At 38.0% G+C, this 1,153,433-nt stretch overlaps 5 protein-coding genes, 4 long non-coding RNA genes and 3 pseudogenes across 13 annotated transcripts in view; 5 read left to right on the top strand and 7 right to left on the bottom strand.

Annotated features, from left to right (window-relative positions):
• LOC141407058 (uncharacterized) overlaps positions 1-113,572 on the bottom strand; it is a 178,341-nt gene extending 64,769 nt beyond the window's left edge. For both annotated transcript variants that reach the window (XR_012414047.1, XR_012414048.1), the window contains exons 1-2: positions 113,362-113,572; positions 23,569-23,717 (exon numbers count right to left, since the gene is read on the bottom strand). This is a non-coding gene — a long non-coding RNA (uncharacterized lncRNA). The remainder of the gene's footprint in view (positions 1-23,568; positions 23,718-113,361) is intronic.
• FBN2 (fibrillin 2) lies at positions 113,293-382,936 on the top strand. The gene is made up of 65 exons (XM_005557677.4): positions 113,293-114,187; positions 115,069-115,151; positions 120,838-120,936; positions 123,821-123,916; positions 132,610-132,705; positions 189,288-189,485; positions 205,987-206,112; positions 238,821-238,946; positions 252,692-252,844; positions 253,504-253,737; positions 254,724-254,861; positions 268,044-268,163; positions 269,076-269,201; positions 270,091-270,213; positions 272,201-272,323; positions 277,562-277,714; positions 280,393-280,446; positions 282,079-282,204; positions 284,959-285,084; positions 289,847-289,966; positions 296,235-296,372; positions 297,243-297,293; positions 297,762-297,887; positions 301,701-301,928; positions 302,796-302,921; positions 308,258-308,386; positions 309,194-309,319; positions 311,197-311,322; positions 311,742-311,864; positions 312,025-312,150; positions 312,476-312,601; positions 314,253-314,375; positions 316,620-316,742; positions 318,479-318,604; positions 328,275-328,397; positions 328,986-329,108; positions 334,505-334,666; positions 335,354-335,422; positions 335,886-336,011; positions 337,172-337,297; positions 337,886-338,038; positions 340,103-340,171; positions 341,346-341,471; positions 341,658-341,783; positions 342,212-342,337; positions 344,165-344,281; positions 345,816-345,944; positions 346,417-346,536; positions 349,667-349,792; positions 350,429-350,581; positions 351,359-351,424; positions 352,060-352,185; positions 352,757-352,876; positions 353,886-354,008; positions 354,467-354,598; positions 360,700-360,825; positions 362,152-362,358; positions 363,349-363,474; positions 366,188-366,310; positions 367,630-367,746; positions 368,346-368,474; positions 370,194-370,313; positions 377,172-377,403; positions 378,927-379,098; positions 381,016-382,936. The coding sequence occupies exons 1-65, from the start codon at positions 113,934-113,936 to the stop codon at positions 381,388-381,390; spliced, it is 8,739 nt and encodes a 2,912-aa protein (XP_005557734.3). The 5' UTR covers positions 113,293-113,933; the 3' UTR covers positions 381,391-382,936.
• Positions 382,937-458,543: 75,607 nt separating this feature from the next.
• Positions 458,544-561,873, bottom strand: SLC12A2 (solute carrier family 12 member 2). 2 transcript variants are annotated; one of them, XM_005557674.4, is made up of 27 exons: positions 560,936-561,873; positions 532,885-533,004; positions 531,550-531,625; positions 531,155-531,250; positions 516,665-516,804; positions 513,744-513,854; positions 512,225-512,333; positions 509,305-509,432; positions 509,121-509,205; positions 506,065-506,216; positions 500,360-500,467; positions 499,223-499,346; positions 498,007-498,108; positions 496,664-496,819; positions 495,303-495,402; positions 490,094-490,205; positions 486,353-486,493; positions 479,956-480,062; positions 475,925-476,004; positions 473,050-473,175; positions 470,616-470,663; positions 469,057-469,179; positions 467,129-467,240; positions 465,194-465,280; positions 463,649-463,784; positions 463,305-463,372; positions 458,544-461,697 (listed from the first exon to the last, which is right to left on the bottom strand). In XM_005557674.4, the coding sequence occupies exons 1-27, from the start codon at positions 561,683-561,685 to the stop codon at positions 461,562-461,564; spliced, it is 3,633 nt and encodes a 1,210-aa protein (XP_005557731.1). In that variant the 5' UTR covers positions 561,686-561,873; the 3' UTR covers positions 458,544-461,561. The 2 variants fall into 2 exon arrangements, with proteins under 2 accessions (XP_005557731.1, XP_005557732.1); XM_005557675.4 differs by lacking the exon at positions 470,616-470,663.
• Positions 534,347-536,070, bottom strand: LOC141407057 (protein O-glucosyltransferase 2 pseudogene; annotated as a pseudogene).
• A 693-nt stretch (positions 561,874-562,566) lies between the features above and the next one.
• LOC107130062 (uncharacterized) lies at positions 562,567-711,580 on the top strand. Of its 3 annotated transcripts, XR_010587592.2 has the most exons (4): positions 562,567-562,678; positions 569,747-569,868; positions 646,935-647,053; positions 709,074-711,580. It is a non-coding gene; the product is annotated as an uncharacterized lncRNA (long non-coding RNA). The 3 variants fall into 3 exon arrangements; XR_012414045.1 differs by lacking the exon at positions 569,747-569,868; XR_012414046.1 differs by lacking the exon at positions 569,747-569,868 and having other exon boundaries at positions 562,567-562,913.
• On the bottom strand, positions 635,869-640,553 carry LOC135971417 (uncharacterized). The gene is made up of 2 exons (XR_010587597.2): positions 640,439-640,553; positions 635,869-636,067 (listed from the first exon to the last, which is right to left on the bottom strand). It is a non-coding gene; the product is annotated as an uncharacterized lncRNA (long non-coding RNA).
• Positions 708,658-1,018,124, bottom strand: CCDC192 (coiled-coil domain containing 192). Its single transcript, XM_065546710.1, has 7 exons — positions 1,017,818-1,018,124; positions 1,013,780-1,013,886; positions 920,082-920,189; positions 863,787-863,918; positions 862,879-862,935; positions 778,810-778,942; positions 708,658-709,112 (listed from the first exon to the last, which is right to left on the bottom strand). The coding sequence occupies exons 3-7, from the start codon at positions 920,163-920,165 to the stop codon at positions 708,826-708,828; spliced, it is 693 nt and encodes a 230-aa protein (XP_065402782.1). The 5' UTR covers positions 920,166-920,189; positions 1,013,780-1,013,886; positions 1,017,818-1,018,124; the 3' UTR covers positions 708,658-708,825.
• On the top strand, positions 881,819-884,147 carry LOC135971200 (cullin-1-like; annotated as a pseudogene).
• LOC123574035 (uncharacterized) lies at positions 976,633-986,749 on the top strand. The gene is made up of 3 exons (XR_010587591.2): positions 976,633-976,740; positions 983,241-983,344; positions 984,067-986,749. It is a non-coding gene; the product is annotated as an uncharacterized lncRNA (long non-coding RNA).
• On the bottom strand, positions 1,008,587-1,018,124 carry CTXN3 (cortexin 3). The gene is made up of 3 exons (XM_005557673.5): positions 1,017,818-1,018,124; positions 1,013,780-1,013,886; positions 1,008,587-1,009,801 (listed from the first exon to the last, which is right to left on the bottom strand). Exon 3 carries the CDS (start codon positions 1,009,700-1,009,702, stop codon positions 1,009,457-1,009,459), a length of 246 nt encoding a protein of 81 aa, XP_005557730.1. The 5' UTR covers positions 1,009,703-1,009,801; positions 1,013,780-1,013,886; positions 1,017,818-1,018,124; the 3' UTR covers positions 1,008,587-1,009,456.
• Positions 1,018,125-1,112,565: 94,441 nt separating this feature from the next.
• Positions 1,112,566-1,145,691, bottom strand: PRRC1 (proline rich coiled-coil 1). The gene is made up of 9 exons (XM_045394186.2): positions 1,145,555-1,145,691; positions 1,139,772-1,139,894; positions 1,138,428-1,138,817; positions 1,136,567-1,136,727; positions 1,132,931-1,133,033; positions 1,129,427-1,129,590; positions 1,123,680-1,123,783; positions 1,120,070-1,120,172; positions 1,112,566-1,115,916 (listed from the first exon to the last, which is right to left on the bottom strand). Exons 2-9 carry the CDS (start codon positions 1,139,872-1,139,874, stop codon positions 1,115,707-1,115,709), a joined length of 1,338 nt encoding a protein of 445 aa, XP_045250121.2. The 5' UTR covers positions 1,139,875-1,139,894; positions 1,145,555-1,145,691; the 3' UTR covers positions 1,112,566-1,115,706.
• A 3,924-nt stretch (positions 1,145,692-1,149,615) lies between these two features.
• On the top strand, positions 1,149,616-1,153,130 carry LOC102145692 (heterogeneous nuclear ribonucleoprotein K pseudogene; annotated as a pseudogene).
• The last annotated feature ends 303 nt before the right edge of the window (positions 1,153,131-1,153,433 follow it).

The raw sequence follows: 1,153,433 nt of genomic DNA, 5'->3' as shown, positions 1-1,153,433 counted from the left end.
ATAAGATTTGAATTAAGAATCTCACAGAAAGGGAATCTCAAAATCCAGCTTTCTGATTGCTGAATCTGATAGAAGTATTGCTGTGCTGTATACACACCGCTCAGGTAGTGCCCATCTTTGGTGGAGGTGATCTTCTAGGGGTCATTCGGTCAACAAGTGACAGGATGCCCTGGATCAGTAGGCACAACTAACTCTCTTTAGTATTTGAAATATCCCATAGAGTGACATGTTTTACAAGGTTGTTCTCAATATTAGTCAGTTAAACAATAGTTAGACTGAAAAGGTGCTTAACTTTGGCAGAAAAAAATGCATGTATTCCACAAACAAGAAAGATAATTGTGATAATTTTACCAAATGCCCTGAGTCACCCCATATGTTTCAATTATCAAAAGTAGTGTTCTTGGTATATAAAAATATATAATAAAATTCCAGATTTTAAAATGTGTTATAAGATTTCAAGGATCATACTAGTTGTGATGGCAGTTCATTTGGCTAAGATTGACATTTTTGGCTTCTTAAAACAGTGCTCTCAGTCCTGTAGCTTCAGACACAGCTTCACTAACGAGGGTGAAACTTTAATTTGAATTTCCTCGTCTGTTCTCCTATTTCAGCCAAAGAACAGTATCCTAAGGCTGTGTGCTGACCTCGGAGCACGAGTCTAGACAGAACACTAGAAAATGCCTTTAAAATGTGCCATGAACAATATCCAAAATATCATCCCTTGAATGGGCCAGATAATTTATTGTGCCAAAATCCTTCTATGTGTGGTTGCACCCAAAGCAGGTGCTTCTATGGAAAATATACCCAAGACAATTTCTGTCTCATTTTACTTTGAGCAAAGCCAATTTTTAATTTAAAAAGTACATGCTTAGATGTCTCTGAGATGTTTTCCTGACATAGTAATCCAAGTAACTTCTGACCGAGACGAAGGGAAGGTATCTCTCTCTGAAGAGTCTTATCATAGAGTGAGAGCTTTTGAAGAGTTTTGGGAAAGCTCTGCCCTTCTGAAATTGAATTTTGTTCAGGATATTGAAATTTTAAGGGCATTTTGCCTCCTTGCCAATTTCATTATACCATTATTTTTTATTTAAATTACAGATCCTTTTTTGTCTCTTTCTCTGTGAGAGGCTGGCACTAGATCACCTCCTGAGTAGAGCAGACATTCCAAAGGATGTCCTGCCAACAATAATGGAAAGCTGGATACAACTGAATATATAAAATGGTACCTGAGATGCTTAGAAAACTGTAAAGTTTAATGCCGCACATCCAGTGCAAATGTCAAGTACTACAGCTGCTGCTTCTACATGCTACACGAAAAGCGTGTGTGTGTGTGTGTGTGTGTGTGTTTAAATTCATGGCTTCTTTTTTTCTTTGCTTATGAATCTCTGCACATCTGTCTTTTAAAATGTCTTATTTATAGGGTCAACATTTCTTGTCTAATGAGATGGGCCAAAAAGACCTTCAATCACTCACATGCTCACAAGGAAAATGACATGTCCCAAATAAAAGATTGAGCTGGATTTATTTCTAAAATACCTTAAATGTTCTCCAATAACATTTGCCAAATATAATTTTCAATACTGACTGAACTTTTCTTCCCCTAGGAGTTCTACACTCATTTAAAATAAATAGTATATCGTTGATGGTTTTTGAAGTCTCAAAATGTTAAGTTGTCTTTTAAAAATTCTGAGTTACATAGAAAACATTAAGAATCTATCTTCTTAATTTAAACAAATGGCATGGTACCTTCACCAAACACTCAACCACCATAAATAACTCTGGGAATACTGAGAATGCATGATTCGGGAGATGCAGAAAAATTGTACTTTCCCAGAAAACCCGTGTTTCACAGGGAAAGCCACATAATCTTTCTGGAAGCCTTGGTTATTGCACCATCAAAGGTGATTCTTTTATTCGGCCTTAACCTAAATCACAGGACTATGATGAAGAATAAGTTTAAAAATAAAAAAATTATTGCTGAAAGTATTAAAAATGTAAATTACTTTAGATTTGAAAATGTAATTTCATAAGAAGGTGGGCTTCATATGGATATACGGTACACAAAATGTCTTCATAAAGAAACAATGACTTGAATTGATCCTACACTTTAGGGAAGCTATTCTTCTTAAATTAGACTTTGAACTGGGGACAAAGACCTTGACACTGGAATACACACTATAGTGTAGCTGATTTAAAGCACCAGGGGTTTAAAGGGTCACAATATATTATTTTCGCTAAGTACACTTCTGGAATGTTTCAGTTTGGATTAAGCATCCTGAAACATGGATTTAATTAAAGGAGTCCTTCAGATAATTATGGGACTGATTTTCAAAGGCATGCTAGATGATTCAGATTCCTAGCAACATTCTGAGCTGCATCATTTAAAGCCTGGTCTGGAGGGGCTATCCTCTGGGAATTTATCACTTTCCAAGAACTGAAGAAATTTCTTGGCTGAACATCTAGAAGTCAAAAACTGAGATCTGGAGCATCTTTATCTTAAATACTATCAACTTTGAGTGACAGTTAGGAGCCTCTTAGAAAAGCCTCAAAAGAGCAGGCTCAGATTTATCAGAATAAGAAAACATATTGTCTAAAACCGAGCTAGGAACTCTGGGATCATCCCCAAATTCTGACCAGGGAAGAGAATCCTATATGCACTCACCGCACTACCACAGCTCCGCTCAAGGATGGATAAAAACAATGATCTCCAAAATGGAAGTTTAGAAAACCACAAGAATTGGAAAAACAAACCATTTTGGTCTGGAAAGACAATATTATAAATTATATCTATATCTACTTTTTAATTATTTCCTTAAAAACCTTTTATGTATACATCTAAAATGTACCTAATAGAATGTAATATGTTATGTAATATATAAATAGGTATACTTCTGTGCAGACGCGTGATCAGCAATAGATACCACAAATTCTAAGACGGTTTCACTTTGTGGGACTTCTCGTCTTTCTCAGAATGGGGTGTAGGGTCAATGGGTCTGCTGCCTGGCAGTACCTGATAGCAAGCTGTGGGGATCAGCTGTTCCATATTATTCAAGATAAAGCTGGTGTGCTGTGGATTCATTCACTCATTCAACAAATATTTACCAAACTATGAGGATGAAACAGTGAACCAAGGAGACACAGTTAGATCTATGTTCATGGAGCTTACATTCTCACAGGAGAAAAGATAAACAGCAAGAAAATTAGTAAAATGTAAAGCTAGGCAACATCACTTATCCCTAATGTGAGAAGAAGACATTACTCATGTGATATTCCTGCCAAAACTGATTAACTGTAATCTAATCATGAGGGATTAACTAATACAATGAAATTTAAAAAGACATTCTCTAAAGTTGTTAATAAGATGAAAGACCAAAAAAAAAAAAAAAAAAAAAAAAAAAAGCCGGCACTATTCCAGATTAAAGGTGACTAAAAATATATAATACAATACAATGTGTGATCTTTGTTAGAATCCTGAATTGGAAAAAAAGAGCTATAAATAACATTATTGGAACAATTAAATAATTTAAATATTGACTGAATATTAAATAGTATAATTGAATCCATATAATTTTTCCTGATGCGATCATTGTATTATGATTATTTAAAAGAATGACCTTGTTCATGAGAAATACTCATGGAAGTAGATAAATCCAGGTGAATGGAATAAGGTGTTCATTAAATATTCTTTCTGCTTCTCTCTAAGCTTGAACATGTTGCAAGTAAATGTTGTGTGTGTGTGTAACAATATAAGAGAACAAAAAGCAATGAGGGTGGAGATGGAGATAATTGTTTTATGTTGGTGATGAGGGAGATCCTTTTAAAAAATATATTGACATTTGAACAGAGATGTAGTAGCAGAAAGAAGTGAGAGAACAGACTATGCAGCTATCTGGGAGACAAGAGTTTCAAGCAGCATATCTGCCCTATTTGAAGACAGAAAAGATACCAATGAGACCAAAAGCAGAGTGAACAAGAGAGAAGACAGAAGGAGATGAGGTCAGATAAGTAGCTCAGAGTAAGGACATTGTTGAACCTTAGAGAGAATGATGAGATCATTGGAATTTTACTCTGAGTAGGAGAAAAATCACTGGAGATTTTTGAACCAAAATATCATATGATCTATTTTGATGCTACTATAAATGGAATTATTTTCTTAATTTTATTTTACACTTGTTCATTGCTAGCACGTAGAAAAACAATTGATTTTGTGTACTGATGTTGTATCCTGCAAACTTATTTAACTTTAGCACTGCAAAATGTTTCATTTTGTCCATTCACAGTTTGTCCATTCACCTACTGAAGGGCATCTCGGTTGCTTTCAAGTTTTGGCAATCATGAGTAAAGCTGCTATAAACATCCATGTGCAGGTTTTTGGTATGAACATAGTTTTCAACCCATTTGGGTAAACACCAAATAGCATGATTTCAAGATCATATGTTAAGAGTCTATTTAATTTTGTAAGAAACTGTGCAAGACTGTTTTTCTAAAGTAGCTGTACCATTTTGCATTTTATCAGCAATGAATGAGAGTTCCTGTTGCTCCACACTCTCATCAGCATTTGGTTTTGTCACTGTTTTTAATTTTAGCCATTGTAAGAGATATGTAGTAGAAATTACCTTTTCACCCTCTATAACCAACCCCTCCGCACACACACACATACACACACACACACACACACACACACACACACACACAAGAATTTAAAGTCAAAGCTGAAGTATCAAATCATCACTTTTTGGACTGAACACGAAATTTTTTCAGTAAAGGAATTTGTACTATGCTTGAATCACACCACACTACACAAGGTGAGAGCATTGGATGCTCTATTTTCATGCCTACAAGTGATAGATTATGCCAGAGTTGCAGGTTTGAACAACATTCATATCTGATATGAGCAATAAGATGCAAATATACATGGTCTGAATAAATGCCATTGTTCATGCAGTCTTTAAATAGATTCCTTCTAGTCTAAGGGTTCTAACAGAACATCTTATAAATGCAAGGCACTTTCAATAGAAATCTTATATGCTTTTCCTAAAAGACTTCAAAAAGCATCTTTTTCTTGAATTTTAAATGCAGAAAGACCTTAAAGTTTATTTAGACCAAGTCTCTCTTTTCTACCAGTGGCAGAGGAGGCCCAGAAAGGTAAAGTAATTTCCCCAGCTCATGTGTTGTATTATTTGTGATAGATCAGCCACAGGAACTCTACTCCATACCCTTTCCGTTGTATGATACAATAGTGCCCCTTGAAATTGGCTGTGAATTATGTCTTTCCAGTTACAAATTCTGCTTGCCTGCCTACCTAAGCAATTATAACTCACCTATAGTCTCCTATTCTGCTTCATAAAAGCTCTATGTCGTTTTGAAACGATAAATCTTCTACCTATAACATTAAAATTCATGACAGTGGTAATTCCAAAATTGACTATTCACAAGTCTAGATTTTCCTTAAATAAATTTCAAAGCCAATAATCTGTTTATCTGAATTGTTTAAAATTTTCCCATCCCTCTTTTTCTGTCATCTTCTTTCTTAAAACCCTCCCCACCTAGAGTGAGCCATGGTTTCCTTTCAATGCTGTCTCTGCACTTTGCTGTCTCTGCACTTTGGCATCTCTTCCTTCCCTAGAGGAATCTATTTTAGGTTCATGAAATCTCCTATTTTAATGATCTCTTGGGCAACTATCTTTTATGTTCTTTTTATTTTGGGGATTTGTATACTTCACCTTCTCTGTTGAAATCCTATGATCCCAATTTATTAAGAGATATGATGCATCATGCATTAGTTCCCTAGTAATAGAAATGTTCTTCCATGTCAGTTACAAAATAATAGGAAATTACATAAGCAAAAACAGCAGCAGTAATTTGTTCCCTGCTTTCATAAATTAAGAAAAGTACCATCTGAAGAAACATCAGAATCATGTTATGATTAAAAACTCTATTAATCAAAGATATAATTAATGTGCTCAAATATGAGATGGCTGAAGTATTGGGACTTATGACTAGAAGAATATAAAGAAACTTCCATGAATATCCTCTGGAAAATTAAAAATGATAAATAAATACAAAGCCAGGAAGTAACTGTGAGTGAGGAGACGCAGATGTTTCAGAGAAATAAAACATCATCTTAATGTTGCTATGGCTGTATTTAAATAAAATAAGTGTACACAATGACAGATTATCCCAAGACAAGAGGTAATCTGTAGGGTCTAGCCCCACAGGGTCGGTAGGTTTTACTCCCTGTGTGCGGAGACGAGAGATTGTAAGAATAAAGACACAAGACAAAGAAATAAAAGAAAAGACAGCTGGGCCCAGGGGACTACTACCACCAAGACGCAGAGACCAGTAGTGGCCCCAAATGCCAGGCTGCGCTGATATTTATTGGATACAAGACAAAGGGGCAGGGTAAGGAATGAGAGCCATCTCCAATGACAGGTAAAGTCACCTCGGTCACGTGTCCACTGGACAGTGGGCCCTTCCCTGTTTGGCAGCCGAGGCGGAGAGACAGAGAGAGAGAGAGGACACAGCCCACGCCATTATTTCTGCATATCAGAGAATTCTAGTACTTTCACTAATTTGCTACTGTTCTGTAAAAGACAGAGTCAGGTGTACAGAACGGAACATGAAGGCGGACTAGGAGCATGACCACTGAAGCACAGCATCCCAGAGAGATGGTTAGGCCTCCAGATAACTTCAGGCCCTCCACAAGAGGTGGAGGAGTAGAGTCTTCTCTGAACTTCTACGGGGAAAGGGAGACTCCCTTCCCGGTCTGCTAAGTAGCAGGTGCTTTTCCTTGGCACTGACGCTACCACTAGACCCTGGTCCGCTTGGTAACGGGCATCTTTCCAGATGCTGGTGTTACCGCTAGACCAAGGAGCCCTCTGGTGGCCCTGTCCGGGCTTAACAGAAGGCTCACACTCTTGGCTTCTGGTCACTTCTCACTATGTCCCCTCAGCTCCTATCTCTGTATGGCCTGGTTTTTCCTAGGTTATAATTGTAGAGCAAAGATTATTATAATATTAGAATAAAGAGTAATTGCTACAGACTAATGATTAATGTTATTCATACATAATCATATCGATTATCTATATCTAGTATTACTATTCTTATTTTATATATTTTATTATACTGGAACAGCTCGTGCCCTTGATCTTTTGCCTCGGCACCTGGGTGGCTTGCAGCCCACAGTAATCATTATGAGATACTTATAATAGCTAGGTTCTACTTCAATGTCTAATTGAAATATCAGACATCATGCATGTTCAGCAGATATAATTACACCATAATCATCCTAAAGATAGGACACAAACCTAAGTATGATGCTAATGGAGATGAAGAGGATGGGTTTTTGAAGATATGAAAGAAAGTTGGATTAGAAATAGAAAATATACCAGTTCTCTCAGACATCAGTGGTTTATATATTTCATTCACATGATCCTTTTATTTTATTAATTTATTAATTTAGTCTGGACTAGTTACATTATTATTATAATTATTATTATTATTTTGAGACAGTCTCGCTCTGTCAACCAGGCTGGAGTGCAGTGGCATGATCTCGGATCTTGACTCACTGCAAGCTCCCCGTCCCGGGTTCACTCCCTTCTCCCACCTCAGCCTCCCAAGTAGCTGGGACCACAGGTGCCTGCCACCACACCTGGCTAATTTTTGGTGTTTTTAGTAGAGATGGGGTTTCACCGTGTTAGCCAGGATGGTCTTGATCTCCTGACCTCGTGATCCACCTGCTTTGGCCTCCCAAAGTGCTGGGATTACAGGCATGTTATTTTTTTCTATAACATGTAGTATGTTCAATATTCAAACTTTTGAGAAAGTACCATGACAGTTAAATATTGAAACTATAAATAGATACTGTAAGCCTGTTCCTAGGAAATACTTCAGAATATATATCTCTTATCTAAACATTTCAGTGTATTTGATTATTCAGTACTACCATTTAATGTTATAGTGTACAGAATAGTACTGGACAAACAGAGCTCATTCTTGGGATGTAATCTTAAAACAAAAATTTTTCCCCCCACTGCCTGTTAATTTTATTAGGAGAGGCTAGACTTTCCTTATCCTTGGAAATAACAGTTTCAATACAGATAATAAAATATCTAGAATTATGTAATACTTAAAACTCTGAATTTATTTAAAATTAGGGTATCTCTCACAGTATAGCTCATGTACTCCTTCCTCAGCTCATAGAAATATGATAATGCCCTCACTTCCCTTGGTCAAGGTCCCTTCATCCTTTAGTCTAGCCTGCCCTCTTAGACAGGACCTTCCCCATGTTAACTTTCATCTCCAGAACCTAATTCACAGGTTACTTGTATACATACCCTAATACCAATAAAACCAGAAAGTGCGGGACACCCAGTGGGGCCACTCTCCTCTTGCTAATTGCTAACATGCAGTTTGCTATTTCTCATCCTAGATATTTCACATATGACAGCAAGATCCCACTCTTGGAGTGGTCTCATTAAAGCCTCCTTTCTACATGTGAGACTAAGAAGTAATGCAACTCTATCCCTTTGAGGGGAGACATGGTTATTTACAGCACTCAGTGCCCTCTCTTAAGAAATTATCCTTGCATTGTCTCCTTGCATTGTCTCATTCTCCTTGCATTGACCCCCAGGAAAAGGGTCTTTAAGCAAGGAGATCTTTGCATCAGACCTCTAACAGATCTTTCTAAAGAAATTGTTCCCGGATCCTCTCTGAACCCAACACATACTGATCCTTTTATTTTGCAGATGTGAGTGAAAAGTTGAAGAGCATTGTGTCTAGTTTTCTGCTCTCCCCTTTAAGTATTAACATTTATACTGCCACTTCACTTTGGAAAGTCATATTAATTGGTCTCAGCACCTCACGTTAAACTACCCAACTCTTTTTTGGTAGTACCAACTACCAATAATTCCACACACCAGGATTAAATTGTAAAACCTAAGTAATGATAGTGAAAATAGTTCAAGAAATGTATACAGCTTTTAAAAATCTAATTAGTCATCACCTGAGTCACTTAATGTTTATAAATAGAAAGGCTTGATTTTCATGTGTCCCTGGATAGTTGCAGAGCCATTCTGGCATCAAAAGTAGGTCCAATAGAACTTTGGGGAAACATGCCCCAGTGCTTAATAAATACTTGCAAGTAGAAGATGCAAAAGGGTCCACTGAACAATCTCCATCTAGGCCCTTTGCATGTGGCCAAGATGAAGTAAGCGGGGGTGCCTCAGTTTTATATCTAAATGCCCAGTATGTTCAGGTCATCAGTCTGTCCATGACAATCTGGGATTACAGTACAAATTAGCAAGACCAGCAACTCAAACTAGGTCCATTGGTGGTCAAGCCATTATGACATCTATGCTGGTTCATGTGCCTGGCCCAGGCAGCATGAGTGTGATAGACAGTGTGCCTAAAGTATTAATAGTAAGTATATCCAGATCACCAGTCTCTTCAGAATGGGCACTGTTAAAGAGCTGGTTCAGATGTTGGCCATATGTTTTATCTTTCATATATATCCTTAATTATGGTCTATGCTCTAGCTGGGAATGCCTAAAGGTGGCTGTGGTTGAGTAGGAGGAGTGGGATGGGGTTTCCACCAGCTTTTACCAAGATTTGGGTCCTTTCTGCCTTCTGGCCTGGACACTAGGCCCCTTAGATGAGTTAACTCAACCTCACTGGATGGAGACTCTGTCACCTACCATTCTCCACTTCTACCTCACTGACTCCAGGCTCTACCACTGTCCCCTCCCAAGCCCCCCAAGAAAAATACTTCAGAAATAGGGCACTGGACTAGCCATAGGAGATACTTGGTCTCCTCGACACTGTCTATGTGGCCTTAAGACAGGTCACTTTCATTCTCTGGGCTTCACTTTCCTCCTCTTTAAAATTAGAACAATAATAATATTTGCCTCATAGGGCTCTTGTGAGGGTTTAATGAGCTCATTCATGCAACAACTCTAAGTCACTAATCAATACGTTTGGTGGATACTAGAGATTTTATTGATTAGAGAGATCACATGAAAACTTCTTGCAACCAAACACGGCACACTTAAAATATATCATATATGCACATAATGTGCTATATACATATAGATATAAATTTTACACACTGACAAGTATTTGATTTCCTTCACTACATGCTTTGAAATGTTTTGCTACAATTATAGAATTAAGTTTCAAAAATACATGTAATGGTGAAAATATTTAACTCATAATTCTAAAGTAATTATCCCTGAAATATTTATTTTTATATATTAAAATTTGATATTAAGTACTCATTTCTATTAAGAAACAGAGATGGATAAGTTTCAGTGTCGGACCCAGGAGCAAATCTTTGCCAAGACCTGTTAAGTAAGTCTCCAACTCACAAAAATGCCTATTCCACATTTTTCAGACGAAAGCAAGTGGAGAAGAAGGGATTTCTTTATATCTTTTGTAGACCGCCAAGGATTAGGTCAGTGAAATGAGGTCCTAGTCCTAATCTGACACTGGTTGTGTCCAGCAATTGAAAGATTTACTATTTGTGGACCTCAATTTTCACATGCGTCAGTGAAGAGGTTGGTGCTTGATTGCTTTGCGCTGTAATGAGCAGAAAGCCCTGTCTCAACTATTTTAAACAATCATGAGACATCATATCTCAAGAGTAAGACTTCCATAAGTTGAACAGGCTCCATGCACAGTAGCCCAGGATCATTGCACTGCTCCTCTCTGATGCTCTTGGCCCCATGCTTGTCCATGTGCAGGCTTCAGCCCAGCTGGCTTCACTCATGATCACAAGATAGGGGTTACTGAGCCGCATATCACTTACAACATGATAAGATATAACTGAAGAAGGGGTGGTTTCTATGAACAAGAAAACCTTTCCCTGGCTCACTGCAGCAGTCTTCCTTTAAGTCTCATTGGCTAGGATGAAATCACATGTCCCTTTCCAAAAGCAGTCATAAGGTTTCCACAACTGGGTAAAATAAGATTTACTTGAGTCATGTTGGGAAGTTTGTTCATTGCTTTAAGAACTAGGCTTCTATTGAAAAGACTTTGGAGCAGGCAACCAACTGTGCTTGCTATCCTCACTTAGGTATCTTTTAGTTGTAAAAGAATGAGTCTGAGGTATTTTTGTCATCACCTGATTAATAAATGTCATGCTAAGTCATCATTTAATGCAACACTGAAATAGCTGGCTTCAAGAAGACAAATAAAGATTGTATGTAAGTCATAGGGGAAGCAAACCAGATTTATATTCTAAAGAGGTTCAAATATTCTGAAAATGATATACATAGTTTTGGAATGGCCCAATGATAGGGCAAAAGGGGTGATGATCAATTTTACTTTATTTATTTACATTTCCATGAGATAATAAAATACAGACTTTCCTAACATACCAAATGAAGTCTGGGAAAAGCAAATTGCATCCTGGCTACCAAGTCAGAAGTCAGCTTAAACCAAGAAGTAGATCAGTGATGCTTAAATAATCAGAAATGCAACTGAAATAATCAGAATAACAATCTTGTGAAAGCTCAATTCTTAAAATAAATTCACATTTTTTTCAACTACAGTTATTTTCTATCTTGTGGATAGTAGAGCATAGTTAGGATTTCCATTAGAAAAATGGTGTTTTTTTTCTTTCATTTGCTTTCCTTCTTTCTTTGGCTTTTTAAACCCTTCTTTCCTTTTCTTTTCTTTTCTTTTCCTTGTCTTTTCTTTTCTTTTCCTTCCTTTCTTTCTTCCCCCCAAACATTCCCCTCCCTCTTTCTCTTTCTATCTTATTCTCCTAAGACCAGTAACATTGTTTCTCCATTTGGGAGAAAATATTCAGTGGTATTCTGAAGATGGCTCATACTGGCTCACTACAGCTAACTGTGCACATCTTTCCCAACTCTGAGTTCAGTAAAAATTTTTAATAGCTTGAAATTGATCACAATGGGATAATTTACACAACATAATTTGGCAAGCACTACAAATCACAGCTTACTCTTTTTGTTTTTTTGTTGTTTTTCCAGAAAGCCAGATCACCAGCATACCACTAGAGGCAGCATATCAGAATGACTAAGAGCAAGGATTCTGGTCTTATACTATTTTAGTTCAAGTACAGTCATCCTTTGGTATCCTTGGGGAATTGGTTCCAGAACCCCCCCTGGATACCCAAATCCATGGATGCTCAAGCCCCCTATATAAAATTTATATAACCTATGCAGTTCCCCCCACATACTTTAAATCATCTCTAGATTACTTATAATACCTACTAGATTATAAATGTTATGTAAATAGTTGTTAAACTGTATTGTTTAGGAAATAATGACAAGAAAAAAGTCTACACATGTTCAGTACAGATACAACCATTCATTTTCAATCGGCGATTGGTTAAAGTCACGGATGCAAAATCCATGGACACAAGGGCCAGCTGTAATGTCTTTCCCATTTAATTTCTCTGACCAACAGTAAAATAGGAATAATAATACATATCCCATAGGCTAAGAATAGAATGGGACAATGTTTTTTACAAGTGTTATTACTTGTGGTAAAGATCGTCACAAATTCTTTGTTTAAAAGGCACGATTTGTATCTCCTTCCCTAGAATGAGTGTGGCTTTGTGACTGTTTGTATAATAGACTCTGATGACAGGAATGATGTTCCAGTTTCCAGGCCCAGGCCTCCAAGAAACTGGCAGTTTTCACTTCCCATCTCTTGAACTGTTCTTTCTGGTATATATTAGGGGTCTTCAGGGAAGTATAACCAATAGGATAGATAGGTATATATATAGGGCTCCTTTTTTTTTTTTTAAGTAATTGGCTCACATGCTTGTGGGGACTGGCAAGTGTAAAATCTTCAGAGCAGACTCGCATGTTGGAGACCCAGAGAAGGGTTGATGCTGCAGTTTCAAGTCAAAGGCAATTTAGAGGCAGAATTCCTTCTTCCCTGGGCCTCAGACTGTTCCTCTTCAGGCATTCAACTTATTGGATGAAGCCCACTCACATTATGAGGATACTCTGTTTTACCCAAAGTCTACTGATTTAAATATTAATCACTTCTAAAACATGTCTTGTCAGCAACATCTAGACAGTCGTTTAAGCAAACACCTGGGCACTGTAGCCTAGCCAAAATGACACATATAATTAATTATCACATAGGGTAGCCAACTCCAGGTAGGAAGTCCAATTATATGGTACAGAGATCAAATATAGGCGCCCTGAGACTATGTGGAGTTGGACAGGGGACAGGCTGAGACCAGCCTTTCAGATTTGCCTACCAAAACGTAAAGCATGTGATCTCCAGTTCATCCCAGTTGTAATGGTTAATGTTAGGTGTCAACTTGATTGGATCGAAAGATACCTAAATGACTGGTAAAGTATTGTTTCTGGGTGTGTCTATGGGGGTGTGGCCAGAGGAGATTGATATTTGAGTTGGTAGACTGGGAGAGGAAGACCCACCCTCAGTATGGGTGGGTACCATTCAATCAGCTGCCAGTGTGGCTAGAACAAAGCAGGCAGAAGAAAGTGGGATAACCTTGTTTCCTTGGTCTTCTGGCTTTCCTCTTTCTCCTGTGCTGGATGCCTCCTCTTGCTCCTCCTGCCCTTGGGCATCAGACTCCAGGTTCTTTGGCCTTTGGACTCTTGGACTTGTACCAGTGACTTGCTGGGAGCTCTCAGACCTTCGGCCACAGACTGAAGGCTGCATTGTCAGCTTCCCTGGTTTTGAGGCTTTCAGACTCAGATTGAGCCATTACCAGGTTTCCTCTTACCCAGCTTCCAGAGGGCTTATTGTGGGAGTTCGCCTTGTGATCATGTAAGCCAGTTCTCCCTAACAAACTTTCTTTCATATATACATATATCCTATTAGTCCTGTCCCTCTGGAGAGCCCTGATTAATACAGATTTTGGTACCGGGGTGGTTTTAGAGCAATGAATTTTAAGGATGGATTTCTTTAGTCAGTTTTGTGGTTCCTGGCTCTTTAATCTGGTTAGACCTAAAAATGCTAATGACTCTACTTCTAATAGTATGGAGAGTACTGATAGTCTTTGGCATGAATTGTTTAGAGAGTTGTACGAAATTAATGCATTTGATATTCCTGATTCACCACTCTTGAGAAGCAAGGAGTTTGGTGACTCTATACACGATACCTTTGAACATTTGTAGAGAACCAAGGAATATAATGAAGTGGGTTAATTGCTCCTAAGTTTGATGGAGAAAGCGATGAAAGAAAAGAATGAGCTCAGGTATGCCATCTCCCATCTTCTGGCTCCAGAAGCACATACTTAGCCGCAAATCTTGTAAGATTGCCCTGGGTGAAAGTCTTATCTCTTATAGATGAAGTCTGAAATTGCTAAAAATCAGACACAAGCTTTTATCATGTGAGTGGCTGGCCTGCAACAAAAGATACAGGCTCAGTCTCACCAAATGTCTACTGTTAAAATGAGGGCATTCATTGGGAAAGAATGGGACACTGTAACTTGAGATGGGGATGTGTTGGAGGACCTTGATGAAGTTGGAGACACTGAGCTCCTAAATTCTGATGAGACTTTTTTGTCAGAGGAAATGGCCTCCCCAACCCTGTGACATCGCCTCCCCACCCAGGCTGCCACCAGCCTTTCCCCCTTTGTCTGAGGAGATTGCATGGCCTGAGGCAATAGTGATGGTCTCCCCTGATGCAGCTGCCAGGCAAGGCAATGCTGATTGTCCCCACCACCCCTCTTTTCTTCTACACCTGTAACTAAACTCAAGTGTCAGTAGTCCCCTAGAGGTGAGATTCAGAGTATGACCCACAAGGAGGTGCACCACACTCCAAAAGAACTACTTGAGATTTCTAATTTATATAAGCAGAGATCCACAGAACAGGTATGGGAATGGATATTAAGGGTGTGGGATAACGGTAGAAGGAACATAAAGTTGTATCAGGCAGTTATTCATATGGGCCCACTAAGCAGAGATTTTGCATTTAATGTTGCAGCAGGGGGGATTATAAAAGGTTCTAATGGTTTATTTGCTTGGTTAGCTGAATCATGGATCAAAAGATGGCCCACTATGAGCGAGCTGGAAATGCCTGATCTCCTTGGTTTAATGTAGAGGAAGGAATCCAAAGGCTTAGGGAGATTGGAATGCTAGAGTGGATTATTCACTTTAGACTTACTCATCCAAACTGAGAAGGTTCAGAAGACACATCCTTCACCAATACCTTGTGAAATAGATTTGTGAGGGGAGCATCTGCGTCCTTGAAGAGCTCTGTGATTGCTCTTCTCAGTATGCCAGAACTTACAGTGGAAATTAATTTTTCCTCAATGGGAAAACTTAAATATAATAGGAATAATTTGATCCCAAGGTGGCATGGGCCAAGTGGCAGCACTCAACCATCAAAGGCAAGTTGGGGGTAGTTACTGTAATGGACAACAGAGTCAAAGCAGCAATCAGAATAGTCTGACTTGCATAGAGCTCTGGCATTGCCTAATTAATCTCAGTGTCCTAGAAGTAAAATTGATAGGAAACTTACTGCATTCTTACTTAATTTGTATAAGCAGAAAACTTCCAGGTCAAATAGAAAAAGACTAATTTGAATTATAAAAACAGAGCATCATGGCTTTTCAATCAATTTTCAGATTTGAGCCAGTTTATACACCTAGAACCCCTTGAATGGAGGGGAGGCCTGTTCCCTTAAGGAAGGACCCCACTACACTACCAACAATGTGTACTGTTAATCCTTCTCCCATGCCTCCCCAAGGAGACTTCTGGCCTTTTACCAAGGCAACTGTGCATTAGGGAAAGGGGAATGATGAGATCTTCCAGGGACTACTGGACACTGGCTCTAAGCTGACATTGATTCCCAAAATGTCAAAATGTCATTGTGATCCTCCAGTTAGAGTAGGGACTTATGGAGGTCAGGTAATTAATAGGGTGTTAGTTTAGGTCCAACGTGCAGTGAGTACAGTGGGTCCCCGGACTCATCCTGTAGTCGTTTCCCAATGTCAGAATGCATAATTAGCATAGACATATGTAGCAGCTGGCAGAATCCCCACATTGTTTCTCTGACCGGTGGGGTGAGGGCTAGTATGGTGGAAAAGGCCAAATGGAGGCGATTAGAGCTGCCTCTACCTAGAAAAAACAGTATTTCATCCCTGGAGGGATTTCAGAGATTAGTGCCACCAACAAGAAATTGAAAGACGCAGGGGTGGTGATTCCCACCATATCTCTGTTCAACTCTCCTACTTGTTCTGTGCAGAAGACAGATGGATTTTGGAAAATGACAGTAGATTAGCACAAGCTTAACCAAGTGGTGACTCCAACTGCAGCTGCTGTACCAGATATAGTCTCATTGCTTGAGCAAATTAAGAAATCTCCTGGTACCTAGTATGCAACTATTAATTTGGCAAATGCCTTTTTCTCCTGTCCATAAGGTCCTACCTTAGGGGTATATCAACTCTCCCGCTCTGTGTCATAATCTTGTCCACGGAGATCTTGATCATTTTTCCTTTCCACAAGATATCACACTGGCCCATTACATTGATGAATTTATGCTGACTGGACCCAGTGAGTGATAAGTAGCAGCCACACTAGACTTGTTTGTGAGAATTTGTGTGCCAGGATACAGGCAATAAATCTGACTAAAATTCAGAACTGTCTACCTCAGTGAAATTTCTAGGAGTCCAGGCTGCAGGGCCTATCAATCAAAAGGTGGAAGTGGAAGTGGCATCACTCACCATCACCCCTAATGACTCACCAGCAAAATGTTTGCTTCCTGTTCCCATGGCATTATGTTCTGCCGGCCTAAGAGGCCTTAGTTCCTGAAGAAGAAAAGCTGCCACCAGGAGACACAACAATAATTCCATTAAACTGGAATTTAAGATTGCCACTTGGCCACTTTGGGCTCCTCCTTCCTCTAAGTCAATAGGCTAAGAAGGGAGTTACAGTGTTGGTGGAGGTAATTGACCAGACAATCAAGATGAAATCAGACTACTCTACAATGGAAGTAAGGAAGAGTATGTCAGGAATGCAGGAGATTCCTTAGGGTGTCTCTCATTATTACGATGCCCATGATTAAGGTCAATGGGAAACGACAGTTACCCAATCCAGACAGGATGACAAATGGTCCAGACCCTTCAGGAATGAAGGTTTGGGTTCCTTCACCAGGCAAAAACCAATGACAGGCCAACGTGCTTGCTGAAGGCAAAAAGAATACAGAAGGGGTAGAAGAAGCTAGTCATCAATTCCAGCTATGACCATGTGGCCAGTTGCAGAAACAAGGAATGTAATTATCATGAATATTTCCTCATAACGTTGTTAAGAACATGTTTGTGCATGTATGCACCTGTACTAAGAAAATATCTTCATTCTATTTCCTTTCTTTTTACTTTATCATGTAACATAAGTTTCATTGATATCCTATCAGCATTTAAGTGTTGTTAACTTCATGTAATGCCATTTAGGTTAAGGATTAGTGCACTTCCAGTTGTATGAAACATAGTTGTATTACATTAGGTGTAATTATGACCTTATTATTGTCTTTATTTAGAGATTAAGTATGATTTCAGGAGACGTATATGGGTGCCAAGTTGACAAGGGGTGGACTTGTGATGGTTAAGATTAGGTGTCAACTTGATTGATTGGATTAAAAGATAGCTAGGCTGGGCGAGGTAGCTCACTCCTGTAATCCCAGCAGCTTGGGAGGCCTAGGCAGGTGGATCACGAGGTCAGGAGTTCAAAACCAGCTTGGCCAAGATGGTGAACCCCCGTCTCTACTAAAACTATAAAAATTAGCCTGGCATGGTGGTAGGTGACTGTAATCCCAGCTACTTGGGAGGCTGAGGCAGGAAAACCGCTTGAACCTGGGTGGCAGAGGTTGCAGTGAGCTGAGATCATGCCACTGCACTCTAGCCTGGGCAACAGAGTAAGACTCCATCTCAAAAACAAAACAAAACAAAAAAAGATACCTAGATGGCTGGTTAATTATTTGTCTATGAGGGTATTGCCAGAGGAGATTTATGTTTTGAGTTGGTGGACTGGGAGAGGAAGACCCACCCTCAATGTGTGTGGGCACCATCCAATCAGCTGCCAGTCTGGCTAGAACAAAAGCAGGCAGAAGAAGATAAAATAACTTTTCTTCCCGATTCTTCTAGCTTCCTGCTTTTCCCTGGGCTGGATGCTTCCTCCTGCTCCTCCTGCCCTTGGACATCAGACTTCAGGTTCTTCAGCTTTTGGACTCTTGGACTTGCACCAGTGGTTTGCCAGGAGTTCCTGGGCCTTTGACCATAGACTGAAGGCTACACTGTTGGCTTCTCTGGTTTTGAGGCTTTCAGACCCAGATTGAGCCACTACCAGCTTCTCTCTTCTCAGCCTGCCTACCATAGGACTTCGCTTTGTGATCAAGGAGTCAATTCTCCCTAATAAACTCCCCTTCATATATACATATATCCTATCTGTTCTGACCCTATAGAGAACCCTGAGTAATATACACCAGTCACTAGCTGAATAGCACCAACTTCTACCCAGTCAATAACTATGTGGAGCAAAGGGATCACCCAGCTGAGTCCTGCTTGAAATTCTGACATACAAAATCATAATATATTTAAAATATTTATGCACTAAGTCACTAAGTTTTGGGGTAGTTCTTTACACAAGAAGAGTTAACTGAACACTATCTATCTTTATTTAGACCAGGCTTTGTTTAGGAGATAGTTATGCTATAATTAAACTTATTTTTAGGTTATTTTAGGTTTCCAAGTCCCATAATGAGCTTAAGGTGTATTCCTTTCTGATAGCAGGCAGGTCTGAATTTGTCCAAGTGCATTTGTATGAAAAACTGAGAAGATTACTGGAAAGTGAAAGATTCTAAAGAAAAACTAGCTTTGCAGATAATCCTGACACACTTTACTCATGAGGATGCACAGGCTTTTGTAAAAGTGCTTGCTCTCTGCCTTTCTACTCAACCTCACATAAATTAATGCTCTATGTAGAAATGAGTTCACCATGTGCTGGGAGTGAGCTGTGGGGAGGAAGAACACTATAATTAAAGCCTAAAGGAGGTATCTCAGTCAAATTTTCATAAGCTATCAATCACAAGCATCTTGTAAGTACCCCTTTTTGACAAAACATAGCTTTGATACTCCCAAACCTTAGCACATTAGAGGAATAGTGCCCAACAGTTCATGGCAATCTTTAAAGAGTGAGTATGACATGATTTGGCTCTGTGTCCCCACCCAAATCTCATCTCGAATTGTAATCCCCACTTATCAAGGGAGGGACCTGGTGGAAGTTGATTGGATCACGGGGACAGTTGCTGTTGTTGTGATAGTCAGTCAGTTCTCACAAGATCTAATGGTTTTAAAAGTTAGATCTTTTAAAAAGTTAGGAACTACAATGGTTTGGTAGTTCCCTCCCTGTGCTCTCTTTTTCACCTTCTGCCATGTAAGACGTGCCTTGCTTCCCCTTCCCCTTCTGCCATGATTGTAAGTTTCCTACATGTAAACCATGTGAAACTGTGAGTCAATTAAATCCCTTTCATTTATAAATTACCCAGTCTTAGGTAGTATAATTATAGCAATGTGAAAACGGACAAATACAGAGTGGTTATACCAGTCAGGAGTGGCAGAACTTAACAGAAGCCAAGTCAATGCCCATTGACTCAACTGTGACTGGCTTGCTAGAATCAGGGAGAAAGGGCCAGGAAAAGATAAATCAAACAGGAGATCCATGTATTCATCACAGGAGAGCATGGGTAACAATCTCCCAGGCACATTTGGGTATTAGAAAAATTTCAGGAAGCTGAGATTCTGCAGACGGAGTGAGAACCGTCAAAATGTGAGTCTGTACTCTTTTAACCCAGCACCATTTATCCAACTCTCTAGATTCACCAACTTCCAACTTTCCCTCTGTAAAACAATTTGAATAATGCCTGTGGCATGATGCACATGCATCAGTAGGAAGCCAATCTCTGCCATGGCCACACAATTTGGCTACTAGCACATGGGTGATTATCAAGAATCAGTCATTCTCCTACAAAATATATCATATCTATTACTGCAAAAACAAATTTGTGTTAAATATCATGTAAACCAATAATAATGTATGTGAAAATTGTTTCTCTGAAAAATGTCTGAGTAAGCTTTCAATAAAGACTATAAAGTCACTACAAAAGACATTGTCAATTTGGGCAGATGTGATAAAATTGTCAAAGATTAAAACAAAAATGTAGAAAAATTCTACATTCACAACTCTAAGTTCTTGTCACTTCTTAAATAAATAAAATCTGGAACTTATATTCTAAGGGGAAAATGTCTTGATATCTTTAGGGGATACTCAAGATAACCTTCATCTTTCTTGCTTTGCTCTGATAGCCTCTGAGAATCAAATGGCATTCTATAAAGTGCTGGTCCTTCTCCTTCTGTAAACTTCATGTAGACGGTAGATTTAGGCTAATATTCATTTGCACACACCCTCCTATAAAATAGGATTACTTTTTATTGACTACTATTGATTTAACTTACTTTACTGAGTTTCTCCTTTTCTGAATAATTCCTGATATTTAGATTTAGTATACGCTTTCTGTATTTTTAAATTTTCATTGACTATTAACAAATAATTTTTGTGTTTGTCTAAGATTGTCAGCTTGCACAATCTCATTTGGAAAGTGGGAGACCGAATTGTCCATCCTTGTATAAAAACCTAGTTTCTTATCTTTGATGAAATTTACTAAAAAAACCCCTCAAGATTTCGAAAGTATGCATCAATTCTAACCCTTTGTTGTCAGTTAGGGTAAGTAAACTAGCTTCCATACAAATAAGCCCTCAAGTCTCAGTGATGCACTGAGTCCATCTCTCATACAAAATTTGGTTCTGAGTTTCTGGTCAGCATCATTTTGGAACCATGACTTTTCCCATCATGTGGTTCCAGTATTCCTTAAAGCCTGGGAATCCTCTGCTGGATTATCTACATAAACCCAGCAAACTAACGTAGAGAACAAGAATTGGAAATGGTGCAGACATTTTCAGTGGACCAGGCCTGAAAGAGGAACACATCAATTTTGTGCATATTGCATTAAACAGTATTCAGTAACGTGGCAACATCAAACTGCAAAGAAACTGCAGAGTCAAATAAATGCAGAGTTAAATAAATGGAACATGTAGTCTAACTGTGTTTTCTGGAGGAAGAGTTTGAATGAGCACATAGCAGCCTCTTTCTCATAAGTCCTCCACTACATATAATATTTCCAATACATAATGATAAACTTATTCTGTGTCCTAAAATGATATTTAGAGGTAAAAATGAGGAATGAAGAGGAAAACTTTCTTTTCAAATTGTATTGCCCTCCCTAACATAAAGAATCAAGAATTAAGCTAAACTTTTCATGTAATCAGCTATAATATATTATTATATTATAATAATTAATATATATTATATATATCACATATCATAATATATGAAATGATATATAATATATTATTATATTATAATAATTAATATATTATTAATTACTGCCACCAGTGAATAAGCTGCTTCATCATTATAATGTGCACTGTTAATTGCTTTCTGTAGTGTTACACAGGTAGTTTTGGAATGTAGATATAAGTTCTATAGAAATAAAAGGAAACACTCAGAAAATATGACCTATTAGGGAAATAAGCCCTGAGTAGAGATGATTTTTAAAACAAATTTGATTGTTATTGCCTATTTTCAATTGAAGCAATGTAGTTGATTGATTGACTTGTTTGAGTTTTTCAAACTGGTGGTAAAAATGTTTTAATTACACAAAGATAATTACAGATTCCAGAAACTTGATTAGTGTTCACTTTAGACTCTAGAAGTCTGTATAAAAACCAAATGTGATATGAGAATAATAGAATAATAATTTAATATGTGGAGAATATATTTCATGAAAGCTTATTCTAAAGAAAACCAAGCTAGAATTACATAAATTAGAGCTCTAAAAACATTCTTGTTAATTTAAAATTTGGAAATGAAATAACCAAATATAACTTAGAAGAAATATTCAAAATGATTAATATGTTTCACCCAAAAATTATTTAGATGTTGCATATCATTCTTAAACTATAATCCAGATAAACTTCCAACTATGACAGAAAATATCTCAGTTCTGTATACCTAATATTTTAAATTAATATCCAGAATAAATACATTGTATATTATATAGCATTAATGGACTCTCTCTTTATAAAATGCCACTTCTGGCCGGGCGCGGTGGCTCACGCCTGTAATCCCAGCACTTTGGGAGGCCGAGGCGGGCGGATCACAAGGTCAGGAGATCGAGACCATGGTGAAACCCCGTCTCTACAAAAAATACAAAAAAATTAGCCGGGCGCGGTGGCGGGTGCCTGTAGTCCCAGCTACTTGGGAGGCTGAGGCAGGAGAATGGCAGGAACCCGGGAGGCGGAGCTTGCAGTGAGCCGAGATCGCGCCACTGCACTCCAGCTGGGGGACAGAGCGAGACTCTGTCTCAAAAAAAAAAAAAAAAATAAATAAATAAATAAATAAAATAAAATGCCACTTCTGCAGTCCCTTTAGGAGAAAGATAATCTGCTTGTCTTTCTGTCTTCTTTGAATGACCTCCTGAAAAAAAGAAAATGATGCCTCCTTGGCCATATTTTAAAAATCATTTTCTTGTCAGCAACGTTTAATTCTCCCCATCCATTTATTCATCCAAGCACAAGCCAAGAATATTCTGGCATATTTCAGAGCTAGAGGATTGAATGGGTGGTGTCTGATAGTTTGCTTTTTGGAACAGTTATCATCACTGGTGGAATAATGATTTATTTGACCAGAGCGTCTGAGGAACAAATTGGAGAAGCCTGGGAAGCCGAACTGAGTGCAAGCAAAATAGTGTAGCAGGCAAGATTTATGTTCAGCATTCTTGATCACTTCACTTTCATTAATTCTCCCTCCTTAAGTTCCTCACTGTGGAGCTCAGCTGGTATGTAACTTCAGGCAGTGCACTGCAATCTGAACCTTTATGTCTCTTCTTTCTTTCATCTTGGATTCCATTTCCTCTAGCCCTCCTCATTAACCTAGATGACATGCATTGAATAATCAATTAATCTGTAGTAATATGTAAGTACACATCAGTGCCTTGATATGTTACTCCTACATTAGTATTTTCACACAGAACTATGCGACATGGAAAGTTTTAATTTCTCTCTTGGCAACTGATAAAGAAAGCCAGGGAGTGCTTGGCTTTCAAATCTGAACCATATCTGTAATATGGCTTTCAAATCTGAACCATATCTGTAATAGATATGTAGCCTTCTCCTTCAATAGTGGGCCATTAGTTTTATTTCCTCCTTATATGTTATGAGATGATGGGTTTGTATGAAGATAATAATCTTCTATTAGAGATTTATGTAATTCACATTATAAGAAGACTCTGATTATTGTGTTATTTTAGACTACATTAATTCTTTAAGGTGTTGGTCTCAATCTCAAATGCCTACAGGAATTAGATAGGTAAAATAACTGCGTGAATCTGGCAGTACATACACCCACCTAAAAGTATTTAAATTTAACTGTTTTAAACTTTATGCTGGCTACATTAAATGTGTTTGCATCCTCTGCTTTAAAGCGTGTGATAACAAAACCATACCTCTGTGGTAAAAGACAGGAGGCTTCATAGGACAAAGTGATGTCTTGGGCTCTTCACTTCGGGATGCAAGAATTGAGATCTCAAGAAAGGTCAGGGTTACTCTGCCTTTCCGGGTCTTGTTGATGGAGGAAAAAGTCAAGCTATTTAATCTGCAATTTAGAGAGTAGACATGATCACCAAACAGTAATATTCAATGTTTCTAAAAACATGTTCATGTGTAAAGTAAATGAATGGTGAGATTATGGGATTTTAACTTTTTTCCTCATAATTTAATCTTTCTTTCTTTCTTTTTTTAGAAATGGTCTCATTCTGTCACCAGGTTGAAGTGCAATGTTGCAATCACAGCTCACTACAGCCTCAACCTTCACAGCTCAAGTCATCCTCCCACTCCAGCCTCTTCATTAGCTGGGAGTACAGGTGCAAGCCACCATGCCAGGCTAATTTTTGATATTTTGTAGAGATGGGGTTTTGCTATGTTGCCCAGGTTGATCTCAAACTCCTGAGCTCAAGCAATCCACCCGCCTCAACCTCCCAAAATGCTGAGATTACTGGCATGAGTCACCGTGCCTGGCCCAATCTATTTTAAGTGTAACACAATAAGCAAACCCCGCTTTTATAATAAGATAACAATGAAGTTTCTTTTCATTAAGATCAATATGCTTACAAGGCAATGTTTACACCAATATGTTTTTAAGACTATGTCCAAGAGGTAGGCGTTAGGATAGTGGCAACCACAGGGAGCTAGGCCAGGATGTGAGGAGGTCTCCTAAGAACTATGAGTGCCTGCATCTCCAGAAAGGATGCAAAGTGGAGCCTTCTATACTAGTGGACTCAGAATCATGTACTTTGCAAGTCAAACTGTCTATATTGCTTATATATTCTGCATGTTTGTCATTTTTTCACTGGTTGTTTTGAAGCGCCAGCCTGCCTAAGCTGAGTTAATGGAAATAAGAGAAAAACTTCTGTCCATATTTGAGCAGAAGGGTAGAGAGGAACAAACTCCTGGGTATCCACTGGGTGGGTAGAGTGTACATCTGAAAGTCAGCTGAGCTTGATTATCCTTCCAAAGTCATGCTGGGAATTCAGGATTTACACCTGGGAGGGGAGGACAGTCCTCATAATAGGTACGGAATAAGTCAGCTCATAAGTACAGAAATTGAGGGTGAAGTTTAGAAACTTTTATGATGATTTGACATTACTATGACATCAAAGCACATAATTGTTTTCCTAAAAATTTATTTCCATTATAAAGTATTATTCTGTAACAGATTAGAGATTTTTTAAAAGACTGGTCTTTTACCCCAAATAATTTAAAACACTATTATAGAAGGCATTGAAAATGTTTAATGATTACAATTTTATTTTTCCACATATTAGGTCAGATTCACTCACTCAAACAAGGTCTTCCTTTGAAAAGTGCAGCATTTATTCTAAAAAGTTAGAATTTGGGAATAATTTTTTATATTTTCAGAGTTAATGTTGATTGTGACCATAAAGCACACAAATTTTAACCCTTCTATTCCAGACAAGACTTGGCCTAGGTGAAAGGTTGGCTCTGCAGATAAGCAATTAAGAAGGCATGGTGTTATAAAGGTATTGATGAAAGCTTCTGCAGATAGAAGGGACAGCACACATTTGTTTATTCATGAGTAAGGAATCGCCCAGTTATATCCTCATTTTAGTCTGCATCAAATCAAGTTTCCAGGGGGTCCCAGGAGAAGTTCTCTATTTTAGTTTTTAACATGGCTATAATTATGAGGACATTAAATGTCTCATTATCTTCAGGGTAATATTAATAGTTTAATTTTCTGTTCAGTGTGAGTCCACAAATGTACATCCATGGCCTTCACTTAATAGGTACTTTTCATTATTGGGGACTTCACTATGGAAATGCTTCCCTGGATTGAAATGCATGCATAGAATGTAGACACATCAATTCATTTATTTACTAAATTTGCACAGACTATTTATAAATGTGTTTTTCAAAATGTTCTGTTTTGTGTAAGTATTCTCTTAGCAGATTTATTCCATCTGGTCTTATGTATGACAAAGATTCTTTATAAGTTTACAGAATGATGGACTGAGCCATAGCTTCCAGAAAATATTTTTTAGGATAGTGGCAACCACAGGGAGCTAGGCCAGGATGTAAGGAGGTCTCCTAAGACCTTCAGATTATTTGACATAAATGTATGTATTAGATTTATTTCTAATTTCCACAGCTGGCATATGTAATGTTTCAATAGTTGTTACTTAAAACAGAGATAGTACTTTAAATATAGTAATACACAAACAAATTAAAGGCTCCTTTTAGTGCAGGAAGCCTTCATGTGCAGGAAGCCTTCAGGTCCCCATTGAACAGAAGATAATGTGGATAGTTCAACCATATATAAGATCTTCTCCTCCCACCCACCCCAACAGTTACACACACACACACACACACACACACACACACACACACACACACAATATTTCTATAGAGAGAGACAGAGACAGAGAGACAGACAGAGAGAACATGAACTCCAAAGTAAGGTAGAAAGAAATTTATTTCACCAGCTTTAAAAGGTCCCTTCTTTCATTAACATGCCCTTCCATCTTCATATACTGCCCTCTAATTGTCTTGTAAGTGTAATACTGGAAGGATATAATCTCTGCCTGCAGAGTGCAATGGACTTGTATAAAGTGATATGGCTAGTCAGTCTCAGAGCACAGCCTTCAACTCTCAATTCCAGAGCCTCCCATTAAACCACAGAGCAAGTTATTTAATAATTGCAAGACTTATTCTCTAACATTTAGTCCCTTGTTACTGGTTGAATTAGTATGTTCTCAATGATAAGAAAGATTTAATTCTTTTCTTCAAGGGACCAATGGCTTGAACCTGCCTGTAGGGTTCTCCCAATTTGCACTGTGTGTGCCTCTATCTATTGCACTCTTCCAATACTTACCACAGTGTAGTGATCTTATCTCTGTCCATTGTCATCTCTAATGCTAAACTCCTACAAGACAGGAACTGTGTTTTTGTCATTCATTCATTTATTTGGCACATGTTATTGAATTCATCCTTGTTTTAGTCTGTTCAGGCTAAAAAAATAACATACACTGGGTAGCTTACAAATAATAGAAATTTATTTCTCACAGTTCTGGAGTCTGGAAGTCTAAGACCAAGACACTAGAAGATTCCGTGACTGGGGAGGCCTGTTTTACAATTCACTGATGGTGCTTTTGCTGTGTCCTGATGTGGCGGAAGTTGGGAGGGCAGATCTCTGGTTCCTCTTTTCTAAGGGTACTAACCTCATTCATGAGAGGTCTGCCCTCATAAACTAATCAGCTCCCAAAGGATCCACCTCCAAATACCTTCACATTGGCTATTAGGTTTCAACATATGAATTTGAGTGGGGGGACATAAACATTCAGAACACAGCACTCCTAGTACTTGGCCTTGTGCCATGAAGCTAGAGATAACCACACTGAACAAAATAGACCTCATGGAACATGCAGTCTGACAAAAAAGACAGACATCAGAAAAACAATCACAGAAGCAAATGTATAATTACAAAGCACCACAAGGAATCTGAAGGAAATGTGAAGGGTGTAATTAGAGAGAATACCAAGGGACCTTATTCAGGTAGGAGGGCAAATAATGGCTTCCTTAAAGACATGACATTTAATGTGAAACCTGAAAGAAGGAGAGGAGCTTTTCAGGAATAGACATAGACAAGAGTGATCCAGGCAGTGGGAGCATAAGTAGGGGAGATGATGTGAACTGAGGCCAGAAAGGTAGAAAAGACCTTGTAGGGGGCGTGTCAAACATGCTGGATTTTAGCTAAGTGCCATTACAAGTATTGGCAGTTTTAAGTACAGAAACAGTGGGGATAGAATGAATTTTTAGAAAGAACACCTGGTTGGTAGTGTGGAGATGGACTGGAAAGATCATCAAGAAACCAGGGAGAGTGACTAGGAAGCACCACAGTCCCCCAAGGGGCTCATAAACTTCGAGCTTGCCATGACACGTAGACCTTTCTATCAAATATTAACTGGACTTTTTGGCTTCCATTGGGTGGAGAGACTCCTACCTCAAATATTTACTTTACTTTGGTTAGAAAAACCTTAAAAATGCTATCCCATCAAATTTTTCTGGGAGCTTAAAATACATTTCTTTCACCAGAGATTAGTAATGTTAATGTAAATCGATTAACTTCCATGCATAAAATACCTATCACATCAACTGGCCTATTATAAATGATCAAAAAAATTAACTCCTAGCTGGGCGCAGTGGCTCACGCCTATAATCCCAGCACTCTGGGAGGCCAAGGTGGGCAGATCATGAGACCAAGAGATCGAGACCATCCTGGTGAAACCTCATCTTTACTAAAAATACAAAACTTAGCTGGGCATGGTGGTGTGTGCCTGTAGTCCTAGCTACTGGGGAGGCTGAGGCAGGAGAATCGCTTGAACCTGGGAGGCAGAGGTTGCAGTCAGCTGAGATCGTGCCACTGCACTCCAGACTGGCAACAGAACAAGACTCTGTCTCAAAAAATAAACAAATAAATAAATAATAGCTCCTCCCTTGTGTTGCTCTTTTTGTGCTCTTCTATACAACACAACATCATATTGGTGACACTGACTTTACCACTTCCTTGTAAGAAACCCAACACAGTCTATTCTAAGTTTTGAGAATTTCACTACCGAATGAACGTTCCAAAGGACATCAAAGTTACACATCATTCATCTATACAACTAAGTGTACTACAGACATCAATAAAAATCATTAGACAATCATTTTCCATGTGATTTTTGAAAAGGACAAAACCCTAGCAAACATTCTTCTGAACTGGCAGATACTCCACTGAACAGGGCTCAGAATCAGTAAGACAGAAGTGATAAATGAGTGAACATGACCCAATATCAATAAATACTCTGTCCACATGGATTTTATCCAAGGCAGTTCGAAAATTTTGAAGAGGAAAAACTAGACCAATGGCAGAGATCCTGGAAAACTAAAATATTTTGGAAAAGTTTTGGAAGACCTATAATCAGAGTAACTTCCAAAGAGAATAAAGTAGGTGAAATTAGGGAGACTGACCTAAAAATTGTGAAGAAAATCAGTATGATTGACACACTGAATAAACTCCTGTTAAAATAGGAGGGTAGAAATTTTATAGATGAGTACACATGTGAAGTATTAGAGATTTCAGTTGACTTACAAATTGATGCAGTTATTGACTTATCTTGGATTATATGTCAATTCTTCTGAAATGCCAGAAATCCCTCACTTAATCACTCCAAATCCACTCTCCACCCTTCCATCTTGTTCACTAACTAGGAAAGCTGACTTGACTGGGTTACATCAATAGACTTGCATGGCCTCTTGCTTCCAGTTGGTTTGGCCAGCAGAAAGCTGAGGGGAAGGAAATTGAGCACATTTGGGCAGTCTGTATTCCTTGACAGCAGGTTATTTTTCACTCTAGATGGTTGCTCTATAAGACATTCTCTCCTTCTGGGGTCTGATAATGTCTTCTTCCCACTCTCCACTCAGTTCTAAGGTTGATACAAGCTTGTTTCTGCTAGTTTCAGGTTTTTCCACTATTCCTTGTGTTTCACCACCACCAAACCCCACACCTCTTTGTAATTAGTCCCTTGTATAAATAAACTCTCCTTAGTTATTCTAATTTGAGTGTGATATCTGTTCCCTTTAAAACTCTCCCTGGTATCTGTAATTCCTGATGGACTGTATTTCTAATAGACCTGTTTTTACTAGAACAAAACTTCACTTATTTATATGTGAACCCTATAGCCAGAGAAGTCTGAGCAATTGATCTTGGTTTTCATGCCATAGCACTGAGTTCAGAAATGGCCTTGAACCAGATTTGGCCAGACTGGGATGGGAAAAGGTAATAAATTACAGCTGTGTTCTGTACCAAAATGGGCTCTGTGTATTTTGTATAATACAGAGACGGATGAAGTGCACCTGGCCAGGATGAGGGGTCTCCAGCATGCAGCCAAACTAGCCTACCTACAAATGGCTCGAGACTTACGTATTGAAATTGAAACTGGAGGGAATAGCTCAGCTTCCAGAAGCTCTAATGTGAACTTCAGTGACTCATGTTATCACCTGAAATTGCATGACCCCAGTGAAGATTTTGAGGTCTAGAAGTGTGTATATCTGCCCGTCCTGAAAAACGTGCTGATCTTGCTATTGTGAATTGTAGCTGCTCTGGCTTCATTCTCCAACCTTTGATTTTGTAAACTATGTTTAACATACATACCCCTGAGTTTCTGAGTCTGCTCTCACCATCAAGCCAAACCTACTCTTGATATTTGTCAATAGAGTGTCATGCAGCTTCCTAGCTTCATGATTTATGCTTTACCTCCATACCATTTTTAAAATCAATTTTAGGCCAGGCACAGTGGTTCACACCTATAATTGTAGCACTTTGGGAGGCTAAGGAGGGTGGATCATCTGAGGTCAGGAGTTCAAGACCAGCCTAGCCAACATGGTGAAACCCCGTCTCTACTAAAAATACAAAACGTAGTCGGACATGGTGATGTGTGCCCATAATCCCAGCTACTCAGGAGGCTGAGGTAAAGGAATGCTTTAACCTGGGAGGCAGAGGTTGCAGTGAGCTGAGATTGTGCCACTGCACTCCAGTCTGGGCAACAGAGCAAGACTCTGTCTCAAAAAAAAAAAGGAAAAATAATCCATTTTAAATCCACTTCTTATTTTAATATTATACTATGTAAAATATCAGTAAGTTACAGACACAAGCCTAAAAGTTCATTCAAAAGAGGGCAATCTCAGAGGAGTGGGGCTCCTCTGCTTATGAAACTTGGACTGTCACATCATGAGCTGTTTCAGGGGAAGCTGAAACATTCTTTCCTCAAACATCAACTCTTCACCACTTAGACACTGAGAAAAGGAGAAAAAATCATTGTTGAAAATTAGAAACTACCCCACTTCATCCTGAACCTATACTACCTAGGCAGACCAAAATAACCCAATTTGTACATGTAATTCAGAGTGATTATGAGAGTATAATGCTCCCACATACTTAGCTGAAGCAAACACAATCCAGTCTAGTGATTCCTACTGCAATCATTTTAGGCCTCAGAGAATTTCTAGAAATAAGCTGACAAGAAAAATAAGCATATCACAGGTGTAAATAATTACACATACAAAGAAATAAAGACCCCTGAGGAAGAATAAGCAAAAACAACAAACAGAAGAGAAAGAAACACAGGAATTCCAGGCACTAAAAATGTTAGGACACTGATTATGGAAACGTTATACTCACTGTGTTTAAAAAAATAAAAAACATAAGTGAAAATACACGCAGATAGCAAGAAACTATGGGAAATGGCCAAGCAGATTTTAAGAATAAAATCAACTTCTAGAAATAAAAATTGTAATGATTGAAATTATAAAAGGGTGGATTTAATAGCAGTTTAGACATTTTATGAAACGATAACATGTTACTTGGAAGACAGATCTGAGTTCTCCAGAATACATCACAAAGAGGCAAAGAGAAACTACGAAAGAAAATAAGAGACATTTGGAAGCGAGAAGTCGAACATATCAAGATATAGTTCCACATGGAAAAGAGAGAATAAGTCAGAGATAATTATTTAATGATAATAATATATGAGATTTTTCCAGAACTGATAAAAGACATAAATAAACCTTCTGACAAAATACCTAACAAATCTCAAGAAACTTATATCTAGTCTTTATCATAATGAAACTTCAAACACCGAAGAAAAACTCTTAAGAACAGCCAGAGTTAAAAAGAATAAAAAACAAAAAACATATTATGTCCAAGTGAACAATTGTTATATTAATAACTCATATACAGAGAGTATATGAGTTAATATAGCTATTAATGTTATATTAATATAACATTAATAATGTCAATCTGGGATCATAAAACTAACTAAATATCTTTTTAAAATGAAAGGGTACTAAAGATACTTTCAGAAAAATCAGCACTGTGAGAGTTTGTCACCTAAAATCTCTTAGTAAAAGAAAATTCTGAAGTATGGTTACTAGAGAGAAAAAATTAATAAAATAGTTTGATTGCACTGTGGTCTGAGAGACAGTTTGTTACAATTTCTGTTCTTGTACATTTGCTGAGGAGTGCTTTACTTCCAATTATGTGGTCAATTTTGGAATAAGTGCTATGTGGTGCTGAGAAGAATGTATATTCTGTTGATTTGGGGTGAAGAGTTCTATAGATGTCTATTAGGTCTGTTTGCTGCAGAGATGAGTTCAATTCCTGGATATCCTTGTTAACTTTCTGTCTCATTGATCTGTCTAATGTTGACAGTGGGGTGTTGAAGTCTCCCATTATTATTGTATGGGAGTCTAAGTCTCTTTGTAAGTCTCTAAGGACTTGCTTTATGAATCTGGGTGCTCCTGTATTGGGTGCATATATATTTAGGATAGTTAGCTCTTCCTGTTGAATTGATCCTTTTACCATTATGTAATGGCCTTCTTTGTCTCTTTTGATCTTTAATGGTTTAAAATCTGTTTTATCAGAGACTAGTATTGCAACCCCCGCTTTTTTTTGTTCTCCATTTGCTTGGTAAATCTTCCTCCATCCCTTTATTTTGAGCCTATGTATGTCTCTGCGTGTGAGATGGGTCTCCTGAATACAGCAGACTGATGGGTCTTGACTCTTTATCTAGTTTGCCAGTCTGTGTCTTTTAAGTGGAGCATTTAGTCCATTTACATTTAAGGTTAATATTGTTATGTATGAATTTGATCCTGTCATTATGATATTAACTGGTTATTTTGGTCGTTAGTTGATGCAGTTTCTTCCTAGCCTAAATGGTCTTTACATTTTGGCATGTTTTTGCAATGGCTGGTACCGGTTGTTCCTTTCCATGTTTAGTGCTTCCTTCAGGGTCTCTTGTAAGGCAGGCCTAGTGGTGACAAAATCTCTAAGCATTTGCTTATGTGTAAAGGATTTTATTTCTCCTTCACTTATGAAACTTAATTTGGCTGGATATGAAATTCTGGGTTTAAAATTCTTTTCTTTAAGAATGTTGAATATTGGCCCCCACTCTCTTCTGGCTTGTAGAGTTTCTGCCGAGAGATCTGCTGTTAGTCTGATGGGCTTCCCTTTGTGGGTAACCCGACCTTTCTCTCTGGCTGCCCTTAAGATTTTTTCCTTCATTTCAACTTTGGTGAATCTGGCAATTATGTGTCTTGGAGTTGCTCTTCTCGAGGAGTATCTTTGTGGCGTTCTCTGTATTTACTGGATTTGAATGTTGGCCTGCCCTCCTAGGTTGGGGAAGTTCTCCTGGATGATGAACATCGATGCAAAAATCCTCAATAAAATACTGGCAAACCAGATTCAGCAGCACATCAAAAAGCTTATCCACCATGATCAAGTGGGCTTCATCCCTGAGATGCAAGGCTGGTTCAACATTCGCAAATCAATAAACATAATCCAGCATATAAACAGAACCAAAGACAAGAACCACATGATTATCTCAATAGATGCAGAAAAGGCTTTTGACAAAATTCAACAGCCCTTCATGCTAAAAACGCTCAATAAATTCGGTATTGATGGAACGTACCACAAAATAATAAGAGCTATTTATGACAAACCCACAGCCAATATCATACTGAATGGGCAAAAACTGGAAAAATTCCCTTTGAAAACTGGCCCAAGACAGGGATGCCCTCTCTCACCACCCCTATTCAACATAGTGTTGGAAGTTCTGGCTAGGGCAATCAGGCAAGAAAAAGAAATCAAGGGTATTCAGTTAGGAAAAGAAGAAGTCAAATTGTCCCTCTTTGCAGATGACATGATTGTATATTTAGAAAATCCCATTGTCTCAGCCCAAAATCTCCTTAAGCTGATAAGAAACTTCAGCAAAGTCTCAGGATACAAAATTAATGTGCAAAAATCACAAGCATTCGTATACACCAATAACAGACAAACAGAGAGCCAAATCATGAATGAACTTCCATTCACAATTGCTTCAAAGAGAATAAAATACCTAGGAATCCAACTTACAAGGGATGTAAAGGACCTCTTCAAGGAGAACTACAAACCACTGCTCAGTGAAATAAAGGAGGACACAAACAAATGGAAGAACATACCATGCTCATGGATAGGAAGAATCAATATCGTGAAAATGGCCATACTGCCCAAGGTTATTTATAGATTCAATGCCATCCCCATCAAGCTACCAATGAGTTTCTTCACAGAATTGGAAAAAATTGCTTTAAAGTTCATATGGAACCAAAAAAGAGCCCGCATCTCCAAGACAATCCTAAGTCAAAAGAACAAAGCTGGAGGCATCATGCTACCTGACTTCAAACTATACTACAAGGCTACAGTAACCAAAACAGCATGGTACTGGTACCAAAACAGAGATATAGACCAATGGAACAAAACAGAGTTCTCAGAAATAATACCACACATCTACAGCCATCTGATCTTTGACAAACCTGACAAAAACAAGAAATGGGGAAAGGATTCCCTATTTAATAAATGGTGCTGGGAAAATTGGCTAGCCATAAGTAGAAAGCTGAAACTGGATCCTTTCCTTACTCCTTATACAAAAATTAATTCAAGATGGATTAGAGACTTAAATGTTAGACCTAATACCATAAAAACCCTAGAGGAAAACCTAGGTAGTACCATTCAGGACATAGGCATGGGCAAAGACTTCATGTCTAAAACACCAAAAGCAACAGCAGCAAAAGCCAAAATTGACAAATGGGATCTAATTAAACTAAAGAGCTTCTGCACAGCAAAAGAAACTACCATCAGAGTGAACAGGCAAGCTACAGAATGGGAGAAAATTTTTGCAATCTACTCATCTGACAAAGGGCTAATATCCAGAACCTACAAAGAACTCAAACAAATTTACAAGAAAAAAACAAACAACCCCATCAAAAAGTGGGCAAAGGATATGAACAGACATTTCTCAAAAGAAGACATTCATACAGCCAACAGACACATGAAAAAATGCTCATCATCACTAGCCATCAGAGAAATGCAAATCAAAACCACAATGAGATACCATCTCACACCAGTTAGAATGGCGATCATTAAAAAGTCAGGAAACAACAGGTGCTGGAGAGGATGTGGAGAAACAGGAACACTTTTATACTGTTGGTGGGATTGTAAACTAGTTCAACCATTATGGAAAACAGTATGGCGATTCCTCAAGGATCTAGAACTAGATGTACCATATGACCCAGCCATCCCATTACTGGGTATATACCCAAAGGATTATAAATCATGCTGCTATAAAGACACATGCACACGTGTGTTTATTGCGGCACTATTCACAATAGCAAAGACTTGGAATCAACCCAAATGTCCATCAGTGACAGACTGGATTAAGAAAATGTGGCACATATACACCATGGAATACTATGCAGCCATCAAAAAGGATGAGTCTGTGTCCTTTGTAGGGACATGGATGCAGCTGGAAACCATCATTCTCAGCAAACTATCACAAGAACAGAAAACCAAACACCGCATGTTCTCACTCATAGGTGGGAACTGAACAATGAGATCACTTGAACTCGGGAAGGGGGACATCACACACCGGGGCCTATCATGGGGAGGGGGGAGAGTGAGGGATTGCATTGGGAGTTATACCTGATGTAAATGATGAGTTGATGGGTGCTGACGAGTTGATGGGTGCAGCACAGCAACATGGCACAAGTATACATATGTAACAAACCTGCACGTTATGCACATGTACCCTAGAACTTAGAGTATAATAATAATAAAAAATAAATTAAAAAAAAGAAAAAAAATTAGGAATTGAATGTAAAAAAAAATAATAAAATAAAATAATAGAGAACAATCAATCTAAAAGCAGTTCTTTAGTAATAACTTATAAAGTAAGTAAATCTCTGACAAGCGGGATCTGTGAAATAGAGAGAAAGCAAAACAATACATAGGGAAGGATCAATGCAGAGAAAAGAGACATTAGCAAGTAAGAGGACACCACGAATCATTGAAGCAAAAATTTTAAAACTTGAATGAAATGATCTGTTTTCCCCAAAAATTATAACATAAGAAAATTGAAGTAACTATTTGAAAAAACCTGAAAAGAGATGGAACTGGGGGTTTAAAATCTTTCAAACATAAATGAAGGAATCCCTACCAGGACAGATAGACAGGCACATTCAAGCTTATATTCAAGAAAAATGTAATCCTTCCACACTTACAGCTTCAGAGAATTAAAACACAGAAGGCCCGGCACCATGGCTCATACCTGTGATCCTAGCACTTTGGGAGGCCAATTCAGTGGATTGCTTGAGCCCAGGAGTTTCAGACCAGCCTGGGCAACGTGGAAAAACCCCATCTCTACTAAAAATACAAAAAAAATTAGTCAGGCATGGTGGTGCGTGCCTATAGTCCCAGCTACTTGCGGGACTGAGGTGAGAGGATCACTTGAGCCCAGGAAGTCAAGGTTGCAGTGAGCCGAGATAGCACCACTGCACTCCAGCCTGAGCCACCAAGTGAGACCCTGTCTCAAAAAACAAACAAACAACAAACAAAAAACAGGAAAGTCCCCCCAAATCTTTGTATGAGATGAAGATAACATCTCATATCAAACCAGACAAGGACAGTACAAGAACTGAAAAGTATAGACCAATCTTAATTAGGAATAAGACATAAAAAGCCCTAATAAAAATTAGCAAATTGATTCAGAGTACACCATGCAATATACCCTGACTAAATAATATCTGTTACTGTTATGCAAGCCTGATTTAAGTATAATTCACTAATATAATAAAGGAGAAAAATTTTATGATCATCTCAGTAAATATAGAAATAGCATTTGATAAAATACAGCACCTATTCAAAAATAAAACCTTTGACCTACCTAAAATAAAAGAGGAATTCCTTAACCTGAATTAAGGAATATATATCAAAAATTATATACAAAAATTTTAAAGTGCCAGATATTGTTCTAATTGTTCTGATCCGTTTATTCCTCATAAAACCCTGTAACATGAGCCCTGTTACTGATCTTGTCTTATAAATAATGCAGTAACAGAAAAACTAAGTCACTTGTCCAAAGTCACAATAGATTGCAATTGGCAGAGAGGTGTGACTTGAACCTGTGCGGTAATTTAGAGTTTTCTCTCTGAACTACCATGCTAAGTTTCAAAAATACCACACTTTCTTTAAATAAATTTAAATTGCTCTCTGAGTCTTCAGATGGAAGGAAATTCCATTTCAGTCATTACTGGGGCACCAAATCAAATATTTGCAGTTAAACAGGTTGTGAACCAACTTGGCTGCACTCCTAGGTGGGTGCTTATGTGCAGTGGCTCTGAATTTTACTCTAAAATATCACATTAGTATGAACCTCTAAAAAATAGTATTTCCCCAAGGGCCTCCTACTAGAAGGTTGGAAAATTGTATTTTGATCGTGTCTGTAGGCCCATCTTCTCCAGGTTTATGCAAGTATCTCAGAGGAACTATGTAGACCAGGACATTTGGGAAAGGCCCCTTTGTTCTCTAGTTCCCCTTGGTCTCTAGTCCAAAAGGGTCACAGGAGATATGTTCATTATTAATCTTGCCTAGACCCTGAAGGTTGGAGGCTCTGGTGTTTCAATGTCAACCTTGAGCCCAGGGGTTCATGTCAGGATGGTAATTGGCGTTCAGACTCAGAGGGCCATAACTCATCCAGTCTCCCAGAAGTCCTGACAGTCCCTGGGGTCCCGGGAGACAGCAGGGTGCAGAAACTCTCATATCAGCCAAATCCCCATATCTGGCCCAGGGAAAAGCTCTCAAAACCTTCCTCCTCCCCAGCTTCACAAGTTCCAGGATGTCCTTCTCTGCTTAGATAATCTGTTTCTATTGCTGCATGATTCTACCTTTAACAAAAACTCTCCATGGGTATGGTTCTTTCTTTGTCTGGCAACTTCTACTCCTGGCCCTGCCACAGAAAAGTCGTTATTAATTTCCTTCAGTAAGGAAAAAAGACTTGGCCACTAATCTTGGAATGTAGAAGGGAAAATTACCTACAGCAAGAGAACAAAACACAATATTTCAATAAATTATCCTAGTATGTATGTATGTATGTATTTATTTATTTACTCAAAAATAGTCCTATGGTATATGCCAAAATATTAATCTTGTGTATTAAGGACAAGACTTTCAAATTACTTTTTTCTTGCTTTTATCTACATTTTTTGAGTTTTCTACAATGAATATAGATTTGTGAATTTTTTAAAGTTGATCTTTCATTTAAAAGGGTTCATTTGGGGTGTTTTATAAACTACTCCCAAGATTAATTTTTTCTCTCCTTTAAGAATTCAACGAACACTTCACAGTTTCAAGTCAGTATACGTCCCTATGGTGTGTATAGGACGTGATTTCAATGAATGGTGATTGCAGACACTAGGCTCCATTTTAACTTAAATAAAATCTTTAAGAAAAAAAGCTAAAAATACTGTTCAGTTCCTGGAAAAAAAGAGGAGGAAATGACCACCCACTCACTGAGAACTGGGAAAATGAAAGTCACATCCGTCAGGTCCCCATTCAAATGGACTCAAACCCATTTCAGTGTGTCCTGTCTCACCTCAATCACTGTTTTAGAGAAAAACATTTATTTTCACCATTCAAAAAATTAGTGGAATTCAGAAACAATGAACATTTGTACTGTGGTGGACATAGTACACTTTATATCACTTCCAGTGACATCAATGATAAGCCACAGTTTGACTAGTGAGATTAAAATTTATTTCACAGCTATTCAACTCCAGCACATTTTGGGTTTTATAACCAGTTTTCCAAAGTTGATTATCCCTTCTGACACCAAAGGTTAGACAGTTTGAGTGTGTGTGTATGCGTGTGTATTTTGCAGAAAAGAAAAATAGACCACCCCAGAAGTTAGGATATTCCTAATATATTTTGGGGACCCAAATAGTTTTTCCAGAAGTCAGAGAGTAAAAATCATAATAGTAAGTGCTGGAATTTTCCATATTCTAATTTTTTTTTCTGGAAGAATAGAAAAGCAAGGCTCTTTTATGTTACATTCCTAAGAAAAATGTTGAATCAGCTGACTTCTGTACATAGCTTAGCAGTGAGGCACTAATCAGAATTCTCATACATTTTTAAGAAGGATGACTTGTTAGCAGTGCATCCTTGATATTGACTTGAGTTGGTCAGAGAGACCAATTGCTTCTAACCTGGGTTTTTAATTGTAATTTACTGTTAATTTAACTTCAATACTATCTACTTAGTTTGTTAAGTACTGTAATGATCCATGTTTGAATCAAAGGTGTTTTTTTGGTGGGGAGTAAGGTGTTAGGACTATCCAATAAGTTATATTTTTAAAATATGTATAGTGTGTATTTCAACTATGAATCATTCACATTCAATTGCTAAAGTAGATGTATTACTATTCACTATCTTCATTACCGTAGAATATAATGTGCTTAAATAATGATACTCACTATTATTAAAGTCCTTCCCAACTGTATAGCATGAATGAGTGGCTTATTATTAGTGTAAAAAGCTTTCAGGGAAAGTTTGATTCCTACTACCCTCAAAATGGACTGAATATTTGCTTCTCCCAAAGTTTGTATGTTAACATTCTAATTTCCATTATGATAGTATTAGGTGGTGGGGTCTTCGGGAGGTAACTGGGTCATGAGGGTGGAACCCTCATGAAGGGGATCAGAGGGTTCTCTATCTAGCTTTGTTTCCCTTAAGTGAGGACACGATGAGAAGTGAGTCACCTGCAACCTGGAGAAGTGCCCTCACCAGAACCCAATCATGCTGGCATCCTTATCTCAGTTCTCCGACCTCCAGGACTGTGAGAAATAAATTTTTGTTCTTTATAAGCCACTCAATATATGGTACTTTGTTATGGCAGCCAAAACTGTCTAAGATGACCCTATAATTTTAAATTTAGGAGAAATTAATTTAAATAAAGAGAGGGAGAAATCAACTACCACCCTCAAATAAATGATACTTTCCAAGCATCTCGGTTGTTTTGAAAGTGTAAAAATTAAAGCATTTTTTAAAAACCAACATACTGTGTTTTCTCAAAAATATATTTAATTTTTAAACTTGAGATAATCAGTCAAATGGGAAAAAATAAGAACTTTCCCTTCTCTCTTATGTTCACATCATTTTTGTGCTTTTAAATTTATATTTGCTTAAAAATATTTGAATTTTGTCACTCTTTTGTAATCTTTCTTCAAAACATTAGATGGGAACCAAAAAATAAAAAAGGAAACTTTTAGAAGACTGTGAAATTAGCATTGTAGAAAGAATCACAGTTATTGAGAAAGAAACAGCTACTTCAGGAGAAAACGAGAGCAGGGAATATTTAAGGCAAATTGTGATAGACTTCTATGGCCCTCAATAAAACACACCTCCAAGTATTCATTGCACTGTATGATACTGGGGCTGACTGTGTGACTAGCTTTGGTCAAATGTACACAGCACCCATAAAGTAAGCTGCTGCATGAGAAGTGCTCGCAGATTGCAACTTGCCCTTTTGGAATGTTCCCTCTTGGAACTCAATTCTAGGGATGCCCAAGGAGCCACACAGTGAGGCTCGGCTAGAGGAAAACAGACCACTGGCCAACAACCCTAGCTAAGGTCCCATCTGGGAGCCAGGGCCAGAAGCAATTGCCAGTCATGTGAATGAGACTATTTTGGACCTTCTAATTTTCCCCATGCTCCAGCTGATCCTATAAAAAGAAGAACCTCCCAGTCATACCACAGAAATATGAGAAGTAATACATTGTTATTGTGTTAAGCCACTAAGTTTTAGGATGGTTTGTTTCACAGCAATAGATACCTTTAACAAAAGAAATGAGGCTCAGAGAATTTATGTAATTTCCCCAGAGTCACAAGGTAGGTAAATTATATGTAAATCAGGATTTAAAACAGGACCTCTGTAACTTGAAACTCATGGTCTTGCCTCAAGTTGCCACTGTTCATATTTAAATAAAGGAAAAATAGAGAGTCACATATTTTTTCTCAATAGGAAAGACCATCTAGCTTCATTTTATAGGAAGCAGGAGGATATACAAATGTCTTTATCTTATCCCTGGGGTCAGAGACCCCTCCTGGATCCTATCTCAGAGCTCTGTAGAAAAGTCACTCCAGATAGGCTCTGCCATCCTCTCTAAATAAGCAGTATGCTCTGGGTGGCAACCACTTAATTCATACCCGCTATATTAAACAGATGGGAACCGAGACCCAAACAGGTGTTTGACACATTTCTCAACTACCAAAAAAAAAAAAAAAAAAGTCAGCTATTTTTGATTAATTAAAGATTAAAATTACATGGTCTTTTAGAGAAAGATTTAGTGCTCACATCATTAACAATTTGAGTTTAATAGACCCAAACTTCTTTATTCACACTTAACTTTGAAGGAGAATTAGGGGAATGCATGTTCAGACTGTATGGCCCGTGGGCAAATCCTATTCAGAGCAATATAAATTGAATGGTCTTCCACAGAAAAGAAAGCATATTTGTGACCAAAAAATGTTCATTAAGTATCTGCGAGATGCAAATTAAAATGACAATGAGCTACAACAAGACGTCCACTAAGACAGCTAAAGTTAAAAACACTAAATGTTGATCAATATATGATGCAACTGGAATTCACACATTATTTGTGGGAGTGAAAAATCATACAACCACTTTGGGAAAAGATCTGGAAATTTCTTATAGAAACTCACCTAAACCTATGATCCAACAATTCCACACTTGGGTATTTACAGTAGAGAAATAAAAATGTATGTTTACAAAAGAAATTGTACAAGAATACTGATAGAAACTTTATCCAAAAAATGTTTGATTTTTTCATTCTTTTAAAAACATTACTTGAAACATTAGATCAAGACCAAAAAAATAAAAAAGAAAACTTTCAGAAGACTATATAAAATTCATAATAGCCAGAAACTGGAAACAGCGTAAGTTTCTGTCACTAGGAGAATGAATAAACACAGGGTGTAATAATATTCATAAGGTGGAACAGTGTTGTGGAGGTCATGAATAGGCTCCACTCAGACTTCCTGCTGAGGGTAGCAAAGCCCACCAGAGCCCCAGCTATTGCCCTTTAGCTTCTTATACATATTATGGTTCCTCCTTAGGGATGACTAAGTTGGCAATGTAATAATGAAGACTTTGGGACTCCTTTAACAGGCAACTCTGGGTTGAGGACTCTGCATTGGCCTGCCCAGAACTTTCTCTGAGCTGCTCTGGAGTCCGTGGCTCTTCCTACACAGTCCTCCGCTATCCCCCTCTCTTTCACAGGTGTCAGGCCAACACAGCAGTCTGAAGGCTCTCCCTACCTACTCCAACTCCCTTCCCTTTATTCTTCATGGGCATTTCCCTTAACAATTTTTTACACATCTAATCCTGTCCTTTTATCTTCTTCTCAAGTTACCCAGGTTAAGAAAATTATTCAGTGATAAAAAGAAATGAGGAACATGATGAATGAATTAAAAAAATCATTATGCAGATTGAAAAAATAAAGACTCAAAGAAATAAATGTGATATCGTTACAGTAGGTAGTTAGGCAGACATGAACAGGGCAGGAGAGGGCCCCCCAACCCCACCAAACCAGGAACGTCAGGCAACCATCAGGTGATGGTCAGGCAGTTGTTAAACTGTCTCGCTAAAATAATAATTGGTTGCAGCTGGTGCCAGGGAAAGGCTGTCTCCCAATAGATAGAAAACAGCTGAAACTGGTGATCAGCAGTTTCCTAAAAAGATCTCAGGAGTTGGGTGAGTGGGCTCAAGCATGCACATTAAGAGGCAAAATGAGCCGGGTGCGGTGGCTCAAGCCTGTAATCCCAGCACTTTGGGAGGCCGAGGCGGGCGGATCACAAGGTCAGGAGATCGAGACCACCCTGGTTAACACACTGAAACCCCGTCTCTACTAAAAATACAAAAAATTAGCCGGGCGTGGTGGCGGGCACCTGTAGTCCCAGCTACTCAGGAGACTGAGACAGGAGAATGGTGTGAACCCAGGAGGCGGAGGTTGCAGTGAGCCGAGATCATGCCACTGCACTCCAGCCTGGGCGACAGAGCCAGACTTTGTCTCAAAAAAAAAAAAAAGAGGCAAAATGGTGTTTAACTGGCCTATGACCTTCCTCCAAAACACTCGACTGGTAAGGGAAGAACACCTCAAGTGACCATGTATACAACTTCAGTAAACACACCGTGCATGCATCCCCTCCCAAGTGCTAGCAGGCCCCTGTGCATGTGGACAGCCCACCCCAAGGGAAGAATCAGAGGAGAAAGGATACAACACCCTGAAACCATGCTAACATATAAAATCCCGAAGTTTAAACCACACACTTGAATTTCTCAAGTTGCCCACTTGGTCTTCTTCCAAATTTACTTTACTTCCTTTCATTCCTGCTCTAAAACATTTTTAAAAACTTTCTCTCCTGCTCTAAAACTTGCCTCAGTCTTTCACTCTGCCATATGCCCCCTTGGTCAAATTCTTTCTTCCGAGGCAGCAAGAATTAAGGTTGTTGCAGACCCATGCAGATTTGCTACAGCTAACTATATGATTCCATATGTGTGAAATTCTAGAGCAGGTCAAACTAACCTATGTTGAGAAAAAAATCTTAAGAATTGTCTGAAAAGGTTAGGAATAAGCATTGACTGGGAAGAAACATGATAGAACATTCTATGTTTATGATAACATTTTGTATCTTGATATAGGTTTCGATTGCACAAAATTCATCTAATGGTAGGCTTAAGATTTGCATATTTTGTCACGTGAAAATTTTACCCTAAAGCAAGAACTGTAAATTAATACTGAACTCTAGTTATATACATGCTGAAATGTCTGGAGAAAAGTATACCAATTTCTGAACCTTACTTTTAGATTCATCAAAAATGCAACGATAACTAGATGGACAGATCTGTCATAATAAAAGTGTAGTAAAATGTTCAGGTAGACTCTAAGGGGAGAGTATATGGGTGTTTACTGTAACATTATTTGAAATTTTCTGTGTGGTTAAAAAGTTTCATAACAAATCCCAGAACATTGCACATAAGAAAATGAAATGTATCTCAAGAAGTCAGGTGCAAAAAAAGACAAAGAAATTTAATGGTGAAGAGGTGGAGCAGGATGGCTGAATAGAACCCTCCAGCTACTGTCACCTCTGCAGGAAAAGCAAATTGAACAACTATCCCCCAAAGAAAGGACTTTCATAAGAACCAAATATCAGATGAGCAACCACAATACCTGATTTTAATATCATAGCAAGGAAAGTGGCACTGAAGAGGTTAGGAAAGACAGTCTTAAAAGGCCAACAGCATGCTACCTCTGTCCCCTGCAGCAGCTGCATGGCACAGAGAGAGAATCTGTGTGCTTGAAGGAATGAACAGCACAGTGATTATGGGACACTGTATTGGAACTCAGTGCTACCTGTCTCACTGGAAAGCAACACAAGGCAGAATTTGCCCGGCACCCACAGAGGACGCACTAAGACCAGCCCTAGTCAAGGGGAATCATCCATCCTAGAAGTCAGAAACTGAATTCTGGTTAGTACCACTAAAGGCTAAAGTACTCTAGGGTCCCAAATAAACTTGAAAGGTGCTCTAGGCCATAAGCATTGCAATTCCTGGGCACGCCCTGATGCTGTGCTGAGCTTGGAACCACTGGACTTGAGCTGCATGCAACCTAGTGATATAATAGCTGGGAGAGCCAAGGAAGTACTTGTGTCACCCTTCCCCCAACCCCAGGCAGCATAGCTCACAGCTCTGGGAGACATGCCTTCCCTCTGCCTGAGAAGATGATAGGGACGAATAAAGTGGGCTTTGTCTTACAACTTGGATACCAGCTCGGTCACAGCAGAATAGGACACCAGGAAGATTTGTAAGGCCCCCATTCCAGCCCTAGCTCCTGCATGATACTTCTAGGCACCCTCTGGGCCAGAAGAGAACCCACTACCTTGAAGAGAAGAAGCTAGTTCTGGCAGGATTCATTATCTACTGAATAAAGAGCCCTTGGACCCTGAATAAACATCAACAGAAGCCAGGCAGTATTCGTCACAGGCTATGAGTGAGGCCTAGTGCTATACTGCCTTCAAATGTGACACCGCACGTTCCTAGCTGTAGTGCCCATGCAGAGACTTCTTCTGCTTGAGAAAAGGAGAGAAAAGAGTAAAGAGGATTTGTCTTGCAGCTTGATTATCAGCTTGGTCACAGTGAGGCAGAGCACCAAGTGAGCTCCTGGGGTCCCTGATTACAGGCCTTGGCTCCTGGACAGCATCTGTGAACCTATCCTTGGCTAGAGAGGTGGCCACTGTCTTGAAGGGTGGGTGCCAGGCCTGGAAGCATTTTCCACAAGCTGACTGAAGAGTGCTCAGGCCTTGAGTGAACATCAGCACTAGTCAGGTAGTATCCACCCTGGACCTGGGTTGGTGGTAACTTTGGGGAGAGATTCCTGCTTGAGGAAGTGAGAGAGAAGAGTGGGAAGGACTTTATCTTGGGACTTGGGTACCAGCTCAGCTGTGGTAGTATAGAGCACCAAGTAGATTATTATGGTTCCTAACTCCAAGCTCCGGCTCCCAGATGACATTTCTGGACCTGCCATAGGCTGGCAGGGAGCTTGCTGAGATAAAGGGAAGAACACAAGCCTGGTTGGATTCACCACAAGCTGACTGAAGAACTCTTGGGCTTTGGGTGAAAATCGGCAGTAGCCAGGTAGTGGTTGCTGTTGGCCTTGGGAGAGACCCAGTGCTGTGCTGGCTTCAGGGCTGACCCAGCACAGTCTTAGTGGTAGTGGCCACAAGCGTGCTTATATCATCCCCTCCTCCAGCTCCAGACAACTCAGCATGGAGAGAGACTCTCTGTTTGTTTGGGTGAAATTAGGGGAAGAGAACAAGAATCTCTGTATGGTTATCCAGAGATTTCTCTCCGATCTCATTGAAGACCATCCAGGTGGTACCTCTATAAGTCTGCAGTAGTCATAGCATTACTGGGCTTGAGGTGATCCTTAATGCAGATACAGCTACACCGACCAAAAACTTAGATCACAACAGTCAATACCCTTTGAATACTTGGAAAGCCTTTCCAAGAAGGATGGATACAAACAAGCCCAGACTGCAAAGACTACAACAAATACTTAACTTTTCAATGTGCAGACATTGACAAACATCCATAAGCATCAAGAACATCCAGGAAAACATGACTTCACAAACAAACTAAATAAGGCACCAGAAACCAATCCAAGAGTGACAGAGATATGTGACCTTTCAGACAGAGAATTCAAAACAGCTGATTTGAGGAAGCTCAGTGAAATCCAAGATAACACAGAGAAGGAATTCAGAATATCATCAGATAAATTTAACAAAGAGATTTAAATAATTAAAAAGAATTAAGCAGATATTCTGGAATTTAACAATACAATGGACATACTGAAGAATGCATCAGTCTCTAACCAGCAGAATTTATCAAGTGAAAGAAAGAAGTAGTGATCTTGAAGACAGGCTATTTGAAAATACACTCATAGGAGACAAAAAAAAAATAATTAAAAAAATATACCTACAGGATCCAGAAAATAGCCTCAAAAGGGCAAATCTAAGAATTATTGGCCTTAAGGAGAAGGTAGAGAGTGAGATAGGGGTAGAAAGTTATTCAAAGGGGTAATAACAGAGAACTCCCTGTACCTAAAGAAAGATATCAGTATTTAAGTACAAGAAAGTTATAAAACACCAAGCATATTTAACTCAAATAGGAGTACTTCAAGTACTTAATAAGCAAGCTCCCAAAGGTCAAGGATAAAGAAATGATCCAAAAAGTATCAAGAGTAAAGAAACAAATAACATACAATGGAGCTCCAATATCTGGCAGCAGAGGTTTCGGGGAAACTTATGTGCCAGAAGAGAGTGGACATGACATATTTAGAGTGCTGAAGGGAAAAACTTTTACCCTAGAATAGTATATCTGACAAAAATATCCTTCATACAGGAAGGAGAAATAAAGACGGTCCCAGAAAAACAAAGGCTGAGGGATTTCATAAATACCAGACCTGTCCTACAGCAAGTGTAAATAGACTTCTTCAATCTAAAAGAAAAGGATATTAATGAGCAACAAGAAATCATCTGAAGGTACAAAACTCACTGGTAAAGTAAATAAACAGAAAAAAATCATAACACTGTAATTGCGGTGTCTAAACTACTCATATGTTCAGTAGAAAAACTAAAAGATGAACTGATCAAAAATTATAACTACAATAACTTTTTGTAGACATAGCACAATAAGACAAATAAAAACAAATAAAATTGGAAGGAAAAAATGTAGTTTTTATTAGTTTTCTCTTTGCTTATTAGTTAACTAGTTTGTTTATGAAATAAGTGTTATCATCAGCTTAAATAATGGCTTATAAGGTATTATTTGCAAGCTTTATGGTAATCTCAAATTTTAAAAATATACAATAAACTCACAAAAAATAAAAAAAACATACCACCTTGGAAAAATCACCTTCCTAAAAGAAGGACAGGGAGGAAGGAAAGAAGTATGAGCAGACTGCAAAACAACTAGAAAATAAATGACAAAATGGCAGCAGTAAACCCTTACTTATCAATAATAACATTGAACGTAAATAGACTAAACTCTCCAATCAAAAGACATAGAGTGGCTGAATGGATTTAAAAAAAATAAGACTGAATGATCTGTTGCCTACAAGAAACACACTTCACCTTTAAAGACACATATAGACTGAAAAGAAAGGGATGGAAAAATATATTCATGCCAATAGAAACCAAAAAAGAGAAGGAGTAGCTATACTTACATCAGACAAAATAGATTTCAAGATGAAAACTATAAGAAGAGACAGAGAAGGTCACTATATAATTACAAAGGGGTCAATTCAGCAACAGGATAACAATTGTAAATATATATGCACCCAACACTGGAGCACCCAGATACATAAAGCAAATATTATTAGAGCTAAAGAGAGGGATAGGCCCCAATGTGACAGCTAGAGACTTCAACATCCTGCTTTCAGCATTGGACAGATTTTCTGGACAGAAAATTAAAAAAGAAACGGAGGACTTAATCTGCACTATAGACCAAAAGGAACTAATACTTATAGAACATTTCATACAACACCTTTTCCTCACCGCATGGATTACTTTCAAGGATAAACCATATATTAGGCCACAAACAACTCTTAAAAATTCAAAAAAGTGAAATTATATCAAGTATCTTCTCTGATCATAACAGAATAAACCTAGAAATCAATGAGGAATTTTAGAAACTATACAAACACATGGAAATTAAACAATATGCTCCTGAATGGCCAATGGACCAATAAAGAAATTTAGAAGGAAATTTAAAAATTCCTTGAAACAAATGAAAATGGAAATACAGCATACCAAAACCTATGGGATACGAGGAAAGCAGTACCAAGAGGAAAGTGTATAGCAATAAGTGCCATCATCAAAAAAGTAGAAAAACTTTAAATAGACAATCTAATGATACATTTTAAAGAACTAGAAAAGCAGGAGTAAACCAAGCCTTAAATTGGAAGACAACAATTGTAAAGAGCAGAAGAAGTAAATGAAACTGAAATGAAAAAAAATACAAAGATAAATAAAACAAAAAGTTTGTTTTTTGAAAAGACAAACAAAACTGACAAACACGAAAAAGAAGATCCAAATAAATAAAATCAGAGATGAAAAAGGAGCCATTACAACTGATACCACAGAAATTCCAGAGCTCATTAGAAACTACTGTGAGCAACTATATACCAATAAATTGAAAAATCTAGAAGAAATGAACAAATTCCTAGATAGGTACAACCTACCAAGATTGAACCAGCAAGAAATCTAAAACCTGAACAGGCTAATGACAAGTGACAAGATTGAAGCCATAATAAAAAGTCTTCCAGTAAAGAAAAAGCCAGACCTGATGGCTTCACTGCTGAATTTTACCAAACATTTAAAGAAGACTTAATACCAATTATACTCAAACTAGCCTAAAAAGTAGAGGAGGGAATACTTCCAAACTCATTCTACAAGGCTAGTATTACCCTGATACCAAAACCAGACAAAGACACATCAAAAAAAGGAAAACTACATGCCAATATCACTGATTAAAACTGGTGCAAAAATCCTCAACAAAATACTAGCAAACTGAATTTAACAATACATTATAAAGGTCATACATCATGACCAATTGAGATTTATATTAGGATGCAAGAAGGATTTGACATATGCAAATTAGCGAGTGTGATACATCATATCAATGGATTCTAGTACAAAAACCATGTGATCATTTCTTTAGTAATACCACAAAAGCAAAAGCAACCAATGCAAAAATGGACAAATGGGATCACATCAAGTTATAAAGCTTGCACACAGCAAAGAAAACAATCAACAAAGTGAAGACACAACCCACAGAATGGGAGAAAATATTTGAAAATTATCCATCTGACAAGGGATTAATAACCAGAATATATAAGGAGCCCAAATAATGCAATGGAAATCTAATAATTCAGTTTAAAAATGGGCAAAAGATCTGAATAGACATTTCTCAAAAGAAGACATACAAATGGCAAAGAAGCATATGAAAAGATGCTCAACATCACTGATATTAGAGAACTACAAATCAAAATTAAATGAGATATCATTTCAGCCCAGTTAAAATAGCTTGTATCCAAAAGATGGGCAATGACAGATGCTGGAGAGGATGTAGAGGAAAGGGAACCCTCTTACACTGTTGGTGGGAATATCAATTAGTACAGCCACTATGGGGAACAATATGATTCTTCAAAAAACTAAAAATAGAGCTACCATATGATCCAGCAATCCCACTGCTAGGTATATATCCAAAAGAAAGAAAATCAATATATTGAAGAGATAGCTGCACTCCTATGTTTATTGCAGCACTATTCACAATAGCCAAGATTTGGAAGCCACCTAAGTGTCATCAATAGACAAATGAATAAAGAAAATGTGGTACACATACAAAATGGAGTACTATTCAACCACAAAAAAGAATGAGGTCCTGTCATCTGCACCAGCATGGATAGAACTGGAAGACATTTTATTAAGTGAAATATCCAGGCACAGAAAGAAAAATTTTGTATGTTCTCACTCATTTGTGGGAGATGAAAATTAAAACAATTGAACTTATGGAGTTAGAGAGTAGAATTGTGGGTTACCAGTGGCTGGAAATCATAGTGAGTGGGGCTGGGGGGAAGTGGGGTGGTTAATGGGTACAAAAAATAAGGCTTACTATTTGGTAGCACAACAGGGGGATTACAGTCAACAATAATTTATTGTATATTTTTAAATAACTAGAAGAATGTAACCAGAATGTTCATAACACAAAGAATTGATAAATATTTGTGTTGATGGATACATTATTTACCCTGATGTGATTATGACACATTGTCTGCCTGTATCAAAATATCTCATGCACTCCATAAATATGTACACCTACTCTACATTCATAAAAAACAAAAATTTTTTTCAAAAAAGTTAATGGCATCAGATTAGAAGCTAAAGCTTGATGTAAAAATAAAGTAAAGGCATTTTCAGACATTAAGGGTCTTGCCTATTATAGGTAATCTTTTCTCAGTAGGATATGCTCCACAAAAACAAAAAAAAATCTAAACTAAGAAATAGAAGGCTATGGCATCCAGAAAAAAGAGATTCAATATAGGAACAAGGCAAGGAAAATTCCCAGTTTCAATGTGACCAGAAACCTTAGGATGATAGTTATGTAGTAGGTTGTGTAAACAAATATTGCAGGAGGACTTGGAGCTTAGAAAAAGATGAGGGAAAAAAAGAGACTGATAGATTATTATCTGCTGTGCTTGATTTATGACTTTATTTTAAAGAGTTTCATAGATCAGTAGAAGAATTTGGTGATTATTAGCAACAAGTACTTCTATTTATAAGATAAGCAAACATGTAAAAGGAATTCATTATAAACTCCAAAAAAACCAAAAAGTTTCATAAGATGTAGACGGTCACTATATTGCAAACTCTGCTGTTGACAATATTAACGTACTCAAAAGAATGTGGACACTCAATATTAATTTAACCAAAAATTGTGCGATAACTATACTGAAAGTGATGAGAGATGGAAACTGTACGCACTGGTGGCAATTGTTGCTGAAAGAAAACTAAATACTTATCTTTAGTAACTGGAAGTCAACAGATAATGTCTAAAATTTTAAAACCAAGAAAGCAAAAAAAGCAAGTTTTTAGAAATACAGCATAAGGAAGAGTTAAGAATTGAAAGTCATCATCTCTGACAGCAAAAATTAAGAGTACATATGTATGAAGGGGGTTGCTGTTTGTTGTCATATGGCTTGTTGTCTTACTTTGCTTCTAAAAGTGTATACATGCATTCACTCTGATTAAAATTATAATTTAATTTAATTTTTTCTATCTGGTGCAACTATAGGTATACTCAGGATTTATTTTTCCATACCCCATTCATTGAAATGTCGGACATTCCTTGGTGTGTCAAAAAGGAAGGAATGCAAAGACTAGAAAATGGAAGACTACAGTGGATTTACCATATGCACTGTCTAACCCACTCTCTGCATTCCCTAGGGTGGAGCCCAGAATTCACTTCCTTCACCAAAGTGTGTGATATACATTAGTTAGAATAACACCAGCATCTTAGAAAGGTATTATCATGATTCTTCTATTAGGAATGCTAATGGTGGGAACTCCCCAATGGGTCATGGGGATGATTCAATCAGATGTCCATGATATGGCATTTAATCCACAGAGGGAGAGGAGGCATAGTTATCATAGTGATCAGAATGTTCTAACCTAGATATTTTTGACAATGTTTAATCAACCATGCAGTCTAAAATGTTGAAATAAATGTCTTGTATAATTGAAAAACTTTGGATCTGGTAAATACCACCAAAGTAGATATAAAATTCTTGACCTCTTACCCAATTCCTAAAACAAAGTCATTTAAAAAAAATTTTATGACATGTAACAATTGTCTATATGTATGGGGGGGTACATGTGACATTTTGATACATGCATATAACGTATAATGATCAAATCAGGGTATCTAGAATATCAATCACCTCAAACATTTACCTTTTCTTTGTATTGATAACACTTGAAATCTTCTCTTCTAGCTATTATGAAATAGTCCACAAATTATAGTTAACTATTGTCACCCTACTGTTCTATCAAACGATAGTACTTAGCCCTTCTGTGTTTGTACCCGTTAACCAGCCTCTTTTCATTCTCTTCCACTCCCGACCTTTCCTAGCTTCTAGTAATTATCATTCTAGTCTCTATCTCAAAAGAGGACACACAAATGGTTAATGGGTATATTTCAAAAGGCTCAACATAACCAATCAGGGAAATGTAAATCAAGAACTGCAATGAGATTGTTTCACTCAGTTAAATGGCTATTAACAAAAGACAAGAAAACATAACAAATGCTGGCTATGATACAGAGAAAAGGGAACACTTATTCACTGTTGGTGGGAATGTAAATTAATACAGCCATTATGGAGAACAGTGTGGAGGTTTCTCATAAAAGTGAAAATAGAACTACTATATGATCCAGCAATCCCACTGCTAAGTGGATACCCAAAAGAAAGGAAATTGGCATATCAAAGATATATCTGCACTCCCGTGTTTATTGCAATACTATTGACAATAGCCAAGGTATAAAATCAACCGAAGTGTCCATTGGTGGACAAATAGATGAAGAAAATATGGTATATATACACAGTGAAATACTATTCAAACATAAAAACAATGAGATCCTGTCATCTGCAGCAACATGGATAGAACTGGAGGTCATTATGTTAAGTGAAATAAGCTAAGCACAGAAAAACAAATATTGCATGTCTCACTCGTATGTAGCAGCTAAACATGTTGCACAAGGTCGTTTTAAAGATCCAAGAGGCTCCTTCAATGAAGAAAAGCCTAATGACCACGAAGGACAATAAAATCACTGGCATAGAGAAGAGATGCATTGCATAGAGACAAGAGCTTTTATTTTGCAGTCAGAATACTGGGTTCAAAGTCTGGCTGTAACATTTACTAGCTGTGTGACTTTTGGCATTTACTAAGTTAATTGTGTTATAAAGAAAGAAAAATATCAAATATTTAGAGAAAGATAAGACACAATCTGAGAGGCAACACTAATTCCTAAAAATGCAGGATTTGAGTGCCATCCACCATTATCCCCAGAATGAACTGTAGTGGGCATTCTTTCCACTTCAAGGGAAACTAAGTATTGGTACTCTACACAACATTTCTCCCATCCAAAGCATTTACTTTACATTAGAAATAGCCAGTCTTATACAAGACCCTCATCTAGAGTCAATCATCTTATAAAAGGGTAAAATGGGCTGGGCGTGGTAGCTCACGCCTATAATCCCAGCACTTTGGGAGGCCGAGGCTGGCAGATCACGAGGTCAGGAGATCGAGGCCATCCTGGCTAACATGGTGAAACCCCATCTCTACTAAAAATACAAAAAAAATTAGCCAGGCATGGCGGCACGCACCTGTAGTCCCAGCTACTCAGGAGGCTGAGGCAGGAGAATCACTTGAACCTGGGAGGCAGTGGTGGCAGTGAGCTGAGATCATGCCACTGCACTCCAGCCTAGGTGACAGAGTGAGACACAATCTCAAAAAAGAAAGAAAGAAAGAAAAATGGATAAAATGCACTACTGAAGATGGATTTAAGTCATAATGTAGAATAGACACTTTGAAAATTCAGGGCCTGTTTCTGTAGATGTAGTAATTGTTCTTTAACCAGAAAACAGTAAACAATTCTGTTTTTCCCAAAACCAAATTGTATTAGTTGAGGAACAAAGGACTAGAAATATGGTGCTATTCACTTAATTATCTGTGGTGCTATATTAAATATGGGGCTATTACCTAATTACTCATTACATCTTGCAAAATTTTGTATTCCATCCCATCAGCTCCAGGCTCTGCTGGCATGGGGATCATAGAAAAGAGGAATGCTTTCAGCATTTGATTGAGCTGAGATTTCCATTGGGCTATTTTATACTCTTCATGTTGAAGACGGGGAAAAACAGTGTTTTAGCATAGTTTGATTGATTCTAATTCTCAAGGAAAATCTGGATTGCTGTTATACAGTGGGGGCAGGGAGGAGAATAAACAGAACACCTTCTCATATTACCATGTCCAGTGTTAAAAGTTAATCAAAGACTCTGGCAATCTATTCAGGCAGAACCACCAAAAGCTTAGATCCCTCCGGAAGAAGGTTTGAGTGATCCCACTGGGTAAAGAATCCCAGCCAGCTGAGGTGCTAGCAGAGGGCAAAGCAAACAGAAATGCTTGGTGGAGGAAGAAAGTCATAAATACCAGCGACAGCCTCGTGGTCACTTGCAGAAACAAAGACTAAAGCTTCTACCCAATTTTTCTTTCTTGTTGAGTCATGGTTATATTTGTGCATTTTAATTAAATTCCCTTTTCTTGAGGAGGTAGGTGGTAGTAATCAACCATATAATGCATGCTTTCAGTAGCCAAATTCTTAAGTGGGATTGTGCAGAACCAAAGAATTGGACATCCCCCAGAGATGTTGGGTTTGGAGTCTGGCTCGCTTTAGATTTTCTCACTTGGGGGAGGGGAGGAGTGTATTGTAAGTTGTATGAAGGATCATTATATTATGTTAGATAAGGGCATTTTTTAATGTAAATATGTGTAGAAGGACAAATGTAGTCAGCCAAAAGGGTAAACTGTAGTGAATATTCCTTATTTGTTGGCTGCACAAACCTCTTCCTATTGGGGAGAAATCCCCCATTGTGTGAGCCCTGGAGAGAGGCACAGCCCACCTTTGCACACAAAGGCCAAAGGAAGACAAGTGTATCCTCTCCATATCCCATGAACAGGTGCCTTGCCTCAGCCATCTGGCTCTTTTTCTCAGCTTTTGCGCCTTCATCAAGTGATGCAAGGAGAAAGGGACAGTTTATGCTACTGTGCTCAGCAGCAGGGGTGGGTAGAGATAGTGGCCAGTTGTGGCTTTACCATCCTGGCACTGTCACCTGAGGAGGTAGGGCCAGCAACAGTGAACCAAAGCATTTGAGGCAGGATTTTGCCTGTGTTCCCACTTCCTTCCTCTTGTTTCTTCTTCTTCCACTTCCTGACTTCCTCTTGTTTCTTATCATTTCAATACATTCCTTCTCTTTAAATTAGGCAAAATTGTTTTCCCTTGCTTACAGCAGAGCCAAGTGAGACAAATCTATTTTCACTACTTTAGAAGAAAGACAACCACTTCGTTGGGGCTAGCCCATCTGAAAGTAGGAAAAGAAGAAAATGTGGCTTTGTTAAAAAGCCTGTTTTGGTCAGCAGCCAGTAATGAAATATGTCAGACTCTGCCCAAGCTACCATAAGTGAACTAAAGGGAGGGGGAAAAAAACATTGCAGGATTTACAACTGAGACCAGGAAAAGCCTGACCCCAACCCTGCCAAGCACCATCTCTAATGCATACTCTGTTTGATAATAGCGTCAACTACCTAAGCACAAGCTTTGTAAACAAAATAAGATCATGGGTCGCAAATGATCTTTTCTGCCATCAATGCCCTAAAAAGATTCATTAGTAGATGGTGCGGGGAGGTGGCCACCAATGGAATCCCCAAATTAAGTATGACTGATTAAACTGTTGATTAATTTTTAAAAATAGCACATAACTGAGCATTACATTTAGCAAGACAATGGAGAAAAAATCATCAGTGTACATTGTTGTGAGTCAAGACTCAAACTCAAAACTTTACAAACTTACACATAAATATCTTTTCTTTAACTCACTAACTATTCCTAAAAGGGGGTTTTGATACACAGTGTACTAACTCCTCTTTATTTAGTCACTTTAAAAATATTCCCTTTCCTTTTACAATACCCAAATGAAGCTTTTGTCTTTTCCTCTTCCAACTTTCCATGTTCCAAATGGACTAGTGCCAAGCATGAAAGGAGAATTTCTCCTCTGGAGTCAAAGGCTTCTATATAGGTTGACAATTCAAGTTTCCTGTTAATCTAAACTCAGCACCAGAAATAAAGCTTTGCTCATGGCCAGCTATCCCCTCTGAGCCAGGTTCAAATGAATTCATTTGAAAGTGCAGTGCTTAAAGCACAGCAGCACGGACCCAAACATAATGTCTGTCTCAGAGGTTCCTCCTGAGCCCTGCCTTCTCCTATATGCTATCTCTCAGTAAAAGGAAGTATGATCAGCCAGTTTCTCCAAGCCAGATATACAGAATTGACCTGGATTCCTACCTTGCTGCTCCTTGCCAGTCCTCTCAAAAGTTGTGCATTACTCTCCATTCCCTTGGGCAAATCACCATCAGAACGATTGGAGCAGTAGCCTCTCAAACCCTCTTGAAGCTTGAGCCCCTCTCCCCTCTTAGACCTGAGAGATTCTGCACAGTACACCAAAACGACTTTTTAAAAACAAATCATTCTTCTGCTTAAAATTATTCAATTTCTACCCGCTGCCTTAGGAAGAAGTCCATATACCTTAACACACCTGCAAGGCCATGCAGAATTCCATCCTATCCTGCTAAAACAGTCTAATTTTTGGAGATTCTTGCCTGGAGGGTCCACTCATATTTCCCCAAATGTTCATGTTTTCTTGTGCCTGAGGCTTTGTCATGGGGAAAGGAGAGAATTTGTTTAAAGGTCTTTCTGTCCATCTGCTTATTATCCAAATTAAATCCACACCTCCTTCCAACCTTAGCTCAGATATTGCTTCCACCAGAACCTCTCTGACTGCCCAACTTTAGCACTGTGTATGCAGCTCCATAAAAGCTCTATGTTGTGTTTTCCTTTTTGTAGGTGTCCTCAATGCAGTCGACTGTGTGCTCTTCAATGTCAGCTTACTTAGTGCTTGGTAAGCCATAAATAGCTTCTGAATGAATGAATGATTTATAAGACTGGATGCTTTTTTATTATGATTTTTCCCTCTCAATAAGTAGACATAGTCTGTAGGCAATAAGATGTTTTTTGGTTTGTTTTTCAATGAGTCTCATTCCTGGCCTCTTGGCTTTCAAGTTTCATGTATATACTAAAGCAATGTCTTAAATTTGTTTTTATATAGGCCAGAATTACCCAAGCAAAGTGAAGAAGAAAATTATTGCTGAATATAGAAAATAGGACTATTACATTTTGAAATTGCACTTTATCATCTGATACAAAGAAACAATAATCTGGCCGGGCGCAGTGGCTCACACCTGTAATCCCAGCACTTAGGGAGGCCGAGGCAGGTGGATCACCTGAGGTCAGGAGTTCGAGACCAACCTGGTCAACATGGTGAAACCCCATCTCTACAAAAAAATTAGGCCAGGCACGGTGGCCTATGCCTGTAATCCCAGTACTTTGGGAGGCCAAGGTGGGAGGATCACCTGAGCTGGGAGTTCGGGACGAGCCTGACCAATACAGAAACTCCATCTGTACTAAAAATACAAAATTAGCTGGTGCATGCTTGTAATCCTAGCTACTCAGGGGACTGAGGCAGGAGAATTGCTTGAACCTGGGAGGCGGAGGTTGCGGTGAGCCAAGATCGCACCACTGCACTCCAGTCTGAGCAACAAGAATGAATCTCTGTCTCAAAAAAAAAAAAAAAAAAGATTAGCTGGACTTGGTAGTGGGCACCTGCAATCCCAGCTACTCAGGAGGCTGAGGCAGAAGAATCGCTTGAATCCGGGAGGTGGAGGTTGCAGTGAGCCAAGACGGTCTTATTGCACTTCCAGCCTGGGGTACAAGAGCAAAACTCTGTCTAAAAGAAAAAAAAGAAGAAGAAAGAAGAAGAAGAAGAAAGAAGAAGAAGAAGAAGAAGGAGGAGGAGGAGGAGGAGGAGGAGGAGGAGGAGGGAAGAAGAAGAAGAAGAAGAAGAAGAAGAAGAAGAAGAAGAAGAAGAAGAAGAAGAAGAAGAAGAAGAAGAAGAGGAAGAGGAAGAGGAAGAGGAAGAGGAAGAGGAAGAGGAAGAGGAAGAGGAAGAAGAAGAAGAAGAAGAAGAAGAAGAAGAAGGAGAAACAATAATCTACCACTTTTGAAAAGAATGAATCTTGCTCAGATCGTGACAGTTATGACATCCTGCCAAGCCCAGAAGTTACATAGTAAGCTTTATACACAAACATTTAACTTTTCTGCAGGAAAATACCTTATTTTCTCTTGCTTTTATAGAAACCATAAAAGTCACATTTTTAATCCCCTAACCAACTGGACACTTCAACCTTGCATTTTAATCCTATATATATATATATATATATAATATATTAATCCTGTGTATATATATATATATATACACACACTTTTTTTTTTTTCCCAAAGGAGGGCTACAGTCATATACTACCTCTAAGAGACACGCACATTTGAACTAAAAATACAAAGACCTCCAAACCTATATTCTCTGATAATTCTTCTGCATCTTAGGTAGAAATAAAAAATTGTGGTGACTGTTATGTGTTTTCGCTGAGATCTGGTTAGGAAAATTATTGTGCAGCTGAAGGACATCAAACATTTGTGAATGCATCAACAAATTCCATTTTATAAGATGGTTACTTTTACTGACACTCTCACAACATTTCTTATAATCAAGTATATTAATCTATATATCAAATGGGAGAATATATTTTAGAAGTCTCAATTATTCTGTATGCTTTAGCTTGAATGACGTGGAAGGGAAAGAATAATATTCATGTTAAATAAATTTATACTTAACATATATGTGATGGAAGTTAAAAGACACAATAAGACTTGGAATTCTGGATTCATTTATTAAGAAGATGACATAAGAAGTGTTTGGAGTTCTCTCTCGGAATTGTTATAGAAACACTATAGCAACAGGAATTCTACTAATGTATATATTTGCATAACAACATAGTTTTCTCTTTTCCACATTTTGGAAACTATAAGGAAGGAAGTGAAAACTTCAAGTGTCTGGAAGATTGTATATCCATATGCCTCTACTAAGTCTTATATTTTAATTTTATAAAATTGTAAATAAGATGTATTCTTAGGAAAATCATACAATGTTATTTTTTGCATTTTAACAAAAAATATTGATGAAAGTTAGGAAATTATAAATAAAAACATTTCAATCACAATATTGTGAAGGCCTTTTTTTTATGGTCAAATCTTACAGTTAGAACTTCACATTTTGCAAAAAAGGTGTTTTAAAGTTCCATTCGTCTTTCGAAGTCCAGTAGTTGCAAAACTTTCCCTGAGTGTTAAGATGAGTTAAGAGCAGATCCTGAAAAGAAGTTTCCTAAAGTATTTTTATTATTTATATTTCATTTGAGATTAAAAGGAAAGTAATATTCCCCATGAGCCAGTGAGCAATGGTCAAAGTGTACAATGGTAAATGGGAAATCCATTAGTTGTTAACATTGGGGTTCCTAAATTCTAACTTTTGCCTTATCTCTCTGTTAAGATCTTATTATTCAATCCTGGTAAGGGCTTTTGATTGAAAAAGACTTTTATGAAATCGTCAAGAAGTAGTAAGCAGGAAGTGAGGATATGCTATGATTTCCTTTGTGCCCTACATTGTAATTTCTTTATTATAATACTAGATTGGTATCGAATGTGAGAGTGCAGTTGCATCTGATGTTTATGCATTTTGATACCATCAGTGCATTAAAAGACACTGTGGTTTGCTCCATCTGGGGGAAGTTAAAAATTCACACAGAAGTTTCACATTACACATCGTAGGTTGATCACTCTTAGGAGACTCAGTGAGTGCTGAAGTTTTTATAAAAGATCTGAGATGCCTGGAGTTGAGTATAAAACTAGTTTTCAAAGAATACTGCCACATTTGACCTATTGAACAAAACATTGTTAAAGACAATGATAATCATTCAGATTTAATTGTTCTGGCTATCTTTTTTTGTTTTTTTCTTTTTTGAGATGGAGTCTCGCTCTGTCGCCCAGGCTGGAGTGCAGTGGCCGGATCTCAGCTCACTGCAAGCTCCGCCTACTGGGTTTACATCATTCTCCTGCCTCAGCCTCCCGAGCAGCTGGGAGTACAGGCGCCCGCCACCACGCCCGACTAGTTTTTTTTTTTTTTTTTTTTTTTTAGTAGAGATGGGGTTTCACCGTGTTGTTCTGGCTATCTTACCTGGGAAACAAATAATAGTTGATTTTCAGTTTCGGGTATTGTCTCAACAAATAAGTGATAATTGTTAATCTTGTGCGAAGTACTCTGAAATAATATTGTATGACAGTTTCCAATGCCCACACGAAGTGACAAAATTATCATGGTAAAGATAAGACACAATGTCTTTTTTTTTTTTTTTTGAGACGGAGTCTCGCTGTGTCTCCCAGGCTGGAGTGCAGTGGCGTGATCTCGGCTCACTGCAAGCTCCGCCTCCCGGGTTCACGCCATTCTCCCGCCTCAGCCTCCCAAGTAGCTGAGACTACAGGCGCCCGCCACCACGCCCGGCTAGTTTTTTTGTGTGTGTGTATTTTTAGTAGAGACGGGGTTTCACCATGTTAGCCAGGATAGTCTCGATCTCCTGACCTCGTGATCCACCCGCCTCGGCCTCCCAAAGTGCTGGGATTACAGGCTTGAGCCACCGCGCCCGGCCAGACACAAAGTCTTTATAGTGTTTGTTTTACAACAGTGTAAAACTGCTGTTTTATAGGTTGATGCGAAAGTAATTGCAGTTTGCGCACTAAAGGTAACGGCCAAACCGCAATTACTTTTGCACCAACCTAATAAATATGTAGTAGAATATTTTCACTATCAGGAAAATGAATCCTTTAACCTTGTCTTTGACTATCTGATACGTTGATGGCATTTCTCCTACTCTTATGTAGCATTAGAAAAAAACATACAGAAACTGTGATTTTTGCATGTTGCATTGGTAAATGCTATTTACTCTAAGATCTATGTAAGGCATTTACATTTTACTGTCAGTACTGCAACCACTCCCTCCCTCCACCTCACTATTTTCGCTGCTTACTCCAGGAAAAAGTGTATATTCAAATTCCATCATTACAGATCCATCTTAATACCTAGAGAAAACATCATTTTACCTACTAAATAGCTTTGGAGAGATGTAAAGACATGCAAAATGTACTTATGGCAGGCAGTATGGTACAGCACATGGAGCACAGATAGACCTTAGGAGATATGACTTCAATTCCAGTCAAGTTCATAATTTCTTATTTGTGTGGGAAAGAAGGGTTATTGCTAATTTGCAGTCATTTAACACATCTAATCCATTTCCAATTCCCAGAGCAACTGTTTCGACCATTTACCACTGTTTTCAAATTCAACATTCTTCCTCAACCCTTTGACTTTTGACATATGCAATGTCCTTACTTAACTTACAAAAATAGAAGCACTAGGAATGACCTCAAATCCTTTTTATCCAACCTCTAAGTGGGTCTATAACTTTCCCCATGCATTCCATAATAGAGTATACATGTACATGGAGGTAAGTGGCAGAGTGTTGGGTTCACAGCGTCTTGGAATATTCATTTTTACTCAAATATTTAGAGAAGATCAGACTTAAATTGTCAAACTTTTAAAAGTCACAAACCTATGCAAGTAATATCAGCAAAGTGAGGCTTTTCCATGGCAGTCAATCTTATATTTCCTTCTGGAAGCCTGGAGCATAGAAAGCTTTTGTTAATAGTATTTAATTGAATAATCTGATTTAAAATACATAATAAATTTTGTTATTATAGTAGATATAAATTTCTCAGAATTCAAAGCCTTGTTAGTAATATTCTAATTTTATTTTTCCATAATAAATATCTTCTGCAATAAACATATAATCCCATCACATCCACAGTCTTTATAATTGGGCTTTCTAACATCAGTACACTTAGTAGGATCTCTGGGCTGGCCAAATCCAGATGGTGGCAAAGGTACAATGTGTATCATTTTCATGAGGGCATAAATTCAAAATAATAAATGATCAGTAAGGCACAGGCAACAACAAATGAAAATGGATACTGGCCACTACAAAGTACCAATGTGTACTGGCAGAATGTCATCCATGGTTTTCATATCAAATGGAGGAGTCGTCATAGACACCTAAACTGAGCCATCTGTAACACAGTCATGGCCTCTAAGCCAGTTCTCTATACCTAGCGGCCTTGGATGAAGACAAAGTCACATATCTTGATGACAAATCGATTGTAATGCTACACACATGTTCTCTAGTCTTTCCTCTCAACCTTTCCCCCAAAGGAGCATTAGGTACTTTACATTGTGAAAAATAAGGAAAATAATTACCAAAACATTTTAGGTTGTATTTGACACTGAGCCCCAGCTAACCTTAATTCCAGAAACCCATAAAGTAACTATAATCTGACAGTCAGTGTGAAGCTTATGGGATTATGTGGGAAAATAGAGAACTTGCCCAAGGCCAATGGGACAACAAACCCATCCAATTGTTATTTTCACAGCTTATTGGTATATTCTTGGATGGATATCTTTGGCTACTGGTAGAATCTTTCCACTGGCTCACTGACCCATGATGTCAAAGCCATCAGAGTAGAAAGGGCCACATGCAAGACATTAGTGTTCCTCAATCCAAGGCCTAATGTCAACTGCATATTACACACATCCCAGGGTCTCAGGTATTTAATCCAATAGAAGTGAATTTTTATGTATGGAGTCCAACAGAGGTGTTTCTGCATGATGGCATTCATCCACACCATGGGTTAGAGACGCAGGATCTTTCCCCCTTGAATCTCTGCCATTCCTTAGGGCATTAGAATTTTGTACATCCACATAGTGCTAGTGGGAAAAAGAGACTCCAAAAGAAGCAGAAATGCTTCTGAAATGTCCTGGCCTTAAAATGGCAACCATCATTTTTATTTCCATTCCATTTGCCAGAACATAGTCATATGATCACATCTAACTACAAAAGAAGCTGATAGTATGGCCTAGACATAATTTCAGAAAAAATAAAAGAATAACGATTTTGGCTAATAGCTGATAACCTGACACATGGGAGAACTTGAGAGATTTATGTTATATTAAACACTTGAAAAATGCACTTCTTTTTAATCCCATGTTAATAGATAATTGAGGATGAAAAACTGGTTTGGTTTTCAGATGGTCTTCTCCGGCAGCTATTCATACACTGCTATTGAATTACAGTCCTACTCAGGTATGGCCCTGGAAGATAGTGGAAAAAGATAATACTCACAATGGGAAGATATTCGAATTACCTGCTATCTTATTAAAGTAAAATAACCTGAGCAGAGTTTCTAAACTGATGCTCATGCACTAGCTAATGGTTTGTTCAAATGGCACTCTCAGAATAGGTAAAGGCTAGTAATATTTACATTCCATGTGAATGTTTACCTGAAGACCACCACTGCTTAAGAGGTGTTTAGAAAAACAACAATGACATGAACAATATCATATATAAAGAGTTGTGAAGGGAAGGCATAAATAGCTGGTAAGATTTTATGACCAGCTGCAGAAACAAGGAAAATACATCATCTAGAGATTCCAGACTTGAAACTGAATGCATTAAATTGGCATCAAGTTAATGTACATTATGGTGCTGAGATCATTTTTCTGTTTGTGATAGATGTGTTATGTCAACTGAGGGTATTTTTTAAATTTTTATGTATGGAGGAATATGGAAAATGCATGTGCGGTGTGTGCGCATGCGTTTGTCCTGGTAGGCCATTGATAGAATCTGGTAGGCATCTGTTGTTTTTTCCTATATGGAACATCTTCCTTATCTTTACAGTTAATAAAAATCCCACTTTTCCTTTGAAAACTGTTTCCCATTCAAAGTCATCACTGAAGTATAGGAAGAACCCAGTACATGCCTATGTGATATTTCTTATTGGAATTTGAATCTGATGCAGAGGGAGACAAGAGTGAGGCAAACAAGAATGTCAGTACAAATAACAAGGTGGTCCTGGGTCTCTGGCTGCTGAGATTCTCAGTGGCCCTCATTCTTATCCTTGCAGACTGATTGCTTAGCACTTCCTTTGATAAAATACCCAATACTGTATTTTCTTCCAATAAAATATAGAATTTTGCTTAATCAATCAAAAATGAATTATTTTCTTGGACTCAGAAAACAATGGGCATACTTATGTCAATCTGTAAAACGGATTGCATTTTTTTTTGTTAGTGGTGCTCTTACAAATGAGGTTTCATATTGGATCCAAATGCATCTACTCCTTCTGTAATGACCTTAACTTATCCCTGAAAACAATGTAACTAAGTGAAAAGTTATTCAATAAAACATATAGAATGTGTCCTTATAAGATAAAAGATATGGAATGTGTCATACTAATCTAAGATATGCAACAGTTTTCTATACATATATCAACAGAATAACAAAAACCTTCTTATAAAAATTAATCAAGGTACAGGTTTGCACATATAAAGCAATGTAATGAAATTTTATTATATTTCCAAAGAAAGAAGAGAAAGCTTGATAACAGATGGTGTCTGGAGGAGGAGGGGTGTGAGATCATTCTTTGGAAGGTGGTGGGAAGTCAGGTGTTTTAATATTGGACAGGCATTTAGTATCAGAATCGTATGAGTGTTACAATTCTCTTTCCCTTGAGACTTTAGCTTTAAAATAACTACCTGATACAGAAGACGTTGACATAAAGATAAAAGATTAGTAGATTCTTTGGGTAGAAAAATATGTGCGCTTCAAAACATGAATAAATAGTATACATATATAAGAATGAAAAATAAAGGAGGATATTTCTTTATCCTTCTTGGTTGGCATTCATAGGCAAAGCAAAACATTCGGGTCCATGCAAATATAGCATGCACTTCAAATTTGTTCCACATAATAATATTCTTTGACTAGAAACAATTGCATGTAAACTTGTGAGTGCACCTTTTCTTGAAACAGTAATGTTGAAATATAACTTTGGATAGTATGCTTATTTAGTGGATGTGAAGACAAAAAAAAGTGATTATACTGGGAAAAAAAATCATTGTCTTATAAGTGATGTAAGTTTGCCAGGACTATTGTGATAAAAAGTCACTAAGAGAAAAAGTGATATGTAAGGTGAGACTACACACAAAACTAATAAAAACCACTGGGGAGGTGGCAGTGAGCTATGCCTCCTTTGCTTCCCCTCCTCCCAGTCGCCACTTCAAAGTTTTGGCTAACTCATCTTCTGAGTTTTACATCCTCTTTTTCCTTCTAATTCCTATTATCCACTGTACCACATATAAACTGTCCTACTTGCTAATTCTTGAATATGCTGTGAACTTTCAAGCTTTCAAGCAATTATTTATGTTTCTCCCTTTCACCAAATATGTTCACATTCTCCTCAAAGTTTAAGAAAATTCTACTCAGTTTTCAATTCCTAGCATATATGTCACCATTCCTAAGCTCCACCTAAAATAAAAATAAATAAGTTGTCATGTGTATTCTTGTAGCATATGATTATACTTCTATGCCAGTACTTATCACATTTCATTCCAGTTAGCTGTTTATGTGGCCAATTTCCTCGTAAATCCCTCAGAGACAGGAATTCCGCCTTATTTGTTGTTTTATGCCCTGTTTCTTTTACAGTGTCTTGGGATGAGAAAGACATGTTGAATTCTGGATAAACAGAACAAGAGAAAAGAGTTTTAAGAAATATTTGGTGGTCAATAGTGGAAGATGACTAAAATTGAAGGTCTGGGTGGTGTTAAAATTCATGTTTTGAGAATGTTCTTTACTCAAATATGTAATATTTAAGATTAAATATAAAAGAAAAAATTTTTTAAAACAGTCATGTTCAAAAAAGATAATAGAGCAAAAATAACAAAGCAAAACCTGATATGGTAAGTAGACTGAAGGCACAGGCCTCCTATGCTTCAGGCTGTCAGCAAGCATAGATAACCAGTTTATATCATGCATGATATTAGTGATTATAAGCTTTCTGCACGGAGAGGGAGACTGGAGCCAAAGACATTCATTTAGTGCCAGTGAGAATATAAGTCGGTGTGATGACTCTAGGGAGCCACCTGAAAATAGTAAAATCCTCCCACTTTATAATGCAGCAAGAAAATCTTGCACATGTGCACAGAGATTTTCCCAAGGCCGTTAAGTTCATGTACTCTAAATCGAGACTTCTGGGCTCAAGTTTTGGCTCTGCTGCTTTTAGCTATACAAATTGAGACAATTGCTTAACCTCTCTATGCCTCTGTTTCCTTATCTCAAAAACTGAAATAACAATATCCACCTCTTGGGAGTTGTTATGAGGATAGAAATGTGTTGATCACTTGTATAATTCAGACTAATGTCTAGCAAATAGTTAGGACTCAAATTTGAGCCATAATAATTATTGCAGTAGCAATGGTTCTAAAAGGAAAATACTCCAGCCAATGAAAAATTCCACCACCAAGAGAATTGGTAAATAACCATACAATGGAATTCAATACCAATTAAAGTGTACTTGCTTCATTTGCTTGTATCCATATGGATGAATCTTAGAAAAATAATGTTCAAAAATAAAGCAAATACTTGAATAATATTTACAGCATGATATTATTTATGTAAAGTTCAAAAACAAAACAGTTGTATCATACATAGGCATTCATATATGCATATATAGTAAAAGTTTAAAAATCAAATGGAAAGACCACAGATCAACTTATAATAAAAAGTTACCTATGAAGGAACAAGCAAGATAATAATATTATGATGTAGAACAGAGGAGTTTCAGTGTTTCAGTATTTTTTTATGTTTTTAAGAATATTTGGCTGGGTGCGGTGGCTCACACTTGTAATCCCAGCACTTTGGGAGGCCAAGAGGGGGCCAGATCACCTGAGGTCAGGAGTTCGAGACCAACCTGGCCAACATGGCGAAAACCCATCTCTACAAAAATACAAAAATTAGCCAGGCATGGTGGCTCACACCTGTAATCCCAGCCACTTGGGAGGCTGAGACAGGAAAATCGCCTGAACCCAGGAGGCTGAGGTTGCAGTGAGCTGAGACTGTGCTATAGCACTCCAGCCTGGGCAACAGAAAGAGACTCTGTCTCAAAAAAAAAAAAAAAAGAAAAAAGAAAAAAAAGAAGTATATTCAACACAATAAAAACACAAAGAAAGAAAGGAATTACACATAGGGTCAATCATTACTTCATTCCGCTTCCCTTGTATCTGTAGAAAGTATATCTTCATATAGTGACATTCTCTAAGAATATGGCTTCTATTATTTACTTTATATTCTAATAAATAAAATATTTTAACTGAAGTTATATTACATATTAAATTTATTTCTAACAATTTCTAAATTTTAAATTTACTTTTAATAACTTAGAAGTGTATTATTCCTTCAAAAGGCAAAAATAACAAAAGTGAAGAAAATTAAAAATGGCCTCAAATGATGTAATACTAGAATTTACTGACATGGATATTTCAAAGGTGAACTATATTGATGAAGAACCTCAAAAACCTATATTGCAATGGGAGAAAGAAAATTTCCCAAAAAGGTTATCAGGCTGTTGCTGTGACTAGAACTTGCAGTGATTACTGAAGTATTCTGATTTCTTAAGAAAAGCCAGCATTGCAGGTTTCTATGTAAAATATCCTAGTTTTTAAATATGGTGTATCAGAGGTCCCAAGACCACCATTAAACTTGATGATTCTTAGATAGGATCACAGGACTGAAGAAAAAGCTGTTATATTCATGGCTATGATTTGTTACAGTGAAATGATCAGACTAAAATCTGTGAAGGGAAAAGGCACATACGGCAGATTCCAGGAGAAACCAGGGGGAAAAAAGCTTCCAGTTTTCCTCTTTCTGTAGAATCACATGGAGATGACATAATTCTCCCAGCAACAATGTGTGGCAACACATGCAAAGTGTTTTCAACCAGAGAGTCACTCTTGAACCCTAGCGTCAGGGTTTTAATTTGAGGAGCCATCATGCAAGCATACAGCATTTGCATGACTGACTTTTGCCACTTAGTCTCCAGCCCTCCAAAGGCCAAATTGATACAACTTGGCCACAAACCTCAAGTACACACAAAAAACCATTCACCATAAATCACATTGCATCCTTTCTTCCTTCTTGTATTAATAGGATCCTCTTTTTCCCTTTGGAAAATTTCCCTTGTCTGTCTCAGTCTAGTGATTCAAGTGGAGCTATCTAGAGGTGGGACACATCACCTGTGCTTGGTTAAGGAAACACTGGATCAAATTCAGCAACTGGCATATAGATGAACAAGTGATCCAAACTGAACAAATAAAAGCTCTCCTTGGGAACTATTAGGAAAGAAGTTCCCTTTCATTCCAGCTTGACAGTCTAGATTCTGCGTCAACTTTGGCCTTGACCATCTTAGCCATTACACGGTGGTACCCTGCCTGGAAATTAAACCAGGAGAGAAGATAGCAGAGATAAGAGTCTAACAATTTCTGATGATAATGGTGAAAATTCCTAGGTTCAGGCAAGGCTGAAGCCACCAGCCTTCAATGTCCCAGAAAAGTTAGCTAGTTTTGTCATAGCTAGATTAAGTGCATTTCTGTAACTTGCCACCAAGGGAGTCCTCACAAATGCAAGGCTTTAGCCAGCTGGAAGATGTAATAAGGAGGGAGGGAATGTTGTGACCTAAAAGCATTATCAATGAGCACTGAAACTTACTCTTAAGCTTAACATGTGCTTAATATACATTAGTCGATTTTTGATGACATTGTGAAATGTTTATTTATGATAGATAAAAATGCAGAATTTGAAGCTACATTGTATACAATGGGGATTCTGGGTACTTGTTTTATTAATAGACTTTAAAGAAAATTTTCAGCCTGGTGCAGTGGCTCACGCCTGTAATCCAAACACTTTGGGAAGCTGAGGTGGGTGGATCATGAGGTCAAGAGTTCAACACAATCCTGGCCAATATGGTGAAACCCCATCTCTACTAAAAATACAAAAATTAGCTGAGTGTGGTGGCATGTGCCTGTAGTCCCAGCTATTTGGAAGGCTGAGGCAGGATAATCACTTGAACCCGGGAGACGGAGATTGCAGTGACCTGAGATCGCGCCACTGCACTCCAGCCTAGCGACAGAGTGAGACTCCATCTCAAAAAAAAAAAAAAAAAAAAAAAAAAAGAAAAAAAGAAAAAAGAAAAGAAAAAAAGAAAATTTTCAGATTTAATAAAAATCAATCAGACAGTAAAGAGAGTTTTCATATGTCCCCTACTCCTACCCAGTTCCTCCAATCGTTAACATCTGACATTAATTTGGGACTATTGTTCCAATAGATTAATAAATATTGATGCATTATTTTAACTAAATTCCATAGTTTATTAAGGATTTTCTTAATTCTTACCTAATGTCCTTTTTTGGTTCCAAGACCCCATCCAGGGTACCAAATTACATCTAGTTGTCATTATCTCCTTAGGCACCTCCTGGCTGTGACAATTTCTCTGACCCTCCTCATTTTTTATGATCTTGACAGTTTTGAGGAACATCAGTCAGGCATGTGGTAGGATGCCCTTCTAGTGGAATTTGATGTTTTTCTCATTAAGCTGGGGTTGGTTATGAGTTTGGGGAAGCAGGATGGCAAAGGTAATGCCACATCATTATGGCATTTGGGTTTGGGGAAGCAGGATGGCAAAGGTAAAGCCACATCATGTGACACATTTGTCACATCATATCAAGATTGCATAGTAGCAACATGATTTATGATTTATGAATACTGACTTTGATCATATGGCTGAAATAGTGTCTTTCAGGTTTCTCCACTGTAAAGTTATGATTTTTCTCCCACTTTTTATTCTGCAATCTTTGCAGTTACTATGCATAGCCTACACTTAAAGAGTAGGGAATTATTCTCTTCCTTCTTTAGGTTGGAGTAACTACATAATTTTTTGAAATTTTTCTGCATGAAATAATTGTGTCTTCTCCCTAATATATTAACTTAGTCAATGTATTGATCCATTCTCACGCCGTGATAAAGAACTGCCTGAGACTGGGTAATTTATAAAGGAAAAAGGTTTAATTGACTCACAGTTCCCCAGGGCTGAGGAGGCCTCAGGAAATTTACAATCATGGTGGAAAGGGAAGCAAACATGTCCTTCTTCACATGGTGGCAGGAGAGAGAAATGAGTGCCTAGCAAAGGGGGAAGCCCCTTATAAAACCATCAGATCTCGTGACCACTAACTCACTATCACAAGAACTGGATGGGGAAAACTGTTCCCAAGATTCAATTATCTCCACCTGGTCCCTCCAATGACATGTGGGGATTAAGGGAACTACAATTCAAGATGAGATTTGGGTGGGGATGCAGCCAAACCATATCAGTCAATAATTTATTTATATTAGTATGGATTCTATGGATGGTTGCTTTATATTTTGGCTTACAATTCAACACCATTTATTTATTTTGTTACTCAAATTTTCCTGCTTCAACCATTGGAAGCTCTTTCTGTTGGAGCCTATGCTTTTCACCATATTCCAAAATGTGTGTGTGTGTGTGCGCGCGCGTGTGTGTGTGTGTCTGGGTTAAAAAAAAAAAAAAAAAAAAAACTTGTTAATTTGTTTTTCCTGAGCACTTTATTACTTTTTGGCACTACAAGATGTTTCAGGCCCATCTTGTATATTTCCTGCCCCAGTACTAGAAACAGCCACTTCTCTAAGGAGTACGGGTTCCTTTTTAATAGACAATGACACTAGAAAACAAGATCTGGGCACTAGGAACTAGGTGTGATTGTTGTCACTATGGTGTTGTTTCTTTTAGGCCCTTCCAGGTGGCAGAGCAGAGAAACATATGTATGTATCTAATTCATGTATATATACACATCGATCAATGTTTCTGTATATAACCATCTTCATCTATATCATGTTAAACATGAATTATTACTGATGTCTCCATTGCTGAATTATTACCATGGGAAGTATTCTGGCTTCCTCCCCTTGCTTATCTAAATTCCCACTCCAACAGTGAGAAAACTAGCTATCACCATCTGCCATGCATCTATTATTCTAGAACACATGCACAGAAGTATCAGAATTGCTAACATATATCTCTGATAAAATGGGAAACCACTTTATCAACTAGGGTACAGTCCTTTTCAGCAGTTCTGTCTGTCTTTAGTCTAACAGACTCTATTTATGTCCATAGTTACTTAGGTCAGCACCTTTTACCTGACCCATTTCAATGAGATTGTTTTCGATATTTGTTATACAGTGTAATTATCTTATTATTATCTGTATTCATTCCTGGGATCCCTGAATTCCTAAGCTATTTAAAAGATTTACACATACTAAGGTTCACCCTGGGTCATAAATTTCTAAGGGTTTTGACAAATGATTAATATCATATATCCACCATTACAATATTATACAGAATAGCTTCATCATCCTAAGAATCCCGTGTGCTACATCTATTCTTCTCCACTCATCACAATCTTACCCTGAATCCTGGCAATCACTGATATTTCTACTGCCTTTACGTTTTTGCCTTTTTCAAACTGTTACAAAATTGGAATTATACCGTATGTAGCCTTTTCAAACTGGTTTCTTTTGCAATATGCATTTAAATTCCCGCCGGGCACGGTGGCTCAAGCCTGTAATCCCAGCACTTTGGGAGGCCGAGACGGGCGGATCACGAGGTCAGGAGATCGAGACCATCCTGGCTAACATGGTGAAACCCCGTCTCTACTAAGAAATACAAAAAACTAGCCGGGCGAGGTGGCGGGCGCCTGTAGTCCCAGCTACTTGGGAGGCTGAGGCCGGAGAATGGCGTGAACCCGGGAGGCGGAGCTTGCAGTGAGCTGAGATCAGGCCACTGCACTCCAGCCTGGGCGACAGAGTGAGACTCCGTCTCAAAAATAAATAAATAAATAAATAAATAAATAAATTCCCTCCATATTTTTTTGTGGCCTGAAAGCCCTTTTTAAAAAAATCACTGAGTATTATTCCTTTGCACGGATATACCACCATTTGTTTATTCATTTAACTATTGAAAAACATTTTGACGGTTTCAGTTTTGGGTGATTATTAGCAAAGTTTCCATAAATATTCATGTGCAGTTTTTTCGCATAGATAAAAGTCTTCAACCAATTGGGTAAGTAGGTAGGAGCATGATTGCTGAACCTTATGGTAAGATTGTGTTTAGCTTTGTAAGAAACTGCCAAACTGTCTTTAAAAATGCTGTACCGTGCATTCCCACCAACAATTAATGAGAATGTCTGCTGCTCAATATCCTCACCAACATTTGGTATTGTCAGTATTTTTTTAATTGCAGGCATCTAAGAGGTGTGCAGTTGTATCTTGTTGTTTTACCTTGCGATTCTTCAATGACAAATCATGCTGAACATTTTTATGTCCTTATTTGCCAACTTTATATCTTCTTTGGTGGGGTATCTACTTAGATCTTTTCTGATTTTTCATTGAATTATTATTGAGTTTAAGAATTCATTGTATATTTTGGATATAAGTTGTTCATCAAATATGTCTTTTGCATATATGTTTTCCCAGGCTTTAGTTTTTCTTTTCATTCTGTTAATGGTGATTCTTTTAGTCTTTCCCAGAGTAATTTTTTCCTTTTAATTAAGTTCAATATATCCATTTCTCCTTCCCTGGATTGTGTTTTTCGTGCTGTTTCTAAAAACTACTTACCAAACACAAGGTCACCTAGATTTTCTCCCATGTTATCTTCCAGTTTTGCAGTTTACATTTAAATATATGATCCATTCTGAGTTCGTGTTTGTGAAATGTATAAAGTATGATTACTTCTTTGCATATAGATTTCCAAGTGCTTTAGCACCACCTGTTAAAAGACTATCTTTCTCCATTAAATCATCTTTACGCTGATCATCTTTGCTTTGATCCATTGAATATATTTGTATGGGTCTATCTCTGGGCTCTCTATTCTATTCCATTGATATATGTGTCAATTGTTTTTCCAATAATATACTGTCTTGATTATTATAGTTTTATAGCAAGTTTTAAAGTTGGATTTTGTGTGCCCTCCAACTGTACTATTTCTCAAGACTATTGGTTTTCTGAGTGTTTTGCTTTTCTATATAAACATTAGAATTAGTTTGTCAATATCCACAAAATAGCTTTTAGGCATTTTGACTGACATTGCATTGAATCTACAGATCCAGTTGGGGAAAATAGACATATTAACAATATAGAGTCTTCCAATCCATAATCACATATTTCTCCATATATTTAGAGCTTCTTTGACTTCTTGCATAAGAATTTTATAGATTTCTGTATCTAGGTCCCATGTATATTTTGTTACATTTATACCTGTTTCTCCTTTTTTTTTTTTTTTGGTACTAATGTAAATGATATCATAGATTTCATTTCAGATTCCAATTGTTCATTGCTGGTATATAGGAAAGCAACTGACTTTTCTATATTGACCTTGTACCCTGCTACCTTGCTATAATTTCTTATTCATTCCAGGAGAGTTTTTTTGCTGATTCTTTGGAATCTTCTAGATAGACAACTATGTTATCTATAAACAAAGACAATTTAATTTCTTTCTTCTCAATTCCTTTTCTTGTGTAATTCTAGTGCAATGTTGAATAGGAATGGTGAGAGGAGACATCTGCTTTTTTCCTACTCCTAGGGGAAAAGCACCATTTCTCACCATTAATCATAATGTTAGATGTAGGTTTTTTGTAATGTCTTTTATCAGCTTGAGAAAGTTCCCCAGCACTCTTGTTTGCTGAGAGTTTTTATCATGAATGGGTGTTGGGTTTTATCAAATGCATTTTTTGATATAATATGATTTTTCTTCTTCAGCCTGCTGATATGATGGATTACATTAATTAATTTTTTATGTTGAACTAGCCTTATACACCTGTAATAAATCCCACTTGGGATTTATTGTATAATTGTGTTGGTTGTGTTGTATAATTATATTTATATACAGTCAGATTCAATTTGGAATATTTTGTTGGACATTTTTGCATTTATGTTCATGAGTGATATTGGTCCGCAATTTTCCTTTCTTGTGACTTTGTGTGGTTTTATAATTGGGTAATGCTAGCTCCATAAAATTAGTTATGAAGTGTTACCTGTTTCTATTTTCTGGATGGGATTGTAGTGATTGGTATCATTTATTCTATAAATGTTTGTTAAAATTTACCAGTGAACCCTCTTGATCTGGTGCTTTCGTTTTTGAAGGTTAATTATTGACTATTAGTTTTAACAGACATAGGTCTGGTTGTATTATCTATCTATCCTAGTGTGAGTTTTGGTAGTTGGCATCTTTCAAAGCATGAGTCCATTTCACTTAAGTTACCAAATTTTTGCTTAGAGTAGTTTATAACGTGATTTTATATACTTTTAACGTCCATGGGATCAGAAAAAAAAAAAACCCTGTTTCATATCTGATATTAGTAATGTTTGTCTTCTCTTTTTTTTTTCTTGGTTAGCCAGGGGAGATATTTATCACTTTTATTATTCTTTTCAAGGATTCAGATTTTGCTTTCATTGATTTTCTGTTTTCAATTTTATTAATTTTTACTCCAATTTTTATTATCTTTTCTTCTGCTTGCTTTATAGTTAAGTACTCTTCTTTTGCTCGAAAATTACTTAAGTGGAAACATAAATTATCAATTTTACATCTTTTTTCTTTCCTAATGTATGCATTTTTTTCTTCTTCTTGACTAACTGCCCTTCCTGAGGTCTAGTAAAGTCCTTTCCCATGGACAGTAGGCCTTTACTATAAATAACACTGAACATGTTTCAAAACAGCCAATTTTATTCTCCTCCCTCCAAAAACACAGGAGGATTTTTCTTGAATCTTCATCATGAGAGCCTGGTAGAGTTTCTATAGGTTGAAACCATGGAAGCACAGGAATACACTAAGACTGGACCCCCCTTAGTTTATCACTCTCAAACTAGTCCACACTCAGCCTCCATCATCTGAAAGGCAATGGAGTATCGTGATTTTAAGAGCTGGGCTCTGAAGCCAGATTGAGTGGTTTTATCTGGTGAGTTGTCAGAATAATTAGTTAAACTAATTATTTGGAAACTTTTAAAAATGATTACCATTTAAGTGTTCCTATCAGTTTATGGCTTCAGCAGCTTTTACTCCACATAAGCTGATCTTGACTGCAATTTTCTGTATTCACTTGTCTCTCTAGATTTCACAGCGACAATTTGCCCTGTGACCCCAATTATCTGATGAGTCTAAGGAAAATCACTGGTGTTCAGGTCGTGCAGCACTATTCTTTTGCGGATGGGAGTGACAGCTTCCAAGCTTTTTATATGTCATAGTTGCAATGCCAATGCTGTGACTCTGTGTGCTTTTAAAGTCAAGTCAACTAGTTGGAGGCTAATTCACTTGTGATTCCATCAGATCAGGAGGATTGTTTTACTTTTTCTGTGGATAGAGTGATGATATACAAATGTTGGGGGAAACTTGAGGCTCTGAATCCGTCAGTCAGGGGGCACTGGTGTAGTTGTTGCTTTTTAGGCTGTGTAGCTAGGAAAAATTTGTAAAGATGAAAATATAGGTTAATGTTTTGGAGATGCGAGCCCCATCGGTAGATCTAAGCATGTATGTCACAGAAGTAGACACAAGTGAAACAGCATAATAAAGTTGAAAAATATTTACACAAATAAAAATTTGACTTGTCAGTTGCTCTGACATTAATAACCCTTTTAAAAGATTTCTGAAACTAAGTTACATCACTGCACATGAAAGACCACAACATGATTCTGGAGATACGCTTATTGAACCCCAACAGTTAATAAGGCAGCAACTATAAAGAATGAGTAGGCTCACAAAAATGTAATTAGTAGCATCATCTAGTAAGTCAATACCAGGAACAATGTCCTCTGAACATACTTGAAAAATTAGTCATTAGGCAGAGATATATGAAACTTTTATAGTTTGTGGAAAAATGAGTAAAGATGTTTGCAGATTACATAATCTATTTCCTGGGGTTGATTTATTGCTTCATAAAATATTTGATGTGAAAACTAAAGGAGAGTAGATTCATAATTGTTTAGAACAGTTGTTAACACACCATCAGATAAATTGGCAAAAATATAGAGACATCTGTATCGATGATGAGAAAGCAATGGCAGAAGAAATACAGGAATAGCGGAAAAGCTGTTGTCAAAGTACATCGAAAGACTCACTGTGTTTCACAGACCAGCACTGGCAGTTAAGAAAACTTAACATTAGACATAGTTCTAAATAAAGAGATACTGTCACTTTATTCAGATGCAGCCTCTATGCTGCAGAATTATCAGAGTGAAGCATAATGACATAGGCAAGAAAATCGGACTCCATAACAAAGTCTTCATGAAGACTTGTCCTTTGCTATCCACTCCTGTGTACAAGGAAAGACCTTTCTCTTGTAAACACAGACAGTGAGTTTGCAGGGGTGCTATTATTCTACAGGGGAATGGATGGGGTAGCTGGTGGGTTCTTTGTGTGTCTGGGAAAAGGAAGCCAGGCGGCCTTCCTCGTAGAGAGAAATGTTTCCTCAGACTTCGGCAGGTCTGCAAGTCTGGAAACGGGAAACTCTCCTGTCCGCTTCTGGCTGGAGCCAAAATGGCTAGGCACCATTGGCCTCCATGCTTGTTCAATTCCCCTATCTCCAGGAGGTGGAACAGGAAACACAAGGAGGGGAAACAAAAGAAAGAAAGCGTTCTGCCCCTGAAGAGGGGCATGTTACTCCCCTGCCTTATCTTGTCAGAAGCAAGCACTAGCTTGGATCAAGAACATTTCAATCCATTTATTCATTCACACATTTGCTTATTTCAGTCCAACAAAGTGAGTACCTACTCTGTGAAATGCACCATCTTAGGTGCGCGGCCCAACTGTGAAAGTACTCCAGTTGTGAATCCAAGATTCTCTATAGCCCGTAAGCACAGAGTAATGCTTCGTCTTAATTTTACCAACCACAGGAAGAGAGTTCTAGGATTTTTTTTATTACATTGAGTTTCTTTAATAATACGTCAAAAGTAACTCAATAATGGTAGCCATGGTGTGTGCACTTATCATCCCAGCTACTCAGGAGGCTGAGACAGGAGGATCACTTGATGCCAGGAATTTGAGGTTGCAGCGTACCATGATTACACCTGTGAATGGCCTGTGAACTCCAGCCTGGGTAATACAGAAAGACCTTGTGTATGAAAGAATAATAATAACCTTATTTTATTTTATTTTACTTTTTTTTTTTTTTTTTTGAAACGCAGTCTTGCTCTGTCGCCCAGGCTGGAGCGCAATGGCACGATCTTGGCTCACTCCAACCTCCGTCTCCCAGGTTCAAGCAATTCTTATGCCTCAGCCTCCTGAGTAGCTAAGATTACGAGTGTGTGCCACCACACTGCCTGGCTAATTTTTGTAGTTTTGTAGAGATGAGTTTTTGCCATGTTGGCCAGGTTGGTCTCAAACTCCCGGCCTCAACCGATCTGCCTACCTCAGCCTCTCAAGGTGCTGGGATTACAGGCGTGGGCCACTGTACCCAGTCAATAATCTGATCTTTTTAAATGGGCAAAAGATCTAAACAGACATTTCTTAAAAGAAGACATACATATGGCCAACAGGTATGTGAACAAATGCTCAACATCACTAACCGTTGAAGAAATGCAAATCAAAACTGCAATTATTTATCACCTCAATCCAGTGAAAATGGCTTTTATCAGAAAGACAGGAAATAATAGATGCTGGAGAGGATGTGGAGAAAGGGGAACACTTCTACACTGTTGGTGGGAATGTAATTTAGTACAGTCACTATGGAGAACAGTACAGAGTTTCCTCAAAAAACTAAAATTAGAACTACCATATAATCCAGCAATCCTACTACTGGTATATATCCAAAAAAAGGAAATTAGTATATTGAGGAGGTATCTACACTCCCATGTTTATTGTAGCACTATTCATGAGAGCCAAAATAGAAAGTCAATCTAAGTGTCCATCAATACACGAATGGATAAAGACACCGTGATCCATATACACAATGGAATATTATACAACCACTAAAAAGAATGAAATCCTGTCATTTGCAACAACATGAATGGAACTAGAGGACATTATGTTAAATGGAATAAGCCAGGTACAGAAAGGCAAATGTCGCACGTTCACACTCATATGTGGAGGTTAAAAAATAATTGAACCCATGGAGATACAAAGTAGAATGACGGTTACCAAAGGCAAGGATGTGTATGGGGGAGGTGGGGTAAGAGGAATTGGTTAATGGGCACAAATATACAGTTACATAGAAGGAATAAGATTTAGCATTTGGTAGCAAAATAAGGTGATTATAGTTAACAATAACTTATTCATATTTCAAAAAACCTAAAAGAGTAAAATTGGAATATTCCCAACACAAAGAAATGATAAATGCTTGAGTTGATAGATATCCTATTACCCTGACTTGATCACTACATATTTTATACTTCTATCAAAATATCACACGTGGCTGGGCGTGGTGGCTCATGCCTGTAATTCCAGCACTTTGGGAGGCTGAGGCGGGCGGATCACCTGAAGTCAGGAGTTCAAGACCAGCCTGGCCAACATGACAAAACCCCATCTCTACTAAAACTACAAAAATTAGCTGGCCATGGTGGCAGGCACCTGTAATCCCAGGTACTCAGGAGGCTGAGGCAGGAGAATCGCTTGAACCTGGGAGGTGGAGGTCGCAGTGAGCTGAGACTATGTCATTTCACTCCAGCCTGGGTGACAGAGAGAGACTGTCTCAAAAGAAAAAAAAAGTCACAGATACCCCATAAATATATACAACTATTATGTAATCCAAGAAAAACCTAAAAATTAAAAAAGAGTAAGTTAAAAGGGAAAATAATTCCTTCTTGTTTCTTAAAAAGGAACACTATTAACTAAATATCTCTCAAATATAGGTAACCAATTCAACCAAGATTTGTTGGCTAAACCTCACATGAAACCTGCCTTAAAGTTAACCTCATAAAACCCTTCATCAAGCATCCATACACACACTCACACACATTTACTTCCAAGAAGCACTGATGAATAAGGCTGATTTTTACTGACATTTTCATGGAGTGATGGAATAATAGTGGTTTCCATCCTACATGATACAGCAAAATCTTCTAAACATCCTCTTCAAAATTTGGTGCTGAATATCTTCCATATCCCCTTCAGATCCTATCTCTCTCCACCCTTCTCCACTCTATCTGTGCCTTAGGAGGTTGACCTGCACTGACTACATCACTGGGCTTCCTGTCTGTGGTCAATGGCAAATTATAGCAGGAGCAAGAGCCAGGTGAGAGGTTGAGATACCCTGGCCTGTACCCTGCAGGGTTGTCCTGGGTCATCTTCATCCCACCACAGAGGTTTCATCCCTTGTAGGCAGCCTTCTCATCACAGGCCTTGCTGACTCTAGCTTTTGAACAAGTCCTGCCCTTCAGATCTAGGAATGACAATGATGTCTTTTTCTTATTAGTGCAGAGATTCCACAGTATCTCTTATAGTTTTCCCACGTGCTGCGCCTTCACAGTCCTTTTATTAAACTCTCTTCAAATTACCCTAATTTGGATGTGCCATCTCTTCTTTGCCAGAACTATTGACTGATACAATATCACTATTTCCCCCAAAGCTTGACTGTCTAAAGGACTTGTCACATCTCTGTATCTCTCAGCCTCTCCCATCTCATCCCCATAGAGTTTTTCTCAGAGTGTGTGCCATATACTGACCTCAATCTGCAAGTCCACCTAGAAAATTCAACAAAAATAAAATCTGATTATTAGCTTAAAGTACAACCATAGCCTCTTCCTCAAATATTGTTCTGGGAAGACTCAGTGTATTTGACTGTAGTTTCTTCTGGTTAAGGAGACTGTAATATTTTCTTGCGGCACCTAGGGTCTCCCCGACTCATAATCTGCTCACCCTCCAAATCTCCCACTCTCTTACAGGGTAGAGTGTGTGACTATTTCTGAATGTCTGTTTATTCTACTGTCTAGCCCTGTCTGGCTAGCTTCGGCAAAACCTTCAGAAGTGTCAACTGGGGAAGGTATACCTGCCATGCCGGTACGGTGGACAGCGCCTGACAGCGCCTGGATTCAAGAGGGAGGAGGGGAGCAGAGTTTGGAGCCAGGCTCCCTGTCATGCTTTTTTCATCTGACACTTTAGTGTCTCCCCTGTGTTCCCAACACCTATGTGCAGCATTGAAGGGAACACCTTTCCTCCAGATTTCTAACTCCTGTAAATGTAGAAAGATGGTAATGTAAAGAGACCAGGGCACGCTGTCATAAAATGCATTGCATCCTCACCCTAACCTCTTGCCATAACCAAGACAAATGATAGGATATTTCAAACTCCCGAAGTCCAAAGGAGGCTTAATTTGATTGTGAAGTTGTTCCATCTGTACTCGCTCTTCTAGATATATGTTTTTGATGATTACCAAGGGCTCAGTAACTTCACGTCAAGGATGTGATCTCTGGCAAAGGTCTTGGACTGGCGGTGAAGAGCAAGCCAATTCCAAGTCTCCTCCAGCATCCTGCTCCACAAGAGGTTCAGATGCAAGACGCTGAGCCATATACCCAGGGCCTTTCCTGAGTCAGCCAGGTGGCTACTGATAACTGAGAATTCTGTTGGTCGGTGACATCTGCTAAGGTTTGGAAGCATTGTTGAGCCACACATCACCCCTATACTAACCTGCTTTAGCTGATCTCAACTTTTGAAACTGTGTTGCCCAGCACCTTCTTGCAAGTCTTGCTGCTAATGTTTCTCCAATCTAAACATATGTGCAGAGCAAATCACTGTTTCCTGTTGACAAGCTTCTCAAACAAACTGGAATTGGAACAAGCGCCTCTCTCAGCTTCTGCTGCATTATCTCTAAACATTGTGCTGTAAACACAGTCCCTTTTGCAAGTCCTTAAAACAGAACCTGTAAACTCCGCTTCATTTCTCTGCTTCTAAGACTTGCCATCTACATGTCTCTGAATGTTTTAACCATGACTCAGAGCCATCTGCCCTGCCTACCACCACACCTCTTGAAAACCACAGGAGTTTAGTTTCTGATACCAGGTTCCAGATTCATGGTTCTATTCATGAGTCCAAAGCTACCTTGATGGTTTACCCCACAGCTGAGCATTTCAGCAGAGGATTCCAGGTCTCAGTTGCCTTTGGATATTAGTTGACACATTAATGATTATTAGAGAAATCCCATGTCTCACCACAGGAGCACTGTTGATGTGTAAGTCTTCAGGACTAAATTCAGAGACTCAGATCCCATTCATGCCACTTAATAGCCAAGTGGTCAGTCTGTTTCTGACCAGTCTTTTAGCTTATCTGAGCCTCAGTTCACTCATAAAAAAATGAAAGAGCAGCCAGGCGCAGTGATGGCTCAGGACTGTAATCCCAGCACTCTGGGAGGCCAAGGCAGGCAGATAGCTTGAGCTCAGTAATTTGAGGCAGCCTGGGCCATGGTGAAACCTTGTCTCTACCAAAAATACAATAAAAAGTAATCAGGCTTGGTGGCCTGCTTATAGTCCCAGCTACTCAGGAGGCTGAAGTGAGAGGAACGCTTGAGCCTGGGAGGCGGAGGTTGCAGTGAGCTGTGATCACACCACTGCACTGCACTCCAGCCTGGTTGACAGAGTGAGACCCTGTCTCAAAAAAAAAAATAAAAATTAAAAATTAAAAATAAAATTAGAGAGCTGAACTAAATCAGGGAAGATAAACAATCTTCATCACATGTGGCATTTCTATTTGAGTAGTAATGGTTATCCACAATAATATATTGAGAAAGATTTGAGAGTCAAGTTTAGGCTTGGTGGAGAAGACTATTGGATGGGGAAGGGTCAGCAGCCATACTATGTATTTGCTTCTCTTGGACTAGATGATTTCTAAATCCCCCTTCAAAACAAAAATATGAGGGTACCAAAGATTTCTTCAATAACTGACCCAGAGCCATGAGCCTACTGGTCCATCTACAGATGGGCCTATTAGCTAATAAGCCATTTTGCATTTATTGGCCTGGAGAATTCAGAAATACCAGCCAAGAGATCAGGCAGTGCTATCCTAGTCACTGTGTAATTCCTTCCAGGGATGTTTTTGCCCTTGTCAGTATCTATGAAGAGCAATCTTATCTATCTTCTTGCGGTTACAGTAAACATAACCACAAGACAACTATATCATTTGACATGTTAGAAATGGATACAAACTATACTTTTATATTTGAAATATAGGGATTGATGTCTGCAAAGAGAATGTGTGCTTTCATTTAAAACCGTGATTTTAAATACACTTGTTTTTTAATATTAATGGTAAAATACTAAACCCAAAATAACTACTTCTTAATTTTTGTCCTTTTTTTCCTGCTAGTAAAACATATGTACAATATGTGAAATATTTTACCCTGGGCTGTAAATGGGGAAGGGTGTAACTAACATTTCCTTTTCAGTCTGAAAATTTACAGGAATGCACTAGGACATCTGTATGGAATTAGCAGAGCTGATTCTATAGATTCATGTGACTCACCAGTTCTAGTTTCTGTGCTTCTGAGACCAGCTTTTTTTCTTTTTTATTTAATAAAAATAAGACTTGTCTACATTATGGGTAACATAATTAAACCAGGATAACATAAATTTGTTTAAATATAAACTCCAAACCATCAAGTTGTTTCATATGTTTGTATTCACTTATAAAATATGATCTCCTGAGATATCTTTCATTGGGCTAAACACCAAAACAAGCAAACAGATTCTGAAAATAAAAAGACAGCATTCTGGGATTTCAAAGTTGACAAATGAAGCATTCCTATGTAATAAAATGATTTCATCTTGGAATTATCTTTTGCTATTTAGTTTATGAACTCTACGTGATCCAAGCTTACATTTCATAAAAGTGTAAATATATTTAACATAGATCACTTTTGCTTCATTACTCATGCTATTAGATTTTAAACCTTGAACCATAAGTCCTTGTGTGACTCCACTGGGAAATCCCTCATGGTGTTAACATTTTTTTACACTCAAGTGCTTGTTTACTTCATTTTCTCACTTTTTAACAAATTAAAGTTCCAATGTATTACAGCAGCTTTTACATTTGTCTAGATAAGCCACAGAAAAGACTAACATAATTTAGGAAAGAGGCACAGAAGATAGTGCATGGTATCAGAATTCATGAGAAAGGGAGTACTGGATTGTTTTCTAATTTTCATCCAAAGTGACAGATGATCTCTCTTCCATCATTAAAAAATACAATTAATACACAAGTAAGAAGTCATCTATAAGCAAGTGCAAACTAATTACAGTCTTAAGAAAGGGTTTTTTTTTTTTCTCTTCCTCCAACTCTTTTACTTTTTTGAGCTTAAAAACAACAACAACAAAAAACACAACCAAAAGAACTGACAAGAGGAAGACAAAAACCCAGTATCACCCAGAGACCGAGCGGCATGGGATGAGGCACAAGTGGGGCCTCGCTGGATCTGTGGAGCAAGGTGGTGGAAAGTCCCAAGGCCTTTGGGCATCTGGGGTCTGCAGAAGGCGAGGAAGTCACTTAAAAAAATACATATACAATACACATCTATACAAAGCGTCCCATGTTGGGGGAGTGAAGCGAGGTCATGGGAGCTGGCCCACTTTCTCCTCGGACCAGCCTCCTTACGGGCTCACTAGCTTGGCCAGCACAGCGACCCCTGCAGCTAGCAGTCTTCTTCTGTGGAGTGAGCGGAATGGAACAATTTAGTTCCAGTTCCAACCTATAGTGGGCAGAGGTCGGCGGAAAGGCTTGTTTTTTTTTTTTTTCTAAGTATTTATGATAGTGGGAAAATAGTAAAGAAATTAGCCTATATAGATAATATAGAGTAGATATACTTTTAGATGCATTTTTCTAGAGAAAGAAGAAAAGTTATATTCTAGGTAATGCGACACATACAGAAGTTTGGAGATGGGACAGTAATAGCGTGACTGTAGAGATTCATGTTAGTGATTAATGATGATGATAACGGCTATAATTGAACAGTAATATTCAGGACTATAAAAAATCTGATTTGTTTGACAGAGCAGAAAATCTAAGCCAAAGGAATTCCCAAATACTAGATATGGTAGTCAGTATCTTTAGTATAATCCAAAAAAGTTAGGGCTTTATTTTAGAAGCTGTAAAGCTCATCTCTGAGCTGGGAGTGAAGAATATAACTTGTCTAATCTGGTTCTCTATAAAAATGTATCTATATAAACGTGGGACTTACTATGAAATGAGGTTGCTGAGGAGGCTAGGTAGAGTATCCAGTTTGGGGGAAAGTGAATTTGAAATAAGGCCAAAAAAAAGGAGAGTTAAGAAACTGAAAATTCTGCAAAGCAATGTTTAGGCAAGAGAGAGAAAAACAGAAGCATGATGGTTGTCACTCTAGGGAAATCAATGATAGTCTGTTTTTATATCCGTTCCAAGGTAATTATAAAAAATCATTGCATGAAAGAAGGTCACAATGTTTCAAGATCATTTTTTCAATGACAAAATAAACAAATCTAGTGAACACTAAAGGTTGCAGCCACGTCTATGTTGTTCTTTTGAAACACTAAAAGAATTAAATTTTTAAAATTATTCAATAAAACTTAAAAAAATCAACTTAACCATAATAAAATCACGAAAAAGGTAAAGGTGCAAGTATAAGAAAAATTTACAGAAAAGGATTTTACCTGCTTTATATATTCAGGAAAGACAGACATTCAAGAAACAAGTTCCTTTAGAATGAACACGCTTTAAAAGAATTGCTTACATTTCTCTTCGTAGTGAAAAATGAGTCATTCTACATTTGAAAGGGAAAACCTTCTTATTTATAAAAGGCTTCCTCATCCAAGAATCTTAAATGTACTATGGCAATTGGCTTCAAAATATCTACCCCATAAATTGCTTAATACAGTTTAAAGATGGGAAATTTGAAACTGTAGGATTTTACTTTCCTGAGATTTTCACTATTTCGGAAGGATGAAGGAAAGGAAGACAGAAATAAAATGAAAATGAGAGCTGTGAAAAAGAAATTCAAACAAACCCATAATAAAAAAAATTGTGGAAAAATTAAAGATATAAGTCTTTTACCACTCACATGTATTTTAGTTTTTTCTAAGGAAATACAATTTATTAAATCAACTGAGAAATTCCTTTGGGAGAAGGGGAAAAAAGCAAAAGTCGCTTATTATTCATTTGTCCTTTTTCAGTATATAATGAGGGTTTTTATTATATTTACATGGTTCAGAAAAAAATAAATAAATTTCCTGCATATTGCGCTAGTTTAATAATGAAACACTGGTTTGGAAAAGGCATGCAAAGATAAAAGAATATAAAAGTATAGTATTTTAAAGTTTTCTCATATGACAAAAGGTTTGGCTTCTTTAAATAAATTAGATGACTTAGAAAGTGGAAAATATGCATTTTCTTGATGAATGTTTTAGTAATACCAAAGTTAATGTTATAATATATGCCTATATTGAAGAAGACTAATATATCCTTAAAAAGCTTACCCTTGCTTCTACCAGTTACAGGAAGAGGCTAAAATAGAAATTTCATGTGTTTCCTTTAAAAGCAACATTCAGCAGTTCAATATTTAGAGAGTGATAACAATGACTATATTCATATTTAATGTAATTATTTAAATTCTGGATGGAAGAATTTTTCCACATTAGGAAGTCTTTTCAGACAGTACTTATCAAATATACAAAATTTAAAAGATTATGTCTTTTCATTCAGTGATAACTGCTTATTTTTAAAGTACTCATTTGAAAAAGTGGAAATGCATCCTTAACTACAGTTACAAAATCAGTCAACTTACATTTTTTATTTTGTACTGAAATAACATAAGTAAACTTATTAAATTTTAAATTTTCCATTGGTATAATCAAATAAATAGCAAAACTATCATACCTGCTATATATTGCTCTAGTATTTAGTGGCATTTTAATAACATATGAATGAAAACTTACAAATTGTCTTTTAGAGATAAAAAACAGGGATGGGCACCATGGCTCACACCTGTAATCCCAGCACTTTGGGAGGCCAAGGTGCGCAGATCACCTGAGGTCAGGAGTTTAAGACCAGTCTGGCCAAATGATGAAATTCCATCTCTACTAAAAATACAAATATTAGCTGGGTGTGGTGGCAGGCACCTGTAATCTCAGCTACTTTGGAGGCTGAGATAGAAGAATCGTTTGAATCTGGGAGGCGGAAATTGCAGTGAGCTGAGACCACACCATTGCACTCCAGCCTGGGCAACAAAAACGAAAATCTGTCTCAAAAAAAAAAAAAAGAAATGAAAAACAATGAATTATTGGCAATATCTAAAAATTAAATGTAAAATGTATTTTTCAATGGCAAGATCTTTGATAAACAAGATTTACAAAATTATTTATAATTAAATAAGATTTTTTATTTAAAAAATATAAATTGAAAATATTCAGACATATCAAAAAGGAAATATTCTTAAAAAAGTATAACAATACTAAAACTATTTGATAAAAAATCTTGCTCAAAAATATATTTGAAAGATACCATAAAACTTTCATGAACAATAACAAATAATAACTTAAGTGAAGATATACTTCTCATTCTGGAATGAGAAGAATAAATTTTATAAAGATGCTAATTCTTCCAAAATTATTTGCTGGAATAATGCAATTTCTGTAGAAGTCAATGCAATTCTCGAGTTCATCCAGAATGATAAACAGATAGAATTAGGGCAGTGGATATTTACTCTTTGGGTTCACCCAGCATTCATTTCCTCCCTGTTGTTAGTGTTTTCGCTCCTTCCACACATAACTTATGTACTCCAAGGGAAGCTCACTTCACCCAGGCCAACAGTAGTCCACAGCTCGCTTAAACCAATCAGCTACCCCCACTTGCTTTCCCGAGTGATTGCTTCAGGAAGAGTTCTGTGCTCTAGTTCAGAAGAATGCACATTTTACTAGGTGCTTCAGAGGAAAAAAAAAAAAGAAAAAGTCCTTATCCTTCTTTAGATGTTAGTTAGCTGGGACATTCTCGCTCGACTCTCTGTTTGGCAGAGGTCATCTGCTAGAACAGTGCCTGACACCGAGTAGACTTTCACAAAGGTGTTGTCTCAACCAATTAGAACACTGTTGCCCTTCCAGTGAAGCTATCCAAAAGGAAATATGAGCACACATCAAGAGAAATCATAGAGAAATGAAAAGTCTGTGCAAACAATGCCTTCTAACCAACTCCTCTATAGTGGATGTTTGTCGTTTCTGCCTGCCCAGCATATTTTGAACTCCTTCTTTACATTTTAATAGTCCCCTATGTTACAAATCTTGCCTTGGCAATATAGAAACAAAACTACCTTTCCTAAGTTCCTTTGCCCCAAGCATAAAGAAACATGACTTCATTTCTGCAATCATACACAGCCATAAGATGACTGAGTTGGAACAGAACTACATAAGGAAACAGGAAAGGGTGGGTATCTCTTCAGAGGGTAGCAATAGAGTTAAGTAGAGTAGTTAAACAGAGGTAGCCTGATCTGAAGGTGGCAGTGGTGAAGAAAATCAGTAGCTTTAGAGAATGACTCTGGGAGATTTTTCCTGAGCCTCAGCCTTTGTTCCTCCAGTCCTTCCAATGATTATGTACGCTTTCTCCTATCCTTCCATAAACATCTTATTTGCTTTCTCCTATCCTTCCATAAACATCTTATTATTGAAACAAGTACAGTGAATTATGTTGCCACTGCTTAGAACCATTACCAATACACAACCCTACTTCTGTGTTCTTGTTATTTTTTAACCCACTATTGACTGCAAGTTCTGTTACTTACAGCTTAATTGATTCCAAGATAGCAAAGACAACTTGGAAAAAAAAGATGAAGGAAAGCTAGAACTAGTGCCAGCAGGTATTAAACATATTATAAGTATCTGAAAATATCACCTAGAGAGGGAATACCATCAGAGGAAATCAGTTGCCAGGTCCATTCAAGAGCAAGCAAGAGACCGAGATTGGTAAATAAGGAGATGGGAAGAAAGTAAGAATGCAGTGTTATAAGAACACAGCCAGAAGCATTTTACAAGAAGGAGGGAGTAATTAACTATTTCAAAGGTTGGGACTGAGTTAAATGAAATGATTAAATGGCTATGAGTAAAATGAATGCAGAATCACCTCCACTGGATTTGGCAACTTAGCATTCACTTTTTGACTCAGAAATGAGTACTTTTTGCCTACTGGTCAGGAGAAACTTTGGTTGGCATAGGCTTAAGAAGAAATAGGGGGACTCCGACTTGGTTGCAGCTTCAGCAGAGCTCTGGACCCACAGGATCCTGTGGGTTCACTGCCACTAGTTCTCCCTGAGGAACAAGTCAGTGAGGAAGTGACACTGCAGCCATGGCTTTTGAAGACAGAAGAGACACTTGTGAACTATGGGTGGCAACTCACCAAACTAGAATTATCTAACCAGTGGCATGGCGAAATCCCTGGAGAAGGTTTGTGTTGACTTGATTGGAGGTACACAGGAAAAACTGAAAGTGAAGGGTCAGATCAAAGAATCAAAGAATCGCTACAAGAAAAATTTCTTTCGGTGAATGCTCTAACCATTGGGATGGCTTCAGATGAGAATCCCCAAGCACTCATTAACTTTAACAGTTCCTTGGAAACTAAGCAGATTACTTCATCAGTATTGAACCAGGAGTAGAGGTTGAGGTCGTCATTGCAGGTACTTAAGTCAACTAGCTTAATCAGCTGATATCAGTACCTAAATAAATAAATAGAGGATGAGACAGTAACAGCAGCAAAAGGTCCCAAAGAATTATCACAAAAACTGGAATGAGACACAAAGGCTAAAGAGAATTGTTTATTTAAGATAATAGATAACTTAAGAATGCTGGTGTACTGATAAGGAAAAGAGGGAAGCGTTTGAAGAGTGAATTCATTCGTTAAGCTGGAGGTGATGTGATCCAAAGGATAAAGTGGAGGATTTGGCCTCTGGGTAGAAAGTGGACATTTCTTCCCATTAGCAAGAGGTGAAGTAAAGAAGTTCAAGTGGAGACAGATTACTAGATTGGGTAGTGATTTTGAAAATGAAGGTGCTCTTGTCTTATTTCTTTTATCATTTCAATGAAGTATAAGTGAGATCATCAGCTGATACAAGAAGAAATGTGAAGAGAACAGAGAAAACATTAAATATTTGTGGTGTCAGTGAACTTACACAGCTATAGAACATTTTCATCACTGCAGGAAGTCCCGTTGGGCTGCACTATTCCAGAGCAATGTGTGGCCACGACGTGAGCAGCTGAGGTAGGATGGATGTAATTATGATTGGAAATGAGGAAGGCCAGGAAGCTGGAGGCCAGGGTGTCGAATATATTATTAACATGGATGTTGTTCCAGGAGAATTATGGCAGCAGTAGAACTGGAGAGGAAGAGATTGATTTAGGAGTTCTCAAGACTTCAATAAATGACAGGGGGTGACGAGGAATTAGAAAATCACACTAAGAAGGAACATTGAAAGATACAGTCAAATGGTGTATGAGCATCAAAGGAGCCGTGGGCTTTGAAGACTGAGGTGGAGATGTTTTGATAGTAGCAAGGAGGCACAAGGAGGGCATTTACACACATATTGCCCCGAAGGTTCATGAGGTATGGAAAAAACAAACAAGCGGCCTCTACTGAAGAGGACTGCCAAGAAACTTGTGTCAGAGAAAGTCCCCAGTGATTTTTTTTTAAATCTAAAAAAAAAAAAAAAAAGCCACAGTGTGTAATTGTTATAAAAGTAGACAGAGTAGGCTGGGGTGAGATGGCTCATGCCTGTAATCCCAGCACTTTGGGAGGCTGAGGCAGGTGGATCACCTGAGGTCAGGAGTTCGAGTCCTGTCTGGCCAACATGGCAAAACCCCATCTCTACTAAAAATACAAAAAATTAGCCAGACACTGTGGCATGCGCCTGTAATCCCAGCTACTTGGGAGGCTAAGGCAGAAGAATTGCTTAAACCCAGGAGGTGGAGGTTGTGGTAAACCAACATCATGCCACTGCACTCCAGTCTGGGTGACAGAGTGAGACTCCGTCTCAAAAAAAAAAAAAAGTAGAGTAGTGTACTCCATGTATATAATTCTAAAACAACACACAAATCATTAAGAAAGGGTAGTATATCTAATAATTAGTGCTGGGCACTCAAGTTACTAAGTATCAGAATGATTATTAATTACAAGATGTCAAAATATAGAAGAAAAAACAATTTCTAGTTAGGAAAATGCTTTCTATGTTATGAAAAAATCTGACAGAAAAATTAGCAAAAAACTGACAGATTAAAAAAAAATTTAAGTAAGAAAGAAAACAACTTAAAAATAAAAGATGAATCAAACAAGGAAAAAATTTTCAAACAGAAAAAAAACACCCAGAAAGGAATAAACTCACAACAGTGAAAAGAACAAGAAGAAAGGGTTGATCCAATAAAGTGAAGGGTCAGCAAATTTAAACAAGGAACTCTAGAAGGCACAATATTTGATTACTAGGAGTTTCAGAGATGTGGAAATGAAAAGATAAAGGAAAATGAAATAATCAAAGAACTGAAGAACAACACTGTTCTCGAAAAGAAAGGAGTCCATGAAATGCTTGGTATAATGAATGAAAAAAGACCCTTCCTTAGGAAATATCAGAACCCCAAGGAATAAATAAAGATCATCTCATTTTTAAGAAAGAAAGGAAAAACAAAGAGCCAGCTCACTGGCAAAGGCATGAGAATCAGACTGGTGTTAACCTCATCAGTGCACTAATAGCAAACAAAAAAGCAATTAAAAGGTCGAGGCTAGGGGGGCAGCAAACAAACTAGACATCTTGCCTAGAAAAGTTACCAAACAATTGCAGATCAGAATATATACATTTTCAGAATTTCAGAGCATAGCAGAAAGTTGTTGGCTCATTTAAATTTGTTAGTGTTTTGTTTTGGCTGTTCATCATCCAGCCTTCTTCCGTTTTTACGGAATATTCCTCGTGTATGCAGTATTGGTTGGACTTGATTCAACACCTTCAAATATGGAAGATAAAAGAATAAATCCTCCCCTAGAGGCAATATGGGCTGGGATCTAAATTCTGCCACTGAACGCTGTTATCCAGGATTTTGAATCCAAAGTCAATGTTATAAGAATGAAGGGGCAGAAATAACTTACTAATGGTAGCTACAATAATATCTAGTGGTGACAAAAGGCCTATTCCTGCTAAAAGATAGTGTTCACATTTCCTGCTTGAGTCTGCTTGCTTCTTGAACATTGCTCTATAATTTTTATCACATTTGTGAGCTATCCAAGTTCCTTTCAATAGATTCCTTTCCTGTTTAGGATAGATACTCAGTTTCTTCTGTTTGCAACTAAGCATCTTAGCTTATTCTATAAATAAATCAGATTCCAGGAAACAAACTTTCAGGAATCAGTAAGAAAATCTGGCCTAGCTGGAGATGAAGGTAAACAGCTAATAGTATTGTTTACCTGTAATCCACTGCCCTCAGAGGGCAAGACTTTAAACAGTATGAAGGGTGTGGGGAATTCAAGAACTGCCAGCTGGTGTGGCTACTTCTGAAAGTCTCAGGTATGTTAAAAGAAAGGAATACCTTAATCAGATCCCTAAGTTCTCAGTGAAAGGTAAAAATGCAACTTAAGGAATGCCTATCACTTTGCTAAAATAATCTCTCATCTCTTAAAGCCACAGAGCTATAAAAGCCAATGAACAAATTTGAGATTTAACCATGAAAATAGCTGATATACAATGTCGATTAAAGTCACCACTTAGTCATGTCTTAATAAAGGTTCACGTATCACAGAAATGGAATTTCGTCTTCAGTTTGGAGAGAATATATGTGATTCTAATCGCTTGCTATGCTTATAAACAAACCACAATGGTGGTCCTTGCTAAATAAAGTTCAGATGCCAGAAATCCCTTGGTACATAGCTTAAAGAATGGAAAAAGATATACGACATAAAAATTAATTTTAAGTAATCTAGAGTGGTTTTATTAATCAGGCCAATTAGATTTCAAGACAAGAATTACTACCAGACATAAAAGTGGACACTTAATTTGATTATAGCAAAAGAGAAAAGTTTTAAAAGTCATAAGATTGGAAAGGAAGAAATGAAATTGTCTTTTACCACAGATGATATGGTTAGATAGGTAAAAGGTCATATATTTACCAAAACCTGGCAGAACTATTAAATAAGAGGGTGAAGGATCAACATTAAAAAATCACTTTTATTTTTATATCTTAAGGATCTCAGAGTTAGGGTTGTCCCAGAGAAACAGAACCAGTAGGATATACATAAAGACATTTACTGCAAGAAATTGGCTTACATGATTGTTGAGGTTGGCTAGGTAAATTGGAAATTCACAGGACAGGATCAGTAAGGCAGGCTGAAACACTGTGGCAGGAACTGAAGCTTTGGTCCACAAGAGGCATTTCTTTTTCCTCAAGGAAATCTCAGTCCTACTCTTAAAGCCTTTCAACAGATTGGATCAGGCCTACCCAGATTAGCAAGCATAATCTCCTTTCACTGAAAGTAAACTGATTATAGATGTTAATCAAGTCTACAAAATACCTTTATAGTAACACACGGATTAGTGATTGACTAAGAGCCAAATTGACACACAAAATTGCCCATCACATTAAACAACAAATAATTGGAAAATAAAATGAACAATATCATTTTCAATAGCATCAAAAAATCATAAAATACCTAGGTTAAATTTAACAAAATATATTCAAGACCCCTACACTGAAAATGACATTTACTCAGAAAAGTTAATGAAGAGATAAAGAAATAAATCTCTCATGTCCATGTGTTGTCAGATTCAAAGACTCAATACTGATAAAATGTCTACTCTTCTAAACTTGATCAACAAATTCAGTGCAAGCCCAATCAAAATCCCATCAGATCTTTCTCTAGAATTTGATAAACTGGTTCTAAAATTTACATGAAATGTAACAGATCTAAAATAGCCAAAAGTTTTGAAAGAGAACAAAGCGAACTCTAATTGCTTTCAAACTTACTATAACGCTTCAGTAATCAAGACACTGTGGTACTGATCTTTGACAAAGCTGTCAAAGCCATTCAACAGGGAAAGGAAAGTCCTTTGAACAAACAGTGCTGAAACTGATATATATGGTCAGATATATCTTTAGATGTCTACAGCGATCTATATATATACACATATATATAGCCATTTATAGATATATATATGGACACATATATATGTGTACATATATTTGTATACACACACACATATACATATAAAAATATGAACCTAGACCCATTCCTTACATTCTACACAAAATTAACTTGAAATATATCATAGACCAAATTATAAAAGCAAAAATATTCAGGAAGAAAACATGGGTTAAGTAAAAATTTCTTAACTAGGAATCATTATCCATAAAATAGAAAAGGTAGACTATGAAATATTCATGAAAATATAAGTCTCTTTTATATTCATGAAATATATTTTATATTCATGAAAATATAACCCTCTGCTCATCCAAAGACACCATTAAGAAAACATATGGAAACTGCAGGCTGGGAGAAAATATTTGTAATATCTATATCTGATAAAGACTTGTATCCAGGATATATCAACAATTTCTACAACTAAATAATAGAAAGAAAAACAACCCAATAAAAAAATCAGTCAAAAAACTTGAACAGACATTTTATGTAAAAAGGCACAGAAATGTTTAATAAGCACATGAGAAAGTGATTAACATCAGTCATTAGGGAAATACAAATTAGAATAACAATGGCATATATCACACAGTCGTTAAAATGGCAAAGGTGAAAAAGCCTGACAACACTAAATACTGTTGAGGATGTGAAACAATCAAAACTCTCATACATTGCTGCAGGTACTGTAGAATGGTACAGACAGTGCCGAAATTGTTCTAATAGTTTCTCATAAAGTTAAAAGTACATCTACTTGGCCGGGCGCGGTGGCTCACGCCTGTAATCCCAGCACTTTGGGGGCCGAGGTGGGCAGATCACCTGAGGTCCGGAGTTTGAGACCAGCCTGCCCAACATGGTGAAACCCCGTCTCTACTAAAAATATAAAAATTAGCCGGGCATGTAGTGCGTGCTTGTAATTCCAGCTACTCCTGAAGCTGAGGATGAGAATTGCTTGAATCCAGGAGGTGGAAGTCGCAGTGAGCCAAGCTTGTGCCACTGCACTCCAGCCTGGGCAACAGAGTGAGACTGTGTCCCACCGCCCTCCTCTCCACTAAAAAAATATATCTACTCCATGACTAAAAATTCTACTTTCAGGTATTTACCAAGAAAAATGAAAACGTAAGTACATAGAAAATGTAAAGAAGAATGTTCATAGTAGTTTCATTTTATTCATAATGGCTCAAAAATGAAAAAAATGAAAAATGGCTGAAAAATGAAAACAACTGAAAAAAAAAAAAAACATGAGGAGAATGGATAAAAACAATTGTGATATAAACAGACAATGGAATACTCTTCAGCAACAAAAGGGAACAAACCACTGATACATTCTACAACATGAAAGAACTGCCAGACTTTCATGCTTGGTGAAAGGAGCTAGATACAAGAGTATATACGGTATGATTAAATTGATATGAAGTTCCACAATAGACAAACTAATCTCAGGTGAAAGAAAACCATAGTGATTGCCTGTGGGATGAGGATGAGGTGCGATGGAATTAACTGAGTTATTACATAAGGGATCTTTCTGTGGTGATAAAAATGTTCTATATTTTAATAGACAGGGTTCTAGGGATATTTGCAATTGTCACAACTCATCAAACTTTACATTTAAGATGTGTGGATTTCACAGTATGTAAATTTCTCCTCCATTTACAAAGAAAAAGAAAAAAATGCCTCCAGGGAGTAAGGTTTGGGTTAAGCCACAGTGGAGCTGAGCTCAGTTGCTTCTTATCACAATATTTTTGCAGGATTTGATTTGTAATCATTTGCTTATATTACTTTGATTAAAATTTATTTAAAGTACTTGTACAGACTTCCAACTTAAAATGGTAGAATAAAAACATCTGAGACTTTCCTTTTCTCCAACCGTAATGATAGAATAACAAATAGGACCAAACCAGTCAAAATACCTAGGACTCAATCAAAAGAAAAGGAAGAGATTCATGTGATGCAATTCAAAATGTGCAATCCAAGAGGGAGAGAGAGAAGTTTCCTCGAATATACTTGTCTTGATCCCTTGCAGTAAACGTAATCCATAGTCTGAACTCCCCAACACACACATACACACACACACACACACACACAATGTAATAGATGTGAGAAAAGTTTTTTAAGTTATTCTAAGACTTTCAAACAAAGAAAGGTGAAGCAACACACAAAAGTTGCATCTGCACTAGGAAAAAATGTGGAATATGGGAAAGTTTAATTTAGATGTCCCTATGCCGGCAGGAAACTAAAAGAAAGCCATTAGTCACTGCTAGCTATAAGAATCTGAGAAATGTTGCCCTGAAGCTGGGTACATTACTGTACTGAATAAAATGAGTGTTAAGGAAATAAATAAATAGGGAAGAATGGACACTGGGTAGGCTACTACTAATGTATGTCACAAATGGCAAATTTTATCTAGAGGAAAGATAGCTAAAGAGAAAGAAATATCCATAGGAAGTTTTCATATTGTGGAAGAACATAATGAAAACATGAACCTAATAAAAGCAGAGAACCTGATAAATGAGATGATAAAACTGCAGTGTGAAATGAAAAGGAAAATCGCAGAACTAAGAAATAAGTTGAAGGGAGGGCACGGTGCTCAGGACTGTATTCCTAGCACTTTGGGAGGCGGAGACAGGCTGATTGCTTGAGCCCAGGAGTTAGCGACCAACCTTTTCTCCACAACCTTGGCAGCATTTGTTATTTTTTGACTTTTTAATAGTAGCCATACTGACTGATGTGAGATAGTATCTCATTGTGGTTCTGATTTGGATTTCTCCAATGATTGATTTTGAGTTCAATGTCAGTCCTCTGTATATGGTTAGCCAGTTATCTCAGCATCATTTATTGCATAGGGAATACTTTTCTTATTGCTTGTTTTTCAGGTTTATTGAAGATCAGATAGTTGTAGGTGTGCTGCCTTATTTCTGGGTTCTTTATTCTGTTCCATTGGTTTATGCATCTGTTCTTGTACCAGTATCATGCTGTTTTGGTTACTGTAGTTCTGCAGCATAGTTTGAAGTTGGGTATAATCATGCCTCCAGCTTTGTTCTTTTTGCTTAGGAGAACCTTGACTATTTAGGCTTTTTTTTTTTTTTTTTTTTTTTTGGTTCCATATAATTTTAAAGTAGTTTTTCTAGTTCTTTGAAGGATGTCAATGGTAGTTTAATGGGAATAGCATTTAATCTATAAATCTACAAATTACTTTGGACAGTAGGGTGATTTTAGCAATATTGATTCTTCCTATCCAAGAATATGGGATGTTTTTCCATATGTTTGTATCATCCCTGATTTCTTTGAACAGTGATTTATAGTTCTCCTTGTAAAGAACTTTCACCTCCCTAGTTAGCTGTATTCCTAGGTATTTTATTCTTTTATGGGAGTCGTGAATGGGAGTTTGTTCATGATTTGAATCTTGGCTTGATTGTTGGTGTATAGGAATGCTAGCACTTTTTACACATTAATTTTTTATCATGAGACTTTACTGAAAGTGCTTATCAGCTTAAGAAGCTTTTGGGCTAAGATGATGGGGTGTTCTAGATATAGTTTCATGTCATCTGCAAATAGGGATAGCTTGACTTCCTCTCTTCCTATTTGAATGCCCTTTATTTCTTTCTCTTGCCTGACTGCTCTGACCAGAACTTTGAATACTATATTGAATAGGAGTGATGAGAGAGGGCATCCTTGTCTTGTGCCATTTTTCAAGGGTAATGCTTTCAGTTTTTGCCCATTCAGTATGATGTTGGCTGTGTTTGTCATAGATGGCTCTTATTATTTTGAGGTATGTTCCTTCAATACTGTATTTACTAAAAGTTTTTAACACCAAGAGATGTTGAATTTTATTGAAAGCCTTTTCTGTATCTATAAAGATAACCATGTAGTTTCTGTCTTTAGTTCTGCTTATGTGATGAATCACATTTGTTGATTTGCATATGTTGAACCAGCCTTGCATCCCAGGGATGAAGCTTACTTGATCGTGGTGGATAAGTTTTTTCATGTGCTGCTGGATTCAGTTTGCCAGTATTTTACTGAGGATTTTTGCATTGGTGTTCATCAAGAATATTGGCCTGAAGTTTTTTGTTGTTGTTGTATTTCTGCCAGGTTTTGATATCAGGATGATGCTGGCCCCATAGAATGAGTTAGGGAGGAATCCCTCCTTTTCAATTTTTTGGGAATGTTTTCAGTAAGAATCATAATAGCTCTTTGTACACCTGATAAAAATCAGCTGTGAATCCATCTGGTCCTGGGCTTTTTTGGTTGGTAGGCTATTTATTACTGTCCCAATTTCAGAACTCATTATTGGTCTGTTCAGAGATTCAGTTTCTTTCTGGTTCAATCTTGGGAGGGTGTATGTGTCCAGGAATTTATCCATTTCTTCTAGATTTTCTAGTTTACTTGCATAGAGGTGTGAATAATATTCTCTGATGGTTGTTTGTATTTCTGTGTGGTCAGTGGTAATAGCCCCCTTATCATTTCTGATTGTGCTTATGTAAATCTTCTCTCTTTTCCTCTTTATTAGTCTAGCTAGTGGTCTATTTTATCAGTTTTTTTAAAAAATCAGCTCCTGGATTCACTGATCTTCTGAGTGGTTTTTTGTGTCTCTATATCTTTCAATTCAGCTCTGATTTAGGTTATTTCTTATCTTCTGCTAGCTTTGGGGTTTGTTTGCTATTAGTTCTCTAGTTCTTTTAGTTTTGATGTTAGGTTGTTAGCTTGAGACCTTTCTAATCTTTTGATGTGGGCATTTAGTGCTATGAATTTGCTTCTTATCACTGTCTTAGCTGTGTCCCAAAGATTCTGGTACATTGTATCTTTGTTCTCAATATAACTTCTTGATTTCTACCTTAATTTCATAACTTACCCAAAAGTCATTCAGGAGCAGGTTATTTGATTTCCATTTAATTCTATGGTTTTGAGTGAATTTCTTAATCTGGAATTCTAATTTGATAGTTCTATGGTCTGAGAGACTGTTTGTTAACATTTCAGTTCTTTTGCATTTGCTGAGGAGTGTTTTACTTCCAATTATGAGACTGACTTCAGAGTAAGTGCCATGTGGTGATGAGAAGAATGTATATTCCAGTTCTGTAGATATCTATCAGGTCCATTTGGTTCAGTGCTGAGTTCAGGTCCTAAATACCTTTGTTAATTTTCTGCCTCAGTGATCTAATACTGCCAGTGAGGTGTTGAAGTTTCCCACTATTATTGCGTAGAAGTCTAAGTCTCTTTGAAGGTTTCTAAAAACTTGCTTTATGAATCTGAGTGCTCCTGTGTTGGGTGCATATATATTTTAGATGGTTAGATAATTAGGTCTTCTTATTGAATTGAACCTTTTACCATTATGTAATGCCCTTCTTTGTCTTCTTTGATCTTTGTTGGTTTAAAGACTGCTTGTTTGAAATTAGGATTGCCATCCCTGCTTTGTTCTGCTTTATTTGCTTGGTCAATTTTTCTCCATCCCTTTATTTTGAGTTTATGTGTGTCACTGCATGTGAGATGGGTCTCCTGAAAACAGCATACCAATGGGTCTTGGTTCTTTATCCAGCTTGCCACTCTGAGTCTTTTAATGGAGGCATTTAGCCCATTTACATTTGAGGTTAGTAGTGATATGTGTGGATTTGATCATGTAATCATGATGTTAGCTGCTTATTTTGCAGACTTTTTTAAGTGGTTGCTTTATAACGTCAATGGTCAGTGTACTTCAGTGATTTTTTCTTTTTTCTTGGTTCAAGTGATTCTCCTGCCTCAGCCTCCCAAGTAGCTGGGATTACAGGCGTGGGCCACCACATCTGGCTAATTTTTTTTATTTTTAGTAGAGACGGGGTTTCACCATGTTGGTCAGGCTGGCCTAGGACTCCTAACCTCAAATGATCTACCCACCTTGGCCTTCCAAAATGCTGGGATTATAGGCATGAGCCACCACACCTGGCCTTTAGCAGGTTTTTGTAGTGGCTGTTAACAGTCTTTCCTTTCCATATTTAGTGCTTCCTTCAGGAGCTCTTGTAAGGCAGATCTGGTGGTAATGAATTCCCTCAGCATTAACTTCTCTGAAAAGGATCTTATTTCTCTTTTGCTTGTGAAGTTTAGTTTGACCAGATATGAAATCCTGGGTTGGAATCTTTTAAGAATGTTTAATATTGGTTCGCAATCTTTTCTGACTTTTAGGGTTTCTGCTGAGAGGTTCGCTGTTAGTCTGATGAACTTCCCTTTGTAGGTAACCTGGCCTTTCTCTCTGGCTGCCTTTAACATATTTTCTTTCGTTTTGACCTTGAAGAATCTGATGATTTTGTGTCTTGGGAATGATCTTCTCATGGAGTATCTCACTGGGGTTCTCTACATTTTCTGAATTTGAATGTTGGTCTTTCTATCTAGGTTGGAGAAGTTCTCATGGATGATATCCTGAAATATGTTTTCCAAATTGATTCCATTCTCCCCATCTCTTTAAGTTACACCAATTAGTCATAGATCTGGTCTCTTTACACAATCCCATATTTCTCAGAGGTTTTACTCATTCCTTTTCACTATTTTTTCTCTATTCTTGTCTGCCTGTCTTATTTCAGAAAGACCGTCTTCAAGCTCTGCAATTCTTTCATCCACTTGGTCTATTAGGCTATTAATACTTGAGATTGCTTTATGAAATCCTTGCATAGTGTTCTTCAGCTCTATCAAGCTGGTTACATTCTTTTCTGTACTGGCTATATTGTCTGTCAGCTCCTGCAATGTTAAATCATGACTTTTAGCTTCCTCACACTGAGTTACAACATGCTTCTTTAGCTCAGTGAAGGTTATTTTTATCTGAATCTACTTCTGTCATTTCAGCCCTCTCAGCCTCAGCCCAGTTCTGAACCCTTGCTGGAGAGACAGATGCGGTCATTTGGAGGAAAAAAAGGCACTCTGGCTTCTTGAGTTTTCTGCTATCTGTGCTGATTCTTCTCATCTTTGTGGGCTTATCTACCTTCAACCTTTAAGGCTGTGGACCTTTGCATGGCTTTATTTTATTTTTTTCTTTTAACAGTCTGGCCACTTTTCAGTGAGGCTGGTACAGTTTGCTGAGGGTCTGCTCCAGTACCTAGTCAGCTCAGATTTTCCAGTACCTGGAGGTATCACCAGTGAAGGCTGCAAAACAGCAAAGATGGCAGCCTGCTGCTTCCTCTGAGAGCTCTATCCCAGGGAGGTACAGATGTGTTGCTGGCCTGAACACACCAGTAGGAAGTGGATGGAGATGATGGTTGGGAGGTCTCACCCCAGTTAAGAGTAATGGGATAGTGGATATGCTTAAAGAAGCAGTCTGGCCACACTTTTTAAGAGAAGCTGTGCTGTGCCGGGGTACCACTTCTGCTCAGTTGGCTTGGGTTCTCCAAATACTGGGGGCTAGAATGACTGAGTTGCCCAAACAGCAAAGATGGTGGCCTATCCCTCCCCACTGGGAACTCCATCCCATAGATAATTCAAATCTCTGCTGGCCAGAAAACACCAGTTGGAGGTGGTTGGAGGCTTTAGCTGGGAGGTTCCACCTAGTGAGGAGGAACAGGATCAGGGACCCACTTAAAGAAGCAGTCTAGCCACACTTTAGTGGAGCAGCTATGCTGTGCTGGTGTACCACTTTGGCTCAGATGGTTTGGACTCTCCCAAGACCACAGGCTGGAATGTTTAAGTCACTCAAACAGCAAAGATGGCAGCCCGGCCTACCCCCAGAAACTCCATCCCAGGTAGGCACAACACTGTTGTTGGTGGCTGGCAGGAATTCCAAGCCAGTGAGTCCTATCCTGTCAGGTGTTGTGGAAGTGGGGCCAACAGACCATTGCTGCTTGGCCCCCTGGAATCAGCTGCTTTCCTAGGGGTATGTACAGAATTGTAACTTCCCACTTTGCTGGAGTTGCGGTTACTTTTGCTGGGAAGCCTGGAGCCAGAGTATGTAAAGCAGCTGCTCTGCCAAAACTCCATGTAGCTCTGTGTGTCAGAATGAAGGACCTGGTGGAGTTGGTTCACAAGGGGATCTTCTGACCCAAGGGTTGCAAAGATCTGCAGGAGATGCATAGTTTCCTGGGGTTGCACTACACTCACTGCTTCCCTGGGCAGAGGAGGCTCCGTTGACTTGGCTCTGTGTTGCTTTTAGGTGGACTGCTGTTTTGCCTTGCTTTTCTCCATTGTCCATGGGTCAAGTTGTTTCCTTGATTAGTCCCAGTGTGAGTACCTGGATGTTGCCGTTGAAGATGCTGTATTTACTTGCACCTTTTGTTCCTCTCTGTGAGAGCCACACGCCACAGCTGCTTCCAGTCAGCCATCTTGGCCATGCAGCCCCGTTTTCTTACCTTTCTTAATGAAAAATCAATAACCATTTCAAGATGAATAAATCAACAAATAGTAGTCTAACTTGTATATTGTATGTAGTCATAAGGGAAATCACCAGAACTAAAAATAACACTGCAGCTAACAAATTCAGAAGGTGAGAAGGATAAAAGAGGTAGAAGAAAGTGTAGTGAGCTAATTGTCTAATCTTTTGTAGGAGACATAAACAAAAGCTAAAGCGGCTATAGCAAGAAGTGGTGATTAGATAAAATATATCAACTGACAGATGTTTCCACAGCAACATATAAAAAGAGAATATAAGCCTTACAAATTATAAGAAGGAAAGTGCACACTGCATACACTGAACCAAAGTAATGGTAAGAAATTTCATGAATAAAATACAAAAATAAAAAACAAAGGAAGTATTTAAAACAAAAAACCATAACATTGGATGAAAAAATTAAAACCAATTATATTTTTGACACCTAATGTATATAGGATATATCCACAGAAAGATGACCAGATTGGGTGAAAAATAAATAATATTTCATAGATGAAAAATATGTTGTATATACAAGAAGCATAAAGAGCTAAAAGACTCAGATTGTATAGAAGAAAAAAAGACATAACAAGGAAATAGTAACAAAAAGAAACCTCAGATAGAAATACCAATATCACAAAGACTAAACCAAAGCAAATAATCACAAGATAGTCCATTGTGTAAATATAAGATGTACAATTTACTATGAGAATGTAGTTGCCATAAATATGTACATAAATAGTAAAACATAGAACACATAGGCTACAAACAAAACAAGAGGAAATAGACCGAAATACGATATTAGCAGTGGAATTTAACTTGCCTCTAGGTTCATGACAGATCAGTTACACAGCAAAACAAACACACAGAAGATGTAAATGATATAATTATTATACTTCAGCTAACAGATATGTCTCAAACTCTTTAACATGAAAGAGTATATAACCTCTTTTCAAGCCCCCATATATAATGCCATATAAATAAACAGATAATTTCCAATACATACACAAATGCATGAAGAACAGATCATGATCTCTCAATATATTTCAATATATGTAAAAATTCATACTCATAAAAAGAAAAATATATAATCATAGGCAAATTCTACATCTTTTTTTTTAAATACTTTGAATTCAAAATGAAAATTAAAAAAAATTAAAATAAAGATAATAAACACATCACTTATCAAAAAATTAAGGGCTTATCTAAAGTTGTGCTCAAAGAACAATTCATAGTTTTATACTCTTAAGGAATTAGAAAGGAAGTTAAACAAGTAAATTAAGTGGTAGACTCAAAAAGTTAGAAGTGCTAGAAAATTAAACCATATGTTTTCAAAGAAAACAGAAGGAATAAGAAATTACTGATTTGGGAAGCAGAGAATCAGTGAAATTGATAATCCTTGAGTGTGCATAAAGCTTGTGGTAATTAGGAGAATGGAGAAAACATGGAGAAAAACACAGTTGAAGAAGAGTCTCAAAAACTTTTCATTAAGAAAAAACTCTTTTAAAAAACACAAAAAATGTTATTCATTATGAAAGCCTTCAAATACACACAAAATTAGAAGGAGCAACATGATAAACACCCATGTATCTGATATCACATTGTCTTGAATACTGTACATTTTCTACTAAGTCTTGAAATTGAGTAGTGTCAGTCCTCTGTCTCTACTTTTCTTCAGTGTTGTTGGCTATTCTGTGTCATTTCCCACTTCACAGAAACCTTAGAATCAGTATGTCAATATCTACAAAATAACTTGCTAAGATTTTAACTGTCATGGGGTGAATCTACAGCTAAGTTGAAAGTAACTGACATCTTAACCATATTTAGTGTTCCTATGAATGGGCAGGAAATATTTCTCCACTTATTTGAATCTTCTTTTATCTTTCTCTTCAAAGTTTTGTAGTTTTCTTCATATAGATGTTGTACATGTTTTGTTAGGTTTGCATCTAAGTTTTTTTTTTTTTTTTGCTAATTAATTTTTCGTTGGTGATAGATAGGAAGGCAGTTGACTTTTCCACATTGACATTTTATATTATATCCTGCAAACTTACTATAATTGCTTATTAGTTCCAGGAGTTTTTTGCTGATCTTTCGGATTTTCTACATAGACAAGTCATGTCATTTGCAAACATAGATAGTTCTATTTCTTCCTTATCAATCTGTATAATTATATTTCTTATTCTTGTCTTATTTTAGTAAAATGTGGAATAGGAGTGGTGAGAGGGTATATCCTTGTCTTACTCCCAAATAAATGGTGAGAAAGCATTCAGTTTCTCACCATCAAGTATGACGTTAGCTCTAGGTTTTTTTGTAGATATTCTTTATCATGTTGAGGAAGTTCTTCTCTATTCCTAGTTTGCTCATAGTTTTTATCATGAATGGGTATTGGATGTTGTCAAATGCTTTCTATTATGAATATTAGATTGATATAATCATAATTTTTTTCTGCCTATTGATATGATGGATTACATTTATCTATTTTTAAATACTTAACTAATCTTTCATATGGGGAATAAATGTTCATAGGTCACAGAGTATGTTTCTTTTCATACATTGTTTAATTTGCTACTGTTTTTGAGGGTTTTTGCATCTATGTTCATGACAGATATTGGCCCATAATTTACTCTCCTTGTAATATCTCTGGTTTTGATATGCGGGGAATGCTGGCCTCATAGAATGAATTAGGAAGTGTTTACTCTGCTTAGATATTCTGAAAGATATTGCAGAAATTGGTATCATTGGCTTCATAAATGTTTTGTAAAGCTCCAGTGAATTAGTAGAAAATACCACTGAAACTATGTGAGCCTGGTATTTTCTCTTTTGGAAATTATTAACTCTATTTTTAATGGACATAGGCCTGTTCAAATTATTCATCTTAGTGTGAGTTCTGATAGTCGGTGTCTTTCAAGTCATTAGTCCATTTCATCTTAGTTATCACATTTGTAGCATAGAGTTGTTCATACTATTCCTTTATTATACATTTAATGCCCACAAGATAAGTATGATGGTTCTGTTTTATTTGTAATATTAGTACTTTGTGTCTTCTCTTTTTTTCTTTGGTTAGCTTGGCTAGAGGTTTATCAATTTTATTAATATTTTCAACTAAACAGGCTGCTCTATCTATGGAGTAGCCATTCCTTTCTCTCTTTAATTCTCTATCGAACTTGTTTCACTTTACTCTATGGACTCCCCATGAATTTTTTCTTCTGTCAGATCCAAGAATGCTCTCTTGGGGTCTAGATCTGGACCTCTTTCTGGCAACATCTTCCATGGCAAACCATGAAGGGACCATGCTGAAGAGACCCCTGACTCAAAGGAAATAGACTGCAGCACCAATTGGTTGAATTTGTAGTCAAGAAAACTTTTCTTTTGAGTTATTTACAGCTTTTAGCAATTGAGTAAAATATACTCCTGTAAACAAAATCTGGAGCATATTTCTTTCTACCTGATTTCTCCACAATTTAGAAACGACTTATATCTTTTTTGGGAGGTTGCGGGGACAGCGTCTGGCTCTGTAACCCAAGCTGGAGTGCAGTGGTGCAATAACAGCTCACTGCAACCTCTGCCTCCTGGGCCCAAAGGATCCTTCCACACTACCATGCACAGCTAATTTTTGTATTTTCTATACAGACAGAGTTGTGCTTTGTTGCCCAGACTGGTCTTGAACACCTGAGTTCAAGCAATCTGCCCACCTCAGCCTCCCAAAGTGCTGGAATTACAAGTGTGAGCCACTGCACCTGGCCTTATATCACCTTTTGTTGGGATTCTGAGTTATAAATGGCCCTCACCATACTGATGCTTTCTCACTGAATGCTTCTCTATCCCAAATACAAGAGACCCTAATACTTAGGCAAGAATATCATCACCCATTCAGCCTGAAGAGAATCTTTTAGGATTAAGGGTCCCCTTTTAGAAGGGAGGGGGAAATATGTCAGAGGTGTTTGAATCAGAGCAACTCCATTCTGAATAGATTGGATAAAATGAGGCTAAGACTTGCTGGGTTGTATCCCCAGGAGGTTAGGCATTCTTTGTCATAGGATGAGATAAGAGGTTGGTGGAACTGGTTTCACAAGATACAAGTCACAAAGACCCAGCTGGTAAAACAGGATGCAGTAAAGAAGCCAGCCAAAACTCATCAAAACCAAGAGGAGGAGAAAAGCGACCTCCGATTGTCCTCACTACTCAGTATATGCCAATTATAATGCATTTGCATGCTAAAGGACACGCCCACCAGCACCATGATGGTTTACAAATGCCATGGCAACGTCCTGAAGTTCCCTACATGGTCTGAAAAGTGGAAGAACCCTCAGTTCTGGGAATTCCCTATCCCTTTCTTGAATAACACCTGAACAATCCACCCCTTGTTTAGCAAATAATCAAGAAAGAACCATAAGCATACTAGTTAAGCAGCCCATCCTGAGCTGCTCTTTCATGGAGCAGCCATTCTTTTGTTTCTTTATTTCTCTAATAAATTTGCTTTCACTTAAAAACAAAACCAAATAACCAATATTTTGTCTGTTGATTTTCTCTATTGCTTTCCTGTTTTCAATTTCTTAATGTCTGCTGTAATTTTTATTTCTTTTCTTCAATTTATCTTGTATTAATGTGCTCTTCTTTTTCTTGTTTCCTAATGTGGAAGCTTAGATCATCGATGTTAGATATTCCTTCTTTGCTAATATATGCATTAAATGTTATAAATGTCACTCAAAGCACTGCTTTCTCTGCATCCTGAAAATTTTATTTTATTTTATTTTATTTTTTGAGATGAGTGTCGCTCTGTCACCAGGCTGGAGTGCAGTGGCATGATCTCGGCTCACTGCAACCTCTGCCTCCTAGGTTCAAGTGATTCTCCTGCCTCAGCCTCCTGAATAGCTGGGACTACAGGTGCGTGCCACCATGCCCAGCTAATTTTTGTATTTTTTAGTAGAGATGGGATTTCACCATCTTGGCCAGGATGGGTCTCTATCTCTTGAGCAGATGTCTTGATCTGCCCGCCTCAGCCTCCCAAAGTGTTGGGATTACAGGTGTGAGCCACTGCACCTGGCCCTGAAAATTTTAATAAGCTCTATTTTCATTTTTATTTAGTTTAAAATATTCCTTAATTTCTCTTGGGACTTCTTTTTTGGCATGTTTGTTATTTAGAAGTTTATTGTTTAATCTCCAGATAGTTAGGGATTTTTCCAGCTCTATTCTGTCTTTTTTTCCTAGTTTAATTCTATTGTGATCTGAGAGCACTTTGTATGATTTCTATTCTCTTAGATGTTGTTAAGGTATGTTTTATGGGCAAAGTTGTGGTCTATCTGGGTGAATATTCCATGCAAGCTTGAGAGTGTATTCTGTAGCTATTAAATGAAATATGCTATGGATGTCAACTAGATTCAGCTGATCAGTGGTGGTACTCAGTTCAACTATGCTGAGCTATGCCCTCATTGGTTTTGTCTGCTGGATCTTTCAATTACTGATAGAGTTGTATATACAGTTTTAATAATTATCAACATTTTGCCATTTCATTTCATCTATTAACTGCCTTTTTTAAACTGCATGGGATGAAATATCTCTACATTGACAGAAGATGGGTAAGAATCTCTCAAATTTCTTTAAAATGGTTTTATCATTAACATTTTAAACGTTTTAAAAAGCATAGATTCACAGAGAGTTGCATAGATAGCACAGAGAGATCCTGTTTACCCTTTAACTAGTTTCTCCCAATGGTTATTTCTTATGTACAATATAAAAACCATGAAATTGACACTGGCACAATGTGTATGTATAGTTCTATTCCATTTTTCACATGTGCAGATTTGGGTAAGCACCACCGAGCAGTTAGAGAACTACTTCCTCATCACGAAGGTCTCCCTGTGCTACCCCTTTAATTTATCACAGTATACTAGTATTAGTACTTTACCAGTATAGAAACCTTACCAACTTTTATGTGTCTTTACCTTCCTCTGTTTATAATTTTCTTAAATATTTCTTATATATACCTGAAACAGTGTTATAATTTTATGTGAAACATCAAGCACAAATTAGAAAAATCAAGAGAGATAAAATTTATCAAAACTACTCATACTTTTCCATATATTCCCTTTTTTGTTGTTCTTTCTTCCTTCTTGTTTCAAGAATCCTTTGGTTAACATTTTATTTCTGTTTAAATAATTTCCTTTAGCCATTATTTTAGGGTAGGTCTGATGGAGACAAATTCTTGTTTTCCTTCATCTAAAAGAGTCTTCATGTGTCCTTTATTTCTGAAGGATATTTCCACTGGGTATAGAATTCTGGGTTGACAGTTCTTTACTTTCAGCACTGAAGAAATGGGTGTCACTCCCTTCTGGCTTCCACGGTTTTTGATGTGAAATCTGCTATCACTTTAATTGTTTTTTCCAGAAAGGACAAGTAAAGTGTCCTTTCTTTTGCTGCTTTCATGATTTTTTTCTTTGCCTTTAATTTTCAAAACTTTGACTATGATGAGTCTTGATGTGAATGCCTTTGCATCTATTCTCTTTGGGACTTATTAGGCTTGTTAAATCTGTATATTTATGCATAGTACCAAATTTGAAAATGTTTCACCATTATTTATTCTCCAAGTAATTTTTCAGCAGCTTTATCCTATTTCTCTTCTTTTTAAACTCTGATAATCAAATGTTAGATATTTTGTTATAGTCTCACAGCTCCCTAAGGCTGTTTGATTTTTTAGTGTATATACTCTTCATTGTTCAGTTTGAGTGATTTCTATTTTTCTATCTTCAAGTTCACTGATTCTTTCCTCTGCCCTCTCAATTTTGCTGTGACACCCATCTACTAAGTTTTAACATTTTGATTATTTTATTTTTAAATTCTAAAATTTCCATTTGTTTCTTCTTCATGTCTTCTATTTCTGTGCTGATGCTTTCTACTTTCTTTCTTTTATCACTTGTTTCAAGAGTTTTACAATGGCCAAGTGATGCATTTTTATCATAGTTGCTTTAAGAATATTGTCAGACAATTCTAACATCTGTGTCATCTTAATGTTGATGTGTATTGATTTTCCTTTTCGCATTTAAGTTAAGATCTTCCTGGTTCTTTCAGTGATAAGCGATTTTCAGTTGAATCTTGGAATTAAAAAAAATTGTTGGTAAATAGTAGGTGTATATGAATCTTGGACATTTTTGACTTTATTTTATGAGACTTTGAAGTATATTTACATCCTTTGTTTTAGCAGCCTACTCTGATACTGAAATGGTGGGCAGACAGGGCAACGGATGCCTCGTTACTGCTAGATGATGGTGGAAGTCCAAGATCTACATGCAGCCTCTGTTGACACTCTTGAGGGGAGGAGTAACTTGCTATTATTGGGCAGGGGTGACAGTACAGGGTCACCACTCAAGCTCTTCTGTACCACCCTGGCTAGGAAAGCGGTGTTTCATTACTGCTCCCAATGTAGTTTCCCAAGATATTCCATGACACCTTGGTGGAGGTGGGATGGCCTCATTACGGCTGGGCAGTGAGAAGATTCCTGACTGTCCGCTAGGTCTCTTCTGACACCATCCCAGCAGACAGGGGCATCTCATTACTGTTAGATGGAGGTGGAAGTCCAGCTTCTCCATTGACACCATTGGGAGAAGGTGGCTCATGACTGTGCAGAGAGATGAAAGTCTGAGCTTTCCACTTGGCTTTCTCTGACACTATCCAGGAGAAGGGGAGGGATACCTCATTACACCCTGGTAAGGATGAAAGTCTAGGCTCCTTACTTAGCCATTGTTGGTAAAGGGGACTACAGTTTTTCTCTGTGGTTTGGTTAGGGCAGTTATTGTCTAAAAGTGTTCTGTCTTTCTAGGCTATTCCTTTCTTGTCTTTTGGCTAGAGAAGGGAGGCTTTCTTTGGAGGCTTTCTCTGATCTGCTGTCAATGGCATTTTCAAATTGCCAGCTTTCCTAGCACCCATTCTAGAATACATAAAGCAAAAGGCAACTCAGGAATACCACTATTATGTCATTCCTCAGGTCCCAAGGTCACTAGCAGGGTAACTAGTCTGCCTTCTCCTCCCTACCATTTACAGTCTTCTTATGCATGCATGCTCTCTCCCTCCACATATACTTATTTATGTTTAGTTAAGTATACTTGCCAAGAGGAATAAAGTACATCTAATCCACTCTGCCTTTGTTCTTCTTGCGGTATTTTGAATCAAATCCAGGCATCCTATCATTTCATCTATAAAGACTTTAGTAAGTATAATATTAGCCAGTATATTAAAAATATAACCATGATACCATTGTCACATCTCCCAAAATTAAAAATAAATCTTTTATATCTAGTAACCAGTGTTCAGTTCAGTATTCTATCACTACGTAACAAATTACCCCTAAAGTTATAGGTTTAAAAAATTATTTTGCCTTAGCCTTTTATGGGTCAGGAACTCAGAAGAGTTTGCCTGGGCAGTTCTTACTTGGAGTGTCTCATGCAGTTGCAGTTATATATTGACTATAGCTGCAACCATATAAATAAGACTTACTAGACTGGATGATAGCATCAAAAATGTTATTTTACACTAACATTCATATCAAAATCCCAGAGAAGGGGCAAGCATTGCTTTTGGTGGTTGGGCCATAACAGTTCCCCTCTCTCCTCTACTGATGTCATTTATTTGAAGAACTTGGTCTTGTGGTATATCCCATTCTAGATCTGGTTACCTATATTCTTAAGGCATCATTTAATATATTTCATGGTCCTCTATTGTTCTTAAAAACTGGGAGTTAAATGTGAAGATATGGTTACATTCAGGCTTAGTTTTTTTGACAAAGGTATTTCATAGGTGATCTGTGTTCCTCCTATTGCACCACATAAATAAAAACATAATGTCTGGTTGTCTTACTTTTCAGAAGTTAATAATCAGTAGGTTCTTGTGGTAACAGCTTGACACATTCATTAAAAAGTTCCCAATTGACTTTTCAATGCACGGCTTCTCAAGTACATTTATATTTTGGACCAGATAATGCTTTGTTATGGGAGACTGTCCTGTACATTGTAAAATGTTTACCAGCATCTCTGATACTCTCATCACCACTCCCACACACTGTCTTGTTGTGACAATAAAAAATGTCCCCAATTATTGCCAAATACGCCCCGAGGAGAAAATGGCCACCAGTTGAACATTTCTTAACTAATGGTTTTAGCGGTTGTTGAAAACCGTTGCCTAAGTCCATTATTTTATTAGAGTTTACAAAGTAGTGATTTTTCTAATTCCATCATTCCTGCATTTACAACTGTGATTTTTTTTTTCCAGAAGAAATACTTTCTCTGAGTCTTTCTAGCAAAGGAAGAATAACTGGTTAATAATTTTATTTAGCAATGTGTCTAGAATAGTGAACTGTGCCCTAACAAACTCCAAAAGTGGCCAACTAATTTTTGTTTGGAGTATCATTTGGAAATCTTCAATATTTACACACTTTATTTTTATCTTTTGCTGTCATTTTTTTTTTTTCATGCTCAAGTTTCCCCATCCTTAACCAGTGAGATCTCTTTCAACATAGCTCAGGTTTCCTTTTGACATGACCTTAATAGTCAGATAATTTCTTGCTTTCAGGTATGACAAGACAGATTAGTCCACACTCACTTTATGCATTTCCTTTCCCAGACTTGGAATCCACCACTTACCCAAGGAACCCTGATTCCTTTTACTTTGGAAATGGTATTTAGGACCCGCAGTCTGGTCACAATGACCTTATGCTTTTGGTTTGTCACTATTTCTAGGTCTTTGGAACATAGTTCCAAAGCTAGAACTACAAAACTAAGCATATTTAGAAAGGTTTAGCTTCCATCATTGTTTCTTCCCCCATGGTCTCCCCTTTGCCTACAGATAACCATTTTTTATTAGATTTAGTTTATACTTCTCTTTTGTTCTGTTAAATCTATAACACACACATATTCCTAAAAAGTAGCATACAATATTATACAGCTTTCTTTTAAAAAAATCTTGTAAAAAATAGACATAACATAAAATTTGCCCTTTTAATCATTTTAAAGCATGCAATTCAGTAGCATTAAGTACCTGCACAATGTTGGACAACCATCACCATTTTCCATTTCTAACTTTTTCATCATCCTAAACAGACCACTTTGTACTCATTAAACAATAACTTATCCTTCCCATTTTCCTGGACCTCCTGGTAACCTTTATTCTACTTTCTGTCTCAATGAACTGCCTAGTCTATCTGTACCTCGCTTTTTTTTCTTATTTTAGTAAACTGTATATGCTAGAGATCACTCTCTAAGAGCATACAGAGTTTTTCTTCATTCATATTTGACAGCTGCATAATATTCCACTGAATAGATGAAGTCTTACACAGCAGTTGCTTATTCATGGGAAGTTTGTGTTTCTAGTCTTCCACTATTATAAACAGTGCTGCAATGAACAGTCAAATAAATGAATTCACCATTTCATTTTTTTTTTTTTTGGTCTATGTATCTTTTATATAGATTCCTAAAAGTGGAATTGCTGGATCAAAGGGTGAAGGCATAGGCAATTTTAGAGCATTTAGATTTAATGTGATGGACAGAAATGAACCATGATGCCATGTAAGTGTTAAAAAACGACAACAACAACAGATACAGGATGTTTTAAATGGTATGACTAAAACACTGCTTTAAACCAGGAGATAGTTACGTTGGCTCTTTTAGTTAAAATAATTTTACTTATCTGAAGCAAAGTACACGAAAATAACTCTATTGCTCTTTCTTTGGATTTTAACAAATAGATGTCTCACATGAAATTACGTAACTCTCATCTTTTCTTCTGCTTTATAAGAATATTGTAACAAGGGGTACTACATTAAGACCCTTTGACTACATGGAGAAATAAAGGAGGGAGTTATGCCAATTACTGGAGAATTTTGGCTGTCAAACAGAAGATCTGGGCAATTTGGGCCAGAAATATATATTTAATATAAATGTATATATATGTATGTGTGTATACACATACACACACACCCCTCTATATATATGTACAACATTTTCCCCTTTAAACTAAGGTTTTCTAGGCTTGAATAAACCAGACACTGCTCTCTTGTACTGTTTCGCAAACTGTGCTTGGATGCTCTCTCCTTGTCTTCAGGAGTGTTTTATTTTTAAATTATGATATTCCACTGAATGAGAAATGACCAGCGCTTCACAGAGATTTCATGAAAGGAGGGCCACGAAGGAAGACCCCAGGGCAGGCCGGTGCAGAGGCACTCTAAGAGGTACAGAGGGTTGCACCAATTGCTAGGATTTAATCATTAATCGGAAGGGGTCCAAGCCAGGAACCAAGGGTATGCCCCAAGCCTCATTGACCCGCCTTGTCATCACCCTGTTCGCTAGTACATTTCAGGGTCTCTAACCCTTCCCTGCATGCAAGCCCAGGCAGAGTCCTGCCAGGTCTCACACCAGAGCACACCCCAGTACGAACTCCCCAGGACCGCGGCGCCGGCTGGCTGCCTGGGTCCCCCGCAGCCGCGTGAGCTCCCTCTTGGTGGCGGAGGGCGCATTTCAATCTGGAAACGCCCAGCCCCTAATTTGGTCTCTCAGACTGACGCCGCTCCCGGTGGGGCGGTGTGGGTGGGAGGGCGATGGGGAGGGTCCCTCCTTCTTGGATTGAGGCTGCAACCAACAGCCCAGTGAGCCTCTATTCCTGGCTGACTGCGAATCCCCCCATCCCGGGTCAGGGTCCGGGACCCTACAGAAAGACCCGTTCTCATCCTCAACCTGGCGGCCTCTGTCCGGTGGGGAAGTTCAGCTGCGGGTCAGCTCAGCTGCGGGCCAGTCAAGCCTGGTGCGCTTAGGGACCCTAGTCCCTGGTCCGCGGCCCGGCGAGGCGGAGGGGAAGGGGGAGGGGGAGGGGAAGGGGCTGCCTCCTTTCCCAAATCCGGTCCCTAATCGCCCCATCCCCCGCCGTCTGCTCGCTTTGTACAGGCAGTCAAAACAGAGCTAGCGGCCAATTGACGGGGACGGGAAGCAAAGCCGCCTAGCGCCTCGCCCCCTCCAGCCGGCCCCCCGGGCCCCTCCTCTCGGCGCCCGGACCTTGGCCCTCCCTCCCCTTTCCCACTTCTCTCTTTGCCCTAACCTCGCCCCCATCCCCCGCTCATTTCCTCTCGCACCCGGGCTCGCCAATCCCTCTTTCCAAGTCCCTCTTCCAACCTGGCCTTCCTCTCGGGCTCGCCCCCCTTCTCCCCAATCTCCGTCTTCTCCCCTCCCTTCGCCCTCCCCCCCTTCCTTCCTCTTCCCCTCACCCAACCCTCGCTCCCCTCGTTCCTCGGCCCCTGATCTCTCCCTTATTCTGTCCCCGCCCACTCTGCGCCGGCCTCTCAGTCCGGGTTGAGCCCCACGTGTGGACGGCCGCGCCCCCACTGACAGCCACCGCCCGCCGGCCCGCCCAGCGCCCCGCCGGGCCTCTAAAACCCCCGCGCCGCGCCCTCCACCGCCGCATCTTCTCCAGCGTCCAGCGTCCCGCCCTCTCTCTTGCTGGCCCCACGCCCCGGCCCCGCGCACCTCCGCCCGGCTCCGCAGCCGCTGCCCGCGCTTCGTTGCCCTGTGGGACTCCGAACGAGCCCAGAGGGAACCCTTCTCTTTTTTGGGGACGACTTTTGTTTGCTTGCCTGTTTCTTTCTGGTGACTTTTGCAGCTTTCCAAGATCCGTGCCCGGAGCGCACGGGAATCCGCCGAGCTCTGCGTGCAGGCCCTTTTTTCTTTTGAGGTTCACATTTTTTTAAATTTTACGCCAGGGCTTTTGTAATTTCCTCCCCCGCCCGCTGGCGGTCCTGGAGTCGCTCGGGGCTTTAGGCCGGTTATGCAACGTGTACCGCTCAGGGCTGCGGGCTGCACCTCCGCCGCGCCTCGCCGCCCACTGCGCTAGACCCGGCGCCCCGCGTCTGGCTTCGCGGGCAGCCAGGGGGCCGGTGCTCTGTCGGGGTCTCCAGCTACAGCAGGCAGCCCGAGCCCGAGGGAGTCCCGGGAGCCGACGAAGGGCTTATAAGACCGTGACTTTTTTCTGAGCATCGCAGATTTTGTCTTTGATCACTCCCTCTTCGCGGGTCTACGGCCGCGCGCTTTCAGCGCCGGCGATGGGGAGAAGACGGCGGCTGTGTCTCCAGCCCTACTTCCTGTGGCTGGGCTGTGTGGCGCTCTGGGCGCAGGGCACGGCCGGCCAGCCTCAGCCTCCTCCGCCCAAGCCGCCCCGGCCCCAGCCGCCGCCGCAACAGGTCCGGTCCGCTACAACAGGCTCTGAAGGCGGGTTTCTGGCGCCCGAGTATCGCGAGGAGGGTGCCGCAGTGGCCAGTCGCGTCCGCCGGCGCGGACAGCAGGACGTGCTCAGAGGGTAAGTGGGCAAGCGGCCCCGCACCTAAGGTTCCGGCTTGGGGGAGGGGGGAATCCTCAGTTTGGGGGCTTTCTGGCCCACTCGGTCCCTGACCCTTTTGCTGGAGCCTAGAGCTGCAGCCCCCTTCGCCAGGACATCCAGGAGCCAAAGACCCCCAGGAGCGCATCCCCCTTTTCCTTCCCAAACCCGTAGCTCAGCGGGCGGAAAGCCCTCTCTCCGGGAGTCGGGCGGCGGATGGTTACGGGGCCCGGGGATGCGGTTCGCAGAGCGTGCGTAGAGCCCGCGCAGAGCCCGCGGTGCGGGAACAGGTTCTGAATGTCGGGCGGAAGGCGGGCCTGGGTCCGCCTGCTGCAGGGGCCAGAGGAGCCTGCTTGCTCTCCACCGTCGGGGGCGCAGCTCGTGAGCCTTTTGTTTGAGGACGTGTGCAGGGTTCACAGCTCACCTAATCGTCAACCCGAGCGCTCCACCTTGCGACGCGCTTTCCTTGACACGTCGGGGCCAAAGTAACAGTTGATCAACGAGGAATGGATTCGGAAAGGAGGGCAAGGATTCTTTGGAACGGAATGGTCCCTTTGTTCTCTGCATCTGGAAGCTAGAATAGTAGCAAATTATATGTTTCCATGTCTCTTTTCGCCCTTTAAAAAGGCAGGCAAGGGACGACAGATGAAAGGCAGTGTTTAGACGTTTCTGCCCCTCCTGCATTCCAGCATCTCGCTCTTTTGCTTCCACGTCTGCCTCCCAATCCCCAAGAATTTGAAGTGTAATTTTGATTTGTTTTTTTGTCCTGAAATCTACTCACTCGGGGCATTGCTTACGAAGACCGTTTATATGTTACTGCACCCCTCTCCCTATCTGTGTGTGACCGCGCTTGTCCATCACAGGCCTAACGTATGCGGCTCCAGATTCCACTCCTACTGCTGCCCTGGATGGAAGACGCTCCCTGGAGGAAACCAGTGCATTGTCCGTGAGTGCTTGGCAGGGATCGCAGCTTGGGGCAGCGAGGTCGGCCCTATCTCCAGCCGACCTCTTGCACACAGCCATTTGGACGCACAGTTGCCTTTAAAATCAAGTGATCACATTGCACCGATAATCGGGACGCGGTCCCATTTGAATATTGGGAAGACTCAACCGGTTTGAGTCAGTTGAGACTTCACTTCTAGACTCTGTTGAAGGGCAATAATGATAAAGGTTTCAAAGATAATTAAAATTAATACAAATTGGAAGAGGAGTGGAGCAATTATCGAGATAACTCAAAACCACTTTTTCCGTAAAAAAATCCAGATAAGACCACATGTTATTATGCAAATTATCAAGCTTTTAACTCCGCTTGAGGTTTAGGCCTTATGAAGATCAAGGTTTCTTAGGCATTTATATAAAACCGCTTTCTTATTTCTGGTTTTATCTCAACAACTACAACTATCTCAATAACCTAGATAGGAAAGGAGCATTCTCACGGATTTAGTGTTGACCTAAGTTAACAAACTTTTAACTCCTACAGAGGGGCTTGACTGTTTTTTTTTTTTTTTTTTTTTTTTTTTTACTTTTTGGAAGACATTTGAATTTAGAGTTTCTAGACCCCAAACCTCAATAGTGTGCAGTAGATTTCCAACGTATGAATCTTAGACTTTGAAAAATTCTGTATCTCTGACCTTAAAAGTTTTGATTATTTTATTCTGTTTCCAAAGTGTATAACCAATTCTCCACGTTCTAATTGGAGAGCTCATTAGTTATCAGCCTCATAGCTGTAAATTTGTGACTTTCAGTGTGACTGGCCTTCTCCTGTGTGTTTATGTAGCACAACCACATTTGTCTTGTTGGGAGGAGAGCCAGGTATCATAGACAGCACGTTCATTTAGATCCAGTCTTGACTTCAGTTTGACCTCCATGTTCTCCAGGGAGAAAATAATTATGCAACTGTGAACAGAGAAAAAGGGCAAGCCGCACTAACCAAGGGATAATAAGGATGTAGTGGCATTTCTGACTCTATATTTATTGGTTTTGTGGGTTTGAGATAGATACGTAATGTAATTTCTGGGCAGTTTTTTAAAAAGGGATGAAATCTCAAGTGTCATAAAGACTAATTTCTTCTTATTTTTTCTACCTTAAAATCCCACTATCTCCAATGGCAAAAATAGGAAACAACTGTGTCACTTAAAGTGACTTATAAATATTTTAAACAAATCTTCTGATTATAATAAGCCTTTGCTTTATTTTTTAAAAGAAAAAGTTCTGCATTCTTTTCTTTCCAACACAGAAGTCATATGTGAGGCATTAATGGAGGGTGCATTTACTCTTTCAGGCCAGTAGGGCATTACCATGGCTGCTTTAAACTTACATGGTTTTTTAGAATCCTGAAACAGCTAACGTCACTCATTGCACACCTGCCATACTAGCTGGGAGTGACTTAGGCACTGCGGAAAGTCTGACTCACTAAATGTAATGAATGTGACTGCCATTATTGAGTTGGAGAGCAGCCGAGGAGGAGGGATTGGTTCATGGTACGTGTTGAAAATCTGTAAAGTCAGATTTTATTGGATCAGTGTGGAATGGGAATTCCAGAGAGCACAGCCTTCCAGAGTATTTGCAGTAGAAATATATGTATGGCCCAGTGATCACTGGTAGAAGATCAGCTTTGAAAATATTAGGGTAACAGTGACTATTGTAATCTGCATTTTCCTATACTTGAAATATTTGGATGCTTGTGAGATACATTGGAATTTGCATGTATCAGAAATCTATAAAAAGAGTAAACTTTGAAATGATCTTTATATCTACAAGAAACATTTATAACACTTGTATCAAGAAGTGTCTATGAAAATACTTCTTATAAGCACATCTAAAAATTCTAGTACCTAAGATTATTAAACAGTGCATGAAACAGGAAGAATGTAATACCTTTATATTCTATTGCATGAGTCTCATTTAACGCTAACAGCCTGCATTCAATTCAGTAGTTCATTTAGTCTGACATTTAAAATGATCATATGTAGAGGTAATAAATGAAATGAAACCATTATAAACTCAAAATCAAGAATTTTAATTCCAGGCCTTCCTGATGATAATGAATTAAGTAAATTACTATATTTATTGAACTTATCTGTATCACACCATTTAGCAAAATAATCTGAGACAATTTACAAAAAAGAAAATAAGTAAAATACAAACAGAAAATCAAAACCAAATATTAATTTTCTCATACATTTGTACCTCAGCATTCTTTTAATATAGAAAAATAAAAAATGGTCAACTTTTTTGACTATTTTTTGACCATTAAAAAATGGTCAACAGAATTTTAATGTTTGACTTTGACAGGCTTTATAAGGAGAAGATATTGAAAAGAAACTATAATTCTCCAAGTTCTGGAAACCTAATGCATTTTGATTTGAGTCTCTATGTTTTGCTGGTATTGTTCTTAGTTGTAGCCTAGAAAAATTGCTGAAGTACTTCCAAACTTGCAAATATTCATTTCCAAAAGCACGGAATTGACTTTCTCACCTTTTTAAAAAAAATCTTCTTAGAATGTGAAGCAATGAAAAAATTTGCTTATTAATTTATTTATTGTGAAATTATGCAATGAATAGTATTTTGATCAATATAATAACAGTGGGATGAGGTTGGCTGGATTAATAACATTTGAGACCTGAGGAAATGTCAGAGCATTCCAATATAACTCCCTTACGTTATGCTACCAAATGAAAAAACTGAACTCAGAAAGGCTGTGGATTTTTCTGGAGCTCACAGTGGATCAATGGCAGAGTGACAACTCAACTTCAGACCTTTTGGGTGCTATGTATTCTTTACCTGGCCATGTGACTTCTCACAGCATCACTGAAGTCTCAGCCCCTAGGTCCTGTCTCCCTCTCCCTCTGGCATTTCTAGGTCTCATAGTTCTAGTAATTGTGGGAGGGAGAGATACTCAGTAAGTGTACCATAGTCTGAGGCCTGTGTGGGGCTAAAGGGCCTCAGCATTCTTGCTTCTTATTGGCTCACAGGTACAAAGTATATACCTGTATCCATGACGGATAATTGCCTGAGAACGCTCAGTCTGCAGCCTGTCAAACCTTCATTTGGTTTGGAACCCGGGTGGGGGTACTTTGAGTCTCCTCTCTTAAGCCTAGACTAAATATTGGCCTTCTGGGGGAGGAGGGAAATTTGAAATAAAATAATGTTTTAATGCACATTTGTCATTGGAGAGTTACTGGTGATCAGAAACTGTAGTATATTTTAAGAAGTAAGAGTCGACTCCATGGCAGGAAACATATTCTTACTTAAACGATTTTTATCTTAAATCACAGTATTTGACACTATTCACTTTTTCTTTTTATTAATTTGAGACAGGATCTCGCTGTCACTCAGGCTGGAATGCAGTGGCATGATCACAGCTCACTGCAGCCTTAACCTCTCGGACTCAAGCCACCTTCCGACCTCAGCCTCCTGAGTAGCTGGGACTATGGACACATGCCAATGTGCAAGGCTAATTTTTTAAAAAGAATTTCGTAGCGATGGGGTCTGCCTATGTTTCCCGGGCTGGTCTCCAGCTTCCGGGCTCAAGTGATCCATTTACCTAGGGCTCCCAAGGTGCTGGGATTACAGACATGAGCCACCGTACCCAGCCCACTATTTTCATTGATAAGAAGTACTAACGCTGGTAGTAGTGTATGGATGTCAGAAGGCATCTTGGGGAAGATAAACAGTTAGTTTACTTCTGCAGGAAATGCTCTTTACATTGTTGAGGGTCCCAGACCTCTTTGAAAGTTGTGGGACCTTTTCCCTAGCTACAGCCAGTTTCAGGGCATTTCCAGATTTTCTTCTTGTCTTTATATATCCAGTCATGGCATGAGCATTAAAGTACACAGCCCTTGTGCTGAAAGAGAGAATTCAATTATGGTTATAGAGATAAATCTCTCAGCTCCTAAATGAACTGTCTCTAAATATGGGAGAGACTTCCCATTCGAAGGTACTTGCCTACAAGTTTGGAGTATCTGTGATATGTACTGTGTCAGTGGGCCTAACATTCTTTGCTGTGATGACCCTCATACCTTTCTGTTCATTGGAGGTCACAGATGCAGGAGGCTTTGACTCTCCCCACCATAAAAATGCTACAGAAGCTTTTCTGAGCAGCAGGAGTAAGCTAGGTTGTGGAGAAAATATGGAAGGAGAAAGGCTGTAGGAAGGAGAAAGGGAATTATTGAGGGGACCAAAGATTGATCACAGGGTAGGTCAGATACCAGCCCAGAAGGAATGTGCGTGGAACCCTTGAGGCTTGGCCAAGTCACCAGAGCCTCTGGTTCAGACAATTTCATGTTCTCTGTCTCCTGTGAAGGCTTTTGCATAGTGGGCTGTGGTTTCTCTGTTCCTGCAACTCTCCCAACTACCTAGAATCAAGACTGTTTTCTCTGGGTGAATTCTACATTTTAAACTCCCAGTCTTTAATGAAAGAGACAACCTGTATTGATAAGACAATTAAAGATTTAGGATTATGCAAATTTTTTCCTTATTGCAAAGCTTTAAATGTTTATTGTAAAAATAATAATCCATGCATAAGCCCATCATGCAGTGAGATCCATTGCACTGTTTGGTGAAAGTTCTTTTAGACCTTTTAAGGTCAGTAAATACATACACACACACACACACACACACACACACACACACACACACACGTATGTATTTTAAACTTAAAAGCCTGTACTTTATTTTATTCTATCATGTTTTCATTCTGTAATGTTTACTTACATATGACTTTATTTTTATTTCTATTTTTCCATAAGTTATTGGGGTACAGGTGGTATTTAGTTGCACGAGTAAGTCCTTTAATAGTGATTTGTGAGATTTTGGTGCATCGATCACCTGAGCAGTGTACACTGCACCATATTTGTAGTCATTTATCCCTCACCCCCTCCCACTCTTTCCCCCAAGTCCCCAAAGTCCATTGTATCATTCTTATGCCTTCGTGTCCTCATAGCTTAGCTCCCACATATCAGTGAGAACATACAATGTTTGCTTTTCCATTCCTGAATTACATCACTTAGAATACTAAGTCTCCAGTCACATCCAGGTATCTACAAATGCTGTTAATTCATTCCTTTTTATGGCTGCGTAGTATTCCATTATATATATTATGTATTTCACAGTTACATATATATGTGTGTGTGTGTGTGTGTGTGTGTGTGTATATATATATATATATATATATATGTAACAGTTTCTTTATCCACTTGCTGATTGATGGGCATTTGGGTTGGTTCCACGATTTTTCAATTTTGAACTGTGCTGCTATAAACGTGCATGTGCAAGTATCTTTTCTGAATAATGACTTCTTTTCCTCTGGGTAGATACCCAGTAGTGGGATTGCTGGATCAAATGGTAGTTCTACTTTTTCAGCCACTATGGAAAACAGTGTGGAGATTCCTTAAAGGATTTATGCAATTTGAACCAGCTTCATTTGTTTACATGTTATCATAAGGATACCTATGAGACTTATTCCCAAGTCTACAATGGGTAATTTTATTGCATATCTGAAGTTAGACATTTACATCATATATTTTATCTTAGTTTTTCAGACTTTTTACTTTTAAATACAGCTTTCTTGTTTTGTAAACTATGGTTTATTATATAGTTATTCATTCATTTTCCTATTGTGCTTTCTACAGCGATTTGTAGAAATAGTTGTGGAGATGGATTTTGTTCCCGTCCTAACATGTGTACGTGTTCCAGTGGGCAAATATCACCAACCTGTGGATCAAAATCAAGTATGTTTCTTACTTGTGACCTTTTCATTGCATTTTTCTTGAGCTTTGGAGTAAATGCTAAAGGTCCTTCTCAAAAAGGATATAAATCCATGATTATTTTCCTCACATACTAGGTGTGTATTAATCTTTAGAGTAAAAATCTTCAGTGACTTAATTGTCGCCTTAAGTGGGTGATGGTTTTCAATAAGAAAAAATGCTTTAATTCTGGTGCAGGAGCTGTATGTCTATGCAGAAACAGATTAAGAATTCAGTGAAGAAGTAACTCTTGGTGAATAATAGCTATGACCTAACTAGGTTTTTACTCTGTGCCGGGGAGTTTGAAGTGTTATTATTTTAGTTAATCCTTACATCAACATTATGAGATACTGTTAATACCCCATTTTACAGAATAGCAGAGTAAAGCACACATAATTTAATTAACTGGCCCAAGGAAACACAGACTTGAATCCAAGTATTCTGATGCCTAAATGTGTAGTCTCAAACACTAGGCTATATTTGTTGCCTTTGCTTAACAGATGTTTTGTGGGTTATCTAAGGGGAAAGGAGAAGAGAACTCAAAGGCAGCATACGTTTCTTGAGTACTTACCAGATACGTTACACATATGGACCTATTTTGCTTCACATGTATTAACTGCCAACACCTACGTAAGGTAATTATAACTGTGGACTATGATTGTGTGATTCATGATCCAATTAAAAATTGTTGGGTCCTTAAGGTTGAAGATTAATCTTTTAGCCTAGTATTTAAGATAACATTATAACAAGGCAGAAGCAAGATTGTTTATTTAATTGCTCAATAATTAAATAAATGCTTTTTTAAAGTCTTGCCTCAAACTAGCGTGAAGTCATTATATTTTTAATATGTATTTCTTCAAATTTTCCCTAAAAGAAGGTAATATAGAGTATGTCTGACTCAGGAATAAGATTCAAGATTCATACAACAAATGCCATTGTCGTCTGATGAAACTCCTGATGAAAACTCTCTTAATTTCACTTTCTTTGAATCTGCCATTTCCCCAGCTTTTTAAAATCTACCAAATTCATCATGATTTCTTGACCACTTTAACCAGAACATTTCATCCCCAACTTAACCTGAACCTCTCTCTCGCCTGATTGCCTACAAGATACTGTTGCCCATATATTCATTATCCTATGCTTAGTTTTCTCATATTTGCCTTTGGCAAGAAACCCAATCCTAGAGGAATTTTAAGATTCAGTTTCTTAATTCCTCTACCTGGGAGCTGGGACATTCTCTGGGCCACTCTTTGTTTGTGGTATATAATTTAGCATGGAATCTGTGCATTCATTTGGCCTTGGGCAATGAGTTCCTTCCATTTCATCAGGAACTTTTCTAACCCCGCCCCCGTCATCATCCTGTGGGACCTTGCTAAAGCTTTTGGCACTATTAATCACTATCTTCTTGAAATGCTGTTTTTCATTTTTCTTTGAAACACCTTTGACTTTTATAATTCCAGTGGCCCTCAGTGCTCCTTTTCTTGATCATTACCTTTTATTCTCTTTTCTGTATCTTCATCAGTCTTTCATTCGAGGTTTAGTATTACTGAGTACTGCCCTCCCTGGGTGAACTAATTAACATATATGTTTTCAATGACTACCAGTATGTTGATAACTCATAATACTTATCTACACTGGAGATCCCACCACTGACCTCCACACTCATATGTTCCCTTTCTTTGACATCTCCCCTCAAGAAATAGCAAGCAATTGAAACTTAGTAGCATGTCTAAAAGGAAACTGAATTTATTGCTGACCACAGGCTACTTGAACCACAGTTCCTCCTGCCTCGGCAAATGGCTCTGCCATCCAGCCAGTGCTTAAGTAACTGCTGCTTCTCTTTCTCTATGTCAGCTCTTTGAACAAGTCCTGTAGGCTTTACTGGAAAATAATTATCTCAGATTTATCTTTTCCTTTCCGTCTCCACTGCTACAATGTGGTGCAAGCTGTCCTCATCCTTCTCCCAGACTCTCGCCCTCTTCAAATCCATTCTCTGCAGAGCAGCTAGAGTAATCTTTTAAAAATATAGATTACATCACTTCACTCTCTCATTTAAATCCTTTCAATGATTCCCTGTTGCATTTGGGATATAATGAAAACCCTTCAGTGGCCAAGGATGCCGTGTGTTAGCTGACTGGCCTCTGCCTGGGTCTCCAAGATCTCTTCCCTGTCTGCCTCTTTTTAACCACAGGAATCTCTCTGTTCTTCAGAAGAAAGCTTTTACCATCCTAAGGTCTTTTGATTTGCTGGTTCTTCTCTCTCTGAAGTTCCTCCTTGGTACTTTTAATATCTAGCTCATTCTCATCCTTCATATCTCAGTATAAATGTCTCCTTTGAGTGGTCTTGTCTGGTGCTGGTATCTATGCTCCTTCTTGGCTCCAGGCTAGTCTCCTTCACAACGGTTTACTTCAAACGGTTTATCACAGTCTATAATTACTTCATGGTATTTGTTTACCTGCATTTTCCGTAGCTCCCTATCGGCATTTCAAGCTCTGTGAGGATAGCCTTCAAGTCCATTATGACAGTACTGCACTGAGCTGGAATGATGGGCACTCAGCTCCTGCGTTCTGAATGGAGACAAAAGTACCTTCTGCTTGCCAGAAACTATGCTGCTAGTCACCTTCTGTTTATTTTTTTTTAACATTGAAAGTGTTTTAAATGCATCCTGAATAACATGTTATCACAGATATGCCCATGTGTGCACTTATAAAGAAATAATGAATAAAAATATGTTTGGGTCATAATATTTCCTTCTGTAAGATATAATTGTCATTGAATTGGATAATTGAGTTTATAGTTTTATAACCTCTCACATATACTATAATTTTGGTGACTGATTTTTTACATTTTTTGTTATTGCTCTTTGCAGTTCAGCAGTGCAGCGTGAGATGCATGAATGGTGGGACTTGTGCAGACGACCACTGCCAGTGCCAGAAAGGATATATTGGAGCTTATTGTGGACAACGTAAGGGACATTAGAATCAACTTTATTTATTAGAAATCATTTGATTTGCTGGATATTTCATATTAAGTTATAATTTAAGGTCTCATAAATCCTGTGATCTTTTGAGAAAACAATTTTCTGTAGTAAACCTTACCTTGAAACTGAATTTCTAATTTTTATCCTGTAAGAATTTTTCTAATTCTTTTAGAATTTTGTGCTTTAGAGCAGTGATGTTCTTGAATAGTAACCAGTCAACAACTGGTAACTAGTGCTTTAGCAAATGTGACAATCTCACAGATTTTCTGTGATTTATTTGTTTTCCTTTATCTGGCTCCATAAGACATGTATACTTTCCTGAAAAAAAAATGAGCAAGTTTTCTCTGATGTATCTCTTTTTTACTACTTCTTTCCCTCCCCAGTTCCCTCTTTATACCTATGATTTTTTAGAACTTCTCAAAATTAACTACAGGAGAGCCAATCTGATGAATTATCCTTTGTTCAAATATATTTAATACTAAGATACAGGGTGATGAAATGATTTTTAAAATTCAGATGTTATTGCGAAACAGGGAGCTATAACCCAGCAAAGCTGGTCCCTTCACTGGAGAATGCCCTGTGTGAATCAAGAAATAACCTTTTAGCAAGAGTGTAAGGATTGTAGTTTCTGGATTGTGACACATCACTGGGGAACATTTTGGGTAGTATTCTCTAAACTGTGGGACATTTTTGGGAATTCACATATTTTGAAGTAATGTCACTTTATATGACATTAAAGAAGTGTGATTTATGAAACTGAATCACAAATAGTAAGTCCCTCTTTACTTTATTTGCATTTTTACCTGATTTAGACTGTAGGTTCCGTGCTCATCTTCAAGGCTTCTTTTAAGGATTGCTGGTCTCTTTTTTAAACATAGAAAAACCAAGTCTTAGGTGTAAAAGAATATCTAGCTTGTTTTCAGTTAACATTATTTTATTTTTGTTGCAATAAAAATTTTTTTTAGATTGTAGTAAAATATACCTAACAACATTTACCATTTTAACCACTTTTAAGTGTATAGTTCAGTGGCATTAAGTCCATTCACAGTGTTGTGTAACCATAATCACCATCCATCTCCAGAATTCTTTTCATCTTGGAAAACTGAAACTCTGTACCCATTAAACAATAACCCCCATTTCTCTCTCCCCTGCCCCTGGCAACCATCATTTACTTTTTGTCTCTATGAATTTGACTACTTCAGGTATTTCATAGAAGCGTAAGCATGAAGCATTTGTCCTTTGGTGACTGGTTTATTATACTTAGCATAGTGCCCTCAAGGTTCATCTGTGTTTTAGCATGGGTCATTTTAAAGGCAAAATATTATTTCATTATATGAATATACGACATTTTGTTTATCCAGTCATCTTTTGATGGACATTTGAGTTGCTTTCACCTTTTGGCTATTGTGAATAATGCTGAAGTATCTGTTTGGGCCCTTGCTTTCAGTTCTTTTGGGTGTATACCCAGAAGCGGAATTGCTGGATTACATGATAATTGTATTTTTAATTTTTTGAAATGCTGCCATACTGTTTTCCGCAGAAGCTGCACTGTCTTCCATTCCCACTAGCAGTGCACAAGGGCTCCACTGTACATGCTTGCCAACCCTTGTTATTTTCTTTTTTTTCTTTAAAAAATAATAATCATGCTAATGAATGTGAAGTTGTATCTCATGGTTGTTGCAGTAATTTCCAAGGTTTTCTTCTAGTTAAGGTGATTATGGTGATTATAGCTTTCTATTTGTAAGTGCTATAAAGTTTTCTTTAGAATAATTTTATGTAAAATAGGAGTATCCATTTAAAGAAAAAGCTTCTGTTAAGGTCAGGGGTAGGCCAACTTGTTTTGTAAAGGTCAGAGAGTATATATTTGATACCTTGCTTTCTCCATTGTAAATACTCAACTCTGCCATTGTAGTGCACAAGTGACCATAGATAATATGTAAATGAAAGAGCTAGGGTGTGTTTCAGCAAAATTGTATACTTTATAGATGCTGGAATTTGAATTTCATACAATTTTCACTTGTGACCGAGTATTATTTCTTTGATTTTTCAACTACTTAAAAGTGTCAGAATTCCTCTTAGCTCATGGGAAGTACAAAAGTAAGCAGTGGCCCAGATCCAGCCTTTGGGCCATAGCTTTTAGATTCCTTGTGTGGGTGGTTCTCAAGTATGACAAGAGGAGATTGACTGAAGTTTGAGAAATGGAGGGTGAATAGGAGGCAAGAATAGGAGGGGACCAATGCATTAACTTCTGTCGGCTAGGGTTGGCCAGGGGAGACCAAGAAAGAACTGGACAACAGTGGAACAGATAAATGCAGCAGAGTTTCTTGTTCCATGAATGATACTTCTTCCATATTTTCTTTGTACATTCAGGTGTTTCCTACGTTTTCTACGACAGTCTTCTGTTTATAACCAGAAAAGAAAGACAGAAGTCTATCACAAACACAGTATTCATAAAAGGATAGATTGATATATATATTTAGGCCTTAGAAAAGTGTTAGGAGATCTGATTGTAACTCTGTTTTGCAAAGTTCCATAACCAATGAAGAGACACATCTATCCTTGTTGAAACACATCCTTTTGCTCTGTAGAGGGAAAAATGAAAATTAGAATCACAGCAGAAAGAGCCTTGCCTTACCTCAACTGATCTTTCAGAGTATTTGCTCAAATCTATTCTGAAATTAGCTGTCTTCAGTCTGAATTTAGCTGCTCTCCGTGCCTTGGGCATACCTGTGTACGTATGTATGAGGGTTGTACAGAACACGCTCTAGTGGGTGTGTCTCTTGTTCTTCACACAGGAATGGGAAGGCAGGGGATAGAAAGGACTTTACTCTTCTAAAATGCTTTGATGTTCTTTCACCTCTGTGTCAGATCATATTTATGTTACCACATTTTCCAGTCAGAGGAAAGGCAACGTAGAAAATCAGCATATACTGAACATTTATTCTCTAGATTTCTCTTGGGGTGACATCTTCCTTGTCTGATGTTTATCTCAGGGGTAATAGAACATATGGGGGAAGCAAAATGTGTAACAAGCATAATTTATTTGTCAGCAATTAAGAAGGTAAAGGTCGGTGAAACCCCATCTCTACTAAAAATAACAACAACAAAAAAAATGAGCTGGGCATGGTGGCGGGCGCCTGTAGTCCCAGCTACTTGGGAGGCTGAGGCAGGAGAATGGCGTGAACCCGGGAGGCAGAGCTTGCAGTGAGCCCAGATGGCGCCACTGCACTCCAGCCTGGGCGACAGAGCGATACTCCATCTCAAAAAAAAAGAAAAGAAAAAGAAAAGGAGGTAAAGATATGATAACTAATAGATTATCAGCTCAAGGAATGGTGTAAGGAAGATGTTTTCCAAGTCGTCTTATATGGAAAGAGTGTTACAGTACTGAAAGCAAAGAAGCAGATGGAACATTTTTCAATTTATGAATCCAGAAGAGTCTTGGAAATAGGATACTTGCTAAAATGAACATTATGACACATTTAGACTGCTTAGCTGCTTTCCTGGAAACAGACAGCACTTCTTAGAAAGCATTCTTCCATTTCATCCATTTCATTCAGCAGTGTTGATTGAGTAACTACTGTGAACAGGTAAGATGATACCCTGGCTGCATATTCTGGTAGAAATGACAGTTAATACTAAAAAGGTAAATACATAATCCACATTTAGGTAGTGAGAAGTTTTAGGAGAAGAACAAAGCAGGGTAAGGGGGAAGAGAGTCTGGGTCAGGATTAGCAGTTGTCTGCTATTTTACGTCAGGGATCTCTGAGAAGGTGACATTGAAACACAGACCCGAGTCTGTGCTTTTAAATCCATGGGAAAATTGTTCTGGACAAGGGAAAAGTAAATTTAAAGGACCTGTAGTGGGAACAGACTCCATGTGTTTTGGAAACAGTAAGATCCATGTCCTTGGAGTAAAGTGGGGAAAGGGAAAATGGTAAGAATTGAGTTTGGAGAGGGAGGTGTAGGGCCTTGTAGGCCAAGGAACAAAATTTGGACTATAGCCTAAATATTATGGGAAGACACTGGACCATTTTGAGCAGTGGTGTTCTGTGATCTGGTTGACATTAAAAAAAAAAAAAAAATCACCCTGTCTGCTGTGTTGAGCCTGGATTATAACAGAGAAAAGCAAAGGGCCATGTAGGAGGCTCCCACAGCGGTGCTAGTGAACGATGCTGCAGTTGTAGTTATTGAAGATGTGGTAAGTGGTTGGATTGAGCTTGTATTTTGGAGGTATACTCTGATGGACCAAATGTGGTGGATTAAAAAACATAGAACATAGAAAAAGTAAAGATCAAAAGTGACAAGGAGAGGGTTTTGGTGGAACTCCTGGATTAATAGCGATGTCATTTCCAGATATGGGAAAGATTGTATAGGGAGTGGGTTGGGTAAGGAGTGGTGGGGCTGAGGGCAAGAGTTTTGTTCTGGATTCATTAGATTGAGAAATCTGTCAGACTTATAAGTGCAAAGATCTATGAACTCTGATCTTCGGAGAGAGGCTGGACATAGAGATACAAATTTGGGAGTGTATAGACTGAATTATTATATAGATAATATTTTAATCATAGGCCTAGATAAAGATCGTTAGGAAGTTGTTGTAGCTAAAGAAGAGAGTTGAAAACAGAGACCCGATTCAGTCCAACATTGTGAGATGGAGAAGAGGAAAAGAAGCCAGCAAAGAAGAGTGAGAAAGAATGGACATGAGGATGGAATGAAAACTGAGAGAGTGTGGTATCCCAGAAAACAAAGGAAGAAGGCAGCACCGATAGTAAAGATTTATACCTTCCTATGTCAAACAATAGGCTTTTGTTTCTTTCCTCTTGTTAACGTTTTAACTTGGTTTAGAATGCTATTTTTCTAACACATTTGTGCAGAAATTACAATCATAATTTCAGACTTGACTTATGCCCAAGTGTCTGCATCTCTGCTGAGTTGTAAAGTAGTCTAATAAAAACATGTGTCTGACATGTTACCTAGCACAAAGTAAGTGCTCAGTAAATATCTGTTGAATAAAAATGTTCTCTAAATATCTGAGCTTCTACACTATGCAATCAACCCACACGGGGAAAATAGTGTGTTTTCCCATTCTAAGATTTTGGAGGGCAGCTGAGAAACCAGCTCATATTTCTATCTGCAGTACGTCTTTTGCTCTCTTGCCTTTCACGCCACTGTCATGCTAGGTGTAAGCATAGTTTTCTTCCTGAGTGGTCAGCGTTCCTTCTGTGGTGGAAATTTAGGCATTTTCAAATTTTTTTTCTGACTCCAGTTGAAATGTAAGTTGCTGTTTCCATTCTTTTTTGTTACAAAAAATGTTATTTTGTAAAATACTTTTCATCATAATTTATTTGAAAAAAGGAAATTCACCATTTTTAGTTTTTTCTTCTACTTTTATCTGTATTTCCTGCTTCTCTTTTGCTGTTGCTCTTTAATGTAAACTTCGGCTGCTGCAGACATCTTGTCTTACAGAACATTTTTGTACAAATGTTCTGTAGTTAAAAGAGAAGGGAATTAAGAATGTAGAATACCTTCAGCGTGCAGCCACTGTGCACTTTGTCTCATATGCTATTTTATTTAGTCCTCAAATGTCTGTAGGGGAGGAACTGTTAAGTCTCTTTTTGCAGACCAGGAAGCTAACAATCAGAGAGATGGTGTGGTGAGTGGGTGCTGGGGACAGCAGAGCTCATTATCTGTTCACTGCACCATTCTGCCTCACGAAGTACTTGAAAAAATGCTGTGAAATGTTGACGTGTGAGAGTTTGCTGAGTTTGTGCCGTCTATCAGATACCACAGTAGGTGACGGGGATTCAAAGGCAAACAGATCTGGTCCTTGTCCTGGGGGAGCCCACTCTCACATGAGAGAAATACAAGCAAATGGTTATATCAGTGGCCCTTGATCTTTTTGTTCATAGGATCTCTTTACATTTTTAAAAATTGTTGAGGTCCTCAAATGTCTTTTGTTTATATGAGTTCCATCAATATTTATAACGTTAGAAATTAAAATTGAGAAATTTAAAATATTTATTGATTCATTAAAAGTAACAAGAAACCCATATTACAAGTTAAGATAAATATTTTTTATAAACAATAATTTGCAAACCTCCAAAAATCTTTAGTGAAAAGGGAGGCATTGATAATCTAACCTAGACAGATTAGATTAGGTTTAATTGGTAATGGGCCAGCTCTTTCCAGGAGAAGCTCAAGGTTCATCCAGCCTTGTTCTGCCTGGGAATTGGAAACTCTATTTTGGAAAACCCTTGGAGAAGCCCTTCCTCCATTTACCGGAGGTTGTGTTCTGAGTGTTACAGTTAGTGTGTATGGCTCTTCCCCAAAAGCTGGCATTGTGATGAGTGATGAGAGAACACATGTGGGAAAGTGACTGTAATTTAAATTTCCTACAGCTCAATAGCATTTAAAGAAAATTCCACACATTTTAATTGATCATATTACTTTGGACTTAGTATTTTGCAGTGAATGTTTTTAACAATTGATTTTTTAAATCTTTCTTTTTAAAAAATTTAATTGTGTTTTAATTTCTGGGATACATGTGCAGGACATGCAGGTTTGTTGCATAGGTAAACGTGTGCCATGGTAGTTTGTTGCACCTGTCAGCCCATCACCTAAGTATTAAGCCCTGCATGCATTAGCTATTTATCCTGAAGCTCTCCCTCCCCCTGCACTCCCTAGACAGGCCCCAGTGTGTGTTGTTCCTCTCCCAGTGTCCATGTGTTCTCATCGTTCAGCTCCCGCTTATAAATGAGAACATGCGATGTTTGGTTTTCTGTTCCTGTGTTAGTTTGCTGAGGATAATGGCTTCCACCTCCATCCATGTCCCTGCAAAGGACATTACCTTGTTCCTTTTTTTGGCTGCATAGTATTCCATGGTGTATATGTGCCACATTTTCTTTATCCAGTGTATCATTGATGGGCGTTTGGGTTGATTCCATGTCTTTGCTATTGTGAATAGTGCTGCAATGAACATACACGTGCATGTAGAAATCTTCAAATCCTGACAATTGTTTCTATGGAATTACTGCACAGAATGCTCTGATGGGTTTTGTTTTTTCCCACCTTCCCATCCATCTTTATTTTTTTCATGCTCCTTGTGGCCTTTTTTCCTTTTCCTTTCTGCTTCGTATTTACTTATATTTCAAGTCTGCCCATATTTCAAGGCAGTGATGGGTGGGAAGTGCTGTATAGGACTCAGCTGGAGACAGGTGAAGAAGCAGAAAGGTGTGGTTCCTAGGGAGCTGTACTCGTGCAGTGACACACAGAATCATGCCTTTAATTGAAGTGTAACTATCAACAAATGCCTCTGAGGCCATTGGCACAGTGACTCTTTAAGGTCAAGATCATCTTTCATTTCCAAGTGCGTTTTGGTCTTCTGACCATTATTAGCAGAACAGAAATCACTCCATGCATTCTGGAGATGATAGGCAGTCTATCTGGTTCAACATACCTGATAAGGAAATAGCAGCATTACTGTGCTACTAGATATCAGTATACTTATTGAGTTTCCCATTTTTGATACGTACCTCATGTGAAGTCCTTTCCCCTCCACTTCCCTTTAATTTGAATAATTAGTGTCCTTCATCTCCATTTATGGACACAGGTCATAGAATATAATCCTCTAACTCATTTGTGAGGACAAATGTTTCAATAGGGTGGGTAGATTGGGAGACACACTCTCAGTATCAGTATTTTGTCCTGGAGGAGACGTGATTCTTGAATTCAGTTCTCTTCATTATGGATCACGGGAATACTAAGGTTCCAAGGATTCTAGAGAGTGTGATCTTTTAGACTGAGCCGAGCTGCAGTGCAGGGCAGTGCAGTGCGGAGAGGGGAGTGGTTCAAGTTTACTGGCTCCCTCTGGGCTTATGGAACCCTAACTTCTGATCTCCCAGGTCACAAGGCTAAAGGAGCAAAAGAGAGTGTGTGTTGCGTGTTTGTCAGCATGACTTTGGAAACATTTGGATTGTGAGTTAATTTTATATGAAAGAACATATTATGCTTACACAGTTTTTTTTTTCCCCTTTCTTTTCTTCTATGACCTGCACATAGTCTACACATTGGTTACTTCTTTTGGCATTTTATAGCTAACATTGATGGCATTTTCCCCCCTTTTCTTGGTTTTGCCCTTCCAGCTTTACCTTTTTTCCCCGCTTTGCTTCCTTTTCTTCTCTGAATTTTGCTTTTTCCCTTTATTGCCATATCATTTTTATTTTTTCTTATTACATTTTCCCCTCCTGCTCCTTTCCTGTGCTACCTCAATCAGCCTCTTTCTTCTTTCATTTCTTCATATTTTATTCATTTATTACCAGTGAAAATATAGATTATAGGGTTAGTAGATGGAAATTGAGGGTTGAGTAGTTATATTCTCACTAAATGAGCATGAGAGCCAGTGAATATGATTCTGATTAAAAAAAAAAAAAACCTTTTACCAAACACTTGCTTAACAGTGTGATTTACATGACGTGTGTAAGCTTTTGTCTGAATATACTTAAATATATTTACTTAAATTTAAGATGTGAACTTTAACCTGTGTAATTTACACAAATTGCAGTTTAATTTAATGTAATTTACTGTAATTTAACATAAGATCCTTTATGGGCAGCATCACTGTACTACTATATTGTGCTTGGAGACTGGCTGTATAATGAGCTTCTTGCTGTTTTTGTATGCAGCTGTCTGTGAAAATGGGTGTCAGAATGGTGGACGCTGTATCGGACCCAACCGCTGTGCTTGTGTTTATGGATTCACTGGTCCACAGTGTGAAAGAGGTAAGAAGAGAAATGAGAACCCCACTTTCTGAAGAAGTCTATTTTACTGTAAAAATGTGCAATTTTTTGTTATTCAATGAAGATTCTGCTAACGAAATCGTATTTTTACTCTTCTTTGATTATGTCTCTAAGTTGAATAGTAAGATTTTGAGACATAACTAATAGTGGCAGAAGCATCTCAACTTTTTCCACCAGTGAACTCAGTTTGGGCAACCAACTCTGGGGCTATGGCTCTGGGGTAATTTTGAGTGAGTGGCTGATGGCAAATTCTAATAATGTGCTTAATTCAAATTAGGAGGCATTGTTGAAAGAACTGCTTCTGTTAAAAATGAAATAGTGTCAGGATATCCTTGACTGCAAACCCCACAAAATCTGACATAAATTGTCCTAAGCAATAAGGAAATGTATAACATTTCACAACAAAAAGTCCCAAGCTAGTGGGCCTCAGGTAGGATGTGATAAAGGCTTTTACCCTGTTACTCTGTTTCTCTTGACCCCGCCCTCCTTTATGTTTCACTTTTTATCCTACCATGAAATTCTTTGTGCTTGTAAGATGGCTGTCAGCAGTCACTCAGGAAACATGTTTCCTTTTCACCTCTTGAGACAGAAAACATCACCTCCAACTGTGGACCAGCAATAGCCTCCAGAGATACTTTGTATGCTGCATGGCTTAAGCTTGAGTTTTAAAACGGTTCATGGCAAAGTGGGTGGCGGTGGTGGTAATATGTTTGACGTAGACTTATCAGGACCTGTCCTTGCAGCAGGAGATGATTTAAGCTTCCCCAGATTCACATGGAAGGGATGATTGGGTATCTGAAGCCAATAGAGCTTCCTTTGGGTAAGAGAAAAGGAGTGGAGGGATGGATGCTGGGTAGGCATCCCACATTGTCCAACTTATTCATGTAAATGGTCGGTCAAGCCAATGTGAAACCAATTTACTTTGGTTTGAATAGCAGTTAAACTCATGACTTATAGACTGCTGAAAATCTCTGGCATTGATCCCTCATTATGGATCATGGGAATATTTATGTTTCAAGGGTTCTAGAGAGTGTGATCTCTTAGGTTGAGCTGAGTTGCAGTGCAGGGCAGTGCAGTGGCATGAGGGGAGTGGCTGGAGTTTGCTGGCTCCCTCTAGGCCTGCGGAAGCCTGACTCCTGGTCTCCCAGGTCACAAGTACCAAGGAGCAAAAGAGTGTGTGTGCTGTGTGTAAGCTACCTAAAATAATGTCCTGATGGCAAACAGCTTCATGACATATCAAAGAAGTTAAACTTTATAAAATGTGAGAAGTAACTAGCGCTGATCCATAACAGTACAAACAAGCTTGAGCTTTAAAGTGATATTACATAATCATTCATTGTTATTTACATACTCAGTGCATTTTTCCAGAGCTTGTTGTGGCATCAAGTTGTACAGAACTTTCTTTATTGTGAAACTAGAATATATGAAATTATGTCAATGAAATATTACAGATAAGTAGGGATCAAGGTTTATATATGTATAGAGGCTTTGAGTGGTGAAATAAGCCTTATATTTTAAAAATTATACTCATTACCCTGACAAAACTTCATCTTGCTTTTCAAGTTTAATCTTGAGAAGAAACTGAGAAATTACAATTATATGGTGAAGTTTGAAAAGTAAAATATTTTTTCACATACATTTGGATGTATATATACATCAAAGTATTTTTGTTATTTTTAATGTAATTGAGATTTCTTGGAACTGAAGTACATTCCACAAATGATAGAGTTTAATGTTACACTTAGGATGAATTTAAATGTCTTTACCAGATGCTTTTATTTGGGAAAGAAAAATTAATTATGAAATGTTAGCATAAAAAGATAAATTATTCAGAATGGAATAACACATATTTCTTAGATAACGCTAAGTTTATTTGAACATCATATAATGTAGAATAAATTTAAAATTTCAAACATTAATTGGTAGAGATGATCTTCATTTTTCTGGGAGTCTTGTAAACTTTGTAGCTCTTTCATCCTGAAGCGGATTTCAAAATCAAGTTGTAATTGGCAAAGAAATTGGGTGAGTAGTTTCAACTCAGAGGCTTCCAGGAATTGCGTCATTATTCTTCAACAGTTATTCATTCATTAGATTTGTTAGTCCTCATTAATTTCTGAGAATTCAATAAAGACTTCCATATATTTTACATGTACAGTAGCATGTTTTCAGAAAAAAATATAAGATTAATTAGCTAATGGATTACCCTTAGGGATATTTTTTAAATGTTGGTTTGTTTCTTAAAAGTCTTATTACTTGCTACCCTTCAGATGGAAGTTCTAAAGCTTCGTTTCTTCTAAAGGAGTTAGCAAGTTCCACTCTTAGATAGCAACCATGAACTTTAGTATTTTAAAAAGATGTTTTACATTGAATTTATACATGTATAATAACCCGTTCTACTGAAAATGAAGTTCATAATTTTTTTCAAGAAACATTGTGTCTGTGTAGACGCAAAAAGAGTAACTCACTTATGTTGAAGTTAGTGAGTAAGCTCATGTTTCCTGTTAACGTTTGAAGTTTACATATATATTTTAAAATTACTGAATTTCAAAATATATATTCTTTGTTCTCTTAAAAAAAGACCCTTGTAAAATCAGAGATATTTGTTCCTCCTTAATGTAGAACACACAATTTCCCTTTAAATTGGCCTCCTGGGATCAGTCATATGATAAAACGTGGCTGCTTTTCCAGCTATCTGGGCTTTTGGCAGACTGGTATCTAGACCCAGAGACTGACTAATAACCAATGGCTGGCGTGATTATGGTATTTAACTTGAGTCTGGGTGCTGGGTAACCTGAACTTCTTTGGAGTTCTCTTTTCACACTTGCTAATATGTACAATGACCTTTTATACTTAGCATAAAAAAAAAAAAAAAACAGTTCTTGTGACAACGGGCTAATTGTAAAATGCAGGCAGCTTATTTGTGGCCATGGCATATGAAAGTACTGAATTCTTTATGTATCTCTTTCCAAACAAATGTAATTTGAAAAAAAGATAAATATCTCACTTAATATACGCTTGAGATTAAACAGAAACGGAGTCAGCATTCGATGTTGAGACTCGATAGGTTTTTTCCCCTAATACTTAAAATGTACTTTATGTTTTATCAGTAGAAACTTGGAGGGGTTGGGTAGACAAGAAATACATTTACCTAAGGATTTTCTGAACCAAATAGATGATTACTTGATCACAAATGTGGCCTGTCTAGAGTCCTCCTTTCAACTTTTTTGACTTAAAGGATTGTTGAAATCTTCTTTTGTAATGGAATTTTCCTTAAGGTTTATATAAGGCCCATCTGTTAGAAGTATATCCTAGACCCTTTTAAGTTATATATAAATTACTACTACAAATGGTTTTTATCATGTAAACATGACTTCCTTAAAATAGTATGCAAATTGTGTAAAATTTCAAATAATCTGGTGCTTAGTAACATTTCCTTTAAAGTGTACATTTTTTAGTACAACTTAAAGGAAACAAGGACTAGAAAATTACTTTTTAATTATTGACACTTTAAAGAAAAATGACTTTTGTTAATCTGCATCTTCCATAAAAAAAAAAAGGTGAGATCAAGTTGCAAATGTTAGAGTTCAAAAAATCTAAACTTTCAAGCCTTTATGTAAAATGAACATAGATTGATTTCCATTTAGGTTACCTTTTATGAAATCATCCAGTTATAGAAACTAATGCGTGAACCCAGGTCTAAAAGCGTGCTGAGAAGGAGTCACTCCATCTCTGCCTGAATATCTCTGGTCAGGGGCTCTCACTCACTCACCCCATCACAAAACAGTCCTGCTCATCAGAGTCCTGCTTGCTGGAACTCTGCATTATTCTGCTGCTGTCCAACGAGGACATTTAGCAGATGTGTAAGATCCCATATAGTCTAATTTAGTGGGAAGATGATGATGACAACTTCTCTAAAAGGAGTCAACCACAACCTGCCACTCAGGTGTCCATGCTGGCAACTTGGAGTCTAATTATAAACTCTTCAATTATTGTATACATTTTTATTTACTCACCCACACTTCAGGAAGTAAAGTAACTGTAATAGCCACTAAATCTACTTAGACCTTACCCAAATCCTCCAAGAGTAGTTGTAAACACGGACAAATTTCGGTTTTCCTTAATTCTGGGAATACTGTAGACCCAGACTCAAGTTCGTTTAGAAATAACTGATATACTTGTTAACCCAAAGGACTTGGAATGTATTATAAAGCATGCAGGGTGATTGTACAGCTTATGAACATTCAAGTAACATAGCAAATTAGTAGTATGACCAGGAATATAGGGAATATGGTGAAGAGAACAAGCTGGTATTACATAGAATTCTGTACACAGTGAATTTGATACTTTCAAGAAATGGATAAAGAATGTTTTTAAGAAAATACGTTCCATTGTAGTTTTCTGTTTTAAAATGTAATGCATGTTTATTATAAAATAATTTAGAAATAAAACAAGATGAAAGATGAGAATCAAATTATTCATAACGCCTACATTTAAGATTAATTACCATTAACATCTTGGAGACTGTAACTTGAGTCATTTTTCTACTGCACATGCATGTAGTGTTTACAAAAAATGGGATCTTTCCTTTCTTACTAGAATTTGCTCTTCTGTAACGTGAAATATCCTTATATCTTGCTTCTCCTTTTGTGTTACTAAATATGCTACAGATTGTTATAGTTGTACTGCATGTTGTAATAACACAAAAGGAAAAGCAAGATATAAGAGTAAGATATAAGTGCTTTGGAGTGTTTACTTCCATTTACCTTTTTAACCACAGATTAGAATATTCCAGAGTGTAACTAAACTAATTTTTAAAATAAATATTTAATACTTATTCATCCAATATTTGTTGAGTACTCTTAAAGTATTAGGCTAAGTACTTGGAACTTGAATTATAAGAAAAACCAATATATACTTCTTATTAATGAGAAACAAATTATTGAAAAACTAGTCATCTACTTTACACATGAGGATGCAATAAGACACAGTAAATACCACAATAGGAGTAGGAACAAAAAGTAGGAGAGCTCGAAAATGCTCCCTAATGCAGGACAAGTTACAGAAGTCTTTCTTTCAGTCAAATGAATGTAGAATGGAAAAACATAGCTTACTACAGTGGGAAAAGCAGTATCAGACTAATTCCCGTGATATATCATGATTAAATCTTATACTAACATTGTTTAAACTCCATAATTCATGACCAATTACCTTAATTACTAAGCTGATATTTATTTTGCAGAAATAAAATGTCTCTCTTTTTCTTACACTCTGAAAATTTAGTAGAATGAAAATTACAATAAGCAGAGAGAGAATGTTACCAACTACAGATGTCAGACTCACATGCACCCTCAGGCGCACACACACACACACACATATTTCTGCACTTGTGAGGCCGTTAAGAAGAGCACTTTATAACCTTGCACTCTCTAAGCTAAACTTAGCCTTAAATGGGCATCAGAGAAATAGCAAAAGATCTGTGGGAACTTAACTTTTTGGCACTGGCTCAGATGGTACCCTTATCTTGAATGCCATTAAGAACAGAAGGGAAAGAAAATTAGAGAAGAAAAAGCAGACAGTGGGAAGTGGAAGAAAAAGAGGGGAAGAAGAAAATGAAGATAAGAAAAGAGAGATGTAATGCTAGACGAGAAGTGGAGATGCTTGGTGTTGTATGAAGGAAGGACTTAAATCTGGGAGAAAAATCAATTCACTGATTGATCTATCTGGGAGAGGCCAGGCTTTCACTTCTTAATCCTCGATTTAAGCCTTTGCTGTTTAGATCTGTAAAATAAGATTGAACTTTTGGCAGCCCAGTAGATCCTGATACTTTATTCTCTTTTGAACAAAAGCAATGTGTATTTCATTTATTCCAGCTCTTTCTTTGATTTTGGTTTACCTAGAGGCAGGGAAACCTGCAGTATAAAATACAAAGGCTAGAATATTTTATTTTTATCTCCATAAATATTTTTTCTGTTTTCCTGTTTCAACATCAGATTAAAAGACATTAGAGGTTAATTGGTGTAGAAACAAGGCGAAACTACCAGACACACACAAATTAAATGTAATCAGATGTGATTATATAGAATTTACTCAAAGGTAATTAAATCAGATGTGCATGTATATGGGGGAAGTGATGTAACAAATACCGTATATTTCAGAAGTTACAAATTCTTAAATAACACCTGTCTCCAGCGGTTTCAGATAAACAGTTGTGGACCCATAATCACCTCATAGATTCATTGGAAAGATTAAAAGCAATAATGTGTTAAACACCTGACACACAATAGGCAGTGTGCCTGACACATGGTAAGCTTCCACTAAGTGTTACTTGTATTTTTAGAACGCAGGCTGTAGTCGAAATCAAAGCTTAATATTAAAACCTGTGTAACTTTAGAAATGTGATTGCCCTCTCTGATGCCTGTTTGTACATATATAATGCACATCTATTATGTTAACTTTGAATCATTTTTGTGAAGATTGAATGATATAATGCCTGGCATCCAATGAATAAAATAAATAATGGTCATCAATGCTAATATCTTTTTAAGACGATTCCCCCGTTATCAAAATGATAGATGTGGTGGCTGGTTATTAGAAATAGAATATTCGAAAATGGACTCTCCAGGGGGAGAAAAAAGAATGTTGTGACCTACTTAAGTCGTACAAATAAGGCTTAATGATGTTTTTATTGACAGTGGAAAGACTTGGAATACAGTGGATACTTTAAGAGAAGTTCACAATCCTGAGATGAGATTTAAATGAGAAATGAAGTGCCGTGGCCTGTGTCCAGCACCAAGTTAACTGCTCAATAAATGATCAGCTATGATTTAAAAAGTAAAGCCGAGATCTGATATGCTTTTTTTTTTTTTTTATGGAGTCCCGCTTTGTTGCCCAGGCTGGAGTGCAGTGGCGTGATCTTGGCTTATTGCAACTTCCGCCTCCTGGGTTCAAGCAATTCTCCTGTCTCAGCCTCCTGAGTAGCTGGGATTACAGGCTTGCACCACCACACCTCGCTAATTTTTTTGTTATTTTAGAAGAGATGGGGTTTTGCCATGTTGGCCAGGCCGGTTCCAAACTCCTGACCTCAGGTGATCCACCCGCCTTGGCCTCCAAAAGTGCTGGGATTACAGACGTGAGCCACCGCGCCTGGCCTGATATGCTCTCTTAGATAACATAGTCCTGTTGGGAGAGAGAGAGACTATTTCAGGATCTCTGGGACATCAGTTGTGAACAGCATAAGTTTCACTATATTACCTTTTGTGGGATTTTTGGTAACATTATAGATTGACTGGAAAATATTGTATATCATTATCGCGACCTTGCTTTTTATGCAGTTGAATTAGACCCTACTTGTTTTGACATGTTTTTATTATAAATATCAGTGTTCTTATTAGCAGTTACTCATTACTTAACTGGTCTTTTGAAAATGTCTTAGTTTGCCCTTTTCCTCTACACAAGTTATTATTCTAAGCATTTTACAATGTAACTTACATATATGTAGAGTTTACTTAAGCCAAGTACTTGTAATCTATAGATTTGCATATTGCTGAATCTGAACGAAGAAGTAGGTCAGAGTTTTTCAAACAGTACAGAGATCAGTTCATCTGTGATGCTTTCCTTGACCACCCTACCTTCCTACCCCCATCTTATTTAGCTGGCAAAAATAAGGCAGTCTGTCCTTTTACCTGCCGTATATCCATTCCTCTAGAATAGCCCTCTTCATTGCATTGTGGCTGTGTATTTGCTTGGCTGCAGGCCTCTTAAGAGCAGAGATACTTATCTAAAATTGCCTTTGTGTTTCTTATACTCCACACAGTGCAGCATAATGGAAGACACATCATACATGTGACTGCATAAGCATGGGGGATTCCAAGTAGAAGAAATAGGATAAAAATAAGTATAGAGATAATAAAGGTCCTTGAATGTTCACAGAGACTTAAGGAAAAATAGACACGGACCTTAATTTACAAAGTCTGAAATGCTGGAGTCTAGAGGCTGCCTTCTGTACCCTCAAGTAGACCCTGAGTAGAGGAGCTATGAATGACTTGTATACTTGAAAGCAGTTCTCCACAAACGTCATTCTGGAGTGGCAAACAGAAAAGAATGAAGGGTGGAATCTCTTAGGGGAACTCACTGCATGTCTGCTAGATTAAATTTATATAATATTTCACTGAGATTATGCTTTATGTGTACAAAAATTAGATTTTTAATATAAATTGGAAATTGTATAATTTGGAGGGAAGATAACATTTATTGGACTTTTACTATGATAACTACTTTAGAGGAATTAATATTTTTAACGACCCAAAATATTTTTTAGTATAACACTATGAATAAAAAAATGGAGGCCTAAAGAAGTGAAGCAATTTTCTCATGTTCACTCAGCTAATAAGGGAAGAAAGTAGGATTGGCACACTGGTGGTATAACCTCAGAACCCATATACTTATCCTCAACTTTGATTCTAGTGAAACAGGACATTGCAAAAGTAATGTATTTCCACTCTTTAGAACTATATTGTGTCAGTTCAGTATGAGTACTGGTAACAAGGTACATGATGCCATTGAATTAAAGGGATGGCTTGCCGTTTAGGGATTATTTTCTTATCTAGTCTAGGCAATACACACACATATATGTATATTTCAGACTATGACTCTGAATTCATAGGCTCAGAACTTCTTTATGTATATAACCTAAAATGTTCAAAACTCATAAAGCTTAACACAAAATTCAGACTTCTGTGTTTAGCCAAGATAGACTAACAGGAATAAATTAGCCTTACTGCCTGAAAAGAACAAAATACGGAACAGAACATATGAAAATGTGGTTTTCATGATACTGGACACTAAGCAACAAAAAACAGTGACGTGTGAGAGAAGGGAAACAACAATGTGAACCGTTTTGACTTCCCCAGCTTGCTGCCTGAAAGGGTTTTTCCAGGCTGTGCTATGACCTGGAAGTTTGCCCCACCTGTGGCACACGGCTCATGCAGCCCAGGAGAGCTTTGAATGCAGCCCAACACAAATTCGTAAACTTTCTTAAGCCATTATGAGTTTGTTTTTTGGGTTTTTTTTTCTCTTTTTGGTCATCAGCTATCGTTAGTGTATTTTATGTGTGGCCCAAGGCAATTCTTCTTCCAGTGTGGCCCAGGGAAACCAACTTCTGTGCTATGGAGTGAGAAAATCCAGGCACAGCCTAGCTGACTTCCTAAGTTCTGGGGAGATCAAGATGGCTAGAGTTCTCAGGGCAGAATCCTGGAGAGGAAACAGGTATATAGAGAGAACTTTGGACATCTACAGAGGCTGTCTCTCAAGTTTTCAGCAGAGTACTGACAATCACATTCATGTGAGGAATCTATCTGAGACTGGAGAAGGAACTGCTTGAAAGGAGTGAAAGGAACAATACTCAGAGTGCACGTAAGCCTGGAAATACTGCCTTCCTCTCTAACCAGATTAGAGGGTCGCATAATTGGTGGGGCATTGGTTAGAGTACTCAGAAAGGTGTTGCTTCAATAGTGGAGAACAATTAACTGTAGACTAAATGCTCCTCTGGCTGTGGAGAATACATTTTAAAAGCAACAACTAAAAGGATTAAACATCTATCTAGAAAGTTTAAGAATATTTATAAGAATACAAAAATATTAAGCACTAAAGTAAAAAAAAAAAAAAAATCCCAGTATATGGTATCTAATCAGCTATCTCCAATCAAAAATTTTGCATAAAGAAGCAGGAGAGTGTAATCAAAATAGAAAAATAAAATCAACTAAAATTCACCCCAAACAAAGATGTTAGAATTAACAGATTGGAAGACGAAAGTAGTTATTGTAAGGTATTCCTTATGTCTCTAAAGTTGGAGGAAAGATTAAAAATGTTAAGTAGAGATGCGGAATCCAAATTGAACTTCTACAGATGAAAACTACAATGTCTGAGGTAAAAAATTTTCTCTATGGGATTAATGGGAGATTAGACATTATAGACAAAAAACTAGTGAGCCTGAAAACATAGCAACACAAATTATTCGAAATAAAGCACAAAGAAAAAAAGGCTTAAGAATATAGGAGAGCATAAATGAGCTCTGTGACAACTTTCAGCAAAATGAATACATATAATTAGAGCTAGCAAAATAGTAGATGGCAGAAAAAATATATTTGAAGAAATAATAGTCAAAATTTTTCCAAATTTGATCAATGCTATAAACTGACAGGCCCAAGATCAATGAATCCCCAAACAAAAGAAACTTGAAGAAAATTATATTAAGATACATCATAATCAATCTCTCAATACCAGGGATACAGGGAAAATCTTAAAGTAGCCAGAGAAAAGAGAGACATTTTGTATAGAGGAAAAAAGATAACAATGACAACAAATTATTTGTACAAAACAGTGCAAGTGAAAGAGAGTGGAACAGCATATTTAGAGCACTAAAATTGAAAAAGACAATTCTCTGCCTAGACTTCTATATTTAAGAAAACGTCTTTCAAAAACAAGAGTAAAATAAAGTTTTTTTCCAGTGTGTAAAAGGGCAGAATTCATTTTCCAGTCTCCTGCACAGTAAGAAATATTAAGGCAGTTCTTTAGGCTGAAGAAAAATATTGCCAAATAGTTTTGAATATTCTTTGAAAAATATTGAAAGGAATGAAAAGTATCAAAAAACATAACTATGTGGGTAAATATATAAGACTTTTCCTTAGTATTTTAATTCTCTTTGGGAAACAATTGACTGTTTGAACAAAAATTGATTATAATGTCCTGTGGGGTGTATAGTAGATGTGGTGGTAAAATATATAAAACAATAGCACAGAGGCTGGGATGTGCCTATACTATATGTCCAGAATTATGTTACTTGAAGATAGACATTGATAAGTTAAAGATGTGTAGTGTAAACCTTAGAGTAAGCACTAAAAATACAGAGTAATGATTAAAAAGCCAACAAGAGGTGATAAAATGGAATAATAAAGAAGAAAGCAACAAAAGAAGATAAGGAGAACAAATGATAAATGGGTAGCTAGAAAACAAACAGAAAGTGGTAGATTGAAACCTAGCCATATCAATCATCACAATAAATGTAAACGGTCTCAACACTCCAATTAAAAGATAAAGATTGTTATGTAGGATTTTAAAAATCCAATTATATGCTGCCTATAAGAAATCTATTTTAGATAAAAGACACTAAAAAGTTAAGACCTAAAAGATATAAAAATAAATAATTGGCTAGTAATCAAATTAAAGCTGGAATAACTAAATTAATATCAGACAAAGAAGATTTCAGAGCAAGTAATAGTATCAGGTATAAAGAAGGCCATTTCATAATAATAGAGAGGTCAGTTAATCAAGAAGATGTAATAATTCTAAGTGTTCTCTCAATAGCATAGTTTCAAAATACATGAAATAAAAACAGAACTGCAAGGAGGTGTAGACGGGTCCATAATTAATGGAGATTTCAGTAGCCCCTCTCAATAATTGATAGTAAATAAGAAGTCAATACGGGCACAGAAAACTTTAGCACTGCTGTCAATCTACTTGACTTATTTAATATTTATAGAATACTTTGCCACACAGTAGCAGATAATATACATTCCTTTTTATTTCACATGGAACATGTAGCAAGAAAGATCATATTAATATGAAGTAGATAATGAACAACTCTAAAGCAACAATAAGGTGAATAATATCTTGAAAGACATATATTGCCAAAGCTCAATGAAGAATATAGTTGGCCTTTTGAATTCATGAATTCCGTACATGTGGATTCAGTCATGGATCAAAAATATTTGAAAATAACAATAAAAATAACAATACAACAAAAAAAATATGAACTAAAAAAGTTTAGCAGTAAGATAACCATTTATATAGCATTTGCCTTGTATTATGTACTATAGGTAATCTAGAGATTAAAGTATATGCATGGATGTGTGTATGTTTTATGCAAATACTACATAATTTTTTATCAGCAACTTGAGCCTCTATGAATTTTGGTATTTCTGGGCATCCTGGAACCAATCCCCTGCAGATACTAAGGGACTGCTGTAAATAGCATGAATATCCCTGTATCGGTTACATAAATTGAATGCGTAACTTAAAGCCTTGTCGTGAAAGAAAACTACTGGCCCAAAAAGCTTTACTGGTGAATTCTACCAGACATTTAAGAAAGCAAAAATACCAATTCTATGTAGATTTCTCTAGAAAGTTGAACAGGAGTTAAAACTTCCCAGCTGCTTCTGTGAGGCCAAATTACCTTGATACCAAAACCAGAAAAAGACATATCAAGAAGAAAACAACATATAAATATAGATCATGATATAAAATTTCTCAACAAAATTTTAGCAAATGTATTAATAATATGGTAAAAGCATAATCATAGCCAATTGAGATTTATCCTATGATATTAAAAAACAGCATATTTCACTATATGAACAAATTTTTAAAAATCAGAGTATTCATCTAAATATAGCAGACAAAGCATTTGACAAATTCTGATTCCAAAATCCATTCCCAAAGCTGTCAACATGATAAAGAATTGAATAGAATTTCCTCAACATGAGAAAAGGGCATTTCCAAAAAAACTGTAATACAGTGACAAAGCAAGGATAGTCACTGTCATCACTTCTACTGAACTTTGCACTGTTTGGTCCTAGCAAAGGCCATAGGCAATACAAAGAAATAAAAGTCATATATATTGGAAAGGAGGAAGTAAAATTGGTTTACTTGCAGATGACGTTATTGGTCTATGTAGAAAATCTGATGGACTTTACAAAAATCTACGGGAGCTCATAAGTTCAACAAGGCTGCAGGATACAAACTAGTGTCAGTGGCATTTCTGTACCTAACAATGATCAGTTGAAAGTCTAAGTTGAAAATGATATCATTTACAGCATCATATTTATTATGTAATACTCATGGATAATTCTGCAAAAGATGCACAAGCCCATGTGCTGAAAATTGCAAAACATTGCTGAACAAAATTAAAGAAGACCTAATAATTGAAGAAATACACTGTGTTCAGTAGTTGGAAGACTCAATATTGTGGGGTGTCTCTTCTCCCAAAATTGTTGCATGAACTCAGCATAACACTGATCAAAATCACAGCAGAAGTCTTACCGGCAATGTATGAAGTCCAGTAGAGCAATATCTCATTGTGATTTTCAACATCATTCATCATTAGGGAAATGCAAACTAAAATCACAATGAGATATCACTCAACTGCATGCATTGCTTGTAAGAATGTACATGGTACAACCATTTTTGAAAACTGTGTCAAGTTTCTTAAAAAGTTAAGTATATGCATATTATATTATTAGGCTATTTCACGCTTTATTTGCCCCAGCTAAATGAAAGCTTATATTCATACAAAAACTTGTACTCAAAGGCTTGTAGCAGTCTTATTTGTAATAGTGCCAAACTGCAAACAGCCCAAATGTCCATCAGTGTATATATCAAGAAACAGGTTGTATATTCATACAATGGAATACTTTTGTTCATTGAAAAAGTAATGAATTTTTTATATGTACATTATGGATGAACCTTAAAGTATTTAGGCTGAGCAAAAGAAGACAGTTGAAAAAGAGTAAATACATTATGGTTTCATTTTTATATAATTCTAGATAATTAAAACTATTATGATAACTTGCAGAGTAGTGGTTGCCTAGTGATGCAAAGGTATGGATAGGCAGGATATAACAATGACAAAGGAACTGGTGGAAACTTGAAATAGTGAAGGATATGTTGTTATATAGGTTGTAATGATGATGGGTTTATACATGTGTAAAACCATACATGTACACTTTAAATATATGATGCTGATTGTATGTTAATTATACCTCAGGAAAGCTGTTAAAAAAAATGAATAATGAAAGTAATTGTTTCTCCTTTTGTGTAAGTTGGTTTAGGTTTTGGGATTAATGCCTCTGGCCACATACACTTTTTATGTACTTATGGTTAGGGAAACACAGTGAGGGATGCTTCCAGAATTGTTGTGCACATCTTTTTGGGACTTGTATTTGGGGATATTGAGAAAGCAATGTTACTAATTATTGTCTGCATAATTAGTATGAATTTCTCAAGAAGCAGATGGCCATTGTATTTATCTGTTCTGCCATTGCTAATAAAGACATACTCGAGAATAGGTAACTTATAAAGGAAAGAGGTTTAATTGACACACAGTCCCACATGGCTGGGAGTCCTCACAATCATGGCAGAAGGCAAATGAGGAACAGAATCAGATCTTAAATGGCCTGCGGCTTTTTTAGGCACAAAGTACAAGTTGTTGTTGGTGAATCTACCATTCTGGGGTCTAGAGGATGGTGGCCCTTTTCTCACAGCTCCATTAGACAGTGTCCCAGTGGAGACTGTGTGGGGGCTCCAACCCCACATTTCCCTTCCACACTGCCCTAGCAGAGGTTCTCCATTAGGGTTCTATACCTGCAGAACACCTCTGCCTGAACATCCAGACATTTCCATACATCCTCTAGAATCTAGGTGGAGTTCCCAAACCTCAATTCTTGACTTCTGTGCACCCACAGGCCCAGTACCATGTGGAAGCCGCCAAGGCTTAGGACTTACAGCCTCTGAAGCAATAGCCTGAGCTGTACTTTGGCCCCTTTTAGCCACAGCTGGAGCTGGCACAGCTGAGATACAGGGCACCATGTCCCAAGGCTGCATAGAGCAGGGTTTGAGTGTGGCGGGCCTGGGCACCAGGCCCAGGAAACCATTTTTTCCTCCCAGGCCTCCAGGCCCATGATGGAAGGGGCTGCCATGAAGGTCTCTGACATGCCCTGAAGACATTTTTCCCATTGTCTTGGGGATTCACATTTGGCTGCTCGTTACTTGGGCAAATTTCTGCAACTGGCTGGAATTTCTCCCCAGAAAATGGTGTTTTTATTTTCTATCACATTGCCAGGCTGCAATTTTTTCAAACTTTTATGATCTGCTTCCTCTGGAATGCTTTGCTGCCTAGAAATTTCTTCCACCAGATACCCTATTTCATAGCTCTCAAGTTCAAAGTTCCACAGACCTCTAGGGCAGGGGCAAAATGCTGCCAGTATCTTTGCATATCAAGAGTGGCCTTTACTCCAGTTCCCAAAAAGTTCCTCGTCTCCCTCTGAGACCACCTCAGCCTGGACTTTTTGATCAAATCCATTCAACAAGTCTCCAGGAAGTTCCAAACTTTCCCACATTTTCCTGTCTTCTGAGCCCTCCAAGTCTCTAGGAAGTTCCAAGCTTTCTCACATTTCCCTGTCATCTTCTGAGCCCTCCAAACTATTCCAGCCTCTGCCTGTTACCCAGTTCCATAGTCTCTTCCACATTTTCAGGTGTCTTTACAGCACCACCCCCTATCTGATAACAATTTACTATATTGGTAGTCTGTTCTTATGCCACTAATAAAGACATACTCGAGACTGGGTGATTTATAACGGAAAGAGGTTTAATTGACTCACAGTCCCATGTGGCTGGGAGGCCTCATAATCATGGCAGAAGGTGAATGAGGATCAAAGTCATGTCTTACAGACAGCAGGCAAGAGGGCTTGTGCAGGGGAACTCCCCTTTATAAAACCATCAGATCTACTGAGATTTATTCACTACCATGAGAACAGTATGGGGGAAACTGTCCCTATGATTCAATTATCTCCACCAGGCCCCACCCTTGAAACATGGAGATTATTACAATTCAAGGTGAGATTTGGGTGGGGAACAGCCAAACCACATCAACCAGGAAGTCAGGAAATGTAACTAGAAAAATAGTCGGGGTATAGTTTTTATAATTTCTTGTCCTATCACTTCTTCTCAAAGAGTTAAAAGCTAAATTTATGTTGAACAAAGAAAGTGTCATAGCGTATAAAGGAGAGGAATTTTCTGCCTGCTTATTTTTGTTCATTAAAAGCTTTTGTTCTTACAAAAATTAGTGCTAATTTTTTTAAAAAATTGTTATTTAGTCTTACTTTCAATATTACATAAACCGCTTTCTAATCTTATTTATTTTGTAAAATTTTAAAATCTGATTAAAATACTTAGGCCACCATTTCTTGATTTACCAACATCATACAATCTCTGTTATCTCTCCACCATAAGGGGAGTAAGTATGGTATCTTTAATTGTTGCTTTTTTTCACCTCACCTATAGGTTGATTCAATTTTTGTCAATTGATTTTTCTAGGCTCTGCTTGAGTGTTTTCTTATTGTGTATAATGTTGACTTGTTGCTTTATACTTAAATTCCAACTTGGATAGGTTTAACTTGGGTGTTTACACCTTTTTCCCTTTATATTTCTATATATATGATCCAATTATTTTCTGGCATTGAATGTGCTATGAAGAAGTCTGACTCTAGCCTGATTTTTCTTCTCCTAAGTCACTTGCTGTTTTTTCCTGGATGCTCAAAGAGTTTTTACTTTATAATTATGTATATTTTTTGTTCTGTACAAGTTTTAGTGAAAAGCATGTGATCATTTGATTGGAATGATAGTCTTCTTCCTTAATTTTGGAGAAACGTTCTATTGTTTCTTTGAGCTGTTTGTACCTTTTTCCCTCCATATTTCTATAAATATGATCCAGTTGTTTTCTGGCATTGTATGTGCTATGAAGAAGTCTGAGTCTAGCCTGATTTTTCTTCTCCTAAGTCAATTGCTGTTTTTTCCTGGATACCCAAAGAGTTTTTATAAGCATGTATATATTTTTTTCTGTACAAGTTTTAATGAAAAGCATGTGATCATTTGATTTGGAATGACAGTCTTCTTCCTTAATTTTGGAGAAATGTTCTATTTTGTCTTTGAGTCATTTTTCTCCATTTTTAGGTTCTCTACTTCAAGTATATTGATTTCTTTTTTTAGACTTTTGATCTTTTATTCACTCTTTACTTCTTTTGATCTTTATCAGTAATTCTTTTTAGCTGTGTCTGTTCTGTTGTTTTGGCCAATTAATGGAATGATTTTATAATCATATAAGATATCTTACTTTGTTTTTAGTTTATTTAGAAGTTTCTTTTTTATTTCACTCTTTGGTTTGATCATTTAGACTTCATTTAGCTCTTTTGTTACTGAATTCATTTCCTTATGTATTTATTAACAAATAGTTTTGTAATACAAAGAAATCATGCAGGAAATTATTTTCCTACAGTGGAGTGTTATTTTCTTAATCTGCTTTGTGTATTAGGAAAAAATTATAGTATGTTACATAGTTCCTGACCCATTTATTTTTGTCTTTTGCTTGCTCGAAATGGGCATTTGCATTAATTTGGTAAAGATGAATTTTTCATTTCTTCCTTTCAAAATTACCTAGGGATTGTTTTCCTTCCTTAGCTCCTGTTTGAGAGCCAGGTACTTCAGGTACATTATGTTCTGAGCCCCTATGAGGAAAGGAAGAGCTCAGCTGGGATTTGGGCAGCAGTGATGAAAGGATCTGAGCTCTGTACTTTCTCAGGTTCTTATTCACATGTCTTGGGTCAGGATCACTCCCTCTTGTCATGGAAGTATTTTTTTTCAAAGAGGATTCAGTACCTGATGCACCATTGCTATCAGAAAATCATGCTTGATGTTAGTTTTCTGTATTTGTCTCATCATTCCTCAGCATTAGTGTCGCTCTTCCTTATTGTGATTTTAAGGGGCTTCCCCCCAGCCTGCTGCTCCCTGAGAATCCTTTGTTCTTACGTTCTTTGTGCTTAATGCTGAGGATAACTAACCCTGTGTGATGATGATCTTTCTGTCTTCACTGTCCAGGTTTCTCCCATCTGGTAGAGATCACAATGATTGGGCCTTTCTGTTTTGTTTGTTTGTTTGTTTTTTCTAATGTGATGTTATGTGGGTAGGTGGGGATTTTAGTCCTATAAATTTTTCCTAATTTATCCATAAGCTAAAGATGAACTCAGCTCTCCAGAAAGACTTGTGAGATTTCTCATGATTTTGACTGATCGTCCTCATTCCCCATATCATTTGAGGGAAGAGGGGTTATGACATTCTCTTCTGTTTCATTCCTTGTCTGTTGTTTTTCAAACGTGTCAGGAATTTGGGCCTATTTCTTCTTTAGGTGCTGACAGTAAAAGTGTTGTTACTTTCATTTGACCTTTGTTGTTGTTGATATTAGCTGTGGGAAAGGGAGATTCTGTGATATGGTTTTACTCTACTGTATTTTCCAGGAATTTTTTTTTTTTTAATCACATTTAAACAGTTTTTGACCTGAAATCTATGTAAAGTCACACAGAAAGCCAGAAGGAGGGGCTTCCAATTGTAGATGATATATTTTGTGATGCTGCAGCTGACATTTAAGACTAATATTGTTGCAGTTTAGTAAGTGCATGTTAGTCAATCAAGAAACATTAATTCTCTGGGTGCCTCATCTTCTGCGAATTAAAGACTGTATTTCCCATGACCATACTTAATGTCGTGGTTTAATGCATGCAGACTTCTTCCATATGGGCAAAACTTTATGTTTGTGAATGTCTTCATCTGATTTAGAAATAGCATACAAAGCACATTCCAAATCTTGGACAAGATCATTTTCATCTTAAAAAAAATAAAAAAAAATTACTGAATGTCACAGTAGAGAGTTTAGTTAGAATTTAACAGATTACTGTGTTCTTGAGCATGTCAATTTATAAGTAATTTCACATTTGAAAAATGCAGACATTGGGCTATATCAGTGTTTACTCATCTTTCTTGGTCATAAGAATCACCTGAGTATTTTCATCAACAATATTGATTCCCACATCTGTTTCTTGAGGATTCAAATTCAGTATTCAGATCACTGAATACAGTGATTTGCAACCATTATTGCTTATTATCATCACCAGGGAGTTTTAAAAAATCTTGGCACTTTAGGCTTCATCCCCTAACAATTACATAAGAATCTCTGGAGCAGTAGGACCCATGGCAAAACATTAGCATTTTTTAAAGCCCGCAAAGTAATTCTACTGTAAGGTGAAGTTTGTGAAACGCTGGTATAGCATGAGGCCCTTACAAAGTACCCCAGGGTATTTTTTTATAATTAGCTAGGCTTAAGAAATCATTTATTAAAATATCTCTAATATTTTATTCAATAATTCAATTTTCACATTGAATAGTGCCTAAAATGAAGCCACTCTGGATATAATTTACTACTAGATTATTTTGAAAGATTTATAATGTCTTAAAATTCTACTACCAGAATAGATTTTGCCTCTCTCTGATGAGGCAACATTGGATTTGGAATAGACAACTTTATGTTAAGGTTTTCTCCATATCTCATGCTTTTAAATCCCAATGATCTCAGTAAGAAGTGCATACTCCCTGCAGGGGGCAAAATTGAGCCAACAATGTTTATAATAGCTTCCATTCTTGGCTTGGTTACTATGTGGTAAACTAAGAAATAACCCAAATAAACTTTAAAAATAATATGTAGACTGACTTGTAGATGAATGGGAAGCTTTATCTAGTTTTTTTAAAAAGGAAAATCCTACTCGTTTGAAGGAAATTAATGACAAATCTTGCTAAAACTAAATCTATATCTTAATCAGTTATTACATTATAGATTTGTAGATTATAGTAAGATTGTAGAGATCATAGTGAAATATGTAAAGGAATGTAACCCTGCACACTTTTTTCATACTACTTATATAATGCTTCTCTTTTTTAGAATAATTACTGACATTCATTAAGTATTCATTTCTTACTTCACAGTTATGTATTTTCTATTGTTTATGACTCTACAAAACTATAAATAAGTATAGTTTATTTCCCTGCATTTGAGTGAAGCCAGAGGAACTTGATCTCTCTCTCGTAATTATGTCAGGAATGATTTGTGAAGGAGGTGGTGTCTGAAGAGTTGTTTGATAAAAAGACAGTTTGAGGGCTTGGTTAGTGCTGGGGAATACCAAGGGCCATTTTTTCAGGCACAGAGCACTTGACGATAAAAACCTAGAGCTGAACTAGACAAGATCAAAGAACAACTGAGCAGATAATGGAGAAGAAGTTGGAGGAGTGAGGAAGGTACTTTGGGGAATCCCAGTGGAAAGCGCTGTATTCATTAATTATCCCATGACTGGTGAGATGTTGGGGATTTTTACTTCCATTGGCTGTTATGTATGAACAAAAAAATATGTGAGATTTTGCAAAAGCCCTAGCCAGACTCTTCAGTAACTTCCAGGTCCCTGTGGGGACACGCAGGAATCACTTTGATGGTGTCAACCTCCAGAATGGTTTGGGTTTGAATGGTCATTTCTTTCTGGAGTTCCCAAAGGAAGCAAATGTACCCTGCCTTCTGCATTCCCAGTAATGTGTCTTACACACTACTCCAGCTCTGAATTCTGTCATGCCTCTCTCCTCTCTCCATCTGATGTCTCACAGTCTTCCTCAGGACAGAGGGGTCGGGCTTCCTTTTGCTTTTGCTTTTCCTTTTCCTAGTGTCAGATGGGTGTCAGAGAGGGATAAATTGGTTGAGGCATGAGGGGTTCTAAATTGGGAGTTATTTCACCAAGTATATTCTGGCATATGTATTTGGTACATTGCATGATACAAAGGGCTAATAAACTTTTTTTCTGTTACTTAATAACTAGAATTATGAAACAAACTCACCTAATCATTCAGTTAAAAGTGTTTGGAGATTTTGTGTTAATTATTTTAACTATCACATTACCAGGGATATTGAAATACGTCTCCACCCCTTCCACTAGCTCAGAGACATCACTGTAAAGTAGAAAAAACACCCCCTTTTTAAAACCCTTTACTGCCAGAAATTTGTCATAATAAACATAGTTTTTAAAACCCTTTACTGCCAGAAATTTTTCATAATAAACATAGAAATCTAGATCGACTGTGCTTTGAATCACCTCTACCTGGAGATTGCAGTATGCCTTTCCTTTTACACGCTGGTTCCGGATGGTTCAGGCCATCTTCTTGAGTGTTACGATGGCAATAAAGCAAATCCTTAAAATTACTTAACCACTTTGTACCAGTTTGAAGTGGACTGGTTGACCCCACTGCACATCCATTTGGGATTAGATTTGTGATTATTATTAAACCAGATATTAGAAATTCAGCTCATAGTTCAAAGTGGCCCAAGAAAATGTAATCCACAAATCTCTGAGGATCTAGGACTTTTGGTGTGTACTCATCCATGGCACATCCACATGTGTCGTTGTTAAGTTTTCCTAAGTCTGGTGTTTGGTATTCCAGGTGTTGACATGTTACCAGGCTGCCCTAGAACTCCTGACCATCATGATAACTCAAAACAAGGAACCTATTTCTATACCTCACTCCCAGCTGTTGAAGACACTTAGGAAAGGATATCCCTCAGTCTTAAATCGTTGTTTAATTTGTTCTTTTTCTATTTCTTTCTTTCATGGAATGTCTTTTTATTTATATTTTTAAACATTTATTTCAACAATGTCTTATACATTTCAGAGTATAGTTTTGTACTTCTTTTGTCAAATTTATTTCTATTTTCTTTTTAGTGCTATTGTAATATAATTGTTACAGTTTTATTTTTGAAACATTTATTGCTAGTGTATAGTAATACAGTTGAGTTTTGTGTATTGATGTATCTTGCAGCCTTGCAGAACTTGTTAATTCTAATAGTTTTCAATGGATAATTTAGGATTTTATATGTATTATATATTAAATATTTTTTTCATAATATATTTTTTATAATATATATGAAATGTGTGTGTGTGTGTGTGTATATATATATGGCATGCCATCTACAAATGAAGATAGTTTTACTTCTCTCATTCCAACATGGATGCTTTTTCTTTTCTTTTCTTTCCTGATTTCCACTGGCTGGAACCTCTAGTACAAATGTTGAATAGAAGTGGCATGATCAGATTTCCTTGTCCTATTCTGATCTTAGGGGGAAAGTAACAAGTATTTCACCATTAAATATGATATTATCTATGAGTTTTTTTGTAGAGGCCCTTTATCATACTGAGGAAGTTCCCTTCTACTCCTAGTTTTTGAGTGTTTTTATTGTGAAACTTGTTCTTTTCTGTGTGTGTTGAGATGCTCCTTGTCGTTTATTCTGTTGATATGGTGTTTTACAATGATTGATTTACATATCCTCAAATTCCTTGGATTAATTCCACTTGGTCTTGGTATATAATGTTTTTAATATATTGTTGGAGTTGGTTTGCTAGTATTTTGTTGAAGATTTTTGCTTTTGTATTTACATATAATATTGTCTGTAGTTTTCTTTTCTTTTGATATCTTTGTATGACTTTGGTATCAGTGTAATTGTGACCTCATAGAGTGACTGAAGAAGTGTTCTTCCCTCTTATTGTTTTGGAAAAGTTTGTGAAAAATTGGTATTAATTGTTATTTAAATGTTTGGTAGAATTCACCAGTAAAGCCATCTGGACCTGGGCCTTTCTTTTTGGATAGTTCCTGTATCCCTAAGTGAATCCCTTTACCTACTATAAATTAGTAATTAGAAAATAATTACTAATTAATTGGAAAATCCAATTTTCTAATTACTATAGAGTCACTTTTGATAATTTCTATCTTTCTAGAAATTTGTTCATTTCATATGTCTGATTTGTTGGCAAACTTGTTCACTTCATGTTCAGAGTATTACTTTATTATCATCTTTATTTCTGTAAAGTCAGTAGTAATGTTGCCTCTTTCATTCTTGATGTTAGTATAAATAATTTGAGTCTTCTCTTTTTTGTAGGAGTTGGGTCAGTCTAGCTAAAGGTTTGGCAACTTTATTTGCCAGAGAACCACCTTTTGATTTTGTTGATTTTTCTCTTATTTTCTATTTTCTATTTTATTAGTATCTTCTCTGATCATTATTATTTGCTTCTTTCTGATTGCATTAGGTCAAGTTAGCACTTTTTCCAGAGTCTTAAGGCTTTTTATCCTCAATTGTTCTAATAAAAAGTCAGCTGTTGACAGTTGTCTTTTTGTCTTTAATGTTTTTACTGTGATATGTCTACATTTGGATATCTTTGCATTTTTACTACTTAAACTTTGTTAAACTTCTTGGAGGTATAAATTAATAATGTGTTTCATCAAGTTTGGAAGCTTTCTGCTGTTTCTCTGAGTATCTTTTCCTGTTCTTTTCCTCCTCTTCCTCTGATACTTCCATTATTGTATATTTTTGGTGTACTTAATGGTGTCCCACGTTTCTCTGAAGCGTTGTTAACATTTCTTACTTATTTTTTATTTTTTTCCTCTGCTTTTCAAATTGTATACTCTGTATAGATCTATCACCAGAAAGTTCACTGATCTTTTCTTTTGCGAGTTCCAATCTACTCTTGATTATCTCCAGGGAATTTTTTATTTCAACTATTGTGCTTTCTAACTCCAGAATTTCTACTTGATTCTTTTTACAGTTTGTCTTACCATTGATAATATTCTCACTTTGACGAGACATTGTCAGTAAACCTTGTTTTTTCAGCATGGCTTCCTTTAAGTTTTGGGACATATTAATAATGACTGCTTTGAGGTATTTGTCTGTTAAGGCTGGTCTTATGAGTTCTTTCTAAGGGCATTTCTATTGCCTGCTTTTTTTCCTGTGTACTGTGGACACACTTTTCTGTTTCTTCACATATCATAGTTTTTTGTTGAAAACTCTACATTAAAATAAGATACTGCAGCACTTTTTGATACTGCCCCCACCCCAGGGTCTTGATACTGTTGTTTAATTATTTTGTTTAGTGCCTTGGCTGGACGGTCTTAGTGAAGTCTGTTTCTTCTGCAGTGGAAAGCCTCTCATGCTGCCCCCCAGAGGCACAGTCTTGAACATGTGCCCAGTTACACTGGGATGACAGTGGTTTTAATAGTGCTCTTTTTTAACTGTTCCTGTCCCTGATCTGTCTGTCAAGCTGTTGGCTTCTGTTGGTATCACACCTATCTGTTAGGCCTCACTAATTTCTGACTAATTTCTTAATTTTTTAAATAATGCCCTGGGGCATAAATTGCTCCATAGTCTGATCCAGTTAAATCCAGGACCCTTTGCAGGATAAATTTTTGGGGCCAGTCTTTGAGCCTCTGACTCCAGAAAGACTTCTTAGCTGTCTCTTTGTCTGAACTAACTGGCCATGGCTTAGCTGAATGCCCTCATAAAGCTACCAGCCTCCTTTTAATTGCCTACCATCAAAATCTCCATTTCCAAAGCACTTTCAGATTTGAACTTCCCTACTTTATCTATTTTAAATAAAGTCAGTTCCTTTGGAAAGAGTTTCAAAGGTCTTTCTTCTTATGGCCTGTCTTTCTCTTTGGGCAAAATCTCTGAACCACTCCTCTGGACTGAAGGTGGAGACAATGGTCTGTCTTGGAGTGACACTACTGCTTTATAAATAGGATGCAGGGTAGGGCTGATCACCTCTAGTCTTCTTGGCTTACCTCTTTTCTGAAATATCTGTGTCTCCAGCTTAAACTCTGAGTCACAGACCCATATTTGCTATTGCTTACCTAAACAAAGCTGTCTGTCCCACAGAAACCTTGCATATGACATGTCTTACATTGAACCTGCTGTCATCCCCAGGTTTTCTCTCTGTATTCCTCATGTCAGATAGGGTCATTAGCATTCACCCAGTCATCCAAGCTAAAAATCTCACAGTAATTCCTGACACTTCTCACTCCACCACCATAACAGATCTGTCACCAAATCTTGTTATTCTACCTCTGAAATGTCACACTAATGCATACCCTCCTCTTCAGTACGATGCTAATTTAGCCCTAGTTCAGGTCTTTTTTTCTTTCTTAGACCATGTAGCAGTCATCCTTCCAGTATCACACAGCCTTCAGAGTTTATTTTTTCCTACATCCTTCTCAGTTAAATAATTTTTGAAAGTGCTAACATAAAATGTTTTCATGGATCTCCTGTTAGTATGTAATAAAGTCCACATTTCTTAACTTGATAGAGAAGGCCCCTTATGAAGGATTATACCCCATTAATATTTCTGAACCCTAGATTGTAAGTGAGGATAATATGCATTAGGGAAGTTGTGAGGTTTCGATGGCATGATATATATCAAGTACTTACCCAATGTCTGAAACACTGAGTGCTCAGTAACTGTTAGCTGTTATCATTATTATTATTCTTTCTCTCTCATAACTGAAAATTCCTTCAGCCTCCCCATCCCTAACACATATACCACTCCAGCCACAGTAAACTGATTTTTTGTTTTTTCCCAAATACACCTCTGATTTTCACCCCTTAGCTTTGTACTTGGTGCCATCTCTGCCTGGATTGCCCACTGGAGTGCATCATGGTTGTAACTGAGGATTGAGAGTGAGTCCCTGTCTCAGAATCCCTCATTACACTTACTGTGTACATCTGGCATTCAGTGTTTCTGTATTTGTCACTGTTCTTGCCTTAACAGACTGTGAGTTCATTAACGCCAGTGGTCATGTTTTATTTGCCTTTGTATCCCTAGGTCTTTACTAATTAAGATGGATAAAGCCTTGTAGCACTTGCCTAGGAAATTTTGGTTTAATGTACATTTATTTTTATTGCTAGTCTTTGTATTCTTTTTCATTACATGGTTTTGCACTGAACATTGATTTTGATTTTTTATGCTTTACACTTTAATTTTAATCAAAATAAAGTTTTATCTAATCTGCCAGTTTCCCCCATATACCAATAGGTAAATCAATCTTCCTTCCCTCTTTCTCTTTCTTTCTCTTTCTTTCTCTTTCCTTCCTTCCTTCCTTCCTTCCTTCCTTTCTTTCTTTTTCTCTCTCTCTCTCTTTCCTTTTCTTTCTTTATTTTCTTTTCTTTGTTTCTTTTCTTTTCTTTCTTTCTTGATGGAGTTTTGCTCTTGTTGCCCGGGCTGGAGTGCAATGGCACGATCTCGGCTCACCACAACCTCCGCCTCCCAGGTTCAAGCAATTCTCCTGCCTCAGCTTCCCAAGTAGCTGGGGTTACAGGCATCTGCCAGCACACTCAGCTAATTTTTGTATTTTTAGTAGAGACAGGGTCTCTCCATGTTGGCCAGGCTCATCTTGAACTCCTGACCTCGGGTGATCCACCCACCTCGGCCTCTCAAAGTGCTGGAATTACAGGCGTGAGCCATCATGCCTGGCCAGTATTTCTATATTTTAACAAAACTTTGACCCTGTTTATTAAATGTTGTAAAAGATCTCTGACATCATGGAAATATTCCCATGATAGTTATGTGGCTGCCTCTTTGTATAGAATAGGTGTGCTCTAATTCAGAGGTCTCTTTAATCATATTTATTACCTACATGGCTCATTTCCTTCTGACTTTTAGAAATAGTAGGCTATTGGACAGTGAAAAAGAAAATGATTCTTGGGTCTGGGTGTTTACCCTCTTTTAATGAGGATTATCTTGGGTTACAGTGAGGAATAAAACTATATTCAAGGAAGAACAAGAAGAGTTCTGGGAGAAGAAAATAGATTGAACATATATTAATACTATTTTCATGAAATAATTGCAGAATAATCTGTAAATTATGAAGACACATAAGCACCCTCAGAAAGGCACCGGAATGCCTTTCTAACTTTGACAAAGTGAGAGGGAGGGAAAACTTAACCCTCATTTAGGTATGAATCTCAATATTTGTAACTGATTTTACAAGAGGAGAAACTTTGTTCAAATTATAGTATAACTGAAGAGAATTTATAGATCATAGATCAAAATCATAAAATGGTCATGCTATTTATTAGAAGGAGTACGAAAAAGAGAGAATAGCTCAAAAAAGTATTTTTTAAAAAGGTCTTTCATTAATTGCCCCAAGCGGATATAAATATTTGAATAATTGTGGTTCTGGTTGAAGAAAAATGCCCTTGATTCAAAGATCAGTCATTAAATTTTAATATGGTGGTAGATTTCCTTTATTTATCAAGATAGGCTTTTTGTTGACTTGTTTTTGTCATTGCATTTTTCTTCCTCTTTATGCTTATTAACATGAAAAAATTACCCTCTTCAGATTTTGGAGCAGCTATGGAAGAAATAACGTTAATTCTGTTAAAGAGTAAGGAAGCTTTTCTATCAACTAAATGTCAGCATTGTGTCAAAGCCATAAGCTTACACTGGGTTGTGGTAGTGTGAATGACAAGGCAGCCCTAGCAGTCTTCTGTTGCTCCACTTCCTGTGTGGACAAAATGTGATTACTCCCTAAGCTCAGATACCATCTGACCCTGCAAGGAAGGATACCAGCACTGTTTTTGTCTGTAACCTGCTTTTGTTCTCCGCCAGTCACAGAATCTCTAGGTCTATCACTGCCTAGAGAAAAGTTTACAATGTTCTAAGAAGCTTTTATTGCATTACAGAAAAATTGTCTGATGAGAAAATCCCAATTATACTTTTGAAAGTAAATGGCTTGCTGTCCTTTTCAAAAGTTTTTCATGCTTTTAAAAGCCAGTTTTAAAGCTAGTACAGACTGTGTGTGTTCTCTATTAATTGTAACTCAAAAAAGAAGTTCTTTCCCTTTTTAGAAAATTAATTTTCTAATCTCCCTACCTGAAAATCTGTAACATTAAGTTTTCTCTGTTCACCTCATATTATTTTTCTCTGAACCTAAGATGCTATCCTCACAAGTTAAACATTTGGAAAAATTACATATAATGAAGGCTTTTCTGAGCATTGGATCAAATAACAATTATGGAAATAGATCAGAGCAACTCAGGAGCACTCTGTTCTTGGAAGGAAAAAATGCATTCCAAAAATTCTGCATTACTAGTGGTTAAGAAATTGATGAGTAACCTCTTTGTTTCTCATACAAGCCACTGATCAGTAAAGTAGAAATTTTACTATTTATTATTCATGTATTTGTTACTGCTAATATTAGGAACAAAAAAGAGATGAATTTATTTTTTAGATTTCAACATTTATTAAGAATTTATTGAACATGTACTATGTGCCAGACACTCTGCTAGATGCTCAGTATTTTCCTTGTTCTAAAATTAAATTTTAAAAAATTGTATTACCTGGATGTAAATAGATAGAATTCGAAATAAAATATGTCTCCCCTGGGGACATAAACCTGTACAATCACATATGCATTACTGTATATACTTGATATTACAATGTGAGCATTAGAGTTGATGTTTTCACTTCCTAGTACATAAAACGTTTTCGATTATAGAGGTGTAAACTCTTGTTTTACACTTTTCATTTAAGAGAATAAGTTGTGGAATTTTGAGGAACAGGTTGGCTATTTTTATGATTCAATTATCTTGGTTCGCTTTGCACTTGCTGTGGATTCCTTGATTTATGCCAACAGTCTTGGTTTTGTCTTCAGCAGAAACGCCAGGGGAAGTTCTCATGACCTCTCTCACCATCAGTATGGCTAACATCTGTTAAAACAGAGTTGATATGAAGTTGGATAGTTTTTCTTTTTAATACTTGATCTGAGTATGGCTCTGATCTCAGATTGTTAAAACGATAAAACTACTTTTTATATGATTTATGTTTTTTCTGATTATAAGAATAATACATGTTTGTTGTATACCTTGTGGAAAGTGCTGATCATTAGTGGGAAATGGTTGAATTCTTATCTAAGTACTATGATACCTTTCCTTTAATGAGCACCTTCTATGTTAAGGCTCTTTCCATGAATGATTTCACTGAATTAGTGTCAAGCAGCTAGTAAATGATTGCACTGAGATTTAAACCCAGGTCTGCCTCACTCCTCCATATGTGGTCTTTGTACTGTAGTCTATAGTACATCTGTAGATGTATGCTCCTACATCTGTAGTCTTCATCTGTAGTCTATACAATATTGGCTTCCTGGTTATAAATTATAATGAGTGAATAATCACAAACACACATCCTTTTTCTTTATGTTGCTGTATTGCTTTGGATATAGCATCTAACCTCTGAGGTCTTCTATTTCCTTAGGGGTTGATTGAGTATAATAATTACACTTACTTCCCTGTACGGAGTTAATGAATCATTTTTCACAGAGTGGTTAGAACAGGGTCTGATACATATAAGTATCTTATAATTGTTTCCTAATATTTTTATTATTACAAAGAATCATAATTCCTTTCATTTAAAAAATCATTTTATCATTTCTCACTCATGAATTCAGGATATACTTACAAACACATTTACCAGAAAGCCTGAATACATTACAGATTCTTAAGTAGACTAGAAGGAAAAATGTTTAAGTGACAAAATAGAAAAATAAGACCCTAAGAGCATGTAAAAGAGAAAAACAAATTCGAATAAGAAGAAATAGCTAAATAATTTCTATAAAGACAAAAATTCCAAGTAAAATCTGACCAAAAGTGTTTTGTGGACTGTCATATACTTCTTGATGGGTAGGAATCTAAACTAAATTTGTAACAAGTGTGATTGCCATTATTGACTTCGATCTAGCATGACTGCATAGAAATATTCATTTCTAACAAACTTGTCTTAACTTGCTTCCTAGAACTGGCATTTTGCCTTGTCTAAAGGTAGAACTTGAAATTTTATTAAGCTGAGACCTCCAGTCATGCTAAACTCTACCATAAGATGTATGATAGTTTGAAACTTACTGACAATTCATGGTTGATATATAGTCACTGGCAAAAGGGTGGCAGCTGACCAAGACTGTTAGCACAGCAAACCTTAGTACCTTACACCCTGGCAGTTGGACCAGAAGATTTAGTGTTTCAGTGAATGCCAGCTTAAAATTCATTTTTGTAATAGATTCTTGAGTCTGGGTTTATTGAAGCATGAACTCCCAAGGTTTTATCCTGGCAACAAAAGATACCTGGAAAATGAAATAGTCATAAATATGACTGAAACATTTATTAAATTGCCAGTAGGAAAGTAAGGACCCTAGCTTAGTATATGTGTTCTTTACGACTTCAATAAAATATCATTTTTATAACTCCTATGCCTTTTTATATGTTAGCTAAATTTAAGTCTAAATTCTGTTTACATGAACTGTATATCTGAGTTTATCTGAAATGGATTTTTGTTATAAATCAAGAAATCTCCTTTAATGATCTCTAAATTTAGGGACATATACAGTTATGACTGTACTGTAAAATATATAGTTTATATGTCATATGGATGCTCAAATTTGGAAATTTTACATTTGTTATAAGAAGTTATTGTGCTGGCTAACTTTTTATAATCGTTGGATTTTCTTTGCGTAGGCATGTTGTCTATGTATCAAAATTTATAAAGTACTTAAAGTATTATTTTAAATTAAATAAAGTGAAACATTCATTGATTCTTCAAATTTACTAAGAAGCTATCATCTGCTAGTCACTGTGCTAGGTAATAGAGAAACCACAATAACCACATTTAAAATCCTTTCTATATGTACTTATAGTCTTTTGGGGAAAATTTAAAACAAATATATTTTAAAAATGTATATTGTGATAAGTGCCCAAATAAAAGAGAGAGGTTTTTTGGCCGGGCGCGGTGGCTCAAGCCTGTAATCCCAGCACTTTGGGAGGCCGAGACGGGCGGATCATGAGGTCAGGAGATCGAGACCATCCTGGCTAACACGGTGAAACCCCGTCTCTACTAAAAAAAATACAAGAAAATTAGCCAGGCGAGGTGGCGGGCGCCTGTAGTCCCAGCTACTCGGGAGGCTGAGGCAGGAGAATGGCGTGAACCCGGGGGAGCGGAGCTTGCAGTGAGCCGAGATCGCGCCACTGCACTCCAGCCTGGGGCACAGAGCAAGACTCCGCGTCAAAAAAAAAAAAAAAAAAAAAAGAGAGAGAGAGGTTTTTGAGATACTGATTTAAAGGTATTTCCAGTGATTGTGTAAGAAATTTCACTCTAAAGAGAGACCATTTAATCTGAGACCTTGTATTAGTCAGTATGGCCTAGGTTATGCTATCATAACAACCAACCATAAAAATCTCTGTGGCTTGTTTTACTTAGTAAACAAAGATTAATTTCAGTTCATCTTACATAACCAAGTGTCCAGTGTAAGTTGGCAGGGGAACTTTGATCGTCATAGTTACTAAGGGACTTGGAATGAAGGAGGTTCTATCTCAACACATGCCTACATGGCTACCAAAGCAAAGAGCCAGATGATGACTTGCACATTGGTCCTTAAAGACTTTGGCCTGGAAGTGATACTTCTGTTTTCATATCATTGGCCATAAAAAGTCACATGATGTGGCCATACCTAATTTTAAATGGGGCAGAAATGTACATTTTTCTATGTGCATGAAAAGAGAGGAAAATTGGATTTTGGGAAGAGCACTAATGACTTGTACAGGCCTGAGGAAAGAGAAGGAACTAGCCATTTTAAGAGTTGCATGAGTTCATGTCCTTTGTGGGGAACATGGATGAAGCTGGAAACCATCATTCTGAGCAAACTATCATCAGGACAGAAAACCAAACACCGCGTGTTCTCACTCATTGGTGGGAATTGAACAATGAGAGCACCTGGACCCAGGGTGGGGAACATCGCACACCGGGGCCTGTCTTGGGCTGGGGGATGGGGGAGGGATAGCATTAGTAGAAATACCTAATGTAAATGATGAGTTAATGGGTGCAGCAAACCAACATGGCACATTTTACATATGTAACAAACCTGCACGTTGTGCACATGTACCCTAGAACTTAAAGTATATATATAAAAAAAAAGAGTTTCAGGAATAGAGTTCTTGTAAGAACTCTACTTGGTAAGGGGCCCTGCATAGTCAAAGGTTCTGAGGTAGGAAAGAGGTGTGTTTTGAAGACATACAAGAACAACAGTGAATCTAGACTGTTGTGAACGATAATTTCGTATACAGTTAAATCTTGATTAGGAGAGACATTATTTTGAATATTTTTCTGTCTATCTTCCATTAAAATATTAATATGCTGGAAATATTTTTATAATTATCATTTACTTTAATTTTATGATTAGTTGTCAATGAGGTTATCTTTATAGATTGTGGAAGTTTCTCATATTGTATTCCATTTATGATGGAGGTGCAGTGGTGTGGAATGTCATTATATACTTAGTTTCTAAAGGGCTCTCATTTAATGTTAAGGCTTGTGCATTTATAAGAATTACGTTTTGTTTCTTCTAAGATTTGACTGGTTTATGATAGCCCTGAGAAGAAAAAGAGGTCTAAGGAGTAAAATTTGCAGGGTAAAAAACTATAGGGCAGATAACATAACATTCTAAACATACTTTTATATATGGGCATTAGTGAGATATGTCTGATTTTTTTGCAGTTAAACTCTGAGAAATACCTCCAAATAAATCCTGTACTTAAATGATAAGTTTGATTTAGTCCTGAAAAATAGGACAGAATTCCCCGTAATCACTCAGTTGTTTGGAAGTTCTCTGTTCTTAATTAAGAAAGGGATCTTTTAAAGTATAATACTTTGGATAACTTTAAAAGTCTGGAATATAATAAAGGCCATTTCAAGAAGTCTTTTATGTGCATACCACTCAAATTCAATAAAAACTTTAAAAAATATTGCTTCAGATCACTTCTTGCCCTTCCTCCCTTTCTCTTTTAAAAAGAGTAAAACTTTAGAGATAAAACAGAAATCCCTATGTTCTTTTCAATTCCTCCTTTTCCAGAGGTGTAACCGCTATCATGAACTCATAATGTATTTAGTACATGCTTATACATTTACTGTATCCAGTATTTCCATAAATATTGTATATCATTGTTTTATATTTTTAAGGAACATAAATGCTATCAGTCTCCATGTATTATCCAACTTGCTGTTTTCATTCAACATTGAGTTTGAGATCTTTTCTTGTTCAAACATATTAGAACTAATTTATTCATTTTTAACTACTGTCAAAATTCTATTGCATAAATGATTCTATTGCATAAATGTACAGCAATTTGCATATTCATTCTTTCACTAATAGACATTTAGATTATTTTTCACTTTTCACCATAAGAAAAAATACTACTATGAATATCTTTTTAAGTGTTTCCTTGTGCAGGCCAGTCATGGTGGCTCATACCTGTAACACTTTAGTAGGCCAAGATGGGGGGATTGCTTGATCCCAGGAGTTGGAGACCAACCTGGGCAACATGGCGAGACCCTGTCTCTACAAAAAATAAAAAATTAGCTGTGCATGCTGTTGTGCACCTGTAGTCCCAGATACTTGGGAGGCTGAGGTAGGCGGATCATTTGAGCCCAGGAAGTTGAAGCTGCAGTGATCCCTGTTCATTTCATTGCACTCAGGCCTGGGCAACAGAGCCAGACCCTGTCTCAAAAAAAAAAAAAAAAAGTTTCCATTTGCATTTATGCAAGAGTTTCTTTTAACTAAACATCTAGAATGGAATGTGCCAGGTTATATGCATATGTATCTTCAACTTACTAGGTATTGTCTGTTTGCTCTCCCAGTCACATGCCCATGGGTGTGATCATATTATCACTGAAACTCGGTGTTGTTGGGTTGAGAAAGTGGGCTACAGAGTGCACAAGAGCCTGGACTCTGAGTCTCAGCCCTGTTGCCATCGAATAGTGCATTGACCTTGGACTTTACCATATCTTTCTGTGTCTCAATTTCCTCCACTGTAAACAGTATAAAAATAGTCATGCCTTATAAGGTGTTCTTGAGAACTACATAACATAAAATATATAAAGAGCTTAGACTAGTACTTGCCACATTTTTTGACATGACGGACAGGTGTCTAATGAAATCTCATTGTTGTTTTAATTTTGTTTCTCTGAAGATAAATTTGCACATCTTTTCATATACTTACCAACCATTTGTATTCTCTTCTGTGAATGTCTGTAAATATATTTTTCTTTTTTTCTAAAGGTGTTTGTCTTTCTTGTTGATTTACATGCTTCCTTATGTATTCTTGGCATTAATTTTTTATGGAAAATATTTATATTTGTTTCTATGATTCAGCTATCTGCTCTTAGACTGTTGCTGGCCTTTGAAGTTTTAGTTAAGGTAATTTTCTTATACAAAACATTTTAGCTTTAACTAATTCCCTTTTTACTAATTTCTTCCATTATGACTTTTGCTTAGAAGCAAGTATCTAATTTCTAGGTATGTGAAAATAATTAATATCCTTCATCTAAGGCTTAAGTAATAACTTAGAAGGACTTGATTATCGATATTACTGAGAGAGATACATGAATGAGAATGAATGTATTCAAGTATGGATGATTTGTGAAAAATAGCTGTAATTCTATGAAAATCTATATAAAAATGAAATGGAATTCTGCATTAAATAATTGGTTTTTCTCTCATTCCTGCCTCTTGCCCATTCCATATGTAATTCGCTTTCTGGAAGTCTAATAGACAGCCCAATCCATCATAGACTTCCATCACATATGTGGTGGAAAATGTTACAACACAGCACTCAAGTCAGACACCAGAGTGGGCTTGATATGCTGTTAAGTAGCCTCTACTGGCAACCAGATTTGTCTACTCTATAAAGAGGATTATGCTTTTGAAGAGACTTGCTATATACTTTAAAATTTTTTCCAGCTATTATCACTTAAAATAAAATATTTTAAGAACCATTGATTCATGTGAAATATGAAAATTCCTTGACATTCCACCCCCCACCCCCGACTACCAACCAGACAACTCATTTTCAATGCTTGAAATACTTTTATGGGTTCAGAGTCATTACATTTTATGTGTCCAATGGACTTACGTGTCCTGAATATTTCATTAAGATTTTAACATAGAATTAGTGAAAATTCAGAGCTTGAAAATGGGCAGACTTTAAGCTTTCCTGAGTCTGCTGCCCCCAATCTAACAGTTTGCTTTGGGACTGTCAGCCTCTTCCAAGATTTAAAAAAAAAAAAAAAAAAAACTCAGCCAACCTTTGAGAGTTTTCCAAAAGGCTGTCTGTGATTTTCAGCTGGTATCGTTTCTCTCCGTAACTTGTTGGATGTCACCTTTCATAAACTGCTTTTTGTTCATATCAACCCTAAATCAGTGTGGCCCATCTAATTCCTTGTTCATATCTTTTGTTGCGTTATTATTTATTTTTATAATTTCAGCTTTTATTTTAGATTCAGGGGCTACATGTGCAGGTTTGTTACCAGGGTGTATTGCAAGATGCTGGGGTTTGGGATGCAATTGATCCTGTCACCCAGGTACTGAGCATGGTACCCAATAGTTACTTTTTCAACCCTTCTTCCCTTCCTCCCTCATCTGTTAGTCCCCGGTGTCTATTGTTCCCATCTTTATATCCATGTGTATACAATGTTTAGCTCCCACTTGTAAATGAGAACATGTGGTATTTGGCTTTCTGTTCATTAATTCCCTTAGGATAATGGCCTCTAGCTGCCTTTTTATGGCTGTGTACTATTTCATGATGTGTATGTACCGTATTTTCTTTATCCAGTTGAACATTGATGGCCACCTAGGTTGATTCCATGTCTGTTATTGTGAATAGTACTGTCATAACCTTGTTCATATGTTTTAGAAACCTTGTGGCTGGTCTCACATCTTGGTAAGTTGGTATGAATGAGACCAGAGCAGTTTTTCACATTATAATGATTATAAAAATATCTTTACTAAAATAAGTAGTCATACCTTTGTAAGGGTTAAGCCTCATTTAAACATATTAATTATTAATATTTGCAGGTGACATGGAAAAGATAAAAGATGGGACTCTAGTGGAAAATATTAACATATCAACTCTAAATTGATGTTAATATATCAATTTTAAAATTCTAATCTAAATGCAGACACACATGCAAAAAATGATAGCTCCTCATGAACTCCACCTCCTACCGACAAGTGAACAGACTGAAATAATTAAATTCCTATTGCAAATAATGTGTCACCTGTATCAGTTAAGGGTCTTGCTTGCAAAAAAGACAAAACCCAAATCTGGCTCATTGAATTGAGCCAGAATAATAAAAGAATGCATTGGGTAGATCATCGAATCTTCAGGCAGTCTGGAGAAACAAGCTTAGAGAATAGGTGAGAGTGAGGGGAAGCTGCCAGCAGAAAACACGGGAAGCTAGTCCCTGCTTGGTCCTTTACTGCCTTCATCGTCCTCTTGCTGGTGGGGGGTGGGGGGGGCGGAAATTTCCAAATGTATGTCTTTGCATCAGTTTCTCCTACCAAGACTCAGACAATGGAAACATCCTCCCAATAGGAGGAAGACTTGAATGCAGAACAGAACTGGTAATATCCACATTTCATCTCCATAGCTCATCATATATTTTGACTATGGTTTTTATGAGTTCTATACATCCATTTTTGTTGAGAGTTCAGCTTTAGAAAAGGAAGCAATATTGAGAACAATGTTAGAACAATCCTATGGATCTCAGCTATTCAGACTTCGCAGAAATTGAAGTAGAGCCTTTCTAGTAAGTAACAGTTTGGTTTGCCCCCAAAATGTATAATTACATACGGAAACCCACCATATGAGATTTGCTATTTTCTGTCTCTATATGAAGGCATGCATTCTGTAATTACCTAGGAATGGGATGAATCTGCTTATGGAATAGAAACACGGTAGGTACAACTGTTCTATACCAAAAATGATAAATGTGAAATGTGTGAGATTTATAGAAACTCAAGTAAGGTGTTTTTTTTTTTTTTTTTCCAGTAAACATTTTCTAGTATTTTTTTTTTTGTAACTCATTAGGGACAGAAGATATAAATAGATAATACAAATAATAAGAATCATATTTCTCTAATTTTTGGAGACAAACAGAGACACATACTCAACCTAGCAAACATCTGGTTGGAAATTTAAAAATTTAGTTGAGTATCAGGATGTTTTTCTATATTTGGAATATTAGCGAAGTTTGCAAGCATATGGACGCTCAACTGGGGTTTCTTTTGATGTTTATCAATAGGCAATCAGAGCCTCTCCCATAAGCTCACATACTGACAAACTTGCACTCTGTGCCATAATCCCTTCCTACCTGGGCCTGCTCTCAGTGGCATGAGGCATAGTCTCCTGGCAAAAAGTTAGAGGCTGCAGGTAGATAATCTGAAAAACAGATAATGTCACAGCTGATCAGAAATTGATGACAGCACTCTTGCTGCCAGGTCAGAGCAGTACTGCTGGAATAAAGGCTAACAGTCATGAATCAAAAGGGATCTTTTACAGACCACAGAACTGGATAAACGCTGTGCTTTTGTATTTGTCCATTGTACTTCCTGGCGAGGTAAAAGGGGAATTTTTTTTTTCCCTGAGTAAAAATTATGTGGATCTGGTATTTCTCTTTGCTAAATAATTTATTTCTGGCTGCACAGTATTAATTTTCAGGCTGTGAAACCTGGCTTTGATTCCAAACAGATCTTTGCGAAGTAGGGAGCTTGAATAATAGAGAAAATAACTCCGTGAGGAAGTATATTATTTCTTGGAAGGATCCTGCTATCCATTTAAGTGGTTTCTTCCAGCTTTCACGTCCAAGAAAGTTGTATCCGTATGTAATTATGAGGATCAAAGGCACAGTGAGGTTTATGTAGACTTTTCTGCCTCTCTCATCTTTAGTCTTGCAGTGTCACTATCATGACATAATGAAATAACGCATAAGGAAGTGTTTTGGAAAACCAGAGAGTGCTCCAAAATGTTAGTTTATTAATGGCCACAATAATCACAACTAACAGGTGCTGAGGATTTATTTATTTATTTATTTATTTGGGAAGGAGTCTCTCTGTCGCCCAGGCTGGAGTGCAGTGGTACAATCTTGGCTCACTGTAACCTTCGCCTCCCGGATTCTCCCACCTCAGCCTCCCGAGTAGCTGGGATTACAGGCACCCGCCATCATGCCCGACTAATTTTTGTGTTTTTGTAAAAGCCAGGCATTGTGCTCATTACCTGAGAGTTTTATCTCATGATACGCACACGTCTACATCATACACTATAAGTAAAGCTCTCCTGTTATATCCATATTACAAATGAGGAAACCTACTTAGCCTATTCAAGACTATAGGCATGTAGCTGGTGAAGCTAGAATTCTGGCTGTGAATCCAGAGCTCTCTGACTACAGCCCTGTGCTCTTAGTTACTGTGTTAAGTGCATATGTCTATAATGGCAGAGACACAAAATATGACACCTTAACTGTTGAGATTCCTAGATAGAAGATAAACTGCTTGAAAGGTTTAATACCATGTGGAGTAAACATAGATGCTTCACTTCATTGTGAGATATATATACACACACACATATATATACACATACATATACACATATATACACATACACACAGATACATATATATATGCATATATACATACATATATACATTATATATATATTTATATATATATATATAGAGAGAGAGAGAGAGACAAGGTCTTGTTCTGTTGCCCAGGCTAGAATGCAGTGGCATGAATATAGCTCACTGCAGCCTTGAACATTTTGGCTCATGCAATCCTCCTGCTTCAGCCTCCTAAGTGGTTGGGATGACAGGCACATTCTACCATGCCAGTTAATTTTTTAATGTTTTATAGAGATGGAGTCTTGCTGTGTTGCCCAGGTTGACTTTAAACTCCTTGCCTGAGGCTATCCTCCTGTCGCAACATCCCAAAGCACTGAGATTACAGACATAAGCCTCCAGGTCTAGACCATTAGTAGCTTTTAAGAAGAAACTTATGTGAATCTTTATCATGTATTTTCACCTGGTTCAGCCATTTATTAGATTTATAGTCTTAGGCAAGTTACCTTATCTCACTGTGCCTGAGTTTCCTCGTCTCTAAAGTGGGCATAAGGATAGTACTTATTTCATAGTGTCGTGATGATTAGAAAAGTAAAAATACAAAAGTGTTCCTATTTCTCCACATCCTCTCCAGCACCTGTTGTTTCCTGACTTTTTAATGATTGCCATTCTAACTGGTGTGAGATAGTATCTCATTGTGGTTTTGATTTGCATTTCTCTGATGGCCAGTGATGATGAGCATTTTTTTGTGTGTCTGTTGGCTGTATGCCTGTCTTCTTTTGAGAAATGTCTGTTCATATCCTTTGCCCACTTTTTGATGGGGTTGTTTGTTTTTCTGTTGTAAATTTGTTTGAGTTCTTTGTAGGTTCTGGATATTAGCCCTTTGTCAGATGAGTAGATTGCAAAAATTGTCTCCCATTCTGTAGGTTGCCTGTTCACTCTGATGGTAGTTTCTTTTGCTGTGCAGAAGCTCTTTAGTTTAATTAGATCCTATTTGTCAATTTTGGCTTTTGTTGCCGTTGCTTTTGATGTTTCAGACATGAAGTCCTTGCCCATGCCTATGTCCTGAATGGTATTACCTAGGTTTTCTTCTAGGGTTTTTATGGTATTAGGTCTAACATTTAAGTCTCTAATCCATCTTGAATTAATTTTCGTATAAGGAGTAAGGAAAGGATCCAGTTTCAGCTTTCTACTTATGGCTAGCCAATTTTCCCAGCACCATTTATTAAATAGGGAATCCTTTTCCCATTTCCTGTTTTTCTCAGGTTTGTCAAAGATCAGATTGCTGTAGATGTGTGTTATTATTTCTGAGGACTCTGTTCTGTTGGTGGGATTGTAAACTAATTCAACCATTATGGAAAACAGTATGGCGATTCCTCAAGGATCTAGAAGTAGAAGTCCCACATGACCCAGCCATCCCATTACTGGGTATATACCCAAAGGATTATAAATCATGCTGCTATAAAGACACATGCACACGTATGTTCATTGCGGCACTATTCACAAGAGCAAAGACTTGGAATCAACCCGAATGTCCATCAGTGACAGACTGGATTAAGAAAATGTGGCACATATACACCATGGAATACTATGCAGCCATAAAAAAGGATGAATTTGTGTCCTTTGTAGGGACATGGATGCAGCTAGAAACCATCATTCTCAGCAAACTATCTCAAGAACAGAAAACCAAACACCGCATGTTCTCACTCATAGGTGGGAACTGAACAATGAGATCACTTGGACTTGAGAAGGGGAACATCACACACTGGGGCCTATTGTGGGCAGGGGGAGGGATTGCATTGGGAGTTATACTTGATGTAAATGACAAGTTGATGGGTGCTGACGAGTTGATGGGTGCAGCACACTAACATGGCAAAAGTATACATGTGTAACAAACCTGCACGTTATGCACATGTACCCCAGAACTTAAAGTATAATAATAATAATAATAATAAAAAGAAAAACCAGAAGGGGGTGGAAAGAGCCTTTTGGTTTATAAGCCATTTGGAAAATTCTATTCATGAATACTAATTAAGGTAATAGCAAATTACATATATAATAAAAATTAAATATGAATAACAGAATAAAACTGCATATATATTATAGTTACAAATTTATTAATATGCACAAAATATACAAAAAATAATATGCCAAAATATTAGCAGTAGTTAGCCCTAGGTGATGTGATTAAGAGTAATTTACTTTTCCATTCTTTATATTTCTTACTATTTCCAACTTTTGTGCCATGCTTCTGTAATCAGGAAAAATTACTTCATAAAATAGCAAAACCAAAGTCATGTTAAAATAAACCTGATCATTGCTCACTTGTGTAAAAAAAAAAAAAAAAAAAAGAAACCAAAAGAATTTAGCCTCCATATACCCTTAGTTTTCCTCATTGATAAAATGAAATCCCATAGGAAAACACAAAGGAATTGGGCATAGAATTGCTGAGAAATACACATACATTAAATACACATACATACATAGATGGGTAAAAATCATAAAGTTTATAGTGAATAGTCATATGAAGTCTTCCTGGTGTAATAGAAAGAACCCTTAGAAATCAGAAGAATTTTGAGCTTTTAGGCAAGCAATTTAGCCTCTATTAACCCTTCGTTTTTCTCATTTTTAAAATGCAACCCCATAGGAAAACACAAAGGAAATGGGCATAGAATTGCTGAGAGATACACATACGTTAAATTTACATTCATATAAAAGTAGTTTTTCAAACACCTTTTATTTTGAGGATCAGATACAAATATTTTTATTTTTTCTTGCCAGTTAAAGTGTCTTGGTCTCTTTCGAACGCTTCATATTTGTGGTTTTGATTCAGTAATTTAAAAGAGATGGGAACTTCCATACCAAAGACACATTGAAGTTGCCATGATGAAAACTGATACTTACTCGCTTAATAACTTTGATAAGTAATCTAGCACTATTGTCCTTTTCTACTTGGGTGGAAAATAGACATCACCTAAAAAAGAAGATTCTTCTCTCCCTTCTTTGAAGTCCCATCAGTTCTCATGATAAGTCATTTAATTATTTGGGGGAACACTGATTTGAAATGATCCATACTCTTAATATAAACACAGGACCTCTAGGAGGTAGGTTTGGTTGGTTATCACATTTCTATATTATTGCAGTGTTGCATGCTATTTTAAGCATGCTTAAATGAGGCAGACTTTTAATTTAAGAAAAATATGATATAAAAATAATAGAGCCCTTGACTTTGGGAAACCTATCTTTATGTTTTCATTGTCCCTACATTATTATGAAAATACCAAGCATCAAGTAATAATATGCACTGGTCCAATGTTATGGAAAATTGAAAGTACCAAAATACAAAACAATATAAGAAGACTTGATATATTTAATTACCTTATATGGAATTTAGATTAGAAATTTTCAAGCAACATAGCAGCACTGAACCTCACTCTATATACGGATATTCATATTTTGTGTCAGATACTTGAGGAAAAATCCAAAATTTAAAATTTAATATATGATCACTCTAAGAAATACTTTTCTTTTTAAATAAAAAAATTGTAGAACAAAAAAAAGTAAAAATATGTAATGTATTTAGAGTAGTGATATAATATTACTATATACATAGATATATGTGTGTATATACATATGTATATGCATACACAAGTGTCACTATTTCCTCTACCCTGCATTGCTGACAAAGGCCTACACAGGAATATAAGACCATGTGCTTTTTATCATCAGTTATAAGACATCAGATTTTGGGTTCTTTGTGACCTTTGGTATAAAGAAGAACAATGCAAAGAAAAAAAGCAAAGTACCTTTGGGACTGTAATCATGTACAAATAGTTTCAATACTATTATCCATTTAAGCAATTGTTTGGCAACTGCTCGGAAAGTTTGAGTGCTACGGTCATGTCACAAGATTCCAAAGTTATCCAAGGTATTTATGGTAGTAGTGATGTCATCTGGAGGAAAGCCAGTTACACAAAAGATACTGTTTTATGAAATCTATTTCAGGCAGCCGTGTTTGAGGATAACAGCAAGGGACCTGATAAAGTTAGATAAGTGTTTGCCAAAGTGTGTTGCATCCCACACTTGTCTTCAGGAATGTTACTAAATAAAACTATTTTATGAGCAAATAAATTTTGAAGGCTGCCTACTATAACCTCCTCTTGGCAGTTAAGAATGCACAAGAGTACATTAAGGGCCCCTGAAAGTCATGTAGTTTCACCCAATTCGGTCTTTTTTCAACTTCTAGTATATCTGACCACAGAATCCTGTTTTGGCATAGTTCTCCTAGTATTCTGTAGAACTGATAGTCCATTGACCACATTTTAGGAAATACTGAGTTAGACTATATTTCTGGATCTAAACTCAGCAGGTGCATTTTGTCCTGAAAAGACCTTGACAATCTGAGTTAGACCATATTTCTGGATCGAAACTCAGCAGGTGCATTTTGTCCTGAAAAGACCTTGACATATCAGATTCATCAGTTGTAGGCATTTAATTACCATTTTATGTTGTGTGCTACAGGAGAATTAGTCAAGAACCCTAAGCAGTTATGTCAACTCGTTTTGACTTGGGGCCAGTTGCTGAAACTTTCTGGATTTTATTTCCTTATCTGTTAAATCACATAATCAGATCAAACAATTTCTAAGGTGGTCCACGTCTAAAGGTTACTAACAGAAAAGCTTACATAATACTTTACATTTCTGAAAATGCTTGTATACATGCCTCATCTAGGATGAGCTGGATGACTTTTTAAAAGCTGATAACAAAGCCCAATGCCTACCCAGCACTGCAGATTATATTGGAACTTTGCTGAACAATTAGAGTTTACCTTCCATAGGTAGTGTGTGTCTAGCTTCTTAGACACTTGTCCAGTATTGTCTTAAGTCCAACAGCACCACTGCAACCTCCTTCAGCATTGCAGGAACACTTATTCATAGTTCATCCACTCAGAGAAGAGAAGCTAAATGCTGATAAGATTTGAAGTGGCTTGGGCTGTAATGCCATGAGTACCTACTGAAGAGAATTTCCATAGCTGAGAAGTACTTGCACACAAGAAGTGAAAGGTCTGAATCCAGGAAAACATTCAGCAATCTGAGATGTTGTGGTTCTATTTAGAGGTTATATCAAAGTGGCCAGCAAAGCATTGAATAGACCAGGCTAATTTATGAACTGAATAAAAGGGTTGCAGTCTTAAAACAAGAGAAGGGATAAATGAGTACAGAAAAGAACATTTAATTCAGTGCAAGAACTATTGATCAAACACGGATAAACTCCCCCAAGCCCCCTCACACCATGATGATCCATGCCGCTGGGAGATGGCAGAGCGAGATGGTTAAGAGCATGGATTTTGGTGTCAGATACACTTGTACTTCAGACTCTGGGTCTGTTATGCATCATCTGTGTGACTTTGAACAATTTTATTTAACCTGTCTAAGCCTACTGTCATCATTGTGGAGGAAAGCTATTCATGCTGACCAAATACAGTTATTGTACAGATTAAGTAAAATGATGGATATAAAGTACTACACAAACTTCATGGTTGGTATATATGTGTATATAACAAATAATAATAAAAGAAGTTATTATAGCAGATTAATTGTCTCTAAAACTTTTATCTTTAAGTGTTTTATGGTGCTAGCCAACTTGTAATTCCAGAATGCCTTTTAATTGTATTGCAGTTTCTGTCCAAATCTACCCAGTTTCAAACATAACTCCTTAAAGAATCATTGCCTCTACACCAAATGCTGTGATATTCTCCATTTCTCTGTGGCATTGGGAGACAACTGCTCCAATATGCATTGAAAGAACTTTCTGGGATGATGGAAGTGCTCTTTGTGCCGTCCAGAACAGTAGCCACTAACCACATGTGGCTCTTGACCACTTAACATGTGGCTAGTGTGACTGGGAAACTGAATGTTTACTTTATGGAATTTAAATTTTAAGTTTAAATTTAGAAAACCACATGTGACTAGTGGCTACTGTTTTGGATCACACAGCTACTATATATGATAAAAAAAAAAAACCCACATTAGTGTGAGATTTTATAACTGCTACAATTGTCAATGTCATGCCACATATTCTGCAGTTGAAAAGCTGTTTTTGATGCTTTTTAAAAAGAGAGCACAGGGTGTTCTTTTCTGGTGATAAGTCATCAACCACATTAGTTAAAACCTTTCTATGCATAGACTGGAAAGTTTCCCATTTTCACACTGAAAGACAAAATATTCTGTAGACACCTCAGGGATCTATTGAATCTCATTGTAATGATGGTGTGCTGTGACTAAGGACTTGATCCCCTGTGAAGCTAAAGGTTCCATGAAAACAGAAGTAGAATATACATTCTCTGTTTATATGGTACAAAGTTGTAAACCTGTCTATTAAGACACGCTTTTTAATTGTGTTCTTTTTTTTTTTTTTTTGTCTACTTGCTCTGTCAAATTTGACTTGTATTTCTAAAAGTTTTTGCTCTTTTTATTTCACTCTGTTTTTTAGTTAGATAAATCTTACATCCTCTTAATGGATTTTAATTTTAATCCCTATAATACTCTTTCTTGACTCAGTTTAATACTTTTGGAATTACCTTTGGAATTCCATTCTGATGTTGATTATTGCTACTTCCACTTTCTTTTGTATTTTCTTTGGTTTTTCTTCGCCCTTCTGTTTATTTTCCACTCATTTTATTCTGATGGTTTTAATATAGACAGGATAGGGCTGAGTTTTGTTATTTTAGTCAGATCTATTGATGACTTCATTGTTTGATTAAAAGCTAACCTTATTCATATTTATTGTGATTTCAGTACATTTTATTTTATTCCCCTCATTGTAAGTATATAAATCACAAAGTTACAACTTTTGTATAATGTCTAAATTGTACAAAATGCCACCCCAAGACATTTTACTTATTCACTTATCCTGGTTCCAAATTGAGATTGTAGGAATAATTTACTAACGAGTCTTCATATGGCAGATACTTTTCCTATCTCTCAGTTCCTGTCGTTATCATTTCAGGCTATTATTAAGTTTTATCTTATCACATGGCTCTTTTGTTTCAAGAATCTGTTCTCAGAAGTTAAAAATGTATAGCCTGTGAATGTTACTTCACCGTATTTTAACTCTCAGGATACACAGGAGAAAACGAATGCTAGCCTATTTAATCTTTGTACGTAGATTGTTCTTTCTGGAAATGGAAGGATTTTTCTTTTTTACTTTTTTACTTTTATTTTCAGAGTTGAGAAATTCAGAGATCTCATAAAGCTTTTTCCTTCAGTATATCTTTTTTATTATCATCATTTCTGTCTAGGATGCCATGAGCCATTCTAACCTGAAAGTGTGAAGTTAATTTTCATTTAAACTTAGGATATTTTTTCCAATTACATCTTTATTACTTCTCTACTTGTTTTTTAAATCTTAGTTTGGAATTCATATTATTTATATTCCAGTTTCTAGGCTCTATGTCGTGACCTATTTATTCCTACTGACTGCCAGACAACTAATTTAGCTTAAAGCAGTGACCATCCCTTTTTCTGCACTTCTGTTGAGTCTAAATATTGAGAGGATTCACTCTCCTGAACTTAAGGGAGACTTTCGTCTTTTAATTTTTGTCTGTGACATGAATTTTCTCACTAGCAATACTAGTAGGTTATATGGGTTTCCTTGACAATAACACATTTTCAGCTGTATAAAGTAAGGTCATTTTTATTTTGCAAAGCAGGTAACACAGTACTAGGACCTTTCTGTTGAGATGAGACCGGGGGATGTCCTTGCTCTTGTGCCTCTCCTGGTGCTAATGAATAAGAGACAGGTATGGCATAAGGTTCTAATTCCAGGAGCCAGGAATGCTTCACTTCCTTACAGACCACTGCCACCACTACCACTGGGCCATCAGTGCCAGCAGGGCCACTTGATCATTACTGTTCCTCATGCAGCAAATAACTGGGAAAGGGCATAAATGGATTTATGGATAGATGCTACCTGTGTCCTCTTAGAATGTCCTAAGGTCTAATGGTCTTCTAACTTGTTCTTCAGCATTTCCCTAGACTCTCAAGTAACAACAACTCCAGTAATGAATCACATGGCATTTGCTGGCTTACCAGGAGAATCTCAGCACATTTGCTTAGATGTTGTACTGGAAATTACATGTCAGGACAGAATCATAGAGAGAGATTTTTGTTTTCCCATTACACATTAGTTTCCTCGGAAGGGTGTCATTTACTAGGTTTGATTGACTCAGTAGCATGTACTTGGCTGCTTACATCATTCAGGAGGCATTGATTTGGGCAGACATTTCAGTAAGAAAATAGTACATGGAATCCATGGGCTTTGTCAGCAAAGTGTGTGTAACATTTTCATGGCAGCCACCATAATCCAGTCTTGTGACCTCATTATTTTTGGACCAAAGATATATAAGATCTGTTCAAGCACCTTGTTTCTATTGGTTCTATTTCTGACTTTATTGATAATGGGTAAATGTTTTCTGAGTTCGTGTCACTTTTCCCTGAAATACATTTGGGCCTACCTAATGATAGTACAGATTTTTCTTAGATACCATAAAAGATGGTACTTTTAAATTTGACTTGCTTATGATCCATCTTTTTGTGTTAATCATTTATATCTCTGGCCCCCTTATTACATGTCAAAATATTTTCATCTCTTTAACTTTCTTCTTCAAAAGTGACAATATCCTTCTGCTTAACTAATCTTACTAGTTTTTAATCTTCAGCAATTTTTGTTGTCCTGAAAGTAAGTTAATTGGTTTTGCTCTTGGGAGAGTGCACTTTTAGGTTTATAGGCCGTGAATTTGAGGACCACATCTTTGATGGCCTTCACCCTTATGAAATGTGACATCAAAGATAGCAATTTTGTTTGCATCATTGGCCAGCACCTAATTATCATTACGATCTCTTCATTCTTAAAGTGCCCTTTGATGTCAGCAGTAGCCTTGTGCTTTGAAAGACTGCAGAGAAAGGTGAAAGCAGTCCTTCTTTGCCAAACCCATATTCCACTGAAATATTACATGATGGTATTAAGTTAGAAATAAAATGCAAAACAACTGTGGTAATTAAAGTAATTACTCATTTATTTGCAGAAACGAAAGTCTTTGATGTTTCTCTCAATGCACAGAGATAATTTCTCCCTGATGTAACATGGCTAGATGGAGACTCATCTTTGGGAGAAACCAGAGGAAAAGCAAACCTGGGCACGCTAATTGGGAGTTAGGAAATTATCCATGGGAGGCAGGAGGAGGCATCTGTGGGGTTGTGACAATACTCATTAGCATGGTGAAGGCAAAGTTATCAAAACCTAAGAATGCAGATAACCCATGTGTTGGGGTGAAGGAACACAGTGTAGGGGTAAAAGCACACAAGCACTTAGAGTGAAATGGATCTCAAAGTTGAATCTCACTTTCACTTTTCTTTAGCTTTGGGATTCTCCGTATATTACTTAATCTGTGACTTTTAATTTATTTGTAAAAATGACAGAAGTACTTTTAGCATGTAGGATAAAAGGATATAGTATATTAAAAGGGCCACTACAAAGTAATATGTACCACATTGTTAATTTTTCTAGTTTTCAATAAATGGGGACAATGAGTTGCTGTCACAATTTAACAACAAGATAGTGTTTTTACCCATTAAATGAATAAAAATTAAACTCTTTGCCTCTACTCTGCATTGGAGAGGGCATGAGGGTACAGATGTCCTTGGGCACTACTGATGACAGTGTAAATTGGTGCCATCTAATTAGAGAGCACTTCTGCAGTAGTTTTCAAGCTGGACAGTTGACCCAGCAGTTCCAGTGTCAGGAATTAGATTACAGAAAAACTTGCCAAAGTCTAGTCAATAAGTATGTTCAAGAGTGCCTATGTAGCACTGTGTGCACTTGAAATCAATTGAAAACAATATAAATATCCATCACAAGGGGCGTGGTCAGTGTCACACGTGACTGTTTCCACGCCCTCCATGATGACTCTGCATCCACAAAATACTCAAAGTTTATTTTTGTGTTAAATATTCAGGCTTGCTTTATTTAAATATAGTTTCAAAAGTCTCCTTACTCACAGAGCTTTTTAAATATTTATTTTTAAAATGCGGTAAAACACACATTGCATAAAATTTGCTGTCTTAATCATTTTTTTTCTTTTTCTTTTGAGATGGAGTTTTGCTCTTGTTGCCCAGGCTGGAGTACAATGGTGCGATCTCTGCTCACTCCAACCTTCGCCTCCTGGGTTCAAGCAATTCTCCTGCCTCAGCCTCCTGAGTAGCTGGGATTACAGGCATGTGCCACTATGCCTGGATAATTTTGTATTTTTAGTAGAGATGGGATTTCTCCGTGTTGGTCAGGCTGGTCTCAAACTCCCAACCTCAGGTGATCTGCCCGCCTCGGCCTCCCAAAATGCTGGAATTACAGGCGTGAGCCACCGCGCCTGGCCTGTCTTAATCATTTTTAAGTTCAGGGCATGAAGTACATTCACATTTTTGCGCACCCATTGCCCTCATCCATCCACAGAAGTGTTTTTATCTTGTAAAACAGAAATCTCCTTACCTCTTAAACAAACAGCAAGCACTTCCTCCCACCCCAAACCCCTGCCAACCACCATTCTACTTTCTGTCTTTATGAATTTGACTACTCTGGATACCTCGTGTAAGTGAAATCATACAGTATTTCCCCTTTTGTGACTGGCTTATTTCGCTCAGCACAATATGCACAAAGTTCATACATGTTGCAACATGTGTCAGAATTTTCTTCCTTTCCAAGGCTGAATAATAGTTTTTGGTATGTATATACCATATTTTGTTATCTATTCATCTGTCAGTGGACGCTTGAGTTGATTCTATCTTTGGTTATTGCAAATAGTGCGCTGTGAACCTGAGTAGATAAATATCTCTTCAAGTGCCTATAGTCTTAAACAGATTTTAGTAATCACTTTAAGAGATTTTAAATAATATTTGGTTCTATTTTCATACCTAGTTTATGAAACACTTCCATGCCCTTTGAACTGTTTTATTTATTAAATACATCGGATATCTTTCTTAAATACTTTCTTAGGTACTTCAGTTGTGCACCTTAAAATGTACTCAACTCCTAAAAGCTAATAAATTAAAAACTACATGTATAAATACTCGAACTTATAATTTTGTAAGACCTGAAGCTTACTTAAATGATCCAATTATATATATAAGCATAGTGACAATCATCATAACTCTAGATAAGTTACTCAATAATTTATTTAAAATTGTGGTTAAAATTTAAAATTGTGGTTAAAAGGCAGTCTCTCGTGCATTAAAAAGAGTTTTGTTTTGTTTTGTTTTTTTTAAAAGACAGTTTCATGGAATAAGCCAAATGTTTTCAAGCATTACAGGTACATAATATTTGCACAGATTTCTTAAAATAAAAATATTAATTTAGTGGCTTTGATTCTCTTAAACATTTTTGTACTTAATTCTAAAATTTCTGAGGTTAAAACATTCTTAACCTCAAGGAAGGCAATTATATCAGTCATTTGAGTTTATTTAATCTAAAGATTTAGACCCTGCATGAAGTCTGGAGCTGTAGACACCCAGGGCAAATCTTACTGAAATGAAGGAAATGTTTTTATTACCCCGTATAATTTTGGGTACTGCCTTCTTTGCTTGCTCTGTTTATATCTGTGATTAGAGATTTTAGATTCTCATTATAACCTTATCATTGAAATATATGGAACCTCATTTATAACAAGAACAGAACTGCTGTGTCAAAAACTCCACTACTCGAAGAAATTAGTCTCCTAGCCAGGATCCTCAGATTAAGTTACACATATTGCACAATTCTTTATTTTACATATTTACGTCTCTTAACTCCCATACAAGATGATCACTTTATTGCATGTTGCATTTCTTGAGTTACCAAGAACATAAATACCTTCTTGCCTAAGTTGAAAAACCATGCAAATTGATAGGAAATCCTACATTTTTAAATGTACTTTCCAAGATCAGATAATTCCTTTCTGTACCAAAGTGATAATGGTACCTTATGGCGTTATCTGACTTGCAGTTACAGCATAGAAGGTCTCTAATATTGTCATTCCATTGCACAACTCCAGGGAATTACGTTTACATTAAAGTATGTGGGAAGCTTCTAAGTTACGCAGGGCACAATCTATGCAGTGGTACACTGTAACTGCATTCCACTGACAGTCACATAAATGATATTGTAGCCACATGGGCAGCTGATGTATTGTTGTCCCGCTGGCTGTTTTCCCATCTCAAATAGGGCCTCATGGGGACATCTAGTCCATTGATCTCACTGCTTTCTTTCATTTCTTTATCTGGCAGTCCTTTTCTTACTTTCCGCCTTGTCCAGCATAGATTTCATGGTCTATAATTTCAAAATATGCTAACATTCTACCCTGAGCTTCTTTGCCATTCTGTTTTTTCCCCCCACATCTGACAGATAAAAGCAAAACCTTGGATGAACCCTAATCTCTGAATGAGCTCAGCTGCCTAGAGTTGCTGGAAAAAGTCACAATAAAAATCTTCTTTCTTAACCCCAAACCCCTTACCAGACTCTGTCTGTCTTTACCTTGAGGAAACTTCTCCAAAGGTTGTCTGGTTGTACTCACTGTCTTATTTCTTCATCTCTGGTCACTTCCTTAACTCTCTCCAACGTGACTGCAACTTCCATCACTTCACCAGAAGATCTCTTGCTAAGATCACCAATGACTTGCAGATACATGGAACCAGCCTCCTGCTATTTGGTTGCTCAGCAGCATTCAGTACTGTTGAGCCTCCTTTCTACAGCATATGCTTACTTTGTCCTGTTGGAGTATAATCTCCTGTTGCTCTCCCATCTCTCTGGCTATCCATTTCCTGTTTCCTCAGTGGCCTCATCCTCTTCCAACCCACCAGCATATGCTGAAATTCCTCAAGGCTCTATCCTAGACTCGTTTCTGTTTTAACTATATTCTCTCACTCCAAGGGATTTTATCCACACCCATTACTTTGAAAACTACCCAACTCACATGACTCATTAGTGTGCATCTTCAATCCATATATTCTAAGTTGTATAACTGCACTGGATGTCTCCTATTGGGTAGCTAAAAGCACCTCAGGGTAACATGTTGAAAAATGAACCTAAAATCCTGATTGTCTTCTATTATCAGTATATCAGGAAATGACACCATCAGCCATCCTCATAAGTGAACTAAAATCCTGATCCTACTTTTGGTATCTCTTTCTTCCTCGTCTTCCACATTAACACATTCACCCATTTATTTTTTGAATTCAGGAATTTTTATTCCAAGCTCTGTTCACCTGTACAATTTCTGGTTCCACTGTATCTTGTGTCTTGATCATGGATTTCTAAAAGATTTCCTAGCATCCTTAACACTTTCTGTCTGTTCTTTACACATAAGCCAGATTGATCTTTTTCAGAATACAAATATAAGCATGTCATTCCATGCCAGAAAGAACTGTCTCTCCATTGATTTTTTTTTTTTTTTTTTTGAGACAGAGTCTTTCTCTGTCACCCAGGCTCGAGTGCAGTGGCGCGATCTTGGCTCACTGCAAGCTCTGCTTCCTGGGTTCACACCATTCTCCTGCCTCAGCCTCCCAAGTTACTGGGACTACAGGCGCCCACCACCATGCCCAGCTAATTTTTTTTGTATTTTTAGTAGAGACTGGGCTTCACCGTGTTAGCCAGGATGGTCTTGATCTTCTCTCCAGCCTCATCCTTCACCGAGCTCCTCTCTTATATGAGCCACACACTACCCTGGGTGCACCTTGCTTCCACCCTTTCATAGGGCCTTTGTACTTTATGCCCTGTTGGCCTTTTCCGTTTCCCCCAACAAACTGTAAATTAACTCTAAAAGGTCAAAGATGTTGGTGCTCCCTTCCCTCACTTTCTTCTGTATGTCTCCTTTCCCCTTTCTTTCTCATTCACCGTTTTCCCCTCACTGTTACAGCCCCAGAGCCCAGAACAATATCTAGTATATACTAGTCACTCAATAAATTCAGTTGTAGACTTAATTTCCAAGCTATACAATTAAGAGAACACTCAAGCTTCAGAACACTGTATATAAATAATTCAAAAAGGTAAATGTAAGAGATGGTTAATTGTGGTTTTATTTAGAAAAAAGTATCACAAATCTCAGCATGTTATGAAAAGGGCATTTTATTTTTTCTGTATGGTTTGGATTTTAGCAAGTGTATTATATTTTAAGAATGTCTAATTTTCTAAACTTACATTTTCTATAAACAATAATGCTCAACTTTGGTTTTCTAGCATGATTTATCATCTCTATATAAAAAGGACTTGTGAAATTACAGCAAAATTCCCAAGCAAATGTGTTTATTTAATGTAAAATGTGAACATAGATTATAATAAAAAAGAAAACAGCAAATATTAACAAAGATGTGGAAGAACTAGAACCCTCATACATTGCTGAGGATAATACAAAATGGTGCCGCTATTCTGGAAAATAATTTGGCAGTTTCATAGACAGTTAAATGTATATTTGTCAAATAACAGTTTCTTAGAAAGTTAAATGTATATTTGTCAAATAAGTAGCTTCACTCTTAAGTAACTACCAAGAGAAATAAAAACATGTATCCACACCAAGACTTTCATGCAAATGTTCATTGCAGCATTATTTATAATATCCCAAAAGTAAAAACAACCCAGATGGCCACAGACTAGTTAACAGATGTGGTATAGCCATACAATGGAAATTTACTCAGCAATTAGAAGAAATGAAGTACTGATCCATGCCTACTGTATGGTCCTGATGAACTATGCTAGGTGAAAGACGCAAGACAAAAAAAGACCACGCGTTGTATGATTTCACTTACATTAATTGTCCAGAGAAATAAAATTTATAGTTACAGAAACTAGATTAGTGGCTCACGGAGGCTGGAATGGGGAATGGACACAAGTTCTTTTTGGGTGATGAAAATGTTCTAAAACTGGATTGTGGTGATGGTTGCTTAATTCAATAAATTTACTAAAAACCACTGAATTTCACACTTAAAACAGATGAATTATGTAAGTAAATTACACTTTCCTATAGTTATTTGAAAAAGCAAAACAGCCGGGCGCGGTGGCTCAAGCCTGTAATCCCAGCACTTTGGGAGGCCGAGACGGGCGGATCACAAGGTCAGGAGATCGAGACCATCCTGGCTAACATGGTGAAACCCCGTCTCTACTAAAAAATACAAAAAACTAGCCGGGCGAGGTGGCGGGTGCCTGTAGTCCCAGCTACTAGGGAGGCTGAGGCAGGAGAATGGTGTGAACCTGGCAGGCGGAGCTTGCAGTGAGCTGAGATCCGGCCACTGCACTCCAGCTTGGGCGACAGAGCGAGACTCCGTCTCAAAAAAAAAAAAAAAAAAAAGAAAAAGAAAAACAATGGCAGCCAAAGTTTTTGATGAGTTTGCTAACTGCACTAATTGTTTAATGTGGATGAAAAGGGAAATTGCATAAGCAAATTAACATGCCTTGTTGCACTTAGATATTAGAAAGTCAAACTAGCAACATTTGTGTTTCACAGCTTAATTTTTAACAGAATTTTCTTGGTCACATCATAATGTGGAACATAACTGTTTATAGGTCACTAGTTCCAACATACTAAGTGATAAGCAATTTTTCCCTTTTACACTTGGTTAACACGCTGCAAATATGCATGTGACTATGAATGGTTAGCATGATATACATCAGTATTTTTCCCACAGTGCAACTTTTATGAAGAGAATGCATGGCCAATCAAAATTAATTAAGGTCTTTTAAGGACTCTTTTGTCCATAATTAAACTGCAGGTAGAGTTTGGGACAGGATGTTTTAACCCTATCAGGAAATTTAAATGCTACTACAGTATCTAGTATTTGTTCTTATTTTACATGATAGTAATTCTTGAATTAGTAGATAAGATTGTAAGTTTAAATTTTAAAGTATTTAGTTACTAACCAGAAAGCAAATTGTCATCATACACAAACATAAGTTCACCATCCTGACTAACACGGTGAAACCCCGGCTCCACTAAAAATACAAAAAATTAGCCGGGCGAGGTGGTGGAAGCCTGTAGTCCCAGCTACTCAGGAGGCTAAGGCAGGAGAATGGCATGAACCTGGGAGGTGGAGCTTGTAGTGAGCCAAGATCGCGCCACTGCACTCCAGCCTGGGCGACAGAGCAAGACTCCCTCTCAAAAACAACAACAACAACAACAACAAACAAGCACAGGTTCAACATATTTTGTAAGGAGTAAAATGTAAGCAAAACAAATAAGAAATGGTCAACTCTATTCCTGCCAAGGGGAAGGCTGCCTTAATTAGTGACTTCAACAAGAAAGGTCACTTGCAGAGGACAAACAGCTGTCCTTGTCCAGATATTCCCCTTCTCCACAGAGACCGTACTGAGAGGACATAATTTTAAGGTGTAGTTAAGGGAATGAATCTACTGACAAGTTGGTTTATTTATGGATTTGGTTATGAGGGAGATTCTGCAGACTTTGTTCTGGGAATCCTAAAAGTGCATAGAATGTGAACATGGGTATTCGCACATCAATCTAAAAACAATATGTGTTTTTATATTTTTTTTGCAAAAAAAATAAACTTTTCTCCACGTGTTCAGGACTTGATATAACTTATAATTAGGAATTTAATATTTGTTTAAAATGGTAAAATATTTATGTCTGAAGGACAACAGGATAGATTTTAAAAGTTTGCAACCTGACAATTTGCAGTATAGGAAGTGTGCGTATTTATAAGGTTGACGTATCTTCACATATACTCCAAAGATCTTTTTCAAAAATGAGACTTGCAGCCAGCACATCTGTTGTTCTTATGCAAGGGATTAAAATGAGCTATTTTTGTTGAAGTTCAGCTGCAGAGTAACAATGTTAAAATGGCTTGCCAAAAAATTACCTATTCTCGATTTTGTTTCTTTGTATTGAACTTTTAAACTGTTCTTTGCTTCTATCGGAGACAGCCTCATTCTTCTTGAAAGAAAATGGAAGTTTTTCGTGGTTATAAGGGTTTGGTTGTTGTACTGCAGCATTTATATGGTATCTAAGGCTTCCTAGCTTAGCATTTTGAATGTTAAATTATATCCAAGTTTGATTTTCCTAGAAACAGCTTTTCATGAAAATTATACCAACATTATTGACTCTTCCTTCTTTAAATGTCAGATAGTTTTGTTCTCATAAATCTCTGAATTAAATCTGTGTAGCTTTCCCCTTGGAGTCGAATAATATCATTTGTGTTAGACCTTATCAAGAAGCCTGAATGGTATTTTGTATTCCCAAGGATTAATAAACTGCATTGATATAATCCCTGTGTGTAAGGAAAAACACACAACTTTTTCACGTATTTCTGTTGTATTTTATAGCAAATGAGAATAATTGCATTGGTCAATCCTCAGAAAACACCTTTCTCTGATTTCTTGTATCTCTCAAAACAGCAACAACAAAAAAGCTGAAATTTAAAATTATTTAGTTCATGATTCCTTTCTGTTTTATCCAAAATTCACTGAAGTAAGTCCTAGAAGAAAGCAGGATAGAGTAGAAATACCCAGTACTAACTTTCAAACTGCCTACAGTCTAAATCAGCCCCTCTGAAACTCCCAGGTGCATATTAATGCCCTGTCTTGTTGAAAATGCAGAACCCGGGTTAGTGAGTCAGGGGTAGGGCTTGAGTCTGCATTTTTACCCAGTCCCAAAGCGATACTGATGCTGCTGGTCCATAGAAACCTTGAGAGGCAGGGATCTAAATTGACTTAATATTCGTAGAAGAATTTGCCTATGTATCACACATGCCATACATTTGCTAAGGCTTTTGTTATCACCGTAACAGAGTTGGACAATGTACAATCACCTGCTAGAGAGGAGCGATCATATAATATTAACTTACCCATAAAGAATGCATGACTATGTGCCTATTCATGAGGTCTGCCTAACTTGGCCACTCGTAGAACTAAACTGACTGACACGGAAACAGAAATCAGATTGTTAGAACTGAATATTTATAGGCAGTTTAGACTGCCCAAATATACGTGATATGGAAGAAGCATATCTTCATTGATTCATTTTAATTTGCTAAACTCTTGTTCACCTCATCAGAAAAGAAAATCTCTGCTAAGTGAAGAGGAGTCATTAATGCTGATGCCTTCAGGGCCCAGAAAGGGAACATCAGTGAATGTACTGAGCTGGGACTTAGTGGGTGACTGGGGCTGTGGTGTCCTGGAGAAAACACACTTCATCCCACCAGTGCCGTGTGGCATGGCAGGTCTAGCATGATCAGAACTTCCAATTTTTCAAGAAAAGCCAGAAATACAAATTTCATGTGGAATTTCCCAAGTTTACAATGTTGACTACTAATTTAAATTCTGTAAAAGCATTATTCAGGCCAAGAAGACACAGCTGTATCCCAGACACAGCCCTGAGCCACCCATTTACAGTGTCTAGTGTGGAACACATTGAAATCTCTTAAGGTACTTTTCATGATTGGAAAATTATGAATTTTTAACATGAAACTCTCTAGCCTTTTGTCTTTGGACACTTTGGTCAGAAGAAATAGTCTCTGTTTTATGCATTTGGAGGCACTAGTATAAGATTAGTATATGAACGTAAAACCTGTCTTTCTTTCTTCTCTCACATTCCAGATTACAGGACAGGCCCGTGTTTCACTCAGGTCAACAACCAGATGTGCCAAGGGCAGCTGACAGGCATTGTCTGCACGAAGACTCTGTGCTGCGCCACCATTGGACGGGCGTGGGGCCATCCCTGTGAGATGTGTCCAGCCCAGCCTCAGCCCTGCCGGCGGGGTTTCATCCCCAACATCCGTACTGGAGCTTGCCAAGGTGAGTCAGCTGTCTGCCTGTGAACACCATCGCAGACATGCCACTTCTCTTTTTACTGGAGTTGGAGAATCTGGCACTGTGGATGGTAGCTTTTAACAGAGTACCGATTTCCAAGAGTGGCCTCGTTAACAAGCCTGACCAGAGAAGGTTTGTCTTTTAGCCACCTAATAAATAATTGTTTCAACTCTTGATATTCATGGAGAAGAGAAAGAGATGAAGAATTGGGGGAAATGTAATAATACAGTGTAAAATATTTAATACAATCAGAGGATGAACCACTCTATTTTCATCTAGATGGCATGACTCCTCCCTGAACTATACACATGCTATACCCAGGAAAAACCTATTTTTTCTCTCTTTGTCTCATTCAAGTTATGAGAACCTGAACCCAAGTAACCAGGAGAAGAAAACCACCTAATATTTGCCCTCTGTCATTATGAATAGTGTCTTCAAAGACAAAATGTGAACTCTGTCCATGATTGCAGTTATTACAGAGTTTGTAACCTGGATTGATCGTAATCTCTGGGTTTTGACACTCCCTAACTACATTCATGACACTGATTTCTATATTAGGGCCAGATTGAGGCCCTGAGGATGCTACCTTAGTAGACTACGATCCAAGTAGCCAAACATTGTTACCTATTTGCTGGTTAATTATTTTAATTTTCAGCTGCCGCAATTCTTACCTTTTTCTAGCAACTTCTCTGATATCGTATGTCTTAAATCCATTTTTAGAGCTCGGAAATGTTCTCTCTAATGACTTCTCAAATGGTGGTTGCCTTCATATTGCATAGCAGTAAGATCACAGGAAAATATAAATGATTTTTGTATCATTCACAGAAATAATATTCATATTTGATACTTGGAGAGTTAGAGTTATTTTCTATAATTAAAACATGTACAAACTTAGATCCAAAGTCTTTCAATTTGATGTTAGTAAGCTGTGTCACAAGTGAAGATGTTATCTATTGGGCCTGTGCAAATCTTATATTGTAGAAAGTCTGTCCAGTGTCCTAAATCTCAAACGAGAATTATAGCTTGGGGAGCGCATACGTAACTTTAGTTCGTTGAATAATAAAATGTGAGTGTTCTGCAAAATTTTGTACATGTGTCCCTGACAGCAGCATCCACAGAGTTTTGCTAGTGTTGTAGTTTTATAAAAGGTGTATTTTTAAAATGGTCTATTTCTAAAATTGTTTTGAATCAGAACTACGGAGATACCCAGGGGATGACTATATAACTCAAAAATTTACCAACTTTATATTTAATCACATATGAAAACTCACTTATGTAGGCTGTGGACTTAGAATAGTTCTTTTTAGTGATGAACACAGTTCAGGCCTTAATGATGAAGATTGAGTCAAATGCCATTTTTAATCTGTTGTTTACTATGGATAGTAAAATTCTATATGTTTTGGTATGAATATTAGACTGATTATATAGAGTTCCTGATAGTGCAGCAATTTCTTCTATCGGAAGATATTCTATATTATATTCTATCTGTCTTTACTGTGCTCCATATAGTCTTTACTAAATCTTAGCATGTAGATTACCATGTAATTTACATAGTGGATATAGATTATTACTAAAAATAAAATACTATATTGATTTGCTAGTTTAATAATGACTGGATTTACTGTAGTACTAATTTTTGTTTATTACCTTCTAACATACTAACTGATTTTCTTTGTTGTTTTTAATTCTCTTTTGGCTAGAATGTAAGCAGTATGAGTGCAGAAATCTTTTTCACTTATTCACTGATGTCTCAGACATCTAGAACAGTGTGTAATATATAGTAGAAGCTCAGCAAATACCTTTTGAATTAATAAATGACATTAAGATTGAAATACTTCTAAAACCCACTATTTCAGAGAAAGAAACAGTTCAGGGTAAGAAAAGCCTTTAACTTCAACCAAAACATTCCAAATTATTGACTTTCCTCATGTTCTGTATTTATACTTATGCTTTTTTACTTTCATACTTTGTCAGAGGCCTAGTTTTTTCCTAAACACAATTATAAAAAATGTGTCATCTGATCTCAAACTTTCTGAATGTCCTTTAGGCTGTAGTAATGTCTGAAGGATTACTTATTTGATTTTGTTTATGCAGCAAAGATAAGTTTCAGGCTCCATTTGCCTAAAAATCTAAGGAATTAACAAAGTAACAGGAACAAAATGAAATTTGCCACATGATTAAAATGTCTGGAAAAGCACGTTGAAAAGTTCTGCTTTATTTCAAAATCGTGGCATAGTCAGAAAGTTCTCAATTAAATACTAATCCATAGTTCAGGCTATTTTAAGACATCTTACTGTGATTTCATTTTTTCCCTTTAAATTCCTAGACTGTTTCCTGAATACTTATGCCAAATTAATTTGGAAGAGATGGGGCATGAAAAAATAACACATTAAAACATGGTATATATATGTCATTAAAAATAATAGTGGTCTTTTATATAGGATAATTGCAAAGTTTTATAGAGTTAAAAATAAATTTCAAGTATGTGGATAACTGTAAATAGCTTAACACTAGCTCTAAATCATGGTTCCTTTGAAATTCTGAGGATAATGATATCCTGTAACTGATGCAATTAGTTGTGAATGAAACATGCTCTTGTAATAAACAGGGTAGCTGTGGAAAATGAGGGACAACAGGAAATTAAGATAATACTTAAAGAATTAAGCTGTGAGAAAATCAGTAATTTTATTTTATTTTTTTGTTTTTTCTTTATTTCTTATTAAAAAAAAGAAAAGAATAGATGTGCAGAATGTGCAGGTTTGTTACAGGAGTATATGTGTGCCATGGTGGTTGCCACACCGATTGACCCATCCACTAAGTTCCCTCCCCACACCCCACAATAGGCCCTAGTGTGTGTTATTCCCCTCTCTGTGTCCACATGTGTTCAATGTTCAACTTCCACTTTTGAGTGAGAACATGTGGTGTTTGGTTTTCTGTTCCTGTGTTAGATTGCAGAGGATGATGGCTTCCAGCTTCATCCATGTCCCAGCAAAGGACATGAAATCATCCTTTTTTATGACTGCATCATATTCCATGGTGTATATGTACCACATTTACTTTATCCAGTCTGTCATTGGTGGGCATTTGGGTTGGTTCCATGTCTTTTCTATTGTAAATAGTGCTGCAGTAAACATATGTGGGCATGTGTCTTTATAGTAGAATGATTTATAATTCACTAGGTATACACCCACTAATGGGATTGCTGGGTCAAATGGTATTGCTGGTTCAAGACCCTTGAGGAATCGCCATACTGTCTTCCACAATGGTTGAACTAATTTATATTTCCACCAACAGTGTAAAAGCATTCCTATTTCTCTACAGCCTTGCCAGCGTCTTCTGTTTCCTGACTTTTTAATAATCATCATTCTGAACAGTGTGAGATGGAGTCTCATTGTGGTTTTGATTTGCATTTATCTGATGATCAGTGATGATGAACTTTTTTCATATGTTTGTTGGCCACATAAATGCCTTCTTTTGAGAAGTGTCTGTTGATATCCTTTGCCCACTTTTTGAGGAGGTTGTTTGTCTTTTTCTTGTAAATATGTTTAAGTTCCTTATAAATTCCAGTATTAGACCTTTGTCAGATAGGTAGATTGCAAAAATTTTCTCCCATTCTGTAGATTACCTGTTCACTCTCATCATAGTTACTTTTGCTGTGCCAAAGCTCTTTAGTCTAATTCAATCACGTTTGTCAATTTTGGCTTTTGTTGCAATTGGCATTTTTGTCATGAAGTCTCTCCCCATGCCTATGTCCTGAATGGTATTACTTAGGTTTTCTTCTAGGGTTATTATGGTTTTGGATTGTACATTTAAGTCTTTAATCCATCTTGATTTTTGTATAAGGTGTAAGGAAGGAGTCCAGTTTCAGTTTTCTGCATATGGCTAGCCAGTTTTCTCAGCACCTTTTACTGATTAGGAGATCCTTTCCCCATTGCTTGTTTTTGTCAGGTTTGTTGAAGATCAGATGGTTCTAGGCGTGTAGTGTTATTTCTGAGGTTTCTATTCTGCTCCATTGGTCTATATGTCTATTTTGGTTCCGGTACTATGCTGTTTTGGTTACTGTAGCCTTGTAGTATAGTTTGAAGTCAGGTAGCGTGATGCATCCAGCTTTGTTCTTTTTGCTTAGGATTGTCTTGGCTATACTGGGTCTTCTTTGATTCCATGTGAAATTTAAAGTAGTTTTTTTCTAATTCTGTGAAGAATGTCAATGGTAGTTCAATGGGAATAGTACTGAATCTATAAATTACTTTGGATAGTATGGCCATTTTCACAATATTGATTCTTCCTATCCATGAGGACTGAATGTTTTTCCATTGTTTGTGTCCTCTGTTATTTCCTTGAGCAGTGGTTTGTAATTTTCCTTTAAGAGGCCTTTCACATCCCTCGTAAGTTGTATTCCTAGGTATTTTATTCTCTTTGTAGCAATTGTGAATGGGATTTCACTCATGATTTGACTCTCTGTTTGTCTATTATTGGTGTATAGGAATGCTTATGATTTTTGCACACCGATTTTGTATCCTGAGACAGCTTAAGGAGATTTGAGGCTGAGACAGTGCAGTTTTCTAAATATACAATCATGTCATTTGCAAACAGATACAATTTGACTTCCTCTCTTCCTATTTGAATCCCCTTTATTTCTTTCTCTTGCCTGATTGCCCTGGCCAGAACTTCCAATACTATGTTGAATAGGAGTGGTGAGAGAGGGGATCCTTGTCTTGTGCCGGTTTTCAAAGGGAGTGCTTCCAGCTTTTGCCCATTCACTATGATATTGGCTGTGGGTTTGCCATAACTAGCTCTTACTATTTTGAGATATGTTCCATCAATACCTGGTTTACTGAGAGTTTTTAACATGAAGGGATGTTGAATTTTATCGAAAATCTTTTCTGCATCTATTAAGATAATCATGTGGTTTTTGTCTTTGATTCTGTTTATGTGATGGATTACATTTATTGATTTGTGTATGTTGAACCATTGAACCAGCTTTGCATCATGAAGCTGACTTGATGGTGGTGGATAACTTTTTTGATGTGCTGCTGGATTCAGTTTGCCAATATTTTATTGAATATTTTCACAATTTGTTGTTGTTGTTGTTTTAGCAAGTTTGTTGTTATTGTTGTTGTGTCTCTGCTAGGTTGTGGTATCAGGATGATTCTGGCTTCATAAAATGAGTTAGGGAGGAGTCCCTTATTTTCAATTGTTTGGAACAGTTTCAGAAGGAATGGTACTAGCTCTTTGTATTTCTTGTAGAATTCAGCTTGAATCCGTCTGGTCCTGAGCTTTTTTTGGTTGGGAAGCTATTAGTTACTGCCTCCATTTCAGAGTTTGTTAGTGGTGTATTCAGGGTTTCAACTTCTTCCTGGTTTAGTCTTGGTAGGGTGTATGCATCCAGGAATTTATCCATTTCTACTAGATTTTCTAGTTTATTTATGTAGAGATGTTTATAGTATTCTCTGATGGTAGTTTGTATTTCTTTGGGGTCAGTGGTGATATCCCCTGTATCATTTTTTATTGTGTCTATTTGATTCTTCTCTCTCTTTTTCTTTATTAGTCTAGTTAGCAGTCTGTCAATTTCATTAATTTTTTCAAAACACCAGCTCCTTTTTTTGGAGAGTTTTTCTTGTCTCTAACTCCTTCAATTCTTCTCTAATCTTAGTTATTTCTTGTCTTCTGCTAGCTTTTGAATTAGTTTGCTCTTGCCTTTCTAGCTCTTTTAATTGTGATGTTAGGGTGTCAATTTGAGATCTTTCTAGCTTTCTGATGTGGGCATTCAGTAATATAAATTTTGTTCTTAACACTGCTTTAGCTGTGTCCCAGAGATTCTGATACGTTGTCTCTTTGTTCTCATTAGTTTCAAAGAACTTCTTGATTTCTGCCTTACTTTCAATATTTGCCCAGGAGTCATTCAGGAGCAGGTTGTTCAATTTCCATGACCTTGTGTGGTTTTGACTGAGTTTCTTAATCCTGAGTTCTAATTTGATTGCACTGTGGTCTGAGAGACTGTTTGTTATTATTTCTGTTCTTTTGCATTTGCTGAGGAGTGTTTTACTTCCAATTACGTGGTCAATTTTAGAATAAGTGGCACTGAGAAGAATGTATATTCTGTTGATTTGGGGCAGAGAGTTCTGTAGGTATCTAGTAGGTCCACTTGATCCAGAGCTGAGTCCAAGTACTGAATATTTTTGTTAATTTCTTGTCTCATTTATCTGTCTAATACTGACAGTGGGGTGTTAAAAGTCTCCCACTATTATTGTGTGGAAGTCTAAGTCTCTTTGTAGGCCTCTAATAACTTGTTTTATGAATCTGGGTGCTCTTGTATTGGGTGCGTATATATTCAGAAGAGTTAGTTCTTTTTGTTGAATTGTTCCCTTTATCTTTACATAATGCCCTTTTTTGTCTTTTTTGATCTTTGCTGCTTTAAAATCTGTTTTGTCAGAGACCAGGATTGCAACCCCTGCATTTTTTTTGTTTTCCATTTGCTTGGTAAATATTCCTCCATCCCTTTATTTTGAGCCTGTGTGTGCCTTTGCATGTAAGATGGATTTCCTCAATACAGCACACCCACACCGATGGGTCTTGACAGCTTATCCAATTTGCCAATGTATGTCTTTTAATTGGGGCATTTAGCCCGTTTACATTTAAGGTTAGTATTGTCATGTGTGAATTTGATCCTGTTATCAAAATGCTATTTGGTTATTTTGCACACTAGTTCATGCAGTTTCTTCACAGTGTCATTGGTCTTTATATTTTGGTGTGTTTTTGCAGCGTCTGGTCCTGGTTTTTCCTTTCCATATTTAGTGATTCTTTCATGAACTCTTGTGGAGCAGGCCTGGTGGTAACAAAATCCCTCAGCATTTGCTTTTCTGGAAAATATTTTATTTCTCCTTTGCTAATGAAGCTTAGCTTGGCTGGATATGAAATTCTGGGTTGAAAATTCTTTTCTTGAGAATGTTGAGTATTGGCCCCCAATCTTTTCTGGCTTGTAGAGTTTCTGCTGAGAGGTCCACTGTTAGTCTGATGGGCTTCCCTTTGTGGGTGACCTGGCCTTTCTCTCTGACTGCCCTTAACAGTTTTTCGTTCATTTCAACCTTGAAGAATCTGATATTATGTGTCTTGGGGTTGATCTTCTTATGGAGTATCTTAATGGTGTTCTCTGTATTTTCTGAATTTGCATGTTGGCCTGTCTTACTAGGTTGGGGAAGTTCTTCTGGATAATATCCAGAAGTATGTTTTCCAGCTTGTTTCCATTCTCCCTATCTCCTCCTGGTACTCCAATCAGTCATAGGTTCGGTCGTTTCATGAAGTCCCATGTTTCTTGGAGGCTTTGTTCATTCCTTTTCATTCTTTTTTCTCTATTCTTGTCTGCATATCTTATTTCTGTAAGGTGGTCTGAAGGCTCTGATGTCCTTTCTTCTACTTGGTCGATTCGGCTGTTGATACTTGTGTATGCTTCATGAAAGTTCTCATGCTGTGTTTTTCAGCTCCCTTAGGTCGTTTATGTTCCTCTCTAAACTGGTTATTCTAGTTAGCAATTCCTCTCACCTTTTATCAAAGTTCTTAGCTTCTTTGCATTGGCTTAGAACATACTCCTTTGACTCATCGTAGTTTTTTATTTCCCATCTTGTGAAGCCTACTTCTGTCAGTTCGTCCATCTGATCCTTCGTTTAGCTCTGCACCCTTGATGGAGAGATGTTGCAGTCATTTGAAGGAGAAGAGGCACTCTGGCCTTTTGTGTTTTCAGCATTTTTTCATTGATTCTTTCTCGTCTTCGTGAGTTTGTCTAGTTTCCATCTCTGTAGCTGCTGACCCTTAGATGGGGTTTTTATGAGGGCCTTTTTATTGTTGATGATGCTGTTGTTGTCATTTTCTGCTTGTTTGTCTTTTTATCAGTAGTCAAGTCCCTTTTCTGTAGGGCTGCTGCAGTTTGTTGGGGGTTCACTTCAGGCCTTACTCATCTGATTTGCCCCCATGCCTGGAGATGTCACTCAAGGAGGCTGGAGAGCCACAAAGATGGGTGCCTGCTCCCTCTGGGACCTCTGACCTCTACGGGCACCTACCTGATGCCAGTAGGATCTCTTCTCTGTAGAGTATCTGACAACCCCTTTTGGAGGATCTCACCCAGTTGGGTGGCACTGGGAGCAGGATCCGTTTAATGAAGCAGTTTGTCCTTTGGTGGAGTGTATTTCACTGGGAAGAAACCCACTCGCCCAGGCTGCCCAGATTCCTCAGAACTTCCAGGAGGCGAGGCTAAATCTGCTGATCCCCAGAGACTGCAGCCACCCCTCCTGCTAGGGTCTCAGGCCCAGGGAGATCCAAATTCTGTTGCTGAGCCTCTGGCTGGAGTTATTGGAGATCCTGCAAGGGAGGCTTCACCCGCTGAGGAAGGATGGGTCAGGGTTAGACCTGAAGAGGCACTCTGGTCTCAGACTGCCGCAGCCAGTGTGGTGGGCTGTGAGGACGAGTCTTGGGACCAAGCCATCCAGCCTCCCTGGCTCCAGCAAGGGAAGAGCACAAGTGGGAGCTATAGAAATGGGTGCAGCCCTTCCCCCTACCCAGGGAGCTTAGTGTGTTCAGCAGTTGCTTTTTTTTTTTTTTGCTGCCCCTCCCCCAAGGAGCTCAAAAGGCTTAGCCAGCAGACAGCCGCAGCTGGTGCTGGTTGCCACAACCCTCTGGGGAGCTCCACAGGCTTAAGCAGATTCCTGCTGAGAGGCCGTAATAAGCTGTACGTTCCCGGGTTGAGACGGTAGGCCCCTGTGGCGTGAGTTTGCGAAGTGGTATCCTCCGATTCGTGGGTTGCACAGTTCCGTGGCAAAAACAGTTTCCCAGGCTGGGTAGCACACTCACTCATGGCTTCCCTTGGCTGCAGGGAGGGGTTCCCCATCCCCGTGTGACTCTCAGGTGGGCCACCACACCACACTACTCATCCTTCTCTCTGGATCACGCCAGCCTTCTAGTCATCTTTGATGAAAGAACCTGGATACCTTGGTTGCCGCTGAAGGATTCACACGCTTAGTATGTTTTTTCTGATGGGAGCCTCTGAGCGGCGCTACTTCTAGTCAGCCATCTTGGCCCCACATTTTATTTTAAACTGTTGTCATGCTAACGTTCTGGACTTAAGCAGTGTCAGAAAAGTGTGCCCTCCTAGGATACTGTGAAGTCATATCAATTCTTGATGGCTTTAATATTGAGAGCCATTTGAGTTTTAGCCCTTGTGTGTAATCCGCATTTAATCTCCTACTTTCTTCCATTTTATACACTGAAGGACCAAAGTTAACTCATATAGGACTTAAAATTTAAGCTATCATAAAACGAGTGAATTAAAAATGTTAAAAGTATCATTAAGCCCTTTTCCAATAATATTTATGAACTTTAAATATATCACAAATTGCCATGTGCATATGATGTATAATTTTCTTACAAAGTTTCTTCTTTTTTTTGTCTTTAGTCTCATGAACCTACCCTAATTAGGAGTGACATTTTGCTTAAGATTAGTACTTGGCTTTGGATCTTTTAGGTTTTCAAATGAACAGGGTGCTCCTGAAATTTTAAAAAATATATTAAAATTAAACTGGCATAATTATTAATTTGTGCCATGTGATATTTAGGGATTAGGCTTTTAAACTACTTTAAATGCTTCAAAACTGAAGATATGGCAGAAGAAAATCGCTTGTCATCTCTTGCTTTATCATTGATGGTAGTAACATTGATGCCAAGCCCCTGCTCCATTCCAGGTAACGTGAAATGCACAGGAATTCACATATTTGACACGGGCCCTAGCTAGGACACAGGATAAGGTCATGAATAAATAAATAACAAGACAGACCCTAAATCAATTTCTGCAAAACAAATGCTGGTGTGTGTTCTTTTCGTACAGCGTTAGTGTACCAGAAACATAATTTCTTTAGTCTGACTGCATGTAAGAAGAGTAGAGGAGTTTAGTTTAATCTCGGCTGAAATCAGGCATATGTTGCTAGCTCCTCAAATGTCGAATGAGCAGAAGACGCCCTGAGTAGAAAGTTATTTCCAAGCCTTCTACATAGCCAAAGTAAAAAGGAAATTGGCTATTATCTGATTTATTTGTTTAGAATAAATTATTAAAGATAGTTACAGCCAAAACAAATTCATCTTGGCTGCCTACATTAACCAAGTTAACGAGATCATTATAAAGTCTAACTTTAACTCATGCTGTATTAACACAAGCTATTCCTATACAATTAAAAAACTTTACTTAAAGCAAATTCAATTATAGAAACTCCTATTTAAAGATAGCAGAATATTCATCTTCTAACCTCACAAAAAACTAACATGAAAATGAATAATAAAGAACAACACATCATTCTGAAATAAAATCCTGGAACAAAAACAATGATGAGCATATGCAGCTGTTGGGAAGTCACTGGGACAGGGAGGGTTTTCTAAGCATTTACTCTGAGTATCATAATCCTGAAAGGTGTTTGAACCTACTACGAGCAGAGAGCTAGGGTTGTGGATGTTCTATTGGAGAGGAGGAGATGTTCCCATAATAGACAGATCTACTTCAGACCCTCACAGTAACAGAGGGTAATGGAAGGAGAAAGTGTGGGGGCAAGCCATTTCTGAATATTCTCCACCCAGTCTTCCAGACACTGCTTGAGTGAAGTACAGGAGGGTGGAAGGACAAAGAGGAAGTATGGACCACTAGCATGCAATCTGTAAATATAAGTGTCACACCACAAACTGACAGTTGAAAATTGATGCTCAAGGGAAGAAAAAAGTTGGGGGAGGAGTTTGGTGACAAACTGAGGACTATGCCTTGCAGAAGTTTCAAACCAATGCATTTCCTTTGAGCCTTCCCCACTCTGCATTTCAGCAGGAAATGGCTGCATTGAGAGATGAATAATAAAGAGAAAGGCCTGCATATAAAAACTGAAAAAAAAAAAAAAAACAACCATAAGCAAAAGGCAGGTATGAACATGCTTCAGAGAATTACTACCCAAATAAATGCAAAGTTTATATACTTCTCTCTGATCTCAAGGAAATTAAAAACAATGATGCTCTGTGGAACATCAATAGGGAGGCCAGAGTGGATGCCAAGAAGCCAGTTACAAAGTTCCTGCAGTAGTCCAGGTGCTATTTGATGGAGGCTGAGACTGGGTAGTAGCAAAGGAAAGATTTGAGATATTCTTGGAAAGTAAGCAGTTGTTGCTGATAGGGTGATATGACATAAGTGAGAGGAACATGCCAAGTTTCTCTCTTAGGCTTCTGATTTTAACAGCTGGAACATGATGGTAGCATTTGTTGAGATAAGATCGAGATAGAACCATGGTCTATTCTTATTACAATTTCAGGGTCCAGCAGATATCAAGTTACCAATATATACTTGTTTTGATGATCATTTTAACGTTTGAATTTTGTGTATCATACATGAGTAGATATTCAGCCAGAATCAAGCCATATTAAATGATTGCCAGGACACCCCATATGTCTCAGATTCCAAATAGAAATAGACCTATTCTTTAGTTGTGCTGTCCTTAAAGTTAGAGATTTGTTTTCATAGAAATAAAATATTATGTGTTAATATCTACAGAGTATATAAATAAGAATTTCTGTTTACTAATGGAAATAATAGGCATTGGGGACTCCAAATGTAGGGAGGCTGAGAGGAGGGATGAGGTCTGAAAAATTACTTACTGAGTACCTATTGAGTTTTCACTATTTGGATAATGGGTTAAGTAGAAGCCCAAACCTTACCATTATGCAATATATTCACTTAACAAACCCGCACTTGTATCCCTGAAACTATAAAAATTAAAAAGAAAAAACAAATTCAATGTAAAAAAATTAAAATTAGAAATGGATCTAATTTGGTAACAAGAAAAGTTAAAAAACACACTATGAAATACAGTAGTAATTTCTATGTCTCCTGGTTCCTACACATATAAATTAAATGAACCATTTTTATATGCCTATAGTACTGCATGCACATAGTTTCCATATTTGGACATGAACTAAAAATAATATATCATCTAATAATTTATGTAATAAAATAAGTTTAATTTTTTAGAACAAATTTGCTTGGAGAATTTGGAGAATAAATGAAGTTATAAACTAGAATTATTTCTGCTTTGTTACATTGTTTTTAACCTTAATAGACATGGACTGACGTTATTGCATAAAGTATAAGTTTCAAAATATATAATTGTGTTCTCTAAAATTGTTACATGTGATTTGGAATAATTCAAAATTTAAAGAAATAGTAAGTTTTTGCCTGAATCAAAGGAATAAACCAAGATACATCTGTACAGTCTGGTCACTGGAGAATTAATCAATCATTAGTAGTTGCTTGTGATAGGACTTTGCAGATGTAGAAATTCTTGCATAGTTTGAAGGCTAGAGGCTTGCTTTTTTATAAAGAGCATATCTAGTTCCAAATTGGTTATTTCTTGGTTATTTCTATATGATTTCTTTTAAATTTTCTTTTTTATTTTAACTGCTAACTTGATCTAACTAAAAGAAGTTAATTCTACGTAACTGCAGAGTCTAGGAGACTTCAAAAATAAGGGTTTCGTTCTCCTTCTAAAAAAAATACTTTTCAGGCAGTTACAAAATAAATCCTATGATGTTGGATTGTTTTTCTTTTTGAAAAATCACTGAATCTACTACAGTCTGTATGCAGCATACAATTTTATGAATAATATTAAGGTTTTATAGACTTGGTCTCATTTTTCAGCTTTTCCCATGATATTTTTTCTCTGATTTATCTGCCAGGAGAACAAGTTTCTAGAGCTCTTTTATACCACACTGTAATGAGAGTGGGAGTGTAGTACATTTAAAAATGAGGTTTAAGGCTGTGCGCAGTGGCTCACTCCTGTAATCCCAGCACTTTGGGAGGCCAAGGCGGGTGGATCACCTGAGGTCAGGAGTTCGAGGCCAACCTGACCAACATTGTGAAACCCTATCTCTACTATAAGTACAACATTAGCTGGGTGAGGTGTCTCATACCTGTAATCCCAGCTACAGGCAGGAGAATCACTTGAACTGAGGAGGTGGAGGTTGCAGTGAGCCAAGATCGTGCCACTGCACTCCAACCTGGGCAACAAGAGCAAATATAATAATAATGTCTCAAAAAATAATACTAATAACAATAATAATGAGGTTTAAAATGTGCTGAATTAGAATGTTCAGTATATAGATTTCTTGCCATATATTGTATTCATAGTTGATTTTTTGTTTACATCATGTATCCTTTAATAAGATACTGAAATCTACTTTAATTCAGTAAAAAATACTTTGGACTATTGTAATTGGCTCAATAGATATAGCTAATAGGAGGAAGAAATAGTTTGTAGGCTTGAATTCACTAATTTACACACTGAGATACACAGAACTTTTGAGCTTACCAAAAATTAATAGGGCAAATTGATATGTACGGACACAGAGATGTGCTCACGAAATATTTTATAATGAAGAAAAACAAGATGCAGAAAAACACATAGAATGTGGTTTCATTCTTGTTAAATAAACAGACCACCATTCTGAATATGTGTGTGAATAAAAGTGAAAAGACAGAAGCAAATTTATATCAATGGTTATTTAATTTTCTATTTTCTGTATCTTTAACATTTGTTGCAATGAGATATGTTATTTCATAATTAAGTATATAGCATTAATAAATCTATTATGTAAGCTTGTAAGTTTGAATAGATTGTAACAAATTTGTGTAAATTTACATATTTATTTTCATATATGGTGTTTATTATAAAAATCGACTGGTTTTTTACTTGTATTTCCAAAAGCCAAGTTTTATAGTAATTGATTATCTCTATTGTTTGTTTTGTATTTTTTCATCATTATTTTATTGATTCCATTTACTTTGGGTTTAATTTGCTCTTCTTTTTAAAATATCTTAATATGGAAACTTAAATCACTGATTTAAGAAGTTTCTCTTTTTATACTATAAGCATTTTAATGCTATACATTTACCTCTAAGCACCATTTTAGCTGCGTCCTACAAATTTTGATATGGTGTATCTTCATTTTAAGTTAATTCAAAATATGTTCTAGTTTTCCATGTGATTTCTTCTTTGACCCGTGCATTATTTCAAAGTATGTTGCTTAAATTTCAGGTATTTGAGGTTGTTCCAGATTTTTTTCCTTTATTACCTTCCAGTTTAACTCTGTTGTGTTTGGGGAACATGTTTTGGATTATTTTAACTTTCTTTTACATTTAATGAACCTTTTGCATGGCCTCAGAATATAGTCTTTCTTGATAAATATTCCATGTGCACTTGATAAGAATGTGTGTTCTGCCTAAGTGAGGTGGAATATTTTATAAATATCAACTAGGACAAGTTGGTTGAAAGTATGGTTCAAGTCTAATGTATCCCTGATGATTTTCAGTCTACTTATTCTTTAGTTAAGAGAAGAATGTGGAAATTCCACATACTTGCAGGTTATTTATTTCTGTTTTCAATTTTATCTGCTGAAATTACCCTTGCTCCAGGTGTTTAATGCTTTATAATCATGCATAGACAGCATTATCATATCTTCTTGATGAAATGACCCCTTTGTCATTATGCAATGTGCATTTTTATCCACACACAATATTATTTGTTGTGATGAGTACTACTTGTAGTATTAACATAGCTATTCCAGATTTTTTTTTGATTGAGTTCTTAACATATCTTTTTCATCCCTTTACTTTTTAAGATATCAAAGCAGTTTTCTTGTAGGCAACCTAAAATGGGTCTTGCTTTTTAAAAATCTGACAGTCAGACTTTTTAATGGGATTTTTCCTACCACTGACATCTCATACAGTTAGCAATTTCATTGTGTTTAAATCTGTCATTTATTATCTCATGTCTGTCTCACCTATTCTTTGTTACTCTTTTTCTGTTTGCCTGACTCTTAGATTAATAGTGTATATTCTTGTATTGCAATTTATCACCACAATTGGATTATTAACTATACTTCTGCTTATTTTTTTAGTGTTTATACGTATTTAACTTACTACATTCAAATAATATAATGCCACTTCACTTATAATGTAATAACTTTACAATAGTACCATTTATCTCTTCAATTTTTCGTGTTATTGTTATGTTTTTTACTTCCATGTGTTATGACATCCAAAATTCATTATTGTTGTTGTTGCTTGGAAAAATCAATTCTGTTAAGGTTAATTAAAAAATTAGAAAATATACTTTATCAACACATTACCATTTCTACTGCTTTTCATTTTTTGTGTGTAAGTTAGAATTTTAATCTCACTTTTATTTTGCCTGAAGAACTTCCTTTTACATTTAAAGTCTGAAAATTCTTTATTAACGCTTCATGAATTTTATTATGTCAATACTAAGGATTTTTGTTCCTACGTGGATGAAATTAATAGGCAGTTTAAAGGATAGGATGATAATTTCAATGTCTAAAACTGAAATTTTAAATTTAGAGTAAGAGGACAACAATTCCAATATAAGAGTGTTCAAGGAATATAAATAGACAACTTTCACACGAGGAAATGAAACAGCTAATAAGCATAGGAGCTAGTAATTAGAGAAATGAAAAGTAAAGTAATAATATTCCTGTACAATATTAGGCCAAAGAAAATTAGGATATTGGAGACCGGGCATGGTGGCTCACGCCTGTAATCCCAGCATTTTGGGAGGCCAAGGTGGGCAGATCATCTGAGGTCGGGAGTTCGAGACCAGCCTGATCAACATGGAGAAACCCCGTCTCTACTAAAAACACAAAATTAGCCAGGCATGATGGTGCATGCCTGTATTCCCAGCGACTCAGGAAGGCTGCGGAGGTGGAGGTAGCAGTGAGTCGAGATCGTGCCACTGCACTCCAGTCTGGGCAATAAGAGCAAAACTCAGTCTAAAAAAAAAAAAAGAAAATATCATGTATTGGCAGGAAAGAAGAAATACAGGTGTCTTCACGAACAGTAGAGTTGTATAGACTGCTAGTGGTGTGAAGACTCCTGCAGGCATTCTGAAGGACCACTGAACACTATTCGTATTAGTTACATGTATACCCTATGATCTAGTAATTCTGCTCTGGCTCTGCAGCAAAATGGTAAAGAGTCTCCTTGAGTCCTCAAGGTCCATAGTCATTCAGCTCCACAAAAAAATGTAGTGGAGACATTCACTGTACCATTCACTGAGGTTTTGAGAAGTTAAACTAAGTGCCCATGATCAGGAGAGGAAACATATTAAGAAGTGTTCTGCAGTCACCTGAAGGAACAGATTGTCCATATAACAGTATGGATGGATCTTAAAAACAAAATTCTAAAAGGAAAATTAAGAAACAAACTAAGATATATAACTTGATACCATTTACATGAATTAAAACATATGCATACAAAGGTATTTTACTTCTCTAACCCCACTCTCTTGAGAAAAACTGAGTTTCTTAGAAGGAAGTTTATATAAGTTTTTATAGTAAAAAAAAAAAAAGTATAGATATTCTCAAAACCAGTGTCATCTGTGTTTAAATTGTTTTCTTCTTGCAGATGTTGATGAATGCCAGGCTATCCCAGGGATATGCCAAGGAGGAAACTGTATCAATACAGTGGGCTCTTTTGAATGCAGATGCCCTGCTGGTCACAAGCAGAGTGAAACTACTCAGAAATGTGAAGGTGAGTCTCTCTACTTTGGGAAACATGCCTAATTGTTGACTTTAATGCAAGAAAAACATGACTTCATTTGAAATTTTGAAGACTATTGGTCACAGTTAAAATTCTTGATCTACTATGAAAGCATAGGTTTAACCCTAGAGTAGTTTTGTATTTGTGTATTACAGCCTTAGTGGGTTTGATTTGAAAAGAGTCGATGAGCATTTGCATCTCCTTTGTTATCTCAGTTGTGTTGCAGTGAGAATGGGAGTAATCCAACCATTTATGTTTCTCCTTAATGAAGTAGTTTTCCATTTCACTTATGAAGTTATTTCAAAAACGAAAATTGAGATAGAGATAAGAAGTCCAAGTGAAATACAGTATCATGTGTAAATGATGTGTTAGTAGTTGGCACCATGTCATATATTATAAAATGAAATATTCTAATTGGTATACTGAATATTGTTTGGCCACCAAATTTTTTAAAATGGATTATTGATTCAGGAATGGTTTGGGAATTACCACCACAAATATCTTAATAAAGAATAACTTGCTCAAATAAAGATATCAAAAAACCTAATACTTTTCTGCAATATTAAATATGGATTATAATATTGAAATGTAAGTTACATTATCAGTCCTTAAATAGAATAAATTTACTTGTTATCTATATCTGTGATCAAAACCTGTATCATTTTTATCAAATTCAGTAAGTTTCTAAGTGCATGTAGCTTCAATGATCATGGATATTTAGAATAGTTTTGATGATTCTAGTAGTTTTGATATAATGTTTATCTTTTCAGTTACGTTACTTAAATAAATTTATTTCATCTAAGGTGGTTTTCTAAAGGCAATAGTGTGTAACTGTTCTCATTTTTTTGTGAAAAGCATTATCGTCAACTCAAATTAAGTCTTTTGCTCTTCCTCTTTCTAAAAGTAGTTTGAGTTACTGTTTGTTGATTGGTTGTAACCAGCTGCATTCATCTTTGTAAAAAAGAAAATGGGAAGAGGCAAAATCTAAAGTTTAATTGTGGAAGATAAACAGTAATATGAACTATATTATTTCATAGGAGGTAGAATGTGGGTACATATGCCATTGTTTCAACGCCAGAAACCGTAATCTTATAAATCCTTGGGACGTGTATTATCCTATGCTTTTTTTTTTTTCATTTGCCCTGGTTCATGTATACTAAGCTCCAAATTAATTGTTATAGTTATATACATTTTACATAATTACAGATTAATTTCATGCTCCCTCTAAGAAGAAAGTTTTAAAAAAGTAGTTGATTATTTTAAGGACCAAATAAATTCTCTGTGAAATTGTTTACAGGAATGCCCAAGTATCTTATACCACTTAAATACACTGTTGATAGTCAAAGTCAGCCTGTAGTGGGAAAGGTGAAAGTAACATTTGGAAGACGTGAAAAAATATCTGAATTACCTGAAGAAGCACAAACATTAGACCAAAAACTCAGGAATCTGCAGAAATTCTGGGTTATGCCACTTTTTCCTGGCCACTTTTGTATTTTTTTCTCCTGGCTTTTTATGACTTGATTGTGTTGCTTAAAATTTTCTCACTCCCTTTCACTTTTTACTTCTAGACTAATATCTAAACTAGATGTACTTGGAAACAAAGTTTGATTATAGATGAGAAGGCACAGCCACTGACTGATTATAGTAGTTGTGACATTTCTAGTGCACATCAAACCATGTATTTCTTCTTAGTTAAAAATGGAATGAGGCTTTTCTATGTTACATTTCATCAAAGCAACATACAGAGCCAAGCCAGACATGGGAGAAAGACAGTGCAAGTCTTTATTCACCACTTGCCTATGTTCTTTAGGAAAGAGAGACATTGATAGCATGTAGGCACCACCCAAAGCCCTGAATCCAGTCGTGCCTTTTTACTTCCTGCCCAGGCAGCCAAATCCATTTAACCATTGCCCAGAAATAATTATGTGATTTAATATTTGGGATTGGTGGGGAATAGCAGAATTGGAAGAAGTAGTGATTAGAATTTGAAATATAAAGGTTTTATGAAGGCCTGACTTGTGTATAAGTCATATTTATTTAAATATCTCTTAAAAATGGCTATTTTCAATTTTCTTTGGGTAATACTGTTTCTTTATATAAAACAAGTGGTATTTGCTTATATAAAACTATTTAATGTAATCAGTAGTATAATACATCAGGAAAAACTGTAAACAGTTGCCACACTTAGTGGCGGGTTTTGAATTGTAGTCAGTTTTATGGATAATGTAGTATCTGTAAAAATCTTGCCATAAATGTAATGTTTGCTTTAAATAAAAATGTAACTATTACAATTACTTTTGATCAGCTATCAAAGGTAAAATATTTTAATTTATTATGTGAATTACAGTACGAATATAAAACATAGTACTATTGGCAGATTTAAGATGATGTTCTTCCTGTTTTTACTGTAGCATGTTTCATACTTCTGTTCACACAGCAATGAAATTATCTTAAAAAACCTTTTTTGGTCTTTAAGTTACTAGGTCTGTTCAGAAATACGAAAAGTAAGTTCAGTATTTTGGATCTGAGTGATTAGGAAAATGGTGATATCCTTAACAAGAAACTGCAATTAGCTTATTAATCATTAAACATTATGTTATTGATATTGTGTGTGTGTGTTTGTTAACTATCTCACTCCAACCCTTGAATAAGATCCTTGAGGGCAGAGCCTCTGTCTTTAGTGCTGTATCCCAGAGCCTAGAACAGTTTAGTTGGCTCCAAATATATGTTTTAATTGGGAGTAGGATATATAATAAGTTAATTTATTTGACTTGGGCTGAAAGTCCAAATGCGAGGTAAAATTTGGGCCCAGAGTTAAAACTGAATTTGGAAAGAAGCTACTGGTCTTCCCCAAAGGAATTTTTGCTTCATCTTACCATTTTTCATTTTGTTAGTAATTTACTTTTGCTTTGGTTGCCATTGAAAGACCAAGAGCACATAAACATTTAAATGCAGTTTGAAATGTTTAGATCTTCTGTGTCATGGTTCCTCTTTGGTCACCTGCAGGTAATGCTTCTGAGGTCGGGGACCTTTGCTTTTTAGCTGAAAGAAAGAAATGTTTTCTGCTCATTCACTGGGATGTCTTCTTAACAGAAATCTTATTCTGAAAGGCTTGTTCTGCCAAAAAAGTTAAGTTTGAGTATATATAGTTTTTATTAAAAATGTCATAATACTGGGGGCAGCATTCATCTCCTGACTTAATGTTTGAAACATATCTGTCATTATCTATCATGGAGGCTTATGTTGTTTCATTCTCCTGCGACTCTTTTTTTCCCCCCATATTCAGATATAGACAACTAGGTAAGCTGTAAATCTGAACTCAAAGCAGAAGGAAATACACACTTCTCCCTTTTCCTCTCTCTCTGTGTGTGTATGTGTGTATGTGGTGTGTTTGTGTGTGTGTGTGTGTGTGTGTGTGCTTTAAGGAGAACCAGTTATTTTCCCCCTTTGCTCAATTAGGGTCCCGAATCTCAAAAACACCTCTCATGATGCTCCCTGCAGCCATGTTTCTTTCTGCTGTGCCAGTTTGGTTCCCAAATCTAATTTCCTAATTCTGTATTACAGCGGGTAAAATGATTCTTTGGTGGAATAAACCATTTCTTCACATGCAAAGAGAAGGTTGTTTCAGTTAACTTCCTCTGTTCAAATATCCATTAATTTAAATATCCATTTAATTTAGATGAAGGGAAGGAGAACACATCAGTATAATATGAAATGGTACATTAGAAGACGGCTCAGCGTTTTCCTTTTGTACAATAAATTATTTTCGTTTGAATTTCAGTCCATGTGGATAAAGCACAAGCAGGAGCCAGATGTCCTTGCGTGATCCCCCCTTCCAGACTATACCTTCGTTAACATTCCTTGAGCTAGTTATTCTTTCCTGGCTTACATGGGAGGCAGAAAAAGAGCATCATTGTATTGGAAAGTTTCCCTTCAATGGCTCTTTATGTGGCAGAGGGTTGTTTGCAATTTATTTTGAAGAGTTTTCAGCTTTGTTCCATTAACACAGCATTTTGTTGTTTGAGATTTGTGACAACATATATATTTATTTATGCTCATGAAACTCATAAAAGTTGTTGGCACAGTCTCCTCTGCTGCTCTTCCAACTCTGCTTAGATAAACCATGGAAAATAAACTTTCTGTACTAAACTGAAAAGTACTTGCTCTTATTCATATTACGTAAAGTATATTAATTTTAAAATAAATAAAAAATAAATCCATTAACATTCTCAAGGGGAAAACTACACATTAAAATGGAGAGTGAAGCAAGGGGATTGCTAACACTGGAAACAGATAAGACTTTTTGGGTCATACATTTATATACCATGAAAATCATCTTAGCTTAATTTATAACACTGTAGTTAAAACATACGTATTCCCTGTCTCTTGAATAAGAAAGTTAGGGTGGCTACACTCAGACCTGCTTTCTGCCCCCATCACAAATAATTTATTCCTCACTTATATAATATCTGAACAATTTTTTTTTTGCCTGACTCTGCCAGCAGGATATATGTACCAAAATAAAATTAATAAAAGCTGTATTAATTGAACATTTACTACAGTCTAGACAATATTTAAACTACTTTACATGGGTTATCTTATTAAATCTTCACCACAGAGCTGTGAGGTTAGTTACTATTATTAACTCACCTTAGAGATGAAAAAACTGAGGCACAAAAAGGCCAAGTAACTTTCTTAGGATTATATGGATGTGAAACAGCAGGGCCAGGATTCCAGTGTGCTAGGTTGACTCCAGAGCTTTTGCTCCTAGCCAGTGCTATTCAGCAAATAAAGGTGTTGGATGACCAGAACAAAGATACTGCTAACGTTTCCATAGTTGTTTTTTTTGTTGTTGTTGTTGTTTTGTTTTTTAACTGGAGCTACTGGGTTTAAGAATCAAAGCCTTTTTTGACTTTTTCTTACTTGTGCTAAGCAGAAATGACACCACTCAGGGTTACCGTTTTCCTCTCTTCATGTAAATAGACAATTACTTGTAATCCGATGAAAGTTCTTTGCACTAAGGAATCGCTTTTTATGATACATTTATGTTGGGAGGCAGAGCATAGAGTAGTTTGGAAATTTAGTGCAGAGTCATTTGGAGAATATATATTAAGAGTTAAAATATGAAATGGAAATTTGAAGTATTTATGCTTTTATAAACTATTTGGAAAGGGCATACTAGCAGTGATATTTTTAGTCTGACTTTTAGAAGCCCATGCTGTGTTTCACAAATGGAAACGTCGCATCCAAGAAAGTGAGACCAGCAGGGAAGAGTGATAGGAACTCCAGAGGGGCAGCCAAACAGCAGCTCAGAGCTGACATACGAGGCAAAATGAGCACTTAGCAGCTCCTAACATATTTATCAGAAGTTGCCAATCTAAACTATTTCAGTTTCTTCCCACAAATGGCGTGCACTAGTAAAACACATGTGTTAAGCAACTTGGACAGCACCTTAAAGTATTAGTTAACTAACAGCAATATTTCATGGGGAATTACTGAAGTGACATCACTCCTTTAATTTCAACCTAAACAAAGTGGTTTACATGGAAAGTGGCACGCATAGGTTTCTGTAAAAGTCTAGACCAGAAAGAGATCTTTATTTGAGGCACAGTGGGTAACATCATTGTCATGAACAAGAAATCTGTGAAAAAATACATATTCCTAAAGAAAATTATTCAGCAAAAGGTAATCTTTGGCATGTGAAGACTGGCTTTGATTTGGATTGTGAATCTGGAGCAAAGTTTGAAATATTCAGATGACATTTTAACTTTTTAAAAATCAATTGTATTTTCAAACATGTTTATCCCAGTAACAAGAGGAAAATTATAGAGAAAAATTGCAATTTAAGTTTTCAGTAAAATTCAGGAAATAAATTTGGGGAGGGAAGAGAACATAGTGGCCAGCAATCTGAGATTTGGGACCCAAATGTCCATCTGTGCTCCTGCTGCACCCCATAAGAATTGTGTCATCTCAAGGAAATTAATGCCTGCATCTTTACAATAGGGATAATAACGGTCTTTTCTCCTTAAGGTTTTTATGCATAACGTATAAAGCATTTGACACTTTGGGTCTTTGTTAAAGACAAGGATAGCAAACATTAATTGTGGAAGAGTTCTGATGTGTCATTTCAATGACGACTTTTAGTACAGTTTCTAATGTGGAACTAGGGTATCCATTAATTCCTGACTGGTCTCAACCTGTCTTTATTCCCCTGCTCCAGTTCCACCTAAATTATAGCAATGGGCTTGATTTATTTAACATAAGACAGTGGTCAGGAAATTGCACTTTGATGGATTCAGGAAAAAAATCCCAAATGTTGAGAACCAATGTTGTTTCCCCATTGCCATTGTATGTTTAAATTCTTTTTTAAAAATTATGAAAAAGAAAAGCATGGTAAAGTAATTCACATGATTCTTGCAATTCAGTGTCTGCTAAAGATGACTGGAAAAATTGAGAGCCTCCAAAACATCTTTCTCAGAGACATAAAATTAGATGTGTGTTAATGATAGGAAAACCTATTCTACCCTGAATGAAAGGATCAGATGAACATTTTGCTGAACTTTGCCATTAGAGGAAAAAGGTATCTGCAGTGTTACCTCCCTTTCACTTACTAAATAATTTCTCAATACATTTTTGTTTTGCTTAACATATAACAGCCATTTCACAGTGGAAATGAAAAAACAATAATTCAGGCCAAAATAAAATGCAAGTTCTATAATATTCATATGTATCTTTATATTCTGTTGACAAAATGAGGAAGAAAGAAGGAGAGGGACAGGGAAGAAGGGTAGGAGGAAGAGAGAGAAGGAGAGAGAGAGAGAGAGAACCTTTCTCCGTCTCACAAACTACCTTGGCTCAATGCCTGAAAGAAATTAGTCTACTCTAAAGAAATTCTGCTATAGTCAAATAAAACTGTAACAAAACTTGAAATGTAATACCTAGATCCAAGACTGCAATTCTTGCCAGTGCTGTCACTTACTGCCCATATATATATATATATGTATATATATGTGTGTGTGTATATATATATACACACACACATACACACACACTTTATTCACTGCCAGGCATTGAAAAATGTATGAAGGTCTGTAGAAAAATGTTATGGGCTGTCATTTCTTTTAGATTCATCCTTGGGAGTATATTATGACAGGATGTAAATAAACAAAGCTGTGATAATCCTTGAATTGCCTTTCTTTCTTAGTCCCAGACTAAATCTCCTTATCTTAATGCAAACTTTTCTTATTTTAATATAGTGTTTCTCATCCATACTTTGCCTTTACTTGATTTTAGTACAAATAATTATATTTTAAGAATAATATGAAGGATTCTGAGAATTTTAGTTCTAGTCACCTGCTGTATTGGTCACAAGGTTAGGTAAATGGTTTCTCCATGTGCCAGTAGTTGTTTTACCTGCTTCCACAAGACAGCTATTTAAAAGAGCCCTTATTTCAGAAGACATAAAATCAATATAAATAAACAAACTTAGTTATAGTATGAGACAGTTTCTTTTAATGTCATTTGGTTATTGAGTTTCTATGCTTTTATGTAAGCTTTAGTTTTCCTAGAGGGCTGTGGTTTCATAGTTTACATATTACTGTGTATTTTCCAGTTTAATGATAAAACTATCTGCGGTATATTTTTGTCCCAGTCTAGCAGCAGCTAACATAGGACAAATGAAGGGTTGGGTTGCAGGTTTGTGCCTTTTGGTGAATGGCAGAGGAGAATTTGGGCATTATTAACCAACAGCTGTATGCTATCAAATTAAATTTGCATGACTTGATTTAACTAGCCATATAGCTGGTGCTAATCTGAAGCATAAACATATTCTTCAGCTATAGGTTTCATCTTCCAAATTCTCAGAAATGCTACTGGGACTATGTGACTATAAACCAAAGCTTCGCTTTTCCCATTAGTAATAGAGTGTTATAATAATCTATTATGTCTTATTACATGGAAGAAAATTGCTTTTTGTGTTGTTCTTAACTGTTTTAAGGATTATGGTAAAATCCTCTTATGTTGCAAAATCAATATTAAGTATTTGAACGTTATAACAAGTTTGTAAAAGAGAGGGTCGTAAAAATGATTTATCTTTTAGTACTGCAGTCTAACTTCAAACTTGCATGCTGACCATTATTTTCCAATCCTCTGATAGAGGAAGTAGGCCTTCTTTTAGAAAGTGGTTTCCCAGATAAGATCCTGACCTACGTTTGTTGTGTAAACCTCACCCAAATGCTCTGATTTCCAGTGTCATTTCTTTAAATTGGAGCAAACCCCTAACGTCTTTTTTTTGAGGCACCTGATATGGTTTGACTGTGTGTCCACCCAAATCTCATCATGAATTTTAATCCCCATAATCTCCACATGTTGAAGGAGGGACTTGGTGGAAGGTGATTGGATCTTGGGGGTGGTTTCCTCCATGCTGTTCTCATGATAGTGAATGAGTTCTCACAAGACCTGGTGACTTTATAAGGCAGTTTTCCGTGCTCTTGCTCAGTCTCAGGCTTACTCGCCTGCTGCCATATAAAATGTGCCTCTTCTCCTTCCACCATGGTTGTAAGTTTCCTGAGGTCTTCCCAGCAGTGCAGAACTAGGAGTCAATTAAACCTCTTTATAAATTACCTAGTCTCAGGCAGCTCTTTATAGCAGTGTGAAAACAGACTAATATAGCACCCTAAATGCAGGTCAAAATAAAATACTAGTTTTATTAAAACTTTTTTTTTTACTTATTACTATTAAAATAAAATTTATTTGTCCACAGACCACCTAAAATCATCTAGCCAGTCACTAAATGCAGTCTTTCTAGATCCAAACACTAAATGCAGTCCTTCTAGATCAGGGCTCGCAAACTTTTCTCTGAAGAGCCAGATAGTAAATATTGTAGACTTTTCAGGTCATACTGTCTTTGTCACAAATAGACAACTCTGCCAGTGTAGTGCAAAATCAACCATAGACAATACAATGAATGAGTGACACTGTGTTCCAGTAAAACTTTACTGACAAAAACAGGCAGTGGGCTGTAGTTTTTCAATTCCTGTTCTTGATTTCGCTATTCTTACTCTGTATTTCAAATGGTCTCCATTTTACTTAATTTTACCACTATTTTCTCAATGACTGGCTAGTTGATTTTAAGTGGCCCATGGACCAATAGGTTTCATTTTAATAGTAATAAGCTATAAGAAAAAATTTTAAGAAAAAATATAACCAGTGTATCAAAACTATGTGTTTTTGAATGTTATTCCTGAAAATATTCTTGATTAGCCCAAAGTTCATGTTAAATTTTTTAAATGAGTATATGTGTAGAAATATATTAAGAGGGATGTAATTTAAGTGATTCAGGGTATCACAATAGGTATGGAGGTGAAGTTTTTAAATGATTGGAGTTTGGGACATATCATTGTAAGATTTATGATTATCATTATTATTACAGTAGTCCCCCTCATCTGCAGTTTCACTTTCTACAGTTTCAGATACCTGCTGTCAACCACAGTCCAAAAACCTTAACGGCGAATTCCAGAAATAATCCATATGTTTTAATGCATGCCATTCTCAGTAAGGTAATAACATCTTGTGCTGGAAACATATATCTTCCATTTGTCCAGCATGTCCATGCTGCAGACACTCCTTGCCTAGGAGTCACTCAGTAGCTACCTCAGTTATCAGATTCACTGACACAGTATCTTAGTGCTTGTATTCAAGTGACCCTTATTTTACTTAATAATGCCCCAAAGTGCTAGAGTAGTGATGGTAATGATTCAGATATACCAAAGAGAGAGTGTAAAGTGCCCCCTTTTAAATGAAAAGATGAAAGCTCTTGACTTAATGAGGCAAAAAAATCATATGCTAAAGTTACTAAGCTCTACAGTAAGAACAGATTTTTTTATCTGTGTAATTGCAAAGAGGGAAGAAGAAATTTGTGCTGGTTTTGATGTTGTACCTCTAACTGCAAAAGTTATGGCCACAGTACATGTTAAGCACTTATTTAAAAATGGAAAAAGCACTAAATTTGGGGTAGAAGACATGAACAGAAATGTGTTCCTGATTGACAGCAGTCAGGTTCAGTACCATGCATGGCTTCAGCCATCCATTGAGGGTCATGGAACATATCTCCTAGAGAAGGAGAGACTGCTGTATTAGAAAGCAATTGTAATTCTCAAAGTAAGTGTTGTCAAGCAGGAACTCAGGATCTTGTTATTTTTTCCAGAAAGTTCCAAAGGGAAAGGAATGACCCGCTAAGATAACAATAAATTTGGCTCTACTGTTTTACTTTGTATATCTACCTTACTTATTCCCAATTATCACCTCCTATTTTTTCTACTCTTCATTATATTACTTCTCTTTCTAATCTTCTCTACTATTGTCTATACTGCTGTTAAAACCTGGGCATTCCTAAAATCAGAAGACATGAAATTCTCTCAACATTATCAAAATCATTTCAGATTGTTCTATATTTATGAGTTTGTCTACCTGTATACTTCATAGGATATGAGTCAGTGTGGCACTTGAAGAGAAGTTCGTGCTATTGCAATCAGTATTTTGTTTTATTTATTTATTTATTTATTTTTGAGACAGGGTTTCACTCTGTCGCCTAGACCTGGAGTGCAGTGGCGGGATCTCAGCTCACTGCAACCTCCACCTCCCAGACTCAAGCGATTTTCCTGCCTCAGCCTCCCGAGTAGCTGGGAATATAGACCTGTGCCTCTACACCCAGCTAGTTCTTGTGATTTTAGTAGAGACGGGGTTTCACCATGTTGGCCATGCTGGCCTTGAACTCCTGACCTCAAATGATCCACTCACCTTGGCCTCCCAAAGTGCTGGGATTACAAGTGTGAGCCACCGCGCTGGCCTGTATTTTATTTTTTCAATATGATTTTGCAAGAGAAAACATTTAAGCAACTACTGCTATAGGCTTAGACATAAATAGGTTCTGTTTTAGACATGAACGTGAACAAGAAAGGAAGTGCTTTAAACATAGTGCTATGTTTGTGATGTGAATGTAAAACATAATAATGAAGTAAGCCAAATATAACTAAAAAGTAAAGACTTAAATTTTAAAAAGATAGAATAATAAATGTACAATAATACAGCATAAGGGAATTCTTTTATGTTCAAAATCCAGAAATTATAAAAGAAAATAACTGATATATTCAACTATATAAAAGTTTAAAAAAAATGAAAAATGAAAAAACTTCTACTGGCAAAGACATCAGAAAGAATATCTAAAGAAAAATGCCAAAGAGAAAATATTTGCAAGTAACATTGAAGGCAAAGGGCTAAATTAAAGGCAAACACCTAGGAATAGGTAAGAAAATGGCTAACACCTAATAGAAAAATGACCGAAATATTAGAAGGTAACACACAGGAAAGGAAATATAATAATTTTAAAAAGTGCTTTAAATGATATGTGAAAAAAGTCTCAGAGGTTGCTTTCTTGTTTTGTTGAATTCTAAGTACAACAGATTTGTAGTCCTTGAAGATGTTTTGTATAGAAAACTTGAAATTTGCAAAAGAAAAAAAGTTCTCATTTATGCTTTAGTGAAACAATACTGTAAAATTTAATTGTAGGCTTAGAAATTAATTCAGCTTAATAAACTCATAGCATATCACCTTTCACAAATTATCATAATTTTTCTCCCACATGGAATGCTTTTCTTAATTTACTATGATAGAAAAAACATTTCTCATAATTAACAAGTAAAGCAAAACAGGAAGTGTAGTATCCTGGCATTAATGTGATATTAGATTATACATTTTAAAATATTTCTTCAATATCTTTATTTTCCTTGCAGTTTCAAGATGGAAGATTGTTATTTTGATGTTTTGTTCCATAAAGTATAATGTTGCATTGTGTATAGATCCTTTATGCTAGTATATGTGAACACTATTAGTAGTGGCTAGTTATTAATATTTCTATCTGGAATTAAAAAATGGTGTGGATTTCATGAATACAATATATTCTCAAATCTGTTCCTCTTTAAGAAGATAATTAAAATTTCATTTGCATTTTTTTTTTTAGGAATACTACTATACTGTAAACCATTGTCTTTAGTATTTGTATAGCCAGTGGGCAGTAGGAGTGGGAGGAGGGAGAACGGAAATGATGAAAGGAATGGGAAGACTATTTTGCCTTTAGTAGCCCATCGCTCACCTCCAAGCTGTGTAAAAAGAGAATCCTTAAGGAGATTGAAGAGAATGGTATTGGGGATCTTTTTTGAAAAGTGTCATCCATGAACTAGAGTGTGGGAGAGGGAGAAAGTAGGGAGTACAGCCTGACTCACACCTGGAAAGGCTGTTCTGTGTTTCCAGAGTTTGAAAGGCAGCAGGCATGTGACTTTCCCATCTGCCAGGTGAGGGCCTCACAGAAAAGAGATGAGTTGAATTGTCCCGAGAGGAGCTCTGTCCATGACACTACCTGGAGGGTGGCTGATCCCAGCATGAGGATGAGCTGTCAGGAACCTGGGGTCGATGAGAGTGGCCAGGTAGAGGAGTTGTTATCCCTAGAATCATCTGTGAGAGGTGAGAGACCTGAGGATTGGGAGGATTCTCAAAATATTAATAAAGTGGCAGGGAAGCTTTGGACCTGCCACACCCAGACAGCACTGATACCAGAATCATTCATACAAAAATATATTTATGGAGTTCTGGCACTCTTCTAGACCCTGGGAACAGAGTAATGAACAAAATAAATCAAAGTCTTTGCTCTTAAAAGGCTACATTATAGAGACAAGAGACAGTCAGTAAACAACTAAAGTCTGTACTATGTCAGAAAGAAAATAAAACAGGATGAGAGCCTATAAAATGCTAATGTGGTGTGGAATTTTAAACAGGCAACCAGGGAAAGTCACTGACATAGCCTTATTTCAGCAAAGATCTGAAGGAAGTAAAGTGATAAGCCAGGGCTGAATTCCTAATGGGGGCCAGCAAGCACAGTGCCCCTGAGGTAGAGGTACCCGTGAAGTGTCTAGGGCACGCCATTAGGAGCTCCGCCAGTGTGACTGGAGCTGAGCACTAAGGAGGAGACTATTTAGTAAGAGATGGTTTTAGAGATGTAGTCCAGGGCCACATGGGGAGGGGCTTTGCCAGCCATGGTGCATACTTTGGACTTCAGTTTGAATTCTCAAGGATGGGAGCCATTAGAGGTTTTCAGTTAAGAAGTAGAATATTCTGACCTTCATTTTGGAAGGTTTACTCCAGCTGCTGGATGGTAACAAGATAATAAGGGAACAAGTGGGGAAGCATGGAACCACTTGGGAGGCTCCTGCAATAATCTAAGTGAGAGTTGATGGTAGCTTGGACCAGGGGTTTTTGTGGTAAAAGTGATGAGAAGTGGTTGAATTCCAGATGTATTTTGAAGGCTGAGCCAGCAGAATTTGTTGACAGATCAGTTGTGGGGTAGGAGAGGAAAAGAATTGAGTAATTTCAAAGCTTGTAGAACTGAAGGTTGAAATTACCATTAACTGAGATGGAGAACATCTGTGGGGAGAACATAGCGAAGGGGAAAGTTATCAGGAATGTTTACCAAACCAAACTTGAGTTCACCTGCCCAGTGCAGCTAAGCCAAACACTGGCATCAAGATTGCAGCAAAAGAAAATGAGGCATTTATTGCAGGGTGCCCAGCAGGGAGAATCAGGCAGCTCGTGCTTCAGACCTGAACTCTCCAACGGCTTTTAGGTAAGGATTTCTAAAGGCAGGGAAGCAGAAGTTACAGGCAAAGTCATAAATCAATACATGGAGCATATACATTGGTTTGACTGAAAGAGGCTGGGTATCTTGAAACAGGGGCTACAAAACCATAGGTAGAGTCAAATATTTTCCAATTTGCGATTGGTTAATAAAGAGCAGCTTTATTTAAAATTTTGAAATCAGCAGAAAACAATGTTAGCTCTGGCATGCGGGTATGGCTTTCTCCAGGTCCCTCAAGAAGAACTTTAGAACAAACAATGGCGGTCAGAGTTCAGTCCTCAGTTCCCTTTGATCTGAGGTCTGTGTGCCAGCAGATCCTTTTGGTGGGGGTCTGGGTTTCTGAAAAACAACACAGGGATATAATGCTAAGGTACTATATTTAGTTTCTATAGAGAACAAAAATCTCATTTTTCTAACTTCTTTTGTTATTGTTTTAAGCTACGATAACGTTCTTTCTTATTAAGTGGCTCATTTACTTCTCAGGACTAGCTATGTGCATGGACTTTCTCTAGAAGGAACTAAAGATTGTCTTTTATTTCCGTGCTTGGTGGGGCAGTGGTGGGGGGCAGGGGTGGCAGAAGCTCAGGCCCCTACAAGGGGTCCCTGCTCCGTCTCAGGAGCTCAGTTTTACAGGGTTAATTTGAGACATCTGTTAGACATTTAGATAGATATTTGTAATTGCATGTATGAGTCAAATTCAAGGGCAAGGGCAAGGTTGGCAATATAAATTTGGAAGTCTTCAACTTAGAGTTGGTCTTTAAAGCCATGAGACTAGATAAAGTCAGTCAGGGGAGGCATTTTGATAGACAAGTCCAAGTGCTGAGCCCTAGAACATTTCAACATTTAGAGGTGCAAGAGATGAGAAAGCACCAGCAATGGAAACTGGGAAGGAAAAGTCCAGGAGATTATAGCTCCATAATCAAGAAAGATCTTTGTTCCTGGTACCTGTCCTCTCACTTCCTTACTGCAACCTCGAAAGTGCTCATAGTAGTTACCAGCTAGAAAGAAAGGACTGGAAAGATGGAAGAAAGAAGAAGCCATGCCCCTTCATTACTGAGGGCTTCTGAGCCTGGGGGATGCTCACCCTAGGAAGAAGGGAAGCTTTAACTGAATGAAAGATTAGGCTGTTAGATTTCAGTGGACATTTTGTTTATCTGAAGGGGATGGGAAAACCTGTGTGAATTGCATGAGATTTCCTAGGGTCAAGAGAGAATATGCAAAATGACTGTGGGAGAGATAGTTGCTTTCTGCTTGCACTCTAGCAGATTCAGATACCCATTACCATATATTCTCTCAGTTGACATGAAACTATTCAAAACACTTTCAGCTTCATGACTTACCATCCTAAGTCTACAGGCAGAAGTTTAACTTTTGCATAAATCATCAAACAGCAGGTGCTCTTAGTAACTTAAGGAAAAGGGAATTTCAAATATGAAGGTTTTTGAAGTCTCAGTGAAGACCTCTGAAGTGTTTGGGTGTACTTGAGAATCGTCCAGATGTGTAATGTGAATGTGTCTGTGCTGTTAGAGCACAGTTAGAGTGTGGTCCTAATGAGGGTCAGCCACAGAATTGGTAGTCTCCCCGTTCAGCTATTTTGATCATTTTTGCACAGAGAATGCTAGCGAATGACTTGTTGGATTTATGCAATTCCATCACCCCACTGAGAAGATCAAAGTATGTGGTTTACACACAAAGCATTAGGAGTGACTTCTCTCTGCTCATGCCTTCGCACGTACACAACCTACTTTGTGCATATATACAGATAGGTCTGTGTAGTTCAGTATGTGCAGCTACTTTTTAAATTTAGATAGGGTACATATGAATGTAACCTGTCAAGAGAATAAGGAAATCAATCAATAGTAAGAAAATTTAACTCTATGAATTTGAAGATTAACATTCTTTATAAAAATTGCACATGTATGTGTTTCAGTGAATGAGGGTACCATTTTCATTGAGTTTATTTCTTTTTATGGTAATAAGCATGAAAAACACAGAGGCTCATGCTCATTTATATGCTAATTCTATGGTGGAATGTAGGACGGATTTCTTTTTCATTTGGTGCCATTTATTTAGAAGATACAAAATAAATGATTTTTAGATGCATCGTTAGAGTAATGATAACAGACCAAGACTTCTTAAATTAATGTTCTTACTGCATTATGCCAAAATTCATTTTAAAATCCTCAGGATTTTATGATTATACCTTCATGTACTGATACTTAATGGGAAAATATTAAATTTTACCTATTAAATACTACATTCCAAGTTCTAAATTCTTGCAGCTTTGCCAAGTTCAAATAAGTATAGTAAATTTAACTTTGGAATTTCCTGACTTTTGCGTTGCTGAATTTTTAGATTTTGCCCAACATTAAGGGAGTCTTTCAATTTAACTTCCCTTTATTTAAAATGTTTAGGGCAATTGTGAAAAGTGAGGAAGATTGGAGGAAAGAAATACTCTGGAGGACGTGATTTTCACAGCTTGCCGCAATATATTGTTAAAATATATTCCCCTGCAGAAGCTTAGTGTCATTATGTTAAGTCTTCAGTATTTTAAAACATAAATAACTTGATCTCACTTGTCTTAAAGGTCTGTGTTTTATGTTTGAAGTTTGTCCTAATGTGTCTTAAATTTGGACTAACAAAGGGTGACAAAATACTTCTACTTGAGCAAATTACCTCCCCGCAAAAAAGAGAGAGGGACAGAGAGAGAAAAAAAGAAAAAGAAAAAGAGAGAAAGAAAAACTACTGCTGGCAAATGGCTATGCTTTCCAAGAAATATTTGCTTTGGAATGCATACCAAATACTTAAACTCATATTGTTTGATTATGTTACTAGTAACTTTTATGTATTTTGAAATAGAGATAGCTTTCAGACTGTTAAATGTTAAAAATCACTGTGATGGAGCTGCCTCTTGCCACCATTATTACTTCATGCCTGAGTTACTGCAAATTAGTGTTTAGAAAGATGCAGTATTGATTTCAGGCCAAAAGGGAACCATTCATTACTTTGCTGCAGTAGTAGCCTTTCAAAAATGCAATTATTCAGCCTAAGTGAACAAAAAACTCTTAATTAAAAAGTTCCCTTAGTTCCCATTAATGTTAACAAAGACTATTTTCAATGTATTTCCTTAGACTAATAACAATAGAAAAGAGGGACAAGAAAGAATATGTATTGTACTATAGTAAAATCCTGAAATAATGCAAAAATAATGATATAATGTGACAGACCACAGGCTTTTATCCTCTGCACAACCCTTGGTGTTTTCCATCATTCTAAAAAATACCCTTCCCTTTCTATCTTCTCCTTGGGTAACTGCCCTCGCTCTTCCTTCTTGTTCACATCAAACTTTGGAATTATCCCTAATCATTCTCTGTGTTCTTTCTTCTGATTTACTCCCGAACCCATTCTAATCTAGGGATCATTCTCACCAGTCAAGTGAAACTAATTTCATCAATGTCACTGGATGGACCTTTTGCATTTTTTATCTTACTACAACATCCCTGCGGAACAATCATGTATAAGCAGTTGGCTCCCAAAACTATAATGCAGCTCTCTCTTCTGAGTTACCTACGTTTGTATGCCAGACACATATACTTTAAACATCCCATAATTATCTCAAACTCAACATACACAGACCGAGTCTTCAGCCCCACTACACCCACCCCACATGTATCTTATCATTATTTCTCATCTTCATCATGACAGTAATTGGCACAATTATTCATTCCCTTTCCCAAGTTACAAACCTGGGTAAAAATCACCCATTTTATCACCAAGACATTTAAATGGAGTCTAAATATATTTCCTAAATATATTTTGAATTCATCCACTTCCCTGCCTTTGTCACTATTGTCTCTCTTCTAGATTTCTGAAACAGTTTTTCTTCAGGACTCCTATCTCCTACATGTTCCACTGCAATCCTTTCTCTACACTGCAGCGCAACTACCTTTCTAGATCACAAGTTTAGTCATGTCACTTTCCTACATGGATCTCCTGTTTAAAGTTCCTGCCTGATCATTCTGTTCACCTCTCTAGCCTAACTTTTTTCCACTCATTCTGATTCAGACACAGGTAGATTTATTTAGTTCCTTCAATAAATTATGCTCTCTCTTGCCTTGTGATATGGTTTGGCTGTGTCCCCACCCAAATCTCATGTTGAGTTGCAATAATCCCCGTGTGTCATGGGAGGGACCTGGTGGGAGGTAATTGAATCATGGTGGTGGGTTTTCTCAAGCTGTTCTTCTGAGAGTCAATAAGTCTTATGAGATCTGGTGGTTTAATAAAGGGGAATTCCCTTACACATGCTCTCTTGGCTGCTACCATGTAAGATGAGACTTTGCTCCTCCTTTGTCTTCTGCCATAATTGTGAGGCCTCCCCAGCCATGTGGAACTGTGAGTTCACTAAGCTTCTTTTCTTTATAAATTACCCAGTCTCGGGTATGTCTTTGTTAGCAGTGTGAGAATGGACTAATACATCTTGCCTTTGTGAGTGCTCTTCCCTCTGCCTGGAGAAGAATATTCGATTTGATTTTCATGGCCTGTTTATCTGTTTCAATTTAACTGTCACTTTCCCAGGGAAGTCTTTCCTGGCCCCTTTCTCTTCTGCATTCTCTCACTATCTTGTACTATTTTGGCTGTAGAATTTATCTCACCATGTTGTCATCAGGAATAATCCCAGTCTCTTGACCACCACTGATGGCTTCTGGAGAAGGAGTCCAAGTAGTTTCAGCTTAGCTCACTGTTTTTCAATAGTATTTGTGGGCCAAAGAAATATTTATATTTTATTTTGAAACCAGCTGCATCTTTTTTTTGTTTTCTCTTGTTATATGTCATCTGTCAGTGCTGTGTGTTTGGGTAAAAAGGATAGTACTAAAGCTTTTTGACGGGAAGTCAAAATCTACATGTTTAATAAGCTTTCCATGTGATTTTTACACACAGTAAAGTTTGGTAACATCTGTACTCTATTTTACTCTCTTGAGAAGAGTAAAAGATATCTGACATGAACTTACTCAACCTCAGTTCTATTACTACATACTCATTTTCCATTTCCCCTGTCTTTGATGAAGTGTCTTCACATTTTTCCAGAGCAGAATGTTCCAGCTCTGCACATTAATTCCATCACCTTTCTGTACTCCTTTTAACTCTTGCCATTAGTTAGTTCATTTTCTAGTAGGGATCTCTTCTCTTTCCTGACTCTTCCTCTTTACCTACAAAGCCATCCTAAAACACATTAACCACAAAACCACTCTTTCATCTCTTTAGTCACTTTTCACTATACTATTTCTCGCTGCCTTTCTTCACTGCAAATTTTCCCAAATGCTTAGTGTATACCAGTTAGCTCAAGTTTCTACTTATTTCTTATCCTTTTGTAAAATTGCTTGTATTCCCTAGAATCCCTCATTGCATTTGGTGTTCTTGCTTATTCTGTTTCTTCTTAAATATTTTTTCTTAACATACTAGTTTCCTTTTGCTGCTGTAACACATTGCCACAAACTTTGTGGCTTAAAACAACCGGTTTATTGTCTTACAATTCTAGAGATCAGAAGTCAGAATGGCCTAATCAAGCCCAAATCAAGGTGTTGGCAGGATTCATTCCTTTTGAAGTGTCTAGGGCACAATCCGTTTTTGTTTTTTTTTTTTTTTTGCCTTTTCAAGTTTCTAGAGGCTGCCCTCATTCTTTGGCTTGTGACCTCTACTATCTTTAAAGCCAGTAGTGTAGCATCTTCAAATCTGTCTCTGAATCTGACACTCTATTTCCTTGTTCTACTGATAAGGATTCTTGTAATTAAATTGGACAGAGGACCAGATAATCTAGGATTATCTCTGCATCTCAAGATCAGCTGATTAACAACCATAATTCTCTTTGTCATGTAAGCTCACATACTGATAGGTTCTAAATATGGTATCATTGGGTGCCTATTATGCTGCCTACTGCTATTGACTTCCTTAAAATGTAATAGCTTTTCAGTAATACTGGTGATGCTGTTTTAACTTTTCTTTATCTTCACTTGCTTCTCTTCTTTCATATGAATATGTCCCCTTAGGACTTATCTTTAACATTTTTCTTCTCGTGTGATCTCTTCATTTTATATTATTCATCTCAACTGATTTTATCCACGTTGATGGTTTCAACTGTCTATATATACCCATAGATTCCAATCACCTTGCAAAGACCTCCTCTAGACAGTCAACAGTTTTTAGATATTAGTAACTCAAATTGTTGATCATGAAGCTGTTAATTTTCCCAGAATATATTTTTTAATTTATTGATTTTACTAATATTAGCTCAATAATGAAAGTTACTGCTGTTTTCCCCTATTCTTGCTTTTACTTTCAGGATATTTTTTCATGTATTCTTTTCTTTCCCAGTCCCACCTTCATTAGCTGGAATTGAGACCATGCCATCATCCCTACTGTCCCTGACTTATCAGTCCTGATCATCTTTATTGACCCTAGTAGATATCTTTGCCTAAAGTGAAGTTCTGATCACTCTCCTTGCCTGCTTAATGATTCGGTCACTCCTCTTTGCCTATAATGCAAGGACAGATTAAGGAAAATGGCATTCTAGGCCTGTCACTTAACTTTCTGGTTTTATTGTTTTCTAAGTAAATGCCCTCAGGTCTTGGGAAACTGCCCATTTCTCATCCATGCCTGTAATTGGCTACCTCTGCACTTTAGCTATAGTATTTCCACTGTCTGGAAGAACTCCACCCTCCTGTCTTTCCTGCATGCCAAAGTTCCACCCCATTCTTTAGGGGCCTTTATCAATCAGTTACTATGTCTGCCAGGAACTTTTGCTGATTCTCGTGATTGAATTGAGATAGCATGTTGTTAGTCTTCTTTGATGGAATAAATCATATTGTGCCTTGTTTTACATTTAGGTATTTGGTATGTGGCAAATCAAAGGCCTTATTAATGAGCAATTACTTAATGAGTTCATGAATGAATACTATATACCCAATCAATATCTGTTTATTTGATTTCTTTAAAGAAGAGAAGTTGAGAGTTTTAAACAATGAATAACATCATTTCCATTAACTATTGTTTCTTTTTATTTCAAACAAAATATTTATTTGAGAGATATACCCTTTTATGGCCATTTAATTAACATCAGTAAGTTAAATTTTCAGTGTGTTTAAATTTCAGTCTGATTCAACCCTTTTTTATAAAAATATCTTTGATCAGTGATTGTACTATAGGTAAAACTAACATTTGCTTATCGAAGCTGAAGGTAAAACAACGATAATTCAAAAATTTCATAACTATCCTTGCCACCTTGATGTATACTCTTAGGCTGTATGGGAAAAAAATCAAAAGAAGATCCTGGGGATTACGTTTGCCCCCTTTCCCACAAACAAATTCTGTATTAGAGGAAAAAGTTTTTATGTTAAGTGGCTGGTCTGGAAAAGTTAGTATGTCAGCTTTCTTGGTTATAATAAGAATGTAATAAGTAAGATCTCTCCCAATGGCTAGTGGTTCATATTAAATTAGAAAACCTGAATTCAGTTAAAAAGAACATGGAATGGGAGGACAAGGCTTCCAGAATGGTGATATACGCATCTTGGTAGACTCTCTCCCAAGTAAAATGAGAATTTAACTCATGAAATACATTTTTTAAAAAATACCAACAATATAAAGTCTCTGAACAATCAAGAAAAAAATCCAGCCCCATATAGAAAAGACTATACATCATTGTCAATTATCAAATTTAGTCCCATATAAAAAGAATTGTACCTTGGCTGGGCGTGGTGGCTCATGCCTGTAATCCCAGCACTTTGGGAGGCCAAGGTGGGCGGATCACCTGAGGCTGAGAGTTCGAGACCAACCTGACCAACATGAAGAAACCTCGTCTCTACTAAAAACACAAAATTAGCCAGGCGTGGTGGTGCATGGCTGTAATCTAAGCTACCTGGGAGGCTGAGGCAGGAGAATTGCTTGAACCCAGGAAGCGGAGGTTGTGGTGAGCCAAGATCATGCCATTGCACTCCAGCCTGCGCAACAAGAGCAAAACTCCATCTCAAAAGAAAAAAAAAATTATTATACATAATTATCAATTGAGAATTATCTCAGGAATGCCAGATTGGTTCATCATCTGAAAATTAAGTCATGTAATATATTATTTAAGTAAAAGACAAAAGCCATGGTCACCTCAATATATGCAAAAAACCAAAAACATTTGGAAAAAAACCCAATACCTTTGTATTATAACAATGAACAGAAAATTAAGAATAGAAAGGAAAAAAGTAAGAATAGAAAGGAACTTTCTCCACTTGATAGAGGGCATCTATGAAAAACTACAACTAACAACATAGTTAATGGCGAAAGAATTAATGCTTTCCCTAAGATTGGGCACAAGATGGATGTCTACTCTCACCATTTCTTTTCAACACTGTACTACACGTTCTAGCCAAGGCAATTATGCAATTAGGTAAATAACAGGTAACCAGACTGGAAAAAAAGAAGTAAAACTATCTCTATTTGTAGATAACACATGTTTAGTGGACAAGGTAACAACTGAAGTGAATAAGGTATCCACTAAAGTGGCTATGGTGTTCTCTAAAAACTGTTAGAACCAATGAATGATTTAAACAAAGTTGCAATTGTACAAGATCAATATACAAAAATGAATGCTATTTTCATACTGGCAGTGAATATTCTGAAAATGAAATTAAGAAAAGGATTTTATTAATAATAGGATTAAAAAAATAAATGGATTAGGAATAAATTTAGCAGAGAAAGTGATAGATTTGTACACTGAAAACTGTAAAGCCTTGTTAAATTAAGAATGATCTAAATAAATAGAAATATACACCATGCTTAAGATTGAAAGACTTAATACTCTTAAGATGGCAGTACTCTCCAAATCAATCTATAAATGCAACACAATCTCTGTCAAAATTGAAGCTTGCTTTTTTGCAGAAATTGAAGAACTAATCCTAAAGTTCATATGGATCCAAAATACACATTTTTCATACCAGCACATGGAATATTCTCCAGGATAGAGACCATATGTTAGGCCACAAAACAAGTCTCAATGAATGTTTTAAAAGTCAAAATCATACCACATATCTTCTCAGATCACAATAGAATAAAACAAGAAATCAATAAGAAGAAAAACATTGAAAAATTTACAAATACATGGAAATTCAACAACACGCTCGTAAATGACCATTGAAGAATGAAATCAATGGGTCAATGAAGAAATGAATAAGGAAATTTTAAAAATTTCTTGAAACAAATGAAAATGGAAACACAACATACCAAAACCTATGTTACACAACAAAAGTAATGCTAAGAGGGAAGTTTGTAGCAATAAGTACCTGGGTCAGAAAAAGTACAAAGATTTTAAATAAAACAATTAATGATGCACCTCAAGGAACTAGAAAAGCAAGAACAATCCAAACCCCAAATTAGTGGAAGGAAAGAAATAAAGATCAGAGCAAAACTAAGCAAAACAGAGACTGAAAAAACAATACAAAGGATCAACAAAATGAGAAGTTGGTTTTCCTGAAAAGATAAACATTATCAATAAACTGCTAGTTAGACTAATCAATAAAAAGGAGAGATGACTAACAAAATTAGTTAAGATGACTAAACAAAATTAGAAATGAAAAAGGAGACGTAACAACTGATACCACAGAAATGCAAAAGATTATTAAAGACTATTATGATCAATTATATACTAACAAACTGGAAAGTCTAGAAGAAATAGATAAATCTGTGGACACATACAACCACCAAGATTGAATCAGGAAGAAATTGAAAACGGGAACAAGCCAATATAAGCAACGAGACTGAATCAGTACTAAAACATCTTCCAACAAAGAAAAGCCCAGGATTGGATGGATTCACTGCCAAATTCTACCAAACTTATAAAGAAGAACTGACTCCAATTCTCCTCAAACTATTTCCAAAAAATTTTAAGAAGGGAGTATTGTCCTTAATGTATTCTACAAAACCAGACAAAGACACAACAGTGACCAAAAAAAACTACAGGCCAATATTCCTGATGAACATGATGTAAAAATCCTCAACAAAATAGTAGCAAAATGAATCCAACAGCACACAAAAAAGATAACACAACACAATCAAATGAGATTTATACCAGAGATGCAGGGATAGTTCAACATATGCAGATCCATAAACATTATACATGACATCAACAGAATGAAGGACAAAAACCGTATTATCATCTCAATAGATGCAGAAAAAGCATTTGATAAAATCCATCATCCCTTCATGAAAAATCCCTCCACAAACTGCATAGAGGGAACATAACCTCAACGTTATAAAGGCCATGTATGACACACTCACAGATAGCACCATACTGAATGGGGAAAAGCTGAAAGCCTTTCCTCCAAGAATTGGAATAAGACAATGATGACTACGTTCACCACTTATATTAAACAGATTACAGAAGTCCTAGTCAGAGCAATCAGATAAGAGAAAGAAAAAGCATACAAATTAGAAAAGAGGAAGTCAGATAGTCTCTCTTTGCAGATGACATGATCTTATATTTAGAAATCCTAAAAATTGCACCAAAAACTCTTAGATCTGATAAATTCAGTAAATTTTCAGAATAAAAAAATCAACATACAAAATCAGTAGCATTTCTATACACCAATAATGAAATAGCTTAAAAAAAGAACTCAAGAAGGTAATTCTGTTTACCATAGCTGCAAAAACAATGACAAAATACCTAAGAATAAATTTAACTGAGGAGGTGAATTCTTCCATAAGGAAAACTGCAAAACACTTATGAAATAAATTGAAGAGGACACAAACGAATGGAAAGACATCCCATGCTTATAGATCAGAAGAATTAATATTATTAAAATGATCATGTTACCCAAAACAATCTTCAGATTCAGTGCAATTGCTATCAAAATATGAATGTCATTTTTCACAGAATTAGAACAAGCAATCCTAAAATTCCTATAGAATCAATGGAGGCATCACACTCACCTGACTTCAAAAATATATTACAAGGCTGTAGTAACCAAAACAGCATAGTACTTGCATAAAAACAGATACTAGACCAGTGAAACAGAATAGAGAACCCAGAAATAAATCCACCTATTTTCAGTCAACTGATTTTTACCAAAGGTACCAAAAACACATTGAGGAATGGACATCCTTTTCAATAAACGGTGCTGGGAAAACTGGATATCCGAATGCAGTAGAATGGAACTAGACCCCTATCTCTCACCATATACAAAAATTAACTCAAGATGGATTAAAACCTAAACATAAGACCTGAAACGGTAAAACTACTAGAAGAAGGCATATGGGAAAAACTCCAGGACGTTGTCTTGGCAAGGATTTTATGACTACGACTCAAAAGCACAGGCAACAAAAACAAAAATTGACAAATGGGACTCTGTTAAACTGAAAAGCTTCTGCACAGCAAAGAAATAATCCACAGAGTGAAGAGTCAGTCCTGTTAAATTGAATAAAATATTTGCAAACTATGGGGCTGGGCTCAGTGGCTCACGCCTGTAATCCCAACACTTTGGGAGGCTGAGGCAGGCAGATCACCTGAGTTCGGGAATTTGAGACCAGCCTGATCAACATGGAGAAACCCCATCTCTACTAAAAATACAAAATTAGCTGGATGTGGTGGCACATGCCTATAATCCCAGTTACTTGGGAGACTGAGGCAGGAGAATTGCTTGAGCTGGGAGATGGAGGTTGTGCTGAGCCGAGATCATCCCATTGCACTCCAGCCTGGGCAACAAGAGCAAAACTCCGTCTAAAAAAAAAAAGTGCAAACTATGAACATTTTCAGAAGAAGTCATACAAATGAAAAAATGCTCAGTATTACTAATCACGAGAGACATGCAAATCAAAATTACAATGAGATATCATCTTATTCCAGTTAAAATCACTATTATTAAAAAGACAGAAAATAACAGATGCTGGTGAGGATGTGGAGAAAAGGGAGCTCTTATACCCTGTTGGTGGTAATGTAAATTGGTACAACGAATATGGAAAACAGTATGGATATTTCTCAGAAAATTACAAATAAAACTCCCATGTGATTCAGCAATTCCACTACAGAGCATTTATTCAAAGGAAATTATTATATCAAAGGGACACCTGCACCATCATGTTTATAGCAGCACTTTTCACCAGAGCAAAGATACGGAATCAACCTAAGCATTCATCACTGGATGAATGGATTTAAAAATGTGATTATATATACACAATGAAATACTACTTGGTTATTAAAAAAGAATAAAATACTGTCAACTGCAGCAACATGGGTAGAACTGGAGGGTATTTTTGTTAAGTGACATGAGTTAGCTATGTAAAGAAAGTATTTCATGATCTCACTCAGATGTTGATAAAAATTGATCTCATGGAGTGAGAGAGTAGAATAAGAGTTGCCAAAGGCTGGGAAGGATGTTTGACCATAGTGGAGGATGAAGAGAAGTTACTTAATGGGTACAAACATACAGTTAGATAGAAGGAATAAGTTCCAATGTTTGATAACAGAGTAGAGTGACTATAGTTAACAACAAGGTATTTTATATTTCAAAATAACTAGAAGAAAGGACTTGAAATATTTTTAACACATAAAAATGATAGTCAAGATGTGAGGGATACCGTAAATGCCCTGACTTGATCATTATGCATTCTGTGCATGTAACTAAATGTCACATGTCCCATAAAACTGTGCAAATATTATATATTAATGAAAACTTTTTTTAAAAGTTCACATGAAAATTCAGAGGCAAATCATATAACGTGGGACATATGTGAAGAATTTTTGTAACTCATTAGTTAAAAACATAAGTAACTTAATTAAAAACTGGGCAAAGGAATTGAACAGATATTTCTCCAAAGTCAATATGCAAAAGGCAAATAAGCACATGAAAATGTGCTCATCATTATTAACCATTAGGAAAATGCAAACTAAGTTATAATGTGATACCACTTCAGACCTACAAGCAAAAAGAAAGCAGATAATAATGAATGAAGGTAAGGATGTGGTGTGTATGAGGAAAACCCTCATACATTGCTAGTGGGGATGTAAATTATTACAGCTGCTTTGAAAAACAATTTGTCAGTTCCTCAGCAAGTTAAACAGAATTACTATAGGACTCAGCAATTCCACTTCTAGGTATATATCTAAGAGAAATGAAAACATATGTCTACACAAAATGAATACCTGAATGTTCATGGCAACTTTATTTATAATAGCCAAAAATTAAAAAATGGAAATAACCCAGGTATTCATTGACTGATGAATGGATAAACTGTGGTATATCCATACAACAGAATATTATTTAGCAATTAAAAGGAATGAAGTGCTGATACATGCCCCAACATGAATGAACCTTGAAAACATAAACTAAGTGAAAGAACCCAGACACAAAGGACCACATATTTTATGATTCTATTTATATGAAATGTCCAGAATAAACAAATGTGTAGAAACAGAAATGAGATCGGTGGTTGCCTAGGGCTTCGAGAGGAATAGGAAGAATGATTGCTAATAGGCTGGAATTTCCTTCGGGGGGATGAAAATATTCTGAAATCAGATTGTAGTTATGGCTGCACAGCCTTGTGACTATACTAAAATCATTTGAGTTTTACACTTTAAATGTGTGAATTGTGTGGCATTTGAATCATATCTCAGTAAAGCTGTTTATAAATATACAATGAAATTCTGAATACAGTTGATACACACCATGCTTTTGAAATCTGAAAAGAGGAAAGCAGACATCAATTTTCCATTGCAATTTATAATATTGATATTGCCTGTTGTCTTTAGAAAAGCTGGAAATAGGTAGCAAATTACTGCACTTAACACTTCAACCATGAATTTTCCTAATGTCAAACAGTATACGAATAAGTAGAAGTTTAGTGTATGCAAAAATATGCTTCCTTTTTTTCTGTATCAAAAATATATTTTACAGAATATTCCAAATATGTATAGTTCTTGGTATCAATGGAAACAAAATGTTCTAAGAACACGTTTTTAAAACAAAATTTCTTGTTTTATTTATACTAAGTTTCTGTAACGTAATTGTTACATGGACAGCTTTTTTCTGTGACATGTACCTATAAGAATGGACATTCTCTCTAGGGAGTTCTTAGAATTCAGTGATATCTGAGATCACGTTATCACTACTTATCAAATTATTCATTATATTCTGTTTAGTGTAAGATTTACAGGAAATATCGGTTGGCAAATATGAGGTTATGTGGTTTGGCAGTCAGAAATCTGTCAGATGGTTTTGTTTAGATTGGATTTCGTTTTTTAAAAAAAAACCTGTGTTCGGAGTCTTCACATTACCAAAGACTTCCCAGTCTTTCTTTTTTTTTGCCTTTGAAGTCACACTTGACAATCCCCCTGTTTCCACAGTGATCTTCCTCCGCCTCCATTCTTCACATTCTTCCTCCTTCCTCCATGATCCTTCCTTCCCAGACTCCTGTTCTGCTTTTCTTCCTCTGACTTTTTCTTAGATGTTGATGAGTATCATGGTTCCCTCCTTCAATTCCGGTCTTTTCATTTGTCTTCTTTGGAAATCTCATATGTTGCCATAACTTCAAAGGCAATCTTTATACTTGGTGATAAACCACAAATGTCCATCTTTATAACTTACCTCTTTGCTAAGTTTCATACCCAAATTTTTAGCTCTGTAGATTAGAATTTTTACTGGTTTCTTTCAAATATCTCAGGATCAAAATGTCCAAAGCTCAACTTAACTGTAAAATGTGTTCTTCCATTTGTGTTCCATTCTTTGTTAATAGCACTATGTCATCATCCTTGTCAATCAAAATAGTAGCATGAGATTTCTTTCTGGTGGCAAAGTCCTTCCTGTCGATTTTTCCTTCAAATTATCTCCGAATATATGTTCCCTTCCTCATCATAAAGCCTTACTTCAAGCTCTCAACATTTATCCCTGGACTATTATATCATCTGTCCACATTAACCACAAGGACTGTCTTTCTAAAATACTGATTTGCTTATGTAATTCTTTTGTTTAAACTCCTTCATAGACACTATTCATCACCTTCAGAATAAAAGCCACAGTCCTTGGCTTGGCTCTTTAGGATTTAGTATAAGCCTAACTAGCTAAGCTTATTGTCCATCCATTTCCCAGCTATTCTGGTACACTCTGCATTCTTCAACTGTGGTGTATTTTCAGACCCAGTTGCCCATGCTGTTTGTTGTTGTTGTTGTTGTTTATTAGTTGGAAGCTAACTTCACTCCACTGGCCACACAAATTGGTTCAGGACTCCAGGCCTGTACCAATCAGAACATTTTCCTGTCCAGAGGAATCATTCAAAAATTAGCATGTGACCCAATTCAAGACATTAGGACAAAAGGGATGATTTTCTGGGGGCTTCAGGAAAAAGTTTTCTTCCTCTCAGGACAGAGCACTAGAAAAGACACTGTCTTCCACTAGATGTCCCAGTCAAAGGAATAGCCTAAACCTGCTGTATCCATTTTGCTCCCATCAGGGAAGGCAGCTCAAGTCAAAATACAGAGGAAGGCCTAGCTGAACATATCTCACAGAAACTGAGGCAGACACATTGGTTGAAACCACTTCCGGACTTCAGATATGACAGCTATTAAATTTCTGACTTATATCAGTTTAAATCAGTTTTTCTGATATTTGCAGACCAAAGCTGCAAACTGATATAGTTTCAAAAAAAGGTCAAGGAGAGATGGGTGGCAGTATATTCAGTGTACAGAACATGGATGAAACCAATTCCCATTGTTAAGACTCTGCTTTTTCCCATGAGCAGACTTGTCATCTTTAGGCACACTTGTTTATACATAGGTAACATACGCTTTATATTTTTGGAGATGCTACTTCCAAATCTGATTATGACATACAGTATTGAAGAAGTAATATTCAAAAGAGCTAAATGCATGTATCCTTCTGAACATAAATGTTAATGCTAAACTTAAATTGATGGATAAACACTGTGATACAGACAGGAGGCAGGGAAATCCTGAGTCAAAGACAGGGGTGGGAGTCCCTGGCAAGGGCTCCACCCTCAAGCCTGGACCTGTGACCCTAAATGAGAACATGAATTCCTGTTTTCCTGCCCGAATGTTGCCTTTTCCAAAACCACCCTGGTCTGCCACACCCCCTACCCTGTATCCATAAAAACCCCAAGCTCCACTGGCAAAGGAGCAGAGCACTATGGCAAGGTAGGAGAGAAGAAGCGTCTGAATGTTAAGAGGAGAAGAGGCAGCTGGACATCAGAGACTGCGGTTGGAGAGGAGTTCAGGTGTGGATGGCCAAACGCCAGGGGAAGGTGATCTTCCCACTCTATCCCCTTTCCAGCTCCCCATCCCACTGAAAGCCACTTCCATTGCTCAATAAAATCCTCTGCATACACCATCCTTCAGTTCCTTCACTTGACCTGATTCTCCCTGGATGGCAGACAAGAATTTGGGACACACTAGGCACTGAGCTTTTTAACATTTAAGCCATCTGTGAATGGCAAAGCTAAAAGAGCATTGTTTGTAACAGACACCTTCTGGGGCTCCAGAGGTCGCCAGCAACACCTAGACACTGCCTTGGGCTGGTACAGGATATGTTCTGCCAGCATCCAGAAACACTCACCCTGGCTCTTGTACCTGCTCACTTATGTGCTCCCCTCCCGCAAAGGGTTTGAGGATGGCAGCCAAGTAAACAAGCCACCCCTGTCTCAAGTCCCGCGAGGGGCTCAAGGGAACTCTCCCGCCTTAACAGGGCATCACTGTATTAAAATGCAGGGGTTTTGGTCAGTATTTTGGGATTTTGTTGTTGTTGTTGTTGTTTTAAAAAAGCACCTTATTTTTTAATTTTTAAAATATGGTAGATGTCTAGCCCAAAAATAAAAGAATTTCTATTTTTTATACAAAAATGGAGAGCCTTTTATATATAATTATTTTGAAGCTAACCTTTTAGGCTTCCTACTCAATTATAAGGAGAATTGTGAAACACAAAGGTTTTTTTTTTTTTTTTTTTTTTTGCACAATAAAACTTTTAACACAAAACCCACAAATTTAATGTCATTCCACATGTTCTTCTGTGTCCCAGATTTTTTTCTCCAAAAAAAGAAAATGCCAAACATCTTTTAATTTTCTATTCTTTTTATTGTCAGGAAGAGTTTTAAGACTAGGGTTTAGGGAAGTTCTTTATTATGAAAGGAAATGCCTAGAATAAAAGCCAATGTTTAAATGAAGAAGTTGAGTCTCTTAATGTTTAATATTTTGCATAAATCCTGGGCTCCATAAGCACCTCGATAATTCATATAATTTTAGATGTTAAGAGAGTGAGAAGGCAAGTTTTAGTTCTTCACTTTTTTAATGCTTGCTTTACCTTGTATCCATCTTTTCTTTCTTTTTTTTTTTCTCTTATCCAGAGGTGATGATAAGTTTATGTTGTAATTAAAGTACAGCTGTTTAGTTTCATCTCTCTTCTGAATCCATGCTCAGTTGTATTAAGATGCACTGCACTAAGATAGCAACACAGGATGCAACAGGTCCTAATTTTGCACACATGGTTTTATTTTGTTGGATTAAGTCTGATGGCAGTTCTTTGACCACATTTTGTATTTACTCTCATGTAGTCAATTCATGTTAGAATTCTGATCTCTCTTGGGAAATTGGTAGATTTTTGATTTGTACCTCTGTGCTTTCAGTGGCTAAGTGTTAAGCCTCAAATGAAGATACTATTTCAGAGAATGTCTGAATCTGGTAACTTTTTTTTATAAGAACATACCAAGAAAACACAGATGTTTTTTATTTCATGATAAAGTTATTTATCATGATAGAAGCTTCTATCATGATAGAGTTATTTCATGATAAAGCTTGTAGGCAAGAGTGACTTGTCAGAATAAATGGAAAAAAATAATGAATAGACCAATAAAAGAATGTAAGAAAGGCATTGGCAACCTTTTTCTTTTTAAGTGTGGGGTTAAAAATATTTTGTGTGTTTATAATAAGAATATAATTATTTTTCCTTTTTTATTGGACATTTTAAAAGAACAAATGCAACTGAAAAAAGAGAAACTAAAGTCAGCTTACTTTGACTTTTCAGTAATTATCTATATGTATGGCTTTTATTGTTGTTTGTTCTAGTTACTGGCTTTTGCTACCTCTGTTCCTTAAAAAAGACAGCCACCTCCCAGGATTTTGGCTGAATTTTTCTCACAATGACTCATTTCCTTTTTAAATGTATTAGCAATTAGCTCCCAGTTATCCCTAATTGCAGCTTTGTTAGACTTTCCACCTCTCTCTGCTTACTGAACTAGAAGAGAAGTACATTAAAAGTTTATATAAATGACTGGGTTTTCTGCTTTAGGGATAATTTTAAAGAAAGCAGAGTTTTCATTAATGGGAAAGGAAATAGACTATTTCCAGCATTGAGTATGCTGAATGGATAAATGTAGGGAGGTACAATAGGAAAACTGGACACTTCCCAAAGCCTCCCAAGTTTTTGCCCTTTACCATGTTTCTGTATTATTTTAGATTAAAGTTATTCCCAGAATGTCAAATACACCCATATTCAAATGTAAGTACAAAAACATATCCTGAAGCCAAGTTTAAAAAAAAAATATTTGCCACTCTTCATTGCTTCAAATAGTGTGAAAATTAGTTATACATTTTCAAATACAGTTATTCTATATTTTAAAATGTAATCCATTTATGTGTGTTTTTAAGCCTCTAGTAGGATAATTCCCTAGTTGATGTAGAATGGAAACTAAAACATTGACATCTTTACTTATTTCCAATTTAAATTGCATTTTTAAAAAAGGATATAGAGTTCTGCTTTAGTTGGCCTTGTTTTAACTGCCATGGGAGTTTACTTTCATCTCAGTTCCCATAGATATGTGTGAGAAATTCTTTGGGGCCTAAAACAAGAGTATCTTCAGGGTTATATGATCTGACCTAATCAACCATGAATGCTCTCAGACTCTTAAAAAAAAAAAAAATCTCTTTTAAAAGCTTTTTAATGAAGGCCTTTCTCAATCATCTTCTCCTTCTTCCCTTGATTAGACATTGATGAGTGCAGCATCATTCCTGGGATATGTGAAACTGGCGAATGTTCCAACACCGTGGGAAGCTATTTTTGTGTTTGTCCACGTGGATATGTAACCTCAACAGATGGCTCTCGGTGCATCGGTAAGCCTCGCATTTTGAAGGCTCAATACACTGGGTCTTTATAATGACAAAACAGCCCAAACAGGCATTAAGATGGCAATGATTATAAAATATTGAGGAAATGGCTGAATGAGTTGTTTAATGTAAACCGTACCAGCATTGGGGGATTGATAGACCAAGTACTCTTTGCAAAGACTTCAGTTTCAGAAGCCGAGTTTGTTTTATGTTGTCCAAGTCATTTTGGGAATAAAAAAAGACACAAAGGCATGAGAAAAATTTTTTAAAGTCTGCATTGGGAGACAGAATGCAGTAATTAAAGGTTCTTTTGTTGCTATGAATCATGAATGTAGTCAACATCTTATTTACTTAGAACTTGTTTATTCTATTGAAAATAGTTACTATGCAAAAAAGACACCTTTAATTTTGTGTTTAAATATATTCAAATTAAAACCATTGTATACTCTCCCTTGTTTATTTAGAAAGATGAAATAGTGCTTCACAGTCATGGCGAAGGTAATCTGTTATTGAGCAAGGCTTAGACATTTGTCTTATTGTAAGCATAGAGATTATGAAGTGTGTTTTGATACATAATCACAGCACAGTGAGCTACCCTCACATTTCTCTTCCTGAGCATTTAACCTAGTCTGTTACAATTTTAAGCTGACAATAGGTAGAAAGAGAGGAAAAAAGATGCACTGTTACCTTTACTGGCACTAAAGATTCATGTAGTGCAGGAATTAGGGCAATTAATCTGATACTTAAAGAATGGTTTTGTTTGGTCTACTAGAGGGTGGCAGTTTGGGCAGTGTCTCTCTCTCTCCCAAAACCAGGCAATTAGTATGTCAGCAAGCTAACTGCCAGAATCTCTGTAGGTCTTGATGATTCCCTAATGATTCTTATGCGCCCAAGAGAAATGGGTTGATGAGATGGAAATACAGAGTCAAGGATGTAAGCTAGAAGTCCTAGGCCACCAATAAAAGGACTATGGCCTGAATTCATTTGATTAAATGTACTGATATATCAGGTCATCCAACAGTGAACATAAGAGATACAAATCCTGCCTTCAGAATGCCATATTGTCATCATAAATAACAGTAGAAGCCTAGTAATAGAAGAAACAGTGCTAGTAGTAAAAATAACAGCTATCATTTAAGATACTACACACACCATGTGTAAGGCACTGGGCTTCTCCACTACCTCATTATCTCATAGCTGTGAAGAGTCAGGCAAGCTACCATCTTCTCTACGCTTCAGTTTCTTCTAATAAGTGTCCAGTAAAATATTCTTCATTGTTATTCTTATTAAGAGGAGCAGGAGGATATGCCTGCTCTGGACCTATATAATATGTCATATGGTCCTTATCATAGCCCTGTGAGATAAGTATGGTTACTCCAAATTTACAGATAAAAGAAATATGGTTTAGAGAGGTTAAGTGACTTACCCAGTGTTTTTCAGCCAATGAATGGCACCAGGATTCAAATCCTGACCTGTCTGACTCCAACCTCTGTGCTAGTGTGACACTAAACTGCCACTTACCCACTTTAAGGCTGTGGAGATGCTGTGGCTAGATGTCAGGGCCTCCAGCATGAGTGGTTTCTTCACTGTCATGCTAACAGCCTGCTTTGAGAAGTAACATGTCTATTGGAAGCCTCATGTCATGTCTTTGAATGAGAATTATTTGTATTTTACAGATGAATCAGAGTTCCTATCTTGCATTAGGTAAATCATTTTTTGTGAAATATTAAGTCTGTACAATTGAGCAAATAAACTATTTTAGGGTCACTGTTGCCAGCTGGCTCACTGCATAGTAAGTTTGATTCATTTAATACCCTAGTTCCCCCTTATCCACGGTTTGACTTTCCATGGTTTTGTTTTCTACAATTCCCACTGTTATTCAAAAATATTAGATGGAACATTCCAGAAATAAACAATTCATAAATTTTAAATTGTGCACTGTTCTGATTAGCACGGTGGACTTTCACATCAGCCCATCCAGAATGTGACTCCTCCTTTGTCCAGCATGTCCATGCTGTATAGGCTCCACACCCACTAGTCACTTAGTAGCCATCTCAGATTTCACACCGGCTAACAGTATCGCAGTGCTTGTGTGCAGGTGACTTTATTATACTTCATCATGGCCCCTGAACTCAAGAGTATTCATGCTAGCAATTCGGATATATATAAAATGAGAAGCCATAAAGTACTTCTTTTAAGTGAAAAGGTGGAAGTTCTCTACTTAGCAAGGAAAGAAATCGTATGCTGAGGTTGCTAAGATCCATGGTAAGAACAAATCTACCCATGAAATTGCGAAGGAAGAGAAAGAATTTCATGTTAGTTTTGCTGTTGTACCTCACACTGCAAAAGTTACAGCCACAATGTGTGATAAGTGTAGTTAAGAAGGAAAAGGAATTAAATTTGTGGGTGGAAGATATGAACAGAAGCGTGTTCAAATTGAAAGCAGTTGGATTCAGCACCACTCAAGGTTTCAGGCATCCACTGGAGATCTTAAAACGTACTCCCCGCAGATAAGGGAGGACTACTGTATAATTTGGCTGTCAGCTTTCTATTAAGGTTGAAAATTACTGCCACTACCTACACTTGACTTGATTTTCTTGAACTCTATAGGAAAATAATATATTTATGCACACATGCATATGCGAACACAAAATTATCAGCTTGGAATAGGTATAGATTCAACTCTGTAGGAGAAATGTCACCGTGGGAGTCGTCATTGAACACTATTGTCTGGGTGCTGTAGAACCTGGCTTCAGGAAACTTGTCTCCTAGAATATCACTAGAAGAAATATGACTGGAGAAGGAAGTGAGGTTATTATTGTGAAGTTCGGGAAATACCAAATACGGCACATCTATTTTATTTCGTAGTCAATGTGGAGTAATTGAAGGCCTTTGAGAACAAATTGGAATGCGGGGTTGGGGGCTTGAGAATGGAGAGAAATGAAACTAGTTATGAGGCAGAATTTGCCAAAACAAGTTTCAGTGTTTTACTTCCCATTTCTAAATTGCTTCTTTTTATTTATTCACTTACATTTCAAAATCTTTCTCTAGTCAAACAAAACTTGCATTCATATTTTTGTTTTGCATTGGAAAAGAAGCATGAATCCTCATTTTATTCAGATAAGACCAGTGTACCTAATGATTTACTAAGGTCGTTTTTCTTCAATGCAAGTTTTGATTTACCATGAAATTAAGATAAACTCTTTTTATCTCTTGCCTCCTTATGTTATAAAGTCCTAAGTCTCTACCCAGACATCCAGAGCCCTTTACAACCTGACCTAACTTGTATTCCGGACTCATCTCTAACCACTTGCCTCCTCATACGCATATTTCCCTCATTGCTGTACACGACCACACTGCCATACCTTTGCTGACAGTACCCCCTCTGCCTGAAGCATCTTGATTTTCCCCTTCTATGCTCATTAAAATCCGGCTCATCCTTTAAGTCCCAAATTAGGTATCACTTTTCTTTCTTTTTTTTTTTTTTTTTGAGATGGAGTCTAGCTGTGTCATCCAGTGGCGCCATCTCAGCTCACTGCAACCTCTGCCTCCTGGGTTCAAGTGATTGTCCCACCTGAGCCTCCTGAGTAACTGGTTTTACAGGCATCCACCACTACGCCGGCTAATTTTTGTGTTTTTAGTAGAGACAGGGTTTTCCCATGTGAGCCAGGCTGGTCTCGAACTCCTAACCTCAGGTAATCCACCTGCCTCAGCCTCCCAGAGTGCTGGAATTTTTAAAGGCATGAGCCATGACCTCTGGCCAGTATCGCTTTTCCTTTTAGCCATTTCACCTAACCTGCATTTTCTTCTTGGGCAAAATTAATCAGCCCCACCCATAATATGTTTCCATTTGCTTCATTTTAGGGTTTACTGCATTGTCACAGGTACTTGTGCGTTATTCACTGGCTAGACTGTGGGCTATGTTAGGCCCTGTCTTATGAAGCTTCATGGACCCTGGACTTTATGTAATAAGCATCTTGCATAAAAGTTTGTGCTCTGTAAATATTTTGTGAACAAACAGAAAAAAACAATGAATGAATGAGATGATATTGATGTAAGAACTTCGTTGATTATGGCGGCCTTGCAGCCTTTGGCATCTCTTTGGACATGATGTTGTGCCACTGAATTACGGTCCTGGATGCTCATAAGGCATGAGCTAACTTGGGGTTCGGAAAGCTAAGTCTTGCGCTAACCAGAAGTCCCATTCATTTCACTATCAACATCCTGAACACTAGGAACAAAGGGGATTCTCTAGGGAAGGGAGAATGGCTCTCCAGAATTACAAAACCAGGTTATAATTAAGTAAGCAGCTTAGAAATGTTTTGAATAACTGTACTATATTTGGAATATGTATGTGTTTTCCATACATGAGAAAAAATTAATCTAACATTTTAATGTGAATGAGATCTTTGATTTTTAAAATTCTGAGTCTGTATTTTCTCAGATTGAATTTATTTGGTTGAATTATATATGGTGGAGATATTCCCACGCTCTTTATTTTCTAACCACATGTATGCTAATGATAAAGAGTTGGATGACTTAGAGCTTTTTTTATACTAAATTGTGTGTAATCTGCAGCTTTATTCTGAGAGCTCACATGTGCTGAAAGTAACATTTGCTGAACGTTGCCTTAATTCCTTATTCTAGTTAACATGGACATTCTGAGTGTATACCACATGATAAAGCATCAATAAACTTGATCCTGTTTCTTTTGTGTGCCAGAAAACAGTTTCACTTGGCAGGAGAGTTTAACTGGGCAATTTAATTATAAGACATGATAATTTTCTGCTTTCATTGTATACTAAATATAAAAGTCAAATTTCTGATTTGTTTATCTATCTAGTGTGTTTCATCATCTTTTTAAGTGTCCAGGAAAGAACTTTTTTTTTAGCATAGAGCACTAACATATGCCAGTTCCAAAAAAAAAAAAAAGGAGTTAAAACGTACCTAATAATATTTCTCTAAAAAGCGTTTTAAATAGCACTACTTAATGAGCCTTAAGTAATTTTGGAAGTAACTGTCATGGTCATGTCCAAGGAATGATTAATACCTAATTTCCACATTGTTATATAGGCACAGAAGAATGGCTGGCAGCCAGCAATAAATAACGCATTGGCAAAGAGCAGTGAGCAACTTCTGTGTGCAGGATGTGTCTGCTGCTATTGTGTACAGAGAGTGAGAAAGGACCTTAAGCACAGGACCCAAAAGTGCCAGTTAAGTTCAGAAAATGGATTTAAGCATTTAGAAATTCTTCCAGTAATATGATGGTGCCGCAGCATGCTAAGGCATTTCCTCAAGCCTTCCAAAAGTGTTAGTGCACAATACTGCTGTGGAGTATTCTTGAAAAAACAAAACCTGGCCAGGCACGGTGGCTCATGTCTGTAATCTCAGCACTTTGGGAGGCCGAGGCGGGCGGATCATGAGGTCAGGAGATCGAGACCATCCTGGCTAACACGGTGAAACCCCATCTCTACTAAAAATACAAAGAAATCAGTCGCACGTGGTGGCGGGCGCCTATGGTCCCAGCTAGGCGGGAGGCTGAGGCGGGAGAATGGCGTGAACCCGGGAGGCGGAGCTTGCAGTGAGTGGAGGTGGCACCACTGCACTCCAGCCTGGGCGACAGAGTGAGACTCCGTCTCCAAAAAAAAAAAAAAAAAAAAAACCTGAAAACATAATGTGAAAAAATATAATACTAATATAAGAGGAAGTTTGAGGCAGAAGTGATGACTAGTGTATGTTTTGTTTTGTTTTGTTTTTTTCATTTTTCAAGAAAAGAGCAAGGTACACAATTATTTATGTATTACACAGCACTTTATGTAATGCTGGGTGTTGATTCCACATGCATGTGTGCATTTGAAACAAAACACCTGGAGAACCCAAAATTCCTAAAATTATTTAACTAAAGGGGGAACCAGAAATGAAAGAGTATACTAAATAGTGCTTTAGTTTTAGCTTCAGAATTATATAAAAGCTATTGGTGGGAACGAGGATATTAGTTTTAATTAAGAAAGGAATAAGTGTCTTAGAAGGAGAAGTTTTCCTTACAGTTAGGAAGAAGCATGTCATTCACTATTTTAAAGGAAGAAATAAACCTGGGATACACAGTGGTTCCTTTTCATTGCTCCGAGTTCTGTAGTTACTCTTGAACAATGTAAACATGAAAGTATTTTCGGAATAGTAAGAATCCACAGAATCAGTCAAGGGGAACCCAGGCGGGAACCAGACCATCAAAGGGCTGAGTGCAGGCATCCAGTCTCAGGAGACAAAGCATGAGACAGTGGCTGCTATTTACCGAACACCTACTGTCTATCACTATTTTTCTGACCTGGGCTTACCTCATTGGTGTTTTCTGGCTGAACCCTTCATTTTTTAATGAGCAAACCTCATTCCACAGGAGACATTTATTTCAAGGTACAATCCCCAATTTTTGCCAAGTTTTCATCACATTGTATAATTAACCATTAGTTCTCTTAAATCAAGTTTACACTAAATGTCAAGCCATGAAACAAACTCTGATAAGTGTACCTTTATTACATTTCAAGATAGATTTATATTTTAATCAGAGGTGATGAATTACTTCCTTTTTCTCAGTGTGACTGTAAATATGACTGCTTATAAGCCTTGTTCAGGAAATGTAGTAAGGACGATAGAAAATGATTAGAGGAATAGACTTGTTTTCGTTACTTAGGACACGTCAGTTCTACAGTTAAACATATAGCAAGCATTAGATGTTAAACATATAGCAAGTTAAACATATAGCAAGCATTAGAAGAATTTTGTTTTTACAGCTTTTCATCTGCCTTTGCCCCTAATGATTCCCTGTTTCGAGGGATAGTGTACCTGGACAGCTCTTATTTCTGTCAGGTGACTTTTTTATTTCTAATATTCTTCCACATGATACAGTTTTTAATACAGTGCTTTCTAAGGGCCATGAAATCTCATACAAAGGAAATAGGGGTAATTCTTAGGCTCTGATTTGCTTTGTAATATGCCTTTTTGGAGACCTTAACTATGAGACGCTACACCAGTGTGTGTCTCATCCTGGTAGGTTTTGGCTGAAGGAATGAGAAGTAGGTTGCTTGCCTCCTTGTTGTTACTAGAAAAGGCTAATTGTGGAATTTATGAAAAAAAGTTACAATTTACTTTGCAATCCTCTGTTGCTGCCTCTCCATTCTCTCACCTATGGCTTAGTTTCCTTCAGTATATATATTATAGGACTGACCAGAGGTTTCCAAACTGTGTAGAACAATGGTTATTATTATTATTATTATTATTATTATTATTTGAGATGGATACTTGCTCTGTCGCCAGGCTGGAGTGCAGTGGTGTGATCTCAGCTCACTGCAACCTCCACCTCCTGGGTTCAAGTGATTACCCTGCCTCAGCCTCCCATGTAGCTGGGACTACAGCAACGTGCCACCACGGTGGGCTGATTTTTTGTATTTCAATAGTGACAGAGTTTCACCATGTTAGCCAGGATGGTCTCTATCTCCTGACCTCGTGATCCGCCTGCCTCGGTCTCCCAAAGTGCTGGGATTACAGGTGTGAGCCACTGTGCCCAGCCAATTATGAATTTTTTTTATTTAAAGACCTCTCTTTAACATAAAAAATGTACTTCAGATCCCCACATTATGATAATTTAATATTTGTGAGAGCATACATAATGAAAATGTTCTTCGGTATTTAGTAATAATTGTAAATGAATTTGGATTTTATTAGCCACAGTGGCATATTCATAAATGTGAATCATGGTAGTGCCAATAAACTGCAAAGTATTACTCAACGTTGCAGTGTTCAATGTAAATATGCATTTGTGAACCCCTCTCAAGATCATTGCATACTCACAAAGTCTTGGGACTGGTATAGAATGGATTCCTGATAAGTACTTGCAACACTGTGCTTGACATTTGTATTAGTCTGTTATCTTGCTGCTGAGAAAGCCATACCAGAGACTGGGAAGAAAAAGAGGTTTAATTGGACTTACAGTTCCACATGGCTGGGAAGGCCTCAGAATCAGGGCAGGAGGCAAAAGGCACTTCTTACATGGCAGCAGCAAGAGAAAATGAGGAAGAAGCAAAAGCAGAAACCCCTGATAAACCCACCAGATCTTGTGAGACTTAGTCACTATCATGAGAATAGCATGAGAAAGACCAGCCCCCATTATTCAGTTACCTCCCTCTGGGTCCCTCCCACAACATGTGGGAATTCTGGGAGATACAATTCAAGTTGAGATTTGGGTGGGGACACAACCAAACCGTATCAACATTTTTATACATATTACCTTATTTTCAATGTGATACTGTATTTGGTCCATGAGTTGTTTAGAACTATAGGATGTTTTCTTGTTTATTTTGTTATTGATTTCCAACTTCATTTCATACATTGTGGTCCAAGAATATTATCAGTTGATACCAATTCTTAGAAATATTCTGGTACAGTATTTGCTTCATGGTTTAGCAAATGATTTATTTTTATAAATCTTCCCTATGGACTCAAAAAAGATGGGTATTCTCCAACTGATGGATGCTAGATTGTAGATATATCCATTAGATCAAACTTAATTGTACTATTCAATTTTTCTTTGTACCTACAGAATTTTGTCTACTATATCTATTACCGAAAAAGTCATGTAAATTTTCCACTATGGAGGTAGATTTCTCAGTTTCTCCATGTAGTCTTGTAAATTTTTATTTTACATAGCTTGATGCTATGCTATAGGTGATAAATGTTTAAAAGTATCTCTCATATTTTCCTGGTGAATTGAACCATTTTAAAATTATGTATTGACTCTAATTTTTTCTTTATTCTTGGTCTATTTCTAACTATTTTCTTTGGGTTTATTTTGTATCACATTTTGTGAGTGGTATCAAAAGCGGTAAGTATATACCTACTATGTATTTTTCCTCTCAATCTTTCCTCTTCCTTATGTTTTTAATGCATTTCTTTTAAACAGTCTGTATCTATTTGTTGTTTTATTTTTACAGTCTGTAAATCTTTGTCTTTTCAACTGAGATTTAAATCCATGTGTATTTATTATAGTACTGATATATTTGTTTTTATTTTTACCATAGTCATTGTGCTTCCTATTTATCTTGCTTTTTTTGTATATTTTCTCCTTTCTTGGTTTCTTTTAGATTTATTCAGGATCCCCCGACCTGCTGCCGTGAACTCGATTCTCTTTCTCCTATTTGTTAAGAAGTTATATACTTTATTTCTGTGGCTTCAGTGGCTATCCTAGCTGTTTTAAGATGCATATTTAAAGTCTAAAATTAACCTATATGTTTACCTATATATAAACAATAAAAGAATATTTAAGTGATTAAACTTTGATCTTCCCCTCGCAACTTTTAAAAATCTAGTATATTGCCATTCCCTATATGTGACAACTTAATCATTATTGTTTAATATGTTAGTACTTACTTATATTTACCCATACAAAATATTAAAAATTTTAATATTTTTTGCTCATCATTTCTTCCTATATCTCAAACCTTCCATTGGGATCTTTTTTCTTTTGCCTGAAGTACCTCTTTCAACATTTTCTTTATCAAAAAACTCTTGGTAGAAAACTCTGGTTTTGTTTTCTTGAAAATGACCGTAATTTGCCCCCTGAAAACATGATTTATCACAGTACAGAATTTTCAGTTGACAGTTATTTTATCAGAGTATACTAAGATATTATTTCATTGTGTTCTGGCATCCATTGGTGCTGTTAAGAAGTCAGCCATTTCTTAGCAGGTGATCTGTCTTGTTTTTCCACCTATTTTTAAGATCTTTACTTTTTTAGTTCTGCAGTTTCACAGTGGTATGTCTAATTGTGGATCTCTATTTATCCTACTTTGAATGTATTGGACTTCTTAAATCTGAGGTTTTACCACATTGCTAGAAAGTTCTAAGTATCCATTAAATACTGCTTCTTTCCCATTCTGCTTATTACTCTTCCTAGTACTCTTATTAGATGTTGTATTAGTCTGTTTTCATGCTGCTGATAAAGACATACCTGAGACTGGGCAATTTACAGAAGAAAGAGGTTTATTGGACTTACAGTCCCACTTGGCTGGGGAGGCCTCACAATCATGATGCAGGGTGAAAGGCATGACTCACGTGGTGGCGGACAAGAGAAGAGCTTGTGCAGGGAAACTCCCGTTTTTAAAACCATCAGATCTCTTGAGACTTATTCACTATCACAAGAACAGCACAGGAAAGACCTGCCCCCATCATTCAATTACCTCCCACCAGGTCCCTCTCACAACATGTGGGAATTCAAGATGAGATTTGGGTGGGGATACAGACAAAGCATATGAGATGTACACAGGTGTACATCTAATTAGCTTTTCATTCTCACCTTCATATTTCTTGACCTCTTTTTAATATTTCAAATTCTTTGTCTCTATATGCTAATTGAAAATAATATATTCGTTTGTATCTGCCAACTTAGTAATTCTCTCTTTATCCATGTGCAATACACTTGTGTAATATATTCATCAGATACTTCATTTCATTTATAGAAGTTTGAGCTCTTCTAAGTCTGTTCCTATTCATTGTTTATGGACCTTTTCCTCTTGTTCATATCTTTGGACTTGAATTGCTTTAAACCTATTAAATATAATTGTTATTAATTATTTAATTATTAATAATTTAAAATAATAATTGACAGAATTGGTCTGACCATTTCAATATCAAAACTATGCTGGTTACTTAACTAGTTTTTGTTTCTTAGTGTGTTATAGTGTATTTTCCTGTTAGCAGCTCTTTTTTTCTTGGAACTTTATGAGAATTTTTTGAGACTTTTCATTAATATTAAGTCCTCTAATTGTGTTGGCTTTTGTGAGTTGCTTGGAGTATCTCTACCTGAGAACCTCTTTACGTTATATTCTTCCTTTGAAGTTCTTCAGACCAAAAAACCTACTATGAATTGAGCCATCAAAGCTATTGATGTGAGGAAGACCTTGTGGTTACTGATTCTTAGGAGAGATCTTTCTTTTTCCTCCACACAGCATCAAAGTAGAGACAAGCAAGTTTCTTAGTTGCCTCCATTACCTTATCCATATACTATATCCTGAAACTAAGGATATGGCTCTTTGGAACCCTACCTTACGAGGGAGTTTTCTGTTATGTATTGGGGAGATTGGAATCTGGGCTTTTTATATCTTATGCCCTGGGCCCTGTGAAACTATCAGAGTTGAAATTCACCGTCTCCAGAGTTTAAAAGTAGCCTAAAGGTGCAATTAGTTGTTCAGATACTTCCTAAGATTCTCATTTCACCTCATTTGGGGACTCTGTTTTATCCTTCATTCCATGCGAGCTGGATGATGTATTTTTCAGTATTTTTTCACATTTTATCCAGGATATTTTAATTGAGAGGAACATTCAGAGTAGCTAATTCACCATGAAAGCCGCAAGAAACAGAGCATATGTTGTTTTATTTCATTCTCCCACCAACCATGTTCTGTACAGAAGAAGAGTTAAATATGGTTGAAAATCAAACAATTAATAATATTTGAATGTAAAACTAGGACTCTTGACTCAAGGCTAGGGTTTTGTTTTGTTTTGTTTTCAAATTCTATATTACAACCTCCTTCTTGTAGAAGCCTTGAAGAGATAAATATATTCATCCTAACTTGTAGGACTGATTGTGTTTTATAATGTTAGTGGTTGTTGTTAAGAGTTTGGAACTTTCTTATCTTAATTTACATCCTGGTCTTGAGGGGGTAGTGTATGATACTTTGGGTTCATAAAATGAATATTCCAAAAACTGTTTCCTTTGATTATTCTTAGGAATAGAAACTTAGCTGTGAAATTATTCCTAATGACAGCCTGTCCAAATCCAACTCAAGTTTTTGAAATTTCTGCAGTGCCTTTAAGTATGTGTGCATACATCACATTTAATGCTCGGCTTTGGGTCATACTGGGACTTTGGGGGAGAAATAGAAGGAACTGTTCCATTCTTATACAGAGTATATTAAAGGTAATTCAATTATTTTATGATAGTTTAAAAGCGACCTGAGGCATGCTATATATGGGCCATTAGAGGACATAATGTGCTTACTTTAAACTCTGTATCCAGTGCTAAAAATTTTAACTTTACCTGTTAATGGAATTATAAGCAATTAACAGTTTCATCTTCATTATTGATATGCAGATCCTGATTGCTGTGGTACATCTTTCTTCTTGTGACCATAGACAAAACAACTTTGAAAGCATCTTGATAGGGTTGAATAATATGTTGTTAATTAAGCTCACATGTTTTTCCATTGGTTACTGTAAAGGCAGTTTCAGTTAAAACCTGTAGAGTTTACAGATGATATTGATAATTTATCCCTATGCAACTTTGCATTTTATGCAGTCTTTTGCAATCATCAAACCTGTCTTCTAGGCTTTATCTGATCATTTTGATCCATTGTGTATCCTGCTGTCAGAGTGACATTATTATAGTCGTATTTGATCATGTCACTTCCTTACATCAAATCCTACTGGATAATGCACAGACTCTTTACCATAGTAGCCCTGCCAAACTGTGCGTACCTCTGAATGGTCACCTTATTTTGCCTCTCAATACCTAGTTTGGCACAATCAGTTTTCCCTAGTTCTTGAAACTGTCTCATCCAGCTCTGGCTTAGAATGACATATATACACTGACAATTCACAGATATGTATGTTCAGCGTGACTATGCTTCTTCATTCCAGGCTCATTTATTTAACATTCCAAATGTAACATGTTTTAAAGAGGAGCCTTGTCTTGTGTTCTCTAATCCTGTTTCTTCCCTCGCCATCCCCATTTCAGCTGTATAAGTCAAAAACTTAGGAAATGACTAAGACTCTCTTTCTTCTGTACCCCACACCCAAGCAAGTTCCTATTGGCTGTACCTTCAAAACATGTCTGCCCTCTGCTCAGCCTCATCATCTCCACTGCTGCCACCCTCATCAAAGCCACCATCGTCTCTCACCTGAATGTCTTTAGTGTCCTCCTTACTGTTCTCTGTGCTCTCACTACAGTCAGTTCTCATAGCAGCCAAAGAGATCTTCTTGAAAATGTAAACCATTGTCTTCTCTCATTGTAACCATCCAGGAAATCTCCAAACCCTCCACTCAAAATCCAAATGAAATCCCAAGGTCCTTTCCTAATGGCCTATAGGACTATCCGTGCTAGCCTCTGCTGTCTCTCTGAGCTCATGCTCTTGCACTTTCCTTTCCGCATGCTGTTCCCTAGTCTTAGTGGCCCATCGTTCTTCACACACATGAAGCACATTCTCTTCTTCCTCAGAAGCTGCTCTTTCCTCAGATACTTCTATGGCTCATGCCCTCATTTTAGTCAGCTGCCTTCTCAAATGTCACTGTTTCATGTTGCTTCTGATCAACTTGTATAAAATCATCAGTCAGATATTGCTGCATTACAGACAACCACAATATCACAGTGACATAAGACAGTGCGCATCTCCAGGCTGAGGATTAGGACTGGGTGGTTGCTTTCCTTCAAGCTTCAGAATTGCCCGACTTTAGCTCTTACTGTGGTCTGTCCTCCCATCTGCTCCACCTCTTTCCTTGTTCTGTCCCTGGCTCAATCAATGTTTGCTGGCCAAATGAGCAAAGGAAGGAATAAATGGACAGAAATTAAGAGAGTGAAGAAAGGAATAGATAATAGAGATTAAGTAGTATGAGTCACTTCACCTACATTCATCTCATGTGCAGTGATTGTTGTAAGAACCTGAGGTAATTCTGCCATGTCTTCTGTTTTATTTTTACATGCACAGATCAGAGAACAGGCATGTGTTTCTCGGGCCTGGTGAATGGTCGCTGTGCACAAGAGCTCCCAGGGAGAATGACGAAAATGCAGTGCTGCTGTGAGCCTGGCCGCTGCTGGGGCATTGGAACCATTCCTGAAGCCTGTCCTGTCAGAGGTTCTGGTATGTGGCTGGCTGTCAGTCTCCTCGGCACAGACACTGTTAGGAAAATTAGTAACAGTAATGTATTTTGCGCTCTGGGAGGCCAAGGCAGGTGGATCGCTTGAGTCCAGAAGTTCAAGACCAGCCTGGGCAACATGGCAAAATCTCATCTCTACAAAACATACAAAAATTAGCCGGGCATGGTGGTGCATGCCTGTAATCCCAGATACTTGCAGGGCTTAGGTGGGAGAATCACATGAGCTTGGGCAGTTGAGGCTATAGCCATCCATGGTCATGTCACTGCACTCCAGCCTATGTGACAGAGTGAGACCCTGTCTCAAAAATATATATGTATATATTTTGCTCTTTTCCTTGAAGTCAAGTCATATTTGTCTTCCTTTGTGTGTTTTCAATATGACTTGAGTGTTTTTGTGGGGAATGAGATAGCATTGTTATTTACGATCAGTTTTGATAATACCTAATGTAGTAACATCAGACAGATACCTGGAAGCTGTTTGACTTATTTTTGTCCAAGTGTTGTTTTTTAAATTATTTTGAATGTTAGTATTTCAATTCAGTTTTTAAACCTCCTGATCTTTCACCCAGAGCTCAAATATCTTTGCTTTTGTTATGCAGAAAGACATTCACCTGTGCTTAACGTCAAGTTTCTTTTCTTCTAGAGGAATATCGCAGACTTTGCATGGATGGCCTTCCAATGGGAGGGATTCCAGGGAGTGCTGGTTCCAGACCTGGAGGCACTGGGGGAAATGGCTTTGCCCCAAGTGGCAATGGCAATGGCTATGGCCCAGGAGGGACAGGCTTCATCCCCATCCCTGGAGGCAATGGCTTTTCTCCTGGCGTTGGGGGAGCCGGCGTGGGGGCCGGGGGACAGGGACCTATCATCACTGGACTAAGTAAGTGGTCAGTTTTCCTGTGGACTCTTTAGTTTGCTGCCTCAAGTGATATTATAATATCTAACATAATTTTAATCTTTCAGAAGGGTTGTGTGGACATACTTGCACGTGTGTGTATGTGTTTGTGTGTGTGAGAGAGAGAGAGAGAGACAGAGGGAAACCTATTTCAGGGTCTGATACGTAGTAACACTAAATTTGGGAAAATGTAATAGGAAAATGTTACTTTTCTGTTGTGTAAACTTTCTGTTAAATTAGAGAAAAGAATGTGTGACCCATGTCTTTGAAAATACATATGAGAGCCCAGTAATACTCCAGTCCAGTTGACACCACCAAAAAGCATGTTTTTGGTTCCAGTGAATTTCATTTGGCTATTTAAAGCTGCCCTGTTCATTCACTCCTTGACTTATTTTCCAGAACCATTTCTCAACTGAGATAAACTGAATGTCTTGCTCTGTGCCGATCCAAATATTGTAATGTACATATCTTTCCTTTCCTCACCCTTTTTTGTGAAATTGCTTAAGAAATTGAAAACCGTGGGCTTCAGACCAGAGTTGGCATTTGTGTACTTGACATTTAACTTCATTCTTTTTAAAAGCACCCTCTTGCTAATAATATTTAAGGATGTCCTACAGTGTTATGTTTATTCTTTTTGGCATATTGCCAATTTGCTATGTCTGAATATTCAGCAGAGTTACAAAGGAGAAATGGAAAGCACTCAAGTGTATGGTAGAACATACCTGTAATTTTAAAAAGACATCCTTATGGGCAGTATTTTCAGATCTGTCACTTAACAAATACAAGTTGCAAGCATGTGTCTCAGTAATATTTTTTAGATTCTTCACATTAAAGTTTTAATAAAATATAAAATAACATGAGCTTATGATATACACATAATTAATTTACTATTAAATGTCCTTTAAAAATCAATTCAGGAAAGTAATGCATGTTGTAATGATTAAATATAATTGTGCTTTAATTTTCCATAGCAATTCTGAACCAGACAATAGATATCTGTAAGCATCATGCTAACCTTTGTTTAAATGGACGCTGTATACCTACTGTCTCAAGCTACCGATGTGAATGCAACATGGGTTATAAGCAGGATGCAAATGGAGATTGTATAGGTAAGTTTGTGATTCTTTAATAATCCTTCTTAGTTTTTTTAGTAGCTATTAGATTACAGGATCAAATTGGAGTGAATATGATTTTTTTAAGTGTCTTGAAATAAAGCTAATTTCCAAACTGTCTCTTCTGTGTGTATGCTATTCAGTGTGCCCCCTTAACCTACGCTGAGCTAGATCAGTTCAAGAATTTCCTACCCTTTTTAAGTCCTAAATATTGTGATTTCTGTCTCTGACTCTCCCTTTCCTTCTGCTTTAGAATTGCTTACTCTTAATATAAACTAAAAATAAAAAGAAATCTATATAACAATGAATATATTTTGAAAACAATTCATCGAGCATGAATCCATTTTTAAAAGATGACAAGACACCAATGGACTAAAATCTGATACGTCAGGGCAGTAGTTTTCAAATACGTTGATCTCAGACCCATTTAAACTCTTAAAATCATTGATTATCTCTACTTTGATAATAACCTAATTAGAAATTAAAGATGAAAATATTAAGACATTTATTGACTTATTCAAAAATAACAACAATGAATCCATTGCATGTTAATATAAGTAACACTTTTGTGAAAAACTACAGTTTTGAAAACAAAATGTGCGGAAACAAGTGTCGTTGTTTTACATTTTTGCAAACCTTTTTGATGTCTGCCTTAATAGAAGCCAGTTGGATTCTCATAGCTGCTTCTGTATTTAAGTTGTGGTGATGTTTTGTTTTGTTTTGTTGAGGAATGAAAATCTATCCTCAAACAGATACATAGATGGAAAAGAAGAGGAATATCACATAGACTTTTCAGATAATTGTGATTATTCTTTGATATTGCACTAAAACTTATAAGGAGTAATTCTTAAAGTTTAGTTAACCATGTAGAATCTGAAACCATATTAGTACACTTTTTGTACTCTGTTACATAAAGTCCATTGGTTTGTCTAAAGCTTTGAATGGATTTTGTAACATGCATTAGTCATTTGAAATATGTTGATGTACCGTATTATGCACATCTTTCCAAAGTTGACATATTTTACTATGTATGATCAAAAAATCATATTTGAAAATATCACCATCAGACTCATACAAATGCCTTCAAATTGCTGGGAAACTATCAAGCATACAGTGTTGAATAATCTTTCTGAATTATGTTATTTTTAAGCTTGGATTTTTAACATTAGCATCAAATATACAGTCTGTGGCTTTTCTTAAAGTGACAGGCTCACTGCATTATTTTCAAAAAAATGTCTGCCAGATTAATAACCCTGAATAGCTATAATTTGTCAGTCATTCTTCAAGTAAAAATAGTATTCTGAGTAAAAGCTGCTAATGGAGTGCACAACTCACACAACTACACAGAAACTTTTCCTTGAGACGTGCACTCATGGTGCTTCAGTCAGCAACAATGTATAATGCACATTTTGTCACAGAAATATTTTAAAAATGTATATTCAAGGGCCAAGATTATTATTAATTTTATGGCTTCACCAATTATATTCTTCAGTGAAAATGGCTTTTTCAAATACCCTGTGAGTTCATGGCGTTGACTGCTAGGACAGTTTGGTGCCATTGCCTTAATCTGCGCTAAGCAACCATCATTACTCTTGTGCCATCGGAGCAAGTGTTAACATGATTTAAAAAAAAAAAAAAAAAGTAAATAGCATCTTAATACGATTGTGAAAATAGTTTTGAATCAAACTCACTCTGAAAGGATCTCAATGGTCTCCCAGAGGCCACACCTTGAGAACAGCTGCTATAAAGAGTCCCCAACTTTCTTGTAGGTCATATACAAAAAGTTTAGCAGTGAGAGAGTTGGTAATGGTGGGCTTGGAAGTTCTGATTCCTTAAATGCCATTTAAATTGATTTGTGCTCAGTAACCATGATCTGTATGCTAGCAATGTGGTGAAAAAAGAGACCATCAGGAGCATCCAATCTAGCAGCAGGATCTGCAGTAGTTAGGGATTACCTTAGTGTCTGTGAAGGATAAGGAATTTCCCCATGGAGTTAAAAAAAAAAAAAAAAAACTCAATAGAGAAGGGCCAAGATGGCTGAGTAGACATAGCCAGGAAGAGCATTTCCTACTGACAGATCAGACCATTAAGAAGACTGGCATACTCTGAGAGGATCTTCAGAAGGAAGGCATTAAGAGTGTATGGAAGGAGTACACAGACTGGGACTGAAGTAGGAGGAAACTAGGAAGCCTTCACGGGGATGCCAAGCACCGGGACTCTTCCTGACCCCGAGCAGATCCTGGGGAAGGAGTGAGTTAAATAGGTGAGGAGTGGCCCACTCTTAGCAGGGGTCTCTGGAATCTTACATGCAGGAGATCCCACAACCTCCATGGATATTTGAGCTGATAGGGAGAGCTGATTGGATAGGTGGCAGGGACAGGATTCCAGCCTGTGCAGAGCCCAGAGGATTGGCACCAGAGTGGCTATGATGCCCATACCCCAAGGCTTGCCATCCTCCTTTATGGGGCTTTGGCCTTGGTTGGCTATTGGACCTGGACAGAGCAGAGCAGTCTTGCCCATGGGACAGGGCCAGTCTGATCTGAGTGTCCCCCATCTGCCAGTCTCCCAGTGTCCCTGCATGGCTTTGTCCACTTGGAGCACAGCCTTAGATGCCCATCTGGGGCTCTTCCCAGGGGTCACCTCCATAGCTCCTTTGCCAGCAAACCCTGCCTAACCACTGGAGAACTTCAGCAGATGGGCCTCTGCCAACATTCTACCACCTGCAGCCTCTCCCCACAACTTTGTTGGCATGCACTTGTCCACAGCCTTCCCCCACTGCTTTGCTGACACACGTGCACATAGTCCTCATCACCCCATGACCACTGGCATGTTCTTAAGAAAGAAGCAGACTCATCTGATAGAGCTGAAAAACTCACTACAAGAATTTCATAATACAATCAGAAATATTAACAGCAAAATAGACCAGGCTGAGGAAAGAATCTCAGAGCTCAAAGACTGTTCTTTAATCAACTCAGTCAGATGAAAATAAAGAAAAAATAATTAGAAAGATTGAACAAAACCCCGGAGAAATATGAGATTATGTAAAGAAACCAAACTTACAACTCATTGGCATCCCTGAAACAGGAGAAAGAGCAAGCAACTTGGAAAACATATTTGAGGATACTGCCCACGAAAAATTCTCCAACCTTGCTAGAGAAGTCAACATTCAAATTCAGGAAGCCTGGAGTACCCCTGTGAAATACTATACAAGATGACAAACTTCAAGTCATACAATCATCAGATTCTCCAAGGTCAACAAGAAATAAAAAATTTTTAAAGGCAACTAAAGAAAAGAAGCAGGTCACCTACAAAGGCAACCCCATCGGGATAACAGTGGACCTTTCAACAGGAACCCTACAAGCCAGAAGAGTTTGGTGCCTATATTCAGCATTCTTAAAGAAAAGAAATCCCAACCAAGAATTTTATATTCAGCCAAACAAGCTTCATACGTGAAGGGAAAATAAAATATTGTTCAGACAAGCAAATGTTGAAGGAATTTGCCACCAGACCTGCCTTATCAAGAGGTCCTTGAGGAAGTGTTAAACATAGAAATGAAAGACTGTTATCAGCCACCAGAAAAACAGACTTAAGTACATAGACCATTGACACTGTAAAGCAACTACACGATCAAATCTGCATAACAACCTGCAAAACGCAATGACAGGATCAAATCAGCATATACCAATATTATCATTGGAAATGAGCAGGCTAAATGCCCCACTGAAAAGGCACAGAGCAGCAAGAGAGATAAAGAAACAAGATTCAACTATACGCTGTCTTCAAGAGACCCATCTCACATGCAGTGACATCCATAGACTCAAAGTAAATGGATGGAGAAAAAGCTACCAAGCAAATGGAAAACAAAAACAGTGGGAGTTTTGCTATTCTAATTTAAGACAAAACAGACTTGAAACCAACAATGATCAAAAAAAGACAAAGAGGGCCATTACATAATAATAAAGGTTCAATGCAACAAAAGATTTCCCTATCCTAAACATACATGCAGCCAACACTGGAGCATCCAGATTCATAAAACAAGTTTTTAGAGACCTACAAAGAGATGTAGATAACAACACAATAAGAGCGGGAGGCTTTAACACCCCACTGACAGTATTAGACAGATCATTAAGGCAGGAAACTAACAAAGATATTCAAGACTTAAACTCAACACTTGGCCGAATGGACTTAACAGATATCTGCAGAACAGTCCACCCAACAACAACAAAATATACATTCTTCTCATCTGTAATACAGCACATACTCTAGATTAACCACACACTCAATACATTAAAGAAAAGTGAAATTATACCAACCAAACTCTCAGACCACAGCATAATAAGATATTTAATAACTAATAAAAGCAAAGATACAACATAACAGACTCTCTAGGACACAGCTAAAGCAGTGTTAAGAGTAAAGTTTATAGCACTAAAATCCTACATCAAAAAGTTAGAAAGATCTTAAATTAACAACTTAACCTCACACCTGGAGGAACTAGAAAAATTAGAGCAAACCAACCCCAGAGCTAACAAAAGAAAAGAAATAAACAAATTCAGAGCTGAACCGAATGAAGTTCAGATGTGAAAAAACATTCAAAGCATCAATAAAACCTAAAGTTGGGTCTTTGAGAGAATAAATAAGATTGATAGACTGCTATCTAGACTAATAAAGAATAAAAGAGAAAAGATGGAGATAAACACAATCTGAAATGACAAAGGGGACATTACAAGCAACCCCAAAGAAATACCAAAATCCTCAGAGACACCTCTATGCACACAAACTAGAAAATCTTAAAAATACCTCTGTACACACAAACTAGAAAACTTAAAGAAATTATAAATTCCTGGAAGCATAACATCTCCCAAGATTGAGTCAGGAAGAAATTGAATCTCTGAACAGACAAATAATGAGTTTCGAAATTGAATCTGTAATGAAAAGCCTACCAACCAGAAAAAGCACGGGACCAGAAGGATTCACAGACAAATTCCACCAGATGAATAAAGAAGAACTGGTATCATTCCTATTGAAACTATTCCAAAAACTTGAAGAGGAGGGACTCTTTCCTAACTCATTCTATGAAGGCTGAATTATTCTTATACCAAAACCTGGCAGAGATACAACAAAAAAGGAGAAAACTTTAGGCCAATATCCTTGATGAACATAGATGCAAAAGTCCTCAACAAAATGCTAGAAAACAGAATCCAGCAGCACATCAAAAAACTAATTCGTCACAATCAAGTAAGCTTTATCCCTAGGATGCAAGGTGAGTTCAGCATATGCAAATCAGTAAGTGTATTTTATTAGAGATTTTATCTCGGATTTCTTTCAGAGACAAAGAAATCAGAGACAACACAAACAAATGGAAAAACATTCCATGCTCATGGATAGGAAGAATCGATATTGTTAAAATGACCATAGTGCTCAAAGCAATTTACAGATTCTAGCTATTCCTATCAAACTATCAACATTTTTCACAGAATTGGGAAAAACCTATTTTAAAATTCATATGGAACAAAACAAAACAAAACAAAAAAAAACCAGCCTGAATAGCCAAATCAATCCTAAGCAAAAAGAATAAAGCTAGAGGCATCACACTACCTGACTTTAAACTATACTACAAGGCAACAGCTACCAAAACAGTATGCTACTACTGGTACAAAAACAGACATATAGATCAATAGAACAGGTTAGAGAACCTAGAAATAAGGCCACATACCTACAACCATTTAATCTTTGACAAAGTCAACAAAAACAAGCAACCAAGAAAGGACTCCCTATTCAATAAATGGTGCTGCAATAGCTGGCTAGGCATATGCAGAAGATTCAAACTGAATCCCTTCTTTTCATCGTATACAAAAATTAACTTAAGATCAGTTAAAGACTTAAATGTAAAACCTAAAATGATAAAAATTCTAGATGAAAACCTAGGAAATGCCATTTTGGACATAGGCTCTGGCAAAGATTTTATGACAATGACTCCAAAAGCAATTGCAGCAAAAACAAAAATTGACAAATGAGACCCAATTAAAGAGCTTCTGCACATCAAAAGAAACTATCAGAGTAAACAAACTACAGAGTAGGAGAAAATATTTGCAAACTACGCCTCTAACAGTGTTCTAATACCCAGAATCTATAAGTAACTTAACAAGCAAAAAAAACCTCATTAAATAATGGGTAAAGGACATGAGCAGACACTTGTCAAAAGAAGACGTATGTGCAGACAAAAAGCATATGAAATGCTCAGCACCACCTCTCATTAGAGAAATATAAATGAAAACCACAATAAGATACCATATTATACCAGTCAAAATGGCTGTTACTAAAAAGTAGATGCTGGTAAGGTTGTGAAGAAAGGAATGCTTATCTACTGCTGGTGGGAATGTAAATTAGCTCAGCCACTATGGAAAGCAGTTTGGAGATTTCTCAAAGAATTTAAAACAGAGCTACCATTCGACCCAGCAATACTGGGTATATACCCAAGGAATATAAAATGTTCTACCATAAAGACACATGCACACATACGTTCATCACAGCACTATTCACGATATAAAGACATGGAAGCAGCCTAAATGCCCGTCAATGGTGGACTGAATAAAGAAAATGTGGTACACAGACACCATGGAATACTATGTAGCCATAAAAAAAGAATGAGACCATGTCCTTTGCAGCAACATGGATGGAGTTGGAGGCCATTGTTCTAAATGAATTAACACAGAAACAGAAAACCAAATACCGTATGTTCTCATTTGTAAGTGGGAGCTGAACATTCAGTACATGTGAACACAAGGGAACAAGAGACACTGGGGCCTACTTGAGAGTGGAAAGTGGGAGGAGGGTGAGGATCAAAAAACTTATCAGGCACTAGGCTTATTACATGAGTGATGAAATAATCTTCACAACAAACCCGTTGACATGCAATTTTCCCATGTAATAAACCTGCACTTGTACTCCCTGAATGTAAAATAAAAGTTGGAAAGAAAAAATATGTATGTGTGTATATATAAAACATATCTTTCTCCCTGGCTGAGTTCTGAGCCAATTGAGGGATAGCTAAAGAACCCATTTCATATGGAGTTCTAAAATTTTTGAAAATTAAAGCTGTGTGTACTGGCTAGACTTGCTTAGTTCAAAGTCTTAAAGAAGTTGGTCCTGATCCTAAGATGTACTCCATGTTTGCACACGCTAGTCAGAGCTGGGATTAATACTCTCAACTTTGGATCCATGTCAAAAAATCCAACTATAATTTCATCTAGAGCCTTGGTTTTTCCAAGTAGATTTTTGGTCCCCAGGTGCCACTTGAATATTTTCTCAAGTTTTTCCAGCCCATGTACCCTGTGTTGAAGAATAGAAGGATTCTAAGCACTTATTTCTAAAAGACAAGGAGGACAATAAAGCTCTTAAAGATATGCTGTAAAACGGCCACAGAGTTCCTCAAACAATACCTTATATCATAGGTTTTCGTGACTCCTAAAAGTCTGTAAGCCCAAGAAGACAAGGCTATATCTTTTTCTTGGTTAATCATGATGGATGTGTTGTGCAGATTTTTAAACTAGCTTTATTGTGGTTTAATTGACATATATACATATGTAAAGATTTTTCATGTAAAGATTATTTCATCACCCATGTAATAATACATGCTCCATATGTATACATTTGAAGCATATAGCTTGATAAGTTTTGATGTGTGTATACCAATAAAATGACCACGATCAGATAATGAACATATCCATCAGCCTCATAAAGCTTACTTTTGCCCATTATAATCTCTCCATCTTGCTCCTCCTTTCGTCCATTCCCAGCCCCCATCCTGTCCCCAGGCAATCTCTGATCAGTCACTGTACATTAGTTTGCATTGTGTAGAATTTTATATAAATGAAATCATACTGTTACATATATGCCTTTTGTCTGATTTCTTTTACTCAGCATAATTATTCTGTGATTCATCTGTGTTATGATGGGAATAAGTCATTTATTCCTTTTTTTGTGGAATAATATTGTATGGACATAGCACAGTTTATTTATATATTCCCATGTTGATGGGCACTTACTTTGTTTCCAGTTTCTAGCTATTACAGATAAAGCTCTTATGAACATTCATGTACAAGTGTTTGTATAAGCATTTTAGTTTTGGTGTATATCTAGGCGTGGAGTGGCTGGATTATGTGAGAGGAATATATTTAATTACTTACAAAACTGCCAAAATGTACTATTTTACATTTCTAGCAGCAGTGTATGAGAGTATCAGTTACTCCATAACCAAGCCAGCTCTTCGTATAGTCAGATTTTTCCATTTTAGCCATTGTAATAGGTATGCAGGGGTTTCTCACTGTGGTTTTAATTTACATTCTCTAATGATTCACATAAAAAAATGTTGACCATCTTTTCATGTCTTTATTTGATCTGACACTTTTTTGGTAAAGGGTCAGTTCAAATCTTGGTCCATTTGAAAATTATTTTCTTATTGAGTTTGGAGGGTTCTTTGTTTATTCTGGATATAAGTCCTCATCAAATATATGATTTACGCATGTTTTCTCCTAGCCTGTGGCTTGCCTTTTCTTCTTGTAACATATCTTTTGAAGTGCTGAAATTTGTAACTCTGACAAAGCTTTATTTATTAAATTTGTTGTTTTATGGATCATGCTTTTGATGTTGTGTCTAGGAAATCTTTGCCAAATCTAAGGTCACAAGGGTTTTCTTCAGTGTTTGCTTCTAGAAGTTATCTAGCTTTAGGCCTATGACCCATTTTGAATTAGTTTTTTAATATTGTATGAAGTTTATTTTTTGTAGTATATTAATAACCATCACCCTTTGTTGAAAAGACTGCATTCTGTCTATTGAATTGCCTTTGCATGTTGTTGAAAATCAGTTGCTCCTATATATTGGGTCTGTTTCTGGACTCTCAGCTCTGACTCACCCACTTAGGGGCTTGCTGCATCCTGCTGGGGTTCCCCCTGTCTGCACCATGGTCTGAAAACCCTCCTAAAAGCCATAAGCTGAAATAGTCATGATATTCACTGTGTTTGTTTTCCATCTCTTAGGAATCTATATTTTTTGTTGCCTGACGTCAAGTTTCTTGAAAATCATGATTTCTTATACTTTGTCCATTTGTTTGTGTATTTGAGGAAGGAGAATAAATCTGTCTTGGCTGGGAACAGAAGTGTCCCCTATTTTCTTAGTGCAAAGATTGTGGAATGAAAAAATGGGAACAATAACGCCAGCTGGTAAATTTTTATATAAGTCTAGGCAAGAAATTATGACAATAATGATGTAGGACTATAGAAGAAAGGATTCAACAAGTGCTTGGGAGGTTAATCAGTGGAATCTGATGACAGATTAGTTGTGGGGAGTCAAAGAGTAGAAAACTACAGTGATACACAAGTTTCTGGCTGAGCAAAACTGGACATAGAGTGGTGGTGTTAACATGTATAGGAAGGTGCAGATTGGGAGAAAATAGTTATTGAGTCTTTCTTGGACATGCTGAGTTTTAGGTGTCTTGGGTATTTAATTATAGAGCTCTAATGCTAAGAGGAATGTCCAGGGTAGAGTTAGAGATTTAGGAGTCAACAACACACAGGTGGCCCTTAGAGCCATGAGGATGAATACTGTGTCCCAGGCTGAACAACAGGACGAGTGAAAAGATAACAGGAATACTACAGCTGGAATCCTATGGAACAGCCACATTGAAGGCCCTTAGTCTAGCTCAGCTCAGATGCACCTTGTTCTAGCTCACAGTGTTAGAGAGATAGCAAAAGAGAGAATTATATTCCTGAAGTTAGGGAAGGGCACACTTTCAAGAGAAAAGTAGTGTCAGGTGTTAAATGCAGTAGAAAAATCAAAGGCAGTGAGGAAAAAAAATCTGTTTGATTTGGTAATTAAGGGGGTTTTATTAACTTTGAAGAGTGGTTTTAGGATGGTAATTGAGTCATTTTGAGGTTATTTTATTTATTCATAATATTAACATACATATGTTTCATTAACTAGCTTAACCCTAGATATCAGATTTGAGTTCAGGTCTTCCATTAAACAATATAGATGAGAGGCCAGGTATAGAGAGAGTTAGTATCATAATTTTGCCAAAAAGTCTAAGTACACTATGATTATAAAAGAAAATATGGGCCAAATACGATGTTTTGGAAAAAACAATCATTTTCAACTAGGTACAGGGCTACAAGGTCAGAGTTATTAAATTAGGCTTAGCTCAAATTTTGACTGCACACACCTAGAGGGTATCATTCAAAGAATCGATATGAATGGTATGCCCTATGGTTGTACACTATATAACCATATGCAGCCTACCTAGCTTAGCTGATACCACCTGATGTTTCTTTAAGTGATAGACATATCTCATCATTTAGCCCTGCAAAGTTAAAGCCCCAGCAGCAGACTTGTCTTTCTGACTACTGTAATTCATAGAAACATAACTTAGTAATGGAGCACATTTTCAGAAAATGAGTTTTAATATTTTTAATCCTATAATGTCAATTTTTGATCACTTTGAATTTATAAACAAATTGAATTTGTAAACAACACATCAGAAAAAGTGAAGAGGATATTAATTAACTAACGCTTTAAATTATAAGAGCCCAAAATAACACTAGTAGCTATGTCAACTGCACTAACGTTTTGAGGAATAACAAACTGCCATTGCTATTTGGGAACTTTTATGAGATACCTAATGAAGCAGTATAACTTGAAAGGCAGTAGATTTATTAAGGGATCAGTGACAAAGAAAATAGAATTGGATCTATGTTGCTGTTATGAGAATTGCTCCTGATGCCTGAAAACAGTTATATGTCCCCATTATGTTTTTCTCTCTTTTTCTTGAGAATTCTACTTCAAAATTAAAATTTGTAACTCTCCTAGTGTCTGTATAAGTCAAACTGCTATTAGCAATGGTTTTAATTCAGTTCACTCTATTTTGTAGTAGTAAAAATTAATTTAAATTTCTTTTGGACTACAGGTAATCTTCGAGCCCTTGCAAATATATATATATATTTTAAAAAACCTTTTCTAAGTTGGCATATAAAGTATTTTTCAAGGGAAAATGTTTCTTAACCATATAGCAGTATTTGAGAAATTAACAATTTTGATAATCAACATTCTCCATAATTTTAAAATTTATTTTAGGAGGTTAAATCCCATGAATTTTGCTTAAAAATACACATCCCCGCAGTGAAAACATAGTAAGAAGTCAAAATGTACAGACCGTAGTATTTAAGTACTTTCTGTTCCTGTAAACAAGACAAAACGAACATGATCAGTTGGAGGTCCAGGACTGTGAGACTCAGAATAAAGAGGAGACATGAAATGTTCATTTCAGAAGTTGGCAGTGGTCATTTGTGATTAGTCTAAAACTGAAAATCCCAGAAAACAAACAAAAAACAACAAATGGGTTTTAAAGTTATATGGAATTGTAAAGTCACTAATTGTTTTTTTGGTGATTGTTTTCACCAAAATTAAGTGAATGATTACATCTTCTCTGTGCACTAGACTCTTGATGAGTCCCTAAGGAGCTTAGGAGACAGAAGTGAATTATGGCTGTAATGGCAGAATAGCTGGCAGAGCTGCCATAGTAACAAGGAGCCTTAGGAGCAGACTCTCCAGGGGAGAAAACAGTCCTGCAAAGTGACGTGACTTTCCTGAAACTACCTAAAGAGAGGGGAGTGGATGTGTGGTGTCTCATGTTCTTCAAACAGAGCTTTATGTTGAGGCTTCTGTAAAGATACCAACTACAGGACGTTTTTAATGGTTGCATTTCAATTGTGTAACACAAAATTGAAGTGATCTTCAACACTGCTAACTGAAGGTGGTATTTCGTATTGGAAAGTCTATTTATTATACTTGATATGCTTGCTAATGCTCTCTCTCTTTTCTCATTTTGCTTCGTTCCTTTGGCTCAGTAGAATTGATGGTATCAACCAAAACTTTAAATGTAAGTGAGTCTTTTTGGACTGAAGGGGTCCTCGGATGGATGGAAAAGGATTTAGTCCTGTTATTCTTTGTTGTTTTTATTTTATTTGCTATGAAGTTTATTTCCATTACCAGAAAGGGCTTAATTGCGTTCAGTCTGAGTGTTTACATAAATGAAGTTGGTGGGTTTGATACAGTACAGTTCCTCTTTTAAGAACATCTGTGAAAGTAGGAATCTGCTTATTAAAATGGTAAACCTGTGAACTGATTTTATTGTTATGTTCTCCAATTTAGCTGAAATTGTATATGTTAATGGCTTCTACACGTATATGAAATGACAAATCATTATGCCCTCACCAACTAGCCAGGCTTTTAATTTGCAGGGATTGAAAATAATATTTAGTGGGCATTGCTGATGAATTAAACTTCTTATACTGGCACACGTGATTTCTCTGAGATTTAACTAGTCCAGACTGTTCAGTCTGTCATTTGGTTTTTCAGCCCCTGAATTCTGCAATGGGTTTGCATTTAATTAGGCTTTAGGAGACCTTGAAAGGAAAGCATGACTTTCTCACTTTTTGGTCACAACTAGTAGTTGCATAAAACTTCATTTTATGCAACAAATTGCTGTGCCAATTTTAGGATCCTGAAGAAAACTGAAACTGCTGAAAAAAAATAGGCTTTGTTTTAATGTTTTCATTTTCTACTCTCTCATGTTTTTTTACTTCAAAATATTATCCACGCTTTAGTGTATATGTAGTTTTATACATAGATGAGTTCACCAAAAAAAAGTTATACCAAAGACATTCCATAATCCATCAATCTCTTTCTTTAAAACTAATAGCAATGACAACATGTAACATAAATATGTATCTTCAGAATCCTTTCATTGTTCTTCTGACACTTTACTAAGCCTTAGAGAGGTTATTAACTTGCCCACAGTGGTGTAAGCAATAAGCATTATAGCCTATTTCTCTTTTCAGGGCCCATCCTTTTAATCATTGGCCATTACTCCAACTGAAAAATCTTTAATTTTTGATTAAAGCAAATTCCCATGGTACTCTCTAAAAGGTGATATTTTTGTAAATCTTCAGAGTGGCCTCTGAGTGTATTTGAAGAAAGGAATTTTCATTCATTTATAAATACTTTGCTATTTAGACTATTACCACTGACTGGCCTTCTCTCAAATTTTAGAGGGCTAAATGTACTTTAAACAAACCTTTCTACAAATGGAGTGAAGTCTATAATGGTTTCTTTTGCTGCTCACAGATGTTGATGAATGCACATCAAATCCCTGCACTAATGGAGATTGTGTTAACACACCTGGTTCCTATTATTGTAAATGTCATGCTGGATTCCAGAGGACTCCTACCAAGCAAGCATGCATTGGTAAGGCAGTTTGCTTTCACATATGAAAATGTTCCATGAAATATAGTGACCAAGGCTGTTGAGGTTAAAAGCAAATTTATTAAAACATGGAATAAAATAAATGTTGTTACCTTATTACAGATTTATTTATAGTACCCTCAGAGATTCTCCTTTTAAACATAAACACTGTTTGCATATGTAACCCAGGCAACATGGTATCTGGCTTCACAAAAATTCAGTTTATCTTCCTTCCTTAGATCAGAGCTTCCTTTCTCCAAATAACATCAGTAACCTTCTCTGATTAACTGAGTTTAAGATTTATAGTCATTTTCAACTACTGTTTTCTTTGAATCCCACACATAGTCCAACACCAAGTCATGCCTGGTCTTTATTCATAGCTTCAGTGCTACACCCACCACCCTGGTCCAAACGCGCTACCTCATTGCTGATTCAGCTCAGAATTCTTTTACCAGATGACTGCCTGTCTTCTTTTTCATTTCCTATTCATCCACAGGTAGTTGCTTGAATCAACTTCCCAGCAGTTTTCATTGTATTACTCTTAATCTAGAAATTCTGTAGTTACTTTACACTTATCCAACATCGTGTTCTGACTTTTAAGGCCTTCATCCACTATGTCAAAAACAGCCGTAACCAGTAATTCCAGCTGTCTTGCCCACCCTTTCTTAGGCTTACTGGAGACCCTCTTTTTTTTTTTTTTTTTCCTTTCTCTCTTCAGCTACTATAAGAGCTGTAAAATTGCTTGCACCTACCTATCCAAAAAAATTTAAAAAAAAAACAAAAACTGCTGAGAGACAGAAATTTTGCTAAAGAAACAACATGATTTTGAATATTTAAAATTCCATTTCTTATCTTACTGTGTTTATCTGTAGGTATTGTAAAAGAATAATGTTTGGCCATTCTCAATCTTCCTAGATATTGATGAGTGCATCCAGAATGGGGTTCTTTGTAAAAACGGTCGATGCGTGAACACAGATGGAAGTTTCCAGTGCATTTGCAATGCCGGCTTTGAATTAACTACAGATGGAAAAAACTGTGTTGGTATGGAAATTGCCTGCTCCCTTGCAAAAGATTTTAAAAGGATATACATTTTTATTTAGAACCATATACTATTTCCATGAAAGCTCACACACCACGTATGTGAGATCTTCAGGTAACTTAGGTAAAATGTAAATGCATTTAATATAAGACTGTTAAAGCAAAAGGACAGGTTTTTTTTGTTGTTGTTGGGGGGACACGGTCGGGAGAGAAATGTTGTAACAATGAATAATTTACTGCTTCTGAAATTTTCCTGTGTGTTACATGTTAAATTGTAAGTAACAGTTGTTCTTCATAAGTTTAGATGATTACTAGTCCCTACTCTATTTCAGGTATTTGGGTTACAACACTGACAAAATAGAAAAGGTTTTCCCATCCTCCACTAACTAGAGGAATATAAAAATGCTTGACATATGCAGTACACAAATCTCTAAAATTGTGGCCTGTGATGTCTAGCAATGCAATGGATACCAATACACTACAGAAATATTGTTTACAAAGCAACACATCATATTCATCTACTAATGAAAGTCCAAATCATTCCATTTGCAGTGAGGTCTGCCATTGCCTTATTTTCTTATAAAATAAACACTAAATTATATTATCTTTTTGGTATACAAAGTAACACACTACTCATGGTTTTTGTGGTTTTAACAGGAACTAAGCACAAAATTTATTTAATTCTTTTTCTTTATATCCGTATACTAAAGGTCCTTTCCACTCTCCACACTATTTTCTCTCATTCAGTTGGCGTTCTTTTTTTACAAAAACTAAAAACCATGAGCACATGGCTCATTTATGTAGTGGAATTTGACTGGGGGTTGTTTGTGGAAGAAGAAGGAATTAGTTCCCTCAAGGCCAGTGTTCAAAGTCACTCTCTCCTCTTCCGCAGATCATGATGAATGTACAACTACCAACATGTGTTTGAATGGAATGTGCATCAATGAAGATGGCAGCTTCAAGTGCATCTGCAAACCAGGATTTGTCTTGGCTCCAAATGGACGTTACTGTACTGGTATGTGTGGCTTTCAGATAGGAAAGTGACCATGATTGAAACCACCTTTTTTATTTGAATGAACCATGGAAGAATTACTTCAGCTTCCTCGTGTGGCTTTCATATTATTCACATTTCTTGCTAATTCAATAAGGCAGGTGTCTAAAGCTTTCTAGAAAAACATACATTGTGGTCTAGGGAACAGTAATATCTTAACAAAAATAATAATGGTATAGGAAAAATTAAGGGACTGACAGATTGGTTTTAGCAAGTCATGTGGAAAACAATGTAGAAATAATTTCTCTCAACTGCTTGGCTGAATAAAAAAGAAGAAGAAAAAATCTTGAAAGGTTTTTGTTTTGTATGCATTCTCAGAAGTAGATTTTCCACTGTCATTCATTATGGGTTTAGTATTACATCTTTTCCATAAAGCTAATATACAGATCATTTGTAACTGTATCATTATCTAAAAATCTTACATTGATTTAGTGAAGACATCTTAATATTGCAATTAATTATTTTGTTTATGAAGCCATTTTGAAGACCAACCTCTAGTGATAACCTTAATAAGCTAAAGATGTGCCTCTTGGAAATAAATGAGACCTTATTATGTTTGTACTCACAATTGGAATTTAATAAAATGGAATACATTTTGCAGCTTCTACTTAGAAGCAAATTTTTCTTTCTCTTTTTTAAATTTATTTATTTTTGAGACAGGCTTTTGCTCTGTCACCTAGGCTGGAGTGTAGTGGCACAATCTCAGCTCACTGCACCTTTGACTCCTGGGCTCAAGCATCCTCCCACGTCAGCCTTCCAGGTAGCTGAGACTACAGGCACGTGTTCCCATGCCTAGCTAATTTTGTTTTATTTTTTGTAGAAATGAGGTCTCACTATGTTGCTCAGGCTGGTCTCAAACTCATGGGCTCAAGCAGTCCTCCTGCCTCAGCCTCCCAAAGTTCTGGGATTACAGGCATGAGCCACCGCACCTGGCCAAATTTTTGTTTTTCTTTGTTTCCTTCTTTAAAACAAAATTAACTCCATAAATGATGTTTTGCCTTCAATTGCACAAACTTAATCTAAGTACCAGATAAGGATCATGCTCAATTCCTATAATTTCAATGAATTACAATGAAATTCTAGGGACAGTAGAAATTAAAAAATTGAGACTGAATTCTTATGTTTCTGAATAACAGATAGATTTTTGACTGTCCAAGGAGGAAGAGTACTGTAGTTCTGATGGTTGAACTCATGACTGGGATGTCATCTCAGGGTTAGCTGATTTGGATTTAACACAAGATAGAAAATTGCCATTATGCTGCAGTGTGTAGAATTATGTTACAGTATGTGACTTTATTTCAGCCTTTTTAAAGAAACTTCAGTATACATCTAAAGATGAGTTTGACCTCACCAGTTTCTGCGTTCTGGAAATTAGTTCTTATTAATTATTTAATTACAAATGTTGTGAAGATTTTCAGTATTCCTGAGTTGGCAGCTCTGTGTTTGAAGTCTCCTTCATCTTTTGGGGAAGTCATTTAATGCTGGGTTACATTTGATAAATTCAAGTGGATTGAAAATTAAAAGAGATACCTCAAGTTATTTTGTTATTGTGAAATGATCAAATAAATATCAGCATAGGATCTACTTATAGTTAAAGTGTCTGTGTGTGAAAAAAATTACAGAAATTTACCTTAATTTTTAAAGAATTTGTTTTACTTAACTAATTTGAATTATTTAACATTAAATGGGATCACCAAATAAATAATGAAAAAGAAGATTGTGAGGCTTTTTTTTCCTCAATGGGTAAAGTAAAGCAACTTTTACTGTCTTTCTGAAATGTGTTGAAAGGATTGCATTTGCATATAATATCTGTTACCACACTTATTTGTTCTTCACAAATTATAAAGTTATAAACAAAAGGTTGGTAGTATTGAGCAGTGGCAGCAAGTAAACCCTGTAGTAAAGTTATATTTACCCAGTAACTACTTGACTTCTGTCACCCACTGCGCAGATGTTGATGAATGCCAGACTCCAGGAATCTGCATGAATGGGCACTGCATCAACAATGAAGGGTCCTTCCGCTGTGACTGTCCCCCAGGCCTGGCTGTGGGCATGGATGGACGTGTGTGTGTTGGTAAGTGAAACATTTTACAATGGCCCCACTGTGCAAAATCATCTTTGAAAAGCCGACAGAGATATTTCTATACAATGGAATAATATTCACTATAAAAAGAGTACATACTAAAACATGGATAAACCTTGGAAAGATTACACTAAGTGAAAGAAGCCAGTCACAAAACACCATACTGTATATGATTCCATCCATGTGAAATCTCCAGAATCGGCAAGTCTGTTGAGACAAAGTAGATTCGTGTTAGGACAGAGAGGATGGGGGTGGTGGGAGAATGGGGTGGGAGCTAAAAGATATTTTTGAGGTGATAAAAATGTTCTAAAATCACCTGTAGTGATGGATAAACACATCAGTAAATATGCAAAAACTATTAAATCATACACTTTAAAGTGATGTATTCTATGATATGTAAATTATATATTAACAAAACTATTTTTTTAATGGGCAGGAACCCCCAGATAGCCCCCTTCAGAACCTTCAGAAGTCTCTGATGACATGCAAGTCAAAAATGCTGGAGAAGAAAAAAATATATTTTTAAACCAGCATACTTGATAGTATTAGATAACTGAATCCTAAACACAGTGCATTTCAGTTTTATAATTAATAACAAATAAGATATGTAATGGGAATTATAGTTATAGATAAGTAAACTCTTGGTTTTGCCCTAACAAAACTTAAAATATAAATATTGGACTTACATCAAAAACTCGAAATGTTTTTAGTTACTCCTCATCACCATGCAACTAGCTGCAGAAGCAAGAGAATAAAAAGTATGAGCAAGAATATATATTTTATTCTAAGCCTTTCAGATTTCTCCAGGATACTTTTGTCAAATTGATCCCATGAAAATCAGTCAGAAGTACCAGGCCCAGCTTTGAAGAGGCAGGCAAAACAGAAGTGTCACTGGTGTTTGGGAACCCCAACAGTATATCCCAAAGATAAGGATAGCAGAATGAGTGGTAAAAATACATTTAATGCAGTTTTCTCTCCAAAAATGCTTTCATGAGGTGTCTAGGGTGAATTAGCCATTGTATACCCTCTGTTTTTCATGTTGTACAGTAAAACATAGAAATAGGATTTCAAAGTATATTTGAGAGATACAACATTCTTAGACATAGTTAATACTTTACTCCTACTGATGAGAATCAAAACATTTGGATCCCAAAGGTGGAGGAGAAACAGTAGAGAATTCGCAGATGGAAATAATCTGTTCACTCAAATTTATCCAGTCTATCCAGTCAAAGATTTATTTCACCCTACAAAGTGTCAGCACTTTGTTCAGGGATATTTCAAATATAGCAACTGGAAGAATATAGCTTCTTCCTGTGTACAGAGCTAAAATATTTTCAGTTGCTTTAATATATTTACTTGCTTTTTTCCTTAACCTAAATGATTCTGTTGAGATCTACCGTGAGTACAAAGCCAGTTTTGGAGGGAGAAATTATTTTTCTCTTAAGTAACCAACATGTGATTTGTTGCTAGGAATTCAGTAAAACATAAAATTTCATTCTTTTGTTCACATCCAGGAAACACATTGGAAATTGTCGTAAAGCCTCCTCCAGTTTTTCGTCATTGTGGTCATTTAAACTTTTTAAAATAAAAACATTATTTGTCATGTGTATAAAATTATATATTGTTTCTATAATGTGCTAGATGTTTTCTTCACATCTTTTGACTTGATGTCACTTTTTAGACCCATTGATTCTTTAAGTTTGAGATGAGGCCTGGCGCAGTGGCTCATGCCTGTAATCTCAACATTTTGGGATTCCATGGTGGGCAGATCACTGGAGCCCAGGAGTTCAAGACCAGTCTGGGCATCATGGTAAAACCATATCTCTGCAAAAAGTACAAAAATTCACCAGGTGTGGTGCCTATAATCCCAGCACTTTGGGATTCTGAGGTGGGCAGATTGCTTGAGCTCAGGAGTTCAAAACCAGTCTGGGCTTCATGGTGAAATCTTATGTCTGCAAAAAAATACAAAAATTAGCCTGGCATGGTTGCACATGCGTGTAATTCCAGCTACTTGGGAGGCTGAGGCAGGAGGATTGCCTGAGCCCTGGAGGTGGAGGTTACAGTGAGCTATGATTGTGCCACTGCACTCCAGCCTAGATGACAGAGTGAGACCCTGTCTCAAAAAAAAAAAAAAAGAAAAAGAAAAAATAAATGAATCACTGTTATGAAAAACTATTAGGATAAGCATTTTAATTTTAAATCTCTTTTTTGTTTGTTCATTTTTCTTCTGTAGATATTAAAGATGTGTTTGGGTTTTGTTTTGTTTTTTTCAGTTTCAGGTAATTAGGCTACGATTTTAACTAGTATGTTAAAATACAACTCACCAGCAAGTTTATAAACAAAAGACAACCATATCTTTATCTTTCCCATTCATTCAAAATTTATTTTTAAGTTTATTCAATGATGCAGTTTAGTAAATAAGGAAGAAAACTCAGTCCACATGATAACTACTGAATATTCTTAAGTGACAAAAAAATTCTAAGATGACAGCAAGATACAGGACCTCTCTGTTCCTCCTTTCCTCTTTTGTTGTTTTGAGAATTAAATAAAGCTTTGAATGGTGTGTAGCACATAATGAATGCCCACTAAGTTAACTACTATTGATATTATTGTTATTAAATTAGAATAGTGGCACCATGTCTAGGTCATAGTCTTAAGAGTTGCTGCTTTAAGTTATAAATAAAAGTTGATATTAAAGAAAGAAGAATAAAATAAAGTTAGCATTTTGCATCCATACATATTTTACTCATGGTATGTAGAATCTGCTAATTACCTGAGGAAATTTTAAATCTTTCCATTTTTTAAGAAAGAAAAGGCGCTGGGTATGGTGGCTCACACCTGTAATCCCAACACTTTGGGAGGCCGAAGCAGGCGGATCACCTGAGGTCAGGAATTTGAGACCAGCATGGTCAACATGGCTAAACCCCGTCTGTACTAAAAATACAAAATTAGCCGGTCGTGGGGTGTGCACCTGTAATCCCAGCTACTCGGGAGGCTGAGGCAGGAGAATCACTTGAACCCAGGAGGTGGAGGTTGTAGTGAGTCAAGATCATGCTAGTCAAGATCACTCCAGCCTGAGTGACAGAGCAAGACTGTCAAAAAAAAAAAAAAAAGGAAGAAAGAAAAGGAAGGGAGGGAGGGAGGGAGGGAGAAAGGAAGGGCATGCAGAAATCTGCTAACATATGGAAAAGGTGCATTTAGGTCCAGTCTGTCGCCAGAGCATTCTTGTGAGCATATTCTGATGGTGCTACTGGTATTGTTCCTCTTATCCTATCCTGTGTACAGTGGTTCAGTTACATTTGAATAGTATACTATGAGCTAGGTTGCCAGTTTGGGGTCTTTGAACGGGAAAAGGTCAGTAGGGAGATAATGAGTTATCTCAATTGATTGTTCACAGTATCAGTTACGGATAGAACTCCTTGTTCTGCTTTTCCTGCCTTCTCACTGCTGCAATCTACTAGTCTTAGAAAAAAAATAGAAGAGGGAAATAAAGTGGTCACCACTTTTTTTTAAGTACTTCAGGGGTGTCCTAGGCACTGTGCTTAGTGCGCAACAAATATACTTTCATTTACTATGCAAACTGTATCCTTATTTAATGAATAAGGAAGATGTTAAGTAATTTATGTAAGATCATCTTGTGGGGATCTGAACCTTGGGAAGTTTATGTCCCTAACACCCACGCATAAGTTATGCTACTTTCTTTGTCATGAAACTTCTGGTGTTGGGCACTCTAAAGAGATTAGTTCACCTGTAATGCAAACTACCATATATAACATGTCTCACCCTTCCAGTGAGCTCAATGGGCCTTTTATCTGCTTGCTTCTAAAAATTCTGCATGGCATATGCTCTAAACCCAAAAGCAGAAATAACTTTGCCTGTTCATGAATGCCTTCCAAGATCATCAGTAATGCCCAAAGAACTCACAGAAATCATAATGGAAATCATGAACCATGTTGTATTTGTGCAAATTTGCCTTCAAGTGAAATCTGTGCTTGTGTGTATCTCAGAGGATACACTGCCAAACTCAGCCACAGCACAGGCAGCACAGGGTTCTCTTGAGTTGACTCCTTAGGGATGGGGTTGGTGAATCCCATGGCCTCCTTCCATTTAAGCACACACGTATCTCATTTTTAATGCAGCCATAAATCACTGTTTTAATCAAAAATGCCCCCAGGTCATAAGAAATTACTGGATGACCATTTTGCATAACAAGCAGATAAAATTTTTTTCCAACAAGTTGTGAATAGTTACAGGTATTTATAATAGAGGTGATCTCTGGTAAAATTGCCAGGTCAGTATACTGCTTAAAAATTGTACTGGTTCTTTGCCCTTTATGATCTGAGTTTTTTATAGTTCACCGTTTACTGTCTCATAAAGTTGTAGGATATTTTATGAGAATTAAGAGAGAACTAAGCAGAATATGCTTCTTTGGGGTATAGCATTACTTTCTACAAAGAGGAAGAGTTTTGGAAGTCACATAAACCTTGTCTGAACCCCAGCTCAGGCACTGGATATTCAAGGACTTCAAACTACATAGGTAGCTGTGAACCTCGTCTTCCTCATCTATAAAGTGTATGTAATGACCACTCCTATAGAGCTATTGACCTGACTGTTCAATGAGATAATGTCTGTGAAGCAATGAGCACAATGCCAAGAGCACATATGGTAGTTAACTATTTTTATAACTGGATTTACTGAGTTTCTGAGGTTAAAACAGTCACAAGCAGTATCCTGGGGATTGAAAAGAAAGGCCTCCTAACTCGGAAAGTGGGAGTAAGAAATCTCATGCCCAAGCAGTATCACCTTAAGGTAGATTAACTTCATTGCACTTCATTGTTCATGAGAACTTCCAAAATTGAAATAAGAAGTGTCATTTTGAATATAGCATAGGCAGTGATTAGAGCTCCAAGTATTCTTTATAATTGTGGAAATATCCTAGGTTCCATGAAAGGTTTGTAAGGATACGTTGGACAATGGATACTGTGTAGCTCATAAAACTTACTAAAGAAAACAAACTAGAGTCGGTGATATGCATCCGTTCTTTTCCTCACTCAGAAAACATTTGTTGATTTCCTAACACTATTAGATGCCAAAGATGCACAATAAAAGTCTCAGATGCCCTTGAAAAGCTTCCAATCTAGTGGCCACTTAGGTTAAAAGAAGCCTTCTGTTTCGAAATCTCTTTGTCTCTATCACTGCCTCAAGTCATTGTTTTTGTATATTCTTTAGATACTCACATGCGCAGTACCTGCTATGGAGGAATCAAGAAAGGAGTATGTGTGCGTCCTTTCCCCGGTGCAGTGACCAAGTCCGAATGCTGCTGTGCCAATCCGGACTATGGTTTTGGAGAACCCTGCCAGCCATGCCCTGCAAAAAATTCAGGTAGTCATATGTGCCATTTTCAGAGTTGATAAAGAATCAAGAAATGCAACCTTAGATGTTTGGCCAAAGAGAACATCAGCTCTTAAGTGTTTCATCATTAATTTTAACTGAAGAAAAGAAAACCAATCCTGTATTGATATGTGAGGCATATAATAAGGAGATTTGGCTTGTGTTTATGTATGATTTCTAGGCCGACAGAACACAGTGAATAAAAAAATCTATTTGCTGGCTGAGTGTGGAGGCTCACACCTGTAATCCCAGCACTTTGGGAGGCTGAGGCAGGGAGATCACTTGAAGCCAGGATGAGACCCTGTCTTGGCAGAAAAAACAAAAAATTCTTAATTAGCTAGGTGTGGTGGCACACAACCTGTAGTCCCACCTACTAGGGAGGCTGAGGTGCGGGGCATCACTTGAGCCCAAGGGTTTGAGGCTGCACTGAGCCATCATTGTGCCACTCCACTCCAGCCTGGGTAACAGAGTGAGATGCTGACTCTTTAAAAAAACAAACAAAAATCTATTTACTTACATATTTGTGATTATTATAAGAGGTTTTTTTTACTTGAACATGATAGCCTCAGTTTCCTTGATCTGTGCTGTCACAGTGAAGACAAATAGCATAAAATTTACTTACCACTTTCAAGGTTATAAACACAACAAGAACTCAATTTGATTTTATATATATATGTGTGTGTGTATATATATATAAAGATCTCTCTCTATATATATATATCTTGACACCAAGTGGTCTCAAGTCACAGTCTCAGACAGTAATTCCAAACTCTTAGGTCAATAAGATTGACTCTTGTCTAGTCATACTTTAACTAAACCCGTATTGAATGTATATTGAATATATGTGAGTACAGTAGGGATTCTAACATAAACACAGTCTGTGTTTTTCCTTAAAGTTTTGAGTAGTTGAGAATATAGGCAGGCAAATGTATAAATTACAATTTAGTGTAATTAGCACCTTAAAAGTTTCATAAACAAGTTTGGAGAGAGCACAGAGGAAGGAGCAATTAGTAGCCCAGGGAAACTGGGAAAGACCTCACAGAAGGGGCACGTTTAGTTTGGTCTTGAAAAAAATGAGTAAGAACTTTCCATGTGGAGGGTACAGGAAAGCATTCCTGCAACGGAAATGTCTTGTAATTCTCCTAAACATCCCAAATGGAGTCTTCATACATGGAAATAATGATTTGATGCATCTAGAAGAATTACTGAGTGTGACCTTTTTTTTTTAAAAGAAAGATAGTGAGGAGAACCTAGCTCTAAAATGTACCACACTGAATTATGCATATTATCAAAGAAGTTCAAAAATTGGTATAAGACTAGACAAAAAGCTAAGTGAACTAATGAAATGAATCTAGAAACCTGAGTATGAATATGAATTAGGATATAGCAAAGCATTTTGGAGCAGCAAGGAAAAAGATTAAATAATAACTATCGTTGATAACTTTTGGAAAAAAATAAGAAGTTAGGTCCCTACATAAAACATTAAAACATAATTTTCTTATAGAATATAAATTCTTTTTTATTTTGTAATGGTAGAAGACTTTGAAAGCAGGCCTAAATAGTAAAATACACAAGTAAACTGGAAAAATATTTTTACGTATCATTTCTTAATCTTTATAGAATTTACATTAATAAGGAAAGTTGAAATCCTCTATAGAAAAAAGAGCAGTGTACACAAGCAGGATTTCAGAAAGTAGAAATTCAAAAGGAAGAATACCATGTAAAAAGATGCCCACTCTCCATAAAATTAAAATTAAATACAGTGCCATTTTTGTTTAGCAGATTGGTATACTTGATTGATTCTTCCCAGTGATAATGAGGGTATTAAAAAAATGAATACTGTCTTATACTGCTGATAGAAGGGTAATTTGGGGGCATTTTAGGAGGGGAAGAACTATCTAAAACCTTAAAAGGGGCATAAACTTTGAGAGTTTTACTTATAAGAGATTATCCTAGTGATATAATTAAACTTCATATTATTTATGATAGTTGCTAGAAGTTGGACAAACCTAATTTCACCAGTAAGAGATTGATCGAATAAATGTGGTACCTCTACGTAACTGAGAAAACAATATTAAATGGCCTATTCAGTGGGACATTGACATGATATGTCTGTGATAGAGTACCCAGCAACCAAGTCTGCTTCTCCACTTACAACTTCTGTGACCTTGGTCAAGTTACTGCACTTTTCTGTGTTCCTCTTTTTCTCACTTGTAAAAAAGAAAATACAGTAGTATTGAGTTTGTGGTATTGGGAAGATTAACTAAATTGTTGGGTGTAAAAGGTAGAACAATACCAGGCACTTGGTAAGTACTATGACCTACATTTTGGCTGCTATTATTTTATTATTGAGGAAAAAGTTAAATATCAAGCTCTGTAAGACCATTTATATTTTTCTTAAAGTTTCTTTATGTAGAAAATATTAGTAACATTTATATATATTAATAATATTCAGGATGATTATTACAAGTGATTTTTACTCTTTTATGCTTTTTTATGAGTTCAGAATTTTATAATAATCGCGTGCTAGAAAATGGTAATTTTTTTCACTTTAAAAACTAATGCACAAATAATTCTTCCTAATGGGTAGTTTTGGGGTTATGAAATGATTTGTATATGGAATAGGTATAGTTAAGTTTTTAATTCTTCTATTTCTTTTTGTCATACAGCTGAATTCCATGGCCTTTGTAGTAGTGGAGTAGGTATCACTGTGGATGGAAGAGGTAACTCTAGTTAATCTCAATTTTATAATAATCATATGACATAATTGTATAGATTTATAATTATAATATTAATATGATTATATTTAATATGAAAATGTAATATTATAAAATAATAAGATTATCTCCTAGAGCAGTGGTTATAAGCTAGATGATATTAAGTGATACGTAGATGCACATTTTCATCTTGGATAAATATTTATCTGTTAAATATACATTGTTAAAAATGTCACTAACAAACTACCCTCCTGATTTCATGCAATCATTGCTTAAGAATAGATGTGACATTTAAGTTAAAAAAAAAAAAGAGTGAGTCAATTTTATGAGAAAATATTAAGTACTGGTGCAGATAGGGTTAGAAAAATAAATAGTATTCAAGAGATATTGGATATGGATCAAGTTTGAGATATACTGGCTGAAATAATTTGTTAAGACTATGTATACCTAAGAATAATAAAATATTTCTCTCCAAGTAAAGAAGTAAGATTCACTAAAATTTTTCTTGCTTTCAATTTTGTATTATGGTTAACAAAACTCCAGTATGGAATCTTGAACACTTAAGTACATATGTGTTTATAATTTTCAAATTCTTTTATATTTTAGTATACATATAGATTCATTTATACATTAATAAAATGGGTGTTATTAATCTTCTATATCTATGAATATGTATATATAAGAAGAATATATATATAACCATATATATATATGTATTCTTCTACCCTTGTGTTTGAGAAGGCTTTAGTCAAGTTATAGATGGTAGGCAGTAATGTTGAATCTTTATAATAAACATCTAAACCAGAGTAAAAAGTAAACTTTTACAAGGATGTTTTTCCCAAGTATAAAATGAAAGACATTTCCAAAGTATTTAAGGTCTTCCAAATTATTGAAAACAATAGCATCAAAATTTGAGCTTGGTGACCAAAATTTGATTTTGGGCTTACTCTTTCATTATATTCCCTGACAATATAGCCTCTCCAGCAGAGCCAGTCACTATTGGAAACTACTTGATCATTCATACAAGCACATCAGTGCACAAGTTCCACTTCCCCTCGGTGATACAGTAGTAGTAGTCATGTTCGTGGCTCGTTATAAAATATCATGTTCTGAAGCATCCACATTTAAAGTGTCCTCTCCGTTAATTTCACATATCAGCAATGAAAAACACTAAATATTACTTGACCACAGAAAAAGTAATAAAATAGAAATATCCTGTACCTTTGGGGACCATAAAATTATGTGGGCCACCCTAATAAATCCCTGTCCTTTAATTAGATAGGTACAATATCTATCAAATTAAGTTTTCCTTTGGATTTTGAGCCAACTGCCTTTAAATTGTCTTTATTAATTTTAATTTTATTAATTTTATCATAAATGCTGGCATATTTCATGATTTAACTCTTTGAATTTCTGCCAGCTTCTTTCATTTTTCTTTTGATTTACCAGTGAAGTGTCCTATGTCTCTCAGTTTTATTTTCTTACTCCTTGTTTTCAGTTCCTTTTCCTTTCTGAAAGGCAGGCAAATTGTGAGTTTGCAGAGTTAAACACTTCATATGTTGAATGGTCTTTATTAGACCTGCATTTATCAATAAACAATAACGTGTAGGAGCATTAAACTTTCAATATTTAATGCAGATATCAATGAGTGTGCTTTGGATCCTGATATATGTGCCAATGGGATTTGTGAAAACTTACGTGGTAGTTACCGTTGTAATTGCAACAGTGGCTATGAACCAGATGCCTCTGGAAGAAACTGTATTGGTAAGTTATTTGTTATATTTATGCAAGAACCTTTCATATAGTTTAATCCCATGGATTATACTAGCAGTAAAAACACAAATAAATGTTAAAACTAAAAACCAGACAGTTTTTCTTGTTTTCTTCGTATTATACATTGATAGGAAAATATCAGAATCAAACAAATTTTGTTACATAGTAACAAACTTCTTGGTGGTACCTATTTGTTTTTAAAATATTCTTTTCCCAAATTAACATACTCAGTTATTAGCCTGTTGTTTTCCTGAATGTACCTTAATCCTGTAATTTTTTACTAAGAATTTGACTTCAAAAATTAACAGGTCAGTATGGATAAAAGTAAGTCAAGAAAATAAAGTGTTACAGGTTGAGAGAATTTTGACTTCATAAAGAAACAACCAGTTGCCACAATATGCCTAAACATGACAACTAAGACAAAGGTATTTCCTTTTCTAATTATAAGAGAATGATTGACGAAACTCAAGTATGTAATTTATGTTTAACAAAAGGAAGAGGAGGAGGATGAAAAGGTTTGACAGTCTTTTATTGTTTTCTGTTAGTGCAAGATTTTCCCACAAAGCATTTAGGTGGACTTTTATAAAATAAATGTTACTCAATCCGTCATTGTGCATGATAGTTTTACAACTATTCACTGATGGCTTTTACAACCAAGTGTTAATGATTATAATTAGGAAAGGAACAGATTTTTCTGTGTTTCTGGTAGTGGCTTTTATTATTGAACATATTTGTTTGATTTGGAGTTGAAGACATACATACTGATGGATGTAAAAGCTCTATTTATATTATGTGCTATAATAGTACCAAGCAAAGATTATTGACCACTTCTAACAATATGTAAACTATGCCAGCTTTTACTCTCCAGAAGTGAAGTCCAAACTTCCCCTTTTTACATGGATACCAGTCATGTGGTTAGGTGAATCACAACCTACCCTAACAACCTCTTTATAACTTGATTATTTCTATAAAAATCCTATTTTCAAATAAAGTCACATTCTGAGATACCGGGTTTTAGGATTTCACCATATCTTTTTTAAAGGACACAGTTCAATCCATAGCTTAGAAAAATGGGTTAAAAAATTGTGATGCAGGCTAAGTGCAGTGGCTCACTCCTGTAATCCTAGTACTTTGGGAGGCTGAGGTGGGCAGATCACCTGAGGTTAGGGGTAGACCAGCCTGGCCAACATAGTGAAACCCCCCTCTAGTAAAAATACAAAAATTAACCGGGCATGGTGGCACGTGCCTGTAATCTCAGCACCCAGAGGCTGAAGCAGGAGAATCACTGTAACCCGGGATGTGGAGGCTGCAGTGAGTGGAGATCATGCCACTGCACTCCAGCCGGGGTGACAGATCGAGATTCCATCTCAAAAAAAAAAGAAATAAGAAAAGAGAAAAGAAAAGGAAGGGAAGGGAAGAGAGAGTAGAGAAAGAAAGCAAGCCAGCAAGAAAGAAAATTGTGATACAGTCACAATTTGTACACGTATTAGACTATTATGGGAAAAGCTATGGTAGTCCAGTGCCTAAAATATAATGTTAATTTTTAAAGTATCAAGATTCACAGTTGGAGCAAAAACAAGATCAAGAAGGCAAAAGATCAGATAATACACAAAAGAATATTATCAGTGATGATGGAATTACAGATGTTTTTCTGATCTGTTTTCAAAATCTCCACAGTATCAGTATATTATTTAATAAGGGAAAATTATTATTTGCAAGACTAGAAATGTAACTTTAAGTAAAAGAGCTCTTCACTCTAAACTACAGTGTTTATTGCTTTTTGTCACTACACTTGCAAAAATGGAAGGATAGGAAGGTTAAAATGTGAGGCCAGGTGCGGTAGCTTATGCCTGTAATCCCTGCACTTTGGGAGGACAAGCTGGGAGAATCGCCTGAGGCCAGAAGTTCCAGAACAACCTGGGCAACATAGTGAGATACCATCTCTAAAAAAAATTATTTTAAGTTGGCCAGGCATGGTGGCACATGCCTGTAGTCTCAGCTACTTTTGGAAGGCTGTGACAGGAGGATTGCTTAAGCCAAAAAGTTCAAAGCTTCAGCGAGCTGTGATTGCACCACTGCACTACAACCAGGGCAACAGAGTGAGATCCTGTCTCAAAAACAAACAAAAAACTCATTGTGAGCTGCTTAAACTGGAGGTTTAGATGATATTCTCTAGGCTGTTCTGGACTGCTAAAAGAGTATGCAAAATACATCATTTTCATTAATAACTAGCTTTCTGAGATAAAAACATAATGGAAAAAGATTAATGAATATCTTTTTTTTAACTACTGTTTAATGCATTTTTTAACCATCTGGGACATGAAGACATAAGGCATTCTTTTGAAAAATTTTAATCATAAAAAATGCCTTCTGTTACTTTTATTATACATAAGCAAGTATACAGGCAAATGAATTTAACCTTTTGATATATTTTATGAATGCTTTAAAAATGTATCTAATATATCATTACAGGACTAAAAGCAAGTGAAGTAGAGATGTGCCTTTCCAAGCTAGCACATACTTTCCAGGGATTTAAAAGCATCTTAAAATTAGCCACTAGCATAAGAATATCCCATTTGAATAAGACTAAATATATTTTGCTTAGGATGAAGAGTGTGCTGTGATACAGACTATGTCACAGAGAAGAAAGAGGGAAATAAAACAAATAACAAAATTAAACATTGCTGCCCACTATAATACATGCTTAAATATGCGTATCTCCTGTCTTCCAATGGTTGCTTTCAGACATCGATGAATGTTTAGTAAACAGACTACTTTGTGATAACGGATTGTGCCGAAACACGCCAGGAAGTTACAGCTGTACGTGCCCACCAGGGTATGTGTTCAGGACTGAGACAGAGACCTGTGAAGGTAAGAGCTGTCTTCCTTGCCTTATTCGTGAATAGTGAGTACCTGGAGTTGTATAAACATCAATTACAGTGATGAAGCAATGTAGTGAAAGGAATATTGTTTGAATATTTTATTTTATAATCTCGTTTAGCTAATCTGTCAGTTTTTGAAATAGTAAGGACCTAACACAGTTTACAAACACCATCAGTTTTGTTCCACTCAGACAAAATATCAACACACATTTGGAACAAACATTTTAAAGTGGATAAAAAAGAAACCAACTGAAAGAAGCCAGATTGTTTTACTTGCTGAAATAGAATGTCAGATAGTTGTTTACTGTGTTTTCCCCTTTTCAGAACCACTCTGATCCATTAATGTAGGAACCTGAATTATAATGGAAAAGTTAACTCTTAGATGAAATGATTGATATACCCAAGAGGTTGGCCCACAAAATATTTGAGGTCTAAGTAAAAATGATAACTTTAATGTGTTTTTAGTCTAAGAGAATTGTCCTTTCCATTTGATAATTTAAAAGTTGTCATTTGGGTTTGTAGACCATAAACTAGTGTTTAAAAGCTTCTTTGTTTTCTTCTAATCACATATTTTTGCAGTGAAAGTTACTTAAATGAGTTAAATGGTTAGAGAAGTCTTCATTTTCAGTGAGATACTGGCTAAGCAGTGAGTACACTGAATTATGGTTTTGTATCTTGATCAAAGTACTGTATATTTCAGAAAAATCTGTGGTATGAATACTAGTCATTGTTCCTGTTTAAATCTCACTGTGTGGGCCTACAGAAGGGTCGCATAACAGTCTCAAATCCAAAAGTTACTACTTTGGAATAGTAACTTTTAAGAAAAGATTTCATCTTTGATGATTGTGGAATAGCCCCCTCCCTTTTTTTTTTTAATCTGTTAAAGTATTTGTTTTTTTCATGGTGCCACAGCCAAGAAAACTGCCATAGTAATATTATTGAAAAAGATGTTAACATTCTCTCTTCATCTTACTGTTTAACTTCAAAGCATTCTTGTGAACAGAAACCAGTTAGGACTATAGAACAAGATGTCAAAACACAAATGACTCTGCTGAAGTCAATGAAATGCAATTACAAAGTGTAGTGCTAACTTTGAATTGAATCGGAGGGGCCACTAGAAAACAATAATTAGCCTAAAGAAAAAAAAAAAAAAGAAAACTTCAGCATAAAATCCCCTTTTTCTAAACTTACTTCTGGTGACAGTTTCCCCTGTTGTCCAACATCTTTGCAGGAACTCCTCAAAGAGGAGTGCTCATTCCATTCCCACTGAAAATACTTGAAGGTTCGTCTTCTCCGTAGATGAGAAGGGGACACACTTAAGAGTTTGGAATATCTTTCAATAGGTTATGAGAGCCCTCTTTTTAAACCAGCTCAGGCTTCTCAAATGTATTCAACTACGGAGTCTCTATTTTCTAGATCCCACTCCCATCTCTAACACCAGTTCTTCAAAATGCTCTGAGAAACGTACTTTATGAAAAAGTATCCTAGCCATATTTCCTCTATGATTTCTTTGGAAAGATAGAAGAAGGGATTTTAAAGGTTTTTGTTTTTCTTGATTTTCTACACTTCCTTCCTACAGTCTTTTTTCAGTTTTGTCTGTTGTCTGTTGTCTGTTGGAGGATAAGCTTCCGTTAAATCTCAGGAAACTTAGAAAGCAAGAACAGGGTGGGACGTCATCTTGATTTAACTAGGAAACTGATGATTTTTAGAACTGGTTTCCCTGTCTAGGAAAATACTTTCTGGTGCTATCGTGTCTCTCACATGATTTAGTTCCTAATGCGGAACTAAATGGATAGTGTCTTGTTCTATTTGCTATGTACACTGAATTATCAATGATTATTTATGGACCAGTAAGATAGAGTACAAAGGTTCTGAGAGTTGAAATACCAAAGAAGTTAAAATCAGAGACTCTCCTGCTTACAGGAACAGTTAAGAAGAGTAGGAGCTGGTGGTGTTTAATAGTGTAACATAAGGTGATTATGTAAATATTAAGGCACTTTCATACCAAATTAGGCAACAGTGAGTGTTAGAAAGAGTAATCTTCACTTATTACAAGCATACTTATTCTTAAGCTGAGAGATTTATTTAATGAAAAAACAATTTTATGTCTGTCATTCATAGGAAAGAAGTTCATGTTATGTAAATAGAGAAGAAATGATAGACAACTCTTTTGGCTCCAGCCTTATGACATTGAAGGAAATAAAAATGATTTATCATGGGAAAACTAACCAAATAACTGTTATTTCTACACTTTCTTCCCACTGTTACTTGCATTTCATTAAGAGTTTTGCAAAGAATAGACTTGAAGGCTACTAATCTCTTTTTCCGTTGAGTTGCTTTCTTATTTCTACCGTTGCATTCAAACAGTAAATGTTTCTGTCTGAAGCAGTTCTCTTCATTCTCTTCTTTCTGAATTAATTTCCAAAGACTAGACAGGGAATTATTAGCAGATTCATTGCAAATCTTAGCTTTTTCTTGTGTATTTGTCTTGTGCACTGATTTTGTCATTCATGTTTTCAACAGACTATTTTAAATATATAACAAATAGCACTAATAATAGAGTAAAGTTCTTCTATATTTCAGAATGAAGTTACAGAAACTTTGTTTCTTTTTTTGTTTGAGCTCTGAGAGTCTGTGAAAGTTAAAATTTTTACAGCAAGCACTGTGGTTTAGATTGTGTTTCCAGTGACATAACTAGTTAAATGTAAACCAGATGTGCTTTGAAGTTTATTTCCAGGAATGTACAGTGAACTGTTTCAATTCCTGGTTCCATGACATTTATAACATAACAACATATTATTTAAAGGAAAACTAAATAGTTGATATTTGTAGTTGTCAGTGCATATGTTTATAGTTTCTGAATTCATAATTGCTTAATTTAAAATAGAGATTTTAAAAACACACAGTATTGAAATTCTTCTTTTTTCAGGCTTCTTACAAATGAAATTAATAGCTTTATATGTGGTATATCCTTAGATTAGTTATCTGCTTCTTTTATGGTTAACTGGTTTCTTTTTTACATTGTGTTTTTATGAAAGAGTTTTTATACTCTGGGATTGATGTTTTCATTAGAAATCTGTACTATATTTACAAAATCTCTTCTTTTATTTTTAAGAGGTTTTCTCACTATTAACAACCTGAAAGCAAAATACATTCATATTTCTTCAAACAATTTATATATCAAGAATTAAATTAGCACCTGGATATTCCTTCAGTAGTGTTGAAGTAACAAAGTGTTTTTCACATTGATTTTTAAATTTGCATGTGAAGTCCACTGACAAAAAAAATCAACTGTGAGTCTCGCTCTTTCAGGATTAAAGTCTTCTAGCTATTTGTTTACATGCTTTCCTCAGTAAACTGCTTTATAATAAATTCAAAGAAATATTTAGAGAAAGAAAAAGTATTCTTGTGAACTTAAAAACCCCAGTGTTTGATATAAAATGCCTTGAGAACTATTGACCTGTTTCAGATAATTAACTTAGTAAAGAAAACTGTGTGCCACTTCTTAAAAGTGTACCACTTTAGAAGTGGTTGAATTTACACTGAAAATGTCTTCGATTTTGTTCATAGTACTTTACCTGAAGCTTGTGTTTCTTTCTCATTGACTCATGTGTTAAACTATTTCACATTACAGGCTTGACATTTTCTCTAATCACCACTTGAGAACATAGGCATAGGGCAGTTCTGCTTACTTCTGACCATCAACAGGAATTGTTTATATTATATGATTTCACGTATATTGAATTACATTTGATTTGAATATTTCATTCAGATCAAATTAATGATTGTAGAGGCCTATTTAAAGCAATTATTTCTACTTGATCAAGTTTTCTAATTTTTATTTTACCACCATTAGTTGTATTAAAAAATAACTAAGCAGGCCGGGCGCGGTGGCTCAAGCCTGTAATCCCAGCACTTTGGGAGGCCGAGACGGGCGGATCACAAGGTCAGGAGTTCGAGACCGTCCTGGCTAACACGGTGAAACCCCGTCTCTACTAAAAAATACAAAAAACTAGCCGGGCGAGGTGGTGGGCGCCTGTAGTCCCGGCTACTCGGGAGGCTGAGGCAGGAGAATGGCGTAAAAACCCGGGAGGCGGAGCTTGCAGTGAGCTGAGATCCGGCCACTGCACTCCACCCTGGGCGACATAGCGAGACTCTGTCTCAAAAAAAAAAAAAAAAAAAAAAAAAACTAAGCAAACTAAACATGTAAATGTGAAGAACTAAAGACAGAGAAGGTGGATAGGGACTAGAGGAGAGTTATGTACCCACCATGAATGTTTCAGTCCTTATTTTCTGATTCGTACCCAAGAGCTTGGAATTAAAGCAGCATTGTGATATTTTGCTTCCAAGATGGACTTTTTAAGTTTTTCAGAGCCCCATTAAACCATAAATGATCAAAGCAATCCACCTTTGTTTGTGCACAGGATGTTGCTCCTGGAATTACATCTTATTATGTGGGGGAAAAAATCCAATTTATGTAAAGTTGTGATGACGTATTGAAAAAGCATGTAACTGAACTCTTTCCCAATAGGCTGATCGCTGTGGTCCTACTGAGTTCCCAGTCCTATAGATGTGTATCCACAATGTAAAATGCATGCCTCCATTCCCCATTCACTTTATGCTTCATAGATCCATATTAAAATTACCAGAGCCAAGTTTACCAGACATTCTGGCATTGCATGGCTTGTTGGAATAATATTTTCCAGAAACACATGGCAGTTCTAACAGAATCTTTTCCTTCTGGATTGTAGATATAAATGAATGTGAAAGCAACCCGTGTGTCAATGGGGCCTGCAGAAACAACCTTGGATCTTTCAATTGTGAATGTTCGCCCGGCAGCAAACTCAGCTCCACAGGATTGATCTGTATTGGTAAGATTCATACACAATACTGATGCTTCAATTTCACTGCTAAGATCAGCACAGATCTCAGGCCTTACTACAGATAAAAACAGAATATGATTCCAAAAAGAAAAGAATTACGCATTACATTAGTTGTTTTTACTCAGTATCAACATAGAGGTAAAACATAATAGCATTAATTAGGCAGCCTATTCAATGTTTGTTAGATTCTAGAAATCTTCCTTTCATATAAGTAGATATATTATGCTATAACTTATAATCATTTCCATACCACACACATATGCATATCCATTACCCTAAAAATGCCTTAGGCAGCAATATAATCAAATCTCCACTGCATACATTTTTTATAAACAAACTTCGATGGCAAACAAAAAATGTGATGAAATTTGGATTCAGTTAACAGGACAAGAATTTGAAGCTTTTAAACACATAGAGGGAATTTATTATTTTTTCTTTTTTTCCATCAATCATAAACTTTTGGGCTTCAAGGAAGAGAAGATAACTGTTTTCTTGCTTTTGGAATTCTCTAGGGGAAATTATTCTAAAACATCTAAACTAGCATCTTTCAATATGTCTCAAAACATTTAAAGTCAGTTCTTGATAATGACATAGGATGTATATTAAAGAAGATTGATCTGTTACTGCAAGGAATAATCCAGCATGCAAAAGGGAACAAAACTGTCCCAGTAATTTTTCCGTACTTCCAGCATCTGTGGTTCCATTCACTAGGCCTACACAGTTCACATCATTAGCTAGTATACACCTTTAAGGGGAACTAAATATATATTCCAAATAGGAAGATATTTCAGTTTTACATAGTGCCAAATTAACTGGCAGTTTTTATTATCTAGCCAAAATGAATCTTTAGTTTCATATTTGTCAAAGACAATAGTTTTTTCAGTAGTATGTCTGATGTTAACCATATTTAGCTGGATGCTAGAGTATCTGTTTGTTACGTAAAGACAAATGACCAAGTCCAAAATTATCAATGAAAACCTTCTCTTTGGAAACACCAGCTCCTCGTTTCCCAATGAGGTACAGCTGGTGAAATTTGAGCCTTGTTCAGCTCTCCATATTAGGAAATAGACTGCCATCTGCCTGGGGCATTACTTTTTTTCTTATAGAATTCCGGGCTGGGTTGGTGGGGGGGCCAGCGGGGTGTGTGGGTTGGATGCAGTAAAGCAGAAATATTTTTGCTAAGCCACAATTTCCAATTGAGATGGAGTCATTTTATTATGCAAAGGAAATGAATTCAGCATTAATCAATTAATGTCTCAGAAAACTAAATCTGCATGCCACTTGAGCATCAAAGATACTTCGTTTTTGCCTCATCATGTAGACTTCCATTATTTTGGCCTTTTGCCCTTAAATTTATTAACCAAAGAAGAACAAAGACTTTTTACCCCCAAGTCTTTATGTCATTCTTCCAATTGCCAACAACTAACCACCACCATATTTTTCTCAGTCAATGTATTGTGTGCTTTCATTTATTATGATTAAATTTGAATAGCCCAGTGTAGAGCTGCTCAAAAGGCAATTTCCCTAATATTTTTAAATTTTAGACATTATTTTATGTACTTTTTTATTAAAAAGAGAATTCTAGTTGCAAAAGAAAATAACAAATAGTAAAATATACACAGGAAAAGTCAGGAATGTATAATAGGACTGTCAGTGGCTCTCATCAGTGGTTAGTCTGCAACTTTCTCTTCCACAGGGTCCGGGTCATTACATTTTGAAATTTCATGATATGATTACTGATTTAAAATTACATTAGATTATATATGAATTAGTTGAATACTATGAATATTTAAGGATTTAGAATCTATTTTTCAAGCTTTCTAAATATAAATTAATCTTAAACTGTTCTGCAAACTGCTTAAGAAGACTATGGTATTCTGGTTGAATATGGTTAAATGTAATAGAACCATGCATTTGATTAATCTTTCATGCATTATACTGCTGTGGTTTGATGGTTCTATGTAATCCAGACCAGTTTCCCTCATCTTTGGCTTGGGTCTGCACTCTGTCTTCAACTTGCGTGGAAATATGGCTGTGACCACTCTGCTGTCAAATCCAATGGTCTATTCTCATTCCTCACCTTAGATTATTAGCAGTATTTGTCACAGTTCATTACTCACTCTTTCTAGAGAAATTTTGCATTTTTGGCTTCCCAGGCACAACTCTCTTCTCCTTTGACTTTTATGGCTCATTTTCTCTTTCCTTTACTGAGTCCTCCCTATCCTCCTAACCTTTAACCTGAAGTGTTCTGCCAGTCTGTCTTTGGACCTCTGTTTGTCTTTCTACACTCATCCTCAAGAGCCTCTGTGTTGAGTCTCACATGTGTCACTCTAGTTGATAATGGAATTCTAGGCCTCAACCTTGCCACCGATTCCAGATTTGTGTTTCCAACTGTCTGTACAGTGTCTCCACTTGGATGGCTCATCAGTATCTCAAATTCCCATGTCTGAAACCAAATTCCTGTGTACTGGCTTGAACCCGAGTCTCCCAGGAACATTTCCATCTTGGCAGATGGCAAATCCGTTCTTCTAGCTGCCGCCCCTCAAAAGCTTGGCAGCATCCTTGATGTCTTTTTCTCAAGCTGCACGTGGAAGTCATCAGCAAACCTATTGATTGCACTGAAGTTTATCCACATTTCATCCCCTTCTCACCATCACCACACCAACCCCCAATCCAAGTCACCATCATTTCTCTTCGTAATTACTGCTGTAGCCTCTACCTTAGCTTCTTTTCCCCATACTCTAGTCAGTTCTCCACATAGTCACCAGGCAACCCTTTTAAAACATAAATCAGAGCATATCATTCTTTGTCCAGGAATCCTGTCTAGGAAAACCTTGGCTTCTCATTTCATTCAGTAAAAGCTCAAGTCCTAGCCGAAGCCTGTACTCTCCTCATGATCTTGCCCCTGCTCTGCCTCCCGCCCCCTCAGCCTGAACCAGACTGGCCTACTTCCAGCTCCTGCATCAGACACATGCCCACCTGAAGTCCACTGATCTATCTGGCAGGAATGTTTTTCACTCAGATTTGCAGGGTTCTCCTTATGTCTGTATTCAGATGCCACATTGTAAGTCATGATTCCTCTGACCATCCTAGATAAAATAACAGTTTTTCTCCTGTTTCTACCCTCAAGCTAATTACCCTGCTTTATTTTTTGAGAGTTCTTAACTAACTCCTGACTATCTACATCTGTATCTCAGTTGTGTATGAGTATGGGGGCAGGGGTGGGTATACACACACAACAGTGGGTCAGTGGGGAGAGAGGGAGGGAGGATGGAGGAAAGGAATTGGGGAGAGAGAGAAGAGAAGGATGAGCCTGGAGGGGAGTGCAGGGGGCTATCAGTGGATTTGTAGCTTTTCAAGTGTTGATGCAGCACCAGCCTAAAGAATCACAGTGCTACAGAGTGAGGGCTCTGCAGTCAGACTGCATGGGCTTGAATCTTGATGCTGACACTCTACTAGTTGGGTGACCTTGGGTAAATTGGTTGACCTCTGTGTGCCTAAATTTTCTCATGTGCAAATTGTACATAATTCACAGGGTTGTTTTAATGAGTAAATAAATACATAACAAAGCCTTCCAGTTCCTGTCACTGTCTTGATAAATCTTAGCAATAACTGTTGTTTATCTTACTTAAAATGATGACAACCAAGGTGATAAATCAGATTAGTCCGGATCAGTAAAAGATCATTTAAATACACAGTAGCCTTACACAAGCATCTCTGTTTCCTCTGTTCTATGGAATTTACAGGTGTAAATCTATAACAAGCCTGTAGTTTGAGACCTGACACAAATGGTTCTCTGCAGTTTTATCCAAACCGAACATTTCAGCCAGAGTGAAAAAACAAAGTGACTGTCTAACTCTTTTTCACACCTTTGCCCCATAACTTTTTATTCAGTACAGGAGAGAATTGTTTTGTTTCAACCTCTGTCTTGGTGTTTAGGTTGTTGGTAACTTCCTGTGTTTCCTAGGGAATGAGAAATTACTATTTCTCCCGTCATAGGCCCATTACAGTTTAATTGTAATTCCCTTTCTGTGTTTATGGGGGATTTTTTTGTTGTTTTTGTTGTTGAATTTAGAAGTAAAAACTTTTTTTTTTTTTTTTGGAAGACAGGGTCTCACTCTGTTGCCCAGGCTGGAATACGGTGACACGATCTCATTGCAGCCTCTGCCTACCGGGCTCAGGCAATCCTCCCACCTCAGCTTCCTGAGTAGCTGGGACTACAGGCATGTGCCATCACTCCCAGCTAATTTTTGTATTTTTTGTAGAGACAAAGTTTCACCATGTTGCCCAGGCTGGTCTTGAACTCCTGGACTCAAGCGATCCACCTGCCTCGGCCTCCCAAAGTGCTGGGATTATAGTCATGAGCCACTGTGTCCAGCCAGAAGTAAATTTTATCTGTACATATTATTATTAAAATGAATTTTCAAATAAATACTGTAGGAATACACTTATTCTTTGTTTTCTTCCAACTCTTAGTGCCACAATATGCTATTGAGGTTTTAGTAGAGTGTTTTCCACATCACCCACATCAGAATCACCTGAGGAGTTTGTCAAAATTCAGATTCCTGGGCTGCACACCTGGAAACTTATGAATTGGCATTTTAACAAGCGCCTTGGTAATATTATGCACACTTAACTGAGAGCCACTGCTCTACAAGGAAAACATGACATATGATTTGTTTTAGCCAGTTAGTATTTGCCATATCAGCTTTGTCTGGATTCCTTATCACTGCTTCAAAATCAGTTAACAGTCATTTATTATTTGTTCATTTGAAAAACTTTTCATTGTGCCACCAAAAATATACTAACCATTCATTATTCCCTTTAATCCACATACAATAAACATTTTAAAGTGCATAACATTTCACTGGGTACTCTACCATTCAAAAGGAAGAACTTAAATTTGATGTGGAGTCAGTCTAAAATGTTAGGAATGGTTATCTCTAGAGGATTTCAGGTGATTTTTACATCTCCCCCATACTTCTCTATTTCTTCAAATTGTTTACCATAAGTATGATTTACTTTTTGAACTAGAGATAAATCTACACACAGACACACATTTTTTAAATGCCTGAAATAAAATACATCAGATATTAGCCCTAGGAATGCATTAGTGGGGGTTTTGTAAGTGTTTATTCCTTCTTTGTTTTATAGGGGTTTTTTTCTTTTAAATTATTCATCAAATAATTATCAGTTGGAGAAATACTGGCCTCTGTATAACAGAACATACATTGTGTGTGATTATTTAGTAGGGACTTAAGGGAGAAGGAGATTGAAGGATTTTATATGATAAAATCTTAAATATCAAAGCATTTGTCATTAAGGATAAATCTTATGAATACTTTTCACACAAGTAATGGTCTTATCATGTTGTTATAGTATGTTAAAAAAGAAGAAGGGTGGGGCGCAGTGGCTCATGCCTGTAATCCTAACACTTTGGGCGGCCGAAATGGAAGGATTGCTAGAGGCCTGGAGTTCAAGACCAGACCAACATGGGCAAAATGGCAATGCTCTGTGTTTCTGAGTACCAGCATAAAATCTTGGACAGCTCCCCTTAGAATATCAATAGATATAATTATATTAATTACTATATTGTGAGAGATATATAGTACATATTACATATACGTAATAAACCATATTTGAATGCAGGTACATGAAAGTGTTTTCAAAGGATATGCTATTAAAAGTGTTTTTTCGGGTTTTTTTTTTTTGACAAAGTTTCACTCTTGTTGCCTGGGTTGGAGCGCAATGGCACTATCTCGGGTCACTGCAACCTCCACTTCCCAGGTTCAAGCGATTCTCCTGCCTCAGCCTCCTGAGTAGCTGGAATTACAGACGCCTGCTACCACGCCCGGCTAATTTTTATGTATTTAGTAGAAACGGGGTTTCACCATGTTGACCAGGCTGGTTTTGAACTTCTGACCTCAGGTGATTCACCCGTCTCGGCCTCCCAAAGTGTTGGGATTACAGGTGTGAGCCACTGCACCCAGCCCCGCTATTAAAAACTTTTAAAGTATCTTTTTTTTTTTTTTTCTGGTGGAGATGGGGTTTCGCTATTTTCCCAGGCTGGTCTTGAACTCCTGGGCTCAAGTGATCCTTCTGCCTCAGCCTCCCAAAGTGCTGGGATTACAGGCGTGAGCCACTTTGCCTGGCCCTTCTTTTTTAGAATACTTTAACAAATGTCTTTTCATATACACAGCTGAATTCTATTTTCATCAGAGGTAAGAGCTCCCCAACCTTTCCTGTTCTTTTTCAGACAGCCTGAAGGGGACCTGTTGGCTCAATATCCAGGACAGCCGCTGTGAGGTGAATATTAATGGAGCCACTCTGAAATCTGAATGCTGTGCCACCCTCGGAGCCGCCTGGGGGAGCCCCTGTGAGCGGTGTGAACTAGGTAGGAGCCTGACTGGGGGGCTTCTCGGCTTCTCCTTGGAAAGCTTCTCCTGCCGCTAGGACACATCTTTCACTATGAAGTTCCTTAGTGAAGAAGACCTGAGATCATTTACCTTTGCTAAAATGTTATCTTTGCTGGCTAATGTTTTTTACCTCTTAAAATGTGTATTTGGTTTATCCTGGCTCATAAGCAGCCCTTCTAAATATTTTATTCATGGAAGGGAATCAGCTAGAATCTGCTAGATGACTGTATCCTCCAGTATCCTTGTTTGTGTGTTGGCTGTTTTCCTCGAATCTTTTGTTTACTTTTTTTTTTTTGAGACGGACTCTCGCTCTGTCACCAGGCTGGAGTGCGGTGGCGTGACCTCGGCTCACTGCAACTTCTACCTCCCGGGTTCAAGCGATTCTCCTACCTCAGCCTCCCGAGTAGCTGGGACTAAAGATGCCCGCCACCACGCCCGGCTAATTTTTGTATTTTTAGTAGAGATGGGGTTTCACCATGTTGGCCAGACTGATCTCCAACTCCTGACCTCAAGTAATCCACCCATCTCGGCCTCCCAAAGTGCTGGGATTACAGACGTGAGCCACCGCGCCTGACCTGTCTACTTTTAACTCAGTTGTCAATGTGACAACAAAAAGAAATTGTAGGAAAAATTATGAGAATCTCAATACAGGTCAGTACTGATGGAGGTACCACAGAAAGTCATGTGCCCTACTGAATGAAGTGGGGACAGTGATGTCCTTGGACCCTAAGACCCCGCCTTGCAGTTTGTATTTAGTTCCATTTTGATTCCGTTATATTTCTTCTTGAGCATAACATGGTTGTGTTTTATTCTATAATGAAGTAAAATTTGTCCTGTTGTTCTTACAGATACAGCTTGCCCAAGAGGGCTTGCCAGGATTAAAGGTGTTACATGTGAAGGTGAGTGTATCCTTCCTTGGAAGATACTATACGTCTTTAGAGCAGTACATAAAATTAACATTCACTCTCAAACTTTGGAGATGTTTATCATTTTCAGAAACCTTGACATTTCAATAAAAATACTCAATGTAATCAACAAATGCTTTAGCATAATTCTCTTAGGAAACAGCTTAGAGTTTCCCATTTCTCCTCTTTATGTAAATGAATACATCACTAGACTTTAAGCCCAGAACAGCTGGCAAAGGCACATGTTTGGGCTGTGTTTCATGGACAGGCAAGGCTGTGGTAATTTTCATAGCTGGTGCCTAGGAAAGCGGGTGACTGGGTTGTGGAATATTTCTGTTTAACTCAAGTAGTAATCCCCGTTGTGTTGAATGTGGATTGAAAATGCTATACATGAAGTAGGACCACACCTGCTTTTTCTGTTTGTAACATCTTTATTCCTCTGCTGGCTCCATTTCCCTGCAGATGTTAATGAGTGTGAGGTGTTCCCTGGCGTTTGTCCAAATGGACGCTGTGTCAACAGTAAGGGATCTTTTCATTGCGAGTGCCCTGAAGGCCTTACGTTGGATGGGACCGGCCGTGTGTGTTTGGGTAAGATTCACGCCCTCATGTATTCCATGTATAAAACAAGCCATGAATTTCCTTCTTTAAGCAGTGGCTAGTCCAACACCACAGAGTTTGTACTTGAGAAAACTTACTTTAAATGAGATATTTAGGGGGAAATCACTAGAGGCTGTTTTAAAAGTGAATGTATTTAAGTGAAATTGTTTCTGTTTCATGCCAAAAGTTGGTACTGCTCAAAAATCTATCTCAAAATCTTCCATTTCTTTAACCAGATAATTTAGGCAGGTTCAGTCTTTCACACTGAGTTAATAAGAGTAAGAATAGGTTGAACGCAGAAGGAAAGTTGGAGACGAGGATTTTAAAAGTTTACATTTGTCAGCTCATTGCAGCTACACCCTGAATACAATGGGGAAAGTCATCTGCAAAGATATGTTGCTTCTGCTTAAAAACATTCACTAATCTTGGTCCTTCCTTTACTGCTATTAGAGTTTACGTTTTCTTAATACTTTATTTTTTAAAGATCTGTAGTGATGATTCTCTTTCTTTCAATATAGTATTATAGGAATGGTGATTTGACCTTTTTCTTTATTAGTGTCATGGTTGACTGAACTTGAATTTCATGATTGAAAAATACATTTCTATTAATTTTCATTGTATGTAACAATAATTTTTCATTTACCTAGAGATTTTTTTTCCCCAATAAGCTATGGAACAGTAAATTTTTAGTTTATAAAAGAACTTTACATAGATTTGTATTTGAAATTTAGGCATGTAGACAAAACATAAATAATAGTGATGTTATATGCAATGATCTTTAAAGTATTTAAATATCTCAGTGATGTTTAAAATTTACTGGTAAGAAAAAAGTTTGCAATACCATACAGTTTAGTTATTATAATTAAAACAGATTTCATTTTTAACTGAATTTTGATAGCACATTTAAATCTGGGTTGAAAGCATCACTGTAAAATCATACAAAATTATTTAGAAAACATAATATCCAAAGTACAAAAATAAAGAAAAATTCTTTCAGATTTTTAAGTATTTTAAAAATTATCTTTAAGTGATCTACGATGTTTAGAAATAAGTATCATTTGAAAATGACAAAATATTCCCCCAAAACTATCAAAATTTTTAAAAAAGAAAATGACAAAGTAATAATATCAATACAATCAGATGACTAATGAAATCAAGTTATCTTCTATAACAAAATGCTGTAATATATGAAGATATATCGCTGATTATAAATTATTATTAGGCAAAATAAATTTTCAATAACATTGTTCAAAATTATGACTGGGAGTGTACTTTGGGAGGCTGAGACAGGTTGATCACCTGAGATCAGGCTTTCGAGATCAGCCTGGCCAACATGGGGAAACCCCGTCTCTACTAAAAATATAAAAATTAGCTGGGCATGCTGGTTCATGCCTGTAATCCCAGCTACCCGAGGGACTGAAGCAGGAGAATCGCTTGAACCTGGGAGGCGGAGGTTGCAGTGAGCCGAGGTCGCGCCACTGCACTCCAGCCTGGGCGACGGAGTAAGGCTCCGTCTCAGAGAAAAAAGAAAAAAAAAAATTAAAGCATTTTTAAATATTCTAAGATAATATATTGGATTCTTCCTCCTTGTACTTTGCTTAAATGCTTTTGTCACTGCTTAAATTATGCTATATTAATTAATTCTGTCTGAGGATGTGAGAAAGTTTCAGGAAGCAACTGGCACATGAAAATGTAAAGTATTCTGAGAACTAAAGTTGTGGTAAATGCTTTGATAGAACCTCGTGTGAATCAGGCATCCCAAACTCAGATGCTTACAGGAGCCAAGCATGTAATATATCAGTGAGTGAAGCGACAACAGGGAGCAGTGGGGACTGCAGCAAACTGCAGAGAACATGGACCATCCAGAGGTTTCCAAATTGATATTTTAATTTCCATGCAAGGACAATCGCAGCATTGATAGGCCTTATTGTGGCCGATGTGCTGACTTTTAATTCCTGATATAAATATTCATAGAGTTCTCAGTAGTGTGCTGACTTTTAATTCCTGATATTAACATTTATAGAGGTCTCAGTATTAAAGAAAGGATTACTCTTCCTGGCTTTTGTAAGTTTTTACATGTATAGTTTAAATGCCTTTCCCCTCTCACCCCAGTTTATTCCAATAAGCTTTGAAATGGTACATTTTTAGTTTGTCTTGGGCTTCTTGAGCAGGTTCCTTCAGTAACCTCACAGTGTGACTCAGGCCAGGGTTCTTCGGCCAACTGTACTTATATAAGACTTTCACATCTTGGAAAGATTCTTTCTTACCTGCTGACATTATGGGACGGAGCCAGCTATAAGGAGACTAGCCCCTCAGAGCCCTGTGATAATGAGACTCTGGATTACTATCACACCTCACACTGGCAAAGCATGTGGCTTTTTGGTTTGTGTTAATGTAGATATATAAGACAGAATCGCCATCTGTGGATATCTACATTCAGTCTGCTGAATCAAAATAAAAATTTACCACAGTTATTTTTTCTTTAAAAATAGGACTTTTTCTCAAGTACCTAGGATTACAGGCGCCCGGCACCATGCCCAGCCAATTTTTGTATTTTTAGTAGAGACGGGGTTTTGCCGTGTTGGCCAGGCTCGTCTAGAACTCCTGACCTCAGGTGATCCAGCTGCCTCAGTCTCCCAAAGTGCTGAAATTATAGGCATGAGCCACCATGCCACGCCCAGTCTGGGTAATGGAACGAGACTCCATCTCAAAAAAAAAAAAAAATAGGACTTTTTATTTCCAGTATTCAGAAATGTAACTCTGTGAAACTTTAGGCTAAAGACAGTTGCTAAAGTTGATGTTACCTTTGGTTTAGAAGTTGAAAGAATCAGTATTGACAGTAACTAAAGTAGTAAACATTAATTTTTATGTGTACATTTCCATCAGGGATCTCCTTCCTCTGTTAAACAGTTTTCAGCCTCTGGAAAGGATTTAATGTCTTAAAATGTTCTTATCAAAGAAATGTTATTTGATTAAGGAAATTTTTCCAAACTCATTATCCATATTTGTAATTAAACAGCCAAGTGCTTTAGTATGATTTGAAAATAAATCTATTTGCTAACAGATGAACATGTTATTTATAGACCATGCTGGTCTACTTTACTTTTAGATGTAGGAACTGTTTATAGATATTCTAAGGTCCTGGCTAGCACAGGCTAAGCACTGAAATGCTGGTCTGTTTTGAAGTTGGAGGGAAAATGTGACATTTAAATAAATAATTGACCCCTTAAAAAGGAAAATTCACATAATCCAGGGAAAAACCATGATGCAAAAGGTAAATTTGGCAGGAGAAAAAAAAAAAAAACCTTAAATGCAATAATATTATAACACTTCTTTCTTTTGTAGTGATTTTAATAGTTGTAACAAATTGGCAAATAGATTATAGCCGATCATTTACTGTTTATGAACAGGATCTGACAGGGCTGCTTAAAAGGCACTTGAAGCAATTCTCTGAACGGGAAGAATTATCATTAAAATTATCTTACTTTTTCTAAAGTGAACAATACAAAAAAGGAATCATAGACATGAAGTAGTCATGTCACGAGAGGACCTTTTCTTCCTGAGGACCTTTTCTTTTCTTAATTCTCTTGTGAGAATTAAGAAAGACTGAAGAGGATCTCACCTTTGTTCTCCTTAAACTACTGTCATTGTGGAGTCCATTCCAGGAGGTCAGGGACTGTGTCTTACCCACCAGTACACCACAAGGGCCTTGCGTGATGCCTGCTGCTGAGCAGACGCTTGACATGTGACTGTTCAATGGGTGTTTCAACTCATTCTCACCCTGTGATTTCACTCTCGGTGTAGATATTCGCATGGAGCAGTGTTACTTGAAGTGGGATGAAGATGAGTGCATTCACCCCGTTCCTGGAAAGTTCCGCATGGATGCCTGCTGCTGTGCTGTCGGGGCGGCTTGGGGCGCCGAGTGTGAAGAGTGCCCCAAACCTGGCACCAAGGAATATGAGACGCTGTGCCCCCGCGGGGCTGGCTTTGCTAACCGAGGGGATGTTCTTACTGGGCGGCCATTTTACAAAGGTAACTGCCTGCGGCCAGCGCCTTGGTCCTTCTTCACCAACAGGAAGCCTTCCACATTCTCTGAGAATTGGTTTTGCTTTAAATGTTTGACTTCCCGCTTTATTTTCTCGGTTAAACTTATGTTTTGTGACCTATGTTCTGTCCCAAGAGTATAAATGCCCTCTATAAGATGGCATTGAAGTAAAGAGATAAAACAGATTGCTTATCTTGCTCTTCTACTCTTTGTTCCTCTACAACCTGAGATGTCGCCCTGATAGCTACATCTGTAGCAAAAAGTTATCTATCCCCACTTATCTTTATAAAACAAGTAGTGAGAAATAAAGGGATCAGAACTCTTTCTTAAGCATATAGGATCTTTGGCTGGGTGTGGTGGCTCACGCCTATAATCCCAGCACTTTGGGAGGCCAAGGTGGGTGGATCACCTGAGGTCAGGAGTTCAAGACCAGCCTGACCAACATGGTGAAACCCATTCTCTGCTAAAAATACAAAAATTAGCCGGGCGTGGTGGCACGCACCTGTAATCTCAGCTACTCGGGAGGCTGAGGCAGGATAATCGCTTGAGCCTGGGAGGTGGAGGTTTCAGTGAGCCGAGATCGTGCCATTGTGCTCCAGCCTAGGCAACAAGAGTGAAACTCTGTCTCAAAAAAAAATAATAATGTGTATGTGTATATATATATGTATATGATCTTTTTCACTGTATTGAAGCTTCCTGTGTGTGATAGCAGTGTGATCACTGAAACATTGAGTAGCCCTGTTTTTCACTTGGGTGCATTACTGTTGTCCATCATGACAGATTTTTAACTTAAAGTGATGGACCCAATCGTTTATATCAACCAACTCTACATTCTGGCTTTATTCTGCTTTTAGACATCAATGAATGCAAAGCATTTCCTGGGATGTGCACCTATGGGAAGTGCAGAAATACAATCGGAAGCTTCAAGTGCCGTTGCAATAGTGGCTTTGCTCTAGACATGGAGGAAAGGAACTGCACAGGTAAGATGGTTCTGCTGTTTTATTTGATAAACTCTGTCTGTCTTTCCTTTACTCTGTTTGAAAGTACCAGCCTAAAAAGCTCATCTTCTCATTGAGAACATGAAAACTTTTATTTATTTATTAATTTTTTTTAGAGAAAAGGTCTCACTTAGTCGCCCAGGCTGGAGTGCAGAGACGTGATCGTGGCTCACTGCAACCTCAAACTCCGGTGCTCAAGCAGTCCTCCCAAGTAACTGGGAGCACAGGTGTGCACCATCATGCACAGCTAATTAAAAAGTTTTGTTGCTGTTGTTGTTGTTGTTGTTGTTTTTAAGACATGGGGACTCACTTTGCTTCCCAGGCTGGTCTCAAACTCCTGGCTTCAAGTGATCCTCCTGCCTTGGCCTCCGCAAGTGTTGCAATTACAGGCTTGAGCCACTGCATCCAGCTCTGTAAATTTTGATTTTTGTTTCTTTTCCCTACACTTAAACCAGTTCTCCAAATAAACTCGTGAGAGAACTGCAAAATAGCATGAAAATGCTCTTTGTTTTATATTTAGGAACAGCATACAAATATGATTTTCAAAATATATGATGACTAAAGAAATACAGTCATTAAAGAATTACATAAAATTGAGTAGTGTTCTCTTAAAGATTTTAAGGTTTGTGACATACAAGTTATGACTTCTTTTCCTCATCTGTGAACAGATATCTTAATATTAGACTTCAGTCACCATCCATACCCATAACATTCTCTTTGAAAAAGATGAGAAGTTCTAACTTTTTCTATTAGTATACCATGTTGTTCCAGATGCTTGAGCTGTGTCTTCAGGATCTCGTTTTTAGCACTGTCTTTGTTCATATTCTTTGTGGAATTTCCCCTTATCGCCCTCGCTCCTGCCTGCTCCTTCTTCCTGACCTCACAGCAGTGTCTTTCTTGGCTCCTTCCTATGCCTGCTCAGCTGAGGCTATCTCTGAGCCTTTCACAGCTGTCCATCTGGCCTTCTGAAGTCCTGCTGCCTTGAAGTCTGCTCAAGCCCTGTCTCCAGAGCTTCATCCCCTTACCTCTGTTTTCTCCTCTCTGGCTGCTGTGCTTTGCTGGGAGAGTCTGAGGAGCGCTGCCTGAGATTCCTGCATTCACCTCCAAGTCCTCGAAGCTGCTTGGCAACACTCGTGTTCATCTCCATTCATCACTTTCTGAATTTCTCTCAGCGCTGCTTCTAAACCTCTTCCCTGGCTTACATGCCCTCTCATATACAACCCGCCCCCATCCATTCCTGTTCTTCTTCGTTGAGAATAAATCTGATTGCCTGCATCCTTCTCACACAGCCTCCTCTCTAGTGATAAAATCTCCTTTATCCCACTGGGCACGGTGGCTCACACCTGTAATCCCAGTACTTTGGGAGGCCGAGGCAGGTGGATCACCTGAGGTCGGGAGTTCGAGACAAGCCTTACCAACATGGAGAATCCCCATCTCTACTAAAAATACAAAATTAGCTGGGTGTGGTGGTGGGTGCCTATAATCCCAGCTACTCGGGAGACTGAGGCAGCAGGATCGCTTAAACCCAGGAGACAGAGGTTGTGGTGAGCCGAGATCGCGCCATTGCACTCCAGCCTGGGCAACAAGAGCAAAATTCAATCTCAAAAAATAAAAAAAGAAAAAAAGTCTCCTTTATCCCCCACTCCCTCTCCTCCAGTGAAAGAGAATGAGATGTAATGCTCTACCTGGATTTGGGGTTACCTCCTCTTTTCCCTCCTTCCCAGCCCCTGCTCTGGGTTGTCTCAGCAGGTTCGCTCCTCTCTCCTCGTGCTAGCATCTTCTCCTCTTCTCTGCTCCCTATTCCTGAACTTATACACAGGTTCAAAATATCTCCTCAGCCCTTCTTTTCTCTCAAGCTACCATTCCGTTTTCCTGCTGTTAGGTCTCACCCCTCTCTTTTAACCAGCCATTTGTTTTGTAATTTTGACTTTTGCCCTCTGTCACCCAGACACATACACATGTAGTCATCTACTCTTGCAAAACATCTTTGTGGTGGTAAAACATCTCTCCTCCTAGACCTCTCTGCTTGCCAGATCTCTCCCTGAGATTTTCTTTTCTTTTCTTAGTTTCTGCGGTATTTTCCGGTTTTGATCATCCTTCTATCTTGATGATGTTTCTTCTCTAACCTTTACAGATTATTCTTGCCTTTCCCATCCTTGGGTGTTGCCAGAGTCCTCTACTCAGCATTCTTCTGCCTCTCAGAGTTTCATCTACCATCATGACTTCAGGGATGGCCTCTGCGGAGCTGAATCCCAGATCCTGTCTCTAACTCTCTCTGTTCTTCCTGAGTTTCACTCCCACATTTATAACTTCCTGTCTGGAAAGTTTGTCTTCGTTTTGATCTTTCTTTGTTCCTCCCCCTACCCTGTACTTTCTCCTACTAGGGACTTCCCTGTAGGCATTAGGAGTATAATTTTGAACAGGATTGAAGACCCCAATTGAATTTTGACATCTCTCTCTCCCAAAGTAGAAAAGTTATGCAAATTCTTTCATCAAACCAGCTATTTCAAGTGCCTGTGATATTTCTTCTAGACTGAGGCAGGTTAAGCTCCTCAGGAGACAGACTCCAAGGCAGAGATGAGCATTCAGGAAGTTTATTGGGGCTTGCTCTTGGGATGAACAATGAGGAAGGGAAGAGAGGAAAGCAGAAGTCGGCAGAGAAAGAAACTGGGCTGTGATGCAGTCCCACTGAAGTCCTTAGCCCATGCCACTGGGAGTTCTGGAACTGGCACGGTCCATCAGAGTTGCCTTGAGTAGGGCATGAAAGCCATGCACTTAGGTACCTGCAAGACCAATCTTGGGATACAGCTACCCGGGGAAGCGGGAAAGAGGTCCTCTTAGGATAGTGGACATCTGAGGGCTTTCTGCCAGCAACACTCCCAATAGCTGACAGGGAGGGGGAGTGAGTCCTTCTTTCCTGAAGAGGGACCTGGGTGACATGTCACAGTATCTACTATATCACAGACTCCTCCAGGATCTCCCAACCTGTTAAGTCCCCACAGTCAAATCCTTCACTGCCACAACCACCAGGTTAACCATCCAAGCAGGGCTAGATTGTGTAACTTCCCACTGAACAACTTCCACTGGTATAGGCAGTCCTGGTCCTGGATAAAGAAGCTCAGGGTTCTTCCAGTTCTGACCCCACCTCTTCCTCTGTTGTGAAGTTAGCCAAGTTGCTTAATGTCTGTAACACGTTGACAGGGCTGCATTGATCAGGATATAATGTGAAGTTCCGTGGAAAATTGTTGGCTGTCAACTTCACAGCAGGAGAGTCCGGTGTCTTCCCGTGCTGGGGGCTTTTAGTGATCCTATGGGTCCCTCTTGTACCCACACTCATTGTCAGCCTCTCCAGTCCAGCCAGTCTGTGGCTTAATGCTCCCTGAAATGCTTCCTTTCTCTTCACTGGTGCGCTTCATCTCTTGCCTATTTATTCTGTATCTTTAAAGCTAGCATTTCTGTACAACCTTCAAGAACCAATTCAAAAGCCCACACCCTCCAAATTACCAAGTCTTGGCAGAGCAGAGAAGTTTATATAAAAAGAGAGAGAGAGACAGACAGAGAGAGAGAGAGAGAGCGCGCGCGCGCACGCACTTTCTATGAGACAGACACTGTTCTCAGCACTTAACAAATATTCGTTTAATTCTATGAAGTGGATTCTATGACAAATAAGGAAATTGAGGCACAGAGAGACTAAAAGATTTTCCCAAGGCTCTATTCTCAGTAGATGACAGACTGGGATTTGTAGCCAGGTATCTGGTTCTAGAATCCATACTGTTTATACTATGAAACTCCCACCACATCACATTAGCCAAAGATTGTCCCAGCTCCACCCTAGAACACATTCCTCATATGGCTCTTAACACCAGTTCCTAGATACTGGTAGATAGAAAGAAAATTAATATACATAATGTTAGCTACTTAATTGAATCAATAAATTCTGTTAAGATGTTTGTTTTAAAGGAAGTATTTACATTTTTTTCGCATGGCCAGTAATGAGGAAAATAAATAAAGACTCTTGTAATTGGAGAAATAAATACAGAAAAACTAAGTAAAAGCTGGCAGAAAGCATAGACTGAGATCCCCCTCTCAAGAGAACATGCACAAATTATGCACTAAATCCTGTGATTTTAAAACTTCAAAATTAAATTCATCAAAATAAAGAGATCGCGGTGGAGCATTTTTCCCTATTGACAGATTTTTAGATTAGAAACTTATGATTTTTGAACTAAAATGTTTGTAAACAGGCCATGTTTTCTTAAACATATTTTATATAGACATGACTTCTCTATTAAAAATCGTAGTTATAAGCATAGATTTCTCAGAGAACCCTGTGTTTGAGAGTATAGATGCTGAAGATTATTTACTGTAATATATAAAAAGAGAAGACAAACTCACCCACATAGTCCTCACACGATAGTGACAGCTCATGTCACCAAAGGGCTTACTAAATCGATAAGCGCTTTACATCTGAATATGACACAAAAACGCAAATTGGGGCACACACCATGGCCCTGCCCTATTTGTGCTCTCTGACTCAGGGTTGGTCCGTCGTGGCTGCCTATCTCTCTGGGGTCTGCCGGTCCCTCCTGCACAGAGACAGGGGCCCTGCCTTCACACGCTCCAACCTGGGGTGGCATGGGCTAGTGTAGTAGACCAGCACTGTCTTCCAATCACACATGAGGTCGTGGGGCCTGGCTGCCTCATTTACCACCTGCCTCATTCAGCCCATAGAACAGTTGCAGGGTTCATCCTTCTGTTAACATTTCTTTCTTTTTCTTTTTCTTTTTCTTTTTGAGACAGGTTGTGTCTCTGTCACCCAGGCTGGAGTGCAGTGGCACATCATACATCATAGCTCACTGTAGCCTTGACCTCTTGGGCTCAAGCAATCCTCCCACCTCAGCCTCCCCAATAATTTTTTTGTTTTTTTTAGAGATGGGATCTCCCTGCATTGCCCAGGCTGGTCTCAAACTCCTGGCCTCAAGCATTCCTCCTGCCTGGGCTTCCCCAAGTGCTGAGATTATAGGCATGAGCCGCCATGCCCCCTCTTCTGTTACTATTTCTAAGCCACAAAAATAAATCCACAATTCAGAATTTTTGCAGGTGAAAAGGCACCACTTGCCTGTTGGCGTGGCAGTTTTGGCAGTTGGGGAAAGGAATGTGCCTCAGGCCCCAGGCCCTTCTATCTGGATCTACTCAAAACATACCCTTGTACTGTTAGCCACCAATGTCCCCAACATTTCAAGCATGCAGCACCTTCACGTGGAAGGCCAAGTGTATGTCATTCAATTTTTAAATTTCTTTTAAACCCTGTGAATTAGACATCGACGAGTGCAGGATTTCTCCTGACCTCTGTGGCAGTGGAATCTGCGTCAATACACCAGGCAGCTTTGAGTGCGAGTGCTTCGAAGGCTATGAAAGCGGGTTCATGATGATGAAGAACTGCATGGGTAAGCACCGTGAGCTCTTCCTTGCCAGGTCGAAGCCATACTAGCACAGACTCATTCGTGTGCATGACCTTTGCTTATCTTCGGGCTGCGAACGGCATGCGTGGCCAGGATCTTTGGTGAGAGAGAGAAGAGATTTAAATGTCAGACAGGAAATGCACTCCTGGATAGCTCTCAGGGAGCCCCAACCTCTTGGGGCCTTCATGGCAATGAGATATTCAGATTGGATCCTGTTTATTCATAGAAACTAAAATCACACAGACTAGTTACTTAGGTGGGACTCATTTAAAATGCATGGCATCATGTGGTGGCCCCAAGATTTGTATTCAGTCATGCCAATCCCATGTTATTGCTCTTATCTGTGTACTATTACAAACCCTTTTGGTTCCCAACCTTTTAGCCCACTGTTTAATTTTCAGCACAATATAGGACTTACCTCATAGGATATAGTAGGTTATAAATCTAAGATTTTCCTTCACTCTGATTAGCGTTATAGACACTAGAATAACTGACAACAATATATCATGAGTCTGGGGTGATATAAAGCAAATATTATTTGTTTCTACCCCTTATGAGCCTGTTCGTTTCATGCAATTAAATTTCTTGAAAGCTTACTACCTTTAAGAGTAGAATGTTTAGTTTTTCTGTTGGTTGTAGGAAAAGTGAGGAAAGCATTATTCCATCTCCTGTGAGCGTATCTCTTACACTGACTCACACTCTCCCATCAGATAGTATTCTTTCTCCCACGCTGTATGTGTGAATATTTTTCCCTCAGAGTTCTTTAATGGATCTCACGTTTTTACCTTTCAGACATTGACGAATGTGAACGTAACCCTCTCCTTTGTAGGGGTGGCACCTGTGTGAACACTGAGGGCAGCTTTCAGTGTGACTGCCCACTGGGACACGAGCTGTCACCATCCCGTGAGGACTGTGTGGGTGAGTTTATCTCCTTAGCACATAAACCTGCCCAGCACAACTGGTAGAGAGCAGGGATCAGTTCTGACAAACCTGTTGTTTGAGGAGCACATGAGATCTAGCTTATTAAAAGGTGGAAATTGAGATTCCCTACATCTGGACGCAGGCTGTGTCTTCAGTGGATGCTTGGGTGACACTCTTGAATGAGCTGGCATTCCTCTGGTTGGCTTCTTTTTTTATTGCAAGCCACGTGATTGGTGAGGAGCCCTGTGGATGTCCCTGTGGTGTCATCCTCCATTAGGAAAAAATGGGAAAGCTGCCCTGTGCATTGTGCACCTTTGCCCAGCATCTTCCCATCTACTCAGGCAGACTCCGCTCTGCGCCCCTGTGCCTGCTCACAGAGCGGCTTGCATGTGTGTGAACACGGTACACCCTTAACCCACTTCTCAGGGAAACACTGGGTTTCTTCATCTGCCCTGAGCTCTGTAGGGATGCCAGAAAGGATATAAGAAGACTGATGACTGGTCTTTGGACATTGCAACCTATTGCTTTTCATAATACATGAAAGTCTCTGGAATTACTGGGTTCCTAGTATACTGGCTTTAAAACTTTGATTTAGCCAGAAAGCATGTTCTTCACAGGAAATCTTTCTTAAAACCGTAAGCAAATAAGACAGCCTAAAATAGAACAGATTGCACACTAAATTTCAAATCATAATTTGAGCACACCTTTCTAATACACATATATTTATTTATAAGCCATATGTATTGCTTCGCTAGTATATGAGGTGAATTTTATTATAGATTAAATAGATATTTTAAAGTGATAAATGAAAAGGTATTTAATGTTCTTATTTCATTTTAATAGTGGTATAAAAGGCTTTTTCACACTAATAATTCCAGAATATTTATTCATGGTTGTACATATTGAGGTACAGTGAGTCACAGATCTAAGTTTACTTTGTTACTTAGTTTTCATGGATCTTATAGCTTAAAAGAGTATCCCCCAAAGGAACAATGCAGAATACAAAATGTATATTTCTGTATAATATACACTTAGTGATCATAAGCATAAACCCATGCCGTATAATCTTGGTTATTTTGAAAATTTGGAATGAATTTCTGGTTATATCTGATTATATTGTCACTGTTTTTTACGTTATCTTACGCCTGACAAGTAGTTTATATAAGGAAGCGTATCACTCTGCCATTTTCTTCTGTTATCTTGTGCTTACATTATTGGCACTAGTTTATTTTTAAGGCACCTGCCCATATTATAGGGGTTAGTTTATTTTAAAACAGGCAGTGTGATTTGTAGATTACTATCCCGACACACAAAACATAGCACAGTGTAAACGATTAAACACGTGAAGGCCCTATTTTCATGCCTCTGTCTTGTGGAGCCATCAGTCTTCCATCAGGATACTTCAAATCATGTAGGTAACACTTCACCATCTAATATAGACCAGGTGAGCATGCCCGTGTAAGTTCATATATTAAGTAGTATTTAGCTTCAGTTCTGGCATGTGTGCAGTCTGTGTGGTCTAACATGATAGTCACTAGCCACGTGTGGCTATGTAAACTCAGTTAAAATTAAATAACATTAAATATTCCTTAGTTATACTGTCCATATTTCCAGTACTCGGTAGCACATGCAGCTGTGTATTAGACCGCATAGATATGGGAACAGTTGCATCATTATAGAAAGCTTTACTCAACAGTACTGTTGTAGATGGAAATAGAGACTCTAGCATTTTCTTTCAATCCCCCAGGAGAACATTTCACTTCCCCATGAAGTACACAGACCCCTTTGGAGACCACTGCTCTGGTGAAGCACCTTTCTGATGGCTTTAGTGATTTGACGTTGTGTAAAGCATTAATTCTTTGTATCTTTTATAGATATTAATGAATGCTCCCTGAGTGACAATCTCTGCAGAAATGGAAAATGTGTGAACATGATTGGAACCTATCAGTGCTCTTGCAATCCTGGATATCAGGCCACGCCAGACCGCCAGGGCTGTACAGGTAAGGGGAGACCAAGCAGGCCTGAAACTCATATGTCTCAAATCAGCCTAGGAAAACTTTTGGCACTGAATTATAATGAAGCTTATGCAAATCCTTTGTCCCGAAAATGAATGTAAGACTGGGGGCAGATCTCAGATATTTTGCTGGTCTTGCAGCAGACTCACTCAACTTAATGTAGAAAATGCTCTAATCCCCATAGTTCTTCTATTTCCAAATTATTTAATCTTAGGGTACTGCAGTTAAACATGGAATGCTGCCTAAAATGAAGTTAAAAGAACTAAGAAGGATGATGTTCAATCAACACACATAGTGGGGAGAAAAATTCAAAGCCACGTTAGCATTATCTGTTTAAAAAGAAGAAAACTCCTTTTAAGGAAGCAGACCTGACAAGTAATGTGGTTGCGTTGCTGTTTTCACAGATATCGATGAATGTATGATAATGAACGGAGGCTGTGACACCCAGTGCACAAATTCAGAGGGAAGCTACGAATGCAGCTGCAGTGAGGGTTATGCCCTGATGCCAGATGGGAGATCGTGTGCAGGTACAGAAAGGAAAACACATAGGCTTTGTACATCTAGTTAATTTTTTTCTTGAAAATATGGCTGCAGATATTACCAAGTGGAACCAGATAGAAAACAAAAGCATTTGAGATTGATGAATGACATTTTTATTTTCATCTGATGCTAATTTTGTATCATCAGACATTGATGAATGTGAAAACAATCCCGATATCTGTGATGGCGGTCAGTGTACCAACATTCCTGGAGAGTATCGCTGCCTCTGCTATGATGGCTTCATGGCTTCCATGGACATGAAAACATGCATTGGTGAGTATCATAAGAAAGGATAAACATTTATACACACACGTGCATACACACCCGCATGCACACACAAGCATGAAAAAAGGAAGGCTTTTTCAGTTGTTATTTTAAAAATTCAAATCATTTTACTAGAACTGTAAAATCTCAGGAAGAATTACTTTTAAAAATCTCTAAAGGCAGAAAGTATATTTATCTACAACACAATGATTTGCAGATGGATTATATTTTAGATCTCACCTGTGTATTTCAGTATTATGCTATTCAGTATAGAAGATAGCTTTTAAATTACTGTGATGAACACCTACTAAGATACTGAAAATAAATTTTCTAGATGTGAATGAATGTGACCTAAATTCAAATATCTGCATGTTTGGGGAATGTGAGAACACAAAGGGATCCTTCATTTGCCACTGTCAGCTGGGTTACTCAGTGAAGAAGGGGACCACAGGATGTACAGGTAGGTTTCAAGTTTGTGTTCTCTGTGTTTCAACTTCTCAGATGTCAAAGGCCAACTTTCAACATCGTTTGTTTTCTGGCATCCCTTAGGCCAGTTACCTACCACCAGGCTGTGACCGTGTGTGGGATGAGTGTGTGACCCATAGCATGTGTGATGGATTTGGCTGGTCTCTGTGGTAGCACACTGTCTGAGCCACCCACCGGGAGGCTGACTGTGGGCTGTGACGGAGAGTGAGTGAGTGAGTAGGAGTGCAGTCCGGTTCCCATGGCCCTGACCGCTAATGGTGGCTTATGCAGCAGCTGTCACTTTCTGAGTGTGACTGCTGCCCACATGGAAGACATTCATGAACAAAGAGCACCAAAAGACCCGGGATCCCAGTTGCCATTTACCTCTGCACTTCTTTTAAACTAGTAAAAATTAATCTTAAGTTTCATGGAGACCCTTTCCCTTTCTTCCTTTCTCCCATATTTTCCTTTCTTGTTTGCCCTTCTCTATTTGCTTTTGTCTTCTCTCTGCCCAAATTGCCTTTCTCTTTTTTCTCTCTTCACTTTCCTTCTTTGCTCACTTCACCCACTTTGTCTTTTTTTCCCTTTCTCTACTAACTAGTTTTAGCCTTTTGCGTGCAGGTGGGGCTAGGACGTGCCGGGGTCGAGGTTTTGGATCATGTATTCCTCAGTGCTTAATTTAAGACTTATGTATGATATTTTTTCAAGGCAGGTGGTGGAAGACTTAGAAGGCAACCCAGCCCTTAAGCTGACCCCTCCATTAAGGGACAGATTATAAAAGAAGGTGTTCTCTGCGTGTTCACCACTGACAGGGTTGATGTGAAGCCAACAGAGAGAGAGAGTGTGTGTTTGTGTGTGTGTGTGTGTGTGTGTGTGATTTCAGCATCTGTAATATGTAATCATTGAACTAGATAGAACACATTACTATTTATAGTCAAGAAAACTTTGGAGAACCAAATCTACATAGGTTATACATACATATATAAGGATATGTGTGTGTGTATACAGACAAAAACACACACGCACACACACTGGCGAAAGCATCTGGCTACTTTCCTGATAACATTCCCAGTGAATATTTTTCTATAATCTCAAATAGAAGAAATAAAAATAAACACCTAAATTATAGTTTTTTATTCTATAAAATATTTATATTGATTTTTAAAATGACAAATGATCATGTAATTTTAAAAAGAATAAACTATTACTTTTTTAAAAAAGTTAGATTCTTCATGAAAAATATGTAATAAATATCATTAGGAAGGAATAGCACTGTCTCTTATTGGAAATAAGATTTCTTTTGATCTGTAATCGAGTGTCCTCTTTATGGAGCTGTGTCTGAATCTGGACAGGGAAGAGGGCCCCAGGATGACACACGTACCTGCCAGGGAGCAACACTGCTGTGTCTATCTCTCTTCTACTGGAAAGTGGCTGACAGTTCTTTCTAGGGAAGAACTCATTTTATTAGGATCATGAATTTTCCAAATCCTCTTGTAGTCTACAAAACTTAAGAATAAAAGTTAGGCTACCATTTTCTCCATACAGTTGCATCTTTACTTTAAAATGTTACCTATACAAAAATATATCTGGAAGTAGAATTAATTAGTTTGTATTTTTATTTTTTCTTATGAATTATGGTTTCTCAGATGTGGATGAGTGTGAAATTGGTGCTCATAACTGTGACATGCATGCTTCATGTCTGAATATCCCAGGAAGCTTCAAATGTAGCTGCAGAGAAGGCTGGATTGGAAATGGCATCAAGTGTATTGGTGAGTTTGCAAATGTAAATATCCTTTGCTAAGGCACAGATTTTTAAAGGCTCTTTTTGGCACGATTGTAGAATCATGCTCTTCGCTTTTATTAATTCCCTTATAAAAAGGCCATCTTAGTTGCAAGGTAATTCCTGGCTAAGAGTTTTCTTTACCCTTATCAAAATTTCAACAGTATGCCTTGGCACCTGTTTTTTAATGTGTTGTTGTTCAGTAAAAAATTGATATGCAGCTGGTGATCCAAACACAGCTGTATGATGAAAAATGACTAGTATGTTCTTCCCATCTTTTCAAAGAAGTAATCAGTGAGATTTAAAATCCAGTGAAATAAATGGAGGACAATAAAAGGTTTTTTCAGATAACCTAAGTTTGTAGTAAGTCAACAATACCAGCATCTTACTAGAAAATAGAATTCTTCTTACAGGAAATTCTAAATGCTGTCTTGGATTCCAAGAGGTCTTGTTTGAAGAAAAAAAAAATGGGCAATTTCTCCAAGTTTTATGGTTCTTAAGCCAGAGTCTAAGGAGAAGTATTTTATATCTGAGAGGCAAGGAACTAGAATATACCCTGAGTGTCATTCACAGTTCTGTGTAATATGCTTAGTGTTTCACTTGCCTTACAATAAAGCATTTTTCCAACTGGCAAGAATTTCCAGGTCAATTTAAAACAGAAAAGAAAGCAAGCTAAACTCACTTCCCCCGATAACTTACAAAAAAACGTATAGACCCACAGTAAGGATTAAAAAATAGCTTTAAGATCTCTTACCAAAACTATAAGTTAATTTGAATATATACTTTTTTATCCATTCAAATATTTCATACTTATCAAAAGTTTATGTGCTGACTATAGAATTTGAAGTATCAGAGCTTCCGAATAACTGCTAAATAACATCCTGCAATGGCTTAGTGAAGCACCAGCCTCTAGTCCAGCCATCTTTCCAGGGTTACTATCATAACTTTTCAACCATGCCCCCATTCCCATTTTTGTAGCCCCATGTGCCTACCCCTTTTCTCTTTTCAGCCTCCCATTTTTGTGCTTCTTGTCCATCTGTCATTTTGGCTAACTATTGCAAGACAGCCTGCCTCTGATGCAAGACATTCAGCTGTGTCCAGCCTCCTGTGCTCCAGGATGTCACCCAAATTCATCCTCTTCTTTACATCTTCTTTCTTCTACTCTAGTCCCAACCAGAGAGAGCAGAGAGAGTCTCTCTGTGCTCTCTCTCCCTCTCTGTCTTTCTCTCTGTCTGTCTGTCTCTCTCATGGACCCTTGATCTTGGTGTCTGCTGAATGCTAAAAGAACCCCCCTCTGGTATGTTGGCTTGTTCCCTCTCTGGCCCTCCTGCAGTCCATTCTCCACATAGCAGCAGGAGCATGGATTCAATCTCTTCATAGTCTTCACTATAACCCATTGAATTCAGGATAAAATGCATCTTCCCTCCCTTGGCTGCGGGTTTCCATTGTCTTTCTAGCTTAATTGTCCATCGCCCTCTGTCTGGTGTATTCTGCTTTGCCACTGTAACCTCCTTTTGTTTCTTCAGTCACACCGAGCTCATTTCCTCCTTGGTGTCTTACCATGCGCTCCTCCCTCTGGAAGGAATACCCTTCCCCACCTCTGTTTAGCAGTTAAGTCTTTCTCATCCTCAGGTCTGACGTTTACTAAAAACTACTTCCTCAAAGGGGGCATCTTTGTTTCTGCAGCCCAAATAGGATGCCCTTTTTATTCTCTCATGACACCTTGTAACTTTTCTTCATGGCACATATAGCAAGATTTAATTGTTTTCTGTGTTTAACATCTGTCTTTTCTACTAGACTAAGGGTTCCATGAGGTCAAGAATCATATCTCTGTTTCCTCTTCTATTAAATAAACTTGAAAACTCTTTGTTAATTTTCCTGTTCTGAAATTCAGTATCACCTTCAGAATTGATCCTTTTACTGATAAGGAAACCACTAATAAAATTCACCCTCAGTAGAAGTCAGAATGAGATCTAACACTAGTTTGCTTTGAGCTGTTAAAAAATTCATGTTGACTATATATCTCACAAAATGCTTGAGTTCATAATTTTGGCCCACATTTATGGCATGGACATTGGATATTGGGTCTGAGAGCTTAGTGAATTGGAACTGTGATCCTGCAAACTAAAACGCATGCCATTTGTCCAGTTTATATGTAAATTAAGACAAACTTTCTTTCCAGGTGCTTAAATATTGCATTTTCATTTCTGAACTTTTTTGCTGTGTTCTGCAGATCTGGATGAATGTTCTAATGGAACCCACCAGTGTAGCATCAATGCTCAGTGTGTAAATACCCCAGGCTCATACCGCTGTGCCTGCTCCGAAGGTTTCACTGGAGATGGCTTTACCTGCTCAGGTGGGTGACAGTCCTGAGGTGTATTCTGATGGGCTGGTCATAGAACACTCTATATGCTTCCTCATTTGAAGAAAATTATAGCTAAAGGAGACAAAAGTAACTACTTTTTTTATACTTGACCTGCAGGTGACTATGTATCTTTCTCTTACATTAAACACAAAAATCTGAATGACTTTCCAGATATATTCTTGAAAGTTTTCAAATAAAGGCATTTGTAACAATCATATACTGTTAATGATTTGCCATTTTGTCTTACTTATTTGTAACATGGTGGTTAAAAAAATGCAGCCTTTGTCTGGATCAGACTACCTGGATTCAAATCTTGCCTATGCCATTTTTTGCCTGTAACTGTAAGTGAATTGCTTAACTTGTCTGACCTGATTTAAAATGCAATAGTAATAATACAATTTTCTTTTCTTCTTTTTTATTCTTAAATGAATGGTGTGGGAAAACTGTTCAGCTTTTTAAGATAGGATATATGACCTATCTGATCACTGCTATTTAATGTGTTTATCAAAGTCTCAGTAGTTTATCACATGACATTGAAAGGATTAAATGGAATAATACAAATAAAGGACTTAGAAGAACACATCACAAAATTTCAGTAAATATTAGCTTCTATTTAGCTTCTATTCATTCGTATTCTTTGAGAATAAAGCATCCTCTCATTGTATGCATGTATAAGACTAGATAATCTTGCTGGACATAAAGTTGAATACTTTTCAGTTTATAAAGTAAGTGTTTCTCAATTGATTTTCAGTACACATTTTAAACCCATAATTAAAGGATAGACTAAATTATTTTCTAATTGTTGACATCAAAAATGCAGCCTCATCATTTTCAGATGCCTGTTTAAGGAAATGTGTTTATTCAATTTTAAAGCTTCATTACTTGTAGCCCTAGATATTGCATCTTTCCTGGCATTTCTCTACAATGTGGTATCAAGGAAAGAGCATGGCTTTCAAGTCAGACACATCTGCAATCAGATCCTGACTCAGTCAACATGTATGATTACCTTACTGTGGCTCTGTCAGCTTACTTGGATGCCCTTAGCCACAGGTTCTTCCTCTTCTAAACCTCAGGAGATTGGTGAATTCAGTGAAAAAATGCATGTCAGGCAACCAGCACAGCACATGGCAAATGACACCCTCACTAAACATTGATTTTTCCTTCCCTCTGATTCCACTTGATAGAATTAAATTATCTTTAAGGTCTGTGAGTAATGTCCATTTGTGTAATTAAGATAGAAGTATTTTTATAAGATTATGACATGAAAGAAACTTTCCCCATTCCCACAGTGTCTCTAGTTTGCTTTAAAACACTTGAACTAGTGAAAAAGCAAGTTGTTTATTCGAATACTATAATTTTCTCAAAGAATGATCACCATTTTAAGGTTAATTCCAATGTTTTTCATATCTAAATAACGTTGGCATACCACTGACAAGAGAAGGCAAATGTGAGAGACGTCTGCATTTCTCCTATTAATAATATTGCAATTGAATGTTAGGGTGCAGGTTAAATAGCTTTTCTTTAATTATATTACAATTCAATGTTGCGGGGGGCAGGATAAATAGACTTTCTCTCAGGTTGATACCGTCCTTTAAGTGAATGTGATTATTGTTTCATGTTAATAAGCATTAAGTCAAGCCAGTAAAACTGATCTATTTATAGGGCAGGGAGAAAATATGTCATGAAATTTGGAACTTGACAGAGATGGAATTTCCTTTTTTGTGCAGATGTTGATGAGTGTGCAGAAAACATAAACCTCTGTGAGAACGGACAGTGCCTTAATGTCCCGGGTGCATATCGCTGCGAGTGTGAGATGGGCTTCACTCCAGCCTCAGACAGCAGATCCTGCCAAGGTGGGTCACCAGGATTCCAACTCATTTTCAAGTTGGATCAACCACAGCAAATGAAACCACAACAAGGGCTGGAACAAGCTCCACCTGGAAGCAGAATACATAGCACATGCTGCACATATAAAAGTCGTTCGTTTAAGCGTGGATTATTTTGCCGAATGAATAATGATGAAGGCAGCTTTCATCTCTTATGAAGTTTTCCTGGCCAAGAGCCAGTAGTTGGAAGTTTGGCTCATTCTTTTTTCTGTTTTAACCATTTTTTCTCTTCTTTCTTTTTTATCACTAAATGAATGACATGTGGAGAAACTATTCAGCTTTTAAAATATGCTCCATTACTTGTCTCAACCACCACTATTTATTGTGTTTATCAAAATCATAAAAAGCTCATTTTTGGCATTTACCTTCATGGTTGAGACTTCTGTCTGTATGTCTGGGAATGGAAGTCCTCTTCAGGGATTCAGCAAGGGCTGTACTTTTGCTTAATACTAGTGGTTCCTTATTCTAAGTGATGAGATCATCCCCCTTTCCTAGAAATGGGTCTTTGTGCCTAGTATGATATCTTTCCAAGAAAAAGAATTTGGATTTTCTATTAAATTAGAAACTCAATTCACATTATGTATAGTTTGAGCCATCATTGTGTTATGAATAGGGACTATATGAAAACATAAATGAAGAAAGGAGAGATTGAAAATAGTTTATACACCATAGGGCTTCAGCAGAATTTATGATTCACAGAAAACCTTTAAAAAAACTCAGTTTGGGCTGGGCATGGTGTCTCACCCCTATAATCCCAGCTCTTTGGGAGGCCAAGGTGGGTGGATCACCTGAGGTCGGGAGTTCAAGACCAGCCTGACCAACATGGAGAAACCCTGTCTCTACTAAAAATACAAAATTAGCCAGGTATGGTGGCTCGTGCCTGTAATCCCAGCTACTCAGGAGGCAGAGGCAGGAGAATTGCTTGAACCCTGGAGGTGGAGGTTGTGGTGAGCCGAGATTGCGCCATTGCACTCCAGACTGGGCAACAAGAGTGAAACTCTGTCTCAATACAAAACAAAGCAAAAATAAACAAACAACAAAGAAACTCAGTTTGCCAGTCATGCAGCCTCAGAGAAAAAAAAAAAAAAACCTAACTGCTGAGCAAAAAGGATAAAATGAAAACAGATTTAAAAACTTCCCCCTACATCAGTATCTAACCAAATGAACAGAAATGGCAAGTACTGGCACACATGCACACACACATACACACACACAAACACACAATTCATCAGTGTCAACCAAACAAAACCAAATGATACACCCTGCAGTAGAGCCCAACTCTGCTCCACCGTCAGAAGTGACCCTGAAGAAAGAAAGTGAGCCAAAAGTTCATGAAATTCTTCAGAAAGAGCAACAAATGTGGAGAGACTCAGAAAAAGGGGATGAACGTTGGCCCTAGGGAAGATGAAGTTACAAACTGAAAGCATTCATGCTTCTACGTTGACCCACAATATTGGGCAGAATCTAATCCATTTTATACAAGGTGACTTAGGGTAAGTTCCTTTTTTTCTTGGTCCTGGTTTCTTTTAAGCACTGAAGTGTAGTAGTAGAATTAATGGAAAATGTGAATCAATGTAAATGTGGAATGACATGATTATTATTTACATCAGTTTGACAAGAGTTAGTGGGAGAAGGAACAGGTCAGCCGTAGCCACTTTCACTAACGTAAATTCTTTATATCTGGACAGGATTTTTCCTTCCTAATTGTGTATTACTTTATGGGTGGCACAGGCCCTTTCAGAACTTCCCTCTCCCCCAAGATGGTGCTAAATAGTTACTGTTTACTGTACTTCCTGCACATCTAGTTTTCTCATATGTCATTACCACAGAGAGAAACTCGTAACTGACAGGGCAGCTGAGGGTTGGCACACCTGTAGTTCACCCTCAGTTGGACCCTCTGCTCCATTCAGCTGAACACCAGCTTTTGAAATCCAAAAAATGTAATTCCATGGTTCTGGCCATTCTCCTTGTTTTTCTCTCCTCTCCACAAGGTCTGGCTCATCTGGACCGTTTCTCCTGAATTTATTAATTGAATCCCTTGTTGTCTACCCATCTTATTATAAGTACATGATCCTCCGATGAACATTTTCCACCACAAAGTCTCAGAATTTCTATAGAATTCAAAAAATTATTGAAGTTGGCCATTTCCCAGTAATCTCCACCAAAATGAGGGAATATAAAACCTGGAGGAATCCCTGCAAGAACATGATAGAGGACTCCATTAAATGGAACAGACCTACATACAGACCATTTTCTATAATTTCTAAAGAGAAAGCGAAGGCCAAGTTCATCAACATAGAGCCCAGGGGAGCTCTCCCCATTCTCAATCTTCTCTCCCTCCACCTTATGAAACTTTGGGCGACTGAATACAGCTTTAATGAAACCGAAACCAGCTGTCTTCCACATAAGCTCTGATAAAGAAGGAAAGATATCAAGAGATGTTATTTAAACTGTACTAAAGTAAACAAAAGCTCTTGAAAGAGCAGGCCAAGTAGTGTGTATACAAGCTGAAAAATAAACAGTAGCAACTATACAGGCATCCTATGAAAATAAAAGGAAGAAAAACACAAAAACAGCTAAAGAACCAACCCACAATGGAAGAAAACTCCTCAAGAAATAAAACAAAATTTCCATAGGTACTTTTTGCCATATATGATCTTAATAAAATCATAAATGTAGTTGAACAAGCTTATGGAGATTATAAGAGCTATAGAGTAAAAGGGAGATTGTAGAATCAAGGGAAATAAGAAATGGGGACCAATACAGCAAAATAAGAGAACTATTAAATGAATACAGCAAAAACCAGAAGACATACAGATGAAAATGTAATTGCTAGCATAGAGAAGGGGCCTGAGATAATAACAGTGGAAAAAAAGAGGAAAGAGAAATTAACACTATTAGAGAAAAGACAAAAACTATAAACATCAGTATAATTGGTGTCACTGAAGAGAGCCCAAAAAATCAACTGGAAAAAAAAAGTACTAAACAACCAAACATTTTTGTGCAGTTGAACAAAGAACTGAATATACAAAGCCCAAATTGTAAGACAAAGACTTAGATTTCCTACATTTGTCAACTTTAGTCATAGGAGACGGATTGAAGACTTCAGATAGAAAAGGCAACACATCTCATATGCAAAGACACACATAGGCTCAAAATAAAAGGATGGAGGAATATTTACCAAGCAAACAAAAAGCAAAAAAAAAAGCAGAGATTGCAATCCTAGTCTCTGATAAAACAGACTTTAAACCAACAAAGATCAAAAGAGACAAAGAAGGGCATTACATAATGGTAAAGGGATCAATGCAACAAGAAGAGCTAACTAGCCTAAATATATCTGCACCCAATACAGGAGCACCCAGATCCATAAAGCAAGTTCTTAGAGACGTACGGAGATTCTTGAAGACTCCCAAACAATAACAGTGGGAGACTTTAACACCCCACTGTCAATATCAGACAGATCAACAAGACAGAAAATAAAGGATATTCAGGATTTGAACTCAGCTCTGGACCAAGTGGACCTAATAGAGATCTACAGAACTCTCCACCCCAAATCAACAAAATATACATTCTTCTCAACACAACATCGCGCTTATTCTAAAATTGACCACATGATGAGAAAACACTCCTCAGCAAATGCAAAAGAATGAAAGTAATAACAGTCTCTCAGACTACAATGCAACCAAATTAGAACTCAGGATTAAGAAACTCACTCATGGCCAGGCATAGTGATTCAGAATGCCTGTAATCCTAACACTTTGGGAGGCCAAAGCTGGCAGATCATGACGTCAGGAGATCGAGACCATACTGGCTAACATGATGAAACCCCATCTCTACTAAAAATACAAAAAACATCAGCCGGGCATGGTGGCGGGTGCCTTTAGTCCCAGCTACTCAGGAGGCTGAGGCAGGAGAATGGCTTGAACCCAGGAGGCAGAGCTTGCAGTGAGCCAAGATCACGCCACTGCACTCCAGCCTGGGACGACAGAGCAAGACTCCATCTCAAAAAAAAAAAAGAAACAAAAAAGAAAAGAAACTCGCTCAAAACCACACAACTATACAGAAACTGAACAACCTGCTCCTAAATGACCAGAGTAAATAACGAAATTAAGGCAGGAATAAAGAAGTTCTTTGAAACCAATGAAAACAAAGTCACAATGTGCCAGAATCTCTGGGACACAGCTAAAGCAGTGTTGAGAGGGAAATTTACAGCACTAATTGTCTACGGGAGAAAGCAGGAAAGATCTAAAATCAACACTCTAACATCACAATTAAAAGAACTCAAGAAGCAAGAGCAAACAAATTCAGTAGCTAGCAGAAGACAAGAAATCACTAAGAGCAGAACTGAGGGAGATAGGGACACAATAAACCCTTCAAAAAAAAAAATTAGTGAATCCAGGAGCTGTTTTTTTGAAAAGATTAACAAAAGAGATAGACTGCTAGTGAGAAAAATAAGAAGAGAGAGAAAAATCAAATAGACACAATAAAAAATGATACAGGGGGAGATATCACCAGTGATCACACAGAAATATAAACTACCATCAGAGAATACTATAAACATCTCTATGCAAATAAAGTAGAAAATCTAGAAGAAATGGATAAAATCCTAGACACATATACCTTCCCAAGACTAAACCAGGAAGAAGTCGAATCCCTGAATAGACCAATAACAAGTTCTGAAATTGAGGCAATAATTAATAGCCTACCAAACGAAGGAAGTCCAGGAACAGGTAGATTCACAGCCGAATTCTACCAGAGGTACAAAGAGGAGCTGGTACCATTCCTTCTGAAACTGTTCCAAACAATAGAAAAAGAGGGACTCCTCCCTAACTCATTTTATGAGGCCAGCATCATCCTGATACCAAAACTTGGAAGAGACACAACGAAAAAAGAAAATTTCAGGTCAATATCCCCAATGAACGTCAATGCAAAAATCCTCAATAAAATACTGGCAAACCAAATCCAGCAGCAAGTCAAAGAGCTTATCCACCAAGATTGAGTCAACTTCATCCCTGGGATGCAAGGCTGGTTCAACATATGCAAATCAATAAATGTAATAATCCATCACATAAACAGAACCAATGACAAAAACCACACGATTATCTTAAAAGATGCAGTAAGGCCTTCAGTAAAACTAGGCCTTCATTAAAATAGGCCCTTCAATAAAATTCAACACCCCTTCATGCTAAAAACTCTCAATAAACTAGGTATTGATGGAATGTATCTCAAAATAATAAGAGCTATTTGTGACAAACCCACAGCCAATATCATACTGAATGGGCAAAGTCTGGAAGTGTTCCCTTTGAAAACTGGCACAAGACGAGGATGCCCTCTCTCACCACTCCTATTCAATATACTATTGGAAGTTCTGGCCAGGGCAGTCAGGCAAGAGAAATAAATAAAGGGGATTCAAATAGGAAGAGAGGAAGTCAAATTGTATCTCTTTGCAGATGACATGATTGTATATTTAGAAAACTGCATCGTCTCAGCCCAAAATCTCCTTAAGCTGATAAGCAATTTCAGCAGTCTCAGGATACAAAATCAATGTGCAAAAATCACAAGCATTCCTATACAGCAATAATAGACAGAGAGCCAAATCATGAGTGAACTCCCATTCACAGTTGCTACAAAGAGAATAAAATACCTAGGAATACAACTTACAAGGGATGTGAAGGGCCTCTTAGAAGAGAACTACAAACCACTGCTCAAGGAAATAAGAGAGAACACAAAACAAATGGAAAAACATTCCATGCTCACGGATAGCAAAAATCAGTATCATGCAAATGGCCATACTGCCCAAAGTAATTTATAGAATCAATACTGTCCCGATCAAGCTACCATTGACTTTCTTCACAGAATTAGGAAAAACTACCTTAAATTTCATATGGAACCAGAAAAGAGCCCGTATAGCAAAGACAATCCTAAGCAAAAAGAACGAAGCTGGAGGTATCGTGCCACCTGACTTTAACCTATCCTACAAGGCCACAGTAACCAAATCAGCATGGTACTTGTACCAAAACAGAGAGATAGACCAGTGGAACAGAACAGAGCCCTCAGAAATAACACCACATATCTACAACCATCTGATCTTTGACAAACCTGACAAAAACAAGCAATGGAGAAAGGATTACCTATTTAATAAATGGTGTTGGGAAAACTGGCTATCCCTCTGCAGAAGACTGAAACTGCATCCCTTTCTTACCCCTTATACAAAAATTAACTCAAGATGGATTAAAGACTTAAACGTAAGACCTAAAACCGTAAAAACCCCAGAAGAAAACCTAGGCAATGCCATTCAGGACATAGGCATGGGCAAAGACTTCATGACTAAAACACCAAAAGCAATGGCAACAAAAGCCAAAATTGACAAATGGAATCTAATCAAACTAAAGAGCTTCTGCACAGCAAAAGAAACTATCATCAGAGTGAACAGGCAACCTACAGAATGGAAGAAAATTTTTGCAATCTATTTGTCAGACCAAGGGCTAATGTCCAGAATCTACAAGGAACTTAAACAAATTTACAAGAGAAAAACAGCCCCATCAAAAAGTGAGTGAAGGATATGAACCGACAATTTTCAAAAGAAGACATTTATGCGGCCAACAAACAAGAAAAAAAGCTCATCATCACTGGTCATTAGAGAAATGCAAATCAAAAGCACAGTGAGATATCATCTCATGCCAGTTAGAATGACGATCATTAAAAAATAAGGAAACAACAGATGCTGGAGAGCATGTGGAGAAATGGGAACACTTTTACATGTTGGTGGGAGTGTAAATTAGTTCAACCATTATGGAGGACAGTGTAGCGATTCCTCCAGGATCTAGAACCAGAAATACCATTTGACCCAGCAATCCCATTATGGGGATATTCCCAAAGGATTATAGATCATTCTACTATAAAGATACGTGCACACCTATGTTTATTGCAGCACTGTTCATAATAGCAAAGACTTGGAACCAACCCAAATGACCATCAATGATAGACTGGATAAAGAAAATGTGGCACATATACACCATGGAATACTATGCAACCATAAAAATGGATGAGTTCATGTCCTTTGCAGGGACATGGATGAAGCTGGAAACCATCATTCTCAGCAAACTAAGGAACAGAAAACCAAACACCGCATGTTCTCACTCATAAGTGGGAGTTGAACAATGAGAACACGTGGACACAGGGAGGGGAACATCACACACTGAGGCCTGTCAGAGGATGGGGATTAGGGGAGGGATAGCATTAGGATAAATACCTAATGTAGATGACAGGTTGATGGGTGCAGCAAACCACCATGGCACGCATATACCTACGTAACAGACCTGCACATTCTGTACATGCATCCCAGAACTTAAAGTATAATAAAAAAAGAAAAAGAAAAGGCAATTCATGAGCTAAACAGAAATATCCAATACCAAAAGACATTAGATCCATGCCCACAAAATTCTGAGGAAATGTGAAAAATATTATACTTAATTATAAAGATAATAAGCATTTTCTTACACATGAAATATGTCAGGTAGAAAACACCTGTGTTTTCATAAAAGTCCCACCCTTCTTGGAAAAAGAACAATCAGCAATGAAACACAACCAATCAAGAAACAAATGGAGAAGTTGTAATGAAACCATTATTGATCATTTTAAGTAAATAATTAGTACTAAACACTGTGGAAATTATGGTAAACTGCCATAGACATTGAAAAAGTGAAAATGATAAAAATAAGCAGTTGGAAGGATATATGAGTGCTAATTTGCTTATAATTTATTGTATAGAATTAATTAATACTATCTAAAAATTACATTTCAACTTTAGCATAAAGCCAAAAATTTTTTAGCATTTTTTATTCTTAACATTAGAAAAGTATTTTAAAACTGTTGAGATGATGGTAAATTTATCTGATGCATACAAATTGTTTTAGCTTCATGGTCTAAATATGTATATAAATGTCTAAAATGATCTTAAATGATTCTTTCTAGATGGAAACATTTTTGAGTAATTATTTTGCTATTTTGTTTTGTGTATTATTTGAATTTTTGAATATGTATCTATTTTACAAAGGAAAGACAGTAATCTTTTAAAATACCTTCTTTATACAACAATTACATTACTTAGGTGGAAGAAATTTCTAATAAAGTTCATTTATAAGTAAAATAGATTGGGCATGGTGGCCCGCACCTGTTAACACAGCACTTTGGAAGGCCAAGGAGGGAGGATCACTTGAGCCCAGGAGTTTGAGACCAACCTGGGCCACATAGGGAGACCTTGTCTCTACAGAAACTTTATAAACTAGCTTGGTGTGATTGTGTTTGCCTATAGTCCCAGCTACCTGGACGTCTGAAGGGGGAGGATTACTTGAGCCCAGGAGGTTGTGGCTGCAGTGAGCCATGATCGTGCCACTACTCCAGCCTGTGTGATAGAGCAACAACCTGTCTGAAACAAACAAACAAGCAAAAAAATGCACACTCAGAAGGCTGATAGTACAATTCCCTTTTTGAGTATAAATTAACACAATTCAATTGTAATCTAGCTTAAAGAATTTTTACCCATTTATATAAAGAGAATAACTTTCTTACCCCCAATACAATAAAAGATACCTTTGCACATGTTAAACTTTGAACATGATTGGAACCATACCTTAAATCTAAGATAGTTGAAACCAGTATTTTAACTATAACGAATGACCAAAGAAGTCTTGTTTAGACTTAAGATATAACTGTCTGATGACAGCAGTTTAGGATGACTTGTCTAGTCTAGCCTAAAATGACATGCCTGGTCTGCATTCTCCGAGTGTTAGGCAATTTTTATACAAAAATGTCCATCCTCTTTTTGAGAGTAGAAATTTAGATTATTTCCACAGCTATACATACCCATTGATTTTCACCTGAGTGAGGAGTGATAACTTCATATTTATTAACTTTGAGTTACAGCCTCGTGGAAGACTATCATAAACTTTTCATAAATGAATTTTTAGTCCAATTCAATAGAGATATTTTAATGAAATTTACTAGAATATGGGGTCAATGGATCATCTTATTAACATGAAATTAGGGAAGAAATTTCTTCTCTGTTTAAAACTGCTTTATAATAACAGAGAAGATTGCAAAATAAAAAGGAAGTAAAAACTAAAAAGTTAATTAATATTTAATTAAATTTAATTAACTAAATTAACGAAAAAGTTAATTTTAATATCTCCAATATTTAAAAATAATTATGTATTTGTTTTTCATAATATAAAACATTTATCAACTATAAAATATCTGCTGTTTGCACTAATTAGTTAGAATCTTTGAATTTGCTTTTATCTTTTTTTACAATTTCATTTCTTTGACATGTTTATATTTAATTTTTGTATTTTATGTGCCTTGAGCCAACTCTTCTTTAAGTATATCATAATCCAAGTCATTTAAAATACTAGACCCTCATTTTACCAAGGAAATAATATTTCTTTAATATCTTAGTTCCATAGGTGAACATTAGTTGCTTGCCCTTTGCACTTATCTACCTAGACAAAAAAAAAAAAAAGCTTTACTGAATAAAAACATCTGAGGGGGTAGAAAAATGCACTAATGTTAGACATTACATTAAAATTTTAAAATATCTTTGTAAATAAGAGATTACTATTTTTTTTTTAATCTTCAGATATTGATGAATGCTCCTTCCAAAACATTTGTGTCTTTGGAACATGTAATAACCTGCCTGGAATGTTTCATTGTATCTGCGATGATGGTTATGAATTGGACAGAACAGGAGGGAACTGTACAGGTATGGTCAGTTATGGGCTAAGTTGTGTTCTGATTCATTGAAATAAATATTCTGTGCTAATCGTAAAAATTCCTGAGATTTCTGCTTAGCTAATCAATGCATTAGGTTACACATTTTTCTGAAAAAGAAAATTATATTCAGATACGTTTATTTGTAGCTATGGAATTGATGTATTTTTATGTAAATAATATTAAATTGTTATCTATATAATTGTTAATATTAAATATCTGAAATGAAACTAGTAAAGTGTCTCTTTGAATATATGTTCATGTATATGTATATATATACGTGTATATTTGTGATTTTTGTTAAACAAATAGTGACATAATTTTTTCTTCCTCAGAGTTGCAAATTTTAATTAATTACAATGTATTTATCAAGGATACTAAATGCTGTCATAAATACTGTGTGCTTAATATGTGGAACCTGTTTTAGGTATATATCAAAATTTAAGATCTTTATTTTATTGTGTTGAGTCTTTCTAGTGATCTTTACTAACTTTCAAAAATTCCACCAAAGTCTTTGGAACAGCAGTATGCCTAGAAAAAGTAACAGTGGTAACCTGGGCATTTTCAATGCTTCTCCTAGATATTGATGAGTGTGCAGATCCCATAAACTGTGTCAATGGCCTATGTGTCAACACGCCTGGTCGCTATGAGTGTAACTGCCCACCCGATTTTCAGTTGAACCCAACTGGTGTGGGTTGTGTTGGTAAGTAAAGCTATATGAAACAAATAGAATGATCAAGTTGAATATTCAAACTCTCTTGGTAATGAACTGTAATGAATGTTTGCTACAGTTAACTTAAAAATAAAACATTACATGGTTGCCTTTATTGTGTTTGTCTTCCAAATCATCAGCTCCACCTTCCTCCTCTCACAGACTTGATATCCAAGGCACAGAGAAGTGCAGTAATTTTTTCAAGGTCTCAGAGCTTGAAAATGGCAGAGCTAAGGCAGTAGCCCAGGTTGCTGCCTGGCTCCTTGTCCAGTGTTTGGCCAGGATAACCCAGAGTGGTGGTATAGCTATTAGAATATCTATTTCTTCTGCCTACTGGAAGGGTCATATAGCAAAGTAAATGAAGTGATGAGAAGCAAGGAATTAGATAGATGGATTTATGAGCCAAACCATTGGAGCTGAAGTTGAGAGATGACAGGGAGGAGGAGGAGGCAGTAATGAAGGTTCGGAATCTGTGGTCAGCACCTCTGATCTTTAAAAAACAATTGTCCAGCTTTTATTCTCTGCGCTATTCCTGTGTTTTCCTAGAGAAAGAAATGGTCTGGGAAATTTTCTGGAAGTATACAAAAAAAGGGAGGAGTGGAGAATTCCTTGCTTGAGTAGAAATCTGCCTACTGTCCTCAGTGTCAGTTTTTGGGCCTGCAGCAAATGGGAGGAATATTTGCTGCTGTGATTTACACCCACCTTATATACTGTTTTCAAGTTTTAGAGAATACTTTTAATTATCATTTATGGCTACTCCAAGTTCTGCATTTTCCATTCAAAATAATTCATTTGGTAAAGATTGAGCGCCTTCTGTCTAAGGGCTGGAGTTGCAACAGTGAACAGAACAAGCACATTCTCTGCTTTTGTGTTTACATTTTACAGGCAGGGAGATAAATAAAAGCAAGAACAAACAGAATTGGCACTGGAGGTGGTTGGAGGAGAACTGCCATGTTATATTAGGAATGGGGGAATCAGAGCCTTTAAGGAGGGGACAAGCCAACTGGACCTCTGAGGAAAGCCTCCAGTTAAAAGGAGCAGGCAGTGCAAAGGGCCTGTGGTAGGAGAAGACTGTGCATTAGAGACATAGCACAAGGCTGTGTGCAGCAAGAGAGGAGTGAGTGGAGGGGTCAGGGATGAGGAGAGGAATCAGAGGAGCAGTCACCCAGTTCACAAAGTGATTCTCAACCGAGGCTGCATAGTAAACTCCATTTATAACCTGGAAAATATATTGATGCCTGTTACACCCCCAGAAATTCTGACTCACTGGGGCCTCAATATTTCTTAAAAACTTCCTTGGAACAAAGACTGTGAATAGGCAACTCATAAAAGAGAATAGTCTAAACATTAAAAAATGTAAGCAAGCAAATGACCAAAATCATTAGGAATAAGAAATCCAATTGAAACAATTATATAAATACCACTTTACACCTCATATACTGGCAAATACTAGGAAACTTGGACAATGTGAAGTATTGATGGGGACATGGGCCTTGAGGAGCATCCTGTTCTGCTGGTAGAAGTGTAGACCAGGGCAGCCCCTCAGAGAATATACTTGCACAACAGTACACCAATTAACTGTCAGTGTATAATCAATGTTAGTTTTTGAGTTTCTTTTTGGAGCAATTCTATTTGTATGGATTGACACTTTATTGCTTTCGTTCATTCTCAGTTCCAAAAAACAAAGACTCATTCTATCTCAAAAGTGCCAAGGAGTCTATTGGACCCTTTCATAAGTCTGAAACGTTATAAAATGTTAAGAGATCATGTTTTTCCTTTGTCTTGAAACATTTTGACATTTTATCATCCTAGCTGTTATTTTTATCATTGTTCACCATTATGTCCAATGGATACAACAAACAGAATAAAATAATAAGAAGTGGAAAATTATGGCATCACCTAGAAGGAACATGCATTAGTGAAATAAAATGTCACTGTTGCATCATCCTTCAGTTTCCTTATTATATTGCCCTAAGGATTGCATCATTTTCTCAAGAAAGTACAAGAGAAGACTGGAGACAACTTACTTGAAATCTTTTAGCATTTATTGAACACAGTTGAGAATTTAGAAGTCTTTACTTTCTGGCCATAATTTTTGGCAAAAAGAAAAAAATGACAGTGGAAAATATTTCACAGTTGTTAGTTGAGTCAGGTGACTAGAGAGAGACAGAGAGCAGCTCTTTCGTCTAGATTCTAAAGGTGATGGTGAAATGAATCGTCTAAGCACAATCCCCGACTAAGTGCCTTCAGAGACGAATATCCTAGGTGAATTTTTTCAAACTTCAGAATCAACAAGTGAATGGACAGTGTATTTCTGTAGACAAAGGAAATGAAGTATTCTCATCCACTTAGTCAATAAAAAGAACTTCAACCCACAATATTTGGTAACAAGAACCTGAACCATCCCAGGTTCGTGGATTCTTTCATATTTTCATGATGTTTCTGTACCAAAATTCAATTGATATGATTCATAAGCAGACAAAGATAAAGGCAGGTATGTATAAAAGGTTATTGGAAGGAAATATGTGATGTAGAAATGCAGTCACTAGATTGATTATTTTAATTGGTGTTGATAAATCTAAAAATGAAAACATTTTCTATTTGGTAGCCTTTAAAGAAGACGGCTGTCCTCTCATCAACAAAATCTTGAACTGTTAATGTTTTCAAAAATTCCTTTGGCTATTGCATTTTTATGAAGCAAGAACAAGAATAACCAGAAATAATGATAAGCTAGAACCTATTAGAGATGTGTTTGAAACCTGGAAATGGTTTTTACAAAATGGATATATTCCAAGTTCATGAATGATAGTTGATAAGCAATTAGTTGCATTCAGAAGATCAGTTTGAGTAGAATATCTTCAAAACCAAGAAAATACAGATTAAAAAATTGAGTTAGCTATGATTAAATTGTTATTAATATTGCTAATAAAGTTGTTTTCAACTTTTTTCTTCTGTATATTAGTTTTTATAATATACCTTTCTTCTGTAAATGGTTTTTTAAAATTACTTAAAAATAGTAAAAATTAAAGGGTTCATTGGATGTAGTTGGTAAATGATGACTCTTTCTCCTGACTGAAGGCTAAGTATAGGCAAACTCTGTAAATCAACAATTCCTTTTGTGGCTCTGCATGCCAATGGCATTAACTCACAGGCCCATACAGAGACACATATATGATGTTCATTGCAGCATTCTTTGTGGTGGTAGAGTTTTAGAAACCATTTTTGGAGAGGAGGGTTTTTTTTTTTAAAGGCAGTTGTACACCACGAAGCTGACAGACTGGAGATTCACAGAACAAGCATGAATAGAAAAGTTATAAAAATGAAATGAGATGTATGACAAAAGACATTTGTGTAAATTTAAAATGAACACATTAAAACAAAAATATTTATTTTGCAGGAGCACATGTAAAAAGTAGTAACGTTAAATACATTTGGATGATCTGGTAGAGAAGGAGAATGGGAATGCAGAATAAGGATAAAAGAGAAAGGGAGGGGGAGGAGAGAGAAAGAACAGGTGAATAAATGAGGAATAAATAAACCTAATTAGGCCAGGCACAGTGGCTCATGCCTGTTACACCAGCACTTCGGGAAGATGAGGCGGGCAGATCACAAGGTCAAAAGATGAAGAACATTCTGGCCAACATGGTGAAATCCCGTCTCTACTAAAAATACAAAAATTAACTGGATGTGATGGCAGGCGCCTGTAGTCCCAGCTACTCGGGAGGCTGAGGCAGGAGAATCACTTGAACCCGGGAGGCAGAGGTTGCGGTGGGCCGAGATCATGCCACTGCACTCCAGCTTGGCAACAGAGCAAGACTCTGTCCCCAAAAAATAAATAAATAAATAAATAAAAATAAACCTAATTAGAAGGGGGACCATGAGAATCTTGCTGCATCTGAGATTCAGCAACAAAAACAAAATGCAAAATCAGAGAAAAAATAAAGGAAAATTAGTTTTTTTTAAAAGCCCGAATGATTCTAACGTGCAGCCAGGGATGAAAATTACTCTGTAGACTGCTAAGAACTCTAGATTTTATTCTAGTTGAGAAGAGAAGCTATTGGAGGTTGCCTGACCTAAGGTAATGCTATTGAAGGGTCACTCTGACTTACAGAAGGAAAAGTAGACCATAGTGTAGTCAAGAATGGAAGTTGAGAAAAGAGTTAGAAAACTATTACATTAGACTGGGTAAAGGGATAGTGACGGTGGCTGGAACTCAGTAATTAAAAAAAAAAAAAGATAGTAGTGATAGAGGCAGTGGTAAGTAGACAAATTCCAGATATTTTTGTTTGTTTGTTTTTTGTTTGTGTTTTTGTTTTTTGTTTTTTGTTTTTTTTTTTTGAGACGCAGTCTCCCTCTGTCCCCCAGGCTGGAGTGCAGTGGCACGATCTCCACTCACTGCAAGCTCCACCTCCTGGGTTCACGCCATTCTTCTGCCTCAGCCTCCTGAGTAGCTGGGACTACAAATGCCCGCCACCACGCTCGGCTAATTTTGTATATTTTTAGTAGGGACAGGGTTTCACCAAGTTAACCAGGATGGTTGTTTCCAGATATGTTTTGAAGGTTGAGTAGACAGCCCTTATTACTTGATTGAATAAGGAGTCAAAAATGATGTCAAAGCTTAGGGGGCCTGTGCAACTGGGAAAAAAAAAAAAAAGAATTTCCTTGTATTGAAAATGCAGAAGACTGGGAGAGAAGACAGCAGATTTTGTACATGGAGGAAAGAGCATCGACAATTTGATTTTAGATGTGTTAACTTTGAAATAACTATTAGATGTTTAAGAGAAGAAATGAAATAGGCAGTTGGCAGAAGGGTCTAGAGTTCACGGGAGAGATGAGACACAGAACCATAAATTTGAGAGTTCTCAACAAAAAAGTAATATTTAAACCTATAGACTCAATGGAGTGATCTGGATGATAACTGTAGAGATAAAGAAAAGCCTTAGATTAGCAGATCCCTTAAATATTTTCTCTAAGTTTGTTACAGGCTATCTTTTCCAAAACCTGCGAAGTTAGCTATGCAAGTTGAAACTAAACCATTGGATAAACTCATGATATAGATTAATTATACAAAAAATGTGTTGTATTCATATTATTGGAGGTCCAGTATGTCCCAAATGAGAAATGTCTTACTATCTTGTCCATTCCATGAGTATAGGAAAATATGGTCTGTGTGGATTTCTAAACATAGGAAAGTCTGCCATAATTGGCTTCCTCTGACGCAATCTCAAAAAAGCTTAAAGCAGGCGATCGCTTGGTAGTAAGGATTAAAAGGAGCCTTTCATGTTAATGTACAAAATTTGAATTTCATCCTTTGAGTGACTTTTCCCTAAAATGGAATCCTTACTATGTAAGCAAGGGCAAGTGTAAGCTCCTTTGTTGCTCTACAGACAACCGTGTGGGCAACTGCTACCTGAAGTTTGGACCTCGAGGAGATGGGAGTCTGTCTTGCAACACCGAGATCGGGGTGGGCGTCAGTCGCTCTTCATGCTGCTGCTCTCTGGGAAAGGCCTGGGGAAACCCCTGTGAGACATGCCCCCCTGTCAATAGCAGTAAGTACAAAGCTGAAGAAGAGACAGAAAACCACCTGGTGTCTAAAGATTCGTTGCAATTTTATTCCTGAGCTGGGAGTAAGGAGTGTTTAGTGAGGACAAAACAAAAAAAATTGAATTTGGACTACTTTCAGTGATCACACTGAAACCAGCCAAGAGTGTTAAAGGATTTGAATTCCTCTCTTCCTGTGTTTTATCATGATATGTTAAAAAAATAATTTTTAACCGTAATCATGTATGGATAGTACTAATATCAATTCTCCATGATATCACAGATAAAACATATTCCTGATTCTTCTCAAAGGTTATTTAGTTCAGCTTCTTAGGTGTGTTGTATTCCTGAAGTCAATTATAGAATGCCTTAAATTGAAACATCTGTTCTGATATGAACATGAACCAAAACCTGTATTCTCTAAACTCAATTTACTAGCTAAAAGAACTGCAAGGGATTTTTTTCTTTAAATTGAAAACAAATGGTTCGTGTTATTCTACTGTGTATGTGATTAATAAAGTATGATCTTTTATGTAAAATATGTAACTTTAAATGTATATGAAAGGGCACTAAGAAAAATTTGGATACATCCCTTAGGATGAGTATATTGAGCCTGTCATTTGCTGAATGCTGGCTTGTTGTCTCAGCCACTTGGACACGGGTATCAAACCTCTTATTTTTCTATTGTTTTGTAGCGGAATATTACACCCTGTGTCCCGGAGGTGAAGGCTTCAGACCTAACCCCATCACAATCATTTTAGAAGGTGAGCTAATCCCACTGTCACCCAGATTTAAACAAGGTAAAGAGTTAGTTTTAGAGAAAAGCTGGTGGAAAAGTTACGGGGCAGAGCAGTCACAGCAAGATAATTTAGTAAAATTACAGATGGACTTTAATTACTAAAATGTTAAACGACCACTTTTATCAAGCAGTAATGATCCATTGCAGTGATTTGATATCTGACTGTTCTGCAGAGAAACTCTTTCCCATTGTCCCCTACCTTGAATAATCCCCAACTTATTTTATTCATTTTCTCAGATAATGGTAAAAGTTCCATGACAAAGCCAAGAAGATACTTGAGCAGAATAAACTTGCCATCTAAGTGTGCATTCATTTGGATGCATAGAAGTCTGCTGATTCTTGCAAGATCACAGTTTTGAAAGATCTAATACTAACTCTTATCCTTCATGAAGGTGTTTGTTTTAAGTGCACTATCTCCCCTTTTGCAGACATTGACGAATGCCAGGAGTTACCAGGTCTCTGCCAGGGTGGAAACTGCATCAACACTTTTGGGAGCTTCCAGTGTGAGTGCCCACAAGGCTACTACCTCAGCGAGGAAACTCGCATCTGTGAAGGTGAGATGAATTTGATGCCTAAAATGCTCAGTGCTGTTCGAAACAAAATGGCTGCCGAGGCCTGGGGGAAAGGCCCATCCTCAAATTCTACAAAAGGCTCAATTAAGACTGGTTCATAGCTTTTTTCTTTTCATATCAATGTGGCTAAGTTGTATGATGATAGACAAATTAATTTACAGCTCATTGCCATAATTCACTATATTTTTCTATGAGGCTTGATTAAATATAAATTGGGAAAATGGGGTAGTATGAACACCTACAATATTAAGTAAGTTGTTAGTGAAAATATTGATAAGCATTACATTTTACAAGGAAAAATTGGTAAGCTTCAATGTGACCATTAACTTAATATTGATCAGTAATTTTTTAAAGGTTGGACTATATGGTATGAAGAAGTTCAAAGGTTATGCAGCTGCCATTCTTGCTTCCGTCCCCTCACCTTATCACATGGTATTTCAATTGTTTTAGGGGCCTGTCTCACCACTAAACTGGGGGCTTCTGGAGGCACGGTCCACATCTTACTCATCATTACAACTACAAGTTCTAGCTTACAGTAGAATCTCAATATTTAATTGTGAAATGAATGAATCCTTCTAACTGAATATTAAGCATGTAGCGTAATTATTTCCATTTTAACTTTTCTTTTGGAACACGTTCGATAAATGCATCTGGAAGAAATAGGATATAATAAGGAGAACAACCAGCAGCTGCACTGCTTTAAGAATCTCTGAATTGTTACTAGTTTGAAAGAAGCTACAAAGACAAAGGCTTTCCCAACCTGCATTCACTTTAAAGTTGGCATTAAAACTTAGCCTAAGTGACATAGGACGAAAACAGGCTTTAAAGAAATTCCAATTGAAGAATGTGAATTACAATTAAAAATATATATATATATATATGTAGGTGCCAAGGAAATTATTTTTTGCCACTTTAGAATAATTTCTTTTGATGCTTTATATTTTTTAATATGGGGATTTTTTTCTTTTGAAGAAAGGTGTATCTGTGTTATATAAATGCGTATTTGGCATATTTTCTTTATTTCTAAATTTTGCGTGAATAGGGATTTAGAGAATCACCTATGCTTTGTTCAGTCATCTAAGTAATATAAATTCATTGAAAAAATATATTTATTAATTAATGGATATTCTTGCCTACTCTAGATATTGATGAGTGTTTTGCACATCCTGGTGTGTGTGGGCCTGGGACCTGCTATAACACCCTGGGAAATTACACCTGCATTTGCCCACCTGAGTACATGCAGGTCAATGGAGGCCACAACTGCATGGGTAGGTAAAGAACTCTGAGATTAATTACAGCACAGTTGTCAACTTCACACCTAAAGCACTTATGTCTCAGAACTATTGTTCAGGAAGTTTGAAAGTTAAATCTTCGTGAATTGAGATATTTCAGAATCTTGTAAGCTGCTGGCTTAGTATCAAATTTTTGACCTTTGGATATACATTTACATTTTTAAAAGCTTGAATCTAATGTAGAAAATTTCCTCAAATGTTATATATTCGTAAATTTGTCATCTCCATTCATACAGTGTGAACATTAATATACAAATAAAATAACATTTGAATTTTAATGCTTAATTTTTTTAATTAAATAAATGATTTTGAGAGAAAAACAAATATGTATTAACATTGTCTCCAAAGAAGATTATAAGTGAAATCCTTTATCTAAGGATAAAGGAGAGATGTTAATCTAAAAATGATTTATGTTTAAAGACTTATTTTAAGATAGCTTCAAATGACTCAGAAGGTTTTCAGAGTTGCGTTCATCAGGAAAGCTTGATGTCTACAGCAGTGCGGGCTTCATTATAAACTACTCATGGATACAAATGGCCAGCTTCTTTGTTTTTCTTTATGTAGACATGAGAAAAAGCTTTTGCTACCGAAGCTATAATGGAACCACTTGTGAGAATGAGTTGCCTTTCAATGTGACAAAAAGGATGTGCTGCTGCACATATAACGTGGGCAAAGCCTGGAACAAACCTTGTGAACCATGCCCAACTCCAGGAACAGGTAAGCACATGGCTCGTGCTTCCTCTGACTGCCGTATCAGTGATACATGCATACGTGTAACAATATAGTCAAAGTCAATGCATGCTAAAACTAGAGATGCTCAGTTCCGAAAATATTCAAGAGCATCATATGGCTCTATTTCCCAAGTGGCCCTCTTTGAGATTCACACACTAACTTCTGAGACATTATGTTGAATAGGCTTGTAAATCCTGAAAATAAGATCATTGCTGAAGAGTTAGAGTTTATAGCATTAGTCCATTTAAACTTGGTATCTTAAACTATGCTTGTCAATTATTGATTTATTCATCAAACAAATCTTTCTTGAGCAAGTATTGTATGCCACTTTGCTAGACATGGAAGGTGTAATATTTGGAAAAAAACTAAATTCAAAAAGTTCATTTTTTTAGTTCAGTCATGGAAAATATGCAAAAAGTGTTTTTATGAGCAAATTTTACATAAAAGCAACCCATTGTCAAAATGTGCCTTTACATCTTCTTCCTCAGACATCAATGAAATTTTTAGGCAAAAAATAGAGCTTGTCTTTACTTGGTCATTTTTTTTTCACAAGACAGATTCTTTTGAAAGAAAAAGTGAAAGATAATAGAGATAAGACCAAAAATGCTTGTCTTAAAATTGCTGTCCATCAGTTTCTCTTTTATGACCTGTAGAATGGCAACTTTTAATAACTATAGATACTAAGAGTTGAACCAGTAGGCCAAATAAGAAACGGTGATTATATATTTGTTACCAAATATTACTTAGGGTATTTGTATTTAAATGTTTCATTTAATATGTTGATGAAATGAAATTAAGGAGAGAAATGGTGAAAAGCAACACATAGGCCTTTTTCAGTGACTCGAATTCACTGGTCAAATGGATTTTCTTAGCCTTATCTTGCCATTATTATGTTCCATACAATTAAATAGAAACATTCCTACAATTCTCAACTTTCAAACTGCATAGTTACAAATTGAAGATCATTGATTTGGGGAATTAAAATGGCACTTTCTTTGTGAGAAGAAACGAAAGCTTAGATTTGAGAGACAGGTCTGTATTTAAATCAAAACTCTTAGGATACTTATTGTGGAACCTCCTGCAGAGTATTTATCCTTTCTGAAACTAATTTCTCATGTATAAAATGGGAATAATAAATAATTACAGTGACTAATTCATATGGTTGCAGCGACAATTAGGGAGATTATACATATAAATTATAATGTGTACATTGCCAGACAATTAGAAACCATTAAATTGAGCATCTGTTGTCTTTCTCCCTGTTCTCAATACTCGGTATTTATTGCTGGATGAAATATACAGCATCCCTGACCCGATAGCACTTGGAATATAGTATGCAGTTCAAGTTTTACCTAATACTGTTTTCAGGAGTTTTACTCACTTGTATAGCATTGAGTGTCAGAAGCATTTTCATCTTGCAAATTATAATTCTTTTAAATTTCCATTGATTTGGTGAATTATGTGTGAGAATACCTCTTATAGTCCCTATTTTATTTCATAATGCATTGTTTTTGATGATTCGAATTTCACATTCCAACCAGTAGACACAGTAAAAAAAAAAAAAAAAAAAAAAAAAAAAGATAATATTCGTATCTCATTCATTATTCATTGTTTGCCTATTTCCCCTCTACAACATTATTTTTGCATGTCTATACCTTTGTGCGCTCTGTAATTCCTTTTTCAATTTGTACTTCTCTTTTTTAAATCTTTATGTATTGGATGTTTTCTAAAGCTCTGCGTATCAAAAGAAAAAGAGTATTTAAATATCTAAATAAACATTTTGAATCTTATAATGATTTACTTGCCTTCTGATATTAGAGCAGTAAAATGTTAATGAGAGTAATAGAAATAACAATGATAATAATGGTAAAGAATGCCTAGATCCACTCCTAGTAGAAGCTGGCATTGCTATCAAATAAATATAATTGAAATCAAAATGTCTGGTTGTGAATAATGTAAAATATATTTTGTTTGTGAAAGTAATACAAAATGTTATTTTGAAGGAATTTGAGAAATTTAAGAGTGCATTGCTTTGTTTATATTTTAAAGCTGACTTTAAAACCATATGTGGAAATATTCCTGGATTCACCTTTGACATTCATACAGGAAAAGCTGTTGGTGAGTTTTTCCAGATTATGTTTGTTTTAATACATACGTGTATCATTCTGTAAAAATCTGTGTTTTTAAAATTTAAGAGTACCGCAAAGCATAATAATCTGGATTCCAATCTAATATAGTTAAATAAGAGAGAAATAACAGGCTTACAGACTCTAACCAGGTATTAATAATGATACTCCATCAGCATAGTCTGGTGATTGGGTTATGGTAGTCATGTGACTATCTGAATATTTGCCACATCCACCATGCTAAAGCTTCAGTTGTCCTTGTCATGCACATTGTATTACATGACTCTAAATAATCTACCTTATTTTAACCTTTAGTTGCTATTTTCTTAAGTACATTTTTAAATTTTTGGTGTATTTTTGCAGTTTCCCTTTTTACTGGTCTAAATATGAATTTGCAGACTTATTTTTCATATTAATTAATTCCTTCTAAATGTACATTGTGTTGCTCACTCTAATTTCCTTCCTCAAAGATTCGGTAAGCAATATCTTTTACTTTTTTTTTGAGATGAAGTTTTACGCTTATTGCCCAGGCTGGAGTGCAATGGCGCAATCTCGGCTCACTGTAACCTCCGTCTGCTAGGTTCAAGTGATTCTTCTGCCTCAGCCTCCCGAGTAGCTGGGATTACAGGCACCCACTACCATACCCGGCTAAGTTTTTGTATTATAGTAGAGACAGGGGTTTCACCATGTTGGTCAGGCTGGTCTCAAACTCCTGACCTCGTGATCCGCCCGCCTCAGCCTCCCAAAGTGCTGGGATTACAGGCGTGAGCCACCACACCTGGCCTAAGCAATTAAGTCTCCATTATGAATACATGATAAAACAAAGTACATACAATGATGAAAACATAGCTTTTTAAACAAATGACTAGCAGCAGTTAGGGTAACCTGAAGAAGAGGTTTGATTGCCTAGGAAGTTCATTTGCTATATTGACTCTGAAATTACTTGGTATATTTTATCAGCTACTTACATTTTTTCCATCACTGTTTCTGTTTTCTGGTATATATGTTTTTATAAACCAAAAAAATTATCCATGCCAGTATATAATTGATTTTTGTGACACTGAATATTTGTTCTCATCCCAGGGTACATGTACCATTATTCAAGGTTATATGGTAAGTACATTAAGCAGAACAACATATATTTGACCAAATCTGTTCCGTTTCAGACATTGATGAATGTAAAGAGATTCCAGGCATTTGTGCAAACGGTGTGTGCATTAACCAGATTGGCAGTTTCCGCTGTGAATGTCCTACAGGATTCAGTTACAATGACCTGCTGTTGGTTTGCGAAGGTAATCTGAATAATGTATGTCCTTTATCCAGTATAATTTGGTATACATAAATAGCATTTAGATGGTTTCTGATTTTTACTATTTCTTCTACAATTTTTCAAGAATTGATCATCAAAGTGTGACGTGAATGTAACGCTAATACAATAATAAAAAGGACTCCTTAAAATGGAACTGTTGCTCTTTCAGATATAGATGAGTGCAGCAATGGTGATAATCTCTGTCAGCGGAATGCAGACTGCATCAATAGTCCTGGTAGTTACCGCTGTGAATGTGCCGCGGGTTTCAAACTTTCACCCAATGGGGCCTGTGTAGGTAAGAAAGAGGCTGACTCATTCTTTGGCACTGAGCAAAAGATTCCTTAGCTTTCCTATCAAAAAATACTTGCAAGAATAATTTCAGAAAGATTTTCTCTCTCAATCTGTTCACTTATAGTGAACCTATTTCACCATATCTTTTATTTTGTTAAGAAAATAGGTCTCTTCAATGGATTTCCCCAGGATTGGACCTAAAACAAAATAATATCCTTGAGATACCAAAAAAACATAAATAATTGCTTAAATAGAGAGAGTTGGATAAGTTAAAGCCTTGTTCATTTCGATTCAGCTATTGTTATGGTTCATTTTCAGCCTGTCTATAATAATTAATAGCAGATTAGAGAAACACAACTGTGAAAAATGAAGAAATCTTAATAAAAATCAGATACATGTAACGTGTTTTGTTTGTTTGTTTGTTTGTTTTAGATCGCAATGAATGTTTAGAAATTCCTAACGTTTGCAGTCATGGCTTGTGTGTTGATCTGCAAGGAAGTTACCAGTGCATCTGCCACAATGGCTTTAAGGCTTCTCAGGACCAGACCATGTGCATGGGTAAGAAGGAAATGTGGCTCGAGGGAGTGAAGTGGGACTGGGACTCCAGAACAAATCACAGTTCCATCAAGTGCCATGACTAACTACTATGTGTCGGTCAGAAACAATCTTGCAAAAAATTAACTAGGTCAAACTGTTTAAGTCTTGATTCAGTATAAAATTTGCAAACAGGGACATACTGCAATATGTTCTTCAGTTCAGTGATTCACAGCTTTTTCTCTAGAAAATGTTCACATGGCTCGATATGCACTCTGAGTCACTTGGGCTTGTGTGGAACTTACCATAGCACCCGCTGCCCTTTACTTTCATGTTTCTCCTCAAGACACCATTTTGGAATGCAAGAGAGTAGTAAGAGTGACAGCATTAAACTTAATAAATTTATACACATATGCACATACGTTTGTAAAACAAATTGTTGAATACATGGGATTTATGTACATATTTTCTGTTTTATCTCTTAAAAATCGCTTCAGGAGCAAATATAGCCAAACTCTTCAAAAATTCCGAGTAGCTAATGTAATGGGTAGTCAAGTGATAATAGTGCTTAGTGAGTTCTTGCTGAGCTGATGATTAATAAGTTTTCAAAGACAGATGGGCTGGATGCCATGAAGCTGGAACTGAGTATAACCCCTTAAGTCTGATGTCAGCCATTGGCTCTGCCTCTGCTGAAGAGTTTTCTTTCTGTGCTTTGCACTTGAAGGGGGAAAATCAAATTTAAAACTTGGCTACTTATAATTAGCATGTTCTCAGTGTAGAAAAGGCTAGGGCTGTTCAGCTACTCTTTTGATATTCAAGATATTATCTATGTGAATATTAAAATCAGATTTCAGTACCACAGGACTGGTTTCCTTCATGACACGTTCATACAACAGGGAATACCTGGCGTGTGTCTCCAGGTTCATCCACTAAGAGTCCTCCCTTTGGAATTCTCCCATAATGGCAGGGAAAATTCTCTAGGTGATGCTTATACAAAGGAATATGCAGGATCTGGTCTTATTTGCATGAACTCCCTAAGAATGCTTGCTTATACATGCTGTTTCTTGCCATACTCCCAGAGAGAGTATGATTTACCAAAAAAAAAAATGTGAGATTTATGATTCAGAAATTCTTATGGTGAAGATCTGTCTACTCATAACAATTCTTCCATGATAAAAACTAGTCGGATTCTTCAGTAAGACCTCCCTTATACAGACCTTCCTTCCTAAAGAACAGTACCAACCCCCACCCTTTTTTTGGTGTAGTAGAGTTTCAGCAGACTGGAATTCATAATTGGGGAGTCTGCTCTCTCATATGACAGATGACCTTTCTAAGTATTTTCTTAATTCAGTTTTTTTGAAGGCTAATAGTGAATTCTAATAAACTTCAATTTGGATTTCATTACTTCATACAATTAAGTAAACTAAAGTTTATCTTTGTTGTCCCACTCAAATTAAGGGATTTAAATTTCTGGGTAAGTGTTTATAATGCCTTTTATAATGAAACAAATTGTTTCAATATTTTAGAAGATCAGTTTTATTTACAATTATTAAGCAGACCTGCTCATTAATACATCTCTGCTAGGGGGATGCTCTCCTAGGCTATGTCTGAGTATTATCTGACACAGTCAGTACCTGTTAAACTGTATTATTTTCTTATAATTTTACAATTTTGATTTCTTGTAATTTTGATTTTTCTCTATCTCATACTCATTTTCCTCAAGGAGATATGAGTTCCTAGTACTGAATCAGGAAAATCTAAATAATTCCATAGTTTAAACATATAAAAGGGTTAATAGCCTATTTTTTTCCAGTTAAAAATTTAATTTTTTGAGCCAGTATTTCTTTGTAGATGTTGATGAGTGCGAGCGGCATCCGTGTGGAAATGGAACTTGTAAAAACACCGTTGGATCCTATAACTGTCTGTGCTACCCAGGGTTTGAACTCACTCATAATAATGATTGCTTGGGTAAGTACTTCATTCAGTCTTTTATTGCTTCTATTTCATTTCCACACAATGTGCTGAAATAAAAAACAAAACTAAAGACCAAAAAAAAATTATATTACTAAAATTGCAAATATGTGCCAAAAGATATATAATATCATTGACTGGTTTCTAGTTAACTGATACCACAGTATTGGCCTAAATTGTCACAAGACAATATACGCTTGAACCCTTTTGTCAGTCAACCAATCAATTCAGGAAAAAAGGTCATTCAGATCACAGTAAACATATTGGGACTGATTTATGGTTTGGGGTATTTGTATTCCCTTAATGAGATCAAAAATAGACCATTGTCTCAATGTTATTATAAGTATTTCATTTAAATCCATTCTGGATTATTTACATTCAAGTACCAGTAGCCGCCTACTTCCACTTGTCATGGCTTGACATTTCATTTTCCATCAGGTTTTGAAGCCAAGATGCCTTCCCCCACTCCAAAAAAAAAAAGAATGGTGACTAGGTTTCTAGATTAGCCCTCAGAAATCTCGCCTATGCGCAGCACAGGACTTTAGCCTTTGGCCCACAGCAACATACAAATGTGAAATGGAAACTGATAGTGAGTGGGAGAGGATCCTGAAGTAGTTGGAGGAGAGAATAAGAGAAATGACAGCAAACGTTTATTCCTTGTTTACCGCGTGGCAGGAACTGCATGGGTAGTTTACAGCATAATGTGTTGTGTTTCGCATGGCCCTGCAAGGTATGTGGAAGAACTTAGGTTTTCTACCTTTGTGGGACTGTATCAGAGCTCATCCCCACCTCCTCATTTAACCCAACATAAGTCCCTCTCTGTTTTTTTTATTTTTCAAAATTCCACACTTGTGAAAAAAAATAGAGCTAATTGGACATTTTATTTAACTGCTGCCTTCTTGACTAGTTTCTTAGAGCCTTTGTACAGTCAGGGAGAACTAAAAAATACGGACATGGCTCTGATCAAAGTACAATCTTCAAACAACCCAGGAAATTACCCAAATGTAGTCAACTCTAAACTTAAATGAAAACTTAACAGTTAGTGTATTTTTTCTTTAAATTATGTATTATGTCAGCAATTCCAGTGTTTTTAATATCATTGATTTTCCTGTAATAAATAAGCTCATTTATTTGTTCTCTGAATATGGTCAGCTTAGCTCCAGGTAAAGTATCTGAAAATTAGGCAGTCAGATTAAATCACACATATCCCCCAGCCTGTAGGAAAATAAATATTTTTCAGTTAGAAAGAATGGAAAGCTTCACCTTAAACCTTGATTTTTATCTGGTTCTAAATTTATGAGTTATATTAATATCAAAAATGAAAAAAAAGTATCTTTATGGTTGAAAAATAGTAGGAATCTATGGGATCCTATTAATTAAATGATCCTTATGATATGTGCCATTTTTGTCTGTTGATGAGGAATTGTAATGTGGGATTTCTTATAAATGCAATAAGTATGTTTTTAAGTAGTGACTTGTGAAACAAGTGTTAAGAGCTCTTTCTGAAAAACGGACTCCTGTTTGCTTACAGACATAGATGAGTGCAGTTCCTTTTTTGGTCAGGTGTGCAGAAATGGACGGTGTTTTAATGAAATTGGCTCCTTCAAGTGTCTGTGTAACGAAGGTTATGAACTTACCCCAGATGGCAAAAACTGTATAGGTACGTATCTAAATAACAAGCAGTCTTTATGGTGATTTTTTTTTGTTTTTTGTTTGTTTGTTTGTTTGTTTGGTAAAATGATGATGTGTACCTCCCCTCCTTTCACTTTAGAATTCATTAATATTTCATTTAATCATCAGATCACATGATCAAGATAAACTATGATGGAAAATTTTAGCATAAGGTATCAACAATGGGAATGTCTCATAGGCAATGTGTTTACTGGGGACAGAGCTTGAGGCTGTCCATGTCTTAAGAAAAGTAGGCAAAGGAAACAAATCAAGAAAATTAGCCACTTGCCAAATAGGAAATATCCAAGATGTCGGAAGAGTATCTCTGGGAATATGTGTTCATGGTGACCCAGTAGATCAGAGGACTTGTGAGTTCATGTTAATATCATTTGGCAGACAGATAAATGTATGCAACAATTATCTCATGCTTAAATTATTTTTTCTCTTCTTTTTCTCTAAAGACACTAATGAGTGTGTCGCCCTTCCTGGCTCTTGCTCTCCTGGTACCTGTCAGAATTTGGAGGGATCCTTCAGATGCATCTGTCCCCCAGGGTATGAAGTAAAAAGCGAGAACTGCATTGGTAAGACTAACATTTATTCTGAGGCCCACAGGTAGCTCAGTATAGTAAGACACGGTGGAGACTCTGGAAGCATACTAAGTGCCAACCATTGCAAGCATGCTGACCTAAGGAATTAAACATATCGCTGCCTATGTCTGTTTTACTGAACCATCAGAAATGATGGTGAGAATAAAAAACTTGGGGATGTAGGATTTTTTCATCACCAGAAGTCTAATGCTAGTCAAAGAATTTTCAGCATACGCTAATCTTTTTTTCAAATGTCAACAGAGACTTTCAATGAATTTAAAGAGCGTCTACAAAAATTGTAATCTTTGACACCCAGTTTTAAAACAGCTATTAAAGGTGTCTAGAGTCTTAGAAATGTGAAGCAGAAAAATCTTGACAATGCTGTTGAGACATTCTTTTCCTTGGGAAGGCCTCATGTCAGAGCAGAAAATATTAATCCATTTGTCATAACAGATGTTTTTCTGTTGAAACTCGTCCAGCACACATGAACTCTGTAACCGCATCAAAAGTGGGTCCTTGAATTGCCTAGTGGACATGATGAAGTCCCACTTTTTTTACAGTTCACTTTATTTCACTTTTATACAAATTATTTTTTACAGCCTCGTTGAAATTCAGAAGCACCAGCATCTTAGTGTGGTTTTTCTAACATGAAAAGATGCTAAGGATATTTTTTTGCCTTTGAGTTATCCAATTTTTTATAATTCTGTCACCCTTGGCAAGATTCTACCTAAAGATATATCATTCTACTGTTCATATTTAAAGGAATTAAATAGGGCAGAAGGAAGCAGTTTACTTCATAGAATTTAATTATTCTTCAGACCATATAATTAGATATCATGAGTATCCCCTAGTCATTCTGATTTGTATAGTTCGTTATAAGATTGTCTAGTGTTTTTAATATTTAAAAATTAATAAACAATAATACTAGAATCATCTCAGTAAGAAGTTTCTTGAAAAGTTTAAGACCCTGTTGTTCTTCCATTTTCTTTTCTCATGCTCAATCTTGATTCTTCTTTGTCTCTGTGATCCTTCTCTTTATGGAATGATAATTAAAGCAGTGTGTCAGCCACTAGGAGGGAAATAGAAATACATATGCCTCCTTGTATGAGGCAATCTTGGCTACCTTTCCTCTTAATGAAAGTATGGATATATTTTATTAAGATATCATATATTATTATTTATTAAGTTTCAGAAATATTTCCTTTTCTTTTATCTGTCATTAGCAATGACACTAGTTTGCATCTCTGAAAAAATGGTTTTAATTTATTACTTTTTTTTTTTTTGAGATGGAGTCTCACTCTGTCACCCAGGCTGGAGTGCAGTGGCACTATCTTGGCTCACTGCAACCCCCACCTCCTGGATTCAAGCAATTCTCCTGCCTCAGCCTCCGGAGTAGCTGGGATTACAGGTGCCCACCACCATGCCTGGCTAATTTTTGTACTTTTAGTAGAGACGGGGTTTCACTATGTTGACCAGGCTGGTCTCGAACTCCTGACCTCAAGTGATCCACCCACCTCAGCCTCCCAAAGTGTGAAAAAATGTTTTTTAATTAACTTACTTCACTATAAGAAGATTTTCTTCAGACTAGTATCCTTTCTACCAATGTTTCCCAGATGACATTCTAACATGACCACACACACACACATACATCAATATGTGTATACATACCCTGCACAGATATAAATTCATTCCTACGTTTAGTGGGTATTACAGTGAACATTTGGCACCTTTCTAGGTGCTGGAAATACAGGAACATCATCTTTGCTTTGGGGTAGCTTGCTACCTAAGGGGAGAGACCTATTTTGTAAATAAACCTGTTCTGTGAAGATGTCCTTATAATACAATATGACAGACACTGTACTGGAGGTCCATTCAGGAGATGGGAGCACCACAGGAGGTTAGGGATCATTGTGGTAGTTGTGAGAGGGTAGCAGTTCAAGAAAGCCTGTCACAGAGGATCGATGATTGTGTAGGTCACTCTTAAGTGTTGGATAGGAATTTCCTGATCAACCAAATAAAGAGAACGGAAGAGGCTATTTGGAAATGTAGGTAGCATGAGCACAATAAGGAGCATAGAATGGCTGGCTCAGAAGACTGAATTCAGGCCTGCGGTCAGTGTGGAGCCATTGCAGAAGTTGTTGTATTTTTTTGTTTTTTGTTGTTGTTGTTGTTTGAAGAGGTGGGTTGGTTTCTGCAGTTTTTTGTCATTTTATAGAAGGGCTGTGATGACTCTTGTTAAACTTCTTCCAACATGAACTGAGAACTTGTATGTGCCAGATACCGTGCTAGAAGCTGAAGGTTCAACCGTGAGCCAGACAGACATGTCATGTCCTCATGGAGCTTACATTCTAATGTACCTGAAAAGTAATATTTTTTTCATGTGGTTAAAACATTCCATTAAATAAGTACTTCCCACAAAAAATGACGGAAAATCACTAGTGAGGCACACATGCTTATTTATTTTCAGGAAGTGTTCTGGGGAAGAGGGGAAATGATAACTCTGTCAAAATATGTCTCAGCCCTCCAGTTCCATAGGCACAGATTTTCAAATGTTATCAGATGGACGTTTTAGAAAGGCACCCCTGATGGCAAGGTGACAAGAAGAAGACAGGGAGATGTAGACATCAGTTGAGAGACTGGTGGCAAATGATGATGGCTGTGGAAGTCCTGAGAAGGTAGAACTGGCTGCCACGTTCTGCTTGCATGTGGAGTGAAAAAAGGAGAGAAATAGGGGTGACTTGGGGATCACAATTTGGATTACTGAGAGAGAGATATCAGGGAGACGGGGACCAGTTCGTAGAACATTTGGCCACATGGAGCCTGCAATGCCCATGAGACGTGGAGTTGTTCATGTCAGGTAGGCAGGTAGACATACATACACCCCTAAAGATCAAAAACAGGAAGGTGGACATGGACTTGGGACTCTCTGGCACATGGTTGGTTGAAATCGAATATAACTTTTGACTTCTGAAGCAATAATAGTTTATTTTTATGAATAAATTAAACATACAACATAATGTCATCTCTTGTCTGAAATATCAACTGGCTAGTGGACTATGCTAGTATGGACAGTTGTTTATTTTCAAGTGTTGAATGACTAATAAATACTCCCCCTGTTCTGCAGATATAAATGAATGTGATGAAGATCCCAACATTTGTCTTTTTGGTTCCTGTACTAATACTCCAGGGGGCTTCCAGTGCCTCTGCCCCCCTGGCTTCGTACTATCTGATAATGGACGGAGATGCTTTGGTAAGATTTGGAATGACTTCACTGTCACAGTTCACCCTTAGAAACTTTAAAGCTGGATTGTAAACCATCATGCTGGTATTAGTCCTGACAAAATAAATGTCTATGCTAAAATACATCTGCAAGTTAAAAATTTAGGTCTCAAACATACGCAGTGAACAATTTTTAAGGTACTTTGAATTATTGCCACTGTTTCTACATTTTTATAAACTTTTTTACTAAAAGAAAAATTCTTATTCTGATTTATCAGAATGACTATGTTAATTTTGTTGTTGGCATAGCTTTTTTATATATTGGTGTATGCGTTGCTTTTGGTGTGATGTAACTTACTGAAAGTTACCTCAATTGTTTTTCTTAGGCTATCACACAACAGTGAGAAAAGAGTGGAAATCATTTTAATACTGAGCATGATTTCTCGAATTTCCTTAGCACATTATAAAAATATTTTAAGCATATTAAAAAATTAAATAATTTTGTAGCCAGGTCAATCTAAATTGGCAAATGAAATCAGCAATTGAAGATTTCCAGACCTGTCTTAACTGTTGATCTAGTCTGCATCGCGTGTTCTACAGTGAGAAATGTTCTGTCCAAACAGTGTTACAAAATAATTCCATCTGTAATATTTGCTTTTTTGATTAGATACTCGCCAGAGCTTCTGCTTCACAAATTTTGAAAATGGAAAGTGTTCTGTGCCCAAAGCTTTCAACACCACAAAAGCAAAATGCTGCTGTAGTAAGATGCCAGGAGAGGGCTGGGGGGACCCCTGTGAGCTGTGCCCCAAAGACGATGAAGGTAAGAGCAATGCCATCAAACAGCACTTTGTGTACCAGTTTTTGAATATTTGCCAGAGTGGCTTTAACCATGTAATTTATGAATATTTTGAGGGTGAGGTCATCTCCTTGCATATAAGTTTTGATGGTTCATTGAACAACCTAGCCTGAGAAACTTCTTTCAGCTTTTGAATAAGACATGTGTGAGCACAGGTGGTGTTACCCTTTTATTTCATTCCCCACCTCCAAGGTTAGTATTACTTGCTTTCAGAAGTATGAATTTGAGAAGTCCAAGGCAGGAGAAAGAAGGGAATGGAAATTATATTCCGAGTTGCTGCAGGAGTCCTATGTGGGCATTGTATCGCAGGCCGTGGCTCTCAGAATGTTACATTAAATTCTGAGAAGCTGAGTCAGCACAATGGCCCTTTACAGGAAAAGATCAATAGCCTCAGGTCTCGTTGGCATGCATAAATTATAGGATAAATCCCAGCAAACTCCAGCTGACTTGGCCTCTAGATTAGGGATAGCTTCTGAGTGTGATGGGCAGGGAAGGTCTCTTTAGCTGCTCAGCTTTAAATGAGCAAACAGAAAGAACCAGGAGCACTGAGCAGGTGGCACCCTAGAAGGTGGCCCTCACTAAATATGCTTTTGAACTAAATCATAAAAATAAAAGACTCTTGTTATAGACAGCTTTGTAACGGAAACATAAGTGTAATTTCATGTATATTGTTCATCCTTTCTTAAGTTCTCTGATAATTTCAAGTCTTCAATAATGGAGAATTTGTATTTTTCTTTATAGTTGCATTTCAGGATTTGTGTCCATATGGCCATGGAACTGTCCCTAGTCTTCATGATACACGTGAAGGTGCGCTTTGATATATTTTATTTCTGTATTCTTATTTAATACAAACATATTATTTTACATTTATTTTATAACTCATGCTAACTTTTCTATATAACATATAGTATATTGTATTTAATGGACATATATAACCCTTATTTTGTATCATATACATTATACCTATATCATAAGACTATATCATGATATATGAAATACATTACATATTTCTCTGACAAAAGAAGTATTTACAACTCTGTGTTGAATAGACATACACAGTATTGGCATATCTTTTTATTTATTTATTTATTTATTTATTTATTTATTTTGAGATGGAGTCTCACCTGTCACCCAGGCTGGAATGCAGTGGTGTAATCTAGCTCACTGCAACCTCCACTTCCTAGGTTCAAGTGATTCTCCTGCCTCAGCCTCCCCAAGTGGCTGTGATTACAGGTGTGCACCACCACACCTGGCTAATTTTTTTTGTATTTTTAGTAGAAATGGGGTTTTGCCATGTTGCCCAGGCTGGTCTTCAGCTCCTGACCTCAGGTGATCCACCTGCCTCAGCCTCCCAAAGTGCTGAGATTTGCAGGCGTGAGCCACCACGCCCAGCCGGCATATCTTTTTATATGAGGAAATTAACGGGCAGTTCTATATTTTAGATGTCAATGAGTGTCTTGAGAGCCCAGGCATTTGTTCAAATGGTCAGTGTGTCAACACTGACGGATCTTTTCGCTGTGAGTGTCCAATGGGCTACAACCTTGACTACACTGGAGTACGCTGTGTGGGTGAGTGTTGGCTCCACACTATAGAGATTTTAAAGTTCTATTTTATTTCTCATATTCAGTAAAAGGTCTCTCAGGCACCCTGGGTGATGTTAGGATTTACAAATCCGGGATAAATAGCTAGTAGTGGCACCTTCTTCACCAGTCTTACATTTTCCAGTCAGACCTGATTTACGTGAAGATGGAGAGAGTTACCAACCTCTGTCTTCAACCAAACATACAAAATCTTATGTGTCCTAGAGACTTACAATTGCCAAAATTTCTCATTGGACATGAAATCCATTTTACTCTATGCTCTTCCATGCCTGCTTTTGAAGCAGAAGACCACATCCTTCTTCTGAATTTGTCATCTTTAGGGCAAGTATTGCTGCCTGGGGGCCAGAGCATTGCACACTGATCCTTCAGATCCTCTGCACTGCATAACAGCCAGCCAGCCAAGGCCCAAGGGATGCCAGGGTTACATGTGCCCTTCTCAGATCCTGGAAATGGGTGAGGGCCAAGCGTGGGTCTTCCTGGGCATGCTCCTGTTAAACTAAAATGTCATTGTGGCACTTTCTTGTTATTCTTTTTTCAGATACTGATGAGTGTTCAATTGGCAATCCGTGTGGAAATGGTACATGCACCAATGTTATTGGGAGTTTTGAATGCAATTGCAATGAAGGCTTTGAGCCAGGGCCCATGATGAATTGTGAAGGCAAGTGCTCTGTGTCTTAAATATTACTTCTTCTTGACATAGAAAGTTTTTAATATCTCGATATTTATTTATATAGTTTCTGGTATTCTGCTGGTGAGCATATGGTGGGCTTTTTTGTTTTTTGGGTTTTTTGTTTGGTTTGTTGGTTTTTAGTTTTCCTTTAGTACAGTTACAATAGCTGCTGTAAAGCCCTTGTCTGATCATTCCAGCATCTGGGTCATCTCAGGATTGGCCTCTCTTGATTGTCTATTCCCTTGAAATGGAGTCACGGTTTCCTGCCTTTTCAGTATATTTGTTAATGTTGGATTTATATTCTGGATATTGTGAAAGATATGCTTTGAAATCAGTTATATTACTCTGAAGAATATTGATGTATTTGTCTTAGCAGACAGTCATCTCTAGTTGGCACAATAGCAGACTCTCAAGCTTGAGAAGGGCGATGGCTCATCTATCAGTTTGTTAAAACTTACTCACTAGCATTCTTGATTTTGCCCCACCATGCATAGTACAGTCATGCCACTTGAGCTGACTAGATGAAAAACACATAGTGTTTCTCCCCCTGGCCTTCTTCTTTCCAGGGTTCCCCTCTCTTTAGCAGACTTGGTTGCCCTGAGATTCCCTCCCCTGGTTCCTCTGGATGGAATCTCAGAAAGTTTCTACTGGAGAGTTAGCTACCAGATGACAGCACTGCCAGGCCATGGTCATCTGGAGGGTAATTTCAGAAAGAAAGAAGCCAAATCAATGTGAAATTACTCCCTACTGGTGGTTTGCTCTGACTTTCAGCTCACCACTAAAAACTTCAGGTAGTTTTTATATTCTTTCCAGAGTTTATAGCTGTTATTTTTGAAAGATGAGTTTGTTAGGTACTGAATTCTGCATACCAGATGTGTAATAAGTTCTACTATTCTATTGCTTTCTGTATGACCGCCAAGTAAATGACATCAACATCTAGTTATATAAATAATTAGAACTCTAAGCTGAGCACATGCCTATCCATTTCTTTGGTCAGATATCAACGAATGTGCCCAGAACCCACTGCTGTGTGCTTTCCGCTGCATGAACACGTTTGGGTCCTATGAATGCACGTGCCCAATTGGCTATGCCCTCAGGGAAGATCAAAAGATGTGCAAAGGTAAGGCCACAGACATGGGAGTAGTTTGAACCTTATTTGTCATGCTGGAGATACATTTTAATAATTTTACAGTTCTCAACTAATTTCTTCTAGAGCTTTACAGAAATATACATATGACAGCATTTTGCTAGTGGATTTCCATACCTAGATAACAAGACACATGATGGTATGTTTGTAAAATCAAGTCAGAGATAAGGTGGGTTGAGAAGCCCACTATTGTCACACTCTTGGATTCTTATTAAAGCAAAGATTGCCCTTCCCTGAACTTCTTATCACTATGAGCAGTACTGAAACTTACTCATCTGGAATATAGCCAGTAGCTGACAACGGCTGGGCTTCTCCTTTCTCTGTCCCACCATAAGATTACATGTTAAGTGTCAGAAGACCACACCTATGACTTAAAAGTACTGAACTACAGCTTGCTCCAGATAATTTCCTATTTTTGTTTTTTGTTCTAGATCTGGACGAATGTGCTGAAGGGTTACATGACTGTGAATCTAGGGGCATGATGTGTAAGAATCTCATCGGCACCTTCATGTGCATCTGCCCTCCTGGAATGGCCCGAAGGCCTGATGGAGAGGGCTGTGTAGGTAAGCGGTAAGGGAAGGTGTCTGCTTATGTAATGCCTCCACTCCCAGCCTACTTAATGGCACTGCTCCCACCTCATCTTAACTGCAAGCGAACTATTTTTCCAGATGTGTTAAGGCAGTGGTACAGCTAGCTTTCTTCCATCTCAGGGTCTCTGCTAATATAATAGGTTCTGGATTGTGGCACTTATGCCTGCTCAAGAATACCTGCCCTTTTGATTTTTCATATTTTAAAGAAAATTGTAAATAAAACTATATGTGTTCTGTAGGTACATATGTAACCAAGTAAATATATAGAAAAATATTTAAAAAGATAAACTAGGGTGGTTCTTCTATTAATTCATAGAAGGAATTACTGCTAGGGAAGACATTGAGATTAGAAGTAACTAGTCTGAGGTGATTTTAGATTTAAAATCTGCCAATTTTAATTTTTTCACAAAAGAGTGAGTTTCTGAACTATTCTGAATTACATGTGTCATAAAAAATAATATATGCAACAAATTATAATTGGAATTTTTAGTTTCTTTTCTTCATTTGTTAGATATTTCATTCAAATACAGTACTTAATAAAGTTAAAAATAGACCTACATAGATGTAGTTATGTGGTGGTTCTTTCAAAAACACTATTCTTCCAAGATCTGTTATCTCAGAAGATTAACCTAAACTCCTAAGTCATAGTGTGTGTTCCTCCAAGTCTAGCACAGGGCAAAATGCTAATAACTATGTATAGAAGAAAGGAAATCAGCATTGTTAATCATCCTGTCTTCTTACTATACATGAAATTTATTTTCATTTATTTCTCTTTTAATTTATTTGAATGAAAATAATGCATGTATGTGCTGTTTAATCAGAGATTGGCTAAAATACTTAGAAATGTGTTTTAATTTTTAGGCATATAAATTTCTTATTTTTATAACTAGCTGAATTTTATACTATCTTTATTACATTTGAAGATGTGTTTTTGGGGTGGAGGGAATAAGCACTGTGACCAGATTAAGAACACAGGTTTCTGGTTGTGGATCTGTCATAAATGATCTAGATGACTTGAAAGTGATTCAGTTCCCTGTTCTTCAGTTACTTTATCTGCATACAGTGAGAAACCTAGTCTGCATGATTGATAGGAGTGGTGGTGGCGTGTGTTGGGGAAGGGTGTATCTGCTCTAGCTCTTAACATTCTGTCATCCTCTGAACTTACTTTTTCAAAGAAAAGACCCAGGGCAGCATTCTACACTTGTATTCTTTTCATTGTTAAACAGCACTACAAAAGGTACAGGTTCTGAAACTTTTCTGATCCTCAAGCTTTTCATTATACCATGCTGACAGCTGAAATGTCTGTCTGAAAAATTTTTTTGATCATCACAAAACTCTTTGTAGAACACTTTCATGCAAACAATATGTTTTCACAACTAGCAATTCCAGTTTAAAAACAGCAAAAATATTATTACAAACAAAAAGGATTTACAAAAGTCAGGATGAAAAATAAAGCCACAAAAACAATCAATAAAAATGCCAATGCATGAAACTGGAATCAAACAGAATTAGCCAAAAGAGTCGATTGCAGCAGAAACTAAAAGCATTACAGTTAAGGGAAATTATGCAGGAAATCTAAAACCTCTTTAATGAAAACCGTAAACCTAATCAGAGATGGAAACTTGACTATGCAATATATTATGCCTCAGTAATTATTTCTTAAACAAATAAATGAATCAAGAAATCTGATAAGTAGAACATTGTTTTACCAAGATCATTAAATTTTCTTCTTTAGACTTTGGCAGACTGTCCCAATTTTTGAAAGTTTATCCAACCATCTTTGATTAGAAGATCATAGACATAAGCAAATGAGAAAAGTATGGAGTGTTTTTGTAGACCCATTTCTACACTGCAGTGTGAAGATAGGTAGACACAAACGAGAAAATACTGAGATGCTATTTAATTATCAACAAACTAGTCTCCTAGACATGGCAGCTGCCAGAGGTGTAGCAGGAAGAGGAGAAGCAGCAACTATCAGAGATTCTAAGGCTTTAAGAACTTTGTCAGAGACACATGACTCCCTAAATTACCTGGAAGCCCGAGCGTAGTGCCCCAAGGATAGAGAGCATGACAGATTTGGTAAGAAGATGTTCATACAACAAATATGAATTGAAACTACACATTAGGCCCAGTGTAGCACCTGTGACCTGCTACACTATTTTTCAGCAAGTAGCTGAACTGGAGAAAATTGTTCAAAGATGAATAATTACACAAGACCAGTGTAGCTGAAGTTTGTGCAGGAGAGTGGCATGAAGTGGGTCTAAAGGTAGGCAGATGCCTTGGAAAGGAATTTGGTTTTATGCTCAAAGTGTTATGGCAGAGTGACTCGGAGTATGGGCCCTGGTGATGGACTATAAATGTTAGCAATCTAGGTTCATATCTGCTAGCTCTGTGACCCTGGGCAAGTTGGCTTAAATATGTGCCTCAGATTCCTCATGTAAAAACAAATAGGAATTTTGAGCACAATTTCATAGGATTATTGGGAGGGTTAAATTTAAAAATTCACGTGAAACCCTTAGTACAGTGCTTGGCATAGAGTAAAATTTCAATTAAGTATTAGTTGTTGTTATTTTCTATTTTACATTTTTAAAGATATCTGGCTGCCTTATAGGTAATGGATTTTAAGGAGGTGGTAGCAGAAACAAGAGTTTCATTTAGGTGACCATCTTAAACATCCAGATGAGAGAAAAAGGAGGCTCAGATTAGGGCCACCGTAGTGTGGAAAAGGAGTGGACAGATTCAGAAAATGTGTTGGAAATAATCAACAGATTGGATTGCTGATGGATTGATTGAATATGTATAAAAGATAAGTCCCAGGATTTTTGCTTGAGCAACTAAAGTAAATTAGCTTACTATAATAATTTACTTGATGCTACTATTAGCTGATATGGAAAAGATTGTAAGAAACAGGTTTGGTTGGGGACACAGAAGAATGAAAGTTCTATTTTGGTTGTGTTCAGTGTCAGATACGTACTAGATTTCCAAGTGGGAACATCAAGTCAGCAGACATATTCATGAGCCATAGATGTAAATCGCTAGCAAATAGTGTTTGAAAAATTATGGGATTGACTGAGAACACCAAGAGAGAGATCCTGGAGAGTAGAAGGAGCAGGGCTCCTTCCCAGGAGACTGGACTCTGGTTGTTCCAGTATTTAAAGTGACTAAAAATAGTAGGAGACTAAGAAAGAGTAGCCAGCAAGATAGGAAGTTCTCCATGTCCGTGTGGTGTCCTGAGAACTAAAGTGGCCGTTTTTGTATGATGCTACTAAGATGTAGAGTAACATAGAGTTGTAATTAGATTTGGTGACTTCTTCAGGAAGTTTCAGTGGAGCACACGACATTAAGGAAACAATCAGTGATAAGGAAGCGGAATTTATTGTCATAGATCATTCTTCCAGAAATTTTGTTCTGAAAAGGAATCAATACATATGGCAGCAGCTAGAGGGGTAATAGGTGAATAAGAGAGTTCTTTGTATTGTTTCAAGACGAAAGTTACTAGAGAATTTATGCTGAGGGAATGATTCCTTGAAAAGGGAGTATTGTGAAATCTGGGAAGGCAATCTAGAGTACCAGTATAAGAGCTGGCCTCGGAGAAAAAACAAAGATAGTTTAGCTGTTGGAAGAGGACAAAGGGTTGAAAGTGAGGGTACAGCCAGGTGGTTCACAGCGGAGAGATGTCTGATGTGTCTGAGTGTGTGTAGTGTCATTTTAGAAAATGGGAGTGTGAAGATACTAAGAAGCATAGCAGGATTGTTGAGGGAGGATCACGTACCCATTTGAGATTTGAGTCTTGAGTCTTGAGTCTCATTAAAATGAGGCCTGTTTTCCTCTAGCCTGTCATGCTGCACTGGATTGGACATAGAGTAGCTAGAAGTAGGGGCGCATTGGGCAAGAGTGATGGACAATGGAAAGGTCAGTAATTGGCAATCCTGATGCAGCCCACAAATTATCAAAGGGTAGAAAGTACAATGCTGGAAATCAACATTATTTAGATAGAGCAACATCACTCCAAGATATACCCTATTGAAGTTACAAATTTCAACAGAAAAAAAAAAAATCAGGCCTTTTTTTTCAACCTCTTCTCAGTAATTCTTAATGCCAATGTCAATAAAGCAAAATTAATCTAAGAATTTGAAGCACAAATTATGTACTGCAGCAGAAGCTTTATTATACATAATCAAACTTGGAAGAACTCAGGCAGTATATGCTGAGTTCTTCCAAGAATGCTTTTAGTTCAAGAGCCCTTTTTGAAAAAAAATCATTCAGACAAATCAAATATAATTCAAAATCAGGGTGAATTACATTAAGGATAGGATTAGATCAAGGCAACAGACCTTGCACCCTCAGATTCTAGAAATAATAAACTAAAAAACTTTTTAATTCATAACTCATTACTTTCGTATATACCTTTAAATTTCTGAAGTAAGTGGTTTTTTTCTCAAAGAGGAAAATAAATCGCAGGAGGCACATCATGGTGAATTTCAAAACACTAAGAAGAAAATGAAAATCCTTAAAACTTCCAGAGAGAAAAACCAGATTTCCTAAAACTGAACAGTAACACTGGGTTAAAATAAATAAATAAATATAGGAGCAATATTTTGAAGGCATTCTAAGGGAAAATAATTTTGAACTAAAATTCTGTATTCAAATCAAGTATGAAAACAAAAGAAGACATGGTTGGAAATCTGTTTTAGAATACGTATACCCCTCTTAAATAATTACTGAACTACATATGCTAATTTTTTTAATTAATTCAAGAGGAAGCAATAATGTAAGTGGAACAATGGTCAGCCAAGAAACCAGTAAGCCTCATTAACTTAAACAGACGCTGATGGCACACTAAAAATTAACAAACCAAAACTTCTAGATAACATCAACATGGCAGGTGGTTCAGGGAGAGAGCAGAGATAAGGAAATTTATGCAAAGTGCTTACTGTGGCCCAGAGCTTTCAAAACGTACTTCTTGGCATTGATAGAAAATTATTCATTAAGAATGTGTATTGAAGTTGTTCAGTGGTTTCCACTGTAAGAATAGAAAGAAGACTGTACCTTCCAAATATGAGTTCAGAGGGAAAAGGAGGGCATAGGAAGAGGACAATCACACAATAAATATAAAACAATATAAAATGGCAGGTAAGACTCTAAACACATCAGTAATCATGACAGACGTAAGTGGTTTAAATTGCTGGTTAAAAGATAAATGTGTTTTTAAAAATTCAGCTAGGTTCTCTTTAATAGAATTGTAGTACCAAAATTGAAATGTGAGATAGGTTGAAAATAAAAATATTCAAGGCAAATGCTAATAAAGGCAAAGTGCATGCAAATATAAGTGGCAGTAAATTTAAAAAGTGTTTAAGTATAAACATGAAAGGAGCAAATTATCAAAAAGGCGTAATTGTCATGTGCTCTCTTACGCTTCTAACAACATAGCTTTGAAAAAATCTCAAACAAAATTTACAGAACATCAAAAAAGCCCAAAAAGTAAGGACATAGAGAATTTTAATAAAAACAATTTTGTTGAAGTAGGTTTATTTATCACCAACCAAAAGAGCAGTATTACTTAAATTTCCTGTCCCATTAACTACCCTCACAGACCACAGTTGTTCCTGTGATTTTACTCAAAACCAATTTAGGAGCTTGTCCTTTATTCCTGGCCTGTGTGGCTTTTACTCTACTCATCATCCCTACCCAATACCCACCACCCCTCTCCCCACCCTTTCTCCAATATCACAGAAACTGAATTCTTTTCCCCAGAGTTCCCATCCTTGCCTCGTGTCTCAGGGCAATTCTATCCCTTTTGGAGGCCAATTTCCAATTCTATATATTAACACCATCCCTCCTCTGCAGAGGATAAAGAAAAGAAAGAAGAAGAAAACGTTATCTTAAGAAAGAACCCACCTAGAAGGATGAAGTAAAGCTAAAAATAAATTAATATTCACACATTACCATTTTTAATCTCATCATATTAGTATTTTGGCAAAGAAGTGTTAAATAAGATATAACCCATTAGGAGATAGCTTGTAAATTATAATTTTACAGTTTTCTCATTATTCATATTGTTTGTTTTCCTAAAGATGAAAACGAATGCAGGACCAAGCCCGGAATCTGTGAAAACGGACGTTGTGTTAACATTATTGGAAGCTATAGGTGCGAGTGTAATGAAGGATTCCAGTCAAGTTCTTCAGGCACTGAGTGCCTTGGTAAGTTGACATCCAAATATTTTATACTTGGTAGATAAAACATCTGTTCGTGATGTCATCACAGAAGAGCTCCACATATATATTCTTGTCTGCTAAACAAATCCCCCAATCTCAATAATCCACATGCTTCTTCCTAAAGGTGCACAGCTATTAAAATGATATATTTGTTCATATGTGTGTTATATGCACATCTATGTGTAATGTAAATAACAATCTTAAATAGTCTTTCCAAAATTAAGATTAATTAAGCTCTTTGGAAAATTTGGCTTCAGTAAAACTTACATCAGAGGACGACTTAATTCCCAAAGAAAATATTTGCAATATGAGGTAAGTTCTGCCACAATTAATGCAAAATAAATGCCATATTTCAAAAATGCAGGGAAGGTTAATTTTTATATTGTGGTACAGAAAAAAAAATGCTTTACAAAACTTTTTATGGGAAATATGAGTCTCAGACATTATATTGTATTTTAATGCTAAAATGATGCATTATAAATCATTGTAGTTAATTATGGCAGCTGTAAAAAGTGTGCTATAGTAAAATTCAAGGTAAACAAAGAAATAAGAGCAGTAAACTGACTCATCACTTGATTTAGGAGTATTTCAACTGTATCAGATTTTTTTCTGAACAATGTCATATGCTTCAAATTCTAAGAAATTTTTGATCAAGAAAACATTTTTTTGTTTATTGTTATATCCAATCTATACCTTTACTAACTTCAGTCTTTTAGGAAATAGGAAAAGTAACCTACATATAAAGTGTAATTTTCTGTTCATGTTATTAACAGTTTTGCTAGGATTGTTTATAAAACTATATTAAAGATTTAATTGACTTTTATATCAGAAAAAATATTTATATTTTTAAAAAATCTACTCAGTCCAAGTGTTTGAACAGTCTCTCAGATGTAGAAAATATGAGATATCAGATTGAATAAGTACCAAGCTCATAAAATATAGTCTAGAATTTGCTTTCCAGAAACTAATCCTGGCACTCATTTGCTTATTTAAACGAAAATAATTTAATTTGATTTTCCTTTCCCTTCTATTCTACAGAAATGGTAGTTCACTATCATTTAGTTGGCAATGGATTAGAGGAAAAAATTTATCTATTTCTAAATTATAGTATCACTTTTTGTCAAATTTAATAAACTGTAGTCTGTAGTGAAAGAATATGTTATGAACTTAACTGTCAGCAAAACTTTGTAATCATTAAGCTGTCTTAATTATTCCTAAGGAGGAAATTCTTGACTGCCCTGCTTAATTTGAAAGCCAGCATAATGAAATGTCAGTTCCGCATCCTTAACTCTTTCTACTTTGCTATTTCAGACAATCGGCAGGGACTCTGCTTTGCAGAGGTATTGCAGACAATATGTCAAATGGCATCCAGCAGTCGCAATCTCGTCACTAAGTCAGAATGCTGCTGTGATGGTGGGCGAGGCTGGGGCCACCAGTGTGAGCTTTGCCCACTTCCTGGAACTGCCCAGTACAAAAAGATATGTCCTCATGGCCCAGGATATACAACTGATGGAAGAGGTAAGGAGATGAGGGAATTTATTCATATAATCAACACATTGAATTTTATGAATTCAGATAAATGTGAAGTAAAAGTGAAAAATTGATACAGTAAAAAGAATAGCTAAAATGTTTATACTTTGATATTTAAATTTGATGTGTGTTTTCATATATATGTATATAGAAAGAATAATCTTTGCTAATGCTTTAGAGATTTTAAGAGTTAATCTTCCTATCAGACCTAAGGGGTAGAATGTATTACTCCCATTTTAGCAAATGAGGCAAATGAAGCACAAAGCTAAGGTAACATTAAGTAATTTTCCCGAGATCACACACTTTTTAAGGGATGGACCCAGGAATGGAACACATCTGTCTGACCCAAAGACCATGCTTATAACCCCCAACCTATACTTGCCTTATTTAAATAAATATTGCTTATTTGAATGCACACAGGGACTTATTCTATCTGCAGTGTCTTTACAGACTAGCAAGTCTCATAACTGATTAGTCCTTTCCATTCCTTGTACAACCAACTGATATATTAATGTCCTAAAAACATACAACTTTCCTCCATTTACTGTATGAATTCCCAACCTTGTGCATGACAACTTTGCTAACCAAAGCCTTTCTTCACAAAGCTTTTCTTCAGAGTCTATTGCAAATGTGAATTTGAGGCCAATCCAAGGGAAATTATCACAAATTCCAAACTAGTTGGACTTTGACGGGGTAGCTTTCTAGATTCCCCCCAAACTAATTCATGCTTACATTGCAAAATGGGTAGTCTTAAACAGGGCTTTCACCAGAGCCTTCCTTTATCTCTTCCCATCACTTGAGATTATTTTTCTGTCACATCCATGTTGCCGTTCACCTGAATGATGAACAGGTGCTCCGGTGCTATTACGAATGTTTGCAGTTATCTCATCTCCATTTCTTAATTTCTCTTCAATTCTAACCAGTTTTGCCCTTGCGTATATGTTAACTCCTGATTGTTTTTGTTGTTTTGGTCCACAGATATTGATGAATGTAAGGTAATGCCAAACCTCTGCACCAATGGTCAGTGCATCAACACCATGGGCTCATTCCGATGCTTCTGCAAGGTTGGCTACACCACAGACATCAGTGGAACATCTTGTATAGGTAAGGATGGGCACCTCCATGTCTGGGGATTTGGGGGCTAATCAACTACTGTTTCCTACAAGTCACTCATTATCAGTAAGTGTCTTTATTATGGAGCTTTGGAATATACATTTTATTAAAATGATGCCATCCTCTCGATAATGTGCTTCTTAATCACACAGCACTTGGCCTTTGTCCAGTGATATAGGATGGAGAATTGTTTACGTCATCCAAAAAAAAAGTCTGTTCAATGAGGGAAACAAAAATTACAAATACGTACTTTCAACATTTTATATTTTAATTTAAAATTGAAAGTGCACATTTGTTTGTCACTCTTTGAATGAAGGAAAAGGGCTTTTTCTTATGAATATGTGTATGTTAAGAGAATGTTTTCCGTGTTTCTCTTTGTATTTTTTTGCGTAAAGTATACCAAGTAAGCATTACCTAAATAAAATTTCCAGCTGCGGAGCATTCTCAGTACAGAATCCTTCTACCGTTTTACAATTTATTTTTCTTGTTCAATTTGTTATTGTCTCACTCACACCAATTTATGACAGTCATGGGGCAGAAAGGACTTAAGACTTTCATTGAGTCTTTCCAAAGTATCGGGGGAACCTGCCCCGGATAATTCAACTTGGGTTCTTTTCTATTTCCCTAAGTGTCGGCTGGTCTGAGAAATAAAGGGAAAGAGTACAAAGAGAGGAATTTTTAAAGCTGGGTGTCCGGGGGAGACAGCACATGTTGATAGGTTCCATGATGCCCCTGAAGCTGCAAAACCAGCATGTTTTTATTAAAGATTTTCAAAAGGGGAAGGAGTGTACAAATAGGGTGTGGGTCATAGAGATCACATGCTTCACAAGGTAGTAAAATATTACAAGGCAAATGGAGGCAGGGCGAGATCACAGGACCGGGGCAAAATTAAAACTGCTAATGAAGTTTCAGGCACGCATTGTCATTGATAACATCTTATCAGGAGACAGGGTTTGAGAGCAGACAACCAGTCTGACCAAAATTTATTAGGCGGGAATTTCCTTGTCCTAATAGGCCTGGGAGCGCTACAGGAGACTGGGGCTTATTTCATCCCTTATCTGCAATCGTAAAAGACAGACGTCCCCAGAGTGGCCATTTTAGAGACCTCCCCCTAGGAACACATTCTCTTTCTCAGGGATGTTCCTTGCCTAGAAAAAGAATTCAGCGATATTTCTCCTATTTGCTTTTGAAAGAAGAGAAATATGGCTCTGTTCCACCCAGCTCTCAGGTGGCCATACCTAATGGTTATCTCCCTTGTTCCCTGAACATCGCTGTTCTCCTGTTCTTTTTAAAAAGTGCCCAGATTTCATATTGTTTAAACAATTTGTGCAGTTAACGCAATCATCACAGGGTCCTGAGGCGACATACATCCTCAGCTTACGAAGATGACAGGATGAAGAGATTAAAGACAGGCATAGGAAATCACAAGAGTATTGATTGCAGAAGTGATAAGTGTCCATGAAATCTTCACAATTTATGTTCAGAGACTGCAGTAAAGACAGGCATAAGAAATTATAAAAGTGTTAATTTGGGGAACTAATAAATGTCCATGAGATCTTCACAATGTATGTTCTTCTGCCATGGCTTCAGCCAGTCCCTCTGTTTGGGGTCCCTGACTTCCCGCAACACCAAAGTATTCAACTTAATTTTTATTAAAGAAAAAATTTTCTCCTTTATATTTCATTAGCTTACTTGATAGTCTATCAAATTACCTATGTCAATAACAAATACACCTGGCATTAAAAGGTTAAGAAAACCCAGCTGACTTCTTTGAAACAGAAGAGCATGAGTAATAGAGAATAGGCCATTAATCATGAGCATTCAGCATTCTGTGAACATCAACATTATATGTTATGTGGAGGAAATGGAGATTGTCTGCTATCACTCAGAGTCTGAGTAGGAAAGAGATGGCACATTTCAAGGAGGACAATTCAAGGAGGGTCTAACAAAAGGACTGTCTATACACGTGTGAGCAGCGTATACAAAAGCCAGGAGGCATAGTGCTGTGTGCTGGAGCTGTACTGCCGCTGGGCAAAAAAAAAAAGAGGCAGAGGTTATTGGAACCCGAAAAAAGAAAGTTGTGCTCAGAAGAGTGCCTTGCGAGGACCTGTGACAGCTGATCCAGGGACTCAGCCAGTCTGAGCCTATCTTGCCAGGAGTGAATTGAGGAAATAAGGGCCAGACAGAAGAAGAGGGCAAGGGAGAGCCTCTGGATGGAGTCCGTAGAGCTCCGACTCATGGGCCTGAGAGCAGGGTGGACCAGGGTGAGGACTGAATCTGAAGGGGAAAGTGGAAAAGTTTGCAACACCATCTGTGATCCCACAAGATGCTTAAGGGAGCCTCCGTAAAGAGAGTTTAAGAGAACTTGTGCCACATCCATGTGTCAAACATAGAGAAACTATTACTAAGTTTATGATTCTCAGGTTGTAAACCAAAGTGTATTAATCTAAAGAATTTAGTAATTTTGAACCCAGACAGTTGTCTAGACATCATAATATTTACCCAAGATCCGTAGATTGATTTACAAAGTAAACCTATATATTACTTTAGAGAAAATCATTCTGTGCATCATTTCTTTCTGGCTCTATTCCACTTTAAGTTGAAGAGGAAAAACAAAAAGAATGAAGTAAGAATATGGAAGGAGGAAAGAGTCCAGTTGATTTTTTCTAACCAGTAATTTAATCTTCGCATCACTTTTACTTAGACCTTGATGAATGCTCCCAGTCGCCGAAACCATGCAACTTCATCTGCAAGAACACTGAGGGGAGTTATCAGTGTTCATGTCCGAGGGGGTATGTCCTGCAAGAGGATGGAAAGACATGCAAAGGTGAGTGAAGAGTCTCTGACAATTGTGACCCTTGTCTGTATCTTTTCTTTCAAGTGTAAATATTAGATTATCAGGGATTATGCTATGTGCATCACCTTCATTAAAAGGTACCTTCCTAGGGGCCGTGTTATTGCTCAAAGAAAAACTCTACCAATAGGCTCATTGCAGGAGGCAGAGAGGATTAAAACCCAAGTTAAAACAGTTTGCTTCTTATAGAAAACTACACAAATTTTAAAAAATAAAATATAACAAATATTTTGGTATGGGAAGAGATTGAAACAAATCACTGAAATAAGATTTTTGTTGTGGTTGCTTATCTAAGCTTTTATTTTTCTAAGCTACCTTTATTATGGGTTTACTGTGAAAAAGTGAAAATAAATAGATAAATTTAAATTTTTTGCTTAGGTAGTATCAAAAGTAATTATTTATCCAGCTAAATTAGATCATTAAAATAGCTTCAATATTATACTCATATATTTGATTTTATAGTAAGCCTCATCAGAATGAAATTAATGGACTGCAGAAATTTTTAAAATATAGATTATTCTCAATAAAATGAGGTTTTATTTCCAATGCATATCAAAAAAATAAAATAATAGCAAGCACTGCTTAGATCTGTTTAGTGAACTGATATGGGTCCGTGTTGTACATTGTTTATAAATAAGTATGACTAAAGCGTTTTTTAAGCTGTAAAGTAATGAATTAGTCTTGCCTACATCTTATGTGGTACATTTATTTTAAATATAGTTTCCAAATTAAGTTTTAATATAGCCAAAATCAAATTTTGAGTTTCTTTATTAGTAGAGTCCAAATATCAACACCATTTATGACTAGAATTACAGATGGCTGTATTTTGCTTCCTCTAATATTAATGCCCGTGTTTTCATCTGAATGTGGAAACTCTTAGTGTTTGTGTTAGGACCTTCATCAGTTTTTAGATTCTGTTTCATTTTTATTTAATCCTTCCTTTAACAGGAATAAGTAATCAGCCATGCACTATACTGCATTCAATGCAAGAATTGTAACCTTTGGATAGTAGCTTTGAGAACAGTTCATGGAAACTGCTATTATTCTGCCATTCAGTTTCTTATGTTATATATTGCCTTACTTGCCCTATCATCCTAGCCCATAATATTTATTCTGCCTAAATATGTGAAAAGAAACTGTTTTCCATATGCCTGTGGAAATCTACGAAGCTTCCAGCAAAAATGTAGACAAAATGCTTCTAATGGAGCATGTGCATCTCCTGTGACTTCACAAGAAAGGAAATATAGCCAGATAATCTACTGTGGTTTTCATTGGCTTCTCTCTAATTTCAGACCTTGATGAATGTCAAACCAAACAGCATAACTGCCAGTTCCTCTGTGTCAACACCCTGGGGGGGTTTACCTGTAAATGTCCACCTGGTTTCACACAGCATCACACTGCTTGTATCGGTAAGACAGGATTACAAATGATAAATTTTACAAACTTCCAGTAAATGCATAAAAATTGTATTTAAAATTATAAACAGAAGAATGTCGTGGTACTTATATTCATAACCAGTACCCCATAATGAGTGGTCTAAAGAAGTTGCTCATAATATAGATATTTTCAAGAACAATATCCAAAGGGGGAAAAAAAGGCCTCTGTAGTCCAAGCACATGCACAGTAGCCATATTTCAAGCAGTGCCTTTATATCACATTCTCAATATAACCATGGTGTTCAGACAAAGTATGATTGAAGGCTCCCTGTAATTTAGAACATGTTAACAAACACACTGAGCTTTTATTTTAGAAGACACATGTTAAGGAACTTTCCGTCAGTGTGCCCTCAATCACCCCAAAATATGCTCTCATCTCAAACCTCTTGAAATACACTGTTTCTTACCACTTTTGTCTTTAATATGATAGTGAATTTTGGTATAAATTTTCCTAAAATGCCATTTTCACATCATGAAACTTAGGTTTTCATATATTGCTTTTTACTTCACATGAAATTTAAGACATGTCATAATTGGAAAGTTTGACGCTCTGCTTCTTGATGCTTTGCCAGACAACAACGAATGTGGGTCTCAGCCTTCGCTTTGTGGAGCGAAGGGAATCTGTCAAAACACTCCAGGCAGTTTCAGCTGCGAATGCCAAAGAGGGTTCTCCCTTGATGCCACCGGACTGAACTGTGAAGGTTAGTTGATTTGCTCAAAAATTCTTAGTCTAGTAACAGTAAACCATATATATTTTTAACTTCCAAGACACTCAATGAGAAATTGGGATAATCTCAAAAAAAAAGAAAAAAAATAGTATTGAACAAAATAGGACCCAGCAACTGATTCCTGGTCATAAATTTCTATGTGTCACTTTGGAGACAGAGGGAAACTTAGATGCAGTGAAACAAAAATTCTGTGATTACGAATTGACTTTTAAAGTAACTGTTGACTACTCATAGATCTGATAAAGAATTGAGTTGAAAAAGAATTCTGTGCATAATATGGTTTGCAGTAGTATACAAGCATACCAGAAAAAAAAAATAGTTGACCTTTGTTCCATGATTCTTAAATGTATAAGAATTAAATATCAAAAGAATCTGTCATCATAGAGAATTGAACAAATGTAGTGAACATGCTAGGGTGAAATGATGGCTGTTTCTATTTTTTATGGCTCAAGCTCCTGCTTCACTCCTTCACTTTCCTACAGTGGACCTTGGTCTCCTCTGCAATAGCTATTTCCTGTAAAATCCAAGGGAACATTTAAGTGGGAACAAAATAAGAACATGCTTGCAGTTAAGAAAATTTCATATAGTTCTTCACTATTTATATTGCAAGTACTAGTGTATGACAAGAAAAATGCATTAGGATTAGTGTCTTATAAAACACCCATGCCAGGATTATGAGACTATATTTATTTCCCTTACATTCTTAGATCGTATTGCAATTTATAGTTTTCTTGATTTTAATCACCCTTTTAACATTAACTATTCTTAGAAATATATGATTTGGATCTCTAGAAGTATATTTAAAGTATTTAATTTGCTCTCTATAAGTCTTGTGGGACTTTTATATGTATCTCATTTTCAGCAAAGAAAAATTCAATGTTTAAAATGTCAATTTTAATATTTTATCTTTCAAATCATTGACACATTGAAAGTATTCTGAACCTACAGCTGTTTGCCACATGCAAGTTCAGCCTGTGACCATCCCCATAAGATACCACTTATTAATTATCCATGTAAATTTGTTACACACCTCAGACATGCCAATTTTGTTTTACTCTTTATGGATAGATTTCAAAGATTCGGTTGTCATTCCAAAAGAGCATGCATAAATAAACAAAGAAATTATTCCACATGTATAATACACCACATCTTGTCTAAAAATAACACATTTAAATACTTAAGAGGGATTTGCATCTAATTAATCTTGAATGGTAATAAAAATTTTTACGTGCAATAGAATTATACTTTTTAGGTATCTCTGTAATGCTTCTATCCTCCCCAAAATGAGGATTATATCTCAGTTACTTTCAAACTTACTGAAACATGCAATGCAAATATATTTATATATATATGATTTACCAAATAAATCATACCATATGCAGTTAATTAGTTCAAAAAGCACAACATTTGTGGTGGCTGTGGTTGACTTGCTGAAATTGAGATGTTACTTAGAGCACTGACGTGCCGTGGTGTGGTGGAGAGCAGAAGAATGAGGTGGTCTCTTATCTCAGAACTCTTCCTCGCACCACCACTGACTAATAATCATGTGACCTGGAAAAATGACAGACTCTCTGTGTGTCACGTCTTGTGTGTTTGTTCCCATGATAACAGTTACCCCAGGTTTCGTTTGGAGTGCATTTAAAAATAGTAGAAGAAAGTGACATGAACGTTTTGCCGGGCTTGTTTTTGCAGATGTTGATGAATGTGATGGGAACCACAGGTGCCAACACGGCTGCCAGAACATCCTGGGTGGCTACAGATGTGGCTGCCCCCAAGGCTACATCCAGCACTACCAGTGGAATCAGTGTGTCGGTGAGTGCACTTTTCTTCCTGAAAGTATCTCTGAATAAGATGAACAAATTGTGAGGGTTGAGGTTTCAGTATAGCCTTTGAATTTTAGACTTTAAAACCAGGCCTTGAGACTGATGCATGGGGACTCATTCTGCTAGTGTGTATGTTTGAAAATATCCACAATAAAAAGTTTGTTTTTAAGTACATAAACGTTAACTAGAGGTTTCTTCATTTTAAATTTCTGCTAATTTTAAGTTTCTGAAGATGATGTTAAGAATCACCATCTTTGTTTGCCAAGGTCAGCCACTTTTTTGTCTGTAATTTGATATCTTTAGATTTCCCATCCATTCCCCTCATACGAATCTAAAGGAATTCACGTCAACTTAATGAGGACAGTCCTTGTGTGCTCTCCTGTCACATAGATTTAATAAAGGATGGGAAGTGTTTTAAGGTCAAAAAAGTACCTACTTATAGCAAATGCTGTTGGCAACTCTAGACAGAAGTGTTTGTAAAATAAAATACATGGGCTCTCAGCTCTGTTCCTTGCATTGATAATAGTCACTGAAATTCTCCTTTTAAGGAGCGATTGATCAAAGAGAACATTATTCTCTACTTGAATAGCCAGCTGACTTACTTAGCATATGCCTAATTTCTTTGCTCCATTTGAATGCCCTTCACAGACCCTCCAACCAACACATTTTGACGCTAGATGCTGCCATAACCGAGCAGAAAGGGGCACTGGGGTCCTTCAGAGAAATACCAGGGTGCTTCCTGTTTCTGTGTAGTAATTCAAATTACTTCCCAGGTTATTCACATATTGAATTATTGTGATCCACTAGATAAATTAGTCTTATTGTATCATTTGTGGTCTTCTCAAAAGAAATTTCTAATGACAGCTTAGTGAATTAAGAACAAAACAAGATAAATTTCAATGGAGAGAAAATCATGCCAGGTCAAAGACAGACACTTTACCACACCACGAATATACACTCATAGGAGGAAATGCAGAAACCAGTAAGTGATCAAAAGTTAAAGACAAGACAGTTTCAAAAAATTATTAAAATTACCAGTTAGGCAGTCAATCAAAATAACTTGATAAATTTAATTCACTTTTTTTCCTCTTCATAGAAAAAAGAATGTTGCAGAACTCCTTATCCCCAGATTTATTGATTCATAAACAAAGGCAAAGTCTTTAGAATATCAGGAACAATATTTTTTACATAGCTATTAAAATAATGTAAAACATTCTATAGGTTGCCTATTCACTCTGATGATAGTTTATTTTGCTGTGCAGAAGCTCTTTAATTTAATTAGATCCCAGTTGTCAATTTTGGCTTTATTGCAATTGCTTTTGATGTTTTCATCATGAAGTCTTTGCCCATGCCTATGTCCTGAATGGTATTGCCAAGGTTTTCTTCTGGGAATTTTTTTTTTTTTTTTTTTAAGACGGAATCTCGCCCTGTTGCCCAGGCTGAAGTGCAGTGGCATGATCTCAGCTCACTACAGCCTCCACCTCCCGGGGTTCAAGTGATTTTCCTGCCTCAGCCTCCTGAGTAGCTGGGATTACAGGAGTCTGCCACAATTCCCGGCTAATTTTTTGTATTTTTAGTAGAGACGGGGTTTCACCACGTTGGCCAGGCTTGTCTTGAACTCCTGACCTCAGGTGATCCACCCGCCGGAGCCTCCCAAAGTGCTGGGATTACAAGCATGAGCCCGGCCTCATGCCCTGCCTCTTCTAGAGTTTTTATGGTTTGGGGTTTTACTTTAAGTCTTTAATCCATATTGAGTTAATTTTTGTATAAGGTGTAAGGAAGGAGTCCAGTTTTAGTTTTTTGCATATGGCTAGCCAGCTTTCCCAGCATCATTTACTGAATAGGAGATCCTTTCCCCATTGTTTGTTTTTGTCAGGTTTGTCAAAGATCAGATGGTTGTAGATGTGTGGTTTTACTTCTGAGGTCTCTGTTCTGTGCCATTGGTCTATATGTCTGCTTTGGTACCAGTACCATGCTGTTTTGGTTACTTTAGCATTATTGTATACTTTGAATCCATCTGGTCCTGAGCTTTTTTTTGGTTGTTAGGCTATTCATTACTGCCTCAAATTTAGAACTTGTTATTGGCCTATTCGCGGATTTGACTTCTTCCTGGTTTAGTCTTGAGAGGGTGTATGTGTCCAGGAAATTATCCATTTCTTCTAGATTTCCTAGTTTATTTGCATAGAGATGTTTATAGTATTCTCTGATGGTAGTCTGTATTTCAGTGGGATCAGTGGTGATATCCCCTTTATCATTTTTTTTATTGTGTCTATTTGATTCTTCTCTGTTCTTTATTAGTCTGGCTAGTGGTCTATTTTGTTATTTTTTTCAAAAAGCCAGCTCCTGGATTCATTGATTTTCTTGGAGGGTTTTCCATGTCTCTGTATCTTTCAATTCTGCTCTCAGTTATTTCTTGTCTTCTGTTAGCTTTTGGATTAGCTTGCTCTTGCTTCTCTAGCTCTTTTAATTATGATGTTAGGGTGTCGACTTGAGATCTTTCTAGCCTTCTGATGTGGGCATTTTAGTGCTATAAATTTCCCCTAAACACTGCTTTAGCTGTGGCCCAGAGATTCTGGTACATTGTCTGTTTGTTCTCATTGGTTTCAAAGAACTAAAGAGCTTCTACACAGCAAAAGAACTATCATCAGAGTGAACAGGCAACCTGTAGAATGGAAGAAAATGTTTGCAATCTACCCATCTAACACAGGTCTAATATCCAGAATCTGCAAGGAACTTTCTGACACAGGTCTAATATCCAGAATCTGCAAGGAACTTAAACACATTTGTGAGAAAAATACAAACAACCCCATCAAAAAGTGGGCAAAGGATATGAACAGACACTTCTCAATAAAGGACATTTATGCGGCCAACAAACATATGAAAAAAAGCTCAACATCACTGATTATTAGAGAAATGCAAATCAAAACCACAGTGAGATACCATCTCATGCCAGTCAGAATGGCAATTATTAAAAAGTCAAGAAACAATAGATGATGGTGAGGCTGTGGAGAAACAGGAAAACTTTTATACTGTTGGTGGGAATGGAAATTAGTTCAACCATTGTTGAAGACAGTGTGGTGATTCCTCAAGGATCTAGAACCAGAAATACCATTTGACCCAGCAATCCCATTACTGGGTATATACCTACAGGAATATAAATCATTCTACTATGAAGACACATGTACATATATGTCTATTGCAGCACTATTTACAATAGCAAAGTCTTGGAACCAACTCAAATGCCCATCCATGATAGACTGGATAAAGAAAATGTGGTACATATACACCATGGAATACTATGCAGCCATAAAAAGGAATGAGAGTATGTCCTTTGCAGCGACATGGATGAATCTGGAAGCCATTATCCTCAGCAAACTAACACAGGAACAGAAAACCAAACACCACATGTTCTCACTCATAAGTGGGAGTTAAACAGTGAGAACACATAAACACGGAAAGGAAGGGAATAAACCATGGTGGGGCCTTTTAGGGGGTGGGGGGCAAGGGGTGGGAACCTAGAGGATGGGTCAATAGGTGCAGCACAGCACCATGGCACACTTACAGCTATGTAACCAACTTGCACATTCTGCACATGTATCCCGGAACTTAAAGTAAAATTTAAATAAATAAATAAAATAATTATATAAAACAATTTTATTATATTGCGATATTTATAAAATATGAAGCCCACCACTTTAGTAAATACCATGGACTTCTTGGTTAATTCCATAGACCTTAATCCAAAAGAATGATTCTCTAGTATTTCATATTGTGACAGCTTAAACAGAATTTTTTTTAAGGAGAACGTAAGGAGAAATAGGAACATGCATGGAGTGCCAATTTAATTTCAAAGTTTTTCAGTTTCCTGAAGTTTTTGTTTCTAAACATGTAGCACAAAACTAGCTGCACAGGTTTCTACTAAATGTAGAAGCTCTGTTTAAAATAGTCTGACTTAAAATCAAGATGGTGTGGTGTATCCCAGTTCCCCTTTATGAAATCCTGGGGTGGGCACTTTGATAAGGCAGTCACCCCCAGAGCAGCTCGCACTGGAGTCCAGCCAGAAGCCTGTTTGCCTTCTAATCAGGAGAAACTCCATGAGCAGAGGAATAAATGGTTTCAAAGATGAGTCTAAAACTAAAAATACATGAGCAGATATCCCTAATTGCACGTATTAATTTGTAAGCTTGTTCTACTAAAATGGGTACCTCTATGCAGCAGGTGCCTGGGTACGACACATCAGGGATTTATTTCAGCAGATTCTAGATTCTTCTGGGCAGCGCTGAGGAATCCAGCTTGTCTCTGATAAAATTGCTGACTTTCTTCCCTTGAATTCATGTAATGCCATTGGATTTTTAACTCAAATATATGGCAGAAATAGGGTGAAATACCCCTTCAGGAAACTAATAAAAGCAACAAGTTAGCAAAAGAAAAAGAATTAGTACAAAACGCAAATTAAAAAGCCACAAACATTTTTTATCTGTCACTACTTGTGTGAATATCTTCAGCCATTCATGTGATTGATGGGGGAATACAGAAGGAAGCATTTCAGACAGATTTCCTCAGGGCTGCTTGTCAGTGGTCAACACTGTTAGTCAATGCATCAGATAGTTTAAACCAGCAAAATTGTAAACCTATTATGTTACTAAACTTACCACCAGTTGGAGAAGAATGAAAGTTCTTTGAAGGTGTCAATGCTGAAAAAAGTTTTCAATTCAAACTAACACTTCAGGGAGTTTCCTGCCAGTTGTCACAGATAATTCACAACATTCTGGTAGATAGAGTGTACAGATGTAGGGAACATTCTCAACTATTTATAAGCATTAGAGTTATTCCAATACAATTATTCAGAATTGGAAATATGTAAATATTAACATTTGCATATGAAGAAAAATTATGTCTTCAAATATGAAGACTTTGTGTTTTAGTATTAGTAACTTCCAGTTGCTTCTATAGCCTGTTCACAATAATTCACACATGTTTTAGTGAGGCTTGAATCAGTACAAACTATGTGTCAGACAGGAATATATTTATTTAAGTCTATAAATTTTAATCATGATACACATTTATAGAATATAAATATGAGATATCATGGTGCTTGCAAAAATGTTACATATTTTTAAATATTCTTGTAAGTGATATGTTTAAGTGTAATTTATTCAGTTAATTATTTTTGCCTGGTAATTTTTCTTCCTAACACAATGTCTAATGGTATATTCATGGCAGGATCATTTTATTAAATTGTAATCTAATTTAGATTTCCTGTTAGGAGAGAAACACTGCATAGGAATGTCAGATCTAATTATAAAAGCAGATGAGCCTTTGTGGCAGAATTCCAAGTCTCTTGTATATAGAAATAAAATAGCAGTTACAGTTACATCATATGTAGCCAAGTTACTGAAAATTTATTTATTGTATCTGCATTCTTCCCCTGCCCTAAAGGCTAAGAATTTTCACATATTAGATAATCAGCATCTTTTATATTCAGTGATTAAGAAACCTACATTTAGTGGTCTCCTTTAATTCTGAGACTATCAGAATCATGATACAAAAATGTACCTAATAACATCTACCCTTTGAGTAACTTCTGTCCTGTACTTAACGAAGTTTGATTTCCTGTCTGGGAGGCCTGTTCACTGAGGGCCCGTGTGCATCCTCCAGATCTCACTGAGCTGCTGCAGATCCCTCGCTTCCCCACTAGGTCCTGTGCCCTCCGCGCACGCCTACTTGCACATGGGCCTGTTTCCCTACGTGGGCTGAAATATATGCTTGTCATATATCAGGTAAACACACACTCTTTGCTCCACATGGAGTCACAAGAATTGAAAGAATTCCATGGAACAGATGTGATTTGTTCCCAGGGTGAAATTTGGATTATAAAAAAAGCCCAAAGAAGTCAAGCCGCGTGCTGTATATCAACCAGACAGTTAAGGCAAAATTATAATCTCCGAAGTTGAAAGCATAATCAGACTTTGATTTTGTAAAAATGATAATAGCAACTGAAAGTATAACCTATAATTATCCTGCTACCAGGTATTTATAGTATAATGTTAGTCATTAAGTGAGTAAAAGCTATGTGCTGGCTGATAGCTGGATGCAAACCTGCCTCAGAAGGCGCAGTCTGCACCCAGTGGGTTCTCAGACATTTTAAACTGAACTAGTTGTTAGTTCAATTGATTTAATTAAATAGTGTTGATTTCCATTGTTTTCATTTAGGGTTTATGCATTTTTTTTTAATGCTTTCTCCTCCTATATAATGAAGGTTTGGGGAATTGCTGGGGGAATGGATACAAATACTTACAGGGATTTTAAAAAATTGATATATCATAAACTTCTCCTTTTTAAAGTGTACAGGTAAATGGGTTTGTAGATTCTCACAAAGGTACGCAGTCATCGATACTACCAGTTTCAGGACATTCTCATCACCTCCAAAAGAAACACGGTATCCAAGAGCGGTCGTTTCCCATTTCTCCCCCACCGACATGCCCTGGCAACTCATTTTCTCTCTATCTCTAAGGATTTGCCTGAGATATAGGCTTTTGAAGTAACCTTCTGTTAAGAGAATAGAAGAGTTATTCACTAGGCAAACTGCAAATATCTGTCCCCAAGGGCTGCAGACATATTTAGAAACAGTACAAACAGAAAAGAGCAAAGCAAGGGTTTTTTAAAGCCACAATTTAGGGGAATTATTTTCATTAATATGCTTTGCAAATCAGTCGTCAGAATAAAATAAAATACCGTGTTAGAGTTATTTCTGCCATAAAATCACAGGCACTTGAGACTCCAGACTTGTTCACATTTTGCTCTTGCCGGCTTCCCCGTGTAAGAGTTTCTTTCTTCATTTCACTAGATGAGAATGAATGCTCCAATCCCAATGCCTGTGGCTCTGCTTCCTGCTACAATACCCTGGGGAGTTACAAGTGCGCCTGCCCCTCAGGTTTCTCCTTCGACCAGTTCTCCAGCGCCTGCCACGACGTGAATGAGTGCTCATCCTCCAAGAACCCCTGCAATTACGGCTGCTCCAACACGGAGGGAGGCTACCTCTGTGGCTGCCCCCCTGGATACTACCGAGTGGGACAAGGGTAAGGCGGCCTTCAGCCTCACCACCCAGAGGAACACATGGTTCCTGAGTGAGTTCAGGCCACCCACCACTGCAGGGGAGAGTACAGTGTCTAAAAACCAAGCCGCAGAACCATTGATTAGAGCTCTTAGGGTATGCAGATAAACAGCAAGAAAGCACACACGGACTGTGCTCAGGGTATAGGATTACTTCCTTTGCGATGAGCATAAAACTTGAATTTGTATGTAAATATCACTCTTTGCTCCTGTTATTAAGGGCGTGAATTGATTCAATCTGACCCAAGGCCAGAGACAAGCAGACGTTTAAAAATCCGGCTCACATGTTGCCATGGATACCTGGGCTGTGAGGTAGAAGTGGAAATGGCCTTGCCACAGGTTCTTCTACAATTTCTGGAAGGTGCTAGCACAGTGATCACTGAGGAAGGAGTTTGTCCCTTTCTTTGCTCAGGTGGATTTTCTGTTGCACAGAGAGAGGATGGTGCCTAGTTTGATGTGGTGCCACTCAGCACAGGCCCGGCCCACAAGACAGGCTTCCCTCCAACTAGGCACATAGTCTCAAGTTCCAAGGGCTGTGGCCTAGGTGCTGGCCATTTGCATCCTTCCAGGAAGGCCGTGGTGCTCAGTGACAAAGAAGATGGGCATTTAGAGGTCAGTCCAGGTTGCCTTCTTTGAAAGGAGCATTGTGCAAGGCAGGGACTAAAAGGAATGGGCCAAGTCTGTCCAACAATAGTGTATGACAATACTTAAAACAAAAGGCTTGGTCTAGACAAAGGTCATTTAGAGCCAATTCATTGACTCACTAACCAAAATAACCAAAATACAAGTTCAGAAATCTCAGTTTTTAAAGCAGGGAGCTTTGTTACAAGCAGCAAATACAGGCTTCAGGCCCCTGAAACAATGGAACCTCTCTTAGTGTTCTCTTTGGAAATTCATACCTTGCTTTTACCTTCTGGAGTTAATTATGCTCAGTACTTCAGTCTAATTAGGACTGAAAATTGGGGAAGCCCGGGGCTCACCCTCAGGAGAATTTTGCTGTGTCAAAATAAGGGAAAAATTTATCTATTGTGTGTTAACGAATTATAGGGGATGGTCGCTAATCCCTGTAATCCCAGTACTTTGGGAGTCTGAGGTAAGAGGATCGCTTGAAGGCAGAAGTTGGAGACCAGCCAGGGCAACATAGCAAGACCCTATCTCAACAAAACATTAAAATTAAAAAAAATTAGCTGGATGTGGTGGTGTGTGCCTATTGTCCCTGCTAATTTGGAGGCTGAGGCAGGAGGAGCTCTTGAGCCCAGAAGTTCGAGGCTGCAGTGAGCAAGATCGTGCCACTGTACTCCAGCTTGGGGAACAGAGCAAGACCTTGTCTCTAAAAGAAAAAGAGTTGCAAAGAGTATTAGGGTTTTATGTTTATGAGTTTAGAGTTTGCTCTTTTGGTTTCGTGTTGCTGAAGAATCTGCTCTACCACTGGAAAACTATAGTCAAAGTCAGTGATAAAATCTAACAATACTTTGCTTTTTGCAAATAGCCACTGTGTCTCAGGAATGGGATTTAACAAGGGGCAGTACCTGTCACTGGATACAGAGGTCGATGAGGAAAATGCTCTGTCCCCAGAAGCATGCTACGAGTGCAAAATCAATGGCTATTCTAAGAAAGACAGCAGGCAGAAGAGAAGTATTCATGAACCTGATCCCACTGCTGTGAGTACATCCCACTTTGTGTTGCCACAAAATTTTATCCATATGGAGTCATATAAACAGTGCAGTTCATGTCGTTTTCAGCCTCATTCCAGTTAATCATACCTTGAATTTAATGGATAAATTAATGGACCCAGTATGGAAAAGACAAGTACATTAAAATGATTGAATTATTAGATCAAAACACAAAGCTTGGGGGAAAAAACTGTTTAAGATTCACAGTTTCAGAGCATTTTCTCTTGTTGTCGTTTTTGATTTATGCGGGAGGGTATGTCCATCTGGGAAAGAGCTATTTTTGCATGATTCAAAAAATGAAATTATTTTTAATTTGTTCAGTTCTGTTTTATAAATGCATAGCATACAAGACTGATTTTAATTTTCACTAGGAAAACCAAGTAGGTCTCATATTCTTTGATTTATTTATAAGACAGCTGTTCCTGCATTAAAAACTTTTGTCTTCCAAATCACTTGTATTTTTTAAGGAACTGAAGTTGGAAATTGCCTGCCGCTGATATTTCCTTTCCCTAATGGCATTTTGGCAGTGTTTAAAGGGGTGGGCTGCAAACTACCTGGTTTTGGACATAATTCCCTGGCCCTCCCTATCGATTACCTCTGTTACATAGGGTGTGTTTATTTAACTTCTCTCAGCCTCAGTTTTTTCACCTGTAAAGTGGGACTAATACTTACCTCTGAAGGCTGATGGAAGGGTTAATTGAATTGAAACACGTGAACTGCCTGGAACAATGCCTGACATATATAACCCACGTGTTCAGTTCCTGTCAATGATGAATATCTCATATCTAGAGGCCTTGATGATTTTCCCAAAGATCTGAGACAGCATGAGGTCATCACTCACCACTCTTTGCAGTTAATATGACTGAGAAATTACCCCACCAAAAAACCTAATCAACAACTAGCTGGCTGTGTGAATTGGACAACTTGCTTCAGTTTTATGGGCCTCAGAAACTTTGTCTATATGACCTGACTTCTCTAGCCAAAAAGTTTATGATGCTATTTTATAATAATAGATAAGCCAGTGTTACATTTACCTTAAGTAGACTAAGATACCCAACTGATGTTTAAGTTTGACAGTTGAGATATTCATCAAGTTCCCAAACTACAAATCCAGAAGTTCTGCTTATAAACTTTCCCATTGGGGTACTAGGATATAATCCTGCCTGAACACTGATGGGCACTTCTGGGTCACCATTGCCAAGCTCTTACTTAGCAGGTACCCAATCAAAGCACTGTGGTTTTTATCCTATCTTACTTAAATATCATTTGTACCCCTCCCAACCCTCTGAGCAAAAGTCAGACTTGGTTTATCTGGGCCCTGCCCCACTGGCTTTTACCAAAGATGCTGGTTCAAACTGGAGCCCTGAGAACTCTGCAGATCACTCACTCTGCATACCTCTGATAGCTCCCAGTAAACTCACTCATCATTCACTTACCTTACAAATCAAAGCCCAGCCTTCAGCCAGAAGATTCCCCTGGGCGCAGTCCCTGCTGATGCCCAACAGCAGTACTTCTCATTTTGACTTCAGAAAAAAAAGAAAAATCATTACCTAAACTTTCTTTTATGAAAATTATTAATTAGCACAATATTTCATAAACTCATCAAAAAATCTTGAAATTTGAACACTCTGTAGGCCCAGTCCTGTAACTTTAATTACCTCATTAAGGCTGAGTGAGAAGTCATAAAGATTTACAGGGCATTCTCGATGGAATTGGCCTTTTCTTCCAACTGACAAAAATGTACAATAGCCCTTTCACAGCCACTGCTGGTAAGGAGAGTGCAGAAAGCGGGAGTGGGAAGCCACAGCCTGTCCTTGTGACCAAAACCCCTGCAGCTGATCTCTTTCTAGTCCTCTGCTTGTGCTGTAGAAGCTTGTCCCAAATCATTTCCTGTTCTTCCTCCAGGTTGAACAGATCAGCCTAGAGAGTGTCGACATGGACAGCCCCGTCAACATGAAGTTCAACCTCTCCCACCTCGGCTCTAAGGAGCACATCCTGGAGCTAAGGCCCGCCATCCAGCCCCTCAACAACCACATCCGTTATGTCATCTCTCAAGGGAATGATGATGGCATCTTCCGCATCCACCAAAGAAATGGGCTCAGCTACTTGCACACGGCCAAGAAGAAGCTCATGCCTGGCACGTACACACTGGAAATCACTAGCGTCCCTCTCTATAAGAAGAAGGAGCTTAAGAAACTGGAAGAGAGCAATGAGGATGACTACCTCCTAGGGGAGCTTGGGGAGGCTCTCAGAATGAGGCTGCAGATTCAGCTCTATTAACCCTTCACAGACTTGGGCCCAGGCTCAAATCCTAGCACAGCCAGTCTGCAAGAAGCATTTGAAAAGTCAAGGACTAATTTTAAAGAGGAAAAATAATAATAACTCTGTTTCTTTCCTCCCTGACTTAGACTTTGAATGTTGACCCTCACAGGGAGGGATAATTTAGACTCTGGTATGGCCAAAGATTTGAGCACAAAGGCAACCGTGGTTACTGTATTTTTTATATAACTTCATTTTAAAATATATTAAAAGAAACCTAAATGTTCAAGATATCAGCATATGGCACTAAATGCACAAAAATAATGTGAGCTTTTTTTTTTTTTCCTGTTAGCAGTCTGTAACACTTTGGGTATTTTGCTATAGTTGCTAATTAAAAAAATATAGATGTTTATTTATTTTTAATGCAGTAATATATGGAGAAATGAACAAACTATGTAAACAAAAAGGGAAACTCACTTGTTTTTCTTTAGATTTATAAATTTGAGCTATTTCTTTTAGAGGTGCTTTTTAAAAATCCAATAGATACAAGAGATGTTTCCTTTGGTTTTCTGCCAGTCATCCAGCTGATACACACCTGATGATTTTAAAGAAAGCCACACAGAGCTGAATGGGCAGTGTAATCAATAATTTAAAAGACATGAATGTCATTAGATCCTTTATAACGTAGATCGAAGCCAAAGCAGCTCATTTGTGACAACATTTCACATCACCAGACACACCAGGCAACAGAAGATGAAGCACAACCACTGTAGCAAAATACCTTGACTGCTTGTGAGACCATTAGCATTGCAGGCCAAACCGTACTGTATTTCCTTCTCATAACCTCAAGGAACCACATGTGCTACCCACAACACCTCATTCTTACCCAGGGTGCGCTGCGTACTCATGGTACTGTAGGCAGCTGAAGAACCGCCGTTCCTTTGAAAGGGAACACCTGGCGTTCTGTAGTGTTTCGTGCTGTCTTAGACAATGGTGCATTTATTATGTTCAAGTTATTTCAGGATTGCCATATGTGCAAACAAATCATGCAGTGCAGCCAAGGAATATATGTTGTTGTTGTTGTTGTTTTAAACCCATTTTTTTTTTTAGAATTTTCATTAATACTGTAGTTATACACCATATGCCTCGTTTTATAGCCTATTGTGTATGAAAGATGTTTGTACAATGAATTGATGTTTAGTTTGCTTTAGTCATTTAAAAAGGTATTGTACCAGGACGTGCTATTAAGAGTACGTATCCATTATTCTTCTCAACCCAAGAACCTGTTCCCCTGGACCAGTGACCAAACCTCATATGTGAAATGGCCAAAGCACACGCAGACTCCCGGTTGTTCCTCTCAAACCTGTGCTGACCAAAGACGAGTAACCAGTCATACCCAGTGTTTTGAGGTTTTATTTTTTTTTTTAACTAAAAAATAAAAGGAACAGTGTAAATTTGTAATCAAGAGTTTGTGAGGAAAAGCTTATGGTTTTTGGTTTTGTTTGTTTTTGTAGGTCTATGTATCAAATATGACACTTTTCTTGCAATAAAGCTTATTTTGGGGTAATTTTCTGGCTGAAAATTTTATGAGACCACAACCCCTGTTGTATTTGTGGGAGGGGCTGGGAGCTTTGCCTGTGGGAACCTGTATTAAAGTAACAGACAGAAAGCCAGACACACAGGAAAATAAAGGAATGCTGGCAAATCTGTGAAGCAAAGTCAACGTGTGTTCAACTGATGATTATGATTTGAAGTTACGTTCAGATAGAAGGACATAAAGTCATTTCTGCATAAATTCTAAACTTCCTGGGACCCATCTTTCTAGAAACTTCAAAGAATTTCTTCACTTCATGCTAATGCCCCCTTAAAGTATCCATGAGGAAGTGAAACGTTCTTTTAGAGAATCTTACTTCTTTAAGGTAGAAATTTCCCGAACTCAAGTTTTTAATTTAAGGTAATAGTGAGCATACCCCAGGCCAAAAGGCATCTTCAAAAATAATCCAAACCTTATCTCTTAAAATGATGTATACTTTATTCAGTGGAGAAGTGGATAGATTTAACAAGTATTTAACATGAACTCTCTCTGATACACTGCTAAAACAAGCACAGAAATGTTTCCAAGACACTTAGAGATTAATTTAATACATGGTTTAAGAATTTATGTGCTTAAATTTTTTATCCAAGGAATAAGTAAACAAGGAAATATTGTGACTGATCTTAATGCTGTTCTTTGCCAATCAGAAATTAGCTGCATGGAGTAAGAAAAGTATTTGCCTCAAGGCATCCTTTAAAACTTAACATGCGTATTCAGTTTCATCTGGCATCTATTACTGGTACAGCATGAGCACTGTAATATGAAATTACCTGGAACCAAATTTGACTCTAGCCTTGAGAGTTGAGCAACAACATTTAGTTTATCTTCAACTTGCTCCTAAAGAAGTTTGAGAATCCACATCCTTTAGGTGCCTTACATAGAAGATCAAAAATTGATGAGGGGTTTACAGAGAATAATGACATAGAAGGAAATGACCACTGCAAGACACTCCCAGGAGGAAACGTCTCAGGTACCTTTGGTAGCTTTGTTGACATTTTCTTACTGTGAACACTGACACAATCACGATGAATTTGTCTTTCTCATAATGAACTGCTAATGATATTTTCTACACTATTTTGTCATTCCCATGAATGTCCCATTTGCCCCAGAAACTACTCTGGCTAAGTTATAGAAAATCTTGCAGGAAAGTAAAGTGTGATATAAGCCCAGACACATAAACCAAATCCACTGGGCACATGCGTTAGTTAATAAGCAATAATTTGGTCTTTAGCTGACATGAATTCTTTTTCTACTTGTATTTAAATTTGGAGTTTTAAAAAATGTAGCTCTGTTTAGTACCTTTTGCTTTTGCTACTTACTTGTAGTAGATAAAATTTGGGTATTTTTGTGCGTGAACATTGAATAAAATTCAGGGACAAAATGTTTAGTTACACTAAATTCAAACATCTGCCTTTTTGCATTATCTAGGAATACTAAACAGCATAATTCATACAGTCTTTCTCTTTTAAATACTCCAGGGTTTTATTTTGCATTAATTGCCTTCCTGGTTCACAGAATAAACACTTGGGGTTGAGGATGGGAAATACAACAAAAAATTATAGAACATCAGTCTACTGGAGTCTTACAAACATTTAAGGAAACAAGGTAATTCATATATCACATTGAAGCATATGAATTTGCTGTTATTTGGCCATGTTTCACCTACAAAATGGCAATTTTATGTGGTTCAATTTAATAGTTCAGAAATACGTTCTTCAAGAATAGACTAGAAATGTGAACATATCCTTTCTCTTCAAAAGACAGTAATCCATTCACTCCTTTCTATGCCATTGTTGGCTCATTTGTACTCCTAATTTACAATAGTCCACAAGAAAATATACCCAATTTATTCAAACAACCACTCTTTTCCAAGCTCTAAAACACTGGAAAGAGTAAATCACACACCTTTGGGACGTCAATGGGATTATGGAAGCTGTTCAAAGACAAAGACAAGTCCATTGGGAAAGGCTGGAATATAGTGTAGTGTTTTGTGTTTTTTTGTTTTTGTTTTTTCTTTTAAAAAGTAAAGGAAAAACTTGAGGAACTTCTTGAGAAGAAAAGATGGAGATTCACTGCCACCCAACAGGAAGTAAGGGTGTCAACCATGTCTGCAATCTCATCCCAGCCTGAATATTGATTCCTTTTTTTTTTTTAAGACGCTTGCTTTCTCAAATAGATACAAAGCCATGGTTTTCTTGATCAACAGGAAGTACATGTTTCTGATCCCATGTCCTTTAAAATTATTTCAGTGTACAGAGCAGTGGAGTCCTAAAATACAATGTGAAGAAAGTTCTCTGAAAAGGAATTTGAAGAAAAGAGACTTTATTCCAGTGAATAGTTTGCAAACTGGGAAGATAACAGTTTCAGTGTAAAACAAAGGTGTGTTCCAGAAAACCGAAGATTCAGATTTTATAGCCAAAGGTCGTGCCCAGGTTCCCAATCAGATTCATTTATGCAAATGAAGTATTCAAAATTGCTTAGTTCTAACTGGTTGACACAGATGAGTCCTGATTTGTCAAAATAGCTGAGCCCTGATTGGCAGGGGGACAGGTGAGCTCTGATTGGTTGGTTTCCAACTCCCAAACCCGAAGTCTCTGTCAAATGCTTCTTTCAAAGGGTTGATGGCAGCAGGGTTTCTGGCCACAGGTTATTTTGGCACCTATAAGGTATCCTTTCTGTGTCAGATGTTTTGCTAAGCTAAATTAAATGATGGGTGTTCATTAAATGTCTAGATCATTTCCAGGCAAGATGTAATTCCCTGTATGCCCTGGTCGACAGAAAGCGTGGATTACCCATGGATTCCCCAAGACTAACTGAAGCGAGTTAAAACAGAACCAGGCAGCTGTGGCTGGGTGAAGGTCATGTACCTTGTGTTCTTAGAAAGATGTAAATGCACCTCCCTGACTATAATCAAGCCAAACCGGTTTCCGTTGTAGGTGCCAAGATAAACTGTGGCCGGACACATGATGCCTACTGGCCCTTTGAAAGGAGCAGCTGACTTCTGGTTTTGAGCTCATCTACCCTGGCCAATCAGGGCTCAGTTGTATTGACCAATCAGGACTCAATTGTGTTGACCAGTCAGAACAAGTTTGAATACTTTATTTGCAAAACTGGTCCTCATTGGGAACCTGAGTAGGACCTTTTGCTATTTCAAATCTGAACCTTCTCTTTGTGCTCTGAAACCACCTTCATGTTACACCAAAAGCTGCATCTTCACAGTTTGCATATTATTACTGGAATAAAGTCTCTCCTCCAAATTCCTTTTCAGAGAATTTTTATTCACATCGTTCAATTCAATTCAATTATTCAGTTCACCCACTCAAGCAGTATTATCTTTTAGTTAAAAGAAATAAACTTTCAGCAGACCTGAATTTCAATTCCTTCTCCGTGGACAAGTTACATAACTTTTCTGAGACCTGGTTTCTTTCCTAGGATGATCTTTCCTTACACTGTGGCTGAGAGGGTTGAATGAGATAGTACAGGCAACGCCATTAGCATAGGGCCCAAGCAGATAGCACACATTCAGTAACTGTGAGCTGCTCTTCTTCCTCCTTCTACTCATCTTACTACCATCACTAGTAGGAGAATGAGCTCACATATCCACACAAAGCTCCTTTCTAAGCATGGCCTGGAACTACTGCTGTGTCATGGAATTGTAGGAACACATCCAGATAAATGGCAATCAGGAAAATTTTCTAAGTGGCCTGAACCTTTAGAAGTCCTGACGTGGTCATGAGCGTTTATCGTCTCTACATCACTCTGCCCTTAACAGAATTGTAGGCATGATAGGTCAAGCTACAAATGCAGCGGGAGCCCTCCCATCTATAGACCCCCAGGAAACGAACCAATAAGGAGAATATGGGCATCTGATCATCCCTTTGAGATGATTTAGTGTCGTTCAATGTTAGCACTAGAAAGGCTTTAGAGGGCCAGCACAGTGGCTCATGACTGTAATCCCAGCACTTGGGAGGTCAACACGGGTGGATCACTTGAGGCCAGGTATTCAAGACCAGCCTGGCCAACATGTGAAACCTCATCTTTACTAAAAATACAGAAAATAGCCGGGAAAGGTGGCGGGTGCCTGTAATCCTAACTACTCAGGAGGCTGAGGCAAGAGCATCGCTTGAACCTGGGAAGCGGAGGTTGCAGTGAGCTGAGATCACACCACTGCACTCCAGCCTGGGCAACAGAGTGAGTAAGACTCCATCTCAAAAGAAAAAAAGAAAGGCCTTTAGAAATCCAATCCTGTTTATAGGTTTACAAATGGGGAAAGTAAGGCCCAGAGTTGTAACACAGTTCATTGCAAAGCTAGTTTCTATCGAGGTGAGACAAGAATCCTGGTTGCCTAGTTGCGGTGTGGTTCTATTCATATTTCCACTACATGGTAAGCCTATTTGGATCTCTTTTAAACCCTAAGATATAGGCCAGTTCCCATGGTTTTGGCTCATCTTGAATCCAAAAATATTTTTCAAGCACGATTCAAGCACTGCTTTTTGTTTTGTCTCTCCCACTGTCTGTGTAACTGCTCCCAATCTCTTATAAACCAGAGATTTGTGTATGCACTGAAATGCTAAGATATTGGCTGCTACATAGTAGGCCCCACCCCAATCCTGTACTTCTGTAAATACATATTAGAGCCCTGGCTCTCAAAGGGTTAAATGTTTTATTTAAACCAGACCTTCAAAACTTTAAAAACACATACACATTTGTTTTACTAAGAATGCTTAAGGAAAGTACACTAGTTGCTTGTGTTGCTTGTCATTTTTTTTTCCTTTTCCTGAGAGCCTAAAAAAGATATTACTAGATTAAGTTGGCTTACTTTTGAAATAGCCAAGAACCAACGGCTCCCATTAGTCACCCCCATTAGGGCTGCAGCTTATATGTCAGGATGTAGTATAGACATTTTCCAGAAGAAAACAGGAAAAATGCTTTACATGATTTTTAGAGCAAGCTATAGGGAAAGTTAACATTAATAGCCTTTGCCAGACAACTACTGCTACATGTGTGAGTTCCATTAATGAAATAACAGTAGAAGCTGTGAATGGTCAGTTGCTAATAATCTGTCAAAAAAAAGAGAAAAAAGTAGGCTTTTGGTATGCTTAAGTTGCCTGGGTTTCTACCCTAAAGCCACCCCCTTCCTCCCACACTACCTGACCTCAGCTTCCCTACATTGATGGAACCTGCTCCTGTAGGAGTGGATTTAGAGCCTCAGGCTTGTGCATTTGTGATCTTCAGGCCTAAAGCAGGGTCCTAAGACCCATGACCATGTACTAGAACTTGGGACTTCACCCTGTTATGAGCCTGTGTCTTAGTCATTCTGGTAAACTTCACAGAGCCAAGGACAGAAAATAATAAATGAATGAAGGGAGGGAGAGGATTTTGACTCTCTTCACAGTGAAGACTTATGGACCAACACAGGAAATTGGACCTTGTCCAAGGAGCGGGTGGTATCAGAGTAATGATTTTACTGGAAACCCTCAGAACAGGTTTCTGGAGATCATCCTGGAGGTATCTTCCTGTCTTCTAGAAGGACTTTCTTGATTTATTCTGCTTTTCTCCACCTTTCTAGAGAACCCCTTAGGTCTCCCCCAAGGTGAGAGAAGATTGAAGAGGCTGTTGAAGCAAGCTGGCTGCAATCTTGACTTGTCCCATGAGGATATCCTTGATCCAAACCTGGACCGAGGTTCATACTGCTTCTGTAGAATTCTGGTTTTGGGAAGTGGTACAGTAATTTCTCTTCCAAGAGACATTACACAGTTCTTATTTCTGGAACAACTTGATTAAATGAGAATCTGTTGGGTATTACCCAGACCTAAATGATTTTCCCTCCAAAACCTTACAAATAATCAAAGAAACAAGCAAGACAGCCAGCCACAAAGAAACAAGATAACCAATGTTATAAGATAGTGTGTGCTTAAGGGCCATAGTGGATGTCTCAGACAAATGACCCCAGACTCTTGGAAAATGGAGTGGTCAGTGAAATGCAGAGTGATGGGAGATTTCCTGGAAATGCTGGGGCTTGAGCTGGATCTTGTAGAATGAGGCAGTTTGGGATACATGGCAGAGAGTAAGAACGAATTTCCCAAAAGATAGAACAACATGAACAAAATGTTGTAAGTCATAATGTGAATGGTATATTGGAACACAAAGAAGAGTTAAATCCGTGGGCCTGCTGGGTGCAGTGGCTCACACCTGTAATCCCAGCACTTTGGGATAACAAGGTGGGTGGATCACTTGAGGCCAGGAGTTCCAGACCAGCCCGGCCAACATTGCAAAATGCATCTCTAATAAAAATACAAAAATTAGCCGAGCATGCTGGCACACGCCTGTAATCCCAGCTATTCAGGAGGCTGAGGCAGGAGAATCACTTGAACCTGGGAGGCAGAGGTTGCATGAGCCAAGATGGTACCACCGCACTCCAACCTGGACAACAGAGCCAGACCCTATCTCAAAAAACAAAACAAAACCCATGGGCCTTAACTGATGGCACCATGAAGGAAAAAGATGATTAGGAAGGGTGGGGCCCAGGTATGAATGTCGCTGAAGGACATTCTAAGCCATTTAGACTTTATCCTGTAGTCCATAGCTAATGAGGAATCATTGGTGTATGGTTGAGAATAGATTAAGGAAAGACGGTCTAGAACCAAGACCTGGCAACTTCCCACATCTAGAAGAACAGAAGGAGATTTGTCACAACATCTGAGAGAGAGAGAAAGTAAAGAAGTAGTAGTAAAATCAGAAGACAGGGGTGATGTCAAGGATGCCTAGATAGAAAGATGTATTAGTCTGTTCTTGCATTGCTGTAAAGAAATACCTGAGACTGAGAAATTTATAAAGAAAAGAGGTTCAATTGGTTTATGGTTCTGCAGGCTGTATAGGATGCATAGCAGCTTCTGGGGAGGACCCAGGAAACTTTCAATCATGGCAGAAGGGATAGCATGTGTTACATGGCCAGAGCAGAGCAGGAGGAAGAGAGAGAGGAGGGGAGGTGCCACACCATTTTTTTTTTTTTTTTTTTTTTTTTTGAGACAGAGTCTCACTCTGTTGCCCAGGCCAGAGCACAGTGGTGTGATCTCGGCTCACTACAACCTCTGCCTCCCAAGTTCAAGTGATCCTCCTGCCTCAGCCTCCCAAGTAGCTGGGATTACAGGCATGTGCCACTGTACCTGGCTAATTTTTGTATTTTTAGTAGAAATGGGGTTTCACCATGTTGATCAGGCCACACGCTTTTAAATAACCAGATCTCCTGAGAACTCTATCACGAGAACAGCAGGAGGGGGATGGTGCTAAACCATTAGAAACCACCCCCATGATCCAGTCACCTCCCACCAGGCCCCACCTTCAGCATTGGGGATTATGTTTCAACATGAGATTTGGGTGGGGACACAGATCCAAACCACATCAGAAGGTATTTGAGAAAAACATCTTCAAAATTTTTTGCTAGTAAGATGAAATCTTCTCCTTCCCCAACCATATCTGTTTCTCACACCCTCCAATCTTCAACTCTTCCTTCACTTTAGTCACTTTGTTGCAAGCAATGACAGAACAGTGTACATGATTCTTGCCCATAAATTAAAATGAGAGGTGGCATGGGAGAGAAGGAAAAGAGGGTAGTCTTTGGGGCAAAAAAACCAATAGGGTTTGTATCTTGGATGCCACTCAATTGCTGTGTGGTATTAGTCAAGTTATGTTCAGTTTTAAGTATTTTTTTAAACAACATACCACCAGTTTTGCTTTGGGTAACTACTCACCACCATTACATAAAGTCATACTAGGACTTAAGAGTTTCTGCTCTCCTGGGTTGGATTTCTGTATCCCTGGAATTTGAATTTTGAGCAGAATAATACAAGAGCAGATAACAGATCTTGCATTCATCCAAGCAGCACCCTAATCAAACTATGAGTCAGTTCTTGCCATCTAGACCCCAGAAGCTGACCCATTCCATCTTCTTTCTAAGCCTGATTTTTCAGTTTTTACAAAATTATCTGAGCTATCCCACATCCTTGGAATCAATTACTTTTATTGTCAAAATAAGTTGTTGCTTATATCCAAAAAACTCTAAACAATATCTATCCTACATTAGGATTGTTTTGAGGTTTAGAAATATAGGATACTCTGGCCAGGTGTGGTGGTTCATGCCTGTAATCCCAGCACTTTGGGAGGCCAAGAAGGGAAGATTACCTGTGGTCAGGAGTTCGAGACCAGCCTGGGCCACATGGAGAAACCTCGTCTTTTCTAAAAATACAAAATTAGCCTGGCATGGTGGCGCATGCCTGTAATCCCAGCTACTCAGGAGGCTGAGGCAGGAGAATTGCTTGAACACAGGAGGCGGAGGTTGTGGTGAGCCGAGATCACACCATTGCACTCCAGCCTGGGCAACAGGAACAAAACTATGTCTAAAAAATAATAATAATAATAATTAAAAGAAAAAAACAGGAAATATGGAATACTCCCACCCTCCCACCACGGGACCTAGAATATAGTGTCATAGACTGCTAGCTTCTCTATTGATGTCACGAAGTAGCCCTGAATTTTCCCCAGTCCCTTCTCCTGTGTCCCCTATTACTGTGAATAACTAAGCCAGGATGGTTCTGCAGTTCACAAGAATTTTGTCGCCTTTATTTATTATTTCTTGCATCCTCCCCAACTCTAGTTTGGGAAGGATGGAGTTAGGTAAGGCTGTGCTAGACTTAGTCCCAGGAGAAGTAACCCAGAGGCTCGCCTCTTGTTTCCTGAGCCCTCTTGTTTCCTGAGCCCTTGCTGGAGAAAGCTGGCCTGTTCTGCCAGGGAGTTTGCTCTTTGCATTTCACAAAGGACCTAGGAACGCCAAGAGAGGAACCACTCATGAGCCCCAAGGATTATGCCCAACAGTCCCAAGAAGAGTCAAAATAGCCCAGCTAAGCAAGAGAAAAAGAAATCAAACGCTGTAGCTTTATGTCAGCCACTTGAATTAGGTGGGTTTCTTTCCATGCTGTCATCCTTTGCTCTTCCTGCAATACCCTGCTAAACCATTCCATGGGCTGGTTGAGTACATGCATGTGAAGCTTTATGTGGAATAAATAATTACACAAGACATTTTTGGAAGAATAAATGCATTTGGCCTAAGAAAACCAATTCACATCTTAAAGAGCCAGCTTCTCCAAATGCCAGTTCTGTCAGCTAACTTTCTCCAGCAACCTGGCAGTTTAATTCTTCACCCTTGTCTCCTTGGCCACACTACACACAAATGGTTTTCAGAGTAGGGAAAAAAATGTTTTCCGGTGTCTGTTTTAAATTTGTTTTTATCTACTTTATGTGTCTAACTTTGTCCTCATATTTGTTTTACAGCAAAAACAAAATAGAGGAAAGATATCAACTATGTCCCCAAAAGTTTATACAAGTTCCTTTTTGCTGTTGATAATAAAAGCAATTCTGTTTTATAGCATAGATCCTGTCCATAAACTACAAACATCCACTTCCCTCTCTTCCTTCAAATCTCTTTTGAGGGCTGATGAAGGGATAGCCAGTGACATTGTGAGGGTCCCTCAGGGTCCTTCTCATAGCAGGCATTTCTATGCAGTCTATCTGTGGGACCACAGAGGCTGTGAGGAATCTAATCGCCCACTCACTCTTTGAAGGAGGGAAATGAAAACACACTTTGATCAGAGAGAGCCAGGATGAGGAGATGTTTCCCTTAGCCCAGTCCTGATTCCATCTGTTAGCTGCTCCTCCCTTACAAGCCCTAAAACAAGTCACGCCTCCTCACGTAACATATATACCTGAGTACGAGACAATCTCAACTATTTTCCCAATTGAGACTATTAAAAAGAGAAAGAAAGTGAGTTTGGGGCTGAATTAAAACTATAAATTTTATAAATTGTATGAAATAACTTTTTACTTTCCATGTATCAATATAATTCCACAGTTATTTGAAAATTACATCATATCTAAAATAATATGATTTAAAAGGTTTTATTTTTCTATATTCATATTTTATAAGCCAATTTTATTTAAATTCCTTGCATGCATCTTTGACTGATGCATGTTCTGCACTTTTTACACCATTTAACACAGATTTCCAAACATGCTATTTCCACTGTTTACTAAATTGCCTGATATACAGCCCTTTTCTAGTGAGGCTGTACTGCAGTTTTTTCAAGCTACAAGTGCTCATTTGCATAGCATTAGGACAGTTGATTATTCTCATTTATCTTATAGATTCAATATCTTCACAAAGAAACCACTCACCATATTGGCTTTTTAAAATGATCATTATAAAGCTTCTATAAAAGATGATCTGAGACTTGCAATTTTGATATTGTACTGTGGGAATAATGACTAAATCGGAAGTAAATTTATTTGCTTCAAAACAAAAATAGACAAGGCCTTTAACATTCACAGTTAGCTATTAATTGGGGTCATCTCAGGATAACGTATCTTCTCCAAGACTGCATTTTATTCACAGTGAAGTTATTGAGTGAAAACCCCATAAAATAAGGAACTTGTAAAATTAACACATAAAGCAACATCCTGCAATATATGCTTGATCAAATACAGTATCATAAACTTAACATTTATATACATTAACAGGTAAACCAAAAAACAGCAATTAAACTTAATGTTCATATACACCAATAAATCAGCAAAGAAACAGTAATTTCACGGTTGGAGGTTATTAATATTATTTCGTATGTTTAATGAGAAGAAGGTTTTTTGGCTTATTTCCTTAACGAATCTGAGAATGTTTGATTTTTTAAAATAACATTTGCTGTTCATTTTTTAATATAAAAATGACCAAAAAAATTCACTGTAGATTCGGGAAAAAATAAGTTGTGATAGGCAAACTAACAGCCATCTCTCTAAAATGTCCACACCAAAATCTCCAGAACCTATGAATATGTTTCCTTACATGACAAAATGAACTTTGAAGATGTGATTAAGGATTTTTTGATGATGGATTTTGAAATGAGGATATTATCCTGTATTATCCAGATGGGCTCAGTGGAATCACAGGAGTCCTTAAAAGCAGAGAACCGGCCAGGCATGGTGGCTCACGCCTGTAATGCCAGCAATTTGGGAGGCTGACGTGGGCGGATCACGAGGTCAGGAGATGGAGACCATCCTGGCTAACATGGTGAAACTCTGTCTCTACTAAAAATACAAAAAATTAGCCGGATTAGCCGGGTGTGGTAGTGGGCGCTTGTAGTCCCCGCTACTCGGGAGGCTGAGGCAGGGGCATGGCATGGAATGAACCCAGGAGGCGGAGCTTGCAGTCATCCGAGATCGCGCCACTGCACTCCAGTCTGGGCGACAGAGCAAGACTCCGTCAAAAAAAAAAAAAAAAAAAAAAAAAAAAAAAAAAGTAAAGAACCTTTCCTGGCTATGGAAAGAGAGATGTGAGGACAGAAAAATAATTAGACAGATGCAGTGTGAAAAGGACTCAACCCATCATTACTTGCTTTGAAGATGGAGAAAGGCGACTGATTAGCCTCCTGTGGCTACTGTAACAAAACGTCACAGACTATGTGACTTAACATAATATAAATTGATTGTCTCACACTTCTGAAGTCCTGAAGTCCAAAATCAGGATTTCAGTGGGGTGATACTCCAAAATCTGTAGGGGAGAATCTTCCCTTGCCCCCTCCTGGCCTCTGTTTGTTTGCCAGAAATCCTTGGCATTCCTTGGCCTGCTGCTTCCAACATGACACCCTTCCTTTGTATATCTGTCTCTGCGCCTCTTCTCTTCTTATGAGGACACCAGTCGTATTGGATTAAGGGTCCACTCTACTATAATACAACTTCATCTTAGTTTACACCTTCATTACATCTATAAAGACTTTGTTTCCAAATAAGGTCACTTTCACAGATACCAAGGATTAGGACTTCAACATATCTTTTTGGGAGACACAATTCAACCAACAAAAGGGGTCATGAGCCAAGGAATGTAAGTGGCCTCTAGCAGCTGGAATAAGCAAAGAAACACATTCTCTATCAGAAGGTCAAGAAAAAAACACAGTGCTACCAACACCTTGATTAAAGTCCAGTGAGACTCATGTTAGACTTTTGACTTGCAGAAGTGTAAGATAAACTAGTGTTGTTTAAGCCACTGAGATTGTGGTAATTTGTTACGGCAGGAATAGAAAAACAATACATAAGTACTCAGAGTTTTTATGAAGAATTATTATGAGGCCAGGCATGGAGGCTCATGCCTGTAATCCTAGCATTTTAGGGGACCGAAGCAGGTGAATCACTTGAGACCAGGAGTTCAAGACCAGCCTGGTCAACATGGTGAAAACCCATCTCTACTAAAAATATAAAAATTAGCCAGGCACAGTAGTGGGCTCCTGTAACCCCAGCTACTTGGGAGGCTGAGTCAAGAGAATCACTTGAACCCAGGAGGTGGAGGTTGCAGTGAACCAAGATCATGCCACTATAACATTACAGCCTGGACAACAGGGTGAGACTCCATCTCAAATATATATATAGAAAGAGAGAGAGAGAGAGAGGCTTTTCAGCAAATAGTGCTGAAATAATCAGATATTCCTATGTAAAATATGAACCTTGACCCTTTTCTCACCATACACAAAAATTAACTTCAAATGGATCATAGATCTAAAGGTAAAAGCTAAAACAATAAAGCAAAATCATAAAAGAAAAAGTAGATCACACTGCCAAAAATTATAACTTCTGTTCATCAAAAGATACTATTAGGAAAATGAATAGGCACACCACAGCCTGAAGTGAGAAAATATTCACAAGACATGTTATCTGACAAGGTTTATTGCCTGGGATGCATGAAGAACTCCTTCATCTCAAAAATAAAACAATAACCCAATTGTATAAAAGAACAAAATATTTGAACAGACACTTCACAAATGAAAATATGCAAATGGCCAATAAGCACATGAACAAGTGTTCAACATAATTAGCCATAAGTGAAATGCAAATTAAAATTACAATATAACGACACACCAACCTGAATGACTAAAATTCAAAACACTGACAACACTAAATGTTGGAAAGAATATAGAACAGTAAGACTTATACATTGTTGACTGGAATATAAAATGTTAATAGCACTTTGGGAAAAGTTTGGCCCTTTCTTATAAAACTAAATATACACCTATCCTATGACCCACCAATTCCACTCCTATGTGTTTACCCAAGAAAAATGAAAACATGTCCACAAAAAAAACTTGTACAAGAATGTTCATTGAAGCTTTATTCATCATAGGCCTAAACTGGAAAAATCCAAGATATTCATCAATAAGTGAATGGATGAATAAATAGGCATATTTCTATAATAAAATTGAAATCGCACATAGCAATAAAAAGTTGCATACTACTGATAAACACAACATGGATGTATCTCAAAAATGTGATGCTGATTTAAAGAGCCTTACATAAAAGAGTACTCACAGTATGGCTTCATTTATAGACATCCTAGAACAAGCAAAACTAATCTAGTGGGGAAATAAATTAGAACACTAGTTATTTCAAATTTGGAGGGAGAGGTTGCCTAGAAAGGGGGATAGGGAGTTTTTTTACTCCCTTCAGTGCCAAAGTTCAATATTTCCATAGAGTTTAAATGGGTTTAAATGGGTATAAAAATTTGTCAAAGCTCAGTAAATGCATGGTTAAGATTTAGGCATTTCATTGTATGTACATTTTACACTTGAGAAACTGTAAATAACTGTTGAAGTGTTTAGGAGGAAGTACATTGAAGTCTACAATTTACTTTGAAATGCATTTTTTAAGTGACGCTGGTCTTTTCTAACATCACTGGAAGTATGTAGCATGTGTGTTGCATTCTATTTATGGTGGCTGTCACAAAGTTCTACTCAGGCTCAAGGGGAAGGAACATGGACTACATCTTTTAACAGGAATGCAATAGAAATTTTAGCCATGTTTTAAAACTAGCATATCTTGTAACACACCTCAGCAAAGGCAGTGTCTTCAAAGGCAACATAGAAGATTAAACATTTGAAAACAATGGGTTTTGGCTGCATCAGTGTGGGGCAGAGGAAAGAGTACTGGCTCAGAAGTAATAGAGCTCTGCTATCTCTCAGCTGTGTGGACTTTGATCAGTCACAGAGCCTCAGTTTCTTCACTGATCCATCCACCCACCAACCCATCCATCCTCCCACCCACCAATCTATCCATCCATCCATCCATCATCCATCTACTTACTCACCCAACCATTCACCCATCCACCACCCACCCACCCGTCCATCCAGCATTCATTCACCCATTCATCCATTCACCTACCCACCTATCCATCCGTCCGTCCATCCATCATCCATTTACCCACTCATCCATCCAGCTGCCCAACTGACCACCAACCCATCCATCCACCCATCCTTCCTTACATTGCTTTTATTTTTATTTTTATTTTATTGAGATAGAGTTTCACTCTTGTCATCCAGACTGGGGTGCAGTGGTGTGATCTCAGCTCACTGGAACCTCCGCCTCCAAGGTTCAATCGATTCTCCTGCCTCAGCCTCCTGAAGGGTTGGGATTACTGGCGCCCGCCACCACGCTTGCCTAATTTTTTGTATTTTTAGTCGAGACGGGGTTTCACCATGTTGGGCAGCCTGGTCTCAAACTCCTGACCTCAGGTGATCTGCCCTCCTTGGCCTCCTAAAGTGCTGGAATTACAGGTGTGAGCCACTGCGCCTGGCCCCTTTCATTGTTTTTAGTGGACATTTGTAGGATGGCTTTGGCTGCTCTGCATCTTGATTGGGCAATTCCCTACCACATGTATCTGAGTGGAAAGCAAAGAATATCACCCTCTACTGAAAAGGCCTTGTATTCAAACAGACAACAACTCAGCCAGCAGCTGCACCCACCAGACAGTGGGGAACCCATTCTGGTGGTGGCTACAACGACAAGTTCCTAGAGCAGCAGTGGCCCTTGTGCAAGCTTTAGTGTTCTGATATTTCGTGGAGGGTGGGAGATCCTTATCACAGTGGTTTTGTGGCATGATTTGGCCTGCAATTCTTGTTTCTTAGCCTTCTTTTTCCTAGTGATTGTCTAAGCTGGTCTCCCCATCCTTTCTGGTATCTGTAAACTATCCTATGTCCTTTCAATGCAGTATTTAATAAAAATATAAGATGGTTTAATGAGTGAATGTAGGATGGATAGATTGACAAATATGTGATGAAGCAAGCATAGTAAGTGCCTATGGGAACATTTAGATAGTGGGTATATAGATGTTCACTGTAAAATTATTTTAAATTTTCTGTACATTCGAAAATTTTTATAATAAAATATTGGGACACAGCACCTATAATCCCAATCATGCAGATAAATCCATAATTACTATGTAATGTATTTCCTTCAGCTTTTCTTCATGACATAGCTCTCTTAAAGTTAATATAGCACTTTTCTTTCTTTCTTTTTTTGTTTTTTTGTTTGTTTGTTTGTTTCTTTTTGAGACAGGTTCTTGCTCTGTTGACTAAGCTGGAATTCAATGGCACAATCACAACTCACTGCAGCCTCAACCTCCCAGGCTCAAGTGATCTTCCTACTTCAGTCTCCTGAGTAGCTGGGACTACAGGGAATGCCACAATGCCCAACTAATTGTCGTATTTTTTGTAGAGACAGTGTTTCATCATGTTGCCCAGGCTGGTCCTGAACTCCTGACCTCAAGTGATCTGCCTGCCTCAGTCTCCCAAAGTGCTGGGATTACAGGCTTGAGCCACCGCGCCCAGCCACACTTTTTAAAATGGCAATATATTAAGCAGTGTGTACCCACTAAGCCTCATTGTTGGTTGTGATCTTAGAAGGGAAGAATAGAAACCTCCCAAATCACCACCATTGCTTTTTCCTATAAAAGTTAATTGAATTATTCTGACCCTCTCCTGTCACACTTTACTTGAAATCCTGTAGGCACTGCCTTCATTAGGTATGAGCAAGTGACCACTTCTCATCCCTTCCACTGCTAATGCCTTGGATAAAGCCACTGTCACTTCTCAAATTGTATTCACCATCATTTACTTCTTGCCCTAAAAATTTAGCATTCAAACCTATTAAACCTCAATCAAAGAGGCCTTCTCATTTCTCTAGGAGCTCTCTGTGAGCTACTCCAAACAAAGGTCTGCCCTACTCATCAGGGGGAGGCATGGGAAGCAGTTTTCCCCCAAATCTCCAGCATCCCTTTTGTGCCCATGGTTCAACCTACTCTTCTCTGATCCAAATCCTGCCATTTTTATATGGTGAATTTTAAGAAATAAAAATACATTTATTCTAGATATGTAGAGGAAGAGCTCTTTTCAGCAGCCCCAATGCCCAGAGAAGCCAACTGAGTCACTGGGCAACTGATCTTCGATAACATAATAACCCTCCTGGAATTTGGCTTTGTAGTCAGACATAAGGAAAAATAGTAAAAGCCCTCAAAGAAACCTGACCGTGCTAGATCATTTTACAGCTGGTGAGGAAGTCAATGTTCCTTTTTACAGTTGGATCTGTTTCAATCTTCAGCTACTTGGAAGAAGAAGCAGACCACAAACAAAGATCATTTTTCTTCTTAAATACTCTAGTTTTAGAATTTTCATTGCTCTGCAAAGAATGAGTCTCAAAGTCCATCAATTTACAGAGATGAACTAGAATAGAGTGTTCCCGTAGCGTACATTGAGGCAATGCTTGTGGTTTGTCACTCTTACATGTTAGAACACCCTCCTTTCATTGAATGAAGATGAAAGAAGTCTCTGGAGAGAAGACTACTAGTCAGGCCCAGAAGGGAAATACTAGCTCCCTCAAATATCTGATAACTAATTTTGAGTTCATATAAAGCTGTGAAGTACTCCAGAAATTCACAAAAAGCTAAGTGCAAAGTTTTCTAAACCAAGACATCCCACACATCAGGGTAAAAAATTCAAACATAAATTATAGTAAAACAAATTACAATATTAAAGATAGTTTTGTAATGTGTATGAAGTACAGCAAGATAACATACCACCCAGCTGAGTACAGCATAAGTTGCTGACTCACTTAGCCACTGGTTATTAAAATATTTGCTGTTTAAGACACTGCATTTTGGGGGGATTTGTTACATAGCAAAGACTAACTAAGCATAGCATTAAGCTTTTCAGCAGCCACACAAAAAGGGAAATCCAGTCCCTTACACAACTCAAAGTGTTAATGCGATAAAGCAATGTGATTGTTGGTGAGAACTTCAGGTGTAATTTCTTGTGTTCCTCAAGCTAAACCCTGTGGTCCAAATGAGTAACCTTGTTTACAAATCCTGGTGCGCATTCCATTTTGCATCAGTCTTTGTCATGTCTATGTATCGAATATGGAACAACAACTTTCTGCTTATTTCTATTGCATATCAGATGCAAAGGGAACTTAAAACTGAATGAGGCCTCTAAGAACATCCAGTCCAAAATTCAAGGGGCAATCCTGACTCCTCTCTTCTCACACTCTACGTCAACTTCTGTGGGCACTGCCTTTACTGTACATAGGCAGGTGACCACTTCTCACCTCTTCCACTGCCGGTGCCTTGGCTAAAACCACTACCACCTCTAACTCGAACTATTGCAATAACCCCCCAACTGACTTCTCCTTCTTCCACTCTTGCCTATGCTATAGTCAGTTCACCTCACAGTAGCCAAAGTGACCCATTAAAAATGTAAGTCTGATCACTTCTCTGCCCCAAACCTTCTAGCAGCTTCCCATGTAACACAGAGTGAAAACTGAAATCCTTACAATGGCCCACAAGGCCCTTTGTGATCTCCCATCCTTCCCCAACTCTCTAACTTCTCTGCTGTTACTCTTCTCCTCATTTACCCACTGCTGCTGTTGCTGACCTTCTTGCTGTCCTTGGAATATATCAGGCTGACTTCTCCCTCAGGGACTCTGGATATGCCCCCCCTGTAACTCTTCCCACTCATAGCCACATGTCTTGTTCTGTTTAACTGTTACCTTGTAAGAAGCCTTCCCTGATGATCCTTTATTTTAAAATAGCAAATCCTCACACCTCGCCCAACACTTCCTCTTCTCTTAATCTTCATCGTACTTGTAATCATCTGATATCTTACATATCTCATATCTATATCTTCACTCTAAAATGTCATGTCTGTGAGGGCAGAGGCCTTATTTGGTTTATGCTCTACTGGCATGACCTAAAACAGTGCTTAGCACATAGTAAGCAATGAAATATTTCTTAAATGGATAAATTAATGATGGTTGAAGTTAAAATGTAGCACGCCTAGGCAGTAAGACCTTTTCTCTCCAGTCCACCATCTTCAGTAAGTACTCTTGAGTATGTACTCTTTCTTGCTGTCTTCATTTAGTGAAAAACTGAATTTATTTACTGTATTAAGCACCTACAATGTCCTGAGGGAAAAAATTAAGGTCTCAATATTATATAACACATAAACTAGGGGAAGGGTTGATAGTAACAAAAGTAAACAAAAAATATCAACCAGTGACAAAGACTATGATGACAGCAAACTCTGATGACTCTCAAGGAGAATTGCTCAGGCAGGGCTATTTTAGATACTACCGAGGAACTGAGACCTAAATGAGAAAAAGTCAGCCATGCAAAAACCTGGGGAAAGAACTTCCAGGCAGCATGAGCAACAACTGCAAAGGATTCATAGTAGGGTTGAACTTGAAATGTTCATGGAAACAAAAGGTGAATGTAGTAGAATGCAGAGAAAAGAGAAGGAGCGAGAGAGAGGGGTGATGGAGAGATGAGAGATGGCAGAGCAAGGACCAAATTATATGAAGGGATATGAGGCCTTGATAAAGAGATTGAATTTTATTGGTGTTAAATCTTATTTTGAGTGAAATGGAAAGCCATTACAGGGCTTTAAGCAGGAAATGGATTGGTCTGATCTTGGCGTTTAAGGACCCCTCCAGGTAGATCCTCTGTGCCATGGAGAGGCAAGGGCAAATGTGGGAACAAGAGAAGAGATCACTGCAGTCATTCAGGGGAGAAACAATGGAAGAGGTAGAAAGGAGAAGCTGCTGGATACCTCTGACGTGGGGCCCACACAATCTATTAGGGGGCTAGATATGGTATATAAAAGAAAAATAAAGGAGAAAAGGTTGACTTGGGATAAGGAGCTTACCTGAAGGGTGACTGAGCCTGCCAAAGACTGCCATTGTTGTCCTCTGCCAGGAGCAGAACAGACTTTATGGGAAAAACCTTTGCTATCATTAAACCCAAGACGTTGTGAAAATACCAGGAAATTTCAATGTGTTGCTTTTTAGTTGCCCTGGCAGGAGCTTCACAAATGGCAAAGAGTCTCTTGGAACAAATTGCTCTAAACCACCATATATTTCTTGCAAGCTGAACACTTAAATTGTCCCCTCCATCAGATTGCTATGAGTCCCATTATGATAAGTTTGCCCACCAGGAAGTCATTGCCCTAAAGTATAGCCTGGTTTAGAAAAAAAAATTGTCTAATAAATGAACAGAAAAAATATTTTCTCCCAATTGCAATTTCCAATGATGATTCACAATATTTGGAAATCATGTGGGCTTTACCAAGCTGAGAAAGAAAATCCAATTCAAACACAAGATATATCCAGGGGCCACTTTGCTCTCAGGCTCCTTCTGTGCTCTCTACATCATTTCACATGCGGAACATGAGTCAGGCTCTTGGAAACAACGTGCCACGCCTCACCTGGTTCCCCACATCCTTTAATATATACAAAGAGAAAAAAGAACATTTAAGAAATTTGGGCCAGTAAAGCATCACCATCATGTAGTTATTATTTCACAAAAGAAAAGGAAATAGGCAAATGGAAAGATCTAGCAATATGCAAAATAAGTTATAAAAATAGTAACTCACAAAAAAGGACATGCATTAGGAAACAAATTAATAATTCAGTACTTAGTAAATATCCTTGTACTCTGCAATTCTCACTATCTCTTTCTCTAATCCTGGTTTTTAAACCAGCAGCAAAATGGACCCCTCCAACCTGCTCCCAACGAAAGAGGCATTTCTTCCAAAATGGATGATCGGAAATTCGCTCCAGGTCTGATAGTCATGAATCAGAACTGTCACAAAGATGTTTCAAAAAACAGAGCTATTCAAAAGCTTTCCTCAGGGGAAATACTGAGTGGAACAAATGAATCTCCGAAGCTCTGCCTGAAAACATAACACTCTGCACACATGCTGTAAGCATAGACCCAGCCTCATGCCAAGCAGCACTTAAACTCAGCAGTCAGGTCAATCACCCAAACAACCCTCGCATTAAAAGCATGCTGCGGAGAATGCTGGTAAAACGTGTGGAAAACCACAGCAAGAGCCCTCCAGCCATAGAGACAAGAGTCTAAAAATAAAACTGCACCTATCAAAATGAAGGATAAGAAACAGATAAGAAAATAACGAGAAACAGATGACAACGCTATTTTCCGTTGTGGTGTTGCCCTTTATTATTTTTTTTAAGTTTTGAGTTTTTGCGTTCCAAAAAGATTTTTACATGGGGGGTTTTGAACACTTCTCTGTGCATTCTGCCTCTGCAAAGAAGTCAAAATTATTTGTGAAACTCTGAGAGAAGCTCTTGGATTATGTATTGTAGAAGACTCAGGCCATCTGACTACATTCAGAGTTCAGCTATGAAGAATTCCCCCAAAGGCACAGGAAGGCTCTTTGCAGAAGGGCCAGAGGGAGGCCCTTCTGCCAAGTCTTGATTAGAGAACAGATTTAGAAATGATGGTCCTTAAATAAAGTAGCAGAACACCTGGCACAGAACCCCTCAATGGTTTCGTGGCTTGCTTTCTTCCCCCAGAGTTAACCATTAAAAAACTCATGTACAAAGATGTTAACTTGTTACCAGTTCCAAGGAGAAGTCACTGTTAACACTGAAATAAATTGTAGCTCCCCTTTACAAGATCTAAAAGAATATTTTCTCCTGGTTGGCAAAGGAGAGTAAAATTTACTTTATTTGCTTTTGGGGAGGGGGCACCCTTCCTCATCATTTCTAACTGTGAGAACTTTTTGAAACGGTTATTTAAATTTTGAGAAAAAAAGGAATGTTTGGGTTTGATGTGGCTAAATTCTGGGCATTCTAAAAAAAAATTAACTTTATCATTAAGTAAAAAAATTACTATCAACTTCTTAATTAGACATGAAGAGACATTTCCTATTTCACACCTGGGCTGAACGAGGCCGTGTAAGGAAGTGCAAAGACAGTGAGTGAGCTTCAGAATTAGACAAGGGCTCGGGGTTCACCTTTGACACATATTGCCTCCATGAACTTGGCAAATTATTTCACTTCAGTAGCAAAGTAGGAATACGATTTATATCCTGAAAACTGCTGTGGGGGTTAAATAAAGTAAAGCATTTAGAACTCCTGTCATGGAGTCAGGTGTAGAGAAGGTGCTGGGCACACGCCCACCTCCAGTCCCTGATTGCTCACCGCTGCTTTACCCATATGTAAGGCTCTTCCATGTTTAGGACACCCAAATGACAGATTGCATCACTCACTTCTCTCCGGATAGGGAAAGTCTAGGTTACAATATGTGGAGCAGATTCGTTTGGTGTGACCTCCAACTATCTTTAGTGTTATGTGTCGAAATGAAGTTACTCAGTGAGTTGGCTGATATTTTCTGTACCTCAGTTATCGGGTCATTGCCAAACAGCACTTAATCCCACCAACCCAGAAATGTCAGCTCCATTTTCCAATCATACCAGCCCCTCCCTCCACAAGCCCTTCAGGAAAAGAAAATGTCTTAGGGATGTACCCAAATAATGCCTTGATCAAAGGAAAGCAAAGGATGAGTCTTGGGAGCCGGAGGGCTCTGCTCTGATCAAAAACAGGTCTGGGCTTCCTTCTTCAAAAGTTTATTTTGAGTAACTTTTTAGAATTATGAATTATTTTTCCTCTTGAAATTCTTGGTTCATCATTTTATTTTTATTTTTATTTTTTGAGACAGAGTCTTGCTGTGTTGCCCAGGCTGGAGGGCAGTTGCTCGATCTTATCTCACTGCAACCTTCGCCTGCCAGGCTCAAGCAATTCTCCTGCTTCAACCTCCTGAGTAGCTAAGACTACAGACGTGCACCACCATGCCTGATTGAGTTTTGTATTTTTAGTAGAGATGGGGTTTTACCATGTTTCCCAGGCTGGTCTTGAATGGTTTATCTTTTGTCAAAAGATACCTTTTTTTTTTTTTTAAAGGCATGTGCAAAAGAAGCCAAAGTTTAATACCTAAACAACATAACTGGTTTGGAAAACGGAGAGTAACTGAATGAAGCCAACCAGTAAAGAGAGTATTGGTATGTACATATGTACACATGAGCTGGGATCAGACAACACCTTTGGTTAAAATCAGAGACAAAAAGAGTAGAGGAGGATTAAGATGGTAGATAAGAGTGAGGACTAGCTTTCAGCTCCCGCTAGGATGAACAGAGCAGCATGTGGAGACTCACATCATGAACTTCTGCTTTAAGAACTACTGCCTCAACAATACCAGGAAAGCTGAGAGAGTCCACAGACCCTTCGAAGGAAATGGATCATAGCTGCAGGCTCCCTGAGATGCTAAAAACCTGTTGAGTCTGCTTGCATTCTCAACAGGGAGGCTAGTGGTCTGGGGCAAGTTCTCAGCTCTGGTCATTGGCTGTCTGGAAATAGATTGGGTGTTGTTGCAGGGGCACGGTGGGAGTGAGACTGGCCTTTAGGACTGCGGGCTGCATGGGAACATTGTAAGGCTTGTGAATGCTGGCTTTCCCCCCACTTCCCTGGTGATCTGTATGACTCAACAATGGCAGCCATAATCCCCCTGGGAATACAACTCCACTGGACTGGGAACCACAAACCCATCCCTTACAGCCATGGCAGCAAGCCCTGCCCAAGGAGAGGCTGAGCTCAGATACGCCTATCCCTGCCCCCCATCGAGTGGTCTCTCTCCATCTGCCCTGGTAGTTGAAGACAAAGGTCATAATCTCTTGAGACCTCTATGGCCCTGCCCATCACCTGAGAAACCTGAATACTTAACCAAGTGTCCCTAGGGCAAGTTTGCATCCTCCTTATAGGGCTGCAGCTGACACACTCTTGAAAGTACCACCTCCTGGCTGGAGGCCAACCAATGCAAAATGAGCACACTAAACAAAAACACAACCAAAGACCCTAACAGAGTTCACCTCACTCTCCTGCTACCTCCACCAGAGTGGGTGCTGGTATCCACCACTGCAAGACGTGAAGACGGATCACAGCACTCCACAGACACTTCCCAGTACCAGCCTCGAGCCTGGAAACTCTGCTGGGTGGCTAGATCCAAAAGACAAAAACAATCACTACAGTTTGGCTCTCAGAAAATCCCACTCCTAGGGGAAGGAGAAGAACACCACTTCCATGGGGTACCCCGTGGGACAAAAGAATCTGAACAGAATCCCTTAAATCCCAGATATTCCCTCTGACATAGTCTATGCAAATGAGAAGGAACCAGAAAAATGATTCTTAAATAATGTTCTTTAATACCCTCAAAATATCATACCAGCTCACCAGCAGTGGATCCAAACTAAAATAAAAATCTATGAATTGCTAGAAAAAGAATTCAGAAGGTCAATTATTAAGCTAATCAAGGAGACATCATAGAAAGGTGAAGTCCAACTTAAAGAAATTAAAAACATGAAACCAGATATGAAAGCAAAATTCTTCAGTAGAATAGATAGCATAAATAAAAAACAATCACGACTTCTGGAAATCAAGGACATACTTAGAGAAATGCAAACTGTACTGGAATGTTTCATCCATAGAATCAAACAAGCAGAAGAAAGAACATCAGAACTTTGAAAACAAGGCTTTTGAATTAACCTAATTCATCAAAGACAAAGAAAAAAGAATTTTAAAAAATGAACAAAGCCTCCAAGAAGTTTGAGACTATGTTAAACATCCAAATCTAACAACAATTGGTGTTCCTGAGGAAGAATAGAAATCTAAAAATGTGGAAAACATATTTGGGGGAATAATCGAGGAAATCTGCCCCAACCTTGGTAGAGATCTAGACATCCAAATATAAGAAGCTCAAAGAACACCTGGGAAATTTATTGCAAAAAGATCATCATCAGCTAGGCACATAGTCATCAGGTTATCTAAAGTCAAGACAAAGGAAAAACTCTTAAGAGTTATGAGACAAAAGCATCAGGTAACCTATAAAGGAAAACATATTAGATTAACAGCAGATTTCTCAGCAGAAACCCTACAAACTAGAAGGGATTGAGGCCCTATCTTCAGCCTCCTTAAACAAAACAATTATCAGCCAAGAATTTGGTATCCAGTGAAACCGAGCTTCATAAATGAAGGAAAGACATAGTCTTTTCCAGACAAACAAATGCTAAGAGAATTTGCCACTACCAAGACAGAACTACAAAAACTGCTAAAAGGAGCTCTAAAGCATAAAAGAAATCCTTGAAATACACCAAACTAGAACTTCCTTGAGGTATAAATCTCACAGAACCTATATAACAATAACAGTGAAAACAACAACAGCAACAACAAGGTTTTCAGGCAACAAACAGCACGATGAATAGAATAGTACATCACATCGCATCACAATACTAATATTGAATGTAAATGGCCTAATTTTCCACTTAAAATGTACAGAATGGCAGAATGTATAAGAATTCACCAACCAAGTTTCTGCTACTTTCAGGAGACTCACCTAACACATAAGGACTCACATAAACTTAAGGTAAAGTGGTGGAAAAAGATATTCCATGCAAACCGACACCAAAAGCAAGAAGGAGTAGCTATTCTTATATCAGACAAAACAAACTTTAAAGCAATAGCAGTTAAAAAACACAAAAAGGGACATTATATAATAATAAAAGAACTAGTCCAACAGGAAAATATCACAGTTCTAAATATACAAGCACCTAATGCTGCAGTTCCTAAATTTATAAAACAATTACTACTCAACCTAAGAAATTAGATAGACAGTAACACAATAATAGTGGGACACTTTAATACTCCACTGACAGCACTAGAGAGGCCATCAAGACAGAAAGTCAATAAAGAAACAGTGGGCTTAAACTATACCCTACAACAAATGGACCTAACAGATATTTACAGAACATTCTGCCCAACAACTGCAGAATACACATTCTAGTCATCAGTACACGGAAAATTCTCCAAGATAGTCCATGTGATAGGCCACAAAACAAGTCTCAGTAAATTTAAGAAAATTGAAATTATGTCAAGTATTCTCTCAGACCACAGTGGAATAAAATGGAAAATCAGCTCCAAAAAAAACCCTCAAAACTATGCAAATACATGGAAATTAATAATCTGCTCCTGAATAATCTTTGGGTCAACAATGAAGTCAAGATGGAAATTTAAAAATTCTTGCAACTGAGCAATAATAGTGACACAACCCCCAAAACCTCTGGGATACAGCAAAAGTGGTGCTAAGAGGTAAGTTTATAGCATTAAATGCCTACATCAAAAAGCCTGAAAAAGCACAAAAGATAATCTAAGGTCACATCTCACAGAACTGGAGAAACAAGAACAATCCAAACCCAAACCCAGCAGAAGAAAAGAAATAATGAAGATCGGAGCAGAACTAAATGAAATTGAAACAAAAAAACAAACAAGACATTCAAAAATGAAACAGAAAGCTGGTTCTTTAAAAAGATAAATAAAATTGATAGCTCATTAGTGAGATTAACCAAGAAAAAAAAGAGAGAAGATCCAAATAAGCTCAATTAGAAACGAAACAGGAGATATTACTACTGATACCAAAGAAATACAAAAGATTATTCAGGGCCATTATGAATACCTTTGCATGCATAAACTAGAAAACCTAGAGAAGATGGATAAATTCCTGGAAATATACGATCCTCCTAGATTAAATCAGGAAGATACAGAATCTCTGAACAGACCAATAATAAGTAGTGAGATTGAAATGGTAATTTAAAAAAATTGCCAACAAAAAAAAAAGTCCAGGAACACAGATTCCTGGCTGAATTCTATCAGACATTCAAAGAAGAATTGGTACCAATCCTATTGATACTATTCCAAAAGATAGAGAAAGAAGGAATTCTCCCTAGATCATTCTGTGAAGCCAGTATCACACTAATACCAAAACCAGGGAAGGATATAATAACAACAAAAAAAGAAAACTATAGACCAATATCCATGATAAACATAGATGCAAAAATCCTCAACACAATACTAGCAAACCAAATCCAACAGCATATCAACAAGATAATCCACCATGACCAAGTAGGTTTTATAACAGGGATGCAGGGATGGTTTAAGATATGTAAGTCAATAAATGGGATACACCACAAAAATAGAATGAAAAACAAAAATCACGTGATCATCTCAATAGATGCAGAAAAAACATTTGACAAACCAGCATCCCTTTATGATTAAAACCCTCAACAAAATCAACACAGAAGGGACATACCTTAATGTAATAAAAGCCATCTACAACAAATACACAACTAACATTATACTGAATGGGGAAAAGTTGAAAACATTCCACCTGAGAACTGGAACAAGACAAGGATGCCCACTTTCACCACCTCTGTTCAACATAGTACTGGAAGTCCTAGCCAGAGAAATCAGACAAGAGAAAGAAATCAATGGCATCCATATCGATAAAGAAGAAGTCAAACTGTCACTGTTTGCTGATAATATTATCATATACCTAGAAAAGCCTACAGACTCATCTAGAAAGCTCCTAGAACTGGTAAATGAATTCAGCAAAGTTTCAGGATACAAAATTAGTGTACACAAATCAGTAGCTCTGCTATACGACAACAGTGACCAAGCTGAATCAAATAAAGAACACAACTTCTTTCACAATAGCTGCAAAACATATATAAAATAAAATACTTAGGAATATACCTAACCACGGAGGTAAAAGACCTCTACAAGGAAAACTATAAAACATTGCTGAAATAAATCATAGAGGACACAAACAAATGGAAACACATTCCATGTTCATGGATGGGTAGAATCAATATTGTGAAAATGACCATACTGCCAAAATAAATCTACAAATTCAATGCTATTCCCATCAAAATACCACCATCATTCTTTACAGAACTAGAAAAACAATCCTACAATTTTATGGAACCTAAAAAGAACCCACATTGCCAAAGTAAAACTAAGCAAAAAGAACAAATCTGGAGGCATCACATTACCTGACTTCAAACTATACTATAAGGCCATAGTCACCAAAACAGTATGGTACTGGTATAAAAACTGGCACATAGACCAATGGAACAGAATAGAAGACCCAGAAATAAAGCCAAATACTTACAGCCAACTGATCTTAAAAAACGCAAACAAAAACATGAAGTGGGAAAAGACACCGTATTCAACAAAAGGTGCTGGGATAATTGGCAAGCCACATGTGGAAGAATGAAACTGGATCCTCATCTCTCACCTTATACAAAAATCAACAAAGATGGATTTAAATCCAAGAACTGAAACCATAAAGATTCTAGAAGATAACATCAGAAAAACCCTTCTAGATACTGGCTTAGGCAAAGAATTCATGACCAAGAACCCAAAAGCAAACACAACAAAAAGATACATAGTTGTGACTTAATTAAACTAAAAAGCATCTCCAAAGCAAAAGAAATAATAGGTAGAGTTAACAGACAACCCACAGAATGGGAGAAAATCTTCACAATCTATACATCTGACAAAGAACTAATATCCAGAATCTACAAAGAACAAAAACAAATCAGCAAGAAAAAAACAAACAATCCCATCAAAAAGTGGGCTATGGACATAATAGACAATTGTCAAAAAAAGATGTATAAATGGCTAACAAGCATATGGAAAAATGCTCAACCTCACTAATGATCAGGGAAATGCAAATCAAAACCACAATGTGATACCACCTCACTGCTGCAAGAATGGCCATAATCAAAATAATAATAATGATAGATGTTGGCATGGATGCGGTGAAAAGAGAACACTTTTAGACTGTTGGTGGGAATGTAAACTAGTACAACCACTGTGGAAAACAGTGTGGAGATTCCTTAAAGAACTAAAAGTAGATCTACCATTTGATCCAGCAATCCCATTACTAGGTATCTACCCAGAGGAAAAGACATCATTATATGAAAAAGATACTAGCACACATGTTTATAGCAGCACAATCTGCAATTGCAAAAATATAGAAACAGCTCAAATGCCCATCAATCAGTGAGTGGATAAAGAAAATGTTCATATATATACCATGGAATACTAGTCAACCATAAAAAGGACCTGGATGGAATTGGAGACTATTATTCTAAGTGAAGTAACTCAGGAATGGAAAACCAAACATCACATGTTCTCATTCATATGAGAGAGCTAAGCTATGAAGGCACAAAGGCATAAGAATGATACATTGGACTTTGGGAACGTGAAGGAAAGTGTGAGGGGTAACAAGGGATAAAAGATTACACACTGGGTACAGTGTATACTGCTCGGGTGATGGGTGCACCAAAGTCTCAGAAATCACCACTAAAGAACTTATTCATGGCGGGGCATGGTGGCTCATACCTGTAATCCCAGCACTTTGGGAGGCCAAGGTGAACAGATCACGAGGTCAGGAGTTCAAGACCAGCCTGGCCAACATAGTGAAACCCGTCTCTACTAAAAAATGCAAAAATTGACCAGGCACGGTGCACATGCCTGTAGTCCCAGCTACTCAGGAGGCTGAGGCAGAAGAATCGCTTTAACCTGGGAGGCAGAGTTTGCAGTGAGCCGAGATTGTGCCACTACACTCCAGCCTGGGTAATAGAGTGAGACTCTGCTTAAAAAAAAAAAAAAAAAAAAAAAAAAAGAAGAAGAACTTATTCATGTAACCAAACACCACCTGTTCTGCAGAAACCTATTGAAATGAAAAAATTAAAAATTAAAAAAAGGAGTAGAGGAGTCTTTTCCTGAGATTAACTTTAAAAGCCACAATGTCTCAATATTGATTTAGAGATTGCAGCTAAATCAATACTGAAAACTATAATAACGTGTTCCCTGGGGAGTACAGAAAGTATTTACTGTGGGGTTCCAGCAGAACTGCAGGGCAATATGAAGTTTAAATAGCATTCCCAAATATTTCTTGCATTATCTAACAGATCCCATAAGCTGGCCCTGCCTGGGAGGAGCTTGTATCCTCATCTGTATATCACATCCTTTGTGGTATGTGGGATGCTACCCTCAGTGCAAACCAGGGAGACCACCATGCAAGATTTGGAACGCCCATTTTTGGTAGCATTAGCACCCTTCAGCTTTTACCAGACTGTGTTTCTAAGTGGGCCTAGGGGAAGCCAGGGTAGTTCGAGGAATTTTAGGGACGATTATTTGTTCCTGGGAAAGTTTAATTTGTTGAATAAGTGGGATTGGAACAATGCCACCTACAACAGATGCTTTAGCAAAGAGGGACAGTAAAACAAATGATTGCTCAAATGTGTGGTGTCTGCAGAGAATCTGGATAAGAATTACTGGTGTTTAATGACCTAATACCGGCAAGGTCAGCCAATAGCACAGTTTGGAAAGAATCAAATGCCAATTCCTTGGTGCAAATGAAGCATAATTAAGACTCAGCACAGTGAGGTCCTGTATGTGTTAATTGTCCCAGGGCTGGCATTAATATCTCTAATAAATGTTCATAGCAGATTTTTAAAAATTATACTTTTAAAGAGAATAGGTAATTGGTGTTAACTAATAAGCTAATTTCACGTCTTTCCCCATGTTTATGGAGGTAAATAAGACCCTAAAAATGGTGCTAAATGAGGCCCGTTGCTGCAGTGAGTTTGGTAGGGCCAGAGCAGGTCAGTTGGACAAGAATGCTTCAGAAAGACACAGGCCTACTTAGAGCAGGGATTGGCACTGCTGCCTACCCTCAAAACCACGGACCACATCGGCCCAGGGTGGGGTTAGCCTGGGCCCCACCTACCAACAACCAAGGAGTCATAAGTGTATTAGGAGTCACTGACATCTTCCAGAGGAAGTGAGTCATTCTCCAAGCTAGCCAACAACTTGTAAGTCAGTGGATCAGCCTCCTCCAAAGAGCCAAAAAAGTAGGTGTAGCTATGTTTGTCCATCACCACAGCCAGGCAGGGGGTATATGTGTATTATGAAGTAATAGAATCTACCAAGTATGTCATTGCTAAGGATTAGTATAGATCAGCTGCAAAATATGTAGGTGGCCATGCTGTGTGCCCACTTCTCACACACGTGCAGCACACACACAGACAGTTGAATGGTCCTTGTGCTAAAACAGCTTGGTGAAGAAGAAATTACAGTGAATTTCTGATTGCTTACTATGAATTCTTCTCTTAGTTCTCCTACTTCTTTGGGTGTGTGACTCTGGCAAACTATTTGTTGGTTGTTTTGTTTTGTTTGCCTCATATGTACAATAAAAGTATTGGCTCCAGATCATTCCTATGGTCCCTTCTAACTTAAGCTGAGTTTTTGAGTCTATTTCTTGTTCCAACTATTTTTTGTCTTATAGCTCAAACCTTACAACTATTTAGACTTTTTGCTCACTTCAATAGATCTCATACTATAATATTCAGAGTGAATATGGGTGAAGGGATAAAGAAATGCATATAGGCTACAATTCTTCAAGGGGCTACAGTTCGGAGGTGGAAATCTTAGAAGAAGAACAGGCATGATCCCAGCCAAGGAATATATTCCTATCAAAGCTACCTAGAATATTTCACTCCCTCCTTATGGCAATAGGCCATACTGCCTAGGTCCCTGAGCATACATCTAAGCATGCCTGTTCCTTTTAGCACAATTCCCCTTCCCAGAAAAGCAGTATCTTCCCTACTTCCTGAAAGGCTAAGACATCCAGCACCAACACCCTTTAGAAGGTTTCTCCCTTCCCTATCCCACCTTCATTCTCCTAATCTACCTGTTTTCCTGAGCTGCCACCACCAATAGGCCAAAGTAGGACACTAGAATGTCTCTCTGTTCCCTTAGCTTTCTTCAGGGGACATTTACTAATGAAGAGTCGCACCACATCCAACTGGCTACAGAAGAGAGGGAAGTAAGGTCTTTATTTTTTCTTCTCATAGTTGAACACTCAGCTCTTTCTTTTTGATCCCTCCTGCCACATACTCTTTCGATTACATGCATCTGTACCATTGTTTTCTTTTAGTTTAAAAGTAAACAAGGGCCAGAATGTGGTGGCGCACACCTGTAATCCCAGCACTTTGGGAGGCCGAGGTGGGTGGATTGCTTCAGCTCTGAAGTTTGAGACCAGCCTGGGCAACATGGCAAAACCCTGTCTCTACAAAAAAATACAAAAATTAGCCGTGCATGGTGGCAAGTGCCTATAGTCCCAGCTACTCAGCAGGCTGAGGCGGGAGGATTGCTTGAACTCAGGAGGTGGAGGTTACAGTGAGCAAAGATCACGCCACTGCACTCCAGCTGGGCGACAGAGCAAGAACCATGTCTAATAAATACATAAATAAATAGATAAAGTCAATAGGTTTCTCTACCTGGATTTCCAGACCCATTCCATCTACCCAATTTACAATGTTATGCACTGAGCTCTTTAAAGTTGTTGGGAATCTCAGTAGTTCGAAAAATCTATCAAAGTAACTGTCTTAGTCTCTTGTCTGTTACTTAGAATACCTGAAACTGGGTAATTTATAAAGAAAAGGAATTTATTTTCTTTCTTACAGTTGTGGAGGTCGAGAAGTTCAAGGTCAAGGGGCCACATCTGGTGACAGCCTTCTTGCTGGTGGGAGACTCCCTACTGCATCCCAAAGAAGCACAGGGCATTACATGGTGAGGGAGTCAAGTGTGCTCACTCAGGCCTCTATTCCTCTTTTTATAAAGTCACTAGTCCCATCTCATGATTTCCCATTAATCCATTAGCCCATTAATCCATGAATGGCTTAACCCATTCACAAAGGCAGAACTCTCATGATCCAATCACCTCTTAAAGATCCCACCTCTCAATACTGCCACACTGGGAGATTCAATTTCAACATGAGTTTTGGAGGGGACAGATTTTTAAACCATAGCAGCAACTATGGGCATGGAACAAGAAAGAAGGTCAGACCAACAGTGAATGGTAACTAATTCCCAGGCCTGTGGCTGCCTCTGTGAATGACTTCCTTTACTCACCTTGCTAGGGAGCTCCAGGGCTTCTAAGAGGCTCAAATGTGTCAGTGACTTACTATCTGAGTGTCAATGGAGATGCCACATTGAATAAAGACTTGTGGATTGTTGTAATAACTAAAAGGAAAATATTATAAGGATGCCAGTCAGCCTCTCATGGAGATGGGAACCATGAACACAAAGGCATTCTGTAGTTGGACCTTGACCTCTACCAACATGAAGGCTGGTGGCTGATGCTGTTACTTGACTCTGTGGAATTTCCCTTTCTCAGAAATCAAGGCAAGAACTTGATTTGGAGTACAGTGTACAGCACGCAACTTCCCATGCAGGCTGAAACTGTTATATAAATCTGCACATTGCCAGTGACTTGGCAATTGTTTCCTTTATTCCCTTTCCTTCCTGGACAGATTCTGAGACATCTCTATTGCTGCAATAAAGCATTTTTTTAAAATGGAAGTACAATTAAAAGATGCATTCAGGTGAAATGCAGTATTGGAACTTCATAACGCTAACATTGTTTTTGTTGTCTGTTTCATAAAATGAGACTTCAAAGCCACATTATATCATATTGTGGGTGAAAAGGGGCTGTGTTCAAAAGGGGAATTTCATTATTAACATTACCATGGTTAGCCCAAGTGCCAAGATTAACAAACCAGCCTAACCCTCTGGCAATTCATTGTCATTTAATATATATTTAGAGCCCACCCTCTGTGAAGGAATGGGGAGAACACACACGTGGCCCCTTCTTCACTGGACTTTATGGCCCAAAAGGCAAGGCCCACATCTGGCATGTCTTTTCCATGAGAATATAAAAATGCCACACAGGCATGGACCAATCATTTTAAGATCCTATCAGCTTTAATGTTTCATAGGTATAAGCTCTGTCTCTTTCTACTCCATGTTGAAACACTTTTGAAGAATCAAAAAGAAATATCAGTATTCTTCTTTTTGTTTCTCTGGCATTTAATTTACTGCCCCTCCTCAAAAGCCAGTTTCATGACGGGCACTCTGCTAGGCACAGGAATTCAGAGCAGAGAGATTTATGAAAGGAGCTCTCAAAATGCCCAGACTAGAAGGGGAGATCGTGGCATAGGGCAGAGGTAAGGCAAATAAGGCTACAATGAGGTGTTCTGAGCCAGATCCTGAAGGGAACAGCTACGGAATTTGGATACTGCAGAAGAGAGGATGTTGTATATGGAGTCGGGGGCAGGGGTGAACTTTGGCAGTGAACTTGATAAGCCAAGGAGGAAAATGGTCACGTTTGTCATTTGGGTCAAGCTTGATGGATGGGTGGAGGGTAGCTCAGAAGAGCTAAGACAAGAGGCAAGGAGACCAAGCTGTTGGAATGGCCCAGGCAGAAAGGGGAAAGATTGAACTCTCAGGAGACAGGAATCTTTTTGAAGAGCTACCCAGGCAGATCTTCAGCCTCCTTCCATTCTCTTTTCTCAAATTGGCCAGGCTGAGCACTTGCCTGCAGTGGCTACACTGCGTCTTCTTTCACAGTCACCCATTCCTTACTTCATGACAGAAAGGCCTCCCTCTCACCCACCCAGAGCCTCACTATGGTGTAATGTCTCAGTGTGAAAACACTCTGGGGGAGAAGAGAAGATGCCAACAAAGGGACGATCCAAGATATAGATATCAATCTCATTAAGAGAGATTTTTTCCAAAAACATTTACTTTTGTGTACTTTAATGCAAATGTATTTTATATAAATTAATGTTTATTAATTACCCAAATTTATAATATATTTATGCTGTTTTGGTTCAATTTGTACTACTATTAATGTCAAAAATAACTCTTACCAGAATTTTAAAATTACATGTAGACTTACGATCATGTAAAAAAATGTTTCTCCCAGCACTTTAGGATGCCAATGAGAGCAGATCACCTGAGATCAGCAGTTTGAGACCAGCCTTGCCAACATGGTGAAACCCCATCTCTACTAAAAATACAAAAAATTAGCCAGGCATCATGGTGGGCACCTGTAATCCCAGCTACTTAGGAGGCTGAGGCAGGAGAATTGCTTGAACCTGGGAGGCAGAGATTGCAGTGAGCCAAGATCATGCCACTGCACTCCAGTCTGGGCAACAAGAGAAAACTCTGTCTCAAAACAAAAAAAAAATTATTTTTTCAACATTTCAAATTTCAATTTATATATACTTTGTGAGACAGAAGTATAATGGGATGATCAGTAAGAGACTTTCAAGTTTAAAAATATATTACATTAGGGTAAAACTCTTGGAGGGGGTAAAATGGAAATGTGAATTTAAAGAGAAAAAGGAATGATAAAAGTCAATTATTAAAGATGCACTGTATATGTGTGTTGGAGACCACACAAATGTTTCTTATGATTAGGCATAATTGAAGCCTGTCAGGCTTCAATAAATGAACCTGTGATCAATTAAGCAGCTGACCAATCATTACCTCCTCCTCCTTACGCTTGTTACCCAATAAATACAAAGGGCTGTAGCACCTCGGAGACTGCCTTTCTTCACTAGAAGCAGGGTGTTCTCTTCTTCTTCCCCATGCTAGCCTTTCCTTAAACGTTCCTTTTGTCTTAAGTTTTCATTTCTACATTCGTCTCCTTGTTCAGTTTTGTAATGATAGTCTCAAGCAGTAACAGCAGTAACTGCTGTAGTGACAGTCTCAAGTAGTAGTAGTGGCAGTCAGCCACAAGTGGCACCTGGACATGGACACGAAGGATGTCAGGGGCAAAAAGAGACCTGAAGAGAACCGAAGGGACCTGAAGAAGCCTGTAGGTATAAATAGAGAGAAATAGAAAGAAATAGAGATAAATAGAGACAAGTAGAGATAAGTAGGTAGAGATGAGATTAGTAGGTAGAGATTAGGGAGACAGAAGGGGAGAGAGGAGAAGGGAAAGACAAGGACTTGCAGGAACTAACAGGTACCATAGAAACAGGGAGTGACAGAGATAAAGACAGGCAAAGACTAACAATATAAGGTCAGTGCCCTAAAGAGGTACAAACCTAGAGGCTAGCAAAGACTAGCAGAAATTTGCAGGGACAGATAGGGTCCGATAGGGACTTGAATGAGGAAGGTCTGCTTGAGCAAAACCAAAATAAACCAAAAAACTAAAGCCTGGAGGAAAAAAACTAAAACCGACTAGACGAACGAGAAACCCCGTTACAAGTCTACCAGCAGCAACATAAGGTCAGTGCTCTAAAAAGGTACTGGTCAGTGCCCTAGAGGTACAAAGAATGGGAAGTTTTTGAATCAGGGTAACATGAGGAAGAATTTGGTTATTTCTTTTCTCTTTTTTTGTTTGGAGTTTGGTACGTACCATCTTCTTATTATTTCAGGGTTTGAGAGAATTTTTTGCCCCACCTACAGCACCTATCAAAAGTGGTGAACAGGAAAGGGAGAATGGAAATTGGCTTGTACTGTCGTCTTTTGTGGCTACAGAAAGGCTAACTTTAGCTTTGGCTTTCGTGGATTGTAAACATGCGCTGGCACCTGTGAGATGTGCAGAGGACTTGAGAGGTTTTCTCGGAGCTTGTCAAGATGTGGGAACTGAGCTTCATCGCTCTGCAGTATTGACTCAGGCAATGGCTAATTTGGTAACTGACAGATCTAAAAGAAGCCAAGGGTTAAGCCCTAAAGTAGGGAAGAGTTACTAGTGTAGAAAAATTGGACGTTTCAAAAAAAACACTGCCAGACCTCTGGGCAGAGGGGACTTTATAATATAGCTGCCCCCACAACAGAAAAAATGCCAGGACTTTGCCTTCATTGTAATAAAGGAAATCATTGGATTAATCAATGCCACTCAAAACTTCATCAAAATGGCACCCCCCTGTCAGGAACTGAGAAGGGGGCCTGGACCCGGGAACCTCAGACTCTGAGGGCATTCCCCATCCAGGCCACAACTCCATTTCAGGGGTGGGTTTCCAGAGGCACATTGATTCCTTCTCCCCAGGAACACTTGGGAACGCAGGAGTAGATCTCCTAGAGAACAAACTACATTAATCGAAGGAAACAAACTCACTAAGATTCCCACTGGTATTTGGGAACCTTTGCCAACAGGATACATGGGCTAGATTTTGGTAAAAGCCATCTTAAGTTACAGGCCCAGGAGTTGATTCTGATTGTGAAGGAGGGATTTAGGTAGTGGTAATGTTACAAGATCTTTGGGTTTTCGAACCGGGAGAATGTGTTGGTCAACTGTTGCTTATTCCCTGTAAATTGTACCCTTCTCTACGTAAGAAGCAGCAAGGAGGTCAGGGATTTGGAAGTGCAACTAGGAGAGAGATTTAGCTTTCATAACCCATAGCATCTGGTGGACCCACCTGAATAGTGCAAATTGAAGGTTTAAGGATTGCTTTTTGCTATACTGTTGTACAAAAAGGATAAGCCTCAATTTGCTTTCTCTGTGCCTTCTGTTAACAAGAAACAGGCTCTTTCTGATTATCAGTGGAAAGTTTTACCCCGCGGTAATTAACCAAAGAGGCTTGTTCTGTCTTGTAATGATGGTCTCAAGCATTAACAGTAGTAACTACTGTAATGAAGGTCTCAAGTAGTAGTAGTGGCAGTCAGCCACATATGTGTGTATATATATATGTTTTTAAAATTTTTATATACAGTAAAATTCCTCCTTTGTGATTTACAGTTCTATGGGTTTCGGCAAATGTATTCACTGCCACAATCAAGATGCAGAACAACTTCATCACCTGCACCCTCAAAATTCCCATATGCTGCTGCTTTGTAGACAATTCTTTCCCCTAATCCCAGTCATTGGTGAACACTGATACGCTCTGTATACTTATAGTTTTATCTTCTCCCAAATATCATTTAAGTGGAATTATGTAATTTTTGAGGTCTGGCTTCAACCATTTCATTATGCTTATCAATAACTCATTCCTTTTAACTGGTGAGTAGTATTCCATTGGATGGATGTATCAGTTCATTCACTGGTTGAAGGACATTTCAGTTGTTTTCAGTTTTTGACCATTATGAATAAACATTTTCTATAATCATTTGCATACTGGTGTTTGTGAGGACATAAATTTTCTTTTTTTTTTTTTTTTTTTTTTTTTTTTGAGACGGAGTCTCACGCTGTTGCCCAGGCTGGAGTGCAGTGGCGCGATCTCGGCTCACTGCAAGCTCCGCCTCCCGGGTTCCCGCCATTCTCCTGCCTCAGCCTCCTGAGTAGCTGGGACTACAGGCGCCCGCCACCGCGCCCGGCTAATTTTTTGTATTTTTAGTAGAGACGGGGTTTCACTGTGGTCTCGATCTCCTGACCTTGTGATCCGCCCGCCTCGGCCTCCCAAAGTGCTGGGATTACAGGCTTGAGCCACCGCGCCCGGCCGAGGACATAAATTTTCATCTCACTTGGGCAAATACCAAGGAGTGGGATTGCTGAGTCACATGGCAAGTACATGTTAAACTTTAAAAGAAATTCCAACTGTTTTTATATCATTTTAAAGGCCCTACAGTTTTACATTCCCACTAGCAATGCATGAAATTTCCAGTTAATATCTCCACGAGCACCTATTGTCAGATTGTTTTTATTTTAGCTATCCTTCTATGTAAAATGGTATCTCATTGTAGTTTTAATTTGTATTTCCCTAATGATGAACATGTTTTCATTTGCTTATTTGCCATCCATACGTCGTCTTTGGTGAAATGTTCAAATATTTTGTCAAAACGTTGTGTTTTCTTGCTACAATTTTGAGAGAAACAAGTCCTTTGCCAGGTAAGTCCTTTGCCAGATATGTGATCTACAAATATTTTCTCTCAGTCAATGGCTTGTCTTTTCATCCTCTTAGTAGTGCCTTTCCCAGTACGAATTATTTTCATTTTGATAGGTCTCATGTATCAATTGTTTTTCTTTTATAGATTGTGTTTTGGTGTCACATCTAAAATCTCTTTGCCCTCACCCACGATTGCAAAGATTTTCTCCTATGTTTTATCCTAGAAGTTTTATAGTTTTCGGTTTTACATTTAGGTCTGTGATAATTTTGAGTTAATTCTTGCATAAAATATGAGTTTCAAATGTTTTCACAGGACATCCAGTGGTACCAACACCATTTGATGAAACATGTATTTTTAAAATGGGTGATGGGCTGGGCACAGTGGCTTATGCCTGTAATCCTAGCACTTTGGGAGGCTGAGGTAGGCAGATCACTTGCAGTCAGGAGTTTGAGACCAGCCTGGCCTAGATATTTGAGACCAGCCTGGGACAAAATGGTGAAACCCCATCTCTACTAAAAATACAAAAATTAGCCAGGCATGGTGGCAAAAACCTGTAATCCCAGCTACCTGGAAAGCTGAGGCACAAGAATCTTTGAACCCAGGAGTTGGAAATTGCAGTGAGCCAAGATAGCACCACAACACTCCAGCCTGGGTGATAGAGCAAGACACTGTCTCCAAAAAAAAGTGATGGTATCAACACTAGTTTTTAAGTTTCATTGGATTCATTTTTAAAGACCAACAATGAGTAATAAAGTACTTTTATTTTCAAATGTCAGTATTCATAATATGTTGGAAATTATATCCTTTGTAAATGTTTGAAATTATGATGAAACACTTTAGAGGAAAGTTTGATAATGTTCGGGGTTACAAAATTTTTCATAAGTATTGTAGGAGTTATGGAAGCCAAAAAAATAAAAAACCATCTGCAGCTCACTTTTAAGCATTGGCAGAAGAAATAGAGAAAAAGAAAAGGATTTATTAAGGAGTATTCCAACTCCTAAGGCTAGTGCTTTGGCACTAGCAGAGAGGAAGGTTAACAAGAAGGAAGTAAAAAATGACTCCCTGGTTTCTAATTTTGGTGGACAATGGGTGGTATTATCACCAACCAAATTCAGAGGAAAGACCAGACTTGGGTGGGAGAAAGAAAATAAGCACATGTTGTATTTGGGGTACCTTTGGATAAAAAATTTTATGAGGTTTGAGTTTCATTTATAATTGGGTAGGATGTTTTACTTTCTATTTTTTCTTTATATGTGTGTGGGGATGTACATATTTGTGCACATGTGTGTGTGCTGAAGGATTGATTTATGTTGGATTATTTCTTCCAATACAAATTAATGTTTGACTCAGACTAGTAGTATAGAAGTTCCTGTGGTGCAGTAGGAAAGCAAAGACTTGAGACACATACAGTCTTGGACTGTGAATCCTTCTACCTCTGCTACCCACTAGCTGTGTAAGCTTGGGCAAGATACCTTACTTCTCTAAACCTCAGTTCCTTCATTGGTAAAATGGCTGTAATAACCACTTGAAACAAGATATTAAATGGTGCTTTTCCTTTCTTGGGATTTCAATCAAGAACAAAGAATGACAGGTACTTACCCATACATTCTACTAAGAGGGACAAGATAGATTAGATTGATTTCCATTAGATTGTACGCCATGTAAGTTAGTAGGTCTGGGACTATAATGATGCTCAAGTGTAATTTTCAAAAACTTATAAAACAAAATGTTATGAACATATGTCAAAGGTCTTTTTTAAGTTCAATTAATGAGGAAATCAGTAAGATGTTACGAACGGTTCAAAGAACACACAAGAAGATAGACATTTATAGGTAATTTAGTAAGGGAACATTAGGATCAAAATGTTCATTCAATACAAGACAAGTTACGGGCCTACAGGTCCACATACTGAGACCTTTGGCATTAACTTTTCCATGGGACAAACTTTTTGTGTCTCTCCCAGACAAAAATCTACAAGTTAACCAGTAAATGAAAAGTCAAAGTTGCAAACTCAGTACTACACTGAAAGAGAACATCTTGTCATCTCTTCTATTTCAAAGTTTCAGATAATTTTTCTGACGAGGAGGAGAAAAACCAGTTTGAAAGAAGCCAGTGGTGCTTTCTATGGTTAAAAGTTGTTAAAAATGCACTTGGGTATGCAAAAAAAAAAAAAAAAAAAAAAAAAAAAAAGCCTATTTTTTTCTGTAACTCAATTTTTATCTTGAAGCACCATTCTGTGAGATGTAAAGAATTTCACCGTGTCACTTCCAGATAGTCAGCCACTTTTATGACTTTTGTTAAGTTTTAGGTTTAAATTTGTTCAAACACAAGATTGTGCACATATAGACACAAGATCACCCACACAAACTCAGCACCAACACCATGCTCCAGAGAGCTGGAGCATACACCCCAGGCTGTGGCATGCTAGAGGAGAGCGGTCCACTTCTTACCTCCAGCTGTCCTGGCTGATTCCTGGCAACAGCTACAACCCTCCTACCATTACCCTTGGCTGCCACCATTCCAGTTAATACTTCACATGGCCTTACATGTCCTGGGATTCTGGCCTCCAGTTGCCAGGTCCATGCAGGTTACTCTGGGTCCTTCCTCCCTGCCAGCCGTGGCCACAGGAGTTGCAGACTCCTTCTGCTACCTTCTACACCCTAATCAAAGGGCTACCAAAAATTGCGGGTGTTTACTCATGGCACTTTGGTGGTTGGGGCTGAGCCTCCTGGAGTCCCCTGAACTTCCCTTTGCCTATTTGCTTCATGAAGTACACACTGGATAGAATTTCCTCTCAAGGCTGCACTCTGGAAATCAGTCGCAAGGTCACTTTGCTCTGGGACCACCAAACCCATTGGAGATACTATTCCTTGCCAGTCTCTGGCCCAGGAGATGTACGGATAGGCTTGCAGTTCAGAGTCCCCCTCCCTTTCAGTCACTACCACATGCACACTCAACTTGAACTCTTTTTCTCTCCTTAACAATTTCTCCTCCCTAAGTCCCCAGCCTGAGGGAATCGTTATTTAATGAGGATGGTGGATAAGGGTGGGTCCCAGTTGGGGCTGATTGCCTCGATCTCCTAAAATACCTCCACCCAAGGCTTTGAGATTAAAAGTCAGACTTTGCTGTCCTTGTTTCCCAGATCCCTCTTGACACCCCTCCCTATCCTGAGGGACAGTGCCAGGCTGTGGCCTCAGCCCAACTGGCAAGGATACAGTAGTGGAGGGAGCAGGGGAACCCCAGTGAGTACTTCGCGTGTCCTCCTGCTGCGTTAGTTTTATATGACATACACTCTAGGTGTGACCTGCAATATTCCAGTTTCCAGGAAGACCTGCCTGGCCCACAGTCTAATTGCATCTGGCCCCGAATCATCTTCTAGTCATGGGTTTGTGGGCACAAGCTCATCTGAGCACATTAAAGCTGGCTCAGGAGGCAACGGGTCCAGGCCACAAACCCCTGGCCTGAGGCAAGCTGCTTGGCTCCCACTGGGAGTCTCGGAAACCCAGGCCTTCCTGCCCAGCAGGGGAGCGGGAATGGGGAGTGAGAGCGAGGGGAGGCTGATCTCCCGTGCGCTGTCCACATCAGGGTAGAAACCCTGCCAGGATCAACAGCGTGGCTCCTGGCAAAGCCCCTACCCGGTTCCCTCAACACTGTGGTCACCAAGGGCCTGTGTTTTCTCCAAGCTGTGGGGTTTAAAAATGACCTCCTAAGGTCTGGCACACAACTGAGTTCTTAGAGGAAAGAGGACAGGGAGGTGACGCCTCACTCCGAGGGGTTAGGAAAACGGAGCCGGCTGTTACTCCGTGGGAATGGTGCTACAAAACCATCAGCACACACTCAGTGTTCACTCAGTAACAGGACTCTACAGCCAGTGACATGACATCTAATCATGGACATGTATTCTCTGAAAAGACCTGGAGACCATCGAAAGCAAACCTTGCATTTCACAGAGCAGGAAACCAAAGCAGAGCATTGTCCAGAGACCGGCCACAGTGACGCCTCCCCTTCTGCTCTGTCCTTTTCTTTGCGTGTGTTTGTCTTCTGCTGAGCTTTAAAAGGCATGTGGGTGAGGTTTGTCTTATTTAGAAAATCAGTAAACCACTGACCTTCAGGGCTTACTAGTCTGAAGTCTGGACCAGCCTGGATTGCTGTGTGTGGCCAAACTCAGACAAGGAGCTGGGCCTATGAATGGGGTCAGGCATGAGTCAGGGGGCCAGTGGCCCTGGTCAAAGTAAATTTGAAGTGTTCAGTACCACAGCTGAGAGCCTTCATCTGGACCAGGGTGCTAGGCGGAGCCTGACAAAACCGTGTGTCCCAGTAGTGGGTTTCATGGTGGATAATGACAATCCAATCAGTCTCCTTGGAAAGGTTTGCACCTGAGCCATACTTAGAAGTCAAGGTGGAACTAGGCAGAGCAAAGACGCTGAGACCTAAGAGTGAAGGGGCAATGGACTCCTGATTATGAGTGGAAACAAGACCAGAGGCGTCTTGGGTCCAGCCAAGTGGTTGAGACAGGGAGGCCCCATTCTGGTTCCCAGGTGGCTCCTGACTCTTTCTCCCATACGTAACTAAGGGAACCTCCCTATAACCTCTGTCCCTCACAACAATCATAGCATGATTTTCATGCTTCCAGTAACCAAAATGTTAACCTTGTGACTCTGGGGTTTCATTTTAATAACAATCTTTCTAAAAAATACACCTTTCTGACTTCTAAAATGCTGAGCCCACATGCCCTCCAGGCTACTTGGTTCATCCCTGGTTTCCTTGGCCTGAACCATGCACTTCCATTACCTTCTCCCACCCCTCTGCCTCTGCTGAGAGATGTTCTCTTAACTCCTCTCCTTGCCTTCCTTGCTTTTCCATCTACCACCTCTTGTGACCTTTTCTACAGAGAAAGCTGAACCTCTATACTTTTGAGCAAGAGAAAGAAAGTTTCTCAAGAAAACAAGGAGAGCCCCAGCCAGGCCCTGTGTGTTGTGTACTCTGCCCTGGCCATCCCCTGCTGTCTACCTCTCCATAGAGTGGAAAGTCTGCAGGCTCAAGGGAACATAACCTGGAGCCCTCACCTTATTCCCCATCTCAAACATGATCCCCACAGTTTTTCACTCCAGTGACCCAACAGTCAGCTGCTTCCCTGGGCCCTTCCTCCAGCAGGCAAATCACAATGTTACTATGTGCATCCCAGGGGCCAACGGGGTAGGAGGTAGGGGGCGCTGGTTTGTGAGGGGCATGGACAGAGCCTGGATATGTGGCCTGGTGTCTGCACACATGCATGTGAGGCCTCTTGGGCAGCTGGGAGGCGGTTCTTCCTGCATGTTTGTGTTCTGGGGTAGAAACTTGAGGGTTCTGGGGACCCACATTCTTCCCAGGCCATCAGGAAGGCATATTCTTCAACTTAGGAGGATAGAACATATTTTATTCAACAGTTTTTAGCTTGACTTCTTACTTTAAAATGATAAATTATTATACAGGACCTCCATTTATAACTCTTGTTCCAGACCTTGCAAAGCTGAGGGATAGGTCTGGACTCATGTATCAGATTTGGGGTTTTATTCAACTAGGTTTGTCCTCTGTTTTCCTGTAAAGACTCACAAACAATCCTGAAATGTATTCAAGGAGATGTGGAGCAGTTTGATTGGTCTAGACTTAAGATTAAAAGGCACATGTGAACTTTACCTGGGAACAAATTTGCAGCCTCTCCAATTTATCATATCCAAGTTCTCAAAATATGTTTGCAGGCTTTTGCTATGTCTCCAATTCATCAAACTTAAGTTGTCAAAGTCAAGATATTTCAAAAACAACTTTTAAAGGACTTTTTTATACTTTGATCATTGAGCTTATCTGAAGTATCACTAACTTCACAAGTATATCCTCCGGGAATTCTTTCTACCCTGTTGACCATTGAGAAGGATTTGACTGGCTCTGCTGAGTTGTCCTGGATAAGGCACATATATTCGGTACTGCAGAGACTGGGCGAGTTTCCTGGTACTGGTTCTGGATGTGTTTATCCACCGTCACCCATGACCTCCCAGTGGAAGGGAATTCTGATAGTTTCTAATGCCATACATTATTATGGACACACAATAAATAACAATTTGGCAATAAAAAAATTTATTGCCTAGTGTCACAGTGTCACTAAGGGAAAACTGTTTCTGTGACATGAACTTATACTTAAGGCTAGAATAGCTAAGAAAAACTTATGATTTATGAGATGAAAGTTCGTGAAAACTAGGTGGTTTTTTTGTTTTTTTTTTGTTTTGTTTTGTTTTTTTTTTTGCCTGAAAGCTCTCTTGAATTTGCAATAATCTTACTAACAGATAAGCAGATAGACCTTTGGAATCCATATGCCATATTTTAAAATTACACACATACACACACTTGATCTGATTATTTGGGGTAAGATATAGGAAGCTCTAAAAAGAAAGTATTTCCTCCGACCCTAGAAGGCTTCCTTCTTCCCCATTTGTTAAATTTATGGATCTCGTGTAGATTTTGAAGGTTCATTCAGAAAACTAAACTTGTCTTTATCTCGACTGGCTTTAGAAAAGAAAAAAATTTCTTTTTATAGTTCAAGGAGCCAAGCAGGCTTGAAATTGAATTCTGGCCAACCCACTGACTTAACTGTGGAACATCAGGAAAAGTACTTAAACTTCCTGAAAGTCAGTGACCTCATCTGTAAAATGGGGGTAATGAAACGTGTCTCACAGATTTCTCTAAGAATTAAGTAGTAGCAGCCATACAAAGTACTTGGCACAGCACCTGGCTCATAGTGACACTTGATCATGCATCTGTAATATCATTGATGTTGCTTTTTTATGATTACTTCTTGAGATTTGCTGTTGCTGAAGTGTATTAACTTTGCAATTTGTCTACCATTTCTTTCAAACAAATACTTGGAGTACATTTTTCAAAACTGATAATTTGGTAGGTTCTTGTCAGGGTCTGCCTGCCTCCTCAGATGGGTATATTGGTGGGCCAGAGCAAATGACCTTGGATTAGTATCAGTTCCTTCCCCACACCTACTACTCCGGCCATACAGCCTCAACACCCTCAACACTACATTGCTAACACAACGGAATCAAGATTTCAGCCCCGAATTTTCCATGCTTGCCACAGTTCACCCGCTTCCAAAAGCTGTTTCCTCAAAAACAAGGGCAACATCGCCATCTACCGTTGCCACACACTCACTGAAGAGAAAATTGCTCTTAACAAAGTAAAGAAACTGGAACATTTTTGTTTGATACCTTATAAAATGAATCATTCCGTTTCTACTTCAGCTTCCAGAAGAAGCCCTATTTTTACAGAGGTTCACTGTTTGAACCCCTCTCTGGGACCCGAAAGTGGCTCGAGATTGAGCGTGGGCCCTGGCGACATTTAGTCAAATTTCTTCTCCCAAATTTTATATCATGTGTTATCGTCGAATTTTCACCCTCAACTTACTTACACTTAAAAATGACTGATGGGTGGCAATTTGTGTGTGGTTTGGCATCTGCACTCCGCAAATTGGAAGGACAGTGGGTGCACAGAAGTGGGAGAAGAGTGAGAAATAGTGAGAGGCCAATCTTTGCGGTTACTGCTCTAAGGGGTTTTCCTGGCTTATCACACGCACGTAAGAGAGTGAAGTCCACTCCCTAGACCAGTCCCCTCGTGCCTCACCACCAAGTCTTAAACCTGTCCCCACCCCACAGACAGCTGACAGCAGTGTCATCTAAATGTAATCTTTTCCCTCTGCCTCAACTGTGATTTATTATTGCACGCTAACAAATGGCCATCCACAGCTTTTTATTAACTGTAAAGTGGTTTTGGAAGCAGTTTGTATGAGGCAAACTTTGCAAAAGCAAGCCCTTAGTACTGCACCAAGTCGGAGAAGAGGTGCCCTTTTGTACATCGTTTTTGTGTACATTCTTGTCTGGCTTTCTATTTTTCCATCACCTCACTCGGCACAGGAAAGCATCTTTCATCTTGGTATGACTGTCTTCCACACTGCAGTACTAGTTCAGTCTCTGGTGGACTGTTTTGGCCTCTGGGTGTGTTCCTCAGATGCTAAGCAAAACTGTGAGACTCCTGTGTAATAAGCTGGGAGGTGACAGTTCATTTTGCACAGACAATAAAATAATATAAACTGCCTTTACGTCATACCAGAATTAGCTGCACACTCCCTCACAGAGAACAAGGCCCCCTTTTCATGTCCCAGGCAGGAAGCAAAGTGACTTAGAACAAGTGGGGTTTTTTTTACATCTTTGAAAGTGTGTGTGTCTCCGCCACAGGACCAGATGCCAGCCCTTAGATTCCAGCTCCTTCCCGGGTCATTCCCCTCTTGGAATCAGGATCAAGGTGGGCAAAGTCTATGGTCAGGCCACAGAACATTCTGGGGAGAGGCAGCTTGGATTACTTTACCACAAGGGACTTTCCAAAACCAAAGTTATTAGGAAAAGCAGAATGGAGAATGTTTGGAAAAAATGCTGTTAACACCTGATCCACACGTTCTTTCCTCCCCCTGTGCCTCTCATAATCACTTACAGACGCTGAGGTGTGTACGAACGGACAGGCAACCTCGGCCTGCAGAGACCCCAAGACACAAAACCGTGGAAGCCTCACCTTGGATCCTGTTGCTTGTTTGACTCTAATTATGCATTTAAATTTCGGGGGAAATTTTAACAAGAAAAACAAAACATAATCCCACTAGCGTTTTCTTTTTTGCATGCTTCGTTGTAGTATTCTGCTTTCTTTCTTTCAATTACACAGAGACCTGTTAAAATCTGTTACTATGATTTTAGACTTGTCTATTTCTCCTGGTAGGTCTGTCAACTTTTCTTTATATATTGTGAGACTGTGTAATAAATGCATGTAAATTATTTATCTCTTTCCTTTTTTATGGGAGGTTTTTTATTTTCCAGCTTTATTTAGGTGTAATTGACAAAATTGTATAAATGTTAGGTGTACAGTGTGATGATTTAATATGTGTATATATTGTGAGATAATTATTGCAATCAAGTGGTAGCTAGCTATCCCTTCACCTTGTTACTTTTTTTGTATGATGATAACATTTAAGAGCTACTCTTTTAGCAAAATTCAAGTGTACAACACAGTATTGTTAGCTATAGTCACTGTGGTCACTGTGCTGTACATTAGATCCCCAGAACTTACTCATAACTGGAAGTTTCTACCCTTTAAGCAGTATTTCCCCATCTCCCCCGGCAGGGCCCTGGCAGCCACTATTCTATGATCCATTTCTATGAGTTTAGCTTTTTTTAGATTCTGCACGTAAGTGAAATCATACAGTATTTGCCTTTCTTTGTCTTACTTAATTCACTTAGCCTAATGCTCTCAGGTTTATCCATGTTGTCGCAAATGGCAGGATTTGCTTTCTTTTTAAGGTGGAATAATATTCATTGTATATACATACACAACACAATTTCTTTATCCCTTCATTATCAATGGACACTTAGGTCTTTTTCGTGTCTTGGCTATTGGCTGCGATGAACATGAGAGTGCAGATATCTCTTGGAAATACTGATTTCAGTTCCTCTATCATATATGCTATTAAATGCATGCAAATTTTAAGTTATTCTCTCTCTCCCTGAAACCTTTTATCATTCAAGAACAACTTTATTTTTAAGTAATGCTTTATGCCTGAAAGTTTCTTTTGTCTGATATTAATATAGCCCACACCAGTCTTCTTTTCTTTATACTTTTATCAGGTATACTCTTTCATCATTTTAATCTCAACTATTTATTATTCATATTATTTAGATGCATCTTAATAATATACTATTTACATATAATATACTATTATATATTAATATAATATACTATATACATTCTATATATACTATATATAATATAGTATATACTATATACTAATATATTATATATAATATATAATATGCTATTTATATTTAGATGCATCTAAATAATATACTATTTATATTATATTTTATATATAATATATTATATATATAAAATATAATATATAAAAAATAATATATAATATATATTTATTATATATGTTATATATTTTATATATATAATATATAATATATAATAAAATATATAATATACATAATATATAATATATAAATATATATTATATATTATTTAGATGCATAATATACTATTTATATTTAGATGCATCTAAATATATTTAGTATATAATATAAATAGTATATTATTTAGATGCATTCATATTCATATTATTTAGATGTATCTCTTGTTAAACAACATATGGTTGGGGTTTTGTTTAGCTAAACAAGCATTCTTTTTTCTTTTACTGGAGGATATGACCCATATAGATTTAATGTAATTACAGTTTTGTATTTTGTTTGTTCCTTCCATATTTCCTTTTTGGAGATTGCTTTTTTTTTTTTTTTTTTTTTTTTTTTTTTTTTTTTTTTTTTTTACCTTTTTCCTTCTCTTAATTTGGAAGATACCATTTTTTTCCATAGAGACAGGTTTCACTCTTTGCCCAAGATGGAGTGCAGTGGCTCAATCATAGCTCACTACAGCCTTGATCTCCTAGGCTCAAGAAATCCCCCAGCCTTAGCCTCCTCTGTAGCTGGGACTACAGGCACAAGCCACCATGCCTGGCTCTCTTTTTAGTTTTTTTGTTTGTTTGTTTGTTTTTAACTTTCTCGTAGAGATGGGGTCTTATTATATTGCTCAGGCTGATCTTGAATTCCTGGCCTCAAGTAATCCTCTCACCACAGCTTCCTAAGTAGCTGGGATTACAGGCATGAGCCATCGTGCCCAGTCAAATTTATATGTTAGTCATTGATTTAAACTGTCATTTTCTAAAAAATCCACACGAGAAATTATTGCTAATTAGGGTCAACACTTAGTAAATTTTACCCATATATACGCCATTTTCTTTTCTCCGTACGTATTGTCATATCTAAGCCATTCTTTCTGAATGTATATATTTCTATTCTCAAGAACAACAGTAAGGATTTTCTTTTTTGAGGATTGCTGGTGAAGAACTCAATTGTTTTTGAGCATGCCAGGAACCTTATCTCCTGTTCTATGTGCCCTTTGAGGTTCAGAAAAAGTTCCAGGAGCAAAGATTATTAGATAAAAACATTTTTGTTTACAGGGCCACCATTTACGTTGTGGAGTTGTGCTCCCTGAGACACTGTCAGTTAGATATTCAGTACTATTGTCATATCACTTCCTAAGCTGTAGAAATAAGTCAGATTCACTACAAACACATTAGTATATATCATCATGTTATGATGTTTCTTAATTTAGTTGTAAGTGGCACCTCAAATTTGCTTTAATTTGTATGTTTTTGAATTTGTGCTGGGGAGAACATTTTATCCTGGGTACTTTGATTTGCTTTCTTGTATAAATATGTTTATAATTTTTTGAGGGATTTTTATATTGACTCAGCCTTTGGTAATCTCTCCAAACTGTCCACTAGTACCAAATAAACTTTTGTAGATACCAGGTCTCCCTATGTTGCCCAGGCTGGTTTTGAACTCCTGGGCTCAAGCAATCCTCCTGCATCGGTCTCCCAAAATGCTGGGATTACAGTTGTGAGCCACTGTACCTGCGCCCAAATAAACTCTTAATCAGTACTCAGGGTTTCAGCTAGAGGAGGCAAGAAATAATGTTTTCCTCATCTTTAAAGCAAAAACAGGTAGATACATAAATGGAAGAGCACCACAAAACTACCCTTCATTGTCAGTATTGATGTGGTAAAGTAAACAGACCCATGAGCATAGCAAAATTGATGGCAGATCCATTTTAACACAGTGCATTGAGAATCAATGATGTGCAAGGAATTGTTCAAGGCAATAGGGAGGCAAGGAGCTTAGTCTCTTGGATATGTGGCAGGAGGAAGGGAAGAATTACCTAAAATAAGAACAGCTGCTTTCTAGCTCTTCATTCAGCCCCATCGGATAAAAGAAAAGGAAAGGGGAAGAATAGAGCCTAAGACCAACTATTGGCTCTAACCCAGCTGGCTGCCTCCCCTGGCTGGAGAAGGAGGGAATTCCCTACGGGTGGCAGGTGGGGTCCAGGTTGTTCTAGGCCTTTGTTCTGGTCAAGTTGTACTGGAGAGCAGGAGGGCTGTCCTCCCCAGAACTCTTGAAGGGAGCAGGCTAGGAAAGCACTGCAGCTTGGTGGGCCTTACTGGAAGTTTTTTACCCACTCAGTTGGGTGTCACTGTGACATTAGACAGTGATACTAAGGAGTGTACTATATTTGCCAGCTTTTGGACTGAGCATGGGTGTCTTGCTTACCTCAGCCTCCTGCTCGGAACTCTAGGCCTCTGCATGTAGTAGACAGTCTGTCTCAATACTACAGACCATTGTCTTCTGAATGCCAGCTTAGCTTTCAACTTGAGTTTTTTTGTTTTTCTTTTATTATTATACTTTAAGTTCTACGGTACATGTGCACAACGTGCAGGTTTGTTACATATGTATACATGTGCCATGTTGATGTGCGCACCCATTAACTCGTCATTTACATTAGGTATATCTCCTAATGCTATCCCTCCCCCCGTCCCCTCCCCACAATAGGCCCCAGTGTGTGATGTTCCCCTTCCTGTGTCCAACTGATCTCATTGTTCAATTCCCACCTATGGGTGAGAACATGCAGTGTTTGGTTTTCTGTTCTTGCGATAGTTTGCTCAGAATGATGGTTTCCAGCTGCATCCATGTCCCTACAAAGGACACAAATTCATCCTTATGGCTGCATAGGATTCCATGGTGTATATGTGCCACATTTTCTTAATCCAGTCTGTCACTGATGGACATTTGGGTTGATTCCAAGTCTTTGCTATTGTGAATAGTGCCGCAATAAACATACGTGTGCATGTGTCTTTATAGCAGCATGATTTATAATCCTTTGGGTATATACCCAGTAATGGGATGGCTGGGTCAAATGGTATTTCTAGTTCTAGATACTTGAGGAATCACCATACTGTTTTCCACAATGGTTGAACTAGTTTACAGTCCCACCAACAGTGTAAAAGTGTTCCTATTTCTCCACATCCTCTCCAGCACCTGTTGTTTCCTGATTTTTTAATGATTACCATTCTAACTGGTGTGAGATAGTATCTCATTTTGGTTTTGATTTGCATTTCTCTCATGGCGAGTGATGTTGAGCATTTTTTCATGTGTCTGTTGGCTGTATGAATGTCTTCTTTTGAGAAGTGTCTGTTCGTATCCTTTGCCCACTTTTTGATGGCGTTGTTTGCTTTTTTCTTGTAAATTTGAGTTATTTGTAGGTTCTGGCCCTTTGTCAGATGAGTAGATTGCAAAAATTTTCTCCCATTTTGTAGGTTGCCTGTTCACTCTGATGGTAGTTTCTTTTGCTGTGCAGAAGCTCTTTAGTTTAATTAGATCCCATTTGTCAAGTTTGGCTTTTGTTGCCATTGCTTTTGGTGTTTTAGACATGAAGTCCTTGCCCATGCCTATGTCCTGAATGGTATTACCTAGGTTTTCTTGTAGGGTTTTTATGGTTTTATGTCTAACATTTAAGTCTCTAATCCATCTTGAATTAATTTTTGTGTCAAGAGTAAGGAAAGGATCCAGTTTCAGCTTTCTACTTATGGCTAGCCAATTTTCCCAGCACCATTTATTAAATAGGGAATTCTTTCCCCATTTCTTGTATTTGTCAGATGTGTCAAAGATCAGGTGGCTGTAGATGTGTGTTATTATTTCTGAGGGCTCCATTCTGTTCCATTGGTCTATATCTCTGTTTTGGTACCAGTACCATGCTGTTTTGGTTACTGTAGCCTTGTAGTACAGTTTGAAGTCAGGTAGCATGATGCCTCAAGCTGTGTTCTTTTGGCTTAGGATTGTCTTGGCAATGTGGGGTCTTTTTTGGTTCCATATGAACTTTAAAGCAGTGTTTTCCAATTCTGCGAAGAAAGTCATTGGTAGCTTAATGGGGATGGCATTGAATCTATAAATTACCTTGGGCAGCATGGCCATTTTCACAATATTGATTCTTCCTATCCATGAGCATGGTATGTTCTTCCATTTGTTTGTATCCTCTTTTATTTCACTGAGCAGTGGTTTGTAGTTCTCCTTGAAGAGGTCTTTACATGACTTATAAGTTGGATTCCTAGGTATTTTATTCTCTTTGAAGCTATTGTGAATGGGAGTTCATTCATGATTTGGCTCTCTGTTTGTCTGTTACTGGTGTATAAGAATGCTTGTGATTTTTGCACATTGATTTTGTATCCTGAGACTGCTGAAGTTGCTTATCAGCTTAAGGAGATTTTGGGCTGAGACGACAGGGTTTTCTAAATATGCAATCATGTCATCTGCAAACAGGGACAATTTGACTTCTTCTTTTCCTAACTGAATACCCTTTATTTCTTTCTCTTGCCTGATTGCCCTAGCCAGAACTTCCAACACTATGTTGAATAGGAGTGGTGAGAGAGGTCATCCCTGTCTTGTGCCGGTTTTCAAGGGGAATGCTTCCAGTTTTTGCCCATTCAGTATGATATTGGCTGTGGGTTTGTCATAAATAACTCTTATTATTTTGAGATATGTTCCATCAATACCAAATTTATTGAGAGTTTTTAGCATGAAGGGCTGTTGAATTTTGTCAAAGGCCTTTTCTGCATCTATTGAGATAATCATGTGGTTTTTGTCTTTAGTTCTGTTTGTATGCTGGATTACGTTTATTGATTTGCGTATGTTGAACCAGCCTTGCATCCCAGGGATGAAGCCCACTTGATCATGGTGGATAAGCTTTTTGATGTGCTGCTGAATCCGGTTTGCCAGTATTTTATTGAGGATTTTTGCATCGATGTTCATCAGGGATATTGGTCTAAAATTCTCTTTTTCTGTTGTGTCTCTGCCAGGCTTTGGTATCAGGATGATGCTGGTCTCATAAAATGAGTTAGGGAGGATTCCCTCTTTTTCTATTGATTGGAATAGTTTCAGAAGGAATGGTACCAGTTCCTCCTTGTACCTCTGGTAGAATTCAGCTGTGAATCTGTCTAGTCCTGGAGTTTTATCCGTTGGTAGGCTATTAATTATTGCCTCAATTTCAGAGCCTGCTATTGGTCTATTCAGGAATTCAACTTCTTCCTGGTTTAGTCTTGGGAGAGTGTAAATGTCCAGGAAATTATCCATTTCTTCTAGGTTTTCTAGTTTATTTGCGTAGAGGTGTTTATAGTATTCTCTGATGGTACTTTGTATTTCTGTGGGGTGGGTGATATCCCCTTTATCATTTTTTATTGCGTCTATTTGATTCTTCTCTCTTTTCTTCTTTATTGGTCTTGCTAGCAGTCTATCAATTTTGTTGATCTTTTCAAAAAACCAACTCCTAGATTCATTGATTTTTTTGGAGGATTTTTTGTGTCTCTATCTCCTTCAGTTCTGCTCTGATCTTAGTTATTTCTTGCCTTCTGCTAGCTTTTGAATGTGTTTGCTCTTGCTTCTCTAGTTCTTTTAATTGTAGTGTTAGGGTATCAATTTTAGATCTTTCCTGCTTTCTCTTGTGGGCATTTAGTGCTATAAATTTCCCTCTACACACTGCTTTAAATGTGTCCCAGAGATTCAGGTATGTTGTATCTTTGTTCTCATTGGTTTCAAAGAACATCTTTATTTCTGTGTTCATTTCGCTATGTACTCAGTAGTCATTCAGGAGCAGGTTGTTCAGTTGCCATGTAGTTGAGTGGTTTTGATTGAGTTTCTTAGTCCTGAGTACTAGTTTGATTGCACTGTGGTCTGAGAGATAGTTTGTTATAATTTCTGTTCTTGTACATTTGCTGAGGAGTGCTTTACTTCCAACTATGTGGTCAATTTTGGAATAAGTGCTATGTGGTGCTGAGAAGTATGTATATTCTGTTGATTTGGGGTGGAGAGTTCTGCAGATGTCTGTTAGGTCTGCTTGGTGCAGAGATGAGTTCAATTCCTGGATATCCTTGTTAACTTTCTGTCTCGTTGATCTGTCTAATGTTGACAGTGGAGTGTTGGAGTCTCCCATTATTATTGTATGGGAGTCTAAATCTCTTTGTAAGTCTCTGAGGACTTGCTTTATGAATCTGGGTGCTCCTGTATTGGGTGCATATATATTTAGGATAGTTAGCTCTTCCTGTTGAATTGATCCTTTTACCATTATGTAATGGCCTTCTTTGTCTCTTTTGATCTTTGATGGTTTAAAGTCTGTTTTATCAGAGACTAGGATTGCAACCTCTGCTTTTTTTTTGTTTTCCATTTGCTTGGTAGATCTTCCTCCATCCCTTTATTTTGAGCCTATGTGTGTCTCTGCATGTGAGATGGGTCTCCTGAATACAGCAAACTGATGGGTCTTGAATCTCCAATTTGCCAGTCTGTGTCTTTTAATTGGACCATTTAGTCCATTTACATTTAGGGTTAATATTGTTATGTATGAACTTGATCCTGTCATTATGATATTAGCTGGTTGTTTTGCTCGTTAGTTGATGCAGTTTCTTCCTAGCATTGATGGACTTTACATATTGACTTGTTTTTGCAATGGCTGTTACCTGTTGTTCCTTTTCATGTTTAGTGCTTCCTTCAGGATCTCTTGCAGGGCAGGCCTGGTGGTGACAAAATCTCTAAGCATTTTCTTGTCTGTAAAGGATTTTATTTCTCCTTCACTTATGAAACTTAGTCTGGCTGGATATGAAAGTCTGGGTTGAAAATTCTTTTCTTTAAGAATGTTGAATATTGTCCCCCACTGTCTTCTGGCTTGCAGAGTTTCTGCTGAGAGATCTGCTGTTAGTCTGATGGGCTTCACTTTGTGGGTAACCCGACCTTTCTCTCTGGCTGCCCTTAACATTTTTTCCTTCATTTCAACTTTGGTGAATCTGACAATTATGTGTTTTGGAGTTGCTCTTCTCAAGGAGTATCTTTGTGGCATTCTCTGTACTTCTTGAATTTGAATGTTGGCCTGCCTTACTAGGTTGGAGAAGTTCTCCTGGAAGATATCCTGCAGAGTGTTTTCTAACTTGGTTCCATTTTCCCCATCACTTTCAGGCACACCAATCAGACATAGATTTGGTCTTTTCACATAATCCCATATTTCTTGGAGGCTTTGTTCATTTCTTTTTAGTCTTTTTTTCTCTACATTTCTCTTCTTGCTTCATTTCATTCATTTGATATTCAATAACTGATAATCTTTCTTCCAGTTGATCGAGTTGGTTACTGAAGCTTGTGCATTTGTCATGTAGTTCTCATGTCATGGTTTTCATCTCTATCTGTTCTTTTAAGGTCTTCTCTGCATTGATTATTCTAGTTATCCATTCTTCCATTCTTTTTTCAAGGTTTTTAGTTTCTTTGCGCTGGTTATGTAGTTCCTCCTTTAGCTCTGAGATGTTTGATCGACTGAAGACTTCTTCTCTCAACTCGTCAAAGTTATTCTCCGTCCAGCTTTGTTCCATTGCTGGCGATGAGCTGCGTTCCTTTGGAGGGGGAGATGCGCTCTGATTTTTTGAATTTCCAGCTTTTCTGCACTACTTTTTCCCATCTTTGTGGTTTTACCTGCCTTTGGTCTTTAATGATGATGACGACGTACTGATGGGGTTTTGGTGTGGGTGTCCTTTCTATTTGTTAGTTTTCCTTCCAACAGTCAGGACCCTCAGCTGCAGGTCTGTTGGAGTTTCCTTGAGGTCCACTCCAGACCCTGTTTGCCTGGGTATCAGCAGTGAAGGCTGCAGAAGATAGAATAGTGCTGAACAGTGAGTGTTGCTGTCTGATTCTTGCTCTGGAAGCTTCATCTCAGGGTGTACCCAGCCGTGTGAGGTGTGGGGTGTTGGTCTGCACCTAGTTGGGAATGTCTTCCAGTTAGGCTACTCAGGGGTCAGGGACCCACTTTTTTTTTTTTTTTTTTTTTTTTTGAGACGGAGTCTCGCTCTGCCGCCCAGGCTGGAGTGCAGTGGCCGGATCTCAGCTCACTGCACGCTCCACCTCCCGGGTTCACGCCATTCTCCTGCCTCAGCCTCCCGAGTATTTGGGACTACAGGCGCCCGCCACCGCGCCCGGCTAGTTTTTTGTATTTTTTAGTAGAGACGGGGTTCACCGTGTTAGCCAGGATGGTCTCGATCTCCTGACCTCGTGATCCGCCCGTCTCGGCCTCCCAAAGTGCTGGGATTACAGGCTTGAGCCACCGCGCCCGGCCCAGGGACCCACTTGAGCAGGCAGTCTGTCCATTCTCAGAGCTCAGCCTTCATGCTGGGAGAACCACTGCTCTCTTCAAAGCTGTCAGACAGGGACTTTTACATCTGCAGAGGTTTCTACTGCTTTTTGTTTAGCTATGCCCTGTCCCCAGAGCTGGAGTCTACAGAGGCAGGCAGGCCTCCTTGAGCTGTGGTGGGCTTCACCCAATTCGAGCTCCCTGGCGGCTTTGTTTATCTACCTAAGCCTCAGCAATGGTGGGCGCCCCTCTCCGAGCCTCACTGCAGCCTTGCAGTTAGATCTCAGACAGCTGTGCTAGCAATGAGGGAGGCTCCGTGGGTGTGGGACCCTCCGGGCCAGGTGTGGGATATAATCTGGTGTACCATTTTCTAAGACCCTTGGTAAAGCTCAGTATTAGGGTGGGAGTTACCTGATTTCTCAGGTGTTGTATGTCTCAATTTCCCTTGGCTAGGAAAAGGAATTCCCTTCCCCCTTGTGCTTCCCAGGGGAGGTGATGCCTTGCCCTGCTTCAGCTCTCGCTGGTTGGGCTGCACCCGCAGACCGGTATCAACTGTCCGACATGCCCCAGTGAGATAAACCCGGTACCTCAGTTGAAAATGCAGAAATCACCCGTCTTCTGTGTCACTCACGCTGGGAGCTGGAGGCTGGAGCTTTCTATTTGGCCATCTTGGGCACCACTTCAACTTGGATTTAATATTTTTATGCCCTCTCTGCCATCATCTTAGGTTTATAGAAGTGAATATATGTCATATGTTTCTAAATAATACAAAAACTTCTTTCTTTATAATTTTTTTGCAGTTTAAAAAATGTATTTTTATTGTTACATAGTAATTTTACACATTTGTGGGGTAGATATGGTATTTCAATATATGCATATATTTTGTAATGATCAAATCAGGGTATTTAGAATATGACATCCAACATATATCATTTCTTTGTGTTATAATCTTCATGTGCAATAATCAATAAACATAAACAGAATTTCTGGTTCTCATATGGGTGTGGAATCATTACAAAACATTATTAGTTGTAATAGGTGAGGCTTCTAATGAATGAGGAATTTCCTAATCTCTCTCAACCACAGATTATTATGAAATAGAGTACAGGCCTCCACCTGCATCACTGATACTCCTTCTTTTGGTGAAAGACAAGAAGATTGGCATTCTGCCCTGCCCTGCCCATCACAGGAGATCTGGCAACCAAAAAACAGGTACTATTGATACTGCCTACTGTCTCCCATCACTATCCGCCATAAGTAAGAACTAAAAGAAAACATTTATTTTTTAAATGGAACTACTTGAGTTTGATTGAATTAAGAGCTAGATGGAGAGTTTTGGATCCATTCTTCCTTTCGTGTTGACAGACACTGTTAATACATACAATTATATTTATCATAGTCCTACTGAAGTGTGAAAATAGGTTGAAAGAGTTTTTAAACTAAAAATGATGACTTACAGCAGAGTGCAATTACGAAGAAAGTTTTCAATACTCAAGCCAAGTAATGGCCTTCCCTCTCTGACCTTAATTCCCATGTTTAGAAATATGCCAAGTGCAGCACACACTGTACTAAATTGCCTTTGACTCAACTTTCATTATAATTATGTTAATTAAAAGAGTTGCAGAGCCAAGTTGGGTTTCTTAGCTCTCAGCCTTGTAGTTTATTAAGTTTATAAAGTCCCTAAAATAGTATAAATTATCTACCACAAATACTTATTTTGGGACAGGGGTGGGTGAGGTTTTATTTTCCATACTCTTTAGGATAAAGACTTAAAAAAAAGTTTCTCCGGTTGATAAATATTCATTTTTCCTTAGGGTTAGCACTAGAACTTAATTCCTTGATCTTCTACCTCAGTCATGACTCCTTTTCTGAGACTCTGCTTCTCTATCAAGCTTGTCCAACCCATGGCCCGTGGGCTGCATGTAACCTAGGATGGCTTTGAATGCAGCCCAACACAAATTTGTAAACTTTCTTAAAATATTATCAGATTTGTAATTTTTTTTTTAAAGCTAATCAGCCATTGTTAGTGTTGGTTTGTTTCATGTGTAGCCCAAGACAGTTCTTCTTCCAATGTGGCCCAGGGAAACCAAAAGATTGAGCACTCCTGCTCTATATTGTTGTTTGAGGCAGTGCTTCCCTGCCCCACCCTTGTTTCCTGGCAGACATGTCAGAAAAGTATCTCTGGCCAGGTACAGAGGCTTATAACTATAATCCTAGCACTTTGGGAGGCCAAAGCAGGAGGATCACTTGCAGGAGTTTGAGATCAGCCTGAGCAATACAGCAAGATCACGTCTCTACAAAAAATTTTTAAAATTAGCTGGGCATGGCCAGGCGCGGTGGCTCAAGCCTGTAATCCCAGCACTTTGGGAGGCCGAGATGGGTGGATCACGAGGTCAGGAGATCGAGACCATCCTGGCTAACACGTTGAAACCCTGTCTCTACTCAAAAAAATACAAAAAACTAGCCGGGCGACGTGGCGGGTGCCTGTAGTACCAGCTACTCGGGAGGCTGAGGCAGGAGAATGGCGTGAACCCAGGAGGCGGAGCTTGCAGTGAGCTGAGATCTGGCCACTGCACTCCAGCCCAGGCGACAGAGCGAGACTCTGTCTCAAAAAAAAAAAAAAAAAAAATTAGCTGGGCATGGTGGCTTGTGCCTGTAGTCCTAGCTACTTGGGAGGCTGAGGTGGCAGGATCACTTGAGCCCAGGAGTTTGAGGCTGCAGTGAGCTCTGACTGCACCACTGCATTCCAGACTGGACAACAGAGCAAGATTCTGTCTCTTAAAAAGAGGAAGAGTAGCAAAAACGTACCCCTCTCAGGCTCTGTGAGCCCCTCAGGAAGGTTTTCATACAGGGGTCAGAAGATTGGGGTTATGGCTACATGAAAGGCTTTGGTACAGGGGTCAGAAGACCGCAGTTATGGCTTACTAAGAACCACTTACTAAGCTTGAGGGTTAAGTAAGTCTTTTAGCTTCTCAAGCCTCAGTTTCCTCATCTTTAAAATGCAGATAAAAATACTATGCACATCTCCCAAAGTAAGTGGGGATCAAATAAAGTCATGTGAAAGCTCTTTGTAAACACTGTCACATATATTTCCACATCCCAGATTTTGGGGAATCCAGTTATGGCACAGTCTAGTACTGGTTAGCATTTGATATGGTTTGGTTCTGTGTCCCCACCCAAATCTCATATTGAATTGTACTCCCATAATTCCCACATGTTGTGGAAGGAACCTAGTGGGAGATAATTGAATCATGGGGATGGTTCCCCCATACTGTTCTCGTGGGAGTAAGTCTCACGAGATCTGATGGTTTTATAAGGGGTTTCTGTTTTCACTTTTTTCTCATTCTCTCTTGCTGCCACCATGTAAGAAGTGCCTTTCGCCTTCCGCCATGATTGTGAGGCCTTCCTAAGCCATGCGCAACTGTGAGTCCATTAAACTTATTTTTCTTCCCAGCCTCAGGTATGTCTTTATCAGCAGCATGAAAATGGATTAATACAGCATTCTTTCAGTTCCAAATACCAAAAACACAATTCAAGCAGAATTAAGGTAAACAAATATAGATTGGCTCAAAATACAAAAATTGTATTTCTACACACTGGCAATGATCTATTCAAAAATATTAAGAAAACAATTCCATTCACAATACCTAGGAATAAATTTAACAAAAGAATGCCAAAGATACTTTGAAAGCCACAACATGTTGTTGAAACAAACTCAAGAGAATCTAAATAAATTGAAAGACATCCGTGTTCATGGATCAGAAACTTAACATTAAGATAGCAAAACTCCCCAAATTGATCTACAGATTTAACATAATCTCTATCAGAATCCCATGTGACTTCTTTGTAGAAATTGACATGCTGATTTCAAAATGCATACAAAATTGCAAGTCAACCAGAATAACCAACACAATTTTTAAAATATAAACAAAGTACATGCACTCACATTTTCTGACTTCAAAGCTTACAATAAAGCAACAGTAATCAATACAGTGTGGTACTGGCACAAGGATCAGTGGAATGGAACTAAGAGTTCAAAAATAAACCCTTGTGTTTATGATCAACTCATTTTTGTTTTCAATAAAGATGCCAAGACCATTCAATAGGTAAAGGGGAGTGTTTTCAACAAACGGTGCTGGGACAGCTGGATAACCACAAGCAAAAGAATGAAGCTCAACTCTTATACCATATACAAAAATTCATTTTAAATGAATTAAATACCTAAATATAGAAGCTAAAGCTACAAAACTATTAGAAGAAAACATAAGGACAAATCTTCATGGCCTTGCATTTGGCAATAAATTCTTGCATTTAACATCAAAAGCACAAGCGCAAAAAAAAGGACAAGTTCTGATAAGAAATTTGTATCTAGAATGCATAAAGTAAAATGGGCAAAGGATCTGAATAAACATTTCCCCAAGGAAGATACACAATGGCCAATAAACATATGAAAAGATGCTTGACGTCATTAGTCATTATTCATCAGGGAAATGCAAATCAAAACCACAGTGAGATACCACCACATCTACTAGGATGGCTAGAATAAAAAAGTTGGATATTAATAAGTATTGGCAAGGATATTGAGAAATCAGAGCCCCTGATACAGTGTGGGTGGGAATTTAAATAATGTAGCCACTTTGGAATACAGCCTGGCAATTCCTCAAACAATTAAACATAGTCATATGAGTCAGTGATTTCATTCTTAAGGTGGAATTCTATTCAAGAGAAATTCCACTCAAATTCACTCACGAAAACTAAAAACATATCTACATAAAAACATGAACACAAATGTTTGTAGCAGCAATATTCCTAATAGACAAAAGGTGGAAACACCCAAACATTTACCAACTGATGGATTAACAAAATGTCATATATCCATAGGACAGAATATTATTCAGCCATAGAAAGAAATGAAGTACTGACATACACCATAACGTGGATGAAACTTGGAAACATTATGCTAAGTAAAAGAAGCCGGACACACACAAAAAAACATATTATTCTGTTTATATGAAATATACAGAATAGGCAAATGTTGAGAAACAAAAATTTGTGATTGCTTAGGGCTGGGAAGGATGGGAACACAGGGGAGTAAATGGAAGAAATGGGGGCTCTGAGGTGAGGAATATTCTAAAATGACTCTGGTGATATTTCCACCTGTGTATATATCTGTGAATATATAAAAATCCATTGAATTATACACTTTAAGAGGGGAAGTTATATATGAATGATACATCAGTAAAGCTGGTTAAAAAAAGTATTGGCTTACATTATGAACAGTCCGGGGTCCACAGCCCTTGTCACTCCCACTCCCAGCTCTTATTGCCTGTGTTGGCTTTCTCACTTGGTGGCAGAGATGATGACTAGTAGGCCCCAGCTGACCTTTTACCACTGTGTTAGTTCAAGCTGCCATAGCAAGATACCATTAGACTGAGAGGCTTAAATCACAGAAATGTATTTCTCACAGTTCCAGCAGCTAAGAAGTCTGAGATCAAGGTGCCAGCAAGGTTTGGTTCCTGTGAGGAGAGTCTTCCTGATTTGCACCTGGCCACCCACTGTGTCTTCTGTCCGCAGTGCATGCCTTTCCTCAGTGCATGCATGTGGAGAGGGAGCAACCTCTGGTTTCTCTTCCTCTTCTATGGACACTCATCCTGTGGGATCTAGGCCCTATCCTTATTACCTTATTTTAATTACTTCTGTAAAAGTCCCATGTCCAAATATAGTCACACTGGGGATTAGGGCTTCAACAGATGAATACTAGGGGGTGGAGAGGGTACATAAATATTCAGTCCATAAAAACCACGTTAGCAATCACAGTCAAAAGCACACTTCCATACCAAAGGGGCTAGAAGCTAAAACTATAAACACACTTCTCTCCCAAAGAGGCTAGAAGCTGCAGCTGCCTGCCTTTAGCCCAACTTAGAGCAAGATTTTGTTTATGGACCAATCACTTTGACAACCCAGGCCAGAGTTATATAAACACCATCAAAGCCTGAGTGGATCAGCCCCACCCCAACCAGAGAGAAAGCGGCTCATCCCAGAGGGAAATGTTGAGTCTTATCAAAGAAAAGGGGCAAGATGAGGCCAAACAGTAAATTCCTAGCCCACAATGCAAGGTCCACAGTCAAGGAACCTGCATCCCAGGCTTAGATGGGGCAGAGACCGCCTGTGTGTCCAATGGCTACTCACCAAGCTGTATACCCCTGTGCATTAGTCCGTTTTCACGCTGCTATGAAGAAATGGGTAATTTATAAAGAGACTGAGTAATTTCTGAAGAAAACAGGTTTAATTGACTCAGTTCCACATAGATGGGGAGGCCTCAGAAAACTTACAACCATGGCGGTAAGGGGAAGCACACACATCTTACATGGTGGCAGGAGAGTAAGCATGTGAAGGAGGAACCGTCAAACACAAAACCATCATCTTGTGAGAACTATGATGAGAACAGCATGGGGGAAACTGCCCCCCATGATCCAGTCACCTCCCACCAGGTCACTTTCCTTGATATGGGGGAATTATGGGGATTACAATTCAAGATGAGATTTGAGTGTGGACACAAAGCCAAACCATATCACCCTGGTACCCCCAGATTAGAGCACTAGGAAGACGAGAAACAGATGTGAGAGCGCTCAAGAACCAGAACTCACAGAACTCAGGAGCTAGAAGGGAACTTTAGGATCCCCAACTCCCTCATTTGATAAATTTTTCAAAACTAGTCTACAAAGGTAGATGTAAGACAACTTGATATGATAATTAAAATTGATTTCACACCACTAGACCTGAAAAAGACAAATTCATGTACATTTGCTAGCTGTTAGAATTTTAAGTAGGTGACTTCATCTCTACATTTTACGATTAAATTGCCAATAAAAAAATCGTCTCATAGGACTGTTCTTGAGAAAATGCAGCATACTTTGCAGAGATCAGAATGCCACACTCACGTAACTCAGATGGGCCCTGCAGACGTGAGGTTACTGGACTTGAAATATAAGCAGCTTTCTCTGGAGCCTGACATCTATCTCCAACCGAAGGAGAGAACTGAGCAGGAGATCCTCACCTCACTATGGTTGGAATGTTTGTGTTCCTTCCAAAATTCATGTTGAAAGTGAATCCCCTGTGCAACAGGATTAAAAATGCATCCTATAGAAAGGTGATTAGCACCTTATAAAAAGGCTAGAGGAGGGGGCAAGTTCGTCTCTTCTTGCCCTTTTTGCCTTTCCTCCACGTGAGCATAGGGTTTGAAGTGCCATGTTGGAAGCAGAGATGTGGGCCCTCCCTAGACATTGAACCTGCCTCCAGAACTGTGAGAAATACATTTTTGTTCTTTACAAATTACTCTGTCTCAGGTACTCTGTTTACAGTAACACAAACGGACGGAGACGCCCATCTTGTATGAGGTCCTGTCATGCCAAGTATATGGGATTTGGAGTCAGCCTGGTCACAGTTTGAACCCTTGTTATGCCATTTTGAGACTGTGGGCCTTGGAGAATCTGTTTCCTCTTCTGTAAAATGAGGTGACAATTCCTACCTAGCTTGGGGTACAGTGAGATTAAATAATGCATGTCAGATGCCTGGCACCTAGCGGGGATCTAGCTCATCTAGAACCTTCCCTGCTCTTTCCCCTCGCTTGTGTGGCAGGAGTGGTCTTGGGTATCCTGAAATCATTCGACCCCAATCCGTCTCCCCGGTAGGAGTTTGTTTTGCTTCCTTGTAACCGGCCATCATTCAATTCCTCTGCCCGAGTCCATGTTAGCCTGAGACCAACTGGAAATTTTTTGCCTCTGAGGAAGACAAGAATGTGTTAAAAAGGAAACCGGAGAGACTCCTCCCTGCCTCCTGCCTTCTCAAAGCACATTATTCACGTCACTACCCACTCAGGCCACACGGGGGAGCCGCGGGCCGGGCAAAGGCAAATCCTCGCGCCCTCCCAGCGCACACCTGCCCGGCGGCGGCGGATGCCAGCGGCGGGCTGCGGGCTGCGGGCTCCAAGCCTGGGCCAGGAGTCCTCACTCTGCGAGTTACACTGAAATCAAAATGAAGTAGAAGGACGTGGCTTTAAAAAGAGAAAAATATTTTCAAGCACGTGGTTTTTTTCCTTCACTCCTCTCTTGTGAAATCTGAGAAATGTCAAACAGAAGAAAGGAATGAAGTAAATCAGGATTACAGTTAAACTCCAGAGCAGGTGTTAGGGGGTGAAAGGGAGGGAGGAAGGAAGCAGGAAGAAGGATGGATGGATGAATGGGTCTATCTTAGGATCCTTCTGTTGGTGTGAACTTGAGTTGGGAGTGACCCGGGTTAAGCAGAAATGGGATTATGCGAACTCTGAGTCACATGTCTAGGAAAAGCATCTCTTGAAAGACTGGAGGTTTTAACAAATAAGGATTTGCCTCCATTCGTGTACTTTTCGGCACTAAGTTTTCTCAAAACAGTGGACACCTGTGGGACTGAATTGTTCACTAATCCTCAAAGAATAAAAGCAACCTAGAAGCATTCAAAGGGCAGTTAAGATAACAGTCTGAACTTGGACAAGCAGGTGGCCAATTCCTTAAGCAAATACTTAGACACCTAACTAAACACTACCTTCCTTTTTTTCCTTGACTTAAGCATTTCCAACCAAGCCCCACCACCTTCCTGAGCCAGGGTCTACAGGAGCTCTAGGGACATTCCACATGGTTTGCCTTGGCCTAAATAATAAGTATTCACTGAATCAATAAGCACTTTAATAAATGACCCTCTTCAAATAATCATTAATCTTAATCCTTAGCATGAAGGAAATAAGTGAATGAATTGAAATAATGGTTATTGTAAGTAAGGTCTCAAGAATTCAAGCATACATGAAATATGCCATGCACATCATATTAGTGTGTAGTTGTTACAACTAGAACAGTCAACCAAGTCACATGCTTCAAAAACCTCCAATCCTAATAAGGCTCCTTGTCTATAACCCCTTTGAGCTATTCCCCTGTCACTAGCAGTCTTCCGCCTTTATAGATTTAATCTTTTCATTCATTCCTTCATGAAGAAATCCTGTATTGAAAACTCCAAGGTGCTCACAACTAAGATAAACCACTAGAGGTATGAAAGTCATTGTCAGTTACTCAATCTAATGGGGAAATCAAATAAATGACAGTGGGATGGCCCAACAGATCAGGTGGAAGGGCTGCAGGAGGAGTGTGGTGATGGGATGTTAGAGGAGTTTTACAGAGAAGGTGACTTTTGAGCTGTGTCATCAGGAAACAATAAGACTTTCCTAGTTGGAAAAAGTAATAATTGCAGTTTTCCAATTCAAAATGTATTAAAAGCATGAGTTTTTGAGGCACACAGTCCTTAGACACTTGACAAGATAAGGCATTAATAGTGGATGTTCATTTGGCTTTTTCACAGGGATAAATTCATTTAATTTTAAAATATTTTGGCACTCCCCTTTAGTTCTGCAAATGTGCTGATACTATACTACAGCTATCAGTGAAGCAGCAGCACGTAGGAGTGGGAGCCAGGGGTTCACCTAATACCTTAAATGTCTGCCGTAATCTCTTGATAGTCCTTCCCTCATCAGTGACGAGTAAGTGGGAAACAAAATTACACGACCCATAGTGTTCATAAGAGAAACCAAGCCAGTTATTTGCTTCATTCATTCACTTATTCATTGACTCAGACATTAATATTAATTGCTAATTATGTTGTGCGCCTTGTCTAAGGTTACTACCCACAAGGAGCTCCAGATTGGTGTAGACCACAGAACAAAACCAGGTAACTTAAGTGTGTTACCAGGTGACACCAGCATAGTGAGGACATGAAAGAGCCAAGCCGGTGAGCACAGAGGGGCACAGCAGAGAGGAGGGACTGTAACCCAGCCCTGTGGCATCAGATCAAACTTCCTGGAGGAGGTCTTTCTGAGCTGCTTCTTGAAGAGTGCTGTATTTTCCTCTCATCTGGTCTGGAGGGCTTTCCCTGGAGAGTGGTTATAAATTCTAGTCCTGCCCTGATGGGGCTACAAGAAAGGCGGTCAAGAGTATTTACTGTGTGCCTTTCATGGGATACTACTTTATTCTGGTTGATGGCCTCATGCCTAAGTGTCTGACTCATGACCAGGTGTCCCTCTCACAGGAAACTTGTTTATATTGGCAAACACCTTTATGGCTCTTGTCTGACCTGTGCCCAGTTTATTCTTACCAAGATAGCCACTCTGTAGGAGAGCTCTGACTGGGAGAAGAGTTAGGTTTGGCTGTGTCCATGGGGTGAGACACAGGAGGCAGCGCAACAAACACATTAAATAACAAAAGCAGTGCATTACTTACAGACCCAAAGAGAAGAGGGCAGCACACCTTGCCTCACAGGGCCAGTGGGATGGGGAGAGCTGTCCAGAACACATGCATTTAACCAAGGAGTGGGGAGCAAGAGAGAGAGAACCTGTGGGACTGAAGCTTTTGTTGGGGACCAGGGCATTACCCAAGCAGTTTCCCATGGGTAGTTCTACTTAGTGGGTTTGGAGCAAGCAGGTAGCTGTCTCATGCAGTCACACTGGAACTGGTCACTACGACATATCTGCACACTCCATGTTAGGTACGTGGGTCCGTAAGGGGATTCAAGTAGGCTGCATTGGGAGGTGGTCCCATAGGGAGGTGGTCCCCAGGAGGCAGTTGTATAAGGCAATGTGTAAGTCCGTTTTCATGCTGCTGATAAAGACATACCTGAGACTGGCTAATTTATAAAGGAAAAGAGGTTTAATGGACTCACAGTTCCACGTGGCTGGGGAGGCCTCACAATCATTGTGGAAGGCAAAAGGCACATCTTACATAGCAGCAGACATGACAGAATGAGAACCAAGTGAAAGGGGTTTCCCCTTATAAAACCATCAGATCTTGTGAGACTTATTCACTACCATGAGAACAGTATGGGGGAAACCGCCCCCCATGATTCAGTTAACTCCCACGGGTCCCTCCCACAACACATGAAAATTATGGGAGCTACAATTCAAGATGAGATTTGGGTGGGGACACAGTCAAACCATATCAGGCAGATATCTGGATTGACCAGGTTGAGGAACTGGGAGGAGGTGTAGAACTGGAAACTCTTGTCAAGGGTGACTGAGCCCTGCTTCTGGTATGAAAAAGTTTAAGTTTCAGTCCAAATAGATGCTGCAGTAACATAAAATTATGAGTTCATGACAAGGAGGAAAGTCAAAGACAGGCCAGCCAGAGAGAATGGCATATTCTACTGCCTGGAAGCAAAAGAGAGCACTGTGCAAATGGTTAGTCTGACTGGAGTATACAGCTTCAGGCGTGGCAAGTGGTGGCTGAAAATGAACCTAGAGAGGTGTGAAGGGCTCAGTTCATGCCGAAGAACTTGGAATGCATCCAGGCAAAAAGGGCAGCCAAGGAATGGTTTTAAGGAGAAAAGTGATAAGATCAAATCTGTCTTTTGAATTTCAACCTGACTTTAGTATAGAGACAGGTATAACATAGAAGGCAAGAAGACGAATTAGAAACCTTTTGCAATAACGTGAGGGAAAAACAACAGATCTTGGCTAATCAAAAAAGTCCCAGTCTGAGTTAGAGGGCCAGTGATGATTTGGATTCAGTGTAAGTGGCCACCGCTTGGGTCTGCTGAAGAGCTAGCAAAGAAACTGGTAGGGAGGCACAGTGTAAAAATGATAGACGTACCCGAATTTCTTGTGGATGCACCTGTCATATTCAGGGGAGGAGGAGGGTCCCCTCTGCAGAGGTAGAGGGGAGACTTCAGGAGGGGGCTTTGGGAGAGACTTTGAATAATGCCCAGATGCATTATTTGAATCAGCAAAAAGCTCACCTCTTCCCTGTGCAGGAATTCTCCCTCTGCTGCCCTGGCTGGACTCTGGACTCTGTTTCTTTCTATCATATTAGGCTTAGGGCAGGCCTGACATGACCAGTCTCAGTGTTGGAACCCTGAACTGATGTCATGGCTAAAGGGTTGGTGAAATGTAGGAAGGTTTAAGATATTGAGGAGAAAAATGTCTAGGACAGGGTGATGAATTGCACAAGAGCAGTGAGCAGAAGGGAGGAGCTCTGCAAGGTGTCTGGATTGGTTGAGTGCTGTCTTCTTACTCTAATTCAGGAGAGGGGAAGAAAAGAGTTCATAGCAATTAACACTGACTATATGCCAGCCAGTTTACATATTTTGACTTATTGAAATCTCACAACACTTCTGAAGGGGATCGTAGTATCCTCATCCTAGAGTTGAGCAGCAAGGCTCAGAGGGGCTAAGGGAAGTGTCTGTGATCATAGGGAGCTGCAGAGTCAGCTTCAGGAATCCACAATCTCTATGGAAAGCTACATCAACACTTCTCTTGTCTCTCACAGTTGGACCTTCTGGTATTTTTATGCTCAACGTCTTCTCTTAAAAACGCACAGTCTCCTATAGTAAGCAGAAAATAATCTACTTATTGAACTAAGCTGCTGACTTTTTACCTCATCACTTTTTTAGAAGTTCAAGGGATATTGTTTATCAGCTGCTCCAGTCAAGTTCATCTAACAGAACATGTCAGCTCTGGGTGCAATCTGAGCTTCACATGCAGCTTCCTGCCAATGAGCTAATTTTCTGCCATGGTTTTAGAAACAAAAGAGTTACTTTGATGTTTTGGAATAGTTAAGTCTCTTGGAGATACAAGCATGACTTTTCCTTTATCCACAAACTGTTATTTGCAAGACAGTGGAACCTCTTGGAAACCAATGAGTATCTTCATAGATTCATATATAAGTACTTTTCTGAGATTATGAGAAAAATACATATTCCATGTGATTTAGGTCATTATTTCTAATTAGTGGAGAGTTAAAACAGAGCACTGCTTCTCTTCTTTGGTTTCTTCAGCCATGACACCTGAGAAAATTAATGGAAGTGATAAATAAATCCAAGAGTGTGTGGCCTCCAGGGAACAGAAACAAATCAAGAAATGACTATTTGACAGGTTGTATTATTATTCATCTGATGACTCTTATTTCTAGATATACAATGAAGAATGTCAAAGAAAAGGTAGCAAGCTACCCAATTCATGCAATAAAAGCAAATGTAAACCTTATAACTAAATGACAAATACAGCAGTCTTGTTTCAACATTATCGTTATAGTGGACAATATAAATGTTATGTACCAGGCACAGTTCTAAACCTCTTCAATAAATTGTCTTATTTAAACCTTATACTGATCAGTAAGAAAACTATATTTTCATTTTGCAGATAGGGATACTGAGGCAAAGAAAAGTTCACTTGCAAATGACAAGAAGATGATTAGAATTTGGGCAGTCTGGCTTCAGAGCCCGTGGCTGCCATCTTAAATACTACTAGGAATGAACTCATGTATTTTAAGGGTAGCTTGGTTGACCCCAAGGGGAGCCTAGTTTATCTTGGTCTTGATAAAGCAGCTTTTGCCTTTCCTACTAACAAAGTGTTAATAAAAGATTCTTAGTCATTTTTGTGACATGGCAAGGGAAAGAAAGTACCTTCTCCCTCAACTCCTCCACACCCCAACTCAGCAACTCAAGAATAAACCTATTGTTAACCCCTATAATCTTCATCAGTCCTTAAGGTGGTTTTATGGCCTGGCTCTTACAACCAAAGATGAAACCAGAAGAGCACCTTTTACTCTTTGGGGAGCTGTCCTTTCCCTACTTGGTGTGTTCAGGTGGACACAGTACCCTATCCCCCGACCTAGGTGATTGGTCCAGGGGTGGACTGATATACCACTTTAGATATAAAAATAGAAATTTTAAAAAAGTTTAGTCATCACAAATAGTAATAAATCAATTACATGTAAATACAAATAACTTTTTTGAAAGAAAATAACTATATTTTCCAAAAATGATTAGTAAGAAGATAGGCATTGCTCTGAATGTTTTCAAACTCTTCAACATCTGGCTTAGTAGAAGACAGCCAGATTCTCATAGCTTCATAGATTCCGTTAACCATTGGAGCAATGAGGTTTCCACATGTCAACTAACTTCTGGAAGAACCACTGTACACTTGGCAGAGAATGAGTGAAAAAGGCAACTAACATCTTAACATTGTAATGAAAGTAGTTTTGACTTTGCAGAACCCCCTGAAGTTCCCATGTCACACTTTAGGAACCACTGCTCTAGGAAAATGTATCTATTTTTGACTTCACTACTTACTATTAAGGGCTTAGACTCTAAGAAGTTACATGTTTTACTGTAGACCTCATCTGCTAGAGATGTAAATATTGTCTGAATAGTATAAAAACCCCACAGGTTAGGATCTGTTTCTAACTCGGCAAACATTTAAAAATGCCATACATCCTATTCCTTTAATTCTCCTTTGAACCAGTTTTGCCTATTGGTTCTCTAATGAGTTGAACATAATCTTTGACTTATTTACTCTATTTGTATACTCATGTTTTACTTTTGTAACATGATAATTTGACAAGCAGTTGGCTATTTCTGGAGGTTTCACCAAGTTTTCTGTAAGAAAAGGTTAAACTTCTAGCTAGGCTGGCCCTTGTGAAAGTAGAAAGGAGACAAGTGATTTTGCTAAAAGAAACTCACTCTTCTGCAGCTAGCAAACATGACTGGATGAGATTAAACAATCAAAGGCCTCTCAGCATTTAAAAATCCCAACACTCAATCTTGATCCATAGGAGTAAAGGGTAGATTCAAAAACCATGCACAGGATGGGGATCAGGAGAAGCCTGAGAACCAGGGACCCCTGATCATCCCCTTCTAAGCCTCTCCTCTTATGCATACCCTTCTGGGCAAAAGCAATCCAGTGGAGTTGCAACTTACATGTATTGGACTGAATTATACACATTCTGTTGGAGAGTGGTGGTGGTGGTGGTAACAAGAAGGCAATGACAATTAAAATACTCCAGTTATTACCAAAAAAAAAAAAAAGATAGCTGGGCATGTAGTCCCAGCTACTTGGGAGGCTGGGGCAGGCGAATGGAGTGAGCTCAGGAGGCGGAGCTTGCAGAGAGCCGAGATCGCGCCACTGCACTCCAGCCTGGGCAACAGAGCGAGGCTCTCAAAAAAAACAAAAAACAAAAAACAAAAAAAAACAAAATAACTCCAGTCGTTCCGTTTGTCCTGAAGAAAAAAGTGGTATGAGATGAACCTGTCATTCCTGCCAGTGGTGTTGGCTCCCTCATTGTGGGATCCTGGAATTTACTATCTGTAATATTTGAACAACACTGTCCTAACTGCAAGCCAGCTGTTTCAGCTGGTACACAACTTAAGAAATGATGGAAGGAAAAACTAACTGTGCTAGACTCATTGAGAAACAGAACTGTGTGGTTTGGAAGTGATAAGTGATTTTCAAGTGCAATGCTGACTTCCTATGATGACTTTAGAATGTGACTTTGCCTAAATTGCAATTCCACAGGAGGTATTATGACCATCATAAAGTATTGGAGCAGGAAAGAGAATCTCTGCCAGATCACTGCAGCCAGTAAACTGAGAATTAGAAAATAGGCTGTGTTGGTGCTAAAAGGAAAAAAAAAAAAAAAAAAGGCAGCGTTCAGATCAAGGGTCAGACTTCCAAGGTTGCTGGAGTTGCTTACCCATCCTACAGTACCCAAAGTCAGTTCAACAAGTAGCTGGCTAGTCAAGGGTGTTGCCACAGAAACCTCTAGCCTGGCAGCAAGCTTCTGAGACTTCCCTAGAGTAGTCCTCAGACCCCTCGGAAAATAGCAAGTGTGCGCCCCCAGAATGGGAATCCTTACTCGCAGCCATGGAAGACAATGGGTAAGCTGATGATCACAGAGCAGAACGCAGGGAAGTGGTGACTCGCCATGGAACCCACTGTAAGGCCAGGGCTTCCTCTTCTCCCCCTTTCCAAATGAGTGTTCTTACAGTGACTCTCCTATTTCCTCTCCATAACTGTATGTAACCAGGGAGCAGTCCAGCTGAGTGGTTAAGAGCACAGGGATCAGTGATATTCCCTGAATCTGGACCCTGGCTTTGCATTATATGAACCTGAATTCACTCCTGTTATCTCATCTGAGAAATGGGGATTATAGAATCTACCTCCCACTTGTGAGGATTACATGAGGCAGAACATGGCATGTGTCCAGTACAGAGGCCTTCAATAACCATCAGTCATTGTAAGGTGTATTAGGGGTAAAAATATCATTTGGCCAATCATAGGTTGCTGGATCATGAGGAGCCACATCTGGATTTGATCATCATAAATATTCCAGACTAAGACAAGTCCCTGTAGCTAGAGACTCCAACGGAGGCAGATGACTAGATTTTCTCTGATTTTTAGTTAAATGTGGGTCAGCACTATTCTTTAGGGCACTCCCGGGGGTATCTATTGGTTTGGTTTTCCCAACCTCCCTTTAAGTTTTTTAGAGACGGGTTCTCACTGTTGCCTAGGCTTGAGTGCAGTGGCAGAATCATAGCTCATTGCAGCCTTGAATTCCTGGGCTCAAGTGATCCTCCCATCTCCTGAGTGGCTGGGTCTACAGGAGTGTACCACCATGCCCGGGTTATTTTTTTGTAGACACAGGGTCTCACTATGTTGCCAAGGCCAGTATTGAAATCCTGGTCCCAGCGATACTCCTGCCTCAGCCTCACAAAGTAGTAAGATTACAGGCGTGAGCCACTACACCTGGCCTCCTATCTTTTCAATAATACAATCTTTTTAAAATGGAGAACCTACTTCACATCAAGTGGGCACAAGATTCATGCCTAATCAATGGCATGGCTGAATTGGGGGATCCCAAACTGAGCCCATTGGGACCCCTCCCTAGTCTTTTCTGCCAAAGCTTATGAGGAGACACCACCTTTTTACTGCAGTTGTTAAGCCATCAGGATTGAGTATGGTTTTCTCAGAAGTCACAGGGCACACTACACGATGACAGTCTATGGGAAGAATTGTCACACTTAGAAAGGCAAACCAGACAGAAGGAAAGATGAGCCCTAAGGACCCTATTCAGAGTCCCTGCTTACACTCACTGAAGTCCCTGAGCTCAGCTGCCTTCTAGGGCTTCCTTTTTTTTGTTAGCCTGCTTTGGGTTCTATTCTTGCCACTGACAAAGACCTAATATAAAAGGGAAACACTGAGGAATTTGGAAGGGAGATAATCATTTGAATTCACAGCTGGTGTTAAGGGGAGATGGAAATACATGTATACCAAGAAAGAAAGGACAAAAAGAAGTGTAAAGAAGGGAGGTTATATTGAGAAGTAGCCTACGTGAAAGATTTCACTTAGAGATTATGTGGTAGGAGTAAAGTATGTGTATGTGTTAACAAGCCCTGCCATTGATTCTGAGGCACACTAAAGTTTGGGAACCACTGTTCTAATCAATGTTTCAATACATAATACACCTGTGCTTCCTTACCAATTTTCTGAAAAAACCGAAGTGCAAAATTTATGTTAATAATACTAAACTCACAGGGGCATGGACAGTAAGCAAAGGATAATCTTCACTGATGGAAAGACCACAGAGAAAACAGACTACCTGAAAGAGGCAGATTATTAGAGCTCTGAGACCGGCACCACGTAGCTAATAGAAGGTTCTGGTTATGTCAACAGATTTAAAAATTCAGAAAAAAATCTACTTCCATTCTTCACAGTTCACTATTTCCCAAAAGGAAATATGACACTAAGACTTAAAGGCACATATTTTGCAATTCATAAACCTTTTCTTGGAGCATAATTTTTCATCTCACTGTCACCAGCCACCTCCTTCCCAAACTGTCCTTGTCATCTTCTAAAGTTCTTAAATAGTAACATTTCTTAGGAACTCAGAGGGGAGTTTTCATGGCTTAAGCAAAAATGTTATAAACTTAAAAATAACCTGTGACTTTCTGGTTATTCAAATAAATGCCTATAGATTGCTTCTTTTCAAATTATGACTTCCTTGAAAAATGGCTCAACTGAAGCTTAATTTAGAATGTAAAAGAGCAAATGTATCTTCTAGTAGTTATACACCTTTATATGTACCTTATATAAATAAATATGAACAGTGCCTACTTAATTTTAAAACTGTCTTTTTTGGTATATCTTAGAGAGATAATAGCTGGATATAAAGTCACCCTACAAATTGCTTCCTTTCTTAAGATGAAGTTAACTCTTCCAGGATAAAACCTCCACAATTCTCTACCTCAAAAGCTTCGGCAGTATTCTAACAAAATTCTGACAAGTATTGAGTCAGGTTTTGGCATTCCATACCCATGGATCCCGACCCTGTTTTGTGGATCCAAAAAGTAAGCTTATTTTCATTTGTAGCTTTGCGTAGAACACACTGGTAATTTGTATTCATATCCTAGAATAGTGGAACAAAGGATGTGTGTTACTAATACACTATCATTTTGGGGAATGAGTTCCTGATCTGTGAGGACAGCAGCCACAAGGCAGGCTGCACAGCAGGAGGGGACAAATGCAAAGGCATTCACATTTTCCCTAATAGTTTCAAACTTTTACCTTGTCTGAAACAAAAGGGTAAGGAGAAAAAAAATGGGCTGAGGTTCTTAATGCTATCATTTAACAGACTATGTTAAATGCCCATCACGTAAGTAAAACAGTTCCATCACCATTACCAGCAGATTCCATACAAGACAATGAGACTTAGATCCTTAGGTATTCGAGTACTACCAAAAAAAGTATGTCAAGTTGGTTAACCCGCCAACACACTATTATCTGAACTAGATAAACTAAATAGTACTTTCTATTGAGCATATCCTAGAACTTGTACCATCTTTCCCCAAAAGTTAAACATTAAACTACCATCTATTTTCTCTGGCCCTACAAACTTCCTATAGGTACATAAACATAAAGAGGGAAGCATACCAAATGGATTTATCTTTTCTTCCTGGTGAATGAACAGCAGAAACCTGCTGGCTCAAAGATGAATGATGTTCTTGTTTTAAAAACTGTTCGATGGTCTGATATTAGAAAATGTCACATACATAGTTGCCTTTAAATTATCTTTTAGCTTTCCAAATAAGTGAACAGTGGCCTGAATAGTGGCTTGAGAATAAGGAAGACGACAAACAAAAAAATGGATGTTTACATTTTGTTTTGAACCTATTAAGGCAGCCTGTAGCCAACCTATATTTCTAACTATAATTTGCGTTACCTGAACACACATTTAGTCGGCGGACAGGGGTGAGTAATTTGGAAACGACCAATCTATCCCAGCCATCTGTCTTATGGATCAGCCAGCAGTGAATGCATAATGAAGGAATTCCCGGAGATGAAAGACCTGGGCTCTAGACCAACAACCTTCCTTGATTTACCACATGACCTTGGAAAACTCCCTAAACTGCTCCAAGCTGCTTTCTCAAGACTAGAAGAAACAGCTGTCCTGCATATATACCACATCTACAGTCATGTTCAAATGAGAAAATGAAAATGCTTTCTAAAACTCTAAATGAGCTTAGATAAAAATCTTTGGAAGGAAAGAATCAGATGATATTCAGGGATTATGAATCGATTTTAATCTTCTAGTTTCCTCATTGACAAATGAGAGATTTGGCCCAAAGATAAAGCAGAATTAGAAAAGCCAGGTCACTTAAAAAAAACCCATAATGAGCTGCAGCTCAGATGGTTCAGTCATACTGTAAGTATTAACAGTGATTACTGCAAAGGTTTAGGAATAGTGAATGACTTTTCCAGGGCATGAATATTAAGGTAAAAGCTATTTTAAAAATTCAGAAATGAATGAAGCAATAGTTATCTAAATGACACAAAACCACAAAGCTGGCAAAAACTTGTAGATAAAATATAAGAATGGACATTAAATAGGTTGAATGAATCCACTTCCTTTATTGCAGTAACCTCTGTACAAAGCAGCAACTGCAATACTCAAGTTTAAAACATTAGAAAAGCATTTGTGTGACAGTTATAGTACAGTATTATCAAAATATTACATTTTCAAACTTAGCAGATAATCATCCACCAGAGCTCAAATCTTTAAATTATTTCCATAGTCTTAAAAAATATGTAATGTCAGAATGCATATAAAAAGAATGTAAAAGGAAACCTAAAATACAAATGGAATAATGTAACAAATAAATAGTTGATTTCAGTAACTGTTAATCATCAGCTTAACACCACCATTCTCTTTAAACTCACTGAATTCTTATTTATAGGAATAATGAACTGTCAAATGCCATGGCATAATTATTTATCTCCAAGCTATCACCAATGATTAGAACTAAAAAAATTTCGCACAAAAATCAAAATTCAGCATAAATAAAGCTATTTTTAGCTTCAACACTAGCTAGCATCTCTAAAAATTGCTAAAATAAGTACTATAACAATCTTGCAAATTTTCGACCTGATGTCTAGTGTTAAGTGAAAGTAATGCATTTTTTTAAGTGAAAAGCTTCTTACATTATTTCACAGACAGTATTACCCACCCCACATTATGAATATTTAGATACATTTTATGTACTTTATACACACATGTATGACGCATGACATTTGGTTCCTGTAGTACAGATCACAATGTTGTTTTCCTGAATGGGAAAAACTTAAAAAAGAAGTAAGTGTACCTGTGCACATTTCAAGATAGCAGCACTCAGTCCATGCCCTATTATCCATTTTTAAAGTTCACACGTTATTGTTTATTGAATAATATAATATTTCTACTGTCTTTACCCCCAAACAAACATTGCAAAACCTGCAATGGAACAATGCTGTGAGTTAAAATGTAGAATTTTCTCTTAAGAAAATCAGTTACTTCATTTTCTTAATATTCTGAATTCAAGTTATCAGATCTCTATACCTAGCTCATACTCATGCAGCAAAAATGCTGCACACCACTGAAAATAACGTTATAGATGTCTATCAAGATTCATGAAAACCAGCCGGGCGCAGTGGCTCACGCCTGTAATCCCAGCACTCTGGGAGGCCGAGGCGGGCAGATCACAAGGTCAAGAGATAGAGACCATCCTAGTCAATAATGTGAAACCCTGTCTCTACTCAAAATACAAAAATTAGCTGGGCATGGTGGCGTGCACCTGTAGTCCCAGCTACTAGGGAGGCTAAGGCAGGAGCATTGCTTGAACTGGAGAGGCGGAGGTTGCAGTGAGCTCAGATCACGTTACTGCATTCCAGCATGGCAACAGAGCGAGACTCCGTCTCAAAAAAAAAAAAAAAAAAAAAAGATTCATGAAAACCTGCATAAATTTTCCACCACAGAAACTTTTATCAATTGACCCACTTAACAGTACTTTAGGTGAAGTATTCTCCATTTTTGAACTGGAAAATTGTGTGAAATTACAGCATGCCCTTCAAATGATCACCTTTGTTCTCTATGAAACCTGTATCTGTTAATCTGATTTTGAACTTGTTTACTTAAACAAAAGTTTGCCTAATGAATCTTGATCACTTTAAAATGCAAAATACCAGCAACATAAATTTCATTATATATACACATATGCATCTGTGTATGCATATACATATATACACACACACACACAAATATGTAGACATCCCTTGAAATGTTTTCAGGAAATCCTTCCTTGAATTATAAATGAAAAACTTCACATTAATAATTTTATATAAAGCTTTTAGTAACATATGCACTGTCAAAATTGTACTAGTAGACTATGATGTCAAAACAGACATTTCAAAAGCACAAACTGGCAGTTCTTCTTAACACAAAAGTTTTAAAGTATTAAGAATGGATTAAATTTTAATGTTCAGAATAATCTGTTCAAACCTGAGTGTATTAAGACTAAGTGTACTTGACAATTGAATAATGAATGAATTAAGCCTAAAAACATTTCTCTAAGAAACCAGTGGTCCATTTAACCATTTGATGAAACATTATTTTAATGACTTATAAAGGATAGTGCAGTATACTGAAATTCCACTTAAATATTGAAATATTCTATTAAATGACATTGCTTTGTCTAAATTCCCTCCATAAAATCTGTTAGCATTTCTTAAAAGTCCCTCAGATTTGAGGGAAATTCTAAATTAGGACAGTTTTCTCTCCAAATAAATATAAATGATCTTGAGTATTTTTGTTTAAAGAATGTTTTTAAGCATGAAATAGAGAAGTATGGGATGAATCTTTAATCATCCCTAAGGTTTCAAGAAATAATAATATAGTAATAATAGCCAATCAGAGGGGTTAAAAAGGCATTTGGGGGGCTTTTTTTCCTAGCTCTGTATTAACATATACTCATATAAACCGTACCATGGGGTCACTTTTTGGTTACCATTTCCCCTTCCCCATTTTTCATTAACCTGCCCTAATTCTCACCTTTAATATCTAACAGATACCTTTATAAAATTAACAAAACACATACAGTACTCAACACTAAATGGTCAATGGAAGAAGACAAGCAGTGTTCATTTTGTTTTAAAGTGGAAGAGACTAGAAATAAAAACAACAGTTGAAGGCAAAGTTTGACATTCTATAAATTTATAAAAGAGGATATATGGATGAAATTTGGTTAATTTCAGAAGGCACCTCAAGGCTAAAGGCTTTTTGTACTTCTTTCATCAATCAAAAAGTTAACACACTTTTATTGCTATTCAAGTAGCAAAGGAAAACTACTCTCACAAACTTCAGTTCAACAGAGAAGAATCACCATTCATTAAGATTGAGATATGGAATTGACTAAAACCGAAGTCTCCATACACATATCAATGGAGCAACTTTCCTGTGTGCTTTCAAATTAATGAAATCATGAAAGAAAAGTCACTATTCGCCATTGTGATGTTCATGTGTCATTGAAGATTTCAGTTACTACACTAGGCACTGAAGTACCATTCTGGAGGGCTGTCCACTGTATAGAACATTTACGAGTAGAAGGTAAGGACACTCTGATGATTCCCACGAACTAGGAGGATTGGTGGTAGGTCCTTAGATAGAGCTTCTAACCATGCCATGTAGAGAGCACTGGACACAGCACCTTTTCGTGCAACTGGGAGACTCCTGGTATCAAAAAGAGAAAAAGAACCTGAGCAATGCATTGACAGAATAAAATGTAGCAAAAATTATAAATTAGATTACAATAAGTTACTATAAATTACTATAATTACAGAATATTTCTGAGTGCAGGAGAATTCTGCATATAGAATAACAACCACAGTTGTGTTGCTTTGCGATAGCGACTCATTTCTTAGAACTTATTATTGTCAGGCAATTTTGCCCTCATGAAAACATCATAAGAGTACTTACACAAACCAAGACAGTATAGCCTACTACACATCTAGGCCATATGACACTTGCTCCTAGGCTACAAACCTGTGCAGTATGTTACTGTAGTGAATACCATAGGCAACTGTAACACGATGGTAAGCATTTGCATAGCTAAATATAGAAAAGATACAGTAAAAATATGGTTTTTTTGTTTTTGTTTTTAAGAGAGATGGGTCTTAATACATTGTCCAGGCTGGACTCAAAACTTCAGGTCTCAAGCAATCCTCCCACCTCAGTCTCCCAAGTAGCTGAGACTACAGGTGCACACCATCGTGCCCAGCTTAATATATGGTATTACAATCTTATGGTACCACCATCGTACACGTGTATATAAAAGACTATAATCTTTCAACAAAGATTTTTAAGAATTTGTTCATAAGAAAAGTAAATATTTCTATAAACCACAGTATCTCTGAGATATAACACTAAACCCTAGATTTCCCCTTCTTTAATAAGAATAGAATTCTTTTAGGTGAAAGGTATGTTTACTATCCAAATTTAGAAAACAGAAGCTATATATGGATAAATGCAATTTTTATCTTCTTATCTCAGTTTTAATTTCTATTTATGGATGGTGGTAGCAGTGACCAGCTGCTTTGTAAGTTTTTCTCTAAATTTCTGCGTTTTAGTGTCTTTTCCATTACAGGTATTTATCATCAGCAAAACTTGAAACTTTCTGATTTATTAAATGCTTGTTGTTAAACTAACAATCTTTTGATAGTTTTTTTCATTATTTGGCTTTTTTTGTGGGGGAGAGGCCTGAGCTTTCCTATCTAAGGACACATGTTCCAGAACTGAGAAAATGTGGGTTCAAAGAATATCTAGCTAGCCTAGTTCAGTAGAGGAAGAGCCAAAGCAGGCATTTACATCTGTATTTAACTCAAGGACAATGTGTCGGTATGTAAAATTTGTGTGTGGAAAACATAAGAATGGGAATCCAGACAGGAATCACTATTCAAGTTTAATCTGCCAAATAACATTTTTTGGGTTATTTTCAAGAGGAAGCTGTCTGGGGTCCAAATTTTAACGTAGGACCCTCCTATCCACACATACTTAATGGCTATGCTATAGTGTTTACAAAGATAAGGAATTTTGAAAAGGTGAGAAGTGTAAACAAAAGGTTCCAATTACGATAAAAAAATTACTTGGGATTCATATAAGCTTAAGGTTAGTCTTTCTCCATATGCTTAAAGCATAGTATATTTTTACAAGTTTGTTTTTTCCTCCTTACAACAACTAAGTCAATATGGGTGTTATATAGATATGTGGCTGGAACAGAAATTAATTCAAAGCATATTATCAGAAATTAGCAAGAAAATCTTTATAAAGATATTACTTACATGACAATAATATTAGCTGTGCTTGAATGTTCCTTTAATAATTCATTTAACCTGATCTGCCGGTAGGTCTGAAATGAAACAGGACAAAGTCATTCCTAGACCATTTGGAAATAAGAATTTAGCATGGTTCATAAAACTATAAGGAGACAAAAAGAAATGGAAATGAATTTTAGTGTAATAAAAATCTTTTTTTTTTTTTAAATGCTTTCTGCTAACCTCAAATAAATCTACTTTAGAGTTCATTTATACAATTGACCCCTCCTATATCAAATTTGAAGTTCTTGGTTTTCATGTCTTTTATTATATAAAAAATCAATGAAAATAAAGCAGAAGTGAAAGAATACCTTGGTCTTATAAAGTTCAAGCTCATTATCTGTTATTCGCCATGGTTCATCTTCTTTCATTTTATCTGCAATATCTTGCTCTTTATCATCTTCATGAAGTCTGTATGGCTCAATCATTTCCTCAAAAGCTATAATACTTTAAAAAACAAAGAATTCTCACAACTAATCTTATTTTAAGTTACATAACAGAAAGATCTTAAATATTAAACTATAACTTGCAAAGTTAGTGCCTCTCATTTATTATGCTCCTCTCCATACCCCAACCATAATAATCACTGTGGCAATTTATTTCAAAAACAGCAATTTCTAGTCTCTCAAACTGATGAGAAAATTAGAACCCATATGGACAATACAGATTGTGCATCCCTAATCTGAAATCCAAACTGCTTCAAAATCTAAAACTTTCTAAGCACCAATATGATGTCTAATGGAAATGCTCAGTGAAACATTTTGAATTTCTGATTTTTGGATTAGGGATTCTAAACCAGCATGTATAATGAAAATGTTTCAAAATTAAAAAAAAAAAATCTGAAATCTGAAACACTTTTGGTTGACCCCAAGCATTTGGGATAAGGAATCTCCAACCTGTAATAAAATTGCATTTTTAACTGCTAAAGCTGACCTCCCTGTATCTACCCCTCCTCCCCTTATGGCCATTTTCTCTCAACCTAAATATATTTTACCATAGTAGCCAAAATGATCCCTTTGAGCAATAAGTCAAAATTGTGTTACTACTCTGCTCTAAAACACCCAAAGGCTTTCCCAGTTATCAATGAATAAAAGTAGTGTAAAAAAATGTACTAGAATATTTTGAAGGGGAAAAGGGCAGACACTAAAAATTTAAGGAAATGAAAAATTAATTTCTACATCCATATACTTACCAATAAAATAACATGAATGGCATTCTAATCCTCTATGAACATGAAAAATGTATTTTTCAGTATCAAATCTAGTATGAAGCACCCAGTACACAGTTTTACAATAAAAGCAATCTCACTTACAAATTTTACCTTACTATTTCCTATCTAAAAGGAATTCTTTACATCAGCTTTGTATTGATTCAACATTAATCTAAGAATTAACATTATATCAGGTAAAATAAATACAAATATCATTATAACAACCTGTATATACCATTTTAAGGTGGAATATTCCAAAGTCTTTCCTAGAAGAACTCTGAATGCAACTATTGTAGGCAAATGTTTAGATTTTCCTATTTTAGCAATAAAACAAAACAGTGGAAAGTAATAGGTATGTAGAGCAAGGACTGAGTGGTTATAACGACTGCAGGCAGGGGCAATGGAGATGAACCACCTTTCAGAAATCACATGTAAAGCTGTAATTTAAATCGTCTCTGAATATTGAAAACTCTTTAGACTTTCTTTAATATCTGATATATGCATACCAACTATCAATGCTAGATTTTTAAAATATTGACTTCACATGTAACTAACAGCAGGAAAATAAATCTCTGGGTTTTAATTAAGTTGAATCTGTCTGAGTAGGCCATCTATAAAAGGATCAGAAACTTGTAGAGTAACTTACTTTTCTTTCTTTGGTTTGGTATTGATATCTCCTAGGACCATAATGTCAGAAAAGTCTATTCGGAACTTGCTAAGCAAAGTAGCCATCCTACAACAAAAATAAATAGAATTAAGATACAAGTATTTTCATTCTATATTGGGCTGAATCCATATATCTGAAAAGCATAATTTATAGAAAAAGTCAGTCTATCATGTGCTAAACAATGTCCATTTGAATTAATTCACACCATTCATTCACAAAGCAGACTTAAATTCACTGAGTACTTTACTTTCTGAGTAATCAACTGAGTATTTTACTTTCTCTGTATCTCTCCTTAGTACTGAGTAATGGACAAAGAGACATTAATAATTAAATTTAAATGGCAGCTAATGTTTCTTAAGTTTAGTCAAACTATATTGATAAGTACATAAATTTCAATAAAAACTAGTAGACAAATATTTATTTTTGGATTATTCTTCCATCCAAGAAGAATGCTTATCTCAGGGCCCAAATATGACCTGTGGGCCATACTGAAGATATAGTTGATGGCAGATTAAGTTCATAGCATTTTGGGGGAGGAGGGAACTGGAACAGGACATAGAAAAGGAGCATCAACAAGCCTGATTTTTCAGTAAATACCTTTCTGAAGGCATAGCTGGCAATGAAACATTGGTGGCAACAATAGAACAGTTGAAGTGCACATATATACAAAAAAATGCAATTTTATTTGTAATGAAAATGTTTTTAAATTGAGATATGAGAAAAAAGATTTGCTACAGGTTTGATTATTAAATTTATTATTAGCATTTCTTGCATAATTCACTATTTGAAATGAATAAACACCTAGTTGAATTCCAGAACCTATCAATTAAGTGCCTACTATAAAACATGCTAAACATAACAGGGCCCACAAAACTTAAATAAGAAAATAAATATAATACCTGCCAGAATGTGATGAGTGGTAGGTATAAAGTACATTGTGATTCCGGAAAGAAACATAACAACTAGATCTGGGGGTAAGGCGGGGGAAACAGGAAAGGCACTATGAAGAACTGAGCTAGGTTTTAAAGAGTGCAGTATTTAAAGAGATAAAAGGAGAGGCAAGTGAAGAGCTATTTACAGTAGAGAGATGAGAGTAGGCAAAGGAGTAAAAGCCTGAAGTCACATGCATGCTTAGAGCATATGGAAAAGTGTACTGAAGTATAAGGCATACTGGGGGAAATAGAAGAACAGAAAGGGAATGAGAGGACAGACTGTCAAGGGCCTTGACTGCTACATTATAACAATTAGATTTTCTATGGCAGGTAGCAGGAAAGTCGTGAAAGTATTTTGGGTAGAGGAATTATATGGTCAAAACTCTGCTTTCTGAAAAATAAAACTGGGTTTCAATGCTTCTAAATACCCATGTCTTTGATCCATAATGTGTACAATATACACATTAATTAGGTTGAAGATTATGCACATTATGTAGTCTGTACAATATACATCTTACAGGTCAAAGACAAAACGAGTACTTACAGAGCAGGAGAGAAATACTGAAACAAGAACTATAATTGTGACAGTATATTCGGAAAGAATCGGATGAATGACAATGGCATCCTGCATTTTGTTGTCTAGAGTCTACAACAAAATGTATCCCATATACAAATAGGTAATGTTTGTGCACTTTCTCCCCTGATTAAAAGAAAAATGTTGCTTAGCACTTTAAAGTTACAAGTATTTAAGAAGGACATTCTAAAATGCTAATATGTTAAAAAAAATTACATCTAAGTAAAATTAAGTATCTACTAGTTAAACATGAAGACTACAAGGTTATATTCAAAATTTTTAACTTCAGTAAAGAACAAAGCAAGATAACAGACATTTTCTGGATTGTCTAATTTTTATCCTATCAAATTTATACCGTAGCAATGAAGTGCTACTAGATGCATGCCCTTCAATGTGAAATAAACTTACGCTCTCCGGTCATGGTCTATTCTGTTTATTTTTCCACCAATGAATACTCTGATCTTACAATCTTTCCATTTTTTCTTCGTAGTCAGAAGGTAAGGTATCAATAAGGTCAAACCTGAATTATAAAAATATAATGAATCATTTACTAAATGCTAATTTCTTAATCAGGAACATCAATTTAGCCTTGAAAAACATGTCTACTACAACACCATATAAAACAAAAATATTATTTCTGTCCTTCCTTGATAATTCAGTCAAAAAGCCATTAGCAGACCTGAGAAAGAAAGGACTCCTAATGGAGTCTGATCCCATTCAAGGAAGGTAGCCAAATGGGATAGTGTATTTATTGACCTTAGCAGGAGCCATGTTTAACAATGAAATTAGAAATATGAAAAGGTAGAAGCTGGACTGAAATTGGTTTTTGATCTCCATTTATATCTCCACACACACATATACAAGGAGTTCCTGGCTCTGTCCATCGAGAAGGCCTGGGAGCAGTGACACTCTAGTAGACACAAGCATATCCAATGCCCTGATCTTTGTTACTAAACACTGTTATTCAGTAAAAGGAACCAGCATTCCTTGGATAAAGGGTTACTTTCATGGCTATGAAGAGAAAGTGTAAAACAATAAAACTGAGCCTGGAATATCTTCTTGTGTTGGAAAATAACTCAAAAGAATGACTGGGACATGATAAATGGAAAGAAATCAGCCTAAGGAGGACTGTGCTGGCGAAATATGGGACAATTGGAACATCAAAACAAACGAAAGTAACAAATTATATTCTGGCATAGTTTGGATATCAGCCCCTACTGAAATCTCATAGTGAACTGTAATTAATCCCCAGTGCTGGAGGTGGAGCTTAGTGAGGTGTTTGGATCATGGGGGTTGGTCCCTCAAGGTTTGGTGCTTGTCTTTGTGATAGTTCTCATGAGATCGGGACATTTAAAAGTGTGTGGCATCTCTGTCTCCTGTGTCTCTCTCACTCCTGCTTTCATCATGTGTTGTGCCTGTTCCTGCTTTGCCTTCTGCTGTAAGTAAAAGCTCCCTGAGGCTTCTCCAGAAGCTGAGTGATGTCAGGACCATGCTTGTGTGGCCTGCAGAATCGTCAGCAAATTAAACCTCTTTTCTTTACAAACTACCCAGTCTCAGGTATTTCTTCAAAGCAACACAAGAACAGTCTAACACATATCCTACTGAATATCAATAAAATAGGAATTGATGAGTCCACACTGACAGAAATAAAGAGAAAGTTCTTCCTTACAATAAAATGCCAACTAATAAATGAGGAAGAAACGATGGAACAGGAACATCATCATTTGGCAACCACAACAATAACAACAATAAACATCAATGGATGCTAAAGATAGTGGCGAAGGCTGCAAGAATAGTGTATTTACATAGTCTCAGAGTAATTCCTCTGTGCCATCCCCAATACCTGTAATTATAAATGTGGGGGGGGGGAGGATAACTTTTCAGTGAATAAACGTGGTAAAAACCATATATTACTCAATGGTTAATTTCATCAGTGACGGGACAAATCAACATCCTGTGCCACCTGATGAGATGTAGACAGAAGAGCACAGCATCACTTCTGTAATATTTCTGCCAAAGATAGACAACCTAAAAACTAATTAAATAAAACATAAAAATAGCCCTTCAAATTGGGTGACAGTCAACAAAACGGTTCATAATATTAAAAGTTAAGGTCATGAAGCTCAAGGAAATACTACTGAACAACCTCCGCATTAGGGATACTGAAAAGACCAAACTGCTAAATGCTGTGCCTGATTCTGAAATGAATCCTTTTGCTTTTGGGAATGCTGGCAAAATTTGAATGGGGTCCACGGGTAAAGAGTGCCTGCCATTTCTTACTATTTTCACAATTTTACTAAATTTAAAATCATTTTTTAAAAAATTAACAACCTTACCTCCATCATCAAAAAGCCACCAGACATCAATAGTATTCTTTCCTTGTTTTTTCTGAAACTGTGTACTAGCTTCAAGAAGCTTTTGGTCAGCTACATTTAAAGGCACAATAGGGCCTTTGGATTCTACAGGATTAAGCAAAAAATAAAATGTAAGCAAAGTAAATATTAAAGTCCCTTTTGCTGAATTCCTATCGTTTCCTAATTTTTTTATATTCAGATGTTTATACTACAGACAATTCAGACAACTGTATATGGCATCTACCATAAGCTTTCAGTTGTTTATAATAAAAGTTTACTTTATAAATGGCTAGAGAGAAATAACTCTTTACAATAGCTAAACCAATCCAAATTATCTGCCTAATTACTAATATTTTCAAGCATTCTGAATGAATGTAAGAGAATCATAAATAACAGTCAAAAAATTATACTGAGCTGCTAGATTTTGTGTTTTGAAAAGCTGATTTAGTCAAACTGGACAAATCAAGTTTATATCTGTTCTGTGAAACTATTTCTTTGGTAATCTGGTATCTCAATAATTTAAAGCTCACAACTTTTTAAAAGACAAAGTTGTTATCTGTAATAAAAATGAAAGATGGGAGTTGAAGACATACTAACACATTCTTACAATGATCACAGTGAAACCTTAGTCTAAAGAAAGACTTCTAATTTTTACCTATGTTTTGTCCCCAATAGGTGGAACCCAATTCTAAAGCCATATAACCACCGCATCTTTCTCTGAACCACAGAAAGATGGTGGGAGCTCCTTGGAAGGGCACCCATCTGCTGCAGGCCTGAGAACAGTACACCAAGGAGTTCCCATTTATATTCCCAGGAGTTAAAACAAAACAAAATGAAACAAAAAACAGCATTGATTCCGTGAGCAAGCAAATGACTACCATGAAACTCCTACACCAAAATTTTAAAAGCAGAAATCCATATGAGGACATCTGATTACTTCTGCAGAATGTCACTTTTCATGCTGCTGTGATATATGCAAACATGACAAATGATTTTGCACGATGAAATAATATGGCTACCAAACCACACTGCTCCATAACTCTCACCTCTATCTCCTTCTCATAAAATTCATGTATGTTGACATGACTGTGTATCTCCCAAACGCAGCACGACTGTGAGAAATATTGTAATTTTTGAAATGAAAAATACATTAGTATCAAAATTGAGGACTTGGCTGGGTACAACTGATGGTAAAGAATGCAAGTGACACTGCAAATAAAACCTGTTTCAGTGTCCCTACTTATCATCTAAACCATGCAGTTTAAATTAAAAAAAAAATTAATACCGGCTGTCTGGGTCTGAATATTTCAGAAATGCTACGATGATTGAAAAGAATTTGTCTGTGATATAACTCCATTTCCTGGGAAGGCTTACCTCTTTAGACTAATAATACTTTTTCTAATCTGCATTCACAGAACTGTAACATTACCTCACCATGAAAATAAAAACCAAGGTTGAAAAAAAAAGAAGGGAATAAGGCTGGAGTTAAAGAGTTTACAGTATGAAAAAGGGATTAAAATAAAATGATGAAAAATGCCTGCCTTTTTTCAACAGTGGTTGAGTTGCAGTCTTGCCATCCTCTTCCTCAACTAGATTATGTTTAAAAAACACAAAAATATGTTAATTGCCTTTATATTAATAAAATAATAAAAATGCAACTAGAGCACATTTATAAACAAAATATAGTAGGAAGCAACAGTCCACTGAAAAATAAGACTGAAGATTAATATTTTCTGCACTGAGTGCTGAAGCTTCTAAAAAGCACACATATTTGAGACCCCTCCCCTACAGGATGACTAACACCTCTAATTTCTGTAAAATTATTTTTTAAATTTCAGCGTATTTTTAAAATTTTTACACTTTCATACTTGAGAAGATACTGAACTGTGGCTTATAAAGTATAAATGACATTAAACATTGATATTGCAGATAATAAATTTTAAACATGCCACTGCATCACTGTGCAAATAACTGAAGAGCAATTTTAGAAACATTTAATGGATATTTGTTGTTTGTAAAAAATTAATCACCACTTGAAATATTAAGAAATTTGATCAGAGAAGAATTTTTGCTTTATATAAAACGCCAGGTTATACAGCAGTGATTTTTCTCAAATATATAAATGTATATGTGTATGTATATATGTGTGCATATATTTATCCATTTATATTTAAAAATATCTACAAATATTTTTCTGGCATTAAAAATTTTCCTAATCTCATTCTGTTCCCTTAATATAAGCTTGTATTAAAATATTTGTTTACGGCATATAAAACTCCGGACTTAGGAGAGTATACTGCAATGGGCTCTGGAGTTAGACTGCAAGATTGCAATCTTCCCTCTACTCATTTTACTAGCTGAGTGAGCTTTCGTTACTGAACTTGCTTTTCTAAAGAGGTGTTAGTACCTACCTCTTAAGCTTGTTATACTAATGCAAGTATTAATGCACTGAGCTCTAGGCCTGGCAGAAAGTATTTAAAGGGTGTTCTTTACGACTCTTTGCATGATGTATGCTTCAATAACCAAGACAAACACAGCTAAATACTGTAGATTTATAATAACTACACAGTAATGTCTCTAATTCTGAAGACTTTAAAATGTATAAACTTTTCTATAATATCTATGCTGCTGACTTTGAGAATAACTGACAGAAAATAAACACAAAGCAAACGCTAATTTCTTAAACTTGTAATGGAAAAAGAATCAACTATATTTAATTTTATAGCATTCAATATTGTTCTTATAAAGCAGATATTTAATGGCATTTGTCTTTGATAATAAAAATTATAAATATAACTATGGATATGCTGCATTTGTTTAAAAGAGCTCAGAAATGTCAAGGAAATCTTGACATTTAACAATTATAAAGTAAGTTAAAGGCATTTAGATTTTTACAATAAAAAGGTAAGTAGAAATGTACTGACCCACTTTCCTGTTCTATAAAAATAATGATTTCATAAGATTGTAACATATATTAATTAGCTAATATATGGGTAACATCCACTATAATGTGGGTGCATGGAGTAGATGCTTGATATGTATTACTTCTTACCCTCCCATTAAACTTCACCTATTAATTCCCAACAGATTCTGTAGAAAAAGAATGTTTGAAGCAAAAGAAAAAAACAAAAAAGAGGAAATGAAAGAATGTATACTGCAAACTAAAATAAATGCTGGAATATAAGAACAGTTATCAGAATCAGTTTATAGAATTTTGAGGAAAAACAAAATAAATTATAATCAAGCCAGCATAGAACCGAAAAGGAAAATGGGTGTGAACTAAACTTTACTAATACTCTAAGCCAACAAGGTAAATAAGAAGGAAAGAAATAAAAAGCAACATTACTGCTTCTAAACAATATAGAAGAGATAAACTGCACAAAGACATGATTGGTCCAAGGTTGTAATTTCAGAAAAAGAATGGGAAATACTTTGCAGGAATCAAAAGTATGTTATAGTCTGATGATTTACAGCGCAGATTTTTTTCTTGTTGAGTGTCAGCTAGGAATAGGACAGATGGAGATACTAGACCGAACAGAGGTAGGAGAGTGAGGGTGGGAGAGTAAGATTTGGAAGTCATCCTTCTTTTCTTCTCAAACATGACACACAGATTTGTGGATGAAATTATGTGAAAGTTTCATGAGTTTGTTACTTTAAAATTACCATGTTCTTTCCAAATTTAGATTTAACCTATGCTTCAAATTAAAATGTTTTATTTAAAGCAACTATAAATAAAAACACAGAGGCCATATTAGTAAATATCTGGCATGGTTTCTGTCTGATGATCTACTCTAGTACCTTACACAGCTAGTCATTTTGTAGCCATTTTTGAAAGCCATAAATTCTACCTGACCAGCAAGAAATGACCAGTACAAGTTTGAGAACAGGTTATTTTTATAAGATATATAATTAAAAATATTTCTCCCAAATTAAAACATTACTATTAATAAGACTTATTGTTTGAATGAAAATTACCTTTGTGTGTAACCGGTTTTTCACTGAGTGGTTTGGAAGTATCTAAATCGGATTTTTTACTATACTCCACACTTACTACCACATCCTTGGTGCCAGGTGATTTCTCTTGTGATGACAGTAATTCTTCTGTAGACACAAAATTATTTAAAATAGTATCTAAGTCATATTTTAACTGTTAAATAAGGCATTATGGTTTAGTAATAAAACTATTATGAAAAAATAAGTTTGTTATAAATGCCTTCTTATTTAAACAACTGTGATAATCTGTTTGAAATGACTATTTATTTAAATACGTAAACCACAACTAGGTTATAGGTTGAATATTCTGATCTGAAAATCTGAAACTTTTTACATACCTAACATGATGCTCAAAGGAAATGCTCAATGGAGCATTTCAGATTTTGGATTTCTGAACCAGAGATGCTCAACTGGTAAGTACCATGTAATGCAAACATTCCAAAATCAACCTCCTCCCTCCAAATTCTGAAACCCTTCACGTTCCAAGCATTTTGGATACAGATACATAAACTGTATTTGAATTACGAGCTAGAGAATTAGTAATGAGTACAATTCATAGAACAGTAGAATCTGGTAGACAGTAATACATAGTATGTGAATCAATTCTGCTCTCAAAATCAGTTACATAAAAAATGTAAAATGTAACAACTGTCCATAGATATGTAAGATGACAGACAATACTGAAAAATTATACCCACCACTATAAAACGAAGACTACAGTCTTCCTAAGTTCATGGTGAAAGTACCATTTCTTCCTTTTAAAGTAGTTTTTCTTCATTTTCTCTTTTTGTCAGAGTTAGTAAAGATTTAACTTCCACCATACAAATATGTATCACAAAGACAAATATAAAACTGATAGTATGTCCATAATCCTCATCATTTATTTGTGTAAATGAAGAGAAACAAAAGAAACTACATGCCAGCACTATGCTAAAAGCTCACAGGCCTTAATCTCCTTTTTAATCTTAACAACCAACCTGTAAGGTAAATACATTTTAACAGATAAGGAAACTGAGGCTTGGAAGTCACCAAATTTGCCTAGGCTACAAAACATCTAACAGAAAAGGCTGAGATTTTTAAAGCAGATTTGCCTGACTCCAATGCCTATGCCCTTAATTCTTATGCCCAAATTCCTGTTTTAAAACTTAACGATGAGTAATAAGGTATTCAAAAACATTTCACAATGATTATAAATACATGAAAATACTTTTTAAAAGTTTCAATCACATTCAAACTTCAGTAAATGATAGAACTATATAATTTATTCATCAAACTGTGATATGTGAAAGGGAACACTACTATTTATGTTGAGTTAACAGGTATAAGGCACTCTAAACCTCAATTCTGGTAGAGCAAGAAGTAATTGAATAATTTGCCAAACCTACTCCAGATTGCTGAAAATGCTTATTTGGTTACATGGATAAAGACCTCAAAGTGTTTCAAAACTGCAGACTGCCCTTAAAGGGGTAAAGAGAGGGAAGATTAAAACAATTTAAATACAGAAGCAGATACTTCTTAAGTATTTAGGCTTAGGGGTAATATGTTATATATGTAAATTTTCTTAAGCTTATAATTTCTTAAACTACCAGAAAATCTTCACAGAATATAAAAATCTTCACAGTTGGTTTTTTTTTTTCTCCTGCTTTGTTTTGTTTTGAGACAGAGTCTTGCTCTTGTCGCCCAGGCTGGAGTGCAATGGAGCAATCTTGGCTCACTGTAGCCTCTGCCTCCTGGGTTCAAGCAATTCTCCTGCCTCTGCTTCCCGAACATCTGGAATTACAAGCATGCCTGGCTAATTTTTGAATTTTTAGTAGAGACGTGGCTTCACCATGCTGGTCAGGCTGGTCTCAAACTTCTGATCTCTGGTCATCCACTCACCTCGACCTCCCAACATGCTGGGATTACAGGCATAGGCCATGGTGCCTGGCCATAGTTTTTATAAAGTTGGCAAAAGCAGTAATTATACCTTACTTAGGCTTTAATCTTCACTTCCAAAAATGCTTTAAAAGTTACACACTATATTATTTACACACTATTCCTGACATGTCAAAATTATACAGTAATGATGGGAGACAAGAAAAGTACATAGAAAGGGGGAACACATAGGGAGATGTCTGTAGTGACAGAACAGTTCTGTATCTTTATTGCAATGGTGGTTACACAAATGAACACATAGTAAGTGGCACACAACTACACAATCACACACAAGAGTTGTAAAACTGCTGAAATATGAAAAAGGTCCGTGGATTGTTCCAATGTCAATTTCCTGGCTTGGATACAGTACCTTAGGATAAGGCAAGATATTACCATTGGGGGAAACTGGATGAAGGGTACAGAGGACCTCTCTACTATTTTTTTGCAACTTCTTGTGAATCTATAAATATTTTTAAATTAAAAAATGATTTTTAAAAAAACATTCATTAGGTCTGCTGAAGATAGAAAACATTATGACAAAGTTTAGGCTTCTACTATCAATATGACTGTACAAAGCATAGTTTTATAAATATGAAAATGTCTAATGATTTAGTGGTCATTTAAAAATTTTTCCTCAGGCTATTTTACTTATGTCTTTAAAAAACCTGGCCAACAGACAAACCTAACTAATGTCTGCTTCTCTTAAGCTTATCCTTTGGATTGAATTTTATTCTCTCCAGTAATAATCACTAACCATCATCCAGGTTGGTACAAAGAGAAAACACAAACTTTAGTGGAGTCAAACAGATGTGATCTTAAAATGCCATATAGTAAGTCCATGACACATAATTATTAAAAGTAATGAAGAGTTCGTGAGAATATAATTTTCTAACAAAGTAGTTTATTTTTTTTAAATAAGAAACTTATTTCAAGCAAAATTTACCTTGTCCTTGAAGATGAGATATATCCAGACCTTCTTTTAGGCGAATAACCACTACTCCATATTGTATGTCAAAGGCATCACTAAAAACAAACAAACAAACAAAAACAACAAAAAAAACACAAAAATTTGTGTTATCCTCTATAAAATAAAGATAATAGTAGATGATCTCTAAAATTACTTTCAGCTTTAAATGTCTGATTTTTAAAACATGCTTTGAAAATCACTAAATCACTTGTTGAGATATGTATGTTAGTTTCAAATCCCACAACATTCTCTTCTGTAATACCCTTGAAAACTACTTTTCAGATCTTTGCAGTACTGACATTATACCTACAGCAGTGGTTTAAAGCAGCAGCAGTATTTTTATCCTTCTGAGTTAAATTATAGAAAAACTACTTTCAGAATCCCGCTATATTTATATTTGGGCTTATACCATTAAAACCAAGAGAAATACATGAAGACACACACACAAAAACCTACATGCTACTGCGAATGATAGCAGGTTCCAGGATATGAAGAAATTCTTTTTGAAAAGACTGAGGGAATTTTAATACAATTTTTAAATTTTTACAAAACTGATTTGAACAGTGGTTCAAAGATTTTACATACATCTGCAAATACATATTTACCTCTCCCTTTTTTTTTTTTTTTTTGAGACAGAGTCTCACTCAGTCACCCAGGCTGGAGTGCAGTGGCGTGATCTTGGCTCACTACAACCTCTGCCTCCCGTGTTCAAGCAATTGTTCTGCCTCAGCCTCCCAAGTAGATGGGAGTACAGATGCGTACCACCACGCCCGGCTAATTTTTGTATTTTTAGTAGAAATGGGGTTTCACCACATTGGCCAGATTCCTGACCTCGTGATCCACCTGCCTCATCCTCCCAAAGTGCTGGGATTACAGGCGTGATCCCTTTCATTTTTAAAAACACAATTGAGAGCATTCTATACACACAGAAAATACATTAAAATTTCAAACACAGCTTTAAAACCAGACTTAAACCCTGGAATCTCAGTTATGAGCATAAATCTTCATTTTAATCCAAGTTTTTCTCAAATCTACTGAATTAATTTTAAATTTTGAAGCATCATGTTGTTCTCTGATAGTGGTAACAGGTTTAACTTTCATCTTTAATATTTTTCATTGCACAAGTAATAAGTATTCACTGTAGACATATTAAAAATGATATATTAAGATATAGCTGTATGAAATTAAAAAGGCTAAAATCCAATAAAATGGTCAAATTATTAATCTTACTGACAAATGGAAGAATGTGTTCAGGATATAATATATGGTTATAAAAGGTCTCTTGTTTTTAAATCATGGAGAGACAATCTGGCCACATTCCTAAGATGAGCTAACTAAAGTTAAAAAAGTCACTGGAGAAAGAAATTTAACAGGCAATATTAAATAGATGGATATATGATAGATGATATAGACAGGTAGATGCATGGATAGATGGATATGGTTTTTGAGAGAAGCAAAACAGAGTTTAAGGAATTAATTTAAGGAATTAATCTTTCTCAGCTGTATCTTGAAAGATCTCATTAATACTAGAGGAAAAAATAACTACAGACATTTGAAAAATTGGTTAATCAATTAAATCAAAATCAATTTCTTTAAAGCTAGGGAATATAGCTCCCCAAGTTTACTGTGGATTAAAACGAATAAATGTTTTTGTTATAAGCTATAAAAATTGATTTGCAGCTTCAGATCTTATATACTACTAATAAAAACAACATATAAAGCATACCTAAATTGCACAAGGTATTTAAAAATCACAGCTAAAACATCAGTGGAAGTGCAACAAGATAAAGAATAAGCAGTGTCACTGCTTTGAAACTGCTATTAATTTACATGGTTCTAAAATCAGAAAGTGGTATTTCACCTATCCTTTAACTGCTGCCTGACGTACAGGAGTCATGTTCAGAGTAATATTCAACGTTCAGAACACTCACTCACTTTAATCCCTAGAAGGTCAGAGTCAGAAAGACCCCTTCCAGTGTTCCATTATGAGTAACTACACCTAATAACGTGACAGGTGTATGAAATAATTTGTAAAAAATGTCACTTTTTCTATTTTTTAGGATAATTACTTCATCTCACTGCTCTTAGGTCTTGAGAGAGAAAAAGCATAGCCCACAGCTCATGGGTTTCACGGCTCATGGACCACATTAATCTTTCTGTCCCTAATCCCTATACATACAGAATACAGAATTAGAAAGCCACAATGAGGTTTTGCTTACAAAAAAGTTAATAAAACCAAAGCTCAACAGTAGTGACAACATGCAACAAATCAGCAGAGTTTTAATTTTACAAAAAGCATTTAACAATTAGTTGGTAAATCTTGTTTACCATATATATTACTAATCCATATAAAGAGATCCTTTAAAAAGTAGAGTATGAGATCCAGCTGTTTCCTCAAAGACTTTTCAAATGTCACTAACAAAACCATCACATGTGAGACAGGCAAATATATGCGGTTATAGCCAAAGATACAACAGGAGTTTCAGCAAAGAAGTGACTCCAGTGAGAAAAAAGGGTGATCAGATCAAAATTCATAGAGAAAATAGGACTTAAACTTTAATCTTAATAGGACTTAAACTTTAATCTTAAAGCTACTTTGTAAATAAAAGTGTTTTGTTTGTTTTAAAGGACAATTATAAGAAGTAGACAGTTTTATTTCATCAGTGCTTAGGATGAGAAAAAAAAACTCCTCAAATCAAGTATGGCATAGTGGAGAGGGAATGCTTATCTTCAGTATAAACAAGATAAACAGGTTAGGAAAATCTTAGAATAGTAGGAAAACAAGTACTTTTCAAGATTAAGAAGAAAATCTGGCAAAAACAAACAAAAAAAAAGGTTTTATTCTTTTTGTTAAGTAACTCGGTTTCAAAAAGCATGTGGTAGATTACACTCAACAGACACATCCACAAAAATCCACAAACAGAATACAACCAGAAAGACAAAGTAGCAAAAGAATAAAAAAGAACACACTAGACCAGGGGTCCCCAATCCCCGGGTCATGGACCAGTGGTGGGTGGGGTCATGGACCAGTGGTGGGTGGGGCCTGTTAGGAACTGGGCAGGCTACACAGCAGAAGGTGAGCCATGGGCAGGTGAGCATTACCACCTGAGGTACACCCCCTGTCAGATCAGCAGCGGCACCAGATTCTCAAAGGAGTGCAAACCCTATTATGAACTGCACATGTGAGGAATCTAAGCTGTGCGCTCCTTAGGAAAATTTAGTGCCTGATGATCCTCAATTGTCTCCCATCACCCCCAGATGGGACTATCTAGTTGCAGAAAAACAAGCTCAGGACTCCCACTGAGTCTACATTATGTTGAATAGGTAATAATAAAAGTCCACAATAAATGTAATGCGCTTGAATCATCCTGAAACCACAGCCCCCACCACTACCCATGTCTGTGGAAAAATCGTTTTCCATGAAACTGGTTCCTGGTGCCAGAAAGGTTGGGGACTGCTGCACTAGACAACCCAAAAAACGGAAGTTACAGTGAACTCAAACTTAACTCTTCAAGATGGTAGAAAAACAAAACATGTAAGTACATTTAAATAAAAGAAATGTAAATAACTTAATGAATGAACCAAATGATTAACTGCAAAATTTGTTTGGAAGGGGAACAAGCCTAAACAGGGATAAAATACCCTTCCTCAGCACATTATAATAACATAGTTTAGGAGGTGATGGGTCTAACATTCGGGAACTCTGCTCAGCAACAGCTGTAGGAATAGGAAAAAGTTTACAAACTTAAATGAGAAGCCAGAGTGTATACATATACATACATAGGTATGTGTGTATACATATATGCATGTATGTAAAGAGACATACAAAGATCAATAAAAAATTGTTAATAGATTATCAATTTAAAACCCAGATGATTTGTGTGATTCTTTTCGTTCTTATATTTCCATTAGAAGAGACGTGAGAAACAGGTTCCAAAAATTAGGGCAAGCTTTCAAAATTAACATTTTCTAAATGAACTACATTATTGAATTAAAAAGATACTTACTGAAATAAGTTTATATACATATCCACATCCCTCATATCTGCTTGCAACCAATCTTTCTTAAATCCAAGGACAAGTGTGTTTGGCTTCATACGACCAAGACCAGCAGCCTAAAATATAGGGTCAATATAACTTTACAGATATATTATTTTCAACAAAATATTTTCTGAAGTGATAAAACTGTCCTCCAAATTGACAGCTTCTATAGACACTCTTAGCAAAAATTCTTCAGCATTGCATATATGCATATTACAAATTATATATACTACTCCACTGATATTACTTATAAGTAAACATACACAAAAATATAATTTAAAAATAAAATACTTGAAAAGTTCTAAATGTACATTTTTGTACTTTTATGATCTACCAAAATTTTCGTATTTTTTCTAAGAGAAATAGAATATAATTTTAAAAATTATAATACAGTGGTATTCTCGTTTATATATTTTGATAACAGCCATTAAAAACTACAAACAAAAGTCCAAATGAATGCAGTTCTGAATCACATCAATACTAAAATCTGAATTTGTCCTACCAATCATGCAAAAGTTTTTGCTGACATTTGGCTAATTTCCTTCCTCAGTTGTTCCATCAATTTTTCTTGCAACCTATTCAGGATTTGCAACTCAGTATGTTTAACAATAGGGAATCGGTTTTGGGGTCTCCCTTCAGCCCTTCCTGGATACCAAAATCTGCAAATGCTCAAGTCCCTTATACAAAATGGCATAGTATTTGCATATAACCTACACATATCCCTGCTTATTCTTTAAATCATCTCAAGATTACTCATAATAGCTAATACAATATAGTTATATTGTATTTTAAAATTTGTATTATTTTTATGGTTGTATTATTATTTTTTCAAATAATTTTAAGCCATGGTTGGTTGAATCTGTAGATGTAAACCTGCAGACACAGAGGGCCAAAGTATCCCCCCAAATCTACTCAATCTAAGATTTCTAAACACATCAGAAAATTCTGTTTCCAAGATTGTGTGCACACACGTTTTAGTATTTTATTGTAGAAAAAGAGGAATAAAAAAATTGTCATTTTAACCATTTTTAAATGTACAATTCAATAGTATTAATTATATTCACAATGTTATATAATCAACACTACTATCTAGTTCTAAACATTTTTCATCACCCCAAACAGAAATTCTATAACCATCAAGTAATAATTACCCATCCCCTTCTCCCTCCAACCCTTGGTAATATCTACTTCTGTCTCTATGAATCTGCCTATTCTAGATATTGTATGAGTGAAATAACAGTATACGTCCTTGGCATAATGTCTTCAAGGTTAATCCATGTTGTAGAACTTCGTTCCTTTATATGGCTGAATAATATTTCATATTACATACACACAACACACATACATACACACATACACCACATTTGTTTATCCATTCATCTCTTGGGAGACACTTTTATCTTTTGGCTATTGTGAACAACACCGCAATGAATATTTTTTATCTGTCCCTTTTGTTGCTCATGCTTTTGGTGTCATATCTAAGAATTGACTAACAAATCCAATGCCATGAAGTCTTATTGCTATGTTTTCTTCTAAGAGTTTTATGGGTTTTGCTCTCATGATTCATGTCACTGATTAAATTTTTATATATAGTGTGAGGTCACATAGGATTACTTGTGACATACTTATATCTTTTTTTTTTTTTTTTTTTTTGAGACAGAGTCTCGCTCTGTCGCCCAAGCTGGAGTGCAGTGGCCGGATCTCAGCTCACTGCAAGCTCCGCCTCCCGGGTTTACACCATTCTCCTGCCTCAGCCTCCTGAGCAGCTGGGCCTACAGGCGCCCGCCACCTCGCCCGGCTATTTTTTTTTGTATTTTTTAGTAGAAACGGGGTTTCACTGGGTTAGCCAGGATGGTCTCGATCTCCTGACCTCGTGATCCGCCCGCCTCGGCCTCCCAAAGTGCTGGGATTACAGGCTTGAGCCACCGCGCCCGGCCACTTATATCATTTTTTAAAAAAATTAATTCAAATATTTATCAAGTGTTGACCTGCTACTTGGGATAATTAAGACAGAAGAAATATCCCTAAGTCTGTGAAGCTTACATCTGTTTTCAAAGTGTTCCATCCATGTACAGACTTCTTTCAAGAAGTAAATTTTCCCCCCATTCAATACTGAAAGCACCTTTGACTTGAAGAGGCAGATAAAAATATTCATTTTAGTTTTTTAAAACTATCTTAACCACACAGCATATTTTTAATTGGGGGCGGGGAAGGAATTGGGGAGTAAAAGAAAACCAAGAGTATCTTCAGGTTGACAGCTTTTTAAAGAACTAAGCCATAAGATAACCAGTGCCTTCTTAATGGTACAAAATACTGTCAGGTCACTCACAGAAATTTGTTACAATCCTGTAATAATTAAAAGGTTTTATTTTTATAAAGTTAACAGTAACATCTTGCTGTACTCTGTGTACTTATATTTTCAATTTTTTTATTGCAATAACTTTCCCTTGAATGACTGAAACTTCATATGTATCATTCTCATCCCTAAATCCTTTGCAAATTCCAATCAAAGTAGCTATTCAGTCAGAGGTAATGTTTTCAGTGTCCAAATAACAATATGTTTATCAATGGAGTAATTTACTACCGAAAATATGTCTTCTCCAGAACACACTTCTTTACTATGTGATAGGAAAGGAGTTCTTCATGGATTACATAATTGAAACTTATTTAGCAAAATGCAGTCATTTGAAGCTTATTACACTAGTTTCAAACATTCCCACTGTGTTATTTCTTCAAATATTTAGCAATGTTTTCTGTTCATCTTAAGTCAAAATTTGCTGACAAAAAAAATGTATTTAGTTTTGCTATTTAAATATGAAGGTTTAAAACTGTGTTGATAATCAGGTGGCTATTGCCTTACAAAAATTTAAAGGGACAAGGAAATTACAAACATACAAAACAAGAAAATTAGCAGTGCTAATGTCCTTTGCTTAAAGAGGTCTTTAAGCAAGCTATTTAGTGATAAGATTGTCTCTTCTTTAAAATAGTGAAGTCTTAGGCTGGGCATGGATGCTCCCGTCTATAATCCAAGCACTGTGAGAGGCTGAGACAGAAGGATTGCTCAAGCTCAGAGTTCAAGACCAGGCTGAGCAACATGGTGAAACCTTATCTCTACAAAAACCAGCCAGGCATGGTAGTGCATGCCTATGGTCCCGGCTACTCAAGAGGCTGAGGTGGAAGGATCACTTGAGCCCAGGAGGTGGCGGCTGCAGTCAGCTATAGCTACTGCACTCCAGCCTGGGAGACAGAGTGAGACTCTGTCTCAAAAAAAAAAAAAAAGTTTTGTTGTGGAAGCTGGATACTTACACGCAGGTTTAATGATAAATAGATGCTTAAGATTATAATTAGTAACTAGAAAGATGAGGGGACAGAGAAAAATTGAGGGTAAGTCCAGTAAAACAAATAACATCTAAAAACAGCAGCTCTACAACTACACTAAAAGTCACTGTACAAACAAATTAATGTAAAAAATTTTTTACAAAGGTAATAAACAACTAAAAGACATTTGACACTCTGTGTAACACGATTCCCAACAGTAGAAAGGAAAGAGAAATACTCTCAGCAGCAACTTACACTAAAAATTACAGTTACTAGTTCTACGGAGGCAACCGGCACCTATTTGTAATAATATTTCATACAGTTCCTCAGACAGCTCTGCTAGAAAGTCAGTCTCCTAAGTATCTTTCTCAAAACAATACTCTTCTATTTATCCTAAAACTTTGCCCCACACTGATATAGTTGTCATGGCCCACTGCAGTAAATATGTTAGGCGGATGAGAGTAATTTGGAGGATGAATTCTAGCTCCTGCCAAATTTACAAAAGAATCATTTATACCACTGAGACTTCCTAGAGCAGTGATTCTTAAAGTATAGTCCCTGAACCAAATTAGCAGTATCACCTCAAATTCTCTTGGAAGTGCAAACGCTGGGCCCTCACCCCAGATCTGATTAATTGTGGGGTGGGGTCTAACGATCTGTGTTTTAACAAGTCTACTAGATGATTCTGACGCATGCTGAAGTTTAACAACCACTGCTCTAAAGAAAAATTTTCATTTATTTCCTTCCTAAAATGTATTGCTTCTATAAATTGGTTATCAGAATGTTCCTATAAATTATATGAAGGAAACAAGATTTACCCACTAGAAATAACCATATGACTCAGTGTAGCATTCTACCTGAAATATTTCAATACTTCACATACAAAAAGGAATAAGTATAAAGTAATAAACACTCATGTATCTACCACCCCATTAAGAAACATCAGAAACACAGTAAAGCCTCCAATGTTCTTCACGTTCTCGTTGCATTTTTACTACGTATTCTATCATTTAGGAATTCATACATATAAAATTTACTACTTTTTAAAATATTTAAATCTTCATATTGTTCCTATACTTTTTAAAACTTGCTATTTTTCCTAAGCACTGTTTCTGAGGTATATCCATGCTGATAGCTCCCCTTCACCACTGTATAGAATTCTACCATACATCTGTACTGTTTTCATTTCTGTGATTGCTGGTTGTTACTTCCAATTCTTTTTCACTATTACAAATGATGTTGCCATGAAGTTTCTTTTTCTTTTTTTTTGAGACGCGGTCTCGTTCTGTCACCCAGACTGGAATGCGCTGTCATGATCTTGGCTCACTGCAACCTCTGTCTTGGGGGTTCAAGAGATTCTCTTGCCTCAGCCTCCCAGGTAGCTGAGATTACAGGTGTGTGCCACCACAACTGACTAAGTTTTGTATTTTTAATAGAGACAGGGTTTCACCATGTTGGCCAGGCTGGTCTTGAAATGCTGCCCTCAGGTGATCCACCTGTCTCAGCCTCCCAAAGTGCTGAGATTACAGGAGTGTGCCACTGCGCCTGGCCTGAAGTTTCATATAGCCTTCTTCACATGTGCAAAAGTTCCTGTGAGATGCACACCTAAGAACAGAGCGTCCTAGAATATTCAAACCCAATTTGCAGGACATTCTGCCAGGTTGCTTTCCTATTTTGGACAGCGTTGTTGTCCAATCTACATTACCACAGCACTTCAAAGATGTCCAGTTGCTCTATTTCAGGGGTGTCCAATCTTTTGGCTTCTCTGGGCCACACTGGAATAATTGTCTTGGGCCACACACAGAATACACTAACACTAATGATAGCTGAGGAGCTTAGAAAAAAAAAAAATCACAAAAATAGCTCATAATATTTTAAGAAAATTTATGAATTTGGGTTAGGCCACATTCAAAGCCATCCTGGGCCACACGTAGTCCGCGGGTTGAACCAGCCTGCTCTATGCCACTTCTAACACTCTGTATTGGCAGACTTAATTTGGGGTCAGTCTAACGGATATGGAATAAGAGTATATTGTGCTTTTAATTTTTATTTCTGTCATTTAGTTTTCCTCTCTGTTCATATATTTTGCTTTTTTTTTTTTTTTGTTACTGACATAGTATTTCTTTCTGTATTCTGGACCATATCTTTTGTTGATTACATGTCAGGATCACTATCTTCCCGTGGTCTCTGCTTCCTTTTCTTATTTTCATGTTTTCTTTAGAATCTCAAAATTTTAAACTACAAAACTACTGAACTCAATTTTTGGTGCCTCACTCTTCCCTAGCTCAAGGTCATAAAATCGTTTTAGAATTTTTTTCTATAAACAAAACAAATTGGCCTTTTAAATTTAGGTGTTTAATCCATCTGGAGGTATGTTTTGTGTGGTTTTCATAAGGATCCAGTCTTTTTTTTCACGTAAATAATGAATTATTCTGGCCCATGCTTTCAATAGCACCTCTGTCATGTATGTTAAGTTTCTGGTATTTTGTGGCATTCATCTAACTGTCTACTGCTATATTTTGTGCTGTTTCTTCTGTTTTGTGCCATTCATCTAACTGTCTATCACTATATTCAACACCACAATGTCTTAATTACTACAGTTTTTTGACAGGGCTTTCTTTCCTATCAAGCAAGCCTACCCTGTCCCTTCTTCCTGGACTGCCTTGGCTATTCTTAACCCTGTGCTTATCAAGTTCTAAGAAACACACAACAAAAAGAGATCAGAAGACAATACTCTGAGTCTCCCACCTCTACTTTAACAAAGTAGCTCCACGATTACACAGTTAACACAGAACACCACAATATTTCTACGGTCCCTTTAATTCTGAATTATACAAATCCTAGTAGTTTACTTTCAGTGTCTCATGCTCTACTGATTGAACTAGCCAGGCGACCCAAAGTAGTTTACTTTAATAAAGACATAAAAAAAAGATTTATCATTTGTATTAATATGAAGAATGAAATCTATGAAATCTAGAATTAAAAAGTTTTTAAAAGCTTATACAAATCTAAAATGTAGGCATTTGAAAAGCATTAACAAAGTTACCTGCATCAAATACTGTGCACCTTCTCTCAAGTCATCTGCATGTACTGGAGCGTAAAATGCCTTCATTTTGTTCTTAATAAGCCATCGCTGATATTTGGCTTGATCGATGGACATCTCTTTCATGGCTTGTCTTCGAGGACCCTTTGAATAAAAATATTAATAATATATTTAATTAAAAAGTAAACTACTTCACATTTACATAAACCATTCATCCTGTTATACTGGCTTGAAACAGGTGACTAAATGTAGGGGCGGAAGAAGTATAATAACAGCATTTTATTTTCATGTAGTCTTTTTAACACGTAAGATTACAAAAAAGTAGAGTTGATGGAATAGCTAAGGCACAAGGACACCAGTAGAAAGAAGAAAAGAAACACAGACTTAAAAATAAATTAAGTTTCCATTCTAAGTAAATGAAAGAGGTTAGAAGCTATTGAAAATGAAGAGATTACACAGAGTAAAATAACCACCTTCTATTTTTCTACAGAAAGTTTCCCTAGCTTATTTTCGTTACTCCCAAATGTCTGTGTTATTAATTCTAACTTGAGAATATCACTGAAAATCAAAGTGAGCTATATAATATTAATGCATTTTTCTTCAAAATTCTGTTAAAGGATGAAATAACAGGAGAAACTAAATGAGCTTTGTTAACTCATAACTCTATTTTGATCCTTGTAAGCAATACACAAAATGTTTTATACACAAATATATAAAACAAAAATCTAAAAATAAGCTTAACACACCCTAAATGTAAATAAGTAAAAATATAATTTACCTTTTGTAGTAGGGAAACTGTCTCATTTGTAAACGTCTTATGCTCAAGCCTTGATTTAGCTGATCAGCTCAGAGACAAACTAGAAAACTCCACAAGTCCCAAGTGGGGTCAGTGTCTCCAAGAATCCTTCCACCACCCTAGACACACACACACACACACACACACACACACACACACACACACACACACACACACAAGAATCCTTCCACCACCCTAGACACACACACACACACACACACACACACACACACACACACACACACACACACACACACACGCCCCTTGACTTTGCCACTGTATAAGCAGAACAACCAGCTGGGGATGAGACATGAGGTATACAACACACACTTCTAGAACCAAAGCAAGATGAAGAACAGAACTTGGGAGAGAAGCTAATTCAACAAATACCCCTATTTCTTATGCAGCACAGGTAAGCCATCATCCAGTCTGTTCTTAATAAGCACAATGCCAAAAAACTGAAAACTACTTTCGGATTGAAAAAGGTTCATCATTTTTAATAGTTCTCTTCTGGCTAAAACAAAAAAGAATTGGCAACTAAGTGTTTGAACTTAGAAATTCAGCATTCATTTTGCTCTTCTTACATACCAGAGATACTACTTCCCCCTGGAGATATTTATCACAATTTGCCTATTTTTTCCAACCCCCATTTTTTTTCTGTTAAGTAAATGTTCCCAAGTGTTCTTGGGACTTTATAAAACACTCACACACACATACACACACACACAAGTTCTGCAATACATGTGCAGAATGTGCAAGTTTGTTACATAGGTATATACATGCCATGGTGGTTTGCTGCACCCATCAACCTGTCATCTACATTAGGTATTTCCCCTAATGCTATCCCTCCCCGAGCACCCCCACCTCCCGACAGGTCCTGCTGTGTGATGTTCCCCTCCCTGTGTCCATGTGTTCTCACTGTTCAACTCCCATTTATGAGTGAGAACATGCAGTATTTGGTTTCCTGTTCTTGGGTTAGTTTGCTGAAAATGATGGTTTCCAGCTTCATCCATGTCCCTGGCAAAGGACATGACATGAACTCATCCTTTTTTATGGCTGCACAGTATTCCATGGTGTATATGTGCTACATTTTCTTTATCCAGTTTATCACTAATGGGCATTTGGGTTGGTTCCAAGTCTTTGCTGTTGTCAACAATGCCGCAGTAAACATACGTGTGCATGTGTCTTAATAGCAGAATGATTTATAATCCTTTGGGTATATACCCAGTAATGGGATTGCTGGCTCAAATGGTATTTCTGGTTCTAGATCCTCAAGGAATCGCCATGCTGTCTTCCACAATGATTGCACTAATTTGAACTCCCACTAACAATGTAAAAGCGTTCCTATTTCTCCACATCTTCTCCAGCATCTGTTGTTTCCTGACTTTTTAATGATCACCATTCTAACTGGCGTGAGATGGTATCTCATTGTGGTTTTGATTTGCATTTCTCTCTAATGAGATTTTTTTCATATGTTTGTTGGCCATATAAATGTCTTCTTTTGAAAAGTGTCTGTTCAGATAGATCCTTTGCCCACTTTTTGACGGGGTGGTTTTTTTCTTGTAAATTTGTTTAAGTTCCTTGTAGATTCTGGGTATCAGCCCTTTGTCAGTTGGGTAGATTGCAAAAATTTTCTTCCATTCTGTAGGCTGCCTGTTCACTCTGATGATAGTTTCTTTTGCTGTGCAGAAGCTCTTTACTTTAATAAGATCCCATTTATCAATTTTGGCTTTTGTTGCCATTGCTTTTGGTGTTTTAGTCATGAAGTCTCTGTCCACGCCTGTGTCCTGAATGGTACTGACTAGGTTTTCTTCTAGGGTTTTTATGGTTTTAGGTCTTACGTTTAAGTCTTTAATCCATCTTAATTTTTGTATAAGGTATGAGGAAGGGGCCCAGTTTCAGACATATTAATGAGAAAAATAACAGTGAATTTTGACTCCATAAGTATCAAAAAGCCAAACCACTCTATAAGGACAACACAGTTTGTTAAAATCTACTCATAATGAACAAGAAAAACAATGAGAGCTCAAAATTCAATATCTGTTCCAAAATGCTACTTCGAGACCATTTAGGGGCAAAAATATTTTGAAAAAAACAACTACCTGAAAAAAAAAAACAGGTTTGCTTGTCAAATTATTTCCAATCTAGAAAGCCCTATAAATTACAAATTATATATAGCATAAAAAATTTTAGTATAAAAAAATTATTTCACACCTGTCAGAATGGCAATTATTAAGTCAAAAAAACAAAAAAAAACAAAAAAACCCCACAGATGCTGGTGAGGTTGCAGAGAAAAGAAAACAGTTATACACTGTTGGTGGGAATGTAAATTATACTTCAGCCACTGTGGAAAACAGTTTGGCTTTCTCAAAGAGCTCAAAGCAGAACTATCATTTGACTCAGCAATCCCATTATTGGGCATATCTCCAAAGGAACATAAATTGTTTTACCATAAAGACACATTCATGTACATGTTCATCGCAGCACTATTCACAATAGCAAAGACATGGAATCACCCTAAATGCCCATCAATGGTAGACTGGATAAAGAAAATGTGGTACATATATACCATGGAATATTATGCAGCCATAAAAAAGAATGAGACCACTTCCTTTCCAGAAACATGGCTGCAGCTAGAAGCTATAATCCTAAGTAAACTAACACAGGAACACAAAACAAAATACCCCATGTTCACTCTTATAAATGGGAGTTAAACATTAAGTACATAAAGATACAAAGTAGGGAAAAACAGACACTGGGGGCTACTGGGTGGGAGGAGGGTGAGGATCAAAAAATTACCTACAGGGTGCTATGCTTATTACCTGGGTGACAAAACAATCTGTACACCAAACCCCTGTGTTTAGCTATATAACAAACCTGCACATGTATCCCTGAACCTAAAATAAAACTTTAAAAAACTTGAAAAAGAAAACAAAATTGATACTTACCATATGTACATGGCCACAGATCATCAAACCAACATTTTTTGTGAAATCATGAACAAGATGAAGTAAAGCTGGACGTGAGTTTGGAGCACCTGTCATAACAAGACACTGTGGCCTAATTTAAGATGAAAAGACAAACAAAATTAGATAAATTTGTGTTTCTGGCAACAAGAACATGATTTTAAGTTGTTTCTCTAAGAAGCTTTCTGTATTCAACTGTCCTTAAGACGCAAGCCACAGGATTCTCAAAAACAGTATTTTTAACCTGGACTTCTTGGTACATGAGAAATGCAGAAACAAAGTCTTGGAACAAACATCATGCCAAATGTCCCTCTAAAATAACAGGTAATATTATACACCAAGATTCTGGTAGGTATTACAGAAAGAAATTATCATGCTAGTTAAAAAAACACGTAACAATTTTTCATTTTCTGAAGGTGATAAATACTCTATTAATAATTCTTTCACAGAGTTTGCGAAACTTCCTGCGAGCACAGCTTTGCCTTCAAATATGTAACAATTTTTCATTTTCTAAAGGTAATAAATATTCTATTAATAATTCTTTCACAGAGTTTGCAAAACTTCCTGCAAGCACAGCTTTGCCTTCATGTACAAAACAGGTCACTTTTCTTCTCAGCTTGATCACTTCATAATTACTACTACTTCGTGGTATCAGCCCTCTCTAATCTAGCTTAACATTAATCACTGTTGTCACGTGAGTAAAATCACCTATGATGAAAAAAAGATTTCTACTTGAACTAGAAATTTTAATTCTAGCTATCAATGATGAAAGCCAAAACTGAATTTAATTGCCTTTGCAAATGTGAGACAGTGGCATGCCTTTCATATATTTGTAGCTCTTGATTTTCACTGACTAGAAATGGAAATCACTGATATTTAATGAAAAAAATATACAGGTCTCCATTTGGTAGGTCCAAACAGGTTGGCAAAAATTCTTTAAGACAAGGATTTATATAATCAAAATAAACTATAACAGAAAGTGAACTGCAGACTACCATTTCTGACTTAAACATTAACTTTTAGAGGAGCCCTTAAAATGAGCATGCAAACCTAAATAACGACTTTTCAAAAAATACCATCTTACTTAGAATTTAAGCAAATGAGCTGGTAAAGCAATTCTGTCTGGGAGAGTTGCTTTGAGGCAATCAAACATGAAATCATGCCCCAGGCTTTCTGAGCTTCAGCAAGTTACATAACTCCTTAGCCAGACAGCATATTTCCTAGTCTTCCTAGGAGCTACATGTGGCCCAATGACTAACTTATAGCCCGTAAGTATGTTCCTATTTCCAGGAAGCTGCGCTGCCTCCATACATTCTTCCCCCTTTCCAGAAAGCTAGACTATGGATGCGGTGATGACTCTGACCACACGAACAAAAACAACTAGGGAATGACAGACTGATAAGGAATGCGGGTCCTGAGTGACCAAAGTATAGCAAATCTGCTTACCTGCCATGAACCATCTGTCTACTTCTGGACTACCATGCGACACCAATGTCTCTCTTGTTTGAGCCACTGTATTTTTCAGTCTTTGTGTTACAGCAGTTTAACCCATACCCTAACTAACAGAATCTGTTATTGTGAGAAATTAACTTGTAGCCCCTACCTCTACTAAATAAAAAACCACAAAGATATAATTTGGTACAGTTTTATCATACCAAAAATGGTACAGTACAAAGTTTATTAGGGATGACTTTGAGTAACAGCAGCAGAGTGCACATCTGCCTTGATTTTGTCTCCTTTCTCAAAGCTCTCCATGACATAGAGATTTTTTTTTAAAGTCACAAACCACAAAAACATCTAGAGCACAAGTGCACTGAAATACTGAAAGCTAGAAAGCAACTGGAAGAAAAGTAAAGGATTTGACAAATCAGGAAAAAAACAAAATCTGAAAAGCACATGAGAAAGCTATGAAACTACCTGATTTTACATCTAAAAATCACCAAAATGCCTAGGAGTTAGGAACAGTAGGTCCCTCTGGACATGGCAGAACAGTGTGTCAAAGAAAGTAAAAGTTTACACAAGAAGTAACTAAATGGATCTAAATCATTTCCATCACTGTGATAGGTCACTGTCCCTGTCCCTTCCCAACCCTACTAAGCTGGGGCTTATTTGCTGGAGAGAGCCCCTGGTCTGGGAGTCACCAGCAACAGCTGGGGGCAGAAGTAAGCTACTTTTAATAGGAGAGTTTAAAGAACATGTATATACTGAACCCTGAAACCTTTAAGCTTCTTTCTCCACTTGGCTCCCAGAACGCTCTACCTACAAGCAGAAGATTAAAAGATCTTTTCTGGAAAATCTAATCAGATCAAAAAGAAAGCCTTTCTTTCCAGCAAAGCCACATTAATCTACATTAAGGACTTCCACTGACAAGCTCCACTCACCAATGCCGAACTTCCCTGGCCAAGTATTAGAGATACTTCATTTCAGACAAGGCTAAATCCCAAAACCCAAATTAAAGAAACAGTAAACAGTAAGTCTTCACAAGGTGAAGACAACAAAAATCTTTCGGCAAGTCTGGTGAAGGTTAAGACGGTGATGAATATAGTTAAGTAAGAAGAAAAATTACTTTTGGGGAAACAAAAAAGCTATGTAGCAAAGAAAAAACAGTAATTTACTACATGGCTCAGCTGTTACAGCTGGTTTAAAAGTCTTAAAAATAGAAATACCAAATATGATATAATCAAAAGCATGATATAAAATGTACAGGGAGGATGGGGTATAAAGGTAAGGATGCATGCATGAGGTAGGCATATGTAGATGAAAGACATCAGTCAATAATACCCAAAATTAAAAATCAAAAAGTACAGTAGTCCCCCCTTATCTGCAGCTTTGTTTTCCATTGTTTCAGAATATAGAACATTCCATAAATACACAATTTATAAGTTTTAAATTATACATCATTCTGAGTAGTGTGGTGAAATTTCTCAACATCCGGCTCCATCTGGCCTGGGACATAAATTCTCCCTTTATCCAGCGTCTCCGTGCTACAGATACTACCTGCCCAATATCTGTCCTGGTTATCAGATCAACTGTTGCATATCGCAGTGCCTGTGTTCAGGCAACTCTTTTTTACTTCATGATGCCCTCAAAGCACAAGAGTAGTGATGCTGGCAATTTGAATATGCCAAGAAAAACTGTAAAATGCTTCCTTTAAGTGAAAAGGTGAAAGTTCTTAGTAAGGAAAGAAAAAAAATCATATGCAGAGGTTACTAAAATCTACAGTAAGAAAATGAATCTTCTAACTGTGAAATTATAAGGAAGGAAAAATAAATTCATGCTAGTTTTGCTTCTGTACTTCAAACTGTAAGAGTTGCAGCTGTAATGTGCAATAAGGGCTTAGTTAAGATGGAAAAGGCACTAACTTTGTGGATAGGAGACATGAACAACAACCACAAAAAGGTGTTCTGACCCATGACAATGAAGTTGAGTACTCTCTGCAGTTCCAGCTATCCACTGAGGGTCCCGGAACATAACCCCTGTGGGTAACGGGACTACTGTGCAGCAACACAAGCATGATATTTATGAAGTAGGATATGAGGAGCAGGCAACTACTGATTTTCATGACAAACCTTGCAGACTAGCTTTTCCTCTTTACACAATATTCACGTATAATTCTTGTAAAAATTAAAAAGCCAAATTGGGCTAATTTTTTTTTTTTAGACAGGGTCTCGCTATTGCAATCATGGCTTACTATAGCCTAGACACTTCTAGACTCAAGCGATCCCGCAGCCTTGGTCTCCCGACCACAGGTATGCACTATCATACTTTGCTATTTTATAAATTTTTGGTAAAGACAAGATCTCACTATGTTGCCTAGCCTGGTCTGAAATTGCTGGTCTCCAACTCCTAAGCTCAAGTGATCCTTCTGCCTCAGGCTCCCCAAGTAATGGGACTGCAGGCATGAGCCACCATACCCAAAAATAATTTTTTTTAATGTTGCCTTTACTACAATGAGCCAAAGCAATAGGTTTTGTGTTTGTTTGTTTTTTAAATTAATGGCAAATAAACATAGACTCTTGGTCATACTCTCAGTTCTAGGATACAACTTTTTACATAAAAAGAGTAATTTCTATTTTCTGTTATCTTTGACATCACTATCCAAAATATGCTGAAGTGAAAAGTTTTCCTCCCAGGGCTCTCATTCCTTCTTCTCCATTTCTGTCTACACTAAAGCTGAAGACCTGCGTGTGGTCTCTGAGAACTTTTTATTCTAGCAAAAGGAAGGGGGGAATTCGAAAAAGTAACAAAAAAATAAACAATTACTTTGACTGGGAGGGAGACTGGGTAGAGCAATTCTCTTTTGACACTTATCTATGTTTCAGCGTTTCTTTAAACATAGGAAAGATTTGTGTTTATCATGCAGAAGCCAATAAGGAGGGATTACTCATGACTAAAGAAAGTTTATACTGAGGGTTAATAAACTATTAGAAAGATAATATAATCTTCTTTTGTTTTTTTTTGAGACGGAGTCTCACTCTGTTGCCCAGGCTGGAGTGCAGTGGCATGATCTTGGCTCACTGCAACTTCCGCCTCTTGGGTTCAAGCCATTCTCCTGCCTCAGCCTCCCAAGTAGCTGGGACTACAGACATGCGCCACCATGCCTGGCTAATTTTTTTATTTTTAGTAGAGACAGGGTTTTACCATGTTGGCCAGGCTAGTCTCGAACTCTTGACCTCAAGTGATCCCCCAGCCTCAGCCTCCCAAAATGCTGGGATTACAGGCATGAGCCACCGTGCCCATCCAAAAAGGTAATATATTCTTAAAGTCATTTATTGAGGAAAATAGTAATAAATGCTCTTCAGTGTAAGCACTGATTCTTTGTCACTATAAGTTACTTCCAGTTAATCACTGATAAGACACAACTAACAATTTTAGTGTGTTGGTAATGTACAAAATAAGGCATGTCAAAAAATCTTTATGAATCTCATACAGTTACATAACTTTAATGGCCATGGAGAAAATAAAACTTTGACTTTATGATACGCATCATTTAAAAGTCTTCAAGTGAGAAAACTCCAAAACCCTCATAACATTTTTGTTAATTTTTCTCTTTGTACAATTTTGTTCTTGAATAATTAAACTGCCCAAGTCCAATTAAAAATGTGAAATGCACATGAAAATGTCACTGAAAAATAAGAACTGACTGGCCAGCAAAAAGAGATAAAGATGTGTTTCCTTCTTTATCACATACCTAAAGTTTTTCACGTGGTCTTCCACTCCAGAAAGACGAATTGAATGCTGCAGTGCATTCAGGTAAGTCAGGGCTTGTGTAGAGGATCCCCAATTCACATCTGTGGGAAGATAATGTTCATGCAGCATTAATATCAGTAATAACAACCAATAAATAGCGAATCTGAGGCACAGAGAATTAAACATGCTTTCACATTTAAAAAGTCAATTGCTGAAATACACTATTGTACTTTCAATAGTTCACATATACAGCAAGATATTAAGACTGATAATCTGAACTATAATTCATTTAAAGTATAATTTAGAAAAGATAGATAGGGCTGCAGACATGCTGTGCATACAACTCTAAAAGAGTTTCACAAATAAATATGTTAAAATTATTGTTTGTATAGCCAAAGGTCTAAAGGGAAATGAGCAAATTTCTAATTGTTAAGAAATACTTGTTTATAGTACTTAACTGGGTTATTTGAACAGGAAAATTTTATTTCTTATTGAATAAACAACTTGGACTTCAAATGATTTAGACATTTGTTAATTTATAGACTTAATAGGTACGTTAGAGAAATAATTTCTTCTAAAATGGTTTATTTCATTTCTGGAGCTACCACTTTAATCTAAAAGCTCATCATTTCATATCTGGATTACAAAATGTATTCTTATTGAAACTAATCTTATGTAATCTCTTCCCAATCTATTCTATTAAGCCCAAATGAAGACTTTCTCATCAGGTCTTTCTTGTGTCACAGGTTATAATGCTCAATATTGGGACCAATCCTAACATACTCTAGCATCATCATCTTACTGGGAGATACATTTAGCTGTTATCAATATGACATACTAGGAAATCACTAATCATTGCCCAGTTAAAACAAGTTTGTCCAATTTCCCCTGCTACATAGTATCCTAGTGGGAAAGACACTATGTCTTCCAATATTTTGTTAACTCCGTGTTATTCAATACAGTTCTAAGACCACAGTAGGTTATATATATATAGATAGCCTAGCTTATTAGGCTACATAGCTACTACAGTACTGTAACTGGATCCTTTCAAAAAATAATTTTAAAATATAGTGAGTGCAGCAAAATGTTAATTATATGCATTTATTATTTTTCTACAAATAGGATCAATTTAATTTATGAGTAAGAATGGAAACCGTAAGAATAAAAAATCTCGAAGTAACTGTTTTATTAAAACTACATGTATTTGAAAAAAATAAAACTTTAAAGAGTTTGGAAATAAAGTATTTTAGGTTTTATACAAAGTAGCTTTGAAATATACAAAAGATGATGCTTAAAATGAAAAATAACAAAGAACTTCTAGATGTTTTCTAGCTTGGGATACAAACAAAAAAGTCTACTAACCTGGTTTTTTGTAGGTAACATAAATATACAGCCCAAGGACTATCACATATGTTAGCAGTGCAGCCCACCAGTTAATGACAAACATCACTATGCAACAAAGAATTGCTCCCAGAAGTGATATCCACATGTTGTAGTATTTGAATGCAGGACGCCATCCTAACAATAACAAATAAATAAAAGTCACGCAAATACTTCATCTGCTTTACATAATGGTACATATGTATTCAAAAAATAACATTCTTTAGCGCTGACACACTGAGAGGACTTTAAGCATTAAGTATAAGTCTAATACTGAAAAGTGAAGTCAAAGACTATTATTGATCACAATTGAATTTGACAATTCTTGATGACTATGAAAAGGTAATATCTATTTCCACATTACTGTATCCTACTAGTTCTGTATTCAATAAACCCTTCATTAAAAGAGTAAATCAACCTACCTTAGGTGAATGTTAAAAACTACAGAAGGTTTTACAAAGAAAGGTTTCAAATTGAATCCTTAGTAGTAACTAGGCTTTATTTTCTGGTTCTAAGATGACTCATATCCATAGTCTAATGAATATATAAAACATTTCAAACAAAATGTTCATAAAAATCATTAAAAACATAATCAACTTGCTAGAAGAACTAAGAGCTGACTACAGAAACACCTACCTTCCCATTTAGTGAAGTATTTATGAAGGAAGCCCACTTTAAAAAATGTTGAAGACCACGTTTTTAAATTTTCATTGGTAAGTAGTTCCACAGGCAAAATTATTTTAAAAGATCATTTCAATAAAATTTATATGTTTAAAGTAAAACCCTGATGCTAGAATGTTTGTGTTCAAAGTTCTCATACTTTATCTTCCCTGTCCTCAGACTTTCAAATCTTTAAAAGGAACAATGCTTTTGTTTCTTCAGTTCCTTTCCTGATTTGCAACGGTAGTCACAGTTTATAAGAAAAGTCTCATACATTTACAGTTGATAGAGACCCCTTATGTCAGAATTTTACAGAATTCACTATGTTAAAACCATTTTCTTACAGGTAACCTACATCAGAGTGATGTTCTTAGAACTAAAATAGAAATCAGCTAAAGATTGAAAAACTAGTTTTTTAAAAAGTAACAATTTTTCACAGTGTTATCAGAATTAGATTAATGCTAAACGCTTTGAAGACAAACAATATTATCAGTAAACTTACTGATAAAGAGATCTTTGAAGACTTAATTTGAATTAACTATAAAGGCAGATATGGCATTAATGAACTAATCCCACACATAATATCTTTTAAAATGTGGCAAAAGTTTTATTTTCTTTGAAATCAAAAATAGTATTTACAAACTTTTTTAAAAATGTAAAATTACCTGGAGATTTTGCAAGTGATGCATGGAATACTGAAAAATTGATCAATGCATATGATGCAAGGAAGAAGTTTGAGATAATTGGAGCAATAACATTCAGTTCAGCTGCAAAACAAACACGTGCAAGATTTACTGACGTATTAGACATTTAACTTTTTAAAATTATGAAGTATTTCAAATCTTTAGTTAACAACACAACACCCCATAACTACCATCCAGATTTCATAAACATTTAGATTTTGCCATATATGCCTCATACACTTAACTTTTCAGAAATCCAATCCTATGCAAACTATTGAATCCCCTTTATACTTTATCTCACACTTCTCCAAACTTGGTATATTCTGTCCAGTCATACATAGTTTTATGACATATACAGTCTATATGCATCATACAGTACTGTTCTGGGTGTTTTAAAAGTTATGTAAATAGCATACCATATGTATCATTCTGAAATTTGATCTTTTACATTTATTTTTGAAATTCATCCACATTGATATGTGAAAACCAAGTTTATTCCTCTAACTGCTGCATAGTTTTCTTCTATTGATCTAGGTTGCTTTCATTTTTCACTATAATGAATAATACTAGAAACATTATTGTATATGGCTCTTTAAGTATATATACAAGTTTCTAAAGGGCACACACCTAGAAGGAAAACTGCTGATTACAGAAAAGTTTACGAGATATTGCCCACTTGTTCTCCAGAAGTGGCTACACCAAATACACATCTAATGGTGTCAGATGGGAGTTAGTTTCCACATAGTCCCACAACACTTGGTGGTACATCAGCCTTTTAATGTCAACTAGTCTCAGAGGTTAGACAAAATTCTTTAAACCTTAAAAAGTCCAATGTCGTCTTTAGCAGTGGAAGACCCAACAGAGCTCACTTGTGATCAGAGGCAGAGTGCCAAAAAAATAGATCACCAAAGGCACTGATGTCACAGGTGACACTGCAATCCTTTTCTTTATGCCATTATCATATTTGTTTTAGGAAAAAGAACCTAGGAATTCCCTTTAGGCTCTAATGAGGACTTAGTAATGGCAATAATTTCAGCAAATATGTACTGAGTGCTATTACTTACAGTACTTTATAAACTTTCTTTGATTACAAAGAGACTTAGTATACCAAGATAACGTTGTTAATAATTTAATAATTCAATGCCTAGAATATAGATGCACCAAAAATCTACAATAACACACCATTTATATAACTAACCAATTAAGATGAATCCAAGTGCAATTAAGAATGTTAAGATGTAGCCACGAAGAGGTTCATTATTTTTCCCATAACCTTTAGCAAACATCTGGAAAGCTGGGTAGATGTTGTCCTTACATAAAGCCTAATGAAAGAAAACATTAAAATGAAATATATTAAAATTAGATATATAGATTTACTGATAGTTCTAATAGGTTAATCAGGATTGAGACTCAAGTTTCTAATTCTCGGTCATCCCTTTTATCCTGTCCCACATACTGCTTCACCTACAAAATGTAAAGGAAATTCAAACATTTCAAACATCAGAAGGATGCTGGTCAAAATTTCTATCTGCCTTACCCTATCGCCATGTTGAAATTAAATTTTATGAAGAAGAAATCAGAGAAGCAGGCACACAAGTAAAAACAAAGTTGGAAGCTTGATAAATGATATAGTTGTGACCTATTTTAAGAAAAACAAGCCGATATCTTAAAGCAGATAAAAATCCTGACTATAAAACTTAACTATCTTTCTTAAAACATTGCTGAACACTGTCTTAAATGATATACTCATTGGCTATAAATACAGCATTAAGAACAAGACTGCAGAATCAACATTCATTTATTTGATTTAGCAATAAAAAGTACTTCCCATCAGTATTCAGCTGTTTAATGCTCACTAAAAGGAGATAATGTCTATCCTATACATCATTATACCCTCAAGTAATGAACACAATGTGTAGCACACGTTAGGTACTTAAATATTTGTAAAATAAAATATTTAGGTTGAAACCATACTAACCAGAACAAAGATATTTTGCTACTCCCCATTTGCAGTCTTAGACTGCATTCCTATACCTTAGACATCTTGAAAACGTATGCTAAATATGTCAAAAAAGCAAACATCCAGCACTTCTAAAAAGAGAACTCAGACTATACCTTGACAGCAGGCAAATGCACAAATGTTTATATAAATAAACATATTCACGTTCATTCATACACATAAAATTATGTATGTCTTTATGTGCATATATATATCATGTATATGTATATACATGGTTGACAGAAGCAAATAAATTTGTAAACAGCAACAATTTCAAATTAAGAAGCATTACTTTAACTCTCCCTTTAATAAAGCCTGTAATATAAAAACGCTTACCTGAAATATTTTGGGAGCACTCACAAGGGATGCTAATGCTGAAGAAAGAGTGGCTGAAAAGATACCTGCAGAAATTAATGGTGTAAATCCTGACACCATACTCATTACCTTAAATAAAAGTGACAAAAATAGAAAAATAAATCTCACAATTCAGAAAATAGCACAATATTATGTGGTCACATTTTGAAGGAGGTTAACACTGGGGATAATTTATAGTAATAACAACAACAATGCTATGTGCATTACAAATATCTGAAACAAATTTACCACTAGTCCTTACCTTAAGAAAACCTTTTCATTCATAAAATGTTAAACACACAATAGCAGAGAGAAGAGAATAATGAACTGCTAACATTTATCACCTAATTTCAACAATGATCAACTTAGGGCCATTCCCCACAATATTTTGAAACAAGTCCCAGATATCCTTTAACATATAAATATTTCAGTATGTATCTCTAACAGATAAGGACTTTTGAAAACTTAACTATAATGCCAATGTCACAGCTTAAAAACTTAATAATTGCTTAACAGTACCACAAAAAGGCAAGTCGGCATTCAAATTCCCTAAATTACCCTTTCTTATCTTTCAAAAAGAGTCTGTTCAAATCAGGATCCAAAAAAAAAAAAAAAAAAAAAAAAGGTTACACATTATATTATATTTGGTTTATGTGTCTCTTCAGTCTTTTTCAATCAACAGGTTCACATTTCCTTTTCCTTTTATTATTTTTCTATCATTTCTCTCATGGAGATCTCATGCTCTGGATTTTTCGGACTTCATCATCATTGTGTTGCTTAACAACTCTTCTCATTTCTATAATTCTAGTAAACTAGTTCTATCTAGACAGTTAATCAAAATGAGGTAAAAGTTTTGGCAAGAGTATTGCATAAGTGCCATCATGTACTTCTCATTAGGAAGGCTGTTTCTTATGTTAAGATAGTATTGTGGTTAGACTATTTTTTTCTAAGCCTTTATCTTTTAGAGCTAAATGTGGAAATATTTCCAGCTGAAGATATGATCTAAAGTCTAGGGTTTTGCTCTAAATAATCTGGGATAGGAGGAGTTACACAGGAAACAAAATTAACCATGCATTGATAACTGATAAAGCTGGGTATTATAGGTATTAGGTGTATTATATTGCTTTCTCTGTGTACATGTTCAAATATTTCCTCTTAGAAAACTTAAAAAAAATAAAAAATAAAAAACCACCAACAACAAAGGACTGATCACCAAGCTCATGAATCAGGTAAATTCAAACTGAGGGGCACAATTCAAAACAACCCGGTTCAAATGCTGAAAATGTCAATGTCATAAAGATTAATGTGAGCTAGAAACTCCCCTAGATTAAATGATTTTAAAATGACATGATAACTAAATACTATGCGTGATCCTAGATGAATCTTGGACTTAGAAAAAATACTATAAAGGACATTACTGGGACAAGTGGAGAAATATGAACATAGGATATATATTTAAATAACAGTATTTCATCAATGTTTAATTTCTTAAGTAGGATAACCATATTGTGCTTATACAAAATGCATTAAATACTTCAAAATGATTGTCATGTCATGATGTCTATAACTTATTTGAGGAGAAAAAGACTATACATATACACATACAAAGCAAATAGGGTACAATATAAACTAGTAAATATAACTGAAGGATAAGTACACAGGTATTCACTGTGTACTTCTGAATCTGTGAAACTTGTCAAAACACAAAATTAAAGTGGAGGAGTTGTGTGGTGGATTCAACTATTGTCAACCTGAGCAGCTGTGAATGGTATTATAAATTTCCCAGCAGTGAATGGTGATCTTCACTCAGATTATTTGCTTCATTGGTAGAGATTTTATCTTTCATTTATATTGACTAAGAACATGTCAACTGAGACCAAAGAGATAAGGAAATCAGGTTTTAAGCTGTTTCTGTCACACATTTGACTGTAAAATTTAATTGTTTAAACCAAACAGAAAGTTAGCAACGGGTACAATCCCTGTCCACAATGCATAAGCCTGATTTCATGTACACATAAACCACCCTGTTGACTAAACATCTTTCCCTAGATCTTCCATTAGATTTAAGGTTAAATATGAAGAATACATCTCTGAAGTGTTTTAAAGACAGTAGCACAGACTTCTAAGAGTGGGGAGAAAATCTGAAAAGATTATTTTCTACTCAGCCTTTTAATAACAATTTGATAGTTATATATATGCTGTGCATTTTTCATAGTCACTATTTTTCACAGTAATGCTGGATTACTTAGAACTGACAACCTTATCTTTAGGAAAGGAGACTGTGAAGGACAGATGAGTCAAGATTAAAATGAATAAACCCAGTTTCTGCTATACAGCCTCATTAGATCACACAAAATTCTATATCTGTCGTAACGATCTCAAAGTTAAATTAAGTACAAAGAAAGACGTAATTGGACGAAAGTAGAGAAAGAGTATATGATACATTCTGCATTGTAGGAGTAAGGCAAAACTGACACCACCAGCATTTCTATAGCCTTTTCTCTTCCATGTTGAGGAAATAATACATTTTCCCTTCTTCCATCAGTTATAAATTGAAATAAATTATGATCCAGACTTTTCATCTGGAAATACTATGTTTTGGGGCCTGCTATAATAGGTTTCCTGTTTTCTAGTAAATAGTTGAACAGTTACCCAATAACCTCTGCACTTCTCAACATGTAATGGTAAAATATCAGCAGCAAGGATAATAATATTGAATGTAAATAATATTAGTGTCAACGATATACAGTGGAAACAGATGAAAAAATGACCGTGTTGTCTCTAAAGGGGAAAAAAAGACAAAAGTCTAATAAAAGCTAAAAGATAGCAAGTAAACAAAATGAATGATAAAAGTCTGTGTGGGGGTGTGTGTTGAAGATGATTTGGGATTCAAGAAAATCTTCATGGAACTAAGTTGCCTTGAAGTCAGGTGGATCTGGACATGGAAAAATAAACCACAGGAGAATTCCAAGCAGAGTGAAGCAATGACTAAAGGAAGAGAGTAGGGTATGTATGTGTGCGTGTACAAATACACTCAGTGGCTGGAGTCCAGTGGGAACAGAAGGCAGTGAGGCTTAAGAAGAGGTATGAAGGGCTCTGACTGATTTAGACTAAAGCTCGCATTTTGTTTATTATGCAACAGTGAGTCAAAGGTTTCAGAGGACATTATAATGTAGAAATATAGCAAGCAATATAAGACTATATATACAATTTAAAATTTAAGAGCAACAAGATAACTCAAATAACTTTATTTCCTGAAGTATGAAAAGGTGATTATAAAGTATGACTTGTACAGATCTTATGATGGAGACTCCAACTTACATACTCCTCACTTATGTCCTATCCACCATTCTTCATTATCCAAATGCCAAGGTATTTATATTTTCACAAGATTTTCCCTCATGTTGTATCGCTTTACAAAGTATTTTTGAAAAGTTTACTTACTTTAAATTAGAAAAGCAGCTTTACTTATACCAAATTCCTCTTTGCTTGAATGAGTCCATACTAGACTTGATAAAGACAACAAACTTTTCTATCTTAAGGCCACACAGAAATCTGACTGGTATTTTCAGTCACTGGGCAAAGACCAACGTTTGTGCCTTCCATACACAATATCAATGTCAGAACTGGCCTGAATCATTAGCTGGATATGAATACTTTCTTTCATTCCTACAATTCTGCCTAGTCTCATGACTAGAAAACACAAACTTCTATCACATAATTGAGTTCAATATTTGTAACCACTGAAAGTAGAGTCAATTGCTTCAAACTACATAATAAAAAATAAAAACAATGCCTTTACAAATTTTAGTTAAAACTGTATTGTAAAATTTACAGATTGTACATAAAACACAGCATTTTAAATACATTAAAATCCAAATTATTCTGTTTATACAATACTGAAAAAAATTACAAAGCAAAATTTTTATTTTTCTTTGGAAATCAGGAGAACCATGTACTCTATGAATTTACAATAGAATATTTTGATTTAATCTCCTGAATCTACACCTTTGTGTTCTTTCTACCATCCTAGGACTTAACAAACAACTCAAAATTATCCTCCAAATTAATTGTAGTAATATATTTTCCCCTTATATAATCTTTTCTGTTTCTAAAAATGCATAAATCTGGCAGACTAAAATTTCATTTCAATTTCAGTATCTTAATAGAGGTAACAATAAACAGCAGAACTGACAGCCTCCAAATACTTGAGAAGTACTACTAAACTGTCCAGTTTGTATGTTTTAGAAATTCACTAGCTTTCAAGTATCCATTCAGAATTAAATTCTGTTGTTAAATGTTAAATGGTGATTTCATGCTGAATGACTTTATATGAGCCGTATCTAATAAAGTAACACTACTATTGACACTGATCAATGCTTTTATAAAGGCCATTTATATATAAAGCAATTATGAAGACTAATTAGAAAACTGAACTCAATTGGTATGGGTTTAAATTGCGCGAAATAAAAATATTTAGTTGTAAATTTAACAAAATACATACAGGATGCGTATGCTGAAAACGACAAAATGCTAACTAAAAAAAATCAAAGACAACACAAATAAATGGAGAGATGATGTTTATGAATTGAACACTCAACATAGTCAATTCTCTCCAAATTGATATACCAGTTTAATGTAAATTCCTATCAAAATCCCAACAAGACTTTTTAAAAATAAATGTAAGGTACTTGGGTGATAGGTGTGCCCAAATCTCAGACTCCATCACAACACAATTCATCCATGTAACCAGAAACCACATGTAACCCAAAAACTACTGAAGTGATTAAAAAAAATTAAAAAGTAAATAAATTAATTAAAACACACACACACACAATGTTATTTTAAATTTTTATATGGAAAGACAAACGAACTAAAATAGCTAAAACAATTTTTTTAGAAAGGCTAAAATGGGAGGAATTAATCTATCTGACCTCAAAACTTACCATTTAACTACAGTAATTAAGAATGTGTGGTACTGACACAAAGACAGACACAAAGATCAACAGAACAAAATCAAGAATCTAAAAACAGACCCACACAAATACGACCATGTGCAAGATGATTCCATGCTTTCTAAAGCAGTATATTTATATACTACATATATAAATACACACACACTCATATATATATGTTACATGCTGTTATAAAAACATTAACTTCCAGGGGTTCTTTGCTCTTGAACATCCTCAGATTTTATCCATTCATATTTTAGTTTGCCCAATTAGATATCTACAGTTTTAGGGGAATATAAAGAACAACTGGCCAGGCGCAGTGGCTCACACCTGCCATCCCAGCACTTTGGGAGGCCCAGGCAGGTGGATCACTTGACATCAGGAGTTCGAGACCAGCCTAGCCAACATGGTAAAACCCCATCCTTACTAAAAATACAAAAGTTAGCCGGGCGTGGTGGCGGGCGCCTGCAGTCCCAGCTACATGGGAGATTGAGGCGAGAGAATCGTTTGAACCTAGGAGGCGGAGGTTGCAGCAAGCCAAGCTAGCACCACTGTGCTACAGCCTGGGAGACAGAGCAAAACTCTATCTCAAGAAAAAAATTAAAAATTAAGAAAAATAAAATAACTGTCTTCCCTTCTATGCTATGGCTATATTGTGAATGGTCAGATTTGACAGTAGTCTCACCCCTAGATAAATACAGAACGTCTGTATATTACAAAGCCAATGCTCACCTGGAAGTTGTTCATTAGGCCATAGGAACAAGGACTGCTTTCACAAGATGAAAAATCAAAGTTTAATTTGCAGGCTGCAGAAGTACAGTTTGTTAACTCTGTGACAATAGTGTCATTAACGTTTCCAGTGGCATCTCGAACAACACAAGAACCTAAAGTTGTGACAACAAGACACAAGTGACAACAAGAATAATATACTTAATATCTACATTCATTTCAAAATTATACACATATATATTTATAAAGAAACCAAAGTATTGACTATATATCTACTCAATTATAATAGCATACATTGCATTTACAGTTAAGACTTTACCTGGAACAGAATTTGTAAAGCATCATGGTCCCCAATATTTGGTGAAACTGAATCTTTTATAAAGAATAGTATTTACACATAAACACTTAAAAATCATGTAAACAGAGTTGTGGAAAATGGTATATTAGCAAACTATTTCCTAGCCTATTTGGTAAAGATGTCCTTAAGTAAATATTAAAACACTGTACTGAAAGAGTTCCAAACAGCAGTGATGTTTTCCTATACTCCAAATATTCTATACTTGAACGTGGCTAAAAATCAGACTTCAGGTAATACCATTCTTCTGTGAGGGAAAATAATTTGAATATTAATGAATTATAATTATATTCAAATCTCTGTCTCAAATATGATTACCCTGAAAAGAAGAAAACACATGGTATCTAAGATTTGCTTAAAAATAACCCATAGAGCAGAGTGACTTGGAAATAGATGAAACGAGATTAAGCATGTACTAATATTTTTGCTAACTGTTTTGAAGCTGCATAATAATTATTGAGCTAATTTGAATATGCTCCCTACTCTTCCATAAAATTGAAAACTTCCGTAATAAAATATTTAAAAAGTGACCTTGAAGCAAGCTTTACTATTCGGAGTAACGTGTAATGCATAACTAATGGTAATTACCGTTCCTTATACTTTAAAGATTTTTACTTTCTGAAGCACTTTTTCAGTATTATTTCATCATATATTGAGGTAAAAATTACATGCATGACACAAAAATTGAATAAACAGAACTAAGTATGAGAAGGGAGGATATTTTAATGACTAGGCAGACTATACAGTTCCTTGTTTTTCAATTTTTTCATCTACCATTCAGAACAGTCCTTGAAAAACCATGTTTCCATAAAGGTACCTCTGAAACAACTGGCAAATGAGGGGAGTACAGAGCCTTGCAAATCCCTCCAGCCCTAAAGTAACTGTATTTTCATGTACTTTGTATTCTGATAGTCTATGCCTGAAATTTTTTGGGGAAAAAAGGTTCCACTGCTTTGAGCTTAACAAGCACTGGTGTAGAGGCTGCCTTTACTGGCCTAGCTACTGAACATCGGCATCAAGGGGTTACTCCTATTGTTCCAAGGGCTAATGTAGACAGAATGAAATGCGTACAAGGGCTAGCAATGTTAGAGGGTAAAATAAAAATAGAAAATGTTCATTTGCTGTAACAAACTATTTTACAAGCTAAAACATAATCAATTAAGTCACTTTAAGACTAAATTTACTTTAAATAATGTATAGAAGCATGCTAGGAACTTTTAGGGGAACCCATATATTTTGCTAAGCATATATATTCATCTGTTTTTTCAAAATAAATTTCAGAGATTTGTCTATTAATTCTAAGGATAAATGAAATCCAAATTCCTTTGTAAATGCCAATTCAGCCTGGGCGTGGTGGCTCACGCCTGTAATCCCAGCACTTTGGGAGGTCAAGGTGGGTAGATCACCTGATGTCAGGAGTTGGAGACCAGCCTGGCCAACATGGCGAAACCCCATCTCTACTAAAAACACAAAAATTAGCCAGGTGTGGTGGCAAGTGCCTGTAATCCCAGCTACTCAGGAGGCTGAGGCATGATAATTGCTTGAACCCGGGAGGCGGAGGTTGCAGTGAGCCAAGATCAAGCCACTGTACTCCAGCCTGGGCCAGAGAGAAAGACTCCATCTCAAAAAACAAAAAACAAAAAAACAAAAACAAAAGGCATTCAGCCCACCCTGATATTATTAGTATTTCTGTCATGTAGTGACATTTCCAAATTACATTTAAGCAACTAGAAGCAGAGTTTATAAATATAAATATGCTATTACTTCCCAGCATATCAGTGAAGATATAGCAAAAATGAAATTTTCTTACCAAATCCAATAGAAACCTCATATTGTGTAGCCTATGGACTTGGAGTTTATGATTCTTCACATTAGTATTAAACTAAGATTTACTTTTGCATTATGCTTAAGAAATTTAACTATAAAGCTTGACAAATGCAAACCATATGTAAACTAATAGAAATTCATAGAAAATAGCCTTAAAGACTTTATTTAAAACAAACAACAACAAAAGAAACTTCTTTGCCATAAAAACAAATCTCTAAAACAAATGCCACTATCTTTGGTAGTGAAATCTCTGAGCTTCTATTTTCTCATCTGTAAGAAAAGGTTTAGAGACTGGTTGACTACTTAAGTCCTTTCAAGTTCTAAAATACCATGATCCCATGAAGTAACAACATGGTTTTGAAATAATTTTCATTCAATCTAGTAAGAATTTAGTAAAACTTTTCCTAAGTAAAACCTAGTATGTCCTATTCTTCGAAACCAGTGTTTTTATAGTAAAAAATTGCCAAGCATTGCTTAATAGCCTTGAAAGAATCTTTATATACTATAAAAAAAATAAATAACCATCTTTTAAAAAGTTCAGAAATTTGTAGCAGTAAAATTCATTTGCTTCTACATATGAATTGTTTTCGATAAATATATCTCAGTGGAATGAGTTTACAGATTCAATTTCATATAATTTTCTAATTTACCATAATTAATTAAAAAACTGGAAATGTCATAAAGCATTTGGTGGTTTAGATAATGTTTATAAAAGTCATTATTAGTTTTCTAAAAACTGTTTTTGAATTATAATAAGCAATTCCATGTCTTTTTATTGAAATATTTCTGAATTTATAAGTTAGCAAATGTCATAAAAGTATTTATAGTATGTACATCATGAAATTTCTGTAACATAAAGAAATGTAAAACTATTTACCTACAGATACTGCAATTCCTACGTAAACCAATGTAGTAATTAAAATGGCTAGGAGTGTTCCTTTGGGTATGGCTGATTGAGGATCCTAGAAGACAAGAAGATTTTTAAAAGTCTATCTGTAAAAATAAATATACATATTCCACTTTTAAAATATATAATTGATATAGCACTTTAAAATACTTACTGCAAGATCACCTGAGATATTCGCTCCAGCCAGAATACCAGTTGCAGCAGGAAAAAAGATGGCAAATACAGAAAAGAAAGTCTCTTCCTCTCGAAAATCTGGCCCAAAGTTCTCATTAAATATTTCAGCTGTAGAAAACAAAATATTTTTGACAATTAATGGTAGACTACAATAATTGAGGTCAAGAGTAATAGGTATATATGACCCCTAACTTGTCTTCAGTTAAAGTAACTGGTAAATTTTTGCATATTTCCTAGTTCAAGTATTTGGTGTTCTTTTCTTGTATGAGACAATGGTTTACAACCAAAATGATCATCTGATCTGATTCATGCCCCATTTTTGTATACCTCACCAATTACATTTCAAGAGCCTCCGACTGAATTGTTATGACTAGCCCAAATGCAAATCAGAATGTGGATAATCTCCTAAATCTCTGAGGTAAAAGAAACAAGAAAGGAGGTAGAAAAACAAAAGGGGGCATGGTGTGGTGCCTCACACCTGTAATTTCAGTACGTGGGGAGGCCAAGACAGGCAGATTTCTTGAGCCTAACAGTTGGAGACCAGCCTCGGCAACAGAGGAAGACCTTGTCTCTATAAATAATTTAAAAATTAGCCAGGAGTGGTGGCACATGCCTGTGGTCCCAGCTACTTGGGAGGCTGGGGTGGGAGAATCATTTAAGCCTGGACAGTCGACATTGCAGTTACCCATGATCATGCCATTGCACTCCAGCCTGGGTGACAGAGTAAGACCCCATCTCAAGGAAAAAAAAAAAGGAAAACAAAAGCAACATCATAATAATATAGAATCAATTTTTTGATAGCTTCCCACTTACATTACCATCTGTAGAGATTTTGGTCCACAGCTTTCTCTACTATCCCGTGATCCATTGATTTTTGAGGCTGTCAGACAATTAGCTAAGGTACCCTAAATAAAGTTCCTTTTGATTTCAACAATAAAAGCTTCAACTAGACCTACTGTTTTCATCTATGACTCTAAGATAACCGATTAACTATAATGTATCCATCTATCCATTCAATACTTGAGTAGCTACCATGTGTCAGGTCCTGTACTAGAGCTTTCTAGCATCTCGAAGAACCTAGAGATGCAATATAAACAAGTTAGACATTGTTCCTGCCTTCATGGAATTTAAGAGTCTCAATAGCAAATGACAAAATAAGAAACAGGTAATTATAAACAGCAGTAAATATTCTGATGAAAACAGGGAGTTGAATAACAAAAGAGAGAGAGAGAGAGTCTAATTCAATGTGGTTACAAAAGGCTAAGCAAATATAAGGAAGGAAACAATACTTAAGCTAAGAGTTTGCTGAGCAAGAATCAGTCATGTGATGATCAGGGAAAAAGAGTACACCAGAAAAGAGAAACAACATGTATGAAGACCCCAAAGTAGAAAAAGGTTTAACTCTTTTGAGGAAATAAAAGAAGATAAAACTCTTACAGTAAGGGGAAGAAATAAATGAGAATGGAGTGACCACTGAGGGACAGAGTATGAATATTTTATAAAGGTTAAATTTATCCTAAATAAAATGGAAAATCAAAGTAGGGTCATAAACACACAAATGACATATACTATTAATGTGTGGACAATGGACTGAAAGATTCAACATCTGAAACAGGGAGGCTGATTAGGAGGTTGCTGCAGAGGTTCAATCTAGAGATGGGAAAATAAATGCACTAATTAGAAAAGGATTAAAATTAATAGGAGCAGGTAGGACGGGAAACACTAAGATCCTGGTTTCAGTTACTTAGATGGAAAAGCTTAAGAAGAAATAAGCAGGAGAGACTTCAAATAATCAGTTGGATATATATTTATGTTTCAACTTCAAAGGAGAGATTCAGGAATAGAAACATGTCAGTTATCTTAATAGCATTTTGAGCCATGAGAATACACACCACCCAAGGAAGAGCATATAGTTAGAAGGTCAGCACTATAATAGTTGTACAATTCTGCATTTAAAGGGGGTAACAGGAGTAATAGTCATAGTGACTAGCAAGTTACACACCTAGGGTATCTGACATCGAATAAAATAGACGTGTTTCAAGAAGGAGAAGAAATGACTAAGAGAAATGAAGCAGAGGACAAAAAATTCATAGTAGATCTAGCACCATCTGACTTATTTTGACCAACAAAAGCCAGAAGTGAGAGGGGTTAAGGATGAAGCCATTTGGTAGAAGTTTGACAGGGCTATGAACAGTCTCAGAGTATTCTTCCACAGATCACTTATTAACTGCAAAGAAAAAAACAGCAACCTCACAATAGAGAAACTGTGCAGGTATAACCTTGACTAAGTCATCAAAACTAACACCACTAAGTAATGGAAAAAACTGCATCATGCACCCTCCAAATGTGGTACACTAAGAAGGAGACACGGTTCACTTATGTTCCTGACAAAAATGAATAACCTGAATCTATCTATAAAAACAAGTAAGACAAACCCAACTGGAGAGATCTCCTGAAAATCAAATGGCCTGCACTCTTGAAAAATGCAATTATACCAAGAAACTAATATTTCTAGTTGCTTTCACAATCTTAGGTGCTTCTAAACTATTGTGCTTAAATATGCTAAAAGAATGAAAGTCATATTAGAACAAAAGTTAGAAATTCAGTTACAAATTCCCAAAACTAGTAGAGAATAAAAGCTCCTATTCTTAGTAGCACTGATTTCTCTATATTCTATTGCCTTTTGTTGCTAATAATGAAAAAGAAAAGATGTAAATAGAAGTAATTTTTACTCCAACTGTACAGCATACATAAAGGGGACAAAACTAAATTGTAAATTAGGATGAATCACCAAACCATAGTCAATTCTGTTACAAAATATCTAAAATGTACAAAATTTAATTGATAATAGAATTCTATAAACAGGTACGCTTAAAAAATATTGAAACTTTTTTACTTACATTTATAACCAAAAAACCCTTTTGGCTTCTTGCTCTCCAGTGGGATAAATGTTCCTATGACAAAGTCACCAATAGCAAGAAGTAGGATCACCAAAAGAACAATCTGAGCCTGCAATTTTAAACATTAAAAATTAAAATCAAGAATCTTGTTTCTGTATCTTGATTCGATTCCCCTAGAATATAACTTCCATGAGGGAAAGAATTTCTGTCTTGTTTTGCCTGATTCCCCAGTGCCTTAAACAATGCCACATGCCAAGTAGCTGCTCAATAATTCCTTGTTTAATGAACAAAGAGATCTTTAAAGAAATATCTGGGGGAAAAAAAAAGATAGTAAAAGTGAGATCATGCTGTATTTCTGAAATGAGTTAAAGATGTGCATGCCTTCCCACAAACCAAAAAGCACTGTAAATTCCAAAACACTATAGACTTTCATTCTAGACCATTCCTCTCTTCCACCTTAACACTACAATCTTGACATAGAAAACATGCTGAACACAAACACAAGTTTTATAAATGGTCCAAACATAATGTTGAGTGTGTGACTGCTACAGGAAAATAAGAAAAAGTACAGAAAGAAGATGACAATATACAGGAGGGAAATTCAAGTAGCAATGGGAATGGAAGGAAAGAGCAATCTATGAAAACTACCATTTCCCCTTCTCCACTCTTAACCTCTCAATAAAACTGAACACTCATGAAAAACGGTGTCATCTGTGGGAAAAGGAAGTACATATACACTAATCATGTCCCAGGTGGTATAAAATTCTGTTATTTTCATACAGTAAATGTGTAAAATGTGTAAATAAATGATTTAATTTTATACTAATATGACTTTACAATAAAGTACAAGATTGAAAAAATTACTCTTTCAGGCTTTCCTAATTTTTGGTTTGGTAAACATTATCATATCATATTTAGCACAAATATGTGACTTTTATAAGGTCTTTAAAGTAACGTGGATATCCATTACTTGGGAGACTACAGCTGTGCTATGATGCTCTAATTCTCAAAGAGACAAAAACACTTCTGGGTGCTCTGCTTATGGGTAATGTGACTTTAGCAATTTTTTCCAGAAACAATGATACTGGCTTTGGTAGTCATAACTTCTGAAATTTCAATAGCAAGAATAACTTCTCTAACCTCATGTGGGCAATAACTTTTACTTACTGCCCCATGTTTAAGTTGAACTTTTAAATAAATTACAAAGCCAGATGTTTAATTTGGAATTAAATACTGACCTGAGCATTTTTACATATTGCAAAACTGGAGAATGGGCGAGACGGTGGGAAATTCAAAATTTACAAAGTACTTTGTTTAACTAGATCCTAGGTTGAGTGTAATCTCCAAAGATTCTCTACTTTGTCAAGTAGAAAATAACCTTATATATAAACTTTTGTGAAAATGGCCACTTAGGTACCATTAGAATCTGGAAATATTATCATACGTTAGAGTGTTCCCAAAACATAAGCTCTAAAAGCTCACATATTAAATATTTATAGGTGTTCCCATCATAACTTACTTTTGCTTCCCACTCCATTCCAGCTACTGAGATACCTAAAAGAATCACCACTGTAATGGCTCCAATAATTCGGATATCATTGATTTCATCTATCATAAGTATGGAATGTTCCTAGAAAAAAGAATCATAAATATAATAAGCAATACTAGTTATTTTTATACACATTCACACTCCTTTTGAAACATTTTAGAGATATTATGGTGCCTTACCTATAGAAGTTGAATAAATGGTTACTTAAGAAATAAATGGAAGACCTAAAGGAACAAATTACTATTTACCACTGAGGTGTCATTCAAGGATCTGATGACATAAATGTGTGATTACTAACACTTCTATATTTAATATAGACTCAACAAATCAAAAAAGGAATTGCTAACAAGTAAGAAAGTTATAATACTGCTAATTAGAATTTTAAGTTATATAGCACAAATATATTTTTTATTTATTGTGATTAGTGAGCTCATGCTTTTAATGGTCTTTTACACTGCAAGAGACTAAGTGATGAGCACACCTTCCTGCTGCTGTCCAAAAACACACACCGTTTCCACTCTGCAAACAAAATTATTTGTAGTTTAATATCAATGGCATTTTTAAAAGATTCCCACCTACGATAAAATTAAAGATTATGATATCCCACTTAACTAAGTAAAAAGCGATTTATCAATTACTACCACTTCTCAAATAAGGTAATAAAAGGCACAAAAAAACTAAAACATAATTTAGTTGTTTTGATAACTCAGGATGAATATATATTCTGCTGCAACTGACAAAAGTATAGATTATAATAATCCTATCAATTTGCTTCTTTTAAAAAAAAGCAATCTTGTTAATGCTTTTCAAAAGAAATTCTTTCATAAAAGTCAACTACAAGAGAGGAATAAGATTGCTTGAATTCCAGATAAATGACCTTAATACAAATATCAGGGTGGAAAACCCCCTAGATCCAAAGATGCTTTTGACAAGCGAAGGCATAGGTAGTGTTAATATTTAACCAACACAGTAGGAAAAGTCATTTCCCAACCTTGTCCAACCTTCAAGGGTCCCATTAAATTTCATAAAGTAGTACATACTTTTTACTTTGCAAAAAAATTTTTTAGTTTTTTGATATTTGATTTCAACATCTCTTGAATCTGATCTTTGAAATTCTCTATAGCATTTGGATAATCATATCTGAGAATTACTTGAAAAAAAAAAACGGTACTCGTATAAATATCTATTGACTGGCTTTTAGATTTGTGGACCATGATTGCAACAGAAGACTACCGCTATAGCTCAGTATTTTATATAATAAATGTAGTTTAAAATGTTTTAAATTTCATATTTCTCTAAATTAAATTTTCCATGAAACAAAAACATGTATAAACCCTAATTAAATACTTTGATAAGCATTCACAGAGTAAACCTTAAACTTTGCCTCTCAAATAAAAATATACACTAAATTAAACAATGAAAGAATATAAACTCTAATGGTTACATTGCTTACTCATGGTATTACAACCCTTCTTTTTCTTCATCCCTTTGGTGTACACAAGTAAAGGTCAATGTCAACGCAGGTGTCAATCCTTGTCAGATTTTATACTTCCTTATGTACCATTTACTACTGTAGAATAGTTACAACCTAACCTAACATGAGCAATTTATAGGTGTCACTTGAGGTTCCTTTCATTTAATAATATTTGAGGAATCCTATTTCACTCTTACTTCTTTAATTATACTCCAGAGCAATACAGTCACCTCTATTCGGATATACTCATGGTTCTTCTAGTTAATACATTCAAACTAAACTGTCCTGTGTTCTCCATCACACGGCAAATGGCATTATCTTCCATCTAACTCCAAAAGTCAGAAATGTGTGTATACACTTGACATCCTATTTCTCTAATTTCCCACATCCTATTAATTATCAAATCCGCTCATTCAAATTTTTTAAAATCTCCCCAATTCACCCACATCGCTCCTGCTCCACAAGTCACTGTTTTAATATAAGCCACCATCTCCTCTCCCAGGACACCCACAACCTTGAAATGGTCTCTATTTCCAGTTGTGATTCCTCAAGTCCATTCCCTGTACCATGGTCAGATACTTCCCTACGTCCCAAATCTGAGCATGTCACGTCCCCCAATCCCAAACAAGACCCTAACTTAAATGGAAATAAGACCCTTCTCCTGATTATTTTTTCTCTCTCTAGTCTTACATGTCTTGCTGCTTTGTGCTTGAACCATACAAAAATGTTTGCATTTTTCTTTCTTTCTTTCCTTTTTTTTTTTTTGAGGCAGAGTTTCGCTCTTGTTGCCCAGGCTCACCGCAACCTCCGCCTCCCCGGTTCAAGCGATTCTCCTGCCTCAGTCTCCAGAGTAACTGGGATTTGGCTCCCCAGTTCAAGTGATTTTCCTGCCTCAGTCTCCAGAGTAACTGGGATTACAGGCATGCACCACCATGCTAGGCTAATTTTTTATTTTTAGTAGAGACAGGGGTGGTCTCAAACTCCCGACCTCAGGTGATCCACCCACCTCTGCCTCCCATAGTGCTGGGATTACAGGCATGAGCCACCGCGCCCGGCCATGTTTTTCTTACCTCTACCCTTTAAAGGCCTTTCTTTCCTTTTCTTCCCTATTCCCTTCATATCACTTCCACCTTTCCAATTTGCTTACTAACATCTAGACTTCCATCCTTGGAGAGCCCTTCTTGACTCCCTTCCAACCCCAATTCCTGAAAAGTAAGTTAAGTGCTCCCCACTTTGTGTTGCCACTGCTGACATTCTGATAGTATTTTAATCTTTGCCTATCTCCTGTACTAAACTTTTTGAAGGACGAATCTCTTGGTCATCGCATCACTGCTTTACCAACCTCTAACATGGTGATTGGCATATAATCCCTCAATAAAGATTTGGTAAACGAATGACTAAAAGGAAGGTGAATTACCTTAAGCAACTCCACCACAGTTTCTGCAAATCCAACCACATACATAGCAACTGCAACAGCGTTGGCAAAGGCGAAGATTAGACCAATTGCACCACCAAATTCTGGGCCGAGACTTCTAGATATTAAATAATATGCTCCTCCTAAAAAACAAAAAAACAGGTACTAAAGTTAGAATTTAAAAAGCCAAATTATCCTTTAATTACACAAGAGTTCACAAAGCAGATGCCCCCAATAAGCAGAGCAATTAAATAGGCAAGTGAGTGACTGTATTTTCAGAAATACTTAAAAAGAATATTTCACAAAACACCTAACAATTCTCAGCATCCAGATAATGTTCCCCATATCAAATATAAAATCATCCTACTTGAATTCCCATTTTCTCTTTTAAAGTTTAGATTAAAATGGGTCACAGCCTCCTCCCCTTCACAGATCCCAAGAGACCATTTCCCAATGAATTTCTAATATATTTAATCTTAATGTAACTTTTATTTTTATGTTTTTGTCTTTAGACACAGTTTCACTGTCACCCAGCCTAAAGTGCAGTGGTGCAATCTTGGTTCACTGCAACCTCTGCCTCCCAGGTTCAAGCAATTCTCATGCCTCAGCCTCCTGAGTAGCTGGGACTACAGGTGCGTGTCACCACGCCCAACTAAGGTTTTTTGTTTTTGTTTTTTTTGAGACAGAGTCTCGCTCTGTCACCCAGGCTGGAGTGCACTGGCGCGATCTCGGCCCACTGCAGCTGCCACCTGCTGGGTCCATGTGATTCTCCTGCCTCAGCCTTTTGAGTAGCTGGGACTACAGGCGTGCGCCACCTTGTCTGGCCAATTTTTGCATTTTTAGTAGAGATGGGGTTTCACTATGTTGGCCAGGATGGTCTCAATCTTCTGACCTCTTGATCCACCCGCCTCAGCCTCCCAAAGTGCTAGGATTACAGGCGTGACTAATTTTTGTATTATTAGTAGAGATGGAGTTTCACCGTGTTGGCCAGGCTGGTCTCAAACCCCTGACCTCAAGTGATCTCCCCACCTCAGCCTCCCAAAAGTGCTGGAATCACAGGTGTGAGCCACCACGCCCAGCCTTAATGTAACTTCTAAATCACAGTTGGTATGATTTTAATTACTTAATTATGGCAATTTGCTAGTAAGGTGAATACCAAGACAAAAAAAAAAAAAAAGTCTCACAACAGCATATAATGGTACCCCTAAAAGATGTAGTTTGTATCCTAGTAAATCCTGTCTAAATGGCAGAATAAGCAAAAATATTAAATAAGCTATCAAGAAGCAAGTTATTTTTCTAATTTAAAAAATAAATCGGTATTATGATTCAGAGTCAATCTAATGCTTACCTGAAGTCTCTAAGAGCTCTTCTAAAATTCTAATTTAAATTTGGCTATTAGGTCATAATCAAAACTTGGTTTTAATAGTACTGAAGTTACATAAAGCTATATACATATTTCTATAAACTGATGGAATACTTGAGACCATATAGTGAAATGTCATTAAACAGCTGAATATTTGTTTCTATTGTTCACCCAGTATAAAGAAGGTAAATGTATCAACAAAAAAATCCTACAGTTAAAGTACTAATGATGCAAACTTCATTTTGGAAAATGCCTGTAACAGGTTTTATAGTTGATTCCTATCAATTTGCTCAAAACATTCTATACTTTAAAATCCATCCACTATAAAACTTCCTTAGTTTTCATGACCCTGAAAATTAAAAAAAAAGCAACCCAACCATTTAACATTAGCCTCATGATTTTATGAGATAAAAATGACTTAAAATTTTCTATGAAATATTCTTGAACACTAAAAACTCCAATTAATTTACATAATGACAATTTTGTCAAAGATCTTAGAATGAATATATTACATCACATTATAATTAATCACAAGGAAAATCCCTACAATAGTATAATTATCAGCCTTTATTTAACATGTTTTCAAAATTAACAAATTATTTCATCTACTCCCAATAGCAAAAATGAATTAAAACAGTTTATCCTGATTTTATAGATGAGAAAATGGAGTCACAAAGACAGGTTACTGAAATTGGTCAACACTCCTGTCTTTAGTTGTTGACAATACAAACTTTAGAATCAGAAATATGACCAATAGGACCTATTAAAGCAAGAAATTCATGTTATGTGCCTTAAAGTTTTGATTTTATAAAATGCTAACTGAGATTTCACAATATTTAAAAGTCTTTCACAAATACAGAAACTTAAAACGTAAAACTCACATTTTAAAAGATTTGTATTGTTTTCAAGAAAAAGGAAGTGACACATGGATAAGAATATAAAAACAACTGCACATCATCTTCTATTATTTCTTATGAAAAGCAACAGTTATTTGCCCTATTCCCTCCCACTTCCATTCCTATTTCCTAGAGGTTATTATTATTATTTTTAAGATCTACCACTCTGAAAGACTGTGGTATTTTTTACTAATCAGCACAGACTAGGTATACACCTTATTTTGTTAAATACTACACATTTAACTTAATTCTACTAAAGTACTGCTGTCTTCCTCATTTTACAAATGAGAAAATTAAGGCTCAGGGAGGTTAAGTAATTTGGCTAAGGTCATGGAAGCAGCTAAGTAAATAACTGTATTTAAACTCAGATCTCCCTGACTTAATTGCTTACCAGTACAACATGTATGATAAACTCTTGTAAATCAGCCTTCCTGTTATCGCTAAAGATGCTGAAGACATTAATAGAAAATAAAAATTATTTCATTAAAAAAATCTATGGATCAAGCAAACACAGATGTTAATATGGAAAAAAAGTCCTGATGGGGTCTCAGAATTTGGCCATAAACTACCCTAAACCCTGACTGTAAAGAACATAATTAGTCAGATGCTAGAGATACTAAGTAGTGACAATACTGAGTTCCATCATTATTACATCTTGATTTGGGGATATATGCCCCTGTAACTCTTATTAAATCTCCAATCAGTAATCAAAAACCTAACTAGGCTAATCAAAAGCCCAACATTAAAAACTGGTATCAGTCATAAAATAAGTCTCAATTTCAAAAACCTGAAATGACACACTGTATATTACTGACCATAACAGAACTATATTAGATGCATGAAAGATCCCTAAATGTTTAAATTATGTAACACACTTTTAAATAAATCACAAGGGAAATTAGAAAGTATTTTGAACTGATTTGATAATGAAAGTGCAACATAAAATTAGTGAGATATACCTAACATAGAAATTACAGTAAAATTTGTTTTAAATGCTTATACTAAAAAATGAGGATGTATCAATAATCTAAGCTTCTACCTTGAGAAACTGGAAGAAGAGTAAATAAAATCTAAAATGGAAAAAATAGTAAGAAGAAAGCCAAAAATTATTCTTAAATATTGAAAAAAAAAACTGATAAACAATAGCTAATCAAAAACAAAGAAGAAAAACAAAAAACTATAGGCGCAGATGACTTCACCAGTGAGGAAGAAATAAGATCAATTTTACACAAACTCTTTCAGAAAATAGAGGAAAAGGGAACACATAAGATGAGCATAATACTGACATGAAAACCTAATAAGGTTATTATAAAAAAAAGACAATTCCAGGCCGGGCACAGTGGCTCACGCCTGTAATCCCGGCACTTTGGGAGGCCAAGGTGGGCGGATCACAAGGTCAGGAGATTGAGACCATTCTGGCTAACACGGTGAAACCCCGTCTCTACTAAAAATACAAAAAATTAGCCTGGCATGGTGGCTGTTGTCCCAGCTACTTGGGAGGCTGAGGCAGGAGAATGGTGTGAACCCTTGAGGTGGAGCTTGCAGCGAGCCGAGATCACGCCACTGCACTCCAGCCTGGGCGACAGAGCGACACTCCGTCTCAGAAAAAAAAAAAAAAAAAAAATTCCAGACCAATATTCCTTATGGTCATACTCAAAAATGTTAAAGTCTTAGCAACTAAAATTCGACAGAAAGGATAATATCTCTGACCTAGTGAAGTTTATCCTACAAAAAGTAGGTTGTTTTAGACGCAAGAAAAAAAAAAAATATATATATATATACACATATAGGTTGTGATAATAAAATAAGGGAAGAAAAAATACATTCAGTTCAACAGATGCAGGAGAATCATGACAAAATTCACTATCCATTTACGATAAATATGCTCAGCAACTCAGAAATAGAACTCAATCTGACAAATGACATATTTTAAAATCTTATAGTTAACAGTGATAATGAACTCATTCCAAGACTAGGAACAAAGAAAGGATGTTTATTCTCACCACTTCTAGTCAACATGGTACCACAGGTCTTAGCTGGTTCAACAGTCAAGAAAAAGAGGAGAAAAAGTCCTAGAGACTCTAAAGAAAAAGTAAAAACCATCTCTATTCACAGATGACAAATCATGGCTATTGTGAAGAGCGCTGCAACAAACATGGGAGTGCAGCTCTCTCTCCAGTATACTGATTTCCTTTCTTTTGGGTATATACACAGCACTGGATCATATGGTAGCTCTATTTTTAGTTTTTTTGAGGAACTTCCAAACTGTCCTCCATAGTGGTTATATTAATCTACATTCCCACCAACAGTGTACAAGAGTTCTCTTTTCTCCAACATCCTCTCTAGCATTTGTTACTGCCTGATTTTTTTATATGATTTGCATTTCTCTGATGACCAGTGATGCTTACTGCCTTTTCATATACCTGCTTGCCATTTGTGTATCTTCTTCTGAGAAATGTCTATTCAAATCTCACCCATTTTTAAATTGGATTATTAGCTTTTGTTCCCGGAGTTGTTTGAGCTCCTTATATATTTAGGTTATTAATCCAATTTTTTGGCAGAAATTGGCATCCTAAATCAAAAATTTATATGAAAATGCCAAAGATCTAGAAAAGCCAAAACAATTTTGAAAAAGAAAAGTTAGAAGACTTAGACTTACTATGAAACTAATCAATTAAGACAAGATAGTGCCAGTATAGGATAAACAAACAAATCAATGCAACAGAATTTAGTCCAGATGACAGACAATTGATTTTTCAACAATGGTATCAAAAACAACTCAATAAGAAACAGTTGTTTCAACAAATGGTGCCAAAGCAAGTGGATATGTGTACAAGGCTGGGGGCAAAAAGGGTAGGAAGAAAAACTACACTCTCCATCTCACATTATACCTCAAAATTAATTTGAGGTTGTTCACAGATAAAAATCTAAAAACTAAAACTATAAAGCTTCTAGAAGAAAATATAGGAGAATATCTTCATGGCCTTGGGATAGGCAAATATTTCTACCATGAACAAAGCACTAGCATAAAAAAAGAGAGAGAGAGAAACTGGACTTCATCAAAATGGTAAACGTCTGTTCATTGAAAGACATGATTAAGAAAATGATAAAAATGGCAAGACAAGCCACAGATTGAGAACGAATACACACAATATGTATGTCAAATCTAATAACATATCTAGATATATAGAAAAATCTACAAATCAGTAACAAAAGGACAACCCAATTTTTAAATTGGCTAAAGATGTGACTACATCCCAAAAGAAGACAGTACAAGTGGCCAATAAATACATAAAAAGATGCTCCTCATCACTGAACATCAAGGAAATGACCCAAACTCCTCCTCGCCACCTACCACCCTCTCCCTACACTTCCACTGTGGTCCATATGTGTAGCCTCATAGAATCCTGGTACTAAACTTCTAATTTCACACACAGTAAGGCTGAGATTCAGAAAGGTCTGTCATTTTAAGCCATAGGTGAACAGTAAAGCTGTGAGAAGACTAAAGCAATCTGTTATTTAGTCCCATAACTATAATCAAAACTAAAATGATTGCCTCACCTATCTCTTATTATCGTTTTAAGAGTTAAGTAATTTAAAAACCTTTGGAAAAAATAAAGCCCGATCACAATTCCATTTTAAACTCTGGCAAAATACACGATTTAATCAATCGTGGCTATATAATGGAAAACTCTATGAACAAAGGGGTTTAGAGAACTCAGGCTGGTGAACACAGAGGTGCCAGGAGGGTGGCACTTGGAGAGGTCATGGAAGCTCTGCATCCCTTCTCCTATATCATGCTTTATGCAACTCTTTTATTTGGCTCTTTGTGTTGTAGTCTTTATTATAAACTAATGATAGTAAGCTGTTTTCTTAAGTTCTAGGAGCCATTTTAGCAAATCATCAAACCTGAGGAAGGGGCTGTAGAAACCCCCAATATATAGCCAGTTGGTCAGAGGTACAGGAGGCCTGGAATTGCAACTGGCATCTGAAATGGGAGTAGTCTTGTGAGATGGAGCTCTTAACTTACAGGGTCTGCATCAACTCTGGGCAATTAGTGTCAAACTTTAATCAAATTGTTGGATACCCAATTAGTGTCCAGAGAGTTGGGGAGTTGGTTTGTGTGGGGAAAACCCATACATCTGGAGTTAGAAGTGTGTAAACAAGAAACAGATCCTAGTCGTATTGCTATTACCTAAAGTGCAGAACTTCATGAATGGTGTAAGAGTCACAAGGGCTTTTGCAAAGATCAATGGAATGGCACAGAGACTAGAAATAGATCCACCCTGTAGGGTCAATTAATTTCTGAGAAAAGCACAAAGGTAAGTAAACAGAAAAGAAATCATCTTAACAAATGGTGCTGGAATAACTGGATATCCATATGAATCTTGATTCACATTTCACAACATATACAAAAGCTAGCTACAAATGGTAATACATCTAGCTGAAAACCTAAAGCTGTAAACCTCTAGAAGAAAACACAGAAGAAAATCTTTGGGAGCCTGGGCTAGGGAAAGGTTTCTTAGATACCACTCCAAAAGCATAATCCAAAAAGGAAAAAGTGATGAACTGGACATAGCTAAAACTATGAGCTGCTCTTCTAATGATGCCATTGAAGGAATGAAACAAGCCATATACTCAGAGAAAATAACTACAAATCATTTATCTGGTAAAGTACTTGTATCTAGAACCTCTCAAAACTCAATAGTAAGAACTCCCAATATAATAAATAACACTTCAAAATATGGGCTACAGATTTGACACTTATAGTGCATGAGAAGATGCCCAACATCTTTAGCCATCATGGAAGTACAAATGAAAACCATCATAAGATACCATTACGCACATACTAGAATGAAAAATAAAAAGGACAATATCAACTGTTGGTGAGGATACAGATATGGAACAAGTGAAACTCACTGTTGGTTGGAATAGAAAGTGAAAATTTTGTGAAAATAAAGTTTTCTTGGTGTTTTCAGGAAAGAATCAAAGGGTGACAATAACGAAATACATTCTAGTACCCTGGTTTACAAATAAAAAATAAAGACCTTGCCTGTTAATGTTTGGCAAATTTTCTCTATTTTGTTGCCATTATTTTATCAAACAGGGAAAGGCAAAGTGACAAACAAGGAATCTTCCAATCAGGATTAGGTGTTATCTTATTGTAAATGATCACCAGAATAATTCAATTAAATTTTAAGATACAAGAGGAAAAGACATATAATCCTAATTCTGCAGCAAACAATTTTGGAACCAAGCTGAAGTATTAATAATAATAAACTGCATAAACTGGCAAAACTGAAAGATCACCAATGAGTAAAGAAAAAACCCATGCTGAAAATTCTATTACTTGCCAGATTCATATCTGAGCTATTCATAGTATACAAATAGTGTTTTACTGAACTGAAAACACAATGTTATGTTAAATCTAATAAACCTCGTAACACAACTGTGTTGTTGTATTAGACAGCTGCTTCAAACATTTCATTGATCTGAAAAGTTATAATTTCAAAGAAATTAGTTATTTAAAAAAGTAACTATGCAGCTGAATTCTAACTTAGAACTCCTTGTTTGATAATTGTAGGAACTAATAGTTACACAATGAATAAAACAAAAAAAATTTGATGATCGATGATAATCTTTCTGTATTTTTCAAATACAGAAAGCACTTTCTGTTTTTTTCAAATACAGAAAGCACTTTCTGTTACAGTATGTGGAAAGAGTTTTTCCTTATTTCCAATGTTTTTGACTTTATCTATTTACAAAAATGAGGAGGTATTCAATTAGTTCAGATAAAAGTAAAATAGATATGAGTACATAAAAGTAATTATGACTTATGTAGACATTTTAAAAATTCACCAGCAGAATCTGCATGAAAATTAATTTTGTTAAAAAATGAATATAATTGATTTTTTGTTCTCACTATCCATGTAAATGTTAAATGTGACTAACCACAATGTTGCATTATGTAAGATAATGTATGTCAACACCATGGCATCATGCCTAGCAGTTAGGTCTCAAAAAATAATAGCTACTATTATTATCTGAACATAAGCTCTCCAAGAACATAAGAACACAGCATCTTGTCTTTCACTGTTAAAAACCCAGTGTCTGTCACAAAATGCTCAACAATTGTCTGTTGATTGACTAAAGTACAAGTAACATAAAACTTCATCACGTAATAGGCAAGTTTATGTTGATTTTAGATTTTGGAAACTTCAGAACTACCTATCTGAAGTTTTATGTAACCACGGCTTTTATCTGAAAAGGTACTGACCTCTGCTTTTAACTAAGTCAACTAAATGCCCCCAAACAAAAAGTGATTGAGGAACCTTTCTTTTCTATTGCTCAGTTCATATAATACAGTATGAATTAAAACCAAGAATTTATAGTCTCCATCTTATGAAAGGCTGCCTGTAGTTGCCCTCTATTCTATGAATGAGTCTAAATTCACGGATTAATTAAAGAAGGGACAACTCTGTGTAATCTAGGAAATGCAGATCTGAGTCAAGGTGGCTGCTGGCCAGCACCATTCAAGTTGCAAAACCTGTTGCAAAGATCCATGAAAATTCTATTAAATCCAAGCTCTCAAGAAGACTGCCATGATTCGTAGAACAGGGAAGGGCTCTAAAATCCCTGTAGCCTGCAATAATCTGCAAAGCATTAATGTGTCTTGCAGGCAGGGACTATGACAGAAATAAAGTAAACTTCATCAGTTCCTTGGCACTGCTATTCTTACCCTGTGGAAGGCAGGCAACTTAAGTGATGATTCTCTAACCTGCTTCCAGTAGCTTTAAATAGTACCCCAAATCGGCTGGGCGAGGTGGCTCACGCCTGTAATCCCAGCACTTTGGGAGGCTGAGCTGGGTGGATCACGAGGTCAGGAGATTGAGACCATCCTGGCTAACACAATGAAACCCGGTCTCTACTAAAAATACAAAAAATTAGCCGGGCGTGGTGGCAGACACCTGTAGTCCCAGCTACTCAGGAGGCTGAGGCAGGAGAATGGCGTGAACCTGGGAAGCGGAGCTTGCAGTGAGCCAAGATCACGCCACTGCACTCCATGGGTGACAGGACAAGACTCTGTCTCAAATAAATAAATAAATAAATAAATAAATAAATAATAGTATCCCAAATTACTACTAAAACTGAATTAGGCCTGAAACTAAGCATCTTTTATTTTCTACATTTTGACTTTTTCAGAAACCTTGCATGTTTCCATTACATGAGACTTCAAAGTTGGACATTACTACATTTGTTGACAAGTTAATAACAAAGTACAACTTTTCTAGATTATCTGTTTAATCTCTAAAATGTACTGTTAAAGCCAATGTTAAAATTAATTAGTAATATTAAATCTCCCCTATGGCAATAAGTACACAACACTAGGGAAAGTTCACTGAATTCACACACTTCTGCAAAGCTGCAAACACGTAATTTTTGAGATGACAATAAAACATTATTCAATTAATAAAATATAAATACATGTTATAATTCAGTTAAGAATCAAGATAAACAGGCATTATCTCAAATTAGTTAACATTAATTTTTTAAAACTATGCATCAAAGTTTCATTTAAAATGGGTCTCTTCGAATGAAAATTACTAAACAGTAACCACAATGTGCCCCAACCCTTGAATAGTATTTTAAGAAAATTTATTTCCTTATTAATTCCCTTAATAGTCAACTTTCAGTCTACAAAAAGTTCAGATGGGTTCACCAGACATCACTTTTCCCACAGTATTTCTCCGTTTCCTTTTAAGACACCAATCCTCTGGGTAATTCTAGCTCTATTACCGTCCTCTCTAAGTAGCCCTTACAAGGTAGGCCGCCAAAATCAAGTCCTCAGCAGTTGAGCTGTAGGAAATCCAACTCAGCAATTCTTGCTACCACCAAGAAGTGTAGTTTATAGTTTATAGCTAAAATGGCAAACAAAACTCGTAACTATACATTGAATCTCAAGTTTGTTTTAAACCATTAACTCCCCTCTCCATCTTTTTTTGAGCCTTGAATAAGGATTCCTTGCTCCATAGAGATTCCCAGTCTGGAATTTTCTGTCATCACCCTATGCTGTCATTTAAGAAGTTCCTTTCTCCCCTGCATATTCTATAAAATGCTTTCTGGAGATACTGGCATAATGTGATTCAGATTTAATTTGTTGGGAAACAATACCTCACAGGTATTCTTATCAAGTAAAAGCTTTACAGAAGTTGGAATTTAAAAAAAAAAATTTACTTCAATAGTTTTTGGGGAACAGGAGGTTTTTGGTTACATGGATGTTATTTAATGGTGATTTCTGAGATTTTGGTGCACCCATCACCCAAGCAGCACACACTATACCCAATGTGTGGTTGTGTGGTCTTTTATCCCTCACCCACCTCCTACCCTTCCACCCGCATCCCCAAAGTCTATTATATCATTCTTATGCCTTTGCATCCTCATAGCTTACCTCCCACTTATAAGTAAGAATATATGAGATTTGGTTTTCCATTCCTGAGTTACTTCACTTAGAATGTTGGTCTCCAACTCCATCCAGGTTGCCACAAATGCCATTATTTCATTCCTTTTGATGGCTGAATAGTATTCCATGGTGTATATATACCACATTTTCTTTATCCACTCACTGGTTGATGGGCATTTAGGTTGGTTCCATATTTTTGTAATTGCAAATTCTACTGCTATAAATACGTGTGTGCAAGTGTCTTTTTCATATAATGACTTATTTTCCTTTGTTTGGGTAGATACCCAGCAGGAAGACTGCTGGATTAAATGGGAGTTCTACTTTTAGTTAAGGAATCTCCATACTGTTTTCCATAGTGGTTATATTAGTTTACATTTCCACCAACAGTGTAAAAGTGTTCCCTTTTCACAACATCCACATCAACATCTGTTATTTTCATTTTTTTTTTTTTTAGATTATGGCCATTCCTGCAGGAGTAAGGTGGTATCTCATTGTGGTTCTAATTTGCATTTCTCTGATAATTAGTGATGTTGAGCAATTTTTCATATGTTTGTTGGCCATATGTATATCTTGTTTTAAGAATCGTCTATTCATGTCCTTTGCCCATTTTTTGATGGGATTGATTTTTTTCTTGCTGATTTGAGTTCCTTGTAGAGTTTGGATATTAGTCCTTTGTCAATGCGTAGTAGTTTCTCCTACTCTGTGAGTTGTCTGTTTACTCTGCTGATTTCTTTTGCTGTGCAGAAGCTTTTTAGTTTAATTAGGTCCCATTTATTTTTGTTTTTGTTAAATTTGCTTTTGGGTTTTTGGTCATGAATTCTTTGCCTAAGCCAATGCCTAGAAGAGCTTTTCCAATGTTATCTTCTAGAATTTCTACAGTTTCAGGTCTCAGATTTAAGTCTTTGATCCATTCAAAGTTGGAATATTCTAATTCTCTTTCCTCCTTCACTCATTATGTAGAGTAATTATCTGAAGAACAAATCTCATCAACTTCTTGGTTACCTTGAGTTCAGGAAAGAAAACTTTCAGGAGTTTGAGTCAACACTATTTATTTATCAATTTTCATAAGATGGTTCCCTAGTGTGTTTCAAAGGTGAAAAGTGAGATTTTTTGGTTTGTTCCACTGTGAACTTATGGATTTACATCCATATTTTCATATATTTTCATCCAAGTCAGTTATCATCATTATTGTTGTTCAAATTATCCAAACTTTAGCCAGTGTTAGCTCCTTTAAGTTGACTCTTAGGTCCTTTTGACATGAAACTAATAGTGTTCAATACTTTTGGATCTGAAAAGTTGTCTAAGCTCATTTCCTAACCAGATAAGGAATCAATCTTTTCTCTGAAGTCCGCTGGTTCTTTTGAGTGGAAATACACAACATGGGCACAAGAATTATTGCCACTGAGTTGGTCATTTACTACAGGTCACTTTAATGGAAAAAGCTAAAAAATATGTACTTTCAGTATAAATTTTAAGACTAATACTTTCAATTTAGAATCCTGAATACAGGTATAATGTGATCTCCGTTTTATGTCTGTATCTACTTTCTCCCATGTGGAAAATACTTTTTTCATGATAGCAAAATAAATCATGTTGGGGTTTCCAAATCTGAGTCAGATACAGAGGAGACAGAAGGGGCCTGAAGTCAATAAAGAATCTCTAGAAAACACTCATGGCAGACGATGCAGCTCATATATATTCTATAAAGATCATCCAGATGTCCAAAGTCACTAAGTGAAAAATGAATACCTTCTAAGAAAGCTTCATAGTATTTGGTCATTCTTTAAATTAATAACTTTCTCTCTTATCTTCTATGGGTTTCATTATTTCAGCAAATGTATCACGTTCTCAATTGTATGAACACCTCATAACAGAATTTCAAATGGTTTTTAGCCTCTAGGTTCTTCCTTTGTGAACAGATTTTTCAGGAAACTCATGTAAAATTACAATATATAGTCATTTTTGGGACAGATCTGTGTGGGTTCCACATTCTCATACTTTCCCTGGCACTCCAGGACAGAAGACTGCACACAAAGTCTACGAGGGAAATGTATTTGTAAAGAGAGAGATATATATAGATAGACAGATATATAGATATGTAAACTACCAAAGGTATTGAAAAATGAAATGGCTTTTTGGTCACAATCTTGCAAAATCTCTACCTTCCAAAAGTCTGATTCAAATGGGGGAAAAGTGTGAAGTTAATGTTGCCAGTGGCTTCATGCCTTATTCCTTTTGAGGCTCACAGCCTAGTTTCTAAGGTCTGAGGAAAAGGATAAATTATTTGATGATTTGCTGATCCCCTACAAATACGTAACAGCCCAGTCCATTTCTCTTCCCACTTTCATTCCCCAGTTGTGGCAGAGAGAAATGACACATGGAGTACCCAGTTCACGAGAAGCCAAAAAGTATCTCTCAGCATTATCTGACTAACTCTGCTGAACATATCCGCATCGTATATCCCAATATAGCTCAATCCAGGCTAACAGAAGCATAAAACTTCAGTCAACAGTGATGCATGCTCAGCATAGTCATAATCATATTGATACAAGACACCAGCCTCCAAGGGTCTTAGTGATTTGGATCCTCTGGTGTCTAAAATATATAAAGACGATGGTGAAAAATCAAAAGCTCAATCTGGTTCTCTCTCTCTTTTCCTTCCACACCCAAATACTTGATGCAGGTAAAATGGAAATTGTGTTACATAATGTCAAACAGGGATATTCAAAATAGTTGAGGCAGATGAAATAGATCTTTTCTCAGTTGATTTGCTACCATGACTTTACAGGTGCTGGCAGACATTCTGTCTCCTTTCTCCAGGGATCTTCTTACTCTGACTGAGGAATTTTGATTTGGAAAATGGAATTATTTTCTTCTTGTTTTTAGGGATCCTGATTCCATTCTCCTGTACTCTCTTAGGTCCTCTTTCTAGGGAGGGTAAAAATCTCACAAGGCAGATCTTATAGACTCTAAGGAGAGGTCTCATAGTGCCCACAGAAAGCTAGACTTGAAAGTATGAATTTAAAGTCCCAGGGTCAGGTGCAGTGGCTCACATCTGTAATCCCAGCACTTTGGGAGGTCAAGGCAGGCAAATCACCTGAGGTCAGGAGTTCGAGCCCAGCCTGGCCAACATGGCAAAACCCTGTCTCTACTAAAAATACAAAATTCAGCTGGGCGTGGTGGTGCATGTCTGTAATCCTAGCTACTTAGGAGGCTGAGGCAGAAGAATCACTTAAACCTGGGAGGCAGAGGTTGCAGTGAGCCAAGATCACGCCACTGCACTCCAGCCTGGGTGACAGAGTAAGACTCCATCTCCAAATTAATTAATTAATTTACAGTCCCAGGTATAGCTCACACAACTGTATTAGATCATGGGGAAGGTATACTGCTTCAGTTTCCCTCAATAGGGGATGGAGGTGGGGAATGAGGTTACCCCATTACAATGTTGAACAAATGCCAGGAGCATGTTGCTGAATGATCCAAGGGCAAGCCTTGGAGGAGGCAATTAAGAAGCAGCCCACTGGATAAGAGACCAAAGTAGATGCTCCATTCTTGCTACGGGACACTCTGAATAACTTAAAGCATACCTGTATGAGTTGATATAAAATTTTACATTGAAATATACTAGTCTGGAAGTGCTCAGTAGCAACTTACTTGTCTATATAGACTTAATATGTTGCTTCAGTTAAAGTAAAAAATAATTAAAAATACAATTTAGATTTCTGTTTAGTAAGAGTAATCTGATGATGACGATACAAAAAGATTCAATTTACCTCCTCTTACAAATCCATTAGTTGCTATTGCTGAAGTAGACAATCCTGTGATAGTTGTCACAACAGTGGCCATCATTATTACAAGGACTGATAGACCTTTATGGAGAAAAAAAAGATCGTGAGAATACTTACACTCTTGTTGAAGCCCGTCGTTACCTAAAACTGGTTGGTCTAAGAATGCTGAATTTACATTTTAAGTTATAAATTACCCAATTTTGATCTCATTTTAGAAAAACCAAATCAGAATTATGAAAAAAGGAACATTAAGACAACAATCTGATATACAGGAAAACGTAGTTCAAAATGACTCTAATTTCTTGAGTTTTATCAGGTTAAGAGCTCAGACACAGTTATTTTGCTTATTCTCAAATCAAGCAGGATATAACTTCACTTACCTATTCCAGCTTGACCCACAATCCATGACAATCTAATGAAGAGCATCACACCCCAAATGTTTAACATACAACGTACCTAAGAGGGAAAAAAAGGCCATGTCACAGAGAAAGAAGAATAATCAAACATTATATAGTAAGCATTAAACCAGCCAAAGTAGAATGACATGCATAGTTTTAAATCTAACTCCTACTCCACCCTTTTCTTTAACAGTTTTTTATAAAGAGCTTAATAAGAGCTTACTTTTGAGCTAATATAAACACCGTGTAACATATAAGAGTGTGTATGAAAATAAATGCACTCATCACAATTGTGTGAAGCAGCAGAAGCAACAGAACAAGATACAAGAAATAATATAAAAATTCAGCCCTTTAAAAAAGTAGTGCACATTCCCTTTTAACAATACAAGTTTAACTTTTGCTTATTCTTTTATAACATCCTCGTTTCATGATTTCTTCAGCAGATTTAAGTATTACATAATATTTGTCAATACAAAATGCCAATTGTTCATGTTTTAAAATTTTAATTATTTGTAAAAGTTTCCTCTATTTTCACTTTTATTTACTAAGTTCATACATAGAACATAGTCTTCTAAAACACTAAAATCTAAGAACAAGCAAACAATACAGTAACCTGAAGCTTCACATTCACCTTACGGATTAGGCAATAAAATTATTACTAGAACTGTGATTTTTTTTCCCTCTATTTCTCCCTGAAATTCCAATACAACCCCTATTAAGTGCTTCCAAAGTCCCAATGAGAAGGCAATCTAGCCTATTTTAGTCAGATCGTTAGTGCCTATTCAAACATAGAAAAACAGAAGTAAATCTGAACCTTAACCACCTAAACCTATGCAACAAAGCGAACTCAACACTTAAGTATTTCTCCTGTATTCCTTTCTTGCTTGTTAACTTCTATACGCTTCTCCTCAAAACATAATGGGGGTAATATGAAAGGAAGTAGGTATATTTCAGCTCTATTCCCTGCTCAGCCTTCTTGATTCTGATGCTCCCAATTTGATAGTCTTCATACTTAATTTCTGAAAAGTGACAGTGCACGAAAATCACAAGAGGCAATGAAATATAATTTAATACCATCAGTAACACATTATATAGAATCAAGAATAATTTGGCAAAATAAATGGCATACCTCCTTTGCTGAATTTAATATCCAAAAGCAAAGGAGATACAAGCTATTAATTTGGTTTTCCACAGCACTCAGATAAGACAGTTAACAAAGAGAAAAAAGAGTTCTCTTGAGAACTGATGAGAACATTATGAAGATTTTATAACCAACAGATATGCTGTAACTATAAAATTAAGTCTATATGTACATACTAATACACCCTTGATCCAGCCAAACTTCACGACTCCTTTACTTTCCGCAGTATATGTGACCACAGCATCTCTGGTTGGAGTACTTTCTTCCCCATTTGCAAAGCCATCCTCAAAAGGTTCCTGGTTATAAAAAGAAATATGGATTATGCTTAACATTTAAAATTTAAAATCACTTGATAAAAACAAACATAACTAAACACATCTAACCATATTTAAGAGGGCATAGTACAGATTTCCAAGAATCAAGCATTTCCAAATATTTTACCCCAGGAAAGGACAAAGCAATAAACTAGAAGAAAATCTTAATTACTGAGATTTCTTAAAATTTAAGTCTCCCCATGACAGTAAATCCATTTTAGTAATTCCAAATTCTAGCTACACTTTTCATAGTGTCTGGAGGAAACAACGATTCCTGTTTGCTAATTACAGGGTAGCTAAGTCGATCAATTCAGACCTCATCGCTCAAGCCACAAATTTATATCACCTAGTTGCCATCAGTCCTACAACTGAAATTTCATCATTAACAATTTAAAACTCTTCTTCATCACCAATGAATATGGTTTTTTTATAGTCCATGACAGCAGGAATCCCATGGATATCAAGATTCCTTCACAGCTCCTCTCTTTACTCATTCCTCGTCTGCAGTGACTCAGTGCTCTTCATTGCTTTCCCTTGTAGTTTTTGTCGGATTCAGATATGTACTGGTTGACACAATGAATTTGACAACTAGTGTTTCCTTTTTAGGTGTTTAGTTTCACATCTGATTCCATAATTCTTTGTTCTCTAACTTCTCTTTCTCTTTCAGTGCTTCTTGAGTTTGTTCTATCCCAACATATGACACATTTTCAAAGCAGTAACCGAGCCTTGAAAAGGTCATGAAAGGAAAGGGGAGATGGTTTAGGAAATAGATGTTCTGGGTTTAGAATTAACTCTCTAACACCATCCTGTGGTTCTTCCTCTACCCACATCTAAACAGTAGAGAACATAATATGGCTATATTTCAGATGTTCTTTAAATGCAGAAGAACCAACTAAATTTTTAAAACATGTTTTCAGTACTTCACATCCTTTAGTGAATTCTCTCTCTCCATATATATACATATATTTTTAACAGAAATGAGATGCAGCAAGTTCTGTGCTACCACAGTACAAAATCTACATGGTAATCGAAACTCTTTTCCCTTAACCAACATCTGTCAGCCAAATAGATTCACTCAATTCCATTTAATGCAATATTGCCATATGCTTTATTAAAGTACTATCAACCTAGATTAGCTCTTAGATTCCATATTTACACGTTAATTACTGTTAATTCTTTGATTTTTGAAGCAATAGAATTATAAGCCAGATAAAATAACTGTGTGTATACATATTTTTTAATAAAGGTGGTTTTATTATAAAATTCTAAAAATGTAAAGTACAGTCATGAGAATATTGTGTAATAAGTAGAAAAGTATCTTCATACTGCAAATAATCACACAGCAGATTTTATATTGTCCATGGAATTAATACTTAAAAAAATTCTTTTTAGTTAAGAAGAGTCTTCGGAGCACCATTATTTTAATAGAAGTTATTCTGCATATCAGAGTTCATCTTTGGTCTTTTTCCTGTGGCAAGTGCAAGGGAAGAGGTCATTCTCCATCTGTGGTTCTACCCTTCTCATGCCCTTTCAGATTTGGGGCTCACTCACTTGTAAATTGGCATATTCCTGGAAAAGTCTGAAATAATAACAGAATACGTGATCATCCATGAGATTATTTCTTGCAAATTCTTGTCTGGCTTTTGCTATCTTTTTGGCCTTTTCATCATTATCTTTTGCCCATTTAAGTTTTTCTAACAGATCGCTCAGGTTGCTCTTAACTGGAATGTAGTGTTTCCAGGGCTGCAGCTGATTGTAAAAATGTTCATAGTAGATGGAGTCTTGCTTCAGAACAGCACTGTCACTAACTTGTAAACATGGCAGGTGATAAGCTGCTACGGTGCCATAGATATGTGATACTTACGCTTGAAGAAATCAAAAAATGAAATATGTTTCACAATGGGACCACACAGGCTTTCATCATGTTTAAAGAAGAAAAAGTTGGTGAAAGCAGCGTCTATGAGTTCCGGGTGTTTTCTACTGAGTTTAACCAGCTCAAGTCTCTCTTTGTGACTGTCTTGCCCTCTCCAGATAGCTGTGGAGTTTTTTTCCCAGGGAGGACCCATGTTAGCTTGTACAGACATCGTATCCAGACTTACCCAGCCCATGGTTTCGAGAACAGAGTCAGTCAAGTCTTAGGTGGGCATCACGATATCCTTGGAATCTATGGAGCCACATCAGAAAAAGATCGGATGGATGTTTGAACTGGATTTCTTTTTTTCCAAAGCAAAGGCCAGTCTGCCAAATTAACAAAGAACTCCATATCTGGCATCTTCATCTTTCTAGTCAAAGAAAGTAGTATGGCATCCATGAAAGTTGTAAAACCTCTATGTTCACCGTGAGTCTTGATACAAACTTTGTTACCTTTTAAGGTGTAGTGACACAGGTTCTTCCTCTGTCCAAATCTTTTTGGGATTTCTACTGCAATCTTTTCTGGATCCACAGTAGGGAAATGTGCCAGATCTCTCTGAATCTAAGCAATGGTTTCCGGGCGAGCAGTTCATCCCCCGTAGCCAGGCTGCACTATTTTGCAAAGGACAGTCACAATTCTCATGGCAAACTGGCCCTTTTAAAATACATGGGGATTTGGCCACATGTTGACCTTGGAATTTAACTTCCACCTTTAGATTTTTGTAGCTTGCACACATTCTGTATCTTACTATGAAGGACCCATCCTTTTGGTCTAAAACCTGGACTCTAACTCTAGTGAATTGCTCCTCTGGTGCTGAGACTTTCACCTGGAAGACTTTTTTCCTGGAGAAGACATGAAGTTATTCCCCGACGTATCCACTGTCTGAATACAGAAATAGCGGGTGGGAAGGATGATGTCTGCTTTTAGCCCGGGTCTCCATATTTCGCTCTTCTCTGGGCTCAGCTGCCTTTCTCCGCCCAGCGAGTGCTGGAACTGTCCCCAGAAAGAAGCAATAGAGCAGCAAAATGCTAAACATTTACAAGATGGACTCTCGAAATGATCCATGGATAAATGGAGAAGTGTAAGAGGTGGACAGAAGCAGCCGAGGCTTTGGCAGGGGCATACCAGCCGATCGCAGTGACTCCAAAGGGTGCTGCCTGGCATGCAAGGCAAGCGCACGGGTCTCCGCCGCCCCAGGACAATCATAGCCTGTGCCCCAGCACACCCGGGTGAGGGTTGCCAGGAGTTCTGCTGACCTGGCCAAGAACCGCTCTGCTCCTCTTTCTCAGGACAATGATGAACTTAATTAAGTACATTTTTTGAAAATTATTTTAACTGGGCTTTGTAATGGTGAGAAAAATAATTAAATTTTTAATTAATCCTCATGTTTTCATTAACAGACATGGCTCTAACTTCAGCTATGTGAAATACATGGAAAATGAGTCATTTTAAGATAACCAGGAATTCAAATATGAAGTTTAATGTTAAACATTTATGACAATAGTTCATACATTTTTCAAAAGAGATCCTAAAAGACATTAAATATTTTCCTTACAGCACACTGTTTCATAACTATTATCAATCTATGATTATTTTACTGTACTATAAAAAGGATGCCCCCCAGGCTTACGGAAAATGGAACCAACCCCATAAAAATTTAAAATTACCCCAAATTTGCAATTGTTTTTAAACTTTATTAAGCTTTATTGAGATATAACTCAAATATCACACAATTCACTAAAGTTTACAAGTTAATCATTTTTAGTGTGTCTACAAAGTTGTACTCTTATTCCCAGCATCACTACAATAAACTTTGGAATATTTTTACCACCCCAAAAAGAAATACTTCAATTTCCCCTTCCTTCAGGACCTGCCAATCACCAACCATTTTCTGTCTCTATGAATTTGCCTGCTCTGACATTTCATATAAAGGGACTCACACAATACGTGGGCTTTATGTGTGGCTTCTTTCACTTAGCATGTTTTCAGGGTTCATTCATGTTATACCATGTATCAGTACTTCAATCCTTTTTATTGCCAGATAATATTCCATAGTATGGATATGCCACTTTTTTTTAAAATTAATCAGTTGGACATTTGGGCTGGTTCTACTTTTTGGCTATTGTGAATAATGCTGCCATGAACATCTGTCTAAAGTTTTTGGGTGAAAATATGTTTTCATTTATCTTGAGCATACACCTAGGAGTGGAATTGCTGGATCACAATATAATTCTTGAAGTGACTACTTCTGGTCATTTTTCTCATCTCTTCCTTTGTATGAGACTGCAAACTGTCACTTCCCATTTCAGCAAATATGCCTGCCTATTGTTAGCCCTCTTCCTACTTAAAATGAAGATGCCTATTATTCTTCTGCTTGCTGGTATGAACATAGAAACCAGTAATGGTTAAAGTTGAAGTTGTTAGAAGTATGCATAAACCAGCCAACAAACATATGAAAAAGTGCTCATCATCACCGGTCATTAGAGAAATGCAAACCAAAACCACAATGAGATACCATCTCATACCAGTTAGAATGATGATCATTAAAAAGTCAGGAAACAACAGATGCTGAAGAGGACGTGGAGAAATTACACTGTTGGTGAAAGTGTAAATTAGTTCAACCATTGTGGAAGACAGTATGGCGATTCCTCCAGGATCTAGAACCAGAGACCATTTGACCCAGCAATCCCATTACTGGGGATATACTCAAAGGATTATAAATCATTCTACTATAAAGACACATGTACACATGTGTTTACTGCAGCACTATTCACAACAGCAAAGTCTTGGATCCAACCCAAATTTCCATCAATGATAGACTGGATAAAGAAAATGTGGCACATATACACCATAGAATACTATGCAGCCATAAAAAAGGATGAGTTCATGTCCTTTGCAGGGACATGAATGAAGCTGGAAACCATCATTCTCAGCAAACTATCACAAGAACAGAAAACCAAACACTGCATGTTCTCACTCATAAGTGGGAGATGAACAATGAGAACACATGAACACAGGGAGGGGAGCATCACACACTGGGGCCTGTCGGGGGGTGGAGGGGTAGGGGAAGGATAGCATTAGGAGAAATGCCTAATGTAGGTGATGGGTTGATGGGTGAAGCAAACCACCATGGCACATGTATACCTATGTAACAAAACTGCATGTTCTGCACATGTATCCCAGAACTTAAAGTATAATTCAAAAATAAGAAGTATGCATAAACAGTAAAAGAAAAAAAATATGACTAGGGGCCTGTGGAGCTCAATCACAGTCACAACCCACTTCAGCTGTACTTCTACGACTGTTTAATGTGTTTCAGGCAGCAGAGTCAGGGACAATCCCAAATGATAAGAAATGACTCTGAATAGGGATCGATGATTCAACTGTTCAATTATTCAAATAAAGTCAGAACAAGGAAGTCTGCCAGTTAATTCAACAAACTTTAAAGAGGAGTTCCTTAGCTTTCACCATAGAACACATAGTGCTCTTCAGTTTTTTAATGAAAGTAGACTTTAAAATGTATGACCTCCAAGTATTACAAGAAAATATAACGTCTATAATATACACAAAAAAGGCATCTCTCTTCCCATCTACGTTAAAAGAAAACTATAAAGATGTATGTACTTAGTATGCTAATTTTTCCAAGGCTAAGATTTCATGTGGGTGTCTTTTTTAACAATGCAAAAGTATGCAGGCATCCAAAAATTTTTGCTGTGGGTGTTTACCAGAATTCCAACTCAAAGTTGAAGAGCTAGCAATAATTATGCAACTAGCTTTCCACCATACTACACACAACTATGTTATAAGAACAAAGTAAAATTTTCCAGTATTTTATTTTAAAATAAAGGTATGTCCACACAAAATAAAAAATATATCTTCCCTATCATCTTCTGGCAGATCTATTTTTAAAAGTGTTTTAGTTATCTCTCAAATACAGTTCAAAAGTCAAAAGCAAATAACTGTTTTTATTTGTAGTTCAATTAGTAGACTTAAATATAATAAAATTGGGTTCATAATTATATTAATTTCCTGAAATACCAGGAAACCAAAGTGGAAGATACATCTTTTGTTTCTTTAAATTCGTTTCAGAGAAATAAGAGAATTAGCAGGTACGGTATTTGGTTCACACACACAAAAAAAATTTAATTTAAAAAGTATAAAAACTATATAATCAAGGAGGTTCAAGTGTGCAATTATGAACTATAAATTATGCTGATACAAAGGTACATAAATAAAAATCTTCACTCCACCTGCCATTTTCACAGAAATGATAGATTTTTGGTTTTTACTGTATATTCCACACTAATGGATAAACAGTAGAAATTGGCAACATACATGATTTTATGGGTAATGTTATATTAAACGAAGCTGACCAAATTTAGAACTATTCCAGAAAATAATCTTTCAAAAAATAGCATTATGAATATTTGAAGTCTCCCAGCAGGGACCGGAAGGAGAGAGAAGAACAGGGGGAAGAAAGGAAGAGATAAAGGAGAGAATGGAAGATCCAGATATTTAGGCCCTCAGTAATCAAAAAGGAAAAGATTCAGTTGAACATGTTGAATTTGAGGAGCTATGGGACAATTAAGAGTCCTATCCAGCAGTTAAAAAATGTATGACTGGAACCTAGGAGAGGAGCCAGGGATAAAAAGCTAGTAGATAAAGAAGCTGTACAAACAGATGAAAAGAAAAACAGAAAACATAGAAAGCTGAACACTTTTCTGAGTATGTGGAAAGTACAAAAAAAAAAAAAAGATGGAAACTCTGGTCTCCATAGTCATTACTTCTTTGCAGGATGTAGAGAAAAGGATAATTTTTACACTAAGGATGATCTCTTCTCTCCCTAGTATATTTAAATTTCCACCTCAACTTGATCATTCCCTCTCCTTTAATCACAGTTAACTTTTTACTGCACTCTGACTCTAGTCAAAGTTTCTAATAGTGCAGCACATTCTTAAATGCAAGCCAACCTGGCTTCCCCTCACCACAACACCAAAATCGTTTTATTAAGACATCCAATGACTTCTCGGCTGCTAAAGCTAATGTATATTTTCAATCCCTGTCTCACTGAACTACTACAGTAGCATCTGACACTGTTAGCCACTCCCTTCCTTGAAACAACACACTCTTCTACCCAGCAATTAAGTGGTAGGAGTTCCTTTAGCACTTGGTCCTATACCCGTCTCCCTTACTCATGCTGTTATTTTCTATGGTTATCATACCAGACTCATAGCTTTAAATATCATGTATATGTGTTAAGTCATAAGTGATGGCTTAGGTTCAGTCCTCTTTTGTGAGTTTCAACCCTAGATATAAAACACTGATCTTACCACTTAGGATGTTTCATTACATTTACTACTCTAATCCTCACCAAAAGATAAAAAGAACTTCTCAGTGTACTATAAACAGTGACTTCTGTCAAAATGGAGAGGGAAATAGTTTTTCTTTTTGGATCTAGTTTTAAATTCCTGATGGTTTCACTGAAAACACTTAAGTCCATTTTCCAAACGATAGAATTCCACATATTATAATGAGTCAAGGTAAACTATTTTAGGTATCTATTTTTAGGTATCTATTTCCCTCATTCCTTTGTTCCCAACTCTGCAGAAGCTAAGGGCTTCTAACATGGTCCTCATAAAAAGGACAGCAGAAGTTCTGCACTGGACAGCTCCAGAGGAGATTTTTTAAATTCTGAACTTTGTAGAAATACTTCCCAGGGCATGCAGCATCTACGAAACTGCTATACAGGATTGTTACAAACAGCTGTACCAGACTACCTTTAGAGAAGAATTGCTATAGTGTCCAGAAAATCCATCTGAGAAAGCAAACCTGTTTTTTTTTTTTTTTTTTGAGTTGCAGTCTTGCTCTGTCGCCCAGGCTAGAGTGCAATGGTGCAATCTTGGCTCAGTGCAACCTCTGCCTCCTGGGTTCAAGCGATTCTCCTGCCTCAGCCTCCCAAGTAGCTGGGATTACAGGCACCTGCCACCACGTACAGTTTATTTTGTATTTTTAGTAGAGACAGGTTTCACCATGTTGGCCTGGCTGGTCTCAAACTTTCCTGACCTCAAGTTATCCGCCCACCTGGGTCTCCCAAAGTGTCGGGATTACAGGTATAAGCCACTGCACCCAGATTCAAATGTTTTAAGTATGAAATTGTGTACTAGATAGAGTTTTGTGTTATTTAACTTTGGAAGTTTATTTGGAGGCTATTCTGGTAGAGAGGGTAGGTAAAATAGGCCAATCATTCGGTTTCTACATTATCTAGGATTTTTTTCCAATTAAACAATCCCCATTAGCTGCTCGAGCTAGCATCTCCTTTTAATCAATGTTCCAGGTCAAACTAGGTTCCTTCTTCCCTTAGATATTTTCCCACTGCAACCTCTGGACCCCTGGGTTTACCTGTGCATCCATGCCTTTTTCACGAAGCCTTGAAAAATAATGTTATCCCAAGGAATTCTTTTGATCTGTCATAAATATGTTGTTACCACACATAGTACATTTTGATATGATTAAAGAAAAGGCAAATATTCGTCTGTCATAGAAGTGACATTCCTATATTTTTCCATAGACCACTTTCCTATTTAATTTTCCTTGAATTTCATAATACCCCACCAAACTCTCATCTTCTAAGTTAGGTAATTGAGGGTTCTAACTAAAATATTTAATTTGATATAATGTTCTTTTGCTGAAATACTGGTTTTAAAGTATTTTCTCCTGAGGGACTTTTGGCTTGCCTTTCCCTCTGCCTGTTAAATGCACTTTGAAGATGGCTGTCTCTTTCTCATCCTTTAGGTCTTAGTTTAAAGGCAGCCTTCTCCTTCCCAAAACACCTAACATATTGTTTCTTCTTAGTCGCGTTTATTTCCTTTGTGACACATATCATACTCTGTAATTATCTTTTTTATGTACTTGGTGTTTTGTAATCTATGCATTCCCTCAATAAGTATTAAAATGTAAGGTCCACAACAGCACAGATCTTTCCTGTCATTTTTATCAAAGATACGGTAAATGAATATTGAGCTTTCACGAGGAATCTGTTTTCCAAATAATGTCCTGAAAGAGTAGAGTGAAATGAGTGTCTGTTCTCAAGTCAGAGATAGGCTCAAATCCCAGCTCTGCTACTCATTAGCAATGTGTGCTTTGGCAAGTTATTTAATCCCTCTGGTTCTCAGTTCCAACATATGCGAAATGGGGATATTATCCACTCCATACTGAGAAGACGAAGTGAGGAAATACAATAATTGTACAGAACACAAAAACTCTCCTATGTTCCTGGTGAGAATACAAACTGTTAAAACAATTTTGAAAGAAAAGTTTGGGCATATTTTCAAGTTGAAAAAATGCATACCTTTATCCTAGCAATTCTACTCCTCAGCATATCCTTAGAGATATACAATACTTCTATGAAGCAAGATACTTGTATAAAAACGTTTATCATCAGCACTGTTTAAAATTGCCAAAAACTAGAAACATCACAAACATCCTTAACTGCAGAATAAAGAAATTGTAGTATATTCATCCAGTCGAAGATAAATAGCAATTGAATGAATTACGGAGTGGGCACAGTGGCTCATGCCTGTAATCCCAGCACTTTGGGAGGCCAAGACTGATGGATTGCTTGAGCTCAGGAGTTCAATACCAGCTTGGGCAACAAGGCAAAACCCCATTTCAATAAATACCAAAAAAAAAAAAAAAAAGTTAGCCAGGCATGGTGGCACCTGCCTGTAGTCCCAGCTACTTGGGAGGCTGAGGCCAGAGGATCACTTGAGCCCAGGAGGTTGAGGCTGCACTGAGCCGTGGTCACACCACTGCACTCCAGCCTGGGCAACAGAGTGAGACTGTCTCAAAAAAAGAAAAAAAAAAAAAAAAAAAAGAGTGAATTACAAAAAGACACAGTATAAATAAATGTCACAAACTAAGAGTGAACAAAAGATGTCAGATTGAAAATATGCTAGACGATTCCATTTACATAAATTTTTAAAGCAGGAAAAACTAGACTAATAGTCTTCAGGAATACATAAAGGTGACAAAAATCATTAAAAAAACAGTAACATCAATACCCAAAGAAGTTATCACCGTAAGTCAGGGCAGTGGCTATTTTGTGGAGGAATTAGAAGGGGGTGCACACAGAATTTCTAGGATGCCAGCAACATTCTATTTCTTGAGCTGGGTGGTGATTACATAGATGTTCATTTGATAACTTATGTTATACATTTATATTTTATGTTCTTTTTAGATTCCACAATAAAAAATACTTTTAAAACATTGAGAAAATGTGTTAAATGTTTAGTACACTGCCTGACAACAGAGTTAGAGCTCAATAAATTTTAGCTGTTATTATAAACAAATAAGCGATCTACAATTGCAACTGCCCATACTGTGAGCTTAAAACTAGATGTTGAAAAAAATACATAAAAATAAATACCATAAAACATTACTAATCTAGACGCTACTACATAGTTTCTTATAATTTGATATTGACAAAGTTTAAGATTACCTCCAAAAGACTTTAAAAAAGGGACTTTCGCATACAAATATGAAATCACCATTCCGCATGGTGGTGTTAAAGGATTCAACAGAGTATAGCACAAGAATGTGGATTTAGCAACCAATGGTCACAGTACTAGAAATGTCACAACTTCTCTGACACTAAAAATTTAATAAATGATAAACTCTTTTCTATTTGCCTTAGTGGCACTGATACACACTTTACAAAAGGAATGTCTGGGGTTAATGTAAGATTGCCTAGTCTGAGAACAGAAACAAAACTTCAGCGCCCAGCATTATTTCAGCAAATTAAATAATGGTTAATGACAGCCAGCAGAGTGGGGATCTTTATTTTAGGGCACTGTTAACATACAAAAATGTATTACTTTCTTGACAAGTAGCTTATTGTTGATTTAAATAAACCCAAAATATTTCAAAAATGTTAAAGTCCACCAAAAAATGCTATTTATTTACACCCTACAAACTTCTGAATTAAAATGTTATTAAGGATACTTTAAAGATCAAAATTTCTTATATGGTTTAACAGCATCTGCTTAATACTAAGGTAAGTCAAAGTGTTAAATTACTGTCATGAATCATAGCTGATTTAGCAACTAAAAATATGTGCATACATATGCAAATTTCGACCCCAAAGTGGCTGGGTTTATTCTAACAATTGTTCTAACAATTTTTGTTTTAATCAAGTGCTGGCCAATTATATCATCCCAAAGCTACCAACATTTCCTATCCGTGCTGTCGGTGATTGGTGTATTCAGTGTAATGCTCCCCATACAGACTACTCTTTCAAAACAAAGTATTGTTTTACAGGAATCCAATCTCCTCTGGTTAACAATGCGCTATTAATATCCAGTGGTATTAATGCAAAGCTCAAAACTCAAGTGCCACAGATAAAAGTGGATGGTGTGACCATGTGACTTTACAATGAACCAAGTCAGAACTGCTGATTACAAAGAATTCAGTCCTCTACCTAGCCCATCATATTCTTTACTAACCATTCAAGACTGAGTTACAACAGAATGCATTAGAAATAGCATTGCTTCAAATCCCACATGACTTGCTAATGTCAATAAACTAAAAGCTTGAAAACATTTTAATTAGAGTTACCAGAAAACTTATACCTTCCAGTATCAATGAATAATTGTGCAATTTATATTTCAAACTATTTTAAAGATGAACCAAAAGTTGATAAGTAGATAGAGAAGTACATGTCTAGTAGCATCATAAATGGGTAAAACACTGGAAAAGCAGTATGTATGAAAAACCATGTAATTAAAAAGTACATTGCAGTATACACCTGGATAGATAAGATACACTTGATTTTTCATGTATTTCTCACAGGAATTTATGATACTTCTCACTATGAATACTGGTTGGGTATCCCTTGTCCTTTTTGCATGGGACCAGAAGTGTTTCAAATTTCAGATATTTTCAGATTTTGGAATATTTACATTACACCTACCGGAGTTCAGCATCCCTAATCCAAAATGCTCCAATGTGTAGTTCCTTTGCACACCATGCAAGCACTCAAAAAGTTTTAGATTTTGGAGCATTTCAGATTAGGATACTCTAGCTCTATCACCTTTCCCATTTTTCATATAAGGAAACTGAGGGTCAGAGGTGAAGTCCTTTTCATAGAGGTCCCACAAACTATTAAGTAGAAACGCCAAGAGTTAAATCCCCTCGAGTGCTACATAATAATGTTTCTGTCAACAATGAACTGCATATACAATAGTCCCATAAGATTATAATGGAGCTAAAACATTCCTCTCCTACTGATGTGGTAGCCATTGCAAGAGCATAGTGCAATGCATTTCTCACGTGTTTGTGAGAAATTACTAAGCTGACAGTAATATAAAAGCATAGCAGATATAATTATTCACAGTATATAACACTTGATAACAATAATAAATATGTTACCGATTTATGTACTTACAATTTTTATCATTGTTTTAGAGCTTACTTCTACTTACTTAAAAAAAAAAATAACCATAAAACAGCCTCAGGCAGATCCTTCAGGAGGTATTCCAGAAGAAGGAATATATACTGTTATTATACGAAATGACAGCTCCATGTGTTATAGTCCTTGAAGACCTTCCAGTGGGACAAGGTGTGGGGTGAAAGACAGTGATATGGATGATCTTGAACCTTTATAGGCTTAGGCTAATGTGTATGTTTGTGTCTTCGTTTTAACAAAAAAAGATGTTTAAAAGAAAACAAACTAAAATGTTAAAAAATAGAAAAAGGTTTATAGAATAAGGATACAAAGAAAATATTCTTGTACACTTGTACAATATGTCTGTGTTTTAAGCCAAATGTTACTATAAAAGCGTCAAAAAGTTTTAAGCAATCTAGAAGTTTATAAAGTAAAAAGTTAAAACAAGCTGAGGTTAATTTATTATTGAAAAATATATTTTTAAATAAATTTAATGTAGCCTAAGTTTACAGTGTTTATAAGTCTACAGTAGTGTACAGTAATGTGTTAGGCCTTCACATTCACTCACCAGTCACTCAGAGTAACTTCTAGTCCTGCAAGTTCCATTCAATAGTAAGTATCCTACACAGGTGTACCATTTTACTTTTTACGTTGTATTTTTACTGTTTAGGTTTATATGTGTGGATATGTAAATACTTATCATTATGTTCCAACCACGTACAGTAACATGCTGTACCAATTTGTAGCCTAGAAGCAACAGGCTATACCATATAGCCTAGGTGTGTAGTAGAATATGCTCTCTAGGTTTGTATCATTACGCATAATGACAAAATCACGTAATCATGTATTTCTCTAAAGTATCCCAGTTGTCAAGCAACATATGACTGTATGTGGATGGAAAAGAAACCAGAGTAAATGAAAAAGAAGCAAAGACAGGAAAGAAAATACTCATGATACATGTAGCTGCACTTTGTCAGATCCCTGACTTTGCTGCTTTTTAACTGAGAGCCTTTCTCAACTGTGGATAGCTTAAATGGCTGAGAGTAAAGTCCTAGTAACTTGAAATATCAGGAAATAGAGCCCAAAGTCAACAGAGGAATTGGAAATTAAGTGAAAATTCTTAGAAAAAGTAGAATGATAGCAAGGGTAAGCCCCTGAATCTCTGCAGGCCACCAAATTACACAAGGGGCCAACCTAAAAATAAGTAGCTGGAAACCATAAAATACAGAACAGAGATATCAGTTATTGTATGGGGAGGGGAGTGGATGGGGGTGGAAAGTCTGCAGTTTGAGCCTAGATAAAAAGTGCCTTTTAGAAAAAAAAAAAAAACACCTAACAACAATAATCTTCAGAAGAATATTTTTAAAAACCAACCCAAAACCCAAAGCCAAATATAATGTAGTATCTGCATGGCCAGTTTCCATCCAAAAAACTGCTAGACATCCAAATAAACAGGAAAATGTAACACACACTCAAGAAAAAAAAAAAAAAAAAAAAAACAAGCAGTCATTAGAAATTACCTCCATGTGGCCCACATGTTAAATTCAGGAGACAAAGACTCCAAAAATAGCTGTAATAACAGTTAAACAAAAGCAAAGGTAAATATATCAATGAGTAACAGAGATAGAATCTAATAGAGAAACGAAAACTATTAAGTTAGAAATTCTAGACCTGGAATAAATTTTTAAAGAAATTCATGAAAAAAAAATTTGAAATGAAAAATTCACTAGGTGGACTTAATAGCAGAATGGAAATGGCAGAAGGAGTAAAAGTTAAAAATATCAACTTACAGATTCAAGAAACTTAAACTCACAAAGGATACACAAAAAGAAAAACTGCTGAGGCACAAACTGCTGAAAGCCAAAGGTAAAGAGAAAATCTGGAAAGCAATGAGAAAAATAACATCTTACACAGTTGGCTGACTTCTTACCAGAAACACCAAAGGTCAGAAGACATTGAAATGGCATACCAAAACGGCTGAAAGAAGAAAGCTGTCAACTAAGAAGTCTATAACCAGCAAAGCTATCCTTCAAAACGCCAGTAAAATAAAGACATGTTTAGATAAACAAAAACTAAGAGAACTTGTTGCCAACTGACCTCCATTACAAGAAGTGCCCAACGAAGGGAAGCAGTCTGATAAATAAAGAATGAATATAAATGAAAATATTTTAAAACCATACATATTTTTTCTCTTCTGTTTTTTAAAGCCATGTAACTATTGAAAGCAACAAATACAACATATTTATCATCTAGATGACAGGAGCACTAAGAAAAGACAAAGTACTGTGTTTTAAAATTCCTATATTTCAGCTGAAGAAATTCAATATTCAAAGTAGAGTAACCACCAAAAAATAATGCAAAGATGCATAACTAGACATTCAATAAAGAATTAAATGAAAGGCCAAAAAATCTTAGCACAAAAAAATGGCAGGAAAGAAGAATTTGAGAAACAAAAAACAGGTAATAGGAAACAACATGATGTCAGGCCTAATTACAACCAAATCACAATAAATGTAAATGGACTAAAAAGTGTACAAAGAGCATGAAATGGCAAGTTATGGTACATATACTTTAAAGTATTATAATTATATGAATATTCTATAGGTGGTATATGAAACTGATTATTTGCAAATGTTACTTAATGCTAGATAGGGAGAGAAGGATACAAAATTTTAGTTTAAAAATGTACACAAATGCAAACAGGTTAAGGGTTTGAGGTATTTAAGTTACCTTCCCTATTTCTCAAACTTTGTGTATTACTTCCTTTTCCTCATGAAACAACAAACATTTGAAATAAGCGAAGTACAATGAAATTCTTTGAATAAAATTTTAAAGCGTTGGTTTTGAAAAAGGTTAATCCTCAGACTCTTAAAATTGAATACTCTAGGAAGGCTTGAGACTGAAATTTTCCGAAATTGTATAGTTCACTGACCCTTTTTTGTATTGAGATTTAAAACATTGTTAATTTTGTTAGCATTATGCTAGATGAAGATATTGCAATGATCAAAATTCAGCTCCTGTCCTTACGTCTACTCTAAAGGGTTATTACAGACTGCTATTTTCTGATAAGAAAATAATGAAAAGCAGAAACAAAATTATCTTCTGTTTCTGCAAGATGCCTCAAAGCCGTTTATTATGAACGCCTATTTGTTGTTATTGCAGTTATTTTGCTTAATTACCGGTTCTTAAATTTGTCTCTGATCAGCAAATCTGTCTGATAATTGGGATTGATACAGGGGAGGTAGTACAATATTTTCTCTAAACCCAATCTTAGGCAAATCTCTAGAAATTTATAGGTAAGTTAGTACTGAGGCTATGTCCTGACCAGCTTTGCCAAAAAATATTTCTCCTTTACAATACTTATTTGCAAATGCTCTGAGTACACAATTCTCGTGACGGTTTCATTTTAAACCAAAATAATGAGATTCAAATTGGTGATTAAATAAACAAAAAGCAAATTCACATTTTAATTTTTAAAGAAAAAAAGTCCTCCTATAGAATCACGAATTATTTGCCATAACATTAGTTTCTAAAATATCAAGTCTGATAAGTTATGCCCTAAACCATTAGGTTTTATTTAAAAAAAAAAAAAAGAGGTTAATATCTAGACCCAACTGTTCCACAATAACTCATCAGGATTCAAACTTATCACTTCGTACTTATATGTCTGATATCCCTACAACATTTGAATAGAACTCTTAATAGCAACATACCATGTTTTGTTCACACTTAACGAGTAAAAACATAGATGTTTTTCCTAATACCTCATCTTTCCTATAACCAGTGTCTGCTACTAAATAATTAGGTATTAATATCTATTACTTTTCCTAATAGCCAGTGTTTACCACTTACAAGTTGATATTAGCTTCTGAGTCTGATCATCTGTCAACTACCTACCTTGCAAGGTTGTTGTGCCCAGGCTACAGAAAACTCCTGAAACATTATCAGATGTTTAACAACTGACAATTTAATTCAGTACACAGTTCTCTAACAGTTAAAGCCAGAACTTTGATAGATAGTACTTGTCTATATCAGGGTATTTCAAAATTGAGAATCAGCACATCAATGAAAACAAATGACTCTGCACTCTCAATATGGTAATCAAAGACTCAACATGGTCTAGGACACCAATTCTCAAACCAGGCTCTTTAACAATTACCAGGAAAACTCTAAAAACCACAAACACTCTAAAACAGGAGTATCCAATCTTTTGACTTCCCTTGGCCATATTGAAAGAATTGTCTTGGGCCATACAAAATACACTAACATTAATAATAGCTGATGTTTTTTTTTAATTGCAAAAAAAATTTCATAATGTTTTGAGAAAGTTTACAAATTTGTGTTGGGTCACATTCAAAGCCGTCCTGGGCCACATGTGGCCCACAGGCTGTAGGTTGGTCAAACTTGCTCTAAGAGGTTGAATAAAACATACTTTGCCTGTTTATAAAAACAAAACACTATACAAACTCTTTGGGAAAGGGGAAACAGCCATTTTCCCCCAGGTGGTTCTTTTAGATATTTTGGAATCACTGTTCCAAAAGAAAAATACAGGGATACAGAGACCTGCCCTACCAGGTATTAGCTTGAAGGCAAACCACAGCCTTGCAAAATGAGACTGCTACTCCACAACCTTCTAAAAAACCCACCTACTCCAACAACTGAAGACCAAACGCAGATATGTAACTTAAGAATGCTTTGGAAACTAGCATTTCTAACAATACAATACTAAATTTTCACAGGCCCAAATCTCCACTCTCACAAAGAAAACAGATCCATTGATTGAAACACTTCATTGAGAACCTAATGTTCTAGACATCTTTATTTAAGGAAGGATCCTATGCAAAATTAGAAGAACATTAGATTCTCTAATGACTTTAAACTAGTGGTGACTAACCTGGAAGAAAAGGAATAAAGGAAAGAATGAAGGAAGGAAGGAAAAAAGTAATTTTAGATATCACCTCCCTTGACAGCACTATCTTTCTGTGATAATGGAAATCTTTGGTATCTCAATTGTCCAATGATAACAACTAGCCAAATGTGGTTATTAAGTACCTAAAATGTGACTCAAGTAACCAAAGAACTGAATTTTTAACACGATGTTAATTTAAAGTTAAATTTAACAGACACAAGTTACTAGTTACTGCAAAGTACAACCCATATTACATTAAAAAATTTATATCATACTTTTGGAAGATAAGGACGGGATGGCAGAGGAAATACAAAAAACTAAGATTCCATGTATAAAAACTTTCTTATTAATTTTTGAAAATTTTTCTACTAGGAAGAGATACATCCATACACTAGAACTGTGGAGCCTAAATCTTTTCTATTTTATATTCAATGAATATAAAAACATGTCATAAGTATTTTAAAAAAGAAAAAAAAGTCACCAAAATAACAAGAGCTTATGCAGTATTAAACTATAGGATACTGAAATGAATGCCAACTGAGACTCAGTAATGCCTGCCCCAATTTCCAATGCTAGTTCTGCATGTCTATGATTTTGGTCAGGTCATTTAGTTATTTTGGGTCTTAATGCCACATATGCAAAACAGGGCAATTTCTCTGCCAAACATCCTTTAGAGAATCTAGATAACAAATATAAGGTAGGTAAGATTCTTTTGTACCATATTAATATGTAAAGAATTAGGCCTATTATTTAGTATGTATCAATTGAGCGTCTACTGTGCCAGGCCTCTACTAGATAACAACGACATAATGGTGATCAATCACAAAGTCAGCTTCTCATGGAGCTTGAAGTTAGCTTAAGGATACTCAAGCAACCATGTTAATAGATATACTACCACTAACTAAAACCATTAAGGGAAAATGAGTTTGTTCTAGACTGGAGGATGAAGGCCTCCTCTCAAAAGAAATAAGGACTGAAGTGAAATCTTAAACTGAAAGTTAACAGTGGGTGTATGGAAAGGTGGAAGGGAGAGGAAGAGTCCATGGAGAGTACCATGTACAAAGGCCGCACGACCAAAGGAATTATTGTGCCACTGGGGAAGTGAAACACTGAAGAGGCAAACCAGACATAGACAATGCAGGGAGCATTGGGCAACAATGATCAGTTTTGTTTTGGGCACAATAGTGATGGGAAAGCATAGTGAATATGAGAAATTCAGTTACAAGGCTATTGCTGCAGCTTTGTTGGTGCAAAAGTCATTGTGGTTTTTGGCATTACTTTCAATGTCAAAAAACGCAATTACTTTTGCACCAACCTAATAGGATGGTGGCAGCTTAGATTAAAAGAATATTTAGAAATTCAAGTTGACAGCACTCAGTGATTGGATAGGGGAATGAGTGCAAAGTGGCAAGGATGACTCATAGGTTTCTCACTTTTGCAGTATGATGAATAGTGGTACCATTCCGAGAGATACAGCACACACTGGCAGACGGCCTGGATTCTTTTGTTTCTGGAGGGAATGGGAGGAAATACTAAGTTTGTGAGCTTAAGTTATCTTTGAGACATTAAAACAAAAATGTCAAGCAAGCATTGGATACCCAGAACTCAGAGAAGGAGTGTGGGTAGAAGACGAAATTTTGGGAGTCATTGGACTACAGATGATGTAGCATAAGGAGAGAAAAAAGAGGAACAAGGAAGAAGAAAAGTCCAAATAAAGCCTTGAGGATGTTCAGGTTAGAGAAGGAGGTGACTGCAAAGGATGCCAGGCTGAAAGAGCCAGAAAGGCAGAAGGAAAACTAAGAAGCCAAGGAAGTGACCAAAAGACTTCAAAAGAACACCAAATGCTGCTTGAAAGCCGAACACTGCTTAAAAAAAAAAAAAAAAAAAAAAAGACTTTCTGAAATTTGTGATAAGAATGGAGATCACTTGTGACTTTAACAAGAACTATTTATGCAAAATAGAAGCCACACTACAACAGTTTGAGTGAAAGGTAAGGAAGGAAAGATACTAATTATAATCAATACTCTCAACAAGTCTAGCTGAGGAAGGAAGGAAAGAGCTTGTACCTGGAAAGCAATGAGAGTTACATAAAATATTCTGCTTTTTCTGTCAGATAGAAGCTACTCAAATTTCTTTAAAGGAAGTAAACTATTGACAGGAACAGTTAAATATGCAAGAAGAAAAATGAAAATCATAGGACCTCAGAACTGAACTGCAAAATACTGTTCACATCTACACTGTCCAATATAGTAACCAAAGGTCACAGGGGAGCTACTACTTCAACACTATTGAAATGTTTGTCTGAACTGAGATGTGCTGTACTGTATGTGAAAAACACACACAGGGTTTCAAACTTTGTACATAAAAAAGAAATTGAGATATTTCATTATAAATGTTTTAATATTCATTGTATCTGCAATGAATGTTTTAGACACAGTGTCAAAATATATTATAAATTAATTTTGCCTGCTTCTTCACTTTTTTAAACGACATATGTAGTTCATACTATATTTCTGTCAGACAGCACTGATAAAGACCTTAAATGGTAAAAAGCCATAATCACAACAAGTGCTAGTCAAAACTTGGGACTGGGGTCCTCAGCCCAGTCATGCTCTGTGAAGTTTCCTACCTCCTTCCAAGAATCACCCCCCTTCCTCTCATCTCAGCTGGTTCCATTAAGATGATAACGGGCTTTTACCAAAGGGGTAGTGATTGATACAATGAGAGGTGTTCAGATACTGGATGTGTTTCAAACATATAATTGTTGGGATTTGCTGATAGTTTGGATGGGGGATGTATGGACAAGGTAATACCTATTTAGAATGGAGCTGATATTAATGGAGAAGTCTGTGGGGAGGGCAGGTCTCAGATGATTAGGGTCCTCCAAGTCTTTCCCCACTGGAATACTCAAGCCTGCCCTGCCAAACCACCTATGCTCCCCTGCAAAAGTCTCCAAAATGGCTAGCATACCATACCAAATTTTGTTTGAAACCAAATTGATGGAAGAACTAATTCACACTGACCCAACAAAGAACTATCCCACAGGTTTCCAGAATTCTGAACCTAGATGAGTATCTAATTTGTGACTATTCAGAAAAAGCACAGAATTTTTTTTTTTTTTTTTTTTTTTTTTGAGACGGAGTCTCGCTGTGTCTCCCAGACTGGAGTGCAGTGGCAGGATCTCACTGCAAGCTCCGCCTCCCAGGTTCAGGCCATTCTCCCGCCTCAGCCTCCTGAGTAGCTGGGACTACAGGCGCCCGCTACCTCGCCCAGCTAGTTTTTTTGTATTTTTAGTAGAGACGGGGTTTCACTGTGTTAGCCAGGATGGTCTCCATCTCCTGATCTTGTGATCCAGTCACCTCAGCCTCCTAAAGTGCTGGGATTACAGGCGTGAGTCACCGCGCCCGGCCAAAGCACAGAATATTTTTAAAAAATTAAGGCAGAGGAATTTCTGAGTCCAATGATACTACCAATGTACTAGCCATAATTAGCTTCTGCTGAGAGTCAACATTCCACTAAGCTATTTTTGCTTTTCGGCTTTCCTCCTTCTTCCAACTAGAAACCCCCAAGTTCTCTATCAGCTCCAAGTTTTTCATAATAGCTTTAAGCTAGCATTGGTAGAGATCCTAGTGAAAATGGAAAAAGACAAAGGAGGCCCTCAGCAGATAGAAGCTTTCATGGTTTAAATGAGACACCACTAATATGTTTTTAACTTCAGTATTTTAAGTAATTTTCCTTGTTGCTCACCCTCAGTGGGCTTTCACTTTGTGGAATCAACCACTAATTCCCCACCCCTTCGTACAGTATTTGAAAGACTACTAGTTTTCATGGTTTTACCTGAAGAACAAAAGCACATTTTTATGCCAAAAATATTAAAAGCTGTTTTCTGAAGTTCTACTATTTAATAAACCAGCAGCTGCAATTTTACCTGTGTGCCTCATTGGAGAACTAACTTGTAGAATGAAACCCTATCTTGAGTCCATCTTCCAAACCTGCCCTTCCCACAGACTTCTCCATTGATACCAACTCCATTCTAAACAGGGAAAACTCTGGTATTACTCTGTCCATACATCCCCTCATCCAAAACATCAGCAAATCCCAACAATTCTACCTTTGAAACACATCCAGCATCTGAACACCTCTCATTGTATCAATCACTACCATCTTAGTAAAAGTCATTATCATCTTAACGAAACCATTGCAGTAGGCTTCTAACTGGTTTCCTGCCTTCTACTCTTGCTCCCTTACAGTATATTCTCTACACAACAATCAGAGTGGTATTTTGAAAACATAAGTCAGATCACATCAAATCTGACTCAAAACCCTACAATGCCTTCCCCTAAATCACTCAGAGTAAAATCCTAAGTCTTTATCATGATCTGCAAGGTTCTACACTATTTGGTCCTCACTATACCCTGACTTTCTCTATCATACTCTGCCTCATCGATTTGGTCTTGCTGACCTCCCTGTCTCTCAATCACACCAAGCACACTCCCATCTCAAAGTCTTGGTATCTGCCATTCCTCTGCCTAGAGTGTCCGTTCCCTGGTATCTGCATGGGGTCACCCCTTTCTAGAGCCTGCTCACATATCAGAGGTCTTCCCTAACAATGCTAAAACAGCACCACCCAGCCATCATCTAGCCACCTTTAATTTTCCTCGCCCTGCTTTAATTTTGTTTATTGTCTCCTACCACTAGAATGAAAGTTCCATGACTTCGTTTTGTTCACTGCTATATCCTCAGCATTTAGAACAGTGTTGCTGTTGATGTTCAATAAGTATTTGTTGAATAACTGGGTTCACATTTATTTCACTTCAGCATGGAACTATACTATAGACTTCCCATATATATATATGTAACATAATGGAAAATCAATGAAAGCAAACACACTCCACACATAAGAACCAAGAAACTCTATTTTGGTCCTTTAAATTCCAGTCTCACAGGATTTTAAAATGTATGAACATAAATACACATAGAGAAGATATTAATTTAGCAGTGTACTGATTTTTGCTACATTTTAAATCCCAAAATTTCTCTTTCCTTCTACCCAGGAAATTTTTATGCTAAAAATTAAAAGCTGTTTTCTTAAATTCTACTATTTAACAAAGCAGTAGCTGCAATTTTACCTGTTCACCGCATTGTAGAACTACTTTAGTCAGTGTACACCTGGGGGAATGCATATAGTAGTATGAGTAAGCTTGACTTCAGTGGCAAGTGGCATGGGTTTAGCAGGGGAAAGCCCCTGGCAAAACTGTGAAATCAGCCAAATTTGACTTTGCCACATGTAAATATTTCTTATCAGGGTCCCACCTTTACCCAGTTCTGGACACTACCCTACTCTTCCCCTTACCCTCAAGAGACACATTCTTGTTCCTCCAGGGTGATTTTCAAGGACTAAAGCTATACACTGAAATGATTAACAGTGTGTGAAATTTCTTGACTAGGCATCAACACAGCCCACTCAGAGAAGCAGCTCATGGTTAGAAAAGATACTATAATTATTTAGTGTTTTACTTAAAGTACTTATTAAGTGACAGTAACTGCTCACCTGATTTGTACATCCCATGAACAAATCTTTATTAAGTGCATATTCTCTGTATGAAGATGAAAAAAAGACATATACAGATGCTAGTGAAGAAGTCATAATAATCAATATTTACATCATCCCATCTCCTCATTTCTGTCAGTTACATAATCATTCAACTCTCAGGAGTTCAAGGTACAGAAATGTTGGTGGTAATCCCCAAGGGTCCCCCTCAACATCTTTGTTATCTTAGAACAGGTCTAAGGGATAGAAGAGATAAAAAGAAAAGAACCTGCTGCTTCTACATCCTAGCATTAAAGTCAGAAAAACCTGGATGTGAAGTCCAAATCCAGCTGTACTACTATTTTTTTTTTAGACAGGGTCTTGCTGTGTTGCCCATGCTGAAGTGCAGTGGCTGTTCACAGGCATGGTCACAGTGCACTACAGTCTCAAACTCCTGGGCTCAAGCAATCCTCCTGCCTCAGCTTCCCAAGTAGGGACAACAGGCTCTTACCTACCATGGTGCCTGTCCTCCAGCTGTATTTTCTGTAAAAATGGCTGTTAAGCAATTTCTTGTTTCTTTTCTTTTCTTTCTTTCTTTCTTTTTTTTTTTTTTTTTGAGATGGAGCTTTGCTCTTGTTGCCCAGGCTGGAGTGCAATGGCGCAATTTGGCTCACTGCAACCTCCACCTCCCGGGTTCAAGCAATTCTCCTGCCTCAGCCTCCTGAATAGCTAGGATTACAGGCATGTGCCACCACACCTGGCTAATTCTGTATTTTTAGTAGAGACAGGGTTTCACCATGTTGGTAAGGCTCGTCTTGAACTTCTGACCTCAGGTGATCCACCCGCCTTGGCCTCCCAAAGTGCTGGGATTACAGGGGTAAGCCACCACACCTGGCCAATTTCTTCTGTTTCTATTAGCCCATTTCATCTTGAGTAAAATGTGTATAAGACCTATTTCTTAGGAATTAATGAAAATCCAACAAGCAGAGTGACACCATGAAAGACAATATAGTTGCTCCCTTGACCTTTCCCCTTGTTAACGAGAAAGGCAAAAATAGAGGAACCATATAGAAACCCTTGACATACCACCAGCAAAAGGCTCCAAAGCCTTGGCCCAAGGACAACTGCAACGATAATGCTACCTTTAAAAACAAAAATACTAGAAATTATGGTTTACTGGTCAAAATAGTAAAACAAAAACAAAAACAACAAAAAAACAAAAAACAAAAACAAAAAATTATTTTAATAATGCTTTAAATTCAGTAAGAGCTAGTATGGATTGTCCACCACTCCACTTTCCACATTTGATAATCTTGCATTCCATCATACATGTTGAAGATGTCCATCAAATACTTTCTTGTTACCCTCCACCTTTTATTTCTTCCCGTAGGGCCAAAAATCCATACTTTGATTTTTCACTCTGTGTGTGTACATATATACATTTTTAAACCAATTCCTGGCATCAGCTTTGAAGAGTTTCTGCCTTTCTAAAAACTATTTTCTCTCAGTTTCCCCCAACACTGCTCTCCAGGCTATTTGACAGTATGGCAGCTCTTCCTTAATTTCCTTTGCTAGTGGCTCCTCAATCTCTAACAGACCTTTAAACAATCTTGAAGTCCAATGCCAGACCCTATTTTCTGTTCTCTTATCTATCACTCTCCCTAAGTAATTTAGTGCATGACTTTAAGCAACCAAACCTTTATATGTAAATATACGAGTGTGTGTGTATGTGTATATATATATGCTCTCTCTCTCTCTCTCTCTATATATATATATATACACTGCCTCCTCCATGACTCTTGGAATAAGTTGTCTTTGTCTTTACAGGCTACTCAAACAGAATAGTCTCAAATACAAACTTCTCCCAACCACCGAATCTATTCCTCCTCCAATCTTTCTCACCTCAAGCAACAGTACCAACATCTATTAAGTTTCTCAAGTTCAAAATCTAGAAGTCAGCTTCTATCTCACCCGCACATCCCATCCTTTCTGCCACCAACCTTTACTATTTGTCACCCAGACCACAGTAATCACTTGAGTCTCTTTGCTTCCATTCTTGCCCCTGCCAATCCATTCTCCACCCAGAGCCTAAAGATGTTAAAACAAAATGGATCAGGTGGCTACCCCACACAAAATTCTTCAATAGTGTCCCACTACATTTATAATGAAAGACACTGAGCTCCTTTTAGTTATGTGAATATACCACTTTTTCTCACCCCATTACCTTCACGTACGCTGTCCTTTTGGTCTGGACTGTCATTCCACCCAATCATCAACTTACCCTTCAGGTCTCAGCTTCAATGTCATACTTCTCAAAAAAAAAACGCCTTCCCAAAACCCAATTAAAATTAGGTCCTATTACATCTTTACAAGTATCCTTTTCTTTCATAATACTTAAAAAACAGTTATTAACTATATTATTTGTCCAACTATTTTGTTAATGTCTGTCTAGGCAGAAGCAGTAACTGGTTTGCTAATCACCGTGTAATCCCACAGTGTCACAACCATGTTGTCAACATCTAAGATACCACCTTCCCCAATAACTATTTAATAAATGGAGAACTCATACCTACTGGTCCTAGAATGGCTATACAATATAGCAAGATGTGCCAAGGATATTTATCTATTCCCCTACAGTTGGACATCTAGATAAAATACTTTTAAAGTCAGTGATGGATAATGAAAGGAATTCAACTGGAGGAAAGACAATCCAGTCCTTTTCCCTAACAAGTTTCTGAAGTCTTTTACTTTCTTTTGTTCTTCTACAGTTCCCAACACAGAGTTAGTCCCATGGTAGATAATTACGCACTTAGTAGACCAAAGTAGAGTATATGTCAATCAATCGACTGCTAGAATTAGGTGTTATAAAAATTCTAAATATTATAATTCACTGAAGGCTAGAAGCATTAGAGGTGTTAGAGAGGTGGAAGTCAATTTAGACATAGTAAGGGACAACTTCTGGGAATCCAGCCAACCTGTTATCACCCCTACTGTCTGCCCGTCTTTCGACAGTGGTGTATAGTCATAATTGTACTACTTAACACCCATTTCTTTAATCCATCTGCTAAAATTCTAACCAAAATTATCTTCAACATGTAGTTATTAGTTAAGCCAATAAAACAGTGGCCATAAAGATTATGAGTGGCAGAAGGTAAAAAACTATAAAGAATTAAACTACCTGTTGCATAAATGAAACTGAACATAACATTTTATATACTATATTCATCTAATAACATAAGAATTAAGAGAATCTAAAATTGAGATCCTAGAGTCTTCTGAAGGGCCAATATAAGAGGGAAATAACAACTAGCTATTATTTTCCAGGCACTGAACATGGTCACTTTTATTGCACTTTTTTTCTAATCTTCATAATAACCCTGAAAAGCTGAAGCTGAGAGGTTGGGTGATTTCTTCAACTGCCGTACAACAAACAATACAGGTGTTGTTTTTTAGACACTTTGAACCAAAAAGCCAAGCGAAAAACACAAAGACACACAAATCTAAAGCTTTGGAGAACTTTAAGTGCTTTGTTACTGAGATAATTTAATACAAAATACCAAAAACTTCCATAGGAAGCATATATGCTCAAGATATATACCTTTCAACTGGATGTCTTTCTAAAACTTATGGGTAAATACAGATCACTTTACTGCTCACCTACTTAGCTTTGGTAAAATAAATCTAAAATATATCTGTATAATATTTTCATTAGTAAATATGTCCTAAGAAAAGGAAAATTGCTAGCTTCATATCTACTTTTGTCTACAATGATTTTTGGGTTTTGAAAAGAAAAAAATAGACTTGATAGAAACTACAGAAGTATGAATAAAAAATGTTTTAGACATTGTTTTGCTTCTGATTATGATAAAATACCACAATGGAACAATAATATTATCTAAAGCTAAATGATCTCAGGCTTTTAAACAATCAATAAGCTGTAAGAGTTGGGGCCTCTGTAATTACCTCTGTGTGAATGTTACATTATCAAACACTGGGACAAGTACAGTCTTGTATGAAATCACTGTATGAGATCAAATAATCATATCCAAAAGAAATCACATACTGGATTTAAACTTTTCCACACTATGATCATTTCAACCTATGTGGTACTATCCTCTGGCGTTTACAAAATTCCATCAATGTAGTCATTACACACTTGTAAAGGAAGACTTCAAGTAATTCCGGCTCATAAAAAAGTTAAACATTAATGAAATTTCAAAAGCATAAATGTTATCTCAAAACAATTATATTGAACACTGAAGAAATAACAGTCTTATGTGACCATAAAAAAACAGAATTACAAAAATCAATGAGTTTATGGGGATGGTTTTCTGTTTACAAAGTGTAACTGCTTATTGTAAAGACCCCAGAGGTCTTCCAGGTCATCTTCTACAGAAAAACCAATTCTCCCGTTTCCCTTTTTTCTTTAAAGACTCGCCCCTCTCCCTAATTTTTTAAATATACACCTCTCCCAAAACGTTTTCATTGCAAAAAAAAAAAAAAAAAAAAAAAAAAAGAGTTATGCCATTATCAGGAACAGAGTGTCCCAAGATTTAAGATTTCTATGATCCTTTGCATATTCAAGATTGCAAGAATTAAGCTTTAATAACTCATAGACCACAAACACACCCTGTTAAGATTTTCCTTCCAACACCAACATTCCCACTGTTGGGATCCCTAATAGGCGTACATAAGCCACACAACACAATCTTTTAAAACGACACAGATGGTAGGTGCTCTCCAACCTCTTCCGAGAGAGGTCCTCACCTAAACCTCCTGCACCTTCTCTTCTCAAGGGCCCACAAACACAACTGTCATTCAGAGGGGTGGTGACTGTTAAGCGTGGGTGGGAAACAAAGTGCACACGAGATACCTAACTGGATGGGGAAGGTTGTTAAAAGCAGCCCTCCAGTATCACTTAACTAGCCAAACCCGCTACAAACTTTTTAAGAGATTAAGTTACATTCCTCTGCAATTCCACCCTTGACAGCTGAATCCAGAGATGCCAGCAAGTCGTGCATGTCTACTCCTGCCACCTCAACTCGGGAAGAGTCTGCAGCCACATCCCGCGGTCGGCATGCACCAGGGGCTGGGGAAGAAGGGAGGGCCGGGCGAGCTCACCTTTTCCAGCTCGTCATGGAGCTCCGCCAGGCTAGGCCGGAGCAGCTTCTCGCCCAGCTGCGCGGCTGTATGCCGGTAGTGATCGATCCTGGGCACAGCGTCCATGGTGTTGTGGCCGAAGGTGCGCAGGTAGTAGGTGTTGGTGTGGGTATCATAATAGTAGTGCTGGTGGTGCCCACTGCCGCCGCCGCCGGAGTGCAGGCTGCTGCCCTCGCTCAGCACCGTGTCCCCGCCGTTCTGGAAGCTCACGTTGGGCCCGTCGCCACCGACCCCGGCAGCATCCGACAGGCTGTCTTCAGCCGACGAGGAGGCAGCCGGGTCCACGAAGTTCACGCGGAAGCGGCCCTTAGCTTCCTCGCTGCCTTTAGCCGGCCCGCTCTCGCCGCCGCCTTCCCCGTCCGCAGGGGTCTGCTTGGCCCCCGCCCCAGCACCAGCCGCCGCCGCTGCCGCCGCCGCCGCCGCAGCAGCAGCGGCCCGCCCGGCGTTCTCGGAAACCAAGTCCACCTGGAAACGGCTCTGGCTCGGGGTGGGCCCCAAGGGTCTGCCCAGCCCGTCCCCGGCCGCCGCAGCGCCCTCGCCGCGGACCCCGCCGCCGTCCCGACTCGCGGGCGCAGCATCCTCCGGCACCGAGGGCACAGCCGTGCCGGGCAGTTCCACCCTGGCGGCGGCCAGCGCAGCGGCTGGCGGCGTCTCCCCGACCCCGGCCAGTCCCGGGGCGCCGGAGGAGGGCGCCGTGGGCACCGGCTCCATCGCTGCCCGACCCCCGGCGGAACTGCAGAGCCCGGCGGACGTCTCCGGCAGCACGCCCTCCGCACCCCTGGCCGGCGGTGGCCACGGCCGCAAGACCAGGTGAGGAAGTCTTTCTCCCCGCCGCCCGCTGGCCGCCGCTAGCTGGGACGGCACAGACGCCACTGGCAGCCAAGCGAGCGCGCGAGTGTGGCGGGCGCGGGGCGGGCCCCGCTGTTTAAAGCCTCGGCGGGGCTGTGGCTGCTGCGGCTCCGGCAGCAGCACGCGGGAGGCGGGGCCGGAGGCTCCTCCGCCTCTCAGCCCGCCCACCCACGGTCCCGCAGCGGCGCGCGGCTGACGCTCACTCAGCGATCCGGCCCTCCGCTGCTCCTGCGCGACCCCACGCGAAAGCGGCCGGTGCCAGGATCGCGGCCAGCCAGCCCGCGCCGGGCCTCGGGCAGTGCGGGCAGCACGAACGGCGCGATCTGGGAGCAGGCGCGGCCGCCCTCCGCCTCGGTGATGTCGCCGGGAGGATCTCCACGCCGCTACCTCCTCTTCCGTCGCCCTCCTCCCACGCCTTCACCTCCCTCCCCCGCCGCGCTCTGCGGCGAAAAGGAGCGGGCTCCCAGGCCGCCTCCCCTCTCTCCACCCGGGGCCGCGCGTCAGTGAACCGGCAGCCCAGGCAACGGGGCTGCGAACGGCGCGCTGGCCCTGCCTTGCCTCACGCCGGTAGCTGATGCTCCCGCGGAAGCTGCCACCCCAGCGTCCCAGCCACGACTTCAGAGGCTCTCGCCCGCTGGCTTTTTTTTTTTTTTTTTTTTTTCCTCCTCTTTGATGAACTCGCAGTACTTGGGCTGAGCCGGAAATCTCGCGAGATGCTGCAGGCGTCAGTGCCGCTTCCCACTAGGCGCGTGGTACCCGAGGCCGGGCTGGAGCCGCAGGCTCGCAGCTATTCCTGCGGGCGATGCTGGGGGCTTTCCGGTCGGGGCCGCAGCCGCTTCCGGAGCCGCGGGCGAGGTGCGTTCCCCAGCCGGGTTTGCTCTGGGCTCTGGCACGCCGCCGGGAGTCTCCGCTCGTAACTCCGGGCCTGAACCCAGGGGTGGGAGGATTTCCTCTGTGCCGCTTTCGAGCAGTAGACTTACCCTGCTCGGCAGACCTAGGTTAGCATAACCAGAGATTGATTCCAGTTGTGATGCAGTGGGTGTCTCCACACTTCTGATGACACCTTTATTTTAAAAGCTGATGTTCCAAGGTGAGAAGGCAGCCTCGTTGAGACGTCATGTTGTTTCAAGATGAGTTTTAATTTAAGGCATTTCCAGAAGTGATATGAAGCTCATCTCTCAGAATACAATGCCGGCAATAACTACCCATGAAGTCCTTACCAGGAGGTTTCTGCGTGATTTGGGTTGTGGAAAATGCCTCTGTTTATATAGAAACAGAAAGGTACTCCTCTGCAGGTCTAATTTCTCTTCGGTAAAATGTAAGGGAATATAACTGTTTTCCTACTTTCTCAGCAGCAGAAATTTTTAAACCTAGTTTATGCCCAAAGCCCTAAGTAAAATCAATCAATGGCGTCCTCCAGTCACTTGGTTTTTATTTATGTACTTTATTTGTTTGTTTGGTTTTTTGTTGTTGTTTTTGTTTTTCTTTTTTTTTTTTTTTTTTTTTTTTGAGATGGAGTCTCCCTCTGTTCCCCAGGCTGGAGTGCAGTGGCGCGATCTCGGTTCACTGCAAGCTCCGCCTCCCGGGTTCACGCCATTCTCCTGCCTCAGCCTCCTGAGTAGCTGGGACTACAGGCGCCCGCCACCGCGCCCGGCTAATTTTTTGTATTTTTAGTAGAGACGGGTTTCACCGTGTTAACCAGGATGGTCTAGTCTCCTGACTTCGTGATCCGCCCGCCTAGGCCTCTCCAAGTGCTGGGATTACAAGCGTGAGCCACCGCGCCTGGCCCTTGTATTTTTAAACTTGACTTTATGAAGACGAACACCATCGTTTGCTAAGCACTTGAAATATGGTGAAAGAGCCACAGAGTTGGCAGAACTGTTTGCAAATGCTGTAAGTAAAAGCTGCAACCAGGCAATTTTCAAAAAATTGTCATAAACATTATCTTACTTGAACTTCACAACTTTTCAGCCTATTATCTCTATAAGATGGTGAGGGAAAAACAGCTGTTGCATCAGGATTTTTAAAGCTCCTTTTGATAATAACCAGAGGAGGCCAGAAAAATGAGGCGGTCCTTTAAGCAGTGCAGTTTTCTTCTAGGGAATTGCTGCATTAGTAGATGATCTGTGCAGTACCTTTCAACTCCACGACGAATTCTGCCACTATTGGAACTCAACATTAATTTAGTTGAATAAATATTGAACAGCTACTGTGAGCTACTCTGTATTTACGGGATATATCAGTGAGCAAAACGGACAATCCCATCTCTCATGGAGTTCATTCTAGTGAGAGAAACAATAGACAAGATAAATAGGTAAAATACACAGCATCCAAGCAGTGAGTCCTAAGGAAAGGGAAATGGGATATTTGTGTGAAATGGGGATCATAAATTTTCCACAGGATGGCCTCACTGAGAAAGTAACATTTGAGTGAGGAAGTGAGTGATGTGAATTCTTGGGAAAAAAGGTGTCCCAAGCCGAGAAAAACCAAAGAAGACCCAAAGGCAGGAGCATGCATAGCATGCTCGCGGAATTGCATGTAAGCCAGTTTGGCTGGAACTTGCTTAAGAGATGGGAAGAAACAAAGGCAGTTACATCAGAGAGCTTAAGATACGGGCCGTAATAGATTAGAATGTTTAGGACCTTTTTTGGCTATTAGATCTACTTGACTTTGAGTAGAATGGTGTGTTAGTCAGCTCAGGCTGCCATAACAAAATACCATAGATTGGGTGGCTCAAAGCGTAGAAATATATTTTCTCACAGTTCTTCAGGCTGGAAGAATGAAATCAGAGTGGCAGCATGATCAGGTTCTGGTTTTCTGTTTGGCTTGCAGACAGTACCTTCTCATTGTCTCCTCACATGATAACGAGAGCGTTGTCTCTTCCTTTTCTTATAAGGGCAAGTTCTGTGGGATCAGGGCTTTACCCTAATCACCTCATTTAACCTTAATTACCTCCTTAAAAGCACTATCTCCAATACAGTCACCTAGGTGTGAGGAGAGGATTAGGGCTTCAACGTACGACTTTGGCGGGGTACACAACAGTCCTTGGCAGATGGCAAGTTGTTGGAAGGTTTCAGTGAAGGAATGACATCTGCCATTTTTTAAGGATTGATCTAGCTGTCTTGTAGGTAGGCAAGGGATAAGTGGTTGAGTCAGAGAAGCAAGGAGATGTGTTAAGAGTTGTTACAGCAATCCAGGAAATGATGGTAGCTCTTTGACCACAGTGGGTAGCAGTGGAAATGGGGAAAAATAGTTGAATTCTGGGGACATAATAGAATTTGCTGATGGATGTGAAGTGTGAGGGTCCAAGGGTTTTGACCTGACCAGTTGGAAGAATGGTATTACTATTTCCTCAGATGGCAAAGGAGGTTAAAGGAACAGATTTGGGTTGGATGAATATCAGGAGCTTAGTCTGAGATGTCTGTTGGAGGAAACACACAAATGTGTGGTAATAATAAGTAGTAGTCACTCATATAAATGTGTAACTGCAAAAAGAAGTGCCAGGAGAGAGGAACATGGTATAAGGAAAAAGCAAAATAGGCCAGACTTAGTCAAGACGGAAGTGACTTTTTAACAAAGGTGTAAAGGAATATTAGGACCAAACTGTAACTTGCAGAGGGTTTCAAACAAGGGAAATATTGTGGTCAAATGCCCTCATGGAGTGAGCAGGAACTATAAAAGAAGCTTGAAATCAGTTTGGTTAAAGCATAGGGAGGGATTAGGGAGCACAAGTAGTAAGAGATGAGTCTGTATTCTAAAAGCCCTATAAAAGCATTACTGGGTTTCCAGATAGATAGGGACACATGATCAGATTTGTGCTTATTAAAACTCTCTAGGCCTGGCAAGGTGGCTCACGCCTGTAATCCCAGCACTTGGGAGGCCAAGGCAGGTGTACGACTTGAGCTCAGGAGTTCAAGACCAGCCTGGGCAACAATGATGAAACCCCATCTCTACCAAAAAAAGCACAAAAATTAGCAGGGCATGGTGACATGCACCTGTAGTCCCAGCTCCCTGGGAGGCTGAGGTGAGAGGATCACTTGAGGTGGAGGTTGTAGTGAGCTATGATTGCGCCACAGCATCCAGCCTGGGTGACAGAGTGAAACATTGCCTCAAAAAATAAATAAATAAAAATAAAACTAGTTATATTATGAGCAGAAGAGTGGATAAGAGGAAGAGTAAGCATGGGAAGGCAGGACACAATATCACTAATCTAGCCACGAGTTGATAGTAGTAATTTATGTCCTGGATACTGTGCCAAAATCTATACATTCATAATCTTACTGAATTCTCACAACACTATGAAGAAAATCATAAGATTACATCCATTTTACAGATGAAAAACTTGGTTAAATAAAAAATAAGTAATTCCAACATTAATGACCACATAAAAGACCTACAAAGGGCAGGTGGCCTAAGCGGTAAGAAGAAAATCAGATGAAGGCATTTGAAAACAGGATCAGCTGTGTTAAATTGGGCCAAGAGGCAGAGAAAAATGAGTTGAATATATATTGACTTTAGTAACATGTATTAGCCAACAAAATGAGAGAGTAGTCCAGTAAGGGGAGGGCCACAAACATTCCAGGAGATATCAAAATGTAGTATGTGAAACTTATGAAAAATTTCTCAGGAGAGGTCTCCTCTACTTAATTGTTGGCAAATATTTTATTGTCAGATTTACCAGGTGTCAGTTTAGAGACTAACCTTGAGAAGACTTGCTGTCAGTGCCATGGTGGGGACCTGACTTTCTTTGCTGTATTTCCTTTTTGCCACAAGGCCAGCCTTTGACATTGTGTGTGTCTGAGTACTTAATAATATGTATTTCATATAGTTGGAATTTTAGGATTAGAAGTGACTTGCATAGTTGTTATTCCAAGCTTCTCAATTCACAAATGCTAAAAGAAGACATAAATTATGTTAGACGTACAACTTCTCGAATCTGCAGCATCAGAATATGTGAAGTGCAAAGCCATGTAGAACCTTTGAAATCAGCTCCCTTTTCTTTTTTTTTCTTACAGTTAGTTTTAGTTAGACATGCTGTGCCTACATTCTGCATGGTTGTGGCTTTGCTGTTTTATTAGATGGCATTCAGAGTACAAATTCAGTAAATGATATTTCTCTTGAGAAATAATGTGCTTATCCTATTACAGGAAAAAGAAAAAAGTTACCCTAAAGAAGCATTTTTATAGGCCTAGCACAGTAGCTCATGCCCATAATCCCAGCACTTTGGGAGGCCAAGGCAGGCAGATCAGATGAGGCCAGGACTTTGAGACCAGCCTGGCCAACATGGGGAAACCCCGTCTCTACTAAAAATACAAAAATTAGCTGGGTGTACTGGTGCGCGTCTGTAATCCCAGCTACTAGGGAAGCTGAGGCGTGAGAATTGCTTGAACCTGGGAGGCAGAGGCTGCATTGAGCCAAGACTGCAGCACTACACTCTAGCCTGGGCGACAGAGTAAGACTCTGTATCCAAAAAAAAAAAAAAAAAAGCTTGTTTCCGTAGTAGATGTTATGATTTTGCTTTCCTACCTAAGTCCCAGTCACCTTCCTCTTTAATTAAAAATATTATAAAGATTTTAGTCAGTCATAGAATCAAACATTAATTGAAATTGTACTGTGCTTTTCTGCTAGACAATGTATAAATTCATATTTTTAAATTTTATCTTTCAAAAGAGATAGCTCAAGTGTTTTTGCTTACCCAGGTAATAAATTCATGACAAATGCATTTAAAAAACAGTCTTTTTCTTTCTTATCCCTACTTTTGTCTACACATGTATTTGTTGTAAAGCTAGTCAAGGAAATCTTTTCCAATTTAAATTCTTTATTAGAAAAGTTATTTGTGATTACTTTTGTACTTCTGACAGGCTATGGATATTTGCAAACTTCAAAGTTCAAAATTGTTATCAAATATTAATATGTGAAGGAATTACTTGTATATAATAGCTTAGTGATTACACACATTGACTCCAGCACCAGACTGCCTGGATTTGAATCTCAGCTCCATCAGCTCCACTATTTGTTGTGTGATCTTGGCCTAGTGTGACCTCTGTACCTCAGTTTCCTAATCTATAAAATGAGGTATAACAATGGTAGCTTTTTTTTTCTTTTTCTTTTTCTTTTTTTAAGGCAGGGTCTCGCTCTGTCACCCAGTCTGGAGTACAGTGTTAAGATCACAGCTCACTGCAGCCTTGATCTCCCAAGCTCAAGCGATCCTCCCACCTCAGCCTCCTGAGTAGCTGGGACCACAGGTATGGGCCACCATACCCGGCTAATTTTTTTGTTTTTTGTAGAGACAGGGTTTGGCCATATTGCCTAAGCTGGTTTTGAACTCCTGGACTTAAGCAGTCTGCCGGCCTGGGCCTTTCAAAGTGCTGGGATTACAGGCGTGAGCTACCATATCCAGCTTTCTTACGGAGCTATGAGGATTACATTAAGTACTATTCGTAAACTACTTAGAACAGTGCCTGATAGTATGGTAAAGCCTAATGTATGTAAACATTAAATAAATGCTTAAAACTTAATATTTTATTCAAAAACCAAACAGTGCTAAGATACAACCTTTAGGTCATATCTTTTCTTGCAAGTGTGTCCTGTTTTGTTTTTAACTTTGCTTTTTGTTTTGATTTTGAGAGGTATTTAGGTAATTTTTTGAGTAGCATATAAGCTGTTTTTTTTTTTCTGTTACAGATTTTTAGGGCAGTTTTTTGTGTCATTATGTTGCTGCTACATATTTGGAAGATGGAACAAACCCAGACAAAAGATTATTCTTTTTTATTCATCTTAAATCCATTTTTTTTCCTTCATCTGAGCCCCTTAAAACTAATGTGTTACTGGTAAGTTGGTGTGTTCCTGTAGTCCCAGCTACTAGGGAGACTGAGCAAGGAGTATTGCTTTAGCCCCAGAGTTCAAGACCAGCCTGGACAACATAGCAAGACTCCCATCTTAAAAAAAAAAAAATCTGTACAAATATGTTATAGGAAAGTTTTGTCTGCATTCACTACATTGCACTATACTTTAAAAAAAGATTTAAAATACAGATACTGACATTTAACACACTTGTACTCTTATCTTAATAATTAGTTTAATTGCTCCCCCTTTATGGAGTCAAATATAACGCATTTCCTAAGTAATTGTATACTTATATTTTCTTCAATATTAATGAAAAATCTCTAATATTTTTATCCTCTTATATTTCTTAGTGATTAATCCATTTTGACTTTTAAAAAGCCATAAAAATAAGATAACGTTTTTATAATTATTCTAGATGCCTGAAATTTTTAAAAAATCATAAATATGGAAAAGATCTTAAAGGGTTACGTAATAAGCCCCTACTTTACACAATATTCTAACTTTGACACTTTTGTTTTAAGAAAAGAATTTTTAGTAATACATCCTAGTGGTTACAAGTCCTTATTACATAGCATTGGACATTAATAATTACTCAAATACTTATTCAAGAATAAGATGTTCTTACTAATGACTAAATTAAATTATTCTCATAATAATTCAATTTTTTGGCTTCTTGTCTCGTTCTTCAGAGGTTATGGTAACCCATAAAAGTGTAAGGTTATTTTCAGTTTTATTTTCTAAATGATTTCCTCTTGCATGTCATTATAGGACTGAATTTCTAAGTATGTAATTATTTTTATTACTTTCTTCTGAGCCCTTTCCAAGTAATTTAATCTTCCTTTAAATGTGGGCCAAAACTATTAGGTTCAATATTGCAGTTTTTAAAAACATGATTATGAAGGTAAAGACAGGTTGTTACAGTTCATGTAATTGTTTTCATTTAAAACTGAAGTACCAGCTGACTTTGAATATGGCCCTGAGTGTCAGCTCTTCTGATTAGTCAAGAAATGTTTCTTGTTTTTAAGAGATTTGAACTAAAATTCCATTGTAACCAATTTCTTTTTTTTTTTTTTTTAGACTGAGTGTCTCTTTGTTGTCCAGGCTGGAGTACAGTGGCATGATCTCGTCTCACTGCAACCTCCACCTCCCGGGTTCAAGTGATTCTCCTGCCTCAGCCTCCCAAATAGCTGGGATTACAGGTGCTCACGAACAGGCCTGGTTAATTTTTGTGTTTTTAGTAGAGATGGGGTTTTACCATGTTGGCCAAGCTGGTCTTAAACTCCTGACTTCAAGTGATCCACCTGCCTTGACCTCCCGAAGTGCTGGGATTACAGGCTGAGACACCCACCACGCCTAGTTGAATTGTAACCAATTTCTAAAGACATAAAATTCTTAATATATATTCTATATTATATATAGATATTAAATTATTGATATATTGTCCATATTATATAATTCTTGATATATATTCTATAGCGTAATTCTTGATATATATCCTATTATATATCAAGAATTAAATCTCTATAAGAAGTCAAGTAATTAGATATTTATTATTTAAAATATCTTTCTAATTATAAAGTAATACATGATTAATATAGAAGTCATAGGAAAAAAGCAAAAGGAAGTAACACTTATAATGCCATCACCCTGAAATAACATTTTCCTATTTATGGTATTACAAAATGATTTATTGTATGTTTTATAATTTTTAAAACCAGTAATGTGAACATTTCTCCATATATGAAAATGGATATCTTGCAATTGTATGATTTCTAATGGCTTCATAATATTGCATCATGTGATTTATCATAATTTACTGAATCTATCACCTATTTCTAAACCCTGTTTATTTCCTTTTAAATAAGAGCAAGCAGTGCTACATTGGATATCTTTGTGCGTATATCTTTCTTAATTGAGTATTTCCTTAGGATAAATTATTAGAAGTGAAATAGCAGGGTATGTATATTTTTAAAACTTTTGGAACACATATCAGACTTGATTTTCAGAAAGGTTATTATCAGTTTATCCTTCTATCAACGTTGTGTTTGAATGCCTGCCTTCCACTACCCCTATAAAGTCTGAGTAAAATCTTTCTTCTTAATCTTTGTCAATCTGATTAGCGCAAAAAAAAAAAAAAGGTTAATTTGCAAATCATTGGCTCCTAGTGAGGTTATAGTTTTTAAAGTTTATTAATCATTTATATATTTTTATTTCTGAATTGCCCATTGATATCTATAGTAGACCATTACTGTATCCTAGAAGTGTGGTTTCCATTCTGTCTGGTTGTGGTAATAGCATACAAATTGTTGTTGTTGTTTTTGTTTGGGTTTTGTTTTGTTTCTTTGGTGAGGTGGGGGTAATTTGTTTACTGGAATTACCTCTCTGTGTGTAGTTTTGGAAGGACATAATAGAGGAGCTTGCCTACCCCAGCCAAATTGTGAACATATGACCAAATGTGCCAGTCTGGCTCTGTTTTGAATTTTGGGTGATGTGAGGCAAAGTCAGAAAAGTAAGTCCAGTTGTGGGACTCTCAGTTGCTTATATCTCACTTCCTCCTTCCCTGGGGAACTGCCTTGCCTGAGGGCAACCCAAGGCCACTGACTGGCTGATGGTGAATATAAAGGGCATTGACTCTATTTGGGACAATTCTAAAGAGCTATTACTTCAAAGAACACCTTGTAGGATGGACTGAGGCTTCAGCTGCATCCTCACTGCGAGTCTGCTTCTTCCTCTGCCCAATCCTGCCTTCCTCATTTCCTTATAGTTGTGTCTCCTGAGAGCACTCTCCATCAAACTTTCTCCATGCCGTTTCTGTATGCTTTATCTATGCCATCACTGTGCCACCTCAGTCTGTTTCTAAGGAACTGCCCATTCCAGTGGCAGTACTCAGGGAAGACTGTATGGTAGTTCCTGCCACCAGCACCCTCTGGAACTACTTCCCTTGTCCTGCATCTGTTTCTTCTTTCTTTTAACTTTCCCATACTCTCACAGTAATTCACTTCATCTAAGTTAACCAGAGTCTTGGTTTCTGTGGCTTGCAACCAAAAATCAGTATTAATACAATGTTCTTTGTCATTTTACCCATTTTAAGAGCTTTTTCATGTATTATGGACAAGAACCCTAAACGAAATTGGTTTTCTCCGGTTAGTTGCATTGCAGTTTTGTTTATCATAGTGTTGACATTCAACTATTTAGAAAATTTATTATTGTAAGTATCTTGGTCTTTGTGTATGTGTGATTTTTACCTTTGATATAATGCAGAGATCCCCAGCCCCTGGGCCACAGAACGGTACCATTAGGAACCAGGCTGCACAGCAGGAGATAAGCAGCAGGCAAGCAAGGGAAACTTCATCTGTATTTACAGCCACTCCCCATCACTCACATTACTGCCTGAGCTCCACCTCCTGTCAGATCAGCAGCGGCATTAGATTCTCATAGGAGCGTGAACCCTATTGTGAACTGCGCATGGGAGGCTTCTAGGTTGTGTGCTCCTTATGAGAATCTAATGCCTGATGATCTGTCACTGTCTCCCATCACCCCCAGATGGAACCATCTAGTTGCAGAAAAACAAGTTTGGGGCTCCCACTGATTCTACATTGTGGTGAGTTGTATAATTATTTCACTATATATTACAATGTAGTAATAATAGAAATAAAGTGCACAATAAATGTAATGTCCCAAAGTCATCCACCCTCACCACCCCAGTCCGTGGAAGAAAATGGTCCCTGGTGCCAAAAAGGTTGGGGACCACTGATGTGACGCATATGTAATGCATAGAGAGACCTTTAATGTCACATGATCATATACATAACAATTCATGTGTACATATTTTTAAGATTTTATCTTTATCCCCTAATTCTTATGACAAAGATTTTTACCTTGACTAATGAAAACGATTCAACTATTTCCTACAAATAATTTAACTGAGTATTTAGACTTTTACATTAAAATTTTCTATAACAATATCTTCAAATTTCAGTGCTGAAATAACAGACATTTCTGTTTTACTCAGACAGCAATCTAGAAATGACCTGTCTGAAGCTGGCCAGGCAGCTCTGCCATTCTTGTCAGGAGGCTTCTATGTCTGATTTAAAGATAGGAGCCTTCATTTGTTGCTATTATCTAGTCAGTGAGAAGGAAAAAGTAGAGAGTAGAAAACAACTCCCTATCACACACACATGCCAAATCTTATTGGTCCAAATTTAGGCAGTTGGCTGTACATGGCAGATTGGGAAATAGTGTTTTACTGAAATCCCCCATGATGACAAGTTCTGCCCATTGGTAGAAACCTGTGTTTTCCTGTGTTATAAAGGTTATAAAACATTTTTAATACTAGTACTAAAATGGTATTGTATTAAACATGTAACTGAAAGTGTTCCTACAAATATTAAGTGAAAATTAACACATGGCTAACATTTAAAAGAAATGTTCCTCTTACAAAATGGTTTGTGTGTGCGTGTGTACCTGTGTGTGCATGTATGCTATAACAATTCAAAACTTCATTCTCCTTCACCTCTGCTACCATATGTTTAAATGTGGAACATGAGTTAAGAAGATTTTGGTTTTGGCCAGGCATGGTGTATTAGTTCATTTTCACACTGCTGATAAAGACATACTTGAGACTGAGTAATTTATAAATAAAAAGAGGTTTAATGGACTTACAGTTCCACTTGGCTGGGGAGGCCTCACAATCATGATGGAAGGCAAAAGGTACGTCTTACATGGCGGCAAATGAGAATAAGAGCCAAGTGAAAGGGTTTCCCCTTATAAACCCATCAGATCTCATAAGACTTATTCACTAACAGGAGAACAATATGGGGAAACTGCCCCTATGATTCAATTATCTTCCACCACCGTGTCCCTCCTACAGCATGGGGGAGTTATTGGAGCTACAATTCAAGATGAGATTTGCCAAACTGTATCACTTGATGTCTCACACCTGTAATCGTAGCACTTTGGGAGGTTGAGGCAGCAGGATCGCTTGAGCTCAGGAGTTCAAGACCAGCCTGTGCAACAGAGTGAAACCCCATCTCTGCAAAAAATACAAAAATTAGCCATACATGGTGGCACACACCTGTTGTCTCAGCTATTTGGGAGGCTGAGGTGGGAGAACTCATTGAGCCCAGGAGATAGAGATTTTGAGATTTTAGTGAGCCAAGATCACGCCACTACCCTCTAGCCTGGGTGACAGAGTGAGACCCCATCTCAGAAAAAAAAAAAAAAAGGCTGGGCATGGTGGCTCACACCAAATTCCAGCACTTTGGAAGGCTGAGGCAGGAGGATCACAAGGTCAAGAGATCAAGACCAGCCTGGCCAACATGGTGAAACCCCGTCTTTACCAAAAATACAAAAATTAGCCCAGTGTGGTGGCACACGCCTGTAATCCCAGCTACTCGGGAGGCTGAGGCAGGAGAATTGCTTGAACCCAGGAGGTGGAGGTTGCAGTGAGCCAAGATTGTGCCACTGCGCTCCAGCCTGGCAGCAGAGTGAGACTCCTTCTCAAAGAAAAAAAGGAAAAAAAAAAAGATTGTTTTGTTAAGTAGTGGTTTTTAGCCTCTTGACATGCTTTTTTATGCTTCTTATAGGTTCTTGTGTGAGGCTAGGTGAATATGAATAATGATGATAGGAAGGATATATTAGTATGATTGTCTAAGAGTATTTGCAGTTTATGAAATATATCAGGAAATGTTCTTGAAAAGGAATGGCTAAATCTAATTTAGGAATGAATATTAAAGGTTTAAAAATGAAGAAGTAATTAGAAGTTCCATCTTCTAACCTAACTACAGAATCTCTTCTCTGTACTGGTACTAATTTTTATTATGATGGTTTGGACACAGTTCTGTATTCAGCGTCTTTGTACTTTATTTTTGAGCTATAAATGCCCAAACCTTAAAATTTATTCTGCAAGCCTAAGGATGATTCTTTTGTATAGATATACCATTGTACAAATATGCCATAATTAATATAGCCATTCTAATGTTAATTACTATTTTAGTAGTTTCGAGGTTAGCTTTTATTTTTTGCTATTGTAAACACTCCTGCTGTGAACATTTGTATACACATACCATGGTGAATATATGAGTAGATTTCTCTCTAGGGTGTATATTTAGTAGGGTATTGCTGGTTCATGGAGTATGTATATCTTCACCTTCAATAGATAATGATGCACTGTTTCCCCAAGTGGCTGAACCAAGAATGGCATTATTTTAAGATTCTTTACCATAACTTCAAGTATTTGCTTAAAGTTTCTGGAGAAAGGGAAAAAAATGAGTTTTACTATGGTATTAGATTTTATTATGAAATGAATTTTAAAATAACATCTAAAAAGAATGGAAACCCATTTTTTTGCAGTCATCGTTTTGAAAGGGTATCTCAGTGTGGATGATACGAATTCTATACCATACATATTGAATGACTGGGCCCGTGAACAATTATCCATGTGGTTTCTTTTCTTTAAAATACTATTTAACAGTACCACAATAATAACTATTATTTAAAATATGTTATATATGTACAAATTTTTTACATATATGTGGCAAAATAAAAGTTTAAATCAGTCATGAAGATATAAAATGAAAAATGAAGTCTACTAATTCCTCTCCCTAAAGATCTGTTTTATCTGCGTCATTGTTTCTTTTGTTTCCTGAAAAAAATTATATATATTTCTTCATATAAATAAATGGATCATAATGCAAAAGGTTTTTTTTTTTTCACTTTTTTAACACCATGTATGATTCTTTCTGCTCAGTGCTAAATAATATTGAATTGATTGGGTATGTAATAATTTATTTAGGCAGACTGATGGAGATTTAGATTATTTTCCGTTTTTTGTTATTACCAGTAATGGATCAGTGAGTACACTGGAAAATGAACCTTGCAGTTTTTGAGAGTTTATTCATTAAATTCCTAGCTATAAAATTACAGTTGAGACAGTACAAATATTTTAAATTTTGATATATATGGCAAAATTGCCCTCCAAAAAGTTGTTTTAATTTACATTTCTATCAACTGCTACTTGCCAACATTGTGTGTTATCAGAATATTTTACCTTTACTGCTCTCATAGTTGAAAAGTATAACTTATTTTAGTTTGCATTTATTTAATTATGAGTGAAGTTGAGCATGATTTCATTTGTTTTTCTTTCTGTGTCGACTGCCTGTTAATACTGTTCATATCTTTTGCCTGTTTTTCTACTAAGTTGCATTTTTTTCTTAGTGATTTGTAAAACTTGTAAATTAAATAAATTAATGTTTTTGTCTATTATGTGTTGCAAGTATTTTTCCCATTTTGTGGTTTTTATACTTTGTTTGTAACTTTTTGTACATAAGTTTTAATCTTCTTTGTGACTTTCAGGTTATATATAATTTCCAAATTGCTTAGAAGCCCATTTCCTGTGTTGCCCTTTGTCTTGTAAATGTATAATGATAGGTAAATTTAGTTTACATATAACTCAGCCTTTTTTCTTTCTTTTTTTCAAAGAAGTCTGTGAGAACACACCTAGGAAAAATACACTGTAGACAGATGAATATGATAAATCTAATGAGTTTGGGTTGTCAAAAAAAAATGTGTTTAATATTTAAATGATTCCTATTTCCTTTTTCCTTCAGGCATCCTAAAAGTCAGTAAGTGGGAAAGTTTTATTAGTAAAGAACATTGTCTTACCAGACATAAAGTAATCCTTTTCTCCAACCTTCCTTCAAACTGCTGGTTCTTACCTCACTTGAAACACCCTATCAGAGACTAGCAGATGTTCCAGCATCTCTCTAAAATTTATTTGGTTAAATGTCGGCATGTGATAAATGAAATGAAATGAAATTGATTTATGTGGACTTTTTCTATATTCTAAATTTGCCTTGGAAATCATATAATAGATATTTTAATAGAACAGTTAAAATATGATTTTATCAGAACACTTAAGGATGTATAAATGAGTTAGTATATAAATATATAAAAATAGTCCACGCGAACCTATACTTAGTCCTCAGCTAAAATGACTTCTAGTTTAACCCAAACTATAGTAAAGAGACTGAACAAATCTAAATAGCAACACTAAGTAGTGAAGAGCAACTAATCATGCAAGACTTTTTTAGTTTATATTCTTCCTATATGTTATAAAGTTACGTTAAAATTACTCAGGAAAATTATGTAGTGGAACATCAGATCTTAGCTGCAGCTTTTGTTCAGTAGTCTAGAAACTCAAAGCTACCAGACCATACTTAGTTGGACACAAGAGATTCCATATTGTCTCCAAAGTAATCTTGCTTTCTCCAGAGCTCTCTAGCTCAGGCCTATATTAAAGCAACATCAGATCAGTTCTGACTGGATTTCATACTTCGAGTTTCTAGGGTTAAAAAGATGTCATGTTAGAGAATTCTGCTAACTGCCCCATGTCTGACATTTAAAGATGATCTAGATTTTCTCAAAAATACCCAATTTTACAGCTTACTGTTTCTAATAGAAGCAGCTTTTTAAATATTTAACTGAATGTTACATAGTTTACATCCTTGTAAACATTCATCTTATAAAAGAGTTCTTAAAAAAAAAGTCATAATTTTTAGAAACACTGTTCCATTTATAATGCTGCCAGAAAACTGCTTAGTTGGCTCTACTTCTAGATGTTAAATATCAACTATAATACTTGTTAAATCAATACATTTTTAAATGTTCTTACAGTGTTTAAATTTCTTCTGTAAAATGTGTATTTCTTATTAAATGCTGGGATTGAAATTATTTCTTTGTGTATTTATTATTACTATTATTTGAGATAGAGTCTCGCTCTGTTGTCCAGGCTACAGTGCAGTGGCACTATCTTTTCTCGCTGCAACCTCCGTCTCCCAGATTCAAGCGATTCTCCATCCTCAGCCTCCTGAGTAGCTGAAACTACAGGCGTGTGTCACCACATCAGGCTAATTTTTATGTTTTTAAAAGAGCTGGGGTTTCACCATATTGGCCAGGATGATCTCGAACTCCTGACCTCAGGTGATCCACCTGCCTTGGCCTCTCGAAGTGTTGGGATTACAGCCAGCTGTACACTGTGCCTAGCCAAATCCTGGGATAATTTTAAAACATTTTGGACTGCAATAATAAAATTTTATAGAACATGATATAGTTTATGCATCCACCAAAGAAAATGTCGAGTTACCAAATTAGTTAGAAGATGACTACAGAGTAAGTTATCACCTGGCCCCTACCATAAATCAATCCTTCTTCATATCAGAAGTTTTTAAATAGCTGAATAATAGTTTTTTAAATGTTAAGATTTTAAACTGCCTTTAGAAATCCCTATAAGGTGATGTAACTATTATTTCCTCCACTCTTTAAGATAATACTGAAAATACTTTAGCACTTGGCTCAGATGAACTTTTAAAATGATACAACTCATAAAATCTGAAGGCCATTATAGATACAAATTTAGATTATTGGATCACAGTGCTCCATGATTCTCTTGTATTTCTCTATATCTTCTCCATGATTCTCTTGTATTTCTCAATCAGAGGCATTGACTTTGTTCCAAACTATCTTTTCTTAAATATTTGTAACTTGTAATAGCAAACAGCCTTGGAAGATTGAGATAATGTCTCCCTGCAGAGCAAAGAGCAGGTGTGCTTACTGTCCATTATAAAATATTTGGGTGCCCTAAGCTCCTTATCATCTCCTGTAACCAGCTACTGTGCATGCTGGTGTCACCTGCCTCTCTTCATATTACCTGGTGGAAATTGGGGCATAAGGAATTGGTACTAATGCTGATGTTCTGATGACTGCTATTGCTGTAAATAACAAAGTCATTTGTTTCTTACGCTGGATTATCCTGTGTCCCACTAGCATCCATGAAATTGTAGCAAGCTAATTTACTAGTCTGCAAGTAGGATAAAACTCTCAGACCTTTACAGGTCTTGGCAAGATGATATAGGATATGTCATCAGCAAACTTTTTCTGTAAAGGGCCAGATCGATAATAAATGGTTTCTGTCACATATGTTTCTTTAATTTTTTTTTCAACCCTTTAAAAATGTAAAGCCCTTCCTTAACTTACAGACCATCTGAAACCAGTCTTTTGGTTATATTTTGTTCATGGGATATAGGTTGCCGACCTCTAATGTAGATCATGGGATCAAATGACTATTCTCCGCCCCCAGCAAGTTCCCCAGAACTTCTCTCAAAATTATGATGGCTTGCTTTTCAAACATGCTTTTCTCATGACTATAATAAAATGAAACATGTATTGTTGCATGTCTGCTTGAAAATAAAATATGACTGTAAAATTAATTAGATAATAAAAAGAAACAGTAGTATCTTCCTAAGTGATTTTTATATAACCTCAAGATAATTCAGAGGGCAAAATGCAATTAAAATTGCATCCAAAAAGAAAACAAGAAAGGAAGACAATATAAACAGAAAGCACTTCATAAAGTGGTAGATTTAAATACAAATGTATCAATAATTACATTAAATGTGAAAGAAGAAAATACTTCATTAAGTGACAAAGTCAATGTTGTACTGTTTACAAGCATGATGTTTAAATTGTGAGAATGCAGAAATATTAAAAGGATAGAAAAATATGTCAGCACTAGCCAAAGAAATACTAACATAGTTATATGTCAGATACATTTATAAATGTTCAAAAAAAATGTTTTTAATGAAAATGTATATATTTTAAAATTTGATTTCATAAATCAAATTTACATAAAGTTAGATGAAGCAAATGTCTTAGTCTCATTTCTGCTGCTGTAACAATATCATAGACTGTAATTTAGGAAAAGAAATATATTTGTCTCATAACTCTTGGGCTGGGAAGTCTAAGAACATGGTGCTGGCATTTGGTGAGGGTCATCCCATGGAGGAAGGCATCACGTGGCAAGCAAGACAGCACTCGAGACAGAGAGGAAATCTGACCAAACTCATCCTTTTATCAGGAACCCACTCCAGTGAAACTAACCCACTCCCATCATAATGGCTTTGATCTATTCATGAGGGCTCTGCTCTTATGACCAATCGCTTCTTAAAGACCTCACTTCTTAACACTATTATAATTGTAACTATCCAATGGGTTCATTTTGCCCACTGTCCAGATAGAGCCTATTTATCAAGATGTGGGAATTGTAATAGAGAGTTTAATACATGTTAGATCAAGCTAAACAGGAGATAGGAATTTTATTATGACTTAAATCAGCCACCTGAAAATTTGGAGGCTATTTGAGGATAGGTTGACAGGCAGGGGGTGAGGGATTAGGAAATGCTGATTGGTTGGGGATTCAATCATAGGGGTGTGGAAAGCAGCCCTACTGCACTGTGTCTGCATCTGTGTGGGGGCCATAAGACTGGTTGAATCCAGCATTGCAGGTCCACATGGGGCTATCTGGTAGTCAGAAGTGCAAAAGCCTGAAAAGACATCTCAAAAAATCAATACAGGAGTAATCGAAGAAGTTAACAAATCTCGTGACCTCTGGAATAATAGGTGGTAATCTTTTATACCTGTATTTTAGCAGGATTCAGGCCCCTCTCATCTTCCTAATCTGGTGGCCTTTCGTTCATTTTATAAAAGTGGTTTAGTTTGGGGGAAGTGTTATTTTCATTTAAACTGTAAATTAAATTTCTCCAAAAGTTAGCTTGGCCCACACCCAGGGATGATCAAGGGCAGTTTGAGGTTAAAGGCAAGATGGAGTTGGTTAGATCAGATCTCTTTCACTGTCATAAGTCTCTCAGTTATAATTTATGCAAAGACAGTTTCACAATGGCAATTAAATTTCAACATGAGTTTTAGCAGGCACATTTGAACCATAGCAGCAAACTATAAGGTAAAAGCATTTGTAAAAATAAAATGATAAAATGTATGCTTCATAATGACAAAAATACTAAGCCACTATGAGGGTATAAAATATATGTGTATCTAATTATATAGCATCAATGTATACAAAGCATTACTCTGAACTGGGTCATGTGCACACTACGAGGACTCGCTATGGTTTAGAAGAGTCAGGGTCAGCCTCACCAGGAACTCATAGCATAGGAGATAATGATTCTCCAAAGGGATGTATGCTGGTGAACAAACTGAACCACATCATGAAGTCCTTTTCATCTTAGCATCTTCTTCTATAGCAGTGCTTTTCAACTTAGGCTGCCTATTAGAATCAACTAGTGATCTTTTTAAAAATACTGATGCAGAGACCTTCCCTAGACCAATTAAATCAGAATCTTGGAGGAAGGGAGGAGGGCATTGATATTATTGTTTAAGATCTCCAGATTATTTTACTATGCTGTTTCAGTGTTGAGAAGCACTGAGTTACTATGTAAATCATTGATGTAATATTTAGGGCAGTAAATAGCAAAGATATTTATACATATTAATCTGTTTTTCCATGTGAGTTCTGTAGTTACCCAACATAAAAACTGTTGTTTTTAAAATTACGGATCATTACAACCTGTGGTTCTAAGTAAAGATTTTAAAAAGAGAAAAGTTTAATCCTGCAACAATTGGTTAACCCTTCTTAATTTAGAGGTACCTTGATAAGTTCTTGATCATCAAGGTAATCAAAGTTAAGTTAACTACATTACCACATGAAAAACAGTCAGCTGGTTCACACAACTGCTTTAACTCCATAGGAAATTGATACATTAGATTTCCTAGATTAGAAATTGGCTAACACCATTATCAATGATATAGGTGATAGATGGTGTTCTAAAAGGAATTTTCTGAAAGATACCTACTTTCTCATTAGTTATAACTACATTTTAAATGCTATCTCTTTCTCAAAAGCCAAAGCTACCCTTCTGGAAGTACAAAGGATCAGACTTCAGGCAGGACTTCACGTGCTGTCACGTGTCAAGTTCTATAACTTCAGATAACTTGAAATGGCAACCGCCATTTCTGAGTTCTAATACCATTTTAGTAGATAGATGCTATTGTACTAATAGATGCTAATACTGGGTTAATCCAATATGTTATGCTCACCCTTTGTAAGGAGTAAAAATGGCCATTCTCTCTCTTTTTTTTTTTTTTTGTTGAAACAGAGTCTTTCTCTGTCGCCCAGGCTGGAGTGCAGTGGCAGGATCTTGGCTCACTGCAAGCTCTGCCTCCCAGGTTCATGCCATTCTCCTGTTTCAGCCTCCCGAGTAGCTGGGACTACAGGCGCCCGCCACCATGCCTGCCTAATTTTTTGAATTTTTTAGTAGAGACAGGGTTCCACTGTGTTAGCCAGGATGGTCCCAATCTCCTGACCTCGTGCTCTGCCCGCCTTGGCCTCCCAAAGTGCTGGGATTACAGACATGAGCCACCGCACCTTGCCTTTTTTTTTTTTTTTCTCTCTCTCTCTTTTTTTTTTTTTTTTTTTTTTTTAAGACAGGGTCTTTCTCTGTCACCCAGGCTGGAGTGCAGTGGGGCAAACATGGCTTACTGTAGGCTCAAGTGATCCCCCTGCCTCAGTCTCCCAAGTGCCTGGGACCACAGGCATGCACCACTACACCCAGCTAATTTTTAAAAACTTTTTGTAGAATAGGATCTCACTTTGTTCCCCAGGCTGGTCTCAAACTCCTGGGCTCAAGTGACCCTCCTGTCTCAGCCTCCCAAAGTGCTGGAATTACAGGCATGAGCCACCATGCCCAGCCCTTTCTCTCTTTTAGTGTTAGTATAACTATACATTTGTAAGCAGCAGCATGGCATAGTGAAAAGTAACTTTTAGGATCAGATATGCCTGGAATTAAATTCCATATGTGCTATTTATCAACTGTGTGGTCTTGAACTGGTTAATTTGTTAATGCCTCACTTTCCTCCACTGTAAAATAAGAATACAACTCGTCTTGCAGTGTTGTGAGGATTAGGAATGATAGCTGTCAATCTTCTGCCATTTTGCTTCAGAATTTTACAAAATTGTAAAAAAATGAGTAAATATATTCTCCTTATAAAACTTAGAATTACAAAATATGAAATTATTTGCTGACCCTATCCCTTCCCATCTTGCCAGTAGTAACCACTAATATTAGTTTGGTGCATACTGAGACTAAATATACAAACCGACAAGGACCAGACCATGTATATCAATAGAACTCGGACACACAACCTCTGCAGCAACCAGCCTGGGAAGCCAAACCGCAAGCTCTGATACAATTGGTTCAGAAGTGTCAGTGCTTGGTCAATGACTGTCAGCTTTTAACTCAGAACCAACAAGACAAAGCCAAATGTACTCCCCAAACCAACCACATAAGATGGCTTACTTGTAATTACCCACCTCTAGCTTCCCAAACCAACAGTTTCAATTGTAGCATTTGTGAGTCTTCCCTCTTTTCACTATAAAGCTTTTCATCTCTGCCTTGGCTGCCTGTGAGTATCTGCCAAACACAAGTGATGGTGTTTGACTCCCTTATTTTAGTAAGTAATGAATAAATAGCTTCTGATTGTTCTCATTTTGGGTGGTCTGTGTTTATATCCATAGTATGGTTCCAGTCTTTTTATTGTGCATATACCGATGGACATTATATGTGTATATCCCTGGGAAATATATACCATTTTGTGGATTTTTAAAAACAAAAATGTTACAAAAATGCCCTAGAAATCTATGCATGTTAATTCATCTCCATTATTTTAGCTAGAGGGAGGTAGTAGTATGTCTTGGCATCTTTAACACAGCTCTGTGGTGCTGCCTACTTCAGTGCTTGCTTTCCTATCTGTGTCTATCACAGAGACATTCTTTTTACTTTTACACCCCATCCTACTTCCCTTTCACCCCCATCCCCAGCTTACTCCTTTAATACATATCCTTTGAACTGCAGTCGATTCACTGTGAGGTTGGCTGGCTGTCTTCTTCCTTCATGGCTGCTAGTAATGAGTGTTCAGTGGCTGTTTCTTCAGCTGTGCAAAGTTAGAGCGTGTCTGGGAGTTCAAAGGCATTGGTCTCTGGTTGGTATATGTCCTGTGTATTGCCTGATCAATTTCTGCATTACTGACTGTGAGAAACTACAAGTCTTACTCATGCTAGATTCTTTCACCTTGAGTCAGTTTTTCAGTTGTATGTAAGAAATTTTTTCCAGTGAATTAAACATACCAACCTTAGAAACTGGCTTGTGAAGGAAGTAAAATAAAGTTAAATGCTCCATTTATCTTTTCTTTTACCAAATAATTTAGGTAAACCTTGCAGTCACCCAAATAATGCCCCTCCTGGTAAATACCAAAACATTCAGAATTAGGACACCTAATGGTAAGGTCTAAGAAGAATCACTTTTAAGATCTGCCCGTTTGCATGGCCGCTAAAGCCTCTAGACCACATAAGAACAATTTAATGAAGTGATACTAATGTAGACTCTGGAATAATATAGCTTGCATGTGTTTTTTGTGGCTTTTTGGTTTTTTTTGTTTTGTTTTGTTTTGTTTTGAGACAGGGTATTGCTCTGTCTCCCAGACTGGAGTGCGGTGGTGTGATCTTGGCTCACTGCAACCTCCACCTCCTGGGTTCAAGCGATTCTCGTGCCTCAGCCCCCGGAGTAGCTGGGATTACAGGCATGTGCCACCACACTCAGCTAATTTTTGTATTTTTAGTAGGGATGGGATTTCGCCATATTGGCCAGCTGGTCTCGAACTCCTGGCCTCATATGATATGCCTGCCTTGGCCTCCCAAAGTGCTAGGATTATAGGTGTGAGTCACAGTGCCCAGCCTAACCTGCATTTGAATCCTGCATTTGAATCCTCATTCCTCTGGTTTAATAAACATGGGCAAATTTTATAACTTCTTTGAGTCTAAGTTTTCTCATGTTTATAATGAAGATGAAATTACTTACCTTATAGGTTTTGTTGGGGAGGCAAATCTTTTCCTCTGCCCTCTTAGGTTCAGTTCTTGAGGTCCTGGGAATTAAACTTAGACAAAACATAGATTTTTATTCACGCAGGAGCACACAGAAAAATGTGACTCTAAATAACTAAAGATGGGGGTTTATATACCTAACTTAATAGGGGAGAGGTAACTTAATGAGGGAGAAGAAGGAGGGAGTAAAGGCTTCTATGTAGGGAAGAACAAATGAGTATTTAGGGGAAGAAATGAAAAAGAAGAAAGTTTGTGATAATGTTTGTTTATGCAGGTACAAGTGGTCTTCTCTGTCTTCTTTCTGGCCAGTAAAATTCTCTGGAAGAGGGGATTTATGGCAGCCTCACTCCCAGTAGTTTCTGCATTTAGTGAGATAGGGTAAGTCCTGAGAAGGCGTTTTTCTGCATCTGTTGAATTTCAAATGTCTTTAGAATAATCTTTATATCAATTCTGGGGTTCTCGGTGAGTCCCTACAGGTTGTTGTGAGAATAACTAAGGTAATATGGCAAAGCTGTTAAGTTAGCACTTCACAAATATTTGCTTTTTTTATTATTTGAAAACTAGTCTTTCTGCCTTGACGCCAGTAGCAGATGGGAAATTATGGTGATTTTTATTTCTAACATTGATCCATTTTGCAGATCAGCCAGTCTGCTTAATTCCTGAGTCAACATTTCCTATGTAGTTACCCAAGTGCTGACTCAGTGCTTTTTCTCATGTTCAATTAAACTCCTCATCTAACTTTTCCAAATCAATTTCTCCCTGATTGTTGACTTGCAATTGTCCTAAATAATTTGAGCAACTCAAGAAAATTAACATCTGCTGAGATCTGTTTCTACCTTTCGTAAGTTTCTCTTCATTCCCTTTCAATACCCTGGGATGTCACTCAAGGCTCTTTTTAAACCTATTATCAGCTTCACCTCATTTGACTTTTTGCCCATCAAAAGTGAAACAAAAGAGTGAAATCTTTGCTTGTGTAATCCTCTCATGTTATCAATTGTTTATAAATGTTTAGTATTTAAAGAGCCACTAAGGGCCAGTGGGGAAAATGCATCTTGTGGATGGATATCATTGTTTTTTGCTACTTAATAATGTCATGGACTTTCATATGAGATTTCTGTAGCTGGAATGAGAAAAATCCTAATAAGTTTAGAATGGGTCAGAAGATTTGTGCAATGGAGTGAATGTCCGTGTGCTTCCCAAATTTCATATGTTGAAACTATAATCCCAGTGCGATAGTAGTTGGTGGAAGGACCTTTGGAAGGTGGAGCCCTCATGAATGGGATTAGTGCTCTTAAGAGACCAGAGAGCTAGCTAGCTGTCTTTCCACCATATGAGGGTACAACGAAAAGTTGACAGTCTGCAACCAGAAGAGGACTCTCACGAGACCCTCAGCATGCTAGCACCCTGATCACAGACTTCAGTCTCCAGAACTGTGAGAAATAAATTTCTATTGTTATGTCACCCAGTTTATAGTACTTTGTTATAGAGGCTCAAATTGACTAAGATAATTTGGATATTAGGTTATATTGCTTGCAGGAGGTATGTAACTTCTTGAAACATGTAAACTGTCTGTGTTGTGTTCTGCTGCCTAAATCCACCAGATAAATATTCAGTTTACTTTGCTTGGGAATACCGTTACTCAAAAATATCTTAGATGTTCTCTATACAAATGCAGAAGAGTAAAAACAGGCTAATTATTTCCCCATTTTATATTAGTAATTGCTATTTTATTTGTCAGCATTTCATTATGATTTAAACAATTGGTATAGGTATATTAATATAATTATTTGCTAGTTGCTAAAAAATATATGCTGCATCTTATAAAAATGCATTTAAAAAACACTTGAATTGGTCATTTAACATGAAAGCGTCATTTGATTTTGAATTCAGAGACTAAGTTGCCAAAAGAGGAAAATATTTAATGCCATTCCCTGAAGGCTAGTAGTTTATTATTGGTGGGATCACAGGAGGGAGTAAATTTAGAGCTGAAAACGACTCACTGATTCTATAGTATACTTGAATAAAATAAGATCACTGTCCATTTAGCTGGCCAAATAGCTTGGCACAATATGGAAGAAGGAACTAGTTTGGCAGCCTTGGGAAATATGATTATTATAAAAAGTTGTAATATTTTTAAACAAACAAACCATCAATTCGTTTTAAAACCAGGATATTTCCTCATTTGGTTAAGTTTTTTAATACTAGAAAACTAGAATTGTGACTATGTGTATCAGAATAGAGATGAACTTTAGGCTCTTTTTGATATGGAATTTGTTCCTGGTTTACTGGCAGCTATTTCAAGACTTGGGGTTCTGGAGGACCTTTTTCTTAAGTTCTCTCTATCTCCTAGGAAAGAATTTGAACACTAAAATGTCATTTAAAAGAGTGCCAACTCAAATTAGAACATCATTTACAATAAAAGATAGTAGGTAAGGTTTACAAGTGTAATTACCTGGGTAATTCAGGATAGGAAGCACTAATTTTTCTAAACTGTCAAAGATAATTAAGAGGTTATGGAGTCAGCCTGAATTATCCCAGTGGTTCACTGTACAATTCAAATATACATGGTGACTCTAACTCCATACTTACAATTTTAAGGCTTATTTTGGGAAAAAAAAAATGCCTTTGCAAGCTTTGAGATACATTACTTAAAACTGCAGAGCCTCTTCTTGAAGACCACTGAAGCTAACTAGCATATATTTCCTTGCTTGATGAGGTCTTCAAGAGCCTGATGATTATTCCTAAGTTCATGTATTATACACAACTAACCATTTGTCCCATAGCACCTCATTTTCTCCAGCTAACAGATGAATAGTCTAAAAAATCTGTTCTCTTAATTGAACAACTGTCTCGCTCAGAACTCAGTGGGATGAAGCCAATTGTTCACAAGACAGAGAAGTCAGGAAAGGGCCTGACTTCTGAATGACTGATGATCCATATCTTAGCACAGAGAGTTTGACATAAAAGGGTCTCATGAACTCTAGGTAAGGCAGGTAGCTGGCCTTGAAAGCCTGATTAGAAGTGACACCTGGATGGCCTGTCCCTTCTGGCCTACTATTCAAGGGGAGAGGTGATGCAAGAGCCCAGTAAGGAGGCCTGGCAAAGGTGAGGCAAGATTCATTTCTCTTGGGGTATTGGAACAGAATGAAAAACAGGACCAAGTCATAAGCTCAGTTAAACAAAACAGCACCACAGACTCATAACCAAAATTGAATTATGTTACCACAGACACCAAGTAGCCACACAGAACTCCTCTCCAGCTTCCCCAAACCTGCTTTTCTGCCTTTCCCACTTCAATAAATGACACCACCATCCATTTTCCCCAGGTCTCCCATGCTAGACCTGTTACTTTTTTATCTCTCAGCTCCAAATATCTGCTGTCTGCTTTCATAATCAAGTTTGACTGCATATTAAAACTGTAGCAAAAAACATTGGCCGACTAAAAGCTGGTTTCATTTCCTTAAGGATTAAAAGAACTTGGTTTTACAAATATGGGACCTATCTCCACACTTTGAGGGGGGTCGGAAATATTTGTTTTATGTCCTGAGGTTACAAATAAGGGGTGATACTCCTCCTCATAGATTTATTAGAATCTCTCTTCTAATACTAAAAATAAAAGGGAAAATTCCATATTAAAAGAGGCTAATTGTTTATATCCAGCATACAGATATCGGCTGGAAAACTTTTATTTTTGAAGGAAAGTACTTATGTAATTTCCAAACATAAGAAAAATAATGGGCTTTGCTCTTTTTTTGCTGGTTAGTTTTGCTAATTACTTGAGCCTTCTGGCAAGAACATTGAAATGAGAATTTTCTCAGTTTAGTCACCTTTTTTCATATGTGAAAAATGAGTTACTGACATTTGTCAATCAGTCTTTGCCTTATTCCTCTAGTTGGTGTGAAACAAAGTGGTGCAGAGAATTTTAGACTGTTGCTGCCATTTGTGCTCCAAATGATAGCATATTCCTGATTTTCAATAACCAGGTAAGGAAGGACTTTTCTTGCCCGTGCCACCAAATATCATTCCTAATAAAACACCAAAGTTTGTCATCGCGTGGTAAACATAGAGAAACTCTATTCAAGATTGGTGCACATCCACTTGTAATTAAATGAGTTAATGAGCCTAAGCATTCCAAATGTCCTGCTTCACAGCAGGTGCTATGGGGAATTGAGCTCATTTGGTAATATATTTTGTTTATGTCTGGTTTCTGATGGGACTGATGAACTATCCCCTTAAACATTTTTATTAGCACATAGTATGTGTCAACTCTTGGGGTTGATACCATGAAGACTAGGATACAATCTCAGTACCTAGAAATGAGTCTACCCGAATAGAGACTCTTTGTAATGTTTTCAACCCATGAAAACATGTTTGAGGGGATTTTACTGAAGAAGCAATGGAGACATCAATTGGAGGTTAACAGTATTCCTTTGAGTGGTGTGTTTATATGTGCTTTTATATTTTCCAAGCTTTTAGTTTGTTTGTTTTGCAGAAAATGTATTTAATGTTGTATAAGTGGGAAAATAAAGATTTTTTAAAGTGATAAACAAGGATTTATATTCTTTTTCACAGTAGAATGCTTAGTGAATATTTGTTAAATGAATGAGTATATTTTTCAAATTCTCTAACATTTTTCCTAGTGTCTTTAAAAACAATAATGGCATTTATTTTAGGTCTAAATAACTCCCCAAATTTCCTTTAAGGGAGGTATTCTGAACACTCTGTCTTCAACATTTGAAAACCCCTGATGATAAGTAAAGAGCTTGATAAATTCTGTGGATGTTATATTTCACCCAAAGGATAAAAAAGGTGACTTTGTTTTCACCGTCTCATTTTTAGAACATCCTCAAAATAAACACTATTTGCATGTAGGACATAAACACAGCCTGAGTGTCATCATCTAACCTGAACTGATATGAATTGCTAAAGTTTTCCAAACTATCTTGATGGACTAGATTAGAGAAGAGAATGCAAAAAAAAAAAAAAAAAAGTCTATCGAAGTTGTAGGGTGTAAAGATAAGTAAATGTAATGAAAAGCAACCTTAAGTTACTGGAACAATTTTATCTTAATCCAGGGATGGAAGATTTCAAAACATAGTCTAGTTTAGATGGCTGGACTGTGAGGGCTAATGAGCCCAGTGTTCCAACCTTAGATAGTCCATTCACCTTCTTTATTTTTTTTAGCCAGTAACTGTGTTGCTAAACTGGTCAAACTTCCTACACAGAGGTTACATGGTCTTGAGGAAAACCATGTAATAGAAACAAAATATAATCAGGAGAAAAGAGTTCAAAATATAAGCTTTAATAATGGTGGGTGGGAATGCTTTGACATCAATACTGGGAGCAGATCCAGAGAGGGCTGGTGGTAGTTGTTGGTAGAATTCAAGAGAGTTAACTATATGACATGAATTTTACTAAATTGGTCAATTTATTGAGAAAATAGAACTGGAAATATTTAATATTTTCATGAGAAAATTGAATGTGAATGATTGAATGATTCATTTAGCAAGTGTCTTAATTCTGCTGAATGGATATATGTTACTGAGACATTTAGAGTCCTACTGAAGAAACAAGAGAACCACACAACGAACTAAATAAAAGGTGTATTATATGCCTTTTATGAACCAGTCAAGTCCTTTTTCTGCGATGTCTTGCTCTAGAAGTTGCTATAATAGGTTTGATCCAGCATCTTGTTGATACAACTGGACAACAGTCACCTAAACCCCAAACATTTACCTACCACTACCCATGTCTTTGTTTTCTGTTTGCTTGTCTCTTGCCTGTGCAGAGCTTCTCCAATGCCATGGTGAAGGCCAGCAGAACTGCTCAGACTCATGCACATGCAGTCAGGAGGTTCAGGGGAGGTATTGCCAGCAGGGTCATCTTTAATCAATGGAGGCCAGGAACTTCTGAATAAATATTTTTTCTTTTCACCTCTCAGGTGGATTTTCTGAGATGCATTTCATAAGATTCATTATAAGGTCCTGGTGAGACCTAGCATCAGTTACCCATAGTGGTGGCCAATTCAATGAGGCATTTTTGAACTCATTCTCCCTCCTTCTCTGTCCTACTCTCTTAGGCTCTCAGTTATGCTTCTTGGGATTATTGCCCAAATAAACTACCAATATGCAAGCCTATATCTTAGCCTTATTTTGAAAGACTAATGTCCGACCAGGGGAGGGAGAAATCAATGTGATAATGAAGCCATAGCCTAAGAACAGTAATTGTAAAGAGAAGTGAAAAGATAGATTTGAGAGATAGAATCTATATAAGAATGGCAGTACTTAGTAATGAAACAATGAAGACTGACAATAGTCTGCTCAGATGGTCCAATAATGAGTTCTATCCTAGAAGAGGCCATAACTTTAGTGGGATGCCCAGTAGGCAGTTGGAGCTAAGATTCAGGAATCAAGTGAGAGTTGAAATCTTGAGGATGAATGAGTTCTTTTTTTTTTTTACTTTGAGAAGTGAGTTCAGTGGCACGATCACAGCTTATGGCAGCCTTGACCTCCAGGACTCAAATGATCCTCCCACCACGGCCTCCCAAGTAGCTAGGACCACAGATGCGTGCCACCACTCTTGGCTAATTTTTAAAAAAATTTTCTAGAGATAAAGTCTCCCTATGTTGCCCAGACTGGTCTTGAACTCCTTGGCTCAAGTCATCTTCCCATCTCAGCCTCCCAAGATGCTGGGATTACAGGTGTGAACCACTATGGTTGGCCATGAATGAGTTCTTGAGAAAGAAGACTTTATGAAGAGACGGCCAATGGGCTATAGACTGAATTTCAGACAATGGTCAGATTTCAGAAATCCAGAGGAAAAGGAAAGGACAGCTACTGAGCACTCAGGAAAATAGACAAGTTTAGAGCTATGTGTAATGGTGGATAAGTGGGAAGAACATACAGTGCCATTCCACCATCAGGTCAGAGACCAGACTAAAGAGGCTCAAGATGGAAATAGAGAATAGACAGTGAAGAGATGGAGACAGTAATGGAGATGGTTCACTGAGCAGATGAATGCAGAGGGAGATAGTTCACTCTTGACAAGTAACAAGCTTGTTAGGAATGAACTAAAGGAGAAAAGTTAGAAACGTGTAGATCCAAATGTAGTAATTTTTGTCAGGATTTTAAAAATGGAAAAAAAACTAATGGAGAGAACTTTCACATAAAAAATCCCAATTTTAAAATTTTCAAATAAAATTTGCTGAAATTAATCATTGGTTACACAGAAAATCTAATTTTTATCTTACTTTTACACACTTATGCATTTTTTATACTTAAGAACACTTATTTTTTAAAAAGATGAACACTCAAAAGCACTTCCTCTAAGATGTTGGTCCACAGAACGGTATTATTGAAAAGTAGCTCTCTTCTAGAAAATATTGGAAGAATTCCACTTGAATAAATATTGCATAACTCAGTGCCTACTTTTACATACCCATATTTGTGTTAAGCTAATCCTAGTTTCTAAAAAAAGGTTGTTGTACTGTTGAAAAGCATTTCTGAAATACTGCCAACCCCATCTTGTGATTGAAGTTTTTTGGTATAAAACAGGTTGGGGGTGAGATGCCAAGCAGGTATTTAGAGAGAGAGTTTGAATTTGATCTTTTTATATATGAATAAATCATGGTTTAGATCCCCCACCCCCAGGCTACAAACCCTTGATCTGAACGGGGAGTCCCCAACCCCCTGCTGGTCCATGGCCTGTTAGGAACTGGGCCACACAGCAGGAGGTGAGTGAGGGCGAGTGAGCATTATTGCCCGAGCTTGGCTCCTGTCAGATCAGCAGCGGCATTAGATTCTCATAAGAGTGTGAACCCTATTGTGAACTTTGCATATGAGGGATCTAAGTTGTACGCTCCTTAGGAGAATCTAATGCCTAATGATCTGATATAGAACAGTTTCATCCTGAAACAATCCCCCACTCCTCCTGTCATGGAAAAATTGTTTTCAATGAAACCGGTTCCTGGTGCCAAAAAGGTTGGGGACTTCTGGTTTAGAAAATCTGTTTCTGCAAAAATGTTTTCAATATGCAATCTGGTCATTTTCTACTTTTTCCATTGAATATTTTTTTTCTGGTCATTTTTAACCATCTACTTTAAATATAAATGTCATTTTATCATAGTGTGCTTAGATTTTAGCATCCATTATCCTTCCAGGGTGTGTTTATTATCTGTTGGACTTTCACTTTGGATTAAACAGTTACTATATGAGTGAAATTTGAGACAGTGACTAGCTGCCCAGAGAATGACTGAGCCTTATAAACTACATATTGTTTATTCAGTGCCTTGTTATAAACCTTTTGTTTATCCACAAAATATAACTGTGACAATCAAACTATAATTTACAGAAGTTTTTTTTCTTGTTTTACATTCTCATGACTATCATATCTGGTTTCAATTGATATTAAGCAATGGATGAGTTCTCTGTTGCTTTTTAACTTTTGTATCAATAAAGAACTTGGATTTCTTGTGTATTAAGAACAAATACTACATAGGCACCAAGATGAGGAACAAGAAAAAATTAGGACAAATAAAGATTCACACCAAAAAGAAAATTAAAATAATATATGGAATATTTATCAATCTGCAAGTTGAGTAAGCAAAACTAAAAGATATAAAAGTTTAAAAACAACAGAGAACTCATCCATTGCTTGATATCTATCAATTGAAACCAGATATTATGATAGCCATGAGATCTTTTTTAAAAGGAGGGAGTAAAATGTTCTGCAATTCTATCAGAGAGAACCACTGTTGACATTTTTGTTTACATGATACTATAATTATTTGGAATGCCTATATATAAATAATTTAAAACATGAATGGTATCATTTGGAAAAGTTAGCAAATAACCTTCCCAAACTTGCTTTTTTCATTAACATCTATTACATACGTATAATCCTACCCTAATGTTCTTCTATAATATGATTCATATTCTTAACTAACCCTTTAGGATATAGCACTATGTTATTTCTGTATTAGATAGAACTCTTATTTTTAAGTAACAAAACCCCCTTGAGCTTAACAAATATATTAGAAAAACACAGGAATATCTTGAATCAAAGGACAAAGATGGAGCTGAAAACATTCTCTTGACTTCTATGTATGCTTCTCTCTGTGTTTCTGATTCATTCCCTGCCTCTTAACCAACATTTTTCCTCTGCTTTTTACTACATTGATGAAAACATGACGAAGACTGCTCCCAAGTTTATATATCATAGGTCCAGTTATCCTGAGAAAAACAAAATCAATCCCAATCCTTTCTTAGCTCCCTTCCCCACTCACGATTCCAAATTTTCAGAATTATCGGATGTTCACCTTGGCAGAATCAACTGGGGCCAAGGGCTGATGTTTGACGAATATGGCTGCTGTGTGTTACCCTGTGGACATACAAGTGATCAGGAGAGGCTATTCAGAAGTAAAGGAGAGACTGGACAAACAACCTGTAAATACTATCATATTCTCATTACTTACACTCATTCTTATTTGGAGATATTTGTTGCAATAAATTGGCGCAGTTAAACTAGTAAAAGGAAATTCTTTTTGGTTCATTCATTAGTGAGGGTAGTTTTTTCTAAGATTAAATTTGCTTTATCTGACAGTGGGCTGTAACTCCTTCCCGTGTTTTTGAACTGTGGACCTACAAAAGAGATATCATCTGCCAAAAGCACTCTAGTTTGATTGAACTGGGAAATTATCTATTTTCAAAATCATAATAGAAAATTATATGATGGAAAAAGGTCTTAAAATTTGTTGACTGTTCTGAACTAAACTTACTTCTGTGTAACATCATCTTTCTCACATAATAAATTTTATGGTTATTATAGGAAAAGTAATTCTAGTGTTTAAGAAAAGGACATTAATTTTTACAGAGAAAATAATCATAACCAACTTAAAGTAAATCCGAATTTTCTGTGGATACTCATTATACAACTAGAAATGTTTCCATAGGAGAATAAAATCTTCCAGTCAAGCACATTAAAAACTTGTAAAGGGAAATGAATTAATAGGATAGAAGGCCCAAGGCAAATCAGGTGTTACAGAATTTCATCGGTTTTCTGTTTTCTAGAAATGCCTACATTGTTACCTAAGACTGGAATCTCTACATTTTGTCAGTTCTCCTATTCTCTACTGTAATAGCTACCTGAGGCTGCATAACAAATTGCCCCCAAATTTAGCAGCTTATATGACAACCGACATTTATTACACACAGTTTCTCATGGTCAGGAATCCAGAAGGGAGTTAGCTGGGTGGTTTTGGCTCAGGGTCTTTCATAAAGTTGCAGTTAAGCTGTCAGCTGTAGCTGCAGTCATCTGAAGGCTTCAAAGCTCACTCATTTGGGTGTTAAAAGGGAGGCTCATTTCTTTACAACATGGGCCTTTCTTTGGGGTTGCTCATGACACAGGAGCTGGGCTTCCCACAGAACAAATTATCTGAGAGAAGAGGGGGTGGAGCAGAAGATACACTGTCTTTTATGGCTTAGTCTTGGGAGTGACAAACCATCACTTTGGCCATTTTCTGTTAGTTGCACAGATCAACCCTAATATAATGTGGGAGGGATTACATAGGATGTGAATACTAAGAGGTGGGAATCATTGGAGGTCATCTTAGGGGTGGGCTCCCACATATACCATCATCAGATGTTAAAAATTGTTCTCCTAACTTGAGATATAGTTGTATCTTTAGAACTCTGATTCCCTTCTATTATTTCTCTTCTTGGTATTCACAGTAATGTTACAAATCAACTCTAATTTTACAATTTGAGCACAGAGCCTACTTTAAACAAAAACAGGCCAATTGAATATTTATCTGTATTCAGGCTATTGTTCATTCATTCATTCAACAATCACTTATTGAGCTCAGGGCAATGTGCTTTCTTTATTGTACTAACATGTCACCCCTGTGTTATACCCCCTTCTTTTATTTTATTTTATTTATTTACTTATTATTTTTTAAATTATTATACTTTAAGTTCTAGGGCACATGTGCACAACATTCAGGTTTGTTACATAGGTATACATGTGCCATGTTGGTTCGCTGCACCCATCAACTTGTCATTTACATTAGGTAATTCTCCTAGTGCTATCCCTCTCCTAGCCCTCCCCCCGCCAACAGGCCCCGGTGTGTGATGTTCCCCTTCGTGTGTCCATGTGTTCTCATTGTTCAGCTCCCACCTATGAATGAGAACATGCGGTGTTTGGTTTTCTGTCCTTGTGATAGCTTAGAATGATGGTTTCCAACTGCATCCATGTCCCTGCAAAGGACATGAACTCATCCTTTTTTATGACTGCATAGTATTCCATGGTGTATATGTGCCACATTTTCTTAATCCAGTCTATCATTGATGGACATTTGGGTTGGATCCAAGTCTTTGCTATTGTGAATAGTACTGCAATAAACATTCGTGTGCATGTGTCTTTATGGTAGCATGGTTTACAATCCTTTGGGTATATCCCCAGTAATGGGATCGCTGGGTCAAATGGTATTTCTGGTTCTAGATCCTTGAGGAATTCCCATGCTGTCTTCCACAATGGTTGAACTAATTTACACTCTCACCAACAGTGTAAAAGCATTCCTATTTTTCCACACCCTCTCCAGCATCTGTCGTTTCCTGACTTTTTAATGATCACCATTCTAACTGGCATGAGATGGTATCTCATTGTGGTTTTGATATGCATTTCTCTGATGACCAGGGATGATGAGCATTTTTCCATATGTTTGTTGGCTGCATAAATGTCTTATTTTGAGAAGTGTCTGTTCCTATCCTTTGCCCACTTTTTGATGGGGTTGTTTTTTCTTGTAAATTTGTTTCAGTTCTTTTTAGATTCTGGATATTAGCCCTTTGTCAGTTGGGTAGATTGCAAAAATTTTCTCCCATTCTGTAGGTTGCCTGTTCACTCTGATGATAGTTTCTTTTGCTGTGAAGAAGCTCTTTAGTTTAATTATATCACATTTGTCAATTTTGACTTTTGTTGCTTTGGTCTTTTGGTGTTTTGGTCATGAAGTCTTTGCCCATGCCTATGTCCTGAATGGTATTGCCTAGGTTTTCTTCTAGGGACTTATGGTGTTAGGTCTTACATTTAGGTCTTTAATCCACCTTGAGTTAATTTTTGTATACAGTTTAAGGAAGGGATCCAGTTTCAGCTTTCTGCATATGGCTAGCCAGTTTCCCCAGCACCATTTATTAAATAGGGAATCCTTTCCCCATTGCTTGTTTTTGTCAGATTTGTCAAATATTAGTTGTAGATGTGTGGTGTTATTTCTGACACCTCTGTTCTGTTCCATTCGTCTATATATCTGTTTTGGTACCAGTACCATGCTGTTTTGGTTATTGTAGTCTTGTAGTATAGTTTGAAGTCAGGTAGCATGATGCCTTTAGCTTTGGTTTTTTGCTTAGGATTATCTTGGCTATGTGGGCTCTTTTTTGGTTCCATATGAACTTTAAAGTAGTTTTTTTTTCAATTCCATGAAGAAAGTCCATGGTAGCTTGATGGGGATAGCATTGACTCTATAAATTACCTTGGGAAGTATGGCCATTTTCAGAATATTGATTCTTCCTATCCATGAGCATGGTATGTTCTTCCATTTGTTTGTGTCCTCTTTTATTTCATGAACCAGTGGTTTGTAGTTCTCCTTGAACAGGTCCTTCACATTCCCTTGTAAGTTGTATTCCTAGATATTTTACTCTCTTTGTAGTAATTGTTAATGGGAGTTCATGCATGATTTGGCTTCTGTCTATTTTTGGTGTATAGGAATGCTTGTGATTTTTGCACATTGATTTTGTATCCTGAGACTTTGCCGAAGTTGCCTATCAGCTTAAGAATATTTTGGGCTGAGACAATGGGATTTTCTAAATATACAATCATGTCATCTGCAAACAGAGACAGTTTAACTTCCTCTTTTCCTAATTGAATACGCTTTATTTCTTTCTCTTGCCTGATTGCCCTAGCCAGAATTTCCAACACTATGTTGAATAGGAGTGGGGAGAGAGGGCATTCTTGTCTTGTGCCGGTTTTCAAAGGGAATGCTTCCAGTTTTTCCCCATTCAGTATGATATTGGCTGTGGGTTTGTCATAAATAACTCTTACTGTTTTGAGGTATGTTCCATCAATACCTAGTTTAGTGATAGTTTTTAGCATGAAGGGGTGTTGAACTTTGCCGAAGGCCTTTTCTGCATCTATTGAGTTAATCATGTGGTTTTTGTCATTGGTCCTGGTTATGTGATTGATTATGTTTATTGATTTGTGTATGTTGAACCAGCCTTGCATCCCAGGGATGAAGCTGACTTGATCATGGTGGATAAGCTTTTTGATGTTCTGCTGGATTTGGTTTGCCAGTATTTTATTGAGGATTTTCACATCAATGTTCATCAGGGATATTGGACCAAAATTCACTTTTTTTGTTGTGTCTCTACCAGGCTTTGGTATCAGAATGATGCTAGCCTCATAAAATGAGTAAGGGAGGATTCCCTTTTTTCTATTGTTTGGAATAGTTTCAGAAGGAATGGTACCAGCTCCTCTTTGTACCTCTGGTAGAATTCGGCTGACTCCATCTGGTCCTGACTTTTTTTGGTTGGTAGGCTATTAATTATTGCCTCAATCTCAAAGCCTGTTATTGGTCTATTCAGAGATTCAACTTCTTCCTGCTTTAGTCTTGAGAGGGTATATATGTCCAGGAATTTATGCATTTCTTCCAGATTTTTTAGTTTATTTGCATAGAGGTGTTATAGTATTCTCTGGTGGTAGTTTGTATTTCTGTGGAATCGGTGATGATATCCCCTTTATCATTTTTTATTGTGTCTATTTGATTCTTCTCTCTTTTCTTCTTTATTAGTCTTGCTAGCAGCCAATTTTGTTGATCTTTTCAAAAAAACAGCTCCTGGACTCATTGATTTTTTGAAGGGTTTTTTTGTGTCTCTGTCTTCTTCAGTTCTGCTCTGATCTTAGTTATTTCTTGCCTTCTACTAACCTTTGAATTTGTTTGCTCTGGCTTCATTAGTTCTCTTAATTGTGATGTTAGGGTGTCAAATTTAGATCTTTCCTCCTTTCTCTTGTGGGCATTTAGTGCTATAAATTTGCCTCTACACACTGCTTTAAATTTGTCCCAGAGATTCTGGTACATTGTGTCTTTGTTCTCATTGGCTTCAAATAACATCTTTATTTCTGCCTTCATTTCATTATTTACCCAGTAGTCAATTCAGAAGCAAGTTCTTCAGTTTCCATGTAGTTGTGTGGTTTTGAGTGAGTGTATTAATCCTGAGTTGCAATTTGATTGCACTGTGGTCTGAGATAGAGTTTGTTGTGATTTCTGTTCTTTTACATTTGCTGAGGAGTGTTTTACTTCCAATTATGTGGTCAATTTTAGAATAAGTGCGATGTGGTGCTGAGAACAACGTATATTCTGTTGATTTGGGGTGGAGAGTTCTGTAGATGTCTATCAGATCCGCTTGATCCAGACATGAGTTGAAGTCCTAGATATACTTGTTAACCTTCTGTCTCATTGATCTAAGATTGATAGTGGGGTGTTAAAGTCTCCCATTATTATTGTGTGGATGTCTAAGTCTCTTTGTAAGTCTCTAAGGACTTGCTTTATGAATCTGGGTGCTTCTGTATTGGGTGCATATATATTTGGGATAGTTAGTTTTTCTTGCTGAATTGATACCTTTACCATTTTGTAGTGGCCTTCTTTACTCTTTTGATCTTTGTTGGTTTAAAGTCTGTTTTATCAGAGAGTAGGATTGCAACCCCTGCTTTTCTTTGCTTTCCATTTGCTTGGTAGATCTTCCTCCATCCCTTCTTTTCAGCCTATGTGCATCTTTTCACGTGAGATGGGTCTCCTGAATACAGCAAACTGATGAGTCTTGACTCTTTATCCATTTTGCCCGTCTGTGCCTTTTAATTGGGGTGGTTAGCCCATTTACATTTAAGGTTAATATTGTTATGTTTGAATTTGATCCTGTCATTATGATGTTAGCTGGTTATTTTGCCCGTTAATTGATGCAGTTTCTTCATAGTGTCAATGGTCTTTACAATTTGGCATGTTTTTGCAGTGGCTGGTACTGGTTATTCCTTTCCATGTTTAGTACTTCCTTCAGGAGCTCTTGTAAGGCAGGCCTGGTGGTGACAAAATCTCTCAGCCTTTGCTTGTCTGTAAAGGATGTTATTTCTCCTTCACTTATGAAGCTTAGTTTGGCTGGATATGAGATTCTGGGTTGAAAATTCTTTTCTTTAAGAATGTTGAATATTGGCCCCCACTTTCTTCTGTCTTGTAGGGTTTCTCCTGAGAGATCCGCTATTAGTCTGATGGGCTTCCCTTCTTGAGTAACCTGACGTTTCTCTCTGACTGCCCTTAAAATTTTTTCTTCATTTCAACCTTGGTGAATCTGACAATTTTGTGTCTTGGGGTTACTCTTCTCAAAGAGTATCTTTGTGGTGTTCTCTGTATTCCTGAATTTGAACGTTGGCCTGCCTTGCTAGGTTAGGGAAGTTTTCCTGGATAATATCCTGAAAAGTGTTCTCTTTTTTTTTTTTTTTTTTTCTTTTTTTAGATGGAGTCTCTCTCTGTCGCCAGGCTGGAGTGCAGTGGCATGATCCCAACTCACTGCAACCTCTGACTCCCCGGTTCAAGTGATTCTCCTGCCTCAGCCTCCCGAGTAGCTAGAATTACAGGCATATGCCACCACATCCAGCTAATTTTTGTATTTTTAGTAGAGCTGGGGTTTCACCATATTGGCCAGGATGGTCTCAATCTCCTGACCTCATGATCTGCCCACCTCGGCCTCCCAAAGTGCTGGGATTACAGGCGTGAGCCACAGCGCCTGGTCCTGAAGAGTGTTTTGTAACTTGGTTCCATTCTCCCCATCACTTTCTGGTACACCAATCAAACATATATTTGGTCTTTCCACATAGTCCCATATTTCTTGGAGGCTTTGTTCATTTCTTTTTGCTCTTTTTTCTCTAATCTTATTTCTCACTTTATTTCATTAATTTGATGGTCAGTCACTGATATCCTTTCTTCCACTTGATTGAATTGGCTATTGAAGCTTGCGCATTTGTCATGAAGTTCTCGTGCTGTGGTTTTCAGCTCCATCAGGTCATTTAAGGTCTTCTCTACACTGTTTATTCTAGTTAGCAATTCATCTAATCTTCTATCAAGGTTTTTAGCTTCCTTGAGATAGGTTAGAATGTGCTCCTTTAGCTCAGAGAAGTTTGTTATTACCAACCTTCTGAAGCCTACTTCTGTCAACTCGTCAAAGTCATTCTCCACCCAGCTTTGTTCTGTTGCTGGTGAGGAGTTGCAATCCTTTGCAGAAGAGGCACTCTGGTTTTTGGAATTTTCCACTTTTCTGCTTTGGTTTCTCCCCGTTTTTGTGGTTTTATCTACCTTTGGTCTTTGATGTTGGTGACCTACAGATGGTGTTTTGGTGTGGATGTCCTTTTTGTTGATGTTGATGCTATTCCTTTCTGTTTGTTAGTTTTCCTTCTAACAATAAGGCCCCTCAGCTGCAGGTCTGTTGGAGTTTGCTAGAGGTTCACTCCAGACCCTGTTTGCCTGGGTATCACCAGTGGAGGCTGCAGAACAGCAAATATTGCTGCCTGATCCTTCCTCTGGAAGCTTCATCTCAGAGGGGCACCCGCGTGTTTGAGGTGTCTGTCAGCCCCTACTGGGAGGTGTCTTCCAATCAGGCTACACAGGGGTCAGGGACCTGTTTGAGGAGGCAATCTGTCCATTCTCAGAGCTCGAATGCCATGCTGGGAGAACCACTGCTCTCTTCAGAGCTGTCTGACAGGGACATTTAAGTCTGCAGGAGCTGTCTGCTGCCTTTTGTTCTGCTATGCCCTGCCCTCAGAGGTGGAATCTAGAGAGGCAGTAGTCCTTGCTGAGCTGCAATGGGTTCCACCAAGTTCAAGCTTCCCAGCCACTTTGTTTACCCTGTGAGCTACTCAAGCCTCCGCAATGGTGGACGCCCCTCCCCTTGTCAAGCTGCAACATCCCAGGTTGATCTCAGACTGCTGTGCTAGTAGTGAGCAAGGCTCCATGGGCATGGGACGTCCTGAGCCAGGCACAGGAGGGTATCTCCTGGTCTGCCGCTTGCTGAGACCATGGGAAAACTGCAGTATTTGGTCAGAAATGTACTGTTTATCCAGTTACAGTCTGTCACGACTTCCCTTGGCTAGGAAAGGGAAATCCCCTGACCCCTTGCGCTTCCCAGGTGAGGCAACACCCTGCCCTGCTTCAGCTCGCCCTCTGTGGGCTGCACCCACTGTCCAACCAGTCCCAGTGAGATGAACCAGGTATCTCCATTGGAAATGCAGAAATCACCCATCTTCTGCGTCAGTCTTGCTGGGAGCTGCAGACTGGAGCTGTTCCTAAGTGGCCATCTTGGAACCTGACTAGTATCCCCTTCTTTCTAAAAAAACAGGTTTATTGAAAGATAATTCCTGTATTATACAGTTCACACATTTAAAGTCTAAAGCCTCTCTTTTTAAACTTTATTTTTGAAGATAAATGGCCTGACAGTATCTAAAATTGGGAACTGTTCTTGTGAATCAAGATATTTGGCCACTGTATGCACTTCAATAACAAAGTCCAACCTTAAGATTCCATAGATATATGTTCTTCTATTAGGGCACACAGGAAGACACAGATGCCTTCTTTATTCTTCCTGTTATGACTCCATAGAACTCCAAAAACCTAGAGGGATATTGAATATGTAGCAAACAGGATCAAACAAGTAACTTCAGTGACATGCAGACCTATTTACTTTTAGATAAGTTCTCCAATCATATCCCTATCATTTTATCCCTAAGAACTTATAAACCAAGCCCCAGTAGTGACTATAAAAGGCCTGTTACCAAATTATCAATATACACCCAAGTGCTGCAGCTCCAAATAATCAGGTCACAAGGAAAGGAAATTATATTTTAACTATTGATATTCTAAAAAATTAAAAGATGCTTTCACATGCTCTTTAAAAACAATCATGACTGGGCACAGTGGCTCATGCCTGTAATCCCAGCACTTTGGGAGGCCAAGGCAGGCGGATCATGAGGTCAGGAGATCGAGATCATCTTGGCTAACATGGTGAAACCCCATCTCATCACTATTAAAAAAAAATTACAAAAATTAGCCGGGCGTGGTGGTGGGCACCTGTAGTCCAGCTACTTGGGAGGCTGAGGCAGGAAAATGGTGTGAACCCGGGAAGCAGCGCTTGCAGTGAGCCAATATCCTGCCACTGCACTCCAGCCTCCAGCCTGGCAACAGAGCAAGACTCCGTCTCAAAAAAAAATCATAAGCATAAAACAAAGCAGATGTTTATCTTAAGGGAAATGTGATATACATTCTTTTATTTCTCCCCTTTGGGATAATTTTTAATTGTTAAAAATTATATAACTAGTGCATTTACACTACAAGAAATTAGAAAATACTAAAGTCAAAAGTACAAGAATTGTAAGAACTCCTGATGCTATTATTCAGAGATATCCTGTGTATAAGTTCTGGGGTATATCCTTCCAAATACTTCTTTTGGTGTATACTTACATAAATTGTAGCTGGTATATTGCAAGCTTAGCTTTAACAGTCTATAATTAAAAACTAGGCTTGTATGAATATTTGACACCCAGATTATTTCCAATTGTTGTGTAGTCTATCTATCCTGATCTCCAACAGGTATCTATCACCTTCTTTCTTCCCTGCCCTGGCTCCCCTGGGTCCATGTTTACTATTGTGGCTCCTGAAGGAACTTATCATCGCCATTGCTAATGGTGTCCTCTCCCTCTGTGAAGGTTCTTTTTTTTTTTTTTTTTTTTTTTTTAATTTATTTATTATTATTATACTTTAAGTTGTAGGGTACATGTGCATAACGTGCAGGTTTGTTACATATGTATACTTGTGCCATGTTGCTGTGCTGCACCCATCAACTCGTCATTTACATCAGGTATAACTCCCAATGCAATCCCTCCCCCCTCCCCCCTCCCCATGATAGGCCCCGGTGTGTGATGTTCCCCTTCCTGAGTCCGAGTGATCTCATTGTTCTTATGGTGCTTACAAGACTGACAAGTATCTTGTGGGCCTCAAAACAGCATTGCCGTGTGCCATGACTCTCCTTTAGCTTCTTAGAGCTCAGTTCCCTATCAGCAATCCTGCAAACAAACACGAATGTTTATTCATAAGAACAAGTGACATTTTTAAGACCGTGAGATCTTCAGCTAAATATATAAAATAAAACATTTATCTCAAAGAGACTAATACTTGTCACACAATAAGAACACTTAGCTTACGCATAAAGCCAGCCTCTTATGTGAACCTCTTTGTGCTAAAACACTCAAGTTTTAGGGGCTCACCATCTCCGGCATCTATTCCGATGAGAGATCAGCTTAATACTTACATCATTAAATGGCCTATGGAGGATTTTCAGGTCAAACAAGCAACAGTCTACCCTAAAAGCAGATCCAATAACTGCAGAAGAAGCAACAGTAAAACCCAGTTCACTTCTTTGACAATTTTGTAAGTTCTTATCTTCTCCAGCCAGGTTTCAACTGGCCAAGTTTCAGTAAAGGTGCAAGTTCAAAGTTCTTGCTCCTGATTAGCTGTCTCAGCTATTAACTCTGGTTCCCCTGAGGAGGGTCTTTACTATAGGTTGGGAATAGCAAAGGGGGAATTTTCCATTTTAATGCTTCAGGCATATGTAGACTTTTAAGTTGTTGCAATGTGGATATATTTATATATTAGTGACATTGGAGGATCACGAGTTTAGGAGATCAAGACCATCCTGGCTAACATGGTGAAACCTCATCTCTACCAAAAATACAAAAAAAAATTTGCCAGGCGTGGTCGTGGGCACTTGTAGTCCCAGCTACTTGGGAGGCTGAGGCAGGAGAATGGCGGGAACCCGGGAGGTGGAGCTTGCAGTGAGCCGAGATTGTGCCATGGTGACATCTCCAGCCTGGGCGACAGATTGAGACTCCATCTCAAAATAAATAAATAAATAAATAAATAAATAACAAATAAAAATAAAAATCTGCCAGTGTCACCACCAACAAAACAAAAGTAGAAATCCAGCCCCAAACATGTTGAAGCATTCAGAGCAAAGCTCATGGTGTATCTCTTTTTAATGCACTGTTACAGAACTTGTTACCTCTTATAGGACTCTGTAAAAGTAAGATGCTGTTCTTGTTATTCTCAGAACTTATAAAACCCATGTCACTTAGGATTCTTATGGTTGCATATAACAGAAACCCAATTGAGAACACTTAAGACAAATGGAAAATTTATTATAAGACTGTAAGTGTCAGTTACGGAAACCTGCTACTACAACTTATCCAGGCCTCTAGTATCTTAATGGATGGGAATACTGCAGGTAACTGTATCAGTTAGCTAATGCTGCATTACAAACCACCCTTATAAAAACCACGATTTACTATTTTTCACAAGTCTATGGGTTGACTGGGCAGTTCTGCTCATCTGGACTAGGATTGGGTGATCTCAGGGGAGCATCTCCTTGTCTCTTTAGTCAGTTGGGTCAGCTCTCTCCTGGCTTTTTAGGATGATGTTGGCTGTGACACCATAGCTATGCTTCTTATCCTTCCAGCAAGCTAGCCAAGCATGTTCTTAGGGAGAAGATAAAAATTGTAAATATGCAAGGCTTCTTGTGATCAAGACTTGAAACTGGCACTCCATCACTATTGCCAAGTCACAAGTCCGGCCCAGATCTAAGCAGTGAGCCACTGGTTCCACCTCTTGTTGGGAAGACCTGAGTCATACTGTTAAGGGAGTGGCATACAGGAAGGGGAATAAAGAATTGGGGACAGTTATGCAATCTGTCTCCTGTAGTAACCCAGGGAAGGATTGCTTATTCTTTTACTGCAGACCAGCTTTCTCTTTTACCTGCTCCATGTAGTATGGTAGTAAATGGCCACTGCTACCAGCTTCCAAGTTTGCTTTTTTTTTGAGATGGAGTCACCCAGGCTGGAATGCAGTGGCATGACCCTGGCTCACTTCAACCTCTGCCTCCCAAGCTCAAGTGATCCTCCCATCTCAGCTTCCTGATTACCTGGGACTACAGGCTTGCACGACCACACCTGGCTAATTTTTTGTATTTTGGGTAGAGACGGGGTTTTGCCATGTTGCCCAAGCTGGTCTCGAACTCCTAAGCTCAAGAGATCCCCCTGCCTCAGGCTCCCAAAGTGCTGAGATTACAGGTGTGAGTCACTGCTCCCGGCCCACGTTTATATTTTTGCTGTTCAAGAAGATAGTCAGGCTAAAACTGAAACCTCTACCTACACCGTATAGCTTGGCAGAGATCTCAGTGGCTCATCTTGAGTCAGATGCCCACTCATCATTCAGTAAACTATGGTCTAGAAGACAGGGTCATATGGATGTTTCTATTACAGCCGTACAGATGGAAGGAGAATAGAGGATAATTATCAGAGAAGGAAATAGCAACACAAATGTTATTCAAATATAATTACAGAACTTACAGGTGGTTCCGATGTGTCTTCAATTATTTTAGGAGAAATATCCTTTTGCAGCTATGCCTCAGGTCATGTACCAAAGAGGAAGATGGATCCCTGTGCTAAACAAGAGCCTGGGTTCTAGGATGAGACTGCCTATGTTGGTATTTCCTATCTACTACATCCTGACTATGTGACGTTGGGCACATTCTTGACCTCCTTGTGATGCAGCTACCTTATTAGTAAAATTGGGAAGAAAATGATTCCTGCCTTGTAGATTGTTGTGAGGATTTAATTAGCAAATGGATAAGGTATGTGTAACAGTGTCCATACATTAGTAAATGCTCAAAAAATGTTAGCTATTGATATTGTTATTACCATCAAAGAAAAAGTGGTGAACACTAAGTATAAAATTCAGCAGTATAGCGCTTATCATTCCTCTCTATTAACCCTCATTGTCCAATGTATTTGCTACGTGCTGGTAGAGATTCCTAGTTTGAAATTAAATTAAATTTGTCACAGGATATCCTTATTGGAAATCCCAGATACGTGTTTACCATTCTGACTATTAGTCATCTTTTTAAAACATTCCTCCAGGTTTGTGTGTGTATGCTCACAAAAGACACAAAGAGTTAAGTCAAAATGTACGAAGACCAGGAAGGCGAGTCTATCAGTAGCAGCAAAATGAAGATGTGAACCATCAGAAGTTTGGGGATCAGGACAGTGAGTGACCTTCTGCTTCAGGCTACAGTAAATTGGAAAGGCACAGAATTTTGAAGGAAGAAAAAAGATTCATCTTTATGTACTTTTTCCCTAACTGCTACACAAAGCCCCAAAGCCTAGACATGTTAATAATTATATGACCAATAGACCTAGCCAAAAAGAAAAAGAAAAACATTTAAATATTGAAGATAATTTAAGTCACATGACATATAATGCAAATAGAAGTTTAGCGACCACCAAATCAAGAACTTACTTTAGCAAAAATAAGAACTGTCTGTTTAAATTTTAAAAAATTTATTATGTAATTATTTTGAAGATTGGATTGTATCAGATGAACCCAGTCTAAAGCTACACGCAAAATATTATGAAAATGTATTAAAATAGCTTCTTCTGTTTTATTTACCACACCTACATTCTTTGTGCATATTCACATAGGAAGCAGCTAGAACTCAAGCAGGCAATTCCTTTATCTTATCAAAAATAGAAGCCAATAGTTGTAATGACTCACTTGTTTCCTCCTGCTTTCAATCCTTATCTTGGGACCACAGATTGCATTAGTTTGTAAGTAATTGTACATCTTTTGTGAAGCACTTTGAAATGGTCTGACCATGTTTAGAATTCCCAAGCAAAGCTAAGTTTGTGACTGAGCCCTATCTCTTTAATGCCACACTTCATATGATTTTGAGATCCTGCACAAGTCACTGACAAAAAATCAGAGCCAAGCACTTATCTAAATTGAGATTTTCCTATAGTTCAGTCGATTTGTCATGCTTTTCTTCACTTCTAAAATATACTATGAGCATGTCTTATTATAAATTCTCGGTAACCTGAGTTTCATGTGAGTCTGTAAACAGAGTGACAGTCCTGAGCCTTTACCTACATTCTCAATTTCAATAGAAGCAGATCCATCCTTGAAAATACAAAACATTTGTAAACTGATGGTTGCTTTTCAATTGAAGGTTATCACATATCATAGACACTACCCACTGATTTACCTCTGTTAAAGGTGAAAAATGGGAATTGGATCCAAATCATGGCAAGAGAGATTTGTGCTATAAAGATAAATTTAAGGAAGAATTAAAAATACTAAAGATGATTAAAATCTACTAAAAGATCTCAATTTTGATTATATTTGAAAATAGGATAAGCAGATGCATTTTGTATTCCAGTTTCTTCAGTCTCCTTTCTGATACAGAGTTGGATGAGTCCCCTACATATTGCATCTATTTAAAATTATAGAAGCACTTTTCTGTGAAAATAAAATACAGTATCTTTTCTTATTTTTATGTTTCTAACGAGCATTACTTTAAAAATTGTATTCACATTCAGACATAAGTAGTTCTTAGGGAAGATAAAAAAAAAAAATCCAAAAAACCACAGGCTTACTTTTTCATTTTTGTCATGCGAGTTCTTAGGTAGTCAACTAAATATATATTTAATCATATCAAGGTACCCAGTTGAGCTATCATTTCTAAGCCATTTTGCAGGTCATATAAAGGACAAAGATATCTTCATTGCACACTGTAAATATTTTGTTTAAAACATCAGGTAAGATTGGATATAATTATAGTTTTCTTTATCAAATTTAGAAGGCTATGAACCACAACACACATTCATTCCACTAGTCATTTTAACCAAGTCTGAAAAGCATAGAGCAAACATCACTCCAATCAGTTGTCATCTAGACCCTGGGGACAAATATGCTTAAGCAATGCTGAATTCTCTTGGACGTGAGAAAAAAAACAATTGTGAGAAGAATCTGCACTTCCTTGTAGTAGCCCCTGCAAATTCTTGACTGTTGGCCATCTCCTTTCACTAGAAAAAAAAAAAATGAGGCAATTGATGAGTTTCTGTTAATTCCACTACTCCCACAACAATAGCAAAACTGATGCTACTTTTTTGTATTATTACTTGAAAAAAATCCTCTAGAACAACCATATTTCTTTATATATATCTGGGCAACTGAATCCCAGGTTTTTCTTCTAAGTTTTACAAACACACACTATCAAGATATGATAACCATACCAGCACGTTTCCTGACTCTTTTCTATCTTCTCTCTAATTTTGATTATATTCTACTCATACTGAACGTTGACTCAGATAAAACATAACATCATTACTGAAGCATACTTCTAATATCTTACCATGATAGTCTTAATTTTTTTTTCTGGTGAAGAGAGGAAGATGGACCAGGAAATAGGAGACCTAGATTCAATTTTCTGCCTGTGACCTTAATTTGTAGTGTGACTTTGGGCACCCAGGGTTGCAATGTGCATGACTGTCTTATCAGTACTATGAGGAGAATTAGGCTAAAAGATCTCTGGGATATTTTCCTCTAAATTACAATATGCTAAAGTTACAATTTAAACAAATGTTTAAAAATATTTGTTTATTTGGTATACTCAGGTAAATATTCCTTTTTTTTTTTTTGCTTTAAAAACTATAAACCCTAGAAATGGTAGCACTTATGGTACAATTTTAGTGGAACTTTGAAGAGGATCTTTACTGATGTTAAAAAAATTATAACCGTACATCTCTTCTGAAATGAGTTTTTGGATTCAGCATGATTATTTTATACTTGATGAGAATTCAAATATAGAACCAGCAATTACAACTCAGAGTTATACATGGCATAATTTATACATTAAATAATGAACAAGTCTGCAAATGTATTACTAAAATAATATTTTTGTGGGTTTTCTTTGTTTGTTTTACAAACCCTACTAGTATGCCCTCTGAATTTACCAATGCTTAAACTTTTGGAGAATAAATTTGGCATTTTAAGAAACTTTATTCAGTTTATTAGAAACTGTAGAAGTAAAAACACTCTAAAGTTGAGTTAGATCTCATTGTAATGCAAAGTTTTGATGTTAGCCATTTCTGTAACCTGCAGTGTTAGTTTTCTGGTTCAGTAACCATTAACTTGCCATCTTAAAACTTATTCCTCTTTTTATTCCTATTAAGTCCCCCGTTCCCCCACCTCTACCCAACCACTCACCCTGCCTCTCTGTACCATTGATTTATGGTGCAGCTCACTCTGACCTTTCTCCACCAGCTGCTGACCAGGCACTGAGACATCTCAAGGGAATACAAAATACTGGGGGCCCGTGGAATCAGTGCAATCTGTCTATCTATAGTCTACCAAATTTCTCTCATCATTGGCTTTAGCTACAGAGCATTCTTCCATTGTCGGGTACATGTTGATGTTGATGTTGTATAATAAATACAGTTAACATCATTTTATATCGATACCAAGTTTCTATTTCTTACAGATTTTACCCAAATCATCATCAGTTTATGTATTCTTTCTTGACCCTGAAACAGTTACTTGGAAACTAATCTAAATCAGAATCATGCATCAGAAACCTTATAATTTATTAACTTTGCCTCAGGGTTTTTATTACCACTTTCCTTAATTCTCAGCTGATTTATATTGGTTTTACAATTCTGCAGAAAAAATGCCAGATCATTTGGAAGATAATAGCACAGTTTCCTCAGCTGCGGCATGAATACAGATAAGGAAAGAAAGAACTGTAACTTATGGAGCACCTGATTTAGAAGCAAAAGACAAGCACTTCAGACTGATTAGACAACTGTCTTCATTTCTCTGAGGAAAATCTTTGGAATATAGTATCATAGTCTCCTAACTTTAGCATACTGATATGGACATTAGAACAGGTAACTTTTAGATAACCAAAGGGTATGAAGGGCTAAAAATCAAGGGCATTCTGAATCATACTTCACTTGAAATTATAAGTTGAGCCATGATGAATACTCTAAGATAAACTAAAAATGTTTGTTGAGAAATGTAGACAAGAAAGGAAAGTTAGGTAATCAGAAAACCCAAATATGTAGACAGAACATTGTTCAAAAGCGTACCTGAACTAACACTGATGGAGCTGTCTTTGTTTCTTTAATTCCCAGATGTACTTGCAAGCTATATACTTTCAATTGGTATCATATTTTATGTGTGACATTCATAGTTAGAAACATTGTCATGATTTAATCACTTGCTCTTGGAAAAGAAGCTAGAGAGAAATAAAGTTTTCGGAACTTTATTTCCTTTTTAACTTTTATTTTAGGTTTGGGAGTACATGTAAAGGTTTGCTGCATAGGTAAACGCGTGTCACGGGGGTTTGTTGTACGTATTATTTCATCACCCAGGTATTAAACTCAGTACCTAATACTTATCTTTTCTTTTTCTCTCTCTCCTTCCATCTTCCCTGCTCAAGTAGACCCCAGTGTCTGTTGTTTCCTTAATTGTGTTCATAAGTTCTTATCATTTCTATTCCACTTATACATGAGAACATGTGGTATTTGGTTTTCTGTTCCTGCATTAGTTTGCTAAGGATGATAGCCTCCAGCTCTATCCATGATCCCACAAAAGACATGATCTTGTTCTTTTTTATGGCTGCATAGTATTCCATGGTATATATATACCACATTTTCTTTATCCGGTCTGTCACTTATGGGCATTTAGGTTGATTCCATATCTTTGCTATTGTGAATAGTGCTGCAACGAACATTTGTGTACATGTGTATTTGTGGTAGAATGATTTATATTCCTCTGGGTATATACCCAGTGATGAGATTGCTGGGCCAAATGGTAGTTCTGCTTTTAGCTCTTTGAAGAATCACCATACTGCTTTCCACAATGGTTGAACTAATGTACATTGCAACCAACAGTGTATAAGTGTTCCCTTTTCTCCATAATCTTGCCAGCGTCTGTTTTTTTGACATTTTAGTAATGGCCATTTTGACTAGTGTGAGATGGTATCTCATTGTGGTTTTGATTTGCATTTCTCTAATGATCAGTGATGTTGAGATATTGAGCTTTTTTTTTATATGCTTGGTGGCCACATGTATGTCTTCTTTTGAGAAGTGTCTCTTTATGTCCTTTGCCCACTTTTTAATGTGGTTGTTTGTTTTCCTCTTATAAATTTGTTTAAGTTCCTTACAGATGCTGGATATTAGACCTTTGTCAGGTGCATAGTTTGCAAATGTTTTCTCCCATTCTGTAGGTTATCTGTTTACTCTGTTGATAGCTTCTTTTGCTGTGTGGAAGCTTTTAAGTTTAATTAGATCCTGCTTGTCAGTTTTTCCTTTTGTTGTGATTGCTTTTGGTATCTTTGCCATGAAATTTTTGCTCGTTCCTATGTCCAGGATGGTATTGCCTAAGTCGTCTTCCAGGGTTTTTATAGTTTGGGGTTTTACGTTTAAGTCTTTAATCCATCTTGAGTTAATTTTGTATATGGTCTAAGGAAAGGGTCCAGCTCCAATCTGCTGCATATGGCTAGTCAGTTTTCCCAGAACCATTTGTTGAATAGGGCATCTTTTCCCCATTACTTATTTTTGGCAGCTTTGTGAAGATCAGATGGTCATAGATGTGCTGCCTTAGTTCTGGGCTCTCTATTCTGTTCCATTTGTCTGTGTGCCTATTTTTGTACCAGTACCATGCTGTTTTGGTCACTATAGCCTTGCAGTATTGTTTGAAGTTGGGTAACATGATAACTCCAGCTTTGTTCTTTTTGCTTAGTATTACTTTGGTTATTCAGGCTATTCTTTGGTTCCATATGAATTTTAAAATAGTTTCTTCTAGTTCTGTGAAGAATGTCATTGGTAGTTTAATAGGAATAGCATTGAGTCTGTAAATGCTTTGGGCAGTATAGCCATTATGATTATATTGATTCTTCCTATCCATGAGCATGGGATGTTTTTCCATTTGTTTGTGTCTTCTGTGATTTATTTGAGCAGTATTTTGTAATTCTTATTGTACAGATCTTTCACCTCCACTATTAGCTATATTCCTAGGTATTTTATTCTTTTTTTTTTTTGTGGCAACTGTGAATGGGATTGCCTTTCTGATTTGGCTCTTGGTTTGGCTGTTGTTGGTGTATAAGAACACTAGCAATTGGGACCTCTTTTTAAAAACTGTGCTGAAACCATTTATAAAGAGAAAAATTCAAAATATTGAAAAACACATAATGTTAACCAGCTAATTTCTAGACTTGCTTTTAAATTACATGATCACTCCTTTTAGCAAATGTACCACATTTAATTTTAAGTCTGATAGATTTTTGTCACCATACTGCTGTATTCTGCTAGTGAATGCAAAGTATTTAATAGCCGGACATTAAATTCTTTAATGAATTCATCATCTTAGATTAAGGTGCTAAATGTGCACTCTATTGCTTGGTGGGTTTTCTCTAATTTAAACAGAAACATTTTACAAACAACAGACAAGTTCCTTCTAGCTTTGTAAATGAGTCAATACATCAATAAAAAAAATTGCTTGCTTCTGTTGAATTATTCATACTACTGTCATCAGATTAACAATTCTGCCTTAATTTGGTAGCTCAACGCATTTTTTTGTCACACGAAGAATTTGAAAAAGGCCTTTATGTAGTAAATGAGTGATGTTGAATTGGTTTATCTTTATCTTTAAGGTCCTTTTAAGGTTTCTACAATAAAACACTAATATTTTCTTTTTCTTCTTCTTCTTTTTTTTTTTTTTGAGACAGAGTCTCACTCTGTCACCCAGGCTAGAGTGATTATACATAGCTCACTGCAGCCTCAAATCCTGGGCTCAAATGATCCTTTCACATTAGCTCCTGAGTAGTTAGGACTACAGAACCATTCAAACAACTGTGAGGTAGTATCTCCTTGTGGTTTTGATTTGTATTTCCCTGATGATTAGTGATGTTGAGCACCTTTTCATACACCTGTTGGACAGTTTTAGTCTTTGGAGAAATGTTTATTCAGGTCCTTTGCCCATTTCTAAATTGGGTTATTCAGATTTTTTTGGCTATTGAGTGTGTGAATTTCATGTATATTTTGGATATTAACCACTTACCAGACATATGGTTCACAGATATTTTCTCCCACTATCTAGGTTACCTTTTCATCTTGCTGATTGTTTAGTTTGATGTAGTTTGTCTTGTTTATTTTTGGTTTTGTAACCTGAGCTTTTCCTATCCAAAAAATCATTTCCAAGGCCACTATCAAGGAACTTTTTCCCTATTTTATTCTAGGAGTTTCATGGTTTCAGGTCTATGCTTAGGCCTTTAATCTATTTTGAGTTGATTTTTGTGTGTAAGATAAGGGTCCAGCTTCATTCTTTTGCATGTGGAGTAGCCACCATCTTGACAATCCTTAGAAACTCTCTGTAAATTTCAGGGGTGAAGATGACGGGGTAGGATGGGAGTTAGCATGCAAATTCACAGGCAGGTATCCAGAGAAAATCCTTTTATATCCTTGTAGAGATCCCAACACTGAGACTTTTCCTGGGAAAATTCCCACTCTAAAATTGTATGTGTTTTAATTAAAAACAGTCAAATCTTATGTATTGGTTTTTATTGCTGCTTTAACAAATTACCACAAACAGTGACTTAAAACAGCACAAATTTATTATAATTGGTTCTACAGGCCAGAAGCCAGAACATAGGTCTCACTGAGCTAAAAATCAAGGTGTTGGCAGCACTGAGTTCCTTTCTAGGGGAGAATCCATTTTTTTCCCCCAGTTTCTAGAAGTTTATATTCCTTGGTTCATTTATCAATCCATTTTCATACTGCTATGAAGTACTGCCTGAGACTGGGTAACTTATAAAGGAAAGAGGTTTAATTGACTCACAGTTCAGCATGACTGGGGAAGCCTCAGGAATCTTGCAATCATTGTGGAAGGCAAAGGGGAAGCAAGGTACCTTCTTCAAAAGGCAGCAGGAAGGAGAAGTGCCAGGCAAAGGAGGAAGAGCCCCTGATAAAACCATCAGATTTTGTGTGAATTCACTCACTATCATGAGAACAGCATAGGGGAAGCCACCCCCATGATTCAGTTACTGCCACCTGATCTGTCCCTTCACATGTGGGGATTATGGGGATTACAATTCAAGATGAGATGTGGGTGGGAATGCAAAGCCTAACCATATTAGTTCATGGCCCCTTCCTCCATCTTCAAAGCCAGTAACAGTGGGTCTAGTCCTTCTCATGCTGCTATCGCTCTGGTTCTATACAGCCGGCAAAGACTTTTAAAGACTCAGGTGATTAGACTGAACCCATCTGGATAATCCAGGATAGTTTCCCTGTCTCAAGATTCTTAAATTTATTCACATATTTTATTTATTTATTTAAATTTTATTTATACAGAGAGACAGGGTCTTCCTTTGTTGTCCAGACAAGTCTTGAACTCCTGGGCTCATGCAATCCTCCCACTTTGGCCTCCCAAAGTTCTGGGATTACAGATGTGAGCCACTGTGCCTGGCCTTATTAACATCTTGAAAATTCCTTTTGCCATATAAGGTAACGTATTCACAGGTTCCAAGATTAGGCCATGGACAATTTTGGGGAGGTGATTATTCTACCCACTATACCTTGGGAGGCATTTATTTGCTAACCTTTTTTCTTTCTTTCCTCTCCCTGTCTGTACTGATACCATGGATATTCTATCTTCGCTTCACTTCCTTCTCCAGGAATTTCATTTATTCTCATACATTTGACATTTAAAGAGGATGACTTTTTATTACCAACATATGACAAATTGAGCACTTTTTGTTAAAATTTCAGTTAACAATGTGAAGTCAGTAATCTGTTACTTATTTTCATTTATATGACACGTATATTAGTTATTAAACAGGCAAAGGTTTAGCTAATTTAGTAGGTTGTAACAACTATGTATAAACTGTGCTTATTTCCTTATTAGCTAAAAATGTTGACATAAATAAATGAAACTTTTAAATCTAGAATGCCTTCTGACTGGGAGAAGGACTGATTTTCTGTTAGAGTCAAGCTGGTTTTCAAAGTTGCTACTCACTTGACTATCCCTATGTACAAATTGTACTAAAATTTAAAATTTAAAAATTTAAAAAATATTACAGGGATGGGAGCATGGGATAGGTAATGGAAGGAGATGAGAGTCTTGGGTAAAGTTATTACCCTTATGAGTTGTATTTGTCATACAGCCTCTGGTTCATGACTTTTTAATTTCAAGTCACTAAACTCTACTCACTTTAAAGCTAATGTTGCCAGATAAAATTCAGCACATTCAGTTAAATTTGAATTTCAAATAAATAATAAATAACTTTTTAGTATAAGGATGTCCCATGCATTATTGCAATATTTGGTTAAATACTTCTACCAAAATTGCAACTTACCTGAAATTCAAATCTATCTGAGTATTTTGAATATTTATTTGATAAATATGGCAATCCTATTTGTAACTAAAATTTTCGTATCTCTGGCAAAGATCAAGTTAAATTTGTCATCAATTGTTCTGCTAAATTTCTAGGCACTTGAATTAGGGGTGGGATGATGAAGCCATTCACCATTTAGGAAAACAAGCTGAGTGCCAACATTTCTTCCTCTTCTTTCTTTAAGGAAATGTATGAGCAATAAGTTTTCTGGCTTCTTACATTTCACTTTTTCTATTTGAATCACAGGCTGTCCAATTCAGAAACATTTGCAAGAATATAGAAGACAATGTAGACCAACCTTGGAGTATGATTTTAAATACAGATGAGATTAGCTTAGTGTAGTACAAGAACATATTTTTATCAACTTTTCAAAACTTTATTTTCAAAACACTATTTTTAAAGTTGCCACAGATAAAATTCCATTATCACTACCAGCTCTAAAGAAACTGTATTACTTCAGTTCTTGTCACCAGTTGAAATTTTTGATATATCAGATGTGGCTTAAAATGGAGAGGTGGCTGGCTTGTTGCTCACACATCCTTGGACTGTCCAAAATGTTAGTTGATTAGGGATTTTTTGGCATGGGGTTCTCTTAGTAGATAACTGGAGCTCTTGGATCAAATTTCTTTCTTCATTTTACCTTTGCCATCAACCCTAATGCCTTTTACATCTACATTAGTACATTTTAGGCTTCTCCACTTTGAGGTCCTTCACTCTCTAATTTTGCACAGGTTCACTTTCCCAACATATTTTCCATATATGGGTGTGGCATTAACCCTGGATTTTATCATCATAAATTTCCCAGAGTAAATGGAGCCATTTTTCCTTTAGGACCACATTCTTATAGCTTCTGTCTTCTCTACTTCTCTATCAGGCCACTACTATTACTTCACCCAGTGAGTCTTCCTTGACCACCTTGCATTTATTCCCTGCTTGACTTCCATTCTAACCATTCCAACAGTACAGATCACCTTCTATCATGAAAGTAATGACCTGGGCATCAGTTTCGTGACCTCACCAACTTCCTTCTTTGGCACTTGATCCTTGACAAAAAGAACTCTGTTAAAGGATAGAAGACGCTGTGGGCCAGATCCACTGCAAAGTCAAGTGTGTCATTAAAAGGATTATGAGTATGTCTAGAGTCAGACCAAAGTATGAGAGGCATACAAAATCCAATCAGGACTAAAAAAATGCAAAAATTTTGCAGAGTCCTATCAGACAGTAAGGAGATTAATGAAATCAAGTCACAGCATGAAGGAAGTTAATTGCAGTCATGGTAAGGATGCACAATTCTAGCTATCCCAGTTAGGTGATTAAAATTGGTTTGTGAGCTGCATAGACTTGCTGACACAGTTTGTGTAAAATAGGTGCAATCTATTTTGTGATTTTGGAAAAATCATGGAAGTATAGATTTCAAGTTCCACTCTCCGGTCTTAAATTTCTGAACAATAAATAACTATCAAGATTTTAGAACTTTGATTTAACAACTTCATTCTATTAATACTTGAGATGGTAAATTTCCTTCACTAAGTAAATCTCTTGAAACTCAGGAAGGTTTAGAATTAAAATGGATGCAATGAAATAAAATGAAACCCATGATACTTAGGCTTTTATATAAAAACATTTTACACAATCATTAGGGAAATATGTGTGTGATTTAATCTAAGAGATTACGCATGTCACTTTCATTTGAAATATGATTTGGTTTAGATATGTGACTTAAGTGAAAAAGTATAATAGAATTTGAATAATTTGTTAAAATCAATTTCAGAATATGAACAATCGTGATTCATGTTTTTATAGATACAATTAATTAGCTCTATAGAAGTGATATAGGAGCTGTGGAAGGCCTTACTTTTTAGGGTATAAGTGTGCCTGTACAGACAACTTGAAATGCTTGCAAAAAGTCAAATCTATTAAACTTATAATTTAAAATGTGGCAAAGTGTAATTAAGTATTTAAACATAATTACTTACATGATTGTAATCTGTTCAACATGAATCACTTGAATTCACAGTGAAAAAGAACAATAAAAGAACATCTGAAAGTGATTATTCTTATTTTATACAAAAATATTAGATTTTTTAAGTGAAAGATTTGGATGTTGACCTCAAAGGTTTAAGAAAATCTTACCTTTAAAAGTATCTGAATATTAATTTGAAATCTAAATAACTATAAATAGCCCTTTCTGAACACAAACTGAAACACTCAACCTAACCCTTAACAATTGCACTTCCCTACTTTTTTCGACTGTCAGAATATGCTAAACACTTTTTTGTTTTACTCCAAATACTTCTTTTTTGTCCAAGCCCAGTTGAGGCTCTGCCTCAGATATTAGAATATATTTCCTAAAATGCAGCTCTCAATGATTGCTTCTTGTTTTGACGTTTTAGTACCCTTTTTCTCTTCTTTTATTCACTTTAGCCTTAATTTAATAATTTTTCAGTCAGAACAACTCATCTGTTAATCCACCTAAAGGAATATATTTGCATCCTTATATGTTGTTGTTTGGTACTGGGTAGACCAGTTGTTCACATCAAATCCTTTACTGAATGATTAAGATATTTCAACAATTCATCAAATTTTTGCTTTTTACACTTTCCTGAGGTACAATTTGCATGCCATAGTTTTTCCCGTTGAAAGTGCACAATGCAATAATTTTTAGTAAATTTAGTAACTTACTAAATTACTAGTTGGGTGCAGCAATTCAACAATACTCTCAGTGACCATTGCTCTTTGTATCTTTCCCTTCTGCCACCCTCAGTGGTTTGATTTTCTTTCTAAGGTTTGTCTAAAGCAAGTTTGCAGTATACCTATGATAGCTCCAGGAACTGCATCTTCAAAGTAATGCATTCACAGCCAGAAGATATAACCCTTCTCACTGTTTCTCTTTTTATTAAGGATCAAAATTCCTTCCAGAAATCCCCATAGAAATTTCCCTTACATTGTTTGATTGATACTAGGTCACATGCTTATTCCTGATTTGGTAACCCAATGGGTTACCATATTTACTTAGACCAATTATACTGTATACCCAGCCTTCCTCACCTAGCACTGGGTGAGAAATAGAAGGTATATTATTTTGAATCTCACTATTATCATGATTCCTTTGACAATCTTTAGAATTCATGTTGGCACTGTCAGTTTATCTTTCTAATCCTCAGTTTCCTGCTCGGTAAAACAAAGGGACTGAATTTAGACTAGGGTCAGGAAAATCTCTGAAGATTCCTTCCAGTGCAGACGGCTTGTTGGTCCCTTAGAGTTTTTCACAGTTTCCCTTATCCATTCCAATGGGGCTTGTAGGGAGCCTAGCTCCATTCTGATTTGATTCCAGGAACTACAATCAAGGTGTAGAGGTGAGGAAGAAATTTTTCTTTTCATTTATCTTTAGCCAAATGTACTTTTTTCTCCATCTGACTTTGCTTGGGGCCATAGGCTTGTATTATCTTGTATTATAATGTACTTCTATTTAGATAGCACTGAAAAAATTGAAATCAGGGTGTTCAGTGTTAAAACCCCTGGTTTAAAGTATGTCTTTGTGGTTTGGCTTATCTGTTATTTTATTTTAATTAATTTCTTTTTCTTTTTCTTGCAGCCCTAGCAATTGTCTGCTATTTTAAAACACTATGATGCTTAAATATTCCAGCTGCCACATAGGACAGGTGTCTGACGATCCTCAGCACAGTCGTTGAAAAATAGAACTTTAGCCTGGAATACATTCTCTGGCATAGCCATAGTCAATCACCAGTATAATTAATGTAAATAGACACTGGATAGCTTTTGTTTGAATTCCAATGCAGCACAAAGAGACTTTCATTGTTTCCAAAAAGAAAATGTTTGAGATTAAAATGTAGAGTTTTATGACTTAGAGGAAATTTTATAGCTTACTCCAAAAAGGGTAAGGCACAAAATATTCTGTGCCAAAGGATGCATATTTGGCATTTTTCCTATGAATCCCTTAGTGTAAGTGGCATGATGAGATTTTCTTGGTTTCAACACAGATGATGTGTTGAGGTAGTGCTGAGGCTGAGAGGTGGGTGGGATGGGTCTTGGAGAAGGAAAAGATTTGTTTCGCAAGGTTTGTGGAGAGCTGATGCAGTAGTGAAGCTAAGACGAGGGGCGTTTACTTGCTACTTACATTGAGTTCACTAACATCTGCAGCACTTTACTTGCATTATCCACACCATTACCACAGGAAACCTATAAAGTAAGTATTCCTCTCCTCATTTTACAAATAGGGAAACAGAGAAGATTAAGAAAATTTCCCAAGCTCACAGAATTATTAAATGACAGAACTAGGACTCAAACCCAGGTTTGATTAATTTTAGAGACATGCTTTTAACCACTTGGACGCTGACAACTATGGAATTGTTGGTATGAAAAAAACGTATTCTTGAGGTATATTATCTATGGTCTTAATATCAGAGAAGTGCAGTTGAGTTGCTATTAAAGAATGTGGTAAAATTTTAAAATGGATAACATACAAAGGTATAAAAATAATTATAAATACTTCTGTTTGGGGTAAAAGGTATCAAAATAGCCATGCTCAGTGGAGGGGTAAGGAACTCTTAGCAGAGATTGATTAATTGGGAGATAGTTGATTAATCAGGAGTTAATTGATTAATTGGGATTGATTAATTTGGGAGTAGGTGGGAAGATAGGAAGTTATATAAAATAAGGGAGAGATAACTTAGTACCTGGAAAAAAAAAGAAATGGAAATCAGTAGAAGCTAAGAGTTCAATGGAAAAAAAAAAAAGGAATAAAAGAGATTGGAAAGGAACAATGAATGTAGCATGGAAGATGCAAGATGACGGGAGTTCAGGAGCTAATTACAGCAGTGGGAAAAAAGTAATGTGTAAGCTGGAAGCCAGAGATAAGAGCCAGGTAAATGAAGAAGTTGGGCCCCAACAGGAAAGAATTATGAAGACTAGAAGGAGCAGGAGCCATGTGGAAAAATATCATGTAGCACTTTTAAGCTTGACCTGTCATCTATAGCAAAACCAGCAGGCTTGAGTACCAAACTGACCTGACTGAACTATGTTGAAATGTACTATGGTTTTATATCCATATGCACTTGGTCTGTGGAGTTGTGGGAAAAGCATCAGTGAGTAGGAAGCCTAAGGATATGGGTCAAGTGTTAAATATGCTATTTACTGTCTAGCTGTGTGACCTTATATAAGTCACTTGCGGTCTCTGAGCCTTCATGTAGTCATCCATAAGATGACTTGTTTATATTAAATGGGATGTGGTATGCTAAAGAGCTGAATGCATAGTGATACAGAATTACTTTCTGTAATACCCTTTTTTAAATATTTTAAATGAAAAATTAATGAACTTATAAATTAAAAGATTCAAAAGGGACAAAAAGGTATACGATGAAAAGCAATTCTCCTTCCCACCAGTAACTCTGTCCTACTCCTTAGGACATTCACCATAAACAGATATCCTGAATTCTTCTAGAATTATTATATATAAAATCTCCTTATTTTTCTTTTTTACTATTTTAAAGGGGATAAACTAAACTTTGCTTTTTTTCATATAATAATATATTCTGGAGATCATTTTCTAAAAGCACATGTAAATATACCTTATTATTATAAGGGTTTGAAAATATCAATTTATTTGACCTGTCCCCTCTCGATAGATAATTAGATTGTATTCATCTCTTTGGTTATTACTAACAGATATTAAGAACTTACCATGTACATATAGCCTATTTTTTAGGATTGTTAGACAAAGTAGGCGTATTCCTTCCCATCCAGGAACTCATAACCTAGTAATTGTAGTTGGCTGATAGCTCTTTACCTATACACAGGACCTAACACAACCTCTTGAATAAACATTCCCCTTACTCAGAAATGCCTTTTCCTATTTCCATATTGCAACTTTGCTCACAAATTTCCAATCTGTCTTTCTGTTTACAGAAGATATGCAAAATTCCTTTTGTGTGATCTCTTTATATCTCTTGATTTTCTTTTGTGTTTGCTACCAAAGGGTCTGCACATAGTGAGAAGATTGTGCATGATCTGTGAGCTCTACCACACCTAGAATTAGGGATCACCAATATGAGCAAAAAAATTGGAGGTACAAATAATATTGTCATATATAACTGGCATATAAATTACAGATGTATCTATGACTAAAAACCTTGTGGATATAAACCAAATGCAGATAAATATAATAAAATATATAAAATATAATCAAATAATGATAATGCTATTCAAATGCTTCAAATTTGCACAGTGCTTTATTTCTTAAAATATGTTAACACATGTGAGCCCATACACTCTGATCACTGGATAAATAAACAGATTCTTGCAAGTGCTTTGGAAATGAAACTTTTTTATCATTTTAATTTTGAAGAAATAAAGTTAAAATAAACTTTAGAATTTTAGAGTCATAGAAATTTAGTGGTAGGAGGAAACTGACAGTTTAATCTAGTGGTTCTTAAAAAGTTTTATGGGTCTTAGATCCCTTTGAGAATCTAATAAAAGCTATGATCTCTTTCCCAGAAAAATAAAATTTATGATATACCTTTGAAGAGTCCATACATGCCCTGAAGCAAAAATAGAGCAGTATTTTGTTTTGTTTTCAAATAGCTTTATTAGGGTGTAATTTACATGCCATAAAATTCATTCATTTTAAGTGCACAATTTAATGAATTTTAGTATATTTACAGAGGTGTCCAACCACCACCACAATCTAATTTTATAACATTTCCATCACCCAAAAAAAAATTTAAGTCTATTTACAGTCACTCCCCATTCCTACTTCTAGGCTTACACAACCACTAATCTATTTTCTGTCTCTCTATATTTGTAGCTCAGAGTTTTAAAAACATTTTACTTCTATTAACAATAAGAAATATGTTTAACACCCAACTCACAGATAGAACAAGTTTATAGACAAATACTCTTGTTCTGTGCAATGTATTCTCATGTATTCCAATCCATTACAAAAACTGATTTTATGACCAACCAAATGGTTACAAACCCAGTTTGACCAACCCTGTCCTAGAGAGTCTACCCTAAATGAAAACCCAGCCCAATCTAACCCTGAAGCAGATGGCTCCTTTGTTAACAGCTGAAGAAACAGGTCCAGCAATGTGACTTGCTCAAGACAAAAGCCAGGTCATAGCAGAGCGATAATGCTATTCAAATTCTTCAAATTTGCACAGTGGATTAGAATTCAGTTCTCTTTTGTCCTAGAGCACTTCATTATTTGTTCTACTCTTGATTTCCATGACCTAAGAACAAGCACAAAAGGGGTTTATAAGAAGCCACAACAAATTGATACGTGATCAGGAGAAAAAGTATTTAGTGTGTTATGGTTTGAGGCAGGAGAAGAGAAACTTGATTCTTCCTGGGGAAGTGGGGTGCATGGATGGTGAAGCAGTATGGGGCTGCTCTGGACCACAGGAGGAAGGCACACCTGCTGCAAGGTGACCAAAAAGCACGCCCTGGAGGCCACAGCTTGAGGCTAATTGCCCTCCATCGTGTTCAGGTTATTAGAGTTGAAGCCAAACATCCTTTTCCACTGAGATCTCTTTTGTGGCTCTGTTGCTCAGGAGGTTCTGGAATGTTTATAATCTTCTGCAGTGACTCTGCAGTCCCAAAAGAAGTTCTTTCGTTTGCTTTCTGTGGTGCCTGCAGGCTGTTAGCCCATCTGCATTCGGAGCATATGCCTACAGTGCATCTTCATTCTTGTCTGCCTTTGCTGTGGGTTGAAATGTTCTCTCTCCATATACTGCTGAATATTCACTGTGATGCTTGTGAAACCTACTGCCTTCCATTCATATTTTGGATAGCAAGTAGCAAATTGGTGGGTAATGGTAGGTGAAGGGTTAAGAATTCAGTTGTTTAGCAGATAATCACACAAATGATTGAGAATAACAGTGAAGACGGCAATAAAGGAAAGGTATAGGGCCCCCTGAGAACATATAATGGGTACCCGGCCAGGCCCGAAGAGTGATGAAATCTAAGCTTTTGATCATTATAGTTTATAGGATGGAAGACAGGCATGCTTTAAATTTATGAAGGACCCCAAGACCCTCATTTTTTAGTTTTAAAAGTGTCTACATTTTCTAAAAGATAGGTGAAGTACAATGAGAGCAGCTGTCAGCTTCTTTGGGCAGAGAAATGTATGATTAACCTTTTTTTTTTTTTTTTTTTTTTTTTTTTGAGCAAGGCACTTGTGGAGAGAAGTCACAAAGGGTGAGGATTCCATTTCAGATTTCAATCCTAGATTGATGAGGAATGGGGCTAAGGGGGAGACAGAGAAAGTACTGTTTATCTTCTTGCCAGAGGGAAGAACCAGACACGTGGGAACTAAACGCAATCTAGCTTGAGCACAGTGTGAAGAGACTTGGGGAATGAAAAAAAGAAAAAAATAAATAAAAAGAAAGAGCATGCAAAGTTCTTGTAGAAAATTAAGAAAACAAGAAAACCAGGAAATACAGGATTCCAGCATGGTGAAAGAGAACTGACAGTTGAGTCAGGAGAATAGAAAGTGAATCCCTGTATGTGTCTATACGCAGATTTGGTGTGACCTATTTCTTGTCCTTCCCCAGTACAAAAGTTGGCTTGGAACGCCTAAAAAGACTTGTTGGGCTCATTTGTTGGGAAGGGAAGGAATTCTGGAGGATATTTGGGCAATAAGGTCCTAGGGGGGAAAAATCCCAGACTTGAGGCATTGTCATTCTCCTTTTCCAATTAACTTCTGTGACTTTAGATGAGCAATAAGTATTTAAAAGTATTTAAAAGGTTACCAAGATGGGATCCAACAATGGGAAGTCTCTGAATCATGGTTGTCATTAATAGGAAGATGAATTTTAGGCTACCAGTGGCACACGTCTTATTAGAATGGAGAATATATTTGCCTGGTCTATAGTTTTATGAACTGGACATGGGAGGTATGAAGAGAAGATGAAGAGAAACACCAGACTAACTGTCTATGGAAGAGCTGGTTGACAGGAAAACATTATAGGAGCTTCTCAGGTTTTGACAAGTGAAAATAGGCAGGGAAGCGAAAAATAACACTGAAGCTTTAAACATCCATCCCTTATGTGATATGGACCTAGCAAACAAGATGAACAAAATAAGCCTAAGACCATAATCAGCAAGCGTGAATTCAGATGCATCACTTGGTCTACAGTGCCAGAGCCCTCAAGTGGAAAAGTACAGTGGCAGAGCCGGGAGAGGGGAGAGGTGACGTGTGTCAGGATGCTGCATACCTGGAAGAGAATCCTTCTACCTGCTGGTGCAAGCACACTGCAGAACAGGAGAAAGGATGAAAAAACAAACAAACAAACAAAAAAACCCAGAAAAACAGGCCATTGTTTTTTAAGTAGAGTTGAGGCTCTCTGATGAGATAGATAAAATGAGCCATGCATTCCTGAAGCAGATTCTAAAATTGTCACAGAAAAAATATATATACAGTGGTGATAGAGAGTTTCAGCCAGCTGATCATCTGCATGGATGTCTCAATAGGCTGAAGTTAACCAAGTTCTTTTCTGGCTTTATTGACAACTATATTCACCAAAAAAGTCAGTTACGTAAGCAAGTGGTATTATCTGTCATCCAATGTAAATAATTTCATGATGTTAGTCCATTTGAACAGTATGTTGGTCTCCTTTCCACCTGGAGAACCATAAGACTAACAAAAAGTTGCAACCCTCCCAGAATCCAAACAAAACATATGTCTGATGGTTGACTAAAACAATAAAATAATCTAAAATGTTATTTTCCTAATTTAGTAAATTCTTTTCTAATTCTCATTCAGATAGCTCTGGAGTCTTCACTCCCCTTTTTGCCTTGTAATGGAGGAGGTTTATGATTTTCCATTCGTATTACACGAAATGCAGAGAAGAGAGTAAGGGGCACTGAAGGAAGGAAAAATGGTGTACAAGACATGATTCTTCAAAATAGTATTTCAGTAAGATGAGAACGTGAAGAAGCCAGTTTGGCTGTAGTTGGCTATAGTGCTTAAGAAGGGAAGTAGTGGGAAGTAATTTTGGATAGATAGTTGGCAGTCAGATTGTGGAAGCCTTGAGCGCCAAGCTAAATTGTTTGAATTTTATATTTGGGGTATAGGAAGTCTTAAAATATTTGAGCAGAAAGTGTCAAAATGAGAATGATTTTTAGGAGTGCTAATTTGGGTGCGATGGCTAGGAAAAATTTGTGGGCCAAAGTGATTAGGAGATACTAAAAACAGAAGAAACCAGATAGGAGAATATTACAGTAGAGCAAGCACAAGTTGAGGAAAGGCTGAACTAGATTGATGATAGTGCCAATGGGAAAGAGAGATTATGCAAAAAAAGAATTGTTAGGGCTTGGTAAAGGACAAAGAGAGAGGTGAGATTATGCTGAAGTTTTGGGCCCAGGTGCCCAGGATAATGAAAGGGAAGACCGAAAAAATTATTGATATATGACTTCTTGGTGATGTCAGAAAACCCAAGTGTAAAAGTTTAAGAAGCAATTTAAGATATGGGAGGGCAGGTAAGGTCAGAATTTGGAGATATAAATATGGATTTTGAATTTATTTTCATAGGGAGTTTACAGCTGAAGCTACAATAATATGAGCTTCACCTAAAATATCCATGCCATTAGAACTATTTTTACCAAATTATGTTTTCCAGTGAATATGGTCTAAGGTAAGTTTTCATGTTTGTTATAGCCAGAGTTCAGTTTTATACAAGAGTCTGGCTTGTTTAAGCTGAAAGATATTTGGCTATCAAGAGGTTTGTGAAATCATTGTGACAAAGAGAGCTGAAGAAACAGGGTCTAGGATGAGCTTCCAGGAATGGCTCTCAAACCTTATTAGAGAACTGGGCATCTGGGTGAGCTGCTGCCACCTCCTCCATCAGGGCCAGGCAGTCCCTGGATCAGGAAGCCTGGGTTACTGAGGCTGACCATGAGACAGTGCTGCCTCCAGCACAAACCTTTCTAGGAATATGTATGTTGAACTCTACCTTTCTCTTCATGCAAGTCCTTCTGAATTTAAACCTAAAACCTGAATGTAAAAGGACCAAGAGATGTGGTTTTTTAGCTTTCCAGCTTCTGCATGCTAGAAGAGTTGGCCTAAATGTTGAGTAAACAATCCATAATATTCAACACTGTGTCTTAGCCTCATTTCACAGTAAATATCTAGAGTCAAGTTGAACTTCGAGAGTTTATATGATCCTCTTAATCAGACCAATGAGACTGCAATGCTGATCTTTCTGTGGGCACAATATCATGTTGTTCACCGTGTTTTCAGCATATTCTTTATAGGGCTAGTAGTTCAGGGATGACAATAAAGACCAAGAATCAGAGGTTGCGTCCAGTCTCAAAAGGAAAGCGTGCCATCATTGATTTATAATACCTGCCTAGGGTGAGGAAAGGGAGAGGAGGGGGCAGTGGCTTCTTCTATTTGCCACCGCCATACTAGATCACTGCTTCATTAGTGATATACTTATTGCTTTGTCTGTCACTGTACAATACTTTCCTTACATGTTAGAAGAAACAGACGCTGTAACATTTTGGCGAATAGTTTTTTTGTTATTTGGGTTTTTTTTTTTTTTTTTTTTTTTTTTTTACCAGTAGTTTTTTTTTCTAGTAGAAAACTAGTAGAACGCATACTAAGTCCTGAGTACCCTGAGTGTACTATGTGATCTTAACTATTTTATTTTTTAACTCTAGATTTATCCAATGTTGTCATCCCCACCCTCTCCCTCAGTTCCTCTATGACTCATCTGCTGATTTTATCTTATCTTTTTCCTAAGCTGCTTCCTTGGAAGGATCAGTCCCCTCAGTAGAATGCTTTTTGGAAATGCCATCAGTGCCAGGCAGTGTGGGGCAAAGCCAGAAATGTGTGCAACTTTCAACTCCCAAGAAAGGGAGCATCAGTGCTTGAGGGGGTGAACTTTGCTGCTGCTACCAGGAGACCTGGGAGATTTAATCTTAACTTTTCTAAATGTCTCTCTCTTCCCCTCTTTACTCATCTGTCAAGGTTACCTTCTTTCTGACACTTCATTGATGACCTTCTCCCAGCCCCACTCTAGACAAAATTAGCCACTCCTTTCTCTGAACTGTCTTATAGAGTACACCTTCTGCTGTAGCAAATAGCATATTACATTTTGGTTATTCATGTACATGTCATTTTCAAATCGAGCTATTCAAAGGCAGAAACTGTCGTCTTAAAACCATGATGTATTGAGTATTTTACATATAATATCTCATTCAGTTTTTACAGTAAACCTAAGAGGAAACAAGCTCGTAGGGGTTAAATATCATGCTCCACTAAAATGTAATTACTCAGTCGAAGTAGGGCTTGAAACTAAGTCAGGATTTATATCTATACCTAGCACAGTGCTTGGCATCAGGTGTGTAGAGGGTCAATAAATGCCCAAGTAAGTAATTAAATGTACAAACTGTATGTTACAAGAAAGTCTTTTGGCCATGGGATGAAAACAAGTCCTTTTAGTTACTCCCACAGCTGTGAGTATGCTGCAGACTTTAATTCAAACCAGACCTTAATACCTAGAAGAAGGATATATCACAAAGCCAAATTACCGGGAACAATGCTGTAACCACCTCAGTTAAGGTCATCTGCCGAGTTTGGCCTTCCCAATAATGTTGTTGACATCAGAAAAATCGTTTAAAGATTCAATTTAAATGTTAATACTGCAGTGTCAGAAACATACAACCATGAAACAAGAAAAAAAGCCTTCCTTCCATTGTGTGAAATGAGCTTTGTCATGCCTTGTGTTCGAATGGAAGATTTTCTTTTGCTAAATATTAAGACCTACTTCATGAACTTTGACAGAGCAATGCACTTTTCCAAGTTTGCATAGTTTGCATGGTTATCTGTTTTTGGTACCACTATCTCCAGTGTTCCTGAAGGAGTTTCTTGCCATAATTTGAATGAATAAAGATCTTTTCCAACTAAGATGGTTTTAGATCTAATGTTTTTTGTCTGCTGGCATTATTCATGAATGGCATCCAGGTGCCTGAGCTATTTTTTAGCTTTCCTTTTCTGCTCCAAAGTGGGTTTTTCCATCAATAGGTCTTCTTCCACATTTACCATCCATTGGGGTGGAGGTTGGGAGTGGCCGTGTGCTTCCAGGGTGCTGTGCTGGGAATGCTGGATACTATTCCCCTGTGTTCATGAGCTCACCCTGTTTCCATGTGTCACTGCACACATGTTGGATCCTGGTGGAAAAATAGTTTGGTTCAAATGGAAATAGCAGGAAGTAGGACAGCTGCATTTCAAAGCTTTTCATTTCCTTTTCCTCAGCATCCAGCATATGGCTCACAATAGGGTTACTGAGTGTATAGTTCTGCAGCTTCTCCCTGCCTTTACTTTTCTGTTTTGCTCCTTTGCTATCACCACTCCTAACCTTAAAGCCAAATAGTGTTCCCAATGTCTGACTCTTGGGAATATTAGTTTTATCTTAATAAAAAATTTCTCAAAAATCTAAACTCAGGAATTCTACTCATATACCCTCAGATTCTTTTTTAATGTGATCATCCACTGTAAGACTTAAAAAATATATATTTTGGGGGGGGAGTGGGGAAAGGTTTGGGAAGAGGCAGTGTGATTTATGACAGTCTTGTGGTAGCAGGAGTGGAGAGATTTGGTTTCTGGTCTTAGTTCTGCCTCTACCTAAATGACTATTTCAGACAAGTCATTTAAACATTCAGGGTCTGTAGAACAAGAGAGTTGAAGGTTAAAGAGATAATCTTTAAAATCCTTTCCAGATTTAAAAAAAAAAAAAAGATTCTGGGATTTTATTCATCTAGTTTTAGATGGTTTTTTTTTTTTTTTTTTTTTTTTTTTTTTTTTTGGTTTCCCAGAATTTTAGTGAAGTAGAATTTAGAGGATGTACAAAGTGTGAACAGAACTATTTTTATATGAGAATTTTCTACCATGACACATTCTCTATTGATTTGTGGTTCTATACTTTCTCTGTGAATTGAATTTTTCAAAATTATCCATAGTTCACAATATATTTATAGCCATTGGAATATAATTATATCGATCTAAATGACTATCAGATTGGCCACTAAATTGTTTCTGGAGCTATCCTAGTTTATTGAAAACAGGGCCTTAGTGTCTTCCTGAGAAGAAACAGAATAATTTATTTTAAGAAACTTAACTGGAATGGATCAGCCTTGGAGTTTGTGCTCACGATTCTAGCTTCTCCTCCCCTCCTCCCCACCTTTATTTTTATAATGAATTTACTGCTTACCTTCAACAAATCGATTCATCTCTCTGGGCCACAGGCTACCCAGTTAAAGAACAGTGGTATATTTCAAAATTATCTGGAATGTAAGGGCTACAGAGTTAAACTCTGTAACATGTTTCAGGTAGTCTGATAAAAACTGATAAAGACAATATCTTATTTTAGTCTCATTTTCTTCTTCATGCTATTAAAGACATTCAGTATGAGAAATGCTATTTCTGTTTTCCAAGTAGAATTTTTGAGAACGCTGACTATAGTAGCAAATATTTTTAAAGTCCATCAGGCATTTATTGATCATAAGCATTAACATTATTTATTAAACTTCAACTCATTAGCATTGCATTTTTTTCTGGGCACTATCAAATTTCCTTTTTTATCTTGGTGATTAAATGTATCCTATATCTACTAACAAGAGGGTGACTTCACTTTGTGCCAGACAGAAACTCGAATTCTCCCTAGAGACTTTAGATTGTTTCATTTTATGTACAGTGGATCAGAAGGGCCCCTTTCTTCATTTTATAAACACGACTTTTATCCAAGTATCTTTATTCCCTGGCCTAACTGAGCCATAGGTGTCCTTTAAAGTTGAATAGTACCCATTATTGATAAATATAATCTTTATGAAGATATTATTAATAATAATATAGGAATCTGTTCTTTACATTTGGATTTCAAATCTACATGTCTTTGCAGATTAAATACTTATATCCTTCCTTGAATAGTTTAAAACATCAAAGACTTATTTTGCTTTGAAATGGCCAACATGTTAACTAACCACATTATTAGCATCTAGATCCTTTATTGTTTTATTTTTTCATGGTTTTCAAATTTTACGCCAATTCTATGTAACAAGCCTGCACATCCTGCACATGTACCCTGAAACTTAAAATAAAAATTAAATTCTGCTAGGTCAGTGAGATGAGCATTTTACCTGCCAATGTGTGGTAGCGCAAGGGTGAATTCTGGTTTAGGGGGACCTGAACCTTACATAATTGGAGGTGGGAGAGGACTCTCTAAGAAAAAGAACACAAAGTAGGTATGATAGTTATATATACGTAGAAAAAGAAATCACACACACAACTTTAAAAGAGCTGACAAATACCACAAATTAAATTAACTTCCTGAAATTAAACTGTCCTTTTCCCAGTATTTTGGGATGTAAGCTCTTTGATTACCTCTTTACATGTCAACAATTTTTAAATTTTATATCATTTTCTATAAAGAGACTAGAATAAACTTTTCTCTAGCATGGTTGATACAAATTTGTTTTCTTATTGTTAGTTGTTTACAAAGGGTTTATTTTATTTCTACAACCCATGATTGATTGTGTAAAATTATGGATTTCTGTCTGTGGATTCTGAACCTAAAATTCTATTCACTTTAAGGAAAACCTAACTCTGACCAAGTGCCTGGTCTTTTTGACTTTGGAAATAATGTTCTTTATATCCCTGGTCCAGGTGTGAACATTCCCTTGGGGCACCAGTGCATGGTGCTAATGTGGCAGTATCTGATGTCATTTAGTAGAAGCAAGGCCTCTCTTTTTCCCCCTCCCCATGTTTCCTTTTGTTTGTGGTATCCCCAGAGCCTAGCAGTACACTTGGTACACAGCATGTGAAGAAGTAAAAAGATAGGGTCTTTTCAGGGTTCAAATCCTACTTTTGCCCTTTGACTTTTGGAAAATTAGTTTATGTTAATGAGGCTCAATTGTAAACCCAAGTTAATACAAACCTTTAAAAGTTTCTGTGGGAATCAGAGAACTTATGTATGGACATTGTTCCCAGATACTCCATGACAGAAAGAAGAATACATGTAAATTACATGTAAATTAGTTAATTTTTGTGAGCCTTGGTTTATTCATTTATAAAGTGAAATTATTAACACTTATCTTGAAAGGTTGTTTTGAGGATCCTAGATAATGCACTTAATTAGCACAGTTCTTAGAATATAGACAGCATTAATCAATATGTCAGCACTACTTGTGGGAAAGGCTCTTAGGGCTCACAAGATATTCTGGTGCTCTTCTATACTTCCCAGCCTACCTAGCAGTTTGGTTAGTGTCATATGAGTAGCTATAGCCAATGAAATATGAGGGGAAATTAGCATTTCTGGGCCAGGACAATTAAATGCCAGTGTATTTTCTGCACCTCTTCCCACCTCTGCAGCAGGAACCTTGGTGATGGTGTAGCTACAATATGCAAGGAAATTGCATCCCTGGGTCATTATCAAATGGGAACTTCTCAGGAGAGCTCCTGGACTGTATTGAACTTTATATGAACATGAATAAAATTTGATTATCTTACGCCACTATGATTTGAGTTTGTTATTTTATTTTATTTTATTTTACTTTATTTTATGGTTACTGCAGTTTGCCCAGCATCATCCAGTCATTATTATTGTTGTTGTTACTATTGAACAGAACTACTCAAACTTTGGCAATTTTGGTGATACATGGAGCTGAAGTGTTGGCGCCTACCCTCAGGTAATGGAGACAGTAAAATATTCCTGTTGCAAATCAGACCTCTACTTCTTTCACAAACATAGATTCCAAGAAAATTAAGTGAAAATAACATAGAAGGGAGAAAAAAGTGTATTAAATTTTCCATTTGGCTTACCAGCTAATCCTCTTTATTAGGCTACCTTATTTCCTTGAAACCCTTACTCTAAGAGTCATGCATATTTTCATGACTTATAATGTCTATCAAAGTTTTAGAAATTATGTTTTCTCTTCTAAATTTCATTGGTTCAACAATCCTCCAAGACATTTTTTTTTAAAAAAAAGGTCTAATTAGAGTTGTGTACTGTCTCTTCCAATAGGAATAAATCCTGTAATCACTGATTCTTGGCCAGGCAGCTGGGAAGTTACATTTAGCATTAAGGCGTTAGCAAGCACTGGCACAGAGTGAATATGTGTGTTTTTGGTTTTGGAGTAAAAACAAAAGTATTTGGTAAACCTCTATTAAACACTTTTTAGTGGTTTAATTCTAAATAGAATTCAGTTTACCCAGCTCTCTTTGAAGAGACTGCTGGAAATCCTAGCTTGGTGTGCTGTTTCCTGAACCCTGTGCAGTTGTTACTAGGGCTTCCAGAAGTAGACATAATTCAAGAGACCAGTGCAAATTATAGAAAGAAAAGTAACATCGATGTCAGGTTGGAAACAGGTATGAGGCTGCAGAGAAGTGGTAAGATCACAGTGCAAGAAGTTGGGAAATAAGGTAGGATACATGACCTGGACAAAGAAAGTGCTGGATCTTGTTCTTTTTGAATGCTGGTTATACACCTGAGAAGGGAACAGGCAGGTATCAGTGCTGAGGGGCAGATCATGGGCTTAAGGTTGTAGAACTAAATGATGCTCTCAGTCTAGTTAGAGAAAGATGATAAGACTTGGCACAAAGAAACATCAATAGTCATCAACTTGGGTGACCTTATAAAAGAAACATGCCCATGGATTTAAATATATATATGTTCATGGATTTTTAAAAAATTAGTAACATTTGACAGCATATTGAGGTTAAGGGGGTTTCATAACCTTAATCTAAGTATAAACAGATTTTTTGCTGCTAACTTATATATGGACCTTTTTCCCAGATACTCCATGACAGAAAGAAGAACAAGGGTTAAAAGAACACACACACACATCTAATGGGGCTCCTGAAATCTCCAGCTAAATCCTTTTATTGCAGAATATTTGGATAGTGATATCAGGCAAGCCTAACTTGAGAGGACTTCTGGATAATGGTGAGATGAACATACATTCTGAAAGATTTGAGGGAATTGACTTAATAAATTGCAAATATGTTCCAATATGAAGAAATGTAGAGGAAGAAGCTAGGGAGCAGGTGCTCTGCAAGCAGGAGGAGTCTTCATGCTGTCTCCTGAGCAGAATTATTTTCCAGATTTCTCTAAAACCCTAGTTTACTAACACTAGCAACAGACAAGTAGTTCCCCAGTCAAATAAGAAATCCTCCTGGAAAAGGAGAAGAAAGTCCTCCCGTGAGGGCTTCAGCAATGTTCCTATCTTCAGGAGCAGCTCCCTCCAGCAAGAGACCTGTCTATGATTCTCCCTTGGGTCAGTGTAGTCTGGTTAACCACCCGCTGGGCCCGCTAACTCTCTGCTGATTTCCATCCTAAACAATGACTCTCAAACTTTGGCTGGCATCAGTCACTTGGGGTGTTGGTTTGTAAAAGCACACATTGCTGACCCCACTCAGAGTTTCTGATTCAGCAGGTCTGGGGTGGGGCCCGGTAATGTGCATTTCTAACTAGTTCCCTAGAGATGCTATTGCTACATCTTGAAGAAATGCTGCTTTAATATATACAGAAGTGTTTTTAAATAGTTGTTTATTAACAAATATAGATCATTTTCTGTAATCCTGGGGTACACTTACTAACCACTTTTTACTGCTAGATGCTGAGTGTTTAAAATGTTTCCAAAGATCTCTGAATCACAAAATCTCAGAAGCTCAAGTGTTGGGCATTACCTTATGGAGCCAGATTTTCTAATTTTGTCTTCTTCTTCCTTTCTTTCTTTCTTTCTTTTTTTTTTTTTTTTCTGAGACAGAGTCTTACTCTATTGCCCAGACTGGAGTGCAATGGCATGATCTCAGCTCATTGCAACCTCCACCTCCTGGGTTCAGGCGATTCTCCTGCCTCAGCCTCCCAAGTATCAAATTACACGCATCCACCACCATGCCCAGCTAATTTTTGTATTTTTAGTACAGATGAGAGTTCATCATGTTGGCCCGGCCAGTCTCGAACTCCTGACCTCAGGCGATCCACCTACCTTGCCCTCCCAAAGTGCTGGGATTATAGGCGTGAGCCACCGCGCTCGGCCCTTCCTTTCTTTATGAAGCTTTAAATACAATTTCACTCTTTATGCTGCAACTCAATATCTCTAAGCTTTGTGGTAAAAAATCAGTCTTCCTCTCTGGCCAACTGTTTATCAGTAAATGATTTGTTTTTTCACCTTTTTTCTTCTTTATAGGTAAGGATGGTGGTCTACAGAATACATTAACTTTTATAAAAAACATTGTAAATGGACAGGATATTATTAGAATCGGTCCTACTTATGATCATCTCCCTTTTCAAAAATATCACTGCTCAGTGCTAGCTGGCTTTCTGTTCTATTTTTTGATCTTATATTGTTTTACTGTATGGGTAACATGATATAATTCTTGCAGATGAGGATCCAATTTATTTCTTGTTTTTTTAGTTCTTCTGAAAATTCTTTTTTTTTCTTTTCTGTAAGTTCATAACATGTTAGTATCAGAGGGACTTTCTATCACAAGGTCTCCTTACTTGCTTTTTTTCATTTGTTTACATTATATTTTTAAAATTGTGGCAAAATATACATAACATAAAGCTTATTCTTTTAACCTTTCGAAAGTGTATAATTGAATGTTATTAAGTATATTTTACAAGGCTATGCTATCCATTTTCAGAACTATTTCATCATCCAAAACAGAAACTCTGTACTCATTAAATAGTAACTTCCCATTCTCCACTCTCTATGGCCCCTGGTAACCTCAATCCTACTTTCTGTCTCCAATAATTTGCCAATTCTAGGTACCTCATACAAATGGAATCCCACAATATTTGTTCTTGTGTCAGGCTCATTTCATTTGATTTACCATAATGTTTTCAAGGTTCATCCCTGCGTGCTCTTATAATCTGTATTTCTTATTGGAGCTTGCATTTTTTCTAGAGTCCTTTTCCAAGAGAAATCTCTCCTTTTTATTTTATAATCATCTTCCCTTTTTTTAAACTGTTTTTTAACTGAGTCTACTTATCATAAAGGTATGGGTTCTGGAATTGTTTCTGTTTGGCCTTTACCAGCAGGTGAATAGAATTCTGTGTGCTGATTATTTATTCTGTGACTCGTGCAGAGTGTCTCTGAAATCTCTGATGTTATCTTATTCCTTCGCCAGCCACAGCAAGCAGAGTTTTCCCAAAACATTTTAGGAGTCTTTTAGAATTTCTCCAAGAGGTCTCTTTCCAATTCCTTCCGAAAGTCATCTGTAAAGCTGAGGGCCTTAGAAATAGGGAGGAAAAAATACCTGTTAGGAGCTGTATTGAATGGACCTTACCTGCAAGGAAGTTGTCTCTTTAGCATTCTGTCATTAACATGGTTATTGTTTTTTCTCATATATTCAGTAAATAAAATAAGTAAATGCTACTGTCATGAAAAAGTTTAAAAGAAAGGAGAATTTTTAAATCACTAACTGTATTTTGCTTCATAAACCTTTGCCTTACATCTGACAAGGCGGCAAGCACATGACTCTCTGCCAAAGGCAAAAAAAAAAAAAAAAAAAAAAAAATCAACAATCTTCTGATAGATATAGTTAGAAGAGAGTGACATCTTTCTGTTACCTATGAGTTCAGCCTGCATATCAATTTATAATAGTTGTGGAGAATTAAAGGTTGTCTCCAAGCAAAGTAAGTAGTAAAGACAAAACACTGGATCAAAAGAAACCCAATGACAGTGGATTCTTTTCTCATCACTGCAAGTCACACTAACTTACAACTGCTTGAAAACAAGACTGTGCTCAACTACTATCCAACTATCAGCTGGATAATATCAAGCATCCAACTGATTAAAAATAAAGATCTCATTAGTGTATCTTTGTGTGTGTGTGTGTATTTTCTATTTTTAGTTATTTAGTCTCCAGTATATATGTGTGTGTATATATACACACATATACATTAATATATATACACACTGTGCACACATGATTTGAAGACATCTAAGTAGCCACTAGTTTCTTCTTTTTACCTTCTTTTAAAACATTGATTAGTACTAATTAGTGAATGATGTTTAAGAAAATAGTATTTTTAAATTTCATTTTGTATATGATAGACTCTATCCAATTAGAAAGAAAGAGACTACATGTTATTTTTACTGGATTTGCAATTTAATGGACCAAGCTTGGATTCCTTTCTGAGTTCAAAGTTACTTAAGCAAAATGGGAAGCATAAATAGCGTTGTGTATACCTTTTATAGGCAGATAAAATAGAAAGTACTTTTACAGAACCATCAGCCTTACACATACATTTTGCCTCAATTCTTGATATTACATTTCCTGTCCAACATTATGCATTCAGAAAGTTATTTTTTAAAAAGGGCTTACACTACAGAACCAAAGAATGAAGAGATGATTATAAGGATGGAGCTTTAACTCCTTTGCCTTACTTGAAACTCTGCTAGTTGAGAACTTGAAGCATCCAATCCATGTTGCTGTTGAATTTTCCAGAATGGAAATTTTTAATTGATATTAAAAAGAACGTTTTCTATTTCTAGTTATTTGTTCTCTAGTACTGTAAGTACAACAAATTCTTTCATTCAAATATAGTCAAACAAATATTTAAAGGAAACTTTGTCAAGCCCTGATTCCTAGTTAAAGATTAGTAAGCAGAGTTCCTTCTTGCAAAGTGTTACCAATTTGGCAAAAGTAAAAGAGGAATAAGATGAGTATACACATATGGTTAAGGTAAAGCAGAAATGCCAAGGTACGGTACAAAGTTTTAGTCAGGGAAGAGATCAGGTGCTCTTGGAACGATAAGAAATAATTTTAGGCCAGGTGCAGTGGCTCACACCTGTAATCCCAACACTTAGGGAAGCCGAGGTGGGCAGCTCACTTGAGGCCAGGAGTTCGAGACCAGCCTGGCCAACATGGAAAAACCCTGTCTCTACTAAAAATACAAGAATTAGCTGTGTGTGTTGGCACATGCCTGTGATCCCAGCTCCTTGGGAGGCTGAGGCAGGAGGATCACTTGAGCCCCGGAGGCAGAAGTTGCAGTGAGCCGAGATGGTGTTACTGTACTCCAGCCTGGGTACACAGCCAGAGCGAGACCCTGTCTCAAAACAAAAAAAGAAAGAAGAAAGAAGGAAAGAAAAAGAAAGAAGAAGGAAAGAAAGAGAGAGAGAAAGAAAGAAAGAAAGAAAGAAAAGAAAAGAGAAGAAGGAAAGAAAGAAAGAAAGAAAGAAAGAAAGAAAGAAAGAAAGAAAGAAAGAAAGAAAGAAAGAAAAGAAAGAAAGAGAAAAGAAGGAAGGAAGGAAGAAATAGATTTTAGATGGTAGCATCTGAGATTGGTCTTGATTCTCAAAGTTTAGTGTGCATCAGGATGAAAGAAAGAAGAAAGGAAGAAAGAGAGAGAGAGAACGAACTAAAGAGTGAGAACGAACGAATGAATGAACGAACGAGAGAGAACGAATGAAAGAACGAATGAACAAGAGAGAGAAAAAAAGAAAGGAAGAAAGAAAGAAGAAAGAAAGGAAAGAGAAAGAAAGAAAAGAGAGAAAGGAAGGAAGGAAGGAAGGAAGGAAGGAAGGAAGGAAGGAAGGGAAAAGAATTTAGATGGTAGCATTTGAGAATGATCTTGATTCTCAAAGTTTAGTGTGCATCAGGATTACCTAGAAGACTTGTTAAAACACAGATCGCTAGGCCCCATACTCAACATTTTTTATTTAATATGTCTGGAATGGGGCCCAGAATTTATATTTCTAACAAGTTCCTAGGCGATTCTGTTACTGCTTTTTCAAAGACAACTCTTGGAGAACCACTGCTTTAGAGAGATTAAAAAGGAGTGGAGAATGTTCAGCAAAAAGAAAGAAAATGAGCAAATTTGAGAGGCAGGAAACTGAAGGGTACTTTAAATAATAATAATAGTAATGACAAACAACTTTTTTGAGTTATCTCAATTTTGCCAATGAGGAGATTAAGTTTCAGAAAGGTTAAAGAATGGGCTTGAAGTCACAGAGCTAATTATTGGCAGAGTCAACAGTTCAGAACCTTATATCTAATTGCCATGATTAATACTAGGAGTTAGTACATCTTGATTGACGCAGGCATTTTGTGAAGCAGTAATGAAAGTTAAGGCTTAGGATACAGGTTGCAGTTGTATTTTAGAGGGCTTAAGTGCCAAGGTAAGGAAGTTTATACTTAGGATATCAATAGAGATATATTTAAATGTTTTGAGCAGGATTAATTAATTGAGTAGCAATGAATGTAATCAAGAGAGAGAAAATAATGGAAGCCTAGTTAGAAGCCTTTTATAAGAGCCCAAGTAAAAGGAAAGGAAGGAATAAACTAGGGCATTTGCAGTTGGAATGGAGTAGAGGGTATAGAGGTAAGAGCTATTTTTGTAGGCAGACTATAGTGGTGATTCCCAATCTTACCACCAACTGTGATTCCGTGATCCAAAAGATTTTGTTTATGAAGCAAACTGTATTTAACTAAACAAAGATAAACATGTTCCATTTGAGACTAGTATTTTTCCCATAAGACACAAATCTAGATTGTAACTAACAGTTCATAATCACCAAATATTAAAAAAAAAAAAAAAAGTCACAGCACTGTCCTGGTTGTGATAAGTACCAAACTTGAACAAGGGAGCAGAAATTTCAAAATATTTTACTGCTTTGCATATCAGATCCTTGTTACTATGCCCACGTCCAAGGTCAGTCACGTGATCAACATTTTAGATTTAAGTCTGATCTACATTCATGTTTCAGGTATTCTTCTGATGTTATCAAAAGACATTGTAATGTTTTAATAATCCTTAGACAATAAGTGTTACCATACTGATATAAAATAATTTCAGGCTGGTCATGGTGGTCCATGCCTGTTATCCCAGCACTTTGGCAGGCCGAGGTGGGTGGATCACTTGAGGTCAGGCATTCGAGACCAGCCTGGTCAACATGGTGAAACCCCATCTCTACTAAAAATATAGAAATTAACTGGGCTTAGTGGTGCACACCTGTAATCCCAGCTACTTGGGTGGCTGAGTCATGAGAATCACTTGAACCCAGGAGGCAGGGATTGCAGAGAGCTGAGATTGCACCACTGCTCTCCAGCCTGGGTTACAGAGCAAGACTCTTGTCAAAAAAAAAAAAAAAATTCAGCCAAAGCAAAGAAACCCATGTGGCTTTATTGGTAAATATGTAATTTAAAGTAGGTATTTTAAAATTGAATATATCTTTCCTGTCTTTATGGTTCTAAAACTATAGGATTTTGCTACCTGATAATGTGTGTGGGGTCTAGAAGTCAAGGAAGACTCTCTAGGTTCAGATCTGTTTTGGAAGAGGGTGGAGTATTGAACAAGACAGGAAGGTCGGAAAAGAACCCCTCTAGGAAGAGTTGGTGCTGAAGATAAGATGGAGTAAGAGAGGCATATTGAGCTGTCGGTTTAACTCAGGACCCATGGCAGAATATTGCTACCAATCAGCCATTATAAAAACAAGAAGAATTGAAACTTTTTGGAGGCCAGAAAAACCACATTGATATTTCTCTCCAATGTGAAATATTTTAACCTGAAAAACTTCTAGATGCAATTTTCAGATAAAATAGGCCTATTCTAATGGTGAAGTAAAAGTTCCACTTATACTTTCTGTCACTGCTCGTACCTGTAAATCCCATGGGAGGAATGTCATGATTTCCTTTAGACGTAACAGTCGTAGCCCACAAATAAGCCGCCATGAAAGAGTCAAGCAACAGGCCTCCAGTAGCTGCAGCTGGAGAAATCACTGGATAAGGTGATCCAATTTCTACACAACAGGATCTAGTCTCTCCTCCATAGTAGCATTTAGTCTGGAAGATAGTCATTCTCATACTGTCAAAAGCCAGGGTGCCAGAAAAGGGAATCTTCGCAGAAGCAAGTATTTTACAGAGGACTTGAGAGAATGTCTCTCCCTAGGTTTCAGTATCTATTCCATAGCAAATTAGGAACAACAATAGCTAGAGTTATAAATACAATTCATCATGTGTATTTTGAAATTGAATTTTGAGCAATTAGCATAAAAATACTGAATATGCATTGCAAATTAGCATGCCACCCTTGCTAAATGAAATAACAGCCCTGACATGTACTTAAGTAGAAAGTGGAACTACACAAAAATGGAGGAATATCAGTAGATAACATGTAAACCAGGATGATGAAAAAAGAGGACACAAGTAAGATCACCATAGGTATATTATTCTTAGCTACATATAGCTAACTGAGTCACCATTCTCTAAGGAGGAAAAATTAGAAGGAGTGCTGAAAGGGAATAACTCCAGACTGTTAATTACTTACAGTGAATATATGTTTGCATATATTTGCTTAAATTAGCTGTTAAGGAAGCTCTATTTAATTTATTCCTCAGTGTGGGCTGAGTCATCAACAATTATACTTTTCACTTTTTTCATAGAATCCAGGACAAGAAGAATCTTCCAAGTGTTGCTAACCAGAAGTGAGCAGATCCAAGTAGCAACTGCAGCCAAGCCATTAGTCCATGTATGGAGAGACTAGAGAGAGCATCCCCGCGTGGTGATGCCTCAAGCTGCAGGAGCACTCGACCAGAGTCAGTGTAGCCCTTGGCAGCTGATGAAGCATAGCCTGGGACAAAGGGAAGTTTTAGCAATGAACCGATAGGTCAAGGCTAACCAGAAAGAATGCAGCTGGGTAATGCAAGCTATCCTATCTTGTAATTAAAAGGGTTTTCTGTGTAGTTACCTGACGTAGTTACTAAATGGCTTGCATGAAATAACATGCAGCATTCTGTAGTTACTGTGCAATTACCTTATATCATCACCCTACAGTCAAAAGACAAAAAGAAAATTCAGGGTGAAGCTTTTAACCGCAATTTGTAGCAAAGATGTTTGGAATAAAAACACATTGCTTGTTACCACTGGCTCTTGTGTTAATCACCTAATTGCAAATTGGTATAGATTTTTTTTTTTCTCTTCCCACAGGCATTCAATGGCTCAATTTTTTCCTTCCTGTTTGGAGGCTTGGAAATAAGACTAGTGAACCATGGGACTGTATTCTGAACCTACAGTTCAAAGATGGAATATAATATAAAAATGGAAATGTTCTGTAAAGCAGTATATACATCTTTATTCACAGAAAAGCCTATCAAAAACTCCACATTCTGGAGAATACACTTGCTGCCTTTGAATATTGCTTTCCTTTTACCATGGTCCATTCTGGCATTTTGACCCTCGTTTCTTAAAGAGAAGAAGACTTAAATCCACACTTTGCTTACTGTATTCTATAGGTGACTGTCACCTTCTACTAATGGAAATGACAGTGACCACTGGTTGGTTGTGGCACCAAGAGAACAGTCTGCATAGTCATCCCTGGCACCTAGATCTGTGCCATTCAAGATACTCATACAAAACATACAGCCTTCTCAGGTGGATGAGAGAGCTTAAGTAGACTAGTGTGAAGAAAGCTAGTTAGCACAATGTTCTACCAAAGGAAAGGGATAAATGAACATATGGGGTCTGGGAAGTTATCGTCTTACGTCTTTCTTCCTCCTCCTTTTTATTTTTAAACTTCCCTCAAATGCAAAATCTGTTTGTTACAGAAAATTATATCTGTAGTGATGAAAGGTATAAAGAAGCAAACAAAAAATTACCCTTTCCCCCACCTTGAAATTAATGCAAATTCTTCCTTTTTCAAGATTTATTATTTCTATTTTTCTATACTTCTGAATATATTTATTTCATTACATAAAATGAATGTATATGTTCATCAGTCAGGAAATATTTTGAATCTCTAAGAACTAGTTTCGGCAAAGATAAATTTCAGGTCAATACGGTGTAGAGATTACAGATGATCCTTTTATGAGCTATTGGAAGGAAAAGAAAATGCAGAATTGGTCATCTCATCCAGTTGTCACATAACACAGGACCAGGATATGTGTGTGTGTGTGTGTGTGTGTGTGTGTGTGTATGTATATATATATCTGATTTTTATGTTTTTTTTTTTAGTCTGGTTGAAATACTATGTTCACCTCCATTTTGGCTCTATTCCCAGAATCTTCTTTTTCATAGCTCTGGGTTATAAACTTCAACTAATTATCTTAATGTATTTATTTTATCTTATAGTGTATTTAATTCAAAGTTTATGTTTGTAAAAAACAAACTCATCTTATAAAATGTAACCATGAGGGAAGAAACAGCACACATCCAAATAATGAATAAGCAGGGTGAAAGAAAAAAGAAAAAGCTGTGACTGCGTCTTGAGTTTGCAATCTCACCTGCTCAGTTAAAACCCCCTTACTTTCCGAACCACACAAAAAGAACATTTTTTGTTGTTGTTTTAAAATCGCAGCTGAACATAACACCAATGAAATAATTTCATTCCTAGCAGCTTAAAAAAAAATATCTAGTGTCTCTAAATCAAAGATTTTCCTCTTTCCTTTTTATAATGGGCTGAACTTGTCATCATGTTGTAATTCAAAGGCTTTCTAAAAACTAACCTTATTGAGTGGATAAGGTGATAAACCTCATTGGCTCTGGTTGAAAATGTAAAAACTGAAATGAAAATGTTGAAGGCAGGAAACAGGTTTTTGTCAATAAATTCACATGGGATGAATGAATAAATTAAAATTTATCGAGTTTAGGCCTTCTAGCCTTTCGTAAATAGTCACAGGTTGACCTGGCTCCCAGACCGATTTTGCTAGGATACCCTTAAATCAAGTGTCTTAGCTTAAGACTAAACCAAATTCACCCAGCCTTTAGGTACATATAAACATGTCTGAAAAATTCGCAGAGGAGGTAAGGACTATGTTGTGTTCTTGAGTCTTGTGAGCAAAATTTTATTTCTGGAAAGAAGGAGTTTGACTAATACTATAGAAAAGGGGTGACACTGTGTCTTCCCCCTCAATTTAATCCTTAATACTCAGACTAATCCCTGGTACATACATGTAACAGGTTCAGTAACTTTGCCAGAAAGTGGACTAGAAGCTTCGGTAGATGATGGCCTTGGCTGCAAGTATTGTACTCTCAGCTAGACACGGGTGGTGGTTGCTGCCTTTGATGTCCTCAGTAGGAGGAAATATTACCCTATAAAAAGGACATTAGTTTGTGGAACACAGAGGAAGAAGTTCTTGAGAAGCCTCATACTTCTTAGCAGAAACAGAAGCTGAGTCAGGAAATACGGTTTTGTGATCATTGTTTTGACAATATATTTATTCTCTGGCTGTGATGACCTAGGAAACATGGATTTTCCACCAGCTTAGAGTTTCTGCTAGAATAAAGATGACTGAAGTGGGTGAAACAAATATCTGCGGCATTGAAACATGATTATATATGCATTTTAGACAATATTTATAGTTGAGATTTAAGTTAATTGGTTATATATGACTGATCTGCATGATTTAGTTGGATGTTGGGAGGGAAATACGACATTAGAATGTTTACCAACTGATAAAATGTGATTTATTAAAACTATATGGTGTGAAGAACATTATTAAATGCCATGGAAGGTTGACATTAGAGGGAAGCAAGACGTGTGTCGAATTCCTACCTCTACTGAATGTATCCATGTTTTTATAACCAGGACAATGCAGTTATACAATTGCCTTGCTTATGGGCTAAATGACTATCAGCAATTATTAAGGGTTGTTGTAAATGATAAGAATGTCTTTCAAGCTTACTTTGAAAAGGCTAACTATTGCTGGGTCTCCATAAACAAGGGTTTAGATAGGGATTTGGAGCCCAGATAGCTGGTAGAAGAGGTCCAAAGGACGGTACCGTACTTCAGGAAATATAGCTTATCAGGAGAGTATGCTAGATGCAAGGGCCTTGAGTTTTGTTCACTGCTGCAGCCATAGCTCCTAGAACAATGACACTCACTAAGTATTTGTTGAATGCATGAAAAAATGGATATGCAGTGGGGGCATCTCAGGTGGCTCAGGCAGCAGGGGAACCAACCAAAAGCAAATTATGTGAGCATGACTTAGCTTCAACTGAAATTAGAAGTCATCAAACTAGAAAAGGCCATGTCATCTTCCCCAGGAAGCAAGAAAGACAGTTCTGGTCCGGGATTAACTAGAGAGAAATATTTAGATCAAGGGCCACTGAGAAAAATTGGTAACCTAATGGACTCTTCATCAGCTATTTATGTCTGTTGCCGAATAACAAAGTTACCCCAAAACATATCAATTTGTTTTGGAACCCAGGAGCAGCTTAACTGGGTGGTTCCAGATCAGGGTCTCTGATGAGGATGCTGTCCAACTATTGGCTAGGGCTGCAGCCATGTCAAGGCTTGACTGGGGTTAGAGAGTCTTCTAAGCTCACTCCCATAGTTGATGGTGGGCCTCAGTTTCTCATTGGCTGTTGGTAGGCTGGCAGGTTCTTGCCATGAGAACCTCTACATAAGGCTGCTCAAACATGGCACATTGTTGTCACCCAGAGTAAGTGATGAAACAGAGAGAGAGAGAGAGAGAGAGAGAGAGAGAGAGAAAACCTGAACAGAAACCATAGTCTTTTATAATCTAATCCTAGAAGTGACATCTTATCACTTCTGTATTCTGTTGCTTGCACAAACCAACCTTGGAACATTGTAGGAAAAGACTATTCAAGTGTGTGAATAACAGGAGGCAGTGATCTTTGGGGACCATCTTAGAGTCCAGCTACAGTAGTAGCTATGGAGACTATTCTAAAACAGTGTGTCCCCCAATAGAGGACAAAGTGAGCCAATCCTAACCCTAAAGGAGTTTATAGTCTATGTTGGGCTATAGAAATATTTGAATAATTATTTAAAAATTAAAAAGTAAGCTGTCAACAAGTTCAAAATAAAAATCCCAAATCTGTCTTACCGGTTTCTGCTATAATATTTGAACTGGAATTCTGACTGCTCTGAAACTGATCTAATTTGGGGCCTAAAGTCAGAAATTTATTTCCAGTCTATTATCTCTGAATCAGTCTCATCTGCCCAAACTGTCAGGAGAAGCAGAAAGGAGTCATCTTTTCAATGCAGCTTTTATTAGCTAATTTTCTAGGCAGGACTGACGGTAAATCCTTTTTGTCACTCCAAACCCTCATTTTCTGGCTTACCCAACCTCTGTTTGACGTTAGGATTATCTTCACTGTAGAGGCTCCCTCAAACCTCTAGTACAGTCTTTATTTTTAAAAAGCTATATTTCTGTTTAGAGAGCATTACATCCACTCCAGTTTTATAGCTTATGCAAATAATTCAAAAGTCATATGGCAAGTGAGGACATGCACCTGCGTCCTGTTGCCACTACAGAATGTCTGCTTCAAGCAGGCAGGGCTCTTCTGTGGGCCGAACACAACAGACCATCACCTGTGTGGAGTGTTTTTGTCCTCTTGGGGCTTGGTGAGGTGTTGCTCTTGGGGCTGCTGCATTCCACAGGGGGAGAAGATCTGCAAAATAAACAGTTCTGGACTAAGAACTATAAGATCCATATTCGAGCTCACCAATGGACTCGGTTCCGGATTCAGCTTGGGCAGCTTCTCCTATGTGGATGAGGCTGGATGAGCAGCAGTCCATTATCTTTCACCAGAGCCAGGCTGGCTACACCACAAGGAGTTAAAGCTTTCTCTCTGCACACAGAGAAGTAATACCAGAGCAAGCGAAGCTCTAATTGCTTCTCTAGAACCGACAGGGGGATCGGTAGATGCAATGACCTAATAGTTTTTTTCCACAGCTATTGTTCTGATCGCATGAGAGCTATTCGTAGTCCTTGTAATACAAATTTTCCAAACCATGGCAATTGTCATGATATAGGCTGAACTAACCTTTAAGCCATTTTGTTCCTTAGATCCTTGAAGCCACTGGACAATGAAAGTGCAGATTGCTAAACTTCAACTGGTTTATAAAATCACATGGTAGATAACAATTAAGATGGTCTTTTCCGTTGCTTAGATAAGCTCTGCTGGTATGGATTAATAAACTTGATCTCAGCATTCCAATGAGGGAGTGGCTTTATTAAACCACCAAGTTTGACTCTAGCAACATAATTCTTTACAACAGAGTTAATGTAGGAAAATCTGATTCTTACTTAAAGGGATAGTGAATTTATCAAAATTTTGCTCTAATCTAAATTCTAATTTGCTTAATACATAGTCTTCAATAAACCTAATCATATGGACATTTACAAATTATAGGTGCTAATTACAGAAGCCATTTCTGCCAATTCTGGGGGCTAAGAAAGTCGTGATTGAAAGGACAATCCTGATGAGAGAGCATAAGTAATGCCTTCATTTAACACATGGCAAAGAAACAAGTAAGTGTTTTTGGTGAACATATTCTTCTACTTCTCTATTCTTCTTTGTTTCTGACAGTTTATTTCTGACAGTTTTCTCATTGGCATGAGGTAGAAGTACTTGTCAAAAACCAGTCTACTTAGTATAATCCAGTTGCCAAGGAAATTACATGAGGATTGTCCTACCTTTAACAAAATGTACTTAACCCTTGCACATAATGCTCCAAGAATTCTAGCTAGAGTGGGACAGAAAGAGGGTTGTATTTGGGAGTATGGCTGCAAAATATCCCTACAAAGGCTATCTTGTCTCATGGACAAGTACTTCACCATTAGCACCATGACTTTGAAAAATGCATCACTCGGTTATTATCAATGCCTTTACAGAGAACACTTTATATTCATCTGCTAACATTTAATAAACACTTACTGAATTTCTACTTTGTTCCAGGCAGAGAAACAGGTACACTTAACAGCAGATGTGTAGCACAGTTATTAATTGCACGGATTTTGGACAATGATTGCATGCGTTATGTTCCTATTTCTGACGTGCTAATTGGGTAGTGTTGGGAAAGTTATTAGACTCCTCTGTGCCTTGGCTTCTTCAACTTTAAAATGGGAATAATAAAAGTATCTATCTCTTGGTTTGAACTGATGATTAAATGAGTTAACAAATGTACTACATATAAAACAGTGTCCTCCATAAAGTTATGCTATATTTTAGTTATTATTATTAAAAATAAATATAATATCAATGAACTATTTTTGCCTAAATTTCTCCCTGTCCACTCTTTCTCACAGTTATTTTTTGTCAAGTTTAAAGTCAGTTTTCATGAGAGCTTCAAGAAGTACAGCACTTTGCAATGTGAGACCCTTATTTTATAGATGAAAACCAGTCCTGGAAAGGTTATATGAATGGCTCAAAGTAAAAAACTTGGTTGCAGTGCCAGGATGAGTATCCTATTGTGCCTCCTATACTTTAATTTTTGCTTGAAAGTCAGTATGGCATAGCTTTGGGGGCCTCTCAGACCTTGGCCAGAGGACCCCAAGCTCATTCTTCTCATGCTACCACTGTCCTCTCAATAAATCTGCATTCTTCCTCTCTCTACAAGAGCCAGATATTGTGGCCTTGAATCTCCATTCCAGCCACTTTCCCAGTTCCAGGCATTCTTGTAGCAAGCATTAATGCAAAAACAAAAACAAAAAAAAACGGTGAGTATTTCTGCCCTTTCCTATGCATCAGTCATTACATTGGTGACAGAAACCAATCCAAATTAGCTTACCCCAAAAAGGAGATTTATTAGAGCTCAAAGAAGACAGAGCAACGACCCTTGAGAGGTCTTCAGAAGACTAAAACCAGGAGTTCACATTCCATCAGGATTCTCATTCCGTCAGGATTTCTGTCATCTTCTAGAGAAACAGAGTGTTGCCCTAATTCTTCCAGACCAGCTCTTCCCACATGCTAGGGACTTGGCCACCAGCAGCTCCGGACTCACCATCTTATGGATTTCTGATTATGTGACACAACAGGTGTGGCTTGAACTATGTGCCCATCATTGCCAAGGAGAGGGGTAAGGTATTATAATTGGCCCAATCTGAGTCATATGCGAATCCCTGAGGCTCTGGGTCTATTTTGAGTGGCAGGAGGAAAATGGTACAGGGAAGAAAAAACATATACTCTGATTAGCTTCTTCTGAGCGAGGTGGCAGTTCATGGCTCTTTGCAGGCTCATGTGATATACATGTCTGTGGAATCTAGGTCTCAAATTAATTTGCTTGAAAATAGGGAAGATTGAACACATGCTCCTGTGAATATTCTAAATACTGTCTGTGTATTATAGCATACATCCTGGATTCTGAGATTTCTTTCCTATTTTGAATGTTCACTGAAATTCTGTGGGCAGTAAAGCAAAGGGGAAAACGGAATTACCAACCATCCTTTTCCATGACAAAACTGTTTTTGGCATCTGCCAGTCTGGGATTTAAGAGACAAACAGAGCCCTCATGCAGCAACTTGCCCAATATTTATCATTGCTTATAATTTTATAAGAGCTTGTATTTGGCCATACTTGCTTTTGGTAACATATTTAATAAGTAATAGAACATGAACTAGAACTGAATCTTTTTGTCTCATTGTCAAATATTCTTTCTATATATTTTGCTAAATTGAGGCAAGCAAGGGTATTTTTAGTTGACAAGCAACAAAGGCATTGAGTACAGTGTGCCAGGAGTCTGGCTTAGTGTATACATCAACATGCATTTGTTGAATGAATGAAAGTATCTTTGCTAATGTCACAGAGTAAAGCCTTAACAAGGGGGAAAGAGAAATGAATATGTGTGCAACGATGAGGCTCCACTAAATTCTCTTGACACGTGTCCACCAGGGCTGGCATTCTTCTCGAGTACTGGCTGAGGGAAGGTTTTCCTTGTTTTCTTTCCTGATTCAGATTGCCAGATCCTTGTGTTTGATTTTAAATTGATATGACAGAACATCCTGTTTACTTGGATTAATTTACAATTATTCTTTTTGTCTTCTGTTCTATAATGCAAGAGTTACTTTTTCATACCTGACCGGATGCTAAACATGTCCTTTATGTGTTTGAGTTTGTTTATTTCTTGCAAATGTGTTTCGCAACTGTATTTAACAACCAAATCAATTCACAGGATTGGGGTGGAGTAGTGAACAGAGTGAAATTCTACGAGCTCTTTTCTTGGCTATTAATTAAATGATTCATTCTATATTAAGTATTACTGAAAGCAATTCTTACATTGTGATTAATTAGATCAATAATAACATTCTCACTAGGAGTTTTTGATTTCCAAAGTCAGAACTTGACGCAAATACAGTTTTGCAAAGAACCTACTTCTGTGTCAAAACTGGGAAACCGCTGATCAAATCCCAGAGAAATTAGAACATAAACCTTATGCTCCATAGTTATCAGTAAATCCAGTTTTAAAAAATGACACCCCACGACCAAATAGCCAATAATAGAAGTACTTTATAATTGGCAGCAATGAACCCTTTTGAACTTGGAGATTCCATCTGCAGTTTTCCCTTTGAGGTCCCAAACCCCTTACAAATAAATGATTGTACTTTTCCTGGAATGGAGGGGCTGGCCTAGTCTATAAGCAGTGAAAAATTCCCATGTGCCATCTTGTGGAGCTGTTGAATTGCTCATCAATAAAATTAATCTGTGATTGCTTGCATGGGTCACTCAATGTGCCAACTCACACATTACGTAAGTGTAAATGTAAACACTGAGCTATACAGATGCTGGCCTTGTACCTAAAAGGTAAAAGGAAAGTTAATCTACACTTAGGGTCATATTCATTATTTTATTCTAATGTAAACACATTCACATCTCTTGGCCATCCTTTTGTTTTGAGGAATTTCCCCCTAAAATCTTAGTGTAGTCTCAGTAGTCTTATCAAAGCATACGCCATGTTTGGGGTAACTTTTGGATTCTTTTTACCATCTTTGCTTCCTATATAATTTTACTTTGCCTTTCTTTCTTTGTTCTTATCAGTCTTCTTTACGTGAATCATTTCCATAATTTCCATAAATTCCTGAGTGCTCTTGGTTTTTATGCATTCTTTACATTCTTCTTCCTTGTATCTCATGGCATCTCTAAAGAGATCTCTGGATGAAAAGTGATGAAAAAAGGAGGTCCTTATTCCCATTGGCACTGTTAGGTTGGCTTTCAGTATCCGCTGTCTTAGTTTTTCTGGCAGTCATTCTGATAATACCTCTATGTGTACAGAAAACTGTTTCAGACACTTTTCAAAACAATGATAAGCTCTATAACCATGTCAGTGTCCCAAAGTGTCTAAACATCGATTACATTTTTCATGAGCCTAGATTTTTCTATGGGCAAAGAAAAGTTTGCCCTCTAGTCTTTTTTAAATCAAGCTCCAGAACTAACTTACAGTGAGTTGCTTAGAAGTGGAAGACCCTAGTCATTGCCTGACCCTGGGGCCCAAGTAGGTCATGGGTGCATTTGACTGCAAGCCACTTGGGATCTTTAAGAACTCCAGGTGTGGACATCCTGTGTATATTCAAGACATTCTTCCCAAAATCTTAGCTAAAATTGCTTGTTGCCCGTTAAATTTTGTTCTTTTTGTCTGTCTTTTGTGAATTCCTCCACAAACTTGGTATGAAATTAATGCCACCATTATTTTATTCATTTCAAAGAATCTTTTTAGTCTCACCGGTTTTTTTTTTCTGTGTGTGTGTGTGTGTGTGTGTGTGTGTGTGTGTGTGTGTTTCAGGTTTCTAAGAACACTAGGAATTTACATAGTCCAAAGATTGGGGACAAAGGGAGAGTTAGGAGCCTGGCGTTCCTGTATAAGCAAGGAGAGAAACTGAGTCTGATCAGATCCCATTGCCTCTGACTGTCACAGGATGTCACTATTGATGACTGCTCTCAAGACAAGTGGTGTGTGTCATAGCTGTGGACTCCTCCCTTAGAGGGAGTCCAATACCACCCCACCAATGCTAAACTTGCTTGGCTCTTTCCTATACAGCACATTAATAGACCGCAGGTTTGCTGGGTTGGTCTGGTCTGATATTTGTCTGCTCATAGACCCAAAACAACATCACCCTTCTCTCACTGAGGATCCACTCAGTTTGATTTCGTTCATATTGAGAAGACTTGCTCAACTTATTTTCTGAGGATGAATACTTTCAGTAACTGAAAAGTGTTTTATCTTCTGAAAAGGATTCAGAAGTGATTCCAGGGTACTGACAGCTACTCTTCCTTTGTTTGGAAAGGATTACTGTCCCCAGGGTACAATCTTCAGTGAGATAAAGGTGATTGGTGATTTTGTGGCGCTTTTCTAGATGACTTAGATTATAGTTTGTTTGTTTCCTAAATTGTGATATTTTTTAAAGGACACTAAGAATAATTGTACCAGAACTCCAGTCATAAACAAGGGAAGCTAGGATGTTTGGTTATTCAAAACTTTTTTCATTAGAGAGGAAAGAGAAATAGAAATGTAATGTATGGTGGACCTTCTACTACAATGGATAAGAGCCTACTAACTTTTTAACATGAAAAGAAAAATCAAATACCATCCACTGAAGGAGAACAGGAAGAAAAAATTAAAGTTTGTCTTCAAACAAAAATGGATATTATACTGATCACACAAAGTCCCATAACTAGATTTTCTTTCTTTATATAATCAACATTTATTGAGCACCAACTGCATGCAAGGTCATACTGGCCATGGGGGATGCATGTGTGAATAAAACATTTCCCATCTCCTGTTTTGAATAAAAATGATTTCGACTTCTACATCTGTTGTTACTCTCTGAAACTGCTAGTGTATACTTGTATTAAGTGATATTAGGATTGAAATTTGGTCCAGGAATTTATTCATTTCTTCTAGATTTTCTAGTTTATTTGTATAGAAGTCAAATCCCTGAAGAGACCAATTACAAGTTCTGAAATTGAGGCAGTAATTAATAGCCTACCAACAAAAAAAGTCCAGGACCAGACAGATTCACAGCCGAATTCTACCAGAGGTACAAAGAGCAGCTGGTACCATTCCTTCTGAAACTATTCCAAACAATAGAAAAAGAGGGAATCCTCCCTAACTCATTTTATGAGGCCAGCATCATCCTGATACTGAAACCTGGCAGAGACACAACAAAAAAAGAAAATTTCAGGCCACTATCCCTGATAAACATTGATGAGAAAATCCTCAATAAAATACTGGCAAACCAAATCCAGCAGAACATCAAAAAGCTTATCCACCACAAACAAGTAGGCTTCATCTCTGGGATGCAAGGCTGGTTCAACATATGCAAATCAATAAATGTAATCCATCACATAAACAGAACCAATAACAAAAACCACATCATTATCTCAATAGATGCAGCAAAAGCCTTTGACAAAATTCAACAGTCCTTCATGCTAAAAACTCTCAATAAACTAGGTATTGATGGAACGTATCTCAAAATTGTAAGAGCTATTTATGGCAAACCCACAGCCAATATCATACTGAATGGGCAAAAACTGGAAGCATTCCCTTTGAAAACCGGCACAAGACAAGGATGCCCTCTCTCACCACTCCTATTCAACATAGTGTTGGAAGTTCTGACTAAGGCAATCGGGCAAGAAAAAGAAATAAAGGATATTCAAATAGGAAAAGAAGAAGTCAAATTGTCTCTGTTTGCAGATGACATGATTGTATATTTAGAAAACCCCATCATCTCAGCCCAAAATCTCCTTAAGCTGATAGGCAACTTCAGCAAAGTCTCAGGACACAAAATCAATGTGCAAAAATCACAAGCATTCCTATATACCAATGACAGACAAACAGAGAGCCAAATCATGAGTGAACTCCCATTCACAACTGCTACAAAGAGAATAAAATACCTAGGAATACAAACTTACAAGGGATGTGAAGGACCTCTTCAAGGAGAACTACAAACCACTGCTCAAAGAAATAAGAGAGGATACAAATACATGGAAAAACATTCCATACTCATGGATAGGAATAATCAATATTGTGAAAATGGCCATACTGTCCAAAGTAATTTATAGATTCAATTCTATCCCCATCAAGCTACCATTGACTTTCTTCACAGAATTTGAAAAAACTACTTTAAACTTCATATGGAATCAAAAAAGAGCCCGCAGAACCAAGACAATCCTAAGCAAAAAGAACAAAGCTGGAGGCATCACGCTACCTGACTTCAAACTATACTACAAGGCTACAGTAACCAAAATAGCATTATACTGGTACGAAACAGACATGTAGACCAATGGAACAGAACAGAGGTCTCAGAAATCACACCAGACATCTACAACCATCTGATCTTTGACAAACCTGACAAAAACAAGCAAAAGGGAAAGGATTTCCTACTTAATAAATGGTATTGTGAAAACTAGCTAGCCATATGCAGAAAACTGAAACTGGACCCCTTCCTTATACCTTATACAAAAATTAACTGAAGATGGATTAAACACTGAAAGGTAAGACCTAAAACCATAAAAATCCTAGAAGAAAACCTGGACAATACCATTCGGTACATAGGCATGGGCAAAGACTTCATGTCTAAATCACCAAAAGCAACGGCAACAAAAGCCAAAATTGAGAAATGGGATCTAATTAAACTAAAGAGCTTCTGCACAGCAAAAGAAACTATCATCAGAGTGAACAGGCAGTCTACAGAATGGGAGAAAATTTTTGCAATCTATCCATCTGACAAAGGGCTAATATCCAGAATCTACAAAGAACTTAAACTAATTTACAAGAAAAAAACAAACAACTCCATCAAAAAGTGGTCAAAGGATATGAACAGACACTTCTCAAAAGAAGACATTTATACAGCCAACAAACATATGAAAGAAAGCTCATCACCACTGGTCAATAGAGAAATGCAAATCAAAACCGCAATGAGATACCATCTCATGCCAGTTAGAATGGTGATCATTAAAAAATCAGGAAACCAACAGATGCTGGAGAGGATGTGGATAAATAGGAATGTTTTTACACTGTTAGTGGGAGTGTAAATTAGTTTAACCATTGTGGAAGACAGTGTAGCGATTCCTCAAGGATCTAGAACCAGAAATACCATTTGACCCAGTGATCCCATTACTGGGTATATACCCAAAGAATTATAAATCATTCTATAAAGACACATGCACACGTATGTTTATTGTGGCACTGTTCACAATAGCAAAGACTTAGAGCCAACCCAAATGTCCATCAGTGATAGACTGGATAAAGAAAATGTAGCACATATACACCATGGAATACTATGCAGCCATAAAAAAGGATGAGTTCATGTCCTCTGCAGGGACATGGATGAAGCTGGAAACCATCATTCTCAGCAAATGATTGAAAGAACAGAAAACCAAACACCACATGTTCTCACTCATAAGGGGAGTTGAACAATGAGAACACATGGACACAGTGAGGGGAACATCACACACCAGGACCTGTCAGGGGATGGGGGGACTAGGGGAGGGATAGCATTGGGAGAAATACCTAATGTAGGTGATGGGTTGATGGATGCAGCAAACCACCATGGCACGTGTATACCCATGTAACAAACTTGCACGTTCTGCATGTGTACTCCAGAACTTAAAGTATAATTTTAAAAAAATATTTTGTGTGTGTGTCATAGAATCAGCATTGGTGAATTCCTTCTTTGTTATTGTTTTAAATTTCCTTTTAAAACAAACAGCAGTTGAATTAAATGGGTTGAACTGGGAATATGCCAATATTTTATTCTCCTTAAAATTGGAGAACGTGGTGACTGAAATATAGGCACCCTGGCTTAGTCATTGATTGCTCTGGCTGCATTCAGTGTAAATCTTGTCTAACCTTAGTCTAGTTCAAAAGACAAAATGCTCTCTGTTAAATTTGACAGAAGAACCTGTAAAAACAGGAGGCTTACATTGTACCTCTGGATGGTTTGGAGTAACTTGTGACAGATACTCTGTTCACTTGGCATAATTAGATTCAACATTGTTAAAATGTCTGGATTCATAATCACAGCTCTTGGGAACATTAATAAATTGCGGAGGCCATTTTGTTTGCATTCCACAAAGGATGATCTTTTTGTAAAGCTTGCTGTGCAGGGGAGATTTTTGGGCTCTCTTCCAAGATGACTCAGCTCTTGTCTGCCTGTTCTATGAATTGATTACTTGGAAAATAATGTAAATAACAACTGCAGTGGTAAATTACAAGTAGGGAAATCAAGCATTCTGGACATCTAGCATGCAGAAAAGCCCTGCCCATTAAGGCAGGCATTTAGGTCAGTTGCTGATGCTATGGAGGGAGATGTTATGGGAACATTGTAGTGTACATGTGTTTGAGCATATCTTGCTCAGGGGTGATGGATGTGCATCGTGTTGCCTTGATCACTCGCACTGACCACAACCAGGTATCTGGAGAGGACGGAACAAGAGTAGTGCAAATTTATAATCATTTCTGAAAAAAAAAAAAAAAAATACCTCAAAGCTCCTCAAATTCTAGAGTATACCATGTGGTCAAACAGCTAATTACAAGCTGCCTATGTTTTCCTTAATTTGTTCCACATGTGATAGTCTTAGCTCCCCCAAATAGACTGTTACAAGGCATAGTCCCTGACAAAGCTGGGAAGCATGAGGAGCTGGTGTTGGAAGTCATCCCACCCACCCTATCCTGGTGTCCTCCACCACCCACCCCATCAGCCCCCAGAAATACTATTGTTATATCCCCTTTTCCCTAATAGGACACCGTGCTCTAGGCCTACCCAGTGTGATATTTCCAATTAGGCAAATCTGTTAGAATTCCAGCTCAGTACTTACTGTGTGACCTCTGGAAAGCTCCTTATCTCCTTGTTTCCTCCCTGCCTGGAGCTAAAAATACTGGATGGTTGTGAGGATTAAACAAAGTAAGGTATTAAAATGGCTTAAACAAGGTGTAGCACATGTAAATAGTGTAATAAATGCTGCTCCTCTTTGCTTTTCCTCAGTTGAATTCTAACCATACTCTACACTCACTGAGGCTGACTCTCAGGAGTTACATCTGTAAATGAGAATTATGTATTTTAGAGTAGTAAAGGCTTTAGAAATGACCCAGGCTGGAAGTTTTTAAGGAGTGTTCTCCATGGCCTTGGATTCCCCTGGGACATCCCGAGGAAGGCTGCAGTGTTGCCCAAGGAACTGAGCTGGTAGGGCTCTGGCTTTTGACCTCCTTTAACCAGAGAAATACTGCTTTTATCAGGGTAAATAGTGAGAGTTTCATAATTCTCACTATTTTGTATTTTGGGAATACAAAAGTGTTCTGTTCCTTGCCCCCACCCCTCAAAAAACAAACAAACAAACAAAAAAAAGAGTTTGAAATGCTGCTTTGGCCAATACTTCATTTTATGGATAAGGGAAATCAAAAAACTCAAAGACGTTACAGATTCAAGCCTTTGCCTTGTTCTTTCTACCCTACCAAGTCCTTAGACTCTCTCTTCTTGGAGCACTTCCTTTAGCGTTTGACCAGACTCCACATTGAACTGTACTCTTGCAAGCTTTGTTCAGTAAAGATTTATTAAATTCAAATTACTGCCAAAAGTTTCACAACTGTTCATGATTGAAGCCCCTTCTGTGACTGCCAACATAATCTAAGTTTCATTTGTTCACTTTTTGAAATCCAATATAGAGAATTACTCAAGTAATACAAAAATATGTGCTATAAACATTCAAACAATGCAGATGTGTATAGCATAAAAAACAAAAGTGCTTCTTCATCCATCAGCCCTCCCATAAGTCAGGTCAATTAACTTCCTACCCTACTGTGGAACCGCTGTTAAAATTTTAAGACATTGAAGATATTACTCTGAATCTACCTACATTCACATTCACATATAGTTTCAGTTTCCTCCATATAAAGAAAACCAAACTCCTTTTATTGTTTTGTGACTTGATTTTTTACTTCTAAAAAGTCATAGAGATATTTCCGAGTAAGTCCATATATATCAATATTACTCTTTAAAAATTCTTCACAGTATTTCCATTATATTTCTTGGGGTGAATGTTACCAAAAATGGGTGACATTTTCCATTACAAAAACCCCCTTGCAATGAATATTCTTGTATGTATCTTCATGTACACATTTGAACGTGTATCTCTAGCTTGGGCGAGGTGGCTCACGCCTGTAATTCCAACACTTTGGAAGGCAGAGCCTGGCGGATCACTTGAGGTCAGGAGTTTGAGACCAGCCTGGCCAACATGGCGAAATCCTGTCTCTACTAAAAGTACAAAACTTAGCCAGCTGTGGTAGTGCGTGTCTGTAGTTCTAGCTACTCAGGAGGCTGAGGTGAGAGAATTGCTTTAAGCCGGGAGGTGGAGGTTGTAGTGGGCGGAGATTGTGCCACTGCACTCCAGCCTGGGTGATGGAATGAGACTCTTGTCTAAAAATAAATAATAAGTAATAAAAATAATTAATAAATAATGAAAGTGTATCTTTAGAATAAATACCAGGTGAATTTCACAGTCAATTAAAAATCTTGATAGATGTAGACAAACTGCCAAATTTCCATATTCATTTATATTACCATTATTACTTTCAACCAATACAAAATATTTAAACTTATGTATTTTTCTCTTTTATTATATTTTAAATTTTATATCTTTAATTTTTCCAGTGAAAAAGATTAAAGTGATTTATTATTTTATTTTGTAAGTGTTTATTGACAGGGTTGAATGTCTTTGCACGTGTTATTTCATTTGTATTTTGTTTTGTAAATTATCTCTTTATATCACTGCACCTTTTTCTATTGGGTTGTTTGTTTTTTTTCTTATTCATTTACAGCTTTTAAAATGTATTTTTGACATTTTTAAATATACATAATTTATTTTAATCCTTTGTTATGTATATTACACATTTTTTCTTCATTTATTTTTTAACTGTTAACTTTGTTTATGGTCTATTTGATATATAAGATTTATATTTCTATACAGCAACATCTGTCAGTCTTTTGCCTTATGCCTTCTGCAAGCCCTGTCAGATTTTCCTTCCTAATTCAAACACTTCACTCTTCTTTCTGTCATTCTTGCCTAAGACACTATTTTCCCTTGCCAAGACCACTGTAATAGCCTCATAACTGATCTGCCACCTTCTATTCTTGCCTCTCCACAATTCATTGTCCATACCTTTCTTATTAAAAAATATTTATGAGATATTACTCTATTTAAAATTCTTTAATTAATTCACATTTCATTTAGGATAAAATCCAAACTTTTTGCTCCAGCTTGCTTTCTTACTCTAACTTACTCTATTTTACAGATCCTAAATGGTCTCACCTACCTCTCAGACTTCATCTTATATGGGTACTATGCTTCAGCTACATAAGTATTTAAGTTTCTCAAACAAGCTAAATTTAATCTTAGCATATGGCCTTTGTACTAATTAATTTCCCTTAATAGAAAGTGTTCCTTCCAGCTCTTTGAAGGACTTGCTCCTTCTTGCCATTCAAATACCAACTTAAATTTAATGTTTTCAAATAAAATTTTCAGCCAGAAATAGCCAAAGTCACTCTTGGTCATCACACCAAACTTTGATTCTCACCACAACACACATTTCACTATTTGATTCTCTTTTTTTCCCAGTTAGTTGTTGGCTGAATGATCAGTCTATTTATTTTATATATATCTAGCCATCTACCTATCCCTTCATCTACTTCTCTTTCTATCCACCTACTTATGTATCCATCCATTCATCCATCCATCCATCCATCCATCCATCCATCCATCGCTTCTCTTGGATCTTTTGACTAATATTTTTAAAATGTATTTATTGCCTTTTAAGTAGGGTTTGGGGAGGGAGTACAGATACATATGTATGATTAATTGTAGGGTGGCCATATAATTTATCATCCAAAACAGGATACTTTTGAGGGTAAAAAGAATTATAATTATACGAGGACAAGAGGTGAAACCTGGTCTCAGGCACATGATTATCTAATTTAATACCAGCAATGTCTCCATTTAAAATATGGAAACTTTATAAGATTTTAATATCTGATATGTTTTATATTTCTTTATTCTTTAATTAATAAGGCTATTGACTTTTCTAATAATTTTATTCTTCCTGATGAACTTTACATTAATAATATTAAATTCACATATCTCTATGTTGGGATTTTTTTCTTGGAACTGAGTTACATTTGGAGCAGAAATAACACTGTCCAAGAATATGATATATGGCATTGGTCAGAAAGGACATTTTTAAGAAACATAATATATATCTTCATTTCATTTAAAAAATCTTTCAGAAAATGTGATGATTTCTTCATATATGCCCATGTAATTTTTAAACTTTTTTCTAAATTATTTTATATTTTGTAGTGCTGATGTAAATGGGATTTTTTCCACCTTTTTGTATTTTTTTAAAGTTTTCATGATAGAGTCTTGCTTTGTCACAAGCTTGGAGTGCAGTAGTGCAGTCACAACTCACTGCACCCTTGACCTCCCTGGCTCATGTGATCCTTCCACCTCAGCCTCCCAAGTAGCTGGGACTACAGGCACACGCCACCATGACAGCCACTGTGCCAGGGGCTCCACTTTATTTTTGTACCTATTATTGTTGCTGTGTAGGAAAGCTCTTACTATTTGTTTAGTTCTTTCATAACCATTTGAAGCCCTAGTTCAGATTTTTTTCTTTTATTTCCCTGTTATTTGTGCAGGAAATATATTTGTGCTTACAGTGGAAGATGACATTTTTCAAAGATGTCCACAATAGCATCTGCCATCATAAATGCTCTTCTAAATGTGACCCTGCCACTTTTCCACCAAGAGCCACCTTCCATTGAATCTGGGCTTAGTGACTCACTTGTAGCCAGGAGAATACAGAAGCAGGGTTTCTGTGTGACATCTGAGGCCATTCATCTCCTGCCTAGTTCTCTAGAACACTCTCCTTCTGGATGCTCCCTTTTGGAAGTGCTCCTCAGAATGCAAATGACATGCTGGGAAAGGCCCAAGCCACATGGAGAGGCCACATGTAAGTGTTCTGGTTTATAGTTGCAGCTGGTGTTCTAGTCATCCTTGTTCAGGCACCAGACATGTGAGTCTTCTTGAAGCGTCTAGATGATCCGAACCCTAGTCGTCATCTGTTCTTCCTAGCTGAGGCCCCAGACCTCAAGGGGAAGACATAGGCCATTTCCACTGTGTCCTGTCTAAATTCCTGATGCTCTGAATCTATGAAGTTTGGAGTTGTTTGTTACACAGCAGTAAGTAAATGAAACACTCATAAATCAGTGCAAAGAATAAGGAGTCATAATACCTCTGCCATCGGTTACCCTTAAGACCTTCATCATATCAAGTAAGCTTTCTTGGGCTCAAGTTGCCTTATCTGTAAAGGAGTATAGTGTTATTTGACCTTCCAAAACCAGAGAGAATTGGTGAGAATCAAGTGAGAAAATAATATGAAAGCACTTTGTGGAAATGGATGTGAAATAAATAAGAAGAGCTGCATAAATATAAAGACTATCTTTTGAGTCAATTATATGCATATTTTTCTAAATCAAATAGGCTTAATGATTCCCTAGGTAGAGCTGGCCCCACGCTGCAGGAAAAGTGATTCTGGCCCCTCAGAACATAAGCTGTATTTCCAAAACATGAAAAGAACTCTCTGCTCTTGATAAATGACTGAAATTCCTTCTGAGAAAGGCAAGATTTGTGTAGTTCCATTCAGAATTGAAGAAATCCAGATATCTCAGACATGACCTTAAGTAAAATTAAAACTGCTAGAGAGTATCTCACCCTTGTTGAGGTTTTTCTTTACAATCTAAGGTTAAAATAATCATTAAAAATAATTGAAACTGCTTGTTGAGAGAGCTGCTTACTGTGTTACTCCAAGGCAAACCAAGGCATTGGCCAAAATGGCTTAAGTCTCCAATGTGAAATGCCAGAACCATCAGTGATCAAGCCAAGCTCACTAATTTCCATGCAACCCAAGTAAATCAGAGTTAGATAAGGAAGTGTTTGACCTCTGCAAGGGCACTGAGAGAGATCTCTCTCTCAGTATTTCCACTCTGTTTTCATGTGAGTCTAAGAAAGAAAAGTTTTGATGCAGAAAGTATAAAAATTTGAGCTTCCTGATTTATGCCTAGGTTGTTCTCAAACCCAACCCCTGCTCATTCTCTTTTTGACACTGTTAATTATCCTGCATCTAAAACAATTTGAGCATCCCTTTCAGTTGTCTGTCTTGTTTTTTCCTTTAAGAATTTTATAGCTGCAAGTAGGCAAATGAACAGAATATAGTGCTTAAAGACAGTATGATCTACTTACCAGAAAGAACTCAAATCCTATTATGCACAGTTAACAGCATTAACTTCATCTATCTACCTTCTGAAACCCAGAAATGGAGTAAACAGGGATAATGATATTTATTTCCTCATGTTATTGTGAGGATTAAATGGTCTTTCATGTATGGGAGAACAGAGTCATGTTAACATCTTTATCCCAATTTCCCTGGCTCAGATCCTCTTCAAACATTGCTGCTGAACATCTTGACACCCTCCTTCCTCTTTCCCCATTCCCTCTAGGTATTTCTGGAATGTCCTCTGTGTTTCCACACATGCCCACGTGAGGGTCTCAACCCTTATAAAATGTGGAGTAAAAGAGTCACATTAACTTCTGCCTTCAACCCTTTGGCCCATAGGCTTCAGGCTGGAGATTAGACATAATTTTCTCTATAATCCTATTTTCCTTCCCCCTCCCAATCTACATTTGTGTTCAGATTTATAAATTAACTACCTCTCACTTGTATGCAAATAAACTCATAAAATATACTTGGGAATCACCATATCTTCCAGTTTCTAAGCTTAGCTAGACCCTGAATTCTGATTTGGACTTACTGGGGCACCTGGCACGTAAGAATCTCTCCATTACAAGATCTAATTTTACCTTCAGAGAGGCTCAGTGGCATATCCAAAATCACAGAGTCAGGACTCCAAGTCAGGTCTTGTGACACCATAGAACTTCTTCTGTATGCAACAGTTGGAGTTAGACCCTGGAGCTAGATTGCCGTCTTCAAAGCTGAGATCAGTGCTTTCTCATCAGTGATACTGCACCAAGTCTATTCAGGGACAGAAGACTCAAAGTCTATTTTGTGGCTTAGCCTGGCTGTTGCCCTCCACGATTCTGATCTATAAAGGTAATTCTGCAAAATCTATGATGCCTTCCTACTTAGTAGGAAAAATCTCATCTTTATTTTTCACCCTTGGCAAATATGTGAGTGTACTTTTCATGAGTAAATACTAGTTATTTGTGTTAAATTCCTATTGTGTACTCAAAATTTCCATGTATGGGCAGAGTCACAGCTTAAGTTAAACCTGCCTCATAGGATTTTGTATTCAATATTTTTCTCTCTCTTAAACTTCTAAAGAAATCTTAATTATTTAGAGAACGTTGTAATTATTGGAGAACATTGGCAGAGACAGCTAGGTAGTGCTGTCACACACATACATACAGAAACATTCATACATACAGAAACATAAAAAACAAATTTTTAGTTATTCTACCAAAGGACCAGCCCACTTGGCATCCAGATTCATGTACAAGTGACATGCAGTTAGTGTTCATGAAAGTCAGCTGGGATAGCCCAGCCAGCTTATTCCTATGGACCACCCCCATGTAATTCCGAAAACCGATAGGTTGAAAATCAATAAAGCGTTGATTTCCTGCCAAGAAACTAATAACTGTTTCTTGCATAGTCAAAAGAGATCAGCTAAAATGATCCCTCAGAGCCCCTTTTATGAGGGAGGCTTGCAGGCTTCCCCAAGCCACTGCCAGACATTTTCTACCTCTTGGGAGGAGCTGGCCTATAGACTCAGTAAACTATCTGAAGCTCTTGGCTCTGACCTGTCAATTCTTGAAGAGGTAGGGAAGTCATAGCACATTATTTTGTGTAAGAATAAAGGGGATTCAGTGAATGGAAACATCATATAACTATTAAATTATAACCAAGATTGTCATTATTAGGTATGTTTGCTAGAAAATGTCTCCGAAAGAATCCCTTTCTGTTCTTCCTCATTGTTCTTATTTTGATTTCACTTCATTTCTGTGTCTTTTTATACCTCTTGGGCAGGAATTTATACCAAATTGAAACTTGTATCAAAAACCATAACCACTAGACTGTCTTGCTAACCCTGAACCAAAGATAGATCAACAAATAAATATTTACTTAAGGCATGGGCTAAATGAAAGAATTTATTTTTCTTTCTTTCCTCTTAAAATTCTAATGAATAGGTTTGAAATGGAATGACCTTTTTTCCCCTTAATCGAGAACACCACAAAGTATTCTCAGAAATGAAGAGAACAAAATTTGTGATTTTTAAAATTCCAGAGTCTACAATCAAAGGGAGAGATCTGGGGTCACTGCCTGGGAGATGTATTTATTACCTGAGATGTTGGGCAGATGATTAAGCTTTTTATAGGTATGTCTCATTTCTTACCCGTCTTCCTTGTCTTCTCCCTTAATTTCAGGAAGCTGATTATTGAAATTTGGGCTGACCCCTATACTCTCCTGGTGCTGTCTATATTGGCACCCATGACCCGTGGAGTCTAGAAACTCCTTGGAATGGGTAGGAAACCATTAACCAATCAAATCTTTGTTCTGTGCACTATTATTAACTCTTGAACCTTAGAAGGCAGATTAGATACTACTCCAGCTTTCCAAAAGAGAGAGAGACAGGAAAAAAAAAAGTCTGATTTTCAAAAGGTATTATAGATAAGCTCTCTCTTAAGCTTAAGCTTGGGTTATTTAAAATAATTACTGTAACACCTGTACTTTCCTTTATTTTCTGTACCAGGCAAAAATAAACCTGAGGACTACTTTGCACACTGAAATGTGCAGGAAACTGAGACCCTGAATTCAGCCTAACATTTGCATCAGCACTTAAATGAATGGCAGCCTGGCAGCCCACATCAGAGCCTTCTCCTCTCAACTAAACATGACAGGAAATTACCCCCGGCACTTTAGGGGACAGTTGTTCCTTCTCACCCCATTTCTATATACCAAAACTCCCGCTGTTATCACCTATATTGATTTTAGTTCAATTTGTGCTAAAGATGGGCATTTTAAAGTTAAAAAAAAAATCCCAGATTAACTTAGTTAATCTTTAGCACAACCTCATGAGGGAGGTTCTGTTACTTCCACTTCACACGAGAAGGAAGTAGAGGCGTAATGTTTTACATTCCCTGACTATGTAGACTCTGTGATGGCCTAATTTGTTTTGTTTACTGCTGTTTTCTCAAAATCTAGTATGGTTGGCACATAATAGGTGCTCAGTAAATACTCATAGACTGAACTATGCATGCATGCATGAATGAATAAATGCACAAACAACCCCAAGGTCACATAGCCAACTGGGACCTAGACAGCTATTTAACCCCAATGCTTGTGTCCTCAGTGACCTCGGCACACAGGTGATTCAGGTGGTATGCCTGCACTATGACCTCACTCTACTCAGAAGAGGAAGGGGCTACCTGCTCATTGTCATAACCTTTGTGAAATCACCAACCAAGGAAGGACCAGATTTCGGTTCTCCTAGGGTTGTCATAGCTACTTGTTTGGGTTTGATATGAACAATCTGGTGAAGCAAGGAAGTCGGTAGTGTAATGGAATCTGATAGAACTCTTAACTGCCTAACATGTACGCTCTCTGCTCCAGTACTATCATCTGGAAAATAGAAATAATTATATTTACCTCATGAGGAGATTGTGAGGATTAAATTTTAAAATACAGATAAAACACCTAGCATCAATGTCTTGTACATAGTGGGCATTCAGTAATAGTTTACCTTTTCCTCCACCCATTTAACCTGAAGCTCTGTCCCCATTTTTGAATAGGCAACGCAATGCTCTGCTCTCTTCTTTCAAGCGTAATGGAGAGGGAAAAAGCCTGAAAAAGAAGATTTGCCTTAGGGCATAGAGGATGAAAATGTACTGAATTTGTATTGACTGTTCCTCTGCAGGTAAAACATTCCCTTGCAGATATTTCTGCATGTGTGTTAAATACTCTGAGATAATTCTGGCATTTGTGGATATGAAATAAACGCCAAATTGACTAAGGTGTTGTGGAGGCTGAAGCAAAGCCTAATTAAATAATATGAAACACTGTAGGTAATATGTAGCTGTTGTGAGGTTAGGGAAGGCAGCCTTTTCAGAATTTTTATTAAGAGAAGGAAGGATTCGAATTAACCATTACTAAAGATTCAGATTTTAAGAAAACTTGCTTTTTAAAAAACATACATATGGAGCTTAAAGTATCTTTTACAGAAAAAAAGGAGTGGCTTCCGAAATGGGATTGAAATGCCTTTGAATGTTTTGCTTGAATGCAACATCAGATCCTTTTTGGGACTGAAGAGGAAGGGAGGCATTGGGAAAGAAGTGAAGTGGGGATCAGTGAGGCAGGCCTTAGGAAGCTCACTGGAAGAGTGGAGGCACCTGTGTCGCTGCCTCTGGGTCTGATCTTCATCCCAGCTGAGCCTTGCAGTGGAAAGTATTTTGAAAATATGCTTTAATTTTAAAAAAGAAGGAATGAAGGGAAGGAGCGAGGGGTTGAGGGAGGAAGGAGGGAAGGAGGGAAAGAAGGAAGGAAGGAAGGAAGGAAGGAAGGAAGGAAGGAAGGAAGGAAGGAAGGAAGGAAGGAAGGAAGGAAGGAAGGAGGGAGGGAGGGAGGGAGGGAGGGAGGGAGGGAGGGAGGGAGGGAGGGAGGGAGGGGAAGAAGGAAGGAACTGCCTGTTAAAGCACCTGCAGCAGAGTCCTGAGAGCAGGGGCTCGAAGCTGCCACTACTGCTTACAGTGTATTGTTCTGAACTACCAGCATGATGAAGTCTACATTCAGAAAAAAATGTTACATCCCAAACAGGACACTCAGCCAGAACTGAAGCAAAGTTCCCTAGACTAGGAAATAAGCTCTCCCTTGTTTTGTTTCCCTTCCTGCTGTCACCCAAAAGTTTAGCACCATTGTTTCATTTCTGTAAAATGTCTTGGAGATTTGAACAATGGAAAGAAGGCCTTTAGTAAAATGTTTTCCCCTTAAAACAAGGGGTAGTAAGGCCAGATTTAGGAATGGGAGTTTAAAGATAAAGCAAATATGAAGTCCCATTTGTCTTCTCTCTTTCTGCCTCCTGCAGGGCCATAATAAGTAGTCATATGAAGACGGATGTTGACTGTGTTTGTATCTCATTTCCATGGCTACCTCGCATGTCTTCCTTTTGCCTGTCATCTTCTTTTATTCTTGTCTTTATTTATCTTTTTTTACTATTCCTGCTATTTTAATTTCCATTCCATTGAATTCTGCTCCAGTCTTCTTCCTTTTTTCTGTCTTACTAATATGTTTATACAAGAATTTCTGAGAATGACAGGTTTAGAGATACCCCTTCTTCATTCTGCCAATGTTAAATTCAAGAGATTTTTATTTTAGAGTTTTTTTAAAAGAATATTTCTCTGAAAACTTTTCTTAAAAACTGGAATGCTCTTTGAGATAGTTTGATACAGATTGGGGTGTAGAAAAATGAGGGCCGTGCTTCTGAGGCAGGAGAATAGGGCCTGGAGGCAGGGAACCTAAGGACTTCCTAGAACGAAATCAAACGGAAACACATCAGCTATGACAGGAAATAGCCTCTTCATTTACATAGGGTGTACACTAATAAATGACTTTGCAACCTCACTTTAGCCTCTTCATTTACGTAGGACACACAACAAGTAACCAATGGAAGCCTCTAGAGGGTATTTAAACCCCAGAAAATTCTGTAACTGGGCTCATGAGCCCCTATGCTCAGGCGTGCCCACACCCTGTGGAGTGTACTTTCATTTTCAACAAATCTCTGCTTTTGTTGCCTTATTGTTTCCTTGCTTTGTTGGTGTGTTTTGTCCAATTCTTTGTTCAAAATGCCAAGAGCCTGGACACCCTCCACCGGTAACACTTCCCAGCACTGAAGATCTTGGTAGATCCCAGACAAAGTAAAATACGTTTGCCTTTAGTTAGAATAACATACCATAATAACTCGAGAGAAGATTGTAGTATAATTTATAGGTGACCTAACGTGTTTTCTGTGCGGATGATAGCAGACTAAATTATGAACCCTGAACCTTTATAATATGATTATCAAGCTTAATAAGAATTCTAAGTGTAACTTGGAACTTGTTGACCAACCTCTTCTGGTCCCCTCTCTCTCCTACGCTCCCCAGCCTCTGGTAGCCACTGTTCTACCTTTCCTTCCATGAAATAAACTTTTTTAGATTCCACATATGAGTGAGATCATTTGATGTTTGTTTTTCTGTACCTGGCTTATTTCACTTCACATACTGTCCTCCAGGTTCATCCATGTGCCTTCCAATGGGCATTTAGGTTATAGTTAGAAAGGAAGAGTTAGTTCTAGTGTTCTACACAGAAGGGTGACTATAGCAAAGCACGATGTAGTGTATATTTCAAGATAGCTAGAAGAGATTTTTAATATTATCACCACTAAGAAATGATAAATGTTTAGGGTGATGAATATGGTTATTACCCTGATTTGATCATTAAACAACATATATAGGCACTGAAACAACACACTTGTACCCCATAAATATGTGAAATTATTATGTGTCAATTGAAAAATACACATTAATTTATACAGAAAAAATTCTAAAGATCTTTCTATTATTCCTGTCTCAGTCCTGGGTGCCTAAAATCAACTTTGAATTATTCATGCATGGTTAATCCAACACCATTCCTATTATCCAGCACTCACTTCCTTCTATAACATATTTAGGAGGTGACAATGATGCAAAATTCATAATATGGTCAATATAATATAATTATAGGTCTAATATTAATTATTTTATTGCCAGAGTAACTATCTTTAGGAATCATACCTTTTTTTTCTTTTCTGATAACCCTATTGTCTTCTTTTTTCTACCCATCCTGACTTGTTCATTTATTCCGTAAACATTAAGTGCCTACAAGGCATTCAGCTATGTGCTGGGCTTTAGAAACACAGTAAGTGAACAGATCAACATGGCTAGGTCATCCCAGAGCTTAACATTTACTTGTTTCTTTAAGTGGCTTGGTTTTTACTAGCCTTCAATGACTACAAAGAAAAAAAAAAGTTCATTTCTTGACTTGAATATTGATACTTTCAAACATAGCAATGCTAGACTCCCCAGTAAATCCTTTTTGAAGGCTGCAACAGTTTAGTTCGTAAGCGTATACCTTGAAATCAACAATTTATCAAGTTTTATAAAGTACCTATAGAGTGTGAACCATTGAATGTAAGATATTCTACAAATAAAACCCAGATGCAATCTTTGAGGAATGTATAGAGATACACACATTTTCACTTTTTTCTGCTTTTGAGTTATTTAAAAAAAAAAAAAAAATAGAGGTATAAGCTGGGCGCGGTGGCTCAAGCCTGTAATCCCAGCACTTTGGGAGGCTAAGGCGGGTGAATCACCTGAGGTCAGGAGTTCAAGACCAGCCTGGCCAACATGGTGAAAGCCTGTCTCTACTAAAAATATAAAAATTAGCCGAGCATGGTAGTGGGTGCCTATAATCCCAGCTACTCAGTAGGCTGAGGCAGGAGAATCGCTTGAGCCTGGGAGGCAGAGTTTGCAGTGAGCAGAGATCAAGCCACTGTATTCCAGCCTGGGTGACAGAGCAAGACTCTGTCAAAAAAAAAAAAAAAAAAAAAAACTAGAGATATAATTTACATATAATAAAATTGGTAGACGTTAAATTTTCAGTTTAGTGAATTTTGACAAATGCATACAGTAATGGCATCTACACTTCTGTTAAGATAGATAATGCTTCTATCATCCCAGAAAGTTTCCTTTGTTCCTCCAGTCAATTCTTTCCTTCCCCAGTACCAGAGAACCATCACTTTTCTCATTTCTCTCACTGTGGATTAGGTTTGCTTGTTCTTGGTCTTCATATAAGTGGAATCAGATAGTATGTACTTTCTGGTTTTTTTTCTTCTAAATATTATTTTTGAGATTCATCCATATCATTGAGTATATCAATAGTTTGTTTCTTTTTAATTCTGAGTAGGATCCATTGTATTGCTATACCACAATTTGTTTATCCATTCAGTTATTGATGGACATTTGGGCTGTTTCTAGGTTTTAATTACTCTAATAAAGTTTTCTTATACAATTCTTTTTGTGGACAATTTTTTTCCCCCAGTTCTCTTGGGTGAGGACCTTGAATGGGATTTCTGGGTCATAGGATAAGTTTCTATTTAACTTTATAAGAAACTGCCAAAACATTCTTCAAAATAGTATTTATATTCCATTAGCAACATTTGAGAATTCTAGTTGTTCTACATCCTCGCCAATATTTTCTATACTAGCCTTTTTATACTAAATTTTATTTTTAATTGACAAGTAATTATTGTATATATTTATGGTATATGACCTGGTATTTTGATATGCAGTATGTTTACCTTGTGGAATAATTAAATCAAGTGGATTAACAAATTCATCACCTCTCATACTTAGCATTTTTGTGATAAAAACATTAAAACTCTACTCTTTTAGCAATTTTGAAATATAAAACACATTATTCTAATCAACATTGTAGGCAGTAAGTGACTAAAACTTATTCCTCTAGTCTAATGGAAACTTTGTATCCTTTGATCAACATCTCCTCTTTCCCTGTCCACCAACATCCCCAGCCCCTGGTGACCACCATTCTACTCTCAGCTTCTATGAGTTCAACTTTTTTAGATTCCACATATGAGTGAGATCATGTGGCATTTGTCTTTCTGTGCCTGGCTTATTTACTTAGCACAGTGTCCTCCAGGTTCATCCATGTTGTCCCAAATAACAGAATTTCCTTCTGTTTTGAGGTTGCATAGTATTCCATTGTGCCTATACATCACCTTTTAAAAATCCATTTATCTAATGATGGATACCTAGGTTGCTTCCATATTTTAGGTATTGCAAATAATACTCCAACGAATATGGGAGTACAGATATCTCTTTAACACACTGATTTCAATTGCTTTGGATATATGCCCAAAAGCAGAATGCTGAATCATATGGTAATTCTATTTTATGTTTTCTGAGGAACCTCCATACTGTTTTCCATAATGGCTGTATTAATTTACATTCCTACCACCAGTTATGCCAGTCTTTTTTATTCTATTTATTTTGAGTGGGTGTGACAAGGTGTCACATTATAGTTTGTACTTTATATTTATTTAATGATTAATTATTTTGAGCACCTGTTCATGTTCTTATTCCCTATTTGCATATCTTCTTTTGTGTAGTATCTGGTCAAACTTTTGTTTTTTAAAAATGGATTTACGGGCTGGGTACGGTGGCTCATGCCTGTAATACCAACACTTTGGGAGGCCCAAGCGGGAGGATCTCTTAGAGCCAGGAATTTGAGACAAGCTTGAGTAATTGAGTGTCTGTATATGCCAAAATAAATAAATAAATAACCGGTCATGTACCCTGTTGTCCCAGCTACTTGGGAGGCTAAGGTGGGAGAATCACTTGAGCCCAGGAGTTTGAGGCTGCAGTGAGCTATGATGGCACCACTGCATTCCTGCATGGGTGACAGAGAGAGCCTGTCTTCTAAAAAAGAAAAAGGAAAGAAAAACAAACAAAAAATCCCCCAATGGATTTATCTATCTTTTTATTGACTTTATGAATACTTCATATATTATAGACACAAACCCTAAATTAGAAATATTCATGTGAATAGTTTCTTCCAGTCTATTTCTATGGCTTTTTCTCATGTGAGTAAAGTATAGGAGAAGTAGCCGCAAAGACTGAGACAAGCATTGATTGAGCTGGGAGCCTGAGGATCATGGATGGCTATGAAAGTCTGCAAGAGATAAGGGAGGGTAAGGACTATAGATCAGAAATTAAGGGCAGTGATTTCTAAGGTGACCCTTTGGTTCACTGACCAGACGTCTGCAATGGCTCCCTATCAGAGAAGGAGGGAGAAAGGGTTAGTGTAGAGTTGGGTATTGAAAAGGTGGACAAAATAATAGGACAGGTGGTGGAATCTCAGATGTCAGAAAGACCATCACAGAAATGGCAGACGTAAGTCTATCCTGAGGAGGAAGGAATTCAGGGTCAGAGGAGGGCTGATGGAATGGAAGGACATGGAGCTCCTGAAAACAAATGTGTTAAGTGGTGGTAGAGTTGTCTGATTATGGGCAATGAAATGACTGAAGCACCATTTCTTTTTCTATAGGAATTTTTACATAGGTATGGTTGACCTAGCCCTAGTCTGAGGTTGTGGACATTTTAACTATCAGAAGAAGGATTAGAAATCCATTTTTGGAACCGTGCCAGAGAAGTTGTTCTAGAGTCCTATGAACTCCAAGTTTCTCTATACTCTCTCATACGTAGGTCCAGCAATTTTACAAAATTTAATCAATTGTGCTGTCTTGAAAGTAATTACTTCCTACTGATAAGTTAGTTCTCCTTTGGAAAAATGCTTTCTCAATGGTAACTGTTTTACATTTGGCATGGATTGCATATTACATTTACTTTCACCTAGAAGCACAGCTCTATATATCTTGTAGAAGATGAGATACCAAAAAATAGAGGAAGAAAGGGAGAGAGAAAGTAAGACATCTGGCATCTCGAAGGGGCTCTGGAGGAACAACATATCCCATATGAGCTACCAGAGTATTGAGAAGTCTCATTTCTAAACTTTGGTATCTCTCATATTCCTCATGTCTTCATGTCTTAACTAAAATTTGCCAGTAGTTGCTGAGCAAATTTCATCATTTGAAATTCGATGCAGATTCTAATTTTCCCTCACGTTTGCCATAAATACACCCAATTATTCTGCCAAAACACAGTCTCTTGTGGAGATAAATTTAATAAGAAGAAAGAAAAAGGAGGAAATTGAACTTACTCTAGCTTTGGCTTGATTTGCAGTAGACCCCTGAATCTAATCATTCTTTAATACTAGCTGACTATGTCAATTCACTACAAAAAGTTAATAATATAATACTTCTGAATCAGTGTTTGACATCACAACTATAACCCAATTGATTACTTGGCTAAATATTTTCACACCTTAGTCAATGGCTATTGCCACATTTTCCATCCTATTTTCTGCTTGGCTTGGGACAAGTGGCTTGTCAGTTCTATCTAATTTTAGACTTTTAGAATCTTCCTGGAGTCTATTATTATCATCTATTATTATCTATCTATTTTCTATTATTATCCTCTAGAGTCTATTATTATCCCTCCAACTTCAATTATTCTTCTTTTAAATTGTTTCAGGCCAATGGGCAAGTCTCCTAATCTCCAGGGAAGGGCATGTTCTTGTGACCTAATTCAGGACTCAGGAAATTGTACTGTTCAATTTAATAATGTCGTAGGGGAATGCATGGTATAAAAAGCACTGCCCTCAAGGCTGTAAGCGTCTAGTTGAGACAAGACAAGTGTGTGAAAAAACAGCTAACACAATAGGTTATTAAGTGCCTAATACAAGTACTTGACAATATGTGCTGTAAGAATTCAGAAGCAGGAGAAATCAGTGTAGGCTGGAACACTCAGGAAAAATTTTGTGAAGGGATAGAGACTGGAGGATAAATATGATACCAAAAGGAAGACAAAAGTGGGGAGGGCAGGCCAGGTTGAAGGCACAGCACAGGTGAGGCACTGAGGTGGAAAGACTCATGGTACTTGGGAATGATGGTTAGCAGAGAAGGGTTAGAGAGCAAGCTTTCTGTTCAGAAATGGGAGATAAGTTTGGAAATCTGGGGTGGAATAAACAGTGGCAAAACTTGAATATAACTGGTCCAAGGAACTTGGAATTTGTTGTGTGGGATGTAGGAGGCTATGTTTAAGCAGGAAAGAAACATGATAAATTTAAACCTACTTTTTATTTGGTTCTCTATAGAAAAAGGATTGCTGTTAGCTTCTGTCTTCCATATATTAAAATTTTAATGTACTAGATGCTAATTATTAAATTATGTTCTTCTCTTCCTGGAACTGGATGCATCTGTGAATCCATCTCACATTCTTTTAAAGGTACATTCACCTGCACTTTGCCAGGTATTTAAACCACAATTCAGTTACTTGAAAATACACTATAGCCTTTGTTTTTCTGTCAGAGAAGTTCAGGTAAGAGCATCTGACTCAACTGTCAGTCATTAAGCTGGCTCAACAAGTCAGTGTCTGTGAAGCATGAACCATGGACTCCTAATGCTCCACATTTAGTTTTCCTTTATTATTTTCCTATAGAAAACATTTTCAGATTTAACAAACTTTATCAGAAGATCACAAGTCAGTTTTCTTTTGGTGCTGTAAAATGTCTTTCAGAGAGATGATACTAGTAAAACTCGGAATGCCCTATTGAGAACTGCTTGTGTCTCAGAAGCAGTTGAAAATTGTCTGACACTGAGTTTTGACAGGAAGAAGCAGGGCAGTGAAAACAACTACATTCACTCTTTGGGACCTGCTATTTTTCTGAATGACTTCACATTGGGAGTCCTAGAGATAAGCAACCACTTGGTCTCTGCTAGAGAAAGATTCCCTTTTATTTTGACCAGCCCTATACAAACCAGGTCACTGCATGTTGTATTCAGGACTTGACAAAGCCCTGCTTTCATTCTGATTGGAGGCTGATCTCTATTCAGGACCTTTGTTGTTGATGGCCACCAAATAAAACGAAAGGGATCTGACGTTGTCCAGGCCAGGATGGGCAGAACTGTGAAGTGGAAGTTTCTTAGTCCCAAAATGGGGCATTCATCTGGCGCAGGCAGTGCCCCTTGCTTCCTTGTTTCCTAGTTTCCCCTAGCTTTAGATCCCTGAAAAATGTTAATCCTACCGTGTTAGTCAGGGTGTGACCCACTTGTGTAATCTTGTGGGATTAAATCACCAGGATTTAAAATACTATACTATGTAACGGAGGCAATATATTTGAATAGTTGGCCTTTTGTTGCAGGAAAAATTGTATTATGCAAGGAGCCACCTTTTTGCCTATGTAATTTATTTGTGTCTAGAATTTTAGAGTCGACTGAGATTTTACAGATTATTTAATTCAGTTATCCCATTTTACAAATGAGGAAATTAAGGTTCAGAGATAGCAACCAATATGGTGTCCAACCAATCATGCTGGTTTGCCCTGGGCTAAGTAAGATGTTTCCTGGGATGCAGCACTTTCAGTGCTACAACTGGGAAAGTCGCAGGCAACTGGGAATAAGTTGGTCACCCCAAAAACTAATTACCTAACTCAAAGTTTCACAGCCTTTACTGACACATTGCAAACTAAAACACATGCTGACTTCCAGTACAAAGCCTTTCTTAGGACAACATAATACAATCAAAATACTTTCTCATTCATGAGCCACATGTTAAGACTCTGGAATACTATAATGGTCAGGTCGACTTTATGTTCTGGATATTTATGAAAGTTTTCTCTGACTTCTGATTTAGGCCATCTTATCCCTAAGAACTCAGCATTAGTACATACATTTTTAATCTAATTTAAATTTAATAAGGATAGCAGGCTATTTTTGTCTTTATTGAATGGAGAAAAAAAAATCAATGCAGCGTATTAAGGATAGCCAAAGAGAGCATTTGTTTTGGATATTAGTTTAGGACCACAGTTACTAGATCACAAACATAAGAGGCTTCAGTTAAAGGCAAGAGACAATGAATAGGAATTCTGTATTAATAAAAGTTGGGAAGCAGTGAAGTCAATTGATACACATAGTTTTCAAATTGCCTCATTACTTTACAGGTACAACCTGGGCAAAACTTTCTGACTCCTTGTGAAAAGGGTGAAATGCTTAAAAACCCAGGTTGATAAAAATTGCTGAAGCTATCCTAAGACGAACCTTCTTTTATCTACTTCTTAAATATTGGTGAATCATTGGATTCCTCTTGATCATGATTTTCTTCATATGCTTCATGCTGTTTGCAGACAAACTTGACCATGAGTTCAACTCTGTTTATCACAGGGTCGGGCAATGTGCTGCCTGCCTGCCACTGCACCTCTGGCCTAGGCCCATGGCATGTATTGCTGATTTGTCCTGGTACTCATTCCTGCCCATCCTTGACTTGGCCTCACAGTCCTTCTGAACATGTGTCTTCAATATGACACTGCAAACTGATCCAAATTGGCATGAAAGATGAAATCTATTCTTGGACCTACCATTAATTAATCTTAGACCCAAATAAAACCCAAATTGAGGTATCTAATCCAGGCCTCCTCCAAGCTGCCTATCTGAATGTCTGAAGCCCATGTTCCATCTCTATCTAGATGACTTAGGGATAACTCCGTTTCAACATGTTCAAACATCAACTTGTCTTTACCCTCCAAATCTGCTTCTCTTCTGTTTTCCTTATTTCTGCCATTTAATTAGTCACCAAAGCCTATACTTTATTCACTATAAACATCTCTAGAATCCTTCTCATGCCTTCTATCCCTGCTGCCACTGCTTTATTTGGGCTCTTGCAAAGCCTACTTGCTGGTATCTCCAACTTCATTCTCCTCTCCTCCTTCCTCATATCTACAAGAGGGATTGCTCCCAAAACCACAGATCTGACCGTGGCCGTTCCTTTCCTCAGAAACCCCTAGAATGGTTCCCCCCGGCCTTCAGAATAAACGTAGTTCAGATAATTTAGCTTATAAGATCCTGATTGTTCCTTTGTGCCTGTCTTTACAGAAGTGCTGACTTCCCTGTTTGTATATTTGCTGAAGATTTAACTAATTTATTTGTCTTTTAAAAAGACAGTATTAGTTTGTTAATCAAAGCCTTATTAATCTTCTAGTTTTCTATTTTATAGTTATCTTCTTTTATTCTTTATTTATTTGTATTTATATTCCCTTATTAACCTTCTTAGTTGAAATGTAACTGCTAGAGGGGTTTTTCCTGCATGCTGCACAAAGACAGACCATGGCATTGTAGTAGAGAAAGAGTTTAATAGACATGAGGCCAGCCACACCATGTGGGAGATAGAGTTAGTACTCAAATCATTATCCTGCAAAGCCTTTAGGTTAAAAGTATTTCAAAGGCATTTTTGGGAAAAAGGGTGAGGGTGGCTAGGCTTGCGGCTGATTGGTTGAGTCAGAGATGAATTAATAGGGGGTGGAAACTGTCCTTCTGCTGGCTGAGTAGCTTCTGGTTGGGGCCACAGGAGCAGGCTTGGGGGATCCCAAGTGGAGTCATGGGTGTCAGACACGCAAAGAAACTTGGAAAGATATCTCAAAAGGCCAGTCTCCAGTAGTGGTGTTATTTGTAGGAGTAAAGGGGGAAGTTGCATGTCTTACAACCTCTGGAACACCGCCTGACAATCGTTCATGTCTGGACCTTAGCAGGATTCAGGCTCCTCTCCTTCCCCAAAGCTGATGGTTTTCCATGAGCTTTACAAAAGCAGTTAGCTCTGATCTCTTTCACTGTCATAATTTTCTCACTGATAATGATTTTTGCAAAGGTGGTTTCACAAATACTTCGTTTTCAGTTTTATTGTTCTCTTATAAATGTTTTTAGGAATGGATTTTCTTCTATGTATTGCTGACATGAACAGGAGACAGAAATACTGAGTAGAAGAGGGCGGTTGCTTGGCAAAGGCCCCACCCTCAAGCCTGGATACCCGCAGCCCTAAATGAGAACAGGCATTTCTGTTTGGGACCCAAAAAGTTGCCTTTTGACCGGCCACGCCCCCTATCCTGCCCCCATATAAACCCCAAACCCCAAGCTCCAGAGCACACCGGCAGGTGAGGAGACGAGGAGGCAAGCTGACTGACAGCAAAACAACGCAGCAGAGGAAGAGACAAGAGGAGGGACGCCTGGACACCGAGAGATGTTTGGCTGGAGGCAGTCAGAGCAGAGTCCAGCCCCTGGGCGGCCCGACTCCAGGTGAAGATCACCTTCCCACTTCATCCATCCCCACCCTTCCAGCTCCCCATCCATCCTGCTGAAAGCCACTTCCACCGCTCAATAAAACCTCGCATTTATCCTTCGAGTCAGTGTGTGACCCGATTTTTCCGGAATGCTGGACAAATGCTCGGGATACAGAAAGCTATCCCCTGGTCCTTTGCTCTTCTGAAAAGGCAGAGGGTCCACTGAGCTGGTTAACACTCCAGCAGTCTATGGTGGTCAAGCTGAAAGAGCTTTGTAACACCCACCTGTAGACGCTACCCAAGGCCAGAGCCCAAAGCCCTCACCCCAGCCTCTGCACTTGCCCATCTGCATGCTCCCCCTCTCGCAAGGGGTTTCAGCAGAGGGGCTACTGAACAGGTGAGCCACACCCCTGTCGCATGCCCTGCAAGGGGAATCAGGGAACTCTTCCGTTTCATTGCTTTGACCACATCCTATGAATCTTGTTCTCCTTTTCTTTCAGCTCCAATTTGGTTATACATTGAGTTTTTACTTTTGACTTTACTCATGATTTATTATAGAAAGATGTTTAACAATTTTTAAGCAAATGGAATAATTTTTGCTCCTCTTTCGTTGCTAATTTATTATTCATTGGAGTTAGAAAATTGTTGCTGAAGGGCAGGGCGCGGTGGCTCACAACTGTAATCCCAGCACTTTGGGAGGCCGAGGTGGGCGGATCACCTGAGGTCAGAAGTTTGAGACCAGCCTGGCCAACATGGTGAAATCCCGTCTCTACCAAAACTACAAAAATTAGCTGGGCATGGAGGCGCGCACCTGTAATCTCAGCTACTCAGGAGGCTGAGGCAGGAGAATCGCTTGAACCCAGGAGGCAGAGGTTTCAGTGAGCTGAGATCACGTCATTGCACTCCAGCCTGGATGACAGGGCGAGACTCCATCTCAAAGAAAAAAAAAAAAAACAGAAAAGAAAATTGTTGCTGAAATAAATTCTGCATTTTGAAATGTATCAAAAGTGTGTGTGTGAATGTATGTGTTTGTATGCATAGGTATGTGGTCAATTTTTGTAAATATTCTATGGATCTTAAGAAGAATGTATATTCTCTTACTCTAGAGTATACTGTTCTTTTAATGTGTATTAGGTAAAATGTATTTATTATAATATTACATATATGTATTTATATAATCTTTTAGAAAGGTTTTCTTTTTTTTTTTTATGGTACATTTTCTGTGTAAGGACACACTCCCCAAATCTTTACCTTGTTCTTTTCTTTTAGTGAGGGTTTGGCTAGGTATAGAATTCTAGATTCAAAATGACCTTTCTCCAGTATTGTAATGATATTGTTCCTTTATATTCTAGCAACTGTACTTGCAGGTAAGAAGTTCAATGTTAATCTGATTCTATTTCCTATTGGTATACCCTTTGTTTCTGTGAAGTGGTTTAGGATAGTCTCTTTATTGTTTTTTCCAAAATTTCCTCAAGATAAGCCTAATGGGCTTTGTTTTTGTTTTTGATTTGAGGTTTTTCATCTGAAGATCTGATAAGGACATATTACTCCATTATTGTTTTTATTTCTTCTCCTTCATCCCCTCTCTTCTGTTTTTTAGAATGCCTAATAAATGGATAAATATTCTTCTGTGTCTCTTCCCCATGTTCTTTAGGTTTTCCCCTATGTTTTTCACCTCTTTGTCCTTCTGGACTACAGAGTAGGAGAATCACTTGGCTCTATTTGCTGCCTATTTGACTCTTTAGCTGTGTGCATTTTTCTGTTTGAGCCGCTAATAGATGGTGATCATATTTTGTACTTTGGAGATCTCCCTTGTTGCTTTTTCATTACAATATATTATTTTCTTTTGAACACAGTATCTCTTCAAACCAATCTGAGGAAATTAATTATTCTTATTTTGAAGTTTTGTTTCATTTCTTGTGTTTATATTCCTTTGTAGTTTTCTTTCATTTGCTTGGATTTTGTTATTTCCCCAGGGGTTAATTTTTCTACTTGTTGAGTTTAGAACTTTGTTGTTGTTATTGTTATTATAGTTGACATATTTATGGTTGATTTTCCTCAAATATTTAGATATTCTGGTTATCTGTTCTTAGCTATAGATGTGAATCCTAGCCCAAATGAAAATCACTGCTCATAGGCTGGGTGTGGTGACTCATGCCTATAATCCCAGCACTTTGGGAGGTCGAGGTGGGTGGATCACCTGAGGTCAGGAGTTCAAGATCAGCCTGGCCAACATGAGGAAACCCCATCTCTACTAAAAATACCAAAAATTAGCCAAGCGTAGTGGCATGCGCCTGTAATCCCAGCTACTTGGGAGGCTGAGGCAGGAGAATCATTTGAACCCGGGAGGTGGAGATTGCAGTGAGCCAAGATTGCACTCCAGCCTGGGTGACAGAGCAAAACTCTGTCTCAAAAAAAAAGAAAGAAAAAGAAAAAAAAATCACTGCTCATGTGACACAGAAACAGGTTCTGATTACAGGAGCCCTGGGAGCTTATGTAGGGGAAGTATGAATGAGATCACAAATGCCAAGAGCCCCAGTCCCTCACAGTAACGATAGGTTGTAGTACTGCTCTGTTTCTCCAGCCTCAGCTACTCTGGAATTTTCTGTGCCTCAACTTTCACTTTAGAGAGGTGTTCTCATGGCTCGAATCTGGAGTGTGTAGCTCTAAGAAGTAACCACTCCCTTCATGACATCAGGGACATGGGTGGACACTGAGGTAAATGTTTTGAAATCCTTTAATTAGTCACCTTACTAAAGGTCTTTATCCTGTTCTTTCCCCTAGTTCCCACTGGTTCTGCTCTTTGGATTATTTGGGGGCACAGTTGGGAAAACATACTCTGTTTGACCTTCTGTTTCTTCTATATGAGGTTGTGGCTTCCTCAGCTCTCTTAGTTTCCACTTTCAATCTAGTCTCAATGACTCTATATCCTCTAGAAATTTGATTTGTGGCATCACTTTCAAATTTCCCAATCTATTACGGATTCACTTTATATGAGGCTTTCTGTCATCTTAATGGGATTTCTTTCCCCCAGAGTACAATTTTGTATCCAGTTAGCCAATGTGAACCGGAAAGCCAACTCTTTGTTTAGGACTTCAATATATAACCAGGACTTTTCCTTTTTATTGTTCACTCTGTTGAAGGATTTAGAACAGATGTCTCAAATCAGGTCAGAAGTATTCTGAGCTATGTCCCAACAGGCCGTTTTCTGCTTCATGATTACAGTCTCTTGCTGAGGCACATGTCAGATCTCTTCTACTTCAGGGTAAGAACTTGGGGACCACCTTTATCTCAAAGGCTCAAACTTTGAGCATGTTTCTCAAAATCCACTTTACCTTTATCTCAGGAAGTATCAGAACCTTTATACAACAAGAACTCCTGGTCTCCAAGGATATACAGATTAGGTCCCCTCAAATTCACTCATGTTTGTGTAACATTTCTCACCTCACCTAGACTTTCACACTGGTATTTCATTTGAGCCGCTTGACAATTTTCTTGTAGTTATAGAATATTATCCTCATTGGCACATGAGGAAACTGATTCAGACAGGTTCTTTGCCAAATTATACAAATACAAAATGGAAAAGCCAGTTCATAAGCTCCAAAATTCTTTTTCCGAGTACAATGTTTTACTTCTATACCTCCTGTGGACTGCGGTATAGAAAGAAAGCTGAGGTGAGATCAGTGACCTTAGACCAAAATTGGTTTTAAATCTAGATCTATATCCTTGAGGCTAGACAGTAATTGAACTAGACTCTAAGAGTTTGATTCAATATTCACTGAGAAGAATATGTCTGCTGATGACAGATTAAATTTTTATATTATTTTAAAAAGTCATAGAACTAGCTACTCCTTAGCTACATAGGAATTTCATGAATTATTTCTTTAAGATGCTTGGTGACCTGTATTCACTCCATATTTCTGCCCAGGTTTACTTTATTGGGTGTTATCAGTTATCTATTGCTGTTTAACAAGCCCCTTCCACGCCCCAGGCTTAGTAGCTTAACACAGCTGCCATTTATCATTGCTCCCAAATTTACCAGTCAGCCTGGTAGTTCTGCTGATCCAGTCAGGCTTGGCTGATCTCTGCTGGGCTCACTCATGTGTCTGTGGTCAGCTTGAGGATTGACTGGAGGCTAGCTGTTCTATTAATGTGTTTGGTCATTGGCTGGCTTGCTACTGGCCAGGACGATTCCTCTTATCCAGCAGGCCAACCCAGCTTTATTCATGTGGTGGCATCCAAGCTCCAAGAGAGCAAGTGGAAGCAAGCCTTTTGAGCTCTAAGATTAGAAATGCTATAATGTCACTTCTGCCTTTTGTTGGTCACAGTAATTCACAAAGCCAGTCTAGGTTCAAAGAGTAGACAGGGAGTTGCAGGGTCATATTGAAAGGGCCATGAATACAGAAAGAAGAATTGCCATCATTTTTGTAAACAATCTACCATACCTGGCCTTTGTACACGTGCCTCAGTTGCTATGAGTGTTGGCTGCCAAAGGGTCACAGATGCCTCTGGCTATGAACTGACTTGTGTCACCTCAAAGTTCGTATGGTGAATCCCTAATCCCCAAAGTTACTGTATCTGGATATAGAGTTTTCAGGAGGTAATTAAGGCTACATGAGATCATAGAGGTGGGGTCCTAATTCAATAAGGCTGTGACTTTATACAGAGAGAAAGAGAAAGAATTCTTTTTCTTTTTCTCTCTGCCATGTGAGGACACAGCAAGAAGGCAGCAACCTGCAAGCCAGGAAGTGGGCCCTCATCAGAAACCACCTGTGCTGGACCTTGATCTGGGACTTCTATTCTCTGAACTATGAGGAAATAGAGCTGCCCCATCTGTGGTATTTTGTTATGGCAGCCCAAGCTAACAAATACACCTCTCCACTTTTGGAGAATTACCCCGTGTTGAAGGGGACTGCCTTGCCCTAGAGATTATGCCCTCATCTTTCATGTGGGAGGAAGGAGGTGCAGCTCATAGCAAATGGCTCATGGATGTGGAAGTATAAAAGGCTGGTTCTCAGTAGGCAACAATTCTGTATGATTTAAGCCCCAGAGCCTTCGTATGGATCAAGGCAAGGCTTGGTTTTGTCTGAGACCACGTCCTTGTTCTTTTATCCCTCTCTAGTCTTACTTTCCTCTCCCTTTTACAGGTTTTTCCTGAGGAGGACTCTCTCAGTAATTCATAGGCACCCAATTCCCTGACTCAGGACCTATTTCTAGGGATCTCTACCAAGACAGATGTTTTATGATCATAGGATATTAAAAGACAGCACTTGTCATTAGTACATATTTATAAGCAGAGTTGCATATTTTAGCTTAGTTGCAGTCTCTGTGAGATTTCAAAATGCTATTCTACACTTTGATAAAAATAACAATGCTTATTAACATTTGCTGAGTGCTTACTAGGCTCTCTGCTGAGCATATAACATATGATCTCATTTAATCTTCACCGTGACCATATGAGATAGCTATTGTTACTCTCAGTTTTTATACTTTTAGTGTTTTCTAAATCATTTTGTATCTGGGATTTTGATCTATGATTCTTTGCTCTAGCAACAAAAGACTTCTGGGCCTGCATAAAAATAGACTTTGGCACATGACATTCAGGAAACACCTGATAAGTGTCACAGACAAGACAAGTTGGCCTTTCTTCAACTTGAAAAATCAGGACTCTCTGGATTCATTATTGAACAGTATTGATGGTGAAACCTAATGGTCTGTGGAACATTCCTGTTCAAAACTCTATAATTGTGGTGTGCTACTTTGGTGTTTCAAAGTGCTTTGCTAAATAACACATTTGTGGGTCTAGGCATGTACATCTTAGCTTTTAAAAAGTTTTACCCTCTCAAGTTTCCACTAAGTAAGGATCATTCATACAACAAACATGTCTTAAATTTTTATCACTGCTTGTTAAGTACTTCTCTCTCTCTCTCTCTCTCTCTATATATATATATGTGTGTGTGTGTGTGTGTGTGTGTGTGTGTTGTGGGCATCATAGGAAGATAAAAAATGAGTCCATAGTAACTGTTCAAGTCAGTGAATCCCTAATTTCAGCAGCTGCAGCAGGAAATAGGAAATCTTATAAAGGGAGGGTCAAGGAACAGACATCAGTTCTTTGTTAGTTGCGTGGCAATGCTTTGTCTTTTTCAGTTTAGGTGGAAATGGCCTCTGGCTCCAAGGGAAAATCCAGAAAGGAAGATCAGATAACACTGTGTTCGGCATGGTCCTAAGCTAGAAACCGAGGCTTAAAGGACTCTCCTCAATGTTACACAGCTAGGAAGTGGTGCAATCAGAAATTGAACATGGGTGCACCATTGCCTGCTGAAATAGCAGGAAATGAAAGAGTAAGCAACATAATGGATGTAAAGGGTGCTTCCTGGAGAGCTGCTCATATGGTGCAAAGTTTCTTCTACAGTGAAAGCAAACTCCAACAGGTGGCATTCCATGTAGCTTTCATGATTCCACCTACATGAACTAGATCCCTGTAAGTTTATTAAGAGGCCTGTAGCTGGATTTATAAAATTAAATTAGTTACCCAGAAGTAGAACAGCCATTTGAAGAGAAGGGGAGCTTGAGCGACAGACGGAATAATGAATGTGTCTCTGAGTCTGGTTGGTTTGAAATATCTGCTAAAACTGATGAGAAAATGCTAAGAGGCTGAAACTTTGGAGTTCTGTAAAGAAAGTTTCTCTGGAAAGTAAATAATAAAGACATAATTCTTTCAGTGAAAGAAACAGAGCCTAATTTAACAGGAGATTGGGTACCTTGTTCTGCAAGCAACCGGAGATTGAAGGCTGCCACTGGGCATTCTGTGAATTCCTATGGAGTGGGGGGACTCATTGGCATCGAGCCCATGAGTGGTCCACCTGTTTGCACACCACAGAGGAAGGATCCACATGGATAGCTTAAGTTCCCCCAAACCATTTGTTTATCTAAAAGAAATACAGTCACCCCAGAGGCTTATAGATGTGCAATCTAGTCTCACTTTTAAAGGATTTTTACGTATCCTTGTGTCTTTAAAGGCAAAACTAGCAACTGCTTTTTACATCTGTCCAAGCTAATCTTTCCCTGCTTTAAGCAGGCAGACAGGAAATGCAGTTTGCCTCTATTACCTAACATGCAGGAGGTATATAAAAGAGAGAAATAAGAAAAAAAAAAGTGAGAGCATAAGGTAAATGGATTGGATGAGATCAAAAAAGGGAAATAGGAGCCTGGTGAGCAATCCTTGGCTGGGGGCCCAGAGCAGCTTCAGGAGAGGGACAGAGCCCAGCAAGAGCATTTCCTGCTTTGGGTTAAAAAAATAAATTCAACTATCCTCTATGAGGTGGTCTATTTATCCTGTGAAGCATTATGTCATTAATTTGAAAATTACAGGTAGTAATAAAAACAGCAGTTATTTTTTTAACACCTGGATGAATGGGCCTCTCCCTGCTTCACCCACTGCACACCTGCGTTATTTTAATATTATCTGGTGTGTGGGTAGTTTCCCAGAAAGTTTCAGCCTGCATGAAAGCTTGAACAGCCTTGTCGCTTCTCTAAAACTTCTTACGTTTTCTATATACTTCTATTTCCCTCAGCCCATAATCTTCAATAGAAACTAAAGGATAATCACCATATAGGCTAAGAAGCAGCATTTTTTTTTCATAATCATAATAATTGCTGGAATTAACAAAATCCTGAATTGTCTTCTGTCATAGCATACCCAAGTGGCTTCATGTTTTGCCTGCCTTTCAGCAGTCATCACTTTCCCTCATCCACAGGACATTGGAAGCTTCCTAAATACTCCTTGCTATCATTCCGCCTGGTCTTTCTTCAGGAAGTGGATGAGTCTGGCTTTCTCTTTTCACATTGCAAGCTTGAAAAACCTTGGGCTTAGGGGAATTTGCCTTAGATGTCTAGCTATGTGATTATAAACTGTTTCCCATGTCAAAGTTTCCTGATGCTTATACAACCTGTAAGACCACAGTCCTTTGAACTCTGGGCAGGTGTATGGTTTTACAGTGCAATATTTTAAGAGAATTTGTTTTAATCTTCCAGCTAAGCCTCTTTATACACACAGGGCTGCCAAGAGAACAAATGCAATTCACTTCCAAGTTGTTTGCCTAGTTAACAGTAAGTACGCAAATCAGTTTCCTGTTCACACAAAGGATTTTCTTGTGTTTGAAATCTTTAACCAACAGTACGTTGGCTTGGATTTTTACAGAGAATTCACAATGTTAATTATCTATAGCGCTCTGTGCACCAGGATGTGAGGTGACTTAGTAAGCAACTGGTTAGTACCAAACAAGTATAGTGCCTGAGTTTTTGAAAAGGACCTTTGTGTGAATGGTGGGGAGGCACCACAAAGGGCCCACATGGAAACAGAGGTTCAGCATGCAGTGAAAGGCATCAGGAAGTTGGAAGACAGCACAGAGGAAGGGGAAAGGAAAGCTTTATTGTAAGGATAACATTAAGACAAGGGATTACAAACCATTATTTTTTTCTCAGGGTTTTTGCTCAAGGTTTTCCTCTTATGCTTCTTTTCTTGCATGTGTTTCTTCCTTTTTCTTTAAGAAAAATGAAGGCATTCACATCAATAAGCATTTTCAAAGAGACTTTTGAGTCTTGAGTCTTAATGCAATCGGACTGCATTATCATTAAAAGACAAGTTGTATGCAACTATAATTAAAAGACAAGTTGTATGCAACTTCAGTAACAGAAGCCCAGCAGCCAGAGCCGTATGGCAGCATTGCTACTATGTACAGTACAACACAGAGATATTTTACTGTAGGAGCATAACCTCCCCCCACCCATGTATGCATTTATGTACTTTATTCTCATTGCCAAGCTCTTTAAATATTTTCTCTTCACATATTTACCTAAGGCTGTTTTTTTTCAGCCCGGAGAAGTTAGACGTAACTTGCACATTGCCCTGGGGAAAGAAAGATGCTACGCAACTAGAATAACAAAGGTAGCATAGTCTTGATTCTTAAGCAAAATATGCTGGTTTAGAAGGAAGACAGAAAAAAATCAGAAGCATCCTTATAGAACTAGTTTCTCTTATGGTCAAATCTGGGAAACGGGGATATGATGGAACCCTTTCTGAGGGTGCATTTTGGAAAATAGAGTGAAACTTATAACCACGGTTTGAACTAGGCAATGACAATTCTCAGGGAAATGATCCCTTCTCCCATGCCACCCTGATATAGCAGCTGACAGGTATAGATGAGAACTGGTGGCACAGTGGATCCAGGCAGGAGAGGGCCAGAGTCTCCTCAGTTTTATGTGCTCTTGAAGTTGTGGGCAAAGACATGTGAAAAGTTCCCCCAAACCCCTAGAGCATGTCACTGATCCAAGGTGAGGAGAACCACTGTGCTACATAGGTCTTGTTGTGGCAGGAATGAGGTGTTGCATTGTTAGCAGGGGGTTGAAGCTACCTGCTAGCGGATGGATGCCAGGATGCTACATGGGAGCCAGGCCAAGGTCTGCAGCTCCTCCAGCCACCATGGGAATAAGCACCACACTTCATGTGTCTGCCCAGGACCAGATAGGATGAGTCACACCTGGAGCGGGAGGCCAGCATGGGCCTGACACAGATATGGACACCTGCTGCCCACTGCTGCAGGGCTGCCATCTGCTTACATTCTCTCGCAGCTTATTAGGGTCAGCCCCAGGAGGAGGATACATAAAAACGATTCGTAACAGGCTGAGTTTTTTTTTTCTACTAAATTTTATATTTGAGATAATTGTCGATTCACTTGCAGTAAGACATCATACAGAGAGATCCGGGTACCATTTACCCAGTATTCCCTGTGGTAACAGTTTACAAAACAATGTAAACCACAGCCAGGATATTGTCAAGTTATCGAACATTTCCATCAACACAAGGAACTTCACGTTGCCTCCCCTCCCCCCACCTTTTTTTTTTCAGATAGAATCTCGCTCTGTTGCCAAGGCTGGAATGCAGTGGTGTGATCTTGGCTCACTGCAACCTCACTTCCCGGGTTCAAGCGATTCTGCCTCAGCCTCTTGAGTAGCTGGGACTACAGGTATGCGCCACCACGCCCAGCTAATTTTTGTATTTTTAGTAGAGACCGGGTTTCACCATATTGGCCAGGCTGGTCTCAAACTCCTGACCTCATGATCCACCCGCCTCAGCCTCCCAAAGTGCTGGGATTACAGGCATGAGCCACGGCACCTGGCCCATGTTGCCCTTTTATAAACACACCTGCTTCCCTCTCCAGCACTTACAGCTGGCAACCCCTGATCTGTCGTCTATTTCTATAATTTTGCTTTTCTGAGAAAGTCTTTATTTATTCTTCACTTTTGAAGAATAACTTTGCTGATATAAAATCCTAGGTTGGTGATTTCCCTTGTTGCTCCCATAGGTAAGGTATTTTTTCCTCCTTTGACTTTATTCAATACTTTCTCTTTGTCTCTGCCTCTTTTTTTTCATTTTAATATAATAAGCATAAATATGTATGGGTTATTTATTGATTTTTAAATTTATTATTCTGCTTGGAATACTCTGAGCTTCTTGGATATGTGATTTGATAACTATCATTCACTTTGGAAAGTTCCCCACATTACTTCAAATATTTTCAGAGTGTCTAGCTATTTTAGTACCTTTGCCTTCACATATAGATTTTACTATAATCTTTTAAATAGGTAAAAAAAATTGCTGAGATTTTATTGGAATTGTATTGAACCTGTATATTAATTTGAGGAGAGTGTCACTATATTGACTCTACTAATCTATAAAGACAGTATTTCCCTCCATTTATTTAGACCTTCTTTGATTTTTTAAATTAACATTTCACAATTTTCACCCTACAAGTCCTCTGTGTTTTGTTAGATTTACACCTAAGATATTTTTGTAAAAAGTGATTATAATGACAATGCATTTTTTATTTTAGTGTTTTTAATTACATGTTCATTGCTACTATATAAAAATACAATTAATTGTTGTATTTTTTGGTATCCTGAGACTTTGTTGAACTCATTTATTAGTCGTAGAAGGCTTGTTTTTTTGTTGTTGTTGTTTTGTTTTGTTTTGTTTGTTTTGTTTTTGTTTTTGTTTTTGGTACTTGGGATTTTCTCCAACTTTTCAAAGAGGGATAGTTTTGTTTCTTCTTTTCCAACCTGTATTCCTTTCCTTTCCTTTCCTTTCCTTTCTCCTTTCCTTTCTCCTTCCCTTTCCTTTCTCCTTCCCTTTCATTTCTCCTTTCCTTTCCTTTCCTTTCTCCTTTCCTTTCTTTTCCTTTCTCCTTTCCTTTCCTTTCCTTTCTCCTTTCCTTTCTACTTTCCTTTCCTTTCCATTCCTTTCCCCTTTCCTTTCTCCTTTCCTTTCTACTTTCCTTTCCTTTCCTTTCCTTTCTCCTTTCCTTTCCTTTCCTTTCATTTTCTTTCCTTTCCTTTCCTTTCTTCTTTCCTTTCCTTTCATTTTCTTTCCTTTCCTTTCCTTTCTTCTTTCCTTTCCTTTCTTCTTTTCTTTTCTTGCCTTATTGCACTGGTTGTGATTTCCAGCATTATGTTGAATAAGAATGGTGAGACTGGAAATTCTTGCTTTGTTCCCAATCTTAGGAGGAAAGCAATCAGTCTTTCATTACTGAGTATAATGATACATGTAAGTTTTTTTTATAAATGCTCTCCAAAAAGAGAGTAAGTTCTTTGTAAGAGAATAACTTGATTAACTTTCCTTCTATCTCTATTTCTCTGAGAGTTCTTAGTTATAGATATTGAATTTTGTCAAGTGTTTTTTCTTTATCAGTTGATATGGTCATGTAAATTTTTTAGCCTGTTAAAATGATAGATTACATTGATTCAATTTAGCATATTGTACCCGTCTGGTATCTCTGGAATAAACTCCACTTGGTCATGGTGTATAATTATTCTTCATTTTGTTGAATATCATATGTTTTCATTTTACAGAATTTTTTGAGCCTATATTATGAGCTTTATTGGCCTTAATTTTCTTTGTCTGGTTTTGATATCAAGGCAATACTAGCTTTATATAATACATTGAAAAGTGTTCCCTCCTTGTGATGATTGATTTCATGTGTCAATTTGACTAGCCTAGTCTATGGTAACCAGATATTTGGTCAAACATTATTCTAGATGTTTCTATGAATATACTCTTTAGATTATAGTAACATGTAAATCCACAGACATCAGGTAAAGCAGATTATCCTCCATAATATGAGTGGACCTCATTCAACCCTCTATGAGGGAGGGAGAATTCTATCAACAGGCTACCTTTGGACACAAACTGCAACATCAACTCTTCCCTGGGTCTGCAATATGCTGGCCTACCTTACAGATTTTGGGTTTGCCAACCTCTGCAACCATATCAGTCAATTCCTTAAAATAAATTTCCTCTCTCTTTCTATAGTAGGTAGATATATTCTGTTTATCTGGATAATTTTGACTACTCTACTTCTCTTCTATATTCTAGAACATATTACATACAAATGGTATTAATTTTTTCTTCAAATATTTGGTAAAATTCGCTGTTAAGCCATTGGGCCTGGAGATTTCTTTTCTTGAGATCTCAAGCGATTAAACCTTAATATTTATAGGTCTACTCGGATGATCCATTTAATTATTGGCTGAGTTGTGGTAATTTATATTTTTTGAGGAATTGGTCCATTTCATCTAAATTGTCAAATTTAGGTTTATAGGTTTGTTTCCAGTATTCTCATATTATCCTTTGATGTTCATACTGATATACCCGGTTACTGATATTGCATACTGTGTCTTCTTTCTTGTAGTCTTGGGGAGGTTGTCAATTATATCGATTAAAAAAAAAAAATCCTAGGTCTTTGTTTCATTGATTTTCTTTATTGCTTTATTGTTTTCTACTTAATTGACTGCTTTTTATTATTTCATACCATCTGCTTGCTTTGGGTTGATTTTGCTCCTCTTTTTCTAGTTTCTTTAGATGAAACCTTAACTATTGATTAGGGACTTTTCCTCTTTTATAATATTTACATTTGGGACTTTAAAATTCTATTTCAGCACTTCTGTAGAAATGTCCCACAAATTTTAATAGTGGTATTTTCATTTTCTTTTAGTTCAATGTACTTTTAAAATTTTTATTGGGACTTCTTTATCACATGGCTTACTTAGAAGTATATTGTTTAGCTTCCCAAGTTGGAGAACCAATTTTCCTATTATGGTTCTTTAATTGGTTTCTAGTTTAATCTTGTAGTGGTCAGAGAACACTATCTATATGATTTCGGTTCTTTTAAATTTTTTGCGATTGTTTCATGGCCCAAAATATGGTTTATCTTGGTATATGTTCCATGGGCACATAGAAAGAATGTGTATTATGGGTGCAGTGGCTCACACCTGTAATCCCAGCACTTTGGGAAGCCAAGATGGGCAGATCATGAAGTCAAGAGATCAAGACCATCCTGGCCAACATGGTGACACCCTGTGTCTACTAAAAATACAAAACTTAGCTGGGCGTGGTTGTGTGCGCCTCTAGTCCCAGCTACTCAGGAGGCTGAGGCAGGAGAATCGCTTGAACCCAGGAGGCAGAGGTTGCAGTGAGCTGAGATTGCACCACTGCACTCCAACCTGGGCAACAGAGCGAGACCCCTTCTCAAAAAAAAAAGAAGTAGAATGTGTATTCTTCTTTTGTTGGATGGAGTGTTCTATAAACGTTGATTAGATTTTAGTGATTAATGGTGCCATTAAGTCCTATATCCTTGTTGATTTTCTGTCTAGTTGTTCCATCAATTGTTGAAAGAGGGGTGTTGAAATCTTCAGCTATAATTTTGTATTTGTTTATTTTTCCTTTTAGTTCTCTCAGATTTTGTTTCATATGTTTTGCAGGTCTGTTTGGTGTATATACCTTCAGCATTGCTATGTCTTCTTGGTCGATTGACTTTTAAAAATCATAATATTCCTCTCTCATGCTAGTGATTTTCATTGCTCTGAAGCCTATTTTATCTCTTGTTAATAGAGCCACCCTTGCTTTCCTTTGATCACTGCTTGCATAATGCATCTTTTTTTATTTAAAAAATTTTAACCAGTCTGTGTTGTTACCTTTGAAATGAGTTTCTTAAAACTATATATTGAACATTATATAATTTGATATATAGTTTTGCCTACTCTACCATTATCTGTGTTTTAATCTGTGTATTTAGGCCATTTACATTTGCATGTAACCACTGCTGTTACAGGGTTTAACTCTGCATTTTGTTTCTTATTTTCTGTTTGTTCTTCTTTTTCTCTGTTTTCTTTTTTCTGTCTTTGTGTTATTTGAACATTTTTTAAATTCAGTTTTGATTCACTATACCATTTTTAAAGTATATTTCTTTGTATAGCTTAAGTGATTACTTTAGGTATTACATTCTATACACACAAGTTATTAAAATCTACTGTTGGCCAAGCATGGTGGCTTATACCTGCAATGCCAGCATTTTTGGAGGCCAAGACAGGTGGATAGCTTGAGCCTGGGAATTTGAGACCAATCTGGGCAACATACTGAGACCCTGTCTCTACAATAAATTAAAACAAAACAAAACAAAATGCCAGGAGCATGAGTACACAACAGTAGTCCCAGCTACTTGAGAGACTGAGGTGGGAGGATGCCTTGAGCCCAGGAGATCGAGGCTGCAGTGAGCCGTGATTGAGCCACTATACTCCAGCCCAGATGACAGAGTGATACCCATTCTCAAAGAAAAAAACAATCTACCATTGGAGATGAAAAAGTATTGCAAGATTTCAAATATTTTTTTTTTTCTCATTACAACCTTCACCTCCTGGGCCCAAGTGATCCTCCCACCTCAGTCTCCCAAGTAGTTGGGACAACAGGTACACAACAAGCTAATTTTTGTATTTTTTGTTGAGTTGAGGTTTCACCATGTTGCCCAGGCTGGTCTCAAACTCCTGGGCCCAAGCCATCTGCCAACCTCGGCCTCCCACAGTGCTGGGATTACAGGTGCGAGCCACTCTGCCTGGCCCTCAGTGAATTTTTAATGTTAGTTCTCTTAATCATGTGTGGATTATTTTCAGGCTGAAAGGTATATCAGTGCCATTTCATTATCTAACCCACTGTGATTCTATAGAACTCTTTCAAAGAAATGGAACAGAATGAAGACTCATAAAATGCTCTCTGACACAGAGGACAATTAAGTTGCTTATTTTGTGAAGCCACTGTACTCCACCATAACTTTGGTCACCAGAAGAGAAGGAAGAAGCATCTACGAGCATCTGATTGGTGTAAGACACAGTATGGGTGTGCTTTCCCAAGTTATCTCACTTTAAGGAAAGTTCTAATCAATCTCATTCTGGGGTAATTTTCACCAGACTCATAACAAACTTCACTGTCTCAGTGCTGGCTGGAAATAATACAACAATTTTAACTCTCTCTTTTCATTTATCTGGGTGAAGTGCTAAAGAAGTTCAGATCAGTAGTGTCCTGTTTAATCTTTAGCTATTGTAGTTAATCATGCCTACTCAAGACATCTGGAAAAACTCTAATTTAATCAAACATATAGGACAACTAAAGTAGTACAAAGAAGAAAATAACATGTATCTCGATTTTCCACTTAGTAACGTAACAGATGTCATTTCATCCAATGATTTGCTCTGTAGAGAGCTCACTAAATCAGTAGAATGTTTGTTTGTGTGTTGGGACTCAGGACTTACAGATTTACCACACATTTCCCTATGGGGAAAAATCCCAACTATCCCAGCCTATTAAGGGTTATTATTAGTACTGATGAGAAAAGGTGTTTCTTGGGATTGATTCCCTGGAAGATATTTTCCATGCATCTGTTTTGTAATGCAACTATTTTATTTTCCAATTTTAATTACTACAAAAGGAAATTTACATATAGACACAGGCTCTCTTTTAAAAATTTAATTCCTTTTTCTCAGTAGAGATTGAGTTCTCTAGTTCTTGCTGAAAAAGTAGCAGATGGGAATAAACCCTCTCAAATTACACATCACTCTAGGGGCCTATTGAATTTCAGTATTGGATGGGGTCTCAGGCAAGCGTCACTATGATCTGATGCTTGAAACAACTCCCACCATTATAGTTAGCCCTTCCACAGCCTGAGCTCCTGACTCACAGGCACTCTGACATCTTTACGAGATAACTACTATATTTCACAACTGTGGAGCAAACACCAAGAAGGAAAAACAATATTCTGTCTTCAGAATCTCAGTTTATTAAAGTATGTAGCAACCAGCAATCTAGAGAACAACCTCATGGAATGGGTCTAAGTTTCTATGGCAAAATAGTATGACTGGGTAACTCCCAGAGGATAATCGGATTAATTCAAATTCTTGGCATCTTTGCTACACTGGAGGTCAGGTAGAGAAGAAAGGAAGCCATGGCTCTTCTCTATGCCTAGACCGACCTTCAGAAATCTGAATCTACATACTGAAGCCCTAGACCTTCATCTAAGTGCCTGAATCTGCAATCTACTGCACATGCTAAATGACCTGGCTCTCTGAAGGTTATCTGCCCCTACAAAGTAGCATTCATTCTCTCCAGAATGTGCAGAGCATGGAGAATTAAAAAAGAGTTCCTTCTAATCACTTTCAAATATATTAGTAAGAGAAACTATGGCATAGAAAACCTCTCCTCCTGATTTCTTTTTACCGGCCATTACTTGAATCTACTATTTAATGAACTTAAAATGTATAGTAAACATCTCTGAGGCAATAATAAGAAACCATATTAGGGGGGCGGAGCAAGATGGCCGAATAGGAGCAGCTCCAGTCTCCAACTCCCAGCGCGAGCAACACAGAAGACCGGTGATTTCTGCATTTTCAACTGAGGTACTGGGTTGATCTCACTGGGGAGTGCCCGACGATCGGTGCTGGTCAGCTGCTGCAGCCCGACCAGCGAGAGCTGAAGCAGGGCGAGGCATTGCCTCACCTGGGAAGCGCAAGGGGGAAGGGAGTCCCTTTTCCTAGCCAGGGGAACTGAGACACACAACACCTGGAAAATCGGGTAACTCCCACCCCAATACTGCGCTTTAAGCAAACAGGCACACCAGGAGATCATATCCCACACCTGGCCGGGAGGGTCCCACACCCATGGAGCCTCCCTCATTGCTAGCGCAATAGTCTGTGATCTACCAGCAAGGCAGCAGCGAGGCTGGGGGAGGGGCGCCCGCCATTGCTGAGGCTTAAGTAGGTAAACAAAGCTGCTGGGAAGCTCGAACTGGGTGGAGCTCACAGCAGCTCAAGGAAACCTGCCTGTCTCTGTAGACTCCACCTCTGGGGACAGGGCACAGTAAACTAAACAAACGCAGCAGACACCTCTGCAGAGGCAAACGACTCTGTCTGACAGCTTTGAAGAGAACAGTGGATCTCCCAACACGGAGGTTGAGATCTGAGAAGGGACAGACTCCCTGCTCAAGTGGGTCCCTGACCCCTGAGTAGCCTAACTGGGAGACATCCCCCACTAGGGGCAGTCTGACACCCCACACCTCACAGGGTGGAGTACACCCCTGAGAGGAAGCTTCCAAAGCAAGAATCAGACAGGTACACTCGCTGTTCAGAAATATTCTATCTTCTGCAGCCTCTGCTGCTGATACCCAGGCAAACAGGGTCTGGAGTGGACCTCAAGCAATCTCCAACAGACCTACAGCTGAGGGTCCTGACTGTTAGAAGGAAAACTATCAAACACGAAGGACACCTACACCAAAACCCCATCAGTACATCACCATCATCAAAGACCAGAGGCAGATAAAACCACAAAGATGGGGAAAAAGCAGGGCAGAAAAGCTGGAAATTCAAAAAATAAGAGCGCATCTCCCCCGGCAAAGGAGCACAGCTCATCGCCAGCAACGGATCAAAGCTGGACGGAGAATGACTTTGACGAGATGAGAGAAGAAGGCTTCAGTCCATCAAATTTCTCAGAGCTAAAGGAGGAATTACGTACCCAGCGCAAAGAAACTAAAAATCTTGAAAAAAAAGTGGAAGAATTGATGGCTAGAGTAATTAATGCAGAGAAGGTCATAAACGAAATGAAAGAGATGAAAACCATGACACGAGAAATACGTGACAAATGCACAAGTTTCAGTAACCGACTCGATCAACTGGAAGAAAGAGTATCAGCGATTGAGGATCAAATGAATGAAATGAAGCAAGAAGAGAAACCAAAAGAAAAAAGAAGAAAAAGAAATGAACAAAGCCTGCAAGAAGTATGGGATTATGTAAAAAGACCAAATCTACGTCTGATTGGGGTGCCTGAAAGTGAGGGGGAAAATGGAACCAAGTTGGAAAACACTCTTCAGGATATCATCCAAGAGAACTTCCCCAACCTAGTAGGGCAGGCCAACATTCAAATCCAGGAAATACAGAGAACGCCACAAAGATACTCCTCGAGAAGAGCAACTCCAAGACACATAATTGCCAGATTCACCAAAGTTGAAATGAAGGAAAAAATCTTAAGGGCAGCCAGAGAGAAAGGTCGGGTTACCTACAAATGGAAGCCCATCAGACTAACAGCAGATCTCTCAGCAGAAACTCTCCAAGCCAGAAGAGAGTGGGGGCCAATATTCAACATTCTTAAAGAAAAGAATTTTAAACCCAGAATTTCATATCCAGCCAAACTAAGTTTCATAAGTGAAGGAGAAATAAAATCCTTTACAGATAAGCAAATGCTTAGAGATTTTGTCACCACTAGGCCTACCTTACAAGAGACCCTGAAGGAAGCACTAAACATGGAAAGGAACAACCGGTACCAGCCATTGCAAAAACATGCCAAAATGTAAAGACCATCGAGGCTAGGAAGAAACTGCATCAACTAACGAGCAAAATAACCAGTTAATATCATAATGGCAGGATCAAGTTCACACATAACAATCTTAACCTTAAATGTAAATGGACTAAATGCTCCAATTAAAAGACACAGACTGGCAAACTGGATAAAGAGTCGAGACCCATCAGTCTGCTGTATTCAGGAGACCCATCTCACACGCAGAGACATACATAGGCTCAAAATAAAGGGATGGAGGAAGATTTACCAAGCAAATGGAGAACAAAAAAAATCAGGGGTTGTAATACTAGTCTCTGATAAAACAGACTTTAAACCATCAAAGATCAAAAGAGACAAAGAAGGCCATTACATGATGGTAAAGGGATCAATTCAACAGGAAGAGCTAACTATCCTAAATATATATGCACCCAATACAGGAGCACCCAGATTCATAAAGCAAGTCCTTAGAGACTTACAAAGAGACTTAGACTCCCATACAATAATAATGGGAGACTTCAACACTCCACTGTCAACATTAGACAGATCAACGAGACAGAAAGTTAACAAGGATATCCAAGAATTGAACTCATCTCTGCAGCAAGCAGACCTAATAGACATCTATAGAACTCTCCACCCCAAATCAACAGAATATACATTCTTCTCAGCACCACATCATACTTACTCCAAAATTGACCACGTAATTGGAAGTAAAGCACTCCTCAGCAAATGTACAAGAACAGAAATTATAACAAACTGTCTCTCAGACCACAGTGCAATCAAACTAGAACTCAGGACTAAGAAACTCAATCAAAACCGCTCAACTACATGGAAACTGAACAACCTGCTCCTGAATGACTACTGGGTACATAACGAAATGAAGGCAGAAATAAAGATGTTCTTTGAAACCAATGAGAACAAAGATACAACATACCAGAATCTCTGGGACACATTTAATGCAGTGTGTAGAGGGAAATTTATAGCACTAAATGCCCACAAGAGAAAGCAGGAAAGATCTAAAATTGACACTCTAACATCGCAATTAAAAGAACTAGAGAAGCAAGAGCAAACACATTCGAAAGCTAGCAGAAGGCAAGAAATAACTAAGATCAGAGCAGAACTGAAGGAGATAGAGACACAAAAAACTCTCCAAAAAATCAATGAATCCAGGAGTTGGTTTTTTGAAAAGATCAACAAAATTGACAGACCACTAGCAAGACTAATAAAGAAGAAAAGAGAGAAGAATCAAATCGACGCAATTAAAAATGATAAAGGGGATATCACCACCAACCCCACAGAAATACAAACTACCATCAGAGAATACTATAAACACCTCTACGCAAATAAACTGGAAAATCTAGAAGAAATGGATAATTTCCTGGACACTTACACTCTTCCAAGACTAAACCAGGAAGAAGTTGAATCCCTGAATAGACCAATAGCAGGCTCTGAAATTGAGGCAGCAATTAATAGCCTACCAACCAAAAAAAGTCCAGGACCAGATGGATTCACAGCTGAATTCTACCAGAGGTACAAGGAGGAGTTGGTACCATTCCTTCTGAAACTATTCCAATCAATAGAAAAAGAGGGAATCCTCCCTAACTCATTTTATGAGGCCAACATCATCCTGATACCAAAGCCTGGCAGAGACACAACAAAAAAAGAGAATTTTAGACCAATATCCCTGATGAACATCGATGCAAAAATCCTCAATAAAATACTGGCAAACCGGATTCAGCAACACATCAAAAAGCTTATCCACCATGATCAAGTGGGCTTCATCCCTGGGATGCAAGGCTGGTTCAACATTCGCAAATCAATAAACATAATCCAGCATATAAACAGAACCAAAGACAAGAACCACATGATTATCTCAATAGATGCAGAAAAGGCTTTTGACAAAATTCAACAGCCCTTCATGCTAAAAATGCTCAATAAATTCGGTATTGATGGAACGTACCTCAAAATAATAAGAGCTATTTATGACAAACCCACAGCCAATATCATACTGAATGGGCAAAAACTGGAAAAATTCCCTTTGAAAACTGGCACAAGACAGGGATGCCCTCTCTCACCACTCCTATTCAACATAGTGTTGGAAGTTCTGGCTAGGGCAATCAGGCAAGAGAAAGAAATCAAGGGTATTCAGTTAGGAAAAGAAGAAGTCAAACTGTCCCTGTTTGCAGATGATATGATTGTATATTTAGAAAACCCCATTGTCTCAGCCCAAAATCTCCTTAAGCTGATAAGCAACTTCAGCAAAGTCTCAGGATACAAAATTAATGTGCAAAAATCACAAGCATTCTTATACACCAGTAACAGACAAACAGAGAGCCAAATCAGGAATGAACTTCCATTCACAATTGCTTCAAAGAGAATAAAATACCTAGGAATCCAACTTACAAGGGATGTAAAGGACCTCTTCAAGGAGAACTACAAACCACTGCTCAGTGAAATAAAAGAGGACACAAACAAATGGAAGAACATACCATGCTCATGAATAGGAAGAATCAATATCGTGAAAATGGCCATACTGCCCAAGGTAATTTATAGATTCAATGCCATCCCCATCAAGCTACCAATGAGTTTCTTCACAGAATTGGAAAAAACTGCTTTAAAGTTCATATGGAACCAAAAAAGAGCCCGCATCTCCAAGACAATCCTAAGTCAAAAGAACAAAGCTGGAGGCATCACGCTACCTGACTTCAAACTATACTACAAGGCTACAGTAACCAAAACAGCATGGTACTGGTACCAAAACAGAGATATAGACCAATGGAACAGAACAGAGTCCTCAGAAATAATACCACACATCTACAGCCATTTGATCTTTGACAAACCTGAGAGAAACAAGAAATGGGGAAAGGATTCCCTATTTAATAAATGGTGCTGGGAAAATTGGCTAGCCATAGTAGAAAGCTGAAACTGGATCCTTTCCTTACTCCTTATACGAAAATTAATTCAAGATGGATTAGAGACTTAAATGTTAGACCTAATACCATAAAAATCCTAGAGGAAAACCTAGGTAGTACCATTCAGGACATAGGCATGGGCAAAGACTTCATGTCTAAAACACCAAAAGCAACGGCAGCAAAAGCCAAAATTGACAAATGGGATCTCATTAAACTAAAGATCTTCTGCACAGCAAAAGACACTACCATCAGAGTGAACAGGCAACCTACAGAATGGGAGAAAATTTTTGCAATCGACTCATCTGACAAAGCCTAATATCCAGAACCTACAAAGAACTCAAACAAATTTACAAGAAAAAAACAAACAACCCCATCAAAAAGTGGGCAAAGGATATGAACAGACATTTTTCAAAAGAAAACATTCATACAGCCAACAGACACATGAAAAAATGCTCATCATCACTGGCCATCAGAGAAACGCAAATCAAAACCACAATGAGATACCATCTCACACCAGTTAGAATGGCGATCATTAAAAAGTCAGGAAACAACAGGTGCTGGAGAGGATGTGGAGAAATAGGAACACTTTTACACTGTTGGTGGGATTGTAAACTAGTTCAACCATTATGGAAAACAGTATGGCGATTCCTCAAGGATCTAGAACTAGATGTACCATATGACCCAGCCATCCCATTACTGGGTATATACCCAAAGGATTATAAATTATGCTGCTATAAAGACACATGCACACGTATGTTTATTGCGGCACTATTCACAATAGCAAAGACTTGGAATCAACCCAAATGTCCATCAGTGACAGATTGGATTAAGAAAATGTGGCACATATACACCATGGAATACTATGCAGCCATAAAAAAGGATGAGTTTGAGTCCTTTGTAGGGACTTGGATGCAGCTGGAATCCATCATTCTTAGCAAACTATCACAAGAACAGAAAACCAAACACCGCATGTTCTCACTCATAGGTGGGAACTGAACAATGAGATCACTCGGACTCAGGAAGGGGAACATCACACACCGGGGCCTATCATGGGGAGGGGGGAGGGGGGAGGGGGGAGGGATTGCATTGGGAGTTATACCTGATGTAAATGACGAGTTGATGGGTGCAGCACACCAACATGGCACAAGTATACATATGTAACAAACCTGCACGTTATGCACATGTACCCTACAACTTAAAGTATAATAATAATAAATAAATTAAAAAAAAAAAAAGAAACCGTATTATTCTATGCGTAAATCTGGGCTAAATCTAGACATCTGACATGATTACTAAAGCATATGATATGTACAAACTCAGAATAAGTATTCAGTAACGGTTTCTTGAGTGAACGAGTGAATATATACTCTGGCTGTCAATCTATTTTAAAAATCAGAAAATTTTAACAAAAATGACAGTGTGGTGAGAAGATTTCGACTTCAGCTTATAGTGGTACTGCTCTGTAAGTCTTTGGAATAGTAGAGGATGGTATGGCAGAGAAAGAGACTTTGTTTTAGCTTAAACATTCCCATATGAATCCAGGCATGGTGGCTCAGGTGTGATGGCATGTGGCTGTGGTCCTAGCTGCCAGGGAGGCTGAAGTGGGAGGATTGCTTGAGGCCAGAGGTTCAAGGTTGCAGTGAGCTATGCTTTTACCACTGCCCTCCTGTGTGACAGAGTGAGATCCTGTCTCAAAACAACAACAAAAAAGAAATATAAAACTTTCATATGAGTTGTCAGCAGCTGGATTTCTAGAGTTATGACTTTAATTCATCTTTAAAGATGCCTTCCTTTCTATTAGAAAGTCACAAAATGGTCATTTAATTATGAGAATGCATATACCTACTTCTTGAGATGGAAGTCACCATATATCTGAGTGCAGATACACAGATTGAGATACTAAGCAGTCTGTAGTGTGTATAGAGAACATTTCCTCCTAAATATAGATTTTTATGCGACTTCTGGTATCCCACAGAGGGTGTCATTTAGGCTTGAATAACACAGGTTCTAGGACATATGGTTGAAATCTGTGAGATCAGGCCACTGACCTTAAAGGGAAGTTTGAAGATCAAGTGAGTAGAATGTCTATATGTGGGTCTCCTGCCTTCAGAAAATGCTGGTTCTGGTAGTAATCACTTACCTATTTACCTATGCTTGTAATGTGGGTAAAATGACATTTTGCTGTCAGAATTCCCCACCACATACAAAACAGATTGAAAAAGTAAGATTTATAAGCTGTCTTGAAGTCATGAGAATGAGGCAGTGGGCTCTTAGTAACGTTCTTTAGGTTTTCTTTTCCTTCTTTATTATACATGTGGAAATATGTATTGATGTTAAATGTAGGATGTAATGCACTCATTTTGAATGTTTGTTTTAGACTATAAATCAAAATTTCACAACCACAGCATACCAAATCAGACCTGGTATACACAATTGAGAGCATTTCAGGCAGGGTTTACACACCTATAGGACCAGGCAGGCAAGACAAATGCCTTAAGCAGCCCTGCATAAAACAATAGGAAATGGTGGGACCTGGAGCAAAATGTAGAGTGCAGCCCCTAGCCTTCTTAAAAGCATTTCCTTTAAAACAAAACAAAATAAAACAAAATGAGCAAACAAAAAACAAAACACTGTTCTGTGCCAAACCAAACAGTTGGTCAGTTGAATCTGGACCACTTTTTGGACCTCTATAGAGGAGCAAGCATGAGAAAGAAGATACCCATGGAAAACTCTTTTTCTTATAAATGGGATGGAGTCTGACTTGAGAAAGGGCGTATAGGCAATAAATATCTTTGTTGTCTAACTGCACAGTATACTGGCCTGGGGGCTACAGATCCTGATTCTGGCATTTTCTAGTTGTAAGTTTAGGACTAGTTATCTAGCTAAAACCTTCACATAATGATCAAATAAAATAATCTATTTGAAATGTTTTAAATTACTGTAAATTGCTGTATAAATATTAGTTACATTCCTATATACATAGCTGATGGTTAGTAAATGCAGGTCCGGAACAAGATAGTGGGCATCCACAATGGGTGTTTGTTGTTCCTTTCACTATCACCATATCAACTTTACTTCAATAGGAGCTAGGCAATAAGGTGTACTTTTTTATTGCAAGGCCAAAGATTATATTATCAGCATTTTTCTTTTAATAATAACTCACTGTTATCATTACTTGGACCTCATATGACCAAGGGCTGGTTCAGGGCTAATTCTTTCTCTTCCATTCTGCTATCATCCATTGCCTGTGATATAATCATGCTATATGAAAAGGGTGATATCAGATAATGAACTGTTGGTGAAGCTTATTCGTGACATTGAGGAAAATGGATTAAAGAGTTATTAGATCACATGCCATGTGATTTTCCCATCCAAGAACAGAAAGATTGGGTACTATTGGAATTGTGCACTAAGGGTCATTCTTTGTTAAACAAAAAACAATAGTAAACTGTAGAGATGGAAATGGTCAGATAATTAAATGTCATCCTGCCACAAGCTCATGTTATTGAAAATGTACAACACCATGCTGAATAGGCAAAAGCTGGAAGCAGTCCCCTAGAAAACTGGAACAACACAAGGATGTACTCTGTCACCACTCCTATTCAACATAGTACTGGAAATCCTAGCCAGAGCAATCAGTCCAGGGAAAGAAAGAAAAGGCATCCAAACAGGAAGAGAAGAAGTCAAACTATCTCTGTTTGCAGATGATATGATTCTATACCTAGAAAACCCCATAGTCTCTGGCCAAAAGCATCTAGATCTGCTAAACAACTTCAGCAAAGTTTCAGGATACAAAATCAATGTATAAAAATCGTTTGTGTGTTTCTATACACCAACAACATCCAAACTGAGAGTCAAATCAAGAACACAATCCCATTCACAATAGCCAAAAAAGGAATAAAATATCTAGAAATACAGCTAGATACAGAGGGATGAAAGATCTCGACAATGAGAATTATAAAACACTGTTCAAAGAAATCAGAGATGACACAAGCAAATGGAAAAACATCCCATGCTCATGGATAGGAAGAATCAATATTGCTAAAATAACCATACTGCCCAAAGCAATTTAGAGAATCATTGCTATTCCTATCAAACTACCAATGATTTTCTTCATGAAATTAGAAATAAGAACTATTTTAAAATTCATGCGGAACCAAAAAAGAGTTCAAATAGCTAAGGCAATTCTAAGCAAAAAGAACAAATCTGGAGACATCACATTACCTGACTTCAAACTATACTACAAGGCTACAGTAATGAAAATAGCATGGTACTGGTACAAAAACAGACACATAGACCAATGGAACAGAATAGAGAGCCCAGAAATACTGCCACAAACCTACAACCATCTGCCCTTTGACAAAGTTTACAAAACAAGCAATGGGAAAAGGAAGCTGTACTCAAAAAATGGTGGGACACTAGCTATATTCAAAAAATGTCTGGGTGGGATAACTAGGTAGCCATATGCAGAAGATTGAAACCGGACCCTGTCCTTACACCATATACAAAAATCAACTCAAGATGGATTACAGACTTAAATGTCAAGACCTAAAACTATAAAAACCCTGGAAGATAACCTAGAAAACACAATTCTGGATATAGGCTGGGGCAAAGATTTCATGACAAAGACACCAAAAGCAATTCCAACAAAAACGAAAATTGACAAATGGGACCAAATTAAACTAAAGAGTTCCTGCACAGCAAAAGAAACTATCAGCAGAATAAACAGATAACCTACAGAAAGGGAGAAAAAAATTGCCAACTATGCATCCTATAAAGGTCTAATATGCAGAATCTATAAGGAACTTAAACAAATTACCAAAGAACAAACAACTCCATTAAAAAGTGGGCAAAGGTGATGAACAGGCACTTTTCGAAAGAAGATATACATGTGGCCAATAAACATGAGAAAATGCTCAACATCTCTAATAATTAGAAAAATGCAAATCAAAATCACAGTAATACACAATCTTACATCAGTCAGAATGGCTATTATTAAAAAGTCAAAAAAAAAATAAGACATGCTGGTAAGGTTGCAGAGGAAAGGGAACGCTTTTACGCTGCTGGTGGTCATGTAAATTAGTTCAGCCATTGTGGAAAGCAGTGTGGCGATTTCTCCAAGAACTTAAAACAGAAGTACCATTTAACCTAGCAATCCCGTTATTGAGCATATACCCACAGGAACATAAATCGTTCTATCACAAGACACATGCACACATATGTTCACTGCAGCACTATTCACAATAGCAAAGTCATGGAATCAACCTGAATGCCCATCAATGGTAGACTGGATAAAGAAAATATGGTACATATACACCATGGAATACTATAGCCATAGAAAAGAATGAGTTCATTTCCTTTGCAGCAACATAGATGAAGCTGGAGGCCATAATCGTAAGCAGATTAATGTCAGGCAAAAGAAAACCAAATACTTGTTCTGACTTATAAGTGAGCTAAACTCTCACTTGTAAGTGGGAGCTAAACTTTAAGTCCACGTGAACACAAAGAAGGGAACAACAGACACCAAGGCCTACTTGAGGGTGTAGGGTGGGGAGAGGGAGAGTGTCTGGCTTTGAAAATGATTTCTTTGGGAAACTGAAAATAACTGTTTTTTGTTTTGTTTTGTTTTGTTTTACCATAAAAGTCCTAATTTCATTAGGTGTGGGAAATTTCATGGTGAGGCCTGTCTTTGCTGTGAACTTTGTCCCAGTGTACTTGTTCTTCTATTTTAAAAAGGTTATTTCCTACTTGAACTTGATTCTCCTCTTTTAGCAGGAAAGTTCTCTTGTGTGTGGGAAATCTTAATAAAAAATTTTGCTGTAAAACCATGGAGAAATAATAATAATTATTTCTTTATAATTTGTTCTTTTTTGTTGTCTAATTTCAAATTATGAGAATCAGGCTTTGAATCTCAAACATTTGGTTTCCTAAGTCTTTTTAAAATGTTTAAAAAATTTTTTAGAATAGTTTTGTCTTTGCAGTTCCTATATTTGATAATTGCCAAATAAACATTATTTTTACTTAAGCCTATAACATTTATCAACAATTCTCTTTTTATTGCATTAAACCAAGAATTATTTATTTCAGTGTAATATAGAAGAAAATGATTGGGTTTTGAAATAAGCAGAGGGAGTATAGGAGATAATTAGAATTGGATTAGATTCATTCTTTTCCAGAAATGCTCTTAGAAAGTACTATAATTTATCTGCTTTTGCTGAACTGAATACTAGAGCAACCCCTGGGCCAGTTACTCCAATGGCTTGCTTTTCTGCTAATCTTTAACAAGGTTATTGCTATGAGTTCAGCTTTCCATGAAAGTATTTGGAAGTCCACTAATATGATAATGAAACTAAATTGTTAAATCCAACATTTACTTAAATTGGTTAGAAATGTTACATATTTAACTTTCTGTCTGAGAAAAGTTCATGCCTGGTGAAAAAGGAGAATTAAAACTATGTATATAGTTCAGTAAATGTTTTTATACTGTTAGAGAATGGCTTGTGTTACTCTTGTTAAGTACCTTATTTCCTGGATTTTCAGTTATTTTTGAATCAGATATATTACCTGATGATTTGCTCAATTTTCATTAAAAATAGGATCATTATCATATTAATTTCTTTATTATATTTATACACAATATTTTAATGATCAGTGTGAACTGCCTCAGCAACCCGATTTGCTCTAAGAAAATGAGATTTGTGTTTACAGTGTCGGCTATAATCTGATTTTCAGTTTGTCTGAACCCGGTGTTTAACACAATTTGAAGTTCACTACTCAATTCTCTAGAGGTTCAGCAGAACATAGAAATGAAGTTTGGGGCATACAATCGCAGAGAGATTTGGCTGGGAATGTGAATTTTTCCACTTTAAAATTTTTCAGGTTGGGCACGGTGGCTCACGCCTGTAATCCTAGAGTTTAGGAAGGCCAAGGCAGGAGGATTGCTTGAAGCCAGGAGTTTGAGACCCCCCGGGGCAACATTCCAAGCCCCAGTCTCTATAACAAACTAAAACAATTAGCTGAGTGTGGTGGCTCATGCCTGTGGCCCCAGCTACTCCGGAGGCTGAGACAGGAAGATTGCCTGAACCCAGGAGGTTGAGGCTGCAATGAGCTATGATCACACCACTGAACTCTAGCATGGGCTGCAGAGTGAGGCCCTGTATCTAAATGGTATTAAATTAATAAACAAATAAAGGAAAAGAATAAATTTCTCAGAGGCCAATAACACTCCTCCCATCCCCTCACCTCCAACCTTGGATACTTAAAAATTTCTTGTTACTAAGATGTCCCTAACAGAGATTAGTCTATTCATACCTTTGGGCCAAATTTCCTCCCCACTTCTAATTTGGTAGTAACCTAGACCTGAGTCAAGATCAGCTTCTTGTAAAGATGGTTTTGCAGGGTAATATGACCCCTGATGCTTTCTTCTTCGATGGCTGGTCCTTGAATATTTAGAGGTGATAGGCTCAATTAACTATTAATACCAGCTCCTGCTCTGCTTGTTACTTTATCTCCACTGAGAGGCCGCTTTCATACTGAGGGTTACTCAGGGCATTAGCCAGGGGAAACTGATCTAGAAGTTGACACACGGCTATCTGGAATGTGATGAAAATTTCTCTCTCTCTCTCTACTTTCCTATAGTGAGACTGGGATATCTCATTCCCAATATCCCAAGAGATTAAGACAATCTTTGGTCAAATAAAGAGATGGAAACTTGGTTAGCATAATAACACAGGAAAATTGTGGAGATGACAGTTTATCTTGCAGATGGTCCACTCTTAACAAAGGGAAGGATTTAAAGCTTTCTCCTACAAATACACAGTAAGAACATGCTAACCCTCAGTCTCACTATAGGGTCAGGGACAATGGGCCCTTCATGAGTGCAACAGGGACACCTAGGCCAGAGAGATAGAAAAGATCAGGGAAATCATGGCTTTTGGGGAGGTGAGAAAAAGGAGGGACCAGCAAGAAGGGATTTCTGAAGTGGATTCTGTAGGGACTGAAGTGCACCCTATGGAAAAGATAAAGAGGTATTTTTAACTACTTTCTGGGGTATTTTAACTACTTTCTGGGGTACATTCATGATCAGTAAGTTGGTTTCATTTCTGATATAGAACTGCACCTGTACATACTTGTAGCCATTGTAGGCAAAACTGAGGTTAAATGGTTAAATACAAATATGGGAAATTCTTGCCCTGGTTGAAAACCGAAGCTACTGATAGGACCCATGTTTTTTGGGTTTTTTTGGTGGTGGAGTAGCAACTCTGGAGTCAATATCAACAAGTTTTCTTATGTGAGTCAAGAACTCAATTAATTCCTTTTTGTTTTTGAAAAATCACATTTGGAAAATGTGTTTTGTAGATAGTCAGGATCCGTAATCAGATTATGCAATAGGTAAATAGTGTAGAAGACTCATCCCAGATTTCAAGGAGAAATTCTCCTTCTGGGGATTGTCTATCAGTCTAGGAGCAAAAGTATAATAGGTCTGCTTGAAGCCACCCCTAAGCCAATGTGGCCTAAAATGTAGTTTCTGGAATAAATTCATCAGGAATACCACATGTATTTATTAAAATGCATATCCCTGGACCCTAAACTAGAGGCCAGGAATATACATTCTTGCTGATTACTCATGCTCAGTATGTCTGAGAACCTCTGCTAAAGCAATGCTGATCAGGTTTACCCCACATTCACCCACTTCCTTTCTCCCATTTCCCATCTCTCAATACAATCAGCCTTACTTTAAGGAGATCCTTGTGTGTCTATGAACTTCTGGATGGTGAAAATGGTGATTCTCATGTTTGCTGTGATTTCTAACATCTATAATTGTGCCTTCCAGATACAAGAGTATTTGATGAGGATTTGTTGAACTAGTTGAATTAAATTGAGAACTAGCATTACAGTCATACTCATGAGACAGCTAGAGCTATTTGTCTGAGTCCTGCTGTACCAGAACAGTAAGAACTAAGGACCGAAGTCTTCCTCACAGTTAGTGCCTAGCTGCTCCCTTTGAGTGGGAAATAGTTTATTTGAGGGGGTTGAGTGGAAAAGGAATATGATCTGATTTCTTTTATTCCATTAATTACAGGGCAGATTTCCATTGCCCATTCTCCATTATTCCTGCCAGTGTTTTGCACTGTTCACAGCACATTGGTACAATCATAACAGAAGATTGTATTTTGCTTTGGTGTTAGTCTTGTTCCTAAGGGAAAAATCAGTGTTATGTTTTTTCCCAGGGAGATGCTATACCAGGACACTTTTCCCAAAGGACTGCAGCTTTGATTCACCCATTTTTAATTTTTTTTTTATTGCTTTAGTTTTATTTCCTTTCTATCCTTGCTAATGTTAATAAAATGCATGTCATAAAGAAATCAACTCCTGAGGACATGAAAGGACAGACCTCATGGCTATTTACTCTGCTGACAGCTCCTGCTCTTTAGCTCCTGCTAAAGACCCGCGCATTCACCAGTTTGAAACTGGCCCTCTGTGACAGCTTTCTGTTCACAATAGAGCTGCATACTAAATGGGGTCGGTGCCGCCCCTCCCTTGCAGTGTGACAAATCTCTGGTAAGAGGATAATGCTAAGTTCTTTCACCATCTGTCTAGTTTTGTTTTCTTCCCTCCCCTACTGCTACCAGAAATGTCTAAAAACATAGTATTCTACAGCTGTGCGGTTTACGTGACGATTGCTGTCCGAAGGGAAAACATGCAGTGTTTGCTCCTGAACATTTCCTTTAATTTGTTTCCTTCCAATACAAACATTATAGTATACAGTCAAATGCATGAACTTGTACTTGAGTTTGTCACCTAGAACACTACTTGGGATCGGACTTTACCTGGATGACACTTAATAAACTTTTATTGTTTTCTTACTGGGAATCTTTACAAATTCTCATCAGAGACCACAGGAGGGACGTCATCAGTAGAGAAAACTGGGGCTTCTGGTAAACATCCTGGAGGGTCCTTGACCTCTTGGGGAGGATGGGGACTCCGCTCAGCTTCCAGCTGCTGAATCTTCCTTTCCTTTTCCTCCAAAACTTCTTTCAGCTGAGTGATCCTCTCAGTCTGAAGGGAAACCTGGGTCGACAGTTCCATTATCAGGCTAATTTTTCTATCACCTTCTTCCACAGGTGGGAGACCTCCACAGAACCCTTCCAGCGAGCTGTCTTCTAAAGCAAACAAGAAAAGGAAAGTCTGAGAAGTTTTGATTAGATTTCCCAGAAGCTGAAGAGAAGAAAAATGAAAAAGCTTCATTTCTCACGTTCTTAAAAGAGAGCACAGATGTTGCGTCATCTGGTTAGATACCCTGAGAATAAAATCTGGATCCAGTGAGAGGAAAGATTCTGGGTGCTCATGAAAAAAGAAACAAAACAAAACTTGGGAGCCTCTTGAGAGTGTTCAGAATCAGCCTTTGCCAACTCTTGTTTATATGCATTTAACTTTCAATTAACCATGGGAATGATTCATCCATCCATGAAAATCCAATCTACAAACAACAGCCATCCCAAATTTCATGTTATTCTTTTCCCTCAGAATCTTTCACAAGAGCTATGATCGAGTAGAATTATGCTTTGATTTGAATTTTAATTCAATTAAAATAAAAAATGAGATTTGGGCACAGAGGCTCATGCCTGTAATCCCAGCACTTTGGGAGGCGGAGGCAGGCGGATCACAAAGTCAGGAGATCGAGACCATCCTGGCTAACACGGTGAAATCCCGTCTCTACTAAAAATACAAAAAATTAGCCAGGCGTGGTGGCGGGTGCCTTTAGTCCCAGCTACTCGGGAGGCTGAGGCAGGAGAATGGCATGATCCTGGAAGGCAGAGTTTGCAGTGAGCGGAGATCATGCTACCGCACTTCAGCCTGGGCGACAGAGCAAGACTCCGTCTCTAAATAAATAAATAAATGAATAGCGAAAAGTTTGCCATGCCCTTTCTGGGGCAAGCGATAATGAAGAAAGACCAGTTTCTTAACCCAAGTGAGCTTTAAAGTCGGCAAGGGTGCAATTTGAGGTGATCCAAGAAAACTCTATTAGCATGGTATTTCCCATACAGATTCATTTCTTTTAGGCCTGAAGTCTTTTTGGCACTTCTTAATAAAATCACAAATACCTCTTGGACATGAAAGCTTATCCTTTATCAATTTCTATCAGTTAACCCCTCAGATGAGGATAAAGGCCTGAGTAATTAAGGACAGAGGTTCCAACAAAGAGATAAAAGATGAGTGGCCATAAGGAGTCCTTGAAAACACACCTCTCTAGCCCATCAAAAAATGTAGCTCCTTAAACTCAAGTCCATCTTACTAGCCTTTAGCAGTACCCTACCACTGTAGAAATTTCCAGCATTAAATGTCTCTGAGCTATATAAAAGGCAGACTTAGGTGTAAGTAGGAAGAGATGTCAAGGGCTTGGGTATCATTTCAGCCCTAATGGAGCTAATGGCATGTATGAATGAACCTGATGCATGGTCTCCATGGTAGATTGTTACAATTGAGGTCCTGAATTTATGAGATTCCCAGTGAAAATAAATCTCACGGCTTCACCTGAGAGAAACATTACTGTCAGTCTCAGATACAAAAGCCTGCTATTATTAGGTTCCTACACACCTGCTGAAAATGGACCACCTTTGCTGTAGTAGTGCATGCAGGCAAAAGAGCATAAAAATAACCCATTTCTCAACAAATAAAATTAATTGACAGTCATCACGTTCCCAAGGGATCAAGGGGTAAAATCTTTGGCAGCACATTGCATAGTGGGCAGGGTGCTTTTGGCTTCACAAAAGTGTTAAGAGGAGACAGACATCAAGCTATTCTCTGCTCTTAGAAATTATTGGCACCTTACTAACATTTAAGAACCCGTGGGGAAATTTTTGTTCTGAATTTCTGTTAGAATATTTAAAATTATAACAATATTTAAGATGTTGGTTTGAAGGTGGGGCATGGTGGCTCACGCCTGTAATCCCAGCACTTTGGGAGGCTGAAGCAGGTGGATCACTTGAGATCGGAAGTTCAAGACCAGCCTGGCCAAATAGTGAAACCTCATCTCTACTAAAAACACAAATATTAGCTACGTGTGGTGGTGCACACCTGTAATCCCAGCTACTCAAGAGGCTGAGGCTCGAGAATCGCTTGAACCCGGGAGGTGGAGGTTGCAGTGAGCTGAGATTGCGCCACAGCACTCCAGCCTGGGCAACAGAGTGAGACTCCATTTCAAAAAAAAAAAAAAAAAAAAAAAAAAAGATGTTGGTTTCAGTACCTTTCATAAGTTAACAAGCAATGGGAAAACATCTCAAATTTCAAAAGAGCATTCAGTTCATTGCCTCTGGGATAAGCCTGTGTTTTCCAGCCTAGGAGAGGGAGTCCATATGGCAGGAGGCCTTTCTCATCTCCAGATATGCCAAGGTCTCACCTTTCCTTTCATTTGGCTGGAGCTGTGCTGTCCAATACAATAGTCACTAGTCACATGTGACCATTAAGCAATGGAATGTAGCTAGTCTGAATAGAGATGTGCTTTAACGTAAAATACACAGTTGACTGGAAGATTTTAGTTTAACAAATGTTAAATACTTCAAATTTTCTATATTGCTTATGCATTAACATATTTAGAATATATTGTATTAAAGAAAATGTATTTTTAAAATAATTTCACTGACTTATTTTTATGTTTTAAAAAATGTGGCTCCTAGAAAATGTAAAATACATGGCTTGCATTTGTGGCTCCCATTATATTTCTGTTGGATAATGTGTTGGGCTAGCATTTCCTTCCAGATGAGCACTTTCTGAAACCCAGGTGGATATATTAGCTGGAGATGGCTCTAGTTAACCTGCACAGATATTATTTGAGAGGGAGGATTTCTGGTCCTCAACCATTGGCACAGAGATCATTTTTCTGTCACCCCAGAGGATGGAGTCATGGAAATCAAAGTTTGATAAAAAGTGATGACTGCCAATTAATTTTATTTACCGAGGAATGGGTGATTTCTTGCCTGAATGCACTACCACAGCAAAGCTGCACCACCTTAAGCAGGTGTGTAGGTATCCAGGTAGCAGGCTTTTGTATCCGTGACTGACAGTGATGTTTCTCTCAGTCCCTAAGCTACTCCTTAAACTACATAAGAAACTGATTCAGATGGGTTGAAGCGAGTTTCATCAGGAGTGGGAGAAGAAAAATGGCAGCAAAGTAGCCAGGGAAGATGCCAAGGAGGGGAGCAGTGAGCAGCGGGGGATGCAGGGCCTCCGCAGGGGGCAGGGGTGGAGGGGGGTGCATTGGAGCCTCACTGTGCCTGTCTGACATCTTCCTCTTTGACTTCTCCTTCCATGTTTTCTCTCCCTAGTTTTTCCTCTGCTTTTAGAATGAGTTGTTTTTAGTGGATGTGTACAATGAAGAAAAAGGAGTTTAGTGCCACCCCTGGTCAAACTGGTCAAAAAGTTTTTAGACAATGCAATATAGGTAGAGTTCATCCAGCTCTAATGATACAGCAGCAAAAATGCAGCAAAGTGGCATTGCATAGGCAGTCAGGGTCACCAGCACCACATCCTCCTTCTGGAAGAGAGTATTACAGCGAGACAGTAGAAAGAAAATGAGAGGAGAAGCGGGTGTCTAGGCAGCTCGGGCTGTTATCACAAAGTACCACAGATGGGGTGGCTTAAACAAGAAACATTTATTTTTTATAGTTCTGGGGGCTGCAAGTCTCAGATCAGGGTGTCAGGATGGTCAGGTTCTGGTGAGGACTCTCTTCCTGGCCACCTTTATGCTGCGTCCTTATGAGAGGTGACAATGTGCTAGCAGCCCTCACTCTCAGCGCCTCCTCAGCCTCAGCGTCCACTCTGGTTGCGCTTGAGGAGCCCTTCAGCCTGCCACCGCACCGTGGGAGCCCCTCTCTGGGCTGGCTGAGGCCGGAGCCTCCTCCCTCTGCTTGCCGGGAGGTGTGGAAGGAGAGGCGCAGGCGGGAACCGGGGCTATGCAGGGCACTCGCGGGCCAGTGCGAGTTCCGGCGGGCAGGGGCACAGGCTCACCGGGCCCTGCACACGGAGCTGCCGGCCGGTGGTGCCCGCCAAGGGCAGTGAGGGGCTTAGCACCCAGGCCAGTAGCTGCGGAGGTTGCACCAGGTCCCCCAGCAGGGCCGGCCCACCAGCACTGCACTCAAATTCTCAAATTCTCACAGGGTTTAGCTGCCTCCCCGCGGGGCAGGGCTCGGGATCTGCAGCCCGCCATGTCTGAACTGCCCCCTGCGGTGGGCTCCTGTGCTGAGCCTCCCCAAGGGGCGCCGCCCCCTGTTCCACGGCGCCTGGTCCCATGGACAGCCCAAGGGCTGAGGAGTGCACGTGCAGCTCGGGACTGGCGGGCAGCTCCCGGTGCAGGATCCAGTGGGTGAAGCCAGCTGGGCTCCTGAACCGGATGGGGACTTGGAGAACTTTTATATCTAGCCTGAGGATTGTATGTGCACCAGTCAGCACTCTGTATCTAGCTAACCTAGTGGGGACTTGGAGAATTTTTCCCTTTAGCACTCTGTGTCTAGCTCAAGGATTGTACATGCACTAATCAGCACTCTGCATCTAGCTCAGGGTTTGTAAATACACCAATCAGCACTCTGTCTAGCTCAGGGTTTGTAAATACACCAATTGGTACTCTATATCTAGCTAACCTAGTGGAGACTTGGAGGACTAGCACTCTGTGACTCTGTCTCTAGCTCAAGGATTGTAAATGCACCAATCAGCACTCTGTCAAAATGGACCAATCAGCTCTCTGTAAAATGGACTAATCAGTAGGATGTGGGTAGGGTCAGATAAGGGAATAAAAGCAGGCTGCCCGAGCCAGGCATGGCAACCCGCTGGAGTGTAGTTCAACCTTGTTGTTTCACTGTTTGCAATAAATCTTGCTGCTATTCACTGTTCGGGCCTACACTGCCTTTATGAGCCATAACACTCACCATGGAGGTCTGCGCTTCGCTCCTGAAGGCAAAGAAACCACGAACCCACCGGGTAGAATGAACAACCCTGGACGCGCTGCCTATAAGAGCTATAACACTCATCACCAAGGTTTGCAGTTTCACTCCTGACAGTGAGACCATGAACCCAACAGAAGAAAGAAGTTCCAGACACATCTGAATGTCTGAAGGAACAAACTCCAGACACACCATTTTTAAGAACTGTAACACGCACCACGAGGGTCTGCAGCTTCATTCTTGAAGTCAGTGAGAGGAAGAACCCCCCAATTCCGGACACACTCACATGGCAGAAAGAAAGAGACCAAAAACTCTCTCATATCTCTTATAAGGGCACTGGCTGCATCATGAAAGGCTCATCCAAGCCTAATTATTTCCACAGACGCAATCTCCAAATGCCATCTAGTCGGGGGCTAGGGTTTCAACACAGGAATTTTGATGGGAATATAATTCAGTCCATAGCACAAGAAGAGGACAGTCAGATAAGGGGTAGAGTAGATGCTGAAAAAAGAGAGATGGCATGAGGATTCCCACTGTATTGTTCTCATGTATTAAATGAAAATGCGAATAGACAACCTAAAGACATACTAAAAATAAAAATTCTCATACAAGTATATTTTACTACTAGTCTATTTACACATGTAAAACAAATATTTTGTTCCATTTCTAAACACATTACAACTAAAGTGTTTAAAACTCTTCTGCAAAGTGGGGGACTTCAAGAGCCTCATGTCCTATTTGTATTGGAAAGTGCCCAAGGCCACCCCAGTGAGTTTTCTAGAATCTCTCACTAACCATCTCCCTCCTTTTCCCCCATCTCATCTCCCTCGTCTGTAACAGTAAGTGATGTATGTCCCCAAAGTCCTGACAGCTCTATATGTCCCACACTTCACACAGCTGTGGTCTCTCATAGGCTCCTGCTGGAAGCTCAGTCTTGCCAAGGTGGTGCTCCCTGAAGCCTGGAGGTGCTGTTATCTGACCAGATCATCTCAGCCTTAACCCCACACCCACAGGATCCAGGAAACCCAGAGATTGCAACAAGAAAGGCTCTTCTATGTGAGACAGGGAGGAAAAACCTGATTAGCAACAATGAGGGTATAAACTCATCACTTTCGCCACTACTGCAGGGGTTTTTACAGTCATACATCATTTTTCATCATTTTACCTCTTTCTACCATTACTTAAAAGAGATGTAAGTCAGGACTGAGAATGAGGGTTTAGGGTCCTCGTAAAAAGGCTATAGGGGATGGGCGGTGGGAGTTGGGCAGGGTTAGAAAGATTTAGTGAGAGAAGAGGCAGTCCCACATTCTGCCTTTGGCTGACCCAGGCTGTACCCACTTTTCTATGTCAGCCTTGAAAGACCAAAGGCCCAGAACAAAATACATTGCCTTTGGCCGTTTCCAGCTTCCTGTTCTTCATAACCTCAAAACCTTCATGCTCTGAGAAAAGTGACATGCGCGAGTTACATCAAAAATGACTAATAATGGCTAAATAGGTAACAATAGAGGCGACTGTAGTTGAAGGAGTACCTTAAGAGACTAAGAGTTGTGTCATGCGCGTCCATGTGAAGAGACCACCAAACAGACTTTGTGTGAGCAGTAAAGCTTTTTAATCACCTGGGTGCAGGCGGGTTGAATCCAAAGAGAGAGTCCTCGAAGGGAGATAGGGGTGGGGCCGTTTTATAGGATTTGGGTGGGTAGTGGAAAATTACAGTCAAAGGGGGTTTTTCTCTTGAGGGTAGGGGCGGGGGTCTCAAGGTGCTCAGTGAGGGAACTTCTGAGCCAGGAGAAGGAGTTTTACAAGGTAATATCATCAGTTAAGGCAGGAACCGGCCATTTTCACTACTTTTGTGATTCTTCACTTGCTTCAGTCCATCTGGATGTATACGTGCAGGCTTGAGCTCAGAGGCCTGACAAGTTGACTATATTTTTGGGGTGATCCAGTCTCACCTGCTACCCATTATAGGAATTATTTCTGTAACATCTCTTTGATTCTTTTCTTTTTCTGAAACGGAGTTTCGCTCTTGTTGCCCAGGCTGGAGGGCAATGGCACAATCTTGGCTCACCGCAAACTCTGCCTCCCGGGTTCAAGCGATTCTCCTGACTCAGCCTCCTGAGTAGCTGGGATTACAGGCGTGTACCACAACACCCGGCTAATTTTGTATTTTTAGTAGAGACAGGGTTTCTCCATGTTGACCAGGATGGTCTCGAACTCCCAACCTCAGGTGATCCACCTGCCTTGGACGTCCCAAAGTACTGGGATTACAGGCGTGAGCCATCATGCCTGACCTCTCTTTGATAATTTTCTAAGCAAGTGGCTCTCAGTCACTGGTGTCCCTCCAGCTCTTCAGAGGTTGGCTGCCAATTGTAATCAATGAGTTAAAAATCTGCATTTTGTGATCACTGCAGTTGCACACTGTTACAGAGAGACCTGACAGTGGGAACGCCGCCAAACATAGACTGGGAGGACAGTAGGGCACCACTTGTTGCTAATCAGAGCAAGAAGGAGTGGTTTCATATTAGGTCAACAGACCTAGAATAAGTGAAAACATTGCTTCACGAGTCCAAGAAGTTAATTCATTCAGCCAATAATTATGTTTGGGAACCTGCACATAGAGAATAAATAAGATAAAATGTTAGCTCCCACAGCTGCAGCTTCACAGTGGAGTAGGGGAGGGGCAGCACTGAGTTAATAAAATTCGGGATTAGCCTAAACAAACACCTCAGCTGGAAGTTTACTTTTCTCTCTGCCTTTCAAGCAAATGACTAAGGCTGCCAAGTATTGACACAACAAGAAAGACTCAACAAGGATCACCGGTGGGTGAGGTGATTAAATACCTCATTCCACCAGAGCCACCCAGGATTGCTGTTTGGCCTAAAGGACAATGTCAGCTTCCTCTTCTGTACAAATGCCCATCACTCTGACTCACTACACGCTGGTTTCGAAAGTTGTGTTTTATTTGTCAGCAACCACCACAGAGTCCAGGTTCACTTGCACAGTCCACACACCTTTAGGACATATTCTTTAGAAATATATCCCTCCCACTTAAATTAACAAACCTAAACAAAACAACTTTTTAGGTTTTCTATCCTTCTCTAGATTTTTACACTGAACGTTTGCAAATGGCTATTCTCTGAAATAAATGATTCACTTTTTTTGTATTGTAGTACAAATATTTTTCTTTTTGAAAATCAGATTAGTCCTATGTCTTGAGGTTTAATCTATCTTCCCCCTTTTAATGTTTTTATTTGTAAAGAGGCCAATCTCTATAGTGCCAAATGACTGACTTCAAAGGTACTTCAATTTCCTTCCACTAAAGCTGTGAACATTTAGGATCCATCTGAAGTAGGCATGTGTTCATTGATTTGGAAAAAGCAAGCAGCATTATAAGAATAGAATTGATTGGCAAAGAGATTTGGTCACTAAAAAGAATTAAAATGTAGTATAATATTAGCTAGGAATTTTTTATAATATTTCATAATGAACATCAGTCTTATAATAGTTATATTTTAGAGGAAAAATTTGAAATGCAATGGCACACTGGAAGGAATATACGTTTTCACCTAGCAGCAGGCCCAAACCTGAGATTTTAAGAAGCTCTGTTTCTGTGAGTGCTTTAGAAGGGAACAATACTTAGTTGAGACCATGATGGAAGGGCTGCAGCCTGAATGACATGGGGTAGTGCTCCTGAGAATAGTGGATCAGAGAGCATGTAGAACACCCAATGACAAGGAAAACAAGAGGCAAGAGAGACCATGTAGGAAGCAGTTCTTGCTTACTGCTCATCTGGGCCTCAAGAAGTTGTGGTGCCTGCATATCTTAGTCTGCTTAGGCGGCCTTAGTTTATAAACAACATAATTTTATTTCTCATAGTTCTGGAGACTGGAAAGTTGAAGATCAAAGTACCGACACATTCATTGTCTAGTGAGGACCGTATCCTCGTAGATGGTGCCTCCCAGCTGTGTCCGTACATGGTGGAAAAGCCAACAGGCTCCCTCAAGATTCTTTTATAAAGCATTACTCCCATCCATGAGGGCTCTTCCCTCATGACCTAGTCACCTCCTAAAGACGTCACCTTTTAATAGCAACCCACTGGGGATTGGATGTCAACATATGTATTTTGGAGGGCCACAAACATTCAGACCCTAGTACTCCACCAGTCTCCAGACCAGAGTGAGGGGTCTGGCTGCTGAAGACACTTCTAGGACTTGTTTACTGTTTAGTGAACACATAGAATGAATGAAAAACACTTGTCTCTAACCACTAGCATCACTCATGTGGCAATTAGATGCTCCTACTGTGAGAGGTGTGTGGGAGCTAAGCAGACCAAGAGAAATACAGATTCCTATCTTCCTTCTTATGCTCACTCTGTGGCATATACTCACTCCAGTACCTATTGTCATCATTTATTTAAGTGGTAATTCCCTCTCGCCTAGTGTTTAAGTATTGCAATAGCTTCCTCTCTGGTCACCCTGCTTCTGCTACTTTAGTCTGGTTTCAACTCTGCACAGAAAGGTCCCATTAAAATATAAGTCAGGTCTTGACATTCTTGCCTACAATCCTCCAGTGACTTTTCATCTCATGCAGACCAAAGTTTCACACTGACCTGCAAGGTCCTATGTGATCTGGGACCCCTTTACTTCAATAGCACGTAACCTATTCCTCCTTCCTCCTCTCCAGAGTAAATGCAACATTTCCTCTGCTACATTTCCACAATTCTCATTGCTGTTTCACCAGGCCTGGCATGTTCTTATCCCAGGACCTTTGCATTTGCTATTTCTTCTGCCTGCACAATTGTACACCTGATGCTTACATGGCTAGCTCTCTCAATTCCTTCAGGTCTTCACTCTCCAAAGTCACCTTCACACAATGAAGCCTTCCCTGGCCATCCTACCTACAATTTCAACCCAAGCCCCATTGCTGAACACTTCACATCCTTGTTTTCTGCCTTGTTTTTACTGACATGCTGTATCTGACTCTTCTAGATTTTGTTTTTACCTTGTTTGCAGTCTCTCTCCCCTAGTGGAATGAAAGCTCCATGAAAGCAGAGCTTTTTTTTACTGTTTCGTTCAGTACTGTATCCCCTGTGCCCAAAATAGTGCATGGATTGTAGTGGTGGTAATTTGTCAAGTGAATAAATAAATGAAAGTTAAGTGCATATATAACACAAATCACTTAAGAGAGCATCGGTCCAAAGGTTACAATTGCTGTATCATTAGGATGGATACAACAATATCCTAGATTCCCTCCCCAGGGGTGTTTTTTCTTCAAATAATGCTTTCACTACTGCATTACAAAAAATAAACTGGTGGCCAGGCGCAGTGGCTCATGCCTGTAATCCCAGCACTTTAGGAGGTCGAGGTGGGCAGATCACCTGAAGTTGGGAGTTGGAGACCAGCCTGACCAACGTGGAGAAACCCTGTCTCTACTAAAAATACAAACTTAGCTGGGCGTGGTGACGCATGTCTGTAATCCCAGCTACTAGGGAGGCTGAGGTGGGAGAATCACTTGAACTCGAAAGACGGAGGTTGCAGTGAGCCAAGATTGTGCCATTGCACTCCAGCGTGGGCAACAAGAGTGAAACTCCATCTCACACACACACACACACACACAAAAGCACACACACACCACAAAAACTGTTGTCATTTCATTTCATGTAGCATTGCTAAGTTTACTTCTTTTTTGATAGAAAACAGAAAATTAGAAAATTGATCCCCCAGATGTCTTCCCAATCTGGGATTTAGATTTCTATAAGATGTAAAAATGGTACCCCAAGGCTGGCACTGGGAAATACCTGTTAATATGGAGAATCCAAGATCTCATCCTTGAAATTCTGCTTGAGCAAATCTAGGTGGGTGCCTGGGAATCTATATTTTTACAGAGCTTCCCAAGAAAGTCTGATGATCAGCCAGGTTTCTACAAGTGAATTTCTGCTGACCTGCAAGATTTATGGTGAACCAAGATTTGGTACATCCTAACAGGTGGGCCAGAAATCACCAGGCAAGCCTATTCTTGACAAGGCTGCAATATGCACAGCTGGAGGAGGGAGAGCACATCTATTGTGCTGGCTACTTGACAAAGCTCTGCCTTTAAATGTTACTAGCTGATTGAATGCATCCATGGTCCTTGCAACCCAGCCCCCTGCTTTAATTAGCTTACATCCCAACAATATCTTGCCAGTTCCAATTTGGCTAAATTATCTCCAGAACATACAGAAAAAACGGAGTGGTCAGGGGTTTGTTTCTGTTTTTGCTTCCATTTCTGTTTCAGTGGATGAACAGACCTATTTCCTTAGACTCTCTTTTCCTTCCTATGGGTAGTGGATGGAAAAGAAGGGTGAGCCAGAGGGAGAGGAAGGAAGACATTGGAATTTGGGGTGGAAGCACAGTGACTCCCTAGCTTCCATAGAAGTTTAACAGTTACCACCACCATGCAGGGAGGAGGTGAATCCCCTCATCCTGAGAATCTGAATCCAGGCCCTTATTCCTGGAGATTGCTGGAGTCAGTGCGTATGTCCAAGAAGACTGATAAGAACAGTATCACAGAAAGATGTGTGCTCTTTGCTAGCACAGGTAAGGGTGGCTAGGTGTTGGTCGTTTGTGTGGAAAAGCAAGTGATGATGTCTCAAAGATGACGCCGCAAAATGAATGTAGGCTTGTGGGAGGTGGGGGTAGGCCCCAGTGGCCAAACATTGTCCGGCGGGCAGGGTGCAGTGTGTATCCCATCTTCTGTCTACTCACCAGTAGGGCAAAGTGTTCCATTAGGTTTGAGGGTAGGACACCCTAGGCTAACTTGCTTAGCTCATCAGTTCCTTTCTGGGGCAGGGTTCCTTCCCACCCACTGCAGGGTCTCAGGTCACATCAGAATATTTTACAGAAGGGGTTCTTGATAAGGTTGAGAAGACTGTTAGCATAACAATGTACCTGAGGTCTGCCAAGAGGAAGTCAATCTGAGCAGAAGAAAGGGTTTCTGGAATTTCTCTTACTTCCTCCTATGAGCAGGACCTCAAGTCTCCTCCTATAACTCTGGTTTCTTTGAAGAGAATAATGGATGGAATGCAGTGACTGGCAGACTGGCCAGAAACCACAAGGTAAAAATGGTCCCTGGTGGGAGGTCAGGAAATTCCAGGAGGGAGAGACCATGAGATTGAATGAAAGGAAGAAAGACAGAAGACAATAGATGAAGCACTGCTTCTACGTTTATCTGAAAATGAATCAGTTTGGACTCAAAGTCAATTGAAGGTACAAAAGTAAAGATGATTTTACATATTTTTATTTTCGTTTAGTTTATTTTAGTTTAGTTTAGTTTAGTTTAGTTTAGTTTGAGACGGAGTCTCATTCTGTCACCCAGGCTGGAGTGCAGTGGCACAATCTCGGCTCACTGTAACCTCCGCCTGCCAGGATCAAGTGATTCTCTTGCATCAGCCTCCAGAATAGCTGGGATTATAGGCACGTGCCACCATGCCTGGCTAATTTTGTATTTTTAGTAGAGATGGAGTTTCACCATGTTGGTCAGGCTGGTCTTGAACTCCTGACCTCAAGTGATTTGCCTGCCTTGGCCTCCTAAAGTGCTAGATTACAGGTGTGAGCCACCACGCCCAGCCATTTTACATCTTTTGGACTGCATGTTGCACTAGTGTCAAATGTGGGACTTTTTCAAGTTTTTCTTCCTGGTGGTGCACAAGGGTTAGTTCAGGATACCTCCTTATGAAATAAGGAATGCCTGAAGTCAGTGTCTTTTGGGCGGAGCTTAAAAATGTGTGCATAAGACATAATAAACTGCAAAAGATACTACAGCAGCGGCAGGTTCGCACAGAACTTATTTTTGTTGTTCATTTATTTTGTCCTGAATACCAAAAATGATGAAATCAATTGCTACTAGTACCAGCCAAGTGGGATCATCACATAATTCTCAGAACATATTCTCTGAGTGGTGGTCACTCTATCACTTAAGAATGACATGGCTGAAATTTGTTATTGAGATTTTCACTTATGTAAACCACAGAGCAGAGGAAGCTCCATCCATAATTCTCAGCAAACTTGGAAGAGTACTTTAGAAATAGGGAAGTGTGGTAGGCAGAATGACTGCCTGTTCACAAAGATGTCCAGAATGATACCCCCCAAAGATATCCTCAAAACCTTTGAATATGTTGCTTTATATGACCAAAGAGACTTTGCAGATGTGATTAAGAATTTTGAGATGGGAAGATAGTCTTGTATTATCTGGGTGGACCCAATGTAATCACAAAGATGATAAAAGGGAAGTAGGGGGTCAGAGTCAGAGAAAAATATCTGAAAATGTCACAATGCTGGCTCTCAAGATAGAGACAGGGGCTACAAGCCAAGGAATGTAAGTGGCCTAAAGAAGATGGAAAAGGCAAAGAAAGATATGTTCCCCTAGAACTTATAAAAAGAACACAATGTTGTTGATGCCTTGATTTTAGTCAGCTGACACCTGTTGGACTTTTGACCTCCATCTATAAGAACTATGAAAGATCACCAGCCAGATGTGGTGGCTCATGCCTGTAATCCCAGCACTTTGGGACGATGAGGCAGATAGATCACCTGAGTTCGAGACCAGCCTGACCAACATGGTGAAACCCCATCTCTACTAAAGATACAGAAATTATCCAGGTGTAGTGGTGAGTGCCTATAATCCCAGGCACTCAGGAGACTGAGGCAGGAGAACCACTTGAATCTAGGGGCGGAGGCTGCAGTGAGCCAAGTTTGCGCCACTTCACTCAGAGTGAGACTCTGTTTCAAAAAAAAAAAAAAAAAAAAGAACTATAAGATCACAAATTTGTGTCATTTTAAGCTACTAAGCTATTATACTATAATTTGTCATAGTAGCAACAGGAAATGAATAGAGAAGGGAAAAAACAAAGAACATCTGAATAATGAAGAAAATCTACCCATTATAGGAGAGCCAGAAATCTCATTTAGTGCATTGTCGCCAGTGGACTTCAATTTCAACTAAGGGCAACTGAGGGTTTCCAGACATCCAGAGAGATCTGGATTACAGACCCTCCTGCCTCCTCTGGAATCTTAAACCATTATAGTTCTCTCTTCTTTGTAAATGTTAATCTTTCTACTGGCTCCAAGCCATAAGCATTTAAACATTTAATTGCTACCATTTTAAACAGAAAATCAAATTCTTAGGCTATTTAATGCCTTTTCAGCTATTACTCTGTCACTCCTCTCCCCTTCACAGTCAAACCTCTTGGATGAGTTGTCTGTGCTGTTCCCCTTTCCTCTACAGTAGTCCCTACTCATTCTTGGGGGATAGTTCCAAGACCCCCCATGGATGCCTGAAACCACAGATAGTACCAAACTTCATATATACTGTGTTTTCTTCCTGTACACACATACCTCTGATAAAGTTTAATTTATAAATTAGGCACAATAAAAGATTAACAAAAATAACTAATAGTAAAATAGAACAATTATAACAAAATACTATAATAAAAGTTATGTGAACATGATCTCTCTCTCTCTCAATATCTTATTGTACTATACTCACCTATTTTCAGACCATGGTTTACTTCACATAACTGAGACTGAAGAAAGCAAAACCATGCATAAAAGGGGACTGCTGTATTTTTCTTATGTCAACCTATTACAATCTAATTTTTGTTTTCAAAAGGGCCTTACTAAACTTGGCCTTACTGAGGTTACCAAGGTCACCAAATCCAATGGATTTACTTCAAGTTCACCTACTTGACCTCTAAACACTTGCCCTGTTGACAGTCTTCCACAGAGCACTCTTTCCTTCATTTTGGTAACGGGACATTCTTTTTCTCCAAACTTCCTGCCTACTCCTTTGGTCCCCTGTGAGCTTTTCCTCAGAGCAATGACTGCATGGAGATTCTTGAACTCCTCGTCTTAAACTTTCTTCTCCCTCTCTATAGGTCATTTCATTGCCCCCCGTGGTCTTGGTTGCAATCTATTGGTATGAATAATGCCAAATTTACAACTCTAGGTCGGACCTGAGCTCTAGACTCTAAACTCCTACTGAGATATCTTATAAGCACCTCAGATATAACATGTCAAAAACTGAACTCATTATCTAACCTCTGAAGTTTATCTCTTACCCAGTTTCTCCATGCTCTTCATCTGTCTTTTCACAAAGCTCTGTTGATTCAAACTTCTAAATACCTTTTAACTTTGTCTAATTATCCCCACCCCTATTAGGTCATGCAACATGCTCCTGCAACTTCCTTCACCTCCGCATCCTTATAATTCTGTTTCACAGAGTATGTTCTCAATCTCTGTGCAGTACTAGTTTATCAAGGACATGTCCAAACCCCATGTTTCCTCATCAGTTTAAGTCACTTTAAGAAATATAATAGCCACAAGGAAGTAACAAGCTGATGAGGAGTCACTTATCAGATTGTTAAAGCAACTAAATGTGGCCTGAGGACTCCATACTTCTACATTTGAGTCCTTGAGGACAAACTGCAACCTAGCTTAATAGGTAGACAAAAATTGAAAATCTAACTCAGGAGTATGCACCTGTAATGATAGCTGAGTCTTGGCCAATTGCAGCGGCAGTACTTCAACCACTCATGCATTGCCGAGTGTTCAAATTGTGTTCAAATAAGGCAAAGGCGGAGCTGTAACCAATCCTGCTGTTCTGTATGCCCCATTTCCCTTTTTTTGTCTATAAATCTTCCACCACGTGGCTGCACTGGAGTCTCTGAATCTGCTGTGATTCTGGGGGCTGCCCGATTCGTGAATCATTCATTGCTCAATTAAACACCTTTTAATTTCATTTGGCTGAAGTTTTTCTTGTAGTAAGATAATACAAATGGGCTTTGTAGTGGCACGCCTGAGCACTTGGACATTTATTGTTGGAATCTACAGGGTTCAGTTCAGAAGATACCAAGGGAAAAATAGGTTTTGGGGGGAGAGCCATGAAAGTGGTTTAAGCGAACGAGAAGCAATAGCAGAGTTGAAGTGCTTAAAACTAATGTCAAACTGGGAGGGCCCTTGCACACTTGAGAGGAAGAACTGACAAAAGCAATGACTGCTTATCAATCTTCTCCAATATGATCAAATCTAACTTTATTTTTATCAACTTTCTTTCACTTTTACTTTGCGCTACTTGCTTTTAGTTTAAATGTTACTGTAATGAAACAACAGTAAGAAATTGACTCAAGGATGGGCTGGGGGACACGGATGTCTCTGCTAAGCTAACTTGGCAGCATAAAAATGCCCTGTTCTTGAGGACAGCTTGTGGAATACTCTTCTTTCAATTCCTCCTCCTTGTGGAATGCCATTCCAATTTTATCAGCTTGATTTTACTTTTTTCATATCAGGATTCAATTTCATCTTGAAATTACAAAAGATAATTCCAAAGTTATAGAGAAATTCTCCAAGAGGGGACTCAAACAAGCTTTTTTTAGTTAAGGAAATCTTCTGATATTCTACTATAAATATTAATTTTCATAGGTTTTTTTTTTTCAATAGTTATGTACTTTATGAGGTAAGTTATATTCCTTGAGAACATTGTTAAAGCTAATGGTAACAGAGCTATTTTCAGGTTAGACTCAAATCCAAGGCACTTTAGAGAGGCATAAAAACTTGTCTAGAGGATGGATGGAATACTCAGCAAAATGCTTGTGTTGTTGTATATAAGTTTTGTTGTATGTATTTGAGATGTGTTGTACATTAATAATAGAAAAATAATATTATTTTTAGAGATGTCAAAAACTTCCATGGCTATGATTTTTTTTTTCCCATAGCTTCCTCCCCTGTACTTGTGAGATAAGAGGAAAGAGGGGGATAAAAGGAAAGTGGGGGAAAGATAAACATTTACAAAGCACCTATCCATGTCATTTTACTAAGAACTTGTTCAGCAATTACACCAAAGCCGAGTAAATATTTGCCTCTTATTGCTACTATTACGAATGATACCACCGGAATCTTTGTATAGATAGGAGCACCTATCCATTGTTCAGATAGGTCTGAAACATGCAGGCAACTTTTCAACCACATCACTCCATCCTGCCTCTACCATCAGGTAAATATATAAGTCATGGGAGTCTTGTCCCACTAGCATCTCCTACCGATCTGGGATCACAACATCCCCATGGGGGTCATATGCTAAGCACTTCTCAATTGTTTATGGAATATTCCTGGCTTTAAAAGATAAAGCAACAAGCCAGGTGTCTCATTCTTTTTTGTTTCCATCTATTATTAATTTCTGATCTAGCAAATGCTAAGAATCTTAGGAACTGGCAGCACGGTTACCATTAAGACTTGTGGGCATTTGTTCTGGCTGCTTCCCCAGATGACCCTCCCAGGGTTTTCTGGTTCTAACCACCTGGATAAACAAAGGCTTAGGGCACACATTCATTTTCAGCAGGCCAATTTTCTATTTCATCTCAGGCTTAAGATATAGAAATTATTTAAATTTAATCTGCATTATGTATTCATTGGTCACCTCAGTTCTTCAAACCACTTAAATCAAACCATCAAATGACAAAGTGTGCCAAAAACGGTGAAAGTACTTGTTTCCTCTTTAGGACTCAGATTAGCTTTAATCAATTAAGTAACGTAATATTTTACTTGAGGTTAGCCTCAAAGAATCAATATTGTCTGTGAATATATTGGTCAGAGTGATTTAGCTCCAAATAACAGGATATGTGACTATCAGCAACTTATACAATGGGAAGTTTGTTATTGTACCTAAGGTGAAACCTGGGGGAATTCCAGGCTTAGCTCATTTGGTAGCTCTGGGGAGCCAGGTTGGCTTCTCTGGGATTCTTTTGTTTCTCCTTTCTATTTGCAAGGTGGTTACATTCTTCACAAGGCATTGTCTGAAAGTTGGAAGAGAAAGTCCTGTCTTGTCTCATCTTTTTAAAAGTTAGGAAAACTTCCGTGATGCTTGCAACAGAATTTACCTCATATTTTTGTGTGTGTATGTCTATCATATTCCTAAAGCAGCCCTTGACAAAGAAAAAAAAATCATCACTATGATTGGTTAAGACTAACGAAAATTAGCATTCTGAAGTGGGTGGGGGAGGACCCCTAAAATATTGTATGAATGAACTATGAATAAAATTGGAGTTCCGTTGGCAAGGAAGAAGAGTTATTTTTATGTAGGTGACTAATAGGGTCTGCCACAGTGAGCAAAACTTTTCTTTATACCAAATGTCAATAATAGTGTATGATTCAGTACTGTTTTTGTTCAACAATCTGAAAGCCCAATTCCAACTGGCTTAACTAATAAAGAGAATGTATTGGATTCAGAGATAGCTTCAGGCAAGTCTTGATCTAGTGGCCTCAATAATGTGACTGAAAATGTGGCTTCTTTTGGTCTCTTTGCTCTCCCTTTACAGTGCCAGCTCCTTCCTAAGTCTGATACTATTCTGGTACTCAGATGGCTGCCATTATATTCTAGAGAGAATTCTTCTCTTTTCTGTCTAGTGTCAAAGAACGTTTCTACCTGTATTTATTTACTACAGAAAAACAGGCAGCTTGTCTTTCCCGCTAACTTCAACAAAGACTCCCCACATCCCATTGGCTCATTTAGATGACAAGGTTCATCTCTGAATAAGTGAGTGAGCTATGTAATTGATGTTTAAGCTTTCTTTCCTCCTTGCTTTGTTTGTCTGTTTGTTTGTTTAAGACAGGGTTTCACCCTATTGCCCACGCTAGAGTGCAGTAGTGTGATGTGTGATCCCAGCTCACTTCAGCCTCTACCTCCTGGGCTCAGGTGATCCTCCTACTTCAGCCTCCTGGGTAGCTGGGACTACAAGCATGTGCCACCACACCAGGCTAACTTTTTGTACTTTTATGTAGAGAGGGGGTTTTGCCATGTTGCCTAGGCTGATTCTGAACTCTTGGCTCAAGAGATCTGCCTGCCTTGGCCTCCCAAAGTGCTGGGATTATAGGCATGAGCCACCGCACCTGACCATGTTTAAACTTTCAGCGTTGCCATGTACTTAAGCAATGTGATTTATAACAGAAATTAAAGGAAATCAGGAATACGAGTGCATAAATAAATAAATAATAAACAAAGGCCCCTCCCCATTATTACAAGTCTCATTTTGTTGTCATTTTCTTAGTAAGAGTTTTAATAAACTGTATAATGTTATCTAGAAGATAGCTTAAAATAAAGCAAATCATAAAAATCAAACTTATGGAAAAATCTAGGGAAAGTCACAACTGTATCAAAATTCTAAGCAGAATAAGAAGCTGGTTGTTTCACATGCAATTTATTGATTTTGACGAACATTAAGAAGTTATTAATTGTAACATGTTGATATTGAGGAAGTTTAATCAATTATTATTTGGCTAGAGAACTAACACAGAACCCAATTCGTTGAGATCCAAATTGGCTTTCATATTTATCATCTGAAGAGACTAAAAGTCTCTTCATCATCAATATCAACATAAATAAGAAGAAATATTTTTAGTAGCATGTACTTTTTAGTGCACAGCTATGTTTAATGACAGAAGTGTCAGCATTTCCAGCGTGGCTACCACATACATCACAAAGTTTAAAAAATTATTTATATGTTCTAAGATACACTCTCTGGCAAGTGAATACCATCCGAGAGGCAGGGAATGAATTACACGACCCAGTAAGGAGAGAGAAGGCAGCTCCCAAAAGAAGCAAGAGGAGGTTCAGGGCCTACACTCATATGGATGGCCACTACAGTAATTTCCTGAAACCTTGGACAAATCAGCCCCTCCTTGTCTGTTAGTCTCTTCATTTATAAAAGAAAAATGTTAATCCATAAATTAATGAAATACTTCCCTGACTCTACAATTCTATGATTGTATTAGGGATTTTGGACTTCTGAGCATTTATTCTAGACTATTTTAATACTTAATGCCTTGTGTTGTTAATGCACATGTTGACATTTAAGCTTCTTATGCCTTGTATAAGAACTCACTCTCCATCTATGTTGTCAGATAGTGGGTACAAGGTAAGTGCTAAATTCTTATTGAGTTAAATTGGAGGCAATGATGGTGATTATAGTGTCTTCTTTAGTAGGTGAATGGGTTGGAGTGAAGTTTATCTAGTATACTAATGTCATCATGACCCCCAAACTACTTAACTACCTTGTCAGTTCTTTTTTCCTTTCCTTCCTTTTCCTTCCTTCCCTTCCTACTCTTTCTTCTTTCTCTTCCTTCCCTTTCTTCCTCCCCTACTCTTTCTTTCTTTCTTTCTTTCTTTCTTTCTTTCTTTCTTTCTTTCTTTCTTTCTTTTTCTTTCTTTCTTTCTCTCTCTCTCCTTCCTTCCTTCCTTTCTTTCTTTCTTTCTTTTTCTCTTTCTTTCTTTCTTTCTTTCTTTCTTTCTTTCTTTCTTTCTTTCCTTCTTTTCTTTTATCCTTTCCTTTCCTTTTCCTTCCTCTTTTCTCCTTTCCTTTCCTTTCTTTTTCTTTCCTTTTTTCTCCTTTTTCCTTTTCCTTTCCTTTCCTTTCTTTTCCTTTTTACTCCTTTCTCCTTTCTCCTTTCCTTTCCGCCAGAGTCTCACTCTGCTGCCCAAGCTGGAGTGTAGTGGTATGAGCACGACTCACTGCAGCCTCACTTTCCTCAGCCTCCCAGGTAGCTGGGACTACAGGTGCACACCACGATGCCTGGCTAGTTTTTGTCTTTTTGGAGAAATCAGGTTTCACCCTGTTGACCAGGCTGACCTTAAACTCCTGGGCTCAAGTGATCCTCCCACCTCAGCCTCCCAAAGTGCTAGGATTACAGGCATGAGCCACCAAGCCCAGTCGCCAGTTCTTTCTTACAGAGAAAGAGGACCAAATGTGAGCAAAAATAACTCATTAATACTTCTTTAGCAGCCAGGCATGGTGGCTCATGCCTGTAATCCTAGCACTTTGGGAGGCCAAGACGGGTGGATCACCTGAGGTCAAGAGTCCGAGACCAGCCTGGCCAACATAGTGAAACCTCATCTCTGCTAAAACTACAAAAATTAGCTGGGTGTGGTGGCAAGCACCTGTAATCCCAGGCATTCAGGATTTGAGTTTGCGGGAGAATTGCTTGAATCCAGGAGGTGGAGGTTGCAGTGAGTCGAGATCGTGCCATTGCACTCCAGCCTTGGCAACAGAGCAAAAACACCATCTCAAAAAAAAAAAACTCTTTAGTTTTTTTAGCTTCCCAGAAATTATGATAATTGATGATGATAATGATAATCATCATCATTAATGATGATATATCAGCAAAATATAAATTCTGGGGTTTATATTTTCAGAAAAATTCTGTGATTTATCTATTGGTGATAAATCACAGAATTAAGTATTTGTGTATGAGCGCAAATCTCTCAAATGGGTAAAATAAGAATGTTGGCAAGTTAAGGTTTTAATTAAAACTGAAAAAAACTATTTATAAAATGGTTTTATATTAACAACTGGTGTAAGAAATGTGTGAAAAGCAAATAGGACATCTTAAATTATCAAATTCTCCTCTCTCCACAAGGATGGTATAGGAGTGCAGGTGTGTGTATTTCTGCATGTATAGGCATATGTCTGTAGGATCCAAGAATAACCAGAGAGGAAGTATAAGGATGTGCCACAAAAAGTAACAGAAAGTGAGTGGCTGCTAGCCAATGGGCAATCCCTTACCTGGTCTTACCCTACCTGAAACTGGCATTCTCTGTCAAAATAGTGCATCTATCCACTGTAGTACAGAGCAGATAGAGGGACAGAGGGATGCGGAGAGAGATGGCAAGTGATTATCTTGTAAGATAGAATAGCAGAGGAAAAGCTACAGGAAGGAGCAGTCATCTAGTCATTTTGGAGAGGAAGCTTTGGAAAAGAGTAACACTCTTAAGTCTCAGCACTTTCCTATGGAGTAGCAAAGTCCAGTTAACTGTAGAAGCTCTGTGAGAATGATGCTGTGCTCTGAGGAAAGCCTTTTGCACAACTGCAGATAGAGATACTGAGAATCTGCTTTGAGTACCGAAGCACTGAGACAAGAGAGTGACTCTACCATTTACGGTCTGAAACTGAGACAGAACAGGATAAGCCGGGAGCCGTGGATCCATGGCAGTGGTGCAAAATATGGATGGGTTCTGGAAGTTTTTTTTCTTATCCGCAAATTTCTGAATGACTAAATATTGGACATTAATACTATAAGTTCATATTTTGTTCAAGGTAACTTAAAAAAATTCCATGTAGTTCGTCCTGTGATATGGTTTCAGGGATTCTCACCTTAATCATCTCGACAAGGTTCTGAGTCAAAGAACTCTTCAGATATTGTCAGAGATAGTCATGGGAACCAGGTGAAAGCACCTGACTCTGGCAGTCAGGTATCCAGAGCAGTCAAACTGGATAAGCTGCATCATTTTCCAAGAGCTGCTGGAATAAGGCCTGATCTAATCTGGAGATGTTACATATTACATGTTCATAGATACACACACACACATACACATGCACAATATATACACACACACATACACACACATATACACACATATACACATACACACATATACACACATATACACATACACACATATACACACAAGCACACACACATATACACAGACATACACACATATACACATATACACAAACATATACACACATATACACATATACACAAACATATACACACATATACACATATGCATGCACATGTACACACACATATATATACATACATATACACACACATGCACTTACATATATATACACAGAGACACACACACATACACAAACACATATACACACACACACATATAAGCATGACTAGGAGTCAGGAGGGACCAGCTAAAATAATACATTCAGCTAAATGCAAAGCGGTTAACTACCCCCTCCTCATCAATGCTACACTTTTATATAAATATAAACCAATATAAAAGTTTGATTTACTAAAAACTAATGGATTAACATCAACCAAGAGGAAAGCGTAAATGGAGTAATGCAAAGTAGCATTTTTGAATGGGACTCCTTCATTGTGGGACTTTTTTGAGGTTGGGACATATTCATTCATCCCACAGAGAGTGTAGTATATACAAGCCTCTAAGTTAGGCCTTACGGATAAAACAATGACTAAAAACCAGTGCCTACTCTCAAGGAGAAATGCAAATGCTTGATTCTTTTTATGTTGCTCATGCTAACATGGTTTGTGTCAATAATCTGTTAATTTACTCAGATTCAAGATACAAAACTTCAGCTGTTCTCAAATAAAAAAGGACACTCCATGATAAAAGCAAGCACCTTGAAAGGTAGGGACATATCTCATTTAATCGGGCTTGACTTTATTGCACTTTGTAGATATTGCATTTTTTTTCTTTTTAATTTTTTACAAATTGAAGGTGTCTGGCAACCCGGCACTAGGTAAGTGTACCAATGCCATTGAGTTTGTTTTGTTTTGGTTTTTGCTTTTGAGACAGGGTCTTGCTCTGTCGCCCCAAATGGAATGCAGTGGAGCGATCTCAGTTCACGGCAGCCTAGACCTCCTGGACTCAGGTGATCCTCCCACCTCAGCCTCCCGAATACTGGGACTACAGGTGCCCATCGCCACACCCAACTAATTGTATTTTGTAAAGACAAGGTCTCACTATATTGCCCAGGCTAGTTTCCAACTCCCAGGCTCAAGTGACCTACCCACCTAAGCCTCCCAAAGTGCTGGGATTACAGGTGTGAGCCACCATGCCCGGTTTTAGTGCCATTTTTTCAACAGCATGTGCTCACTTTGCATCTCTATGTCACATTTAGGTAATTCTCATAATGTTTCAAACTCTTTCATTATTATTGTATCTTTTGTGGTGTTTTGCAATTGATAATCTTTGATGTTACCGTTGTCATTGTTTTGGGGTGCCATGAACTGCACCCATATAAGACAGGAAACTTAATCTATAAATAGTATGTGGGTCTATAAATAGTCAGCTCCGCTGACTGACCATTTCCCCATCTTTCTCCTTCTCCTCTGGGCTGTCTATTTCCTGAGACACAACAATATTAAAATCAGGCTATTTAATGACCCTTAATGGCTTTTAAGTGTTCAAGTAAAAGGAAGAATTACACGTGTTTCACTTTAAATCAAAAGCTAGAAAGGATTAAGCTTAGTGAGGAAGGCATGCTGAAAGCCAAGCTAGGCCAAAGTTTAGGCCTCTTGCCCTGTTTAGCCAAGTTGTGAATGCAAAGAAAAGTTCTTGAAGGGAAATGAAAGTGCTATTCAGTGAAAACATAAATGATAAGAAAAGAAAACAGCCTTACTGCTGATATGGAGAAAGTTTCAGTGTCTGGATAGGAGTACAAACCAGCCACAACATCCCTTTAAGCCAAAGGCAAATCAGAGCAAAACTCTGACACTCTTCAATTCAACGAAGGCTGAGAGAGGTAAGGAAGCTGCAGTAGAAAAGCTGGAAGCTAGCAGAGGTTGGTTCATGAGGATTAAAGAAAGAAGCTGTTTCCATAACACAAAGTGCAAACTGAAACAGGAAGTATCGATGTAGAAGCTGTAGCAAGTTATCCAGAAGATCTAGCTAAGATAACTAATGAAGGTGGCTACACTAAACAACAGATTTTCAATGGCACCAAAACAGCCTTCTATTGGAAGAAGATGCCATCTAGGACTTTCATAGCTAGAGAGGAGAAATAAATGCCTGGCTTCAAAGGGCAGGATGACTCTTGTTAGGAGCTAATACAGCTGATAACGTTAAGTTAAAGCCAATGTGCGTTTACCATTCCAAAATCCTAGCGTCCTTAAGAGATGCTAAATCTACTCTGCCTGTGCTCTATAAATGGAACAACAAAGCCTGAATAACAGCACATCAGATTATAGCATGGCTTACTGAATGTTTCAAACTTACTACTGGGATCTCCACTCAGAGAAAAATATTATTTTCAAAATATTATTGCTCATCGACAATGTACCTGGTCACCCAAAAATTTTGATAGAGATGTACAAGGAGATTAATGTTGTTTTCACACCTGCTAACATAACATCTCTTCTGCAGTCTGTGGCTCAAGGAGTAATTTTGACTTTTAAGTCTTATTATTTAAGAAATACATTTTGTAAGGTTATAGCTTCCATACATAGTGATTCTTCTGATAGATCTGGGCAAAGTAAATTGAAAACCTGCTGGAAAGAATTCCCCATTCCAGATGTCATAAAGAACCTTTGTGATTTGTGGGATGAAGTCAAATTATCAATATTAACAAGAGTATGGAGGAAGTTGATTCCAACCCTCATGAATGTCTTTGAGGGGTTCAAGACTTCAGTGGAGAAGATAACTACAGAAATGGTGGAAATAACAAGAGAATTAGAATTAGAAATGGAGACTAAAGATATGTATCATGCAATCTCATGATAAAACCTCAATGGATGAGGAGTTGCTCGCAGATAGAAAGTGTTTTATTGAAATAGAATCTATTCCTGGTGAAAATGCTGTGAACCTTGTTGAAACAACAACAAAGGATTTAGAATGTTCCATAAGCTTAGTTGGTAAATCAGCAGCAGGGTCTGAGAGGACCGACTTCAATTTTGAAAAAGTTTCTACTGTGAGTAAAATGCTACCAAACAGCATCACATGCTACAGAGAAAACATTCATGAAAGGAAGAGTCAATCAATCCTGCTAACTTTTTTATTGTCTTAGTTTAAAAAATTGCCACGGCCCCCCAAACCTTCAGCCACCCATATCAGTCAGCAGCCATCAACCTCCGGGTAAGACCCATCTGTCATAGGGGGATCCAATCTTTTGGCCTCCCTAGGCCGCATTGGAAGAATTGTCTTGGGCCACACATAAAGTACGCTAACAATAGCTGATGAGCTAAAAAAAAAAAAAAATTACAAAAGAAATCTCATGATGTTTTAAGAAAGTTTACCAAATACTGCTGGGCACGGTGGCTCACGCCTGTAATCCCAGCACTTTGGGAGGCCGAGGCAGGTGGATCACGAGGTCAGGAGATCAAGACCATCCTGGCCAACATGGTGAAACCCTGTCTCTACTCAAAATACAAAAAATTAGCTGGGTGTGGTGGTGCACGCCTGTAGTCCCAGCTACTTGGGAGGCTGAGGCAGGAGAATTGCTTGAACCTGGGAGGCAGAGGCTGCAGTGAGCCAAGATTGCGCCACGGCACTCCAACCTGGGTGACAGAGTGAGACTCTGTCTCAACAAAAAAAAAAAAAAAAAAAAAAAAAAGGAAGTTTACAAAGTTTTGTTGGGCTACATTCAGAACTGTCCTGGGCTGTATGTGGCCTCTGGCCACATGTTGCTCTATTGGCAAAAAGATTAGGACTTGCTGAAGGCTCAGATGATTGTTAGCACTTTTTAGCAACAAAGTATTTTAAAATTAAGGTATGTTCATTGTTTTTTAAACATGTTGCACACTTAATCAACTACAGTATAGTGTAAACATAACTTTTATATGTATTGGAAAACCAAAAATATCGTGTGACTCTCTATTTCAATATTCACTTTATTCTGATTCCCGGGAACTGAGCCTGCAATATCTCTGAGTTATGCCTGTATTATACTAACTTAAAATGTAAGCTATATCCCTTAGTTTTCTATTGTCAGGAATGATGTAATTTGAATGACACATAAGTCCTATTTTCCTTTTATAGAACATAAAATTATATTAATAGTCAGGAAAGGAATCAATTCATGTTCAAACTTGGGCCCTTCCAATTGATTGTTGTATGCATTTGGCAGAGTTACGTAAACGTTCTGTGCCTCAGTTTATTCACGTGTCAGTTGGCCCATCAGTACATCAGTACAGTATCTTGTAATGTTGTAAGAGGCTCAAGTGGGTTAATTCATGTTAAGCTCTTAGAATAGTGCCATGACATAGTAATTGCTCAAGAAATGTTAACTCCTGTTATTATTGTCTGTACACTATTCCCAAGCACATTCCCCAAATCAAAGTCTTCCATTTTCCTGTAAATCAACTGATATTTTTTGTTTAGTAGAATAGTCAAGTAAAAGTTTCCATTTGTACAGGTTCACAATCTCATAGTACTATTTTTTAAATCCTCTGGAAAATTTAAGTTTTTCCAGAGGTCATCTGGTGGCAAAATCTGACCTGACCTAATCTCAATTCATTTGGCAGCAAAACCTGATCTGAACGGATGGGAGGCTGTTTATAGTATTTATACATTCGTGTAAATATTATTGTATTTAATACTAGGATACTGTTCTAGACTATACCTGGGTTACTTTTCACATCTTAAAAAGTCCACATTCTGAAACATATTTGGCCCCCAAGCTTCAGATAAGACATTATAGACATACTAGTCAGGGCAGATAGTATAGAAGAAATTTTCATATGTAGCTCTGCAAGGCAAGATTTATTAAGCGAGAATGTGAGTTTCTCCATTACAAACATCCTGAACCAATCAGCTCTCCACATCCAAAAAATGTGAGCCTGATTTTCTCCATGACATTCATTATCACTAGATCAGTCTTTCCTCCTACTCATTCTCTCTGCTATAATTTCCAAGGAGCACTTATTTTGGTTTTGGACTATTTACCAAGTTATCATAATTCTGCCCTTCTTCTCCCCATTATTTTAATCTCTACCCCCCTCCACTTTTATTCACATTCATACAAATATATCATAAAATACCAGTCAAAGCAAACACAAACTGTTAGGCATAGCTCTGTATTCCTTCACCCCTGTTCTTGATTGCTTTTTCCATCTACCTCCACATGGGGTAAGTCAAGGAATCAGGATGTTTGGGTCTTGCCAAGCCTATTAACTCCAGCACATGTACTATTATGCATGAACTACTGGTTGGAAGAACTATCTTTTCTTCAGGCAGTTCATCTGGTTTTATCTCAGGAAGTTGACAACAGATCCCAATCTAAAAGACCTATTCTTGCTAACTGTTCCTAAGATCTCCAGAGATGTCCAGGAGAAAATTTTTCTAAGGCTCTTTCCTCTTTATCTCCAACGATTCTAAATGTCTTTTCATATATTTTTAAATTTTCAAATCGACTTGACCTCCACATCAGCTTTAACCACAGTAATTGCAGCTAGGTTTAAAAATCTGATCTCACTTCCATTTCTAATAAAAAGCAGCAGTCTAGGTAGAATTGAACCTAAAAATCCCTTTTCCAGGATACTCAGGATATTTTCTTTCTCTGTGGTGGTCAATGAGGCCTCAAGATGTAGAACCACTTAGTTACTAAGGTGGCCAACAATGAAGAGGTAAATGTAGGTTTATCACAGATGGTAATCTGAACAAGTGGAACATTCAAAGCCCAGGGAGGAGAAGACACAACGTTTTGAAAAATATGGTAAAGTGGCATCTGCATTTGAATCCTTCCTAGACCTTCCTTTTCTTATTGTGTTCCTGGAACTTCTCTGGGCTTTAGTTTCTTGGTCTGTAAACTAGGCATCATAATACATGCTTTTGCAGAATTACCCCAGGTCACAGCCAAAAAATTACAGAGCTGGGACTTCAATTCATATCTGCTTGACCCCAAAACCATTTGTCTTGTCCTTGAATCATGCGATCTCTAGAAAGTTCACATATAAACCAGAACATTTCCTCTATGGCTGAACAATACAGCTAGCTGTCAATATGGCGCGGAAAAGCTTTTGTACAGTTTGACTTTTGATGATGGTACCATGTGTTGTTCAGGGCCAGTGCAGAACACACCTACAGTGTCACCCACCCTAATTAACATCGTGACGGGTAGGGCAATGTGGAACTGACTGTGTTTTACTCTCTGATTAGGTGTAAGCCTGGTTTTGCGGTACATACGGCAAGCCATAGGAAGTTTCATTAGAAGCATTGTGGAACTCATTGAGAGTTGAATGGAAGAGAAAATCTATAGCAGAAATTTCCCACTGCTTCAAATATCTAAACAGAGAGTGAAGAGTTCCTCCTCCCCAGGTAATCTTGCGTCTCTTGGATATAATAGCTCCAACGAACACCTTCTTATCACCACAAGGAATCCACCTGTGGTAAGAAGCTGCCTCTCTTGCCGAGAAACCTCCCCCATCACAGAGGCTCAGTGTTCTCCTGTGATGTCTGCAAATGCAGAAGCCCTTGGCTTCCCAGAATAAGCTCTAAACATCTTTAGTATAACCTCTAAACATTACAGAAAAAAAAAAAAGTGTAAAGTACAGCTTTTTTTTTTTTTTTTTTTTTTTTGCTAAACCCAGGAACCTATTCTCACTAGAGATCAGGAAAACAGCTATACAACCCATTGTTGTACTCTGTTAAGGAGGACTCATAATTTATGCTCTAAGGGGAGGCTACTGGAAGAATAGCCTGAATATACTGTCAGTAGCGTTTCCCTGCTTGATGTTGTTTCCTTGTTTCCTGACAAAAAAATTTTTTTGGGCTGGGAGCGGTGGCTCAAGCCTGTAATCCCAGCACTTTGGGAGGCTGAGGTGGGTGGATCACGAGGACAGGAGTTCGAGACCAGCCTGGTCAATACAGTGAAACCCCGTCTCTACTAAAAATACAAAAAAAAAAAAAAAAAATTAGACAGGCATGGTGACGTGCGCTTGTAGTCCCAGCTGCTTGGGAGGCTGAGGCAGGAGAATCACTTGAACCCGGGAGGCAGAGCTTGCAGTGAGCCGAGATCGCACCACTGCACTCCAGCCTGGGCTACAGAGCAAAACTCTGTCTCAAAAAAAAAAAGGGTGAGAGGTGGAAGATAAATAAGTAAAGAACTTAAAATAACCCAAAAACAATTATCTGGGCATGGTGGTGTGCTGCTTGTAGTCCCAGCTGCTGAGGAGACAGAGCGGGGAGGATGGCTTGAGCCCAGAAGCTCAGGGCTGCAGGGAGCTATGATTACACCACTGTATTCCAGCCTGGGTGACAGAGTAAAACCACCCTGTTTGTACAAAAAAAAAAAAAAAAAAAAGTAGTATAAGGCAAAAGAGAATTGTTGTATATTATCTGTCACTGTCTTTTTCAAGTTGACTGTACATTGTTTAGTAAGTTTACTGTACTCCTTTATGGACCTAGAAGGAAAACTGGTCCCTTTGTATATCTATATCTATCAATAAATATATCTAACTTATAGAGTGCATGAACGTATGGTGCTGAGAAGAATATAATACATGCTTTTTCAGCTTCCTGTGATCACTTCATAGAAAAGGATGCAGGATTTGTCCATTAATATTACAAGTAACTGGTAATGTCTCCAGAGCCATGAGAATTTCAGACTTACATACCAACAGCAGGTTTAGCTCCCAGCTTCTTTTCAGCCATCATAACACCCCACATTAATCTTAGTGTTTGCCTGTCTACATGTCTGTTCCCCACTCTGGCATGACAATTCCCTGGGGTTAGAGATACTGTGTTACCTGTCTTCATGTCTCCAGGGCTTGAACAATTCTATGGCCCACAATGGATGTTCCACAAATATTTGTTGACATACATACACATATTGTGGGACTCAATGCATGCCTAGTGAAATTTATGCCTAGTGAAAGCAATTTCCATTGCAGGATTTGATAACTGCACTGATCAGGATGAGCATTTTAGGTAGCTATGAATATTTTGTGTTCTTATTGGATAATAGTGTTTACATAGCTTGAAGGTCACATTTTACATAAAAGTAAACATCTCAATTGGTTAATATCAGTCATTCAGAGGAAGTTTGTTTTTATGTCTAATAAAATTACATAATGCATGAAGCTACAGGAAACTCACATTCAGCCTATCTTCATTTTCCAGCTAAATTAGGCTCCCAGAAAGGAAATATGCTTCTCTCTCACAGTCTGCCACTTTTAAACAACCTCAAAGGCCTATTTCCCATGGGTTATACTTTGGCAGGACACTGCTGTTAGCCTGTATGTGGGGTCATGTGAAATACTGTGATCTGGAGAGTCAGTGATCCTCTACTTACTACTGAATACCACCTTTCCTGTGGCTCCTGCATGGGAAAAGAAATCTCCATGTTTATTGCAGCGGGGAAACAATGGGACTTTTTGGGGAATTGTGTTACATTCAGTTATTTACACTTCTACATATTTATTCAGTTCTGAACAATTACTAATTCAACACTGGGAGCTTATGGTTGTATGGATTTCCGTAACTACACACCCAACCATTTAAAGCACAGCTGGAAGTTTCCTCTTACATTGCACCAATCACTTGCTAGTAACGATGGATGCACTAACCAACAAATCTGAGAAAGCCAGCCACATTGGTTTTATCTGGACGTGAATTCTTTCTATTAATTAATTTACTTAAGAAGCCAGTCTAAAGAGCTGCCACCCATTCTTGTGTGTCGAACTTTTGCAATTTGTATTTAGTGAAGATGCCAAAAAGCTTTGAAGGACTCACCAAGCAGTAATCTTGTTTAAAGGTTGATAAATAGAGGATTTTAAATTCATCATCTTGACAGCCATAAAGGCATATATTATTTTCAGATGATAAGACAGGAAGAGTCTAGCCTCTAGCTTCATGCAGAAGATGCAAATCTGAGGCTTTGGAGGTTCAGAAAGGTCAACTGTTCTTCGCAACACATTCTGATTGTTTTTGTCTTCTTATAGGCCCTTGGCCTGTTTTGTCTAAGTTTAACATAAGCCTTTTTCACACAGGTGCTTTTCTCGGCATCCGCAGAGGAAATGAGGGAACTGTGCCAAATTAAAATGAGCACATTTTGAAAATATGGAAATTTGATCCTTGTATTGATTCCTTTTCATAGAAGAGGCAATAAAAGCCATTGTAGAGATGAATTGAGACTGTGGTCTCCCTTAAGAATTAATATATATATATATACAAACCATTCTGTCAAGATATGAACACTTCTATTCATCTGTCTTGACCAGAACATTTTAAAGAGAAGAATTTCTCATTAGTCCAGTAAACTTCGGTGCATCATTGTCTTAGCACTTTATAACTAAAGCTTAAAAATAAAGTAACACTATTAGAAAGTGCCCTGGACCAAGCTCAGAAAATATGAATGTTGCTTCTGATGTTTTTTTCCGTTAACTAGCAATGTGACAATGAATGAATTGTCTCACTTTACAGCTGTTGATATTGGAACTATTGTATACTAAGGACACAAAAGACTGCAAATTAGGTAGTCAGTTAAAAAGTAGCAAACATGTTAAAAATAGAAAAAGTTTGCATTCTTTCTAAATGCAACCCATTATGAGACCATGTTTATCTAAATCTAGTATGGAATACCTCAAAATTTAATTGATTTCTTCTTTTTATTGATCTCCTATAAGAAATGAACTTAAACTTGCCCATTTAGGGTAACTCAGTCCTTGCAGTTTGGAACCAGAAATGCTCCTACTTGTATCCAGTTAACATAAGGTATTGTGAAGGGTTTTGAAAAGTCCTCAGGCTCTGTGTGGTGAGGCAGTGAAATTGGCCCCAAACCCACCTGGGTGTGTATCTCCCTGTCCACTGCTCTCGCCCAGGAGTTGATCTTGTGTCTGCCTTCACAGACCTTTCTCCCTATTCTCTCTTTGGCTCCTCCTTCTAGCAAGAGAAAGGTAAGCATTTTCTTTATATCACATCACATGACCTCCCTTTCTTCTCTGTGCTGTAATCTAGGGTCAATTCTCCAAGCTTGCGTTCTTGATATACATTATAAATTGAACAGTAATAAATTTACATTTCATTGTCAAAAAATGGTTGAATGTTAAACATTTCGTGCAATTCAACCTATGAAGATATGATTTTGAGAGTCTGAGAAAATCATTTTTTCTCTTCAAAGCCTGATTTTCACAACTATTAGTTCCCTACAGAGCTTAAAATCTCAATTTGAATGCCAAAGTTGAACAGTTATTCTTTGTACTACGCAGTGTTTACCCTTCCCTACCCTGAGGAGTAACCCTCAGCCTCCCGCAAGGTTTACACTTAATGACAAAAGGAAATGTGAGGGAGAAATAAAAATAAAATAAAATTACCAAGTTTATAAATTATATCAGAGGATATTTCAAAATATTAGTGCTCTACCAGTATAAAAATTCAACTCAGGAACAAATATAATAGTTTTAAGTTTTTCTTGAGCATGTGATGCCAACATGATTATATTTTAGCAGGAAGAAGTGATGTTAAACTTTATTTCTAATCTAATTTGTTTGAGATTTTTATTGTGTTTTGAGAAAGTAAAAGAATGACTTGTAGAATAATACCCCTTTACACTTCTTTGAAAATGAAGATTTAAAAAAACTGTGTTCATGTAATTGCATTTCATTTAGTTCTGAGTAAGAACCTACAGACCTCTAAATTCCTAAAGGGAGAAATTGATTTGTCCCTTATCAAAGAGCTGTTAAATTATATGACCAGGGGAAATAAATGTGTTTGGATTATTAGTATGTTTTGAGCACTTCCGCCTCCAAAATAATCATCTATCTGGAAACAATAAAAAAAGCATGAAGTTAACTGTCCCAGTGCTGAACAAGCTGTGAGATGTGTGTGGTCAGTGTGTGTATAAGACGAGACATAGATGAGATGGGTCCTCTACAGGTGAGCACGATGATGGCATTTCTTTAATGGTTTATACCAAACCATTAAATTGTGGTTTTAGTCTTAGAAAGTACCAACTCTGAGTAGGTAATAATCTTCCTTCCTTCACAAATACACTGCTTGTTTATTACAACCTGAGTATGACCTACAGAGTTTATACACCATTTCTATTGGGTCTAGATAGGCAGAATGCTCTGGGTTATCAAATTAAATAGTTGGATTATCAGTTCATATGGATTCAACTAATTTTACAAAGCAGCTAAAGATTTTTGTAGGTTTTATTTTGAGAGAAGAGTCACCAGCATACCAAAGATTTTTGATGATGACTTAATTTTTGATAAATAACAAATCTTGTTATGTGAGCTACATTACTTCTACCAGTTTCAGCCACTGGTAATAGACAGACATAATGAAAATGTAAACCCTTTTGAAGTAAAATCGAGGCAAAAATCCTTAATTACTTGAAATAGCTGATTAAGATAAAGCAAAACTTTGAAATAGATGTCAGACTTTAACATTTATTTTAAAAGCAAAACTTTGAAATAGATGTCAGACTTTAACATCTATTTATATTAGTCTCTCTGCTGAGAAAGGAAATGAATAATTGGAATAGTTTGTTATGTCTAAAATTACTATAATTGATACTAATATTGGGTCACAATAACTGAAGAATTATAATATGCAAATTTTTAAATGTAAATTACTTGAGATAACTTTATTTTTATTTATTTATTTATTTATTTATTGAGATGGAGTCTTGCTCTGTCACCTAGGCTGAAGTGCAGTGGCACAATCTCTGCTCACTGCAAGCTCCGCCTCTGGAGTTCAAACCATTCTCCTGTCTCAGCCTCCCGAGTAGCTGGGACTACAGGCACCCACCACCACGCCTGGCTAAATTTTTGTATTTTTTAGTGGAGACAGGGTTTCACCATCTTAGCCAGGATGGTCTTGATCTCCTGACCTCGAGGTCTGCTGGCCTTGGCCTCCCAGAGTGCTGGGATTACAGGTGTGAGCCACCGTGCCCGACCCTGAGATGACTTTAAAACCCAAATCTGAGATTTTGAGTTAGGTAAAATAAAATACTTCAGTTTGTTTTAAAACATAAAATTTGAAAAAAATACCCCTATATAAATGATTTATGTTATTTATTTGTTTGTTCTGCTTTACAGAGACTAAACTTGCGGCTAACTTGTGGGTTTGTAGGACTTTGTTCACAGATATGACTCCTTGTAACTTTTTCCAAATTCAAAAAAGGTAGTGGCAGAGCTTTTCAGCAGTAAAAAGTTGTGATTTTTTTCGAAACCAAAATGAACTAACACTTCACACCTGTTAGGATGGCTATTGCAAAAAAAACCCAACCAAACAAAAAAACAAAAAACAAAAAACCCTCAAAATATCAATTGTTAGCAAACATGCAGAGAAAACTGGAATCCTAGTGCACCGCTGATGAGAATGTAAAATAGTTCAGCAGCTGTGAAAAATGATGTGCCAGCTCCTCAAAAATTAAACAGAACAACCATGTGACCTAGAAATTTCTCTTCTAGCTATGTACCCAAAAGAATTGAAAGGAGGAACTCATACAGATATTTGTTTCTATTGGGGTTTTTTGGAGATAGGATCTTACTCTGTCACCCAGGCTGGAGTGCAGTGGTGTGGTCATGGCTCACTACAGCCTCTAACTCCCAAGCTCAGGTGATCTCCTGCCTCAGCCTCCCAAGTAGCTGGGACCACAGACACGTGCCACCATGCCTGGCTAATTTTTGTATATTTTGTAGAGTCGGAGATTCCCCATTTTGCCCAGGCTGGTCTTGAACTCATGGGCTCAAGTGATCCACCCACCTCAGCCTCTGAGAGTGCTGGGATTACAGGCATGAGCCACTGTGCCTAGCCTCAAATAAATCTTTGTACACCTGTGCTCATAACAATATTATTCACAACAGCCAAAAGGTAGAAACAACCCTAATGTCCATTGATGGATGATTGGCTAAACAAAATGTGGTATATACATACAATGGAAAACTATTCAGTCTTTAAAATAATGCAATTCTGATACATGCTACAACATGGATGTACCTTAACATTTCCTAAGTGAAATAAACCAGATACAAAAGGACAAATATTGTGTGATTCCACTTGTAGGAGGTACCTAGAATAGTGAAATTCATAGAGACAGAAGGAAGAATGGTGGTTACCTGCAGGTAGGGGAGAGAATTTATTGTTCAGTGGGCACAGGGTTTCAGTTTGAGAGAAGGAAAAGTTGTGGAGGTGGATGGTGGCGGTGATGGTTGCACAACAACGTGAATGTACTTAATGTACATTGTATTTGTACAATGTACATTATTTGTATAATGCCACTGTATTGTACACTTGAAAATGGTCAAAATGTGAATTGTATGTTGTATATATTTTATCAGAACAAAAAACAGTTGTAAAAAAGAGAAGTTGATTTCTGATCAGGTAAATCCAGCTTGCCTTTGACAAAATCGCTGCTTTCTACCTGCACTTAGATTTTCCCTCAGGAATGATATCTCTCTCCCTATTGGCTACCTGACATAAATTAGTTAATCTCTGCAATTCTCAGTTTTCTCATCCATCAAATAAAGGGCTGAAATTGGGTAATCTCTGGTTTTTTTTTTTTTTTTTTTTTGAGCTGTGATTCTCACCTTGGATAATTAAATGGAAAATATTAAGCCATTACTTAAAACAGACTATGCTTTTGGCTTACTTTTTTTTTGCATTCTAATTCTCTTAGAAAAGAAACATAGGCTGTGAGTTTACTTTTCATGTCAGTCACACCTTTTGATAGCTGTAAGTATGCTATTTTGCTAAAGTTTATTAGTATCTTGTCAAACATCTTAAATGTGAAATATTTTGAAAAGGGGCAATTTTCATCACATAAATTGTGAACTTGACATGAAAGCTTAGTATCTGCATCAGCATTACCAGTCAATGACAGAAAAAGTATTACTTCTTAATAAAATGCAAAACTTCTTTTTGTTTGCTAAATTAAAATTCATCATCATATGATGTAAACACCACAAATAAAGGGAACAGTCACTTAAATTATATTCAATGTTTTTTTAAGTGCTATATAAAAGTACATATCTCCTTATTATGCATAGAGGGAATCCGAAGCCTAAAGATGCAACTTCATAGAATAAGAGAGACTGAGTTAGAAATTAGTTTTCACATTAAACTTGATAGGTTGAACATTTTGTCTCCTGAGATAGCCTTATTCTCACTCATCAGGATAGACTAAGTTAGTCTACAGAAACAAATCAATCTGGAAACTCCAGTGGCTTAAGACATAAAAATTTATTTTTTACTCATGCAAAATCTGCTGTACTCCCAGTGGTCCTCCGTGCAGCTCCTTTTCAGCAGAAGCCCAGAGATTCAGGATATTTGCATCTAGTAGCATTAACTGCCTCAACACGAGTCTTCCAATTTGCCCAGGTGGGAAAAGAACAAGCCAAACGGTTGCGCAGAGGCTTTTCATTGTCTGAGCCCGGAAGGTGACATCTCTTACCTAAACTCACAATCCACTGATCAGAGAAAAGCACACAACCCTACCTAACTACACAGACACTGGGAAAGGCAGGTGATGCGGATGTATTCAGTGAGCATTAAATGTCTCTGCCAGGCCAGATGCAGAGGCTCAAACCTGTAATCCCAGCACTTTGGGAGGCTGAGGCAGGCAGATCACCTGAGGTCAGGAGTTCGAGGCCAGGCTGGCCAACATAGTGATACTCTGTTTCTACTAAAAATACAAAAATTAGTCGGGTGTGGTGGTGGGTGCCAGTCATCCTGGCTACTCAGGGGCTGAGGCAGGAGAATCGCTTGAACCTAGGAGGTGGAGGTCGCAGTGAGCCGAGATCATGCCACTTCATTCCAGCCTGGAGAACAGAGAAAGACTCAGTCTCAGGAAAAAAAAAAAAAAAGTCTCTGCCAAAATGAGGCTCTTCAGTCTGAGCAGTTGTAAGTGGTCTGTACAAACCACGTGCTAAGAATTTAGACGACAGAATGTATGAAGGTGCAGGAATAGCTGGTGTATTACTTTATTATTGCTGCTCTAACAAATGACCACAAACAGCAGCTTAAACAACACGCCTTCATTATCTTACAGCTCTGGAGGTTGGAAGTCCAAACAGGTTTCACTGCGCTGAAATCAAGGTAATGGCAAGGCTGTCTTCTTTTTTGGAAGCTTTAAGATAGAATCTGTTTCTTGCCTTTCCCATTTTCCAGAGGCTGTCCATATTTCTTGGTTCGTGGCTCCCTTTCTCTATCCTCAACGACAGTAATGCTGCATCTCTCTGGCCCTTCACAATCTATCACATCTCTCTCTGATAATAGGCAGGAAAGGTTCTCTACTTTTAAGGACTCAGGTGATTACACTGGGCCCACCTGGATAATTTCCCCATCTCAAGATCCTTAACCATACCACATCTGCAAAGTCCCTTTCGCCATGTAAAGTAACATATTCACAGGTCCCAGGATTTAGGTGAAGACATCTTTCGGGGGACGGTCATTATTTTACCCATAACAGCCACTTTTTGTCATGATGAAATTCACTCTCATTTAAATTTAATGTCAATAACTGGCTGTCACCTTGCACAAAACAGTTTTCAATAAAAGCTTTCATTTCTTTGGATTTTATTTCTTTTTAAAAATTATTGGCTCAAGTTTTGGGCACCTAAAATTGGACTTCAGACCAAGTTTTTGACATTTGTATTTGTAATGAACAGCTATTTTTTGTTTGGTAATCCCCCCTTTTCTGTTCCCAGGCTGTATGACTTGGGAGCAGTTGACCTTATTGGAGGCTCCACTGGTGCCCACATGAACCAAACATACCCATCCAAAGCGTTTCATCATCCAGCCATAATGATTCCTTCAAAAAATTCCTCAAAGACTGGGCGCGGTGACTGACCCCTGTAATCCCCGCACTTTGGGAGGCCGAGGAGGGCGAGTCACCTGAGGTCAGGAGTTTGAGACCAGCCTGGCCAACATGACAAAACCCCATCTCTACTAAAAATACAAAAATCAGCTAGGTGTGGTGGCGGGTGCCTGTAATCCCAGTCACTCAGGAGGCTGAGACAGGAGAATCACTTGAACCCAGGAGGCGGAGGTTGCAGTGTGCCAAGATTGTGCCATTGCACTCCAGCCTGGGCAGCAAGAGTGAAACTGCATCTAAAAAACAAAAACAAAAACAAAACAAACAAAAACTCCTCCAAAACAGTGAATTACAGAACTTAGGCAGGATTGTTCTAAAAGAGGAGTTCTTATCTCGCTGGGGTTACTAACCATGTACAGTGCACATGTGGAGCTGCTGGTGTCTGCCTCTTCACAGCAATGGAAGAGTATGCTGGAAAGTAGAACCATTAGAGAGGAAATCAGTGTTGGGAGACAGATGGATTCCTGACTCCCATTAATCTTCTCCGAGCATCTGGAACTTGCCATGCCTGAGAGTTTTAATAAAAAAAGCCTATACATTCCCTTTTTTGTTTAAGCAAGTTTAATTTGGGTTCCTGACACTTGCAACCACATGAGTGTTGACTGATAGACACAATAAAGTTAAGCTCACATGCTCCAGAACAATTCCAGGCAATTAAGAATTTTGACCGACACTCTCAAAGCCATTGCTGAAGCACTAGGGTACTTCACAGGCTTGACCTGCCCAGAGTAACTGGTGTCATCGTTTATAGAAATACCACTGCTAATTGCCCAGGAGGTTACTCTATGACACATATGAATCCAGAAAATTTTCTGTAGCTAGGGCAGGCAGCAATCCTTCTGGGCATTTACTTCACACTTCATAGTCATGCAAGCTGTTGAATGCTAGGCTGAAGACTAGTCCAACATCAGATTCATCTCTTGACTTTCACTGCCAAGTATGATATGTCTCATGAATGCATGCAGATAGGAGGTATGTGAAAACCGGGGGTGATGATCAAGTAAGGAATGTTTATGTTCGTTAGTTAAAGAACATTCCCTAAACTAAATGAAAGCAGGAAGTTTTTTTGGTTTTGTGTTTGTTTGTTTGTTTTGTTTTGTTTTCTTTAACAAACATGTTGTGAATGTTAGGACCCAGATTCAAGAATGGAAAAAAAAAAAAACTGTTTTATAGCTTCCTGTTGTTATGCTCTCTCTAGATTATATGGTTCTTATTTTATTTTTTTATTATTACTATTTTGAGATGGAGTCTCACTGTGTCACCGAGGCCAGGCTGGAGTGCAGTGGTGGGATGTCGGCCCACTGCAACCTCCCCCTCTCAGGTTCAAGCAGTTCTCCTGCCTCAGCCTCCCTAGTAGCTGGGATTACAGGCACACACCACCATGCCTGGCTATTTTTTATTTTTTAGTAGAGACAGGATTTCACCATGTTGGCCAGGTTAGTCTTGAACTCCTGACCTCAAATGATCCACCTGCCTTAGCCTCCCAAAGAGCTGGGATTACAGGTGTGAGCCACCGGGTCCGGCCTGTGGTTATTATTATTAGAAGAAAGATTTGTGTTCCTCGACAATTACTGTCTTATACACACAATTTATTCATCACAATTTATTTGGGATTTATTTGGGATCCCTGTAGTACTGAAATTTAAAAGATCTTATTAAAGTTGCAGAATACAAAATAAAGTTGCAGAATACAAAATAGTATTTGGACTGTAAAAACTAGCATAAAATAATACTAGCAGCAGCCTCTAAAATATAGGGAGGACCAGAAGCCTTTAAAATACAGATGAACCTTCAAACGTGTGTGGAATGGAAAGAGATGAATGGTAAAGAAGGCCTGACTGGTTTGGAGCATGAAGAGAAGATCTTGGATGCCATACTTTTCCATTATGCTTTCTCTGAAGCAAGTACAAAAATAACTGTCTTCTCTTCTCTCCATCCCTCAGGGATTATTTAATTATTTTTATTTTTAATTATGTTTGCTTTTCATATCTAAACTAATGGGAGGCTCCCTGAATTTCTCTATTTGTTTTTAAACTATATTTTTTTACTTTTCTAAACCAGTCAAATCCTGCAGGGATGTGAATATAGTTTTTACAAGGTGCTCCTCCCCCTCATATATACAAATGAAAATACAAATGAAAAAGAGGTGTGGTAATAACTGCCTAATCCTTACTTTATTTCTACCCTAGGTTTATTCAAAATAACTGCAAATCATTGATAATTATTATTTAGGAATGATTTTTTAGGATATTACCTAGCAATGTCATGATTTAACAAAACAGTTTAATTTCTTAAGAATATTTCAGTGAAACAAGGTGGAATGAATTTCATCATATAAACTTCATAAAAAGAAAGAGTTCTTTTTTTTTGTTTGTTTGTTTTCTGTAAGTAGATACCCAATTGTATTACATGGAATAAAATTGATTATAATTTAAGTCATGTCCCACTGTTTTGACTAATTTATATTTCTGCTTAAAAAAAACTCATACAGACTTAAACACTTTTTTGACCAAATTATGTGTTCTCTAGGGGGAAAAAAAGTTTTATTCTGAACCCAGATGTTAATTTTTTTCTCAAATTGGTCTTTTCTTCAGAAGAGGGACTGTTTCGTAAGACCCCAGGCACACAGCAACTGTATTTATTTATTTTTCACTCGAAGAGATTCTGATACAACATAGCAACTTTTATCCAGTACTGCTTTAATAAAAAAGAATTTTTAAGGAAACCTAATTCAATAGGAGAGTTTGCCATATCCCCCTTACTTGTTACGTAGGCCTTTAGGAAGCCAAACCACTCTATCCATGAGGTCATGGCTCAGGAACATTGTCAATTTAATTTAATTAGAGGTGCATTTGTGATCATGTTTTATAATGTTTAATATACTTTTCTCTTTTGTCTTTTTGAATAAAAAAATCATTTCTGCTAGTCTCATTTAAGTGTCTGGCCAAGGAGAAATTGAAATTTATTACAAAGAAAACACCAACAGGCTATTTTCACTTTCTGACCTTCGAAATTGGGTTATATGGCAAACCACGGATGACAGATCGTATTTTCCAAAGACCACAGTAGTATGTCCCATCTCACATGTTTTTCCGGAATGTTAACTTGCCACATCCCATTAACAGATGGAATCTCGTCCTATCTCCTTGAATCTGCACTGGCCTTACTGACTTTCTTGTAATAATAGATTCAATCCAATTCCATTTTCCATGCACATCTGAGTTTAGGAGGCTACCCTGCTTTAAAGGTGTAGCATGTCTAAGAGGAACAGACACTTCCAGGAAAAGGAAGGGGCACCTGTGGTGCTGGGGATTTCCATATTTTTTTTCAACAAAATTTTGTAATGCTATTCCAGTCTCAAGGCAATGAGAAAACTGAGGCATAGCCCAAATACCAGGATTAGCAAAGCTGGGATTTGATCCTAGCTTTTCTGATTCTTTCCACTCTGAACTCTTTCTCCTGAGCACGAGATATTCAAAGTAAGTGTTAACATGTGTCCAACAGACGGTGGTTAAAACTGCACATGATGCTAAACACTGGTGAAGGCAGGGACTTTTGGAATCAGCTTGGCAGTTTTCTTTGGGAATCTGAAGGTATTAGTTAAGCATCAGGGGAAACAAACTTGAGGCAACCACAGAGGATACCTGAGGTCCCACACAGAAATCAGGACCTGTGTCCCCTAGTGATGCCCGTTGCCATTCCTATGGGACAACTGTACATTCAGGGTATTTGGGTAAATATTTGAAGATAAACATGCAGTTTGTTTTGAGAACTTGCTGTGATTTTGAAAACACAATAAAATTGTGAGTCTGGTCCTGCAAGATTAAGATCAGGTTTGAGTCTCCACGAAGCTTCCACAAGCCCGCAAATGAGCTTAGAATCAGCAGATTCACTGCTGGGTGATTGGGTTTGAATGGACAGCTGTTTAAGCTGTTTTGGTTTTTTTTCCTCATCAAATCAATTCTTTGCCTTTTTTTTTTTTTTTTTTTTTTTTTTTTTTGGTGCAGTGTGACGATGTTGTACTTTTATGGGTGGCAGTTGAGAGGCTGTGTTTATGTTCTTTAAGTTCGGGAGCAGGCCCTCTGGCTTGCCAACCTTGAGGCTTTACGATTAAGCCAGCCCGCATGTTGTTCCAGAAACTCTCCAAACATTTCCTCTCCTGCCAGCATGTGCATTGTCCAGGCTGATGAGGAGCTTGGTCAACAGCCTCAGAGCAGGGCTTGGGTTTCTCTTTGGATGGTCCCTTAACCTTTCCACTGCTTTTCTTGAACACGTTTCTCTCCTCAGACAAATGTCTGCATAGAGAATGGTCCCTGTTTGGTCCTCTTTTCTCCTCTGTATTAGAGCATTTCTTTCGCTTTATTGAAAAGAAGCTCCCCCTCTTCACCCCTCCAAAAACGCAAAACAGAGAAATAAAGACATAATTTCTAACTTTTGCTCTGGAGTTCAAAATTAGCAGCATTCTACAACATATGAAACTAAATTTCAAAAGGTGTCTGTGAGTCATTCCTCATTCATAAAATGTATTTTCTTTCTAAACAGCTAGTTGACTCAAAGAAACTCACTTTCACTGTAACCACTGCCCTGGTGCCAGAACAGGTGACAAAGAAAAGGCAAAACTGAGGTTAGGGACCCTTGTTCGCAGTGAAAATCTGTCCGCATTAGATATGACCTGTGTGCCTTAGAGCCACAGGGGTTACTTAGAAAACCATACTTTTGTCGTAAGTACAGAATTACTACGTATTTACCCTTGAACCATCTCAGTCACAGTAACCTCTGTCTTCCTCCCTCTCTCGCCCCACCTTCGCTGTAGGACAACTGCTGAGCACGGAGGGTGCCATGCAGGGATGGAAATGGGCTCCCTGGAAGGCTGCTTTATCCACATCTCGGCATTTCATGGAGTCAAAAAACCTTTTTGCATGCTCTGCTGTGTTCATGCTCAGCTCCTTCTCTTGTATTCCACCTCTCCCTTCCTCTTCCCTCCTCCTCACACCTGCAAAGCAGGACCACTGCTAAAAGTAGGGCATGATTTCAGTTTTTCTTTTTCCTTTTTAAAAATTACTGCACCTACAAACAAGCTTTCCATTATATAGGAAACTCTGAATCAAGGAACTAAACCAGCTCTTCTCCTTTATTAACAGGTATTTGGGCCGGGCGCGGTGGCTCACGCTTGTAATCCCAGCACTTTCGGAGGCTGAGGTGGGCGGATCACTTGAGGCCAGGAGTTCAAGACTAGCCTGGCCAACATGGCGAAATCCCCTCTCTACTAAAGATACAAAAATTAGCTGTGCGTGTCGGCGGGCGCCTATAATCCCAGCTACTTGAGGGACTGAGGCACGAGAATCATTTGAACCCAGGAGGTGGAGGTTGCAGTGAATGGAGATTGCGTCATTGCACTTCAGCCTGGGCAATAACAGCGAAACTCTGTCTCAAAAATAATAAATAAAAATAAATAAAAAATAAAAAAAAAATTGGACCATATTAGGGTCTCTTTCAGGCCATTACATATACTCCAGTAAGTTTTTAAGCTAAGCAGTTCTTAAGTTCCTATGTGAATCATAAAGCCAAAGTGCGCTCTTTCACAGTGATTACTGTTATACTGCCCAGTATGTTAAGCTTCTCATTTGATGCCAGGGAGAGTCTTACTTACTGAATAGAATCAGGCCAATTCATTACTTTTGCAGCATAACTTACAGTCTAATATTATAAAGGTTACTTTTGAAGTAAACTACATGAGAAGTTGAAATGTTCTTAAATATTTTCGCACTCTCAAATGATTTTTTTCAAAAGTGTTTTCATACAGTAGAATACCTATTCTAATGCAAAATTTTAAAAGAAAAAAAATGAGAATCCTCTCTAAAGGCTAATTCCTAAGAGGAAAAATGAAAAAACCCCAAAATGCTGTGTATGCACTTTTTCTAAAATTGCATTATTCCATATATACACAAGTTTTTTTCCATCGAATAGTATTAAAAATCCTCCGAGGTCCTATTTCTTCCTCTAAAAGTGGCCTGATTAGATATGCCTGCTTTTACATCAAGAATTGCTCTGTTATAAGCACTTAGAACCTGAGAGCCTTAACTTTCACCTTCAAAAATATCCTACTGTGAATCCAACTCAATGCTTCAGTGAACTTTCTTTTCCCTTTATCTGGTGCTACTTTTGCAGCGTTTCAATATGAATTAATTGTGGAGAGACATTATATCCCTTTATGGCATATCCCTCTTTCCTATAAGAGACTGATTTTTTGTTGTTGATTTTTATTTTTGGGGGGCTGAATATAGAAATTTTCACTTTAAAATTGCCTTAGGTAAAATAAAGTGATTTTGATATAAAGTAGGATATAATATTTAGTTCATTAGATGGAATCAAATAATAGTCATATGTGAGGAAACTACTGTGTAGCTATTTATTTTGCTTGTCTGGTTATACCAAAAGTCTATTTAAAAGGCAGAGAAGATGAAAAAACCTTTTTTTATTTTTTTCAAAGAGACATTAGAGAAGAAATACAAAAGCTGACCTGCAGTTTTAAGCTAAAGCTATAAAAACTTCTGGTACATTTGCTCCATAAAGGAAATATTTTTCAATTCAAAGAAAGCATTATTTAGAAGGAAGAACAAAGTCAGTAGAGTCTGTAGGAGATACTCTATACTAGTAACCTAGTCACCATTATAAAAACATTCTGATTGAGCAATTACATTTATGGAATTGGTCCTTTGTACTATACCAGTCATTATATCTTCTTTGGGTTTTTATTTAATAAACCGCAAAACAGGAAACACAGAAAATGAAAAGAATCAGCTGGGCACAGTGACTCATGGGCCGGCCGTGGTGGCTCATGCCTGTAATCCCAGCACTTTGGGAGGCCGAGGTGGGCAGATCATCTGAGGTCAGGAGTTTGAGACCAGCCTGACCAACATGGAGAAACCCCGTCTCTACTAAAAACACACACACACACACACAAAACCAATTAGCCAGGTGTGGTGATGCACACCTGTAGCCCCAGCCACTCAGGAGGCTGAGGCAGGAGAATTGCTTGAACCTGGGAGCCGGAGGTTGTGGTGAGCCGAGATCATGCCATTGCACTCCAGCCTGGGCAACAAGAGCAAAACTCCATCTCAAGTAAAAAAACAAAATAAAACAACAAAAAAAGAAGAACAAAATGAAAAGAATCAGGAGCTACAAGCAGGAAATTTTCATTCTTTGAATGGAGGGGAACTGAGTACCATGATTAAGGTCTGAAGTTTAAGATGAGAATTGAAAAAGTGAAAGTGACTTTTAATTTTAAAAAATTATTATTAATCATTATTATTATTATTATTTGTAGGAACAGGGGTCTCACTGTGTTGCCCCGGCTGGTCTCTAACTCCTGGCATCAAATGATCCTCCTGCCTGGACCTCTCAAAGTGTTGGAATTACAGGAGGGCACCACCACACCCACCTGAAAGTGACATATTACTCTGATGGGTAAGTGCAATCAATCTCTTGTGATACTCACTTAAAAATGCAAATTCCTGCATCTCAACACAGACATACTCATTCAGAATCTCTTCAAAAAGGACCTAGGGACTTAAATTCCACCAAGTGGACTCTTATGTATGTTAACATTCAAGATTCAAATAAAGCCAATTTAGAGATTTAAAAAAATTATACAAAACCAATTGCCTGTTAATAATTAGTCTTCCTTCTAAGAACATTCTAAGAACAAGCTAAGCAGCAACTGATATCAGTAATATTTTTGTCTGAGTTGGCACTACTTTTTTTTGTTTTGTTTTGTTTTGAGACAGGGTATGGCTCTGCTACCCAGGCTAGAGTGCAGTGGCATGATCTCGGCTCACTGCAGCATCTGCCTCCCAGGCTTCAAGTCATACCCCCACCTCAGCCTCCTGAGTAACTGGGACTATAGCCACGCACCACCATGCCCGGCTAATTTTTGTATTTTTAGTAGAGACAGGGTTTTTGCCATGTTGGCCAGGGTGGTCTCGAACTCTTGGCCTCAAGTTATCCACCCACCTCGGCCTCCCAAAGTGCTGAGATTAGAGGAGTGAGTTACCACACCCAGACCTACTATTTTTTACCTAAGTATTTAATCTCTTGTAAATCGTGCTCTAGATTTTACTTTTGTGCTTATTCATTTCTTAGGGAATACTCATTAAAACAAACACTCATTCAAGACTTTCTGAAATGGGAAAAGGTATAGTTGGCTAGGAGATCTGGATTCTGGAGCTAGCTTCAATCGTTTGATCTCTCTGGGCATTGGTTTTTCTTTTTTTTCTGTAAAATATGAATTTGGACTAGAGCAGGAGCTGTGAAGGCAATGTCAGCAAGCAGGATCGGCCTGTGTAATCCCATCAGAAGTAATGGGAGATGGGGCAACTGGAGAGAACTCATTGCATTTAAGGGGTGGCCACTGTTCAGCCCTAACCAAAGACTGCCATGCAAGAATTCAGGCCCACTGTCAGAAGAAGGTGGTGGGGGGAGGGAGACCATCAGGAAGAATAGCTAATGGATGCTGGGCTTAATACCTAGGTGATGGAATGATCTGTGCAGCAAAATACCACAGCACACGTTTACTTATGTAACCAACCTGCACATCCTACACATGTACCCCTGAACTCAAAATAAAATTTGAAGGAAAAAAAAAAAAAAAGATTTTAGCCCAGAGTTGCCAGATTATCTAACTTTTCAAAGGAAGCTGGAAATCTTGTTTTTAATGTGAAGTCTCTTGATTGTTAAGTGGTTGAGACTATTGCAACGTATCTAACATATAGCATGGGCAAATACTTTAAGGAACAATTAAAACACTTTGCTTGGCTGGATTTCACCTGTGGGTGAATTTGTGGCCTTGTTAACAACCTTTCTAGTTCTAAAATCTTACATATTTCTTACTTTTCTCAGCTCTTTAGATCTTATGTTACCATACTGGTGACTCTAGGTACCTGGAAACAGTGCAAGTAGTAACTTGGAGAAGCTAGTTACTTAGCATTCCTTTATAGATTTAGATTCTCATTCATTTTCAAAGGGACTATCCTGAGAAGGTATTCAGTAGAATCTGGCTGTGGAAACTTACATTGTCCATTCAAATTTAACATGTCACGACTAATGACTACATTTATACAAATGAGTTAAAATTAGACAGGACTAAAGTATCTAAGCAATCAGATTGCCCATGAGTCATTAAGTCTATCCTGTAAGTAGTAGGGCCTGTATTTCCATGTCATATATACCTGCAAGGGAGATAGGTAATTAGAACAAATAAACATTTCAGCTTTGTCTCACTCTTTTACAAACCATAAAGACTTAAGCAATTTCCCTTTATCTTTTTGCTATAATTCATTCAATATTTAAAGCTTTGGATTTTTTTTCCCCGCCAAAGTTAAGTCAGTTTTAATTTGGCATGAAATTTTTTTTCTTTAATTTCCACTTTTATTTTAGATACAGGAGGTCTGTCTTAAATGTTAGATAAATTAATGCGATATTGCTGAATTTTAAAAAATAAGCCATTGAATAACTTATAAAACCTGGTTTGGTATACATATATGCAACATTGACACCCCATCTCCACACATACTTAAGTATGAAAGATTCAGTTCAGAAAGGTTCCTTGGGCTGTATATATAAATGTTTATTAGATTTCTGCCCCTTGTGTTAAACTATCCTTCGTCATGTTGATGTTCTGGAAAAGTTAGTAAGTTCCAGTTGGCATTTTATAAAATACTGACTCATTTGATATTTCCAGATTATCAAAGGCCTACGTGTTTATAGAAGAGTGTAATAACTCCTCCCCACCACCTTTTTGGAAGAGGTCAACTGACTGGGGATCTCTAAAGGTATATTGAGAACACACTTGGATTGTAGTGGGTGTCCTTGTTCTGTCACTAATCACAGGACTATGGGCAGGAAGACCTAGCATTTGTTGATTCTCTATGTGTCAGATGATTTATATGTGCATTGCTCCTAATCTCACAACCACTCTGCAAGGTAGCTATTTTGATTCTGATATTAAAGTTGAGAAAATTGAGGCTCAGAGATAGTAAGGGACTTGTCTGAGTGACTGAGCTGGGATCTGGTCCTAATTCTATATAGTTCCAAATCCATTTACTGTTCATTACTTCCTGGTGCCTGCCAGTGTAGCTGGGTGGAGAGAGGGTTGTCTGGACCCCAGTTTTCTCATCTGTAAAACATGAGATTGGACAAGATGATCTCTAAGGTCTGCTTGACTTCTAACACCCGATACTGATATTTTAGGGCTTTCTGCTATGGAGACTATGACTCATTCTTAAGCGAAATCCCCTTTGGATGTTTTCAGATATCTCCGATCCTGGCTGAGATTTTCAAACAGGATGTTGACAGATATACTTAATATTAATCTTGTCTCCTGTGGTATTTGGATTACTGCCAATTCTGTGTCACTCAAGACAATGGGGAGCACTATTTTCTCTGTTCTTTTATTTTCATACAAACCTACTCTATACTGTTTCTCTTCCTAACCCTGAGCTATGTGTTTCTATTTAACCAGCTCTTGCATTTAAAAATAAAATAAAATATTTATTTGCACATTTGGCCAACTATAACACAGATTTCTGAGTACTTTATTTAAATTCGTAATTATTCAATTTATCTCTAGAACAATGCCACATCTTCATAAAACTAGTCAACAACGAGAAAATGATGTCAGAGGACTGCACTGCCAGTTGCCAAGTGAACTATTAGAGCTCACGAAGATAAAATTTAAAATTCCTCCCACATCACCTACATACCTAAAATGTACATACACACTTCTGATTATAATGGAACCACATTTTGAATTCACATAGATTTTTTTTTTTTTTTTTTTTTTTGAGATGGAGTCTCACTCTGTCACCCAGGCTGGAGTGGAGTCACGCCATCTCGGCTCATTGCAAGCTCTGCCTCCCGGGTTCACGCCATTTTCCTGCCACAGCCTCCCGAGTAGCTGGGATTACAGGCGCCCGCCACCACACCCAGCTAATATTTTGTATTTTTAGTAGAGACGGGGTTTCACTCTATTAGCCAGGATGGTCTCAATCTCCTGACCTTGTGATCCGCCTGCCTCGGCCTCCCAAAGTGCTGGGATTACAGGCATGAGTCACTGCACCCGGCCTGAGTTCATATAGATTTTTTTAAAGGCATTTTCAATCCACGCTACAGCTCAACAAATGTATCTTAGATACTAAACCAGTTTCTCTATAAATTTAGAAATAACTACATCTGTATTTTTCTGTTCTGCTAGTTCCATCCAGGAGTTAATCTTCCTCATGTAATCAGAATTACATGGTAACAAAACAACAAACAACAGCACCTTAATTATCTCAGGATTGTCTACCTCTTCTTTTGAAATCATGTGCTTCTATGATGTTTAGTGTCTAATTTTAGGGCTTTCTCCACTGCTCCAAGTATATGCTAGCATCAGATAATTTACAATTTGATTATGACATAAGCACTTAACAATCTTCAAATGATAATTATTGTAACCAACATTCTTTATAGCCTCTCGGCTTTTTTAGGCTTAGTAATTTGTACAACATCTTTCATTTCCATTCCTGTTAATAGTACTCTGCTAAAAACCTAAAGTTTTCTGCCTGTCTTTATGCAAGGCAACAGTACTGGGTACTGTGGGAGGATACAAATATGCTGAAGATATATACCCTCAAAGAGCTTGTGGTCCAATGGGAAGAAATGGACAAAAATTGTTAGATAAGCTAAAAGATAGTAAATGCCATACATAAGAGCACTGTTAGTTGAATACCTTCATGTAGATGAAGTGGAAAGAAACAGAACGGGGTGGATTAAACAGCAAATGAGAGGGAGGTGAAGAAGTGAAGATACTGTGTGGAGATAATCTTTTCAATGTTGACCTTATTCTAAGGTGAGAGTGGGACAAAGAGACTGAGAAATGAGGCATCAAAGGAAGTTTTTGCAGAGATGTGGAATACCAACATGTTCCTATGCAGACAGTAATGAGCTAGTAAAGAGGAGTGTATGATGCATGCATAAGATAACGCAAATATGTACATCACTGGAAAGGTGAGAATGATGAGTCTGGAGCACTAGGTGGAACGAGAGACCTTGAAAGGGAGGAGGGATACTTTTTTCACTCTAACAAAAAGCAATCAGGAGAACACAAGTGAAGAAGCAAGAATTTAGATTTGGTAGCGGAAAGATAAAAGATAAGAATCCCTCACGGATGGCACGTGATGCTCAATGAGTCATAAGTAAGGTCATTTTTGGCTGGGCACAGTGATGCACACCTGTAATCCCAGCACTTTGGGAGGCCAAGGCAGATGGATCACCTGAGGTCAGGAGTTCAAGACCAGCCCGGCAAACATGGCAAAACACTGTCTCTAGTGAAAAATACAAAAATTAGCTAGGAGAGGTGGCAGGCACCCGTAATCTCAGCCACTTAGGAGGCTGAGAAAAGGAGAACTGCTTGAACCCGGGAGGCTGAGGTTGCAGTGAGCCGAGATTGCGCCACTGCACTCCAGTCTGGGCGACAGAGCAAGCCTCTGTCTCAAAACAAACACGTAAGGTCATTTTCCTGGGTGTACATACAGGGAATGAGGAGAGAAGTTTGAAGAGAAGTGTGAGGGTACAGAATAGTGAGAAAGCAATCTATGGGGAAAAAATCATGGCTGCTTTGCTGAGCAAAATTATATGCTCATCTGAGATCTATAACCACACAAACAAAGTGAGACCAACCAGGTAGCAGTGGAGAACAGAGATAGCTAGCTTCCACCAGATGTTTTGTTGGGCAAATGATGGAGACAGGGAATATGAGTATAAGAAAGGAAGTTTTAAGAAATAAATCTAGAAATACATGTTGAGGCCAGTTCATAGAGCGCCCTGAATGTCAGGCTAAAATATGTAAATTTTATTTCACAGGCAATGGGAATCCATGGAAGAATTTTTGACTATGAAAATGATGTTCCCAAAGCTATCTTCCTACATAATTAACCTGTCTTAAATGTAAAGCATTGAGTTGGTTAAAGAAAATAAATTATGAGACTATCTGCAAAGGACCAGAGATTAGATGAAGGTAAGCAACAGTGGACTTCAGCCAGACCACTGAAGGTTAAATTCCTAAGCCTTTTATTTATTATTTATTTATTTTTAAATGCAGGGTCTCTCACTGTCATTCTGTTGCCCAGGCTGGAGTGTAGTGGCATCTCAGAAGACCAATCTTAGGTTTTACAATAGTGATGCTTATCTATAGGAGTGACTGGGAAAGTCACAAAATCACATCTCACTGCAGCCTCGACCACCCAGGCTCAAGTGATCCTCCCATTTCAGCCTCCTGAGTAACTGAAACTATAAGCATGCACCACCACACCCAGCTATTTTTTTTTTTAATTTTTATAGAAATGGTGTCTCACTATCCTGCTTAGTCTGGTCTCAAACCCTTGGGCTCAAGCCATCCTCCAGCTTGGCCACCCACAGTGCTGGGATTACAAGTGTGAGTCGCCATACATGGACAAGAGATCTTGGTATCTGTGAGATCCAGATCAATTTGGTGGGAACATCAGACCACATAGGAGACAATACTAAGGACTGGACCAGAATTGGGCAGGGTATTACCTAAAAGAGCTGAAAGCAAACATCCATCAAGGGACATATTGATTAGTTAAGGAATGCAGTAAGAACCAGAAAAGTTACCTTGAATATTGGATCAAAAAAAAAATTATAAAACTGTTGACCAGTGGCATGGCCAGAAGAGGTCAGGAAGAGTTCAGAAAGAGGTGTGCAGAATAGACAGGTTCAAAGTAGTTGAAGGGATAGGCATGCCAACACAGGTGCCAGGTGCTGGCCCAGGGTGCTGACTAGGGTAGGGAGGCCAACCAATTTAAAAAGTAGAATAGAGGCTCGGCATGGTGGCTCATGCCTGTAATCCCAGCACTTTGGGAGACTGAGGTGGGTGGATCACCTGAGGTCAGGAGTTCAAGACCAGCCTGGCCAACAGGGTGAAACCTCATCTCTACTAAAAATACAAAAATTAGCTGGGCATGGTGGTGGGCACCTCTAATCCCAGCTACTTGGGAGGCTGAGGCAGGAGAATCGCTTGAATCCGGGAGGCAGAAGTTGCAGTGAGCCAAGATCACCCCACTGCACTCCAGCCTGGGTGACAAGAGCAAAACTCCGTCTCAAAAATAAAAAGCAAAAAACAGTAGAATAGAAAGGACTTTGGGATTAATGTTCAGTTCAGTTTTACAGGATTGGCCAACTTAGTGATAAAGCTCTGATTTGAACACTGAGCTCTAGATTACAAGCCCTCTAAATACATGTGCCATCTATATGAGTTGAACTCATGAAATGAAAAGTCATAACATAACACAGTTAGAGATGAGTCAAAATCAGTCTAATAATGTGGTCGCCTGATGAGTTCTTTCTGCCCACTGCTCAAAGCCAATTCACTGAGATTGTGATGTTTCAGTAAAGAAAGAGTTTAGTGCTAGGCTAGCCACACGGAAGAGTTATTACTCAAATCAGCCTCCCCAAGAACTCAGAGGCTTAGGTTTTTATGGATAATTTGGTAGGCAGGGGGCTAGAGAATAGATGCTGCTGATTGGTTGGGGGTGAAATCAAAGGGGTGTGGCAAATGGTCCTTGTGTGCTGAGTCTGCCTCCAGGTGGGGGTCACAGGACCAGTTGACTCATGAATGATGGATCCAGGTGGGGTTCGTTGGTTGCCAGAATGCAGAAATCTGTAAAACATCTCAAAAGGCCAATCATACGTTTTATAATAGTAATGTTATCTACAGGGGTAACTGGGATAGTCACAAGTCTTGTGACTTCTAGTCACATGACTCCTGAGCAGCAATGGATTATAGAAAGGCAGGTCCTTCACATAATCCTAATCTCGTGGTCTTTCATTAGTCTTACAAAGATGATTTCAGTCTGGGTATAAGGAGGGGATTAGTTCTAGGGAGGCTATTATCATCCTTGCCTTCAAGTTAAACCAGAGGTGTCCAATTTTTTGGCTTCCTTGGGCCACACTGGAAGAATTGTCTTGGGCCACACATAAAATACACTAACAGTAACAATAGCTGATTAGCTAAAAAAAAAAAAAAAAAAAAGAAAAGAAAAGAAAATTGCAAAAATGTCTCATAGTTTTAAGAAAGTTTATGAATTTGTGTTGGGCCACATTCAAAATCATCGTAGGCTGCCACATGCAGCCTGCGGGACATGGTTAGCTTGGCCTATACCCAGGAATGAGCAAGAATGCCAGCCTATGAGGCTAAAAGCAAGATGGAGTCACCCATGCTAGATTTCTCTGGATCTCATAATCTTTGGAAAAGCGGTTTCCATCTTTCAAACCAATCTCAGGATTTGATAATCTTCTTAAACCTGGGAACCAGCAGCTGTCTAGGGATCCCATGAATATTACCGGCAATCTGAAAGTACAATCTGTTCCCTGGGAAATCTACCACTCAGATTCCTTTACATATTTTCATTTCATAAGCAAATTCTCTTTGTCACTTCATGATTAATAAATATATTAATTTAATTAGATCCCATTTGTCAATTTTGGCTTTTGTTGCCGTTGCTGTTGGTGTTTCAGACATGAAGTCCTTGCCCATGCCTATGTCCTGAATGGTATTACCTATGTTTTCTTCTAGGGTTTTTATGGTTTTAGGTCTAACATTTAAGTCTCTAATCCATCTTGAATTAATTTTCATATAAGGAGTAAGGAAAGGATACAGTTTCAGCTTTCTACTTATGGCTAGCCAATTTTCCCAGCACCATTTATTAAATAGGGAATCCTTTCCCCATTTCTTGTTTCTCGCAGGTTTGTCAAAGATCAGATGGCTGTAGATGTGTGGTATTCTTTCTGAGGGCTCTGTTCTGTTCCATTGGTCTATATCTCTGTTTTGGTACCAGTACCATGCTGTTTTGGTTACTATAGCCCTGTAGTATAGTTTGAAGTCAGATAGCGTGATGCCTCCAGCTGTGTTCTTTTGACTTAGGATTGTCTTGGCAAAGCGGGGTCTTTTTCGGTTCCATATGAACTTTAAAGCAGTTTTTTCCAATTCTGTGAAGAAAGCATTGGTAGCTTAATGGGGATGGCATTGAATCTATAAATTACTTTGGGCAGTATGGCCATTTTCACAATATCGATTCTTCCTATCCATGAGCATGGTATGTTCTTTCATTTGTTTTTGTCCTCTTTTATTTCACTGAGCAGTGGTTTGCAGTTCTCCTTGAAGAGATCCTTTACATTCCTTGTAAGTTGGATTCCTAAGTATTTCATTCTCTTTGAAGCAATTGTGAATGGAAGTTCATTCATGATTTGGCTCTCTGTTTGTCTGTTACTGTTGTATAAGCTTCTGCACAGCAAAAGAAACTACCATCAGAGTGAACAGGAAACCTACAGAATGGGAGAAAAGTTTTGCAATCTACTCATCTGACAAAGGGCTAATATCCAGAACTTACAAAGAACTCAAACAAATTTACAAGAAAAAAGCAAACAACCCCATCAAAAAGTGAGCAAAGGATATGAACAGACATTTCTCAAAAGAAGGCATTCATACATCCAACAGACACATGAAAAAATGCTCATCATCACTTGCCATCAGAGAAATGCAAATCAAAACCACAATGAGATACCATCTCATACCAGCTAGAATGGCAATCATTAAAAAGTCAGGAAACTACAGGTGCTGGAGAGGATGTGGAGAAATAGGAACACTTTTACACTGTTGGTGGGATTATAAACTCTCAACCATTGTGGAAAACAGTATGGCGATTCCTCAAGCATCTAGAACTAGAAATACCATTTGACCCAGCCATCCCATTACTGGGTATATACCCAAAGGATTATAAATCATGCTACTATAAAGACACATGCACACGTATGTTTATTGCGGCAGTATTCACAATAGCAAAGACTTGGAATCAACCCAAATGTCCATCAGTGACAGACTGGATTAAGAAAATGTGGCACATATATGCCACGGAATACTATGCAACCATAAAAAAGGATGAGCTCGTGTCCTTTGTAGGGACATGGATGCAGCTGGAAACCATCATTCTCAGCAAACTATCACAAGAACAGAAAATTAACACCGCATGTTCTCACTCATAGGTGGGAATTGAACAATGAGATCACTTGGACACAGGAAGGGGAACATCACACACCGGGGCCTATTATGGGGAGGGGATGGGGGGAGGGGGGAGGGATGGCATTGGGAGTTATACCTGATGTAAATGACGAGTTGATGGGTGCTGACAAGTTGATGGGTGCAGCACACCAACATGGCACATGTATACATATGTAACAAACCTGCACGTTGCGCACATGTACCCTAGAACTTAAAGTATAATAAAAAAAGAAAAGAAAAACAAAAAGCATATTAAGCAACACCCCACAAAGACACAGTTCCATTAAGGTTTATTCAATATCCATCTATCCAACATCTTATGACTATCAAGCATCAGGCACTGAGATAGGCCATGAATACAAAGAGAAATAAGACATTATCTTCGTTTCCCTTCAAGAAACCTACAGTACATTGATAAAAAATGAAAAGCAAAAAGATATCTATAATAGATATTCTGATTGTCATATGCATAAGGTTTATGGGTGTATGATTCATGCAGAGGTCAGGAAAAGGATGGGAGGTGGTAGTGGTGATGGAGACAGTCACAAAAGACTTCCTTTAAGAAAGATCTGAAGACAAAGCAGATGGGGTGGAAGTAAGGGTTAGGACAATCTAGAAAGAGGAAATAATGTGACGCCTGCAGGTACAGAGCAGAGTGATGCCTTGGGGGAGAATTCCCTGTAGTTGCATAATGGCTAGAGCTACTACTATCACATTTCTCTTTTTTTTTGTTTGTTTTCTTTGAGACAGAGTTTCACTCTTGTTACTCAGGCTAGAGTGCAGTGGTGCGATCTCAGCTTACTGCAACCTCCACCTGCCTCAGTCTCCCAAGTAGCTGGGATTACAGGCACGCACCACCATGCCGGCTAATTTTGTATTTTTAGTAGAGATGGGGTTTCACTATGTTGGTCAGGCTGGTCTCGAGCTCCTGGCCTCAGGTGATCCGCCTACCTCGGCCTCCCCAAGTGCAGGGATTACAGGGGTAAGCCACTGCCACCGGCCTTACATTACAGTTAGGTTTGGATTTTGCTCATTGCATGTGGATTTTAATTCTTTAGTATATTTATTTATTTTGTTTTCCCCTTCCTTGATTCGAAGTTCAATCAAGATTTTTTTCACTCTTGCTTAATTTTCATAAACACTTAATTTTAAAAGAGTTTTTACTATAATGGATGCATGTAATAAACCCAGGAATAATACAAATAAAATTTAACCAAGACAGAAATAGACATGTGGTGGGTCACGCGTGTAATTGCAGCATTTTGGGAGGCCAAGGTGGGTGGATCACCTGAGGTCAGGATTTGGAGACCAGCCTGGTCAACATGGTGAAACCCCGTCTCTACTAAAACTAAAAAAATTAGCAGGGCGTGGTGGCGGGCTCCTGTAAGCCCAGCTGCTGGGGAGGCTGAGGCAGGAGAATTGCTTGAACCTCGGAGGCAGAGGTTACAGTGAGCCAAGACGGTGCCACTGCACTCCAGCCTGGGGACAGTGCAAGACTCTGTCTCAAAAAAAAAAAAAAAAAAAAAAAGAAGAAAAAGAAATATACATGAGAAATAAATCATTTAAAAGGGATAAGAGTGTTTACTTATTTATTGCCTTAGATTAAATTAACCAAAATGAAAGCTGACATAATTGAGGCAATAGAAGACTGATAGATGAGTTTTCTTCAGGAATGTTTTCAAAGGATGAAAGCTTTTTTTATACAATATAAATGAAAGCATTCAGCAGCATGTGCTCATGAAAAAGGAAAAAAGAAAACCTCAAACCAGTTTCCATTCCCATAAGCATTTATTCTCATGTGAATTCTTAGCATCTTGATACTGCTTTATTGATGAATAAATTAAGGTAATTTATTTTGTTTGCCATTATTTCCACATACGAATCTTTGTTTAGAACCCACAGCTTCTGCTAAATAAATTATCTCCCTTTGGCTTCAGATCAAAAACAGCCTCAAAAGAAGGTCATCTTTGCTGAAATTCAATTATTGACTCTCTCTTGGGACTTACAAGTAAAAGTTATGGCTATGAAAAAGAAAAGATTAGCCCCTTGTATCTGGAAATTTTGTTTATAGCATCAAGATAGATGGATTATATAAGTTCTAGTTTAAATACTTTGTCTTCTTCTGCTACAACTAATAAAACTAAGCACTGATTCTCACATTCAGAGTAGTCAGCTGTATATTTCCCTCAATTTCTTTGACAATCTCTTAGATTTGTGGAGTTAAGCACATTCTATTAAAAGTATATTCAATTCTAACTTTTGCTTCTATGACTATGTGACACTTAGTGGTTAACATCCATAAATGAGAACAGTAAATAAACATGGCATTTCCATACTCGCATCCAATCCTATTTGAATTAGAAGTAGAGTGATACTAGATCTAGTATTCAGGAGCATGGTCCTGACTTCAAATATCTTTGAGTATGAATATAAATTTATATGTCAGAATTTATCCCAAGTGATGTCCTGACTTTTTTTTTTTCTGTTTTTGTTTTTTGTTTGTTTGTTTTTGAGACGGAGTCTCACTTTGTTGTCCAGGCTGGAGTGCAATGGCGTGATCTTGGCTCCCTGCAACCATTGTGTCCCAGGTTTAAGTGATTCTCCTGCCTCAGCTACTGAGTAGCTGGGACCGCACCAACCACCACGCCTGGCTATTTTCTGTATTTTTAGTGGAGGCATAGTTTCACCATGTTGGCCAGGCTGGTCTCGAACTCCTGACTTCAAGTGATCCACCCATCTTGGTCTCCCAAGGTGTTGGGATTACAGGTGTGAGCCACCATCCCTGGCTGTCCTAACTTTCAGATCTAACAATATGATCACAATAGATATATAAAGTATTAAAATTTGAAAATTAAAAATAAGTATTTTAAAGGAGTTCTTATGTTAAAAGCTTGTTAATCTTTAAAAAATAGTAAATAAGCATTATGAATTAATTAATGCTATACATAATTTAAAATGAAAATGAATAATGTCTGGCTGTGGCAAAACCTTACAAACATGAAATAAAAGCATATTGAAAGTTAACTACATTTTGTCAGAAATTTTCCAGAGGTTTTGGCACTCATCCAAAGTTACAAAAACCTATTTACTCTGAACAGCCATCAAAATTGTTCTGGTCAGCAGGGATAAAGGGACTGGAAGGCATTGTCAAATAGGTTGACATATTGTGAGTCAACTTAGAGGATGATACGTTTGTGTGAAGTCAGAATCCTATTATAGACAGCCTAGTGTGATAAAAACTTTTGCTATCCTATTGCCTTATAAATTTGGGGATTTTTTATTTTTTTTATTTTTTTGAGATGAGTCTCTCTTTGTCACCCAGGCTGGAGTGCAGTGGCGTGATCTCAGCTCACTGCAACCTCCACCTCCCGGGTTCAAGTGATCCTCATGCCTCAGCCTCCAGAGTAGCTGGGATTACAGGCCTGCGCCACCATACCCAGCTAAATTTTGTATTTTTGGTAGAGACAGGGTTTCCCCATGTTGGCCAGGCTGGTCTCAAACTCCCTACCTTAAGTGATCTGCCTGCCTCGGGCTCCCAAAGTGCTGGGATTATAGGCGTGAGCCACCGCACCCAGGCTTTTTAAGAGTTAAGATAATACAGATTATAACATAGTGATTCTATAGAAGCTAAGTTTTATCCCCTTGATCTGTCTTGTAAGTACTTGTTCTGCCTTTGAGGACTGGTAACAATTCTTGTTTTCTTTCATTCCTGAAGCATACATGTATTTCTCTTGTCATCTCTCTTTGCATCCTTTCATTTCCTTGGCCTCAGCAATCTACCTTTTTGAGTTACAATAAATTTACAGTTGACCCTTGAAAAACACAGTGGTTAAGGTTGCTGACCTCCTGCACAGTTAAAAATTCACATATAACTTTTGACTCCCCCAAAACTGAACTACTAATAGCCTGCTGTTGACTAGAAGCTTTACTGATAACATAAACAGCAGGTTAACACAAATTTTATGTTATATGTATCATATACTGTATTCTTGTAATACAGCAATCTAGAGAAAAGAAAATGTTATTCAGAAAATTATAAGGAAGAGAAAACATATTGACTATCCATTAAGCAGAAAAATGCATCCAATATCTTCATCTTCAGCATCTGAGGAGGAGGAGGAAGAGAAAGGGTTGGTCTTGTCATCTCAGGGGGGGCAGAGGCAGAAGGAAATCTGGGTGTAAGTGGACCAGCACAATTCAAACATATGTTGTTCAAGGGTTGACAGTATAATAATGCAAGTTCAGTCTGTGGCTGGGCTCCTCCTTCCTTTGTTTTCCAAGTTCTATTCAAAGTTCTCTAGAATAGGAACGGGGCTCCTTACTTATTCACCAGGAAAGCCATGGAAAAAAAGTAGCCCCTGGAACATGTCTTGACCATATTTATGGAGCAGATGCTCTATCAGTGTGCCCAGATTCAGATGATAACTTGGCATAGCAGGACTTCCAGGTCTTAGTGGAAAATTGGGGAGTCAGGGGACATTTATAGCCACAGTTTCTGGGATTAAGAAAAGCACGTGCAGAAGAGCAGTAACATTTTCAGTCTTGCCAGACCCGTTTCCTATGCTTGGCTGAGTTAATAATATACTTTTCTGGGATCCAACTGCATACAAGGCAACTAAGGAAAAATGAATGCTGTTCCTCTCACATTTTTTTTTTAATTATATGTTCTTTGGCAAATATCAAATTATGGCTTTATTTAATTGAGGAATTTAGACGCATAGTAGGGTAATCTGGTCCAAGCCAGTGTATCTTTAGAATACTATAGTAAATTACCATATGCACATAGATTACCATAATGCACGGAGGTATATGTCTAATATACATATTAGATACATATAACATTATCCCACTGGCCAGAAATAAATCCTGTGCCTTCAAACAGAAGTCTCCTGCTTGTCCAGCAGAATTTGGTTTTGTGCATCCTTTCTAAATTTGATTTGATGAGCTCAAGCTCCCTAAAAATATCTACTCTTTCCTCCAAATGTATTCATATGACCAACGTAGCTAATCTTTATCCTTAACCTCCTATCAGGAAACACTGAGTTACTAAATAAAATAATAGTGAGGTTTCTGGGGAGTGACAGGAGAGAACACCATTCACTTTTTCTTTGTCAACAAGTGGTTTATACCAGGGACAGCTGCTCCACTATTGACAGCTGGCTGACAATTGTTTGCAACCCCAAAGTCTCCAATTCAGCTTATGTTGACAAATTGATGTCCATCTGCTGATGTTTGACAAAGGAGTGCCCAAGACTGTTCTGCAAATATCCTGGAAGGAAGTATCTTCCTCCCCTGCTCCAGTCTGAGCTATTTAGCAGCATTCCCAAGCAGTACATGCCCTTCAGGTAATCAGAGCAATCTCTGTAGCTAAGAAGGAAACCTTTGAAATTGATCAAGCTCCAATTCCCTCGTGCCTTGTCTGACATTTAGCTGGTGCTTGCCTCTCTGGATACAGAGGCAAGAAGACTTTTATTTTTAAACAAACAAACAAAAAGTACCATTCCTAAGGAATGGACAGAAGGAAGGGAACACCATTCCTGATAATGGTCTAATTCCAAAATTAGTCTTATAAACAAAGGAGGGAGGGGACCTTGACATCATTGAATTCCCACAGCTGGTGTAGTTAGAAAACACTGGACCCCAACCAAAAATTTCAGAGTAGATCTTTTTGCCCTTTGTTAATTACAAAATAAACAGATTTCCAGACCTCTCACAAAGCAAGGACATAAATAAGTAGTGTAAAAATGAGAGGGAGAAAAAAAAAGAGAAATTGTGTACTTTCCTGACAAGATAAAACAGTGGATAGTTCTCTTCTCCAAGTTTGTAAGGTTTAACTAAAAACAGTTTAGAAGGCATGGTGAGAGGTGTATTTTGTCTTCTATCCAAAAGTTTCCTCATCTTCTTTTATCTGATAACACTCCCTAGCCCTTCACCTCTGGCACATGACTCAGGTGTGATCCAGGATCATATCCCATTGCCTTGGCTGCAGTAATTGATCTAAGGAGTAAGAAAGTGATATGAGCGGGGGCAATCAAATTCCTTCTCTGAGATTTCTTTGTAGACTGTGAGAAGGAAGCTCTGTTACCTGGAGTTGGGTGTGAATTAATGTTCTTTGATTGCAAGCACTATAAACCAGTGTTAACTACCTAAAGAAAAAAAAAGAATTTATGGTAATGACATAAGATAGCTTTCTGTATTTTTTTTTTTTTTTTTTTTTTTGAGATGTAGTCTCTTCCCTCTTCTTTCAGTAACAGAAATCATGCCTCTGTTACTGAAAGAAGGGGGAAGTGGTTCTGAGCAGAAATAGTAAATGTTCACTATAGAGTGTTACTGGACAGCCAAGGGATCCTTTCCCTTTCTGTGCCTGCAGTAGTCTACATGGGATCAACAGGCAAGGAGGGGCCACCGGAGCAGTCTAGAAAGCCTGCGGTTCAGCCTCCTTACCAGCCTGAAGGGCTCATACATCCCTTTCCTTCAACTAGTTTCATTTTAGTTTCTGTCACTTGCAACCAACAAAGTCCTGATCAATGCTTAGTTTTTATCTCAGTGCTGTTTAAGCCTATAGGTCTCTAAAATGACATTTTGAAAATCACAATCACACTAAATTTGTACATATTGAATTAGGCCACAGCCTTCAGCTGAAAGAAGTAACATTTCTTGGGATCTTCTGTGCAATAAATCTCTAAGCTCTGCAGGGACTCCTGAAACAGATGCTTATCCTTGTGGGAACTTCTGAAATCAGGAAGAAGACTGTGGTTTAGGGGTATAGTGGCTCTATTTCAGGAAAATACTTTCAGTGGACAAAGTTAGAGATAACCAACAGGCAATCTCTGAATGAGACCTATAGATTTTTTAATATTTAACTTTTTAGTTAAATATAAGCTATTTTTATGAAGCAAATATTAAAACTCCTTAGGAATTTATCATATTTAGAAAGTACACCTTTAGTTGATCACTCCTATGCTCTCTTATTTTTTCCTGCTGTTAATTGCTGGTGTGTATTGGTCTAAATGTAAAATATCCCACCTTGGAGTAGCTTCTGTATCTGAAAATTCAGTGATAGTGCTGTAAAAGTAAATTCCTTCCTGCAAATCCTGGGGTAATGATTCCTGTGGGGGAGACATCTCTTGTCATTTTGCGTCCAGAATTGGTGGGTTCTTTTTCTCACTGACTTCAAGAATAAAGCTGTGGACCCTCACGGTGAGTGTTATAGTTCTTAAAGATGGTATGTCCGGAGTTTGTTCCTTCAGACGTTCAGATGTGTCTGGAGCTTCTTCCTCCTGGTGGGTTCATGGTCTCGCTGTTAGCAGTGAAGCTGCAGACCTTTGGGGTGAATGTTACAGCTCATAAAAGCAGAGTGGACCCAAAAACTGAGCAGCTGCAAGATTTATTGCAAAGAGGAAAGGAACAAACCCTGCATACTGCGAAAGGGGACTCTAGCGGGTTACCCCTGGCTGGCTCAGGCAACCTGCTTTTATTCCCTTATCTGGCCCCACCCACATCCTGCTGACTGGTCCATTTTATAGAGAGCTGATTGGCCCATTTTGACAGCTGATTGGTGTGTTTACAATCCTTGAGCTAGACAGAGTCACAGAGCGCTAGTTAGCTAGATACAGAGTACCAATTTGTGTATTTACAAACCTTGAGCTAGACTCAGAGTTCTGATTGGTGTATTTACAATCCTTGAGCCAGACACAGAGTTACAGAGTGCTAGTCCTCCAAGTCTCCACTAGGTTAGCTAGATACAGAGTACCAATTGGTGTATTCACAAACCCTGAGGTAGACAGAGAGTGCTGATTGGTGCACATACAATCCTCCGGCTAGATATAAAAGTTCTCCAAGTCCCCATCCAGTTCAGGAGCCCAGATGGCTTCACCCAGTGGATCCTGCACCCTGGCTGCAGGTGAAGCTGCCCGCCAGTCCTGAGCGGTGCCTGCACTCCTCAGCCCTTGGGCTGTGGATGGGACCCGGCGCCACGGAGCAGGGGGCGGCGCCCGTCGGGGAGGCTCAGGCCCGCGGGGGAGCCCACCGCAGGGGGAAGAGCTCAGACATGGCGGGCTGCAGATTCCCTGCCCTGCGGGCAGGCAGCTAAGGCCCGGCGAGAATTTGAGTGCGGCCCCTGCAGGCCGGCACTGCTGGGGGACCCCGCGCAACCTCGCCGCTGCTGGCCTGGGTGCTAAGCCGCTCACTGCCCTGGGCCCGCTGGGCCGGCCCGCCAGCCGTTCCCAGTGCGGAGCCCGCGGAGCACGCGCCCACCGAGCCCGCGCCCGCTGGAACTCGCACTGGCCCGTGAGCGCGCGCGCAGCCGCGGTTCCCGCCCATGCCTCTCCTTCCACATCTCCCCGCAAGCAGAGGGAGGAGGCTCTGACCTCAGCCAGCCCAAAGAGGGACTCCCACGGTGCTGTGGCGGGCTGAAGGGCTCCTCAAGCGCTGCCAGAGTGGACGTCAAGGCTGAGGAGGCGCTGAGAGTGAGGGCTGCTAGCACATTGTCACTTCTTAATTTTCTGTCAAGGCAATAGCACCCTTGGACATAGTAGAGAGTAGGGATCAGAAAGTGCAAAAACACTGTGCTTTTGACTACATATCAACCTGAGCTCCATAAAGTCTGATGATGGTGAGCAGTGGTTTTTGACGAAGTCCCAGCAGCTGAAACAGTGAAATTCCAAGACCAGACTAGTTACTTTCTTAGAAAACCCTAGGTAGACTGGGAAAACAAATATCTGTGTTCAGTGGTGAAAGAAGGTTACCTGTAGAACTCATGGTCAAATAATTGGTTGCTAGTATGGCAAATAACAGCTTTGAAAGAGCTAGGCTGGGAGAAATTAGAAGAGGAAAAGGTGGCATTGTTCAACAGACCTACACACAAGTGGACAACTATTCAAGCCTAGTCTTATTCCAGTAAATATTAACATGACCGCTCTCGAAACGCTTGGAATGCTGCCAACTCAAGATTTTATTTAGGCCCAATGCACTTTCTTTAAAATACACTTACACTTGACAGGGTTTTTAGTCAGTGTTAGGATTGCTTTAATCACTACTTTTTTATTTTCTAATGGAGATAACGTTCACATAACATAAAATTCACCATGTTAGCAATTTTAGAGTGTACAGTTCAGTGGCTTTACTATATTAAAAATACCATGCAATCACTGCTATATCTCATTCCAGAACATTTTTGTCACCTCCAAATCCCTCTTTTCCTAACACCTGGTTGCCACAGGAACTTTGATCCTGAGGAAGTTTGCAGGTGGAGAGGTAAAAAGAATACTGCAAGATAGAGAAGGTTTGAACTCTGTGCCTAGGGGTGAGCATCATGATAAAAGATTCACTTTAAAATATTGATGAAAATTGGCTCTGGGGTGTCGGCAAAGAAATATATTTCCAGACTTTCTCAAGAATGTAGGACAGCAATAGTCTGATACTTAAAATAAATGGGATAAATTGTCTAGTGTTTAAAAAGTTATGTGTCACTGAAAAATCACTAAAATGTCAATCCTATTACAGGCTTCCCCTCAAAAGTGTAGCTGGCTTGATTCAGACATTGAGTCTTGGATAAACCTACCCTGGGATGTACCAGCACTACCTGGGGAGTACCTCCTTAATGGGAGTAAAACAAAGAGATAACTTTTGAGTTGCCAGGACTTTCATTGAGATAATAGGGACATGCATATGTAGGCTAGACACCTTATTTGGTAGCTGCGTGTATTAAGAGAGAAAAGAAAAAGAAACTAAAAGAAAAAAGTTCAGAAGGATGCATTCCCTTAAGTATGCTAGCTTGAAATCTATAAACCAAGTTCCTGATGTTCTGGTCAAAGGCAGGCATTTTCATCAGATCAAGTAACTACTCATGCACCAACAACAGGACACAGTCAATAAGGTCTTTTGCAAAGTAACTGTCCTTCTAAGCCAAAGGAAACAAGGATTGTTGTTGTTTTGTGTGTGTGTGTATGTGTGTGTGTGTGTGTGTGTGTGAGAGAGAGAGAGAGAGAGAGACAGAATTTCACTCTGTCATCCAGGCTGGAGTGCAATAGTGCGGTCTCGGCTCACTGCAAACTCCACCTCCCAGGTTCAAGCAATTCTCCTGCCTCAGCCTCCCGAGTAGCTGGGATTACAGGCACCCACCATCACACCCGGCTAATTTTTGTGTTTTTAGTAGAGATGGGGTTTCACCGTGTTGGCCAGGATGGTCTTGAACTCCTGACCTCAGATGATATGCCTGCCTCAGCCTCCCGAAGTGCTGGGATTACAGGTGTGAGCCACCACGACTGGCCACAAGGATTGTTTTAAAATTTAACCTTAGGTTCCAGCATACTGAAGTGTACCAAAAGGTGAACTCAAGCTTTGAAGGGATACAATAGGTGTTTTTACTGAGTTCTGCTGAATAGAGCTGTAAGCATTTCAGGTGTGGAAATGATGGAAGGAATCCGCCTTGGGTTGTGATTATTTGAACAAAGTAAAATCAACAAACAACACTCAGGCTGTAGGTAAGTTTCCCGCTGTGCCAGTTTTGTAATAAAGGTGCTTTTCTTTTCAGCTGAACTTTCCATCGAGACTTAAATCGTTTATTTCTTTGGAGGTAATTTAAGCACACTGCCAATGAAATAGTTTACTGTGTTTAGGTTTTTTAAAAAAAGAAATTTGATAGCACACAGTTTCATTAATTTGAATATGAATATGCCTAAAAATATTCCTAATATTCTGGAAGATCCCTCTGATTCCTCTGATCAGAAGACCTGAATGGCAGACCTGAATGACCTATAGACTGCTTAGAAAATGAACCAAACAAGGAAAAATCACACAGAGGTAAAAAGGAGTTCTAACTTATTTGGAAACATTTCATTAATCTGCTTATTAGAACTGTAAGCATCAGTTTGTAACTATAACAGAGAAATAGTGGAATGCTAATCTAGGTAACAAATGTCACTTAGAATCAACACTTTTTTTCCCTTCTCGCCATATAATTGTTAAAACAAAGCAAGCCTTCAGAGTAGGTGACCATGTATCACTTACTGAAGGCTAGAAGGGGACTCCTTTTCTAAAGTGGTTCACTCTATTTATTATGGGGTCTGAAATTATACCATTGGAGATTTATTTCTTAGACCATGACAGTCTTTTGTTCATTGAAGAAGAATCGACTTTTAAAGTACAAATACCCATGGTATGGGTGGCTCAGTAAATATTACACTATATATATGTATATATATTTTATTTTACTTTTTGAGACCCAGTCTCACTCTGTCACCCAGGCTGGATTGCAGTGGTGGGATCTCAGCTCACTGCAACCTCTGCCTCCCAGGTTCAAGTGATTCTCCTGCCTCAGCCTCTGGAGTAGCTGGGATTATAGGTACCCACCACCATATCCAGCTAATTTTTGTATTTTTAGTAGAGATGGGGTTTCCCCATGTTAGCCAGGCTGGTCTCAAACTCCTGACCTCCGGCGATCCATCCACCTCGGCCTCCCAAAGTGCTGGGATTACAAGTGCGAGTCACCATGCCCGGCCTACACTATATTTTAACTTGACCACTAGTTGAAGGTGTATTGGAGATGTTTTTTGTTTGTTTGTTTAAATTTATTTTCATTTTATTTTTTGAGACAGAGTCTTGCTCTTTCACCAAGGCTGAAGTGCAGTGGCAAGATCTCAGCTCACTGCAACCTCTGCCTCCCAGGTTCAAGCAAGTCTCATGCCTCAGCCTCCCAAGTAGCTGGGATTACAGGAATGCACCACCACGCCTGGCTAGGAGATACTGATTTTGCCTATCACTCTTTTCCAGTAATGAGATATTCCTTTAAGAAAGTGGATTTCTCTTAATCCAGCTCTGTGCTTTTGGTGGGAGCTGCCAGCTGGAGCATTCTCCTTCCCCATGTTTACTTCCTCTATCCTGCCACCCAGTGGTGGAGACATGACTATGGTTTGTCCAACCTTATTTCCTCAGCCCTGGCCACAAAGATTGGTTCATATCCACAGATGGGTACCCAACTAAGCTAGGATTGATTTCTTTCTTGTACTTTCCAACTGGAGCTAGTGGAAAAATGCTTTCTTTCCTCCCCGGAGATTATATGATAAGGAGGGCAGCCCATAGCTGCTTGTGGCCATATTTCCATTCTCTTCTGACATCTAGCTTGACAGAATCAAGTCTCAATGCAGAAAGAAGCAGAGGTGAGTGACACAGAAGTTTCCTGATGGTCCTTTAGACTGGAATCCATCTGACTCTAAGGCTAGTGCAGTGCTCTCTCTTGGTTTGTTTACATGCCCCAGTAAATCACCCTTTCTCCTTAAGCTGTTATGACTGGAGCTCATTTGCAAACAGAGGTCTGAAAACCCAAAACAAACATTTTACAAGATAATCAGGGCAGTGGTGTTGTTCTAGGTCCAGAAACGTGTGTGTGTGTGGGGGTGGGTCAGCCCTAATTGTCCTGTGATTAAATAGGGGTCATTGTGTGTTAAAGTTACTGGAGATCTTTTCAGACTTTATTCTGAAGTGAATTCAGAGGCCAAGGTTACCAAGGTTTCTGAGAATGCTGGTTAATATTATGCTGGGACCACAATGGCCTTGACGATCTCACGGACTATTGAATTTGGGTGAGACTGCAAGGGACCTGTGGAAGAGCAAGATTGTGCAAATATTTGATTTAGGATCTTGGTGCTACATGTCAGTCAACTGAGTCAGTTTCCCCACCAAATAAGAGAAGCAACATGTAGCTCCAAAAGAGAATCACTGTCTTGATCCATAATGGATGGCTTTATTTAAATCTTAAATTTACATCTGTTCATGAGTAGCCATGTTTTTCTCTACAGGTAGTTAAAAAAACCACACACACAAACAGAATAATGGGCAAAAAAACAGGGTAGGATTTAATGTTTTCTTCCCTCTCCCAAGCCATTAGAGTCCTAGTCCTTCAGTATTATTTAAATTTTGCCCTCTCAAAATATCCGAGAGACAAAATTGTCATTAGACAGTAAGTAATATTGAAAAAAGGAAACTATTAGAGACCTTGCGATTATTTTTCTTTGCACGGGGTTTAAAATGCAATTGAAAAGTTGAAAGCTTCTCTTAAGCGAGCTGGGGAACCTTCTCCAATGTGCTCTACAATCATTGTCAGTTTCTTCTAATGAAACCAGTGAAAAATCTGGCTAATGCCTCAGAATAAGGACTTTTAAATGGATAATATTCTCTAACAGATTTTATTCTTTTAGGCTTCATGGTGGTAAAAGCAAATTTACAAACTGCCTTTATGTTGTTTTATTGAAAGAAAAAACTATGTTTCAAGTTCACAGTGTTACGTGCATTTGAATCCTGGGAAAGCACTATTCAAAATTGAAAATGAAAATCAAATTCATATGAAAAGCTTTACCATGTAGTCAGGGTGCTGGGAGTGTCTCCCTTTCTGAAACTACACTTCACCTGCTTCCTCCTCCTCCATTTGGTCCTGCATTACTCCTCTTTTTCCACAATTACTTATGAGTAATAAAGGAAGCCAGAGTAAGAACGATGACATGTTCCTGGCTTTGCAAGAGTGGCACACATCAAAGGAAGACATTTTTCCCAGGGAACCACAGCTTTGCAAGAGATTCACCAGGCAGGAATGAAGTTTGATATTACTGCGACATAGCAGAGGGAATGCCCTGAGTCTCCCAAAGATGGGAAAGGCACACTAGGGTACAGTCAGCTGCTGCTCTAGAGGCTAACTCTCCAAGTGTTGCTTGTGCAGTGGCAGGGTAATGAACATCTCTAAGCCGCTGCTTATTCTTAGGGAATTCATAAATGTACTTACCTTAGAGGTTATTCTTAGAATTAAATAGACATGGAATGCTTAGCAAAATACCTGGCCCATGGTACTATATTAAATGTTAACTAGTGTTCTTGCTAAAATAACAGTCTGAGATTTGGGGTTTTCTTGTTTGTTGTTTGCTTGTTTGTTGCCTAACGGTGTGTTTATAGTTTGTTAGCTGGAGAAGTCTTTTTTTAAAAAATCAGAACCAATGTGGCTATTCACAATTTTCTGAACTACCCAGATTTCATCTCCAGCCAGCCTTCCCTGCTTGTTTCTGGTTCATTTGCCTATTGGGAAAAAAAAAAAAAAAAGATTATCTTCTCTTCCCCGTGCCCTAGTCTGTCAGCCTGTGTTTTCAGACAGCTCTGTCTCACTCCAGAGCCCAGTCCCTGCAGGCGCCTGCCTTCCTTCTTATGCCCTGCCCTCCCCCTACTACCACCCAGCTTGTCCAGCAACACTTCTCAGATCTATTTCAGTCTAGCTCTTCAGCTTCAAAGACTTTCCCTTAATGAGCAAACCGCTTATTCATTCTCTGCCCCTCTCAAGGTGAAAGTGAATCCAGCCTGGAGTTAGTAGTTCATGTGCTGTATCTATTGGTGCCACACAGAGGTCAGGCCAGGCCTGTGGCCTCGTTTTTTTTTTTGCTTTGTTGCCAATACAACTACATACATCACCCAGCTGATGGGCCAGTGTGGATCTGTCACGTGGTAATACTGACCTCTAGGGGCTGGCTTTCCTTCACATAGAGTCTTTATCTTCTCATTGAGTTCCAGAACTGTGATGGCAGCCTCTTGCTTAGCTGTTGCCAAATCAGTTTGTAGCTTTTTCACTTTCTTTTCATGCTTTAGTTTCTTAAACAAATAAAAAATAAAAAAATAAGAGTTTCCATCCCTGGGGACAGACGCATCAAAGAAATAAAAGGAATGATGTCTGAACAAACGCTGCCTTTGAAGCCTGCTTAGATGAAACACTCCCTGTTTATCTAGATTGAGTCCTGTTCGAGGTTTGTGAAACAGTGTATGTGCTCCTGTCAGAGCGTTTGAACCCTCAACAAAAAAAGCCCACTCTCTACATCATAGTATCTTTTACACTTTTGAAGAGTTTTTATCTGGGTCAGAACCCTGTTGCTTATAATAGAGGCAATTAGAAGAACTCTAGTTGCCAGTTGGCATTTGCCACTGAGGTACTAATGCCTACTAGTATCAGATTTTTTTTCCCCATCTGTAAGTAGACTCCTGTGAAATAGAGCCTTGATTCTAAGTCATTTCCCCCTCAACACTATAATGGTTTGCTTTCAGATACATTCTAAAATGTGTGATGTGACCACCAAATGCTGGTGTTTTCTGATATTTAGTATGCGATCCATATGGGGAAAGTGTCAAGGGTAAGAAAGGGTCAAGCATAAGAATGGTTTTTAAGCAGTAGTGAACAGGGATGCCTTGCTCTAAAATAATTTGATTTATGAGACGTAAATCTTTGGGAGAGCTGCATCAGGAACTTGTTACATAACTGAAGGATTCACCTTGACACTTCATGGCTCAAAAGTTCCTTTTAGGGTTTCAAAGTAGATTCGATTCTTTAAAATTGGATTTATCTGCTACTTTGGAGAAGCTATCTGTTGTGAAAGGTGTTGCATTTGTACTTTCGTGTTGCTTTTGTATAGCTACCTTGCCATTGAAGAGCTCACCTTGCCAAGTCTTTGTGTGCTGGTAATTAGGAAGCTCAGAAAATGATCTACTAACATTTCTTATCAGACATAAATCTTGAGATAGGGAAGGGATGGTTTTTGCTCACTAGGGAAGATCATGTTCGTCCCTGGCCTCTGAAGGCAGTATACTCAGGCAGCAGGGAATTACTCTACTCTTTGAGAGTAACACCAGTAAAATCAATTTATCAAAAACGGTCTTAAATAGAAACGGGCCTTTCATTTCAAAGACCCCTCATTTCACTTTTTGCTTTGTTGCCAGTACGACTACATACATCCTCTGGATTATTTATGAGATCTAAACCTTTGGGAGGTCACTCAGATCAGGTTATCTTCTAGACCCCAAACAGGAAGATCAGGACTTCACTAAAGCTTAGTTAATGGCATAAACAGGGCTAAAGGAAATGTGTTACTCGAAGGAGAATGGTAGGCGTGGAACTTCTTTAAGGGGAGTTAGAGGGTAGAATTAGGCAAGGTTCAGCCAGCACAATCCATGTGAGAGGTACCCTGAGCCACAACGCAAAGGCCTGGTTTTCATGGCAGTACTTGTAAAGAGGTAGTACTAATTATTAGGATGCATCCTCTGGTTGTCAGGCATGATGCTGGCCAGATGTTGAAACATGAAGACTGATGAAGTCTCTGCCTCCAAGTCATGAAGACCTTCTAACGAATTCCCTTCTTCTGAGCCTCTATTTACTAAAAGGCTTCATAATTTGGCCTGTCATGTACATTAGTTCAGGAGAGACCGAGCTGACCAAGAAATATGTCTGACTATTTGGCAGCTGGACAGCTGTGTTTTTCAATTATTAAGTTGGCATTTTAATATATACCTCTGTCTCTTGTGAGCTGGTTTGGGTCAGCTTATTCATGAGGATCTTATCTATCCCAGGCCTGCAGTGACAGCACCTTGTGAGGTCCTGGATGGTCACCATTGACCTTTTCCTCTTCAATACTCTTCCATGCTTAAATTTCTACACTTTCTTTTTACAATTTAGAACTTTGGAGATATAGAGTAGGAGGAAGGGTACAGAAATGAAAATTGAGAAAGTGGAGAGAATGAGGGAAAATAAGACAAGAGAGATTGCGAAAGGAGTGCTAGAAAGTGTCCAAAAGGAACTAACAATGGTATGTGTGCTGAAATGTTAAGGACTAGGTGTGCTAATGAGAGCAAGTTGCACTGAAATGCATAAATAAGACAGTTGGATAGAGAAAAAATAGATACCTGATAAGATGAAGAAGATAGTAAAATATTCATTGTAGAATCTATTTTTTGACTTATATGCGTGTTTACTACATAATTATTTCAACTTTTTTGTATGTTTGCAATTTTTCATTATAGGATATTGGGGGAGAAAGAACTAAGATTTATCTTCCTTACATTGCCCCTCCCTTAATTCTTAATAAATGGTATTCAGATTCTCAAATCATGTCACAACTCTTCACATGCAGATATGTATTTTTCCAGAAACTTTTCTCATAGTATGCATTGACAGTAAATAAACACAAGAAAAAATAAATGCAGTGAGGTGAGAATTAATGAACAGTCACTAGGAGCTGCCATGGTGTCTGTCACTAAGAAAAAGGCTTACCAAGCTACATTTTCATTTTGATGGAATAATTTGATGAATAGAATTCAGGAACTCAGTGAACAGAGACAGGGTTTCTCAATATCAGTTAAGAATTTCACCTTTCTAGGTACACATTTTAACTCTTTTTAAAAAAATATTCAATTACCAGAAAACACGTTCCTGTCTGTCTTTTACGGTGATTGTATTGTTCTATCTCTTCTATTATAATATTTGTATATTTACCTTATAATCTGAGAAGGAAATTGAGACTATTTAGTTTGGAGAAGACATTACAGTATACAGGGCAGTCATGGCAGTTGACTTTAGTTACCTAAGGGACTATTCAAGAGGAGAGGAAGCTGAGTCAAACAATGTTGTTTTCAAGATAACACGAAGAACAATGGGTAGAAACCATGAGGAGGCAGACGTTGGCACAACATGAGAAAGAACCCTCCGACAATCAGAGCTGCATCCAGAACAAGATAGGTTGCATCCTGGCAAAGACCTCCTGCTCTGGGAAAGATCAAGCAGGGACTGGATGGACATCTTCAGACAGGCCCTTGGTGACCTGTGGGACCTGGGTTGAGAGGTCACTGGAAGTTGGGCTTCCCTCAACTCTTTCCACTTCTGGCTTTCTCCAGCTCCCTGAGGGGCACAGCACATGAGTAAATGAACATCTCAGCCCTCAAAGCCTCCAGGGTTGGTGTAGTTGGTACAGTTTAAAGATAATTCTGGTATTTGTGAGAAGTTGGATAAGAAGGCCAAGAAAGCCTGTGGGTCCCTTAGAATTCAAGGATGATGTGAATCAAAATGTCACTTTAATATTTAGCTATAAGGGAGGGGAAAATTAAATTTAAATTAAAAATCGGATAAAAGACTTAGATTGGCTGTCTAATGTTTCTGTTGGGACCTTTTGATTACTCAGATACACTTAAAAATAGTTCAACATCTTCATCTTTTTTTTTTTTTCTTTTCTTCAGAAAGAATTGCTCTCTGCTATTAATTCATAGCTTTAACCAAGCCCTTTGGGCATTTCAAACAATTCAATTTGCCAACATGTTTTTTATTAGTCATAGACATCAAATGATTTCAGCAACAATAATATTTTCCTTGCTGTTTGCCGTTCACTAGCCAGGCAACCCAAATGTCATACTTGAATCTAATGCAGTCTGTTATGGTCTCCTTAGTAACTGGGAACTCTCTTTGGTGATTACTGAAAGGATAGGAAGGCTTTATAGCTTGGAGGTAAATTCCTATTACTGTGCTCTTTTCCTACTTCTCCTACTGGGTGGAAAGAGGGAGGAAATCATGTATTTGTGCAATGTTTTGAAAAGGAAATATCTATTCGTATCGTATTGCTGAATGGCTTGCATTATTCCAAGTTAATGAGAATTAGAAATAACCAGGGAACTATTCATAGAAGAGGGTCAACACAAAGTTGCCAGCACTGTTTAAAATTTCTGGGTATTTCCACATACTTTAAACTGTGGCAGTTACCCAATCGCCTGGCCCATGACATTTCTAAGCCTTAGATTCATGTCATAGGACTACTGTGGGAATCCAAGGACATAACATAGAAATGACAGCACCCGGCACTATGCCATGTAGTAGTTATGTCTTTCTGGTTTTGTCATTACTCTTAAAACACATAAGAGAAAGTTTGAACTCTTCACTAAAACACTAAGCAGCTTCTCTAAGGATACTTTAGAGGATACTAAGGATAGAGAAGGTATCTTTTCTAAGCACCTTCTCTAAGAATACTTTAGTGTTTTAGTGAATAATTGAAATGTTACAGAAAATAAAATGGAAGTTGTCATACTTTACAGAAAATAAAATTTGTACTTAATTGAAAGCAAGACATTTCATTTCTTCTTCTTTTTTTAGAAATTAAGTTTTCCGCATGATTGCATTGATCTCCTCCTCACTTTGGATGGGTAGACAAAACTTAATGTTCTGAAAACAGACATGCAAATAGCCTTGATTCAATCTCCTGCCAGAGCTGGCCAGGTGCCTAGGCAAAGTCGGTGACTGCCTGCGTGTAATGATGTGAGGAGCACTCCGAGGCACTGCCTCTTGCTCCTCACAGCAGCTCTCTCTTGGGCCTGCCAGGGCAGAGCTTCCTCCCACTTTATCTGAAGTTTACTCTGTCCATCCCAGCCTCCTTCACTTAAGAGCCTGTATAACAAAGGGATTTTGTCTTCAGTGGCCCACTAAGAAAATGCTTACTACTAAAGACGTAAAAGAGAATTTGGTTTGAATACAGAAGGTATACAAGCGTTCTTCCTTGCATTTCTCTTCTAATAGCCAATCAGTAATAGTAATGAAAGTTATAAATAGTGATAGAATTTGGATACAACTTGTCTTTAAAAGTCAATTTTACATGTTTTGTATTTATAATACCCTCAGGAGAATATTTTAAAGTCTAGGGATGTCAAATGTGTGTCATGTATGTTCTTTTTCAGTTCATGGCAGGCCTTTGATTTGGGGATTCTTTAACGCTGTGTTGCACCCCTGGATTCACAATCATTTAGTCACACTTTCAGCAGCCACTGCCCATTGATGAAACCTGTCATCTGTGTTAGTATCTCTCTATGTAGACAAGGAAGTTGAGCTGCAAGAGAGTTCAGCTGGACCTAATCCTTGTTGTACAGTGAGTAGACAGCTAAATGGACTTGAACCAAGGTCTTTTTATTCCAGACGTTGATTTTTTTTCCAATGACAACATGAGTCTGCACTGATCAATAGCACCATATTATTATTATTATTTTTAAGTTACTTAAAGGTAACCTAGAAAGGCAATGTGACAGCTTGGTTATAAAAATTTTGCATTGAAGTGTGCTGGTGAAGTGTGATGGCATTTATTGCATGAGTTGCCAAGATATCCCTAGAGAACCTAGGAAATAAAGGGAAGATTTGATGAGCCCAGCTAAGGGCACTCTGAGACAGGTATTGTTCTTTCCCTTTAGTATCTTTCCTTGGAGTATCCTGAATTGATTCTTGTTATTGTGACCATTCTGTTGAGTCATCTGAAGTGACAAAGGATGGATCAGATGAACCTTTCTTACAAATGCCTCAAATGAAAAACATCACAAATATAAGACACAGCTTTTTCTTATTTAATTTGATAAAGTTTTGCGGAGCTAGTTGATACACAGACCCTTAGGACTCACCCTAACCTTGACCCAGAGCCCGATCCCACTGGTAGATGCTTGATGGCCAAGAGAGTCAGATCTTGGAAATCAAAGCTAACACCTTTCAGTTCTTTGCAGTAGCCCTCCCATCTGAGTCCCGACTCATTTTATTTCATGTTGCAAAATGCTATAGAAATATATTTTAGTTACTCCTGAAACCCAAGGTTTGGGATTTATAATAAAAAGAAAACAAAATCCCAGTAATTCGACCAACAACCTGACTCACTATAGGGGAAGAATTTGCTTATAGTTGGAGCCAAATCTCAGTTCGTTCCCTCTGTAGGATAAATAGTTATTAGATACAGAAGTGGCATTTGACAATAGATGTTCTGCTTTACAGGATGCCTGTATAAGTGTTTATTTAAGAGAAACTACGAATTAATACAAGATAAAGGGATAACCTTACACTTAGGGTGAATTCCAGTGATAAGATAGAACGTTCTAATAGTAGAGTTGTCCAAAAATTGGAATGTTTTGCCCTAAAATACAGTGCGCTTCCCTCCCCTGCATGTGGTAGACAGGCCATTGCTGGGAGTGTTCCAGAGAGATGTTAACAGTTATTGGTCACCTACAATATGCCAAGCATCATTCTGAGAACTTTATATGTACTAGCTTCTTTTATTTTATTTTATTTTATTTTATTTTATTTTATTGAGATGGAGTTTTGCTCTTATTGCCCAGCGTGGAGTGCAGTGGTGTGATCTCAGCTCACTGCAACCTCCACCTCCCAGGTTCAAGTGATTCTCCTGCCTCAACCTCCCAAGTAGCTGGGACTACAGGCGCCCGCCACCACGTCCAGCTAATTTTTTGTATTTTTAGTAGAGATGGGGTTTCACCATGTTGGCCAGGCTGGTCTCGAACTCCTGACCTCAGATGATCCACCTGCCTCAGCCTCCCAAAGTGCTGTGATTACAGGCATAAGCCACCACGCCTCATTTCATTTTTGCAGCAAGCCAATGAGGGAGAAGTATTATAAATCCTATTTTCAGTTGCAAATACTGAGACACAGAAAGATTTAAGTATCTTGCCCAAAGTGAAGTGGTGAGTCACAATTTAAATCTCTGTGCTCTATCTCCAGACTTTGCTTTCTATCATAATGCTGTGCATGCCTCAGTCAGTGTCTTACCCAGTGTCCTACATTGTGGGGAGTTTTGATAAGAGGGCATTTCAGATTCTTGGGTTTTTTTGACAGAATCTCTCTCTGTGACTACACACCCACCGCCACTCCCAGCTAATTTTTGTATTTTTCGGTAAAGACAGGGTTTCATCATGTTGACCAGACTGGTTTCGAACTTCTGACCTCAAGTGATCTGCCTGCCTTGGCCTCACCAAGTGCAGGGATTACAGGCGTTAAACATCACACATGGCCAAGGCATTTCAGATTCTATAAATTTATTTTAAAGCAAGTGAAAGCAGTGTCTAACCTCTGACCATGAAGTCTTATAGACATGGACTTGACCACTCAGTATGAATGGAATCATCAAATCTTGGATGACACAGAATTGGATGCCCTCTTACGGGACAAACTGTCCAGTGTTTTGAAATGGAGAAGTAGAAACAGAGAAAAATGAAATAATTTGCCAAATTCATTAATATAAAGTTCCAAGAAGCAAAACTCAGAGCCAGATTTTCTGATTCCTTGTCTTATTGCCCCCTTTCCTGACCCCACATTATGCTGCTCCTTGGCCATAAGAACTGAAGAGCAATGGGATGGCTATGTCATGGGAATCTGGAGTGGGACCTAAGATTTTTTAAGTGTAAGGTTCCAGTATCAGAAGCAGCAAGACTTTTTGGCAGGCAGCCTTCACTTAAAGCCCCCTTTATAGAGAGCTGGGGAAGACTGGACTCAGGCCCCTTTACGTAGTATACATAGACAGGCAGAAAGGTCCAGGAAGTTGATAGAATGGTCTAGGCAGCTAAGATCTTGCTAACTTAGAAAAAAAAAAAAAAAGAAAGAAAGAACAAAAAAAGCTGGATCAATGTCTACTAGCAAACCTGTTTTCACAGAGCATTATGCTATATGCCATATTCCAACCCATTTCTGAGTTTAAGGAGGTTCTACTTGCAGATTCTTTTCTTTGGGTAATACTGCCGCATCTTTTTACCCAGTAAACATCAATGAAGTTGATAATCAAGATTTTTGAGAAAGAAAGAACCTATCGTACAATAAATAAGTTTTCATATTACTGGCTGAGCATAGCAAAGAACAAATCTGAGAGCTCAAGCAGGTCGTGCGAAGAGAAAACGTAGACCAAGGAGGAGATCTGGCTTTACCAGATTTGGTCTTACGATCTCAATCACACCCTGAGAACAGAGAGAGAAGTGCACTGTCACACCTAGCAGTGCCTGGCAAGAAGCTGTTTTCTAGTCCAATTCCCCCTGGGGACAGAAAGCGCCCAAAGGGCCAAAGCTATATATGAAGCAATTTCAGTTTCTCAGCCCTACCTCTACAGTTGTTGGTATAATATCATTGGCAGACATCTGTAAGAAGTGCCGTGAGTAGAAGAGCACAGAAACCAGAGAGGATGGAATTTACAAGTGGTGAAAAAGAATTCCCATACCTGCTTAGTGAAAGTGCTGCTAAGCTCTTCTAACATGATTACAAAAATAATGAAGAGTAATAACTTTATAATCGGTCAGATACTTTGCTTTTTCTGTGTCCAGCACTCTCTTTGAACTTGACTGAAGCTCTCTTCCGAAAGAAAAAACAGCTATTGGCCATCTGTGACTTATCTGGGATCAGAAAGCACAGGCATGTGTTCAAGGACTGGAAAATTGAGGTACTGAAGCACCAAGGTACTTAATTCACCTTTAGGGTTTTTGGTGTAGTAAGGAAAACCTAATTAAATTAATTTTCCCAATGAATATTCTTCTTCTTTACAAACCCCGCTCTGCCCTGAAAGCAGTGAAATTACATGGGATACAGGTTCAGTGACGTACAAGAACTGGCCTTAAAACAACTTATAATGATAAAGAAACCAAAGTAGAGAAAAGGAAAATTATCATAAGAGGAGAAATGATGCTTATAACTGCATGAAATAGCTCACACACTGTACAGGAGAAATTAGAGAAAATGGCCAAATGGGAGGTTTTCTCTGACATGTTTTATTTTCTCATAAAATACAATATTTTTTTTTAAAACTGCAGCTTTCTTGTGGCAGAGTTAACTTAGACATTTATAGAAGAAATGTCTAGGCTTAATGTGAAATGGACATGATCTCATATAAACATGTTTTCCATGTTAAAAGCAAAGGAGTATGTGGGTGACTGTTTTGAAAATTGCTGAGTTGCATGGTATTAGTTAATAGTGTTACTGATATTAATACTTTAGAATATTTATTCTTTATAAGTAAAACTTCTGAGAAAGTAATTGATTGTTGGCAATGAATCATGTAAGCACATGACTTCACAGTATTATCTGTAATTTGAATATTATATAGCTGCAATTAAATGAGTCAGTTCTTTAATTTTTTCCATTGCTTTCATCTAGTATGTGTCTGGAAACAGAAAAAAAAATGGTTTTGTAGAGGCAAGAATCTCAAGCTAAGTTTTTTCCTAAGAAAATGTAAAATTTTCCATTGACTTCCTTAGAAGCAATATGTGATAGTTAATTTAAGGACATAAATGCATATGGAGAAATTACTAAAAATTAAAGCATCAAACTTGGCTTCTGGCTCAAGATGTGGTTTTCCTTCTTGACTCTTTTACTTGAAAGGTAATATTCACTAAAATATCCAACTGACTGGGCAATGTAAGAAGTTAGAATAAGTTGATGAAGCAGAGGTTTTTTTTTCTTGGGGTACTCATAACCACATAGTGTTGCTGAGCTATAGAACCGATGCTATATGGTCTGCACATGCTGAGAATAACTACTTTTATCTAGAACTGCAGATAGTGTTCAACAGTTTAGTTGTTATTCCTACCCTGAAAGTTCTCTGTTCTTGATTTTCCTCTTCTCACTTACCTACTCTAACACAGGGAGCACCATAGTATAAAAAAAGGCTCAGAGGGGACAGCAAGTGCCACTACAATTCTATCCTGTTCTTTATTTAGAGAAACCAAGTTCCTCAGGGTACTATAGGCACAAAGCAAATAAAGGAGTTGATCTGCAAATAAATTACAAACATGTGATCTTGACAACGATAGATATAACCCAGCGATCAAAGCTGAACTACCTTCAAGTTCATTTGCCCGATAGCTACAAGACAAGGTCACTTTGGGGGTCTCCTTGCCAACATATTTTATAGTCCTTCCCAATTCCATCCATATTCATACCATTTTATAAATGTGTACTGAAGATATTTGATCTAGTATGGATGACACTGTAGTCTGTGCCCATTTGATGACAAGAAAACCATGTCTCCATGTTTCCAATATTGAAACAAAATCACTCCTTGTTTTTCTGAGTTAAAACCTTAGAGTCTAATGGTCTGACAATCATTAGCTTAACCTCTCCCTTCAGCTTTCCTGCAGCTCCTGTCCTTGACCACTAGGGCAACCTACACCCTAAACCTTTGAAAATGATGGGAAAAATAGCAGTAGTAGGCTACAGCTGAAAACTTCTTTACTTAAAGCTGTCAGTCCTGCTCTGTGGAAGTAGTTGAGCACCTGGGGAAATGGTCTGAATTTCGTGCAGTATTTGCACTCTAAATCAAGTTTCATTTCTCATACTCAACATTTCAGCTGTGATTTTAGTTACTTTTTTTGTTTTATCCTTCTCCCCTATTCAGAGAAGTTTTTGTTCATGTTATGAAGCCATGTTTCATAGGTGGAGAGACAAGAATATTTAGATTTATATGTAGTTATTTTTAATAGTCCTTAGAACATAAGTTTAATTTCAGAGTGTGATGTTGCAAGTGAATTGGGTTATATGTATGCAAGGTGAGGTTGCCAAGACATGACCCGATAAAAGAAGCACTTGATACTTGTAAATAGCATGTAAATAGAGAGAGAGGAAAAGGCGTGGTGGTGATGTGAACTTTTACTATGGAGATATTAGTAAGTTTCATATTGCATATTTTAACAAGCCTAAACAAATGCCCTTGCTCTAAAACAAATAATCACATACAGATTATTCTTTGTTTTTTTTGGATTCAAGGACTATCTTGTTAATTTGCTCACCAACAAGGTGTCTTAACTAATTCCATTACAAATCTAGCACTGAAAAGACAGCACATAAAGCTGAACTCCCAAGCAAGGATCTTTAAGTAGATCTCAGTATCCTATCTGGTAGCCCTCTAAGCCTGTTTCCATCAACACATGCTCATCTCTGGGAGATATGCAGTGATAACAGGTAGGGAGGGAACTTGTGGATTTGGCTTAAAACCACTTGCCTCATCTCTCACTAGTGACTTGTGGTGTCACAACTTCCCAGAGTCTGAGAATGTAAAATTTAGGAATAATCATATGAGTTGTTAATACAGAGGAGTTTGAGGATTTCCCAGTGTAGATAAATGGTGAGTTTCCTGCTATGGTCCTGATCCAGAAATCTCAAGGGAGTCAAATTTAATCAGTTATGTTTTGAACTTGAACTTTCTGATCATCCTTTGTAATAGTGGGAGTGACAATGGCCTGAAACAAGACCACTCAGATATGAAGATGTTTGGTGCCCAGAAATACATCCTTGGTACACCCTGGATTGACTCTGGTTTCCTCTAGGTAAGAGTGAGGCTGACCCAAGGCCAGCCAAGCTTCTGTAAAACTAAAGCTCAGGAGATGCACAACAGATACATATTTTTTGACTGTTTAAAAGAACAAACAGATTAATAATATGCTCCTTAATTTTGCTCATATATTGTACGTCAAAGTTGAAAGTGACCTCTACTTGCTCTAATTTCAGTTTTATAGTGTCTTATCTAAACTGACAACGTCAGTTATTCTGAGTCACAAAGGAATTTGACTTTCAACTGGAAGACTTTTTTTTTAAAATTGTGATTTAAAAGTGCATAACATAAAATTTACCATCTTAACCATTTCTAAGTGTACAATTCGGTAGTATTACATATAGGCACATTGTTGTGCAACCAATTTCCAGAAAGTTTTCATCTTGCAAAGCTGTCCAATACCCATTAGAGAACAACTCCCCATTTCTTCCTCCTTCCAGCTTCTGGCAACTAAAATTCTAGTTTCTAGTTCTATGTATTTGACTCTTCTAGGTACCTCATATAAGTGGAATCACACAGTATTTATTTTGAGATTGACTTATTTAACTTAGCATGACGTCCTCATTCATAATTTACTTTCCAGCAAGGCGTCTTCTCTAATTCCATTACAAATCTAGCACTTTATTTATGTTGTACCATGTGTCAGAATTTGCTTCCTCTTTAAAGCTGAATACTATTCCATTGTATGTATATGTATTGTTTACTCATTCATCCACGGATAAACACTTGGGTTGTTTCCAGCTCTTGGTTACTGTGCAGCAGACATTTCTTGAAGTAGTGATCATGGTAGCACTATACTTACAATACTTGCCTTTTCCAAATTAACTGAAACTTTTTACCTTTTAATTATAAATTTCATTCTCTCTTCCCCAAAATACTTACTTTTTGTTTTTGTTGCCAAAGACACATAGGCTTCAAAGTGGGAAAACATTTTGAAGCCATCTCAGATCTTATTATATTATTCTGGTAGGACAATTTCTATCACAGATTTCTAAGTTAAGCTTTCCTTTTGTGTCTTTGTGTCTCACTTAGAGCCTTCCTCCTTTTTTTTTTTTTTTTTTTTTTAAATAAAGGAAGAGTCTATACTACTGTCACTATGACTTATAATGCTTTTATTGGGAAATGCAAAACCTCAATGACAGAGCCAGGCCTAAAGTCATCAAGCAGACATCACTCAATGCATTAGGATAAGAAATAGGAAAACTTTGATAAATATTCAGGAGCTGTTAGAAAAGAAATTACCATCAGACAAGCTAATTCAGTGGTGAGCTTCTTTCAATCTTCTACTCTTTTGAAAAAGTTGTGTTAAAGGTTTCCCCTATTGTTCTATAGTTTGGGATTTGCACATCAGATCTATCTGAAGACTCTTTTAAAAATACACATGCTCCAGATTCTCTCCAGTCCTACTCAGTCAGAGTTTGGGGGAGTTTGGGCATAAGACTGTAATTTGACTTTTAGGCTTTCTGGTTGGTTCTGATATGTACGACTGTAAAGATCAACTGTCAACTGGAAGAGTATCTTAGGCAACAGCCAGGTGCTGGCCACAAAAGCTGTGAGTGTCCTTGCGGACATGTGTATGCTTGTATACATGAGGTCACTGAGGCCAGCATGAGTGTGTTGGGGGAAGCAGGGATGGCAGTAACTCCAGAATGTTGCAGATGGGGAGGTTCCCATGAGAACTTGGTCCATGTAACATAGCTGCCTTTTTTCTGTAGAAGGCCAGTTTCAGCTTTAGAGAGAAAGAGATTTGTTGAAGCAAAGGAATTGCAGGTTTTTGAAATTATAAATATTGCAGTGCAGTTAAGGAATTTGTAGAGTATAGCAGCTTCCTTTCTTGGGGTAGATATGAAGAAATAGTAAGCAAAATATCAAACTGCACCAAGTCATTCAATGCTCCAGCACTCCCTCTGTCTCTGACTCGGAGAAAAAACCCCAGTCCTTCTGATTCTTATTTCCCACTCACAACTCCCTTAAAACTCCTTGCAGATCAAAACAACTAAAAATGTTTCCATACATGTTTTCACACTCAGTGAATTTTTCAGGTATTTCAGTGACTTTCATAGGCTTCAAAGAAATCTAGCAGGAAAAAAATCTAAGTCCTTTTCCTAACTCCATCAACAACAGAGAAATCTGAGGCAAGTGCCTGGATGTTCACTTTCTCCAAATGCCAAATGGAATTTTTAAAACCACCTCAGGGTTTACATACTCATGAATTAACTCAAATGCTTTGAGCCTCAAATGTTCAAAGTGAGGTGTGGAACAGAGAGAATAAAAAGAATACTTTAAGAATTTTTTTTTTTTTTTTGAGACGGAGTCTCACTTTGTTGCCAGGTTGGAGTGTAGTGTCACAATCTTGGCTCACCGCAACCTCCACCTCTCAGATTCAAGAAATTCTCATGCCTCAGCCTCCCAAGTAGCTGGGATTACAGGCGCCTGTCACCATGCCTGGCTAATTTTTGTATTTTCAGTAGAGACGGGACTTTCCTATGTTGGCCAGGCTGGTCTCGAACTCCTGACCTTGGATGATCTGCCCACCTCCCTCAGCCTCCCAAACTGCTGGGATTACAAGCATAAGCCACTGTGCCTGGCCAGGAAATTTTTTTTTTTTTTTTTTTTTTTGCTTAAAATTATAGTTTATTTTTATTTCAAAAGCTACCCAAGATGAACTGGGCGTAGTGGCTCATGCCTGTAATCCCAGCACTTTGGGAGGCCGAAGTGGGCGGACCACCTGAGGTCGGGAATTCGAAACCAGCCTGACCAACATGGAGAAACCCCATCTCTACTAAAAATACAAATTAGCTGGGCATGGTGGCGCATGCCTGTAATCCCAGCTAATTGGGAGACTGAGGCAGAAGAATCGCCTGAACCCAAAAGACGAAGGTTGCAGTGAGCCGAGATGGCATCATTGCATTCCAGGCTGGGCAACAAGAGCAAAATTCTGTCTCAAAAAAAAAAAAAAATACCCAAGATGTTAAAAAAAAAAAAAAAAGTAACCCATACTTCTTAAATGCTTTAAATCCTTTCTAATCCCTGTGTCTACTTAACGCAGAAATACACATCCTATAAAAGAGAAAGAAAACTTGTCATCTTTGTGGTATAAAATATCTCAGGGATTTTTGCTGGCTAACCTAATTTTTGTCCATTATGGGGAAAAAGTCTTACGGGATCTTGAAGTATTCTGTTATTCTAACGTATGAAAAGAAGGAATCTTGATGTGTTATCTGAAAAGGCTTAATGGGAAGTATAGTTACTAGACAGACTTTGATTATTTGTATGGTTTCTGTTTATTCCTTCTGTCCCAGACTGGCATCACACTGTACATATTTTTAAGGAAAGAAATGGTGCATCTAGTCACTTCTCTATTACTTTTCTCAATAGCTCTCTTTATTTCTTGATGGGACTTTTATTGCTATCTTTTATGATAGAGTAAGTGGGAGAAAAGCTATAAATTAAATAAGGAAAGTTCTACTAGAAGTGGTATTTAACCTGGGAATGTCAAGTGAGCATTTAGCAAGAATTGAACATTTCTGTTGGACTCATCCCAATTTTCCAAGTACATAACCTACTAAAACACTTTTTAGCCTAAGACTTGCATGTTTTTCTCACTGGGTTAAACTTTCCAAAGCAGAGAAAATTTTAAGAGAGGATACAGCTCATTAGAAAGAGCCCGTTTTTCTGCAATTCTCAATAATTTAGTTCCATTCAACTAACATTTATTGAGTATGTACTATATGCCAGATGCTGGGTAAATAAAGCAAAAGGAAATAAGCATAATCCCTTCCTTTTGGAGCTTTTGTCTTATGGGGGAAACAGATATATAATAAATTTTCAATATAATGTTTTGTGACAGGCTTTATGTAGGGTGTTCTGGGAACACCAAGGTGAGACTGGGGTTCAAGGAAGGTTTACTAGAGGAGATATTACCTGAGCTGAGTCTTGAAGTACTAATAAATTAGGCAGGTTAGGAAGAAAGGGGTACAGGAAGGAAGTCATTCCAGTATGCACAAGACTGGAGGCTGATAAATAGCATTGTCTAGGTAAGGAACCACATGAGATAAAAAGAAGGCAAAAAGGCTCGGTCATGCAAAAGAATCAAATAAAATGTAAAAAACTATAATAATGGAAACACATATGTGTAAAACCATAGAAGAGGTATAGCCGACAAGAGACTTAGTCAATTGATAGACGATGTGGGGAAAATCATGAAAATCCACAGAAATGAAGAAATGAAAAATATGGAAGGACATTTAAGAGACATGGAGTAGAGAAGGGAATCTTCGATAAAATCTAATGTGTTTTCCAGAGAAAAAGAAGAGAGAATGGGAGAGCAGCTATATTTGAAGTAAAAATGGTGGGCAAATTTCTGGAAATGAAGGAAGGCACAGTTCCTCAGATTAAAAATTACATTGAGTTCTGGTAAAAAAAAAAAAAAAAAAAAATCCTTTAAAATGAACGTCCTGGCTATTCCTACAGATTGATTCACCAGAGCTGAGGTGGAACTCAAGTGATCTGTATTTTGGAGAAACTTCCTAGGTGATTCTGTTGCACAACCAAATTCCAGAATCCTAGAAGTAATTTTCCAACATAAGGACACATATGAATCATATGGGGAACTAATTAAAATACAGATTCCTGTGTCTGACCATAGAGACATTAGACTGGAGAAGACCCTCTCAGAAAGTTGAGTTAAATATTAACAAACATGTTTTATTATTTAACAAATAATAACAAAACATGTTTGTTAATATTTAAGAAAAGAGTGAAAGGTAAGCTATAAATTATAGCTTCTTCTACAATTCACAGTTTGTCTACATAAACATCTCAGGCACAAAATAACTCATGGATTTCTCCTCAAGGGATAGATCTTTCTCCACACTAAGGAAAAAGGCAGTTGGGAACATTAGTTGTCCCAAGAATATAAGCTCCATGAGGCATTGTTTGTTTGTGAACTGGCAAATGCTCCAGAAAGAGCTTCATGATTCATTTTTACATTTAGTACATCTATACTTAGCACAATTTTTATGCGATAGTGGTTTTTTTTTATAAGCACACAAAAGTGTCAAAGGATTTGAGCCCCTTGATCATGATTTAATGTGACTTTATTGTATTGTTTTTCTTATCTTATGAAATATTAGCTGACTCCTTTGTTCTGAGTACAGCTGTAAATTGTGTACTTGATTTGGTCTCTTTCCTCCATTTTTCTAGCTGTGAAATGGTCATATGAGTTCACACAGTGACTGGGCCTTGCTTCTTCTCTTTGTTCTTTGTAAGTTGGTGCTATGAGTGGGTAAATGCCTCATGCAGTAATGTATGAAGCCATTATTTGTTTATCACAGATAAACTTAGCAACCCGGGGAATACTGGGAAAAGCAAGACAATCATAATCTGCTTTATGGTATTTAGAATCTAGTTATGGAAACAGACTTAAAATAATCACACAGATGCAGTCAGTTGCCAACTGTGACAAGCATTATGAGGGAATGACACATGGCGTTCTGAGAGCTTATGATAAGAAAAGTGACCTCATTAAGGAAGTTAGGAAAGATTTTCACAGTTGAAGGGAAACTTAAGGATAAGAGGCATTAATTAGGTAATGCAGGGAGAAAAGAGCATTAAGGCAGAGGAAACGCTGTGTGTAAAGGTCTTGCAATGGAAAGAGAAATGGTGAGCACCAGGGCCTGGATGAATCCAGCGGGCCTCGGGCAAAGAGAGTGGGAGTCTGCAAAGACAGACAGAAGCCTGGTGTGTGCGGTTAACAGCAATGGGAGGTGATTGTAATGATTTATGCAGGTGGTCAATAGGATCAGATTTACAATACTAATATTTATAGTAGTGAACATTTAGTTCATGCTGTGGGCTAGGTATTGTTCTAGGTGTTTCATATATATTAACTCATTTACACAAACAACAGCCCCATGAAATAGATATTATTGCTATTCCCATTACACACATAAGCAAATGGAGACTTACAGCTGTCACCCTGCATGATGGGTAACTTTATGTGTCAACTTGGCCAGGCTAGAGTTGTTTGGTCAAACAGTAGCATAAATGTGTTGTGAAGGTATTTGTGGGTATGATTAACATGTATACATGTTAATCAGTTGACTTCAAGTACAACACGTTACCCTTAATAATGTGGATGGGCTCCATGCCATTCTTTGAAGGCCTTAGAAGCAAAGACTGAAGATTTCTGAAGAAGAAGTAATCATGCCTCAATAAAGCAACCTAGAAACCCTACCTGAGTTTCCAGCTTGCTGCCCCATCCTGCAGATTTAGTACTGAAAACTATATCAACTAATTAGCCTGCATTCCCAGTTTACCGGCCAGCCCTACAGCTTTCAAACTTGCCAGCCCCCACAATCATGTGAGCCAATATTTAACATAAATCTCTCTCTCTCTCTCATATGTATATAAAATATGTATGTATGTATATCCTATTGGTTGTGTTTCTCTCTGGAGAACCCTAATACACTCTGGTTTCAATGTAGAGAATAAATTTAAGTAGGACAGAATGAATCCAGGAACACCAGGTAGGAAACTAATTCAATAACTTAGCCATGCTATGATGAGACCAGAGTAATGGTGGCAGAAGCTGAGAGAAGAGGTTGGATCTAGAGATATTCAGGAGTTAACATTAACAGGGTATGGTGCTGGTTTGGATAAGGGTGGGAAAAGTGAGGGAGGTACTCAGGATGAGTCCCAGTTTTCAGCTTACAGCTGGGAGGACTATAATGGTACACACTGAGTTGAGTAACCCTATATAAGGATCACTGACGTAAGGTGGGTACAAGTTTACATGTGTTGGTATCAAGGAGATGTAGCTCTATTTGAAGAATGTTGAATTATTTGAGTAGCTTTTGAGATTTCCATGAGAATGCAGGCATGTTTTGTTTTATTATGCTTTTCTCAGATACCACATTTTTCACAATTTGGAAGTGTGTGTCAATCTTATGTCAAGCAAATCTATCAGTGCCCTTTCCAACAGCATGTGGTAACTTTGTCACATCTTGGTAATTCTAGAAATATTTCAAACTTTTGCATCATTACTATATCTGTTATGGTGACCTGTGATCAGTGATCTTTGGATATCACTATTGTTATTGTTTTGGGGCACCACAAACCATATAAGACACCAAACATAATCGGTGGTAATAGTGTGTGTGTTCTGATGCTCCAAACAACCATCTCTGTTCTCCCATATGTCTCCATCTCTTTGGATTTCCCTATTCCCTGAGACACAAGCATATTCAAATTAGGTCAATCAATAACCCTACAATGGCTCTAAGTGTTCAAGTAAAATGAAGAGTTTCAGGTCTCTCGCTTTAAATCAAAAGCCAGAAATGAATAAGATTAGTGAAGAAGGCATGTTGAAAGCCAAGATAAGCTGAAAGCTCGGCCTCTTGTGCCGTAGAGTTAGCTAAGTTGTGAGTGCAAAGAAAATGTCCTTGAAGGAAACTGAAAGTGCGACTCCAGTGAACACGTGAATAAAAAAGCAAACCAACCCTGTTGCTGATATGGAGAAAATGTGAGTGGTCTAGATAGAAGACCAAACCAGCCACAACATTTCCTTAAGCCAAAGTCTAGTCCAGAGCAAGGTCCTAACGTTCTTCAATTCTAGGAAGGTTTAGAGAGTAAGAAAGCTGCAGAAGAAAAGTTGGAAGCTAGTAAAGATTAATACACGAGGTTTAAGGAAAGAAGCTGCCTCCATAACATAAAAGTGTAAGGTGAAGCAGCAATTGCTGAGGTAGAAGCTGTAGGAAGTTATCCAGAAGATCTAGCTCAGATCAATGATTAAAGTGGCTACACTAAACAACAGATTTTCAATGGTGACAACACAGCCTTCCACTGGAAGAAGATGCCATCTGGGACTTTCATACCTAGAGAGGAGAAATCAATGCCTGGCTTCAAAGCTTCAAGGGGCAGGCTGATTCTCTTGTTAAGGGCTAACTGCAGCTGATAACTTTCTCATTTATCATTCCAAAAATCCTAGGGTCCTTAAGAATTATGCTAAATCTACTCTGCCTGTGTTCTATAAATGGAACGACAAAGTCTGGTTCATCTGTTTACAGCATGCTTTATTTGATACTTTAGGCACACGGTTGAGACCTACTGCTCAGAAAGAAAGACCCCTTTCAGAATTTTTTTTTTTTTGTGAATATTTTTTTGTTTTGTTTTGTTTTGTTTTTTTGTTTGTTTTTTTGTTTTTTTCCTTTATTATTTTTTATTTTTTAAAATTTATTTATTATTATTATACTTTAAGTTGTAGGGTACATGTGCATAACGTGCAGGTTTGTTACATATGTATACTTGTGCCATGTTGGTGTGCTGCAACCATCAACTCGTCATTTACATCAGGTATAACTCCCAATGCAATCCCTCCCCCGACCCCCTCCCCATGATAGGCCCCGGTGTGTGATGTTCCCCTTCCTGAGTCCAAGTGATCTCATTGTTCAGTTCCCACCTATGAGTGAGAACATGCGGTGTTTGGTTTTCTGTTCTTGTGATAGTTTGCTAAGAATGATGGTTTCCAGCTGCATCCATGTCCCTACAAAGGACACAAACTCATCCTTTTTTATGGCTGCATAGTATTCCATGGTGTATATGTGCCACATTTTCTTAATCCAGTCTGTCACTGATGGACATTTGGGTTGATTCCAAGTCTTTGCTATTGTGAATAGTGCTGCAATAAACATACGTGTGCATGTGTCTTTATAGCAGCATAATTTATAATCCTTTGGGTATATACCCAGTAATGGGATGGCTGGGTCATATGGTACATCAAGTTCTAGATCCTTGAGGAATCGCCATACTGTTTTCCCTAATGGTTGAACTAGTTTACAATCCCACCAACAGTGTAAAAGTGTTCCTATTTCTCCACATCCTCTCCAGCACCTGTTGTTTCCTGACTTTTTAATGATCGCCATTCTAACTGGTGTGAGATGGTATCTCATTGTGGTTTTGATTTGCATTTCTCTGATGGCCAGTGATGATGAGCATTTTTTCATGTGTCTGTTGGCTGTATGAATGTCTTCTTTTGAGAAATGTCTGTTCATATCCTTTGCCCACTTTTTGATGGGGTTGTTTGTTTTTTTCTTGTAAATTTGTTTGAGTTCTTTGTAGGTTCTGGATATTAGCCCTTTGTCAGATGAGTAGATTGCAAAAATTGTCTCCCATTCTGTAGGTTGCCTGTTCACTCTGATGGTAGTTTCTTTTGCTGTGCAGAAGCTCTTTAGTTTAATGAGATCCCATTTGTCAATTTTGGCTTTTGCTGCCATTGCTTTTGGTGTTTTAGACATGAAGTCTTTGCCCATGCCTATGTCCTGAATGGTACTACCTAGGTTTTCCTCTAGGATTTTTATGGTATTAGGTCTAACATTTAAGTCTCTAATCCATCTTGAATTAATTTTCGTATAAGGAGTAAGGAAAGGATCCAGTTTCAGCTTTCTACTTATGGCTAGCCAATTTTCCCAGCACCATTTATTAAATAGGGAATCCTTTCCCCATTTCTTGTTTCTCTCAGGTTTGTCAAAGATCAGATGGCTGTAGATGTGTGGTATTATTTCTGAGTGCTCTGTTCTGTTCCATTGGTCTATATCTCTGTTTTGGTACCAGTACCATGCTGTTTTGGTTACTGTAGCCTTGTAGTATAGTTTGAAGTCAGGTAGCGTGATGCCTCCAGCTTTGTTCTTTTGACTTAGGATTGCCTTGGAGATGCGGGCTCTTTTTTGGTTCCATATGAACTTTAAAGCAGTTTTTTCCAATTCTGTGAAGAAACTCATTGGTAGCTTGATGGGGATGGCATTGAATCTATAAATTACCTTGGGCAGTATGGCCATTTTCACGATATTGATTCTTCCTATCCATGAGCATGGTATGTTCTTCCATTTGTTTGTGTCCTCTTTTATTTCACTGAGCAGTGGTTTGTAGTTCTCCTTGAAGAGGTCCTTTACATCCCTTGTAAGTTGGATTCCTAAGTATTTTATTCTCTTTGAAGCAATTGTGAATGGAAGTTCATTCCTGATTTGGCTCTCTGTTTGTCTGTTACTGGTGTATAAGAATGCTTGTGATTTTTGCACATTAATTTTGTATCCTGAGACTTTGCTGAAGTTGCTTATCAGCTTAAGGAGATTTTGGGCTGAGACAATGGGGTTTTCTAAATATACAATCATGTCATCTGCAAACAGGGACAATTTGACTTCTTCTTTTCCTAACTGAATACCCTTGATTTCTTTCTCTTGCCTAATTGCCCTAGCCAGAACTTCCAACACTATGTTGAATAGGAGTGGTGAGAGAGGGCATCCCTGTCTTGTGCCAGTTTTCAAAGGGAATTTTTCCAGTTTTTGCCCATTCAGTATGATATTGGCTGTGGGTTTGTCATAAATAGCTCTTATTATTTTGAGGTACGTTCCATCAATACCAAATTTATTGAGCGTTTTTAGCATGAAGGGCTGTTGAATTTTGTCAAAAGCCTTTTCTGCATCTATTGAGATAATCATGTGGTTCTTGTCTTTGGTTCTGTTTATATGCTGGATTATGTTTATTGATTTGCGAATGTTGAACCAGCCTTGCATCCCAGGGATGAAGCCCACTTGATCATGGTGGATAAGCTTTTTGATGTGTTGCTGAATCCGGTTTGCCAGTATTTTATTGAGGATTTTTGCATCGATGTTCATCAGAGATATTGGTCTAAAATTCTCTTTTTTTGTTGTGTCTCTGCCAGGCTTTGGTATCAGGATGATGTTGGCCTCATAAAATGAGTTAGGGAGGATTCCCTCTTTTTCTATTGATTGGAATAGTTTCAGAAGGAATGGTACCAACTCCTCCTTGTACCTCTGGTAGAATTCAGCTGTGAATCCATCTGGTCCTGGACTTTTTTTGGTTGGTAGGCTATTAATTATTGCCTCAATTTCAGAGCCTACTATTGGTCTATTCAGGGATTCAACTTCTTCCTGGTTTAGTCTTGGAAGAGTGTAAGTGTCCAGAAAATTATCCATTTCTTCTAGATTTTCCAGTTTATTTGCGTAGAGGTGTTTATAGTATTCTCTGATGGTAGTTTGTATTTCTGTGGGGTCGGTGGTGATATCCCCTTTATCATTTTTAATTGCGTCGATTTGATTCTTCTCTCTTTTCTTCTTTATTAGTCTTGCTAGTGGTCGGTCAATTTTGTTGATCTTTTCAAAAAACCAACTCCTGGATTCATTGATTTTTTGGAGGGTTTTTTGTGTCTCTATCTCCTTCAGTTCTGCTCTGATCTTAGTTATTTCTTGCCTTCTGCTAGCTTTCGAATGTGTTTGCTCTTGCTTCTCTAGTTCTTTTAATTGCGATGTTAGAGTGTCAATTTTAGATCTTTCCTGCTTTCTCTTGTGGGCATTTAGTGCTATAAATTTCCCTCTACACACTGCTTTAAATGTGTCCCAGAGATTCTGGTATGTTGTATCTTTGTTCTCATTGGTTTCAAAGAACATCTTTATTTCTGCCTTCATTTCGTTATGTACCCAGTAGTCATTCAGGAGCAGGTTGTTCAGTTTCCATGTAGTTGAGCGGTTTTGATTGAGTTTCTTAGTCCTGAGTTCTAGTTTGATTGCACTGTGGTCTGAGAGACAGTTTGTTATAATTTCTGTTCTTGTACATTTGCTGAGGAGTGCTTTACTTCCAATTATGTGGTCGATTTTGGAGTAAGTACGATGTGGTGCTGAGAAGAATGTATATTCTGTTGATTTGGGGTGGAGAGTTCTGTAGATGTCTATTAGGTCTGCTTGCTGCAGAGATGAGTTCAATTCCTGAATATCCTTGTTAACTTTCTGTCTTGTTGATCTGTCTAATGTTGACAGTGGAGTGTTGAAGTCTCCCATTATTATTGTATGGTAGTCTAAGTCTCTTTGTAAGTCTCTAAGGACTTGCTTTATGAATCTGGGTGCTCCTGTATTGGGTGCATATATATTTAGGATAGTTAGCTCTTCCTGTTGAATTGATCCCTTTACCATTATGTAATGGCCTTCTTTGTCTCTTTTGATCTTTGATGGTTTAAAGTCTGTTTTATCAGAGACTAGTATTGCAACCCCCGCTTTTTTTTTGTTCTCCATTTGCTTGGTAAATCTTCCTCCATCCCTTTATTTTGAGCCTATGTATGTCTCTGCATGTGAGATGGGTCTCCTGAATACAGCAGACTGATGGGTCTTGACTCTTGATCCAGTTTGCCAGTCTGTGTCTTTTAATTGGAGCATTTAGTCCATTTACATTTAAGGTTAAGATTGTTATGTGTGAACTTGATCCTGCCATTATGATATTAACTGGTTATTTTGCTCGTTAGTTGATGCAGTTTCTTCCTAGCCTCGATGGTCTTTACATTTTGGCATGTTTTTGCAATGGCTGGTACCGGTTGTTCCTTTTCATGTTTAGTGCTTCCTTCAGGGTCTCTTGTAAGGCAGGCCTAGTGGTGACAAAATCTCTAAGCATTTGCTTATCTGTAAAGGATTTTATTTCTCCTTCACTTATGAAACTTAGTTTGGCTGGATATGAAATTCTGGGTTTAAAATTCTTTTCTTTAAGAATGTTGAATATTGGTCCCCACTCTCTTCTGGCTTGGAGAGTTTCTGCCGAGAGATCTGCTGTTAGTCTGATGGGCTTCCCTTTGTGGGTAACCCGACCTTTCTCTCTGGCTGCCCTTAAGATTTTTTCCTTCATTTCAACTTTGGTGAATCTGGCAATTATGTGTCTTGGAGTTGCTCTTCTCGAGGAGTATCTTTGTGGCGTTCTCTGTATTTCCTGGATTTGAATGTTGGCCTGCCCTACTAGGTTGGGGAAGTTCTCATGGATGATATCCTGAAGAGTGTTTTCCAACTTGGTTCCATTTTCCCCCTCACTTTCAGGCACCCCAATCAGACGTAGATTTGGTCTTTTTACATAATCCCATACTTCTTGCAGGCTTTGTTCATTTCTTTTTCTTCTTTTTTCTTTTGGTTTCTCTTCTCGCTTCATTTCATTCATTTGATCCTCAATCGCAGATACTCTTTCTTCCAGTTGATCGAGTCGGTTACTGAAGCTTGTGCATTTGTCACGTATTTCTCGTGTCATGGTTTTCATCTCTTTCATTTCGTTTATGACCTTCTCTGCATTAATTACTCTAGCCATCAATTCTTCCACTTTTTTTTCAAGATTTTTAGTTTCTTTGCGCTGGGTACGTAATTCCTCCTTTAGCTCTGAGAAATTTGATGGACTGAAGCCTTCTTCTCTCATCTCGTCAAAGTCATTCTCCGTCCAGCTTTGATCCGTTGCTGGCGATGAGCTGCGCTCCTTTGCCGGGGGAGATGCGCTCTTATTTTTTGAATTTCCAGCTTTTCTGCCCTGCTTTTTCCCCATCTTTGTGGTTTTATCTGCCTCTGGTCTTTGATGACGGTGATGTACTGATGGGGTTTTGGTGTAGGTGTCCTTCCTGTTTGATAGTTTTCCTTCTAACAGTCAGGACCCTCAGCTGTAGGTCTGTTGGAGATTGCTTGAGGTCCACTCCAGACCCTGTTTGCCTGGGTATCAGCAGCAGAGGCTGCAGAAGATAGAATATTTCTGAACAGCGAGTGTACCTGTCCGATTCTTGCTTTGGAAGCTTCCTCTCAGGGGTGTACTCCACCCTGTGAGGTGTGGGGTGTCAGACTGCCCCTACTGGGGGATGTCTCCCAGTTAGGCTACTCAGGGGTCAGGGACCCACTTGAGCAGGGAGTCTGTCCCTTCTCAGATCTGAACCTCCGTGTTGGGAGATCCACTGCTCTCTTCAAAGCTGTCAGACAGAGTCGTTTGCGTCTGCAGAGGTTTCGGCTGCGTTTGTTATTGCCCTGTCCCCAGAGGTGGAGTCCCCCTTTCAGAATATTACTGCTTATTGAGAATGCACCTAGTTACCCAAGAGCTCTGATAGAGATATACAAGATTAATGTTGTTCTCATGCCTACTCACATAACATCCATTCTTTGGTATATGGATCAAGAAGTAATTTTGACTTGCAAGCCTTACTATTTAAGAAATACATTTTGTCAGGCTATAGCTTCCATAGATGATGATTCTTCTGATAGATCTACGCAAAGTAAATTGAAGGCCTTCTGGAAAGGTTTGACCATTCTAGACTATTAAGAACTCTTGTGATTCATGGGAGAAGGTCAAAATATCAACATCAGCAGGAGTTTGGAAGAAATTGATTCCAACCCTCAAGGACGACTTTGAGGGGTTCAAGACTCCAACAGAGGAAGTAACTGCAGCTGTGGTGCAAGTAGTAAGATAAGTGGAATTAGAAATGGAGACTGAAGATGTGATTGAATTGCTGCAATCTCATGATAAAACTTGAATGAATGAGTTGCTCCTTGTAGATGAGAAAGATTCTGTGAACATTGTGGAAATGACAAAGTAGAATTTAGAATATTACATAAACTTAGATGATAAAGCAGTGGCAGCGTTTGAGAAGATTGACTCCAGTTTTGAAAGAAGTTCTGCTATGGGAAACATGCTGTTAAACAGTGTGGCATACTACAGAATCTTTCATGAAAGCAAGAGTCAATCAGTGCAGCAAACATCCACCACCACCACCACCCTGAACAATCAGCAGCCACCAACACCGAGGCCAGGCCCTCCACCATCAAAACGATTGCCACTTGCTGAAGACTCAGATAATTGTTAACATTTTTTAGCAACAAATTATTTTTAAATTAAGGCATATACATTGTTTTTGTTATAAAAGTTATAAAGGTTGTTATTAAAGTTAGGCTCAAAATTTATGTTTACATTGTTATAAAAGTTATGTTTACACTATTCTATAGTTTATTAAGTGGGCAACAGTCATAAAGCCATAAAGCTATTGTACACTTAATAAATGATAGAATAGTGTAAACATAACTTTTATACGCGCTGGGGAACCAAAAAAATTACTGTGACTCACTTTATTGCATTATTTACTTCACTGTGGTGGTATGGAATCAAACCTGCAGTATCTCTGAGGTATGCGTTTATGTGACTTGGAATTTGGCTATATGGGTGTGGTGCTTGGTCAAGGAGGTCTAGGTGACTAGGTTAGTCACCCCTTATCTGCAGCGGATACTTTCCAAAACCCCCAGTGGATGCCTGAAACTGAACGCTATAGATATTTTACTGTGTTTTTTCCTATACTATACATACACACCTATGATAAAGTTTTACTTATAAATTAGGCACAGTGAGAGATTAACTATTAATTATTAACAATAAAATAGAAAAAATATAATAATATATTGTAATATAAGTTATGTGACTGCGGACTCTCTCAAAATTATCTTATTGTACTCTGCTGTGGGTAACCAAAACTTCTGAAGGCACAACCGTGAATAAGGGGGTACTACTGTACAAATCAGGAAGTCATCTACAGATAATGGTAAATGAAGTCATTTAATTGAAGAGATTGTCTCTGGAAACACCAGAGAGTGAAAAGAGAAAAAATGCATAGGATTGAGCTGTGAGGAAATGAAGGATTTAATGAAGGATCAAGAAGGATGAGCCTCCTGAGAGAGAATGAATGGAAGGATGGGGGTTTGGAGGAAGGAATCAAGAGAGTGTTATGACATGGAACCCAAAGGAATAGTGTTTCTAGAAGGGTGTGATCAACAGTGCTGCATGCTGCTGAGTGGTCACAAGCAATAAAGGTTCAAATGGTTTCATGATGAAGGTGCCATGGTGCCTTTGGGGAGCTGGGAATAGAATCATTGAAAGGGTGGGGTGAAAAGTGAGTGGTGCATAAACACATAAGCAGACATCTTTGAAAGTACACAACACCTGGAAACAATGATTATCTCTAAGAAGGACTATGGGGCTGAGGAAAGGATTGAGAGGGAGAATTCTAACTCCAGATTCTTTCTTTCTTTCTTTCTTTTCTTTCTTTCTTTCTTTTTTCTTTCTTTCTTTCTTTCTTTCTTTCTTTCTTTCTTTCTTTCTTTCTTTCTTTCTTTCTTTCTTTCTTTCTCTCTCTCTCTCTCTCTCTCTCTCTCTTTCTTTCTTTCTTTCCTTTCTTTCTTTCTTTTTTTTTTTTTTTTTTTTTTTTTTGAGACGGAGTCTCGCTGTGTCGCCCAGGCTGGAGTGCAGTGGTGCGATCTCGGCTCACTGCAAGCTCCGCCTCCCGGGTTCACGCCATTCTCCTGCCTCAGCCTCCCGAGTAGCTGGGACTACAGGCGCCCACAACCGCTCCCGGCTAATTTTTTTGTATCTTTAGTAGAGACGGGGTTTCACCGTGGTCTCGATCTCCTGACCTTGTGATCCGCCCGCCTCGGCCTCCCAAAGTGCTGGGATTACAGGCGTGAGCCACCGCGCCCGGCTCTTTCTTTCTTTCTTTCTTTCTTTCTTTCTTTCTTTCTTTCTTTCTTTCTTTCTTTCTTTCTTTCTTTCCTTGCTTGCTTGCTTGCCTGCTTGCCTGCTTGCTTGCTTTCTTGCTTTCTTTCACAGAGTTTCACTCTGTTACCTAGGCTGAAGTGCAGTGGCGTGATCATGGCTCAATGCAACTTCTGCCTCCAAGGTTCAAGCGATTCTCCTGCCTCAACCTCCAGAGTAGCTGTGATTACAGGTGCCCATCACCACACCCGTCTAATTTTGTATTTTTAGTAGTGACAGGGTTTCACCATGTTGGCCAAGCTGATCTCAAACTCCTGAATTCAGGTGATCTGCCCTCATCAACCTCCCAAAGTTTTGGGATTACAGGCATGAGCCACCATGCCCAGCTTCCGGGTGCTTTTTATGCTTTGAATATTGTACACTGGGAATGTATTATCTATTAAAATTGTGAAATTTAAAAAAGGTGGCTGAGTTTAGCAAATGGAGTCAGAAAGCGTAGACAACTTATTAAGAATTCTTGGTTGGGAGAGGGGTATGTGTTTGAGAAAGGGAAGAATTTTAACATTTTTTACATTATTACATATATGGAAAAATAATGTTTCTAAGGGATACTGAGGATCCCATTCTGGGTAGTATATGGGGCATAGATAGTCCCTGGAATGAGGTAGTAGTCCAGTTGCTGAAACTTCCACTGGTGTTAACTTGGTAGAATATTCTGGTGGACCGTAAACATCTGGGTTGGTGCAAAGATTTCAGACTCTTTCAGCATGGGGATAGCAGCATTTTAAAACAATGAACTGGTTTGCTGTGATGAAGCCTACAGAGAATAATGGGTAACTGATGATAGTTACCAAACAGTTAAGAACTAAGTGTGAGGACCATCAGGCATCTTTAGTAGCTTACAAAGTGTCTCTCCCTCCTGTTATGGTAGAATAGCTGCAGTGAGGAGCAAACTCAGAGTTTTATAGTCAGGGTTGCTAAGCTTCAAAGACAACAGAGGGCTCAGCTGAGGCTCTGGTTGGGACCACCTAGGACCCCAAAACATGAGATGGAGACATCTGGGTGGACACCACAGAAGTTTGTGGCTCTGAAGGCTATCTTGACCTCTCAGAGTGTGTAAATGTGACTGTGTGTTTCACATAACAGCCAATACTTCCCCCATGTGAGAAAATACTGCAGAGGCCTCTCTTCCACAGGCTGAACAGGTGCTCCCCTTAAGGGCTACACCCACCTTTTCTCCTGTCTGTCATGTAAAACCAAGGTAATAATCAAACATATGCTTTATGCGTAAAGAAAAAAATTGTGAAAATGTGAATACGTTCAATCAAATGCAAAATCATGCACTATTTTACATGTACCTTCAGCAGGATGAACTGTGACTAAGCCAGACTGACGAGAATAATTGAAGGGGAAGTCAAGGAGAGGAGGCATGCATGATAGGCACTAGTGTTTGCACTCTGGGGCTGGTATCATGGAAAACATTTTGAGCACAAAATAAGAATTATTAACTTCAGCAGAGAGGGGACCATAAAACAAGTGTTCAAATTTAATTTTAGCTTTTAAGTTTTGAATGGTTATAAAACTGGTTTAATTTTTTATTACCATAAATATTTACAACCCTCAATATACCACAGAACACCTACGACCCATTCTTGGAACACATAATACTCTGGCAAACCAGTTGATAAACTCTGAGACACAGTACTAGCTAGACAGATGTGTGGGCTCAATGTAAGTCATTTTTCTTAACTGGGAACAATGTAACCATGTTCAAGTGTTGACAGGAAGGATCTAGTTAAAAAGGGAAATTTAAAAATACAAGAAAGAGGCTGGGCATGGTGGTTCATGCCTGTAATCCCAGCACTTTGGGAGGCCGAGGTGGGCAGATCATGAGGTCAGGAGTTCGAGACCAGCTTGACCAACACGGTGAAACCTTGTCTCTACTAAAAATACAAAAATTAGTCAGGTGTCAGGTGTGGTGGTGCGCACCTGTAATTCCACCTACTCAGGAGGCTGAGGCAGGAGAATCACTTGAACCTGGGAGGCAGAGGTTGCAGTGAGCCGAGATTGTGCCATTGCACTCCAGCTTGGGAGACAGAGTGAGACTCCGTCTCAAAAAAACAAAACAGCAATAACAAAACAAGAGAGACATGGATAGTTGATATATGAATAGTTGATATTAAGTATCATAAATAGTTGATGTTCCAGGATTCCTGAGCTAGTGAGAGATGACTTGACCCAAAGCTAGGTGTATGTTGGTCTCGAAGAAGTAGGTACACAGGTTTGCATGGTGGTAGGAAGCTGAATCAGCCTGTCTGATAACATTTTAGAATAATTTCCTAATCCCTGCTCAGGGTTCTTAGTTGTAAATCATAGACACCAATTTAATAAACATAATTTACTGCTGAGAAATTTGGAGAATGAGATTGGAAAACAGGCCAAAGACAAGGGAGATTTACAGAAGCCAGGACAAGCACCCAATCCTTTGGCAGAACTAGAGTCCCAGGTGGCCCAGATTGCAAAGCCTCCACGGTGGCACCAGGGACACATGCTTCTTGTTGCTCCTGCAACCTCTGCCTCTGATGCTTTGTTTGTTTGTTTGTTTGTTGTTGTTGTTTGAGACGGAGTCTCTCTCGGTTGCCCAGGCTTGATGGAGTGCAGTGGTGTGACCTCAGCTCACCACAACCTCCGCCTCATGGGTTCAAGTGATTTTTCTGCCTCTGCCTCCGGAGTAGCTGGGATTACAGGCGCCCGCCACCATGCCTGGCTAATTTTTGTATTTTTGGTAGATATAGGTTTTGCCATGTTGGCCAGGCTGGTCTTGAACTCCTGAGCTCAGGTGATTCGCCTGCCTCGGCCTCCCAGATTGTTGGGATTACAGGCATGAGCCACCGCACCTGGCCCTCTGCTACTTTGGAAACCAGAATTTGCTACTGCCCCAAGGAATTCTCCCTGCCCTTTCCTGTGCCTCTCAAACTCTTAACTCACAGTGCAGGGAATGTACATCTGACTGATCATATTATTTCATCCAGGCTGCAAGGGACGTTGGCCTGCTTCTATGGTGGGCTCTGCTTTCCTTGAAGACCTATAGAAGGGAGAATTTCCTTATTATAGGTAAGGGGTTCCAAATTCTGGGAAAGTAAAATATCCACCAAGATGTCTACTGCACGCCATGGAGTACCTTTGTGAGAATCAGCAAAAGATGCCCATTGAGAAAGATGCATTCTTGTGCATTAGCCCTGGAAGTACCTTTAAGAGAATTTTTTAAAATTACTCTTTCTTTGGGGGGATCCTTTTCCTGAGTCAAGGCTCTCAGTTAGACCAGGAGAATGTAGCTGAATTTTAGTCCCCACTTGCCCCTGAGCTGGGTGCCCATGTCCAAATATATGCAATGTTCCTGGTGGCTCTACACCTGCCAGAGATAAAGGGATTAAATGTGATCATGAAACCACATGCAAAGAAAGAAGCCACGGATTCAGGCGGCAGTGCTGATCCCAAACTCTATAATCCATAAGGCCTTTATTTTACAACCAGCCTTAAAGCTATAAACTACTATTGCTTTAGAGTCAGTTAGCAGATGTTATCAGAAAAGGCAGATAAACCCTCTTCTATTTCTTTTGTTGTTGTAATTCTCCAAGTGTGGATGTGAGTTAAGTATAAAAGTCTGGTAGGTATAATAAATGTAAATGATCTTGTTTTCACTAAAGACTTGAAAGGTCTTATTTGGGTTTTCTGAGTCCTACCTGAAAGATTCTTCTTCACACAAAAAAAAAATGTTCTCAGGTGGAAAATCCTGAGCTGTAAGTCTTGATTTAGTTTAGGAAACAGGACTGGCTTTAGGAAAAGGTATTACTGAGAAGCTGAAGATTTGTTCCTGCTTCCTTGGCCTTGTATCTCTCCCCACCTCTTTATAAGCCTTAAAAATCTCTAACCTAAGTCAAGTATAAATTACTCATTTGGCAACATTTCATTTTTTTTAAAGGCTATAGGAGCCTAAGGCCAAAAATATGAATCTCTAATGATGGTATTTAGGTACTTGTAGGCAGTGGAGGAAGGTTCTCTCAGGGCCGATTAAATCACTTTCTTGTCCCAGTAGAGCCAATTCTTTCTACATTCTGGAATTCCTGAGGCTATCTTCCAGACATTCTCTTGAACAGAGGTGAGTCAGCCTGGACGGACCTCTGGAGATCACCCTAGATCACAGTGGCCAGTTGAAGTCAGCATCCAGCCCCTGTGGCTTGCGAACTGCTAAGCTGGGAGTGCTGAGGAGGTGGGAATCCTGGCTATAGAACTGGGGAGAATAAGGCAGTCTAGGCTTAGTAGTTTCAAGTAAAGTCAATGTCTTTTTTTTTTTTTTTTTTTTTTTTTGAGACAGAGTGTCACTCTATCGCCTAGGCTGGAGTGGAGTAGTGTGTGATGTCAGCTCACTGCAACCTCTGCCTCTTGGGTTCGAGTGATTCTCCCACCTCAGCCTCCCAAGTAGCTGGGATTACAGGCACCCGTCACCACGCCCTGCTAATTTTTATACTTTTAGTGAAGATGGGATTTCACTACATTGGCCAGGCAGGTATCAAACTCTTGACTTCAAGTGATCTGTCCACCTCAGCCTCCCAAAATGCTGTAATTACAGGTGTGAGCCACCACACCTGGCTATATAGACAGGATTTCTAATATTTACACAGAAGCATTTCTCTCTGAGTAGGTGGCAAACTGCTCCTTTTATATAGTTTATCTTTGATGTAAAATTTACATAACTAGTGTCTTTTCAAATTTAAATAATGGATACTGCCTTTTCTTCCCAGAATGACCTAAGTGTCTCTGAAGTAATAATGAGAGCTAATGCTTAGTCAGTGCTTTCTGCATGTCAGATACTATTCTGAGCACTTTACATATATTAACTCATAAGAATATGATAAGAATTTTATGTGGTAGAGACTCTTATTAGCCTTTTTATTTTGCAGTAGAGGAAACTAAGGCACAGAAGATAGGCCAAGGTGAGTGGCAGAGTTTAGGTGAGAAGTCACATCTAGTAAGTGGCAGAGATGGGTTTTGAATCACTGAAGAGTTATCCGGCCTGAGCTCTTAATAGCTATTGTTGGACTGGCTTCAATAAGGAAAGCTGCCCAGGCTCTCCAGGAAGAAAATATGAAGGCTAGAAGTAAGGTCAGGAATTGGATAGCCAATGGATATCAGGTAAACACAGACCAAGAAAACAAAAGTACAGAAATGCAAACAGGCCCAGGGAAGGAGGAAGTTCCAAGTTCACTCTCAAGTTGGGCAATGGCTAAATCCCTCTGTGTTCCATCTGTTCTGAAGTTGTTTTATGACCCTCTGAATAAAAGGACTGAGCCTGTGTGACCAGGTGAAGGGTTTACTATGGGACTGACTCCAGGAGGGTACAGAAATGCTTCACAGACTGCAACCATAAGAGAGAACCAGGGCCATGCTTAGAGGCAGCAATGATAAGAAAACTGCAGCCACTCGAGAGTTTGGTCACCAAACATAGAGATTAAAAAACAAAACAAAACAAAACGCTGTCATCCCAGCACTTTGGGAGGCCAAGGCAGGTGAATCACTTGAGGTCAGGAGTTCGAAGACCAGCCTGACCAACATCGTGAAACCCTGTTTCTACTGAAAATACAAAAATTAGCTGGGTGTGGTGGCGGGCACCAGTAATCCCAGCTGTTTGGGAAGCTGAGGCAGTAGAATCACTTGAATCTGGGAGGTGAAGGTTGCAGTGAGCATTTATTTATTTAAGATGGAGTCTCACTCTGTTGCCCAGGCTGGAGTGCAGTGGTGCAATCTTGGCTCACTGCAACCTCCACCTCCCAGGTTCAAGTGATTCTCCTGCCTCAGTCTTCTGAGTAGCTGGGATTACAGGCGCCCGCCACCACACCTGGCTAATTTTTGTATTTTTAGTAGAGACGGAGTTTCACCATGTTGGTCAGGCTGATCTCAAACAAGTTCTGCTCTTTAAATAAAACTTTTATATTTTGCCAATCAGAAGGGTACAAAATGACATACAGCTATTTTGACTTACTTTAGTTATGAGGGAAGTCAAACATCTTATCTGTTTATATTTTATGTCCATTAAATATGGACATACTGGGTTTAAACATTAAATTGGCTGTTTTCTCTTCACCTTCTATCATAAAGTTCCATATCTTTTGACAATAGACAGGTCTTTAAAAGAAATACTGTCAGCAGCAAAAATATAATGCACTATTCACTACGTGAATTTCAAGGGAAGAAGCTCCTTGGAAGATGAGTTGGAGGAAAGATAATGGAGGAAAAATGTGAAAAATAATTTTGATTTTATCAGATGGCAAGGAGGCAAGGATATTCTAAACAGAGGAAACAGCATGAGAAATGGCATGAGACTGTGAAAGTATGGGTCCACTTCCAATGGGCAAAAGTGCATGGTGGAAAGTAATGAAACACAAAGCATAGCAAGAGATTAGATTGTGCACTCTTAAAGGCTGCACCATGGAAATTTGTTCTGTAGAAAATCATGGGTCATACTTTTAACCATTGGATGGAAATTAGGAAATAACACTGGATTGATGGGGAAAATAAACACGGGACCAGTTGAGAGATGATGAAGGCCTGCACAGAGGGGGACTGTGGGAATGCTGAGCAGGGAAAATATTAATCAACCTTTTTCCAAGATAGAATTGAGAGAATGTGGGAACCCATTATTTCTAGAAATGGAGACAAGAGAGGAATCACTGATGTTTCCTGTTTTTTTGCTTTATTGACTAGGTGAATGGAAACATCTTTAATTAAAATAGGCACTATGGCCGAGCGCAGTGGCTCACGCCTGTAATCCCAGCACTTTTGGAGGCTGAGGTGGGTGGATCACTTGAGGCCAGGAGTTCCAGACTAGCCGGGCCAACATGGTGAAACCGTGTTTCTACTAAAAATACAAATATTAATCGGGCATGGTGGTGAGTGCCTATAATCCCAGCTGCTTGGGTGGCTGAGGCATGAGAATCGCTTAAACCTGGAAAGTGGAGGTTGCAGTGAGCCGAAATCGTGCCATTGCATTCCAGCCTAGGTGACAAGAGTGAAACTCCTTCTCAAAATAAAAATAAAAGTAAAATAAAATAGGCACTACAAAGAAAGATAACATTCTTTTGTGGGTGTAAAGAGTGTGTGGGGTGAACATGGGTGCAAAATAAGTTCAGTTTTAACATTTAGATGCCTATAAGAGGTCAAGGAGAAGATTCCGCTTTGTTTCATGTATTCATTCAACAATTTTATTTATTTATTTATTTGTTTGTTTGTTTATTTTTGAGACCAAGTCTTGCTCTGTTGACCAGGCTAGCATGCAGTGGTGCGATCTTGGCTCACTGCAACATCTGCCTCCCAGGTTCAAGCAATTCTCTGCCTCAGCCTCCTGAGTAGCTGGGACTACAGGCACCCACCACCACCCCCAGCTAATTTTTGTATTTTTAATAGAGATAGGGTTTCACCATGTTGGCCAGGCTGGTCTCGAACTCCTGACCTCGTGATGCACCTGCCTCGGCCTGCCAAAGTGCTGGGATTACAGTTGTGAGCCGCCAAACCTGGTCAAACAAATATTCTTTTATTATTGACTGCTACTTATCTAGGCCGTATTCTAGATTCTGGGGAGACCACTGCAGGAAAGACTAAGTGCTGGCTTTTATAGAGGTTACATTCTACTGAAAGTATCTACAATATTAATTTCAGGACAAATTTATGATACACAGAAATGATATCTTACTCCTTCGGTACAGTGAGGTACATGGAAACCCTTTGTACAGTTCATATGTATAGCACATACATGTCGCTCTTGACTCAGCTTAATTTTTTCACGCTAAAGTAAGAGTTATATCTTTCTTTTTTTAATTGCATTCTGTTGTTCCTGCCTATCATCTATTTGAACCCAAGGTCTTGCTCAGCAATAGAATCTTCATTTATAACAAAATTCACATGGGAAACCAGCAAATACACTGAAATGATTTGCTTGATGACACATTTTTCAGATAAATCAGTAAACTGTGTGTGTGATGTGTGTGTGTGTGTGTGTGTGTGGTTTTTTTTTTTTTTTTTTCCCTCTGAGCCTCACTTGTCTTATTTGTTCACTAAGGGGCTTGCAAAATGATCTCAAATGCCACCTCCCTAAGCTCGGTCAAGTCTGTCCCTTGTGGTTTCCTCCTCTTATTACTTCAACTCTCTCCTCAATATTATTCACAGCTATAAATATGCTTAAGACTTTCCTTTCACACAAACAAGTCAACAAAAGAACCACCTTCTTACTGCACATGCCCCTCAAGCTCTCACCCTGTGCTCTCATTCATGGCCACATGTCTTGAAAGGGCGGCCCACTCTCACTATTTCTACTAGCAGTCTCCCACTCACTCCCTGACTCTCCTCCAGACAGCTCCAGTCTCCACGACTGACACGAAGGCAAGAACATTTCACATGGCTTCTTGGCTAATAACAGCCGTTTCTTAAGTAAAAACCGAATCTTTCTTGCTTTGTTTAGATGGTGGTATTCACTTGTTTTATTCCAAATGCTGCTTTTTCAAGTCCATCCAGCTCCCTTTAGTACCTCAGGGTTATTTGTTCTTCCACACATGACCCTTCTTAAGAACAGAGACTAAGAGTGCAATCTTGCTATCTTCAAAGAACCACAAAGAGAAGGGTGGCACCCTTTGATTTAAAAAACAATAAACAAATAACAAAAGTCAATTCCAGTGAAATGGTGGCACAAGGCCCTGTGTGGCTTCAGACATTATTTCCTCCTCTTGTCTTCCCAGGGTTTCTTGGTATTTTAGGGACACCTGCTGACGGTGTCAGATGCCAGAATATTGCTGGCACCACATGGTACGAAACAACAAAAGAGCAAAGACAGGGCACTGTTAGCTGGGCTGCCCAGCAGGCTGCCGCTGTGAATGCACAAAGAGCAGTCACACCATCCGCATCCTGCTGCGTCCCCAAAACATCTCACTCATCCGCCACACAGCCCTGTCTCCTCACCCTTTGTCTCTGCTAGAGGGAAATCCAGCCTAGTGCTGGATGAGAAAGATTCACCGGGTTGCTCAGAGTGACCTGGGCAGGAGCAGACACCCTCACAAGGGAGAGGTGAGCAATCCAAAGAAAAATGGCTTAAGTTAAACCAAACCCTGAATCTGTCTGGAACTCGGGCTCTATTCTACTCAGCTCTATTATTGTGACGGTTGGCTTTGTAGTCTTTGTCAAATCCATTTCTGCAATCACCTGTCTTACCCATCACAATATCTTTCAACTAAATTGTCTCTAAATCCTGTTGCCTCATTGACAAGTTTAATCTACTTTGAAAATTAGACTTTGAGGCAAACAGGGATGAAATGATTAAGCTAGCACAGCTTCAAGTATAAATTTTCCCTATCAGAAATGTATTCATTGTCTGCTGCAGGATCTGTCAAAGCACATATTCAGTTACTGATGGCTCACAAGATTTTTCCTTTCTTATGAGATGCCATGGAACAGGGCAAGGAGAAAGACACAAAAATGGGGGCATAAAGGCAAAGAAATATACACTGGGAGACTCTTGAAAAGGGATGATGTTGTTTATTTTACATTTTTTTAGGGATGGGTTCAACACAAATTAAAATCTATAAAAATAGCCAGTCCATATAATGTCTGGTAACCCAGGAATGCACATCTTTCTAATGTGCTAATATAAAGAAGATTAAAACAGTTAAACTAGAATATGGTTTTACATTTGTTTAAGCTACTTTTTTCCCTTCTTACATCACCTAGAATGTTATCAAAGCTGATGGCATGAAGGAAGGGGAAAAGAAAGAAATCACCCACATGAAAACCTGCAGACCTTGGGTAGGATCTGGTAATGTATTTCTTGCTTCTGGCTAAGTCAAGAGTTATTCTTGGGGCTGCGTGAGGTGGCTCACGCCTGTAATTCTAGAACTTTGGGAGGCCCAGACAGGCGGATGACCTGAGGTCAGGAGTTTGAGACCAGCCTGGCCAATATGAGGAAATCCCATCTTTACTAAAAATACAAAAATTAGACAGACATGCTGGCACATGCCTGTAATCCCAGCTACTCGGGAGGCTGAGGCATGAGAAGTGCTTGAACCCGGGAGGTGGAGGTTGTAGTGAGCCGAGATCACACCACTGCACTCCAGCCTGGGTGACTGAGCAAGATTCTGTCTCAAAAAAAAAAAAAATTAAAAAAATTAAAAAAATAAGAGTTATTCTTGGATAATTACTGTGTAAATGATAATAGAATCAACAAAGGCTTAAATCCCTGGCAAAAAAAAATGAAGTCAGTAAGAGGTTAAAAAAACAAAAACCAAAAACCAAAAAACAAAACTTTCTTGACTGAAATACAGCCCAGGAAATTAAGGTGATGAAGCAGAAAGTGTACACTATCACAGATGCCATGAAACTCCAATTCCTTGCACTTTTTGCCATAGGCAGTGTGTCCAGGAAAGCTGCTCCCAATGGGCCCTGTATTGTGGAAGTTGTAAGTGACAGTCTCTATTTCCATTTTCATTTCTTTTGATTGTTTCCTCACCCAGAGAATTAGGGGATTAGCCAGTTGCATCTAAGACATCATAGCTCCAAGTTCTAAGATTTTAGTATAATTGCTGAGGCAATCTAGAGGGGTGAACATATTGGCCACCTCTAGACCAGTTAGCTTGCAGATGTGTAGCATTCATTATATTTCAAAGTTTCAACTAGTTGCCAATATTTAAAAATTGGCATATTTTGTAGACAACTACACATGTATAACTGCTCTTGAAAGTAGCACTGTCTACATCGGTTTTGAAATCCAGTGCAAAACAAAAAGCACAGGTACCTTTTGTTCAAAAATTACTAAGAATTTCATCTGGGCGCAGTAGCTCAGGCCTATAATCCCAGCACTTTGAAAGGCCAAGGTGGGAGGATTGCTTGAGTCCAGGATTTCAAGATCAGCCTGGGGAAGATGGCAAAACCACATCTTTACAAACAATTAAAAAATTAGCTGGGCATGGTGATTCACACCTGTCATCCCCACTACTTGGAGGCTGAGGCTCCTAGAAGGATCCCTTGAAAACAGGAAGTTGAGTTAGCAGTGAGCTATGATAGTACCACTGCACTCCAAGCTAAACCACAAAGTGAGACCTGTCTCTAGAAAAATTAAAAATAATAATAATAAAAAAGAATTTCAAGATGGGGACAGCAGAGCATTAAACCAGGTGTGAGTCTTTCTGAGCGCTGGCCTTGGGGCACTGCAGGGGATGCATGCCCTGGAAGCCAGCCCTGCTAGAAAATTCAGAGGAGCTGGCACCTGGGCCCATTTTCCTCACAAAAAGCAATGGGAGCTGAGTGGTGGCTCCCCCTTTAAAACAGAGCCTGTCTTCTCTGGGTCATCACAGCCTCTCTCACTCCCTTTTCTGTCCTCATTGAGGCCAAGCAATAGTCAACATTCATCATTGCACTTGCTCAATGGATTTTTCACTGCAGCTTCCCTGAGCTCATTTACACAACCCGCCTGGTACCTGTAGAAATAAGAGCTATTCCCTCTGGTCCAAAGATTAAAACTGCCCCCATACCAAGGCATGCTTACTGATCACTCGTTGGGCCAGTGACCCAAGGCTTGGGTCATGGCTCATGACCATGGGAGCCACCCATACACAGGTTGGACAACTCCTTTTGTTCTAAGACAGTGTAGTCAAGAGTGAGTATATGTTAAGAAGCAGCTCAGTATGGACCACAGGGCCTCCCCACTGCAGCACTTCAACATGCCTTTCTTGCTCTAAAGGGGTTACATGGAGTAATGCAGACTAGGAGACGAATGAAGCTTCTTTCATTCTAGTATTCAAAGAAATCTACCATTTTATGAAAACTTGAAATATTTTGTTCTAAAATGAAAACCAAGATTAAAAAAAAATTGGCAAAAACAGATGCCAATCTGTGATTAAAAAATCACTCCTTGTTTGCAAATCAACACCCACACAAAATGTTGAACATCAGTCATTCCCTTCAACCCCATCTGATGCACATCGACGAATCTTTCCCCGAGAGAAAGTTATGCACTTTGGCAACTTAGAGGACAGATTCGAAGCACTCAGCTCTTCCAGGTTATAATACCCCAAAATAATGTGCTTTGTTCTCTTGAGCCTCAAAATTCACCATAAGCTAAAGGTGTATTTCAGACCCCACTATGGCTGTTGCTCTACACTCTAATACTAATTTGTCTCTTAAGGGCACATAACACTGAAGAAATGTCTTTCTGCTAACAGTTCCTTTTCCCCTTTGTTTGACATGATATGGTTCCTGGCACTGTAGAGTATTTCAATTTTTGGGACCATTTCCAGGTCACATCTTATTTCTATACAACATTTGTTCTATACAAAACCTGAAAAGGCTCAATGGTCAGGGTTCTGATTGACTTGTTTTGCCAGATTTCTCCCACTTGGTCAACATTTTTACCTCATTTCCTAGCTGAAGCCTGTGCCAGAGCTTTTATATTCATTGAACTTAAAAACCCACATGGTAAATATTTGGTAGAAACTTTATACGTGAGTAATTAAAAACATAATAGATTTAACCCTTAAGTGAGCAATATGATGAAACGTATTGCTTTTTAATGCTTTTAGTAACTCTTTCACTAGTTTTGCTCTTAAGCCAAGATAATGATGAATATTTTACATTTAGTCATAATAGGTCTTTTTCAAAAAGTGCTTAACTTCCTGGAGTCTTACTGCAGCTCAAAAAAAGTGAAATAATTTAACAATTTAATAAATCAATTAATAATTTAATAAAATAATTTTAGCACACCTTCATTTTTGTACTTGTCTTTATTCTATTGACTGTTCTATTGACATTTATGCAAACTATTATGGGCACATAAATTGCATATTTTCCTATATGTATGTCTTTATTTTGTTTACTTGTTTGGAATGTTCTAAGAAAAAAGCTGCAAATGTGCTTTTTTTCTTTGAAGCTTTATTTCTACTTCACCCATGCAACTACAGGGCTCTCTGTGTCCTGTGGTTACTCAATAAATATTAGGGATACAGAGATAATTTGACGATTGTTAATACTTAAGCCAACCTCAAACTTTCTTCCACTTCCTCTTTTTTTTCTCAACCTTAAACATTTAACTTCTTACCCATTTATTTAAGAATGTCATGTCCAAGAATCCTATGTAATGTTGCTTTCTAAAACAATGGCTGTATTTTCTCCTTGTGGCTCTCATTCCTGGCCAGAAAGGGTAGCAGACTCTGGCTTCAGGTTTTCAAGATAGCCACCCTCAGACCTCTCAAATTTCACCCTCAGGGTCTTTGCTAGCCATCCTAAGTGAGTCTGCAATAATGGCTCACATTTGTTAAGTGTTTATTAAGTATCATATGCTCTTCTGAGACCTTTACATAGATTGTTTTATTTAATTCTCACAAAACTTTATGAAGTAAGTACAAATATTACCATAGTTCTTTGAAGCTCTGACGCATTTTTTTTTATATCTATGAAAAACATTTGCCTTAAGAATTTGCCTTAAGATGGAGTATTGGCAGTAGTTTTAAAAACTCTTACTTGTACATAAAATGATGGTATACATATATCTCTCACAATCCATAGAATCTTAGTTTGATGAAATACAGTATCCATATTCAATTGGCAAGGATACACAGCTCAGAGAAGTTAACCTAAGGTCATGAGACTGTACAGTCATTCCAGAGCCCAGTCCCTCGACCACTTCCCTGCAATGTGGTGTAGTGGTACTTGCCACTTTTCTCCATAATTATATTTTTATAAAAATATTCAAATTTATTATTTTAAAAACCAATGATTATTTTTATTTTGTGATTTAAAAGTTGACCTGTATTCATTATAAAAATTTTAAAAATAGAAAATTTAAGAAAGAATTATAAGTCACCAGAAATTCTACTAAGATTACTATTGCTAACATTTTGGTGTGTTTTCTTCCTGGCTTTTGTTTTCTATACACATTAAAACATACTTTATGACGTTTGTAGCATACTAATATAGCATTTGTAGTGATGTGGTTATGTATCCCTCTCTTTTCACTTAACATTGAATGATGACCATTTCCCCTTGTTATTATATGTTCTGTGAGAACATGACTTTGAATGGTCATCTACTTCCTCTTGCGGAGTTGTACTATAATTTAACACTTAGTTTGTTTCCAGGTTTTCACCTTAAGTACGCGTAATAGGTACCCTTATTATTACCTTAGCATTCCAAGAACTGTTTGTACTTATTTTTAAGTTATCAGGCCTTTCTCAGTTTATCAAGAGAATTAAGAGTATATACCTTCCATATGGAGGAAGACCTGTGAGTCTTAAGTGTCTGAAAAATCCAGGGTTCAGGTGAAAACAATTTACCTAAAGAGAACAACAGCTTCTTGTGGAGCTGCTACTTGGCATTGTTCGGCCTCTATGGGAGGGGATTTTATTCTCATGGGAAGAGGCCCAGGCTGTCAGTGTGTTTGAGGCTGAGTCACCCTAGTGACAGTCTTTGCTGCCTACCAGTTCTGGTCACACCACTGAAATACAGTCTACACATAGGATGCTGCTTTCACAGTGTTGAGGAGAGTGTGGGATACATGGAAAGAGTGAATATGGAAATTGGGGTCTAGGCAATCTGATGTGTACATTTTTAGCACTTTTGACCTTCTGAGTCTCATTTTCTTTTTCACCTCTTCTCAGTACTGACAACAGAGAGGTGAAATGTACAAGTAACCATCGTAGCAGAACTCAGTCTTTAAAAAAGGCTTCAGTGGCCTAAGAAAAGGAAGTTTAAGAGAGACCATGGGAAGACCGCACATTCTTGACAACCCATCCACCTATCCTCAGAAAGACATTCTGTACCTATTCCACCTTCAGAAAATAACCATTGTCAATTGTGACTTTTATGTCCTGAGTACATACATGTTTACTAATACAATTAAAATGCATCTTGAAAATTAATGTCCCCTGAAGACTAAAAGTTATTATTTTCTCAGCATCACCAATTAAAAGTCTTTAATAACATCTTTCCATTTTCAGCTGAACAATTTAGAATTCTTTAAGTGACCATGACTATAACTTTCTCTAAGTGAAACAAAAATACATTATTCTTGTTATGTCCTTATTAATACTCATGCCAACTATATGTGACATTGTGCTAGGTGCTGTAGAAACTAGGCTTCTTGCTTTCCCAGAGGCTACAAATTGAGGTAAAGTTTGAAGGCATTGTAGGAGTCAGGGAGATGAAAGAAGAGTGAACAGGGTTGTTTACCATGCAGGGTTGAGAGTTGGATAGATAACATCTTTTGTATAACCAATACTTAATAGAGAATTCACATTTCAGAATCTATGTTATGGAATCTGGCCTAATTTTTTTTTTTTTTTTTTTTTTTTTTTTTTTTTGGAGATAGAGTCTTGATCTGTCACCAGGCTGGAGGGCTGGAGTGCAGTGGTACAATCTCAGCTCACTGCAGCCTCTGCTTCCCGGGTTCAAGCAATTCCCTTGCTTCAGCCCTCTGAGTAGCTGGGACTACAGGCTTGTGCCACCATGCCTGGCTGATTTTTTGTATTTTAGTAGAGATGGGGTTTCACCATTTTGTCCAGGCTGGTCTCCATCCTCTGACCTCATGATCCTCCCACTTCAACTTCCCAAAGTGCTGGAATTACAGGCGTGACCCACTGTGCCTGGCTGGAATCTGGCCTCTTATTCATCAGTACAAAATAATGAAGATTTGTTTTCAGACAAATGGTGCCAATTTCCAGGTGGCTCTTGCCCATAGTAAAGTGTAATCCCTGTGAACAAAGTGTTTATATTCTGATATGGTTAGGCTTTGTGTCCCCACTCAAATCTCATACTGAATTGTAATCCCCAGGTATTGAGGAAGAGACCTGGTGGGAGGTGATTGAATCATGGGGGTGGTTTCCTCCATGCTGTTCTTATGATAGTGAGTGAGTTCTCACAACATCTGATGGTTTTACAAACATCTGGCACTTCCCCTGCTTGCACTTCTCTCTTACCTGCCACTGTATAAGATGTGCCTGCTTCCTCTTCCACCATGATTGTAAGTTTCCTGAGGCCTCCCCAGCCATTTAGAACTGTGAGTGAATTAAACCTATTTTCTTTATAAGTTACCTAGTCGTGGGTATGTGTTTATAGCAGTGTGAAAAAGGACTAATACAGTAATTTAATATATCAGAGGTTAGAGTACTGCCATAAAGATACCCAAAAATGTAAAGGCGATTTTGGAACTGGGTAACAGGCAGAGGTTGGAACAGTTTGAAGGGCTCAGAAGAAGACAGGAAGATGTGGGGAAGTGTGGAGCTTCCTAGAGACTTGTTGAATGGCTTTGACCAAAATGCTGATAATGATGTGGACAACGAAGTCCAGGCTGAGGTGATCTCAGATGGAGATGAGGAACTCTTTGGGAAACGAAACAAAGGCACTCTTGTTATGCTTAGCAAAGAGACTGGTGACATTTTATCCCTGTTCTAGAGATCTGTGGAACTTTCAACTTGAGAGATATGATCTGAAATTGGAACTTACGTTTAAAAGGAAAGCAGAGCATAAAGGTTTAGAAAATTTGCAGCATGACCATACAGTAGAAAAGTAAAGTCCACTTTCTGAGGAGGAATTTAAGATAGTTGCAGAAAGTTGCATAAGTAACAAGGAGCCAAATGTTAATCACCAAGACAATGGGGAAAATGTCTCCATGGCGTATCAGAGACCTCCATAGCAACCGCTGCTGTCACAGACCCAAGGCCTAGGAGGGAAAAATGGTTTTCTGGGACTGGTCCAGGGCCCCTCTGCTGCTCTATGCAGCCTTGGGACTAGGTGCCCTGCATCCCAGCAGTAGTTAAAAGGGGCCAACATACAACTAAGGCCATTGCTTCAGAGGTCCTATCCCTGAGCCTTGGTGACTTCCACATGGTGTTGACCCTGCAGGTGCACAGAAGTCAAGAATTGAGGTTTGGGAATTTCTGCTTAGATTTCAGAGGAGGTGTGAAAATGCCTGGATGTCCAGGCAGAAGTCTGTTTCAGGGGTGAAGCCCTTGTGGAGAATCTCTGCTAGGGCAGTGCAAAGGGGAAATGTGGGGTTGGAGCCCCCCCACAGAGTCCCCACTGGGGCACTGCCTAGTGGAGCTGTGAGAAGAGGGCCACCAGACCCCAGAACAGTAGATCCACTGACAGCTTGTACCATGCGCCTGGAAAAGCTGCAGACACTCAAAGCCAGCCTATGAAAGCAGCTGGGGCAGGGGCGGAGCTGCCCAAGGCCATGAGAGCCCACCTCTTATATCAGTGTGGTCTGGATGTGAAACATGGATTCAAAGGAGATCATTTGGGAGCTTTAAGATTTGACTGCCCTGCTGGATTTTGGACTTGCATGAGGCCTGTAACCTCTTCATTTTGGCCAATTTCTCCCATTTGGAATGGAAGCATTTATCCAATGCCTGTATCCCCATTGTATCTTGGAAGTAATAACTTGCTTTTGATTTTACAGGCTCCTGGGCAGAAGGGACTTGCCTTATTTAAGGTGAAACTTGGAACTTGGACTTTTGACTTCATGTTGAAATTAGTTAAGACTTTGAGGGACTGTTGGGAAGGTATGATTGGTTTTGAAATGTGAGGACATGAAATTTGTGAGGGGCCAGGATTGGAATGATATGGTTAGGCTTTGTCTCCCCACCTAAATCCCATCTTGAATTGTAATCCCCAGGTGTTGAGGAAGAGACTCGGTGGGAGGCAATTTGATCATGGGGGAAGTTTCTCCCATGCTGTTCTTGTGATAGTGAGTTCTCACAAGATCTGATGGTTTTATAAGGGACTCTTCCCTCTTCACTTCACACACACTCTCTCTCTCGCCTGCCACAATGTAAGACATGCTTGCTTTCCCTTCCACCATGATTCTAAGTTTCCTGAGGCCTCCCCAGCCATGCAGAACTCTGAGTCAATTAAACCTCTTTCCTTTATAAATTACCCAGTCTCAAGTATGGTATGTCTTTATAGTAGTGTGAAAACAAACCTATGCACATTCTAATAAAGGGAGAGAGATATCTCCAGAATCACCATAAACCAAACGGCCATTTGAGGAGGGCCAAAAGAGACATTCAGCATGCAAAGGAAGAAAACACTGTGTGTGTTCTCAGAGAAGACTGTGAGAGTTGATTAGGAATTTAGAAACTGAGCAAAAGGAACATGCTGAGAAAAGTGGAAAATATCAGAGTGAATTTGGGAAACCTTTCAGATTTTGTGCGACTGCTGAACCATATGGAGTGTTTCCTGATGTGTAAACTGAATCAATTTTATCCTTAGTATTTCAATTTCAATAAATATACAGTTTATTTGAGAATCTCTCTAAATTTCCTGTAAAATTTGATGTCATCTATCTATACCCAATACATACCATAGGACCAAATAGAAAGAGCTTTAGCTTAAATAATTTTCTTTTCATCCTGCCTTTTAGCTTAAATAGGATTTAAAGACACGATCATTAATTTTACTTTTTTTCTCAAGTTGCATATGCTTTCTGAGACAGTTTATAGACTGGCTGAAGAGAAAGAAAATGTTTTGGAACCATTTCGTTTTAATATTTTCATGTCAAGTTTACCAATAACTTAAAAATCTGCTTTTCTCTGCTTTGTAAAATACACACACACACACACACACACACACACACACAGGCCCATTTGTACTACTGGCACACTTAACCACACACTGGCCCTTTTTCCTTCTTATTATTGTGCAATTACATTTTCTTCACTCATTAGATGAAAATGTTTTTGCAGATTCAAGACACAGTTGTTTTACTATTCACTGGAGAGTTTAACAATTAGCAGCTGACACTCGGGGAAGGTATTGTTCGACAGTGCCCAGGAGACTAGTGTTTGCACACAACAGTTGCTCCCTTTAAAAAATTCTCCTGGTGAGAATTTTGGCTTATTTTTCAACATGAAATTATTTCCTGTAAAGATGCTGTGAATACAGCATGTAATACTATAAAACACATTTGTACGTCTTACAAAGTTTGTCTAAGCACTACAATTGATATTTAACTTTTGCTTTTGTTATTGTTATTTTTTCCTCCACTCATCTTAGGTTCATTGGTTGGTGCCCTATAAATTAGACTGACATGAGACAGATTAACGAGAAAAACAGAAGTTTATTTACATATCCATCTGTACACCGTGCATGGGAGTATTCAGTTGATGAGTAACTCAAAGGAGTGGTTAGAATTTGAACTTGCATAGTTTAACAAAAGAACAATAAATTTTTTAGACAAGTGACGAGACAAAGGAAAAGGACTTTGAGTTTCTAGGGCAACAAATTGTGGGAAGGTTAATATATGGGGGAACTAATGAAAGATAAGGGCTGGTTAGTAATCTGTTTTGTAGATTCCTCTAGTGCCATCTCTGTGCTAATAAGGGTCTAGGCACATCTCTGGTGATTAACCTCTGTCATTCAGGCAGAGAGGGGAGTCAGAACACCTTTACCAATTTATGTCCTGCTTTTAGACAAATAGGAAGAGGGAAGAGAGGCTTTTTCATAGCTCAACTGCCCTCAGCTCAAAATAATTCTTATGTCAAAGTGGCATATTTTGGGATGGCATATTCTCTTACCTTTCATAATTATGATTTCCATTTTCTTAAGCTGATCTCTAATTGTCACTTAATTGTGGATGCACAGTAAACATTGTGTAAGTTTTTTGGTGTGTGATAGAAGAGAAATTTTCAAGTTCTCTGTCTTGATTAAAAATTGAGACATTTTCTGAGACAGAAAATTTAACTGAATTGGTTTTTATACAGCTTATTCTAACACTTATTGCTAACTGCAGTGATCTGATCTTGCAAATCTAGAAAATACAGGTTTTCTATTAATAGGTTTATTAATTCTAGGAGCACAAACAGGTCATCTGCAAAGAAATACTAGCTTTCAAGCACAGGTACCCTCTGAAGATTAACAGAAATACAGCTTTGCTTTGGTAAAGAAAACAAACAAAAATATTATCCTTCTACCTAAACAACCATTCAAATAATGTGAAGCAATTGCTATATGTATGATGGCAAGTAGTATAAGGAGGGTACATGGAACATAATGTCCCTGTTCTCAAGTAGTTTACTATTTTATATTTATAATGTAATACAAACAGAGACCAGAAGAGATCAAAGAAGTTCGAATCAGTATTTATTTAGTGAGCTCTGAATGTGCCCTCCATTGGACAATAGGACAGTGAATCAAAAGCCTAAAAAATTTTGGAAGTGGTGAACACATAAAATAATTGTGATGAAATGCAATTTTAATAAAATAATTCAAACAATAAATAAAAGTGATAGAGGTATAAATTACATGCCATAGGATAATTAACTACCTGATTATCTATTATCAACCCATTAGTGAAAAAGAACAAGGTGGGACTGTGAAATGAGAAAGGAGTTATAAGAATGTTAACGCTTGAATTTTGCTCCAAGCTATAGTTTCTGAATAAGAGCTACACAGACAATAACCTAAGAATAATATCATCTATTAGAAGAGGGCTAAGCCTTTTAATGTGGGCACGATTAAATTTTTCCCTCAAATTCTATCAACCTGCAGAATAACTCCTTTCTTTGGCTTAGTGGAGAATATAATAATTGCTTGAAAAGGTTAGCTATTCTGGCTACAGTTTCAATATTTAGGAGATCGAAGCCCCAAGATAACCCACAATAGACAGGACTTGCTGACACATGTGACATAGTTTAAAGATGCCCATGCTCCAGGGCATTTTTGTTTGGTTTGGTTTTTAGCTAGATGTGAACAGTTTGGGTTTTGGTGATTTGGTTTAGCTCTTAATGTTAACTTATTATATATTAAATATACATGTATGCATGTGTGTGTGTCATATTTATTTACTAAGTTTTATATCCACTTTGTTCTAATCCCTGGTTCTGTTTTCCCATTTTTTTTCCTCCAGAGGCAATCACTATTTGGAATTTTGTAATTTTTTCCACGTTTCTTACAAAGTTGTTAATTTTTTTCACTGGTTCTTTTACATATCCTTTATCACAGGCATGGTTTATGCCTTTATCATATGTCTTTAAAAATTTTCACATTAATGCTATTATATTGTCCAGATCTTTTTTCAGCGATTCTCCTGGTGTGGGAGTTTCTTCAGGGTACATACACAGAAGTGGGATTGCACAGATAGAGGACACGTACATTTTCATCCAAATCAGAGTTTGCCTCATGGCTCTAGAGTGATTCCGCTAATGTAAACTCTTACCAGCATTTTACAAGACTTCCTATTTTTCACTTCTTCTCTAGTATTTGAAGTCTTTTCTATTTTATCCATTCAGATGAGTATGAAATTGTACCTCACTGTACTAATTTCTGTTTTCCTGAATATTAGTGAGATTAAAGATATTTTCATATATTTACTAGCTATTCAGTTTTATTTGTAACTTTCGCTTTCTCATAACTTTGCTTATTTTTCTACTGGGTTGTTCTTTTTCTTTTTTAAAATTTGATTTGCCAGGGTTCATATTTTTTCTATTACTTTAATTGTTTAATTCCTTCTATTTATTTGAATTTACTATGCTATTTTTATCTTGCATTTTAAATAAGCAATTTAACTTATTTACAGTTTTAAAAAAACTTGCAATTAATGTTATGATTTTCCTTATATCTAAGTTTTATTTCACAAGATTTTTTGATATAATATTCTTATTATGTAAGTTATATATAAGTTTTCATAATGTGAAATCATAATGTGAATTATAATATTTAAAGATCATATGTTAATCAGGAGTACTTGTGTACATATGTTTGTATGTGTACTTTACTTTCAAGTGTATTTTTAATTATGTTTATATTAATGAATTTGAATATGCTATAATAGTTGAATTTGTATCATTAGGGATTACCTTTATGTATTCATTTTGTTTATTTCCAAGACTCTTAACGATAAGTATGTCACAACCAGTGATTAATACCTCGATAAGTTGTTTCCTTATCAGTATTATATGATTATTTTCTAATAACAACTACTTTAAAAAAACACACACGTAATATAGGCATTGAATTTTGTTGGGAAGAAAGTAATGTGAGAAAGCTCAGACTATAAAAATACTCAACATGCAACATGGGTTGTTAATTCAATGACTGGAGAAGTGCACGCACACACGTGCACACACATACATACACATGCACACACACACAGTTTTGAAGATTTTAAAGATTTTAAAGCACAATTTATTCTTATGATTACAGACTTGATTTTAAATGTTTAATTTTTACTACAATTAATACCAACGTCTTATGAACTTAAAAAACATAGCTTTTTTTGATTTTTAATAGGATAAGAATACAAAATCTTGAAGATAGAAGACACAGTATTTTAGGAGAAAAATTCGTTTTTGGGGCTTAACCTCCAAACCCAACTGGAATTAGAATGCCCCTAGTACTTATTTACAGAAAACATGAACTGAGCTGCAGCTTGTACAAATTTAGAAGTGGCAACCCTCAGAATTAACCATAAATAACTCACCAGCCCTGGAGGTTTTGCCTCTTTGCTAAGCTTGCTAGGTGAGTTTGCCGAAAACAGAGCATTAACAGATACTCAATTAGGATTCCCATAGGTTGCCAAAATATGTTCTTAAGCTGTGGTTTAACATTCTGTGTTTAGAAAAATTTAAATTTTTACTTTTTCATAAAGAAGAATAGTTTTATTTGTTTTTTAGTTCATTTGTAGATTATAAAGTCATAGGGGTAGAAGGAAACTTTCCTTTTTTTTTTTTCCCTCAAAAACCTTTAGCATTGTTCTTAATCTCCTGCATGCTAACTTGAGGCAAGAGAATGTTGTGGGCCAAACTGTGTCTCCCACCTCACAAATTCATATATTGATGTCCTATCCCTCTGTACCTCAGAATGTAGCCATATTTGGACATAAAGTCTTTAAAGAGATATTTAAGTTAAAATGAGATCTTCAGAATGGACCCTAACCCAGTCTGACTGGGGTCCTTGTGAGAAGAGGAAATTTAGGCACTAGACATGCCCATGTACAGAGGGAAGATCATGGAAGGACACAGCAAGAAGCCTGCAAGCCAAGGAGAGAGGCCAGACCTCCTGGAACCTTGATCATGGACTTCCAGCTTGCATAATGACGAGCAAATACATTTCCATTGTTTAAGTCATCCAGTCTGTGGCATGTTGTTATGGCAACCCTCAAAGACTAACACACAAGGTAGTCATTCCTTTTCTTCAGTCTCTACAAAAATAAATGGAAACCACTGACCTTAGAAGACTGGTCAGGGCAAGAATGTATCTACCAAACTCTTCACTAAAAATCGACCAGAAAAACACACACGCTTGCTACAGGAATCTTTGATTTTTTTTGAGACTGCGAAAGGCATCTGGGTATTTTTTGTATGTGAGCCTTGCACTGTTTTTCTCCCTTTGCTATATAAGGTGTATCATGACCTGACAATGTAGACTGTTTTAAAAACAATTCTGAGTCTTAGAAAATAAATTTAGAATGAATGAAAAGTAGGTAATACATATGAGTTCACGTTTTATTTTTCATTCCATTTCACAATGCAAATTTTTGGGAAAATGGATAACTTACTAAAAAATAGAGTACATTTTCTCCTTCACGACTCTACTCAAGCCACCAGTATGTTATTCTCATTTGTTAAAGATCCTTTGTCTGTGTTTGTGTTGTTATTAGTAACAGTTGTGGGGGCTACAGTTGGGGAAAGATACTGCCATGTCCCTGAGCTGTATTTAATTGACTCCATAAAAATCAACAAAGACACAAAAGCACTAATTCTGGAAATTAGTAAACTGGGAATTAAGTAACCTTTAAAAAATGGACCAATAAAAGCCTACTAAGATGTTGTACTTCTTCATGCATCTAATTTTCTTTGCAAATATTTTATGAGATTAGAACTATTCCTTTTTTGTATATTAAAACTGTATTTCATGGTGTAGGTGTTCTTCACCTAGCTCCTCCTATAGCAATCTCTTTCGTTCCCTGCTATCTTTTCTCTTTGATTCCCAGCAATAATGTTAAAAATAAAGAAACTCATTAGAAATTATAGAGCTGTCATAGATATTTGCAAGACAAAGGTGGGAGATGATGTTTTCCCCTTTAAAGATTCCAAAGGATGTTTATAAAGTTAATTACCAAAAAACAATTCTAGGAAAACATATAAAAGAGGACCTAAATTTCCCATTTGTTTCCTTGACTTCTATTTAAAACTGTTTCCAATCCTGTTTGCGCTTTCTTTTTCAGATCTGCATTTTCAACTTACTCTTGACCACCACATGTACTTAGATGTTCCAAAAGGCAGTGTGTTCAAAATCAAATTCAGCCTACTCCCCAGCCTGCTCTTCAACAGACTCCCCCGTCTCCATGACTGCTGCCACCTTCCACCCTCTGACCCAAGCTCTTGGAGCAGCATACTGGGTTCTCCCTCTAGACATCTCCCATCTCTCACCATCCTACCCGTATGGCTTCCGTGTCTATCCTCATTACTTCTTTCCAAAGGAGAGCCAGTATATGCCACCAACCAGGTTTGCTGCAGTAGCTAACCTTGGCCCATGCTCTCCAATCCTCTCTCCACATTGCTCCCAGTCTGTTTCTGTAATATAAATCTTAGTATATTGAAAATCACCTGATGGCTACCAACTGCTCTTGGCAATGCCTACCTCCTTACCCTGATTTCTGGACAACTTTCTGTTCCAAGAAATGCCCTTATTCCTTTTCAAGGGACTAAATATAATACCCTTCTCCTTGATATTGTCACCTGGATTCCTATGGGCACTTCATATTTCCAATTATATGTCATTTCTTCTGAGAGACCTCCCCACCTGTTCTCAGGCTCAATTAGGGGCTATTCCCACATGTTGTCACAAAGATGCATATTTACCCTGTCTTAGCATGCTACACTCTGCATTGCAAATGTCTGTTAATTTGATGGTGTCCTCCACGGGTCTGAAAGTACCAGAAGAGACACAGGCAATCATCTTTATGTTGCTTGTCACTATGTGTGCACGGAGCCTGGTTCGTAACAGATAATGACCAAGTATTTATTAAATGAACAGGAAAATAGTAATTAGCAAACAAAGATCATGCTACTTCTAATGAACCTCTTCTTTTGCCTTTTTGTTAGTAGTCTACCAGATGACTCTAAGGTGTGATGCACTTTTCCCTATGGTTTCTAATTACTCAAGAGAAGTTTAACCTTTTCTCGAGGCCACATATATAGAACTTGAAGGATGTTTTAAATTTCTTGAAATGATCGGGTGAATGTTGAAAAATGAATCATGGAGTCAAGTCTTCAAATTCTTAGTAAATGGCCAGGCACGGTGGCTCATGCCTATCATCTTAGCACTTTGGAAGGCGAGGTGGGCGGATCACCTGAGGTCAGGAGTTAGAGACCAGCCTGGCCAACATGGCGAAACCCCGTCTCTACTAAAAATACGAAAATTAGCCAGGTATGATGGTGGGCACCTGTAATCCCAGCTTCTCAGGAGGCTGAGGCTGGAGAATCGCTTGAACCCAGGAGGCAGTTTGCAGTGAGCTGAGATCGCACCACTGCACTCCAATCTGGGCAAAAAGAGTGAGTCTCAGTCTCAAAGGCAAAAAAAAATTCTTAGCAAATAATGGGTAGGAGATTGCTGACCTTGGTGAAGGATTTTACATGGGGAGAGTTGAGGTATATACCTCTCATTTTTCTGTCTAGGTACCGGTGAGACTGCACCAGAGAAGTAAGAAGTTAGCATTTGACCAAATGATCAAGTTGAAGGGAAGCATTCGTTTATTGTTTTGACATTTATATGTTGGTCCAGTTATTTCAGGACAGCCCTTGCACATTGCACAGCTGTGTCTGGGCAGGGGAGAAGTGCTGAGTTAATGACAATAGACAGCACAAGGCGTTCTTCCACAGACCACACCTAATTCTTCCACGCTAATTAAATATTTAAGAACAGATTGGTTCCATATTTAAAGACACCATAAACCATGTCAGTATAAATTACAAGATCCTTAAAGTCAGACATTTCCAAGACTTTAGGCTAATCATTCACCTTTAGAATAATAAAAATAAGCTAATTTTCTAAACAACTGAGATCTGTTCTTTTTCTTTCAGGCTTTATTCCCTAAGGACACGGTGGATGTTTTGTGTGGCCCAAGAAAAGCAGATGCTGGAAAAAGCACCAGAAACTGCCCTTTGAAGTTTGCTACCAAGATCTAATGTCTTAACAGACCAAATGCATATTTGGTGCCTACTGAGAAACCTTTACTCCTTTTGCTCTTCCTCAAATCAATGAAGGACAAATTGACTTCTCTGAAAAAGGTTCGGCATTTTGGGAATTTTCCCTACTTTGTGTAATTTTTTTATTCTGTAGAGCTGGCCCAGACAGTCCTACAAATATCACAGACCTACATCTTGGAACGCAGGCCTGTATAGGTGACATAATTCATCCACTACACAAATCATGATTCATTCAGCATTTCCATATTATCTTGATTTGTCATATTTTAAAAATAAATATACACACAAGTTTTACTATTTGATTTCAAAATACCTGGAGAAAAGCACACTGATGAAAACATTGTTCCTCTTTTAAAAAATTACTCTATTAAAGTTATCACCAAGGCATGGTCAGAACATTGGAGGTGGTGAAGCTTGAGAGATGGTCTTTATTCTTGTTCTCTAGTAAAACGATTTCTTTCTTTTTAAAAAATATTTTTATTTTATTATTTTTTTCAACTTTTATTTTAGCTTGAGGGGGTATATGTGCAGGTTTGTTACCTGGGCATATTACATGATGCTGAGGTTTGGGATATGAATGATCCCATCACTGAACAGAGTACACAATAGTTTTTCAACCCTTGCCCTGCTCCCTCCCTCTCCCATCTGGTAGTCTCCACTTAAAAGTGAGAACATGTGGTGTTTGATTTTCTATTCCTGTATTAATTCACTGAGGATAATGGCCTCCAGCACAATTTCTTTATCCAATCCACCGTTAATGGGTTGATTCCATGTCTTTGCTATTGTGAATAGCGCTGTGATGAACCTACATGTGTTTTCTCAGTAGAGAGATTGGTTTTCTTTTGGATATGTACACCCAATAATGGCATTGCTGGGTCAAATGGTAGCTCTGTTTTAAGTTCTTTGAGAAATCTCCAAACTGCTTTCTACAGAGGCTGAATGAATTTACATTTTCACCAACAGAGTATAAGTTTTCCTTTTCCTTTGCAGCCTCACCAGCACCTGTTGTTTTTTTGACATTTTAACCATAGCCATCCTGACTCTTGTGAGATGGTATCTCATTGTGGTTTTAATTTGCATTTCACTGTTATTAGTGATGTGGAACATTTTTTTATGTGTTTGTTAGCCACTTATATGTCTTCTTTTGAGAAGTGTCTGTTCATGTCTTTTGCCCACTTTTTAATGGGGTTATTTAGTTTTTGTTTGTTCAATTGTTTGAGTTCCTTATAGATTCTGTATATTAGACTTTTGTTGGATGCATACCCTGTGAATATGTAAATGGATCTATTTCTAAGATCATTACAAAATTCAATTCAAGATTACTGTGATCTTCACCTCAGCAGGAAGAATAGATTAGTTTAAACCTCCGAAGAACCAGAGACAGTCATCTCTAGAGGACATGGATTTCAAATTCACTTAAAGCCAACCGTTACTAACATCTTGAAATACTCTTATACGATAAATGGCTGCCTATTTCGTCTGTGATTCTGAAAATGCACAGGTTGGGTACAGGACAGTCACAGATGGACTAGTTATTTCACTCATTTAGTTTCCCTTATGCTTAAATGGTCTCTTTGGCAATCCAACTACGTCCCTTAGCAAAAGGCTTGTGTGTACTCCTCTCTAACTTAAACACATTGTAGAGTATGCTGTGGATTAAGGCAGTGGTTCTTCACCTTTTAAATAAAATTGCAGTCTACATCGGTGATGAAGAATAAAGGAAGTCAGAGGTTTCAATCCATTTCTCTGATTCATTCTGCCTTTCCAATTGAAAAAGAACCCAGTGACAACTAAGAAGAAAAAAATAAACAATTTGCGCTTTGAGCTTATACATACATTATGCTATAAAGAAGCATCCTAGAAAACAAAAATCAATATATTAATTTTATCACATGTATATTGATGGCATGTAACCACTTAGTCTTCACAGATTCAGTTAGTACATCTCATTAATGAGTTTCATGTTACTAGCCATTTGATAGAAGTGGGCTGAAGTGGTAGTATGGGGACTATACACATCTTTAATATGGATGATATGGATGATTCCTATTTAAACCTTAATATGCACATATCATAATGACTAGTTATTTGAAAGATATAGAATTTGGGGATAAGTAGTAATAAAAATAAAACAAACTAAAAATTAAATAAAATTAACAAATGAAACATATAAACTTGAAATACTATTAATGCTAATACTCATCAACCAAATATCCAAATAATGTGTAACCTAATGACCCTCAATAAATGACCAATAATTCTCAACAAATTAAATAAAAAATGATAAAGCTAAAGTAATATTCATTTATAATTTAAAACCAAAAAATGCAGCAATTAAAAACCAAAAATCAACTACTTGTTCATGTTCATAGAAGTAGGTTTCTAGTACTGCCAAGCATTGCATTAAATATGGAATATCTTCTTACGGAATATCTTCTTCCTTAAATTTTAACAATGTGCTAAGTTTAGTTGATGAGCCTCAAATATTGATAATCTATAATCGTTCATCTTCTATTTAACTAGTAAAAATCTTTGGCCCTCCCTAAAAGTGAATGTATATATATTATACATAAAATGTACATCATTGGCTATAAATAAAAGGAAGAATGTGTACGTTTGGAGCAGTTAGAGACCCATCAGGAGGAACCTCCCAGAAACACCTAGGGATGTGGACCTTTCTGGAAAACCCAAGTGTCATGTCCAGGAGACTGCTTCACCCACTTATTCCATGAATGGAGGGATATAAACCTCTAAGAACTAGAGAAACTCCTGATGGAGCATAGTGGACTGTCCTTGAAGTACTGGGATGCTACTGAGAGGTTCCAGTCTTGCATCAGCTTTGAACAAAATGGTCTCTAAGGCTCCTGCTGACCTGAAAGTCACCATTTATGACTGATGAGGAGATATTTCTACTCAGAGTTTTAGCTCTAAGTCGTATTTCAAAAGTTGTACTCTTGATGTTCTAAGACAGATACTGCTAATACAACTTGTTAATTTCTAGACTGTGTCTCTGAACTGTTACTCTGTGCCATTGTGGGTGATGTGTTTTTATATTAATGTGTTTCAATAGATTAGAAAATCAGTAAATGCTATTCTCAAACCTTTTCTAAGTGACTCTCCATTCTTAGTCAATACTCCTCAAAACTCTTTAAGAAAACACTTGAAGATACCTTAATTTTTTGTTTTATCAAAAAACAAAATCTGGTCAAAGAGTTTGACAGCGCTATTGTGGTATTCCTGTTTAGGTATCTAGATTTTCTTAAAGATCAAGCTCGTGTGCTTGAACAACTACCAAACTAGTTCCATACTAAAGACTTTTAATCCCTTTCATTGTTTCTCTGTAAACAAGCATGTTTGGATTCAAGAGTTTGTCACCAACGCAACCTCATTTATCATAGCACAGGTGGTGAAAAATAGGCTACTTCATAAGGAGCTCTGTGACTTCCTGAATATTCTCTTTTCCAAGAGTGACCCCGGGAGAGAAGGCAAGGCATGCTGAGGTGATCCTACATCCTGCACAGCCCACAGGGCTCCCATGCTCCAGCAATCACAATGGATTTTTAAACAGAGACTCTGACTTCATCTTGATCTACAAGGCAATTTCTAAATTTAATGATATCCAAAATCTTCCCAGCTGTATCTCTGCCCTTGGGTCTGTGAAATTCCATGCAAAAAGTGTTCAGAAAGCACTCCATTCAGTGAAAGATTTGGGGAGTTTTGGAAATACTCAAACAAAATCTGTTTAATTTATATAAACCTTCAGTGAGAAAACCATTAAGAATGGAAGTTTAGAAATAAAAATTTTCCACATTATTTCACAGGTTCTGTTTCCTTACTGGATGTTGCCTGTTGCTTTTATAAATAATATTCCCTCCAGCTGGCACGCTTAAACAGGATCCATTCAAATGGATTTCATGGGACATTGAGCAATTCCGGTACCTTTCTCAATCAAAACTAAAGGTTGTATTATACCCTCAATCCTTTTTCTTTCCTTTCTAATGGCTAAGAAAGAAGTTGTTGATATTATTGTTAGTGTCTCAAGGAAACCTTAGCACAGCTGCTAATTGTTTTCTTAAGGGAAGCACATCTTTTAACCTTCATCTTGTCCTTGAAGATAGGCTCCTTTAGGCCTAATATTTCCCTAAGGACAAGGAGTAGTAATAGAAGTTTTTGGCCTTTCATTAGTTTGCTCTCATTTCTTTCCTGAGTGTGCTTAATGGTTAGAAACCTTGCTATTGGGTGGAGGTGCACACACAGCTGATGTGGCCCCTGGTTGGTCTGTTGTGCTAGGTGACATGAGGACTGCACGTTTTGGAAATGCCCATGATTTCCATCAGCAAAGAAAAAATTGGTCAGTTGGTAACTAATGGTCCAATCAATAAGATTCTTTTGTGTAGGCACAGCTGGGACAGAAAGCCTTTCACCAATTTTAATAACACTTTTGAAACACGATTGTAGAGAGGCACTAAGGAAAATCGTTTGACCTCTTTGCGGCCCACAAGAAGGACTCTCAGGGTGACCCTACGATGACTCTGGAGGTCAGAGAGGGAATGAAGCTTTGAGGACAACTCTTTCCAATGAGAACAGTCCCACTTGTTCAGTGGTTTTTTAGATATAAGGCAGAAACTCCAACAAGGCTTGAAAATAGAAATTTATTGGCTGGTACAAGGGAAAGCTGGCCTAGTAGAGTTTAACAACCTTTAATTCGTAGGTGGAGAAAGGGTAGTTCACTAATAAAATAGTCTTCAGTGTGGGAAATTGAATACGTAAAATCAGTGGGGAGAGAAGAACATGTTAAGAATCTATTAAAATGTGACACCCAATCATGTGGCATCATGGAGACTTCTGGAGGATCCCAAGGGCAAATGGATCAACCTGGAACTCAACAATCAAAAGCAGAGGGATTCTCTCTGTTCCAAGACCTGGGCAGATGGTAGAGGAAAGAGGCGTGGTTGTAAACAGCTCCAGGCTCTGTCAACATTACCTGTGCCCGCAGATTTGAAAAGACGGACTTTACCCATACAAAGTGTGGGAGAGACACCTGTACAATGAGATTACTGTTGCTGCACTATTGCTGTCAGGAAGTACTCAGAGGAGAAGAACAAATCAACAAAACCCCATGAGAGATGCTTTGCGGGGGTAGCGTTTTGCCTGGGTTGCCCTTTTGCAATGCAGAGCTGATAGGCAGGGTTATCTTCATCAGAGCAATGTGGTGTTTTTCCGGATTTGGGGCACTTCTTGAGGAGCGTTGAGAGGGCCCTGGTTCTTTCTCTCCCTGGAAACCTTGTCTTAAGGCCTGAAACCACAAGAAGATATCCAGCCTACAAGGTAGACATGGTCTTCCCCTGAAGCTGGGTGTCACTCACTGGGCCTCAGAGGTCTGGGGACTTGGGCAGAGCCTCCAACCCTGCAGCAAGAGCACTTCATGCTTGAGGGCTATTTTATCTGCTATCCTTTGGAAATCAGAGCCTGCAGAAACCTGTGCCCTGAAATCTTTCCTAAGTCCCCCAAAGGAACGATCTTTGTCCTTCCTGGAGCCTCTGAAGGAGCGTCCTTCCACAGTTGCTCCTAGAGCTCTCTTCCTGACTCCCTGCACATCCTGCTCTGACATGCACTCACCAGTGAGGCCTTCCTGACCACGTGGAAAAGAACTGCACACCCTCTCCCAGAACCCCTCCCCCTTTTCATAGTCTGTTTTTCTTTCTAGCCTTTCAACCATCTGATATTTCCTGTAATTACTAGTTTATTTGCTTATTGTCTTTTTTTTTTTTTTTTTTTTTTTTACCCCACTAGGACGTAAGTTCCTTGAGGATAGAGATTTAGTCTATTTTGCTTACTGCTATGTCCCACCATAGGCATCCTGTAAATATTTTAGAAAGGAATTAATGAGGTTTTATGCAATGCTGTTAACTGTTTCTAATTTCTCTGTTTCCTAAGACCCATGGGCAGATCGAATCCCAAAAGCGATGATAGATAGAAAAGGTTTTCTTCAGAGGACACAGCCTAAAAGCAGCCACAGTCCTGAGCCTCAGCAGTTTATGAAGGGACAATGTGAAAGGCCCTTCGCTCTGAGAAGGGCAAACAGTTCTCAGTGTTTTCTGATTACGTGTCTAAGGCAGGAATCTACCAAGCCCAGAATGCTCTCCCTGGAGTTGCAGTGGCAAGTCCCTGTTTCTTAGGCAAAAATATAAAGACAACTGATTAAAGGTAGCCTAGGAAAATGCCAGAGTTCAGTAGTTACTAACCTGTGTATAAATTTTAATTTATTTAAATCTTCCCGTTATTGTCCCTTGATTTAACTTTTTGAGCCAATAGAGCTTGTGAGATATTTACAGTTAACTTCGTAATTCAGTTGTATGGAAAGATTCATAGTTGGCTGGATGTTACGTTAGCCCTTCTGTTCCACACTTTCTGGGTACTACCTTCTAACTCAGGGTCTTTATGGCAGTTATAGTTATTCTGCCATGGAAGAAATAGTCACCTACTAGGAAAGGGTCTTCAAACATCAATGGGTCTAAGGACCACCTGAGGAGGTACTTGATCTCCCAGGTTCTCTCTTTTTCTATAACTCTGAATTCCAGATGCCAGGGACTGTAGCTTCTGAGCTGGGCTTTAAGACTTCCTGCAGGATGCCTGGGCAAACTCTTAACTTCAACTTTAGTAAAATGGAGATAAGCTCATAAAGTCCACAAAAGCCTAGTTACCCCATACCAGATTGGGAGCTACATTAAAGATCCCTAAAGTATTTAAAAGGGACTCATAGGATCCTTAGAAAGTTGAATTCTCCAATCTCTTGTCAACTTTGGATCAAGGCAGAGGGCTGAGGTGACTTTTTGAATTTCCTGAAAAAGAGGCTGTCCCCGAGATGAGTTTCTCCACCAACCACAGAATACTTTGTATAAATCATAGCACCTTCTATTGTTGACAACATAACTTCTGTCAGTGGCAACCTGAAGCCAGTTCTTTTAGATTTGTGAAAGCTAGTTGTTAAAATTTCAGGAAATTGTGAACTGGTCGATCTAACATCAGTAGCTCAAAAAGGACCATGTCGAAAGGGTGCATTTAAACCACAGAAATAGGCAAAAACTATAAATCAGCCACCCTTCCACCAGAGCTAGTTGCTAAACATTTACCAGCGCACCACTAGTCCTTAGTCATCACTCAATGTTACTATGAACTCTGCTTGCCTGAGCTTCCAGTGTGTGTATATGTGTGTGTGTACATGTAATATTTGGATACTATAGGGATGGGAGGGAAAAAAGGATGTTTGAAAAGGACTAGCCAGAGGGAGACCAGAGAGCATGGGAAGATGGAAAGTAAGATCTCAAACTTAATGAGATGTTTTTATATTAAAATATATTTAGATTAAATTAATCCTTGGTAGACATTTCACTAGTTTAAGATTATATCATTTAAAGTCATGTGATAAATATGTCTATGACTAACTAATAAAGGAAACAGATGATACATATATTTGAAAAGTAATACATATAGAAGATCACATTTTTGTAAAAATAAAAAAATCAACTTAAAAGAAATAATGTGCATATATGTGTTTTTCTATGTTGTAGTGTATAGAAAGTATGTGTTGTTAACATAGGGAGTGAGAAAGTAGGAAGAAGGAAGACATTTTAAAATTTGTTTATTTATTTATTTATTAAATATATTTTTTGAGATGGAGTCTCACTCTGTCGCCCAGGCGGGAGTGCAGTAGTGTGATTTCAGCTCACCTCAACCTCCGCATCATGGGTTCAAGCGATTCTCCTGCCTCAGCCTTCCCAAGTAGCTGGGATTACAGGCATGTGCCACCATGCCCGGTTAATTTTGTATTTGTAGTAGAGGCTAGGTTTCTCCATGTTGGTTAGGCTGATCTGGAACTCCTGGCCCAAGGTGATCCACCCTCCTGGGCCTCCAAAAATGCTGGGATTACAGGCGTCAGCCACCACACCCGGCCGACATATTAAAATTTATATGCCTTTATATTATTGACCTTCTGGCCAAATATTCATTGGCTATATTTTGTGGTTGCAGAGCAAAGGCTGAGTAAAATTGTTTTAAAGAATAACCTATTTAGAAATGTAATAAGAATGAAATGTCACACATGTACAGAAAAAGTTTTAAGGGAAAGTATCTTCATTCAGTCTCACACACAAAATTCACAGCATTATCTGCTCAAAATAAGAACATTTTAAAATAAAACAATCAGTAAGAGTATGAAGATGAAATACTAAGGTTAAGTTTCAATATTAGAGATGTACATGTGTGACAGAGTCTGCGTGCACGCATGCTTTAAAATACTTCGTGAAAACAAACAAGGATAAAGATATCACTGAGAATGGAAACTAACGCTGCCTGTGCAAGTGCAAGCACCTTATAGACCATGGACTATTCATTTGTACAGAGGAGCAGGAGTCTAAACCTCCTTCTGCCTAAAGTATGACAAAGATGATTCCCTAACCTTCGACCTGCTGTTGAATCTCACTGTAAATTGTTTGATAGGGATTGTGGTGGCGGTCTAAGGAAAGAGCAAACTTCTTCATGAAAGGATTTCAGAATCTATGATGCAATCTATACAATAAATTCATTTTAGAAGTAAAGACATCTGAAAAGAAACAACCATTAGAGGGCTTGGCTCCCATGCTAGCCTTCACTGTGGCATTAAATGTTTGCTAAGTTGTAAGCTTCTTTCATTTTAGGTCTTTAAAGTCACATGATGGAAGTGACCACCCAGACTCAAAAAAGAGAACATATATTATCATATCACTGACTCTACCCTGCCAGATAAGGGCAGCCTCCCTACAATCTCAAATATTCTTGTGGAAATAACATGGTTATTTACCCTACCTGAGAACCGCCTGTATTTGGCATTCTGACTAGGGAGAGAGTTAGAATACAGGGTCAGGAACCTAGAGCAGAGTCTGTTGACATCATTATGTGGTGACAGCCCAACCCCCGAAGTTCTTTTGGGGATAAGAAAGAAACAGGCATCTCTTGAGGGAAAGTCATTGTTAGCTCACTTCCTAGTGCTTGCCTTAGTGTGTACCCTCCCTGTTTTCAATGGTGGCTTAATTTAGGGACAATAGAGGGTCTTTATCTGGAACCATGGGCTTCAGCAACGTCTGGAAAAGTGACATTGAAATGGATATAGGTAGACACGTATGAAACAGCTTACAAATAACGAACTCTAGGATCCCTTTGAACAGTTAATAATCTCACAGGAAAAGCCCAGCACTGCTAGGCTTTCTTTTTCTACGAGTCTGTTATGTGGGGTATTAAGGAATTGTTGCTTTTCCTCGAATGAAACAAAGCAAGAAGATGTCATGACCTGAAAGTCCCAGCATTGCCAACTCAAGTTGGTTTCTGAGGAAACTTCCAATGGCTGTAGCCAGCTATAAAATATATCACAAGCCTTTTGGGATTTTCCTAGGGTTAGCTAGTTTCCCCTAGCTAACATCCAGTCTCTTTCAACTCTCCTTGCCTTTGTACAGGCTACTTCCTCTGCCTAGATCACTCCCACTCTCAGCCCCATCTTCCCCTGGACAGTTGCTCTCCTTAATTTAATACTCAGTTCAGGTGTCACTGACCTACATGAAGACTTCTCTGAGCTTCTCCACCTGGGGTTAAGGATGGTTCCTCTGAATTCTCATAGTAATTTTTGACAGCCACCATTATTCCACTTGTCATAATGTGCTATAAGACCGATATATGGGGTCTCTATGTAATCTCTTCCTGATAGCAGTGATTACAAACTTTGGTTGCACATTAGAATGACCTGAGGAAATGTTAAAAGTCCCAATGTCTTGTTTGCACTCCAAATCAATAGAATTTTGGATGTCTTGGAGTAGAACCCAGGATTCATTAAAAAAAATGTTTTCCACTTGACTTCAATGGTAGCCAAGGTTGAGAACCTCTGCATTAGATGGCAAAGTCCTAGAGGCTCAGTCTTTGGTATGTCACCCCAATGCATAAGACTGTCTGATGTTAAAATTTTGCTAAATTAATGGATTTATATGTTCAAATTCAAGTGTTTTAGACTCTTATCACATGACATTAAGAGGTAGCAATTTATTCAAGAGTGCAAGCAGGTTATAAGCAAAAAAACTGTAAATATCCAGTTGATTAAAAATCACTAAGCCCATTGATTTTAGAGCAGTGATTTGGGAAAACACCATACTGGGTTTTTTTTCATATACTTTATTCTGAAGACTCTTCTGATAGTAATTTGTACTATTTTTATGGATATTTTCTAAAGCAAATTCATGAACTTTGAAGAATTGTGGATTTGTATGAATACTTCTACAATGTCATAGCTTAGGAGGTTTATACACGTAAGGACTAGATGCAATATTTCTAAAAGTGTGGTTCAGAGATCAGTTGCATCCAAATAAAAATACATGTTTCCAGCCTTCATCCTAGATATGCATTTAGATTCTTTGAGAAATAATTAAAGAATCTGTTTTCATTTTTATTTTTTTATTGAGATACAATATTCATCCTTTTAAAGTATACAATTCAGCAATATTAGTATATTCACAAAGTTGTGCAACTATCACTACTATCTACTATCTAATTCCAGAACATTTCATAAACACAAAAATAAATTCATATCCATTCGCAGTCACTCCCTCACTCCTTATCCATCTCACCCCCTCAGGTCAATGGCAACCAGTAACTATTCTGGACATTTTCAATCAGTTGAATCATACAGTATGTGGAGTTTTGTTTTTGGCTTCTTTCACTTAACACAGTATTATCAATGTTCGTCCATGTTGTAGTATGAACCAGAATTCCTTTTTTATGGGTAAATAATATTTCATTAGTTGAATATATTACATTTTTTTTTATCCATTCATCAATTGCTGGACATTTGAGTTGCACTAGTTTTTGGCTATTGTAAATAATGCTGCCACAAACATTTTTGTACAAGTTTTTGTGTGGACATATTTCCATTCTCTGCAGTATATACCTAGGAACAGAATTGCTGGGTCATATTTTGACTCTTCTACCTGTATTTTAAATAGGCCTTTCAGGTGAATCTAACACTCACTAAATTTGAACCACTTTTTTAGGGTGTCACTATTTCCTCCAAGGCACTGTATCTGCGATCCACCAACTGCCAACAGGTGTGACATTGCACCCGGTAAAAGGTGGAAAAGAAAGCCTGTCACAGCATCCAATCAATTATGATTCATAAACAAAATGTTGACTGTGTGAATAACTAATAATATCACATTATCACCTTTGTTTGACAAATTTAAATCCAGATATACTGAAGGACAAGGTTTAAAGAAACAAATAGCATGGAATAAGTCAATCATTAAGAACTCTAATATTTTTCCAGCCTACGATTGAACTTGCCTTGATTTTATTTTATCTGAGAACCACAAACTTACTGGCTGTGATGGAAATATACCATTCTTTTTGCCTGCCAACCATCTTTGAACACATATCCTAAGCTTGGTTATTTCCCCACCTTGAGACCTCACTTTCTCAAAGCAGAAGACTCCCTTGCATCCTCAGTGCAGGCTTGAAACATTTATGCCAGAATTCAGATAAGAATAGCTGCTATGTACTCTCTGTTCACAGCAGATACACCCTGTTTAGAAGCAAAAGTTCTAGTGGAGGCTTCCAGTGCCCAGAGCCAGAAGTACCAGCTAGAACTATATAGCAGTGGGAGGCTACCTGGGGAAGTTCTGTGGTGTGATTTGACCATTGTTTCAGCTTCCATTTCCAAGTCTGGTCCTCTGGCTCTCCTGGAGAGTGAGAGTTAGCCATGGCCTTCACTTAATACCTATTCTGCTTAAATTGGTATTTCTGTAAAACAAGAACATAACTGATATCACAGGACTCTACCTTAGAAGCCCCACTAAAGCTAAACTTTAAGTACAAGCTTATCCCAAATTTGCTTATTAGCTTTAGGGTCCTAGCAAATCTCTGTCTGCCTCGTTTGCAGAAAATCCCCCCTTTTCTTGGCTCAATGGAGCAAATTCCCTTTAAAAAGCTTTACTGATGCAATTTGAACCCTTTGTAATGTTTAATGCTAATTATAAGATATTTATCCACACAGCAGTATGTTGATTTCTAAGTCACTCTCTCCAGAACATTAACTCCGAATCATGATTTCTTTGCCAAATCCATCATAATCCCCTCCCCACCTCATCACCTTTCTCTAACACATATTAATGTACCTCACCTTCTTTAAAGTACATTGTCTAATAGCTTTATCTAACCAATGATGGATGAAAACTTTTAGAGACAAAATATGGATCTGTGATTTTTGTACTTTCTATATATATATACTGTATATTTAATACACCTGGTCCCAAATATAGTCAGTCATTGAATTTGACAAATTCTCTTTCTTGTATATCTCTCGTTTTTTATTTTTATTTTTATTGTTTTGAGACGGAGTCTCGCTCTGTCATCCAGGCTGGAGTGCAGTGGTGCGACCTCGGCTCACTGCAAGCTCTGCCTCCCGGATTCACGCCATTCTCCTGCCTCAGCCTCCCAAGTAGCTGGGACTACAGATGCCTGCCACCACGCCTGGGTAATTTTTTGTACTTTTAATAGAGACGGGGTTTCACCGTGTTAGCCAGAATGGTCTCGATCTCCTGACCTCGTGACCCGCTCGTCTTGGCCTCCCAAAGTGCTGGGATTACAGGCGTGAGCCACCGCGCCCGGCTGGTACATCTCTCTTTAAAGAAACTCCTTAGACTCTTGTGGGCAACCTGGAAGGCTTAAGAGAAGATTGTTTCTGTGAAGCTGAAGGTAGAGTCCATGCAGCAACTCTGTGAATTTATAGAAACCATGTAAAACCTGATTTTCTCCACCCGCTATCATCCCCAAATGTGCCACTGGACAGACCCAGCCTCAAGATTCCAGGTTTTGAGTCTCTTTGATCACTTGCTTCTAAATGAAATCCAGCAAGAGAGAAGCAGGATTTTACTTGCTGTTCTGACATTTCACCATCTTCCTCAGATTTAGTTTGCTCTGATAGTGGGAGTCAACAGAAAATGGCACACAAATATCCATCGACTCTTTCTAAAGTATGGTAAAGTTGATGTGTACAATAGCTCCCAGGTCACACAGCCTATAAATACACCGCATAGATCTGAAAATATGCTCCTGAACCTACAATTTCAGAGAGAGAAACACCAGCCTAGAGTCTTACTACTGAGCATTTTTAAAGCTACACATGGTCATTGCTAAGACAGAGAGATCCTTCTGTCATAATATTTATTCATGAGAGGTGCAAAGAATTATATTTTGAGGCTAGAACTTTTCCCAACACACACTGTCTTGACAATAAAAATAAACAAAAATCCGTGAAAACAAATTAAAATATATTTTTAAAAATTCGCTGTACTGAAGATGTTGAAAACAACTGTTTACCGTCAACAATGTTTAAGACAACACAGGTACGTAGGACATGAATGGGAGAACAGTGGGAGCTGCACAGCTAGAATTTCATTGGCACAAATTTCCAAACATGTCAGACTTGAAACTGACCAGCAAGGATTGCTTTGCTGGGAAGTCATTCTAAAGTCTAAATTCTTATTCTTAGATCCAGGGCTGAAAGGCAAAGTAAATTCCTCAGGCAACACAATTTTGGAGAAGTCATGGAACGATCTCTCGAAATGTTACTGAGTCTTTTCCCAACTAAGCTTTTAACTATTCCAATTAACTAAAAACTAGATATTTATGGGCATTAAACATGCTACTGTTTAGGCTACAATCTCAATCCTCCGTTTCCATTCAGTTAAGCTTTTATCCACAACGATGACTTTAACTCAAAATGGTAGCCTTGTAAGGGTTACCATGGCAGAGCTTTTTGGTTACTTTGGTTACCTCCTGAGCTCCACACTCCGGAGAATGTGTGTTTTGTGCCTGGAAGAGCATTGAGGGGGAAACATTCCTATGGGCTCAAACTGGACATAACTTGTTTTTAATGCTTAATGCAAACATTTAGTTGTATTCTCATTAGCAATTCCACAAAGAAGAATAACGCCTCCTATTCTGATCTCCACTTATTCCCTCTGCTGAACTTCCAGTCTCACTATTCACATTGTTCCTGCTTCCACTCCCGCCCTACTGCCCTCTGCATTCTCCCCTACTCCTGAAGCAGCTTCCCTGTTTGATCCTCCAAACCTCCTTTTGCTTTTCGTCTCAATCCTTCCTCTAAACCAGTTCTTCTGTGAGGGAGACAATAGCAATTCACAACCAAGGCTCCCTGCACCCACTAAGCCTGACAGATGAGAAACTGGCTTGTTAGGATCAGTAAAATAGTTGAAGAATGAATAATTAATAACTATTTACTTTGATTTTGCATTCCTTTGTCTCTTCTCGGATTTTGTGATTTACTGGTATCCTTTCTATGAGAAACTCAGGCCCTTCTTAGTTCCTAAAACACAATATTGTCATGAGTTTTTAATGGAAAAAGTTGAAGAGGTGTAGAGTTACTATTTTAGTTTTTCTTTGTTTTTAAGATGATTCATATTTAAACCATTTGTGGACTCTGACCTGGCTATCCTTCTTGCAGAAATCACACCTGCTTGAACAAGTCTGTCTGAATCATTTTTTAAAATACGGTCACTATTGTTACAGATTCTGAGACTATGACAAAACTTTTCAGTCATAAAGTCTCAAGCAAACTCTTCCAGGTCCCTTTTTACTCTCTGTAGTCTCCCAATGGGATTTGTGTCAGCCCTCAGTAAATGGCAAAGAGATTGGGCAAAACATTGAATTATTTGTATTTGAAACACTACAAATGATAAACATCTGCACATAAGCAGTTACTTAAATAAAATTTAAAATTAGAAGCAACTTCCTTTTTTTATTTTGCAAGACAGGGGATTGATATCCTCAATGATTTTTAGGAAACTATACAAAAATTTACTTGTTTAAATTTTCAAAAATTCTGAGTTTTTTCATTCAATTTGCTTGAGGGTGCTTCTAGAGGAATTTCTGACAAGAGAATTTGAGAGTGGAAAGGCTAAAGCAGAAAAAGAACAAAGTAACAAAATAGGGACAGTTTAAGTCCCATCCTTGGCCCCCACAATCAGGAAGGTGAAGAGTAACATCAAAAGGGTCTCATGGAAAGGTGTGTGCCATCAGGCCTTTCTCTGCTCTGCATGGGCTCCCACTCTAAAGGGACACAAATATCTCCAGGAACATGCATCCAAAAATGGATGTCAAAGAAACCGGTAAAATCAGCTGCACTTGATTTAGCACTGAGCACAGGAAATACGCGTCATAAAAATTCCCAGTTGGGGCATTTGGTTATGGGTTCAAGCAAGAGTTAGAGATAAACAGGTAGGAGGACATTCTCCAGGAAGCTGAGAAAGTAAAGGTTAGGGCAGCAAAGCTGGAGGAAAAAGAGTGTGGTCAGAATTGCCTTGAAACATCAAAGATTGTCTTTTTCAGTTGCAAAAGTCGTAGGCAGTAATTTTCCATTCCCCATGGCATTGGCCTCTGCCTAAAGCAACCACTGTGTTCTCACTCAAGTGAAGGTGAGCAGAAACGCCCCATACTAATTCCTCCTTTGGCAGAAACAGAACCCTCCTACATGCTCTCCTCGTGCCCAGAACGAATGAGTGAGTAATTCCTTGGGCTCAACAGGGACATGTATTTTTTTGAAGACAGTGAAATAATTAAGAGTTAAAATCAATAAAATGGAATTTGGTACCAAAAAAATATATGCTTTTAAACAGTTGGATAAATGTTAAAGCATATATAGCAAATGAGGGTCAGGACAAGGCAAAAATAGCAGCAGCACTGATGCACTGATAATCATCATCCACATTAATGAGGGCTAGCTATACCCCAGGACCACTTTCAGCTCTTCACCAGTGTCATCTCATTTAATTCTCACAATAATTCTGTTGAGGTAGGTTCTACCATTATTCCATTTTACAGATAATCATGCTGCTGAATATTCAGAGCATTCTCTCACAAAGAATGTAGTTAAAACTTACCACTGAGCAAAACGTGGAAATGTTTTGTTGTTTTATTTTTATTTATTTTGTTTTATTGTTTAGCAAGCACTTACATAAGATTGACTGTGTTGTAGGTACCGTCTAAGGACTTTATAAAAATTAACACATTTAATCCTCATGACAAATCTGTGAGCTAGATACATTTAGTATTCCCATTTTGCAGTTGTGGAAATAAAGCCTCAGAGGGATCAAGCAATCTACTCACAGACACGCAGCTAGTAACTGGTAGAGCTGGGCTCTAAACCCAAGCAGTCTGTCTTGAATGTTCAGAGGAGAAAATGTTCTACACATGCAGTTTATACTCAAGAATTTCTTAAATATTTAGTCAACTTATCCAATTTACTGGGGCAAGGAGCAGTGTGTATGGAGGGGGTAGATAGTGTGAGGAGAGGCTGGGGAGAGGAGAGACAGGCATTTATCGAGTCTCCCTTTTCTTTTCAGACCTTGCCCATGACTCTATCATGTATCATGATTATTGGTGTAAGTACTCATATTTCCTCTTATGCATGTTACCACCTGGTAAATCTGATGATAATAAACTTATCACTGGGGAGTAAATGATATCTAACAGGTGAAAGAATAGGCAAAGTCCATTTCAGTGCTAATAACTAATGCTTACAGCTTTGATTTTATTTAACCTAATAATTTTAATATTTCTTCACATTTGCGAACAAAATAAATTAAAATATATCAAATTTTGACTCAACTATCTAAGCACGTATTTCTGTCTAAGCATTTCTGTTTAAACCTTCCTATCTAAACATTACTAAGTATACAACCCTCTTAAAAAAATCCCTTAAGTTTCAAATAAGTTCAGACAAAAAACATTAACTTCTTCATAAAGAAGAATTGCTGCTACTATATTACTGGCACTACCCCCAACTCCCATGCAAGGAGAGGAAATTAACTTTTGTGGTAGAGTTTGAGCATCTGGAAAGCCTTTGGTTGGGAAACCTGGTCTCATTAATAAAACAACCTGAAAATGCCCCAACAAGGGAGGGAATGGAGATTGGTGCTTTGAAAAGGAAAGGGAAGTAGAAAAACCTAAGGGGAGGAAGTTGCTTCAGAATTTAGAGCAGATTAAATATTGGGGGTTCTTAAGACAGCAGAGAGTGTACTCCACTTGTATACAGGTTCTTTGGGTAATAAGACCTGAAATAGGCAGTGATATGAAGAGAGGACTGATGCTGAGTGTTGTATATAGACAAGGAGCTGCTACAAACCCTCTGTTAAAGCTTAGCAGTGAACAAAAAGAGCCACAAGGCTTTGAATGGGCGCATAGGTGTGGGCATGGAGCAGAGGGAAGGAAAGTCACAACTGACTAGAAGTTAGTGGCCCCAACTTTTGGCAAGTAAAGTTACTGGGGTACTTCTGCAAATCCCAGGAAGGAGAGAGGACCACCCTTCCTCCCAAATTACTGAAACTGAACTTTCTGCTAACAATGACACATGGAGCCTGAGTCAGATTTGATTATATTAAACAACAACAAAAAAGTGACTTTTTTCCCTGGAATATCATAGAGCAAGACTGTATGTTCTCTTTCATATCTTTGTATTGTCTTGTATTTATTGCATAAATTTTAATCTCCAGTTTAACTTGGCTTAATAATAATAATAGTAATAATAAACCAATTTCTAATGTTCTTCACCCTGGAATCAAATTGTGAAGAGAGATCCAAGATAAAATTAATCACTTAAAAGACTCACATGGCGGAATCCGATGGCTGCTTAACAAAAATCATGTTCCCCTCTCCTTCCTGGGTATACAGATAGACTACCCTTTTTAGCATTCCTTGTAATTAATGTAGTCTCATGACTGAGTTCTAACCAATGCACCACTTCCAGGTATGACCAATTAGAAATTTTCCAAGCCCACATCTCAACAATCTCTTCTCTTTTGGTCAATTGGGATAGAGATGACCCCAAAATGACCTTGGATCTTACATGTTGAGCACAGCAGAGGCTCCAACAGTTTTTATCACAGAATGACCCTAAATAACAATGAATGGGCAGAGTCTGCCCACCAGCACGTCCCACAGTGGACTGTTATTTGAATGAGAAAGAAATAAACTTCTATTGTGGTAAGCACTGAAATTCTGGGATCTATTTGTTACAAAAGCTAGCATTATGTAACTAGCAAACTTAAAGTGACTGAAACAACCACTACAAAACCTAATTCTCCCTCACTTACAATCAATCGCCACTTATTCCTGTCCTTTTTTGAAGAACGTCTTTCAAATTGTAGAACAGATGTAAGAAAATAGCAGCCTGAATGTAAAATCCAGTGTTAGGCTCATATTTAGGCTACGAATAAATATATTTTGTTTGCCACACAGAGCACTCTATTTTACTCAAATCAGTTAACAACATTTACAAATGAGAAGATTTCACACCAAAAATCTGGATTTTCATTGTCTGAAAAATCAGTGATCTTGGGCCTTATTCTCCTTTTTATGTGAGTCAGGCACCCTCCGGACCCACATGGCTGATTCTGGCCATCTTCCCTCTTCTACATTACTTACTTGGCCTTCGACTGCAGTTGACTTTGCCAGCTGGATTATCATAAATAGCTGGGGATTAAAACTATATGCAATACTAGCTAGCCTAGAATTACAATAAGGAAAGATTACTTTAACTATTTACATGTTATGTCCTTGGCTTCTTTTGATGGAAATTATAGAAATAGCCAAATAAAACCAATTATTACATTTGCTGGTCTGATATTGTTCATGAGTTTTTCCCCCACTATGCCTTTCAATATTCCCTATATGAAATTCAACACAGAATCTCGTTCTAGGGTTAACTCAGTAGAAATAAATGGTAGCATCCTGTAGAATCCTCCCAACACACTAATTATTTATTTGATCATTTTCTTTGATCTGCCTTTGGCTCTTAGAAAGATAAAAGTAATATTTATGTTTCAATTATATTGCATGGGAAGTTAGAACTCACACATGTGTATCCTGTTTGTTTTCCCTGATACTTCTATTTTATTTAAATATGTATTCTCAGTTATGGCTCTTTAAGTGCTTTTTAAAAATTCAGCTGTTTCACATATTTGCTTCTTATAAACAATCTCAGATCCTTTTTGAAATTAAATAGAGTATAAATAAATATGGTTAAATTAAACATTATAGTTAATATTTAACAGCCGTATAAAATTGTATCAATAGAACAGCAAAAGTTTAACATTCATAAAGTAACAGACTATATCCAATTGAGATGCAAATTTTTATTTGATTTTGTTTCTTCCTTTTTGAAAATAAGATAAAATTATACATAAATCTCTTAATATCTTTTTTGGATGATTTGCTACAGAGAGACACACTTAACTGTTGTTGCTTTGCTCATTTTTAAAAATCAACATTAAATCCAGGTATATGGCATTTATACATTCTCTCATTTACTCCATTCTCATTCACTGAAAAAGGCATTTACTGAGCACCTCCTGTGTGTCAAGAACTATATGTGAATAAAGTCAAGTCCCAGTACCTGGGGAACTCAACTGATGGAATAGAATAAAGAAAAAAGAGATCCATAGAATATGTGCAAGAAGAGGTTGGCTTCTCACTGAGAAGTCAAGAAAGCCTTGTCCTTTAGGGGAGATGAGTGCCAGATGTTGAAAGTAAGTAGTGGATGAAGCAGAGGGAAAGACTCACTCTGCAAAGAGATGGAGGCCTGAACCTAGAGGAATTCTTAGTAAATTCCAAGTCTTCAAATGAGCACCATCGCTGAGTGTCAACTAGCAGTAGAGGGTAGAGGGAGAGTGTCAGGAGACCTATGGGCAACCACCGAGGGTTTTAAGTGAGACTTATGTAACTGAATCCACAGTCCATGGAACTGACTTTGCAAGAACCACTCAGGGCCAATATGGATCTGACTACTTCCCTTAGGATTCATTGATTTCCTTTGAGACTGTACATTTCAGAAAGGATTTATGTATCTTGAATAGAAAGGTAGATATACTAAGTGAGAAACCACTAAAATAAGAACTCAAAAGATGTGATAAAGAGAATTTAAGGGCAGAGAAGTAAAATGGGGCAAGAGGGAAGGTTCACACAATTCATGCCCGAACGTAAAATACTCACTTGTTAGAGGTAAGGCAAAAGTTCGCTGTAGTCTTTCTGATGGTCAAAATAACCGTTTATAAAAACAAAAACGCATCCATGAAATAAAATCAAGTCCAGTGCTCAGAGGAAGCAGCAACATTACTGGCGCAGAAAGGCATACTACCTAATAGAATAATAAATGTCCTCAATAATAACCTGACAGTAAACAGTAATAAGCTTCACAGGGCAGTTTCTTATAAAATCCTCCCACAGTAAGTCATGAACATCAGACTACCCGCTCCTGCTTGCCATTCAATAAAGTAGCTCTAGGGCACCTTGGTGAAGTCTAGGAATGTGGCTCTCTGCTGATCTCACTTAATTCAGGATCGGAAAAAAAAGGACTATATTTTAAATAGTCCTGCATCTTTTCACCTAAGCTTTTTAAAGCTAAGCATTGAGCTCAAATATTGACTCCTGATCATCCCAGGAGTGGAGTGAAGCACAGAGCTCTCTGGTAGAAATGGCCAGCTGGGTGAGGGGTAGAACAGAAATCTTTTGGAAATGATTTTCTTGATATTTCTTGAATTGAAGGACGACTCATATTTATTCATCCACTCATCCATTGATTGACTGAAGGATTGATCGAACAACTGATTGACTGAACAAATACTAATTGACAATCTACTACTCAGAAGGCATAGTGAACTAGACCCAGACTCTACCCCCAAGAAGCTTATGATCTAACGGGGGATAGAGAAAGAAACAGACAAATGACAAGCAGATAGCTTTGGGAAAGGTTTAAGAAGACATTGACCATGGAAAGGAATGTGCTGAGAAAGTACTGACCTGACAGGACGTGGCAGGATTCTTTTCAGAAAGCACTTTTGTCTTTGATTAATTAACTTCCGAATTGTCTATAAAATAAATAGGCAGCTAACATGAGGTGCCTTATTTTATAGAATTATGAACTATAATCTCATAAACTGGGGGACAGTTACTGTAAGGGATAACTCGATTTTAGAATAACCTGTTAATAGATTTATTGAACACTTACTATGTTCTGGGCACTCTGCTAACCACTTCATGTGAATTATCTCACTTTACAACCTCCAGAAAACCCTATGGGGCTAAGTAATGTCAGCTTCTTCTGACAGGAGAAATAGAAATAGAGTAACCTTTGCCAGGTCCACAACTGGTAGCAGGGCTGAGGTCTAGCCCAGTGTTTCACTTCCCAGTGCTGTTTTCCTCTTTGGCAGGGATTAGGCAGCAGGACCAGAGGCCTTTTAAAAATCCCTCATGATTCACATAAATAGCTCATCTTTCTGCTCTCTGTAATGGAGAGGTATGCCTCTCAGTCTTCTTAGAATAATTTAAATTTTTAAGAACAATCCAAATATGATTTCTATTAGATTCTTACAGTAATAGTAAAGGGTGAGTTCTGAGCGAGCCTCGATGGCTGAAGGTTTATATAGATAAATGTGGCTCAGGATTAGAGCAGGGAAAAGCTGAGACTGTCTTACGTTATTCTAATCTGATTTTTCAACAAGTAAATAGGGATTGTAATGATGATCTGTATTTGAATATGAGAACCTCTAAAATCTGTATATTCCTTTGATAGAATATTGACGTGAGAAGTCTAAACTTATTAAGTAAGAAACTGAAATACATGTTTGAAGAAATGCATGGTTAGCTAATAGGTATTTATTTTTAAAAAAAGGTCTACCCCTTGTGTCTAATAAAATAGCTAAGCAAAGACTAGGCACATGTGAGGGTAGCTGGGTGGGTGGCCGGGGGCGGGGCGGGGGGTGCGGTGCAGGAATTGGTACAAGTGGTTGTTAAGCTTCAACTTATTCATCATCTATAGAAAATGAGGAAACAGGACTTAGATCTGATCAGAAAGGGGAAAATAAGCCTCCTGGGTGCCAGCCAGGGCCCTTGTGTGATATAATGAACCCAACTCAAACTTTAGGTCCCTGCCCCTCCGTGTGTCCTCACTAGTAAACCCAATGACTAATTAGCGGCTTCTAGAGCAATTTATTGTGCATTGGCTATTTTATGGGGAAAGGAAAAGATAATATCCTGGTGGGGCTCCAAAGTGTCACTTTGAATATTACCTCAATGTGTAAGAGATTAGCTTCTTAACCACATCTAACTGGGCAGGATCTGTCAGTGGATCATAGTTCAGAGAGTGCTGATTCTATCTAGGTTAGGATCAACCTGCTGATGTGAAGAGAGCTCAGAACCCTTCCTCTTCTGAGCGCACAGAGAAGCTTGGCAGCAACACCCACTAATGGAATTTGAAAGCTTCTGCTATTCTTCTATGATATTCAACCTTTCCAGACTCAGCATGGGAAAGATGGGCCATGGGGTAAGCACATAAAGGGTTAAAATGAAGGGCTAAATGCTCATCCAGTGCAGATAATCTAACCAAGGAAGGTGGGATACAGAGAGGGGCTCATTTTAATGTAATGAACACATGCAACAAAAATATTCCCCAGATTGATCTCAGTGCAATCATTCAGTACCACCTGGTTCTGTTCATAAATAATCACTGAGGAATTTTCCATTTAGACTAATGTACATGTGGCCCTAAGAGAATGGCCCACAGGAAAGGAATTTCCCCATTCCTCATTGGCACAGGTAGAATTCTATTATAACCACTGATTAACTCTGCCATGTGGTCTGAGTCTGCCACATGATCTTTTAACACTAAAGTTAAACACTAAAGTGCATTGGCATATATATGCAGCAAAAATCCTGACTTGGAAGTGAAATTCAGCTTTAAAAACAGGAGCTTTACAGTCAGAATATCTACATGCACGTCTGCTGTGCTACATACCAGCTATTTACTGTGAGCGGGGCTCTTTGTGTCTTTGACTCTCACTTTCTTCTTCTGATCGAGGAAGGGGAGTGATATCTACTACATAGGATTATTGTGAAATATGAATGACACGATGTGGGTGGGAGCATTTAGGAAGCTGTATATTGTTATGTGACTCTAAGGTGTGATTAACTGCTGTCACTGTACAGTAGAATTAGTCATGACAAGCCTCAGGAATGAAGTGATGCTTCTAGAGCACATAGAAGTGTGGGGTTGGGAAAGGGAGGGCAGGAAGATCATTCTCATTTGACTCATCAGTTGAACAGACACGTATTGTGTGCTGCAGCGTGTCTCCAAGTCTCAATCCCCGGCACTGCACTAGGAACCAGGCTGGAGAAGTATCTCAGCACAAAGAGCATGAGGCCTGTGAGGCCAGCTTCATCTGTGAGATGCTGGTCGGGGACGATGTCCTGGTCAGAAAGTAGGGGTCTATGCTGGAAGTGCTAGGGGCTTCACTGGACAGTGCAGTGCAACTCAGATCTTGCCACCATCACAATCACCTACAGGACTTTAAAACTCTGCATCCTTTTCCCAGAATTTCTGATTTTAGCAGAATGGGGTTAGTCCTCAAAATCTGCATTTCAAAGTCCCTGGTGATGCTAATGTTTCTGGTCCAGGAGCCACATTTTGAGAACCACTGGGATAAAAGAAGAATGATGGGTTCTCAGTTATAAACAACTGACTCTGATTCTGGCTAGCTTACAGAAAAAGAGAATTTACTGGAGGGTTTGTGGGTAGCTCCTAAAATCAATAGGAAACAGATTCAGAAATGGAGAGGATCTAGGACAGTTCTGGTTCAAGCAGCATAAGCTACTTCACCATGATGCCTGGGCATCCCTGGTAGAATGTACCAGCTCCATCTGTTTTCTCTCTCTTTCCTCACCTGAATTTAATGTGCTGAGTCCCTGGAGAAAGAGTCCAGTTGGCACATGTCTACTCCTCAGCTAGTAGCTGATGGAGTTCTTTGAATGACCGGCCCTGGAAGATTGCACATAAAGGGAGAGATGCAATTGTAAAGAATATCTGGGTATTATTGCCAAAGGTGTGTCAGTGGCTGCTTAGGTAGCAAAACAAAACAGAACCAAACCCAAGGAAACAGGCCATGTCCTCTGTTATGGTAGGAACAAGTCAATTAGCAGAGGGCCTGGAATTCTAGGAGGGAGCAGTCCGCTCTTGTAGATTCTTAATTTAGAAAGTAAAATGGCAGTTTACAGCTTCTTTAGAGGAGGAAAGGAAGGTAAACCAGCATTTTGGGAGACCCCTGTCCTGGGTGCCTCCCATGCCCTGAGTTCTTCACCCTGAGCTTTCAGGCCTCAGTGGATCCTTGGGACTGTGGTTCAGGATCTTCTGGTTTCCAAAATTCACTCATCTGTCCTACACTTTCAAGCATGCTGTATGATTCATTTGAAGGATTCCTTCATCTGGATGTTTTTAACTATTTAGTTTATTATGAAATGTATCAAACATACAGGACGGTATGGAGAATAACATCACACTTGGGTGCCTACCACCCAATTACCCAGATTTCCATTTTGCAATAAGCCCATTGAATATTATAGAGCTTTTGGCCCTTGTCAGGTCTTGTGGGTGGCTGGAAACTGAGACATGGGATGGCCATTGAAATGGAGGTAAAGAGGGGAGGCAGACATCTGGAGTAGTGCAGATATTCAGGTCATCAATGAAGAAGTGAAGAGATGGGGCTGAGCATACTTATACCTGCCAATACTAAACATACGCAACATATGGATTCCATAATTTGGAAGGTATTAATTTTAAAAGGAATTTTTTTATTAAGATCCCTCTTCCTAACTCAAATTGCCCTAAGATGAACAGATATCTTTAAGTAAATATAAACATTCACTTCAAATATTTGTTTTATCCCATGTAGGTCATTAAGCGGATAAGTAATCACCGGAGGGAGTGATAAAGATGCCCAGGGCAGCTTAGCCCAGTGGTGGCTCAGGCTGGGTGCCCACATGTGCACTGGGAGGGGCAACCCTTAAGAATTTCTTTAGAAGTATAAGTTGTGACTAGGCACTGTAAATTTAATGGGATGAGATTTTAATCTTCAAAGTATTAGCAAATGATAACTCTGAAATGTTAAGGCTTTCATTTCCTCTCCATTTCATAGCTATCAATTTAATTAAACAATAATATTATTCAACTATTGAGTTCTAGAGCAGTGAACTCTGAATAAAAGCAAGCCTAGATACTACGTTGTTAATTTTCATGTTAAGACCATGTTTCCTTTAGAAACTCTTTTTATTTCACATGAAATAGAAATTTCCAGAAACTGTGTTTTCTTTCTCTGCTATTTTTTCCCTTCTGTTTCCCCTCTAAGAGATCCTTACCTTTTGTCACTTGCATGTTATATCTTGAAAGTGTCAGCCTCATTAAATTAATGTCTGATGTGATATTGACATCTTCACGGAATACAATCCTTTTTCATAAAGTGATTTTCCCTGATATATAAAGGATGCTCCCACAGATGCCAAAATAATTTTATTTTTTTTTAGCCATTTTAACAATCGTTTCAATAAAATCTGTACAAGACATTGAGCCAGACACTGTGGGAGTCATAAAGATAAACAGACGTATTTCCTCAGGAAACTGCAGTCTTGAAAAAGAGGCCACATCAGATTATTCTCTTGTGGGGCATAGTGTGAAAAATGACTGTAAAGAGGCACAGAGAGGTGCTGTGAATGCACCAAAGAAGGAGAGATTACTTCTGGATTGATAGACAGGGAGAACTTCCTGGAAAAAAAAGTCTTGATAAAGAGTGGGGAAAGTCTGGCAAAATCAATGGCAGGAACAGGTATTCAGGGTAGCAAGGAACTACAAGCAAAGCTGCTAGGGCAGGGATGCAGGGTGCACTTGGGGGTCGCAGCTGGAGATGGAGATGAGGCAGGAAAGGAGGTCAGGTCCCCCAGTCAGCATGATAAACACCATGGTCAGGAGGTTAGACTTTATTCTGGGATAATGGACAAGCATTGTCTCACTCAAGGCTTTGGAACGAAGGAAATGACATGATCAGAGTAAAATTCAATGCAATTCGGCAAAATGTATTGAGTAGCTACAATGCACCCAGCCCTGTACTTAGTGTAGTGCATTCAGAGACACATTCTTAGTGCTGCCTTCAATGTCCCTGGAGTCTAGTGGGGGGATGGATATACAAACAGATAATGTCAACAAAGTATAGTATATTGAGCTCTGTTAAACCAGCGGGAGGCCACTGGCCTGAGGTTCTCTCCCTATTTTGAGTTCCTACTTAACAAACTGAAACCTAACTTAGGAGTATATTTTTTGTAACAGATAGTTGGGTTTCAGCCAATCACAAACAGCTGAGCTTCAGCCAATCACAGGCACCCAACCGATCCAACCACACCCAAATAAGGCAAATACCTAACTTAGGTAGCCAACAGATAATGTGTTTACTTTGCTTCTGTGTTTCGCCTATAAAAGCTTGCTACCCATGCTGCTGGATGGAGCTCTCTCAACCTCTTCTGGTTCTGATTTCTACCCAATTCAGGCATCATTCTTTGCTCAAATGAACTCTGTTAAATTTAATTTGCCTAAAATGTTTATTTTAACAGCTCAAATAGATGTATCTAAAGGAGGCTGTGAGGACCCACAGAAAGTAATCTGGGGACTAAGGGAGAAGTTGGTGCCTAACTTGAGTCTTGCAAGGACAGAAAAGAGTTACTTGAATGAAGAGAAGAGAGAAGGATATTCCAGTTTAAGAGTATATTGTGAGAAAAATCACAGAACATCAAATAATACTGGATGTGTAAAGAAAGACAGCAGCTCCATTCTACTAGTAGGCTCAGTGTAAGGCAGAGAGAGGGGAGTGAGGGAGAAGAGAAGATGAGGGGCAGGGACTAGCTTTGGAAACTTCACTCAGGATGGAGGTACAGAAACCAGGAGACTATTATAGAGGTCAAGTCCCACAGGTGTTACATTAAGGAGGCACACCTCAAACAGAAATTTCAGATTTTTCATGGGACTCTCACTTAAAGGGGTTCGAGTATATATTTTGCCAGGCAACTCTTATTAATACTTCAAATTATTTCCTAATCTTCAGCATCCTCAGAACTCTCATCTCTTATTCCAGAAGAACCCTCACCCCATCTTCAGTGTTCCATTCCTACCACCCTGGTTTTTTAATCCCCTTTCTCTTCTCTGCCCCTCCAGCAGATCACATTCACCCTGTGAGTGATATACTTTTGCTCTGTTTAGTTTTCTGCACCCACTCCAAATCTCTACACACAGATTTTTATCCTCTCTCTTCTCTGCCAATAGGGCTTGATGGCGTCAGAGCAAGTGGACTACTTTGCAACGGGGAGTGAGGTTGTGGGAGGCTCTGAATTCACTCACAAATGTTAACAATTTGGGGACAGTTACAATAATTAAAATATAAGACGATCAGAAAGAGCTAGAGAGGTGGCAGTATAATGGAATAGAAGACATGAAAGTGAGATAACTTGTACAAACATACTCAGGGCCTGACAACTAACCAAAGTAGGACAGAGGCAGAGAGAGGTAGGATTTTAAAACTGCTTTGTAGTTTGAATCTAGAAAAAAAACCAGTAGTGTGATATTATCCACCATGGCTGGGGGATACGAATAGAGAAACGTATTTAAGAGATAATAACAGAAGATGATAAACTTGGCTTTGTATATGCTTAGCCTGAGGTGTCAGCAAGATATTCAGGTCGTATTTAAGAACTAGAGTACTTCAATCTGATGCCATATACCAGCCATCTCTAAACCTGGATGTTACAAATCACCATTCATAATCAAACTCTTCTGGAAAAATGACAGACAACAGCCTGTTCTTGGAGATTGTTTGTACATGGATAACTCTTGCAGGAAATAAACCCATTTAACTTTGCTTCCAACACTCTTTCCTAACTTTTGTTGTTTATTATTTTTTTTTTTTTCAGAATACCTCTTAGTATCCTATGGAATGTTTTTTTCAGGGACAATGTTCTGAGAAATGCTCATTAAAACACTACGGATCTCTAATCAGGGGAGGCTTAAGATAGAAGGAACTTGCTGTGGGAGAAGGCAGTTTGTTTGCATGGGAGTGAGAGTTGAAGCATTATGAACTGCTGAATCACCAAAAGTGAACAGAAAGAGAAAAGGAGGTTGGAGATAGAGCCTTGATAAACACCATTTGATACCTCAAATGGCACATAGAGAATATAATTTGGAGAGACAGCAAGTTGTAATAGCAAAATCATGGGTTTCAGAGTGTGACGAGTGATCTAATCTTTTTAAGATTCCATTTTCTTTCTGAAAATTAATGACTACCTTGTTGGCTTGTGTTGAGACTTAAAATAGATACGTGAAATATCTTCCACATAGAAAATACATAATCCACTTTCAATAAATACTATTGTTAATACTGTTTTCATTTAAGTTTTTCTTGACATATTGAAGCAAAACCTTGATGAATACACTGCTATATTGAAACCTGAATGTTGGACAATTACATATGAGAAATCTCAGTCATTGGTATCAATGCCCTAATACAGGGAAGCAATCCTAGTTCAGACAAGCCTCAAGTAGTAACAGCATGGTACAGGAATAGCAACCATAGTAACTAGTCAATTAAAGGAGACACCATAGGAATTTCTCTAAGGCACCAGGAGCTATGATTTTTTCATCTGTTTTTCACAAAGAGATGCTGGAAGCTAATATCTGAGGCTTAGTGAATACATTTGCCCTCCATATAAACTCTTGAGCTAAAAGCCCCTTCCATGTGAATGACTGTGGGTATCAAATTGTCATGACGGAACATCCTCTGACAATAGTCATTATCTGGCACCCTCAGGGGGAGACCAGGGGAAAGGCATCTGCAACAAAATACTGGTTAATGAGACATATTTCTGTCTAAATGTGTCACAGTGCTACAAATGCAAGCCTTAGTCATTTTCAATATTGGATAATTGAGCATACAAGCCCCAAAAAGATTCTGAATTTAGAGTTACAAGCTCTGCTAACTGCCACAGCAGATTAGCTTTTCTCTTCTCCAGCCCAAAAATGGGGACAATTACCAATATTTTACCCAAGTCAGTTCATTCCAAACCCCAAAGGAATTGTCACCAGAATGTATTATCTTGCAGTCTTTTGGAGGGCAACCTCATAGGTCTCAGGTCTATCTGAGGAACCTGGTGTAGTTAAGGTTGGTCATTAACGTGATTGGTCAGCGTCTTTAATCAAGAAATCATTCCATAGCAGCCAAGATGTGGATGAAAAAGATGTCCAAAAGGATGGCAATCAAGTCTTTGAGGAGATGTCTAAGGCATTTGTTGTTCAGATCCTTGGGAAGGAATAGTGTCAGGGTGACAGATTTATGGTCACAGACACACAGGGCATGGTGGCAGGAGATGCTCACATGTTCTCTGAGCAAACATAGGCTAGTGTGTAAATGAAATTTGCCATAGAAATTCATGGAGTCTGTCTCAGGTGAGTACTTGCAGGAGAAAATGGGCAACTATGCACTCTGATTGGTTTATATAGTCACTTGCCTAAAATCACAAGGCTGGGGCAGAGTGAATATATATATTTATACGTAAACATAATATATATTATAATATATATTAAATATATGTAATATATATATGTATGTATAAAAAACGACGTTACTTAACGTGTGTCCTGAAGACTGGCAGCATCAGCATTGTCTGAATCTAGAATCATCCAAAAGTGCAAATTCCCAGGCCCCACCCTAGGCGTGCGGGAAACAGAATCTGAGTAATTTGTTTTAAGAAGCTATCAGGTGATTCTTACATACAGTAAAGTTTAAGAAGCACTTCTCTAGACCTTTATCTGATGGGTCAATAATTACCACATCTCTCCACTTCCACCTACTCACCCAACTAGGCTGGCTTCTTCATCTTTCTGCCCTGCAGTTCTCTTCTCATGATAACACCTGATTAGGCCATCTGATTATATATAAGAGCTCAGTTTGGAATTTTTGTCGTCCACAAAAATCAGAATTTTAGGTATGAAAAGCTGTGTAGACTCAGTAGAACTACTCATTTTTAGCCTTGTGATTTGGTTTGCACCAGGCAAAACTCATTTATAACTTCTTTCCAGTTTCTGTTCATTTCCAAGCTAACAATGACGTAAATAAAGGGATGAAAAAAGGAGGCAAACACTTACCTGGGCTGTAAGTTGCTCCTGGGAAGCTTTTACTTCAGCTTGCAATTTCTGGATGCACTGAAAAGGAGACAAGTTTAGAAACTAAGTGTGTAACGCTTTCTTTTACATACTCAACCTATTGCAGACATAAATGTGTATCAGTTTTCAAATCTTGTGAATGGCAGCATTATTTCAGCTACAGGTTTTGAAAATCGTCATTGGAGAAATCATCCCACCATTCCTATTTCTCTTCCATTTTATGAAAGAGTCCAAAATAAAAACACACAAATATATTAAGAACTAGGATATGCCTGAGTAAGATAATGTTAGCTTGACATGCTATGGTTAATGCAAATGCCCCTATATCATATATATATGATATGTATATCATATATATTGCATATATATATACATATATATATATGCCTTCACATGAGAGTGTATTCATATATTCCAAGAGCAGATGCAAACCCTTTGGACTTAACAAGAGCTAAATTTATATAATGATATATATTTTAACACTCAGATATTCAGAGATTAATCATTTCTTATAAAGTAATTGATTAAGAAACATATACCAAATGTTATGATCCTCTTGTTTTACTGCACAGAAAGAAACACTCCAACGTTGACAACTAAGAGAAATTTGTGCAGTCAATACCATTTATAAAATAAATAGAATATTCAGCTAATATTATTCAAAAGGATACATATCAAACAAACTTTAAAACTACTACTACCAAAATAAATTTTATGTCAATATTCATCAGGGAATAAAATTACTTTTAGCAAATACAAATATTGTTATTTACCATTGTGAACTTAAAAATATGAACTTTTAATCCAGACTGAAATGGTTTTCCAGGATTATCAGTTCATATAAAATTAGGTAACTATTAAAATAAAGATGACGTTGTTCTACAACATACCTGGTTTTTCACAAGAACCATTTTTTCATATGGTTCCCCACTGGCTTCCTTGTGGTCCACAGCCTCCAGTTTTTCCTCCAGCCGGGATACTTGTTCAAGCAGTTTTGACTTTGTTCCTTCAGAGACTGAAAGCTAAAGATATTTTCTTTATAAGAGTATGTAAGTACAGTGATGTTTTAAAAATTCAACTTAGAAATAATTTATTTTCCACCAGTATCTATTAAATATGAAAACAGCTTCTGGAGCATTCCTCATAAATGATAAATTAGCATAGAGAAAGAAGGAAAAAATTGATTTTATTTATTGTTTATAACTAAGATCTTTCTGAACAAGAGATGAAATCACCGAGTTACAACGGAGAATATAGAAATACTAGAAATAGTGAAATTTCTAGTGCAAAGATCTCAACACTCATCTTTACTGGGTTTCAAGATTGCACTTTATTTGTACAGCTGAATTTGAAACTTGTATTGTGATTTATATATGGTCCTTGAAACTTAACTCTTAGGCGGCTACAGCTATCTAGAAAGAGTGGGAGTTCTGACTCTCCTGAATGTTCGCCACAGAAGCGGCAGGGTGCATGGAACTGGGGTATATGCAGGAATTTCAAGTTAAAATCTGATCAAAGGCAGATCTATGCTAAGCCACAACCAAAAAATTCCTAGCAATGACTTTGTCTTTGTTTGACTGTTTGTAGATTCCTCTTGAGGAAAGTGGTAGTTTGATAGTCCTTAGTCTCTAATTCCCTTGGAGAGCGCCTGTACTAACTTCTCCTTTCATTCTGACAGCTATTGTGCTTTTTCTGTACAGTTCAGCAACAATCCTGAAAGACTCCCTGGAAAGGGACATACAAGTCTGTATTCACTGCAACTCAACTCCCAGGGTACTCTCTGAAGCATGGATTATCTCTACATTTCTTTTGCATTACTCTGAATGTTGTTGCAAGGCAAGTTGTCTCATCTTGAAAAAACTTAATTGTCCTTAGATTTTTAAAGACAATGTATCAAATGTGGAAGCACGAAGAATTCAGTCTGCCAAGGAAATAAGCATGTTCTCTATACTGGCCCATCATACATACTGGCGTATCATATATACTGTGAGCACATCATACACACCGGCACCAAACTATCCAGCCACACACTCATTCACCGGACAAATGTTTGTTCAGTTGCCCCCTCCACAGCCATTGTGTTACGTGCCGCAGATTGAGAAAGTGCAAAATAAGGGTTAGAGGGAACACACATGTTACAAACTGCTGGCCATGCCTTTTGGCTCGTGGTGGCCTTGGAGACCAGAGGTGCTCCTCATGATCACTAACACGTGTTTAACTCCTGAGTCCATGGTGGTTTGGGATTGCAGTCTGGCTTCTCTGCCAACCCTTCTATTTTATTAGAGACACAGTATAGTGTGATGGTTAAAGCCAAGGAGTCTTGTGTCTTTATTCTTTAGGTAAAAAAAAAAAAATCTCAGTTTTGTACAAAAATTAGCCAGGCATGGTGACAGGTGCCTGTAGTCCCAGCTACTAGGGAGGCCGAGGCAGGAGAATCGCTTGAATCCAGGAGGCAGAGGTTGCAGTGAGCCAACATCACACCATTGCACTCCAGCCTGGGGAACAGAGTGAGACTCCGTCTTTAAAAGAAAAAAAAAAAACAAAAAAAACTCAATTTTGCTGTTTGCTATCTGTGTGATCTCAGCAAGTTACTCAACCTACCTGGGCTTGAGTTTTTTAATCTGTAAATAGCGATGGGGATGAAAAGAATACTACTTATCTCATGGGTTGCTTTTAAGGATTACATGAGTTTAAACAACAGAAACATTTAGAACAATACCTGGAACATATCAAGCACCTAGCAGCTCTTATTATAATTATTCTTCTGCCTCTCTAGATCACAGTAGGTGTTTTTCTGGGTTTTATCTAAATATTTATCAATTTTGTGTGTGTGTGTGTGTGTGTGTGTGTGTGTGAGAGAGAGTCTCACCTTGTCACCTAAGTTGGAATGCAATGGCACGATCTCTGCTCACTGCAACCTTCGCCTCTTGGGCTCAGGGGGTCCTCCCACCTCATCCTCCTGAGTAGGTGGGACTACAGGCTCACACCACCATGCCTGGCTAATGCTTTGTATTTTTGAGATGGGTTTTCACCATGTTGCCCAGGCTGGTCTCGACCTCCTGAGCTCAAGTGATCTGCCCGCCTCGGCCTCCCAGAGTACTAGGGTTACAGGTGTAAGCCACTGTGCCCAGCCTATTTATCAAATTGTAAAACAAAAACAAAATATCTGAAGACATCATAATCTTTATGAGCTGCATACCCTGAACTCAAACCATATTTGATTTGTTCATTTCCTATAACCACTCTAATGTTCAGAGAAATCTCCCTCTATGTCTGGAATTATTTTTTTCTCATGTATAGTCTCTCTCAGTCGGGTCCATTTTATTCCCATATTCTGTTTGTTACGTGATCCATCGTTACCATTTTATTGTCTTTCTTTTAACTCTAGCTTCTATTGTTTGAAAGCCTCTATTTGTTCACTCAAAAGACATCATTTATTCACTCATTTGTTAAAGAAATAAGTTGGACATTTATTATATGTAAGAATTTGTAGATTAAAAAATGAAAACAATGTCGTTCATATCCTCAAAAAACTCATACTTTAGCCAGAAAGTCAGATCATTTAAAAATAGCTATTATATAATGCAAAACTATATAGGTGAATAAATAATATTAATAGTAGTTAACATTTCTTGGGTACTTACTACATGTCAGACAGTCTGCAGAGCCTTTTGTTTTCAAATTTATTTTAGTATCTCAATTTATCTTCAAAACATCCTAAAGGTTCATTCTATTATAGCTCCCATTTTGCAGATAAAGAAGTTGAGTTTCAACAAAATTATATGACTTATCAAAGGATATAGCAAGTAAATTCTGGAATTCAACTTTTTAGTAGTGGACATCAGATTTGACTCCCTACACTCAAATTTGACCCCAGCTCCAAAATAGGCCCTGGTTATCATGACAATTCTATCCTCTTTGCTGTTGATTGGTTCAGGAATCAAAGCATAAACTAATCATAGCTTGGCTTTCCTGTAGCAACAGTTATCGTATAAGGAGATGTGACCTAATTTGGGTTACTCACACTGCACAGAATTGGAGAGTGATTTGGAGAAGCACCCTCTGTCACCGACCAGACGCGAATGCTACTACAGCCATCCTACAGACATCAGGAAACCAGGCATACTCAGAAAGGAAGAGTAAACAACAGAAAAATCTTAGGTTCTTGATGACATTATTGAAGTGCTTTATTAACCAGTCTTGAAGCACACCCTACCCTGCAACTTGCACTTAGTGAGTCAATAAATTCCTTTATTGTTTAAGGAGTTGAGTTTTCTATTACCTGTTGCCAAAAGTATTCTACGGATATGCTGTTTGGTATCAAGATTCCATGTTCTTGACCACGAGTAAGAAAAGTTTATGAAAAACAGCAGAAACTAACATATGTTTGGTAGATATAGTATACTAGGCATTCTGCTGGGTGCTACTTATATAAATGTTACCTTACGTCATTGCTCAAAACCCTATCAGCAATTTTCTTTATATTTTTGTTATCATCATCAAAAAGATTGAGAAACTAAACGCTTTAGTGGTGAATTAACTTGTGTAAGATTCCAAAGCTAATAAGAAGAGGTTAGATTTTGGCCCTCATTTGTCTGCCTCCATTCCTGGTTTTATATCATATCCAAATCCTAACTCAGACTGCCTGTCACAATGAGGCCTGTGATGTTTTTTTTCCTTACCATATGGACTTCAGCAATATTTCTCAGGATCTTAATTTATATACTTACAGGAATTTTTTTCTAATATCTTAGAATTCTCTCTAACCCACCATCTTGCTTCCTTTTATACAGACACTAACCCCTTATTTCCTCTCCTTTTGTAATAAGTTTCTTACTGAATATCTCTTTAACTCAGATATATTTAGCTCAGGTTCAGCTTAATTCTAAGAAATGTTGACTTAGAATCAGGATACCTAATGCTTTAGTCTTAATTCCACAACTCACTGACTCTATAACCTTGGTGCCTATAATAGGATTTTTAAAATAATTTCAACTTTTTTTTTTAGATTCAGAAAGTGTATGTACATATTTGTTACATGGGTGTATTGCATGATGCTGAGGTTTGGGGTATGAATGGTTCCATCATCCAGGTAGTGAGCATAGTACCCAACAGGTAGTTTTTCAGCCCTTGGTCCTCTTCCTCACCTCCCACCTCTAGTAGTCCCCAGTGCCTTTTGGTCCCATCTTCGTGTCCATGTGTACCCAGTGCTGAGCTCCCACTTATAAGTGAGAACATGCAGTGTTTGTTTTTCTCTTTCTGTATTAATTTGCTTAGGGTAATGGCCTCCAGCTGCATCCGTGATGATGATTTCATTCTTTTTATGGCTGTGTAGTATTCCAGGTGTATTTGCACAACATTTTCTTTATTCAATCCACTGTTGATGGGCACCTAGGTTGATTCGATGTCTTGTTATTGTGAGTAGTGCTGCGATGAAGTTAATATGTCTTTTTGGTAGAACAATTTATTTTCCTTTGAGTATACACCCAGTAATCAGATTGGTGGGTTAAATGATAGTTTTATTTTAATTCTTTGAAAAAATCTTCAAACTGCTTTCTAAATTAGTGGCTGAACTAATTTACATTCCTACCAACATTGTACAAGTGTTCCCTTTTCTCAGCAGCTTCGCCACCACTTGTTATTGTCTTTTTAATAATGGCCACTCTGACTTGTGCGAGATGGTACCACATTGTGGTTTTGATTTGTGTTTCTCTGATGATTAGTGATGTGGGGCGCTTTTTCATACGTTTGTTGGCTGCTGCATATCTTCTTTTGAGAAGTGTCTGTTCATGTCCTTTGCCCACTTTTTAATTTTTTTAATTTTTCACTTATTGAAATGTTTAAGTTTCTTGTAGATTCTGAATATTAGACCTACGTTAAATGCATAGTTTGAAGATTTATTCTCCTACCCTGTAGGTCATCTGTTTACATTGTTAATAGTTTCTTTTGTGGTACAGAAGCTCTTTAGCTTAATTAGGACCCACTTTTCAATTTCTGTTGTTGTTGCAGTTGTTTTTGAGAGCTTAGTCATAAATTCTTTCCCAAGGCCAATGTCCAGAATGGTACTTCCTAGGCTTTCTTCTAGGATTCTTATAGTTTGAGGTTGAACATTTAAATCTTTAATCCATCTTGAGTTAGTTTTTGTGTACTGTGAAAGAAAGGGGTGCAGTTTTATTCTTTTGAATAATAGGACTTTACTATGCTACCTTGTTGTATCTTAGTAGGATAGTTATCCAGTCATATATGTTCAGATTAGGTTGCAAATTCCCCAGAAGGATGGATGAGGAATTCTGTCAAAATGTATAATAAGATACAGTCTAATTGGCCAGGAGCAATCTTTGCTAAGATTATTCCATTTATTAACTTTTAAACTGTGAGTCTTAATTCTCATATGTAACATCACTTCACAAAAGCAAGATAAAGGGATGTTATTTTTTCCTCCTTACACAGACAAGTTGTAGCAAGAACTAATAATTTACTATTGGATTCTATTATATAATGGTGAAATTGTTTATCAACATAGGACAATTGATATACCCCATCCCCACTGCAAATGGCCTATCAAACACACCTGATAATCCAGAAGGAAAAAGGAGAAATGAGACTGAAATAAGTTACACATCTGAGATTTTTTTTAAAAAATTTAAGCTCTGTGAAAAAGATTGTGCTCTACTGCTTAATCACAAGATGTTAGCTGCCATCTTAAATTTACTTCATTGTCTTGATAGGGGTTTTAAAGCTTTTTAAAGTATAATTCTCAATTTGGGATTCACTTAGGCATTCTGCCTAAACTCACATTTAATTATGGGATAGGAAACAAGGTATCAACATAAATAAGGAAATTCAAGTTAACAACTGCAAGATATCAGAGTTGAATTTTTTAAATTCTGAGAAACTTGGGCATAACTTCCTTTTTATTGCTTTTTAAATGTTTGTTTATTAATAAAAACTTCTTGTTTTTAGAGACTACCTTTCTTGAAAGAGCATAGAAAAAGAAAGCTCAGCCTAATTTAGTTTCATGTATTTGCTTACAAAAAAGAAAGTAGAAATGCATCCATTCTTTAAATGACCAATTTCTATATATTGTAATTAGCCACCTTTGCTGAAATATATAGTTTACATGATGTTGGGAAGCTAATATTCTACATATGATACCTTGTGAAGACCAGGACTCTGTTCCCTCCACCCGTGGTCCTAACAAGTTTGGAAGGAGGAGATCATTTAAACAGAATGAACAACATTCATCTGAAAAATTGTGTACAGCGAGGTAACAATTGTCACATATAAATTTGAAGCTCTGCAAATCTACTCAGAAAATTCAACTTTCAATATTTACTCCACTGTCCAATAAAAGAACACTATAAAGTTATTGCAATATATTAAAAGTCAAAGGAAGATAAACTATATCTATTGTACCATATTGTTGCAGTCAAGAAAGGGTACTGATATATTTTGGAATTATATTTAAGTAACACTTAATAAAATGATTTGCACATCACAGCAGATGACAAAATAAGTTCTAGGAATTGGTCCTTTCACAAAAATAATTACTGAACTGGCAAGAACTGTCAGAATCAATTATTTCAGAACTCTGGAGTGTAGCAGGACTCTTTCAGCTTCCAGAGAAATGCTTGATGAAGAAAGATACTGGAATACAAGGAAATTCCTGTCAGGTCACTGGCTGCAGAAATATTGGAATAGAGACTTCAGTGACCATACATGATAAGGAATATAGTCTTTGCAACATTAGTTGAAAAAGTCATTGAACAAATGGATGACAGCAGTCTTCAACAGGCAGCAACACCAAACCTTGGGGTAGGAGAAGAATCTGATTTCTAGAATTATGACATTATAATATATAAAATGTTAAATTCTCAGCAAAATATTATAAATCTTACAAGGTAAAGTACGGCCGATTCATAAGAAAAAGAAGACACAGACAGAAACCATTCTTCAGGAAGCCTAGAGAGCAAATTCCAGACTTACTGGACAAATAAATATGTTCGAAGAGGTGAAAGAAACCATGGGCAAAGAAGTAAGGAAAATCAGGAGAACAAAGTATGAGCAAGTTGAGAATATACATAAGGAGACAGAGATTATAAGAAGGAACCAAGTAATGCTGGGAGTGGTGGCTTATGCCTGTAATTCCAGCACTTTGGGAGGCCAAGTTGGGTGGATTGCTTGAGCTCAGGAATTTGAGACAAACCTGGGCAAAAAAGTGAAATTCTGTCTGTATTAGTCCATCCTCATGCTGCTAATAAAGACATACCTGAGACTGGGCAATTTATAAAGGAAAGAGGTTTCATTGACTCACAGTTCAACATGACTGGGAGGCCTCAGGAAACACAGTTATTGTGGAAGGGGAAGCAAATATGTCCTTCTTCACATGGCAGCAGCAAGAAGTGCCAAGGAAAAGGAGGAAAAGCCCCTTATAAAACCATCAGATCTCGTGAGAACTCACTCACTATCATGAGAACAGCAGTGTGGGATTAACCACTCCCATGATTCAATTACCTACCACAGGGGGCCTCCAAGGACACATGGGGATTATAGGAACTAAAATTTAAGATGAAATTTGGGTGGAGACACAACCAAACCATATCATCATCTCTATAAAATATACAAAAAAAAAAAATTAGCTGGATGTGGCGGTATGCAGCTGTAATCTCAGCTATGTAGGAGGCTGAGATGGGAGGATTGCTTGAGCCCAGTAGAGGTTGCAGTAAGCTGAGATTGTGCTGTTGCACTCCAGCCTCGGTGACAGAGCGTGACCCTATCTCAAAAAAGAGGCAGAAGCAGAAAAGGAGAAGGAGAAGAAGAAAGATGAGGAGGAGGAGGAGGAGGAGAGGAAGAAGAAGAAGAAGAAGAAGAAGAAGAAGAAGAAGAAGAAGAAGAAGAAGAAGAAGAAGAAGAAGAAGAGGAGGAGGAGGAGGAGGAGGAGAGGAAGAAGAAGAAGAAGAAGAGGAAGAAGAGGAGGAGGAGGAGGAAGAGGAAGAAGAAGAAGAAGAAGAAGAAGAGGAGGAGGAGGAGGAGGAAGAGGAAGAAGAAGAAGAAGAAGAAGAAGAAGAAGGAGAAATAGAAGAAGGGAGAAAAAGAAAAATAGAAATTGTGGAGTTGAAAAGCACAATGGCTAAAAGAAAAAATTCACTAGAGGGGTTCAATAGAAGATATAAACTGGCAGATAAAACAATCACCAAACTTGAAGATAGATGTCTTAGTCATTTCAAGCTACTATAACAAAATATAGTATAGATTGGGTGGCTAAACCAAGAAACTTATTTTTCACACCTCTCAAGGCTAGATGTCTTATTTCAGAATGCCAGCAGAGTTGGATTCTGTTGAAGGCCCTCTTCCTGGATTACAAATAGTTGCTTTCTTATTGTATCTTCAATGGAAAATAGAGATAGAGACCTCTAGTTTTCTCCTTTTCTTATAAGGGTATGAATCTCATCATGTGTGTTTCACCCTCATGACCGCACGTAAACCTGATTACTTTCCAAAAGTCCCGCTCCAAATACCATCCCACTGAAGATTAAGACTTTAACATATGATTTTTTGGGGACCCAAACAGCAGGTTCTGAAGGGGCTCAGTCTGAAATCCAGACTCTCCTGCTGCAATTAGGGACCTATCCCATTTGTGCACAGACCTGCTGGGAGACATCCCTGTCTGGGCCACTGGAACAGTCTTCTAGACTCAAGTGCTGGCCAGTAGTTTTACACAGTTCCAGAGTCCTCCTTGGATTTTTCCCAGGTCTATCTGGGCCAGAAAGCCACATCAACCTCAGAGCCCTTGTGAGACTTTCAGCAGGCCCAGGCTTAGAGCATTCTCTAGTGCTAAGATGGCTGCAGTGATCACAGCTCAGGGAACACAACAGTCAGTCAGTTTGGATTCCCTGGAAGGCCCACTAAAGGAGGACTGGCACAGACAAAGCCAGACTGTGATGACAAAAACAAATACCTAGTCCCTCAACATGCAGACCTTATTGCACCTACAAAAGCATCAAGAACGTTCAGGGAAATATGGCTTATCCAATGGTTAAGTGTCAGAGAGCAACCCTGAAGTGATGAAGATGTGTGATCTTTCAGACAAATAATTCAAAATAGCTGTTCTAAGAAAGCTCAATGAACTTCAATAAAACACTGAGAATCAATTCAGAAATTTATCAAAGACACTTAAGGAAGAGATAAAAATAATTTAAAAAACAGAAATCCTACAGCTGAAAAATACAATGAAGGAAACAAAAATTGAATTGAGAGCAGAACTGGACAAACAGAAGACAGAATTAGTGAGCTCAAAGAAAGACTAGTTGAAAACACACAATTAGAGAGGAAAAAAATAAAAAGGAATGAAAAGGGATAAACAAAGTTAACGGGATCTATGGCACAACATCAAAAGAACAAACATTCAAGTTATTGGAGTTAAAAAGATAACTGAGAAAGACAAAAGGGTAGAAAGCTTATTCAAAAAAATAATAACAGAAAACTTTCCAAACCTGTATAAATATATAAATATCCAGGTACAGTAAAGTCAAAAGTCACCAATTAGATTCAACCCAAATAAGAATACCCTAAGACATATTATAATTAAACTCACAAAGGTCAACTACAAAGAGGGATCCTGAAAGTAATACAGGTCAGGAGGGAGTGGAGTGATATATTCAGAGTGCAAAAGAAAAAAATTCCCGGCAAGAATGCTGTACTCAGCAAAGTTATCCTTCAGACATGAGGGAACTACAAAGACTTTCCAAGACAAACAAAAGCTAAGGAAATTTGTCATTATAAGAAATGTTAAAGAGAGTTCTTCAAATGGAAAGAAAATGACACTAACTATACTAATATTGCAACTATTGTATTCAAACCACTTCTATCTTTAATAAGAAGATAAAAGACAAACCTAAAAAAATAATAACTAGAACACTTTGTGAAGAAGTGGGCAATATAAAAAATAAACCAAAAAAGAGCAGGAATGGCTATACTTACATCAGTTAAAGTAGACTTTAAGTCAAAATTGTAAAAAGTGACAAAGAAGGTCATTATATAAAAATCAAGGTGTCAATTAAGTAAGAGGAAATAACAATAGGAAATGAATTGTACCCAATACCAGAGCATCCAAATACACAAGCAAATATTAATAGATCTAAAGGAAGAAATAGACTGCAACGTGATAATAGGAGGAAACTGCAACATTCCACTTTTGGCAATGAAGACATTATTCAGGCAGAAAATCAAGAAAGAAAGAAAAATTTGGAGTTAACCGTGCTCTAGAGCAAATGAACCTAACAGACATTTACAAAACATTACATCCAACTGATGCACAGTATATTTTTTCTCATCAGCACATGGAACATTCTTCAGGACAGAAAAATGAAAATGGCAATACAACAAACCAGAACCTAATGGATGCAGCAAAAAGAATTATAACAATAAACATCTAACACACACACAAAAAGAAAGACTCCAAATAAACAACCTAATGATGTACCTCAAGGAACTAGAAAAGCAAGAACTGGACAAACTCAATATTAGTAGAAGAAATGAAATAATAAAGATCTGAGCAAAACTCAATAAAATTAAAACTAAAAATGTACAAAAGATAAAATGAAGCATTTTTTTTTTGAAAAAATAAACAAATCTGACAAACCTTTGCTAGACTAAAGAAAAAAAGAGAGAAAACTCAAATAAATACAATTGGAAATAAAAAAGGAGGCATTACAAATGATACCACAGAAATACAAAGGATCATTAGGGACTACTAAGACAATTATTCATCAAAAAATTGGAAAACACTGAAGAAACTGATAAATTCCTGAACATAAAAACCCACCAAGATTGAACAATGAAGAAATAGAAAATTTGAACAGACCAATAATGAGTAATGAAACCAAAGCAGGATTAAAAAGTCTCCAATCAAAGAAAAGCCTGTTGAGGTCACTGATGAATTCCACCAAACATTTAAAGAAGAATACCAATGCTACACAAATTCTTCAAAAAAGTTAAAAAGGAAAGAATACTTCCAAACTTATTCTATGAGGCCAGCATTAACCTGATACCAAACCAGACAGAAACACACACACAGAAAGAAAACTACAGGCCAATATTCCTGATAAGCATAGATGCAAAAATCCTCAAGAAAATACTAGTAAACCAAATTTAACATCAAATTTAAAAGATCATTCATCATAATCAAGTGGGACTCATCCCAGGGATGCAAGGATGGTTTGAAATATGCAAATTAATATGTCACATCAACAGAATTAAGGAGAAAAATTATAAGATCCTTTCAATAATGCTTAAAAAAGCATGCAGTAAAATTCAACATCCTCTTATGATTTAAAAAAAAGCCTGCATCACCGGGCGCAGTGGCTCACTCCTGTAATCACAGCACTTTGGGAGGCCAAGGCGGGAAGATCACGAGGTCAGGAGATCGAGACCATCCTGGCTAACATAGTGAAACCCCGTCTCTACTAAAAAAAAATACAAAAAATTAGCAGGGCATGGTGGTAGTCACCTGTAGTCCCAGCTACTTAGGAGGTGGAGGCAGGAGAATGGTGTGAACCTAGGAGGCGGAGCTTGCAGTGAGCCAAGATTGCGCCACTGCACTCCAACCTGGGTGACAGAGTGAGACTCCATCTCAAAAATAAATAAATAAATAAAGTCTGCATAAACTGAATATAGAAGAAACAAGCCTCAACATGATAAAGGTCATACATGACAAGTCCACAACTAATATCATACTGGGAAGGGAAAAATTGAAAGCCTTTCTGCTAAGATCTGGAACAAGACAGGAATGCTCGCTTACACCACTTTTATTCAACATAGTACTGGAAGTCCTAGCCAGAGCAATTAGGCAATAAAAAGAAATAAAAGGCACTGAAATTGGAGAGAATATGTCAAATTATTCTTCTTTCCCAAAGACATAAAGTTATATTTAGAAAAACCTAAAGACTCCATCAAAAACTCCTAGAGGCCAGGCGTGGTGGCACATGCCTGTAGTCCCAGCACTTTGGGAGGCCGAGGCAGACAGATCACGAGGTCAAGAGATTGAGACCATCCTGGCCAACATGGTGAAACCTCGTCTCTACTAAAAATACAAAAATTAGCTGGGCATGGTGGCACACACCTGTAGTCCCAGCTACTCAGGAGGCTGAGGCAGGAGAATTGCTTGAACCTGGGAGGTGGAGGTTGCAGTGAGCCAAGACTGTGCCATTGCACTCCAGCCTGGGCAACAGAGTGAGACTCTGTCTCAAACAAAACAAAACAAACACACAAACAAAAAACTGCTAGAACAGATAAATAAATTCAGTAAAGCTGCAGATACAAAATCAACATACAAAAATCAGTAGTGTTTCTATATGCTAAATGCAATCAACCTGAATAACAAATTGAGAAAGCAATCTCATATACAATAGTTGGAAACAAAACATATAAATAAATTTAATGAAAGAAATAAGAGATCTCTGTAAGAAACATTATAAAATCCTGGTTAAAAAAAATTGAAGAGGATATAAGAAAATAGAAAGATATTCCACACTCAAGGATTGGAAGAATTAACATTGTTAAAATGTCTTTACTACCCAAAGTGATCCACAGATTCAAAGCAATCCTTATCAAAATACCAGTAACATCCTTCACAGAAATAAAAAAAAAAAACTTAAAGTTCATACAGAACCATAAAATCCCGGAACAACCAAAGCAATCTTGACCAAAAAGAGCAAAGCTGAAAGCTAATTTCAAACTGCATTACAGAGTTATAGTAACCAAAACAACACAATACTGGCATAAAAACCCCAAAAACAAAACAAAACAAAACAAAACAACAACAACAAAAAACCATCCCCAACAAAAATGAAACAGATACACAGACAAATGGAACAAAATAAAGAACCAAAAAAAAAAAAAAAATTCACACACTTACAGTCAGCTCATTTTTAATAAAAATGCCAAGAGCATACAAAGGATAAAGGACAGTCTCTTTAATAAATGGTATGAGGAAATCAGGATATCCATATGTAGAAGGATGAAAATAGAACCCCTTCTTCCACCATGTACAAAAATAAAAAGAATGGGTTAAATACTTAAATGTACAACCTGAAACTATGAAAATACTAGAAGAGAACATTGGGGAAATGCTTCAGGTAAAAGCACAAAAACCACAGGTAAAAGCACAGGTGACCATAGCAAAAATAGACAAATGGGATTGCATCAAGCTAAAAAGCTTCTGCCCAGAGAAAGAAACACTTAAAAAAGTGAAGAGACCACCTAAAGAATGGGAGAAAATATTTACAAACTATCCAGCTGACAAGGGATTAAAGTCCAGAATATATAAGGGACTCAAACAACTCAACAGCAATAATAATAATAATCATCCAATCTGAAAATTGGTAAAAGATTTAAATAGAAATTTTTCAAAAGAAGACATACAAATGGCCAATAGGTACATGAAAAAGTGCTCCACATCACTAATCATTAGAAAAATGCAAATCAAAACCACAATGAGATATCAACTCACCCCAGTTAGAATGGCTATTATCAAAAGAACAAAAGAGGACAAACGCTGGTGAGTATTCAGAGAAAGAGGGATACCCATACACTGTTGGTGGGAATGTAAAGTAATATAGTCATAATGGAAGACATTATATAGGTTCCTCCAAAAACTAAAACTAAAATGACCATATGATTCAGCTATCTCACTGTTTGGTATATATCCAAAAGAAAGAACATACTATATCGGCCAGGCGCGGTGGCTCAAGCCTGTAATCCCAGCACTCTGGGAGGCCGAGGTGGGCGGATCACGAGGTCAGGAGATCAAGACCATCCTGGCTAACACGGTGAAACCCCGTCTCTACTAAAAAAAAAAATACAAAAAACTAGCCGGGCGAGGTGGCGGGCACCTGTAGTCCCAGCTATTCGGGAGGCTGAGGCAGGAGAATGGCGTAAACCCGGGAGGCGGAGCTTGCAGTGAGCTGAGATCCGGCCACTGCACTCCAGCCTGGGCGACAGAGCGAGACTCCGTCTCAAAAAAAAAAAAAAAAAAAAAAAGAAAGAACATACTATATCAAAGAAATATATGTACTTCCATGTTTATTACAGTACTATTCACAATAGCCAAATACAGAATCAACCTAACGGTTCATTAATGGACGAATGGATAAAGAAAATGTGGTATGTATACCCAACAGAATATTATTCATCCATTAAAAAGCATGAAAGCCTATCATTTGCAGCAACAGGAATGGAACTAGAGGTCAGTATGTTAATTGAAATAAGTCAGGCACAGAAAGACAAATATTACACGTTTTCACTTCTATCTGGGGCTAAAAAAGCAGATTTTATGGAAATAGAGAGTAGAATGGTAGTTACCAGAGGCTGGGAAGAAAAGGGAAGAGGAGAGGATAATGAGAAGTTGGTTAATGGTACAAAAATAAATAGGAGAAATAAGTTCTAGTGTTCATTAGTACAGTAAGAAAATTATGATTAGCAATAATTTATTGTGATCAATATAACTAGAAGAAAAATATTAATGTTCCAATACAAAAAAAAATGAGTGTTGGATGTCCCGATTACCTTAATTTGATCATTACACATTGTATATATGTATCAAAATATTATATGTACCCAAAATACGGATAACTATGATCTGTCAGTACAAAACATATCCCAAAATGGCCCCCAAACCCCAAAATACAGGATGGTAAAGGCACAAGGTAGATATTTCCATTCCAGAAGGGAGAAAAATGAAAGAAGGAAGAGGTGATGAGTCCCACATACGTCCAGAACCAACCACAGCAAATTCCACTAGACTTTAATGCTCAAGAATAATCTAGAATAATCCTTTTTCATTTGATACTCTGCCCTCCAGGACCACTGGAGTGGAAATGTCACCCCCACAGCTTGGCAGAGATCCACCCATGCTGTGGCTAGGTTGAGCAGGACTTGTGCCCACCCAGCCCTACTGCATGGGGGTTATGCCCAAAGGCTCTCAGAATTGTGGTCTCTCCCCCAGGGTTCTGTCAGAGAGAAACTAAACCCCAAGGGCTCTACCATGTAAGGATCTTACTTTCAAATTTCTTCCAGGTAGGGTTGTGCTACCATGGCTCCAGGTGACCGCACCCTCATGGCTTTAGTTGAAGGATATTTGGCCTGTTGAAGCTGAGATGATGTCCCTGATAATATCTGAACTGCCTTTGGGGCTATTTCCCCCATCTTCTAGAATAGCACAAGACTACTGAATAACTTTAGCATCCTGTCCTGTAGCCTCTAAGAAGTCTGAGAAACTTTTTTCATTCCCCCCAACTTTCATCTCCTTCATTTCAGACTGGCAGTGTTCTTGGTGGAGTACTGATTAGGTCCATGTTTCACACCCATACCAATCTCCTTAACAGACAGTTGCTTGGCCACACCCTTGGTATTCTTAACACTTTGCTTAGAAACGTCTTCAGCTAAATATCCAATTTTATCACTCACAAGCTCTATCTTCTGCAAAACACTAGAACACAAAGATAATTTAGCCAAGTTCTTTGCCACATTACAACAAGGATTGCTTTCCTCTGGATTCCAATGGCATGTTCCTCTTTTCCATCTCAAACCTCATCAAAATGGCCTTTACTGTTCATATTTCCACCAACATTCTGCTCATGATTATTTATGTCTTCTCTAAGAAGAAGGAGGATTTCTCTCCAGTTCTCCTATTTTGGTCAGGCCTCACCAGATTGTCTTCAGCAGCCCCTTCATGGAAATATCTACTTTTTAAAGCATGAAGCTCAAAACTCATTTTAAGGTATTTGTTACAGTAGTATCACACTTCTTGTTAACCAATTTATTTTAGTCAGTTCAGACTTCTATAACAAACATCACAGACTTGGTGACTTAAAGAAAAAATATTTCTTACAATTCCAGAGTCTTAGAAGTCCAAGACCAAAGTGACAAAAATTTCAGTGTCTTGTGAGGACCCTCTTTCTGTTTTACAGACAGCCCCTTTTTTTGCTGTATCCTCACATGATGGAGAAAAGTAGAACTCTTATCTCCTCTTCTTATAAGGGCAATAATTGCATCATGAGGATTCCAACCTCATGACCTTAATTCTCTCCTAAATGCACCCCCTCCAAATACCATCACGTTAAAAATTAGGAATTCAACATATGAATTGGAGGAGGTGTAAATATTCAGTCCATAGCAATAGAGCAATTGGAATTACCCAGTCTGAATAGCAGAAAGAAAAAATAATGAAGAGAAATAAACAGAACCTAAGAGGCCTATGGGACACTCTTAAGCATACTAACATACACATTCTAGGAACAAATAACTGCAAAAGATACAGAATCAAAAGGGAACACTAGAAAATATCAGTCAAACACAAAAGAAGGTAGTATTGGAGGAACTGAGGAATAAAAAGGATATAAAATATATAGAAAATGAAAATCAATGTGGCAGAAGTATATTCTTTATTATTAGTAATATTTTAAGTGGCTTAGATCCCCAATTAAAGACAGAAACCAGCAGAATAAATTTTAAAGTGTGATCCAATTATATGCTGATTACAAGAAACCCACTTTAGACTCAAAGAAACAAATAGGTTGGAAGTAAAAGAATGAAAAAAGATGTTGCATGTAAATAGTAGCCAAAAGACAGCGAATGTGACTATAGTCACATAGTCAAATAGATGTTGAATTTTTTTATAAAAAATTTTTATAAAAGTGAAAGAAACACATTGCATATTGAAAAAAGCGGCAATTTGTCAAGGAGATATAAAATTATACACATAAATGCACCAAACAGTGGAGTCACAAAATATATGAAGCAACTATTGATAGAATTTACGAGAGAAGTAGACACTTCTGTGAGAATAGTTGGAGACTTCAATATTCCACTTTTTTTTAAATTTTTTTTGAGGTGGAGTCTCGCTCTGTCACCCAGGCTGGAGTGCAGTGGTATGATCTTGGCTCACTGTAACCTCCGCCTCCCAGGTTCAAGAGGTTCTCCTCCTCAGCCTTCCAAGTAGCTGGGATTACAGGCATGCATTATGATGCCCAGCAAATTTTTGTATTTTTAGAAGAGACCAATGCCATGTTGGCCAGGCTGGTCTCAAACTCCTCACCTCAAGTGATCTGCCTGCCTTGACCTCTCAAAGTGCAATATTCCAGCTTCATAATGGATATAATATCTACACAAAAAACAAGAAGAAAATAGACTTGAATTACACTATAAACCAACTAGACATAGCAGACATAGTATGACAGATAGAACAATCCACAAAACAACAGAAAAATATATATACTTTTTCAAGTGCACATGAAACATTCTCCAGGGTAGGCTATAATTTGGTTCATAAAAATAATTCGCAATAAATTTAGAAGGAATAAAATCATTTAAAGTACCTTCTCTCACAACAATAGAGAATAAAGCTAAAAATCAATAACAGAAGGAAAATTGAAAAATTTTCACATACACAAAAATAACACACTCTTAAACAACCAGTGGGTCAAAGAAAAAATCACAAGGCAAATTAAAAAATATTTAGAAACAAATGAAGACAAAACATAGCATACAAAAACTTATGGGATGAGGTGGCGGCAGCAGGAGGAGGAGGGCTGGGCTGGCAGGGGAGGAGAAGGTAGGCGCCATGTCACATGCAACTCCAGGCAGGGCAGTCCAGTGGCTGAGGGATACAGCCAGACCTTGGTGGGATGCGGGTTTTGCCAAGGCCTAGGTCTGGCGACTAGGTGGAGGCATCACGGGAGCCTTTTGGGTACCATGGAGATGTGTGTTTGCCTGCAATATATTTCACTCTCTACATTTAAAGGACATTCTTTCCAAACTGCTGTGAATAAATTTGGAATGGTACTGCATATTTTTATCTAATGGAGAACTAGCTGCACTTTGAATAAGGATTGCTGCACTGCATGACTTTAGAACATCCCTCACGATGTCATAAACCCGGAGCCAGAACCCCCAAGGCCTGAAGCAGATTGGGCTGGACCAGATCTGGGACGACCTTAGAGCCACCATCCAGCAGGTGTACATGCCGCACAGCATGACCAGGTCCAGATACATGGAGCTCCACCCTCATGTTTATAACTAGTGTGCTAGGGTACACCAGTCAAACCAAGCATGAGGAGCTGGAGTTTCTAAGTCAAAAAAGGGGCAGACACCTGAAGGTGCTCAGTTCGTTGGCTTGGAATTATACAAACAACTTAAGTAATTTTTGAAGAATTATTTGACAAGTCTTCTTAAGGATGGAGAAGATTTGATGGACAAGAGTGTACTGAAATTCTACACTCAACAATGGGAAGATTACTGATTTTCAAGCGAAGTGCTGAATGGAATTTGTGCCTACCTCAATAGACATTGGGTTCACTGTGAATGTGACAAAGGATGAAAGGAATATGTGAAATCTATTCCCTTGCATTAGTGACTTGTAGAGACTATTTAGGCCACTGAATAAACAGGTAAGAAATTCTGCTTCAAAGCTGATCAAAAAGGAAGGAAATGGTGAAACCATCAATACAAAACTGTGAGTGGAGTTTTAGTTTTACATGGAATTGGAGCTGAATGAAGATGATGCATTTGCAAAGGGCCCTACGTTAACAGTGTATAAAGAATCCTTTGAATCTCTCTTTTTTTTTCTGTCACAGAGAGATTTTATGCCAAAGAGAGCACTGAATTCTTGCAGCAGAACCCAGTTACTGAATATATGAATAAGGCAGAAGCTTGTGTGCTTCAGGAACAGCAAAGAGTTCAGGTTTACCTTCATGAGGGCACACAAGATGAATTAGCAAGGAAATGTGAGCATGTCCTCATTGAAAAACACTTGGAAATTTTCCACACAGAACTTCAGAGTTTATTGGATGCTGACAAAAATGAAGATTTGAGACACATGTATAATCTTGTATCTAGAATCCAGAATAACCTAGGAGAATTGAAAAAACTGCTGGAGATGCACATTCATAATCAGGGTCTTTTAGCCATTGAAAAGTGTGGAGAAGCTGCTTTAAATGACCCCAAAATGTATGTACAGACTGTGCTTGATGTTCAAAAAATGCATTGCCTTGGTAATGTCTGCATTTAACAATGACACTGGCTTTGTGGCTGCTCTTGACAAGGCTTGTGGTTGCTTCATAAACAACAATGCGGTTACCAAGATGGCCCAGTCATCCAGTAAAATCCCCTGAGTCACTGGCTCAATACTGTGACTCCTTCTTGAGGAAAAGTTCCAAGAACACAGATGAGGCAGAACTAGAAGATACACTCAATCATGTAATGGTTGTCACAAGTACACAGGTGACAAAGACGTGTTTCAGAAGTTCTATGAAAAATGCTGGCCAAGAGGCTCATCCACGGTGACAATGCGAGTGATGATGCCAGTAACTATGTCAATTTTCAGCCACTGTGATGGCTGGCATAGAAAGCTGTGAATTGCCGATAACTACGTTCCAACCCTAAGGGAAGGCAGGGAGTGACATTGCTGAAGCCAGCATGTTCTCTAAGTTAAAGCAAGCTTGTGGTTTCGAGTATATCTCTAAACCTCAGTGGATGTTTCAAGACACTGGTATGAGCAAAGATCTGAATGAGCAATTCAAAAATCACCTGACAAATTCAGAACACATAGGCTGAGATTTCAGCATTTAAGTGCTGAGCTCTGGGTCCTGGTCCTTTGAGCAGTCTTGTATGTTTGCCTTCCCTTAGGGTTGGAATGTAGTTATCGGCAATTCACAGCTTTCTATGCCAGTCATCACAATGGCTGAAAATTGACAAGGTTATATCAGTTGTCTAAAGGAGAATTAGTAACTAACTGCTTCACAAACAGATATACTTTGCAGGCATCCACATTCCAGATAGCAATCCTGCTTCAGTACAACACAGAAGATGCCTTGGTCCTGGAAGATGAAAATGCAAATGCTGATGAGGTGGAATTGAAGCCAGATACCTTAATAAAATTATATCTTGGTTATAAAAATTAGAAATTAAGGGTTAACATCAATGTGCCAATGAAATGGAACAGAAGCAGGAACAAGAAACCACACACAAAAATATTGAGGAAGACTGCAAACTACTGACTCAGACGGCCATCATGAGAATCATGAAGATGAGGAAGGTTCTGAAACACCAGCAGTTAGTTGATGAGGCCCTCACTCAGCTATCCTCCAGGTTCAAACCCCAGGTCCCTGATCAAGAAATGCATTGACATTCTAATTGAGAAAGAACATTTGGAGCAAGTTGATGGTGAAAAAGACACCTACAGTTACTTCACTTAACCCTCTAGGAAGGGTCTGATTGTGTGTCCTGCAGCAAATAGTTCATGTTGGAAAGAATGGAAACAACTCAAGTTTATAGCAGCCAGCCTGCCACCATTGGACCTCCCTTTTTAAAACTGAGACCAAGACTCCTATCAGCTGGTCTCAGATTTACATTGGAACTGCTCAGGATAGATACATTTCAAATCTGTAAATATGGACACCAATGCCATTTACCCTAATTTAAGAACAGAAAAGACTGAACCTCCCATGGTGAAGGCTGCCCGCTACTGCATTTAAATCAAGACATGGGCTCCCCCATTAGCAACTGTTGTATTGGCAGCACTTGTCATGTTGGCAGCACTTTGAGAGCAAGTCTGAATGGACTCATGTGTAATCTGTTATGAAAAACCATTTGTTTAGTGTATTTCATTTTTAATGTGTGAAAATAAAGAAAATTAAAGGATTTCTTATTGAATGGTACCTCACATCTCAACACTAACATTGAATGTAAATGGCCGTATTGCTCCACTTAAAAGATACAGAACAATAGAATGGATAAGAATTCACCAACCAACTATCTTCTGCCTTTAAGAGACTTACCTAATACATAAGGACTCTCATAAACTTAAGGTAAAGGGGTGGAAAAAGGCATTTCATGTGAATGGACACCAAAATGAGCAGGAGTAGCTATTCTTATATAAGACGAAATGAACTTTAAAGCAACAGCAGTTAAAAAAGACAAAGAGGGACATTATATAATGGTAAAAGGCCTGTTCAACAAGAAAGTATCACAATCCTAAATATATATGCACCTAACACTGGAGCTCCCAAATTTATAAAACAATTACTTATAGACCTAAGAAATGAGATAGGCAGCAATACAATAGTAGTGGGGGACTTCAATACTCCACTGACAGCACTAGACAGGTCATCAAGACAGAAAGTCAACAACAACAACAACAAACAATGGATTTAAGCTATACCTTGGAACAAATGGACTTAATAGATATACATACAAAATTTCACCCAACAACCGCAGAATGCACATTCTATTCAACAGCTCATGGAACTTTCTCTAAGATAGACCATATAATAGGCCACAAAATGAGCCCTAATAAATTTAAGAAAATTGAAATCATATTAAGCACTCTCTCAGACCACAGTGGAATAAAACTGAAAATCAACTCCAAAAGAAACCTTCAAAATCATGCAAATATATGGAAATTAAATAATCTGATCCTGAATGATCATTGGATCAAAAATGAAATCAAGATGAAAATTTGAACAATTCTTCAAAGTGAACAACAATAGTGACACAACCTATCAAAACCTCTGGGATGCTGGGTGCAGTGGCTCATGCCTGTAATCCCAGTACTTTGGGAGGCCGAGGAGGGTGGATCATGAGGTCAGGAGTTCAAGACCATCCTGGCCAAGATGGTGAAACACCATCTCTACTAAAAATACAAAAATTAGCTGGGTGTGGCGGCATCTGCCTGTAGTCCCAGCTACTCAGGAGGCTGAGGCAGAAGAATCACTTGAACCTGGGAAGTGGAGGTCGCAGTGAGCCAAGATCATGCCACTGCACTCCAGCCTGGGTGACAGAATGAGACTCTGTCAAAAAAAAAAACCAACAACAACAACAACAACAAAAACTACCTCTCAGATACAGCAAAGGCAATGCTAGGAGGAAAGTTCATAGCCCTAAAAGCCTGCATTGAAAAGACTGACAGAGCACAAACTGACAATCTATGGTCACACCTCAAGGAACTAGAGAAACAAGAACAAACCAAACCCAAACCCAGCAGAAGAAATGAAATAACAAAGATCAGAGCAGAACTAAATGAAATTGAAACAAAAAAAAATACAAAAGAGAAATTAAACAAAAATCTGGTTCTTTGAAAAGATAAATAAAATTGATAGACCATTAGCAAGATTAACCAAGAAAAGAGAAAATCCAAATAACCTCAATGAGAAACGAAATGGGAGATATTACAACCGACACCACAGAAATACAAAAGATCATTCAAGGCTATTGTGTACATCTTTACATGTAGACTAAAAAACCTAGAAGAGACGGATGAATTCCTGGAAAGATACAACCCTCCTAGCTTAAATCAGGAAAAATTAAATATCCTAAACAGACCAATAACAAGCAGCAAGATTGAAATGGTAATTTAAAAATTATTAACAACAAAAAAAATCCAGAACCAGATGGATTCATAGCAGAATTCTACCAGACATTCAAAGAAGAATTGGTACAAATCCTATTGACACTATTCCACAAGATAGAGAAAGAGGGAACCCTCTCTAAGTCATCCTATGATGCCAGCATCACCCTAATACCAAAACCAGGAAAGGGCATAACCAAAAAAGAAAACTACAGACCAATATCCCTGATGAACATAGATGCTAAAATCCTTAACAAAATACTAGCTAACCAAATCCAACAACATTATCCAAAAGCTAATCCACCATGATCAAGTGGACTTCATACCAGGGATGGTTTAATATATGCAAGTCAGTAAATGTGATGCACCACAAAAACAGAATTAAAAACAAAAGTCACATGATTATCTCAACAAATGCAGAAAAAGCATTTGACAAAATCCAGCATCCATTTATGATTAAAACTCTCAGCAAAATCAGCATACAAGGGATATACCTCAATGTAATAAAAGATGACAAACCCACAGCCCACATAATACTGAATGGTGAAAAGTTGAAAACATATTCTCTGAGAACCGGAACCAGATAAGGATGTCCACTCTCACCACTCCCCTTCAGCATCGTACTGGAAGTCTTAGCCAGAGCAATCAGACAAAAGAAAGAAATAAAGGGCATCTAAATCAGTAAAGAGGAAGTCAAACTGTCACAGTTTGCTGATATGATTATTTACCTTGAAAACCCTAATGAGTCCTGCAGAAAGTTACTAGAATTGATAAAATAATTCAGCAAAGTTCCTGGATACAAAATTAAGGTACGTAAATAAGTAGCTCTTCTATACACCAACAGCAACCAAGCAGAGAATCAAATCAAGAACTCAATCCCTTTTACAATAGCTGCAAAAAAAAAAAAAAAAAAAAAAAAAAAAACTTAGGAATATACATAACCAAGGAGGTGAAAGACCTGCACAAGGAAAACCACAAAACATTGCTGAAAGAAATCATAGACAACACGAACAAATGGAAACACATCCCATGCTCGTGGATGGGTAGAATGAATATTGTGAAAATGACCATATTGCCAAAAGCAATTTACAAATTCAACACAATTCCCATCAAAATACCACCATCATTCTTCACAGAATTAGAAGAAACAATTCTAAAATTCATGTAGAATCAAAGAAGATCCTGCATATCCAAAACAAGACTAAACAAAAAGAACAAATTTGGAGGCATCACATTACCTAATTTCAAACTATACTATAAGGCCATAGTCACCAAAACAGCATGGTACTAGTATAAAAATAGGCACACAGACCAATGTAACAGAATAGAGAGCCCAGAAATAAACCCAAACGCTTACAGACAGCCGATCTTTGACAAAGCAAACAAAAACATAAATTGGGGAAAGGACACCATTTTTAACAAATGGTGCTGGGATAAATGGCTAGCCACATGTAGGAGAATGAAACTAGATCTTCATCTCTTACCTTATACAAATATCAACTCAAGATGGATTAAGGATTTAAATCTTATGTGCTTTCCTGAAACTATAAAAATTTTAGAAGATAACATTGTAAAAACCCTTCTAGACATTGGCTTAGGCAAGGATTTCATGACCAAGAACCCAAAAGCAAATGCAATAAAAACAAAGATAAATAGCTGGGACTTAATTAAACTAAAAAGCCTTTGCATGGCAAAAGGAACAGTCAGCAAAGTCAGCAGGCAATCCACAGAGTGGGAGAAAATCTTCACAATCTATACATCTGACAGAGAACTAATATCTAGAATCTACAAGAAACTCAAACAAATCAGCAAGAAAAAAACAAGCAATCCCATCAAAAAGTGGGCTAAAGACATGAATAGACAATTCTGAAAATGAGACATACAAATGGCCAACAAATATATGAAAAAATGCTCAACATCACTAATGATCAGGGAAATGCAAATCAAAACCACAATGCAATACCATCTTACTCCTGCAAGAATTGCCATAATCAAAAAATAAAAACACAGTAGATGTTGGCATGGATGCAGTGATCAGGGAACACTTCTACACTGCTGGTGAGAAGTAAATTAGTACAACAACTATGGAAAACAGTGTGAAGACTCTTTAAAGAACTAAAAGTAGAATATTTTAGTCCTACCATTTGATCCAGCAATCCCACTACTGGATATTTACCCAGAGGAAAATAAGTCATTGTACGAAAAAGATACTTGCACATGCTTGTTTGTAGCAGCACAATTCACAATTGCAAAATTGTGGAACCAACCCAAATGCTCATCAATCAACGAGTGGGTAAAGAAACTGTGATCTATATCTATATCTATATCTATATATCTATATCTATATATATGATGGACTACTACTCAGCCTTAAAAAGGTATAAATTAATGGCATTCGCAGCAACCTGGATGAGATTGGAGACTATTATTCTAAGAGAAGTAACTCAGAAAAGGAAAACCAAACGTCATATGTTCTCACCGATATGTGGGAGCTAAGCTCTGAGGATGCAAAAGTGTAAGAGTGATACAGTGGACTTTGGGGACTTAGGGGAAAGACTGGTAGGGAAGTGAAGGATAAAAGATTACAAATAGGGTGCAGTGTGTATACTGCTCGAGTGATGGGTGCACCAAAATCTCAAAAATCACCACTAAAGAACTTACTCATGTACCAAACACCGCCTGTACCCCAATAACCTATAGAAAAATTAAAACTTTTTTAAAAAAGGACAAAGGAGATTGAGAAGAAAAAGAAATTACTACTTTAACATCAGTCTCAGGTTGATGACAACTTACTTATTTAATGCATGGGTTCTGCATTGGGTGATGGTATGTAATTTTAAATAGATCCTTATATATGTTTGTTTGTTTATATATGCACATATAAAATCTATATATATAGAAAAAAAAACTTATGCGATGCAGTAAAGGCAGTGCTCAGAGGAAAGTTTATAGCTGAAAATGCTTACATTACAAAATGAAAAAGATGTCACATCAACAACCCAACAAAAGGAAGGATATAATAAAGGTTAAAGCGAGATGATAAGCTAGAGAATAAAAAAATAGAGATAATCAATAAAACCAAATATTAGTTCCTTGAAATAATCAACTAAGTTGATAAGTATTCAGCTACATTGCTAAGAAAAACAGACAGTAGATGTAAATAACTAGAATCAGAAATGAAAGTGGAAACAATACTTCCAACTTTACAGAAATAAAAGGATTATAAGATACTAGTATGAACAAATGAGTGCCAACAAATTAGATAATTTAGATGAGCTGAATAAATTCCTAGAAAACATGAATTACTAAAACTGACTCAAGAAGAAATAGAAAATGTCAATTGACCTACAACAATTGAAGAGATTGAATCAGTAGAAAAAAAAAAAAAAAAGAAACAAAACTCCCAACAAAGAAAAGCCCAGAACCAGTTGGCTTCACTGGTATATTATACATTTCAAAAAGGATTAACACTGACACTAATATTACTCAACCTCCTCCAAAATACAGAAGAGAAGGAAATTCTTCCTAATACAATACCCTAATACTACAGTCAGACAAAACAGTACACGAAAACTATAGCCTAATATCCTTTATGAATATAGATACAGAAATCCTCAACAAAATACTAGCAAACTGGATCCAACAGCACAGTAAAAATATTATACTCCATAACCAAGCGGGATTAATCTCAGATGTACAAGAGTGGTTCAATATCTAAAAATGGATTGATGCAATAGATCACATTAATAAAATAGAGGAAAAATACTACATGGTCACTTCAGGTGCAAAAAAAGATGACAAAATCCAACACTCTTCTGTGACAAAAATACTTATCAAAGTAGGAAAAGGAAACTTCTTCAACATGATAAAAGACATTTATGGATATTCCACAGCTAACATTATACTCAGTGGTGGAAAACAGAAAGCTTTTCTGGTAAGGTCAGGAACAAGACAGGATGTCTACTTTCACCACTGTTACTCAACCTTGTACTGAAAATCCTAGCTAGAGCTATGAAATGAACAAATAAGATGTTCACATTGGAAACAAAGAAGTTCAACTATCTCTATTTGGAAATGACATAATTCTATTTTAAGAAAAATTCCAAAACACACACACACACACACACCCACGAGCTAATAAATAAATTTGGTAAAGTTTCAGGGTATAAGATCTTATTAGTCTGTTCTCCTGCTGCTAATAAAGACATACCCAAGACTGGATAATTTGTAAAAAAAGAGGTTTCATGTACTCACAGTTCCACATGGCTGGAGAGGCCTCACAATCACAGCAGAAGATGAAGGAAGAGCAAAGGAATGTCTTACATGGCAGCTGGCAAAAAGAGAGCTTGTGCAAGAGAACTCTTATTTATAAAACCATCAGATCTCTAGTGACTTATTCTGTATCACGAGAACAGTATGGGGGAAATGGCCCCTATGATTCAATTATCTCCCACTGGCTTCCTCCCACAACATGTGGGACTTACAGGAGTTACAATTCAAGATGAGATTTGGATGGGGACACAGCCAAACCATATCATTCCACCCCTGGATCCTCTCACATCTCATGTCCTCACATTTCAAAACCAATCATGCCTTCCCAACTGTCCCCAAAAGCCTTAACTCATTTCAGCATTAACTCAAAAGTCCACCATTCAAACTCTCACTTGAGACAAGGAAAGTCTCTCCTGCCTATGAGCCTGTAAAATCAATAGCAAATTAGTTACTTCCTAGATACAAGGGGTGTACAAGCATTGCATAAGTACACCCATTCCAAATAGGAGAAATTGGCCCAAATGAAAGGGCTAAAAGTCCCATGCAAGTCTGAAATCCAGCAGGGCAATCAAATCTTAAAGCTCCAAAATGATCTCCTTTGACTCCATGTCTCACATCCAGGTCATACTGATGAAAGAGGTGGGTTCCCATGGACTTGGGTAACTTTGCCCCTGTGGCTTTGCAGGATACAACCTCCCTCCTGGCTGCTTTTATAGGCTGGCATTGAGTGTTTGTGGCTTTTCCAGGCACAGGGTGTAGGCTGTCAGTGGATTTACCATTTCGGGGTCTGGAGGACAGTGGCCCTCTTCTCACAGCTCCACTAGGCAGTGCCCCAGTGAAGACTCTGTTTGAGGGCTCGCACCCCACATTTTCCTTCTGTGCTGATCTAGCAGAGGTTCTCCATGAGGGCACTGCCCCTGCAGCAAACTTCTTCCTGGACATCCAGGCATTTCCATACATCCTCTGAAACCTAGGCAGAAGTTTGCAAACCTCAATTCTTGACTTTGGTGCACTTCAGGCTCAACACCATGTGGAAGCTGCCAAGGCTCGGGGCTTGCACCCTCTGAAGCCATGGCCTGAACTGTACCTTGGTTCCTTTTAGCCATGACTGGAGTGGCTGGAATGCAGGGCACCAAGTCCCTAGATTGCACACAGCAGAGGCACCATGGGCCCGGTGCATGAAACCATTTTTTCCTCCCAGGCCTCAGTTCCTGTGATGGAAGGAGCTGCTGTGAAGACCTTGGACATGCCCTGGAGACATTTTCCCCATCATCTTGGTGATTAACATTTGGCTCCTCATTACTTATGCAAATTTCTGCAGCCTGATTTACTTTCTTCTCAGAAAATGGGTTTTTCTTTTCTGTCACATTGTTAGGCTGCAAATTTTCTGAACTTTTATGCTCTGCTCCCCTTATAAAACTGAATGCTTTTAACAACAACACCCAAACCACCTCTTTAATGCTTTGCTGCTTAGAAATTTCTTCTGCTAGATACCCTAAATTATTTCTCTCAAGTTCAAAATTCCAAAAGTCTCTAGGGCAGGGGCAAAATGCCATGGTCTCCTTGCTAAAGCATAAGAAGAGCAACTTTTGCTTCAGTTTCCAACAAATTTCTCATCTCCATCTGAGACCACCTCAGCCTGGATGTAATTGTTAGCATTTTTGTCAAAGTTATTCAACAAGTCTCTAGGAAGTTCTAAACTTTCTCACATTTTCCTATCTTCTTCTGAGCCCTCCAAACTGTTCCAACCTCTGCCTGTTACCCAGTTCCGAAGTTGCTTTTAAACTTTTGGGTATCTTTACATCAGCAAGTCACTAATGGTAGCAATTTACTGTATTAAGCTGTAGTCATGCTGCTAATAAAGACATACCCCAGACTGGATAATTTATGAAGAAAAGAGGTTTCATGGACTCACAGTTCCACATGGCTGGGGAGGCCTCACAATCCTGGCAGAAGATGAAGGAAGAGCAAAGGAATCTCTTACATGGCAGCAAGCAAAAAGAGAGCTTGTGCAGGGAAACTCCCATTTATAAAACCATCAGATCTCATGAGATTTATTCACTACCACAAGGACAGTATGGGGGAAACTGCCCTCATAATTCAATTATCTCCCACCAGGTCCCTCCCACAACATGTGGGAGTTATGGGAGCTACAACTCAAGATGAGATTCAGGTGGGGACACAGCCAAACCACATCAAAGATAAATACACAAAAATCAGTTCATGTTTCTACACACCGGTGTTTTAAAGTGTAGGTTTTATTATTATTCAGGTGTGGTGAGGCTAAGAAATCAGGAGATGACTGCCATTGAAAAGGTAGTCTGTCACTTACAGTTCCCAAAAGGAGGTAGCATGCTACACCACAGGGGGAACACAGAAAAGCACCGGAGTTGGTCAGGAGGCAGAGGGAGCAAGGGGAAAACATGGGCAAGAGCCCTTGTTGTGGTTTTGTTAAGAAGGGACGAGTAAGTCAAGATAGGCAAGCATTGGATTGGCTAGTTTGAAAAATTTCAGCAAACTCAGGAACATAGGGGCTTATCCCTAGTTGTGTGGTACCAGAACTTAGGGTGATTAGGGCAGGGGAATTGTGGCCCTGAGTTTGAGAACCCAATAGAGGAGGGAATGGGAGTGTGGGCTTTGGACTGGTTACTGTCCATATGAAAGGAATGCTCCCAGGAAAGTTATTTGCTATTTCTAGGAATTGGCTAGCCCTGGGAAAGAGTGGTAGTGTAACCAGGGTCACCAAGGCCTCATATGTCAACGTATCAGAAATACATGGGAAAAAAGGCATGATTTATACAACCAGAAATGAGCAATCTGAAAAGGAAATAAAATAATTCCATTCACAATCGATCCAGAAGAATAAACTATCTAGGAATAAATTTAATCAAGGAAGGGAAGCACTGGTACAATGCAAACTCAAAATGTTATGGAAATAAAGAAAAACTAAATACATGGAAAGACGTCTCACATTCATGGATTAAAAGTCTTAATATTATGAAGATGGCAATATGCCTCAAAGCAACCTACAGATTTAATGCAATCTGTATTAAAATTACAATGGCTTCTTTTTTTCAGAATAAGAGAGCCAATCCTCAAAATTCATATGAAATCTCAAAGGATCCAGAACAGCCTATGGTATCTTGTAAAAGAAGAAAAGTTGGAAGACTCACACTTCCCAATTTCAAAACTTACTACAAAGCTACAGTAATCCAAAGAGTATCTGAATGGAATAAGGATAGACACATAGACCACTGGAATAGAACTGAGAGTTCAGAAATCAACCCAGAAATCTATGGCTAATTGATTTTTGTCAATGGCGCCAAGACAGTTTAATAGACAAAGAAGAGGATCTTCAACAAATGGTGCTGGCACAAATGGATAACCAACATGTAAGAGCTTGAAGTTGGACCCCTATATTACTTCATAAACAAAAATGATGTTAAACTAAATCAACAACCTAAATATATAAGCACAAACTGTAAAACTGTTAGCAGAAAACACCGGGGTAAATCTTCACGATCTTGAATTAAGCAATGGATTCTTTGACAGCAAAAACACAAACAAAAACTTTAAAAATAGTCAAATTTGACTTGGCGAAAATTAAGAACTTGTGCAGCAAAGAATATCATCAAGAAAATGAAAAGACTACTTACGAGATGTAAGAAAGTATTTGCAAATAATATATATGATAAAGGTTTATCATATATGTATGTAGAATATATAAAGAACTCATAATTCAGCAACAAAAAGACAAACCACTCATTTGAAAACTAGGCAAAGGACTTGAGTAGACATTTCTCTAAAGAAGACACACAAATGGCCAAGAAGCACATGAAAAGATGTTCAACATCATTAGTCATTAAAGTAGTACAAATCAAAATCACAGTGAGATTCTACTTCATATCTACTATTATGACTAAAATTTTTCAAATGGAAAATAAAAGGTATTGCTGAGGATATGGAGAAATAGAAGCCTTTGCACATTGCTGGTAGGAACGTAATATGTTACAGGCAATGTGGAAAGTAATTGGAGACCGATCAAAAAGTTAAACATAGAATTACCATGTGATCTAGCAATTCTACTTCTACATATATACCAAAAAGAAATGAACACTTACATCCACAAAATATGGCATACTAATATTTATTCATAATAGCTAAAAGTTGGAAACCAAACGTCCATCAACAGAGTGGATAAACAAATTGCATTATGTACACACAATGGAATATTATTCAGGCATAAAATAGAAGGCAGTATTTATACTTGCTATAACTTGGATAAACCTCAAAAACATTTTGTTAAGTGCAAAAAGCCAGATACAAAAGGTCATATTAGATAAATCCTTTCATCTGAAATATCCAGAATAAATAAATCCATAAAGACAGAAATCAGATTAGTGATTTTCAAGGGATGAGAGGAAGAGGGTTTGAGGAGTGATTACTTAATGGGCATAAAGTGTTCTTCTAGGGTGATGAAAAAGCGTTGAAACTTGAGAACGATGGTTGCACAATATTGGGAACACACTAAATGTGACTGAATTGTATATTTCAAAATGATGAATTACAAGTTCTGTGAATTTTACCCCCATTAAAAATAGAAAATAAATAAAATGATTTTTTAAGGTTTAGAAAATTGTTAGCATTGCATCCACTCATTGAATGTTACCAGAAAAAGCATCACAAAATTGGATTCACTGGTTTCATTTTGAATTAATAAACACAAACCTCAGGTGGGTACTCCACAATATCCTGAAATAAAAATACCACTATATTTTTCTCCTAGTAAATTGACTTTTCTCTTCTGTGAGGTAGCTATTTATTTCCCTCAACTTTCTCCTCAAATATCATTTCATACTTCCCCTCTCTTCAAAAATTCTACCCACCCCAAATGACAATCTCAGTAAGTCCCGAAAAAAATAGAAGCTGCCAGATAGCTACTCCCTCACCTTCCCACCAGTTAATCTATAAACCTTACTGCAGCAGATACTGATCATCTATTTCCCATGAGTTTTTTACCCTTTTATCTCTTGCTAACCAAAACCCAACTTGGATTAGCTGACATCCATGTGTTCAGGAGAGCTTGGCCTTGTCCAGCCCTGAGACATGAATCATGATTGAACTAAATCAGTCATGTTTGTTTCATTTCCAGGTATAAGAGATCATTTCTGACACAGGCATGCAATATATAGAGGCCCCCAGAGCTTGAGGAGGATTTTTACTAGATTTTTAAGGAGCTGCACAGGAAGAAGCACATCTCTTTTTATCAGGATGTAGTTTTGACTGCTTATTGCTTGGAATTACTGCTGATATCTTGCAAGTATGACACAACCAACAAATAGAGAGGGTAGAGCAAAGGAGGGTAGAGCAAAGGATCTTGGTAACTTTTTTTTTTTTTTTTTTTTTTTTGGGACAGAGTCTCACTCTGTCGCCCAGGCTAGAATGCGGTGATATGACCTTGGCTCACCTCAACGTCCACACCTCCCCCACACAGGTTCAACTGATTCTCCTGCCCCAGCCTCCAGAGTAGCTGGGATTACAGTGCATGCCACCATGCCTGGCTAACTTTGTATTTTAGTAGAGATGGGGTTTCACCATGTAGGTCAGGCTGGTCTTGAACTCCTGACTTCAAGTGATCCACCTGCCTTGGCCTCCTAAAGTGCTGGGATTACAGGCATGAGCCACTGCACCTGGCCCTTGGTGACAGTCCTGAGCCACTGAATTAACCAACTCTGAAACTGGCCCACCTATAGACATATTGTTATATAAGATGATAGCTGGCATTATTGAAACAGCAAGGTAGGAAGGGGTCCCTGGCAAAACTCCAACTGGCCTGCGCACTGGAAGGAATGCACTGGGACTGAGCCACATAGTTCACACCCTTTGCAGAAGGCAGGAGCTTGCCCCTCCTCTTCCTGTGTGGAACCTGGGATTCAAACACAAGGCGGGAAGCACATCAACAGGAACTCTGGCCTCACAGAGAGTCCCTGTTTCCCCTTTTTTTCCTTTTCACCCAATAAAACCCTGCTGTATTCACCCTTCAAACCTGTGAACCTAAACCTTGCTGGCCGTGGGACAAAGACCCTATCTTTAGCTGAACTAAGGAAAAGTCCCGCAACGTTATTACGTTACTTTAATTGGGATTCTGTTATTTGAAGAGGAAAGCATCCTTACTGAACAAATAGAGATGATATTCTTCGGCTTATCAAAGGCCAGCCACTGCACTTGGCTTTGACTCCTATCACGCCTACCTGTCACAAAGCCTTTACTTTGGTAATTTCTGTACCCTACTCCCCAATCCACTTCTGCATTTTCTAGTTTACTCTTTCTGAAAGATTCCATTCAGCATATAAACATGACATAGACATTTCCATGAATGAAAGGTGTCCACTGAACTCTCCATTGCCTCCCTCTCCATTATCATCCCATACTTTTACTTCTTTTCCAAAACTTTGTAAAACAATCACCTTCTCTTACTGTTGTCATTTTTTGTAATTGTACTCTTTTAAAAAGGCACATAAAAATTATTGGCTTATATAACTAAGGAGCCAGAAATAGGTATTGTTTCGCATAAACTAGATTCCACAAACTCAAACAAGGTCATAGTATTCTGTCTCTTCCTACCTCCAAATCTTAGTGCTGCTTCTATGTGTCTGCCTTGTTATTTCCCAGTGCAGACAAGCTATCTTCACACACTAGGAAAAATGGCATCTATAGACTTCCAGTTTCATGGCCTTAGTAGTAAGGCACTTCATGTTCCAGTTAAAATTGAAAAAAGACTCTATTAGATCGTATAACTTGTCCTGAATCAACTTTTATAGTCAAGAAAATGAGATATTATAATTGAATGGACCTAGATCTTGTGCTCAAAAGTCATTCCCTCTAGCCAGGAATACTGTGATTTACAGCCATAGAATTGTTAAAAGATTGGAGTGAGAAAGGAGTCATTCTCCAAATAAAGCAGACACAAAAACGGAAGCCAATTACAGTCCACCCTTGACCTCTGGGTGTTCAGCACAATTAAACCCTTATACCTATACATAATATGCATTTCCTAAAATGCTCCTGCATAATATAATGCATCTGTTATATGTTAATCTAAAAATGCATTCACTCCCTCTCAAAAGGAGACAAGCCAAAATTGTATCAAGTTACTGCCTTTAGCTCTACATTCAGATCTCCAAACTATGTGCATTCCCTCCTGAATCAGATCCAGATGAGAATGGTCATGATATAGCATCTAAAATTAAATAAAGAATGTACCATCCCTAATATGCCCAATATACAGAAAAACAGGACAATCAGGAGCAAATGGAAATCACTTACAGTTGTCACCAGCCATTGCAAATTCTATTTGCAGATTCTATTAGTCAGAGATAGAAAGGCCTCACTGTCCTGGCAGTGCAGTGAGTGGAGGTAGCTGAACAATTTGACTGTTTCTGACCTCTGAGAGCTTTTCTTTGTCCTTTACTTCCATGGCCATAGCCAAGAAAAGAGCTACGGAGAATTCCTTTGGGGGGGAGTTGTACTAAATTCCAGTTTCAGGTATGTCACCAATTTATCTATTTGTCAAGGCCACTGCAGTTATATTATAGAAACTCAGTGCAAATATGTTTAGGTTAAAAAGATAACTGAGCTAGGTTTAGTGGCTTGCACCTGTAATGTCAGCTACCTGGGAGGCTGTGGTGGGAGGGTCATTTAAGCCCAGGCATTCAAGGCTGCACTGAGCTATGATCATGCCACTGCACTCTAGCCTGGGCAAAAGAGTGGGGCTCCATCTCTAAACAAAGCAAAAAATAAATTGGTTCATTTAACTGGGAAGTAGAGGCTCCCCTAGAACCTGAATCTCAAATTAGAGTTTAGAAATCTCTCACTCTACCATTAGTCCTTTGCCCATTCTCTCTCAATCTTTCTCTTTTCCTTCCTCCCTCTTTCTGTTTCTATCTCTATCTCTATATCTTTCTCTCACTATGGAAAAAATATTCCAGTAACTGGGAAGAGGGCTGCCAGCAGCCTAAATTACATTCCTCTCCCAACCATGCTTCCAATCTGGCTCGTACCCTCCACTATGGTATCGAAATGGATCTTGTCAAGGTTTCCTCTGATCCTCATTTTACCAAATGCAATATACAATTTTCTGGGCACCTTATTCAACCTCACAATAAAGTATTACTCATGTGATCACCTCATGCCCCTTGAAACACTCTCCTCTTTCTGTTGCAAGGACAGAATTCTCTGAATTTCTTTCAGATTCTCAGTTTCATTGGCTGGATTTTCCTCTTCTTCAAATCTACATATTGACATCTAAGGATTTGGTCCTGGGCACTCCTCTCTGCCTTATCTATACTCTTTCTCTAAGTAATCTCATTAGATAGCACAGTTTAAATGCCAGTCACATACTGATGACTCCCAATTTTCAAATGTACAACCACTCAGCTTCAGACACACACACACACACACACACACACACACACACACACAATCCAACAACCTATTTGATATTGTCATTTGAAGGTATAACAGGCAAATCAGAATTAATGCATTCAAGATGAACTCCTCATAATCTATTCCTTCCCCAGACTTCCTTCTTTCAATACATGGCACCATCCATCCATATGTTTAAGCCACAAAGACAAAAGACTTCTCTTTTTCTCACCATTCACGCAATCCATCACTTGGTGCAATTACTAAAACCACTCCATTAAGTAATGTGAATTTCCTAGTTATCTCCTCTGATTGTCTGTTCTCCAAAATTTTCTCCTCTACAACCCACACATTTACATGCAGCAATTAATACTGCAGAATAGTTCTCCACTGTCACTCAAAAATCACTGAAAAACAAATTAAGTCTTGCCAGACCTTGTAGAGATCATGCTACAGAGAAAGGAGGGACTTAATTTAAAAACAAAGCATTCTCTCATGCCAAATGCTTTGCAAGCTGAACTGGATTAGTAACACAAATTATGAAATTTCCTGGCAGTAAATAACAGAGGCAAGCACTTTAAAAATTACCTATCCTATCTGTGGAATGGGCAGGAAGCCCTATATCTGAATGTAGACTGAGCTCACAGAACGGGTTTAGTCTCATTTCAATTTTAGGAGTTAAAAAAACAACAAAATCTTTACCTTAACCCCATCCTAGACAGAAGAGACTTTTATGTTTATTAATATTTTTTGTCTTTAATAGCTTTAGTATTCATTTCTAGGTTTATGCACATAAAATAGATCTCCAAGGGTCTGCTTAGAAGTATAATTATCTCCTGTATTTGTCTACTATGGTTGCCATAAAAGAGTACCACAAACTGGGTGGCTTAAACAACAAAAATTTATTATCTCACAGTTCCGGAGGCTGCAATTCTGAGATCAAAGTGTCAGCAGCGATGACTCCCTCTGAGGGCTGTGAGGGAGAATATATTCCAGCCCCTCTCCTAGCTTCTGATGATTTGCTGGCAATCTTTGGCATTCGTTGGCTTGCAGAAGCATCACTCGGGTGTCTGCCTTCAGGTTCACATGGCTTTCTCCCTGTATGAGTGTGTCCAAATTTTCATTTTTTATAAGGACACCAATCAGATTAGATTACAGGCCCATCCTACTCCAGTATGATCTTTTTTTTTTTTTTTTTTTTTTTTGGAGATGGAGTCTCTCTTTGTCACCCAGGCTGGAGTGCAGTGGCAGGCTCTTGGCTCATTGCAACCTCTGCCTCCTGAGTTCAAGCGATTCTCCTGCCTCAGCCTCCTGAGTAGCTGGGATTACAGGTGCGTCCTATCACGCCTGGCTAATTATTGTGTTTTTAGTAGAGAAAGGGTTTCACTATGTTGGTCAGGCTGGTCTCAAACTCCTGACCTCGTGATCTGCCCACCTTGGCCTCCCAAAGTGCTGGGATTACAGGTGTGAGCCACCATGCCCTGCTGACCTTATCTTAATGAATTGCATATGCAATGACCCTTTTAAAAGATAAAGTCATGTTCTGGGGTACTGGGAGTTAGAACGTCAACAAATTAATTGGGAGGTTGACATATAATTTAACCCATAACACCCTCACATTATTTTGGGGAAAATGATCCTTAATAAAGGATCATTTAATAAGCCTTAATAAAGGATCATTTAAACTTCAAGTGAAAATAGAAATATTTACCAACAGGTCAATCAATAATTGAAATACAAAGTTAGGGATGCAGGCAAAGAGATTCCTAAGTTTCCTTTAATCTTTGAAAAATTTCTCTAGACCTTAAGAATAGATAAGATTACCAGAGAGAAATGAAAAGATATGGGAAAGGTGAGGCGATTAATCATTGACTTGGATATAAAGGGCAACCGTTAGACGTAAAGGTCAAAAAGCAATAATATTGGGTTCTAAGAAATTAAAGTCAACATGAGATTGGGCATAAAGTAATTACACAGAAATAGAGCTACTGCAAAGCTGACAGTTCTCAATCCACAAATCCAAGTGTACAAAAAATAGCACATTTTTTACTTTCTGTAAATCTTATTTATTTCAACGTTAAGTCCTCACCTCTAGTTACACAACCGTTCTCGAAGATCTTCTCTCCCCAGTGTAGTTTACCCATCTGGGAACCCTATATATCCCCAGGGCACTGGCAATACCTTTCTCATCCCACCAGAAACCCTCGTCTGGAATCCTAAATCCTACATTTCACAGAGGCCTAGGACACACTCCTAGGATACAACAATCCCTCTAACTGGCACATTCTCAAGAGCATTTTCATGGAACAGGGTACAGGCTTCCCATGCTGGTGTGACTCAGAGAGCCGACTGTCTCCAGTTTGGGGAAAAGGCACTCTGCTATCTTTGAGTCTCTCTCAGGAGTCTCCGTTTCTCTCAAGGCCTTATTAGTCTTTTTGATGGGTTTAGGCTTTTGGAAACAAAAATTAGGCAACTTCAGGGAAAGTCCCTGAGGTTAGGAAATACAGAGTCCCCTACTCTGAATGAGGAAGACAACTGTTCCCAGATGAATTTTAAAGCAGGAAGTGATTGTTCCCACCGGAATGGAATCCCAGTTCCACTTACTGCTTCTTTAGAGTGTGTGGATTCCAAAGAAAACACAGAATACTCAAGATGAGAACAGAGGAATAGAGATGGGGAGTGGGGGTGGACAAGGACACCACACATTCAAAGCGGCAGGATGATGCAGCAGTCCATTGTGTTACTAAGGGAAACAATCTGAGATAACATATTTGAGGTAGTTCAGGTAAGTGAAACTTTAGAGTTCATACTTTTTTTTCTGGACACAGGACATAAGCACATACACAGATAATAAGGGACTTTGAAGTAAGAAGTAGACATTTGGATGGGGTAGGACAAGAATAGAATAGAATCCACAGAAGTCCCATGGCCTGAAATTAAAATGTAGAAAAGGTTAGAACTGCTCCCTTATTTATATTAGGTAACAGGTTTTTGTTTTGTTTACCAATTCCTTAGAGAGGAAATTGAATTTGATTGATTGATTTCATAATCCATTATATATGCTCTCTAGAACTTTTTTTTTCTATATGTGCCTGCATATTATACTCTGTGTAATCAGTCATTCTCCACAAATGCCTCTCTGCTGTTCACGACATTAAAGAACACTCCCTGGAGGTATTTTTCCTTCACTGAGCAGATCAGACTCAGACCACTGACACCAAGACTGCTCTCCATCTTAGGCAAAATCAGAGAGAAGCCCTTGCCCTTTCCTCCCTTAAACAATTCTGAAAAAGGCATTTATCTGCCTGTGTGTGCTATAAATTTAAAAATCATCCTGTCAGAATCAGAAATGCAGTGTCAACATAGGCATAAGTGAGTAGGATGGGTCAACGTAGGGCATGTTGTGAAAATAGGCTTAAGAAGCTGACAACAGGCAGTGGAGGAAGAATTTCAGTGAGCAGGGAAATACAAAACAGGCTCAGGGAGCTTAGATGCACAAATACTGGGGATCAGGAAGAAAACAAAGAGTCTCTATAATATGGACAATTTCTTTTTCATTCATGGTCTTGTGCAAGTATGAATAAGGAACACGCTCATTTCATTGATATTCTCCTACTAATTGAAGGACATTTAGTAATATTCTGTTCAGTGATAGAGTGACCAACTGTTCCAGTTACCAGCCACTGATAAGGCTCCCCCTTTGGAGGTCTGTTTAGCATTTATTATTTTGGACAATTCTTCTTCCAATGTGACCAAGAGAAACCAAAAGATTAGACACCCCTGGGTTAAAGAATCTGACATAATATCCAAGCATTACAAGATTCAGAAGATCTAAAAAAGGAAATTAAAATCATCCAAAACTTGGATGAAGAATCTATAGCATAAGTGGTAAATTGAGCCTGCATGGAGTTGTCCATAAGAAATGAATCATTTTTAACATCAAATGATTCTAATATAAGACAGTTGGGTAACCACAGGTTACACAGTCACCTGAAACTTGGGATCAGTCTTGAATCCCACTTTCCCCTCAACTTCCACATTTAATTAATCACCAAATCCAACTCATAAATTTATCTTGTCTCTGTCTTCTCTCCACCAATAATTTAGGCCTTTATCATTTCCAAACTGGGTTTTTATAAGATCCTACACATCGATATGCTTGGTTTTGGTCTCTCAAATCTGTCCTTCTCAGTACCCTCTTTGTTTTCTCTCTTGAGCACAGATCTGAATGTGTCTCCTTCAGTGGCCCTCCTTGTGTAGGAGTCAACTCCAAGTGTATAACGGAAAAAACATGGGCTTTGACATAAAAGGGACAAGTAATGAATTCTAATTTGACTTTGGACCTCAGAGGAGTTACTGTCTGAGCTTCTTCCATGGGTTATATGGTATAGTGGGAGGCACAGACAAACAATTATTATCAGTAGGAGGTGGAAGAGAGATTATGAAAGCACCTAAGGACATCTAACCCAAACTTGAAGGAAGAAGAAATGCATTTTGGAGGGAATGGCATCTAACTGATCATCTGAAAAGAAGTCTCATGGGATTCTTTGGATAACGGGGAAGGGGATAAGAGGAAGTGGAGAGAGGCACGCCCAAGATGGCCAAATACGAGCAGCTCCAGGCTCCAGCTCCCAGCATGAGTGACACACAAGATGGGTGATTTCTGCATTTTCAACAGAGGTACCGGGTTCATCTCACTGGGGCGTGTCGGACAGTTGGTGCTGGTCAGTGGGTGCAGCCCGACCAGCTAGAGCTGAAGCAGGGCGAGACATCACCTCACCTGGGAAGTGCAAGGGGAAGGGAATTCCTTTTCCTAGCCAAGGGAAACTGAGACACACAACACCTGGAAAATCGGGTAACTCCCACCCTAATACTGCGTTTTACCAAGGGTCTTAGCAAACGGCACACTAGGAGATTATATCCCACACCTGGCCCAGAAGGTCCCACACCCACGGAGCTGCCTTCATTGCTAGCACAGCAGTCTGAGATCTAACTGCAAGGCAGCAGTGAGGCTGGGGGAGGGGCACCCACCATTGCTGAGACTTAAGGAGGTAAACAAAGCCACAGGGAAGCTCAAACTGGGTGGAGCCCACCGCAGCTCAAGGAGGCTGGCCTGCCTCTGTACACTCCACCTCTGGGGACAGGGCATAGCTAAACAAAAAGCAGCAGAAACCTCGGCAGATGTAAAAGTCCCTGTCTGACAGCTTTGAAGAGAGCAGTGGTTCTCCCAGCATGGAGGTTGAGATCTGAGAACGGACAGACTGCCTGCTCAAGTGGGTCCCTGACCTCTGAGTAGCCTAACTGGGAGACATCTCCCACTAGGTGCAGACCGACACCTCACACCTCACACGGCTGAGTACACCACTGAGATGAAGCTTCCATAGCAAGAATCAGACAGGTACACTCGCTGTTCAGCAATATTCTATCTTCTGCAGCCTCTGCTGCTGATACCCAGGCACACAGGGTCTGGAGTGGACCTCAAGCAAACTCCAACAGACCTGCAACTGAGGGTCCTGACTGTTAGAAGGAAAACTAACAAACAGAAAGGACATCCACACCAAAACCCCATCAGTATGTCACCATCATCAAAGACCAATGGCAGATAAAACCACAAAGATGGGGAAAAAGCAGTGCAGAAAAGCTGGAAATTCAAAAAATCAGAATGCATCTCCCAAAAAATCAGAGCGCATCACCCCCTCCAAAGGAATGCAGTTCATCACCAGCAACAGAACAAAGCTGGACAGAGAATGACTTTGATGAGTTGAGAGAAGAAGGCTTCAGTCGATCAAACTTCTCAGAGCTAAAGGAGGAACTACATAACCAGCGCAAAGAAACTAAAAACCTTGAAAAAAGAATGGATGAATGAATAACTAGAATAATCAATGCAGAGAAGACCTTAAAAGAACGGATAAGATGAAAACCACGACACGAGAACTACATGACAAATGCACAAGCTTCAGTAACCGACTGAAGAACAGAAATTATAACAAACTCTCTCTCAGACCACAGTGCAATCAAACTAGTACTCAGGACTAAGAAACTCAGTCAAAACCACTCAACTACATGGAAACTGAACAACCTGCTCCCGAATGACTACTGGGTACATAACGAAATGAAGGCAGAAATAAAGATGTTCTTTGAAACCAATGAGAACAAAGATACAACATACCAGAATCTCTGGGACACATTTAAAGCAGTGTGTAGAGGGAAATTTATAGCACTAAATGCCCACAAGAGAAAGCAGGAAAGATCTAAAACTGACACCGTAACATCACAATTAAAAGAACTAGAGAAGCAAGAGCAAACACATTCAAAAGTTAGCAGAAGGCAAGAAATAACTAAGATCAGAGCAGAACTGAAGGAGATAGAAACACAAAAACCCTTCAAAAAATCAATAAATCCAGGAGCTGGTTCTTTGAAAAGATCAACAAAATTGATAGACCGCTAGCAAGCCTAATACAGAAGAGAGAAGAATCAAATAGATGCAACAAAAAATGATAAAGGCGATATCACCACTGATCCCACAGACATACAAACTACCATCAGAGAATACTATAAACACCTCTACATAAATAAACTAGAAAACCTAGAAGAAATGGATAAATTCCTGGACATGTACACCCTCCCAAGACTAAAGCAGGAAGAAGTTGAATCCCTGAATAGACCAATAGCAGGCTCTGAAATTGAGGCAATAATTAATAGCCTACCAACCAAAAAAAGTCCAGGACCAGACGGATTCACAGCCGAATTCTACCAGAGGTACAAGGAGGAGCTGGTACCATTCCTTCTGAAACTATTCCAATCAATACAAAAAGAGGGAATTCTCCCTAACTCATTTTATGAGGCCAGCATCATCCTGATACCAAAGCCTGGCAGAGATACAAGAAAAAAAGAGAATTTTAGACCAATATCCCTGATGAACATCAATGCAAAAATCCTCAATAAAATACTGGCAAACCGAATCCAGCAGCACATCAAAAAGCTTATCCACCATGATCAAGTGGGCTTCATCCCTGGGATGCAAGCCTAGTTCAACATACGCAAATCAATAAACGTAATCCAGTATATAAACAGAACCAAAGACAAAAACCACATGATTATCTCAATAGATGCAGAAAAGGCCTTTGACAAAATTCAACAGTCCTTCATGCTAAAAACTCTCAATACATTTAGTATTGATGGAACGTATCTCAAAATAATAAGAGCTACTTATGACAAACCCACAGCCAGTATTATACTGAATGGGCAAAAACGGGAAGCATTCCCTTTGAAAACTGGCACAAGACAGGGATGCCCTCTCTCACCATTTCTATTCAACATAGTGTTGGAAGTTCTGGCCAGGGCAATCAGGCAAAAGAAAGAAATAAAGGATATTCAATTAGGAAAAGAAGAAGTCAAATTGTTCCTGTTTCCAGATGAAATTATTGTATATTTAGAAAACCCCATCGTCTCAGCCCAAAATCTCCTTAAGTTGATAAGCAACCTCAGCAAAGTCTCAGGATACAAAATCAATGTGCAAAAATCACAAGCATTCTTATATACCAATAAGAGCCAAATGATGAATGAACTCCCATTCACAATTGCTTCAAAGAGAATAAAATACTTAGGAATCCAACTTACAAGGGATGTGAAGGACCTCTTCAAGGAGAACTACAAACCACTGCTCAGTGAAATAAAAGAGGACACAGACAAATGGAAGAACATACCATGCTCATGGATAGGAAGAATCAATATCGTGAAAATGGCCATACTGCCCAAGGTAATTTATAGATTCAATGCCATCTCCATTAAGCTACCAATGACTTTCTTCACAGAATTGGAAAAAACTGCTTTAAAGTTCATATGGAACCAAAAAAGACCCCACATTGCCAAGACAATCCTAAGCCAAAGGAACAAAGCTGGAGGCATCATGCTACCTGACTTCAAACTATACTACAAGGCTACAGTAACCAAAACAGCATGGTACTGGTACCAAAACAGAGATATAGACCAATGGAACAGAACAGAGCACTCAGAAATAATACCACACATCTACAACCATCTGATCTTTGACAAACCTGACAAAAACAAGAAATGGGGAAAGGATTCCCTATTTAATAAATGGTGCTGGGAAAATTGGCTAGCCATAAGTAGAAAGCTGAAATTGGATCCTTTCCTTACTCCTCATAGGAAAATGAATTCAAGATGGATTAGAGACTTAAATGTTAGACCTAAAACCATAAAAACCCTAGAAGAAAACCGAGGCAATGCCATTCAGGACATAGGCATGGGCAAGGACTTCATGTCTAAAACACCAAAAGCAACGGCAACAAAAGCCAAAAATGACAAATGGGATCTAATTAAACTAAAGAGCTTCTGCACAGCAAAAGAAACTACCATCAGAGTGAACCGGCAACCTACAGAATGGGAGAAAAGTTTTGCAATCTACTCATCTGACAAAGGGCTAATATCCAGAACCTACAAAGAACTCAAACAAATTTACAAGAAAAAAACAAACAACCCCATCAAAAAGTGAGCAAAGGATATGAACAGACACTTCTCAAAAGAAGACATTCATACAGCCAACAGACACATGAAAAAATGCTCATCATCACTCGCCATCAGAGAAATGTAAATCAAAACCACAATGAGATACCATCTCACACCAGTTAGAATGGCAATCATTAAAGAGTCAGGAAACAACAGGTGCTGGAGATGATGTGGAGAAATAGGAACACTTTTACACTGTTGGTGGGACTGTAAACTAGTTCAACCATTATGGAAAACAGTATGGCAATTCCTCAAGGATCTAGAACTAGAAATACCATTTGACCCAGCCATCCCATTACTGGGTATATACCCAAAGGATTATAAATCATGCTACTATAAAGACACATGCACACGTATGTTTATTGTGGCACTATTCACAATAGCAAAGACTTGGAATCAGCCCAAATGTCCATCAGGGACAGACTGGATTAAGAAAATGTGGCACATATACACCATGGAATACTGTGTAGCCATAAAAAAGGATGAGCTCGTGTCCTTTGTAGGGACATGGATGAAGCTGGAAACCATCATTCTCAGCAAACTACCACAAGAGCAGAAAACCAAACACTGCATGTTCTCACTCATAGGTGGGAATTGAACAATGAGGACACTTGGACACAGGAAGGGGAACATCACTGGGGCCTATCGTGGGGAGGGGGCAGTGGGGAGGGATAGCATTAGGAGATATACCTAATGTAAATGACGAGTTAATGGGTGCAGCACACCAACATGGCACATGTGTACATATATTACAAACCTGCATGTTGTGCACATGTACCCTAGAACTTTAAATATCATTTAAAAAAAAGGAAAAAAAAAAGAGGAAATGGAGAAAGTTAGCAGAGAAATTCTAGGAAGAGGTGTATTAATGAAAATTTGACTCTAAGAAATGAGGCCTTTGTTTTTTCTAGATTAGAAAGGTGAGAGAGGATATAATACCTTTAAAGAACTGAAAGTGGCGTCATAGTGGTATACAGGGAGTGGTATAAGGTAAAGCTGGAGAAACAAGCAGGTGGGTGGATCATAAATGGTATTGTAAGATCTGTTAGAGGATAGATTTGACCCTGACAGTGAAATCAGGCTAATTTAAGATTTAAATTTGAGAGATATGAGGTCTTTGTTACAGAACCTTCATTCCAGTGTAGTGTTGAGGAGTCATTAAACAAAGGCCATAATGACGGTGAAGTCAGGAGAGGCATTGCAGAAGGTGGCCTGGACAAAAATGATGATAGTGGAGATTGAGGAAAAAAGATGGATTCAAGAGTGATTTGGGAGTCATCACCCACAGTACTCAGCAATTGATTGCATATGAGGCATGAGGAAAGAATGAAAGCAGCACAGGGTGGCTGGCAGCACTGATAACTGACCTAGGGAATGTGGGAAAAGGAAGAGGTTTGGGGCAAGAAGCAGGTAAGTTGAAATGTGGAGACTGAGAGCTTGAGTTGTCTGTGAGAACCTTGGTGGAGCTGTTCAGTACACATAATTAGGTCTGGATTCAGGGAAGACCTGGACTAATAGTGAGGACTTAAGACTTTTCAGCAGATTGTGTACCCTAAAGTCAGATCACCAAGGAGAGTGTGTAGAAGGAGCAGACAGGAGGACTGCAAGCCCACAAAAGATCTTTCATCATTTGCAAAATGGCATATACAATTTTCCAGGACTGTTTGGAGAAATACACGAGCTAAAATTCACAGGAGTCCCAAACAGAATGTCTAGCTCATAGTATAAACTCAATAAATATTTACTGAATGAATAATTGAACAAAAGCGTATACCTAACTTACTAATTTATTTGTAGACAACAAGCAAAGGGAAAGTTCGTTTACCATCTCAAAGAAAATCTCATGAACAAAGTACAAGTTAAAACCATACACAAAGACACCTCCTCCTAACAGCAGAGCCATGACTCTTAAGGCATGAGGCTTTTTGCTTTTTCCAAGAGGAGAAAGTCACATTTATTAGCACCGGTCAGCTATTTAAAACTGACCTCTGTTTGATCTTGACATTTACAAGCAAAAGGAAGTCTTTAGTTATGTAACAGGCCAACAATCCACACATCCCGCCTGCAACAACAATACACTACAGAAACCGATTTGTCATTGTGTTTGACTCTATTCAAAACAGCACCATCTCTTCACCAGCTTCTAGTTTTTTTCCTTGCATTCTCTGAGACTACCAATTTATGCCAAACAACCCAGTAACAAGATGAAGATGAACATCTGCTTAAATGAGAAGTTGTTGGATTTTGTTTTTTAATACAGAGGGAACTTGTTTGCTGTAAAATCAATCAGAACTCTGGCTAGCCAAATTGTTTAATGAAGTTCCTGATAACTAGGTTTCATGTTGATAAGGAACCCATTCCAGGTCAAACAGACTGCTTGTGATTTTGTGGCATTAAAGTACACTTCAAAATAGTTCTGAAAACAAAAACTCATTCACAAAACTCATGATTTCAGATTGGCATGTCAAGCATAATTTCTGAGCATTTGCAGAAATGAATACTCCTACCAAGGGCACATTGTTTATTTCAAATAAACTTGACATCAAAAGATCCACTGTTGCATATAAACAATGAAAAAAAAAAAACAGAACATTTTTTGGACAATCTCAGTATGCATCAGATTACTTTTAGCTACTCAATACACAAATTCAGTATCTAAAAATTTGCTGGTATCTTTGTTCCTTCTATTCCTAAACATAAAGAAAAGATAGACTGGACACTAAGATGTACTAAGAGAGAAATAATGGGAGTTTTGTTAGGGCCTTAGGCATAAAATGATTCATAATTTCTTACTGATTAGAGTTAAACATAGCATATTATATTTTTTTTTGTGGGGCGTTGTTCGTTTCTAGTCCAAGCTTTATAACAATACACATAAATATACCTGAAGAATTTAGGATAAATATTAGCAAAATGGTTAAAACTCTCAAGAGAAAGTAAACTGTTAAAATCCTCCCGTTTCTTTGAAAATACCATCTTGAAGAGAAAAACTGAGTCCCAAGAACCTTGATCTAACCTAGAGCAATAATTTGGCCTTACCTTTTATTGTTTAATATCAAAAACAACAGGAATAACACACACACCCCAACACACACACACATGCACATACAAATACACACAGATCTACAGTCACCAGCTTCTCAAGGACAAGGGCCCACAAGGTTATTCTCAGGAACCAGACTTCCCAATGGGATTTAAGGTCAAGCGTAGTCCCACAGATACCCTTTAGCATGGCCCAGCAGAGTACTTAACACCGTCTGAAGCGCTATGTATTTTCAATGTTTATTTGTTTTCTGTCTGTGTCCTCCAGTAGAATGTCAGCTCCATGAGTCAGGGATCTTATTAATCTTGTTTACTGCTGTATTCCCACTTCTAGATATAGTACCTGGCATATAGTGAATCCTCAATAAACACTTGTTATACGAACAAATGAGTGCTGGCCAACAAAAACAAACGAACAAAAAAAAAAACAAAGAAAGAAATTAAACTTGGCTTGATCTTGACTTTGAACAGCGTACAAAGCCACAAATGCCCCAAATTAGGTTCTTGCAATAAGCCAGAATGGGCCTGACAGGGAGCACTACGTTGGGGAGCAAGTCAGAATAGATACAAGTCTTTTTCAGAATGGAATGCTTCTTTTGCATTTTTGCCCCCTCTTGAATTTCCTTTAACTTTCTTGTTCATTCTGACAACATACACATAATATTTTCTTTCTTCAAATGCAGATTACAGGTAATTTATGCCCACCTCTTACATTCCAGAAGTCTCATCATACAACTCCAACAAGGAGAGGTATCTTAGAGTTCAGCTCTTGCCATCTTCTGCTAATTTGAGACTTGGTCTTCTGTCTTGCTGAGATTATCTCTGTGAACTATAACATGGGGCTCTTGGAGCAATATTATTTTGTCATTCTTCCTACATCTTTTCTTTCTTTCTTTCTTTCTTTTTTTTGAGATGGAATCTCACTCTGTTGCCCAGGCTGGAGTACTTGGCACCATCTCCACTCACTGTAAGCTCCGCCTCCCAGGTTCACGTCATTTTCCTGTCTCAGCCTCCCAGGTAGCTGGGACTACAGGTGCCCGCCACCACGCCCGGCTAACTTTTTGTACTTTTTAGTGGAGACGGGGTTTCACCATGTTAGCCATGCAGCTGGAGAACACAGGACAAGGGAAAAAAAGAAACTCAGCCTGAAGGTCTGGGTTAGCATCTGGTACTGAAGCTAGATGGGAACTTGTTATAAATGCAAAGTTTTGAAACTTACCTCAGATCTATGAATCATAAACTCTAGAGATAAGGCCCAGCAATCTGTTTAACAGGCTCTTGAGGTGCCAGTTTGAAAACCTAGGCAAATTCTTCTTGTTCGATGTTGCTGTGTAAGAAATGTCTGTTAAGTGTCTTTGGTCTATGACTACATGTTAAGAATAGGGGCTTTGAATTTTAAAAATACTTTGGTTCTAATTCTAGATTAACGATTTGTATTAGTCTCTTCTCATGCTGCTAAAAAAGTCATACCCAAGACTGGGTAATTTATAAAGGAAACAGATTTCATGGACTCACAGTTCCACATGGCTGGAGAGGACTCACAATCACGGCAAAAGGAAAAGGAAAAGCAAAGGCACGTCTTCCATGACAGCAGGCAAGAGAGCTTATGCAGGGGAACTCCCACTAGTAAAACCATTAGATCTTGTGAAACTTATTCAATACCAGGAGAACAGTATGGGGAAAAACGTTCCTATTATTCAATTATCTCCACCTGGCCCTGCCCTTGACACGTGGGGATTATTACAATTCAAAGTGAGATTTGGGTGGGGACACAATCAATCCATATCACAATTTATTGACTATATGACCTTTAGCAAATGAAAATGATTTTTATTCTCATTGTCCTCAATAGCAAATTGGGTTATTGTGTAGCTAAAATGAAATGTTTATAAATCTCAACACAACACGTGGAAAACTGTACATGCTTAATAAATGTTAGTTCTTCCACTCTCTATCATTTATAATGCATTGCCCCAGGGATCTGGTCCTAGGCATGTATTTCTGCAGGATGCAAGATTAGATACCCTCTTCCACCTCCTTTTATGTCTCCATTATTGGTTCAATTATTCTTTAAGATGAGAAAGAACCTAAGGCAGAGACATCCCAGAGGAAAAAAATAAAGAGAAAGAAATTTTCTTTGCATATAACTTAACTGTTCAGGTCAGCCATAGAGTGAGGATACAAGAATGCCCTGTTCCTAGTTTTATTTTGGGTCTTAATAGGCCTTAATAAATGTCTCTCTCATCAGGTCAGGGGAAAAAATGCCCAACTCACACATGAGCTATTACTAAGAATCAGAAAAATACCACACATGCTTTATCCAAAAGTTGAGAAATAAAACTACCGCGTTTTTCTCCATTGAAATTTCTCTCCATTTGGAGTGCAATAAACCTCTCTTAATGGAAGGAAAAGGGGTAAAAGACCAAAAAAAGGACCCCTTGCTGTATGCCTCATCCCTACCTGGGAGAAACAATGATAGGAAAAAGAGGTCAAGTTTCCCATCCAGTTTTCCACCTCCTATCCCCTGCATCAAATCATGAAATCTTCTTTCTAGGAAGTTTTTATGGCATGCTTAATATGAAAGTTCTTCAGAGATATCATAGAAGTGCATATTTTGAAAAAATTGTGCATGGATTTCAAAAATAGTTTACACCAAAATAAACTCATACTAACTTGTAACACATGTGAACAGGATCTAGTTTGAGGTATTAAGAAGAAGAAAACAGTTTGAAAAGAGCCTCTACCAGAGGAACATGAATTCTGCTAAAATAGAAGCAAGAACAAACATCAAATTTATGTGAAGCTTGGGTGAAAGAATGGTGAAATAATTGATGCTTTACAAAAAGTTTATATACACAATGCCCCAAAGAAATTGGCAGTTTATTTGTAGATAATTTGTTTTAAAAAGTAATGAGACCATGTTGAAGAAGCAGCTTGTGGCAGCAAGCCATTTACATCAATTTTTGAGGAAAAATGTATCTCATTTATGTCCTAATTGAAGAGGACCAAAATTAATAAGAGTAACAATAACCAACACCATAGCTATCTCAATTGGTTCAGCATACACCATTCTGACTGAAAAATTAAACTTGAGCAAGCTTTCTACTTGATGGGAATGGGTGCCAAAACTGTTGTGCCAAGATCAGCTGAAGACAAAAGTTGATCTTTCAATGGAAATTTAAACAAGTGGGATCAAGATCCTGAAGCATTTCTTCAAAGAATTGTAATAGGAGATGGAACATGGCTGTACCAGCACAATCCTGAAGACAAAGCACAATCAAAGCAACGGCTACCAAGAAGGGGAAGTGGTCCAGTCAAAGCAAAAGTCTGGTCAAGAGCAGAGGTCATGGCAAGAGTTTTTTAAAATTCTCAAAGCATTCTACTTGTTGACTTTCTGCAGGGACAAAGAATGATAGCATCTGCTTATTATGACAGTGTTTTATGAAAGTTAGCCAAACTTTAGAAGAAAAACACCCAGGAAGGCTTCAGGAGAGTCCTTCTCCACCATGACAATGCTTCTGCTCATTCCTCTCATCAAAAAGGGCAACTTTGCAAGAGTTTCCACAGGAAATCATTAGGCATCTTCCTTACAGTACTGATTTGGCTGCTTCTGCCTTATTTTTGTTTCCTAGTCTTAAAAAAAACCTTTAAAGGGCACTCATTTCTCTTTAGTTAATGATGTAAAGAAAACACTGTATTTAGATGGTTAAATCCCCAGGACCCTTAGTTCTTCAAAGTGGACTAAAGGGCTGGTGTCATCACTTTAAAAGTATCTTGAACTTGATGAAGCTCATGTTGAAAAATAAAATTTATGCTTTTTATTTTTATCGTTCAATTCCATTTTTCCATGAACTTTAAAAAGTCTTCTCATATGTGACTATATTTTGTTAGGTATGGTACCTAGAAGATATATGAAATGAATTCTGACTACATAGTTCTTACTGGATTCACCTCCTGACACCCTCCCTGCCCAGCTTGCCAAGGAAAACAACTCCCAATCTGTACAAAATCAGATAATGGGCAGAAACAGACAAAAGTTCCAAGAGATGAAGCAGAAAGGAAAGACAAGGTTAAAGAACTAAAATCCCTTTACCAGATGAAGAGATGCGAAAGAGTAGAAGAGAAACTGGATAGTAGAAAAGCCAGCCAAGTTAGGACAAAGGGAGCTTGGATAGGGGGGCAGTGTGTGTGTGTATGTGTGAGAGAAAGACTTTTGTGGCAGGTTGGGACTTGTTAATTTATGTGGCTCAAGGCATAAAGAGAACTACACAGTTCTATTATGACCACTGGTAGGAGTAAAAATAAACAGATATTTTTGAGAACCTACTGTCTTAGTTCATTTGGGCTGCTATAACAAAATACCATGAACTGGCTAGCATATAAACAATGGGAATTTCTTTCTTTCTTAAAATTCTAGAGGCTGAGCAGTCCAAGATCAAGGCACCAACAGATCTGGTGTTTTATGAGGGTCTGCTTCCTGGTTCACAGATGGCAGCTTCTTACTCTGTCCTCACATGGTGGAAGGGGTGAGGAAGTTCCCTTGAGCCTCTTTTATAAGGACACTAGTCCCATTCCTGAGTCAGTGCTCTCAAGAACTTACCATCTACCAAAGATCCCACCACCACATACTATCATATTGAGGATTAGGTTTCAACATATGAATTTGTTCTTTTTGATGGGGGGACAGAAACATTCAGCCATAATACCTACAAAGGGACAGAAGGACCAATACCTATCCCATTTAATCGTCACTGCCCTATTGACAGCCCTATGAAACTAACATGTTTACACCCTCCTAGATAAGACAACTGTAGCTGGGGAGACAAAGTGAATTGCCCAAGGTCATAAAGCTAGCAAATAGTGGAACAGGAACAAAGCCTGGGCTCTCCCTGATCTGATACCTGGAGCTGGGAACCAGAAGCCATCAATAAATGAGAGAGACTCTGGGCTAACACTGCTGCCAAAGGGAATGTTGCCTCATAAACTCTACATTGGCGTGCATCTGGATTCAGGCTTCATTGCAAAAGTATGGGTTTTCTTGACACTTTTTTTTGTCTCAACACAAAAGCTGTGTGGTCTATTTGCTTGTGTATGGTTATAAACAGCAGTCCACCAGAGTCCTTTTCATTGTCCTCCTATATTCACTGGTGATAGAAGCCAGCACACATGAAAAGCCTTTTATTTATGGGCTTCTCTAGAAACCCTTTACTTCTCATCTTTCTTTCACATTCCTAACAGCTTTTCTCCCTTTCTTATTCACCCTTTTTCTTTATTTATTACCCAACATCCAGGCATTTAGTTTTCCTCCCACCTGATCTTAACCTATGGGAAATATAATAAAGTATTTTCTTAAGCAAGACTTGGTAATATGTTGAGTGATTTATCATTATAATCCAGGTTAGAAGTTGGGGCCTAATGACACTTTCTGACTCTGCTTTGGCTGAATTGCTGCAGTCAGTTATTTCTCAAAGTCTTGACTAACCCAGATGATAAGTCTTAATTGCAAATTATTCTAATTTCATGTTTATTTTATTTTGACATTAGTGACTTGACTGCAGAGAAATAAAGAATAATTGTAAGCTAAAGTGAAGCCCAACAAAGAATTCTATTGACTGTGTGACCTCATCGGAGGAAGTGGCCACAACCTTCTTGTTTGTTGCCTATTTCTATTTTTTTCTTTGTAACAGTGGACCTTGCTGAAGGAGTCCTTAGAAATGTCCAGTTTGCATAAACCGAGGCCCTGGATCAACAGATAATTAATGTAGGTAACAACCCTAGGCACCTATACTTTCCGTTCTGAGTTAATTCTATGTTCTCAGAGGCAAAGCTAAGAGATAAGGTCTTGAATAACAGTGAGATTAACCATTTTCTCAAAGGCAGGGCCCATTGTTTGATAATACTGCAAGCTTCCACTGCTTCCTTCTAGCACAAATCTTGGTTCTTCTTGTTTCTTCCACACTCCTCACCTCATTCTAGTCCACTGGGACAGCCCATAATTTGGGTTACCAGTAAAGGCAAGGTAGCATTCCCAACATCCTTGTGACAAATCCTAAATTAACAACATTTAGAAGAAGCCTTAACATGTATAGCAGGCAAAAATATTCCTTCAACACACACACACACACACACACACACACACACACGGAGTGTGTGTGTAATCATTGTCTTTAACACTAAAGGCAATCTTTCTGTAATCCCTTAGTGGCACGACCTGGTAAGGAAGACAGTGGCACCCAGTGGACAAATGTTTCATTGTTTGAGACAGGTGTTCCATTCTGAAATATTCTCAAGAACTTTCTTAGGAAATATCAGGTTCTTCCCTTTCCCTATCCTCTCATCCATGTTTTTAATGTCGACTTAAATTTTAAAATAGGGGACAGAGGACTGTTCTTAAAGTTTTTATCTTTTCAAGGAAAAGACTAGACTCAAACACTGGAGAAAGCAAAAAATTTAGGATTAAATCCTGTGACAACAGTGTTGATTGACTCCTCTCAACAGTAACAATGAAGACAGCCAAATCTCATAAAATGCTCAAGTTAATTAAAAATATAATATCGAAAATGCCTGCAATGTGCTTTACATATCATACTCTCCCTTTCCTCAAACCATGGCCAACTTCCAATTAAACTCACTTGGTTATGCAAATTTGGCAACTTCAAGAAAAATGCTTTAGTACAATTAACACATACAGATCCTGCAACTTAATGCTATTGTGCAGTTTATCTTGGAGTCATATAAACACCTATTTTCATTCTTCATATCTTCCAATTTTTCTATTGTCTGTGAGCTACTTGGATAGAGAAGCTCTGACTTATATGTCTTTCCTGCAAAACACCTAACCAGCATCTTACTTATGGTAGGTACAAAAAGGTTGTGAAATCCAGTTTCCATTTTATATATTTAATCTGCTATATTACTGAAAAAATGAATACATCTAATTGTTTGGTGTTATACAAAGAGATCATCCAGCAAAGAATCTTAAATATTACGAGCTATCTGTGAAACCGCCTTTGTAAATTATAACTGAGGAAATTATGACAGTGAAAGAAATAAGACCTAACCGACTCTATCTTGCTTCTAACCCTTAAGCTGTCCTTGTTCATTCCTAGGCATAGGCCGAACTATCTGTGGGAAGGAATTCAGTTCATGGTTTGACTCTGAAACAAAATTGATAACAGCCTTTTCCCAAAGACCCTGCTCTTGCCTGAGGTCCAATCTGCCCCTGCAGAACTACCAAATTAGCTACAAAATTAGAAATTACAATTGAGGGGTCATGCAGCCTGTGGCTCTGAGAGTCTGAACCTCCCCAAATTGCTCCTGGGGATAACATCACTATTGTAAAGTTTAAGATCAGTGCTTCAGATATTTTGCAGACCCTGCACTTGATGGATCAGCTGACACCACCCAGCCCAACCAGTTCTGCCATCACACCCAGGAACAGAAGGCATTAAGAAAACCTAACTTCCACCCACTATGATTCCATCTCCAACCTGAGCAACCAGCACTCCCCACTTTCCGGGTGCCTCCCCGTCAAATTATCTTTAGAAGCTCTGATCCCTGAATGCTCAGGGAGACTGATTTGAGTAATAATAAAACCCCGGTCTCCTGCACAGCCAGCTCTGTGGCTCTGTGATTTCCTCTTTCTCCACTGTAATTTCCCTGTCTTGATAAATCGATTCTGTCTAGGCAGCGGGCAAGGTGAACCCACTGGGTGGTTACATCTGCATTGGATAAAATAGAAATATTTCATTAAGAACCAAAGGAATGGGTACTTGTTTTTTTCTTTGAGATGGAGTCTCGCTCTGTTGCCCAGGCTGGAGTGCAGTGGCGCGATCTCAGCTCACTGGAAGTTCCGCCTCCCGGGTTTATGCCATTCTCCTGCCTCAGCACCCGCCACCATGCCCTGCTAATTTTTTTGTATTTTTAGTAGAAACGGGGTTTTCACCATGTTAGCCAGGATGGTCTTGATCTCCTGACCTCATGATCCACCCGCCTCGGCCTCCCAAAGTGCAGGAATCGGTACTTTTATGAGTGAATTGAATCTTACTGATTCAAACGAGATATCATTAAAAGTCATTTGATTACCAAAAAAATCCCATATACCTTCTTAGTGTAACCTAATCCCAGCAGGGGTGCCCCTTTTTAGTTATCCACTGAAAAATCCTTCCCAATTTGGAGACTCTGAAATTCTTAGGTTATTTTGTTGTTTTGTTTGTTTTGCTTTGAAATGGTACCTCATGTTTATCATTATATTCTTGGTAATTCTTAATTTTGCCACAGTTCGAGGCTTGTTTCTGTTTGTTTTAGAAAAAAAAAAAAAAAAAAACAGTTGGCAGGCTAGAGCTATGGCTTGAGGCTGAGATGGAAACTTTTCCAAAAGGGTAGCACATTTTTATTAGCTGACACAACTCCCCTGTGACCCCTTGCATCAATCGCATTTAGTCAGTAAACAATAAATACATGCCAAAGTAAGGGATGCAGCTTTTTTGGTAAGCTGAAAAAGAAATGAAGGGCATTTGTGTGTGTATCACTAAATTATATATTAATTATACTTTTTCTCATAACACAAGGCACCTTTCCTCCTTAGTTTCCGCTAAAATTCTGATGCAATTAGCTTTTATTGTACAGAGAGACTGCCTTTATTAAAAGTACCTTAAAATTATTTGTTTCCAAAGTATCTAAAATATACTTTTATCTAAATATATCAATCCAGGAGAAATTAATGAACATTTCTAACATTGCAGGGCCTCCTCCATCCTTTTCCCTTCACTGACTGTCACCAAAAGAGAGCACTGGGGGACCCAGACTCCAAGCAGTTTGTCCTCTGGGGCCAAGTCTCTCTGACCCGGGGAAAGGCAACAATAGTTGCACTATTTGCAAAGTATAATCTTATTGGGAAATGTTCCAGTCCTGGTCTGAGCTTTACTGATACTAGTAAAGCTGGTTTACTGTCTCTGAAATCATGGACCTGCTGTACATGCAAAGCACTCTAAGGTGTCCAGGCCACCTGGTGCAGGCCAGGCTCCACTTATCATCTGCTGCTTTGCTTCTGCAATTTTCAAAAACCTAAGAGGGATGTCAATATTTGAAAAACTCTCTTCTAAGTACAGTTTCCTAAAAATAAAAGAAAATTACTTCTGCATGACTCCAATAGGCTTTATTTTATCTTTGAGCTTATCTATTTATAATGCAAATATGCTTTGCTTATTCAGGAAAACCATTTAGTTAAAGAAGGTTTGCCTAACTCATGGCCTGTGGTGAATGAAAGTCAAATATAATACAAAGATGAAAAAAGTTTTAAAGACCGAAAAGTTCCATACAGACTAAAGTAGGCACTGTTATGTCTAAAATGAATGGAATGCTGTGTGCGTGTGTGTGTATGTGCATAACTGCAATGTGTATGTGTGTGTGTGTGTGTGTATCAGTAGAGGCAGAGGTGAAAACATGTGTTTACATTTACACTTGCCATGCTGCACACTGAGGAACATTTGTTTCCAGTTCCCATAACAGGTGTTACCTGTTCAGATAAAGCTTTAGCCTTTTCTTCTGCTTCTTTCAGACAAGTCTCCAATGACTCAAGTTGGGCCAAGGTAAACGCCATCTGTCCAGTATCCAGGGACACTTTCTTTAAAAAAAAAAAATCAATTATTACTTTTTGACAGGGATCATTTGAGCACATCTCAAACAATCTTATGGACTAATGATAGGCTTGATAAACTCACACAAATCCTCCCCTTTTCTTAACAAGGAAATAAAACGGCAAAATGTTTTAACAATAGTTTTATTTAAAACATAGAATGTAAAAAGAGTAAAAAAAAATGATGACAATGAACAGCTTTAGAAAGTTAGATTAAATAACTGTCATTGGAATTTGATTACTTTGAAACTTTTATTCTTCAAATGGTTAGGTTTAAAATTTCACATTCCTGATGGAAGATGTCACCTAGAATGCGTATGTTTTTAACATTCACCTAACAGTAGGAACGGAGTCAACTGAACTCAGAGAAACCCTGTTTCCTCTCATCTTCACCTTCTCAGCACATGTCATTAAAGCAAAGATACCACATGTTTTAGAATCAGATCATTCTTCCCCAAAGCCTGGCTAATATGACTCAAATTAGCAGATGTGTAGACTCTGCCTCTCAAAATTTTTCTTTTTCTTTATCTTTTTCTTTTTCTTTTTCTTTTTCCAGGCAGAGTTTCACTCTTGTTGCCCAGGCCGAGTACAAGGGCACGATCTTGGCTCACTGCAACCTCCACCTCCTGGGTTCAAGCGATTCTCCTGTCTCGGCCTCTGAAGATTACAGGCACGTGCCACCACGTCCAGCTAATTTTTATATTTTTAGTAGAGATGTGGTTTCACCATGTTGGCCAGGCTAGTCTTGAACTCCTGACCTCGTGATCTGCCCACCTCCACCTCCCAAAGTGCTGGGATTACAGGTGTGAGCCACTGTGCCCAGACTCAAAATGCTTCTAAAGTTACTTTTCCTCAGCTACAAGCTGAAGAGTACACAAAATTGGTACGAAAACACCAGGTACAGGCCCTTGTGAGGCTAGAGCACTTCCTTGCTACTCTTTTGCTATTGTAATACTTAATAATGACAAAGCAATACAAAAAGTTGGAAAACCTTGTACATGCTAGGATGATGACCTTCCTATAGTTTCTCTGGGTGCGTCCTGTTTTCTTGCGAATACTCCTGCTGCAGCTGTTTCCAATTAACCCCATAAAGAACGAACTGCATTCCTACATATCTTAAAGGTCTAACTTCTGTTTTATTTTTTTCCCTGTGGCTTATGAGACCACCGATTTTACATGTGTGCATTTCCTGACGATACAATACAGCCATCTGGTGGTAAATGGAACCAGGCATAAAAATACAGCATTCGTTCGGTTTCTGTACTTGTTCATACCATACATCGAACCTTGAGTCTCTGCCACTGGCCTCTGATATAAACAGAATTCTATGAGACGAGAGGCAAAAAAATATTTCTACTTCACCAACAGCCTGGCTCAACAGTCAAGTTCTGCCACTACAGGGGCATACTCACCCTCAAAAGTTTGCCTTTAGGGGAGGAACATCTTAGGCTGGAATGGTGATACTAGGAAGTGAACCAATTGTCCTCGGATCCCTGATGGTTCCAGTAATTTCAAAAATGGGTTCAAAAATTCTCAAAAACAAAAGCCTTTAAACAAAATTCTTGTGCATTTACACTTAGAGATGAATACAGGCTGTAAGACATTATATGCAGAAATGGGGAATTGTCATGAGGCCAAACTATTTTTAAAAGATGGGGAATCCCTGATCTAGACTTCTATTTCCAGGGAAAATTTTCTTGTTGAACGGTTGATCTCAAGAGGAACTTTTTAAAATTTGTGTGAGTAGACTCAGCAAGATCATCTATATTTATTTATTTATTTATTTATTTATTTATTTATTTATTTTTGAGACGGAGTCTCGCTCTGTCACCCAGGCTGGAGTACAGTGGCCGGATCTCAGCTCACTGCAAGCTCTGTCTCCCAGGTTTATGCCATTCTCCTGCCTCAGCCTCCCGAGTAGCTGGGACTACAGGTGCCCGCCACCTCGCCCGGCTAGTTTTTTTGTATTTTGTAGTAGAGACGGGGTTTCACCGTGTTAGCCAGGATGGTCTCGATCTCCTGACCTCGTGATCCGCCCGTCTCGGCCTCCCAAAGTGCTGGGATTACAGGCTTGAGCCACTGCACCCGGCCTCAGCAAGATCATCTAATCCATTTCTCCAGGGCTTCTTCAAACACCCAAAATTTCCCCAGCCGAGAACAACAAACATTTCCATAAGACAAAAACATTATAAGTCAAAGCCAAGTGAAACAGGCGTAACTGAGAACTGTTATTAAATAACACAGGACTTTTTGTACAGACAAATTTAGGGAATTGTCATGTGTTTTAGGACAGGGAAAGACCTGAGCAAACCATGGAGAATGCAAAGTCAGTCTTTTACACCCCCACTCCAGCTGTAGTGAGCACGCCCTGCTCTCTGACCTGTCTTTCAGCTTCTGCCATGCTCTTAAGGGAAAAAGCTCACACAAAAGCAGGCACTTTTTAAATAGGAGGTAACTCCATTAACAGAACAAAGGCAAACAAAAATGAAGTCAAGAACAATTTCAAAAATAAGTAAACACATGAAGATAGAGGTTTGGGAGGTGGATACGTGGTTTCAAAGACTAAAAAAGTTAGATGCACTCAGTCGTTGTCCCAGTTTTGCAAGGTACAATGGCAGAAGGGCAGAAAGATAGGACTTCCATTATTAATTTCATTTTACTTCCAGGTACATGTGGACACATGCAATTTGTATTAATAATGAAAATGAATATTCTCAGTGGTTAAAGTAGTTGCAAGTGAATTATATTAATCAACAGTCTATGACATCAAAATGATGAAAATATAGGCAATATACAGGTGTTTGGGAATTGAACCTGTGTATGGATTTCCAAATGGTAAATTCCAACAATTTAATAATAATCCCCATTGTGAATTTCTACTTTTTGTCTTAAAATTGTCTACCTAAATATTAAGTTATTATCTAAATACAGATACCTAATGTAGCCAAGATGATCAATAGAAGATGATACTAAATAACACTAAAAATTCAATAAACTCTTTGATTAGAGTAAAGACACCTGAGTATTATTATGCATGGATGTTGAGGTTGATAGTTTACTAATTGAACAAATTTTATATGACATTGTAAGAGTTGGCTTTGTTCTGGTTGCAAAGGTTTCTCATATGATAATTTAAAGGAAAATTTACATATTATTTTCTAATTTTATATTTCTTGATTTCTTAATCTATTCCAGTACCTTCTCATTATCCTCTACCTTGCTGTTAAGGCTTTATTTCTCTGTCCTAAAATGACAGCTATACAAACCCTTTGACCCTTAAGGACTGGCTCAAGGTTTCCGATTGATCCAACTTCATGTGCCATATCTAGAAATGTTCCTGTCTGCAGAAGCCAGACAGGACTTTGCTGAACAGTAAGTAGGAGCCTGATAAATAATTGTTGATTGATTAAAGGCTCGGCAGTCAATGAAGGTGGTTGTACCAGAACGAGCAGTCCTTCATGCTGAGAGGCTATAACAGTGACTTCTTTGAGCAATACTTTTCATGCATCTGACCTGGGACATTGACAGGGATCAGAGCCACAGAGAAGTTCTGCTTGCCATGGTCAGGGGCCAGACTGTGCAGATGAGGACAAGAATGTGGGCATGAGGCTGAGTGATGGTAGGGTTGTTGTAAGAACTGAATGAGGTAAAGCAGATAAGTGCTTTGACAGATGAAGTGCTCAATACATGTTAATAATTCCATTATCCCAATTCCTTTAAAGAGAATAATTTGGTATTAAGACTCTCTAGCTTATTTTAAAACCCAAGTAAAAGAAAATACCCACGGGGACACTTTCATAACAGCAAGTGATCAAACGGCAGTGGGAAATTCAGTCAAGTTTGTAATTAAGAACAGTTAATGCATTAAATATGTGCACGTACATTTATTTAAGAGAAAGAGTTTTAAATAAAAGTGTGGTTATGGCAAATTTCACCTTTGTGGAAGAGCATTTTGACATAGGTCAGTTTTGGAGAATTCAGTGTCTCTAAAATCTGAAGCTTCTAATATGTCAGGGTTCTAGCAGCAGCCCCTGCTCAGTGGTAGAGTAACTTCCTTCCAGATAAACACATTTTACAATATCCTGTTTGATATCTATTCATTACTGCTGCCCATTCCTCTCTCATTCTGCTTGACAGGCACCTATCACCCTATTCTTCCTTACCCTTCTGCAACCTACTCATTTTCTCATGCAGAGTCAAGTCTTTCCCCAGCTGATCATCTTCTCCCCCACCCACCACCCATGCCTCATCCCCTCACCCTGGGCACATTTATTTCATCTCTCCCCACTGCCCTTTCATGATCGGAATTCACGTCACAGTGATAATTGCATCACTCTCATGTTCTTTTGTGTTTAGCGTTTGCAGCAGTTTCTTACACTAAATTGCCCATTTCTACTTAGGCAAATATTTAAAAACTCAATTTTCCTGGTTCTAATCCATTCCGATGAAAACAGTATTCCTCTGTGTTTGGGTTTGCCTCAATAGTCACCTAAGAAGATATTTAAATTCAAAATGTGAACAAATTACAACTAGTTATCAAAATGCTCATCAATATGGCTGAGCAGGACGTGGCTCTGGGAGGATGATGGCCTGGATTGAGCATAGCCTAAGGAGCACCCTGCTTGTAATCTGGAAGGTATGGTCTATATTTGACTTGATTCTAAGTGATCATGTGACTTCGAGCCAGCTGCTTCATTTGTCTGCGTCTCAACATTTTTGTCTTTAAATGAAGAATGTATTCATAAAGCCCAGGAGGAAATAGATGGCTACTCCAATGCAGAAACTGAGGAGAATTAGACGAAGGGACGATTTAGAAGGTGTGGGTAAGATTAAAGGAACCAACAAGGGTTGGTGAGACATTCCCTGGAAGTACAGGTGCCCTTTGCCTTACCTTGACCTGAAGAGGTAGGGGAAAAGCAAAACTGATAGGTCTAGAAAGAAAGCTTGAGGAGAGGAACACAGCCACGGCCAACTATGTCTAGGCAGTTGTGGTGGTTGGAGAGAAGTAGGGAGGGGAAACGAACCAGCAGAGTCAATAGCCTGACCTTAACTCCTCTCATCCCCTGTTCTCCTGTCTGTGTCTTTCTCGGGCTGAACTCAACAAGCCAGAGGTCAAGAGAACCCGAATAAATGTCCAGAAAGATTAGCGTTCCCTGAAAAGATGAGTTGGAAAGGGTGGAGAGTGGATAGGGAGGAGGAAACAAAGAAACCTCAGCCCAAAGGGGTTTAATTATATTAGTGGTTCCCAAATGCCACTCCATAGATCAGTGTTGGTTTGTGATAACATTTGTGCCAGCCAGTAACAAAAGGACAAGGCAAACTTTTAAAGAGAACATTGTGAATTTTTCATGAAGCCAAATTGATTCCTCTTTAAAGACTGTCATTTATTCTGAGATTATAATCATTCTACTGTCTTTGGTGTTAAGAGGATATTTCTTTAACAAATGATGGCAGTATATGGAAATTACTGTGTTTTAGTGTCTTGAAAAAAAATTGAAAAGTTGGCAATCATATGAGAACTAACCCTAATTATTTTGGGTGTGAAAATTCTTACTGGCTTATGAAATCTAAGTATAGAGACCTCCTATCTAAATGATCCCTGTTAAATTGTGAATTGAATGTTTTATCAGGTGGCCTTTCCAGATCTAGAGTCCCTGAATCACCCTGAACCTCGTTCAAGATGCATCTATATTCTATATCAACTTATCTGCCTTAGCAAGGTTCCAGGATATTATTTTTTAAAGAAATAAACACATTCCTAAAGGTCAACCTTTCACCCTGTGAAAGATTTAACTACTTGTCCATTTCTATAGCCTCACTGATAGACTAAAAGAAAGAGATATTGGAAAGAAATTGTTGACTCAGATTTTAATTTATAAAAAGGTTGTTGGCATGGAAGTTAAAGAGAAATGACCACGTGACGTTTGATAGCTTCATAAATAACTTTAAATAATGGCTAACCCAAAACTCTTAACATGCCAGCTCTTATTCCAGTTCAGCTCAAAGCAATTCAATTCAAGTTCAAAAAATATTTATTGAAGGCTCACTATTTGCCAGGCACTATACTAGGCAACGGGGAAATAAGGAGTAACAAAGCAGACGTGATTAATATGCTCACCAGGAGTCTCAGCCTAGAATTTCTCTCCAATACAGAAATCTTGGAATTGGGTTTATGTAAAAATGAAAAGAATGTCACAAGTTTGGTGGTTAATTTAACATTTTTATGCTCACTCATAATATACTGCTTTATGCTTTAGGGCTTTGTTCCTTCCTCCTTGATGAAGATTCTGGTTAGAATCTGATAGAAGGTGGTAAGAGGCAGTTCTAATCTGTTTTCAAATATTCCAGGTCTATCTCTAGTAATATTGCTTTATAGGCTCTTAGAGACCTTGTATAAACAGCATCAGAGGAGAAAAAGGACCTTGCAAAAGATGGATATCTTCCATGGTTTAAATTAAAGTTAATAGCAAAATAGGATCTGGGCTAGAGGAGTCCTGAATTCGAGTTCATATTATATTACATATGTTACAGAATCTGTTCTGTGACCTAAAATAGCCCTCTATCATTTGATTTATGAGCAACACAGACTCCTTTGAGTACCTGATAACATCTGTGAATTCTCTTATCAAAAAAAGTATGTGCACAGCTTGCACACACATACAGTAAGCACATGTGCACATAATTTTGTATATGCTTTCAGGGTGTTTAAGCACCCTTCTCAATGTCATTCATGTAGCCCACATTAAGCAATCCTTGTTTAGAGGGAATGTCACATGTTAGCCACCTTTAATTTTTATTCAAAAATAAATTGCAGGCTGGGTGTGCTGGCTCAAGACTGCAATCCCTGTATTTTGGGAGGCTAAGATGGACAGGTATCTCGAGCCCAGGAGTTCAAGATCAGCCTGGGCAACATGGTGAGACCTCGTCTTTGCAAAAATTAAAAATAATTAGCAGGTGGTGGTGGTGCGTGCCTGCAGTCCCAGCTACTTGGGAAGCTGAGGCTGAACGATTGCTTGAGCCTGGGAGGCGGAGGCTGCAGTGAGCCGAGATTATGCCACTGCACTCCAGCTTGGATGATAGAGCAATAACCTGTCTCAACAACAATAACAACAACAAAATTTTTTTAAAAACTATTTGTTTTTAAATAAAATTTTCAGTTAAGTGGGATATCGTTTGCCATTTGTAAAGATGGTACTTTTTTGTGTGAGAGGATTATTTATTTTCTCACTCATCATGCGTTAAGTTTAGATTTTGAGTACTTTGGCATGTTGACCAATTATGTTTTCATTCTCCAACTGAATTTTAGTGTTTCAGGAAATGCACATGCCTGTAGGACTTTCACGTCAGCTCATGAGTAAAGTGATAGAATTGATGACATTTCATTGCCCAAGTTGATTGTGGCTTTTCAAAGTTAGTTTTGTTACATAAATTTTGCTATACTGTGTAAAATCAACAGCAAATGTTTTATGATTGACAGTGTTCAGACTGGAGGTAACTTTTTTCTACTAAAGAGTTTTAGATTCTAAATAGGTGAATTTTTTTAAAAAATTAAAAAATCAATTACAATGATAAGAACTTCAATATTCCAACAATGCTATTTCCAAAACCTAGCAAGGAAATCCTTCATTGAACTTGAAGTTTCATAGAAACCGTTTTCATGAGAAACCCTTTCATTTCCTCCCAGACTGGCATTTGCAGACTCCCTTCTTTACCAAGATCCGAAGGAGAAATGTGTTATGCATCCTTTCATAACAGATAAAAGTTTAGCAACTATTTCCATAGTGCTTTCCAATATGATAAGGCACAGAAGACAGATGGAAAGGCTCATTGTGCTGTGAATTTCCACTTCTTTTAAGGTCTTGCAGTCAAAATGCTTCTAAGAGGCATGGCAAAAATATTGGAGAAGAAAGCATAGTACAGCCAACTGTAGCTACTCAGTGGGACTTAGTTTTCCCATCTGTGAAATGAGAAGACCATTGTACGTCATTCAACTTGACCTCTGCACGGGCCATTTGGCGAGCTGTTTTGACTGCCCAGTGTCTTTCTCTCTTTGGAGAATTTCCCATCCCATATACCCTGTCTTCCAAAGTTAAAAGCCAGGAGCTCCTTCCCAAGCGTTCTTCACAGCCAAGGTGTAGTCATGTGACTTAGACTCCACCAAGTCAGACACACCAGCATGAAACTTCAATGTGGATGAGACTGAAATGAAAAAGGTGCCAAACAGCGTGGAATCTGGCTTGGTGGACGGGGTCATTCTGTTTTCAGGGGCTACAGTGACAGAAGACTTAGAAGTAATATCTTAGATTCAGGGAAAATGACAGATTATAGGTCTGGTGGCAGCAGTAACAGGTTTGTCCTCAGAATCTGCAAGGTAATTGGGTGTAGTAATTCTCTGGCTCTCCTAAAGAACCTCTGAAATACCTAATATTTTCCAATAATTCTTTCCCCCCTGAATCTGAACTAGTACGGGTTCTGTTGATTTCAAATATGAATCTGATTGATGCAAAGTCCTTGACATAATTATACTTATTGTTTGTGTGACTTTAAGTAAGTAATTTAATTATTCTGAGCCCCCATTTCCTCATCTATAAAAATGGAGGAGATGATAACTCCAGGGTTTGCTGTGATTATTTCATGGGGTAATTCAGAAACTTACTTAGTATAATGACTGGTCCACAGTAGCAAGTAAAAAGAAAATTCTCTCTTCAAGCTGTAGATTTTATGTTCCTATGGTGTAGCTTCTGGGAGTTCCCAGCCTAGGAGAGAGTCTGGGAGTTGACTGTAAGGACCAGAAACTCTTGGCTTTATGTGAATATACCTCTTAGCCTGGTTACCCCTTGTTAGAAAAGGCACATCGTTATGCATAAACTATGAGCAAAAATTCAAAAATGCAAGTGGGTAGGTCACAATCTTGTATCCTCCCCTGCCAGCAAAGGATAATTTTTACTTGGTCTGCTCCATTTCTTCTCTTCCTTGACCTTCTTTTTAAAAAATTATTTTATTTTAAGTTCCAGGGTACATGTGTGGGATGTGCAGGTTTGTTGCACAGGTAAACGTGTGCCATGATGATTTGCTGCGTCTATCAACCTATCACCTAGGTATTAAGCCCCACATGCATTAATTATTTACCCTGATGCTCTCCTTCCTCCCACCACCCTCACCCTGACAGGCCCCAGTGTGTGTTATTGCCCTCCATGTGTTCCTGTGTTCTCATCATTTGACTCCCACTTATAAGTGAGAACATGTGGTGTTTGGTTTTCTGTTCCTGCATTAGTTTGCTGAAGATAATGGCTAGCAGCTCCATCCACATCCCTGCAAAGGACATGATCTCATTCCTTTTTATGACTGTATAGTACTCCATGGTGTATATGTACCACATTTTCTTTATCCAGTCTATCATTGATGGACATTTGGGTTGATTCCATGTCTTTGCTATTGTGAATAGTGCTGCAATGAACATATGCATGCATGTATCTGTATAATAGAATGATTTATATTCCTCTGGGTATATACCTAATAATGGGGTTGCTGGGTCAAATGGTATTTCTTGTTCTGTGTCTTTGAGGAATCACCACACTGTCTTCCACAATGGTTGAACTAATTGACATTCCTACGAACAGTGTAAAAGTGTTTTTCTCCATAGCATTGCCGGCATCTGTTTTTTCTTGACTTTTTAATAATTGCCATTCTGACTGGTGTGAGATGGTATCTCATTGTGGTTTTGATTTGCATTTCTCTAATGACCAGTGATGTTGAGCTATTTTCCATATGTTTGTTGGACACATAAATGTCTTCTTTTAAGAAATGTCTGTTTATGTCTTTTGCTCACTTTTTAATGGGGTTGTTTTTCTTTTTCTTCTACATTTCTTTAAGTTCCTTGTAGATTCTGGATATTAGAACTTTGTCAGATGAATAGATTGCAAAAATTTTCTCCCATTCTGTAGGTTGTCTGTTCACTCTAATGATAGTTTCTTTTGGTATGCATAAGCTCTTTAGTTTAATTAGATCCCATTTGTCAATTTTTTATTTTTGTTGCAATTGCTTTTGACATTTTAGTCATTAAATCTTTGCCACAGCCTATGTCCTGAATGGTATTGCCTAGATTTTCTGTTTGGGATGTTATAGTTTTGGGTTTTACATTTAAGTCTTTAATCCATCTTGAGTTAACTTTTGTATACGGTATAAGGAAGGCATCCAGTTTCAATTTTCTGCATATGGCTAGCCAGTTCTCCAGCACCATTTATTAAACAGGGAATCCTTTCCTCATTGCTTATTTTTGTCAGGTTTGTCAAAGATCTGATGGTCGTAGTCTTATTTCTGAGTTCTCTATTCTGTTCCATTGGTCTATGTGTCTGTTTTTGTACCAGAACCATGTTGTTTTGGTCACTGTAGGCTTGTAGTATAGTTTAAAATTGGGTAGCATAATGCCTCCAGTTTTGCTCTGTTTTCTTCGAATTGTCTTGGCTATACAGGCTCTTTTTTGGTTCCATATGAATTCTAAAGTAGTTTTTGCTAGTTCTGTGAAAAATGTCAGTGGTATTTGAATAGGAGTAGCATTGAATCTATAAATTATAAATTTATGATATTGATTCTTCCTATCTGTGAGCATGGAATGTTTTTCCATTTGTGCCCTCTCTGATTTCCCTGAGCAGTGGTTTGTAGTTCTCTTTGAAGAGGTCCTTCACTTCTCTTGTTAACTGTATTCCTAGGTATTTTATTCTATTTCTAGCAATTGTGAACAGGAGTTCATTCATGATTTGGCTCTCTGCTTGTATATCATTGGTGTATAGGAATGCTTGTGATTTTTGCTTATTTATTTTGTATCCTGAGATTTTGCTGAAGTTGCTTATCAGCTTAAGAAGCTTTGAGGCTGAGATGATGGAATTTTCTGGATATACGATCATGTCATCTGCAAATAGAAACAGCTTGGCTTCCTCCCTTCCTATTTGAATACCCTTTATTCCTTTTTCTTGCCTGATTGCTCTGGCCAAAACTTCCAATACTATGTTGAATGGGAGCAGTGAAAGAGGGCATCCTCGTCTTGACCTGTTTTCAAGGGAATGCTTCTAGCTTTTGCCCATTCAGTATGATACTGGCTGTGGATTTGTCATAAATGGCTCTTATTATTTTGAGGTATGTTCCATCAGTACCTAGTTTATTGAGAGTTTTTAACATAAAGTGATGTTGAAATTTATTGAAGGCCTTTTCTGCATCTATTGAGGTAATCATGCAGTTTTTGTCTTTAGTTCTGTTTATGTAATGAATTACATTATTGATTTGCATATGTTGAACCAGCCTTCATTCTGGGGATGAAGCTTACTTGATCGTAGTGGATAAGCTTTTTGATGTGCTGCTGGATTTGGTTTGCCAGTATTTTACTGAGGATTTTTGCATCAATGTTCATCAGGGATATTGGCCTGAAGTTTTTTTTTGTTGTATCTCTGCCAGGTTTTGGTGTCAGAATGATGTTAGCCTCATAAAATGAGATAGGGAGGAGTTTCTCCTTTTCAATTGTTTGGAATAGTTTCAGAATAAATGGCACCAGCGCCTCTTTATACCTCTGGTAGAATTCAGCTATAAAACTCTCTAGTGCTAGGCTTCTTTTGGTTGGTAGACCATTTATTACTGCCTCAATTTTAGAACTTGTAATTGGTCTATTCAGATATCAACTTCTTATTGGTTCAGTCTTGGGAGGATGTATGTGTCCAAGAATTTATCCATTTCTTCTACATTTTCTAGTTTATTTGCATAGAGGTGTTTATAGTATTCTCTGATGGTTGTTTGTATTTCTGTGGGGTCAGTGGTAATATCTCCTTTATCATTTTTATGGTGTCTATTTGATTCCTCTCTCTTTTCTTTATTAGTCTAGCTATTGGTCTATCTATTTTATTAATTTTTTCATAAAAGCAGCTCCCAGATTAATCAATTTTTGGAAAGGTTTTTTGTGTCTCTATCTTCTTCAGTTCCACTCTGATTTTGGTTATTTCTTGTCTTTTGCTAGCTTTGGGGTTTATTTGCTCTTGGTTCTCTAGTTCTTTTAGTTGTGATATTAGGATGTTGATTTGAGATCTTTCTAATCTTTTTTGATGTGGTCATTTAGTGCTGTAAATTTCCCTCTTAACACTGCTGTAGCTGCATCCCAAAGATTCTGATACATTGTTTCTTTGTTATCATTGGTTTCAAAGAACTTCTTGATTTCTGCCTTAATTTTATTATTTACCCAGGAGTCATTCAGGAGCAGGTAGTTCAATTTTCATGTAGTTGTGTGGTTTTGAGTGAGTTTCCTAATCTTGAATTCTAATTTGATTGTGCTGTGGTCTGGGAGACTGTTTGTTATGATTTCTGTTCATTGACATTTGCTGAGGAGTGTTTTACTTTCAATTATGTGATTGATTTTAGAGTAAGTGCCATGTGGCACTGAGAAGAATGTATATTCTGTTGTTTTGACATGGAGAGTTCTGTAGATATATATCAGGTCCACTGGATCCAGAGCTGAGTTCAAGTCCTAAATATCTTTGTCAATGCTCTGTTGCTATGATCTGTGATCTGTCTAATATTGACAGTGGAGTCTTAAAGTCTCCCATTATTATTGTGTGGGAGTCTAAGTCTCTTTGAAGGTATATATGAACTTGCTTTATGAATCTAGTTGCTCCTGCATTGGGTGCATATATATTTAGGATAGTTAGCTCTTCTTGTTGAATTAAACCCTTTACCATTATGTAATGCCCTTTTTGTCTTTTTCAATCTTTGTTGGCTTAAGGTCTGTTTTGTCAGAAACTAGGATTGCAGCCAGTTTCAGTGGCTCACACCTGTAATCCCAGCACTTTGGGAGGCTGAGGCAGGCTGATAACCTGAGGTCAGGAGTTTGAGACTAGTCTGACCAACATGGTGAAACCCTGTCTCTACTAAAACTACAAAAATTAGCCGGGTGTGGTGGCATGTGCCTATAGTCCCAGCTACTTGGGAGGCTGAGTCAGGAGAATTGCTTGAACTCAGAAGGTAGAGACTGCAGTGAGCCGAGATCATGCCAGTGCACTCCAGCCTGGGTGACAGAGCCAGACTCCACCTCCAAAAAAATAGAAAAAAAAAGAAACTAGGATTGCAATTTGTGTTTTTTCCTACTTTCCATCTGCTTAGTAAGTTTTTCTCCATCCTTTTATTTTGAGTCTATGTGTGTCTTTGCACATGAGATAGTTCTCTTGAATACAGCACACTGATGGGTCTTGACTCTTTATTCAGCTTGTCATTCTGTGTCTTTTACTTGGGGCACTTAGCCCATTTACATTTAAGGTTAATATTGTTATGTGTGAATTTGATCCTGTAATCATTATGCTAGCTGGTTATTTTGCAGACTTGTTGATGTAGTTGCTTCATAGTGTCATTGGTCTTTGTACTTCTGTGTGTTTTTGTAGTGGCTGGTAATGGGTTTTCCTTTCCATAGTTAATGCTTCCTTCAGGAGCTCCTGCAAAGCCTGATTTGTAGTGACAAATTCTCTCAGCATTTGCTTGTCTGAAAAGGATTTTATTTCTCCTTTGCTTATGAAGTTTAGTTTGGCTGGATACAAAATTCTAGTTTGGAAATTCTTTTCTTTAAGAATGTTGAGTATTGTCACCCCAATCTTTTCTGGCTTGTAAGGTTTTCACTGAGAGGTCAGAGGAGCTGGCAACCACTGTTGTAGGGTCTTACCCAGTAAGGAGGCATGGGATCAAAGACTTGCTTAATGAAGCACTCTGGCAGCCCCTTGGTGGAGGGGGTGCACTGTGTGGGAGGAATCCCACTCATCCAGACTGCCTGGATTCCTCAGAGCCAGCAAGGGGAAAGACTAAGTCTGCTGATCCCCTTACCCCGGGAGATCAGAGTTCTGTCCGTAAACCCCTGGCCAGAATGGCTGAAATTCCCACAAGGAGGCCCTGACCAGTGAGGAAGGATGTGTCCAGGTCTGGCCTCAAGAGGGAGTCTGGTCATGATCTGCCACAGCCGCTGTGCTGTGCTGTGGGGAATTCCTCCTGGGCCCAAACCACCCAGTCTCACCTGCACCCACAGGAGAAAATGGCAGACTGGAGCTGCAGTGATGGCTGCTGTCCCTTCTCTGGGTGACCTTCTTGTTAGACAGGCTCTTTGGAGCTTTTGAGATGAAGAGTGTGTGGACTGGGACTAACAGAAAGTTTTTCAAGTCTTTTTGAGGAGAAAACTTGGGAAAAGTCCTATGAGATGAAAGCTTACAGAGAAGAAAAGGGGGACTAAAAAGTAAATGTGTCTCTGAAGTTTTCCCCCACATGCTGTTTAATTAATGCGATTTAACCCTCCATATACCATCGAAGTTCATTGGACTCAATTATAGTTTTGTTTCTTTTTTCTGAGCAGTTCTATCTGTAAAAGTTGATATTTTGTGAAGTTTATTATTTCTTAATAGTCTTACAAAGAACAAACATAACATATATTTATTTTAAAATAAAATTTATTCTATCTTGCAGTTATCACACAAGCCCATTGAGCCTTCTATAAAGCTAAGATATATTGTGGGATCTTAGTGATCTTCTTTTTCTAACATTTTAAACATTTTGCTATTTTGTTATACTAGGATTTTTTTTTCTTATTCATCAATTGTTTTCGACTATGACAAAAAAAAGACTGAAGAGAAAAACAAAAAATAATGGAACCTACTAGAAAGACAAATACAATAGTGAAATTAATAATCATCTTTGAATTTTATACTGTGTTGCTGAAAGTATTACATCATCTTTCAAGATGGTGCAGAAGAGGGGACACCATGTGTATACTATGTTTTTAGCTTTCATTGAACACAGTTGAGAATACTGATTTTTTCTTTTTCCATCTATAATGACCAAACAGAAGAAAACTGACAGAGGGAGATATTTCACAATTCTTAGACAAATAAGAAGATGAATATAAAGAGCTACGGCAAGCTCTCTGGACCAGCACTGTCCCATAAAGTAGCTACTAACTACATGTGACATTCAGGTACTGAAAATATGGTTAGTTTGACTTAAGATGTGTTTTAAGTATAAAATACATACTGATTTTGAAGCTTTAGTACAATAAATGGGAATGTCAGATATCTTATTAAATTTTTATATCAATTATATGTTGAAATGATAATACTTTGAATATGTGAGATTAAATAAAATGTATTATTAAAATTTAATTTCACCTGGTTACTTTAAAATTTTCTATTTTACTACTAGAAACTTCTAAATTATATATATAACATGAAATATACTTCTGTTGGACAGTGCTACTTTACACACTAATGTTGATGATGGAATCAATCATGTAAGTGAAATAGACTATGAATCTTTAGATCATGATTTCCTACAAACTTTAAAAAATTTCCTCAAATTCATGAATCAATGAGTAAACAACCTGTCTCTATGGAAAATAAAGAAAATAGGGTACTCTCATACAGGACAGACTGTATCACACCATATTTTGCAACAAGAATTTGGACTTTCCTTTTTTGCTAACTGAATATATGACAATATTCTTTTATCTTTTATAATGTTTGTGTGCCAAATTTTTTATTTGATATAAAGAGTTTTGCTATGTTTAACTTTTATTACAACTTCTAATCAGTTTTTCTATTATGCCTTTATCCTTCTGTAAATTATTTGAAAAATGACTTCAAAAATACAAAAATTTAGATGGATTTCTTTAGTTGAGATGGTGAATGATGATGACTATTTTCGTAGTATACACAAGGGTAAGTACTAGAATATTTGAAACTTATCTTGCAGGTACTAGACTTTCCTTTTTTGGTGGGGAGAGAGACAGAGTCTCACTCTGTCAGCAGGTTGGAGTGCAGTGGCACTATCTCAGCTCACTGCAACCTCTGCCTCCCAGGTTTAAGCAATTCTGCTGCCTCAGCCTCCCACGTAGCTGGGACTATAGGCGCGTGCCACCACACCCAGCTAATTTTTGTATTTTTAATAGAGACAGGGTTTTCCCATGTTGGCCAGGATGATCTTGATCTCTTGATCTCATGATCCACCCGTCTCAGCCTCCGAAACTGCTGGGATTACAGGCGTGAGCCACCGTGCCTGGCCTAGACATTTTTTTTAAAACCACAAATCAGTTCCAACCATTTAGTAAATTTAGATTTCAGCATTACGTGATGAGTGGTAACAAAGCAAGTACTATGGAAGTCTTCTTTCTAGATTTTCAATAACATAATTATCAGAAAAGAATGTAAGAACACATTAGGAGACAAAAACTCAATGCTGCTATAATATAATTTGGAAGAAGAAAGATTAATAGGATTCAGAATGCAGTCACCACAGACATAGATGTTTCTATTTTAAGGAAGATTGCAGGTAGAAATAGGCCCTAGAGAAAGCAGGTTGTTCTAGAATTTATAGCATTCTCCTTAGGCATTTGAAGCAAGACCTTAATATATGAAGGATATTATATTGTAATAAACATTATAAATATTTTTCCATCACTTACTTTGAGTATTTGGAAATACTTCTTAAATGAGTTGAAAAAATGGTAAGTGATAACTTTTCTTATGAGATACAGAATTTTCAGAATCCAAATTATTTTGTCATCTTTGTGTGTTAATGCATAACCTCATCCAAGGAGACAATCAACTTTGTGAAGAAGCAAACTCTAATCAAACTTAGAAAAACTCACCATTTCTCTGAACCTAAGTACAGATAGTACACCACATTGATTGAAATATTTAAATGTATTTCAAAATAACCAATGGACTCTGATACCTGATCTAACATAAACGGTTTAGCTATTGATATGAAGACCTGGGGTTATTATATCCAGCAGCAAATTTCAGTTTAACAAAACTATCAAAATAAATTAAACTGATGTTATGAAATCTGCCCGGTGAGACTGAGGGCAGCCAGAGGTCAGACTTTCTTCCTGAGAGGCTGCATCCTTGTGCTATTTACCCTGCTGCCACCTGCACTCTCTGCCAACTTCCCCAAGTATCCAGAGAAAGCCTCTCAAAGGGAAAGGCTAGATTGAGTAATTGTCCTAACCTCTTGGAAGGATAACTTCTCTTAAGAAAATTTTAAAGTTTTGAAAAGTAATTTTCTTCAGATCATAGCAATTGAAGTGTGCTCTCAAAGTCAGATTGATTAATTTTGACGGTCTCTCCACTTTCACCACTGTTATTCAACATAGTACTAGAACTCCTACCTAGAGCAATGAGATGAGAATGAAATAGAGAGCATCCAAATTGAAAAGGAAGAAGTCAAACTATCCTTGTTTGCAGATAGTATGATCTTATGTTTGTAAAAACCTAAAGACTTCATAAAAAAACAGCTGTTAGAACTGATAAACAAATTTAGTAAAGTCATAGAATACAAAATCAACATACAAAAATCAGTAACATTTCTATATGCCAACAGCAAACAACCTGAAAAAGAAATCAAGAAAGTAATTCCATTTGCTAGAGATAAAAATAAAATAAAATACCCAGGAATAAACTTAGTCAAATAAATGAAAGATCTCTACAGCGAAAACTATAAAACATTAATGCAAGAAATTGAAGAGGATACCAAAAAAAATTTTTTAAAAAGTCCATATTCATGGTCTGGAAGAATAAATATTTTTAAAATGTCCATACTGCCCAAAGCAATGTACAGATTCAATGCAATCTCTACCAAACTGCCGATGAAATTCTTCACAGAATTAAAAAAAAAAAATCCAAGAATTGTATGGAACCACAAAAGACCCAGAATAGCCAACAATGCCCTGAGCAAAAAGAACAAAACTGGAGGAATCACATTACCTGACTTCAAATTATACCACAGAGATATAGTAACCAAAACAGCATGATACTGGCAGAAAAATGAAAACAGACCAATGGAGCAAAATAGAGAACCCAGAAATAAATTCATCATCTACAGTAAACTCATTTTTGACGAAGGTGCCAAGAACATACATTGGAGAAAGGGCAGTCTCTTCAATAAACGGTGCTGGGAAAACTGGATATGCATATGAAGAAGAATGAAACTAGACACCTATGTTTCACCATATACAAAACTCAAATAAAAATGGATGAAAGACTTAAATCTAAGACCTCAACTACGAAACCACTAAAGAAAACACTGAGGAAACTCTCCAGGACATTGTTCTGGGCAAATATTTCTTGAGTAATACTCCGTAAGCACAGGGAACCAAGCAAAAATGGACAAATGGGATCACATCAAGTTAAAAAGCTTCTATATAGCAAAGGAAATAATCAACAAAGTGAAGAAACAACCCACAAATGGGAGAAAATATTTGCAAATGACCCATCTGACAAGGGATTCATAATCAGAATATATAAGGAACTCAAATGATAGTTAAAAAAAAAAAAAAAAAAAAAAAGCTAATACTCTTTTTAAAAATGAACAAAAGATCTTAATAGATATTCCTCAAAAGAAGACATACAAATGGCAAATAGGCATATGAAGAAGTGCTTGACATCACTGATCATCAGAGAAACGCAAACCAAAACTACAGGAGATATCATCTCTCTCCAGTTACAGTGGCCTTTATCCAAAAGATAGGCAATGACAAATGCTGGCAGGGATGTGGAGAAAAGGGAACCCTCATACACTGTTGGTGGAAATGTAAATTAGTACAGCTACTATAAAGAACAGTATGGAGGTGATATGGTTTGAATTTGTGTCCCCACCCAAATCTCATGTTGAATTGTAATTCCCAATGTTGGAGGAGGAGCCCAGTGGGGGATAATTGGACTATTGGAGCAGACTCCCCTTTGCTGTTCTCATGATAGTGAGTGAGTTCTCATGAGATCTGGTTGTTTAAAAGTATGTGGCACCTCCCCTCTTTCTCTCTTCCTTCTGCTCCAGCCATGTGAGACATGTCTCCTTCTCCTTTGCCTTGTACCATGATTGCAAGTTTCCTGAGGCCTCCACAGCCACGTTTCCTGTACAGCTTGTGGAACCTTGAGTCAATCAAACCTCTTTTATCTATAAATAACTCAGTCTCAAGTAGTTCTTTATAGAAATTCGAGAATGGGCTAATATAGAAAATTAATACTGGGAGTGGGTCATTGCTATAAAGATACCTGAAAATGTGGAAGCAGCTTTGGGACTCAGTAATGGGCATAGGTTAGAAGAGTTTGGAGGGCTCAGAAGAAGACAGAAAGATGAGGGAAAGTTTGGAACTCCTAGAGACTAGTTGAATGGTTGTGATCAAAATCCTGATAGTGATATAGACAATGAAGTCCAGGCTGAGTTGGTCTCAGCTGGAGATAAGGAACTTATTGGGAACTGGAGTAGGGTAAGTTTTGTTATGTGTTAGCAAAGAGGCTGGAGGCATTGTGCCTCTGCTCTGGGAATATGTAGAATGGTGAACGTGAGAGAGATGATTTAGGGTATCTGGTAGAAGAAATTTCTAAGCAGCAAAGCATTCAAGATATGCCCTGGCTGGTTCTAACAGCCTATGGTCATATGCATGAGCAAAGAAATGATCTGAGACTTAAACTAATATCTAAAAGGGAAGCAGAATGTAAAAGTTCGGAAAATTTGCAGCCCAGCCATGTGGTAAAAAAGAAAAACCCATTTTCTGGGGAAAAAAATCAAGCCAGCTACAAAAATTTGCATATGGAAAAAGGAGCCAAATGTTGATAGCCAAGATAATGGAGAAAACACCTCGAAGACATTTCAGAGAAATTCATGGCATCCCCTCCCATCATAGGCCTGGAGGCCAAGGAAGGAAGAATGGTTTTGTGGCCAGGCCCAAGGTCCTGCTGCTCTGTACAGCCTCAGGACATGGTGCCATGCATTCGAGCCAATCCTGGTCTAGTCATCTTAAGGTTTGTATCTTAAAGGTCCCAAGATACCTATTGTTTCAGAGAGTACAAATTGTAAGCCTTGGAGGCTTGCATGTGGTGTTAAGCTTGTGGGTGCAGAATGTGAGAGTTGAGGCTTAGGAACCTCTGCCTAGATTTCAGAGAAAGTATGGAAAGGCCTGGATGTCCAGGCAGAAGTCTGCTGCAGGGCCAAAGCCCTCAAGGAGAACCTCTACTAGGGTAGTGTGGGGGAGAAATATGGGGTTGGAGCCTACGTGCAGAGTTCCCACTGGGACACTGCCTAGTGGAGTTGTGAGAAGAGGGCCACCATCCTCCAGACCCTAGCACAGTAGGTCCACCAACAACTTGCACCATGCACCTGGAAAAACTGCAGGCACACTCAATGCCAGCCCATGAAAGCAGCCATGGGGGCTGTCCCCTGTAGAACCACAGGGGCAGGGCTACCCAAGGCCTTGGGATTCTTCCCATTTCATCAGTGTTGCCAGGATGTGAAACATGGAGTCAAAGGAAATCATTTCAGAGCTTTAAGATTTAATGACTGCCCTGCTGAGTTTTGAACTTGCATGGGGCCTTTAGCCCCTTTGTTTGGACTGATTTTTCCCTTTTGGAATAGGAGTATGTATCCAGTGCCAGTACCCCCATTGTATCTTGGAAGTAACTAACTGGTTTTGATTTTACATGCTCATAGGTAGAAGGGGCTTATCTTGTCTCAGAAGATACTTTGGACTGTAGACTTTTGAGTTAATGCTGAAATGATTTAAGACTTGGGAGACTGTTGAGAAGGGTTGATTGTAATTTGCAATGTGAGAAGGATGTGAGATTTGGGAGGGTGAGGGTGAAATGCTATGGTCTGAGTTTGTGTCCCAGCACAAATCTCATGTTGAATTTTGTGATCCCCAATGTTGGAGGAAGAGCCTGGTGGGAGATGATTGGCTCAGGGGGGTGGACATCCCCCTTGCTGTTCTCATGATAGTGAGTTCTCATGAGATCTGCTTGTTTAAAAAGCGTGTGTCACCTTCCCCCTCTCTTCCTCCTGATCTGGCCATGCGAAACGTGCCTCCTTCCTCTTCAACTTCCACCATGATTGTAAGTTTTCTGAGGTCTCCCAGCCATGCTTGCTGTACAGCCTGCAGAACCATGAGCCAATTGATCCTCTTTTCTTTATAAATTACCCAGTCTCAGGTAGTTCTTTAGAGCAATGTGAGAGTGGACTAATACAGGAGGTTTTTCAAAAAACCTAAAAATAGAGCTACCACATGATTCAGCAATCCCACTGCTTGGTATATATATAAAAGAAGGAAACAAGCATATTGAAGAGATACCTGCACTCCCATGTTTATTGCAGCACTATTCACAATAGCCAGGATTTGGAAGCAGTCTGTGTCCATCAACAGATGAATAGAAAAAGAAAATGTGGTAGATATACACTTTGGTGTACTGGTCAGCCATATAAAAGAATGAGATCCTGTCATTTTCAACAATATGGATGAAACTGGAGGACATTATGTTAAGTGAAATAAACCTGTCACATAAGGACAAACTTTGCATGTTCTCACTCACTTTTGGGAGCTAAAAATTAAAACAATTGAATCCATGGAGATAAAAAGCAGAAGGATGGATAACAGAAGCTGGAAGGGGGTGGGGAAGTGAGGATGGTTAATGGGTACAAAAATGTAGTTAGAGAAAATGAATAAGATCTAGTATTTGATAGCACAACAGGGTGAGTACAGTCAACAATAACTCATTGTACATTTAAAAATAATTTAAAAAGTATAATTGGATTGTTTGTAACACAAAGAAACTATAAAAGCTTGAGTTGATGGGTACCCATTTATCCTGTTGTGATTATTATATATTTATGCCTGTATCAAAACATTTCATCTCATGTGCCCCATAGATATATACACCGACTGTGTACCCATAACAATTAAAAATTGTAAAATATTTTTAACAAGACGATCCTCAAAACGTGCTTCCCCTTGCCCAGTCTTCCCTAATCTAAACATTCAGTTTCCAGAGGATGAGCAAGTTGCACATAAAATTTGATTTTATTCAAAACGTTAGTACAGAGTAACCCTTAAACTCTACGGATATATATTTCTCTCCCCTTTTCACATTACCAAATTCCCTTCCTTCTATACATACGAACTCCTCAACACCCTCACAGAGAATAAAATGTGCCAGCACTACACAGCACAAATTAGTATGCTTGCCTCAAATTATGCCAGTTGTTAGGAACTTTTTGCCATTTGAAGGAGCCAAACGGAGAAAAAAATGTCATGGGTATCTGATGAAACAAATTTGGAGACACTCAAATGCTTCCATTTATAGAGGTTCTTTGCACCACTGGTGCCTCTTGGGGAAATTCTGAAAAACATTCTGTCTGTAAACAATCTGTTTCAGTGCCACATGTTTTCTAAATTTCTTTGCCTGTTGACATTTTACAAAATTAAAAGAACACATTTGCATGAAGACAGGACCTTTTGTTTCTTATACATCTACACTATCATATAAATTAAAAATGAAATAGGTCATCTTGCCCAGTTGTTTGTGAAGGATCATTTTCTAAAGGACACTTCCCAGATATTTGGCCAACCTCATTTTAAATCACTAAGATCTTTTTTATGGCCTCTGCTCTCAAGTTAAATAGCACTTATTATTAAAGTGAGAACTTCTGGAGATAATGCTTCCTTCTTAGGTTTAATTCTGTTTTTTGTTTCTTTTTTTTTTTAAGTCTAACTTTATATTGCTGTGATTTTCTGGTCTCAAGATAGTTCTAAAACTTTTCCCAGGCACATAATATGATTTTACTTCCACAAGCCTGAAGTTGTTTGGGACCATGTGACTTCTTTGGCTGATGAAGGAGTGCAGAAATTATATGTGTAACTTCTGGATAGAGCTCTCACAATGACAATTTTCCCCTCCTTCCTATTGCTGCCCAGATTGCAGAAGTGCATTCCCAGATGAAGCGTGCATCCAGAAAGTTCTCTAGAGACCTTCTGCTTCCCAACTTTAATGGGTTTTATGAAGGAGAAATAAACTATTAAGGCAAATAAAATATTAAGACTTTAGTCAATTGCAGCAGATAACACTCAAAAAATTAATGATAATCAAATTAAATTAATTGAAATTTTGATCTTTCTTGATATCAGGCAAAAAAAAAATCCCAATTACAAGGATACTATTGCTACTACCTTTCTATGCACTGCTTGAGCTGAAATCTTCAGAAGCATTTTTCTGCAGAGAATTTAGGCTACACTATTTAAATTGGGTGAATATAGTTACATAGGGGCAGGGAACAGAATGGGAACAGGAGAGATAATGTGGATAAATAAGATCTGGGAAAATAACATTACTTACTTTTAGCAGAAGAATCTAGAAATAAAGATTCAATTTACATACTATTTGTGTCCTTTTGTGGCAAAAAGTAAATTCTTAAAATTGAATATATGAACATTGCAATGATTTGTTAAATAAAATATTTTGCTTCCCTAAAGTTTGCAAGCAGATATTCATTTAATTTCTTTTATGTATTAAGAAAGATTTCTCTAAAGGGCTGTCAGTTACAATGACAGTTTCTATTCGTTTTTTTTTTTTGTCTTGCCTTCAGTGATAATACTATAGTTGTTTAATATTTCTTATCAATTTCTATTCACACACCCTCATTCATTAGGTTATGATTTATTCTGATCTTTGTGATTGTATGAGGTTAGGGTTCCAGGAAACAGAGTCTGAAAGAGAGATTTGGCTGCAGAAGGCTTATTGCAGATAGCCCCTATGAAAGAAGGAGAGAAGGAAAAATACAGCAGAGGCTTCAGCCAATTCCAAGGGGAGATATGGAGCTAGGCTAGCCCTTCAAAACTGTTCCCAATCAAAGCAAGGAGGTCACATCTTATGGCCCTGCATCAGAAGTCATTGAATGAAGGTTAATCCTATGAAGAAGGAGGTGGGGCAGGTAATTCTGGTAAATTGCAGCTCCCTCAGCTGAGGGAAATTTCTAGAGACTTAGCTGTGAGTCATCAGCAGCCAAAAGTTAATTCAAAATGGATTATAGACCTAAATATAAAAAGAGAAACTTCCTGGGCACATACAACCTAACAAGAATAAAGCATGAAGAAATAGTAAACATGGACTGACCAATAACAAATAACAAGATTGAATCAGTAATAAAAATCTCCCATCAAAGAAAATCTCAGGACCTGTCAGCTTCACTGCTGAAATCTACCAAACATTTAAAGAAGAACTAATATAAATTCTTCTTAAACTATTTCAAACAATTGAAGTGAAGAAAATTCTTCCTAACTCAGTCTATGAAGTGAGCATTACCCTGATACAAAACCAGGCAAGGACACAACAAACAAGAAAACTACAGGCCAGCATTCCTGATGAACATAAAGGCAAAAATCCTCAACAAAAATGCTAGCAAATCCAATCCAACAGCACATCAAAAAGACTATTCATTATGATTAAGTGGGATTCATACCAGGGATACAAGGAGAGTTCAACATTCACAAATCAATAAACATTACTCATTACATCAACAGAACGAAGGCCAAAAACATATGATCATTTCAACAGATGAAAAAAAAAAAAAGCATTTGATGAAATGCAACATCCCTTCATGATAAAAACTCTCAACAAATTTGGTATAGAAGGAATGTGCCTCAGCACAATAAAGACCATATATGATAAGTCATATCTAATATCATGCTGAATGGAGAAAAGTTGAAAACATTTTCACTAAAATCACAAGACAAGGATGTCCACTTTTACCAATTTTATTCAACATAGTACTGGAAGCCCTAGCCAGAGCAATTAGGCAGTAGAAAGAAATACAGGGCCTTCAAACTGTTAAGGAGGAAATCACAGTATGCCTGTTTACAGATGATATGGTCTTTTGTATAGGAAACTTCAAAGACTTCACACAAAAACAGATCTTTACAATAAAAACTACCAAACATTGATGAAAGAAATGGGGACACAAATAAATGGAAAGATTTCTCATGTTCATGCACATATATTAATATTGTTAAAATGTCCTCACTATTCAAAGAAATTTACAGATTAAATGCAATCCCTATCAAAATACCAATGGTATTCTTCACAGAAATAGATAAAACAATCCTGAAATTTGTATGGAACCACAAAAAAACCCCAAATAGCCAAAGCAATCTTGATCAAATAGAACCAAGCTAGAGGCACACTACCTTACTTCCAAATATACTGCAAAGCAATGATAAACAAACAGCATGCTACTGGCATAAAATACAGAAATCCACACATTTACAGCCAACTGAGCTTCAGCAAAGTTGCCAGTAATACACACTGAGGAAAGGACTGTCTCTTCAATAAATGGTGCTGGAAAAACTGGACATCCACATGCAGAAAAATGAAACGAGTCTCTTATCTCTTCCAACTTACAGAAATCAACTAAAAATGGATTAAAGACTTAAATGTAAACCTGTAACTATGAAACCACTAAAATAAAATATCGGGAAAACGCTTTGTGAGATTTGTATGGGTGAGCATTTTTTGAATAAGACCTCAAAAACACGTGTAACAAAAGCAAAATTAGACAAATGGGATTACATCAATTTGAAAAGCTTCTGTATTGCAAAGAAAGCAATCAACATAGTGAAGAAACAACCTACAGAATGGGAGAAAATATTCACAAAGTATGCCTCTGACAAGGGGTTAATAACCAGAACATGTAAGGATCCTGAACAACTCAATAGCAAAAAAAAAAAAAAAAAAAAAAAAAACCTAATAATCTGATTACAAATGAGCAAAAGACCTAAACAGACATTTCTCAAAAGACAAATTGCTAACACGTATATTTTTTAAATGCTCAACTTCACTAATTGGGAAAATGAAAATCAAAACCACAATGAGATATAATCTCGCCCTAGTTAGAATGGATATTATTGAAAAGACAAAAAATAATGAATGCCAGTGAGAGTGTGGAGAATGGGAGATTCTTATATATTGTTGGTGGGAATGTAAATTAGTACAACCACTGCGGAAAAGAGTAGGGAGGTGCCTCAAAAATTAAAAATAGAACTATTGGCCAGGCACAGTGGCTCACGCTTGTATTCCCAGCACTTTGGGAAGCCAAGGCAGATGGATCACTTGAGGTCAGGAAATGAAACCCTATCTCTACTTAAAAAAAAGTACAAAAATTATCAAGGCATGGTGGCATGTGCCTGTAGTCCCAGGTACTCAGGAGGTTAAGGCAGGAGAATCACTTGAATCTGGGAGGCAGAGGTTGCAGTGAGCCAAGACTACACCACTGCACTCTAGCCTGGGTGATGGAGTGAGATTCTGTCTATAAATAAATAAATAAAACTACCATATGATCCAATAGCCCCACTACTGGGTATATATCCAAAGGAAACGAAATTAGTATGTCAAAGAGATGTCTACACACTCATGTTTATTGCAACACTATTCACAATAGCAAAGATATGAACTCCAACTAAGTGTCCATCAATGGATGAATGACTAAAGAAAATGTGATTATTTACACAATAGAATACTATTCAGCCACAGAAACAATTGAAATTGTGTCATTTGTAACAGAGGTGGATCTGGAGGACATCATGATAAGTGAAATAAGCCAGAAAGACAAATACAGCATAATCTTACTTATATGTGGACTCTAAAAAAATTGATTTCATAGAATAGAGAGTAAAATAGGGGTTACCAGAGGCTGAGGAAGGTCGGGGAGATGGTGGTATAGGGGGATAAATACAAAGTTATAGCTAGATAGGAGGAATAAGTTCTAGTGTTTCACTGCAAAGCAGAGTAACTGTAGTTAACAATAATACATTTATATATTTCAAAATAGCTAGAAAAGAGGTTTTTTAATGTTCTTAGCAAAGAAATGATAAATGTCTGAGGCAATAGATATGCTAATTATCCTAATTTGATCACTACACATGACATACGCATATTAAAACATCATACTCTACCCCATAAATATGTAAAATTATTATGTGTCAATTACTTTTTAAAAGATGAAAACAACAGGAAAAAATTTCTAAAAGTATAACATTCCTAGAATAAAAATTAGAAAAAATATTTTGTAACCTCGGGCAAAGAATTTTTTAGATCAGATGTCAAAAGCATGGTCCATGAAAATACAAATTGATAAATTAGATATCATCAAAATAAAAAACTTCTGTTCATCTACAGGCATTACTAAGAGAATTACAAAACCAAGTACAGACAGGAGAAAATACTTGCACAATATATATGAGATGGAGTTTTGCTCTTGTTGCCCAGGCTGGAGTCCAATGGTGTGATCTCGGCTCACCGCAACCTCTGTCTCCCGGGTTCAAGTGATTCTCCTGCCTCAGCCTCCTGAGTACCTGGGATTACAGTCATGCACTACCATGCCCAGCTAATTTTGTATTTTTAGTAGAGATGGCATTTCTCCATGTTGGTCAGGCTGGCCTCGAACTCCCGACCTCAGGTGATCCGCCCACCTCGGCATCCCAAAGTGCTGGGATTACAGGCGTGAGCCACTGCACCCAGCCACAGAATGACTAAAATTTTAAAGGCTGACCTTCGTAGGCTTGCAAAGAATGTAGATGAACTAAAATTTTCATGCATTGCTGGTGGAGATGTTAAATGATACAATGACTTTGGAAAACAGTTTAGCAGGTTTTTTAAAAGTTAAAAGTACACCTACCATGTGAATCTACCGTTCCACGCTTGTGTATTTTCCCAAGAGAAAAAAAAGCATACGTCTATACAAAGACTCATGCATGAATATTCATAGAAGTCTTATTTTTCAGAGCCTAAACCTGGAAATAATCTAAATGTCAGTCAACAGACAAAGGATTGTCTTAGTCTGTTGTGTGCTGCTCTAAAAGAATATCTGAGGCTGGGTAATTTGAAAAGAAAAGAGGTTTATTTGGCTCATGAATCCGTAGGCTGTACAAGAAGCATGGTGTCAGCATCTGTTTGGTTTCTGGAGGATCTCAGACTGCTTCCACTAATGGTGGAAGGAGCAGGAATGTGCAGATATCACAGGGTGACAGAGGAAGCAAGGAGACAACGCAGGGAGGTGCCAGACTCCTTTTAACAATCAGCTTATTGAGAACTCACCCCCAAGGGAGGAGGATGTTAATCTATGCATGAGGGATCCACCCCCATGACCCAAACACCTCCCATTAGAACTCCCTCTAACACTGGAGATCAAAGTTCAACATGAGATTTGATGGGGACAAACAAACCATATCCAATCTGTAGAAGGGATAGACAAATTGGTACCTCCAATACAATGGGAAATTATTCTGCAATAATAATGAGTTATCGATATACACTACAACATAGATAAATTTCAAAATTATTTTTCTAAGTGAAAGGAACCAGTAAAAAAGGGTACATTCTGTACCCATTCTGTATGTCTCTGTTTATAAAAATCTCCAGGAAATGCTTGAGGGGTGTGGGCAGGTGGGGAGAGGCAGGTGCGGGAATTCCTAAGGCGCATGAGTAACTTTTGAGGATAATGAGCCTGATTGTGGTGGTAGCTTCACATGGTATCAAAACTCATCAACTTGTATACTTTAAATGTGTCAATTATGTCTTAGTAAAGCTGAAAGAGAGAGAAAGAAAGGAGACGCAAAACAAAAAGTTTTGAGATGTAATTTCTTACCTATTAGAGTGGTAAAAAAATTAACCTTTTTCCCAGAACAGCAACAAATGTTTATTTAAATATAGATACACATATAATTCTATATTGTTCTCATTTTAACAATAAAGAGTCATATCTCCTTTAAATCACTTATTTAAAACACAAATGACATATTTATAACCTTGATTCATTAACAATTTGAAAGTTTGTTCATCAAAGGAAAGAATCTTTTGAAAGTCGTCTTAGAATGTTAAAATTTATAGATACCAGAAATATGGCCAACTGTACGTTTCCAGCAAAACTAGTAGCATATTACACTAAGTATTAAAAGAAGAACAGAATTTATATAATTTGACACAACTAAGACACTGCTTGCTTTCTCCAACTTACCAAATATAACATCTTTTAGGTACTTTAAGGTAACTTTGTAAAACTGACTTTTTATATAGTGGGCTATGATTTGATCTTACCAATTAAAAACCAGAAAGTTCTTTCATTATCTTTGGCACTTAAAATCGTGATTCTTTAATAAAGTCATCACTAAATTACTACTTGAAAGTTAAAGGGCTTATGGGATTTTATAATAAGCCTAGTTTTGCACACTGAGTAAAATACTTCATATATATTCTAGAGCTAATGAAGTCACACCCATAGTCTTTTAGATGTGCCACTCCACATAACCAATGACATTATATGTTTTACATTGCTCATTTCTATGCATCTAGATTCTCAGAAATAGTTCAGAGGGAGCGGTCCTGATCCTATTTAGGCCAACCCTTCTTGCAATAGAATTATTATTTCCTAAACAGTTTCAAATAAGATAATTTATATGCACTAGCTATTCTGTCAGAAGATGTTAAAATGCAGCAAAAGCAATAAACAACATTCAAATTCTCCAGCAGGCCCAAGGTATAGATAGGGTTGAGATAAATGGGGACTACCTGGCACCTGAGAGTGAATTTAAGTAAAGTCTTACTAGATTATCCCATCAGGTTCCTGTGACAAAGTAAACACATATTCTTTGATCACTTAACATCCGGAGCTCCTTGAATCTCCCCGAATCTCCCCAAATCTCAATTTCTAAACTGGTAATAATAATAATAGGAAGAAAATTATCAATATAATAATGATGATGCCAGACACCACCCTCATGTGCTGCTCTACAGATTCAGAGGGACAGGGAATTTCAACCACCTGCTACTATGCCTGGAGCTCAGTCTATTTGTTTTATTTCAAATGATGTAGATTGAGAGTCATTTTGATGTCTGAAATTTTGTCCCAGAGATTAGTAGAGCCTAGTCCTTTCTCTAGGAATGCACAATTTACCAACAGAGTTCAAAAGTCAAAGTAGATTCAGAGAATGGTGCAGTAAAGGCAAATAAAGAACCACCAAGACACAAAGGCAGAGAGCGCAGGGTTAGTTCTGCTTGGTGGTCAAGAAATCTTCAAAGACTTGAGAAGATTTTCTCATCTCCGTCTTCTCAACCAAAACTAAAAGCAATTATTTAAAAGAGGCAACTGAGATCCACCACCTGCAATTTGGTTCCTCACGGTTCACAGCAGAATTCATTCTGCTGAGTTCTGTGCTCTGTGAGTTCCATGACTTAAAAGGGACTGTGTTGTGAAGGGAGGCAGCAGTAATCATGGATATCACTACCACCTTGAGGTCTCTAATCCCAACTCCCTCCAGCTAAATGTATTTCTTTAGAAATATTTAAAAAAAAAATCAGAAACTGAAGAAGAACCAGTTCCTTCAAGCCCCAGGGATCCCAACCTTGCCAAATGTAAATTATAAGAGGATGGATTTGGAACTCTAGGAAGCTAATTGGAGCCCTGGGTAGAAATCCTAAAGGTAGTAGGTAATTGGCACCTTGTCCTTTTCAGTGTAGATACTGCCCACGAGAGGGTTACCTCTAGGGTGCTGGTTGATTAGCATCCTTAAAAGACAGGGCAGTTAAGTAAAGATTGGTGACCTGAAGAGTCCCATGTACCCAATTCAAGGGTCCCCACCAACCAGAGAAAAACTGTTTTCATATGGTCCAGTGAGGGACACTCTTTGGGCAACAGTATCATAAACAGCTCCATTAAATGAAGCAAAACTTCATTATCAGGTTTTCTTGCTTAAAAAAAGCAACATAAGATTAAATTATCACTAGAGTTAGAAAATGCATTTTTAATTGAAACCAAAGTAATTTGATTTGCCTTTGGCTAATATTTATTCAAGAGAAACTCTCTTTCTGAAAATTATTATACATTTGAGAGCTATGTCCAGTTTGTTTAGGACCAGGTAAAATGAACTACACTGAGAAGAGAGATGTTAACATTTTATGATCAAAAATAATTGCACAGAAGTGAGATTCTAGATATTTAACTCACAAGAGAATCAATTGTTCTTAACTGGTGATAAAGTTTGGACCTGTGTCCCTGTTCAAATCTCATGTTGAATTATAATTTCCAATGTTGGAGGAAGAGGCCTGGTGGAAGCTGATCATGGAGGCAGTTTCTTGTGAATGGTTTAGTATCATCCCCTTGGTGCCTTGGTGCTGTTCTCATGATGGTGAGTTTTCAGGAGATTTGGTTGCTAAAAAGTGTGTAGCATCGGTCCTCTCTCTCTCTCTCTTGCCCCTACTCCCACTGTGTGAGATGCCCCGCTAACCCTTTGCCTTCTGCCATAATTCCTAAGGCCTCCCCAGAAGCAGAAGCCACTATGCTTCCTTTATAGCCTGCAAAACCACGAGCCAATTAAATACGTTTTCTTTATAAATTACCCAGTCTCAGGTATTTCTTTAGAGTGGTGCGAGAATGAACTAATACAGCTAGTGATGCTGGGATTGCAAGGGAGCGGTAGGCCAGAACTGCTGAATCCAGAAAGAAATAGAGAAATTAAAGAACAAAGTCCCCTGGCCCGCAGGGAAACCCAGTGGAATGCTATCAATTCCAAATAACCATGCTCCTGTACACTCTCAGGCACTTAACCATTTTCACATCCCAAAAATCTTATTTGAAGTAGACTAGTTAAGTCTCATTATCTTCATTCTACAGATGCAAAGTAAAGTTTGGAGAGTTTAAATGACTTGGCTGTCATCACACAGGTTGAAGATGGCAAATTTTGGCCTCATTCCAAGTCTTGTGATTCCTAGTCTGTAATTTTTCTCCATACTACACTGCCTCTATATTAGAGCTGAAAAGATTATTCCAGAAATATCTCTGGTGGAGTGCAGAGGGTCTTCAACCTGAATCAAAGGAGATTGGGGAAATATAGACAGCTATTTTTTTTCTTTTTAAAGAGAAATCCTCAAACTTACATGAAAGTAGAGAACTGGTATAATAATCTTCTGTATACCCATCACCCAACTCCAGCACCTCTCAGCAACCCACAGTTTCACTGGAGGCCTAGGGAGGGACCCAGTGGTGCTCAGGTAGAAAGGACCCAGCTTTTCCAAGACATAATGGAGCTCATGGTGGAAGAAGTCTTCAAGGGTCAGAGTGACTTGAAAGAGAAGAAAACTAGATATATCTGGAATAGACTGTGATTTAAACCTAAGTCTAGCTAAACCAAATAGTATGTTGTACCCAATGTGTATCATTCATGTGTGAATTCCAGGATTTCCTCATACACAAGCTGACACTTCAAAAAATAGCCCACAATGTCTATAGTATTGTAGGGCCACAGAGAGCATTGTGGCATTTATTACATGTCAAAATAAGAAAGGCCATGCCACATCACGCCTAACTTTTCCAAAGCTCCAGTAACATCCCATAGTTACCACTCCACTCCACTTTACCTCAATCTTCTACTTGGAAAACAACTTTCTATGTTTTATTTCTAAAATCTTTACTAGTAAAATGTGAAAACTAAACAATATCAAGAAAACGTCAATATTAATTAAAGAAGTTAGTTTCATTACCTACAATGATTTTTTAAATAAAGAATTTATGCAAACTTCATTTCTTACCGATACTTTGTTTTCTTGCTGTGTATCTGACTCTAAACTTCCAGACGTCATGCTGAAATAAAGTAAAAGTTTAGAATTCCAAAATTTTATTTCAGGCACTCATGTGCGCACACACACCCCCGCACCTACATTGAATAGATCATTACACTGTAACATTTAAAGTAAATTTTCTAAAGTATTTCCTCCAAATGTCAATTTCTGGACATTTCTAAAGGAAATAAAAATAGTGGAATGTAAACTTTACTCGCAGAAGATAAAATAGCCTTTAAAGGTTCTCTTGAGAATAAGTACTCTGAACAGTACAATCTGTTCTGAAAACCTGAAAAATCTGGTATTTCAACTGAAAAAAAAAAAGTGGAGAGAAGAAAGCATAACCTCATAAGAATCAGCAGACGTGGAGAATTCTTTGTCTCCTACACTGTTCTCTCTCTCTCTTCTCTCTCTCTCTGTCTCCTGGATCATTTCCATTAGCTTATAAACATGTTGTTATTTATCATACCTAGAGCCTTCTTACTGCTTTAGTTTCCACTTGATTATACTAACCTCTTTTGCTTTTCAGGTTACAGAAAAACGGTATTCTCACTGTCTCCAATCCCTCCCCTTCTATTTTTCTTTCTTTTTTTCTAAAGCCACTGTAGTTAGACTAGTGCCACTACTAGTACCACTCCACAGAAACTGCACTTGTCCAATTCACTAAAGATCTCTGCATTCTTATACCCAGTGATTATTTTTCACAACTCACCTTAACATCTTTTGACATGACTCATTCTCTCTTTGAAATACTTTCTTCACTCAGTTCCCAGTACATCCCAGGGCCCTGGAATATTTTTCTCTAAGTCTATCCACTTGGCTTACTCTTCCTTCCTTCTTGTCTTTTCTCAAATGTCACCACTTCAGTGGGACCTACCATATGTATCTTATTTAAAATTTAACCCCTCACCTCATCACCATACTCTTTTCTCTGTGATACTTATCACATTCTAACATGCTATATAGTTTGCTTATTTATTATATTTTTTATGTCATCTCCCAACTGAAAATGTAAACTCCTTGAAGATAGGACATTTTTTCTGTTCTTTTTGTTACTCTACCCTCAGCCTCTTGAAGAAGGATAGGATGGTCAACAAATATTTGTTGAATAAATAAATGAATTATCTAATAAATCTCATAGATTTAATAGATTCCTTTCTGTTGTTGCCAATCAATAAAGCCTTACTTTTTTTTTTTTTTTTTCCCCTGAGATGGAGTCTTGCTCTGTCACTCAGGCTGCAGTGCAATAGCACAATCTTGGCTCACTGTCTCCGCTTCCCGGATTCAAGTGTTCCTCATGCCTCAGCCTCCCGAGTAGCTGAGACTACAGGCACCCACCACCACGCCTAGCTAATTTTTGTATTTTTGGTAGAGACAGGGTTTCACCATGTTGGCCAGGATGGTCTTGATCTCTTGACCTCCTGATCCGCCCACCTTGGCCTCCCAAAGTGCTGAGATTACAGGCGTGGGCCACCGCGCCCAGCCAATAAAGCCTTACTTTTAAATTCCAAGGTACTTTTATTATTTCTTATCCCACTATCTTCCTCATGAATATATAGTTTTATTTCCATATGTCTGTGCACATTTCTCTCTTTTACTTACTTTTCAAAAAATTTGAAATCATTTACAAATGTTCATAAAGTAATCAGTGACTACTGAATAAAATTAATTAAGTTCTCACTTACTGGAAGGAGACACTGGGGCTCTAAGAGATGTAATTGCTTTCTCACATGACACCCAGATCAGCAAAAAAAACAGCATTTTGGTACTTTCTACTTGACAACACCTCTTTATCATGAAATGGAAAACAAACTCTTGGTCATCACAGTTGCTGGACAAACCAACAAATGGCTTTAAAGGATCTTAATAAACTGAGCCCTCTAACAAATTTTATCTTCTATCAGTGAAACTCACGAAACGGATGTTTTCCCTCAACTGAACGGCCTAATAGTCCAGAGTGTGCGTTTATCCTTTTCTTAGTTGTTTCCTCCGGCCAGAACACTCATACCCTCTTCTCTGCTTGTTGAAATCTTACATGTCTTCACACCATAACTCAAGTGCTGCCTCTCCCTGAAGGCCCTCTGACCCTACCGGTCAGAAGTATTTCTTGCCTTTATATTGCACAAGCAGGTTTTGGGCATCCACCTCTTGCAGCCCTTATTATGGTTCATGATGTATGTGACTATTTCTCTACCTGTGTTTTGCATTTCTCAGTAACACCCTCATAGGGGACAAAGGCTGTGCTTCGTGTATTTTTTATGCTGGGCAAGAAAGTCATTTTCAGTCACTGAATGAAACCAAACAAAACAAAATATGTGAGTGCAATATCCTTATGTGCATACTCAGATGTGCCACAAATGCATCACAGAAAGTACAATTTGAGACTACTTTTAAAAAATAATGCCTGAAACAAAACTGGTGATTTAAAAATGAGAGCTTTGGCTGCCTGACAATTATATTTAAAGGTCATGAGTCATGGCCTCAGAGTAACCATGGTAACCCACATACACAGGAGAAGTCATGTTGTACAATAATTAAGGGGGGAAGAAAGCTTTAGAAAGCCTATTAGCTTTGAGATAAAGACAACATATAATTAATAAATGTGTTTATGAAGTTTGTTTTTTACTGCATTGTTTTCTTACTTCAGGGTTTACTGGAAACCTGGAAAAACTTCTTTAAATTTCTACTGGCAGGGAGTAATGAGATGACATAATCAACCTTGCATAGTTTTTTTCTCAGTGTGTTATAAGAACATTGAAATTTCCTCCTTTAAATGAATGTCTTATATCTGGTTTCTCAACTTTTTACTTCATGCTTTTTATGTCAAATTGGAGGATTAATTAGTCACCAATTAGTCTGGGTGAATAAAGGATTTTAATAAAATTGGTGAGGAAATACAGCTATTGAGCACTTAATTTTTATAAGAGAAGATTTCCTGGGAAAATTCTGTTTTGTTCCTTAGATTAATTACATCCAGGGCCTAACTCTCCCTTACTTAGACAAAGTAGGAGCAAGTTTCCATTCATTTTATGTAAACTGTGGAGAAGGTCTGTTTCAAGGGCATGAGAAGAGAAAAGGGGAAGGAAAAGGAGAAGGAAAGGCAAACAAGACACACGAGACCAGTTTGTTCCTGCTTAGAAGTGAAGAAGCTGAACTGAAGTCACCTACAGATCAACAAGAATAGTGTGACACTCCCCTGCCTCCTACCTCAAAAGCCCAGCTTTCTACCTGCACAGAACACTCAACTCCACACACCAGGAGTAAAAAACACTAACAATAATTTACAGAGAGAGCAAAGTCCTGCTTTTCACTTGGTTTTTCTGCTGAATGTATACTGGGCTATTCATTTGAAAGTTGTTCATCACAGGGCATTTTCCCTCCATTTGGTAACTTTATGTTCAACTCTCCAATTGCCTACATATTGATACGTTATCCCTTCAGCTGCTTTGTTCTGGGAAATTAAAAGAAAATGAGTGTTTGCTAAATTTCATTAGCTTTAATAAATGGAAAAAGCCTTACTCCCTCCCATAGATTATTTAATTTTTGAGGCTTATGGAATCCTTTGCACAAATAAACAACATTTTACGTAAAATCTTAGACTTGTGAGTTTCTCACATCATCCACAGACCATAGACCCAAGGTGAAAAGCAAATAAAAACAAGGCTCGCACATTCACATAAGGAAAACATGTTTTAAAACTTAACAAAGCAGGCCAGGCACAGTGGCTCATGCCTATCATCCCAGCACTTTGGGAGGCCAAGGTGGGCAGATGACCTGAGGTCAGGAGCTCAAGACCAGCCTGGCCAACATGGTGAAACCCTGTCTCTACAAAAATACAAAAATTAGCCAGGTATGATGGCAGATGCCTATAATCCCAGCTACTCGGGAGGCTGAAGTGGGAGAATCGCTTGAACCCGGGAGGCAGAAGTTGCAGCGAGCCAAGATTGTTCCATTGCACTCCAGCCTGGACAACAGAGTGAGACTCTGTTTCAAAAACAAACGAAAACTTAAAACCAGAACCATGGTTGCATGTGAACATCCCACAAGGATACTGCCTTATAGGATGTAACTCCTGCTACAGAGATGTGATCAACTCTCACTCAAGATTTAAAAGAAAATTGTAAATGGAAGATATTTCCACATTTGAAAGGGAAATGAGCATGTGTCAACATGCAAAATTTCTAGTAATTAAATGCAGATCAATTAGAGAAGTGAACTGTACTTCCATATTTCTAGCCAGCATTGATCTAGATTTTTATGTGGGGAACCTGTAGAGGAGGAATGACCCAGCTTTTTGTGTGTGCATCTCTTGGCAAGAGGGTAGTGAAGATGACATTTCATTTCAACTGTAAGAAGGCTGGCTTCAAACCCTCCCCCTTCCCACATCAGTAAAATGGCTGTGGTGGGTGAGTGTGTGATTTTTAGAAGACCAAGTAAGGGACAATTTATTTGTTCAACAAATATTTATTGAACTCCTACTGTGTGTCAGGCCATGCCCTATGATCTGGGAAGACGGCAGCTTTCAAAGAAAGGGGTCACTCTCCAGGAAAGGATAAAAAACTGTCTGTTGTTATTCCCCAGACTTTAAAGAAAGATTTTCTTTGAAGTACTAAGTGAAAGCTACTTTATCCAGGAATTCCCATTAATTATTTTGGGATGAGAGGAGCTGGGAACTCACCTGCTTCTCTCTGGGCTGTCAGACTCTGGGACCACAGATTTCTTGCTATAGCATTGTCCCATCTCAAGCCAGGCCCACTGGGATCCCTTATCCCTGGGACAGACGTCAACAGGCATCATTCCTTAGAGTTTTAGAATCCCTGCTATTGCTCTGCTGTCCCTTGTTGCTAGGCTACCACAATAGCTGTGGAAAAGACAGTTAATTTCCCAAAGAAAAAAATCTCGGTTACAAAGCCACAGTAACCTCTCAAAACATCTCACAAATCAGATCCAGGCATGAGAATAGGTGAAGAATCACCACATAGTCATCATTTCTGTAAAACTCATTCAAAGTGGAACAGAAACAGTGGTTTTGTGCTCAAACCAAGGCATGTTTACATCCAGAACCAATGCTAAGGAAACAGCCACACTGCTGTCTGAGAGGGGTGCACACCCACAAATGCATTGGTTTACAGGCAATCAGTGATTTCATCACAAACCAACCCCTTATTGTGATGATCTGCTTTCCCTGGGACCCACCGGCCACAGACAGAAGACCCCACCTGGCCATATTCTCATGAAAGCTTCTTTCCTAACACAGGATTGTACAAGTGATTCATTGTGCCTGAGTAGCTGGTATTTTGCTCATTGTTCACCTGCAGCCGCTGCTCCAACTTCCCTGTCCAAAGACACCATCTACTTTCTCCCAGCCAGTTGCTGCATCTCTCCCTGGATGCCTTTGTAGACCAGGTGAACCTGTATCCACTTCACTTTCTGCTCTGACAGGAAGTACATGTAGGATCCCTGCAGTCGACAGCTAAGAATCACTCCTGGATTTTGGTCTGTATGTGCTGGAGTCACCCAACCTAGTCACAGTGTTCATCCTAAAATAAATTGGATTGGCATGACAGCAATGTTTCTAATCACAGAATTTGTTTCTAGGGTTAGAGCCTTATAGAGCAAGTAACTACAATAGTAACAGGAATGAATATTAAGACTTATCTATTCAAGAGTATAATTAGCATTTAGTTCTTCAACAAAACTTCAAGTGACCCAGCTCCTCAGTAAAACAACCCTATGAATAAAATTAAGAACTATTGAGCAGTTGTGCTGGATAGAAAAGCCAACACTAAATGGGTAGTTGTGGAAAGGCAAGGATTGGGCAATTGGCCTAGCATGTAGTTAGCAGCCTGTTGGGGATCAGAAATCATCTTACCTCTCTATGCTTTGGATTTGTTACTTTAAGAAAGAACCAAATTAACCAGGCGTGGTGGTGGGCGCCTGTAGTCCCAGCTACTCGGAAGGCTAAGGCAGGAGAATGGCATGAATCTGGGAGGTGGAGCTTGTAATGAGCCGAGATTGCGCCACTGCACTCCAGCCTGGGCAATAGAGCGATACTCTATCTCAAAAAGAAAAAAAAGAAAGAACCACTTGAACTATTTCTGTCATCCCTTCCAACTCTAACATTTTGTTCTGTTTCTTTAGCTCATCTCATTAAAAAAAAAAAAGACAAAAACCACAGACCCACAGAGTAGACTACACTTTAGTGCATTTTAGAGGAAATGTCCAGATGTTCACCGTGTAGTTGCAGTCATAATATTTTATAAAAGAAAAGTCATTTCAATAATGGCTGGTGAAAGGCACTGTAGGCACTAATTATTTGTAATGGTTATTAATCTTATCATGCATCTAGCTGATCAAAAAGGGAGGTGGAGAGATATGGCTAGTACAAAAGCAGACTTTCAAAAAGTCCTTGAAAAACAAAGTGACTCTTCCATTCCCATTTCTCCTTTAAAAAAATACTGCATGGGAGGATTTCAGAAAGTGGTGGTGAGGAAATTGGCTGGGTCGTTAAAGGCATATTGACCTACAGAACTCTAAACATGCTAACTAACAAAATTAATGGTATTGTTCTTTTATAATTAAGGAAAAGTACTTATGAAAGTCACTCATATGATTTTATTTTAAAAAGTTGAGTTGTAGTTTAGAAAAACTACATTTTCCCCCTCTAAATGTAAAGAAAACAAGGAGGTATTATAACAAAACTTCTAGAAATACATATAAATCATTGACACTTCCACCATTAACATTGTTTTAAATCGAAAAAATGCTGTAAGCTCATTGGGGATCTTATAGATTATTATGTACAATTTAAAAACTTACCTTGTAGCCTATCAAAAATATATCTTTTCTTAGAATCAGAAATCATATAATGCTTATATAACAAGGAAGAATCTTAAGAATATGCATATTTTATATGTTCCACAGCTAGTGCTTATCAGGATGTCTTATCTAACTTAGGTGAGTAAATATCAATAGGATCAGAAAGGAGAATGGAAGGGAGAACATTGCAATGAGAAAAGGGCAAGACAGAAGAGATAATAGATTTATAATGAATTGGTGTGACTGAGGAGAGCAGAGAAAGCTACAGTGGTCTTCGGAGTCTCTGCTTAGAAAATAGCCCTTCAGCTTCATCTGTCCGCTCACTCCTTTGTTTGTGTGTTTATTTGTTTATTCACCAAATATTTATTGAAAACTCACATTGTGCTAGGCAAGGTGCTCAGCACGAATGAAATCGATGCTGTTCCTGCCCTCATGGAGCTCATTATTCTATCACGCTATCATTCTAGTAGCCACTAACGTCTTATTAGAAAAAATTAACGAAGCACGTTTGGGATTCCCAAAAAGCTCTTCTAACTTAACAGATCCCAAGCACTGAAAAAATAAAAAAATAAGTAAATAGAAGCAAACAGGGTCACTTCGTAGGTTTTCCTCCTGAGGAGGTAGAATCTTGTAGAGAAAGATGACCGCCCTTCCCAAAGTTAAGCTGGGAAAGTTCACTGTGTTCTCGTTGTGATGAACACGTGGTGACTGTGCTCATGTCTGCGAGTCTAGGTGAGTGTGTCTGTGCTAGGGGAGGACAAGAGGAAGGGCGAAAGTGACAGAGAAACCAAAGGAACAGCACACAAACAAGTACAGGTCAGGCCATGAGCAACAATAGCCAAAAAGTCTTTCAACTGATTGCAAAGGCTTTCCTCTGTTTCTCTTAAGAATTAGCCAGGTCGCTTGTCATTGTTTTTCTGACCTCTTCCCTGTGTGGCTGATTGCTTGACACAGTGGGTCTAATTATCTCCAGACTCCCAGCCTGTTTTAATGAAGAGGGATGTTTATCTGTATAAGCAGACAGACTTGTCTGTCCCCTTGGTCCTAAAGTTTTTTCTTGGGAAACCTAGGGATGAAACTGACAGCTGTTAATGGATCAGCCAGAATGTAAACTTTTCATTTCTGGCTTGTTTGCGGCAAGAAATAAACATTTCTTCTCCCTCCTTACTGTGCTTTACTGCATTGAGCACTTGTCATTTGGAGATTCCTAGCAGTATTTGATTTTCCTGTAAGAATGGCCTCTCTCCTCTCATAGTTGGTTTTGGACTGACAGTAAATTCAGTTCCCTAGCCCCCGCCAAATAACCTTTGGTGGTGCAGACCCTGTCCAGACAAAGGACTACACAGCGTTGAACTTGGCTCATCAGCAACTGGATCCTGGGTCTTTGAATCTCAAACAGTTAACATAAGAAGGAAAGAAACAGTTGAAGTTCTAGTTATCTGTTTTCTAATTTATCCCACAAATATTTATTAAGGCTCAGTTTTGCCACAGACACTGTTCTGGATGCTTATATGACAGTGATAAGCAGGACAAAGTTGCTGCTCTCATGAATTTCATACCGTAGTTGGTAAAGGGCAATCAAACAAACACAGAAGATAATTACAGACAGACACAAGTGCTATCGAGAAAATAAAACGATGTCATAAGACTAGGACCATGAGGTGACATAGAGCAGAGATGTGAAAGATGAGAAGAAACCAACTTTGGGGCGCTTGCAGGGAAAAGTGTTGCAGACAGTGATTCAGTCCTGTCATCACAGAAACATGCTCAAGTAGCACCATTTAAAGACAAACAAACCTCCCTTGACCTCATCTCTTTCTGTGCTCCCTTTCGTGAAAAATTCTTCAGAAGAGTGGCTTATTTTTCCATTCTCTCTTCAATCTCCTCCAATCGAATATTCATAGACTCTTCTGAAACAGCTGTCATTTGGTCACTGCCAACCTCTATCTTGTCCTTAAACAGCAGCATTCTGACCTAAATTTTCCTGTTATAAGTCTTGCTTCTTAGTCTCTGGAGTGGTCTTGGTTTCTGCTTATTTCTAAACCTAACTCAGCCTTCTCCTGATTCCATGAGCCCCAGTATGCCAACAATCAATTCCTTTTTTCTCTTCTAGCCAGAATTGCTTCCTGTTACTTCCTACGAGTAAATGCCTAGTTCACACACTTAAATTTTTCATATTATTCTTGATTTTTACCCAGGAAACAATTGCTCAACTTACAGCACAATCTCTATTCATTCTTTTACTTATATACACTGTTTTCCTTAAAATGTTACTACTGTGTTGGTGAGTACCGAATTATGGTTTTCCAAGGATTGATTTACTTTTCTTTATAACATTCACTTCTTGAGAGTAGATCACTTATTTGGAAACATTGATCATTGTCTCGTGCCTATCACAATGCAAGCCATTAGAGATAGGCATGGTTCAAAACAGCCATGGTTTCAAGACATATTTGTTAGACTGCTATCCTCACCAAGAAATGTCTTCCAGGTTGTTTCTGCTGTCAGAATGTTTTAAAATATTCTTCATGTCTTTTCTAATGCTTTGCTACTCTAGGTTTTGTGGAATCCAGGTTCTTTATGTCCCTAGTTATGTCTCCAATAACATTTCTTAGAAATTTATTAGCTGTAAAATTAAATATAATTTATCTAAATATTTCATTTAAAAATCATTTTCATGTACTTTCAATAAAGAATCTTGTCTCAAATAAGTAAAAACAAACAAGACAGTAGGGAATCCTAAGAAGACATTTCTCAAAAATCATCTTCCAGGATTTTCTCATGGCTTTTTGTCAAATGGATGAAGATGTTTTGATGGCTATTGTACTGTGAAGGATGTTTTCAGCTACAAGTAACAGAAAAGGTGACTAATGGTAGTTAACTTATAAGGGAATTTGCTGGCTTATGTGACTAGAAAGTCCAGAAGTTAAAGGTACTTCAAGGTTAATCATTGATATTATCAGCGTGTGGTATCTTTCCATAAACAGTGTGGCTTCTTCTGAGGGCTGGCTTTCCTTGTGGGCATGGAGTGGCTGCCAGAAGAACTGGGACTACAGATGACTTTGTTCATGGCCAGAGATAAAGACAGAGTTGCTTTCCATGACCTTAGAACAGAAGTCCTATGTTTTATTCTAATTGACTGATCCTAAATAGGTGATCACTACGACTGAGGACATGTTGACTGGCTTCCATTTGAAATATATACCCACCCCAAACCAATCACTGTGACAATGAGAAAGGATCCATCAGAACTCACCCTTAGAGCTGCCAGTGGGATCAATCCCACTCAAATTCCAGGGCTACTACATAGTGGGGAAGGGTGAAATATATATGGGAGCTCTAGCACTATCCAATGCAGGTATATATTTGCATATAATTTGTATATAATTCACATAAATTTCTCATTTGATTATTCAACCATAGAAATAATAGTGATCAAATATTACTAATATAAGGCGTTACCATATATACATGTTTTACATCTTTTTGATATTATCTAGACTAGAAAAATATTCAATAAGATTAATTTATTTTGCAACGATTACAGTTGTTTCTCTCTTTCTTTACTTCTATCCTTTCTTAATGAGGTATAATGTACCAGTAAGGAAAACAAAAAGTTAAAGAAAGGGTGAAGAGAACAGTTAAGACTTTAGTCTGAAAAATAATTTCAGGATCATTTTCTTAGACAAAACTATAAATTTAATAAACAGTAACTAACTAGTTGTACATATATAATTTATTTTCACAATGTAATAATTATATTACTTTCAGAAAATTACCAATCACCTTGGAGTTGTAGCTTAGGAATTACTTTGAAATGTTAATGTCTATCAATGAATTTAATTTATAAATGATATCCACATTAATCTATCCCCTCAAATAATGAATCTTTCTTCATATTTACCTTGATAGAATCAGCAACAAAACAAAACATTTTCATCCAACTCCAAAGTTGACTGGAACTTTCCTTCATATTTCAATGTAATTAATTTCATTGGTTATTCTTTCATTTTATCAGCAATTTACCAAACTTTATTAATAGTTTGTGACAGGCACTCCACTAAGCACTGAATATGTATGTATGTGTGTGTGTGTTCATGTGTGTGGTGTTTGCACAAATGAAAAGGAATTTAAGAGGTTTCTGGAACCCTTCCTGAAGCCCATAGAACAAGGAAGGAGAGATTGGAGATTCAGAGCTGAGGTAGAGACTAGAGAGAACAGGGATGCGATAAAGGTACATATCTTGCCTTTACAAAGTGCTAATGCCAGGTCACTGAGCAGCAGGAAAAGAGTTCTCAACTCTGGATGCCAGAGTCTGAAAACAACTGACAAGTCACATCTTTAACCTGGAGGTCACATCTTCATCATTATTCCTCACCAAGAGGATAACGCTTTGGGACTCAATGTGAATGTGAGTTAAAAGCCAATGACAAGTAGGAAAAACAATTAGCACCATCTGTGCTTATTCAATGCAGGGAATGTTTCATCATTGTAGAAGTATTAATCATCATCCGTGTGGTTAATGCCAAACATGGTGGAGAAACGATTCCTCCTAGAAACTGCCCATTTCAAAACTCAACAGCATTTTACTCATAAAAAACATATGGAAACTATTCGAAATTAAGTTTATCTCTAACAACTAGAAAGTATAGAGGAATGTTGTATTTGTAGTTTTAATTTTGGGGAGGAAATGAGTTGTTAACTGCAATGTAAGCAAAGAACAATTTGATCTTGGAGAGGTTTAATGTGTGGCAGGTTAGAAACAAGAAAAAAATGTATTTTTTTAGTAGACAAGCTCAAAAAGGCAAATAGTTTTGTCACAGTTCTTGGTTTTAATTAGAAACTTTTAATCTATATCACACAGAGAAAAAATGCTCCAAACCTACCTGACACATCTCAACCAGTGAAGCATTGCTTGTCCTTGCAAGATATTGATGATTATTTTATTTTCCTGTGAGTTTTGTGAAATGCTTGCTGAATCTAAAAGCAATTCAGTAGTGTCAAGTCCCAGAAACTAATAAGACAGAGGTACTCGCTTACTTTCAATATATCATTTTTGTCACTTATTGTTTATAAAGTATTATTTTGGCTATCCTGGATAGAATTAGTAAGAGAAGTTACATGAACAGCAAATCCCAAGATACGGTAGAAATTATAGGTAAAGTAAAGAAAACAATTCAAGGGAATGAAAGAGAAAAAGCATGATTTAGCGCCCTAACAAATATCATTCTTAATTTTTAGTCACAATTAATATAGTATTATTTGCTTTTATCTAAATGTTCTAATAAAAACACAAAATAGCATTTGAATTAATTTTTAAATTTTAGTTGCTAAATAATTTTTGGTGAACTATACTACAAGCATAAGGAATAAAAATCTAACATTTTAAACAAACAGCAGATACATTGCCATACATCCTGCTTCAGAAGCCTATTGTTTATATGATAAAAATGTCATATACGTTATTACAAGGATTTACTATTTGTGATTCATCAGATGACTGTGCTCAGCCTTCCAGGAACCATCTTTCATTCTGTGCTACCAAAGCAATTAACAAATATTTAGCAATAAAATATCTTCCTTGCAATAAGAAAAATATTGACAAAAAGACAACTTTTCCAGAGAAAGACCATTCTTTACATAGTATACATCAGTTGCTTCTTTAATCAAGAGACAGTTGGATAAAGAGGAGGCTTTCTGAGGCTGCTCCAAGAACAAATGCATCTTCATGATAGAGTGGTTCCCAAAATAAGCTGACATATTTGGCTTCTGTGTGTGGGTATATTGAATTTCCTGAGTGATCCTGCTGTCATTTTACACATGTCAGATGCACCAGATCAACAACCCAACCAACTGCCAGCGTAGGTTGTTTCTCAGTACCACGATGGGAATTGCTTTTACGTGCCTCTTGATTTACCTAATGCCACTGAAGCAAACAAACGAATGTAAATCTTGCAATAAAACACATTATCAGAATTCCATAGTTAAAAAAAAAAAAAAGGTGAAGCCAACAATTGGTCTCCTTTAGTTGAATTTTGGAGACATAAAAGAGATCAAATTGCAAATGAGATGGTAACCTAGGTTATCCCCGGTTAATGTTCAACTTCAGAAATGAAATTTTAAAGATTATCTAATAGCTAAACTACATTTCCTTAAGATCTCATATCTTCTGAAACCGATCTTTAAACTCAGATTCAGAAGGTGTCACTGGGATTTATTCTTATTAAAAGAAATATCAAATTTTGCTGCAGAGAAGTCTTTGGAGTCTGTTAATAATTTGATGTTTTAAATACTAAAACACCATGTTGCATTAACTTTAATACAATATCGAGTGTTGGAGTGAAATTGAGTGTTTAGTTGTAAACTTACCACCTTGTTGACTCATTTTAAGATTCAAATGCCTGTTAGATCTTGATATGCTGGGAGAATAAGTATTTTATAGAAATTTCTAAAAGAAGTTTACTGAAAATACAGAGTTTTAAAAGAAAACTGCTCTAGAAAAAAAAAAAAGATGTTTTCTGGCTCTTTGATACAGAAGAAACATAAAAGAAAAGTAATTAATCAGATTGTGTAACTTGATATTTCCACCTGACACTAACATTAATGGTACTTCAGTGACAGTTTATTTACTGGATACGAAACTGCTAGGTACAGCATAGTTAATATGCCTAGGCTAAAAATAATTTTGTCAGCAAACGTTTTGACATATGACATCTTTCAGATGGAATTAAACATTAAATTTAGTGTAAGGTACTTCATTAGAAGTTACCATACATACATTTGATTTTATACAACAGGTAAATAATGGTTGAGCTATTGGCTCAAATGCTTAGCCACTTCATTTAAAATTTCTAAAAAATTGTAGGGAAGATCCATATATCCCTTTAATTATACATACAGTTTGGTGCATATAAGGATTTGTGCATTTCGGTAGAAAACAGATACATAGCTATCATCAGATTTTCAAAAGAATATGTATTTTAATACATTTTGAAAATTATTCCTTTAAAAGAATATATTTCTCTAGTGTAATACTTACCCCTCATTACCAAATATAATTTGGTTTACAAAATATTGATTTAGTTTATCAGGACTACATCTATATTACAAAAGAAAGTATAAGAAAAATGATGCTATAAAATGAGAAATACATGTGTATTGAATATGAGGATGAATGGGCTCAGAAACTTAGGAATATCATTAAAATATATGACTACATCTCCATTTTTATACATAATTTAAGAGCACATGGAAAATAGCAATATATGTAGAGTTCCTATTTATTGAGCTCTCATAAAGTACAAGATTTAGTGTTCTACTTATATTATTCCATTTAATTCTTACAACTCTGGTAACAATTGTTATGATTATTGCTCCATTTCATGTGAAGAAGATGATATTTACAGAAATTTAATAATTTTCTTAAGATCCCACAGTCAGGAACTAGAATGACTGAGATTCAAATACAGGTCTTTTGGAGCTAAAATTCATACTGTTCATCTCTATGCTATAATCCATTACCTACACACTCCCATCACTCCAAATATATGTTGGCTATCATAGATCATGAAGGAGGGCACTCAAGTTCATCCACTGAATATGTCAGAGAAGCCTAATGATCACAATATATCCTTCTGGGAACTAGAGAAGTGGCTATGATCCCCTCTCCCTTTTATCCCACTGCCTCACATCTTTTCAGGAACAGATAGTAATACTACCTCAAACTTCACCTTTCTCTGCAGTCACTTTCTGTTGACTGCAAGGGACATGGCAACTTAATTCAACAATAACTAATTCAAGGGTTAGTTTCTCTTAAAACTCATATTAATTAAAATGATGTCATTTATATAACAAGACTGGCTGGTGTTTTTCTGTGTGGTAGATGAAAGAAAATATATTTTTAGAAAAAATATTTTAGTTGAATTCTTTTAATATTTAAAATTTACATGATGAACTTCAAAGTCTATTTTAAAATTTTATGTCAGTTGACAAAAGCTTTCCAGGGATCCCTTATGCAGGCATATCTTTGGATGTACCCTGAAGGAATGGAATGAAGATTTAAATTCTTCATGCTGCTTATGAATGGCAGAGTTAAATTTCTGTCACAGCATCTGTGTTTGAACAACTAAATCATGCTGCTTCTCTTAGAATGTTCTGGAATTTACACACACGAAGCAATAAAAGTCACAAGGGTAATGTGTACAGCAACACTTTTCACACTTTTCATCAATGAATTTTAAAACAATCCTTCTGAGATTGTTACTAATGAGAAAACTGAGATTCAAATAGATTTAATAGGTACCAGTGCTGGGTAGAATCCCATTGTTCTGATTTCAAACCATCGTTCTTATTCTCCATCACCATGCATGGCATATCTGGTCATTCTGAAAGTCATCAAATGGAGAAGGTAGAAGTGAAACCCCGCGTTGTCCATTCTTACATATTAATCACTTCTCAAGGAAAATCCAGGAAGGCAGTTTTCTTATGTTAAACTATCATCTTACTACTTCAGTGTTCTGTAATGAGGACTGGAGATGCTCTAAGTGGGTCAGTCCCCATCTTCTTCCTGAGATGTAGATTCTGTTGAAGTTTGCATTGAAGATAGTACTTTTTCTCTGCACTCAGGAAAAGTAGATTAATTTCTTAACTCCTACATAGGAAACATCATAAGTTTTATTTTTTTTGAATTGCCAAAGCTAATAATTCTCTTGATATTTAGTATGGATTTTTGGACTTCTCTTAACTAATCAAAATAAAGTGCTGAAAGTTCATACTAGGAAGAAGAATCTGACTTTGGGCCAGAAGGGAAGCAAATAATCTCTTTCGTTTAGAACAGAATGTGTGGTTACTCAAAAGTGGCTTGATTAGGGTACAATTGCGAATGAGGTGATCTATTTCCTCTTCTCCATCCATCTATTTATTCTTGGTTCTCCCCCTGACCCACTTCAGTCTACCACTAACTTTCACCTTTCAAATTCCTGTGTTGTCAACCTCCTTTATATGAGAATAAAATAGAAATAGCTAAGTGTTTGGTAGATAAAACCATGAATCTGTTTTTTTCACTACTAAATTCAATATTTTGTGAAAATGTGGAAACTTACATTTAGTGAATGTATGAATAAAATCCCAATAAGGTGTTATTAAATTTTAGCTCTATCTCTTGGAATAATGGACATTTAAATGAAAAGAAAATAATGTTACTCTCCCTTTCTCAAAGGAATCTCTTGAGGTGATATTTAATGTGAAGGCAGGAGTCAAGGAGTACAGGAAGTGAAGGTAATGTGGGAAGCAAGAGAGGCTTTCTCTTTTTTCCCTAAATTACAATTTCTAGGTCCCTGACAATGCCTTATAAGCAGAGGGCCAAATGAGACATTCATGGATAATTCCCTTATATTCATAAAATGTTTTAAATCTTTAACTACTTTCACCCACATTAATACAGAACTGCTGAGAGACAGCTGTTATTATTCTAGGCCAGGAAACTGAGGTGATCTCAAATCCTCTCAAGACAAAATGGGGGTGCCTTTATATAATTCCCAACCCTCCCAGGGAACATTTCTCAGGGGAATTACGCATGCCAGAATTTAAAAGTAAGATATTTATCTTTTATTTTTAACAGAATCTAGATGAGTCAGGACACAAAGTAAGCATATTCTCAAATATATATATATAAATACCAGTACATACAAATAAATTGTTATAAAATTTCCCATGTTTATCATGAAATCAAAACAGGAGTGTCCTTAAAAACCTCAGTGTTAGTTGAAGAGTAAAAAGTTGAGTATATATCCAATAAGTTCTTTAACAAAAACAAGACACAAATACATCAAATACATCAAGTAATTAATAAGGCAGACAAAATCTCATTACAGAAGATGTTAAGTAAATATAATTATGTATTCTTCTTCCAACACCATCTTTCAGACTAAGAAACTTACAGCTCATCTACAAGAGCTTTTATCATCTTTCTTTGTCAAAAATAAACAAACGTAAGACCAAAATTTCCATTTAGTTACACTGAAATCACCCAATTGCCATACAATATATAATAACTCATAATATGAAATTTCAACATAAATATTTAATCCATATACTATAAAATAAAAGCTAGAGTCACATTTCTGTACATCAGAAATTTTACATCATAAACATTGGAGATACTGGAATAATAGAATGGGTATGGCAAGAATGGAATGGGTGTGGCAAGAATGAGTATGGCAATGGTCATAATCAAGGTGTTAGCCAGACCTAGGGTCTCATCTGAAGACACAACTGGGGAAGGATCCACTTATATGACCACATGGCTGTTGGTAGAAATCATTTCGTAATGGGTTGTTGACCATTGCTTGCTGGCTCTTGGCCAGAGGCTATCTTCAATTCTTTGCCAGGAGGGTCTCTCCAACATGGTAGGGTATTTCATCAGAGCATGCAAACTAAGAAGGCAACAGAGAGAATCTGCTAACAAGATAGAAATCATGAGACTGATCACAGAAGCAATATTCCATTCCCTTTTCCATGTTATGCTGGCTGTACAAAGAAGCAAATCACAGGGCTGGCTGATACTCAAGGGGAGGAGACTACAGAAGGTTGTGAATATCAGGTGCTTAAGATCCTTGGGCACCATTTTAGAGGTTGCCCACCACACTGATGTACTTGAAAATGATGTAGAAAATGACATATAATTTAAAATGGTAAAAACGTAGTTTCCGGCAAAGTAATAAGAAAAAAAAATAATGTCTAAGAGCTATTTAAAAAACCTCACCTTAAAATATTTTTCAAACTCAAAAGAGAAATACAGATTTAAAATACTATATAAAAAGAAATACAAATTAAAACAATGTATCATTTTCATGTGTCAAACTGGAAAATACTGAACATTTAGCAGGGTGCGGTGGCTCATGCCTGTAATCCCAGCACTTTGGGAGGCTGAGGCGGGTGGATCACGAGGTCAGGAAGTCGAGATCATCCTGGCTAACAAGGTGAAACCCCGTCTCTACTAAAAATACAAAAAAATTAGCCAGGCATGGTGGTGGGCGCCTGTAATCCCAGCTACTCGGGAGGCTGAGGCAGGAGAATGGTGTGAACCTGGGAGGCAGAGGTTGCAGTGAGCCGAGATCACACCACTGCACTCCAGCCCGGGCAACAGTGCGAGACACCGTCTCAAAAAAAAAGAAAAAAAATTTAGTTGTTAATATCTATTGTTGGCAAGGGTAAACAGGTACTTTACAATCTACTTATGTGGTTAAACATCTCTGAGGGCAATCTGAAAATATCAAGATTTGCATACCCTTTGACTTATCAATAGTACTTTTAGATATTTATTTTACAGAAATAATTAAGCCAGAGTTCAAAGATTGATGTACAAGAATGTTCATTGAAGTGATATGTATACTGCTAGAAAAATTGGAAATTATTTAGTAGTATGTCAGGAAGGATTGGCTAAATAAAATATGTTATGACAACTATAAAATAAAATACCTTGTTGCTATTAAAAATGATCATTCATATTTATTGTCAAGAAAATATATCTTGATATATTTCTAAATGAAAAGAGCAAACTATCTCTATAGAACTGCATTATCTATATAGAACTGCATGTGTATATGCTGGTGTGTTGACACCCATAGGTGCAGAGGAAAATGTGTGAAAAGGATATCTATCAAAATATTGAGAGCAATTATCTTTGACTTGTGGATAACAAATTATCTTTATTTTCTTTATACCTTCTTTATTTTCCAATTTTTTATCTTGAGCATATTTGCATTTCATAATATTAAAAAGCAATAAAGCTATTTCCAAAATAATCTTTAAAAGTGTTTCCTCCTATACCCTTATGTAGGAATGTTTCAAGCTTTCATTATTATATCTGTTAATTGGAACAGTATAGCATCATAAGATCCTTTCACACTAAATGTATTTTCCTCTTCTATTGATAAATGGGTATGTTCCAAGTCTTGGCAAATTACATTTACTTTAAAAAATCCCTCCAGAATTCTATATACACAGAAATATTATCTATCAAAATGGAACTGGAAATTAACTGTCAGATGTCTTCTTAACCTGGCTATTCTGGAAGAATAATTCACTGAGGGACTAGCATTGAAGATTTTGATTTGTCAAATAAGAAAATAAATTTTTGGTTGCCATATATAATTATTCACTTATTATTTATTCTTTATACCCTCACTTTGGAGCATCCACTAGGTTTGGGGCATTGAGCTAAGTGCTAGCAATGGAACAGTAAATCAGAAAGAGTCCGTGCCTGCTCTTACAACCTAATAAAGACAAATCAAATAACTTCACTGCTGATGATGTCTCAGAGACCACAGTCTAGAATTCCTCAACCCCCAATTCATGAATCAGAGAAGCAGAGTTTTATATTCTTTTTTTCTTTACCTGTATTGATTGATAACAGACCCAAATTCATTTTTCTCGACTATTTTGTCATAGGCAGAATTCTATGAGGGCCCCCACAATCTTTCCCACTGCTGTTACTCCTATGATTCTGTTATATAATATGGCAAAAGGGATATTACAGACATAATCAAGGTTACTAATCCATTAAGATGGAAAAATTATCTAGCTGGCCTAACCTAATCATACAAGGCCCTTAAAAGCAGAGAGTTTACGGCAGACAGTTAACAGACGAGAACGAAAATTCAAAATGTGAGAGAGATTTGATGTAAGGGAGGCTCTCTCTTGCTGGGATAGAAGGGGCTATGAGGGAGGGACCTGAGGACATTCCCTAGGAGCTGAGAGCAGTCCCCAGATGACAGCCAGAAAGAAGGTGGGGGCTTCAAGCCGACAACTTGATTTCTGCCTTCACCAGAAAACTCAGGCCATCCCAAACTTCTGTTCTACCAAATTCGGGGTATTCTGTTACATAGCAATAAAAAGGTAACGCACATTTTTCCCCCTTGTATGTCATTCGTGGTGACTAGTTAGCACACTACAGTACAACTGGAGCTGAGATTCATGGATTTCAGCTACCTTCTTTATTGTCCCAATGTGGAAATTGAAGTCCAAGGTTTCTAGCAGTGTTGACCTTTTTTGGTCTTTTTTAATTAATTGATTTATTTTTTACTTTGAAACAATCTCAAACTTCTAGGAAGCTTCGAAGTATAGTACACATAATTTTTTTCAGGAACCATTTGGGTGCACACACTGATGACATGATGTATCATCACCTCTAAATACTTCAATGCATTTTTTTTCCTAAACAAGTGCATTCCCCTACATAATTAAAATTCAACCATCAAAATCAGGAAATTAAGGTCACTTTGTCTCTTGGAACTCAGTCAACTTTCACAAAGTACCCAAATAATTTCCTTTAGAGCCAAAGCTCCATTTTGGAGTCATGTGTCATGTTTGGTTAGTCTCCTTCAACTGGGACCAGTTTTTCATACAATCCCTTGACTTTCAGGACCTTGAAACTTGACGATTACAAGCCAATTATTCTGGAGAATTTCCTTCAATTTAGATTGTTCTGATTTTCCTTCATGATAGTTGTGTACTTTTGTAGGAATGCTAAAGAAATGATCTGTGCTCTTCCCACTGATTACTATAAAATGGCACACAATCTCATTTTGTACCAATACTATTGATGTTAACTTTGTTACAGTGGTGTTTGCCAAGGTTCTCCATTGTGAAGTATTATGTTTTTCTGTGTAATTAACAAGTATTTGTGAGAACGTAATTTGACACTATGTGAATATCCTATTTGTTATCAAATTTTTAATTTATTCTTGCTAGTAATTTGATCAACATAGACTCATGGTTTATTATTTTATGCCATGTTTTATAATCTATTACTATCATCATTTATTTTGGTACTCAAATCATCAGAAATTTGGCCAAAAGGAACCTCCTGGAGTTGCTTCAGTGTTATTTTGACAAGTTCCAAGTCCCTTTATTCTTTCAGCACTTTCTTACTTTCTGATACATCAAGATGTCCTGGAAAATTTGGCCTTTTCTCTGAGGAGTACTGTCTCTTTTTAGTAAAAAGTGATATTTAGGAACCAAGATCTAGACACTTAGCTTACTCATTGCTTTTAGGATGTTGTTGTCCCTAGGAACACTTGCTTTAATGTCTCCAAAACACTGTGCTCTCTGCTTCCTCATGAGTTTTGTATATGCTGTTCCCTCTAGGTGAATGTCCTTCCTTCTTCACATAATGAACTCTTCCTACTCCTCCTTTAGATTAAAACTTAAATCCTGCTTCTTCAAGGAACGCTTCCTATATGCCTAGATTGGTTGAGGTCTACACCCATAACATCATGTTCTTTTTGAATCTATAATACAGTAATTATTTGGAAACATATACCTCCTCTCTCTAGACTAATAAGCTTTGGAGAACAAAATCTGATTTTGATCAACATTGTATCACTAGTGCCTAGCTCAGGTCCTAGCATATAGTAGTTCTCAACAAATATTTATGGAAAGAATAAATGGGTGAGACAGTGAATGAGTAAATGAATGAAACCGGAACTAGATCCCAGTGCTTTCCTAGCTATTCCACAGTGGACACTTAGAATTTTAAATAGTATTCTGTAAATTCTTAGACATATGGCACAATTTTATTCTTTCTGACAGAACCCTGAATTTTTGCACACTGGGTCAGACAATTTTCCACATTATTTTTGAATTTAATTCTTCTTGAAATGGATTCAGACAAAAGTGGAAAACCAAGTACCCTCTGAGAAGGTCATAGCATTTGCCACTATTGAGTTAATCACTTGGGCTTATTCTCCATTAGATTTATTTATATTATGAGAAACTTCGCTAAGTTGTAAGAAAATTAAAAGTTACAGAAGAGTATTTAATTTGATCGCATAATACTAAACCTTCACCACCTCCTGGGTCCCTAATTAAATCTTGTTTTTACATGGTGCCTTGTCCTTGAATATGAGTGGCTCTGAAAGTCTCAGAAAGGGAATTTATGATACAGGAAATCCAGGAACTCACTTTGAAACAATGTGGAAGTCTAATAGTCCTACCATTGTCTGTACAGGAAGGCCAAACATACAATTGTCTTCTTAGCTTGATGCTTTTATGGTTTTTCTCTTGGTTTTGAATCAGACCTAGACTCAACAAAGACCCACCTATGGTTTCTGCCTCTTCCCAGCTGTAACTCCAATAACTGTGCTCGGGCATTATGTCAGACCTTTTGGCATCATTTGAAGCATTTGATTATTGAATTCTGTTGACTTGCTAGAAAGAAAGTGGGGTCAGAAGGGCAGGCCTAAAATAGTTATAGTTCTTTCAGTCCTGAGAGATATATTCGGAGAATTTTTAGAAGGTTTTTTTCTGATTTTACAGTTTCTGAGATGGACTTCTGAGACACTTGGTATTTTCTCTTCCATTCATTGTATGCACTGTTTATTATAAAAACCAGAGAATCTCACAGCAGCTTACACAATGAAAAATGATTATTCAAGATTTCTCCTTTTGCCTGACTTGCACTGTGGTTTTCTTCATTCTAAGATATCTGGCAAAAGTGAACCTGTTTGTTTTGTTTTTTAACCTGGTTGAAAAGAACTGCTGGTAATTCAAAAAAAAAAAGAAAAAAGAAAAAAAACAGCATGAGAAATGAAGAACAACATCACACACGAATTAGGAATCTCTCCTTTGTTCTTGTGAGGCTACAGTGAAACAAAGATTCTTAGCCATACTGAGGCTCTTGTAACTTGTTCAATACGTCACACCAAAGAGTCTATAGCAATTATAAACTCAAGAAAAATTTCTCTACTTTGCAGCTTCTTTTCAGTGGCATATTTTCCTCATTCACTTAGTTATGTTTCAGGTGGTTTAGAATTTGATTATGACTCACAGAATGTGATTTTTCTAAAGAACATTTACTATTGCATCATATCTCAAAAATAATTGAAATGGATGCAATTCATGGATGTGACTTAATTAACTAGGACTTTTCCCTACACTGAGAAAATGGTAAGGTGGGCTTTACTAAACAAACTAAAACATCCCAACCAAGACAACTCAGTATTCAAAGAATCAAAGGCAAAGAATCAAAGCAAGCTTACAAAAGTCTCCTCTAATTAGAATACTGTTTGAAAATACAATTTTCAGCTTTTAAGTGAAAAAATGCTGAGCTGCTAGGCTCACCACTTTCTACACAGCAATCCATTTTAATTGTTGTACCACTTCTGAATTTTGGAAGGAAAATTGGCAGTGTGTGTGCCATTTCTAGCAAAGAGGGAAAAAAAAGGTAATTGTGTTTCTGTACACCGTGCCTTCAGTAATGGCCTGGAAGATGGAACTGCAAAAAGACTCTAGGACTATATTTCATTTGTCAAAATGAATGTCGGATATCAGGTCATTCCTAATATTGAGTAATATTCTCCCAGTGGCGCAGAGCACCTCTCTGTACCAGGCATTAGCAGAGCAGAGCATGCTGACTAGAGGAGACTTGCTGGTGATATTTTAGCCTAGTCAAGTGACGGCCTCTGACCACAAAGAACATTGGCTGGGGCTCTGTTAAAATATCCAAGGAATTATCAAGTATCTAGTATATTTGTCTGTACAGAAATCCTCTTTAATATCCCACCAAAAGCTACATAACTTAATATCCTATGAATGCCATATTCCTGGGAGGAAGCTAAAATATCTATTTATCTACTGGGGCAGCTGAGTAGGGGTGATGTTATTATAGCAAATGTGTACATTTCTGGCATAAATATTTACTTAGCTCTGCTAGTCAACAGCTGAGTCGTTTCTCTGTTCTCCCACTTGGAGTCATTTGATACCCAGTGAGGATCACCTCCCTTGGAGGCTGCAGTGTTTATCTTCCAAGCACTAATCTTAACATGTTGCTCTTGATTCAGGCAACAGCGAGCCAGGGGATTTTTGAGCATCGTTCCTTCTCTTATTGAGTCTTCCATAGGGACAGTCACTTTTAAAGACTATAAATCATTGAGCTACCTGTTTCACTGTATACCACAAGTATCATCTCTGCCAGATGTGAAAAAGCCAGTACATATTTAAAATATAAATTAAATTTAAAAATATTCATATATTTAGAAAATTTCAATTGTTCTTCTAGCTTTTAAACATGTTCACGAAAAAATTATTTTTTCAAACTATATACAAAAATGGAACAATTTATGAAGTCTATGAAATGCCTGAAAAAATTATTTCAGTTAAGGTACTTTCTTACATAGAAAATTACATCACCCTGGGGGGCGGAGCAAGATGGCCAAATAGGAACAGCTCCAGTCTCCAACTCCCAGCGCGAGCGACACAGAAGACCGGTGATTTCTGCATTTTCAACTGAGGTACTGGGTTCATCTCACTGGGGAGTGCCGGACGATCGGTGCTGGTCAGCTGCTGCAGCCCGACCAGCGAGAGCTGAAGCAGGGCGAGGCATTGCCTCACCTGGGAAGCGCAAGGGGGAAGGGAATCCCTTTTCCTAGCCAGGGGAACTGAGACACACAACACCTGGAAAATCGGGTAACTCCCACCCCAATACTGCACTTTAAGCAAACAGGCACACCAGGAGATCATATCCCACACCTGGCCGGGAGGGTCCCACACCCACGGAGCCTCCCTCATTGCTAGCACAGCAGTCTGTGATCTACCGGCAAGGCAGCAGTGAGGCTGGGGGAGGGGCGCCCGCCATTGCTGAGGCTTAAGTAGGTAAACAAAGCTGCTGGGAAGCTCGAACTGGGTGGAGCTCACAGCAGCTCAAGGAAACCTGCCTGTCTCTGTAGACTCCACCTCTGGGGACCGGGCAATAACAAACACAGCCGAAACCTCTGCAGACGCAAACGACTCTGTCTGACAGCTTTGAAGAGAGCAGTGGATCTCCCAACACGGAGGTTGAGATCTGAGAAGGGTCAGACTCCCTGCTCAAGTGGGTCCCTGACCCCTGAGTAGCCTAACTGGGAGACATCACCCACTAGTGGCAGTCTGACACCCCACACCTCACAGGGTGGAGTACACCCGTGAGAGGAAGCTTCCAAAGCAAGAATCAGACAGGTACACTCGCTGTTCAGAAATATTCTATCTTCTGCAGCCTCTGCTGCTGATACCCAGGCAAACAGGGTCTGGAGTGGACCTCAAGCAATCTCCAACAGACCTACAGCTGAGGGTCCTGACTGTTAGAAGGAAAACTATCAAACAGGAAGGACACCTACACCAAAACCCCATCAGTACATCACCATCATCAAAGACCAGAGGCAGATAAAACCACAAAGATGGGGAAAAAGCAGGGCAGAAAAGCTGGAAATTCAAAAAATAAGAGCGCATCTCCCCCGGCAAAGGAGCGCAGCTCATCGCCAGCAACGGATCAAAGCTGGACGGAGAATGACTTTGACGAGATGAGAGAAGAAGGCTTCAGTCCATCAAATTTTTCAGAGCTAAAGGAGGAATTACGTACCCAGCGCAAAGAAACTAAAAATCATGAAAAAAAAGTGGAAGAATTGATGGCTAGAGTAATTAATGCAGAGAAGGTCATAAACGAAATGAAAGAGATGAAAACCATGACACGAGAAATACATGACAAATGCACAAGCTTCAGTAACCGACTCGATCAACTGGAAGAAAGAGTATCTGCGATTGAGGATCAAATGAATGAAATGAAGCGAGAAGAGAAACCAAAAGAAAAAAGAAGAAAAAGAAATGAACAAAGCCTGCAAGAAGTATGGGATTATGTAAAAAGACCAAATCTACGTCTGATTGGGGTGCCTGAAAGTGAGGGGGAAAATGGAACCAAGTTGGAAAACACTCTTCAGGATATCATCCAGGAGAACTTCCCCAACCTAGTAGGGCAGGCCAACATTCAAATCCAGGAAATACAGAGAACGCCACAAAGATACTCCTCGAGAAGAGCAACTCCAAGACACATAATTGCCAGATTCACCAAAGTTGAAATGAAGGAAAAAATCTTAAGGGCAGCCAGAGAGAAAGGTCGGGTTACCCAAAAAGGGAAGCCCATCAGACTAACAGCAGATCTCTCGGCAGAAACCCTCCAAGCCAGAAGAGAGTGGGGGCCAATATTCAACATTCTTAAAGAAAAGAATTTTAAACCCAGAATTTCATATCCAGCCGAACTAAGTTTCATAAGTGAAGGAGAAATAAAATCCTTTACAGATAAGCAAATGCTTAGAGATTTTGTCACCACTAGGCCTGCCTTACAAGAGACCCTGAAGGAAGCACTAAACATGGAAAGGAACAACCGGTACCAGCCATTGCAAAAACATGCCAAAATGTAAAGACCATCGAGGCTAGGAAGAAACTGCATCAACTAACGAGCAAAATAACCAGTTAATATCATAATGGCAGGATCAAGTTCACACATAACAATCTTAACCTTAAATGTAAATGGACTAAATGCTCCAATTAAAAGACACAGACTGGCAAACTGGATAAAGAGTCAAGACCCATCAGTCTGCTGTATTCAGGAGACCCATCTCACACGCAGAGACATACATAGGCTCAAAATAAAGGGATGGAGGAAGATTTACCAAGCAAATGGAGAACAAAAAAAAGCGGGAGTTGCAATACTAGTCTCTGATAAAACAGACTTTAAACCATCAAAGATCAAAAGAGACAAAGAAGGCCATTACATAATGGTAAAGGGATCAATTCAACAGGAAGAGCTAACTATCCTAAATATATATGCACCCAATACAGGAGCACCCAGATTCATAAAGCAAGTCCTTAGAGACTTACAAAGAGACTTAGACTCCCATACAATAATAATGGGAGACTTCAACACTCCACTGTCAACATTAGACAGATCAACGAGACAGAAAGTTAACAAGGATATCCAGGAATTGAACTCATCTCTGCAGCAAGCAGACCTAATAGACATCTATAGAACTCTCCACCCCAAATCAACAGAATATACATTCTTCTCAGCACCACATCGTACTTACTCCAAAATCGACCACGTAATTGGAAGTAAAGCACTCCTCAGCAAATGTACAAGAATAGAAATTATAACAAACTGTCTCTCAGACCACAGTGCAATCAAACTAGAACTCAGGACTAAGAAACTCAATCAAAACCGCTCAACTACATGGAAACTGAACAACCTGCTCCTGAATGACTACTGGGTACATAACGAAATGAAGGCAGAAATAAAGATGTTCTTTGAAACCAATGAGAACAAAGATACAACATACCAGAATCTCTGGGACACATTTAAAGCAGTGTGTAGAGGGAAATTTATAGCACTAAATACCCACAAGAGAAAGCAGGAAAGATCTAAAATTGACACTCTAACAACGCAATTAAAAGAACTAGAGAAGCAAGAGCAAACACATTTAAAGCTAGCAGAAGGCTAGAAATAACTAAGATCAGAGCAGAACTGAAGGAGATAGAGACACAAAAAACTCTCCAAAAAATCAATGAATCCAGGAGTTGGTTTTTTGAAAAGATCAACAAAATTGACAGACCACTAGCAAGACTAATAAAGAAGAAAAGAGAGAAGAATCAAATCAACGCAATTAAAAATGATAAAGGGGATATCACCACCGACCCCACAGAAATACAAACTACCATCAGAGAATACTATAAACACCTCTACGCAAATAAACTAGAAAATCTAGAAGAAATGGATAATTTCCTGGACACTTACACTCTTCCAAGACTAAACCAGGAAGAAGTTGAATCCCTGAATAGACCAATAGCAGGCTCTGAAATTGAGGCAATAATTAATAGCCTACCAACCAACAAAAGTCCAGGACCAGATGGATTCACAGCTGAATTCTACCAGAGGTACAAGGAGGAGTTGGTACCATTCCTTCTGAAACTATTCCAATCAATAGAAAAAGAGGGAATCCTCCCTAACTCATTTTATGAGGCCAACATCATCCTGATACCAAAGCCTGGCAGAGACACAACAAAAAAAGAGAATTTTAGACCAATGTCCCTGATGAACATTGATGCAAAAATCCTCAATAAAATACTGGCAAACCGGATTCAGCAACACATCAAAAAGCTTATCCACCATGATCAAGTGGGCTTCATCCCTGGGATGCAAGGCTGGTTCAACATTCGCAAATCAATAAACATAATCCAGCATATAAACAGAACCAAAGACAAGAACCACATGATTATCTCAATAGATGCAGAAAAGGCTTTTGACAAAATTCAACAGCCCTTCATGCTAAAAACGCTCAATAAATTTGGTATTGATGGAACGTACCTCAAAATAATAAGAGCTATTTATGACAAACCCACAGCCAATATCATACTGAATGGGCAAAAACTGGAAAAATTCCCTTTGAAAACTGGCACAAGACAGGGATGCCCTCTCTCACCACTCCTATTCAACATAGTGTTGGAAGTTCTGGCTAGGGCAATTAGGCAAGAGAAAGAAATCAAGGGTATTCAATTAGGAAAAGAAGAAGTCAAACTGTCCCTGTTTGCAGATGACATGATTGTATATTTAGAAAACCCCATTGTCTCAGCCCAAAATCTCCTTAAGCTGATAAGCAACTTCAGCAAAGTCTCAGGATACAAAATTAATGTGCAAAAATCACAAGCATTCTTATACACCAGTAACAGACAAACAGAGAGCCAAATCATGAATGAACTTCCATTCACAATTGCTTCAAAGAGAATAAAATACCTAGGAATCCAACTTACAAGGAATGTAAAGGACCTCTTCAAGGAGAACTACAAACCACTGCTCAGTGAAATAAAAGAGGACACAAACAAATGGAAGAACATACCATGCTCATGGATAGGAAGAATCAATATCGTGAAAATGGCCATACTGCCCAAGGTAATTTATAGATTCAATGCCATCCCCATCAAGCTACCAATGAGTTTCTTCACAGAATTGGAAAAAACTGCTTTAAAGTTCATATGGAACCAAAAAAGAGCCCGCATCTCCAAGACAATCCTAAGTCAAAAGAACAAAGCTAGAGGCATCACGCTACCTGACTTCAAACTATACTACAAGGCTACAGTAACCAAAACAGCATGGTACTGGTACCAAAACAGAGATATAGATCAATGGAACAGAACAGAGTCCTCAGAAATAATACCACACATCTACAGCCATCTGATCTTTGACAAACCTGAGAGAAACAAGAAATGGGGAAAGGATTCCCTATTTAATAAATGGTGCTGGGAAAATTGGCTAGCCATAAGTAGAAAGCTGAAACTGGATCCATTCCTTACTCCTTATACGAAAATTAATTCAAGATAGATTAGAGACTTAAATGTTAGACCTAATACCATAAAAATCCTAGAGGAAAACCTAGGTGGTACCATTCAGGACATAGGCATGGGCAAAGACTTCATGTCTAAAACACCAAAGCAACGGCAGCAAAAGCCAAAATTGACAAATGGGATCTCATTAAACTAAAGAGCTTCTGCACAGCAAAAGAAACTACCATCAGAGTGAACAGGCAACCTACAGAATGGGAGAAAATTTTTGCAATCGACTCATCTGACAAAGGGCTAATATCCAGAACCTACAAAGAACTCAAACAAATTTACAAGAAAAAAACAAACAACCCCATCAAAAAGTGGGCAAAGGATATGAACAGACATTTCTCAAAAGAAGACATTCATACAGCCAACAGACACATGAAAAAATGCTCATCATCACTGGCCATCAGAGAAATGCAAATCAAAACCACAATGAGATACCATCTCACACCAGTTAGAATGGCGATCATTAAAAAGTCAGGAAACAACAGGTGCTGGAGAGGATGTGGAGAAATAGGAACACTTTTACACTGTTGGTGGGATTGTAAACTAGTTCAACCATTAGGGAAAACAGTATGGCGATTCCTCAAGGATCTAGAACTAAATGTACCATATGACCCAGCCATCCCATTACTGGGTATATACCCAAAGGATTATAAATTATGCTGCTATAAAGACACATGCACTCGTATGTTTATTGCAGCACTATTCACAATAGCAAAGACTTGGAATCAACCCAAATGTCCATCAGTGACAGATTGGATTAAGAAAATGTGGCACATATACACCATGGAATACTATGCAGCCATCCAAAAGGATGAGTTTGTGTCCTTTGTAGGGACATGGATGCAGCTGGAAACCATCATTCTTAGCAATCTATCACAAGAACAGAAAACCAAACACCGCATGTTCTCACTCATAGGTGGGAACTGAACAATGAGATCACTTGGACTCAGGAAGGGGAACATCTCACACAGGGGCCTGTCATGGGGAGGGGGGATGGGGGAGGGATTGCATTGGGAGTTATACCTGATGTAAATGACAAGTTGATGAGTGCAGCACACCAACATGGCACAAGTATACATATGTAACAAACCTGCACGTTATGCACATGTACCCTACAACTTAAAGTATAGTAATAATAAATAAATTTAAAAAAACAAAAAAAAAAAACAAAAAAAAAAGAAAATTACATCACCCTATAGAATTAGGAACTAAAATTTGCTAGCTCTTTCAAGGTGGAAACTATTGAAACCTCAATACCTAGCAATTAGTAAGTGGTTAACAATAATTTATTGAATAAATGAGTAGATGAAATATTAACAAAATCAAGGTTGTATTAGATAAAAAGTATAATCAAATAATAGTACAATTATATAATTCTTTAAGTGCTAGATAACATGATTTTGATTTATCTGGTGGAATTTTTAGTGGTTTTACCTTCACTTACAATAAAGGCATCCTGGGAAATTATTATGATGATTGGCATGAATAATGTATAAAATTGTTCCTGTAATCTCTATATTCATGCTGTACTGGTATTATCTCTCTCTCACGCACACACTCTGTCTCGCTCTCTCTCCCCTCTTTCTCTGCACATACACAGAGGAAAGACCATGTGAGGACACAATGAGGAGGTAGCCATCTGCAAGCCAGGAAGAAAGACCATCTTGCTGACACCTTGATCTTGGACTTCTGGCCTTCAGAGATGTAGGAAAATAAATTTCTGTTGTTTAAGGCATCCAGCTGGTGGTATTTTGATAGCAGCCTGGGTTGACCGGTATAATTCCAGAGGGCAGAGCCAACAGCCATGGAGACTTATTGCTAGGCCTTAAGACCTAATTAAGGAATTTCCAACATTTGCCCAGTTAGACTTCAGAATTGTTATGGATCAGAGACTCCTTCGTGCCCGCCCCTGGCATTTTCCCTGTTTTCGAAGGAATATTTATAGTGTTTATCCTATACCTGTTTCACCATTGTATATTGATGTGTGAGAAGCAGAGAACCTGGATTTTTATTTTCACAGGTCTCTATAGTAAGAGAAACTCCATAAAGGGAGCTGAACTTTGGAACTAACCCTGAGAAATCTCATCCATACCCAGATCTGACTTAGTTGATGAGATCCTGGACTTTGAGCTGATGCTATAATGACAAGAGACTTTGGGGACCTTGGGAGGGAATGAATGTATTTAGAATGTGAGAGAAATGTAAACTATTGGAGCCCAAAGTCCAGACTATGGTAGGCACCCTCTAACATGGCCCCAAATGATACCCTCCTCCTAACTTATTCTAAAAAATAGACATACTGCTATAAAATAGAATATAGAAAAGCAATGGCCTGTCATCTGAAATTAGATTACAAAAAGACTGTGGCTTCTACCTGGAGTTGCTATCTCAATCACTTTTTAAGGGGAATCTCTTCCATGTTGTAGAGTTTCCCTATGGAGAGAACCATGTGGACAAGAAAATGATGTCTTTGGATAACAGCCAGCGAGGATCTGAGACCTGCCAAGAATTACATAAATGTGTTTGTGGAAGTAGATATTCATCTAGCTCAGCCTCGTATGATTGGAGCTCCAGCCAACAACTTCATGGCACCCTTGCAAAGTATCTTGATCCTGAGAAATCCACTTAAACTTTGCCCCGATTCCTGACCCACAACTTTGGGATAATGAATGTCTGATGTTTTCAGCCACTAAGTTTTGGTAATTTTTTGTGCCCTGGAAGGTAACAAATATATTTGTTATCATTGCATCTCTCCTTACAATTTTTTCAATGTACTCTTAAGTTTGCCTCCCTTCCAATATCTGCTTTTAACCTGAGTTTTAGTCTATTAATCTCTTACATTGGCTTAGAGTAATTATCTACTTAATTGTCTATTATAATTTTATAGAACATATACTACATATTGCAATAAATAGTAGAAAAAAATTTTAGCTTGTTATTATAGAGTACTTTAAATATATACAAAAGTAAAGTAAACAAATATAATGGACTCCCATGTACCTATCACCCAGCTTCAGTACTTATGGTCAATACTGATATAACACAACAATATTGACACAACAACCCATAGTCAATATCATTTCATCTCTATGTTTACCCATTCCTCTCCCCCAGATTATTTTCAAGCAAACCCCAGACACATCATTTATTCCATAATATTTTAGTTTATATCATTCTTTAGAAAAACATTTTTAGGTTATGAGTTGACCATGCAAATTATATCAAGGGATATTCTGGCAACAGAGATAAGACCTTCAGAGCAAGTATAGCCAATCTTGTTAATATTCTTCTACTCAAGGATATGAATAAACTATTCTATAGAAGGAATGAACAGGAATTTTGGGTTAGAGATTAGCAAGCTGAAAAGAGAGGGAAAACAGTTGAAGGAAGAAAGGGAAATCCAACAGCATGGCAATAGGCTGAAACCAAAGTCAAATATATAACCAATGATGATTAACTGCAATGAGAATGATTAGATGACTTTTAAGACCAAGGCTGTCTAACATTGAAGGTTAGATTACCTCAAATATGTTGCCTATTTTATATAATTCTCCTTTAGTCCCCAAGTCCTTCAGAAAAGTCTGCTATGCACATATTCTAGACTCAGAGGACTTTAGTAGTAAACAGTTTGGACAGTGTAAAGCAGAGTGAAATATGGCCTTACAGATAGGAAGTGAAAGGTTGAGAAGAACTTTATAATACAATAGAGCAAGAACTAGAAGTCAGAAGCGATCAGAAAAAATGCAAGTGACATCCCCCCACTGATCAAACCCAACAGGAATCAGTGTAGCTATGGGAAAATATGCTAGTTTTCCAATAATATGTGAGAAGATAATTCAAAAAACTTTTTGCTTCAATACTAAAGGAAAAGTGACTCTAGGAATCTGGAGAATATGTAATTACTCCAAGAGGCGGCCATTTTGGTTGCACACACAGACACACAGCCTCACATACAAATGTACCTCCTGTTGATGAAATCAAGAACACCACCACTACTGAAGCCTATTGTAATATCTATAAGATTGTGATGCATTTTGTAAAAGAAAAAAGAAGAGAATCAACTTTACCACCTAGTTCTACTATCAGTGAACTACCAGATATGATGATATCCAGATATAAATGGATGGCCCCATTGAGTACATCTGCAGAACACAGATATGGTTTTTCCTCCACTAATTGCTCAAAGTGGGTTATTAAGGATACAAAAATAGAACAAGAATATTATACTCAACTGGCATGAAAAAAAATAGTTTGTTTGTTTTTTTTTTCCTAGATGGAGTCTCACTCTGTCGCCCAGGCTGGAGTGCAGTGGCTCAATCTCCGTTCACTGCAAGCTCCACCTCCCGGGTTCAGCCATTCTCCTGCCTCAGCCTCCGGAGTAGCTGGGACTGCAGGTGCCTGCCACCACGCCCAGCTAATTTTTCTTTCTTTCTTTTTTTTTTTTTTTTTTTTTTTTTTTTGTATTTTTAGTAGAGACGGGGTTTCACCATGTTAGCCAGGATGGTCTCAATCTCCTGACCTCGTAATCCACCCGACTCAGCCTCCCAAAGTGCTGGGATTACAGGCTTGAGCCACCGCACTCGGACCGAAAAAAGATAGCTTTTAAGTCAAGTCGGTGGATTACAGTTTTGGGGTAAATAAGAATTATATTGAAGAAATTTTTTTATCAGTAAAAAAATCTTGTGGCAAATAAAATCCAATTTACTATGTCTCAAAACTTTTTTTAAAAAAACAAGAATTTTGGTTTCTTTGTTTCATATAATCAAGGCTGCGTGAGACAGAGATAATTTTATGTAAGAATTTCCTATCCTGGTCTTAAAAACGTAGCCTTTTTTTGGTAACAGCACTCATGATTCACAACTCTACCCACCCATAAAACTGGGAATTTTCATCTCAATCACCTAACTCACTATACTGGAGAAAGACTTAATTTTTCTTGTATTTTATTGTCAAACACAGAGGGATATTACGAAGTAATTTCCTCTCTATTGCCTACAGCAATGATAAAACCAAAAATGTGTACAAGAGTAAAATGTGGTGTCAATCAAAAAACAATCAATTTTACCATATATAGAGGGGTTTTTTTAAAAAATAAAAATATCTTTCTGGTATAAGTATTGACTTGTCCTTGATTTCTGAAAGGAGGGTAGTATTACAGGATATGTTTGAAGGATAACTTCTATCTCATTTCTCTCTCACAGATGAGCCATTGCAGATTTAGAAGTAATAAATTGCCATCTCCCAGTAATCCATTGTATTAGTCAGGGTTCTCTTATAGGGACAAAACTAATAGGAGATATATTTATATATATTTTTATATATATATAGTATCCATGAGATGTATATGAGATATATATATGATATATATATCATATATACACACACACATGTATACACATATATACATGCAATCACAAGGTCCCACAATAGGCTGTCCACAAGCTGAGGAGCAAGGAGAACCAATTCAATTCCACAAACTGAAGAACTTGGAGTCCGATGTTCCAGGGCAGGAAGCATCCAGCACAGAGAAAGATGTAGACTGGCAGGTTAAGCCCATCTCTCTTTTTTACATTTTTTTCTGACTGCTTTATATTCTCTGGAAGCTGATTAGATTGAGCCCACCAGATTAAGGGTGAATCTGCCTTCCCCAGCACACTGACTCAAATGTTAATCTCTTTTGGCAACACCTACACAGACACACCCAGTAATAATACTTTGTATTCTTCAACCAAGTTGACACTCAGTATTTACCGTCACAAGTTCATCCCTTGTCAACTTGAACCCATACACATCTCCTCAGATCATACATAATATTCAAATAAAGACAATAGTAAGGTCATAATTACGCCTAACATATTCCAACCATCCTTTGTGCTACTGGAAACACACCGACCCCCAACCCAAATACTACCATCCATAACATACAGTTAACAATACTTAAATGCTGATATGAGGTCAATAAATCTTATGTTACATGATAAATGACAAGGAAATAAAATAAAGACATTTTCTTAGTACAAGTGTTTACATGCACAAACATGATTTAACAAAAGAAGAAGGAAATACTCATGACAGTTACAGTCCTTGTTTCTGCAGCTGATTCACGTGGTCGTAGCTGGTATTGATGACTACCTTCTTCTACTACCCATTCTCTTTTCCCTTTGCCTTCAGCAAGTGCCTCAGCAGGTCACAGTTTTTCTCCTGGTGGAGTGACCCAAACCTTCATTCCTGGGAGCTCTGAACCATTTGTAGTCCTGCCTGGATTGTGCTATTGTAGTTTCCCATTTACCTTAATCGTAGGGTATGGTAACATTAAAAGATGCCTTAATGGATCTCCTGTATTCCATGCATACTCTTCCTTACTTCTGTTGTGGAGTAGTAGACTGATTTATCTTGATAGTCTGGGTCCATCATCCCAGCCAACACTGTAACTCACTTCTTAGCCTGTTGACTTAAAGGTAGGAGGAGTCCAAAATGTCCAGGTGGCAATCTTAACTTCCAGTTTAATGGAATCATTGTTGCATCTCCTGGTGGCAGCATTCCTCCCTCTGGAACTAAGACTGCTAGACCAGCAGAACATAATGTCATGGGAACAGGAAGCAAAAATTTTGCTGGTGGATCACTAGTGGTGATGGTGAGTGGTGCCACTTCCACCTCTTGATTCCTGGACCTGTGAATCCTAGCTACGGGAGAAACAGTACCATATATTGGACAGTGATTCAGACCATACATGGTCTTCTGGAGAACTTTGCTCCAGCCCTGCCAAGTATTGTTACCTAGTTGGCATTGTATTGTGACTTCAAAATGCCATTCCACCATTCTATCAATCCAGTTGCTTCAGGATGATGGATAACATGGTAAGACCAGTGAATTCCATGAGCATGAGACCACTGCCACGCTTCTTTAGCCAAAACGTGAGTGCCTTCATCAGAGGCAATGTTGTGTGGAATACCGTGATGGTGGATAAGGCATTCTTTGAGTCCATGGATGGTAGTCTTGGCAGAAGTGTTGCATGCAGGATAGGCAAACCCGTATCCAGAGTAAGTGTTTATTCCAGTGAGGTCAAAACTCTGCCCTTTCCATGATGGAGGAGATCCAATATAATCAACCTGCTACCAAGTAGCTGGCTGATCACCCCAAGGAATGGTGCCATATCGGGGGCTCAGTGTTGGTCTCTGCTACTGGCAAATTGGGCACTCAGCAGTGGTCACAGCCAGGTCAGCCTTCATGAGTGGAAATCCATGTTGCTGAGCCCATGAGTAACCTCCATCCCTGCCACCATGGTGACTTTGTTCATGGGCCCATTCAGTGATGACGGGTGGCTGGGGAAAGAGGCTGAGTGGTATCCACACTCAGGGTCATCCTATCCACTTGATTATTAAAATCCTCCTCTGATGAGGTCACCTATTGGTGAGCACTTACATGGGATACAAATATCTTCACAGTTTTTGACCACTCAGAGAAGTACATCCACATACCTCTTCCCCAGACTTTGTCACCAATTTCCAATCATGCTTCTTCCAAGTTCCTGACTATCCAGCCAAACCATTGGCTACAGCCCCTGAATCAGCATATAATCGCACATCTGGCCATTTCTCCTTCCATGCAAAGTGCAAAACCAGGTGCACTGCTCAAAGTTCTGCCAATTGGGAAGATTTCCCTTCACTGTTGTCCTTCAGGGAAGTCCTAGAAAGGGGCTATAGTGCTGCAACTGTCCACTTTCGGGTAGTGTGTGCATATCATGCAGAACTATTTGTGAACCAGGCCCTAGTCTTCTCTTCCTATGTTAACTGATTATAGGAAACGCCCCATGAGGCCATTGGTGCAGGCTGGGGGAGAGAAGGCAGGGTAGCCGGAGTAGAGACCGTGGGCATTTGAGTCACTTCCTCATGTAATTTACTTGTGCCTTCAGGACCTGCACCAGCCTGATCACGTAGATACTACTTCCATTTGACGATGGAATACTGCTGTGCACGGCTCACTTTATGGTTAGATGGGTCAGAAAGCACCCAGTTCATCATAGGCAAGCAGTTCAGGTCGCATGGTGACTTGATGACCTGAGGTCAAACGTTCAGCTTCCACCAAAGTCCAATAACAGGCCAAGAGCTGTCTCTCAAAAGAAGAGTAGTTATCTGCAGAAGATGGCAGAGCCTTACTCCAAAAGCATAGAGGCCTCCACTGTGAAGGAGGCCTCTATGGGGCCTGCCAAAGGATCCAAACAGCATCCCTATTTGCCGCTGACACATCAAGCACCATTGGATCTGCTGGGTCATATGGCCCAAGTGGCAGAGCAGCTTGCACAACAGCCTGGACCTGTTGCAAAGCCTTTGCCTGTTCTGGACGCCACTCAAAACTCAAAGCCTTTTGGGTTGCTCAATAAATGGACTGGAGTAACACACCCAAATGAGGAATGTGTTGCCTCCAAAATCCAAATACACCCACTAGGCATTATGCCTCTTTCTTGGTTATAGGAGGGGCCAAATGCAGGAACTTATCCTTTGCCTTAGAAGGAATATCTCAACAGGCTCCACAGCACTGGAACCCTAGACATTTTACTGAGGTAGAAGCTCTCTGAATTTTAGTCGGATTAATTTTCCATCCTCTGGCATGCAAATATCTCACCAATAAGTCCAGTGTGTTTGCTACTTCTTGCTCACCAGATCCAATCAACATAATGTCATCAATGTAATAGACCAGTGTGATATCTTGTGAAAGCAAAAAGCAATCAAGGTCTCTCCAAATAAGATTATGATACAAAGCTGGAAAGTTGATATACCCCTGAGGTAGGACAGTAAAGGTATATTGCTGGCCTTGCGAGTTGAAGGCAAATTGCTTCTGGTGGGCCTTATGGATAGGGATGGAGAAAATGGCACTTGCCAAGCCAGTGGCTGCAAACCAGGTACCAGGAAATGTGTTAATTTGCTCAAGCAATGAAATCACATCTGGTACAACAACTGCAGTTGGAGTCACCTCTTGGTTAAGCTTACAATAATCCACTGTCATTCTCCAATATCTATCTGTCTTCTTCACAGGCCCAATGGGAGAGTTGAACAGGGATGTGGTGGGAATCACCACCCCTGTGTCTGTCAAACCCTTCATGGTGGTACTAATCTCTGCAGTCCCTCCAGGGATGTGATCAATTTCCCATCCTCTTACTGTTTTTGTAGATAGAGGCAGCTCTAATGACTTCCATTTGGCTTTTCCCACCTTAATAGCCCTCACCCTACCAGTCAGGGAGCCAATATGGGGGTTCTGCCAGCTGCTAAATATGTCTATGGCAATTATGCCTTCTGGCACTGCGGAAATTACCACAGGATGGATCCAGGGACCCATTGCACCCATTGTAAGTCAGTCCTGACCTAAAACTCCATTAATTACCTGACCTATATAAGCCCCTACTTTAACTGGAGGACCACAATGACACTTTGGGTCCCCTGCAATCAATTTCAGCTCAGAGACAGTGTCTAGTAGTCCCCGAAATGTCTGATAATTTCCCTTTTCCCAATGCACAGTTACCCTGGTAAAAGGCCAGAGATCTCCTTGGAGAAGGATGGGAGAAAGATTCACTACATAAATTGTTGGCAATGCAAAGGGGTCCTTACTCAAGGGGACCTGGTCTCCCCTTCATTCAAGGGGTTCTGGGTCTGTAAACTGGCTCAAGTCTGGAAATGAATTGAGGGACTGTGATTCTCTATTTTTGTAATTCAAATAAGTCTTTTGTCCATTCAACCTGGAAGTTTTCTGTTGGTTTAATTTAAGTAGGAATGCAGTAGTCTTCCTATCAATTTCACTTCTAGAAACACTGTGATTAATTATCCAGTGCCAGAGCTCTGCATGAGTCAGACTATTCTGATTGCTGCTTTGCTTCTGCTGTTCAGTATGGTAGCTACTCCCACCTTGCCTTTGATGGTTGAGTGCTGCCCCTTGGACCCTGGCACCTCGGGATCCAACTGTTACCATTGTATTTAAATTTTGTAGTTGAGTGACTGAGGTTCCCACTGCTGGATCTGATATACAGAGAAGAGAAATTACAGGGCTCTTCAAAGATGCAGGTGCTGCCCTCACAAACCTATTTTGCAACTCATTGGTCAAGGGTTTATCTTCTGGGCCCTCCCAGCTGGGATGAGTAGGTCTAACATAACTAATCCACTCCACCATCCCAATCTCCCTAAGTCTTTGGATTCCTTCCTCTACATTAAACCAAGGGAGATCAGACATTTCCAGCTCACTCACAGTAGGCCATCTGTTAATCCATACTTTAGCAAACCAAGCAAATAAATGGTTAGAACCTTTTCTAACTCCCCAAGCTTCAACATTAAAAGCAGAGTCCCTACTTAGTGGGCCCAAATGAATAAATTCAGCCTGATCCAACTCTATGTTTCTTCCGCTATTAACCCACATCCTTTATATCCATTCCCATGCTTGTTCTCCATGTTGCTATTTATATAAATCAGAGAACTCAAACAGTTCTTTTTGAGCATAGTGCACCTCCTAATGGGTCACACTCTCAACCTTACCTCTAGGGGACTGCTGGGACTTTAGTCTAGTTATAGGTCTAGAAGTAAACAGCGGTGTTGGGGTGGCTCCTGAGGAGAATCAACATTATCTTGCCTGGCAACTGCCTAATGGGAGGCCATCACTGCTGCCTCAGACAGCTCAGGGTTTATCTCTTCAGACAAATGTGGACAGGCTAATGGCAACATGGGTCAGGGAGAGGATGTTGCCACTACTGGGGATGGAAAAGCTGTTTCTTCTGGCAAAAAATGTTCATCAGAGTTTACAAACTCAGTGTCCTCAGCTTCATAAGGGTCCTCCCACACATCCCCATTCCAAGTTTCAGGGTCCCCTTCTTTTCCAATCAATGCCTTCATTTAACAATAGACACCTCGTGAGGCTGTGCGTGCATCTTTTGTTGCAGGTCAACCACTAGCACGATAAGAGCTTGTGTCTGTTTTTCCACAATTTCAGCTCTCTTTCTATAGGATATAAGACTCTCAGGGCAATCTTAGCAGATTTGAGGCACAGTATCTGCTTCTGAAGCTGGGAGACAGAATCCCCTAGTTCATCATTTTCTTTCATCACTTTGTCCATTGAATTTAGATGCAACCAACCAGCTTCATTATGTTCCTTGGTTCTCCACGTGTGGTCAAAGATATTATGTATAGAGTCACTAAACTCCTTGCCTCTCACAAGCAGTGAATCAAGAGTGTGAAATGAATTTATTTTGCATAACTCTCTATTCACATCAAAGACTATCAGTGTTTCCATAGTATTAGAAGTAGAGTCCTTAGCATTTTTGGATCTAATCATTAAGCAGCCAACTCCAGAAACTCCAAAACCAATGAAAGAACTCCATCCTTAATATTCTGTCCCTCTAGAACCACTCCTGCTACCAAACTCTGTATTAGTCAGGGTTCTCTTAGAGGGACAGAACGAATAGGAGATAGATAGATAGATAGATAGATAGATAGATAGATAGATAGATAGATAGATAGATAGATATGGGAGGTTACTAAGATTGAGTTTCACATGATCACAAGGTCCCACAATAGGCTGTCTGCAAGCTGAGAAGCAAGGAGAGCCAGTCGGAGTCCCAAAACTGAAAAACTTGGAGTATGATGTTTGAGGGCAGGAAGCAACGAGCATCGGAGAAGGATGTAGGCTGGGAGGCTAGGACTGTCTCTCCATGTCACATTTTTCTGTGTGCTTTATATTCACTGGAAGCTGATTAGATTGTACCCACCAGATTAAGAGTGGATCTGCCTTCCCTAGCCTACTGACTCAAATGTTAATCTCTTTTGGCAAAATCCACACAGACACACCCAGGATTAATATTTTGCATTCTTTAATCCCATCGAGTTGACAGTATTAACCATCACACCCATCACGTTTCTGAGTTTATTGGAGACATTTTAATACTGGTGCAAAAGAAACATTATATATCTGTGATGTGTAGCTACATATATTCTCATATACAGCGCAAATATGCACGCATGTATGTATGTATATACAGAGAGAGAAAAGAGACCAAGGGAATGAAGAATACAGAAACCATATCATGTTCATTCCCCTCTCTGATATTCCAATCACCTTCATCTTGTTCATCTTGCCAGGGTCTCCTTATAGCCTGTCTCCTCACCCTTTTTCTCCCTAACATTTAAGATCCTCTACAAGTCTTTTCCTGACCACACTGTTCTTTTGCATTCTCCTTCTTCTCTATGCTCTTCTAGTACAAGTACATGCTCTTAATATACCACATGACTCAGCATTTAACTACACACTTTTATTGCTCTCTGAATGTTCCATGTGGCAGTTTTGTCTCCCCAACTAGAGGACTCAAGGGCAAGGACTTTGTGTTATTATTATGCATTACCAGCAAGGACTTTGTGTTACTATTATGCATTACCATATCCTCTCTTGCTTTGCTGTGTCATGGATGTTAAATAAATAAACATTAATAGATTGAAATAACTAAGTTTCCAATTAGCTTGTCATTTTGATTAAAAAATTACAATTGGGGCCTACAATTTTTAGAATGTTGCTGTCCATTCCGGCATTCACATCCTCTATTTGAAATATAACATAGCTTAGTAGTTAAAGCCACATTGTCTTGAATCCTAGCTCTCCAATTTACTAGTTGTATGATCTTGAGCAAGTAACCTAAATGTCCTCTGCTTAGATTTACTTTCAATAAAATAAGAATAATTACAGTATCTAGCTCACAGAATACTATGAGAATTAAATAAATTAATTCATGAACAGCATATACAAGACCTTGTATTTAGAAAGCACTGTACAAATAATGAGTGTTTTGCTATGGTTGAATGAAAATCATAGTTTAGATTTCTAAATTGGCCACTTACACAAAATGTTGGCTGGTATTGGCTTGAAGAAACCAAAGGCATTTTAAGCTCAGTTTCTAGATGATAAATAAATAATCTGTTTAAGAAGATATGGATGGTGGGGTCTGAATTAAATGACAGGAGGTTTATTTCAAACATAAGGCAAGAATGATCAAGGTTAGCCTGTACCAAAAGCCTGAAATGTTATTCTTCCCCAATCTTAATCATTTTTTAGATCCCCACCTAACAATTTAGATCAAATTGAAAAGAAAAAGTTGATATTAGGAGCAAACCTAATATATAATAACCTGGTGCTCTGGGGTTCATAAGCCTCCACAGCCTAAGAACGTATGTGGCTAAGCTGACAGAAATGATGTTGATCTTGGGAGAAATACATATAAACTACATCTGTGTGTGTGTGTGTGTGTGTGTGTATAATATGTATATATAGTACGTACAGAAAATTTCATATATATAAAATAAATGCAAAATTTCCTGGATTTATGAGGTGTAAAATACATATACAAATATATATTACATTTATCTCACATTTCAAATACATATATATGTATGTGTATGTGTGTGTGTGTGTATGTATTTGAAATGTGAGATAAAATGACTAAAATAAAAACTAGGCCAAGAAGGCAGCTAGGTAATAACATTAGTTCCAAATAACTGTGCAACTTAGAATGTTATTTCCCTTGACACCCTCTGCCTATGTTTTCTCGCATGTCAGTGCAATATAACTAAACTAATTTGCCTTGTAGAAGTGAAGTGAGCAGTAACAAAAAAGACAGTGAAGTGTAATACAAATAATATGAGTTTAGAAGTCAAAATACATTGGTGAGAATCCTACTTTCTAATAAAATACTTGCAGAAGTGTGTAGTTTGTTCAATTATTAAGAGCCTTAGGAACTAAGCAGGCCTGCTTTTGAATCTGAGTTCTGCCACTCCAAAAGTCAAGTCTCCATGAAGTTCTTTGGGCCTCAGTTTCCTCATTATAAAATAGGGACAGGAAAACTTCTTGGAGACCTCAAAGAAAAGTCAGAGAGTATTTAATTTATCCATCCCTCCACCATCACTCCTCTTTACACCCTCAACTAACCTGGTTGGTTAGAGACCAGGTAATTTATTGAGCCATTTTTACTAGTGGTAGGTCACTGTGCACAAGAAAGATGGATGCATGGGTTGGGTGTCATAGTTCATGTCTATAAGCTCAGCACTTTGGGAGGCCGAGGTGGGAGGACTGCTTTCACCCAGTTCAAGACCCACCTGAGGAACACAGTAGGACCTCGTCTCTAAAAAAAAAAAAAAAAAAAAAAAAAGTGAGGTGGTATGCAGCTGTGGTCCCAGCTACTCCAGAGACTAAGGCGGGAAGGTCACATGAGCCCTGCCTGGGAGGTTGAGGTTATAGTAAGCTGTGATCATGTGACTGCACTCCAGCCTAAGTGACAGAATGAGACTCTGTCTCATAAAAAGAAAGAAACATGTGCACATGAGTGTGTCTGTCTCTGGCCTGTCTCCTTTAAACTGCTGGATGGTAAGCTGAGTCATGGTTTCCCCAAGAGGAATGAAAAGGCTCATGCATTTCAGCCTTTTTATTAGGCTTAAGTTGGGGTTCAAAGCAGAACCCAGAAAATGTAAAGGGTACCACACTCACTATTTTTCATGTCCCTTATGCATCTGTCTACTTCACAAGAGCTTCATTAGGAAGCAAGGTGTCTAAGATAAGTTAAAAACAGGTCCCTTGAGTGGATTATCATCTAATAATATCCTATCTCAGTGTAACTCCTAAAATACATTTTACAATGTTTTTTATAAAAATGAAATGAAATAATGGTCTTAAAGCACTTAACAAAGTGTCTGACATATAGGAGAATAAGCAAGTAGGATGTATTAGCATCTATTATTTTGTTATTACAATTAGAAAACAAAGATTTAGAAAGATGGAGTCATTTCTCTAAAGTTATTTAGTTAGCTATTGAAATAATGAAATTCAAACTTCAAACACCCCTTTGTTACCATAACTTTCTTCCCATGCTTCCATTTTTCTCCTGCCTTATGTGCCTTCCGAATCCTGGGTAGACTCCAACTCAACAATCCCTCACTCAGGCACTGCCAGAACTGGCTCTCCTCCCAGCCTTCGACTGTGACCCTTTCTCCTTTACCAAATTGCCTTCTTCCTTGAGCCCTCCACTTTCAGGGTTGCTCAAGGCTTTCTCCTCTCTCTGTATCTCTGCACTTGTAACCACATTGAATATCACCATTTCTGATGTTCATGTTCTTAGAACCAGTTCCCAAGGCTGTATCTCCATTTTGAGTTCTGTCTTCCATGCTGAATAACCCTACCTTTACAGTTGCCTGCCACATATCCCCCAACAGGTGTTTTACTGGCCCCTTTAAGTCAAAATAATGGAATCATTACTTGCTCATCCTCTCTCCCCACTCTCTTCCTCAATCATATGCATCTTCTGATATTTCCAGTTTTAATAAAGGAGTCACTGTTCTTCTTTTAGACTCAATCCCTCAGATTCTCCCTCCCTTTCTTCCAGTCCAATTCATACAATTTGTCATCATTCTAGAGCTATGCTGAACAATATGGTAGCAACTAACCACATGTGTCTACTGAGCACTTGCAATGTGGCTAGTCTAAATTGAGACCTGTAAGTGCAAAGCGCACACCAAGTTTTGAAAACTTAGTACAATCAGCAAGAATATAAAATATCTCACTAATATTTTTTAAAAATTGGTTACATGTTGAAATGACTGAGTAGAATAAAATATGTTATTAGAATTAATTTCTTCTATGTCTTTTTATCTTGCTTTAATGTGGTCATCAGAAAGTTTAGATCACATGTGTAGATTGCTTTCTATTTCTACTGGACAGCATTGTTCTACATCATTCTAGTCTTCCTTTTCAACATTTAAAAAATTTCTTTCATTCTAGTCTTACTATTATTATCTATTTCAAGCTTCTTATAATGCATTCTAGCAGGTTTCTCTGCCTGTACAATCTCCCTACTCCAATTTGTCTCATCCAAACTGTGTTCTTTCTCCAAATCAACCTTCCCAATGAAAGATTCAAATAAAACTACTCTCTACTCAAAAATAAAAAACAAAAACAATTACTCCTCCCTGTCCTTCAAAGAAAGTCCAAACTGTTACAGCCCCTTCTCCTTGCCCTTCACATAGGAGCTATGATGCTTTAAGATGGCAAAGAAATGCACAGCAAGATGAAGCTCTGTTTAGCTGGAAGAACTTTACTTTTCGTGTGTGTGTGTGTGTGTGTGTGTGTGTGTGTCTGTGTGTGTGGTGAGGGAGTCACACGGCACTTCCCAGCGACTTTGACTTGACTAAGCCTAGCTCAGAAAAAGATATCCTTCACAGGGATTTTATAACCTGGAATAGTACATCTTCTTTCATGTATTCCCAAAACCACCAACCTGTTGACAAAAAACAGGAACCTATATAACAAACAGGCTAGAAAGAAAGGTTTCTGATGCTCCCAGAAGGCCTTGGCTCCTCCTCTGAGATGCCAAGATTGATACCATTGTTTCTTAAACATCCAAATATCTAAATTTTACCCACCATTGGGACTGGTTTGTCTCTGAGAAGAGCAAGAGATCACCAAACTTTCCTGAAGCAATTAATTGGAGCAACTGGAAATACACAAGAAGAGCAATAAAACTTCATGCAAATATCTGGGCATTCAGTACTATTTTCTGAGTGTCAGAAGATGGGCAAAGCAGACTCGAAAGGTTTTGCTTTTCCAAACTACAATCAAAATACTGTTTTAACATTAGATTTTGTTACGATCATTAATATTTTTCCAGGTAATCTCAATCTGATATTCAAAACCAAATCCTACTATTATTTTCTTCATCATGAACCCTACATACCAGCTCATTGTGATTACTGTTCATCCATTACCATGCATACTAAATCTATACCTTTGCTCAGGTTATTCCCCTCGCGTGAAGTGCCATATAGAATGGTGGAACTCGAAAAGAAGTTGGAGATCATCTAGCCCAATTCTTCGTTTTATAAATGAGAAGCTTGAGGTACTGGAGCACATGAAGTCAATTTCTGATAGAGGCCAGAACCCAGATGTGCTACTTTCCAGTCCTGTACTTTTTTCACCACATAATTTATTTTTCTTCTTTTCTTCTGATTTTGCATGTTAGAATTCCCCCTGTTCTTCAAGATCTAAGATAAAAGGCACTTCCTCCACGGTGTCCAACCAGCAGTGACCTACCACTCAGCCTGTTTGCTCACACTCAGTCTGTAACCTGCTAGATGTTTGTGATCCTTAGCTCCTGTCTTGGATCTTAAATCAGTTAAGTGAGGGTGATGATGCTATCTGAGACAATGTGTGTCCACCAAGGAGATGCCTTCCACACAGGAAACTCTCTATGCCTTTTTGTCAAATAAATGATTAAACAAAGGAACAAGATGTATCAACTTAGAACCCTGGCTACTAAATCTATAATATTAGAAAATGGATGCATGAAAATGTAAAAACAAACATGCAATGATGCAATCCATTCTGATTCCCTTGAACAAAAAAGCTTCCACATACATTTCGAAGTTTGCTATTGATTTTTAAAAAATAATTTCACTCCTCCTCTTTAAGCCTGTCTTTTAAGAAGAAGAGAATTAGTGAGTTATAGCAGAGACTGAGTATTAGGGATTTAAAGATTAAGTCTGGAAATCCATGTGTCTCCTTAAAACACGCAGAGTGCCATTTCAGCTAAGTGAAGAGAGGCTTCCAGCCAAAAAGACCCAGTCTAGTTAAATTGAAAAAGAGTTGGTTAGTGTTTGCCCGTGGATGTTTAAACATAAAATAATCTATCACCTCAATTCTTCTGTTCCAGTATATTTATTAAGTAAATGTTTATTATACTAAACGCTATTTCAAACTGGATGAGGGAGAGGGAATGAATTTTTAAAAGTAGGAATTTTACATATCTCATGTATCGGACCATCTTTTAAAAAATCAATACATTTCTATTTTTAAATATATTGTTTATGTAGGACTCAAAGGAGGGTTAGAAGGAAAAGCTCAGCCCCAAATGAAATGAGTCCTAAGGAAAATACACACACACAAACAAAATTCACTCACAGAGGGCCTACTAGTGATTTTTTAAATGAGACACAGAGGGTAGAAAGAAAAAGGCAGGAACAGGCCCTCTGTGTTTTCAAACTTAAGAGTCAAACCAACGAAGTTTATCACAGCCAGTGGTTAGCGACTATGGGGATAAGCAGATATTTAGACACTTGACTTAATTCAATTCACTTCAACACTATGCAGCAAATCATTATTGAGTGTTTATTATATGCAAGGCAGTGTGTTGGCTAGGAAATATAAGGTAATTAAGGATGATTACAAATAATTTCTATCCTCAGAAGTTTTGGGCAGTATGGATACTGTTCATAGATCAATTGATCTGAATATCAACCCCATCCCCCCATACAGAATTTAGCACTGGTTCCTGGGAAAGAAGGAGTCTCAGTTACCCAGACAACTGTTTCTAGTCATCACTTAACATATTTAATTTGTCTTCCTATAACTTAAGATTCTTCATTTGACTTAAATCCAAGCATTTTCTCTAAATCTGCCTTAAAGACATTTTCAGAAATGAAGCTTTGAGTGGTTCTGGAATCTGAAGACCTCATTCAAAACATTAACATATTTCAACAACATTTACTCATATATCGTATTTTACTAAATTCTATGAAATGCTTTAAAATTATATTCACTGAAAAAGTAATGGTAATTTTGTTTCTAGAAGGTAAAATGCAAACCAAACTTAAATGGCACCTTGGGCAAAATTTTATCAAAATGTTAGCTTCTTCAAAAGTTACTAAGTAGTCAATAGGTATCCATAGAAGCAGAACGTTTTCTGCTCCCCAACTAGAATGTACATTCCTTAAGAGTAGGTATTCTGTTTTTTATCTTTGTAAAGCTAATGAGGGTCTTACACAGTGCCTGATACACAATGGGCACTCAGTATTGCATGTTCAGAATGAATGAATGAATTAATAAAACATAAGGCAGTATTCAGAAAACTTCATCTCTTAAATTCTAATTATCCACAAAGGTAAGCAAAGAATGATTCGGTAATATAGAACAAAAGAATTATTTGGTAGTATAGAACAATCCAAGAAACCAGGCAGGTCTTTTCCAGGGCCAAAGAGCAAAGTTACCCTGAGAAGAGGAGCTAGGGCAAGACGGCAGCTGACCACAGGGCCTACTCCACTTGACCTCCCAGAGATGTCCTGTGGGGTGCACAAATTGCAGACATCTCCCCAGAGGTCTTGTTTCCATAGAAATATCATCACCAAAAGCTGTGCCCCATAACCTGATATCCTGTAAATCTGTCCAACATACTGAGCAGAGCTATCCAATTCCAAAGAGTCACTGGGATTTATTGCCAAAGATTTCTTTGTAAATGTTAGAGGACATATCATTCTCATATTTTGCCCTCCTTGGTGAGATATTTAAATAAACACATAGTTTCATTCCTGGACTCACTAGCTGGGTATTCTTTGAAACTTCAGTTACATATCACTCTAAGGAACAGTGTGACCTCTGTGAAAGCTCAGGCTTGGAATTCTGTGAGGAGGGTAATCACAAGATTAATGTTTTCCCTATTTAAATCTAATTTCAAATTAAAAATAGCTGCAAAAGCCTCTACTTATCTTAGAGGGGGAGGCAGGCTGGCAAGGGGCAGGGATTACACTGCTACAGAACATCCGCAATAAATCCTCCATGTTTCAGCATTGAATATGTTAATTGGGGACTAGCAAATAGCATTTGTCACATGTGAAATGTGCCTTCCTTTATCAATAAAGTATGTGATTATTTTGTTTTTGAAACGCAAACATAAATTCATTATTTTCAAATAGTCATATTTTGGTATTTAATATTTTTGCAGGATTTTAAGCACTCCGAAATCATTGATTTATGTGCTGAATAGTCTCACTTATTATTTCCATGCTATGAAAAACATGAAATAATTTAATTGACTTTCCCAAGGTCACCAGCAAAGCAATGATGAGAAACCTGAGAATGAATCCTTTCTTCTTCCAAATATTTTGAAAGTTGGCTCATATAAAGAAAAAAAATATGTATGATGAAAGAGCACTTCTGGGAATGAAAAAGAGAAACTTGGTCTCTCAATGCCTAGAGGTCTGTGCTAGTTCCAAAGACAAAGCTTTTATTTTAAGCACAGAGCTCAAATTAATCTTCATTCTAACCAAACATTTTCTTTGTTTTATTCTGAATTTGGAAAAATAAATGAAATAATCATAAAGAAAAATTTTATAAAGTTCGCCCTTATTACTCTAATACTTAATTCCAGAGTTTTGTGCTCTGGCACATATTTAAATAATTTAGGATTTCAGCAAGCTACCCATGTAAAAAATATCTCGTGTAATGTAATATTTATTGAGCCAACATTTATTGTAAACTTATTAGATACTATTCTCACCTTCCCATTTAGTTCTTGTAAAAAACTATATGGAGCTGATGCTATTCATACCATGCCCATTTTACAGATGAGGAAATGAGGTATAAAAATAGTAATTTTCCCAAGGTCACAGAAATTGTGAGGGTTGGAGACTGAATGCAAGCAGGACGAGTATCTATCCAAAACAAAACAAAACTGTACACTGAACAACTGCACAGCCCTGTCAAAAGCTACTTTTTAGCTAATAAATTCTCTTTTCCTGGAGGTTTCATTAAAATGCCAATAGTAACAAGAACAACTTCAGCAGAATGTTAATGTAATTTAGTGTTTCCTGGAAAACCTTATTTCTATTTCTAGAATTTTCCTTATTCCTGTAGACTTTTTCTATTTTCTTGAAGCCTGGTTCTATTTTGTAGATAGGAAGGCATTCATGGCAAAATGAATTCAAATTCCTACTTTGCTTCACATGGACCATGTGACCTGGGGCTTACTATCCAAGTTCTTCAAGTCTCTTTCATATTGGTATTCAGCAAATTGTTCCCAGAATTCTAGCTATAAATGTTTATTAGGAAGTAAAACAGAATTTAGAGATTAGCCCAAACTTAATTTACAAATGAAAAAAAAAATGAGGCCCAGAGAAATTAAATGTTTTGTTTGTTTTTGTTTGTTTGTTCGAGATGGAGTCTGTCTACCTCAGACTCCAGGCTGGGGGACAGTGGTGCTATCTTGGCTCACTGCAACCTCTGCCTCCCGTGTTCAAGCATTTCTCCTGCCTCAGCCTCCTGAGTATCTGGGATTACAGGGATCCACCACCATGCCCAGCTAATTTTTGTGTTTTCAGTGGAGACAGGTCTCACCATTTGGGCTAGACTGGTCTCGAACTTCTGACCTCGGGTATCTGCCCGCCTCAGCTTCCCAAAGTGCTGGGATTACAGGCATAAGCCACCGCACCTGGCCAAAATTAAGTGATTTTCAAAAACCTCTAAGCTAACTCCTTATGGAAACAGTAATGAACCCAGGTTGCCAGAGTCCCAGGCGTGCACTCTTTCACTACCCTGTGCTATCTCTAGCTGGTGAATGAATAACTGATACTCCCTTCCAGGAAAAGTTTTCCTCAGGCAAATAAGGTATGATTATATATAACCAGTTACAGTGCTGGGCAGAGACGTGGAGGTGTAGTCAAAGTCTTTTCGGTGCTAGTGAATTTTAAGTCCTAGACAACGTGTTCAGAGTCCCTTGTTGCCACTCAGTGTTGACTTCCTCTTGCCCATTTGAATCCATGACATTTTAGCTGAGCTCTGGAAGCTACACAAATATCACTTTGGTGGTTTCCTTTTGAAGCTTTGCTGCATGACTTGTATAAGTTGTCATGCGTCATAGGTTCGCCCTCCCTGAACATCTCCATGGAACACCTCCATGGAGCTTTCCACGGGAGCAGTTGCTGACAGTTACTGCTGCCAACTGACTTCTTATGTGCCCTGAGATCTCTGTGGCAAGGCCCAGGACTCTCTCTCTCCTGGCTCAGATCTGTTCAAAATTTTATCATTAATGTGAATAAATAAATAGAAGGCTTGCTGGGCCAATTTACAGGTGATACAAAGATGGAGACTGCAAGGAATATGATAATGAGGGAGTCAGGTATAAAAAGTCATGCGGTTTTCAAAACAAAGTAAGTGATCATTTGATTCCCCTCATTTTAGTCAGACCACCTATGAACTATTATTTTCCTTTCTAGGTACCAAGGAGATGGTCAAACTGAAGAGCATCCAGAATTTTTGATAAGAATAAGAGATAATTCAAAGCATGTGAAAATTATATAGGGTGGTTGAAGGAGCTGGAATTGTTTATCCTGGGGGAATATGATAACTGTCAAAAACAATGAAGGATCTGAGATTTTACCCTACTTGCCGGATAACTAGTTTGCCACAGTTTCATGGATGCTGGCAGAAGACACAAGACCTCTGGGTCAGAGACAAAGGACAGTTTATCATTTATAGTAATCACAACACTGAGTATCAGCATTTTCCTGTGCCAATTCCTTAAGCTCCAGTTCCCACAGGGCAACACAAAAAAAGCCAGATGGTGCTTGCGCACACAATGGGCTGCATTACAGGAGGGGAACTCTGAGCTTAGGAAAACCCAGTCTTTCATAATGGGCTGCAAGCAAACCTGCCCAGCCAATTTTAGGAAAAGGGAGATACTATCTCTAAACAAATCTCTTTGAAAAGAACAAAACGTTGTCAGTGCCTCTGCCGGAAAAACATGCAGAAACAGCAATGATCCATGGAGTGTGACTTTCAACAATAACTATATTTTGAGAGTTGGCATGTTAACGAGTATTAGAAATCTCTGTCACTCCAGAAGACAAAACAAGACTCAACTGGCAAAAATTACAGAAAGACAAATTTGGGATTGATAAAGAGATATTTTATAAACAACAGAACAAGCTAAAAATGGGATGGTCACTTTAAGACCTTAGACATATTAAGGAAGAAACTAGGCAGCCACTTGTTGTTGACTATTGAGGAAAATATTAATATACCAGAGAATCACTGAATGTAGTGGTTATATCAAACTTCTTCCAGCACTCCAGTTATCAGAAAGTAGAGGGAGAAAAAGAAGTGAAGTAACTAGGAAAAAAGGCAGAACAGAAAAGGATAAAGTATACTTTCAAACTTGAAATACTTAATTGTATATTTTCTGAAGTCATATCTGTGTCCCAAGAGGATCCAGATAACTCTTTGATAAGCCATAGACAGAGCAGTATCCAGAGCCTTTATAAACTTATGTTGTAATATCCCTTGTCAAGCTTCTTTAGCTAAGAAAAACAGCTCAATAATCTACTTGGAAATTTTTAAAAAAGAAAAACAAAAAAAGAAACTAACTTTGATTCTTTTTCCTAGATTGATTATCCTGTGTTTTGAGAAACAGAATTTTTGTTAAGGCATTCTCTACAATCTAACTGGAAATACTTCTCGTTGCCTGGACACTTAAACTGAAGCTTCAGAATATTGCAAAAGAAAATACAACATCCATAGGACTTTTTTCAGAAACAAAATATGTCTTCCCTCATCCCTGCCAAAAGAGACTATTTAAGATTATTATAACTTTCATGTCAATTAACAAATGGATATTTTTATTTATGGTTTTATCAACTGGCTCTTCTGTTTGAACCCATTTGCACACCACATATGTAAGTTGCTACAGCTACAACCAGTGGGTGGAGAAGTGGCCATGGTCATACCATATGACCTCTCTGCTTCTCTGTTTCTTTGTGTGTAAAATGAGGAGGTTGAAATAGATGACAGCAATGTCTCTTTCCAGCTTTTCAAACTCCAAAGAACCCAGGAAGAGCCTCTTTCTTAAAAGCTGGCATAAGTTTGGTGCTCTGGGGCTGGTCATAGGGCCTAGAAGAGAATAAGGGTGGAAATCTCTTTGAAAAGATAGTTTAAAGGGAATTTCTCTTACTCTGAAGCACAGAAAGTAGAGAAACATCAATCAGGATATTGAGAAAGGCTGTGGGATGGAGGGATCTCAGATGATCTTGAGGTGCTTTAGAAAAAGACATGAGTATAGTTTATAGCAGGAAACTGAAGGCAAAATTTCCACTGTACTAAATGCAGCTGGGAACTTTATTATAAAAACATGACCTTGGAAAGGACTAAAGACTGGCTAAAGTACTGGGCTTGGTTCACCTGACCAGAGCAAGATGCCATATGGGGAGGCCTCATGTCCTCAGAGCACACCCCTCTCTGAAAATAATTCATTTATTCTTGTTAGAAACGGGAAGTACAAAGTTTAGAGGGTTCTCCTTTTCCATCTCAAAACAAAACAAAACAAAACAAAATCTCTTCTGGAGTAGGCCAGTTGGATCCTGGATTGCATACACACGTATAGTCATTTGGGTACTTTCTGGAGATCACGGCTCAACTCTACAACTTTTTGATTAATCAATAACTGAGATACACATCTTACATAATTTTTCTTGGTCGACAAACATCTCACAAATCATATCTTAGGTTTTATTCAATGTTTTTGGGCTTAGACTATTTATTGAAAATAACCATGTTTCAATATATTTTACATGTCAATTCTGAAAGTTGACATCTTGAAACTATAAGGTTTTTTTAAAAAAGTAATTTATAGTGAACAAGTGAAATTTCTCATTGTACCAAATTTATCAATATGTTCACATTAAAAAAAGCTTCAGTGTTTCAGTAAAACACTGCAATGAATCCAATATAAAAGGAACTTGAATACATATTTTTTCTGCATACATAAACATCTGCTCTCTCTAAGTTTTGCCTCTCAAAATTGTTTATTTTTCCTCAGCCTTAACCCTTAAAAATAGCAAAAGAATTGCCTGTCTTGAAATGTTTATTAATGTTTATTAATTTAACAGCAGGGTCAAGTTAGGCTCCTTCACACCCAAGTTAAACTTGCTTTTACGCAGTGTTTAAAGTATTTTAAAAGGTCTCTTGGAGGGAGAAATGTTGATCTAGAACTTGGGATCCCTGGGGGAATAAAATACAGGGTTGTGATTTCGAGCTCAGGCTAAGAATGAGGTTGCGCATTTTTCTGAATCAAAAGACAGGTCTATTCTAGAGAGTGACCTTGGGGAAGTCCAGGGTTTCTTTCCCCCATCCTGGGATGCAGATATACTTCATAAAGGCCAGCTGCACTCGTTATAAATATCTTGTGAGATAGGCAAAGTGCTGCACTGTAACTCCTTTAGCCAGAAAGCCAGGAAAGAGAGAGCTTATGTGACCTTTTGAGAATCAGTTGTTCACTCCAAGAAGCCCGGAGTAATTAAAACAGAGAGTTAGCACTTCTTTTGGGGGGATCAATTTACTGTGAATAGCCCAAAGCTTTTTTTCACTTGTGATGGTACTCTTGCTCTGGACAAGGGAGGAGGCAGGAGAGCCAGTGAAGGGAGGTTGAACAAGGAGCAGTAATCTAAGAAGGGAAAACAAAAATAGAGTCGGAAATAAAGGGAGGAGTGAAAGAAGGGCAGGCTTTGGGAGGCCCTGTGGCACTTGTGGGCAATGCCTGTGCTCAAAGTCCTCTTAGGGAGCAGGTGGCTATTTCAGCGTGTTCCCATTATAGAAATGGATCCTAGTGTTGCCCTGAGGAAGGGCACGGAAGCTGGAACTGACACACCACTCCTTAGGTCATTTTTTCCTCGTGAATCTACGGTGACTCCCACCCGTGATTTTTCTGTTTAGGACCCTCTGAGGTCTAGCTCTGCCTTTGTCCTTCCCGTAGGAGCTCCAGCTACCTCTCCAACTCTCTACTCCAGCCAGGCTGCACTCCTGCCTTGAGCCCCACACCCATACCTCTGTTTCCTTATTCTATGGTTTTCCCTCTTCCTTTCCTTTACACATGTCTAAACTACCTCCATCAACTACCTCCATCATAGGTCAAGATTTATTTTATTTCATAATAATAACTTACATTGCATTAAACTTTATGCCAAGCACTTAAACATGCACAATTATACCTGATCCATGGTCTCCTGGACATTTCTTTAATTATTTTGGCTACATTCATATTTCCTCATGTTTTATCTCTTGGAGCATTTGTTCACTAACCCAACTCTACAGAATCAACCCCTAGGGATGAAACGCTGTAATAATGTCCACTGTCAATAAACTCCCCAGGAAAAATTGGAGTTAGGAGTTAGGGTGACCCAAGCTGGTAGAATTTTGACTAGTGCTGTTTATATTTTTCCATATTGTATAATAAATTTTTTGCCATGATGATGTACAACTTTTATAATGAAAATTAGCTATTGTGCCACTGCACTCCAGTGGGCGAAAGAGCAAGATCCCATCTCTTAAAAAAATAAAAATAAAAATAGAATGTAAAAAAAAAATACATCTCTTAAAAAAATAAAAATAAAAATAGAATGTAAAAAAATAATACAAATTAGCACACATATTAAGCTTCCCAGTTGATTCTGATGATTTGGGAACCATCAAGTCCATGTTAGTCATTTGAACAATGATTCAGTCATATGCCTTTTTAAATGTATTCTCCATCCAACAAGGTAGAAAAGTATTCAACATTAAGAACTGGCCCTTTCTGTTTTCTCTCTCTCTGGAGCTAGCAATTCCAGGCTCAAAGCAGGAGCTCCATAAATACATGAGTGGGTTTGAACAGACTCTAACAAAAATATGAAAAAAATTAATGAGGACATACACGACACAGTACCTTTGAAAAAAAAAAAGAAAATCTTACAATTAATAGGTTAAAGAAGTGTGCTTTTTTTAATTAAAAAAGGTAATGACTAGCTGAGGAGAAAATTAGAAGACAGAGATTATAAATACAGCCTAACAGGGTTGGTTTAGGCTGAGTTATCTGCAGAGTTGGTTTAGATACAAGTTTTTCCTTCCAATAAAAGTCGAAATAAGAGGTATTCACATCTCCCTTTTTGGTGGTCTTAAAAACTATCAGTTTTATCTGTGCAGGACAATTTATAGGCGCTCTTCTTGAAATGGGAGAGGGATGAATTAGATGACCTTTCATGCTGTTAGCGCTTTTCTCCTCTCTTGGAAAAATGTTAAGCCTCGGCACTCAGTACCAGGTAGCACCCTCAGTGCATTAGTTCTGGTGAAATAAGAGAGGAAGCATTTCTGTTTCTTGAAAAGTTTTATTTGGTGACTATATACAATCATAAATACACATTCCTCTGAAGACTATAAAAGTCTTCTCCTCTAAACAATTAACTTTTCATTAAAAAAAAAAACTTGAAGCTGCACTTGCAGCCTATTATTTAAATCATTTGTGTAAAGAGTAAATTCAAGTAATGTATAGCTACCTCTACACATGTTATTAATATGAATATATATAATGTAGTTGGCTTGGTAAATAGTTTTTAAAACTCTGTAGCCTTTGAATTAAATTTTACTTGAAAAACAAAACACAATTCTCACTCACTCACATTTACCAAGGACAGAACCATCTCTTAAGCTTTGCCATTGCTTCCCAATGCTCCCTGCTTTAGGAGAAAACAAGGAACTACTTTGGGTCCATTCAGCGCAATCTTCCTCATTCTGCTCAGGACCCAGATAGATGCGCATGAAATAAAAGAAATATAGACATAATTAGAGCTAGGAAATCTCTTCCTGATCTTGTCACCAGATTCATATGAGATCCTTTCTAGTCTTTTATACGTTAGTCAGATCAGGTGGTGTTTGTTTGATGGCAAATCTATGTCAGTATTGATGCTCTTGGTTTCACAATCACACAAGTTTAAGAGTATTCATTCATTGAGCAAACATAAAAATTTAAACCTTCTTATGTTGGGTTAGTTATATAAATGTCCATTTCCAACATCCTCAAATGCCTTTAATCCAACTGCATATTTATAGAATAATGGATTATGGTCCTGGGACCAAATATTGTTTAAATTTGATGTGTTGAGAACACTACATAAAGGGAATCCTCGCCAAGACACCAAGCACTTCATCTCCTCAGGAGGAGATCCCGCGCCATCCCTTCTAAGCAAGGGCATGATCGAACTGCCCTTTCTCCAGGCCTTCAAGTCCATCAGCCCAGGTAGACGTTGGCATGCTTCGATATGGATCCAAAAGAATCCGGAAGCACCGGACAATGAGAATGCCCAAAAAGATAAACAACAAAATCACAAAAACAAATGTCGTTTTCTGCTCCAGGGACATGCTAGAATCTGCTGATATGTTCCCAAGGGGCACTAGGGATGAAGGGATGGGCTGTCCTCCATCCATGGTCCAGGGAAGCCAGAGCACAGGATGTCCTGGTTTCCTTTTTTTCCATCATCAATCTGCAGAGGTCATGGTGGCTGCACTCTGGAGAGGCTGAGTTATCTGCAGGGAAAAAGGAAGGGAAGGGAATACCTATAAAATAGCCTTATTTTTTAGGTTCACAGTCCTATTTTTTAGAGAGAAAAAGAAATCTGTAAACCAGCTTTCTTTTTCACCAGAGATACTCAATTCTGGGGAGAGATATTTTACTCTTGCATGAAATTACCAGATTGTTCTCAGAAGAGCCACCTGGGGCCAGGAGGGATGGGCAGGGAATACAACTATAATATAGAAGATAAGAAATGTGCACAGTAATATTGACCTCAGGGTGTGCTGTCGACTTGACATCCGAACCCAGCCTCCCCTGCCAAGTCTCCTTCAGCTCCGCTCCACTAATATTACTCTCACGTTGTTCTTATGATAGCACCATTGAGCGAGCCTCAGCCAGCACCGTGGCTAAACTGACACACGTTAGCCACTTTACTGCGAGCTTCATGAAAGCAGGGATCTCTGTAGCCCCAGTGCAAGGAAACTGAGGCTAGAAAAGGTGGCTAAAATAGAAACCTTCTCCAGGAGCGTCAGGTTCTGGGCTCTGGCCTCCACTCTACTGTAAAATAAGTGTGGGACCTTGGAGAGGTCACTAAGCTGTAAAAATGCAAGTAGAAATGCCTGCATCTTTCATGGTGCTGTAATCAGGATGAAGAGCTGTGAAAACCCTTTGAAAAGTATACAAAAAAAAAGAAAAACAAACAAAGCCAAGTGTTGCTTCGTCTAAGATACAACTAAGGGAGCTATGCTGCTTCTCCTTTCCTTTCTACTGCCTGAGCCAAGGGAGAACGGAGGTATCTCAGACTCCCAAACCATCAAGTTACTGTTGCTTTTTCTTTTTGCCTCAGAAAACAAAGACCAGGTTCAATACTTGACCCTTGGAAGCACCTAGAGAATTAAGCCAAGAGAAAGGAATTGATCGACGCATATTTTCAAAAGGATAGTTTTCCTTACAGTGGTTTCCTACCATTTAAGACTATTTGGTACAGAGGAAGAGAAGGAAAAGGACAAGCTAACACACTATTTTAATTTTACTGGTGGAAAAACTTAGATATATAGATATTACTGTATAAATATACAAGTATATATTACCATAGAAATATACAAGTATATACATGACAAGTATACACAGAGGTCATTAAAAGCTTCAGATACTGAAGTAAATCTACTTAAATCACACTGTAAACAAAAGTATATACATTAGACACTACTGTATAGAAAATTAAATAACATTTATTATGAATTTGTTTATAATAAAAATTACACAGCACAGTAACTAACTATGGAAATTAACAAGGACACAAAATAAATTTTGTTCAATGAAAATAAACAACCAAATAAAAATAGAATATGTGACCTAAAGTATCAATACAATGTTTCTTCAGTTAACTTATAATCATTGCCTTCAAGTACAGCATTAGTAATCATAGTATAACAGTCTGCATTATATTGACACTTCAAAGTCTATAAAATCACAGTTTAAAAAACAGTTTATAAGGGGGATCTCAGCCAGGATCTGGGAGGAAGGAGTTACCAGTTGGGTAATGCATCATTTTTGCAGCTCTATCACTTTGAATTTTTTTAAAGGCTAGAACAGTTGCAAAACTCATTTATAATTCATGTTTGTTTTGAAGTAAGATTGGGATAAAAATTTGACTGCATTTTAAATAAATAAGCTCTTTAGGAATTTAGAGGATGTTAATGCACTGGCTTTTGTTTTGGTTTGCTTGTTTCTAAGCACCCTCCCAGCCTTGGGTATTAATTCCTTGTGGGCCAGGAAAGGAGTGGTAGAAAGGGAGGCCAGAGCCTCCAATGCAGGTCTCCTCAGCATATCAGACAGGGCCTCCTGTGTCCACCAAAAAGATTCAAACTATACTTAATCGTATGAAACATAAAATTATCCAAGGACTGGGCCAAAGAAAAGCCCACTGATGACAGAGGAGCAGATGCTGAGGCCATCCCTGACCTGCTCCTTCTGCTTTTTCATATCCTACTGAGGATCCTCTCACTGTGATCCCTGCTCTCTTTGCTGGATTATCAGAATCTCATTCCATGTCCTTTTCCCTCCAACCCAAATGAGGCCAGAGTCCTGTTCTTTGCCCATTCTCAACAGAGCTGAGACAGGAAGTTCTTTTTTTTTTTTTTTTTTTTTGAGATGGAGTTTTGCTCTTGTTGCCCAAGCTGGAGTGCAATGGTGCGATCTCGGCTCACCGCAACCTCCGCCTCCCAGGTTCAAATGATTCTCCTGCCTCAGCCTCCTGAGTAGCTGGGATTACAGGCATGTGCCACCATGCCCGGCTAATTTTGTATTTTTAGTAGGCCGGGATTTTTCCATGCTGGTCAGGCTGGTCTTGAACTCCCAACCTCAGGTGATCTGCCCGCCTCAGCCTCCCAAAGTGCTGGGATTACAGGCATGAGCCACTACGCCCGGCCATTTTCAGAAAGTTCTTTAGGAAAACACCACATAACCCAAGAAGGAAATATAAGAAAAAAAAGACCATTAATGGTATAAATTGACATAAGGATTTCTGGATCTGTGAAATCCAAAAAATCAGGCAAGAACTAGATAGAGAACCTTTGGAGTCCTTGAGAATGACCTCCTCTGCACAAGCAGGCTGACTAGTACCACGATACTTTTGCTCAGTCCCTCCCTTCCCACCAGGGGTCTCCACTTGATGAGCAACATTGTGAGCCCAGGAGCAGTCTTCCCCAGCCTTCTCTTCCATACAGGGCAAATGCCAGATCCTTCTCTCCTGGATCAACTGTCATACTTTCTAGGCTTCACCCACAACTCAGGATTTAGAGAGAGCAAACCATTCATTTGGGGGCTGCAGTGACAGGCAACCATTCCAGAAATTCCAGCAAATAACTTATTCATCCTGATTCAGATTATCTGCCAGATCTGCCTCTTCAACCACCCTGGGAATGACTCTGGGACTCAGATTCTGCATGAGGATGCCAAGTATTAGAATGATTTTTAAAATCAGTTTTATTTTGAAGTTTTACCATCCTCTACTGATTAAAAGGCAAGGTACAAAGGAAGGGTTAGCCCTCTTTGCATTGAGAAGCCTCCTAAAATATAACTATGTGTATTCTCCAACGTCTTCATCACCAAACCCTTCCTAATATACCAAATTATGAGCAAATAGAGGTCAAAGAATTTTTTAAACTCTGTAGCACATTTAGAGTTGTAAACCTCTCATCCCCCAGCACACTGTGGTGCCTAAGTTCCTATAAAAATAACTGCTTTTAGTCAAAGTGTCAACGTCTCCTATTAAATTGCAATATTTTACCTAGGAAAGTGGCACATTAATGTGCTAGCAGGAATTTGTGAGGACTGTTCCCGCCTGAAGGAGGGGGAAATGTGGTAAGTAGAAAGGCGATTGAAGGAAGACCTTGTTGGGAATGAGGGACTCCTGGACAGGACAGGAAGACAGGCATGGTGGTGTGAGCAGGGGGCCCACTGGAGAGCCTTGGAGGAGGGATGAGGGATGGTGGGTAGAGACAATCAGGAGATGGTTGCTAAAGGGATAAAGAGATCCAGAAACCAGTGCTGACTATTTCACAATTTTTCCCAGGACTGATTGAAACCCCCGGAAGAGTCTGCTTGATTTTAAACCTGCAATCAGCTAATCAATAATTTACCAATATAGAAAGCTCCAACAGCATGTATAAGTTGAAGGACGCATCAGCTATTATAAGGTGGAGAAAAAGAAATAAATGTAGTCATTTTGCTACCACAATACAAAAATATCTCAGGACATGTAAATTTTTTAAATGACTGTCTTGCAGTAAAATGTCCCTTTTTGGTAAAAATGATTCTTAGAAAATGTGCAAGGTTGCTTTTCACTGAATAATGACATCTGTCTTTTAGATGACCAGGGAAATCTGTGTAAGTCTATTATTTCAAAGGATTTTGACACTACCATCAGAAATCTTCATAATAACACATGGCAGCTATTTTAAGTATAAAGAAGGACCACAGTTACTCACGGCCGTTTTTTAATCCTGACAGACGTTCCCCATCACACAGTACATCTGTGTCTTCCCTTTGTCAGGTCCATTTGTGGGTGCTCAGGAAATAAAGCCTAATTTTAATACTGAAAAATTAAAGAAAACCTTAATTAAAAGATACCCTTTTCAAAAGTCATATAATACATTCCTTTGCTCGAGTCAAGCTCCCTTGTGATATTGACAAAAACAGAAGACAACCGTAATGACTTATGAAGTCCAGTGAGCACAGTCGTTACAGCCACGGTCATTCGCACTCTCAGCCGCTCGCTTTAGTTTGAGTTATTTTCAAAGTGGCTTTCCTCTTCCCTTGCCCATACTTCCTACACACTGCATCTTGATTCATCTTTCTAAGCCCAGACCTCACCACTTCTTCCCTCAGAAAACCTTTGCACCCCAGTGTCCACGGCCCATTAACCCCCTTGTGGGCCTGATGCCCAGATGTTTTCTGGACCACAAATTAGGACCTACGCTGACAATGGAATTTTTAAGATCGGAGTTTTATTTTTATAAGTTTAGGAAGGAGCCAACACCAAATCACATTTAGTTCTCAGTAAAATGGCCGATGTGTCGATCAGAATGAACCTCCATGTAACTGAGTGTTGGACACCTGTGGAGAATGTCCTCACTTTGTCTATTTTTCAGCTTGATCCAATACCTGCTGTGCCCTGAATGCCTCCAGGTTTCCTACCTCGTAATACTTGCCTCCTCTCCTTCTTTCCATCTGTGGAGAGAAAGAGAGGAGGCAAGCATAATGAGGCAAGCATCTTTCCTCTCCTTCTTTCCATCTCTCCCTCCCTTAGGGTTCACACCAAATACCCCCTTCTCAGTGGGGCCTTCTTTGTCTGCCTTCACTAAGGATGGGGTGTTTTCCACTCCATCTCCAGAGACATCACCAGTACTCTGCGGCAGCACTGATTACAGTGCAAGTCTTGACGGTGTTTATCTCCACCTTATTATACAATAAGCTCCTTGAGGAATTATTTGCTGTTCTGGGATCACTGCCTTTTTAAATATAGGTTAAATCAAATCTTCAACCCCTTATAGTCCAGGGAACTGAATTCAAAATCCAAGGCGCCAACTAACTGATGCAGAGAGGAAAAACAAAAGCACAAGTCATCCAGCCAGACTGAGGTGCTAGACCATCACATTTGAAGTGAGTCTTATTTGAAAGAATCACAGCTAGTTCAAGTCACAATGACACGTTAAAACCACAGATCTTGTCATTTGAAGAGCCATAGTTATTTGGCTCTTTAAATTTTCCTTGGCCTCCGTGTTGATGGGTGGATCTGAAATATAAAAATCAGCCAGAGATAGACAGTTACCCTTTTATTTAAGAAGTCAATTTTTTCTTACCTAATCTACTTTTTGGTGGGGAAGGGCAGCCATTTAAAATATCCTGAATCCAAATGTCTTACACGAAAACTATTAATGTCAACATGTACCCTTCTCAGACTTGGATCCCTTGGACATTTTATTTCATTCGCATCTCATTATACAATTTCACAGTAAGGAAAAAATACTTTCTCTTAAGAAAATTATCTTAAAGCAATGATATGTTTCTTTTCTTTCTTTCTTTCTTTTTTTAGTGACAGAAACAGAATTACTTAAGTGCATTGGACACCTTGTTCTGTGGAGCCACACACAAGGACTTGATTCTACATGTCATCAACTCAAGAGCCCACCCTTTTGCAGTAGGGTGCAGTGATCATATTAATAGTTACAGTACCTGTGTAGTCCTGCCTGGCACATAGTGGGGGTTTGATAAATAGGTGGGGATGAATGAGTGTTTTCTCTTTACACCATTTTTGTGCAAAATGATAAATATTTTTCATTTCTATTATGTGATCAAGCACACTAAGGTATGAAAATTATAAATAAACTGCTAAGAATTATAAAAATCAGTTACCAAACAGGTAGCGCCCCCCACACCCACAATCCCACCGCCAAAGGATGTTAGATCCCAAGTTTTTCACTGGCATGTTGGAATGAACTGAAGGTGTTGTCCCTCAGGTGTTAATGGCCTGTAGGGCACAGTGAAGCAATGCTGTCTGTATTTTAAGTACTCCTAAACCATGTAATTGAGGTACCTAATTTTTAAAACTTCTGGGTCAGAAACCTAGTTATGTGACTTGACATGGTTTCAAAAGTAGGTGTCAAAACAGCCCATCCATTGAGCAAGGACACCCATGGGCTTGTCCAGTTTCCATTCACATGTGATGGACAGGACACTTTATCCTACAAAGATATACTATGAACCTTATTTATATTTATCTGGCAGACTAGCGAGACCAATCTGTAGACTTTAACAGGAATGGAATTGCCTAGCTAGGCAGGACTGAATTTGCAGTGACTGGCAGAGACAAACTTACTCAAAATGCTGCATTATTCTGCAACAGTTCTGAAGTTAACTGTGGAAATGTTAACATGGCTTTGAATGATTCAAGTAATACACATCCTGATACTGAGCCTAAATAGAATCCCTCTCTACTTTTAGCACTAAAGGAAGCCTGGGCTGCATTCCTGTTTGTATAACTGTAGTCTCTCAAAGTACATTTCATTCTCCAACCCACTCACCCACCCTAGATGTGTAAATCTCCCAAATGATCCTGTTATCCATCTCCACCACAATTGTGAGCCATCTGCATAAGCCACCTCATTATCTAAGCAACGGAATCACCACATAAGCAAATATTATTCCCCTACAAATCTTTTAGAAATTCTGTGTGTTATTCTAGTGAACAGTAAATACAGGATATACACACAAAGATATAAAATATTTCATATAAATTCAAATAATTCATGGCCCTCTTGTTTACCAGCAAAGAACTTCAGGTAAAGATTTCCTGGCTCTTTCTAGGTGTTTCATAGATTTTAAATCCTCCCACTCCCCTTGTTTTTGGCTCATATAAACACACGACAATGTCTATACGGTTTTTTTTTTTTCCAAGAACAGTCCTCCTGTTCCAATTCAATAGCCCTGATGCTTCAAAATTCACAGGACAACTAAGGGTAAATATTATTTTATACTCTCAAAACATAGACTCAAGTCTACTAGGGGAAAGCCTACGAACAATGATTTTATAAACATGAGGATGTCTTCAGCTACAAATGTCAACAGGCAGTTTCAGAACTGTTGCCAGCCCCCACTGCTGCACTGGAAGTCTGTTCTCTGCTTGTTCCTGCAAAGTCAGCCTGCAGACACGTCTGCTTGGGCTGGGAGTGGACCCTGTTATTCTCAACTCGCTGCTGCTTGTAAGCTCTGGGTCAACAGGAGACCTTTCTCTTCAGCCTCAGCCCCAATCTCAGCTTTACTTCTTCTCCATCTTCATCTTCCTCCTAATATCTGCTTGAGGAATTTTTAAGAGACTGCAGGGCAAGGCTGCTGCCTAGCTGAGAACATCAGAAAATACCATGAGGGTGCTCAGTCAGGAACCAGTGGTGTCAGAAGGCACCCTTAGCAAACTGGAACTTTTAACTTCAAATCATAAGCCCTACTGTTTCACTTGGCTTTCTTTGTCTTTCTTTGTGTGTTTCATAGTGAAAACAGCTACTTGCTGATACCTCAAAAGGCTAGTGCTGCACACAGCTTATCAGCCAAGGACAGTCAATGCTATCAATAAGAGTGGTTGAGTTGTGATCCTTTGTAAACAAATCAGAACATCCTCGTTACATTTTGGAAGGTTGGACGTTTTAGGTGACTGAAAAAAAAATATGATAATGGGCAAACAGCTTTCAGAAATAAATTACTGCAGCTTAGGAAAGAAAAAAAAGCCTGTTTTACTACTTCTTCATCCAGTATCAATAACATTATAAACTTAACCATGCTTTAAAAATAAAGGCATCATTACATTTTACCCCCTCTCTTCTCAACTTTATCTGGCAACTGTTTAATTAGACTTATCTAAATTCAGAACTATGATCCGAAAGGCATGTATGCGATGATTGCTCATGCATCAATTGTAAAGTTAGAGAAAAGCATTTAGTTAGCCCGTCAAAGATACAGGTTGGGTCAAGTACCTGGCTCTGGCTGAACAAACACTTGATCCATGTCCTGGTGGAACAGTTACAGGTAGTTACGAGCCTCTTTAGTTTCCATTCTTCCCGACCACGCTGTGTGAAAGCAGTAGACAGTGGTAGCTGCAAGGCAGTTGATGGCACACCCCAGGTCTAAAGCTGTTGTTTCAGGCTTAGAAACTTCCCATTAAAACCCCGAGTTAAAGGTGCACCGTCTTTCTGTATGAGGCATCGTTAACGGCCAATACTGCTGCTTCTTTGAGGTGAGCCATGATTTCAGTTCTGCCTCAGCAACTCTTCAGAGGATTCTGCTTCAGTGAGTAGAGGCAGTATCCTAGCAGTGTGTCTGAAATCATCTTCAAGAAAGCATTAACATTCAAAAGGAGTACCGGGGGGGAGGAAAACATCACTGGGCATTCCCATACCTTTTCAAAATCAAAGCCATAAATCTACCAGTGCTCTGTCCTCTTTATTGATTGTTGACACTATTCCTCTTTGGGAGTGTCAATTAGCACCTCGCAGCAACCCTTCATATTGATTATAGTTGATGACCTTCAGGCCAACTCAATTAATAGGAAGACTTCTGGAGAAGGGCATCAAATTAGCATTTGGGAGAGAAAGAAAAAGCTCATTTTCCTAAAGAAAACGAAAGTGACCTTTCCAAAAAGCAGCACTTATGGGAAGGAAAGAACCATTTAAAAAGAACAAAATCATGGTTTCACCACCTGTCACCTGGTTGTAAATTAGCTGGGCAGTAGGTTGCCAGGTCCAGTGTCTCTCTGAGCAGCCTGCGTAACTGTGGCATTAGCAAAGCCCCCACCCCACACAGGGCACCTGAGACCACTTGATGAATAAAGAAGATTGATTTTTGTTAGAGAAAGTTGTTCTCATTCTACAGATTCTAGTTACCTGCTACAATGCTTAAATTACTTTCCTTGGATAAATAAATTTTCTAAATAAATTTGGAAAATATTTTTGGCTAAAATTCTTCATTAAAAACCCACTTCTCTAAAAAGAATTCAGCATAATGCTTAAGACGGAGCAACCTTGTTTTCTAGCAACCCACCACTTTCTTTGTTGAAGTGCAAGCACAGTGAGCGACAACACTCCCACCCATCAAATGATAGGGTGCGTGATATTTAAAGCTGCCTCTGACTGTGCCTGTCAGCTACGCTGTCTCCTCAGCTCTTGTGAGCAACCGGCCATTACCCAAAGGCTCTAGGAAACTGGAACCAAGCTCATTTTCTAAGAGGGAAACCCCATCTGCTCACGACAGACCACAATCCTGGATAGGATAGGCCTCGGACCCAAAAGGAACCTTTCAAATCAAATGCTAAATGTTAGGATCGAATGCTTGATGTTAGAGTCTAACCTCAAGAGAATATGCAGGTTCTTTCCCCATTTGTTTTCCTAATTTTTAACTGAATTTTCTTTCTAATTCATTTTACTTATCCTATTTTCAGACACACACATACCACACACCGTAAGACAATGGGACACATGAAATCCAACCGAGCCTGATCATCCTGTACTAACTGGCATCCCTCTTGCATTCAGCCAATGCTGGCAGAGGGAATGCCTGTCTTGGCAATGCCAACAGAGTGTGGTTGAGGAATCTTTCCGACCCCACCCTCCTTCCTATACTTATCATTCCATGCAGTGAGAAAATATCATAGATAGACATGAGCCTGGGTGACTGTAGCTTGCCCTGCCAAAGAGGCCTTCTGGGATATTGTTTTAGCCTACAGACTTGTAGAGGTAGAAGGGAACCTGAGAGGGCCTGTGGCTGTCCTTTAGCTACTCTGCAGGCTGAAATCATCCCAGAAAGATGAGTGCCTTGCCTATTTTAAAAACTCTCCAGGGAAGTAGATTCCATGACTTCCTCTGACAACCCCTGTTTAAATGAACTCCTCCACTGCTTACTTAGTTTGAATGGGTTGGTACGTTTCTTTTCATTCTGTCCTTGCTGCAAAAAGTCAGGCACTAACCACTCCAAAATTTTGTTAGAATGCCCTTTTCCTTCAGGGAGGCCGAACTAGATAAACCAAAGAGTATTTGATGAAGATCTGGTGTTATGCTTGGAGCCAAATTTAAATCTCTCTTCTTTTTTTTTTTTTTAATTTATTTATTATTATTATACTTTAAGTTGTAGGGTACATGTGCATAACGTGCAGGTTTGTTACATATGTATACTTGTGCCATGTTGGTGTGCTGCACCCATCAACTCATCATTTACATCAGGTATAACTCCCAATGCAATCCCTCCCCCCTCCCCCCTCCCCATGATAGGCCCCTGTGTGTGATGTTCCCCTTCCTGAGTCCAAGTGATCTTATTGTTCAGTTCCCACCTATGAGTGAGAACATGCGGTGTTTGGTTTTCTGTTCTTGTGATAGTTTGCTAAGAATGATGGTTTCCAGCTGCATCCATGTCCCTACAAAGGACGCAAATCTCTCTTCTTAAAGATAATTACAATTGAAATTATTAAAATCAGCCCTTCCCCTTATGCAGCTATATTATGTGAATCATCATGAATTCTAACACAATGAATAAGGGTCTACCAAAGTTCCATTTGAACATTTTATAATAGATCCTATTTCTTTCGTCTTTAATAATCTATATATCTCTTCTCGGAATTCTTAAAATTTCTGCTCTCTGGTGCAACTTTAAATAGGAAGCCTAGAATACTACATCGAGCTGTACACAGCTCAGATACACATGGAATTGTGGTGAAACAGGATGATTTTATGATGTATAAATGGCTATATATGCTGTGCTTCTACTTACCCATTCTGATCCAGGGCCACTCCTGGGTGTAGTTTAGTCTTTCTCTTTAGTTACACAACATCATGAGTTAACATTAGTTAGAAATCTACTTTAAGAACTTCTACATTTTTATTTCAAGCCTCACCTTCAATGTTCTTTAATTTACAATTATTTCCTAAATGTCCTATGATGCACTTTTCCATGAAGAAATAGATAATGAATATGAAAAAAAGACTCTATAAGCCATCAGTCTTCATGCTAGTACAAGGCTGTATTATTATTATTACTATGTTTCTTTCTAACTCTGCCTAATTCTCAAAATAAAATTGAACAAAAACTCTATATAACCTTCAAAATATAAACATGGTTCTTATCAATAGACTCTTCGTAAAACTCCTTTCTTCCCTCCTTTGTGTATGTTCTTTCTTTCACTTATCCAGGGACCATTCATTAGCTCTCAATGTCAGATATGTTTTGTGTTAGGTGTTGCAAAGAATAAACAATATGAATACTAGGTCCTGGCTTCTGTTTGTTCAGGTTGTGCACTGAACAACTCTAGGAGGTTCCTTGGTAAACAGGGCCCTGAGGAGCTCCACTTCTAGCGATGGTTGCTGAGCTTCTTGACAGACTGGCCCACTTTCACTAAATTCCAATTCCTAACCTTCCCAACCTCCCCCTTCACGACTCACCCAGCAGACATCTGAACTGTATCCTTACCTTTCTACAGGACCTGATTTCACAAGGTCACCAGTGGCTTCTGGTTGCCTCAAGCCAGAGTCCTTTTAACGTTCATCTTCCTTGCTTTTTGGCAACACTGAACATAGCTGAACACTCACCAAAAGGAAGGTTCAGAAAAACAATACGTGGATTAAAGTGAGTGGCGGGAACAATTATCTCAGCCCTTAGGGTCCCTCTCCCTTGGTGCCTTCTCTCTTCATTGCCTCTCTTTGGTACTCTGGGGTTCAGGCCAAATAAAATTCATGCAACTACCAGCAAATGGGAAATGAAGGTAGAAAGACAAGCAGGCTAGGATACACGTTAATAACCCCACCACTTTTTAATTCATTAAAAAAATAGTGCTAGTCAGTTTATGTGTGGTATTTTAATTTCTGTCTTCTTGTTTTAAAAAAATAAATATACCAGGCAACATAAATCTTTGCATTAAAGAAAAGTCAAGATTAGCTCTATTTCTAAAATCTCTCTGATTTGCCAGGTCTAAGTTTATTTATCCATTTGCTATCTTCACAGATCAGTGAACATTCAAAGCTTAAGGGAACAGTGGGAAAGGTTTAATGATATTCACACCAAGCCTATACATTGGGATCTATATTTAAGAGTTATTAAAAGCAAGCAGGTTAAAGTCCAACTGCAGATAGGCAGCCTCCTGGTTTGATCTTTTCTTGAATGCATTTCCGTATACATCATATCTGTGTTACGCTAAATGCTCAATTAGTAGCTGATACATCTAGAATAGAGAAGCCTCAAAATGAAGATGAGAATGCCGCAACGGAGTGGAAATGTATGCGCAAGAAAAAAAAACACTGACAGAATTTAATACTTGTGAGGATTATAGATTGCCCTACAAAATTTTGTTCATCCTTTCCTGTGTAAGTCAGAACAATAAAGTATATAGCCAGGAAATGAATCACGCTGCCAAAAAAGCTGATCTCCAACCCTAAGAAAGATCAACTTCACAAAATACACAGCAGTAGTTCTATTTAGAAGCAATATTTGCAACATTTAAGTTATTAATTCTAATTACAGTATAAAAGTATAAGGATGTCACTACAGATTATTCACTGTTCAAAGGAAATACTTCGGCTTTAACAGCCTGGTGGGTAAATTTATTCTTTTAAAGTGACTTGTACAATAATAACAATGTTCTTAATGGGTCTGAAATACTTAATGCCTTTAAAATGTCATACAAAGTGCCAATTAGAGTTTTATACAAATCATTCCTCTATATTTTTATGCTGTCATTTTGGAACTGTTCTTTCTCTGTTCAACAGCTACATTTTAGAAAGGAAACTACTGCATGGACAATTTGAAGACTGAGCAGCTTAGAACATTAGGATAATCGAGGAAATGAAATAGAAGGTACGTGGGAATAACTGACCTGTTAGCCCGACTTTAATACCTAACAAAATTCTGGAACTGAAAATCTTTCCACTGATAAATCAATTTTGAAAACACCCAGAGGAGAAAAAAATCATAGGAAGCAGTTAAAAAATGCTTGTTTAAAAAAGATCATGAAAACCCAATTTCCATTTCTGATATTTATACTTGTAGAATGGTGGACAGGAGTTTGAGGAAGTGGTAATAAACAGAAGTTGTGATAGATGGGCATTGAATGCAAATTTCAGCCCCCTCGATGCTACATCTTATAGATGATGTACTTAAATGCTGCTTGCAAAAATATTTAACTTTATAGATATTTCAAAATTTCAGTGGGAGCCATCAAGAGTTTCAGTTATATAATATATGATTAAAATAGGCAGATATTAAGGTTTTATCTATCTCTTCCAAACTTTAATAGGAGGCCTATCATCTATAATTTTGCCTGTAAATAATATATATTTCATATTTATGTATAATAAGTATGTAAATATTATAAATCTCCTGTATTTCTGTTATATATAATATTAAATTACCTTATGAGCTTGTTAAGCATGCATATTTAGCCAGGAGATGGGGGAGGGGAGGGCAGGTAGGCCCAGATAATTTAATTCAGTAAGGCCAAGAACCTGTATTTGGAATAAGAAACCTACATGATTAATGATGTAGGGCATATGAAGTCCACACTTTGAAAAATTATAAAGTTAAATGATTGTTTCCCCTTTTTGATTATTTTGCCATAATAAGCAGTTTAACTGTGTGGGGAGAGAGCCTTTCGAATATCACAGACTTCTGTGAAAAACTGATTATATCCATGGACCCGCCATTAGAAAAATGTATATGCCCTGCATTAAGAACCTCTGCCTGGAATTCCCATTCAAAATATATACATCTCTTCTTCCCTTCCTTTCTCCCTCTCCTTGTTTCCTTCCATTAAAGTGGTAGTAAAGAATGACTGGAATAAAGCCCATAGGAGGAAGACAACAGAATAGAACAAGAGGCAGAGAGAAGCTTGGTCTATTTCTGGGAGAGGGAAAGCGAATGGAGGAATGTTGAATGGAGACAGAGCTCAGAAAACATGCCGAGGCAGCTCCAGCTGAAAAGGAGAGTGACTGCCCAGCTGGAAAGACTATGGTCAGGAAGGAGAAATGAAGCTAAATTAGGGAGAGGTGGAAGCCCCATGGACAAATGAACGACCCATCACATTCCAAGGCTGTGGAGGCAGCCAGTAGGTCAGGAATCCTGATATAGCTGCTGGGACAGGTGGTGGCAAGATTGAGCTCAATTACCAGTTATGATAGTAAGGACATCATAGAGAATGTCAGCACTGATAAAAAAGCAGGAATGATGTCAACATCTATTATTAAGAAAACAACAAACGAGAGAATTAAAAAGAGCAACTGTTAAAATTCCTTCGCCCTGGGTTTAGACCTTCAAGATGAGGACAGTGCACAGGTTTGCTGCTTTTCATTATAAACCCTTTCATGCAATTTGATTGTTTAACCATGCACATATTGACTAACTATGTGCAATTTCACTTTGCAAAAATTGTCAATATAATTGGTGTGGGCAAACCGTTAAAAAATAAAACCTCACCTTTAACCAAGGCAACAAATCTCATATAATAGCATCTTACATACCAACACCAAATGAATGGATGATTCTTTGAGGACGGGGACTTCTAGAACATTCAGAGTCTTCCCTCTAGGGTTATGGTCTGCTTTGCATATAGGTAAAGCTAATCTTTCTTGGTTCTCCTCAAACATACTATGTACACTTAAAATGTAATTTATTGTAATCACATGCAGTGCAATAAAATCTAAACTACTGCCCTTGTTTTTCCATAGCAGGCAGACATGATCTGTTTTTATATGTGTTAGCTATTTATTCAGTTATATAGCTAACTTCTATTTAATTATTTATTTTTTCATTTATTTATGTGTGTATGTATTTATACCCCATTACATTTCAGAAATGTTTGAAGAAAGCTATGTAGTAGATTATATGTCATTAGCTGTAGCAGAATGTCATGTTTATTATGTGATATTCTGTAATTATGTATTTATGTAAAAAGTCATGCAATTTTTTTATTGATAACCTAATAAAAGGCTGGATGTACTTGTTTTCAAATTTTGAAGAATAAAGTCCTTTTAGAATGATTGTTTGGCTGAAACACTACCCATATTTAATCTAAAAAAACTGTGTCCCTTATTAATTTATTTTTGCAGTAATTGGACATAGACAAATGCAATAGCACATACTTCAATATGTTCAGTGTTTTTTACTAACACAAAGGTGAAAAAGCTGGATGTTAAATTAATACAAACTGGATACAATTCAGAAACAATTTTCAAAGAGCTTGTGAAAAAAGCATCTTCAATCTTCATTTGAAATGCTCAAGAATAACACTTTTAAAACACCTGAGACAGAGTAGATATTAGCCAAGTCTTGCTTCCATTTTTTTTTTTTTTTTTTCTTTTCATCCTCATGAGAATGTCCTTCAGCACTGCTTTTAGGAAGGGTCCTTGCTTTTGTTCTCCACATTTTTCTTAATTCAAAAGTGGATATTGGGTCAATTGAGAAAAATGAACATTAGGTATTGCCAATAGCTCTGAGATTCATGCTGCATATTATAAATATGGTTAGGGAATTGGATCAAATGCCAGTATAATATTTAGTGAACTATTGATTACTAATGTGTCATCCAAGAAAAACTGTTTGCAAATGGGAAAAGGATGAAGAAAAATCTCTCCATGGTTGCCTGTACATGCCTACTCTCCTAGGCCAAGGCAGGATGGCAGACTGGGCCATTCATCATTAAATAGTCACCTTTTCCCTGGCCCTGCCTTCGAGAATTGGCCTCTATGCCCTGAGATGAGCTCTCTCTCTGGCTTCTAGGGCTCTGTTTTGGTTTCCCTCCAGAGACGGAATCTACAACCTGTCTCTCTGTCTGGTATAGTTCCTTGCATCTCTTTTTTAACCTTCCTTATTCTGTAGTCCTATCACTGCCAAAACAATAAATTTCTCCAAGATGTTTTCCTTCAACTATTGTCCATTCAAAGACTATGTGGCTCAGGAAAGTAAATACAACAAAGAATAGAACGTATTTTTGCAATTTCAGTCAACTTCTGTTTTTATGTCTTTCTGATATCTAACACCGGAAAAGCAACAGTAAACTAATATTAATATTAATATTAATACCATAATCACAATAACAAAACTCATCAACCTTGTACCTTTGGTATTCTTAGACACTGAACTCTTATAATGGCAAGAATTGGACCCTCTGATAAGTGATGCTGAGCATTTTTTCATATATCTATTAGCGATTTGTGTATCTTCTTTTAAGAAATATCTGTTTAAGCCGGGCGCAGTGGCTCACGCCTGTAATCCCAGCACTTTGGGAGGCCGAGGCGGGCAGATCACAAGGTCAGGAGATCGAGACCATGGTGAAACCCCGTCTCTACTAAAAACTAACCGGGCGAGGTGGCGGGCGCCTGTAGTCCCAGCTACTCGGGAGGCTGAGGCAGGAGAATGGCGTAAACCCCAGAGGCGGAGCTTGCAGTGAGCCGAAATCGCGCCACTGCACTCCAGCCTGGGAGACAGAGGGAGACTCTGTCTCAAAAAAAGAAAAAAAAAGAAAAAAGAAGTATCAGTTTAAATTTTTGCCTATTTTAAAATCAGACTGCTTTTTTTTTTTGTAAATGAGTTGTTCGAGTTTCTTAAATATTCTGGTTATTAATCCCTTGTTTGATGGGTAGTTTGCAAACATTTTCTCTCTTTCTGTGGGTTGTCTCTTCATTTCGTTGATTGTATCCTTTGCTGTGCAGAAGCTTTTTAGCTTGGTGTAATCCCAATTGTCTATTTTTCCTTTGATTGCCTGTGCTTTGGGGGCCTTATGCAAAAAAATGCCTTTCTTATTTCCTCAATTTTTTTCATGTCTTTAATCCACTTTGATTTGATTTTTGTGTGTAGTGAGAGGTAGAGGTCGAGTTTCATTCTTATGCATACAATTATCCAGTCTTACTGGCACCATATATTAAAAAGACTATCCTTTCTCCATTGTATGTTCTTGGAACCTTTGTAGATGAGTTGGTTGTAAATGTATGGATTTATATCTGGGTTCTCAATTCTGTTTCACTGGTCTATGCATCTCTTTTTATGCCAGTACCATGCTCTCTTAGTTACTATAGCTTTGTAGTAAATTTTTAAGTCAGGTAATGTGATAACGTGTTCTTTTTGCTCAGGATTATTTTGGTTATTTGGGTCTTTTCTGGTTCCATATAAGTTTTAGAATTATTTTTATTATTTCTGCAAAGAATGTCATTGGTATTTTGATAGGGATGAAACTTAATCTATAAATTGCTTCAGGTAGTATTGTCATTTTGACATATTAATTTTTCCAATCCATGAGAATGCAATATCTTTCCATTTTTTTCGGGTGTCCTCTCTTCTATTTCTTTCTTCAGAGGTTTATAGTTTTCCCATTATAGATCTTTTACTTCTTTGGTTAGGTTGATTCCTAGGTATTTTTATAATTTTTGTAGCTATTATAAATGGGGTTGTTTTCTTGATTTCCTTTTCAAATGATTTGCTATTGGCATGTATAAATGCTACTGAGTTTTGTGTGTTGATTTTGTATCCTGCAACTTTATTGGATTTGTTTATCAATTCTAACAGTTCTTTTGGTGGAGTCTTTAGGTTTTTCTAAGTATAAGATCATGTTTTCTGTAAACAATGCTAATTTTACTTCTCCCTTTCCAGTTTGGATGCCCTGTATTTCTCTCTTGCTTAATTGTTCTGGCTACGACTTTCATTCTTACATTGAATAATAGCGGCAAAAGTGGGCATTCTTGTCTTGTTTGAGTCTGGCAATAACAGATGCTGGCTAGGATGTGGAGAAAGGGGAACCCTCATACACTGTTTATGGGAATGTAAATTAGTACAACCACGTTGGAGAACTACATGGAGGTTCCTCAACAAACTAAAAATAGAACTATTGTACAATCCAGCAATTCCCCTGCTGGATATATATTTAAAAGAAAGGAAACCAATATATCAAAGAGATATTTGCATTCTGATGTTTACTGCAGCACTATTCAAAATAGCCAAAATATGGTATCAACCTAAGTGCCCATCAAAGGTGAACTGATAAAGAAAATACTGTATGTATATACTATGGGATATTATTCAACCATAAAAAAAGATGGAAATCCTATCATTTGCAGCAACTTGAATGGAACTAGAAACCATTATGCTAAGTGAAATAAACCAAGCACAAAAAGACATATATCTTATGTTCTCACTCATATGTGGGAGCTAAAAACATGTATCTCATTAAGATAGAAAGTAGATTGGTGGTTACCAGAGGCCAAGAAGGAGAGAGGGGAGAGAAGAAGGAAGAAAAAAGAATATAAATGAATTTTTACCACTGAACAATATACCTAAAAATAGTAAGAGTGGTAAGTTTTATTTTCTATTAATTTATTTTTCACTTGAGTGATTGTGATTTTAGGAGAGGTAACACATCTATCCACAGACTTCACTCTCTGTTACAAATCACTGTAAACAATCAAAGCAATTGGATTTTTTTCCAGTTGTTTTCTCTTGCAACATAATTGCTATACTTTGCCTGTCATAGTAAAATAAGTCTAAACTGGCGTAATCATTAATTACTAGCTTCGAAAGAGCAATCTTCATTTGTGTCAGACAAGATAGGCTAGATAATGCTATGATTTTTAAAAATATTTTGCAGTGGCAAAAAATAACAAAAGTTTATTTTTTGAGACAGAGTCTCGCTCTGTTACCCAGGCTGGAGTGCAATCTTGGCTCACTGCAACCTCCACCTCCAGAGTTCAAGCAATTCTCGTGCCTAAGCCTCCCCAGTAGCTGGGATTACAGGTGTGTGCCACCACACTCAGCTAATTTTTGCGTTTTTGGTAGAGGCAGGATTTTACCATGTTGGCCAGTCTTGTCTCAAACTCCCAACCTCAGGTGATCTGCCTGCCTTGGCTTCCCAAAGTGCTGGGATTACAGGCGTGAGCCACCACACCTAGCCACATAAGTTTATTTCCTGCTACATGTTCATGAAAGGTCATTCAGGGACTCCTCTCCTATGTCACCATCATCTTTATTCCAAGACCCAGACAGGGAGGCTGGATTCTACCAGATAAGGAGGTAGAGAGAAAAGATGGCATGGTAAAGCATATGCTGGCTCTTAAGGACTCTACCAGTGGCTCAAATTGCATTGGACAAAGTAAATCTCATGACCACATCTGGATTTAAAAGGCTAAGAAGTATAATCTTTCCCTAGGAAGGAACATGGAATACTGTCAAGCAATGACATAGTCTACAACTACATTTAACTAGAGTGTTACCATTTACAGAATGACTCTTCATAGATTATGTCCCCAAGATAAACTTTCTTTAGCATAACTATCCCCCATCTCAGCATACATGAACTTCATCCTACACCAACACTATCTTCCAGTCTTTGCTCCATTTCCACCTGCACTTGCTTGAACCTCCTGCTTCAGCCTCCTTGCCTTCTCTTTGCTTCTAGCCTCATGTTGCCTTGTGGTGCCTTAGTTTACCTAGTTTCATTAGCCGCTGGTCTACTGGGTCCTGTTTCGGATTACGTCTTGTCTCCTTTCTAGCTCACCACAATACAGCTGTCTGTTTAGCATGTTGCTCTTCTCATGCCACTCCAGAACTCTAGATCTTTCCTAATGAGCAAGGGCACAGTCTGACACTTTCAGATGCACTCCCGTGTCTTGGCTCCATCCCTAATGGATCAGTTATTACAGCCAGTACCTCACAGGAGCCATATCATCCTAGGACACAAATATTATCATGGTAATTTTATAGCCACATAGACAAGATGTGAGGAGGTTAAATTATTTACTCAGGAATACAAAGATCACATTGAAAACATTTTTGCCCATTTCTCGCTCTTCTGCAGTGTCTAAAAGAAAGAACCAGGGGTGCATGTCCTCCGGACCTCCGGAGACTGCGTCATGGAAAACAAATAAAAAATGAAAGAACCATGGTAGGTCTCAACGTAACTCAAAGTTTGATAGGGACCTCTGGAAGAGCAATGACATTCTTTTCTCAGTGAGTGGAGATGGTGGATGTGGACCTTGAAAGAGACTGCATCAGATTGGGAGTCTGAGAATTGTCTCTCTAGTCTGCAGAAGCGTTCCAGCAGATGAAGAGTAAGTGTGGCCTGGGTGAGCATGAAACGTGGGTGGTAGGAAGGGAGCTTGATCTCCATAATCAGGCAACCATTCTTTGGGTCTGAGATCCTTAGAGAAAACGTATTTAGGTGGCTCTTTTTCATACTTCTGACCTACTTCAATATTCAAGAATAGATTGCTAATCAGAGACTGTTTCTGTTTGTCTTTTCTGTTTCTCCTGTGCCATCTTTTATTGTTTCATTGCTTTCTTCTGACTGGATAGTGCCTCTGAAATCTTTCTTCTAACCACCCCGATCTCCACTAACCCCTTCGCTGGACACATGTAGAATGAAGACTTTTAAAAAGCAGCAACATTTCTAATGAGGTGTGAGTTTTAGACTACTGGGAACCCCACAAGGTGTAAACATTGCTTAATGTTTCTGCTTCTTCATTCTTCTCTGAGGACAACACAAGCCTGGTGCCTTTCTGAGAGCAGACAGAGAAAGCTCCTCACAAAAAAACAATAGAAAATAAACCAACCCAAAACCCCACACCTAAGGTCAGTGTTCTCCAAAAAAACCAGCCTGTTCACATTCTTGCATGGATTTAAAGAGTTTTCAGGCTAACATGAGTCTCGAATTGGCCACCGTGTGGCAAGAGCACTAACTCAACAAGTGGGCAGCTGAGACCCCTCAGGCCCTTGCTATCCACTCCCACCCCTTACATAGTTGAATCTTCTCTTGAGTTAAAACGTTTCATTACTGGTGGCTCCAAACGCAGCATAGCACTGGGTCAGAGACTGGTTGGAGGTTAGGATAAACTGTCTCACTTAAAAGTCTAAAAATCATTACCACTTGATTTAAAGAAGAAATTTTTGTCAATATTTTCCATGTTTATGTTTTCCATTATAAAATCATGTCTCAAAACTGCACTCTAATTAGTGTGGAACCAAAAGACAGCTGCACACTCCCTCTCAGTGATGTTGCACTGCAGGAGGCATCAACAAATAAGGCAATCAATGCTTTGCTACTTTAAGGATATTGAGTTCCTTTATTTCAGGAAGAATATTTTTGAGTCTCGAGCTGCATTACAACTAGAATGCAAACACACTGCAATTTGCAAAAAAAACAAAAAAAAAATCATACAATTTTGGACGTAAGTCGTTCAAGGCACTGCAATCTCCTACTGAGAAAAGAGGATTGAGAGTTGCTTGAAGACTCCTGGGCCCTTTGGTTGTGACCCATGGGATGCAAAGTGGTGTAAGGATCCTAGAGATCTGCATTCTTACACTGGCCATGGGGCAAGGTTACCCTAAGCAAGTCAGCTCATGGGTCTCACTTTCTCCAGTTGTTAAAATAAGAACACCCTAAATAGACCGAAAATTGTATGATTCCATCTATAAAATGTCCACAGGAAAATACGATCACTCCCTTCCCGTGCATGGCTGAGCTTTCCAAAATACTCAGCCTGTCCTTCAGGATGACAGGAGCAAGTGCAAGCCCTTTAAGAACCCCACCTTGTCAGCAAAGAATAGATCCACCAGGGTGTCAAGAGGAATATCAGGAGGGAATTTTCATCTGGAAGATGTGACTGATTTCTTGAGTTCCCATGGACACTTTCTAGTAAAATATCTTGCAATATTGCCTTACAGTCTACTTCTGTCAAAGACAGAAGGAAATGGGGATAGCACCTGCAGAGTTAGAAGTCAGTTGTTGAAACCTGAGGGGTGAAGGCTCTGAAACATGGTGTGAATGGGCGAGGCATATTTTCATTTTGCAGAAACTTCTACTCAGCTCTAATGTTTGCATAGTACCCGCTGGAGGGTAGGGGTCGGGGTGGGAGGTAGAAGAGAGAATCACATCTGCCGTGGATGAAGCACAATATCAATTTTTATACACAATCCTACCATTTAAATTGAAAATATCAAATATCCAGAAATATTTTCTACAATCATTTGAGTATCAAAATAGCTCAATGTTGTCTGTTGGCCAATCATAGGGAATTATACTGTTACTCTAAAATGCTTGAGCTTTATTCTTACTGATAAATAGTGTGAAAGAAAACTTCAATTCTACAAGCATGTTTTCATAAACACAAAGAGAACTAATTCACATCCACCATGATTTGAGTAATTGGTACAATTCAAATATAGTGGCTGGTGATAGTACTGGCTATTTTCCTTTCGAAGGTTGCTATTTATATAATGAAAACAAATCTGATGCATTGCAAGCAGAAGCATATTTTGTGAGGACCTAAATAAAGAGTCATTTCAGGGTGTAATTAGAAACTGTGAAGCCTTCATCAGTGTTTCCAGTGGAGTTTCTTGGGATGCTTTGCTAGGTGAGTTTTTGCTACTAGGATTTCATCTTAAATGACTGATTAAGTACCTATGTATTCAAGCATCTCTACCACTTTGGATTTGGTCATATTCAACCATAATGTAATTTCAAAAGTACTTCTATTGTTAGCAATTGTCATTTGTGCTGGCTTGTCCGGTTTGCTGATACATCTCTTAATGACCTCCAGAAACCACTCATCCACTGAGGTCTATTCCTCAATCAGCATGGCCCTGTCTCAAAATGACCCTCCCTGGAATATACAATCAGCAAAATCTTAATATAAATAACTCATAGCAGAAATTTTGCTTAAAAAATTAAACAACTAGATTATAGACATATTAAAGAATGAGATTCTAATGGTAGCCCAAGAGTTCATAGGTAGCAGCAACGTAAGACGTAAAGCAATTCGAATCATTGCATTGTTCTTCTCATCTTACCTGTACTCTTGTATATGTAAAATGAGGATAATAATAGTACTTACGTATCCCCAGAGTTGTGGAGATTAAGTACGTTAAATGTATATAAAAGAGCTTGAAACAGTTTCTGGTGCACGGAAATCTAGGCTATCGTATAGACTATTATGTAATGATAAATATTACTTTTATCTTTTTTCTTTGGATTGTGCGGATTGCACACATCTTCCCATGATACCTTATAGTTTTTTCATTTCCTCATAACTCCAGTAAATTTAAACACAAATATAACGTTAAAAACTATTCCCTATGCTCAAATTGGAACTGGAACACTGCGCAAATATTGAGCTATCTTCTAGATCATGCATGTATATTGTTGTTATTTTTTATTGGATTTTCATTTATATACCAGACACCCTTAAGGTGCTTTAGATGCTATGATTTATTTAGTCCTTATAAATATGTTAGATACTGTTTTTTATAACTTTGCAGCTAAGGAAACTTAGATAAAGACTGACTATATAACTTTCCCAATATCACACAGGTAGAAAATTATCAACAGAAGATTCAGACGGAGGCAGCTAGATTCTAGAGACCACTTGTTTATCCTCTATTATTTCTTGTTATGAACAGAAAGTTCCTCATTTCAATTCCTGAGTTAACAGCTATCATTGTGCAATAATAAACAAGTCACTATTAAATTATTGTCAACTATATGTCAACAGAATTGCCCAAGTTTAGATTCTTCACAGAGGCACAATTTTGTTTAATGAGCAACATTTTACGTATGTCCTAGATCCCTAGTTTAATATCAGTAAGGAGACTTACACTCGCCCAGAAGTCCAGAATGGATTAGGGCATGTAGCAGGCCTTGCATAAATATTCGGACCTATGTGATACCATTGGATTGTGAGCGCTACAGAATTCGTTTGGAATGAGATGATTTTTCTATTCTAATCGAGGACTCGTTTTCCCTGCTGGTGCCTCTCCCTATACCTTACATTTGGGCAAGTCTGTACTGAGTTAGCTGGAAAAGTGAAGAATCAGGATCATTATTCTTAAAAGCAAGTGCTTTCTTCCCTCTTTTTTCTCTTTTTTGAGACATTAGCCAGTAGACAGTACATTCAGAAACTTTACAGAGAAGTAGATCATGGAAAATACCCATCCAAAATTCTGTACTCCAGAGCCAGGCTCAGTGGCTCACGCCTCTAATCCCAGCTCTTTGGGAGGCTGAGGTGGGTGGGCCGCTTGGGGTCAGGAGTTTGAGACTAGCCTGGCCAACATGGCGAAACCCTGTCTCTATTGAAAATACAAAAATTAGCTAGGCATGATGGCGGGCACCTGTAGTCCCAGCTAGTTGAGAGGCTGAGGCAGAAGAATCACTGGAACCCAGGAGACAGATGTTGCAGTGAGCCACTGCCCCCTAGCTTGGGCAACAGAGTGAGACTCTGTCTCAAAATAAATAAATAAATAATAAAATAAAATAAATTCTGTACTCCCACCAAATGATGATCAGATCTCATGAATAAAAACGGCATGCATTGGGATTAAGCATTGAAAGTCTCCTCAGCCTCAAAGATAAGAACCCAAAATGACTAGGCAGGCAAAGGGGAAGACACTGAGAATTTGGGAGTCTGTTATGTGGAGGAATCTTGGGAAGCATTTCCTCCCTCCCCATCATTATTTTATATTTGAAAGCCAAGACACAGACTGTTATTCAGCCAGAAATCTGCCAAGCCCCCACCAGGGACTGTAGAAAATGCTCTAATTCTATTAGCAATGCATACATGTTGATTGAAACTAAGTGGAAGATTTTATGTATAAAGCAATCTTTTCCTCTTCTATGAATTCCATTTTCTTCTTAAGCCTCATTCACTGTGGGAAAAGCCATTTCCTTCTGACTCACTGTAATTGTAGAGTCACCTTAGCTTGCATTAGTTGTTATAATTAAATACTATTGATGGAAAAGAACTCCACAAGTATGAGATGTCTTCAAAATATTAAGCACTAACAATTGATTGTGGAAAATGTAACTGCAGTTAATTAGGGCAACACTCTCTTCACATCGACATTTAAACTTTTACTGTTTATATTCTAATTCAAGAGCCAGCAAACTTTTCCTGTAAAGGGCTCCGTTGGTCTTGGTACTTACCACTTAACTCTGTTGCAGTATGAAAACAGCCATAGATAGGCATGAACAAGTGAGTATGACTGCGTTCTGATAAAAATTTATTTCTGGACACCGAAATTTGTATTTCATTTAATTTTCCTGTGTCATAAAATATTATTCTTCTTTTAACTTTTTTCCTCCAACATTTAAAAATGTAAAACCTTCCACAGTTTACAGACCATAGAAAAACAGATGATGACTCTATATATTCTTTGAGGACATCAATCATATTTTCCTCATCTAAATGAGTGATAATCAGATGCTTCAAATATCAGTAACTTATAAGAATGCTAAGGAGTCACAGGAACTTGCAAACCAATACAAGGAAGGAGAAAGAATAGGGAAATAAATAATTGAAATGTCATACCCTTAAGAGTTGCTATACTGTACATATACAGTATACTATAGGTTGTACACTATACAACCCTTAAGAGTTGTACTATACTACTTGTAAAAACATTTCTTGATAAGCTATTTGGAAACATTGCCTTTATTTTTTACTTTTAAAATTCGGGTCACAGTTGAACATGGATTGCTCAGCAGTGCTTCAAGAGGCTGCTGGGGCTTTGCTGTGATTAGCATCAGAGCTGAAAAGACGGGATATAAGCCATGATTGTTAATGGAACTAACTGCTTCTCCTATTATCATTCTGCATGGAAAAGAGAGAGAAAATAAATCCAAACAGAAAGAAAAGATCTCATGCTTGTTTGTGGATTTTGATGCTAGCCCTAGTGTTAAACTTTTTCAGAGTAATTCGAATAAAGCTACATCTTTCTGAACCTAGGGAAAACCTTGAGAAAAAGAGATTCTTTCAGAGTTGCAGGGTGCTGCTGAGCCCCAGTTGGACTACTTTAACCACACTGAACTCTACTGATAACTTGTACCGAGTTTCTCTGGTGCCCAGGAGAGATATGGGCTCACTGCCAGTTCGGAAAGTTTCCTACTTGCTACTATCCTCATCACTATGGACACATCGTTTCTAAATGGATAGTGAGATCCCTAGTAGAGCTCCAAGGTATAAAAACTAAATTATTTCCCCTTCAGATTTACATACTTAAAACAAATCACATCATAGGAACTAGAATTTATTAACACAGTGAGTGCTTAGCCACAAGTCTCAACGTCTCCAAAACCTGGGCAACACCAAAAAGATATAAACTCTATACTAGTTATGTCCCAGTAGAAAAAAATCTTAGAATCACCAGGTTGGAATAAATTTTGAGTAGCATCCCACATTCCCCAAAATGTATCAGAACAATGCTTAGGTCGTTTAAGATGGAGGAGTTTGTAAAAAATGTGTAGAGTTTTTTCCTCCCTTTGCACTGGTGATTAACAAAAGCATAGAGGAAATATGCTGTAGGAAAGGCAAGAAATGGAGATGATTCATAAAAAGCCGATCAATGAAAAAGCTTGGTCCTGGAATTCTCCTCTAGTCTACAAATTGGAGTGAAATATAAATGTAGTACGGTTGATGTCATTCAAGAGCAGTTTTGCACCTGCGGCTTTTTGCGTGGCACAATATAGGCTCAATTCCTGCCCTCTCAACAAAGTGAGCTCTCCTTTCCCCTTCCCTAAGCCAAACCCTTCTATTTTCTCTCTGTAAACAGCTCCTCCAACAACACATCTACCCTAAAGAGTTACTCACTAGCTCTGAAAAAATGTGGGGATTTCTCTTCAAATCTGTCTGCTCTAAGTACGTATTCTTATTATTGTTAGTGTACTTACTACAGGTATCTACCATGTACTCTATCCATCTATCTATCTATCTCTCTCTAGCTATAGATACCAGATATGTACTATAGATATCTACCAGAGTAGAGTGTATCCCCTTTAATGATATAACATGAATACTTATTAATTCAACTTAACTGTTAAATGTATAACATGTCAACAAATTTTATGTCTTAGATTGAAATTTGGTGTAGAGCAGGGACTGAATTTAACTTATTTCGTGTCTCAGAGTTGTCCTTAGACATTGTCTTCAGGGCTGAGCCTTTGTATTGTCAGCTCACACGCTAACTTCTGAAAGAGCCTTTTGTATTTCCCTGCATCAGAACTTACCAACTTACATCCTATTCCCCAGGATTCTTCTCCCAACTGCTAAGAAAGAGTTGTGATAAGTACGATGATGTTAATGGATATTAGTGACAACATATCACTTTCTCTGAAATTCTGTACTTTAATTAGGATTATATTAAAGAAAATCAGAATGTGAGAAATGAATTTATATCAGAGCTGAAATTTCAGGCCAAAGAGGGAGAAATTTTTCAACTTTGGAGCTTCATCAAAGCTATCATATGTAACCACCTAGACATTCTTCTCCTCGCCAAACCTAAATAGCCCAGCTCAGAGAAGTACTCAATACTGGTTGAGCATTGCTAATCTGAAAATCCAGAATCTAAATGGCTCCAAAATTCAAAAGTTTTTTAGCACAGACATGGCACCATGAAAATTTTACACCTGTCCTCATGTGACAGGTCACAGTCAAAAGGCAGGTGCACAACACACAGCTTATTCAGTGTTCCCAAGGGAAAAATAAAATGATCTTCAGACTGTGTATAAAATGTATATAAAACATAAATGAATTTCGTCTTTAGACTTTGGTCCCATTCCCAAGACATCTCATTATGTATATGCAAATATTCCAAAATCTGAAAAACATCCCAAATTCTGGTCCCACACATTTTAGATAAGGGATATGCAACCTGTATATAATAGTCTTGATAGTAATGACTATCTGTACAGATGGTAAATGAAAAATGTTTATGGCAAATAATATATGCAGCAAAATTTTAAGGTTATGATTATCAAGGGCCTCCACATAATAATTATACATGAGAAATCTCTGGTCTACATTTACATAATAATACTATATGTCTGAATTTCCTCAAGTTGGATATATGCTTGATCTATATACCTGGATTTATGAGCGTAAAATTAGTCAATTTGTGAATTTTTACCCACTTATACTTCCAATATCAAAACTTAAATTTAAAATTTTTTCTTGTGTCAACAGCTTACCATTAATAGGTCACTAGCTAGAAAAGTGCATTTCAATTGGCTCATATTACAACTAGTCTTAGTACACATTTCTGTATGTGGTCTTTAATAAACGCATAAGCAAATGTTTCTTAAATATGTGCTGCAGCTGAAGACAAAACAATGGGCAACGGCCATATTAAGCAAAAGTAGTTAGCAAATTCATAAATCAGTGTTTAATCTACATTCCCCTGGTTAAAAGAGCAATTTTCAGGGTAAGCAAAGCCATTTGCCTTCATTACAGGTATAAATATTTCAGAGTATTAACTGAACTTTGATCATTGTGTTAAATTCCTCTGAGCATTCAAAATTTTAATGAAGGCAAAATATTTTTCATTAAAAAAAACAAATGATTAGCAGTAAAAATAGACATTTAAATGAATCCTAATTCATAAATGTTTTTAGTTTTCCCTGGATGCAAGTAATAAGAATTCCTCTTTATTTTTGCCAGTGGCATAAACTTGTATTTATGTAGATCTAAGCTTTAAGGAAAGATTTAGAAATGTCTTCAGAAAAAGTGATATCATTACCATAAGTATATTTCATATATATATCCACAATATTTTAAAGGGATGGTTCCTCACATTTTTAATTATAGTCACTGACTTTTCTGATTAGAGTAGCTGTTTCTACTGGAATTCACTACTTATGGTTTACAATGTCTTCATTTATTTTGCAGATTCATTTAGAAGGCAATTATTTTAGTAATCACTTTATAGCTGAAGGTACTAAAACTGAAGGACTTATAAGTCTCTCTCTCTCTAGGGATACAAAACCATTTTGTGTCTCTCTCTGAGTAAGGATACAAAACAATTTATTGGCTGCAGAGCAACTAAGAACATTGAGCCTTTCTGCACAATGATGCAATGCTGAAATCTGCCCAGAAACAAATTTTCACTTTGTGCCTAAATCTTAGGAGACTGACTTTATTTATTTATGTATTTATGTATTTATTTATTTATTTTAGTATATGTGTTGCCAAAGTGAGTACTTTTTTTTTTTTTTTTCGGAGATGCAGTCTCGCTCTGTCTCCAGGGCTGGAGTGCAGTGGCGCCACCTCCACTCACTGCAACCTCTGCCTCCCGGGTTCAAGCAATTCTTCTGCCTCAGCTTCCCAAATAGCTGGGACTACAGGCGCCCGCCACCACGCCTGACTAATTTTTTGTATTTTTAGTAGAGACAGGGTTTCACCGTGTTAGCCAGGATGATCTTGATCTCTTGACCTCGTGATCCGCCCACCTTAGCCTCCCAAAGTGCTGAGATTACCGGCATGAGCCACCGCGCCCAACCGTTCTTAGGATACTTTTATCTGTTCAGGCTTGTTCTCTGTCAGTGGATGCATTTGTGGATCAACAGACAAGCTCATGGATATCGAAAAGAAAAAGAGTGAAACCTTTAACATATCCACTTTCATTCCTAGGTCCATCACCAGACTGAGGGGGCAGTGGCAGTGGGATAGGGGCATCCTTTGTTCAGGCTTAGCTCACATTTTCCTGGGGTAAAGGGGCCCAGCCTCCTTATCTATAATTCTATCAGTTACTTCTTACAGAAGCCCTGTTAACTAGTTTTTATTATTACTCTCAATGTGCTATCAAGATTGAAGTGATTAGGTTCACAAGATTGAAAGGATCATTAAACTCCAAAATACACATTCTTTTAGTAACAAATCAACTTTTAGCTTTTTAAGATGGGGCTAGAAAAAGTCTCTATTACATAGAGCACTAATGATTTATATTTTCACATTAGGAAGGCAAAATTGTCATTTGGAAGACGACTTACGTTATTTCCGAAGTGTTTAGATTCCAACAGGATGAGAAGGGGAGATTCTCTGTCACCATAAGGCATCCTTGCAGGCCTGCTGTCTCCCTGATTTTGATCTTTAAAAGGCCCATAAGGGCAGAAAAGTGTTAATAGTGTTTCCTTTCTCCCTTATGTAAAATCTGAGAAGGAACCCTCAGAACCTGAGGTGTTGGACCACGGGGTAGAGTGTGTCACCTCTTGACACTGGAACGCTGGGCTTAGACTAGAAGATGAGGCGACAGCTCCTCGGGGAATTTTCCACTGCAGCTGACTGCACATTGGCAATGTGGTGGAGTTATTCAGGGTTTTCTTGTCCTTTTGTTTCTCTTTCTTCATCAGCACTCACACTAAAGTACAGAAAATCACAAAGATGTACTCGTGTATGTGTACATTAATACTCAATGACCTGAGGTAAGCCCGAGGAGAGGTGGGCTACCAGGGGCAGACGAGGGCCCAAAGCAATGCCATGTACATTACTGCTTCTATCAGAACCAGCTCTGACAGGAGTGGGTGCAGGTGTTCAGACATGCATGAGAAGTGGGAAGAGTATAACACTTCAGTTATGGATTTCATGCCTGTAATTAGGATTTGAAAAGAGTATTTGCAGAAATGTCACAAAAGTTTTTTTTAGACAAATTGTATTCCAAAAACATAGTTCACCTAAATGTCTTTGATAAGAGCTAAAATGTTAGAATAGATATTAGTGGCTTTTGTGGGTGTGTGATATATGCACACGCATATATAATCTTACAAAATTTCTAACATATTTAGAGATACAAAGAAAAACAACATGAGTTCAAATAATAGAGATATAATGTGTATTGATATGCAAATATATATATGGCCTGATTATGCAAACCATCTTATCTTTAAATTGATAAGGACATTCAGCTTCCCTACATAACTCACCCAAAATTTCCTGACTAAAGAGTAATCAGGAACTTGAAATCTTCACAACCTCCTGACTTCTTGAGTTTTTTTGTTAGATTTACAATTTGTATTCCAAATATAGCATTTCATCAACTCATTCTTTAAAATCCAGTCCCAGGGGGCACTGCTAACACCAGAGTCACGCAGTAAGCAGCAATGCTTTGCTGCCTGGGTGTGCACACACAGACAGACACGCAGACACTCTCACACACACACACAGAAACACACCTCACACACACAGACACACACCCCACTCACACACACACACACCTCACACACAGACACACACCCCACTCAGACACACACCACACACACAGACACACAGACACACACCCCACTCACACACACACACACCTCACACACAGACACACACCCCACTCAGACACACACCACACACACAGACACACAGACACACACCCCACTCACACACACACCCCACTCACACAGACACACATCTCACACACACAGACACACACCCCACTCACACAGACACACACCACACACAGACAGACACACCCCACTCACACAGACACACATCTCACACACACAGACACCCCACTCACACAGACACACATCTCACACACACAGACACACACCCCACTCACACAGACACACACCACACACACAGACACACAGACACACACACAGACACACAGCCCACTAACACAGACACACACCCCACTCACACATACAGACACACAGACACACAGCCCACTGACACAGACACACATGCCACTCACACAGACACACAGCCCACTCACACAGACACACACCCCACTCACACATACAGACACACAGACACACAGCCCACTCACACAGACACACACGCCACTCACACAGACACACAGACACACACACCACTCACACAGACACACACCCCACTCACACAGACACACACGCCACTCACACAGACACACACACAGACACACAGCCCACTCACACAGACACAGACACACAGCCCACTCACACAGACACACACGCCACTCACACAGACACACACGCCACTCACACAGACACACAGACACACACCCCACTCACACAGACACACACGCCACTCACACAGACACACAGCCCACTCACACAGACACACAGCCCACTCACACAGACACATAGACACACACGCCACTCACACAGACACACACGCCACTCACACAGACACATAGACACACACGCCACTCACACAGACACACACGCCACTCACACAGACACATAGACACACACGCCACTCACACAGACACACATGCCACTCACACAGACACATAGACACACACGCCACTCACACAGACACACACGCCACTCACACAGACACACATGCCACTCACACAGACACACACGCCACTCACACAGACACACCCCACTCACACAGACACACACGCCACTCACACAGACACATAGACACACACGCCACTCACACAGACACACACGCCACTCACACAGACACACATGCCACTCACACAGACACACACGCCACTCACACAGACACACCCCACTCACACAGACACACAGACACACACCCCACTCACACAGACACACACGCCACTCACACAGACACACAGATACACAGCCCACTCACACAGACACACAGACACACACGCCACTCACACAGACACATAGACACACACGCCACTCACACAGACACACACGCCACTCACACAGACACATAGACACACACGCCACTCAGACACACATGCCACTCACACAGACACACACGCCACTCACACAGACACACCCCACTCACACAGACACACAGACACACACCCCACTCACACAGACACACACGCCACTCACACAGACACACAGATACACAGCCCACTCACACAGACACACAGACACACACGCCACTCACACAGACACACACCCCACTCACACACACACGCCACTCACACAGACACACCCCACTCACACAGACACACAGACACACACCCCACTCACACAGACACACACGCCACTCACACAGACACACAGATACACAGCCCACTCACACAGACACACAGACACACATGCCACTCACACAGACACACACCCCACTCACACACACACGCCACTCACACAGACACACAGATACACAGCCCACTCACACAGACACACAGACACACACGCCACTCACACAGACACACAGACACACACCCCACTCACACAGACACACAGCCCACTCACACAGACACACAGCCCACTCACACAGACACACACGCCACTCACACAGACACACAGACACACACGCCACTCACACAGACACACACGCCACTCACACAGACACACACCCCACTCACACAGACACACACGCCACTCACACAGACACACACCCCACTCACACAGACACACACGCCACTCACACAGACACACACGCCACTCACACAGACACACAGATACACAGCCCACTCACACAGACACACATGCCACTCACACAGACACACAGATACACAGCCCACTCACACAGACACACAGACACACAGCCCACTCACACAGACACACAGCCCACTCACACAGACACACACGCCACTCACACAAACACACAGGCACACAGCCCACTCACACAGACACACAGACACACACGCCACTCACACAGACACACAGACACACACGCCACTCACACAGACACACAGCCCACTCACACAGACACACACGCCACTCACACAAACACACAGGCACACAGCCCACTCACACAGACACACAGACACACACGCCACTCAGAGAAATGCTCCTGTGCCTTTCCGGATGGGTTCTGAGTGTATCTGCTCCTCTCAGTCCCACCACTGAACACTGCTTAACCCTGGGGGAGAAGGAGAAGAAAGAGACAAAGAAAAACCCTAGGTTTCACTGAGATTTTACCTAAAACAGACTGAGGATAACTCTATAGGTAACACAGATTACTTAGAAGTAAATAGGTAATTTTCTATTAGGCAGAATGGAAACAGAAGCCATTCTATTCCAAGTTCAGAAGTGAAAAATTTTTTAAGTTGTGCTTACTTTGCACACCTCAGGTTTATGACTACTCATGACATAACTAACCATGTGACTTTTTAAAATTTCTTTTACAATGTAAGACTGAAAACTAATATTCAGAAACTCTGGGAATACAAAATGATGTTAAAATTACTGAGTTGCACATAAAGGAGGAATTTTGTTGAGTGAATGTAAAGCAGGCTGCATTAATAACCCTTAACACCTTTAAAACCAAAGTGAGATATATATTTTAATTCACATGCTTGTAAAGCTCCTGTCTGATAGCCGATAGCATCGTAATAGTCTTGTCCACATTGTTTATTTTCAAGTAAATAAAGGATTAGGGGATATGTTTTCTAGACAAACCAAATAGATGATACAGAATCATCCATGACAAATGTTTTCTTCATGATAAACCACAAAAGATATCAGCTAAGAAATGTATCTTTTAAATCTCGTATTAGGATTTGGGACATAAAAGTAAAACGGAATTACTCTGTCATAAGGAAAATGCAAGTTCTCTACAAAAGCAATCAATTCAGATAAAATACAGCTGAAATATTTCTGATCTTTCTCAGTCCTCTGAAAATAAATATGAAACAATTTTCTAATAAAGCAAAAATTGCCTTTGAACTTCATTAGTAACTTTTATGAACATAAGTAAAGGAAATTATTTTCATTGCATAAATTTCCATTACTTATCATTATTTTGTTCATCTAATCCCAATACCAAAACTAAGAACAGAATACTTTAATAAATTGGAAAGATTAAATTTGGCAGTAAGGTTGAAATTGTCTTGAGAGCATGTATTATTAATATTGACTGAGAAGAAAATACACCCACTTGGGATGGGATGGAGGCATGTTCCACTTACTGAGAGTCAGTGACCCTGATGGGGCAACACTTGTCCTCCTGACATGCTAGCACAGGAAGAAATAACAATATCTTGTCTATGATATTCTCAAAGACATTAATCAATACTAATATCATTCCAGATACTTACATATTCTAAACAACTGTCCTTAAACTAAGTCGCATTAATTTATATTTTAAAAAATCTAAAACAATCTAATAACTGCATATTTCTATGACAAAATTGCTAAATCCTAGGTCTTAAGAAGATTTATATATGTAGGGGCATGCTCTTAGAGTAGCCCATGTGAGGAATGGCTCCATCAGGCAATCTCCAGGGATCAAATTGAGAATCACAAATTCATACAGAAATCGCTTAGTTGCTGCATTGTGAAAACAAAAGTTCTGTGTTCTTCAGCACAGTTCTCTTATACAAGAGCAAGGGATTTCTTCAAGGAAAACTGAGCAACAGATCTTGTCTTATATCATAAGAAGCCTATTTTGCCCACTAAGGAAAGCTGAGCAGACCTTGTCTCTACATAACAAGGATCCTGTTCTTGCCCACTACTCCATCTGGGGTGGGGGACCCCAGCCTTCCAGATATCCTGCTGAGAGTGTCCATTTCCACGATGCATAATTATTGTGACCTCTTAAAAAAAAGTAGTGACCAACTCATTGCTAGAAGGATACCCAAACCTCAGTAATACAAAATAGAGAAATAGAAATGTAGAAACCGTACTTTAAATATCTCATCATTCATTCTCAGTCATACACCATTATATGGATCTCATCAATAAATGCAGTGGTTTCTTTGACTTCTACTATACCTGTCTCTTCACTATGAGGCGAAGGCTGGCAAGAGAGAAAGGACCCTGTGCTGTCCTTGGCTGCAAATTTTCCAGCTAACACTGTGCACAGTCTGCCCTTTATGGTTGCAGCAGAGCAGTCTTATTGAAATTCCTGCTTGTTATCATCCTAGGGGTTTTCTTTTTCCGCTTTTCTATGTGTTTGACTTCCTGTTTCCTGTGTTCCATGTTTTCTCCTTCTTGATTTGTTCTCTCAGGTTCAGTGGATCACATCTTCCAATAGTGCTCTGGAAAAGAATGCCTTACATGTTTGATAACAGAATCTGTGTTCTATCCTCCCATTTGGTTGATCTTTTGCCTCTATATTGAATTCTACATAGGAAATAATATTATTCCTGAACTTTAAAGGAATTCTCAATTCCACTAGCTTGCAGAGTTCATTTGATTTTTAGTGCTTTGTATGTGACTTGATTTTCCATCTGGAAGCTTTGAGAATCTCCCCTTTGTACCCAGTTTTGAAATTTCGCAATGATGTGCCATAGATAGGCCTATTTCCATTCATTGTCGAGGCTTCCTGCGGACCCTTTCAATCTGGAAACTCATGACCTTTACTCTTGGGAAAATGCCTTCAATTATCTTCTTGATGATTTCCTATCTTCAATTTTCTGTGTTCTTGCTCTTTTTGAACTTCTATTATTATATATTAGATGTTCTATACTGTTTTCTAAAGTTATTATTCTCCTTAGACCTGTTTTCTGTCTTTTTCTCGTCTTGTTCTCAGTTCAGGGATGCAGAGTCTTCCGAAACTCTCTGCGATATTCATAATAGGTGTTGGAAGATTTCTTCTTCGTCAGTAGCTTTTATTTTCTTGCCAAGTTGTTTTTTCCTTTCTGTTCTGGTTTTTATCTTCCATCTTGGGGTCTTCCCCGATTAGAAACTCTAAATATGTATATGAGGCTGGTTGACTTTAAGCTTCACTGTAATGTAATCTGGGTAGCCCGTTTACTGGAAAATTGTGATGTCAGTGACTTTAGGTCTTTTTTCTTAGGCTGTTCAGACTCTTCAAAGTAGAATCTTCCTGTCTTCTACATGAGTGACAGAAGCCTATTGGAGTATCTAAGGACTCAGGAATTTATACACATGAATTCTCCTAAGCCTGTTGTTGTCAGTATGGTTAGAATATCTTTCATCTGGGGTCCGGTGGTCTCAACTCTCATCACTGCCCCTTCCCTGGCCTCCTCATTGTGTTGTGGAATACATTTGAAAAGTGCTGCCTTAAAGTACTAAGTATGAATGGCTCACTTCTATCTCATTGGCCAGATATAATCATTGACTTATTAACTGCTCAGATATGATGGAAGGACATATATTATTTCTGCTATGTACAGATGGAAAAGCTGAATCTCATCCATGGCAGAGAGTCTTCTAAGCAGTGAGCTCCCTTATTTACCTGGGAACCCTGATCATCAACTTATTGCTCAATGAGTTGCCCTTTTCAGATTCCAGTATCCAGGAAGTAGAGTCAGCAAACTGAAATTAAGTCAGTGCTTGTAAACAGTAACTATTTTTTTTTTTTTTTTTTTTTTTTTGAGACGGAGTCTTGCTCTGTCACCCAGGCTGGAGTGCAGTGGCCGGATCTCAGCTCACTGCAAGCTCCGCCTCCCGGGTTTACGCCATTCTCCTGCCTCAGCCTCCCGAGTAGCTGGGACTACAGGCGCCCGCCACCTCGCCCGGCTATTTTTTTGTATTTTTTAGTAGAGACGGGGTTTCACTGTGTTAGCCGGGATCGTCTCTCCATCTCCTGACCTCGTGATCCGCCCATCTCGGCCTCCCAAAGTGCTGGGATTACAGGCTTGAAACAGTAACTATTTGAGATTCATGGCAAATGTTTAAGGTAACTATAACCTAAACTTTCACTTCCTTTTAGTGTTGTTAATTAACAATAGCCCTCTTCTTCTTAAAGAAATTAGCTAAGGGAGACAGGATGAAATATACATGCTGGTGATAGTCATTAGAAATTCTCATAAGCTCTTATCTTTGAGTCACTTATGCACTAATTTTTCACAGCAAACAAATGCTCATTTTCCATATGGCTTGCCTTATTTTCCATATTTTCATTTACTATGCCTTTTCTCTTCTATTTGTCATTTTCTATTAGTGTTCTTTATTTTTCTCTATTTGCTACTTCTCCAACTCATTTTCCACAAGTTTCTTTTTCCTGTTTGCTCAGTAAATTCAGGATCAGTAATATTTCTCACCAACTGAGCTTTACAATCACCGGTAAATCAACCAATAAATGATTTTTAAAGTATACTGTGTATGTGTGATGGAAGAATGAACAAGCCCAGGAGATAAAGCATGAGAAATATAGAAGCCACCTTCATGAATATTCTATGTTTGCAAGATTTTTCCATGCAAAACAGTTGCATCATTACATCAAATGTACATAAAATGTAACATAAAAATGCAGAAGATGTGTCCTCAATTAGATTTCCTCCAGCTGGTGCTTTGCCCTGACACTGACATTGTTAGGGATGATTAGCATTCCACAACATCCAAGTTTACAGTGTCAGTGGGTTGTCTGTGAGCTTGTCTGGATGAATAGAAAGTCATTCTAATCCTGTTAATATCATTAACAAAAAAATAACATGCTGGAAAGATTTGGGTTTGAACTTCTGTCTTTTATCTGCCAAATTTCCATTTTAAATTTAATCAAAACAGACATACTTCTAATGCTGACAGCAGCTCAGTAATAGCTGACATTTATTGAACATTCACTACAAGCCATGCAGTGTACAAAGAACATGCATTATCATACTTCATCCTTTCAAATCCCTGTGAGGTACTTGTGATTACTATGCATATTTTACAAATGAGAAAACCAGGTCTCAGATTATAATGTGCCGAAGGTCATATAACTGGGAGATCGTAGAATCTAGGCTTCATGGCTCCAGTTTCTATGCTCTTAAATATGATGCTTCAGTATTCCCAGTATTGGATAGAATACACTCGTGAAATAAAAATAAAATCCTAAACTTTCTAAGCAACTGAACAAACCCTATTGGCCAAGGAGACCCCAGAAAAACTTACAACTGAGTTTCCTAGGCATGAAGGGATGGGAGGTTGGTCAAGCCTCATTACACACCCCCTTCCTTGATAACTACCATTGGACTTTTTTTTTCTCTTAAAGTTAAACAGAAAGCAGCCCTAGAAAACAAAGAATGGAAGACTCGCTCCTCTTCTAAGTTCAACCACCCACCTGACACCACTACTGAACTCCTTTCCCCTTTCATGGTTTGGACACAGCCACTGACCAGCATTCCTTTCTGATAAGGGACCGCCAACCACAGACTGGTTCTGGCCAACCCATAGAGGCCACTCACAAGGTACATCTGTGCCCTCTATTTCACTTTTTGATGTATACAGCCTAATTTTACTACATTTTCATGCTGTCTCCACCCCAAAGTGAACACGGAACATATGTAACATACATGTTTGTTTACTATACATGTGGAACAATCCTCTCATGAATACTCCTGGCCCCTCCTATTGCCTGTTAAATATGTATGTCTAGCTGATCTGCCTAGCATAACATGTCTGTGACACTTTCTCTCCCTCAAAGTGACTGCTTTTGGTTTCTGCGAGAGGATATGCCTGTCAGGCTGCAGGTTGCAACCCTTTATATGATATAAAGTTCTTTCTTTCAAATTTACAGATTTCATGATTTCAAGTTGATATACTTTAAAATATGAATCCATTAGAAACTCAAGATAATAGCTATCTGAATTTCTCAATGTTGCTTTATTAAGAAAAGATAATCGAAGAAATAAGTCATCCAACACTATAAATATCAAAGCATTTTTCACATCACAAAACGTTGTAAGCATTAGAATCACTGCTTAATTAAGAATTCATTAACTATTCACTGTTGCATAACAACTTACCCCAAAACTTGGTCACTTAAAACAATACTAATCATTTTCCTTCACAGTTTCTGTGAATCAGGTAGAAATGGCTTGGCTGGATAGTCATGGCTCTGGGTCTCTATTGAGTTGCTCTCCAATGTCAGTCAGGATTATAGTGTCTGAAGCTTAACCAGAACTGGAGGATCTGCTTCAAGATAGCTCAGCCACGTGGTAGCAATGTGGGTGGCAGTGGCAGCTGTTGGCAGGAGGCCTCAGTTTCTCTCTAAATGGGCCTCTCCACAGAGCTGCTTGAGCATCCTCAAAGCATGGCTTCCCCACAAAGTGAGCAATCCAAGAGACCAAGGTGGAAGCTGCAATGTCTTCCATGACCTATTTTCAGATGTCATGTGCTGTCACTTCTATCATATTCTCTTGGTCACAGAAGTTGGCTATGACTCATTGTAGACGAAGACTCCACAAGACAGTGAATACCAGCAGGCAAGATTCACTGGGGGTCAATCTTGAGGATGGCTACACAAAGGAAAAAAACTTTTTTGTTTGATGAATACTTGGAAAACCACAGTGTGTGGGAGGTGAGGCCCCCAAGGTGTTTTCTGGGTCATCCTAGTCAGTGCTAGAGCAGCTTTCCAAGGGAGTGGGAGTCTACTGTTTATAGGCCTTTGGTTTCACAGAGTAGAATATGCTAACTGAACATGAGAGCAATATTACTCCAGAAAATAGACAGGAATGAAGGTAAAGGAAACCAAAAATATTTTTCTCCAAAATGTACTTCTTTGGCCTATTTTGAAATGGCTATTCGGAGGGCCTGCACATAGGAATACCTCTTTGCAAACCCTTTTGTGGAGGAGATTTGCATCTGTAGGAAAATCTGCACTGGTGAAATAAAAAGACAGGCTTTCTCGGGGTCCCACACCTTGTCCTGATCTAGTAAGGATTGGCGCATGGGAGAGGGAGACTAAGAGTCTGACACCTTTGGGGGTCTCACAGAAACTTCTTATCTCTGAGAGCTGCCACCTGTGAGATTTCACCTGCAAAACAAGAACACCTTTGCAAGCCAGGACTATCCTCTATCTTTCTCCCACAACCAATCTTTCCAGGATCCAAGCCCCCATTCTTTCTCTAACCTCAGGATGGTATAAAACTTTACCCATCTGGCCCTTTCTTTGAGCTTTCCTATTTTATCTGACTCCCATGCACACATGTGCACATTAATAAATTTTGTATGCCTTTTCTCCTATTAGTCAATTGATTTTCAGAGAACTTTCAGAAGGTGAAGGGGAGGTTTTCCCTTTGCCCCTACAAGGAGGAGGGAAGAAAAAGAGTAGAAAGATGAGGCAGACAGGGAGAACGTTTTGGCAAAGTTCTGAAATATTTAATGAGGAATTTTATTTCATTAAGTGTGTGTGTGTGTGTGTGTGTGTGTGTGTGTGTGTGTGTGTGTGTGTGTTGGGTGATAAGGTTTGGCTATGCCCTCCCGCCACCACCACAAATCTCATCTTGAATTGTAGCTCCCATAATTCCCACATGCTGTGGGTGGGGCCTGGTGGGAGACAAATGAATCATGGAGGCGGTTTCCCCTGTACTGTTCTCATGGTAGTAAGTCAGTCTCATGAGATATGATGGTTTTAGAAGGGGTTTCCCCTTTTGCTTGGCTCTCATTCTCTCTTGCCTGCCACCAAGTAAGATGTGCCTTTTGCCTTCCACCATTATTGTGAGCCCTCCCCAGCCACGTGGAACTGTGAGTCCATTAAACTTCTTTTTCTTTATAAATTATTCAGTCTCGGGTATGTCATTATCAGCAGCATGAAAACGGACTAATGCAGTGGGCAACGCCAATTCATTTCTGTGTATTCTTACTAAGTTTTTACTAACACCTACAATAATTGTAAAGTACTGTGGAACTGCGTTTGTTTTTGATATGCAAGAAATGCTGAATTATGGTTCAAACTGAGCATGGACTGAAAAGGGACATTCCACCCAAGACCCCATCACATCTAGGGAATACAACTCTATCATTGTCCTGTTAAAACTGGACAGAGTGTCTCTCTCTGGAGAAACTACCTCACAATTTATTTTAAAAGAACGATATATTCATTGTTTTCACAGTGTAATCAAGGATACTTTAATGAAGTATTAAGGGAAAAAAAAGCCAGGTCAATGGGATACTTGAATGGCTGATTTTGAAGGCCACAGAATCTCTCTCATTGGAAATTTCTAGCAATTAGCTAGGAAAAAAAAAAGATACAAACAAGTGTTCATTCTTGCATTACCACACCTCGATTATCAACTCTCTTCATTAAAACTATAACTTGAATTTACTTTGTACTTTGAGAGGAGCTGAATCAGGTCACCTTGAAATTTCTGTTGGCTTTACATCCCTATACTTTTCTAGGTAATAATTGATAGAGAAATGCCTAAAATAACATGCAGAAACATGTTATGAATATAATAAAAATTTGTCTTTCTGGGGGTGACATATGCATTTTAAAGTTCGCATATGTAGATGTTGACTAGAACCAGAGGCTTTTATTGTATTACTGTCTGTCTTGTTTCATGTTTCTTTATGGTGTATGTTTTACATCACATTTAGAAACGATTTTCAAGTTTTTCATGAAGTTTTTTGTCCTTTAAAAATAAGAATGTCCTCTTTCTGAGATTGTGCATTCACCATGATCAATTGTTTCCTTATGTTTGAAAACCACAGGTGATGTCTGAGACCCCATCATGGCAGTCTTGACAATGAATTGGTCTGAAATTCTCTGGCGTATTTACCTCCAAATGCCTATAGATTCTTGGTAAGTGTTTTATATTGGTTTTGCCTCTTTTAATTAATGAACAATTCATTACAAATTCAGATTACCAACGTAACTCTGGAGCATAATATATTCGTGTTACAAAAATTGTCTCCCGGGCCCAGCGCAGTGGCTCATACCTGTAATCCTAGTACTTTCGGAGGCTGAGGTGGGCAGACCGCTTGAGCCCAGGAATTCAAGACCAGCCTGGGCAACCTGGTGAAACACCATCTCTACAAAAGTGATGATGTGTGCCTGTTGTCCCAGCTACTTTGAAGGCTGAGTGGGGAGGATCGCCTGAGCTGCAGTGAGCTGTGATTGTGCCACTCCACTCCAGCCTGGGCAACAGAGAAAGAAAAAAAATTTTTTTTAATTTAAAAAAAAAAAATCGTCTTCTGAAATAGATTTGAAAAAAGAAAAACAGCTTTAAATTTAATAGAAAGTATAGCTTCAAGTTTTATACATGGTATAGGCTCTCTTCCTGCCTTCCTCTATTTTCATCTAAGACCCTTTACCAGGGAAAAGAAAAAAGTATTGTTGGATAAAGTCACTTAAAACGTTTTGCCACCAGAGGTTTTCAGAATCAGGATGAAATTTACAGTTAATTCTCTATGTGCAAAGAACTGATTGCTCAGTTACCCAAACAAAATTCTCCCTTTTGATAAGCACCTATTAGCCAATTCCTCCACCTATTTGTATCTTACACAGAGATTATAAGAAAGAAAATAAAACTAAATATCTAACAAGAAAAAAAATCTCCTATTTGGGAAAGAAAAATTAAATTTTATATTAGCAAAATTGTTGCTAAGGGATAGGTTTGCCAGATAAAAAGCAGAATAGTCTATTAAATTTGAATTTCAGATACACAATGAATACTTTTTTAGCATAAGTATGTCCCAAATATTTTACTGAGTGGCCTATATTTTCACTTGCTAAATCTGGTAACCCTGCTAAGGAGTTTTGAGGATCCTTCATTTTCCTCCTCCTAGTTCTAATGATCATGAAATTACCTAAAGAAGAATTAGGACAGCATATTGCTCTGGAGGATGACATGTTTGGCAGAGAGATAAAATGTCTGTTTTCTAATCATTTAGTATGGTTAGAAAGAAATGGCCAAATAAATAGTAGCAGGAATGATTTGTTAGCATGTGATCAGTCTCACACAAAGTATGATAATAATTTTAAAAGACTGGGAGCTCTGACTTGCAGCAAAGCCCTGACCCTGCTGCTCCTAGCTCAGTAACTGCAGGCATGAAATTTCATTGAAATCGCAGTTTTGTCATCTGGAAATGGGTATCTTCATACTCACACTACGTGTCAGTCATGAAGATAAAGTAAATTAAAACACTTGGCAAGTGGCAGTCACTCACTAAATGTAGACTTGCCTTATTTCTCTTAAAAATAGACGGAAGAGCCTGAGACTCCAAGACTCTGAAGGAAGAAATGTCACCTGCTACTAAACTCCTTAAATTACCTGGCCTGCTCTAACTTAGAGGGATAAGAAGAGACAACTTGTTCGAAAGGTCAACCTGTTTTAAAAACAAGGTAACTGAGGAAGGGCTAATCACAACAGAGCCATGGTGAGTTGTATTTAACCTGTGGTTTTGTTCTGTTTTTGTTTTTGTGTGTTTTCAAAATGTGACAGTCACCATCCTCACTGACCAAGAGCAGCCATAATCAGGTGAATTAAAAACATCTGGAGACAGAAGTTTCTCCCTCAAAACACAGTGATGAGGACAAGGAGCAGAGCAAGGCCTTACAAGTCAGGGCCTCAGGAGAGAGCAACTAAGGCCAGGGGAATCCAGGCGCCTCCCAGAACCATTTTGTTTGGGGAATGCCATGCATAAATAGAGCAATGAGCCCATAACAGGCTGCTGGGTTTTATTGGTGACATTTTAAAATAATCAGTATCTACAAAAAATCTCAGAAGGCTACAGAGGCCCAGGCTACTTTTGTTTATTGAAAAGAAAGAAATGCCAAAACAGAAATGAAGTGTTAGGTAAACATTTTAAACGTTCAGTCCTGACTATGTACCTCTGCAACTGCCTGGATATGCCAATTTGGAGGTAATGTTAGTGAAAGGAAGTTTTTGGCCACAGCAGAGAAGAGGGCTGTAGTCCGTTTTCACACTGCTATAAAGATACTACTTGAGACTAGGTAATAGATGAAGGATAGAGATTTAATTGACTCACAATTCTGCATGGCTGGAGAGGCCTCAGGAAACTTAACAATCATGGCAGATGGTGAAGGGGAAACAAGGTATGTCTCACATGGTGGCAGGAGAGAGAGAGCATACAGGGGAAACGCCAGACACTTATCAAACAACCAGATCTTGTGAGAACTCCCTCACTATCACAAGAACAGCTTGGGGGAAACCGCACCCATGATTCAATCACCACCCACCAAGTTCCTCCCTTGACATGTAGAGATTACAATTCCAGATGAGATTTGGGTGGGGACATACAGCCAAACCATATCAAGGTCCAGTGGTTCTCAAGGATAAGGGTCTCCCCAATTAAGAGCAGAGCAGGCAATGCAATTCTACTTAGGAGTAATTTCTTTTCAGCATGTTGCTGTAACTTGGATAGATTTTCTTTATTTTTATTTTTTGAGATAGGGTCTCCCTCTTTCACCCAGGCTGAAGTGCAGAGGTGCAATCATAGCTTACTGCTGCCTCGAACTCCAGATGCATGCAATTCTCCCACTTCAGCCTCCCAAGTAGCTGGAACTATAGGTCTATGCCACACTGCCTGGCTGGTTTTTGTTTTTGTTTGTTTGTTTGTTTGTTTGTAGAGATGAGGGCTCCCTGTGTTGACCAGGCTGGTTTCGAACCACGGACCTCAGGCATTCCACCCACCTCGTCCTCCCAAAGCTCTGGGATTACTAGTGTGAGCCACCACACCCAGCGAGATTTTCTTGTTTTCAAGGATAAATTAACATTACTTAACTGATGGGGTACTGATGAAATCAACATTGACATTTTTATGATTTTTGTTTGTTTCATTTTGCACTATCTATGCTTTTTTCAGTCCATTATCTACAACCGACATCAGTTTCTAAGCTGCCCTTATTCAGACACACTGGTGCCACCTTGCTAAGCAACCAAGGCAACTAAAATGTTCCATCAGAGTTCCCCCGCTGATCTTACACTTTTAAAAATCTATTAAAACATCAGAGCTGAAATCCAAACTGCTTCAACCTGTATTCCAGCCTATTCAAGCAAATTTTACTTAGTTCAGATCATTTGTTCTGAGAAGCAGAAATGTTAGATAATATATTCTCATTCTGAAAAATTGTCTCAGAAATCAGCGACAAAAGTTGCTAGGAAATGCCATAAATTCTTGGAAGACAAACTCAAAGTAATTTGTTTCCCATAGAATCTCGATGAGTTTCAGTTAGTAATTTATGGAGATGTTTTCCTGCATCAATACATTGTAGTTTAGTGAATAATTACCAGGTAGCAAAAATATTGAAAAACAGATTACAAAATAGTGCCAAGTAGAACTTTTAGAATCTTTCCAAGTAAAGGTGACTTAGAGAAGTGATGGCATCATTCTTAGAGTGATGAATGAAGCTCAGAGAGTTTAATTATTTTTAATGTACTTACAAATATATAAGTAATGAATTAATTACAATAATCTATAAGTTGACTTGATTTTCATATATAACTAAAGACTATATGAAAAGGAGAAATTTTCTTGAAGTTGCTTACTTCTAACCAAAAGCATATTGATAAAGTTTGGGATTTTTTTTTTTTTTTTTTTTTTACTTGACAGGTATTTCCTGTTTATTTTAATCCACACTTCTTAGCGGTCAAAGAATGACTTCTCCAAGATAAACCTTGATACTCGTTTTTAAAAAAATGTTCACCCTTTTTCCCTCCAGCCCAGACAAGGCTCAAATGCACTGCTGCAACTTCTGTGTCGTGGGCCCTTCCTGTCCCATGTTTCCCAAGGAAAGACAAGTCTTCCTTTCCTGGATACAGATCTGAGGATTGTGGTTTCTTATTAAATATCATTTATTTTTATGCCATCCATATAACTATCCTTCAAATAAAGGAGAAATGCTAACCCATAGGCATCAAAGTGTCATCATCATTTTCTTCATTTTATTCTTTTCTTTTCTTTTTTTTTTTTTTTTTTTGAGACAGAGTCTTGCTCTGTCACCTAGGCTGGACTGCAGTGGCACAATCTCGGCTCACTGCACCCTCTGCCCCCCCGGTTCAAGCAATTCTCCTACCTCAGCCTCTTGAGTAGCTAGGATTACAGGTGTGCGCCAACAAGCCAAGCTAATTTTTGTACTTTTAGTAGAGACGGGTTTTCACCATGTTGGTGAGACTGGTCTCAAACTCCTGGCCTCAAGTGATCCACCTGCCTCAGCCTCCCAAAATGCTGGGATTACTAGCATGAGTCACCACCGCACCCAGCCCAAAGTAATCATCATTTTAATTCTCTCATGAAACATACTATCTTTCAGGTTCGAAATTCTCATTTCCTCTGTATGATGGTAAATAGTAAGTGTCAACTTGACTGGCTTGAGGCATGCCTAGATGACTGCTGAAGTATTGTTTCTGGGTGTGTCTGTGAGGGGGTTACCAGAGGAGACTGACCTGTGAGTCAGTGGAATGCTGTCAACGTAGACAGGCACCATCCAACTGGCTGCTGGTGCCATTAGGACAAAGCTGGTGGGACAAATGAGATACTCACTTTGCAGAGCTTCCTCTGTCTCCTTTCCAGGGCAGCCATTTTTCTCCTCCTGCCCTTGGATGTCAGACTTGAAGTTCTTCAGTCTTTGGACTTTGAGACTTGTACCAGCAACCTCCTGGGGCTCTAGGGCCTTTGTCCTCAGACTGCACTGTCAGCTTCCCTGGTTTTGAGGCTTGGACTGAGTCACTACCAGCGTCTCTCTTTCCCCAGCTTGCAGGTGGCCTATTGCAGGACTTCACCTTTGTAATCGTGTGGGCCAGTTCTCCCTAATCAACTCATATATTGGTTCTGTACCTCTGGAGAACTCTGACTACTACAGTCTCAAACACATAGCAAGCTGGTGTCACAAAAACAGAATATTACATGCCAAATTGTGTCCTTCCAGAATTTATATGTTGAAGGCCTAACCCCTAGTAACTCAGCATGTGATTGTACTTGGAAATAAGGTCTTTACGGGTTAATTAAGCTACAATTAGGTCATTAGGATAGACCCGAATCCAACAGGACTGATGTTCCTTAAGAAAAGGGGATTAAGACACTTAACAGGTAGCAGAGGGAAGACCATGTGAACACCGGGGAGGAAAGGACAGCTGCCTACAAGCCAAGGAGAGAGGCCTCAGGAGAAACCAGCCCTGCTGACGTCTTGATCCAGGCCTTCAGAATTGAGAGAAAATAAATTCTGCTCTTTAAGCCAGCCTGTCTAGGGTACTTTGTTTCATCAGACATAAAAAACGAATCCAGAAAATAAGAACTAGATTCATGGCCCAGCTCTGCAATTTACTTGGACAAGTGACTTAAACCCTCAAAACTGTAGGATGTATATCTCCCAAATGGAGATAATGCTTTCATTTAAAACTCTTAATAGGCTCATGGTTTTAAATTCTGTCTCCACATCACTGACTCTAAATGTCTTTCTCCTGCCTTTCCCCTAAATCTATGTTTATAGCCACATGCCCCTTCACACCTCCACTAGGACATTTAAAGGTCATTGCAGATTGAATATGGCCAACCCAGAATTCCTGGTATTTCACAACAAAAACTCAATTCTCCTCAGTAAGTGGCAACTCCAACATTCTAGTTACTTAGGTCAACAATCATAGAGTCATACCTGACTCCTCTTTTTACCTCGTGCCTCACATCAAATTCATCACCAACACCTGTTAACTCTACCTTCAAAATATATTCAGGCTTATGAATTGACAGACAAATCAATGGAATTGAATAGAAAACACTGAAATTGGCCTATTTTCTGTATAAATCTAGTATATGTGTGTGTGTGTTGGGTGATATGGTTTGGCTGTTTTCTGTATAAATCTTGTGTGTGTGTGTGTGTGTGTGTGTGTGTGTTGGGTGATACGGTTTGGCTATGCCCTCCCATTATAATACCTCATAATACCTATGAGGTATTATCTCAAATCACTGAGGCAAAGATAGTCTTTAAAAAACAAAAATGGTGTTGGGACATCTGGATAGCCATTTGGCAAAGATGAAATTAAATTCATTACTCATTCCATACATGAGCATAAACTCCAAATGGACCCAAGTCTAAACGTAAAAAATAAAGTAATAGAATACTAGATGAAAACATGGATAACTGCCTCTTTAACCTCCATGTAGGTAAAGGCTTTCTAAGTGGGACTTGAAATTTTGAGCAATAAGCACTATTCACAATAGCAAAGACAGAGGATCAACCTGAATACCCAACAATAGTAGACTGGATAAAGAAAATTTGGTACATATGCACCATTGAATACTATGCAGCCATAAAAAAGAATGAGATCATGTCCTTTGTAGGGACATAGATGGAGCTGGAGGTCATTATCCTTAGCAAACTACTGCAGGAACCAAAAACCAAATACTGCATGTTCTCACTTATAAGTGGGAGTGAAATGATGAGAACACATGGACACCTAGAGGGGAACAACAGACACTGGGGTTTTCTGGAGAGTGGAGGTTGGGAGGAAGGAGAGGATCAGGAAAAACATCTAATGGGTACTGGGCTTAACACCCGGGTGATGAAATAATCTGTACCACAAACCCCCATGACACAAGCTTACCCATGTAACAAATCTGCACTTGTACCCCTGAAACTTAATGCAAAAGTTTGAAAAAATCCAAGCAATAAATGAAATTATAAATAAATATAAGAAAATAAATATTTTGCATGGCAAAAACATTGTAAATAAAATCAAAAGACAAATGACAAAATGTGAGACAATATTTGCAACATATCTCTGAGGTAAATCCTTCATATACAATGAATTGTTTTAATTGAGAGAAAAAGAAAGCTATAGAAAAATAGACAAAAGACACAAACAGATGATTCACAATAAAAGAATCTAAAATTTATTTTAAATATATGAAAAAATGGTCTATCTCATAATAAGTGGAATGCAAATCAAAACCACACTGAAGTACCATTTCTGACTCCTCAGATTGGCAAAAATTCAAAAGCCTGATAATACAGCCTCTTGGTAAGGCTTAGGAACAACAGGTACTTTCCCATATTTCTGCTGGGAATGTAAAGTGACATTGCTCCTTTGAAGGCAAAGTTAGTAATATTTAACAAAATTACTTGCTGATTTACTATTGTCCCAGTTATCCCACTGCTAGGAATTTATTCTGAAAATACCATCAATCATTACAAAAATACATATGCACAAAGTTATTATTTGTAGCATTACTTGTAAATATAAAACATTGAAAACTTCCTAAATGGTCAAGCATAAGAGATTGGTTGGGTAAATTATTGTTCTACACACAATGGGATGATATACAGCTCTAACAAAAATACTGAGAAAGGACTGGGCACGGTGACTCAGGCCTATAATCCCAGCACATTGAGAGGCTGAGGCAGAGGATTGCTTGAAGCCAGCCCAGGAAAGATAGAAAGTCTTTGTCTCTACATAAAATTTAAAAATTAGCTGAGCATGGTTGGCATGTGCCTGTAGTCCCAGTTACTTGGGAGGCTGAGGTGGAAAGATTGCTTGAGACCCAGAATTTGATGCTGCAGTGAGCCATGATCATGCCACTGCACTCCAGCCTTGGTGCCAGAGTGAGACCCTGTCTCTAAGAAAAAAAAAAAAAAAAAAAAAAACAGATTGAGAAAGATCTCTATGAACTGATGTGGAATAATTTTCAGGATATTTAGAATGGCAAAATTTGCGTAAGTGAGAATAAGAAAGTACACATCTGTTTTCTTATCATTACAAAAAATCAAACGAAAGAAAACCCACAAGAACAGTAAACCTAGAAAATGGTGAAATTGGCTAGAAAAGGTAGTGGTGCTACAATACAACAGTAGTATTGCAAATTGTATACTCAGAGAATTTTGACTTTTAAAAGCATGATAATATCCTACACATTCAAAAATAAAATTACATCAATAAAGGGGCAAAAAGCGAAACAGAGCAAACCAAAACGAGTGAACCTGACTACGTCATGTGAATACCATAGCCACACAGAAGAAAAAAGAAGAGAGGAAGGAAGGGAGGAACAGGGTTGGCAGACACTGCGAGAATTTTTTTTTTAAAAAAGACAAAAAACAAGACACTTAGTTACATTTTAATTTTAAATAAGTAACACAAAATTTTAAATATAAGTATGTCACCTGCAATTTGTTGCCACCCAACACCCCATCTCCTCCCTATCTCTGTGGCCTCATCTGGTATTTCTCACTCAGCTCCCACCACATGGACTTTCCTGTTTCTCGAGGTGCCAAGCAGTCCCCGCCTCGGGGGCTTTGCGCAGGCTGATAAGGCTCTTCTTCTTCACATCTTTAGGATTCCGGTCAGAGGTCACCACAATTGAGAGATCTTGCCTGCCTACTACACTCCTTTTTTCTCTTACTCTGCTATATTGTTGTTTACACCAAAACCAACTAGAAAATGTATAGATACATCTGTGTACCATATGTGTGTGTGTGTGTGTTAGCATGTCACATAGTTAGTACTCAATCATCATTTGATGAAGGAAGAAAAGATATTGGTTGTGCCAGTTGAGTGAGTGCAGATGCAAAGCCCTGGACCCTCTGCAAGTGTTACTTCCCATTCTTCACCCACTCATCTTTGCATAAAGGGCCTAGAACCTGAAAACCAGTCAAGAAATTCAGCAAAATAGTGCAAAGGGAGGTTGCTTTGCCTCTAGCGCTCTGTAACTAATCAGCTCTGCTTCAAGGGCCTTGAGGAGCTATTTTTCTTCCAGTCAAAGCTCTGCCATTTAAAATGGTAATCCCAGGCCTCATTTTGTATTTTCTCCTGTACAAGGATATGAAGGTCACCCACTTAGCCAACTCTTCAGTTCATGCGAAAATGCATTTAGAAGCAGCAACTAAGGTGATATAAAAGTGAAGATGAATTGAAGTTATTTATATTCAGTAAAAATCTGTTGGAGGAGTAAGGTAAGAAAAATGTGTCTCCACAGCAGGAATGCTTTATACACGGTTAAGGAAAACCCATGAGCCACAAACCACTAAGCAAGATTACAAACTCACTTTATTCCAGAAGCTGCTGAGCCAGGTAAGGGGCGGATGAAGGATGGTAAGGATGTGCCTAAGGTGCTTCCAAAACAGAAGCACCAAAGTGACTGAGGGAAAAACTTGAAACAAGTATATAGGTACACTACCTCAAAGTGATAGCCAATGGGAAAAAAAGAATTTGATGAGCTCCTTTTTATGCTTACTCTACAGATTAGTTTTGGTTTAAATTTGCATCACAGAATAAAGAAGCATCTTAATCTTTTCTGGACTGACACTTCGAAAGGTGTTCATTTGGCCCTTTGTTAGATCACATTCCGCTCACCTGCAAATGTACACTTCACCTTTCTTTGGTCAAAACTTCACCTTTCTCAGTAATGTCTTTTCCTGTGACCCAGTGAACTACCTTTAGAACGTCATGAAGCTACCACCAGCTGGACATAATCTTGATATTACTCCAAGATAAAAACTTCAGTCCTTGTAACTTCTTTTTTTTTTCTCCTGAGTCAAAATGACAGAAAAAGTATTAATATTTTACTTCCTTGGATACCTGCATTTAGTTTATGTTGACACCCTTGATGTCATTCTCTATGTGCTAAAATTTAACCCCTGGTGTTTATAAGCAACACAATGGGTTACAGTGAAATTATGACAGTGTAGGGCTTTAGCATCTTATAAAAGTATTATTCTTATTGATAGCTGGATTACCCAATATCATTATTCCAAAAGTTATTCTACATCTACCAATAATAAGTTTCACAAAAATTTGAACCATATTCTTCGTAATTCAAGGATTGAACTTTTAATCCCTTTATAATTGAAGATGTTCAGGCAATTAACTTGGATTGTACTTGTGTTTTTCTGACTCAAAATAAAATGGGTTTTTGTATCACTTAATAACAGTATTTTTCACACTATTGGTCATGAAATCAATTTAGCGGGTCATAACAAGCATTTTCTTAATGAAATAGAATAAAATCGAAAATATTAGAGTACAGCTATAGGATGGAAATTATTTTTCATAAAACTTTTGTTTCAAAAGTATGTAAATATGTATCTATAATATGTATGTGTGTTAGGATGCACTATAAAATGTACTTCTTAATATGATAACAGTAAAAAAAAGCATGAAAATCACTGATTTAATACTTGTACTTTCATAAGCAATTGGCAGGTACCCATTGTAACAGATAAAATCCAATTCTTAGATTAACTAAAAAAGAAACATCACTGTACATGTGAACTAATTTCAAGATATGTGTCCAAAAACGTTTATGTTTATCAAGAAAAATATGTACTTGACTACAAAGAAAATTCTCCTGACGTCTTGAAATCAAATCCGTAACTCACTTTATAAGCTGAGGAGTAAAACCAAGCAAACACATACACAAAAACTCTTAGTTACCTTAAATGAACTTTTAAACTAGGACTTAAGATGACTGTGCTTTGGTGGCATTTGGATGACTAATTTGAAAGATTTTTGTTAAAATGAAATGTAGACATATTTATTAGGATTTTAAAATCCTACAGGAGGCCTTTTCAGGGCTTGCTTCATTATGACAACAACCTTGCTGAGCCACCAGTGAGGGGAATGACATCTCTGGCATCTTAACGGGTGATGTCAAAGACGGGTAGTTGATGGAGGCTGCCCTGGTCTCAACCCTTGTTCCGGAACCTTCAGTGGCTGCCTGTGTGAAAATTCTGCAGAGTCAGACTGTGGAGGGAGAGCAGCACAGAAATGCTGTGGAAGTCCACACCAGCAGAGTGAGATTCTAGCATGGGGGCTGCTCTGGGACTGAATGGAAAATCTAAGAAGTTGCATATGCAGATTTGCCCATAGGTACTCTGGGGTCAGTGATGGCCGAGAGTGCTCCTTGAGACCCACTGAGATGACTCCAGGCTTCTGAAACAAACTTGCATATGGGGGGTCATCACTTGTGCCATTCTGCGATGGTGAGTGGCCTGACTGCAACCAGTCAGTCTGTTTGGCCCTCTGAGAATTAGTGTACCATTCAACGTTCTCTGCTGGAGTTTTAAGAATTCATTTGTGCTTATCTCACTCCCAAGAACTCCTTTGCTGAATGCCCCCTCCTTTTTTATATATATATAGAGGATCAGCACAGAATGTGGCATCTGAGTAAGAACTGAACAGTTGACAAAAGCATCTGCATCTTGATTTAATGCTTTTGAAAAAGATGTGCTGTAAAAATTAATCTAGTCCATCCTTAAGAATATTTGAAATTCATTGACCAGCCTCTAGAAACCTTCACAAGTCATTTTAAAAAGACGCAGACTATAAATGGAAAATGTTTTTGCTGGGAAGAAATCCAAAAAAGTAAAGCACTTCTAAAATTTATATCACACCATCTAGATCTTTCTGTCCTCGTTTTCTCTTGCAAACAGTGGGATAAGTTTAAAAGCTAAGTTCCTAAGTCCAAACTCCGTGAATAAACTTTTACCAGAGACCCCTATGAGACAAGGTGGTATAAATATTAGAATTGTACCAGTAGTTCCAGCTTAAACTGTTACACTATCTTTTCATGCCTCTTTCCTCATATATGAAAATAGTCTGCCAACTCTAGGGCATCCTGCTGATATGTTGTTGAAAAGAAAGCCCAACTGGAAAAGTTTTAAGAACTACAGAGCATTTGCTCACTATGGCATACAGAACAATACTTCCCCAAAGATATGCACACATACTAACCTCCAGAACCTGTGAATATGTTTCCTCACAGATCAAAAAGGATTCGCAGATGTCATTAACGACCTTGAGATGGGGAGATTATCCTAAATTACCTGGGCAGACCCAAGTAATCACCATGGTCCTTACAGGAGGGTTGCAGGAGTTGAAGTCAGAAAGAGAAGATGTAGAAGTCAAAGCCGGGGTTAGAGAAGACAGAAGATGTTACACTACTGGTTCTGAAGATGATGAAAGGGAACATGAGCCATTGAGTAAGGAATGCAGGCAGCCATCAGAGGCTGGGAAAGGCAGGAAACGGATTCTCCCTTTAGAGGCTTCAGTAGGAAATGACATAGCCAGCACCCTGAGGCTAGCCCAGTGAGACTGATTTCCAATTTCCCATCTTTCGAAGAGCACGAGAATAAATTTGTGTTGTTTTAGCCCCTATGTTTGTAGTAATTTGTTACAGCATCAGTAGGAAATGAATACACTTATTAAACTCTTTTTAAAAGAGGAAAATAAAGGATGAAGCCTCTGTCTCACTTTTACTTTGAGGCAAATGTGTTTGATTCTTAGAATAGCCTCAGGGTCTCATCCTCATCCAACCTAAAACTGGCCTTCACCTGAGCACTTTCTCCTCATCATATTCATCCGATTCCACTTATTTAATGGTGAAAAATGGAAGTCAGTAAATTGCCTTACTCTCCCACATAACATGAAAAATTATATGATGGAAAAATTCTTTGACATAACACCTCAGAACACACTGTTAAAGAGGTAAGAATCAGAATATATAACTAGCTAAATAAATACAGATAGTATGCTTACTAGAACATATGTAAAATATGGAAGCTTTATAAATAAATCAGGCTTCTATGAATGCTATCTTAATTTCCAGAACTCCTCATACTCATTTTCACTTCCTTGGTTTGTGCAGAAGTTTCTAAAACAGAAAAAAATAAGAGAGAGGGGGATTTATTTTGCTTATCTCTGTTCCTATTTTTACCACTATTTTATTACCAGGTAATTTTTCACATTGGATATATGTTTTGCCATTTACTTTGGACTAGATCAGGTGACTTGACTGAAGTTCAAATCAATCTCATTTCAGCAATATGGTAATTTAGTTATTTTATTTTAAATTGAAACTTGGTAAAGTATTTTCTCCATCATTAAAACTTCAAGAACAAATCTCTCTAGTCAAACAAAATTTATTCTCCAAACTTTCTTTTTTTTCTTATTTTAGAACTTATCAATAAATAAAGGACTCCTTAGACTCTCATCCACTCATGTCAGTAATCCTTCAAAGTAGGAAGGGTAAAATACGAATGTCCCTTCATTTTGACCCTCTATTAACATTGTACTTTCATGTAACAACAACAACAATAAAAAACTATTAAGAAGGAAAGTAAAAGTCATATTCTCTGCAGTTTGACTTTCTGCAATAATCTAGGAAGCAGGTATATTTCTTCAGGTTCAGTGAAAGTGCTTACAAAACATAAAGAGAGCTCCTGAAAAGTCAAATTTGCATAAGACTTGAAATGGGAAAATTTGAATCCTAGAATTCAAGAGCTTGCAGGAAAACCTAGGATGTTATTACTTCATCTTATCTTGGCTGTAAGTTACTCTTTTACAAGTGAGACTGAGCCCCAGAGTAAAATACAGCCTGAGGTACAAAGAGTTCACACAAGAAAGTGCTCACCCTAAAAACTTGCAAATAAAAAAGGGCCACACAGCAAGCTGGCAGTGAAATGAGAAACAACCTCTCAGGGAAAGGTCAAGAGAGGATGTGGAGTGAAAAATCTTTAGGGAACTGTCACTGTCTGAAAAGGAAAGTGACAGAAGTGACAAATTTCAGAGAGTCAGAGGAAAACAAAGGATGGGAGTTGAAAAACATAGACTAGAAGCACCTGCCTTCTTTTTTTGAGAGACCACTCAAGGTCATTTCCCAGGAATCCTTAGGAATTCTCCCCCAGATAAAAAAGGGGAAATGTTGGTCTCAGATTGTTGCTAACTGGGAAAAGATGCCTCCAGAAATAAGGTGGAACTGGGAGGACAGAGATCTGGGTTGTCTGAGCTGGCAGCCATGGCCCTAACTTCATCACCCAAGCTTCTTGAGGGTTTTTTTTTTTTTCTTCAGGATTAAAAATAAAAATGCATAAAAGTGTCATGCCAACCAGTCTCATAATGATCCCCTGTGTGATAATGACCAAGCTTAAATTCACACATTCCAGGCATAGATATAGACACAAACATATACACACACACACAGAGTTCTTAAGCTACTTCCCAGTTGGTGTCAATTTGAACGTACATATAGAGACTTTTAGTTCTTCCTGAGCCAGGGGATCATGGGGACCTTTACCCCTGGGACACCGGGGTGCCCAGGGGCCCACAGTCTGTGGAGCTGAGACTCTGCTTTAGCACTGATGATAGATCATGCAAGGCGTATAGTTCATTTTAAATTTTTGAGCAGCTACATTGAGCACTAGGTGAAATTAATAGTAAGAATACATCTTATTTAACTCAATATATCAAAAAAATAATTTCAACATATAATTGTCAATATGTGGTGTATATTTTATGGGCACTTACACTACATCTCAATTCCACTGGCCACATTTCAAGTGCCCAGTGACCACATGGAGCTAATGGCTCCTTTAGGGACAGCACAGCTCTAAGGAGTGAAAGTCATGAAGGTTTGGGGGAGCAGGGATAGGCTCAAGTGTTACTCCAGATGAGCACCCTGGTGGCCTTCAGTAGTGATTACAGAGCAAGAGTGGATGCAGGAAGCTCAAGGAGAGGCTGTTGTCAGAGTCCACATGTGAGATGTCGCGGATGTGGGCTGCAGCAATGGCAGTGAGGACAGACTTGAGATACGTTCAAGAAATGGCAACATTAGGACTTGGTGATTAGATGGGGGTAGGGTAAGATGGAATACTTTAGGATGATTCCCAGATTTCTAGTTACAATGACAAAATCAATTTGTTAAGACAAGGAATCCTGGAGATAACATGTCAGGGACAAGATGAAGTGGGCAGCAGGGAGAATTTATTTCTTGATGTGTTCAATGTGAGTCGCCTGTGTGGCACTCATGGAGATGTCCAGCAAACTTTCAGCTATGGGGTTCTGAACTTCAGGGAAAAGGTTGGGTCTAGAGATTTAGGTATATAGGTTTAGAAGTTTTCCATAGATATCATGTGTTCTTATAAGATCCCCCGGAAGAGCCATGAGCCAAGTAATGGATGGAGGAAGAATGGTCCTTGGAGGGACTTACACTTTGGTGATAACCAGGGATGCTGGGATCAGTTGGGTGTGAGTTTATAAGGGAACCTGAGTATCACTGGACATCACTAGTAGAGATCCCTTTCTCTCCTCTTTCTTTCTCCCTCCTTCATTTTGTCCCTTTCCATTTTCCCTCCTAATCTTGGCTTTAAGGGTACTAGGGGGAGTATCTAAAACATGTATTAGCACTGCTGATAATATTCAGTGATTTAAAAGGTTCCCAAGACTTACCCATTACAGTGTTTTAAGCATTGTGAGAAACAATGCAACTCTAGTCAGAGAGCTCCAAACTTGTGGTCATATGGAGGCTGAACTGAGAATAGTTCTGAAGGTGCTCAAATAAATATGCAAACCTATCTTCTGACTAGTTCCTCTAGCCTCAATGAGATAAAGAGTTGAAAAGCTTCTCTTTAGAGATTAAAATATGCAGTATTTGTTCAACAATGAAAATGCTTTTAATATCTCCAAACTTGGCACATAGCTTAAAATATACAGATATTCATCACTTACTTTAAGATAACTTTATATCTTTGAGGTTTTAATCACTTCTTTTAAAAGTTATTTTTAAAGATGTTCACTTTTGATGAAAGCACATTACAATATCATTCTGTAACAACAGTTTTCCATCAAATGCTTTCTTCTTTAAGTTGTGAAAACAACATTGATTATACTGCCAAGCACTGCTAAAAAATGTTCTGCATCATAAAAGCATTTGGAGTCCCATTTTTTATCATCTAAATTGTATATTGTACACTCCATAGCAACATATCGTAAACTAAACAGCCTTTCCTATTTAAACCAAGAGATATTGTAATAAAACAATCCAGAAGACTTTTTGGAAAGCATAATTTGATAGATTTCTAATCTAAAACTAATCTTCTTGTTCCCCCAAGCAAATACTAATGTGTGCTTGCCTTCATAGTTTCATCCACCAGTTTGATAAAGTTGGTCACTTAGCATGGCCATTGAGAGAGATTAGGCTGAATGACAAGGATGCTAAAAGTGTAGAAAATCACTGAGGCATCATGGCTGGTTTTTGTTTCCCACATTTCATTACACAGAGGTAGTTGTGTTTTCCTCCTGGGAGACATCAAATAAACTTCAGAAAGACAAACCTATTAGCATTGACCAAATGAATCCAGAGCTAACATAATTTGCCTACTGAATTATTGCCAGTTTTGAAACTGAACTTAAGGTACAAAATTCCCATGGTGGTGACCATATTTCTTCACGTAAGTAAGAGTAGGGAAAGTATTTCTGTGGCCTAAAATTGAGGTTCAAAGCATCCTTTCCTAATACTGCTGCAAAAAAAGGGATTTACTATTGGCTCTGTGCATTATGGTATGAAAAATATAGGCTGAGAATGAACCAACACTAGTGTAGAATTCATTCAACTGACTTTTCTAACAGGAATAACTTTTGTTTACCTAGTGTCTCTTAAACTCTCATATAGCATACTTATTAGAAGCTAGTAATGCTGGGTTTGGTAACTAGGTCTAGTTTCTTACAACTGATGAAATAGTCTGAGCTGAACTTAAACATTGAGTGTGTGTGTGTGTATGTTTGTATGTGTGTGTATATGGTACACATATATATTATACATGGTATTCTTATATATGGTACACATATATACAACGGTATAACTAAAAAGAAGCCAATGATTTTTGTTATACCATTGTTTTTTAGTTCTTTTTCATGGGATTTGTTACTATCAGAAAATATAAGCTTTACAGCCTTTGTATTGTCAAAAATGCCCATGTTCTTACAGATCTTGTCACTTCTCATCAAGAAGTGGAATCTATGTCCCTTCCCCTTGAAACTGGGTGGCCCTGACACAAATAGAATGTGGAAGATGTAATACCACATGACTTCTGAAGCTAGATTAGAAAATGCTGTGTAGTTTCTTCCAGTCTCTCTTGGGATCCTCACCGGTAGAGCCCTAAGCCTCCATGTAAGAAGTGCCAGGCTGCCATACTGTGAGAAAGACCAAACTAGGCCACACAGGAGACCAAATGGAGAGGCCCCAAGACTGCATGAGCAGAGAGAGCTGCCTGGCCAGTCCCCAGCTGCTTCAGCCACCACCTGACTGCACTCACACAAGGCAGTACAAACAAAAACCTTCTCGCCAAGCCATTATGAATTTCTGACCCACGGAAACCAGTGGGTCAGTAATTATTTTAGCTGTTTTAAGCCACCATGTTTTAAGATGAGACGTTACACAGTATTAGATAACAGTAACAAGCTTTCACCACCTACCTTAATTAAGGGGCCTCTTTACTAAGGGGACTTGCTGTAGATCTTTAGTGTACTGCCGTAATGCCCCCTCCACTTCTCTCCATTCCAGTCAGAACTACGGAACTCATTCTACCAGGTGAGAGTAATGTGGGCTGTTAAGGGCTCACAGCTGTGTCCCTTTCCAGGGATTGCCTTCAGCCAAAGGAGCTGCCTTGCCAAGGTACAACCCTCCCTTAGGAGAGCCCTCTTCCAATGTCTGGTTGATAGAGGAGTCAAAGACCCGGCCTCCTTGCCTTAATGCAGGCAACACGGAAAGGTCATCACAGCTCCAGAGCCCCTTGTGGGATAAACTCAAACCTCAACTGCAACTGTATCACACACAACTTCTTCCTCTACTCAGTCTTGCTTCACTTGCTCCCTTACAGGTGTTGCCGTTGAGAGTGGGCCTCAATAACCTCCTGCACACAAATCTCCATTTCAAAGGCAGTTTCCAGATAACTGGAACTAAGACAGGCCACAAACCAACATGAACTGCCAATAGAAAAAAATCATAAAGTCAGGCTAAGAGATTCTCTAAGTCTCTGGTTTTCCAGTAAGCAGCAATAATATTGAAACATACATTGATGCTACGAACAAAGCTTCCAACAAACTGATTAGCATCTGTAGACTAAGATGGTTTCCTTAACAGTCTTTACAGCATTTTTTTTGCTTATTCTTGCACTTGCTGGACATGATCTAATTTGCCTGACCAAAACCTATTTTGACCTTGGGAAGGCCTGACTATGCAATGTTTCAAAAGAGAGTACATTAAAAATAAAGCCATTTTTTAAATGGATCTGCATTAGCAATCAAACACTCAAAGCAAGACTACAACCCATTTCTAAATCTTGGTCTTGCATATGTGGCAGAATTTAAGAAGATATCTGTCGTAATTATCTAAAGAAGAAAACTTTTAGAACAAAGCTCATGAGACTTGACGGTGCCTAGTTCCCTTTTTCCTGGAGGTGAATGTTTTATTTCATATTTTATCCACCAGTCATCTTCCAGAAGGATTCATTATTTCACAAGGACTTAAAAGAAAGACAGGGTTCAGAGATCACTGCTAGAGGCTGATGGTATGGAGACAGCTCAGTGATTTAAACCACAGGACATTCTTATTTTTCAAACCAAGTCCTATCTTCCACTTCAGGCACTTTATAATTAATTCATAAAGACAAGCTTCAAACTTTTTTCTCTCACTTGTTTATCCTGTGTTTACAAGCTCTTCCATATCTTCACATGACCACAGCCACCAGCAGGAACTACTGATTTCTCGAAATTTTCAAAGTCCTATCAAGACACTAAAGACAGCACTAAAGATAACTGGAAGGTGAATAGGAACACACACTTACTGGTGTCTCAGTAATCTGCACAGTGTCATATGGAATTGTTCTGTCCTTCCTTACCAGCTTGGGAAGCAAAATAAGGCACCATTTTTTAAAATATTCAAATTAAATGAAGCTATCAATCCACCCATGGAAGAAAGTGTTTCTTCCATTCCTGGGGCCTTCCTTCCCAAAAGAAGCTCTAAGACCCAGAGGTATATACTTTGTCAAAGGGGTCAGTTTTGATAGCAGCCCATTCAGGAGAGAAAGTGGGACATCTTCCTTGATCAGTCAAGTAGTTTATGCTCGTCAGTGGTAGTGGCTGTTATCGCTGCTGTGTTAAGGTAGCCCTCCGTGCTGAGTAGACCACAGCAGTCCACCAGTACTAACCTGGCAGGAGTTGCTCCCCGCTCAGGGGTGAACAGCATTGGTATTTTGTTCATCTAAGATTGCTGTCAGCCACACAGCTCTCTAGAGACATAGCTCCCCACCCTACACGCAAACTCAGTCACCATCCCAGACTACTCGTGATGCTAAAGTGGCTAGGTCAGAGTTGTCCAAGCATCCAACACATGTTTTGCCCAGACTGTCATCCCTCTGCCGAAACACCACTGACTGCCATGGCTAAATTAGGGCACTCTCCTTGGAAAATGACTCCACTAGTGTCAAGGGGATAGGCCAGACCTAGAGAATAGTGCTGTTGCTGACAGCCTGGCCTGGCTGTCAGTATGAAGAGATCCAAAGTGGTTATTGACCTTTCCTCTTTCTGTTGACTGAATCGCTCCAACTTCCTTTCCCAGCAGGAAGTTGAACAGATACAGTGTAGCTATTGACTTTCACTTGGCTTTGAGGGAAAGTCAATAACCACACTGGATCTCTTCAGCTTCCAGCCTCAGGGCCCCTTGATTTCCTGACCCAGAATGGTTCTCAGTGAGCACTCTGCCTGTCTCATCTCATAGCTTGCCATCAACAATCAAAGTAGAGACCCAACCTCCAAACACACATACGCTTGATTTCCTATAGCATGTAGGGGTAGCAACCGGGGTAGCAGAAGTTATAAAATAACGTCATTACCCAGGATTTCTCTGATTCTCCATTGGGTCAGGAGGAACTCTAGCACCTCTCCCTTCGGAATGCAGCTTGTTAATAATGGGAATTCTCAGAGAGGTCCTGCCCATGTTTTGTGAAGCCCTTCTCTGTGTTTACAGCTATTAGTGCTGCTCACTGTAGAGTTGTCTCTTGTCACAGTGATCTTCAAAGGCAATTGTAACCCATTGTCAGCCACCATTGACAATGTTCACTAGAGGCACACCACTGTGGGCACACACCAGAATGCTGCCCCTGCAGCTCCTACCTGGCCAGGGCACTAATATATGACAAGGCCACCGGCAGTTTCCAGCAAAGTCACATCAAGGCAAGTACTGTCCACACTGAAGGAGTGGCCATCCATCAAAACCAACTCCAGAAGCCTGGATTGCTGGGACTTCATCTTCAGGAACTCTTAAGCTTCATCCACCATCTCACTTCAGCTCCCTCCCTTGGACACAACCCAACACCTCTGGGGGCAATTATGGATCCACACAGTGCTTCCTCAGAACTCACTTTGTGCAATCCATGCAGCATAACTCACTCTGCTTTTAGAGCGTCTTCTTGCCTAGCAGATGCCCTGGTCATCAGTGAAACTGCACCTGGCAGGCTCACCTACTCGTCCCCCAGGCATGCTCATACAAGCCTGTATCTTGGGCAAGTACAGCCCAGCCTCCTGCTGCGACCTCTGCTGCCAGCATTAGGCCCCATTTACTTTATGGATTAAGAGATGGCTGAAGGCTGTTGGCTCAGACCTCTGGAGAGAGGTTGAGATCAGGCGGGTTCTGTTCAAGTGGATGCTGAGATTTCTTCAGCAGGACTAAACCATGCATTAAATTTCAGTGGGGTGAGATGGGAAGCCACCAGGAAGTTTTTTGAGGAAGAGGAGGAGGAGTGTTTAGGGATCACAGCTCAATTATAACATTTCTATTTTTCTCCAGTTTTACCACTGAATATCCCTTTGCTTATCTTTTAGGACCGACATTTTCCTGCAAGGACGAATAACATCGTGTTTGTTGTATGATGAGAAAGACTCTCTAAGAAATCAAGTCATCTGTTTTATGATAGCCTCCTCCACAGGCAGGGGGGATTTAGAGAACAATCAAGTTCTTGGAGGAAAATATTTCAACTTTCTAAAATCCATGAAAGGGAAACTGTCAGCTCTATTCCTAAGGACTCAATTAATTAAAGTTAAGTCTCCACAAACTCTGCCAAATGCCAACTCCAGATTAAAGGGTGTGAATGCGCATTTCTGTTTGACCTCTTATTACCAGTTGAGTAACTGGCAGATTTGTGAAAAGTAGCTTTGTGTGCTGATCTAACAGAAACAGGTATTAACTAGCAAGGAAGGAAAATAGAGTTCAGGGACAACCTCAAGCTTTTAAAGTTGGTGACTTTTCCTTTCATCTTTTACCTCTCACTGCTTCTCTTTTCAAAGTGTTCATCTTTTACTTTTTCATCTATTACTTTTCTCCCACATTTGTGTTTCTTGAACATCTTCAATGGTCTCTTCTCACAGGGGTGCGTCTGGGATGATGAACTGCTTTGAAGTTTTCCTGGTTTGGGTCTCTCAGCTAACAATACCTTTCCTTTCAAGATGTTACAAAGACACAATGTGATTCTGTTGTAAAGCTCCCAGTTTAGAGCTGGGCACAGAGGAGCTCGGAGCAGGTGGCCAGTCAAGGTGGCAGATGTCAGCTCACTGTCTGCTCACCGGCTGTCAGAGTTGGATGTCCACATTGGAGAAAAGGTAGTTTTGTCTTCTGTGGAGACCCAGCCTAGTGCAGGTGCTTAATGTGGCTCTGCAGCCCTGGACCTTTCCCAGGTCAACACAATGGGGATGTTCAGAGTCTGAGATTTCTCCTCTGCTTTCCAGCTTCCAAATCCTCTGTTAAAAGGGAATCTTCAGTCTAAGCAATTATCGTTTATTTATATCTTATTAGAAATTGGTTTAGTAGATTACTTTCCCAAGTAAGTAAAGCAAACAGGTCACAGAACAGGGAAGTTTAAGAATGCTAGGCTCCCACAGAGGGGTTTTAAGAAGTAAAAGAAAAGAAACACTGCCAGGTAAGCTGAGAAGAAGAAAGTAAATTAATTGAATTTTCATTATGTAGCACAAGAAGCCAATTAAGTAGGTATTAAACCCCCACAATAAGCATATATTATTTTTGGATTTTTAAATTGGATTTTTAAATCTCCATTGACTGTGGAGACAACATTCAAAGTCAGGACGGTCTGACTGGTCTGCCATGGTACCTCCCTGGAATCCCGCCTGTCACATACATTGAGTTTTCCCAAGGAAGCTGCAGCTCATAGAGAGGCCACCACCTCTTAGCCTGGGGAGGGATGGTCTCAGGGTTCACTCTACAGAGGCCTGGGACTGGATGAGAACTGCTGAGGGTCTAACTGGATATGTTTTAAATCAGATGCCTTGCAATAATATTAAAGATAACTAGCATAATAACACTATTATTTCTCGAGGGCTTCTGCTATACCAGACTCTGTGCAAAGCACTTTACAGACATTGTCTCAGATAGAATGCAAGTTAAGCAGAAACCATCATTGGTCACTGGTATTCAACCTCTTCCTTAGAACCCAAAGCCACACAATCTAAATGTGTGTTCAGGTCACAGAACCAGCTTATCAATTGACCTGGAAACCAGTTTTATAAAAATTATTTTTCTCTATTAAATGCTTTCAATTCATCCTAAGGAGTTCTTTGGTTTCTCTCTTTTTTTCTTTTTTTTTTTCCTTTCTTTTGAGATGGAGTTTTGGTCTTTTTGCCCAGGCTGGAGCGCAGTGGCATGATCTCGGCTTACTGCAAACTCTGCCTCCCAGGTTCAAACGATCCTCCTGCCTCAGCCTCCCAAGTAACTGGGATTACAGGCATGCACCACCATGCCCGGTTAATTTTGTATTTTTAGTAGAGACGGAGTTTACTCCATGTTGGTCAGGCTGGTCTGCAACTCCCAACTTCAGGTGATCCGCCTGCCTTGGCCTCCCAAAGTGCTGGGATTACAGGTGTGAGCCAGAACGCCCAGCCTAGGAGTTCTGTGTTACTAATCATGCATAGAAAACAAAAGCTGTAGTCACCTTCAAACAGTATTGAGCTCAGTTCGGCCAGAAGTTACAGAGTTTGTCTGTTCTGCTAGAGAAACAAAACTTCAAATTCATTCAAAGTCAAAACAAGTGTCTTTCCCCTGCTATCTTGTTGCCTTCCAAGGAAATGCTCTCTCCCTTTGCTCTGTCAACTCAACGCTGATTTAGTCACAGTTTCTAGGCTAGGATGGGGTGTGCAGGCACAAGGTCATGCTGCCTGAGTGGTTCCTTGAAGCTCCTCTCACTTGGCTCATGAGGTAACAGTCTCCACTACCCCATAGCAAGACACGGAGTGGGGGAAACAGGGAGAAGAGAAATGCCACAGCATTCCAAACTGCCTCCAAGGAAAATGTCTAAAAACTCTTCATCAGTTTCACAGAACTATGCCATCTCCTTAGCCTGCCCTGCAGATGGGGGTCTAACATCTTTGACACCTTGTCTTTTACTCTTGGGCTTGGGCTCAAGCGAGACAGCAGAGAGTCTTTTGAATTCCTTTTATGCTCCAGTGAGGATACACATTCATACTGCTACCCTTTTATTCCACCATTCATACCTTCTGAGAAATGCTGTGCTTTCTGAGAATCAAAGTTTCTCGTGTTGTTTGGCTCTTTTGTAGCAAACAGCACACCCCACTCTGGCTCTCAGGTATCATGACTGGGTGCAAATCCCTGCTCCCTGGACAAAGACTAAGCCACACAGATTTTCACACTTTTGAGGCTATGAAACTTTTTTAGGTTTTTAATAGTTATCCCATCTCCCTTCCACCTTAACAATTTCCAGAACACTATACAGTGGGACTGGAAACAATTCTATAATTGTTTTAAAGTCCTTTGAAAATGTCTTGAAGAACCCAGGATCTCCATTAAACCTGTTTTTAAAAAATCCTCTGTCCTTGCCCAGCCGTCTTCTCCAAACTGTAACTATAACTATCTAAGACTTTTCTTTTTCTCTCTTCAGAGATAAAGTGGGCTGGGCACAGTGGCTCACACCTGTAATCCCAGCACTTTGGGAGGCTGAGGCAGATGGATCACTTGAGGTCAGGAGTTTGAGACCAGCCTGGCCAACATGGTGAAACTGTGTCTCTACTAAAAAAGCAAAAATTAGCCTGAAACCACGTCTCTACCAAAAATACAAAAATTAGCCTGGTGTGGTGGCGAGTGCCTGTAGTTCCAGCTGCTCAGGAGACTGAGGCATGAGAATCACTTGAGCCTGGGAGGCAGAGGTTGCAGTGAGCTGAGATCACACCACTGCACTCCAGCCTGGGCAACAGAGTGAGATTCTGTCTCAAAAATAAAATTAAAAAAATAAAAGATAAAAGATAAAAGATAATGTGAAGCCCATATAATCTGGGATGAATTTTCTATGAGAACAGATACGAAGATAATATTTTCAACAACATGTGTTTTTCATTATCAACAATAAATATATATTGATCCATCTTACAGTGGCTCCTGAAACGATGACAGGATAAAGAATAATGATCAAGTTGTAGCTTGAATTCTTGTCATTCAGTCTCAACTAAATGTAGCTAAATTTTATTTTATTTTGTTATTTATTTATTTATTTTGAGACAGCATTTCACTGTTATTGCCCAGGCTGGAGTGCAATGGCACAATCTCAGCTCACTGCAACCTCCGCCTCCCTAGTTCAAGTGATTCTCCTGCCTCAGCCTCCGGAGTAGCTGGGATTACAGGCACGCGCCACCATGCCTGGCTAATTTTGTATTTTTGGTAGAGACAGGGTTTCTCCATGTTTGTCAGGCTGGTCTCAAACTCCCAACCTCAGGTGATCCACCAATCTCTGCCTCCCAAAGTGCAGGGATTACAGGCATGAGCCACAGCGCCCAGTTAAATTTTATTTAAAAAAAAAAAAAAAAATGCTTCGCATGTTGCCAACTGCTTGATGAAATTTCACTGACTCTTCTCATTCATCCCTACTATTAAGAAATAATATCAGCCTGAGAGTCAATATTGTGAATATACACATAGACTTTTTTTTTAACTGCGTAATATAATATAAACACCATTATTTGTGGTAGATAAGTTATAAAGCCAAAGACCTGGATATACATGTCTACGAGCTCTTTCTAGAAGACAGCAGGCTCTTGATTAGAATCCTGTTTAAGTCAAATTTGCTGCCTCCCTTACTTCTACTGGTATAGATCACAGAGCAATTGTGAAGGTTGAGGAGGTTGCCTTCCTGAGGAAGAAGCTGTTCATAAAGTTGCAAGCTCATCAAGGGCAGGGCTGCCTGCTACATAAACTTCCTTTTAACAGGCCCTAGAATAGTATGCTATTCCAGTTTTTGATACATGATGCATATTCCAGCTTTTGATACATGATTCTCATTTGCAAAATATCACTAATAAGTGTATATTACAGTTTTTGATACATGATGCCTATTTGCAAAATATCACTACTATGTGTTCATTTCTCTCTCTGAAATCACGCTAGGAAGATGGTAGAACCTCCACGGAGCAGATGAAGATGCCACAGGTGTTTTGTCTGGAGGCAGTTTGGAGTGCTGCGGCCAGCCACACACATTCAAGCTTAAACCAACTTTGCAGGACTGGTACTTCTCACCACCAAGGCCTCAGTGGCAAGGTCTTCTCTTCAGAACCCCCACTGCACCTCTCAATCACATTCCCCTCTTCATAGCCACCAAGGGACTCACCACTGTTTGAAATGATCTTGTTCATCTGTTCTTTGTTCACTTGTTTATTGTCTGCCTCCCCAACAGATGTTTAAACTCCCAGAAAACAGGGATCTTGATATCATTTGCGGCTTCATATCATGACCTAGACTAAGGTCTGGCACACAGTAGGCACTCCATAAATGAAGTTCTGGCCAGTAACCAGAGGAAATTTGAATAAGTTGCCCACCTAGGCCTTGGGTTTTCATCCACAGAATCAAGGCACCTCTAGGTCATTGTTAAAGTCCCTTCTGACTGTAAAAGACTCTTCAAAGTATTCATATCCTTACACTAATATTAAATAGTAATGTTTGTATATTTTGCCTTTGTCACAAATTTAATATATTTATATTTTATAGATTTAATATACTTAAATGTATTAAAGTATGTATATATTTTATATTTTATAAATAATATGAATACAATCAATATTATGATATTAAATATATTTAATATTTTAATTTACCTTAATAAATTAAAATTATTGATGAAAATAGGACTGGGGCATATAGTTATTGATCTCCGCTATGGACCGATTATAATTGGCCCCCATTATAGTTATTGGTCCCCATTGAGGGAGCATATAGTTATTGGTTCCCGTTATGGTCCCCATTATGTAATTGGTCACCAATTGCAATATATATTCTTAGCTTAGTCTCCTTGTTGTCTGGAAATAATTTTAATATCCAATTAATCTCTTCCCATTAGTTGGTTATTTTTCCTTAAATATTTTATCATAAGCTGTTAAATCCCTTCTGCAGAGTTAGATTGCCAACAGTCCATCTCTCTATGGCAGAAAAGCAGTGCTCTATTCTGTGCTCGAGGAATCCCTGAAGAAACCATAGAGATGAGGTTAGGCAAAGCTAACAGTAGAAGACACCAGTGCATTTAGCCAGGATTATATACAACCACTGGAGGGACAGAGACAAGGAAAGGCATAAATGAGATCAGATCCACAGACCCAAGCAGCAGTAGGAGAGAAAGACATTCTTACCAATGCCTGGAGACTCCAAGACCCATAGACATTATTAATAGTGAAACTCACAGCCAGCCATCTTTGTCATGACATTAGCACAGGGACCTAGACCGTGCACCTGATATAGTAAGTACTTTGGGATTGATAATAATAACTAAGAAAACATGAGGCTGGAAAGTCATCATTTCATCTCTGAGACAACACCCAGAAGTTTCTGAAATGTCTTACGTAAAAGTGCAGCCAAGTGAAGAAATGCGGTTCCGCTCAACATTCAGTCTTTTTAGCTTGTCAGTCAGCATGTACAAACACTTGCTTTGAAGTGGCAGGAAACATCAACACAGAAGCTCATTTAAAGTAAGAGTTTTATGTGGACACCTACTATGGTTTAGAACCCATTTATTTACTAGCAATAATCAGCTTTCTACTTTCCAGAGACCATTTTTGCCTAGAGTTAATCTGTAGATAATCTGGATTAAGGAGTTCCAGCCTCTTAATAAGGCTCACCCCCACTTGTTTGTGTGACAGGTGCAATATTAGAAAAATAGAGTGATTCTCTAACTTCTCCCTTCCCCAGCTTTCTAAGATTGGAAGTCTAGCTGAACTGCTAGATTCCTCAGCCCTTGTCTCATGGATGAAGTAGTGGGTAGAATAAAGAAGCTGAAAAAACTTGGAGATACTGTATTTATTTACATAAGAAACGGCTTGAGTTCTCCAAAAAGGAAAACTCCCAAAGCAACAGCAAGGAGAGGAAAAAGCAAGCCAGAGAATCAGGAGCTTTTAAGAGAAAGCCAGGGGGTCCTGGAGCATTTAACAGAAAGCCAGTGGGTCCTGGAGCATTTAAGAGAAAGCCAGTGGGTCTTGGGAGGAACTGGAGGAGCCGGAGCTGGTGCTGGCAGTTTGGGGCTTCAAAGAGCTGAATCGCAATGGGGTTTCCAGGCTGTTCCATTCTATGTTATATGATGTAACCGCCTTCAAACGACTTCAGTAAAGACTCACATTACATTTCAAGGCTTGTGGAACAAAGCAGAAGTGTTCTTTTCTTATGTGTTATTGTCTTGGCCTGGTTCACAAAGCAGGAGTCTGATAGCCCAAATTATTGGAGTGGTGGACAGAAAGGTCACATACAGCACTGCTGGCATTTAAGGCTCTGCTTTCTTGCTTGAAAAGTGACTGAAATGGCACAAAACTTGGCAAGTGCATTTAACCCTAATCTGCATGTGCTTACAAGCATGGCTGATGGACTCCCACTTGAGTGCTGCTCAAGTCTGCTCCTCACTCCTCAGCACCTCAGGTGGATGCTGAGGCTCCCGCCAGGCATCACCGCAGTGACCAAAGAGCACTGCCATGTCTACCATCCACCTCTCCAAGGCTTCACAACCTCACACAGACCCCACTATACTGCTCTCAGGAAGAAATACCCCCATATATGTATGACTGTCTCTGAAATTGTGCATGATTCATTTTCTTCCTTAAATTTTTTTCTATATTTTCCAAATATGCTGTGTTAAGCAAATCATATATGGTTTTGGTGCAATTTTTAAAAATTGGTTTTTCATCCTCAGTTCCTTGCACAGAGCACCTAAAACACTTGGAATTTCTTGAGTCATAGCTGTATCTTTTGTTATTCATGGTACACCCCTTTGGATCACCCCAGAGTTTATGCTACTGAGATAACTTTGGGTGGGGCCCCTAGATAGTCTCCCATGGGTCTGGTCACCAGAAATATCAAGTGATTACAGGGTTGGAATTTTCATCCCCATTCACAGACCTCCAGGATGCTGGGGAATTGGGGGTGACTGGAGATTAAGCTCTATAAAAACTCTTGAACAAACAGATTTGATGAGGTTCTGGGTGGCCGAGCAAGTGAAAGTGCTGGGTGGGAGGGGCACTCTGAAAGGGCTGGAAGCTCTGAGTCCCACCTCCATATCTTGCCCAATACATCTGTTGATTTGGTTGTTCCTAAGTTGTATTCTTTGTAATAAACCAGTAAACATAAGTAAAATGCTTCCCTAAGTTCTGTGAGACATTGTGGCAAATTATTGAACATGAGGAGGGGGTTGTGGGTACCTCGGATTTACAGTTGGTCAGTCAGAAATATTAGAGACCTGGACTTGTGATTGGCAAGTGGAGGCAGTCTTGTGAGATTGAGCTGACTCCAGACAGTGTCAGAATCTAATTAAGTTGTGGAATACCCAACTGGTGTTTGGAGAGTTGAAGAATTGCTTGGTGTGGAAAACCCTTGCACATCTGGTGTCAGAAGTGTTGTGTGAGGATATAGAAAAACAGAGTGTATTTTCCCAATGGTTACAGTCCCTTGACATACACATGTGTTACTTTAAAAGAAAGAAAGCAAATCATCTTCTTAATTATAATAGTGGTAAACAACGGGTCTGGCCACTTACAGTTGCTTATACAATCAGTCTCTCTGGATGTTTCTTAGAAGAATCAATGACTTTGACTTTGGTAATTTGGAAGTCAGCTTTCTTGGTAGCATGAAACTGTTAAATAGTCTATACATTTCTCTTCCTACTCTTCTCATCCTGGAGGTCTGTGAGTGGGGATGAAAATTCCAACTCTGTAATCACTTGTTCTTCCTGGTGCTTCTTGTATTCCCTGTAACAAAGGAATTCTATTTACTCTTCTAGCTTTCTCCCTACTGATCCATTTTCATACTGCCGTTCTCTAGATCTATGTCAAACAACACACACTTTGACCATGCTCACAAACCTGCAATATTTCCTTGTTATCAGCTGAATTAAAACCACACTCCTCGGCCAGGTTATCAAGGTGGTCCATAATCTAGCCCACTTCACCTCTCAGAACTCACCAACCACAGCTGACACCACTGCCTAATCCAGGCCCAATGTTACCCCCTGCCCTACCACAGAGACTGCTCTCAGCCCCGTGCACATTCAGGCCCTATCTGTTCCTGTTGGTCTGAAACCCTCCACCCTACCCCCCGCAACTTCTCTCCACATCCACTAGACCTCAGAAGGTCCAACTCAGGCATCTCCTCCTCCCGTGCACCCTTTCCTGTTGGCAATAGTCCATACCATGCCCATAACTACAATCTTTAAGTTCCTGTGAATTTATTGCTTACACTATTTGCAGCTATTTATCTGTGCTCTGATACACTTCATAGTTGTTCCATACAATTTAGTCCTTTAGTATATCAGTATGACAACACTATTTTGATGCTGCCATTGTAGTGGGTAAACTTAGGTGGCAGGTCCTCCCAGGAGGGGGCCTTGCCAGCACCCTTTGGCAAGGAAGCTCACCTGGTTCAAATGGCCAGTCCATCTGGCTTCCAGAGATCCATCTGCTTCAGAATTCCAGTTTAATTACCTTGGAAGGGCTCTTATTAAGATTGTAAAAAGACAATAATAAAAAAAAAGTAAAAAAACAACCAAGAAAGATAACTTAAGAAGCAATGGTTTCACACTACGGGCTATGAACTAAATTATACTACTAGGCATTCAAATGATGCATTTAAATTATACAATAAAATGCATGGAAATTTTGTTCTTTGGGACATTTATAGATGTCATACACATTCACAAAGAATGTTCAGTGGTCTTACAAATTCAGTAAATACTAGATTAAGCAAACCAGTTTCTCTAGTCTAGCATTTCTCAGAGTCTCTGACATTTGCACTGGGAATACCCCTGAGTGGGTTAGTGTGTGCACTATTTCTCCAACTAAGCTGGCCACAGGACCAATTTTCTACACAGAAATTTCCAGTACTCATGTTCTAAGGAGCTCATTCTGGCTGACACTGGTATAGGTAAGGTGTTATCTTCCAGCACCCTCCTCATCAGGGTCTTGCTCCAGCCCCTTAGCAAGGGACAGCTGGAGGGAAGGTTTATTTTCTTTCTATTTATTTACTTAATTTTTTTTTAGATACAGGGGGTATATATACTTATTTGTTACATGGGTATATTGTACACTGGTGGGGTTTGGGCTTCTAATGTACCCACTACCCAGATAGTGAACATTGTACCCAAAAGGCAATTTTTCAACACTTCCCACACTCTTTTGGAGTCCCCAGTGATAAATGTTGATTTTCTGCTTCTGATTTGATCTGTGTCTTGTCTCCTGGCTGTGTGAAAGTCCTCTGCTCTTTCATTGCGTGTCTCACATTTTTTCATCTTCAGTTTTGAACCACATCACAAACTGCAGATAATTCTTAGCCTCTTTTTGCATTTGCTCAAGCAACCTCTTGTTACTGATTAACAGCGTGGATGCTGGAGTCCCACAATCTGGCTTTCAATTACAGATGCTCCACTTACCAGCTGTGTAAACTGAAGAAATTTCTTAAGCTCTTGGTGCCTCATCTATAAAGTAGGAATAATCACGGAACACCCCTCACATGATTTTGTGAGAGATTAATACATGTAAAGTGTTTATGCAGAATCTAGCCTCTAGTGTGTTCTGTTTGTATGAATTGGCAGTACAGTCCTCCATTCTATTTCCTTAGCTATAACTAACGATTAGCCATTTAGAAGACCCATGTAAATCCTAAAACATCGGAAGCCTAACTCTTGACTTTTAAAAACTGTTTGCTGTAATTGCCTAAGAAAAATCTTTCTGTGCTTTGGCGGAAAAAAGAAAAAAGAGCCATAGCATGAATTAACTAACTGCTTTTGGTGAGAAGACAATGGCTTCTGGGCTGAGTGTTACCTCAAAGAGTTATTCTCTATTAATCTACTACAGAGTTCAGCAAACTTTTTCTGTCAAGGGCCAGATAGTAAATATTTTGGGCTTTGCATGATGTAAGGTTCGTATTGTGACTGCTCAACTTTGCCATTATAGTGCAAAAGCAGCCATAAGCAATATGCAAATGAATGGACACGACTGAGGTTCAATAATACTTTATTTACAAAAATAGGAAGCTTGCTGGATTTCACCTGCAGGCCCTGGTTTGCAGACTTCTGCTCTAATATCATCAACCCTGACTTTCCTAGCCATGTGATGATTAGAATAGCATTTCCAGGGTGGCCCTGTTTGTCAAATGTGAGCAAGCTGACCCCTCTGGGAGCCAGAAGAAGTGAGAGAAGCCAGTCCAAGAAAAAAGCCAACAAACTTCGGAGAGTAGGAGTGAGAGAACTGCAGAAAACATTTGAATTGTATTGTAAGCATTTGAATCAACTTTGTTGATGCATTCTAAACATCTGAATCAATTTTGCAGAAACCCACCCTCTCTTGGGGTTTTATGGTTATGTAAGCCAGTGAATTCCCATTCTTGTTTAAGCCAGGTTGTCAGGGGTTTTTTGTCATGTACAAACCACAGTCTTCTACTGACACATCGTGATTACAGCTATATTAAATACATCAATGAACATTTTATGGCAAAAGCTCTCGGTGTTCAATTTGTATTTTATATCTAGTGAAAACTTTTTCTGGGTTATTTAGAAAAGAAAATTTAACAACTAAAGCCCATTCCAAAATGAATTTAGAGCCATTCATCTAAAAATTTCTAAGATACTTCAGACATTCTAAAGTGCTTGGGGACATTATCTTTCAAGTATCTATTACTCCTATTTTGTTTATAAAACTCTCTTGTATTTTGGTTATATTGCTTCTGGCTCTTCTGTTATTTTACATAATGAACACAAGTAAATTCACCCATCAATCTATCACCCCTCAAAGGTCTGAATCTAGATGAGAAGTTCCCAAATAAAAACAAAAGACGCATTTGCACTGCCTTCATAAATCAATTTCTTCTAGTAAGATTTATTTAATGTCTGAGAGTCAGTTTTAAACACAAAACTCCAGAATGCTGAGGCCACTGTTTTATCTCCTGTCTAGAACAGACAGGGTAGTACAGGGTTCTTAGCCAAAGTATTCAGAAATGTCTTCCAAGTCCGTGTAAAGATTCTCAATCTTGAACACTAGAAATGGGAGAGACGAGCATGGTGCCTTATACCTGTTGTCCTAGCTACTTGGGAGGCTGAAGTGGGAGGATTGCTTGAGCCCAGGAGTTTGAGGCTGCAGTTAGCTGTGATTATACCACTGTGCTCCAGCCTGGGTGACAGAGAGGGACCCTGTCTCTACAAAAACAAAAAATAAAATTAAAAAAACAGTGGAAATGATAACAGCCTTACCTCTTAGCATTTAACCCAAGGATAGGAACAGTGCCTGTGAGGTCTCTGAGTATATGGCAGGAACACTTTACACAACAGACACAATCCCTCACTCACACGTGCTCACACATACCCTGAGACACTCACTGTGCTCACAGACTTGTCCATCACCACTGGAGAAATTTATGAAAAAATAGTCCTTGTGTTACATATGAGTTCCCATACCCGTCAGACCTGAGATCCCACAGGGACATTAGCAATGGGATTTTGTTCATGATATGAATGAGTTTTCTACTGCTGCCGTAACAAATTATCACAAATTTATTACAGGAAAAGCAGGAAAAGAATGTTGTCTTGTGTTGTTTTGCTTAAACAACATAAATGTATCTTCTTACATTTATGTAAAGAAGTCTGACACAGGTCTCACTGGGCTAAAATCAAGGTGTCAGTTGGGCTGTGTTTCTTTTGGAGGCTCCAGGGAAGAATCTGTTTCATGTTTTTCAGCTTCTAGAGGCGGCCCACAGCCTTTGGCTCATGGTTCCCTTCCATCTCCAAAGCCAGCAATGGGAAGTTGAGTTATTCTCACATGGAATCACTCTACTGTATTTTCTGCTTTCTCTCTGCTTTTCAGGTCCCTTGTGATTATACTGGGCGTACCACATAATCCAGTATAATCTCCCCATCTCAAGGTCAGCTGATTAACAATATTAATTCCCCTTTGCCATGTATAACATAGTCACCAATGCCAGGCATTAGGACATGAACATCTTTGGGGGCCATTATGCTGCCTTCCACAAGGGAAATAGATAAGGAAAAAATAAGCAAAATACAATGAATGACAGGTGGTGATAAGAGCAATGAAGAAATAAAGCAAGCCAGGGTGTGAGGCATGACAGGACATACTATGTGTGGTTTTATACGGGTCGGTCAGAGAAGGCCTCATGATTAAGGGACATCAGAGTAAAGATCTCTAAGAGGTAAGGGAACTAGCCATGAAACTTTCTTCATGGGGAGTTTTCCAGGCAAAAGGAACAGTAACTGCCAAGAGCCCAGAAAAAATCATACCAGGAGTAATGAAAGAACAGGAAGGAGACAGGTAGCCAAAGTCATCTGCAGGAGGGAAGGAACGAGACAAGACAAGGGCAGAGAAGAAATGGTGAGCATCGCATCAGGCTTAGAAGGCAATTAAGAATGACTTTGGATTTTACTCAGCATGAGATTGAGGGGTTTTTCTTCTCAGTATTTTTAGAAACATTTTACTTTAAAGTGATTTTGGAAGAGTTGCAATAACCTAGAGTTCCCATATCCCTTTTACCCAGCTTCTTCTAATGCTGACGTCTTATGTAACCATGGCGCGTTTATCAAAAGTAAGATATAAACACTGGTATAAAACTATACAGACTTTATTCAGGTGCCACTGGTTTTTCCACTGATGTCCTTTCCCTGTCTTAGGATACAATCCAGGAGATCCCGCTGCACTTAGTTTTCATGTCTCTTTACTCTCCTCCAATCTGTGACAGTTCCTCGTTCTTCTCCTGCTTTTCATGACCTTGACACTTTTGAAGAGGACTGAGCAAGTATTTGTAGAATGTCCCTTAATGTCAATGTGGTTGATGTTTTCTCACAATTACACTGAGGAAGTGCCCTTCTCATTACATCTTGTCGTGGGGTACATGATATCACCATGGCTTACCACTGGTGATGTTGGCTTTCACCACTAGGTTAAGATGACATCTTGCCAGGTTTCTCCACAGTAGTTACTATTTTTTCTTTTCCATGCTTTGTACATAGAAGTAGGACTCACTTCTAGGAATCCAGCCCACACTCAAAAGGAAGAGAATTAAACTTTATCTTTTAGAGAGAGGAGTATCAAATAATTTGTGAACATCGATTAAAATTGCCACAGTAATTAATGAGTATTTTTAGAAGAGGTACCTTGAAGCTGTGAAAATGTCCTGCTTCCCCTTAAAATTGTTCCCACTAAATTTTAGTATCCATCAAAGGATCCCAACTGTAGCCAGTGGTGTTATACTGGTGATTTTTTATTTCCTCCATTCCTTCTATGTTTAATATTTCTAAGGAAGGTTTACACCTTCCCCCTTATTTGTTGATTTATATCAGTATAGACTCACAGATAATTATTTTTTGAGTTACACTCTAATATTATCATTACTTGTTTTTTTCCCCATTTGTTCTGGTTTTGGATATTGGGAATTGTTTCAGATTAGCTCCTGCATCCATTTGAGATGAACGTTTTGTTAAATCTTGTTTTTAATGTATGCTCCATCTCCTGGTACTATAAGATGCCCCAGGCTCATCTTCTGTGTTCTCTGCCCTCGCCTTGGATTCAGCCATTTCTCCAAGGAGCCCTGGTTCATTTTATTGGAACGTGGTATCAGGGAACCAAGATCTGGAGGCCTGGTGTGGTGGTTCACACCTGTAATCCTAGCACTTTGGGAGGCTGACGTGGGCAGATCGCTTGAGCCCAGGAGTTTAAGACCAGCCAGGGCAACTTGACAAAATCATGTCTCTACCGAAAAAAAAAAAAAAAAAAAATTAGCTGGGCATGGTGCTGTGCACCCATAGTCCCAGCTACTTGGGAGTACCAGCTACTTAGGAGGCTAAGGTAAGAGGATCAATTGAGCCTGGAGAGGTAGAGGGTACAGTAAGCTATGATCACACCACTGTACTCCAGCCTGGGTGACACAGAAAGAAAAAAAAAAAAGAAAAAAAAAAAGAGAAAGGAAGGGAAGGGAAGGAGATCTGAGTGCAGGTCATTGAAGAGATTTGAGCAAAAGAGAGAAACACTCCAACTTGGGTTTTTGAGACTTTTTTTTTATGCATTGCAGATTTATTGAGGTATATTCGCATACCATAAAATTTGTTCACTTGAAGTGTAATTCAGTGGTTTCTAGTATATTCACAGAGTTTTGCAAACACCACCATAATCAATTTAGAACATTTTCATCACCCATAATAAATTTGTACCACATTTATCAGTTAATGGACATTTGAGTTGTTTCCACTTACTTTGACTTTTTATTGATTTTGTGCTCTTTGAGATGAAATTCACATGCTATGCAATTCACTCTTTTAGAGTGTGCAGACCAATGGTTTTCTTGTAAATTCCAGAACATATTCATCCCCCTAAAAAGAAATTAGCAATCATTCTTAATTTATCTTTCCTTATATCTTGGCAATTACTGATCTGTGCTCTCTTTTTTTGTGGCCTTGTTTAATTCTGGACATTTTATATAAATGGAATTATATAGTACATAACTTGATTGGCTTTTTTCACTTAACATATTGTTTTCCAAGTTTATCTATATTATTATAGTATGAATCAGTACTTCATTCCTTTTTCCCCCAACTTTATTGAGGTATAATTGACAAATAAAATTGCATATATTTAAGGTGTACAACATGATGTTTTATGTATACACTGTGAGATGATTACCACAATGAAGCGAATTAGCATTATACATTACCTCACATAGTTACCTTTTTACTTTGTGGTAAGATTTAAGATCTACTCTCTTAGCAAATTTCAAGTATATATTATATTAACTACAGACACCATACTATACACGATACTGAACTTATTCACCCTATAACTGAAAGTTTGTACCCTTTCACCAACACCTCCTCATTTCCCCACCCTCTCACCTCTGGTAACCATCTTTCTATTCTCTGTTTCTATGAGTTTATCTTTTAAAGATTCCAATTGTAAATGAGATCATGCAATATTTGTCTTTGTGTGTCTGGCTTAGTTCATTTAGCATAATGTCCTCCAGGTACATTATTCATGTTGTCACCAATGCCAGAATTTATTTGTTGTTTAAGGTTGAATAATATTCCTCTGTGTGTGCATGTCACATTTTCTTTATCCATTTATCTGTTAACAGACGCTTAGGTTGGTTCCTTATCTTGGCTATTGTGAAGAATACTGCAATGAACATGAGAGTGCAGACATCTCTTCAGGATAGCTACTTAATTTTCTTGCACTATATATCTAGAAATGGAATTGCTGAATCATATGGTACTTCTATTTTTATTTTTTTGAGGAAATTCCATACTGTTTTTCATAACAGCTATACCAACTTACAGTCCTACCAACAATGTGTAAGACTTCCTTTTCTTCATGTCCTCACCAATCCTCATCATCCTTTGACTTTTTGATCATAGCCATCCTAACAGGTGTGAGGTGATACCTCATTGTGATTTCGATTTGTGTTTATCTGATGATTAGTGATGTTGAGCACCTTTTCACATACCTGTTGGCCATTCATGTATCCTCTTTGGAAAAATGTCTATTCACGTCTTTGCCCATTTTTAAAATTGGGTTATTTGGTTTTTTGCTATTGAGTTGCATGAGTTCCTTATATATTTTGTATATTAACTTTTTACCAGATATATGGTTTGGAAATATTTTCTTTCATTCCATAAGCTGCCTTGTCATTTTGTTGATTATTTCTTCTGCTCTGCAGAAAGTTTTTAGTTTGACGTAGTCTCTCTTGTTTATTTGTGATTGCCTGTGCTCTTGGTGTCACATACAAAAAATCATTGCCAAACTAATGTCATGGAGCTTTTCCTTTATGCTTCCTTTGATGAACATTTAAGTTTTTAATCCACTTTGAACTTTTTTTTGTATATGGTATGAGATAAAATATAATTTCATTCTTCCACATGTGGATATCCAGTTTTACCAACATGATTTATTCAAGAGACTATCCTTTCCCCATTGCACATTATTGGCAGCTTTATCAATGATTAATTGACCTTATATGTGTGGGTTTCTTTTTGAATTTTTGATCTGTTCCATTGCTGTATGTGCCTGTTTTTATGCCAGTACCACATAGTTTATAGTTGTTGTGTTTTTAAGAGACAGGGTCTCACTCTGTCATGCAGTGTAGTGGTATAATCCTAGCTCACTCACTGCAGCTTCAAACTCCCGGGCTCATGCAACCTTCTCACCTCGGCCTCCCAGGTAGCTGGAGACTACAGGCATACACCACCACAGCTAGTTTAGTTTTTTAGGTGTTGGGTTTTTTTTTTTCTTTCTTTCTTTCTTTTTGGAGAGATGAGGTCTATGTTGCCCAGGCTGGTCTCAAACTCCTGGCCTCAAGCACTATATGGTTTTGATTACTATACCTTTGTATATAATTTGAAATCAAGAAGTATGACGCTTCCAGCTTTGTTGTTACTCAAGATGGCTTTGGCTATTCAGGGTCTTTTGTCGCTCAATATGAATTTCAGGATAGTTTTTTTCTTTCTGTGAAAAGTGCCAGTGGAATTTTGATAGGAATTGCATTGACTCTGCAGAACACTTTGGTATGGACATTTAACAATATTGATTCTTTGGTACATGAATACAGAACACCTTTCTGTTTCTTTGTATCTTGTTTCATTTGTTTTGTCAATGTTTTATAGTTTTTATTGCAGATGTCTTTCACTGCCTTATTACATTTATGCCTAAGTATTCAATTCTTTTTGATGCCATTATAAATGTGATTGTTTTCTTTCTTTTGTCAGATAGTTTATGGTTAGTTTATAGAGAAACAAGCAATTTTTGTACATTGATTCTGTATCTTGCAACTTTACTGAATTCGTCATTAGTTGGTTGTTCTCTATTTTTTTGTTTTTTGGTTGGTTTTTTTTTTTGTTTTTTGTTTTTTGTTTTTTTTTTTGACAGAGTCTCACTCTGTCACCCAGGCTGGAGAGCAGTGATGTGATCTTGGCTCACTGCAAACTCTGCTTCGCTTCCCAGGTTCAAGTGATCCTCCCACCTCATCCTCCACAGTAGCTAAAACTACAGGTATGCACAACAATGCCCCAGCTAATTTTTGTATTTTAGTAGAGAAAGGGTTTCCCCATATTGGCCAGGCTGATCTTGAGGCCTCCCAAAGTGCTGGGATTATAGGCATGAGCCACTGCACCTGCCCAATTCATCATTAGTTCTAACAGTTTTTGGTGGAGTGTTTAGGATTTTCTGTGTATAAGATCGTATCATCTGTAAACAGAGGCAATTTTACTTCTTCCTTCACATCTGGATATCTTTTATTTCTATTTCTTGCCTAATTACTCTAGAACTTCTATTATGTTGAAGAGAAGTGATGAGAGTGAGCAAACTTATCTTGTTCCAGATCTTAAATAAAGTCCTTCAACTTTTCACCATTGAGTATAATGCTACTTAGGGGCTTGTCATATATGGCCTTTATTGTGTTGAGGTACATTCCTTCTATACCACATTTGTTGTTTTTTTAATCATATCATGAAAGGGTGTTTAATTTTGTTGAATGTCTTTTCTGCATATATTGAGATTATCATATGTTTTTTGTCCTTCACTCTGTTAATGTAATGTATAACATTTATTGATTGACATATGTTGAACTATCCTTGCATCCCAGGAATGAATCCCACATGATTATGGTGTATTATCCTTTTAACACTGAATTCAGTTTGCTAGTATTTTATTTCGGATTTGTGCATCTATGTTTATCAGTGACACTCTCCTATAGCTTTCTCTTCTTATAGTGTTCTCGTTTGAGTTTGGTATCAGGGGAAAGCTGGCCTTACAAAATGAATTTGGAAATGTTCCCTCCTCTTCTATTTTTTTCAAGAATTGAGAATTGGTATTAGTTCTTCTGTAAAGGTTGGATAGAATTCACCAGGGAAGCAATAAGGACGTGGGCAGTTTGGTGGGAGATTTTTGATTGCTAATTCAGTCTCCTCAGCTGTTATTATTCTGCTTAGATTTTTTTCATGAGTTAGTGTTGATAGGTTGTATGTTTCTACAAATACATGTTTCCTCTAGGTCATCCTGTTTGATGGCTTATAATTTTTCATAGCAGTTTAATAATCTTTTGTATTTCTGTGGTATTAGATGTAAGGTCTCTTTCATTTCTGATTTTCTTTCATTTTTAATTGAGTCATCTCTCTTTTCCTCTTATTCTAGCTGAAAGTCTGTCAATTTTACTTACCTTTTTTAAAAAAATCAGCTCTTCATTTCATAGTTCTTTGCTTTGTTTTTCTAGCCTCTATTCTATTTGTTTATTCCTGATTTTTATTATTTCCTTCCTCCTACTAACTTTAGGTTTAGTTTTTCTTCCTTTCTAGTTATTTGAAGTGTAAGATTAGCTGGTTTATTTGAGATCTTCCTTTTTCATGTAGGTATGCATTACTCTAAACTTTCCTCTTAGGATTAGCTTCTGCTGCACCCCATAAGTTTTGGTCTGTTGTGTTTCTATTTTTGTTTGTCTCAAGATATTTTTTAACTTCTCTTTTGATTTCTTCTTTGACTCATTCATTGTTCAGGAACATATTGTTTAATTTCCACCTATTTGTGAATTTTCCAGTATTTCTTCTGTTGTTAATTTCTAGTTTCATATTTTGTTTAGAAAAGTTGTGTGACATGATTTCAGTCATGTTAAATTTTTTAAGACTTACTTTGTGGCCTAACATATGACCCATCTTGGAAAGTGTTCTGTGTATACTTGAGAAAAATGTATGGCCAGCTGCTGTTGGATGGAACATTCTCTATATGTCTGTTTGATCCATTTGGCTTAAAGCCCAGTTTGACTCTGATGTTTCCTTATTGATTTTCTGTCTGGATTATTTATCCATTGTAAAAGTGGAGTTTTGAATCTACTATTAGATTGCTATCTATTTCTCGATTCAGTTCTGTTAATACTTGCTTTATATATTTAGTTTTTCCAATGTTTAGTGCATATATATTTATAATTGTTACAGCCTCCTGATGAATTGTCATTATATAATGATCTGCTTTGTATCTTGTTACAGTTTTTGACTTAAAGTCTCTTTTGTATGATATAAGTAAAATTACTCGTGCTCACTTTTCGTTTCCACTTGCATGGATACCTTTTTCCATTCCTTCACTTTCTATGTGTGTTCTTAAAGCTAAAGTGAGTTTCTTGTACATGGGATACAGTTGGGTCATGCGTTTTTATACATTTACTCACTCTATGTTTTTTGATTGGAGAATATAATCCATTTATATTAAAGTAATTATTGCAAGGTAAGGACTTACTATTGCCATCTTTTTAATTGTCTGCCGGCTGTTTTGTAAATCCTTTGTTCCTTTCTTCTCTTGCTGTCTTTCTTTGTGATTCGATTATTTTCTGCAGTGGTGTGTTTTGATTTTGCCTCATTATCTTCTGTGTATCTACATAGGGTTTTGCTTTGTGGCTACCATAAGACATCTTACAGTTATAACAGTCTGTTTTAAGCGGAGAACATCTTACCTTCAATTTCATACAAAAACTCTACACTTTTACCCCATCCCCATAATTTGTTTTTGATATCCCAGTTATATCTTTTAATATTGTGTGTTCAGCAACAAATTATTGTAGTTGTAGTTATTTTTAATATTTTGTCTTTTAACCTCTATACTAGAGTTATAAGTGATTTACACATCACTACTATAATTTTACTCTAAATATGACTGTGTACTTAGATTTACCAATTAGTTTTACACTTTCACATGTTCTCATGTTACTAATTAGTATGCTTTTATTTCAGTTTGAAGAACTCCCTTAAGCATTTCTTATAAGACAAGTCTAGTGGTGATGAACTCCCTCAGCTTTTGTTTGTCTGGGAAACTCTCTTTCATTTATGAAAGCGACTTTGTCAGGTTTACATATCCTTGGCTTTTTTTTTTTTCTTTTTTTCTCAGCGCTTTGAATATACCCTTCTACTCTCTCCTAGCCTATAAGGTTTCTGCTGAGAAATATTCTGATAGCCTGATGAGAAATCTGATAGCCTTATGTGGATTACCTTGTATGAGATAAGCCTCTTTCTGCTGCTTTTAAGACTCCTTGATTTTGATTTTTGACAGTTGATTATAGTGTGTCTTGGTTATCTCTTTTTCAGGTTAAAACTTATCAGAGACGTTTAAATGCCACATACCTGGATGTCTGTATGTTTCCCCAGATTTGGGGAGCTTTCAGCTGTTTTTAAAAAGCAATCTTCCTGCCTCTTTCTCTTTTCACCTTCTTTTTTTTTTTTTTTTTTGAGACGGGGTCTCGCTCTGTCACCCAGGCTGGAGTGCAGTGGCTGGATCTCAGCTCACTGCAAGCTCCGCCTCCCGGGTTCACGCCATTCTCCTGCCTCAGCCTCCCGAGTAGCTGGGACTACAGGCGCCCGCCACCTCGCCCGGCTAGTTTTTTGTATTTTTTTAGTAGAGACGGGGTTTCACCGGGTTAGCCAGGATGGTCTCGATCTCCTGACCTTGTGATCCACCCGTCTCGGCCTCCCAAAGTGCTGGGATTACAGGCTTGAGCCACCGCGCCCGGCCCTCTTTTCACCTTCTTAAATTCCTATAATGCAACTGTTAGCACTCTTAACTGTGCCACATAAATTTTGCAGACTTTCATCATTCCTCTTCATTCATTTTATGTTTTTTCTCTGACTGGATATTTTCAGATGACCTGTCTTTGTATTTATAGATTCTTCTCCTTGATTGAGTCTGCTGCTGATGCTCTTTATTGCATTTTTCATTTCATTCACTGTATTCTTCAGCTTCATAATGTATGTTTAGTTTTTTATAATTTGTATCTCTTTTAAAATAAATTTTTAAGAAGTAGAGTCTTGCTATGTTGCCCAGGCTTGTCTTGAACTCCTGAGCTCAAGTGGTCTCACCTCAACCTCCTGTGTAGCTAGGACTACAGGAATGTGCCACCATACACAGCTTTATGATTTTTGTGTCTTTATTGAACTTCTGATTTTGTTCATGTATTGTTTTTCTGATTTCACTGAATTGTCTGTCTGTGCTGTCTTATAGCTCACTGAGCTTCCTTAAAATAATCATTTTTGGCTGGATGCAGTGCTTCATGTCTGTAATTCTAGCATTTTGAGAGGTTGAGATGGGGGGATTGCTTGAGGCCAGGATTTAAAGACCAGCCTGGGCAATATAGTGAGATGCTGTCCCTACAATTTATCTGTGAAGGGTGGGACATGCCTATAGTCCTAGCTACTCAGGATGCTGAGGCAAGAGGATTTCTGGAGCCCAGGAGTCCAAGGATGTGATGAATTATGATCATGCCACTGTACTCCAATCTGGGTGACAGAGCAAGATCCTGTCTCTGAAAAACAAAAAATATTTATATATATATATTTTATATATATTATATATAATATATATTATATATATTTTATATATATTATATATAATATATATTATATATATTTTATATATATTATATATAATATATATTATATATATTTTATATATATTTATATATTTTTTATATATATTATATTTTTTTATTCTATATATATTTTTATTTTATATATATATAATTTCAAATTTTTTGTCAGGCAATCTATAGATCTTTAATTTTTTTGAGTTGGTTAGTGGAATATTTTATTCCTTTGGTGGTGTCATGTTTTCTTGATTTTTCATATTCCTTAAAGTTTTGTGTCATTGTGTTTTCACTTGAAGAAGTTATCATTTCCTCCCATCTTTACTGACTGGCTTTAAGAGAAAAATGCTTTAACCGAACAGCCCAGCTAGAGATTCTGAGGCTGTCTCAGACCTTTTCTATCAATGTGCCTATTCTGTCCACCTTATTTCCTCTTCGTGGGGGGAGAATTCTTAAGATTGTATGGCTTATCATGACCCTATAAAGCCAAAATGGGTGCTAAGAGCTTCCTGTTTGTTTTTGCTATGATGGCACCTTGAATAGCTTGAATTTGTATGCCTCATTCCAATCCTGCAGAGTCAAGTCAGCTGTCCCCATGAGATTTTTGTGCTTGCTATTGCTGTCAGCAGGCATGCACTCAGAGAGCCAGCCTTGTTGTGGTGAGAAGGTGAGGCACATAGAAAATTTGGAGTGCCCATGGAGCAGTGGGTATGGGGTCCATAGCTGAGGTGCCTCAAGTGGTTTATGGGTCTGCTTCCTGATGGAGTAGGCAGAGCGGTTAGTAAGGTCCATGACAGCCTTTCTTCCCTGCTCCCAGCATCTTCCAACCACTTATTTATTCCAATCATCTCAGTGTTCTGGGTGGGTTAAGAAAGAAGCAGGCCTCTTGGGCAGCATCCAATGTGACCGGGGAAGCCAGGTACCCCCTCACTAGACTTTCATTTTTCCTCATGGGAGAAATCATGGCCCGATAAGGTCTCTCTTGGCACTGAGCTGTGCCACCTTGTGAAAGGAGTGAGGCAGATAACATGAAACTGTTCTTCCACACTCTTCAATGCACTTATTCTTGGATTTTTGCTTCAGTGGTGTACTGGAACTTCTCAGCTGCACTCCTAGACTCCAGCAAAGGTACTCTTAACTGTGGATATTTGTCAGAATGGATTTTTCTGTAGGGGAATGATGGTGGAATGTTTCTATTCTACCACCTTGTTGACATCATTTCTTACTTATATTTGTAAAGGCTCCATCTTGTGGATGGGTTGAAAGCAGCTACATGGAGATGATTGTTATAGTAATTTAGACATCCTTGACTTTAATCTAGGAAAGCTGTTCAGTGATATAATCATGATGCAGTGCCTCAAGTTGCCTTTTCATGAACCACCACACAGATCACAGCTATTCTTCAGTCATCAAACTTTTATTGAGCCCCACTGTGTCCCAGGCACTTGCTGCTCATATGGATATAAAGGGGTTTTTCTTCTCCCTTGTATATCACAGTCTGGTGTAACAGGTGCAACAGTGTGATAAGCACTGAAGTAAAGACTTGTGAAAAAGGAAAACCATGAGCACAAGAGGGAATAGCTATTTTTATTTAAAGACAGAAAGCAGGACACAATGTCAAGAGTATAATTCTAGAGTCATATTTATAGGGTTGAATCTTGTTCTGCCACGTATTAGCTAATGATTTCAAATCTTTGTGCCTCAATTCCCTCACCTGGTGGTGTTGAAAGCCCATCCCGCCCCCCACCCCACCCACCATGGTAGAGGCAATGCTGCATACACCATGTGGTTTCATTTTCATCCTGGACACAAGAGAAAAATACGTTTCCTGGTTACCTTGCAACTAGGAAGGACCGTGTCTCAGATTTACAGTCAATAGAATGTGTGGGAGGTGGCGAGATGTCACTCAGAGACTTGGCCCCTAAAACATCCATGTAATCCTTCACATACTCTCTCCCCTCTCTGCAAAAGACTCCAGGATAATTTAGCCACATCGTAAAAGGAGTGCCCACCTGCTTGGAGATGATCTGCCCAAGACAGCTACCCAGCCAGGAGCATGCACATCAGACTCCGCATGAGAAAAACAAATATATGGTCTCATAGCAATACTGATGCTACTTGTTATAACAATTAGCCTGTCCTGATTAACGTACCACCTCTAAGATTGCTAAAACACTTAAATGAGATAAAAAGCTCATGAAAAGCCCTCACTAACCTAGAGGTTATTATTATTATGACTGCCATGACATACAGAGAGGAGCTCACTCTAGAGCAAGAGCTGAGGGGATTTGCTGGGTGGATGGGAGGTGACAGAGGGAGTCAAAAGTTTTGAGCAGAGGGGAACAAAATGAAAAGTACAAAAAGAGTGAGAAAGTGACAGTTTAAAAAATTTTTGAAAAGCAAAAAAACAAACAAAAAAAACTGAAGTGAGACAATGGGAAGCAAGAGCTGTCCAAATAGCGGACAGGGCAGCTGCTCTGGAAATGTGTCCTCGCACCCCTGCAGCGTCAGGTGTTTCTAATATTCTCTCTTGTCTGTTCCAGATCTAGATTGGGAAACAGGATGCCAGGCTTTTTCATTTGTTTTAACCTGATGGAAAGCTTCTTCCTGGATGCTTGTTTTTAGTACTTGAAATGTATTTCTTTTATTGCCTTCCGGTCATAGGAACAGTCTTGATGTACTATAGGAAATGGAAGGGAACAGAAAGCTCTGCAAAGGAGAGGCCATCTCAACAAAGGACAGAAGCATTCTTTGTCTCTTTGGGTTGTGAAGGAACAAAGGACAAATGTGTAGAATAGGGCTGGAAAAAGTGCAAAGGATGCTGTTTATTAATACCTCCTCTGAACAACACAGCCATTTCCTTAGACTTGGGGTTCATCCTGTGGCCGTGCAATGAGTTTTCTCTGTTCAAAGTCAGCTGGTGGGAACTGAAGCAGCCTCAGCCTTGACCTCCTTACCACTATCATCAAATTGGCTGAGGGGCCTCCTAGAGGAGGAGAGTCCTAGAGCTTGAAAGGGTACTACCTGTTTATCATTAAACTTACTAAAGTTGCCTTAACCAAAAAGTTATTATTCCGGGCCTCCTGTAAATGTCGTTGAGCTTTGGAAATGGCTAAGTTATAGCTTTTGTTTATGATTAAAAGGAACCACCTACACAACTAGAAAATTGACATGAAGCTGACCGAACCAAATCAACCTTATTTATTACGGAAATCTTATCCATCAGAAAAAAAACAGTAGTTAGTGTTTCTAGGCAAAAGGATCACTAGTGCCTGAAACACAGAAAACAGCTAAAACAAAAATAAAAACAAAATATGGAAAAATAAGGGGATGCATGTGAAATTTATTAAACCTTTACAGTGAGATGTTTCAGCTGAAAATTCTCCTGTCCTGGTCTTCCCCTGTCACCTCCTGGCCTTGATATTTTCCCAGATTTACTGTCTACCAGCAAACATTTGGGAGCAGTGCATCCTGCTGAAGGACTGACTTTAACCAAGACCTAACTACGATGCAAGCTTCTAAAACAGCCTCATGTGTATAAATTAAACTGTATTAGCTCATTGTGCCCTTTTCCTGAGAAGGAAATCACATCTATTTACATGTATCTGTAAATCAAAACCTACTTGTCTATGGTGTTCTTGTGGACATGACAAAACAAAACCCAGGCCGGCTTGGCTTGGATGAGGGCTGAGCACACAAAGAGATCTATTCACATCTTTGGACTCCAAGAGAATCATATGGTCCAACCAAGGTCAACTAGTTGATCACAGCCTGATTTCACAGGTTAGTTTTTAAAGGTACATTGCATAACTATTGTCAAAAGTGTTATTCTCCCCTTTAAAATCAACCCTTAGAGATATGAAACAAGCATAAGAGAAAATGTCAAATCTGATTGGTGGTAGTATCTCTTTAAGATATATAATTTGTATTATCTAGTGAATTGACTGTTACATCTAATCAAAAAAAGCCTCTTATACTATGGGATTTTACTCACTCATAAGACATTGTATGGAGAACTTCTTGCAATGTCCACAAATATCATCAACATTTAAATTGACAAACTTCTCTCATGTCTTAGCTGGCATAAAGTCTTTTGGGGGAAATTTTCTTCCTTCTTTTTTTAACTTCTTTTCTTTCGACTTTCTTCCTTTCCCTCATTTTTTTCCTCCCTCCTGTGTGCCTTTGTTTTTTTGTTTTGTTTTTTCCCTGCCTTTTTTATGACAGAAGGGGAACGAAAGAGATCTATTGAGCACCCACTTTGGTGGTAAGTGGTTTCCAAGTATTATTTTATTCATCAGTACAGCAACCATAGGATTCTTTCCATTGGATTAATCTGAAATATTCTGTCATGCTTCCAATCAATCCATTTTCCATTGAGATTTCTCTTTTTAACATAGCAAAGGCAGTTGATTAAGCGTATTGTTTTAAGATGTCCAAGTCCTTAAACATACTCAATGTATAGACAGCTGCCCTACCTGTGTGATCTAGAGAGCATACAATTTGTCTTTGATATAAAAACACACAAAAAACCTACTCTTTCTTTTGGTTCTGTGATGTGTATGCAAGGTTTTATTGGTTGTCCTGTGTGTGTCTCTCTCTCCTCCTCCTTCCCCTCTTCTTTCACTTTCTCTTTCTCTTATGTCATACCCATCCACGATGACACCCCTGCCCTTCATTGCCTCGTGCCCATGGGCAGCTTATGGTCTTCCAATGGGTGAGATCTGATGTGGCTACACAGACTTACTCATCCAAAGCAGAGGGAGAGGTCTGCATTCTTTTCCAGAGATTTTACTCACTCTTCTCCATATGCTTTTTCATACCTATCAATCTCTTTCTCTATTGCTTTATCATACTTTCTTCCACTTTTTTATCATATTGAGAAGATTAAGCTTCAAATATGCTTTTGGCCAAATAAACTTTAAAGTGAAGACAGTTTTACTCTTTGCCAAAATAGCTTCTAAGATGCAGTTGGGGAAATTAACATTCGGCTGGGAGGCATACACCCTCATGCTCAACAGGTGTTCTCCACTGGATTTTTAATGGTAATAACAATCCACAACTGTTGAGTTATTTGCCCTTAATATTCACAAAAAATAAGAGGAAGGTACTATTTTATCCTCATTTTATGATAAGGAAGCACAGAGAGGTAATATAACTCTTTAAGGTTGCACTGGTGGTAAACAGTGGAGCTAGAGCATGGCCCATATCTATCTGATCAAAAATCCGTATCTTTCCCTTAAGCCACACTTTTCACATGTGCCGAGCAGACTCCGAAAGGTTGCTCTGTCAATAAACATCTGCACACATGTGCCCCACATCCTTGAATTCAGCCCCACAAGGGCTCCGTAGTGCCTTGTTTACAGGTGGTGATGATAGTAATAATAATTGTTGCTGTCGGAGATGTGACGGCTGGCTGGTGGTGTTCATAATGAAAGTTCACCTTCCCGCCACCTCCCCTAGAACCCAGAAGATCATGTTCTCAGGCCATTTTTCTTTGGGCTCATTTACAAGACAGTCATAGGTAAAGAAAGGCAGATTTATTAGAGAAAGTATGCAGATATGTTGCAAAGATGCAGCAAGCAGCACAGCAGAGAAGGGCCTACCTGCAAAGATGCAGGGGCTGGAGGGAAGTTTTGTAAGTTGTGCTGAAGAGGGCTGTGTGCAAGTAAGCTTGTGCTATGCTATATGCTAAGACTATGTTGGGGTAATTTTTAACTGTCAGCCCTTTCCTCTCCAGGTGCCCAAGGGAAATGCTATGATGTTCTTAGCCATTTTGCAACCCGTATGCCTTCCGTTTCTGGAGTTGCAAGATATTGGCTGTGGTTTTTCACACAAAAGGGTTGCAAGTGGGGTTAGGTCCCGGGTTAGGTCCAGTCCGTGTTCTACCAGCCTGGCTCCTTCCCAGTTCCTTTTAACTTATTGATTTATTAGGGCCCCATAGTTACTGCTTATACTGAATTTAACTGTCATACACTATTCTAAATGCTTTTACATATATTAACTCATTTTACAGATGAAAATGGGGCTCAAAGTCAAATACTCATAACACAGGTGTTTCTTGCTGTCGGGTGGAGAGAAATCTTCCTCTTTGCCCACTGAAGGATTACTGAAAATGAATGGATGAAAGGCAGATTAATACAAGAAAAAGGCATACAAAATGTATTTAAAGTGTCCAGGGGAAATCACAGTAGAGTGATTACCCAATAACTCAATGAGGCCCAGATGCTTTCATACCCTCCTTCAAAGGGGAAGGGGAGATGGTGATGAAGGAGTAACCGATTTTCTATGGAAATGAATGAGGCCAAAGAAAAATGGTCTGAGACCATGTTCCTCTGGGCTCTGGGCTCTGGGCTCTGGGCTCTGGGGAGGTGGCAGGAAGGTGGACCTTCATTGTGAACAAAGCTTGTCTTATTATACAGATAAAGTCTCCCAGGTAATCTTAGTAGCTGCCTTCAGAAGAATAGATGAAAAGTTTGTCTGGGTATGGTGACAACTCCCAGTCTCTTCTCCTGTTGTTAATCTTTCCTGGTTATCTGATGGGACTCCTAAGGACAGAGTCTTAAGACAATTGCATTTCTTTTGGAAAAAAAAGCTTCCTTAGCCAGATAAGGAAATTTGGGACAGAGTCCCTTACGGTGCTTGGGAAAAGAGAGGATAAGAGAAACAGGTGTGAGGAGGAAGGACAAAGAGAGACGTTGGTTCTGAGGCTTATTTCTGAGACCTTTCCATTTTCTTTCCTTCAAAGCATTCAGCATGCAAACTTACCGTATTTTGTGGTACTGTTTTCTGTGCCTCAACAGTGCAAATTAAAGGGGGTGTCCTGGATTAAGAAAGTCTCTTCTGTTTTCCAGAATTTCTCAGAGCCTTTTCCTATGCACTCGAAATTTTCTAGATGTATTTGATGAAGGGATCCTTTGTTTGGATAGAAGCAGAGGGTTATTGTTCTCCCATACATCCTCTGGGAGATGCTGGTCTTGGCAGTCACAATTTTTCCAGGGTATGCAAGTGAATTAGTTTATCAGACTTTTTTTTTTTCCTATTCTAGAAGGAAGCAGCAGATCTGGGAACACCGTGTGGAAGGGAAGGGTTGTCACCAAAGGGTGGTGACAACGCTGAGAGAGGGGAGGGGAGGATGGTGGTGCACTTGGGTAGGTGATTTAACCTCTCCCAGCCTCAGGACAAAGTGGGTATGGTGATGCCTCCCTTGTGGTGTTGCATCAGAGATAATGATGGTTCTTGGTACAGGATATGTGCATAATCAGTAGTGACTGATATTTGTTATCCTGTTACCTTTTATAATAAGCAGCATAGCCTTGGGAAAATTTTAAAATCTAGAATAGCCTTCATTTCTTCCTCTATAGGACAGAAATAAGGGTTCTACATCAGATTGTTGAGATGATGGGGCAGACATGTAGGGGCTTGTCAATATGGGATGCTGAATTGTTTTCCTCCAGCCAGCCCCACCTCACATGGGGAGTGCCCCTCCAACTCACTTGCCTCAGTTCTGGAGAAGACGCACAGATTCCAAGAGCAACTGGAATGTATACTTCTTAATCGTCCTTGGACCTTCTATTTGGGCCGATTCCTTTCGCCTGGGGTCAGGAAGCTCATCGTCAGGACTCATAGTTTGTAAGGAGACGCTGGGTTCATTTCCATTTTTAGGGTGTCCATTGCAAAGCCCACTATGACTGAAGATCTTACTGGACAACACACAGCAACTGCCGCCACACAGTCAGGAACGTGCCTTTTTCCCAAGGCCAAAACGTTGTGACCTCTCAACAGGGACAAATTATACCTGACCTGATATTGGGTATGTCTGAGGTGCACAGAGTCTCTGATTCTATTCAGAACATAGCACCTGTCAGCAATCAACAGAATCAAATGGTCTGGGCTGAATGTTCACTTCCTCCTTTTTCTCCTTTGCCAAAACATAACTATGGGTTGAGGGGAAGCATCACAGATGAGAAACAATGAGCCCGGTCTTCCCGGTGTAAACCCAAGCAAGGGCTGGCACAGCGGGTCAGTCCCCTGAGGCAAAGTCAGTAGATACCAGACTGTTGGCAGCTTCCTTATAACACTTTGTGCAATCCCATGAAGAGAAGAGTAACATAAACTAAATTCCCGGGCAGGTTTTCTTTGTAAAATTTCAAGAGAAAAACTCAACTTGTAGGTTTTCTAGAGACATACCTATACTCTACATTGAATGGGATATTTTAGCTTACGGGGGAGACTTCCTGTTGATAACAACCATTTTCATTTGTTGCAGGATCTGAAATAAAACCACGTGAAAAAATTCCTATAAGGTTTTACATATTACTCAGCACAGGGCAAGAGCCAGATAAATGGTAGCAAAGTTAGTGCCATCATGTAATCTTGTGAAAAACAAGATTTATTCTTCCTATCTGCAACTTTAATTAGAGCTCTGAATGGAATGAAAATTCTGGAAGCACTAGAAAGTCAAATTTAGAATGCTCCTTTCAGCAGCAGAAATGGGGTAAATAAGAACAGGGACACTAGGGGAACCACCTTATTACAAGCCATTTCCATTTGACATTTTGCTGTATTTGAAGAATGTTTGTGGGCATTGACGCCTACGTATTAGACATTTGATGCGCAACTGGTGCCCTCTAGTGACAGGGTGAACAGTGTTCAGTCACTGAAGCTAAAGAAATCCATTCTTCCTAACTTAACCAATCCCAGATTTATGAGAAGGGGAGAGAAAGGGGAGAAGCTGGGAGGCCAGAAGTTGTCTGTCTCTCTGTAATTCAGAAGGCAAATCTCAGCAGGCATCCTTTGGTCTCTAAGATAAGGGTTCTTAAATGCTTTTGAAGTTTCACTTTTCTTTTGGAGAAAGGACATTTTCTACCTTGTATCTCTGAGAACTTCCCTAGTATGGGAGCTGAGTTTTTGAAGGCCACCTCAGGTAATACAGCTATACTCCAAAATTCACACAATTCCTCTGCCCTCTGGAAGACCATGGAATAATGAGGCTGTGGATTTTGGTTCCACGGGGAATCCTGGAACCCATATCCCACAAATACTGAGGGATGACTATAAACATACACATGCAGTATGGCAGATACAACATGATAGAGTAGATTCCTGCAGGAACCATGGAAACAGACAATCCAGTTCATTTCTCTGATCTCATATTGAATGTATCTCTCCTTTCCACCATGATTTCATCCACATTCACTTGCATATGGCATAAACTGATTTTTTTTAACTAATGGAAGCCTATTCAGGGATCAATTATTACTTCATGGAAATATTCGTCAACCATTCCCTACTTTCCTACTTAAAAGCAGGGGGAAAGTGTGTTTTTACTACTAGGTAATTTAATCATTTTTTCCCCTCTCACCTCCTATATATCCACTGGGGCCAAGTCAGCTGAAAAAATAAAATCATATAACAAACTGCCACTTCATCATCTTGTCTCAGAAACTCCCGCTGGCAGCACACATTTCATATACCCCAAATGGGGTGTTCTGAAACAGGCGAATTCCAGCTTCCCTAATTTACTGCCCTCCTTTCCATAGCATCAGATTCATAAAACATTGCCTGGGTGGCTGGCTGTCTCACTGTCTTGAGGCTGAAGCAAGGCACAGGGGACCAGGAAGGAGACATTAGTTGCCAAGTCTCTGCTGACAAGAATACTTGCCTCCGCCCTTTTAGAGCATTTAACATAAGCAAAAGAAACAGGGGAAAAAGACTTGGCTCGCCAACAAACCATTACGCAAATCTAAAGATTTTAGTATTCAGTTTTGCTGCTGTAAGTGTTCTTTCCATGACTAGTCCTATTAACTGGTGCTTCAGCTTCAAAACTATTTCAGTTTTTATGTCACAGAAGAGACTTGAGAATCCAATTCGCTATGTTTATTAGAAACATTTGAACATTTTTCTACACATCGTTTTCATGTTAAATAACATAGTGATAAGGGGAAATTATAGGAAGAGTTTGAAGCGATTGCATTAGGTTCTAATTTTCCACCAAGTGTTTGCATGTATCCTGGACAAACCAACTCTGCAAACGCAAAAGGAAACTAGTTTGTTTCCCTCTTTGGGAGAAAGCACAACTGAAACAGCCCAATTATAGGGAAGCAACAAAAAACGTTGGGTAACCTACTTGACAGACAACTGAATTTAACTCTATTTTCAATATCTAGAATACACATTAAGTAGCCTCCCATGCAATCCCAGCCCTTGAGGCCATGCCACCTACAACCATCATAATGCTCATGTTTTAAAGCTCCCTGGGGATTGAACAGGTATCCATAAGTTTGTACAGTCTGTTATTTTCTGAAGGTCACAACTGGGAGCCCAAAGTGAATCCCAACCCCCTATCCTACCTTCTTTGGTCAGGGTTTTAAGAATTGGGTGATTTTACCAAAAAATCCAGATATCTGAATTCTCTGGGAAAAAAATCAAGTGATCTGGCCATATCCAAGTCCTCCATCCCACATGGCAACAGTTGGCTGAAACGGAGCATGCCTCTCCCCTGTAGATGGGGTATGCCTCTTCAGAGAAATCTGTGTGTCTTCCTGTTCACTCACTTCTATTGCTTGCCTGACCCCTACAGGCCTTTGACTTTTACACGGTGGTTTACAAAGGGCTTCTGTGTATGGTGGTAGTTTCTAATGGTTATGAGTAAGATAAATACCAAGTTCAGTCTGCTCTGCTACAGCTCACGTTTCTGTAACAATTAGCTTAAATAAAATTGGTAAATGGGTGAATGTTGTTTGCATAACCTAGAAGTCTTTTTGGTTTATGTAACTAAATAGCAGCACCTAAATGCAAAATCACAAACACTCAATGCCCATCAGCCCATGTTCTTCTTTCTGGCTTAGAGGAGCCTCCGGCTTTGTCTGGAAGTGCTCATTGCACCGTTCTCCCTGATCCTTCTGTATTTTGCTCTTTTTCCATAGCTCAGCATGCTCAATCCTTTATCACTGCCTTCCCTGTCCATCAATCTACCTTCACCTTTTTTGTTCATTAGGTAAAGGCCTCTTATTTTGGTGTATTAGAAACATAAAGTGCTGTAAAATTTGTGCTAACATTCTAATTGAGGTCATTACCAGTTTTGTTAGTGCCTGGTTTCAAAGTTATACAGGTTTTTATTGATCTGTCCCTAATCCCATCTTTCCCCAAAACTTCTGTTATCTCTAGCACAAAATTCTACAGGAAGCAAAGGTTTTCAGAAATATGTCTGTCAAATTATAATATGGTCGAAAGTACTATTGAAAAACTAAGACCTTCACTCCATAAGAAGGACCTCGAGTAGGGGTTGGCATGTCTCATGGTAAACCCAAAAGTTAATTATCTAGCATTAAAACAGGCAATTGTAAGCAGTTGGCTAGCATTTAGGGGCTATATTTCATGAAAAATCCCTGTTTTTAAACATCAGAAGCACACTCAGTGTGGGGAGATGTTCATAATAAATAGACTCAGAGGAACTAAGTATATGTATTGCTTCATTTATTTCTCACAACATTCTTGTGCCTGTGGTATCAACACCTCTGTTTTACTGATGAAGAAACTGAGGCTGAAAGGGATGAAAAACTTGCTTGAAATTTTATTCCTGCCAAATGGTGAGCACAAGTTTCAAATCCAAGGTTTCTAAACCTTTAGCTCTCCCATCCTTCAGTAGTTTCCTGCCAGAAGTTGAGCAGGTCTATTGGGCTGTCTTCTTTAGATCAATTTCAACCCCTTTCTACAACATTATGTGATTCAAAGTCCTTTAAAGTCAGACTTGCATGTAGTATTTTTAAGTGTTTTTATTAAAAAAATTAAAACATTTATTAACAATTACACTGCATAGTACATGAAGAATATGGCCTATGGGGTCAAAGAGACTTGAGTTCCTTTATTTGAAACATATTAGTTTTTAATTTATTAATATTTATCATTGTGCGAGGCACTGAGGTGTAGTGGTAGACATGACAACATGGTTCCGGTGCTCAGCGGGCTTATATTATAGTGGTACAACCTTTTGTCAAATGTGTGAAACAAAATTATTATTACCTATTTTAAAGGACTACAAAAATAAATTTGGAATACATATATAGTAAGGCGTCACACAGAAACCATTTGACTGTTAGCAGTTGTTATTGAATTGATACAATAATACTAATCACACAGAAGCAGAAGAGGCAAGGAGATTGTAAAGTAAGTAGCTGCTCCAGCACAAAAGCCGCCATCAGCAGTCAACAATTATTCACCCACCTGTGACTCCCTCCTCCCCAATGAAAGCCTCAGAGGTGTGCAGGTACACAGGCTGAGGTGTGACCTGGCTGCATATAAAAGCTAATTCCTCTACAGTCGCACTTGTTCTGACACATTACCTTGTAAATGAACTTCCTTGGAATGTAACAGATTTCTACAAAGAACTATTCATTTCTAAAGTTCTATTAAATCATAAATCCTATACATCCCACCCTCCCAGCCCCTGGTATGTTTAAAAGCCCAACAGCCATCCTTTAAAAAACAAAGTAAGTTTCACTTCTAGCAAGGGCGAACTAGGTTTTTTAGATTCAACTCTCCCACCAGAAACAAATGAAAAAGCCAGATCAATATCATATAAAAAATGTCTGTTTAAAATCATCAAAAAGCTACCAAATAAATGAGAATTTGTGTGACTAAGGTCCAGGAGAAGAGAGACAACAAAGGGCGTACGCATGGCACCATTTTGCCCCCTAGGAATACTGTGAGAAATGAAAACAGTGGCTGAGATGGTAAGAAATCGAGAAGAGATTTTGAGATTCATAGGACTATGGAGATAGAAACTAGAGTGCAGGGCCTGCCCCAGGTTTCAGGGTTTCAGGTACAAACCAATAGTAAGAGTACACCAAAAACAAAGCAGTCCAGTCCTCAAAAAGACTAAAAACACCTTGTTTTGATGTCTAATGAGATTAAACAAATATACCCCTAACCTAGTTGATTGCCAGAGGCAAAAATGCATGCTCACTGAAGAAAAATAATGTCAGAGCCTCAAATTACCTCAACAGCTGTTCATATACAATGTCTGGCCCTCAACAAAAAATAACCAGCCCAGCCTGGCCAACACAGGGAGATCCTGTCTCTACAAAATTTTTTTTAAAAATTAGCTGGCATGGTGGTATGCACCTGGAGTCCTAGCTACTCAGGAGGCTGAGGTGGGAGGATTGCTTGAGCCCAGGAGTTTGAGGCTGCAGTGAGCTACCATTGTGTCACTGCATTCTAGCCTGGGTGGGCAATAGAGTGAGATCCTGTCTCTAAAAGGAAACAAAAAACCCCAAAATCCTCAGCCATTACCATTACAGGAAGACAAGTTTTCACCAGAAACCAAGAGATGAGAACAAGTAACAGAAACTGGGCCACAAGAGATTCGGAAGATACAGTTATCAAACATGGGCTTTACAATAACTAGAATTAACATTTTCAAGGAATTAAGAAACAAAAATGGAGAATTTCATCAAAGCGTGGAAACTATTAAAAAATCCAATGGAAATAAATTCTAGAACTGAAAAATAGACCAAGAATTCAACAGATGAGTTTAATGGGAAAGTAGACACAGGTGAAGCTAGAACTTGTGAAGCAGAGGAGAAACTGAAAGAAAATACTCAGACTGAAGTTCAAAACCAAAAGGATAGAAACAGAAAAGAGGCATATGGGAAAAAGGGAAAACGTCTAGCATATGTATAATTACAGTCTCAAGAGAGGTGATACAGAATTTAGCAGTTGAACATTCTAATTACATCACAGCACTACTGATGAAATCCAAAGGCATAGACAGAAAATCTGAAAAGCAGTCAGAGAAAAAAGGTGTATCACCTTCTAAGCAACAATAAGACTGATCATTGGTTCATGAAGAGAAACAATAGAAGACAGATATTGATAGGTGGCCAGGCGCAGTGGCTCGCGCCTGTAATCCCAGAACTTTGAGAGGCCAAGGCGGGAAGATTACTTGAGGTCAGGATTTCAAGATCAGCCTGGCCAACATGGTGAACCCCGTCTCTACTAAAAATACAAAAAATTAGCCGGGCGTGGTGGCGGGCACGTGTAATCCCAGCTACTCGGGAGGCTGAGGCAGTAGAATCACCTGAACCCGGGAGGCAGAAGTTGCAGTGAACTGAGATCCCACCACTGCACTCCACCCTGGACAACAAAGGCAAAACTCCATCTCAAAAACAAAAACAGATATTGATAGGCTATAATGAACTAGAACTCTATATCCAGTGAAAATATCATTCAAAAATGAGTGTGAAATAAAAACATTGTCAAATGAAACCAGAAAGCAAGGATGTTCATCACCATAAGATCTACAGTAAAGGACGTTATAAAGAGGTTTTCTTCAGGGTAAAGGGAAAGTAATCACAAGAGGAAGCTGAGAAATACAGGAATAGAGAGCAATGGGAAGCGTAAAATGTAGGGAAATATAAATCAATGTTGATGTATACTGAGACTTTTAAATACATTTAGAATTGTTTAGAGAAGGGTGAGGAGGGAACACACATGGTAGAAGATTGTCAACTCAGTTAATGTGCCCAATAAATCCAAGGATGGTCCTTTCAATAAATGATGTCAAGACAACAGGATATCCACTTTGGAGGGGAACACTTTTAACTGAACCCTTATTTCACACCACGCACAGGCATACAAAATAATTCCAGGAGACTTCCCATCTCACCTGTGAAAACTAAAACATAATAAAAATTTTTATAAGTCGACATAGAATGTCTTTAAGAACTTGGGGTAAGAAAAGGTGTTTTTAAAACAGGACAAATTGCAGTAACCATAAAAAAAGAGAGCGATACCACCTGTATGTTATGATTTTAAACTTTTGCTCGCTGAACGTTACCACTACAGAAATAAAAAGTGGAGATATCAGCAACTCATAGTACCTAGAGTATACAAAGAACGTCTAAAAATCAGTTAAGAAATAGAGAAAACTCAAGGGAAAAATGGGCAGGAAACCTGATGCCTCACGAAGGACATACAAATGGTAAATGCATGAAAAGTTGCTCAACTTTCTCCCTAATGTCAGTGAAAAGCAAATTAAAACCACAATATAATTAATTTTAAGAGACTTCAAGTCTTTTGACAAGGATACAGTGTTTACAAGGATATACAGTAAGTAGAAATAACATCATAGTAATGATGGGAGGGTAAATTTAGGCATAGTTAGAAAATATTTTGGCCATACTACTAAAATTGACATATGCATACTTTATACCCCCGCAATTCATCTTATCTATATTTCCAACACAAATGTCACATATGTGGATCAAAAGAATTGTACAAGATAACCAGGGCTGTATTCATTACAACCAAAAAAACTGGAAACAACCCAATTGTTCAGCAACAAAAGATAAATACATTGTGGTATATTCAGACAACAGAACACTATAACTTGCATAACACTATGCAAGACAAATAAGCAAATACCACTATATACAACACAAATGATTTATGCAAACGTAATGCTGAAGAAAAGAAGTCAGAGGTAAAAGAATGTATCTGAGGATTCCATTTATATTGAATTCAACAACCAGGAAGACTGTTAGAATTCAAGGTATTGGTTATCTCAGCAGGGAAGGCGGGGACTGTGATTTCAGGAGGTCTAACGGTGCTCTGGGATGCTGGTCTATTTTTTTTTTATTGGAGCAGTTGTTACCTGAGTGTATCCATGTTGTGATAATTCATTTGTGATTTATGTAGTTTCCTACATGTACATGTCAATAACAAAAGTAATTTTTAAATATTTTAAAAGACGTGTTCAGTACCTTGCTTGAAGACTAGTTTAACAAGAAATTTTCTTCAAATACCTTCCTGATGTCACTAGAAAACATTTGTGGCTTTTATCCTAAAAATGATACTCAAACCTAGTTAATGGTTTCTCAAATTGGGGAGGATATCCAAATGTCAAGAACATAGTTTCATACCAGCAGGAAAGCCCAAAACAGCCCTGTCAAACTCAAAAGAAAAATATGGAGTAGAAATAGTTTTCACTAAACATAATAGTGTAAGATTAAAAATAAACTAAGGAAAAGTCCTCATGCCATTATTTGAATTCACTTACAATCAACAAATATAGGATTAATTATATACCCATAACTTCCTGAAGTAATCAGGATGGTGGGAAGAGACTGGTTCGGCAAGTCACGTACTGTTTAAATTCTCTGTGATTCATCTGTTTTGTGATATTGGGCAACTAGTTTAATCTAAGTTTCACTTACCTTATCTATAAAAACAGGAGTAAAAATATCTACAGGCTCGATAACATAATGTTGGTTTAAGTTTCTACTCCAGTGCCTAATACAAACTTACGTGTTTGTTCCTCACTCCTTACAGCTTTTTTTAAAGAAAATTAAAAAAAAAATTATTAAAAACGAGTGTTACCACTATTCTTAAGAAAATGTGAGCTTTTTCTTAAAATAAGCTCACTTTAGCATAATTTATAAGATTTCTTTCCTCTGTAAATTTTTAAACTTCCTTGATATCGTTTTGCCAATTTTGTTTCTATTGCCAACGTATTTTTTTTTCCTCCAGTTAATTCTGAAATTAAATATAAAGAAACAGGGTCTTTCCCAGGTCCTGAACTGGTATTCTTCCGGTCTATTTAAAACAATATTATTGTCTTCCGACAACTAACCAAGAAACCCCACCCAGCAGCCCCTTCCCCCAATCAATATTCTGTTGTTTTCTGGTATCTCCTGCTCCCCTGCCCCAAATTTGGCCAAATCAAGACAAAAATCTCTTGTCCTGAGATCATAAACTCAAAATACCAAATATAGTACAAAATAAACTGGGGGGGTGGGGCGGGGAAACAATACAGCCACTATACAAGACAGTTTGGTGGCTTCTTACAAAACTAAGCATTCTCTTATCATACATCCAGCAACGGCACTCCTTGGTATTTACTAACCAAATGAGCTAAAAATAGTCCATACAAAAACCTGCACACAGACGTTTGTAGCAGCTTTACTCAAAATTGTCGAAACTTGACACAACCAAGACATCCTTCAGTAGGCAAACAGGTAAGTAATCTGTGGAACATCTGGACGATAGAATATTATCCAGCACTAAAAAGAAATAAATTACCAAGCCATGACAAGACGTGGAAGAATCTTAAATATGTATTACTAAATGTAAGAAGCCAATCTGAAAAGGTTACATACTGTATTATTCGACTATATAACATTCTGGAAAAGGCATCACTATAGAGACAGTTAAAAGATTAGTGGTTGCCAGGGGTTTGGGGACAGAAAAACATTTTAGGACAGTGAAAATCTCCTACAATATTATAATGATGGATACATGTCATTATACACTTGACTAAACCCACAAGAATGTACAACACTAAGAGTGAAGCCTAAGGTAAACAATGGATTATAGGAGATGACAGGTCAATACAGATTCATCGATTGTTTATTGTTCATTGATTATGGATCACTCTGGTGGGGTGTGTTGATAATGGGGGAAGAACTCTGCATATGCAGGGGAAAGGGATATATGGGAAATCTCTGTACTTTCCCTCCTTTTAATTAATTCTGCTGTGCACTGAAACTATTCTAAGAAATAAAACTACTCGAAAACCCAGTAAGAAGTGTCCTCATGACCATAGGCCTTAACTTCTTGCCTATTACGTTTATCTCCAATGTGTCCTCTCCTTTAAATATTTTGAGTTCTTGGACCCTGAAGTTAACAACTCTGGTATATGTGAATGTTACAGTTCCACTAGAAATATGGTGGTTAAGTTGCTGTTGTATAAGAATTCTTGGCAGCCAGTAACAAATTTAGATAAAAAACAAATACGCGTCCTTTCAATATAAACTAGCATTAAAAAAAATCACTATACAACTTGGGAAATAAGTCAAAGCATTATTTATTTATGACATATTTACATACTTACAAAACTGATTTCACCCAATACATCATCCTGTGTAATATCATAAAATGAACACCATATCCAAGGAATAAAAATCCATATTTCTTAATAATTTATGTATAGCTCAACAACTTTTAGAACATAGAATATTATCAATTTGGCTTCACAAATTACAAAGTCCTATTTATAATTTTTTCTAGCCAAGGAACAGAGTAGATTCAACAGCATATTAAAGTAATTTAGTTAACCCTGAGTAATTACTAACTTGCATAATTTTGAATGGATGTATACAACACACTTTCATCTGCATTTTTACTTATACTATCACACTATCTTTTTGTCTGTATTTATCCACCTCAATTTTCAACTTCATTAATCTTCAGAAAAAAGAGGAACAAAGAACAGGAAAGTAATAACAACAGAATCGGACAAGGAAACTACTAGCACTGCCTAAACATTCAGCAGTCTGTGACACAGTTTAGGTCTAGGGTTGTCTCAAAAACCTAACAAAAGGAAGATCCCGAATTGAATAATCTGAGCACCTTGTCAACTAAGGTTGATATTAAATTACTTTTCCTGCGTTCTGTTTCCTTTCACACTAATTAAATATATGTGTACAAGCTTATAAAATGCAATAATTTGGATTAAAATACAAAATTTTATATACAAAATATGAAATACAAGAGCTCTTCGGAAGAAAAAAAAAATCACAAAACAACCCCAACAGTGGTGAAGAACTATATTAAAGATGGCTTTTCCTAAGACAGAGGGAGAACAAAAGCAAATAGCACTCCTGCTCCGCCAAGGCTAGAGCAGGAGTTACAAGGAAACGGGCAGGAAGAGAACAGAACACTTGGGCTGGATGATGAGTGAAGAAAACTGGCCTCAGATTGATGATCAGCATATCTTATGCCTAAACACCACCACTAAGACTATCTGGCTAAGCTGCCATGGTGTGTTAGAGAAAATGAGTTACTTTTCTTGCCCCTTTTACAACAGGGAAATCTAAGGACAACAAAAAAAAACAAAAGGCTGAGAAAGCTGAGCATGTGAAGTCAGTCATGCTCTGCTGCTTTTCAAAAACTCTGGGCCACAAACAGAACCAGAGAGGTTCATGTATTTCTCTCTTCCATCTGCCCATCTCTCATCTTCCTCACCCACTCACACTGTTCCGAGCAGAAGGCCTACCAAGCCACCACGGGCAGGAAAATTATCTAGCTTCAATCAAGCCATGGAATAACTCTGCCACTGCTCTTTGGGGATTCTAGGAAAATAATCATCTAATGAAATGTCAATGTTTGTGATTCTATGAGAACAATTCTCAAAACATCAAAAAGACATTTGTGACTTGGTAAAATAAAAATCAAAGAAAAACTAAGATATTTTTAGAATCTGTAAAATTTCCTTACGATAGGAGGGAAAGCAGAACTATTTTAAGTAAGGACATGCTTCCCTTCAGTTTGTAATGAAAGACTGTTTTGTCATCATGCCATTGCCATGATAAAATACTACTAGAAAAGGATAGCATAGAAGCAAATGGTAAAGAAATGTACTTGAAGGAAGGAAAAGAAACTATTCTGTCCCTGTTACTCCTGGACAAAAGTGCACCAAGGCAACCTGTAACCTCTCTCTGCTGTCTCTCATGACTTTTAATGACACAGAAGTCTGATATTCACTGAACAGTCATTATACAGTGCTTGGAAAGTAACATATATTTAATATTCAAATTTAATATTCATTCTTCTTATCCTCAGGTAAAAAAATAGCAGAAACCAAATAATGACTTGAAGTGGCATTAATACAAAGCAAACCTGATACCTAAAAACAGTGCAGGACAAGAACTTCAACAGCTTTTATAAAACTGCCAGAGACTGTGCTAACTCTTTTACATCTAAAGAACTGTATAGAAGAGTAAAAAAATTAAATTACATTTATATAAGAAACTATCTTCAAAAAAGTTATTTGAACTTGTATATACAAAGTTCAACAGTATTAAGAAAAAAAATTAATTATGATTTATAAGTCCAAAAATGATAAAATATATTATTTGAGGGGAAAAGGCTTCCACTAAATAGAAACACAATAGACCAAATAAACTAGACTGAATATAAAATAAGTTTCTTTGAAAACATCCATAAAAAGTAAAGGCCAAATGGCACAAAGTTAAAAAAGTAATGCTTAAGGCAAACCAAGTAAGTAACCTTAATTAAAGTAAGAGACATACTATCCCATAAGCAATAAAGTAACCCCGTCTCAAAAATTTCTCTATTAAAATGTTTAGAGAGTATGAGTGGAAGCAGAAACAATGGCTGTTGTCAGAGTTTATTCTTGGAAATACTGAACAGCATTATACAAAAATAACTTGAATACTTCTGATTTAAAATATACTTGAATCATTTGCCCTTTAGCTGTCATATAGCAATGAAAAAATAAAATGTATTACCCCAATGTTCATAGTATAAATCTGGGAATGCCAAAAGTTATGTTTAAAATTGAAAAAGGTATGATTTTCCAGATTATATGTGTACATGATGGCCAAAAAAGAAAATGATCAATTCCATTATTTTGGCCCATATTACTGAAAACATGCATGGAAATGTGGAACATCTCCCTACAAGTAGGTGTCTTATAGTGACTGTTGAGCAGGCTGCTCAGCACCAGCCCTGAGATCGTGTGCACATACAAAAGGCATCAAAGACTGACAGGAAAAGAGATGAAGCCAAAAGAAATCATGCTTTTATAAACATTCAACCAACATGTTCTTTAATAATGTCTTCTTTAAGAACAAAATAATCAAGTACATGGCATTAAGTTAAATGTCTTTGCACATGAATTTCCAACTTATAAATTTGGTATGTTAAATTGTGCTGTAAATATATTTGTATATTTTCTTTTTTGAGAACTACGATAGGTGAAATGATATGACTATAAAAAGGATTTGTTTCTTTTTGTCTACTGGAATGACACAATGCCTTTCTAGAAAAAGAAAAATTGCAGCCTACAGGAAAACGATAAAAACTACTGGACTCATTTAGGCTATTCAATTTAGGAAGGTACAACCGCTTCTTTAACATCAAGCTAAAAGTGGGGGGAAAATCTCAGTCTCCTAAGTAAGTCTCCTCTCACACTGTCCTGGGTGGCAGGCGCTGTTTATACATGCCTGCTATTGCTCTGGCTGCACTGTAGATCATCTGCCGACGAGACATCCCAGTAAATGCCATGTGCCAATCAGTCCGGCTGACATTCAGTAAACTCTTTTCCAGGACTTCACCCACTGTCACCAAAAGGCCTGACCACCTCAGATTGTAGTCCTGGGGAGTTAGACTTTGAGCCTATGGAAAGATGAAATTGATATTACTTATAATACGTTTAAAAATATCATTGGAACTAGCTATAAGTGATATTTCAAAGTATTTCATGTTATTTTAAATATAGATTATGACAAACTCTGAGAAATACAGCTAGGCTGCCAATTATATCAAGTTACAATGCTAGAACACAATCAATATAATATTACACACATCTACTTTTTAAAAAATATCCCCATTAATGGGGCTAACAGTTGGAAGGTCTAAGTTCTTATTCTAAATTAAGTGTCACTTCAGGTTAATAGTAAGATGGTACTAAAATCAGTGCTAAAGTTATCTTTTATAGTAATGAAATTTCAACCTGAAAGAGGAAAACTGCAAATTAAGGCTTAAATCCATTCAGAAAAGAGTTGCTCAATTATGGAAATTATCTTTGGAAATGTAATTCACTTAATATGTATCAAATAATATCCAGTCCAGGACAACATAAACCACTGATGCAACATTCCTAATTGACTCAACTTGTATTTGCTCCTAATCATATCATTTATTCATCTACAAAGGAATGAAAGAAGAATAAACTCATTGCTTGATATCCAAGAATGATGTGGTTTTTCTGTTTTAGGGTGTTAGGTATAGTCCAGAGGAGTACAGCCACATCTAGAACAGATCTATACAGTTATATGACTACCAAATGTGCCATGTATTACAATCACCTGAAGAGCTCTTGTTTCTTGTTTTTCTTTTCTTTTCTTTTTTTTTAACAATATCCAGTTTCTCACATCCCACTAAGATAGATAACTGAGACACCAAGATAACGGAATTGGAAACTCTACAGCTGGTTCCAAGAGAAACAGTACAGTATTACATACATAAAATAGTTCCCAAGTAAATCTTATGCAAACAGTCCAGCACTTGGGAACCCCTGCTCTAAGTACTCTTTTCCAACGTGTATACCACAGTATCAGTATTTCACTATATTTCAAAGAAGATAAACAGCAGATATACTACTAAGGTCCTCAGAGACACCAGTAAAACTGTGCTTCTCAAACTATGGCATGCATATGAATCCCCTGAATATCTTGTTAAAATGCAGCTCCTGATTCACTAGTCCTGTGTTAGGACCCGAGAATTTGCATTTTAACAAATTCCTAGGTGATACTTGTGATGTTAGGTCAAGGACCACATTTTTTAGAAACAAGGTATTTGATATTATTGGCAAAAATCCAGAACAGCTGGGGTTTTCTACGGGGGTGCAGCATCATTTATACTTAAGTTTAACCAAGTACAAATTGTATGAAATTTATTTCCAGATTTTTACTAAAATATACTGATAATTCTAATTACCTGAAGGGCTGACTTCTATTCCCTTAAATTAAAAAATTCCAACAAAAAAGTGTAAAACATTTCAGAATGAATAAAAAGAAACAGGGAGGAGAGTTCAACAGCTGAGGATAAAAAGAAGACATTTCAATGCACACAGTTTTGTATCTTCTAAATTTTAAAACCAAATGACACAAAATAAAACAAACAGAATAAAAAGCAAAGTAAAAAGCAAATAACACCCTAAAGACCATTATTCAGAATTAACCACTATTAACAGTTTGCTCTGTATCTTTTGAGGCCTTTTTCCCTATTCTTACTAAAATTTTAAAGCACACACATACACCCCCCTGCTAGTAAATGGGATCATACTAGATGTGCTGTTTTTGACTTTTACTCAGCAATATGTAATAGCTATCTTTTGGTACTGGTACACACAAGTCCACTTCATTCTTTCATGTCTACTTCTTTCCAGTATATATTCCTAAAAACAAGATAAAAATTGTCCTTTGCAATGGTCAGACTTCTAACACAGGAGTCAGCAAACTTCTTCTGAAAAGAGCCAGATGGTAAATATTTTAGGCTTTGTGGGCCAGACATTCTCTGTTGTAACTACTCAGTTCTGCTGCTATAGTACAAAAGCAGCTACAAACAATAAGTAAGCAAACTGGCATGGGCGTGTTCCAATAAATTTACTTACAAAAACAGATGGCAGGCCAGGTTTGGCTGTGAGCCGCTGTTTGCTGACCCCAGGTCTACAGCAATGTTAACAGTGGCAGTGATGGGAGCATCCTCATAATTATAATGTTTCCAGTGTTTTATTTATTAGATCTGAAGTTTGCTTTGATTTTGCAGTACACACATACCCGTCTAATACTAGTTAGCTAAGAGCTATTAGTATGATTATTTCTAGCAAATACCTTCAACTTTATCAAAATCTTTTTTCTCCTTTCAATGCAGATGCTCACATATTGAATTACATAAATTTACTATTGTTGAACCATTCTGTTGTTCTTGGGACAAATCTTTCATGGTCAGGATACAATGTTCTTTTTTTTTTTTTTTTTTTTTTTGAGACGGAGTCTTGCTCTGTCACCCAGGCTGGAGTGCGGTGGCCGGATCTCAGCTCACTGCAAGCTCCGCCTCCCGGGTTCACGCCATTCTCCTGCCTCAGCCTCCCGAGTAGCTGGGACTACAGGCGCCCGCCACCCCGCCCGGCTAGTTTTTTGTACTTTTAGTAGAGACGGGTTTAGTAACACGGGTTTCACCGTGTTAGCCAGGATGGTCTCGATCTCCTGACCTCGTGATCCGCCCGTCTCGGCCTCCCAAAGTGCTGGGATTACAGGCGTGAGCCACCGCGCCCGGCCAGGATACAATGTTCTTATACATTTCTGAATTTTATTTATTAATTTTACCAATGGCTTTGACATTTAGTTCTTCGGACTATAATTTCATTTGAAGTTAAAAGAGGCTAGTCTCACAGAATTAACTGGAAAACTCTCTAACTCTATTTTTGATACCTCATACAGCAAGAGAATCATCTCTGAATATTTTATAGAACTCACTTATAACACCATCGGTACTCAGTGTTTTTTTTTTAAGTTACATAAAGTTCTTCCATTTTAATGCTTCAATTAAGTGGAATCATATGAAACTGACAATAATATTAACTATTTCTGACCCTCAAAGGCAACAATGTCATCTGGTTCAACCTAATACTCTTAACTACGGCAAAATTTCTATTTTCCTAGAAAATCCACTCTTTCACCTAATTTTTCTAATTTACTGGCATAACAGTATACATAGTATTCACTTACAGTTCTTTAATCACCTTCATAGTGAAATGAGTTTAATGTTAATATCTATAAAAAGGTTTTCTTGAACTTCTGCAATGAAAATATGGAATAAAGGTTTCAGTAAAATTTCAAATTCTAAGCATCAATTCTTAGCCCCCTTTCTAAACTGTAAATGTCTAAGTAGACCAGAGGTTACTTTTAGGGATTATATGAACACATATGCCAAATTTCCATGAAAGTACACACACATGCATTTTTCTTGGGAGACAGCCCAATAGTTTTCTTAGATTCTCAAATGCCTTCATGTCCCAAATAAGTTTGAAAGGCAGTTTTGAAATGATATTTAACAATGTACAAAGTACAACTGTAACAAAAATTTTATGAAATTAATGACAGAAAAAAGTTAATAGAATACCACTTAAGATCACAGAGATTCCAATGCAAGTATATATTTATATTCCATTTTGTTCACGAAAGGATTAGAGAAAACATACCAAAAAAAAAAAAAAAAAAAGAGGAATAAGGATTATCATTTATACTTACATTCTCCTGGAAACCGTGTGGATAGGTACACTATTAGGTCCATTTTTCAGCCAAAAACCTAAAGACACGTGCCTATAAGGTTTCCAATGCTGACCTCACTAAAGACACTAAAGATGAACAGGAGGACAATCAAATCAAGGAAAAGGAAATGGAGATAACAGTGGAAATGAAATGTGAGATAAAAGGGAAAGCAAACGAAAGGTGGACATAAAACAACTAGAAAAGGTAAATCTTTTCCTGAACGTAGAGTAAAAACAAAGAAAAAAATGAGAGAAATAATGATTAACCATGTAATGTATTGCCTTTCAAAGACACCTGGAAAACAAAAGGAGGAAGGTACCAAAACAACATGGAAGAACCAGGAAATTAAAAAGCAAAGAAAAATACTAAAGAAAAATGACTGAAACAAAATCAAGAACATATTTCTAACAAAAAAATGAACACGAATTTTTATTTCGAAAACAATATTGCAAGTTTCTCTGGAGCATCATGAAAAAGCAAAGGAGAAAACCAACCTGCTGTACAAATTCCAAAGGCACTGGTGTGGCTTGTGTAAATGTTTCTAGATGAATGCCATGGACAGGATCTTCAACCACCAAACAACCAATGTCAAACCATCTGCAACAGAAATACGAGTTCAGACGGTTTACATGCCAAATAAAACTTATCGTGAATAGACAAAAAGAGAAAACAAGTACTATTATTCAGATAGAACAGATTTCAAAAAGGAAATCTTTTTCTTATCAACTTGCAAAAGGACAACTCATAAAAACAACAGAAAAAATTACTCTGTATTAATTCTAAGAGGAAAAAATAGACAATAACCACAAAGAAAAAATAATTTAAAAACACTTATCATGGAAAGCTTCCTTTCCATGGGAAGGGAGAATAATCAAAGTAAGGGTACTCAAATATGCAACAGGTAAATTTACATACATTGTATATGCAAACTGCTTATAATGAGTAATATTTTTCAATTGTCACTTGCTAAAATATGGGAAATTTTATAATACCAACTCTGTCATGAATATATACCCAACTAAGTTAATAACAAATTAAAAAATAAGTTCACTCAGAGGAAATACTAACAAATACTCTCTTCATTACTAATAAATCCTTCTAATCACAATTTCTGAATTGTTCACAATGAGTCAGTCTTTGAAAACAGCCTCATGAAATTCAGGACACTTCTCTTCTTTTGAAAAGACTTACATATTATACAAAATGATAAATTTTTAAAATGACTTAAGTGAAAACAATTGTAGTACCACCCAAGTTTTAGCTAACCCAAATCATGAAACCACCAGATACCCTCAAAACATGAATTTAAACAATAAAAGGATATAAAGCAGGAAAATGTTTCATATCTATTTTTTATTGTAAATCTAATAAAATGCAATGAAATATAAAATGGATTAGTAGACTTGCATTTACACATTCAAAAAAACAACCAAGTAAACTATAGAGTAACATAAGTAACTTTACTGAATACTAAGATGGCACTTTATAGTGTCTATAGTGTTCGTATCCTAAAACTGTTTAAAATTAAAAACATTAAATAATGACATTTATTTTATTTGGTAGACTAATAGATATTTTGTATTTTACAACAACAACTTTCTCAATGAAGATAATGTATTTGTGAAGCCTCCATAAAGTCAAGTTTAACTAAATTTTATTTTGCTTTATTTTGCATAATTTGCAGACCGTAATGTCTATGATGAATAACATACTAACCAAGCTTTCAGGTGTGGACATCCTAAAAAGTGTTACTGAAGGTATGAGGAGAGTTTTTTCTATGATGCCAGTGAATATATCTAAGAACAACGACCTAGCCTTGACTCAGCTCAGACTGTGACTGAAGTACACTACATTACCCTCCCTTCCTCACACCCCTACAATTGTGTTTATTATTATAGAAGAAAGGATGAAACTTCTCAAGATCGCCTAAAGACTCTAGAGTTTTGTTTTGTTTTCTAAACAAGGGTTTTCAAAGATTACTATGCATTCAGAGAGACAGCACCATATATTCAAACCAAAAGGAAAAAGGAGACTAAAACAGACCCCCAAGTGACTCTGATATTGGAATTAGTAAATAAGGATTTAAAAGTAACTATGGTTCACATATTCAAGAAAAGAGAGGTAAAGGTAGTCCAACTAGATTAAAAGATATAGGCACTCAAGAGATAAATTGAATCTATGTTTTAAAAGGTAACAACTCTATGTAAGAGTTTAACAACACTCTGGAAACAGCAGAAGGCAGGATTAGTGAACCTGAAGACAGGTGAATAGAAAATGTCAAAACTCAAGAACAGAGAGAAAAAAGAGTGGGAAAAAAAATCTGACAATGTGAGACACTGTCAAAGGTGAATGGGCATGTAATTAAGGTCCTACAAAGAGAAGAGGGAGGAATGGGCCAGAAGCAAGTTTTGAAGACATAATTGTAAAGAATTTCCAAAACTGAAGATACTAATCCACAGAATCAAGAAGCTCAGCGAATCCACAAAAAATAATTATGAGAGCAAGTAAGCAAGCTAATACATATAATCATACCACGCTAAAACTGCAAAAAACAAAACAACAGAGAAAACCCTAAAAGCAGCCAGAGAAAACAACATATTATCTTCACAGAGATAATACACAAGAAGATGGAAAGAAGACTTTTTAACAGAAATGACAGAAGCCAGAAAACAGTATCATGACATTTTTAAAGTGCTGAAAGAAAATAAACTGCCGACCTAGACTTCTACATCCAGCAAAAATAAAGGTGAATTAAAGCACTTTCCGGTAAACAAAAGCTGAGAGAACTGGTAGTGAGCAGCTCTGAACTGTAATGTATTATCAAAGGTTTAAGTATTTTAGGCTTCCTTTAGAAGAAAAATGACCCCAGACAGAAAAACAGAAACACAGGAAAGAATTCAGAGAATAAACAAATACTGACTACAAAGAACACTACCAGTTATGTTTTAAGAGCTTAAAATATATGCAGAATTAAAATACTTAACAATGACACCGCAAAAGGTGAAAAGGGAGTGAATAGTATTAATAGTAGTATTATCACAAGTTAAAATTTTTATTATAATACATCAAAAAGGCATATTGTAATTTCTAATGTTAATTATTAAATGAACAACAACAGGTTAACAGAAAAGGTGACACAATAATCACTGGATGGTTTCTCAGTGCTTACATAGAAAGTTGAAACTTATCAACCTAGAATTCAGAGCTCCATTTGGCCAAGTTTCACCTCTTCTTCAAAATCCGGTTCAAGCCCTAATTATTCATGAATTTCACCTGACACTATCTCCACGGTTACCTCCACTGAAATTTTACATATTTCCTGTCAGCAAAAAATTATGTTTCTCTTTATATAATTACTTAAAACTGCTCATCTGTGTACTACATATATCTTCTCTCCCACTGGCCTATAATATGCCTCAAAGTTGGAGGATATATTTTGCATATTACAAGCCACAAAATGCTATGCCCATTGTTATTCAACACTGAACAAACAAATAAAAAATAAAAACAACAAAACCACAATGCATTTACCAAAGAAGGTAAATTTCAACAAAGGGAAGTTATTTTAACATAAATCAATTAAGCAAATTAAAAATTTTTCCCATAAAAAGCCACCTATTAAAAATGCATAGCCCTCAAAAACGATGATGAATTATGCTGTCTGGAGGTTTTTCTAAACTATTATGAGTACAGGAGAGACAGTGCTCACTAGAAACTCAAACCTAGTGAATGCCATCAGGCCTTCTTGCCCATACATTCCATGACTTTGAATAACTATGTGAATAATTGTGTTTGCTACTCATGGTCAGTTATATCCACACAAACTCTATCATGTTATACTTAGTGCCATTTTAATAAGTAACTATTAGCATGATATCAGAAAGCAGGCATGACCATCTCCATTTTAGAATTAAAAGAGACACAAGGATAGAAATGCCAGCTAAGTCATGCAAGACACACAGCTAGTTAAGTGATATAAGCCAGCATCAAAATATACTTTTCTCTCTGGTCATAAAACAGGAGACACTTTTTGCTAAGTATTCAGTGTCAACTCCCAGACTCAATTATATTTTGCTTCCAAGAGAAACATAATAACCTTCTTACTTGTCAGGCAGCAATTCTGCAATGAAGTTTTCTACTGACACAGCTGTCTGTTTTTCATGGATCACCCCAGTTCGACGCAAGCTATCTATCCGTTCCTGGGCACCCTAAACAACAATGGCAGAGGTTAGAAACCATTTCAAATTACTAAATATTAAATATACTAATTTATGATTACACAACACATGCATACATTTATAGGCAAACACATATATACTCACTGTAAACATTCAAACAATACAAAAATATAGAGTAAAAAACAACAAAGTACAATTATATTTCCTCAGTATCAACAGTCTGGGGTACACCTTCCAAATTATTCCATATGCATTATGACGTTGGTTGCTATTGTGAAGTGGATTATTTTTATATTATATTTTCTTATTGATTGTTACTATTAAATAATTTAAGAAAACTGTATTTTTTTAATGTTGATCTGGCAAGAGGCCATCTTATTACATACAAAGTTTTTATCAGCTCCAGCAGTTTTGCAGTTAACTCGCTCTTGAAATTTTCAGGTAGACAATCATATCAATAATAAATACGTTTTTCTCTTTCTTCTGATTCCTTTTAAATATACATGCACCAAAATGGCCAGTTACTTAAAATAAAAAGCTGCAAATGTATACACTGTATACATTACACCACAGCTTATTCAACAAAATAATTACCATTAAAGAAGCAAAACTGAATGGTTGAGAACACTGTACAGATAACTCAAAATCATGAACTGATTATATGTAATAGAAAATTAAAAGCTGGATTACTCAGGGAAAAGGTTTCTGTTTTTTGCTTTTATCTGAACCATTTCATAAAAGCTAACCACGAACAATGTGATGAACATGTGTTCAAAACACAAGATAAAAAGTCTGAACAAAAGTAGCCATTGATAATTCTTATAAGGACAGCAGAGTTAAACAGACAATATCAGATTAAATGGTCAATTCTCATGCAAATGAAAATTAAGAAGGCTAGGACACATCTCGAGAAAACTCTATTTCAGAGACAACTGAAATAAAGAAGAGAAAGTGACAACTGAACGAGAATGTGTAAGACAATTTAAGATATTAGCTTGTAAAGATGAAGATGAGGCCGGGCGCGGTGGCTCAAGCCTGTAATCCCAGCACTTTGGGAGGCCGAGACGGGCGGATCACAAGGTCAGGAGATCGAGACCATCCTGGCTAACATGGTGAAACCCCGTCTCTACTAAAAATACAAAAAACTAGCCGGGCGAGGTGGCAGGCGCCTGTAGTCCCAGCTACTCGGGAGGCTGAGGCAGGAGAATGGCGTAAATCCAGGAGGCAGAGCTTGCAGTGAGCTGAGATCCGGCCACTGCACTCCAGCCTGGGCAACAGAGCGAGACTCCGTCTCAAAAAAAAAAGAAAAAAAATGATGAAGATGATAGGATTTAAAGTACAATAAAACCAAGACTGTATATTTTTGCTCACTCTTCTACCTCTAGTTTCCAGCAAAGTGCCTAACTTAATAGGTGTTCTCACTAAGAACTTACCACATAAAAAAACTGAACAAAGAAAAAAATAAAGGCTTCTGAAGGCCTATGTGGTCAATGTTAAGAATACAAATAGTGTAAACATGGCATCACCAAATCTAATAACACTTAAAGAGGCAGCTGTTGATTTTGAAAGCAATGTAACAGATAAGATGTACTTAATTATTTATACTGGATGTTACAAATTTGCTTAATTCACTCCTCCCATGAGGCAGTTATGGCTAAAGTTTGATTTTTAAAAAGCTTAAGTAAACGTTAATTCAGTAAAAACTATTAAGGGATTAGTAAGATGTAAAGAGATTCATCCCCAAACCCTTTGAAAGTGATATCTCAGCTATGCACTACAACAAAATATTCCTAGATTTTATGCTTCCAGGGAACAGAGACTCAGTTTGTTCATTTTTCACTATCCTACAGCACAGAGCTTTATATTTCACAGGATTCACAAAACAATTAAAATTAATTAGTTCCTGCAAGAAACAGGATAATAAGCTAGGTAGACAAGTTTTTTTTTGTTGTTTTTTTTTTTTTATAAAATCCGTAAGAAAATGAAAACGGGATTATATCTGGCCTTTCTTTTTCCTCTGACCACTACATTAATTAAATGTGGCCTCTTTTGGAGTTCCAAATACAGACATTTTAATATTAGTCCCTACCAATGTTTTGAGAATGAAATTTTATTTTTTAGCAATATAAGAGATCAAGAATCAGGTAGTTTAGAGACCATATTAAAATAATCATTTCAGAACTGAAGAACAATACTATAAGAGCTTATACTAAGCAACTTGGTTCAGTGAATAGTTAAAATTTTATATATTTTCATAAATGCTTATAGATACTATATTTGTTGAATATAAAACTATATAAAACAGTAGTCATAACTACAACTGGCTTTTCAATAAAGTTAATATTCAGCATAAAAGTTCTAGAAGCTTCCTAACTTTAATTTTAGCTGGACTGATTTACTTCCTTAAATAATTTCCTATTTCTAAAAGGCAACTTAAGTTTAGTTCAGAAAACCCATTTACTTCAAATAAAATCTGATTGGGGAGAAAAAAGGTTAAAATTTTATACTCTAAGATTCTACATTATTTTTCTTCTCATTAGCTCCCTCTACTGTTTCTGGGAAAAAAAAAAAAAAACGACAAATTTACAAATCACTTTCTGATATATTAGTTTCAATGAATTTTAGTTTTGAGCTTGTACTGAAAATTGTGGGAAAAATTCATATGTGTAAATTTGAAGGATAAAAATCAGCAGTAAAATAATCTGTCAAATGCTATTATAACAAGATAAATGCAACTACAATAATTTCCATCAAATAAGGTTACCAACTTCCATATCACATTTATATAATGCTTCACAATTTAGAGAAAACCCTCATTTTAGTCTCTAATTTCAGTGAAATGAACTCACCATTTTGTCTAATAACCTATTTCTATTTAGGATTTTTTTCAGTTTACGCTCTGCAACTAAATCTTGAAAAGTCTTCCTTCTTAGACCTATAAACTCTTTCCAACTTGCAAAACCTCCTGGGAAATCTTGAAATACATTCTCAATCTAAGTATGTGACATGTTCTAGTCTTTCAACTAAAACTCACCCATATAAATGCTTATGGTTTGTCATATATATGTCTGTGTATATATGTGTCTGTATATATATATAACTGGTTTAATGTACAATTATTATGTATACATACTTATTTTACCCATTTACTGTACTTTTTTTTTTCATTTCTAGATTAAATTCAAACCCTACAGCCATCAGTTAGTTTTGCTAAATTTTATTAAGTCTAAACACCTATGACCAAAGAAAATCTTATTGGCAATGTACACTAAGGCTCGAATTCAAGAGAAACCTACTACAGAAAAGAAGCATTTCAAAGTGCATGTGCTTTTGGCAGCTCTGCTGTGTGTGTAAGGACAGACCACTGTGAAAGGTGAAAAGGCAGAAAACATGTAATTTAATTCATATTATATACAATGCATTACATTTAGATAGAGTATAACTACTGCCTAATAGCCCCTAATACAGAAAAGTGGTTTGGCAGTGAGTACGCATATGTGTAAAAGGACTTCATATTCTATTTAAATAAAGTACTAAATACAACTCAAAGAGCACCTCAAACTTATGTAGCACTACCTAGTAGAATTAAAAATTAATCTAGTGTCAGTGTGGGTTTGTGTTTAGTGACTAATTATAATTAATGCAACAGACTTTTTCCCCAGTGAAATATGCTATGTCAATTACCTCATTCCAATGCTTTACAGGCATTAAATGAATGCAGGTAAAGGGTCTATGTGCCTGGCTCATGGGATGTTCTCTATAAATGCAGGCTATTATAAGCTCCTTTAAGTAACAGAATGTCATATATGAAAATGCATTTATCCTTAAACATAAATACAGTTGATCCTATTATTTTTGTGGATTCTACGTAATTGTAAAGTTGACTACACACTGAAATTTATTTACAACCTCAAAATCGGACATGCACAGAGCTATGAGAAATTTGAGTTGCCTGATGCATACACTCCTAGCTGAGGTTGAACAAGGCAGTGCCCTGTCTTCTTCTTTCAGCTGACATAATGTAAACAGGTATCCTTTTTGGGGTCTATTTAGCACCTCTTTTTTGCATATTTGTGTTTGTTGATGTTAACTGCTGTTTTCAAATGGCCCCCAAGTGTAGTGCTGGAGCGCTGTAGTGTTCCTAAGCAGAAGATTATGATATGCCTTACTGAGAAAACAAGTGTGTTAAATAAGCTGCATTCAAGCATGAGTTATAGTACTGCTGATTGTGAGAGTTCAATATTAATGAATCAAAAATATGTGCATGTATGTGTATAAAAATGTATTTAAACAGAAAGAAGCATAAAACAAAGTTACGTATTGACAGGTTGGCCAAAATGTGACCAGAGGCCCACAGGTACCTAACCATCATATTTCCCCTGGGAGCAATGGCTCAATATTCATGAATTCAGTGTGTAGCAACGTTATAGAACATAATTATGTTGAAAAACAAGAACTGTCTGTCTTACAAATAAGATTTCTTGATGGATGAGAAGTGGGTAATGAGAGAAGTCAGGGCTGACTCCAAGGTTTCTTGCCTGAGAAAACGGAAGGATAGAACTGCCATCAATTAAGTTGGAGAAGGCTAGAAGGAGCAAATGTGGAGGAAAGAAGTAAAGTTCTAGACATATTAAGTTTGAGATATTCAAGAAAAGTTGTCAAAAAGCCAACTTATATATAAATCAAGAATCTACAGAAAGGTCTCAGGTGGAGATTTAAATTTGGTACTGTCAGCACAGAGATGGTATTTAAAGCCATGGGATAGTCTGAGAGTTAACTGATAAGGAGAAGGTGACCGTCAGAAGACTGGAAAGAGGAGGAATCAGCAAAGGAAGTACAGAAGGAGCGAGCAATCAATGAAGGAGGGAAAAACTAAAGTGTGGTATCCTGGAAGTCAAGTGAAAAAAGCATTAAAGAGAAGTGCATGATCAACTGTCTCAAAAGCCTCTGATAAGTCAAATAAGATGGAGAACATTAGCATGAGCTTGAGAGCACTATCAGTGGAGTGCTGGACGTGAAAGCCTAACTGAGGCAGAATTAACTGAATGTGAAAAGGATACAAGAAAAGTGCTGGCAACTCTTTGGAGTTTAGCTGCAAAAGGAAGCAAAATAGGTCATTAAGTTACAGAGGAAGGGAGGTCAAAGATTTGTTGGGGTTTCCTTTGGTTTTTTCTTTTTTTTTCAAGGTGGGAAAGATGTTTGTATGCCAATGAACTGTTCATTTGTTCTTGTATGACTGTATGCTGGTAATAATACAAAGAGAGGAAAATAAAGTATGAAAGAGAGGATGGAATTCTTAGAACTTACACATTTTTAAGCATTATCAATAGGGATAACAAAAAGTTTATGGGATTCAAGGGATATTATCATCTCAGTAATTGATTTGAATGTTAATGCTGGATTAAGAAGATCTCGTTTAGGACTAACTACTCTCTTTTTGTGCTCTCTCAATGTTTCTTTCGCTCCCACAATAATCAAAACCTATCTTAGATTTCTTTAAATTAAAACTCCACTATATCTTCATAATACAATAGGGCTGTCCACTAAAACCAAAGTTCATCGCTATTTCAGTATGGAAAAGCCTATTAGCTCCATAGAGACAACAGATTATCTGAATTATGAAAAAATTAAATGCCAGTTTCTATGTCCTGAAAATGGTGTTCTATTACTCACTTTCAATCCAGCTGCATAGCCCACTGGTTGTGGGGCAATATTGGACTGTCCAGATTCCCCTACAACCACAGCTAAACCAAAGACCTCCTGGAAGGCATCTCGGACAGCAGCAACTTTTACTTCTTTATTTGAGGTCACAACAATATCCAATTCACCTCCAGATTCTACAAAGACCAGAGGAAAATTTAAATTTCAAATTAATGAAATTTTCATAATTACTATCATACCAGGTGCTGACATCTAATTTACATAATTATTACCAGTTTCATAAAACCATGCAAGCTATAGATCATTATCTTTTTTATATGGTTGAGAAAACTGAGACCAACAAAGTTTTGACCAAGGTAACTTATCTACATAGTACTAATGTCAGGACTTAAAATTGACATTACATATCACAAGCCAGAAATTACGTATCTGGCTTGTTAAGTGTAAGTTACACATTTAGTATACTCTATTTATGGAAAATTAAAATAAAGACTTACTGATAGTAAGTGATTTGTCAAAGAGCTGCATAGAAGTTACGCACTAAACAAGGACTACCATGAAATATACTTTTTACCTAGAAAATAGTTTAAATATGGGGTCATCAAGCTTTTTATTAAATATCCCCACAATGTTCTGAGCATATACCACAAATAGAAATCTTAACGTTTCTGATACAATGAATTCAAAGCCCTGGTTCTAAACACGGCACATTCTGGTATTTGGCATTAATAGCAAAAAAGATTTTTCATGAAAATTGTTTATAATGTAAAACATTGTGCCCTAGAAACCAGGCTGTTTTTCCCTAATAAATATCATGTGGAATAGTGAGAGGTATTTTCAAATATTTGGGTTTTAAAAACAATGGATCTAGGCCGGGCGCGGTGGCTCAAGCCTGTAATCCCAGCACTTTGGGAGGCCGAGACGGGCGGATCACGAGGTCAGGAGATCGAGACCATCCTGGCTAACACGGTGAAACCCCGTCTCTACTAAAAAATACAAAAAACTAGCCGGGCGAAGTGGCGGGCGCCTGTAGTCCCAGCTACTCGGTAGGCTGAGGCAGGAGAATGGCGGGAACCCGGGAGGCGGAGCTTGCAGTGAGCTGAGATCCGGCCACAGCACTCCAGCCTGGGCGACAGAGCGAGACTCCGTCTCAAAAAAAATAAAAATAAAAAAAATAAAAACAATGGATCTCTTTTTCCTGACTGACATGTTTCACAGATTACATCTTTACTGGAAACGTCAGAAGCTACTAGAACACAAAAGAAAGGAAGAATATACTTTTTTTTTCACTTTTTTTCTCCACATGGGACACATCTCTTGATCTTAGCTAAGTACTGCTCCATTAAGCTTCAGCTCAAAATGGCTTTTCAGCTTGTGATGAGTAGTCCTGCCATTTCTAATACTTTCTGCGTTTCTTGACACATTTGAAATTGTTACATCAAGTGATTCCTAGAATATCTGTATAAAAATACCTTAAGATGGCTGGGCACGGTGGCTCACGTCTGTAATCCCAGCACTTTGGGAGGCCGAGATGGGAGGATCACAAAGTCAAGAAATCGAGACCATCCTGGCCAACATGGTGAAACCCCGTCTCTACTAAAACTACAAAAATTAGCTGGGCGTGGTGGCATGCACCTTTAGTTCCAGCTATTCGGGAGGCTGAGGCAGGAGAATCGCTTGAACCCGGGAGCTGGAGGTTGCAGTGAGCCGAGATCTCGCCACTGCACTCCAGCCTGGCGATAGAGTGAGACTCCATCTCAAAAAAAAAAAAAACAAAAACAAAAACTAAAAAACCTTAAGATTTACTTTGAGTTGTTTTGTTAGGTAAGAATGGTGATGCTCTGCTGTCAGTAAAAGTGTCAGCTTTTTTGAATTCAATTTTATTACTTTTTAAAGCTGATTAAGTTATGACATTTGCTAATAATAGAAATTTCATTTCTGTACCTTTCTTTTTTCCCCTCAGTGTTACACATTTTTCTTGGTGTCATGAAGACTAGTGGTCTGAGAAACTTCCTTGGGTATGAGCTCTGCTTTTATCATTTACTAGCTTCTTCACCTTGGGGAAGTCACTGAGCTTGTTTCTTTGTAGAAAAATACTTGCCATCCAGCCTGGCCAACATGGAGAAACCCCATCTTTACTAAAAATACAAAAATTAGCTGGACGTGGTGGCACATGACTGTGGTCCCAGCTACTCAGAAGACTGAGACACACGAATAGCCTGAACCCAGGAGGCAGAGGTTGTAATGAGCTGAGATCTTGCCACTGCACTCCAGTCTGAGTGACAGAGTGAGACCCTGTCTCAAAAAAAAAGAAAAGAAGAAAAACACCTGGCACCTCATAGGGTTTGCTCTAAGGATTAAATAAGGTAATTGCTTTCACAGTCTAACATAGTACAGCCATTAAAACAGCAAAAGCTCCAAAAATACTGTTTCCTTCATTCAAAACATGTACTTGCAAAGAAAAGAACATATATGGCAGAGTCCAATTTTGAATCCTTTGGACAGTTACAAACACAAAGAACAACTCAGCTGATTTAATGCTCGATTCAATTTTCTACTACAAGGGAAGCAAAGTGGCTAACTGTAAAAAATTTGAACGTAAGTTCAATACAGCTTCAGCAAGTTGTGTGATCTAGGGTGATAACTTACATCCCTATAAACCTAGGTTCCTCATGCAAAACTTGAGGAAAATACCTACCTTGCAGAGCTCTTATGAGAAAGTGTCTGGCAGAAGCATTCAATAAAGACACTTAACCATTGCTAGGCCTTCTCCTTTGATATTTACTAGACAGTAAACTACCAACTAGTCAAGACTTGTGAAAGCTATTGGCTTTTTATTGCCACTGAAATCTCTGTTCAGGTACCTGCTGCACAATTTTGACTTAAAAGTTATCTTTTACAGAATTACTAATAATTGGTCACTGAGACTTGTAAGTGGTATTTTTTCACATATTGGACATGCACATAAAAATTAAATAGCAGACAGTATCTATCAACTGTCTGGAAGATTCTGGATGATTAGTGTTCAGAGGTGGTTAAAAATAGCTTTCCCAATATACCCAGTCATCAGATATTATTAACTAGATTTGCTTACTCCAAAAATATTATTCCTCAATTACATAAACACATTTAATTAAAACAGATAACAGGAGAAATGTAAAAAAAAAAGTATGAAACAAGCATTACTTCAAATGTCAGTAGTGAATAAAGTAAAATTCATATAAAGCTATGTTAACCTGTATTTAAAATTAAAATCAGCAAGCATACTAATAACTCACGGCTTTTACTCCTTCTAAGATCATTCTGTGGGATTTTCAAAAGTTACTTAATGATGACTTTTAAAAAAGATGAATTAGTAACACCAAAAACTAAGACTGACAATCAAATTAATGCAAGAACATAACAGGAATTTCCACTGATTACACAATCAGTGGAAACAGAAAATTACAATTAGTGGCTGACATGTATATACACTTTTAAAAAAATGGCAGACACTGGTCTAACTTAAGTACATACTGATATAGGGAGCCATGCCAGGGTCCAGCGTTGTAATCATGCTTTCTACTGAATGTTTTGTCTTATCAAGCACAGACTTCACCATAGGATTCCCAGCCACACCCTGCATAAAACAAATTAATATGTAAGTATTTACTCTAAGTGAGGAACACCATGACCATGATTGTGAAGAAAACTTTTTTAAGTTTCCAATGCACCCTAAACCAGTACTTCTGTAAGACATATAAGGTCATGACAATATCAAATGGCTATTAAGTTTCTAAATGATACTCTCAATTTTTCTTCCTGACTCATAGCAGTGTGCAGACCAGCAGCAATCTACAGACCACGCTTTGAGTAACACGGGTATGGAAAGGATGCTATACTATATATATACATATATATGTGTTTATATACATATATTTATTACATATATATAATTTCATTTCTACCTATTTATATAAAAGATTGGGCAAAACTTGTCCCTTAGGGTCCCAAATAAAGGTCCCAATCAGGTGTCTACATAAGTCCACACTTGTTCCCTAATAAAAAATAAATAAGAGTAAAAACACCTCTCATCTGGGGGCAGAACAGTTACTTATTACCTTAACACACAACATTTTGCTATCTTCTACTAGTTTCTTCTTTTTCCTACTTTTTGTTTCTCATTTTATACATTCCCAAACTCTCCATTTATAGTCAGATCTATTTCTCTGGATTCTTAGAGCCATTATTACTAGACAGAAGGAACCAAGTCTTGAGTATTCCTTCCTGTGCGATATTTCACAGAGGGTAAAAGACACTCCAGGAAGCAGTGCCTCCTGAGATGGCATCTGACTAACCTGCCATGATTCCCCATCTTCCAATCTGCCATTAAACTAAGGTGACTCAGGAAAAGATTAGTTCATAAAATTGAAATTTAAGACTGCCAACCAACCATATGCTGAAACATCATGACTTACTACTATTTATAAGACCTATAAAGTTGAACTGGGTATTACAATTCATGACAAACACACTGACACATGCTCCTAACAAGAGACAAAATGTTGTAGTCTGTATGCAAAAAAAACTTTTTTAAAGTACAGAGGGGTATTAAAAAAAAAACAAGCTTAGAAAAATGCCACATTCCTGAAACATGAAGCTCAAATACTATAAATCAGTCAACCATCTATCAATTTTAAATCTTTAATATAATAATAAGTTATAATAATAAAATTGCAAACAAACCCTTAGCTGAATATTGGAACTTGGCAGAATGATTTCAAAATTCATTGGAGAAAAATATTGGGAAAGATGAGTAAAGAAAAATTCAGAAGAAAAGAGAAATCAGCCACTTACACAACTTACACAACTAAATACTGATATACATTTATAAATGCAGACTTGAACTGTCCTTTCTATCTTATCACTGAATGCTCCACATCCCCACGTCAGCAAATATTAGTACAATGAACACAAAGTAAATAATTAAAACAGTGTGCTCTACTACAAGACCAGGGAAACAGCAATGGACTACAATACAGAGGCCAGAAGCTGATTTTAACACACAATTTCCTAAGGAAGATAAAGGAGTCATAAAAAATCAATGGGGATATGATATTGAAAGACTCCATTGAGTAGCTGGAAGAAAATTAAGTTTGATCTCTCCCTCGTATAGTAAAGAAATATCAACTATATTAAATGCTAAGTGTCTAAAAAATTAAACGTTAAGGGAACTAGAAAGGGATCATAGAAAAACATTTATCACAGTATCATAGTGGGAAAAGGTCTTTTTTAGCATTAAAAAAGAAAAAAAAATGTAAAGAAAAAGAGAGGCCACCTGCGGTGGCTCATGCCTGTAATCCCAGCACTTTGGGAGGCCGAGGCGGGTAGATCTCCTGAGGTCAGGAGTTCGAGACCAGCCTGGCCAAAATGGTGAAACCCCGTCTCTACTGAAAATACAAAAAAATTAGCCGGGCATGGTGGCAGGCACCTGTAATCCCAGCTACTTGGGAAGCTGAGGCAGCAGAATCGCTTGAACCCAGGAGGCAAGGTTGCAGTAAGCCAATATCGCGCCATTGCACTCCAGCCTAGGTGACAAGAGCAGGAAGGGGAGGGGAGGGGAGGGGAGGGGAGGGAAGGGGAGGGGAGGGAAGGGATTGATATAACTGACTCCTGAAACTGAAGAACTTTTTTGTCAAAAAGGGTAATAACATTAAAATGTAAACTAAAAGTTGAGAAAACTGCAACATATGAGCGCAAACAGGAAAGTACTCTTACTGTATTAGGAACTCTTACAAATTAACAAAAGAAAATCATCCCAATTTAAAACTAGGCAAAGAACATAACCAATATTTCACAAAAGAAAAATACAAATGGCTAAAAATCATATGAGAAAATGTTCAAATTCAGTAGCAAAGGAAAGCAAATTAAAATGTGGTATTATTTTTTGCCTGTCAAATCAGATAATATCCTAGTCCAAATTAGTAACTACTGCTGGCAAGTGAAAAATGCTATACCAGTGTATTTTGGTATAAACTTCCAAGAGTGGAATATGTATCAATTTTTTCAAATGTTCACTCAAATGTTCATCAGGAATTAATTCAGAGGAAAAAAAAGATGTCCATAAAGATTTACATACAATAGTGCTCATCATAGTTTTTTGGTGTTTTTTTTTTTTTTTTTTTTTTTTTTTTTTGAGACGGGGTCTCACTCTGTCACTCAGACTGGAATGCAGTATCATGATCACAGCTCATGCAGCCTGGACCTCCTGGGCTCAAACAATCCTACCACCTCAGCCTCTGGGTAGATGGGACCACAGGTACACGCTACAATGCCTGGATAATTGTTTTAAGTTTTTGGTAGAGACTGAGTCTCATTATGTTGCTCAGGCTGGTCTCATATAGAACTCCTGGGCTCAAGCAATTCCCCTGCCCGGGCTTCTCAAAGTGTTAAGATTACAGGCATGAGTCACCATGCCAGACCTAATCATTATGATGATTTATTGATAAGAATTACAATTAGAAGAGATCTCTTCTACAACATGGTGACTATAGTTAAGAACAACATATTATATTCTTGAAATATGAAACCTTATATTTAAGGTTTTGTAAGTTTTCTCACCACAAAAAAATGTGAGTATGTGAGGTATTGCATATGTTAATTAGCTCAATTCAGCCATTCCAGAATGTATACACACTTCATATATACATCATGTTGTACATAATAAACACATACAATTTTTGTCAATTAAAATAAATCAACTAATCTAGAAAAATAATTACAATTAGAAAATGCCAATAGACAGAATAGCAAAATAAAACATGGGAAATAAACGCAACAGCGTGTATAGTGAAGCAGCCATAAGAAAACCCAAAATACATTTCGGAAAAAAATATTTTATGGCCAGGAAGATGTCCATGATATATGCTCAGTAAAAACCAGAAAACACGAAATAGTATCCATCTGACCAGTCACTACTTCAATTTGATTTTAATTCAAAGGAACGTTTACACAGATATGCATAGGCAAGAGACTGATAGCAGCTACAGAAAACTGCTAATAAAAAAGAATTTTATTTTTCCTTGTGCCATTCTATATTTTCAAAATTTTCTCTAACAAAAACTATTAGTTTTAAAATTAGAAAATTAAACATAATTTTTAAATACCTCTTACCTTAATAAAACCCCAGATTCCACCAGCAGATGCTTCATCCTGACCTCTATTAATTCTAGGGTCTTCTTGCTCCTCTGGGAAAGTAATGGCTGATGTGGTTCCAGTTCCCTGTGCCAGAGGTGTCAAACTGGCTTGCTGAGTAATAGGAGCTGGCAAAAGACCTAGTCAAAGGCAAAAATTTTAATATGTATAATTTATTCCATAAACTTTTTCCTATAAAAAGGAGTAGCTCAAACAACTTTAATATTAATATTCAGGCATTTGAAGACTGAGTTATAAACTCAAAGATTAACACAAACCTTTATAAAATGCAAATTAAACAGAATTTCCAAAGAGAAATGTATTTCCCTTTACATAGTCTTACACCAAGTATCCTGAAAATCGACAAAAAGCACATATCCAAAAGTTCTTCAGGTCTGTCCTATTCAGCACTTGGATATGAACAGCTGTAGTTCAGGTCTCTTTAATCCATAAAATTAATTGAGCACTGAAGTTCATCACAAAAAAGCATGCAATTCTTACACGTACTCTACATACTTCATGTTAACTCAAAAAGAAAATTCACATATACATAGACATAAATATAGTACTTGTACTCTGCAATAAGTCTCATTTGTAAAGGTAGACGGGGAAAGACAGATAATAAAAATCACAGCAAAGTTGCTTCTTTTCCCTAAAATGAGAAACAACAGGCAGAGGATGACAAGGACAAAGTTTTGATAACTCGTTTGCAACAATTATTCCAAAGACACAAAACAAGTAGATGTAACTGACCTAGGAAAGGAAATGACCTGATATCACAACCTTTTGGCATACATGAGGTTTTGTTTGTTTCTGAATTTTTACCTGGCTAAAAAAACACTACTCCCTGGAACAGTCAGTCCTGATAATTTTTTCAGTAAAACTTAAAAAAACTCAGATTTCACCTTCAAATTTCGCTATAAATGAACAAATATTAGGACAAAATTTTGGAATTTTCTGACATCCCATACTAATCATCTACTGAGTTGTATATCACATAAAGAAATCATATACTAAATTACACCAGCCTTATTTTAATAATTTAAATGGCAAAAACATGAGACAGGTAACTCTGAAAACCAAAGAAATGAATAAAGAGAAGAACGTTAATGCAGAGAAAGTGGGACCCCGCCCAATGCTGATAAAAAGGTAAAATGGTACACCTGCTTTAGAAAACAGTTTGGTGTAGAATTATCATGTAAGTCAGCAATTCCATGCCTAGGCAGACACCCAAGAAAAATAAAAACATGTCCATATAAAAATTTGTAAACAAATATTTATAGCAGCATTATCTAAACAGCCACAAAGTGGAAACAACCCAACATTAACTGATTAACTGAATAAACGAAATGTGGTGTACACATTCATACACTGGAATATTATTCCATGAAAAGGAAGGAATGAAGTACTGACAAATGCTATAACATGGATGAACCTTGAAAATATTTAAGTGAAATAGTTAAGTGAAAATATTTAAGTGAAAGTTGCCAGTCACAAAAGACCACGTATTATATGATGCCATCTATATGAAATGACCAGGATAAGCAAATCTATATACATAAAAAGTAGATTAGTAGTTGCCTAGAGCTGTGAGGATTTGGGGGACAGTAGGGGCTGATTGCTAAAAAGTATAGGGTTTCTTTTTTAAAGTTATGAAAAGGTTATAAAATTGTGACAAGGGATGCACAATTCTGTATGTAAACTCACAATGGAACTGTATGCTTAAATTGGGTGAACTGTAGAGTACATAAATTACATCTCAATAAAGCTATTATTTTTAAAAAGAATAAAACATTAATTAATAGCCATGTATTTCAAAGTATTAATAAGAGAGAATTACCTGTTCCTGAAGGTGCAGAAAATGATGGCATCAGGGGTGTCTGGGGAGCTCTCCCTGCATGTCCCCTTGTAATGTCGTAAGTTGAACCAACAGAAAATCCTGATATAGGAGGACCCGAAGGCGGTGCAGGTGAAAGAGCGTTTGGAGCAGAAGTTGAAGGTGGGAAGTGGGATATAGGAGGATTACCAAAGGCAGCAGCAGTTGATGGAGAAACAGGAGGTGGCATAGAAGTAACAAGTGGTGGGACAGAAGGAACTGCAGGAGGAGGCACAAAAGGTAATGGCGCTGAAGGCCTCATAGGAGGAAGGGGCGGCTGAGGAGTAGAGTATGCGAGTGGCGGGAAGGACTCCATAGAGGATACATTTGGAGAAGAAAAAGAACTGGTTGCCGCTAGAAAAAAGTGGAGAGGATAAAACCACAGAATTAGAAATGTTTTTTATTTAGTTTACAAACTATCTCATTATTTCCTTGCAAAATTTTTAAACTTACCAGAGCATATCATAAGAATTCTTTTAAAATGTGTAATTTAAAATATACAACAAATGTAATTGAGTGTAAATGACTTTCAACCCCCATAAGTAAAAGAAGCAGCTGTATGAACCTATGGTATTGTTCCCTTTTGCTTTTTGGGTTGTTTTGGTGTATTTTTAATAAAATAAAGCAATTTTTCATCCCTAGTTTGAGCATATAAACGTATGCCCTGAAGCCTCAGATAGGTTAATCACCACAAAGTCATAGATCAGTAGGCCAAGTGCAGTGGCTCACACCTATAATCCCAGGACTTTGGGAGGCCGAGGCAGGTGTATCACCTTAGGTCAGGAGTTTGAGACCAGCCTGGCCAAAATGGTGAAACCCCCTTTCTACCAAAAATACAAAAATTAGCTGAGCATGGTGGCAAGTTTGCCTGTAATCGCAGCTACTCCGGGGGCTGAGGCAGGAGAATCACTTGAACCTGGGAGGCGGAGGTTGCAGTGAGATGAGATCGCACCACTACACTCCAGCCTGGGCGACAAGTGAAACTCCGTCTCAAAAAAAAAAAAAGAAAAAGAACAGTAGACAAAGCTAACACATGATTTTTAGGATACTTTTATCATAATATAAATGATGTTTTGTAAAATTATAAACATAAAGAACAAAAGTCTACCTAAAGCAAAACACTGATGTTTTCTTACTTTAAATATAAAAGTCTTTCTATTCTTTAAATTAAAAAGGCTATTTCCTTTCATCCTAAAAATTAATAGAGAAGTTTTAATATATGTATTCTTTTCTTAATTGACTCTGAGAAAAGACGATAGTATCTTCACTATTCTCAAAACACATGAGACGTTAGACAACTACGTGTACCTAATGGAACAGGGGTAGAAGACATAGCAGTAGCAGCCAGTCCTGCAGGATTTGGTGGAGGAGTCCCAGGTGGTGTTGTCTCTATTCCACTCTCTTCCATCATTTTTCTTCAATTATGATATACTGTAAAAATATAAAAATGTAACAAACATTACAGTAACCACAAGTATATTTTTAAAGCTTGAATAGAGAACTAAAAAAAAAATCATCAAGATATAGACGTCCACCTTTACTATTTACAATACAACTTATTTCCACATGAAGAGTTTGTCCAAACTTCTAAGAAAGCAATCTATGAGAATATTTAATATCAAACAATCTGTAACATTCCCATGTAGATACTTTATAACTGGGAAATAATTTCATAATAACAACACGACTAATTATCTACTACATTTCAAACAGTAAATTACTAATTTGATTTCTGCCACATGAATGCATGTTAGAGATGGTTTTGTCTGAGCCAGGTGCGGTGTCTCATGCCTATAATCCCAGCACTTTGGGAGGTCAAGACGTGAGGATCACTTGAGGCTAGGAGTTAGAGACAAGCCTGGGCAACATAGCAAGATCTCATTTCTAAAAATCAAAAACAAGTAAATAAATATAAATTTCAGTCATTATTAAATTTAAAATAACAATGAGGCTGGACACGGTGGCTCAGGCCTGAAATCCCAGGACTCTGGGAGGCTGTGGTGGCAGGATGGCTTGAACCCAGGAGTTCAAGGCTGCAGTGAGCTATTACTGCACCACTGCACTCCAGCCTGGGTGACACAGCAAGACCTCATCTCTAAAAATAAATAATTATTTAACATATTTTTGAAGCCCACCCTCTTCTCTCATAAAGGACTGTGTACAAGATATCCCCATTAACATAAAAAAAAAAAAACAAAGCCCAGCACAGTGGCTAACGACTGTAACCCTACACTTTGGGAGGTAGGGGCGGGAGGATCCCTTGAGACCAGAGTTTGAGACCAGCCTGGGCACCATAGGAAGACTCCATCTCTACAAAAAATTAAAAAATTAGCCAGGCAGGGTGATATGTGCCTATGGTTCCAGCAACTCAGAATGCTGAGGTGAGAGGATAACCTGATCCCAGGAGGTTGAGGCTGCAGGGAGCAGTGAGAATGCCACTGTACTCCAGCCTGGGCAACAAAGCAGGACCTTGTCTCAATAAAATAAAATAAAATAAAATGTGCTTCATTTGATAAAAACATTAATTCACAATTTTCCTAGTTCACATTTAAACCATATCCAGTAACAGATAAACTGCATATCTGAGGTTTTAGAAAAATTAACTATAGCAAAAATGCCATCGGATAGCAGGGTCCTAATAGACGACAATGGATTATAAAATATGAGAAAACTTTCTTTAAAATTACAAATCCTGAAGTGTATCTCAAGTACAGAACCAACTTCTAAATATGCTATATTTGTTTTTAATATTTTTATTCATTTAATAAGTTTTTAGCGAAGGTCAACTGCTTGACGAGCACTATACTAGTGCCTCTGGAAATAACAATGATTAGTAAAAACAAATAGGATACTTCAGTCTAGTACAGGAAACAATCAAATAATAAAACCAATTTACAACGAATGGTAGCTGAATTATGTGTTCTGAGGGTAAGAACACAGTTTTGTTTGAACAGGAATATGATTTTTGACTTGGAGGTAAGGAAAGGGTTCCCCAAAGAAGTCAAAGATAAACCGAGATTTGAAGGATAAGAGCTTAATTGGGAAAGGGAAGAAAGGCAGAGTCCAGAAAATGTGAACATATAGCAAATATATATACCAACTGAGCTGGGGAGAACAAGATACAGTCAAGAAAATCCATGTGAAGGGAGAGAAAGGAAGAATCAGGACTGGAGGGACAAACAGAAGCCCAGAAGGTGTTCAGCCTTATAAACCAGGTTAAAAAACTTGGATTTTTAAAGAACAGAATGTCACTGTATCAGAAATAAATTTTCAGTGCCGCAAAATAAACAGCACTCCAGCTTGCCTTTCTCAGCAAGGCAATTTTACTTCTATAGACGGGTGCATCTCACAGATGGAGCAATGTCAAGAGCACACCTGAACAATGGAGGGGAAGGGGTTCTTATCCTAATGCAGCTAGTCCGTACTGCTGTGTCTTTCCCCTATGGGCTAGGGTTGGACCACACAGTCTAACCTAATTCCGACTGGCTATTTTAAAGACAGCAAGGGTATGAGCCGGAGCAGCAGGATAAGTAGTTTGGCAAGAAGGATGGTTACAGAACAGGTGACCCAGGATGACTAAGAACAGAGCAGGTGACCAAGGATTACTAAGGTCAGAGCAGGTGACCAAGGGTGACTAAGGTCAGAGCAGTTGATAGAGGCTAGAAGGGGGTTGTTTACTGAAACTAGGGTCAAGGAGCCATAAAGAACTAGAAATTTAAACTTTAAAATGAAGAACAAAGAACAGGGGATCTGAACATACTGATACATTGGTTCTTTGGAGAAGATCTCAGAACTCATTGTACTTAACAATTTACAGGCTAAAACCTATGAAGAGAAATTTATTATATTCTACAACTGTAAGGCACTCAAGCTTAGGGTAGCATAACTGTCTTTTGTTTTAACTGTTTTGAAGCAATTTTAGATTCACAAAAATGATGTAAAAACAGCAGAGTTCTTGAGTACCCCAAACCCAGCTTCTCTCAATAACAGCATCTTAAATAACTATAATACAATGATCAAAACCATGAAATTGACATTGGTACATTACTATTAGCTATACACTTTATTTGTATTTCACATTTTTACATTTACCGTGTATGCGCACAGTTCTATGAAGTTTCACCATATGCACAATCTCATATAACCACCACCTCAACTAGGATATAGAACTATTCCATCACTAAAAAGAAAATTCCTCAGGCTGTTCCTTTATCTACCTTCACATCAGCCACAAGCCCTGGCAAACACTGCTCTGTTTTCTATCACTTTCTCGTTCCATGAATGTTACATAAATCGAATCATACAACGTATAACCTTTTGAAGTTGGCTTTTTTCCACTCAACATAATGTTCTTGAGATTCATCCAAGCTGCTGCAAATATCAAGTTGGTTCCTTTTTATTGCTGAATAGTATTCCATTGTATAGATGTACCATAGTTTATCCATTTACCTGTTGAAGGACATTTAGGCTGATTCCAGTCATTAGCAATTCATATTTATTTTTTGAAAAGATCTAAACAAAGTATGTAGACTAGGCCACTGGGCAGACACAGTAGATGCAGACAGGCCATTAGGGAAGATATAGAAGTAGTTCCAACGGAAGTATATAACAAGCTAGACTAATGATTTTCATAGTGGGAGGGGCTGATTATGCCCCCAACGGGTCACTTGGCAATGTCCAAGACATTTTTTATTGTTACAACGAGAGGGCTACTACTGGCATATAGCAGGAAGAGGTTAGGAATACTACTAAAAATCCTCCAATGCACAGCCTACATGCAAGAATTAAGTGGCCCCAAAAGTCAATAGTGCCAAAGTTGAAAAACTCCGACCCAGACTCAAGTGATAGTAGAGATGGGGAAAAGTAAATAAGTTCAAGACAAGATTAGGTGGCAAAATTCAGTGACTGACTGGGTATGGAGGCAGGGAAAGGAGGCATGACTTGCACAACTAGATAGATGGTGGTGCCATGCACAAAGATAGGAAACACTGCAAAAGGCCAATGTGTTTGATGTTCTTTCTGGGGGAGTCCGATGGGGGAAATCATAAAATGTTTAGTCTTTGACATGCTGTTTAAGTTCCTTGAAACAAACATCTAAGTAGAGACACTGACCTGGTCTGGAGCTTAGCAACCATATAAATGTGGGTGTCATCAGTGTACTGATAGTCTAATGTCATGTTTTGAGAGGGATTATGCAAGAAAGAGATAGGAGAAAATGATGTAAAACCAATTATTGGTTTTGTAAGACGGAAGACAAGCTTGCAGAGAATAAGAGATGAGCAAAAAGAAAGGAAGAAAACCAGGAGACTGTGGTGTCCAAAAGCCCGTGTTTCGCAGTATGAATGGGCAACAGTATTAAATGCTGCAGAGAAGCCAAATAGGACACTGTCTGAGAAGTTCAATGGATTTGCCAAACTGGAGACGAATTTAGGGAGAGTGGTTTTCATGTAAAGAGTGAAGAAAGATTCCAGCGTAAACTGAATCGAGTAGTGGCAGGCGAGACTAACACGCGTAACACTTTCAAAAAGTTTGGCTGTGAACATAGGAAATATCTATGGCACTAAGTAGAGAACAGGGATACAGGGAGGCTGAATCCTTTCATTCAGTACCTATACATCGAAGGTTGATAACCTGAGACAGAAATGCCCCTTTGGAGATTTTATCACTCCTCAACCAAGGCTACCTCTTTTCTTCATTTAATTTTTTACTGGTCATTCAACCTTCTACTACAGACGCTCCCCAATCCTTACAATGACTAGTAGAAGTCCTACTGTAAGAGAATCCCTAACATTAACAAATGTGTCTGCAAAAGAAACTGTACAATGACTACAAAGCCATTAAGTGGAATCAATAATTTATTTGTCTTTAATGGCTTAAAATATGAAAACTGGCGTAATGGCAATACTAAGGTAAATTTTACATGCATAAACATAGTGCCTCCTACTAAAAAAACCTGTTATGATAAAACACCACTGAAGTGTCAGAGTCAGTAACTGTTTTAGGGCTCAAGTCTTGTCACGAAAAGTACTATTTATGTATCAACAGTAAAGAAAAAGTGAAGAAAACAATTTGGAAAACTGAGCTCTCAGTTTGGCTAGACCCTGTTGTTCCAATTTGCTTGTGCCTTGGTTTTTCTGTTAAAAAAAAAAAGTGGATGGCTATTTACAAGTTTACAAGAAATGGAATAGTGAAGCTCTGATAAACTTTAAAGCATTAAGAGCAAATATTGCTGACCTACTCGTGCCACAAGATTGCCTCTACTACCACACAATGAGCGTTAGCTAGAGTCTAATCTGACCCCGAAATAAAATTTTATAAATTTTCACTGAATTAAACTGAATGCCAAGATGTGTCACGATCGCACAAATGCACATGTTGTCTCTCAAAATAACTACTTCGAATGACAAAAATACTATTGGCTATAAATTCTGTCAATCCAGGAAACGTGCTATCCTGCAAATTTGCCTGAAGCAGGTCCCAAGACCAAACAAAGAAACTAGAGAATGCAAAACCCCTCCCAAGTGGCGCTGAGCACCGATGGGGTAACCTGAGGGAAAATAAGCTTCCTTTCATTCGCTGTCCTGGTGTGATGACTCTCGAGCCTCCTGGGCCTCTCCAGGGCCAGGGCGGCCGAAATCCTGTTTCAGGAGACAGCTGCCTCCCCTCAGGCTCTGCCACGTCTCCAGGCCAGACAGGCCGGGCTAAGGTCCGCCGGCGGTCGCCGCCAGTCTCTCCTGAAGTCAGCGCACTGGAACGTGGGGCCTGAGGGCCAAGGCGCTCCAGCCTTGGTCCTTGGAGAGGAGCAAAGTGTCGCGGGGCGAGACCCTAGAAACGCGCCCACCGTGCCACCCCAGCGTTAACTGCTCATCATGCGACGTGCACTCCTGCCTGCTGCACTCCGCACGCCGCCACGGCTGCGCCCGAACCGCGCGACTAGGGGTCTCGGAAACGACATAGGCGTCCAGTGGCGCCGGCCGGCCCGCCCACCTTCCAAGGACACCGTCTCTCGGGGTCTGGCTCTGGCGCCTGCAAGCCATGCCATGCCATGCCACCCGCCTCATACACGCGCGTCGCAGCCACCTGGCGCTCACCTGGGGACCGGGAAAATGCCTGCGTGGTCGCTGAAGAGTGGGGTATGTTAGGCAGGTCGGGACGGAGAACTACAGCTTGAAGCAGACAGCGAAGGTGCGCACTGGAGCTCACCTCGGCGCGTCCCCGCCTACAAGATGGCCACTGGCGGCGCATGCTCCTGCGGCTGCCACGTCGGCTGCGCCGCCCCGCCCGCGCCGCCCCGCCCGCGCCGCCCCGCCCCGCCCGCGCCGCCCCGCCCCGCCCGCGCCGCCCCGCCCCGCCCGCGCCGCCCCGCCCCGCCCGCGCCGCCCCGCCCCGCCCGCGCCGCCCCGCCCCGCCCGCGCCGCCCCGCCCCGCCCGCGCCCCGTCGCTCCGCCCCTCGTCACCACGCCCCGCCTGTTCCACGCGCTGTGAACCTGGCCCGGCCGCGGCAAGTTAAACTTAGGTACCCAGACCTTTCTAACCACCGAGATGTGGTTCTGCCCACACCCTGTAGAGACATTCTCCAAAGGGCTGACCTCCTTTCTGCTTCGCAGCCCCCTTACACGAGAGTGGCACTCTTGTTACCAGGCGTAGGTCACTCATCCTGTGTCACAGCCGCCCAAGGGATAGAGATGAGTTAGCCAAGGTCATCTAGTTGGTCGTCATCTAACCAAGGTCATCTAGTCCAGTCAGCACCTCCAGGAAGGACCTCGCTGCAGATACAGGGGACTTAGCCTGTATAGCCAAAGATTTCCAGATAACAGTGATTATATCAGGAGAGAGGGATTAGGAGAAGAGGGAGAGGGGAGAAGAGTACCAGTTACTGTACTGATTTTTCCCCCAAGTACGTGTATGCACTTTTTTTAAATTGTAAAATAGCAGACAGATTATCAACTTTCATATCATTATATGCTGCACCTAACACAGTACCTGAAATAGTTGGTGTTCAATAATGTACATTAAATAAATTAATTAATGGAGTACAATAGAGGAAAATAAGGAACTTCAAATCAGAAGTCTTGATTTGAGTCCGAGACTACTTTAATGCCAGTTGTGCAGTTGTCTGACCTTGTACAGGTCACTTAGTCTCCATAAGTCTCCATATTTCTACCTGAAAAGTAAGAGTAACACTGTCCACCATCCCTGACTCAGGCAGGTGACAGAGTCAAATAAAATAGAACATATGAGAACTTCTTAAACTTTTTTTTTTTTTTGAGACGGAGTCTCGCCCTGTCGCCCACGCTGGAGTGCAATGGTGCCATCTCAGCTCGATTATCCTGCCTTAGCCTCCCGAGTAGCTGGGATTACAGGTGCACGCCACCACACCCAGTTAATTTTTGTACTTTTAGTAGACACGGGGTTTCACCATGTTGGCCAGGCTGGTCTCGAACTCCTGACCTCATGATCTGCCCGCCTCAGCCTCCCAAAGTGCTGGGAGGCGTGAGCCACCGCACCCGTCGGAAAACATTTTTTAAACTGTTTTTCATTAAAGATATAAACAATTGTTTTTGTTGTTCTCAATTTTTTTTCAGGAACTCATTTATAGATTTAACATTAATCTATCTCTTGAACTTGACAGTTGTAAGCATTCTAAAACACCTCACTGAAAAGTTAATACTGTGTAGCAATACTCTGACTTCCGATCTCACTGTGCAACTACCATGGGTGGTTTTCTTCGGCGGTGACTCCTATCCTCTAAGACTGTGTGTAGGTGGAGATCCAGGTTATTGTCTGGAACGTGCTGTTTGGGGTGGTGCTAAAAACAGATACCATCTTCATCCTCTCCGGTGAACACCCTTAATAGCTATAAGGTATGTTGGTTTCTCCATCTTTTCAGCAAATATTTATTAGTGGCTGCAATGAGCTGAGCATTGGTACTGGAAATGCAGTAATGAACAAGACAGACAAGGTCTTGATACCTAGGGAGTGTTCTTTATAATAGGAGAGAGGGTAGGAACAGGAAAATAAAGTAAGTACTGTTTGTGATGTACACTTTGAGGAGTCAACAAAGAGTGATGTAATATTGACAGTAATTGGAGTAGACCACTTCAGATAGGATGAAGGGGCAAGGCTTCTCTGAAGAGGTGAGATGTGAGCAAAGATGTGTAATGCAGCAGACCTGTGCTTATCCGGACAGAAAGAAGAGCATGCAAAGACTCAAGGAGGGAGTGTGCTCGGCACGTGCGCAGAGCAACAAGGAAGCGGGACTATGAGAGTGATAAAGAAGAGATGACAGGGAGTGGGGCCAGATCGTGTCTAGCCTTGTAGGTCATGAGAAAGCCTTTGGTTACATTCTGAGAGAAATGAGAAGCACGTGGAGGGTTTCGAGCAGGGGACTGACAAGATTTGACTTCAATTTCTGATCACACTCTGATTGCTGTGTGACTGCAGGGCATGTGAGGATGAATGCAGGATGACCAGTAACGAGATGATGGTGGCTTAGTGTCCCTAATGGAGGTAGAGGTGGCACACGGTCTGGATGTATTTTGAAGATGGAGCTGTCATGGTTTACTGATGGGTTGGGAGTAAGCTGTATTAGTTTCCTAAGACTATCATAACAAATTACCGCAACTAATGTTTCCGTTGGCTAAAAACAGCAGAAATTGATTCCTTCACAGTTCTGGGGGCTAGAAGTCCAAAATCAAGGTGTCAGCAGAGCCTCTCCAAAGGCTCGAGTGGAGAATTCTTCCTTGCCCCTTCTAGCTTCTGGTGACTCTAGGTGTTCCTTGGCCTGTGCCAGCATACCTCCAATCTCTGCCTCTGTCTCCACATGGCCTTCTCCCCTGTGTCTCTGTGTCTCAAATCTCCTTCTGCTTTTCTCTTATAAGCATACTTCCTTGTAAGTGCATACTCATTCCGCTTAGGGCCCACCCTAAATCCAGAATGATATCATCTCAAGATATTTGTAGGTTTTATGAAGATTCTGTTTCTAAATAAGTTCAAAGTGGCAAGTTCCAGGTGGGCATATCTTTCTTAGGGGGTGGGCACTATTCAACCCACTACATGGACAATGAGGTATAAGATGAACTTTGAAGTTACCCTTGGTTTACAGTTACTATATTTTATGTTTTACTTACCACTTTTCATTTGAACTTCAAAAACACTTTATGTGGCAGGTATTATTATTCCAGTATTAGAAACGTGGAAACTAAGGCTATGAAAATGGTGCATAGAGCTGGAGTTGGAACCTAGAATCCTTAGGCTGTACCTCAGCTGCTTGCCTGCTTTGTGGGTGGTAAGGTAAGAAGATTTCTTCTTAGGTGGCAGACAATGAAGGGAGTCAATGGAAAATTATAGCAGAACGACGAGCTGCTTAGTTTGTTATTTTTTCAGTCATTGCTAACAACTCATCAAATTCTTCCTTACAGGACGTCTCTAACGTATGATAGAATTCATTTGTGAGCTATAATGAGTGAGCAAGCGCTATGGTGGAATTTTGCTTTACTTACTCACAAACATAGGCAAACAAAAAACTCTTTCTCATTTGAGTTGAGGCTTTTCTTCTAGCCCAAATCAGGTTTATTAGGTCTATTCTTAAATATTCTTGGTTTTTTGTTTTTTGTTCTTTTCATTTTTGAGATGGAGTCTCGCTCTGTCACCAGGCTGGAGTGCAGTGGTGCAGTCTCAGCTCACTGCAACCCCCGCCTCCCAGGTTCAAGCGATTCTCCTGCCTCAGCCTCCAGAGTAACTGGGACTACAGGCACCCGCCACTACACCCAGCTAATTTTTGTATTTTTAATAGAGATGGGGGTTCACCATGTTGGCCAGGATGGTCTCGATCCCTTGACCTCATGATCCACCCACCTTGGCCTCCAAAAGTGCTGGGATTACAGGCTGAGCCACCGCACCCGGCCTATTCTTAAATATTCTTAAGATAGTCCTTAATGTTCATAATATTCATATGAATATGCAAACATTCAAAAATATTCATATGAATATTTCTAGGCAGATAAGAGATGAGGCTGAGACTAGGCATCTGCAGCATAACCAGGAGTAGAGGCAGAGCTGATTCTGGCTTGAGAAATGATGGGCTCTGCTGGAAGACTAGGCTGTGAGAACAGGCTGTGAGTTATACAACCAAAAAGAACACTTCAGCGCCATGGGTATTGGCTGAGACATAGAGATCAGAAGCCCACACCCACGCTCAGCACTCAACCACGCTGAGGATAAGTAAGCTCCTTTGGCAACCAAGAAGAAGGAGGGGCCTTGTCTCAAACATTGCATAGGACACATTTGTACTAAAAAAAAAAAAGATTGTTCATCTGAAATTCAAATTTAGGAGGCAAGTGAGCTGAAGCTTAGAGTGTGAGAGGCAATGTAGCATGGACTAGGACATCAGCTGGCACCAAAAAACCTGGATTGGAATCTTGGCTCTGCTGGGTCACCAGTTAACCTTGGACCTTCCACTAAACACAGTCTCTCCATTTCTTCAGCTATAAAGTGGGGCAAATAGTCATATTAATACCTACCTCATAGTTTTTGTATGAAGATTAAATGACTTAATAGGTGTGGAGTGCTTACCACAGTGCCTAACTCACAGTGTTAGCTCTTATTCTTTGAGTTTAAAATTGCCTGAATATTCATCTCATGATAACTATTTTAAACCAAAAGGACTTTTATTTGGTTGAGTCTGAATTGTAATTTCCAAATCAAGGTCTGTTTGCTTGTTTGCTTTCAACTAAAGGAAATTTAATAAGCTATAGTGGAACCCTACCTCTCAATTTGTCTGGGACACTCCCACTTTAGGATTGTTGTCCCAGCATTATTTTTTAAAGTACCCACCTTTTATTCTAAAAAGTGTTACGATTTGGACAATAGAACTTATGGGTTATCCTATTACAGAGATATCAAGAAGTCACTCATTTTTACACGAGTTTAGTGTGAAAATGTCAATACCTGTCCTTTGCCCCCACACACATAATCATCACTAGAGTCTATTTTAATTTTCCTTAAAGGAGCAAACTCGGCCTGTGTCCCACTTATTCTTGGCCTATAGCTTGGTGTGTCCCTTTAATACAAGTGGAAACTGTACAGCCAGAAGAAACCTTCCCTAACACTGAAACCAATGGTGAATTTGGTAAATGCCCTGCAGAAGATATGGAATAGGACCAAGCATTGAAAGATCTAGAAACACTGATGAGATGGTTGAATTACGCATTCTGCTTCAGAGCAAGATTGCTGGGGCAGTGATTGGAGAAGGAGGCAAGAATATCGAGGCTCTCTGTACGGACTACAATGCTAGTGTTTCAGTCTCAGACAGCAGTGGCCCCGAGTGCATACTGAGTATCAGTGCTGATATTGAAACAATTGGAGAAATTCTGAAGAAAATCATCCCTAACTTGGAAGAGGACATGAAGTTGCCATTACTCACTGCAACCAGCCAGCTCCCGCTGGACTCTGATGCTGTTGAGTGCTTAAATTACCAACACTATAAAGGAAGTGACTTTGACTGCGAGTTGAGGCTGTTGATTCATCAGAGTCTAGCAGGAGGAATGTTGGGGTCAAAGGTGCTAAAATCAAAGAACTTTGAGAGAACACTCAAACAACCATCAAACCTTTCTAGGAATGCTGTTCTCATCCCACTGACAGAGTTGTTCTTATTGGAGGAAAACCGAATAGGGTTGTAGAGTGCATAAAGGTCATCCTTGATCTTATATCTGAGTCTCCCATCAAAGGACCTGTACAGCCTTATGATCCCAATTTTTACAATGAAACCTATGATTATGGTGGTTTTGCAATGATGTTTGATGACCACCCTGGATGCCCAGTGGGATTTCCGATGTGGGGAAGAGGTGGTTTTGACAGAATGCCTCCTGGTCGGGGTGGGCGTCCCATGCCTCCATCTAGAAGAGATATGAGCCCTCGTCGAGGATCACCTCCTCCTCCTCCTGGATGAGATGGCCGGGGTGGTAGCAGAGCTTGGAATCTTCCTCTTCCTCCACCACCACCACCTAGAGTGGGGAGACCTAATGGCCTGTGACAGAAGAGGGAGACCTAAAGACTGTTACGATGGCATGGTTGGTTTCAGTCCTGATGAAACTTGGAACTGTACAATAGATACATGGAGCCCATCAGAATGGCAGATGCTTATGAACCACAGGATGGCTCCAGATATGATTATTCCCATGCAGGGGGTCGTGGCTCATATGGTGATCTTGGTGGACCTATTATTACTATACAAGTAACTATTCCCAAAGATTTGACTGGATCTATTATTGGCAAAAGTGGTCAGCAGATTAAACCTGTCATGAGTTGGGAGCTATGATCAAAACTGATGAGCCTTTAAAAGGATCCGAAAATTGGATCATTACCATTACAGGAACACAGGACCAGATACAGAATGCACAGTATTAGATGCAGAACAATGTGAAGCAGTATTCCAGAAAGTTTTCTCAGATTAGTGAAGAACTGAAGGAGTCCTGCATCTTTTTTTTTTTTAATCTGCTTCTATTTAAAAAGCCAACATTCCTCTGCTTCATCAGTGTTCTGCGTTTGAGGTGTAGTGAAATATTTGCTGTTCACCAGATGTAATGTTTTAGTTCCTTACAAATAGGGTTGGGGGGAAGGGCGTGCAAAAACTAACTTTGAAATTTTGAAACAGCAGCAGAGTGAATGGATTTTATTTTTTGTTATTGTTGGTGATTTTTAAAAAATTTCCCCCATGTAATTATTGCGAACACCTTGTTTTGTGGCCACTGTAACATTTGGGAGTGGGACAGGGAGGAAAAGTAACAATAGTTCACATGTCCCTGGCATCTGTTCAGAGCAGTGGGCAGGATGTAATGCTCTTTTTAAAGAAACATTTTATGATTTTTAAAATAAATTTAGTGAACCTATTTTTGGTGGTCATTTTTTTTAAGACAGTCATTTTAAAATTGTGGCTGAATTTCCCACCTCACCCCGAAACTGAACACTAAGTTTGATTTTCAGCTTCTCTGTTGGATATATAAGTGCATCTCTTCTTGGACATAGGCAAAATAACTTGGCAAACTTAGTTCTGGTGATTTCTTGATGGTTTGAAAGCCTACTGCTGGGAAGAAATTCCATCATACATGTTCATGCTTACAATAAGCTGGCGATTTTTTGTTTGATTTTGCAAATGCTTGCCCCTACTTTTCAACAATTTTCTATGTTAGTGGTTGTGAAGAACTAAAGTGGGGAGCAGTACTACAAGTTGAGTAATGGTATGAGTATATACCAGAATTCTGATTGGCAGCAAGTTTTATTAATCAGAATAACACTTGGTTATGGAAGTGACTGATGCTGAAAAAAATTGATATTTTTATTAGATAATTTCTCAATTATAAACTGTCAACTTGCTCTAGTGTCTTATTACATTTTGTAAAATAGATATATATATACTTGTTTTTCCATTGTATGTAAATTGAAAGAAAAAGATGTACCATTTCTCTGTTGTATATTGGATTATGTAGGAAATGTTTGTGTACAATTCAAAAAAAGATGAAAAAAGTTCCTGTGGATGTTTTGTGTAGTATATTAACATTTGTAACGATTAAAATTCACTTGCAAATAAATAAAACACTCACGATGCTAGATTTGATATGTGCCCAATTTGAACAAGTGTTGATTGACACCTGTAAAATTTGTTGAAACGTTTCTCTTACAAGGAAATACAGTAATATTAAATTGTAAAAAAAAAAAGAAAAAAAAAGAGCATACTTAATTATTTTTCTCAAATACATATTTATAAAAACATCTATGACTCCTTCTTGCTCACATGGTAAAATCTTAAAAACTCAACTTACTCTTGCTTTCCAGACTCTTCTCCTTTTCCTACATCCTGCTCCGTGTTTCCCAGGCACGTATTTCCTTGCAGTGGCAAGAATCTGCCCTACCCAAGCCTGAAGCCATGCACCTTTGCCCCATCAGTCCTTTTACCTGAAGCATGTTTTTCTC

Source organism: Macaca fascicularis, chromosome 6 (assembly GCF_037993035.2).
Source record: "Macaca fascicularis isolate 582-1 chromosome 6, T2T-MFA8v1.1".
NCBI lineage: Eukaryota > Metazoa > Chordata > Mammalia > Primates > Cercopithecidae > Macaca > Macaca fascicularis.
The sequence above is the reverse complement of the archived record's forward strand: the minus strand, read 5'-3'. Positions and strand labels throughout refer to the sequence as shown.

Excerpts from the sequence above, each read along its gene's own strand:
- FBN2 (XM_005557677.4), top strand. The coding sequence starts at position 113,934 with ATGGGGAGAAGACGGCGGCTGTGTCTCCAGCCCTACTTCCTGTGGCTG. Across the intron at positions 282,205-284,958 it reads CTCTGGAAGAAACTGTATTG|ACATCGATGAATGTTTAGTA; the intron begins GTAAGTTATTTG and ends GGTTGCTTTCAG. Across the intron at positions 344,282-345,815 it reads TCATAATAATGATTGCTTGG|ACATAGATGAGTGCAGTTCC; the intron begins GTAAGTACTTCA and ends GTTTGCTTACAG.
- SLC12A2 (XM_005557674.4), bottom strand. The coding sequence starts at position 561,685 with ATGGAGCCGGTGCCCACGGCGCCCTCCTCCGGCGCCCCGGGACTGGCC. Across the intron at positions 496,820-498,006 it reads ATCACTTGCAAAATCTCCAG|GATGGCGTCCTGCATTCAAA; the intron begins GTAATTTTACAT and ends TGTTATTGTTAG. Across the intron at positions 469,180-470,615 it reads TCAACCACTGTTGAAAAAAG|AATCCAAAGGCCCTATTGTG; the intron begins GCAGGCATTTTT and ends TTAATCCTGTAG.
- CCDC192 (XM_065546710.1), bottom strand. The coding sequence starts at position 920,165 with ATGGCGTTTACCTTGGCCCAACTTGAGTCATTGGAGACTTGTCTGAAA. Across the intron at positions 863,919-920,081 it reads CTAAAGCTTTATCTGAACAG|CTTTCAGTCTCTGAAGGAAC; the intron begins GTAACACCTGTT and ends AAATATCTTTAG. Across the intron at positions 778,943-862,878 it reads AGGAGCAACTTACAGCCCAG|AAACTAAAGCATGAAAAGAA; the intron begins GTAAGTGTTTGC and ends TATTTGTTTAAG.
- CTXN3 (XM_005557673.5), bottom strand. The coding sequence starts at position 1,009,702 with ATGGATGGAGGACAGCCCATCCCTTCATCCCTAGTGCCCCTTGGGAAC.
- PRRC1 (XM_045394186.2), bottom strand. The coding sequence starts at position 1,139,874 with ATGATGGAAGAGAGTGGAATAGAGACAACACCACCTGGGACTCCTCCA. Across the intron at positions 1,138,818-1,139,771 it reads TTCTACCCCTGTTCCATTAG|CGGCAACCAGTTCTTTTTCT; the intron begins GTACACGTAGTT and ends ACTTTTTTCTAG. Across the intron at positions 1,120,173-1,123,679 it reads GCAGAATTGCTGCCTGACAA|ATGGTTTGACATTGGTTGTT; the intron begins GTAAGAAGGTTA and ends TTTCTGTTGCAG.